Below are 1,153,433 nucleotides of genomic sequence, written 5' to 3' on the forward strand. Positions count from 1 at the left end.
GGTAGAGACTGTTATCTTCATTTTAATGGATAAGGAAGTGAGGCGCTGAGAAAGTAGGAGATTGGCCTCAGGTCGCATCGTAAATGGCTGGCACTGGACTCAAATACACTGAACTGCCTATTGGTTAAAATTATGAACCGTTATGGGCTAAATTGAGTCTCCTCAAAATTCGTGTGTTGCTCTCTAACCCCCAGAACCTCAGAAAGTGACTGTATTTGGAGATAGGGCCTTTAAAGGGGTGACTGAGTTAAGATGAGGCCATTCAAGTGGGTCCTAACCCAACGTGCCCGGGGTCCTGGTATGAGGAACACCAAGTCTGAGCCCACACAGAGAGATGGCCTGAGGACACACAGGAAGGAGTTCGTCCACAAGCCCGAGAGGGATGCCTCGAGAGATGCCAGCTCTGCCAGCACCCTAATCTTGGACCTGAAGCCTCTAGAATGCGGGAAAGTACATTCTGTTGTTTAAACCACTGCATCTACCATGTTTTGTTATGGCAAGAACTGCCAAGCTAACACATTCATCTTGCTCAAAGCAATTTTAAAGTTCTTTCCTCCATATTTCCTTTATCATTTATTGTCCCTCCCTCCTGCCTGCCTTCCTTGCTCTCTTCTCCTTTCTCTCCTCCTCCTCCTCCTGTTCCTCTTCCTCCTCCTCCTTCTTCTCCTCTCCCTGTCTCTCCTTTTTGGACTTTTTGAATGAGAAGCCTTCTCAATCATCATGTGAAAGGATTTAAATTTATATAGAAAAGAAATCACTGGTCCTTGTTGGAAGTACCATGACTGATGACGGCATTGGTGAGGTCTTTGCTGACTTTTGGCCTCTCCCAGTTGGTCGGCCTCAGGGGCTCCTCACAACGTTGGTGCCCTGATTGTTGAGCATATATGCACATGGCAGTGAGCCTCAGTGAGGATGGACCAGGGCTCTCAGCTCTACTCCAGGGCTCTGTCTATCTTGCAGGAAGTGGGGCAAGTTTCTATTCTGCCATCTAGGGATCCCGAGATCACTCAGACTACAGTTCTGAGTTAGTCTAGTGATGTTGTTGTGCTCTCTAGAAATGAGCTCAGGGAAACTTAATGTGACTGTGATTTAAAACGTCCCAGGGAGCTATCTTTTTCTCATTCAAATCCTCAGTGCCCAGCTGTCTTAATATAGGCTTTTGTATTTAGGTAGGGTGAGGTCAACAGATCGGATGGTCCATTGGAAAGACAGTTTGTGGCTCACAAGTCCCAAGACAGGGAAGCACACTGTTCTGTGCAGGACTACTTGGAGAAGCACCAGTGATGGGTCAGGAAGCGAGGAGTGGGGGGGGGGGGGCACCTGTAGGCAAGAGACTTTATTGTGGTTTCTATGGGGAGGAAAGGGGCAGACAGGGCAAGTGGGTTTAGGATTGGCTAATTTGAATCCTTTCAGTGGGCTCTGGGGCACAGGGGCTGCCCCTGGTTCTTAGGCCTGGGAGACTGGAGAACAGGGAGAATGTTCAGAGTCTGAGAGCCCCAAAAAGGAGGCAGCTGAAGTATGGGTTCTGAATCGGCTGGTTTGCATTTGAAAAGTACACTGGAAGGCAAGGAATCACTAGGAACTGGGTAGCTTTGGGATGGACAGTCCCTCCAGGGTCAGCAAAGGCCCCAAACCTCAGAAACAGAAAATAAAGGACCCAGCTGATACACCACTACAAAGTTACGCTCACTGACTAATGACATTGTGGGCATCTCCTGTACTGAAACACTGGGCCACAGTGCTGAGCACACATGGCAAGAGCCATGCATGCTCTTGTCAAGTGGGGATGGCAGAGCACCTCAAGCCCTTGCGATTCTTTTCCTACAGATCTCAAAATCTCTACAATCTTTAAAAGAGTTTTTTGGGGATCAGTGAGTGAAAGAGAAGTGATATTATTTCCTTGTGGTTTCCAGGCCCACAGTGTACCTGCGCAGAGGACACTCTGTAGCCTTGCCCCCCACCCCCCAACGCAGGGCAGGCCATGTGGGTCTTTGCTCCATCTGAGGCCAGGGGATCGTGTGTGTGCCAGGCACATTGCTAGGTGCTTTAATATACCTGCTTTCATGGGACCCTCACTTCAGCTTCTGAGGTGGTTTTTCTATTTGTTCCAGCTCCTCAGATGTGGAAATGTGGATACCACGAGAAGAATAACTTGCCAGAGGTCATACAACTAGAGGATTGGGTGGAATTTGAATCCAGCTTGTGTGAGGGCAAAGCTCTATGCTGGGCTGCTGTGCAAAGATGTAATGTCATTTCTGGGTGTAACAGCTACCTGGGCTCTGGCAAGGCAAAGACACTAACTTACTAAATGGCTTTACACCTTTTCTTCTCCACCCTGCCCCTCTGGGAAACCACTGGACAGCTTTTCAGTATCTTACAATTGGGAGCATCCTGCTGCCCATTTGACTTATGGGCTTGGGATAGTGGAGAGTAAAGGGAAATCTTATGAAGGCTTTCCAATTCGTCACTCCAGATCTCTGTTTATGAACTTAGGAAGGAAAAGAAAGTTTGACATCATATTCCCTAGATCCTCAACACCACCAGGATTTTAGGTGGGAGGTGACAGAATCAGGCAGGGAACACCAAGCAGACTACCCGGGAAGGGAGCCTAAGGGTGTCAACTTGCATATGGTCCAGACCTTCCCTTCAGTCTGATGCTGATCAGTAAATCAGGGGGGCGGGTCTAAAGTAAGTGAGGATGATCACAGAGTCTATGCTGGCTGTTGTTTTCAGATTTTTTAGGGAAGTTACTCAAAAGAGATGGGAAAGAGAGAATTATTTCTCCCCTCCCCCCTTTATTGCCTGTGGGTGTGTGTTTGCAGAGATGTGGGCATTGTTGAGAGGGTCAGTGAGAACAGAAATTCGAGAGTCTCTTCAGGGGTCCCAAACAGCCCTAGTCCTTTCAGACTCCATCAGGCTTATTCTTTTCTTTTCTTTTTTTTAAGATTTTATTTATTTATTTGAGAGAGAGGTTGCGAGAATGGTAGGAGGAAGGCAGGGAGAAGCAGAATCCCACAGAGCATGGACCCTGACATGGGACCCCATCCCAGGACCCTGGGATCATGACCTGAGCTAGAGGCAGACACTCGACTCTCTAAGCCATCAAGGTGAACCCATCAGGCTTATTCTTAAGGCAAAATAGTCCCAGTGGTAACCCTGTGGCAGAGTTTCGGTGCTCTGAGAGCACAGACCAATATTCAGAGTGTCCATCCTTCTGGAAATCCATAAAGCTGATGCCAGGGCTATGGCTTGAAAGTGCAATATTCTGACTTGTCAGGAAAGATTTTGATAAGAAAATCTAGGGAACTGAAAGTCAAATTCTCTTCCCCAGAGGCCTAGACAATCTGTGCCAGGGAGGAGGCTTTCTGCAGGGGGCTCCTGCCCTGCCTTGGCCTCGCTGGCTGTTCTTCATGTGAAGGGTTCCTCCATGAGAGCAGCTTGCCCCTGCACACACCCTGTCCCTTCCCTGCTTCCCGGTGAATTCTCAGCCTCAGAAGGTCTAGAAATCTGCATTTAGAAATCTGTCTTAGAAATCTGCATTTTCAATATGCAGAGAAGGCTCAGATGGATGGCTAAGTGAATGCCAGAGGTAGGATGTAGTTAGATCAGAGCAGGGCACTGTCCTTACAGATGGCTGGGGACATTATATTAACTGTGTTGTATGCCTTTTTTTCTGTTTTCTTGGTGTTTTGGTGCCTGTCTCTCAGTGGCAGCACAGAGAGACTGCCCCTCCCAGGGCTAGCTAATTCCTAGAGCTAGCAAACAAACTACTTGATAAGCAAACCAACCAATCCCGAATCTATACAGTTATCCACTTCCTTTTATGAAACCCCTCTGGTACTGGACACTATCCTCCTGCCCTAAATCACCTGAAGGCCGGGTGATTTAGGGACCACTCCATCTGTAGCCCAGAACCTGCTGAAATTATTCAAACTGTGCACTCCTAACCCTGCTGAGCCCCTTACCTTGCTTTATTCAATCCTTGAAGCAAAACCCATAATAAACGCATTTGCCCACATTTTCCCCCAACACCTGTGCCACCTGACTGACCCTGGTTGCTCCCTTCTCTTAGGAACTGTGTGTGTAACAAATAAATGTTTTATCTTCTGACCTGTTGGTCTGAAAAATAATTAAACCTACATTTTAAAACTGAGGGTATCTGGCTTGCTCAGCCAGCAGAGCTGTGAGTTCAAGCCCCACCTTGGGTGTAGAAATTACTTAAAACAAATGTGGGAGAGCTCATTTCCCCTTAAATAGAGTCATAACTTGTCCCCCCAAACTATTTGTTAATGATAATCATATTAAGAAGATTCTATAATTCACCCTGATTTGGTCAATATTTTTATTATTGAAGGGGTAAAAAGTGTAAAAAGCATATCAAAGTTTTGGATGAAAAAGATCGGAATAGCTGGATGTTCAATGGCAATATCAAGTTTTAAAAATATCTTGACACTTTATTAATATTGAGGTATGTGCCCTCTATCCCTACACTTTGAAGAGTTTTGATCAGGAAGGGATGCTGTACTTTGTCAAATGCTTTTTCAGCATCTATTGAGAGTATCATATGGTTCTTGTTCTTTCTTTTATTGATGTGTTGTATCACATTGACTGATTTGCGGATGTTGAACCAACCTTGCAGCCCTGGAATAAATCCCACTTGGTCGTGGTGAATAATCCTTTTAATGTACTGTTGAATCCTATTGGCTAGTATTTTGTTGAGTATTTTCGCATCTGTGTTCATCAAGGATATTGGTCTATAGCTCTCTTTTTTGATGGGATCCTTGTCTGGTTTTGGGATCAAGGTGATGCTGGCCTCATAAAATGAGTTTGGAAGTTTTCCTTCCATTTCTATTTTTTGGAACAGTTTTAGGAGAATAGGAATTAGTTCTTCTTTAAATGTTTGGTAGAATTCCCCCAGGAAGCCGTCTGGCCCTGGGCTTTTGTTTGTTTGGAGATTTTTAATGACTGTTTCAATCTCCTTACTGGTTATGGGTCTGTTCAGGCTTTCTATTTCTTCCTGGTTCAGTTGTGGTAGTTTATATGTTTCTAGGAATGCATCCATTTCTTCCAGATTGTCAAATTTATTGCCGTAGAGTTGCTCATAGTATGTTCCTATAATAGTTTGTATTTCTTTGGTGTTAGTTGTGATCTCTCCTCTTTCATTCATGATTTTATTTATTTGGGTCCTTTCTCTTTTCTTTTTGATAAGTCTGGCCAGGGGTTTATCAATTTTATTAATTCTTTCAAAGAACCAGCTCCTAGTTTCGTTGATTTGTTCTATTGTTTTCTTGGTTTTTATTTCCTTGATTTCTGCTCTGATCTTTATGATTTCTCTTCTCCTGCTGGGTTTAGGGTTTCTTTCTTGTTCTTTCTCCAGCTCCTTTAGCTGTAGGGTTGGGTTGTGTACATGAGACCTTTCTTGTTTCTTGAGAAAGGCTTGTACCACTATATATTTTCTTCTCAGGACTGCCTTTGTTATGTCCCACAGATTTTGAACCATTGTGTTTTCATTATCATTTGTTTCCATGATTTTTTTTCAATTCTTCTTTAATTTCCTGGTTGACCCAGAAGGATCCTGTTTAGTCTCCACGTAATTGGGTTCTTCCCAAATTTCTTCTTGTGGTTGAGTTCTAGCTTCAGAGCATTGTGGTCTGAAAATATGCAGGGAATGATCCCAATCTTTTGATACCTGCTGAGACCTGATTTAGGACCGAGGATGTGATCTATTCTGGAGAATGTTCCATGTGCACTAGAGAAGAATGTGTATTCCGTTGCTTTGGGATGAAATGTTCTGAATATATCTGTGATGTTCATCTGGTCCAGTGTGTCATTTAAGGCCTTTATTTCCTTGTTTATCTTTTGCTTGGATGATCTGTCCATTTCAGTGAGGGGAGTGTTAAAGTCCCCTACTATTATTGTATTATTGTCGATGTGTCTCTTTGATTTCATTATTAATTAGTTTATATAGTTGGGTGCTCCCAAGTTGGGGGCATAGATATTTAAAATTGTTAGATCTTCTTGTTGGACAGACCCTTTGAGTATGATATAGTGTCCTATGAAAAACCCACCGCAAATATCATTCTCAATGGAGAAAAACAGAAAGCTTTTCCGCTAAGGTCAGGAACACAGCAGGAATGTCCATTATCACCACTGCTATTCAACATAGTACTAGAAGTCCTAGCCTCAGCAATCAGACAACAAAAGGAAATTAAAGGCATCCAAATCAGCAAAGAAGAAGTCAAACTATCACTCTTCGCAGATGATATGATACTATATGTGGAAAACCCAAAAGACTCCACTCCAAAACTGCTAGAACTTATACAGGAATTCAGTAAAGTGTCAGGATATAAAATCAATGCACAGAAATCAGTTGCATTTCTCTACACCAACAGCAAGACAGAAGAAAGGGAAATTAAGGAGTCAATCCCATTTACAATTGCACCCAAAACCATAAGATACCTAGGAATAAACCTAACCAAAGAGGCAAAGAATCTATACTCAGAAAACTATAAAGTACTCATGAAAGACATTGAGGAAGACACAAAGAAATGGAAAAATGTTCCATGCTCCTGGATTGGAAGAATAAATATTGTGAAAATGTCTATGCAACCTAAAGCAATCTACACATTTAATGCAATTCCTATCAAAGTACCATCCATCTTTTTCAAAGAAATGGAACAAATAATTCTAAAATTTATATGGAACCAGAAAAGACCTCGAATAGCCAAAGGAATATTGAAAAAGATAGCCAAAGTTGGTGGCATCACAATTCCGGACTTCAAGCTCTATTACAAAGCTGTCATCATCAAGACAGCATGGTATTGGCACAAAAACAGACACATAGATCAATGGAACAGAATAGAGAGCCCAGAAATAGACCCTCAACTCTATGGTCAACTCTTCTTCGACAAAGCAGGAAAGAATGTTCAATGGAAAAAAGACAACCTCTTCAATAAATGGTGGTGGGAAAATTGGACGGCCACATGCAGAAAAATGAAATTGGACCATTTACTTACACCACACACGGAAATAGACTCAAAATGGATGAAGGACCTCAATGTGCGAAAGGAATCCATCAAAATCCTTGAGGAGAACACAGGCAGCAACCTTTTTGACCTCAGCCGCACCAACATCTTTCTAGGAACATCGCCGAAGGCAAGGGAAGCAAGGGCAAAATGAACTATTGGGATTTTATCAAGATCAAAAGCTTTTGCACAACAAATGAACCAGTTAACAAAACCAAAAGACAACTGACAGAATGGGAGAAGATATTTGCAAATGACATATCAGATAAAGGACTAGTGTCCAAAATCTATAAAGAACTTAGCAAACTCAACACCCAAAGAACAAATAATCCAATCAAGAAATGGGCAGAGGACATGAACAGACATTTCTGCAAAGAAGACATCCAGATGGCCAACAGACACATGAAAAAGTGCTCCATATTACTCAGCATCAGGGAAATACAAATCAAAACCACAATGAGATACCACCTCACATCAGTCAGAATGGCTAAAATTAACAAGTCAGGAAATGACAAATGCTGGCGAGGATGTGGAGAAAGGGGAACCCTTTCATTCATGATTTTATTTATTTGGGTCCTTTCTCTTTTCTTTTTGATAAGTCGGGCCTGGGGTTTATCAATTTTATTAATTCTTTCAAAGAACCAGCTCCTAGTTTCGTCGATTTGTTCTATTGTTTTTTTGGTTTCTATTTCATTGATTTCTGCTCTGATCTTTATGTGATCATTACTTTTTGAAAGAGTGTCTCAATAATTGGAATGTGTCCATAAAATGATGACCACAGTGATAATGGGGTAGAAGCCATCCACTGAAATAAACCCCTCTAAAATGTCAAGGGTCATATACATAAAATGGTTGAAGTTACTCTGTGTAGATACATGGCATAGAGCTAAGACCCATAGAGATTAATGGAGAAGTGGATTTTACCTCTGTATGAGGAAGAGCTTTCTATTAAATAATATTGTTCAAAAGTGGAATATGAATTCTCTTGAATCACAGGAACTATTCAGAGTAATCACTAGCTGGAGGTGTTGTCAATGAAATTTCTTCATTAAGTGGACAGTTAGACTCACTGACTTGAAAGATACTTTCTCATTTAAAATTAAAAACAAAATTTGCATTTTTTTTGGTCTTGACTTTTCTCATATGTAAGGTAGTATATGTCTCACAGCATTTTATTTGCATATCATTATTCTTTCTATTCTATATCATTATTATTTCTTTCTATTATATTTCTTAATAATATATTTCTATATATTACATTATTCTATATCATTATTATTTCTTTCTATTATATTTCTATAAGTGACTAGGTTATTTTTCTTGAATCACATTGATAAGCTTTCTTTGAGAAAAAAAGCATAAATCTGTGTGAGTGCACAGGATAAATCTGATTTCCTCCCTGAAGCTAATGTTAAAGACAAAATGGTTTACCTCTTCTACTTATTCCCATCCTCAGATAAATAGCTTGGCCTGAATGGTCTATATTGTCCCATCAGCTAGTTCTCTGTTTTGTAAATGTGACCAATGACATTAGGGGTTGTGCAGGAGGTAGATGAGACTCTCCAATTTTATTGCTAACTTTTGCTGTTTGAAGATCTTGAAAGAGCCTCAATTTCTTTGATAAGTTTGTCTTCCTCTTTTCAACAAATTGTGGACAAATTAAACTGGCTTTATCAATTCTGTGGCTGGAAAAAACTGTAATTTTTTCCCTCCAAATTTTTGGCTTGACATGGACTCTATTAGTTTGAAAATAAAAAAACAAGAGACAGACACAACAATGCCCTAAACTGACAAAGTTATGAGTTATCATATGAAATAGAGTTTGAAAAGGGTCATCTCTGATTTTTAAAAATCTGTCACTTCTCCCAAACCAAATATAATATATTCCACCTGAGAGACTCTAAGTTTAGGCATCTGAAATGTACTGATGGCAAAATGGTGGACAAGGTAAACTGTTTATAAATTTTGTGGATGAGGTTGGAGAAGCATAAAATTTTTTTTATTGACACTCTGGAGTCTTCCTTGTCCTAGTTTTATAGCCCAAGGAACAAAGTGCCCTGAACTTTGCATGTATCTCCTTCATTTGGTCTGATAATGCATCCTCATTAATATAATTAATTAGACCCTAAAGTTAATTAAAGCACCTGATGAATACTTCCTGTCACCTGAGCTCCTTATGGTCTATTATAATTAATGGCTATTTTGTTTGTTCATAATAATTCTGTTGGAGTGTCCTCCCTGGTAGAACTCAGGGTAATTTCTCTAGGTTGTATTTAAACCTTTAATAAGACATCTTTTTTCCTGGATAAATCTCACATGGAAGAATGGAAGAATAGCCAAAGAAAGCAGATTAAAGAAGTACTGTTATGGCTGGACCCCAACTTTCTGGCTTTTCTCTTTCCTATGATTCTACTTAGGAACACACTGGTCTCGTCCATATTTAATTAAGAAAATTCTTTACTCCTCTAAACTTCTGACCCATTCAGCACATTCCATCTGAATTTTTCCTTAACAAATTGCTAGTTTCTTTTTTCAGGTAACAAATGGGCTTTGAGAACTTATTCCATTTCTGATTGTTTTTGAAGAGAAATAGGTAAAGGAACGGATTTGTAATCTTTGCCTTTGAGTTTGGACAGGACTTGTCAGTATTAAGTCCCACAAACTGATGATATATTTCAGTTACTTGAAAATTAATAGTATTGTGAAATTCAAAACTAGCAAGAAGGAGACTCTACTGAGGAGTTAGAACAGTAGTAGCAGTAGTAGAACAATATGCTTTCCCTTCCTTTTAGACCCCTTTTGAAAAATATACATTCATGATTTGAACCACTTTTAGATGCATTAAGATCATACCCATAAAGTCCTATTTGCCTAAGATATGGGTTTATGGTCACCTAGAAATAGTCTCAAAAGTGGTTCTGTTCTCTAAATACTGTCAGAAAGAAAGGTTTAAAACCAACTATCAATACTTACAGGAAGTGCCTTTCAAAATTTAATTGTCTTGTTGTCAACAATTATGTGTAGTTGGATAACTCACTTAGATACCCAGGAGTACATTTTTTCAACTAATTTTGCCCTAAGGCTTTTTCAAAACGCTGCTTCAAATTTATTGTTTCTTGGGTGCATCGTTGAGAAATTTCTCATAGCAAAGTAGAGAAACTTACATTTTTCTAGGCCAAAATGACATTAGTAATGTTCTCCAGTGTGGGAATTTGGGGACCTAGCCTTGAAGCAGACATAGAACTCTGTTTTAGAGAAATGTTGACCTTAACTTGGGAATGTTCCTCCTTGTCTGACATAAGTCTGATTATGTTCTTCATTTTTATATGATTCAAATCTTTTAAAAATACAGAGCTCTTCTTAAAGCTTACAGCAAGAGTATGTACTCTGGGCTCTTGTTAGCAAATACAGCCTTGAACATAACCCACTTCCCTCTCCAGCTCCATTTTAGGCAGAAAGAGGGATTCTCAAGGATATACAGTTCATCCATCCTTCTTAGATTTGTATTTCACAAAGGGTGAAGCAGAATCATGGAGGAGTGTCTTAAAACTGGCAAGGCCCTGGTCCTGAAATCCCAGTCTCTGGAATGGGACAAGAAGCCTGCTATAAACCAGTTGCATTACACTCTGCATTGAGACCCCACAAGCTCCACAGATAAATCTACCTGGGACTAAGCCATATCACAGAACCATTTTTACCAATTTGTGTTCTGGCGTGAAACCCTCAGAAACCTTGAAAGAAGCAGTCATGTGGAGAAAGCATCCAGTTTTCGGAGGAGCCATGGCTCTGCCCTCCACCATCAGCGCAATGGGCCCCTGCCTGGAGTGGGAGTACTGGGAGATCTTAACTGCCCTCTTTGGCTGGGATTCCTTTCCTTTTTTATTCTCCATTGGTCTCAGAAATCCCCTGTATTTCTTTTATTTTAATTATGAAATAAAAATGCAAAATTAGGGGCACCTGGGTAGCTCAGTCGATTAGATGTCTGCCTTTGGCTCAGGTCATGATCCCAGGGTCCTAAGATTGAGCCCTGAATTGGGATCCCCACTCAGTATGGAGTCTGCTTCTCCTTCTCTGTCTTTCTGCAGCTCTCCCTGCTTGTGCTCTCTCTCTCTCTGTCAAATAAATAAGTAAAATCTTTTAAAAAATGCCATCTTACCATAGTTATTGTAAGAATATTCTTCAGGATGCTGTCCACTGTGTCACTCAGTGCCTAGTATCTCATTCAGTGTCACCTGGAATAATTTCCTTTTCTTGTTGCTACCATAAACTATAATCTCTTAGGTAAATAATATTTGTTTTATCTTATGGACATTATGAATTTTGCAATCACTCATGTTTTTGGCTTTTGCTTTGGTAACTGGGCAATTCAGCATTAAACACGTGGGCTGTTTTAATCATGAACTAACTGTATGTAAGGATTGAGACAGGGCGTTAGGCTACTATTGACCTTCTGATGGGTGAGAAGATGGATTGTCTGCTTCTAGACCACAGTTGACCATAGGTAACTGATAAGGGGGAACTTGTGTAATGTGTAAAACATTAAACTTTTTAAGAAATGATTAATTAATTAATTAATTTATAAGTGCATGCAAGTACATGCATGAAGAGAGGAGGGGCAGAGGGAAAAGGAGAGGTAAAGATTATCTAGTAGACTCCCTGCTGATCGAGGAGCTCAGTGCTGGGTTTGATCCTAGAACCCGAGATCATGACTTGAGCCAAGATCAAGAATCAGATGCTTAACTGACTGAGCCACCCAGGTGCCTCTTCAATTTTTGTTGTTATTGTATCCTGCACATAAAAGGCATTTAATATGAATCTGCTAAATGAATAAGAGGTGAATTCTAGAAGGCATCTAAGGAAAATCTGGACATATGCTATTTTAACAGAGGATATAAGAATAAAACCAATAGAATAGTAGTAATAGCCAATAGCATTTGCAAGTTATGTGCTATAGACATGATCTTACTTAATCATCACAAGAAATAAACAAAATGGGTATAACTAATACATATAAGGACAGTGAGCCATAGATAGGGTGATGACCTCTCCACCCAGTGGCTACCCAGGTCACCAGAGGGTAAGCAGCAGAGCATGGGATTTTGAGCATGTCTTCTGGCCAAGCTTTTGTTTGTTGGCTACCAGACTTTGGTTGCACCCAGTGGATGCAGACTTTGGTTGGCTTCTGCCCACTTTGTTCCAGGTGTTCATTTGTCCCAAGTAACTGAGATCTTAGAAGAGGTTGCCCTATTCTCAGAGATCAAGACATGATTCACATAAACTCTTGCTTCACCTCCTAGACAAAATCCAACATCTTCCTCCAAATCTTTGTAGCCTTCTGGAGGCTTTTATTCCCCCAATTTTGGCTTAAAGTACCTATTTTGATGGAGCTTTCAAAATTCTCCCTGTCTCTCCCCTTTAGCTATTCTCTTGTCTCTGCTCTGTGCAGATGTAAGGTAGAATTTGGTTTCTTTGGCTGGTTTCCACAAGCCCCCTATGTGACACACTTGTGTGTAGCAGAAGATTTAGAGAGACAAATTTTATAGACAGACTTCCAAAGCATTTAATATTTGTCATTGGACAATCTTCTCCTTTAATGTTCCTTGGCTACCTTACCATAGGAGATTGCTTATAGGCCAATTTCTCCAACAAGTGCCAGGCTTGGGGCTCTGCACATTTCTCTTCTCCCCATCCAGTGGCTACCCAGCCTAGACAGTTGGAGTTGGAGGTATGCATGTGTGGAGGGTGCTCCATGGTGTGTGAATGTGGAGAGCTCTAAGGTGGTCCACTTCAAGATCATCAACTCTCAGACCAGTTGATCTGCCTGAAAATGCCCCCATGGTCCAGATGTTTCTCTGCTTCTTTTTTCCTACCTCCCCTTTCATAATGACCCCCTCCTTTCCTGCTTTACAGAGGAATAACATACCTCTCCCCAGTCCCAAATTTTATTATAGTACATTGCTTTGGAGTGTTAAAACCTTTGCACAAAGGAATTGTTTGAAATATTGATGTGGGGCACCTGGGTGGCTCAGTGGGTTAACGCCTCTACCTTCGGCTCAGGTCATGATTCCAGGGTCCTGGGATCGAGCCCCACATCAGGCTCTCTGCTCAGCAGGGAGCCTGTTTCCTCCTCTCTCTCTGCCTGCCTCTCTGCCTACTTGTGATCTCTGTCTGTCAAATAAATAAATAAAATCTTTTAAAAAAATGAAATATTGATGTGTGTCTAAGAAAGTGATAGATTTTAGTGAGTGGGTAGCTATTCCTTTTTAGGTAGGATGGTTCCCAGTCTCGGGAAGGAGAACATAATTGGGTTGTTAGTTGATAAATCATTAAAAAATACATTTTGAGGATATATTACTATGCTAATTTGGAGAAGTATAACTCAGGGAGAATCCTGCACTTGAGTGATGTTGCCATACTAAAATGCCTTCATTTCCATTTACGTACATAGGTGAGTAAGGCGTTTGCACCATTTTCATCTATAGTAAAGACAAGTCAGTGTAGAATTAATGCTGTGTCCTGGGTCATTTTGGCAATGAGTGTAGTCATCTAAGGATAAAGGAATTCAGAAAAGGAATGGTGCCAAATCTGTTAAGATAAACATTTCCAATTTTCTTTTCGTTTTCATGTAATATGTAGGCATACCCTGTTTTATTCCATTTTGCTTTATTACTCTTTGCAGATATTGTACCCTTTTTTTTTTTCCAAATTTAAGTTTTGTGGTAAGCTTGCATTAAGCAAGTCTACTGTCACCATTTCTCCAAATTTGCTCACTTCATATCTCTATGTAACATTCTGGTCATTTCTGCAATTTTTAAAGCTTTTCCTTATTATTAGATTTTTGATGGTGATTTGTGTTTATGACTATGACTCACTGAAAGCTCAGATGATGGTTCGCTTTTTTATTTAGCAATAAAGTATTTTTAAATTGAGGTACGCACATTTCTTTTAAAGACATAATGCTATTGCACACTTGATAGAATACAGTTTGCTGTAAACACAACTTTTACATGTATGTGGGCACCACAAAATTCACTAGACTCACTTTATTGTGATATGTGTTCTATTACGGTCTTTTAGCCAAACCTGTGATGTTTCCAAGGTAGGTCTGTATTTGATCATTTTCCTCAGTGATGTACTACTACTAATAATTGTAATGATAAATCAACACACAAATTCTTAAAATTCATAGGGAATAAGCAACCAACTTCAAAAATTAACTTTCATTTATTTATGGTAATCCATAATAAGGCTTTTAAGCATGAAATTTGAATAAAATGCTACTGCGGAAGAGGAATGGAAATCCAAGATGAAAGATAAAACATAAGCAATAACAAAGGATAAGATAAACAGAAGTGTAAAAAGAAACAAGTAAATTTTGTTATTTTCTTCCCATTACTCAGTAGATTATCTTGCACAGGCTCTAGTACAAATGGGCCCAAATCACTTTGGAGGGTCCTGTTATCATTCAGTGGGCAGGGCACTTCTCCAGTATACATGAGGACAGGAAGCAGGATGAGGATGATTTATGATTATCCCTCTACACTAGTCATTGCTATGGGTTGGGTGTTCCGAGTACACTGACCTTAGAGTTATTACTTACTTTTTTTTTTTCCAATATAGTTACTCTTCACTGAAAAACAAAAATGCTTTCCGAATACTAACCAATAAGACCAATCTTATCTCTTCTTCCCAGATGGTGCAATAAAGACCTAAAAATATCAAGGAAGTTTTCTGAAATATTACAAGTAAGTGGAAGAAAGAGGAATTAGGGACCTCGTGTCCTCATTCTAGGATTAGTAGACTGCAATTTGTGGCTGCAGGTGTGAGGTGAAGGACATAGCTTGAAGATTATAGCATGATGGTGGCTTATTGTGACTTGTTAAACTAGACTGCTGAATAGCAAGCTCTTTCTTTTGACATTTTCTCGAATTGCCTTTTGAAACAGTCCTGGTGAAGTTTGTCCCTACCAGGTCTCCTGTATCCTTCACCCAGTATCCCCAGGCCTGTGAAATATGTCAACAATAGAAGGGAGTTTTCATGGATTATGTTGGCTCCTTCCTTCACTTCCTGGAACTCATGTGAGGTGAGCATATCAGAACCTCAGAAGAAGCCACAGGCAAGCTGCAGGAGCAGGAGAGGTGAGGAGAGTGATGGCAGCCCCCTCATCAGGGATGGGCATTGTTGTGGGGACATGTTTTGCTGACACAGATAATGCCCTGGACCTTATATAGGTCCTTTGTGACACCCCCAGGGCAGGAGCACCTGTAAATTTGGGGGTCAGCAGCTATCATATCCAAGAGGAAGAGTTAACATCACATCCACTGCAGTCCCTTTGAGAAAGGAGGGAGTCCTTGAATTTGAGAGGGCTGGAGTGGAGAATGAAGAGCTGGGGAACAGAGGCCATCTCTGGGTTTCCCCTTGAAATGTTAATTCATATACCATAAAATTCACTCTTTCAAATTTTACAGTTCAGTGGTTTTTAGCATATTCTGAGTTGTGGGACCATCACCAGTCTAATTCCAGAATAGTTTCATCACCTCTGAAAGAAACCTCATGTCCATTAGCAGTCATTCCCCATTCTTCCCTATAGCCCCTGGCAACCATTTTGGTCTCTGAGTATTTGTCTCCTTTGTCTATTATGGACACTTCAAACAAATGACTTGTATTTGAATTTGAGTTTTTGTGACTGGCATTTTTCACTCAGCCTAACATTCCCATTTTTCACTCAGCCTAAAGCTTCCATGTTGTGGTATGAATGGATACTTTATTCTTTTCAATGGCTGACTAATATTCCACTGTATGTCTATACTACAATTTGTTCATCTGTTCACAGGTTGATGGACATTTGGGCTGTTTCCATGTTTTGGCTACCACAAATAATGCTGCTATGAACACTGGCAGAAAAGTTGATTTTTTTTTTTTAAAGTACATGTAATTGAGAGCTCATTTTAGTTGAACAATGCTGGCAGGCTACTCAAGATTCATTGATGTCAGACCTTACATGTATCTGGCTAGTCCAAAAGCCATGGTCGATTGGGAGTAAGATATAACAGAATTTCTGTTTGTCTGATTAAGCATCAAGGATGTGTAAATGTTTATTTGCCTGTCTCATCTACATATTTTCAAATCATACTTACAAATTTCATTGAAAATTGTTGCTGCTTGATTATATTTTTATTGTCATGGCCATGTCACATTTGTATGTCAGAAATGTCTCCTAATATAAAAGTTTTCTTTCGTTTGATTTTAGCCTACTCACTAGCCCAGTGGTTCCCAAACTGAGTACTGAATTGCCTTTGGAAACTGCAAGAAAATTACAGGGGTGGTGCAAGAATATTTGAAATTTTGATTCAAGTTACTCCAAACTAGATACTAATAGTGAAGGACAGGCTACAATTTCAACATTAGGGAACATTAGATAATGGCAACATTAGATAGGGACATAGTCACTAAAGAAATATCTTTGTGAAGCTAGGATTTTGGCAGGAAGTCTGATAAAACACCAAGTTCTGCATGAAAATCAATGTGGAACAAGAAGCAGGTTGGCTGTGTCCAATCTTATTCAAAGATCTGAGAGGCTATAGAGTAACCATCTGATACACACGTTCCCCAAATAAGTAATTGCTATTTAAGAATGAAACAAAAATGTTTTTTCCTTTTTTTTTTAAGATTTTATTTATTTTTGAGAGAGAGTGAGTGAGAGAGAGAGGAGGAGCAGGGGGAGGGGCAGAGGGAGAAGCAGACTCCCCGCTGAGCAGAGCACTCTACACTGAGCTTTATCCTGGGACCCTGGGATCATGACCTGAGCTGAATGCAGATGCTTAACCAAGCGAATCACCCAGGCTCCCCTATGCTTTTTATCTTTGTTGTAACTTAAATGTTATTTGAACCCGAGTACTTAATAAATAAAACTCTTAGATATTTCTTTTGGTCTCAGAGTGCCATGAAAAAATGACTGAAATCTGTAGGTTGCAAGAAACCCAGATGTTTGGGACCCTTTGTTCCAGTCTCTTTCCCTTAGTTTCTCAGGTTTGCTTTGCTGAACTCTTAGTATTTCTAAAGCATATCTTGTTTCTTCATGGCGCCATGTCCTTGCATGTGTCTCTTTGACTTAGAATTCATCCTTTATATCTATTCTTCTCTCTGCAAAACTTTTTTTAACCCTTCGAGACTCTTCTCAAATATCCTCTCCTCTGGGAAGCCTTCCTGTACCTTTCCAGTAGTGGTCATGTACCAAATTTTCAACGTTCCCAGAACGTCTAGTTTATTCTTTCACTTTATGTCCTGCTCCCACCATTGTGCTGGAATTTTTCTGCATTACTGGTCTTCTTTTCTTATTCTGAGTCCCACAACCACAGAAACCACATCTTCGCAGTCTTATATCCCCAGCACAGCCCTGAGTGCACTGTGATTGGCTGGTTCACTGCATGAGCAAACTGAATGATACCACAAGATATCTATCAAGCTACTTACCCTCTCTTCTTCAGAATTCATATTTTTTCACTGGAAGCAATTTACTATGGTAATATTGGAGAGTACTGTAAATAATCATGATTGCAGTGCCAATAAAGCCTTATAATCAGTCAGAGAGACCGTGTGAATACAAATTGTGACCGTTTCAAAGGCAATTTCCTGACCACCACCTCCAAGCCCATGGCGGACACAAAAGTTGTGCCAATCTACGAGCTCCAATTTAAATGATAGAGTTCACTGCAAGTTCAGCCTGAATTGGGCTTAAATGAAATGAAATTGATAGCAGATGAAAGCTCAACAGGTTCCAGAATAATTATATACTTGTTATGATGTTCTCACTAATTGGAGCACTAGCTCAGTGAACCTCAGCTTCTGGGACTGCTACTGGGGTAACTGGCAGACACATCTGTTTGGTACGAATCTGCATATTTGCTCATTTGCCAAAAATGTAAAGTAGAGCCCTGAATTAGTTTCAGTTCACTTCATCACTTCCAAGCTGAAGAATCAGCTGAATATATTATAGTCCCTCCTGCTCCCCCCGGCATGCCAAATTACATCCACAAGTGAACATTCACAAAAGGCAACTTTAAAACAAGCTGTCTGGAATGGCGATGCACAGAGGCACATACACCCTTTGGATGAACATCTATTAGTCTCATTTATCTAACCAGGGGCCCCGTGCTCATACCAAAGAGGAGGCTGATAAAAAGACGCTCTGTAGAAGCTCTTATTTTCACGACAAGGGTGAAACTTGTATTTTCTGAAAGGAAGGTCCCTTTAACTCCTATTTCGTTCCCTTTGGCAATGTGTGCATCCCCCGATAAGTATTTGCTTGTGGTTTCAAAAGTTGTGCTTCTAACAGAATTAAAGTTTAACCTTCATTAATCCCAGTGGTGTTTGCTCTAAAATAACTTGTCGCCGTTACTTTAACGCCGTGTTCATTTTATTTTATCATGGTTCTCAAATTATAGTAATCCTCCCAGCCCTTAGAGTCAGTATAAAGCAATTTCATATTTATATTGTACTTGGCAGACTCAAGTTATCTTCGAATGTTCTAAAAAAATAAAAGTATCAAGCCACAGAGAAGGAACCACATTGTGGAGATGAAATGCATGAAAAAGAAATGGGCTCTCTTCCTCTTTAAATCATTGGTTGAAACAATGTCTCACATTGCTTCTCTTAGTTATTAGTTATTAGCTTTATTTGAGAGCATAAGGAACAGTGAGTGACTGAGTTACCTTTGAGATAGAAATTCACTTACAGGCTTCATCCTGAGCCTGCAATGCCAGGTCCAACACATCGCTTGCCATAGAGGGTGAAGCTTCTCTTTCCCAGGCTCCTCCCTGTGTCCTTGAACAGGTGCCATGTATGGAGAATCAGCTGGAGCCCTCTTTGTGCGAGACACTTTCTGCATGGTTAGCAGTGAAGAAAACAGACAATTTAATAGGAGACCCAAGCGAAAGTACCTTAATCGATAATTATAAAGATCATTATTCAGTGATGATAGGATTGCAACAGTGTGATGGGAAAAGAACAATTTCTGACTATAGGGGTAGCGCTAGTAGCCAGGGAAGGATTTCCTGAGCAGATATGAGATGAAGCCAAGGATTAGAAGGAGTAAACCTTGAAGGGACCTGGGGGAAGAGCCCACAGGCAGAAGGAATGATAGGTGCAGGGACCCTAAGGACTGAAAAATGCAAGTGTCCCTCCCCTCCATCCTGCCTTTTGCCAGTGCCTCATCCTTTGTTTCCCTTTCATCTTCCGTAAGGTAAACTGACCAGAGATTCCATCTGGTAGACTCCCTGGCTGGGACAGAAGTGTCTGACTCTTCAAAGAGCTAGCCATACCTAGTACTAGAAGGCATGGGTCTTAAAAAATTACATATTTGGATCCACAAAAACTGAAACTATGAAGCTTTTCTAGAAGACAGTTTCATGGGAACAGGGTTTGTGTTTTAATAGTAAACTCTGTGCAATTTACAGACTTCTAAGACACACCCTGTTCTAACATTCTGTGAGGTCTACTTAAATAACCGCAAGTTCTGTACAAAGATGAAGAGTTGTTATTTTGCCTGTTTCATCTCTGAAATGTTGCTACCCTCTTGAATTCTTTCAAGGTGTGGGGGGTCTGTATAAAAAGCAGAGGTAGGACTAATGGCTGTGATCTTACCTTGTGGCCTGCCAGGGATCCTGTGGTCATGGGGACTCACAGCCATCTCAAATGGCTGCACTTGCAGCCATCACATCCTTATTCCTCCCTACTCCAAGAGGATATTTCCATTAAGAAAAGGTAAAATGAGTACCCGTGGGACAGTGCAGATGGACAGCCTGTTGCCACCTGCCTGGAGTAAGAAATGGAAGGACGCAAAGATAGGATCACTTTGCCTGGGGGAATGGCCCTGGGTAAGGCTAGTGCTGCTCTTTCAGTTGCCTGAAGAATTCCCTTTGTTGTTCAAGACCCAGTCCCGGAGACTTTCGATAAAATTGTACTTGCTCACACCTTATTCCCAGCCCCAAGGATGCTGTTCATCTCTATGCATACACAGATCTTGGTCCTCGCCCATTTTAGTGAACTGAGGTGTATCCAACTGTAAACCTAGATCCCTATTTGGACTGTGAGCTCATCTGTATTTTACTCATATGGTTACCTTGGAGTGCCCGCTCCCAAGATGTTTGCTGGAAATGAATAAAATACATGCATGATATAGAGTAAATAGAGCTCCTCCAAAGCAAATCAGAATGGCAGCAGAACCCAGCACACCATCATAACTGGAGGAGGAGAGAAGGACCTTCCTCAACAGAATCCCTGTCCACCTGAAGTAAGGCCCATTACCACTTAGGACTGCTAATCTTTCATTCATCTCTACATTTTCTTTTTCTCCGCTTTAGAAAATAATAGGCAGATGGTGGAGAAACAGAGATGTTTTGATGAAAGCATAACACTATTTAATGGGTTAGCCTGCACACTCTTTTTGTTGCTGTAAAGTCTGTCCGAAATGTGTGTTTTGGCTTCTCTGTCTTAGTAGCTTTGTAAGTGCAATCTTCTGAGCAAAATGGCATCTTTCTTTGAAGGTTGAAACCATTGTAACGCTTTGCAGTCGTCATAACATCAAGGCCCCTGCCCTGGTTTCTTCTGGAAAATGCACAGGAAATATAACCAAGTCTTCACTAACCCCAGGGCATGACTGGTACAGTAATTTTTTGAATAAATCTTAAAATAATCTGGTTTCCTTATGACCATGCTTTCCCCCCCGAAGTCATAAGCTATAAAAAATTTGGATGGGTTTATGTTTCTGCTTAATCAAGTTTTACTGTCTGCCTTAAACTTCGTGCCAGGTGACATCCAGTAATCATTCTTTGTTTGGAGCATCCCAGCAGCTGAGAAGTCAAATTCATCAGCAAGTGACAGTTTCACTCACATTCCAGAAGAGAAACAATTCATAAACCTCTCATCTTTATTTATTTTTCTTTTACCCCCCATCAGGAAATCCTCTAGCCTGATGCTATTAGTAGATAGGGCATGACCTTCCACACTACTGTAATATTTCTTTAGTTGGTGTGCTTGGTGAGAAGACTCCGGAAAAATGGATATGGAGAGAGCAGGATATATAATTCCTCCCTTCCTAGAATATGTCACAGTGATAAGTGGATGATGAATGCTGATGAGCTTTGACTATTTCCTCAATCAAGCTCTGCATTCTGGGGTGTCTATGTCTGTGTGAATGTGTGTGTGTGAGTGTGTGTTGCAGCTGCCATCTCTATTACTAAACCATCAGGATGATCACAAACAACCAAAGAAAAAATTGAAATGACACCCGATACATTATTTCATCCATCTATAGCATTAACAATGTGGTTTAGCAAAACATGCCTGGAACACATTTTGCCTTAATGTATCAGTGACAATAGCTGCAAAGAATTTCTGAAATCAAAGTCACAGATGTGGGTATGTTTTTATGAATTTGATTATAACAAAACAACTCTGACTAAAGGGTATTTAGTAGAAATAGGCTCCATTTGATCATCATTCTTTCTGCTATCATCCAAATCTGAAGACAAACGGACCTGGATCCAACACTTCCTGACTGGTTACTTTGGTTATGTTAACCTTCCTAAAGCCTTAGAAAACCTGCTTTAAGTTAGAACAATCAAGTTGGAGAGAAAATGTGTGACAGGAGGAGAAACTGGACTTGGAGTTTGACCACCAAGCCTCACTTAATGGCAGAATAACATGGGACAAACTGCCAAACTTTTCTGAATCCTATTTCCTCATTTAATGGATATGGATAACAATATAGTGCTTACAGGATTGCTATGAGGAATTAGATGAAGATATTTCAAGTAAGATGGTTGGAACACAGTAGGTACTCCTAGGCTGTAAAGTCTGTTCACACTTTCTTCATAAGCCTGAAAAAACTGTTCTTCATACAAGGCTCAGATTAAATGACTCAAATTCAATGGCTCAGCTCAATAACTAAGTATTAGTAGCAAAAACTGTTGTGAAAGTACTGTGTCAATGCTAGTTATTAGTGATGACAAAATTTAATAATGACGAGACAGACTTTCCCACTATCAAATCTCTAAAATTGTAAATCTCCCACCCTAAATCACTAAGACATAGGAAGGAAGTCTTTTCAGGCATTGGACAATAGGCAGCACTGCCTGTGTCCAATGTCTGACAACTTGTTTCATGTATTTTGTTTGGTTTTCAGTTTTTCCATGTAGGATAATAAATCTAGTGCCCATTACCCAATTATGGCTAGAAGTGGAGGCCTGACAGAGGTCTGTAATGAATTAAAGGTGCAATTACTAAGAAAATAAGAAGCATGGCTAAAAAGCTAGTATAAGAAGTAAAATGGAATATTAAAAGATTATTTGACCCAAATGAAGGCAGGAAAAGAGGGAAAGAAAAAACAAAATCATATGAACTAACAAATAAACAAATAAAAAGCAATAGATTAAAACCCAGCTACATCAATAATAACATTAAATGTAAATAGAGCAAAATTTCCACTTAATGAGACTGGACAAAAGTCAAAACTATGGTGGATATGGAGCAGTTCTACTACAACTTCTTCAAAGAAGGACTTGCCCAGTCTGTCAGAAGTGAGCCTTCTATTTGTCACTTATGCAGAAAACTGCTTCACTCAGAACATGCCCTTCCCAAAAAGGTCCATATCCAATTATTGATTAAGGCAGAGGCATATTGGCCCTTTCAGCCCAATGTGGGAGCTCTAAGAAGCCATATGTGCACCAGAGCTCCCTGCCGGGTGAGCTGAGGTTCTGTCAAGACTGCAGTGTGGTTTGTCTTTTGCTCTTCCAGATCCTGCTCACTGCCCTTCCTTTCCACCTTTGTTGATTCCAATAAACACTCTGCACAGAAAACTCCAGCTTAGCATCAGTTTTTGGAGAGTCCAACCTATGACAAACACGCAATTATAGGCTGTCCATAGGGATTTAAATGTAAAGACAGATTAATTAAAAGAATAAGAAAAAATATACTGTGCAAACACTTGAGAAAACTGATGTGGTTATCAGACAAGCAAGAACTCAAGAAGAGTGTTACCAAAGAAAAAGAGAACTATTTTAGATGATTAAAGGGTAAATTCAAAATCACAAAAATCCTAAATATGTAGGTACTTAATAATAAAGTTTCAAAATATATGAAGAAAATTGACATAAATAAAAGAAGATAAAGATATATCTGTAGTTGTAACTGGAGAGTTTATTTATTTTTTAAAAATATTTTACTTATTTATTTGACAGAGAGAGACAGAGACAATGAAAGAAGGAACAGAAGCAGGGGACGGAAGATGGAGAAGCAGGTTTCCCACTGCTGTGCAGACAGCTCCTTGTGGGGCTCAATTCCAGGACCCTGGGATCATGACCTGAGCTGAAGGCAGATGCTTAATGACTAAGCCACCAGGTACCCCATAACTGGAGAGTTTAACACCACTTCTCGAAAAAAAAAAAAAAATCAGTGTGAAATCAATAGTTTTGAAAGCTGTATCAAATGACCCAATTTTCATTTACAGAATACTATATGCAATAATGACAAAATGTACATTTTTTCAAGTGAACTTAATATATTCAGCAAGATATCATATGCAGAGTATAAAATGTCTTAAAATACTGAAATATTGTAGAGTACATTTTCTGACTACAACAAAATTAAATTAAAAGCCAATAACAAAGAGATACCTAGAAAATCAAAATTTGAAATTTGTTTGGAAATTAAACAACACATTTTAAAATAATTTATGGGTAAAGAAGTCACAGTGGAAATTAGAAAAAATTTTTCAGTTAAATGATAATGAAAACACATATAGCAAAATTCATGTGATGCATTTAAAGCAGCAATTGGAGTGAAATTTGTAGCTTTGAAGGCCTGTATGAGAAAGAGGAAAGATGTAAAATCAAATGTTTCCAGAAATCAAAACAAAGAAGAAACAAAGAAAAGCGACAAACCAAAATCAGTTATTTGAAAACATTAATAAACTTAAACTCTAATAGAGACATATAGAAAAGAGAGAAGCAACACAAATTGACAATTTTAAAAATGAAAGAGGGGAAATCGAACCAGGAGACAAGATGGTGGGCAAGTAGGAGGAGGCGGCGTTTCAACCTGTACCCTAAAGTGAGCTGATTACCTACCAAAGAACTCCGATCACCCATGAAATCAGCCTGAGATCAGAATTATACACGTCTGGATCTCTACAGGGGCAAAAGACGCCAGTGGGCAGGTAAAGCAGAGTGGGAACGGCAGACTGATATCTGAAGATAAACGAAAGGGGGAGGGAGCCACCAGAGGCCACCATGTGATGGTAAGTAATACCATGGAAAGTAATACCCTTAATACGAGAGTGCCCTGCATCTGGGGACCAGCATTAATTTGGAGACTTGTTGAAAGCACTCAGAAAGAGCAAAGGATCACGCGGAGTGGGGGGGATTGTGGGAATCCGGGCGGCTACAGATAGGGGCTTAAGTCCCCAGACCCAGGACAGCCTCCCCTGGCACTGAGCCAGAGAGAGTGCGGAGGAGAAACCAGGTCTTGGTCCCTGAGCCGCCAGTGCACCCGAGATTGCATGGGGTCTGGCTCCTGTGAGGGGCTGGGAGCCTCGCCAGCCGGCAGAAGGCCGAGTCGTGCTACAGAGCCTGAGACGAGCTCGCCCCTCACCCTCCACTGAGAGAGGTGCGGGAAGACCCAGCCTGGCGCTCTCGGACCCCCGCGTGCTACCAGAGCCTGAGGTGCGCTCGTGACCCACAGCCTCCCCTGAGAGAGGTGCACGCAAGCCGGGCGCTCTTAGACCCAGAAAGACCAGGCACTCCCAGCTCGGGCCCACGGGAAAATCTCAGTGTGCAATCGCTGCTTGGAACCTCTCTTGTGGTCTGGAGCTGCCCAGACAGCCACCGCTGCTGTGGTTTTGGGTACAAGCAGAAGATCCTGTGTCCCCAGAGACCGCGATGGGGAACCTGCTCTGCCAGCGGCCAAGGGGGAATTTATATGCAGCACCCACAGGGTACCAGGCTGAGGCTTCTCTCTGAGAGGGAGGTCAGGGTGCAGTTTGCTTTCCTCTAAACCCACAAAAACCATCAAAAGCAGTCAAGGCGAGAGGAAAAAAAAAAAAGTGAACAAACATAAAAACCTCCAGAGAACAAAAGCCTGAAAAAAACTGGTTTCCTCAGAGCCCCACCCCCTTGAGGGTGGCGGAAGGACTTAACTCAGGGAACATCATTGACTGAAAACCCACGTGGCAGGCCCTTCCCCCAGAAAACAACCAGGAAAGAAAAAGAAAAAAAAAGAGAGAATACAAGAGAACAACCACCACTACTTCATAGGACAACTTATATTTTTAACTTGTTCCCACTATTCTGGTTCATTTTTTTTTTATATATATAGATAATTTTTTAACCTATTTGCCATCACAGTGAGATGTCCAGTATATCAAATTCCATAATACCTTCTAACCTAAACTTTTTGATACATACACCTGTGTTTTTCTTTTGCATTTCTCTTTTTAAATTTTTTTCCCTAAATTTTAGTTTAGTTTAGTCTAGTTTATTCCTTTTTTTATTTTTATTTTCTAATATTCATATAGAGTTAAACTTCAGGGTAATCCCCTTTCCCCAATCAATGCTACCCCTATAGGTAAACCAATTTTTATTCCTTCTTTATCTTAGGAAAGTTGAGTCCTTTAACAAAGATATCAAGATACATCCAGGAAGAATCAAAACAAATTTCCTCGCCCACACTGAGAATTTATAACCACTCTCCCATCTTTTTCTTCTGCCAGTGTTTCTGTGTTTGTCCTGATAGTATATAAATCTTATACTTGGGGTTCTTTATGATGAGGTTCTTCCTTTATTTGCATATATATATATATATATATATATATATATATATATATATATATATATTCTTGTCATATACTTTTATCAGTCTTTTTGTTTGTCTGTTTTTGTTTGTATACTTCATCAGTCTTACCTTGGGGCCCATTTGGGCTGAACATTCTCTTTTATCTTCCCTTTTTTTCCTGTCTCTCTCTCTCTCTTGCCTTTTTTTTTTCTTCTTCTTTTTCTTTTCTTTTTTCTCTCGTTTGGGTGGGGAACCCTGATTGTTCAGAAGTGTTCCAGGGTGCACCTTGACTGCACCACGATCAATACATCCAGCTACATTCTTTCAGTCATCTCTCACCAAAATGACTAGGAGGAGGAATGCCCAACAGAAGAAAAATACAGAGGATGGGCCTTCTGCAACAGAGCTAACAGCTATCAACATAGACAATATGTCAGTAAGAGAATTCAGGCTAACAATTATCCAGGCAATAGCTAGGTTGGAGAAAGCCATGGATGACCAAATGGAATTGACTAGGGCAGAACTGAAAGCGACCAGGGATGATATTCACAATGTTAGGGCAAAACTGAAAGCCACCAGAGATGATGTTTACAATACTCTCAATGAGTTCCAATCTAATCTAAATTCTCTAAAAGCTAGGGTAACTGAGACAGAAGATAGAATTAGTGATCTGGAGGGCAAACAGATAGAGAGAAAGGATCAGGAGGAAACCTGGAACAAACAGCTTAGAAGCCACGAAAACAGAATCAGGGAAATAAATGATGCCATGAAATGTTCCAACGTCAGAATTATTGGAATCCCTGAAGGGGAGGAGAAAGAAAGAAGTCTAGATGATATACTGGAACAAGTTCTTGAAGAAAATTTTCCCAATCTCGCGAATGGAACCAGCGTTCCTGTAGGCCAAACAATCTCCACCCAAGAGTATAGATTCCAAAAAAAGTCAAGGCACATTGTAGTCAAATTGAGCAATCATAATTGTAGATACAATCTCTTAAAAGCCGCTAGGACAAAGAGGCTCCTTACTTACAGAGGAAAGCCTATCAGAATAACATCAGACCTGTCCACAGAGACCTGGCAAGCCAGAAAGGGCTGGCAAGATATACTCAGGGCACTAAATGAGAAAAACATGCAGCCAAGAATACTTTATCCAGCAAGACTGACATTCAAAATGGATGGAGAGATAAAGAGTTTCCAAGACCCGCAAGGCTTAAAAGACTATGCAACCACCAAGTTGACACTGCAGGAAATATTAAGGGGGGGTTCTATAAAAGAGGAAAAATCCTAAGAATAGCATTGAATAGAAATATAGGGACAATCTACAGAAAGAAAGACTTCAAAGGTAACACAATGTCAATAAAAACATACCTATCAATAATCACTCTCAATCTGAATGGCCTAAATGCGCCTATAAAACAACATAGGGTTGCAGATTGGATAAAATGACAGGACCCATCCATATGTTGTCTACAAGAGACCCATTTTGAACCTAAAGATACACCCAGACTGAAAGTGAAGGGATGGAGAAGCATCTTTCATGCCAATGGGCCTTAAAAGAAGGCCGGAATAGCAATTCTAATATCAGATAAATTAGATTTTAAACTAAAGACTGTGGTCAGAGATACAGAAGGACACTACATAATTCTTAAAGGGACTATCCACCAAGATGATCTAACAATTTCTATGCCCCCAATATGGGAGCAGCCAATTACAAAGAAAACTGTTAATCAAGATAAAGAGCCATATTGATATGAATACATTAATAGTAGGAGATCTTAACACACCTCTCTCAGAAATAGATCATCGAAGTAGAAAATCAGTAAAGAAACAAGAGCACTGAATGACACATTGGACCAGATGGACCTCATATATATATATATATATATATATATATATATATATATATACACACACACACAGAACATTCCACCCTAAAACAACAGAATACTCATTCTTCTCAAGTGCACATGGAACCTTCCCAAGAATAGACCACATACTGGGTCACAAATCAGGACTCAACCGATACCAAAAGACTGAGATTATTCCCTGCATATTCTCAGATCACAATGCTTTGAAATTGGAACTCAATCACAAGGAAAAGTTCGGAAGGAACTCAAACACCTGGAACCTAAAGGCCACCGTGCTTAATAATGCTTAGATCAACCAGGAGCTCAAAGAAGAACTTAAACAATTCATGGAAACCAATGAGAATGAAGACACTTTGGTCCAAAACCTATGGGATACAGCAAAGGCAGTCCTAAGGGGGAAATACATAGCCATCCAAGCCTCCCTCAAAAAAATTGAAAAATCCAGAATACACCAGCTGTCTCTACACCTTAAAGAACTGGAGAATCAACAACAAATTAAACCAACTCAACACATAAGAAGGGAAATAATCAAGATTAGAGCAGAGATCAATGAGGTAGAAACCAGAGGTACAGTAGAATGTATCAATGAAACTAGAAGTTGGTTTTTTGAAAGAATCAATAAGGTCGATGAACCACTGGCCACACTAATCCAAAAGAAAAGAGAGAAAGCCCAAATTCATAAAATTATGAATGAAAAGGGAGAGATCACAACTAACACCAAGGAAGTAGAAACAATCATCAGAAGTTATTATCAACAGTTATATGCCAATAAGCTTAGCAACCTAGATGAAATGGATGCATTCCTGGAAAACCATAAACTCCCATAATTGAACCAGGAAGAAATTGACAACCTGAATAGACCAATATCTAGTAACGAGATTGAAGCAGTGATCAAAAACCTCCCAAAAAACAAGAGCCCAGGACCTGATGGATTCCCTGGGGAATTCTACCAAACTTTCAAGAAGAAATAACACCTATTCTCCTGAAGCTGTTTAAAAAATTTGAAGCAGAAGGAAAACTTCCAGACTCTTTCTATGAAGCCAGCATTACCCTGATCCCCAAACCAGGCAAAGGAGAATTTCAGACCAATATCCCTGATGAATATGGATGCTAAGATTCTCAACAAGATACTAGCAAACAGGATCCAACAGCACATTCAAAAGATTATCCTCCATGACCAGGTGGGATTCATCCCTGGGCTACAAGGATGGTTCAACATTTGCAAATCAACCAATGTGATAGAACAAATTAATAAGAGAAAAGAGAAGAACCACATGGTCCTCTCAATTGACACAGAAAAAGCATTTGACAAAATCCAGCATCCATTCCTGATTAAAAAGCTTCAAAGTATATGGATAGAGGGAACATTCCTGAACTTCATAAAATCTATCTATAAAAGACCCACAGCAAATATCATCCTCAAAGGGAAAAAGCTTGCAGCCTTCCCGTTGAGATCAGGAACACAACAAGGATGCCCACTCTCACCACTCTTGTTCAACATAGTATTAGAAGTCCTAGCAACAGCAATCAGACAACAAAGAGAAATAAAAGGCATCCAAATTGGCAATGAAGTCAAACTCTCTCTCTTTGCATATGACATGATTCTTTATATGTAAAACCCAAAAGACTCCACCTCCAAACTACTAGAACTCATACAGCAATTCAGCAATGTGGCAGGATACAAAGTCAATGTACAGAAATCATTGGCTTTCTTATATACTAACAATGAAAATACAGAAAGCGAAATTAGAGAATAGATTCCATTTACTATAGCACCAAGAACCACAAGATACCTGGGAATAAACCTAAACAAAGAGGTAAAGGAACTGTACTCGAGGAACTACAGAACACTCATGAAAGAAATTGAAAAAGACACAAAAAGATGGAAGACCATTCCATGCTCTTGGATCGGAAAAATAAACATTGTTAAAATGTCTATATTGCCTAGAGCAATCTATACTTTTAATGCCATCCCGATCGAAATTCCACCAGTATTTTTCAAAGAGCTGGAGCAAATAATCCAAAAATTTGTATGGAATCAGAATAGACCCCAAATCGCTAAGGAAATGTTGAAAACAAAAATAAAACTGGGGGCATCACGTTACCTGATTTCAAGCTTTATTACAAAGCTGTGATCACCAAGACAGCATGGTACTGGCATAAAAACAGACACATAGACCAGTGGAACAGAGTTAGAGAGACCAGATATGGACCCTCAAATCTATGGGCAAATAATCTTCAACAAAACAGGAAAAAATAAATAGTGGAAAAAAGACAGTCTCTTCAATAAATGGTGCTGGGAAAACTGGACAGCTATATGTAGAAGAATGAAACTCAACCACTCTCTTACACTGTACACAAAGATAAACTCAAAATGGATAAAAGACCTCAACGTGAGACTGGAATCCATCAGAATCCTAGAGGAGAACATAGGCAGTAACCTTTTCAATCAGCCACAGCAACTTCTTTCAAAATTTGTCTCCAAAGGCAAAGGAAACAAAAGCAAAGATCAACTTTTGGGACTTCATCAAGATCAAAAGCTTCCGCACAGCAAAAGAAAAAATGAAGAAAACAAAGAGGCAACCAATGGAATGGGAGAAGATATTTGCAAATGACAGTACAGACAAAAGGTTGATATCCAGGATCTATAAAGAACTCTTCAAACTCAACACACACAAAACAGACAATCATAACAAAAAATGGGCAGAAGATATGAACAGACACTTCTCCAATGAAGACATACAAATGGCCATCAGACACATGAAAATATGTTCATCATCACTAGCCATTAGGGAGATTCAAATTAAAACCACATTGAAATACCACCTTACACCACTTAGAATGGCCAAAATTAGCAAGACAGGAAACAACATATGTTGGAGAGGACGTGGAGAAAGGGGAACCCTCTTCCACTGTTGGTGGGAATGCAAGTTGGTGCAGCCACTTCGGAGAACAGTGTGGAGATTCCTCAAGAAATTAAAAATAGAACTTCCCTATGACCCTGCCATTGCACTCCTGGGTATCTACCCCAAAGATACAGATGTAGTGAAAAGAAGGGCCATCTTTGCCCCAGTATTTATAGCAGCAATGGCCACAGTCGCCAAACTTTGAAAAGATCCAAGGTGCCCTTCAACGGACGAATGGATAAGGAAGATGTGGTCCATATACACTATGGAGTATTATGCCTCCATCAGAAAGGATGAATACCCAACTTTTGTAGCAACATGGACGGGACTGGAAGAGATTATGCTGAATGAAATAAGTCAAGCAGAGAGAGTCAATTATCATATGGTTTCACTTATTTGTGGAGCATAACAAATAGCATGGAGGACATGGGGAGATAGAGAGGAGAAGGGAGTTGGGGGAAATTTGAAGGGGAGGTGAACCATGAGAGACTATGGACTCTGAAAAACAATCTGAGGGTTTTGAAGGGGCTGGGGGTGGGAGGTTGGGGGAACAAGGTGGTGGGTACTAGAGAGGGCACGGATTGCATGGAGCACTGGATGTGGTGCAAAAACAATGAATACTGTTACGCTGAAAAGATATATAAAAAAAAAGAGGGGAAATCATTACAGATCCCATAGATATTCGGATTAAATAATAAGGACATATTAAGAAAAATTTTATGCTAGTAGATTTAATACTTGTAATGAACCAATATTTTGAAAAACACAAACTACCAAAGCTCACTCAAGAAGAAATAGAAAGTTTAGTTCTATAATTATTAAATAAGTTAAATTCATAACCACAAACCTTCCCAGAAAGAAAATTTCAGGTCCTGTGCCTTAGCTGATGAAATATATCAGTTACTAGAGAAGAAAAACAAGATAATACCGGTATTACAAAGCTCTTTCAGAAAATAGAGGAAGAAGCACATCCTAATTCATTTCATGAGATCATCATAAGCCTGATATCAAAACCTGACAAACATACTAGAGCAAAGAAAATTACAGATTGATATTCTCCATGAACTTGGGTGCAAAAATTCTTGACAAACTTTCAACAAGTTTCTTCTAACAATATATAAAAATGACAACACATCACGAAGTGAGGTTTATACCCGGAATAGAAAGGTGATTCAAAATTAAAAATATCAATCACCTTAATTCATCGTATTAATAGGATGAAAGAGAAGCACTCTGTGATCATTGCAATAGATGTAGAAAAAGTACTCCGTAAAATTCAGCACACATTTATGATAAAAATTCTCAGCCATGTGAGACCAGAACAGATATTTCTCAGCTTGATATGGCTAACATCTTAGTGGTGATATATTGAACATTTTCCCTCCAAGACAGGGAGCAAAGCAAGGATACTCTCATCATTTCCACTCAACACTATTTTCTAGCAAATGAAATAAGGGAAAACAAAAAAGCACATAGATTGGAAAGCAAAAAGCAAAACTATTTTTATTTACAGATGACATGATTTCATATACGGAATATCATAAGGAATCTATCAAAATAAAATCCTCTCAAAATTAACAGGTGAATTTAATAAGGTCAAAGGATATATACAGAATAATCAATCTGCAAATCAGTATACAAAAAGTTAGTTATGTTTCTATGTACTAGCACCAAATAATTGGAAAATGAAATAACAAACTGCTTTCATAACAGCACTAAAAATCAGTAAATACTTAGGAATAAATGAGCAAAAGATGTACTTCCACTTGGGAAATTATCTTCAGGCTATCCCAAAGGTAACAGAACAAAATGGCTCATAGGCTAAGTTAAAATATTAAATTAAAGCTCAAATCACATAATCTGGGAGTTCTGGTTTCCAGTTCTGCATGTAAGGAGCTAGGAAGGTGTCCCTGTGTCCTAATGACAAGTGAAAGCTTAACAGATTGAAAAATTAGCAATCTGAAAAAGACTACAAAGTGTATGATTCCAGGTATATGATATTCTGACAAAACCAAAACTATGGAGACACTAAAAAATCAATCAATCAATCAGTGGTTGTGAGGAGTTGGTGCAGGAGAAGGCTGTAGGAGAAGGAGTAGGTGGAACACAGAGGGTTTCTAGTGTAGGGAAAATACTGTATGAAACCATAATGATGGATACATGTCATTATACATTTGTCCAAACCCATGAAAAATGTACAACACCCAAAGAGAAACACAGTGTTACTGGACTTCAGGTGATTATGATGTGTCAATGTAGATTCATCCATTTTAACAAATGCACCACCTTGTAGGGGAGACAATGCAGGTGTAGGGGTAGGGAGGCATATAGGAAATCTTTGTATCTCTCCCTCAGTTTTTAAAACAGCTCTCAGAAATTGTCTCAATTACAAAAAGAAAAAATCCCACAAATCACATGGTTTACAAAATCAATTAACAATACGGTGCAAGAAAAAAAAAGATAAGGGTATTTTAGCACACTTTGGAGAGTGTGCGGGCAGGTGGAAGGACCCCGTCCTGGGCCATGTTATGGTCACTTGTCCTATCCCTCTGCCTCATCGGCCTTCCCCACTGAGGGTGTGGGTATAAGGACAGGAAATGACGTTTGAGCCAGAGGATTCAGACAAAAGGTATCCTGGGCCAGTGACGCACCTAGGTCAATGGCAGAGAGGTAGGCACAGTAAAACCTGGCCATAGGTGTAGCTTGCTGTTAGCTTGTCAAATAGCCATAGGTTTGTTTCTCTTGAGGCCAGCATGGATGTCACTGACGGGTGACGAATTAAGGCCTTTTGAATATTGAGTACTCATAAATATTTAGTGCATCCCGAATATGTTGAGCTTCTTATATATTTACTACTATATATGCCTCATACATGTTTAATATATGATGAATATTTAGCACCTCCAGTGTATTTAGTGTATTATGAATATTTAGTATTCAGGTGCTGCATGAACATTAGGTATTTTTTGCTCTTTGCATCCTTTTTACCTATCTTTAGCACGTACATGCTTTACCTAACACGTTTTATGAATCTTAACATTTTGTGAAGTGTCTGTTCTAACAAAGATTTTGCTTACTAAGTTAACTATACTTAAAACATCTTTAAAGTTTTTGCCAGTATTTGACAAATTACAAGCACTTTCATCTTTTATAATGTATTGAACATTTTCAAAATTTAATGGACACTGCATGTGTAAGACCACTAGGCTGAAGTTATAAAATATTGTTGGGAGTAATTTAAACAGGTCTATATAAATGACGTTTTGAAAACGTCAGTATTGATAAGTTATCACATCTCCCCAAATTGATTCATAGGTTCAACATTGCCAATTACAGAGATTCCAACAGAATTTCTTTCAAGGGGGGTGGTGGGTAGAAATCCATAGTCTGATTCTAAAATCGATACGGAAATGCAAACTTATTTTGAAAAGGGAAAGCCACCTGGTTTCAAATCTTACTTCAAGTGAAACAAAACAAAACAAAAGTTACTTCAAGACTGAGGTATTGGGTACATGTGTAGAATAGAGTCTGGAAATAGATTCACACATACATGGTCAACTGATTTTCAACATGGTACCTAAGTAATTCAATGTGGAAAAATATAATATTTCTATAATTGGAACTGGTTTAACTGGATTAAAAAAATTGCATCGCAACCCATACCTTACACTATATATAAAATTTAATTTGACATGTATTCACCATAAAGTAGAGGCTAACAAGGAGAAAATTGCAATTGCATTTCACATTCTTAGAAATTCTTGCTTTCTTAATTCACTCTCTTCTATTTTTCCTCTGTGAGATTACATTTTTCTGATTTTGACCCTATTTCTCAGATTGTTTCTTTTTGCTTTCCATGGGGTTCCTCATTGCTTCAAGAAATACTGTTTGTCCTCAGGGCTCCCTCACAGGCTCTTCTCTTTCTCTCTCTCTTTCACCTCCAGTTGGAAGTATCTTCTGTATATCTATATGTCCCACCCATATCTGTGTCCTCAGCTTTATACTGGATGTCCAACATACCATACTTAGTTATGCCACAGGCTACCCATCTCAAAACACACTAAGTGTTTTATATGCCTTTGCTTCAAACCAAACTTGCCAGACCTCTTGTTTGTCCTTATCTTGAAAAACCAGGGATCACCCTCAACAAATTGACTTCTCTTTAGATGGTCTCCCAGAGGGTTTGTTGGCTTCCAGCAGAGCTCCATGAAAGCTGGCTATGGCCCAGTTCTTGTAGCATTTGGTCCTGGGAGGGTGTCCAGGTGGTGAATGGGGAGGGAAGCCCTGGTCTACCGTGTTATGCAGTTACAGCTATGTGGACTTTACTGTCCGCTTATTTCAGGAAGACCTTGAAGATTCACAACAAAATAACTGAATGAAAAAGAATCTGGTATAATAAGAAAAATAATTTAGTTTCCAAACTGATAAATACCTCATTTTGAGCTCTTGGAGATGAGAATAAATATAAAGGAAGGGGAGATGGCCCAAATAGTGGAATTGTTTAATTCAATTTCCCTCTCATTGTTCATCGACATGGTTCATGGATTTCCAAACTAATCTCAGAAAAAAAGTAAGTTGTCTTGTTGGGGAAATATCTCACCCCGGGCCTTTTGTCATGTCAAGGCAGCAAAGCAAAACATCTGTCTAAACATAAAAGGAGTTAGAGAGACCACAACTATAGAAATAAAACTACTAGTGTTTATAATGGTGGTATAAAGGAACCGTAGAAACCCATCTGGTCGAGAAGGGAAATGAAGAACAACTCAGGACACACATGGGATGCTTATAAAACTGGGAAGAAGGGAGCCCAAGACAGTTATGAAAATTATCAGGCACAGAGCTCAAAGGGATGAAAAATGAATATTGCAAAAACTGTCTCAATAAGGAGTTTTCAAATCACTGAATACAATACAGATAAAAGATAGTATGTCTTCACCAAATTGGTTTTTAAGGGCTCATTTCAGATTAAAAAGGAATGCTAGAGCAATGAAATGGTTACTTTGCATTTGTTTTAGAAAGGGGACAGAGAGAATTAAGATTTACTTCAGATCAAAAAGTCAGTGTTCTCCAGGAGCTATGGAAACAGAACTAAACAGGGCTTAGAGATAACAAAGCGATTGATGCTAAGAGAAATGCATTGTTTTGTTTCCATTTTCTTCTGACTGTGGGTTTTAGAGCAAAGCATTAGTGAGTTCATTAGAGACAGGGCTAAGTATGGAAGTAAATATGGAATGATGGATTTTCATCCTGGCCTTGTTACTGAAGAGGTCCTTGATCTTGGCTAAATCATTTCAACCCCCTGTGTCTCCTTGTTTTAAATCCACACACTGAGATTTGTTTTGTTTCTTTAGTAAGCATTTATGAAGCCCCCATTGTGTGCTAAAGCCTTATGGCCTTGGATATCCTTACAGCTATGTCTTCAGCAAGAGACTCTTCAGGCTGGTACGAGAGACTGTTTTTCCTTCACACACTTTAAAGATGGCGTCACCTGAGACCCAGAAAAGTTAAGCAAGCTGGTTAAGATCTGCAAGCTAGGGAGAGAGCCGCTGGAGGACCCTGGCCTCCTGCTGCCAGAACCCCTCGCCCTGCTGCAGGCTGTATAGTGGAGGCTCCACTGATTCCACTTCCTGAGACATGGGAAGTTCCAGGTAACATGAAGTTAAGGTGGATGGAGCGAAAGCTCCTATACTTCAGGTGGTAGAAAAATAATAACACTAAAGAGTTATTTTCGGTTTTAAAATGTGTCACAAAACCTCACTGCCTTCCATTGTGGTAAAATATAGACCTGTCAGAGGAGATTGGATACTTTAATAGAACTAGTTAATATTTGCTGAACATGCCTCCTGTGTGCAGAAGGGTATCAGTTCTGCGTTGCATGCAAAGCACTGTCTTGTGAGGTCGGTACCAGGCCTGTGAGAAAACAGAGACCCAGAGAGTGAAGGAACCTGTCTTAGTCATGAGACTGCCCCTTGAGGATGTCTGTGTTGTCTACTGTGTAAACCGCCGGGGCTCGGAAAGATGTGGAGGGGTGTCTGTAATTCCAGAACACAGCTCCAGTAGGGAGAAGGAGTTTAACCATGGATTGACGGGTCGAGGATGGAAGTGGGAAGAAAACGGAGCCTGGGAGGTGGGGATGGATGCTGAAGAGGCCGTGGAAAGGGATGACCCGGAGGACCCTGGGGTGAGGGGTGGCAAGCCAGGATTTGAACCTACTCTGTCCCATCCTGGGCTTATAGTTCTTATATCCCATTCCTCCTTCTAGAGGGACACACATCAGTCCCCTCACAGTCCAGGAAAGACTATATTACCCACCTGCGGTAAGAGTGGTGGAGTAAAGAAGAAAGGGCAGGTAAAGCCTGGAAAGAGATTAGAATCAGCATAAGGTATTTAATAGAGATTCTCAGTATGTCTTCTTGAAGCTTTGAATGTTTGCATGTGAAGGACCCTGGAGATTAGTGTGTTTGGGGAGTCTTGGCAGCCCCCAAGTTGTTCCCGTGCCTACCAACCTTCCCAGCAAGAACCCCTGAAGTTCCAGGTTGCCCACGGCTGCCCTATCTGTCTCTTGGGTTACAGAGGTAAGCACCAGTGATAAATGGTATTGAAGGAATATTATGGTGTCCCTGGGGAGGTTTGCTTTCTAGTAACTCGGTGTTACCCTGGAAAAGCGATATGCCTTTCCAGAGCCTTCCTGTAACCAGCCCCCACCTCTGCCCCCAGTAGGAGGAAGAGGTTGAGGTGGAGGACCAGGAACCATTTTTTCAGCTTAGCAAAGTAAGAATGTTAACTCTGCGGTCTCTGCCTTGACTGTCTTCTGTGTGATCTGGAACTTTTAGCTTAACCCCTCTGAGCCTCAGTTCTGTCATCAGTAAAATGGGAATAATGATTTCTACCTCACAGTGTTATTGTGAGGATTAAATGAATCTTGCCAGTCCGGTGTTTTCTATCTCAACAGTCACTTAAATTGCTCAAGTCAGAGGCTGGGGACTCACCCTTAACTCTTTCCTCTTTGGCACAAATCCCATTCCTCATCCTGTCCCTACCTGTCTCAGTGAGAGTCCCTTCTCTCTAACCTCAGGACTACTCCTGCTTCTCCCCCCTACTCATTGACTACTTTGCAGTCAGAGCGGTCTTTCAAAAATGCAATTTTGAATATGCATTTTTATAATATTTTAGTGAGTGCTCACTTCTCTTGAAATGGAGCTGGAGACTGCAGGACGTCATACCCTCTGAGGCCTCATGTCTCCTAGTCCCACCCTGATCTCTCTGCTCTGGTCGGACTAAGGATCTCTGAATTCTTGTACCTCCTATGACCCCTCTGCTGAGGTCATCTGATTGACCTTCTTGTCTTCCTCCTCTTTTGGCACCTCCCCTTGCATGGAGCATCTCCTCTTGGAAGAGTTCAATTAGCCCCAGATATGGTCCCTCTGGACACATGTCACATGTATCAGAGCTGCCTGTTTAGTGGTCCACATACCCCACTGAGCAGTGAGCACTGTAAAGTCAGGGCTGGTGTCAGACACAACGATCTCCAGCACCTGTGGTGCCCATAGGATAGAATGGTACTTTGTAAATATTTGGCTTAACATAAATATGAAATGCCACGGGATGGTGCAGAGAGTAGGTGCTAAATAAATGGTAGTGGTAATTCTTTATTACCCGAACTCTAATGTCCTGGGATCAGAGAAACCTAATTGCATAGCTGACATCTGGGTGGGATTGATCTTACTTCTATGAGCCTCCAGATTGATCTTACCTCTATGAGCCTCCAGATTTGCCCCACCAGGGCAAAGAATTCCCACTTACAACTGGAGACATGCCAATGGTGTGCTGATGATTGGATGTGGAGGTCTGTCCCGACAGTAACCCCCTGTGGCTTACACTGTGCCCCTGGGCACCTGTTGGGCGATGTGATGCTCTCTCTGGTGTGCCTGCTCCTTCATGTGCCCTGTGTTTTTCTTCTCTAATTGTCAACCCATGATTTGTGCCCAAGAACCTTTCCTGATTTCCAAGCTAGGCATGATTTTCTCCATGCCCAGAGCACCTATCCTTGCAATGCATTTTTATATTGGCAAGCTACAGCAAAGACAATTGGTGGGTACTGAAGTCCTGCTAGTCTCTCCATGCAGTCATGAACATTCTGTGTCACATATGGTTTGCATGTAATCCCAACAGCAACTTTTGAAGAGGATACCTTGTTTTCTGCCCTTTACAGATGGGAAAACTGAGGCTTGGACACTTGCTCAGACATAGAAGAGCCCTGGGTCTGTCTTGAGCTAAGTTCCATGAGTTTCAGCTCTTCCGTAAGACAAGGTTGTTTATCGTCTTCCTTCCGAGTAATAGGCATAGTTTTATTTTATTTTTTTTTCTGTTTATTTTTTTTCTGTTCAAATAATTGAAAATTATTTAATGCAGTTGAATTCCTTTTCCTCCTTTAATTAATTAATTTTTTAAAGACCTTCTCTCCCTTTTAAATGGCTCCTGGATGTTAAGTCTTTATTAGAAGAAGTCTTTTCCCCTTTGGGATAATGAAACAGTTTCCTAGGGTTTCCTCTGGCTCTCTTATAACTGTTTCATTTTTTTAAGGGTTGAAATCTTTCAGACATCTGGAATTTATTTTGGTATAAAGAGGGAATTAGAGCTCTAACTTATTTTTTCCCCAATAGCTACTTTTGATGCAGATGTCCATCTTGTCCCCACTAATATGCAAAGCCACCCTCGTTCCTAACTAAAGGATTATCTGTAAATGGATTTATTTCTGGATTCTCTCTTCCCTTCCAGTCTCCTATCTATCCATGCAACATTACTACACTGTTAATATTTATAGCTTTGTAACATATGTAACTCTTTGGAGGGCTAGATGGCCCTATTCTTGTTTTTAGAAGAATTTTCCTCACAATTTTTGCCTGTTTCTTCTGTAGTTCTTCCTTTTTTGGGGTCATTTTAAAGAGGTTTTATTTATTTATTTGAGAGAGAGATGAAGAGAGAGACACACTCACAGAGGAAGAGGCAGAGGGAGAAGGAGAAGCAGACTCCCCACTGAGCAGGGACCCCAATGCTGGGCTCCATCCTAGGACCCCAGGAACGTGACCTGAGCTGAAGGCAGATGTTTAAGTGACTGAGCCACCCAAGCGCCTCTCTGTAGTTCCTCCTTAGAACTTAACTCTACACAAATGATGCATGCATGTACACATTAAGCACACTGATGGCTTTGCTTTGGGTTTCTGGATACCCATGTGCTGCCTTTAAGCTGTAATCTGCTTGCAGGTAGAAGAGATGCTGTGTCTGCTCTTTCTGGTGTGGAATTCAGGGCAGTTAACCAAGGAACGGGGACTGGAAAAAGAGACCAATCCACAATTGCTGGAGAATCAAGAATATGAGAGTTGGAAGGGCTTCTAGAGATTAACTTCTCACTTGATAGTTGAGAAAGTGGAAATATTTGGCATTAGTGTAAGATCTTACAATTCTTTGGTGGAAAAATCAGGAGGATAGCCCCCATCTACTGTCTATTAGTTGAATCTGCTTTCTACTGCTCTGTGCATCACCCTCTCTCAAATCATTAGCACAAGGTTTTTGTTTTTAAAATAAAAGTGGGGGAAGACTTCTGTTCTTTCTAGTCTCTCTCCTTTAAATTGCCTACAAAAGGTACATATTAAAGAAAATGTGCCAGGTCTGAAAACTGCTGGATTTCTTTTCATTGAAAGCCTAGTTAGCAAGTGTTGAAGCATGAAATGAAAATGGAATTCTAGACTTCTTTTCCTTAACCTGAATTAGTAACATACACTTTATAGAACTGTATACATCTCTACCTCTGCTTTTTATTTTTTTTCCCATTGATAAAATATCCTAAACCATCTGGAGAGAGCTGGAGCTTAGTTTCATTTCTGTTCAGCAGAAATTGGGCTTTGGGCTGTGAGGGAGGAGAATGAAATGTCTCTGGAGTAATCATTTCCCTAGCCAATGATGCTAGGTCTAGAGACAACTTTATGTTTTTCTCTACAGTGATGGAGCAGAAGTTTGCAAATGGACCCCTCTGAGAGCTTGGTTGGAGAGAAAGGTCTCCCAAATGCATACTCACTTTGCAAGAAAAAAAAAAAGGAATGATATTTTCAGAAGGCCAAGAGCAGAAATTGAAACTGGTGAAAAATAACTGAGTGGGCAGCTCAGTTTATCTTCTAGGGTTAAATGTGAATAAAAAAAATTAATCTCTGCATTTCATGCTTATTACTTGGGTGATATATCTCTGTGTTAATTATTTTCTATTTATGTGAAGGGAGGTTTAAAATGTGCTAAAATGTAAACCAAATGCAAACAGCTTTTCTTCATTTGAGCCAATTTTTTTTATGCTCCATTTTCCAATAATATATCTTATTTTGGGAAGAAGTCGAGATATGTGGCCAGAGTTAAGTATATTGGATATTAACTGTCTGTGAGTTGCATGTGGCTATTTATAAAATGTTCTATTTTTGCCGTCTGTTTCCACATTCTCTTGTCTCATTCTATGTCCTTCTTTTCCTAAAGTGGTAGCTATGGCTCTTAAATTAATTTTCAAGTCCTTTTTTTTTCTTTTGGCTAAGGTTTCTTTTTGATATTTGATATCATTCAGGGATTTTAAAATACAATGTTATTCACTTTGCCCAACCCTTAATTTTATACCTTTGTTTTCATCCTTCCTTCCTGGAATGTCATGGAACCTCTCCTCTTTGTTTACCTCAGACCCAGGGTGAGCTGGGGCGTACAGGGGGCTGCCGGAGGCCTCTTCCTGAGCTGGAGAGCCATGAGGACAGTCGTTCTTTCTGCTTCTCTTCCCAGGCCAGGCCTAACTTCTTCTTAAACAATCCATTTTTATTTTTATTTATTTATTTTTGATTCTTTTAAAATTTTTTAAATCTATTTATTTGAGACAGAGACAGGGGTGGCCGAGGGAGAGGGAAAGGGAGAAGTAGACTTCCTGCAGAGGCCAGAGACCCCAACCCAGGGTTCCATCCCAGGACCCTGGGATCATGACCTGAGCTGAAGGCAAACACTTAACTACTGAGCCACACGGGCGTCCCCTAAATCCATCCTTAAATCACTGATTTCAGAAGAGTATTTTCTTAGAAATCACAAAATAGAGTCTATCCATTTTATGGATATAGAAACTGAGACTTAGACATGGTACATGTTTACAGAAGGGTACCTGAGTATTGATAGAGTAGAATAATTTAATCTGTAGATTTTTACTCCATGTTCATGACAGATTTAGAACATATAAGTGGAAAGTAAGATAACAAATCCTACAAACCAATAATAGTGAAACTCATGAACCTGTATTTATCCTCACAATAATCTTATATATTAGTTTGCTAGTGTTTCTATAACAAAATAATGGGGACCAGGTGACCTACACAACAGAGGTTTATTTTCTCATAGTCCTAAAGGTCGGGTTCAAGATCAAGGTGTTGGCAGGGCTGGTTTCTTCTGAGGATTCTCTCCTTGACTTGTAGATTTTGGCCTTCATACTGTGTCTTCACACGGTTTTTCCTCTGTGCACTCATCTCCCATGTTCCTTAGTGTGTCCAAATTTCCTCTTCTTATATGAGAACACCAATTAGATTGGATTAGGGTCCACCTTAATAGGCTCATTTTAAATTAGTCACTTTAAAAAAGACCTTACCTCTAAGTACAGTCCTATTTTGAGGTATTGGGGATGAGGACTTCAACATACGAATTTTTGGGATCACAATTCAGCCCAGAACACCCTGTTAGGTCAGGATTATCAATATTCCCATTAAATGATGATGAAAGAATGACACAGAGATGTTAAATAACTTGCCCAAGGTTGCACAGCAGATATATGGTGAAGCCAGGTTTTGACACAGACAATCTGGCATCTGAAAATCTGCTGAGAATGTAGTTCAGTGCTCAGAGTCCTTCTTAGAAAATGTTCCAAAAATATATTGTTATAATCTTAAGAATCTTCCCCTGAGCACTTTGTGCAACATAAAGATATTTTTCTACAAAGGATATTTTTTGTTCATTTGCCATGACTTATTCTAGTGCACTTAGTTCCTCACTGTATATAAGAAGGTCAGGGTCTTTGTCATCCAAGGAGTGTATAAACACAGCCATGTTACCTGAGACTGCATGAGGAGGCATAAAAATGTACAGGAAACCTTCAAAGCAGATAAGAAATTTTCGTCAAACACCTAATCTTAGATCATCCATAACTAATTACATTTGAGATGAAGGGTGTATGAATAAGTAATTTTAATTCCAAAATTATCACTAAGGATACTTGACTATACCTTCATTTTGTAGAAGTTTCCTATAGCCAATTATCATAAGAAATAGAAGTGGTCCTATAATAGTCCTATAATCTGGAGAATATCTCCCAAGGAAATTCAATAACACAACCAAAGGAGACTTGAATATCTATTAAAGAATGATTTTCTCTATGGGAAAGCTGTAGACTCACCCTCATTCCTGGTCATCCTGTCAAAACCCTTCTTAATTGTAACTTTGACACATTAGTGACAGAAATAGCTGTCCTCACTTCTTCAGATCTTCCGCAGGAAAAATGACCTGCCCGGGCCCTGCTATTATAAAATTTTCATGGTTTCTGTCGGCTGGATGAGCTCCTACAACATAAAGTGAAAGCTCTGAAGAAGGAGTCAAAGCCTTTTACCTTCACTTAACACTTATCGTTGAAACAAGATGAAAAATGCACACAAATTTATGCAACAACAGGAAATTTTATAAAATAAAAGTAAGGTCTTTATCAGCCATTAATTTCCAAAGCTCTTAGGGAATTAATAAGAAAATACATTTGCAAATGCATTCAAGTTTTAAATCCTCTACTTCTCGACTTAGATGGTTAAGTGCAATATTGCAAAAGAAAATGTAAGCCTGTGCTACGGGAAAGCTGTCCATGGCAGACAAATTGATGTTTTATTTCCTCATTAATAATGGAATTTCTAAAATAAAGCAGGGTATAAGTATGTGTAATATATGTCTCCATTTTAATGATTGAAGTCTAGAAAAATTAGTTGTCTCTCCTTCATTGTTTTCATTGGTTGGCTTCCAGCTCTCTGAATGAGATCTAGCCTCCCCACAGACCCTATACAGGACCATAGGGATTGTCGCATCAGATTTCTAATTTGTTTATAAAAATTTTATGACCCAGAAATTTAGACTCAGAGTGTCTAAATCACACAACTCCTGCTAGATGCTGGTAGAAACCATACAATTGGAGAATCTGACCTCCCTTGTCAGCCCTCTGTCCACATCTGTCTTTATGGGAAGATAGTAATGGAAAGTGGCACAGAAACGCTTCCTCCGGCACAAGAACTTTATTGTCTTTTAATCTTAGAGAAATTATGATCCTTGTCCTAAGGACAGTTTTATCTAAGGTAATGATATCATCTCTAGGTACTTCCATTAAGCCCCAAAATATTTTCCCCTTGTTCCTAAAATCACATTCATGAAGATATTTACAATTCTAAAACCAGGTGCGGCTTTTATATCTTGCACAATAATTAAGTATGGGAAGCAATCTGAAAAATCCCAAAGCGTGCAGGTTTTACTGCAGCTGCAAACTTGTAAATAGAGTGAGTGAATACTTAAACACAATTGCAGCTGATTAGTGAGAAATGCCAGCACACTTCTTTCTAAAAAGGATTTGAAGAGCAAACAAATACCTGCCCATGTAGAAACTTCCACAGAAAATAAGAGACATTTATGACATTATTAAGATGGTGCCTTTGATGATAAAATAATGAAAGGTAGATTGGATCTCTGCATAAGACCAAGATAGGTTTACAAAAATGCGCAAGCTCCTCGCATAAAAACCTGAAGTATGCTAGTCATCTGACCTTGATGTATGGCCTTGAGATCAGGCTACAATTCCACTTAGGGTTGTAGAGACCAGAACTAGCCCTTGGAATCTGCCCCCTGAAGCCTGTGCAGAATGAGATTTTTGACAAGAATGGCTAAACCTTTCCTGATTGCCCAGGTCTGTTTAAATATTGTTAATCGTCCATGGGCTACTTGTGGAAATGGAGCCATGTGCAATTAGATTATTTGGAATTTGAAGGAAGAAGAGATTCTGCATGGGAGTACTGGGGAAATAGCTACCCAGCTGGAGTTTGAAAGATTGTCCTTAAGGATGAATCTGGAGTGTTCAGTCAGGCAGAGCAGGGATGTCAGGGAAAAATTGGGGGGGCTTCCAGGGAGCAAACTACCTGGGAAAGGCATGTATGTGTTACAGTGCAGGGGCTGGTCAGCGATGGCAGGGGGTGGGGGCAGAAGAGCACAGGTAGCAGAGAATAAGGCTGATTGGAGCTAGCATGTAGCAGCCTTCCCTTGCACTCTCATGGTGCACCCAATGGGGAGGAGGCCACCAGGGGAGTTCCCACTGGGTTCTGTGATATCACTGTCTTCTGGTTCAGCAGGTGTCCTTTCTTTTATGTAGGTCTGGAGGCCATGAATCAAATTACCAAGGATACTCAGACCCTGTGGCAACACACATTTCAAACTAAAGCCACACCCAAAACAGAAAGTGAGTTACCAATGGGCTTTCTGTTTGAGGGACACAGTGGTCAGTCTTCTGCAGAATGTACCTCCTTTCTAGTTATATGTGAGTCTAGGAGGTGAAATCATTGTCTTCTAGACTTTGGGTTCCTGCCCATTTGGATCAGGATCTCTGCATTGAGTGATTGCAGAGAACACTATGACAGGCCCTTTGTAGCTCACAGAGAATATCTATATCCACATATATATACACATGGAAATATATAGCTATATCTATATCTTTATTTCTATTTATCTTATTACTTATCTTTCTTTGGAGAACTCAGACTGACATACTTCAATACCTCGGAAGGTGACACTTTTTGGAAATAAGGTGATTAAAGATATAATTGGTTAAGATGAGATGGACCCTAGTCCAACATGACCAGTGTCCTGATAAGAAGGGGTTAATTTGGAGATAGACATGCACACAAGAGGAGAAAGCCAGTTGAAGATGAAGACAGAGAAGAAAGTAATGCTTCTCACAACATGGACTGCCAGAGGTTGCCAGCAAAGACCACTTGGGAAGACACAGAGAACAAAATCTCTCCCTCACAGCCCTTGGAAGGGTGTAGCCCTACTGACACTTAGATCTGGGGCTTCTATCCTCCAGAACTGTGAGACAATACAGTTCTTCTGTTTAAAGCACTTGTTGTGGTTCTTTATTATGGCAGCCCTAGCAGATGGATAGAGGTCTACCAAGTAAGAAGGAGACCTGGCCTGGAGGAAATACCCTCAATGGCACAAGGGGTGCCTTGAAAGATTGTTCGTGGAAAGAGGCAGTAACTTCCATATGTTGTTATTTTTTTTCCCCCCATAATCAATTACAGGACCCCTGCCTTCTCTTTGTGGAATTTCTGCTGTTACATTTTATCCATTTTATATGTCAAAGTCCTCTATGTTATGGAGAGGTTGGTTAATTTCAATCAAAGTCTGAACTGTGATGTATTTTTGGTTATTGTTTACTTTTCTGTTGCTGTTGAGAATCTGAAAATTTCCTCATGTTGTCTAAACTAGAGCAGTAGGTCTAAACTAATTAGAGTAAAGGTTAAACTAGTTAATTCTTTATTAAAACTGTTATTGCAGGGACACCTGGGTGGCTCAGTTGTTAAGGGTCTGCCTTCGGCTCAGATCATGACCTAAGGGTCCTAGGATGGAACCCTGCATTGGGCTCTCTGCTCAGTGGGAGGCCTCCTTCTTCCTCTCCTGCTTGCCTGCTTGTGTTCCCTCTCAGGATGTCTCTCTCTGTCAAATGCATAATTAACAGAAGAGGAGAGGTGACAAAGTAGTGGGGAACTACTAAGTCAAATCTAAGAGTAAGTTGACCCTTTAACAAGGAGGACAACCCTCCAATTCTTCCCCTCACTCCCAAGCTCCAGTGGAACTGAATAATAGCACATGATCTAATCAGAACCAAGGTGAAATATTGTATTTGGAAGGGTTTGTATACTATTCCTTGGATTATCTTGGAACCATGAACCATGAGGTATGACCACTATTTAGCATATGTAAGGGGAGGACATCCTAGAATGGTGCAAATAGTAATAAGGTGGATCTAAGATACACACAGAGAAACCAGGTTCTGGAGGTTTGTTTGTTTGTTTGTTTTTTAAGATTTTACTTATTTATTTGACAGAGAAATTCAGAGAGCACAAGCAGGGAGAGCAGCAGACAGAGAGGGAGAAGCAGGCTTCCCACTGAGCAGGGCTCTATCCCAGGACCCTGGGTTCATGTGCTGAAACAAAGGTAGGTGCTTAACTGACTGAGCCATCCAGGCATCCCTGAAGATCTTTTTAAATCTTGTATGACACTGTGTCTGGAGTGTGTTCAGTTACAAAAGGGAATATATCCCCTCCTTTGCTAAGTTGGTTTTGGTTCCGTTTTATCTCCCATATAATAGAAAAATCTTGAAATGGGAGGCATCTTTGTGATGGAGATACAAGTCACGATTTGGATGGGGTAATTTTTAAGCTGAATGACCAAGGACAGAGATCTGAGAAATATCTGCCTTTAGGCTCTAGGAAGAAAATGGGAAGCTAAACATAAGGAACAGCCTCTTAGACATCAAAGATATGAATCTGGAGCTTCTCCACAACCAAGGCAGAAGAGGAAGACATCAGCAGTGCCAATTCATGACTCAAGGACCATGAGACAAGTGTGTCTGAAGACGGGGTGGGGGTGGGGTCATTGGTAACATTTGGGAACACCTTCTCAAGGTAGTCATGTGAGTGACAATCTGACTTCCAAAGCTCAGAAACACATTGGAGGAAAAAGGGAAAAACAAAACAAAATGAAACAACTTTCTTTCTTTATGTTGGAGAAAAGAGGATTGGTGAGGGGACAAGAGTGCCACTTTGGGCAGGGCAGCCAGAAGGGAGGGGGTTGAGGTTAAAAGGAACTTTTTAAAAAAGAGAACACATGTAAAAAGTCTTGTATAGATAGACAACAGATGAGAGATACAAAACAGAGTAATTTAGTGGAGAAGCTTCTGGAAGTGGCTACAGGAAATGAGACCAAAAAGGAAGGATAGGAAAAGGAAGGACAAGAAACAAAAGGAAGAATAAAAGAGAGCTCCTTCTTATCTGGAGGCAGGGATAGAGGTGGGATGGAGCCAGGAGCAGTGAGGGGTCCACTTGTGCTCATTACATGGAGGGAAGACCTGGTGGAAATGAACGCGACAGAAATATTAACCAGAGGGACATACATGCACTGTCAGTTCTCAGGCACTGGGAAATAAAATATTTTTTGAGGAGATAGAGGAGGGATGAACGGTTACTTAGAACTCCACTGTTTTGGACAATGGTACAAAGGGCTCTTGTGGAGCTCTGGGCAGCCGAAAGGGGCTGGTTTGCCTTATCTCAGGTCTCTCCTCACTTGCCTAAGTGCCTGAGGAGGCAACCCTGGTACTTGTTTTCCCAAGGGGAGTATTTTTGTAGGCAAGAACCAGGCTTAAGCTTCTTGAAATTCTGTTAGTGCGCTCTTTGGGAGATACTAAATACCCACTTCCTTATAATGGCTTCCACTGGCTGCAGGTCCTTTCCATTTTCACTGGAACTTTTTGATAATTCCACCTTCAGATCCAACTAGGTCCTTTCTTCTGATGGGACAGTATCAGAGGGAAGCGCTGTCTTGATAGGTGAATGCACGCCAACACTAGCAGACCAATTTGGGTTTCGGGCAGAGGCTGCTGTGCCCCTATGTTTCAAAGTTCAGTTCCACAAGCAACGTAAGAACTCCTCATAATGCAAGATGCACAATCAAGGAAGAGCTCCTTTTTGCTGAGACAAGTGACACCATCCGTGTGCCACCTTCTGTGACACACGCTGTTTTTAGAAACACATTAGGGTGTGAGCTCTGGGGAATATTTCTATCTACATCTAAGGCGATGCTAATGTTTGTAACTGAGCATCTAGCTGTGCAGTACGTTTTTATTTATATTCCTGGTTTTCAAAGGGTGCTGGGAGGAGCTTCTTTGGAAGCTACAGTAGGGAAAGAGTGAGGAAGGAGCTGGGGAAGGGGCACTGCTGTTTCATAGGGAAGTTTTGGCATCTGAATAGCATTTTATTTAAACAAAGCTTCTAAGGGGGGCGGGGGAAGAAAGCCATTATTTTAAATCAACCAAAGCCCGTTACCAAGTACATTATTAGCAATTAAGCAAGCAGACTTTTTTTTTTTTTTTTTTTTTTTTTTAAGGGCAGCTATTATCCTGGTCTTTAAATAAGAACCATATTGGATAATAACTTAAGAATGTCAATGCCATTAAAAGCAAACTGCTTTTTTTGCAGTTTAAAACCTTAGTGAACTCTCCAAAGCTTTATCTTTTCTAGCTGTTAAGATTGTACTCATCTTTTAAAGATATTTCTTACCTTGAAGGCCTTGCCCAAACACAGCACTTTGAATGGCACATCTCAGATCCCCAAGCTATCATTAATTCTTTCCTCTCCAGTCTTTCAGCAGCCTTTGTAAGTATCTATATTACTCTACGAGTCACAGCACACACCTTGCCTAAGGTTTGCTTGTGGTTGTCTTTTCTGGAAGATTCTGAGCCTCTGGAGGGTTCTCATTCATCTTCATATTCCCCATTGCGCCTGTCTAGGTGTGGAGACTTGTAGTGAAGAAACCCTTAATAAATGTTTGCTTTCCTGAATTCTCAGCAGTCATAATTTTTTTTCAATAAGATAAGGTAGCTGAGCAAATATTCATCATAATGGAAATGAAATTGCTGCCCATAATAATGAAAAGTATTTAGAGGAATGTTCTCACCTATTTAGAGATGTCATGGATGACAAAAATCACTGTGATAAAGAACAGGACGGAATCCTATTTAGGCCTAACCTCTCTCGACTATTCTGTTTCTGGAAAGTGCAAAAGTATCTAGTATGACAGGTACCAGGGTACCTCAGGTAGAGTTGACCTCTTCAAAGGACTCAAGGGCTTTGAAATATCTTCATCATCTTGAGTCATTGTTGACCAGGTGCTTATTTTCCTGTCTGTGTAACTCAGATGATCTTTGATATCCTTTCTAATTCTAGGTTTTATGGATATCTGCATTCTATGTCTCCCACATCTTTCTTCACCTTTTAAAAAAGATTTTAATTTTAAGTAATCTCTACACCCAGTGTGGGGCTTGAACTCACAATCTTGAGATCAAGAGTCAAATGTTCTACTGACTAAGCCAGACACTCTCATTTTGATTTAGGAAGAAAGTCTTTGAAATTGTTTGAATAGCTGAGCTTGGAGATGAAAGTACAATATATTTGTATAAAATTTTCATTATGTAAATATGTGTCAGACAGATCATTTGTCAATGATGAGAAATCCTTGAGCTGGCTTTATTTTCCTATGCTTGTGGAGCTTTGATAACATGTAAGAATCATTAACTTGTTTCAGTTGTGTCTATATTAGATTGGGTAGCAAAAGACTCTTGGAACACTGGTGTACTGAATAATGGCCACCTAGGGATGGCCACATTCTAATTCCTGATACCTATGAATATCTCACCTAATATGGCAACAAGGACTTTGCAGATGTGATTACATTAAGGATTTCGAGATAGGGAGATCATCTGGGATTATCCATATGAACCCAGTGTAATCACAAGGTTCTTTATAAGAGGAAGGCAGGAGACCAGAGTAGGTAATAGGGGATATGACGATGGGAACAAAGATTGGGCTCATGCAGTAAGGCCGTGATCTGTGGAGGGTGGACAGCCACTAGAAGCCAGAAGAAACAAGGCATAGATTCAGCTCTGGAGCCTCTAGAATGAACCGGCACTGACCACACCTTGCCTTTAGCCTTGTGAGACTCATTCCAGGCTTTTGATCTCCAGAACTGTTAAGAAATGAAATTTGTATTGTTTGAAGGCACCAGGTTTGAGGTAACTTGTTATGGTAGCTCTAGGAATTATGTGTACACACAATTCATTTGAAAGTTTGTTATGGGGTTGCACCATATATGTATATATATGTGTGTGTGTATATATGCATGTGTGTATACATTCCCTGTTACTTTTCCCTGAAGTAAGTTCACAGACCAAAACCTAAGAAAATGGAAACATATGAATATCATAAGTTTAGTTTTTCTTCAAAGACCAGAAAAGCACTGGAAGTGAGACATACTGGCAAGTGTAAAATATATATATATATATATATATATATATATATATATATATATATATATCCTTGTCTGTATCCCTTCCTTCCATTAGGCTTCCTGTATCTTTGATGGGAATGTTCCAGTTGTTGTTGGAAAACAGGTGCTAATTAGAAGCCTTACTCCAGAAATAATACAGAACTCTTGGTAGAATTGTTGATGTCATCACAGGATGAAAAAAAAGTGGGGGCACTTTGACATTTTCACAAAGGAGTGTGTTTTATTCAGACTATTTTGGTTACAAAAGACACAGATTGTAGATTCAATCAACTTAGATTGTAGAGTTAGACATTTTTGGTAAGTGGAAGTGGATTGTTAAGTATGGCAAGTATAAATTTTTTTCACAATGCTGGGATGAAGGAAATTAATATTTTCTAGTTTTTCTGAGTCAGATAAATTTGGCTTGATCCTCACTTGCCTGAGTTGGTAGGAAATTTACAACTAGTCATGGTTGAACTCTTCTTTCTTTCCCAGAGTTCCAAGAATCTGGGAAAGAGTCCCAAGAATACAAATTCCAGTGTGCACAACTGTCTCTGCTTGCATCACACTGGTGTCTCATTGCCCAAAGTAGTCATACGGCTGGGCCCAGAGTCCAGTGAATAGAAGGTATTACACAAGTCCATAAACACTGATTGGTGGTGTTTGTTGGAGGGCGTCACACTCTAAACATTCAGCACAGACTGACCTAGTTCATTCACTTAGACTAGGTCACTTCAGGTTAAATTTCTCTGTCATGCATTTTTTTTTTTTTTTTTTTTTGGCCCTTGGGGCCTATTGTCTTTATGTTTTATTAGACTGTGAATGCCTGAGGTAGAAACCATACGGGTCTGGTTCAATGCCATATCACTACCAAAAAGGCACAGTGCCTGGAGCATCACAGGAAGAGGTCCTCTTGACCCAGTAGAATGTGACCATGTAGACTATAGGTGACACAAAAATGTCCCACTAGATTGCCCTATAAGCAAGTTTTCCTTAGACCTAGTAGTCTCTGGAATGGGCACTTCGAATACAGAGAGCTTAGGAAGAAGTTTGGGGCAATAAGTCTTCAGCATTAATTGAGGGAGCTCAGATAAGGTTACAGGAGAATCAAGTCCTAGGGCAGACCAAGTCCCATAGCACTTTACCAATCCCCCCTATCAATAACCATCACATCCATAAAACAATTCTTGGATGCTTATTTGGTTCCCCAATGGGTTCCCAACTAAAAAGAAAGATTTCCCTCTTTATCAAGTATTATGTCCCTCCTCCCACATACAAATCAGTGTCATATGGATTAGTTGATACAATCAATTCTCCAAACTTGACCAATGACTTGTGGTTGGGAAGAAGCAAGGTAGAGCAGATTGAGGCTATGTATTAGAGTAAGACAACCCAGGATGTGAACTTGGGTTCTGCTGCTTCTTAACTGCCTGGTCTTGGCCAACTTGCTAAACTTCTCTGGGTCTCAGTTTCACCAGTTGCAAATGGTTATAATAATAGCTTCCCTTTAGAGTTTTAATGAAGATGAAATTAATGACATAAATAGAACTACCTTCCTCCCCATCCCTTTGCCTTCCTTTCCTTTTCAGTTTGTCACACATTGACAGGTATTAAGGATTCTTGGAATGACAGATACAGGCCTTGAGAAGACATATTGTGGTATTAAAGTGGGGACTGAGCATGAAGCATTTTAGTATACTTGATTAAATCAGCTTTTTTAAAAAAGATTTTATTTATTTATTTAACAGAGAGAGAGAAAGAGAGAGAGAGAGATCACAAGTAGGTAGAGAGGCAGGCAGAGAGAGAGGAGGAAGCAGGCTCCCCGCTGAGCAGAGCCCGATGTGGGGCTCATCCCAGGACCCCGAGATCATGACCCGAGCCGAAGGCAGAGGCTTTAACCCACTGAGCCACCCAGGCACCCCTGATTAAAACAGTTTTAATCGTAGGGAAGAAAAAAAATTAAAATAGTTTAATTTTATAATCATTGTGAAGGCCCCAAGCCAAGAACAGGGTTCCCTATTTATTAAGTTAAAAACATGAAATATGAAGTAAGAATAACTTAAAAGCTTCTATGTACTGACCTGGGGTGATTAAGTACTCGTCTACATAAGTATTCTGTGCCTTTCTTGTAAGTGGTTGTAAAATATAGATAAAATTGGAAAGAGACACAAGTCCCACTCATACGAAGGAAGGAGTGTTACTTTGGTATGGAAAACAACACAATGATAATTTTTAGATTTTTATTTCAGTTTTTATTGAAGAATAAAATGGGAAGATTTTATGCTCAATCATCTTTTGAAGCTGATGGTTTTAGATAATGCATAAGATGTTCAAGATCCAAATGGCAAAGTAGACATGAATTAGAATGATGGCTGAAATTCTCTGAATGATTTTGGAAAAATCCTTTTTTTAAGTGCTTTGTCCAGATGCCTCAAAGTTTGTATCATCAGGGAAACCTTCTACTTGCACTTATTCCACTATATTGCTGCTCATATAGCTTTAAGAACTATTGTTTAGTTTAAATAGTTTCTTCCTCACATTTAGACTTGCATTTCCATGAACTTCTTTTGATATCATTTTCTTCAAGTTGGAGGAGTTTCTAATGAAACCATCACTAAACTATATGGGAATTATGTTATAAAATCACTGGAACTCAAAATGAAAAAAGAATATCCAATCAAAAATATTTTAGAAACATTTTTGGAAGAAAGGATTTACAATGTTCCCAGAGCCTCTGTCTTTGCTTCTTATGCATGTCATTAGTTTTCTATTAGATAACTTTGCCATTCTAGATAATTCTTAGTATTTTCTAACATAATGTACTTATCTTCATGAACTACATATAGGTTGATCAATTTTTAAACTCTTTCTTTAAAAATTATTTATTTCCCCTGCACTATGATTTATGCCTGAACATTTTATTTACTGTCCTGTTCCAGCAAATTGTTATGGTGGTAATGGACAGAATGAGCTCTGTCCTACTCCACCCCACCCTCCATGATGGTTTAGGAGGAGGGGCCTTTGGAAGGTAATTAGGTTTAGATGTGATCCTGAGGGTGGAGCTTCATCATGGAATTTATGTCCTTATAGGAGAAGGAAGAGGGCTCTCTTTCTCTTTCATGCGAAGGGACAAGAAAATCAACTGTTGCAAACCAGCAGAGGCCTCTCATTAGAAACGTAGGAAGTCAGCACTTTCATCTTGAACTTCCCAGTCTCTGAAACAGAGAAATAAATGTCTGTTGTTTAAACCACCCAGTCTGGTATTTTGTTATAGCCGCCAGAGCTGAATAAGACATGGATTTTCTCTCCTTTTAAAGAAAGCTGGATTTGCTCAGCTGCTTGTTAACCATCCTAAGTGGAATGTAGCTGATAAACAAGGGAAAATGTTAGTTCATGAAGTTGTCTAGCCAGGTGGGAAGAGGAACACAAGGTTAATACACACCAATGAAAGTTTGCTAAATATAACGAGTGGATGATGTGAACATTCCCTGATAAAAACCTGAAGAATGATCCAGAAGTAATGTATCAAAAAAAACACAATATTTTTTTCTCCAAATTAATGAGCCATCCTATTGTTTTGGTGTCACCGTCATGGCCATTTTAGTATCTTTCTATGATTGATGGTTTCATCATCATTTTGCAAGTAAATTTTTAAAAAGTTGTTATATTTGATACACTAATGAACTTCTAAATGAGAACATCTGTTGTTTTCCTGTTATTCACAAATTCTGTTAATCTTAAAAATAGAGCTATCGAATTTGTTGGAGATGGTTTATTAATTTTATGAACTAGTGGTATTATTTTCTTATTACTTTGATATCCATCGGTAGGCTCCAGAGAATTAAATCAAAAGACTGGAAAGCTCTTCCCTCCTCCCTGCTTGCCCTGTCTCTTCCATTATTATTACTGTGTGGTCAGTAAGGTCCAGGGTCAGCAATACTAAACTCCCTTATAAATCTGAAAGAGATATATATTGATTTCAACTGTCTGGAAATACATCTTAAGAATGGAGATAAGCAATGAAAGGACAATTATTAAATAGTCAATAATGCCATTCCCTTGGATAGCAAACTGGGAAAAATCCCCCTTGGCTTATTGCAGAATTTACCACTTAACATTATGTGTTTGTGTTGATAAACGACTTCAGCCCTGTATTTTCCTTTTTGATTCACGCAGTTTTCCCGGAAGGAATGAACTACAGGGGAGGCAGGTTTTCCAGTTGAAAATTCCTTACAGTTGAAATTTTACGAGAATCTATAGTTCGTGCAAAAGTGATATAAACCATAAATAGTGTGTACCCTTAGGATTTGCTGGTGAAATAAAAAATAGGAAAATCACCTTCAGAGATAATTTGTTGCTGATGAGACCAGGAAGAAAGCCTTTTAAATCATATGAAAAAATTCTCCAGGAGATAATATGAATATAATTTAATAAACTTGGTCTAATTAATGATGACATTTATTATTGTTGAGACAGGAGGGTGATATTTTGCATGGAGATTGGAAAAGAAATAAGGAGGAGGAGGAATTTTTCAATATTTCTTGAGTATAGTACAGTTCCAGGTGACTCAGGAAGAAATATTTTTCCTTAGAGCATGAAACTATATATCTTACCAGTTCCATTGCCATTGTAAATGCATAATTTTGGCTTTTTGGTTTCCAAATACGGATCGTGGTATATTAATCAGAATCCTCTTGTGAGCAAGTGGCAGAAATCAACTCAGACTAAGGCAGAAAGAGTTCGTATGGGCTCCTTCTGCAGGCTTCATGCATTTGTGACCCCGGACTGGTGTAGGTCCCACACTCAGGAGAGCCGTGCCCTTGGCGTGTAACGCTCTGTGGTTGCCACTGATATTCTTAATAATTTTACCTTTGAATTCGTGTTTGTAAATGAAACCTGATGCGGTAATGGAGCCTGGGCCAGATGCGTGGAGTTTTGGCTCACGGGTACCTCTACCTCCCCAGGATGAGATCTCCACTGCTTCCTTCTCTGGTCCCTGGTGCTCAGGTCTGGGATTGCCAAATTTAGCGGAAATAAACCAAAACCAAAATCAAAACAGGATGCCCAGTTATTTCTGAATTTCAGAAAACAATCATTTTAAAATGTAGGTATGTCTCAAATATTGCCCAAGACATAATGCAGGATGATCTGATATCCAAATTTCACTGGGTGTGCAGTATTTCATCTGACACCTCACTCCTGCCAAGTCACCCACCAGGGCCTCAGCCACAGGCAGGCAGAGATGGGGAAGGGGGAGGGGTGGGGCAGGCGCGGTCCGTCCGTCCGCTCCCGGCTGGCGGCGCTGTGCGTTCCTGGTGGTGAGCTCGTCGCTCACCAATCCTTGTGATACCCGGTGCGTCCTGGCGCGGAAGTTGCCCTTTGAGAGTCCCCCGCTTACGGCGAGACGGGGAGATCTGAGTTCGTTTACTGTGAGATTGGGGTGTGACCCTGGACCTGAGTTCAGGCTCAATAGCCTTGACGGTCAGGGCTGGCTCGCCCGGATCTCTGCACCCCTCCCCCGACCCCCCGAAGAGGAGAGTGCGACATTAACCACCAAATACAAAACAGCGTGACGGATCCAGAATGAGACTGCGGAAGAAAGGCAATTGCGCTATATTTTAGTACCTTTAATGACACGTTTTTCCTGCTTTTGAACAAGAGGCCCCGTAATTTTATTTTGCATCATAGCGGGTCCTGGGCTCTTTTCACCGGGAGGAGCTGTGGTATTTCTGAAATTTACCGCAGTTGGAGACAACATTGACAGATTTTCTCCAGCTCACTTTCCTGCTTCTTTATGAACTTACGGTTTCTTCTTAGAGCACAGCTGCCATGACCTTACTGACTCTTAGAGCACAGCTGCCAGGACCTTACAGCTAGGACCAAAGGAGAAAGTTCCAGTTTGAATAACGGTGAGAGACAGTCTGATTACTCCAGCTTTGGTCCTCTGTGTCCCCTTGGACCATTCAAGTGAAGTGGCAATTGCACAGCCCTGAGTCCTGCCTGAGGTCATCTCTCTGTTAGCAGGAGAGCACTGGAAGAAGGGGTAGAACCAACTTAGTTATTTTAAGAAGTCACTGTGAGGGGCGCCTGGTGGCTCAATGGGTTAAGGCCTCTGCCTTCAGCTCAGGTCATAATCTCAGGGTCCTGGGATCAAGCCCTGCATCAGGCTCTCTGTTCAGCAGGGAGTCTGCTTCCTCCTCTCTCTCTGCCTGCCTCTCTGCCTACTTGTGATCTTTGTCTGTCAAATAAATAAAATCTTAAAAAAAAAAAAAGTCACTGTGAGATTATTTTTCTACTCTAATTTGATTTTCCTACATTTAGTTAAAATGACTCTCTTTCCTAGGGCTCTTTTACTGCCGAATTAATTCATACAATTAATTTTTTGAAAGTACAAAGTTTGCAGCAGGATGCCCACCTGCTATGACCTAACTAAGTGCAAATGTCCTTTACAACCCAGCCAGAGGAAACTTCTGCAACTCTAACTGTCTCTTAAAAACTGTATACCTTGGGGGGCGCCTGGGTGGTCAGTGGTTTGGGCTGCTGCCTTCGGCTCAGGTCATGATCTCAGGGTCCTGGGATCGAGCCCCGCATCGGGCTCTCTGCTCCGCAGGAAGCCTGCTTCCCTCTCTCTCTCTCTCTCTGCCTGCCTTTCTGCCTACTTGTGATCTCTGTCTGTCAAATAAATAAATAAAATCTTTAAAAAAAAAAACTGTATACCTTGGGGGCACCTGGGTGGCTCAGTGGGTTAAGCCTCTACTTGCGGCTCAGGTCATGATCCCAGGGTCCTGGGATCAAGCCCCACATCACATCTGGCTCTCTGCTCGGCGGGAAGCCTGCTTCCTCTTCTCTCTCTCTGCCTAATTGTGATCTCTGTCAAATAAATAAACAAAATCTTAACACAAAACAAAACAAACAAAAACAAACCCTGTAAACCTTACATTTAGAGTTCCTCTAAAATTACGTTTGGGAGGACCCTCAGATGTACAGATTACTATTCACCCTTCCATCTATCCTTTCATTTGTCCATTCATCAAATACGTAGTTTAAGCCAAAAACAAGTCTTGGGGTTGAAGCTTACTTGGAGAAGAAAATTCTGTAAACTGATAAATTTTATGAAAACTATTTAAAATGTCTCCTAAGACCACAGCAGAGGCACCAAAGACAGGTGGAGTGCTTATACTTTTCCCCTTGCTTCCTTCCTGCCTTCCTTCCTTCTTAGGATTGAAAGAAATGGGCTTTGGATCTGAAGTTAGAGCTCAGTCCAGCTGTTATTAAATTATTGACATTTTCTAGGAGGTGTGTGGAGGAAGAGGAGAAACTTTGAGGGACTGAGTAGTGTAATTGTGCAGTTGCCATGGTGACTTGTGGCCAGGAAGATTTTTCTGTGTTGGTTCCATTGCACCAGATGTAGGTACAGCCAAAAGAGCGTAAATCAGTTTCCTAGAAAATTATTTTAAAGGCAAGTCCCTACTGCAAAGGAAGTCAAAGGCAGTTTTACTTTTCTGTGTCTAAGAGGGCACATTTCTTGCTTTTTCTTATGCACACATATAATGGCTCATTATTTTTGCCAGTCCTTTGCACACACACACAAAACAGGTAATACTTTGAGGTGTGAGAAATGTCGAATGGATTTTGGCTGACAGTTACTAAGGTCAGTCTCTTGATGCTTTTTCATTGTAAAGAAAAAAAATACTTTTGACCTCAATTTAACTTGAAACTTCCCTGTGACAGTTACTGGATCAATTTATAAAGAATAAAACATTAATGACAAGGTTCATCTCAGGGCAAGGTGCTACAAATAGTATTTTCCTTTTTTTGAGTGCTAATGTAAATGGTATTGTTTTTCATTTAAAATTTCCCTTGTTCATTGCTGGCATGTATAAAAATGATTTATTTTTATTTATTAACCTTGTATCCTGACTCCTTGCTATAATTACTCATTAGTTCCAGGAGACTTTTTTGATCATTCTTTTGGATTTTCTACATTGATGATCATGTCATCTGTGAGCAGAGTTTTATTCTTCTTTCCTGTTATGGACTGAACATTTGTGTCCCCCCAGTTTCATATGTTGAAATCATAACCATTACCTCTCTCCCCGCCAGACAGTGGTATTAGGATGTGAAACTTTGGGAGGTAATTAAGTCATGTAGGTAGAGTCCTCATGAATGAGATCATTGTCCTTAGATAAGAGACTCCAAAGAGCTTTCTAGCTCTCTTTCAGCCATATGAGACTACAAAAAGACAGCAGTCTGCAAGTGGGAAGAGGGTTCTCACCAGAATCTGATCCTCTGGGACCCTGAGTTTGGACTTCCAGCCTCCAGAATGATGAGAAATAAATTTCTGTATTTTGATAAGCCAGAATACCCAGTCTCTGGTATTCTGTTTAGGAGCCCAAACTAAGACACTTCTCAATCAGAATACTTTTTCTTTCCTTTTCTTGTCTTATTGCATTAGCTAGGATTTCCAATGTGATACTGAAAAGAAGTGGCGAAAGAGGACATCTCTATGTTGTTTCTGACAGTGAAAATTTAAAGTATCATTTCAGAGGTCATCATTTAGCTTGATTTTAAAAAAAAACTATTACGTATTCCATATTGACAAGGATGAAAAGATAATGCCTAAGTTTGGTGAGAATGTCTGGCTAAAGGTATTCTGTTACTCTCTTCATGAGATTACAAGCTGGTAACATTTTCAGAAGACTTCTGATTTGGACTGTCTTCCCACATTTGAAATTTAACCATTAAATTTCTAGGCAATGCTCACACAAGTGCAAATATTTAAGAATAAATATTGCAATATTGTCTTTAGAAGCAAAGAATTTGAAACAACCCATCATCTGTCATAATAATGGATCAAGTAAATTATGATATATTCACACAGTGGAATATACTATTCAGCTTTTAAAAAGAATAATAGATTTCAACTATGTATTGACATTGGGAAGATGTTAGTAAAATATGTTATTGGGTTAAAATGCAATTTTCTGGACACTATATATAGTATGATTCTATTTGTATAAAAAAAGGATGTTTGTAAGTATGCTTATATAAGCACAGACAACATTTAGTACAACTTATAAGAAATTGTTACAATTAGTTACCTCTGATTGGGAATGAGTAGATCACTGGAAAAGAAAGAAGACTATTTCTACTCATTTTGTATTTTCTATATGTCAATGGAAATTATGTAAAATATTTTGAGTGGGTAAAAAAAACCATTGTAATTTAAAAATTGTAATATATTTATGAAACATTTGAGGCCTGTGCCTTGTAAATTACTAACAAAATATTCTTTCTCTACTGATTTGCCTCTGGCCATTTAAAATAGCAAAATATTCTTTTTATGTATTTTGAAATCTTATATTCCCTCATCAGAGCTTAGAAAGGATTTTTTTTTGGGGGGGTGACACAGTAATATATATTAAAACATCACGGAGGCCTCCAGATATTCATTGGTATTCTTGTTTGTTTTGTTTTTAAAGTCTGTCAGGTATATTTAATCTGTTTTCCCTTTCTTTTCTTTGAGGGGTTTGACGAGTTGAAGGACTTTTTCCTTTTTTTTAGTGGGGGGAGGCTTAAATATGCTTATATTTAGGGGAGAAAGAGTAAGAAAGAGACAAAGATTAAAGATTAGGGTAGAATCCCAAGAATGGGTGGATGAATAAAGGCAGAGATTTTTTGGAGTGGAGAAAAGCAGAGAGAACTTTGGTAGATGATTATTCATCTGCTACTTGGGGTTCTGGCAGCTGTGGGAGCATATGAGGTGTGTCTGGGCAGACTTATGCCTGTAAGTATCATACAATGGGCTGTCTGGGAAAAAGTGTCCTGACTGTACTGTTATGCCCATCTCTGAGGCATTAACGTCCCCATCAGGGACAATTTCAGGATACTAATGGTTTAACAATGGGTTTATCACATTCCTAGAGATTTATTAAACAGAATTCATGAGCTGGCAGACGGGTGGAAGACATGAGCAGACATTTCTCCAAAAAAGATATACAAATGGCTAACAGATATGAAAAAATGCTCAACAGCACTTGACATCAGGGAAATACAAATCAAAATCACAATGAAGTACCACCTCACACCAGTCTGAATGGGTAAAATTAACAACTCAGGAAACAACAAATGTTGGTGAGGATGCGAAGAAAGGGGAGCTCTCTTATGCTGTTGGAGGGAATGCAAACTGGTGCAGCCACTCTGAAAGATGATATGTAAGTTCCTCAAAAAGTACCCTACAGCCCAGCAATGCACTACCACATATCTATCCAAAGGATACAAAGAGTGATTCGAAGGCACATATGCATCAAATGTTTATAGCAACAATGTCCACAATAGCCAAAATATGGACAGAGCCCAGATGTTCATTGATTGAAGAATGGATAAAGAAGATGTAATATGTATAAGCAATGGAATATTACTTAGCCATCAAAAAAATGAAATCTTGGCATCTGCAATGACATGGATGGAACTAGAGTGTATTATGCTAAGCAAAATAAGGTAGAGAAAGACAAATAACTTTCTCTCATATGTGGAATTAAAGAAACAAAGCATATGAACAAAGGGGAAGGGAAGGAAAAATAAAATAAGATGAAAATAGAGAGGGAGGCAAACCATAAGAGACTCTTAAATATAAGAAACAAATTGAGGGTTGCTAGAGGGGAGGTAGGTAGGGTGATAGGGCAACTGGGTAATAGGCATTAAGGAGGGTACTTGAAGTAATGACCACTGGGTGTTATATTTAACTGATGAATCACTAAATTCTACCCCGAAACTAATAATAATAATAGTAGTAGTAGTAGTAATAATAATAATAATAAATATATATATATATGAACTTTGGAGGAACCCAACTCAGCCTATAAATACATATCAATGAAGCAGAGTTGGCAGTGGGGGCTTAGGATGAGGCTGGAAGGGAGAGAGACAAGGTTGAACCAGACATTGATTATTTTGTGTTGTCCTCCTTGCCCTGCCCACCCCCTACCTTCAGCTTGCCTAGACTACCCCTCATCCTACCAGGTGGTATGGTGCCTGGAGAAACTCAGGCATAAAAGGTACAGAATTCCAGATTGAGTTTATGCATCAGCAAGGCAGGTTTGGCCATGCTCAAAATGAGGAAATCTGGTAAGACAGGTAGAAAGCTGACAGGGGCTTTATTTTGATAGAGGTCATGTGAAGGTTTCTTTCTAAACTCTTCTCTGCACATTTTCTCATTGGAAATCAGCTGCACACATGAAGGTCACAGCAAACCACAGAATCCCACTGGGTTTCCAGGCCCCCATATCTGCTCTCCCATCTCAGTAGTACTTCTTCAAGTGTTGCTTTGCATGGAGAATGGCAAGAATCAACATTCATCCTCTGTAAGCCCACTTGAATATATTTTCCAAAATATCATTGAATATCTGATTCTGTTTGAAATTATCGTGAGAGTAAATTTATAAATAAAGGAGTTGCTATTTGCCAAATGTGGCTGCATTAAATTGACTTGATACTGAAGTACATATGTTATGGGGGAATTAAAAAAAAAAACATTTTATGTGAATCTCATTTGAAACATTTTGGGATCAGCTGCTTTGAAGTGTAATGCCTTTACCTGTTACGACATTTCCAGGACATTATTTTACCTGTCTTTAAAAAATTTTTTAAAATCAGTTACTGCTTTTAGCAAAGACTTCCTTACTTTCTAATTGCCCTAAATTTCTTTTCTTATTGAAGACATGTTTAACAATTGAATTCATTATTTTAGAAATTAATAAGACTTTCGTTTTTTAGCAACTGCCCATCATGGCAGAGCTCCCACGGAAGTACTAATCCAAAGAAGTCTGTAAAAATGTTATGTATCTAATTAGATTCAGTGAATAGAGAATAAAATTTCAGACTTGAGAATGGAGGGCTGTTACAAATTGCTGGAACTGAACTGTATAACTCCCAAAATTCATATGTTGAAGCCCTGACTCCCAATGTGATAGTATTTGGAGGTGGGGCTTTTGGGAGGTAAGTGGGGCTAGATGAGGTAATGAGGGTGGTGTCCTCAAAATGGGATTAGTACCCTGAAAGAAGAGAACAGAGCTTGCTTTCTCTTTCTCTAGGGCTCCTGAAGGGTCATGTGAGCACACAGAGAGAAGACAGTAGTCTGTGAGTTGGGAAGTGGCTCCTCAGCAGGAATGGAATCTGTCAGCACCCTGATCTTGGATTTCCCAACTCCCAGAACTGTAAGAAATAAATGTCTGGTGCTCAAACCCATTCAGTCGACTTTGTTAGAGCATCCTGAGCTGATGAGGACACAAATATTCTTACATGATGATCATATCTGATAGCATTCTGCAGTTCCAAGCTTTCTGAACTTCAGGGTGAGGAAAGCGTCCAGTCCATGTAAACACTCTGTTCCTTATTAGCTCAAATGTAAATGCTGATCAGTCTGTTTGTTCTGTCATGATCCCATTAGCATCCCCCAAACAGGAACAAAGTAAAAAACATGAATCAGCAATGTGGCATTGAGATTTCTTTGTGTTCCATGCGTCTAGCCTTCTGTGAGTCACTGGGCATGCAATGGTCAATAAGACAAAGTGGTCCCTGATGTTGTTGTGCTTATATGCTTCTTGGGGAGATAATGAGAAAATAGACAATATGAGGACAATTGTTCTGAAGGCAGAGGAACTGGATGTAGTGGGAGATTCAAGAGCTCCTAGAAGGAGTATACAGAAAAGCTGAGATTAAATGTGGTCAGGAGCAGGAAAAGTTAAAGGGGCAGGAAGAGTTCCAGGCAAAGAACTATTTGAGAAACTGAAATAATTTCTTTTTGACTAGAACAAAGTGAGGAGAAGGTGTCATGAAAGATGAACCTGAAAAAATTACTCCCTTAGAGATGATGCTGATCTTTCTAAGCCACAGGAGTTTTATGTTATTTTAAGGGCACTGATGAACAACTGAAATTTAATGGCAAAGACTTGATCATATTGGCATTTTAGAAAGGTCCTTCTGGTTTCTATGTGAAATGGATTGGACCGGAAGAAGAAAAGAAGCTAATGATTCCCAGTACCTGGAAAAGTTGTTAAAATCAGGATGGATGATAGAACTGGGCAGAATTTAGAGATATTTAGGAGGTAAACTCACTTTGGTAATAGGATGCTGGATGAGGTGAGGAAGAAGGAGAATTTAAGGAAGACATATGGATTTCTGACAATTACACATAGATCAAATAAAGGAAAACAATAACCCACTGGACTTTTTAAAAGGTCTATGGGGACCTTGTGAGAACCAGACTGAAATGGCCTGAGGAGTTAGGGGGAAGTGAAGAAATGGGGTTAAGCTGTGGGGGGCATTTTTCATCAGAGCACTGTTCACTAAAACCCATCATTGCCTACTTGCCACATAGTATATAGCTGGGAAAGAATGATGTGGGGGAATACCAAAATATCATGTTTCTATGATACAGGGCAGATAGATTTCTAGAATTGGGATTCTGTGAATTGATGATATTTCTTATGATATTCTTCTAGGTTCTGGTGAAGTTGGGACAGGGATTTTTTGACAGGTCTTTACTCCTGTCATTCCAACACTACTATGTTGATTAGAGTGGTCCAACTTAATGATTGTTTACATTGAAGCCAGAGACCCCAAATCACTGTTTATAACTCTCAGTTTAATTGAAAATAAAAAGATAGATCCTGGTTGAACATCTGGTCAACCAATTCTTTTGGTCTGATCGTAGGAAGGGTTGGGAAGAGGTATGATTTCCTCTGGCTTCCCAAAGAAGTAACACTGTTTGCTCAGAGAAATTTCAAAAGCCCTTACTCAATGAAGAGTCATTCGTTACAGTCTCAGTTCTTCTAAGACTGGAATGGGTATCTCAGAGGGAAGCTATCCTAGCTAAATTTCTAGGGAAGGAGTCAAGTTCTGCCTTCCGACATGCCCCCCTACCTTTTTTTTACCCCAACCCCTTTCTCTGCCTACACAGTCCAGAGCTTGGCAGACACTTCCATTCCTTCCTCCAACTCACCAGTCCTGATGAGGTTTCTTTATGGTGCATGTTTTCCTCCTCTGGCCTGTCAGGCAGGTCCTCCATTCAAGTCACTTGTCTTCTAGTCACTAATTCAGTGTGATCCCAGTCCGCACCACCAACTGTGGTATTAAGTTCTGCTCTCAGGTTTTTTTTTTTTTTTTAATATTTTATTTATTTGAGAGAGAGACAGTGAGGGAGAGTATGAGCGAGAAGAAGGTCAGAGGGAGAAGCAGACTCCCTGTGGAGCTGGGGACTCCAGGATCATGACCTGAGCTGAAGGCAGTTGCTTAACCAACTGAGCCACCCAGGCTTCCTCTGCTCTCAGTTTGATGGTACTGGCATGTGTCTTTCTGACTCAATTTTGATACTGTTCCCCTGGGGTTGTCAAGAACACACCCTGCCCTTGCCCATGCTTTGCATCTCTGTGGTCAATTTGTATACTGCTATGTGGACTGTGGGGTTTCTGGAGACTTTTGTGACTGACATGATTTGGGTTTGATCATATAAGAAGATGGAAAGTTGTCTAAACCAATTAACTAGAGTTTAAATAAAAACTTGATATGTTAAAAAAAAAACCAAAAAACAAAAATAAGATTTATGGTCATTTAAGTTTAAAAAAAGAGTGATCTAAACAACATCTTAGTTTTCTTAATTTACCTATTTATTTGCTAGTTTTTTATTTACCTATTTATTCACTCATTTCATAATCATAGATTGGTGAGGGTCAGACATATCAGTTAGATGTGTTTTTGAAAGTTCTCTGCAGTGTATTTTAAAAATGCTCACATGAGGGCTTGGAAGAGGGTTAGTTAGCCTGGGGAACTCAAACAAAAGTCAAATTAGTAGTTCAAGTGAGAAGTAAGAAAGAATCAGTTTATTTGTTTATTTGTAAAGATTTTATTTATTTATTTTTGTGAGAGAAAGAGAACAAGCACCAGCAGCAGGGGGAGTAGGGGGAGAAGAAGAAGCAGACTCCCTGCTGAGCAGGGATTCCCAGGACCCCAGGATCGTGACCTGAGCAGAAGGCAGACACTTAACCAACTGAGCCACCCAGGTGCCCAACAGTCATTTTAATAGTTTAAGGTGAGAAATGATAAAGATGTGAAGTAAAGCAGCTGGAATAGATTTGAGACATTTCAGTGCTATATTCAGCAGGACTGGGTGACAGAATATTGGGAAAGAGGATACAAATAGTCGAAGACAAAAGAGGTCTTTAGCTTGATGTACCATTTACAATGGTGCTAACTGAATAGAGAGGATCTAAATGACAACGACTTAAGTTCTTTACATGTTGCATTTCAGTTGCTTATGGAAAGATTGAGGAGTAAAGTCTGGCCAGCAATCAAAGTGATCTGTATACAGTCAGGAAAGATAGTTCAAGGCTAAGGATTAACATTAATAATTTATTTCATTTTTTGTTTTTTGTTTTTTACATATTTACTTTTGTTTATGCTTTCAAATTTGAAAATCAACCAATCTGAGACAGTTTGCAAAGATACCGACACACCATTAAAAAAAAAAATTAAAATGAGAAATTTTCAGAGTGGATTTGTCAATAGACAACTGAAATGTAAGTTTTGAAAAAACCTAGAGTCTGAAGTACATACCATACACACACACACACACACACACACACCCCTTTACATATTGCTAGAGGTAGGCTTCACTGAATTTCCTATGACCCATTGCATAGAGGGAAATATTTGATTCACCATATAACTAAGACAGAAGTGCTCTCTGGTGTTATAACTATCCTTGGACTGAGGTCTGAAAGACAATTCTTCTGCGTTCTCTAGAGAGAACAGTATTCTTAATGATATCCACAGAACAAATTTAATAAGTGATCTTATGTTTTTTTTTAAACCATGTAAAATAGTCCCGTGGCATAACACAAAAAGACAGTTTGTTCAAAGTGACTGCTTATGGAGAAGATGATGAAATCCAGGTTTACAAGCTGTCTGGTTTCAACAATAACAACAAAAAATAAAATCAAGATCTAGAAAGATCACAAAAGGTTGCCGTAGACCATATCTGGTTAGTAGACATTGTTTTTGACATGTAAGATTTAGAAAATGGAATTATATGAATTATTTAAAAGATCATCAAGGATTTTCAGATTAAAATCTATATGATATGATATTATATGATATGATATATTTTGTTTCTTGCTTCTCTTGAACCATTAGAAGACCTTGTACCATGGAGTCTGCTTCCTGTATGGCAGCCACTGGGTAGCTCTGTCTTTAGATGAGGAATGTGTTTTTTATTCAGCCATAGACCTCATTCATTTATGTTATTTACCTGCCCCCACAGATATGAAATTTGCAACTTTTGCTACAGAGAAAGATGTAGACTGCATGCCATATAGGCAATCCTTAATGTGTATTATTCATTGCAACTTTAGATAATTATTGTGTGACAGAGACTATAAGGTTATATACTATAATAAAAATTTGGAACACTGGTAGTATATATATCAACATTTTTTTTAAAGCAGAGCTATACATTAACAGCCAATTGCAATTAATTGTTTTGGATTCCCACTGACGTAGGAAGAATTATTGATGGAAGTCCCAAGTGTCTAGGTCTGATGATGTAGCCTTAAATACATTGAAGTTGGTGTTCTACCCAAAGAACCATAATTATGTTTAATGTAATTTCTTAATGAACCCTCCAATTAAGCAAATTGTATCTTAGATAATTGAATATATTGCTTGCTAGATATATTTACATATTGCTTAAATTTAGAGGAATATTTACAACATTTATGATCTGGATGTAGAAATCTCAATCTACTCAGTCAAACACTGATTAGCTAGACATTAGGTTTTCTGTAAAGGCTTGACCTAATTCCTGCTAGTAAGATAATTTTATCAGCACATAGAATGTTTCTTTCCTATATTAGAGTTGAGTTGGAAGAAAGGGAATGTACTCAGTTCACCCAAAATGAGTATCAAGTCCTTAAGATGCGAATTAACGAGAAAATATAGGGGCAGAACACATTCTTGTTTCATCCACTGGAAAGACTCACCAAATAATACTTGATAGTCTTGCTGTTCACAGTATTTTTGCCTAAATCTCAACAGAGATGGAAGAAAATTGAGTTTATACAGGGTATGAAACCAACAGGTAAGCCAAGGTCAATAATACTAACAATCTTATGCGATTCCTAACACGTTTTTCCTGAAGGCAATAGAGAATGGGACAGAAATCAGTAGTCAAATAACTAAGCCCCAAATTTCTGATTTGTTTGGAAATTTATTCTGGGTAATTCATTCTTGGATCATTTCAAAAAGAAAATGGGAACATATTTGGGATGGCATGTCTAATGAGTAAATGGTTCTAAAATCTGAGGGAATAGATGCTCTTTTATTTATTTTTTAAATAGGAACTTACATGTCTGAGCCTACTGAGTTGAGATATTGTTAGTACTCTTCTATGTACAAGAGTCATGAGAGCCTTAGAAGTGGCCCAGGAGCTAGCCTTAAGACAAGAAGAGGGCTGAGGAAGGAGCTTCGAGAATCACCACATTTCAGAGAAGTCCCACCAAGAGAGGAAGGGGAGAACACTGAAAGGTTGAAAGAGACTCAGTGGGGGAATCACACCCTTACTTGCAGCCAGAAAAATCAAGTGGTAGATAGAACAAAGAGGTCATTGAACTTGGGAATAAGCAACCTATTTAGATTTTTGAGACTTAATTCAGTAGCAGTAACATCTTACCTATTACTAAGTTACAGCCACTGAACTGGTTGATTTCTTTACAGACTTGACTACCACCACCCCTTAAATGAAGAAAATTAGGTTGCAAGAATTTAATGAATTTATTTGTCTCTGGTAAGGTTCATTTATTCATTCCATCAAAACCCAAACCATGATGTGATCTCTACTCTGAAGGAATTGACATTTTTAAAAATTTATTTATTTTTGTTTTTGAATGAATAAAGAAAAGGGAGAAGATAAGAAGAGGAGGAAAAGAGAGAGAAAGGGAAGGAGGGACAAAAATTAAGGTTTTAGTTTTGTCTTGGGCGATTTTGACATGATGGTATACAGAATGAAAACAGTCCCAGAGAAGATGTGAAATACGGGGTAGAGGAGTTGGAGTGATATCCTATAAATGAAATAAAAAGTCATGGATTCGTAAAACACAGGGTGAAGTTTAAGTCCTGGGAAAAGACATAGGGGTATCTTTTTGAGACAGTGGCAAGGATAGTTGTGAATACAGATAGATTCTGATTTTCAGGAGGAGGGCCAGAGTTTATGTCTTTTACTTGTCTGTGAGTTAGAAAGGCAGAGAGGGTTTCTGTTATGTGAAGGGTAGGTGCTACTTTATTTTGACACTACTGAATAACCACAAGTGGTTTCTTTGCAAGTCTCCTCCAACAATCCTGGCTTCCCACACGCATGTTCCTTCTCAAGGTGACCATTTCTCATCTCCTGTCTTTTTTATTTTATTTTATTTTTAAAAAACAATTTCTTTATTTATTTGACACACACAGAGAAAGAGAGAGAGAGAGAGAGAGAGAGAGAGAGAGAGAGAGAGAAGACAAGCAGGGGGAGCGGAGAGGGAGAAGCAGATTTCCTGCGGATGCCTGATGCCAGGACTCCATCCCAGGACCCTGGGATCGCTACCTGAGCCAAAGGCAGACACTTGAAGACTGGGCCACCTACGTACTCCCTCCTTTTTAAAGAACTTACTCTGATTGTCTGAAAAATGCAGACTTTTCCTAAAGTCTTTCCATTCCTAATCACTTTTTGTAAACCAGCTCTCAGCACAAATAGTTCTGACAAACTTCCAGTTGCTGTCCTACATGGTTACATCTTTCTTTTAAAATTCTGTCAAATAAATTCAATTCACACTTAGCGTAGCTGCCAATTTCATAGTCACTGATCACGTGGTGTGTCAGACAAGACTATTCTCAGGTAGCTGCATATTTATTTAGAGCCAATTCTCTCCTTTCGATATTCTTTTCTCATTATACCATTATTTGCTTGGTATTCACTGCATTTTTATTTATGGTTTACCAAGATACTTGTTTCTTTGTTCTTTACTTTCAAAATGAGGTGTTAATAATTGATATTGTTATTGAATACAAGAAAGATATTTTACAAGTATTTTTTATTTGTAGTTGTTATAGCATATTTCATTATAAGGATACACCATAACCTTTTCCCAATTTTCCCTGTTATAAAGATCTTTGTATGTCTATTTTAGGATATTTGTCCAATCTAGTAGGTTCAGTATTTTTTTTTCCAGTTGATTTTTGGAAAACTGTGTTCTTATTGCTTATAATCTTGTTCTCTCTTTCTTTAATGAAACTTTGAAAATATTTGCCATCTCAGGTGACATTAATATACTATTTTGTAGTTTTACTTTTTCAGAGTCCTATATTTAATATGTATGATCTGATTTGAGAGTAAGAGGTGTCCCTAGTAGTGAACTGGTTATTCTAAGACCACTTATTGAAGGGGCCATCATTTTTCTACTGATTTAAAATTATCATTAGCATGTACTAAATTTACTTATATAATATGTACAGATTCTTTTTCTGAACTTTAAAATATATTCTTTTGCTGGTTGTACACTGTTATTGTAACTTATAACAGGTTGGGAGGGCAAAGTTCCATCACTACTCTTATTGAAAAAAAATACTTGGTTATTTTAGTGCTTTTACCCTCCCATATAAGGTTTATGATCATTTTGTGAAGTTTTATAAAATGTATTTTATAAAATATAAAATATATTGCTTAGTGGTTCTGTTTTATGTTCAGTTATGTTTCTAGCTTAATCAGAGGCAAACTTCATTTTTCACCAAATTTAATTTTTACATTTAGGAATAGAACATGTTTTTCTTTTTAGAAAATTTCCCCTTAAATGTAAATCTTATTTGTTTTCAGATGATAATAACAATACCCACTCATTGTAGAGAACATAGAAAAACACAAATAGCCATTTCTTTTCCTCCTTGTTTTTTTTTTTTTAAGATTTTATTTATTTATTTGAGAGAGAGAATGAGAGAGAGAGAGAGAGCATGAGAAGAGGGAGGGTCAGAGGGAGAAGCAGACTCCCTGCCAAGCAGGGAGCCCAATGCAGGACTTGATCCTGGAACTCCAGGATCATGACCCGAACTGAAGGCAGTTGCTCAATCAACTGAGCCACCCAGGCACCCTCCTCCTTGTTTTTGAAACTCAGGTAGGGAGTTGAGCTAATTATACTCATGACTGAGCTAACTGTACATTGCTGGTTCATGGAACACTCCTCTAAAAGTCAGATAAAGCTAACTGCTGAAACAAACAACCCCAAATGTCAGAAGCTCAATCCAGTAGAAGTTTACATATTGCTTGTTTCCATTTTGGTTCAGGTAGGGAACTCTGCTCCATCTGCTCATTCAGGGATCCAGGCTCCTTCCTTAGTGTGACACCCTCCCCGTCCTATCTTCTTGCAAGCCGTGTTAGATGCTCCTGGCATAGTCTGTGCAGAGCTTTACTTTTACTACCAAATAATGTATAATTAATGTATCTGGACTTATTTCCCTATCAGACTGTATCCTTTAAGAAGATTATGCATTTTATTCATTTTTATAACCCCAATACCATGCATGTCAATGGCTGTGATTTTCAAAAATACTTGTAAAATCACAGTGTAAAAAATATAAATTCTTACAGAAAAGACTAGAAAGAAGTGCATCAAAATGGATTTGTATTTTTACATTTAGCACATGTTACTCTTATAGTAATAAAGACAACTAATAAATTACTCTGAAAAGAAACAAGTGAATTCTTGAAATTTTTTTCATTGTTCCTTCTAATAGTTTTATCTGCTTCTCTTTGGTATTGATAGTAGTTTCTACACATATAGTTAGAGTTCATGCTCTATTTCTGTTTTGTAAAGGAAGACTTTTATTTCTTTTTAAAAGATTTATTTATTTATTAGAGAGGGAGAGTAAGCAGGGGAGGAGCAGAGGGAAAGGGAGAACAAGAGAATCCCAGGCAGACTCCCCAATGAGTGCAGAGACCCACATGGGGCTCAGTCTCATGGCCCTGAGATCCTGATTTGAACTGCAACCAAGAGTCAGATGCTCACCTGATTAAATCACCCAGGTTTCCCTAGAGGAAGGCTTTTATAAACCAGTAGAACTCTTACTGAACTGTATAGAAAGTAGAAAATTTCCTTAAAACAAAAACATTACACTATTTTAAGAAAAACAATTATATAAAGCATAAACTCTACTTTTGTAGAAAAATCAGGAATTTAGACACATCGTCTTTTTTTAACAGTACTTTTGTTAACTGACAGTTTTTCCTTTTATTAATGTTTAGAAAAGTTATTTAGATTTTTAACCCTCTGTGATCTGAAATAGCTCTTTGCTTTTTTAGTGGTTCTAGAGAAACATTCTTTAGCAATTTTCAGAAATAAGTAAGTGAAACATATCTTAGAAATTGATATAATTTCATTTTAAATTTATTTCAGATTCAACAGAATTCAGCTTTGTTTATTTTCAGGTTTAAATCATTTTATCTTGAGACTATACCTGAGAATATGGTCTTCTTCCCCATCTTCCTGCCTTAGACCCGCAATGACTGCTCTCTTCCTAGACTTAGAAAGAATCAAGAACTCAGACATCTGTTAAAATGACCACAGTGTACTTTATTTAATGATTTTGGTACCTTGTGTTGCAATAAAATAAAAAAAAAATCTACAAAATCCAAATATATAAAATTTCAAGTTTTTTTTTAAAGTTTTACAAGAAAAAATCATGTAACCAAGGAAATTTGTTCATTATGAAGCACTACTTTCCACTTCATTTCATCACAAATTGCAACTTACTTAACAGACCAAAATAACTATGGTATTATAGTACATCAAATACTCCACACACTGTGCTTTCAACTAGAGCACATGGGACCATGGCCTGAGACGGCGGCCTCCAGCCAATAAAGACACTCTTACAATCTGAACGCTAAAGGAATGTTTGGATACATGGAGTTTGAATATATATATTTACAGGAAAGAAAAAAATTAATAACTAGTTTAATTCTTCATTTCAAATAAAATTCCAATACATTTGTACAATGTTTACAAAGTAAAAGCACAAGAAATGCCAAGGTTATCATTCGGGTCCAGGCACTGTGCTCGTACTGGGGGAAATGTCTACACCGTTCCCTAAACACACACGTTCGGTCTCTCAGACCTTCTGGAATGGTCATGGGAGAGAGAAGCACAGGAATGGCAATTTTGCACAATCAGAATGTCATGCAGAGTTGAAAACAGGGAACTGAGAAATGATTGGTCCATTCTCTTGTTTGATGTTCATCTGCCACCTGTTACATTTTCTTTTCAGAGATAGATTTAGAACAAACAAAAAAAAATTGAACAGGGAGAGGAGCACAAAATTTTTAAGGCAAATTAAGCAAATATAGAGCAGCTTCTCTTCGTGTTACGTGGAAACGAGATTTTACCCCAATCGAACTTAGAAACAAACAAAATTAAGAACAACCTCCTGAGGTTGGGTTTCTTATATCATATACAAATTTTTGAAAATTGCTTTGCACCAAGTATCCTTTTGAAATTTTAAATGAAAAACTTATTGTTACAAAGTGCATGATTTCATATTTCTAAATAAAAGAACGGTAGCTGAGGTAGTTAGATGTGAAAATTAGTTACTTAAAATAACTGCAGAATGAAGAACAAATGTCAGTAGCAAAAATCCTTGCCATTTGGAAGCAGTTTTATATTGTGCAATGGTTTAATGCTGAGCAAAATGCTCTTTTTTTTTTTGAACTAGATGTTATTAATGAAATCAGAATATTAAGTAGTATTTGTTTCCAATTTGCTAGGTAAGGTGTCACTACAGACAAAGTCTGTATTCCTGGTAGTTTTGTTTGTGACTCATGTTTTCACCATTTCTGCATTGAAGCTATAACATAAAATGGCATTACTTATCATTACTAGAATCTTCTGATCTAAACTGTAAAAAGAATTCAATAAAAACCAAGGAAAGAACCAACAGGAAAGATGATGTTGCTCATGCTTTACAACGTTTGTTTGTTTGTTTGTCTTAGCCCTAAATTCCATGTACTATTTGGTTTCAAAGGTGTGGTAACCTCTGGCTCCTTGGTTGCCCTCCTTGCTCTGAGAATGGGAAAAACCCAATTTGCATGTCTTACATCATCTTGTTTTCCGGGCTACTGAGCTGTCTGGTAACTGAGAAGAAAAGCAGAGACAGTTTAATAGAGGCAAGGTTCTTACCCAAGTCCCCTCTCCTCCTGCCACCTTCACTAAAGAGAAGCTTCAGGTGAGACATTCAATAAATAATTTGCTGAAAACATTTTTTAGCTATCTCATACCATCTAGATATGAAAGGAGCTTGGTGATAATAATATACCAGGGATAAGAGTGGGTATAAATAAGTTGGCAGGCATTACTTTGGAGCAAAAGAGAATTTTCTATGTGTTTTCCCCCACATGTTATGAGATAGAATTAATTAAAAGTAATAAAAGTTGACAACTGCATTTATGAAGCATCACATACATGATAATTACATATTGGTTGGTCCATGACAGTATAGTCACATGTATCTTTGCTAAAAATTTGTTTCCTTATTAAGTCTACTATTTTCAGGGAAGACTGGCCAGTTTCATGTGGGCTTTCCAGACTTAAGGGTCAATATAGGGGGCTCAAATTTCCCTTTTCCCAGTAATTAGATGTATAGTTTCTGTCTAATAGCATGTTGTCTCCACCTGTTTTTTCATCTCTTTGGTGAATAATTTCATTTCTATCATTTCAAAGAGCTGTTCAGTTCTACTACTTTTAGACTCTGTTTTGTGCCGTTGTTGTAAAACCTCCCAATTATGAGTTATCCCCACTGCACCTGGCCAACCCCCCTCAGAGGCTGCCACACCTCTTCTTATTTGCATACCCCTGAATCTAGTGCAGTTAACTTCAGTTTTCTTGCACAAAAATAATAGAAAGACATGTATATTTCCCTTTGAAAACAAGGATATTCTGCTGCACTTTTGGTTTGAAAAATATTGATGCTTGGGACTGGGAAAAAAGATCAGAGAAATTCAAATAATCTTGACTCACTATTCTCATATTTTGAGTCTGAAAAATGGTATTTATCTTAAGTCTGATGTGGCAACATAAACATTTTTTTAATGGATCAGATAATTGCCTAGGTTAAATTCATGCTTCAGAAAATTTAATTCCATGCATTAGAAATGTTTCACCAATCTGAAATTTTAAGCTATATACCAGAAACTAGATTTTAGAATCCAGAAGAGATTATGTTGAATGTGTACGTTATGTTATCTCCAGGCACAACATGATTTTAAACCCACTTAACAAGATAAACTTTCTGAAACCTTAGTTCATATTTTTAAAAGCATGCATTTTTTTTTGGCAAAAGAATATAATTATTAACTAAGGGCACAATGACAATATTTATGTACATAACTTTCTCCCGTGAAGTCACATCTTTCAAACACTACCTGAATGGTTAGTATAGTTCCATGGTTGTATTCCTACTTTACAATATTGCCTCCATGACTCAAAAATGACAAATATTTATAACCCCAAATTATGTTATTTAGCACTAGTTCTTACCAGGACTAAATATTTAAGTAAGAAAAAGCATTTACTTTTGGGAGAAGTTGTATAGGATTTTCCCTATGGTTGTTTTCCCACCATCTCCTTTGTTCTATAGTTGTACACTCAGATCTATGCATGTGTAAGTATACTTGTAAATCACTATATAGAAGCCCTTGTGTAAACACTTCTCTGAAAAATTTAAAATTTATTTATAATCTGAAAATAAACCAACTCAGAAGTTCCAGGAAGAAATAAGGCTTCACATTCTTTTATTGGGTTGCAAAGGGAGAGATGTACCATCTTAGGGATGAAAAAGAATGTCACCGTAAACAACAAAATCTAATCCCAATAATATCTATTAAAAATATTCCCTCCTGGTAGCGGATTCCAGAACACCCCTTGGCAATCATTAGTCCTGAACTCAGGTATTGTGCAGGCATTCTGGAAAATGCAAGTTGGGATCAGGCATGTGAATCAGGGATTAGGCATCAGAAGGAGCCCAGTCCTCTGGATATATTTAATAAATATTTAGCAAAATGCAGTTTGGCTAAGAGGAAAATTGCCATTCTATATGAAGCTTCTCAATGTTTGTATGAAAGGAGTTCCTTTTTCTCATTAAAAAGCTGATAATTTAAAAAAAATATATATAGACCTTTGAAGAAAAGGTTTCACTTCTGTGAAGTGACCATGAATAATCATACTCTCTGCCTTGGTGACTTATTGCTGTCGTGTTGCTAGACTGTCTCCACCCCCCCACCCCACAGCCTTTTCAGGGCTGCACACAGGCCTCCTTTGTGCTGATGCTAGTTGTCAAGTGTCAAAGCACTTTATCAACTTAGTTCATCTTCACAACACCACTATGAGGTAGGTAGATAAAGATTCTCTCTCTTTTACATATGGAACAAAAGAGGCTGAAGAGGAGTTTCTGAGGCTGAAGTGACCAACCAGGAATGAGGACTCCAGTGACTCAGCTTCCAGGCCCCTGTGTTTCCACTGGTGGACCAGGGCCCCTCCATGTTCTTGTCTCCAGAAAGGAACAGACTTCATAGTGTAAAAGGATACTGCTTCAGAGAATATATTTCAGTATATTTAAAAAAGTCATTATATTCAACACAGGGATTTTTAGCTTTCTACTAAACCATTAATTCTATTCAATTACTACATAATAAAAGATAACTGAAACAAAGTGCTTGATGTTTTTGTAGTTGCCAACTGATGGTTCCCTCTTCATTGCCAGCTGACTGAAACATTGAACTAAATATCCTGTCGGTAACATGAAGGTACAAAGATTTCTAAGAGGATTGAGTGAAGTACAAATCTCAAGGAAAAAGGAAAGCGGAGCCAAATCAGGTTGGTATGTACATCTGTGACAGGAACTAGCAGCTCTCTTGGCCTGGAAGGCTTTCACAGGTGTGGGACTAGCAAACCGTCCAAAGGAGCATCCAAAGAGCACCCAAAGGAGCATGGACAAAACACAGTTAGCGCAGAGCAGTGACACCTAGCGGCCGGAAGCCCTTGCTACACAAGGTGGAGCACCCATTTTGATTTCAGGGAAACTTCTGCAACTAATGGGAGGAGGGAGCCAACAAGGGTGAGGACAACTTACCCCATGAAGTCATTCTAAGTTGGCGCGGAAATGGAGAATTTGACACAATCAAAACACTACCTAAGAATGGACAAAACAAATATTTAGATTTTCTCCGGAAATCCTCTCATGACCTTTGCATAGCTGCATACCTTCTGTGTGCCTGCTTACAGTTAATGCCTCAGAGTGAGTTCTGCAGCATAAGCTCACAGAAAATAAAATCAGTCTGAATGACTTGCCTGCGTTTCTCTCCGGCTTCAGAACAGTAAATGGGGTAAGCACACGATTTGAGGAAATACACTCACCAATCCAGAGCCCAATCAGATGAAACAAGGAAGAAAATGGCCACAGATAATCACAAATACAAGAGTCGCGTGACTATCGCAACCTCCTTCTTTCCGGAAAGTGAACTTCCCTTTGATGACATTTTCTCTTTTCCATGATTACAAAGGAAACACAAAGGTTCCAATATGTATAACCAGAGAGTCCTTGACAATCAAAAGGACATCAACAAACCAAACAACAACAACAACAAAAATAAAACCAAAAAACGCTTTTACTTCTATCAACACCAAAACATGCACCATAAAATACCTGCATTGAGACATTTACATTATTTTTCTGCTTGAAAGATATAATCCTTAAAATGAAAACTTCCTATTTGAAGAATAAAAAGTTAACAAACTTGCATTTCTCCTGAACAGTTCTGTCAAGTAGACTTTGGGAACAATGAAGATTATGTGAAGAACAGGGGGCAATTATAGAATGAGAAAGGATGGAAAGGAACGGAATAAAAAGTTTCCTTGGCAGGAAGAAGCAGAGTGGCAGGCCTCCAAAACAGTCTTTCTGAAGGAGGTCTGTGCCATAATCACATCTAAATACCCCTGGGACAACCTCCCAAACCTCTTCCATTCACGTGTTTGCCAAAAGTAAATAAAAATCAAATAGCATTTGCTCTGCATTATTTATTCCTCTTTGCACAACAAAGAGATTTTGAGCAGCAGAATATCACCAGCAAATGATTACTGCACGAGAAAGTTAAATCTCATTACCTACAACACCTGAGCATTTTCTGTCTATCTAGACAACACCAGACAACCAGATGAAAAATTCTATCATTCAAACACATGGATTTTCCTAAGTATTCAAATGTTTGATGTCACAAAGACCAAATTTACTGCTTGAGTGACTTACTTCTTCACTTTTCATTGGATATTTGCTTTCATGTGTACAGTCTTTATTTTTTAACAATGCCATAGTGTCTACTTCAGTTTAGTGAAGATGGTTCAGCGATCATTTGGAAAATTCAGATGTTGAAAGCCCTAAGTAAAAAGAAACTTACTCATGAGAAAAAAGAAAAAAATCAGAGCTTTAGGGCTATCAGCACTCTAGTGGTTTCGTGGATGGTGAAAAATTACTCAACTGTCCACTTTTTTTTTTTTCACTTCCATTATTCTAAAGATCATTCTCAAAAAATTATTTTTTTCCAAATTGGGGATAGATACACAGACCTAGGACATGTAAACCTGGTTTAGTGAATTTGAACACAGAGGCTATCATGATGTCATGATATATTTACAATGGGATGATGTGTAAGGCCATAGTAACCCTGAATCTGGTTGCTGTTGAAAAGGAGGGCTAATTCAGTGGTTCATGTTCTACAAGCAAGAATACTTACGATACCTTTAAATATCTCATCTTGTAGTCCATCAGAAGTTCTTGGCATGCAGAGCTAGCTAGCAGCATAGGGGCCAATGACCAAGGAGAGCTGTTTTCTTAAAGACAGAGTTAGTCTCAGACATGAAGGCCCTGATATCTTCTCTGTCTTCTGCCTTGGCCCTTCATATATGGATGTATCTATCCTCATAGTTAGGGAACGGCAGGGGCTACTTTGAACCTCTGCTCTATAAAAAGGCAGATATTCCTGATGAGCAACTGGTAGACATCCTCTTCAATCACCTTCTGTCCCAACACAGCTTATAGCCTCTCACTCATGAGCCGTGCTTAAGAGGATTGTTTATTGCCCCTGCGTCCCCACAGTCAACCAGCTCATTGTATGTTACAGAGTGTCTTTGTGCCCATTTTGGCTTTGGAGTTCAGGAAATTAAATTTTTCTTCAACTTATTAGTTTTCATTGCCTTGCAATTGAAAATAAATTACATGGTAGTAGGCCAGTTTTTGCCATTAAATTTCAGTGCTGGTGCCAAGAGTTAGTTCTGAAAAATGACTTTGACAGAATAGAGTATGCAGCACAATACTGACACTTCTAACTGGGACTACCATTCAGTAGCTCTCAAATCACTAAGATGGTCACTTAGCAAGGAGAAACGTCTTTGAAACCCAAGAAAAAGGATCCCTGCTTCTTTTCTAAAATTTTTCTGCTAGGTTGCTCTTTGGATAACCCTGATGACTTTCACTCATTGATCTAGGGTTCACTCCTGAAATTGTTCTACTACAAGGTTAGACAGAAACTTTATAAAAACATAGGGCAGCCTGATACTTGCAAACTCTGAGACAATGATGTGAAAGTATATTCATTCTTATCTTGCAACTCAAATCTTTCTTGGAAAACAGAGAAGCAAGTGGGAAAGAACCATGATTTTTTCAAATTATGAGACTATTAGTTTACTTTGAAACGAACATTTAGGCAATAAGAATCTCTACTTGATCTCAGAGTTTGTAACTGATGTTTGGTCAGGACTCAGAAACAACAGGAGGGCCAATACTGTAAACTTAGGTACCTCAGTTTGAAACAGGCAATGTCACCACCCAATTGTAGAAGGTTAATTGCAGGAAGGCGAGAATCAAATTACTTAACAGTTACATCCGTGCAGATTTTACCTCTGAAATGGAATTACAGATTCAATTTTCATAAATTTGTTATTACAATGCTGACAACAGTACTCTCAAGAAACCAAGTGAGGGCAGCCACGGTACTCAGACAGATCAATCATTAAAGAGATAACAATGACTTTTTTTTTTTTTTTTCATTTCCAAACAAGTAGATTTGTATTCATTTAAGGATTCTCCATGACCCAGTACCTATTCTCTGAGCTATGCAAGCCCCAGGAATCCATTGACACTTTTTTTCTTTCAAAGCAGCGCTTACTGTCAAAAACAAATGAAGTAGATGAATATTCATTGCATGAATGATGAGGAAGCAGGTAGCACGAATTCATTAGTGCTCTACTTCACAGAGGTCTTTCTCTTCAGGCCTGGGTACAGCTCAGCACGGAACGAGGGCTCCTTCCCACTAACTGATTAATTTTCCCTCGCGGTAGCTTGGCTACAATATTACAAGTCAAGAATTTGCAAGATTAAAGGGTCTGTTGCATTAATTAACGCAAATCACCTTCAGTAAAGCTTGACAAGTTCCAAGATGTTTCTGTAAAAAAAAGAAGGGAATCGATACCATCAGCAACATACATCTTTGTGACAGTCGAGCTCACATTTCTGAGTGACTGGCTTGTCCCCGTTCCCTTTCCTCGTGGCACTAGAGAGATTTATTCCTCTTCCCAGGGCACAAGCCTCTGATTCAGACCAAGGCAAAGGCTACACTCCAGGATTTCAGAATATATTTCAGCGATCCATTTCCTTTTCTATGTACAATACATTAGAAAGGTTAATAAGGAAAGTTGACTATTTGAGTTCTTTGAAAGAGGGATATAAAACGACAATTCTTTGACTAGCCGACAAATCTCCTTTGGTTACAGGATGGTGTGCTCTTGCTCCCAGTTTCAATAGAATAAGAACTCACAGTGGGGCCCACAGAAAGACCAGGTCAAAGGTTAATTGCTAACTTAACGTAACAGAACCCGACTCACTCATTTTCCAGAATCACAATGGACTGAAATGCTGATGTCAATTAAGACAACGTTTTACTGGTTTGTAATCAAAATAGGAATTTCACACAATGATAGAAACCTGAACTATATTTTCAGTCCACTCGGGGGTGATGTAGAACTTACTGATAAATGGATTAATTTGGAATAATAAGAGTGTTGAGTTGATACAACCCCATATCAGAATGCCACTAGAACAGTTAACTTAAATTAGCTCAAACACAACATCTCCATTTGTTAATATTTGTAGCACTTAAATGAAATAAGAATTTGATTAGTTCCATTTTAATGTAAATCAAGCAGAGAGAGGAGAGGGCCACTAGCTTCATCTGATAGATGGAAGTATAATAAAAACATGAAACTTTACATTTTTTGAAATTCTAATAACAGAGTTAGGTGACAGGTTTTAATAAGAACATAAGAAAACATTTTGTGTTGGTACTAGGCTGGTAATATTTACTTATCAAATTGATTAATTAGTTTTGACATTGATCTGTTTTATTATCATGATCTTTGCTCTGCAAACATCATATCAACAACTGTACTCTTCTTGGCTAGTGCAATGGCTAAAATAGCAGTAATCACAGTAATGAACTACTTATAGTGGCTTGAACTTAGAAGCCATGCCTCACACTTCCCACCGTTATTACACCAACTGTTATATTGAGGCTTAACAGGACTCACCAAGGAATTCTTTGAATTATTATGCCTTATACAAATTTATCTTTTTTTTTTTTCTCTTTCCTTTTACTCCTTAGAGAACCTTTGGGTTTATGCATTCCCTGATCAGAATTATTTCACTTGGAGCAAATTAGTTATGCAAGTTAATAGTTACCTTGAAGCAATATACTTCCTGCATCTGTGGGGAGCCAACCACCTGGCCATATTGCAGGGAGAGACATGGTTGCGTATGTCAGGATGGTTAATGAGGTGAGTCTGGCTGTCCTGACTTCTGAATGTAATAGGCACAGTGTCGCTCTCCTGGGCATGGGAAGCATGGCTTTAGACCAACCTCTCAGGTTGCAGTAATGGAGGCTTAGTTCTGAAAATGTGTTATTCCTAAATAACTACTATGCTGGAAATATAGTATAGGTGCTAATGAAGGGTATTTCTCTGGAAGATCAGAGAAGTAGCCTATTAGAAAAGTCTTCAGACTCTTCCTCATTTCATGCCTCTTGTTAAAAGGGGTTCTCAGGAATATCTCCAAAGATTATTCAGTTATGATTGCTTCGAGTCAAGTGCTGTGTGCCAAAAAAGTATTTCAATTTCTTTTTGTTGCTTTGGGACCTTGATTTAAAAATGTCTAGTATTGAAGAGACATAAAAATAAATCATAAAATTACTTTTCTCTTTATAGACAGTCAACCATTGTCATCTTATCTTTATATGTATATCATGATCTTATGTTTGTCATTGTGTGTGGCCATTGTTTATTATGAAGCTTCCATAATATAATATTAGAAAAGCTATGTTACTTTTTTGCTCTAGTATGGAATTAAATGTAGATATTAAAAATAGAAGCTGTGTAATAGAGCAAAAGGAGTTGAAGTCTGAAGACTCTATTCTGCTACAAATAATCAAGGTAGAAGTGAGAGACTCTTTCTGCACTTGGCTGTGTTTTGCCTGGCAGTGTTAGTCCTGTGGGTGATGCTTACGGAACAGATGAGTGAAGGAATCCTGATTACAAAAACTACCTGTTCTCTTTGGATCTTGGTAGTCTTATCCATAAAAGAATGTGTTGAAGTAATACTTAGATCTCTTTTAGATGCTACTGTCTATAAAAATTAGTAACTTCTAATTCAACTTATCTTCATCAAGATCTGCTTAAATCTTATCAAAGTAGGAAGAGAGATTTTGTATTTTTCATACATTAAAGTCAGACTGATCACTGTATATTTTTCTAATATAAACACCAAGGTTGAGAAAATTTGGGGTTTATTACTGGCTATTTGTTTAGAAACAATTCATTCAACATCACACACAACTTTCTATACAATGTCATCAAATGGGTTTTGATTGTCATCCTGTAGAACTCAGACATATTACATCAAAAGTGAGCTGGGAAAGGACACATCAGTCATTTTATAATCAATTCGACAAATATTTGGTAAATGTTTGCTTTATTCTTTACACCTAACCTTTCAATCTTAGCTAAGATTCCTCAATTTATATGATGGGTCAAGCTAATGGTATAATAATCCTTTTAAATATTAAATTTTATGAACTGCAAGACATAAAATTTAGAGAAAAATCATAGCAATGGGATAGAATAATGTCACTTCAAATGTTTGTTCATCTATCTTTCCTCCCTCCTCCCTGCCTTCCTTCCTCTATCTCTTTCTCTGTCTCTCTCTCCGTCCCAGCGTCTAAGTAAGTACTGGAATTTGGTTATTTTTCCATGTGCCTGACTGGATGCCAGTATAGCACATGAATAGAATACAAGAGAAGAACCATCTGGTTAATTTATATTTATCTCTTACTTGAGTGTAGATTAGGGCCATGGAGGAGGTCAGTTGTCCAGAATGGAAGGATAGCACATATCTACCTACTGTGAATTAGGGAGTGGCAGTAAAATTCAATTACAAGTGATAGCAATTTCCATTTCTCATCACTGATTTTTATTTTTAACTTTTCATCTCGGAAGACATATTTGACTTTAAATGCAATTTGCTCTGGAAAATTTCATCATCAGACCATGATTTTATTTCTCCTGAAAACTTGCCAAATCAGAAATTGATGTTGGTGGGAAAATATTCCTGGGTCTTCTAGAAAAATTAGCAGTTGTTAAAAGTTGTTATAAGTTGTGTTCAATTCTCAGCTCCACTATTTCCTCGTTGTGGAACCTCTGGCGATTTGTTTAGCATCTCTGAGATTAGGTTTTGTCATCTGTATGTGGTACTTAACTCATAGATGGTTGTGAGGACTCAAAGAGATCATATAGGTTAAGTTCTATAGCCCAGCACTGAGCATATGGTAAGTTCCTAGTCATGGTAAATTACCATCAATATGGGGAACTGAACTACAAGAAAATCTAAGGGTAAAAAAATAACCAAAGAAAAAATTTGAGTTTGTCAGTATTTTTGACATATTTGTCAGTATACTATTTGCGAGTAAAATATTTTAGCAAAACAATGAGGCATTTCAAGGACATGAAACCATTCCTTACTGAGCAGAACATAGACCACAAAAGTTGACTGGAGTTTTTTTCGTTTTGGGTTTAGATCACTGCATGCCATGTAACAAGAGTCTGATTTCTTTTCTTATGGGATCTAGAAAAAGGGCTTCAAATGGATGATCAAACAACATGATACCTTAAACACTCAAGGGAGCATTTCCGAACCCCTCATTTCTGTGGGCAAATGGCTGCTTGCCATTTCTTCCACTTGGCTTTCTGCTGTGAGCACAGAGGCTGTGTTCGAGCTAGCCTAATTGCTACAATTAACAAAATTAAATGGCTCATTGTGTTTTTATACAATTCCACCCACATTTTTGAGGAGTTTTCCTGTTGAATGAGTAATCCTACTGTTGAGACTATTGATCGCAGGCCCAAATGGAGTCTTTCTGTATGCCCATTTCTAGGATAGCAACTGGACCAGACATAGATCCAGAAAGAAAGCTCTGTGGTGGACAGTGAAGCCTGCTTGAGTAATCAGGGGAGATTCAACCCAACCTCTGAGATCACTTCACAGCCTGAGACAGGCCAGGGCCAGAGACTTGGAAATGGAGGTATGGTGCAGGGGGTGAGTAGGCGGTAAAAGGAAATGGTCCTTCCTCAGCCATGTTGAAATGCCTTAGCTTCAGATGGGGAAGAAGGGTGTTATGAGTCACAAGCTGGCTAGAAGTAATAATTTTGATTGTTTTAGAAGTGACACTGGACTGTTGAAGATAAATGAACATGAGTTGATCTGCATCCATCACTGAGTTTATAGGAACAACTACCTCAGATCAGCTGTGTTTTAACCATGGACTTCAAGCATCCTCTGAGCTCTATTTCTGAAAGACAGTCTGAGCTATTTTTAAAAAGGCTTTAAGGAATTCTCCTTAGAAACATAAAAATGCAGACATCTCATCCAAACTTTATATAGAAACAGTAATGGCTAATGGCAAAGATGTATGCAAATGCAGGGGAGCATATATTTAGTCTAGAAAATGGTTCATTAAAAAAAAAATGGATCCTTGTCTAAACAGTGTGGGAGAACCTATTCCACTCAATGGCATTTGGTACATTGAAAGGCGAACATGTAGCCTTACACAATCCTGCTAAGAACACAAGAGTTTTTCTTGGCTCGATTCAACCAGTTGGAAGAAACCGAAATGATTCAAAACTATCCTATTCAACTGTTTAAAAGATGAAAATTTTAGGAGTGATTCAGGTTATTTAAGCTCAAAGTGCTAAGTTGCATCTAGGTATTTCCCATCTTATAAGTATGTGGATGTCTTATAGACATTGACTGTAAGCTTGGGCTGAAAAGGAGGAGAAAAAAGCTTTTCCACTTAAATTCTTGTGTCGGTAACATACCAGTTAATATGCATGGAAGGGCAGTATATACTTCATCTTTTTCATCTCTGTTCCTTTAGTTGTGTGTGTGTGTATATATATGTAAAATATACATGTGTATTATATATACATACATAACATATATGCATGTCACAATATTTTAAAAAACAGTCATTGAGATTTCAATGATTCCCATTCAATTTTAAGTGGTTAGTGCTATCACCCCATTTATTCATTGGGCAAACTAGATTGTGCATTTAGGAATTAAGCATACATATGTCATTATACATTTATCTTCGGGTTATCTTTGTATTTTATTGTGCTATTTTATTGTGTATTTTATTGTGCTAATACTTGAATTGCGTGTTCTTGCCAAGTCAGTAAGAAATCTATTTCATTTGCTGGGTTCGTGGCATTATCATAAGTGGATAGTAACTGAGTGTCTGCAAAGTCAGTGTTATCTAATGAGACAGCACATAGTTAAGTAGGACAATGTTAATGGCCAAGAGAATTTAAAGTACAGTAATTATGGGGGAACCAAACTTTGATTTACAAAGAAAAAAATTTTTTTCCTCCACACAAATACTTAAAAATCTCAGTATGGTTAAATATATATGTTCTTTAAGCTTAAATATGGTTTCATTTTAAAATGCTAATTTGAAAGTGAAAAAAAATGTTTAACATTTTCTGTCAGAAAATTTTATGGTCCTGTGCAAAAAGTGAGTGCTAACAGCAGGACCCTCTCCTCCCCCTCAGAGAATCCAAGTAGACTCAGGCATGGGAGGTTGGGTCCCACAGAGGAAGAATCCAGCATTTCCAATCTATATGTTAACCATAGCATGTTCTTTTTGGATTTTCCGGTTACTGTCTGTGAAGGGTTTCATAGCAGATTGAAAATGAAATCTCAGGAAGAACTAAAACACAAAGACAAAAATCAAACCTTGTTCCTTTGTATATTGACAATATCTTTTTAAATCCTAATACTTTAAACTCTCTGTTATCTGTGTACCTAGAAACTAATAACGGTTCTCATCACCACATCATCTGAGGACAATGAAGTGATTTTCTGAATCATGGAAAGAAGATTAGGTCACGATTTTCCTCAGAAGTAAATGTTCTTTTTGGTTCTTATAATCTTGAGAAAGTTTGGAATTTATGGTGGAAATGTCATTTCCTTAGCAAGAATTTTTGACTAACTGAAACACCAGTCTTCAAGTATGTTGGATAACAGAGTATTCACAGTATTTGGGAAATCACTGAGAAATGCAAACGTCTTAGACCCTCCTAACTGTATTCTTACCTCCAAGACAAAGCGCAGAACATTATTGTTTATTCATACAGCACTCATTTCCATTCTTCACATGTTAAATGAGGGATCAAATTGAGAAATAACTCAGGACTTACATGATTGAGGCATGGTGGGGCCTGCTGAGTTTGTGTTGATCGATCACTCTATCTGTAATCTGGTATTTACTCATGGAATCAAAGGTATAGTTCAACTGAGCCATTCAATTTCCAAAGATCATCAATTAAAAGTTTTCTTGGAAATAAGGAAGCTAATAACTCATGGTCCTGCACAAAAGTGAAGAATTTCTGCCAATATAATAATTTTTTTCCTTCTACAATGGGGGTGCAATGTTTTCACCAATTGCTGACAAGAAGAGCGTCTTCCTGGGCCTCTACTGGCGACTAGGTAATCTTTTCACATCCGAACAAGAGGTTATTATTTTTTAGTGGAAATCTTGCTTGGAGGATCAAATCATGGAGTACTAGGAAAATATGTCTACTGATAAAAAACAAAAAACAAAAAACAGCTATTTTTAAAATATTGCTCTGGGGCTTTGTACCAAAGGAAGTCATAGGTTGAGCCCTCTGCCATTTCCTGTGGATGTGACGGGGACAGCAGTCTCTATGACATACCCACTACAGCAGGTGGCTATTGAACATGACTAATTTAAGTGGATTGTACAGTCCAAATAACCGAATAATTAAGCTAAATGGACTTTTTCTCTTCTCTCCCTCTCTCTCATCATTTTTTTTTTTTTTTTTTTTTTAGTGACTTGACTAATAGTTAATATATAAGTTGGGTTAATATAAAACCAGGGAAGGAAGTTTAAGACATCTTCCACTGTGGTCAGATTTGTGAGAATGGATGGATGAAAGTAATCATTTATAGCTTTCACATCCTGGGAAACATTGGCCAGTCTTGACAAGCCCTTTCTAGTTAAGCTGATTCTCTTGTCACCTGATATTCTGATAGCACCCCTGGCCAGGTTCCTGGGGGCACCAACATTGCAAAATTGGGTGATCTTGCAAGACACAAGCGTTCTTAATGTGCTGAGGCAGGCTGACGAAATTTGTGGATCAGTTTCTGACATCCCAAGTAATTATGATGCTTAAAGTATTTTAAACAATTCCAGGTCTATAAAAAAAGTGATGATGCCTATATGTATACCCTATATTTTTATTACAAAAATATTGAAATAATCCATGAGTTATTCCACTCTGCACCAACTATAAAAAAATACTATCAAAGTTTGACCGGCACTTTTAATGCAACAAAAAGCACCATGACCGAGGACACTGGGAACAGAAAGCAGGGAACGTTTACTTGCTGTACGGAGGTATTTAAAACCCAGAAGTTTGTTGTAAGAGTGCGACTTTACAAATGGTTCAAATACAAATCTTAGCTGGATCTAGTGATAAGCCCTCAATCAGTTTGGAAGGTTTTCTCATAGCATATTCACTGCATTGTCTGCTTATACTTACTAAAAAGTGTCCCAAAGCCTCTAAAAGACACATCACTTTGACCTTGGATTGGGGGGGTTAGTCTGTACACAATGGGGAATGTGATGGTGTGCTCTCACGTCCACGTTTGGGGGGCTCATGCCGCTCGTTCTTCGGTGTTTGGGACTTCCACGTCAGTCCTGTGGTTGGATGCTATTTGGCACTAGGAGGGTGTGGCATGACATGCTCCGTAGCTGTCACACAGAGCCACGCTTTTCTGTGTCTTGAAACACCCAGTTCAGCATGTTTCTCTCCTGCCGCTCTGCACCTCCTTGCCCCGGTGAACTGCGGCAGGCTGGGAAGTCAGATGCTCGTTTTTGCCTTGTTTCCCTGCTTCCTCTTCATGTACTTATTAAATTTTTGCAACTGAATACTGAACCATGATTTTCATTTAATTTACATCATGAAATCACTGAGCTCCTTGGTCTTGTCGAAAGCCATAGATGTGCTGCATAGGATTTCTGTCAGAAAGGATGTTCTCGACTGAAATTTAAAATAAAAAACAAATCCTGAAATGTGTTGAAAATGAACCATTCCATTGATTTGAATACATATGTAAACGACAGTTGAGTTTGCTGTCCGTGGTAGGATTTGAACGCATGGTAGTGGTTTCCAAATGAGAATGGTCTATGAAATTCTTTTCTAAATAGTACTATTTTTTGTTTTGTTTTGTGTTTTTCTGGAGTCTTGAAGGATATATTCTCTCTCTCTTTGTTTTTATATTCAGAATCAGAGCTTTGCATCTAGAAAAGAAATCATCTAAGCTATTTTGACAGAGGACTGGTGCCGTGTGTATTAGCATGTGTGTGTATGTGTGCATGTGTGTATGTGATTGAGTATATTTTTATGCAAAGATCAGTTAACTCCATCAAAACACCCTATTGATTGGAGGCAATGTTTTCCGTGCTCATAGTACCCTCTGGTGGACACGCTAAAAGTGGGCAGGAGGGGCTGGTAGCAACAAGGAGTCCTACTGAGCAGGCACGGTTCGGTTCGGTTCTTTCCCTTCAGCTGCTCTTTTGAAAGGAGGCCAGCAGCAGGCGGTCAGCTGACGGAGGGTCCAACGAAGCACATTACAGCCCGTTGCCCTATTCTAGGACAGTTTCATTATTGCCACGGCCCTGCTGTTACCCCTTCACTGGAGGTTGTGGCTCCTCCGAGGCCTTCTATTTTATAAAGTGGTTTCATACTCCAACCGCTCCTGAATAAGGGCATCATCTTTGTACTGCAGCCTTGGAGGAGACGGGGAACATTCAAAGGCTAGAATGGCCTTTCGAAGGCTTCGGTCCAAAACGTGTCTCTCCCACGCCGGGTACCTATTCCTGAACAGGTCAATTTTAATGACAGATTCTTCAATCCGTGGTGGGCGAGAGGATGGTGTGGACGGGGCAGTGGGCCTCACCTGAAAGACAGGGACGCACCCATCCCGCTCTGCGAATTTCTGGTCGCGGTCGCTGGCGACGCTGCGGTTGTTGGAGATGGACCGGAGTGTGCTCGTGGCCACTTCTGGAGGCAGAGTGAAGGCAGCGACTGGGTCCTCACAAGCACAACTTGGTGACTGCCCGAATCGGGGTCCATTGGGGTGAAAGAAGGCATAGTACATCAGCATAAAAACGACGCCAGTTAAAAAGCTGCTAAATACCACACACAGCGCTGGGATGGCAAACGCATCTGCAATCTGGGGAGCCTTGTAGAGGTACCAGAGGGCACTCAAGGCTGTATTTTCCAAGAGGATCACAAAATAGTAAATGAAGAGCCTGCAGCGTGTCCTGCCTTCCTTGACGTTGAACCAGCTGAAGATGTAGATGATCCCCACCACCATGTCGAACACAATCTCTTCCCATTTGGTGATGCAGAATTCTGTCTCACAGTGGACGATCCAGAAGGTCATGATGCACCAGTGGAGGACGATGAAGATCCCAAAGTACAGCTGGAAAACCGAGGCAAAGAGGGCGAAGGTGATGACTCTGGCGGCAATGGTAAAGAAGTGCCAGCAGAACTGGATGACAACCGCCATGTAGCTGATAGGCTTCTTGTCATCTCGAGAGTCCCGGAGGGCCTTCTGGTAGGAGGCCAAGGCCCAAGCCAAAGACACAAGGGAGGCTGCTGCTGTGAAACCTACAAAGGCAAAAAGGAAGACATTCTGTCAAAAGTGAGATGCAGTACTGTCCCCTGAAAATAAGGCACGTGGTACTGGGGGCTTGGGACAGGCTAGCTGTGACCTCAGCAAAGCTCTTTATTTCTCGGAGTTCTATCTCAGATGGGGTTCCTAGTGTCTGTCCTCTGTGGGCCCAACCATATGGAGAAGTCATAACATTAAGTGGGAATGCTGCTCATAACACACATGGGGGTGTGGGATCAGGAAAGCAGGTGGGGGCTGAACTTTCCGTGTATATGGTGGAAATAGATAAACTTAGCAGGTGGTTTTGTGGAATTTGAAAATGACCATGAACTGGAGGTTGACACACTGGGTTGCTCTGTCAACTCTGTATGACGTTGGACAGTCGTTTAAACTGGTGTCCTCATTTAGAATGGGGATGTTGTGCAAGGTTCCTGACAGCTTTGAGATTCTATGGATGAAAGAGATAAATAATCACTGGAAACATGAGGGGCTAGCTGGTTTACTTTTCTGCTTCTAAACAAGAATAAATGCACTTCATTCACAAGAGAAAGTTTATTCTTCTTACAAATAAGAACAGGAGGCCATAAAACCTCCTTGGCGATGTTTCTTGTCTTACCTGGGATGTAGTTTGTCCTGCTATAATCTGAACATAATTCTTCCTGCAGCTTTTGTCTGTTCCTTACTGCTCTTCCCTTAGAAGAAGGTCTGTCTGCACCATCACTCACCACTTACTCTTTTGTAGGGGAAGATTGTACTTCTAGAGAAGTGTGTTTACAAATTTTGGGAAAGTAACTTTTATTAATTCCCTCCACTTTTCCTCCCTCTGTGGTGTCTGAAGCATCACTTGGTTGGTCCAGACATGGACTTGGTTTACCTGAAAACACACTGGCCTCCTTTGGGAGAGAGCTCGTATGGAGAATTCACTTTGCCACAGAAACATTAATCAATCTGCATACTATGCAATATGCTGTGACAAGACTTATCAAGACTAAGAATAGGTTTTATGTTTTAAGGTCCAGCTGGTTTTCCTCCACAGATACTAATCATAACCAGGCCACATTCTAGTCTTTGGAAGAGAAGGGAAAAAGTAGAGGGAGGATTGCCAAGAACTTGTGGTGGAACTGGTACTTTGCTTTTATATTTTGATAGAGAAAATCTATTGTCTATGATCCTTGAAAAATGAATTGGAAAAAAAAAATTACTCTTGTGGGAACGAGGCACACTAATTGATGGAAAAAACAGTCAACCTCAACAATCATTTCTTACACATTCTCCTTGAGTGAGGTGAACTCCAAAAGACAATATTGACAAGAAAATATTTTCCAATGGCCACTTCTCATTTCCACCCCCAATCAAGCTAGCAGAATGCACACATCTTACTCTGGATCTTTCTGGCCAACACAAAAGTCTTCCATTATCATAATTCTCTAGTGGTTATGGCAATATTTTAAGTCAGTTAGAGATCAGGACACAAAGGAATTTTTGATAATATAATTTCTTTTCTTTTTCTTGTGCTTAAAATATTTCTCTCTTTTGTTGTTGTTGTTATTTTTAATGGTAATATAATTTCTATGGGGTGGAAAACACTGACATCAGTTGTAAAGCAAATTTGGAAGTGAAAAGAGAAGGTAGGAAGAAAAATTAGGAGAAAAAAGGCGAGACAATGGGAAATAAAGGTCATGGAATAATGACTTTGAGAACCATAGCCTTATTTTCAGTTTAGAACATAAGAACAAAAGGTGGTGCTATTTTAATCCCAACACCTTTGAGTGGCATAGGAGCTGCTCATGACCTCGTTCTTTATCTGTACCATCTTTTTCCGTAGCATTTGCTCTTTGGATTGTTCTGAAGAATACCCTGTCCTCCGTGTGTGTGTGTGTGTGTGTGTGTGTGTGTGTGTGTGTGACCCCAGCGTGGAGATGACAGGGGAAAACCCCTTCCTTTTCAAACCCCATGTTCTGGGGACGTGCTCACGCACAGCGCCATCTTCAGGAAGATGGCTGCATTGCTGGTCAGGTGGATAAAGCATGAGAAGTGGTCATAATCCAGATGGTACCAGTTTTCACAGGCAGACCTTATTAAAGACTGTTTTTCAAATCAGTGACAAATAGTAAAAAAAAAAAAAAAAAACTAACCAACCAACCAACCAAACAAAAAAACCTTACATACACAGCATCATAAGATCACCTGTTGTCTCACTTAAAAGAATTGGAAAATTGGCTTAGTCCAGATTCCTCTGTATTCTTCACCCCTTTTATTGCATGTCCTAAAAAAGTAACTCAGCCTGCTCCAGGACACTCTAGGAACTTGGTAAGACAATATCCTTGCAGTAGAAAAGGAGAAATTTTCTATTAGCTTTGCTTTCTTTGTATCTTAAAATTTACAAAGTCAATTTTTTCCTATAGCCAAGGCAAAGTTCATGTCCATTGATGACCATCTCCTTTGTGAATTCTCTGCTTTAGCAACAATTAGAATTTCCCTGATTGTTTTACTTTCCCCCTTCTGTTTGGCAATTAATTTTTATAAGACAAACATATGCCTGACCAGAAAATGTGGACAATCTTAGAGTTATTCTTTATTACAAAATCACATTACCACAAAATGCTTAATTTTTTGCTTGCTTACACAACTTATATCAGCTTAGTTGCTTCAAGAAAGAGTCCCTCAGTAAGGCACTGCATTATTGTTAAAGTAGAATTCTCTGGAACTTCTGGGGCTAGCACATGAACTCTAAGCACCACTTTAGCTAACAATGTATATTTTAACTTTTTATTTGAAAATAATTTCAAACTTAGCATAAGAATTGGAAGAATTTTAAGAAGTACATTGAACACCTATGTACTCTTTGTCCAGATTATCACTTGGCCTCCTTTGCTTTATGACTGCCCACCCCCGCCTTTTTCTCTCTCAACCATTTGAGAGTAAATTGCATACATCATGACAACTATGGCCTGAATGTTTCTGTCCCCTTCCATTCATATGTTGAAATACTAACCCTTAAGGAAGATGGTATTAATAGAAGGGGCCTTCTTAAATTATGAATGGGATTACTGCTTTATAAAAGAGGCCCCTTAGAGCTCCTGATGCCCCTTCTGCCACCTAAGATTACAATGAGAAGTCTTTAACCCAGGAAAGAGCTCTCACCAGACCCTGCCAGTACCCTGATCTTAGACTTGCAGCTTCCAGAACTGTGAGCAATATATTTATGCTATTTATAAACTACACAGCCTATAATATTTGTTATAGCAGCTCAAAAGGGCTAAGACGATGGCCCTTTACCTTAAAATATATCAGTGTCTATTTATTAGGAAGAGGTATTCTTTTAGATAGCTACAGTAAATTTATCAACTGTAGTCAATTTAACATTGATATAATACTTTTTTCTTATCTTCTGTATCCACTATCAATATTCCAGTTTCATCAATTGACTTTAACAGTGTCCATTATAGTATTTTTTCCTGTGGTAGAGAATTGAGTCTGGAATCAGATATTGCATTTAGTTGTCTTATCAGCTTAGTTTTCTTTAATCAGGAATATTTCCACCAACTTTTTTTCTCTGCCTTTTTGACATTGGCATTTTTGGGGTGAGTACTGTACCAAAAAAAAAAAAAAAAAAAGAGTGTTCTTTGTTTTGGATTTGCTTGTTTCCTCATGGTTAGATATTCAGGTTACATATCCCAAGCTGGAATATTACACAAGTGACACTGAACAATTCCCCCCCACACACCCTTAAGATATCAAAATAATAAGGATTCTCTCAGCAGTTCCAAGAAATATAGGATGTGTCCCTCAGTATTTTGCTTCAAAATAATGAATAGCATATCAGTTACAAAACTTCATTCTAAAATCAAACTCTCAAAACAGCTATGGAGGACTCAGTGAGATTCTATTATTTATTAAAATGTTAAAATAGATAAGACCTCAAAGCTTATCTAGTGCAACGATCTCATTTTATAGAAAATAAATCAAGTCTCCCTTAGAAGGGTTACATGATTTTCCCTCTTTTCTTCCCAAAGCTTGTTTCTGATGAAAATTTTCTTTCTACTTCAAAGCTAACCCTCTGCTTCCTGGAGAAAAGACCCAGTCAGTTATTCTCCTGTGTCTGTATACCAGCTTTTCCTCCGCAGGAGCTACCTCCCTGGGGATTACAAACTCCTTTTACCCCAACAATTGTCTTTCGCTTGACTGAATCTCTTATCCTTTATTTCAGACTTGTTGTTTTCCCGTTTTTCCTTCTATTTGTTTCTTGTTTCTCCTTTATCTGCTCATCCTTGAGCTACTGGCATTGGTGGGGATGTTGCTCCGGGGCTCATCCCCTCGAGACCTCTCCCTGGGAGATTCCCTACTCTCCTGCATCTCCACCCATTTCATCCACCTCAGCACTCAGTGAAACCATCCCTGCACCAGACTTCTCCGACCCCAGAGCTGTGCGTCTAATTATCTCCCTGAGAACCCACAGGCCTACAGTCTGAGTGCTTCGTGTACCCTTGATCGGATGCCTCAAAAAACTCTGGCTGTAGATGACAGTGCTTGCTTTCTTGTGGAAAGAAGACAATTCTTCTTCCTCTATGCCCCTATTGTTAGTGTAATACCCTTCTCAGAATGTGAGAGAACATGAATTTTTGGGTAGGCTGCCACAGTTCTAAGAAGATGATTCGGTAGGCAGCTTGACAGACTGACAAATAACCAGATTGTAAATCCATCCAAATCCAAGTGTTCACAATATGTGCCATTCGGTTGCGTTGCATATGAAGGGGTCCAGAATAAACCACTGCGGAGTAAAAATTATTTTGAGCCGAAGGCATTTGAGTTCCTGGAGTCTCTTATCTGCCTAAAATCAGAGCATCTTAAAAGAACTCGACTGTCATAAATGCTCTCCTCCCCAGGAGCAACTTGAATCTTCTTGGAGAGGAGAAGTTGGCACCAAACCCAAATAGACTATCACGAAACTATTATATCTCCCATCTACTTTCTTAAGTGCTTTACCATTCCAAAAGTCTTTTGTTTTTCCATAAATGCCCTTTCTCCACTGCTTTCAAGAAGTCATTTGTTCTCCCAGAAGTGTCCTCTACCCCACTACATCCCCAAAGATAAACTCCAAAATCTAATGACCTCCTTGGGGTCACATTTCCCTGAAAACTCCTGTGTGTATATACATAATTACATACATAATTTACCTATTTATACACATGATTACACACGTGATTATATATGTAATTAAGTCTGTATTTTGTCTTGCATTATATATGTAATTAAATCTGTATTTTGTCTTGCTAATCTGTTTGTCGATTTAATTTGCAGGCCCTCAGACACAGAACCAAGAGGATAGAGGAGAAGTTGTTCCTTCCAATAAACCCCTGCCACTGAATTGAGTTCAGCTGACCCCAGGTGTTTGTTTTTGTTTTCGCATGGCAGCCCAAAAAATTGATCTGACTTTGAATAAGATAATTCAGTGACCATAAAGTCAGGGTGACAGTTTATTCTATCATTTTGAGCTGAACATCTATATATTTGGATACGGTTTGGTAAGGGATGTAATACCTTTGGAAATATGATCCAAGAGTTTTCTTTAAAAACCTCTAAATGGCGTGGGAACTACTTCTAGCTTCCAAGAACTGTTATAGACATTGCTTACTAATTCAGAGACTAGTTCCTCAGAGGAAGACTGAGGTATTTTTCCATTTTGAATAAAGATTTTTGTTCAGAATGAGGATTTTGAGTCTAATACTAGCTAGTCAGCTAGTTAGCATTTCAAAGGAAACTGATGGAAATCAATATCGTGTGGTCTAAGTGAACAACAAAGTTTTTACTTTTTTCCCTCTTTTCTCCTTACTTCTCATATATGTCTTTTTCCCTACTGGTGTTTCCATGTCTCTTTTATGTCCTCTTCCTCCTTCTCTTTCTTCTCCTGTCAGTCTGTCAGTCAGTCTGTCCTTCTCCCCTGCTTTGCTTCTGCTTTGTTCTTCTTCACTTTTTTCCCCCCATTTCTTGGGGGAACATGACATGGGGTAGAATTATTTTTTAAACAGTAGTTGTATTAATGAACTAAGGTTTGATGTTGCCCAAATGTAACCTTCCAACTGTTCCTAAAACTCAAATAAATTCAGAATGAAAAAGGAAGTTACTCTATTTCAATGTCCATGGTCTGTTCTACCTGCTTGTCTCCAGCCCTTACTCTGAATCCCATGGCTTTGATCCAAATCCAGATTTGCCTTCAAGGAGTTCCCATTGAAAGGTTTGATCACTGTTAACTTTCTTTTTTTTTTAATAATAAGTGACTCGTTTTCTTATAATTTTGCTCTAAGTTGGATCTAAATGTAGTTTTTTTTTTTTTTTTAAAGATTTTATGTATTTATGTGTCAGAGAGAAAAAGAGCACAAGCAGGGGGAGCGGCAGGCAGACGGAGAAGCGGGTTCCCTGCTGAGAAGCCCTATATGGGACCGGATCCCAGGATCCTAGGTCATGACCTAAGCAGAAGGCAGAGGCTTAACTGACTGAGCCACCCAGGGGTCCCCTGAGTGCAATCTTAATGACAGCTGTAAAATTTTTTTCACATTTTGTTTAGGACAAAATAACAGCTTAGAGTATGGTTGATGGGGGATATGGGAGGAGGTTGTGGGTAAAACCTCACCATCTCAATTTAAACATTTCCTTTCTGAAGGAATGGAAAGAAAGGGGGCTGATATGGGATATAAGAACTTTGAAAATATTATCATGCAAGAAACTGTTTTGATTTGGGGACCTCTAGACTGGAGAGGCTAATTTTGCCTCCTGAGTGTAAATTCATTCTCTCTACAAACCATGTTTTTTTTTTTTTTTTAAAGATTTTATTTATTTATTTGACAGACGAAGATCACAAGTAGGCAGAGAAGCAGGCAGAGAGAGAGGAAGGGAAGAAGGCTGAGCAGAGAGCCCAACGCGGGGCTTGATCCCAGGACCCTGGGATCATGACCTGAGCCAAAGGCAGAGGCTTTAACCCACTGAGTCACCCAGGCGCCCCCAAACCATGTTTTCATATAAGGTATGCCATACTCTTCTTTCAGGGCACATATCCTGGTCTAAAATTATGTTTGATTTTGTGCTTTAATCTATATCATGTTAATGTTAATTATTTAACTTAAATTTAATTTAATTATGGTGTTGCTTGCTAGAGTGGACATTCAGGTAAAGATGAGTACTCTGCTTCATTTACCTTCCTGTCCCCTAGTGCCTGGTATGGTGTCTGGTATATCATGTTAAGAATTGGCACTTCGAGGGGCGGCCTGGGTGGCTCAGTGGGTTAAGCCTCTACCTTCTGCTCAGGTCATGATCCCAGGGTCCTGGGATCGAGCCCCACATCAGGCTCTCTGCTCAGTGGGGAGCCTGCTTTTCCCTCTCTCTCTCTGCCTGCCTCTTGGCCTTCTCATGATCTCTCTCTGTGAAATAAATAAATAAAATCTAAAAAAAAAAAAAGGAATTGGCAATTGGCACTTTGAGAGAGAGAAAGCAAGGCAGAAGGAAAGGTAGAAAGGAAGGGAGAGAGCAAGAGAGAGGAAGAAATAGGGAGAGAGAGTATTCCAAATATAAAGCTGGAACCACAGAGAGAATGAGCTATTCAAAAAATGTGCACAATTCTTCATTGCTCTCCTCTGCCTTTTTGCAATTTCAATCTGAGCTGCAAATGCCAAAACACTGAGAAATAAAGTCTGTACTCCTGTCGTGTTGTTTGTGGTCTGGGTGTAAACAATTCTTGGAAATCCCCAGAGAATGCTTCATAGGATTTATAGCCCAATTCTCCAGATGTAGGAGGTTCGGGGAATTGAACCAAGTACTCTAACTCTGATTCTTCAACAAACAGAATGAGCCTGTCTCTTTTCTCCTCCTGATGGAGGGCAATTGCAACCCTTCCCCTGCAAAAGGCCAGCCCAAGTTTCGGGTCTCAGGGAAACACCTGACCACTGACATATGCTTATAACCAAACTGCCACTGGTAAGAAGGGGCTCTTTTATTTTTAACTTAAAACATTCATTATTATGCAAAATTTCAAGTATCTACAAAAACAGAGGGAATAATACAATAGAGGTACCGTCTCTGGAGAATCAGTAACCATCACCAGGGAAGATGAATTTGGCCAGCAGGGGACGCTTCTGGACGTCCCCTTGAATCCGCTCCTTCTTGAATGTGAATCTTCCTGCGTCCTCCCTTTCCTGAACGTCCCTTTCCCTGTATTGACTAAGACAGAAGGCCAGAAGGCAGAAGGACTGAGCTAGAAACTAACTGGCTGATCCCTGATGTTTTACCAGCACATTTTGGAAAGCGTCGCCCAGTAGCTCTCAAGACCACCCGACCTCCCTGTCTCATCCTGTCCCCTCTCCATGCTTTAGATAAACTGCCTTGTCTCCATTCTTTACATGCTAAAAAAGACTGCATTTTCAGGTGCCTGGGTGGCTCAGTCAGTTAAGCGTCTGCCTTCAGCTCAGGTCATGATCCCAGGGTCCTGGGATCGAGCTTTGCTTCAGGCTCCTTGCTTAGGGGGGAGCCTGTTTCTCCCTCTATTCTCCACTTGGGCTGCCCCTTGCTATCTCTGTCTCTCTTTTGCAAATAAATAAAATCTAAATAATAATAATAATTTTAAAAAGATTGCATTTTCTTCCTAGAGACAGGAAATGCTGGGTGCCTTCTTGAAAGCTACTTCTTCCTGCATCACTCCTTAAGAAAATCTTTCCTAGCCTCCAACTCAAATCCTGTTACTTGTCACCCAAATCCTGTCATCTTCCATTTGTTCTTCGTGCTGCACCCCAGCATACCTGCCGTCGTTATATCTTCGTGTGGTCAATGATGGACATGTCTACCCAAAAGGGCTGGATCTGTGTCCGATGGCTGACCATTGTCCCTGACATCTGTCTCTCTTTTGTGTATCAGTTTCTGAAATTAGTGCATTTGTCATCCAGTAGGGGCTCTCATATTATGTATTTGCCTATTCTCTTGATTTCACACATCTCGATTTCCCTTCCTTTCATCCCATTTTTTCATCTTGTCAATTTCAACATTTTTGATGGAAATTTAAGGTAGTTCCTCACCAGTAATTTGGCAACGGATGACTTACAAACACCACCCTTCTCAGCTAAGCAGGTGAGATGATCATTTAACAATTCATACCATGTACTATTTTACCATCACTAACACAACTTTTTCTCCTAGAAGTTCAGTCCCTAACCAAACAAAGGAGACATTGAATTTTAGATGGCCATATAATATTGATTTCCTGAAGTCAAAAACCATTATGGTTTCCTTAGCACATGTGAGGCTCATAATCATCAACAAATAAAGGAAGAGCAAGCATTTTTTGGGCCCTTGCTTTGTGCACTGGGATGTGCTGGGTATCTACATCCTTTGTTGCATCTGAAGTTCACGATAACACTTTGAGGCAAGTGCTGTTTTGCACTCAGGGAAACAGAGATGCAAAGTGTTAAATAACTTGCCCAAGGAGGGCAGGCAGTGGGACTCACAGATTCTAAACTCTGTCCACTATGAAGACGGGTATGGCTATCTGCAACAAGGATGTGAGGTATGAACGAGTGAAGTGAGCTCTCAAATCTCTCACGGATGACAGCATGGAGAAATGGACACGACCCTGGAACAGTGCCACCTCTTCAGGCAGCGGGCTCCCACAGGGTTCCTACCATATCTGCTCCATCAGGCTCACAATGACCGTATTTGTTCCCAGGCTAAAGGATCCCATTTTGGATTTTTTTTACAAAAAGGATCAGAAACATGAGCACTAGGAGGAAAATAACGCTTTTCTTTCCTTTCCATTTTCTGGACTAAAACAGCGCTCCTGGTTTCCCTGCATTTTCACCTGAGGAAAATCGTTTCCCAATTTCAGTTGATTATATGATCTAAGAGTAGGAGGTCACAAAGTGAAGATCCACACCCAGAGTGGTTTCCTATTTCTTTAGCATGCTTATAATTTGCCTTAGTTATAGATATAAAAGCAGTAAATCCACTTGGCTGGACTCATGTTGAATTCACATGGTCGGAAGAATGTGATAATTGAAAAAAGTGGAAAGCCCTCTGTGCTCTGATCTTTGCTGAGTACGGTGAAGGCAGTAATACAAACTCCACTGGGTCTTGGATGTTCCAAGTCTTACATTGAAACCATTTATCTCTGTCTTAAACCTTGTAATAGTTCTGATTAAAAATATTTAAATGCTTAATATGTTTAGTTTTGGTAGGGATATGCATACTTCTTGTAATCCATTCTGAGGATTTCAACTTCTTTGCAAGGCAAATTGTAAAGCTGCTAAGGTGTTGATAAGGGAAACACTGAACTGAAATTTAAAAGAGTGTTTTAATATGAAAGTAGTTGAAGAAAGTTGTTAAGAGAAACAAAGTGCCTTAACAAATGTAGGAAGTTATTTCTTTCTGATCAGAAAAAAATCCGATGATTTCACATAGCTCCATCCACTTGATAATTTAAAATTCTATTATTTTTAAATTTTTACTAATATTTCCCCAAAAGACAAACATTTTATGTGGGGTACTTTGAAAACATCTCATGCTTTATCTAGGAAAAAAAGTTCTGTAAATAAGAGAAGGCAAGAAGTCACCATTCTCTGTACAATATTGCAAGTTGCATGGTTAAAGTTATACTGAAAATAAAATAATGATAGAAATTACTACTCAAAAGACATAAAATAAGTAACCTCATAAAATTCAACAGGATTGCATTTTTCTTTAGGTTTATTTTCTATCCCTTTAAAAATGTTTTAATCACCACACTATTTTTTTTTCTTTAAATTTTTCTCCTTTGGAGGGTAGGAGGTGAAATGGGGCAAAATGAAGAGAAATAGAGAGGGAAACAGGGGTAGAGACAGACATCTCCTACCCATCAAAGAGGGACCTGGCTGGACAACAGCAAAACTAAAATAATAATTAAAAAAAATCCCAGCATGTATCAATCATTGCTATGTGACTTTTGTCACAGTTATTATCTTATTTATTTCTCTCAGTATCACTTCTTTTTTTTTTTTTTTTTTTAAGATTTTATTTATTTATCAGAGAGAGAGAGGGAGAGAGGGAGCACAGGCAGACAGAATGGCAGACAGAGGCAGAGGGAGAAGCAGGCTCCCTGCTGAGCAAGGAGCCCGATGTGGGACTCGATCCCAGGACGCCGGGATCATGACCTGAACCGAAGGCAGCTGCTTAACCAACTGAGCCACCCAGGCATCCCTCACTTCTTTGATGTATGTGATTTTGCCCATTTTACAGATGGGGAAACTGAGAGGGGTGAAATGATCTTATCGGGCAGATGGCAAACTTTTCCAGTGAAAAGCTAGACTGTCAATATGCTGGGCTTTGTGGGCCACAAGGATCTCTGTCACAATCATTCAGCTTTGTCAGTGTAGCAGAAAAGCAGCCATAGACAATTCTTAAACGTATGAAAAACTAGGCAGTGGGCTGACTTTGGCCCATGGGCCTTCATCTCTGGGTACTCCACTAACCCATGGGCACATTTTTAAAAAGTAGCAGAATTAAGATTTACGCCCACATTTTTCAGACTTTAAAGCCCTTTCCTTAAACTCATTTGAAATATTCTGGGCCAATTATGAGACCCAGTAACGTTGGGAACGCTTTTTTAGGTGGTTACAGGGTGAGCTACCAACCAAATGAACAGACAGAATTGTAGGAAACTTCTTGGTCTCAGTGTATTGAATGCACAGGGTGAAGTTGGGTCATGAACACGATTTTGCACCTGGAGTGATGTGATGAGAAGCACAAATGCCACACCTCAAATGTTTCCTCTGTCCTTTCAAGGAAAGCAGGTAGCATTTGCAAATAAAAGGGCACATGGCCCGAGGGCAGTTTGGGCTGGTCTGGAAAGGCCAGCTCCAGCATGTGGCCTGGACAGTCAGTCACACCAGCAGAAGCATCTAAAACAGGATCTTTTAGTTGTTTCTCTTCCCTTATGTTCCCAAAGCACCTTTGTGGTCTGCCATGTGTGCGAAGTTGATGGCTCACATCACCTGCGAGCGTCCCTGGTATTTACAGTTACCAGCCTACTTAGGGGGGTCCGGGATTCAGGGCCTCTGTGGGAGAAGGGCGATCTGAATTCCTGGGGTTTATAACCAAGTGTTAACTCTAATGGGGACTACTGTCTAGTCCCCCACATATATAGTTATTCTTGCTCAGAGGACTTGGAAGGGACCCAGAAGATGGGTGCCAGACACGGAGGACACCAATGCAGTCCCTAGAGGAAATGCAAATCAGTGTGGGAGACAGACACAGAGTCACAAGCCCATGATTATGACTTGGTGAGCAGAGTGTGGAGAAGATAGAAGAAACCGTCTTTGCCTAGAGGTTCTGTCCTGCAGGGGAAGCAGCCCAGGAAGGGGCAGGCAAATGCTAAAGCTTCCAGGTGTGGTGAGGGGCTTTGTGGGGAGTCTGTAGGAGGACCGTGGACACAGTGTACCAGACATAAGGATTTGTACCCGGACTGCAAAAAAAAAAAAAAAAAAATTTTGTACCCTGGAGGCAAAGGCACCTATATGGCGGGGTGTGTACTATCCCTGAGGGGCAAGGTGAACTAGACTGGGGGGAAAGCTCAGGCAGGTGTGGGAGGCTTTGCCACATATCTGAGGAAGGCAGCAGTGTGGATGGGGGCTGCTATAACAACCAGCCGTGGGACTCTGGGCAAGTCACTTGATTTTACTTATTCTTCATAGGCTTTAGCAAGGATCAATGAAATAGTGTCTATCCCAGCATTTTGTGAGCAGAAAAAGTGCTATATAAAAAAATAAGCCATTCTGAATCCTAGCTTTTCTCCAGATTTTGCTCCCTTCTGCTCATCTCCTGTCTCATTGTGCCCAGGAGCTCTTCTATACCTGAATTCAGAGGAAGTTTTACCAGAGGAGGTTGGCTTTAACAGAATAACAGGACAGAGAAAGAACAGGATTAGAAGTAAAATCTGTAGGATAAGGAAACATTTTTCCTCCTCTTTACAGATAATAAATAATTTTTTAACAAGATACAATTTCTAAAAATCATTTCAAAAGAGGAAGAAAAAATAATTAGTATTATTTACCTAACTGAAATATGTACTTCATTTTATTTGGATTAAAGGACAATAAAGCAGAGGCCACTTGGTTACAAGGAAGGAGGGGGCACAGAAGAAATGGTTTCAGGGTTTGCAGAAAAGTAGGAGGCAGGGACAGATTTTGCTGTCATGCTCTTGGGAAAGCCCAGGTCACTGGGACACTGTTGGCGCACAGGATTTGTCTGAATTGTATACATGAAAAGAGGGTTCTCCAAAAAGGGTAGTGCACAGGCCCTCTGGAACCCTAGCAGATCTGGGTACCAGCTGGGTCCTTCCTAAGACTGGAGGGGAGGTAGTGGAGACAGGGCAGAGGCAGCCAGCTGGAGTAAGACAGGGAAGGAGAGGAGATGGTTGCCCCCAAAGCATGTTGAGGTCCTTGGGAAGTGCAACATACACTTCATTTTGTAAGGACTTATTTAGCAAGAGGCTTTCATTACAGTTAAACTGTCCCCGCTCCCCTTCCCCCAGGGGATTTACTTGGAAACAAGTCCCGGAAACCCGCCTCAGGTAACAAAGCTCAAATACAGGGGTTGGGCAGGCCAGGTGGAGACATCTGATCAGTGGGGGGATGCATACTGTCTCCCTAGTTACCAGGGAGTATGGGCCCCACCCTTTGGGAGCCTTTTGGACGCCAATCCCAACCAAGGGGATAGGCTGAGTCAAATGTCTACTAGGGTAAATTGTAACTCAACTGGTCACCTAGCATCACTGTGGAATTTCCTGTGTGTGTTACAATCTCATGGCCACCTGTGCGTGGCCAGGCCCAACCACATAGCCTTTGCCCTTAAAAGCTAGTCTGTGAAACAGAGAACGGTCACCCTCTCTTGTAAGAGGTGCGTCCCCGAACGTTCAGTTAGATTCTTGATGCTTGGCACGAGATAAAGCTTTGCTTGACCTTTGCTTTGTATCGGTCTTGCTCCTTTAATCATGGACCCATTATTGGGGCATAACACATTTATCTGCTTTTGATCACTTATTTTTCTGGTTTCATGCCTCAATTTCAGCACAAATGGATATACTTTAAAAACACCTTGACTTTTTAAAAATTTTATTTTTTTATTGGATGTAGCTTTCTCTAATTCTCTCCAACCTCTGATTGTTTCCTTGGCTGGCAGGGTGGGAGCAGAGCAGGAAGAGGCCATGTGGGAGGTGGAGGGGGTGGGGGTTAAGGGTGCGGGTTAAGGGTGGGGGTGCACTAGCTTCTGCCCTATTTTCCAGTGTCTTGCCCTTTGGGTTGCCTCATTTTTATTTTGTCAATAAAAAAGACAATGGCTTGCTGCTGGGACCATTTAATAATGCAGCAATAAATTGTGCTTTCAAGTCCCGAAATGCTTTTCTAGGTGATTTACAAAGAATGACTCAATACCCTGAGGCCACGGATTTGTAGCATTATCTGTTCTTATGGTTGGACTGGCTCAGAGGAAGCTCACCCTGGGAGGAACCCTAAGGGTTCACAAATGGCACAAAGCCAGGGAGCCTGGGTTCAGCCTTCTCAGCTCCCCCTCCCTTAGTCCCTCCTCATGCCCTGGGACCTGTGTCCTTTCTCCTCTTCTCTTAGGGGAAGGGGCTATCAGTTGGCACACCCCTCTGTGAGACGCTTATATCTTTGGGACAAGAAAGATGAGTGTCTCAGAGAAGGGCTTTGAGAGCATCTAATAAGATGAGGAAGTCTGCCCAGGAGAAGGGGGTAGCTGGCTGCTCTATTTCCAGGAGCCCCAGCAGATTTTGGGGACACTCCTCTGCATCCCCACCTGCCCCTCCTCACTGGGCACAGCCTCCCACCTGGCCTGGTCTCCAGTTCTCCACTCCAGTGGCTTTTTTCACTTTGTGGATGAAGTGAATTGGCTACAGTGTACATCTGATCATCTTTCCTGCTGAAAATCCTTCAAGGCTTCCTTTTGCCTCACAGGATAAATGAAGAAGCAAACTCGTCCAGAACCCGCCCTTTTCAGTCCCTTCCAGGTCTTCGTCATTTCCTGCCTCACCCACTCAGACCCTTCCTCTCTCTTGCTTGGGTCTCTGTGTCCCCTCTTCCAGCCCCCCTCCCCCGAAGGATTCATGCACCAAGGGCCCCCGTTCCTGGCTTCCTGGCTGGGAAGGCTGCCTGGTCGCTCCCCATCACTCGAGCATTACCTTCCTACTACATCTGTTATGGCCAGGGGACCTGCCCCCCTTCCCCGCAAAGCCCTCATCCCTACCCCTCATCTATAAGACAAAGAGGATGGTGCCATTCTGCCTGTGGTGTGTGGGTGCTTCTGTAGATAGGTTCAACTCCCAAATCCCAGGCCTGTGGCTAGCAGTAGGGACAGTGGCTTTGGAAAGGCTTTGTAACCTGTAAAGATTACTGAGAGATATTGTGAACATTTTAATACATCTGTGGGTATGAAAGAGGCTTCCCTTCCCAAAAGGATAGACTGTCAGACCTTTCAAGGATCCTTCTCCGCTAAGTGTCTTAGACGACAAAATGCCTGGTACTTTGAGTGTCCTCAAAAACTTGTGAGTGATAACTGGCTTCCAGCTCCTCTGTGCAGGGGTGCTGAGACCAATGGAAACATCTTTTCTAGTATAATCTTACTTTAGAAATAAGTAAACCCTTCAACAGCTCAGACAAACTAGTTTTATTTGTACCTTATGTGATGATGGCAAGGTTCCTCACAATAGTCCCTCCTGAGAATACAGGGAGTTGCCTCTAGCTGATCGGTCAGAGTCTGAGGTGCTTTGTTGGTTCCTGCATGTCTGAACCTCAAAATTTCATTTAGGAAGACACATTTACTTGAAATTACCTACATTACTGCTGGATTATGGAAACTGACTCACAGAATCAGTAAAAAGGGGGAAAAAAAAGAAGAAGAAGAAGAAAAGGGAGGTAAAGAAATTTAATTCAATTTAAGAATTATTCCTGGAAGTATGAGTTCTCCTTTCAGGTTTAGGACACACAACCCCAAAATGTGACACCTGGACATATTGTTTGTTTCAAGATGAAAGAATTGTTGAAACAGCAGATACAGAAGGGATTTTCTGACCTTTCCCTGAAGCTAGTCATAAAACTCTTTGGTGAGAGGTGTCCTCCCTCTACCTGGAGGAAATGAACCTCCTTATTTCTGAAGACGGGGGGACTCGAGAGGAACCTGAATGAACAGGTCTTGCTAAGTTTCCCTCAGTTTACTAAAGACCCCTAACTCCTCCCTCCTGGCTCCCTTTCCCATTTCCCCATGACTTTCCCATTGCCATAAACCTAGAGTACAAATATGCAGTTTTATTTCTTCTTTGGGTTTCCATTTCCTCAGAGAGATTCGTGTATCATGTAAAACTTTTATTAAATACATATGCACATTTCCCCTTGTTAATCTTTCCATCTAAAAAAATTCAGAAAGGTAGGAAAAAAAAGATGTTTTACCTCTCTTATAGCTCCTAAAATCAGCTTTTTAAAGCAATGTAGTAAGTGGTTACAAAGATTGATAGTAGCAGGTGAGAACCTGGGTCATGTGACATGGGGTGTCCTGAAAGCGCCCGAGTCCTGTCCCTGCAATAGGCAGGATCTTCATCAACGTGGGAAGCGGGGGGAAGCAGTGCTCCTGAAGCTGTCCTAGATGATGAAAAAATGGTGACTAACATTTCTTAGTCTGTGGATGGTTTGATAGTCTGTGACTAAATGGAGTCAAGTGACATGAACAGACATTGGAATATTTCATCTCCACCCCCAAAAACTTATATATTGAAGGTGGCTTTCAAAATTTTTTCTATTGCCTCCTTTCATTGAAAAGAAATGGAGGGTTGCTTTTATGCAGAATTTCTTCAAAATCAGGTCGATACACTAATCCCCAGTTTAAACCAGTCTGCAGCTGAAAGTGGAAACCATTTAGAGACTCAGTTAAGTCAATAATGATCACCTGCTAGTCAGTAGTTGTCATGTGCTTCTTTTTAAATTCCTTCATTTTCTCTTGTTCAATTCCATAGACATTTACTGGGCTAGGAAAGTTCCCAGCTAGTGCCTGGACCACTAATCCCCCTCTCTCTTGAAACTTTTTTTTTTTTTTTTTAATGTGTATCATGTTTTCCTGACTACTCTGTGATGTCTGAGCCATCCTCTTTGGGACGTTATCCTACCGCCTCTCCACTGGTGGCCAGAAGCTCCTCTTCTTGTTCCCTTACTTACCACCTCATGTATACCTTTATTTTATTTTATTTTTAAAAATGTTTTTATTTATTTAATAGAGAGAGACACAGCAAGAGGGAACACAAGCAAGGGGAACGGGAGAGAAGGAAGCAGGCTTCCTGCTGAGCAAGGAGCCTGACGTGAAGGGGCTCCATACTAGGACCCTGGGATCATGACCTGAGCAGAAGGCAGATGCTTAACAACTGAGCCCCCCAGGTGCCCCCACACCTTTATTTTAATTTTCAATTATTAGCCTTTCTTTTTTTTGTGGAATTTGTGGAAGTATAGATTGAATTTTATTCATAGTTATATTCCCAGAGACTCAGAAGATGCCTAGTGCACTTGATAATTACTTGATAAATTGCACTGAATTCAACTGAACTGAATTTGGAGATGTTCTAAATTGAGGTATTGCTTGGATGTTGTTGTTGGCTATAATAAAGAGATACAAATGACCTGGATCTGGGACTATTTATTAGTGTCCTGGGGCTGAGGTAGCCTGCAGGGACGGACTCTATAAAAACACAAATCATCAAGATTCCAATGTGCGTTCCTTCCCTGACCCAGACATGTTCTTAATAGGACAGAAGTAAATTAAATGCATGCCACCACTAGGTGTAAAAGTTTTTCAATTAGGATTTTGTATGCTAGCAAGCAGTAGAAGAACAGTAATTTCCCAAGACAGAGACTTTTAAATGGAAATGACCAACTCCAGATTCAAAACTATCTCTAAATCTTCCAAAGTTGACCAGAATAAATTAGTTTAAGCTTTCTAAAACACAGATAGGGGCGATTTTAATTGTATGAAGAGAAATATAAGTCTGAGTTCTCATCAAAAACTCTGGGGTTATAGATGTCTCAGGATTTTTTGATTAGTACAAAACAGGAACTGTACACTTTGGGGCTACTGATATCCAGAAAGGACTTGAAGCAAGTATTTGTAAAATAAACATATCTAAGTAAGTTATTAACAGAGAATAATGATAATAAAACAGGTATACCACAACAATAGAGAAATATTATTATTCTATCAGAGCATGGAAATTTATGTCTAAGCTTCCAAGATGCTAATTAAAAAAGAAAAAAATATGGGTTAAATTATTTTCATTGTTGGATAAAAACAAGTCATACTTGTCCTGGTAAAATACTGTGTAAGGAGTGAACAATCATAGTCTCTGTAGTTTTCATGTGTTCAATCCTGGCTGGGCTCACAGACTATTGTTTCCATTATAAAGTTCCAAAAATCTAAGCCAGCTCGGATACACAGTAGGTCTGTTCTGCATGTGCTTTTCCTTTCAGGAATGACACATAGGACAGGATGGACCTAAAGTGCATTAAACTGTGCACGAGGGGAGGAGTCAAAATGGCGGAGAAGTAGCAGACTGAGACTACATCAGGTAGCAGGAGATTAGCTAGATAGCTTATCAAACCATCGCAAATACCTACAAATCCAATGGGAGATCGAAGAGAAGAAGAACAGCAATTCTAGAAACAGAAAATCCACCACTTTCGGAAAGGTAGGACCAGTGGAGAAGTGAATCCAAAACAATGGGAAGATAGACTGCGGGGGCAGGGGCCGACTCCCGGCAAACAGTGGAGCAATGGAGCACAAAATCAGGACTTTAAAAAGTCTGCTCCACTGAGGGACATAGCTCCAGAGGCTAAACCAGGGTGAAGCCCATGCAGGGCCAGCGTGGCCCCAGGTCCTGCGGAGTCACAAAGGATCAGAGGTGTCTGAGGTGGCAGAGCTTGCAAGTATTAGAGCGGGGAAGCCGGCTACACAGACATAGCCGAGGAGTGAGCTCTCAGCTCAGGGTTACCTTGAACTGATTGCAGCTGGGTGGGTGAGCTTGGAGAGTGGCCAGAGGCCAGGGAGCCGGGAGTGATTGGGATCTTTTCTCTGAGGGTCCACTGAGGAGTGGGGCCCTGAGCTCTGGGCCCCTCTGGGCTGGAAACTGGGAGGCTGCCATTTTCATTCCCATCCTCTGGAACTCTACAGAAAGCGTTCAGGGAACAAAAGCTCCCGGAAGCAAACCTGAGCAGATTACTTAGTGCGGACTCTGGTAAGTGCGGTCCTATTCCACCTTGGGCAAAGATGCTTGAGAATCACTACAACAGGCCCCTCCCCAAGAAGATCAATAAGAAATCCAGCCAAGACAAAGTTCACCTACCAAGGAGAGCAGCAGAATTCCAGTGGATGAGAAAACAAAGCACAGAACTCATGGCTTTCTCCCCATGATTCTTTAGTCTTGCAGTTAATTTAATTCTTTTTCTTCTGCTAATTTATTTTAACTTTTACCCTTTTCTTTTTTTTAGATTTTTAAAACTAGTTTATCTAATATATATATACATATATTTTTTCTTTCTTATATTTTTTCTTTATTTGTTTTCTTTTTAAAATTTTTTTTCCTGAACTTCTTTGTATCCTCTTTCTCCCTCCCATGATTTGGTGTCTCTTTTGATTTGGTTAAAGTGCATTTTCCTGGGGTCATTGCCACCTTTTCAGTATTTTATTTGCTCCTTCATATACTCTTATCTGGACAAAATGACAAGGAGGAAAAACTCACCACAAAAAAAAGAACAAGAGGCAGTACTGAAGGCTAGGGACCTAATCACTACAGACATTGGTAATATGTCAGATCTAGAGTTTAGAATGACGATTCTCAAGGTTCTAGCCGGGCTGGGAAAAGGCATGGAAGATATTAGAGAAACCCTCTCTGGAGAGATAAAAGCCCTTTCTGGAGAAATAAAAGAACTAAAATCTAACCAAGTTGAAATCAAAAAAGTTATTAATGAGGTGCAATAAAAAATGGAGGCTCTTACTGCTAGGATAAATGAGGCAGAAGAAAGAATTAGTGATATAGAAGACCAAATGATGATAAAGAACCTGAACGAAAGAGGGACAAATAGCTACTGGACCATGAGGGGAGAATTTGAGAGATAAGTTACATCATAAGACAAAACAACATTAGAATAATTTGGATTCCAGAAGAAGAAGAAAGAGAGAGGGGAGCAGAAGGTATATTTGAGAGAATTACTGGAGAGAATTTCCCTAATATGGCAAAGGGAACAAGCATCAAAATTCAGGAGGTGCAGAGAACCCCCCTCAAAATCAACTAGAATAGGTCCACACCTTGCACCTAATAGAAAAATTTACAAGTCTTAGCGACAAAGAGAAAATCCTGAAAGCAACCCTGGAAAAGAAGTCTGTAACTTACAATGGTAAAAATATTAGATTGGCAGCGGACTTATCCACAGAGACCTGGCAGGCCAAAAAGAACTGGCATGATATATTCAGAGCACTAAATGAGAAAAACATGCAGCCAAGAATACTATATCCAGCTAGGCTATCATTGAAAATAGAAGAAGAGATTGAAAGCTTCCAGGACAAACAAAAACTGAAAGAATTTGCAAACACCAAACCAGCTCTACAGGAAATACTGAAAGGGGTCCGCTAAGCAAAGAGAGAGCCTAAAAGTAGTAGATCAGAAAGGAATAGAGACAATAAACAGTAACAGTCACCTTACAGGCAATACAATGGCACTAAATTCATATCTCTCAATAGTTACCCTGAATGTTAATGAGATAAATGCCCCAATTGAAAGACACAGGGTATCAAAATGGATAAAAAAACCAAAATCCATCAACATGTTGCCTCCAAGAAACTCATTTTAAGCCCGAAGACACCTCCAGATTTAAAGTGAGGGGGTGAAAAACAATTTACCATGCTAATGGACATCAGAAGAAAGCTGGGGTGGCAATCCTTATATCAGATCAATAGATTTTAAGCCAAAGACTATAATAAGAGATAAGGAAGGACACTATATCAACTCAAAGGGTCTGTCCAACAAGAAGATCTAACAATTTTAAATATCTATGTCCCTAACGTTGGAGCAGCCAACTATACAAACCAATTAATAACAAAATCAAAGAAACACGTTGACAATAATACAATAATAGTAGGGGACCTTAATACTCCCCTCACTGAAATGGACAGATCATCCAAGCAAAAGATCAACAAGGAAATAAAGGCCTTAAATGACACACTGGACCAGATGGACAACACAGATTTATTCAGAACATTTCATCCCAAAGCAACAAAATACATATTCTTCTCTAGTGCACATGGAACATTCTCCAGAATAGATCACATCCTGGGTCATAAATCAGGTCTCAACCTGTACCAAAAGATTGGGATCATTCCCTGCATATTTTCAGACCACAATGCTCTGAAGCTAGAGCTCAATCACAAGAGGAAATTTGGAAAGAACCCAAATACATGGAGACTAAACAGCATCCTTCTAAAGAATGAATGGGTCAGGGGTGCCTGGGTGGCTCAGTGGGTTAAAGCCTCTGCCTTTGGCTCGGATCATGATCGCAGGGTCCTGGGATCAAGCCCTGTGTCGGGCTCTCTGCTCTGCAGGGAGCCTGCTTCCTCCTCCTCTCTCTCTCTCTGCCTGCCTCTCTGCTTACTTGTGATCTCTGTCAAATAAATAAATAAAATCTTTAAAAAAAAAAAGAATGAATGGGTCAACCAGGAAATTAAAGAATAATTGAAAAAATTCATGGAAACAAATTATAATGAAAACACAACTATTCAAAATCTGTGGGACACAGCAAAGGCAGTCCTGAGAGGAAAATATGCAGTGGTACAAGCCTTTCTCAAGAAACAAGAAAGGTCTCAATACACAACCTAGCCCTACTCCTAAAGGAGCTGGAGAAAGAACAAGAAAGAAAGCCTAAACCCAGCAGGAGAAGAGAAATTATGAAGATCAGAGCAGAAATCAATAAAATAGAAACCAAAATAAAAAAAATAGAACAAATCAATGAAGCTAGAAGCTGGTTCTTTGGAAGAATTAATAAGATTGGCTTATCAATCGGCCAGACTTATCAAAAAGAAAGGAGAAAGGACCCAAATAAATAAAATCATGAATAAAAGAGGAGAGATCACAACTAACACCAAAGAAATACAAACAATTATAAGAACATACTATGAGCAACTCTATGCAAACAAATTTGACAATCTGAAAGAAATGGATGTGTTCCTAGAGACATATAAATCACCACAACTGAACCAGGAAGAAATAGAAAACCTGAACAGACCCATAACCAGTAAGGAGATTGAAACAGACATAAAAAATCTCCAAATAAACAAAAGCCCAGGGCCAGGCAGCTTCCCAGGGGAATTCTACCAAACATTTAAAGAAGAACTAATTAGTATTCTCCTGAAACTGTTCCAAAAAATAGAAATGGAAGGAAAACTTCCAAACTCATTTTATGAGGCCAGCATCACCTTGATCCCAAAACCAGACAAGGATCCCATCAAAAAAGAGAATTACAGACCAATATCCTTAATTACAGATGTGAAAATTCTCACCAAAATACTAGTCAATAGGATTCAACAGTACATTAAAAGGATTATTCACCACGACCAAGTGGGATTTATTCCAGGGCTGCAAGGTTGGTTCAACATCCACAAATCAATCAGTGTGATACAATACATTAATAAAAGAAAGAACAAGAACCATACGGTACTCTCAATAGATGCTGAAAAAGCATTTGACAAAGCACAGCATTCCTTCCTGATCAAAACTCTTCAAAGTGTAGAGATAGAGGGCACATACCTCAATATTATCAAAGCCATCTATGAAAAACCCACCAAAAATATCATTCTCAATGGAGAAAAACTGAAAGTTTTCCCACTAAGGTCAGGAACACGGCAGGGATGTCTATTATCACCACTGATATTCAACATAGTACTAGAGGTCCTAGCCTCAGCAATCAGACAACAAAAAGAAATTAAAGGCATCCAAATCAGCAAAGAAGAAGTCAAACTATCACTCTTTGCAGATGATATGATACTATATGTAGAAAACTCAAAAGACTCCACTCCAAAACTGCTAGAACTTGTACAGGAATTTAGTAAAGTGTCAGGATATAAAATCAATGCATGGACATCAGTTGCATTTCTCTACATCAACAACAAGACAGAAGAAAGAGAAATTAAGGAGTCAATTTCATTTACAATTACACCCAAAACTATAAGGTACCTAGGAATAAATCTAGCCAAAGAGGCGAAGAATCTATACTCAGAAAACTATAAAGTACTCATGAAAGAAATTGAGGAAAACATAAAGAAATGGAAAGATGTTCCATGCTCCTGGATTGGAAGAACAAATATTGTGAAAATGTCTGTGCTATCTAAAGCAATCTACATGTTTAATGCAATCCCTATCAAAATCCCACCCATTTTTTTCAAAGAAATGGAACAAATAATCCTAAAATTTATATGGAACCAGAAGAGACCTTGAATAGCCAAAGGAATATTGACCAAGAAAGCCAAAGTTGGTGGCATCACAATTCTGGACTTTAAGCTCTACTACAAAGCTGTCATCATCAAGACAGCATGGTGCTGGCACAAAAACAGACACATAGATCAATGGAACAGAATAGAGAGTCCAGAAATAGACCCTCAACTCTATGGTCAACTAATCTTCGACAAAGCAGGAAAGAATGTCCAATGGAAAAAAGACAGCCTCTTCAATAAATGGTGTTGGGAAAATTGGACGGCCACATGCAGAAAAATGAAATTGGACCCTTTCCTTACACCACACACGAAAATATACTCAAAATGGGTGAAGGACCTCAATGTGAGAAAGGAATCCATCAAAATCCTTGAGGATAACACAGGCAGAAACCTCTTCAACCTCAGCCACAGCAACATCTTTCTAGGTACATCGCCAAAGGCAAGGGATGCAAGGGCAAAATGAACTATTGGGATTTCATCAAGATCAAAAGCTTTTGCACAGCAAAGGAAACAGTTAACAAAACCAAAAGACAAGTGACAGGATGGGAGAAGATATTTGCCAATGACATATCAGATAAAGGGCTAGTGTCCAAAATCTATAAAGAACTTAGCAAACTCAACACCCAAAGAACAAATAATCCAATCAAGAAATGGGCAGAAGACATGAACAGACATTTCTGCAAAGAAGACATCCAGATGGCCCACAGACACATGAAAATTGCTCCTTATCACTTGGCATCAGGGAAATACAAATCAAAACCACAATGAGATACCACCTCACACCAGTCAGAATGGCTAAAATTAACAAGTCAGGAAATGACAGATGCTGGTGAGGATGCAGAGAAAGGGAAACCCTCCTACACTGTTGGTGGGAATGCAAGCTGGTGCAACCACTCTGGAAAACAGCATGGAGGTTCCTCAAAAAGTTGAAAATAGAACTACCCTATAGCCCAGCAATTGCACTACTGGATATTTACCCTAAAGATACAAACGTAGTGATCCAAAGGGGCACGTGCACCCGAATGTTTATAGCAGCAATGTCTCCAATAGCCAAACTATGGAAAGAACCTAGATGTCCATCAACAGATGAATGGATAAAGAAGATGTGGCATATACATACAATGGAATACTATGCAGCCATCAAAAGAAATGAAATCTTGCCATTTGCAACGACATGGATGGAACTAAAGGGTATCAGGCTTAGTGAAATAAGTCAATTGGAGAAAGACAACTATCATATGATCTCCCTGATATGAGGAAGTGGAAATGCAACTTGGGGGGTTGGGGGTAGGAGAAGAATCAATGAAACATGATGGGATCGGGAGGGAGACACACCATAAGTGACTCTTAATTTCACAAAACAAACTGAGGGTTGCTGGGTGGAGGAGGGTTGGGAGGGGGTGGGGTTATGGACATTGGGGAAAGTATGTGCTATGGTGAGTGTTGTGAAGTGTGTAAACCTGGCGATTCACAGACCTGTACCCCTGGGGATAAAAATACATTATGTGTTTATAAAAAAATAAAAAATAAAAATATAAAGATGAAAAAAAAAAACCACAAAAAGCTGCACGAGACCAGCTTTTATTGACTGTTAGTAAGGAAAGATGATGGCAATCAGTGGATAGATAATGGACTAGTGTGCACATAAAATGATCTCTGCTTTGCAAACATGATGAGATTTTGAACAAAATCAGTGTTCTGTGCAAGGGGAAAGATGGGGAGTTGGCTTTCCTAGGGCTTTGTCAAGGTTCTTGATAAGGCACTAAAAAAAAAAAAAAAGAAAAGAAAAGAAAAGAAGAGAGAAAAAAAGCGGAAGACTCAACGACATTGCCACTGGCAGGTGGTGACTGGACAAGGCATTGGAAGACAAGCCTGTTGTGCATGCCTGGCATCCAGTTGTTCCTCTTACAGAGGTCTTAATGGGGCACATGGGGCTGGTGTGTGATTTCTATTGTCAGCCCTTCAGCCACATCTATTTGGTCTCCAAGTGGTAAAGATCTCAAACCGACTCAGGAGGTTTTTTTTTTTTTCCTGCTTTATCCAATTGCTTAAACTTTTTAAGGATGCTGATAGAAATCATCAGTTGAGTTGTACCTGTATTTTTTGCCTTCATGGGAGTGAGGAAAGCCCAAAACCTCTATCAGAATACAGATTGTGCACTGAGAGAATTCTCTTCTGCCCTTCCATTGGGCCAGGTCTATGGAATGGTGGCTACTGGTCTGCTGAAAGCAAAAGTCAATCCACAAATCCATAATTGGGTAAGGAATATACAATATAACCATTATCACAGCCCTGGAAAAAGTTGCTTCAAACATTCAAATATACATATTTTTATATAGGAAGATTATTTAACAGGTAGTGGACATGTCCTGATTTGGAACAGATTATTTAAAGTATTTTGGTGTTTTCCTTAACTTCTTAACATTTTTAAAAATATTACATACAAACAATAAGAAGACCAGCAAGGAAACAGAGGACTTGGAACAATATGTGCCAATTGGACCTAACATACATATACAGTGTATTCCACCCAATAATATCTGAATATCTATTTTTGCCAAAGACACATGGACCATTTTCTGGTATAGACCATATATCAGGCCACTAAACAAGTCTCAAACAATTTATAAAGATTAAAATTATGCAAAGTATCTTTTCTGCTTATAATGGAATTAAGGTAGAAAGCAATAATAGAGGGAAACTTGGAAAATTCACAAAGACATGGAAATTAAAAAATACACTCTTAAATAACCTATGTGTCAAAGAAGAAATCACAAGGAAATTAGAAAGTATCTTCAGAGAAAATGAAAACAAAAATGCAACATACCAAAAATCATGGAAGACAGTAAACCAGTGCAAAGAGGGAAATTTATAGCTACAAATTCTTACTTAAAAAAAAAAAAAGAAAATTATAAATGGAAAAATCTGATTTTACACCTTAAGGGACTAGAAAAAGAACAAACTAAACCCACATGTAGCAAAAAATAATAAAAAATTATAGCAGAGGCCTACAAAATTGGCAGCCCTTTAGCTGATTTTATGGAAATAAAAAGGATTGTTAAGAGACTACTGTGAACAATTGTATGCCAACAAAGTGGATAACCCAGATGAGACAGACAGATCCCTAGCAGCACACAACCTGCTAACACTGAATTATGAAGGAATAGAGAGTCTGAACAGACCTATATAACTAGCAAGAAGATTAGATAGTGATCAAAAACCTGACAAAAAAGAAGCCCTGTACTAGATGGTTTCATTGTTTAATTCTACCAAACATTTAAAGAAAAAATAACACCAGTCCTTGAAAGCTTCCAAAAACTTGAAGAAAACACTTTCTACTTCATTCTATGAGGGCAGCATTACTCTGCTACCAAAGCCAGACAAAAACCCGACAAGAAAACTACAGGCTGATATCCTTGATGAATATTGATGTAAAAATCTTCAACAAAATACTAACAAGCTGAATTCAGCAGCATATTAAAAGGATTATGCACCATGACCAAATGGTATTTATTGCTGGAATGCAAGGATGATTTAATATATGAAAATCAATCAATGTAATACATCACAGTAACAGAACAAAGGAAGAAAAAACCCCACATGATCATCTCAATTGATTCAGAAAAACATTTAATGAAATTCAACACACTTTCATGATAAAAAATAATTTCAACAAACTAGGAATAGAAGGAAACCATCTCACCCTAATAAAGGCCACATAACAAAAAGCCCACAGCTAACATCATACTGACTGGTGAAAGACTGGAAACTTTTATTCTAAGATGAAGAACAAGACAAGGATGCCCACTCTCACAACTTCTGTTCAAGATAGGATTAGATGTTCCAGATAGAATTATTAAGCAAGGAAAAGAAACAAAAGACAACCAAGTTGGAAAGGAAGAAGTAAAAATTATCTCTGATATTTATACACACACACACACACACACACATTGTTGGAATTAGGAAACCAGTTCAGCAATGTTGTAAGGTACAAAATTAACAAGCAGAAATCAGAGACTTTTCTAATAGTGGCCAATCTGAAAATGACATTAAGGTAACAGTTCTACTTATAATAGTGTGAGAAAGAATAAATTACTTAGGAATAAACCAACCAAGAAGGCAAAAGACTTATACATTGAAAACTACAAAGTGTTGCTGAAAGAAATTAAAGAAACAAATAAATGGAAACACTTCTTGTATTGAGGACTTAATATTGTTAAGGTGGCAATACTCTCTTAATCTATGGATTCATTGCAATCCTATCATGATCCCAGAGATGTTTTTGCAGAAATGGAAAAATCCATCCTAAAATTCTGAAAGGGCCCTGAAAAGCTTAAACAGTCTTCAAAAACTGTAAAGTTAGAGGACTCACACTTCCCACTCTCAAAAGTTACTACAAAGCTATAGTAATCAAAAGTGTGGTACTGACATAAAGACAGACGGAGAGAAAAAAGAGCCTGGAATTAAACTTTCAAATATGAGATCAAATGATTTTTTAATTGTTTTTAAAGACTTCATTTATTTATTTGACAGACAGAGATCACAAGTAGGCAGAGAGGCAGGCAGAGAGAGAAGGGGAAGCAGCCTCCCTGCTGAGCAGAGAGCCCAGGACCCTGAGATCACGACCTGAGCCAAAGGCAGAGGCTTAACCCACTGAGCCACCCAGGCACCCCCGATCAAATGATTTTTAACAAGGATGCCTATACCATTCCATGATGAAAAGACAGTCTTTTCAACAAATAGTGCTCGGGGAAACTGGATATCCATTAGCAAAATAATGAAATTGGACCTTATCTTACATCATGTACAGAAATTATCTAAAATGAATTAAAGTCCTAAATGGAAGAGATTAAAAAATAAAACTCATAAAAATGTTTAAAAATGTAGAATTCTTAGAAGAAAACATAGGAGAAAATCTTTATGACATTGGATTTAGGGATGGTTTCTTAGATATGACACCAAAAATGCAAGCAAAAAAAAGAAAAGGCAAGATAAAAATTAGGCTTGATCAAAATTTAAAACTTTCATACCTCAAAGGAGAACATCAACAGAGTGAAAAGGCAATCCACAGAAGAGAAAATATTTGCAGTCTGATAAAAGATCAATACCCAGAATGTATTAAGAACATCTACAACTCAATAACAAAAAATCCCCTCAAAATCCACTTAAAATGGGCAAAGAACTTGAACAGACATTTCCCTAATTTCTGTAAAGATGTACAGATAGCCAATGAGCACATGAAAAGTAGCTGAACATCACTGATTAGAAAAAGAAAAGTCAAAACCACAGTGAGATACCACTTCACATCCATTAGAATAAATTTTACCAGAAAAAAAAAAAAAACAACAACAATCCAATGAACAGAAAATAACAAATGTTAGCAGGAACATGGAGAAATAGGAGCACTTGTGCCCTGTTGTTGGAAATGTTTCAATGATGCAGATGGTATGGAAAACAGTAGAACAATCCTTCAATATATTAAACATAGAATTGCCTGCCATATGGTCCAACTACACTTCTATGTGTATACTTAAAAGAACTGAAAGCAGGGTCTTGAACAGACATTTGTCTGTACTGTACACCAGTGCTCATTGTAGTATTACTGATAAGAGTCAAAAGGTAGGAACAAAGCCAGTGTCCATTGATGGTTGAATGGATAGCAAATGTGGTGTATCTATACAATGCTATATTATTCAATTTTAAAAAAGAAGGAATTTCTGACTCATGCTACAACATGGATGAACCCTGAGGATGTTATGTTGAGAAAAAGCCAGTCACAGAAGGACAAATACTGTATGATTCCATTTTTATTAGGTACCTAGATTCATTAAAGTCTTAGAAACAGAGAGCAGAAGCGTGGTTTCCAGGGGCTAGAGGAGGGGGGAATGGAGAGTTAGTGTTTAATGGGATGATGAAAACATTTGGGGGTGGATGGTGGTGATGGTTGCACAGCAATGTGAATGAGCTTAGTGGCATTGGACTAAACACTTAAAAGTGGCTAAGATGGTAAAGTTTATGATTTGTCTGTTTTACCACAATAAAAACCATCGGGTGCTGCTCCTAATAGTTAAAGTAGAAGTTGCACATTAATACTGGGTATGATTTTGGCTCCAAATACATTTAGATTTCTACACTGTTTTTTAAAAATACATTTGATTTTGTTGCTTTATATTGACAGGATCATCCAACCAGCCATAACTCCAGAATTCCCTACTGTGTTATGTCTTGTCTGTTTCATGTAGCTCATTACCTGCTGGGGCCCCAAAGTTATATGGGTTGGAGACCTATGGAACTCCACCTTGCATCTCTTATGTTACTATCAGCTTGCCAGCACAGATCTGTTGGGTGACTAGCTCCTCTGAGTTACTTGCTGGAACGTGTGGTAGAATGGCATGAGATTGGATTTTGGACTTTAGCTTAGACTTAGAAATGAAATCTAGCTCTGCCCTCATCACTTCTATGGCATTGGGAACTTCAGTTTTCTTATTTGCAAAACAGCATCGACAGCATTAATTTAGTAGCATTTTGGAAAGAATGGATGAGATTGTAAACACAAAGGGTGTAAAGCATCAAAGGGTCCAGCAAATGTTGGTTTCCTTCTTCTCTTTGCCTCATTCTTCTTTTTGCATCTTTCCTGTAAAAGGAAATGGTGTTGGTGCCATGTAATTCTCATAGATTAGTGGTAGGAGACCACATGGAGAGTGGTTTTGGGATTTTGCATAACGGTCTCCTGTAGTGAGCCCAACTACAAGATCCTAGAGACAAGGACTGGCCATCCTTGTGTTTCAGTTAGGGGACCAACATGCTGCTTAATAAATGTGTAGAGAATAATGATTGAATTTTGTCAACTTGGGAAAAATAAACATCAAAATGGCATTCACCTCAATTTGATGACAATATCAGAAAGAATAAAAATAGGTCATTGGACCTTTGGGGATAGAATATGGCTTTCAGTACTGGGGAAGATAATGTTTTAGGCTTGCAGAAATCTGAGAAAAATTAAAACTAGTTAAAAAGAGAGAGAGAGAGAGAACTCAAGAGTTACCAGCTTATTATTTCTTTTTTCCTTTTTTTTCATTTTCATCTCCATTTTTCTCATTTCTTTAAGTCTTTTGGCCCAATTTACTTTTTGCAAAACTTTTGACCAATTTGCTCCTATATCTATCTGCCCTTCCTCCCTGTAGCACAGAGCATCCAGGGGACACATTTTGGGCAGTAATGGTGTTTTCTCTCACCTTTTCTCTCAAACTCTAGAGAAGAAGGAAGGACTAAATGAAAGAAGAAAATGAATGTTATCAAGTTTTTGACACCAGCTATTAGTTTTCTTCCCTTACTTTCAAGAGACACACATGTTCTATTTCATATCAAAACAAGGAAGGCATAGCTAGTGATTGATAAAATCACAAACTGCAGGAAAGTCTCTGGACTCCATCCTGAATTCCAGCTGTAGCCCAAACAAAACAAAAACAAAATGAGAAGGGAGAACTGTGGGCTAAAGATGGAGCAGTAGTGGACATTAAGTCAACTACTGCATAAATAAATAAATAGAGACCAAATTACTGTTATTAGTGCATGATGGCTTTCCCTGTCAAGCTGATGCAATCAGTTGCTTTGAATTCCCCCAACCATCTTTGAAAGTTTCAGCTCCTGGACCTGATGGGCCCTGGGGGGCTGGCTCATACTAGGTCTCTCAGCTTACTAACAGACCACATTGCTTGCATACTTTTCAAGTTCTTAACTTGTAAATTCACAAAAAACAATATGAGAAATGACATTTTACCATTCTTTTTCCAAAGATGAAGTCCTCTGGAGCTGAGAACTTGTTTCCCAAGGTTGCAAGGACTAACCAATGTGTCACATGGTAGGTGGGAAATGATTTTCAAATGGCAGGAAGAATGACCTTGAGAGAAAGTTGCTTTAATTTAAGGAACATGTTAATAACCCATTTCTTTAATGGACCACTATACTCTAGGCATTTTAAATAATGATAATGACCCCTTGATTTCAAGTAATGTAGTAGTATTTCCAAAGTGTTTTTTCATACATTAAAGTATAGACTATGGTTTGATATTTTTCTCATTTAACATTTAACTTTGGTGCCTATAGTCACCATAAGAGTATTATCTACAAGTCGGTCAATATTCCTGGATTCTAAAGATATTTGTTACATTTTCTCATCTAAACAAGATGGCATTTTGCTTTATGTTTGATTCAAATAACAGCAGAAAAATTTGTGGATGCTATATTTATTGCCTGTCTTCATTCCAAGTTTTGCCACCTAGAAAGACACTTGAATAATCCAGCGTTTGGTCAAAGCAGGGCCTTCAAGTCACACTGTCTTGATTTGAGTCCTGGTGCTATGACATTAAAGAAGTCACTTGCCATCTCTGAGTCTCGATTCCCTCATCTACAAAATGGGAATTTGGCTATTCAGCAAATGTTCCAGAACTCCTACTTGCAAGTATCCAAAGCTAGGGATGTAGAAGTGAGCAAAACCCAAATTGTCCTTGCTATCCTAAAGTGCAATTTTTGGAGGGAGGAAGCAGTAAACAAAGACCCATGAGGGTGACGGTATTCTGAGGAAAATTACATTGGGCAAGGGGGCCAGAGATTGATGGGTGGGGAGCACTAGATCTCTGAGATGAGTGTGAAGCCCCTATAGGATGACATTTGACATAGCCCTTAGCGAAGGGGAGATGAGCCCCATACAGGTCTGGGGAGTGACTGTCGCATACGGAGTAAGCTGTCACTGCAAAGTCCTTAAATAGGGCCAGAGTGCATGTTAGGGGAAGGCAAAGGAGGCCAGGACGGCAGAAACCAGAGCAGTAGGAAGGTGGGGTCCTGGGAAGGAGGGTGTGACAGAAGCGTTAATTTTGCCCTCCCAGCGGCCTCGGACACCCAGCACTGCAGACAGCGGAGGCCCCGGAGGCTGAAGTCTCCGTTCCTGCCAGCTGACTGGGATCAGAACCTGTGCGATGCCAGAGGGGTGGGCAGGGGGCGCCTGAAGATCAGGGTGCGGAGGGCAAGGCTGAAGCGTGGTCTTCCACAGGCGCCAACCTGGCTGGACCATCGCGTGCGGTGCAGGCGGGCCCCCAGGGGCTGGGGGCTGAGTGGAAGCTCCTTGGAGAACTGGATCAGCTCTACCGGTCTTCGCTTAGCTAACACACAGCCAGAGATGAAGTTGTTACACTAACAGACAGTGACTCAGTGCGTTAACCCCCCCAAGCAGGGGGCCCTGCACTGGTGGTGCCCAGAGCAGCAGACCCTGGGGGGTGTAACAAGGGGGGACAGTGAAGAGGAACCCTGCAGATGCTTGCGGGCCAGCGCGGGAGTTGGGGATTCTCTCTGCAGGGCAGGGGGATCTCAATGGGGCTTGTACTTTAAAAGATCTGGATGTAGTGAAAAGAAGGGGCACCTGCACCCTAATGTTCATGGCAGCAATATCCACAATACCCGAACTATGGAAAGAGCTCAGATGCCCATCAACAGATGAATGGATAAAGAAGATGTGGTACATATATACAATGGAATATTATTCAGCCCTCAGAAAGGATGAATACCCACAATTTGGATTCACATGGAAGGAACTGGAGGGATTATGCTAAGTGAAGTAAGTTAAACAGAGAAAGACAATTATCATATGGTTTCACTCCTATGCAAAATATAAGCAATAGCACAGAGAACCACAGGGGAAGGGAGGGAAATCTGAAAGGGGAGAAATCAGACAGAAAAATGAACCATGAGAGATTATGGACCCCAGGAAAAGAACTGAGGGTCTCAGAAGGGGGGTGGGTGGGGGAAGGGGCAACAGGGTAGTGGTTATTGAGGAGGGCACATCTTGTGACAAGCACTGGGTATTATACGTAACTAATGAAGCATTGAACACTATATCAAAAACTCATGATGACCATGCAGTGGCTAATTGAACAACAACAACAACAAAAGATCCCTTTGGCTGTTGTGGTCACTAGACTTTGGGGGATAAAGAAGAAAGCGGGGAGGCCAATTTAAGAGGGAGTCCTTGGAATAATTCAGATTGGTTGGGAAGAGAAAGCCACGAAATGTAAAGATTTCAAATTTGCAGTTTGCTAATGGATTGGACGTGTTGGGGGAGTGAAGAGAAAAATCAAGGATGATGCCAAGGTTTTTGGCCTGAACAACTAGAGGAATAGAGTGTGTGTTTTCTGAGGTGGGATCTTCATCCCTACTGGGATGAAATAAAGATAATAACGGGACCTACTATGTTGGATTGTTTTGAGAGTAAAAAGTCAATAAAGCAAAAGTTTAGAATTGACCTATAATAAACATTCAGTAAACACTATTTTCCCCCAAAGCTATAGCACATTAAAAACCACAAACAAAAAGTTAAAAAAAAAAAAGCTCATATTTATTGCTGTGGTCTATTTAAAAACATATTAAAATAATAAAATTCCCCCTTTAGCAGTTTTGTAGGATTATCAGTGACTTTTTCATAATTATATTTTGATTAGTACATACAACTTTATAGTCAGTTTCTCTTTTGACTTTCAGTGTTCAGGTTAAGTACTAAAGTAATAGGGAAATAGCAATTTGAAAAATGGACATCTAAGAAAAACTACTCAGAATCTTGATTTTAGAACTTAAACATATTTTTCACTGATCATTGAAGATAAGAGAGACACTTTCATGAAGGAAATACATTCATAAATTGGTCTCCTTATCTGGTGCATATAGAATGAAAGCATCTACTTAAATTTTAGCTACAGGTTTGGGGAAATTTATGGGCAAGCACTTACAGGTTTCATTTTGAGATGGAGATCACCTTGGAAGGAAGAACAGAGTGGGTGACTGGCATGAATATTTGCCTTAATTTCCCCCCATCCACAACTATTCAGATCTACTAAATAAACCTTATTATATGAAAAGCTGTTTTATCTTGGGATTATAATTTTGGTTGAGGTATGTATGACACATAGATATGCTAATAAAAATTACATTCAAAAACCATAAAGATTGCTTTTAGAGTCTAGCTTTCTGCTTTAGTTTGTAAGGAGGATAAATGATAGCGTTACCTATAATAGGTTGGTTTGATAATAAAACTGTGCATTGCTTGTGTAAGAAGTACTCTGCAACCTGGAAACATTATTATCAATGCCCCTAATTTTAAGATGAATAATCTGTAGCTCAGAAGGCTGACTGTCTTAAGATCCCACTCTTTGGAAGGGACAGAATCAGAATTTGAACCAAGGTCTCTGGCCGGCCCCGGGTAAGGGCGGTGTAATTCCGCCTGGGGCAAAGACACTTGAAAATCACTACAACAGGCCCCTCCCCCAGAAGATCAACAAGAAATCCAGCCGAGACCAAGCTCACCTACCAAGGAGTGCGGTTTCAATACCAAGGAGAGCAGCAGAATTCCAGAGGAGGAGAAAGCCAAGCACGGAACTCATGGCTTTTTTCCTGTGATTTTTTTTAGTCTTGCAGTTAATTTAATTTTTTCTTTTTCATTTTTTTTTTTTTTTCTTTTTCTCGCCTTCGGGTAAAATTTTTTTTTTTTTTTAACTGTTACCTTTTTCTTTTTTAACGATTTTTTACTAGTTTATCTAATATATATATATATTTTTTTACATTTTTCTTAGGTGTTTTCTTTTTTAAAAAAAAAATTCTTTTCTTTTTTTTTTTTTTTTTTTTTTTTTCTTTTTTCTTTCTTCCTTTTTGAACCTCTTTTTATCCCCTTTCTCCCCACTCACGATTTTGGATCTCTTCTAATTTGGCTAAAGCATATTTTCCTGGGGTTGTTGCCACCCTTTTAGTATTTTACTTGCCCCTTCATTTACTCTTATCTGGACAAAATGACAAGACGTAAAAATTCACCACAAAAAAAAGAACAAGAGGCAGTACCGAAAGCTAGGGACCTAATCAATACAGACATCGGTAATATGTCAGATCTAGAGTTCAGAATGACAATTCTCAAGGTTCTAGCCGGGCTCGAAAAAGGCATGGAAGATATTAGAGAAACCCTCTCGAGAGATATAAAAGCCCTTTCTGGAGAAATAAAAGAACTAAAATCTAACCAAGTTGAAATCAAAAAAGCTATTAATGAGGTGCAATCAAAAATGGAGGCTCTCACTGCTAGGATAAATGAGGCAGAAGAAAGAATTAGTGATATAGAAGACCAAATGACAGAGAATAAAGAAGCTGATCAAAAGAGGGACAAACAGCTACTGGACCACGAGGGGAGAATTCGAGAAATAAGTGACACCATAAGACGAAACAACATTAGAATAATTGGGATTCCAGAAGAAGAAGAAAGTGAGAGGGGAGCAGAAGGTATACTGGAGAGAATTATTGGGGAGAATTTCCCCAATATGGCAAAGGGAACAAGCATCAAAATTCAGGAGGTTCAGAGAATGCCCCTCAAAATAAATAAGAATAGGCCCACACCCCGTCACATAATAGTAAAATTTACAAGTCTCAATGACAAAGAGAAAATCCTGAAAGCAGCCCGGGAAAAGAAGTCTGTAACATACAATGGTAAAAATATTAGATTGGCAGCTGACTTATCCACAGAGACCTGGCAGGCCAGAAAGAGCTGGCATGATATTTTCAGAGCACTAAACGAGAAAAACATGCAGCCAAGAATACTATATCCAGCTAGGCTATCATTGAAAATAGAAGGAGAGATTAAAAGCTTCCAGGACAAACAACAACTGAAAGAATTTGCAAATACCAAACCAGCTCTACAGGAAATATTGAAAGGGGTCCTCTAAGCAAAGAGAGAGCCTACAAGTGGTAGATCAGAAAGGAACAGAGACCATATACAGTAACAGTCACCTTACAGGCAATACAATGGCACTAAATTCATATCTCTCAATAGTTACCCTGAATGTGAATGGGCTAAATGCCCCTGTCAAAAGACACAGGGTATCAGAATGGATAAAAAAACAAAACCCATCTATATGTTGCCTCCAAGAAACACATTTTAAGCCCGAAGACACCTCCAGATTTAAAGTGAGGGGGTGGAAAAGAATTTACCATGCTAATGGACATCAGAAGAAAGCAGGAGTGGCAATCCTTATATCAGATCAATTAGATTTTAAGCCAAAGACTGTAATAAGAGATGAGGAAGGACACTATATCATACTCAAAGGGTCTGTCCAACAAGAAGATTTAACAATTTTAAATATCTATGCCCCCAACGTGGGAGCAGCCAACTATATAAACCAATTAATAACAAAATCAAAGAAACACATAAACAACAATACAATAATAGTAGGGGACTTTAATATTCCCCTCACTGAAATGGACAGGTCATCCAAGCAAAAGATCAGCAAGGAAATAAAGGCCTTAAATGACACACTGGACCAGATGGACATCACAGATATATTCAGAATATTTCATCCCAAAGCAACAGAATACACATTCTTCTCTAGTGCACATGGTACATTCTCCAGAATAGATCACATCCTCGGTCCTAAATCAGGACTCAACCGGTATCAAAAGATTGGGATCATTCCCTGCATATTTTCAGACCACAATGCTCTAAAGCTAGAACTCAACCACAAAAGGAAGTTTGGAAAGAACCCAAATACATGGAGACTAAACAGTATCCTTCTAAAGAATGAATGGGTCAACCGGGAAATTAAAGAAGAATTGAAAAAAATCATGGAAACAAATGATAATGAAAATACAACGGTTCAAAATCTGTGGGACACAACAAAGGCAGTCCTGAGAGGAAAATATATAGCGGTACAAGCCTTTCTCAAGAAACAAGAAAGGTCTCAGGTACACAACCTAACCCTACACCTAAAGGAGCTGGAGAAGGAACAAGAAAGAAACCCTAAGCCCAGCAGGAGAAGAGAAATCATAAAGATCAGAGCAGAAATCAATGAAATAGAAACCAAAAAAACAATAGAACAAATCAACGAAACTAGGAGCTGGTTCTTTGAAAGAATTAATAAAATTGATAAACCCCTGGCCCGACTTATCAAAAAGAAAAGAGAAAGGACCCAAATAAATAAAATCATGAATGAAAGAGGAGAGATCACAACTAACACCAAGGAAATACAAACTATTATAAGAACATACTATGAGCAACTCTACGGCAATAAATTTGACAATCTGGAAGAAATGGATGCATTCCTAGAAACATATAAACTACCACAACTGAACCATGAAGAAATAGAAAGCCTGAACAGACCCATAACCAGTAAGGAGATTGAAACAGTCATTAAAAATCTCCAAACAAACAAAAGCCCAGGGCCAGACGGCTTCCCGGGGGAATTCTACCAAACATTTAAAGAAGAACTAATTCCTATTCTCCTGAAACTGTTCCAAAAAATAGAAATGGAAGGAAAACTTCCAAACTCATTTTATGAGGCCAGCATCACCTTGATCCCAAAACCAGACAAGGATCCCACCAAAAAAGAGAGCTATAGACCGATATCCTTGATGAACACAGATGCGAAAATACTCAACAAAATACTAGCCAATAGGATTCAACAGTACATTAAAAAGATTATTCACCACGACCAAGTGGGATTTATTCCAGGGCTGCAAGGTTGGTTCAACATCCGCAAATCAGTCAATGTGATACAACACATCAATAAAAGTAAGAACAAGAACCATATGATACTCTCAATAGATGCTGAAAAAGCATTTGACAAAGTACAACATCCCTTCCTGATCAAAACTCTTCAAAGTGTAGGGATAGAGGGCACATACCTCAATATCATCAAAGCCATCTATGAAAAACCCACCGCAAATATCATTCTCAATGGAGAAAAACTGAAAGCTTTTCCGCTAAGGTCAGGAACACGGCAGGGATGTCCATTATCACCACTGCTATTCAACATCGTACTAGAGGTCCTAGCCTCAGCAATCAGACAACAAAAGGAAATTAAAGGCATCCAAATCGGCAAAGAAGAAGTCAAATTATCACTCTTCGCAGATGATATGATACTATATGTGGAAAACCCAAAAGACTCCACTCCAAAACTGCTAGAACTTATACAGGAATTCAGTAAAGTGTCAGGATATAAAATCAATGCACAGAAATCAGTTGCATTTCTCTACACCAACAGCAAGACAGAAGAAAGAGATATTAAGGAGTCAATCCCATTTACAATTGCATCCAAAACCATAAGATACCTAGGAATAAACCTAACCAAAGAGACACAGAATCTATACTCAGAAAACTATAAAGTACTCATGAAAGAAATTGAGGAAGACACAAAGAAATGGAAAAATGTTCCATGCTCCTGGATTGGAAGAATAAATATTGTGAAAATGTCTATGCTACCTAAAGCAATCTACACATTTAATGCAATTCCTATCAAAGTACCATCCATCTTTTTCAAAGAAATGGAACAAATAATTCTAAAATTTATATGGAACCAGAAAAGACCTCGAATAGCCAAAGGGATATTGAAAAAGAAAGCCAACGTTGGTGGCATCACAATTCCGGACTTCAAGCTCTATTACAAAGCTGTCATCATCAAGACAGCATGGTACTGGCACAAAAACAGACACATAGATCAATGGAACAGAATAGAGAGCCCAGAAATAGACCCTCAACTCTATGGTCAACTAATCTTCGACAAAGCAGGAAAGAATGTCCAATGGAAAAAAGACAGCCTTTTCAATAAATGGTGCTGGGAAAATTGGACAGCCACATGCAGAAAAATGAAATTGGACCATTTCCTTACACCACACACAAAAATAGACTCAAAATGGATGAAGGACCTCAATGTACGAAAGGAATCCATCAAAATCCTTGAGGAGAACACGGGCAGCAACCTCTTCGACCTCTGCCGCAGCAACATCTTCCTAGGAACAACGCAAAAGGCAAGGGAAGCAAGGGAAAAAATGAACTACTGGGATTTCATCAAGATCAAAAGCTTTTGCACAGCAAAGGAAACAGTTAACAAAATCAAAAGACAACTGACAGAATGGGAGAAGATATTTGCAAACGACATATCAGATAAAGGACTAGTGTCCAGAATCTATAAAGAACTTAGCAAACTCAACACCCAAAGAACAAATAATCCAATCAAGAAATGGGCAGAAGACATGAACAGACATTTCTGCAAAGAAGACATCCAGATGGCCAACAGACACATGAAAAAGTGCTCCATATCACTTGGCATCAGGGAAATACAAATCAAAACCACAATGAGATATCACCTCACACCAGTCAGAATGGCTAAAATCAACAAGTCAGGAAATGACAGATGCTGGCGAGGATGCGGAGAAAGGGGAACCCTCCTACACTGTTGGTGGGAATGCAAGCTGGTGCAGCCACTCTGGAAAACAGCATGGAGGTTCCTCAAAATGTTGAAAATAGAACTGCCCTATGACCCAGCAATTGCACTATTGGGTATTTACCCTAAAGATACAAATGTAGTGATCCAAAGGGACACATGCACCCGAATGTTTATAGCAGCAATGTCCACAATAGCCAAACTATGGAAAGAACCTAGATGTCCATCAACAGATGAATGGATCAAGAAGATGTGGTATATATACACAATGGAATACTATGCAGCCATCAAAAGAAATGAAATCTTGCCATTTGCAACAACATGGATGGAACTAGAGCGTATCATGCTTAGCGAAATAAGTCAAGCAGAGAAAGACAACTATCATATGATCTCCCTGATATGAGGAAGTGGTGATGCAACATGGAGGCTTAAGTGGGTAGAAGAATAAATGAAACAAGATGGGATTGGGAGGGAGACAAACCATAAGTGACTCTTAATCTCACAAAACAAACTGAGGGTTGCCGGGGGGAGGGGGTTGGGGAGAAGGGGGTGGGATTATGGACATTGGGGAGGGTATGTGATTTGGTGAGTGCTGTGAAGTGTGTAAACCTGGTGATTCACAGACCTGGGGATAAAAATATATGTATATAAAAAATATATGTTTATAAAAAATAAAAAATAAAAAAAAAAAAAAAAAAAAAAAAAAAAAAAAAAAAAGAATTTGAACCAAGGTCTCTGGCTGGCTCAAAGACTGATACTTTTCTAAAAACCACAATAAAATTTTCTCTTCTTTTTTTTCCCTCTCTTTCTTTCTCTCTCCCCTTCTTTCCCTCCCCCCCCCCTTCCTTCCTTCCTTCTTTTGGCTGCTTGTTTAGTTTAAAGAGATGACTTATATTATCATTCCTTGGTCCAGGAACTGGCTGAGATGCTGAATATGAGAGTGATTCTGGTGGATATGGAAAGGTTTCCAGAGTCTTAATCTTTATCCATCAAACATTAGAGCTTAAAAGATTTCTCCTTAACCCGAACAGCTCCATCCACTCAGTATACCAAATCCTATTGCCCTCATTACTATTACTTAGTGCATATCAAATGCCTACTGCTGCCCTGGGTTCCTTAAAGAACACATTATCAAAGCTCCCTACTGCTGGCCAAGCTTCCAGACAGCCAGCAGGAGAGCACTGATTGAAAAACTGAATTAATTTGTAAACAAACGTTTTTGAATTCATATTCTCATGTTAATTTGACCTCAATGTTAAGCCTGTGGCAATTTTTCTTAAATATTTCTCATAGGGTGATTTTGAGGTGTGAAAACTCATGCATTTGATAAAGAACTTGCTTTACAGTGAATAGATGGATACAAAGGTTATTAACTTTCACAGTGTTTGGGGACCGTAAGTAATTAATATCATGGTGAGTGGGAAATCAATACAATCTTTGCTTTATCCTTCCCTGAATGGAAAAATGAGAACTGTGTGGGTGGGTGGCATTCTTGGATAAAGGGCAAAATCAACTTTACAGTTTGCTTTTGCAAGATCAGTCTAGACATAAGTTGGCTTTTCATTCTATTGTTTATTAATAAATATAAAAACTGCAATGATTTAGTGTGAACTTCCTATGTGCCAGACACTTTTCCAAGAGCTTAAAAACTGTAGATTCTTTAATTCTTGCAGTAACCCTATGATGAGGTTATTATTGCCATTGTTAGTTTATGGATGAGAAGGTGGAGTAGGGGGCCAAAAAACTGTGGTAAGTATTGTCTGTTGACGAAACCCCATACTTGCTTTTTATACTCTCTTCTAAACCACTGTGGATGGAAACTTGAAAACTTCATTTTTCAGACTCCCCGCTTAGCTGGTGCCCAGGAGAGGCAGTAGGAGGTAGTCATAACTAATTAAATGTAGAAGGAAAATAGAAACTATCCCATTTCTGGCAGTGACAGTTGGCTGCAGACTAGTGCAAGTTGCCAGCAGTTCTGTAGCACCTGACCATGAGCATGAACTCCTGCAGAGGCAATAGCTAGCAAAAACCTGTCTTCTGAGCCCACATGCTGTGTTAGGGCAGAGGAGTGTGGGCTCAGGGGATTATTACATCCTTCTAGGATGCTATGACTTTCTGGAGTTTCTGATCTCTGAAAACCACCAACTTTCTCATTTTTTGTTTTCAGCCCCCAGACTTGGTCTCTTAATTTCCTAATTTAAATAACTTTCTGTTTGAGACACCTATGGTGGTTTGTATGTCCCCAAATGAACCAATATCATCTCCATTTGCCCTATTTTATCTTCTCGTGCCTTCTCATAATCTCAGTGTGGAGAGGGAGTGCCTTGGCCAGTCTCAAAGAGCTGTGGCTGGCATATTCACCATTGCCTTTCTACTGAGGATCTCATCTGCGCTGTCTGTAGCACCACTCTTTCAGGTTGTGCAAGGGAAGTGTTTGTAAATCTGTGAGGCCCTATGTCAACAGAATGACTTCAGACGTGAGAGCTGCGGTTTTGACAAAACCACGTGAAATATCCACAATCCAGTTGAATATCAATATATCAGTTGTAAGTCTTGAGGCTGAATTCCATAGAATTTAAAGACTTTTTTTTTAAAGACATAAAGATATGTATATCTATATAGATCCGAATTTGAACCCAGGTCTCTGGCTGGCTCATATATCTATATATCTGTACCTATATATCTGATATATCTATATAAAGATTTATATCTTAGGAACAAAAAAAATGCAGGATCTGATTAATTGATTCACCTTCACTGGAGCTGTGGACTTCTGGGAATAGACCGAATACTCAAGTCATGTGTCTGTTATGAATCTAGGGTTGTGGGCTAAGTGACACTTTTAAGTTGTGGTTCATTCACATTGAAATTATAAATAAGACTCAGTCAGTCTCATCAGCCCTGCAAAGAAGAATAGTGTTGTGTTTAAGGTCTGTTCAACTCAATGGAATGGCCATTGTCTTCCTTAACAGGTGAGAATCTTTCAAACAGGAATAAGTATAACAATGGCTAAGTGAAGTAAAATGGTGGCATTAATATTTCAGGCATACTTCGGTTTGAACTTGATAAATATTAGCTGTTGTTATTCTTGTTACGATTATTACAACTATCATTAACTGTTAATTGGTTTCAGATTCAGTGGTAACAGAGGGTTTGAATTTTTTTCAAAAATCACATTAGTTCCAGGTGTATAATGCAATTATTACGCAGTTGTGTACACTGTGATATGATCACCACAGTATGTCTAGTCACTATCTACCACCATAAAAAGTTACAAAAACAGATTATTTTTTTCTTGTGATGAGAATGTTCAAGATCTACTTTCCCAGCAACCTCCAAATATGCACTTACAATACTATTGGCTACAGTGACCATAAGGCCCACCAGACCCCATGTCTCATTGATCTCATGTTGGAAGTCTCCCCCTGACCTCCCAAACCCCTCTTTCACCAGCAACAATCATTCTGTTCTTTGTATCCACAAGTTTTATTTATTTTTGTTTTGTTTTTAAGATTACACATGTAAGTGAAAGCATGAGGTATTTATTTTTCACTATTTGACTTATTTCACTTAGTGTAATATCATCTGTGTTTTACAAATAACAAGATCATTCTTTTTTATGGCTGAGTTGTATTTTTCTGTGTGTGTGTGTGTGTGTGTGTGTGTGTGTGTTTTCAGTGTACAGGTGTCCCACCTTTTTGGTTAAATTTATTCCTGGGTTTTATTCTTTTGCTGCAACTATAAATGGGATTGTTTTCTTTATTCCTCTTTGAGATAGTTTGTTTTTAGTATATAGAAATTCAAGAGATTTTTGTATGTTGATTTTGTACCCTATGGCTATACTGAATTTATTAGTTAAAACAGTCTTTTTGGTGAAATCTTCAGGGTTTTCTATATATAAAATCATGTCATCTGCTGATAGTGACAGTTTTATTTCTTCCTTTGCAATTTGGATTCGTTTTTATTTCTTCTTCTTGCCTAACTGTTCTGGCTAGGACTTCCAGTACTATGTTGAGTAAAAATGGCAAGAGTGGGCATGCTTGTGTTGTTCCTGATCTTAGAGGAAAAGCTTTCAGCTTTTTACTATTGATCATGATGTTAGCTGGGGCTTGGCATTTATTATGTTGAGGTACATTTCTTCCATACCCACTTCACTGAGTTTTAATAAAATAAAGTGATAGTAAATTTTGTCAAATGCTTTTTCTACATCTATTGGGATGATCACATGATTTTTATTTTTTATTTTTGTTAATGTTGGGTATAATGTTGATTGGTTTGTGGATATTGAACAATCCCTTGCATCTCTGGAATAAATCCTACTTGATTGTGGTGTATTTCTTTGTAAAGTCTTATTGAAATCATTTTGCTATATTTACTGAGAGTTTTTGCATTTACGTTCATCAAAGATACTGGCTGTAGTGTGTGTGTGCCTGTGTGTGTTTGTGTGCATGTGTGTGGTGTTCTTGTCTGGTTTTGCTATCACGGTAAAGCTGGCCTCATAAGATGAGTTTGGAAGAGCTTTGTCTTCTTCAGTTATTTGGAAGAGTTTGAGAAAGATAGGTATTAAATCTTCTTTATATGTTTGGTAGAATTCAACACTGAAGCCATCTGGTCCTGAATTTTTGTTGGGAGGTTTTTGATTACTGATTCAATCTCTTTACTAGCAATCAGTCTATTCAAATTTTCTATGTCTTCATGATTCAGTCTTGGAAGATTGTATGTTTCTGGGAACATATTCCTTTCTTCTAGGTTGTCCAATTTGTTGATGTATAATTGTTCATAGTAGCCTCTTACTATTCTTTGTATTTCTGAGGTACCAGTTGTAACTTCTCTTTCATTTCTGATTTTATTTATTTGAGCTCCCTCTCTTTTTTTCTTGGTGAGCCTAGCTAAAAGTGTGTCAGTTTTGTTTATCTTTTCAAAGAATCACATCTTAGTTTCATTGATCTTTTGTTTTATCAGACTTACTGTTTAGTGTACTTACAATTTTTAAGAAAAATGACTTTGTAGAAAGACAGTCTTACACCTTAAGTATGTTTCCAAAATTTGACAGACTACTCAGAATTGGATTTTCCTTCTTGCCATAAATGACTAAAAACCTAGACAAAATATATTAGACAGGTGTTTCAGGTACTGGACAACAGGTAACACAGGTCTATAGCCTAGCTAGAAAAGAAAGAAATAAGGCAAGACCAACAATTGCTCTGGCTTTTTGCCTGGAGGCACTTTTTAAAACCAAGGCATGGGAAGGGGAACTCAAGTATAGTGCTGCTCTGAAAAATGTATTAGCATTCAGGAAAGCTGACATGGCTGGAATTTGTGGAGGAAGAATACTGGAGAAAAGAGAATGATGTAGAGAAAGAGTTCCAGAAATCTGCATAGGCATTCCCTCGAGTTTTTTGCTGAATACTAAGCCACATGTGCATGAACCAGACAAAAATAGACCACAGGGGAATTGTAAGCTGAATTATTCCCAGAGGTTATATGGGGCTAGGAGACTGTAAATTCTGACCAGTCAGAAATAAAAGACCTGAATAAATGCTTTGAACATACAGAAAAGATACCAGAATGGACCCTTATAAAAATAACGCTCTACCAGCCCCAGAATAATGCATTCTCCAGACTTGGTCTAACAGTGCTTAAAAACACGTCCTGAAAGTATAATTCTCATCCATAGGTAAATTAATTGCCTGCCAGGTCAAAGTTCAACATTCTTCAAAGAAGATAACAAAGTTCAGAGTCACAACAATATCCTGCATCCAATAAAAAATCCCTTGCCATGTGGGGCACCTGGGTGGCTCAGTGGGTTAAAGTCTCTGTCTTCAGCTTGGGTCATGATCTCAGGGTCCTGGGATCAAGCTCCACATTGGGCTCTCGGCTCAGCGGGAAGCCTGCTTCCTCCTCTCTCTCTCTCTGCCTGCTTGTGATCTCTGTCAAATAAATAAATAAATAAATAAAATCTTTGGGGGAAAAAATCACTGGTCATGTAAAGGTACAGAAGAACGTGACCCATAACAAGGATAGAAACCAGTCAATAGAAACAGAACCCAAAATGACAAAGATGTTGGAACTAACAGGTGCTAGCTTTAAAAATGCCATTATAAATTGGCTTAAGAATAAAAGAAAACATGAGCAAGCTGAAGGAAAAATGGAAGACATATAAAACACCCACATGAAACTTTAAAGATGAAATATATAACATCGGAAATAAAGAAGTACAGCAATAAGGTTAACACAATATTAGGCCTTGAGAAGATAAAAATTAGTGACCTTGAATACATAGCAATAGAAACCATCTACTGGAAGAACACACACACACACACACACACACACACACCCCATAAACATTCACCAAAGCACTTCACAGTCAAATTGCTAAAAAGCTGCGATAAAGGAAGAAATTGTAAAAACTGTCAGAAACAAAAGGAATATTATATGGATAGGAACAGAGGTAGGGATGAGTGCTAGCCCTGGAAACAACACAAGCTAGAAGAAAATGGAATGCCATCTCTAAAGTGCTAAATGAAAAGAAAAAAGCAATTGACAAATTAGAATTCTCTATCTAGAGGAAATTTCTTTCCAAAATGTAGCCAAAATAATGACATTTCAAATAAATACAAGCAGAGAATTTGTCAGCAGTAGACTGGCACTATAAGAAATGTGAAATGAAGTTAGAGTGTAGGGAAACAATATCAGATGAAAAACTTGGATCTGCACAAAGCAGTGACAAGTGCTAGAAATGGTAAACATTTAGGTAAATACAAAATGCTTCTCGTTTTAAATTTATTTAAAAATAACCAACTGTTTAGACAAAAATGATTACAATATATATTGTGAGGTTGAGAACACAGATGGAAATAAGTGTTGATGACAATAGCACAAAGACTTGGGGGGGGGTAAATGCAAGCACCATTGGAAGATTTCAAAATATGCATAATTAGGCAGAAAACATATCATTCTAATCTATTTTTAGGAGAGTAAAATGAATCTTCTTCTCCTGGTTAGAAACAAATCACAAGATAAATAAATGTAGGTGAGGTGGAAAGAACCTTGTTAAGGAGACAGAATTATGGTCATCTCAATCAGTGCAGAAAAAGCATTCTGTAATGCTCATTACTCAGTCCTGTTTAAAACAAAACTCTAAGCAAACTAAGAGTCAAAGGGATTTTTTTAACCTCACAAAGTCTTAAGATAAAGTTTCCTGCAAATGGCAAAATAAAAGAAACAGTGGCTCAATAATCTATTGCTTACTCAAATGAATGTGGGCAATCCCTGGCCAGCATGGCACCCCCAGGAGCATCAAACACCAAAGCTGCTTCTGCTGTGATTTCCTATCATCCTTCCACGTTAGAGTTCAAGATGGCTGTTTTACCTCAGCTATCTAGAATGTGATACTATCAACAGAAAAGACTAGGAAAAGGAAAGACAATAACATTCCCCTTCCCTTTAAGGGCATCCACCACCTCTAATTATACCTTACTGGCTAAAGCTTAAAGATTACTATACCTACTGAAAGCAATAGATACTGAGAAATGTAGTATGCATCTTGGGCAGCTCTATGATCAGCTAAACTTCTGGTTTTATTTTTAAGCAGAACTCTCCATGGTTTCTTATTGTAAAAGTATTTCCATAGTTTTGTTTTGTTTGGCTTGGTTTGGTTTTACAGAGAGAGTGTATGTGGGGGGAAGGGCAGAGGGAGGGGGACAGAATCTTAAACAGGCTCCATGCTGAGTGCAGAGTCCAGTGTGGGGCTTTATCTCACAACCCTGGGATCGTGACCTGAGCCAAAATCAAGAATTGAACTCTTAACTGACTAAACCACCCAGGTGCCCCTCCCCTCTCCATGTTTTCATTATAAATATACTTAACTGATAATAAGTACTGAAACCTTCTATGTGGAAAAGTCAGTAAGAACATTTTTAGAGGGTGACACTGTTACTTTATATATATATATATATGCCATATATAAGACTAAAATACAAAATTAAAATATAAAAAATAAAATTTTTTAAATTAACATATAATGTATTATTTGTTTCAGGGCTACAGGTGTGTCACTCATCAGTCTGTTACTTTATATTTTTAAAAACGTAGTGGATTTGATATTTTTGAGCAGTTTTAAGTTAATAGAAAAATTGATTGGAAAATACAGGGAGTTTCTTTAAGCATCTCCCACTTCAAGTTTCCCTTGTTATTTGGAGTGGTATGGAAATTTGTTACAATTGATGATTCAGTATTGATACATTATTACTAATTAAAAGCACATCATTTACAATGTAATTTACAACATGGTTCACCAGCAGTGTTGTACATTCTGTGAGTTGTGACAGATGTGTAATGACATGTGTCCACCATTATAGTATCAGAATGCTTGCATTGCTCTAAAAAGCCTGTGCTTTGTTATTTATTCCTGCCCCCGCCCATGACAGCCACTGGTCTTTTCACTTTGTCCACAATTTTGCCTTTTCCATATGTCATATGGTTGGAATTATACAGTATGCAGGATTTTCAGATTGCCTTCTTCCACTTAGTAATAAGCATTTAAGGTTCCTCCACGTTTTTTCGTTGCTTGATAGTTCATTTCTTTTTAGCACTAAATAATATTCCGTTGTCTGGATGTACCACAGTTTATCCACTCACCTACTGAAGGACATCTTGGTTGCTTCTGAGTTTTGGCAATTATGAATAAAGCCACTATAAACATTTGTGTGCAGGTTTTTGTGTAGACGTAAGTTTTCAGTCTATTTGGGTATGTACCTGGCGGTTTGATGGTTGGCTCATTTGATAAGACTAGGTTTTACTTTGTCATCAACCTCCACACCCTTGTTCAAAGCAGGTGGACTACTTTGCATTTCTTCAGCAATGGACATGAATTCCACACCCCTCTCTACCCCTGCTGGCTGCATCTTGGCCAGCATTTGGTATTGTCAGACTTCTGGATGTTGGCTAGTCTCATAGGTGTGCAGAAGCAACTCATTGTCTCACATGACCTTTTAAATGTTCTTTACTTACATGTGACAAACCACGTGATAGGATTATATTCCTGCATTGTGACCTCAGGTTAGTAACTTCTGTTCCACCTTCCAGAGGCAGGATTATTGAAAAAGAGTGGATAATCAAAGGAAAGGGCCTGAGATTCTGAGCTGGCAGGGTTGGGTTTAGGGAGAGTGATGTCACTTGTTTTAGAGAAATGAGGTGTGACATAGTGGTCTGATGGTCACCTGAAATGCTTCTTCTCTCTGTTCAGGCCAGCTTGGCACAGATCTCTCCAGCCAGATGGGTTTGAGTACTATTAGAAAATAGGCCATTTCCCTCTTTCGTCTTTGCAGCTTCTTACAAGCTCTGACCTGTTTTTTCAGCTTGACTGCTGGAAGGTGAAATGGGTTCTGTTCCAGACCAGGACAGTGGTTTGTTTTCCTATCCTGGAGCTTCCTTCTGCTCAGCTTCTGGGACCACAGCAGCAGCCAGCCCCTGCCCTGTGCCCCAGGCACTGTCTGGTTATGCAGTTGGAGAAAAGGGCAGGGAATACAGCAGTCAGGTCTGTAACTAACGGGAAAAGGAATGTTTTTTACAGCTTTAACTAATAAATTATAAATTCACTGGCTGTCTTGTTTCACCCTACAAAGGCAATCTTCCATAGGTTAAATGGGTGCATAATTCTGTTGTTCCATGAAAGTTTCTCAGCTTGGTTCAGATTGTTTTACTGGCTAGAAGCATCCGTGTGCCCTGCCTGCCTGGAAGGATATATCCAGTGCTGCACAGAGTCAGGGAGAGCCTTGGGAGAGTTTTCCCAAGGTTTCCCCCTTGGCTCGGAGGACTCCAAGACTTGCCCTTTCTCTCCTCTTGAATACCCTTTCGACTCTGTCTGGCAATCCCTCTGAACCGATTTTCTTAATGCTAAGTAAACTATTTGTTTGCTTATGCTAATCCTTGTGTGGGCATTATCATTTGTGTTTAATGAACTAGACAAGTACTCATCATTTGCAAGTATCCCTGTTCAATTTCTTACTCAAAACAGCCTTTTCACAGTTCTTTCCTCCACATCCAGTTTGGTACCGAACCTTCTCTTCACCTCCTCTCCTCACCGCCCCAGGATGGGGAGGTCTCTCTTCATTACCTTCTTTAGGTCCTTCCCTCCATTGGTTGATTGACTCATTTATTTAACAAGTATTGGACTTCTGCTTTGTGTAAGACAGTGTGTAAGGTGCTAACAGCACACAGGACTGATGGCAACTCTCATGCTTTAGGGTTGCCAGCCAGTGGGGAGGACCTCGAGGGCAAGCTGGTGATGAGGGCAAGGGTTAATTGCCTCTGTGGGAGAAAGCCTTCTTGGAAAGAAACATGGCAAAGTTGATACCCCAAAGATATAAATGGGCAGACAGGTGAGGAGGAGAGTCCTGGCTGGGAGAATGTACCAGCAGAAGGGAATGGCTTGTGGGGAAACCTGGAAACAGGAGTGTTAAGGACCTGAAAGGTTCAGTATAGACAGAACATAGATGACAGGAGAGAATCCTGAGGCCCGGGGAGTGTGGGCACAGTGACGTAGAGTGTAGTACATCATTGCTGTTTTAGCTTTACCTTGAGATTAATGGTGAGCCCTTAAAGGGCTTTGAGTAGGCCTGTGCTGTGACTGAGTTCATGTTTTGGAAAGACTTACTGTGGAGTATGGATTAAAGAGGAAGAAGAACATTTAAGGAGATGGTTCAGCAATCCAAGTGAGTGAATGAGTACAAATCAGAATAAATGCTGATTTATGGCATACAGGACGAGAAGGATGGAGAGACAGTGACAGATTCCAGAGATACTGAGAATGAACTGGTGCCCCTGGTCATTAATTTGCTGTTAGGAGAGAGAGAGGAATCAAATATATTGCTTACATGTTTGACTTGGGAAGCTGATTAGACAATGGTACATTCACTGAGATGGGTAATAATTGAAGTAGACAGACTTTTAAAAACAATTAATAAACTTTATTTTTTAGAGGAGTTTTAGGTTCACAGAAAAATTGAGAGAAAGGTAAAATTCCCGCTGTCCCCACAAATGTGCTACCTCCTCCCCCCATCGATGTCGCACACCAAAGCAGTACATTAGTTACAATCCATGGACCTACACGGACAATTATCACCTAAAGCCCACAGTTTACACTAGGGTTCACTCTTGGTGTTGCATACTCTCTGAGTTTGGACAAATGTGTAATGATGTGTAGCCATCACTATAGTATCAGACATAATAGTTGCATTGCCTCTGTGCTCTGCCTGTTCAGCTCTCCCACCCCCCAACTCTGGCAACCACTGATCTTTTTACTGTCTCCATAATTTTGACTTTTTCTGAATGTCACAGAATTGGAATCATATAGTGTGTAGCCTTTTCCAACTAGCTTTTTTCACTTAATAATATGCATTTAATGTTCCTCCACGTCTTTCCCCATTTAAATAGCTAATTTCTTTTTAGCATGGAATAATAAACCATTGTCTGCTGTACCACAGTTTGTTTATCCATTCAGCTACTAAAAAACATCTTGGTTGCTTCCAATGCCTTGGTAATTTTGAATAAATTTGCGGTAAACATTTGTGTGCAGGTTTTTGTGTGAACATAAGTTTTCAGTTTATTTGGATAAATATCAAGGAGTATGATTGCTGGCTTGAATGGTAAGACTGTTGAGTTTTGCAAGAAATTGCCAAACTGTCTTTAGAAGTGGCAGTACCATTTTGCATTCCCATTAGCAATGAATGAGAGAATTCCTAATGCCACAGCATTTGGTATTGTCAGTGTTCTGGATGTTGGTCTTCTTCCTTGGAGAGGTGTCTGTTAATGTTTTTTGCTTATTTTTTAATCAAGCTGTTTGTTTTCTTATTATTGAGTTTTAAGAGTTCTTGGTTAATAGTCCATTATTGGGTGCATCTTTTGTAAATATTTTCTCCCTGTCCGTGGCTTCGTTTTTCATTCTCTTGACACTGCTTTTGCAGAGCAGAAGTTTGTAATGTTAATGAAGTTCACCTTATCAATTATTTCTTTCCTAAGTCATACATTTGGTACCAAAGACATAGTTTTGAAAGAAAGTTGAGTTCAATTCAGTACTCGTGGGAGTTGAGTCCCTTTTGGATGTCTGTGTAGACAGGCCTCCCTTGGACGTCCAGCTTAGGAGACAAGGCTTGGTCTGTTCATTAGGGTTTTATTGTCTCCCTGCCTTCTTCCCCAGCATTGATATGCCTGGATGGCAGCTTAGCCACACAAAGACACAGTAGTCCCCGTCACTGTCTCCTTTGGAGGCCTCCTCTTCAAAACTAGCAATGTAGTATTCAGAGACAGGAAAAGGCTCCTGTTTCCATGGCATTCCAGGACAAGTTTTCTGCTCTCTGCCATTTGGGAAGAAAAGGCTTTCTATATGCACTGTTCTCTGGGGAGAAGTCAGGCTTTACAGTAAGAGATTTTTGGCTTTGGGTTCCCAGATAGGTTTTGGGAAATCTGATTTTCCATTCTGAGATGGTAAGTGAGAGAAATGGTTTAATTTGGATTCCCAAGGAGCTTTGCCTAGGATGATCCTGAGCCAAAACCTGCTGAACTGATCATAGATTTTAAACCACAAAGAGGAAAAATGCAGCATGTGACAGGGCAGCATAGGTGACGAAAGACCCCCAGAATATCCACAAGGGTTTAGTGCTTTGCCTTCTGTTTAAATCTAAGGAAAGAGACCATCTCCTGGACTAGCCACAGTGAAGCACACACAACCACATGGTGGTGAGACCTGTTTGTATCATCAGTTCTTTGACCTCTGGATGGGAGTGTGCCTAAACTCAGGCTCTAGGCCAGATCAATTAAGAGCAAATTCTTCAAGATGAAACAGAGAAGGCCCTCTGATGAACCACTCAAACAGATGCCTCTTCAGTGACACCTGGACAATGTTAGGTATTAACCCTAGAAATTTCCATCACCCCCTGGGAGAATTTTGAATCTGAATTAATATTTATCCCAAATAAGGCAGCTCTTAAAACAGCAGGACCGGAGTTACAGGGACAAAGTGGGGTAAAGATGTGTTTCCTTTTTCTGTTTCCCTCAATGCAAATCCGTGCTCTCGAGCCAGTAAAGATCTGGAGACTAAAGTTCCATTTCTGTACAGCTGACGTAGAGTGTGAGAGTTTTGCATCTTCTATACAAGCCCCCGTGTCACTTCTGGAACATGAAGCTCTTTCTTTGGTTCTGAAAGTCTGTACTGTCCAATTACAGTATCTTTTCCCTAACTTTGCTGCTATGACATCCTGTTCAATACCAGCCCACCTCTTCACACCAGCTTATGTTCTTCCTCTTTACCTTGTTTCCTGACAGCATCTCTAGCCATTTGAATCTATTTTGACATCCGTGGTGGCCTTTTGTTAATGCCTTTATTTAGCCTTATGATTCCTTCACCTTCTCGGCATGAAAATCGCTACCTCCTTAAAACAACCACAAAGCAATGGCTTCTTGTTACAATACTTGCTCTGCTTGCAAAAGCTAAGAACTGGCATGGCCCTCAGCCCTTCCCTTTCTACAACTCTGATGCAGGCTTGGTATATAAAGCTATCAATTTACACTATTCAGTAACCTGCTTTTGGTCTCATTTACTTTTCTGTCTAATGTAGATACCACGGTCAGTTGTTTTAACTCTCTTTGTTAGTACTCGAGGCCTCACTAAGTATTCTGCCATGTTGAATTTTCTGTCCTTGCTGTTTTCATTTCTGCTCCTGGGCCACAGATCGTTGCCAAAGAAAATGCTGGGACTTGGCCAAACTGATTGACGACATATTCATGTTAACTTCAACGGGGCACACATTCCTGCTCATCAGTTTCCATCAGTTCATGTCTTTTCATTTCCCCAGAAGACCACAAAGATCTTCTAAACTGGAGTACATCCTAAAATAATTTGGAAATCTACGTACATCCTTGTACATTTAAAAATGGACATATACACGTTTTCAGCAAAGATTTAAATAGTTAACAAGTATGCACTTTCTGGTTTATTTTAATATCAACACTTTAAAATACAAGTGTTGCATCATTCCTTTAAATTAATCCAGTGTAATAGAAACACTATGGTAATTTGACACCTGGCATTATCCATTTGAAAAACACACAAAGGTTTTTTTTTTTTTTTTTAATAGACAGAGATTTTATATTATTCCTTTTATTTCTTGAGCTCATATTCTGTTCTGCTTCCCCCACATTTTATCTCAGTTAGTTTTATGCTCAATGTCATCACTCTGTCAGATTTCTCCACAACAAAATGCATATAGAGTTAATTTATTTAATTAATTTATTTTTATTTACTGTGACTACAAGATTTATGTGTTAAAACATTTCTTTTGTATTCAGTTAGTGTGAAAATTATTGTAAGTATAGAGTTGCTCAAAGCATCATAAATACATAGCAGTTTGAAAAATATGTATTAAACAAACATTTTATTGGAAAGGAATGAGAATCTGATTACTTAATGAAAGGAGCTATTGAGTTTTTTTGTGTGTGGTGAACCTGAGATATTTACACCCAGACAATGTCTGGGATGGATGAGAGATTTGTCTGTTTTTGAGAAAGTGGAGGAGGGGAGAGTCGGGGGTGGGGAAAGAGAGACTGCAAGATGGTTCCACCCTCCGGGCTACCTGCAGCCTGTAACAAGGAAGAAGAGGACCCGGAAATCCATTCCACACCCTGAGCTACCTAGGTTCCTGGGATCCCACTTAGAAGACCAATGTCCTGAGCTTCCCTCTCCTCAGGCCCCAGTCCACAAGCAGTGAGTAAAGGGATCCAGGGAGACCTTGGTTTTCCATCCTCCCTTCGGCAAGTGATCTCCCTGTATCTTGCCTTTCTTCCACCCTTTTGGGATATGGATCCTTGAGTGTAAAGTTCACATATTCCTTCCCACATATGCTGTTTTGTCATGTTTTTGATTGCATCCTCTCTCTCACAACCACCTTCAATTTTTTTCCTTCCAGATGTTTTTCCTTCTGCCAACACACTTGTCAGGTCTCTCCCATTTGCGTGTTTTAAAAAAACACCTTTAATTAAAACAAACAAACAAACAAACCAAAATCTCTCAGCTTGATTTTTCTGTTTTGTCAATACATATGCTATTTCCATTCTCTTTGGAGCCACAATTCCTGAATTGCATATTCAATTTCAGTATATCTCATTTCTCTCAATAATTTTATCTCCTACCCTCCCCTGCAATAATCACCCCTGACACACCTTCCTAGAGGTTTTTTGGGGTTTTTTCCCCACATTGTCCCATTTCCCTAAGAACATGGACTTAGATTTTCTACCTTGTGGATGCCAACTAGTCTGTTTCATTTTCCAGTTACTCAGGTGCTGTCTCCAGATGCACCCAGACTGCTTCTCTTCCCAAGAGCCTCACCACATCCCTCATGATGCCAGTACTCTCCTCCTATTGGGGATTTCAGACTTGCTCTGGAAGTCTGCCCCTTGTTCAGAAATTCAGTTAATGAATTTTTAAAAATTTCCCATGAGTCTTCATCTTTGGCCCATTTTTGAAGTGTACTGTTTCCCTTCCAGGTGTTTCCATTTGGCCTCCACTGACCATGCAAGCGTGGAGGGCGGGGGGGCAGGGAGTGTTGACTTGGCTTCTAAATACTCCTCTATCAATGACACAGTTCCACTTCCCATTGCTGCTTGTAACAGAAACCCTATCTCCAGCCCAACTTAATGTACCACACCACTCTCTCACTCAGTATTACATCGGGCCTTCCTTGATTTGTGTTTTTGCTTATATTTAGAATTCTTTGATGATCAGGTATTATTTTGTTCATTTTTTTTAGCTTCCCAAACAATGGTTGCAAAGTCATTTTAAGTTTATTTTATTGCTTAGTTTAGGAAATAATTGTAGGTTGAAATTATGGAAATATAATAAAGAGTGGTTATTCTGGGGGAAAAAGAGATACCCTAAAAAGTTTTTATATTAGTGTCCAGAGTTTGGGTTCCTAACTATGTACCCAAATCGCTCCCAAACAATATAGAATACCATGCCTTGAGAATATGTGATGAATTTCTACCACCATCTGAATGAACAACTCCAGTCAATTTCCACTCATATTCATTTGCTCTGAGAATTTGAGTAAATTCCTCATGTTCTTTGAGTTCTTTTGAACAGGGCTAATAAGGATTCATTTGAAAAATGCCTGGGGTAAGAAGATCTCATATCTGCAAAGGTTTTTTAAAAATACATAATTAATAACAGCATCCATGAGGTTTCATAGAATATTATTATAGCATTTAATCTGAGGGAACAAATACATCTAATTGAGGCCTGTTAAATAATGAAGAATACACAATTATTTTTTCAGAAACCCAAAATGCATTCAATGAAAATTACCAGGTAGCAAATGTAACACAAATAATTCAATTTTATTGTAACGGTTTGAATTTAGATTGTACTCCTTTCTAAGGTCAAAGAATTTAATTAAATTATTTTTTACAAAACCCAACATATAATCTTCTAGTCAAATCTATTGGTTAGTAAATGAATCCTAGAACAATACTTTTCTACGTAGGTTTGTACATGTGTTTGTAATTTCTAACATGACATTTTATCAGTTAAAATGCTATCAGTTTCTTGCTCTTAGTGGCACTTTGATATTTGGTGGGATCATTCTAGAATTCCCCCTCCCCCGTCCTGTGTATAGCTCATAATAGTGGCCAGGAACACACTGAGTCTGTTACTGACATCCCCATGTCCACACATGGGCTGGTCTTAGGTGAGCACCTTTGCACTGCAGCCCTTGAACTCACACTGTCATGGGCGACATGTGAAAATACAGTTTGCCAGGCTCTACTCCAGAGTAGAATGTCTAACCACAGAGTTAGAATATCCAAAACTGATCCTGGAATCTGCTTTTCTTTTCTTTTCTTTTCTTTAAATCACTGCAAGACAACCCAGAGCTCATTAAAATATATGCATTACTGATGTGAAACAAGACAATCTATATTTTCAGGCATGGAATTTCTCTGCACATACCATAATTGGCTCACTTCCTACACCCCGGGACCATGAGATATAGCATGGCCAGTATTCTTCTGAATATTGCTTCTGGGTGCAATTTTACATTACCTTTGCATCAGCTGGTGGGGATGAAGGCCACTACATTAGTCTTCCTGTATCAGTGCTCATCATCCTTACCTTTCGCTTTGTTACTGTGTGCTATTTTGTATCATTGAATATGTACTATATTATTTTGCATGTATTTATAGGTTCTTAAGTTATTGTTTTTTTAGTTGGATAACTCATGTGTACTTTGAGTCTCCCCGACCAGATTTCAAACTGCTGGAAGACAGAGAGAATGGTTTCTTTCTTTTTTTCTTTTTTTTTTTTTTTTAAACATACTATAATTTTTTTATTTTTTATAAACATATATTTTTATCCCCAGGGGTACAGGTCTGTGAATCACCAGGTTTACACACTTCACAGCACTCACCAAATCACATGCCCTCCCCAATGTCCATAATCCCAACCCCTTCTCCCAAACCCCCTCCCCTCGGCAACCCTCAGTTTGTTTTGTGAGATTAAGAGTCACTTATGGTTTGTCTCCCTCCCAATCCCATCTTGTTTCATTTATTCTTCTTCTACCCACTTAAGCCTCCATGTTGCATCACCACTTCCTCATATCAGGGAGATCATATGATAGTTGTCTTTCTCTGCTTGACTTATTTCGCTAAGCATGATACGCTCTAGTTCCATCCATGTTGTTGCAAATGGCAAGATTTCATTTCTTTTGATGGCTGCATAGTATTCCATTGTGTATATATACCACATCTTCTTGATCCATTCATCTGTTGATGGACATCTAGGTTCTTTCCATAGTTTGGCTATTGTGGACATTGCTGCTATAAACATTCGGGTGCATGTGCCCCTTTGGATCACTACATTTGTATCTTTAGGGTAAATACCCAATAGTGCAATTGCTGGGTCATAGGGCAGTTCTATTTTCAACATTTTGAGGAACCTCCATGCTGTTTTCCAGAGTGGCTGCACCAGCTTGCATTCCCACCAACAGTGTAGGAGGGTTCCCCTTTCTCCGCATCCTCGCCAGCATCTGTCATTTCCTGACTTGTTGATTTTAGCCATTCTGATTGGTGTGAGGTGATATCTCATTGTGGTTTTGATTTGTATTTCCCTGATGCCGAGTGATATGGAGCACTTTTTCATGTGTCTGTTCGCCATCTGGATGTCTGAGAATGGTTTCTTTCTTTATTATTCTGGACCACTGCCTTGCTCAGAGCTCTGAGGCCAGCAGTTGTTCGTTAAATGCATTTTAACAGACTGGTTTTCTGCATACGCATCTTCAGTTTGAGAAGAACAAGTAGGGCCTGGAGCTCTATGATAATGTAGTGAGTGGATAGCCATGTATAGATTACCTAATGATACGTACAGATACAGCATTAGATACATGGCTCTTTTGGCACCTCTCGAGAGGGAAGGGGCCATTTTGGTATCATCTTATTAGCATCCAGGAGGGATTTGTGATTAATTAAAAATGTTAGTGATCATTAGTGCCCGAGAGTCAGGGGAGATGGTTATTCAGCATCTGCTCTAATTATAACTTAAATGCTAAAAAAATTGCCTGTATTCTAGTCATTTCAATGTATAGTTATTCCAGGAACATCTTGGAATAATAGATGACAGTTCACTTAAGCAATTAGCATTCTTAAGAACTCAAGAATGCTTTAGTTTCTTCTTCTGAAAAGAACTCTTCTTATTAAATGGGAGAGAATGTGTGTGTATGGGTATATACAAGTGTGTAGTAACTTAGCAGGGCCACCTGATTTTTAGCTCTAATGAGGAGAGAGACTCTTTTATGAATACATGCTAACTGGTGCATAGCATTTAGCCACAAGTCTGAAAATTGAAATCCAGCCTACAATGTAAGGTTTTGTATCTTTGTGGTAACTCTCCATCAATGATCAGTAAATTAGTACGTGTGCTTGTGTTGATAAGTCAGTTTTTAACTTAAAGATTTAAATGAAGTTTTACTAAAGGGAAACATTAGAAGTCGCCATATGAATGTTTCACTGCCTTTGTTTCTAGAAATGTTCTCTATGTGTGGATGTAGGTCTGAAAGTTTCTTTCAGAACTGAGGCAAGGAGATATTTCGGTTCCTCTGAGAAACTGGCACACTTAACTCCTTTATGAAAATAGGAGCTGGATATTTGACAGTGTCTGCCTTTTTGTTTGTTTGCCAAAATCTTAGAGCTAAATTTAAAGATCAGCTATGCCAATTATGTAGAGACTTAACAACTGAGTATCTGTGTTCTTTTATCATCTTGTCTTGATGTTCTACTCTCACTCAATTTTTTTCCTGACACCCCTACCTGGAATCCTTCATGGAAAAATGAGGAATAAATACACTCATAAAGTGAAAGAGGATTGTTTCTTTGTGATTTATTTAGGGGGGAAATAGTCACAGAACCTCAGTGTTCATCTGCAAAAATAAGCATATTAATATTTTCCTTCCTACTTCCCAAGATGGCTGTGAGGACTAATTTAGACCAGGTCAGTTGTGAGGAACAGACAAATGGTATTTTTGTACAGAAGGTCCCAGCTTTGAAGTTTAAGCTATATTTACTCTGAAGATTCAGGATCCTATGTTTTTAGAATATGTGGGGCAGGCCAAGCAAGACTAAGAAGGATGAGAAGAACACTAGAAAAGAACTCGTCCCCGCTGAAGGGAGGATTAAGGTGAACTGAGTCATTGTCTAGGATCAATATGAACAGGTGGAAGATTTTATGTCCAGTATTCTGGCCCTTTCATGTCACATTTATGCCAGGGCCTTGGGAGAGAAAGTGTGAAAATTAGATGAGTTGTTTCACTAACATCTCTGTAAGGTATTGAGAATGTAAAGTGACTCTTTTATAACCACAGAACAGGGCAAAGCAGAAATCTACATTTGCTTCCTGCACTTTTTCACCTCCTGTTTTTGTCTTGGACCCCTTTGATCTTCTTAGTTGTCCGCTGAATCATTGGCAGCTGCTCTACCGAAATGACTGAAGCCTTTTAACAATGATTGCCTAGAAGTCAAGTCCGTGGTCTCATCTTACTGGTCTCCCTAGAACATGAGTGTTCATCACGTTACTTGGGCAGTTCTCTGACAGGCAGGACAGGATCCTGTTACCTTTCAGACCACTGTCCTCCCCTCTGGCCTATTCCTTTGTTGCCGCCCACTCTCTGGGATCAGAGAGTTGGATGTCAGCCCTTCCGGCTACCCTCTTCACACTACACAGGGTTCATACTGTATTCATCCTGTTTGACAAGTTGTATGAACAAATAACAGAACCACAATGTAGGTTAATTAGTTCCATTTAAGACTAGAATACATTCACATCTGTCTGGCCAAATTTGCATTTGAGATGCCTCCCTGAATAGGAGAAAAAAAGAACCAGGATGTAGAGAATTGCTTCTAAATCTAGACATACCCCTCAGCATATATAGACACCTATAGAAATATCATTTGTGTAGAGAAAAGAATTGGGAGCTACCCATGCAATCCATTCCTGGCTAATCTACCCCCCTGAATTCTGACAACTCTAAATCCGTGTCTCCATTCCAGAATTTTCTCCATTCCAGAATTTTCTCCATTTCTAGACTGACACTTCTAATAGGATCACAATACTTGAGTGTTTCTCGGGAACTCAAACTCAAACTCATTATCTTGCCCTTGAATATGTTTCTCTTTCTATACTCACCAACCCACCTGGAGTTATCCTAGATTCATTCTTCCCCTGTCTACCTGACAGCTGGCCAAAGTTGCTTGTATTTCTGCACCATATTTTATAAATCTGTCCCTTTCTCTAAATCAGTGGTCTTCACACTTCAGAGATGGTGGATGACTTGATGCTGCTGGATGAGCATGTAGTAAAGGGCAAATTACACTCTGGAAATCACTGGTTTAAGCCTCTGCTATTACAGCCTTATTTTTTTCTCTAATACTCTCTCACTTGTCCTAGGTAATGGCCTCTCTATGCTCCTTTCCCCATCTTTCAAGACTCCAGTGCATCCTCTGTACTAGTGCTATGCAAGAGAAGTTACTGTGATAATAGAAACATTCATTCTGTGCTGTCCACTGAAGTAGCCTATAGTCGCATGAAGCTACCGAGTAATTGAAAGGTAACAACTCTAACTGAGGGACTGACTTTTTAATTATTATTATTTGATTTTCAATGTGACTAGTGGCTACTATATCAAATGGTGTAACTCTATTCCAAGACAAGAATCCATTCATATTTCTTTGTTTAAAATATTTTAATGATTTCATATGGTCCACAGACTAAAGATGGATTATAGTGTAATTCATGTTCAACTTTGAAATCAGGTGGACCTGATCAAAGCTTGGCTCTAATACTTAATATCCACATTGCTTTCAGCATGTGAATTCATCTTTGATTCTCAGTTTCTTTGTCAATGTAAGTAACTTATTACAGTGATCATAGCAAGTGATCAGTGACTAGACTCTAGTAATTATAATAATAGTAATGTAATAATGATAACAATTATTGTTCCAAACCCTGTTGCAAGGCACATAGGTCCCTTCACACTTTGGAGCTTGCCTTGCTTTCCAATTTTAATTTTGATATGTCTCTTGTACCTTAACTTTCAACTAATTCATGTTTTTGTACCTTCAAGTTGTTTTGGTTCCTTGCTGGTCTACCCTGGTAAACACATTTTTTAAATTTTGAGCTCAAGGGGTTACCTTATCTATAAAATCCTTCTGCTTTCCCCTGTCATAACAAGTGGAGCTGATTACCTCCTCCTTTTAGCCGGAACAATGCACAATTTCCATCATGGAACCGATCACTTTTTATTACATTTACCTGTCCACATACATCTCCTCCTCCTAGATTGTGTTCCTAGAAAGCAGGGCTGTTTTCCATTCATGTGTTCCCAGGACCAGCATGTGATACACTGCTGGCACTAAATACCTCTTTGTTGAGAGAATGAGGGGCCTGGTCCGATAGAAAAAAGGTTTTTGATAGTTCCTTGAACTATCAAAAACTGTTTAAATTTTGGATCAAGATTTGTTCTCCAGTAGCTACATGACTTCAATAACATGCCCCCTCCTTTGATCTTTACCAGTGTGGGAAGGGAAGTTTGGAGCGTACTCTTGAGAATTCACCTACCTCTAACACACTCAACCCTCAGTGTCTGCTTTTATTTTAAAATTCTATTGTATCTCACTGATTTGTAACATTTTTTTGGCCCCAAGGAAAATAAATGATTGTTTTTGAATGGAAATGAATATTTAAAGTTAATACTTTTATTTTTTTCTTGTTTTAGGTAAAGTGAATATCCCAAATTTGCAGGAAGTTTAAACACTGAAAATAAGAATTCAGAATCGAACTAAAAAGGCAAGGAAATAACAAAATACAAAATGTATTCAAGAAATAGCAAATATTCTGGATGGCTAAAACATTGGGCATCAGCTGGGGTGTGAAGAAACAGAAAGGAAAGTCTGGAAAGCAAGGCTCTACAGGTTGCAGAGGGGGCTTCATTGCGAGGCTCTGTGGTTTGTTCTTAATTCATCAGACAAAAGAGAATGTTGGGAAAGTCAACGTGGCTACAGTGTTTTTGTAGTAATCATATCAAAAGTGAGAAACATTGAGTTTCTCATTTCAACATTGAGTTCTGGAATGACATTCTAGGAGCCTGACTTAATATGTTGAAAACAGTTGTACAAAGGTTAAGGAAACAAACATTGCTGTGGACAAATATTCTGGCCTTGGGTTCTGACTGACTGTGGAGAGAGTGAAAGATGATGAAACATGACCCTTATTTCATGCCTGCAAGGAGAGTGGAAGAAATCCCAGGAATAGGGAAACCCAGAAGTTTGAGGGGGACGGCAAGTGTTTGTTTTTGGATATATTGACTTTGAAATGATGATAGGGCATTTTATAGGAATGTGTAATAGAAATCTGAAAATTAAAAGGGGAAGAACCTGAAGGCACACTTAGGACTGGGAGTTTGAAAGGGCCAAAGAAAGAATAAAAGTAGAAAACCTTGAGTCAAGTGTCAAGTAGAATCTAAATGTTTTATTTGAGCAGGACCTCAGAGATCTGCCAGTTTAACTTTTGTATTTAATAGATGAGGAAATGTAATTCCTGAGACTATAAGGAAGGCTTATGGAACTTATATCCTTCCATTATGATTTACTCATCTATAAGAAGGAGGGACTTGAGGCGAGTTTTTTAAAAGATAAATCATACAATGATTGTGTTTCTGCCAAACAAATATTTCATCATTATTGTTTTCATGCAGCCAGGAGAAGTGATCTTGCCTGAAAGCCATGCTCTCTTGGTTATCCAAAATGTTTTATATTTTTAAAAAATAAGAATAGTTTTAGGTCTGAGATTGAAATGGAGATATTAAGTATAATACAGAATTCGTGCTTAGAGATAGGGATAAAACTCAAGACCAATATTAAATGTTTTAGAAGAAAGCTGAGCTCATATCCTTGTTTGTTTTTAAATACTCTAAGCTGTGATTTGATCGCCTAAGGACAAGAAATAAAAAAACAAAAACAACAACAACGAAAAAAAAACATGGAACTCAACACTGGTGTCCTGAACAAATAATAGACCAATGTACTGATTTCCCTGGCCAATCCTTTAGAAGGAATGATGCATTCATCTTTCTGGCTGAACAACTTAGGTTAAGAATTGGTTTACATAACAATTAGAAGACCAATGGGTGCTACATTATCAGAAACTTCATCTTCGTATATATTCACCTAGTCTAGAATCCCTGTCATCTGAGACAGAAACTGGAAATCCCATGTGACTTCTTCTTGAGAAATAAAATGCTCAGAAAAACATGGCTTAGCATTAAACAAAGAAAAGAAACTATAAAAGTAGGTCTGATTTTGATAGTTAATTTTTCCCCCATGGTGCAAGGCACTATAACCAATTTAAAATGAAAATGTTTCAAGAGAAAAATACTTGCTATATGGACCATTAATATTCTTAATATTAAAAAATAAGATTTCATATCTTCTGCCCATTTTTTGATATGATTGTCTGTTTTGTGTGTGTTGAGTTTGAGGAGTTCTTTATAGATCTTGGATATCAACCTTTTGTCTGTACTGTCATTTGCAAATATCTTCTTTCATTCTGTGGGTTGCCTCTTTGTTTTTTTGACTGTTTCCTTTGCTGTGCAGAAGCTTTTGATTTTGATGAAGTCCCAAAAGTTCATTTTGGCTTTTGTTTACTTTGCCTTTGGAGACATATCTTGAAAGAAGTTGCTGTGGCTGATATCTAAGAGATTACTGCCTATGTTCTCCTCTAGGATTCTGATGGATTCCGTCTCACGTTGAGGTCTTTTATCCATTTTGAGTTTATCTTTGTGTACGGTGTAAGAGAATGGTCGAGTTTCATTCTTCTACATATAGCTGTCCAGTTTTCCCAGCACCATTTATTGAAGAGACTGTCTTTTTTCCACTGTATATTTTTTCCCGTTTTGTCGAAGATTATTTGCCCATAGTGTTGAGGGTCCATATCTGGGCTCTCTACTCTGTTCCACTGGTCTATGTGTCTGTTTTTATGCCAGTACCATGTTGTCTTGGTGATCACAGCTTTGTAATAAAGCTTGAAATCAGGTAACATGATGCCCCCAGTTTTATTTTTGCTTTTCAACATTTCTTAGCGATTTGGGGTCTCTTCTGATTCCATACAAATTTTTGGATTATTTGCTCCAGCTCTTTGAAAAATACCGGTGGAATTTTGATCGGAATGGCATTAAAGGTATAGATTGCTCTAGGCAGTATAGACATTTTTACAATGTTTATTCTTCTGATCCAAGAGCATGGAATGGTCTTCCATCTTTTTGTGTCTTCTTCAATTTCTTTCATGAGTGTTCTGTAGTTCCTCGAATACAGATCCTTTACCTCTTTGGTTAGGTTTATTCCCAGGTATCTTATGGTTCCTGGTACTATAGTAAATGGAATCAATTCTCTAATTTCCCTTTCTTTATTTTCATTGTTAGTGTATAAGAATGTCACTGATTTCTGTACATTGACTTTGTATCCTGCCACATTGCTGAATTGCTGTATGAGTTCTAGTAGTTTCATTAGCCCTCAGGGAGATTCAAATTAAAACCACATTGAGATATCACCTTACACCAGTTAGAATGGCCAAAATTAGCAAGACAGGAAACAACATGTGTTGGAGGGGATGTGGAGAAAGGGGAACCCTCTTACACTGTTGGTGGGAATGCAAGTTGGTGCAGCCTCTTTGGAGAACAGTGTGGAGATTCCTCAAGAAATTAAAAATAGAACTTCCTTATGACCCTGCAATTGCACTCCTGGGTATTTACCCCAAAGATACAGATGTTGTGAAAAGAAGGGCCATCTGTACCCCAATGTTTACAGCAGCAATGGTCACAATCTCCAAACAGTGGAAAGAACCAAGATGCCCTTCAACAGACGAATGGATAAGGAAGATGTGCATATACACTATGGAGTATTATGCCTCCATCAGAAAGGATGAATACCCAACTTTTGTAGCAACATGGTTGGGACTGGAAGAGATTATGCTGAGTGAAATAAGTCAAGCCGAGAGAGTCAATTATCATATGGTTTCACTTATTTGTGGAGCATAACAAATAGCATGGAGGACATGGGGAGTTAGAGAGGAGAAGGGAATTGGGGGAAATTAGAAGGGGAGGTGAACCATGAAAGACTATGGACTCTGAAAAACAATCTGAGGGTTTTGAAGGGGCAGGGGGTGGGAGGTTGGGGTATCAGGTGGTGGGTATTATAGAGGGCAAGGATTGCATGGAGCACTGGGTGTGGTGCAAAAATAATGAATACTGTTATGCTGAAAATAAATAAAAAATAAATGTAAAAAAATGAGATTTCAAAGCAACAAATATCAGAAAATTATCTATCTATATATATGCAAATATATGTACAATGGAATATTACTCAGCCATCAAAAAGAATGAAATCTTGCCATTTGCAATAATGTGGATGGAGTTAGAGAGTATTATGCTAAGTGAAATAAGTCAATTGGAGAAAGACAAATGCCATATGATTTCATTCATATGTGGAATTTAAGAATCAAAACAGATGAAGATGGGGAAAAAAGAAGCACATCATAAAAGACTGTTAACTATACAGAACAAACTGAGAGTTGATGGAGGGAAGTGGTTGGGGGATGGATTAAATGAGTGATGGTATTAAAAAGGGCACTTGTGATGAGCACTGGGTGTTGTATTTAAGTGATAAATAACGAATTCTACTCTTAAAACTAATGTTGCAGTGTATGGTAACTAATTAAAACTTAAGTAAAAACTTGAGGGGCGCCTGGGTGGCTCCGTTGGTTAATTGACTGCCTTTGGCCCAGGTCATGATCCCAGAGTCCCAAGATTGAGTCCCGCATTGGTCTCCCAGTTCTATGGAGCCTGTTTCTCCCTCTGATCTTCTTCCCTCTCATGCTCTCACTCACTTTCTCAAATAAATAAATACAATCTTTAAAAATAAATGATGGAACTAGAGCGTATCATGCTTAGTGAAATAAGTCAAGCAGAGAAAGAAAACTATCATATGATCTCCCTGATATGAGGAAGTGGTGATGCAACATGGGGGCTTAAGTGGGTAGGAGAAGAATCAATGAAACAAGATGGGATTGGGAGGGAGACAAACCATAAGTGACTCTTAATCTCACAAAACAAACTGAGGGTTGCTGGGGGGAGGGGGTTTAGGAGAAGGGGGTGGGATTATGGACATTGGGGAGGGTATGTGCTTTGGTAAGTGCTGTGAAGTGTGTAAACCTGGTGATTCACAGACCTGTACCCCTGGGGATAAAAATATATGTTTATAAAAAATAAAAAAAAATCTTTAAAAAAATTAAAATTAAAATTAAAAAAGAAAAAAAAAATGAATAAATAAATAAATAATTGGGACAGGGGGAAAAAAAAAGAGAGTTACCTCTAGAGGAAAGCAAATAAATGGATAGATCTTTTAGAAGGAAAAATAAAAATTGCCTAAGATCATAATAATCTTTACTTTGTTTTTTTGTTTTAGAAAGAGAGAGTATGGGCAGGGTGGGGAGGGGCAGAGGAAGAGGAAGGGAGAGATAATCTTAAATAGGCTGCATGCTCAATGCAGAGCCTAACATGGGGCTTTATCTCATGACCCAGAGATCATGACCTGAGCCAAAATGAAGAGTTGGACATTTAACTGACTAAGCCACCCAAGCACCCCAAATGATAATAATCTTCATACTAATGAAAAAACGTAAGAGTTATTCTCTCATTTCCAATCCAGTGGTCCCAATCCAGCAATATTTGCCTGTCTTTGGCAAAGATAAAAAAATAATGATAATAACCAGCCCCGGGGAAACTAGAGTTCAATTGGTGGTGATATAAATGTTCTTCAGAAAATTTGGCAATTTGAACCATAATCTTAACAAATACACAAATTTTTATGAAGGGTAGACTTCTAAGAGCCTCTAGTTTTCCTGCTTTCTGTTCTATATATTTGTACAGTTCCCTCTCTTTAAGTGAGGATGGGACTGTGAGTATAATGGGACAGCACTCGTGTGATTAGATTACAGCATATTACCAAAGTGAAGAAATTTTGCAGATATAATGAAGGTTACTAATCACTTGACTTTGAGTTAACCAAATGAGAGATTATCCTCAATGGGCCTGACCTAATCAGGTGAGTCTTTTAAAAAGAGTCTGGAGTGAGTGACAAGAAGCATCAGAGGTGCTCTTCTGTTGCACTTGAAGAGGCAAACTATGTTGCTATAAACTTGGCTACATGGCAAAGAACTGTAGGTTGTCTCAGTGCTGAGAAATAGACCTTCAACCACAAGGAACTGAATTCTGCCAATAGCATTGAGTTTGGAAAGAACCCTGAGCCTCACATTAGATTGTAGTTTTGGCTGACACCTTGAATGCAGCCTGGTGAGGCACCAAGAAGAAAATCCAGCTAAGCACTGCCAGACCCCTGACCCACAGAATCTGTGAGGTAATAAGTGCATTATTTGAAGCTGCGGATTTCATGGTAATTTATTCCACAGCATTAGAAAAGTAACACATACTTTGAGTAACTAAGTCTAACCTTGGGAATTTATCCTGAGGTAATAAATTAGCACTCAAGCAAAAATATGTGTATAAGGAATGTTTATGTTAGCATTATTTATTGGTGGAAGACTTGAAATAAACTAAGAGTCCAATAATAGTGGACCAATTAAACACATTCTAGTATATCATGATTATTTGGAGGAATATAAACCAAGGTGGTAACTGATTAAGTGAGTAGTTAGTGGGTCAAGAAATTTATCTTCCATTTTCATTTTCTTTTTTTAAAAGATAGATTAATTAATTAATTAATTATTTTTGACTGCGAGAGTTACAGCAAGAGAGGGAACACAAGCAGGGGGAGTGGGAGAGGAACAAGTTTCCTACTGAACAGGGAAACTGAGCCCCGTTGTGGGGCTCAGTCCTAGGACCCTGGGATCATGACCAAAGCCAAAGGCAGATGCTTAACAACTAAGCCACCCAGGTGCCCCTTCCATTTTCATTTTCCTTGACAGATATCTATTGGTTTCACAAACAGCCTTATTAATGTATAATTTAGTACCATTAATATCCATTCATTTTAAGTGCATGATTCAATAACTTTGAGTATAATCGTTACCATAATCCAATATAAGAAGACTCTATCACCCCAAAATACTCTCTTATGCCTGTTGGCAACAGTCCTCACTCTCACTGCCAGCCTCAGGCAACCACTGATCAGCTCTCTGTTTCTATGGTTTTGTCTTTAAAATTTTCATGTAATTTGAACTACATAGAGTCTTTGTGTATGGCTTCTTCTGCTTACAGTATTTATGAGGTTCATCCATATCTCTTAGTAGTTATTCCTTTTGTATCGTTAAATAGTATTCTAGTATCAATATGCTTTATCTTGTCTATGTATTCATTAGTTGATAGATACTTGCTTTTTGTTTTTTTGGTGTTTAGCTATTATAAAGGATGCTACTATGAACATTAGTGGAAAAGTCTGTGTGGACATATATTTCCATTTCGCTTGAGAAGATATCTGGGAATGGAATTGTTAGGTTATATGTTAAATATATATTCAACTTTTCAAGAAACCACCGAACTATTTTTCAAAGTGACTCTACCATTGTACATCACCACTAGCACCATATTATGTTTCTGAGTTTCTTCACATTCATGCCAACACCTGCAACTTCTGGTCTTTTATTTTGCAGCCATTCTACTGGTTTGTGGTTTTAATTTGCATTCCCCTCACTATTAAGGATGTTGAGGATCTTTTCACATGCCCATTGGCAATTCATATACTTTTTTTGATAAAATGTCTGTTCAAATCATTTGTCCACTTAAATGAAAATTGGATTGTCTCACTAAGTTTTAAGTTGTTTATATATTCCAGATACAAGTTCTTTAACAGATACGCAATTTTAAAATACTTTCTAGCCTATGCTTCTCTTTTCATTTTCCTAAAGTTGTTTCTGAAGAGCAAAAATTTTAAATTTTTTTATAAGAACCATGTTCCAATGTTTTCTTTTATGGATAAGGTTTTTGATGTGACACACATTGAATACATTTTTGCCTAAACCAACATCAGATAGATTTTCTCCTATGCTTTCTTCTAGAAGTTTTATAGTTTCAGCTCTTATATTTAGGTCTGTGTTCTATTTTGAATTAGCTTTTCTGTCTAATGTGAACCAAGGATCTGTGTTTATTTTTTCCCTCATAAACATCCAACTGTTTTAGCATTGTTTGCTGAAATAATTCTCCTTTTCCCATTGGATTGTCTTGGCTTCTTTGTCAAAACCCTGTTGACCATAAGGATGAGAGTTTATTTCTAGACTCTACTTTGTTCCATTGGTGTCTGTTTGTCCTTACTCCAATTATTGCTATACTTTCTAGATTAGTATAGATTTATAATTAGTTTTATGATTAGTTTTGAAATAAGTTAATGCACATTCAACAAATTTGTATTTATTAAAAATTGCTTTGACCCTTCTAAATCTTTGCATTTCCATATAAATTTTAGGACCAACTTGTCAATATCTCTGAAAAATGCCTGCTGGAATTTTGATAGGAATGGAGATGAAGCTATACCTAGAATCTAGGGGACAACTGCTGTACTAACAATAATGTCTTCTAAGCCAATAATGTGGTATGTCTTTTTTCGTTTAGATCTTTAACTTTCTCTCAGCAATGTTTTGTAGTTTCCAGTGCATATATCTTGCCCTTCCTTTTGTTAAATTTAATCATAAATATTTTATTTTTCAATTCAATTATAAATGGAATTGTTTTCTTAATACTTTGAGATTTTTGGCCACTCGTATCTAGTTGATGTTTTTAAAACATCTAGTATCTAATTGATGTTTTTAAAAAATCAACTTTATTTTTTTAGAGCAGTTTTAGGTTTACAAGAAGATCTGAGTGGAAGTTACAGAGATTTCCCATTCAATTGACCTTTTTTTTTTTTAAAGATTTTATTTTATTTATTTGACAGAGAGAAATCACAAGTAGTCGGAGAGGCAGGCAGAGAGAGAGAGAGGGAAGCAGGATCCCCGCTGAGCAGAGAGCCCGATGCGGGACTTGATCCCAGGACCCTGAGATTATGACCTGAGCCGAAGGCAGTGGCTTAACCCACTGAGCCACCCAGGCGCCCCTCAATTGACTTTTATACATGGATCTTGCATCCTGTGATCTTGCTAAATTCACTTACCAGTTTAAATAAATTTTTTGGTAGATTTCTAAGGACTGTCTATGTACAGATTGTGTCATCTATGAATAAATAATTTTAATTTTTTTTTCCAATCTGTGTACCTTTCTTTTTCTTTTTTCTTTTTTTAAAATTTTCATTATGTTCAGTTAGCCAACATATAGTACAACACAAGTTTTTGTTGTAGTGTTCAATGACTCATTACTTGCATACAACACTCAGTTCTCAACCCAACATGTGCTCTCCGTAATACCCATCACCCAGTCACCCCATTTTACAGCACCCTTCCCTTCTGTAACCCTCAGTTTGTTTCCCAGAGTCCAGATTCTGTCATTGTTTGTCTCCTTCTCTGATTTCTTCCCATTTGGTTTTCTCTCCCTTCCCCTCTGGTCCTATGCTCTATTCCTTATGTTCCAAATAAGTGTGAAACCTTTATTTTTTTTGTTTATTGTACAGGCAAGTACAATGTTGAATAGAAGTAGACATCATAGAGTAGACAAACTTTGTCTTGTTCCTGTTCTTACATAAAAATATTCAATTTTTCACCATTAAGTATGAAGTCAGCTATTTTTTTTAAATACATGCACTTTTCAGATTGAGGAAATTCCTTCTATTCCTAGTTACTTAACAGTTTTTATTGTAAATGGTTGCTGAATTTTTAAAAACTAACATCCTCTTTTGGGAAAGATTAAGAATCACAGTAGTTCCAAAAACAGTGCAGAGTTCTCACTTACCCTACATCAAATTTCCTCCAATTCCAATGTTTTACAGAACCCCTGTGCATTGTCAAAACCAGAAAATCAATGCAGGTACAAAATCATTAACCTATGTACAGAAGTTTTATTTGGATTGACTAGTGGATATTAAAGACTTTTTATGCATAAATTGAAGTGATAATGTGGTCAGTCTTTTTTCCTAAAACAATCCTCATTTAATCATTCTCCAAAATTTTGCTTATATTTTGTTAAGGAGTTTGTGTCTATGTTCATGTCACATATTCTATAACTTTCTTGTGATACTTTTGTCTGTTATTAATATTAGAACAATACTGGTTGATAAAAATGAATTCTGAGTGTTTCCTCTTGCCTAAAATTTTTTGAAAGAATGAACGTGAGTGTAACATTGGCATTATTTCTTTCTCAAACATCACCAGAGAATCTATTAGGACAGAGAGAATCTATCTTTTTATTTGTGGGAAAACTTTATAATACTAACTCAATTTCTTTATTTGAGGTAGTAGGAAGAATTAGAAAATGCTCCCAAGATTTTTGCTTAATGATATACATGCTTTGCCCTTGAGTGAAGGGAAGTGTATGAATCTGATGGGATGTTATTCCTGTGGCTTGATTATGTTATAACAAGAGCAAGGATGAAGGGGGTTTTAGAGGCATAATTAAAGTCTCAAATCAGTTGGTTTATGGTTTTGAAAGGGTAAACATGAAATAATCAGGAGAAAGCCCTTAAAATAGGAAGAGGGTCCTTACTGAGGAGAGATTCTGTTGTTACGTTAAAGAATTAGTTGCCATGTTGTGAGTTGCGAGAGGCTGTGCGTGAGGACAACATGGCATGGGACTTCATGCTTCCTCTTGGTGTTACTTCTAGCTGACTTCCAGCAAGAGATGAGCCATCAGTCACAGTGTAGTAAGGAAATGAATTCTGCCAACAACTTTAATGATCTTGGATGTCATCTTTTCCTAGTCAAGCCTCCAGATGAAAACCAGCCCTACTGCCATGTTGACTACAGCCTTGAGATTCTGAGCAGGGAACCTGGCTAACTGTATCTGGACTCCTGGCCTATGGAACTCAGATAAAAAATGGAGATCATTTTGAGATGCTAATTTTGTAGTAATTTATTACAAAGCAATAGAAAACTAATATATTTGATATGGATCTGTTCAGATTTTCTATTTCTTCATGACAGAGATGGATTAAATTGTGCCTTTTAAGGAATTTTGCCATTTCATCTAATTTTTTTGGCATAAAGTTGTTGATAATCTTTCCTTATAATCTCTGGTATGATCTATGCCTTTATTCCTGATTTTGGTAATTTCTGTCTTCTTTTTTCTTTATCAGTCTTGGTTTAAATGTTTTGTTGGTATTTCAAAGAACCATCTGGATTAATTGATTTTTTTTCCTGTTGTATTATTGCTTTATATTACATTGCTTTCTCCTCTGATCTTTATTATCCTTTCTGCTTAATTTATTTTTGATTCCATTTTATTTCTCTACCTTCTGAAAGTAGAAGCTTTAATTACTGAAGTTAGATATTTTTTTCTAATAGAAAATATGTAAAGCTGCAGATTTCCCTCTAGACAATGATTTAGATATACCACATAAATTTTGACATGCTGTGTTTTGATTTTCATTGAAGGAATCTCCTAGATACAGATACCATTTTGGTATCTGTTTTTGTCTTGTACACTTTTTATTCCTCTGTCCCTTCTATGCTACCTTTTTTGTGTTAAATATTTTTTAGTGTATCATATTAATTCCTTTGTTAACTTTTTGAATATTTTTTGAATTACTTTCTTATGAGTTACTCTAAGGAACGAATATACATATTTAACTAATTGTGGTTTACCTCAGGTTAATGCTGACTTAATTCCAGTTAAGTATAGTAACTTTGCTAACAATATATAGCTCCATTTGTCTCCTTGTCTTTTGTGTTATTTACAGATATATATATGTACACACACATATATTTCATTTATATATATGCACACATATATATTTTATTCATATATTACATACTCAAAAATAAAGTTTTACAAGTATTTTAAAGTTTGTTTTGAAAGGAAATTAAGAAAAGAGTTTTTGAATTTACCTACATATCTGTCATTTCTACTGTTTTTCATTTCTCCCTATGGATATTAGTTTCTGCTTAAACATTTTAGTGGGCCTGGAAGGCTCCTTTAGTACTACTGGTAGGTTAGGTCTGCTGGTAATGGATTCTCTCAGTTTCTGTTTACCTGGGAACAAGCTTATTTTGCCTTCATTTTTTGATAAATAGTTTTTCTGGATTCAGAATTCTTGGTTGATGGATTTTTATTTTTGTTATTTATTTTTGTTTGTTTCTTTAAATCAACATGTCATCTTATTGCCTTCTGGGCTAGTAAGTCAATCATCAATCATATTATTTCACTCTATATAGTCACTTTTTTCTCTTGCTGCTTTTAAGATTTTCTCTTTGGGGCGCCTTGGTGCCTCTGTTATTTAAGCCTCTGACTCTGAATTTTGGCTCAGGTCATGGTATCAGGGTAGTCTCAGCACAGTCTGCTTGAGATCGCTTTCTTCCTATCCCTCTGCTCCTCCTCCAGCTTGTGCACGTGCAATAAGTGCACACATTCTCTCTCTCAATAAATAAATAACATACTAAAATAAAAAAAAAGAATCTTGGAACACTGAAAAAATAAAAAAATTATCTTTGTGTTTCAGAGGCTTGAGTATGGTGTGTCTAGGTATAAATTCTCTTGTTCATTTTACTTGGAATATATGGAGCTTCCAAGATTTGTAGATTATTTTTCACCAAATTTGGGAAGATTTTAGTGAGAATATCTCCACATGTGTGTTTTTTTCCTTTCCTTCTCATGGCACTCTCATTTCATATATGTTGGGATGTTTAACATTGTCTCACATATCTCTATGGTCCTACGTTTTTTTTTTTTAATACCTTTTTTTTTTTTAAGATTTTATTTATTTATTTGACAGACAGAGATCACAAGTAGGCAGAGAGGCAGGCAGAGAGAGAGGAGGAAGCAGGCTCCCTGCTGAGCAGAGAGCCCGATGCGGGGCTTGATCCCAGGACCCTGGGATCATGACCTGAGCTGAAGGCAGAAGGTTAACTCACTGAGCCACCCAGGCGCCCCTATGGTCCTACTTTTTAAAAAAATATTTTGTTTTTATTAGACTGAGATAATTTCTATAGTTCTATCTTTCAATTCACTGTTTCTTTCTCCTCTCAAACCTGCTATTGAACATAACAAGTAAATTTTTCATATTGATTATTATACTAGATTCTAGAATTTCCATTTGGTTCTTTTTCATACTTTGTATTTCTCTACTGAAAGTTCCTATTTGTTGAGTCATTGTCATACTTTTTCTTCTTTAATTCTTTGAACACAGATTTTTAAAATAATTCTTTAGAGATACTTACAATAGATGTCTTAAAGTCTAAATCAATTGGAGCTACTTAGAGTCAGTTTCTATTGACTACATTTTTTTCCCCCAGTAGCAGCCACACTTTCCTGATTGCCTAAAAATTAGAATTTTAGGTAGTATATTGTAGCAATTCTGAATTCTGATTAACTTTCCCGAGGATTTTGTTGTTGTTGTCTTTGAAGTAATGTCCATGAACTTAAACTTATAATATTTATTTCCCATGACATGCAGCTACTGAGATTGACCCTGTGTCTGCATGGCATAATGGTCAGTTATTTAAGATTTAAGTGGAGAGAAATAAACTCAAGCATATAAAGCCAGCTGATAATTGATAATGGAGCCAGGAATGCTCAATGGAGAAATGATAATCTTTAAATAAATGGTGGTGGATGATTTAATATGAATATTTAAAAGAATGAAACCAGACTCCTATCCTATACCACTCACAAAAATTAACTTGAAATAGATTAAAGACTTAAATGTATGACATGAAACCATGAAACTATGAGAAAAAAACACAAATAAGACCACTTGACATGGGTCTTGATAATGATTTTTTTGGATATGACATCTAAAGCACAAGTAACCAGATAAAAATAAGCAAGTGGGGGGTGTCTGGGTGGCTGAGTGGGTTGAGCCTCTGCCTTCAGCTCAGGTCATGATCTCAGGGTTCTGGGATCGAGTCCCGCATTGGGCTCTCTGCTCTGCAGAGAGCCTGCTTCCTCCTCTCTCTCTCTCTCTCTGCCTACTTGTGATCTCTCTCTGTCAAATAAATAAAATATTTAAACAAACAAACAAACAAACAAAAACACCTGTTTAAAAAAAATAAGCAAGTGGGACTACATTAAACAAAAATGCTTCTGCACAGCAAAAGAAACCACTAGCAAAGCGAAAACGCAATCTACAGAGTGGGAATAGATATTTGCAAACTATATATCTGATAAGAGTTTAATATTCAAAATATATAAGAAACTTGTCAACTCAATAGAAAAAAAAGTCAATAACCCAATTAAAAAATGGGAAAGGGACCTGAATAAACATTTTTCCACAAAAATATTCAAAAGGTCAACAGATATATAAAGAGATGCTCACTAGTCAATAGCGAAATGCAAATTAAAACAATTCAAGATACCGCTTCATGTCAATTCGAATGGCCATCACCAAAAAGACAAGAAACAACAAATGCTGATGTAGATATGGGAAAAAGGAAAACTTTGTGCACTCTTGATCAGTTGTAAATTGCTATGGAAAACAGTATGCAGGATCCTCAAAAAAGTTAAAAATAGAACTGTTATATGATTTAGCAATTCCATTTCTGGGAATATATCCAAAAGAAACAAAAACACAAACTCAAAAATATATCTGCATCTTCATATTCATCGCAGCATTATTTACCATAACCAAGACATGGAAATAACCTAAGGCCCACCAATGGATGAATGGATAAAGAAATTGAGATATACATATTTTACACACACACACACACACACACATACACACACACGAACATCATTTGGCCATAAAAAAGACCAAATTCTACCATTTTGGGACACCATGAATGGAACTTCAGGGCATTATCCTAAGTGAAATAAGTCAGACAGAGAAAGACAAATATTGTATGATCTCACTTACACAACTATTCGAACAAATAAACAACCTTCCTCCCATCCCCAGCTCATGGGAAAGGAGATCAGACATGTGATAGCCAGAGGTAATTGGAGGAAGAGGTCAAAAGGTACAAATTTCCTGTTACAGGATAAATGAGTAATATAGGTGTACCATACAACATGATGACTACAGCTAACACTGCTGTGTGATATATAAGAAAGTTGCTGGAGGGGCACCTGGGTGGCTCAGTGGGTTAAAGCCTCTGCCTTTGGCTCAGGTCATGATCCCAAGGTCCTGGGATTGAGCCCCACATCACATCGGGCTCTCTGCTCAGCAGGGAGCCTGCTTCCCTCTCTCTCTCTCTGCCTACCTCTCTGCCTACTTGTGATCTCTGTCTGTCAAATAAATAAATAAATAAATAAAAAGTTGCTGGAGAGTAGATCCTAAAAGTTATCATAAGTATTTTTTTTCTTTTTTCCCCATTTCTTCTTTATATTGATCTTTTTGAGATGATGGATATTAGCTGAACCTATTGTGTTAATCATTTCATAATATATGTAAATCAAGCCATCATGCCATGCCCCTTAAACTTATATAGCAATATATGCCAATCATTTCATAGTAAAACTGGAAAAAAGAAAAGATTTGGGTGGAGTTTTTTTCAAACACTTTGAGCTGGTAAGACTTTCCCCCCTGATGATCAATCTTTCTGTGGGTCAGAAAGCCCATTTAGAATTTTATCATTCTCAGCTCTGCCTTAGCTTTAACTTCCTACCAGGACCTTTCAAGTCACTACGAGATATGCATTGGTTCCCAGTAGGCCAGGAATGTGTAATCCTTACATGGATCTCTCATATTCAACATTTTCCTGTTTAATTTCTCTTTGGTTTGTTGCCTGTCCCAACTAGGATTGTAAATTTAGCCTGCAAAAGCTACAAGTTTCCTCTTTTGTTTCCAAGTGAGTTTGCCAGTTTAGTGGACAAAATTATGAGATTTTTAACCCACCTACTTCCATCTGAATCTGGCACCAAAGCTGATGGTTTCTATGTCCAACCTCAGGCTGGTAAAACTGTTGTTCTCCCTGTCTGAACTAAAAGGAGGGATGAAAGCAGTCTCTGTGAAGACTTCCACTGCCTTAACCTGGAGCTCTACAAAATTTTCAAGAATAAATAAATATCAACTTGTGTGTGACTTTAGTTCATTGCAGAGTCATAAAATGTTGTTTTCATAATTTTTCAGTTTTATACTTTTTTTTTTTTCCTGAGAGGATTTGCTGAGTTCTTAACACTACCATGTCTGGAAGTTGAAGTTATTACTGATATGAAGTTGGATATTAGGGTTACTAGATGAGCCAAATGTATAGCACTGTTTCAGTTCTATAAAGTCCTTGATCACAGATCCACAGAGAGTTACATATCCTTATATTGTTACTCTCTGATTTCCTGATCTGTATACATGGATGGCTCACCATAGTTTTTTTTGTAATGTTATGAGCAAGATATAGCATGCACGTTTCGTCTCAAACCTTATCCTTAATACATGAAGCAAAGTTTCAGCAAACTAGGTTGGCCACATTGCATTTCAGTTGATTAGTGTTGTGCAGGCTATGTGGAAGGTCTATGTAGTAGTAAGGTAAATGGTGGGCAAGAAACCAGAAAACCAGGAATTACTATCATATTAAAGAATAGAATCTTAATACGAGAAAAACAAATAATATGTACTAGTTAGCAAACCCTACCTGAAGCTTGTTCTCTGAACCACCATCTATCCACTGATTAAAATCTTACTTATAAGCTAGACATTACATTGATGAATAGATTTTGGTTTAATTAATCAAATTTTAGTAGCATGGATTTGCCTGGATTCATTCTATGCTATGATCATATGCTATGATCCCTTCAATCAGTGACTTATAAAAGAAATATTTACATTTTCAAGACTAAGTTTTATTTTGCATAAAATGGTTTTCATTTCATTGACTGTTCATTGTACAGACTACATCTTGTTTTCTGGCTGGAAGTCCAGGTGTATGGGAAGATGAACACTTTATTGAGTCACTCTTTTCTAGAGCAGTGACTATTTTATATGAATAAGATGAAGCTTAATAAATCATCTGGTAATGCTAGGCTTATGAATAGAAATGTATGAAGCATAGAAAAGAAAACTGATGTCTGCCAGGCTAAAAATACACTGAAAAAAAGACAGGAACTGCAAAATTGTGCAATCTTGGCTGTTCCTACTTTTACTGTTCTTTTTAGCAAAATTGACAGGCATCTTGCTTGCCAGGGAGCTTTGTACCCAAGGTTGACTCAATATCAAGAGTGAGAGTGCAGTTTGGTGTTCACTTGCTGACCGATATCCTACCAAGAGTATCTGACAGACAGGAGCCATTCACCGTGAGGGGTTAATGTACTCTCCTTCAGAATGGATAGTTTAATAAACCACACATCAAAATGGAATTAAGGAAGTCTTCAATTTCCAAATCTTGAACTTCCAATTCTTTTGCTAAAAAGAAAACACACATGGAAATGTAAGGACCTTATTGACTGTCCCTTTAAGGTCTACAGGTTAGAATAAATCTTAAGAAAAAAATCTTGCCTGAATTTTACTGCCAGCTGCAAAATGACTGCTGATGACAAGCAGTTTCTTTCCTGTGAAGGGATACCTATGAGGTTGTCTTTTAGGTAGTAGAGGACAGGTGCCATGAATGGCACTCAACAAAAATTCTCAATGAAAGAGTAATAATAATGGTAGATAAGGATACTAACATAGTGGTAAAGAAAATACTGTCAAAAAAATTCCCCCAAAACAAAACTTGTCCAGTGGAGTCTTATTTTTTCCTTTCTTTCTTGGCTAACCTTCTTAGAAAACTAGTCTTCATGGGCGCCTGGGTGGCTCAGTGGGTTAAGCCTCTGCCTTCAGCTCAGGTCATGATCTCAGGGTCCTGGGATCGAGTCCCGCATCGGGCTCTCTGCTCAGCAGGGAGCCTGCTTCCCTTCCTCTCTCTCTCTCTGCCTGCCTCTCTGCCTACTTGTGATCTCTCTCTCTGTCAAGTAAATAAATAAAATCTTTAAAAAAATAAAAAAAAAAGAAAACTAGTCTTCATTTGCTATTTTCACTTCCTTCCCTCTAAGCCCATAACAAGAGTACTGGGAGTAAGAGTACATTATCTGTCTTCCATGATTTCAATCTTGGAATGATGCATGGATTTGGCTTTCACTATATATCTGATTCAAGTCATATCTTTTTTCCACTCTTGCCACATAAAGTGGTTTTAATATTTTTCTTTTCTCTACGGTCTTTCAACTATTAGCACATTCCCAAGTTTAGCTTCGACTGTCTCATAACTGGCTGATCAGACAGATCCTGTCCAGAGAGATGGTCCACATAGGTCGCCATCTGTGCATTTTATTGTTAGGGGCTTTATTCCCCCATTTCAACCCTTGCTATACTTTTTCAACCAGATAGGATAACATCATTTTTAAAAAACTGGGTGAAAGACTGTCTTCCCCAAAGTTAATAGAAATTAGATTTTTTCCTATCGAATTTTTCACAAAAAAGGGACTGAAGATTTTGGCAATAAAAATGTAAATGGGGAATGAAGTAAACTTAAAAAAAAAAGATTTTAATTATTTATCTGACACAGAGAGAGATCACAAGTAGGCAGAGGCAGGGAGAGAAAGAGAGGGGGAAGCAGGCTCCCCACCGAGCAGAGAGGCCGATGTGGGTCTCGGTCCCAGGACCCTGAGATCGTGACCTGAGCCAAAGGCAGAGGCTTCATCCACTGAACCACCCAGGCACCCCTGAAGTATACTTTTCTATAAGGGCCTGCTTTCTAGAAGTTCTCTGCCTCCCATTTTGTAGGTGTTGATTGATCCAAATAGGTGGTCTTTTCCCTAGATAGTTAAAGAAATCGAGAAGGAAGTGGAATCTTCTTCCAAAGGGCTTGGTTGTCACTGAATAGGTATTTGTTTGATGGTGAATCACTTTTATTTTTTAAGTTACTGCTTTTTTTTTTTTTAATACAAACAGTTGCTCTTTATTAATACCTTCAACAAAGATCAAAAAAATATGTCATATTTTCTCCAAAAATTTTATATCATCTGATAGGTCAGATATATATAAAATTACATTTAAAGTTTTAAAAATATCAGCAAATATTTTCATTTAAATGCAAATTTCAAAGAAAATCTACTTTTCCAAACATGACTTTTTTTTTCTAATTTTTATTTATTTTTTTTGTTTGTTTTTTTGTTTTTAAATTTTTTATTTTTTATAAACATATATTTTTATCCCCAGGGGTACAGGTCTGTGAATCACCAGGTTTACACACTTCACAGCACTCACCAAAGCACATACCCTCCCCAATGTCCATAATCCCACCCCCTTCTCCCAAACCCCCTCCCCACAGCAACCCTCAGTTTGTTTTGTGAGATTAAGAGTCACTTATGGTTTGTCTCCCTCCCAATCCCATCTTGTTTCATTGATTCTTCTCCTACCCACTTAAGCCCCCATGTTGCATCACCACTTCCTCATATCAGGGAGATCATATGATAGTTGTCTTTCTCTGCTTGACTTATTTCGCTAAGCATGATACGCTTTAGTTCCATCCATGTTGTTGCAAATGGCAAGATTTCATTTATTTTGATGGCTGCATAGTATTCCATTGTGTATATATACCACATCTTCTTGATCCATTCATCTGTTGATGGGCATCTAGGTTCTTTCCATAGTTTGGCTATTGTAGACATTGCTGCTATAAACATTCGGGTGCATGTGCCCCTTTGGATCACTACATTTGTATCTTTAGGGTAAATACCCAATAGTGCAATTGCTGGGTCATAGGGCAGTTCTATTTTCAACATTTTGAGGAACCTCCATGCTGTTTTCCAGAGTGGCTGCACCAGCTTGCATTCCCACCAACAGTGTAGGAGGGTTCCCCTTTCTCCGCATCCTCGCCAGCATCTGTCATTTCCTGACTTGTTGATTTTAGCCATTCTGACTGGTGTGAGGTGATATCTCATTGTGGTTTTGATTTGTATTTCCCTGATGCCGAGTGATATGGAGCACTTTTTCATGTGTCTGTTGGCCATCTGGATGTCTTCTTTGCAGAAATGTCTGTTCATGTCCTCTGCCCATTTCTTGATTGGATTATTTGTTCTTTGGGTGTTGAGTTTGCTAAGTTCTTTATAGATTCTGGACACTAGTCCTTTATCTGATATGTTGTTTGCAAATATCTTCTCCCATTCTGTCAGTTGTCTTTTGATTTTGTTAACTGTTTCCTTTGCTGTGCAAAAGCTTTTGATCTTGATGAAATCCCAATAGTTCATTTTTTCCCTTGCTTCCCTTGCCTTTTGTGTTGTTCCTAGGAAGATGTTGCTGCGGCAGAGGTCGAAGAGGTTGCTTTTTTTATTTTTGCATTCATGTTCATTAGAGATGTTGGCCTGTAATTCTCCTTTTTAGTGGGGTCTTTGTCTGGTTTGGGGATCAAAGTAATGCTGGCCTCATAGAATGAGTTTGAACAGCTACCTTTAAAATTGCTTTTGTTATTCGTCAAAGGCTTTTGGTGTGTTGGGAGAGAGAGAGACCATTTCTTCTGATTTGCTTAATTATCAGGCTAAGTGGGAAGGTGTCCTATTCAAATCTTTCTCCTTAGCCAGCATGTGATCACTCTATTTATGGTCCAAAAATCTACCCTGGAAGAGGTAATTTCAGGACAGAAATTTGAATCCATGATTTCCAGGTCTTTGTCTTTAAGGGGAAAAAATATTTAGTAAGCCTTCTTTTAGTTTAGTAAAAATCTCATATTAATGGGGGCAGAGATAGCCACATTGTCACTTTATATTAAATTAAATGTATGTAAAATAATCAGAGTATAGTGCCTGTATCTGTGATTTGGTTCTCTCCACTCAATATTACATTTTTAAACATTATCCATGTCAATATAGTGATGGTTCATTCATTTTTGTGGCAATATATAGGATTTCATGATATATTTATTTAACAACATTTATTTTTCCTCTTTAAAATAAATGGACATTTGTGTTGCTTCATCATAATTATAGATGCTACTACAATATATAGATGAATTATACATATATATAATATACAGATGAATAATCTTATACTTATCTCCTGGTATGTGTGCAATAATTTCTCTAGTGTAAATGTATAGTAGTGGAATTTCTGAGTCTTTGGACTGCATGTATCTTAAGCTTTAATAGGGATGTCAAAGCTTTTGTTTTCCAAGGTGGTAGTATGATGTACATTCCCATTTGCAGTGTATGAGAGTTCCCATAACTCCACATAATCACCAACTATTGATACTGTGAAACTTTTGAATTTTTGTTAATGTGCTGAGTATGGTTTTACTGTGTATTTCCATGAATTCTACAATATTTGGAGATCTTTGGCAAAGTTTATTAGTAATTTGTATTTTATGTTCTGTGAAATGAACAAATGGCTCATTTTAAAAATTGATTTGTAGAAGTTCTTTATATATTTGGGTTACAAATCCTTTGTCAATTATATATCTTGCAAACATTTACCACTTCTCTACTTGTCTTATTCTTTTTCTGAGGCCTTTTCATGGAAAAAAATCACTCCTTTCAATGTAGTTGAATTTGTGCATTATTTTCTTTACGGTTTTCATTTTCTGTATCTGTAAGAGATATTCATCCATACTTTTAGAGCATAATGATTTCATCCTATATTTCTTCTAAATTTTGCCTTTCATATTTTATTTCTTCATTCATCTGGAATTGCTCTTATTTTATGTTACAAGGCATGAGTCCACTTTAATTTTTTCTTTGTATATTTAATCCCTAAATTACATTATATCTATATATTGTATGGGGATAACATCTCAACAACATCAAATCTTTCTATATGGGTTTTTCTATATTAAGTCTTCCAGTGTTTCTGAAGTCATATTCTTAATTCTTACATACTTTAACTCTGTTTCTAGTTATAATTTTTTTTGCTACCTTGGATATATCATCTCTCTGTGAGAACTTCATTTTCTAATGATTGTTGCTAGAGGGAAATAAAATTAAATTTTGCACGTTGCTTTCATATTTATCAATTTTATTGGACTATGAATAATGAATAATTTGTTCATTTATTTTTTGTGTTTTTATTAGATGTAAATAATCATAAATCTGCAAATACACAGTGTTTTTTTTTTTTTTCTTATCCTATGTATCTTGTTATGGAATGAAAAATAACATTCAACCACCGAACATGATCTCTGCTGTGGAAATTTATTCTTTTCATCACCAGTAATTCTTGAATTTTATCAGCAGTTTTTCTGCTTCTGTTGTCCTTCATTAATCTGTTAATGTGATATATTATAATATGTATTTTCTAACTTGATATTAACTTGATATTGGTCTTTGAACCTCGAGAGTTATCTTATACATTGCTAGATTCAGTTTTCTAATACTTGTTTATGATTTCTGTGTCTATGTTAAAAAAAAAAGAAACTCCTATAATTTTTCTTTCACATAACCTCTTTGCTGTTTTATAGATCATCATTATACCAGTATGATAAAATGAGTTGCATAGCACTTTTTCACCTTTAAGGAGTTTGTTAAAGATATAGAATTCACCTATAAAACCAAATGAGGCTACTGTTAACTTTGTAAAAAAATTTGACTTTACCAATTAATATCTTTAGTGGTTATAGGAACATTCAAACTTTCAAGCCTATTTATTGAGATATAATTCACATGTCATAAAATTTTTCTTTCTAAAGTGTACAGTTCAGTCTTGTGCAATCATCCCACCATCAAACTCCAGAAGATTCTCATCACTTCCCAAAGAAATCAATTCCTATTAGCTAGCAGTTACTCCCTATTCTCCTCTCTTCAGCCCATGACAACCACTTTCTGTCTCCTTTGGACATTCCATATGAATGGAATCATATAATCTGTAACATTTTGTGTATGGTTGCTTTTATTTAGCATGGTGTTTTCCAGGTTCATCTATGTCATCAGATGTGTAACAGTACTTTATTCTTTTCTAAGGCTGAAAAATATTCTGTTGTAAAAGTATTCTATAGTTGATTTTTTAATTTATAAATCCATGGACACTTATACTCCCTCATCTTTTGTCTATTATGAAAAATGTTGCTATGAATGTTAATGTACAAGTTTTTGTGTGTTTTCAATTGTTTTGGATATATACCTAGGAATTGTTGTGTCATGAGATGCCTCTTTTTTGAATTTTTGAAGAATAGTAAAACTGCTTTCCAAAGTGACTGCATCATTTTACATTCCCATCATCAGTATATGAGGGTTTCAATTTATCTACATCTTATCAACACTTGTTATTGTCTGTCTTTTGGTTTTAGCTATCCTAGTGTGGAGAAAATGGTGTGTATTCATTGTTGAATCAGTAATTTATATTTTTAGAACTTTGTTCATTTCAACCAAGTTTTCAAGTTTTTATGCATAGTAATTCAGAATATCCTTTTCTTCAGCAAATATATTAATAACCCTTTTTATTCCTTTAAAAATTTTGTGTTTCCTTCATTTTGACCAAAATTGATAGATATCTATCAATTATTTTTTTCAAAGAAATAATTTTTTCTTGATATTCCCTATTATTTCTGTTCTTACATTTATAATCTCATTTTTTTATAATTTCCTTGGGATTATTCTTTTTTTTTTTAACTTCCTAATTTGGAGGGTTAACTCATTAATTTTGAGCCTTCTTTTTCTAATACACTTTTCTAAAATTTAGTATTTCTTTCTATTTTTTAAAAGATTTTATTTATTTATTTGATTGAGAGAGTGAGAGACATCACAGAGGGAAAGGGAGAAGCAGACTCACTGCTGATCAGAGAGCCCAATGTGGGGTCCATCCCAGGACCCCTGAGATCATGACCAGAGCCAAAGGCAGATGCTTAACCAACTGAGCCATACAGACACCCCTAGTATTTCTAAACATTGTTTTAGCTATATCTCACAAGTAATAATATACAATAATATACACTCAAATTATTTTTCAATTTCCATTGTGGTTTACACTTTCACTCATGGTTGTTTTTGTTTTTGATTTTGTTTTTACAGACTGATATCTTTATTTATTTTTTTTATTTAAAGATTTTATTTATTTATTTGACTGACTGAGATCACAAGTAGGCAGAGAGGCAGGCAGAGAGAGAGAGAAAGAGGGGAAAACAGGCTCCCCGCTGAGCGGAGATTCCCAATGCAGGGCTCAATCCCAGGACCCTGAGATCATGACCTGAGCCAAAGGCAGAGGCTTTAACCCACTGAGCCACCTAGGCGCCCCCAAACTGGTACCTTTAAGCTGATAAATACTTATTACGTTATGTTTTTTACTGATTTATACCGTTTTGTAGTCAGAGAATTGTAATCCTTATAAAACCAACTCTAAAATATATTGAAACCTGATTTATGGTCTAGAATTTGGTCAGTTTTCGTAAGTGATCCAGGCATATTCTAAAGGGTATGTAACCTTGAGCTGAGTGCAATGTTTCATATATGTCTTTTATCAACTCAAGCTTAAAAATTTTGTTTTTCAAATACTCTATGTATTTCCTCATAGTTGTCTACTTCCTCTATTATTTACTGAGAGCTGTGTTGAAGTCTGCTTTGATGATGGGTTTGTCAATTTCTTTTTATATATCTGAAAATCTTTACCTTTTATATTTTGTTGTTATATTATTGGATGTCCATTAATTTAAAAATATTATGTATTCCTGGTGATTTGTTTACTTTTAAGTGCAATTACCTTCTATTGCTTGTGTTTTACTTTAAAGCTTCTATCCACCCCCCCCCCCCAGTAACTGGATAATTACACCAGCTATATGTATGTATATACTTATTGTGTTTTTACTCTTTAACTTTTTTGAGACCTTAAATTTTAGGAGTATTGTTTTTGTAGAAAAAGTCTGAAAATTCTTGTGTTTTAATTGGTGATTATATAGTCCACCTACCTCCACCACTGTTATTTTCAATATATTTATATTTATCTCTACAATGTAATTTATGCTTTATACTTGCCCTACACTTTGACTCTTTCTGCTTTTCTTGTCATCATTCTGAATGATTAATATCTCCTCCTTCGTTCTGTTTTTCTTACTAGTACTAATTTGGATGTTATATACTCTTTATATTCTTATCAGAGGTTGCCTCTTAAATTTCAACACACATAAATCTTATTTAAACCTTAAGTTTAAATCACAATCTTTGCCTTCCTTTCAAATAACTTCCATACCACAATTTCTGATCGCCCTATCCAGATATATATGCTATTATTTTCCCATGATTTTAGTTCTGTCTCAAAATCTGAAATCCTCCAAATTAGACATTATTTCTTTCTTTTTTTTTAAATTTTTTTTTTAAGATTTTATTTATTTATTTTTCAGAGGGAGAGCAAGAGCGAGCACAGGCAGACAGAGTGGAAGGCAGAGTCAGAGGGAGAAGCAGACTCCCCATGGAGCAAGGAGCCCGATGTGGGACTCGATCCCAGGACGCCGGGATCATGACCTGAGCCGAAGGCAGCTGCTTAACCAACTGAGCCACCCAGGCGTCCCTAGACATTATTTCTTAATATTTAATACCAACACTGTTTGCTTATATTTACCTATGCAGTGACCTCTTTTTCCACTCCCTCTCATTATTCCTTGGCACATCTTACTTTTTTTTTTTTCTGGAGTTATTCTTGTTCTACCTGAAATTCTATCTATTTTATGAATTCTTTTAGTGGAGGTCTGTTGATATTAAAATTTCTCTTTTCTTTGTATAAAAGCATCTTTATTTAACCCTTGTATTGAATTATATTTTCACTAGATAAACACTTCTATGTTGACAGCTTTTTTGCTCTCTACACTTTGATGATACTATTCTAACATTGTCTGACTTCCATTTCTGTTCTTGAGAACCCAAGTGTCTTAAAACTGATTTCTTTGTAAATAATCTTTGTTCTCCTTCCTCCCACCATATAGCTCCTTATATTCCACTATTTATCTTTGTTTCTTTGGTGTCTTGGAGCTTCAGTAGGTTGTTTCTAATAGTGTCTATGTTTATTCTGCTTAAGGCTAATTATCAGGTTTGACATCAGCCACAGCAACTTCTTTCAAGATATGTCTCCAAAGGCAAAGGAAACAAAAGAGAAAATGAATTTTGGGGTCTTCATCAAGATCAAAACTTTCCGCACAGCAAAGGAAACAGTCAACAAAACTATAAGGTAACCCACGGAATGGGAGAAGATATTCACAACTGACAATATAGACAAAGGGCTGATATCCAGGGTCTATAAAGAACTCCTCAAACTCAACACACACAAAACAGATAATTATGTCAAAAAATGGGCAGAAGACAAGAACAGACACTTCTCCAATGAAGACATACAAATGGCTAACAGACACATTAAAAAATGTTCATCATCACTAGCCATCAGGGAAATTTAAATCAAAACCACATTGAGATACCATCTTATATCAGTTAGAATGGCCAAAATTAGCAAGACAGGAAACAACGTGTGTTGGAGAGGATGTGGAGAAAGGGGAACCCTCTTACACTGTTGGTGGGAATGCAAGTTGGTGCAGTCACTTTGGAGAACAGTGTGGAGATAAAAAAAAAAATAAAGAAAAAAAGACCAATTTTTAGGCTTCTTGAATATAAAGATAGACATATTTGATCAATTCTGGAATATTCTCAGGCATTATCTCTTCAAGTATTATCCTTAGTTTTCTTTAGTTTAGTCTTCTGAAACTACAATTAAATGTAAAGTAGCCCCTTTTTACTCCAACTTCAATACATTTTAATATTTAAAAAATATTTTCTATGTTTTTGTCTTCTTGTGCTGCATTTCTTCAGATTTCTCTTCTACTTTACTGTCAACTACTTCTTTGGGTATAATCTGCTGTTTAACCCATCCACTGAAATTTTAATTTTAATTTTTCAGGGTTTCCAGCATTCTGCTTAGTCCTGCTTTACCTGATTGTCTCTTTTTTATGCACAATGCTTTTATATTTTGAAAATATTAAAAATCCTTATTTTATATTTTGACTCTGGTAATTCCAGTATCTACTGACTTAGCAGATCTGTTCCTGAAATCTTCTGACTCTCACTCATGGTGGCTTATTTTCTTGTGTGTTTACAGAATTTTGGCTGGGAGGGATCTCATGTTCCCTCGGATTTTATATGTGGGCATTATTTGAGGCATGGATTTAAAGTGCATTTGTGTTTTCCTTCTGACAAATGCTTGCCCCCACATATCAACCTATAGCACTTGCAATTAAATTTTTAGCTTGAGGATTTTCAGGTCCCTCAGGTAATGTAAATTTAAGACACATGTCCATGTCAGATTGAGCAGGTTGTTCAAAGTTCTTATAGGAGACATGATAGTCATTTTTGCTGCTCTGCTTAGAATCTGGACTAAGCCAAACAAGCTTCCCTATGCAAGATTCCACCCTGCCCCTCCCCCCCATTTCCTACTCTCTTTCTGCTCTGCTTTTCCCACATTTGGGATTCTGGCTTCAATTGGAGATTTCTGATTTGGCCTTTTCACGATTTGGACTCATTAAAATTCAGGTTCTTTGTCACTAGGGATAAGCAAATGCTCTCAAAATAAAAACTGATTTCATAGTCACTGCTTTGGTTCATACTTTCTTCTTGTTTGTAGGCTCTCTTGTTCTTATGTTCCTCAACTCAGCTATGCCTCAGTATTTAAAATGTATTTCATCCAACATTTTATGAGTTTTTATACCAAAGGGTTTTCTTTATCTGTATAATAGGTCCTATTGCCTGGCATGGAAGACCACCGATCCCTTCTTTAGATTGATTTGGACAGGTTCGTTTCTTGGCATCTTCTTTTATAAGCTTCTCTCTCTCTCTCTCTCTCTCTTTATGTTGCTTCCTATTTCTATATTTTATTCACCTTCAGGCCAGGAAGAAGGCTGTTCTGAGTCACTGCTCACTGAACATGCAAAGCTATTTTGGTGCATTGCTTTAGGTGTTCCCCCTTGAATTAAGTTCAGACCCAAGTTAACTTTTTCATCTGGTAATGTGCCCCCAGTGTCCCAGCACTGAGTCATTCTGGATCAATCTCTTTCTCTTCAGCTGCTCCAGACATCACACCTTCTGCTATGATTACATCCAGGACCTTTTCAGTTTTAATCCATTCATTTTTTTCCTGCCCCTTCCTAGTTGAAGGGAGGTCCCAAGGTTCTTCACATTTCTGCGTGTTTGCTCTTCATAACTCACTTAACATTTCCTTAAGACATTTCTCATTCCTGTTGAGATTTCCTTTAAAAGTTTCTCATTCTTGTGGTTCATTCACACATCAAAATTGCCTATCAGGCCTATCTATAAACCACATGCAAAACAATTTTTAGTCATTAATTTTTGATACACATACACCTATTATTTGCAAAATTTACCTGGGTATTTTCTATATTCCAGGTCTTGGTTTTATCGCTACACAGCATTATCTTATTTAATCCTCCCAACTATTTCAAGAAGCAGATGTCATTTAAAACTCTCATTTTGGGGCACCTGGATGGCTTAGTGGGGTAAGCCTCTGCCTTAAGCTCAGGTCATGATCTCAGGGTCCTGGGATCTAGCCCTGCATCAGGCTTTCTGCTCAGCAGGGAGCCCACTTCCACCTCTCTCTCTGCCTGACTCTCTGCCTGCCTCTCTGCCTACTTGTGATCTTTCTTTCTCTGTCAAATAAATAAATAAAATCTTTAAAAAAATAAATAAAATAAAACTCCCATTTTATAGACGAGGAAATTGAAGTTTATACAGATTAACAAACATGCCAACATTTTATTGTTATTGAATAGTATAGATGGATTTGACAGTTGATTTGGACAGTTGGACAGTTGATTTCAGAGCCCATATGTTTGATAGTATAAAATATTGTCTTCCAATAAATTTTTTTAAAAAATGTATGTATAGTAAGTAGCCTTGTCAACAAGTGTTTGTTCCTCTCCTTATCTCCTTATCTCCTAGTCCTCCTTGGGGGGACTAGTGGGATTTCTTTACAAAAAGTTTCTAATGCTGACCATGTAAGTAACTGGTAACCTGATTACAATAAAGGAAGATTTGGAGTCATTTTAGAAACCCTTGAGATTAGATCAGAATCTCTAGACCACTGTACTGTCTATATTGTTACTGAACACAGAACATGTAAAATAAAAAAATCACATGCAACCTTCTAATTATGATTTGGGCTAGAAACTTCCCTCCTCAATATAGAAAATTGGATAAGCTGCTTGCTAAAATCTTCTGATTTAGGTTGGGTATTAGAATCCTGATATCAATTTCTTTAGGCATGACTAAACTTCCTTTACAAACACCACCTTTTTTTTTTAAGCTATGAAAAACACACATTCTTCAATCTCTGTGTTGAATTCTAAGCAGAAATAACAAATTCCATAACCTGTGTACCACAGATTTATTTTCTTTGTTTAGAAAACTAGATATGACAGAAATAACAATGGAAATAATTTAAAAGGCTGAGCACAGATGTATGTGGTTGACAGTCCACTTGGAGAGCACAGACCCTGGGCTCAGCTGACCTTCCAAGGTGTTGGAATCAATCAGCTCTTCAAGCTTGGACAGTCCATGATGTTAATCAAGCCCAACACCTTTACTTCGCAGACACCTTTACTTTGCTAAGGGAGAAATAGGGACTCAGACAAGATTAGTAATCAGCAAGTTGGTCACCTCTGAACCTATGTCATGGAAACATGGAATCAAGCCATCTGGAATCACTGCTGGGTTCTAAAGCAGCTGTATTTGGTCCATTATAATATGTGCTACTTTAAAAGTGCCACAATTTATTGCTTAATCATATTTGAAAAAACTTTTATTTTATAGTTATACAAAGTTACCTTTTTGGCTTTTAGGAAAAAAACATGTTTCCTTTATGTCCTACGCATTGATAGGAATATAAACAATGTTAAGGACCAGGCCATTTCTGATGACATGTACTGGGCAATAAATTGTCAGTGTGGGAGTTTAGAGGTCGAAAGATCATGTGAAAAAAGTCTTTGAGTTTAAGAGAAAACTGTGGCCCAAAGAAGCCAAAATGTCTTTCTAAAGTAATGAGAAAAGACTTCTGAGGTCAAATCCGAACACACCTCAGGAATGTTTCAGGATAAACTTAAACGTCTGTGCAACACCATTCTAATTTGGTTGTGGTAAATATAGGCTTCTGATCAGCAACTTGTCAAATACATTTATTTTTAAATCCCTCTTTACTTAAAAGCACATCTGCGGACTATTCTTAGCAGAGCTGTCACATCCGTGACACACTCGTTTCTTAATTGACTGCAGCAATGAAGGACTCTCAAGGGTTAAATTTTAGTTGGCTAAATATCGTTATTAAAAATAGCAGTGCCATAAAGTAAAGCACCTATGCATTCCGGGAAAATCAGGAACCTGCTAATTTGTCTTAATAAGAAAAATACTTGTGAGTGAATACATTACATAGTTCATTTCAAAACCCAATCTGTATAACAGCTTGTACATTAAAGATCAACACAGAGATTACAGCTATGACTGTGTAGGAAAATGGTGTCCTTGATAAACATGTAGCATTTGTGAAAAATATGCTGTGCTGAAACGTGATTTGTAATAGGGCAGCTTGATTTGGGCAACTCAACATGCAGAAAATTTCACATTACATTTTCCCACAGAATACTAGTAGCCTTTTGAGGATCAGCTGGAAGGTTTCAGCTATAAGCAACTTATCTCTAAGGATATATTTTAAGTGGATTAAAAAGGTAGGATGTCTGTTAGGTATAACTATAGGCAAAATGAGGAAATGAGCAAATCTGTCTGGAAGTCCCTTTCCTTTGACCACAGTCATATGCAGTGCCCTGCTCTGTGCTCCACCCTCGGGATCCAAGAAGTGTCCAAAACTTAAAAGTGTCTTCTCCTCGGGAATGCTTTCCTTTATTGTACTCCATTTTAAGGAAGGAGACCCCTTCTGTATCTAGGGCACAAGGGGTATTAATATGTCAAAAATTCAAACTAATCCTCCTTCCTGTGTCATCAAACTGTTATATTATCCCCATAAGCAGACTGAGTGTTTTAGCCAAGATACAATGCATGCATCTTCTGAAAGCCCTGAGCAAGTGACACTCAGGCTGGGATTGGTGCATACTCTGGAAGACTGATGGGGTTGTGCTTTGACCAGCTAAGGCTTCTGATACCATTGTGTGTGTGTGAGTGGCTCTGTTTTTGAAAGCATGAATATACCTTTGACTTAGAAGTGCTTGAAAGCTTAAGGTGTTATGTATAGTGAACTCTTACTGATTGTTGTAAGATTAGGAGTGTATGATTGGTTGCAGGATGAACCCCACTTAAATTCACTTAAATTGCCAGGAAAAGGAGAGCAGGAAATATATATCCCCGCTCCCCCGCCCTCCCTCCCCCACATAATCTTGGAAGCCAGGCAAGGACAGCACTGGGCTTAAATAAACAGGCACAGTAGAACTGTGCAAATAATTTTTGAATCAAACTGTCCTTCCACTCAACAAATGAAAAAGTAGTTAAGTAGAAACACAATGGGGTTAATCTTCACCACACTAAGTGGGTGGAAATCCCATTACCATGAACAGATTTATACACGTAAGTCCAACACATTCACATGAAACTGTTTGCAAACACTGTATGATGAATAATAATGATAAAACCAAAATCTTAGGACTATTTATTCTGTGCACGTTAATGAGCTTTTGTCTTCATATCACCAATCCCAAGATGAAATCGCATTTTCAACCTAGCTTGTATACTGTGATTGGATTTTATCCAATTAACTAATATCTGAACAGTTTGAATGATATTTGCATATATATATGCAATGTCATATATAAATGTCATATTATATGCAATATATATTATATATATATTTACAGACAACAGTTTAGTATCAAGCAGAAATAGCCAAAAGGAAGGTTTTTGAATTTACATTAAGTTGTTTCATGAGATACTTTCAAAGATGCATTTAATTATTTTTCATTGGTAGGATGATTCAAATTTACAAAAGTTTAGCTAACAACGCTCCCTTCTTAGCAAATTTATGTCATGTTACAAGTTTTAGAGAACAGAAATTATACTCTAGTTTTATACTGTAGTTCACTGTTAAATTTATTTAGCATATCTATAAATTGATCATATTTCACATGAGATATATATATATACACATATATATGCATTTTAAAGTAAGTAAACTTTTTTTAAAATTTTTTAAGTAAACTACTTAAAATAAAGAGGAAAACACACAATCTTGAATTAGGTTTTTTTCTGGTAATCGCTACTTATTTAACCAACTGGACTCTCGTTTTTTATCCCTTCCTTCCACTCTTCGGTTACCAATCTTTATTGTCTACTCTACAGTAGATAATTAGCTCCCTTTTCTCCTCCTCAGTCCTTTTAATTATGTCTGTTTAACCAAAGGATTTCATTCACTCAAGGAATGATGCTCCCATTGGAGAGAGGACAATGCCTCTATCTCTGGGAGGGGAGATCCGGAGGCATAGAAACTCAAACTTCTCTTCGATTTTAAATGATCATCGGTAGACCTGTAAGACCATATGTCTCACTTAAATTGTGGGTCTTAAAAATAAGAGCATTAAAAAAAGGTAAATAAAGCTTGAGTTAATGATTTGTTTTGATTGTCTGTTCCTTATTAACCATTGTTCAGTAACACTTGAAGTAAAGGGAACTCCTGGATTTCATAGGCAGATAATTGTAAAATGCCACCATTAGTGAATTCTGTACAGATTCACTATTACTGTATGCCATTAATGAAAACAAAAACTCCCTCTTGATGTGTTAGAATTCCAAGGCAAAGCTTGTTTGTTAACTAATGTTTAAGAAATTATAAAGCAATTACATTTATAAATATTTAGCTCTGTTCCTCTGCACTACAGTTTTGTCTCAATATTTTGAATGGAAAAAATAATTCCTGGGTTGGAAACAAAAACCTGCTGCTGTAAGAATAGTACCATATATAGTTACAAAAATAAATTTGTTTTCCAAATGTAAATTTTAAAATATTTTAAATAAATGAAAAAAGCAATGCTTCGTCAAGAGGCAGTTTGTCTTCCTGAAGATTACATGGGGTGGGCAAGCAGTCAATAGTTATTTAAATCTATTTGTTACTTTGTTGAAAAGGGGCTTTGGAGAAGCCCAGAAAGACCCATATTGAAACATGAGTTTCATGATCTTCCTTTTCTTTGCACTTCTCTGATTTCATTGGGGAGGTAAAGTCAAGGAGAAAAGGAGATTTTTTTTTGTTATGGAAAAGTTGATGGAAATAAGGTCAAGGTAGGGTGTTAGATAAGAAGGCTTTTTGGAAGAAAGGGGAATAAAGGAGATGTAAATAACACAATTTCTCTGATAAATGGAATTTTCTGAGAACTTCATATTTCTCCCAATGTTCTCATAGCCACAAAACAACATAGAACATGTATATGTGTTGAACTACCCATCACTACCTATCAAAATAAAGGTTTTTTTTATTATTATTATGTTCTGTTAGTCACCCTACAGTACATCATTAGTTTTTGAGGTAGTGTCCAAGATCATTGTTTATGTATAACCCTCAGTGCTCCATACAATACGTGGCCTCCTTAATACCCCACCAGGCTCACCCATCCCCCCACTCCCCTCCCCTCGAAAACCCTCAGTTTGTTTCTTGGAGTCCACAGTCTCTCATCATCTTCTCGTCTGATTCCCCCCCTTCACTTTTCCCTTCATTCTCCTAATATCCTCCACGCTATTCCTTAAGTTCCACAAGTAAGTGAAACCATACAATAATTGATTCTCTCTGCTTGACTTATTTCAGACAGCATAATCTCCTCCAGTCCCGTCCGTGCTGATGCAAAGTTGGGTATTGATTCTTTCTGATGGCTGAGTAATATTCCATTGTATATAGGGACCACATCTTCTTTAACCATTTGTTTGTTGAAGGAGATCTCAGCTTTTTCCACAGTTTGGCTATTGTGGACATTGCTGCTATGAACATTGGGGTACATATGGCCCTTCTTTTCACTACGTCTGTGTCTTTGGGGTAAATATCACAATAAAGGTTACTGCTAACACCAATGAATCTTCCCCATGCTGCCCCTCCTTGTCTACTCCTGGCCCCCTAACAGTATATGCCTCTTTCTAACTGGAGACAAAGCCAGACTGGTTACCAGGATTATACAATACTAAAGAGTTTACCATAGCTCAGAGGTGAAAAATATTCACTTACACAGTGCTTACTCTGTTCCAGGTGCTATTTCAAGAGCTTTACAAATATTTAATCTTCACAAAATCCCTAGGAGAAAGGTACTATAGGTGACCTCATATTACAGATATGGCACAGAGGAGTTAAAATAGTTGTCCGAAGTCACCCAGCAAATAAATGATGAAGCTAGGATCCCAACTCATGTGGTTGGGCTCCAGAGCTCATGCTCTTAAACATTGTATTTTTCAAAGATAAATAATCCTCCTCCTGCCCCTCAACCCACTACACACTCAAATCAATGTTTAGATTGTGATGAACTTCCTCCTGGATGAAATTTAGTCTTCACAACTAAAGACAGGTAGCATTTTGAAATATAGGAAGAGCCAAATGTTATAATCTGTAACATCATTGGGGTGTGTTGGATTCACCATCATAAAGATCCATGAAGAAAGAATTAGATACCAAATGGTTCATTTAAGCAACTCCAAGAAATGCATCTTCTGAGACAATAGTGAGTTTTTCCTGAGTATTTTGTGAACTTCTCCAAGAATTCATTTAAGGAAAAATATAGAAGAAAGTATATGAAGAAGAAGAAAACTGAATGCAAAAGTGTTATACCAGGAATTGTAATGTACAATTTCAGATTACTCTGTGTGATGATAGTACTCAAAAAAGTTCATAGGGTTGAGTTGCACACCCAATCTATCAAACATTAGTGATGAATGCTAACAGAGCATTCACTTTGACAGCATAGACAGGCATGCACACCTAATGCTCAAAATAATAGGAATAATGGGAGGAATTCTAAGGTTAAAAAGGAACCTACTTTCATTGAATCTCAGCAGCCAAAGTAACTGATCTTTACTTGTAGTTACTAATATTATTGAATACTACCATTTAAGAGAATTTTGAACTTTGATCCTGAATTCCTTTGACTTAACTTGAATTTGTATTCATCGAGTTACACAGTCTAATGGGGTTTGGGGTATTAAAGAAATACTGTCAATTAAAGTGACTTAATAATGTTTCTCTCTAAATAAGCAAAGTGCCTCACTTAGATGTTCCTTCTCTCTTCTTTTCTTTCTTTTTTTTTTTTTTTGAAGATTTTATTTATTTATTTGACAGACAGATCACAAGTAGGCAGAGAGGCAGGCAGTGGGAGAGAGAGGAGGAAGCACCCTCCCCGCTGAGCAGAGAGCCCGACACAGGGCTCTATCCCAGGATCCTGAGATCATGACCTGAGCTGAAGGCAGGGGCTTAACCCACTGAGTCACCCAGGCGCCCCCCTTTTCTCTTCTAATAGCATTTTGCTTTATCTCAGGGAGAAGACTAAAGCAGCCCTAATTATTTCTCCACTTAATCAAGGTCTAGTCACTCCCACTACATTTGACTTACTACTTAATTGAACACCTTCATGAACACTTATTTATTTTTTAAATTAAACTTTTCATTTTGAGATGACTGTAGATTCACATGCAGCTAGAAAACAAAAACACTAATTCAAAATAATGTATTCGTCCCTGTGGTTGTTGTAGTTTTACTTCCAATAGCCAAGATCTGGAAGTATAAATTGAAGGTGAACAGATAAAGATGTGGTGAACACACACACTGGAATATTGCTCAGTCATAAAAAAGAACGAAATCTTGCCATTCATGACAACATGGGTGGACTTAGGGCGTATAGTGCAAAGTGAAATTAGTGAGGCAAAGAAAGACAAATATATGATTTCACTTATATTTGGAATCTCAAAAAGAAAATAACCAACCAGAAATAGACTCACAAGGAGAAGAATCAATGAAACAAGATGGGATTGGGAGGGAGACAAACCATAAGTGACTCTTAATCTCACAAAACAAACTGAGGGTTGCTGGGGGGAGGGAGTTTGGGAGAAGGGGGTGGGATTATGGACATTGGGGAGGGTATGTGCTTTGGTGAGTGCTGTGAAGTGTGTAAACCTGGTGATTCACAGACCTGTAACCCTGGGGATAAAAATATATGTTAATAAAAAATAAAAAAATTATAAAAAAAAAAGAAATAGACTCACAAATACAGAGAACAAACTAGTGGTTTCCAGAGGGAAGAGGGTGAGGGGATGGGTGAAATAGGAAAGGGGGATTAGGAGGTACAGATTTCCAGCTACAAAATAAGTCATAGTGATGAAAAGTATGGCATAGGAAATATAGTCAATAATGTTGTAATGAGTTTGTATGGTGACAGATGGTGACTTCATTTATCACGGTGAGCACTGTGTAGTGTATGTAATTGTTGAATCACTATGTTCCACACCTGAAATTAATATATCATATGTCAACTGCACTTCAGTTAAAGTTTTTAAAGAAATAATGCAGAGATTCTATATACCCTTTACTCAATTCCTCCAAAGATAACACCTTATAAAACTGTAGTACAAAATCACAACCAAGATATAGACACTGATGCACTCAAGATATTGACATTGATGCAATCAAGATAGCAGAACACCAGGTTCCCTCACATTGATCTTTTCCAGCTATACCCTCTTCTCTTTGTCTCTACCCTCTCCTTAACCCTGGGCCACTAATAATCTAGTCTTCATTTGTAAGATCTTGTTATTTCAAGGATGCTACATAAATTGAATCATATGTTTGTTTAGCCATTCACCTATTGGAAAAAAATTGTGTGGTTTCCGGTTTTTGAGTTATGGTGGATAAAGCGGTTATGAACATTTGTATACAGCTCTTTATGTGGACTCTAGCTCTTTCTGCGTACTGCTTTCTCCAGGGTAAATGCCTAGGGCTGCAATTGCTCAGCCATTTGAGATTTATATAATTATTATTTTAAGAAGGTGCCAACCTGTTTTCTAGGGTGACTGTACCATTTTAATTCTCGCCAGCAATGTATGTGGGATCCAGTTCCTCATTATTCTTACCAGCATTTGGTGTCATCACTATTGTTTATTTTAGCCATTGTAATAGGCATGTAGTAATATCTCATTGTGGTTTTCATTTATATTTTCCCAAAAGCTAATGATGTTGGGTATGTCTTTGGTAAATCACTCTTTGTGCTTTTTACCTATATCTAAGTTGGTCTGATTTTTTTTTTTAACTGTTGAGTTTGTTTTCTAAATACTATTTCTTGTCAGATATGCGGTTTCCAAATATCTTCTCCCAGTCTGTAGCTTGCCTTTTTATTCCCTTAACAAGGTCTTCCACAGAGCAGAAGTTTTTAATTTTTATGAAGTCCAATTCATCAATTTTTCTTTCTATAAATTCACCTTGATGTTAGGCTAAGAATTCTCTGTCTAGTTCTAGCTCTCAAGATTTTCCTTCATCTGTACCATTTTCTAATGGATTTGTAGATTTGCATTATATATTTAAGTCCATGATCCATTTTGAGTTAATTTTTGTATAAAGTTTGAAACTTAGGTTGAATGTTTTTTTCCCCTATGGATGCTGAGTTGCTCCAGCACCATTGGTTGAAAAAGCTGTTTTTAGTCTATTGAATTTCTTTTACATCTTTGTCAAAAATTAATTGGTCATATTTGTGTGCGTATTCTGCATTCCATTGATCCAGGCACCTGTCCTTCCACCAATACTGCACAGTCTGAATTATTGCAGAATATTATACATCTTAGAATTTCATTGACTAATTCCTCCCACTTTGTTCTTAATTTTCAAAAATTGTTTGAGATTTTCTAGTTTTTTTTTGCTTTTCCATATAAATTTTAGAATAAATTTTGTTTGTATGTAGAAACAATCTTGTTAAGACTTTAATAAGAACTGCATTAAACCCATATATCAATTTGAAAACAACTCTTAGTTTTACAATGTTGAGTGTTAACACTGATGAACATAATAAATCTCTCTATTAGTTAGATCTTCTTCGCTTTCTTTCCTGGATGTTTGTAACTCTCAGTATAGAAGTCCTGCACATGCTTTGTCAGACTTACACTGAGGAAGGAGGACTGTTTCACTACCGCTGGGTGGAGGTAGAATTCCAGGTCTCTATTGACATGGAGAGGGGTTGAGTGGAGGGAAGTGATTACTGTCTGGTGGGGGTGGAAGTCCAGCTTCTCTACTCACCTTCTCTAACACCACTTTAATGGGGTTTTGGGCAACTTTTTACAGCCTAACTAGTGGGAACAGCTAGGCTCACTACTCAGTTATGCTGGAAGGGTAGGAGTGGGATGACAGTGGTGTGTGTGTGTGCGTGTGTGTGTGTGGTATTTGGCTGGACTAGAGCAGTTATTATCTAAAGTCTTTCTGTCCTGCTAGGATACCACTCACATGGTCTTCTTTTTTGGGGTCTTTCTTTCTTTCTTTCTGTGCCTATTGGCATTCTAAATTGCTAGGATTAAATTTCAAACCTGGGAAGTATGAAGCAAAAAGAAAACTCAGGGAATTCACCGCTATGTTGTTCATTGGATACTGAGTTGTCTATTGAGTCTGGCTTATTCTCTCTACCATTCGGAATTTTTATTTTTGTTTTATATATAATGTCTAGGATGTTTAGTTGTATTTAGTAAGAATAGGGATATATATATATATATATATATATATATATATATTCCATTTCCCAGAAGTAGAACTCCTGAAAATATATTGAAGACACAGTAAATTATCTAAACCACATCTAGCTCCCATAGGCTAAAAAAAATTACACAACATTCTATTTGTCTCAATAGAATTCAGTTCCCACAGATGATAACCGACACTTAGAGAATGCCTATAGCAGTCCCACTATAAGAATCTGAGTATTTGTGTCTCAAGTAGCCCATCTGCAAAATCGGGAAAATGACTCCAAGATGCAAGAAACAGGATCATGCTTCTCTTTCACAATTATGAACCTGGGACACATACCGAGGAATTAATAAACATTTGTTGAAAGAATAAACAAATGGCATTTCTGGGATGTATAGTTATTGAGTAGGTAGAGACTTTTGGAGATAAGACATTTGTTCAACAGCATTTGTTTGAGAACCTATTATTTAGCTGGGGATAGCTAGTTCTAAAATTAAATATAGACAGTTCCACAAAGCTCATTATACAGAGCGTGTATGATAAAAGGACCTTTCTATCATGCTTATTTTATAGAGAGAAAGATAATTTTTTCTCCCTTGTGTCACAAACCTGCAGGTAACCACAATTTTAACTTATAGTTAAAACCTGATTCCAAGTAATACCATAAAGACATCAACTTTGATCTAATTTTTTTTTGTATCCAACCATGGATAATTTAGAGAGTTAAACCTTTTTTAAAAATTTTCAACCACTTTGGTAATAATCATCTAATATATTTTTCCTTTTAATACATCTCTTCCAGTTATTGGATGTCTGCTCTATATACACTGGAGCATTGCTTATAACTGTTTTGAGATCATTGCTGAATCTCAAATTCAATAATGCTGCTATTATCAAAATATATGTTTATTATAGATGCAAAATGGAGTATTACAGTAATAATCTAAGAGACTGTTACTAACAATTACCATATGCTATATGTAGCACTGACCTAATTTGCTTTTACTACCTGGAAATTCTGGTAAATAATTTGCTGTGAATGGCAACTGTAGGCAGTGGTAGGAAGTCATTATTCCACAAATGTGATTACATCATCTATGAATTTACAGAAAGTCAGTCAATACTAAAAGATCAATTTATCTCTGTGATAAAGGGATATTCTTCCTTTGTCTACAAATACTGATACATTTGAAAAAAAGAAAAGGTGCCCAGGTGCTTAACTTTTCAGTGCTGTTTGCATTGGTTTAAAACAATTAGGGAGGTAAAAACATCATCTGATTTTAAACTGGTCATTTGAGTTGCTTCCAGCTCAATTTAGCCTAAATACCAAACTCTGTTTTAGTGTCTGATCCACATTTAACTTTTCATTATTTGTTCATTCATTCATTCATTCATTCATTCATTTAGTAGTTTTGAGCTAGTCTGTGCTTGGTTCTGGAGAATCGAAGAAAAATAATACGTAGTCTTTCTCTTTAAGCAAGTACACGTTTAGGAAGGGAGACATAAATGAACAAAGTAATTAAAGTATGATATATTAAGTTCCATGGTGAGTGTATGGACAGACCCTAAAGGGAGCATACATTAAGAAGGTCAGACTCAGCTTGATTGTGTATGCGTGCATGTGCACATACATATGTGTGAGTGACAGGGTGGGAAAGGTTACAAGTCTCAGGAAAGGTGTCCAGAAGCAGTTACCTGAGCAGTGTTAAATACAGAATAGGAATTAGCCAGGCAAAAATGGAGGGAAGAAAAAGAATTGAATTAGCATTAGTGAAGCAAGATAAACTCTGTGATTATCCATATCTAACTTTGAAAGATCCAGTTCTTTTTGACTGAACAATAGACTTCCATTGTTATGTTTGTGAACAAATGTCTATGAAATATCTACCTATTTGTGTTTATATCACCCCAGAGATCACTCCAGTCATTAATTTTGTATTTACTCAGGGAACTCGAAGCCATTTGCTGTTGCTGATGAACCAAAATGGAAGAAAAATGTGGTGGGGATTCAGTCTGGAGATGGGGGGTGGGTGGGTTGGGGTGGAGGTGCTGAACACTAATGGTCTCTTTGCTAGAATAAGGGGAAAAAAAACCTCATTGATGGGTTTTAGGCAGTTGGAGTTACTCAGTTACATTCAATTTTTAGCTTGATCACTCTGAAGTTTCTGTGGGGTGGCTTTGGAGGAGCACTGGACATCAGAGAGACTGTTACAGAGGATCAGATGGAAGCTGTAAAGATCAAACAAGGAAGCAGCAGAGCAAAGGGGAGAAGAGACAATGGGCCTGAGAAATATTTAAGTGATGTGGTCTCAGGTCTTAGCATTTGCATGTGATGAGATGAGGGGGAATGTAATGAGATACCCAGATTTCTGCTCTGATCATCTAAGAGGATGCCACCAACATAAGCACCAGAGGGGAGGAGATTACAGAGCAGGATGCACTTTCAGGCTTGGACATTCTGAGCTGAAGGGGTCTACATGCAGGTGGAGATATTAAAGAAAATAGTATACGATCGCCCGAAGCTCAGGAGAAGGGTCAGGACTGGACATTTCCATTTGATAATCACCAGCCTTAGGGTGGTCATTACAATTAAGATAGCAAGAGAGGCTAAGAGGGCATGAACAGAAAGAAGGGAGCAATGGAGTAGACACAGATGACAGGAAGACTAATTTCCCCAAGGGTGAGAGATCAACCTGCAGGTGAGAACACAAATTCCAGAATCGGCCCCGATGGTTTTCTTGTGACTTCTTGAAATTATGGATGACCTAACTCTAGGCTGGGATCTCAGTTACCCTAGATCTAAGCTTACTGTATGCCTCCAAGGGTCAGGCAAGTAACATAATCAGTAAAGCTACTTAGTTGTAAGGCAATCAATGGCTAGCTATTGAGGGCATGCATGCTGATTTAAAGATAATAAGATGTAGTGGGGATTAAGGCAAACTGGATTGTATGCCTATTGAAAGAGGGTGACCACAACTCACCTCAGTTGTCTTCATTACAGAATACAGGTGAAATTTGCAAGATCTTCCAGTTTTTCATGGGAATCAAGAAATCCAGATTTTTATATAAAATAGTCCACTTTTTCAATCTTGACAGCTAATCAAAATGTACAACTATGCAGCAATCAAGGGGGGAAATAAAAATGTCTGTGGTCTACAGCTTTGTGCTCTCTGCTATGCGTAACTTGAGTTGGAATGACTGAGAATAATGTTGAGGGTCAGAAAGTTGTGATGTTCTATTCACAGGGACCGCACTCCATCAATAAGTACTTATGTTGTGCCCAATATGTGCCAAGTTCAAGGGAATTAGTGGTGAATAAGAGAGTCAAAACTCTTGAAAAATGAACTACATATACGATTTCTGCCCTCTGTGGTTATTCTCTTTGTGATATTGACATGTGGTGGAAACACATCTGGGTGGTTTTGGTAAAAGATCAAGGCATGTGCCTGGCTGCTGGTATTGGATGGGTTCATATTTAGCTCTGCCACTTATTTGGTTCTGCAACTATTATTAACAGACCCTGGGAAGGTTTTTGAATTCTCAGTGCTTCTGTTTTCTTTCCTGTGAAATGTGTATAATGATAATATTAACTAATAGAATTAATATGAGATTAAAGAGATAATATCTGAAGTGTTAAGCCCATGTTCTGCACATGTTAACGATGACAGAGGTCAGCTATAATAATGCTTATGATGTTTGGCTTGGCACCCCACCCATGTGTCTAAAGTAAGTGATTTTATAATGTATAAGCAAGCGTTATATCCTATAAAGAGTGGAAATACGACTTCTGTTCATGAAAGTATGAGTAGCTATTTGAGAGGCAATTCTGCTTTTTCAAAAGTTGTACTTGTAAAGAAATTGATTCCTGGAGTACAAGGAAATGCCCTGAAATGATCCCAAGCAGGTGCAAAATCAAATTAATGGCTGGTCAGTTTCATATGTTAATAGAAATAAGATCCCTTGTGCTGAGCTCCTGGGAGGGCACAGATGTGTACTTGGATCCTATAGGAATTGGGGGTTACTTTCGACAATGGAATTGACGGGGGAAAGATTTGCTCCCCTTACCACAAACTGACAGTTCTTGTCCTTCAGGTGAACCAATCCATAGCCAATTGGTCCTGACCCTCTATGGCCAGGGGGTATAGCTGACCTTATGAGACAGAACCTGTGCGTTTGATTGGTCCTGACAAGAATTATGCATTTCAAAGAGTCTGTCATGAACTATGAAGCATTTATTACTTCAGGGAATATTAATTAAACATTTCCTATGTGCCAGGTGTTCAGCCAGGCTCTGGGTTATGAGAACAAAATGGACAAATCCCCAGCCTTTGTGCAGTTGATAGTCCAATGAAGAAGTTAAGCTATTAAGCAAGACATAGGAAAGGTTCTGGTTCCTTGTACAGTTCATAAAAGGACCACTTCACTTAATTTGAGGATAAACAATGACTTCCCAAAGGAAATGATGTGAACACTGACACCTAAAATTGAATAACAGAGTAAGCCAGATAAGGAAAGATGATGAAAGCTCCAAGATGAGCCTTTCATTACAAAGTCAAATAAAGTGACTTTCAGCTCAGCTGGTCACCATTTTTAATTATGTGTCAAGATTTGGTTTTAAGATAATTTTCAAGGCATGCATTGTTTACTTAAGAGATTACATTACTAAAGTACATATTGCTTTGGAGTATTGTCTTGGACTTAGTGCCATTTAAAACTGAGCATATTGCCTGTCAATTTCATAGATCTCAAAGACATTGGTAGTGACATCAGCATTACAGAGACAGACAATCATCTCCCATCCGTCCTCTGCCTCCCACTGTCACTTCTCACTTTCACATCTTGTTACCTCTTACTGAGCTAGTGTAATGTCGTCTTTACTGATTTCTTACCTCAAACTTTCATCCCGCACTTCAACCCCTTTTACACTTGGCTGCAAAATTACATTTCCTGAGATACAACTCCAATACGGTCACTCCCATGCTTGCAATTTCTCACAGGGTCCCCACAGCCTGAGATGTCAGTAGGAAACCATTCAGCCTGACACTCAGAACCTTCTACGTGATTCCAGTCTACCTTCTTAGCTGCTCTTGTGCTAGCCTGCTCCTTGGGAGTCACCACAGATGGCTTTTTGGACTGCTTTCCTGCTTCCTCATTGTTTGCTCACAACATCCTTCAGTTCCCCATGTACATGCCCTGCCTGGACACACTAACATGGTAACTTCATGGACCAGCTCAAATGCACTCCATTGACTGTGAAGTCCTTCCCCACTTCCTCACTCATAATTGTGATTCCTCCTTCCCCTAATCCCCAGTACCATCCCCACGTACATGGTACAATGCGTCTGTCTTTTGCATTACACTTGTAAAATTATGCCCTATCAGTGATGTATGTGTATATACTAGGGGTGAAGGCTCTGTATTCCTAAACTTTGCATCTTTTAGATCTTTTACCATGGGGTTCTTCACGTTGTAGGTGATTAATATTTATTGAAGTCTAGCAATTCTATGAGTTATGCTAATTTTATTTGAGTTGAAAAAGGCTTGATTTAGCTGGTGCAGCCACTCTGGAAAACAGCATGGAGGTTCCTCAAAATGTTGAAAATAGAACTGCCCTATGACCCAGCAATTGCACTATTGGGTATTTACCCTAAAGATACAAATGTAGTGATCCAAAGGGGCACATGCACCCGAATGTTTATAGCAGCAATGTCCACAATAGCCAAACTATGGAAAGAACCTAGATGTCCATCAACAGATGAATGGATCAAGATGTGGTATATATACACAATGGAATACTATGCAGCCATCAAAAGAAATGAAATCTTGCCATTTGCAACAACATGGATGGAACTAGAGCGTATCATGCTTAGCGAAATAAGTCAAGCAGAGAAAGACAACTATCATATGATCTCCCTGATATGAGGAAGTGGTGATGCAACATGGAGGCTTAAGTGGGTAGAAGAAGAATAAATGAAACAAGATGGGATTGGGAGGGAGACAAACCATAAGTGACTCTTAATCTCACGAAACAAACTGAGGGTTGCCGGGGGGAGGGGGTTTGGGAGAAGGGGGTGGGATTATGGACATTGGGGAGGGTATGTGATTTGGTGAGTGCTGTGAAGTGTGTAAACCTGGTGATTCACAGACCTGTACCCCTGGGGATAAAAATATATGTTTATAAAAAATAAAAAATTAAAAAAAAAAAAAAAAAAAAAGAAGACAGATGAGCCTTAGGAGTCAGCGCACTATGGCTGAGGGCCAAATCTGGCCCACCTCCTGTTGTTGTAAATAAAGTTTTATTGGAACATGGAAAAAAAAAAAAAAGAAAAAGGCTTGATTTTATGTACTTGCATTTAGTGTGGTCTGAATTCATGGAAGCATTAATTTTTTATCTTGAATATGTGCAGAACTTAGAGTTCATAAATGGTTCCATGTTTATTATTTTATTTTATGCCTTAAGGCTCATGGGACATTAATACATGTATCAATATAGCATCTTTCCTGGCACAAGTGCAGAAAGGCAAAAAGGCTCACCGAAGCTCACTAAATTAGCAAAGAACAGAGGAGGGGCTGGAACCAAGTTCTTTTTGTTCTGGGCCCTGCCATTGACCACCTGCAACTGCTTCCCTAGGGTCTCTTTCTCCCTTCTGGAGACCCAGTTAAATTTCAATAGTGTAATGGAAGATGGTATTTTCTCACTATACACAGATGTCAGTTAAGACTGAATATGGCTCCTGCAGTAGCTGGAGAGGAAAATTTGCAAGGTAGCCTATGTGGGTAGTCAAGTGCCTGGCCTAAAACCCAGGTGATTAGCTCAGATTATTCAGCTTCTATTCTTTCAGCCTAAGTTCATTAAATAACTACCGTTTCTTAATTTTCAATGAGTATTGTTGCAAACAGACTTGTTGCCGGTTGACTAGACCCTGAGAGAGAGGGAGAGAGATTTGTGTGGAAATGGTCTGGCTGTTCCTTTTTGAGGGTGCTGTTTTTTGCTGTTACTGCATTAGGGCTCCAATGAGAGGTGATCAGAATCACTAAATATATCTAGGCCTTCAACGATGCCCACTGGTTGGGTCTAGTTTCTTCCTACCTTCCTTCCTTCCTTCCTTCCTTGACCTGTCTCCAATAAGTGGGCTGTAAGTTAAGGTAAGAAGAGCCCTGAATTTAAATTTCAAAAGTTTAAGTTCTAGAGCTACAGGAAGTCTTTATCTTTCCTGTAGCTCTACCATTAATTGCTTTGCAATCTTGAGCAAATTGTTTAAGTTACCAGAGGTTTGGTTACCTAACCTCAAAATGAAGTTATTGTGAGAATCAGACAAAATAATTTATGGAAAATCACCTTATAAACTTCAAAGCACATCATTAAATTGAAGAGTTATTATTATTACTAAAAGAAGGAAATAAAGCAAAACTTTGAATTAAATTGTGTTAAAGAGTTTGAATTAAAAGTTTAACCAACTTACCTGCTAGTTTTTTTTTTTTTTTGTTTGTTTGTTTGTTTTGTTTTGTTTTGGAGCTGGGAGAAGTATTTTATAAAGCCAAGATAATGTAAAGTTTGCTAAACATTTCTTATTACTTAGAGGTACTTTGTATTTTTCATCTTTATTAATCAGATTTAATAACTGAATCACAAGGAATGAGTGGTAACTTCCACACTGTAAAAAAATAATCAAATGTAAAAGAAAAATATGGTTTAACAAACAATCTAAACAATAGTAAAAAAATACTTATAAACACGCTTATGGACTTTTCTTGCTCTAGACTGGAAAGATAGCATGGCTTCCTTTTATGTACAGTCTTTTAAAATTGACAGAAGTTGGTTCCATTTATTGTTCTTTTTGCATTCTTAGAGAGAAAGATTTAATCTGAAAAGCAAAAGCAACAGCAAATCTAAAGCAAAGCCAAACCACAGCAAAACAAAACAAAGCAAAATGGGCTTTCTATATTTGTGGTAGTTCTTCACTGAAAATACCAAGGCTTTTTATTAAAATTAATGGAGTGATTCTTATTTCAGAAATTAAATAACAAGACTTTCATGGAACTTCTTTTTTTTTTTTTTTTTTTTTTAATTTTTTATTTTTTATAAACATATATTTTTATCCCCAGGGGTACAGGTCTGTGAATCACCAGGTTTACACACTTCACAGCACTCACCAAATCACATACCCTCCCCAATGTCCATAATCCCACCCCCTTCTCCCAAACCCCCTCCCCCCGGCAACCCTCAGTTTGTTTCGTGAGATTAAGAGTCACTTATGGTTTGTCTCCCTCCCAATCCCATCTTGTTTCATTTATTCTTCTTCTACCCACTTAAGCCTCCATGTTGCATCACCACTTCCTCATATCAGGGAGATCATATGATAGTTGTCTTTCTCTGCTTGACTTATTTCGCTAAGCATGATACGCTCTAGTTCCATCCATGTTGTTGCAAATGGCAAGATTTCATTTCTTTTGATGGCTGCATAGTATTCCATTGTGTATATATACCACATCTTCTTGATCCATTCATCTGTTGATGGACATCTAGGTTCTTTCCATAGTTTGGCTATTGTGGACATTGCTGCTATAAACATTCGGGTGCATGTGCCCCTTTGGATCACTACATTTGTATCTTTAGGGTAAATACCCAATAGTGCAATTGCTGGGTCATAGGGCAGTTCTATTTTCAACATTTTGAGGAACCTCCATGCTGTTTTCCAGAGTGGCTGCACCAGCTTGCATTCCCACCAACAGTGTAGGAGGGTTCCCCTTTCTCCGCATCCTCGCCAGCATCTGTCATTTCCTGACTTGTTGATTTTAGCCATTCTGACTGGTGTGAGGTGATATCTCATTGTGGTTTTGATTTGTATTTCCCTGATGCCGAGTGATATGGAGCACTTTTTCATGTGTCTGTTCGCCATCTGGATGTCTTCTTTGCAGAAATGTCTGTTCATGTCTTCTGCCCATTTCTTGATTGGATTATTTGTTCTTTGGGTGTTGAGTTTGCTAAGTTCTTTATAGATTCTGGACACTAGTCCTTTATCTGATATGTCGTTTGCAAATATCTTCTCCCATTCTGTCAGTTGTCTTTTGATTTTGTTAACTGTTTCCTTTGCTGTGCAAAAGCTTTTGATCTTGATGAAATCCCAGTAGTTCATTTTTTCCCTTGCTTCCCTTGCCTTTTGCGTTGTTCCTAGGAAGATGTTGCTGCGGCAGAGGTCGAAGAGGTTGCTGCCCGTGTTCTCCTCAAGGATTTTGATGGATTCCTTTCGTACATTGAGATCCTTCATCCATTTTGAGTCTATTTTTGTGTGTGGTGTAAGGAAATGGTCCAATTTCATTTTTCTGCATGTGGCTGTCCAATTTTCCCAGCACCATTTATTGAAAAGGCTGTCTTTTTTCCATTGGACATTCTTTCCTGCTTTGTCGAAGATTAGTTGACCATAGATTTGAGGGTCTATTTCTGGGCTCTCTATTCTGTTCCATTGATCTATTTGTCTGTTTTTGTGCCAGTACCATGCTGTCTTGATGATGACAGCTTTGTAATAGAGCTTGAAGTCCGGAATTGTGATGCCACCAACGTTGGCTTTCTTTTTCAATATCCCTTTGGCTATTCGAGGTCTTTTCTGGTTCCATATAAATTTTAGCATTATTTGTTCCATTTCTTTGAAAAAGATGGATGGTACTTTGATAGGAATTGCATTAAATGTGTAGATTGCTTTAGGTAGCATAGACATTTTCACAATATTTATTCTTCCAATCCAGGAGCATGGAACATTTTTCCATTTCTTTGTGTCTTCCTCAATTTCTTTCATGAGTACTTTATAGTTTTCTGAGTATAGATTCTGTGTCTCTTTGGTTAGGTTTATTCCTAGGTATCTTATGGTTTTGGATGCAATTGTAAATGGGATTGACTCCTTAATATCTCTTTCTTCTGTCTTGCTGTTGGTGTAGAGAAATGCAACTGATTTCTGTGCATTGATTTTATATCCTGACACTTTACTGAATTCCTGTATAAGTTCTAGCAGTTTTGGAGTGGAGTCTTTTGGGTTTTCCACATATAGTATCATATCATCTGCGAAGAGTGATAATTTGACTTCTTCTTTGCCGATTTGGATGCCTTTAATTTCCTTTTGTTGTCTGATTGCTGAGGCTAGGACCTCTAGTACGATGTTGAATAGCAGTGGTGATAATGGACATCCCTGCCGTGTTCCTGACCTTAGCGGAAAAGCTTTCAGTTTTTCTCCATTGAGAATGATATTTGCGGTGGGTTTTTCATAGATGGCTTTGATGATATTGAGGTATGTGCCCTCTATCCCTACACTTTGAAGAGTTTTGATCAGGAAGGGATGTTGTACTTTGTCAAATGCTTTTTCAGCATCTATTGAGAGTATCATATGGTTCTTGTTCTTTCTTTTATTGATGTGTTGTATCACATTGACTGATTTGCGGATGTTGAACCAACCTTGCAGCACTGGAATAAATCCCACTTGGTCGTGGTGAATAATCTTTTTAATGTACTGTTGAATCCTATTGGCTAGTATTTTGTTGAGTATTTTCGCATCTGTGTTCATCAAGGATATCGGTCTATAGCTCTCTTTTTTGGTGGGATCCTTGTCTGGTTTTGGGATCAAGGTGATGCTGGCCTCATAAAATGAGTTTGGAAGTTTTCCTTCCATTTCTATTTTTTGGAACAGTTTCAGGAGAATAGGAATTAGTTCTTCTTTAAATGTTTGGTAGAATTCCCCCGGGAAGCCGTCTGGCCCTGGGCTTTTGTTTGTTTGGAGATTTTTAATGACTGTTTCAATCTCCTTACTGGTTATGGGTCTGTTCAGGCTTTCTATTTCTTCCTGGTTCAGTTGTGGTAGTTTATATGTTTCTAGGAATGCATCCATTTCTTCCAGATTGTCAAATTTATTGCCGTAGAGTTGCTCATAGTATGTTCTTATAATAGTTTGTATTTCTTTGGTGTTAGTTGTGATCTCTCCTCTTTCATTCATGATTTTATTTATTTGGGTCCTTTCTCTTTTCTTTTTGATAAGTCGGGCCAGAGGTTTATCAATTTTATTAATTCTTTCAAAGAACCAGCTCCTAGTTTCGTTGATTTGTTCTATTGTTTTTTTGGTTTCTATTTCATTGATTTCTGCTCTGATCTTTATGATTTCTCTTCTCCTGCTGGGCTTAGGGTTTCTTTCTTGTTCTTTCTCCAGCTCCTTTAGGTGTAGGGTTAGGTTGTGTACCTGAGACCTTTCTTGTTTCTTGAGAAAGGCTTGTACCGCTATATATTTTCCTCTCAGGACTGCCTTTGTTGTGTCCCACAGATTTTGAACCGTTGTATTTTCATTATCATTTGTTTCCATGATTTTTTTCAATTCTTCTTTAATTTCCCGGTTGACCCATTCATTCTTTAGAAGGATACTGTTTAGTCTCCATGTATTTGGGTTCTTTCCAAACTTCCTTTTGTGGTTGAGTTCTAGCTTTAGAGCATTGTGGTCTGAAAATATGCAGGGAATGATCCCAATCTTTTGATACCGGTTGAGTCCTGATTTAGGACCGAGGATGTGATCTATTCTGGAGAATGTTCCATGTGCACTAGAGAAGAATGTGTATTCTGTTGCTTTGGGATGAAATATTCTGAATATATCTGTGATGTCCATCTGGTCCAGTGTGTAGTTTAAGGCCTTTATTTCCTTGCTGATCTTTTGCTTGGATGACCTGTCCATTTCAGTGAGGGGAGTGTTAAAGTCCCCTACTATTATTGTATTATTGTTGATGTGTTTCTTTGATTTTGTTATTAATTGGTTTATATAGTTGGCTGCTCCCACATTGGGGGCATAGATATTTAAAATTGTTAAATCTTCTTGTTGGACAGACCCTTTGAGTATGATATAGTGTCCTTCTTCATCTCTTATTATAGTCTTTGGCTTAAAATCTAATTGATCTGATATAAGGATTGCCACTCCTGCTTTCTTCTGATGTCCATTAGCATGGTAAATTCTTTTCCACCCCCTCACTTTAAATCTGGAGGTGTCTTCGGGCTTAAAATGTGTTTCTTGGAGGCAACATATAGATGGGTTTTGTTTTTTTATCCATTCTGATACCCTGTGTCTTTTGACAGGGGCATTTAGCCCATTCACATTCAGGGTAACTATTGAGAGATATGAATTTAGTGCCACTGTATTGCCTGTAAGGTGACTGTTACTGTATAGGTCTCTGTTCCTTTCTGATCTACCACTTGTAGGCTCTCTCTTTGCTTAGAGGACCCCTTTCAATATTTCCTGCAAGACTTTCATGGAACTTCTAAAGGACTTTGTGTTATTATGTTATTATAGGAGCTGGATTTAAGAGAAGGCAATTGGAAGAAGCTGATAAAAATGAGAGAAGACCATTTCTTTTCTTTCTTTTTTTTTTTTTTTTGAGAGAAGACTATTTCTAAAATTGTCTCCATTCTACCATCTAATTCTTTTATGTATCCTGAGTAAAAAACAACAATCAAACCAAACCAAAACCAGAAAACTTCCTTAGGGTTTTGCATGATGAAAAGAATGGTCAGCCGTTGAAAGAATGAGAAGCTGGGCAAGACTGAAGAACAAATCGATCCATTATTAATTTGTTAAGTAGTAGACACTAACTAGGTCTCAGGAGACCATTTTATTGATTCATTATCTACTTAAGCATCTACCTTTCCCTTTAGAACCCCCAGGGAGTTTTCTCAGTTCCATCATGCATCAGAAATATTTGAATACCCAGCAGTGATGGGACCAAAGCACTATAATGAAGATTGTTAGAACTGGTGGTGCATATTGAATCATGGAGTCTAGAATGGTCAGTTTTAGAAAATAAGTCCAATGGATCAGAACTCCAATGACGTGCTCTCTGAGTTTTGCAATTCAATGTCTTCTTGTTGATTTCTGTCCTGGTTAGTTAAACTTGAACCCAATGCCAGGCACGGTTCCAGGGGCTTGAGATGTTCAGTAAACAACAAGAGAAAAAACCCCTGCCTGTCCTAAGGAAGTTTATATGCTATAGGTAAAGACAGTCAATGAACACATCAAAAAGGAAAAAAAATGTGTAAGGTTTGATGGTAATAAATGATACTGAGCAGAAAGGAAGATAAGGGCTGGAGAGGTGAAGTCTCAGAAGGAAATATGGCAAGAAAGCCTTTTTGAGAAGATGATTTCAGTATAAAACCTTGAGAAAGTGGGGAAGCTGGCTATAGGTGTTGGGAAGTTTCATCCAGGGAGAAGGAACAGCCGGCCCTGGAGAAGTTGGGGGTGGTGAGGGTGGGAGTGGCTAGTGCCAAAGATACCCCTGGCTAAGGTTGGAGTGTGCACACTTTGGTGTGCATCAAGGATGGCCTGAGAAGACGTAGAAGATAATAGAAAATCTTGAGCAGAGGAGTGAAGTGATTTGGGTTTCCATTCAGCCTGACCAGTTTGGGTGCTGTGTTGAAAACAGACTAACGATATGAGGGCAGAACAGTGCCTAGGTGGACCAGTTTCTTGGGTTGTTGTAAGAATCGGACCAAGGTGTCAGATCAGAATGATGGCAGCAGAGGGACAGAGATGCAGCTGAATTTTGGATCTATCTTAAAGTGAATGGCAACAGGAGTTGCCGATGGAACAGATGTGGTTGAGACAAAGACAGAGTTGAGGATAGTGGCAAGGCTTTTAGCTTAAACAACTGGAAGAATGAATTTGCCATTCACTAAGTTCTGGAAGTCTGGAAATTAACAGGTGTGAGAGAATTATCAGGAGCTCATGTCAAATGGCCACTGCTACTAATGGCTTTAGCTGAATTCCTCTCTGGGCACTTCTGAGGGCACTGCCTTGCCAAGGTTATGCCTCCTCCATGAGGCAGCCCAGATCTGGTCCAATAGCTACTCACTGTGGGGATAGGGGTCTCATCCCCTTGTCTTAATGAGGGTCCCCTGAAAGGCTCCCTGGCATTGGCTCTGGCCTCTGTGGCAACTATATTACGATTCAGCTGCCCCCTCAGCCTAGTCCTGGCCCCCTACTCCTCTGTGTTGTTCCCAGGGGTGTGTTCCAATAAACTTTCTGCACCCGAACATCAGTCTGTTTTCAGGATGCACACCTTAAAACATCTTAGGTGGACACCCCAAATCCGAATTATGTCTTTCCTTTTAGTGCAGCTGATCCCACCCAGCTCACCTCAGCCTCTGCTTTGCAAATAACCATAATGATTATTTTCTCAGCTAGATCATAATAGGTCTAGCTCTGCATTAGACTTACATCTATACTTTGCTCCTAAAAGATGTTGAATATTGAAAATATATTATGTGGTTAATAGATAACTGTGATGCCCCTGGGCAGAAATTAAAAACAATAAATTAAAAATGAAAAACACGTTTTGAAACCAAATCAAGATATGTCTGTTTTCCTCTCTGATTCATGCATGTTGACAAAATCATAATTCCCTATAGTTGTTGCTTTCTTGCTATGAGTCTGTTAGTGTGATGACCACTTTGCAATTAATTGATTTTCCCTCAGGCCTCTATCCTATGTTTGGATCTGCTTTCTATCTAAAATCTCAAAGCAAACAACAACAACAAAAAAATAGGCAACTATAAGCAGTTGTTTTTATTTATATTGTACCAGAGAACATCCGATTTGAATGTATCTTTTTGAATGGACTAATCTGAGAAATGAGCTAACCAGTTTATGAATTGTTTGACCATTTAGAAAGCCCATGAAGAAAATAAAAGAAAATAAAAGAGAAACATTTTTCGTAAACCCATGCACAATGGACTGCAAAGCATCATCTAGTTCATTCTCAAGATGCTCACTAGGGAAGCTCTTTTGATTCCTGAAAGCTATATGTAGGGGAAAAAAGGAAAGTAGAGTTTATTGAGTGCCTACTGAATGCAGGTAACTTTGTGGGCGTTTTCTTCTGTCTCATCCACTTCCACTACAGGAGTGGTTCTCAGCCTTGGCTGCTCACTCAGTCACCTGGGGAGACTGCAAACCTCTGATGCTTGGGTCCTACCCCCAGGGACTGTCAACTAGTTGGTCTAGGGTGTGGTCTGGGCATCAGGATATTTTAAACCTTTAACTGAAAACATCCCGAGGTGATTCTAGGGTGCAGACACGGTTGAGAATCCCTGCTCTAACAGGTAAAATACATTTCTGGTTAAAAACAATGGCATGGAAAGCATCTGGCTAAAAGCAATTGTGGAAGTGAGTTGCCTGATACAGTCTGGCCCCTGGCCCCTGACAGTACCCCGCTCCTGTCACCCCCTTGCACATGATCCCCCAGCCATGCTGGTTTTCTGCAATAAACCAGGCCCTTTCTGCTGCCAGTTCAATCTATCCTAGATCGCTTTCAGCATATTAATGCTGACCAACTTTCTATCAACAAAATCAATCTCAGCCAAATAATTTCCAGTCAGATCCCAGAGCCTTCTGCTGTCACTATCATCCACAGACAAGACCTGGAAGCTACGGTTCATCCCTGTTAAGAAATTAGCAAAGTAAGACGTGGGCATGTAACTCAAACCTACAACCAAAATAACTTTGCAGAGGATTCTATAACATCTGTGTTAATCCAGAAGTTTCTTCTATAATACAATCTCAATGAAATGAATAACAAAGCAGCTGTTATGTATCCTAAATTAGACTCCTCCACCAGCTTTTCTTTCCCACGCTCTCTAGCTTCATTTCATACTGTTTTTTCTGATTGACCCGGTTTTCCAGCCCTTTAATCACTTTCAGCGCATTCCTCCAGAGAGCTCCCCCACTTCTACATATTCATTTAACTTGCAGGGTTCCAGACTGGGTCTTTAATTACAAATTTAAGAATTATGGCAGGAGCGGAAACATAATAACCTCATACAGCTTAGTGCTCTGCTTGCTCCTAAAGACAATGTTACTCTGTTTCTATTGCTTTAGCCCTGGTTCCAGTTAATCTAAGCCATCAGTTATAATGACTTTATCAGTGTGATTATTATTAATAAGAATAACTACAGGGGCACCTGGGTGGTTCAGCTGGTTAAGCGTCTGACTTTGGCTCAGGTCAGGATCTCCGTTTTGTGAGATCAAGCCCCACCCGCGTCAGGCTCACCACTGTGTGGTGGGGTCTGCTTCTCCCCCCGCCTCTGCCCCTCCCCTGCTTGTGCTTTCTCTCTCTCTCATACATTCTCTCTCAAATGAATAAATAAAATATTTAAAAAGAAGAATAACTATATAGTTACTCTGTGCTGAGTACTGTGCTAGAGGATATGATTTACTTATATCATTTTACTCTCATAACTATGAATGTAAGCCTTAGGTCCAAGGCCCCAGCTTTGAACTTGCAGGGCCACAATCAAATTAGGTCCTCTTCAATAATCTATGAGTTTTCACTGCATAATCATTCTGTCCTTAAAATAATTTTCTAATGAGGTTTTCATTATATGGAACTTAGGTAATGTACAAGCTGTGGACCAGGAATTCTTTGGTGATAGAAGCCTTTATTCGAAAGCACCTATAATGGTTCCCAACTATGAAAGAGGATACTGGTTTCTTGTAGCAAATACTGTTGACATATGTTCATTTTTTTCCCTTCCTCTGCCATGGATTCGTAATAGGAACTTAATAAATGCTTACTAAATACAAGGTAAGGCCTAAGGGGTTGATTTTTATCCCCAGTAGTACGTGATGGAAACTCAGCTATTAGGTACTTTTCTTCTAAGGTACTCATGGCTTTTTACAAGTGTGGTTTTTCTAACTAATTAATAAATTCTTTTTTCCAGGCCCCTCCCACCTTGTCTAGTGCTGGCCCTCCCTCCCCTGTTCCAGTATGGTTCCCCAGCCCTCTTTGCCTCACAGAAAATTAACAGGACAGTCAGAAATTCGGAAGGGTAAAGCTTTTCCTTTATTCCTGACCTGAATAATCAGGGATAAAATCATGAGTTTGAGTAGACAGTACATATTGTTGTCTGGCATTTCTTTGCTAAGTTGTCTTTAAGATTTTGTTTTTTTCTTCTGCATGATCACAGACTGTTAGCTATGCAAGATGAGCTCTGCCTGTTTTGACAGATCTAGACATTCTGAACAAGACACGAGGAGAGGAGACGTGTAAAGCTAGACACCTAGGTCTCTTGTCCTGGACGCACTTAAACACTGCCTTATTTTCTAACATGTAAGTTGTTTGAGATGGCTCAAAAAATAAACATTATGGTTCTTTAATAAGATACAGAAGGCAGAAGGAGAAACACACGTTTCTCTCCTTCCCAGCATTCTTATTAGGCTTTTGATTTAAGATGCATTTGGAAAATTGAATGGACATCTTCAGACACAGCACAGTAAATCTTGTCCTGTACTAGCATTTGAATAGGAAAGATAGGGTGCCTGGGTGGCTCAGTCAGTCAGTGTCTGCCCTCGGCTCAGGTCATAATCCCAGGACCCTGGGATGGAGTCCCTCAGACTGCTCAGTGGGCAGTCTGTTTCTCCTGCTCTTTCTGGACCTCCCTCCTGCTCATTCTCTCTCAAATAAAGAAAAAATCTTTAAAATAATAAACCAATAAATGGGAAAGATAGTGTGTTTGTGGTCAGTAGCTTTTAAACTGGTCTCCAGTGATTGCCGCTTCCTGGTCTTCATCCGCTCTATCCGTGAATGTGGGCTGGAATTAGTGAATAGAGTACAGCACATCTGTGATTAGGTTACAAAGAACTGTGACTTCCCTCTCGGGTGCTCCATCTTAGACAAGTTGCCATGGAGAAAGCCAGCTGTTCCATCATGTGGCAGCTCTACAGAGAGGCCCACAGAGCAAGGAGCCGAGGCTGGCCAACAATCACTTGAGTGAGCCTGGAAGTACATACACCCATCCCCAGGACAACACAGTTGAAACTCCGGATGAGGCTGTAAGCCACCGCTGACCGCTTGACTTTCAGTTCATGAGAGAGGAACTTAACTCAGTCATACCCATGTTGCTGTGCAACAGTAACTAGGAGATAAATATTTATCATGTTAAGACTCTAAATTTTGGGATAACATTGAACGGCAGTAGGTAACTTACATATGAAGAAACAAAAGTTTTCCCTCTACTACACTCCTGTTGCATTTTCTGTCCCTTGTCCTTTGTAATAAAATACTAACGCATTCTCTCGTGGCGTTCACCACTTTCTAACCTACATCACAGATGTATGTGATTTCTCTAACTTGTCTATAAACTTCCAGGGAAGAGAAACTTATTGCTATTGGCTTTTTAATTCTTCTAGGTCTTAGAAATGAACGTCATGCATAGCAAATGCTGATTAATAAATATGTGAATAAATCTTGCCTTTAGTAGCCAAGATGAAGCTGGGTAACTTGATGTTAGACAAGGCTATTTGACCTGCTAATAACTTCCTTGATTCTTCTTGCATCTTAACATATTAATAACTGACTTTCAAGCATCATCTCTGCTGTGATTTCTCTTTCTACTATAGAAGATGTAATTAAACTTTGAGTAAATGATGTGACTTCATTATTTCTTTATGGTGTAGGGAATTTATAACATGGAACCATAAATCACAGCATAATCTCTATTTCTACTATCAAAAAGACAGTTTATGTAGGGGCACCTGGGTGGCTCAGTGGGTTAAAGCCTCTGCCTTCGGCTCAGGTCATGATCCCGGGGTCCTGGGATCTAAGCCCCGTATCGGGCTCTCTGCTCAGCAAGGAGCCTGCTTCCTTCTCTCTCTCTGCCTGCCTTTCTGCCTCCTTGTGATCTCTGTCTGTCAAATAAATAAATAAAATCTTAAAAAAAAAGACAGTTTATGTAAAAATGAGTCATCATTTGAGGGTACATAGAAAATGAACTTGTCTTCATCAGCAATGTGCAGGACTGTTACTATATAAGTGGTAAAGCAATAATTTCACTTAAAAATTTGCTCTTATATTCTCCTCCTACAATGGTATTATTATATTTTAATATGAAACACAACTGGTACAGGGAGTAGAAGAGGGTCATTGAGACTGACTTGGAGAAGTGGAAAATATGAGTCTGAGACACATTGATGTCACTTGTGTCACTAAATATTCCACTCTGGTTATTATGCAAATTGATAGAAATCAGACAGAGTTTTGAAGGACTTTAACAGAGCAGGACATTTAAGGGATGCTCTTTTGTGGTCATCAAAAAGGAAGTAATAGGAAAAGAGAATTTAATTAAATGAAGATTGTCAGAAGTAGGTAAAGACCTGTCATTGTCACGGGATCAATATGGCAACTGACTTCTTTATCTCCATTTCTTCTCACATAAAGAGAAGAATAAAATGAATAAAACAATGTCATATATATATATATGTATGTATATATATATGATTATATATACATATTCCATATATAATATGCATATGTGTGTGTGTGTGTGTGTGTGTGTGTATGAATGATCTTGGACTAAATATCACTACCTAAAGGAGCTGGAAATGCCAATAAAATGGTCTAGGATAAATCTGGTTTCATCTTCTGATTTCTGCCCTTCTGCTTAAACCATCACTGTCAATGACTTTGTTATCTAACTCAAACATGAGGAGAGTTTGGCTGGTGGCTTTAATTAATTTCTCATCAAAGTCCATTGAACAGTTCCAGAAATTTCTTCTCTGTCTCCTAGGCCACCTTAAAAGACAAATGATTTCTCCTTCTGCTGTGCATCAGAAATGGCAGGAAGTCATTGGTTTAGCCAGCTTTGCCGGTTTCTTTAGGAGCTGTTTGTGCATGGTGGCAACAGAGGTGTTCTGGAGTCTTCTCACATACTTAACACAGTTGTTTCTTCCTGAACCAAGATTCTTCCATTCAAATCAGGCTGACTAGGGACAAGGAACTCAATGACTCTTTGTTTCAAATTGTTTCAAATATCTTTCTTCAAATGACGTTTTTGAGAGCTTAACATGTTTCAATTTCATCTGTGTTACATGGTCCCTTGTGACTGAAGGAAGGGGACAAGATGTACTGGGTGACCAAAGCGCATCTGGTACAAATGTTGCAAACAAACAAATGGACCAGAAATCAGAGCCCTGGGTATTAGCCTTGGTTCTGCCATTAGAACTTCATGGATTTTGCATTTTTTAAAATAAGAAAGGTCATTGTTTCTGCCTTTACTTAGTAGGGAACTAGGTACTGGGATCTTAGGGTATAGAAAGATAACTTTGGCCATGAAAAAGACTTTGGAAATCATGTTGTCCCCCCCGACCATCTCAAATTCACTGAGAGGTGATTTCTCATTTTCATGGTTGATCAATGAATACCAGAGTTTGCTAGACAGCTGGTTCAGAACCCTGTCCACGAACCACCTGGCACCTGCTTCTGTTTCTTTTCTACTTCTCAGTGACTGGTCAAGAGATTTATGCAAAACTCCCATGAACTTCCCTGCTGCACCTTTCTGCCTGCCAACCACAGATCTGAGAGCTTCCTACAGTCTAGAGCCCTGTGAGATTGATTGTTCAACTGCTTTAAAAATGTTTCCTGAGGAGCCTCTCTACCTGGTTTTTCGTAGACTCAATATGAATCTCCTAAGATGGGTATCTTCTGGGGAAATAGGCTTTTCAGGGAAGCTCTTTTCCTGTCCATGAGCTGATTACATGTCTTGTCACTGTACTTCATGGTTGAGTGCAGCCTGAGAGTCATCAGGCAGTTCTGGGACTGGGGGACTTGGGCACCCACTGTGATTGACTATTACTGCACCTGGGTCATTTCATGACACTGGTGAAGGAGTGGCAGTATCCTCTATCAAATTCCATTTCACTTGGCTTGAAGAAAGACACTGACTGTCAGGAAAACGGAGGAGAATGCTGACCTATTTCAGGAGGTTGATCTCATTCCCAGAGCCAAGGGGCTTGGGTCTTCAGTTTCTAGCTTGCTCTTCCATCTAGCACAGAGGGTTAGATGGGCAAGTGGTCCACTGACCAAGAGCTAGTCGAGACATTCTAACCCCACAACACTCTGAAATTGTCTGAGTCCCCAGATAGAACAATTTTTTTTCCTGTGGAAGAATTCCAATTCTGATAACTTACTGAATGCTTTTCTACTGCTCTGGGTACAAAATGGAGGAACAATAACAATAAAAAGCCCAAAGCACACATTTATGGAACATGTATTATTCCAAGCTCTGTGCTAAGCACTTTACATATATTGTGACATTCAGTCCTCCCAAGAATCTGATGAAGTAGGATCAGTTATGATCCTCATCTTACACATCAGGAAAGTGATGTCAAAGTGCTTAGGACACTGGTCCAATAATCCATATCTAGTGGTCATTCTCCAGGGCCTGGCTTCTTAACTACCACCCAGGATTCTAGATACTTGCAACCTCCTTGAGAATGACACTAAAGAAAAGTCTAGGCTCATTGGGGATGCAAATAGCTAATATTCAGTGTGAGATAAAATTAAATAATTGCTAGATAGTGATAAAGGCAATGCGATGCTGAAGCACAAGGGAGAAAATGTTGGTTTTGACTCAGGGTGTTGCTGGCTGAGGCATGAGTAGAGGATGGATTAAGACACAAAGACCTGGAGGGGTGTGTTGTGTCTTAAGAATGGAAGTGCACTGCGAGCCTGAAATATGTATGCTCTGTGGAGGCCTAGGGTAGAAGAACAACTAGAATACAATTTGGAACAAGGGAATGAATGGGTTTGAATCCAAAGCAATCATGTGGATTTTAATCCTGCAGACGGTAGGTCCCGACTTTAAATTTTATAGAAGAGTACCATGAGCCATGCTGCATTTTAGGTGTTAGTAGGTGGATTCAAGTTAGAGATCAGGCAAGAAAGCCTACCAGGGTCCTGGGGAGAGGCGGGAGAGGCTAAAGTAGAGCAGGGACAGGTGGAAATGAACACGAGGAGAGAGAGAGTCACGGAACTGGAAGACTGGTAACAGCTTACACATGCACAGGAAGAGCCCCAATTACCAACCTGGCAGAAGCTGGAGGAACGTTGGCTAAGACAGGGAGACCCAGGAAGGAGAGGTGGTGGGAGGTGTTTTGGGGCAGCCTAGATTCTTGTGCATACATGGGAGTTCTACAGCTCACCTGTGTGCAAATACCCAAAGTAGGTGCTCGGAGCCCAGGGAAAGATCGGGGCTGGAATTATTAGTGTAGAGATGCTTGGCAAAATCCCTACCATGGGCAGAGAAGCAAGGAAAGTAGTGGAGCAGAATCTTCCCCAGTGGGTTGCAGAGTAGACCTGAAAGATGTTCCTAGAAGGAGGCTGCGTCAAGACAGGAGAGGAGAGACCTTCAAGAAAGAGAGCTCTATTTCCATTTCAAAAGGCTTCATTATTTTATTTAGAGGCAAATGATAGAGAGGAGTCAACTAGCATGGCAACCCGAAATAAGGCAATTCTCCATCATCTCCCAGTCAGACTGCTCAAGACAATTTATTTCAAACAGATGAAGATGCATTTCAATGTAGCTGGGAGCAGTCAATTAAAAAGAGTAAAGGCAGAAAAGCTACTGCAGCAAAAGTATTTAAGTTTTGGTTTCTTCGGCAGCTGTGCTTTCTCCACTTCTCAGCAATCAGAATTTCCTTACCCTCTGTTCTCTTTGGCAGTGGGATTGAAGGAAGTTATTTCTTTGGCTCCTTCAGGATTTTTTTTTTCCTTTTAAAGAAATCTTAGGATCTCTAAATTTTCATTATTTCCACTATTTATATTTTGTATATTTTCCAAGTGTTTGGCTATTTTGCTCAGTTTCATTCACTTTAGCATGCATAAAGGACTCATCCCTTGAGTCCCTGTTTGTAGCTGAGCACATCAAAGGTAAAGGTTTTCCTGAAATAAATATTGTAGGTTACACCAGCTCAAAACAACCCGAACTTTTGTTTTATGTTCCATTGACTTCTCCAGACAAATTATGTTTCAGTATCTATTCTTGTTGATTCCTGATATTACAGACCTGGAGACTTAAAACTGGACTTACAGACCTGGGGCACCTGGGTGCCTCAGTCATGATCCTGAGATCAAGCCCAACATTGGGCTCTCTACTCAGTGGGAAGACTGCTTCTCCCTCTCTCTCTCCGCCTACTACTCTGTCTACTTGTACTCTCTCTCTCTGTCAAATAAATAAATACAATCTTTAAAAAAAAAAACAAAACAACAAAAAAAAAAAACAACCAAAACCTAGAAGGAACTTTGGAAACCATGCTCCACTCTTTTTTACTGACTGAAGTTTACTCTGGATAAATGACTTACCCAAAGTCCTGTGGTCAGAGAATTTTTGGGCGTCATCTGTAAAAACCCGCAGCTTTCATAGCTGAAGCATCTTTCTGACTCCCCTGCAGGCTCAGTTCCACACCCAGTGGGGAAACTTGACTTGGGCCAGAGAACTTTGAACAAATTCTAGTAGGCAGGTCACTCATGCTGGCTGCCAGGTCCTCCATGATGTATAGTTTGGGCCTCTTCCTGAGAGCAGCAGGGCCAGTTTTGGTGCCTCAGTTTCCATCTGGGTCCTATGTATAGTCCCTCCTGGAAAAAAGAACCTGCTTTTCCCCCCATCTTTTACACCAGCTCTATCTTTGGGTTCTGGCCGATACCTGAGGTCCTGTCCCCTTTCTATAAACTGGGAGTTTGGACTGCTTGTTTCTCAGCAGCCAAACTTTACCAACCCGTCAGGAGACCTCAGGGCTCTCTCAGGACCCTTGTGTCCACATCCTCTGGCAGCACTTCTGCCTGACTCCCTGGACTTCTGCTCTGTTGTGACTGTTTGTTTCTCTCACTGGGAGGAGATGTCCTTGGGGTCCTGCCCCCATACCTCATCTTCTCCATCCTGCTGCAGTCCCCTTGGCCATGTTCTGAGACATTACATAGAACTAGTACATAGCAAAGCCATGACCACTAACTTCTGAGATAGTATTTGTTTTTTTCATTAGATCATCTTTCTCTTTCATTTCCTGTGTGACTTGGGTCTGTCATTTGCCAGCAGTGTAAATTTGGGCAAACCCCTCCACTTCTTTGGACATCATTTTCATTGGATGAAAAATCAGGATGATGATGTTAATTTCCCAGAGTTCTACGAAGATTAAATGAGATTTAAAAAAAAAAAAAAAAGCTTGTGGCCCTCGAAAAGCATTTTATCTGAACTGAAAGCTGTTTTTTTACCTCTCATCTTTTTTCTACTAATTACCTGCTTTCTCAATAATGTAACAGGGAGTTTACAACAGGGCTGAGGACTACATTTGTGGATATGTATGGGAGCAGCCATATCGATTGAGCTTTATCTTGGTTTGCTACTGAAGTGCTCATCCATGGCTTCACTTACTAAGCCACTAATCTGGGCAAGTAGTGGGGCTGTTCTTGAATGTTGGTACCATGTCTTGGGGTTAGCTACCCATGGACAGTGAATAAACATATTCGGAAATGGAATCCGTTAGCCCTATTTCCAAGTTCCTACCAAAGCATTTTCTTGGTCTATTTTCATCTTTCAGGAAAGAATGGGCAAAATGATGCTCTTTTGTGAAAGTGTAAAGGCAACAATAAAAGCAAAAAAAATCCCATACAGAACAAAATCAAATGAGACCTCTTGACTAAAATATTTCACAAGAAGAAGAAGCCTGTGTGGTGCTTGATCTCCTTAGGAACTTCTTACTAGCTTCTTGAGCACCGACTGGTGCCTGGCACTCTGTATGTTATCCTGCTTAGTCCTGACAAGAGCCCTGGAAGAGGATATTTTAAAACTCATTTAAGCAAAAAGGGAAACTAAGTTTAATAAGGACTCTGAACCTTCCCCAGTGACACAGGAAGTGAGTAAGAGATGGAGCATTTGAGCTCAGGTGCATTTGTCCTGAAGGTCCACTGTGTGCCCATGCTCTGATGCTGCTTCTCTGATCAGCCCACCCATGGATATGAGATGAGGTCCATGACCCTAAGGCTGACAGTTGATGACAATGGGGCTATAGGTGACTCTGAAGCTCTTCTAAGTCACTAATTCTCAAGTGGGACTTGAAAATCATTTTAATGACCATTGTAACCCTATAATCAGATGCCTGGAGTTCCTTTTGCTCCTTCCACAGGGTGATGGTTTACGGGAATGAGTATCAAAAGCTCAGCTGGAATCCTGACACTTTTCTGTTTTCCCTGGAGACTTCTTCTGCCCCTCACCAGGACCTAAACACCTTTTAAAAGTCCAAGTCCTGTTCACTTGAGACTGACCACTTGTGGTCTTTTCTGACTGTTGTCCATGTAGGGTGGGTGTCAAAAGTGACCCATGCCTCTCAGGCTCCCTACAGCTTGAAGTCTCTCTACTTGTGTTTCAGACACCCCTGGACCTCCTTGGAACCCTTGATCAGTGGTGATGAGAGTGTTTCCAGGCCAGAGACGCCAAGAGAAGGATAACTGCGTTTTGTCATCTTTCTGGTTTTCTGGCTCCAGGATTTTGAACATGGGCAAGTACAAAAAAGGATGTGAATCCTTTTTGACTATGAACTACTCTAAGCTATTTGTTTATTTCTAACAAAGTCCTTATTGAATATTTTTGTCACAATGATTCCATGTCTTCATCCCTGCCCTCTCTATTTACTGACTCTCTGAAAGAGGAAAAGGAATTAGTAATCAGAGGCTCATTCATTCATTCTCTCAATTTATTCCCTCCATAGACATTGAGTGATTTATATGAATCAGATACTATATTATACTCTATACTTCCCATTTCACCCTTCCATCACTGGGTAGGTATTGTGGTCCCCATTTTATAGCTGGGGCAAATTAGCTTCAGAAGCATTAAATAATTTGCCCCAAAGCACAACGCTCATGAAAGACAGGGCTGGGATTAGGGATTAAATGCTTTTTGGCACACACGTTAACAGAAGTTCCATAGCAGGAGAACAGAAAGTAGGTAAGATCTAGTTCTGACATCCCTCTCTGAGTTGGAGGTTTTATATATATATATATGTATATGTATATGTATATGTATATGTATGTGTGTACATATATTGACATCATGGGTTTTGGTCTCTTCTGCATAATGAGATGGTAGCAGCACTGTCTCAGAGAGGCTCTGCAAGGACTGAGGGATGCATGTGCAGCCTTGGGTACTGTGTTTATACAGGTAGTCCTCAGATGTGGTAGTGACTGTTTTTCTTTTCTTTTCTTTTTTTTTTTTAATCATTATTGTCAGTACCAAATCCAGAGGCTGGAAGAAAAGATACAATCAGGGAAGAATTTGATTGTCTGCGTTACAGTACTAGCTAAATGAGTTCTATGAGTCTTATTACTATCTAGTAAATCCCTTCCAAAAGCCATGACCCTAACCAGATGTCCTACACCCAGAGGCTGGGGAGGGAAAGAGGCAACATCTCATTGCTGAATCGAGGCACAGCTGATCAATTGCAAATTGGTTAAAACCATAAAATCCACATGCGTTTTAATGACAGTTCAGAACCACATGGCTGTGATGGCATTCATCGCTGTGCGGTCCAGATGCTGGTCAGTCCTGGATACAAATGGAAGGGCTCATTTAGAAAGACACTTGCCACAAATCAGCAAAGGTCTCTATCCACTGTACATGCTTTCCTTCTGTGGAGGCAGAAGGACACACCACGTAAGTGGCAGCAGTGCCATTATTATTGTAAAACAACTCCATTTTCAGGAAGTCATACCGTTCTTGGACTAAGATTGTGCCTCTGAACCTACTTGCTTGTCCAGATATCTTGTAATAACCATTATCCAAAATGGAAGGATTTGGGAACAGAAGAGCATGAAGACTGTGTGGGCCATCGGCACCTCCTGTGGATTCCTCACTAGCTCATCAGAGCCTGTTGAGTCCTTCTGAGAGTCAAATCCTGTATAAGTCATGAGTCATAAAGCCTTTCCCTCTTAACTTGTTGCTACATAACTGATAGAATCTTGGAAGCAAGGAGGTGATGACATGCTGGCATCTTTCAGCTCTTCTTACCATAAGAAAAGTGACAGGTTATTGGAAGTTTCAGGAAGCAAACAGCAGAGCCAGCTAGCAGTGCTTTCTTGATGATAGTTGCCATCATAATGGTAATTTCATCTTTTTCAGGGGGGACATCCCAGTGCAGGCAGTGGCTTTACTGCCTCCTGTGATTAGATTCCCTTGTTCTTCCTCTGGCCCCTCTCTGGGCTTTCCCCGGCAGGCTGTCAGGACTAATTCACAACTACACACGTAGGATAGGACCATTATAACAGTGATAGCTTGACTTCAAAAGAAGATCAGGAGTTTCTCCCATGGTCCAGAGAGTGTCAGGAAAACCAGAATATCACTGATATTTCAGGCAAATAGCTCTTCCTTCTCACAAAGCAGAGAAACACTCTAAAAGAAACATCTAAATCACCCAGTGTATTAAGGCATCAAATTCTTGCACAAATTGTAACAGACATTTTTTTCGTTGTGGAGAGACAGATTTTGCGAAGATGTCAAATTGCATAAAGCCTCAGCACAACACGCGTCAAAGATGTAATCTGTGCTTGTCGCTTTGTAAGGCGGGAAGGCAAGAAGGCATTAATATAGCCCTTGAGTGAAGTGGATCCAAACACAGTTTATCCTCCGCCATGATGAGCAGGTGAATGCCTTGCAAGAGTTATTGCCATTCCTTCTCCCACTAGATTTCTACTTTTTTCCCTTTCATCTACAGTGCAGCCAGCAAGACAGGCAGAAACCAAGAGCCCTATATATTAAGAGCTTTGGCCAAAGTCTTACTGTTGAGAAATGAGCTGGGCTTGGACTGAGGCAGTTCAGGCCAATGAAATGTGTAGCTTGTTGTATACTGATCGCAAAAATTAAAATAAAAACAACAAGATTAGGAAAATAAATGGACACAGTGGCATCTCTGTAGTGAACATGGAAATAAATGTATGTTTAGTTAATCTCTCTTCAGACAGGAAGCTCCTGGGGGAACGACTCTACATAAGACACAAGACAACAAGGTTTGCTGCTCATCATGGTTGCTAAGTAGGACTCTAGCTTAATTCCTCCCATCTCTAATCATGGAACAAAGTGATTGTGCTCTAAATATGTACCTCTGTCTACCTATCACCTAACTATCTATCATCATCTATCTCTATCATCTATCTATATTTCTATACATCTTATTTAACCATCCTAAAGTTAATAGCTACCATTAGAAAATGTTAATATTTTGAAATAATATCAGGATACTATAAAACAGAGTTTAAAGTAATCAAGTACCCACACACATTCATGTACACTGTCTTTCAGAAACGACTCTAGTGACTACTCTCTGCTCTTTTCTTTCTTCAAGTCTTCAGCAGGCTAGGTCAAGGGCATCAAGGGGCCCCAGAAGAGTGGGTAATATAGGCTGGTGTTGGCATCCAGGGGGAAGTGGTGCAGCCATGTGGGCATGGGCAGTCTCTAACTTCTGAGATGGGGTATTTGCCAGGCATCTGTAGTGAACACCATAAAGCTTTTCACCGGTGGGAACAAAGCCAGAGTTCCTAATGATATAATTGTTCTTATGATATGTTTTGTGGATAAGCAAGGGAGAGAGGCAGGAAAAGAAAGAAAGAAAAAATTTGGTAGGGGCGAGGCTAGGTGGAAACCCTGGTATAGAGTCTGCTGTGAGCCCTTAGAAGACAGGTAATGTTAATTGTCTCAAAATGCGACTTGACCTCTAAGGTTGGACCCTCAGTACAAGCTTGCCGGAGTCATACATGGTGGTGAGACCAGTGGGAACTCAACTTTTTAATTGTTTAACTGCTGGCCACAAAGTGACAGCTGACTTCGAAAGGGCTAATGTTTGTCTGTGACAGGATGACGTTTTTCTAAAGTAAGCCTATTTATTTTTTATTTGTCCCTCGCTGGCAGCTGTTCATTGTTTGAACAAGTCATCTCTAATTTACTTATCTTATTTAAATTATAAATTGTTCTTTCATAAGCAGCCTAGCTATAAAGTCAGAAAATGTCAAAAAGTTAAGACAATTATTAAAAGCCCTAGTAATAGATAAAAGATAATTTTGGATCTTAAAGGTAAAATTTGTAAAGTTAATGGAAACTGTACTTCAAAAAAAAATGCCCATAGAAATCTTGAAATGCTCAAAGCTGATATGAAATCTTGTTTTTAAAACGTGAATAAAATTTACCACTGAAAAGTTGAATATAAAGAAAAAGTATCCTATTATAAAATGATGTTCAATATATTCTGTGAGGGCACTCCATGGCCTCAGGTGCCATAACTGGCAAATCAGCACCTTAATATCTGAGAAGCCTCTTGATGTCAACATAGCATTTTAGGATGGAAGCCAAACCCGAGCCCATCCTTACGCTTTCTGATTCTGATTTGTGATGCTCCTGACATTGGGCTGAGCAGGCAGGTGTCTGTTTTCCTGACCTTGACTGTGCCACCTGAGTCTGACTGGTGGGGCTGGCCTCCCTTCTCTTCTGCTGAATTTGCCTGCTCTGTCCTCATCTCCATTCATCTGGCTCCAGCTTGTTAACCTGACTCTGGGCCCTGTCTACTTCCTTCATTTGAGGCTTCAATTTGATGATCATTATCCTGAATGCTACCTGACTCTGCATCATTCCACTGAAGGGAAAAGGCAGGTGGTGCCCGCTGTCTCACCTCATGACATATGAAGGTTCGTATTTTCACAGTGAAAAGTAAAAGCGACACTTTGTAGTAAATGCCTCTCATCATTTTGAATGCAAGGGGCAGAAATTGTTATTTGGAGGTTGGGTCTTATGGCTAGGTCAATCTGGTATGGGTGGACCTGTGTATGGCCTCTCATGGTGTGGGCCCCCACTTTCTAAGAAACACAGCCTTCTTAGAGTACCATGAATACCATGTTACTCTCTTGGGTCCACAACAGCAAATGAGAAATTGTCTCATCCCTAGAGGAAGCCTTAGCTTTGAGATATTTAAGGCAAGGTTTCTAACACCTGTATGCACAATTGTTCATGGTCTAAGTGATAGGCTTGCTTTGGTGATGGGTGTTCCAGAGTAACACAGCCAGGGGTCCTTCATAGGGTAGACCCAGCCTCCACTTCAATGCAGAAGGGCATGCTGGAGTGCAATGATTTCTAAAGTGTGGTCTGGAGACCCCTCGGGGCATTGATGCCCTTCCAGGAGGTCTTTGAGGTTAAAAATTGTTTTCAAAATAATACTAAAACATTTTTCACTCTTCTCATGAGTTATCCAGTGGAGTTTTCTAGAGGGTACGTGATGATACCACAACAGATTGAATACAGAAGAGGATGTAAGAATCTATTAGCTAGACATCTAAGATTTGCAAACATGTGAAACAATATCATCCCCATTAGTTTTTTTTTGTTGTTGTTTTGAATACTAATGTCATGTTTCATAAAATGGACTACTTTTGTTAACATGTAATGTTAATTTTATTGTTGTTTATGTTTATTTTCATTATTAATCAATAAATGCACATTTACAATTGTTCTCAATTTTAATTTCTAAATATGTGTATTTATTATACATATACATATACACAAATATGTGTATGTGTATATATACATATAACCAACAAACAAAGACCTTTTGGGGGTCCTCAGTTATCTTACAGAGTGTAAAGTGGTCCCAATAACAAAAAGCTACAAACTGCTGCTCTACTTGGAAATACATGGGGTTTACAGTCAAACAGACTTGGGCTTACATATGAATTTGTCCCTAAGCGTCCAGAACTTTGGCAAGTTTCCTACCTTCTTTATGCTTCTGTTTACTTCTCTTTGGAGTGAGGGAGACCCTGCAGATTTGTTGAGGTACAGTGTGGTAGCAGCAATAGCCAGCAGGCACTCCAGGAGTGGGGAACTCTGTGTGAGGTTGCAGCCAGAGCTGTGTCCACAGCCATCCCCCAGGTCCCTTAGCCTCTGGCTGGGGAGGTGACTGACAGTGTTTGCCACTTGGTCCTCAGCCTGGAGCAAGGAGGAAACTGCTTTTGGTGAACTTTAAGGATTCGGTTTGAATACTCATGTGGGCTCCTTCTCCTTTCTTCTTTATCTTGTCCTCTCTGGAAGATGCATGATAATTAAAATGCCTCCTGCTCACTCTGTGCTTTGGGATACCAGATGGTAGGAGATGGACCATTTCACTCTCAAAGGGAGCCACCCTCAGGACAGCCGCGATAAATGCCAGCTCAGCTGGTAAAGTCTCTTTGTTGCAGGTGGAGCAAGTGGAGCACAAAGCATCTAATGGACACCTACAATAGGTGAGGAGTTGGGGCATCCATGATGCTTCCCATTGTCTCTACAGTCGGCTGTTGGCCCTCAGCTGCTTGTGCTTTCCTGGGACAGATACCAGGCACCGATCTAATCAAGTGCCTACCTGCATGGAAAGGCACAGCAGCTGTGAGCCTGCGGGTTGGGAGCTCAGTATGTGAGGCTGGGTTACTGCATCACCCACTGTGTCCCCCACTGTCTGCCTTTAAGACTGTGTTTTCAAGGGACGCCTGGGTGGCTCAGTTGGTTAAGCAGCTGCCTTCGGCTCAGGTCATGATCCCAGCGTGCTGGGGTCGAGTCCCACATAGGCTCCTTGCTCGGCAGGGAGACTGCTTCTCCCTCTGCCTCTGCCTGCCATTCTGTCTGCCTGTGCTCGCTCCCCCTCCCCCCAATAAATAAATAAAATCTTAAAAAAAAAAAAAAAGACTGTGTTTTCAAAGTCTTTCTCTGGGAGATTCCACATGGTACTCAAGCCTTCACCAGTCATCTTGGAGAGAATGTCTCTCAAGACCCTCATGAAATAGTTTCGCACATATGCAGGCAAGCTTGGGAACACAACATTGAATGGGAAATGCAAGGCACTTTTACTCTAGGTTTAGAAAGCAATATGCAAATATATCCAAGTTCTATGTCATTCAGGAAGCCATTGTTCATCCATCTTGCAGAATTCTGGATCTTTTGCTTCACTGGTGCAATGGAAAATTCTCCAGATTTGGATAGACCATGGATTTGGAAGCGTGGGGAAGAGTCTGACTGGGTTGTGAATTCTCATTTGTGTTACTCTTGTCCCTCTGCTTCAACCCTGCTCTGATCCCCAGGACCATCCAGCAGGGCTGCTTCCTCTGGCCTTTTCCCATGACCTCAAAGAGAAAATGACCCCACAGACACTGTGTGTGCCTCATGGTCTCTGTATTATTAAGGTGACATTTCTCCAACAGTGGTTTAGTGATCACCTGCCTTCTTAGGATCTACCTCAGACTGGTTGCAACAGAATGATCATGTTGGAGAGGAATCATTACAAGACCCTATGATGGCTTTTAGATTATCCAAATTTAAGGATAATTACATAATAATATTATATATTTTCATATTGTGACCTTGATTTAGAAGAGGTTTTAAGAGCATACTTGCATGAGCCTATGGGTGAGGTCTTATCTGGGTGTACTCACAGGAGATTCCAGAGGCTGATGACTGGGATTAGGGAGAAGTGAATGATTTTGGAGGTGTATCAAGTTGAAACTCAGTTATGAATAGGGCATCAGAAACTGGAATTGGGGAAATTTTGGAAATCTAGGTCTGAACTGGATTTCTTTTCCTTTTCTTTTCTCTCTCACTTTCTTTCCTTCCCTTTTTCTTTTTCTTTTCCTTTTTTCTTACCATTTCTTAAAAAGAAATGACATCAGGCCGGTCACTTCTATGGGACGGGAAGCAAGATGTCAGTGGCTGAATTTAAGGAATGGGATGGAAATTTGAGGCAGTCCGTCAAGGGATAGAGAATTTAAGTCTAGAAAAGTTCTTTGCTACTCCTATTCGTTTCTTCAGGACCTGAAGCCTGTAATTTGGAAAGCTGACCCATGGGTTGGCTATATTCTCTGAAATTTATTTCCTCTTCACTCCCTTTCAGTGTTTATAGGTGTTAGAGACTTCCAACCTATCTGAACTATGCTAAGGACAAAGGTACAGATGAATTCTTCACTGTCTCTGAGTGTGAGTTTTTATGAGACTAGTGTATGCTTGGCAGGTGTGGGACAGTGGGGAAAACCAAACAGGGTAGGAGCAAACTGGAGACACCAAGCTCTTTGATGTCTCCCTTCCAGAGCCCTATGTGTGTGTTGGGCTGCTCTTGTCTTGACAGTTTTGTGCTCTATATCCTTACAGCCTCCCCTGACTCCGTAGTCTTCTCCCTCTCTCTTCTGTTCTCTTGTCCACTCTGCTTACCCAGCCCTCTGCCCAGGAAGAAGTTACCATCCCTCTGATGGACCTGTAGCTGTCAGCTAGTCAAGCTCCCTCCTTCCCAGTAGATTGGCAGGCAAAAGCACCCATGTTAGACAATGGTATGAACAGTTTCCTTTTCAAGGACAACTGAGATTACATATTTAGATTCCTGTCTGTGCCCTTATTCTAAGATCTCAAGGCCTCAAGTGCATTGCTACACCTTTTAAGGGTGAAGGTGGGAATAAGAACATGCGTTTTAAATGACAGAAGTAACAAAAGAGGTTTAATAAAATCAGGTCAAAATCAAGACTACAGGGTCTATTCTTTCACAGAGTGAACCTGTAACATCAGAGATGTCATTGGGAAGAATTTAACTCGTAAACCTATTGCTTAGCTACTCACTTGTTCCAGAAAAAGTGGCTATAAATGTTACTTGTACTTTAGACTAAATTGTATCTTTTCCCCTTTGGTTCTTTCTGCCTCCTTCCATGTCAGACATCCAACTTCCATACATTTGGACAATAATGGGTGTAGAAAATGTTAGGCCTTGTGAGTCTGAAGTGGCTTTGGCAGAGAATCCCCTCAGGACACATGTTGTGCAAAGTCCAAGTTCACTACCATAAAGTCAGGGTCCCAAGGCAGACTCCAATTCCACTCTGAATAAATCTCTTTCCTTGGGATAAACCAAGACAACAAACCAATAACTCACCAATTCTAGAAAACTTGTGTTGGTCATAGAAAAAGGAACAGGAATGATCTCACTGATATGAGGAATCTGAGAAACAAGACAGAGGATCATAAGGGAAGGGATTTAAAGATGAAACAAGACAAAACAAGGTACACAAAACATAAGAGACTCTTAATCTCAGGGAACAGACTGAGGGTTACTGGATGGGTGCGGGTGGGAGGGATGAGGTGGCTGGGTGATGGACGTTGGGGAGGGCATGGGCTATGATGAGCGCTGTGAATTGTATAAGACTGATGAATCACAGACCTACACCCCTGAAACAAATAATATATTATATGCTAATTTAAAAAAAATTAAAATTTAAAAAAGGAATGGCAAATACTGTGCTTTTGTGTACTATAGTATTGCCATAATGCATAATAAACTTTTGAATTTATTGAGAAACTTAACAGGTGCATGAACTTTTATTGAAAAACTGTTACTGTTTCTATTAAGCCTCAAATACACCAAAACATTATTTTTTTCAGATTTGAAGGCAACAAGAAGTTTTCAGACCCTCTCATGAAAGGGTTGCCCTGGCTGCCCTTGCAATGAATTTGCCAACATATTTTTACTTGGATTTAAAAATTTAAATATAAATATCTTCAGGTTGCCAACAAGTCCTATTTCCTTACTCCCCTATATTTCCCCTCATTTTTAGTTTCTTATCTCCTCTTGATGGTTATGAATATGATGCTGGATTTTTTTTCCAGTGTCTTCATTTGAATGACGAAGCCCAGAGTGGTGATTTGCCTACAGCCGTAGAGACTACTCAGACCTAAGCAAAGATTACACTCCATCCTCCACCATTTCGACTATGTTCTTTCATCATGATGCTGACTTGCTTTAATTTGTTTAATCATTTTTACACAGCATGCCATTTTGGACTGATATGGAAATTTACAAAGACTTAAAACAACATCCGTGGAAAGATAGTGCTGGACCCAATCTAAATAATCTCTAAAAAGGGAGCTTCCCACCACCAACCAGCTTTCATTTGCTCCCTAATCTGGCCAGGTGGGGGCAAGGAGAAGGCTGTGGTGGCCAGTGGAAGTCACTGTCACCTTCCTTTCTGCAGCAGCTCTGGTGTGGGGTGGCTGGCCCAGTGTGCCGATGAGGGAGGGCCACCATCACTCCTGGGCTTAAGAAGGGTGTGTGTGTGTGTGTGTGTGTGTGTGTGTGTGTGTGTATGTGTCTATGTGTACACGCATGTGTGTGGTGGGGTGGAATGTCAGGGAGGAGTCTCCAGAGATGAGAAGAAAGTACTGTTTCATTAATGGCATAGCCCTGACAATGGCAAAGCCACAGCCCGCTAACCACAGTATTGATCATGTTCTCCCCGCCCCTTCCATCAGCCACCTCTTACCTTCAGGTCACAGGTTTCCAACCCAAGCTAACCCCCCACAGACAGAGATGCTTATTTTAGCCTCACGTACTGCTCAGAGATTAGAGCTGACAGCCTTCTAAACACAGCCATGTGAAGGGGTCTGGCTTTCCTTGCACTGTTTCCTGAAAACTTTCCCGCAGAGATGACTCAGTAGAGCCAAGAATTACTGTGGTGAGAGCAAGTTTCAGTGCTCTCGCGTTATTTACAGACATGTAGGGTCTGGCATAGAGTTTAAGTGAATGTCCACACAATTCACCTCTTAAAAATGTTTCCATTGGAATAAAGAGAATAGTTGAGGCACAAAGTTACTTTTGTTCTGATTTATCTAGAATATCACCTTGTTTCTCACTTTGTATGTACAGACACAGAAATTAGGTGAACCAATCATAGAGAAATGATGGGGAAATGCCATGAAAAAAGACAGAATTTGAAAATTTACCTACATTTCCTTATCTCATACTGTTTCGGGACTAGAAATACACATATTACTCCCTACTGAAAATAAAAGGTAAAGATAGTAATTATGATGGTGGAAAATATATTCAAAGAGATTTCTTAATAGTTTGATGCTCTACTTACAAATGACACCAGTACAACTCAGCTCGCTGTAACAGCTGAAAAATCCAAAGTAAATACACATCAATTTTTTAAAGCATAAGTTTACTTACTGAAGTACAGTTAAACTTCATTAATTTATTCCAAAAAGCCATGGCTGGAATGGGGATGTAAACACACACATGTGCTTTCAGGATATAGCCCTTGTTAAGGAAATTAACAAAACAGGTTCAGTTTTGCTTTTGGCTGCCACCCTGAAGTCAATATCCAGGAATGAGGAGTGAAGATGGACCAGAGGCAGATGCTGGCTTTATAGATGACTGTAAAGCAGGTGAAACCTTTCTCTGGGTTCATCTCCTGTGCTGTTCTTGTTCTCTCCCCCCTGGGGCTCCTTCCACCAGCTGAGGCTCTCAGACTGACCCCCAATTGCCCCGAATTTTCTGCAACATTGATTTCATGCCTTGCAAGAGACCTTCCCCCTGCCCTTTATCCCAACAAAATTTCTGCAGGGTATCTGTCTTGCCCAAGTGATAAACTAGTGAAAATGAGGTATAGATTTGCTGCTGTAGATTTTCTCCAGCCAAACAGCACATGCATTTCAAAAGAGGCCTTGAGTGCTATAAGAATTGAGTAATATAAAATTCGTCAGCACTCTATCATGGTCAGGAGGAAAATATTTTGTGAAGGCCAGCTTTCTCCACTGCCCCTTAAATCATACTCTTAAAATGCTGCATGCTTTCTACTGAGACCTAAGAGAGGAACGATGGATCTGAATATACTGTTTAAAAACTGTCCTGACAAGGCACCTGGGTGGCTCAGTGGGTTAAGGCTCTGCCTTAGGCTCGGGTCATGGTCTCAGGGTTCTGGGATGGAGCCCCGCATTGGGCTCTTTGCTCAGCAAGGAGGCTGCTTCCCTCCCCCCACCTCTGCTCCTGCTTCTCTGCCTACTTGTCATCTCTCTCTCTCTCTCTCTCTCTCTCTGTCAAATAAATAAATAAATAATTTATTAATTAATCTCATCTCCTGCTTCTTCAGCAAGAAGTGACTATCCTGGAGCACTGAGGTCCAGGCCACTCTTCTCTCCAAAACCTGCCCTGGATTCCCACTGGCTACCAAATGAATTCCAAACTACTGTTCTGTCCTTCTAGGTGTGCTCATTCTAGAAGATGGAGTCTTTCCTGCTTTCCTGACCTCTTGAATGATTGCACCCTGGCAGAAATCCTCTGATCTCATGGTATCCCGCTATGGATTTCTCATACATCATAACAATACCACTTCATACGGCAGTAAAATATTATTAGTAAATCGACCAATTATACAATTAGCTCCCCTTAATCATGCCTCCCTGGTTAATCCTAGTGTCTCTTTTGCTGGAATCTCTTGGTCAGTCTTGCTGATTTTTGGATGGCAAAGTGATTATGAAGTGAAGGTGAAAATCTAGGAAGTTTCATGATGAAGGGTGATGAAGCGGAATGTTAGGGAATTCTGAATCACCGGCAAGATAAACGTGTGTCAGCAAATGAAGATTAGGTAATTGAGGAACAGAAAATAAAAAATGATAATTAATGACACGATAGGTGTTTCTAGAGAGAATGATTTGAAGAGAACTGGTTAAGAGATGTTTAAGGGAAAGCTGGTAGAAACGATGTGTTTTTCTAACTCTTTAAGATCCCTGAAAGTCAAAGAGGAAATAAAAGGTATTAGGTCATGCTGTTATATAATTTGTTTGGAAGAATTATGCCCACACCCTCCAGCATCATGTGTAACTTTGTTCTGTGAATTGGTGCATGGTGCAAATGTAAACTATGTGTTATTAAAATACAATGAAACATTTATTTTCATGGTGTTTGGTTTTATTTTGTAAGATGAAGACTTAAAATTTTAGATCTTCATCTCTTCTAGAAAGTTTTGGTCCTTATTTATAAGCGCTATTTGAATGTGTCCTTTTCTGGTATCAGTTTTCTTCAAATAGTAAACACCTCCAACAGTTACATGTACAGATGTCCAAAGACTTTATGAGGCAGGAAACATCTTGCTGGCATGAACCCTGTCTTCATTCTTGTATTTACAATATGCAGTCCATATTCAAGGGAGACTGAATGAAGAGGAAGCTAGTTAAAATGAATAGTGCATGTAAAAGATAGGTTGGTTTTCCTTGCTTGGAACTGTGCTGAGAATGGGATTCTCTTGAGCTTTAGAAAAGAAGCCTAGTCTCATAACCTTGGCTACCAAATCAAGAAAAGGACATTTTAAAAATGTCCATTTCTTACATTTGTTGTATGTTACCAGTTAAAATTCCTCATAGTCAGTGGCTCCTGGGTGGCTCAGTCTGTTGAGTGTCCAACTCTCTGTTTTGGCTCAGGTCATGATGTCAGGGTCATGAGATCTAGCCCACACTGGACTCTGGCTATAAGCAGGGAGTCTGCTAGAGATTCTCTCTCTTCCTCTCCCTCTGCCCTTTCCCAACTCATGCACATGCACGAACGTGCATGCACACAAGCTCTTTCTCTCTCTCTCTCTAAAAATAAGTAAACAAAACTTAAAATAAATTCCTCATGGTCAGGATCTGTGTTATGTTGTAAATATTTGTGTTCCTGTTAAATTCATATGTTGAAATACTAATGCTTTATGTGGTGGTATTAGCTTAAGGTAGGGTCTTTGGGAGGTACTTAGGTCATGAGGGTGCAGCCCTCATGAATGGGATTAGTGCCTAATAATAAAGGCTCCAGAAGCTCCCTAGGCTCTTCTATTATGTGAGGACACAGCCAGAAGGTGCTGGCTATGAATCAGGAAGGAGATCCTCACCAGAGAATGTGACCATGCCAGTGCCTTGATCTTGAACTTCCATCCTCTAGAACTGTGAGAGATAAATTTCTGTTGTCTATAAGCCACCCACTCTGTGGTATTTGGTCACAGCAGCCCAAGGGGACTAAGACAGCCTACTTTGTTTTAATCTTCACTGTGCCAGCAATGTATTAATCTGTATGCAGGACAGAAACTGTTCCAGGCAGTGACTAAATTGCTTGGGCAGAAAGGAATTACTCAGGTAGGCTCATGGACATGACCTGAGCTGAAGGCAGATGCCTAACTGACTGAGCTGCCCAGTTGTCCCTCAAAATGATGATTTTTCTAATTCTATCATTCTTTCCAGATTTATTAACTGAGATTCTTTTCGAGCAAAATCTTCCCTTTATTAGTTGGGGCCACATAACTACCCTAAAATGCAATTCTTATAGGAAAGATAAGATAAACACTTAGTTCCTTATTTTTTATTGCCAACTTTTGGAGTAAGAAGTTGGTGTCCTAATTTTTTTCCTGGTATTTAAAATGGTTTTTCTCTCCTTTGGGCTTCTCCTCTTTTATTTGTGACTATCAATTCAAACATTATATATATATATATATATATATATATATATATATATATTTCAATTTTATTCATTATTATTTTAATTAAAATTGTTTTATCTTTTGTCAATGGAAGTCCCTTCATGTTGGCTTTGGTTTCCATTTAATATGACCTGAGATTCCTTGATAACTTTTTTACCTTCTATCCTGGACAACAGGAAACTCCATGCTCATCTTGGATATTTCCACCCCAGACTGGAATAGGTCATCTCTCCAAGGCATTCTCTTCAGTAAGAAATGATATTTAGACTTGACAGTCAGGGCTTTGGTATGTTAACTGCACTTGAGTTTTCATTTCTCCTGTTTTTTTTTAGAAAGTCATGAGCTCATAGTGATGTCAAGTAACATGCTTTTTACTTGTCTTCTTTTATTTTATACTTATAACTCTTTTCTCTTACACTTGATAGTTTTGTTTCTTGACAGCATTAATGTAATTATGTTTTCATCATTCTGCACCCTCTATAGGATTGTTTCAAAAGGACTGGTAATAATAGGACAACTACAAATTTGACTGTTAATGTTTCAGATTTCTATGCAGTTCTACTTTTCCATAGACTATGTTCCAGTAAGTGTAGCCAAAATAACATTTTAAAGACATTTGAAATAAATCTTTTCTTTGTACTTGTTATTAACTTGGTCTATGGATAGATTCATTCATATATTTATTTCTATTTTTTAGGTAGTTTTATGTTATTTTATGCTATATTATTTTCAAAGTCAAATCTCTATTACAAGGTATACGTACAAATCACACATATGTTTAAAATTTTATAGTTTCTAACAATATATCCTGGATATTGCTCCACCTAGAACATAGTTTAATTTTTCCTTTTTTATTTTTAAAGCTGAATTATGCTCCATTGTGTAGCTATATCCTAATATATTCAACCAGTCCTTTACTGACAGACATTGGGCTGATTCTAATATTTGTTACTATAAGTAAATGTATAATGAATAAATTTCCTAAACATTGTTTCGTATTTGGGAGGTGTCTTCAGGGTAGATTCTAGGAAATGGGGTTTTTGGGTCAAGGAAAAAAAATGCAAGGACAAATTTGTTAGATGTTGTTAAGATCCACTCTATAGAATTGTTCACCTACCATCAACGCCTGAGGGCTCTTGTTTCTCCAAGCCTCCCAACAAAGAATGTCATCAAACATTTGGAATTTTGTCAATGTTCTAGGAAAGAAATGCTACCTCAGTGTGCACTCTCTTATTGTAAGGGAGTAAACCATTTTTTCATGTTCATATGCCAACAAAGAATGTGGTCAACTTCTGTTTTTTGGTGGGGGCGTAGAAAAAAGCACCTAATCAAACTTACCATGTAAACTGCCAATTTGAAAGCTCCAATTTATTTTTAGGTTTAAAAACTTGGTACAGGAGAAGAAAAAGATGAGAGTGAATTCCAAGTTCCTTTTCCCTATAATTATATTGGGGGTGCTCCCTCAGATAATTAAATCTCTCAGTGTACCTGACAATGCCAGAAGGAGGAAACTCATTGTCACGGTCACCAAAATGCCCTGGGGAAGGAGCCAGCAGCTCCAGATGGCTTAGGGCCAAAATTTGGCATATGCAGAACAGCAGCAGGGAGAAAACAAAACAACATTTTGCAAATCAATACATGAAGAAAGTGACTCAAACACTAAACCCAGGTCCTCAGCTTTGAGCTTGAGAGAAACAGGATTCTAGTCCCCATCCCCACAGTCTAAACTGATTCAAATATGGATTCTAATGGAAGGAGAAAATTCCAAAGACTCCATTTTACAGGTATTTACAACATCAGGGTCTCTGTGTTAGAAGAAAAAAATCATTTTCTGTGAAATGTAACATATGTTGAGGAACAAAAATGCAGCAGTTCCTTTGTAAAGAATCCTTGCCAGAAACCTCTAATGGGAGAGCAAATGATTGAGGGAAAAGACTAATTTCTTTTCGATATTAAAACTGTATTTTTTTTTATCAAGGCTTTAGATGACTAATCATAAACTTTAGATTGAAACTGACTAATGATATCATTAACCTAACGCCTTCAGTTTTTGGTGTGACTCACAAAAACATCACTAGAAATGGAAGGCCAAGAAGCTAACCAGAGGAAGAAAGAGATTTTCTTTTTGTTTTTAAATATACCTTTGCCAGAAGCCTCCACATGCTCACAAATGAGTTGTTAAATTTATCTCTTGACCCACAGGCAACTTTACTGGAAATTGAGATTACCACAGGCCAGTTTCCATTTGTCAAAATTTGGTTCTTTCCCTTAGCGTTTCTTCCCTGGGATCAAAGGTCACTTCAGAGGCCTTGTACAACTTGCACATAACAATTAGAACATAGAAACCAGCCCTTGGCAGGGACTTTGACTGTGAGCCTTGTGTCAGACCAAGGGAAAGAGAAATACTAAATGTATGGGCTCTTGCATGCATCAGGAACCTGAGGACACATTTCCAAATGACTGGAAATAATAACCAAGCAGAGATGAGAGTGGGTTGCCAGGGACTTAAAAATAGGCTTACAACCTCACTTTATTTCCACAGATATTTCATAAGCATCGGGACTAGAAGAGCCAGGCAAAGGAGAGGCACTCAGTAAATATTTGTTAAATGAGTGAACAGTTGTGAAACCCTGGAGTAGACTTTCCAGGAGATGAAATCTAGCTCTGACTTTATTTTTCTTACATGCGTGGTGTATCCATGTGACTTCTTTATTACCTGCCAGTTGACTTATTTTATCTTCCCTTGAAATTTCATATTAAAATGCACTACTTCCTATGCATTTTGCTATGGATTCTATGAGACAGACAGTATCCGTTAGTCATCTTCTTGGGGTAGTCTTCTTATATTGCTCTTTATTTTAATGAATCAGTTTTATAATAATCTAGGGTCTTCTAAACACATAAACTCTGGTGGCTTACAGGTGACTTAGAATGGCACACTAATGCAAGAAATCATTTTCCATTGGTATGAAGATGGTAGTATTAGTTTGCCAGGGCTGCCGCAACAAAGTACCATAAACTGAGTAGCTTAAACAAAAATTATTGTTTCCTGGTTTTGGAAGTTACAAATTGGAAATTAAGATGTTTCCAAGGCCATGTTCCCTCTGAGCTACCAGGGAAGGTTCTGTTCCAGCCCCCTCTCCTAGTTTCTGGTAGTTTCTTGGCTCGTGACAGGGGAATTTCAACCTTCACGTGATGGTCTTCCTGTGTGTGTCTGGTCCAAGTTTCCTCTTTTTAAAAAGTAGATAAGTCCCATCCTAATAGATGGGGCCCATCCTACTGACCTCATCTGAACTGATTACATTTGCAACAATTCAGTTTTTCAACCAACTTCATTGTCCGAGATACAGGTGGGTGGTTAGAACTTCAACCAAATATTTTTGGGTGTCACAAATCAACTCGTAACAGAGATCTTAGAGGTGAGATCCTCAGTGGAAATTAATAGATTGCTATTAAATGCATGAGTACAGTCTTAGGCTGATGGATCTTAACATGGGATTTGTAGAACCCATTATCCTTTCTCATCATCTTGTGAGGTGGACATAGTTAAGGAACCCTGTCAATATGGAAAATTTAAGAGTCACAAACTTTTCTTTTTTCTCTTATTTCAGAAGAAGGCTTTTGAGAGTGTGCCAGTAAGAAAAAAGTTGTGTCTTGGCCTAAAGGAAATTATCTTATTTGGATCCCAGAACACATTATTAGAATTTATGAAGCAACATCCTGGTTAAGTGATACTCTTCCGATCTGACAGTAAAATGGATAAATGTTTAGATTGCAATGATTATAAAAATTTAGAAGTAAGGAGATATTGACCTCCTAGATGACAGGCTTCGGAGCTGGATAGATCCTATCTCTAGTGAAAACATCTTTTACCTGCTGAAAATTATTAAATAAGGCAAAGCAAACAAGAAAACCTCTTAAGTCTCTGAAAATTGTTTGGAGGGACTGTACCAAATAGAAAAGCACCTATTTAAGAAAATCTACTACATTTCTGTAAGAATAGCAAAGAACTATGTTATTCAAACTATGAGCTACTCATGTTCACTCCTACCTAACTCCAGCTCAGTGTGGCAGAAGCTCTATTCTGGATGGTATGGCTACGTAGAGAGGGCACCCTCTCTTTCTTCCTTGCAGTTTAGATATACAGTTTTGCCACAGAAGGGGTATGTTAGTGGCATTCCTCCTCACCCCAGCTTATAGTTTTGTATCACAGAAGCTCTAGTCCATGTGGTTATAGACAAGAGGACAGGGCTCCCTTCCCCAACCGATTAGAGACAAAGTTCTAATCCAGACAGAGAATGAGAATGCTAGGCTCTGGTCTCTTCCCCAGGCTCACTCATAAGCCAGAAGATCCATGCTGGCCTGGACAAGTTGAGAAGACAAGGTACCACCCCTACCCAGAGACCCAGTAATACTGCCAGGGTGTTTTTCTGAGAGAAGTGGGCTGCTGATGCCAGTCCCAGCTTTGGTATAGAGGCAACATGGCTCTTCCTTAGAAGGAGGGGCAGGCTTGAAGAATACTCCAGTGTGTCTGAATAAAAGGGACTGCTTTTATCAGGAACAAAGCATGGGGAAGTTCCTGCCAAAGGGTCATTGTCAAAAACAGTAGATATCTTGGTGGTGAGCAATTAAGAAGGGGAGCCATTGTACATATAGCAAGAGTGAAATAGTAGATCAACTAGAAGTTGAACATAGAGAACCAAGGAAATAGACAGCTGAGAAGACCCCTCTTGTTTTGGCAGTGCCCTGTCCCTAGAAACAGAGTACAAGTGAATAGGATCAGATATGGGGCAATCTATGCCACAGGGTGTGGTCAAAAACAATAGAGCACTCCATTAATAATAAGTGGAGGCTAACAGCCGGTCCTGATACCAGACCAGCCAGAAGCCTAATGGGGGAGATCAGAGAAAGAGACCAAGAAAACCCTACTAAAGCCATCCTGAATTGCCAAATTAAGACCAAAATTCGAAGTCTCTGACCTCAGATGGTATTTTATACAGTATATTGTGATGGCAATAAGATATTTGCTATGAGGTATATGTTAGATCTGAATTTTTAAGAAGGGAGGAACTAGGATGTATAATACATGTTATAATGAAGTTTCTTCCTAGGAAAAAATTGAAAACCAAATGTGTTAGAATTAAGAACCCTATTGATTCAAAATGAGGTGCATTAATTCCAATGGCTTGTACTCATACCTTAGTACAAGTTTGTGAAATATGGGGATCCAGAGCTTTTCCCATTTATCCAGTTGCATACTTATCTCTTCTTTGCTATTATATACCTCCTTGATATATTAAAACCAAGTTGCTATAGAGACAACAGGAGTGGCGTCACCTTCACTTTCATTTCTGTCAGGCATGGATAGGACTTCAGCAACACAAGAAACTTCTTATAGAATTAGCAATTAGAAAAGAGTGAACACATTGCAAAGATGTCAGTCTGCTTGGCCATTATTTGAATGAGTGCCTTTTTGGTTCAGCTATATCCAGACCATTAAATGGGATTTTTTGAAAAAGACTTTAATCAGTGCTTTGTGAGGTGTGCTAATTGGCTTCAGGAGACAAGCAGCCACCATGAAAGATCAGGGCCAGAACTCCCTTTGCAGGGACAGTCAGGCTTCCTGCATCCTGTATGAAGGTCACATCTGGCATGGAGCTTTCTGGGACAGGCTCAGGGGAGGCCCTACAGACTCTCAAGGAGTGGTGAGGCAATATATTCCCTGATCTTTGTTGGGGGTCCCTAAGGATTTGAAAGTTACTCAATTTGTCACCAGGAATGTTTCAGCTCATGTTGGTGATTATTTGCTCCTCCTTAGTCCTATAAAAAGGATAAGCATTTTGATGTCTTGACATTTCATTAAGCATAAGTATATTCTATTTCAGACAGTAGTGGTTCTGTTTTCAGAATCTTTATAAATAGGGTTTGAACAAAATGACTAAAAGAATTTTTGAATATGGTACATATGGAATTTCCAAGCAACTGATAGAAAAAAAATAAAGGCAGCCCAGAGAAGTTGAAGGCATAAAATACATTCACTACTATTTCTTTTGGGATTCTTATTGTTGGTACAATAAAGTATCTCTCCTCTTGGCTCCAATGGGTTAAGCACAATATGCTCATGAATGATGTTATGTACTCTCAAAAAAGTTGAGACTAAAGATGAGTCCATTTTTAAAACAAATATATCACAAAATATACACATGAATGCTAGAATTATTTATTTGTCAAAATAATTTTCTGAGAGCACCCTTCTATCTCCTCTCTTCTATGATGCAATTTTGCTTAACATTCTCTGGAATTGGCTTATTTCATCCACTTCTTCAGCAAATGTTCATTGAGTACTCATCATGTGCTGGGTACTCTATAGAAGCTACAGAGATACAAAGACAACCAAAACACAAGTCTTGACTCCAAGAAATATAGAGCTTAGTGAAGAAGGGGGAAATAAGGTATATGCCAGTGGATGTGTGTTCTACTCATGGTCAAGGATGGCTTCACAATAAGGATGTAGCATCTGAACAAACTCTTAAAGGGAAGGACTAAAATGGAAAGATATCAGAGTTGAGTCCTTATGAAAATCAAGCGAATAGGCTGGAATACTGAAGCTTATTAGCTGGTCTTCAGGTAGACTGTGTCTCCCAAGTAGGATACAACTGGAAATGCAGAAAGACTTGGCCAGCCAGCAAGCAGAGCTTCCAACAGAATAGCCTTTAGTCAATAATGCCCATTTCTTTCTTTGCAACTACAATTTTTGTTGACCCTAAAGAATATTGCAAATTTGAAGCATCCTTTTTTGTCAGACTTAATTCTGTCATTTTTTTTACATATTCTCCGAATCACAGTCAGTCTCAAAGAAAGACGATATGTTATTAGTTGTATTAAAGATACTCAAAAGAATTGTCACCAGTCATGATGGCAATTCTTAAAGAGGGGTCCTTGGTGTCCTTTTAGTTATGACAATAACTCACTAAGCTCACCCATGTAATCTGTTTTGGAGGTAACAAAAATCATTTGAAATTTATATGTTGGTGTACTTGCTAGAGAATCAGACTTATTACCTTATAAACATGCCCTGTGTGGACTGATAGATGTTTCTGGGGGCACGTTACTCTATATATTGGCTTCCACAGGTGTTCTTGACAGCCTGTCTTTATTGTCATTATGCCTAACTCTCTGTTTATTAATTTGTAGGTAAATGTCATAGAGGTGTTGTCCCATCTCACTGTTTTCAGGGATCTTCTCATTCAGACAGGATAAATTTAACTCTTTTGCTCATTCTAACCAGTGGTTCAGTTACCCAAAGAAAACAAAAAATACTGAGTCTTCACAGGGAATTGCCACTTCTCATCCTGTCTTTGGGCTATTATTTTCTCCCTTGGTAAAAATACGTCAGCAGTTCCAATGGTAAGTTACAAGGCTACTATTACTAGAACTTTATTGCTCTGCCCTTGCCGCCGTCTTCACTCTAACCATGATCTGACAAGTTGAACAAAGCCAACAATAACAACAAAAAATATGAAATACCTAACACACTTGATGTCTTACAAATTTTTCCCAATGTACACTCACTTTACCTCCAGAAAAGTGAAGTGTTTTCCTGGAATGGTTCTGTTTGTGCCTTTTCCTGCCTTCAAGGAAGACTTGACTCCAACCTGCTTCACTGAACTTTGCCCGCAATTCTTAATCATCAACCCATCTGTCACCATTGGGCACATAAAACAATTTGCTATTCCTGAAATATGCCCTTGTGCCCCATCTTTGACATGTGCTATTTCTTCCTTTCGAAAATCCCTCCCCTCCAGATTTACACTTGCTGCAGTCACATTCTGCAGGTCCAGGAATGATGCACTAATACCGAAGACAACTTGTAAGGGAGACTTGTGAATTAGAGCTCAGAATTCTTGCTTGAGTTCCCTCATCACTAATTATTTACTAAAATGCAAGACAACATGAGATAATTTATGGGTAAATATGGCTGGTGGTGTAGTAGACTCGTCTGTTGGCTGACTCTGCAGCCAGATAGCCTAAATTTGAATCTTGGTTCTGCCCTTTTTCCTTCCTGAGACCTTAGATGGGTTAGTTTTCCTTTCAAGTAACACTGGGATAAGAAAGTGCCTACTCAGTCTTCTCACACTCAGGTGTAAAATTGTGATAATGTTAGAATTTTGAAGGCTATTGGGAGAATTAAAGGAAATTAATACATTAACAATTAGAACAGTGTTCTAATTATTAGAAAGATAAGAATCACTTTAGAAATCTTAACTATTTAATACTTGTCATTTAGCAAATGCCAAGTCATCAAATCACCTAAAATATAAATTAGTAGGACCAGAAAATTAAAAAAAACCAAACCCCAAATTTCTATTCTTTTAAAGCCTAAGTTGAGAGTGTCTCAATGGTTCCCTTTGCTTTGATTAAGTGGCTTACTCTCTTTCTTCTCTCTTCAGGCACTTAAACAGTTCCCCTGGCTCTTTGCTGTGTGCACTGAGTCTCAATAAAGTGCCTGAGACTTCAAGTACATGAACAGACTCTTCTCTAGGTGAGAGTTTGATGAGGTAGGACAAAGGCTGGGTGAGCATCTGTTTGGTTTGGAGCTTTGGCACTTTCATGCACTTTCATTTCCTCACCCCACCCATGCCCTGGTCTGTGGTGTGTGTATCCACACATCTCTTTTCCCACCAGTCGGACTCTCCACTGGAATATTTTTTGCTAATTAATGAGACTTTGTGCCTGAAATCCCTTGTGATAAAGAAAGAGATGCTAAAATATATCCTGTAGTAATATATGAAACTTCCCTCCAGAATACAAGCTCATAAAGCTTGGTATGAGTTGGGCACTCAGCCAACCTTCTGTAACAAAACAATTTTTTAATAAATGAATTTTCCACTTTTAGGATGCTGTAAGTGTCAATGGAATCAATACCTAATTGAAACCTTCCAGAATCAAAGTTCTGACCTTCCAAATGCCCTCTCTCTCTCCTTCCTTTAATGGCTTCTCTGCAGTACTCTTGGCAACATTAAGAATCACCTGATTACCTTTATTGCTATAAACTCTAAAACAAACCACCTCAGCCATATCAGCCAAAATAGATCACCCCTCAATAACTCAGTATCATATTTTATTCTGCTTCTCAAAACCTAGTAGCTGGCATTTTTATTCTTTGGAATATATTCACAACTGCTTTTAAAAAGTGGTTATCTGAAAATAAATGCTACCACTTTGTGTAATAGTGTCATGTTCAAAGTGATCTCGTTCCAGGTCAATGACTACTTCCATTCATTATGGCACATTCCCGTTGGAATAAAGTTAGATACATGGCACACTCTGAGTTCTGGTAAAATATCAAGCCTCAGCAGCAGGCAAATAATAATTGGTGTTCTTGACCATTTAGGATGAGAAAAGTGGGCAAAGGCATCTCCAATTATAATGTTACAAAAATTTAAAGAATAACTCTTTCCTTAAATAGTAGTCTTTAGAATTTGCATAATATTTAAATATCTTTGAGGAGTTTTATCATAAAGTCATAATGTAACTGGAAGACAGGATACAAGTGTCTTTTTGACTCTGACTTGACTTTTTCTTTTTTCCTGCTGTTTAACCTTCTGGATCTCAGCTTCCCACTTGGAAAATGGGAGTAAGAATACAGATTCTAACTGTGGAGAGAGAAAGCGGCCTGATAGAGGTAGAAATGTTTTGATGAAAAGATGTTTATCACTGGAACATCTACTTAATTTGGAAATCTATTAAATATCCATGAGGAAATCATATTTAGAAATTAAGACACTTTATTATTGATTCTGAATTATTTTTTTTACCTTGGCAACAAAAATGAAATATTTCTCAGTTAAGAAGAAAATGCAAAGGAGAACAATTTGGAATCAGCAATAAATAATCAAGTAAGAAAGCGGAGACCTGAAATATATCATATTCAGAGTAATTTTATTTTTTTCCTCTTGAAAAGAAAATAATCACCTTTTTATCAATGTGTCTAATAAATTTGTTTTCTCTTATCTGGCTTCATTTTTAACTATATGTATTATATGCATTCGATGTTCGATACATCAGCGTTTAATTTATTTTGAGATTATGAAATGATTTTAAAGGATAATTGCTACCTTCATATAAGAGCCACCAAAAAAGATGAGCAGAATATCCATAAAACATTTTCTGGGAGAAATAAGCATGATTTTTACTTATGTTGAATATCTTGGATTTAGAGATGGTACAGTTTGAGAGTTTCATCAGATGTATTATTAATCTCCATCCATAGTAGTTTGTGGAGGACCTACAGAGTAAATAACTAGTTGGCACTAAGCACAGGGCAGCTGCTAATGATACCAAAGACGCATCATGAAATCAAGAGAAGGAAATCCTGATAGCACATAGAAGGTGGTTAGAGACCTGGGCTCTTCTTTTGCTGACTTAGTGGACCAAGATCAATTTCTCTGTGTGCATACGGGTTTAAATCCCACCTAATAACCCAAAAGAAATCACTGGGTAGTTCCTTGAATATATGGCCAACATGAAAAATAGCTGGGAATGAATAAAATGAGAAAAATACAACCTCTGAAATTTCACATAAAATATTATGTTTCTGTTACCGTGTGGATGTTTGCCTAAGTGGAAGAAGGCCCCACACTCAGTTAGATTTAATTTCCTGCGGCTTTCCTTTGTCTTTCAAAATTTAGGATGAATTTGTCTTTCCTTAATAATTTTATTATAGGAATGGTTTGTACTCTTTTACATGTTATCACAGAGATTGTGCAAACTTTTCTTAATCAGTCTTATGCTAAACTCTTATTGAAGGGGGTTGAAGTAAGAAAAGTGGCCAAATCACCTTCAGGTAGTCTCTTGAGGACATCAGTCTTCTGATTTTGCTTCCCAAGATGTCACAACACATTTAGTACCTAGCACTGCCCCCTTAATTTAAGTGTGTGCTTAAATTTGATTATTTCTCAAGGATGCCTGGATATATTTGAGAGAACAGGATGCCACCCAATTCCCTTAGCCAGGCTCTCACTGTAACCAACAGAGCAGGAAGGCAACAGGCAAGTCTCCTGAGGATAGAAGCTTTCTTTTTGAAGCATGACTGTATATTTAATTATGTGAGAACAGTAAGAGGAAGCATATGTGATTTTTTTGAGTGAATATGAAGTTGCCAGGCCTTGTGCTCAGTGCTTTATGTGTATGAGACAATATTTCTTGTTCACAATGCTCATGATAAGTCCCCATTTCAGAATGAAAAAATGGAGCCTCTAAGAGGTTAAGACATTTGCCCCAGTTCTCAGAAGTTGGTATTCAACCTTAGAACCCAGTTAATGGGTTCTTCCATAGCCTCTCATAGGGTTCTGCCTGGGAACCACCATGGGATGTTTGGGCAGCACTGTTCTCAGGATGGAGGCTAAGGGTCTGTTCAGGACCAACAAGAGTACATTCTGACTTGGTTGACATTGGAGCCTGAAACAAAACCAGAAGTGGAAGGCAGCAGCCCAGATCTATCTATTCTCATTTGACACACACATCCAAATGAATATGAGTGAATACCAGGGCCTGGAAAATTTGCTACAGTGCCCTGGGGCACATTTGTAATAATCACATCTCCTATCTGTGCTTTGAAATTAAGTAGGAATCGGCAGTCAGCACAGAACTTGGCCCACAGTAGGCACCCTATAAATATTTGCAGAAAGAATGAGGAAAGCAGATGTTTGCACTCTTCATTCTGCAAACACAAAGAGAACATTTCCTTGAAACCCTATTGGGGCAGTGATTAGCCCCACCCAGAAAAGCACAGGTAATTTTTGGTAATTTTGGGGAAAATCTGAAGCACCTGAGAGCATTGGATGACCATAAAATAATTAGATAGCTCTTGAGTTCAATATATTGCTATCTTATGTTCAGAGAAGCTGACAAGGTGAGGTGACAAAGTGTAGAGTGTCAGTGTCAGAGAGGACTTCTGACTCCCACATTGTAAGCCTCGTGACTGACTCCATAATAACTTGCTTTGTAAAAAAACTCCAAAATTCTCCTCAAAAATTAGCAGGATTAATTATAGGGGCTCACCTGGGATAAGAGAATACTGTACTTTGCTAATTAAACTGGCATGGATGACTGAATGGTAACTGTAGGATATTTTTGGTTTTGTATGATGGAAATAATATTCCCCAACAAAATTAATAGTATTGTATTCCATGTGACAATAACTGAGTTGGACAGTATTCAAGCCGGAAAGGAGTATAATGACCATTTAGCATGCCTTATTTCACAGATGAGAAAACTGAGCCTCAGCCATGGTGATATGCAAATCATTTAGCGACTCAGTAGTAGAGTCAAGACTCAAAAATAAATCACTGTCCACCATCCATTGACTTGCCATATTTTATTCTCTATACCTCTAAGAAAATTTTTGTTGTGACTATATGCAATGTCTATGTGGCATTCCAAGTGAAATTAAATGCCTTTCAACTTAAGAAATTGAACATTATCAATGGCTGTGAACCCCCGTTTCCCCTACACCTCACTCCCACGGGCATCCACTTCCTGAATTTCAAGTTAATCATTCTCCTGTTTTTCTCCATAACAGGCTACCTCTCTTGATTTGCAATATTTCTTTTATTATGAGAGCCAAATGCACAGATGTTCCCCGAAGCACAGTGGATATTTTATAGCTCTAATATAAGATAAGAATTTTAAAGCCATAAAAATAGCCACTTAGGCTTCCAGATCAATTTTGCACTTGCACCCCATTAGTCACTGATTCACTCTCTTTGGCTCTGAGATGACGTCGCTGCTTTTGATCATTAAGAACTCCCTTTTTGGCATTTCCACATCCATTGATAATGTAAGCGTATGAGAATAATGAGCTCCTTTGGGGGATTCTTTTATCTTTAAACTTATTGCACTATTTCATATCACTCATTTTAATGTACTATTGTTTTAAAACCGGAAAACAACAACAGCAAAAACAGAACTAGACCTCTTCTCTGTCCAGCACTAACACTGCTTATGGGGACAAACAGAAACAGTTACACTCAAACATTGTCAGTTTTAATTCCTGTTCCCAGATGAAGACAAAATCTGATTGGTACCATGGCAACATGTTGCCTCGAGCATCAAATAGGTATTACTCGTATTCAGTCTCGCTCACAAATTCTCTTTATAAGTGTTAGGAGAGGTGTGATCTTCTCCTAGAACTCACTAAATTAAAAAAGGCTGAAGAGAATCTAATTAGTGTTTCCAGAAGTGCCTTTCTAGGGTCTGATAATGTCAGATTACAGTTTCATATGTTTTGCCTCCCATATCCCTGAGGTACAGGTGCAGCACATAAATGTCCTGGCAAGCATCAGGTAAGTAGAAAATTAAGGCAACACCAGGGCATGCAGGTACAATAAACTCATGAAGTTCTAGTGATTCTCTTTTGACTTCTGAATTTTCATATTGAGTTTTTCTCTCTTCCTTCCTTCCCACCCCCTTTCCTTCCTTCCTCCCTTGAGGGAAAAACACAGAGATGTATTCCTAACTAATTCCCTGAGTTATTTGAAGTGCTGCCTAGCTGGTAAGGTTGATACCTTGGTTATACATGGACTGCTGCATGTTGAATGTACTGACACATCAGAGTTAAATACTCCCCATGGAAGAGGAAACTTCCTGAGTACCTGCCATATACCAGGTATGATACAGGGCATTTGCCCTTCACATTGTCTCAACAAATTCTCACAGGTGCCTGCCCTATGAGGTAGGGCATACTTTCCCCACTCCTCTGATAAAGAAATAGATGCGCAGAGGTAAAGAAATGAGCCACAGCTCAAAGTTTTTGGTCATGAGTCAAGATTCACAACAGCCTTTTAAAACTGAATTTTCTCATCATTATGCTCCTTGAGTGGACAGCATGCATTCCTCTTTCATTCTCTGGGTGGTGGTTGCGGGGGACAAGTGTCATTGCCATTAGGGATTGGTACTTTCAAATATTGTGTTACAGTTTGACAAGCAGTGTGTGTCTGTAATCGCAGGTACATTTGTATTTCTCTTTCTGTGTGTGTGTGTGTGTGTATGCACATGCTTGTACACATGTATATATTTTGGGGTGGGGGAGGGAGAGAGAGAAGAAAGAGAAGGGTGAGAAATGAAGAAATGGAAAGAAATATAATCACTCGTAATGATTCACTTATTAGACTAATGCTTTTCACTGAACCTGGGCTGCCTCTAACATTAAGAAGATATGGCAAGAAAGGAAGTAAAAAGCATACAAATTGGTAGAGAAAAAAATAAAACTATCTTTGTTCACATAAGAAATGATTATAGAAAATCTGAAAGAATCCACAAAAAATACTTACTCTTGGAACTAAGAGATTATAGAAAGGTAGTAAGATACCAGGTTAACATGCAAAAGTCAATTGTTTTCCTACATGTTAATAATGTTAACATGTTAATGTTAATAATGAATAAGTGAAATTTGAATTTAAAAACACATACCATTTATATTAACATTCTCCAAAATGAAATACTTAGGTAAAAGTCTAATAAAACATGTACAAAATATGAGAAAAACTACAAAACGCTGATGGAAAAAAATCAAAGAATTTTTTAAAAAATGGAGAGATATTCCTTATTCATGGGTGGGAAGACTTAATACTGTCAAGATGTCAGCTCTTCCCAACTTGATCTATAAATTTAATATAATCCCAATCAAAATCCCAGTAATTAATTTTGTGACAATTGATAAACATTCTAAGCTTTACATATCAAGCAAAAGACTCAGAATAGCTAAAACAATGCTGGAGGAGAAGAACAAAGTTGGAGGAATGACACTACCCAACTTCAATACTTAGTATAAAGCTACAGTATTCAGTGTATGGTATTGGTAAAGACATGACAAATAGATTAAGAGAACAGAATAGAGTCCAGAAATATACCCACATAAATACAGTCAACTGACCTTTGACAAAGAAGCAAAGGTAATAGAGAAAAGATAGCCTTTCCAACAGAATTTCCTGGAACTACCAGACATCCATATGCAAAATAATAGATGAAAATACAGACTTTATAACCTTCACACAAATTAATTCAAAATGGATTGCAGACTTAAATTAAATGTGAAACTTTAAAACTCCTGGAAGATAACACAAGAGAAAATTTTTGGTGATGACTCTTGAGATGCAATACCAAGGGCATGATCCATGAAAGAAACAATGGATAAGTTGGACTTCATTAAAATGAGAACCTGCAAAAAATATTATCAAGTGATCAAAATAACCACAAATTGAAAGAAAATAATTCCAAAAGACAGATCTGAAAAAGGATAATATACAAAGGACTCTTAAAACTCAACAATAAGAAATACAGCAACCCAAGTGAAAAATGAGCCAAAGACCTTAACAAATACCTCATCCAAGAAGAAGTACAGATGCCAATAAACATATGAAAAGATGCTACACATCATATGTCATCAGGAAAATGTAAATTAAAACAGCAAGAATATACTACTACATGCTATTAGTTGACAACATTGACTGCTGGTGAGGATGTGGAGCAACAGGAACTCTCATTCATTGCAAAATGGTACAACCACCTGGAAGACAGTCTAGTGGTTTCTTATAAAACTAAACTATAATGTAGCAACTCCACTCCTTGGTATTTACCTAAAGGAATTGAAAAGTATGTCCACATACAAACCTGCATAGGAATGTTTATACAGCTTTATTTGTAATTGCCAAAATTTGAAAGCAATCAAGATGTCCTTCAGTAGGTGACTCGATAAAACAAACAAACAAACAAACAAACAAACAACTATGGTATATTTAGGTAATAATATATTGCCCAGTGCAAGAAGAAATAATCTATCAAGCCATGAAAATATACCAAAAAACCTTAAATACACATTACTAAGTGAAAGAAGCCGTACACACTGTATGATTCCAACTATATGGAATACACACTGGGTACACACTGTATGATTCCAACTATATGACATGGAAAAGACAAATCTATGGGGACAGGAAAAAGATCATTATTTTCCAGGGGCTAAGAGGAGGAATGGATGAATATGGGGAGCACATAACATTTTTAGGGCAGTGAAAATACTCTGTATGAGTTTGTCAAGACAGACACATGTCCTTATACATTTGTCCAAAACCAACATATATAATAGCAAGAGTGAACTCTAATGTATACTATGGACTTCGAGTGATAATGATGTGACAATGTCAGTTCATTCTTTGTAACAAATGTACCATTCTTGTGGGGAACATTGATAACAGAGGGGCCTAATGTATCTGTGGGGACTGCAGATATAAGGGGAAATCTATACCTTCCTCTCATTTTTTGCTGTGAACATAAAACTTCTCCAAAAAATAAAATCTACTTAAAAATGAAGAAAATAGGGCCACCAACTTTAGGAAACCAATACTTTCCTAGGACTGAAGAAAATATCTGAAAGTGTTCAGATTAACACTTAGCATATAAATGCTAATGAACTTGTGGGAAAAAAGATTATTTTCAATGTCTAATAGGGCGAAGACCATGCACTTGGAAACTTTAAAGACACTGCACAACATTTTCTCCCCAAATATGTATTCTTTCAAAAAATCAAGGCTAAATGTATTTTGTGCTAAAAATATAGGTCAGTGGACAGATCAAAGCCTAAGTGGCATTTGCTGGAAGATTTCTGAGGTCTCAACCCCTCTGGGACAACTGTGAGTCAAGAGACAAGAACACAACAAATGCAATCAGCATGGGCTCTGGAGGGCATGTGTAACCTAAGGCCAGGCAGGGAACTCTGGGTTGGGAGGAAGGGGAGACCAAGTCAATATTTTACTTCAAGGTGAGGTAAAATGAGTTCAAATTGGTCTACATCCACTTAAAAGAGAAATAAAATGTGAGTTATGAAACCTCATTTCATAGCAAATTTAGAAACAGGCTGAGGGTGTTCTTCCCCTTTCCCATTTGAGGTAGGAAAGAAGGAAACGAGAGGATGGCACAGGTAGATAGCCAATCACCTTCATTGCACCAGCCAGGACGTTGAGGTTCTTTGTGTTGTTTATTTGATCCTAACACAACATTGCAATTTAGATCATTAATTTTTTTTCCGGTCAGAGATGCTAATGTTCAGTGTGGCTAAGTAACACACATACGGCTATAAGGTGAGTGAAAACATAAAATACCATTCCATGATGAAATTTCTCCATGTTGGGGTCCTTTATCAAAGGGATAGAACCTGGAATCCTGGATTCTGGTCATCTTTTCCTGTTACTGGTGGTGTCACCTTTGTCGACTCACAGTAAACTCTCTTAACTACCAGAGTAGGAGAGCAACAACTGGATTCAAGGAAGATTTTATTTTGATTTTGCTTCTCAAGTCTATTTTTTAGTGGTTTCTTCAACACAGTCTTATGTTTATGTCTCTATCCTGAAACTTGTGCTCCTAGCCACTTTTTATTCATTTTATTCTTCCCTTCCTAGTCTAGAAATCCCTCCCCTTGCTACCACTATTTCTTTTCTTCTAATTCACATTCTTCTTCTTTTTTTCCCCCCCAACATTTTACTTATTATTTATTTGAGGGAGACAGAGCTAGAGTGAGAGAGAGAGAGAGTGAGCAAGCATGGGGAGGGGGGAGGGGTAGAGGGTGAAGGAGAAGCAGACTCCCTGCGCAGCAGGGATCCTGATGCGGGACTCAATCCCAGAAGCCTGGAATCATGACCTGAGCTGAAGGAAGATGCTTAACTGACTGAGCCACCCAGGTGTCCCTAATTCATGTTCTTCTTTCCTAAGGTTTGCACTGCTACATTCTGGGATATGTCACAGTGATGTCACAGTTGTCAAATCTAACTCTATGCAGTTCAGTTCTCATCTTGACTGGTCCCTCATGGACATTTGTTTTGAAATGGCTGCCTTAACTACATATCACTGTGCTCTTCTGATCTTCTCACATCTCTTATGTCCTTCTGTTCTACTGGCTGTCCTTCCATTCTAGACTCTTAATAGGTGATAACCCCAGGATCCTGTTCTTACCCTTTTCCTCCTCCACTGATCTCTCCCCAGGTAATCTCTTCTATTTTTACTGCCTTAAACTATCAGCTTAGTTCAAGTTGAAATATGTATAAAAACTTTCTCATCCTTTCCAGGTAGAGATGGTGACTCCCTTCTTTGGGTCTCCACTGTCCTCTGGGTCTGTTTTCATCATGGTGCATTTGACAACATTTACACTTAGTTGTCTGTATGTTGCTCATCATTACTAGCGTAGAAGCTCTTTAGGGGTAAATGGTTTTAGTGATCATTATTTGCCTAGTATCCAAATCAGTGTCTGTCATGGATGGGCACTCAATGAATGTGTATTGAGTAAATGAATATAATAATTAATGAAGATTCTCTTAGGCCTTAATTAAGACACTGCAACCTATTGTTGAGAGATCTGTTGCTGGACCTTAGTAACAAAGAGTGGTTTTGAGGCTCCTTGAGCTTCAGGATCTTATGTTATTCCCTTCCCGTTTCCTGGGGTTGGCAGTGTGATAATACATATGTCTCATGCTCTGGTTTCCACTTCAGGACCCAGGAGATCTCCTAAGCATTCACAATAATTTCTCTCTCTCTCTCTCTCTGACTTTTTTTTTTTTTTTTAAGAGAAGGAGAGAGATAGTGGAGGTTAGAGGAGGAGGGAGAAAGAGAGAGAGAGAATCTCAAGCATGTTCCATGCCCTGTGCAGAACTCCTCAGTCTCACAACCTTGAGATCCCGACCTGTGCTGAAAATCAAGATTCTGATGCTTAACTGACTAAGCCACCCAGGCGCCCCTCATTTCACTTATTCTTTAAGATCCAATACTCCATCTTTCATGACATTTCTTACAATTCTTGAATTTGAAATTAATGACTCCTTCTATGTTCACAAAACATTTCAAAAATGCAATTTATTTCAAGGGCATCTGGGTGGCTCAGTCAGTTGAATGCCTGACTCTTGATTTCAGCTCAGGTCATGATTTTGGGTTTATGAGATTAAGCCCCACATCAGGCTTAGCATAGAATCTACTTGAGATTCTCTCCCTTTCTCTCTGGTCCTCCTCCCAATCATGCACTCTCTCTCTCAAATAAGTAATAATAAAATCATTTTAAAAATGCAATTTACTTCAAATGGTTTTTGTAGTTACTTTACTTTTTTCTGTTGATTTTTTAAAATCTGTGATATTTACAGCCTGTGCATTTATTGACTCAGTCGTTTATTCTTAAAGCTTAGATCAAAAATATTTGTGCCCTATTTACATTATAGAAGCTATGTTTTACATTTTTTATGTTTGAATTTAATTTAGTGTTTTAGCTCACAAAAATCTGGAAGTTCTGGCTTTTGCTGAAGCCTACACACTGGAAACTCCTACGTTCCAACCCCATACTGAGAACTGGAGTGCCATAGACTTGTCTAAGTGTTTCAATTGATAATCTTATGAATGGTTAAAAAGTTTTTTGGAGTTTTGGAGTCTTGTTCATCTACCAGGCTCTCAGACTTTTCCTACAGCTGAGTGGAAAGCTTGGAAATTTAGGATCACAATGAAAGTGCTGACCAAACCTCAGGCAGGCAGCACTCTGCGGGCCCTATCCTTCTGCAATCAGTGGCTCATTGTGAGCTTTGAGGAGTAAGTCTCCCCATAGTTTTATAGGGAGGACCGTTTACATACCAATTGAATCAGTTGCTTCTTTTTCCTCCTGCTTGCATCTGGCTCTGACAGCATGCAGGTCTCTGGATCTCTCATACATACACAGTCCTATGCACTAGTGGGACATTAAAAAAAAAAAAAAAAAAAAAAGCCTTCCTTGCACCATTCAACTGGAAATGATCATAATTCTTTATCCTGCTGAGTCATCAAGAAAGTATTAATTTTCATGTCTAAGATATGCTTTAAGAGTCAAATTCCAATCTGCTGAATACATGCAAAATGCATTTCTAGATTGGAATGCATGCTTTGGAATAGCAGAAGTTTGTACACAAAGAACAGGTTTCATCAGGAAAACTATTCAAGCCATTGTGGGAGCTTCCCTCATTTACCCACCCTGTCAGAATTGAGTCAGGAAATCTTGATTTTCAAACTTTCTGTGGCTTCCTAGAAAAGAAGAAGAAAGAAAAACCATTTGGGGAAATGCCATAGTAAGGCACTTGTGAATTTTGTATTAAGTTGACCTTGCCTTTTCCCTGTTCAGTCAGGGACTATTTTGACTATTCACAGTAGTCATTTTTAGTGTTTAGAAATAATTACAGTATGTTGACAGTCAGTGAGAGTAAATACATGCTCTGGGTTTGGGCTAAAGGTCAGGTAAATGGGAAATAAACATGGACTTCTGCGTCCTTGAAGGTGTGAAGTGTTGAAACACTACTGAAATTTGGGGGAGGTTGAAGGTTGGCAAAACAAAGCTGTGAGAAAGGCAAAGGAGCCAGGGTTTGGGGACACTATTCACCACAGAACCCTTTTATTTATGGATGCCTCTTTGTTCTAACAGGGTTATAACAACCGCTTTGCGCATCTCTCTGGGTATCTTCTCATACATGCACAATTATTATTACCTGTTGACCCCATCCATATCCCCGTTTGGGATACTATGCCTGAACATGCATACAAACTCACTCACGTCTCACGGGGAAGGAGAGAGGGAGAGAGAGGGAAGACTGAGTGGAAAAATACCAAGATTTGTGCTTGATTATTGGAGATAATTAAGTAGAACCTAAAAATAGTCAGGCCCTTATTTCATATTATGTTCAAAATGATTCAAATTGAAAACTATTCACAGCTGTGCTGGGCGCTGATATACCATACAGAGTTGATTTCAAGCACTTGAATCAATGATAAGCAAATGAAGCAACTCTTTTCTTCTAAGTATAACTTGGGGAGGTACCATGACTCAGAGGCTATTGAATGTGAAATAAAAAGATCGATAATATCATTACCCCCATGATTCTCATCATTTTTTCTGCCAATACTTTTCAATAGGGTGGAGCAATAGGGTCGACACGTCACGTCAGTTTTGTTAAGTCTCTCCCTACAAAGTAGGGATAGTCTTTAAAACTTTTTTGATAGTCTTTAAAACTCAACTTCTTGTTGTATCAGTTAAGCAGACTGGAAGTTTACTATTTTATTGATTTATCTATTGAGAATCCCAAGTAGTGAACAATGCAAAAACTCAGGCTGAAAAGTAAGAGATAGAGGAAAATAGGCTGTATTTCTTTAAAAGCATATATGCAAGGACTTACCCTGCTACTAGAAAGGATGAGAAATGAATCTTAATCCTGTGCTATAAATAACACCAACAATCCCACTGCTTTGAGGGGACTAGTATCACCAACATTACTGAACAGACAGGTATAGACAAAACCATTAGCCTCCCCGTTGTGGTTTTGTTCACATTTTAATTTTATTTTTTTAATAGAGTATGAAAACAATGTTAGATATTGTTTGTGACCCAGCTCAGAGGCCATTCTTTTCATGAAAATTTCCCCGATTCTTCCAATATTCTTTGATGTCTCTTTTGAACACAGACAGTAAGCATGGCAATTCTGCTTCCTCTGTATCATTCTCCATAAGAGATCATTCTGTGTCACCAAAGGGTCTTAACATGGCCACAAACAGAACGTAGAGTATAATAGAGTTAAAATGGCTTTTTGGTCTTTCTTTTCCAGTTGGCTGGATTCTTTGAAAGCCGGGGCTGTGCCATTTGTTTTTATATCAATCACACCTAGCACAGGGCTCTGTCACAGAGCAGGCATTCATTCTTCATTTTATCCAACAAATGCCCATTGATTGTCTAGTATGTGCCAAGTGTGGTAGTCCATGCTGCCAGGAAGGAAAATGTAATAGCCTTTGAGTGCGGGCATCGTTGCTAACCTTACTGTTGTTCTTGGCAGCCTCTACTGTGTTTGTCAGCACCTGGAAGGAAGGACATGCTGCCTTTTATTTATTGTTGTAAATATCCAACAGGTTTTGCACCAAATGCTATTGCATAAATTCCGTATGCTCATAAAGCCAAAAGAGATCACAACTGTCCAGTGTAGAGGCCTCTGCTTTGTAATTTTTGTATGGTTTAATTCTTAACAAATTTTCTTTGGTCAGATTTTTGTCATATATTTTGAGGAACTTGCGTCTGCTTTTCTTACAATTTTGGTTCACATCAAAAGTCTCTGATGAAGCTGTTCTTAAAGTTTTGCTTCAACAATGAAGTGCTCCTGCCTAGATTTAATAAAGTTGAGAAAGATGGATACAATGAAGTAACAAGGGAAGAAATTAGGACACTTCTTGGAATTAAGCCCCTCACATTCAAACAGGCACTTTTAAGAGATCTTTCCTACATATCAAGAAATTTGCCTATTTCTCAGTCCTTGTCATGATCATTGTCCTCACTGACTTCCTGTGCTTATGAATCAGAAACTTGAGACCTTGCAGAATTCTTCTTAAGAAGTGTACTTTAAAATTGCCGCTTTGACATTACATACCAAAAGCCTTCAAACTCTGTCTGCCCTTAAATCCAGCAATTTCACTTTTACATATTTATCTTTAAGAAACAAATAAGGCTTTCTGCAAAGATTTAGTTCTTAATATAATTTGGTAAGTCATAATTTTAAAAACAGGGAATTAATAGAAAAGAGAAAGATAATCCATGTTAGTAAATTATGAACTTGTTAGAATCGAAGTAGAAACTATATACACATAATTATGAACATATGTTCATGGTCTGTTGCCACAAAAAGGAGTTATAAAATAGTATCCATTTTTAATTCTATTTTAATAAAATATATACTAAAATGTGAGAGAAGTCCATAAGAATAAGTAAAAACATATAATCACTAATTATTTCTCAGTGGCAGGATTTTTATAACTTCTGTCAGGAAGACAGTCTTGATTTTCTTTGTGTGTATTTGTGCTTTTCATTCTATCTTTAATAACAGATGCAATAGAGAATTAAAAGGTAATATTTTAAAATTTCCAAATTTGTAGAAGTCTTAAAAATACAAGTATTTTAGGGCATCTTATATTATGTCTCTCGTTCATGTAAAATAGTACTATGATTTTCCGTGGAAACTTAACCAGCACTATATACTGCGTAGTCCCATTGAGAAACCAGTGAAAAATAAAGTAGATCTTGAGCATGGTAATTACATACTAAATTCTTCAGCTAAATACTTTTTGAGTGCTTTCTATTTTTCAGTCTCATTGCTACATTGCTTGTTCTCATGCAGCTTGCCCTCCAGTAGGGATGACAGAGAACAGTAATAACAACAATTCATGTGAGTGAATTAAATTTCAATTGGCTATGATGAAAAATAACACAGAGTAAAGACGGAGGGAAAGAGAAAGTCTATTGGTGGGGAAGATGATGTGAGTTTTAGTAGTGATACTTAAGTGTGGTCCTGAGTGAAGAGGGTGAGTGTGAAGACCTGAGAGAGTAAGAAGGCAGGGGAACAGCAAATGCCAACAGGGCATGCATAAGAATTAGTGGGTCAGTGCTTCTGGACTGAGTGAGTAGAGGAGGAGTAGAGAGGTGTGGAGGTACCAAACCAGGGCACCTTGTCTTACACTCATTACAAAAATGTTGAGCTTGTTTTAATTGCAATAAAGACTCATCAGAGTTTTAAAGAAGGAAGTAACGTGATAAACAGATACAAAGATCACTATGACTGCTGCATGGCAAATAGACCATGTGGAAGCAAAGATGAAGCAGGGAGAGCAGTTCATTAGAAAAGTCTAGCATGCAGCACTGGGTGTGGTGAAAAAATAATGAATACTGTTTTTCTGAAAATAAATAAATTGAAAAAATTAAAAAAAAAGAAAAAAAGAAAAGTCTAGCTAGGTTGTAACTTGGATGAGGGTGCAGTGGAGCTGGTGTATGGTGATAAGCTTTGAGATGTATTTTGAGGGTGGAGCAGATAGAACTTGTTGATGGATGGGTAAAAGGTGTGAAGAAGAAGAGAAGAATCAATGATATTTTTTAGCTTGATCATTATTAGAAAATGCAAATGAAAAACACATTGAGATCCTACTCGTGGCTAGAATTAAGAAGACTAATGAGGCTTAATTTTGGAGAAGATTTGGAGTAATCAACAGAAACACATTACTCTAGGAATGACTATGAATTGGTATGACCACTTTGGAAAATACTTTGGCATCATCTACTAAAGTTCAGTGTGCCTGTACTCTACGACTCAGTGGTTTCACTCTTAGGTCTTAACCTAAGAGAAATATGTATGTATGGGTAAAGGCATATAAAAACCATCCACAGTATCAAAATTCATAATACCTCCAGATGGAGAACAAACCAGGCATCCATCAACAACAGTAGATTGGATGAGTAAACGGAGATTTATTGTTACAATGGATTATTTTAGAATGATGAAAATGAGTTACAGCTACACACATAATACTGAATGAAAAAAAACCAAAAACACACAGATGAACACCCATGCACAATAATGTATGATTCTATTTGTAGAAAGCTCAAAAAACTGGAAAAACCATTTATCAGAAGAGTGATCCCACTGAGGGAGAACGGAGGAGATGCTGGTGTGGATGTGTGAAGCACAGAACTTCTGTGATTCTTCTCATGTTTTTCTCTTGGTAGTGGTTTCTTATGATGATTGTGTACTTTCTGGTATATGTTGTATACTTCAAAAATAATGTCTTAAAAATTATAAAACAAAAACAGATATAGAGAATAGGAAGTGAGGAAGAGGAGAGAAGGCAGACAAATCTTTCAAGGAGGTTGTGAAAGCAAGAAGTTATGATGGTAATAGGTGATAAGGGGCAATTTTTGTCTTTAATAAAGATGAAAGTGATTATAGGATGCTTGGTTATAGGTGCTGGCGACAATCCAGTAAAAGGAAAAGTTGATAATGCAGGAGAGGAAGAGAGGCTAATTTCACCAACTAGATGCTTGAGTAGGTGAGCAGGGATGGAATCTAGCACAGAGGAGGGGTGGACAGATAGGCTTGTGCACAGTTTATCCTTGTAAACAGAGGGACCCCAGGTAGACAGGCACAGAAATAGATATAGTTAGAATGGTAGAGTGATATAGTTAGAATGGAAAATAAAGCAGCTGGGTTGACTGCTTCTGTTTTCTCACTCAAATAAGAAGTGAGGCCAGCAGTTCAGAGTGCACGATGCAGAGCATTGTGAAGATGAGGATGCAGTGAGTTTGGGGGGCAGGACAGTGATTTTCAAGGAGAAATCAGGTAGGACTGCTAGACACTGCTGTGTGGCCACTTGAGCTCTAGGGGTCATACACTGAAGGAAGACATATCAATTGCCAAATTTGGCTGCTTGGATATCTTTCATATGACACAATCTCCATGATCTAAAGTCTGTGCATTTTTCCCATACAGTGGTCTCTCTGGCTTTCACAAGCTTGGTTAACATTTCTTTTTTTGTTGTTTTTTTTTTTTAAAGATTTTATTTATTTATTTGACAGAGAGAGATCACAGTAGGTAGAGAGGCAGGCAGAGAGAGGGGAAGGGAAGGAAGCAGGCCCCTGCTGAGCAGAGAGCCCGATGCGGGACTCGATCCCAGGACCCTGAGATCATGACCTGAGCCAAAGGCAGCGGCTTAACCCACTGAGCCACCCAGGCGCCCCTTGGTTAACATTTCTTAGCCAAAAGCAGGCATAAGTAACAAAGCAGCATGGGGAATGGGTTACCTCTTGCCTGAGAAATGGGCCTGGGCCTGTGGAGGTTTCCCCAATACCCTGACCAGCTGGTTTCCCAGTAAGTTCTGCTGAGAGGTAGCAATGGCAGCATGTTAGGAGGTAGGAGGAGAGGAAAGAAGACTTTTTTCTGGATTCCTCCTCAGATCAGCATCCTATTCTCACTGGCCTCTAAAGCTCCTGCTTCCTGTCCCCAGCTTCTTTTGGCTTGCAGCCACACAGTCTCACCATGTCCGGGGGCCTTGCTTGATCCTGGGGGTTCCCCAGGGCAGTCTCAGTAGCCCCTATGCCCTGCCCCTTTGTCACCCACACCCACCAGGCTATGCCATCCCCAGAGATCTGAGCATTTCTTCCTTCATTCCCCTAGCCCTAGGGAGTAGGGGAGAGCGTCTCCCTTTAATTAGGAATCTCTTAGTTTGATCACATCTGCTTTTTGTCCTTTCAGCATCCTAGTACCCATTGAAGTGGATCTCCTGATTTAAATCTCTTCTTTAGGAAGATCTAACATGTTCTGCATTCCTGATGAGGGATGGCACTCTAATTGACATATCATCACAAAAAGAAAAAAAAAAGACCTCATATTCAGAGATACAGTACTAAACCCCATGGAGTCATCCAAGGATGATGGAAGCAAGTGCATACAGCTGTTAGCTAGCCTTGAACAAGGAAAACTGGTGGCTACAGAGATCCGGGTGTAGCCCACACGACCCACAGCCAATTCTGGGGACCACAAACTAATTCTGAGGACAAGACAAGAGGTGACAAGAGAGGGGTCCTGACACTTTGATGCTGACTGGTTAGGAAATCACTGTCCTGTTCTGGTCTGATCCACTGTTCCTGAAACTGTTAGCACCAAATTCGTAGAAACAGTTCCTTTTTCCACATTCTGATTTTATCAGTTCATATGCTAGCTAATTAAACTAAGAGGTCACAAGAACAAGGCAGTTAAAATGAACAGCTTCAGAAGTCCGAAATGATTCCTGTGAAGTGTTTGACTCAACTAGAGAAGGCAATTGTGCCCATGGACTAAAAGTAAACTGTTTGGCATGGATATTCAATGGACTAAGGGCATCAGGAAGGAAGAACATTCTACAGAGAAGATGGGGTACTATTCGGAGAGGAGAGCTTTGGCTTATCAGACTTACGATGATGAGTCTCCTTCCTGGAGAGATGGTGAACCCTGACATTGAATGGAATGAGCGAAGGCAGAACTGATCAGAGATACACATGTCAGGTAGAGTGACAGGCTAGATGCCTGGGAAGGCCTTTTCCAACAGAGTCTGTGATTCAATCACAAGTACCATATAATGAACAATGGGCTCAAGCAGAGGCTCGGTGACCCCTCAATTGGGGAGGGTAAGCTAGATATGTTCTAAGGGTTCCTCTCATTTAAAGTACCCCATCTAGACAATGGAATACTCTAGAATACACCCAGATAAATTAGGTGTTTCTAAATATGTATTGTGATGTTGTTTATAATGTCACATTATAAACTTTTAATAAAAACATGAACTTTTTTTAGGACAAATTTTGCAGAGCTTCACACACCATCATTCACATAATAGACATTCGATAAATGTGTTAATTAATGAAAGAAAATAGCAACTGCAAAGTAGACAGATCTAAAGGGATGTGGGACACAGTCCCACTCACAGGCTGGCACTGTTGCCTTGAAGAATCCCAGAGGTGGAGCCATGCAGAGGCAGGTATCTGGCAGAGGCACATGCAGAGACAGGTATCTGGCAGAGGCACATGCAGAGACGGGTAACTGGCAGAGGAGGAAGGCCCTGATCCTGACCTGAACCTTCTTCTCTGACCTGAACCATGTAAACCACTGGGGTGTGACTCTACCTGTTTGACCCTGAGGGTGAGTGACTGGACATCCCATGTTTTAGATCTTGAAAGTCCTCATCAGGTCATGACAAATGAGGTGTTTTTCTCACTTTGGGGACGTCTTAGTTCCCTGAGTTTTCTGGGCACAGTACCAGATGTTTGAGGACCGCCCCTTTACTTGTGACTTTCCCAGGGGTCTCATGGGAAGCGAGACAGGAAAAGAATAACTAAAAAAACTTCTCCCAGACTGCTTTTTTCTCTTCTTTTCATGAAATATTCAGGATAAACTGTTGGCAAAAGGGGCAGCATGTGGGGTTTGGGATCTGAAAAATCAGAATCGAAGTAGGAGTTGGTGTTTTTCTTGCTCAACAAAGCTGTCCTGGACACATGGCCTATGGGGAAGGCATTTGTTTGTCATTCACTCTGCACATCACAGCTAAGTACATGTCAAGTGTAAAATGAGATTTTCTAGTAATGACAAGTAAATGTGGAAATTGGAAATGAAGAACTGAAGGCCGCTGAAAAAAGTGGAAACATTTGGGTTCATAGATTGACATCCAACTTATATCTCACAAAGTCCTGATTCCTTCTGGTTTACCAAGATGTTTCCTTATGAGATATCAGTGTTCCTTCATGATGGTTTCACTGGTGGGCATGCACACCTGGCTGCCAGAGCCATGTGTCAGCCTGGGCTGTGGCTTATACACAAACACACACACACACACACACACACACACACACACACACACACACAGATAAACACACACACTGGAAAGGATAAATACATGGTGTGCCATAATCCTGCACAGCATTCTCTGGGCTGCTCCATGGAGCATGGATCCAGGCTCTGAGCAATGCTATATCACTTGGGATGGCCTGTGGACTCTTATTTGTACATGCATCAATATCTTCTCCACCACCTCGGGAGGCTACACAACCAAAACCAAGTATTCAGAGAATCATACTCACAAAACTCAAAGTGACTTAGAGACTCTCCGGGTGCAGCTTGTTTACTTTACATCCAAAAGGCCAGGTAGGGTGATTTCTTTCCACAGAAGGTAGGCAGTCAACTGCTTATCTTTCCCTGTACCATTTAGTTATAATCCAAGGCCCAGGATGGGCTTGAGATGGTGCTTGAAAACAAGACAGGCAGGCCTCGGACCACATCTTAACATCTTTTTAAAAAGATATATATATTCTTTTTTGAAAGATTTTTATTTATTTATTTGACAGAGAGAGAGAGAGAGATCACAAGTAGGCAGAGAAGCAGGCAGAGGGTGGGGGAAGTAGGCCCCCTGTTGAGCAGAGAGCCTGATGTGATGTGGTGCTCCATCCCAGGATCCTGGGATCTCCACCCAAGCAGAAGGCAGAGGCTTAACCCACTGAGCCGCCCAGGTGCTCCTACATCTGAGCATCTTTAACACCAAAAACATGGTCCTCAAATTAAGATGAACAGGTGCACCATTGCCCATCTTGGTTTACCAACCAGTCTTTCTCCCTCCCTCTCTCTCTCTCCATCCCTCTTTCTTTCCTTCCTTCCTGCATTTCTCTCTCCCTCTTTCTCTCTCTTTCTGTATGTCTCTTCTTCTTCTGGCAGGGGTGTAGAATTGGATTGGAAAATCATAATGAAGTGTATACTGGTAACTTCTGCACTATCTGTCACCTTAGCTAAGCATGTACAATTGGACCCTCTTGAGTGTTTCTTAACTTCAGAGACAGATTTTCACAGGAAAACTCCAGATCCAATGAAGGGCAGCCGTTGTGTCTAAGGTAATAACATGGAGTGAAAAGACTGGATGTTCTTCTTCAAGTTTCTGCCTTATTCTGATTTCTGGTCTCAGGGCAGGAGCCAAATTGTCCTTCCTGGGATAGTGCCAGCTGAGAAACCATGACACTTTACTTGCATGGTTCACCATGGAGCCTGTCAGCCTCATCCGATGAGGCACCTCTGACTTAATTATTCAATAAGTAAGGAATGCTGAGAAAGGATTTTCGTAGCTAACAGAGTTTTAAGGTGATGCCAACTTTATAAGGAAAATGCAATTTTTAAACATCTATTTTAAAATGTCACATCTCTTTGATTTTCTTATTGGTTTTTAAAAGAGTGTCCTTCAGAGAGTAATAGATGGTTGAAATTGGGAGAAAAAGGCATTATTGTTTCAATCTTAAAAACCAATAATTCTAGAGAGGCATATACAAGAATTACAGGCAGACTTAGGACCACTCTTTACCTGCTAAATAGGAATATTTTACAGATTTTAATTCAGAGCTATTTGCAAATACTTCAGAGGGTTCATGCCATTGATTATTTGCATCTATTGGAGAAAGTTTTTTTTTTTTTAATATATAAATCCCAAGAATCTTTTTTTTTAAAGATTTTATATATTTATTTGACAGAAATCACAAGTAGGCAGAGAGGCAGGCAGAGAGAGAGGGGGGAGCAGGCTCCCCACTGAGAAGGGAGCCTGATGTGGGGCTCGATCTCAGGACCCCGGGATCATGATCTGAGCTGAAGGCAGAGGCTTTAACCCACTGAGCCACCCAGGCGCCCCAATCCCAAGAATCTTTACCATAAATGTATATGAAAATATATGTCAGACTAACTTCTATCACTTTTATTTTTCTTCTCCTAGAAGGGAACATCTCTGTTCCTGTAATTTATTCACAACATTTAATTTATAAGCTTGTTCATTTTAAGTGGGATCACCTGTCAGTGGAAGGTTGAATTTGGAAGCTCACTCTGAAGAGAGGTTTCTCCACAAAATGCAAACTGATTTAGTGTTTCCTGGGCTCATCTGCATTTGTTGGAGGTTTTGTGGTTGTTTTTTGTTGTCATGTATTTTCCACTGCTTGGTCTTTTGACATAACTTTCTGCCCACTTCCCTTGTTAAAAAATGGCAACACCAAGACCCACCCAGAAGACTAATTCCTCATCCTGCACTCAGTGACTTGCATTGGTCCTAGTGAACTTTGAGTCAGCCTGTCTTTTGACCACCTTGGGAGTGATACAGAACACATTTCCCTACAGCTTTCTAATTTTGACAGCATGGCTTGCCTTGGCCAAGGACAGGGAGGAGGTCTGGCTCCCATAGGAAGCCTCATGCAAATGTGAGCCCAACACATAAGCTGGGGACACCAGGTGTCAGTGAAGAGCCACAACTCTGTGAAATAGAAATTTTGATTCCTAGACTTAGAATGAATAATCTGAGAAAAAGTAAGGATTGATTTCTATTTCTTTTTCTATAAAACTATATAAAACTCTCCAACCGAAGTGATCTCATTTTCTTAGGCCCTCTCTCGCCTTTCTTGCTCTATGTCCACCATCTTTAGAATAAAAACTTCCTTATGATTTTCTAAATCTTTTAGAAAACCAGGAGGTACCCTGAGTAATCTTGGGTCACAAGAAGGCAGCTTGCAACTCTCCACATTTGTGCCTGGGTTTTCCTTTTGTGTAATTACTATTATTATTTTTAAGATTTTATTTATATATTTGAGACAAAGAGAAAGAGCACAAGTGGGGAGAAGGATCAGAGGGAGAGGGAGAGGCCGACTCCCCACTGAACAGAGAAGGCCTTGATCTCAAGACCCTGAGATCATGACCTGAGCTATAAGCAGACGCTTAACCAACTGAGGCACCCAAGTTCCCCTCCTCTTGCATAATTATGCTAAGAGGCGGCCAAGTTGTTCTGGAGATAAGTACCAGATTCTTTGATAGAGATTTAGTTTGATGCTGCCTCCAAATTTGTGTCCTCATTTACAGACCATTTCCTAATACATATCTCTGGCCCTGTAATGCTGGTTACTGGGCATTCACTGATGCAAAGATGGAACAGAGCTCCAAGGAGCTTGGAGATCATCTAGTTTCCATGGTGACCTTTACATTTGAGAAGTGGGGGCCCAGAGACATTAAATGACCTGCACAAGGTCTCACAGCAAGGAAGTGAGTGACCAACGCCAGATCCTCCCTCTGTAGCCTGTGGTCTTTCACCACTAAAGACAGTCGTCTGCAGCTAATTTATACATCTTGTTTTCTCCAGGCTTTACTCATCTGTTTCTGTGCTAACACACCACTTTCTCTTTCTTCCAGTTTGCTTTCTAGCATTTGTAAATCACACACTATGGATCTCTTTGACCCTTTTCTCAAACTCCTTGGACCAAAGCTATTCTAGTGCAGAACCAGGATTGGCCAGACATTCACAAAGAAACGGGTTCCTGGCTCCCAGTACACGCTCCATTTTTCTTTTCCTCTAATATGCCCCCCCACCTCTCTAATTAATGTGCTCAGTCTAAACTAATGTGCTATTTGCTATAAAATGTTATAAGGACACTGTAGAGATTCCTGGACCAACTAGATCAAATCTCAAGTTAGAGCATGGCCCAGAATGGGACACCGACATGCATGCACATAGGGAAAGACACAGCCAAGGCTCTAAATGAGATCAAAACAAAATGAGCATGTTATAATATGTTAACTGATTCACAAAATCTATTTAGTTATAGGATAGACAAATTGCCAGGAAACTGCTTATTTAGAACATGGCTATCCATCCACCCATTCATGCACCTCTGCACCCACTGGTCTGTCTGATCTTCTTGCTGCTAGAAAAGATTTGAATAGCAGAGCCTAAGGAAACATCTGGGCAGATAAGCGACAGTCTAACTGATGAGGTTATCAAACAAGACAGCGAAACACAAAAATATTAATCTGAAAATATTCGTTATGTAAAACTTAGTAGTACATAAACAATGTATTATTAAATATTGACATTTTTTCTTCTATGATTTTAAAACCAATATTGTAGTAATCTACCATTTCCTTTTAATATCTCTCTGTTTCTTAATGTCAGAAGGAAATGATAGAGATTACCCTCATATTCAAATATGTGTACGAATATTATTAGAAAGAGAGAGAACTAGGATTTTTTTTTTCAAGGTTTTTGAAAGTACTCTATCACACAAGCCAGAAAAACCCGGTTGCCTCTATTTTCATTCTGACCAAACGTAAAATCATCGAAATATTTTTCCTACTCAGATAGCAGCTTGAAAGCAAAAAATAAAATAAAATAAAATAAAATAAAATAAAAATTGTCTCTGCAAATTAGCTTTCATAAGTAATCGTGAAGAAGAAAATATTCATCATTCACAAATTCTCATGTCAAAGAGCAGACACAGAATAGGGACCACCATGGTCTCGGTCAATAAAGGGCATTAGCACAGTTTTTGGATTGCGACACAAACAGCCAGTCTCCCCAGAGTCAGAAACCAAATTGCAAGCCCTTACCTTGGAGGGCCTGTAAGCTATGAGTCTGTACGATAATGCAGAGCTGCAGGACCAGCTGTGGCGCACTTTCCAGAAAGGTGGCTAGCAAGTGCAGCATACTCACATCTGCATACTCATACACCATTTTCCAGTAAAACCTCCACCGGTCATTCTCCCCACTCTGTCGACTTCGAATGCCTAAGTAGATGGTGTGGAAATATCTAGAAAGAAAACATGGAGGAGAAGAAAGAAATGAGTGATCATTTATAATTCAAACACCAAGGCTGCTTTTCTTTTCTGCAAGCCACTATACACAAGCACCCAAGAAACAGTTGCTTTAGTGGCTTATGCATGTAAGACCCAAAGAGAACGGCTTAGCAAGTACCCTTTTTCTCAAATGTGCGCTTTGAGAAGTCCTTGCAATCTTCAGCTTCGTTAAAGGCAATCCACTGACCTGAAATATCAAGAGTGAGGTGAAATGTGTCAGAAACTCAGGTATTGGCGCACCTGGGTGACTCAGTGGGTTAAGCCTCTGCCTTCAGCTCAGCTCATGATCTCAGGGTCCTGGGATCGAGTCCCACATCGGGCTCTCTGCTCGGCAGGGAGCCTGCTTCATCCTCTCTCTACCTGCCTCTCTGCCTACTTGTGATCACTCTCTCTCTCTGTCAAATAAATAAATAAAAACTTAAAAAAAAAAAAAAGAAACTCAGGTATAGAAGGGATTTGCCACTTCAACAATCTACACACGCCCTTTCTGTTCAGTTTCTTTATGTGCTCAGTGGTACTCAGGAGATGGATTTCTCTTAGGGCACAATGCAAGTCTAAAGTATTAGAGGGCATGTGCTTTTAAACACTCTTGATGTCTTCTAAAAACTGTTTTATTATTAAAAATTTCAAACATATACAAAAAGAGAAAAAATAGTGTATTGAGTTCACTATATGCATCAACCAAATTAATTATTGATACATGTATGCACAATACATACATTATTTTTTATTTATACCTTCACTTACTCACTGCCACCAGATAATCTTTGTTTTTAAAGATTTTATTTTATTTATTTGACAGAGAGATCACAAGTAGGCAGTGCAGCAGGCAGAGAGAGAGGTGTAAGCAGGCTCCCTGCTGAGCAGAGACCCTGATGCAGGGTCTGAGCCCAGGACCCTGAGATCACGACCCAAGCTGAAGGCAGAGGCCTAACCCCCTGAGCCACCCAGGTGCCCCCCCACCAGATAATCTTGAAGCAAATCCTAAGCATCATGTTATTCCATCTGAAAGTATTTTATTTAAAATAATTGACAAACATAAATGCAATACCATTATAACATTACAAATAAGTATAATTTAATATTATAAAAAATACCCAGTTTTCATATTTTCCTGATTATCTTATTTTCTTTAGAGTTTATTTGAAATACTTTCCAAACAAGACCTATATGTGATGATTATTTGATATGTATCTTAAGTCTCTTTTACACACCATTATTCCTCTTTCATTTTTTTTTTCCCATTTCCCACCTATTTCTCACTGTCTTGGTTTTGATGATTGCATACATGTGGTATGGTTACATTCGTCCTTTCTGTTTTCTTCAGTTAGTGTTGGTCAGATTCAAGTTTTTTTCTTTTATTTAATTTATTTATTTGACAGCAAGAGACACACAGAGAGAGGGAACAGAAGCAGAGGGAGTGGAAGAGGGAGAAACAGGCTTCCCCATGAGCAGAGAGCTGATGTAGGGGTCGATCCCAGGACCTTGGAATCATGACCTGAGCCAAAGGCAGATGCTTAGCAACTGAGCCACCCAGGCTGCCCCCGATTCAAATTAGATTATTTTTTATTAGGTGATGTTGAGTACTTTCTTGAGGAGATCCTAATATTCTCCTATATGATGTCATCATCCACTAATGATCATTTCCTAGATCCATTCATTCATTAGTGGTTGTGAAATGGTGATATTCTGAGTCTACCACCCTTTAAAAATTTTTCAAAGTTTTTGTGTAAATTTCAGTTAGTAAACCTACAGTGTAATATTAGTTTCAGGTGTACAACACAGTGATTCAACAATTCCATACAATACCCAGTGCTCATCACAACAAGGGCACTCCTTAATCCCCATCACCTATTTAGCCCATCTCCCCACCCACCTGCCCCATGGTAACCATGAGTTTGTTTTCTATAGTTGAGAGTCTGTTTCTTGGTTTGTTCCTCTCTTTTTTTCCTTTGCTCTGTTTCTTAAATTCCACATATGAGTGAAATCATGTGGTTTCTCTCTTTCCATGATTGACTTTTTTTTCTTAATGTAATACTTTCTAGCTCCATCCGCATTTTTGCAAATGGCAAGATTTCATTCTTTTTTATGGCTGAGTAATATTCGTGTGTGTGTGTGTGTGCAAATGATATATATATATATATATATATATATATATATATATATATACTTATCACATCTCCTTTATCCATTCATCAGTTGATGGACACTTTGGTTGCTTCCGTAATTTGGCTAGTGTAGATAATGGTGCTATAAATATGTATATGTATGCCTTTGAATTAGTAGTTTTGCATTCTTGGGTAAATACCTAGTAGTGCAATTGCTGGATCATAGGATAGTTCTATTCTAACTTTTTGAGGAAGCTCTATTCTGTTTTCCAGAGTGGCGGAAGCTCTATTCTGTTTTCCAGAGTGGCGGCACCACTCTGGAATGCACCAGTTTTGCATTCCCAACAATAGTGGAAGAAGTTTCCCATTCTCTGCATCCTTGCCAACACCTGTTGATTCTTGCAGATTTTAGCCATTTTCTGTGAGTTTATAGTTTAGATTTTCATTTCCCTGATGATGAGTGATGTTGAGCATTGTTTCATGTGTCTCTTGGGCATCTCTTTGTCTTCTTTGGAAAAATGTTTATTCATGCCCTCTGCCCATTTTTTAATTGGATTATTTGGTTTTTGGGTGCTGACTTTTTTAAGTTCTTTATATATTTTGGATACTAACCCTTAATCATTTGCAAATATCTTCTCCCATTCCATAGGTTGCCTTTTAGTTTTGTTGATGGTTTCCTTCACTGTGTGAAAGCTTTTTATCTTGATGAAGTCACCATAGTTTGTTTTTGCTTTTGTTTCCCTTGCCTCAGGAGACATATCTAGAAAGAAGTTGATATGGTTGATGTCAGAGACATTACTGCCTGTGTTCTCCTCTAGGATTTTTATTGTTTCATCCCTCGTACTTAGACTTTAATCCATTTTGAATTTATTTTTGTGTATGGTGTAAGAAAATGGTCCAGTTTCATTCTTTTGAATGTTGCTGTCCAGTTTTCCCAACACCATTTATTGAAGAAACTGTCTTTTTCCCATTGGATAGTCTTCCCTGTTTTGACCATATAGTTGTGCGTTTATCTGTGGGTTTTCTTTTATTGTGTTCCATTGATCTATGTGTCTCTTTTTATGACAGTATCATACTGTCTTGATTACTAAAGCTTTGTAATATAACTTGAAGTCCAGAATTGTGTTGCTTTCAGCTTTCTGTTTCTTTTTCAAGGTTGCTTTGAAATAAAGCTACTCATATCACTTTTGTTGTTGTTGTTGTTGTTGGCTGTTATGTCAATGACTCTGCAGTATGTTTGGTGGTCTGAAGCTTATTCTCTAGTAGATCCACTAAGAAAAGGTGCATTGGAACAATATTCTTAGAATTCTTGCATATTTATAACAGCATGCGGTTACCAATCTTGACTTGCATGGGGATAGGTTTTCATCTACTAAGAGGACCCTGAAGTCGCACAATTTTTTATGAAAATTGGTGCCCATTTCTAGAACTTCACCTACCAGATGTAAAGGTTTTGTGATACCAAGATGAGAGGATGAAAAAAGCAGAATATCTGGGGAAATCTTTGCATTGGAGAGTCAGGTTGGATGGCTGTAAATCCATGCATATTCCATATAAAATTGAAGATCTGCAATTTATTTATTTTAGTCTATTAAATCTATTATTTCATTGCTTACTAGCATGAAGTTTTGTCATGGAAGTTTGATAAAAATCTAATATTCTTTCTCTTGTAAAGAACTTGAATTTTTGTTTAGATGTCTCAGGAATATTTGGTTCTTTTTGAAGACCTATGGTTTTCTTAGGATATATCTTGATATGGGCTGTTCTGCATCAAGTTTCCCTTTATTATGTAGTTTCAAGTTTCAATATGTTGTTTCAAGCCTTCTTTATTTATAGTATTGAGTATTGTTGTTGTTGTTGTTCCATTACTTTGGTATTCTTCTTTGAGGACTCCTATTCTTTTAAGTTGCACCTTCTTTATCTTCTGTATTAATCAATTTCCCTGAATGCTTTTGATCTTAAATAGCTTACTGATGTAATTTTTTCCCTTCCTTTCTACTTTCTATTTATCGTCAAGCTATGGTATTTGAGGGTCATCACAGTCCTACTAGTAGAGTTGTCATTTCTGAGCTTCTTTTAAAAAAATTAGAATTCTATATTGGGTTATATCATCTTTCTTGTCAAATCTTACTTTTTTCTATACATTTCTTTTAAATTTTTTCTAATTCTAATTTATACTATTCTTTCATAACTTTTTAATTCTCCTAATTTCTTTCAACTCATTTTGAAATATTTGTTTATGGTTTTTATCTGTTTTCTATGTATTTTCTTGGTATGGTTTCATTATCTGTAAGAACATCGTCATTTTTTTTTTTTTAAGATTTTATTTTATTTGAGAGAGAGAGAGCATGAGAGGAGAGAGGTCAGCAGGAGAAGCAGACTCCCTGCCAAACAGGGAGCCCTATCTGGGACTCGATCCCGGGACTCCAGGATCATGACCAGAGCTGAAGGCAGTTGTCCAACAAGCTGAGCCATCCAGGTGCCCTCATCATTATTTTTTCTATTCACTTTTCCTTATAATAGTTTTGATTTTTTTCTCATTGCTGAGTTTAAAAATGAGTTAGTTTAGTTTTTATATAGTTTTAGGAGGTGTAAGGGGGCCAGGATGGTGTAGCTCTTGTCATAGCTCCAGAGGTCATTCCTCTTTTATTCTCATGAGTGACAAAAAAGAATATCACTTGTCAATTTTCTGACATCAGCTGCCTCTGTTCTCCTGCCCCTTTCTTTGAAGTTGGACCTTCTCCTTTATTTCTCATGGCTGTCCTTGTCCTGCTCAAGTTGGAGTCTATTCCCAGCAGATTCTCTTCAATGTGGAGCCTTGTTTTGGAAGGGTCTTCAGTCTGTGTGTAATGAGACTGCTCCAAAAGCTTCAGATGTTATTTCATTACAGTCCCTGTGGACTCACACTTGCATTGGATCATTGAGAACACATTTCTAGGTCCTTCTTCTAGAGGGCACACTGCACTTTCCAGTGATTGGCTGTTGGGAATTTGTAGTTTTTTTCTATTCTCAAGTCCTTCCCTCTGCCACTTCCTGCATAGTTGCCGACATCACAAGGCTCTTAAGAGCTGTCCCTCATTTGTTCCTTGGTAATTAGGGGATATCTCAGCACTGAGTTTTATTTGCAGGTATTGTTCATGATCCTTCAATTTTGTTCTATTTTAATGGGATCATTTTGGTAGGTTCAAAAACTATGCTGCCACTGCCACTGTATTTACAGAACAGGAGCATTTTAGAACAAAACAAAACAAAAACAGATTAATCATTCCCTTGGGTCTCAGATTGCGCTCTGTCAATTATAAGATGAAATTTTTAGAGTGCTGTTTACAGGAACTTTTATGAACAGATCACTGTGTTCTCACCACTCCACTGCTGCAGCTTGTGATCACCCCAGAGCAAACTGCTGGCACATCCTTTCTTAGACTTCCATACATTTTCATAAGCACCTTTTTTTCTTGGAGTATCTTTTCTGCTTCTTTGACTGGAAACTCATTTTTGAACTGACAGTATCTGTTCAGTCACTATCAATAATCACTCCCTCTTTCCATGCTCTCCTGGTTTGTATTACTTTGCTAGAACAAAGTATGACAAACTGGTAGCCTAAATATCAGAAATGTATTGTCTCCCAGTTCTGGAGGCTAGAAATCCATGATCAAACTGTTGGAAGGTTTGGTTCCTTCTGAGGCTGTGAGGGAGACTCTGTAACATGACTTTCCCTTAGTTTCTGGTAGTTTGCTGGCACTCTGTGATATTCCTTTGATTGTGGATGCATCACCCTGCTCTCTGCTTTCATCTGTGCATGGTGTTCTCCATGTCTGTGTGTCTGAGTCCAAATTTCTTCTTTTCATAAACACACAGAAATATTGATTTAGGACCCACCTTAATGACCTCATCTTAACTTGATCATCGGCAAAGACCTTATGTTTTTAGATTTTATTTATTTATTTATTTATTTGACAGAGAGAAATTACAAGTACACTGAGAGGCAGGCAGAGAGAGAGAGAAGGAAGCAGGCTCCCTGCTGAGCAGAGAGCCCGATGCGGGACTCGATCCCAGGACCCTGAGATCATGACCTGAGCCGAAGGCAGCGGCTTAACCCACTGAGCCACCCAGGCGCCCCAACTTGATCATCCGCAAAGACCTTATGTTTTTAAATAAGACTATATTCACAGGTACAGGGTGTTAGGAATTCAACATCTTTTAGGGGAACACAATTCAACTAGTAGCACTCTTCTATTGATATTTGATCTTGTTTACCCTATGACCTCACCTCCCCTGTTCCAAATCTGCTTGTTCTGCCCTACTGAGATCCAAACCTGTATGTCCATCTTCTTTCTTGTATGCCTACATGCTTTCCAGATTTCCAACAGGCATATAAAAACCAATAAATTTAAAATGTCTTATTATCTTTTCTTCTAAATTTGTCCCACCATATACATAGTGATCTACACAGCCATACATGAGTAATCCAAGCTAAAAGCCTAGCAAGCATGCGAGGCTCCTATCCCTCATTCCTTTACCCCTTTCATTTGATAATAGACTATGTTCTGGAACTTTATCTCCTTAATACATTTTCTCCTCTGTTTTCTAAAGTCTGATTCTCTGGATTTCTATTTCTGTTCTGTAACTACTACGGTATGACTTTAGCCTTGACTTCTCTCTGCCTTAGCTTTCCATTTCTAAAGGGAGATGAGAACAGTACCAATTGCATAGGCTGATTTGAGAATGAAATGAAGTAAAAGTAAAGGACCTAGCACAGAGCCCAATAAATAACAGGCATTCAATAAAAGTCAGTTCTTACTATTAATCAACTTTGAATTCTCTAATGGACCCTTCCCAGTGCTTCTGGATATATAAATTGAATCTAATTTCTCCATCTTAAAAACCTTAGTGACTCCCCATTGCTTGGAAGATATACAGTAAACTCAAGCAATGAAAGACAGACATTTAAGGCTTTGAATGTATCCTTTCTAACCTAACTTTTACCCTCTGAACCCTCCTGCCCCCTTCCATCTTACGTCCTGTGTCTTGCCATATTGAAGCACTTGCTGTTCTTTGGCTATGATTTCAGACCTCAATTTGTTCCTGTGGTTCCCTTGTGTGGAAAGCCTCTTTCTACCCTAACATCCTGGAATTTCTACTATTTTATGACTCAAATCCTTCACCTTCTGTTACCAACCAGGGAGAACTGGCCATATCATTGTTTGTACCCAAACTATTTTTATTTAGGTTTTGACCAGAAAAAGTTAATATTATTTTTGTATTCATTCATTTGTGAATTCACATCCCTAAATAAAAACCTCTGGAGAGAAAAGAATGTCACTGTCTTTGTGCCCCTATATCAAGCTCAGTTTCTTGTGATTCATAGGCACTCACTGAATTCATGTCATTTTATTCATTCAATGAGTATGTATTGAACACATGCAATGTTTGCAATGCTGTGTTTTTCTGTAAGGGGGATGGAAGCTGCTGTAGAGTTTTGAGCAAAAGGGTGAGAAATCTAATTTGTATTTTAGCAAAATTGGTTATTGTATGAAATGTAGGGGGCAGGAGGGCAAGGGGGTAGATAGGGAGATTAGCTGGAAGACTATTGCAATATTCTGGATAAGAGAAGATGCTGACATTAACTAAGACTGCCAGAGCTATTGGTGGTAAAAAGGCATCAAAACTGGATAATTGTGAAGACAGCAATGACAGCCTTTGCCTTTTGAGTGAACAAATTAATTATTTTAATGCTCAACTTCCTTGCAACTATCACAGAAGTTTAAAATCCAGGACCCCCATGACATCAAAAAAGGCACTAAGCTTCCACCTGAGGAGGAGATTACGTATACTCTAAGTTCTCCAGCCACAGGCTAAAAAGCTACAAATGGATCTCCCAGGTCTGTGGTCCCTGGGGACTTGAACTCTTGTGGTGCAATACTTGTTTCTGGAGCACAGGGAGCTCATAGTTAACCTGATGATAGTGGTAGGTTTGTTCCTAAGGAATACAATAAAAAAAGCATCTGGCATTACGGAGTTTGTTTACTAGAACACAAAACCAAGTCTTCCAGTAATGCACATACAGAGTTCAAACACCTAAAAACCAAGAATGGTAAAAAACAAAACAAAACAAAACAATTTTCAGGCCAAGTGAGCTCCACATGCAAAGGCAGAAAGATGGGGTGCGATAACCCTATTTTCTGATATGATAATAAGTGCCTTTGCATATGTAGTTTTCTACGCCTGAAAGTATTTTGCACATTCATGTTAACTTTTCTTAGAATGGCCTTCCCTCTTTTCTCTACTAAGGAAATTGTTTGTGTTTCAAAACCCTAGTGATATATCTCACGTCAGAATACCATCCTTGGGAATCAGCAACCAAGAATTCTTCCCTACACCTGACTTTGTCGTTACCTTTAATCCTGCAGGTATCTCACTGCACTGCAATTATTTGCTTGCATGTTGGCTTCTATCCCAAGCCCTCCCAGGCTGGAGTGTACCCTTTCATCATTGAAGCTATCCCATTTAGCACTACTTTTGTTTATGCAGGCTTTCAAAAGTGTGTATTGAATTGAATTGGGGAAAAGAAAATATCTAATTGTATTTCTTTATAGTTCGTTACTTCTATGAGATTGATAAATAGCCTATGTCATATCGATTTTCATTTCTGGTTGGAAGAACACAATGGTTTATGATATTTAGTTAATATTAGTGCTGTCCCAAATATTATGCAATATCAGGACAGTTTTCTACTTTCTCTAAATTAGCAATGATAGACCTCAGGATTCTTTTACCCATAACTTAGTCATGAGGAAATGTTAGCTTGGATTTTTTCCTCAAATTCATGTTCTGAAAAATGGTAAGAATAAGGAGGATTTGCAATCACAGTTGGATTTCTTCCATCTCATCAATATGTTAATAATATAATACATTTTGGCCATATTATTTTTTAACTTATTTTTCATCTGCTACCAGAAGGGGACGTTGAAATAGAACAAATCAATGAACATGAGCATAAACATGTACTATGTGTAACACTTTCCCGTTTATTCCTCATGGTGTGATAAGAAAAATTTGCCCCTGGTGAATGAGGGATGAAAACATAAATTTATATTTCAGTGTCTTTCTTTCCCCTCTGCTACCTCCTATGTGGGCTGTGTTGACTCCTGCCTTCCTGATGTAAAGCAAGCCCCCAAGAGAAGTCTTCAGCTCTTCAGCTTTTACTCAACATTTGACCACCTTTTGCTTCCACAGATCATATGGCAAGTTGTTTGACTTCAGGGAGATCTGATTCTATAAGGATTTACTTCTCAGGACAGGAAATTCTGTCCATGTTGACAAAAAACCCCAAATAGCACTCTACTAACTGGTCATATCACTTGTTCTAGAGAAAAACCATCACTTATTTGTGGAGCATAAGGAATAACAGGGAGGGCATTGGGAGATGGAGAGAAGTGTGCTGGGGGAAATCAGAGAGGGAGAAAAACCATGAGAGACTGTGGACTCTGAGAAACAAACTGAGGGTTTTGGAGGGGAGAGGGTGGGGTGTTGGGTGAGCCTGGTGGTGAGTATTAAGGTGGGCACATACTGCATGGAGCACTGGGTGTGGTGCATAAAGAATCAATTTTGGAACACTGAAAAAAATTAAATTAAATTAAAAAAAATGCAGAAGAAAAAGGAAAACTGGTACTATTTACCATTCAATTCTAACAAAGGGGTAAAGATGCTGAATCATTCAAAGAAACTGGACTTCATTATGTTTTTTTAATCTAGTAACTGCATAGGAGATTGTGAAGTAAATACAGAGAAACAGACCCAGAAGTTCCTTTTCTACAGAAGTGTAGAATGACATGATGAAGGGTTTGTGTTCCAATGAAAAGTAGTTGTATTCCTGAAACAGAAGCAAAACTTTCAAGTTTACTCTTCCATGGTGGTGTTTTTGTTTGTTTGTTTGTTTTTTATCTACCACCCCAAGAGCCTTGAAGTTACTTCCTATGTTAAGGACCCTTAGACTGTAGCTGGGTTTCTAAAAAAGAAGAGGTTTTCAGAATTAGAGGTCTTCTGTAAAGAATTACAATCCCTTTGGTGAGACCTGAGGATGTGCTACATGTGAGGCCTCATTTCTGAACTGAACCCCAGGAGACAAAGAGTTCCTGACTAGGGGTGGAAGTACAAGATCACTTGGAATCACAATAGGAACAGAAGAAACTTGAGAGGTGCTGAATTCCACCTGTCTGTCTTGGACAGATGTGATGGCAATACTGGCCTCTGTTGTTGCCAGCCCATTAAGGACCCTCACTGTGATGGCCTTTAACATTCACCCTACTGATCTGACAAATGCTTCCCCTGTGCTCTGTTCAGCTCAGAATGCTGTCAGAGATACACAGTTGGGTGCTCCAATCACTGAAAGGGGGGGGACAGCTTGGCCCATAAGATACCACAGCTTAGTTTTGAATGGTTCTTGGAAGCAAGCAAGTGGGTAGACAGCAAAGAAGTTCACGGTCATGAGCTACCCTTTTAGTCTAATCCAGATCTTTCACACTGCCTTATAACCACATGTCTACTCTGACACTGAGGAAGAGGATCTTGGCTAATGCCGTGTCCCTGAAAAATGACTCTTTCTGATCTGAAGGCAAAGGCCAAACAGTCTTGTCTCCTTGGCATCTGTGTTATTATTATCTCACTGGAAAGCATTTTCTCCCTCTGATTCTTACAGCCACTTAGCTTTTGAACCAAGTTTTGTTTCTAAAGACAGAGGTAACCATCCCTCCTGACAAGTTGCTAAGAGGGGTGAATGAGAAGATGTGTCTTACACGTGTGCCTGATTCACAAGAGAAATGTTGCTACTCTTCAAGGTTATTGATATTCTGGGTTCTTGTAGAATAATCATATTCTTAATCCTAATAACTGAAGGTAGTTTTTTGTCTTCAATTCTTCTCATTTTCCTTCAGAATTTTATTCTAGAGAGTGTTTCCATAACATTGAATGTAGCCTTTGCGTGGTCTTCCAGAAGGGCAGATGGAAAAGATTGCCACTCTACTGAGAAACAAGACAATTTCTAGACCTTCTGAGTATCAAAGGAATTCAGGTTGGGGTCCGGATGAGGAGTAGAAGGACTCACTCAGATTTTCTTCTTGGGTTTTGGCTTTTCTGTATTGATGAAAGAAAGATTATCTCTGAAAGGGGCTTTGGTGACCAGGGAAGTACATAGTAATGAAAAGCCTCAGTTCTTTTTAGATATTCATACACACAGCAGGGAGGACTCATAGAAAGCCATATTTATAGTTAAACATTTAGCATAATTACCAGAGTTTCATGTAAGAGGGGAAAAAAGTTTCAAAGCTTTAGTATTGAGGATGAAATATGCCTTGAGCAAGAGAGCAGTGGCTTAACTAAACAGCTCTCATTAGTGCTAATGTGAGATGTTCCCACTAAAAGCCCACTTGGAAATATCAATATGCTTCACCTCCTCCTTTGAGGTAAATATGTCCAGATGACATTTGCTGCTCTTACTGTATGACTGATATCATAAGAAGATAGGGTCATTTTTCTTATTTATTGCCTTAGGGAGTACACTAATGGAGGATATAATTTTCCTTACATCACAAAAGGTCACCAGGAGTTCTGTACCAACTTTGTCAACATAATCTCACTCTAACAAAATCTTTTCTTTTAATTCTTTTTATTTTTTTAAAGATTTTATTCATTTGTTTGACACACAGAGAGAGAGAGATCCCAAGTGGGCTGAGCAGCAGGCAGGGAGGGGGGAAGCAGGCTCCCCGCTGAGCAGAGACCCCCCGATGTGGGACTCGATCCCAGAACTCTGAGAACATGACCTGAGCCGAAGGCAGAGGCTTATCTCACTGAGCCACCCAGGCACCCCAACAAAATCTTGATTTTGTCATTTCCTCAGCAATTTTGAAGCTGTGAATACAAACGTACCTACCCAAATCCCACCATGCTGTGCACACAGACACCCACACATAAACCGCCCCTCCACACACCTGGACACATATTCAAGTCCATTGATTTTTTGAGGATTTTGATTGAATTGAAATTCTTAGCTCCTTCTCATCATTATTTTCCAAGTGTCAAGAGCAACCTGGACTAATGTCACAGGGTCCCACATTACCCACTTGAGACCCAAACATAGCACGACAAAAACAATAAACTTGAGAGGAACAGTCCAAACATGGACTCATCATGTCGAGCATTATATATGTGTTTAATCTGAAATTTAATGTGACTGAGATAATCTTTCAATTACTTGTGAGGAAATGAAGTGTGTATTACTGTTGTTTCAGGTAGTTCAGTCCTTAAATAATATTTAATCAAATGCTCACTACTGACATGTCAAGAGCTGAACCAGAAATCATTACTAGCTATGAGGATATAATGCATACATATTCTAACACTAAGTTCTTCCTCTATTTTCTAGCACATTAAACATATTAGCTGTTGACTGTTTTTATTTTTATTATCTGAAAAGTGCAAAGTAAAATCCGTACAGAAGAGTTTCAAAGAAACAACATTAATAAATAGTAATTCCAGCAAGTTGTGTTTTGTTGTTGCCTGGCTACAAAGGAAATTTTGCACTATGTATGTATACGCATCTATGATACATACACCCACGTGTGTCTACATTTATCTCCTCAACAGTAGGGACTGATAAGTAACAAAATAGTATGGTTTGTCATCCTAAGAAGCCCTTTATTGGATATGTTGAGGAATAAGAACACAACAATCACTTTTTTAAACACCAAACATCAGGTCTCAGTTCACGCTTAAGGATAGCCAAAATGACTAAAACTTGTGGCCTACATTTCCATGGTGGAAGATTTTCCTAGTGGCAATTGTTTCAAAATTAGATTCTATGTCCCATCAATCATCCAAAGGGGGGGAAAAGTATGTGTTACAAGGGAGAGAATAAATTGGATGACCTTGCACTTGAGAAACAAGAAGGGTCACAGCTATGAGAGGATAGCCTGGGCTGCACCTCACCCTGAGAAGACCCAAGTGAGCTGTCACCCCCACTGCAGAGCCACCTCCTCACACCACTCTGCTCTTCATTATCACAGAGCCCTGGGTGTGCCTTCTCTCACCAGAAGTGTAAGAGCACACCCAAACCCATGAGCGTGTGTGGCGTGCCTCTCAGCTACATGATAAGAATATTTGCAGTAAGAAAAATGAGAGAATATACTCAGGGTCTCCCAGGAAATCCTTGAACGGGACAAGAGCATGAATACTTTCTCCTCATTTACCACACTTTGTTTCTTTCCCCCAAAGGGCAACACTGTCTCTCAGACTAACAAGGTTGTGGATTTCTACGCATATATTTGACCTGTGAGCTGTATTTCTGTCACCTCTATCTCCTGTTCAGATAATTAGAATGAATGTGGGTCCTCCGAGAAGAATAGTACTCTACTAGCTGCATATCATGGTATATGATATTCTTATATAGTATGATCTTACGCAAAGCAAAATCACACTTAGTGTGATTGATAAAAGGCCTTTTTGTTTTTAATGTTCTGTGAAAATAAAATTTATGTGTGGGATATGGTTATTTTTGTTTTGTTTAATTTTCATGCATTCTTCTCATATACTTAATGCATAAATAGGTATTTTTCACATATTTCCTCAAATCTAGAGTAGGAAATCATAGAGTTTTTTCTTTTTTCCTCTACCAAATAATTTTCCCTGTAAAGAGCAGCGTAGCCAGAGCCTCTTAGGAGACATGGTACATTCAGCTGAAACAGGCAAGAAAGCTGTTAAACTTTTAAGGAAGTTTCTTTACTCTTTCTTACACCTCCTACCAGGTGGTACCTAGTCCTCAGAGAGAACAAAAGATGCATTTCTCCCCAAATGAGTTTTTTTTTTCTTTAGAGTTCTAATATACTAATATGGTAATAGTAAATTATGCGTTAAATGGAGAAGAGTGGCTCATAGAAAATGTAGCATACTATTGGCATAGTATAAGTTAAATTCAGACCTTCCAATGATTAAGACTACTGGCAGAAATTACTAACCATATGTTTTTTAAAGATTTATTTATTTATTTTAGAGATAGTGTGTATATGTGAGCAGGGGGAAGGGCAGAGGAAGAGAGAGAATGGATCTGGAGCAGACTCCCTGCTCTGCATGGAGCTCAATGTGGGGCTCCATCCCAGTACCTGAGCTGAAATCAATAGTTGGATACTTAACAGACTGAGCCACCCAGGTATCTCAGAAATTATTAACCATATTAAAAAAACAAAACAAAACAGGTTAACAGAATATTTGTTTTTACTCCTCAGGAAATCTGATTGTGATGGAATCTTCATCTTAAACCCTGTTGGATTGATTTTATGACAAACAAGGAAAGTTCTGTGTGTATGTGTGTGTAAAATGTTTGATTCTTTTTAAAAGATAAGATAATGCCCTGCAGCTTTTAAGTCCTTAGGTTTAGCAGACTTATGTACAATCACAGTTTTAAATGCTAACTGAGAAATCCATAGGCCAGGGAATCTGACCTGTTACATCTACTAGATGGCCAAGTAGTGTGGAAGGAGAATGAGGAAGCAAACCACAGACAGTTTATTACCATTCAGGGTGTGCAGTGATCCTAGGTGGCTCTGGAGTCCTGTCTGAGCTGTCCACAAGCAGACGTATGTGTTAGGGATTGGTTTCAACATCGCCATTGAATTCTTAGAGCTATTCAGGTCCAGATGCAATCATTTTGCATTGTCTTTAAGACACATTATATTGGGGTACCTGGTTGGCTCAGTTGGTTAAGTATCTGCCTTCAGCTCATGTCTTGATCTCAGGGTACTGGGATTGAGCCCCCATCGGGCTCCCTGCTCATCAGGGAGTCTGCTTCTCTCTCTCCCTCTGCCCCTCCCTGCCCCACTCATGTTCTCTATCTCTCTCACAAATAAATAAATAAATTCTTTTTTAAAAACAGATATTATTTTTATTATAACTTGATTATTTATTTATTCATTCATGCAGAATCTTGGCAGAGTTCGATAGCATAAAGTATAGTGCTATGGAAAGATAGGGGAACAAAAGAACTGCAGGTCTGGACGAAGTGAGTCTAAAGTATTTCATTGCTTGTGCACAGGAGACCTTCGTATGTGAGCTAACAGGCTTCACTTTCCCCTGAAGCCATGAGTTTGTGCCCCATATAGAAAGATTCCGAGAGGAGAACATAAAGTGCTTGCCTCCGCCAAGCTTACATTGGTCAGTTTAGTCTAGAGTTTATCACAGCTTCACCCTGAGCACCTAATTCCCGAGAATGAATTGCTGAAAGTCCCCACAGGCCAGAGTTGGGAGGCTGTGATATTAGTTCAGCAGGAAAAAAACACAGGAGCTTCTTGAGACTTGGAAGGTTGCCTTCTCGGGGTGGCTGACATGTAGTTCGGGGTGGTTCACGGCGATGAGTCAGGAAAGGGGGAACACCTTTCTCTAAAATGACAGACGTGATTGCTTCCTTCTCCCATTTGTTCAGCAATCTGTGTTCTCAACTGTTTTTAATGCCCCAGGGAAAATTGTCATAGCACAATTGGTTGTATGAATTTGGCAAATGGGATGTGAGAAAACAATATGCTAACCGTGGCAGGGGGTGATCCTTTATCCAAATAATCTGACAGCATGTAGAGTCCTGTTCAGGAGCGCTGCAGCTGAAGCTTCCATGACCACCTACAGTCTACTAACTAGAGAAATTGTTCTCTAGGAAATGTGCCTGCAAACAGTAAGTTCAGCGTTGCCAAAAGGAACATCCCCTTTGCCTAAAATAATGAATTCAGCAACTCATTCATTCATTCAGCAAGTATTTATTGAACACTAATTCAGAAATAGGCACTCATTTTAACTCTGGGAATATAGCTGGGAATGAAATATGTATTTACATTCTGGTGAGGGAAGACAGGTGATAAGCAAAATAAACAAATAGAAGATAAAATATATTTAAAAAATTCATGCTAAGTGCCAAGGGAAAAATAAGCCAGGAGGGAGAATAAGGAATGTTGGGATGCTTGTCAATGTAGTTATACAGCCAGGAAAACTTACTGGAGAGATGAAATCTTAGTTTGAATTCAAAGAATGGAGGGGAGGTAAGCCCCCTTCCCTTAAAATCTGAGGAAGAACATTTCAGACAGCAAGAACAGGAGGTATAAGGTGTTAAGGCGGGCATATACCTTAGTCTATTCCAGGATCATCAGGTAGACAAAAATGAGAAAGCTGGGGAGTAGTAGGAGATGAGATCAGAGAGGAAATGGGACAGTCGGATCATGCAGGGCCTGCTGGGCTCTGTATAAACCAAGTGAGACAAAAAGCAGTTTGAGGGTTTGAACAGTGAGAGATGTGATCTGGCCAGCATCTCACAAGGATCTTCTGAGAGCTGTGCTGAGATCTGGATGAAGGGAAGCAAGTATAGAACCAGGGGGGTTATTGCAGTAACCTTGGCAGGTGATGACGGCTCTTTGGACCTGCATAATAGCAGTGGAGAACTCCGTGGACTCTGGGTGTTTGTTTAGAAGTTAGAGCCAATGGAATTTGCTACCAGATCAGATGTGGGTGTGAAAGAAAGAGGAAGCGATGTTGATTCCAAGAAGCTTGCTCTAAGCTCCTGCAAAATGGAGTTGCCATTTACTGAGATGAGGAAATGGGGAGGAGCAGATTGCCAAAGGATGATGACGAACTTCGGACATGTTAGCGTTGAAATCCTTCCTTGATATTCAAGGGGAGATCTTGAGTAGTCCATTGGGTGTATCAGGTTTTCAAACCCAGTCTAAGGAGGATTTGGAAGGCTATAAGATAAGATCATCCTCACAGTGAAGTTGTTCTAACTTAATAATTTGGTGTGCCTTCTCACTAGGCCTAGGTTTCATGCCCATCCTGAAAGAGGGTTTTACTTTAAAAGGCACTATATCTAATGCATCAGGTGACCCCAGGGGTGGGGAATCCAGTTTCTCTCAGGAAAGTGGGAATGCTTAGGAAGTCACTTCTTTCTCAAAGCCTGGAGTAGGAAAAGAAGCTACGTAAGGGGGCAAAAAGGTTGTTTACCTAAAAGGCCACAGGGTTATTTCAAACTGCTAGAAGAAAGTTGAATAGTGTGAGTTTGCAATTAATGTTATGATAAGGTATATATGATGTCTAAACCTAGATGCAATTCTGGTCACATTTTTTTCAATGGCTATGCTGGTGAGAATGACACAGTTATATTCAGAAAGTTGTTCCTTAAAAAGTAGCCAGAAATGGCTGGGCTTCCCCTTAATTGACTAGGAAGGAGAGAAAACAGAGAATCTAAGGCACCATCAAGGCAAGTGTGGGCTGGCATGTTGATGTCCTGCCCATGGTCAGCTTGTCACCCATACTCTGGTACATGCTGAGGTTTTCCCCCAACCCATATGCAAGGTAGGTTGGAGGGGATGAGGAGTTAATGTCCTCGGTCTCTGCTCTATTGATGACAAAGCAGAATGGTTGGATAAATACCCCAGCTGCTTCAGGCAATGTAATTCTGAAGTGAATTCACCACTGCATCAAAGATTCCCTGGTCGTCTTGTGTCCCAGCTTCCCACAGTGGTTACCCATTCATTCCCACACATACAGCCTTCTCTTCCCTGTCCTGCTTCCCCACTCCTATGAGTGCTTCCTGGAATTGCCTTCAAAGCAACCATTTACACACAAACCCCCTTAATTACATCACGTGTTCAGAGCAGCACCCCCAGTGATGCATGTTCTTTCTTTGGACATCAGTCCTCCAAATATATGATGGGCATCACGTCAGTGACATACTCGGCATCCCAAGATGGCTTCTGATTTTCCTACTGTTGTTGATTCCTCTGCTAAACCCTCCACATTGCCTCTTACCAGGTACAACTTCACAGGTTATCTCATTGCATGGGAGTGCAGATGTGACCTATGTAGAATTCTTTTCCCAGCCCTGCATGACCCCTTTCCTTCCTCCCTGGGTGATTACTCATATTAGCTCTCTCTACACAAAGTGCCCAACTAAATAAGTGCCATTCCTCCATGCTTAGCTCAGGCTTTCCCAAACTGCTATTCCTACCACAGTGATTCTTATCCTGAGATGTTACTGAACTCTCTCAGGACCAGAAGTATTGTTACCCAATGATCCCTAATCTATGCCTGAAAAATACATTTCTGTTTTGCATGCTATCTCTGATCTACTGGAGGTAACTGTATTGAGAAGGATTCTGAGCTGGTCTTTGGGCTTCTTGGTAGTAGCAGCAGCTGCCTTTCGATAGGCAATAGCTAAAGCAACAGGTATTTGCTCAAACTCTTTCATGTGGTATTTAGTCATGACTCATTAAATTATAAGCCCTTCAAGCTGGTCATTCTGTGGTACTTATATTCTCCCTCCTTTGAGCCTATCCAACTTATCAGTCTAAATGTAGATTCATTAATCTAAACTTAAGCTGAATTTTGAGTTTCAAACTCATACACACATAGAAACACATTGGGTATGTCAAGAACCAATGTCATCACCACACGCAAACATACACCCAACAGGCTCAGCTGAAAATGCATCTCCGATGGTTGGCAGTTGAGTATTATGTACTCATTGAACATAAGGAATTTAAAACCAGTTTTTCTTATCTTTGAGCATTCTGCTACACAGACCTACCTCCTCTACCACATCACATTATATTTTATTTTCTTAAAGGTTTTTAGTTATTTATTTGAGAGACAGAGAGCATGAGCAGGGGAAGGGGCAGAGGGAGAAGCAGACTCTCCACTGAGCAGGGAGCCCAATGTGGGACTTGATCCTGGGACCCTGAGTTCATGATGAGCTGAAGTCAGACACTTAACTGACTGAGCCACCCAGCCTCCCTCATATCACATTTTATTATCAGCTAATGCCTCCTAGTCAATTTTCTTTAGAATCACAAAATAAATCAAGAGAGAATGGGCATGCACACTCATTCTTTCAGAGTATAATTTGAGCTGTTCTGGTAATTCATGAACTGAAGTTAGATATTGTGCTTTGGACTCGATTCAGGAACATTAGTGGTCAGTGAGAGTTAATTTTGTGTTTTACATCATAGATAAAAATCCAGCTGACTTTTTGCTTTACCTAGAGAATGGCTTTAGTTGAAGAAAAATAACGCTAATAAAAATCTAACACATTCTTATAGATATTGCCTGAGCTTCCATTGTGGTTTATGGAAATGTGATTCATGATGATGTATTAAATATTAAAACACATGTAAGATTTAACTGAAATTTATAGGGCAGCTTTTCTTAATTTACTGTCTATCGCATAATTTTTAGCATGCTGCATAAATAACAAAAGACTGCCTACATCCTTCTGTTGTTTTACCATAGCCCAGAATTAAAATTAAACTTGCTGACATTAAAGAAAAAGGAGGGTGCCATGCCACCCAGACTTGAATTTGCAACTTGTTTTTGAACAGCAGCTGAGGGCCAGTGCATGGAACTTGTCCAGGAGAGGTATGACAGTGTATGTGAGCAGTTTCAAAGTTTCTTTCTGCTAGTCAGCCTTCTAGAATGAATGCACATGATCAAGCAAAGGGAATTAACTTTCTGCTTAAAATACACAGGCACTGGGTAAAATGCTTTATACAAATTTTCTTAGTCTTTCCAGATGCTTTATGAAGTGGTGTTATTTACTCTCTTTGATCCATGAGGGATCCTTGCCAGAAGAGGCTTAGGTCATTTAAGAACATCATACAGTTAGTGAGCAGTTGAGCTGATCATAGGCACTATTTTTCCAAGACCCATGCTATCAAGACATAACCAGATCAACTTCCATAGAATCCTACATTATCAAACAACCTCAGGTTTCTGGTCCAGGAAAATGTGTCAGCCACCCGTAACTAAATAGCTACTTGGTTTTCATATCATCAAATGTATTTGGGTAGAACTAACTAGTTCTTTTAATATAGAATTGAACCTGATATACTGTGTGGTTCAAAGCAAACTTTGAGTTTCTAGAAGGCAAGGCTGGAATTCCGATCATGGGTCCTGACACTAAGCAATCTGCTTGTCAACAGATATGTGAGACTATTCAATTGATTGATTGGTTGATTGATTAAATCTGTCACAGATAAGCAAAATTTTTCTTAAGCCCGTTTTTTAACTGTATAAATCCAAAATATCCAAAAATCCAGCCATAGGGTTTGAACTGGTTGAGGTCCTCCAGACTTCAAGTGTTGAGAAGTGATTCTGCTGGACTCTGCATGCCTCCTGGCTTCCAGGACAACTGTGACTTAGCCATGGCTGAGTTACTAGTGTTGCACAGGATAACCAAATAGCACCTCGTCAGAGCTGCAGTCCTTTCCCACCCTTGGGCCCACATTTGGTTAGGGAAGATAACCAAAGCAGTCATTGGATAAACCTCCCCCTCTTCTCTCAGCTGGATGTACCCAGGTACACTTGTTCGCAATGGTGGTCAACTTGACAAAGTTCTCTCGGCTAACAGTCCCTGCTTTTTTATGTCTCCCACTCACACTCCCTGGGACCACATCCCCAAATAAACCCCATGCACTCTAGCTCTTGTCTCGGGCTCTGCTCTCTGGGAGTCCAGGCTAAGACATTGACCATAAGTGAATCCAGAGCTTTATTGTTTTCTTCAAGGACTATGCAGGATGGAGACTAGGTAAGTGATAATTGCCCAGACTAAAGATGCAAATTTTGTAAAAAAAAATTTGGGGAAGCAATTAGCATTTTTAAAAGATAGTTTTTTCATTTTTCTGAGCAGATCCCTTTTTAAATCCATGTGACTTTCCATTTTTACAACACCTGACAAAATTCTTGTATTTTCACTTATTGCTCAATTAAGTTTGTCATAAAGGCCATGCCAAACTAGCCTATTTCTGTAGTCAGTTTTTGTTTCCAGGCAGGTCAAGCAAGAGACAATACTGGAGACATGCTGTTCATCGTGAAAGGAAGACACTTCATATCGAATATGGCAGCATATGGCAGTAATCAAACATCACAAGTTTGATTTTCTTATAACACGCAAGGAGAATGCCCTGCCTTTCCTATTAAGAAAACCACTTATCCTATTCTCAGAAGGACCACTGGATTCAGAGTTGAGACAAGCTAGCAAAGGGTCTTTAGAAAACATCCAAAGTACATTGATGTTGCAGATCATGAGCCACTCCCTTTGTATCTTTTGATTTATGGAAACAACAATTTGTTTTACTATTACACTTTCTAGCACATGCAAATTCTCTCTCCCATCCCTTCCCTTCTTCCCTCTCTTTCTTTTACTACTTCAGACTTTTTTCCATGTCAGTATTAAATAAGCTATGCCCTTTCTAGATGTTTTTACTCTTTTACAGAATAAACTGAAAATGAAGAGTAAGAAAACATGCCTTGATGCATTTCTGAGCAGCCTTCATTATACATTTCAAGCCTGCAATTACTAGGTGAGAAATATGGCCTCGATTCATAAAATATTATAAAGGAGTATTAAATTATAGGCAGGCACCTCTTAAGGTAAAAGAAGAGCATGAAGAAAACAAGAAAACTTGTGAAACAAAAAAGGTGGTTTGATCAACGGGACATTCTAAAATCAAGAGTCCATCTTGGGTTCCAGAAATCACCATGTTGACATTTCTAGGAACTGTAATTTCTTTTCTGCTGAAAGACAAACTTTGGCAGTAAGAGACACTCAAACCCTTAGTAGTGATGAGAACACATTGGCTCCCCATCTGCTATTTCCCACTGAATTCTCCAGTTTATTGATGGCAGTCCCATTCCCTTTAGGGTAAGAGGTGGGCATGATATAACTGCATCACACAGAAATGTTTCAGAACCAAATATAAAGCATAATAATTAAAGAGTGTGTGCACAAAATGTCAACATTCACCCCAACAATCACTTGCAAATTTAGGATTGTTTGTTTTATGGAGCTCAGGGATGAAATGGATATGTTCACTAGTTCTTTTGTTTAATAACAGAATGAATATTCATTATAAACCATATATATATATATATATATATATATATATATATATATATACCACACATAGTGGTATATATATATACCACACATAGTGGTATATATATATACCACACATAGTGGTATATATATATATATATATGTGTGTGTGTGTGTGTATATATATATAATATATTTATATTATATAAATACATACATACATACGTATATATATATATATATATATGTCATGAAGAGACATGAAAATTACTAGTAAACAGTTCTTGACCTCATGGTGTTTATAATTTAGTAATAGAGAACTGAACTTTACCCTGAAAATTACAAATCAGGTAGTTAAATATATATTGGAATCCCTCTTTCCCTGACACTCTGGTCCCCATTCCCTTCTTCCTATAGGCAATCATTAAGATGAGTTAATATGCATTCTTTTAATTGAAATTTGATGTTTTTTTTTAAAGATTTTATTTATTTATTTGACAGAGAGAGACCACAAGCAGGCAGAGCAGCAGGCAGAGAGAGATAGGGGAAGCAGGCTCCCTGCTGAGCAGAGAGCCTGACGTGGGCCTCGATCCCAGGGCCCTGAGCTGAAGGCAGAGGCTTAACCCACTGAGCCACCCAGGTGCCCCTTGACATTTGGTCTTAAAACAACTTTTCATTTAGAAATAATTTTAGACTCATATAGAAACTGAAAAGATATATGAAGAATTCCCATGTGACCTTCCCCTAGCTTCTACAAAAGGTTACATCCTACACAACCATGGTACAGTTATGAAACTAAGATTGCTATTGACATTGGGACAATGCTATTAACTAAGCTACAGACCATGTTTTGGCTTTTACCAGTTTTTATAAGCATTCTGTTTTTCTTTTTTTTTTTTTGTATATAGGTATATAGTTCTGTTAAATTTTATCACATGTGTAGATTCATTTAACTATCACCACAATCAGGATAATATCATCCTAAATAAACTCACTTGTGTTAGCCATTTACAGTTTTACTTAACACCAACCCTAACCCTAGCATCCACTGATCTGTCCTGCATAGCTATATTTCATATAAATGGAATCATTTTTTAAGATTAGGTTTGTTTCACTCATTTCACTCATTCAATAGTGCTTTTCCAATCCATCTAAGTTGTTAGATGAATCAATGATGCATCTCTTTTTATTGCTGAGTAGTACTCTTGTTTTAGAGCTATACCATAGTCTTTCCATTTACCCTTTGAAGGACTTTTGTATTATTTCTAGGTTTTGGCAATTATGAATATAACTGCTGTAAATATTCAAATACAGGATTTAGTGTGAATGTGAATTTCTTTTCTCTAGAATAAATAACTGTAAGTGGGATTGCTGGGTCACACTGTAAATGTAAATGAACATTCTAAGACACTGGCCTTTTTTACTGTATTTTTTCTGCTGGCATGCATTTGTTTATTAAGTGGCATTGTGTTAAAAATATTTTGCTTTTCTGTTTCACCTAATACTATGTTTTTTTTTTTAATTCCCATAAATGTTATTCCTTTAATTAATGCCTACTATTGCAAGGAAGTTCTCTACCAAAGAATCATATAATAAGTCATTTTGTAAATCAAATGGTTCTTTGGAATTAATATGCCCCATAAATAATTTGTTCAATGAATTTAGGTTTCTACTTATTGGGTTTTCTTAAAATATTGTGTCTCTTTATTGTCTTTGGGTTTGCTTCATGGTTTTGCATATTAATGAAAACATTATCAGGTACTCATAGTAATTGTCTAAGTTTGGATCCAGGTCATACATACGGTAGAGTCCCTATGTTGTCTAAGAACTTTCCAGAGTTCACAGCAGCAGAGTTAACTGCCCATGCATGGAGCAGGTCCACAGACCCATGCTCTTTCTTAGGTCACTATCAAGCTCAAAATAACTGATCTTAGGATTTATGGATACAAAACCTATGGCTGAAGTACCTGGAAATGACAAGAAGTAATCTAGGAGCAGTATCATCATTAACAAAGGACCCTGAATAATTAACTACAGGCCTCAAATACATGATTTTCATACAGGCTTTAGGGGTTACATATCCTTAGTCCTTCAGATACACACAATAGTTCATTTTTTGACTTAGCTTTCTTATATAAAAGGCAATAACTCTAGGAAGGGCCCACAAGTTATCTGTATGTTTATACCTATATATATGCACATTCTCAAGTAATCAGACCATTAGTTCCTTTATAGAGGGCACGGATTGCATGGAGCACTGGGTGTGGTGAAAAATAATGAATACTGTTTTTCTGAAAATAAATAAATTGAAAAAAAAAAAGAAGTCACTGACTCCTTACCTATTCAAAGTTTACATTGACTTACCTTATTTATTTTATGTTGGCTTATAAATTCTCAAATTCTGTTAGCTATAGAAAAAATAATTGCAATGTGCTTGTAGATAAAATAAAATCTCTTAAGATTTGTCTATTAAAAAAAAAAAGAATCAGCTGGAGGGCTGATTAAAATACAAAGGGCTGAGAACTTACCCCAAAGTTTCTGATACACACTAGATTAGAGGTTGGGAACTAGAATCTGCTGATGGTGCCAGTCTGGGGACCACATGTTGAGAATTTCAGCTATAGATGGAATGGGACAAGGATCTAGCCTTGAGCTTGAATTATGTCTGGTTATATGTACACTTGTGCCCATCATCATTTAATTTATATTCTCTGACTCACAAAGAACCTCCAGAAATGTATCTGTGAGGTAATTGACCCCACAGTTAGATTCTGACGCAGCCATCTCTGCTCCCCTTCATGGTCACTTCATTGTGATTACCAAACAGTTGAGGTTCAATGTTCCCTTTTCTCCTCTCAACCAGTCATCTCCCCTCAAGTAGTGCTTTCTTTGCTAACATATTAGAATTAAGTAGGAGATATTATTCTTTCCTGTTTCTTTCTTTTTTCTTCATTAAAATATAGTGAGTGGTGTCATCAAGATGGTCACCTAGGAAGCTCCAGGAACCGGCTCCCCAAAAGACACATTAAATAAACAATAAAGACTGGCTTTAATAACTATGGATCTAGACCAACCAAGTGAACTCTCAGTCAAGAAAAAGTCACTAAAATGGTAGGAAATTTCATAACATTTTTATTCACTCTTGCTCCATCCTCTCCCCAGTATCATACAACAGGTTTTGAAGGAAGGAGTGGCCTGATGCCCAAGTCCCTTCTCCAGGAACCAGGGAAAGCAGAAGCTGAAAAATCTGCAATTTTCTAACCTGTCTAGAGGAAGCCCAAAGGCTTGGTATCTGTATTGTTTACCTGGAGCACAAATGGCTAAAGGCAGTGCAGCTCAGATTTCAGACTAGTGGAAACCATGGGAGACAGTTGTTATGGATCTAGAAAACTGCAAGGAGACTCCAGACCTACAGATGTTGCAACAAGAGATTACTGATTGAGGAATATGATAGAACAATTAAGGCCCTGAGAAGAAGCAGGATTAATAGTTCTAGGGAAATTGAGACATTTAAAAGTAATCATGCATACTAAATCAGAAAAAAAGCACTCAGATACCACACCCTGATCCAGGGAAAATACATACTCAGAAAAGGTTTGATACCTTAAGTCTTCACACTTGTCTGATTAGTGAAGGTCTCTGATGAGTGGTTCCTACATGGAGCCAGTCATTAAAGATGGGGAGAGGTGGTTGTTTTTGTTTTTGTTTTTCAAATGCCAAGTTTTCAACAAAAACAAGGCATACAAAGAAATAGAAGACAGTCTCTTCAATAAATGGTGCTGGGAAAATTGGACAGCTATGTGTAGAAGAATGATACTCGACCATTCTCTTACACCATACACAAAGATAAACTCGAAATGGATGAAAGACCTCAACATGAGGCAGGAATCCTTCAGAATCCTGGAAGAGAACATAGGCAGAAACCTCTTGGGCATCGGCCATAGCAACTTCTTTCAAGTTAGATCTCCAAAGGCAAAGGAAACAAAAGTGAAAATGAGTTTTGAAAAATTTACTAGAAAGATTCAACAACAAACTCAAATAGGAAGATGAAAGAATCAGGAAACTTGAAGTCAGGTCATTTGAAACTATTAAGTCTGAGGAACAAAAAACCAAAAAGACTGAAGGAAAAATCACAGAGTCTCAGGGACTTATGAAGTCATTGTCAAGTGAACCTATATATGTATTATAAGCATTGAAGAAGAAAAAAGAAGGAAAAGGAACAGAGAGAATACTTGAAGAAATAATGGCAAGGGACTACCAAATTTTTAGAAAAGATATATACACAAATACAAGTTCAACAAACTCCAAATAAATAAACACAAATAAACCTATGCTGACACATAATCAAACTGTCAAAAGTCAAAGGCAAGAAAGAATCCTGAAGCAGAAAAGAAAAAAAAAAAATAATGACTTCTAAGATTTTCAGCAGATTTTTCAGGAGATCCCTTGCAGGCCAGAAACAGAGGAATTGTGTGTTTAAAGTACTGAAAAAACAAAACAAAACGAAACAATGACCTGTCAACTGAGAAAGCTATATCTACCCAAACTGTCCTTTAAAAATGAAGGAAAAATTACGATACCCCCAGGTAAACAAAAGTTAAGGGAGTTCATTGCCTCTAGACCTGAATGAAAGAATGTTAGGCAATAACTCAAAGCCATATGAAAAAGAAAAATTCTCTAGTAAAGGTAAATACACAGACAAATGTAAAAACAAGCATTATTATAACTTAGTTTTTAACTCTAATTTTTATTATACAGGATTTGAAAATCAAAAGCATAAAAATAAATATAAACATTTGTTAATGGGTATGCAAAATATAAAGATGTAATTTACTATGTCAATAACATAAAGTAGGAGGTGCAGTTGTAAGGGAGCAGCTTTTATATGCAATCAAAGTTAAGTCGGTATCAATTTAAAATAGATAGATTGTTATAATTTTATGGCATTATGTGTTGTTCTTATGGTAAGCACAAAGAAAATAGCTATAGAATATACACAAAAGAAAATAAGAAGGTAATCAAAACATGTCTACAAAAAATTAAATAAAAAGGAAGACAGGAGTTAATGCTGTTAATGAAGGACAAAAAGCTATAAGACATACAGAAAACAAAACAAAAAAAATGATAGCAATCCTTCCTTATCAGCAATTATTTTTTAATATAAATGTATTAAAGTCCACTGAGAAAAAGACATAGATTGGCAGAGTGGTTAAAAAAAAATAGGATCCAACTGCATGCTATGTACAAGAGACTCACTTCACAGCTAAAGATATATACAGATTGATAGTGAAAGGACAGAAAAAGATATTTCTTGAAAATAGTAAACCAAAGAAACACTAATAACAAAGAAACTTTCAGTCAAAAACTATCACAATAGTCAAAGAAAGATACTATATAATGATAAAAGGGTCAACTCACCAAGAACATATAATAATTTTAAACATATATGCACCAAACACGAGAGCTCCTAAATATATGTAGCAAACACTGACAGAAGAGAAGGGAAAAATAAACCTTCCCACAATAGTAGATGGAGACTTCAATATCCCACTTTCAATAATAGAGTATAAGACAAAAGATTAATAAGGAAACAGAGAACTTGAGCAACATTAAAACTCAATTACAATAACATGTATATACAGAATTCCACATTCTTTCTAAGTGCATATTCTGCAGAATAGACTATACGTTAGGCCACAAAACTTACAATAACATGTATATACAGAATTCCACATTCTTTCTAAGTGCATATTCTGCAGAATAGACTATACGTTAGGCCACAAAACAAGTCTGAATGAAAATTAAAAAATTAAAGTTTTGCAAAGCATATTTTCCGATTATAATGGAATAAACCTAGAAATCAACAGGAGAATGAAAACTTGGAAATTCACAGATATGTGGGAAATTAGAAAAACTTTTCATACAAATAAAATGAAACCACAACATATCAAAGTTTATATGATCCAGCAAAAGCAGTTCTAAGAAGGTAATTTGCAATTGTAAATCCTTAGATTAAAAAAGATTTTTGAAGGGGCAGGGGGTGGGAGATTGGGGTAACCAGGTGGTGGGTATTAGAGAGGGCATGTATTACATGGAGCACTGGGTGTGGTGCAAAAACAATGAATACTGTTACACTGAAAAGAAATTAAAAAAAAAAGATTTCAAATCAACAATCCAAATTTATATCATAAGGAACTAGGAAAAGAAGAACAAACTAAAGCCAGAGTTAGCAGAAGGAGAGAAATAATAAAGATTTTATTGTATAGATAAATAAAGAATAGAACAACAGTAGAGAAAATCAATGAAACAAAGTTTGTTTTTAAAAGATCAACAAAATCGAGAAACCCAGAGAGATAGAATAAGGAAAAAAGAAAAGACTCAAATTAGTAAGATCGTAAATAAAAGAAAGAACATTTGATTTTACAGAAATCAAAAGGATTATAAGACTATTCTACAAACAACTGCACACCAACATTTGGAGATAAAAATGAAATGGATAAATTCTTAGAATCACAAAACCTACCAAGACCAAATCATGAGGAAATAGAAAGTCTGGACAGATCAATTAATGGTAAGGAGATTGTGTCAGTAATGAAAAAACCTCCCAATGAGGCAAAACCCAAGACCAGATGACCTCACTAGTGAATTCTACAAAACATTTCAAGAAGATTTTACCCTAATCCTTCTCAAACTCTTTCAAAAACATGAAGAAAAAGAAACATTTTCAAACTCATTATACAAGGACAATCACCCTCATATCAAAATCAGACAAAGACACTGTAAGAAAGAAAACCACATCCACTTCCCTGATGAATATTTATGTAAAAAATCCTAACCCAAATAATAGCAAACTGAATTCAACAGTATATTAAAAAGATTATATTCCATGATCAAGTGGAATTTAATCCTGTCACGTGTGAATGGTTTAATATGTGAAAATTAATCAATGTAATACACCATATTAATAAAATGAAGGATAAAAAACTACATGATCTTCTCTGCTGATGCAAAAATATCATTTGAAAAAATTGAACTCCATTTATGATAAAAAATATTCAACCAACTAGCAATAGAAGGACATTACTTCAACATAATAAAGACTACATAAATAAAAGGCCACAGCTAGCATCGTACTTAATGGTGAAAGACTGAAAGTTTTTTCTAAGACCAGGAACAAAAGAAGGAGATGTTCTTGCCATCTCTATTCAAAATAGTACTGAAAGTTCTAGGCTGAGCATTAAACAAGAAAAAGATATAAAAGCATTTAAACCAGGAAGAAACAAATAAAATTTTCTTTGTTGCAGATGGCATGAAATCTTTAGGGTAGAACTCCTAAAGATTCCACAAAAAACATATCAAAACTAATAAACAAATTCAGCATAGGTACAGGATAAAAAATTAGCATGCAACTATTGGTTGATTTTGTATAAACTAAAAATGAAAAACCTGATACAGAAATTAAGAAATAGTTCCATTTCTGATAGATCAAAACCCACAAAATGTTTAGCAATAAAACTTTCCAAAACGATAAAGGACTTGTGCACTGTGAAACTACAAAATATTGCAAAATAAGAAGACACACACAAATACAAAGACATCCCATGTTTATGGATTATTAGGCTTAGTATTGTTAAAATGTCAAAACTATTCAGAGCAATTTAAAGATTCAATTTCATCTTTATCAAAATCCCAACGACTTTTAAAATTAACATATAATGTATTATTTGCCCCAGGAGTACGGGTCTGAGAATCATCAGTCTTACACAATTCACAGCACTCACCATAGCATATACCCTTCCCAATGTTCATCATCCAGCCACCCCATCCCTCCCTCTCTGCCAGCAGCCCTCAGTTTGTTTCCCGAGATTAAGAGTCTCTTATGGTTTGTCTCCCTCCCTGTCCCATCTTGTTTCATTTTCCCCTCCCTTCCCCCCATGAATGCTTTTCTGAAGAAATAGAAAAATCCATCCTAAAATTTATATGGATTCTCAATGGATCCTACACAGGAAAAATGATCTTGAAAATGAAAAACAAAGTTAGAGGTCTTATGCTTCTTAATTTTAAAACCTCACAACAAAGTTATAGTAATGAAAACAGTGTAGTATTAGTATATGACAGATATATAGACCAGTGGAATAGAATAGAGAGCCCAGAAAAAAAACCCTTGCATATATGGTCAAATGATTTTCAACAAGAATGGCAAGGCCATTTGATGGTGAAGGACAGTATTTTCAACAAACAATGTTGGGAAAATTGAATATCCACATACAAAAAATGAATTTAGACCATATGCAAAGTTAAGTCAAAATAGACCAAAGATTTAAATGTAAGGAGCTAAAACTAAAATACTCTTGGAAAAAAACAAAGAGGAAGCCTGCATGACATCAAGTTTAGAAATTATTTCTTAGATATGATATGACAAACACAAGCAACAGCAAAAAGAAATATTGGACTTCATCCAATTTAAAACTTGTGAAAAGACCACCCACAGGATGGGAGCAAATATTTGCAAATCATGTATCTTATAAAGAATTAACATCCAGAATCTATAAAGAACATCTAAAACTCAGCAGTAAAAACAAACAAACAACGAGCAAACACACAAACCAACCATTTGATTTAAAAATATGCAAGTGACTTGAATGGGTATTTCTCCAAAGAAGGTATACAGACACTCAAAACACACACACAAATGTGCTCAACATCACTAATCATTAGGGAAGTGCCATCAGAATCACAACTGGATACTACTCTACACTCATTGCTATAGCTAGTATTGAAAAACAAACAAACAAACAAACCTGAAAATAACAAGTGTTGGTGAGGACGTGGAGAAATTGAAATCTCTGTGCATTGCTGTTGGGAATGTAATATGGTACAGCTGTTGTAGAAAACAGTATAGCAATTTCTCAAGAAATTAAAAATACAATTACCATATGATCCAGTAATTCCATTTCTGAGTATATCTCCAAAAGAATTGGAAGCAGGGACTCAAACATATTTTTTCACCCATGTTCATAGCAACATTATTTACAATAGTAAACCTTGTAAGTAACCCAAGTGTCCACCAATGGATGAACAGATAAACAAAATGTAGTATATACATACAATGGACTATTATTCAAACTTAAAAACATGGATAACTTTTAAACACATTATGCTAAGTGAAATAAACCAATTACAAAAGGACAAATACTGCATGATTCCACTTGTAGGAGGTACCTACAGTAGTCAATTTCACAGAGACAGAAGTACAATAGTGACTATTTCTCCCCCTACATTTCAGGGGATGGGAGGAAGGCAAAATGAATAATTAATAGAGATGGGGTTTTGGTTTGGGGTGATGAAAATGTTCTGGAGATAGATGGTGGTGATGGTTGCATGACAATATGAATATACTTAATTCCAAAGAACTGCACACTTAAAAATGCCTAACATAGTAAATGCTATATATGTATATTTTACCAAAATAAAAAAAAAGTTTATATAACATGCAAATTGTGTCCATGGACTCAAAACCTTTGCAAAATTCAGATCTTCCTGCACATTCACATATAAGCTAGTACTTTATAGTCTTTTCCCACCCTGCCATCTTGTTCGGGTCAGCAAGAGTGGTGAGTGGTTGAAGGAAGAAACACTTCATGATGAGGATGTTCGTGACCCCCAGTGAGGAAGATGATGAGCCCTACCATGGAGACTAATGGAATATACCTGGATATGGAGGAATGAGGGATATGGATGTGAAGTTTCAGGAAATTTAGGATCTCAGCAGAAAGCTTAGAAGAAGCACAACTTTACTACTGCTGAACTCAGTCACTTTGGTAGAAGAAGCAACCTTTCAAAACATTGCATTAAGAGGATTTAAGTGGCACTTAATTTATTGTGGATCATATTACATGTGTTTACAGGACAGCATGTCTTTCATAATCATTTCCTCTGACAGAATTCAGAACTAATACAAATGATAATTGACTGCTATCATGTGACAGATATCACAGATATCATATTAAAGCCTTATTTTCTCACTTAATCATTGTTTCTGGCCTCTGTGGTAAAGACAATTACCTCATTTTTCAGGTGAGGAAACTTGATCTTAGTGAGATTATGTAACCAAAGAGAAGTCGCCCAGCTGATAGTAGTGCAGTTGGGATTTATGGTTGAGGCTGTTTGACTACAGTGTTTGTACTCTCAACTCTTTACCTATGTTGCCTCATTTATTTTCTGACAGGTTCTTCAGGAAGAAAAATATTATATGCCAATTTAAAAATCACCAATAATGCCTTATCTGGCTCAAAGATGATGATGATAATAGTATACCTTCATTTATAACCATATTCAATTCATAAAGCCTTTAACATATTCTGTCACTACATCCTAAAATTAGTTCTGTGATTTTGTTATTTTCCCCATTTTTCAGATGGATTCTGAGGCTTGGTGAGGTTAAATGAAAACCAGAAAACGGGGGCACCTGAGTGGCTCAGTGGGATAAGCCTCTGCCTTTGCCTCAGGTCATGTTCTCAGGTCCTGGGATCGAGTCCCGCATTGGGCTCTCTGCTCAGCGGGGAGCCTGCTTCCCCCCTCTCTGCCTGCCTTTCTGCCTACTTGTGATCTCTCTCTGTTAAATAAATAAATAAAAATCTTAAAAAAAAAAAAAAAAAAGAAGAAAACCAGAAAATGGTAGAGCTCTTATATTTATTTATTTTTATTTATTTATTCTATTTATTTATTTATTTATTTAGAGATGGTGCATGCGCATGAATGGAGCAGGGACAGGCAGAGGGAGAAGGAAAGAACTAAAGTGAAGGCTCTATGCCCAGCTCAGAGACTGAGGTGGGGTTTGACCTCATGACCCTGAGATCACAACATGAGCTAAAATCAAGAGTCAGACACCCATTCCTCTGAGCCACCCAGGTGCCCTGGTAGAGCTCATATTTAAATCAAACCTCTGTATTCTACATTTAGTATGTTCCATTATATCATGCTGTCTCATGTACTGAGGTGAGTACACTTTTGGTAGTTGAAAATGGGCCCAGACATGGAAATTCAAAGCAATAGTCTTGATTAACAAAATAATAGGATTTATTTTCGTGAGTGAATTGACGAAAGCTTTATCATCTTATTGTCACCTTTTGTACCTAACTGTTGGGAAACCTTAATGCATTTTAGAGAAAAAGCAGGAGAAGAAGATCTTGTAAAAAGTCTAGGAAACACAAGCTAGTCAACAGAAATTAAATCTTTAAAATACATGATTCTTAAAATATATCATCTATGAATTCTACCATTTTGGAGCAGGGCAGAAGCATGAGAAGGTTTAGGAACCTCACCTTCCTGGTTGAAAAGAAAATCATACTATTAAATCAGGATTATTATGAAGATCCCCCACATGTTCCCTGAGGGTCTACTTTGTTCCAGGCACCTATCTGAGCACTGCAGGCAGAACTATGAACAAGAGGGCCTGGGATATTTTTCTCAGGATAACAAGGTTATTGTTGAGGAAAGGCCTTGAACTAATATACAAATAAGGTAATTCCAGGAGTAATAATTTCCATGGAGAAAAGAAAACAAAGAGAATATATGTGTGATGGGTAAAACTGATTGAATAGTTAAGGAAGGGTTCTCTTAGGAGGGGACATTGCAGCCAAAACCTGAATGGGATGGCAGTGCAGACTTCAAGAAGATTCAGGGAAGGAGGCTATAGGCAGGAGGATGATGAGTGCAAAGTCCCAAGGTAAACATGGATTTGGCACAGTTAGAGAGTAAAAAGAAGACCATGTGGTGGGATTGTCATGAGTGAAAGATGATGGTGCTAGAGAGGGAGCTGGAACAGACGAGGCAGAACTGAGTTGCCTTAGCAGGTGGCTGGTTCTTCCTCACTGAGCAGTGTGAACATACCTCAGTGCTACCATATGAAATGGATCACAGTAGGGCACAGGTAAAGGCTGCTGAGCTTATCAGGGAAGAGATGATGGTGGTGAGTTAAAAAAGCAGTAGATGGGCTGAGACATATTCTGGAAGCCAAGCAAATGGCACTTTCCAAAGGGTTAGATGTGAAGAGTAAGGCAATTTAGAAAATCTGAGACACTATTTAATTATTTCATTTTTACTTCATTATTGGTGATATTATCTGGGACATTGATGTTATGTTCTGGAAAAAATAGTCTACCTGAAGACAAGAACTGTCCTTCCTTACTTTCCATGTGCTATTCCGGTAACATTTTGTGCCTTTCACTTGAAGCCTATGCATGAAAAACTCAACCCATAGAAACTGGAATGTGAACTTCTCTAAGATTTGGTGGACACCATCACCATCTGTATTAGCATTTTGATTGCAAAGCTCTACCTCATTTTCTGTTGCTCAAGTTAACCATGTGAATTCGGCAATTGGTTTCTTATTTGCTCTGGCTGAAAGGTCAGGTGGACTTATTTTTCTCCTTTTAAAATGTCAAAATTATTGTTGGCAACATTTGTTTTTACTCCCTATTTTGACAAATTCCGTGTCAAATATGGTTCTTTATGACTAAAGAATGTTAATGAAGTCTGTGGTGATCACTGAAAAGATACTATGCTACATTTCTACTTATTAAAGGACATAGATACTACGTGATTGCAAGGTCTCATTCAACAATGGCTTCAGCAGAGTACCGCCTTGAAGCAATTTAAACCTATAATGACCTTAACTATCATGTAGTGGGGAGGCTGATTTTAACTCCAGTTTGACCTCTGTGCCAGCTCCAGCAGTGCATCAATAATATTGTTTGTTAGAAATTAAAGGGGAAAACTGTTTTACATGTAATACCAGGGCAGTTTGTATGTTTTATAGGCAGATTTCCCTTCCTCTTGATCTGGGCAAAGTATAAAGAGGTTTTCAAAGCAAGGGGTGGGTTTTGAGCATATATTGTATAAATAATTTATTTTTCCAAATGGGGCAAAAAATCTAGGAAAATCAATAAAAGTGTCCTGGCATAAAGGCCACTTTTAGTCAAATTGTCAAGTAAGTCGGCATTGCTATCATTCCCTGCTTCCTTCATTTAGGTGCCGAATGACCTCAGGCTTTGGCTTCTGGGCAACCTAGTTAAAACCTTTTTGTCAGAACTGATCTGACATATTTCATATATGCCTTAGATGAACTCAGCAGAGTGAGTTTCTTCTCCTGGGGCTACTGGCAATGTAGGTCTTGCCTTTTCTATAATGACTTCAAGCGTGCCAAAGCAAGTGAGATGAGATTCCCCCTTGTTCTGAAATTATGTGTACTTGACTGTTGTCCATATTTATTTTCTGGCCTCTGTTGGTCTCTTTGGTGCTTGAAAATTCAAACCATTTATGTTTAGAAACTCAAATATAATTTTTCAGCCTACGTTCATAACCCAAATCTACCTGTCACAGCTTCCAAACCAGTGGAAGGTAACATTGTGTGGCATATCTTAGGTCCGGAGGGACTTGGCATATACTCTCATTAAACAAATTCCACAATTGCTGGGAAACTCTCTTCATCTGTAAGATGAAGACAACAATACAGATTTCGCTAGGTTATTGTGAGAATTGGAGGTAATATATATTAAGCTTCCATGACAAGACCTGGAATAGTAAGCATTAAACAAAGAATGGTCATTGCTAGTACCAATATCTTCATCCAGTGATATATAGTTTCCTGCCTGGACAATTGCAGTCTATCCCTAACAGGCATGCCTGCCTCCAGTTTCTTATCTTCTGTATTTATGCTCTTAAATACCACTTACATCAGGTCATTCTGTAACTCAGGCATATTCTGGGTTTTTTTGACTGCAGGATCAAGTTCAAATATTTGGTTTGGTGTTCAAAATCACATGCTACACAATTTGACCAGTCCACACTTCATCTTTATCTCCACTCTAAACCTTGGCATGTTTATGCTATGGATTTGCCTTGTATAATATTTTTTTCCTTATGAACAGGACCTTATCTCCCCAACTATATATGAATTTCTTAGAGAGGAATTACCGTGTCTTATTCTTTTGTAAGAATATCCCCATAGAATGTATTTGTGTAGTCTCTCTTATACAGAAAGTTCCTAAAAAATCGTTCCTGACAGTGTTAAGATGGTAAGCCAGGAAGACAGGCAATTATGTCTAACAATGATGAGGAAAGTGAACAATATTTTAGTAACCACTGCTTTTGTATTCTGTCACCTCTTCTTGAATCCTTCTGAAAGTAATTAGGAAAGAAAAATAATATTTAAAGTTGAAATAAAGGGCAGTTTACATGAAACTTTCCGTACAAAGTCTTCAAAACTCTTTATGTTTGAACACATTTTATTTATATTCAAATGAGAAATTTTTTCATCTTAAAATTAACTGCAGGCCCCGCAGAGTAAATTTTTTACTCATGCCTACACAGTAAGTCAGTGGGAGATTTGGGATCAGAATTAGATTTGTCTACCTCACTGTCTAGATCCTCAAAACAGAGATTAATGGAAGGAAGTCCTGAGCTCAGGAAGCCCTAAAAGCAGATTCAAATGTTAGTGCAGCATATATGATCAAACCTAATCCATTGAACTCAAAATAAATATATAAGAAGGTATATAGGGAACATGTTTTTAAACATGTTTTTCCCTATTTTTATTTTCTGATTATGTTATTTTTATTTTACAGTGATTATAGCATCACAGTACTAATATCTCCCAAATGGATTACTCTTTGTGGCTGTTAGCTAGAACGTAGCTGAAAGTGTGTCTCATATTTTCCCTATAACTAGGATTATATCTAGTTGCCCCCTATCTCTAATATGCATTTATTTTGTGGTATATAAAATCTTGTGGTACATAAGAGATGTTATATATATTTTGAGAGATACATAAAAGAAATAGAAGTATCTGTTTTGACTTCCAAGAATCATTTTTACTGAAGAAATAAGATATACATTAGTCAATGACCAGATAAGATCATGTGCTAAGAAAGGTGGTAAAATATTTGTATAGGAGGCCAAATTCAAGGCTTCTAAAGTTTTATATTGTAAGAGAAGTCTTCATGAGACTGTGAAAGGTAAAGGAACAGGTATTTGTAGGAGACCTTGTAGACCTTGAATCCTGGTGTTGACTCTTACTAATTATAAGCTCATAGAAAAATTATTCCTGTTCCCAATCTCAAACTTTTTCTGTATAAATCAAGCATAAAAATATCCACTTCATTGGGGCATTGCTTTCTAATATAAGGTCTAACACACACTGGGAACTCAACAAATGATAGCTTTCTTATATATTGAGTTAAGCCATGGAAAAATGTGACTATGTAGAGATGAGAGAATAGTATTAAAATTTAGTAGAATACTCAGTAAAACTTCAAGGTCAGAGGAAAGTGGCATATTTTTATAATAACAAATACTTTTCCATTTGAGCTACAGAGCCATGGGCAATAATGATTGGTAGATAGGAGCAGTGGTGTGGGGGAACTTGGAGATTTTGGATTTGTAAATAACAGAGGAGGTATTAGGTTATTCACTAGAATCTTTAACATTTTTATATTAAGATATAACTGAAAGCTCATAGGATTAACTCCTGTTCCTTGTCTGTTTGAGATTAGTTTGCTTTTCCTAGATTCTTTTATATCTTGTGTGGAGGAAGAGTGGAGTTGCTGTAAAAATGAAAAACAGATTTGGCAGAGAAAAATCCAAGGGTGCATATGGATGAGAAAAGATAAGAAAATAGCTTTGTAGCATTAGAAGGAGGAGATGGAATAGACTGATAAGCTAATGAGAGAAGAAAGCAGATTCAAGAGATATTTAAATACTGTCATATTTAAATCATGGTTTGGTTAAACTGGAGGGTGAGGGAGAAGGGAGGTATCCAAAATGGCTCCTAGGTGTCTACACAACTGGACAGGTGTTATTGAACATTCACTGGGAGAAAGAATTCTAGATAGAAAATAAGTTAGTGTGGCACTGCAGGCCAAGTGTTGAGTTTTAGACACTGAGATTTAGAAGGCCTTGGGGCATCTGTATGTAGAGGTCAGGTAAGCAGTTTAGTACTTGTACTTGGTCTTAGCGCAGTGGTTCTCAATCAGGGGGCAATTTTGCTGCCCTCCATCCCCAGAGGACATCTGTCAGTGTCTGGAGACATTTTTGTTTTCATAACTGGGAAGAAGTGTGACTTGTGTCTAGTATAATAGTGGCCAGGAATGCTGCTAAACATCTTACAATGCACAAGATGGCAACCATACCATATCACTGCCACCTGAAAAATTATCCTCAAATGTCAATGATGTTAAAGTTGTTGGTTCTTTGGAAGAAAAAAATGGAAGAAGGAAATCCCCTGATTCTGTGTATGAAATCAAAGTGTCAGGCTGTTTCCTGAGCTGTGTATGCAAGAAAAAAATGCAAAGCATATAATAAAGATTTTGAGGACTGAATTAATATTTAGACTACCTTCCAAATTCCAGAGGTATTCCTGTGGCTTTTCACAGAGACTTTGAAAGCTGACCTGAGATTAGAATTGCCAACCAAAGAAGCTGAGATATAAATTGTGGTCTGAATCAAACTGGATATATTTCCTCTCAAAAGAACAATGAAACAAACATTAACATACTACAGATGACAATAACAGGGTCAAGGACACAGTTCAGTATTAAGTGACATATAAGAACAAAAAAAATGTGACATGGGTGCATGGGTGGCTCAGTTACTAAAGCATACTACTTTTGATTTCAGCTCAGGTCATGATCTCAGGGTTGTGAGATCGAGTCCTACTTTGGGCTCTGCTCTCAGTGGGGAGTCTACCCTTCTCCTTGCTCATGCTCTCTCTCTCTCTAAAATAAATAGATAAGGGCACCTGGGTGGCTCAGTGGGTTAAAGCCTCTGCCTTCTGCTCAGGTCATGATCTCAGGGTCCTGGGATCGAGCCCCACATCAGGCTCTCTGCTCAGCAGGGAGCCTGCTCCCTCCTCTCTCTGCCTGTCTCTCTGCCTATTTGTGATCTCTGTCAAATAAATAAATAAAATCTTTAAAATAAAATAAAATAAATAGATAAGTCTTTTTTTTTTTAAGTGACAATTCTTAAGGATAAAGACAACCAAGAAATGTTAACTTGAAGACACCAGATACTGGAATAGTAAAAAAAACAAAAACATTAAAGCAGCTATTTTAACCAGGCTGCCTATAAGATAGTGGTAAATACGCTTAAGTGGCCAAGTAGAAGTTTTTGGCAATGAACTAAAAGCTATAAAAATGGTTTAAATGGAAATATTAAAACTGAAAAATATGATTTCTGGAATTAAAAAAAAATCATTTCCTAGATGTAATAGAGTAACAGTGTTGACAGAAGAAAGTCAGTGAACTTGAAGACAGATCAATGGAGATTATTCAATTTGAAGAACAAAGTCAAAAGAAAATTGGAAAAAATGAACAAAACATCAAGAATGTATGGAACTATGTCTAGCAGTCTAACACTATGACCTATCAATCCCATTAGGAGAAATAGAAATTTGGGTTTATAAAAATATCTATATGTGAACATTTATAGTGGTTTTACCCCAAATTGCCAATAACTGGAAACAACCCAAATGTCCTTCAACTGGTGAATGGATAAGCAAATGCTGCATCCCCACAATGGAAAACCATTCATCAATAAAAAAGGGACAAAATACTGATTAAACTCAACAACTTGGATGAATCTCAAATCTCACGTGAAATAAGACTGCTTCAAAAGCTACATACCATATGATTCCATTTATATGACATTCTAGTAAGAGTAAAATTATCAAGATAGAAAAGAGATGAATGATTGCCAAGGACAAGAGGTGGGATTGGCATTGACTTCAGAGGAGTAGAATTAGTGAATATTGGGATGATGAAATTGGTCTATATCTAGATTGCAATGGTAAGTAAAGGACTATGCATTTGTCAAAACTCATATACACCAAAGAAGTGAATTTTACCATATGTAATAATAATATTAATAAGTATTCACCACAATAATAAAGGAGCAAGATAATATGATTATCTCAACAAACGCAGAAAAATAACTTGTGATAATACAACATCCATTCGTGATTTAATTTATAATAATACTTTAACAAACTAGGACAGTAAGAGACAGTTCTTTAAGTTCTGTTCTTCTTTTTAAAAATGCTTTGGCTATTCAGGGTCTTTTGTGGTTCTGTACAAATTTTAGGATTATTTGTTCTAGTTCTGTGAAAAATGCTATTGGCATTTTGATAGGGATTGCATTAAATCTGTAGACTTCTTTGGGTAGTATGGACATTTTAACGAAATTCATTCTCCCTATCTATGAGCATGGAGCATCTTTCTATTGGTTGTTGTCATCTTCAATTTCTTTCATCAGTTAGTTTTCAGAACACAGGTCTTTTGTCTGCTTGGTTAAGTTTATTCCTAGGTGTTTTATTATTTTTGGTGAAAATATAAATGAAATTATTTTCTAAATTTCTATTTCTGCTGCTTTATTATTAAGGTATAGAAATGCAGCATATTTCTGTATCTTGATTTTGTATCCTGCAACTTTAATGAATTCATTTATCAGTTCTAGTAGTTTTTTCTGGTTAGTCTTTAGGGTTTTCTATATATAATATCATGCAATATCTGCAAATAGTGAATTTACTTCTTCTTTACAAGTTTGGATGCCTTTTATTTCCTTTTCTTATCTGGTTGCTGTGGCTAGGATTCCAGTACTATGTTTAATAAAAGTGGTGACAGTGGACATCCTTGTCTTGTTCCTAATCTTAGAAGAAAATCTGTTCCGGGACTCTGGGATCATAATCTGAGCTGAAGGCAGATGGTTAACTGACTGAGCTATCCAGGCACCCTGTAAATATAATTTTAAAAAATAACATGTGCAAATTAAGACCTAAATGAGATACTACTCCACAGTCATCTGATTGGTGAAACTTTAAAAGTCTGACTATATCATGTTTGGTAAGATTATAGACCAAAAGGAGTTCCTATTATCTAATGGTAGAAGATTTTTAAAGAAAATTTTTTTTTTAGGAAAATAATTTGGTAATATTGGACAAATTTATAAATGTTCATGCTTTATGGTCTGGTAATTTCAAGCAAATGTATATTCTAGAGATCTTTGCACATTTGTAACAATCTGAGGGTTTTGGAGGGGCCAGGGGTGGGAGGTTGAGTGAGCCTGGTGGTGGGTATTATGGAGGGCACGTCTTGCATGGAGCACTGGGTATGGTACATAAACAATGAATTTTGGAACACTAAAAAGGAATTTAAAAAATAAATAAAAAATTTAAAAAAGAGAACAAATCAAGACTTAAGGAGAATAAAAATAGGGAGATTTAGAAAAAAAAGGTGACATGCATATGAATGCTCAGTCACTTTGTTTTTACTAGAAAATAACTTGAAATAAAATTTTCATCAACAGCAGAATGTAAATAAAGGATGGTGATATCCATGCACCATGTACATTGTAACACTGTATAGGTGAAGACAAAGAGGTTATAACTACAAGCAAGAACACAGAACAGTCTTAGAAATATACGATTACATGAAAAAGGCAATTTAAGAAAGAATATTTATAATCAGATTCCATTTATACAAAATTCAAAGGCATGCTAAATAAAGCAATCAATTGCTTAGGGATAAAATATGTAGCAAAATTATAAAGAAGAGTGTAAGAACAAAACACAGAATATTTAGAATAGTGATTATTACTGAGGAGAGGGGAACAGAAAGAATGGAATTGGGGAAAGTCAAGAGGGGATTTCAGATTATGAAAAACATGCATTTTTAGGGAGCGTGGGTGGCTTAGATGGTTAAGTGACTGCCTTCAGCTCAGGCCATGATCCCGGAGTCCTGGGATCCAGTCCTGCATCAGACTCCCAGCTCCACAGGGAGTCTGCTTTTCTCTCTCACCTTCTCCCCTCTCACGCTCTCTCTCACTGTCTCTCAAATAAATAAGATCTTTAAAAAAGAAAAAAGAAAAATATGCATTTTTAGTAGGTAGTGGGCTCACAGCTGTAAGCTGGATCATTATGTTTTATACCACTCATCAATTTTATGTACATTCTTCTGACCCTTTGAACACTTAATAACAAGCAAAGTAAAAAAAAAAAAATCTATGGCAACTATCATATGATCTCTCTGATATGGGCAATTTGAGAGGTAGGGTGCGGTTTATAGGGGGAAGAGAGGGAAAAATGAAACAAGATGGGACTGGGGAAGGAGAAAAACCGTAAGAGATTCTTAATCTCAGGAAACAAGCTGAGGGCTGCTATGGGGGTGGGGGGTTTGGGGGAAATAGGGTGGCTGGGTGATGGACATTTGGGAGGGTATGTACTATGGTGAGTGCTGTGAGTTGTGTAACACTGTTGAGCTGTACCCCTGAAACAAATAATACATTATATGTTAATAAAATTTTTAAAAAATGTAGGTAGGGAAGAATGAGTCTACAAGGAGCTCAGAGAATAGTAAAAAGAGGAAAAATAAGAGTATAATGTCACAGACACCAAAGTCACTGTCAACAGTCTCAAATGCAGCTGAAAAGCTAAGAAAATGAGGACCAAAAACGTTTCCATTGGGTACACTGTGGAAAACAATATCAAGATTCCTCAAAAAATTAAAAATAGAAATACCATATGATCCAATAATTCCACCACTGGGTATTTAGCCAAAGAAAATGAAAACACTAATTCAAAAATATATATGCACCCCTTTGTTTATTGCAGCATTATTTACAATAGCCAAAACATGGAAGCAATTGTAGTGTCCATCAATAAATGAGTGGATAAGGACGATGCGCTATGTATACACAATGGAATATTATGCAGCCATAAAAAGGAGGGATCATGCCATTTGTAACAACATGGATGGACCTACTGATCTTATTCAGAAATAGAAAGATAAATACCATATGATTTCACTCCTATGTGGAATCAAAAATGAATAAACAAACAAAAAGCAGACTTAGACCTATAAATATAGAGAATCAGCTGATGGCTACCAGAGGGAGAAGGGCATGGACAAAATCTGTGAAGGGGTGTGGAAGACACAAGATTCCAGTTATGTAGTGAATAAGTCATGGGAATAAAAGACACAGCATAGGAATTATAGTCAATGATATTATAATAGCATTGTACGGTGATAGATGGTAGCTACATTTGTGGTGAGCATAGCAGAGCATATAAATTTGTCAAATCACTATGTTGTACACCTGAAACTAATGTAACATTGTGTGCCTACTATGCTCAAAAATTTTTAAATATGGCATGTAATACATACCTTATGAAAATAATAAATAAAAAATAAAATCCAAATCCACCATTTCTACTTTTGTGAAATGAAGCCCAACCCCTGTAATTTTTCATAGCATTTACACGAAAAGCAGAATGCTCCTCTCTCCCCCATCCTTTCCCCAAACAACCAACCCCTATTGTGTGGAACTCCTGACTCCAAATTTGCACATGGGTTCAGTTGGCTATTTTTTTTTGATATTATGTTGCGTGACCTAATCTACACAGAACTCATATCTTTTCCACCACTCTGGATAGTTAGTTAAGGCTTAGGTAAGAACATTAACTCCTGAAAATGATCAGGGCAACTTCTGAGCCCAAAGGATGAGATACTGAGGTTATGACAGATATTGAGCAAGTGTTTTAGCTTTTCTTTGTCGCTAAAAATATTCATTGTTTGAGCCTACTGTTAGTTCTGTTGTTTTTCACCATTAAAGTATCTTTTTTATGGCTGTTTTTTGGATCAATATATAATAACATTTTCCAGCCTGCCTAGTTCGATACAGCCCATTGCAATGAACTGGCTCCTGAGTTCTTAAGCCCATGTGTTCTGCAAGAAATGGCACAAGGAAATTAAGTGCAGAAATGAGACAGGGCAAAGGGAAAAGTCAGTTTCTCCTTTCCAACAAGAAATTGGAGGAAAAATCACAATAACTGCTGTTAAGTCTCACTTCATTTTGCTGCTTCAATTAATGCTACCTCGTCTTGATCACACCGCCTTGCTGAGAAGTACTAGTTATGGGTCTCACAATCATACAGGTAGGAATTTCATTTCTGCCACTGCCTAACTGGGAAAACTAGAAGAAATTATTCCATCTTTTCAAGTAATTTTATCTCTTAAAATAAAAATAATGTGCTTCCTAGGACTGTACAGATTAAGAGATGAAAATAGCTTCAGTTAATGGAGGTGCTTAATACTTTGCTATATTATATTATGTGTATTTTGTAGAACTTACTGTGATATACCTTGAATTTTACAATTAACTGTGCTTATGTTAACGCTCCTAGTAGACTGTAGGCTCCTTAAGAGAAGAGATCATGACTTATTCATCTTCGTAGACCAGCTGTACATATTTTAGTTTCTTGCTCATAAATTAATATAAATTGGAGAAAGATTATTTTCACATTTTTATTCTTACAACAGGATGGGCTTTAGGAGCATGGCAAATGACTTCAGTGTACTAACCTTTTGGTATCCAACAGCGCATACAAGAGTGATACATTTGATATGCAAAATAAATTTAGATACTTATATATCATGATATGTTACATTATTGGTTAAGGAACAATGCTTTTGCTTTTCTGAAGTAAAACTAAAAATCAGCAAAGAATCACAAATTGCCAAATGTACTTTACCTCTGAGCCTCAAGTAAAACTTTGAATCTAGGTTTTACTTTTCTTTTGAATGTTTCTTAGAAAAAATTTCCAGAAAAAAAATAAATGAGTTGCTTTGATCTGACTTGATTATGATATTTTCCTCAGTGTATTTCTGTCTTTTCTCTGTCACTCTGTAAAATGGGATGTCACAATGACCTTAAGAGTTCTTCATGGAAAAAAATCAGATGCAGAGAGAGCAAGCTGCCACAAAAAGAAAAAAAAAATGAGCAAAAATCAGACAATTTACAGTTTCTTGGGAGGCACTTCTCCTCTGTTTTGACAACCAGAACTAGAACATCTTTATCCTACAATTTTAATACTGAACCCAAAATCCATTACCCCCAAATGCTCTTTTTTGTTGTTGTAGATCTATATTGCCCTACTTGATAATTTGTCACATCTGATAATAAAGAAACTTAAAACAATTCTTTTCCTGGAGTAAGAAGCACTATCTTGTATGAAATGCTATTGTTGAGGTCAGGTATCTGATGGGAGGAGACATGTTCATTCCTAGGGAAATGTCCACTCTATGTGACCTCCCTTTGAACTGTAAGTTATTTCAAGCCAGTAACCATTCTACAGTCATCTTTGCATCCCAAGAGGCTGGTGTGATGCTTGGCACATAGTAGGTTCTGAGTACATTTTCCAGATGGTAAGCATAAATCCCAGTTCCCAATTCTGAGGTTTCTCATTTCACAAAAAGACAAAACTGCATTTTTCCTGCTCTTAGGGTTGGGGTCAGGCAATGGAGAAACAGCTTTTTGTTCCTGTTTGAGGTTGGAACAGACTCCTAAAGAGAACAGAGGAGAGGCACTGAAGACAACATTGTTTTGTTTCTGCCTGTTGTATATCTTTAGGAACATACGAATTTGAAGATATATTTGATGTGTTTCAAATCATTGCTGTTATTCTTATTACTAGTCCCATTGTTGGCCAGTGGAGTTCTCTTCAACATGAGCCCTGAGTCCTTTAGATATGGTCCCAGAAAACTTTGAGAGAGTCTTTGCTCTCTGATATTAGTTGTGTGATCTTATACACTTCTTGCCCCAGCTCAGGAATTAGCCATTTCTCCAAGGAGTCCTGGCTTTTTTTTTTTTTTTTTTTTTAGTATGGTATTTAGTGTCTGAAATTTGGAAGCCTTTGCAAGACTTTCCAGAGGACAGACCAAGGAAAGACTTTGTTTCGATAGCAGGTGTTCAATAAATACTTGTTGATAGGAATAGAAAAATTTCATTGGATTTTAACTTATCTACGAACAACCATTTATTGACGATTGAGGTATTTACAATGTTACTTCTGGCTTCACCAGATTCAGGATTATCTATTCTTTTTGTACCTATTTGTCATGATTCATATAAGCTGAAAGAAATGGGCCAGTGAGTCAGGCTAGTCAGGGCAACTTTTTAAGATGTTTATGAAAGAGAAGATCACCCTGCCTTTCAGCTTGAAATCTAAATGTCAAACCTCCAGTGGCAGCAGAGACATAAACCCCAGGCAACAATTAAAAGAACTTAATACCAAGCCAACTTTATACAGGTTTCTGTCTGACCCTAAGCTTACTTCTAGTAAATGGGACTATTACTTTGTCCTTATGAATAAATTACACCCTGTTACTACATTTTCAGGAAATGGCTTCCTATCTGCTTTTTGTTTGGTTTTGTTTTTGTATTTTTCCAAATTCTTCAACTGCTTCTAGATTGTAGTCATCATCCTGGGTTCAGGGCCTTGTTCTGAAACTCAAGTCTCTGGGGCAAGGACCTTGCTACTTCCTGGAAACCTCTTTGCCACCAGTCAGGTCTATACTGTAAGTGATTCCCACAATGTTTTTGTCCTGATCACCTGCTGCTCAGGTGGTCCCCAGCAGTTTCTGCCTCTCATGGTCATGGAGTGATCTCCAGATCCTGAGACTTTCATCATTGTAAGGGCCCCAGAATGGATATGATCAAGGTCTGTCATGATCACTGGCTGGAAGGCTAGGGCTGACCCTAACTAACTCTGAGCTGAGTACTCCCTAATACCATTCCTTACCCATAAAGATATCACAGCTAAGCTGGATATGGAATATGGAAATGCATATGACATGAATTCTGCTTTCTTAGAAGTGGTATGAAATATTTTTTTTCTAAGAAAAATGAAATGATGGGGAGGTGTTTTAACTTATCAGTCTTGTTCAAAGAACTCAGACTAAATTCCTAGACTCAAAAAAGACACAATACATTTGAGGTTAGAGAAATTTGAGGCAAATTGTAGGGAGGAAGTTGGGGTTTTTTATTTGTTTATCTGCAGTCCATCTTTGAGAGACATCTAGATGCAAAACAGATGAGTTTTATACTACCTTAGATGTAAAAAATGGTTTTGGCCTCTCATTTCCTATGATAGTATGCCAAGTTATTCAGATAAATATTTGAAATAGAGGACTATAGAATCTTGCAGAAATGAGCAAGCTAAAGATGATCTCATTTTTTGTAGTATATAAATTTCCAAAACAGATGTCTTCATATGCTCTGGGATATGAGATTTTTGTTATTTTAGAGGGTCATGGAAGTGCTAGCAGTGGTAAGCCATCTAGATGTGAAGAACGGAAGAGAAAATAAACTCTAATGTAATGTTTAAGCACAATTAACCATGTTTATTCTCTTCAGGTACTGAACCATTCTGCCCTGCATATTATAGGAACAATAACTATTTTAGAGTGGAAGAATCTGACAGAACAAGACCATGGACATTTTCCTAAAGACAACCTTAGGAAGTTTTACAGGCAACCTCTTCACTTTGTACACAGGAAACTCAAGACCATTAAGATAAGTGAGAGCAAGGCATCACAAAGTAGAATTCAGATCTCCAGAGCTTTATATAGATTCTCTCTCTGCCATTTTACTAAAGAGTTACACATACATACATTTGGATACATGTCTTTGGGGAATTATGTCAAGGTCTGTTGACAAAACATCCTACTTCTGGTAAATCAAATGTTTCCATTCCTAAATTCTGTGCAGGACCCACTCAGTTAAGGAAATTTCAAGGATAATTTGTTTTATGGAAAATGGCCCCCAAAAGAAAGGACATCAAAACAGAAGAAAACTGTAAAGTGATGTGACCCAGGACAGAAGATAAATGATGCTTAATGCTGAAAAATTTTAAAGGTAATAAGCAGGTGTTTTGAACAAACAAAATTCCAGAGAAGTCCAGAGTTGAGGTATGTACAGAGCACCAGCCAACATTAATTCATGTCTTCTGGCAACTATTCTCTCTTTCTTTCTTTCTTTCTTTTTTTTTTTTTTCTTTAAGACTTACTTATCTGTTTTAAAGTGGGGAGGGGCAGAGGAAGACTGAGACAGAGAATCCGTCTCCTCTGAGTGTGGAGCCCTATGAGTGCCTCGATCTCACAACCCTTGATTACCTGAGCCAAAATCAAGAGTCCAACACTTAACTGACTGAGCTACACAGGCTCACACTGAAACAATCATTTTATGGGAGATACTGGTTCCAGATTCAATTGACCAAGTGCCTCTGACATGTAAGGAAAGCAAGATAAGTTGTTCACTATCACAAGCAAATCTAATCAATCTCTGGCTATTTTTAACAAAGGCTACAATCAGCCCCACTCCCCTCCCTCCTTCCAGCAGCCTTATTTTTTAAGTCATAGAAAGTAAATGTTTATTAAAAGCTTCCCAGCCAGCAACTCCTTTCAATTAGTAGTCCCCTTAAGATCCGACATCCTTCTGCTATTCCCTTAAGAACCATTTTAGCTGCAATCTGCACTTAATATTGAATTTGCATCCGAGAAATTCATTAGATACAAAGAGTATGAGAATTCCTTTTATGTATCCATTCTTTTAATTCAGTCCAAGCTACTGTGCCTCGGAGTCACGTCAGAGGCACTTGGGGGTTGAGGTAGAGAATGGGTGGAGTGAAATAGGACAGAGGGGAGAACAAAGTGAAGAAAGGGGAGCTAGCTGGGACTCAGAGAGGTTAGCTGCCGAAAAAACGAAATGTAAAGCAGGACCAGAGGAAGGGGCCAATGACGAGAGCCAGGGGAGGGATAGCTGCAACACAGGGCAGCTGAATTTTGTAAACTATCCTTCTAAACCCAAAGCAGTGTGGTTTTCTTTTAAAGCCATCTCTACATGATCAATCTCAGGAGGACAGTTTCAGTTTTAAATAGATTTCTGCTACAACCAACTTTGCAAAGGGGGTTAGTTTGACAACTCACAACTTGAATTCAGACTCAAAGGTAGGTGTTGTGTCCCAGGTACTACCATATATCAGGACTTGTGGGCTGAGGAGGGTGGCACGCAGGGGGTGAGGCTAGAGCTGGACTATGACTGTTGGCTCCTTCACAGTCTGAGATTCAGGGCTGCTGTTCCTAGGAATGAGGGCAGGAAAGATTCAGTGTTTGGGCAATGGAGGTAGGGGGGTAGGTTCCTGCCACAGATTTGCAAAAATAAGAAGAGGAAATGCATATGAACTTGATTTAGAAGTTGTGAAATATTAGCATGAGACTCAGCATTACTTTGGAGGGGGTCACGTAAAATGATTCATCTGGGGGATTTTCTGGACTAAAAGGGCATGCTGAGGTGGTTTTGTAGAATAAACCATGCTTTTAATTTGAATGGGCTCTAGGTTCTTCCTCAGAATGGCATAGCTCAGGAGTGGGGTCACCAGCAGCAGGTATCCCTCAGAAATCAGGTTAGGTCTCCTTGCAAAGCTTTGTTTATTTTATTCTGCAACATAGCCCAGAAGATGCCCCTTGCTGACACTGGCCAATGCTGGACAGGAAACTCAGGCATTTATTGCATTCCCCAAAATTCCACTGGAGCCATTGGACTGTAAGCTCCTGACAGTTAGCACCTGGCTTACTCATCTCTGTGTCCTTGGAGCCCAGCAGAGTGCTGGATATGTAACAGCTGCTCCATGAATGAGTGCTAAAGCTAATTGCTAATGAAATTAGTACCTGTCACTTAAAATAGGTCTCCCTGTCCCTTCCACTCAGGTCTAATGTTGGCACATTGCTCCAACCTGGAATTGCTGTCACGAGAACACTTGGGAAATGCATTTTTAGTCTTAAGGATTATGTAAGGAAGACTGTGCCATAAAACCACTTCGTTCTGGATGGCAAGTGCAGGCATTTTGTTCTCTTTCTCACTTCTCCTGTCCTTGCTGGTCCATCATCAGGTCCTTCCATGTGGACTTCTTGGGCCTTCAAGCCTTCTCCATGCTGAGCTGGCCGTGCCGAAGGACCCACCTTCTCTTCATCTAGTTTATCCTCGCCATTTTATGGATAGGAAAGCTGACGTCCAGAATTAGAGGTCTCTCCCAGCAGTAAGCAATGGGGAGAGAGGAATAGCTCCCAAATTTTGGCAGGTTGTTAAGCATTGTGTTTTCTCTCTCAAATCCTTACCACGTTTTAGAGGAAGAGTAGGAACATATGGGTTAATAGAAAAGGCTAACTTTGCAACAGCATACATCTTCTCCTATAATCATGGGCAAAGTAGTGGGGGGGATTGACTTAAAATTTCTTAAGAAAATGGAGGCTTGAAATTATTTCATAAATACCATTCTGGCTACATACTTACTGACATACAAAAAAATACCTTTCCTTAATTTATTGATGTGGAGAGATTTGAGCATATGTGAGTTTCTGCAATGCTCCCAGGATCTAAAATAATAATAATAATTAATAGTGGTAGTGAATTTTAAAGGCAGAATACTCAATGCTAACAAGAAAACAATATGGTCAAAAATGCACCTCCTTAAAGAAAAACATTTTCTCCTCAAGATCTTATCAGAAATACTAACCCATCCTCCACTAATCTCTTTGTAATAAACACAGTAAAGGCGAACTTGGCCATGAAAAGTGCTTGCGTCAGCATGGCAGTTTTCCAAGGGGCTGAATGTCAGAACAAATGGTGCCCACCTGCTGTATTTCAAGGTCAGTGCCCCAAAGACGTGGGCTTGGGGGCAAAAAGGGCATCCGGGAAATTTTCCATCCAAAGAGGACCTATTATGACTATCAGATCTCCTGGGGTCAGAACCTGCAGTCTGGGGTTAGTATGTAATTGAATTACCTCTGGTTCAGGGAATAACATCCCTGACCTATATTCAGGGTATCTATCTGCAAGCTTTTGGCATCCGTTTGGCTCATAATTTGACTCACATTTTAAATCTTAATTGCTGTAATAATTGGGTCTGCCAGGTTCACCAGTCGGCCAAGGTCTTGGAAGAATTTTAACCAAAGGATGGGACTCCCATCTGGTGTTGGCTGAATCCTGAAAGCACTGTGCTCCTGCTCCTGCTCCTCCTTTTCCAATTCATTTATTGAAGGACTGACCACATTTGGAGCTCACCTATAAATCACAAGTTAACATCATGATTGGTGGCCGTCACTGACAAAGATTCCTCTCGTCATTGGAAAGATAGAAAATGGTGGGGATCCAGAGTTTAAACAACCAGCTCAGAATTACTCAGAATTGTGAAGAAAAATGAGCAGAATGCTGCTTATTAGTCATTCTGCATTGGTTTCTCAGAGGAATGGTAACCTCCTCAGTCAGGAGCCCCAAGGATCAGAAGATCTAGTTGGCGTTCCTTCTCTAGTCAAATCGCTGGATGCAGAAGGTGGCCACAACAGCCTTGAAGTTAGTTTGATGTTCAGCACCTTTCCCTTTCTGTGGGGAATGGCATGAAGGAATACGGAGTTCATCTCCTTGTTAACCTTTATTTCTTTGATGCCTGCTGGCTTATGGGGTATTTGACCAGACTGACTAAGTAGACACCCCCATCTAGTGGCTTCCACAGCAGCACGCATTCCACAGCATCTTGGGCCACTTTTCTGCCCAAACATTATGCTGTCGCAGTGTTGCCTGCGCAGATATTTGAGCCAGAGTGCATTCAGGAAACTGCCAAGGGTACTGCCTCCAAAGCCCTAATGCCACTTTGATCTTTTTCCGAAGTAAATTTTAGCAAATTAGCGCTCCCTTCATTTCACCCATTACTCTAATAGCATCCTCAGGATGGGTTGGACACTAAGCTTGTACAAATCAATGTTACAGCTCCTTGCCAATTACTGTTTATCCTACCCTAAAATATTCCTCCTACTCATGATAGTAATGTTGTAAAAAGAACACAATGTATATAGCAATTTTATTTCGAAGAGTGAATTAGGAAATCTATCAAAGCACTAACAGACTGGGAAATGCATAATAATAACACTTTTTACTTCCATGGGTTCTATCCACGAAGGGAATTATGTATGCTTTATATAAAGCACAAGATTAAAACAGCAATTAAAATGCTATAAACCCAGAGAAAGGAAGGAGAATAATGTAACCAAACAACTGTGTCATGTGAAGCTCTTTAAGAAAAACTAATCAAATGCTCTGTCTTGTTTAAAGAATCTAAATGCAAAATCATCCTAAGGGACAAGACCGAAAGATCCCACAACAATCTGAGTCTTGTGTCTTTCTTTTTGTCTTGATCCTACCTATAAGCTGAAGATGATAGGAGGGATCTCAGGTTGCATCTGGGTTTTGATTCTAGTGATCTGAACTTTATCAGAAAGATTTAAGTTAGTTCCAAAGCAGTGAAAAAGATGTAATCTCCATTATTAAAAAAAAAAAAAAAGATACTTAGGCAATTCATGAAAAGAGAATACTTCTGAACAAGATCCTGATGAGCATTAATTACACTGGTGATGTAATAGCAGGAATACTGGTATCTACTTTAAGTTCCAATCATTATCTTGTAAAGTGCCTGCCGTTTAAACAATTTAAAGAATTACTGTTTGAATCCCACCAGAAGTGCTAAACTGTGAACCTAGGATAGAGATCTCTCAGGTAGTAGGTTTAATCACAATTTGTCGGTTTGAATCAACTTGTTAAATATGCAAAGCAATTATAATGCTTTTGTAATTGATCAAATAAATAAATGAATCAAACATAAGATTTTACTTAAAAGTCTCATGTAATGATGATTGAAAAAGTACAAAGGCTTCGTTGTAGATTGGAAAGTTATGAGTTATTGCTATTACCTTTAGCTAACTTGATGAAATAGTTCAGTAATCTGTATCAACAGAAATATCCAAAATTCCATTTTCAGTCAAAAGTCTCTAGTTTTTTTTCCTATCAACAACAACAACAACAAAACATAGAGTGGGCTCAGCAAAAACTTTATCATATCCACATCTAAAAACCACAGAACAGGTTTAGAAGTGGCTACATTTGCAACTAAAAATCACAAGAGGCTCACGGCTAAAAGCTTTTTGGAATAATTATCCTCATTTGACCATGAAATTAAATTGTGCTAGAACAGGCTGTTTCAGAGCAAATCTAAACGAAAATCTACAGATTTAATTCAGTAGATGGTAGACCACTCTGGACCACAAAATGAGGAAAATCCATGACATTATTAACATAATCAACCATGGAAGCTCTTCCTGTGTTTAGTTTTAGTTAGTTTTTTAAGCTAAATTACAGAGACATTTTTAGTCTCTCTCTCTCTCTCTCTCTTTATATATATATATATATATATATATATATATATATATATATATATATTAACCCTCTGGCATGCAAAGGATATAAGAACAATTTTAAATCTACCTAGCTTCAATTCTTTAAAAATAATGGTATGTGATTTCTTTTTCTATGACCCATGGGTATTAATGGTAAAACAGGATGCAGTTTACAGGTAATCATCTCATTGTAAATTGAGAAATTTAGATCCTTTTTTCAGCTGTGACTTGTCCCTACTCAAACTGTTTATATAATCAGAAGAACCTACAAATTAACTCACGTGTTTCTCTTTATGATCCAGCTTCTCACCTTCCAACCTCACCTTCAGCCATGCCTGTCCCCTTTTGTCTGGTTATACAGGGCTGATTTTAATTCCAGGAATGTCACATTCTCTAGAGCTGGTTGGACCACGCTCACCTCTCCCTGCTTCCCTGTTTTGCTTGACTAATTCTCTTCCTTCACTTGCTCCTAAAAGTCCTCCGGGAGCTCCTCCCCACCACCTGAGTCTGAATTAAGGCCATCTACTCTGTGTTCTTCAACACCTTCTGGGTGTCTCTCCCCTTCTAATTGTGTGGCCACTTGTCACTTTCCCCCACTACATTGTAAGCGTCATACAAGGGAAAAAAGCTCTACCTTGCAGATGCTGTCAATACATTGCCCATGCCTCCTTCCATCCGTTTCACGGTTTCAGATACACCTGCCCCCAGTAGGCTTTCACTCCCCTAAAAGTGAGTATTTGTATATTTTATCCTAAGGTAGTCAGAATTTGCTTTGCTGGCTCTTGCACAGAACAAGTAGCACCTGGGAAGTTGTAGAAGTGTGACCTGCTTTAAATAATAAGCAACTGGTATGGGGTATAAATATCACAGTTCTCTGGCCCCTGGTGGAGAGCTGCTGGGGCTGATTTACATTGTCTCTAGCACTGTCTGAAGGATTGGCCCTAAGCTACCCTTTGCAGGTCTCAGTTTGAGTTTTTTCTCTTCTCTGTCTCTCTTCCCCAATGCCCCCACCCTCCATTTTTTCCTGGGTATTCCAGAATATTCCCATTCCCATGAATCCCCTGTTCATAGTTTGCTTCTGGGGAACTCAACCCAAGAGCCTAAGGGACACCCTGTAAATGCTTGTTGAGTGAATTAATGCATCCTGATAACCACTGCAGACACGGAATCATTCCAAATCACAATTTGACCCTCTTATTTTATGGATTGAGACTCAGAGACAGTGTGATTTGTCCAAGCTTCTCTGTAAGTTAATGGTAGAGCAGGTCTTCTAACACCAATGTTTTTCCTACTAAATTATTTACCTTTTATTCTGTTATTTTGTAAAGTTCCTTGGAAAAGAAAAATCGTAACTGTTAGTTCTTTCAATTTTAATCATAATAGTCACAACACTAGTAGGAGTTAATATTTACTGAGTTCTTATCCTATGTTGTATTCATTATTTCATTTGAAACTCACAATAAATAACCTCTAAACAAGGAGTCTTATTTTTCCCATTTCACAGATGAGAAAACCAAGGATTAGAAAGAATAACAAACTTGTCTAAGGTCACACAGCTGGTAATGGACATTTGGGACTTGAAACTTGTTAGTCTGACCCCAGAGCCCATTCTCATAAAAATTGTGCATGCTTTCTCACATTCAAAAAAAAGATGCAATTGCACATAGCATTACTTTAAATAGCTCCAAATAAATATATTTTTAAAGTTCATGCTTAGTGCATTTCTAAGGACCTTATTTCTGAATTATAGGACTGCAAAGTTTGGAGGCATTGGTACTTGATCTTTATTTTAGAGGGGTAATGGAACCTTTTGAAAATTATAGACTCTTTTGAAAGTTGTCATACATTCACATATAATGTTGAATACAATTTCCAGTGAAGTAAGTACCCTCTGAATTCACAGAATTAAGTTAACATTCTCGGCTCTAAGGTACATTAATTCTGACATATTATCATTAATAAAAAGCATCTCAATGATTAATGGCATATGTTGCTGAAGGAGCTCATGTAGAAAAGTAATTAGATAGTCTGGCCCCTACCTTCTAGATTTTAACGGGACAGTTCATAGTCATGGTTATACTAAGCAGCATAGGTAACAATTTCTGACAATTGTTTTACTGGAAGTTTTACTGGGATCATGGTAGATTCATGTGCAGGGGTAAAAAATAATAGAGAGAGATTCCTTGTGTACTTCATCCAATTTTTCCCAATGGTAACATTTTGCAAAAGTGTAGCATAAGGTCTCAACCAGAATATCGAGGTTTACCAATCCACCAATTTTATTCATATTTTCCACTTCACTTGTACTTATTGGTGTGTGTGTATTAAGTTCTATAAAGTTTAATCACCTGTACAGTTTTGCGTATACATCACTACAGTCAAGATATCTAACAAGGCAATCACTACAAATACTGATTATGCTGCTCTTTTGTACAAACCCAATTTTCCTCCCATGAGCTCCTCCCATTCCCATTCCAAACTCTTGGCAACCACTAAATCTGTCCTCTTCGTCTAAAGTGTTTTCACATCAAAAATATTATCTAAATGGGGCGCCTGGGTGGCTCAGTGGGTTGGGCCGCTGCCTTCGGCTCAGGTCATGATCTCAGGGTCCTGGGATCGAGTCCCGCGTCGGGCTCTCTGCTCAGCAGGGAGCCTGCTTCCTCCTCTCTCTCTCTCTGCCTGCCTCTCTGCCTACTTGTGATCTCTCTCTCTTTGTCAAATAAATAAATAAATAAAATCTTAAAAAAATATATTATCTAAATGGAATCAAACAGTATGTAACATTTCATGGCTGGCTTTCTTCACTCAGTTTCATCCTCAGGAGAGTCATCCAAATTGTTGGTTTATCAATAGTTCATTCTTCTATTTAGTAGTATTCACAGTATACATATTAGTTTTCTATCAGTGATGTAGCACACTCTCATAAATTTCATGGCAAAATAAATATATTGTCTTATGGCTGCGTAGGTCAGAAGTCCTATATGGATTTCACTGGGTGAAAGTTAAGGTGTTGGCAGTGCTGTGCTAGTTTCTGGAGATTCTAAGGGAGAATCCATTTTGTTGCCATTTTTATTTTCTTGGGACTGCCTATACTCTTTGGCTCATGATTCCCTACATCCAACTTCAAAGCCAGCAAGAAGGGGTTACTATATCCCTCCAACCTCCTCTTTGTCTCTTCCACGTCTTTTTTTTTTTCTTTTCCCCCAGGATTTTATTTATTTATTTGTCATAGAGTGAGAGAGAGAGAGAGAGAGAGAGAGAATACAAGCAGGGAGAGCAACAGGCAGAGGGAGAAGCAGGCTCCTGACTGAGTAGGGAGCTTGATGCGGGGCTCGATCCCAGGACTCTGGGATCAAGACCTGAGCTGAAGACAGATGCTTTACTGACTAAGCCACCTAGGTGTCACTCCCTCTTCCATTTCTAAGGATAGTTCAGATTAAATTGAACCTACCCAGAAGATCCAGGATAATCTTCCCATCTCAAGGTTGGCTGATTAGCAAATTTAATTCCATCAGTAGCCTTAATTCACCTTTGCCATGTAATATAATATATTCACAGGTTCTGGGAATTATGATGTGAACACAGATTGTTTATCCATTCAACTGTTGAATAGCTGGGCTGATTCCAGTGTTTGGTTATTTCAAACAAAGTTCTCATGAACATTCACATATAGGATTTTTTACAAAACTATGTTTTCATTTCTCTAGTAAAATTGCTCAAAACTGGTATCTTTTGTCTAATTTATAATTGGATTTTTTTAACTGATCGAGTTTGGAGTGTTCTTTGTAACTTCTAGATACTAGTCTTGACTGGTATGCAGTTTGCAAATATTTTCTCCCAGTCTGCAGCTTTTCTTTTCATCCACTAAATAGGGTCTTTTGCAGAGCAAAAGCTTTAAATTTTTGATGTAGTCCAATTTATCAATTTCTGTTTTTTGAACCATGTTTCTGTTACCAAATCTTTAAAAACTTATTGAACTCATTGTCTAGTTTTAGGTCCCAAAGATTTTGTCTTTTTTTCCCCTAATAACAGTATAGATTTAAGTTTTACATTTAAGTCTATGAGCCACGTTGATTTAATTTATGTATGAAGTGTGAGGTTTAGGTTGAAGTTCTTTTCTTTTCTTTTTACTTTTCCTATCTTTTATTTCTTTCCTTCTTTCCTTCCTTCCTTCCTTCCCCCCACCTTATTTGCAAATGGAAGTCCACTTGCTACAGCAACTTGAAGGGAATTTGGTTTTTGCCTATAGAAGTCCTATTGTCCCAGGACCAATTGTTCCTGCTCTAACGTTATCATTCCTCCATTGAGTTGCCTTTGTACCCTTTGTTGAAAATCATTTGAGCACATTTTTGTGAATCTAGAATCTCTTAACCACGCCACGCTTTCTCATATATCATTTCTGCACTGTTTTAGGAGCTGATTTTCTTCATCTTAGTTATATTTAGTCTTCACCATGTTTTCTACTTGCAAGTTGAATAGCTACCTACAGGAAATGCTGAGTAGCAGAGTACAATATTACCTCAATCAGCATTTCCTTAAATGAAGCCAGCCTACCATCTTTTTTGGTGTTTATAAACCATGGGAAGTTTATCTGCCCACATGCACAGCTTTCTGTCAAAAATGCACACAGTTTTTATTTGTCTCTGTTTAGGAGTAAGTAAATATACCCCATTTTAAACAAAAATGTGGCATGGGAAGTCTGTCTTCTCTAAGCATCACTACCCCTTGCCTTCCTTGCACTCTATTCCCCTAAATCCTGCAGCCCTTTCTTCCAGTTCTTCATAGTCAGAAAAATAAGAACTAAACTATTTGCATTTCTTGATTGAATACATTGAAATTCAGCTTTGCTTAAATGTTATACCTGCCATTCTTCTATACTTCCATGTTTTTGCTGTCTAATTCATGTAGTGTTATTTTTTTTTCTATATAGACATTTCATAAGTCAGAATTTTTTTGTTTTCCTTCAGTGATTTGAGAGGGGTACTTAATTTGGTTGGTTGGAAAGGGAGATTGCTGGCATCTTACCAGGCTTATTTCCAACATTACTAGTATTATTCCTAATGTTTAAATATTGTTGTGTTTTTTTTAATTTATTTTTTATTTATTTTCAGCATAACAGTATTCATTATTTTTGCACCACACCCAGTGCTCCATGCCATCTGTGCCCTCTATAATACCCACCACCTGGTACCTCAACCTCCCACCCACCCACTGCTTCAAACCCCTCAGATTGTTTTTCAGAGTCCATAGTCTCTCATGGTTCACCTCCCCTTCCAATTTCCCCCAACTCCCTTCTCCTCTCTAACTCCCCATGTCCTCCATGCTATTTGTTATGCTCCACAAATAAGTGAAACCATATGATAATTGACTCTCTCTGCTTGACTTATTTCACTCAGCATAATCTCTTCCAGTCCCGTCCATGTTGCTATAAAAGTTGGATATTCATCCTTTCTGATGGAGGCATAATACTCCACAGTGTATATGGACCACATCTTCCTTATCCATTCGTCCGTTGAAGGGCATCTTGGTTCCTTCCACAGTTTGGTGACCGTGGCTATTGCTGCTATAAAAATTGGGGTACAGATGGCCCTTCTTTTCACGACATCTGTATCTTTGGGATAAATACCCAGTAGTGCAATTGCAGGGTCATAGGGAAGCTCTATTTTTAATTTCTTGAGGAATCTCCACACTGTTCTCCAAAGAGGCTGCACCAACTTGCATTCCCACCAGCAGTGTAAGAGGGTTCCCCTTTCTCCACATCCCCTCCAACACATGTTGTTTCCTGTCTTGCTAATTTTGGCCATTCTAACTGGTATAAGGTGATATCTCAATGTGGTTTTAAATTGAATCTCCCTGAGGGCTAGTGATGATGAACATTTTTTCATGTGTCTGATAGCCATTTGTATATCTTCATTGGAGAAGTGTCTGGTCATATCTTCTGCCCATTTTTTGATATGATTGTCTGTTTTGTGTGTGTTGAGTTTGAGGAGTTCTTTATAGGTCCTTGATATCAACCTTTTGTCTGTAATGTCATTTATGAATATCTTCTCCCATTCCATGGGTTGCCTCTTTGTTTTCTTGACTGTTTCCCTGTTTTTTAAATTAATAAGTAATACTATACCATATTTAAAATTTAATACTCATGGCCATTGAGAGGTATTGTTATACCCAATTTAATTAGTAAAGTCTGTAAAGTAACATTCTCAGAGTACCTACATAAACCTGATTGAAGTCTCATGATTTCAAATCCAATATTCACTATACTCTAAAAGTACAAAGGAAATTTTAAAGTAAGAGATGAGACATGGCATAGCTTTCCTGTCTCCATTCCTTTCCTCTAGATTCTTTAGAACAATGAAGTGTGCAGGAATCTTCACCTCAAGTCAGGATGCTCCTTCTAGAACAGCACTGTTCAATACCACATTCTACAATGACAGAATGTCCTGTATCTGTGCTGTCCAATATGGTAGCCATTAGCCACATGTGTCTATAGAATGACTGAAATGTGATTAATGCTAGGAAGAAGTAAATTTTAATATTAATTAATTATAATTTAAATCTGAATAGCTATATATGGTTAATGGCTACTGCATAGGACAACATATTCTAAAACTTTCCACTCTCTCTCTCTCTTTCCATCTTCTTGGGGAAGCACAGTTTGGGTGCCTGTTTTGTTTTGTTGTTGTTGTTGCTGTTGTTGTTTGTTTTTGTGTTTTTAATCTCCTCTCATCCCCATTATTTACTGAAGTCTTTGCCCATAGACTTACTTTCTATCCCATGATCCAAACGCCATTCAGGTGTTTTCATCACCCACAGGGACAACTTGATTGCCTGACATTACTTGATCCCCTTAGGATCAAGGACTTCCACTTCACTTCACTTTAACTACTGTCTTCCAACTATCCTTGACCCGGTCATCATTCAAAAGTATACTTAAGACACTCCTTTTTTTTTTTTTTTTAAGAATTTATTTATTTATTTGACAGAGATCACAAGTAGGCAGAGAGGCAGGCAGAGAGAGAGAAAGGGTTCAGAAGCAGGCTCCCTGCGGAGCAGAGAACCTGATCCCAGGACCCTGGGATCATAACCTGAGCCAAAGGCAGAGGCTTTAACCCACTGAGCCACCCAGGCACTCCTACTTAAGACGCTCTTAAACACAAACATTCCAATCCTGATTTCTACCTCCTATATAGAACTCCCTTCTTTTCACTCAGAGCTACTGGTTCTCTTGTTTGACCTATATAGTCTTCTAGGCCCAACACTCATGTTTCAGCCTCCAACCAGCATTTCTTCTTTCACGATGCAGCTTGGAGTCTGCTGTCTATCATTTCAAATATATCATTTCAAATGCTCATTTGCCAATAGTTCTCACTACCTTCCTTTACTGTTCTCTGCCACACCCACCTGGTTTGTTTGAAATGTCTGCTCCCCATTTTCATATACCTGATCTATGATGCATTGCTGGAAAAGGCACCTTGTCAACATATTATTGTCTATGAATCCATGGTCCTTCTTCCTCAGTGGGCCATCAGTATTGCCAGACTTTCCTGTGTGCTCCCTAGTCCCTCTCCATCCCCTTCGCCAGGCAAATCTCCAGGGAGATCTCCTCATGGCGTCAGTGACGGTGAATTGACAGCCCTCAAATCTATGTTTCCGGCACAGATCTCTCTCCTAGGGTCCTCCCCCAGACATCTCAAGTGTGCCCTATCCAAAATGGGATCCACAGGTTACCTGGGTGGTTCAGCCAGTGGAACCTCTGACTCTTGGTTTCCGCTCAGGTGGTAATATAATTGATCATGAGATATAGCCCATCTCAGGTTCATGCTCAGCAGGGAGTCTGCTCGAGATTTCCTCTGTCCTTCCCCCCACTCACATGCTCTCTCTCTTTCTTAAATAAATAAATCTCTTGGGATCCAGCCTCTTCCTCTATCCACAGAGCTTCTGCTTCTTGTGTTTTCAGTCTTAGCAGATCATACACCTGGCATTTAGCACACACAACAGAATTTAGAAGACTGCTGACCTTCCCAGGCTTGACTTTTTATATCACATCATCAAGTACTTTGGATTTTCTATGACATTAGTCTCAACATGTTCCATCTTTTCTCCCCCCATTTTTACTTCAGTCCAGATCTTGGTCATCCTAACAGAAATCTCACCCCTTCTTCTGTGCTCCCAATCAGACTGATTCACTAAATTATCTTTAAAATATTATCTTCCTAAGAAACAAAGATTATTATGTCCTCGACTGAAATTCCCTGACCATCTCTATTGCCTTCAGAATCAAGTTCACATTCTAAGCCCTTTTTCAGCACCTGACTGGATTATCTCTCTAGTCTCTCTGTTTGCTTCTTCCATTCACACTTTTAACTCCACAAATGACAAGCAGGTCATACCAGGCCTCTTTAATTTCCTCATCTATGATACATGCTCTCTCTTGCTCTCTTTGCATTAGGCTCCTCATGCTGCCAGGAATATCTTGACTTACAATTTTATCCTAGTAGGTATTGATTAGCACCTAGCTATTAAAATTAGCAGGGGCAGATGAACTCATTTGGAGAGCCATTCCATAAAATAAGTAACTGTGGTTTCCAAAATGCCAATGTAAAGAGAGATAAAATAGAGCTATTCTAGACTGAAAAAAACTAGAGATGTGACAATGAAATGCAACAGAGGGTCCTGGATTGGATCTCGTGTTGGAAGAGAAAAGACATAATAAGGACCGAACAACTGGAAATAGTAGAATTACAGACTCTAGACTAGATAAATGTTTTATATCAATGTTAATTTCCTGAATCTGATAACTGGACATTGGGTGTAACATCTATTGTTATGTTACATTTTTACATTGTTACTGCTTTGGGAGTATTAAAGAGCAAGAACATGATATACCCAACTTATTTTCAACTACTCAGAATGAATACATTTTATGCCCACATATTCATGATGTATATATGTATATGAAGATTTATGTATGGTGATAGATACATATGTGTATGTACATGCATAGAGGCACACATGGAGGAGAAAGAGATAAAACAAATGTAGCAATATGTTAAACTTGGTGATTTTAGGAAAAGGGTATAGGAGGTCCATATATTATTCTTGTAACTTTTTTGTAGGTTTGAAATTATTTTACCAAAAAAAAAGTTAAAAAGGAAGTTCTAGGATTTTTGATTTCCAGTTTTGTAACTGTTGTCAAGCAAATGTGAGAGCTTCTGTTCTCATCATTATTTTTGGTATATAAGAGCTAAATTTAAAAGATGTTATAGAAATTCTTACAGCATAAAGTATTTTATTAAAAAAAAAGCTGGCCACAAACCAGAAGAATAGACTGTAAGTATATGCAATGTTTAGAAAAATTCTGAGTATATACAAAAAGAACATTATCAATGGATGATGGAATTGTTGATGGAGCTTTAAGTGATTTTCTTTTCTTCTTATTTTTTTAAAATTTAATACAGTAAATATGTGTAAATTGATTAAAAAATTAAAAATACATCTAAGGTGCTTTAACAATGAACAGAAAAAAAAAAAAAAAAGAAAAGAAAGCAAATAAGCTTCATTTCCCCATAACTTTGGTTTGATAAGATCTGGAAGCAAAGCACATTTAGACAGAGCCCTCTTTAAGGGCTTCTTAGGTTACTTGATTATCTGTATACCTAAGGAATCTAAGTATTCACAAAAGTATTCACAAAAGGAGAAGAAAGTATTCACAAAAAAATTTTTTTTAAAGATTTTATCTGAGAGGCAGGGCATGGGGTCGTGATGGGTAGGGAGGGAAAAAAATGAAACAAGATGGGACCTATGAGGTGGACAAACCATAAGAGACTCTTAATCCCAGGAAACAAACTGAGGGTTGCTGGGGGGATGGGGAGGAGAGAAATAGGGTGGCTGGGTTATGGATATTGGGAAGGGTATGTGCGATGGTGAGTGCTGTGAATTGTGTAAGACTGATGATTCACATACCTGTACCCCTGAAGCAAATAATACATTATATGTTAATAATAAAAAAAAAAGATTTTATTTATTTATTTGACAGAGAGAGACAGAGTGAGAGAGGGAACACAAGCAGGGGGAGAGGGACGGGGAGAAGCAGGCTTGCCGCTGAGCATGGGGCACAATGCAGGGCTCAATCTCAAGACCCTGGGATCATGACCTAGGCCAAAGATAGTAGCTTAACTGACTGAGCCACCCAGGTGCCCCTCACATAAATTTTATAGGCTTAAAATTTGTGACAATCTTTCAAGTGTTTTTTTTTTCTTATTTCCATCCCTTTTCCAATAAAATGATAACCTTGCCCTTTGTTCAATAAAGACATACTCGTATCACAATAGATCATAACCAGATTTTATACTGATATTTCATGCCAAATCCCCAAACTCCAAAATTCTAGATCTTATGTGTGGATGTTTTCAATTGTAGGCTTTTTGAGGACAGGGATGCTACTTATTTCAACCTCTAGTAAGTACCCTGCACACATTAATTTTTAACAAACATTTTGTGCAGAAATTCCACTATCTTGTTATCTGAACTACCTGAACATTTCCCACTTCTCTTTTGACTGCCAGTTTCAATTTAGTATTGGATTATAATTATAATTATAGTTAAGTATTCCTCATTCATCAAATCTGATGGTTCCAGTCTGAATTCAGAGCCTCTTGTATGTTCTCCAAGCACCTGATACCTCTCCCTGTGACTGCATTAGTCAGACTGCCTTGCGATGGCCTGTTGACTAGTCTACACCATGTCCCATGTCCAACCCAAGAGAACATAAGCTCCTTAAGACACTTTATTCATATGTCTAAAATGTTGTGTGGCACAAAATGGGTTTTCAAAGACTATTTTGCATTGTTGATAAATATAATTTGACGTATTTATTTTAAGATAAAGAAATGAAGACCTTGTGGTTTAAACATCTCGTTCAGGACCACACAGCTAAATATAGACAATAATAAGAACCTGGACTTCTTCATTACCAGCCATTGCTTTTTCTTTTATGATATGATTCTGTTCTTGCTTTTAGACATCTGCATATGTTCATAAATATGTAATATTTTGGTCCAAAACAGAAGCCGTAATGAGTGTGAAATTGTGGATTTTAGGTCATCAGTCAGCTTGATTGCCCCAGTCTTAAGGTCCCCTCTGATCCTGCCTGGTCTTAGGCAATTTCTTTATATCTAAAACTGTTACTTCCATCTTCTGATCTCAAGAGAAACTCAACTATGACCTTTTATGTATGCATGAGTGGTTCATTATTGTTCATTAACTCTCTAAATTTTCCCTGGAATTGGATTCCAATGATGAGTTTCTGTGTGGTATCTGCGTCTGTTTTCTCCATAAGAAGGAAAAAAAAGTAGTGGCCAATTAGGCAAATAGATAAAGGAGCATAAAGCCTCCATTGATGAAACAACTTGCTTGTATTAACAGATAATTATGATAGAAACCATTAGCTCCTGCCCAACTTTTAATGGGATGCCACAGTTTAGTTGGCCATATGAACATTCAGCCAAAGACTCCATTTTGCAGTTGCCCTAGCAACAGCAGCTGAGGGTGGCTATATGACCAACTTCTAAACAGCAGAATGAAAATGGAAGTGATATGTGTCATATCTGGTTCATTCCTTTACAGGAAAAGAATCTGCACCACCTTTCTCTCTTCCCCTTTGTGCTGGCTGGAATCCTGGTATGTTAGTGTAGAGCAGAAGTCTTCAACCTGAGGTGGAGGATGTGTGACAAGGATGTCAGAGCAAGAAGATATAAGAAGCCGAAATCCCTGATGATTATCCAGCCCCATACCAGCCTTAGACCACTTGTCTTCCTTTTGTATGAGAGAGAAATCAACTTCTATCTTATCTATGTCACCATTATTTTGAATTTCTCTATTACATTAAGCAAACTGATAGCCTATGAAATATAATCTTTATTTAATGCTATTCAATCAAAGCCTTAATAGATTTCTGGAGTATAAAATAATAAAAAGGGAGTAAAACATTAATGGAAACCATTTGAACATAAAGTGAATACATATGATCAATAAATATACTGATTTGTAAGCAATCAGGGGTAAGCAGATAATAAATATTTATACTCTATTGGGCATTTTAATTATCTTTTTTTTTTTTTTTTGCAATAAGACAAAATTCTAAGAAGAAGGCTGAAATCCAGTGAATGTCAAATAAACATAAACTTGAAATCAACAAGTGCATATTCTTACCTGAATGATTTCATTTTACACTTGTGCAGGTTTTACCCCACACTTGCCACCTCTTCCTCACACAACTAGGTGCTCTAGCTAGCCTGAATTACTTGCATCTTGTCATCACACTTTGCTGTTTTGTCAATGCTACCAGCACATAGTAGGCACTCTATTACAATGTATCAAAAGAATGGATAAGTATTTTTTTCATTGTGGAATGCCTGCCCCCATTTCCAAGAGTCTTGGTCCTATCAAACCTCAAGTACGAGCCTCAAAACCTATCTCTTCCAAGAAATTTTCCCCAATGCCCTTAGTTGGAAAAGATCTCCTCTTTCCCTGAATTCTCATAATACCTTTTCTGTATCTCTCTCATGTCACTTATCACTCCCTTTTGTCACAGAAACTTATCTCCTTTACCCTCCTATTTAGAGTTTGAAAGCAGAGAAAGGAGAGAACTCATTCCAGAATCACTTCTCCGTTTTTTTTTTTTTTTTTTGGTTGTTGTTGTTTGTTTGTTTCTTTATACGGGTACCATGGTGCTTACACTTAGCTCTGGTAGTAGTAATCACATATTAACACATAATATGAGATACATATATTTTGTAGATATATTTTTATCATGAATTATCTCAAGTGATTTTGTTCATTAGGCATAGAGAGAGAACAATGAACAGAAAGAAAATGAGAGAGATCTATTAATTTAATAATCTTCTGTTGACTTCTTAAGGAGTAAAGCAATACTGGATTAAATGAGGTTAATTATAGAAATGTGGCTGGGTAACATTTTCAAGTGGTTTTATGTCAATTTCCTCACTGGTATCCTGAGGGCTTCATCTTTCCCTGAAGGCATTAAGAGAGAACCAGAAAAAAAGGCTGCAAAAACACAGCTATTAGGCTACCAAAGCAGGTAGTCCAAGTGAGAGAAGAATGTTAAAGAATACTAGAAAAATAAATTTTCCAAACCCTGAGTTATAGATAAACAGATTGAACAGACCTGGAAACAGAGAAAGCAACAGAGCAAACATAAACCATGCCAGGAAGTTGTAGGGGTGGTGTCAGCAGCGAACTTCCCCTCTTGATGCCATCTGTTGAAGATTACTAATCACCCAGATGTTGCCCACCAATATTCTAGCTGGAGAGATTCTCATTTGTGTCCAGGGCTCTTCCCAGTATTATCCCCCACCCCACATCATCCAACGACTCCAGAGAAGATCACCACTCTTGAGCCAAGGTGGAGAAATTAGTGTATGTTGGGGGGTAAAGTGGGAACATGGTTTTCTGAAGTGATGATGGCATAAAGGAAAAACATGCATTGACCGACACAAGAATAGTTAGTTTGATATTTAGTGCTAAGTTGGTACGGCAGGGGGTGAAATTTTCTTTTCAAGAGGTTCTTAACGAGGATGAATTTTACATTAAATTTTTGTGAAGATGGTAAAGAAGGCCTGAAAGGGAATTCCAAAATAGAAAGCAGGCTGGCACGAATGAGTAAATCATGAGGCAGAAGACCATTCATCAGTGCTGTGAAATTGGTGACAATGGTGGATAATAGGAAGTAAAATTGAAGATGCAGTGAGGTTAAGTTGATAGAAAGCTTTGAAGATTATGTGTCAGTCCAAATGTTCACATTCCCGTGACGCACTATATTGAATTTGGAAGGTCTTAATGGGTTAATGTTTCCAGAAATCAAGCTTGGGTATTGATGGAACTTTCAAGAAGTTTATCTGATGATAATGTAATGGATAGCTTAAATTCAGATATAAACAAATCAAGAATTAATTGATATTTTCCCTGAATATTTTATCTCCCTACTATTAGTCCAGATTTGTCATATCAAACTGATTATGACAGAATGAATCAAATCAATATCCTGAGCCCAGATTTTTCATGCAACACTGTAAATGCCCATCTATACAAAGAAACAAACAAACAAAAATGTGCACGTTTAGCACATAAAGATATCTTTAGGAAAACAGCTTAAAGTATTGTATTCTCTTAAGAAATGGATAAAGCTTTTCCAGTGTCTTCTTAAGATAAAAGTAAAAATTTTGCTTTACTTAACTACTAAATTTTTGATAAGCAATACATATTGTTTGAATAACATATAAATCATTTCTCATAATTTAAGCATATATGAGGATGAACTTTATGATTTGTTTACATTTTCCTTCCCAGAATTTAGACAGTTTGTCATGTCCAGAAAAAAGAGAAACTCTAGTAATTTTATCTTGTAAGAACTATTGAAAAAATTATTAAAAATGAACATTTACAATTTCACATTTGTTCCTTCTTCTTACATAAGAGCTTATTTTAAAACATTTGGATTTTAAAAGAAAACATAAAAAAATGGCACTTGGTGACACTAATGAGTGTGTTTTCTAACCACAGTGGAATTGTCTAGAAGTCAACAGAAAGAGAAGAAAATCTACAAACACATAGAAACTAAGCAACACAGTGGTAAGCAATCCATGGGTTAAAGGGGACATTTCAAGGGAAATTAAAAAACTTATAGAACTCATATGGTAACTTGTATGTGGAATCTAAAAAACAAAACAAGTTAATAAAAAGGACAGACAAAAAGCAGAATCAGATCTACAAATACAGAGAAAAAACTGATGGTTGCTAGGAGGGAGGGGGAGAGGGATAAGCAAAACGGGTGAAGGGGAGAGGAAGGTACTGGCTTCCAGTTATGAAATGAATAAGTCACAGGATTTAAAGTTCAGCATAGGGAATATAGTCAGAGGTATTGTTATAGTGTATAGTGCATACACTACATGCAATATATAATGACAGATAGTAGCTACATCTGTGGTGAATATAGCGTAACATGTAGACTTTTCAAATCACTATGTTATACAACTGAAACTAATGTAACCTTGCATGTCACCTATACTCAAATTTTTAAAAATAAAATAAAATACTTTTGATAGTCATTATTTGTTATATATTACATATATATATATGTACCCATAATTGATTAAAAGTGGACTACAATATTTCAAAATATGTGGGGGCACAGTTAAAGCAGCACCAAGAAGGAAATTTATAGCACTAAAAAACCCTCACATGAGGAAGGAAAAAGAGTTTTATATCAATAACTTATGTCCCATCTCAAGAACCTATAAAAACAAGAGAAAAATGACCAAAGCAAGCAGAAGGAAGGAAAAAAATGAAGATTAGAGAAAAAAAAATCAATGAAATTGAAAACAGAAACAATGGGGAAAATTGTTAAGACAAAGTTTTTTCTTTTAAAGATTGATAAAGTTGGCAAAATGCTATTCAGCCTGACAAAGAGAAAAAAAGAGACACAACACAATTTACCATGATTACAATGGTAAACAAACTGTGAGGTATATCCCTGGCATATAATACTACTCATCAATGAAAAATAACAAACTATTGCTACACAGAGTAGCTTGGATGCATCTCCACATAACTATGCTTCATGACCAAAAACTAATCACCAAAATTCCATTTATATCACACTCTTAAAGAGAGAACAGATTTGGGGTTCCCAGGTTGAAATTAGGGGATGAGAATGGAAAGAAGTGAGTGTGGCTATACATGGACAACATGAGGGTCCTTGTCAGTGGAAACATTCTTGACTGTATCAATGTTAATACCCCAGCTGCGATATTGTACTCAGATTTTGCAAGGTGTTCCACTGGGGAGAACTAGGTAAAGAGTATGAGGATCTACCTTTTTGTTTTATTTCTTTTTTTTTTTCTGTTTCATTTCTTACAACTGCATGTCGATCCACCATTTTCTCAAAATTAAAAAAAAATGAATGAAATAAGTCAAGCAGAGAGAGTCAATTATCATGTGGTTTCACTTATTTGTGTAGCATAACAAATAGCATGGAGGACATGGGGAGATAGAGAGGAGAAGGGAGTTGGGGGAAATTGGAAGGGGAGGTGAACCATGAGAGACTGGACTCTAAAAAACAATCTGAGGGGTTTGAATTGGTGGGTGGGTGGGAGGTTGGGGTACCAGGTGGTGGGTATTATAGAGGGCACAGATTGCATGGAGCACTGGGTGTGGTGCAAAAATAATGAATACTGATATGCTAAAAATAAATAAAAAATAAATTTAAAAAAATGAATGAAAAATACAATAGGAAAAAAAGCAGTTGGAGGAAACAATGAGAATTTGATTTTTAAAAAATTGCTTTGTCCTGAGTTTCAATATTCCCTGAATATAAAATTCATTATTATTTGGTGCACTAGGAAGATGAGACTGAAATTACTTTTACAAGTGAATTGTGAAGTCTAGTTTCATGCCAGAAAGTGCCTTCAGGATCTATTGTAGAAGCTAGGATTTTGAAGTTTTTAAGCCCAAGATTCTTAAGTGAATTAAATTAATTTTACATCCCTTAATTTTCTTGGCAACACCTTTAGCTATTAATTTTTAACTACCACAAAACGGCAAAGCCTGAAATTAAGTCACAAGGTATTATACCCTTCACAAATAACAGGGCTCTTTCCCTGAGTCCTTGAAAACTCAGTTGCAATCTTTGTGTGTGACTAGATCCTGAATGTCCCCCCAGTGGGGACACACCATCCCTAATACTGATAGAATTCCTCATAATCTTAGATACTTGAGAGGAAAATGGAAGGGCGAATATGCCTTGTGCAAGGAAAATTTGCTCAGGTTCTAACAGTAAGTCAGTGACTCTTCTTCCTACTAATTTGAGTTAACAATGCTCAGAGAAAGTGTTTTTGAACATTTTAGCTTAGCAAGTTTTTGCAGCCATATGCTTCAATAGGGCTTCTAATTCTCACAAAGAAAGCCCCTTTTCAATTTTACCCTCCTCTCCGCCCCTGGAATCGAATTCTGTGTAAGACCCTTAGGGAGAACAGGGTAGGAAAGGAGGTGGGTTGGTTGCCGCTCTCCTCAAAAGAGTGAGCAACTTTGAGTCTGCAAAGAAAGCCTTTTTGTGAGCCCACTGTATTTGATTCTGTTAGTAGAACAGGGCCTGATGAGCCCACAGCACATTTCAGCATCCGTTTCCAAGATCCTCCATCCACCCCATTAGGTAAAAGACTTTCTTCTGCTTTGGGTTCCTTGACCGAAATACTAAAGCTTCTTAGAAGTTGAAGCATCTTGGATATTGAGAAATATATTTGTTGATTCCTAATTCCTATTCTCATCAGCACTACAGACTTAGTAGGTGCACCTAAAGTCTTTAATATGCAAATATACTTGGATCTAAACTGATTTTCTAAATATGGCCTTGAGCTTAACAGCCCAACACAAGACTGCCCTTTTGAAATCTCCAGTGACCAGTATCTGATTGCTTAGTATATGGAGTGTATTCAAACCTTTGGCACAGTTAATGTGCCTATTTACATTTTGATTTTTTAAAAAATATTTTATTTATTTATTTGGCAGAGAGAGCGAGCAAAACCAGGGAGAGCAGCAGGCAGAGGGAGAGGGAGAGGGAGAAATAGCAGGGAGCCCGATGCAGGGCTGGATCGCAGGACCCTGGGATCATGACCTGAGCTGAAGGCAGACACTTGACTGAGCCACCCAAGCACCCGTACATTTTGATATTTTGAAAATATAAATAGGCTGAAATGTTTGGTGATTTGTTCTTGTATGTATACACACTCACACACACACACATGTGTGTGTGTGTGAGTGTGTATACATATATTAACTTAAAGCACTTCCTGAGTTATTAGAGATTTTTTCAATAAACATTTGAAATACCTTGTTTTGATACTACAGTTTACAAGTGTAGCTTTCTCTTCTGTACTTCAATGGTCTACAGAAAACCAAAATAAGAGAATCCCTAACCAGCCAGATCTGTCTGCCCTGTTTCACTTAGGACAGACATGCAATGTACTAGAACTAATTTACCTTACTAAGAATCTATAAAACATGGAGAGAAAAACAGGGATGCTAAAAATGAAAAACAATGTAAATCAAGAAGTATCCCAAATCTGTGCTGTATTTTTGCAAGTGAATAACCCCCTAGACTAAATACCTTTATTGACTAAACTGTAGTTTAAATGGCAAATTTTCTGGAGGGCATTAATTTGGTTCTGAGCAAAAATCTGTCAGGTCATTTCACGTATCTTTCCCTGTAATATAGATTCTTCAATATTTGAATCTAAATATTTTTGAGTCTTGCTGTTTTGAAGAAGGGGTCTCCTGCTTGATGGGAGGTGGGTAATAACCACATCTGAGGAAGTCTCCTATCATGTACCTTTACTGAAGGAATAAACTCAAAGATTCTGTGATCCATGAAAAGAGGAAAAGATCATAACATCCCAGATGTCATCAACTTTCAGCTGAGGGCTTATTGCTAGAGAGGTGAGCAGATCTGTTTCCTAGATGACACTGGCTATTGGCCTCATACCCAGGGACCTGTGTAGCCCTGCAGTTGGAGGTCTCCCTTCTTCAAGGACATTCATTCCTGCCTCTGTGGGCACACCATTCAAAGCACAATCCTCACAATCCCATGTCCTTGCGAAGCCAGAACACAGGGCTTCCTAGCCAGTGTTCCCAAAGCAAAGAGGCTGCCATTTAGCACAATGCTTTTGACAGATGTCTGTTCTGTACACTTGGAGGAATATGAAAGGATAAATGCTGCCTAATGTCTACTAGTGGCTCTGAAGATGGAATGCTTCCTCTGGGTGTCTTCTGTTTCTTCCCATTTTTGCAAATCCCATGTCCCCTTTTGCAGCCCTCCTCCAGTCTCTCCATCTTTTGACTTTTCCAGACAATCCCACTGTGGTGTGTTGTGACTCCTCTCTTTTTCTGTGTCATTTCCATTCTTGGAACTAAAATAATTCATTCTGCGATTTTCATCTTGAGATAGGAGCTCAGGAGGGCCTGAGCTTCTAACTCCATGGGAGATGGATTGTCTTGACTGGATCAACTTTAACAGGATCCATCTTGACTGCTACATTGAAAATAGCTTGAATGCTCGGGGAGCAGGGAGGGCAAAGCAAGAAGTTACAGTGACTTAGACAAGAGTAGCATTTGAGTTAGTAGCAGAAGGTTGAATTCTGGATTTTTTACAAAGACAGCCAATAGGACTCCCAGATGGATTGGGTGTGGACTGTAAGTGGAAAAAAAAAAAAAGAGTTAAGGCTGTTGCAGTAGTTTAAATATATTACCACACTCCCTTAACAATCCTCTTCTGAGAAGGTAAAGACTAATAAGCTCTTCCTTCAGTGTGGGTTGGACTTAGTGACATGCTTCAAATGAATGGAAAGTGATAGAAGTGCTGATGTGTGACTCACAAGCCTAGAACATAAAAGGTCTTATGGTTTCCTTCTTCGTGCTGTCCCTCAGACACTCACACTAGGTGAAGCCAGCTGCTATGCCATGAGGACACTCAAGCAGCCTTACTGAAAGACCCATCTTTTGAAAAAGCTTCTTTCCACAGCCGTATGAGTTCACAGCTGTCTTGAAAATGGATCCTCCAGCCCCTGTCAAGCCTTCAGGTGATACAGCCCTGTATGACATTATCTCAGCAACTTCCTGAGACATTCTGAGCCATAACTGCAAAGCTCTTGAATCTCTGGCTTGTGGAATTATTTTTTAAAATATGTATTTGTTGTTTAAAAAAATAAACAGGTGAATCATTCAAATTCAATAAAATCATATTTACAAATACTAATAAGGCTTCAAATTACATAATTTAGTACGTTTTTTGATATATTTCCTGACTTTTCTCACATAATAAATAAGAATAGAAACCTATAAACCCACTATCTTGGCTATCACCTCATAGTTCAAGCCTCTGTACCTCTATTATTTTTTTTAAACGATAAATAGATCTCTAGGCATCAGTAAGAAAAAGGAGAGGAGAAGGCATATACTTTGTACCTATGGGTTAATCATATTGTTTTTACTGTGATCTAGCCTTCACTGAGAAATTGTGGCAGGGTTGGTAGGTCAAGTGATGGCTTTATAGAACTACCATTGGCCATCTAGTTTAAAATATTACCAAAGGGTAAAATCCCCATTATGTCCTCTCTCTCTTCAGCTGTGAAACAAGCTGGCCTCATATCAGACCTGAGGGGAATGGGTGGGAGGTACAAACGGGCTTCAGAGAAAGTCCCTTGTGAAACTACAATTCTCTTCATTATTAATACAGAAAAACATGTACATTTGGATGTGTAAAAATAAATATTTTGTTAGTTATCATTTTATTGGAACTTATTTATAAAAAGAAGCTTCTGGAATGCTTTTTCAACTTGAGGAAAAGTTCATTGGCATTCTTCTCCACACAAATAGCCAAAGATAGGATGGTAACTTCCATTCCAACGTTCATTTACTGAATGAACTTGAATCAAAGTCACAGCTGACATTTGGATAGCACTTTACAGTTTATACAGCACTTTCATATGTATGAAGAGATTTGTCATCTACATCGCAGCCCTTGAAGGAAGTGTGGATGTATAAGTTGACAGATGGGATCCTGATTCTCAGGGAAGTTTGGAATTGCTTCAGGCCATGGAGCAGTTGGTGGCAGAGCTGTTATTCAGAAGCAGGTCTTCTACTGTTAGGCCCACTTCTCCATAGCTACTTCTCCAAATCACCCATTGTCATTAAAATAAAGCACTTAGCCCCATACCTGGGATGTAATACTAGTGCAACAAATGATTGTTATAGTTAAAGGAACCAAGATGATACACTCCTCTAAGAGAGAACCATGGCATAACTCTTAAACTGAATCAGTATAGAATATAGATCTCTCTCTAACACCATCCCAACAGAACAACCCCATGAGTACCCCATCACTGCTCAAAGTTGACACAGGGATGTAGTTCTCAGAGTTGACACAGGGGATGTAGCTTGTGCTGCCCATGCCCTGGGCAGAAGCTTGCAGCCACAGAAGGATTTTTAGTGAGTTTCAAAGTTACTCAACCAACTATTTGGGAATAACACAGGTTTAGCCAAGAAAGAGCAGATTCTGACCTGCTTGTCACTATGTAGTCTGATAGTTATGCTTGATGTTTAGATATACAGTTCTGAAAGAGACTTTTCTTGAAGAAAAGCATACTAAGAAGTTCACTTGGGGATTTTTTTGGATGGAGCATGACAAAGCCCAAAAAAATATAAAAAGAAAAGTGATTAAAAAAAAAAAAACTCCCTTATCATCATCAATCCCTCACTCCCCCTCAAATCAAGAATGAGTCATAATAAGTCTTCCTCCTGACGTGTACATTTTTCTATTTTCTTACAGGTTAGTAAAACTTGATATTGGCTGACAATTCAGTGTGAGTGGCATGTACAGTTCCTAAATTTTCTTCTGAAATAAATATTTTTCTCATCCAAGTTTTAAATTTAGAGATTTCCCACTTCCCATCCTCAACCTCAAGAATCCCTCCTCTCCCCTTTCCTCCGTTCCTTTGTGAGAAGATACATGGCATCCGCATCTCTGAGCAACTAATACTTTTGTAGAATAAAATAATCAACTTCACTGAATGGTAAGTGCACCTATTGATACACTCAGCCGCGATCAGAGGATGATTGTTGAGGGCAGACCAATATCATCACGAAACTCATCCTTTTTTTTCCCCCAAAAGAATAATTAATATTGAAATCTCTTAAGAAAGTCATTGCCCAACTCTTAAAGAGAGAAAAACTCAAACCCCAAAATGTTCTATAATTATCCTAGAGAGAAATGAGGATTTTGTTTTTCCACTGGTATCGATTATCATTAGAAACCTGAAGCACCACGAAAAACTGGTCTTTTCTCCCAGATACAGAGCAGAAGGAGATAGAACAAGCAATTCTTCATATAGCACATTTTAACACAATCCTTAGTTCAAACTCTGAATAAAATCCTCTTAGACCAATCTAGAACTGTTACTTAGGAGATTTTATTTTGATGTTTAACAGAAAATGGATGGATTTTTTGTCTTGAAATCCATATGTAATTATAATATTTTCATATATATACAATGGTTATTATTTACTCCTATAAATAATAGACCAATGTCATCATGAATTAATAGAATTCCAAAATTCTATTAATTGTATTAAAACCATTGATGACTCACATTATCACTCAATGACCTCTGAGTATTTTATTTAATAATTTATTTATTTATTTGAAAGTGGAGGGGAGGGGAAAGTGTTAAAAGGAGAAACAGACCCCTCTCTGAGCAGGGAGCCCAACGTAGAACTCGATCCCAGGACCCTGGGATCATGACCTGAGCCAAAGGCAGACGCTTAACCACTGAGCCATCCAGGTGGCCTAATTTTTACTTTTATATCTAAAATCAAATATTTTCTAAAAATCCCAAATATCTTACTAATTCAAAGTAGCTGTAACTCCTTTAAAAATTATTATGAATGATCATGCTGAAGTAAAGAGTTAATACTTATACATATGCTCACTAAAAAAATAGAATAATCAAGCAAAGTATAAGCTTAAGCTGTCCCTTTCATTTACATGGTCTTTTTTCCAACGTCATGAGAAAACGAGGGGACAGATAGCATGCATGATTAGAGAGCTACAGGAAGAAAACTACTTTCTTCTCTTGTAGTAATGTGGTTATCGACAAGCTGATTATGGCAAGAAGTTCAGAGCCAAATGTTTGTGTTTAAGAAACAGAACACTCTAGGGCACCTGGATGACTCATTCAGTTAAGTATCTGACTCTTGATTTCTGCTCAGGTCATGATCTCAGACTCCTGAAAGCAAGCCCGATATTAGGCTCCCCACTCAGCATGGAGTCTGCTTTCTCTTTCTCTCCCTCTGCCCCAAATAATAATAAATAAATAATATCTTAAAAAGAAAAAGAAACAGGACACCCTGAGTCAACAGAAGCTTACCTCGTGGATTTGCCTATTTGCACATTTACTAAATCCCAACAATACTCTCAGTTCTATGTGTGTGGTGACACCCCTACATACACAGAAAACTCTGTTTTGTGCCAGATGGAAAGAGGAACATGAGTTTAACAAACATAAAAACACTCTGGGTAATTCTTAGGCTTGAAATATATCACTGGGTCAGGGACACTGGAATGCTTTTCTATACTCTCCTCACACAGACCTTATAAAATGACTTTATTTTTATTTCAAAAATGAGCAATCCTCTAATCAGGTAGATTTCATGTGACTGAAACACAAAAATACATGGCAAAACCAAAGGAAAATGACTTGATGATCATTAATGATATTGTTACCTTTAGAAATGTGATGCATCTCTCCTCCAAGACCAATTAAGAAAGTTTTTCTACTTATGCTTTCATTACTACTAGTTCATATCTGAGAGAATAGAAAATGCATGGCTTTATTCTGCAAAAAAATTATAAATACTTTCCATCCACATCTAGTTATTTCTCTGTAGGCCTCCAAAGGATAAGTATCTTAGGGAACAGTGTCTCAGGCAATTGGCACCATTCTGGAGGGATCAAGCATGACTTCATGATGAAGACTTGGTCCCACTGGGTGATGAGGTTGAGAGGAAGAGCAGTCCCCAGCACACCACCCTGACTTGCTCTTCTAGCATTTGAAGAGGTGGCCCAACCAGAAAATAAAGGTTCTTTTCAGACAGTGACGGCTTTCAAGCCAGTGAAATATGACAGTTGGTTTGAAATAATATCCTGTCTACTAAGCTATAGAATTTGTTGCCCTTATCACTTACAATATATCAAAATATAGGAGATAGGATAACAAGTTTCCCTCAACACAGCTGGCCCACTTAAAAAGTGAGCAAAAGGGCACATCACAATTCAAACAACTCAGGTGATTTCTGCCAAACTGAGAGCAGAGCCACTGAAAATGTTGTCACATGAGCATCCTTTGAAAATTTACAGACATCCCATGGCAGAGATCAATGGTGGAGAATCAGTACCTTAGAACATTTTAGAAGTGGGAAAGAAGAGTGTGTGTAAGTCCTGCATTTCACACATACATTCGTGGTTACCATTTTCACACTTCAGCGAAATACTTTCCTACATGGCTTGCCTGTGTTCTCTAGACAAAACGAGACCACAGATGAATGCCTTCAAGTTTTGTGTTATATTGCTTCCAGAGTTGATGTTATTAGGTGTATGGAAAGGATTGATGCAGTGGAATTCCTTGGGTAAGAGAAAAGAAAAATGAATTAATCGTCTAGTCCTTTATCTTAGAGGGCATGGACACAATAGGCTCTTGGATAATAGAGAATTATTGCCCACTAACTACTGAAAGTCCATTTCTTTTTTCCTCTCCTTCCTTCCTTCCTTTCCTCTCTCTCCCTCCTTCTCTTCTTTCCTTCCTTGCTTTCTCCCTTTTTATCTCCCTCTCTCCCCTCTTTTTTCCTTTCCTCCCTTCTTGCCTTCTTCTCTTTCTTTCTGTCTCCCTGTCTTTTGCCTCTTCATGTTCTAATTTGTGGTTCCTGAGATACTCATGAAGTAGTATAGTATCTCAAGAATTGCCCATAAAAGCTGAAGAATATTTGGAAATATTAAACAGGTCATCATACAATTAAATTTGTATGTATATAGGTGTAGCTGTAGAGAGAAGTGCCAGGCCAGTTTTTCTCTCCCTAACTATATGGATTCAGCAATTATTTCCAGAGGGGATGAAAATCAAACTTTCTGAAGGTAATTTATATGTTAAATTAAAATAATTTGCAATATTCTAAAAATAATGGTGGCATACATGACCCATTATAACATTTGATTATGAACATGATTTCTGAATATAAATAAGTATTGCTTTAAAGTTCCATTGACATTCCCAGATATAATAAGTGCTTGCTTATTAGAATGAAGTTTCTATAAACTGAAATGAATGAAAAATATATATAAAAATTACAATAACTCAAGAAAAGTTGTTAATTTGATCATTTTCTTTAGAACAAGAATTGTGTGCTAATATGGCTTATAGTCATCAAATTTCTTGATTGTTTTAGAAAAAAGTCAAGAAAATAGTATTTTTGGAATAAACATGTAATATTCTGTGAGTTACATATGCTTTATTTTATTACTTAGGAAATGCTGTTGGTCCATAGCCTAGTACTTCAACTTGTGTATTAATAAATACACTCAGTCATCAGTGATATTTTGATGACTTTCAGTCACAAATAAACAATAGAAGTAATATTTGCACATTTTAAATTTTGATATTTTGAAGGTATATTTACCAAGGTAGGAGAATGAACACAGTAGAACATATTTCATTCAACAGTTTGTAAGATTAATTTATGACTTAGAAATATTTAGACATGATACATGGGCCTCCATCTGTATTCTTGCTCCATGGCCCCTGGAAATGTTTCAGGAGGTATGTGTTGGTTAGGTTATGTATGTATACTCACAGAATAGTTATCAAATAGCATATCACTAGATATACTGTTCTATTCCATTAGTAGAACCTTAGCAAAATGGACTTTTAAATGATATAGAGGAAACAAATGATGATATCTGAGAGATGCATGCAATTGAACAAAACTCATTTGGAATATGACATGTCCACAGCTTATATTGACCTCCATGGGAACTGAATGAGTGTTCTCAAGGGCAGGATCTGGACATAAATCCTGGGAGGCAGTCATTCTATCAAGTCTTGCTCAATAATCCAACCTGGCTTTTAATTGGCTCTTTCAGCCTTGTCAGGATCAGCAATTCAGAGGCAGCAGATGAAGCCTAGGCCTTCAGTTTAAATCCTCCATAAATAGTTACAAAAAACAAATGTTCCATGGTAATACTGCAGTTTACATAGCTTTGCCTAAAATAGAATTTATTTTTTTCTATTGTCTGACTGGATTTATTTTGTTCTTTCCTTTTCTAGTTGAGATACTAGATGTGGATGTTTCTCTGGAACTTGCAAACATAAAGTTTCCTTGTTAAAAAAATTATTGCAAAATGTAATAACCATCAAAGATTTGTTTCTGTCTTGACATTTCAAAAACAGCAATTAATGTGTCCAATATTTACTGAAGTAGTATAAAAAATTTTTATATGTAATCCCTTATTTAGAAAACAGAAAAAAATGGTTGGCTATTTCATAGCAGGACTCTCAGAAATTGTGGGGTTCTAAGGAATGAATGAATAGGAAGTAGAAATTACTTTAGATTGGATCTTTACATCCCCATCTACAAATTGATGTAAAGAATTGCATTATGGTTTATGGGTGTTCAAAATGCTAGTGGAAAAAGGTAGACGATGAGGAGTGATTATTGTTTCTATATGAAGTTATTTACTGGCTATTACTATTTTTATATTTGTTCTCTACATTATGACTACTCAAACAAAGGAATTAGAAAGGTAAAAGCAACCTTCTGGTGCATTTGTCAGACCATGGGAATAATTTTGTCCCAAATATGCTGTTTGAGAAGGAGTAAATTTTATTGCTCAGAAGTTTAATTTCCTCAGGTAAAAAGCACCAAACCAATGTCTTCAAAGAAACTAAGCATTAAGAGTATTCTGTTAATTACCATCTAAAAGATCTGGGAAAATATCGGCATTTTAACTGTTGTGTGAAGTGTAATTCAGTTACTAGGCGTGCACAGAATAGAGTGATTTTGGACTTTCTAGTGGAGGAAATTTTTCTTACTGATTTGTCAGAGGCCTTAAAAATCCTACCATTAGCAAAAAAAAAAAAAAAATAAAATGTGGTCAGATATTTCTGAAATCTGTTTTAAAAAAAAAAAAAAAAAAAAAAATCCTACCATTAGCAACACGGTTAAGGGAGGTGTGGAAGAATTAATATGTCAATGAGCCGTCTAAATGTTAGTATGAACAACCTTCAACTTTCTAATGAGATGAAGTAGAATATGGAGGAAGAGAACATCTTAGAAATGCTACACCAGGTGGGATGGTTAGATGGTCCTCCAGTGAGGATGAGGTATTTTTAGGGGATTTTGGCAAAGGGATTAGCACTTCACAATTTTACCGAGGACCAACCCTCTACACTAGGGTCATTTAGACTAATTAATTTAAACTAGATAAACTTGGAGTGAACTCAATAAATTGATGAGCACATGAAATTTTCTGAGCTGAGCAAATGCTCAAGAAGAAATTAATGAAGAGTACAAGCAATATTCTGTTGAATTCTTACAGAAGCTTGGAGAATTGCAGAGGCTCCTGATATATGTATATTAGAAATACGAAAAGGCATTTTTTACAAGATTTTATTTATTTATTTTAGAGGGAGAAAGAGAGGCCCTTCCCAGACATTCTCTAGCTTGGTTACACCCAAAACCAAAATGCTACTTGTGTTATTCAGCCCCAAATGAATATATTTATTATACAATATCTTAGAAGAGTCAAACATATCCATGTGATTTAAATTTACCTTCCTAACATAATTAAAAATCAAGTTTCATTATCATATTCCTTTTTTCAGATATTTAAACTGAATTATTCTTTACGTTTATCACTACAAAATCTATTCACACTGTCTTCCAAAATAACAGCATATAAGATAGCCATGTGATGTTATATTTTAAAATCACATGCTTTAAAATAGAAATATGAAATGATGAATCCTTTTGCTTTCCAAATTAAAATGATTTTCCTTAAAACCGAAACATCATATTTGTCTTTCAAATACTTTGTACAGAGATTTCATAAGAAAGATTTTCTGCAAAATACATAAACTTACTAAATTTAAAATAAGATTTTAAGAATTCCAATATTCTCATATTTCCCTAGGAAACAAGATGTAATTCCAGATTAGTTTCAATACAGGAGTCCTATTTTTACCTTGAGCACACAATGAAGGAGCCTGCTTTTACTTCAAGAGGAACTTGTTATAGGCAAAAATGTGTCCCACAAATTCTTATATTGAAGTCCTAAACCCCCAGCACCTCCAAATGTGACTGTATTTAGAGACAGGACTTTATAGAGGTAATTAAGGTAAAATGAGTTCATTTGGATGGGCCCTACTCCAATATGCCTGGTGTCTTTATAAGAAGAGGAAATTAGGACACAGACATTCACAGAGGGAAGACCATGTAAGGACACAGGACACAAACAACCATCTGCAAGTCAAGGAGAAAGCTTAGAAAAAACCAACAGTACAAATCCATTGATCTTAGGCCATGGCCTCTAGAACCATTACAACCTAAATTCCTGTTGTTTAAGTCACCAGTCTGTGGTATTTTGTGATGCAGCCTTAGCAAGCTAACACAGCACTAGCCCTCTTATTTGTGATAGTCACACTGACATTTTTCTGTTTTTCACATTTCTGGATTCATGACTCCCATGATCATCCACGGCATCTGCATCTAATTTATATGAACCTGAACTTGTTCAATGCCCTCATTTCAGTCTGCAGTTCTTATGCATGAACATAGGGAAAGAAATGACTCCGGGCAAACAAGCTTTATTCCTGGATTCCTCATCCTCAGGGGCAGGAATTCAGAATTAGAAACTGTGGCATGTAGCCTCTCCTTTGAGCTTCTCTAGATGATACTGTCTCAAAACAAATTTGCTAACAAAGACACAATTAGTGAAGGCATGTCAACACACACACACACACACACACACACACACACATACACTCTTCTTTTCCTGTTGTTATACTGCTTTCATTCTATTCTATTCTTATTATGCTTGTGGGAAAAATTCAGCTAAGATCTATTATAGGTCTTTTCCCTATTGAATGTGATTACATCACCTTGGTACTAGAGCCAGGGGAAGTGATTTTAGGCATTTTTGCTTAAACCAGTTCAGTTAACTGCTCCAAAGTGGGCAGTGGTATTATTTATCAGAGGAGTATGTCTTATAGTTTGGCTATCTCCAGATGTGATTAATTAATAGAGAAAAGTAAGTCATTCTACAACTAATTAAAATGTATTCTGCATGTAATTCCTGGAATTCTTTAAAGGGCAGAAGAGAGTAACCACTCACCATCATTGTAGCTAAACATAGAGGTGTCATCTGCAGGAAATTTTAAGAGAATGAGAACGTTTAAGCATAACATAGCTCTTGTTGTGATTGCTGAGCTAGCCTGACTTCGGGGGTAGTGGAGACAGAAGCTAAGGGAGAGGCAGCATGACACCGGATCATGCAGGCGCAGAAGACAGATTTGGTGAGAGATCCTGGAGGCAGAACTGAGGCTGACAGATGGACAATTAACAGAAATCTGGAATGAAGTGCTGAGACCCTGTCAAAAATGTTCCAAAGCTGTAATCTAGGAAGAAGGCTTCCATCTAAAACTGAGCATTGCTATGAGCTCTGTGGCTCATAGCATAAATTCTGTGGACTGTCTTCCCTTTTGCTCCTGCTTTCATCCGGCTCTCCCATGACACAGTGGCTTTACCTGGCATCCTCTGAAAGACACCACTCACGCTCACATGTTCTAAAGTTTATTCATTATTTGCTTGCTTGTTACTCTTGAGTTACTCACTTACTGTGAATCTTTATTTTAAGAGCAAAAGGCATCCATTCTCTACTTGCCCCAGTAATGGAAGGACTTGACATATTCTTGTGTGGAGATGCCCCCCGACCTCACCACGTTCGTGCTTTGCTTATATTATAGAGAATCACATCATTTCTTTTTTTTTTTTTTTTAAGATTTTTATTTATTTTATCTGATAGAGAGAGAGAGAACACAAATGGAGAAGCAGCGGCAGAGGGAGGGACAGAGGGAAGCAGACATCCCACTAAACAGGGAGCCTTGATGCAGGGCTCAATCCCAGGATCCTGGGATCATGACCTGAACCTAATGCAGACACTTAATCAAGTGAGCCACTCAAGTGCCTCAAATTACATAATTTCTTATTGCTTGTTCTGTTAGTTGCTTCTCTTAGGGTGTATCACCCCCCAAACACCTCTGTAACCGACTTTCTCTCCTATTCCCTGCCACATCAATGCTTACACACAAAACAGCAAACTCGGGTCACATCTCTGTCTTGGGAAATGACACATACACATAAACAACATACAGGTAACACATATAAATACAGAACTTCAACTCACAACCTGCAGCAACCTGCCTCAGAAGCCAACCCTTGATTGATGACAAGCGCCCCCCAGGATGCCAGCATGCTCTCAGTCTCCCAGGATGCCAGATTGCCATCTCTAGTGACAATCCAGAAAGCTAAACAGTACCTTCTGTAACATTCAGTCTCAAATGGCTAGGACTTGATTAATATCTGACAGCTGCCCTGATTTTTGTCCCTGTTTCCAATTTAGGACCAACCAGAGAAAGCCACAGATGCTCTCCTACCAATCACTGAATAGCTAGACCAGTTGTAGCTTTCCCATACACCAGCAGCCTCCAATCAGTGCATACAACCCTGGAAAGTCTCTTTTCGGCACAATACAGTTCCCACTTCTCTCTCTAGCTTTAGGTTTTTGCCAAAATGCCTGTATCGCTGACCTTATTGTTACAGCAAGCTCGAAATAGTCTTTGCTTCTCTCATCTGTTGGTCTTCATTTATTTCTATATTCTTCTTCTCCACCTCTCTATTTACTGTTACTCTTTTTGAGTCCTTAAAACAAAAACCAGCCATCAAAAATATGTCTATTAGCCTTGACTTCCATGATTTTATTTCCTTGGATGGGTCAAAATGTTTTTAGCAAGAGTTGCTAATGTCATACTGCTTTCCAATTCCCTCCTTCTCTTAGCTTTATATGAATTAATGATTAACTTTGAGAGATTTTGTTCTCTCAAGAATATGGGACCTAATGATTTTCTAGGTGGCAGGGTATGAGAAAGAAGACTTAGCGGTCAAAGGTACTGTGGCATTTTGAAGCCCAGTGACAGACAAGACAGTCATGGCATTAAAAAGCAAAAAATGGTTGTCTGGAGGACGGGTCCACCAAAATGTAAGCTTTCCATTCTTGAGCAGGCAAAGTAGAACTTTGAAACAAAGAGTAAATTATCTCTAAATGAAGACCAGATGAACTTGCTCCAAACAAAGTCAAACACTTTTGAAATAAATGTTGTATGTACTGGCAGCTCTGGGACTTCTAGTCATTGGGTTCTTGTTTGTTTTCTTTTGTTTCATTTTTTTCTCTCTCCTCTGGCTCTAAGTTGTGAATTGAATAATTACTTTGTAGCATGAATGAAATACTGTTACATATGTTGCAAGAAGAAAACAATTGCAATCCTTCACTTGCTGTGATCTATAAATAAACAGTTCATAACCTGTGCTAAGTAAGGGTTTATTCTGAATAAACCTATGAGCTGTCACTTGAAGGATGACTAGAGAGTTGCCAAGTGGTCAAAGTCTCAGCAGAGGCAGAAAGGGGAAGTGGGGATACAGAAGACATAAATGGATGTTGAGGCACAGCATGGCCAGGCACAGAGTAGGGAACTGCCTAGCAGGCAGGTTGACTTAAGAAGTAGCTTCATCTAATGCTTATCTGATGCACCAACTTCCCATAGCCTCCCAGGCATATGGCCCCATCCTTCTAGAGGAATAAGCAGAGTGCAGGGAATTCACTGCTGCAAGAAAGGGTCCATCTTCTATAGAATATGCCTAAATGTAGCTTATTTGCACTTATACTGAGTTAAAGCAAGGTGTTGGTGACATAGTGAGAATGAGAAATTCATATTTGGCCAATTGTTATAAATAAAAGTAAAGATAATGACAGCCATGCCGTGACTCTCAAATGCCACTTCTGAAAATGCTGAGCAGTTGTATTATCATCAGCTTACCACAGTGAACCGCTTTATGACTTATTTGTCCAGAACTTACTCACTGACATTTCTATAACAGGGGTCTCTAGGCTTCCTCATTTACCAATCTGCATAGGGTCCTTGAACTCTACTATCAGAATGAAAACATGCGGAAGTCCACTATGGATAAAGCTTTCGTGTTTCAGGATTCCTTCGGGCTTTTGTGGACTCATCCATGCTTTAGGGCAGCTAAAGATGGGATTCTTGCAGGCTAATAGTCCTCTGACTGGCTACTGCCTTTATGAGGAGGGCCAGCTTCCCTGTACCTGGCTCTGAGGCCTGCTATTACCCATAATGTACCCTTTGGATGACAGCTGTCATTCCAATCTCTCCTGTCCTCATTCTTTGTCCACTAATACATGCAGCGTTCTGGGGCGATTGAATACACACCTTCCCCCACTCTGGTAATATCACATGAATACTGAAGTACATTTTTGACATGGAAGCTAAAACCAAAGGATTTCAAAGCCATACTGATGATTCCAGATTAAACAATTTATAACCTGGGCTAAGGATCTGGTGGTTATACATCACAGTAAGTAAAATATTGCTGATGTTTTCTTCTTACAACACATGTAATGGTATCTCATTCATGCTACAAACTCACCGTTCATTTCACAGCTTAGAACGGGAGGTGAGAAATACAAATCAAAACCACAATGAGATATCACCTCACACCAGTCAGAATGGCTAAAATCAACAAGTCAGGAAATGACAGATGCTGGCAAGGATGCGGAGAAATCCTACACTATTGGTGGGAATGCAAGCTGGTGCAACCACTCTGGAAAACAGCATGGAGGTTCCTCAAAATGTTGAAAATAGAACTACCCTATGACCCAGCAATTGCACTACTGGGTATTTACCCTAAAGATACAAACGTAGTGATCCAAAGGGGCACGTGAACCTCAATGTTTATAGCAGTAATGTCTACAATAGTCAAACTATGGCAAGAACCTAGATGTCCATCAACAGATGAATGGATCAAGAAGATGTGGTATATATACACAGTGGAATACTATGCAGCCATCAAAAGAAATGAAATCTTGCCATTTGTGACAACATGGATGGAACTAGAGCGTATCATGCTTAGCGAAGTAAGTCAAGCAGAGAAAGACAACTATCATATGATCTCCCTGATATGAGGAAGTGGTGATGCAACATGGGGGCTCAAGTGGGTAGGAGAAGAATCAATGAAACAAGATGGGATCGGGAGGGAGACAAAACATAAGTGACTCTTAATCTCACAAAACAAACTGAGGGTTGCTGTGGGGAGGGGGGTTGGGAGAAGGGGAGTGGGGTTATGGACATTGGGGAGGGTATGTGCTTCGGTGAGTGCTGTGAAGTGTGTAAACCTGGCGATTCACAGACCTGTACCCCTGGGGATAAAAATATATGTTTATAAAAAATAAAAAATTAAAAAAAAAAAAAAAAGAACGGGAGGTGAGACCAAAAAAAAAACTAATGACTGGAAGTCCCAGAGCTGCCAGTATATACAACATTTATTTCAAAAGTTTATGACTTTGGAGCAAATTCACCTAGTCTTCATTCAGAGATAATTTACTCTTGTTTCATACATAATTCTATCAATTTGGGTTAAGCAAATCTAGAGATCCTGAATTTTTTTCATTTATCTAGAAATGTATTTATGTAGAACAACTTATTCTGTGGCAGAGCTGGATGAACTCTCTGATCCTCCCTTTCTCCATCTATAAAATGGAAATAGAAACATGGCACACTTACAGGGTTGTTGTGGGGACTCAAGATTTGTGATTCAATGCCAGTAAAAACACTTCGCATAGTGCTAGGCACATAGGAAGAGCTCAACCAACTGTTGGCATTATTGTTGTTGTTATTATTATTATTATTATTGAGTGTGAGTATTGCCTTCCAAATTAGATCATCTCCTTTTTTGAAGTCAAGAACCATATACTAAAATTTTTATTTTCTGTACCTCTTAGGGCAGAGCCTTATTTTTCATAAATATGTAGTAAATAGCTGTTGAATAATAATAAAAAACCCTGATTATGAATACAGTAATTTGACATACCACACATTAAAGGATCTATGAGAACACAATTAAAAGTATCAACATCACTTGCAAACCACTTTCCCCTTACGGTGTGAAATCTCATCAACATTTTATCTTGAGACTACTATGGTTATCATTATACTTATTTACTGTTATGATAGAAATACATTCTTTTTAGAGAATTACTTTATAAAGTTCTCATATGCTAGATCTCAATTCAAATGCTGAAAATATGACATACTTTTTCTTTCCCAAAATGAAAATGAATGACTCTAATTTATGCAAAATCTTCTTACTCCTCCATTCATTTTAATCTCACAAAGGTAAGAGAATAATGTACTCATGATGGCAAAATCAATAGCCTTGTGTACTGTTTCGACAATGTCTTTTCATAATTATATATCATCCATTAGTTGACGTAATGAACATCCAATATAGGGCAGAGCCAAGCTGCACTGTTTTCTTTCTCTAGTTAATCTCTCAATCTCATTTCCATTCATGGCCTTGCTTCCTCTTCTATTTCTCAGCGGGGATTTTTTTTCTAAATTGATATCATTTAATAGAGAAACAAGGTTGTCTCAGTTTATACACAACGACAAATTATTCAATGGGTCAACAAATGTTTCATGAGAGCACTCTCTTCCTGTGGGACATATATATTCTAGTAGAAGAGACAACGCAATGAGAAGCAAAAGGTAGAAAAGACTCTTACATGGGTCTGTCATCCCAAGTTCAGAAAGTGATGAACGGGTCACCTTTTGTAAATTATAAATAGTCATAAAAATAATGAAAATAGTCATAAAAATAATATTCCAAAGATAGGAAAAAGTGAGAAAAAATAATAAAATCCATAAGTCCACCAAATTATCACAACCCTTGTTAACAAGTTACAATTTGATGCTCGAAATCTCTTAGTTATGCTGAGGCTAATTCTATCATCTATCTATCTATCTATCTATCATCTATCATTTTATCTATCTATCTATCTATCATCTATCATCATCTGTCATAAGGAATATGCTTCTGTTTATTAAAGCACTTCACTTTGGGAGCCATTTATTTCAACAGTTAGTATACATGACCCTAAAAATAATTTAATTTTATTTTTTAAAAATTTATTTTAGGGAGAGAGAGTGTGTGAGCAGGGGGAGGGGCGGAGACACACAGACTCCCCGCTGAGTGGGAGCCCCACACAGGGCCCCAAGATCATGACCTGAGCCAAAATTAAGATTCCAGCATTCAACCAACTGAGCTCACACCCAGGTGCCCCCATGATCTTCACTAATACAGGTTCTGTGTCCTAGAGACAGTAACTTAAGTTTTTCTGGGTCCCATTTCTTCAACTGTAAGGTGAGGATACTTCTACTGGGTTGTTGGGAAAAGAAAGTGGACATGATATGCAGAGATTATTTGTAACCTGTACAGTGTCACATAAATATTATTCTAGCATTTAGTCTCCTTGTGTGCTCAAATTTCATTTTTGTGTCATAACTGATAGACACTGAGCGTCTGCTATATAGTAACCCACATACTTTTAGTCTTTAGTTCAAATAATCTGTTACACTTTGAGTTTTGCCAGAGCCTCACATCTCACCCCACTGATCTTTAGCCTCTCCTCCTTGCCCTCCTGTAATCACTTCTTATCTTCCCCTCTTCATGCTCTGGTTATACTAAAACATGCACAATGCTTCCATCTCCATCCCCTTCCAAGTCCATCTTCTTGTTCTGGCAGTTATTAAATATCACCTCCTCTTTGATATATTCCCCACATGATGGGAGAGGATGTAGCAAATGCATTTTGACAATCACTGTTTGTGCAGGCAAGTCTCCTAACTCCTCTTGCTGGAGCACGACCTCACACAGAACATAAAATTCATTCCACAGGCATGTGATGTTGATGCTCTTTAGTCATGGTATCAACTTCTTAATCTGTGCCATCTACCTGGTTTGAATAAAAGAAACTCAGAGAAACAACAACAACAACAAAACAACAACAAAAAACCAAAACCAAAACAAAACAAAAAGTCATGTCTCTTTAAGGGGATCAACTGGCCTGGGGAAGAGATAGAGGTTGGGGTTGATCTGGTGAGAGAAGAACAGATAGATAGATACATGTTTGTTCTGGTGATAACTGTGACAGAGAATCTCAGTTCCCTGATCCTTTAATAGCAATATACGGCCACTCCACCCACAGTCACAAACCTTTACTTCTGACTCTGTGTTTGAGCAAATTTCTTTTCCCCTTCTCCCTATATTTGATACTGGTTGAAACTGACTCTGGTTTTCAACTTTTTTTTTTTTTGGTTTTCAACTTTTTCAAGGGTATATTGAATTTCTATATTCTTTTCAAAGAGATGAACACTCCTTCTTTCTGGGGGTCCTGTCATTAGTGTTACAGGCATCCTTTCTGCTCTATTGTTCTATTTGCAAATGAGATCTGTGACCACCCTCACTGTGACCTTTAAGGCAGGTCTGTCCAGGTCTACGTGACACTGTGGTGTGTAGAGAAGTAGCTTGGGAGTGCAGGCCACTGAAATGCTGGGCTTGCCCTTGTCCCTCTCTTCTGCCTTCACTCCTGACAACTCGGCCTCATAACTGCTCCCAGGGTTGCCTCATCAGACCAGACCATTAGAGTTGTAATTTTCCATTTCTTACTCAAAGCTTGAATATGGTTTTTCTACTCTTTGAAATTGTTTTTCTACTCTTTGAATTTATTTTCCCTCTTTCCTTCTCGGGGTAACTCCCTCCATTCTTCAAACCCAGCTCTGTTCTTTGGAAGGTCTTATTGGGATGGGCACACTTTGAGACCAGTCTTGGTGCTGTGTGGGAGCATAACTTATAGCTGCCTCCAAACAGCATAGAGGCAAAATTGGGTTTGGCCCTGAAGTAGGCACACATCTAACATATGTTTTAAAGCAATTGTAGATCTCATGTGACACAGACTTCTTAGTCCTTACTGCCTGACATGTTGGGAAATTACTCATCAGAGATAACAATCTGCCAGTGGGCTCTATGATGATGGATCTCTACATTCAGAATATTCTCTTTCTCTCTCTCTCCATATGTGTGTGTGTGTGTGTGTGTGTGTGTGTGTGTGTGTGTATGTCTTTTTTCCCCACAGAACTGAGAGGACCACCAGATTCTGGTCTGGAATATAATTTATCTGTCAGTAGTGAAGCCCTGCTTGCTGTAATACCTGCTGCTTGATGGACCAAAGATAGAAACTGGCTGTCAATACAATAGAAGAACAAATGTCCTATGGTGAGCACCAACATAGTGGTTAAAAGGAATGCTTCAAAACCATAATTTAAGACAATACAGACAGCCTGTGGAATTCTGGGAAGCAGATGGAACCATCTGGTAGCTGACTAAGGGACTTCCTGCGGCAAAGGCTGAGACTCTCCCTGTGTATCACCAGGTCTCAAACTGTATCTCCAAAAGCAGATACAAACTATGAATGTTTTATATGTGGATATGTATCCATATATTCTGACTCTATTCTGGAGAGATAGAAACAATCTTACACAGGCATGATGATGTATAATGATCACTTTCATGTGATTACTTCAATTTGTACACTAGTAATATACAAGTTTCTGCCTGGATGACAACTTGTAGACCATGAGACTATCCTCCCTTTATATGGTTTCTAGTTAGAATTATAAATATTATGGAAATCCCAACATAGTTTCATAACTAAGGTACTAATTATGGCTGAACCCTTGACTTTAACAATTTGCCTTAAATACAAGCAGCTAAGAACTTGTGTAAATAAATGTACTGATGGTTCTAATTACACCACAGAGGTTAGTCAGGGGCTGTTTACCTACATTATTGATTCATTAAATATTTATGGAAGGCCTCTACATTTTGGCACAGTTCCAGGCACTATGGGACACAACAGTAAAACAGTAGACAAAGTCCCTGCTCCCATGGAGACTGTATTATGAAAAGAAAAAAAAAAAAACAATAAACAAGCATAAAGTCTGCCAGAGACAGATAAAGGCAAAGCAGCCAACAGAATAGAAGTGCAAAGATCCTGGGGCCAGATCACACCTAGTATATTCTTGAAACAGAAGGAGGCCGGGTAATAGAATTGAGATAAGCAAGGGAGAGGGTGACAAAAAATAGCAAGCAAGGTCAGGAGGCAGATAACATGAAATCTAGAAGTACTGTGGCTCAGCCACAGTGCCCGTTATGGACAGCAAAAAGTAGCATGATTTTACAAAACAACTCATGTATGAAGCTTGCTCTTGCCTTCAACACACTGATAATTACTACTTTCCAAATTTCAATCAAGAAAATGACAAGTGGGGCGCCTGGGTGGCTCAGTGGGTTAAGTCGCTGCCTTCGGCTCAGGTCATGATCTCAGGGTCCTAGGATGGAGTCCCGCATCGGGCTCTCTGCTCAGCAGGGAGTCTGCTTCCTCCTCTCTCTCTCTCTGCCTGCCTCTCTGCCTACTTGTGATCTCTCTTTGTCAAATAAATAAATAAAATCTTTAAAAAAAAAAAAAAAGAAAGAAAATGACAAGTGGCCCTAATAGGACTTTGGCGCATTTCTGCACTTGAGTGTGGCTTGGTGGTCTCACTTATTTAGGCATTTGCTACAGCTGAGCGCAGAATTTTGATCTGTCATAGAAAAGGCTTAGATTCTTGCATGTGGTATCTATGTGAAGTACATAGCTGTCTATATTAAGTCACTCAACAAATTAACTAGTGACTGTGTGGAAGGTAAAAGAAAGAAATTCATGATTTGAAACAGCATTTATCACACAATTTAATGGAAGATGGTGAAGATTAGAAAGAGGATATCTGTAAACTGCTTTGCCATCTTTGTGTGTTATATAAATAGCATTACCAGTGATTATTTTAAATATGCATTATTTGCATTTGCATACAATTTCAGTTTCAAAACCTTAATGATCTATTTTTGTATCGATTTCTGTCTTTTTACCTAGAAAACATACCTGCTTACTGGATGTGGCTGATCCTAAGGATGGAAGAGATCTTAGAATCCAGGGGCGGGACTGAGGGATTGAGGGAGGGATTGAGGGAAGGAGGATTAAGAAGGGAAGGGACCGAGAAGAATGGCCTCTGTCATGAAAGGGAGGCATAAAGCATGGGGAGCAGGGCACAGCCCAGTGTCACCTTGTGATTGGCAATATTTCCCACACTGATACTATCACACCCCCCACCTGTTTTTATGGTGGGACAGTGACACTGCCCCACTGGACCTCGTACCACTGAAGGATTTAAAGCAGGAAAGTAACATCAATCGTGTTTAGTTTTAAAGAGATGTCTCCAGGGTTAAGATGGACTGAAAACAGGAAGACTAGTGGGGAGAGAAGCCTCAGGACTAACGCAGGAAGGTCAGGCTGGTCAGAAGAGATAGCTTTGAAGTAAGGTAAAAAGGGAGATGCTACAGGGCACAGAGCCTGATTCTGCCCTGGCAGGTGTGGGAAAGAGGGAAACCTAGGAAGGCGTCTCCCACTTTTGGAGATTCTACTTTGGTGAAAAAAGAGTTCATGACCATCAGGTGCTAGCTGCTTGAGCTGTAGCTATCCAAAGTCAGTCCTTAGGGACATCCATCTATCCAATCAGGGCCCCTTTGCCCATGACAGCTTCCTGATTCCATGTCCTTGTTGGTGTGGACTCTGAAATCTAAAGGACTTGGGCTACAATGCCAACCCTACCAATGTCTTAGTTCAGGTTGCTGGATCCCATACCACAGATTGGGGGCTTAAACAATAGGCATTTCTTTCTCACCATTCTGGAGGCTGAAGAATTCAAGACCAAGGTGTTGGCAGATTTGGTTATTGGTAGTATTTTCTTCCTGGTTTGCAAATAGCCGCCTTCTTGCTGGGTGTGCTCATGGAGAGACTAAGCTCTGATCTCTCTTCCTCTTTTTTATTTAAATTTAAAGATTCTATTTATTTATTTGACAGAGAGATAAAGAGTACATGTAAGCAGAGAAGCAGGCAGAGGGAGAGAGAAAAGCAGGCTCTCTGCTGAGCAGGGAGTCTGATACAGGGTTCAATCCCACAACCTGGAATCATGACCTGAGCCAAAGGCAGCCACTTATCCAACTGAGCCACCCAGGTGGCCCCTCTCTTCCTCTTCTTATTAGGACACTAGTCCCATTGTGGGGGCTGTGCTCTCTGAACTTAATCACCTCCCAAGGGCCCCACCTCCTAATACCATCACACTTGGGGGTTAGGGCTTCAACATAATAATTTGGTGGGGGTGGAGGGGAACCACAAACTTTGTCTATAACTACCACTTATTAACTATTTGGTCATAGGCAAGTTACCTAATCTTTCCCATTAGTTCAATAGGAAAATAATATCTCCTTTACCTATTTGTAGCGTGGATTAATCTTGGCAACTTATATGAAGGATTTGTTCAGAGAAGATGACTAATCAATGTCAGTGGCATTCTATTTACCATGCTTCATTAATAAAATAATTTATCAACAACCTGCATGTTTATTAATATTCATAAAATATTTACATGTATGTTCTCCATTAAGACTATGCGGAATCAAACTCATTTTAAAATTTATCTGAGGCCGTTTTCAGAAGATACTTGGGGAATGTTGGTTTTGACCTTGCTTTTCAAATTTCCCCAACTAGTGCTCTCATGATCTCTCATTTTAATAACAACTATCTTCCAAGAGATGGATAAAGATTGATTACCATCTAAAAGGAGATACTTTAGGCACACCTGGGTGGCTCAGTCAGGACTTCAGCTTTGGTTATGATCCTGGGGTCCTGGGATCCAGCCCTGGATCTGGCTCTCTGCTCAGTGAGAGTCTACTTCTGCCCCTCTCTCTCCTGTTCCTCCTACTTGTGCTCTTTCTTTCTGTCAAATAAATAAATTAAATCTTAAATAGATAAATAAATAAATGGAGATACTTTATACAAATATATCTTTTTTTCCCCCCTAAATTAAGTCTTCTCTTCTGCAATGGAGAGAAGTTAATATTACCAGCAATGTCTCATATTCCACGAGTGAAACTTTTGCCTATTAATAACCAAAACCTATTTTTAAATTCCTTGCATTTCCCATCCCCCATGGAGAGTCAGTGTAGTATTTACAGAAGGAAATCTGCTCAGCTGCCTGTTTCCAAATCCCCTAGTTTCAAACCAATTTTATTTTCAAAGAAAGCTTGAGTCTTTATTTTGCATGTTTTGCATGAGCCTAGAGAAAGAATCTGAAAGGTTGCCAAAGGCCAACTTCCATCAATTTTGAAAAGCTTGACAGTTTTGTTTCTATTACTCCTCAGAAAATGAAGGGTTGGCTTAGGTGCAAAGGAACTCAAAACAGAAAATCTTTAAGTTAAGCCTTGTTGGATCAATACTTACACTTGTACAGGAAGACAATCTTTTTACCATCACAGAAAGAAGTAAACCTGAAAAGTGTCCCTGACATTCAAAAACACATTTTGAGTTATCTTGAGAATGTCAGACCTGGTTAGGTCTGTATGGGGTAAAACCTAGAAAGTTAGACCTTTAGAGAACGTTCAGGTCATCTGTGCTGACCCATTTATTTCCAAAAGAAGGAAACTTAATTCCAAAGAAGTACTATGAAGGTTTCCCAAAGTCACATGTCCAGTAATTATCAGTATGAGGACCCAAGTACTCTGATGCCTGGTCCACAACCCTTTCCTCTTTATCTTTCCTTCCCTTTCCTTTTCCCCCTTCAAAATAGTCTGGTTTTCCTGAAGTCTCAGCTCCCTAGGTATAATGAGAGAAATACTTAACGTACTTTTCCAAACCTTTTGGAGATAAAAATTCAACATTTCTAAAGCAAAACTGACCTGTATTATTTATTAGCCAGTTTAATTGAGGTCATAATTGGTGGTGGAATAGAAATGAAACTCCATGAAGAGCTTTTAAAAGACAACTGTAAGAGGGGAAGCGTACCAGATCAGCTGGAGAATTTTGGTTCTGTGGAATAGTCAGGCCAAAGAGTAAACAGGTGTAAGGAAAATGGTAGGAATGCTTTACCCACTTTTTGGCAAGTATTCACTGTATACCGATGTCTGTGGCTTACACCGTAGAGGGAGAAATAGACAGCCAACAAGATAAAGAAGTAAATCTAGAGAATCCCAGATAGCAGTGAGTGCTAAGAATGACACATGAAGAGGGGAAGGGCAACAGGATATTTCATACATTTGTTGAGGGTGTGTGTGTGGGTGTCCTTTGAGATTGTTTATAGGCCTCACAGAGATGTTGTTTGAAAAAGCTCTGACAAGAATGAGGTTAAATTAAGTTTAATAAGAATTTCTCATTTCTAAATAATATAGTGTGTTAGAATTCAGAACTCTTAACTAGTCTAAGCCTTCAGATTCTACACTAAAACGTGACATACAAATGACCAGATAGGTGGATCAATAGGCCTAATGATTTTTTTAAGACTTCATTTATTTACTTGAGAGAGACAGACACACACAAGGAGGGGGAGGAACAGAGGGGAGAGAGAGAAGCAGACTTCCCACTGAGCAGGGAGACTGATGTGGGACTTGATGCCAGGATGTTGGGATCATGACCTGAGCTGAAGGCAGACACTTAATCCCCTCAGCCACCTAGGGGAATAGGCTTAGTGATTTACACCATTGAAAAGCCTTGGAAGAAATAAATTCCCACCTTCAACTCTGTACATGTTTCATTCTCAGGCACATCAAGGGGGAGTGCTCTCCTACTCAGGGCCACTGTACTGCCTCACAGCCCAGGTGTGTCTGAGGAGCTCTGGGCCAGCAGGGGAGATGGTGTTAGAATCAGAAAACGTGAGAACAAACCCACCTTGCCTCTTCTCTAATAGCTTCATTACCTTGGGCAGACTTCACTAATTCACAGCTCAGGGGACCACACTAGCACTGGAAAGGCCTGGAGGCCTTAAGGTCCCTGGCAAGAGCTGCAAGCAGTGCAGAAAACACCTAGAGCATTATGACTGTCTTTCTTCTGCATCATGACATTTCAGTCTCATTGTGATGAAGACATTCAGTTTGCTGTCTGGCCAAGAGAAGGTGATGGTCTTCAGTTTGGGCAATTCTAAACCAGTCCGTTTTTACCATGGCTTGCCCCATTCCCTGGGGACTGCACATTTACCTCAAGAGTTTGCTCAGTCACTGAGCCTTGGAGTTTGGGGTTCATAGGGGACAGCAAAGAAGTGGCATATACTCTGGAGGCCCATTCCCCATAGGAGTTCAAGTAATAGTAAGGTATAAATGATCATTAATTTAATAGTATAACTATTGCTCAATATGGAGTGTTTACTCATTGCCAGACATTAGGCTAAGTGTTTAACCCACATCTTTCTCGTTTTGCTTACCACAGCTCTGAGAGGTACATGAGACATTGTCCTGGCTTTGGTTTTGACACAACTGACACAAAGCTGTTAAGGTGACTTGCACGGGGTCATCAGCTCAGGACCCAGTGTTGGGATTTGAACCAGACTTGTCTACTCCTGTTCAGAGCCTGGGGCCTGAACTGTTACAATGACCCCTCCTTAGCTTGTAGGGTTTCTGCTAGGTGCCCACTAGTGGCGGAATGAAACCTAGTGGCCCATGGAAAGGATACCTTAGAGGAGAGAACAAAGATTGGGTATAAGGAAGAGAAATATGACCTGAGAAACATTTTAAAACTCAAAGAAACTCAAAGGCAACACAATAATGTTAATAGTTTCCTTCTTCTGAGTACTTCATTTGGAAGTGACTCACCAATGTATCAATTCAATATTAATAAGGTGTCACCTACTTGAACACACCCTTAAGAGCTTTAAATGGAAACCCATGTGTATTTGATGTGTACATTTAATGCTGATTCTGTACGTATTTGCATACAAGTTTAAGTTTTCCCACTTGAAGAACAACAGAAAGGGACCGCTGTAGGATTTTTCGTCTATTCTGCAGACGAGAGGCTGGGATCATCTTCAGATTCTCATGAATAGGAATTCTTTCTTCTTCCATGAGATCTCTGGCCTCTCTGCCTCTGCTCTCCTCTGTTCCTTCTACTCCCCTCTTTCTTTCCTTTTTTAATCCCTATTCTCTCTCTCTTTAGAAAATATCTGATTTTCAGATATTAAACTGTGGATATACATTTATTGAATGGACTCTTTTGATGCCATTCTCTATTTTAAAAATTGTGGGTTGACTTCTTCTTCTAATTCTCAAAGAAAGCCCCAGGAAATTCAAAGCGGTTATATATAGGCCCGATCCTACCTTCATTGGGTCAATGTCCTACTTATGTTATATAACCATGTCAACTGGTCATTGTTTACACCACAGGGGTATCTCAGAAGTGAAATCCCCAACCTTCCTGGTACAGGTGACCCCATCTCTCTGGTCTAAATCTCTTCTCTGAGACTTAGGTTCAAATATGGCCAGCATCCATTCCTCCAGTGGCTAAAATCATCTTGCTACTAGCCATGCAAGTTAAAATCTAAAAATTTTCCTAAACATCTCTCTCAGCTAAATTCCAACATCTCACTGTTTACCAATTTCTGCCAATACTGTTTCCTAAGTATTTCCCAAATTTCTGCCCTTTATCCCAACCCGCATGGCCCTGGTTTCCAATTTTTCAGATGACAGTTGACCCTTGAACAACACAGGTCTGAACTGTGCTGGTCTTCTTATATGTGGATTTTTTTTCCCACAAATACAATACAGTACCTTATATGTGTTTTCTCTTCCTTATAATTTCAATAATTTCTTTTCTCTAACTTACTTTAAGAATATAGTATATAGGGACACCTGGGTGGCTCAGTTGGTTAAGCAGCTGCCTTCGGCTCAGGTCATGATCCCAGCGTATGGGGATCGAGTCCCACATCAGGCTCCTTGCTCGGCAGGGAGCCTGCTTCTCCCTCTGCCTCTGCCTGCCATTCTGTCTGCCTGTGCTTGCTCTCCCCCCCCCCTCTGATAAATAAATAAAATCTTAAAAAAAAAAAAAGAATACAGTATATAATACATATAATATAAAATAAGTGTTCATTGACTGTTTAACAGTCAACAGTAAGCGATTAGTAGTTAAGTTTTTGGGGAGTTAATACTTGTGGGTGGCTCCCACAAGTACTGGTTGTTTGAGTACTGGTTGGTTGGGTAACCAACTCTTGGTTTTGATTCGGGTTGTGATCTCATGGGTTATGGGATTGAGCTCTACATTGGGCTCTGTGCTCATCAGGGGAGTCTGCTTGAGGATTCCCTCCTTCTTCCCCTCCCCAACTCATGCATACACTTAAGCTCTCTCTCTCTAAAATGAATAAATATGTCTTTTATTTTATTTTATTTTTAAAAAATATTTATTTATTTATTTATTTGACAGAGAGAGACACAGCGAGAGAGGGAGCACAAGAAGGGGTATAGCAGAGGCAGAGGGAGAAGCAAGATTCCCACTGAGCAGAGAGCCCAATGTGGGGCTTGATTCCAGGACCCTGAGATCATGACCTGAGCCAAAGGCAGATGCTTAATGACTGATTCACCCATGTGTCCCTAAATAAATCTTTTAAAAAAAGGTTTTGGGGAGTCAAAATTATGTTTTTTTAAAGATTTTATTTATTTATTTCACAGAGAACACAAGTAGGCAAAGAGGCAGGTAGAGAGAGAGGGGGAAGCAGGCTCCCTGCTGAGCAGAGAGCCCAATGCAGGGCTCGATCCCAGGACTTTGGGATCATGACCTGAGCCGAAGGCAGAGGCTTTAACCCACTGAGCCACCCAGGTGCCCCGGGGAGTCAAAATTATATGTGGATTTCAACTATATGGAGGGTCTTTGCCCCTAACCACCACGTTATTCAAGGGTCAACTATAATTGCCAACATGGTCCCTCAATGGTTGCTCAGATCCAGTCCTGGCTTCCTCAAATCCATTTCTCACACAACCATTCATTCAAAATGCAGTCTGCAGTCTGACCATGACACTCTTTGTTTTAAAGTTGGAGAGGGCACTAATTATCTATGGAATAAAGTTAATCTCATTAATAAGATCCAGAGGGGCCAAGTCTTCAACAACATAAGGCTCTATGATGTCTCCACACAATTTTGTTGAGTAATTTTATCCTGAGATGTCTTTACCCTGTTGTGTACTACCCAACACTCCCCTTCCACACTCCCCAACCTCCCTATCCCTCCTAACGCTCACCTACCTTCAAACTTCCCTGACCTACTGACCCTTCCACTCTGACTCCTTTCACTGTGCCTAGGGACAATCCCTCCCAGAAACCATGCCCTTCCCCACCCTCTGCTCCATGCACCTGTGGTGTCCTGGGCACATCTCCATCATTGCATTTCTCTTTCTCTGTTGTAATTATCTGACTCTTTCTTACCATTCACCTGTAAGCTCATTAAGGACAGGAAACATCCTTCTTATACTTTCTGTCTCTAGCACCTAGAATTTATCTGGCATATAATGAAACTCATTTTTATCTCTTTGGCTCTCATTACAGGTAATCAGACTATCACAGCTCACATAATTGATGATTTCATACACTTAAAATCAGAACTACTCCTCTGATTCGTAAGGTCAGAATCTCCTATTCATGGAGGTTTTGCTTAGTGGTTTACTTTAGTATTTAATTGTGCATTTATACATATATAGCTGTGTATATTATAATTATTATCAAATAATAAATTACTTATTACTATACATTACACTTCAAATTTAGTATTTTTCTATCACTGAGCATTTACTGATTGCTTTCTTTATGATTAGACAACACTGTCACTGTGGAGAATCCAAAAATGAAGACTCAGTTTCTGCCCTCACGATGTTTACAATGAAGTATTTAATTATTAATTTGGTAATTCAGTAAAAAATAAAAATTGTTGGAATACACTCTAGGAAATGTGGAGGAAATGTTGGTGGTAGTTAATGAATGATAAGTAGATCATATGAAAAATGTTACATTCACTAATTGCTCATTATGTAGCAGACACTGTTTTATTTATTTATTTATTTATTTATTAAATTTTTATTTTTTTATAAACATATAATATATTTTTATCCCAAGGGGTACAGGTCTGTGAATCAGCAGGTTTACACACTTCACAGCACTCACCTTAGCACATACCCTCCCCAATGTCCATAACCTCAACCCCCCTCCCCCCAGCAACCCTCAGTTTGTTTTGTGAGATTACGAGTCACTTATGGTTTGTCTCCCTCCCAATCCCATCTTGTTTCATTTAGCAGACACAGTTTTAGATACTTCATTTATTTTCTCTTCAGTTCTTACTCTGAGAAGTAAAATAACTTATCTAAGTTAGCAAAATTTAAAACCAGGTCTTACCAGATTTCAAAACACAGATGATTCACTATCCAAAACCAGAAAAGAAAACATGCCCAGATCGAAGTTTTCTCTGAAGAGTTCATGAATGCAATGGTGGAGACGTGCAGGTAATAGAAATGTCACATTTATGCTCAAGCAAGTTGTGCAGAATAATTAAAAACTTAATAGATGTGCTTGGTTTTGGCTTAAATTTTATAAATTGGATGTGGCAATGCTGGTTCTTTCATGGCACTCAGAAGCTCAACTTGGATGTTGTGCATGATCCTGGCTAGTAGAGAATATGTATCATGACTTCCTTTGGTAGAGGAAGTCTCTCAATATTGGGGGCTCATGGGAAGAAGTAGTTAGAGGAGCCCTTGGTAGTCAGGAAGTTTGTAACCATTGAATAAAGCAATTGAAGGTTGTGGGAAATCTCCTGGAGCCTGGACTTTGCTTCCTGGGGCAGGGACCACAGCATGGGCCCCGATGAGGGGCAAGGAGCTAGGAGGCAGAATGAGTGGCTGACATCAGTTAGCATGGGATTCTCAGGCTCATAGGAACAGATTTGGCTCACCTCTTCTCCAGCTTCTAGAGTAATCTGAGCCCCAGTACCAGGGAAAGACTGTCTTTTCTGCTACCAATGTTTTTATCAAAGCATGAGCATTCTTTTCTATTTTGGAAAAAAAAAAAATCACTTGCCCCATTAAATTATTTGGCTAGGCATTGAAAGGCGGTAATTTATAGATTTTGCTTGGTAAAAGAAAAGTACTTAAAGTTTGTACTTTGTTCTCTACTCGTTGAACTGTAATACACCCAATCCATGACAACTGTGTGTAATGGAGAGGAATATACCAAAGGTGACAGGATTACAGACACTGATTATTTGGTTGGAACAAGTCGTTCCAGTGTGTTTAAAATTTGTTCAGACCCATTCTTCCAGGCACCGTGCAAGAGAATAATAATTTTTCATATTTGAAAAGGAAGAGAATCTGTGAGAGCAGAGAGATCACACCTCATCTCCTTTCCCTCTCCCTCCTCCTCTCTTTCTTTTAACATGACCCAGAAGGAAGAAAGACTCAACTGAAAAATGTAATCTATATCAATTTAACAACTTCACTGCAGGAAGCACTTTCTCTTGTTGAAGAGAAAGATAAGACCAAGCGAAAATGGTAAAAGAAAAACAAAGTGTATGTGAGAACATAAGATGACCTTTGAGAGATCCTAGCCAAACACAACACTGTGTCACAGAGAGTAACCCCTCCACTCCTGGCCTTGATGCTCAAAATAAAAAGTGCTTGCTGCCTGCATTAAAGTTCATCATAAACATTTGAGGGAAGACTCTTGGAATAAGATGCAGTCTAGACAATGCCTGGGAACAAATATTATAGAACCATGCCGGCCTTTCTTTTCCTTAATGGTCAGTCTGGGGAAAAAAAAAAAAAAAAAAAGACAACCCAACAGGGTGTTGAATATTATTTTCCTAGTACTTTAATTGTTGCTGTAAAAATAAACACAGTAAAAACTAACATGACAGTTACCAAAAAAGTGTGCTTCCCTACCATCTATGTAATAAATGGTATAAATCCATCGTGTTAGAATAATGAGTTCATGCTCATTCTGATCTTCCCAGGCTACTGCATTAAAATCAAATAACGGTTAATGTACTTGTTTCATGGGTTAGAGATGTAGGTCTTGATTTTTTAAACTCATTTGTAGATTTTCTTCCAAATCATCAAGCTTCTAAATCATTAATAAGAAATAGCCACTTACTATTTTCCAAAGATATATGGGTCTATAGGACCCTTTCATTCCTAGCTCCATAACTACTGATCTCATTCAATGTTATTTAATGTCTAAAAAGAGTTAACAGGTTGAGAGTGGCAATGAAGACAATACTCTTTATAAAACCTTGCAGCAGAGCCAGTTACTACTTAAACACAATTTGAAATTCAACATCCTCTTTAATGTTCAGCAGCTGAAAACTGTTTCTGACTCCATTTATCTTGACCTGAAATGAATGCGGATTATTTCCAGAAGTCTGGATAACATCAGGAAATGATAGCATTGGTGGGAGCCAGTAACAGAAATGGACCATACTTATGTCTACACCTATACTTATACTTATACTTATAACTGTACCTATTTCTATTCTTATTCTAATTCCTATAGCTTCTTACGGGTATATCTGGTACTCTGTTGGATCCTTAAAACTGCCACAGTCTTCTCAATAAATATTGTGGAATCTATGAATATATCATTCTCCCAGAATTAAGAATGAATTATGATGACCACAGAAAGTGGCATATTACTAATTTATTGTCACAGTGCCTGATAACAAGGTTTGAATTGTCTTAAGGGAAAAGATCATTTATTATCATGGGTCACCTAGTATGTACTAAGTCCTATTTTCATTTCTATTTTAATTGAACAACCTAAAATTGACTTTTGTTGTTGATACTGCATTTTGGCCGTTTCAAACAGTATGATCAGAAGTCAAAGGATGTATTCAGATATTAGAGAGTAAAAATGATGAAATTATACCCATTAACAATCTTTTCTAATTTAGGAGAATCCATAGTTAGTAGAACCCAGAAAGGTATACTAGCTGAACTGAGATCTGGGTCAGGCTCATGCAAGGTGAGTCGAAGCATCTTCACAGGAGTTAGGGCACTCATCTAGTGCTCTTAGAGAAAAGTCTCTTATGAAGCTCTAAATTAGACATCCAAAGATACAGAATCAGGGCATCCAGAGACAGAGTGTGAAAAAGCAAATAAAAAAGGGAGAGTCAGATGACCCGTTTTTGTAGAAATTTCTTGGGATCTATGGATTTCTTTACAATATAAGTGAGTCATTCTGTCACGTTATTGTTGGAAGAGAGATAATTTTGGTTTTATGTGTGGAAACCAACGTGCTGCATTCTCTCTGAAGAAAAAAAAGTGGGTTCTTTGATTCACATGTAGTTATCTTTAAGCTGTCTCTAACATTCACACTTTTATAAAAATATCCATAATAACTCTCTAGTCAAACCATCAGAAACTTAAGACACTTTCTCTAAAAGAATTATGAAATTTTAAAATGACCTTGAAAATGTATATTAACTTAAATGCTATTCATATTTTAGTGGATAAAAAGAGCATCATGCCACTTGATAATCTTAGAAAAAAGAAAGTTAACTTTTCAGATAATTTCCCTAATCCAGGAGATAATAAGAATTAATAAGTAATTTTCTGTAGTTACTAAAGTGGTTTAGTTTCCCACTCACATTCTTATATATTAGATTATATCAAGTCAAATGGTGCTATTTAATGATGTGTAATTCCATGGACAAAACAAAAGTAGCCAATATGGTTATGAAATAAGTATCACAAGAGTTGACACATTAAGTTTATTTCACCTTTTTATAGGTCTCTGTGGACATTTTCTGGCACATCTTCAACTAATGTTTAATATGATGGATATGTCAGACAGTTGAAAAGAACAAAACCTATTATGAAGGAAGTCCCAAAGCTTAAAACTCAAATGGCAACTTGAAATTGTCAATCCATAAGCTGCATGAGTGGCATCAGACCCTTGGTCTAGGGATGGAGTCAGCCCACCGGGTGAATGGGACAATCATGAGAACCAGGCACTCAGAGACTCAACTGGATGGTCACATAAAGTAAGGCTGTGGCAACCATCTTGACTATGTCTAACTTGAGTGGACAAAGCCAGTCTACAGAGAGAAGAGTGATGCTTTGGTGAATGCCAACAACAACAGAAGACACAAAATCCCATTAGGTTCTAGCAAAAGGGGCAAAGGGGGAAAGCTTTATCTCTAATGTCTTCCCAGTTTCAGATTTAGCTCTTTAGGGATATTGACCATGCTCACATTCTTGAATGGTATGACTTGGCCCTTTCATCAGTTTGAGTTAGTTTCATTTTATTATAACCAAATAGTTCCTGACAAGGATATGAGCTTCATGAAAGTGGAGGTATTACCTGTTTTGACAATGACTTAAGAACCACACTTAGCAGGGCACCTGGGTGGCTCAGTGGGTTAAACCTCTGCCTTCAGCTCAGGTCATGATCTCAGAGTCCTGGGATCGAGCCCCGCATCGGGCTCTCTGCTCAGCAGGGAGCCTGCTTCCCCCCTCTCTCTCTGCCTGCCTCTCTGCCTACTTGTGATCTCTCTCTCTGTGTCAAATAAATAAATAAATCTTAAAAAAAAAAGAACCATACTTATCAATCAACAAAGATTGTGAATGAAATGACTACATAGAGAGAAACAAATTGCACCAAAGGAATCTGAGAAGGATAAGGAAGTGAAGATAGAAGCGGAGAAAGGCTTTCAATACTGGGTAGGAATTACATAACAAGAGAGAAATTTTAGGCCAAAGGTGACACCAGTCAAGTGTTTCAGATTTGTATTTAACCAATCTTTAGTGTGTGCCTATGATCCAGGATTGGTACTAAGTGATTTCAGACATAATTAACAGAAAGATCACTTTGCTGTTATGTCTCAGCGCCTTAACCATACCTTAAAAATACTACCTTCTTTTGCCAATTTTAGGTTCCAGAAGGCCTGTCTTTATGTCTCTTCTGAGACATGACTGTAAAGTGGCATATGGAAAAGAATGGCTCACAAGACAGTATGGGATAACATTGCCCAAGGCCACCTATTCTGAAATCACAGCCTGCCTACCTTGGTCATTGTAACATTTTATATGTATTTCAAATTAACAGAGATAGCAATGAATCTGGAAAAAGCAGAGAAAAGAGGAGATAAAACTTTAGCCTGTGTGAAGGAATATTAAGTTTAAAAAATGCTAATCCACATACCTACTTGTATTAGAACATTTAAATTATTTACATGCAGGTGCCCCTATGAAACATGCCAAAAACCCTGAAAATAAATGAAGCAGAGAAAATATACGAGTACTTTGTGAAGTAAAAGGGCTCTATATAAACACAAGGCACTTTCATTGTTATATATTACTTTGATATACAATAAAATATTCATCACTGAATGAGAGACATGGAGGGAAAAGCTGTGTAATGCAATTTGACTTTCAAACTTGGCTGACATATCTGCTAGTCCTGAGCTATGTTGTTAGTAGCAGCAATCACACGTATGTATGAATGTCAAATAACAGAAATTAAATTACAGAACAGAGGATGAATGCTGTTTGGTGGGGATGAATCAGCTCTTTAGAAAGCATATATAGAATTGTATGCCAAGAAAAGGAAAGATTAAAAGCATTATTAGACACTGGGCTTCAGGTGAAGGATGACAAGCATCCCAGGAAGAGACTTCCAGGCTCTCTCCATCAGATCTTAGGTAGGGGTAAGTAAGAAGAAAGAAAACAATGTTAGTAGTCTCATTCTGGTCCCTCAGAGTAGCCCAGTAGCTCTCTGGCTCATAAGAGAAAGGGTAAAGCACTGTGCTTGTAATTGGAAACTGCAGAGAGGCTAGATCTTCCATCTGGCAGAGAAAGCAAGGTGAATGGAGGCATAAAAGAGACTGAGGAGTTTCAGTACCTTTTCTTTGAGTGGTTAGTTAGTCAGGTCATGTTAAGGAATAGGGGACTTAGAGTTGGAGGATCACATGTCGGCTGTATGAGTCCAAGAAGGACATTTAAGTTCTCAGACGTGGTTTCTTCATCAGAAAAATGATAATAATAATGCCTTTCACCCTAAGTAAGGAATCTGAAAGTCAAAAGAGCTAAGAATGTTGGAAAAATATTTTCAAAGTGGGTGTTATAAAATCCGTCATTAAATAAAAACCCTTTGAGGAGTCCCAGGGCAAGTTTGGGGTCAAGCAGTTTGGGATGTGGCAGGAAAAGGGGTCATACTCCCAAATAATTCCAGAAAAGCTTCTAGCTCACAGCCCGTCCATCTTCCCATCTACAATAACCACTTGATGAACCTCAGTCTTTATTTGCCACTTGAAGGCACATTTTCATTTTTAGTACTCTCCTCATTATTCATATTAACTCGATTTTTCCTCCTTGGCTTAAAAATATCGGTGAGGGGAAGGGAAGGAGGAAAAAGACAACAGCATTACTTAGGCAATTTTTCTTGGCCTTGGTCTCCAAATGATGTCCTTGCCTTAACCTTACACTCTTGGCTTGGACTTCATGCAATTCTCTCCAGACAGGAAGATGTCTTAACTCTCCTTCTGAAGGTCTGCACTCAGCTCACCCTAGGGAATCTCCTCCCAGAAATCCAGAGCACAGTGAGTAAAGAGGAATCCCCTTGGTGCCCTGCATGGTGAATGTGGCATTTCTCATTCTTGTGTTTCAAATCAAGAAGTTTGGAGCTAAAAGATTGAGTGACTGGTTCAAAGAACCAAGCTCTGAGTCACTACGAAAGTTGAAAATGGAATCCAAATCTCTTCAATCTGGACTCAAAGTTCAACAAAGTCTTCCTGAGGCCCAGAAACTTCCCAGAATGCTCATTAGTTTCAATGGTTATTGGAGGGATTCGCTTTGTATATCCCAGTTTGAAGAACAGAGGAAAATTTACACATCCAATATTAATAATATGCCTGGTGGATAGAAGAAATCCTTTCAAGGGATTAGGATGAAGAAATCTTCTGTTCTAGAAGCCACAAAGTCAAGAGATGACCAGTCCATTCGGTTTGTCTGCAAGTACAACTGACCACAAATAGATAGGACCAGGATATTCTTTCATCCCTTCCCCCATATTATGTTCTGCCTGGGACATCTGGGGGAAACCACACCATATTCTCTTTTCCCACTCCCCCTTGCCCTCTCTGCTTCCCTAATGATCTGTCTCAGATTATGTCCACTGCTATTGAACATCAGAAGAGTCTCCTCCCCATCAACCTGGCCCTGAATCCTCCTGCAGGCCCTCTTCTGTGTCCTCACTTCAACAGTATATACCAGATACTGTTAGGTGCATGGAATGCAACAATGAACAAAATTGGTACAATCCCCAAATAAAAATGTGAAAGGTAGAGGCTATCAAGGGGGGAAAAAAGATAGGGGTCAAAGGGTCTGGGGTGTGTGTGTGTGTGTGTATGTGTACGCACATACACATGCAAGCTCACATGTACTATTTTAGATAGGGTGATCAGCAAAGATGAAAGCTGAGTGGACACTAGAGAAAGTAAAGGAGTAAGCCAGCTGGAGTAAGGGCTTTCTAGGAAGACTTATGCATTCCCAACACAGTGGTACAGACAACACACAGTGGACCACAAGGCTGGAGAACCATGAGGGAGGGCCAGAGTAATGAGAACTGTCAGGGGCTGGTTGCATGGAAGGCGGAGAGGATTGTGCAAGCCTTTAAGGACTTTGCATGTCATTTGGAAAATTCACATTTCAGATGGGAAGCCATTGTGATATGGTTTTATGGTTTGTTTCCCCCCAGTAGTTGGCTTTGAGCACAGAAAATACGATCTGGCTTTTATAGAAATACTGTGACTACAGTGTGAAGGAGATAGAAGCAGGAAGACCAGTAGAAGTGGTCCAGGTGATGTAAGATGGTGACTTGGACTAGGTTGTTCAAAGTCAAGACAGTGATAAGAGGCTGAGTGGGGTGTTGTTAAGATTGAGCTAACTGGAGTTGATGACAAGTTGGGTGTGCCATGTGAGAGCAAAAGCAGTGCCAAAGGAGGACACAGTAACTCCTCCTCTCTGGCAGGGATCTTCAGTCCCTCCCTGAAAGTGGGGCACTTCTGGGGCAATAGGTCTCTGTGAAAATTCAAGAACTCTGTTTTGGAGCTGGTAAATGTGTTGTGCCTGCTCAACTACCAAGGAGAAATGTCATACAGGCATCAAGAGCAAGAGAAACGGCCAGCAACTAAATCTGAGAGGTGCGATCAGGGAGCTCAAGAACAAGTGAGACCTGGGATTAATTAGCTGGGACACATGTGAATCGTTTATTTTAAGTTGCTGCACAGGACTATAGGATTTTTTTTTTTTAATATAAAGGAGTTTTTTCCTTACTCCAAAAAGAATATAATGTTTTTTTTTTTTTTAATTATAAAATACCCAAAAAGGTAAGATAGGAATCAGAATATTTAATATTCAGTTTACAGTCATTGCCTTTTTTTCTCCCAAATGTTCAAGATGCAAATGCATATGTAATAATTATTGTTATTATTAGTGTTTATTGAGTGTTTATCATGAGTGTGGCAGGCCCGGTGCATGCATTTGTACGCACGTCTCACTTCTCACCACTGTGTGTCCAAGACAGCCTGCAATTGCCCTCCTCCTAGAGTTGTTTCTCCTAGAGTAGAGGTATGACTAGAACTCAGGATTTTTGACTCCAGAGCCTGGCTTCTGCCTATGACATTCTTAACTCTTACAGAATTGCCATTAATGTGTCCCTTTTGCACATCAGGAGCTCCCATTCATTGCTGGCAGGAATGCAAAATGGTGTAACCACTCTGGAAGACAATCTAGTGGTTTCTTACAAAGCTAAACATACTCTTACCATACAACACAGCAATCAAGCTCCTTGGTATTTACCCCGATAGATTCAAAACGTTCGTCCATACAAGAACCTGCATGCAGATATTTATAGCAGTTCTATTCATAACTGCCAAAACTTGGAAGCAACCAATGAAAAGACAAGGAGGACATGGAAATGTATATTACTAGGTGAAAAGAAGTCTATCTGAAAAGGCTACATATTGTACTATTCCAACAATATGATGTTCTGAAAGGCAAAACTAGAGACTCTATAGAGATCAGTGGTTATTTGTGGTTTGTAAAAAGGAGGGATAAATAGGCGGCACATAGGGAATATTTAGGGCAGTGATATTATTCTGTACGATACCATAATGGTGATATGTGTTATAAAGCTATAGAATGTAAGAGCACCTGGGTGACTCAGTCTGTTAAGTATCTGCCTTTGGCTCAGGACCTCAAGGTCCTGAGATTGAGCCCTGCATCAGACTCCCTGCTCAGCAAGGAATCTACTTCTCCCTCTCCCTCTATTCCTCTCCCCCACTCATGTGCTGTCTCTTTCAAATAAATAAAATCCTTTTTTTAAGCTAATTAACAGTAAATGTGACCTTTAATATAAGCCCTGTGATTATGTCAATGTGGGTTCACTGATTATTACAATGATAACCACATGGGCAGAGCCTTCCCAGAGAGCTGGGGGAGCCTGAAAGGCAGAGGATAGGACCAAAGAGGATTACTCTCCAGCCTCAAGACCTAATGGAATTTACCTTGCTCAGTTTTGGACTGTGGTTTGAACACTTTCTTTCTTTCCTACTTCTCCCTTCTAGAATGGGAAAGTCTATCCTCTGCCTGATCTATCATATTTTGGAAGAACCACAGCTATCTGCTTTCACAGCTTCACAGCTGGAGAGGAATTCACCTTCAGGATGAATCATACCTCAAGCCTCATCCGTATCTGACTTAGAGATATTTCAATGAGACTTTGGACTTGGGACTTTTTGTTGAAATGTCTTAAGATTTTGGGCAGGAGGATGTTGTGATGGAATGAATGTATTTTGCATGTGAGAAGGGTTTTGGAGGGTTGGGGTGGAAGGCTTTGGACTGAATGTTTGCATCTCCTCAAACTTTGTATGTTGGAAGGGTTAACTTCCAGTTGTGGTTGTATTGAGAGATGGGGTCTCTAGGAGGTAAGTAAGGTTAAATGAGGTCATAAGAATGGGGCATCTGATAAGATCTGATACCATTCATATCCTTAAAGGAGAACTGTGTGTGTGTGTGTGTGCGTGCGCACAGAGGAAAGGCCATGTGAAGGAGAAAGAAGGTGGCTATCTGCAAGCCAGGAAGAAAGTCCTCACCAGGAATCAAATCATCTGCACCTTGATCTTGGACTTCCTAGCCTCCAGAACTGTGAGAAAGAAATGTCTGTTGTTTAAGCCACAGAGGGTGTGACATTTTGTCACAGCAGCCCTGGTGGACTAATGCAGTGTCCAATATATTTCATTGAGGTCCAAAGTGTTGGAAGGTACATTTGTAATTATTTTTTAAATATATGTGATGGCATTTGGATATGGGGCCTTTGGGAAGTCATTAAGGTTAGATGAGGTCATGAAGGCACAGTCCCCAAGATGCGATTAGTGTTCTAACAAGAAGAGACACCTGAGAGCTTGCTCTCTCTTTCTGAATGCACAAGGAAGAGATCATATGATCACACAGCAACATGGCTGCCACCAACGTGGCAAGAGAAGAGGTCTCAGAATGAAACCTAGCTTGCTGGGTCTCTGATCTTGGACTTTTCAGCCTTTAGAACTATGAGAAATAATGTCCGTTGTTTAAACCAGCCAGGGGGTGGCATCGTGTTATGGCAGCTAAAACGACTATGGCACTCATTATGATTTTCCTCAAGTAATGGATACCTTTATGTAGAAACCTTTTGATAACATTTTGATAACATTCATAGAATAAATTCTTAGAACTAAGACTGCATGCATGCAGTGCTCACTGTCAACCATCCTCTAGAACACTGGGATGATTTTGAAGTCTTGACGCAGTGCAAATGCATGTTCTTCCCCCTGCATGTGTACCAAGGTTTTGAGTTATTATTTTTTAAATTATTACCATTTTGAAAGTGATAATGGCATCTCATCAGTAATTCTATTTGCATTTCTTTGATTATTAATGAATGTTTAAAACATTTTATTTTCTCAAAAATCCCATTCCTTTTTGTAATCAACTGTCTAAGTGACTAAGAATCTAGACTGCACATCTTCCAACACTGTCTTGTTAAATATCTCATCTCATTTCCTCTCTCACAGATGATCTACCCAGTCCTGGGGTCAGCCTATCTCCTTCTAAGACTCACAAGACAATCAATGCTGACACAGTGGGGATGGAACTGGGACAAAGCTCCTGCAGGCTGGCTGACCCACCCCCACCCCAGATCCTTTGTATTCATAAAATTATACACAGTAGAAGGACATCAGGGAGATGCTGATGTTGACTTCTACTCCCAAGTGGAGTCTCTGAAGACATGCATGCCAGTCAGGACAGGAGCAAAGCTACAGAGCCCTCTGGGGGACTGAAGAGAGATTCCGATGGGATTAAGTCGAAAGAAAGTAAGAACAAAGCAAGTGTTTAATAAGTGAATAACTGAATGTGCGGAAGTTGGTTTTATCTTTTGGCACTTATATTGGGCACTAAGGAGTTTAGAATATAGAGAGGCTTTTTTGTTTGTGTTTTTTTTTTTTTTTAATTTTTTATTTTTTATAAACATATATTTTTATCCCCAGGGGTACAGGTCTGTGAATCACCAGGTTTACACACTTCACAGCACTCACCAAAGCACATACCCTCCCCAATGTCCATAATCCCACCCCCTTCTCCCAAACCCCCTCCCCCCGGCAACCCTCAGTTTGTTTTGTGAGATTAAGAGTCACTTATGGTTTGTCTCCCTCCCAATCCCATCTTGTTTCATTTATTCTTCTTCTACCCACTTAAGCCTCCATGTTGTATCACCACTTCCTCATATCAGGGAGATCATATGATAGTTGTCTTTCTCTGCTTGACTTATTTCGCTAAGCATGATACGCTCTAGTTCCATCCATGTTGTTGCAAATGGCAAGATTTCATTTCTTTTGATGGCTGCATAGTATTCCATTGTGTATATATACCACATCTTCTTGATCCATTCATCTGTTGATGGGCATCTAGGTTCTTTCCATAGTTTGGCTATTGTGGACATTGCTGCTATAAACATTCGGGTGCATGTGCCCCTTTGGATCACTACATTTGTATCTTTAGGGTAAATACCCAATAGTGCAATTGCTGGGTCATAGGGCAGTTCTATTTTCAACATTTTGAGGAACCTCCATGCTGTTTTCCAGAGTGGCTGCACCAGCTTGCATTCCCACCAACAGTGGAGGAGGGTTCCCCTTTCTCCGCATCCTCGCCAGCATCTGTCATTTCCTGACTTGTTGATTTTAGCCATTCTGACTGGTGTGAGGTGATATCTCATTGTGGTTTTGATTTGTATTTCCCTGATGCCGAGTGATATGGAGCACTTTTTCATGTGTCTGTTCGCCATCTGGATGTCTTCTTTGCAGAAATGTCTGTTCATGTCCTCTGCCCATTTCTTGATTGGATTATTTGTTCTTTGGGTGTTGAGTTTGCTAAGTTCTTTATAGATTCTGGACACTAGTCCTTTATCTGATATGTCGTTTGCAAATATCTTCTCCCATTCTGTCAGTTGTCTTTTGGTTTTGTTGGCTGTTTCCTTTGCTGTGCAAAAGCTTTTGATCTTGATGAAATCCCAGTAGTTCATTTTTGCCCTTGCTTCCCTTGCCTTTGGCGTTGTTCCTAGGAAGATGTTGCTGCGGCAGAGGTCGAAGAGGTTGCTGCCCGTGTTCTCCTCAAGGATTTTGATGGATTCCTTTCGTACATTGAGGTCCTTCATCCATTTTGAGTCTATTTTTGTGTGTGGTGTAAGGGAATGGTCCAATTTCATTTTTCTGCATGTGGCTGTCCAATTTTCCCAGCACCATTTATTGAAAAGGCTGTCTTTTTTCCATTGGACATTCTTTCCTGCTTTGTCGAAGATTAGTTGACCATAGATTTGAGGGTCTATTTCTGGGCTCTCTATTCTGTTCCATTGATCTATGTGTCTGCTTTTGTGCCAGTACCATGCTGTCTTGAGGATGACAGCTTTGTAATAGAGCCTGAAGTCCGGAATTGTGATGCCACCAACGTTGGCTTTCTTTTTCAATATCCCTTTGGCTATTCGAGGTCTTTTCTGGTTCCATATAAATTTTAGCATTATTTGTTCCATTTCTTTGAAAAAGATGGATGGTACTTTGATAGGAATTGCATTAAATGTGTAGATTGCTTTAGGTAGCATAGACATTTTCACAATATTTATTCTTCCAATCCAAGAGCATGGAACATTTTTCCATTTCTTGGTGTCTTCCTCAATTTCTTTCCTGAGTACTTTATAGTTTTCTGAGTATAGATTCTGTGTCTCTTTGGTTAGGTTTATTCCTAGGTATCTTATGGTTTTGGATGCAATTGTAAATGGGATTGACTCCTTAATATCTCTTTCTTCTGTCTTGCTGTTGGTGTAGAGAAATGCAACTGATTTCTGTGCATTGATTTTATATCCTGACACTTTACTGAATTCCTGTATAAGTTCTAGCAGTTTTGGAGTGGAGTCTTTTGGGTTTTCCACATATAGTATCATATCATCTGCGAAGAGTGATAATTTGACTTCTTCTTTGCCGATTTGGATGCCTTTAATTTCCTTTTGTTGTCTGATTGCTGAGGCTAGGACCTCTAGTACGATGTTGAAAAGCAGTGGTGATAATGGACATCCCTGCCGTGTTCCTGACCTTAGCGGAAAAGCTTTCAGTTTTTCTCCATTGAGAATGATATTTGCGGTGGGTTTTTCATAGATGGCTTTGATGATATTGAGGTATGTGCCCTCTATCCCTACACTTTGAAGAGTTTTGATCAGGAAGGGATGTTGTACTTTGTCAAATGCTTTTTCAGCATCTATTGAGAGTATCATATGGTTCTTGTTCTTTCTTTTATTGATGTGTTGTATCACATTGACTGATTTGCGGATGTTGAACCAACCTTGCAGCCCTGGAATAAATCCCACTTGGTCGTGGTGAATAATCCTTTTAATGTACTGTTGAATCCTATTGGCTAGTATTTTGTTGAGTATTTTCGCATCTGTGTTCATCAAGGATATCGGTCTATAGCTCTCTTTTTTGGTGGGATCCTTGTCTGGTTTTGGGATCAAGGTGATGCTGGCCTCATAAAATGAGTTTGGAAGTTTTCCTTCCATTTCTATTTTTTGGAACAGTTTCAGGAGAATAGGAATTAGTTCTTCTTTAAATGTTTGGTAGAATTCCCCCGGGAAGCCGTCTGGCCCTGGGCTTTTGTTTGTTTGGAGATTTTTAATGACTGTTTCAATCTCCTTACTGGTTATGGGTCTGTTCAGGCTTTCTATTTCTTCCTGGCTCAGTTGTGGTAGTTTATATGTTTCTAGGAATGCATCCATTTCTTCCAGATTGTCAAATTTATTGCCGTAGAGTTGCTCATAGTATGTTCTTATAATAGTTTGTATTTCTTTGGTGTTAGTTGTGATCTCTCCTCTTTCATTCATGATTTTATTTATTTGGGTCCTTTCTCTTTTCTTTTTGATAAGTCGGGCCAGGGGTTTATCAATTTTATTAATTCTTTCAAAGAACCAGCTCCTAGTTTCGTTGATTTGTTCTATTGTTTTTTTGGTTTCTATTTCATTGATTTCTGCTCTGATCTTTATGATTTCTCTTCTCCTGCTCGGCTTAGGGTTTCTTTCTTGTTCTTTCTCCAGCTCCTTTAGGTGTAGGGTTAGGTTGTGTACCTGAGACCTTTCTTGTTTCTTGAGAAAGGCTTGTACCACTATATATTTTCCTCTCAGGACTGCCTTTGTTGTGTCCCACAGATTTTGAACCGTTGTATTTTCATTATCATTTGTTTCCATGATTTTTTTTCAATTCTTCTTTAATTTCCCGGTTGACCCATTCATTCTTTAGAAGGATACTGTTTAGTCTCCATGTATTTGGGTTCTTTCCAAACTTCCTTTTGTGGTTGAGTTCTAGCTTTAGAGCATTGTGGTCTGAAAATATGCAGGGAATGATCCCAATCTTTTGATACCGGTTGAGTCCTGATTTAGGACCGAGGATGTGATCTATTCTGGAGAATGTTCCATGTGCACTAGAGAAGAATGTGTATTCTGTTGCTTTGGGATGAAATATTCTGAATATATCTGTGATGTCCATCTGGTCCAGTGTGTCGTTTAAGGCCTTTATTTCCTTGCTGATCTTTTGCTTGGATGACCTGTCCATTTCAGTGAGGGGAGTGTTAAAGTCCCCTACTATTATTGTATTATTGTTGATGTGTTTCTTTGATTTTGTTATTAATTGGTTTATATAGTTGGCTGCTCCCACATTGGGGGCATAGATATTTAAAATTGTTAAATCTTCTTGTTGGACAGACCCTTTGAGTATGATATAGTGTCCTTCCTCATCTCTTATTATAGTCTTTGGCTTAAAATCTAATTGATCTGATATAAGGATTGCCACTCCTGCTTTCTTCTGATGTCCATTAGCATGGTAAATTCTTTTCCATCCCCTCACTTTAAATCTGGAGGTGTCTTCGGGCTTAAAATGTGTTTCTTGGAGGCAACATATAGATGGGTTTTGTTTTTTTATCCATTCTGATACCCTGTGTCTTTTGACAGGGGCATTTAGCCCATTCACATTCAGGGTAACTATTGAGAGATATGAATTTAGTGCCATTGTATTGCCTGTAAGGTGACTGTTACTGTATATGGTCTCTGTTCCTTTCTGATCTACCACTTGTAGGCTCTCTCTTTGCTTAGAGGACCCCTTTCAATATTTCCTGCCTGGGGCAAAGACACTTGAGAATCACTACACCAGACCCCTCCCCCAGAAGATCAACAAGAAATTCAGCCGAGACCAAGTTCACCTACCAAGGAGTGCGGTTTCAATACCAAGGAGAGCAGCAGAATTCCAGAGGAGGAGAAAGCCAAGCACGGAACTCATGGCTTTTTTCCTGTGATTTTTTTTAGTCTTGCAGTTAATTTAATTTTTTCTTTTTCATTTTTTTTTTTTTCTCGCCTTCGGGTAAAATTTTTTTTTAACTGTTACCTTTTTCTTTTTTAACGATTTTATACTAGTTTATCTAATATATATATTTTTTCTTTTTTACATTTTTCTTAGGTGTATTCTTTTTTTAAAAATTCTTTTCTTTTCTTTTTTTTTTTTTTCTTTTTTTTTTTTTTTTTTTTTCTTTCTTCCTTTTTGAACCTCTTTTTATCCCCTTTCTCCCCACTCACGATTTTGGATCTCTTCTAATTTGGCTAAAGCATATTTTCCTGGGGTTGTTGCCACCCTTTTAGTATTTTACTTGCCCCTTCATTTACTCTTATCTGGACAAAATGACAAGACGTAAAAATTCAACACAAAAAAAAAGAACAAGAGGCAGTACCAAAGGCTAGGGACCTAATCAATACAGACATCGGTAATATGTCAGATCTAGAGTTCAGAATGACAATTCTCAAGGTTCTAGCCGGGCTCGAAAAAGGCATGGAAGATATTAGAGAAACCCTCTCGAGAGATATAAAAGCCCTTTCTGGAGAAATAAAAGAACTAAAATCTAACCAAGGTGAAATCAAAAAAGCTATTAATGAGGTGCAATCAAAAATGGAGGCTCTAACTGCTAGGATAAATGAGGCAGAAGAAAGAATTAGTGATATAGAAGACCAAATGACAGAGAATAAAGAAGCTGAGCAAAAGAGGGACAAACAGCTACTGGACCACGAGGGGAGAATTCGAGAGATAAGTGACACCATAAGACGAAACAACATTAGAATAATTGGGATTCCAGAAGAAGAAGAAAGTGAGAGGGGAGCAGAAGGTATACTGGAGAGAATTATTGGGGAGAATTTCCCCAATATGGCAAAGGGAACGAGCATCAAAATTCAGGAGGTTCAGAGAATGCCCCTCAAAATCAATAAGAATAGGCCCACACCCCGTCACCTAATAGTAAAATTTACAAGTCTCAATGACAAAGAGAAAATCCTGAAAGCAGCCCGGGAAAAGAAGTCTGTAACATACAATGGTAAAAATAATAGATTGGCAGCTGACTTATCCACAGAGACCTGGCAGGCCAGAAAGAGCTGGCATGATATTTTCAGAGCACTAAACGAGAAAAACATGCAGCCAAGAATACTATATCCAGCTAGGCTATCATTGAAAATAGAAGGAGAGATTAAAAGCTTCCAGAACAAACAACAACTGAAAGAATTTGCAAATACCAAACCAGCTCTACAGGAAATATTGTGTTTTTTTTTTTTTTTAAAGAGAGTCTATGTTTTAAATTAGTAACGTTTTTAAAAAAGACAACAACTAAAAGTTTAGGACTTAAAGATTTGGAAATACATTTATAGCCATAATTTACTATTGTTGTCAGCATTGCCATTGTTATAAACAGCTAGGAAGTTAGGATCACCTTTACAGTTTAATCTATACTCTAGTTTTCATAATTACATATTAGCTATAATAGCTATCATTTATTAAATATCTACTACATGTCAGACGTTAAGTACTTTATAAACATTATCTCCTTTGGTTAAAATCTACCTTTGGAACCCTGAACTATCAGGGTAGGTGCCGGGGGAAGGATTTTCATCAAGTTCCTTCAGCAAAATATGAGAAATAATGGAGCCCTTGGCTGAATGACCACAACTCCAAAATTCTGTCTTTAAGATTTTGAAAAGAAGAGAGTATAAAGTCAACCGAGCCTCTGAGGGTCAGAAATCCCCCTGAGGTGGGAAACAAAATACACACCACAGACACTGGCTGTCCTGGGAGTATCTAGGCCACTCCCCAAAGGAACTGTGTTCCTAGACTGAAGGGATTGCAGTGGAAATAAAGGCTAGCTTTTGAGGGCTTCCAAGAAAGAATTCCATTCACTCATAGTTAAAGCGTTCATGCAAATTTGAGAAAAGAAAGCACAGCAGCAGTGCAAGGACAACTGAGGGAGCTCCAGGGCAAGCAAAACAGCCACTGAGTGGGAGTCGTAGGGCTCAGGTCAGAGACACCCAGGGAAAGAGGATGGACTGGTGTGTAACTTCCACACAGGCAGGGATGCACAGGGAATATACAAATGGCAGACATGCAAATATACAAAGAAATATAAATAGGGATGAGTAGGTACTCGATATATTCTTGTTGAAAGAAAGAATGAATGGGAGTTCTAGTGGCAAAAACATGATGAGTTAAGAGTCTAAATCCACTGGACCCTCAAAACCTACTGGACATTCATTGCTTAGGCTAAGCCAAAGTCAAGCACACCACTTTGGAATAAATTCCTTTTCTTTAAGTAGATAGAAGCATAGCAGTTTAGAAGGCTTTATCCTTAAAATGGGGGGATGCTTGGTCCCTGCTGGCTAAGACTCAGTCTGATTGGCAAGAAACTGTCTGTTCTTAGAGGGCCAAGAAGTTTCCTTCTCGTGGTTTGTACATGGCTTACCTATCAAATAAACCAGAGCATAACAGTGGAAATAGAAAAAAAAAAAAAAAAACTCCCTCAAATTGCCATTGCTTTCCTTACTGAGTGTAACTCAGTTATTGTTTTATTATTAAGCTCTGTGAGTCTTGGGAAATGACGTGGTCATAAACAGAAGTGAGTGTGTTGTCTTGTGAAATGATGATTTATTATAAAAAGGTTTTGTTTAGTTTTGTTCTGTTTTTTAATTATGGTTGCTCTTTTTAAACCATTGGCTTCCAGAGTCTTGGAGCTAGTCCCCTTGTCTGGGGTTCAGTTTCTATCATCTTTCTTATTATGGAGAGGTTCAAATATTCCCATACCCCTAGGTTTACTCTACCAGTCCTTTTAATCATGTTCACCCTTGCTCTTTAACCCTTATTTTTCATTTCCCCCACCCTAGGTTTATCCTTTCCAGCCTTCAAACCACCCAGAGCAAATAGCCACCCCCAAATTGGGTCTTTCTTATCCGTCTGCCATGGCAGGTACATGTCATTCTTGGGATTGCTATCAATTGTCCCAAGATTGATCATCCTAAACGATAAAGCCCTTCAGCTCCAAGTCTTTAAATACTTTATGTATCAGAGAACATGTAGACTACTTCGTATTTCAATGTTACCTCTGGTGTCCATTATCTTTCCTTCCCCTTCTCATTTTGCTAAGATTTTCTTTTTTTTTTTTTAATTTTTTTTTAAAGATTGTATATATTCATTTGACAGAGAGAGAGAGCGAGCACAAGCACGGGAGTGGCAGGCAGAGGGAGAAGCACACTCCCCACTGAGCTTGGAGTCTGATGCAGGACGCCATCCCAGGACCCTGGGATCATGTCCTGAACTGACGGCAGATGCTTAACCAACTGAGCTACCCAGGTGCCCCAATATTTAGTTTTCTACAGCAGTGTTAGGTTCATAGCAACGTTGAGGGGAAGGCACAAAGATTTCTCATATACTGCCTGGGCCCAAACAGGTAGAGCCTCCCCTATTATCAACATTTGTTAAAACAAATGATTACATAGACACATTATAATTACAGAATGTCCATTAGTTTACTGCATGGTTCACTTCTGGTTTTAGACATTCTGTGAGTTTGGAAGAATGTATACGTACATGTAGCCACTGTTATGATATCATTCAAAATAGTATCACTGCCCCAAAACCCTCCTATTCATCTGTCCCCCCACAGAATTTGATGGTGTGTGTGTTCTGGATTTTGGCCATTCTAATAGGTGTATAGTGGTATCTCATTATTGTTTTAATTTGCATTTCTCTAATGACATATGGTCTCATTATTATAATATACCAGGAGGAGTCATGGCCGGATATATAAATTTGGAAGTTTTTCAAATTATTGAAGAAATGGGAATGAATGTGTTTCTAAACGAGAACACTCAGCATGAGAAGAGTTTCAGGGCAGAATGTTAGCAGAACGTCCACATATAGAAGCCAAAGGAGGTACCGTGGCACAGGGAAACCAGAAGGTGGAGCAGGAGAAGAGCAAGGGCAGGGCAGGAAGCGAAGCGTGGAGACATGCTCCAGTTCTTGGGGGTTGGAAATCTGCATAAAGATGCTGCTTGCTTTCAGAGAACCAGAGGCCTTTCTAAATTCTAAAGTATGACTTTTGCATATAAAAAAGCATCATATGGTAGAGCATAGGGTTTATTGATATTGATCTGTGGTCTTCCTTTTCTTCTGAACACAATTTGAGCTATCACCCATGACCAAACAAGAAGACACTTCGTGTATCAAGTGACATGAATTCATGACATCTCTACCTAACACAGAGCAGTGAAGCTAAACATTAAAAGAGGCCAAATGATTACATTTTTCATATATAGATTAATATGAGAAAAAATAAAAGGTGCTAGTTAACCATGGACATTGGAAAGATAATCTTAAAATTTACTCACCAGATGCATCAGTAACTAGTAGAGTATAGGGAAACATATAGGTTTCGAAGTCAAACAGATTTAGGATTGGGTCTTAACTCCACCATTTATTTGCTACTTGTATGGCCCTAGATAAATTATTCATGTTCTCTGAATCTCATTTATTCATCCTTAAAGTGCAATCAGAATAGTTTGGTTGCCAACATAATTAGACAATATTTGAGGTTTTAATTTAAGTCGTTTTAATTTTTTCTTGTATGGGGCAGACCGCTGACTGATATTAATTCTCTACTTCTCCTTTTAATAATAGAATCACATCTTTCACAGGGGTTTTAGCTAAGCTCCTGGCAGCCATCTCCTGGGCATACCTTGCCTGTCATGAAGCTAGGAGTGGCCGTATTCACTTCAGGACAAAGGGAATGAGCAGAGGTGGTGTGTTTAACTCCAGGTCATCACCTTAGCTGTGTTTACCCTGAATTCTGCTTCCTTATCCCTGCTAGCTGGAAAATAGCCTAGCTGGATCTTGGACCCAGAGATGGAAGCCTCATGTTCTGGATGGTACCACTGACTTCTTAGTGCACAGCTGTATACATTTAGCTGGGTAACCTACCTATATTTGAGTTGTTTTAGGAAAGAGATAGAAACTTCTATTTATTTAAGCTACTGATTTGGGGGTTGTTCTGCCTACTGATTCTCATTTTCATCTCTGCTCCTCCAAATCACACTAGTTCATAATATCATTGATTCAGAGGAAATTTGTGACCAAGTCTTTTTTTTTTCCCCCCCCAAAGCTTAATTCTTTAGAACTTGGAAGATTTGGGGAGGAAGCAAAAATAACAAAAAAAGGATTCTTTGGTAGGGGGAAAAAAAAAAGGTGTCTTGAAAAAGCAGCAGGAAAGTGAGTTGTCAACTCCTCTTCCCACCCTCAGCCAAGACTAAAAAATATTTCTTCTGGGTTTGGGGGAAGAAAAGGAGATTTCTAGCAGCCAAGGTCATGACATTAGGGCTGGTTTCTTATAGCCTTCTGGGGAGAAAATAGAACCCCATAGTAGGGGAGAGAGATAGAAACCATACCACTGCAAGATTTGATGTCCAGAGGATGGCCATGAGCAAAAGAGTCTGTTGGATCTGGAAGGCTACTTCAAATCATGGAAACAAAAGATTAAACAGATTCTATGTCAAACAGTTACCCAGTAGTAGAGGCCCCCATCCTCCCAGGCCCAGCACTCTGGTGGTACCTAAGAGCTAGAAATGGATACTACCACGGGGATTGAGGAGAAGGCCACACAGAGCATGACAGGTTAATTTTCTACCAGCCTAGAAGCATGACAGGGTCAGTTAAATCAGGTAGAGCCATATCAGAGAAAGGACTTATTTATCTCACATTTAATATTGATAAGATTTCAACATCCTCCACCTGGATAAAATGAATTAACAAATGTAATATGCACTGTGCAGTGTTCATTCTCTCTGAGTCTTATGCTGATCATCTACTTTACACTAATGAGCAAAGTATGAAAGTGTTTGAGATACTTTCACACAAAGTTTGAGTGTCTCTGTTCCTTCATCTAAGGAACTCAGAACAGTGAAAGACAGCAAAATGGGTACAAAGTTTCCTATAAAACACTGTGGACTCAGAGAAGAAGTTAAAAACACCTCTGCCTTGAGAGTTGACCACTTCAAATCTGAGTGATGTTTCAACTGGACCTTGAAGAGAGAAGTGTAAGCAGAGGGGACAGGAGGAGAGGATGCATTCTCTACCCTGTTCAACAATACACAGGTGAAAGGTGGCCATGGGGTTCTGAAGACCATCACCAGAGAAGTGGCAGCACCATGATTGAAAACAATATTGGAAAGAGAGAGAGATGGGCAGAGAGCTAGTTAGCTGGTGGCCTGGTCTCCCCACAACACTCTACTCCATGAAAACCTAGCCTTACATGTGCTTTTAAAGATCAGTAGAAATTGTCCAGGTGGGAATTGGAGAAGGACAGATACAAAGATTAATAAGGACAAAACGCCTAGTGTTCAGAGGATGGTGAGCAGCCAGGGTATGGAGGAACTAGAGCCAGATGGGGAAGGACAGAGGGAAAGATGAGGGGCAGGTGGGAATCACTGGTCCACTCAGGGCACTGCATTGATTTTAACCAAAATCAGCAGTGGTTATCCACAGCTCAAGAAAAAATTTTGTTAGTCATGAAGGCTATATTCATAAGGGGTCAACCCAAGGCCTCCTCCACGTACTGCCCACTTGATTATCTTTCCTCTGGACCAGTGGCTCAGGGGATTCCTTCCACATCTGCTTTTCAAAGGAACTCCAGTTTCATCTGAATGGCACTAGAGTCAGAAATGATTGGAGGGATTACAGGAAGTGCGCACATGGCTAATATGAACTGCTCATCATGTAGACTAGGAGACACAAGGCCAGAAATCATTAGAAATCAGGGCCAGTGGGGGACTTCATGCAGTCTTGCAGGGCCCCACTTTCACAATATTTTCCATACAAAAGGAAGAAGGAGAAAGACAACAAAGCACCGTGTTCCCGTGTTTCCTTATAGCCTTTGTACCCCTCCACACCTTATATACACCCCACCTGATCTTGTCCCACAGAGGCTGCCCTGGGCAATTTGACTGGTAGCATCTGTGCTTTACAATCAGCACAAACCAGGTCTGATGCCTACACCACCCAAATGGGCCTACAGTGAGTCAAGCTTTGGGGTTTGAAATACAGTCAGATGACCACAATTTTATGCCAAAGGCCTGAGCTGCCTCGCTGCAGAGCCAGACTCAGTATGAAAAGTCATAGCCAGAAGCTCAATCAGAGGCAATTTAATTAAAGTGAGTTGGTTATCTAGGCCCAGCCAGGCTTGCCAGTTTGTAACTTGGCAACCAGCAGCCATGTGTCTTTTTGATGAATTTTTTGTCCTCTGTCACACAGGATCAGGTTGTGGATTGGTTTGGCTTTCTTTCCCTTTCCTATTGCTGTGGTAGCATTTCACACCAAAATGTGCCTTCTGGTTTTCTTTTCTTTTTTCTTTCTTCTATTTTTTTTTTTTTTTAAGCAATGGACCATTTGTAAAGAAAGGACAAGGGAGGGAGGGAGATATTTGGTGTTTGGGGAAAGGTCATGGTCTTATAAATGTACCTGCAAAGGAGTCTATGACAAATAAAAATGAACTTATGCTTATTGAGTTTAGTGTGGTCTTTTTATCACAAGTTCAGTGAAGAGCTAAACATACACACTGTTTACCAGGTGCAAAGTACTGTTCTAAGCACTCTACCTCCATTACAACCACCTCCGTGGTTGGCAGCCACACTTTACAGTTGAGACAACTATACTGGATTGAAGTGTGACTCCCTCCCCTGAATTCATATCTACAAGGAACCTCAGGAGGTCACCTGATTTGGAAATGGGGTCTTGGCTGATGTAAACTGAAGGTGGAGAAGAGAGGATATTGGATTAGGTAGGGCCATATTAAGATGGTGTTAAAGACTGCAGAGACGCAAGGGCAGGCCAAGGAACACAGGCCACCACCCAGAGCTAAGACAGAGGTAGGCAATGGGTTTTCCCTCAGAGCCTCCAGAAGGAACCAACGACTCCTTGATTTCAGACTTCTGGCCCTGTGAATCGTGAGAAAATAAATTTCTCTTGTTTTATACTGCCCAGCTTATAAAATTCATCATGGAAGCCATAGGAAACCAATACAGCCATGAAAATCCTTGCCCTTGCTCAAGGACACCCAGTGATAAGTGCAGAGCCAGGCAGTCTGGGACCACAGTCTATGTTCCTAATCACCAGGCTGCGCTGCCTCCAGAGCCAAAGGGATGTGTGGGTGTCCTGAGAGGTTCCTCAGAACAATCATACCTGGTTTCCACTGTGTGTCTGTAATGCATTTGATTATTACAGTCTTGGTGATAAGCCATTCAATATCCCTATTTGCTACAATACTCCTGTATTTGCTTCACTGGCTGCCAGATTACAATGCCTGTTAAAATAAATATGCTTCAATTACCTTAAAATCACTCAACATCACCAGTGTTCCTACTGATATAAAACTACTGGAGTGATACAAATTTTAACAAGAGTTTGAATTTGGAAGTAATAAGGTTTTGTGATATGTGTAATGCAGAGTGATTCCAGCAGAAGACATTTAGAAATGTCTGGTTCAGACTGAAAACACTTAAGTTCAGAGGCAGTCTTCAGACTTAGCCTCAAAGGTATTTAATTTGGAGTAAATGAAAAATCTACACCTCTTCTGTTTTCATTAACCATTTTGTTCAAAATTCATGTTTGTTTTTAAGGAAAAGTATTTCCAAGATAGCTATGAGTGGACAAGGATGGAAAACAAAAATGTTGTTCCACAAATCCGACTTTGTGTTGCCTTAAATACAATAAGAACAATATTCAAATCTATAAGTTAGGCACAAGCCTGACAGCATTTGCAGCACTCAGGAGCTATTAAAATTACACCACTGTGAAATTGAAGGCTGCATCTATATGGGTAATGAAGTCTTCTCCATTCCTGGTCCATGCAAATTACATTTGCTAATGTCATCCTTGACCACAGTTTCCTAAATCCTTTGCTGTATTAATTCAGACTCCAGGGGATTGATAATGGCATTGGCTCTGGTACACACTCCTCCTGGCTCTGATACATGTTTTCAGCATTTCCCATTTAGTATAGGTTTTCCCATCTAATGTTTGTCTTTCATCTCTAAGTCCACAAATGTAATAATCACAAACTCTGAAATACTGTCTTCTGCTCCTGAATTTTTTCATGGTTTATTCAGTGTGTTTGCAACAGGTAAAAGCTTATTGCATTTTCTTAGCCCAATATTAAAGGAGAGGGTTTCAATGGGGTTAAGCAAATAAGGGGCTAAAGCAGATGTGGAAAAAACCTACAAAAATATGCCAGATTTCCCAATTTTGCAATTTTTTTTCCTTAAAGTCCCAGCTCAGGAAGTTGCACACTTTCCCCCTCCCTACCAATAAATTCTGTGACTGGGAAATCTGGTCTACGCCACTATAGCAGGTATCATGGCTCTGGGTTATGTATTTACATACATACTTCCTGCCTTTCTGGAGCTGGGTGTTACAGCTTTCCCTGTATGTCTGAATCCTTATATAACAGATTTCCCTTTCCAACTGAGTAATTTTAATTTACGATGAATTGCCTGAATCAAAACATGGAGTAAAAAGCAACCCATGAACAGAACTTTTCCCAAACCAGTCTGTGCAGTCTTCCATATCCACTTCTTCTCTTACAGATATACTGTCCCTCCTTCCTGTCCGTACTCCACTCATTGTGGGCAGCAAAGAGGGACAAACACAGCCTAAAAAATGCAGGCACAGAGAGGTCTGCTGGAGACAAAGGATCACACAGAGCTAGAATGCAGAAAGTGGGAGAGATCATGATGCACAAAGCAGAGAGCACCAGGCCTATGATAGACTATGGTTAGCTCACAGACACTCACTGGTAGATGCTGGTGACACGAATTTATGTGTCAAGTGGACTGGGCCTACAGGAACCCAAATTAAACATGATTTCTGGGTGTGCCTGTAGGGGTGTTTTGGATGAGATCAGCATTTGAATCAGTATCTTCAGTAAAGCGATTTGCCCTCCCCAGCATGGGTAGGCACCAGCTAATCCATGGAGGGCCTAAACAGAACAAAAAGATGGAGAAAGGAGAAATATGCTCCTTTTTGCTTCCTGCTTGCTTATATAAGCTGAGACATTGGTCTTCTGCCCTTGGGTTGGGATTTACACCACTGATTTCCCTGGACTCAGAGGAGGTCTTTAGACTCAGTATCAAACCATACCACTAGCTTTCCTGTGTGTCCAGCTTGGAGAACAGCAGATCATGGGATTTCTCAACCCCCATAATTGCACAATCCAATTCCTCATACTAAAATTTCTTACTTGTTCTTAATGGTTCTTATTTGTTCTGCTCCTTGAGAGAACCCTGACTAATGCAATCTCTTACCTCTCATTGAAAATGCCTAAAAATGAGATGGGAGACACAGAGGACAAAAGAGATGTTCTTTGGGCTACTTCGTTGGCTCAATTGGTTAAAGGTCATGGTCCTGGAATTCTAGGATTGAGCCTGCATTGGGCTCCCTGCTCAGCGGGGAGTCTGCTTCTCTCTCTGACCCTCTTCCTCCTCATGTTCTCTCTCTCAAATAAATAAATAAAATTTTAAAAAATAATAAAGAGATGCTCTTTTAAGACCATGGAAAGCAAGGATCCTAACATTTTGATACATCATTATTGTGGTTATTTTTTTTTTTTAGTTTTTTATTTTTATTTTATATTTTTTTATAATTAATTTTTTATTTTTTTATAAACATATATTTTTATCCCCCGGGGTACAGGTTCTTGAAAAATTTTTGAAGTATGGGTTTGCATTTAACAAAATCCTATTATGTGGGAAAAGTCAAGCTTACGTATGATTTTCTATATGTTCATAAACATAACAACATTTAGTCATTCATCTGATGTTTCTAAACAACCTCCATATATACCTAATGTATGGGGAACCTGACCACAATTTTCATTTCTCTTCTGTCTTTTTAGAATTTCGGGGATAAAGTATCAAAGTGATTGTGGAATATGACTCATCTTTGCTGCTTTCCAAGCCATCTGCAAGATATTGAGAGATGTACAATTTCCAGGCTGTGAACCTATAGCATGCTCCACATTCCAAACCACTGCTGGCAGCTGGGTGCTAATGGCCTCTTCCCAGCAGTGCACCCAGCTAATGGTCTCTTCCTGACATTCGGTCAAGCATCACTAATGACCAGCACACTGCCTGCCCACACCAAAAGTGAGAATTCCACTTCAGCATTTGGAAAGAACTATCCAGGGGTCCCTCCTTTCAGCCACAAGAACCAGGGGACTTGGATGCACAGTGTAATAGGAAATGACTTTTAAGAGGTAAGATGTGATCTGTGGTCAGGAGTTTGAGATGGGGTTCAGTTTTAAACCAACAATGCCTTTGTCAGGGAGACATAAAACTGGAAAGGACAAAACATCTTTCTTTTATGAATCCATCCATCACTTTGATTCTGATGTCAATATCAAAGAAGTATTTGTGGAACTCTCCATTACACTAAATAGGTCTGAAGTGATAATTGGCCCTTGGGCTTGGAAATCCACATGTGATAATATTGCAGTTATGTATTTCAAGCTCAAAGCCCTGCTCCTTAGGTACATGGAAAGGTAGGGAATCTTTCAAAATAGGTCAGGTGAAATGGAATTTATAGAGTTTATAAGTACTTGTGTTCTGCAGGTGCAGACCCTGTGTCCATATTTGTCTGCACTCATTTTTCATTTACGTCTTCCTGGATAGCGCTGAAAGTCTATGGAATAGACTCATGAGATAGTATCCTTCTTCCAAGAGTAGGGATCACAAGCTTCATAATTCCTCTGCCTAAAAATATGGATTGGTCGATCACCGCCCCCCCCCCTTTTTTTGGTCATGGATACCTCAGTTTGAACCCTGCCTCAGTCAGAATGGGAGAGTAAACAAAGCCAAATCAAAGGATTAATAACAGTGTGAGTTAAAGTAATGATTCTTTCATAGCTAAGTGAAATGGAGGGTAAATATTCTTTTATATCAGTGATGGTTTCATTTTACTTCTTTCCCCTCACACTAAACTGATGTGTATTAAATGAGTATTTTCATCATCCTGTCCCATTTCACTCATGATATTCCCTGTTTTCCTAATTTACAGATGTCAAGCTAATCAAGTGTGAATAAGGAAGTTTTAATCTTACACTTTGATTTATCCCTCACCCTCTGATGGGAAAATCCTTGCCTATAATCCTCAACATCTTAAGTTTATGTACACAGAAAACCAGAGTTAATGAATACAGCTATTACCTTTGATTAGGTAAATCAATCAATCAATCAACAATATAGACTTTAGGACTGGAAGAAACCTCATTATCGTCAATTTCAAAGTCTCCATTTTAAAGAGGAAGAAGCAGACCTAAGGTAATCGGGCAGCATGTCATATACCTTTCAGGTAAAATGGCTAGGGCTCAGACATGATCAGACATGATCAGGGACCATGTGACCAACAGTCCAAGGAATATAAGATGAAAGTGACCAAGGGTGTGAGCTTTTCATAAGAGCATTATTTCCTGTTTAAAAAGTTGTATTCTGAATGGATAAAGAATATACGGTCCATATATACAATGGAGTATTATGCCTCCATCAGAAAGGACGAATATCCAACTTTTGCATCAACATGGATGGGACTGGAGGAGATTATGCTCAGTGAAATAATTCAAGCAGAGAGTCAAGTATCATATGGTTTCACCTACTTGTGTTGTATAAGGAATAATACAGAGGACATTGGGAGATGGAGAGGAGAAGTGAGATGGGGGAAATTGGAGGGGGAGACGAACCATGAGAGACTGTGGACTCTGAGAAACAAACTCAGGGTTTTGGAGGGGATGGGGGTGGGAGGTTGGGTGAGCCTGGTGGTAGGTACGGAGGGCATGTATGGCATGGAGCACTGGGTGTGGTGCATAAAGAATGAATTTTGGAACACTGAAAAGAAATAAAATAAAATAAAATGAAAAAGAAAAAGAAAATTTGTCTTCTATTCCAAGATGGTCATTCCCATTTTTTTTTCCCCCCGTTAAATATGGCCACTTTTACTGAGATTTGGATTACTCTAAGAATATGTTAAGACAAAAAAAAAAAAAAAAAAGAAAAGAAAGAAAAAAGAATATGTTAAGACAGAAAGATCTCTCCATGATATCTAATATAACATAAGCTTTACATCAATAAAATTCCACAATAAAACCACAACACAGGTAGCTTATTAGGCAAATGTTATCCCACAAACTACTTTGTCCCTTTTTAGGATTAAAACATCTTTTCCTAAATGTAATGATGGCTACTACAAACTGTGATTTTTAAAATGACTTTACTAAGAGAAATAAGAGATTTTCCTCCCTGAATTTTTTTCTAGGTTTGATTTTTTTCCTAATTGCTTTATTTACTGCTCTATCATATCTAAAATTCTGGGAAACCACTGCCTTAAGCCATAATGAGTCATTGGAGATTTTTAAATCAGAGAGTAACATGAACAGAGAAGTAATTTGGGAAAATTAATTGTTCTTCAGTGGATAGTATCAACTTTAGTGGGAAGAAAATGGAGTTAGGAATCCTGCTTAGAAAACAATTGCTACACAATGAGCACAGAGTAAGAGGAAAGAGGGAGCTGGGGGCTGAGGTTGGGGTGGGGGTGCACAGCAAAGACCAAGACAAACAGAACCAGGAAAAGGGGAGCCAACAGACAAAGATGACTATGAGCTTTCAAGCCCAGGTTCACAAAAGGATAATGATATACATAGGGACCTGGGGAAGTTAGGGGTAAAACAAAAATGAAAACAAAAACTGATTAATTTGGGGTCCTGGGATAGAGCCCTGCATTCAGAATGTGTGCTCAGTGGGGAGCCTGAGGATTTCTCTTCTTCTCCCCCTGCCCCTCCTCTGACTTGCTTACATGTGCCTACTTTCTCTAAAGTAAATATATAAATCTCTTTAAAAAAAGAAGATAATTACAACGATGGGAGAGTATGAGAAATATAGATATGATGTTACTCTACAAGAAGTAACAGTAGGGGGTCTACAATAAGAGTCAATTTCCTCATTTTGGAGATGAGCATGAAAGCCTTATTAAATTCTTTAATTTGTTACATGTTTTAAGTGATTTCTTCAATTAAATTGTAAACAATAGCATTGCACTGATTTTTTTTTCCTTTGTGGAGATTTTGACTATTAGGTTTAATTATTCCATTTATATTTCACACATGTGCCCAAGGCTTTTGAACAATGAAAGTGCTGGTAGTAAGTCAAATAAATAATACAAAATAAATAAAATACATTCTCAAACAACTTTACATTAAAATTCAACTTTCTTAAAGATTATTTCCTGTAGGTTCATCCTCTTTAGGTGAAGAATTGTTCTTCTTAAGCAGCTCTTTCTGATTAAATATTTATAGCAAATTGTAGCAAATGAGTGTGTTGTAAGATTTTGGTTTTGGTCTTCCATGTTTGATTCTCTGTTAAAGCCAGTAATGGCATTATGTGGTGGATACAGAACCAATGACAGTCATGCAAGGAGGACGAGTCTGGGATGCATGTTCTGACCATGCCACACAGCATGAGGACACCTGGATGGCAAAGATTGCAGGCTGGTGGGCCTTCGGCCCATGTCCTGCCCTTCCACCCTCCCTTCCTCCTGTCTATCGCTTCAGAGTTCTCGGGCTGTTTACACAGGAGTCCCATTGCAACTGTGAGTCAGGCAGCTCAGCCAGAGCCCTATCTAGGCCCATTGATTCAAGCAACTAATTTTGTTTCCTTATCTTAAGGAAGAGACATTATTATTCTGAGTCAAAAGTGGAGAAAGCTCAATAAGATGGCAGCATCACCATCCTGACTTTCTATCCCTCACAAGAACAGCTAACATTAATCATGACACACTGAGAGAGTCTTAGCACATGGGGGAGGAGGGCGAGGCCGAGGTACCCCTTGCATCCCCCTGGACCAAACAGACCACACTGGAAGGTAAGAGAGGCGGCTACATGTTGACTTCCTTGCCCCTCTCCCAAGCCAATGCACCACCACCCCGAATGTCTCTACAGAGTTTCTATTTCCTGCAGTGGGAGAAGAGAACCCAGCACTGTGGGTTGCTTTGTGGGAGCCACTACTTTGACCTCGCTCCATGAGGATCTCAGATGAATCTTCTCACCAACCTTGGGACTATGACTATGATGGAGAAGTGGGGAGGGGTTTGCAACAGCAAGCATGCAAATTTTGGCAGACCAAGTTCACACTTGCAGTGCCCAAGTAGTAATTCCAACCAGCACTTTTGCTCATCTGCAGAACCAAAAGCTACTGTGCACTCTGACCAGGCAACTCAGCAGGGTGCTCTTCTGCCTGATTTAGATCCACAGGTGAGGTTTGCCAGCCCTAGAGCCCAGTTTGCCTGTGCTCAGGCAGGGTGCTGAATCACTGCCTCACCACTGTGGAGAGTGTCTCCTACCCCCATCTGACCAGAAATACCTGGAAACTGTGAAGCCCAGTGGCATACAAGCAGAGAAATGGGTGAGCAGAACTGATCGCCCTCAGAGCACAGCCAGTATCTGGCATGGAATGTTCTAGTGTTATGAACAGGTAGGAGGATTAATTCATAGCCAAGGCTGAGGATAGCTCCCTCTCCCTCCCAACTGGCGATCCGGTTGGGGAAATTGAAAGTAGCCTGTAGCAGTCCCTCCCCTCCCCACCCAGGCAAGGAGGCTAGGACTTAGTAAGATATAGAAGGCTTCTGTGCCCCATCTGTTCAGAAGGCCTGGAGAAAACATCAGAAAGCTATGGCGTGGCAGTGCTTGGGCTGGGAAGGGCAGGAAGAGCCCATAGTTTGCAGAGCGAAACCAGTAGACCTGTTTGGCCAGGGAACCTGGGCTATGGGTTGCCTTGAGTTAAGACAACAACAACAAAAAGCTTTACCAGTTTTAGAGCTATTTCTCTCACTGTGCCCAGACAGGGAAACTAATTCATACCTCTGCTCATTGCTGAACATAGCCTCCAGCCTATCTGACCAGGGAACTTAACCAGAACACAAAAGAAGTTGCAGAGCCCATTCAACAGCCCTATATATAGTGCCACTTGAACAGAAAGCACAGACTATAGAGCAAAACTGGTAACCTCACCTGATCAGGGAATTCAGTGAAAACTCTTGTCTGATTCCCATAAAAGTTGTACATGCCATAGATCTCATCCTGCTGCTCTACCAAAGCAGGGAAACTAGTTCATATTCCCTATATTACTGAATATAGTACCCAGTCCCAGTTATCTAGTAAGCCTAGACAGAGAATCCAGGCAACCACAGAGCTCATCGTACAGCTTCACTTGAATAGGAATGAAGCCAGCGTTCTATCTGACTATTCCCAGCTAGTCGCATATCGTCCATCCCCAACCTCAGAGCTCAAACAGTTGCCTCACCTAAAAATAGACTGTAATAGCAGGCACCACCTGCCCTGGTACATTACCAGAAAACACACCCAGAAACACAGACTAAGTTGACTGTTGAAGATCTGTCTCTGTCAAAGTAAACCAGAGTCTGGAAGAGGAGTCCCATTACTCAAATGTGTACACAAGGACTCTTGAATGAACAAACAAGAAGCTAAAAGTGTTCATTACTACCAGGCAGAGCTTACAAGAAATGCTAAAGGGAGTTCTCTGAGAGGAAGTAAAAGGATGCTAATGAACATCATAAAACATAAAAAGGTAGTGTGAAACTCATTGGTAATAGTAAATATATACCCAGAGTTAGATTTCGTAATTCTATAATAGTAGTGTATAATTCACTTACAACTCCAGTTGAAAACTTAAAAAAAGTGAGCATAATAAAAAACAAAACAAAAAAACAAAAATAACCTATAATCAACTGTTATAATCTATATAGTATACAAAAATATGTGTACTATAACCACAATAACCTATAATATAGGAGGAGAAGTAGAAATGTAGAATTTGCAAATTCTTTTGAAGTTAAGTTGTTATCACCTTAAAATAGGGTGTTTTAAGATGTTTTATGTATGCATCATGATAGCCATAAGAGAAAAGCTTATAGTAATTAAACAAAAGACCATAATAAAGAAGCCAAAGCATAATGACACAAAAAGGCATCAAAACACACAAAAAAGACAGCAGGATTTAAAAAAAAGGGGGGGGGGAACAATAGATCTACCAAACAACTAGGAAATAATTAACAAAATGACAATAAGAAGTCTTTACCTTTCAATAATTACCTTAAACATAAAAGGGTTAAATTTTCCAACCAAGATACATAGAAGAGCGAATGGATTAAAAAAAATAAGATCCAGGGATACCTGGGTTGTTCAGTAAGTTAAACATCTGCCTTCAGCTCAGGTCATGATCCCAGGGTCCTGGGGTTCAAGCCCCACATCAGGCTTGTTGCTCAGCAGGGAGCCTGAATCTCCCTCTGCCTGCTTCTCCCTCTGCTTTCTCTCTCCCTCGCTCTCTCTGACAAATAAATAATTTTTAAAAAGACTCAATGATATTCTGCCCGCTACAGCCTTGCATTTTAGCCTTATGCACACATAGACTGAGAGAGAAGGGATAGAAAAAGAGATTTCAAGCAAATTGTAACCAAAATATTACTTTCAAAAATCACTGCTTATTGACAATTTACCTGGTCACCGAGGAGCTCTGACAGACATAGACAGTGAGATTCATGACATTTTGCAACCCGTGGATCAAGGAGTAATTTTGACTTTCAAGTCTTATGACTTAAGAAATACATTTTGTAAGGCCACAGCTGCCATCTACAGTGATTCCTCCGAAGGATATGGGCAAAGTAAATTAGAATCTTCTGAAGGATTCACCATACTAAATGAAGAACAGTCCTGATTCATGGGAAGAAGCCAAACTATCAACATTAACTGGAGTTCAGAAGAAGTTAATCCCAACACTCACTGATGACTTTGAGGGGTTTAAGATCAGTAGAGGAAGTAACTGAAGATGGTATAGAAATAGCAACAGAACTAGAGTTAGAAGTGGAGACTGAAGATGTGACTGAATTGCTATAATCTCATAATAAAATTTAATAGATGAGGAGTTGCTTGTTAAGGATTATCAAAGAAAGTCATTTCTTGTGATGGAATCCACTTCTGAGGAAGATGCTGTGATGATAGTTGAAATGACAATCAAAGATTTAGACTATTACATGAATTTATTTGACAAAGCATCAACAGGATTTGAAAGGATTGACTCCCAATTTCGAAAGAAGTTCTACTGTGACTAAAATGTTGTCAAACAGCATCACATGCTAAAGAGAACTCATTCATGAAAGGAAGAGTCAATTGATGCAGCAGACTTCATTGTTGTCATATTTAAAGAAATTGCCACAGTCACCTCAAACTTCAGAAATGGCCATCCTGATCAGTCAGCAGTCATGAAGGATGTAAGACCCTCCACCAGCAAAGAGATTACCACTCCCTGAAAGTTCAGATGATGGTTAACACTTTTAGCAATAAGTATTTTTGATTAAAGTATTTACACTGTGTTTTTAGACATAATGCCATTGAACATTTAATAGACTACAGTATAATATTAACATAACTTTTACATACAATGGGAAACCAAGAAATTCATTTGACTCCCTTTATTGCAATATTCACTTTATTGTATTGGTCTGGAACCCAACCTGCAATGTCTCTGAGGTATGCTTGTATGTTAAAGGCCAACATGTATATGAAAAGAAGCCCAACATCACGAGTTATTAGGGAAATGCAAATCAAAACTATAAGGAGATATCCCTTCATAACCATTAGATTAGACATCATCACAAAGACGAGAGATAACAAATGCTGGCATGGGTGTGCGGGAAAGGGAACCCTCGTGCAAATTGATGCAGCCTCTGTGGAAAACAGATGGAGGATCCTCAAAAAATTAGAACTAGAACAACCACTAATCCTGCAATTCCACTTCTGGGTATTTATCTTAAGGAAATGAAAACACAATGTCAAAAAAAAATTAAAAAAGACACCTTGTTCATTGCAGCATTATTTACAATAGCCAATACATGGAAGCAACCTAAGTATTCATCAGTAGACAGATGGATAAATAAGTTATGGTGTGTGCATATACATGTATATATGTATGTATATGTGAGATTTTATATATATATATATGTGTATACATATATATATGAAGAACATTCATATATATATATATATATATATATATATATGAATGTTATTCAGCCTTAAAAATGAGGAAATACTACCATTTTTGATGATATGGATGAATTTTAAAGACATCATGGTAAGTGATTTGGCAATATGGATGGACCTTGAAGGCATTATGCTATGTGAAATAAGTCAGACAGAGAAAAACACATACTGTGTGGTCTCACTTATAGGTGTAATCCAAAACAACAACAAATAATGCATAGGAAAGGAAATCAGATTTGTGGTTCCCAGAGGTGGGAGGTAGGGGGTAGGAGGAAGGGGAAGAAAGTGCTCAAAAGCCACAAACCTTCCACTTATAAGATAAATAAGTATCTGGGACATGATATAAAACATGATGACTACAGTTAATTATACAGAAAAGTTGTTAGGAGAGTAAATCCTAAGAGTTTACCATAAGAAGAAATTTTTTTTGTTTTCTTTTTATTGCATCTATATTAGAATATGGATGTTAGCTAAACAACCATTGTGGTCATCATTTCACAGTATATGTATGTAACTCACATCATCATGCTCTACACCTTGAACCTCTATGGTGACGTGTGTCAATTATTTCTCAATAAAACTAGCGAGTCGGGAGGAAGTGGAGAGATGGTGGGTTTGGACTGAGACCTGGTTGTTGCCTTGACTCTGGGACCTCAGTCCAGATGAAGACCTCCTTTTCCTTGTATGAGAAAGGAATGGTACCTCTTACTATCGAGTGTCATTGTAAGGTGAAGCATGCAAATGGGGGCAACACCATCAATACTGGACCGGCCTTGATCCCTCCGTGGTTATTTATTGAATGGAATCATGGTCTGGAAATTATGTATGTTGAATAAATGAAAATTCTTAAGTCTTTGTGCACCGTGTAGTGAGGCCCTGACAACATTAACATATAACAATAATATCAGTAACTTGTTGAAGTCTCTCAAATGGCAGAGCTGCTCATGGTCTAGAGAAGGACATAGCTAAGAAAATAGACAGTTGTGATACACATGAAAAAATGCCCTGAGAAAGTGATGTACGGGGTGGTCTAGCAGATGGTGGAGGGCTGGCTCCTGCTACACCCTGGGCGGGTGGATGGTGTTGGATTATTCAGAAAGGCCTCTTGAATAAGCTGTTCCCAAGAGTACGCAAAGATAAGTAAGAGTGAGCCAGGTTTATGGGGTCTATTTTACGAAGCAGTTAGATTGGAGGGGCAAGGTAATAAAAAATCCTCACATGTCTTTCTCAAGTTCATTTTTCTCTTGAAGGGGATGAGTCACGAATAAAGGATTCTGAATTACAGGATGAAAATCACATTTGTGTTCTGGAAAGATCACTCTGTCAGCAGTAGAAGTCTTCTGCTGAGATGCAAGGAAACGGAGGTGGGAGGCTGCGATCTGTTCAAAGGTGACTTTGGTAGTTCAGGTAAGAACGATGGGAGGCTGAACTAATGCAGTGACAGTGGGCACCGAAGAAAGGTAGAGGTGGCAGCTATATAGGAAGTAAGACAGGTCATCCTAGATGATTTATTGAACACTGGGCGTTCTGAGAAAAATGGAAGGAATCTAGAAGGAATCTTAAAAAATGAGGTAGGAAGACATATCTTTCACCCAGTGGGAGGCATCTCTCCTTCCCTACCTTCAGCACAGGTGCCATTCTTCCTGACACTTGGGAGTAAAAAAGTTTTATTCTGTGAGTAGACAATCAATTCATAGATCATGGGCTATATGAAAGCCCTTCTTTGTCATTCTTGCAATTTCACACTTCACAATATTTCTTCTTCAGCCTAATTTCTATGCTCAATTACCCTACTGGGTGTACATTTTTTCTTTTCCACGAATTAATGTGTGATTCCTGTAGATCTGAGGAAAGATTTATACTCTTGCCCTAATTTTTGAAGTTCCTTAAAGCACATTTCCTGCTTTTCCTGTCTCATTTCATGAATTGTTGAATAAATTATATTTTGCTGATCTTTGTATATAAAGATGATACTGACCCATTCCCCTCAGGGTATGTTGAGGTTATTGGCTGCATTTTGATGAACATTTTTAAAGTGTTACTATCCTGATTGTTTTAGCGTTAGTGGACCACTTTGTAGATGCAAAGTAGGTAGTCATGACAGAAGGCAGAGTTATCTGGTTCATATGGAGACATAGGTCCTAGGACTGTGGCCTTATCCACCCCTGCCAACTCTGATTACTAAATGCCTCCTGTTTTGCTTCACCTTTTACAAAGCAAAACAGAATTCCTTGCTTTAAAAAAGCAAATAGACCAAAACACTTGAGACATTAAAACAATACATCCATGTGGAGTACCCACTTTCACTTCCTGGTTGGTGCCTTTTTCTAACACTCTCTGGAGAAAAACAATTGTCAGCACTACACAGTGAAATGTAATTTATTCAAAAGAACCAGTTACTTTGCTGGAACAAGTTTGATGTGTATATATTCACGTGATGGTTTTATGAATAGTTCAGCCTTTGGCTCTGGCGGGATAGGACCAAAAGGAAAACATGAATCTAGGAGGTAGCATTGTGGATCATTGCTAAACCCACCCTCTGTCTCCATAGGAAGAGAATTGTCCCATAGACATTTCTAGGCATGGAGTATCATTAGTCCTCTCATTTGTTCCAATTCACCATAATGGGATCAATGATAACAATGATCCCATTTAGGCTATACAAAATACAAACAAGGTTAAAAGGCAGAGAACACCACACAGTTCATTACATAATCTATGACACCTAAAGTCTAGTATTACAATTGTGCCATACAACTCATGGGCCTCTCTGTAAGTAACTATTTGACTTGAAGAATTAATCATTATCTTTAAAAGAAAGTGTAAATTGTGAATTGAAACGCACTATACCCTACCAAAATAAAAAATAACCAAACAAAAAGGTAAGAGTCATTCAAGCTTGTGAAATGTGGAATATGCATACCCACACAGTGGCACTTTATGTTGCATACATCCTAAATGAGACAGAGGTATTCTTTGTATAGATTAAGGAAGCACAAGAAAAGCTCAACAATTAGGGGGAGGGGTACAGTAAGTTTTAAACATGTTGTATTCGAAATATTTATAACATAGTAGTAAGTGTTATATTATCACATTTAATTCACTAGGTTGGGGGCACCTTAGGTGGTTCTGTCAGTTAAGCATCTGCCTTTGGCTCAGGTCATGATCCCATGGTCTTGGAATTGAGCCCCACATAGGGCTCCTGTGTGGAGCCTGCTTCTCCCTCTCTCTCTGCCTCTCCCCTGCATACTTATTTGCTCTCTCTCATACTTTCTTTCTCTAATGAATAAAATCTTTTAAACAATTCACTAGGATGTTACCTTATATCATAACCATACTACTTAATATCATAAATGATAGTTCGGTATCAGAAATCACCTCGTTCTTATTTTTTTTTAAGTGGCTTGATAGTCCCTTCAGGGCTTCTTAAATCATAGATGGTAAATGCCATTACTTGAAAAACAGTATTTCTGTAGAATGAGAAAATACCACAATGCTATATTTGGATAATCTAATCTAGCATTTTCCAAAATGTTTACACACAGTGATAAGCCTTTATGACTCTCTGTAGAGAAAGAGAAAAGAAAGGGTTGTTAAATAAGTCTCAGAAGTAGAACTACTTCCGACCTTGGCGACTCTCAAATGTTCTTGAGAAGTAAACATGTGTACTGGTTTGCCCCAGTACGTTCCTGGCCCATTCTCCCCACCAACCCCTATATTGAAACTAGGTTTCCATGCAGCATACTTTGGGAAGTCCTATTTTCAAAGGATTCTGTAGCCCCAATCAATTGTGAAGCATCAAGAATAATTAAAAGGAAACAACACAGTTGAGACTGAACTTAGTTATATGACAAAATCATTGAGTCAGTCCCATAGATTACACAATGGCCAAATACTTTTCCCTTTCATTTGCTATCCCAATACATTAGTTTGGAAATTCTAGAATTGACATTATGAAATTTGTATGTATTTTCATAGAGAAAGATACATACTTCAAGACACAAATATGATTATCCACATTGTTTATTTGAACTTTACCCACAATTTTACTTCTAAGGTTTGCTACATAGGACTCAGTTAATGGGGGGGGAGTCTTTCTATTTCACTAAGTGTAAATGAGCTTAAATAATTTTTTCTGCTAGTTCAACCTTTCCTTTTAGAGTTCTTTCTCACTTTTGATTCCTTCTTTTCCTACTGACAGATATGCATTCCTCCCAGGTGGAGTAAAGAGATGCATAGTGGAAGATCAAGGAGCTTAACTTTATCATGACCCACACCGAGTCCCACGATCTCTCCGCACACCACAAAGTCTATTACCTTCCGATGGGAGGTCACAATACCTGTCCAAATGCCCACAACAGAAATCTAGCCTTTAACCTGAATGTCCTTCTCTACGTTATCCTTATATTAACTAAACTGACAACTCAAACGACTGTCCAAGGAGGTTTAGAGTGAAGGAAAACAACTATATTTTTCATTCTACTTCAAAGAATTAAAAAGAATTTCAGTTACTTCCCAAAAATGCCTTGGTAGAATTTTAGTTGCTTTCCAGAAAAGCAACATAGAACAAATGCCATCATTATGTTACAAATTTTGATACAATCCTATACTATATCACTTACTGAACGTGTCAAATGTCCTGACTCCCATTTGGACTATAAATTTCTATAGGGTAGCACCATGTCCCATTTTTACCTTATAAATTTCCAAAGTGCCTCATTTATTACTAAACACAATATGGCATCTTAAATACTTTTTCAATAAATGGATTAATAATAAAACAAATACAAAATCACAGTACAACAGAAGTTCTCCATGGGAGAGCTATTAGTTATAGGGATATGTGAAGAAGTAAAGGGTTTAAAAGACTAAGAAATATTATCTTAGGTCCTTAGCCACCAGGCTGTCCTTGTTAATTCTGGCAAGAATGTCAGTATAAAAACATGTGCACAGTGGACCTCATTGGCTTTGCCCAGATAGTCTTATCTCTGGTAAGAGCATCAGTTTTCCTTTGAGTAACTAAGTATACAGCATCACTGCATTCATTATATGTAATGTCACCTTCAAGAAAGTGCTCTGTCCTCTCCTACACAAGACAAGGACATGAGATACAAGTTCAGCCAATCAGATGCTCTTTTCTAGGAATATGAACAGTGAGTATAGATGATTTAACCTCATGATGTTGCCCTTAAAAGACAGTCTCCTATATCCACTGCCTTGATCCCTGAAGCTCCTGGGCTTCTACTCTTTCTATAGCATGAATCACCTTATAGTCTTCAAATGAAAAGAAGTTCCCTCCTTCAAAAAAAAAAATAGTAATAATTAGCTAGACTCAAGTAAGTAAAATGGACAAAGAATCAAAATGCCCCAAGAACCATACTTCCTTGTATATATGCATGTAGTGAAGATTCCATTCATTAATTCAACAATTCAGCTAAGCTGTGCTAAGGACTTAGTGTGGAGAGAATAGTGATGATAAGACCAAATTTACCCTATGTGGATTTTCATTTTAAGGAGACAGAAATCAGGGCATAAACAAATGGACAGCATACATACAGATTGCTACAAATGCTATGAAGGGAAATAACAAAGTTCTATGACAAAAAGTATCATCAATGACCTATTTGGGATTCGGTGATCAGGGATGTCTCTATGAGGTGGACATAAGTGCCCTCACTAAAGAGACCATGGCAGAACATCAATAGCTCTCCATGAATAAGTTCTTAATACAGTATTTTTCAAACTGTGGGCTTTGATGTATTCATGGGTTAAAAAAAAAATCAATGTAGTGGGTTATGGCCATTATTTTTAAAGGGTGGAAAAAAGTAGAGTAGAACAGAAAATATCAAAAAGTAAAGTAAAGAAGAATGTTGAATGAAGCTTTTGTTTCTATGGGGTCAAAGGAGTTTGAAAAACAGGACTTAAAGAAACATTCTGAGGGGCACATGGGTGGCTCTGACAGTTAAGCTTCTGACTCTTGGTTTTGGCTCAGGTCATGATCTCAGGATTGTGAGACAGAGCCCCACATGGGGTGCTGCAATCAGCAGGGAGTCTGCTCAAAATTCCCTTTTCCCTCTCCTTCTGCCCCTCTATGCCCTTTCAATGTCAAATAAATAACTAAATCTTAAAAAGAGAGAGAGAGAGAAACATTTTGATTCCACAGCCTACAACCATCAGTATGAAGACAAAAATTTTAAGCAAGGATGGGCAGCTGGAGCAAGGATGCCCCTAGCATAAGCAGGAACTCTTCCAGGGGTAGGAAAAAAGCAGTGTCCACAGATTCACCTTTCTGGCACAGGTTAACTCTTGGTGAGAAGAATCCATTCATTCTACATTCAACAAGAAAAGAATAAAGAAACTGCTTAGTGTCCGGTCCTCTATGCCTGGCAAGACAGAGGTGGGTTTTACCTACTCCATGAAGCTGAAGGTTACAGGTGATGGCTGCATGAGTCAGTTTATGGCCATTGGTATTACCCCAAATCTCAGCAGACAGAGAAGAGCATGATCCTGGAGAAGAGGCTGTAAGATGGTGAACATGTCTAAAAAGGAACCAGGATACTACAGTGTTGAAGGAGAGCATCTTCTTCCCACTGCATACCAGCACCACTGGGGAAGCAGGTGAGGAAAGTTATGGGTGGCTAGAGAGAGAATTTTCAGAGCTCAGTCAGAGCTCTGAACTACAATGGAACTACAATGGAAAAAAAAGGTCACTGAAAAGTAGTGTGAACACTACACATTAAAAAAAAAATTCTCTAAGTAAATATAAACCTGAGGTGATGCCCACCTTGGTTTTGACCATCAGTAGCATCAGGGCAGCAAACCAGAGCTTTCAGAGTGTAGGGCAGAGAAACTACCATATACTATTTGCCAGAAGACTTAGAGGGTCTGCTAAACGGGAGGAATGAACCCTGTGGGCTTTTGCAGAATAAAGAAGATTGTCTGTCTCATTGGGTTTCTCAGAGCCGGAGGTGGTCATTATTGTTCTTTTGTGCCTTTGTGTGGCATGGTAAATTACTACCACACTTGCATGGACGTTAGATTGACAAAATTCACCTGCAACCTGGGTTCATAAAACACATTCTCACTTACCTGCTAGTATTGTGTGGCTTTTTATCCATAGGCTGACAAGCAAGGAAAGTAAAGAAAAAAAAAAAAAAAGACTCCAACCAACAAGGCTGGGCTTCTTGTTGGTTGGCCAGCTTTGCAAATCAGGTGTTCAAAGGCCAGATCATATAATCTAATCTTGGCTGGCACTGATATTCAAAATATTTGAGCCAATAAGGGTATAGAAGGAACAATAGGTATGCATTGTCAGAGGTGATAACTGAAGATGGATTGTAGGTAGAGGTCAGTCCATATTGGACTATTAGTAGCAGTAGTGTCTACCATCGATATAGAGTGTGCTATATGTAAAGCACTGTATAAGGTACTTTACATCTAATCCTTATAACAGTCCTATAAATTGATAACATCATTTTAAGATTATGATTAAAGATTAAAATTGAGATTAAGTAGCTCAAGATCAACTAGTTAGTAAGTTAGTAAGCTAGAACCAGATACTGGGAGTAGCAGATAGAGGTCTTGGCTCTTAGGGAAAGAGAGATCTGGAAGCAATTAGAGCCAAACTGAACTGTCCAGGGTTTAAGAGTAAAAGTGTGCAGAATCCAGTAAAATGTTCCACTGTGGAAGCCATGTGAGTCCATGGAGCTCTTTCCAGTCACACCAGGACCTTCACCACTTCCCCAAGAGTTGGTCTTGATGGATATTGGCTCAAAAGCTACCGGTTTCAGGCCATAAAGCTAGCTGGTGCTGGGCAACAGGTATTGTTGAATCCTTTCAGCATACTGTAAAATTTTGTTTTCCATCTCAAGAAAATTAAACACTTACAATGCCATTTCCCTGGCATTGCGGCATTTGTATGGAGGTGTTTAATGTCCAAGAAGATTCATGTGTTTCCTTTGGCTTGTGGCATACAACTGAACACTTCAGAGTTTTTGCCTTTGTTACACTTAATATCTGTTTTTTTCTATTCATTTGTATATAAAAGCCAATATTCGAGGTCTGTAGTTTCCAGGGCTATCATAAATGTTTGATCTAGCAAATTAAGTACTCAGTCATCCAGAGGGAATGATCAATGTCAAATTAGATGCATATATTGAGACAATTTTCTAGGACTTCCTATTTAAGCAGTCAGTGGATTTGCTGTGGGTATGTAATACAGCATTTTATAAGAGGACAAGCTCCCAGTCATTTTTTTTTTTTTTTGAGATTTCTTAATTTCAGCAATGTCTCTTTGTTGCTTGCATGTTAACTTTAAGATTCTAGTTTCTGTAATTATCAGGACACTTAAAGAGACCTATTTTAAGGAATTGCTATAAGATTGCAATAAGGTCATAAATCAATTTGTTAAGCTTTTCTTTCATAATACACATATTAAGTGCCAACCATGTGCCAGCCATGGTGCACAGTGAGAAGAATAGAAAAAAATATATATACTCCCAGCCTTTGGGAACTTATGATCTTGCAGGGATCTCAGGTAAACATATGTAAAAAAAAAAAAAATGGGTAAGAGGAATGAAAAAGGAACTTCCAATTCTTCTCTTTCCTTAAAACTCCCATAAAAGAGAATATATACATAAAGTTTAACTCTGTTTCTATGCCCATGTCACCAAAGCAAAAGAATTAGTAAAGGTTACAAGAAAGTAAGAGTTGATAAAATAGCTTATACACCTCTAAGATTCAGGTTTGGTCTTTTAAAAAGTATTTATTTCAATGGGAATCAATATTCAGCTGGTTGACTCTGAGAAGGGGTATGTTTGCAAGGCTGAGGTCTGGGAATTTTCTGGATTTATTAGAAATTGACTGAGGAGAGAGCATCATTCATTATGCAGAGACGTACAACCCCTTGTCAGAGTCCAGCCAAGATGACCACAATATTTTAGCTTTCAGAGCCCCTGGGTAAGAAGATCAGTTTTGAGAAAGCTTGAACAGACCATTAAAGTCCACCTCCACCACTCCACCCCAGCCTGCTCTCCTGTGCAGAGCCCAGCTACACAGGAGCTATATAATCCAAGCCCATGGGTAAGCCTTGCCAAGAGTGAACTTCTAATCTCAGCATGAATTGCAAACATCCAGAGTGAAGTGGGAAGAGCCCATTCTGAATGGGAAAAGAATAAAGACTCATGACAGGACCATGAATGAATCAGCCATCCTTTACTACTTAAGCACCCAGCAAACAACAACGCTTTTGACAGATACTTTGGATAGTACTGCCTTTTCCTGTAACTACTTAACAATAATGGGAACTGAGCACCTTATTGCTTGGGGAATGGCTTACAGAAGTCCAAGCTCTGAGAGGCATCCGGGATGCTCCTTGTCTGCAGGATTCATGCCAGAATTAAGGACTCTAAAGGAAAAAAAAAAAAAAAAGAAAGAAAGAAAGAAAGAAAGAAAGAAAAGAAAAAAGGACTTCTAGAATTTGCTATCAGGTGGATCTCACTGTCTCCAAGACTATTAAATATCTTTCTGAACCTGGAGGTGTTTGGAATGCCTGCTCTTGTGTCTCAGATGTGAGAACAATTTCTGCAGAACACTAACGGCTCCTCAATAAAGCAGGTAATGACTGAACAAGATGAGAGGGATGCTTTTTTTCATGGAAATGTAACGACATCTCAAAAATCATTGGAATCGTTACCTATTGTTTGTTCAAATTTATACCTACTTCAAAGAATATGAATACCTTGCTGTAAAGGTGCCTTGTCACTAAAAACTGAAATGTTCTACACAAAGGGTTATATCATGAAGAAGAACGAGATCTACAGACCCACAAATATTGAGACCATTTTAAAATCAGTTTTCAAAAGGGATGTGAAATCCTTCTATTTCTTATAACTTAAAAGGTATTGGTTGCAATGATTTTGATACCAGATTTTACCCTTTAAATTTAATTCTGGTGGTGAATTTTGTTATTTTTAGTACTCAAAATCTATGCAGCACACATATATGTATAAGGTGGTGTGTCAGTCTATTTCGATATGTGGATAACTCCCACTTAACATTTAGGTCATCTTACTTCATATTATGTTTTATAAAAAGTTTAGTTTCTTGATTAAAGCAAATTCAAAGTCCTCCTCTTCCCAGGGAAAAATGTCCTTTGGTTCTAAAGGATAATAATTAAATATCACATGATATAATTCAATCACTTGCTACAAAAATGGCCCTTCATAAAGCACATGTGAATTCCAAAAGGAGCTCTGCCATTTTAGAACTATGTGATATCATACAGATAATCACAGTTGATCCCTGAACAAAACGGGTCCACTTCAGCATGATTTTTTTTTTTTTATAAATATACTACAATTCTTTAAATACATTTTCTCTTCCTTATGATTTTCTTCATAACATTTTCTTACTTTACTATAAGAATACAGTATATAGGGGTGCCTGGGTGGCTCAGTGGGTTAAGCCGCTGCCTTCGGCTCAGGTCATGATCCCAGGGTCCTGGGATGGAGTCCCGCATCGGCCTCTCTGCTCAGCAGGGAGCCTGCTTCCCCCTCTCTCTCTCTGCCTGCCTCTCTGTCTACTTGTAATCTCTGTCTGTCAAATAAACAAATAAAATCTTTTTTAAAAAAAAGAATACAGTATATAATACATGTAAAATCAACATATGTGTGAATCGACTATTAGTGGTAAGTCTGGTTAACGGTACCCTATTAGTAGTTGTATTTTAGGGGGAGTCAAAAATTCTATAGAGAGTTTTGATTGTGTGGAGATTTGGCAGCCTTAAACCCTATGATGCTCAAAGGTCAACTGCATACTTTCTTGGCTTTAGTTATCTCATCTCTAGAATCAGTAATGTATCATGTAGCTTACTGTTTCTTGTGAGAAGTAAACAGGAACATTTTTTGAGTGCTGACCCACAGTCTCTATCTCCTATCGCCTTTTGAAAGAGAAAACTTTAAAAAACATTTAGTGAAAAATATTTAGTGAAAAAGGAATGATGGGGGCGCCTGGGTGGCTCAGTCGTTGAGTGTCTGACGTTGGCTGGGGTCATGATCCCAGCGTCCTGGGGATTGAGTCCTGCATCCGGCTCCCTGCTCAGCGGGAAGCCTGTTTCTCCCTCTCCCATATTCCCTGCTTGTGTTCCTTTTCTCTCTGTGTCTCTCTCTGTCAAATAAATAAAATCTTTGAAAAAAAAAAAAAAAAGAAAGAAAAAGGAATGATGAACGGCTAAAAGATATCTGTTTGGTTTTCTTTTTGCTACGTAGAGTTAAGTCTTTTGCATTTATCTCTGGTTCTTCATTAATTCCCCACCCCCCCACCAGAGATATCTACTATCTTAAGGCTTGTGTTTCTGATTTTATTGTCATTGCAAAGCAGTCTTATGAGACTGTATTACTTATATTTATATCTATGTATCTGTCATATCTCTATCCATCCATCTTTCCCTCCATCCATCCATCCATCCACCCATTCTGCCTGGTTTTGCCCTATGTAATTTGATTTCTATTTTAAAAAAGGTATCATGTTTATATAGATTTCTGCAACTGGCTTACATCTACAACTCATTTGTTTATAGTTGTAGATGATTCATTTTTATTTCTAAATAATATTCTGTCATTTGAATATACCACAAAATTGTAGGCATATTTCTAAGTTCTTGACTCAGGAACGAAAATGATGAGGCCACAGAATATTCACAAGTTCACTTTTATGAGATAATGTCAAATTCTTTTCTAAGATGGTGATACCAATTTACAATCCCATTGGCAGTATGTCATTGGTCTTAGGACTTCAAATCTCCCACAGTGTTTGCTACTACTGGATTTCTTAATTTTCATCAACCTAGATGTTATAAAATGGCATCATTTTATACTTTTATTTTAGATTTTGCAGATTGCTAATAGAGTTTAGCATATTTTCATCTGTTTATTAACCATTAATTTACCTTTTCTGTGAAAGGACTATTCATGTCTTTTCTTCATAGTTCTTTTGAATATTTTTTTGCCAAAGATTTTTTATTTATTTGCAATTCTAATATTTTGTTATTTCTTTGTATGGAAAATACCTTATTCTAGAGCAGGTCTTGTTTTCCCATTATCTTTATGGTAATTTTATTAACAGAAATGACTAATTTTAATGTTGTCAAGCTCATCAAACTTTTATAGCTAACACTTTTTATTGCCTTGTTTAAAATCCATCAACATTTTATGGCTAACACTTTTTATTGTCTTGTTTAAAAAAATATTTCCTTACCCTGAGTTTATAAAGATATTCCCTTACAAAAACTTCTTAAAGCTATGCCTTTCATATTATGTCTTTAATTCTTATGGAATTATTTTTCTTATTGTATGGTATTACAACTTTTCTATGTTAATATATAATTGATTTAGCACCATTTATTGAAGAGTTAGTTTTTCACAATGCCATCTATAGCATAATCAAGTGACTACAAATATGTAGGTCTGGTTTCTGAGCTCTTAATTCTGTTTCCAAAGTTTCTTCTTCTGTCCCGGCACCAATACCATAAACTCAATTACTATAGCTTTATTGTAAATCTTCATATTAGGAAGAGTATGTGCCTTCTTAACTCTTCAGGAGAGTTTTGGTTATGTTTGCCCCTCTGTCCTTCCATACATTTTAGAATCTCTTTGTCGACTTCCTTTGAAAGTATTCTATGGCTTTTGATTTGATTTCCTTTGATCTATCTACAGAGATTGACTTGTAAGGAATTGATAATGCAGGATTTTTAATCTTTCTAGTCATGAATCTGGTATACATCTTCACTTAATTGGTTTCCCTTTTAAAAACTTCCAATAACTTATACCATTTTCCATGAAGGTCTTGCACATTTTTGCTAAATGTATTTTTTTCTTTAGTAGTTTATGTGTCTAGATTCTCCTGTAAATATTTATTTTTGGGAAGAGGAGGAGGAAGATAACTTCAAATGTAGATAATCATGCCATTTTCAAGGAAAGGCTTGGTTCCTACTTTTCTAATCCAAATAATTATTTAATTTATTTTACTTTATTTCATTAATCAGTACCTCAAAAGCAATCCTGAATAAAATGAACACTGGTGGACATTTTTGCTTTATTCTTCATTTTAAAGGAAATGCTACATTTGGGGTGTAGAGGGAAAGGGAGAGTGAGACTCTTCAGCAGATCTGCATCTAATAAGATGGTAGTCTTTAACCTCTGTTTTTATTATGGTGAATTGCATTTGCAGATTTCTTAAGGTAAATTATTCTTTCATTCTTAAGATAATCCAATTTGATCCTGGTTGGATTCAGTTTGCTAGTATTATGTGTACTAATTTTACATCTGTATTCATGAATGACATTAGTCATTTTTCCTTTTCATACTGATTATTTTTTAGTTTTAATATCATATAATAAATTAGTGGGTGTTCCTTTTTTTAATTCTTTGGAAACAAAATTTAAAATTGAAATAATCTTTACCTTTTGCTTAATTTCAAAGAAAGCCTCATTATGCTATATGAGGATCTTCATTGGGCCAGGTTAAATTACATGCTCCATAAGTGTTTGGGCAAGTTATAATCTCAACAGTAAGCCATAAAGGGCTCCCTCCAAAGTGGTGGGATATGTAGGAAGAGTTCTGAACTACCCGTTATTGATGGAATACCCCTCATGAATTGAATGCACTTTAAGAGAAAAACAAATAAACAGTCTGAGTTGTTTTTATAGTGTTTTCTAAACTTGAATCAGTTTAAGAGGCATATGATAACGATGTTAGAATTTACAGTATGGGAAATACTGAAATAATCACAATTTGCATTTTTTTTTTTTTTGTAAACAGCCTGAGAAATAATTTCTGGTATATTTTCTTTTGTGTATAGCCCTAAAACATGCATTTGATAAATCAAAATTCTCTCTGACATCCAAGAGAGATAAACTTGTTTAATAAATGATGCACTGTTTTGCTACTAGTCCCAGATGCAAGCACGAACCTCCTTTACAGAGTGAAATGGAAAGGTAGTTCTCCTTCCTCTTACTCCTCCACCCAACTACCTACAGATAAATAGGGAATGTCAGGGACAGTGAAACCCTGCCCACTGCACTCCTTGGACCTGCGAATTATACAACAGATTACCACAGGCATTACAGGATTCAAAACATCAAGTTCAGTGAGACTGAGGGACTTGCATAAATGATACTATGGCATTTTACATTGAAAAACCATCACACCTCAATATATTCTGGTAATGTCTACATGCTTGTATGAATACAATGACAGCTAAGCATTCATGAAAAATTAATTTTTTCATTCACTAATTTATTCTTTACTAGCATTTATCAAATGCTTACTGTAGTCAAGGTATTGGACTAGGTATCACATAGGAAACATATATAAAATAGTCCATGAAGTAATCATTTATTAAGTAACTTTAAGTACAAAACACAATGTTAAGCATTGTAAAATTATAAACTTAAGGCAGCATCATGGGCTTGGATGACCTTAGAAAAAATATTGTCCTTGATATACTTAAAATATAATACATTTATTTGCAATATGCTATAAAACCTTTGTAAAAACTATTATTTTTAGTCATTTAATTTTCTATTTGATTTTTCTGAGCCAATCCTGTATTGAAAATAAGCATTTATTGATTGAACTCTACTTACCAACTCAGCAAATACATGGCTAATGGCAGCTTGCATAAAAAAGAGCCTGTAGCTGGGGAAAATGTTTGACATTGTCACATGAGAAGTCTTCTGGTAGCTTGATTTCATTACTGAGTGAAAGGTAAGAGTTGGAGGAATACATAAACTATAATGAGTTTGGACTACCATCAGGAAGTGACTCCACCAAAGTGTGTTTAAAATGCCTTCACTGGCAATCCCTTCATTGCCACATCATGTGAAATACACAAAGTCAGGAAAGAAGAGAGCATATCAGAGGATAGAGAGGACTGGCAGACACTTCACACGGACTAGGACCTGGATCAGGAGGAAGTTCAAGGCCAAGCAAACACACAGCAGCAGACACTGGGTGGTAGCATGGTAGGAGCCAGCATTATGCAGAATAAGATGAAAAGAGCAAATCTCAACAGGAATCACTTGATAAGGACTACCAGAAAAATGAAAAGATAAAGACCTCTTATTCCAGAGTTTTATTATTCTGGAATTTTCTTAAACATGATAAATCAGCACTCAGACCTGGGGGCCAGAATTTGGGTAAGACACTCAGAAATGAATCAGCAGAACTTGAAAAAGTTTTCATCCATTTCTATTGAGAAAGAATTAGAAATTTCCTAGCCTAAGTCTACTTAGTTGTTAGTGTTCTGTGTGTATATTTCTAGTTACCTAAAGTGTAATAAATAGTAAATTATCCTTATCCTACAGTGCACAATCATTTTCAGCAAATGACATTTTGGTGTTTTGCTAATCTTTCATAAATGACCTGCTTCAGTTATTGCAATAAGCTGTTGTAAAAACCGGGTGAGGGGCTTCTGGGTGGCTCAGTCAGTTGAATGTCTGACTCTTGATTTCTGTTGGGATCTGGTCTCGGGGTCCTGAGATAAGCCCCACGCAGTGCTCCCCACTCAGAAAGAAGTCTGCTTCCCCTCCCCCAATCCTACTGCCCCTCCCTATCATGCTCTCTTCCTCTCTCATGCTCTCAAATAAATAAATAATAAAAACTGATTGAACACCATCAAACAATTTGATCAAAAGGCTGTTGCTGAGACAGAAAAAAAAAAAAAAAAAAAAACCGAAAAACAAAAAACAAACAGAAATGCAGAGCACTTTCCAGAATGTTGCATTAATGAGATTTACTTCCCTCTGAATTACATGAAGAGTGTCCACATGAGCCTCTGGATTTTTAAGGTCCAAACAGCATGGCAGTGAGGAATGGTTGAAGGAAACTATCTTTCCTTGTTTATAACTGAAACCAAAACTTGATTAAGCATGACAGACTTCAGACACAATTCTAAACGGCATTATCTGACCTCAGTGGAAGAGGAGGCACAAACTTTTTTTTCCAGCTTTATTGAGATGCAATGCACATATAAACACAAACACTTTTAGAGGGAGAGAACTAATGCCCAAAGTCTTTCACATCAAATTATCCAATAAAATAGTCTGATAATTATTAAAAGAGACAGAATTATTTTAAAAATTGAAATCATAGAACAAAATGAAAACAAAATTGAAATCAATATAGTAACATACTATGGTAAAGGGTCAGCTTGGGTAGGAAGGGTTAATACTCCCTTCTCACCTTGGGACATTCCTGCCAGGTACCTGTCAGAGGGGTTATATACGAAATCTTGGTCTGGGCAATGTTCATTTAGACAAAGTGCTTGACTTTAAACCTGATTAACTAAACTCCAAGCCCAAATCCAATTTGGGGAGGGACAACCAAATTTTCTTCTTCTTCAAAGTAGACATAAAAATAACGAAATGGTTAATATTTAAAGCTTTAGAATAAATAAATGTAGACACACTGTGAATGATGTTTGGATGTTTTAGGACCTTCTAATGATGTTGTGTCTGACCAATTAATAATTTAAGAACCCAATTTGAAGTCTCAAACATTTCCAGTGTTTCTTCCTCTAATTACTTACCAACCTGCCATTTTATTCATGGGAGAGAGATGAAAAATAAGTAAAAGCTTTGACAATTGTCATAGAGAAAGACTTAATTTGACCACAGTAGTTAATCTTGATCACACTTATGTGTGGCAAATTTGTCAAAGAAAACGCCAACTACAAGACTAGAGCATAAAAACGGAGAGAGTAAGGACACAAGACACTAGAATAGATGAAATCTGTGTTTGTTGGCCTGGTGTCCAACACGAGTTCATTGTTCAACTTTTCCTAGCAAATCAGTGGATCTTTCTATAACCAGATGTGCAAAAACAGATGGTACCAAAGATTCTGTACTCTTGGGTCCAAAACACTTGGACTTGTGCCTAGAAAAAAATGTGGGCTTAAACAGAAAAAGACACAGGTTTTCTTATTGACCTTGCCATCTTAGCCTTACTGGGAAGGCCTACCAGGAACCAAAGCCACTCACCAGCTCCCTTTGGGGAGGGTCACCTCTGGGTGATGGGTGTGGCCCCGAGGGCCTGGCCTATTTTGTGCATCTGTGTGGTGCATCTGTGTAGTGAAGAACCACGTGCTGGCCTGCAGAGGAGAAGCAGGTACCAAGTGTATCCAACAGGTATCAAGTGGGTCATCCATAAACAGGACTTGGACTTTCTGCAATAAACCTGGCTTTCCCCAGCAGCATGTCTGCTGAGCACATCATAGTAGGCATGCAAGAGAACTTTGCAAACTCTCCAGTTGGGATTGTTATCTCTCATCCTGCCCTCCTTGCAAATCTACCTTAGCAAAGATATTTTTAACAGAATCAGATGGAGACTGTACAGGGTAGATTTTAAGAGCACAGACTCTTAAAGAAGACTGTGTGGTGTCAAGTACCAGATTGGCCACTCGTTAGCATCATACCCTAAGTAACTAGTAGACCAACTTACTGTTTGTACTCAACCTATCATCTGCAAAATGGGGATGATGATAGCAATGCTTAAGAGGTGGTTTTGAGGATCAATTATGCTAAGACATGCAAAGCACTGAGCTCAGTGTCTGCCCCTAGGAAGCGCTAGGTAACCAGGTGGACAGAAACATACACAAACGTTGCTCTCTTTTCCTGCTGCTTTCTCTGTCCTATAAGTGTCTGAAGAACCCCTCTCCCAAACCAAAAATACTCTAAGTGAAGGGAGTGAAGCTGATAAGTAGTATTTATAATCAAGATGATGCTTCCACAGCTGTCTGATTTAGCACATTCGCTTATATGCATTCAGGTAATATTAGCACTGGATCTCAGTGGAGCTGGCTGACTTCCTGAAGTTGCCCAGCCTGATATTGCACGGCCTTGACAGTGCCAAGTTACAAGCTATTGATAAATTTTCTTCTTTTTCTTTACATCAGATCTGTGATGTACATCTGTCCACTGGAAGTTTCCTGTTACTTATTAGCAAGGGGATTGAAAAAAGACAGCTTCCATATTCACATTTATCAGCACAGGCTTGTGAGGGGATGCAGTGAGGGGTTTCCACACCATAGTAAAGGATTTTAAGGTACCTTTCACAAGAGCAAACAAACCATAGCAATATACAAATTCACTGCTACTTAGTTCTAAAATAAATCTAAAAAAAATGTAATTAGTTATATGCTACTAATGAATCATTGAACACTAAATCAAAAACAAATGATGTACTATATGTTGGCTATTGAATTTAAACTAAGAAAAAGAAAAAAGAAAATAATGTAGTTAGAAATTCTCTTTTTATTTAAAGGTATTTTCATGAATGGGTAAGCAGTGCTTTTGAAAAAAAAAATTAATATGAGGAGTCTTCATCATGTCTCTATAACTCTGTGTGTCTAAGAACAAGGTGGTCTGGTTCTGTGAGTTCCTTCAACTAAACCAACATACTTTTGGATCTCTATGGACCGCTGGTTTCAAACACTGCTCAAATGGGCAGGCAAGTGGAAGTTGTGGGTCAAACATCATAGTAATACACGAGTGACATCTTTTTCTTTTTCTTTTTTTTTTTTAAAGATTTTATTTATTTATTTGACAGACAGAGATCACAAGTAGGCAGAGAGGCAGGCAGAGAGAGAGAGGGAAGCAGGCTCCCCGCTGAGCAGAGAGCCCGATGTGGAACTCGATCCCAGGACCCTGAGATCATGACCTGAGCTGAAGGCAGAGGCTTTAACTCACTGAGCTACCCAGACGCCCCGGGACATCTTTTTCTAAAGCAGTTTATATAAGGGAGTTGAGGAAGAAGAGCGAGGGCAGGGAAACTCAGGGCCCAGGCAAGGATGGCACTGGGATAGGGTCTAGACACTGGACTGACCTCACTGGTTTGTTCAGATCTACTCACACTGCTGATGTGAAATTGGATCCCCCCTTCTTCTTCTTCTTCCACCTAGTTTCCTTTTCCAGTGTGACTTGAACCACTTTATGAGAAGTGAAGCAGGGATTAAGTACCTATTTACTCAGCATTCTACAGGGGCAGAGCCACTGTGTGGGTGTGTGTGTGTGGGTGAATTCTTTTTTTTTTTTCCCCAGAAGAATGGAGGGAGCCATAGATGGAGGAGGAAGGATGGAGTTGATCACACCTGCTACACAGAACTCAAAATATAATGGGGTTGACAAAAATGTCACATAAGAGAAACCTCCATACAAACACAGTGTGATTTAATCCTGGGGAACTGAGTTCTTGGAATAATTAGGGCAGGGAAAATGACTGGGGAAAAGTCCAGGGACAGAGGATGTGAGATTTACCAGCATCCTGAAGGAGAGCAGACTCAAGTAAGGGAGGGGAGGAGCAGGGACATCTCCATTTGTCCTGTGGTTCCTCAACAGAGGCCCAGTGAAAACAGTAGGGGCGTCAGGCACGTGACCTGACTGAGGTCAAGTGGGCAGCCACTATCCTACCCTGCCTGACTGGCCCCGAGGAGCTCTGCATGTTGCATGCTAAATTATAACTAGCATACTTAGAAACTTCAGAAAGATGCCATCCTTAGTACCTAGTTAGGGATATCAAGAATGAGGGGAGGAAAGCATCAACTTTCCCCTCCCTTGCTCAGGGCACTTTCAGAAAAGAATGACAAATTTCAGCAAGGCTTTAGAATTTAGGGAGTGTGAAATCTTTCTTCCAAGACTCTATTCTTAGTTGAGATGCCATGAGGTTCATAGGACTCAGATAGCTGGATTTCTCTTGATTAAGCAGACTTATTCCAGGGCTGGATGGCATTCTGATATATGCCAGTTACTCTGTCGAACAAGACCAGCTCCGATTCCCCTTCTACAGAAATAGTCTGCACGCGAAGCCTTGGTTTCTTTCTTATAATTTACCTCCTTTCTGCAATAATTATATGGAATTTCCCTCACCACTTCCAATTTAAATCTTCACTCCTGACCATGCAAAGAAGTGGTCTCCAAAGTGCTTTTTTCCAGCAGAAAGAGACCTTTTCCCAAAAATCAAAACTATGTCCAAAAAAATCAAATGCCTACTGGCGAGGACAATCCAGCTTCTTTTGTGACAATATTTGCAGTTCATCTGGCAGTTTCTTTCTTTTTCAGGGGCTGGGATTTTTCTTTCTCATAGTTGCAAGGTTGTCCCTACTCTCATTTCTGGCTCATAGCAGACACTCGGTAAATATCTGAACAAAAAACCTCCCAAATTCTTACTGTGGGTTGTGGGCAAGGGAAATTTCACATCTTTCATATCCTATTCACATGTGTACCCCCAAGAGGACATGTCACATAATGTTCTCATCATGAGATGCTCCAGAGACAAATCACTTTTTTGAATTTTAGCATGTGATGTTTTATCAAACACAGAAACTTCATTGCAGATCTAACCCTTCCTTAAAATTACTGAATGCACTAATTTGCAATAGAAAGGAAATTAAGCAGTGTTGATTTCTCTTGGTCAAATTCGTCACTAATAAATTTTTCAAAAGATGTTGGAACACACATTCTTTGCCCAGGATAACCCTGTGCTCCTCTCTTTCTTGAATTTGCTATTTCCAGTTTGCTGACACCCTAAGTGCCTTTGTTCATTGAATATATAAGTCTTGTTGAGGCTTTCAGCATGAAAATAGAGTGGAAGGAACATTTCCCGCTTCCAACTTTGAATCTAATTGTGTAACAGGTGCACGTCAAATAGTAAGTATAAAACAAAATAAAACCACCTGAAGTGCGATATGCATGTTTTATGACATGAAAGTGTTGAAATGTGGTCAGCTAGGCAGGAGAGCTTTTGGTTCCTTAAAAAAACAAAACATAACCAAAAAAAGACTGGGCTAAAAATCTTTATTCAAAATAAGGAACTTGGTTGTTGTTGCTGTTGTTGTTTTACTATTTGTGTTTTAGTAAATATAAGAAAGCGAAGAATCAAGTGGATGTTCTTCACTTTTCTGGCCATGTGGGCATTCATCAGAATACTTCTGGAAAGCCTTTTACAGAACTACCTTCACAGCTAGTTAGTGTGACTAGGAAACTGAATTGTTACACGGAACACATGTGACCCCAGGAAAAGTTGATCCCCAGTGTCCACCCAACCAGCCCTCCAGCCTATCTCCAGTGTGGCCCGATGGGAAGTTTTCTCGGAAGATATTATTTACCTTTGAAAACATTAACATGTATTACTGATCATTCTTACATTCCGTTTTGTTATCTCTGCTACTGTTAGAAACAAAGAAAGCATAGAAAATAACTTTTTATTCTCAGGGCTAAGTAGTTGTACGCTTGAAATTCTAGATCAAAATATAATTTCCAGGAATCATCCCCTCCTTACCCACTCCAGATTCTGATCTTTCTCTACTCTCGGTTCCTTCAGATGGCTATATTCATTTTTAAATACCATCTCCCATTGTGATTTGTTGCTTAAGGACTGTGAATTCACTTCTTGTACCTATCACTTCTAGAAAATCAAAGGCTCCAGAAAGAGAGGGAACTTCCTATCACTTAAAATAAGGCCACAGAGCTTACCATGAAGAGATCTATACAGAAACGTCAAATGAGTGCTTGTTAAGACACAGAACTTCCCCAACAGCCAGCTCCTTTATGAGCTGTCCTATCCAGTTTGGGCACAGATTCAGATTACACGGGCAGTTATCAGAGCCTGGGTCCCGTCACCAAAAGTTATGAGTTAATGAGTCTGGGAATGGCCTGATCAATGGGATTTTTCCGGTTCCCCAGGTGATCTATCTCCAGCCAAGACTGGAGATAGGTTTTTCAGAGGTACACGTACTCTAACTTCCCTGAGAAGAATAGCCTTGAAAAACCTACTAACCGTACAGACTACAGAGCCTATCCTAACAACTTCAATCAGTCCTCCATATGTAATCTAACCATTCTGGAGAAATTTTTATCATCTGGGCATTTGGAGAGACATAGAAAATGTCTCCTCTAACAGTCACAAGGTGCACTATTGGTAATTGATGACCATTAATTAGTGCTATGTTATTTTCATCCACCTCTACATCCCCTTTCCCCAGTGAATGCAGACATGTGGCATGCTGAGATACAGTGTGGATGGCAGGGAGGCAGAGAAGGGAAGGACAGCATGGAATTAGTCCAAAGCCAAGTTGCAGCTTTTGGAAACAGGGGCAGCGGTTGGCAGGTGTTCATGTCTGCTGTATTATTACAGACAATGAGTCACAGCTGCTGCCAACTGTGACGCGCACACTACATGCCTGTCATTCTATCAAACACCCTGGTAGCTATTCTACACCAAGCTCCTTGCCCCATATTTTGCTAAGCCCGAAATTGTTTGAACTTTGCTAAACATGGAACAAGCATTCAGTGAAGTGGGCTCCTCAGTCGTCTCAAATGCCTGCAACTTCAGCATAACCTGCGAGCTGTGGCTGGATTCAAAGGCTCTCCTAAGGGTCCGGGTGGGTGAGCAGGCAGAGCTGTTCTGCAGACCGCAATGATTTGGGAAATTGCCATCTCCAGCAGCTGCTCTACTAGACCTTGTAAAAAATAATTTTTTTCATCTGAATTTAGACAAAGTCTCATTTCCTTCTTTAAATCTTGATCATGATGATACATTTAGCTCTTGTCCTTTGTTTAGAAGCAGAATTAGATCTTATCCCAATGGAGGCACTCTTATACCTAGAAAGGATTACAGATAAGCCGAGATCCCTGCATGCGGCATTGACATAGCAGGAGACCCCAGACCATGGGCATTTATGGCTGGGGGGGTCATTTCCATGTGAGCTGGGATAACAAAATTTTGGGAAGTCATGCTTGAGAGCCTCTCTGGTAAGTAAAATGTTGAGCAGTAAATGGAAGGTGCATGAGAGACATACAGATCGCAACACTGGTAAATCCTGGAATGGTAATTGTTGGTCTGGAAATGTTTGGGAGGCACTGGAGATTCATTCAAAGTCTGGCAAGGGGACCCTTAAAGAGGTATCTTTTCAGGGTATTGCTCCCATCGAGAAAGGACACTGGTTAGCTCTTTCCAATAAACCTCTTAGAGCAAGTCCCCACCTTCCTCAGTAGCCACCCCACTCTGGTTCTATAAATCATTTCCCTTCTCGTAAGGCCTGAAGCCAATTGGCTGTAATGACATATTGAACCTTGCATCCCACATTCCCCTGGCTGATTATATATTCACTAGATTTTTAAAAGGCAAGTCCAAGCTATTGAGTATCCTTCAAATTTGGAACCAATTCCCTTGTTAGGATTTTGTCTTTATTAGAATCTGAATAGCTGTTCGCACCAGTTCTATTCTCTTCACACTGTCTACCTAAGTGAGCAAAATTCTCAAGTAGATACTATTCTTAAATGCAGGTAATACTGAGCAAAATGAATAGCAAAGCCTCCATTTTGTAAATAAGGAAATGATGTCTCCGTTTTAGTAGACGAAGAGTGATGTTCCTTTTTAATATTAAGAGGTCATCTGATTTAATAACACATTTCCCAAACAACATAAATAGAGGCCTCATTTGGGCAACGGGATATTGATTGGAAGCTGTCTCTTCCTATAAATGCACGGCCGATGTGGGCAGCAAGAGGCCGTACAAACTCAATGGGCAATCTCAGTACCTCTCCAGAGCCATCAGAGCACTGACTTGTGATTTGGTCGCGCAGTCATCCCTTATTTCACAGAACAATGGAAAATTCCTGAATCAGATCTAAAGCTTCATTCCTTCTATCTCCTGGTTACAAAGCTCCCTGTAGCTGTCTGCCTTGCAGGCTATCCTACAGACAGGGCGAGATGAGGCTGGGAGAAGGGGGAGGCTGCCTCCTGCCCAGCATCTGTGTGCTTCCCAGGGAACTGCAAAAAGTCTCTGGGTCTCAATTTTCCCAGACATTATAGGAGAAAAATTCCATATTTTAAATAACTCTGGGGTTCAGAGAGGACAGGTACATATAAATGTAGCATAGTATTCTCCTTACTGTTGAGGTTAAACTAAATTTGCATTATAACAGCATGGGCTCTGTCACCATACCAGTCGTTGGCACAAAGATGTCCCACGGACATGACAATTTTTCAGATGCGTTGTCTCCTCAATTCAACTGCAGCCACAAGTATTTTTGAACACGTTTTATTTGCCTGCTTTGTCCTAGGATCTCAGAGACAGCAAAGCCCAAGTACTGATTAATCTTGATTTCTTTAAGACTTTCAACTAAGAGACACAGTCAACTTTATTCACTTGATTTACTTGTAGATTCGCAGTTGTTCGTTATCTGTTCAGGAGTCAATCCTTATTCTTAAAAAAAAATCAGCAAACAACAACAGGAACAACAAAATCCTTGAAGAGATTCAGATGATCTTCTAAAAAGAAATGCTACTCAAAAAAATCCTACCTCATTAATGGTTAACATAAATTAAAAAGGATATTTCAGTCAGATTCTGCTGTGACTCAGCTCAATACTGTGTTTACAAAAATTTAGTTTGTCTTACTTTGTTACCTTATGTTTAACCTGTTTAGCCATTATTGAAACATTAGCAACATTGTCGTTACTGTTGGCCCCAGAAGTCAAGAAGGCTAGACTCTGATGCAGAGCATTTCATACAGCAAGTGGCTTCTCTCCCTTATAACTCTCATTAAAAAAGGCTTTCAGTTCTTCAATAGTAAAGAATTACACTAAAACACACTACTAATAAGTCAACATATTACAAATCTGAATTCAATTTTTAAAGATTTTTTTTAATTTCTTTTTTTATTGAAGTATAATTAACATGCCATTTTATGTTGCTTTCAGGTGTAAAATATAATGATTCAATAATTAGATGTTTGGATTTTTAACTCATTTCTAAAATGCCTGAAAAAGCTATGATCACTTCTATTTCAGAAAACATTTTACTGATACCATTTTTATATTTGCTTTGTTGGCAAAGAGAGCAAATATAAACTTTAGGATTGCCTAAAATGTCTATCCAGTTTCTGAATATTATACTGTATTTGTAATAATTTCCCTGTCTACCTTTATCCTCATCATCTCTTCTTGGACATATGAATAGGGTACAGGTTTATCCACATGGTACTAATGGAGGTGAATTGATATAAGTGAAGTTGTTAGAAGTTGAAGATTCTGTAATCAGTTCGTATGTTTGGTATGTTCTTTGTTTTGTTTTGTTTTTTAAGATTTTGTTTATTTATATGAGAGAGAGAGCACATGAGAGGAGAGGTCTGCGGGAGAAGCAGACTCCCTGCTGACCAGGGAGCCTGATGTGGGACTCGATTCCAAGATTCCAGGATTAGGACCTGAGCCAAAGGCAGTCGCTTAACCAATGGAGCCACCCAGGCGCCCTGTTTGGTATGTCCTACAACTGGCCAGCTCCATGACTTCAAGAAAGCAACCACTGCAACCTTCAGTACCTTCATCTAAAAGATGAAGAAAATGATAGCATCTACCTCAGAAGGTTACTAGCATATTGTAGAGACCATCAAATTAAATATTTTATTTACTTATTTGAGAGAGAAAGAGGGAGAAAGAGAGCAAGGGAGAGCATGGGGGCAGGGCGGAGGGAGAGCGAGAAGCAGGTTCCCTGCTGAGCAGGGAGTGCACCTGCGCACTGGATCCCAGAACTCTGTGATCCTGACTGGAGCCAAAGGCAGACATTTAACTCGTGGAGCCTCCCAGGCACACCTGTAAGTTATTATTAATGGGTATTTCAGATAAAAGGAAATCATGATGAATTGATGATGATAACTGACAATTATTTTATTTTTACCATGAAGCAGACACAGTGTTAGCAGCACTTTAGATGTATTACGTCCTGTCCCTAAGTATAATCTGAAATTATATAAAGGGAGTTTTGTAGTTTTGCAATCTATGAATAGGTGAATTGCTGATTTTAACTTCTCTTCTTTTACCTTATTATTATTTTTTAAATTCAAAGTCTAACCCAGCCCACTGTAGTTTTGGGAAATGCCTTTGACCTTCTGTCCTTGTGTCATTAGCCCTACTTCTGTAATGGACCATTTTACAATGCTACATTAATATGTAAGAAGCGGTACTATGAACACATTTAATGCCTTAATCTTGTTGCCTGTATTGAGATAAGTTTGTAATAGCTTCTTATATGTGAGCTGAATACTTTCTTCATTAAAAAAAAAAATTGCTATCCATACTCTTTCTAACTATTTATAGCTGGTTCAAAAGCTAGACTATCAATTTGTTAAATTTCAGGTCAGACTGTATTTTTTGTTGACATCTGTATACATAATCTCTCTCACCATACAAAAGAGAGGGTGGGGATGTGTTTTTTATATTTATCCTAATGTCATAAAATGGCTCTGGACCACCTACATTTGCATGATACACAACAGTAGACATGCCATTCACACTGTAATGATTATTTATTACAACAAATTTATGATACATATATGTTTCTATCATTTCTAAAATAGGAGTATGACTTTTCTAACAAAATCCGGATTTTACATCAATTTTCTATTTGATGACAAGAGTATTCAAAAGCGAAATTCACTTCTTAATTTACATGAAGGAACCTATATGGGTGGTACCTACATAAATACATATTTACATAATATGTATTTCCATACAATATACATAAACATATATACATACTTAGAAGGTATAATTTTTCTTGACCTTGACCCTCAATAATTTAATCCTCTGTATCAGTTTTAAGCAGTTATTTTATGATATTTATTGATTTTTTGATCACCTATACTATACTCCATGAAAACATTACTTATGTTCAGGAAGTTGTGTTTTTTGTTTTGTTTTGTTTTGGTTTGGTTTTTCTTTTTCAGAGAGAGAGAGAATGCACAGGGTGGGGAGGGGCAGAGGGAAAGGAAGAGAGAGAACCTTAAGCAGGTCCCATGCCCAGCATGGAGCCTGATGCTGGGCTCAGTCTCACAACCCTGAGATCACAACCTGAGCCAAAACCAAAGAGTTGGATGCTTAACCAACTGAGCCATAAGGGCACCCCAGGAAGCTGTGTTCTTGACTTGACACCAAACTGCAAATTATCTGGGTAAAGCAGATGAGAATTAACATCATTGTCATGACTACTCATGACTCTGATAAAATCCCTAAAATACAGGAGAGCACATCTCAGTCATCAACCCAGGCTAGCATAGCTCCATCATCGACCTAGTCAACATGTATAGGTGTTTTTACCCTTCAGTTTTTGGCTGCTGCATTAGGATCAATGGCAGCCATGAGAGCGATGTTCTAATATTTCACAAAAAACATAAGGAGTATGAGGGCCTGATATTGCCAATTAGGCAAGACCTTTGATTTTTCAGAAAAACACTTTAAGTTGAGCATTTATGCATTCTGAAAGTCTCAGGATTCTTAACAACACCATAAAATTTGACAGAGCTTTAGTGAAATTTCTTACTTCTTCCTACTATTAATCAGGGATCTTGGTCATAAAACTTCATTTTTAAAAATTTAGCTAAAGCCAGTGCTTTAGTGTTAGAGAGATTCCATTTAGAAGTTTCCAGTATAAAGCTCATAAGGAGCTTATTTTATCTATCCATCTAATTACATTCAAATTATCACAAAGTGAATACCTTTGGCCCCTAAAGTAACAAAAACCCAATTTTTACAAGAAGCCCATCAATGGCGGTTGTGATCAGGGGTACTTCTTACTGAATGTTATTAATACAATAACAATGTATTACCTAACAGGAAGATGGAGGACATACCTCATTAAAAGAGTCACAGAGCAATAGAAAATCAGATTATAAGTATATGAAGATGACTGAGACAATGACTGAACTGTATCATCAAGAGTTGTGGTGGCCGGGGCACCTGGGTGGCTCAGGTTAAACCCTCTGCCTTCGGCTCAGGCCATGATTCCAGGGTCCTGGGGTCAAGCCCCGCATTGGGCTCTCTGCTTAGCGGGGAGCCTACTTCCTCCTCTCTCTCTCTCTCTCTGCCTCTCTGCCTACTTGTGATCTCTGCCTGTCAAATGAATAAATAAAATCTTAAAAAAAAAAAAGAGTTGTGGTGGCCTTCAACTTTATTACCCTAAAGCATCGGTGTCATCATCATAGCACCTGAAACCACAGTGTAAACCACCAAGGTGAGGGTTCTCCCTACTGACATCCATAACAAACAGAGGATAAAAAGGGGATACCGATTGTTTCCCCTCCACACATCTTCTCTTTATTCAGAGTCGTGTTCCTAGTTACTTAACTCACTTCCATTAACGACACCAGGAATGGCGATGGATGAGGCAGCCTACAAGTCTCCTATTGACTCTAATTGGTTCTGACTAACTCTTTCTGGAGTCTGATCCATAACATTCACTGTGTGCATGCCTGGGAAGCAACAAAAAGAGGACCACCCTACTTTCCTTCCATTTTATGCAGTCTTAAAGATTCTAACTCACTTTCATCTTTCTAATTAACTCTCATTTTTTAATAGAAATCTAGATTTTTTTGAAGATTTTATTTATTTACTTGACAGACAGAGATCACAAATAGGCAGAGAGGCAGAGAGAGAGAAGAGGAAGCAGGCTCTCCGCTGAGCAGAGAGCCCAATATGGAGCTTGATCCCAGGACCCTGGGAACATGACCTGAGCCAAAGGCAGAGGCTTAATCCACTGAGCCACCCTGGTGCCCCAGAAATCTAGATATTAACACTGTTTTTTTATTCATTCTTTTATTCAACAAATTCAATTGTTCCCCCCCACAAGCACTTAAAAAACAAAGAAATAAACAAACAAAAAACGCTTTTTTTTTCAAAAGTAAGCTTTACATCCAATGTGGGGCTTGAACTCACAACCCCAAGATTAAGAGTTGCATGCTTTATCGACTGAGCCAGCCAGGACCCCCACTGTAATATTTTTAAGATGCTCAATTATGACCTTTGAAAACATGGATTCAAATCCTTCGTGAAAGCACCACACTTTCATGTGGGATTTATTATATTTATTCTGAAAAGTAGGAGGAAACTACTTCTTATTAAAAGATTGTCATGTATCAGGTAGTATACTGTCCTCTGAACAGCCTAAGAAGGCCTTCTGGGGCCCACAGATGGGAAATACTTTGTCTCAGGCCATATAATCAGCAAGTGGCAGAACCCAATGGAGGCACAGTTCTTTCTAGTACTAGTGACTTCTCTCTTAACTTCACCTGCTGCTTCCCTGATACCTCAAATGGTAGCATAAGGACACCACCCTCAGCTCCAAAAACTAGAGAAGAGAAGTTTTGCACAAAGTCTGCACAGTTTAGGTTGTGTCCTTGGTGCCATAAAGCAGTGGACAGCAAGCCAACGAGCTGGCTGATTTGCTCAGAGATTTATAAAACCTTAACTTCCTGAGTCACATAGCCAGAGATCTGATTAGGCAAGTTTGGGGGTGTAGCCAGAGCTTTGGTATTGATAACATGTAAAAATACCTCAAAGTGGTTTTCATGGGTAGTCTCCTTTATTTATTTATTTTTTTAAAGATTTTATTTATTTGACAGAGAGAGAGAGCACAAGTAGGGAGAGTAGCAGACAGAGATAGAGGGGGAACCAGGCTCCCTGCTGAGCAGAGAACCCAATGCGGGGCTTGATCCCAGGACCCTGAGATCATGACCTGAGCCAAAGGTAGAGGCTTAACCCACTGAGCTGCCCAGGTACCCTGGGTAGTCTCCTTTAGAACCATGGTCAGTGTCTTAAATAGCAGTCTTCGTAGATTTATTTGCATTCTTAAAAGAATTTCAAGAACCAGACACACCCTCTGATGTTTACTGAAAATCTAATTAGGAATGGAAAGCAGTTCCTAGAAGTGACCTACTCAATTTATTGTATTCTTTTCCATCTTACGTTCTTAAGCGCAGTCATCTGTCATGAAATGTAGTATTTAATAATCTATCACCCAGGGTCACCTGGGTGGCTCAGTCATTAAGTACCTGCCTTTGACTCTGGTCATGATCCCAGGGCTCTGGGATGGAGCCCCTCATCGTCCTTCCTGGTCAGTGAGAAGCTTCCTTCTCCCTCTCCACTCCCCCTGCTTGTATTCTCTCTCTCGCTGTCTCTCTTTCTGTCAAATAAATAAATAAAATAATAAAAAAAAATCTACCACCTGAAAACTTCCCTAGATTCTCCTTCCATTTTGTGAAAGTGAAGAACTGGAAACCCAACTAACCAGCTATGAGGATCTGTTAGCCATACTTAGTACACACTCATTAGTAGCACTGACTTCTTTCAACAACAGTACTGAATTATCCCTTTGCTGGTGTTTGAGTCCCAGGCACAACACATTAGTGTTCTAAGTGGGTATGTCTTTCTTTTATAAAGTTGGAAAAGGGGTAGTAAAAGAGAGAGGTGTAGATTAGTGTTAAGACAGTGCCTAAGGAAGTATATTATCTGAAAACTTCCTGAGCTCATGAATCTTGTTGAAAGACATCTTGTTTCTCCAAAGTTCCATTCATTGCATTATAAACATGGCTGCCTTAAAGTATCCTGAGAGTCTCTGTGTGACAGACTGGTGCCCATGGGGTAGCTAAGGAAAGAATGATGTCAGATAATTGTGACATGTACCTAAAGCACCTCAAATCTGAATCCCTGCTGAAGAGAAGAGATGGTTTGTTGCCTTGCTTGTGAGGACTTCTAAGTGGGTCAGCACTGAGCCCCTATGTTGCACCTAAGCCATTCCTTGGAGAGGGGGCATTATCTGAAGCAGTCAGAGAGAGAGCACTGGCCTCCCATAGTCGTCAGGGTTTATGAGGAGCTGACCAAAAATATTCCGGAAACATCTGCTGAGGAGAATCACATGTCATTTCAGCGGCTGTTGGGGGCACCAAACTGCCAGTCTGCAGAACAAGCAGATCATTCAGTGGGGATTAAGGAACCACTCTTTCTCTGAGACATCAGGAAAACTGACCTGCCATTTGGTCGCTTAGTTCCTCTGAAAGAGGGTCGCTGCTTGGTGGTGCAAATCCTGAACAAAGGTGAGAGCTGCATGGTATCTAGGGCTCCGACCGAAAGGTAGCCACAGCTAGGAGCCTATAGTTCTTGGCCACTGTGGTTTAAGTTTGGGACAGTGTTTGATTGAGTGGCCAGCATACCTGATCAGAAGCCCAGTGTCCGTACTTCTCATACCCAGAGTCCCAAGCACGAACGAGGGACACAGCTCTCTGTACCAGCCCCAGTGGCCTGAAAGGACCTCCCACCCCAGGATTTCTAAGAAAATAACAGGTGGGCTCTGCATTGTTTCAGGTGTTTTCCAGCCTGGGGGCTCTTGCTTCACTATAGGAGAGTACTCTAGCAACTTGTTCCTGGGGTGGAGTGCAATCAAGAAAGGAGCACAGGTGCATGGACCCTGGAAATATGACTAAGGAGCCCACAATGGGACTGGGTCACCTCAGAGAGCAGCTGTGGTAAGAGAACTAAGCCTCCAAAGGGATAGAGGTTAGGGCACAGGGAGTGTGAGAGATGTGGTCACCCACCTAGCAGTACTTTTTTTTTTCTATTCAGTGTTCCAGAATTCATTGTTTATGCACCACACCCAGTGCTCCATGCAATATGTGCCCTCCTTAATACCCACCACCAGGGTCACCCAACCCCCCACTCTCTCCCCTCCAAAATCCTCAGATTGTTTCTCAGAGCCCAGTCTCTCATGGTTTGTCTCCCCCTCCGATTTCTCCCCAACTCACTGCTCCTCTCCATCTCCCCACATCCTCCGTGTTAGTCCTAGCAGTTTTTTTTTAAGAAAAAGGAAGGGAGACAATGCAGGCTTGATGGGAAGACAGGAGGAAGGCAGAGGGATGGGGGTAAGCGAGCAACAAAGAAACCCTACATAGACAACATGAAAGGGGAACAAGATGTGTGAAATTAAAAAACAAAACAAAATATCCGTAAGATTAATCACCACAGAAGGGTTGGAGGTAAAAAGGAGGAAAAGGAACATAAATCAATCCAGGTATTCACCTCAAGGCAGCACAGTCTGATGGCTTGAGGTAGGGGGGATGCAAATGCAGTTCTAAACAAGTTCAATATATTTCATCTTGAGATGTCAAAACAAGGACTTTGCAACAATTGTGTTAAAAAAATAATAAAAAAAGAAAAGAAACTGGAAATGAAAGCATATCCAAATCCTAAGTGTCTCGTGTGTGTTTACGGAGCAGTTGTGTGAGTTCCAAGCAGACCTGGGATCCTGAAGTCCCATTCCCGCCCATTAACCCCTTCAATAAAGTACATATCACGATAGTCAAATGATTTTTTTCCCAGTGAATACCAAGTTTACGTTTAAACTATATTGCAGTCTATTAAGGGTGCCATAGCATTCTGTCCAAAAAAACTAAAGTACATACCTTACTTAAAAGCTATTTTATTAAATAGAGCTACACTATGACCCTACAATTGCACTATTGGGTATGTACCCCAAAGATACAGATGTAGTAAAAACGAGGGCCATATGTACCCCAATGTTCATAGCAGCAATGGCCACAATCATCAAACTGTGGAAAGAGCCAAGATGTCCTTCAACAGATGAATGGATAAAGAAGATATGGTTCTTATATAAACTGGAATATTATGCCTCCATCAGAAAGGATGAACACCCAACTTTTGTATCAACATGGAAGGGACTGGAAGAGATTATGCTGACAGTTAGTTATCATATGGTTTCACTTACTTGTAGAGCATAAGGAATAACGTGGAGGACATTAGGAGAAGGAAAGGAAAAGTGAATTGGGGAAAATCAGAGCGGGAGATGCAGCACGAGAGACTGTGGACTCTGAGAAACAAACTGAGGGTTTTGGAGGGGAGGGAGTGGGGGGTTGTGTGAGCCTGGTGGTGGGTATTAAGGAGGGCACATATTGTGTGGAGCACTGGGTGTGGTGCATAAACAATGAATCTTGGAACAGTGAAAAAAATTAAATTAAATTAAAAATAACTATTTTATTGGTTAAAAAATGTTAACCAACATCTGAGCTTTCAGTGACTTGTAATCACTGGTCACAGATCATGATCACAAAAATAATAATAATGAAAAAGCTTAAAATATTGTGAGCATTACCAAAATGTGACACAGAAGCATAAAGTAAACAAATTTCACTTCAGTGTTGGAAAAATGGTACCAAAAGACTTCCTTTTTCTGTGAGGGGTGCACAAAACTTCAGTTGGTAACAACTCCAGTATCTGTGAAGTACAATAACGTGAACCAAAATAAAACAAGGTATGCCTGCATCAACAGTGATTTACTTGGACACAAATTCACTGGACCCTTTTAACAAATACATGTGAAAAGAACAGGCAGATGCACAGACAGCAGGTCATGATTTTTAGTAAAAGGCAGGTCTAAGGCAACAGAAGCTCTAAAGGTATAATGGCAAGGTTCTGGTTTCATATAAAACCAAGTGACTGAATCAGTATGTATAAATTGAATGAACATGATAAATGCTCAGAAAGCTGGCCACTGTGCTTAAACTGGTTCCAGGATGGTCACAGGATTTGGGAGTGAGGAGCAGCAGTCCGTACTTAGAACAAAGCCTACAGGGCCTGGTGTAGCTAGAAGCAGAGTCAGGGATCTGCACAAAAGCTCAGTGTATGGAAGACTCATGGGCACTCATGAAAAGACTCAGCTTCTTCGAGACCCTACCTATTCACCCAGGCTTTACAGGACAGGAGATTTTTTACCACAGAGCTACTGACTAAGGCAAATTCCATTATAAATTCGGAAAGACCAGAGAGGTGTTGTTAATCCAAATACTACTTGTTTTAGTTCTCTAGGGCTCTGTAAGGGGCAGACGCTTAAATAAAAGCTGATTTTGATTCCAATGCCCCATCTTCTCAATTTCAGTAAAGAGTGGAAACCCTTTGCTAACACACAAAAAGTTGAAATTACCAGTAGGTCTAGTCCTTACAAGACGAAGAGTCTGGAGAGAGAGAAAAAACCTTAAGCCCGCATTGTTTCAAAGACTGAAAAAGCCCCAATTTCAGTATCTTCAAAAATAAGTCTCAGATTTGTCAAGGCTGTACATCACTTGTATATTTTCATAATAGCTCTGAATTCTGGTGTTCAACTCTTTTTGCTGTTGGCCCAGATACAACCTATTGGAAAAATACTCAAAGACTCCTGTCCTCTGTTTTAGTATATCAGATGTTATTTTTCAAAAGTTATTATTCCTTGCCACATACACTTTCATGCTCTTATTTTTATTTAAGCATACATAATAGCGTCTCCTAAACTTAAATGACCATAAGAATCAGGTGAGTTCTTAAAAATAGAAATCCAAACACCCATTTCCTGGCCATTCAATTTGGTGGCTGTCTCAGAAAGCTAGATTTGTAAAGTGCCAGTGAGAATTTAGGAAAATTTTTGGAAATATTGTGATAAAGAATTGTTGAATTAAACAAGAACTACTTTTTCTAGCTCATACTTTTTGCAAAGAAATAGTTCTTTTCTTTGTCATATAGCTATGGCTCCTGGCAATGAATTGCTCTTTTCTTATTGTAAGTCTTTGAAACTCAATAATTACTTCCCCCTTATCATTCACTGGGCATAGGAAATTCCACTCGGTAAGAAGAATCCTTGGCAGTGCTTCTTGCTCTGAACTCAGCCATTCTAGCCTTCTGCCCCTGCTCCCAAATACTTGGAACAAGGAAAACACACAAGCAGCCACAGACGGCAAGCCTTCATAGGCAACCTTCATAAACATGGTCTTATAAAGAATGATTTCAAAAGCTTCCAAATATAGTTACAGGGTAAAGACAATCTGTTGTTGTTTTTTTTTTTAGAAAAAATTTTTTTAAAAAATTTTATTTATTTATTTGAAAGAGAATGAGTGAGAAAGAGCATGAGAGAGAAGGTCAGAGGGAAAAGCAGACTCCCCAAGGAGCTGGGAGCCCGATGCGGGACTCGATCCTGGAAGTCCGGGATCATGACCTGAGCCGAAGGCAGTCGCTCAACCAACTGAGCCACCCAGGTGCCCCAAGACAATCTGTTTTAAGTAGATTTGGAATTTTTTAAACCAGCAATACACTTCTTCAGGTTTGTCTCTCTGGACAAAGGGGTCATGATTCTTTCCACAGCTGTAAGTTTGATCTTGATTCATGAATGTCTTTCTAACAGAACAAAAGTCCTATAAGAACTCTAGCTTCAATTTATTGAAATATGACAGAAGTGACTGCAATGTGGATTTTCAGATTATATGAATATCTATTTCTGATTTTCTCTTCTTTTCCTAACATGAGACTCAAACTCAGCATAGATTACATCGAAATCAGATGGGGCAAAAAGAAAACTTTACAATGAACAGGAAACACAAGTCCTGATACAGCTCCTGTGATTTGGCAGATAATTCCTTAAGAAGTCTCAGTACATTTGTATCTTTGAAAAAAAGTTTAAAAAAGATCATCAGCTGACAGGAAAAACTCTTTTTCAGATGATGTTAACCTCTTTTACTAGGGTACATATCTAGATACACTCATTCTGAGGGGAAAAATGCTGAAATAAAATAGGTTAGACAGGAGTCACAATTCCATTAGAATCACAATTAAACTCATCATTGTGGGAGGGGAGGACCCAGTAGAGCAGAGGGAGCAGTTCAAGATCCTAGTCCTGTGTATCTAAACTTGTACCTTGAATTATAATTGTGTGTTCAGATTTCCAGCTCCCAAGAAAGATGCCAGAAGAGATTTGTGTCAGTGAGCATACACTTATGTTGAGGAAATAATAACTGACATTAATTCAACACTTACTTTAAGGACTTGAACTTAGAACATCTCATTTAACTTCCCTACTCCATAAGTAGGTACTAATAATACCACTATTTTATGGATGGGAAAACTGAGACTTAGCAAAGTTAACTCACATAGCCAACAAAGTTAAGTAACATGATCACTAAGCATTGTCCCTTACTTGTCATCTGTCTAGGAAGTGGCAGAATAAGGATTTAAACCCTAGCAATTTGATCCTAGACCCACAATTCTGTAGCATTTCTTCATACTCTTTTATAGATGCCAACTCACTTGGGCAATATTAGGAATTCAGTGTCTGTATTTAAAAAAAATAAAAAACTTCAAAAAATGCTCCCCCCCCCTTTTTTTTAAAGCTTCATTTATTTTTTTGTAGATAGAGAGCATGAGGCAGGGAGAGGCGGAGTGAGAAAGACAATCTTGAGCTGATTCCACTCACTGAGCGTGGAGCCAGACCTGGGAGCTGGTTCTCACCACCCTGAGATTACAAGGTAAGAGTCAATGTTTAACCAACTGTGACACCCAAGTGCCCCAAAATATTCTCCCCTTTTTAAACTTGGAGGGTTAATGAGACCAGATCTGTTGAACTACTGAACTATCTTAGGAAAATGTGCAGTCAGCGTGGGGTCTTATTCTTACTATTTGACTGCTGCTGCTTCTTTTTTTAATTTGGCCTCTTTTAATCACTGAAGATTACATTACTTTGGACAAACTGTGGACTATTAAAAAGTCTCAAAGAGTTGTGAAGTTGCTTTTTTTTCCTAAGGGAAATGAGTATTTTCTTGATAAGTTCAGTTTCTACAATTATAAAGTAATATTAAGAATAAATTAACTCAGACTGATTTCATGGTTAAGGCTACAAGCTTAAGACAATAATGTGACTATGTCTCATGAGGCACTACTAAACAACCGTGAAATGTTATTTGCAAGATATGTTCTATAAATTTAATTCTAGCTATTATATATATATATATATATATCTTAATATATACAGTCCTATACATTTCTATGAATCCAGACCCAAGTATCTACTTCAATATCTGTATTCCTGAAACAAAATTAATAGCATTCTTTTAGTAAATTATTTTTATATTTTTAAGAAAATCCTATCAGCACTCAGAAAAAGTTGTTTTGAATTCTTTCTTCATTGGAAAAGGCAAAAAAACAAACACACACTGAAGAAAGCTCTTAAATTTCAAAGAAGACTGAGAAAATTCGATCTTTACATGGATGCCAAAGAGCAGTTCTCATACTTCATTTGGATTTTAAAAGAACAGAAAGTTTTTACCAAAAAAATGACAAACCTCTTGAACATGTTTCATGAGAGTTCCCTGCAACTTTTGACCCATCCTAGTATTTCCAACAATTGGTAATCTGGTCTTGTGTAACTCCATTTCTCTGAGCCTACCATAGCTCTCACTCAGTATACATGCAGAACTAATACACACATGGAATATCCAGGATCAGAAAAAAAAAAAAAACATACAACATGCCCTAAACAGAAATAGATAGGAAATAACAGGTTTGAGGTCTATTTGAAATACAGGTATTTTTGCTAAATAGAGCTTTGTTTTGTTTTGTTTTTGTTTTTAATGCTGTTATCTCTAAAGTAAAATTCTTGTGTTCCACTGTACCAGTTAAAATAAGATCTTGATGATTTAAAAAAAACAACACCACTACCTATGTCTAGCGAGGTCACTGTAGCCCCATACTACTCACAGGGTCATGTTCTAAAAACTTTGAGAATTTCCAGATTTGATCAGATTTCTTCTGTATGTAATTTCCCCCAAGGTTTTGTTTTCCCATGTGTTTATGACTGTCTTAGTCCTTCTGGCTGGGTAGTTTCTATACAGTAGAAATTTGTTTCTGCCAGTCCTGGAATCAGGGTTGGGTGAGGGCTCTCTTCCCAGTCGTATGGGATGGGCCAAATGGGCTGAGGAGTTCTTTAAAGCCTTTTTAATAAGGCACTCATTGCATTTGTGAGGCTTCCACCCTATAACTTAAACATCTGCCAAGGGCCCTAACGACGAATACCATCACTTTTGGAGTCAGATTTCAACATCTGGGGTGCGGGGGACACACATGTTCAGACCACGACAGCTATGTTCCCTTAGCTCGGTCACTGCGGACTGCAGCTATTTTTATCTTTTTATCCTGGACCACAGAACTTTTCTCGCTAGATGAGAGACCCCACAGGTCATGACACCAGGGTGCCATGCCAGGCGGTCTAGAATCCTGCCCAGAAATCTTGAGCAAATGATTCAAATCTGTAGACTAGTGAAGGTAACCCACCGTCCTTCAAACTGTCAGTCACTAGGCTGAAATCGAGAACATCAAATCCACGAACACCAAGACTTCGTGAATGAAATTGTGCTTGACAGATGCACATTCTCTCAGACCTAAACAAACATCCTCTACAGATTAGGGACTGTGTTATGTAAATGCCAGTCTTAAGAGAAAAAATTTAAAAAAAGCACAACTAAGAGGGGTTTATCTTTCATCATAATTACTTCTTTAGTAATCATAGCTCATATAATTGCTTGTTCCCTAGATACTGGCCACTTATTTGGTGACTACATAATTACTGATTATAAATATAACAGTCTATTATTTCATCACTATTATTATCTTAATCTAGAAAGCATAGTAATTTCCTTCAAGAAAAGCAGGATATATTCTGAAGCATATTTGAGGGTGAAAAATATATATATACTATGTAAAAGAATTATAGCTGGTAATCTCAGATGGATCACTTTTATTTGGATTCTGAAAGCCAAATCTTGTTTTCAAACTTGTATTGGTATTGTCATCTCTTTGGCATAATTAAGCACTTTGTCAACATAAATGGGTCCACAAGTCTGCAGACCTCAGAAAAGCAGAGTTTTTAAGTCTAAACTATTATTTCTCTGCCCTTTAAGGAAAACACAAATCAGCAATTTTGTTACGAGGGTCAAGTTTATGCTCATAATGATCTTTTTTTTTTTTTAAGATTTTTATTTATTTATTTATTTGACAGAGAGAGATCACAAGTAGGCAGAGAGATAGAGAGGAGGAAGCAGGTTCCCTGCTGAGCAGAGAGCCCAATGCGGGACTCGATCCCAGGACCCTGGGATCATGACCTGAGCCGAAGGCAGAGGTTTTAACCCACTGAGCTACCCAGGCGCCCCTATGCTCATAATGATCTTTTGCATTATTTTGAGAGGTGAAACAGTCCATCATCTGTGAGGAGGGGAAACAGAGATTACTGAGTTTGCAGTTTGCTTTTAGTACACTCTTCGGGGCATCATGAGTATCTGGAACCTTAGAAAGACCCTTACTGATATAAATATGAAGCTCTTTCCAAGAAGAAATATAACTCATTTAGCAATCACCAACCATTTTTGATGACCAGTTTTATGTTTCAGTTATTTCATCAACCTCATTGGCTTTTTTGTGCCTAAGAAGTTTCCCTGGGTGGCTCAGTGGGTTAAAGCCTGCCTTTGGATCAGGTCATGATCCCAGGGTCCTGGGATCCAACCCTGCATCAGGTTCTCTGCTCAGCGGGGAGCCTGCTTCCTCCTCTCTCTGCCTGCCTCTCTGCTTACTTGTGATCTTTGACTGTCAAATAAATAAAATCTTTAAAGAAGTTCACAGGAACTTAACTATAACTTGGCTGCATTAAAGCCTGGGGGTAGGCAAAGATGACAGGGTAGTTCACAGTTGATTCACCTCTCAGTGGAATCAAACTCTTATACTCTCTTTTGGAAAATATGTACCATCTATTAATGAATTAATAAACTAAGATTTTCGTGACAGCCATCATGCATCTAGGCATTAGGCAATTTTTACCTAACCACAGAAAGTGATAGCAAACCCTTAAGAGTGAGAGTTCTTAAATTCTAAATAATGCTTAAATATCTGCAACAGGGGCACCTGGGTGGCTCAGTGGGTTAAGCCTCTGCCTTTAGCTCAGGTCACGATCTCGGGGTCCTAGGATATAACCCTGATCGGGCTCTCTGCTCAGCAGAGAGGCTGCTTCCCCTCTTCTCTCTCTGCCTGCATCTCTGCCTGCTTGTGATCTTTGTCAAATAAATAACAAAGTCTTAAAAAAAAAAAGCTTTTCATCAAAAGTTCACCTACTTCCATTCTTATTACTCTAAATATTAGACTAGTGGGCTTGGCAGCAAGAAGGCTTTTCATTAGCTTCTCAAGTGTCTTCATTATTAAAAGGTCATTCAAATGTGGTGATTTTTCTGTTTGTGTGCATTAGAAAACCCATTGGATATGAAAAATAGTTGCATGAAAGGAAGTGTGTGTACAATGGATGTATAAGGGAGTTAAAGGAAGGATGAAGCAAGCAATGGACGGTGACCTTTCAATAAGAATTATTGCTTCAATGCCATAAGGTAAAAGCAGGATTTCTAAATCCAAACATACCAATACTGAAAAAAATTATTCTAGATCATTTACATAGTGATAGATGGGCTTTGGTTTGAAATGGTTTTGCAAATGAGATTGCCTCAAGCAGTGAAAACAGAATCCCCATATTTCTCTGACCCTTTTTCATCAAACCAAACTATTAAAAAATAAATTTGTTTGTGTCACTGCTTATCAACACGATGTTCCAGATCAGCTTATGAGCAAATCTGCCTGTTCCTTATTTTTTATTTTTTTACAATTCTAAACTCTATATCAAATAACAAGATTAGATGAATGATAATTAATGATTGGCATTCATTATTGAATATTAAGATATTGGCATTTATACCTTTTTGGAGTTAAGTAATTTTTCAATTGAATATTACTATGCTATGACTAATAAAAATCTACCCTAAAGAAGGGAAAACAGAAAATATTCCTGAGAAAAATGATTTCTACTACCTAAACACAACACACATACTGATTAGAAGAGAGAAGAGCTGAGGCTAATGCTACAGAAATATTGCTTTGGAGACTGTAAAAGTGAGTGATGTTTACCACAGTTTTCTTTGAGATTATCATTTCCCTTATTTAATACATTCTCACCAGTGAGCCCATCCCACAAGGCACAGAGATTTATAAGTAGTTACTTTCCAAAAAAACATCAGTGTAATTGTACAGATACACAGAACAGATACATGTAACTATAGAAAAGAACAGCAGAAAAATACAGTTGACCCTGAAACAAAGCAGAGGTTAGGGGTGCTGACTCCCCATGCAGTTGAAAATTCATTTTTAATTTTTGACTCCCCAAACTTAACTACTAATAGTTCACCAGATGTCTTATCAATATTATACAAAATTAATCCATATTTCATATATTATATGTATTACATAATACATGATTATAATAAATTAAGCTAGAGAAGAGAAAATGTATTAAGTCATAAGGAAGAGAAAAGAGATTTACTATCCTATACTGTGCTTACTAAAAATCCATATATAAATGGACCCGTGTGTTTGTTCAATATATAAATGGACCCGTGTGTTTGTTCAAGGGTCAACTGTACACAATTTTCACTGTGAAAGTCAATGCTTGGAAGAGTCCAAAAAGATTTAAGTAATATTCTGCCAGCAGAGAGCTTCAGTGGACCATGATTCCTAGAAACGTAGGAAATCAAAGGGCAAAATAGCACGAATTTCTATCTAAAAAAAATTGTGAGGTATTTAGTTTCAACTTGGAAATGTGGAGATGTCACTACAACCTTTCCAACCAAGAAAAGACTGAACAGCAAATGGACAACTTCTCTTAAACCTATGAGAAAACTAAGATTGGAGAGCAATCAACCATAATGAAATCTGGAGAAAGAAAGTATCTACAGGGAACAACAAAACCCATGCCTTTGCTTTCCTGGGGTAGACTGTTGGACACCACAGAAGCTGGTAAGAAGATTAAGATGAAAATGTTTTTAACAAATCACTAAAGGCTAAGTGTGGGTTATCATCAGGGATCAAGTCCCTCGAGATGCAGAATAACAGGATTGTGATCTCTTACAGGATTCTTCTCTATGAACCCTGCAAACATTCAGGCAAGTTTGGTAAGAATCCTAATGAAGTTTCCTTAAAGAAGCTAATGAGGGAAAGAAGAATAACCATCCTAAGTGTATACACACCTAACAGATATTCAAATGATGTGAGATAAAAATTATTAACAGAACTGAAAAAGGAAATAAATCCATAACTATAGTTGAGACTTTGCTCCTTTTCAGTAATTGATAGAACAAGTAGGCATAAAATAAGTAGGGATGTAGATGACCTGAGTAACACTATCTTTCAACTTGATTTAAATGGCATTTAGAGAACTTTCCACCCAACAATTGCATAATGGACATTCCCCTCAAGTGTGTATTCTGGAGCATAAAACAAACAAAAAGATGTATGGAAAATCCCCAAGCATTTAAAAGCTAAACAGCACACTTGTAAAATAATCCATGGACCAAAGAGGGAATGTCAAGAAAATATTTTAAATATTTTGAATTTAATAAAAATGAGAATACATCATACAGAATTTGTGGGGCACAGCTAAAGCAGCACTTATAGGTAAATTTGTAGCATTAATGCTTACATTTATAAAAAAAAAGTTTTCAAATCATTCACCTAAGCTTCAAAAAGAAATCAGAGGGAAAAAAATCAATTTAAATCCAAAGCAAGCATAAGAAAGGCAATCAAATAATTTATTTATTAAATTTTATTAGAATGGAAATCAATGAATTGAAAATAGCAAAAAAAAAAAAAATTAAACCAAAAGTAATTTCTTAGAAAAGATTAATAAAATTGACAAAACTAGTCAGACTGAACAAGAAAAAAGAAATAAAACACAAATTACCAATACTGAAAATGAAAGAGGGAATACCAGTATTGACCCCATAGACATTAAAAGGAGAATGATGGGGAACTACAAACAATTCTATCCTCATAAATTTGACAATTTAGGTAAAATCAATAAATTCCTGAAAGATAAAAACTACCAAAAGTCAATCAAGAAAAAGAAATAGATTATGTCAATAATCCTGTATCTAATAAAGAAATGAGATTATAGTTTAAAATTCTGCAAAAAAGAAATCCAGCCTCATATGGCTTCACCAGTCTATAACTAATCAGTGAGTTTAAAAAGGCCACAGAATAGAAGGTCAATATTCAAAAGTAAGTCTTATTCCTAATGCTAGCAGTAAGAAATGGAAATTAAAAACAAAACAAACACCCCCCACAATCACACACACACACAAGCCATCAAAAACACCATTCACAACAGCAATGAGGAGTGGGCCCAAAACAAAGCAAATGTACGAGAGAAGAAAATACATGCAGGATTTACATGTTGAAAACTACAAATGTTCATTAAGAAAATTTAAGTCTTGAATAAACAGAGAGATATATACCATATTCATGGATTGGGAAATTCAATATTGTTAAAATCTCAATTTTTCCCAAATTGGCCTATAGCTTCTGTACAATTCCCTAAAAAAATCCCAGCAAGTATTTTGTGGTAGTTCTTGACAAATTGATTCTAAAATTAATAAGAAAGGCAAAGGACCTAGAATAGCCAAGCAGTATTTTTAAAAATGAACAAAGTTGAAAGACTCACATTACACAATTTTATAACTTATTATAAATTTATACTAATCAAAACTTTGGAATTGGGAAAACCATAGACACATAGATCTATGGAACAGAATAGAGAGCCCAGAAATAGATGTACACCAACGTAGTCAATTGATTTTTGACAAAGATGCAAAAGAAATTCAATGAAGAAATGAAAATATTTTCCATAAATGAAAAAATTAGATATCCATATGCAAAAGTCCTCAAGGCTTACCTTATACCTTATGCAAAAATTAACCCAATAAAGATTATAATTGAATAGAAGATATAAAACTATAAAACTTCTAGAAGAAAATACAGGAGAAAATACACGATCTTCACTTTTGTAATTTTGGAGTTTTGGAAATACACCATAAGCATGATACATAAAAGAATAAATTGATAAATTGTGTTTTAGGAAAATCTAAAGGTTTTGCTCTGTCAAACAGGATGTTAAAGAGAATGAAAGACAAGCCACAGACTAGAGGAAAATATTTGCCAATAACATATCTGATGAAGAAAAACTCCTTACCAAAGTATATAAGAAACTCTTAAACTTGAACATCATAATGGAACTCATCAAAACTTAGGTATTTACCCAAGTAAGTTGAAAACTTATGTTCATTAAAAAACCTATTAACAGCTTTATTAATAATTTCAGCTTTAATCACAGTTGCTCCAAACTGGAAACAATTCACATGTCCTTCAGTAAGTTAATGGGTAAACTGTGGTATGTCCATTCATATGAAAGAATATTGCTTGGCAACAGAATGGAATGAACGATTAATTCATGCCCTGACAGGAATGAATCTTAAATGTATTTTTCTAAGTGAAAGAAGTTAGACCCAAGCAGCTATCTGTCATGATTCTATTTATACTACATCCTGAAAAAGTCAAGATGTTGAGATAGAAAAACAATCCCTTGTTACTGGTTGCAGGTAGAGTGACTACAAAGAGGAAGCATGAGGGAATTTGGAGATTTACAGAACATGTAAGACACAATGGCAGTAGATATATACACTCTGAATGTTCATAGCTGTATATTGCAAAGAGTACATTTTACTCCATTTAGATAAAAAAAAAAGTCATCCAAAATGTGGGAAGAATCCAAGATGGAATGCAGTCTGTGACAAATAAGTCTAATTGTACTACATGCATATACATAACCACAGTAAAGATGATAGAGAAGAAAGTTGTTGACCTAAGCAACTTTGGAAAACAGAGTTTTAACTAGATGTTGTGAGGCAAAGGACAAAAAGAACTGTACACAGACACTGCATTCTACTTTGTACCAACTCTAAAACAACTTTGCATACACACAGGATTGAATACATATGGAAATATATTGTATATAATGTGAGTCATGGTTTCAACTTTGCAAATAAAGTTGCAAATAAGCAATGAGGGATGCTACAGTCAACTCTGTGATGCTGGATTGGAGTTCAATCATCACTATAAACTCATGTTTATTTTAATAAGTAGGCAGGTAGGTAGATAGATGATTGATAGACATGGAAATACAGGTAAGTACATATATATGCATTAGTATTGATATAGGTATTTCCAAATGGTCTACTGAAAGGTACTAGAAGCAGTGACCCCAAGGAGCAACCAGCACATCTTTTATCTGGATCCTGGATTCTAAATAACATTCTCCAGTAAATCAAGGCTCCATGCAGAAAATGCTAATTTTAGAACTGTGACAGAGAAAATACTAGATGGATCCAGAGCATCTTGCTGTGCCAAAAACTAAAAGAGTGTACACCCATACCAACCACTACCCTGCCCAAACAACAATAATGACAACAAAATATAAACAAACAAACATAAAAAAAAAAAAACAAGCCATGGGTCATATGAAAATGACACAGAGGCTAAACAAAATATGTTCCCGATGGGTAAAGCTGGAATAATTTTAGCAATAAATCAATGACAGTTCTGGAATCAAAACAAAGAATAAAATAAAAATCCAAGTCTATGCAAATATAAATAAGATGGAATAAACAAGCAAATGGAGGAGAAGGGAGAAGTCTTCCTTTTGGAAGAATTCCAATCAATTAATGCATAAAAAACTAGAAAAACATAAAATGACCATATATCACTATGACAATAGTCCCTGAAAGAAAAAAGAATCTATTGATGAGCATTAAAATTAGTGACTTTAAGGAAAAACAGGACATTTGCATAGCCTCAAATTAGCTCCTTCAAAATATTAATTACTGCAGTGGTTCTAACATATGTCTGCAAATTATTTGACATTCCTTCCTCCAGGAGGCAAAGGCTAAATCCCTTTCTTTTGAGAATGGACTGGACTTAATAACTTGTTTATAAGGTATAGAGTATGAAAAGGGGAAATAATAACTTACGATGGAGAAGGTATACCTGGTAGATGCCACTTTAACCAAGAGATCAAGGTTAACATCACCAGTAATAAAACATAATGATGAAATTATGAAAATACTCATGAGATAATGTGACAACAAGGGGACATATCCTTTGGGATATTCCTTCCCCAGATCCATAACCTTGGGTCACTCATGAGAAAATATCAGACAAAGCCAAAGTGAGGTACATTCTGCAAAACAGCTGGCCAGCACCATTCAAAAGCATCAAGATCATAAAACAAAATGGATGGAAGAACTTTGAGCAATTGGAGAAGATTAAGAAAAAAAGAAAGGAATTTGTGGTATCCTAGATTAGCTCTTGGAATAGAAAAAGAAAATTAGCAGAAAAACATGGAAAATATGAATCAGGGGTGCCTGAGTGGCTCAGTTTGTTAAGCATCTGCCTTCAGTTCAGGTCATCATCCCTGGGTCTGAAATCAATCTGAATCAAGTTCATAACTTACTTAATAGGAATTACATTAATTATTGATTAATTATATTAAATCATTATGTATATTATATTATTATAATATATATAATATATTATATACTATTATACTATACTATGCTATAGTATACTATAATTATACTATATTATATACAGTATTTTATATACTATATTATATATACACTATATTATATATAGTATTATATACTGTGTATTTTATATATATACTATCTTATACATACACTAAATCATATACAGTATTCTATACTATGCTATATTATATTACACTAAATTATACTATATTATATATCAGTTAACATAATTGATATATATTATGATAAATACATATGTGACATATATGGTATGTATAGAATATATGTGATATATCATATGTGTATATATATCATATGATAAATAATATAATTAATATAAATATTAATTATACTCTACTAATTTTACTGTTATACTATATCATGTTAATAGCAATTTACTATATTATTGCACTATACTATATATATTACATTATATTAATATCAATTTTTAAGTTTGGGTAATTATACCATGGTTATACAAGATGTTAGCAGCAGTAGCAGTAGCAGTAGAGAATTCTAGGCAGAGGAACTCATTCTACTATCTTTGAAATTCTTAAGTTTGTCTAATATCATTTTTAACAAAAAATTAAAATATATTCATAGGCTACTCAAGAATTCTGACAGTAGACTGAGAAATTCACAGAAGTGGAAAGTATCTTTATTTGTAAGAAAATGTAAGAAAAATAACCAGTATGTACAACAGTAAATAGGGTTTTGATGCCCAGGTATCTGTGGAGGAATTGTGACCCATCAGTGGTCATGCTGCATGTGGAAGATATAGCAAACCACGTACTACAGCCTCAGACTTGAAGAAATAATAACACTTAGATGTTTACAATCAACAAAACCAAAATATTTCAATTCACTATAAAGTTATGTAAATCAAAAGAAAGGAGCAATTAATTTGATTTGAAGGAGATTAAAAAAAAAGATTACTGGAGGAGAGGTCAGGACTTTTAAGCTGGTTAGATTTAAATTATCCAATGAAAATAGGAGTTCTCATCTCTTCTCTGCACTCATGGCTTTAATGTACACCTCCCCTTCCCCAACAAATCAGTCTCCACGTTCTGTTTGTTCTACCACCCAACTTCCTCTCATCCAGTGTCTCCTCTACGCTATCCTTAGAGTCAGGTCCTCATCATCTCTGGCTGGCATGGATACAGCAGGCTCCTAATAGGCTTACCTGCTCCCCAACCTTCATGCTGCTGCCCAGGTGACCTTTCTAGAATGAAGATGGACTATTCTTCATTCAATGCACAAACCTTTACCTAAGATCCACTACTTGTCAGTAGTGGGCCCTTAGCTTGATTAAGACATTTCAATAAAAATCCCTAATAAGTGTTCCTAGAAGGAGAAAGTAAAGGAAGGAAGAAAAGAAGGGAAGGAGGTGAGGGAGCAAATGAGCAAAGGGAGGAATGCAAAATGCAGACACAGGGAAGCAGGCAAAAAGCTTGTAGAATGGTCATCATGGTGACCCACATATCGCAGACATGGGGAGTGCCAAGAATGACACTGCTGATGAGTTTAGGGCCAGAACAAGACATATGAAGAGAAATACAATAATTTTAAACCCACCTAATTAATGCTCACAAAGAATGACGTGGAGAGTATAGACGCTCCTTTGACAACCAGGACCAAATACTAGAAGAACGACATCAGAAGCCAGAGTAAGGATGATAAATAAGACTTCCCTTGCCTTGGAATTGTAAATTTATTCTTTTTTTAGACATAGTAGGTACTTCGATCTATTCGTAGAAGATCTGCCAATCAGACTCTAAGTACAAATTTACTTTAAAGTTTTTATTTCACAGTTTCATCCATCAATTTGCATTGATAACATCAAACATCAGCATCATTCATCAATATTACTCTTGAGTGAGTTTGTTGTGGTCTGTGTCAGGTGGCTTCTCATCATATGAGAACAAAGTGAATCTCTCTTTCGTAGACAATGAAGTCTGGGGAGGGAGAAATAATTACACAAAACAGCATATTTTTACATAGTCATTTAAAAAATATCACTTCCAGGGGTGCCTGGGTGGCTCAGTTAGTTAAGTGTCTGCTTTCAGCTCAGGTCATGATCTCAGGGTCCCCAAATCAAGCCCTGCAGTGGGCTCCCTGCTCAGTGGAGAGTCTGTTTCTCCCTAAGCCACTGCCCCTACCCCCGCTTGTGTGCTCTCTCTTTCTCTCTCTCTCCCCTTCTCTCCCTCATGCTCTCTCATAAATAAATATATAAAATCTTTAAAAAACATTAAAAAATGACTTCCACATTCTTTTGGTCACATTGACTTCTGTGAGCACAGGGAATGAATTACCTCTTGAATAAAGTAGGCAAGTCACTTTCATTGTAGCTATGAACTCTGCTTATTCATTTCTTTACCAAAGACTTTGATATTAACAGGTGCAAATCCATCCAATTCACACTCATTCACATATAGGTATATTTGCATGCACACCTCTCCACGAAGCAGTGCCTGTACCAATGACCACTGAGAGATTAATGATCAGCAAATGCTGAATACATCATGCCATGAATGGTCTTTATAAAGTACCTTCTGACTCATGAATCTTTTCAACTACCCAATCTTAGATGATTTAGTTCATTAGAACTAGTATTTAACTGAAATGTAAAGGTTTACAATTCATGTGTTGACATCAAGATATAGCTCATTAAGCATATAATTATAATAACACTGTTAAACATCACTGCACAAAAAGAAAGACTGTAATCAGGCTCTTCTAAGAGAACACTGGATATTCTACTTTCTCTTAGAGAAGGAAGAAACTCTTCCATAAAGCTTCTCAAAAATTTCCAATTTTCATTAAAAAGAAAATATGATCATATTTAAGTAAATTAGTAATTTTTATTATATTATGATATTATTAGAAATAGCACAGAAGACAAATAAAAAAAGGTAAAGCTGAACGACTTCCTACAATATTCCATTATACCAGCCACACTTCGCTGTTTATTACAATTCTGTACTATTGCTGTGTGTCCAGGAAGCCCAAGCAAAGCCGTATTATTACCTAGGCAACGAAAATAGATTCACACATTTTCTACTGAAAAATGTAGAGAATAAATACCCTACTTCAAGCTAGCCATGCCTTTGACATTTGCAGATCTGAATGCAAAGCTGAAACTCCCTCAATCTTTTCAAAAAGTTGATTTATAAAACAGATTTTTTAATTCAATATTTTTTTGGCTCTATATAGTTTTCTAATGATCAGCAGGGCAGCACAAAAGCAGTGATTAATTGGTAGAAATCCACAGATGGAAATCAGTCTGTAAATGTGAGAGAGGATCTGTTCGGGGTCAAAAAATCCTCTCTTGCTAATACTGGAGAATCTTAGGACTGAAAGGATTTTGAGAAGTCATACGTATCAGCACCATATACAGCAGGTGCTCACTAAATGTGTGATGAATGAGTGAATGAAGAGGCGGAGTGTCCTCAAACTCCTGCCATTGGGCAGAGCAGTTGTTAAATCATCTCAGAAAAGGAGTGCCTGGGTGGCTGGGCTAAATGTCTGCCTTTGGCTCAGGTCAGGATCCCAGGACCCTGGGACTGAGCCCTGTGCAGGCTCCTTGCTCAGCAGGGAGCCTGCTTCACCCTCTGTCTACCACTCCCCCTGCTTGTGTTCTTTCACTCTCTTTCTTTCTTTCCATGACAAATAAATAAATAAAATCTTTAAAAAAATCATCTCAGAAAAATTAACCTGTTTTATTTTAGAGTTTCTAAGGTAGCTATTTCAAATATTGTTTGGCAATTGCATTTAAGGCTATAATGTCAGGATTTTTTCTACTGACAAACTCAAATATCCCATTATGTGATGCCAGTCTCTGATTCTATGATTTCTAGTTCAATCTGCTGCATTTCAGCTCCTTCCCTTGTCTAATTTTTCAGAGAAAATAAAGAAAGGGCTCTAATTATCACTCATATTTCCCCAGTGCTCAGATAAATCCACTTTACTGCACCACACTCCACTAACAAGAAGCAAATAAGTGAACATTCTGAGCTCTCTGCTACGTAGAGGAATAGGATTGGATTATTCTTTAGGGGAAACTGAGACAGTTAGAGCCACGGTAATAACCAATAGCTTAAAGCAAAAAAGAGGGTATATCAGGGTGGTTATTTTCATATTGGTACACCCAGAACTGTTAGAGATGACAGTGTGTAAATGTTTTTTTGTTTTGGTTTGTTTTTAATTTCCTAGTCCTTAGGTTATGTATGAAGAAATGGAAGTCAAGCTAGTTGGATCAGCTTATTAATGTCACACAACTGGTTAGTGTTCAGATGGGTTTAGAACATGGGTTTGCTGATAGGGCTGTAGGGCTCTATCCTCTACCTTAGCACATAAACCCTGGTAGGATATTTTATCAAGAGAACATGGCAGAGGAATAGAAGAAGCCCTCTGCTGGTTAGGGTCAGGAGAGCTGTTTTAATAATACTACTAGTAGTTTTTTTTAGATGGAACACCCTTTGCAATATGACAGGCACTGCACTATACATAGGCTTGATGTTCAGTATTTTTTTTTAACCTTCATAACAACACGGTGAATTAGGTGCTATCACCACTTTCCGTGTTACTGATGAAACGGATGCACTGAATTCAAGCTGTTAGCCCGAGATCACACAGTATTGGCATTGCTTGTTGTTATAAGTGACCTAACTAGGTTATTGAACATACCTCAGCTATGACATTGTCAAGACAATGAGGGATTGAATTCTAAGGCCATATAGTGTGAAACGAATGTAAATAACATTTTCTGCCTTGTAGCCATTTTTCTGGAAGCCTCCAATGCATCATACCTCTGCCTCCATTGGTATGCCTATAAGCATGAGAATGTCTACAACCTCAGTAAAACCAGGGGCCACACAAAAATTGCTGATGATGTTTTTTCCTTCTGAGATATCATTACTATTAAAGGTTGTTGTTGTTTTTTTTAATTAATCCTTGATAAGACATATTTTAGAGCACCTTCGTAGGGCAGTGGGTGAGCCACGGCTTGTCCTGGCAGGGCATTGGTCCTTGCCTGCCTATGTAGTTCTTGCCACAGGAGCTGTGGATATCATACTTTTTAAAAACTGGCTTCCAAAGGAGAAAGAGCAATAATGAGAGATGCAGAGCAAATCAGAACCATAGCAAAGTCCATAACTGCCATGCAATAAAACCAAGCCCTCTGGGAAAGAAGCAATGTGACATTTATAACTTCAGAACAATGACATCTCTTCAGTTGGTATCAGTAAATAGTACCTACAAGGAATGGCAAAGAAAACGCATCTTTTCCCAGCAGGAGGGAATCTGCCAGGTCTCATGGGCCACCTCCCTGTTAACCACAAAGCTAACAGGAGTCAGGGAGAATAATCTTCAAAGCCAATAGGATATTCTGGGATGGTTAGCTTTATGAGAAATGTGCCTAATAGGAAGGATATTCAAAAGTGGGCACGTAGAAGGTTGTTGAGGGAAATTGGAAGGGGAGGTGAACCATGAGAGACTACAGACTCTGAAAAACAATGTGAGGGTTTTGAAGGGGCGGGGGGGTGGGAGGTTGGGGGAACCAGGTGGTGGGTATTAGAGAGGGCACGGATTACAGGAGCACTGGGTATGGTGCAAAAACAATGAATACTGTTATGCCGAAAAGAAATAAAAAACAAACAAACAAACAAACAAAAACAAAAGTGGGCACATGCTCAGGTTTTGCCTGCAAAATCAAATGCACTTGAGATGGCCCCTGAGTCTGTTATTAGGTTATTAGGTTATTATTAGGGTTATTAAGTTTCCTAAATGTAAGAATCAATCAAGGAGCCGTATGTTGTCTTCTAGCTAAGAAGTGCAAACCATTGGCATTTATGAATTGAACATTTCTGCTGTGATTATTTGAAAATCATCAGGCAATTACACCTATTAGTTTAGAATTTGGCTGAGCACAAATTTGCCTTGTACACTCTGAGATTGATGTTGGCGTATAGAAGCGAGTTAGCCAGGGCATGAGATGACTTTTCAATGCTTCCATAGCTCAATCCACTTCCATCATCCTTGGTTCCAATTCTCATGAAATCATCTCTCACCATTATTTACTTGTGAAAAGATAAATAAATAAAATGGCCATCTACTTGGAGAAAATGTCAACAAATGTGAAAAGTATACGAAGGTGTGCTGTAAGCCTTATGAATAAGAAACACTTGACTCTCAACAAAAACAAGGTCAAACCAAAGTCTGCCCATATTTGGGAATCTGGACATTTACAAAGGTTTACAGAGACAACCCTTGTGAACTTCTGGCATCCACCATAAACTGAATAGATTTCTTTCAGAAATCTTTCAGAAATTTTGCAGTGCTTCTAAAACCAGAGAGAGAATAAGAATTAGCTGAGGGAGAATTTGTTTCCTACAAATGTACACACATGCATTCACACACACCAGCCCCTAGCTCATGAGCAGGAGTCCCTAGGCACACCATGGAGTATAGGACTATACATTCAAACATGTCTTTCTCGAGCCCATGGTTGAGGGCTGGTGCATAGAGGCCACAGAGCTGGCAGAGCTGGTCCTTTTGTGGGCCCTTCTAGCCATGAAGGGACCTAATCTGTCTACATTGTCGTGTAACTCAAGCCAACTCAAGCTGCTATATTTATAGGAAATGTACTTCTGAGCTCCTTGAAAAATGATGTAATGTAAGTTTTCTATTGGGGAGATAAATATTAGCGGCTGTGTTCAATTTGTTCTTAGGTTCTGACAATACAGACCTGAATTTTGTCACAGGCCACCTGTATCTCTATGATTTACTTTATTAGTTAACTTAGAAAGAGGATGTGTGCTTATCTCAGGCTTTAGAAGGTAGTCTCAACTTCCCCTCTGTCGAGTACAGGGAGAAAAAATATCTCACATTTTCTCAGACACTAAGAATTTCATTCCACAGAGTGTGGAGGGACTATTACATTACTCAACCTATTTCCCCTTGTTGGTAGAAAGGGGTCGTACCTTCCCAAACATTTAAATGCCTATTCCCTAAGACTTGACTACATAATTGATATTTGCTTATTATTTTTTTATTTACCATTTGGCTTAAATATTTATTTTTTTTAAAGTTTTCATTTATTTGAGGGAAAGAGAGGGAGGAAGAGAGTGTATGAGCAGGGAGAGCAGCAGGCAGAGGGAGAAGCAGACACCATGTTGAGCAGGGAGCCCAACTCGATGCTCAATCCCAGGACCCTGGAATCATGACCTGAGCCAAAGGCAGGTCATGATTTGGCAGATGCCAAACCAAATGAGCCACCCAGGCTCCCTTGGCCTAAATATTTATGCACACTCGTATGTGCTTTCCTATCTACAAGTGACTCAAAGGCAGGTCATTTCTTTTATAAAAGGAACCTATAATAAAGCTTAATCAAGCATAATGTTTTATTTCTATTAGAATGGTGCTAATGCTTTTTGGTGCTTTTATTTCCAAGACAAAGGCCTAGCTATTAAGAAAGCTGAAATTCTGAATAGGATGCTTTTTTCATGGACCTAGCATCCTGACATAACTCTGAACATGTAGTATAGTGTTAAAAAGACCTCTTGAGTCATTAAATGACCAACCATAAATCTTGATTATTTAGGCAGGAATTTGTAATTACAAAACTGGACATTTAAAAAACAACTCAACATTCATCATTGGTCAGGTAGCTGCAGATCTTAACCATGGTTCCAAGCCTCTGGAAGCTCAAGCTTATATTATTTTTGTATTATTCATAATCTGTCAAATTGACTCCATAGCAACAAAAATATTGGATACAAAACTGCTTTCTGACAAAGCCAATTTGTATTATAGCTTTGAGTTACAGAACCTAAGCTTCTCATAAAAAAATGTCTTAAAACCTCTTCAACCATCAGGTGAAATTATGGTTTTAAATCTCTTAATTATTTGCAGTAGACCACCATCTCCTGGGTTTCCTGGCAAATCTCATATAGATGATAACAATGTTCAAAATATTGTGTTATCTTTGGGTATATTCTGAGCCAATGCAGCACCATCCTATTACTTGTTATTTTGAATTATACTATTTAACATGTGTATGTAGTATAAAATTCAGAAGTTTACTAATGACATTGCTTTCTTTCCTGTTACCACTAAAAGAAATTTAGCCTGTGGTCACATGTCATTGAAGGGGAACTTAAAACTCTTTTTTTTTTTTAAGATTTTATTTATTTATTTGAGAGAGAGAAGGAGCCAAGAAGGCACAGAGGGAGAAGCAGAATCCCATTGAGCAGGGTCTCTGACATCAGGCTTGATCCCCGGACCCTGGGATCATGACTTGAGCCGAAGGCAGCCTCTTAATGGACTGAGGCACCAAGGCACCCCTGAACTTCAGACTCTTAATGAGATCCTGGAGAACAGCCTGAGACAAAAAGAAATTGTTGTGATGGTGGGTGGGAACAGTCATGCCCTACCACAGGCCGCTCTGTGGGAGATGTTTCTGGCTAAATCATTACCCATCCCAAACCTCTTGAATAATAAACAATCCCTGGATTATCTTTAACTGATATATGATTATCTAAGATTAGTCACTTAGACTAGTTAGATTAATTAACTACTCCAAATAGCTGGTAAAACAGAGTTGGATCAAAGCCCTAAGTCTTGAGTATTTCCCTATGTACTGCCCAACAGCTTATAACAAGGAACCAGTCAGTCATAGAGGAAGGGTAGTAGGAGTGAACCTAAAATCAGAAGATGATTGCTGTATTTTTTTCCCTAAAGAAATTGTTCAACTAGATGTTCGAAGAGCATTACTAACTGTTGTATACCAAGCACCATGTAAGTCCCTAAACACTCAGAGCTATAGATGTGGTCTCCATCCAACTATTCTAGTGCAATCAACATTCTTTTGTTCTCTGAAAGGAGTTCAGGGCAGGATGCAAAGAAATCAGCCTTACCCTTCTTGTAGGTGGATATAAATTCCATTTATAGTGCTGCTTTTACTGTAAATAGAAACTGACCTATAAAAGCCAGGTAACTTGACATCTTAGCCTGAGGAGTTTATGCAAGAAATCCAGAAGACATTTTTTACACATTTTTCTGACATGAGAAACAAAAACTTGTCATTGGATTAAACATCGATATTCTTAATCAGTGTTATTGCCTTATAAGCCAAGCATGTTTCAGAAAGGCTATTTTACCAGGCCCTATAACCATGTTAGTTATATTAAAAAAAAATTTACAGTATGCTTGGACTGTGCTAGGCAGTGTGTTGCAGAGATGAGGGAAACTGTAAGGATAAAAGTCAGCTCCTCTGTGGGGAGACCAGAAAAAGCCCTGGAAGAATAGAGGATACAGGCGATCCTCTCTCAAGATGAGAGGACAACACAATTAAAGGCACAAAGCATGAGGCACTGTCATATGTTCTGAGTCTAGACATGTTTTTAGATCAATGTGGCATAAAGTACAAGACAATGGAGAAGGGGAATACTTAGAAACAAGGCTAGAGAAGTCAGGAAGGGCAAGGCCATACCAATAAACAGCAACTCTAACACACGTTACTGAGCCGAGGGGACATGCTAGGAATTGCCCTCAGGATGCCTGCATTCACCCATCTACTCCTCACTGGAGGGGCTGGGCTGGGCTGTGCTGGGCTGGGCGCGGAGGGTGGGTGCAGGGCGAGTTCCGGGTAAACTCCTCACCAAGTGCCCTGGGGTGATGAAGCAGGACCACTGCTGGGGTGAGCATTTGCACCAACTCAAAGCCGATGACTAGGAGAAGTTGTGAAATGAGCACCTATAGCACCTGCCCAAGCAACAAAAGTTATCTGCTCCAGCTGCAAAACTGTGAAGAAGCAACACGGAAGCAACATGTTTCCCTGCTGCCATGATGAACAAGCGTCTTCTATCATCTGAGGAAAAGAAACAATCAGATTGTATGCTGAAACCAAATCAACCCAAGCAAGAAACCAAAAACCAGGGTCAACCCATCTAGTTCTTGCTCCCCAAATAAACATTTGTTTAAAATTCATTTACTTAGAGAGAGGACAAGCAGGGAGTGGAGGACAGAGGGGAAGCAGACTCCCTGATGAGCAGGGAGCCCAATGGAGGGATCAAGTCCCAAACCCTGGGATCATGACCTGAGCCCAAGGCAGATGCTTAACCGACTGAGCCAACCAGGCACCCTTCTAGATCCCCAAACAAATGAAACTTTAAACATTTAAACATTCCTATAAATTGCCAATACCCTAACAGAAGCCATTTTGCTCCTGGTTTTTCCATTGCTGATGTCTGGGAGGGCGTCCTGGACTGTGTGGATGAAACTGACTATTCTTCTTGATGATTAGAAAACTGTGAACTTGATAAATATGATAACTGTAGGTGTTTTAAATACCTGTGCTATTTTAAATTTGGCCAGCCCCCTTGTACTTCTGCACAAGTTAGCTTCTTTCCTTTTTTTTTTTTTTTTAAATATTTTATTTATTTATTTGACAGAGAGAGATCATAAGTAGGCAGAGAGGCAGGCAGAGAGAGAGGAGGAAGCAGGGTCCCCGCTGAGCAGAGAGCCCGATGCGGGACTCGATCCCAGGATCCTGAGATCATGACCTGAGCCGAAGGCAGAGGCTTAACCCACTGAGCCAATGTTTTTGACTCCAAGTCTCTTTTTTAGTGTAAAAAAGGGAGAATTTTTTAAAAAAAAAACTATTTATTTATTTGACAGAGAGAGAGAGATCACAAGTGGGCAGAGAGAGGGGGGAAGCAGGCTCCCTGCTAAGTAGAGAGATTGGTTCAGGGCTGGGTCCCAGGACCCTGGAATCATGACCTGAGCCGAAGTCGGAGGCTTAACCCATTGAGTCACCCAGGCACCCAAAAAGGGAGAATTTTAAAAATTATATATATATTAAAAAAATTATATATATATATATATATATATATATATATATATATATATATATTCACATAAAGAACCTGAAAGGACAGGAAGAAGATATAAAAATTTTTGCCCATTTAGAGCAGAGGAACAGCACTTTGAGTGCAGCAAATGCAGGAGTAAGATTTTTTTTGCACTGGTTTGACTCTTGACCCATGCAAATGTATTACCTCCTTAAAAATAGATTTTAAAAGTGTTATAAGGGTGCATATTATCATTACCTCCATTTTAGAGATAAGCAAACCACAGCAGAGTAAAAGCAAGTAACCACCCAAGGCCCTTATCCTGCAGATGAGGGGAATCCTTCTAGCACTTCATGAGCGCCATGTGCCTGCTACACAGGTCTCATCAGGACAGAGGGAAGTCTGAGCAGAGGGCGCTAGAACTGGAGACAAGGAGGTCAGCCAGGGAGCAATGGCAGCAGTTCAGGTGAGGGGCTGAACTCAGGAGATACAGAGGGAGAATGGGCAAAGTGGCTGAAGGACAGTGAAGGCAACGTAAATGGAACTGGTTTCTGATTGACAGGCAAAGGAAGGGAGAGTGTACAGCAATGCTGGGGTCTGTGGCTGGACAGCAAATAGGGTGTAGTGTCCCCAAAAAAGATAAGGGAAACAAAGCCACGTGCAGATGAAGATCTTAGCCACATTAAGCAGCTGTGAAGAGGGCCATGTCAGAGCAGGGAATAAAGAACAGGGCAACCTAAGTGATGAGCAGGTGAAAGTCCACAGTGAGCCTATGAAGTAGGGTCTATGCTGTCTCATTTCATAGGTGGACCTAAGGAGGCCCTATGCTCTGGAGAGACTTTCAGAAGGTCTATGGTTAAATACTGGGTGTGAGATTCAGACCAGGCTTGTCGGGTCTCACGCCCCATTTTTCTTCCTTCTTCCCTTCCTGACTTCCATCAGATGCTCTAACAGATGCTCACAGGGACACATTCCCATCAAACGCCTCACAAACAAAATTCAGCATCATCACCTTAAAAATATTCTTTAATTATTCAGAAAAGCATTTTTATTTTCTCTGTCATAACTACTAAAAATCATCTTCATTATTTCCTGATCTGTTTCTTCATGGTACAGTGTATATATGTGTAAGAATTTTGATCCATTTTTCTGCTCTTCACTAAGGAAATACAATCGATGAGGTAAATATATTAGCTATTTTCAGTAAATATTAACTTCTAGAAGATATTAATAATCCAATACCATAAATACCACAGAAGAATTGACAGAAAATTATTAGCAATACTGCCAGGAAGCACAAAGTTCACTGCTGAAGAAGGAAGTGTGGAGAGACTTTGACCTTATGCTGTTTGACAGGGAAACAATGAGCTATGTGTCCCACCTTTCCAGTTACCACACACTTGCTCATATCCACAAAGTCAGAGGAAAACTGTAGTCCAGAAGCTTAAACTATGGAGGGAAACGCTACCACCTCAAGTGCTCACTGGCTGAAATGTTTCCACAGAGCCCATCATCATGGCCTTTATGCCTTTCAGATGAAAATGAATACAACCAATAAATATAGAAAGTGATGAACACCTATGTCTCATGAGTCCCTGTATTAATTTCCCACTCCTACTGTAACACATTATCACAAACTTAGTGATTTGCAACAACACAATTTAACTTTCTCTAAGTTCTGCAGGTCAGTAGCCAGAAATGGGTCTCCCTGGACTCCACTCAAGGTAGTAGCAGGGCTGTGGCCCTTCTGGAGATTCCAGGAGATAATGTGTCTCCTTGTCTTTGCTGGCTTCCAGAGGCTACTCACATTCCCTGACTCATGTCCCATCCCTCCATCTCCAAAGCCAGCATCTCTCTCTGATCCTTCTCTAATCCCATCTCCCACTTTCTTCCTCTGCCTTCCCCTTCTACTGTAAAGGAGTCTTGTGGACCCTGGACCCAACTGGATAATCTAGGATACTCTCCTACTTTAAAGCCAGCCACTTAGCAACCTTAATTCCATATGCGTCAGGAAATCCCCCTTGCTTTGTAGCCCAGCATATTCACAGGTTCCAGGGATTAGGATGTGGACATCTTTGGAGGGCCGTTATTCTGCCTTCTGTGGTATCTGCCATACTTGACTAGTTCACCATTCATAATCCAAAATGGTATGATGGGAATATGCTGTAAACTTTGGTTGATGTAGATGCATATGAAAAATGCAAATATGAATATAAATTTGAAGAAGGGCAACTACTGTCTGTTTCACGATCATGTAGGACCATAAATTACTTTCATAACTCATGACACATGCGGCATTATTCAATGGCAGATTAATAAAAATTAGACCAGGTTTAAGAGGATGTTAGCTCACTCTGATAATTCTTACAAGAATCAGTATTGGTTAGGAGGAGAGTAAGAGCTCCTTACATCCAACAATCCCTTTTTATTGGGGAGTCTCTTGGCTATGTAAATATCCTATCCAAGTTTTGAAACTTAAACTTTGGAATAATAGACATTTCTATTTTGGTTCTACAATTTTAAGTTTTTACTTAATGGAAGAAACAGCTCGACATCACTTTATCTGAAATCAATAAACTTCCGTTGGATGGAATAGAGAGAAATGAATTATTTTGGCACTCTATTGTTTCTGAGTACAAAGGAGGGAAGACTCCCAATCCTGCATGTCCATTCAGCCATTATGGTTTTGTGAAAGGAACAACCCTGCTGCTGGACCATTGTCCACTGATATTATGTTGGAAATGGAACATAAAACACAGAAGACCTTGAGAAAGTAATGAGTCGGTGCCCTTCTATAACCCTGAATTGATAACTTTCATATTGGCTTTGGCATTTACTGTTCAAATTCAATCTTCACCAAGCAATGAAACCACTGATGGGCATTATTGCCATTTTACCCACCAACCCATCTTCCTCCTTGGAGTGCCCAGTTGAAGCAGGCTTGTCAGACTCCACCAGCAGCAGAAAGGCACAAAGAGCAACAGAGTTTTCTCTAGCGTAAAGGTCATGGAAAATAAGATGAGTTTTATCTTTTAAACTAATAGACATTAGTTTGTTTGTTTAATTATTAATTTTTATTATTCATAAGACCTTAGTAAATGGCACCAGGTATAAGAACTTTGGACCATGCCAATATCTCAACGAACACATGTTAAAAACGTAACATGTTAAAAACTTTCTATTCAAGGTCCCACTTGTCCAGAACAGCAAACGTAACAGCTTGCTCTTCGGTATTTAGCATGCAACATGTGTCTTAAAAGAATAAAAACAGGGTCAAAAAATATCTTTAAAGGAACATGATTTGAAAAAAATAAAAGGAGATTTATTTTTGAAATGCTCATTAAGAAGTTGCGAAGTGGCTTTCTGTGGGCCTGCAGTTTTTGAGGACTGTTCCAAGGGACCATAGTTAATCAGTTAATTGGATACCAACAGACTGGTAAGCTCCATGTTCAGTGTATACACTTCATAGTTAATTGCCATGCCCTTGTTTTTAACTTAAAGTCAAAATGTCTGGAATTCTTCACTCATATAAAGGAAAAGAATATGATCATTGAGGGAAAGCTGAGAAGGTGATTTGGAAAAAGTCTCCAAAAGTGTAAGGATGACCTGAAAACATTTTAACATAATTTAACAGGAGAAGAAACACTGGAGAGACATATGAGTTACATGCAACAAAAAAAGAGATGAAAATTCAAATCAATAGATGAGATGGTGCAGGGGAAGAGACAACAGGCATACATTCTTCTCACTGTCATTGCTATGACATCATAGCAATATTGCCAGAGTGACTTTCCTGACTCATAAAGTAAAGCACAGTAAAGGAGGGAAGTATACAGAAGTAGAAAAAATGAATGTATTTAGAAATCATTGTGAAGTCATAACCTACCCACCTCTCATGTAATTTGGAAGGAAACCAAACAGGATGAAGGACTTGATGTTTGTCACTCGTGTCCCACTTCCCAGTTTAAAACATCCATCTTTCCTCTATATCCTTGATGAAAAATAACACAAACAAAACACAACAAAAATGCAGTGCAATTGAAAACAACTCTTCTATGCAAAGTCCCACTTGTCCAGAAATGAAGAAAAATGAAAGCTTGGCCTATAGAAGAGTTCCAGGTTCAGGTGGCAAATGAGAAGTGATTTTTTTTCCCCCTGGGCTATCATTTAAAACAACATATTTTTCTATATAGTTATACGATTCTTCTCTTCTTAAACAATGGGTATTGTTTTTAAAGAGGCCAGAGTTTCCTAACTGCATTATATTCACTGTAAAGTTATCTTCTATCCAAAAGTACCTACACGTATCATGAAAAAGGCCCATTCTTTACCTTACTCCATTTACCCCCCTTGAAATTCTGCTTTACACTGTGTCTGAATATCACACTCTCCTGCTTGCCCTTACCCAGGCTATCCACTCTCTGGCTTCTATGCTGGGTCATCCCTCACCTCCATGATCACTAAATATTGGAGTCCTGAAAGCTCAACAATTGGGTGTTTTCTCTTTTCTTTTTTTTTTTTTTTAAAGATTTTATTTATTTATTTGACAGAGAGAAATCACAAGTAGACAGAGAGGCAGGCAGAGAGAGAGAGAGGGAAGCAGGCTCCCTGCTGAGCAGAGAGCCCGATGCGGGACTCGATCCCAGGACCCCGATATCATGACCTGAGCCAAAGGCAGCAGCTTAACCCACTGAGCCACCCAGGCGCCCATGTGTTTTCTCTTTTCATTCCACACTCATTCTCTTGGGGATTAAACCCACTTGCATGACTCTGAAACACATCTACCAGCTGCCGACTCCCAAACATATATGCCCCAGTCTGGATACTGCACTAGTGGGTGTAATACTGGTATCTACAACAGATAAACCACCGAATCTTAAGGCAACAAAAGCTTATTTCTTACTGTCAATCTATAATAAGCATCCCTACTTGGCAAGTGGCTTTAGACCAAGTCTCTTCCTGTCTTGTGGTTCTTCCCTCCTGTGCCAGTAGTCCTTAAGGATGGCAAAGAGACTGGATCATCATGCTTGTGAGGTGTTCGCAGCCTGTGTTCACAGCCTGTGCCTGGAAGTGATGATTATCACCATGCTCACATTTTCAGGCCAGAATTACCCACAAAGACTAACTGCAAGGAGGCCAAGAAATACCTGGATGCCATGGAGGAAAAAGAAAGCCTAAGAAACATCTCAATCTGAGCATGTCCAAATACAGAACTCCTAATATTCCTCCTCAAAACAGACCCTCTTTTTTTTTCCTGAGGTCTTTCTGACCACATTAAGCAATGACTCATTTCTTTCAGTTGCTCAGGCCAAGCACAGTATATTGTCTTGGATTCTTAACTTTCTTTCACATCCCACATCCAGTCCACCAAGAAATCTCGTGATTCTTCCTTCAAAATATATACAGAATCAGATGACTTTCCACCACTTTTGCGGCTTCGACCCACAGTCTAAGCTTCTATCCTCTCCCCCTTAAAATCATGGCAAAAGATTTCAACTTCTACCCTTGCCTTCTTGCCATCTATTCTCAACACTTAGTCTGCATGAAACTTTTTAAAAATATGTTATTTATTCATTTGACAGAGAGAGAGGTAGTGAGAGAGGGAACACAAGCAAAGGTAGTACGAGAAGGAGAAGCAGGCTCCCTGCTGAGCAGGAAGCCCAATGCAGGGCTCCATCCCAGGACTCTGGGATCATGACCTGAGCCAAAGGTGGACACTTAATGGCTGAGGTACCCAAGCTCCCCAAAACTTTTAAAATATTAATCTGATCATGACTCTGCTCAAAACCCTCCAATGGCTCCATGTCTTACTAAAACCAAGACCATATTTGTTCTGGTCCACCAGGTGGCACTGGATTTGGGTCCTTATTCCTGTTCTTCATCCCCTCACTCACTTGAGATTCAGACATATTGACCTTCTTGCTGCCCTTGAACATGCTGTGCAAGGCCTGTCTTCGATCTCTCCAACTGCATACCCCTCAACTCTTACATAGTTCACTACCACCTTCTTAGGCAGATTTACATCATTCCCCCACTTCATTGAGAACTTCCTGGGTCAACTTCTGCTTTACTTTCTTCTGCACAGCACTTACCATCCTTATACATATTGTATGCTTTAAGGCACAGACTTCTGTATATTTTTTGTTTGTTTGCTTTTGCTGCTGTATCCACAATACTAAGGAGTGTTGGTCACATGACAGATGCTGAAGATGTTTTTTGTTTTTTTGTTCTTGTTTTTTTTCCCCCAATGAATAAATGAAACATTTATCCTTAAAGACTCAGGCAAGATGCCTATTCCTACACCAACCAGCCAGTCTCCTGCTCCATCCTCTGGATGACCATGCTGCAACTTCTCTACAGATCCAGGGTCCAAATGTCCCTAAGTATTACCATAGTACAATGCATCATGGCAAAAGAAAAGAAGATACTTTTTATGGCTGAACACAGAGACAGCTGGATTGGTTAATTATTTGTTGACTAAAGCATTTGTTGGGCCATAGTTTGGGCCATGGTAGCACTATGACTCCCTCCCAGCCTCAACTCACCTGCTTGATAGAGACAGCCAAAGCTACACTTTGCTACATGTACATGTTTTCCCTACTCCCCACTAATTTTGTTTAAAGTAATGCCCAAAGTCATTTCTGAATACATCACCCTTGACTCTGAGTGGGAAAGATACAAAAACGGGAAAGGTCAAAAGTATCCCAACTCATTTTATTTGTACTTAAGCAGTTTCTTTCCCCCCTTGGAACATACAAGCATTAACATCCTATTTTCCCACAAATTTATTTGACTCTCAACTGCCACATTTTATGAGCTCTCAGATGAAGAAATGAAGATTCAGTTACTTTGATTTTGAAATGCCTCTTCACTGACATTGATTATGATACCAAAATTAACTGTAGAATTTAGAATTTAGTGACTTTTGTAAACTATTTTTAGTTTTCTTTCCTTTTCTTTCTTTTCTTTCTTCCTTCTTTCCTTTTTTTTTTCTTTCTTTCCATATTTCATGATACTTGCAACTTTAGTACTTCCAGAATTTTATATAAACTATTCAGGCAAAAATATTTGCTGGTACTGATGATTAATGTTTTATAACATAGGAAAAATTAAAAATATATAATTGTCATAAATAGTAATGGTGCATAATGTGTATGAAGGTCATTACATGGTCAAGGAAAGATCTTAAAATAGCTGGCATTTTGATTAGCCCTGAATCTTTTTTTGTCTTCCTGTACATGGGTTCATTAATACACCTCTAACATATCATTAGTCTCACGTTGAGAGGTTCTTACAAATCAGCACTTTAATTTCAAATAAAGACCAGTTAAGCTACTTTGTCCCTTCAACCAAAAAGGAACCATTAGGGAAAACAAGCATGTTGAATTTTCATTGTCTCACCTTCTATGGGAGCTGACCATCTTCCTTCCAAGGGCCATCCTACTTCCTCTGTGCCACTAGGCCATAATTTCACAGATTTTGCCTTTTGACAAGAAATGAACACCTTGTCTTCATGTGAATTCAAAGCACTGATCCTGAATACCAAGTCTGAAGGATGTTAGAGAGGTAGGGGTGAGTCAGGGAGTCATCTCTGGGGAACTGGAAAGCAGAACACACCATTTTCTGGTATGAAAAATGAACCTTATTTTTGACATGAGCATTGGGGAATATACATCAGCTTGTGTTAGGATTGTGTCAGGATTTGGAATAAATCACAAAATAACTTAACAAATTGGTAATGCTGCTTATACCTAGATCAGACTTGACTCAGTCCTATTCTTTCCCTCTCTCTCTGTAGTCTTTAAATAAAACTTGTGTTAGAATATGACCCACGATCTCCTTCCCCCTTCTTCACAGTCTGGCCATCACAAGGGCTGGTCTTGTAAGTACCTGTGTTGCTCATACGTACCACCTTCAGAGCAAAAATAATTCTTAAACATTTTCTGAAGACTAGTCTGGTCAGGGCATTGTGCTAGCAGCTGTGGAAAATACCCAGATAAGAAGTTTCAATTTTTATACCTAAGGTGTGTGAGTTTTTTTAGGGGTTCACCAGTAAAATACACATAGTTGCTTGATAGAGGCTGGATCTCTGAAGATAGGGAACTTATCTCTATTCCTGAGTAATTTACCCCACCAAGCAGCAATGGATCTTAAAGCAGAAGAGTGTCAGGGGAAGAGAGAGAGAAAAAGAGGGGTAGGACCCAATGCCTGCGGACTACAGGAGGGTGCTGAGGGGTGGGGGCACCAAGGAAGAAATTCTGTGTGCCCTGCCAGAGACGGTCAATGCGTGATGCTCAGGGATAGCTCCTGTGGGGTGGGTCTGAGCTGTGGCCTGGAGAGGATGGAAGTCTCTATGGGGATCACAGAAGAGGGTGAAGGAACCTCCTGAAGCAATTGTGTACATGTTTGAAGTGTGTGTGCCTATGTCCACACTCATGTTTGAATATGCATGCAGGTGTGAGTTTCTGGGCACTTACTTGGCTTTCTCACTCTATTTTAAAGAAGATTTATATACTATTTATAATTATAATGACCCTGGAACAACATAGGGATTTGGGGCACCAATCCACCCCTTGTAGTCAAAAATCTGCATATAACTTTTGACTCCCCCAAAACTTAACTATTAATAGTCTACTATTAACCAGAAGCTTTGCAAGTAACACTTAAGAATCAATTAACACATATACTATATGTTATATACTGTATTCTTACAATGAAGTAGTAAACTAGAGAAAAGAAAATGTCCTTAAGAAAATCACAAGGAAGAGAAAACACACTCATAGTACTATACTGTATCTATGGGGAAAAAACCTGTGTATAAGTGGACCCACATTGTTCAAACCCATGTAGTTCAAGGATCAACTGTATTTCTAATTATGCCAATTATTTAACATTGTTATTTGAGCTATGGAATCAAAAGACCCAGAATCCATGGGGATAAACTAAGAATAGATAGAAGGTTATGTTGAAGTGAAATCCTAATCGGAACCACAAAGGTCACCTATAAAACCCGAGCTGCCCCTTTGGCCATTTATGTGCTCCTTTGTTTCTGTGTTTCTCTCTTGAGACTATAGGGTCTTAACTGTCTCTTCCAGGGGGTCCCTACCTAAACACGACTTATTTTAATAGAAGAAACTGAAAGTCACTCACACTTAAATTGCAAACGACAAACAATTAGTAAAAGTCTTCTCTTCCAAGAGTTAAGTTTAAGGAATTCAGCTTTAGATGTTCCACAAGCTATACATTTACTGGTTGAGGGGAGGGTGGACGTATCTTAGGGAAGGAGCATTCCCATATTGCTGAAATTACAACATAAATGCTCTTGCCTGGAGACCTGTAAGGCCAGGACTAGAAATGAATTCTAACCCTTCTGTATACTGTGAGATTAGCGGAAAATATAAAGCATTATACAGAATTATATATTTGTAAAATATGTATTTCACACATTGGGTTACTACATTTTTTTAAATTGTGCCTGTGTTAATACATACTATTGAGTTCAGATATTCTGCAGTTTAGTTCAGAATAACCATTTTATATAGATAGATACAATATAATTTTTTTTAGGAATTTTAAAAAGAACTTCTAGTGTGGAATTTGGACATTTCAAACTGAATAATTAGAATTTTAAAAGGGCACAAGTAGTCTAATTTCACATGATAATGTCCAAATTGTGCTCTTGAGACCTTACTGATGAATGTGCTTTCTGTGCATCTAGCTTGCTTTCAAGGCAGGGATTCTAGGTAGTAGGTGGAATGAATGATGATTCTGCAAAAAGACTCTGGCTTGAACCCTGATTTTAAAAGTAATGATCATAACAATAATACCATTTATTCAGTGGTTACTGTGCACCAAGCTTTGAGTAAAGTGTTTAAATACATTCTTTTATTTAATCTTTGCATTTTTATACAGAAGATATTATCTTCATTTTATAGATGAAGCTGTGATTTTAAAACTTAAGGAACACAGTTCATTTGGCTACTAAGTTATGAATGTGAATAAGTGAACTCACTTATTTCAAAAGGTCCTTCTTGCTCTCAAGCCTGGTGCTCAGCCTAGAGCTGGGAGTTGTGCAGACAAAGAAAATAAGCCATGCTTTGCATCCTTAAGGCCCTTCCAGCTTTGTCAGGGACCTGGCCCTGCACTCCTGAGACCACAGTAGACCGTGATGAATGTCATGTGAGGGTGAAAGAAAATGTTCTCAAGGGCTTAGGGGAGAATGTGCACAGTCAGACTTCCAGGTAGGTTAAGGAGGGCTTCCTGGAGGAGGCAGTGCTCAAAATGACCTCCAAAGGTCAAGTAGAAATGATTTGGACAAGGATGGCCAATTGGTAAAGAGAAAATCATGTGAAAAGATCTTCCTAGAGTTTTTAAAGCACTGTCGGATCAAAGGTGTATGGTGGATAGAAGAGCAGAAGGGGAGACCGGGGAGGGGGGCAGAGACCAGATTATTGAAGAATTTATCTAGAAAATGTAAGACGCACAGCAGGATTTTAGGAAGGCTGACAGGAACAAATTGGTTTTTAAGACATTGGAAAGTTAACTTTGTTAATTTCTGTTTTGTCACCTATAAAATGGACAAAAGGATTGAGTAATGAGTAAATGAATTAATACATACAAAACAGTAGGTGACACCTATCCAGAGTGATTGCTCAGTGACAAGTAGAGAAGAACCAGGTGCTTGTAAACACTGTCCAGGAGGTAACCCATCTTATTGATTTTAGCCATTCTGACTGGTGTGAGGTGATATCTCATTGTGGTTTTGATTTGTATTTCCCTGATGCCAAGTGATGTGGAGCACTTTTTCATATGTCTGTTGGCCATCTGGATGTCTTTTTGCAGAAATGTCTGTTCATGTCCTCTGCCCATTTCTTGATTGGACTGCATCCTGAGGAATGGGAACTACTCTTCATCCACCTTTAGTCAAAGAAAGCAGGTGGAGGAAGGATTGAATATTGCTTATCTACTCTCTTCTGACTCTAAAGATGCTGGCTGTGAAAGACTCATCATTGCCCATCCCACAGCAGGTCCTCATGGGCTCCATGTCCCCTTCTGGCCCTTATGGAGAATCCGGGAGTTAGGATGTATACCATGATGTTGAGGAAGAAACCAACCAAATTCACTGCACTGAAAAACATCCTTTATATATTTGAATAAGTCTAAGTCTGTGTCTTATATTCTAAGAAATATGAAATGAAATAAATATGTCTCCAAAAGCAGATGAGAGCAACCCATTTTATGACATCTGCTTTGTACTTGTGACTATAAAAAAGAGATTTGCAGCTGTGGTGCCTTCACGAGACTGCCATCCTGTCTGTGTACCCAAGTAACACAGAAGCACTGACTGTAACCATTTCCAAGTGCTGGCAAGATCCCATGAAAGAGAATCACCAGTAAAGCAAAAGTATGGGACACAAGTCCTAGTTGAGTTATAGGAGCCATCACACTACTTGCTGGCTGCTGACATGTGTCCAAAAAGCAATCTTGTCTTTTCATTAAATCACCCATATGCTGTTGGAAAAGTGGAATATAGCATATGGCACCTTCAAACTTTTGTGTATGGGTCTTATTTACTGAATTTTATTTATTTATTCAGAAACATTTAATGAATCCCAATTATATGAGAGACATTATGATAAGTGCTAGAAATAGAAAGTTAAATATAACATGGCTTTCAAGAAGTTAAGGCTAATGAAAAAATATTTGGTTGAACCATATGAAATTGCCCTTTTTACTGGCAAATGAATTCAAATACTGGTTGATGGCAATAATGAATAACACATACTTAAAGGGAATTACAGAAATGCGAAGTGAAGGACAAGAACTTCCATGAGAGAGTTAGGGAAGGCTCTGCCAGAAACTGGTTTGCAAGATGAGCATATTCTGCACACTCTTGCCTTTGAACTCACTCTGGACCTTGTCATTGCCAAGAGCTGCAGCAGTAACCACTCTGAAATCTCTGCCCCAAGCATACCACTAATGGAATATCACCTCTTCTCCTTCTAGTTCATACCTGAAGAATGTCAACTCCAACCCTACTGCAACACTTGATCCATTGATCCTACCACCTCTTCACTGTCCCTTACTCTCTCCCCTTCTTTCCCAGTTATACTGTATATCAACCAATTTAACCATTCCTTGCATTGCATAAATATTGCTGCACTGTTCTCACTTAGAAAATACCACATCCTGATGAAATCAAACTTTCCATCTAATTCAGGTCTGTACCCATGCCTGGAGTAGAAGCACAACCACCAAAGATGGCTTCATTTTACATCATGATCACAACCTTACTGCTTCTATACATTACTATAGCTTCCTTGTTCACTCATTCTCTACATTCCTAGATGGCTCTTCTACAACTTCTCTTTTTTACTCAAATCCATAGCACCTCATTTTCATCATTACTTTTAGCCAATTATTTCATTTAAAGAAGCAATCAGAGAAAAACTATATCTACCATCATATCTATTCACTGACCACATTGCCACCTGAATTCTTCAACAATGTTACATAGTCTAGTACTATACATGACGTGGCACTGTACATAGCTGTTAGTGCCTTCATCCCTTCATCATCAATTTCCCCCTCTTTTGGATTATCCCCATCAGCTGTCATTTCCGCTGTCTTAAACAAACAGAATCATATTTTGCCTTCTTTTGATGCTCAATTTTGCATCAAAATTGTTTTGAAGGTTCATCTACATTTGACATTTCCAATTAGTTCCTCCCCCTTCTCTTAGTCACAGGCTTTCATCTTTACTGAACTACTCATATCAAAGACAGCATGACTTCTTCGATCTTTGCTTAGATGAAATATCTTCATAGTATTAAAACTGCAAGCTTCCCCAAAACCTCTTCATAACTCCTCTCTTCATTAGATTTTATAACATATAATTGCCTTGAATCATAAAATATATATGCATGTGTGTATATATGAATATAAATAAATCATTTATTTTGTTTAGTGTCTCTTGTCTTGCCCACTAGAATTTAAGCTCTATGAGGTCACGAATCTTTGCTTTGTTCACCACCATATCTCAAGTGCTTTGAAATGCATGGCATATTTATGGATCAAAAGAGTATTTCCAAAAAAGTACTGAGGTATATATATTTTCCTCACACTTTTAGGAGGATAAGCATACTATTAAGAACTGAAATAATGACTATAAAGATGAGGGTCCATATCTGGGCTCTCTACTCTTCCACTGGTCTATGCGTCTGTTTTTGTGCCCGTACCATGTTTTCTTGGTGATCACAGCTTTGTAGTAAAGCTTGAAATCAGGCAACATGATTCCCCCAGTTTTGTTTTTCTTTTTCAACATTTCCTTAGCAATTTGGTGTTTCTTCTGGTTCCATACAAATTTTAGGATTGTTTGCTCCAGCTCTTTGAAAAATGCCAGTGGAATTTTGATCGGAATGGCATTTAAAGTATAGATTGCTCAAGCAGGAAAGAATATACAGTGGAAAACAGACAGTCTCTTCAATAAATGGTGCTGGGAAAATTGGACAGCTATGTATAGAAGAATGAAACTCGACCATTCTCTTATACCATACACAAAGATAAACTCAAAATGGATAAAAGACCTCAATGTGAGACAGGAATCCATCAGAATCCTAGAGGAGAACATAGGCAGTAACCTCTTCGACATTGGCCACAGCAACTTCTTTCCAGATATGTCACCAAAGGCAAAGGAAGCAAAAGCCAAAATGAACTTCTAAGACTTCATCAAGATAAAAAGCTTCTGCACAGCAAAGGAAACAGTCAACAAAACAAAGAGGCAACCCACAGAATGGGAGACAGTACAGACAAAGGGCTGATATCCAAGATCTATAAAGGACTTAAACTCAACACACACAAAACATATAATCACATCAAAAAATGGGCAGAAGACATGAACAGACACTTCTCCAAAGAAGACATACAAATGGCTAACAGATACATGAAAAAGTGTTCATCGTCACTAGCCATCAGGGAGATTCAAATCAAAACCACATTGAGATACCTCCTTACACCAGTTAGAATTGCCAAAATTAATAAGAACATAAACAAAATGTATTGGAGAGCATGTGGAGAAAGGTGAACCCTCTTACACTGTTGGTGGGAATACAAGTTGGTGCAGCCACTTTGGAAAACAGTGTGGAGATTCCTTAAGAAATTAAAAATAGAGCTTCCCTATGACCCTGCAATTGCACTATTGGGTATTTACCCCAAAGATAAAGATACAGTGAAAAGAAGGGCCATCTTTACCCCAATGTTCATAGCAGCAATGACCACAGTCGCCAAACTGTGGAAAGAACCAAGATGTCCTTTAACAGACGAATGGATAAAGAAGATATGGTCCATATATACAATGGAGTATTATGTCTCCATCAGAAAGGATGAATACTCAACTTTTGTATCAACATGGACAGGACTGGAAGAGATTATGCTGAGTGAAATAAGTCAAGCAGAGAGAGTCAATTCTCATGTAGTTTCACTTATTTGTGGGCATAAGTAATAACACGGAGGACATGGGGAGATGGAGAGGAGAAGGGAGTTGGGGGAAATTGGAGAGGGAGACAAACCAAGAGAGACTGTGGACTCTGAGAAACAAACTGAGGGTTTTGGAGGGGAGGGAGTGGGAGGTAGGGTGAGCCTGGTGGTGGGTATTATGGAGGGCATGTATTGCATGGAGCACTAGGTGTGGTGCATAAACAATGAATTCTGGAACACTGAAAAGAAATTAAAAAAAAATTTTTTTCAGAAAAACAGTATTCATTATTTTTGCACCACACCCAGTGCTCCATGCAATCCGTGCCCTCTATAATACCCACCACCTGGTTAAAAAAAATTTAAAAATGATTGAACTAATGGTCTAAGTTACTAAAACAGACCACATCTCATCTTGCCCTCTACAGATGACACTGAATTCCTTTATTATTATTCTTTTAATCCTAAGGGGAAAATACTCTTTCAAAGCAGGACACTTCAGTAATCAAGTTACATACTTGAACTATTTATGACTATGTAAACTCCATGTCCTATTCATAGATAAACATACTCAAGAAGTCAGAACTATGTAAGCTAAGTTCAGAAAATAAATTATAAGGGTTAGTTTAAACATATAAAGCAGCAGGTTCTAGCTACTATAGTAAACAAAGTTGAACACCAATCTTTCACACAAATGGTTATATGTTATAATAATGCCATACAATTGCATTTTGAGTAGGCATCACGAATATTTGCTAAAGAGTTTATAAAATTGGGGAAATACTGTTTATTTTGCTAAATGAAGAATATAAGATACAAAGCTCTATGCACAGTGGGATCAGAATCATACAATAATGCAAAAAAAAGAGAAGTTGGCATTAAGTGGTATGACTATGGATGATTTTTAAACTTTATTGTGACTTTTCTTTATTTTCAAATTTGTTTACAATAAGTGTACAGGAAATTGAAATAGAAAAGAGATACATTTTAAGTTTTTTATACTTCCCTTTATGCCATTTAAAAGCAATTAACAATTTCCCTTCTACTCATGCATCCACCAGCTAAGCATTGTCAGCAGTCCCTTGCATAAGCACTTACAAAAAGGGTACCTGAAGGTTCATTCTGGGACTGTCAGCTCTTTCAGCTCAGATATATTTACAGAAAACTTCAGGTCTGATTAGGCCAGATTTCTTGTACCCTTTGATATATTAAGGCTTCTTCCTTCTCTCCCTACCTACTCCCTATAAAAACCTGCTGAAAGGATGATCTTGACCCCTCCATGAAAGAAAGGAAAAGAATGTCTCTTAAATAGGTTTGAAGCACTCAAAGCAGATACTCTTAGCCAGCCTTACAGATTATGTTGTCCTCTTTAGTACTCCTAGTTTACTGGTGCCAGCAGCTCATGGTCACCCCTGGATTTAGTTCACTGTAATCCAATGTGTACAAGGACAATAATTCCCAGGAGACATTTCTGAGTGATGAAACTCCAACTGTGACTCTTATATATGATCTCTGCTTGTGGGAACCCTAACACAACCCTCTCCCTTGGTAGATTGATGACTACTGTTCTTCTAACTGAGACCTTGGAACAGCACCAAGAGTGGAATCAAACTCAAAATCTTTAGGCATCTTCCTGACCAACAGGAAAAGGAAAAAAGAGAGGACACCAACTCCAGATTGGTAAACCCAAATCCCACACCAGAGCTATCTGAAATACCTAAATCTGAGAAGAATAAAAGCAAGAAATGTTAAGAATTTCCCAATTTCTCTTTTGTCTGGATCATACTGATCTTCTGTATCATTCCAACTTCACAATGACCACATAAGTTCTACTTGTAAGCTTCCTACTACTTCTATTTTTAAACCTATTCATAAATATCTCTATAAATTATGTAGGATGTGAATCCATGTTTGCTTGACAGATTAAAAATAAAATCAGCAAAGTTTATGACTTGCCCAAAGTCACACAGTATAGATGGTGGTTTGATCCAGAATTCTGTAGGATGACTGGGCCATGGAAAGTTGCTTTAGAAGGTATAGGAGCAGACACCAATATCCAGAGTAGGACTGGGATAGGTGACCAATGATAGAATGTTCAATATGAATGTGGTGATAATAGCATCAATTCTGACAAGAAAGGAAACCAGAAACCAGTGGGAAAGATTTCTCAGGGTACATGTGGCAGGAAAGGTAATTTGGGATCTTAGTAAGTCAGCATAAATCTGTGTATTATCAACAGAAAGAAGCCAGTACAGCATCATACAGAATGGGATAGTCCAAAAGTAAGAACCAAGTTGTCCTTGGTGGATGAAGTAGTTAGTTACTTATTTTTACTTTTCTTTATTTCCCTGCAAAGTGGGCAGAACACACATTTTAAGTGGCATGAATCTGAAGATCTGTCAGGAAAGACCAGCGCGGGGGAAGGAGGGATATGCCTGGGTTAAGCCTCTGTCTTCGGCTGAAGGCATGATCTCAGGGTCCTGGGATAGAGCCCCACATTGGGCTCTCTGCTCAGCCTGCTTTCCCCTTTCTCCCTGTCTGCCTCTCTGCCTACTTGTGATCTCTCTGTTTGTCAAATAAATAAATAAAACCTTAAAAAAAAAAAAAAAAAAAAAAAAGGAAAGCCCAGTGGGGAAAAGACCAAATGTAGGGGAAAAGCCTAGGAAATGGATCTTGCACCACATTCTAACATGCCAAAACTTCAGGATGAACCAGCCAAAACCCTAAAACCACCCATTCTGAGAGAGCAGTAAAGAAGCCAACAGTTCACTTGGTTAACCAATAGAGGGATGATTTAATTTTCTAGTTCCTATGCTGTAGGTTTGAGTTAAGATGACAAAACAATGAATTATCTGGGGGAACAGCATGCACCTTAAAACACAATGAAAAATGATTATATATATTCACTGAGCACCAATTTAGAACATGATGTGATGTTCCCCATGTGAAAAGTTTGCTTTATATCTTATGGTCTGTTACTACATTTAGAATTCTGGATATTTTCTTCAGCTCCATTGCTAGCATTCTTCTTGGAGACCAGATTACTGAGAAATATCAGAGAGACATGTCCTTAGTGTAGCCTTGAACACCGTAATATGGGTCCTCCTATGGATGGACCGTGCTCCAGTGTAAGGGGGATGTAACATGATTTTGACTCTCTGAACACTTCCAGGATACCATCCTTTTCCTATCTCTCCATATTTTTAAGGATTTTTAAACTTTTATTGAATTTTAAAACTCTATCATTTCCAAAAAATCAAATAGTTTTAAGAGATTTGCATTTGGAAAAAAGGCATGCAGTCTCTATTCTTTTTTTAGCTTGGATGTCCAATCCCACACCCCAGAGATGAATACTTTCAACCCTTTTAGGTCTTTCTTCAAACATTTATCTCCCATCTCTTTATCTTTCTATTTGTTGTCTTATGAACTTTAGACATGACTACAGAATTAACTATCCACTAAGGGAAAGAGTCAACCCTTCAATCCTACCCTACTTCTATCTCTCCTTAACCACCTCACTTTGTGATGATGTAAGCATCATCTTCTTCTGTTCAGTAAGTAATATCCTTACAAATATTTATCCAATTATTTGAATTTACATGTATTTGTCTTCTTATATATCTACTGCTAATTTCTTCCTAAGCATTCCAGCAGATTTGCCAAAGCCTAGCAAGATATTTTCCCAAATGTACAAAAACAATAGCAAACAGCCTACCCCTTGTTTTCCCCATGGAGGGTCTCCTCACACAGTTAAGCTTCTCATGTCCAATCAAAATTGTAAACAACTCTTCTTGCTTACTCCTTACAATGTGCACCAGTGACATTTTCTGTGTTACTTTAAATTTTACAAGGATCTTTATCAGTCAATATACATGCTCCCAAATCTCCATTTAATTGACCTGTTTTTCTCCTCAATAAATAAGCTGCTTTTAATTAATGATAACTACTTTCTACTGAGACATTTTAAGTGAGTTTAGGTTATTTGCAGCTGTGAATAACCTAATGATGGGAATAAGTTTCTTATCTCTATTCAAGGGCAGTGTCCCTATGAATAAGTTTTTGGCCCCAGTATATCTCCAGTAGAAAGATTTTCAGAGGGTTTTGCCTCCTACAGTGAATATTGAAAGGATGCAGTGAGGTCTGAGGCCTAAGGCAAGCCACAGTAAGCTGGTTAGCCATTTACTATCCAACATTGAATATGGCTTGGGAAAATGTAGTATCTGATGTCACTGACATTTAATACTTTTTTCTCAGGAATTTTTAATTTTTAATAGAAAAATTTCCCCAAATATTTAGAAATATCAATATTTGTTGGGTTTCAATATTGGAATACATAGGACAGATATCATACATAGAAAATATCAAAACACAAGAATGGTGTAAAGCTTTTTCATACAACTTTTTCAAAATTTCATTTGCATAGAGACTCAAAAACTATAATTGGAATGGTCAGATTTAAAATAATATTATTAAAATATTTTAAGAGTTACAATAAAAACATTTCTTGAAATAATTGCTGAATTAGTTACGGAGTATGAAAACAGATTTACACATTCTAAAGTGTGTTGAGACCAGAACAGAACTGCTGCTAACCTTCCTTGTGTATATAGGGAGAGGGATTCAATCTTCTTTCCTGTCATTAACAGCCCTAAATGCAATCAATGGGCCATATACTTTCTAATCTATGCCTGGGGCTTTAAGAAATGTCAATTGAAACTGTGTTGGAAGATCAAGGGCAATGAGTTTATCAATGTGTTTACCCTTCCTGGGAATATACTCTCATCAAAAGCATATTCTAAGCCAACATGCTTTGTCAATTCCTCAATATCTTTGAATTGCCTGTATGCCTAATGTCTTCGTGAAGTGACAAGCCTGGTTTTCCTTTTTCCAAGTGGATTTGCATAGACTCAAGATAGCACCGAACTTAGCAGTGGCAGAGGAAATATTTGATCCATCTACACCTAAAGGACTCAATTCCTGTTTCCATGCTCAGAAGTGTAGCAGAACTGGGTACTTCACAGTAAAGATTTGGTGTTAGAACGATCCTTTCAAAGAGGTAGAAACTGTTATTAATTTGAGTATGTTGCCCTTGTACTGCAACTCAATGGAATGTTCTCAAGATCCACCATTGCAATAAAGTATGAAGTTATAAGTGATTCAGCCTGACCCACATCTCAGGTGTTTTATTTTTATCATTAAAGTGGATACTCATCTGTGAAGGTAGTTCTTCTCCTAGCAACAGCACTGTTAATTTCCTCCTGGTCTCTCTGGAAGGCTGAAGTGTTGGTATATATGCTTTTTGAAGGTCCACAGGTCACAGAATAGTCTTTGAATATTTTCTCCCATTAAGGGTCCAAAGCTTTCAAAAATAACTGGCTCTTTCTCCCTTACATCTTCCCTTGGGGCAGAAACGAGAAGGTGAAAGCACGGAAAATGTCAATTTTTATATGTTTGTTCCAGGAAAATTTTTCTGTAGCACACTTGGAACAAGAATTGTCTGTAACCTGAGCAAGTACAGATAGCCCATCACATTTTAAAACTGGGAGACCCTTGAAAGACAAACTTGATGCTGTAAATTATGTGACAATTAAGGAAAACTCTAGTGTGGACTTTGAGGGTTAATCCTCAAACAAAGGAAGCACAATAAATTCAATCTAGGGTGAACCCAGACCCTCCCAAGGGTGCACCAGGAAAATTCTGGTCAAAACACATCCCCTGGAATAGGAGTTATTGTCTCTATTCTTTAGCATGTCAATCCCAAAGCCTTGAGGTAATACTTATAAAGAGCTTGTAACACATTTTGAAGCCTTCCAGTTATGCAGCATCCTCACACTTCCAAGGTGAATAAGTGAGGTGTGCAACCTGAAGTAACTTACCTAGGGTCAAACCTAGTTAAGAGATGAGCTGGAACTGGATCTGTGTCTCAGTCTACAACATTGTGTGATGTGTCCATGTCTCTGATAAATATCACTTCTCATTTGGACCTGATTCAATTGATTGAACTTACAGCAAAATAAATCAGTTGACGTTCCCCTTCACTTTATCAATGATCTAGGTGTGTCCAACTCTATAAATTGACAATATTAGTAACTATTTTCATTTTCTTTTTCGATGAGTACCATCACTAGATTTAGCATATGATTTAAATTATGCAAAAGTTGGAAATATTCAATTAAGCAGGGCTCTACATTTTCTAAGTATAAAGAATTTAGGACTCTAAATGACTGACCATTCATTTATCATTCGTTGGAAACAAAATGGAATTTTTCAAAGCCTGTGTAAATTTTTTAAATTTTTGCCTCATTAAAAGTTCTGTATAAAACCTGCCATTTTTGGGTCACCTGGGTGGTTCAGTGGGTTAAGCCTCTGCCTTCCACTCAGGTTATGGTCTCAGGGTCCTGGGATCGAGCCCCGCATCAGGCTCTCTGCTCAGAGCCTGCTTCCCTCTCTCTCTCTGCCTGCCTCTCTGCCTACTTGAATCTCTCCCTCTGTCAAATAAATAAATAAAATTAAAAAAACAAAAACAAAAACAAAAACAAAACCCTACCATTTTCTTGTGAAGGAAAGATAAATGGCACATAACAAACATCTTACTGGTTTTCAAATCAGGCCTTAAAATCTTCTAGAGAGTCCTCCAAAAGTACATAATATCTCTTATCTACCTTTAAACAGAGGATGGAGATGAGAAAGATAACAAAACTTATCAAAGTTCCTTCCTCATTAACTTCTGGTGAATCTGAGATCTATAGCCCTCTTCCATAAATACAGCTAATGTTAAAAGTATTTTATTTTGTTAATATTCTCCTCTCTTGGGAAGTTTCATAGTTTAGGTTAGTTCAAAGCTACCTTTTTTTTTTTTCCTATTGTAAAGGTGGGAATTATTTTCACTTACACAGATTTTGTTGCGATTAGAAAACATGTAAGGTAAGATGGACAACTTGCCCTCATGTCAGGAGCCTTAAAAACCTTCATGTTTTGACACAGCAATTAGACTTCTGGGAATTTAATTGAAAAAAATACACACAGAAAATTACTCACAAGACTTTTCATTGTATTTTGACAATAGAAATAGTGGAGACATTAGGGAAATGGTTAAATAAATTACAATAAATGTACTCACTGAATATTAATAAGGCATTAAAGTCATGTTTTTGAGAGCCATCTAATGATATGAGGAAATGCTCATAATGAAATGTTAGGAGAAAACAGGATACAAAAACCATTTACATCTTGATTCCAGTTCTACGTATGGGTCGATCACTCCATCCTTAAGTTCAACAAAAATACTGATAATGAGTGGAGGACACAGAGTGATTTAAATTTTATTTTTTTTATACCTTTCTAAATTTTTACAGGAAACATGTATTATTTTTATGGTCCAAAAAAACAATATCAGATTTTTTTTTAAGGGCACTCGATGGTAATTACCTATTTTTTGTCATGTAACAAGATACTTGTAGTTAAGAAAGAGCACAGCACCTGAATTTTTAAGTGTGACTGATCTGATCAGTTTGTGGTCGCATCATGTACGAGACAACAAGGAGAGACACAAGTTTGCAGAGCAACAGGAAGCATGTCTTGCAGATGAAGTGGGTGATAGAAATTCACCTCACGTTCCTGTTGCATTTCCCTCAGTCTCACTTCTTTCACCGTCAGATCTGATATCGGGCCAGATAAGTTTTTAAGGTCAGACATTGTCTTTTCAAAGTACTTGGGAATTTTACTTTGCAAACTGGAAATTTAGGCATAAATTCTAGATTTCATAAGACAGCGTTATTCTTGTTTGTAAACTATTAATATACTTCCTGTGTGAGAAGGGCTGATAGGCCATCTGAGCTGGGTTTGTATACGAATCATCTGCAGCTTGAGAGAGGGTAAGCAAAAAAATTAAAAAATAAAAGATCCTCTCACAGACAAAAATTACTAAGATGGTCCTATTATTAAACTTCCTTTAAATACTGAAGTTAGGAATTGCTAAATCAAACACTGGTATTTTCAACCAATTCTAACTTGGCAAAGCTTCTGTTCCGTAAAGAGCTGAGATGCAGTGAGGAAAGGAATATGAGCTCTCTCACTTGCTGACACACCCTGAGACAGATACATTCGTTCATTCTCCATTAGCCATCCACATCTTCACTCTCCTGAGCAATGCCTGTTGGCACCTTCTGAACATCAGAACCGGGAGATCTTTATTTAAAAGACACCATTCTCTTCTCATGGATCCTACAATTTATTGGAGGATAAAAACCACATAAGTAGTTGTGATATAGTAATAATTACATGAGAGATAGTTAACAATGGGTTGTGCAAATCCAGAAGAAAAAACATTTAATTGTCTAGTAACTGCTAAACTGGGATGTCCAGGTTAAGGAGGAGTTTTCTGAGCAAGGAAAGGGAAGAGGGAGAGAACACAGAGAACATGTCAAGGGCAGGGCTCGGTGGTGTGAAGACATATGGCTTGATAGAACCGTGACTGTCGGGGTGGGATATGGTCTAGAGGCAGAGGGAGCATGACTCGGCCTGAGGAATGGGGATGTTAAGGTATGACTTGCATGACTTGCTAAGCATGACTTGCTAAGCATGAGTGATATACTTACAAAGATTATTCCATAATTGTTGGATGCTAAAATTATGTTTTATCTACATAGTCTGGAATAGCTAAATCTAACCCTCTATTAGCAACTTTCTCCCTCCCACTTCCTTCTTCAGCAACTCATACCATATACGAAAACATACCAGCATCAGTCTGCAATAAATCTGCTGTGTTTAACTTATAAGCACAGATTTGAATGTAAACTGAACCAAAACAAGAAGAGAAAGAAATGGCATAAAAATGCAGTTTCAGTTACAGTTACCCAGAGTGTTTGGGTACAGTTACAAAAAAGTGTTTGATGATGAAACTATTGCTCTCATTAATTTCAAGACTCGGTTCTGTAAATCAATGATGATTTCACTAAGGAACCCATGAAATGGTGTCCATATCATCGTAGAGCTATAAAGCACAATGATGGTAAATTTTAATCCATCCACATTTTACAGATGAACAAATTGAGGCTTTTCGCTGACTTGTCCAGGAATATACTGCTAGGGGTAGAATGGCCAACCCTGGGTCTATGTCTCTGGGTCCACAATGCAGGCTCCTCCTACTGCCCCATGGTGCACCACTGAAAGGCAGGTATTTCCAAGATAAATAACAGGTCAATACAGTTTCCCCTTGTACAAGATTATTACCAATAAATAACCAAGGTGCCCTGGAAGAGTTTCAATAAGCAAGTCTTCGCAGACCTCTCCCTAATGCTGCCATGACAGGTGCTCATGGATTGTGCAGTAGGTCTCAAAAAACCAGGCTCACATCCAGCAGCTAGCTCTCTCCTGATCCGGGTCGGCTGGCTGCGGCTCAGCCATGACCCCAGCCGAGCTGTAAATACTCCAAAGAGCAGAGCTTGGGGCATCTTCTAAAGCGCTCTTTCCAGCTGATGACCACGATGAGAACAATCATTCTGTTAGTTATCAAAAACGATCCCCAGGCTGCCAAGAAACCCTGAGGAACATTAGGTAATGTCTAAATTTAAAACTTCTCTTAATTCCAAAGTTTCCCCCACCACCTTTCCAGGCCTACTTCTTCTCTTCCTTTCTCTCATTCTCCTACTTGTGTGTGAGTCAAGTTTTTCAGATGCATCATCTCTGTACTCCTGTCTCCACCTTCTGCCTCCCTGTGTCTTTTCTGACGTCGCATGCTTTGGCAGCTCTCTCTGATGATATTAGAGTTTTCCCCCCTCACTAGCGCTTGGACAAAGGAAGTTCAATCAAAAAAGAGAACTAGATGACTGAGGTAAGTGAAGGGAAACATTAAGTGATTCCTTGGCAATCAGAATACTCAGATAGGTCAAGCATGTTACAAAGAAGTCTCAGGGACTCGAATGAGAAAGTCCCAGCCAGCAAAATCTGCCTGCCTGAGATCTAGGGCAAGGTATACTGCCTGCTATCCAAATAAATTAATACTATTCCTGGGCAAAAACTAAATAGGACCGTGTCTTAGGAGCCCAAAAATGTTTCAAATTTATCCTAGCCAGTATATTTTGAGAGTTCTCTATTTAAGCCATGGGAACTTTTGCCTTATTTGTACATGTATCTTGATAGTAGCTTCATTTTCAAGAATGAAAGGGTTAATAGCAGGAGAGCAAATGATTAAGAAAGGAAGTCCATTCCCTACTAAGAATTCCTCTGTGATAGAGTCAACGAAGTCTATAACCCAGCTTTGAGCCATAAATCACCAATTTTAATGTAGATGCATATAATTTTAATTTGCCCTTTAAGCTTACTGACCACTTCATTGGGCTAGGTTTGGGTTTTACCTGTGGAAGGAAATAAAGGAAAGAAAAGAAAACTCTTTAATTATTTCAATGACAAATAATAAATTACAATCTTCTAGATAATTACAGTGTATGGAATTCGACATGGGGGGGGGTGAGAGAGGCCAGTATATGAGTATTTTATGCCATTGTATATTTTACATTATTTGGCCTGATGATTTCACAGTGACATAAATGAGAAAGCTCCACACGCACCTTAGCTCTGGACATGAGACACACATCTTATTAAGGAGATGGGGACCCTCAGTTCCTGGTCAACCTAAGCTCTAGGATAATTCTTAAGAAAAGGAAGCTATATGCCTCTGTGAAATGTTCCCTTCTTAAATCCAAACCTCTTAAAATTCATATATCAAAACTCTATTTCTGATACACTTAAGCATGCAGTGTTCATGCATTAATGTTACAACATGAGCCAGTGCACAAGTGAAGAAGCCCACATGCCCCCTACCCTTTTTTAACGGGTTAGAGAAGTGAAGAATGAGAGCCCAAGGCCACCAGAAGTTCCAGTCCCTGTCCCTTCCCTATAGGACCCACAGTCCTGTTCTCCAGAGTCAAAGAGAGCTATGGCTCCACAAAGGCCAAAAATGTTGACTCAGAAATGTAGTGGCTCTAATTTTCTTAGTTTATTTTACTCATAAGGTTTTATTTTCCCTTTTGGGAACAATTTCATATTTATGACAGAAAATTAAATATAAAATAAATAAATATACAAATTATGACCAAAGAACAAAGGCCTGAAGAACCTGTGGTTTTACTTCTTGCCCATTATTGAAAGTTTATCGACCTGCCATCGCACGTTTACTGAGATACTTCTAAAGCCTGGATGTCAATGCTCTATGAAATGGTACATTTTAAGACAAACGCACAGGGCAATTGGGAAAGGGGCAAGTGATCGGTGAGACTCCCAACTCTTCTCAACAGGAGTTTCTCAGCCACAGGCAAAGCCCCTCCATTCTGCATCTTAGCACCCAGAACATGAATAAGCCACATATTCTTCTCCTGAAGTATTGGAAATAATTCAGTTTGTCTATTTAAGAGTTTGGAGAATCTGTAAAGCATGTAAATCTGAATCACGAGGCTCAGCATAAAATAGGATGTTCCTCATAATTAAAAGATGAAAGAGGTCATTAGATCTCTTCTCTAAAGGTCTCTAAAAATAGGAGAGAGATTCTTCCCTTTGAGTGTTCTCAGCCCACTGGTGAAGCCGGTTTAGCTAACCACTCGGGGCTTTCCCAATCTCTTACTTATGGTATTGTACTGTTTGATAAGCTGCTTTGTTTGGTTATTTTGTGACCAGTAAGTTTTTCTAAATGAAGCTTCAGTCTCTTTCTAAATGAAAACAGATGTTAACTGAAGCTATTAAGATATGAAATGAAGCAGATGTGAATCTACTTTCTTGCATACCTGCGTCTCATATTTCCTGGGACACATATGCTGAAAAAAAGACGTTTGACTTGAAAGATTCCTCAAACTAACTTTAATGATAAGAGTGAATATGTTTAATACTGTGACCTATCAAATTATATTGCCCTTGACTTTAATAAAATGCCCAAGTTACTTTCAAAAACAGCATTTTAAAGTATCGGGTACAGCACGTCTTATCCTACGGAATGACTATCTCTAAACCCTGACACCTGCTGCACTGAAGGAGCCTGGCATGGATGTCCCCTCACTAAGAGGGCAGCTGTGTCAGAGGCACAACAGAAGTCTTGGCTTTTCTCCCCTGCCCAGTGTCAGCCATACCTTCTCTGCCTGAAGACTTCACCTTGAGAAGTGAAAAAAAGCAAAGAACTGCATTGAAGATAGTGTTCTTGACCCAAACAGAAGAATAAAATTAGTTTAAGCCTTTCTAAAAGACAGGAAAAGATCTATTTCTCTCCAGAACTACACTGTCCAAAATAGTAGCCACTAGTGGCTATTTACACTTAATTAAAATTAAAAATTCCATTCCTCAGTCACACTTGCCACCTTTGTTGTACTTCAAGAGCTCTGAAGCCCTATGTCAGAAAGCACAGATGCAGAACATTTCCATCACTGCAGAAAGTTCTGCAGTGGAAAGTGCTACTCTAGAAAATTTGGTACTCTGTAAGAGAATGGCATTTATCACATTGGAAACTAATTTGCACCTCATTGTAATTATTGCAAGCTATTAATACTGTTTCAAAAGTCTCCTTTCTTAACCTCTTGGAAACGAGAGGCTCCTATTTCTCATCCCCAAATCCAAGCTGTTCTTCCTGCAGGTTGTCTCTGCTAAGCTTATGATAGCTTAGTGAAAGTACTCCCAGTGAAAGTACTGGCTTTTCCTTAGAAATTTCAATCTTATTTTTGGAGGAGGTAAGGAACGCATATCCTAGAACACTTGTGGTCAAGTCACTTTGTTGCACCTAAAAGGCTACCAGAAAACAGTGTAGCCTTAGATCACATTTCATGCTCTGTGGTGTCTTAGGTTACAATGTCATTTCATTGTTCACCTTTGCAAAGCATCAGCTTTACTTCACAGCTTAGCCAACTAATAAAAATAAGCTCAAGATAATATCTACATTGTCAACTGAGCCTGAAACATTTTTTCCAAATCTAAGTGAGTGATAATGTCTTTGTTTCACAAAAAATTCCACTTGTAATAATGAGACTATTCAAATCTCTTCATGAGACTGCAGGAGTCAACTATCCAGCCAACATGTATTCATTTTGCATCTATTGCCCACAAAATATATGTGATGGAAAGACATAAATAGATGGCCCTGTTTCTTAAGTATTTCGCAAGGGAAATGCACTTTCATGAGTGTACATATCATTAAATTCACTTATTTCAAAATCCAGACTATTTAAATCTATTTCATGTTTTTTAAAAGCAAACAAAACATCTTGAGTTAAAGTATGTATGCATGAGGGCACCTGGGTGACTGAGTCAGTTAAGGGGTTGCCTTGGACTCAGGTCATGATCTCAGAGTCCTAGGATTGAGCTCCACGTGGGGCTCTTGGCTCAGCAGGGAATGCTTCTCCCTCTGCCCCTCCTCCCTGCTTGTGCTCTCTCTCTCTCTCTCAAATAAATACAATTTTTAAAGAAAATAAAGTATGTGTGCATCAAAACTAACTGAATAGTTGCTAAAATATTATAATCATTTTAAAGGGTTGTAGACTAAATTTTACGTAATCAATCAGACAAACAAAATAGGAATTAAGTACTCCCTACATGCCTCAAATTTCAAATGCTGCTGGGGGGAGGGGCACTACAAAATGAATCTAAAACAGGAAAGCAAACAACCCTGTTAGGAAAATTAAATTTTAAAAGATGTTTTATGGAAATGGTGGTGTCAGTCATTTCAGATACAGAGATTGAAAATCCTTTCAGAAAAAGGAGAAATCAGGGTATCCTGAAATTGTAAGAATGGCTTGATAGACAAAGTAGGATGTCAAGTGAGCTTTAAGAAGAGAAGGAAGTGGGATGGAGGGTGCCAGGGAGCATGAGTCAATTTAAAATTCAAAAATTGCCAAAGGGACAGCCAGAGGAATAGGTGGATGTGTTCTCTGAAGAAGGTAGGGGAGGAGCTGAAGCTGAGCATATGGGTTGGTGAAATGGAAAATAACAGCAATCGCCATGGTGGCCTCACTACTGAGGGCCATGATTGCATGATGGAAGTGCATTTAATGTGTTTCATAAAGGGCAGAACTCAAATGGGCAGCCAGGGACCACACTTCACATTGTTGTGGTTTTAACTTACAAGTTTTCCCCAAAACACTTGGATTAGATGTCAATATCTCAACTTAAGGAGGTTTCACAGAACAAAAGCAGGCTTTCCCAATTGTTTTGAAAACCTGGAAGACGTAAAAACACTGGGCTACAATCCGTTGTGGCAACAATTGCCTAAAGCTGAATAGTTGCAGACCGCCATCTGTAATTGGGGATTCCCATCACTATTTTTTAGTTGGGCTGGTGCTGTTGGGTTTTCTCAGTGTAGGGTTATAAGGCAAGTGATTTTTTTCATGTAGTATTTTTCAAATCAGGAAAATGAAAAACCAAGAGGTCCTTGGATTTCAAGGGATATGGAACAAAGCTTAAGTCTCTGTGGACATAATGAACATTATTAGATGTATGATATGCAAAGGTCATCACTTGGCTTTCTACATGTGCATGCATTACGTGACCCCATAGGTGTATGGGTGTGTAACTCCTTTTGAAGCCTATTGACCTAAGAGATGCAAAAGTAATGTGTTGTTTTATAAAGGCTAATCTGATCAGTAACATGATCAGAAACAGAAATGCAGTTGAAGAAACCAGCCAAAATGTTTTGCAATCATTCAGTCCTGGAATGATGAGGGTCTGCATTAGGGGGAAAGTAAAGAAAAATGAAATGAAAAGGATCAACTTGGTATAAAATTAGCTATTAAACATAAAATTCAGAAAAAAAAAAAAGTCAAAATCACTCCAGCAAAAAATACTATAGGGATTTGTTTTGCACTAAGGATTAAGCTCCTGAACTACAATATTCTTTTCTGCCTTCACTCAAAATTCTCATATTAGTGTTATTAGCTTAGTGTTCTGACCTGCCAAACTTGCGTGTAGAATTCGATGACAATGAAAAACTCATGGGTCATATAAGGGACTTGGAGCAAGTTCTGCTCTACTGCTCCTTGCCGATGTGATTTGGTATCTTCAAATTCTAGGGAATGTGCTTTGTATCTCAAATGCCCTAGATGACCTCTATAATCTCTTTTAGTGGAAAGTTCTTATCTCTCCTACACTGTCTCCTTCTTTGTATAATGACTCCTACTCTTCCATAGGTGAACAAATGTAGTTTTTACGTTATAAAGATATTAATTCTTTTTAATTTTTTTTAATGTTATGTATTTATTTGAAAGAGAGAGCAAGCATGAAAGTGGAGAAGTCAGAGGGAGCAACAGACTCCTTACCAAGCAGGAAATCCCGATGCTCTCCCACTGACCTGACCCAAAGACAGTTGCCCAACTGACTGAGCCACCCAGGGGCCCAAGATATTAATTCTTTTGAGAAAAATCTGAAATGCAGTTATTACCTTGTAAATATAGTAGCTCTTTTGAGAAAAACTGAAATTTTATCAGAGGTTCAATATATATATATTTTTTACACTTTTAAATTATCATTAAGAGGTAAAACAACTTTCAGTGCCTACTGAAGTGGAACATACATATTCACCAAGACTCACCAATTCCACTCCCGGTCATCACCCAAGATAAGTGTGCATATATGTTCACCAAAATACAGGCAAAGCAATGATCATAGGAACACTCTCTGTAATAGCCCAGATTGCATACAAATTTCAAACATCCAGCAATAACTGAATGATGTGGCAAATTCGTAAGACAGAATAGTACATGGCAATGAGAATAAAGAAACTATAACAACACACAAGGACAGGGGTGTCCCCAGTTTAATGTCAAGTGAAGGAAGTGAGACAAAAATGAATATGTATCATACTGGTCTATTTATGTGACATTAAAAAAACAGACAGAACTAATGCAGAGTATTAGAAGGCTGAAGGACTGCTGGCCAGTGGAGGCAGAAAAGGGGCTGCTAGGCTCTGCTTCTTCATTGGGGTGTTGGCCACATGGGTGGGCTCACTTGCTGAGCATTCACTGAGCTATATTTCATTGTACATATGTGTGCACCCATGTTAGACTTCTTACATCCATATGAAAAAAGCTTACTAAAACACAGAAGAAAATGTCAACCCCAAGTGCATAGCTTCAAAGTTCAGAAGATTGGTAAATTTACTTCCTAAAATTGGGAACTTTGACAGAAAAAAAAAAGTTTATTGAACACTAGCACTTAATATACTTCTAGGCTTTACTATTTTTTTTTTTCAAATTGCTCAATATTTAAATCTCTGGAGGTCAACTGGCCAAATCTAAGTTGTGAAAAAAACCCTGCTATGATACACCTGAAATTATGTTTTAAAATATACTTGAATTTTAAAAAATGAATGAATACTTAAAACTGTGGAAATCTTTTCATTTGGAATAAGCTCTTGGCCTTCTAAGAGAACCCAAGAAGATCAACTGGACCTCTGACACCTCAGCAGCTTAAGTGAGACCCAGGACAAGAGAAAGTTGGGAGCAGGGGGAAATGGCCCTTAGTAAGGACAAGGGGGTAGAAAAGGCAAAATCATCCATAGTGTGAGGAGAGCACAGTGCACTCCACCCCTTTCATTTCCAGGGGAATAGTGACAACTTTGACTTTTGAGAAAAGTGGAGAGAAAAGGGGGAGGGCAGAGAGTCAGTTTTGATAACATAAAATTCTCTAATTAGACTAGCAGATGGATAAACAAAAAGTGTTCAAGTGAGCAACAATGAGTCACTATCCTTGGTCCCCTGTGGTGGAAGAATGGACGTAGGGAGGAGACAACAGCTTGTTAACAGCTCCCCAGAAGCCAGGAGAATCTCCAGGGGGATGCCAAGGCCAGTCCTCTGCCTGTCAAGACAGCCAGGCTCAGGTTCCAGCTTCTCATCCCTGATGGAAAGTAGAGCTGGGGAAGCATCTTTGAGGAATGCTGGGCTGAGAAAGCGGTGTTGGGGCCAGCATGTCTGCTCCCTGAGCCCTGCTGGCTCCCTTCCTTGGAGGCCAGCCCCTGCTGAGTATGTAACAGTAGGAGACCCCACTCTATATGCTTCCCTTATAACTGATTGACCATAATTGAGATTTAGGGATTCAAATCTATGCCAAGTTGTTTTGGGGACTGTTACTGATTGACTAGGAAGAAATGGACCAGAGGTGACCATTCCACTAAGGAAACCAGAGAACAAGGGTAAAGCTATAAGAAAGGTAGAAAGAGAGCCCTCCAGCCCACTCAGACACAGAGAACGATCAGTACCATCACCTCCCGCTGCCCAAGTCCCCAGACCCACGTTCCTCTGGTCTTCCCCAGCATCTCTCTCCTTCAATTATGTCAGTTTCAGTAGGTTTCTGATTTGTGAGACCCAACATTTCTTCAGATATGTGGGTTTGGGGCTCCAATGGGGATTGAGCAGAAGGAGGAGGAAGTGAAGGAGGAATCAGACATCCCCACTCTGGTGAGCAGGGACTTCAGGTGATGCCAAAGCATCAATAGGGAGGAAAGGATTCCAGGGGGAGTAACATTAATTTGAATGCGTTCTCAAGATTTATGATTTTAGCTTTATTTTTCTCCCTGATGGAGATTCTTCTTTCAGGAATAGGCTGAAGTCCACTGGTGGGCCATTCTTTGTCTCTCTAGCCAAGGTCCCACCTCACCTATGACAAAGATGAACACAGGCTGAGGAGAGCAACGAGCACAGAGGTGCTGGGTGAGGAGTTTGGGAACCTCTGCCCTCATCCATGAGATGAAGCCATTCATTGAACTGAGATCATCAGGGGTGGATATAGGTGGCCCCCCAAAACAAGAACGTCCCTTAATAAGCTAAATGAAGATGTTTCTCTGTCATATGTGTCATCATAATCCCTATATCTTTATAATGGTCTGTGAACGAAACCATGGCCCAAATGCAAATATTTTCACAGACATCCACTAAGACCACATTCCTCCATTTTCAGACCTTTCTTCCTAAGAGTTGAAATGGACTCCAGGATCTGAAACTGATTATTATTTATTAGAATCTGCAGAGGAAACTCAACTTTGAGATAATTACATTGGAGAAGTTACTCTGTCAAGACGGTACCAATTCAGAAAAACTGGGAGAATATTCATTGTAAAGAAAGACTTCACCTTGTAAAATGGTCTAAAAAAGTAAGATTTTTCTAATTTAATAAATAAACTATTTTTTTCTTTTTAAATTTAATTTTTTTTTGGTGTTCCAAGATTAATTGTTTATGTACCATATCCAATGCTCCCTGCAATGCGTGCCCTCCTTAATAGGATGTGAACTTTTTCAGTAAGATTCTCCCAATTTTTGCTAGCTTAAAAGCTAACTGTTAGCTAATTGAAATGGAAAGGAATCAATGATTTGTAAATTCATTAACTTTAATTATGCATAATTTGGTAAATTAAGGCCATGGCTTAATGGTGTACATATTCAATTAAGTAAAAAGGTTTCATTATTGTTTTTTATTGATGAGGATGATAGAAATAATGACTAACCATTCCTGAGTACTGTAACTATGCTAGGCACACTTTAAATTTATTAGCTCATAAAATGCTCAAACAAATCTTTTGAAGTAGCAACTATTATTATTCCCATTTTGCAAATGAGAAATTGAATGTTTTAGTCCAGTATTTTTTCACAGATAATTGTACTAAAAGATTATTCTCTCTTTAACATTAGATTTGTGGGTTCTAGGATCTTCATCTTGACAATACAGCACTGATGTGCAGTATACTTCTTCTGAGTAACGTGTTTTAGTAGAACTTATTTCAATTAGGGCTCAAACACATTAAACACTATTGACTTCTTTTCCTTACAAGTTCTTTCTCATCAACAGAGCAGACCCTCTTGGGACAAAAATGACTGTCCTCTTCTCACAGAAGATAGAACATAGTGTAAAATCATACGGCCATGTGGGGATTGGAATTTGGGATTTCAGAATCTTGTCTCAACACACAAAAAATACACATAAGAGCACCATTTACACTTTCACTCTCCACGATGCACAGATTAAGTGCAGAATTTGAAGATTTCAGACAGAAAAGTTGCCTCATTTCTTGTTCAAGGATACACACTTAATACAGGTTCTTGATCTTACTCCCTCCACTCTATTTTAAGACTTCCTTCAAGAGTTAGTTTTTCTCTTGCCTGCACATTCAATTTATCTTCTTGCATGAGTCCTTCCCAACCAGTTCCAACTCCCTCTCATCTCCAATAAAATAAACTAAGCTAGACAAACAATAGAATCAACTCCCTCAACCCTGCATCTCTACTTAGAAACTTTCCTATCATTTCTCTCAGCACAGTGCCTAAAACATTACAGACTCTCAACATTATTTGTCAAATAAATGAATGAGGTGAAGGCAAACCTCATCTCATAAGAGAAAATGCTAATTGAGTTATCTTTAATTAGATGCACAGTCTTTGTGCGATGGAGTTTCACATCAATTCTCAGACACCATGTCTTAGAAATATCTAGGTAGTCTTTACCAGTTAGAACATCTAAAAAGACGACTTCATTTTTCTCTATGATATTTTTTCTAGGAGATTCTCTGAATATTTTCCTGTAATTTAACATTAAAAACTTTTCTCTCCACTTTACCCAGAAGTTTTCTCCTTCTCATCCTCCCCTCAAGCCTACACCCCAGGTTACCCATTATTGGAGAGGAAGAATAAGATGGTACCTACATTGGCTTTGATCTCCTCCCCCTCGGTGTCTTTCTAACTAGCTTACTCAGAGCTAGTAAACTTGCTTAAGTGAGCTAAATGTCAGCAAAGAAGTAATTGGTGAGACAACCCCAAAACAAAAAAAGCATCCCTTGAACTGAGGAGCCATAAACAGAAACTTGCTTTAGAACCAGCCCCCTCAACCCCCTCGTACCCATTTTAAGGCACAAGCAATGGCAGGGTTTAAAGACAATGAGCCAGCCTCCTTCTTCCTGCCTTTGCAAATGTAGAAATCTGTGTCTCCACCCCCAAAAGTCTTAGCCTAGAGATCTTGCCCCAGTATTAGACTTTCCTTAGGTATGTGAGATTATAAATTAAATATGCAGAAACAGCCATTCTTTCAGGATACCAGAACATACTAATTAACACCATTATGTCTGCCCTCTACACTAGATATTATCAAATACCCTATCCAAGTTATTCTGTCATTCAAGGTTGGTGCTTTCCTCTGCTATAATTTTCTGTCAAGTGTCTATCCCTCTTATCATTCTTAGTTTTGGATTATTAGCTATTCGGATTATTTGGGGTATTTTTATATTTTCTCTCTTTAGTTACATAATGATCCCTTAAAGGGCTTGAGAAAACCCTCTTTCTTTATATTCCTCTCTGATTTAACTAAATGTCTTGATCAAGGTGTTCAAAATATAATTTGATTGGTTAATAATGGACAACTGGAGTAATCCCCTAAAAGGTTAATATTAAGATTTCTAGGCAGAAGAGGCCTGGAAGGAATTTCAGAAATTCTTTTACATATCTCCTTTTTCTCCCCTCTCCTCTCTTTTCTCCCTACATCCATTCCCCAGCCCCCCCCCCAAACTTTCTTGTGACTTTATATAAATTCTTCCAACTTTTTTTTCTAGAAGATTCTCTGGATATCTTCCCAGAAGTTGACATGAGAGTCTAGTCTTAAATATTATAAATATAAAATGCTCATACTGTGAGTTCAGTTTCAGGACCTAAAAACTGTTGTTCTCACAAATGTTTGGCATTATCTTTTCTTCTGTGGATAAGGCCATAGGTTCCAGTTCTATCCGCAGTGGAAATGACAATTATGTTACATTGCAATTAGCTCTCCATTCCTCAAAGACAGGTGTCTTTTCAAAGGTTTCTTTTTTCTCCTTCCTTGGAAATATCTGTTGTTATGAATTCAAAACTATAATACATAGGAGGAAAATATAATAGATATTATATACATATATATTTATGTAATAAATATATAATACAAACAGTATTTGAAAAACTATTTTAGGAGCTAAAATTGTTTGAAACTAAGCTAAAATGATTTAATAGTTTTCTTATTTCTTTGTACAACTACCATTTTAAAGTCCCCATCACTAATTAAAGAAATATTTGTCAAAATATATCAATTTGTTAAAATATATAAGATTTATTTACAATAAAAGGAGAACTTGCAATTCATTTATTACCAAGGAATAAAAAATATCAAGACCTACATAGGTTTGAATTACTCCAATTACTGTTGTTAGATTATTGGCCAAAGTTTCTGATAATGCAACCACTAAAAGCTTCTACACTATTCTTGGGAACATGCATTTTATACTAAATGTACAATTACCTTACTTACTACCACTTACTCAAAACTCTCATACGCATAACACTTTGTTGGTGTGAGAAAGAAAATTAAAACATAGGATCTTTATTTTAAATGTATACATTCACAGAAAGCCTCAAAGCATTATTGAAAGTAAGGAGATACTTGAAGGGTAATTCATTCAGCTTCAATCCATAAGGGAAATTCTATATTGCTCTCAGAAGGAAGATATATCTACCACTCCAACACAAGTTCCTACTCACTTCAAGCATAACCCATAATATACCCCAATTATAAAATAACAGTGCATGATTATATTGTGATTTCTTTTCAGTAAAGAGAAACTCTTAAACATGTTGAAAAAATATAAAATAATAAAATAAAATAATTATATTAATCTCTTCTTTGAGAAGCCTTCCCACCTCCTAAGACAGGTGAGAATAAGTACCCAACAGGCAGGAAGGACATGAGTACCCCTGCCTAGTGGGTCTGGGATTAGGGAGGTAACCAAAGAAGAGTATGAGATTAGATTCCCTTCTTGGACTCCACAATCCCATTTCTTTTTCTTGACTGTGAGGTTGTCAAAAGGAGTCACCAAAGAACTGAAAACTGATATTATTGGCTATAATGAGATAAATGTCAAAACTCCAGTTGTGACTTTACTCTCCTGTCCTTTGAAAACTCAACTCTCTGGCTAATGCACCTGCCCTGGGTTTCCTTTCACTAGATTGCTTACATGATGGTGGTGCAGAAAGTCATGGTATCTTTAAATTGTGCTTTTTGTTACCAAAGTTAACATTACAAGAGTTTAAAGGAAAAAAAGTGAATATTACAAGTGATTAAAGATTTAAGGTTTGGTTCAGGTGAGATTTTCAGAGGATCTGCAGATTTCATTATTTCTCTTCATTATTCATGAAACATTAAACAAATATGTATGCATATACATACACATAAATTAGAGACATACACACACACAAACACACATATATGTGTGTATTTGTCATGTCTGTACTGATTCACAATGTACAACGTATATCTTACTGTGCATACCATTTAAGAAAAAAAAAATGTTGTAGATCCCTGCCACCAGGGTTTAAATACCAGTCTCTTACTTGCTAGTTTTGTGACTTCCGAATTCTCTGTGCTTCCTATTTTTCATCTGCTAATTAGGGTTTGGGTTATAAGAATTATATGAGATAAAGTACCTAAAATACTTAATATGGTGAATATGCATATGCTATTTTAGCAGAAAGTATGAGCTAATTTCAGAAAATTTGCTTCATTTTGTATAAGAGCCTGCCAAGAGAGGGTTACAGATAATATTACCCTCTTACAAATGAAGAAACTCCAGCTCAGAGATTACAACTTGCTAGTAAAGGGCAGTGGGAAAGCTAGACACCGGATCTATGACATTCCATTCCACCCCAGTTGCCTCTTGGCTACCCACATGAGAGCCGCCCATGCAAATGGCACACATCTTCATGCTGGGAGGGATGAACAGGGAATGAATGAGGAAAGGAAGGGATAAATGTAGATAAAATCTGGACTGTTTCTCTGCCTTTCTTTGGTCCTTTCCTAGGCTTTACATGAAAGTAGCATAGACCTTTTCTTTTTCAATGTTGCTTTCTTTACCTTCACAAAGAACATACTGGCTATTGCCATCTCCATAAACATACACAATAGTTTCCCAACATCGAAGAAATATTTTTAGATAAATCTAACTTATTTTGAAAAAAAGAAAGAAATGTTCCATTCTAAATAGCATCCACCAATCTAATATTCTCCTACTTTCTCTTCTAGAATTCATTTGAACTCATCTGGTAGCTCCCTTTCAGAGAAAATCTTAATACATAACACATAGCAGTATATCTGAGCATGGTGGGGACAGTATTCTTCTTTCCGTTCAGTTCTTATAGTTTTTGACATTCCTCTAATACTCAATAAATGGAGAAACTTCGAAATTGATTTCAGAGAAAAAAATTCTATCTAGGAAGAAAGTTTTCCAAAGCATCTCAAAAGTCAAATTTGTGGGCACCTGGGTGGCTCAGTGGATTAAGCGTCTGTCTTCGACTCAGGTCATAATCCCAGAGTCCTAGGATCCAGTCCTGTGTCAGGTACCCTGCTCAGCATGAACTCTGCTTCTCTCTCTGCCCCTCACTCTGCCTTCATGCTCTCTCTCTCTCTTTCTCTCATTCACTCACTGCCCTCTCTCTTAAACAAACAAACAAATAAATAAAATCTTTAAGAAAAAAAAAGGTTGAATTTCTGCGTTTCAAGTCTCTGTAGCTATTGCAGACTTTATCATGTTCTAGGCAATCCATAACTGAAAGGGCTCCCACAATATTAACTCTGTTGCATCTCCCAGAATGTCAAAATATCTCTTATAAATCTTCATCTCCATTATTTGTGATTAAATATTCAGACAAAATTAAGTGCACCAAAATTCTCCCTATCCATCTCTTCTTTTTAATTGATGACAGTTACTGAGGGGAGAAAACTATATCCATTATGTATCAAAATACCTAATTCAATACTTTGACAACTTTGACTAGTAAATACATTCTCAGTTTTCCTGTGCCCTAGAGTGTTAACTTATTATTCAGTAATCTTTAGTCTCAGCCGCTCTAAGAATGTGTCACTCTCGTGTTGATTCACAGATACCAGATACCCCAGCAGGCAGGTCCTGCCCACAGAGCACCTTTTCACCCCATTCTGTTACACCAACCACTGAGCTACATCTTGCGGATGACACACTTATTGCCGGCAGAACTGAATTTGTGGCATTCAATGGAAACTGCATGTGTGAGTCTTAGGCAGACTCCCATGTCCTCTGCATTGAATCATGTTTATCCATGCTTCCACACAAGACATATGCATGCCTGTCGTTATCTGGTCTCTGCACACAAGTGCCAACCAGAGCAGATTGTTAAATTACTTTCACCCCTGCACTTATCCTTCATGGTAGAATTCTAATATTTACCTCTCACCTCTTTCATCACCAACTTTTCCATAAATTTGTGTGGTTTTCCAGCAACCATTCTCATTTTTTAAAAATATTTTATTTATTTATTTGACAGAGAGAGAGAGAGAGCACAAGTATGCAGGCAGGGGACGGGGGAAAGCAGGCTCCCTACTGAGCAGAGAGGCAAATGCAGGGCTCCATGCCAGGACCCTGAAATCATAACCCAAGGCACCCAGGTGCTCCAACCATTCCCATTTTTAACTATATACTTGGAGAAAGGGAAGAAGCAAGGCAGATAAAGCCCTTTTCACTTAGGCATTGACGCATTTCTCCCTTTCCTCCCAAATGTGTCCAAACCTTTTCATCTTTCAAGGACCACGCTGGTCACTTACATCATTTCCCACACACAGGATTAACCCCACCCCAGCCAGGACCTAACTGAACTGATTATCATACACTCCCAGCCACACTCAACAATCAACAATGGCTCCCCATAAAGTCATACAGGGATCCGGGTGCTGCTGGGGCACTCAGTGAGGGTAACTGGATGCCTGCCTTTTTCCTAGACCTTGGCCTCTTCCCTGTTCCTCTTACTATAATTTTATTCAGATATCATTCCTGGATGCACCACTTCCACCTTGCACCTGAGTATTCACACTCAAGGGCTCCTCAGGAAGCAGGGAAGCTCTCCATTCCTAGCAGCCACGCCTCCTTGAAGTGAATAGTCTGCCGCCTCAATTTCTGACAAGTGGTTCTAGTGCAGTGGTTGATAATACATCCCTGGATTCAGGTACACCTGAATTTGAAGCTTTGCTGAGCCTGTTAATTATGCCATCTTGAATAAGCCCATTTAACTTCTCTTTCAACCTCTTTATAAAACGGACAAATAACAGTGCTTATATTGCAGGGGTTATGAGAACAAAAGAGGGTCCTTTGTGCAAACCAAGAGGCCTGGTGACAGTACTGGCTCAATACACAGAAGCCATTGTATTCAGTCCCTGCCATCATGTTCTGCCCACCTGTATGGAGGTCCATTTGCTTGGAGAGGCCCCAGGCTCAGGTGATGATATGGTAGTGCCATACCCCTCGGGCCCTGTGCTTGTCCTACCCCAAAAAATTGCTCAGCCAGGACGGAAAAGTGATCATTTTATCCCCAGAATGATTTTCCTGAATGCATGTACAAAGCCAAGTGTTCATAGCACTTGTCCTGCATATCAGGAAGATGCTGGGAAATCTTTATAAATATGCTTTTGAAAAGTATACAAATCATGCAGTATGACTTATTTAACTCAACTAAATGCAGAGAAAGCTAAACTGAGACATTTGATGTAGCTGAAGTGGTCCAAGCTTCAAGGGAAGAGGACTCTTATCTAGAAAGACAAAAGGATATGGATTTTAAAAGGTAAGATGAAACAGAAATGGTTTCCCATTACACATGTAATTAGAAGATGTGTGCTCCACTTTGTAACAAAGTAATTACACAAATGTTTCGACTTTGTTCAAAGAAAGTAGAGAAGGCCTCTCAGAACGTGCTTGGAAGGATCTCAGAAAAATGATCTGAAGTAGAGGAAATTAAGACCTTCCAGTTTTTTTGTTTGCTTATTTTTTTGAGGACCTCTCAGGCAGGACTTCTCAAGTTTAATACACACGCAAATTACCTGGGGATCTTGTTAACAAACAAATTCTGATTCTAATCCATTAAATTTAAGGTGTGGTCCAAAGGTCTGCATTTCTAACTAGCAAGTGGGTACTGAACTTGGGTTCGGAGGCCCTGAGTCTCACCAGCGGCAGTGCAAAGTCAACTACAGATCCACTCTGGCAGGGACTAACTCCAACTTCCCTTTGCCAAGGGAACACACACATGGCATAAGTTTTGTGAACTCTCTCACAGATGATTCAGGGTCTAGTCATCTGGTTATCCATACTGTGGAACTGGAGTCTAGAAACAGGGTCCAGGGCAAAGCTAGAGCAGTGTGCATAGACATGGTCAAGAGGCTCCTGAGTGACCATTAGAGAAAATGTGGGGGACCCCTGATTTAGGCGGTCCACTCCCATTCCTGCCACTGAAGGTAATTCAGCCTGAGGAGAGGGCGCTGCGCCATGTCAGTGGGCTCATGGGCCTCCTTCACCCTCATGACCCTAAGTTCAGCTGAGTAGTGTCACTCAGTACAGTGTGGGAAAGATCGCAGTACATCTCCTCTGCACTACCTCCAATGCCATTGACCGCAACCATTATCTCCTATGCCACTGATCGCAACTGCCTGACTTTCCAGATGACTTCTTCAAATTCCATCCAGGTAAATGTCCCTCAAGGTCACAAGGTGTGGCAGTCCTGGACCATTTCACTTTTCCTCTCCTCTTCCGCCCTGCCCCCTCCCTGTCCTGTCCTCTTTTGACAGAGCCTTCTCAACCATATTCAAACAGGTTTCAGGCTGACTCTCCTATTTTAAATGTAACATCAACAAGACAACAAAAAAGACAAGGAAAGAACAGAAAAGAAAAACAGAAAGGGAAAAAAGTTTCTCCATTCCAGGACCCATATTCCTGTGCAGCCCCTCTTTCCAGGCCTCACGGCCATCTTGTTTCCACTTGTCCACCCTCTCCTCTGCCCTCCCCTCCTCTACCCCGCTGATTCAGTCCTGCATCCACAGAAACCCACCATGCTTCAGGAGAACTGCCCTCACTCAGTCGCCAGTGATCAATTACCTCATTGCTAAATCCAAGGAACACTTTGTAGGAAAGTAACAAGTAAATATCCACATAATTAAGGTCAAACTAAGTAGTTAGTGAAGACTGAAATCTTTTAATGGGGGGGGGGGTGTCACTTCAAAAGAAGGTACTGCTCTGAGAACACAGCAGTTTTGCCTCCTGGCACCAGACTTACAATGGTGTTTGAGATAATACAAGATTAATACAAGATTTCTTTTATTGGAATTTGCCCAGAGGGGAGAAGTCCCTGGAGGGCATCACTCCTTTATCTTGGAAAATTCTTTTCCTGACTTAGAATATAGGCTCTTGGAATATAATGTGGGTAACCAGCCTTGTAACTGCAAAGAAAAAAAAAATTTCTGAGTTTTCTCTCCACTTTCAAAACTCAGTAGATATTCATCTCTTCTCAGGATTTTGTGGGAAAAGCCTATTTCTTTTCTTTTCTTTCTTTTTTCTTTTTCTTTTTTTGGCCATGAAGTCAATATTTTACTCTTTAAAAATCTCCTGAGTTCAGCTGGAATACTAGAGTGTTTGTAGAAGCCTCCAGGTCATTCCATGGTGTTGCCGATGAAGGCTTCAGGACCTATCACTATGGATGAGATGATCTTAGAAACAAACGTTTCCTAAATTCCAGTTCTCAATCCCCTCTTGCACCCAAGAACCCATGTTTCAGGATCCTGAATAAAGGTACTGCTGCATGAGTAACATTTGGCACCTTTTTCACTTTGGTTACCTGTGCCCTTCATTTTTTTGGAGAGATTTTTTTCCTGTAAGATCTCTCCCAAAAGAGAGAAATTGGGGGTCTCCTTGTGGCGCAGGTCAAACATAAAGTGTGGACATGGAGAAACTGTTGCACGTTCAGTTTGATTGTCAGCCAGAGAAAACCTCCAGGGCCACACCACAAGCTTTTTTCTTTTTCTTTTCTATTCTTTCTTTCTTTTTTTTTTTTTTATTCAATTTAGTAAGTTTTAAATGAGCCAAAAGTATATACAGTCATCCAAGATAAGCTCAACCATGATCGTTCTTAACTTGGTCACCATGAGCATGATGCTTTCTTAAAATGAAGTAACTTTATGCGGTCTGCGCATGCTTGCCTCTAAGACAGACTTGACTCCATCTTTCAGAGATGAGTGAAGGATGGTCTTGGCTGGAGCAAAGTCACAGAGACCTCAGCAGCCTGGGGGTGTCTTCAGTTACCACTCCCTGAGGCCCTTCTGGCATCCACAGGCCAGGGCCTAGCACCCGGGAAGGGCCAGGGGAACACTTTTCTAGCTGCCTTGTTATAGAATGGTTTCAAAAGTAGAAAAATCCCAATGAGTTTGTCAACCAGTTTCTTGCATTCCTCTGTGTTCCCACAGCACTGCCTACAACATACTGATTGTAGGACTTCTCTTGAGGCATGGTTTAGACTGCTTTGTTAATCAGTTTATCCAACTGGATGAAATTTTCCTGCAGTTGAGAAACCATGTCATGTTCATCTCTGAATTCTCTCTCTCTCTCTTTTTTTAAAACAGGATTCCTGTTAAGATTTTTTGAAAATAGCAAGTTATCACTTGGGTTTATACATGTTAAGGAAAAAAATAAATTGCATAAATCAAAGTATGCCTGAATTCTATAATTGTGGTTAATTTGGCGAAGCACTTGATTGATATATGTTATTTGACAAAATGAATAAGAAAATGTCTACAAAAATAACATTTTATGAGATTTCAATGGGAAGAACCAAAAGTCAATGAAGCTTTAATTTACAGTGTTTTTCAGCAGCGAAGTAGCTAGAACTGAAAATCGAATGGAAACTTATCATAGAATTTCTCTTGGTTTTGATTGGTAGGTTAATTTATGTACCTATTTCTCCCTCCATCTTCCACCTCCAGTCTCGGATTAGGAAAACACCATTTTACCTTTGAAATGCATCTGTTGAAACTCTGCCAGATGGTTTAAGTGGAGAAGGATTTATTACAAGGTATTAGATCACTGCAAGAATTACTGGGGTGATGAAGGGAACCAAGCCTGGATGTTCTGTGGCCAGGAGCAATGCAGCTGGAGAGTGCCTTACCACATCCTGAGACCTTTCTTCCAGCAGCTCCTTGTGGCTACCACCTGCTGCTCAGCATCAAGGGCTGAAGAAACAGGACACTCCTATCTATCACAGTTTCCCCAGAAGGACAATACACTTCCCAGCACACAGCCTGCACCTTGAGTTGCTCACTTCAACATTCCAAATTACCATGAATGCAACTTTTTGCCAGAACCTGGGTTTTCTAGTCTCATGAAAGATCGGAAAAATTTGTCTTCCTCCCTCCTTTTCTCCCTCCTTCTTTCCTTCCTTCTTTTACTTTTTTTTTTTTTTTTTAAGCTTTCCAGTTTCCATCACATAAGACACAGTAAGAAGGGAGCTGGGAAGGGTGCTTGGTGATCCAATCTATGATATCTGCTGCCTAAACAAAGGGATAAAAAGACCCTCAACCTCAAGTTCTCCTTCATGGTTGTGCAACCTGTGCCAAATACAAAGCCCTGTACTTGCTTTCAAGAGACAAAGGGCGGATTTTATATATTGACCAAATGCATCCAGAGCTTGCAAATAAAGATGAATTTCTCTCATTGTAAGTGTTCATTTTTTTGTGTGCTAAAAACATTTCTTTTCTGTGAACCATCTACACATGTTCTTTTTCCAGTTTTAAGTGGTGAGGCTTATTTCTTCTTATTGATTGATGAGAATTTTGATATTAGGAGATACACCCCTCTGTCAGTAAAATGTAATAAGTGGTGCAAAGGTATTTATCCAGTGTGTCATATGGAGTTTGACAGGTTTGGCCTGTGTGTGTGTGTGTGTGTGTGTGTGTGTGTGTGTAGAATGATATTTTACATTATTGGGTATCTACCAATATACTTGTAAAGAAATGAAAACCAGCAAGTTACTATTGGTAGGCAAATAGTAGATCTTATAGTTTTCACACACAATCTGTAGCCATCTGAAAAACACCTGTTAAATTGGATTTCTTTATTGGATGACATTGAGTGTGTTTATTTCTCCCATCAACATTTTTCAAGAAAATGGCTTCATGCTAAGACTTATAATTGATGAGTGAAAAGAATCTTCATGGGATTAGCAGAGAGGCTAGGTGCTGCCATGAATGGTTGCCTAACGTTGGGTAGGACCTTAGTAAGCACTTCTAATGAATTCTTGACTACAATATTTCAAGCATGGATAGATTAATTATTATTGAAGAAAATGATGGTGACCTTGTATTATGTTTAGAAACTTCAGTGTAGCTTTCCAGTTAAAATTAAGGATAATGAAAATAAGTTGGATAGCATTTATGTCTCTGAGAAGAAAACAGTAAAATCACAGTTAAATTTCTCTGTTATCCAGATGTTGAAAACTCTTCTAAAGAGTTTCAACACTGCGGCATCAGGGTGGTTCAGTCATTAAGCATCTGAGCCCCCCGAAGGGCTCAGGTCATGATCCCAGGATCCTGGGATTGAGCCCTGCATTGGGGTCCCTGCATGGTGGGAGCTTCTCCCTCTCCCACTCCTCCTGCTTGTGTTCCCTCTCTCACTATCTCTTTCTGTGTCAAATAAGTAAATAAAATCTTGAAAAAAAAAAGTTTCTAATACTTAGTCTGATGTGATAGAAGAAATTTTCACAGAAATACACTTATCCTGGGTGGCTTAGTTGGCTAAGCATCTGCCTTGCATTCAGGTCATGATCTCAGGGTCCTGGGATCTGGACCCTCCCCACATTGGACTCAGCAGGGAGTCTGCTTCTCCCCCTCTCTCTGCCCCTCCATGTCTCTATCTTGCTCATTCTCCCTTTCAAATAAATAAATAAATTCTTTAAAAATACATTTAGCTCTAAAAGTTTGTGAGAATGTTTTGAAAAAGACAAAAGCTAAACCAAATGAGAACAAGGAGACACCATATTGTGGAACTACTACACTGTCAATGTCATTAACACAGTGGGCTTTAAGTCAAGTAGCTTCCTTGGGGTTCAGAACCAACTATAAAGCAAGTCAGGAAGAGGGCTGTTTGGTTAAACTTTTGCCCTGCTTTGGGAAGGGATACAGTAGGCTCTGCAGGAACAAGAGGCTGAGAAAAGGAAGGCGGATGTAGCTTGTGCTCACTTCACAAGAAATGCTAAGGAGGCAGGACAGTGATGGGACAGGCAGTGACAGCAAGTTCATAACCAAGGTGTACTGGAAAAGTGACCACATTTAGAGAAAGCCTTGTGGTCAGGGTGGGGAAGTAGACCCAGCCTTGCAAGCTGGCAGGAGTAAGTCAGGAGAAGCATTTGGGAACCATCTCCAAGTTAGGGTGATATTACTGGGGAGGGAGAAGAAGAGAAGGATGGAGGACAAATAAAACACATGAATTCATCTGGTTTTCTAGAGAGTGGCAAAAACAAATAGACTCCAAAGGATTGGTATAAATAAATGGGCTTTACAGTGACAGGCAAGCAGGCAAAAATGATGTGATACTGTGATTACCCTTGCCATTTGTTTTTGTTCCATCAGAATTGTTAAGTGTAAAATGTAAGCTAGGGTCTAAGGAAATAGTGCAAGTTGTATCTCTTGCTCACTCCCATTCCACAAGACAAATTAAGAATGGGACCACCTGGGGTCCTAAACCATGGCTGTCACTAGGAAGCTCCAGGAGATCTACCCTGTGGGACACACACTGCAGGAACCTATTATGCAGAGACAAGTTTCTGAGGCTGTTTTCTGGAAAGGGACAGCATAATCAGCGGGACCCCAGTTTCAGTTTTTTTAAGGGCCAGACTCAACTTGAGTCGGAGATGGAGGACATGAAGTTTTCTCAATGGGCAGCCATTCCTCAGATGTTCTCAATGAGTACCCACAGGCAAACTTAACCATGCAGTGTCTTTACAGCCCAGAAGCTCTCAGGTCCTGGTGCCTGCACTTGGGTCAAAATAAGTCCTGACTCTGCAGAAATCCCATCCTTCCATCCACTGGCCTGGTGGAGGCTACTGAACCCCATTTCTGGCCTCAGGGCCATCGGGAATGCACAGGGCGCATGGGGTGTATGCAGCCCCCTGTGCTGCAGGCTCCCAGACTCAAAGGCCTTCAGGGTGCCAAGAGCCACTAGTGCTCAGGAGTGCTTTTACAGGGCTGAAGCTCTGTAGCTACGACCCATGAAGCAAGAAACGCCAGCAGGAAGCTCCAAGTCTGACCCAGTCACCTGAGACGTGGGGGTGAAGGGAAGCCTAGCAGACACACAGCATGCGGACTGCACCACAGAAGGAGAGGGAGGGAAGGCCAGAGCCGGCAGGGCCTCCAGCTGTCCAGCCAGAACCAGGACATCCGGCCCAGGGGAGTGCACGCCGCGGGGTGCTGGCCCAGGCAGGGGGGGCAGAAGTCAAGGGGCCTCAGAGACATGGCTCCCCCGCACCCCCAGGTGGAGGCCCGCTGCACACACATACCAGGTTAGCACCCGTCTACGTGGAGATTTGGTCACACTGTGAGGAGAGCTCTAGCTACATGGAGGGATGGGCTTTTTGCATTCCATGACACAAGACTGCAAAAGTTAACTGCAAAAGTCACTAGGGAGGGCACCAGGCATGCTAAAAAGGGCCTATTTGGGCATTGTATACTTTTTTAATTTATGGATTAAATTCACAAGTAAAACAGAACAAACAGAGATAAGGAGTATACTTGTCTTTCATTGGAATAAAAATAAAATCCTCTAAGAATTTGCTGGTTTTCATTTTATTCACCAAATCAACAAATATACATTAAATGACAATGTGCCAGGCACCATACTATATGCTGGGGACACTGCAAAGAACAAATCAGCTTCTGCTCTCACAAAGTGCGCATTCCAGAAAGGGCCAGAAGGTATAAATGAAACTAACTAGTGTGAAGATGATAAAACCAAGCATCAATCTTGTAATAACTATTTTCCAAAATAAGCAAGTGTTGGGGAAGGCCATGGAAAAGATATGACGACAAACTGACCGGTGAGCTGGACCCAGGAGAGACCCCCCCATCCCCGCCCCTTTCCCTGTAATGTGGGTTCCACCTGCCTTTCTGGCTCCCAGAGCCTGCTCCAAAGACACAGCCTGAAAATAATGATGAAGTGTTGAGAAAGCCTTCACAGCATACTTAACTCAACCTGGTTAAGGCCTTTATACAAACTTTTAAGATCTGGCAACTGGTGCAAGGATCCACTTACCTTGCAGCAGCCCCAAGACAAACCTCTTACATTCAAGCTCACTCTGCTCACTAAAACTGCCACCTACCTGTCTGACGTGGTCTGCCTCTTTTTTCCCATCTCTCCCTGCTCCTCATGTTCCAGGAACCAATTCCTAATTTCATCTGGGAAGCTCCAGAGGGTTGCAAACCAACAGCCAGAGAGATCACTGAAGCACAAGCCAGTATATAAATACTGGGCCCAAGTGAGTTTTACAAACACCTGATCCACAACCTGTGCCTCCCGGCCTCTGCCATTCTTCCAGTTCATCTTGCTCTCACTTCCCTGGGAGGCCCCCATGTGACTACAGGAAAAGCCTCGGAGGACTGCAGGTTTAATTATTTCTTATACAGAGAAAAAGAGAGACAGCACTTTGCTGCAAGTCACGGCATTTAGACTAGAGTTCCTGTGAAACTCACTTCTTTTTCTGTTGTTTTTGTATTCTCTCCTTATTCCTCATTTGGTAGATTTCAGGGCTTTCATGTCTAAATCAGATTAAAACTTTGTTCTTCCTTTCAAGCACAGGAAAAAGTGATTTTTCAGCATTTCTCTGTTAATTGCAAAATAAACAAACAAACAAATAATAAATAAGTGCCCATGCACAAATTATCCCATTCTAATCTACAGGCTTACATTTATACTCCAGACAGAGGAGCAAACATCTCAATTCTTTTCAAAGCTTAGAGATCTCAACAGACAGACTGACTGATGCTATTTAATGAGCTTAATAAAGTTTTAGTGTCCTTTTTAGCCAGATAGTCTTCCTAGAACTGTCTTTACATACCGTATAAGATTTTCAGTTTCACAAAATTTGCATATAATTTTAAAATTCAAAAAGGTGGAGATATGGAGACAAATTTAAGAACCCATATTGAAATGAATATTTAGGCATAATGCATAGACATTTGACACTGACATCTAGGTTGTTTTTACATAGTACAGAGGGAAAAAGAAAATTATCTGATTATATAATTTAGGCTAACAAGGATTAACATATTGATCTTATTTGTGCCTTCAGTTGAATAGAAGAGAACAAAAATTTCAATTCATTATCTGGTTTAAAGAATTACAAAAATTAAAAAGAAGTAAGTAAAATTATAAAAAAGAATTACAAAAATAATTCCACTCAATCTTAGCCAATACTGTCACTACTCAAATAAAGATCCTGACAAGGACTTTTAAAAGGTAGAGAAAACAATTTACCACCATTTATTTGTGTACAATTTCCATTCAAGTCCACTGAAGGCAAAAGGCAAACTGAGCAAAGGTAAGTGAATCAGCTGCTCTGACCCAAGGGTAATTTTTTTAAGTCTTCAGTGGAGCTCCCAAATATATCAGAAGGGGTGTGTGTGTGTGTGTGTGTGTGTGACATGTGCTCTGCATTTTTTTTTTCTCAAAAACAGAAAGCATTTACCTCATAGTTAGAGTTTTCAAGAAATAATTACTGAACAAGTTTTTAAATTCACGAAAATCACTAATCCTAAGGGTACATTTAAAAAAAAAAAAACAAAAAACACTAGTGTTGTTCTAACAGTTTTTCTCTCATCCCTGTGAAACCAAAGTTGGTACCAGAACCCAATATCTCAATGTCTAGTCAGAATAATTTTATAAAATTACTTAAGTGCATCATTGGATTAATTGTAGTATTTTACTATAATTTAAATGTTTATTATATTACCTATTTCTCATTTAAGAATTATTATGTGGTACATACTATAAAGCAGAGATCCTAATCAGGAAACCACTCCAACATTCTGGTTTATCTATAACCTGGACAAGTGCATGGTATCTTAACTCTTTCTAGAATAACATTCTGTGTCCTGGCTCACTCACTTTGTACCCTCAAATGAGAGGCATCTGGCACATGGTAGGTACTCAAAAGTTGTTAAGTGTGGGAATGTAAAATGATACAACCACTTAGAAAATGGTTTGGCCGTTTCTTATAAAATGAAACACAATCTTCCCATGACACCCAGCAATTGTGCTTCTTGGTATTTACCCAAATGAGGTGAAAGCACATCTACACAAAAACCCACACACAAATGTCTCTAGCAGCTTTATTCATAATTGTCAAAACTCAGAAGCAACCAAGACGTCCTTTAGTAGGTCAATAAATAATTGTGGTACATCCACACACTTCAGTATTACTCACTGCTGGGAAGAAAGAAACCATCAAGTCACAGAAACATAAGGAAGAACCCTAAATGTATATTGTAAGTGAAAGAAGCCAGTCTGAAAAGGGAATGTACTACATGATTCCAAAGACAGGACAGGACACTCTGGAAAAGGCAGAACCACGGATAGAGTAAAAAGATCAGTGGTTACCAGGGGCTGCGTGCAGGGAGGGATGAACAGGTGGAGCACAGGGGGTTTTAGGACAGTGAAACGATTCTGTATCATACTGTAATGGCAGACAGATGCCAGTATACATTTGTCAAAACCTATAGAATTTACTAGATAAAAGGTAAACTCTAATGTAAAGTATAGACCTTAGCTAATGACAATGTATTGTATTGTATACAAATTCTCTCCAAGGTACCATATAAATATATGTCAGTGTTTAAAAAAATGGAAGTGAGGGGAAAGACCCAAGAACTCTGTACTTTCCATTCAATTGTATTTATAAACCCAAAACTGCTTGGAAAAAAAAAGTTTATTAACTAAAAAGTAAAAGTTAAAAACTTGCTTAGATGTGTTAAGTGAAGATATACTGAAATAAAAGAAGTCGGTTGGGTCTCAATAGTACCTTCCTTCGAGGAATCGTCACTGAGCTAAGTACCAAAGGTGGAGTGTTCACTGTACCCTAATGAACAATGAATGACCCAGTCCATTCAGGGGATGCTCCCTCACTTACAGAGGCTTTTTTTGGGTTGGAATTCCCCTACCTACAAAGAAAGCAGAAGTTCATTTCCTAAACTAAGGAAGGTAAAACCTGCTAAAAGCTAAAATAGTGTCTAGAGCCAAGGGAGCTGAGGGAAAGGAGAGGGGAATTTATAACCAATCTCCTTTTTAGGCTCAATAAGAAAGCTATGAATGAATAGCGGTGGGTCACCTTTGGCTCAGGAGGTTAACCAGCAGGCTCCTTTACTGGGAATCCCTAATTAACTTCTGTGGGGAAATTTCCCAGCTAACTGGTGTTGATTGTAAATACAAACCCTCCTTCCAACATGCACAGATGTTAATGTGCTATTTTAAAAGTTCAGGGTACTTATTACTGAGTTGTCAAAGGCCCATTAATTATCCACTATACTGTATTTAGCTTTTCTCTGGTAAATCTTTTTTAATTGCCCAGTCTGCATTTACAGAGCATCTTTATTTAACATGCTCCCAACTCAGTTTATGTTTATGCCTTTTCCAATAGCTCATTAAATGGAGTTCTTACCAGTACTATCAGAATCTTCCGTGAGAACTGTCCAAGCCCACTTAAGGGCTTTCATTGCATTCCCTCATTACACAGTATTTTCAAGTTCCAAATATGTTTCAAGTCTACCCTCATTCATATCTTTTCCCTGCCTCTGAAGAGTACAGGATATCTCCTTCTCCAGTATTTCCAATATTTATGCTATTTTATAAAAGGTAACCATTTGGTAACCATTTGAAAATGCATCCCTGACTGTGTTCCTGAGCTTCCACTCCCCAGTAAAATTAAGGCCAAATTCCTCAGGAAAGCAAGGAGGTCCTGGTTAGTTTGGCCAGAAACTGGAAACTCATCTGTTGATAGTCTTTCCCTCACACCTCCCATTTCTATGCTTTACAGAACACACCATGAAATATCTTTGTCCCTTCTTTTCGTTCTTCTTGGAACTCTCTTAGGTCTTACTCAAAAAATGTTATTTGGGCATTCTTATTCAATTTTTTTTTTTTTTTTTTTTTTTTTTTTTTTTTTTTTTTTTTTCAAGATTTTATTTATTTGACAGAGAGAGATCACAAGTAGGCAGAGAGGCAGGCAGAGAGAGAGGAGGAAGCAGGCACCCTGCCGAGCAGAGAGCCCGATGCGGGACTCGATCCCAGGACCCCGAGATCATGACCCGAGCCGAAGGCAGCGGCTTAACCCACTGAGCCACCCAGGCGCCCCTCTTATTCAATTTTTATGAAGGCTTTTACTCCCAACCATCTGAGCTTTATTAAATTATTTCTGCTCTTCCCAGCAGCTCCTAACCTACATAATTACATGATCAGATGTAAACATAGAAAAACCCTAACCATGATAGAGATATATATGTTTCTTAGAACATATTACCTCAGACAAAAAATCCAGTAAGTCAGAATCCAATTAATGTCAGGAACATCAAAAAATATTTGGAAATTGTCAGTCTCTCTGGAAAAACTACATTTTGCAAAGATACCATTGAACTAAAAGGAAAGACAGCACTGCGTGTTTTTCACTGAATGCCACACATACACCAAAAGCTCCCCCCTGCCAAAAAAACTATTAAAAGGACCAAGCCCTTCCAAAGCAAATCATATCTACTTGCAGGGGATGGGGAACATCTTTTAAATTGGCAGAGGGGAATTATTTTTTGTTTTTTATAAATAAACATCTGGAATTGCCTTTATAAAAACTAGTTCTGTCTGATTCTGAAGATTCTGAATTGCATGAATTAGGGAATGAATTTTCTAGCACTTGCATATGCTAGACTTTTATAGAGTTTGTCCTCTGAGATAGGTCTTAGGAGTTGAATTTGAAGTCATGTCACATAAACGTAAATCTCGCTGGTCTCAGAGAAAGAGATGTGACTGACAGAGGGGCTCTGCCTTGCATGCTTGTAGCTGAATTCATAATTCATGAACATATGTGGAAGAGAATGCTGGTATATGCAAAGCATGACTGCGTGCAAAATGAGGATATAAATACAGGTTAATTACACACTATTCACATGAGGCTGGAGCCTACTCAGTATTCATTAGTGTCATGCATTTCCCAATGGAAAGAACATGTATTTTACTAGTAGGTTATCAAATGAAAGTGACACATTATGGATAAAATTGATCCATAGTCTCTGTTTTTGAACTTTCGTGTGAAATATCAATCAATTTGGAATAGTTTATCAGAAACCTAGCCCTGGTCAATAAAGCAAGAATATTAGTCCCCATATGAGTATTCAATAAGATGTATAAAAAAGAGTTGATAAGCTACACGTAGGTACCAGGTTTCACAGAGTAGAAAGGGAAATTATCAGAAATATTCAGAAATTATCTAATGTAACTCCCATCCACCATTTTATAGTTGAGAAATTAAGAATCAAGTGGGGCTTCTCTCCTTGGAGATGTCTCTTTCTTGGTAGCCAGAGCAAAATCTCAAAACTGGTCCTAACTAATTTCCATGGATGACATGGTAAAACTGAGCCCGTTGCAAGTTTCAGCAGTTGCCAGTATGAGAGGGCAGGAAATACTCCTCCCACTGGTTCTCTTGGATTAATCAAATAGTAAGCTAGTGTGGGAAAAGCACAAGACGTGGTAACTGAAGTCATGATTGTGAGTGCAGATGCTTGCTAATTAGCAGCTGTGTACACTTGGGCCAGTCTCCTACCTCCTCTGAAACCCAGGGAGTTCACCCTCAAATAAGAACAATAGTAATAACTACCTTGATAGACTGAAGAGAAGATTGAATGGTTTAATATGAGCCAATGTATTTGGCAGGCTGCAACAGCACTTAACAAAGATTTAGTCCTTATTGTCATGATCAAATACTATTTATTAAACCACCAAATAGGCACAGCATGTCACTAGGCCTTAAGCAAAGCAGAAAGCAGGGAAGACAATGGGCTTTATTTACATTAGGGGTTTTATCTCCCAAAGAGTCAGTTTTTACCAGCAGGTAATCTTATTTGTAAAATCCATTAAGTCAACCTGCTTCTGCAGTGAAATAACCCACTGCTCTTTCTCTGGTAACTTCTGGTAAATTTTTTTCTTAGTATTTTGAGACATTTCACTTAGGATTTTGTTCTTACTTCTTGAGAACTAAGTTCTGCATATTACCTAAAGCAGTTCTGCCCAAGAGAAATAAAGTTCAAGCTGTGTATGTAATTTTAATTTTCTGGTGGTCACATTTATAAAGTATAAAAAGTAACAGGTGAAATTAATTTTAACAATATATTTTATTTAACCCAATATATCCAAAATGTTATCAGCTCAAACATATAATCAGAACAGATAATATTAGTGAGATGTTTATCACCCCCCCTTTTCTTTTCCACACTAAGTCCTCAAAATCCCCAGGGTATTTGACACTTATGACGCACATCCATGGGGAGTAGCCACATTTCAAATGTTCAACAGATATGTGCAGCTCATAGCTACCATTTTGAAAAGCCAGCCATGAGGGTCTAGAGCCCTGCAGGGTGACCACATCTACTGGTAGTGCAGACCTAGAAAAATTAACTTAGTAACTCTCCATGGAAACACTTAAGAACACTGATGGAAACAATCACATTCTAGCACATAGATGGGGGAAGGAGCCCTAGCAACATAAGTGACAGCATAGCAACACCAGATGTTGTACAAAAGGGAAATTAGAATACTATTACTTTGAAAAGGAGCATTTCTGGGAAGGCCATCCTTTTTCTACTTTGTTGAACATGACCTCAGGAAACTGGTAACACCTTTACATGAATATACATTTGATAAGGTAACATTCTCATTACCTTCTTATTCTACAACCCAGACACTGACATATTTTGTCACAATGTTGACTATTCTACTTCTCACTTAGGATGGCAAATAATAAAGCATGAAATCTTCCCAAGATGTAGCCTGCCCTATGAGTCTTAGGGTCATTGGGAGGAGCTGAACTGTATGGAATGGGTTGGTCATCAGAAATCTTTCCATATCATTTTATAAAAACACCCTGGGAATTCCTGGCCAGGGCCTAGGCTTTCAGTCTTGGAAGCCTAGTTCCAGTTCCTTCTAGTCTTCCCTTGAGTCCTCCTTCCCCTTGCAGCTACAGAGGCTGCTTGATCTATCAGACTAAAAGCTGGGGTGAAAGATGCACAGAACCTGACTTCCCTCTCAACCATTTCAACAGCTAGTGAGAATGATGTCTTTTGCTCACCCTGAGGGATGCTGCTTTTTCAGAAGCTTATGAATAGGAAGGAACACCACCAGCAGCCCAGCTGCATGTCTCTGAGTAAAGTCAGCAATCATGACGTCTTGGCCAGAATCACTGCCCTGCATCCCTCTCCCTTTTCTCTCTCCTCTGTCTGCGTACTCTGAATCCAGTACTTTCCTTAGTGTCTGTCTCCCTCTCTCATCACACCCTGTCCACTCCATTCCAAGTACTGAATGTCATAGGCCTGAGTACCTATAAAACACCGAGGGGCACCTGGGTGGCTCAGCCAGTTAAGCATCCAACTCTTGGTTTCTGCTCAGGTCATGATCTCATGGGTTGTAAGATCCAGGCCCCTGCTGGGCTCTGTGCTCAGTAGGGAGTCTACTGGAAGATTCTCTCCCTCTGCCCCTGGCCCTATGTGTGCATGCTCTCTCTCTCTCTCTCTCTCTCTCTCTCAAATAAATACATAAATCTTAATAAATAAATAAATAAAACCATAAGAGGTGGGTGACCAATGTCCTGAACTAATTTCCTAGAGATCAGTTGTGAACAGCATAACTGTAAAGTAATGGATTTTTAATAAAGATTTTATTAAAACTTTTCACTTTCTTTGTCAATGGAAGATTTCATATCTTTGCTTATAGCATTGCCTATAAGGAGATCCCACTGTTACCATTTCTAAGCACCAGCCCTTGCTTTCATAGTGGGAGAGCTGACTGGAGTGAGAAAGCTAGTGAAAACATCTGTACCAACCTTAGTTTCCATTAATATTCAGCTGAGTAACTTTCCCTGACCATTTCAGTTAAGAGGGATTGCTCTCCCTCTGCTTCTCAAACATCAGCGTGCATACTAATCCCCAGAGGATCTTGTTCAACCATAGGTAATGATTCACTAGGTCACGGTGAGCCTGAGATTCTGCATTTCTGAGACACTTCTGAGAGGTGAGGACGCTGCAGGCTTCAGATCCTACACTTTGAGTTGTAAGCCAATGGCTCCACTCTTAACATCACAGACAGATTTGGAGGTATGAACGTGACATGCCTCCTTTCCTCGACAATAAACCTTTTGAGAGCATGTTCTTTTTCATATATGCTCCTTACAATAACTTGAAGCAGATGTTTGTGGGATCCATGATTAAAAGGTCGCTTATTTTTGTCATTCTATTCTCAGCAACTGATTACAGTGACCCAGTCATGATTTAGTCAGTGGACTGTTAAATTTGCACATATCAACAGCCATTGAGTAAGAACCTACCTGTGATCCCTGCACTTTGCTCTCCACTCCTTGGAATCAGAAGCAGACCTCCAGGCTGAGGCCTTACTCTTAATAGCTGATCAGGCAGAAATTGTATAATGAGAATATAAAAAAGCAAATTTCCCTTCAGTTTTATATCATGAAGCATAGTGTTACACTTTGCTTTCATAATGCCCTTGATTTCAGATTCTCACTTACCTTTACTATTAGCAAGTTTGTTCCTGGCCCTCCCTTGGATTCCCAGGTTTCTATTATGCTATATTTGTGATGGCCACTGACTTTTGATCTGTGTACTAACACAGGACTCTCAAGTCAAACACCTCCAAACTACATACCCCACTGGTCCTCTCAATATCAAATTGAGCTAAACCTAAGAATTTTCACAACTGAAGTTTTTCCCCTTTGTTCCTAGAACCAATTAATCTAATGAAATCTTGGCCTGGCTAGTGAAGGCTCGCTTTCAGCTTTGCTGTGATGAGTTTTATAGTGGGTGTCAGTACAATTTTCCCATTCATACTAATAAGAATTGAAATTTTACCCTCTGATTTTGGAAAAAAAAATTCTACAGTTTTTTTCATTTCTCTCATGCCCCTTCTCTCATGGCCAGATTTTTCTCCCTCGAGCTAATGAGTGCAAGCCTTATTTACAATACCTTCATCTTCTATGAGCAGATCAAAGAATGGAACTCAGTGATAATTTCCAGGGTATTTGTTCACCCTCCCTTGAGAGAAACTTCAGGTTTCCTTCCTCATTAATTTGAGTCCAACTTTTATTTATTTATTTAGTTAGTTAGTTAGTTAGTTATTGGGGGAAGGGAGCAGAGGGAGAGAGAGAATCTAGAGCAGTCTCCATGCACCCAGTGCAGAACCAGACATGGGGTACAATTGCATGACCCTGAGATCATGAACTGAGCTGAAACCAACGGTGGGATGCTCAACCAAGTGAGCCACCCAGGTGCCCCATGATTTCAACCTTATCTTAAAGTAGGTAGACATTATGTCCTTAAGTGACCTTAACTACTGACTACTTTTCAAAAGTATGAACACCGATAATATTTATGCCCTTCTTAGAAAACTGTCACATTACCTGCTCCTGTGTAGATCTCAATGTTTCAAACCCAACCATCACCAAATCAACAAAATTCATATAGGACATCTGGGACTACTACTCTTAATAGCACATCCCCTGGAAATATGAAACCCTACTGGACATACTTCCTAATTTATATTAAAATAACAGATCCAAGTACTGCAAATCTCTTTGGAGAGTCTTCAGGAATTGACCTACATTTAAAAAAAGTAATTGTTAACAATTTTACTTTTGTAAAGCAGGAAATTAATTAATGAGCTGCAAATCTACCAAAACAAAGAAATCTTTACAAATCCTTTCCCCTGCTTTGCTAAAGGATCATTTCTTCATTGTTACTGTTACACTGATACAGTGACTGGGCCATAAACCAAAGATGAATGTAATGGACAATTTTGCTTTGATTCCTGATACAAGGGCTACCTTTGTTTTGATTATTGACTCTCTGCTACCGAAAAGAGAACTGAAAAGTAAAGAATCCCCATATCTTTATTCATGACTATTATCTAAGCTTCAGAAAGAAGTCTAACAGTTTTAAACATGGATGAAATCTCTCAGATTGTTCAGAAAGGTGACTTTGTCCTTCTTAAATATAGTGTACTTGATGGGAAGACAAGTCAAAATCAACCCAAGTCTTCTAAGACTCGTAGTCACTGTAGATCTTACTTTTTCTATATATGCATGATTTTCTGTTTGACTAATCCTCACCCACCCCACACACTGCCCACTGCTCTGTTTATATAAAAGGATTTCCCTGACAGGAAAACAGGGCATGTGCATAAATTAAACAAAAGAAGTAGAACTGATTCAAACAGCCTACTTATGAATCATGAAGATGAAAAAATAGTTTGACACACTTCAGATCACTTTAAAATAAATGCTTAAATTTTTTTAAAAAAATTAAATATCTGAAATTCGTCATGGGGTTGAAAATTGTTCAGCTTCATGACAGATGTCTAACATCCTAGAGATCCAGACAATTCCTATCCAGCAAAGGTTAATGTGCTGTTCTCTTGTTCTAGCAGAGAGTAACAGATCCCTATTCCTTAATGAGTACAGGCCTGGAGATAGTCTCTGTATAGAGCTTAAATTCAATTTCTAGCATACTAAATCAGTGACAATGTAACCCAGGACAGGCTTTTAATTTTAAAGCAAACCTAGCTCTGACAACAGCCTTCTCATTGGCATTATGGATAACTCTTTTTAAGGTCATGCAGCACTGTTCTTATTTGCTAATCATAGCACCCCAGTGGTGCATACCTCACTACCTGAAATAGAAATGGTAATTTTGGCTTCCTAGGTCTACATGGTAGATATCTTAGCATAAGTGATATGGAAACATTTTCCACATCAGCTTCAAATACTTAGATATGGGTTTTTGTGAATATAGTGTTATTTGATTATAACTAAAATTCAGAAATGACACAAAATAAGTTACATTACGCAAATAAGCTTAAGATTCTCTCTTCTTGTATGAAATAATATCAGTTCCTAGAGGTTAGACACTAATGTTATCAACTCTGGAAAGTCCCTCATAGACACCCTTTGACTTAGGTAACCAGAGAAATGCTATAATGATGGTCTTGGAAGAACATGTACAGACTCTGTGGTTGATGCACGTACTCTGGGGACTGGTCAAATAGAAAGAACTGTAAGAAAAGCGAAATCAGCATTTGGGACCTGGAAAGAACCTTGAATGTTACTTTTGACCACCCATAGAAAATGAAGACTCAGAAGAAGGAAACCAAAAGTATATGTAAACTTTGCCAGAACCCAGGATCTGTGCCATGTCACCTTGCTTCCACAGGTAAGAGAGCTCTTGGGTGATGTGCCTGGGCTCTGAGCTACCAAACAGCCAAGTCATCTCTTCTAACTTCTCACATACTCCACGTCCCCAAAGGACAGCTGCCTTTGTAAAGAAGAACCATCACTGATGGTCTAATTTTGACCCATCATTTTAGAATTGGAAGAGATCTACTATTATCATTCAGATTATTGCATCTAGAAAGTTTCTGGACTGACTTATTTCCATTTTAACCCTTCTTTAGTTTCTTTTGCAATTAGTAATCTATATTAGCTCTGTATGTATACAAGGCAGGTAATTACTGTTTCATGGTGTTAAGAATTATGGTATTGATGGGAGTGTTAGTAGTAACAGCAGATGCTACAAACTTTCTGTGCATAGACAAATAGAAGTACCAGAAATACAAAAATCATCCCATACATAAATATATATTTAAATTATAAATAGAGATCCAAAAGAGAGAGAGAGAGAGAGTGAGTGCCAGGGCCATGGGTATATCTTTTCTAGGTAACAACACCCTTTCTGATTCACTGCACCCTTGGAAACTCAAGAAGCAAACAAACAAGCAACACGTTCAGCCCTTTCTCAAAAGAAGAGAGAATAATGCCTGGGCTTCATTCCCGGGTCAGCAAATATTCACTGAGTATCTCTTCTTATTTCATGTAGCTTTCACAACTACTAGAGGAACTTTACAAGGACTTGCCTGTGGTCTTGCCTCCTGACTGGCCATGCCATCAACTACCAGCGACACCAGCATATAGCTAGAAGGAAGTCACTCGGTGGTGGTCAGAATTAGGCAATGTCATTCAAGAGAATTTCTTTTTCCCTGATATCCACCAACACATTAAAACTGTTGTATAAAATTACATCTGATAAGCACTTTCTCATGACTAGTAGCACACTGCATCATATATATATATATATATATGATAATGCATAAGAATATAAATCCAATTAAATCCAGGCCTAATCCCTAAATCTTGCTTCCATAGACCTAGTTAGTGCACCATTCAAATTCTAAAGCAAGACACTGGATTAGCCAGTGAGTCCATATAAAGGGGATTCATTTTGTTTATCTGTTACTCAGTGATTGGTGCTATTTAATATCACAGGTAGGCAATTTCATCTGAAATGTAAAGTACAGAACATGTTTAATAGCAAGTTGTGTACTTGGAATATTCAAACATTAAGACGTTTTTTGTAAGTGAGTGAGCAAACACCTTCAAAGCTACTGACCCAGGGATTTATGGATACTGTTCAAAAATAACAGCATCCATTTGTATAGATATTACTTTTAACTGCTCCATGAAGGAAGTCTGCAGTTCCATCAGAATATAAGAAGCATTACATTTTTTTTTCACCCTTGTGAAGTAAACAGGATATAGTTCAAGTGAATGGAAAAAATATAACTTTTGCACTAGTTATTACAAAGATACTGAAATAGGTATATCGACCACACAGATTTATGCATAAATTATTCCAACTCATATAGAATCCCCAGTAAGTGCACAGAAGACTGCCTACTTTTGTGTGGATTTATATCTGTTAGGTAACTCAGAGATTTAAATACCAAGCTCAGCACTCAAGGAGGTTACATAGATTTGTGATGCTCCAGCAAAACACCAGGTCCATAAACCTATGAATAGATTTCAAAGTAACATAACTGCAGCATTTCAAGCAAACTCCTACTTCTTTCATCCATGAAAAGCAAAGGTTAGTCCACTATGTTTGGAGCAGCACATAATGATGGAAACTGTCATAAAATCTCAAGGCCAGAAGATGATCTTCTAGTTCAACCTTCTGCGTGATACTTAATTTTTTTTTTTTTCTGCAATTCTGCCTATAGTTTTGGAAACTATTCCAACAGTGGGGAACTCACTGCTTCTAAAGAATTATTGTTGATCTTTGGGTGCCTTTGACTAGTTAAAAAATGTGTCCTTACATTGATTTAAAATCTCTCCTGTAACTCCCCTGCATCTTGTCCCAGAGGCCCTACACAAAAGTCCAAGGCTTCCTTCTCCTTACAGACCTTCAGTACTTACAAGACAGCATTGAACTTCTCAGCCTTCCTTTCTACCTCATGATCCTCAATCTCAACCACTTCTCATGTTTTTTTTTTTTTTTTTTTTCTCCCACATCAATACTGAACTCTAGCTTAGAATCGGTACAGAACCCTATGGCCTGAAGAGAAAAACACTTACCAGTCTCAGTCTCAATTTCCACATTTGCAAAATGGAAGATCTACCTCAAATATCCTCAAAGAGGATCAAATAAGAAAGACATGGAAGTCCTCTGAAAATTGAGAAATGTTAACAAAAGAGAAAGACAAGTTTCTAAGAACCAAGAAACCTACATTTCAATAAGCTGAAGACCATGATATTTAAGGAAAATCTCTTCAAAAAGTAGCAGAAAATGAATTGTTTTACTTTAGTGTAAATCAATGAAATATTTCAACCAATCTGTTTTTCAGAAAAATCACTCCCCACTCCCTTGTTGGACCTTTGTTGGGCCTCTTTATATACCCCAATTCTATCTAAACTTTAAAAAAAAACAAATTTTAATAAATGATGACATGTCTTCTGAAATTCAACTTTGTCCCATTCCTTTGGATAAAACGATGTTTTATCCAAATATTCACTGAGTATCTCTTCTTATAGAGATGGCTCTTAGACTCTTCCAAGGATTCCTCTATGCTTTCAGGATAAAATCTAGGGGTGCCTGGGTGGCTCAGTGGGTTAAGCCGCTCCCTTCAGCTCAATCTTAGGGTCCTGGGATCAAGCCCTGCATTGGGCTCCCTGCTCAGTGAGAGCCTTCTTCTCTCTCTTTCTCTACCACTCCCCCTCCTTGTGCTCTCTAGCACTCTCGCTCTCCCTTGCTCTCACTCCATCTCAAATAAATAAATATAATATTAAAAAAAAAGAATAAAATCTAGATTCCTTTCATTGTAGACCCAACGAATTCTCCCTCCTCACCTCTAGCTACTATGTCTCCCTCCCTCTCTATTCAAATCACACACTTAACCCGCCTTGTTCTTCTTGCCCCTCTCTACCCTGTTCCTTTACACAAAGTCATATCCAAGGCTCTGAGGTCAATGTTCCACTTTAATTCAGACAGAAGATTTTCTCACCATTCAAACCTTCACTCAAACATCCCCTGCTCCAGGGTCTCACCTGAATCACTAAGATGGTCTGGGTTTTTTATTTCTATCATAGCGTTTATTTCGTGGTATTGAAATTGTCTGTTTACTTTTTTGTCTTCCTCACCAGACAGTAGAATCCCTGAAAGGTGATGTGTATTTTATCCAGCTTGGGGTAGCTGGCAACTAACCCAGTGCTTTGCATAGAGTAGGGACTCACTATATGTTGAATGAATAAATTAATTAATATGTAGTAGAGGGAACACAAATATACAAGAAAGTGACCACTGATCCTACCTGACCTATATCAGAATTCAGAACTAACTCCAAATCAATAGAGTACTTTTTCAGTACTCAAAGGTATAACCTAGATGCTATTTCTCTACCCTCTTTATCACCTGCAAAGCACTTTCCACATGTGGACATACATTCCGCCATTTAATCACTAATGGCACTGCAAGGCCATGTTACTGCGCTGGGATTTAATGTAACAAGCTCAGCATGTCCACACAGTGTAACTGGCCTTAAGATCATAGAAGCTGCGGCCTGGTTGCTATCCTGCCAGTTGACTAGGTGTTACTGGATAGATCTCCTATCCTGTTGAAAAGGCAGTTCCTCTCCCACTTTGGCATGCTTGGTGAATGTAAAGTGTCATTGTCATACATTGCTGTCATTATTATCCAAGTTGGCAGTTCAAGGTAAGCTAACTGATCCCAAAAGAACACAAACTTTAGGGTAAGGTGGGCCTGGCTCCTAACTGTATCACATAAGGGAGAGTGATAAGTGACAGTTAATGAATCTCTCTAAGCCAGTTTTCTTATATAGAAAGAGATACTAACGTTTTTCTCTTGGGTTACTGTAAAACTTAGATGATATAAAGAGTATAAAAATATTTATGAATTTTATAAGTGCTATATAAAATTGCTATTATTATTATTGTTGTTGTTTGGTCAGGTTTATGAATGACTTAGAACAATGTTTCTCGAAGTTCCCTAAGTGCCCCATCATCACAAGAGTAAAAAAGTATACCTTAAAAAGTTATTGATAACTGCATACCAGCTTATTAAAGATTCTGAGAAGTCCTGCTGTAGAGAGATCTGTTTAACTCCATTTAACCTGCCATTTTCCAATTTACTGGAATAAGGGACATATATTAGACCTTAGGGACTATCAAGCATGAGAAAAGCAGAAATGTTCTTTCACCAAGTGTTCTCCATAGGACCCTCATGATAGTAAAATAAAATAAAATAAAATAAAAATAGTAAAATAATAAAAAAAAAAATCCCCCATTCTACCATCCACTGACTCATTAACTTTTTTGCAATATGCCTCTTTGCCTTTAGAAGACAAACAAATATATACACACTACACATACACAGGAAAAATTAAGGTAGAATTTTAAGAGTGAGTCATAAATTCTGAAGGAAAAGGGCATCTAGATACAATTGATCATGAGTGTGAAGACTAAAAACTGTTCTGATGGGGCATTTGAGATTCCCACTGGTTGAACGGCCCTCTTAGTAACTTCCCACTGGCTGAACTGCCCTCTTAGTAACTTCTGAAATCATATGAAATGAACAAGAAAAAAAAAGTACTTTTTCATTTGAAGGCACATTTCCTTAAAAGTCATAATTGCTCATTTCACATCGTAGCAAAAGTTGACTTCATTATTTCAAATGGCTCTTTCTCAGAATCAACTCCTGTGACTTTAAAAGCTGCCATTAGGGGCGCCTGGGTGGCTCAGTGGGTTAAGCCGCTGCCTTCGGCTCAGGTCATGATCTCAGGGTCCTGGGATCGAGTCCCGCATAGGGCTCTCTGCTCAGCAGGGAGCCTGCTTCCCTCTCTCTCTCTCTCTGCCTGCCTCTCTACCTGCTGTGATCTCTCTCTGTCAAATAAATAAATAAAATCTTTAAAAAAAAAAAAAAAAAAAAAAAGCTGCCATTAATTTCCCATTGGTAAACCTTAATTAAAATGAATATGTATCATTGCTTTCAGCAGTTGCATTTGTAATAAATGTATAAATACATTCAAATCTTGCTCAAAATGTTTCAAATAGCTATTTATGAACAAGCAAACACTTTGATGTTATTTCAAAGGATTGTATCTATGGAGGCTTTTAGAATCATGCTCTTACCTAAAATAACTAGAATTTCATGGAAATACAAGGAAAAGTTACCAACCTAGCAAAATCTATTTTATTGATCTTAGAAAGTAGCATGTTAAAACATGAATAATGACCTCAGAGCTTTGAACCATTCAGAACCTTGGTGTTTCTGCAACATTTGTGTATAATGTGTGGAAAAGAAAAGCTAGAAGAAGCAGAAAGGTGCTCTAATTTAAGGCACCTCATGGTCTAAGATAATGGTCTGATACAATAATCTGAGATGAACTGCATTTCACCAGCTTATCATCTCAAAGATGCATCTGCTACCAAGTTTCATTCCAATATTCCACACTCAGAAAAGCTGAAACAATTCAGAATGCAACTGAATTCCATGAACTTTCTGATCCCTTTCTCATGTCCTACATTAGGCTAAAGTTTGTTTGTTCATTTGTTTAAACATATTTCATAAAGAGAAAGTGAGGCTGAGTCTTAGATCATATTTCCACCAAGTTACCCCACTAGCCTCCAAATATCAGTTAGATTAGATAATTCAGACTTACATATGAAGCATATTATTCTGAAAATATAGATAAGTATCTGAAAATATTTTCAACAATACTTCCTCCTAGACAACCAAACATTAGCAGGAAAAATTTCAAAACCTCTAAGGAAAACATTGTAGAAGTACTTAACAAAGAGGAGTCATGTGTGAACACAGTTTCTCCAAGGGTTGGGTTGGTTAATGCATTTGTTGGACAGCCTGTGCTTTTCCTTCTGCATGAAACCTTACCCTTCCATCTCTCCTCCCCCTTGATCAGTTTCTCAATATGGCCAGTTGACCCAGTGGCTATGGTCTCATTGACATGTATTTAGGCCCTTCCTTTCCTGAATTATTTTTCACTTCCTGCATTTTATGTCCTGAGATAACTAAATGTCATTTTTCCACTGGGAAATACAATGTTAATTAAAATTATTTTTCAGTTTACAGAATTTGATATGATATTTTTCACAAAGTAGTAATCTGTTGGAAGCAATGGATAGTTCTTCAGTTAATATATTGAGAAGTGTTTGCATTATTGGCATAAATGTAAACATTTTAAATGTGATTGAAAATAAGTGATTTCCAAATCCTGCATAAAGTTTGCAAAACTTAATAAATTGAATGTTAATCTTCATTTTCCACATTATCAGATTAAAACTACTAATCATATACACCTAGCCACTAAACAATTCAGTAATTAACAAAAACATTTGAGTTATTCATCAAACTTGAATAAGAGAATCAAGCTGTAAATCTTCATAATACTCATTCATGGAACATAACAGCTATCACATTTAACTGACATTTCAAAGTCCTTTTAGTCCAAAACATGGAGGTTTCCAACATCAATTTGTCTAACTGCATATCATACACCCCTTTCCCAGAAAGTATATGTTTGAAAAAAAAGTTTCACATCACCATCTAAGACAATGTTCTCCCTGCTTTATAAAGCAATGGTCTCAGGAAAGTTTGCAAAATAACCACATTTGCTCTTCTCAATGAAAACACTACTGTTCACCACAAATAAAAAGAAGTATTTAGTCTCATTCCACAAATTCTTTGATTCCTTTCCATATGGAATACCTCAGTAGAGTTAATAATTTCTAATGTCTTTATCACAAAGGTTACTATGAATGAAATTGAAATGGACACCAGCCTAGCAGCATATAGCCCCACACTGGTGCACTTACGAGGAAATTTTCTCATTTTACTTAGACTACACACTTATCAAGTCATTAGAAACCCCGAAAGCTCTGGAATGTTAACATTGAAATGCTTCAATACAAGGAACTTTTGTAGGTATAAAATATTGCTTCAAAAAGCCATTAAAAACATATAAAAGTTGGTGAAACATATTTCTGAGCAAACTGTTTCATTATATTCTTAAATCTAGGCAGTGACTGCTCAAATGACAGCTCTCTCTGCCCAGAGAGTTTAGCCTTGTATTCTAGTTTCTAAGTGGAAGTGATATCTGTGTGAAAAGACTTGGTAGATTAGATGACAAGTAGCAGAGCAACCAATAATGGTGCCAAGTACAATTAAAGTTTGTAAAACGCACTACTCCTTTTCCAAGGGCTCTCAGTTGTTTGAGAAATCAGAATATGGGGATATGGCAAATAATCACAAAGTGCATCATAAAGGTAAGTCTGGGTCCCATAAGTGTACTTACTCATATTTGGAGATAGATATAAATATAGATTATAGACAGATACAGATATAGGTGTTCTCCAAGAAAAAGACAAGCCTTCTACCAACTAAGCTTTTTATGTGGAGTGCAGTACTTCTCCAACAGTGAGAATTAAAAGGTGGGTACCTCACAGCAGTAAGAATTCCCATATAACTAGAATTAGCAACATGGAACAAAAGAAGCCATCCAAATTGCAATATACACCTAGAATTCGACATAATAAAAAAGGATTTTTAGAATATGTGACAAGAATCCTCTCCTACTCACTGAAATAATGTCACTAAAAATGGGAAGGGGGTAGCATATAAACATAGAGAAGCTAGTAAAGCAGAGTTGGAACACAGAAGGGATAGGTTGATCAAAACCACTTTGCTGCCTGTCCCTTGTTTCTCACTTCCCTCCCACCCTAGGATGTGATCACAAATCTTCAAAATGCGAAACCCAGTTTAAGAAAAAGGAAAAAAAAAAAAACCTCAAAGAGTGTGCCTAGGGTTACTATCAGAGCAACCCTAAACAATTTCCGTGCAAAAGCAAAGCAGTGAGGATGTAGTAGCAGCAGCACATCTCCCTCTTCCCCACCCCTGATACGGTACCTCCAGATTTGCCCGAGCTGCAAGATGTGGATGAGTGACTGCAGGAGCCAGATGCAGAAGGAGCAGGACGCAGACCTGTGTTTGCCGCTGGCCCGGGTGGCCCCGCTACTGTTGCTGCCGCTGTTGGTGGCGGCGATGTTGCTCTTACTGGCGTTGGATGCTTGCCTTTGCGGCGTGGAAGGACGAGCCTCGCCTTCCGCGGCTGCAGACCCACTGCTGGCCACCGTCTTGCAATCGGCTCCAGGCTGCGTGGAGGCAGCTGCGGTCGTGGCGCTGTCCTCGGTGCTGAAATCGTGCACAAACCAGCGGAAGCTGAACACTTGCACGGAGAGCGAGCCGAGCACCACGAAGAAGAGCGTGAGCCCGAACCACCAGCGCTGGCCGCGCAAGTAGTAGTCCACGGCAAGCCAGATGTCCGTGCCCACGTCCGCGAAGTACACGGCCACCGCGGCCAGGATCCAGAGGCAGTCCCACAGCGAGTAGCGCCGCTGCTCCCTGCCCAGGCGCAGGCACAGCGCCGCCGAGCCCGCCCCGCTGCTGCCCGGGCCGCCAACGCCGCCGCCCGGGCCGCCCAAGCCCCCGGAGCCGCCGCCCGAGCCGCCGCTCCCAGCGCAGCAGCAGCAGCAGCGCGAGCAGCCGCCGCCGTCCGGGCAGCAGCCGCCCCCGGCCGCCTCCTCGTCCTCGGCTCCCGACCCCGACGGCAAGCCCGGAGCCAATCCCTGCACCGAGCCCGAGTGGTCCGAGTTCTGCAGCGGGGTGAACGCCACGTCGCTGCTCTTCTTCATTTTTAGCCTCCCGTCTGACTTAGCGGCCATGATGACTCCAAACCGGAGGAGAGCCCTCCTTTATCTGACACCTTTCCCCGCTGTCTCCTCCTCCCGCCACCTCCTCGCCTCGCCCCGGCTTCCCTCCCTGGCGGCGCGGCTCCCCCTCCTCCTGCTCCTGCGCCGGCTCGCCCGCCGCCGCCCGCCGGGCTGGGCGCTGGGCCGGGCTAGCGGCGCGCCTGGGGCCGGCAGGAGCGCCGCCTGGCTGCCTGCGCGGAGCCAAGCTGCTCGCGGCGCCCCGCGCGCGCCCCTGCCAGCCGCCCGCGCTCCTCGCTGTCCCAGCCCCGCGGCTGCCACCCGAGCCGCCGCCGCCGCCAGCAGCAGGAGCAGCAGCGGCCGCCGCGGCGCTCCTCGGACCTGCACATTCCTCTCCTCCCCTCGCGCGCGCCCCCTCCTCCCGCTTCCTCTCCTCCACCAGCTGACTCCGAGGGAGAGGATGACCTCATCCCTTCTCTTCCAGCTGCCGCCGCTCCCACCCCGGCTGGGGAGGGGCGAGGGAGGAGGAGGGCCCCGGAGGAGGGGCCGGGACCCAGACGCGCTGCTGTGGTGGGGGTGGGCGGCCAGCCGGTCCCGGGGGCCGGGAGCGGCGGCGAAGAGGTCGAAGGGGGACGGTCGAGGGCCCCAGCTCACGGGATTTCGGGGAACGCTGAGTGGATATTAATGACACAGGGGGAGGGGCAGGAGGGCGTAGAGAGGAGGGTGTCCCAGCGTCCAGCCCTCGCGGAGGTCGAAGAAGAGTGGGCACGAGCGGGTGTGGCGACAGCGAAGGCTCAGGGGGCGCAGGCCTCTTTGTATCCCGTTCTGATCTACGGGTACCTGGAGAAGGGCTGGGTGTACAGCTAGGGCTGACGACGGTTGGGAGACGGGGTTTAACTCGGACGCCACGGCCCTGAATGCTGGCAGCGGCAGTGGGTGTGCCCGGCCTTGGAAGAGCCGGGGAGGGTGAGGGCGTGCAGGGCCCGCAAAGGCATCGAGTCGAGAGCAGAACCGCGAGCTGTGAGTGCTACGGCGAGTGGGCGGGTCTGCGGGGAGCCCCAGCCCGCGCCCTCGGGGGAAGGAGTGAGCCGGCGTTCTTTGGGTGGGCCGGAGCGCGGGGCTCGCAGAGGCGAGGAGGCGGCCCGGGCCCACGCCTCCCGGTCACTTCGCCCCGCGCGCTCTCAGCGTCCAGGAAGCAGCAGAGTCAGGGGAGCCGCGGGCCAGGAGGCTGCCCTCGACCGTCTCCTCCCTTGAGTGGGAAGCGCAGCACCCCTGGCGGCTGCCCCGAGCGCCGCTGGGCGGCTGGGCGGCTGGGCGGGGTTGGCAACAGCGGGAAACTGAGTACCCGCGGGCGGGTGGGGAGCAGCGGAGCCGCGAGTTGGCGCCACCTCCCTTACTCCAAAGCAAGAATTGCCTTCTCTTAAAGCTATAGGAGTTACGGACTTGATGTGTGGTCCCACAATTCCAGAAATGATTCGAATAAATTAAATCCGTGATCGGAGTGTTTCACCAAATTAGATATAAAGAGGATACAGGACACTTGGGGTTTTGGAAAATTCTTAAAAACCCAATACATATAGGATTTTTTTTTTTTTTTTTATAACAAGAAAACTTAGTCCGATTTATCTCACTTAACTTTTGCAGTGTAAGAGACAGAGTGTAATTCTTTAATTACACTGTGACTCACACGTTTTAAGACCAGAGGGAAGTGAGGCAACACGTGTTACACTGCCATTAAGAGCACCAGTTGTGGTCTTCTAAATCTGGAAGCAAAACATAACACCCTCCCCTCCTTCCCTGTTGTAGACACAGGCTCAGTTTGAACCAGTGTGTGTGCCATTCTTAATTAGTAGCATCATGAAGTAGAAGTGCACAGGAACTTTTGCATGTAGAAATAGCCATCCCAGACATCTGGTGCCAAACCTTATCTGCTGTTTTAGCACAAACCTGAACAAAGTGGAATTCTCCCCCACCCCGAGATGTGTCCTCCTTCATTCTTACAGATCTGTGCTGGGAGGGACCAGGTGGGGGGGCGGCGCTGCCTTTCTTGGCTTTTCCTGACTGTGTGGCAGGAGGGTTTGGGGCCACAGAGCCCATAAACATGACGTGGCATGTACAGATCCAGAATTTCTAGCAAAAGCACGGCCAAGTAATGAAAAAAGGTCAATGCAGTACCACTGAGTGAGTTAGAATGCCAGGCAAAGGGTGTATTTTTAAATCTAGTTTTAAACTTGGATCCTCTTGGAGTAAGAAAATTCTTTCTAGAATAACACTCTGGTACTATTTCCCCAAGGTCCAAATCTAAGATTCCATCTCCAGGGCACTACAGCTGATCTTACTGTGTGCCAAACCATTGGGGAGAGGTATGATCTCTTAGGTGACCAGGTCCTAGGGGATGGAGTGTATTCTAGGTCAAATGTAGTGCTTTAAAAATACACCAGGTGTGAAAAGGACCTACAGAATATCTGAAGTTCTAAAGGCCTGGAGCTTACTGAAGGTTCCTTTAGACCAGGGATGTTTCTTGTTCAGTTGGTAACTATGCACCTAGCACAGCACCTGCACAGACTATTTGCTCAATAAATTATAGTTGGATGAATGCACAGATTTATAGAAAGAACATTCCCCAACAGGGAGAATGCCACATTCTGTACTATGTTCCCATGGAAACATAGGAATTATGAGACTTATCCTGTTAGGTTCTAAAAAAGAAATAACTAGTAATGGTTCCTTAATAATACATTTATTCAAAACTGTCTAGACTCTTTTTAAAGTCTCTGTCTAGACCATCGCTGGAAAGTGATGGTGGAAGGTAGTGGAAGGAGTGTTCAAGGAGGAGTTCAGAGGGTAAGTATTCACATCCAGGCTCTGCTACTTACTGGCCCCAGGATCTGGGCTAATAGCTTAATATACGAGGTTTATAGGAGGATTAGATGAGATAATGCATATTTCTGGTCTTTGTATACTGTATATTGTTCTCAAGAGTCTCTAATCCCATAAGTCTATTATTTACATCTCAGGATGCAGATTTTAATATCACCTGCTCTATCATAATCACTGCACCTGCCAAGGAAGATGGACATAATGGTTAAGCACTGAGAGTTCAAACTCAGACAGAAGTGTTCGTGGGCATGTTAGTTTACCTCCCTGGCTCTCATGTTCATCATCTATGAAATAGGGATGACAACAGTCTCTAGTGCCCACAGTCGTTGCCAGGGATAAATTAAATGATACCGGTAAAATGATACCATGTCAAGCCCATTCAAACACTAAATACACAATATTCTGTTAATATTCTTCACGTTTCTTCCACTGTCTCATGTTTTCTGGTTTAACTCTAAAGTTTTATGTTCAATTTGTTCACTCTCCCTAAATTGGAATTTCCTGAAAACATTGTCCTTGGACCGCCTGCATCAGAATCAGCTGGTTTTTGATATAGTTTCCTGGCCTATCAGAACTGTAATCTCTCCTTTGATGCTCTTGTCTTCCATTTTTTATCTCAGAGGTTCACTTCCGTTGTCCTAATCTAAATTGTGGCATTACCCAATTGCAAGCATCATCTCCACTGCAAGCATACCGTGATTAATCGCTCCTAAATGGTTAACTCACTCCCTCAAGTACCCTTGGATTCAACCCCACTTCATTTTCATGCCCTTTAATCCATCTGGCCCTCACCTTTTTCCTTACATTGCTGAACTTCCATGTCAGTCACCATTAGCCCAGCCTTGAACACGTCTTCATCCCTGTCATCCCTCCTCCTTGACAAAACACCAAACCTGTTTAAGCCCCACTCTCCCCTGACTGTGGGTCTGAGCCCCTGCAACTGGCCATGGCCAGAGGAAGGGTAGAGCCATGCTGACTGAGCTCCTTGTAGATTCATCAAGGAAAGCCTGCAGCCGACCCCAGGCCCTTCAGCATCACACCATTCCTTCTTCATCCCTTTCCTCTTCTACTCTTCTAAATGATTATTTCTTTTATTTTCCCTTCTTAAACTTTTTTTTAAAGGTTTTGTTTATTTGAAAGAGAGATATAGAGCAGGGGCTGAGAGCTGGGTGAGGGGCAGAAAGGGAAGGAGAGGCAGACTCCCCCTGAGCAGAAAGCCAGATGCCAGGCTTGACCCCAGGACCCTGAAATCATGACCCGAAGCCCAAGGCAGACACAGCCAACTGAGCCACCCAGGTACCCCTCTTCTCAAATTTTAAATACTTCTCCCTTTACTCAGCGGATGCTTCCCATTTCAGTGAGAAAAATAAAACAATCAGAAGAAAATGTGCAAAGCTCTCAGTACCTCTTGCCCCCTGGCCAACACTTGTACCCACATACTCAGCCTCCTGCCTGTACTGGGGGACCTCCCATCCCCTTTCACTGCTCAAAAGCACAATTCACACCTAACTTCAATAACCATGGATTTTTCCCTCTGGGGGAATACCCCAATCAGTATACAAGCAAGGTGTTATTTATCCATTAGTTAAAAAACAATGCAAAACAAAAAACAAACAAGTAAACACACACACATACACACACACACACCCCAAAACTTCTTTTGATTCCAATGCCCTTTTAGCCACCTCAAAATTCCCCTACAGTCTTTCACACAGAGTTCCTCTAGAGTTGCCTGGGCTGGCTTTCTTCAATTCCTCTTCTACCCTCTTGCATGTGCTCAGATACACCCAGAACAGCCCCAGTGAAACTGCCCTTACTACGTGTGCACCATCCATCCCTACTTCACTTCTCATCTTCCTCGGGACCTTCAGCATCACTGACCTAGTTGACCATTGGCTCCCTGTTCTTCACTTGGCTTTCACTGTACCACACAGTCATTTTTTTCCATCTCAAATTCTGCTTCTCTGCTAATTCTGGGTCCTTTGCTAATTCTTTCTCATTTCCTCTATCTTTAAATAGGCTCAGTCCTCAAATCTTTCTCTGTGTACTCTTGCTCCCTTGATAATTTCATGAAATCTTCTGTTTTAAAATACCATCTATATGGTGATAACTCCATATTTTTTTCTCCAGGCTGGATATGCCCTGAACCCCAGAATACACAAACAGCTTTTTCAACGTCTGTACGCAGATGCCTAATGGACATCTCAAATTTAAATAGTCTGAAATTGCACTTCACATCCTCCCTCACCCCTCAAAATCTGTTCCTTCTTCCTCATTCCAGTTAATGGCAACTCTCTCCTTTTGTTTCTCAAACCAAAAAAAAAAAAAAAAAAAAAAAAAAGTAGAGTCATCCTTGGCCTCTTTGTTCTCTTAGGCACTATGTCTCATCTGCCAGAAAATACATTTTGGCTCTATGTTCAAAATGTACTTTGATTTGACCATTTTTTATCATCTTCCTTGATGCCATTCTGATTTGATTCACAATTCTCTCCACCCTGGACTTCTTGCTTCCCTACTGGTCTTCCTGTTTGTTCCCTTGCTGCCCACAGTCAACAGAGTAGTCCGAGTGATCCTTCTGATAAGCAAACTGGATCATGTTATTCATCTGCTTAATCAGTTTTGGTGACATAATTTGTGGGGCCAGTACACAATGACCCTGGCAAGGGACAAGGAAGTCAATCTTCTTTCCCACAAGCCTCTGCTTCAGCCCACAGAGGACAAACAATCCTCAGACGGCAGCCTTTACGCTGAGACATGCTCAGTTCTTGGATCCTAGATGGGCAAGACACTCCTGGTGAAGGCTTCTGGGCCTGGCAGCCCAGGAAGAGGAAAGTTATCACCTTGCCTCACCCTGAAATGCCATGGAGCACACACCTGGCTCCAACCCTCCCCACTTCTGTACCCAGAGAACCACTAAAGGTGGAGGACAATGGTGTTGGGACACAGAGGAGGGTGTGGAGGGGGAGATCAGGCAGGGCTAGAACACAAGGAGGTAGAGAATAAGTAGCAGAAGATCCATCCAAAGGAAGCAGGGAGGTGAAAACAGAACCACTTGTGAGCTGAGGCTCCAAGCCTTTGGTGTGTGCTTCATTGTCCCATCAGAATTCACTTGCAGACCACAGATTCAGAGTCAACGTTGGCAAATGCCATACAGTGAAGTGTGAGGCCCTTCTAAGCTTGGAGCCCTGTGTGCCTGCACTGGTCACACACTTATGATGCCAGCCTTGGGTGATCTTCATCCAACACCTTCTCATCTTTCACCATAGAAAAAGAACATTTTTCATCTTGGCATGCAAAGCCCTACATAATCTGACTCCTGAGCAACCAGTTTCCTTTAGACCCTATTCATCCGTTCCCTCCCTCCTCTGCATCTACCCTGCTGTCCTTATGATACCTCAAATACACCTAGAAAGATGCTCCCATGGTCTTTGAAGATGCTGTTTGTGCTTTCCAGGATGCTTTTCTCCAAGGATCCGAAAGGTTTATTTCATTTTCTTCAAGTCTTCCTCATTCATGAGACCCTTCGCCTCCAGCAAAGAATGATAAGGTCATCCTTATTTTGAATAGAAGTCCTCTCTTCACCTTACTTCCCTTAATCCTTACATCTAGGTGAAGAGAAAGAAGCCAGAATCTTTCGCCTCTCTAAGGCCCTTACTCAAAAGTCTGCTTTTGAACCTCTCTGAACCTCTCACTCAAGGTTCTACCTTTTTCTATGGAAGCTAGCATAGGAGACAGGCTAACCTCCCCATTCTGCGAAAAACCCACACACTTACCAGTTGGTACTGAGCTTATCCTATAGGTTTCAACTTAGAAGCCATATCAGAATATGCATTAATGTTAACGTGTGACCCAAAGATTCATATCAGGTGAGGGTGGAAAGCAGACTTCGTTAGGGTTTACCTGGAGTATGTGTCTTTCTTTCTTCCTTTTTTTTTTTTTAGTTTAAATAATCTAATGTTAGAGAAGGAATACATGGACTCAGGAGAGATGTAGGGAGTAAAACAGAATCAATATTAAATATTTTTATTCAATTTATTTGACCTTGAAGAGATAGAGGTGAAAAATAAAGTAGACCCAGCTATTCCCAGCTATTCCCTATGGTCAGTCAGGAAAATCAGTGGTTAAATATTGATCAAATTAAGGATTCCACTTATGTTATGGTACAAATGGAATATTTGTCAACACCAGTCTGTGGTGCTATGTTCTAGCAGCCTGAGGAGACTCAGACAGGGTGATTATCCATACTTACACTCCTCTCTTGTATTTTTGTTTATTAATAAAAATTTTGTTTGGAAAAAAAAAAAGTTAACCTTATATTACTGAAGTAACTGAGTGTTATGGAGACAGCAGTCTTGATGAATAAGCCAGTGGTATATGTACTAGAACCTTTCTCTTGAATCTATTTTAAAAACTACCAAATTGAAGGTTTTTCACTTAAGTATCAAACATAAGGAGCTTCACATCCAGTTGTTTCAAATTAGTGCAGAACAGCTATTTGCTTTTACTTATTGGCCAACAACCCCTCCTATGTACCAGGACACCCTTCACTGTACCATCCCCCAGAGGTGGGGGATCTCCTCTCTTCTTCAAACATCTGAACTACATCTGTGCCCCACCACAAAACCCATTTTCCTAACTGTTGTCCATTCTTCAGGCTTCAATTTAATGAATAGAAAAACATATGGCTTTTAAATGTCAAAAAAAAAAAAAAAAAAGAACAAAGAAAGAAAGAAAAATAGAGTGTCCTGGTGGCTCCCTTTGTTAAGCAGTTACCTTCAGACCCCAGGGAGCTGTGATCAACCCACCCCCCATTACACTGGGATCCCTCTTCAGTTGGGGAGCCTGCTTCTCCCTCTCCCTCTGCCCCCCTCGCACTCTTTCTCTCTCAAATAAATAAATAAATAAATAAATCTTTAAAAAAAGAGAGAAAAAGAAAAAGAGAAATAAAATTATCTCCAAGCTTGTTTTTCAAACACATTTGAAGAGATGCAGACAGTCGTCTAACCACCATTTGAAAGAAAGTGTGTCAAATGAGACCCTGGGAGTTTGAAAGACTGTTCCTTGGTATCACAATTCTTATGGGATAAGCTAAGAAGATGTATTTTCCCCTAAAATTATAGAGATTTCTGAAGCCTTCAAGATAAAAAGAGTGGCATCACTAATTTTGCATTTTGGAATAAGCAGTCTAGTAGCGGAGTGGAGAATTAAAGAGAGACCTTGTAAAGGACACTTTATGATGTATAATAGTCTACCAATCTTCCATGTACATACTCTGTGCCCAGAGTCTAACACAATGTCTGCCATACTAACAGGCACTTGATAAATATTCTGGGAGAAACGTTTCCCAGACAAATAACCTGTACCTCTTCTGAAGACCATGAGAACAATTAGCGTGATTTTCAAAAACCTAAGTTCTAAAAGCCCAGAGACATCTGGACTGCTCAGAAATCAATAAAAATTGTTTTTTAAGCAAATTTTGAAAAAGTACTATGGAAATTAAAGTTTAGAAGTAAGTTGGGGAGGGAGCAGATTAGTGCTAATGGATACAAGTACCAACAATGACTGCTAGAGGAAATTGGAGGGTTGCATTGCCCCAATATTTTAATTTCCAAATACGCATAGCAACCCAAGCTGATTAAAAGCAAATACACAAGGATGCAATTTAGGATTTAAAGTGAAGTGTCTTAAGAGCTGAGAGCACAGGTTTAGATTTGATGTAGAAAAAAAAGAGGGAGACATGTGTTTTTTTCCATACTTCATAATAGCCTCCAACTGGCAAGGTGTTCTTTGTTTCTGAAGTACATTGGTGAGTCACTGAAGTCTTAAAATGCATTTTCCCATCAGAAAACAAACAAACAAACAAAAACAAATGGTGATTAAGTCCGCAAGCCGACCAACAAAAACCTGTTTAACTGACATAGTTGAAATGTATATCTGCAATAGAAAAGCAGAAAATGCATTGCATCATTCCCATCATTTTACTCACACAAATTTTAAAATTACTATAGTCTTGAATAAGAAAGAGTTTATTTTTATTAGATGCTGGTACTTGAGAGGAAAGTCAAATGAAAAAAGCAGATGACCCCCTTCAGGAGAAGGAAACGAATTCCCTCCCTTACCTTCCACCCTGCATGTGACCTGCATTTGGTGACTTGCTGCCAAACAATAGAGTATGGGAAGGGTGGGGTGTAATTTTCCAGTGGAGAAATCTGGCAAACATTCCCTTGGCTAGGTGATTTAGGTCAACATTCACAGTGATAAGTCATGTTGATAGCACATACCCCTAAAAAATGGGATGATGACACTTCTTGTCTGTGGTCTTCCCCCAAACCTACAACTCCAGTCTAAACATGAGGAAATCAACAAAGAAATCCTAATAGAGAAACATTCTTTGAAAATACTCAACCAATATACTTCAAAACCCTCAAAACCATCAAAAATACAAAAAAAAAAAAAAAAAAAAAAAGTCTGAGAAACTGTCACAGTCAAGAGGAAGCTAAGAAAATAAAGATCAAGGATAATGTGGTATCCTGGATAGGATCCTAGAATAAAAATTAGTGGATAAATTGTTGCAATTTAAATGAAGTTCAAAGTTGGGTTAGTAATAATCTATCAGTATTGGTTTCTTAGTTGTGACCAAAGTAATGTACTGATGTAAGATGTAACACTGAATGAGAGGTATATATAGGAACTCTCAGTGACATCTCTATAACATTTTTGTAAATTTAGATTAGGAAAAAAAAAACGTGTATTTTCTTATATAAGATATAAAAAGGGAGTTTTATAAAGATATTGAAGGAGACCCTCCCACTCTCAAGAGCATGAGAAATTGACAGCAAAAATTCTTTATTCTAATTTTACTTAAAAACTTATAGTCTTTGTTTTCTATGATGCAGGAACATCACTGGCATTTTTCTTAATATAAGACTTCAGGGATATAGAAGACAAGAAACAAAACTCATGTTAGACCGGGGGCATGAATAAGAAAAGAGAGGGACAAGATTTTGGTGAAGGCTCAGCTAAGGCATGCTAAGAGATAAGAACAAGAATTTTATAATAAAGAGATGAAATTGCAAGACTGAATAAAATAAAGCAAAGGAGATGAGCCACCACAGTGTGGGGGGCAGCCAGCCTTGGACAAGTTTGGTATTGAGGGTGGGCTGACCCTCTGGCCCTGAAGTTCTACAGGAAATTGAGACTCCTCTTTTAAGAAATTTATGTGCCATCTGACTTCACCCTGATACTTAGTGAAAAGAACAGCAGTTTTCAAAGTACCTATACTCTATGTGAAGATTTATTAGCTACCTTGAAAGCATTGCTGGAGGTATAGGAGAGAGTTGAACTGGTGGAGACAGAGGCACTGGTAGACACTGTTTTTGCACTCTCTACCTAGCTGGCTAGCATGGGTGAGCAATCTTGGATATGCCATCCTCCTGGTGCCTTCCTAAAACAGGCAGCATGATACATTCATGTCACAATCCCACCACCTTTCAAAAAACAGTGAACATGCCCTGATGCTTTTACTCTCCAGTTGCCTAGCCAAAGCCAGAGGTATGCACAAGCCACAAAGGGGACACTCTTTGATTGTGTGACCCTGGTGGACAAGGGGCTGGCATTCCTGAGGTCCATGGGAATGTAACAATTAGAAAGACAGTTCTTAACAAGCCACTCCTCCCAGGACACTGCACAGAGTGTAGACGAAAACACAACTTCAATACTCCTTTGATAAAGGCATATTAATCTGAAGCTTCAGCTTGAGGGACAGACTTCAGGTTTCCCACATGTCTACAGGTGAAGAAGGCCCTCTGGGGGAATATGAACAAGGAGACAAACATCATCTTTATACAACCCTTTGACCTCACTGCAGGTCAACAAGACCTCCAAGAAAGGAGCTTATACACTCATCTACTTTTTAGAACTGCCACCAAGGGACAACTCCTGACCTCCTGGTCTGTAGGCCAGCAGAGATGATGATTACAGTTCTACAAACTGTATATACTTGTATACTTTAAAAGTTGCCACCTGAGGGTCTGGCTTCTAATCAACCTGAACTTGATGCTAAATGAGATTCCTCTTGTTGGAATACTGACAAATCTTGGCACACCCTCAACAACAGGGTCATATCAAGAAGAAATCAAGTGGTTTAAGAATCACAAAAGTTCAAGAGGCAACCAAGAGATAGGCAAGGTTGAATGAGAAAATCGTCACCTACACAAGGTGACTTCTTCAAGACTGAGGAAGGTAGACATTTTACCTCACACATAGATACAAACCAGAGAATCCAGCAAAATAAGGAAACAGAAAACTATGTTCCAAATGAAAGAATAAGAACAATAAACAATGCCAGAAAAAGACCTTAATGATGTAGGGGCACCGGCGTGGCTCAGTGGGTTAAGCTGCTGCCTTCGGCTCAAGTCATGATCTCAGGATCCCGGGATCAAGTCCCGCATCAGGCTCTCTGCTTGGCAGAGAGCCTGCTTCCCTCTCTCTCTCTCTCTCTCTCTCTGCCTGCCTCTCTGCCTACTTGTGGTCTCTCTCTGTCAAATAAATAAATAAAATCAAAAAAAAAAAAAAGATCTTAATGATGTGGAGATAAGTTATCTACCTGGTAAAGGATTCAAATTAATGGTCATAAAGATGCTCACTAAATTTGGAAGAAGAATGTGTAAATACAGTGAAAAATTCAATAAAGAGATAGAAGATATTAGAACCAAACTGAAGTCACAGAGCTGAAGAATAAATAACCAAACTGAAAATATACTATAGGGACTCAACAGCAGACTGGATCAAATGGAAGAATGTATCAATGTGCTGGAAGACAAAGCAATGCAACTCACCCAGATAGAGTAGCAAAAAGAAAACAAGAATTTAAAAAAATGAAGATAATTTAAGGGACCTATAAGACAATATCAAGTGGAATAATATTTGAATTATAGGGGTCCCACAAGGAGAAGAGAGAGAGAAAGGGGCAGAAAATTTATTTGAAGAAATAAGGGTTGAAAACTTTCCTGAAGAAGGAAATGGACATTCAAGTCCAGGAGGTCCAGAGAGTTCCATATAAGATGATCACTAAGATATCCACACCAAGACAAGACATTATAATTAAAATTTTAAAAGTCAAAGATAAAAAGAGAATCTTAAAATCAGTAAGAGAAAAACAAACTGTCACATTCAAGAGAAGTCGCATAAACCATCAGCATATTTCTCAACAGAAACTTTGTACGTCAGAAGGGAATGGCATTTCTTATGCAAGATGCTAAGAGGAAAAAAAAAATTCCAACCAAAAATACATTATCTGGCAAAATTATCATTCAGAATTCCAGACAAGAAAAAGCTAGAAGAGTTCATCAGTACCAAACTTGCCTCACAAGAAACATTAAAGACTTTTTTTAAGCTGAGTAAAAGTAGCACTTATTAATAGCAAGAAAACATATGAAAGTAAAAACCTCTCTGATAAAGGGAATTATATAGTAAAGGAAATGAATTAATTATTTAAATAAAGCTATTTAAAGGTTAAAAGACAAAGTAGTAAAATTAACAAAAACTACAATAATTAGTTAAGGGGTATGTAAAATTTAAAAAAATGTAAAGTATGACATCAAAAAAATAAAACATGGTAGGGGGGTTAAAATGTAAAATTTTGGAATGAGTCCAAATGTAAGTTGCCATCAACAAAATAGACTGCTATATACATAGGATGATATATGTGATCCTCGTGGTAAGCATAAAGCAAAAACTTATAATGAACACACAAATGAAAATAAGGAAGAATCTAAACAACATTAAAGAAAGTCATCGGACCACAAGCAAAGAGAGAAAAACTAGGAACAAAGAGGAACTACGAAAACATCAAGAGGATGATTAACAAAATGGCAATAAGTACATACCCATCAGTTATCACTTTGTTAATGAATTGAAACACATATATTTGCTGAATGGATAAACAAACAAACAAACAAACAAAAACCAACAAGGCATACGTACATACTGCCTACAAGGAACTCCCTTAGTGGTAAGGACATGCAAAGGTTGAAGGTAAAGATATTTCATGTAAATGGAAAGAACAACAAAAAAACTTGAGTAGCTATACTTATATCAGACAAGACAGACTTAAAAGACTGTAAGAAAAGACAAGAAAGGGGGCATTATATAATAATAATGGAGTCAAGTTAGCAAAAACATATAACATTTATACATATGTACACCTAACATAGGACCATCAAAATATGTAAAGTATAAATTAATAGACCAAAGGGAAAACAATACAACAATAATAGGTTTCCATCAAAAAAGGTTCCATCAATGGATGAATGGATAAAAAAGAAACACCCATCCACCAACACCCCCACCAACACACAGTAAAAATCAGCCATAAAAAGGAAAGAAATCTAGCCATTTGCAATGACATGGATGGACCTTGAGAGAATTATACTAAGTAAAACAAGTCAAACAAAGACAAATACTGTATGATCTCACTTATATGTGGAGCTTAATAAACAAAACAAACAAAACCTAAACTCATAGATGCAGATATTAGTTTGGTGGTTAGCAAAGGGGATAGGGTTTGAGGGTGGAATGGGTGAAATAGATAAAAAATACAAACTTCCACTTATAAAATAAGTAAAGCAAGAGGATATAATGTATACTATGGTGAACATAGTCAAAAATATTATACTAACTTTGTATGGTGTCAGATGATAACTAAACTTATTGTGATGATTATGTCAAATAACTATGTTTTATATTTAAAACTAGTATGATATATGTCAATTTCATTAAAAAATTAAAAAATATTAAAAATTGCTTGATGATCTTTGAAGAGGCCATAAGGAGGCCAAAGGATTAGCTAACTATGTCCAAGTTGTTCAATATCATGTGTGGATTGTGACAAAAACTCATAGAGGAACAAAAGACCCTCAGTTTTTAAAATAGTACTACTTCATAACTCAAAATCAAAACAAACAAAAAATGTCACCAGAAAGCCACCTGAGTTAGATAGGACTCTCTCATTTCTTTACTAAAAATTTAACTTCGGAGAACTGGGTAGCTCAGTTGGTTGTACATCTGACTCTTGATTCCCTCTCAGGTCGTGATCTCAGGGATGTGAAATCCAGCCCTGTGTTGGGCTCCATGCTCAGCAGGGAGTCTGCTGGAGATTCTCTCTCTCCCTCTACAGCTCCCCCTTCTCTTAAACAAATAGACTCTTTAAAAAATAAAATAAATAAAATAAAATAAAATTTTAACTTATTTGGACTCCTACTTCAATTTCATGAGTTTTTCCCTAAGAAAGAAAGATTTAATTTTTGCTGACATCTAGTGTGCTTTGGAATGTTAAAAAAAGGTGGCTGTATACAGATGTAGTGAAAAGAAGGGCCATCTGTACCCCAATTTTTATAGCAGCAATGGTCGCCAAACTGTGGAAAGAACCAAGATGCCCTTCAACGGATGAATGGATAAGGAAGATGTGGTCCATATACACTATGGAGTATTATGCCTCCATCAGAAAAGATGAATACCCAACTTTTGTAGCAACATGGACGGGACCAGAAGAGATTATGCTGAGTGAAATAAGTCAAGCAGAGAGAGTCAATTATCATATGGTTTCACTTATTTGTGGAGCATAACAAATAGCATGGAGGACAACGGGAGATGGAGAGGAGAAGGGATTTGAGGGAAATTGGAAGGGGAGGTGAACCACGAGAGACTATGGACTCTGAAAAAAAATCTGAGGGTTTTGAAGGGGTGGGGGGTGGGAGGTTGGGGGAACCAGGTGGTGGGTAATAGAGAGAGCACAGATTGCATGGAGCACTGGGTGTGGTGCAAAAACAATGAATACTGTTACGCTGAAAAGAAATAAAAATCTTTTAAAAAATGGTGGCTGTTTGAGTCAGGAACAGCCTATCTGATGAATACATAGATGTAGAAAGCCTTATTGACAGACAGATAGCTGGTCTACCAAGACAAGCCTCCCGTACTAAGACAATAGGCATTTTTGGAGAGCTGAGAAGAAATTCCTACAAGTCAAAAAACCTCTTGTTTCTAGTGTGTAATACTTAGTAGTATTTTATACTCAAACAGTTTTTTTGGAAAGAATATTTAGCTTGATGTCATTGTGCTGTACTGACACCAGGAATCAGTCTAATGTGGGCTTGATAAGAGCACAGAGGCATTTTAAAATGAATTTTATGTTTTTTTTTTTTTTTTTTTTTTAAAGATTTTATTTATTTATTTGTCAGAGAGAACGCGAGCGAAAGCGAGCACAGGCAGACAGAGAGGCAGGCAGAGGCAGAGGGAGAAGCAGGCTCCCCGCTGAGCAAAGAGCCCGATGTGGGACTCGATCCCAGGACGCTGGGATCATGACCTGAGCCGAAGGCAGCTGCTTAACCAACTGAGCCACCCAGGCGTCCCAAATGAATTTTATGTTTGACCATCTTTAGTTTTACCATTACATAAAAGAAAAGGTCTTAAAGGCTGCAGGCAGTTCAGAGAAGTATTATTAAAAAGAAACAAAAAGAGTAAAAATATTCTACAGTAACAATGGAGCCAAAAGAAACACTTCATTGTTATTTTTATGAAATATAGATGATAAACAGTAACTGTTTAATTGTCTTATTGTCCTCATATTTTCCTTGTTGTACAGTGTTACATTTATTTATATTAAGAATATACAATATGAGTATGAAATTTAAATATCCAAGAGTTAAAATAAATTATTGTCAATAAGGACAGAAATATTGTTATATTTTCTCACACATATCATTTAATTAGTCCTACTATTAAATACTACTACTTGCCTCTGTTAATTAGTCTTATTGTTTTATGCAAATAATAGTATGAATGTAATAGAAAGTAAATGATATAGATAGACATAATTTTATTTATTTATTTATTTATTTTGAGAGAGAGAGAGTGCACACATGTGAGAAAGGAAGGGGAAGAGGGAGAGAGAGAATCCCAAGCAGGCTCCACACCCAGGGTAGAGCCCCATGTGGGGCTTGACCGCAGGACCCAGAGATCATGACCTGAGCTGAAATCAAGAGTCAGATGCTCAACTGACTGAGCCACCCATGTACCCCCAAAAACATAATTTTAAATGAACATCTATTTTTCATATTTTATATTAAAGCAATAACACATGTATACAATTCTTTTTCAGTGAGAGTACCCTTCCTTTCAACAGACAGAAAGCAACCAGGAGCTAGATGAGGCAAAAACGATCCTCCCTATAGAGACTTCTGAGGGGATATAGTGCTGCAATTTCTTTTCTTTTACTTTCTTTTTCTTTTTTCTTTTTCTCTTTTCTTTTCCTTTGCAAACATGCAAAAATATATTTGGTCAATGTTCATCACACTCTGTGGACCAGTAAGTGCAAAAGGCTAAAAGAAAATTAATCCCAGGGCATCTGGGTGGCTCAGTGGGTTAAGCGACTGACTCTTGGTTTCAGCTCAGGTCATGATCTCAGGGTCAGACTTCTGTTCTCCAGAACTATGAGGATCAATTTCTGTTATTTTAAGATACCCACCTTGTGGTAAATTGCTAAGGTAGCCCTAGGAAAGTAGGGCTTTTCACATCTACCAAAAATATTCAGGAATGGGGTCAGAATGATATAATCATATTACTATCAGCCTTTTAAAATTCATCATGAATTTGTTATTGTTCCCCTCGTTCCAGGTGTCAGAACCTGGAATCCATCCTTCCTTCCTTCCTTCCTTCCTTCCTTCCTTCCTTCCTTTTACAGAGAGAGAGAATATGAATGTGGAAGGAGGGGCAAAGGGGGAGAGAGAAAGAGGATTTTAAGCAGGGGCTCGATCTCACAACCTTGAGATCATGACCTGAACTTAAGTCAAGAGTCAGATGTCTGAGATGTCTGTTTAACCAACTTTGCCACCCAGGGGAACTGGGGTTCATTTTCTTTTAGCCTTCTGCTCTCACTGGTCCACAGAGTATGATGCACGTTTGACTAAATATGTTTCTGCATATTTGCAAAGGAAAAGAGAAGTTGGAAAAAAGAAGGAAAGAGCGCAGTAAAGATGAAGAGAAAACTCATGTTTTAATAGAAGGAGAGGTACAAATGAGTGTATATGCATGGATGTGTGTGCATGCTTGTGTTGCACATCACTGCTTAAATCAGAGGTCATAAAACAAATTGGAAATAAAGTGACTTCCTTGTTGCATAAGTTTCTATATGGAACATACACTTTCAGAGCCAACCATATTATTAGATACAGTATCCTTATTTTATCTAGTACCAGGTTTTTTTTCAGATCTATTTTGTAGGTCCTTTAAGGTTGGAAAAATGTTTTTACATGTTTTATGGACTAGTAAGAAATCATATTTTTAATGAAAGTAATTTTGTATAAAAAAAGTAACATGTAAAATAGACTTTGATGATCAACTGAAGGGAGGGTATTGTGGTCCTTTAACACATTTGTAGACTCTGTTCATCTATTTTTATTACACCTGTCCCTCTTCCTCTCCTTTCCCTCTTTCTTTGCCTCTCTGTTTTCTGTTCTTTTTGTATCTTCATATAATCAAGTGAAGTTATATGTGAGCTGTGTTGACCTGGCTCATGTAAGTAATATTCTATTTAGAAATTTTGTCTTCTAATTGTCCTGGGTACCAAGTAAAATTATCTTTAAACCCCAATGATAATTTCCTTCACAGAAAAGTTACTAAAATAAAAAAAAAAAACTAAGTAATAGAAAATTAATAATACTATTGTTAAAATAAATAGAGTATTTTTAAAAAAATTTTATTTTTCAGTTAGTTAACATGCAGTGTAATATTAGTTTCAAGTATACAATTTAGTGATTCACCACTTCATACATCACCTGGTGCTCAGCACAAATGCCCTTCTGGATCCCCATCAGCCATCCTCCCACCCATCTCCCTTTTGGTAACCAGCAGTTTGTTCTTTATAGTTAAGAGTTGGCTTCTTGGTTTGCCGAGAGTATTTTTAATAAAAATACAAAACTGGAATTTTAGTAAAGAAGTAACATCAATTTTTTTTAAATAGTGACTTTGGAATAAACTATTAAGTCTAACTCTAATTCATGAATAAACAAAAATATAGATCAATTGAATTCAAATTCAACAAAATCAATCTCCTTAAATTCTTCCTGCTTTTTGAGTCTGTCACTGTTCTGCATGGTTCTGAAAATACAAAAGTTTAAGTTTTTGTTTTTTGGTTTTTTGTTTTGTTTTGTTTTGTTCTTTAAGTAGGCTTCACACCCAATGTGGTGCCTGAATTCACAACCCTGAGATTAAGAATCACATGCTTGGGGCACCTGGGTGGTTCAGCCTCTTAAGTGCCTGCCCTGGGCTTAGGTCATCATGCCAGAGTCCTGGGATCCAGTCCCTTGGAACTCCAGCTTCTCCCTCTCCCCTTTGTTCCTGCTCTCCCTCACTAGCTCTCTCTCTCTCTTGCTCTCTCTCTCAATTAAATAAATAAAATCTCTAAAATTAAAAAAAAAAAACATTGCATGCTCTTTTAACTGAGCCATCCAGAAGTTTCAATTTCATAACCAAGAGAAGGTCTAATGAGACTGAAGCATCTCTTCCCTGGGAGCCAGGAAGGCTGGGTTCTAAATGCTGTATAAACCAGGATCCCCTTTTATGTGGCTGTAGCTTTGGGGGATCTTGTTAATAGAGAAAGAAGTGGACACAAGGTCTGGATCACAGAAACATAGGAAACTTCTGTGATGTCATTTTTCTAGCCAGCATCATGGGGACAAGGTATTTTGTTTGTTTAAAAGATTTTAACCCACTAAGCCATGCAGGTGCCTCCCCTTTTCAAAGATTTTTTTTTGTTTATTTGACAGACAGAGATCACACGCAGGCAGAGAGAGAGGAAGGGAAACAGGCTCCCATTTGAGCAGAAAGCCCAATGTGGGGCTTGATCCCAGGACCCTGGGATCATGACCTGAGCTGAAGGCAGAGGCTTGTTTAAAAGATTTTATCATTTATTTAGAGAGAGAACATATGAGTGGGAGGAAGGGCATAGGAGGAGCCCCATGTCCCAATGTGGGACTTGAACTCACAACCCTATGAAAATGACTGCGCCAAAATCAAGAGTCAGCGGTTTAACTGACTGGACCACACTGGTGCTCCTCATGGAGATAAGGTTTTGATGGTCTCCCAACGTTAGTCAAGTAAATAGTTTTGGCCATGGCTATATATTCACTCACCACAATATTCCCTCATCTTTTTCTAGTTTAGACTTTCTTTGCCCTCCCTGCATTGGCCTCTCATTGCCACAACAACTCACATCTGAATAGAAGTGACTTGAGCATTATTAAGAGAAAACACAAGTGTAACTTTAACTGCCAACTCTGCTTTGGACAACTCATCCTGTAATTTTCTTGTGAGTTCTTGTCATCAACATCTAGAGCAGAAATGTTTACAGTAGATCTGGTCTTATTCCCACTTTGGAACCAAGGGAGGTTACACTAGCTATCTTAACCTTCAATCCCCCATACTCAGAATCTAAGAGACATGCAAAGTCTGAACATGCAAAGGTAAAGGCATGATCTTCTACAACAAAACAAGGTACAGGTTATCAGCAGTTCGTCCTATTCAGTAAAGAAAAAAATACAGAAAAATGAAATGCTAACCTATGCCTACTGCTCAAGAACAGAGAAGTAAGTAATACTCAGGCATGTGTTGGTTAGCATGGCTCCACATCGTTAAGCCCAGATCACCACCAATTCTGGCCAAAGTTCCTTTACCAGTCCCCTCTTTGCCACTTGTTCTACAGTTAACTTGAACCATGTCCGCACATCTTGTGGATTCTACTCCACTTATGTGACCATGAGGGAGGTACCCTCAGTGTTTTGTGTATCTCACTCTTCATATTCATGCAGCTCCTACATGAGGGGGATTTCCTGGGGAACGAGAAATGATGCAATAGCTCTGTCTTCTAGGATCTATTACTTCTAGAAACTGGCATCTCTCTTTCTGACCAGGAACTGATCATCATGCACGTAGTACAAATCACCACCAAGCATGGTCTGTGTTTTTAAAATCAATGACTCCATTAATTCCACAAACACTGCATACATACTTTCTAAATGTCTGCAGGTGTGATCTGTATAGCAGTCTGCAGGATGTGAGAGCATAGTGGTACCTTAAGTGAGTCCAGACTTTAGGACTCACTCAAGCCATGATTAAGTGGGTGATTTCATTCTGGACTGGAATTCTGGGTGTTTCCCCTTGGGAATGTTGTTTTTGTGAACAACATTGCTTGAGCTCAGTTTCTTCACCTAAAAATAAATTGGAGATACTACAGCCTCTTTGTGTGATGGCTGTGAAACTGCTATGAAAATTATGGATAGTAACTTGATCTATCTATCTATTGATGTATCGATCTATGATGTATCGATAAATCGATCTATTGATGTATCTACCAGGGGCCAGGTTTAGTTGTGTGTGGTAACCTGGCCCCTGATAGATGAGCATAAAAGATGGAGGATGTATGAATCATTCCTTCAAAATGCTTTAAATCTAGTGTAGCAAACCCACATAAATACCAGTAACAGGATGAAAAATTCATTAGTGGTATTTGTATGATAGAATCAGGATTTATAGTAGTGCATAATTAACTCTCTGGAATCAGGGACAGCTTTGTAGAGTTTGTTTGTAGAGTTTGTTTGATGAGTTTTCCTAAAAAATTAGTAGGAATTCCTCAGGCAAGCAGAGAGGGAAGTGCAGTCCAGGCAGAGCCAGCAGAATTTGTAGGAGAGAAGAGGCAAGAAATAGTATACCATATTTGCTTAACTATATGAAATTATATTTCACAAGAAGATAAGGATATAGGAACAAGAGAATTGTCAAAACTATAAATAAACTCAAGACAGCTAGTGAAAAATGGGTCTACTAAATCTTTGTTGTTGTAACATGTATGTTTCTGGTATTGATATGACTGAATTCTGTTCCATGGCCCTTGCTCCCCATTACCGTCAGTCCTCCTGTAGATTGGCTCCCTGGGCTTCCATCATTCAAAGAAAATGTAGAAAGCAGGTCCTGAAGTTCCAAGAGACCCCATGTTCACCTCTCATCTCCTCCTCCCAAATCACTTTGGCACCAGGAGCTCCCTTTGAAGTATGAGAGAGTACTGGGCCCTGTTCCAGAGGCTGCTGATTTCCTTTTTCCTAATTAAGTTTCCAAGTTCCTTGAGAAAGAGTATAATAGCAAACTGAGGTGATTAATGCATGACTCAGAAAATATGAAGGTGTGGAAGACAGTGGAAATGGGAACTCCCTATTATTTATATAATAAAACTGGAAGTAATTGAAAAACTCAATGGCTTTACATTTCAACTTAACTTCATAAATTATATGTAGATTTAAATTGTTCTTAATTATTCTGATAAAAATATATGAATAAACATAAAAATTAAAATAGGAAATACTGGACTAATTCCCTTTTCTCTTATACTTGAGCTTATATACATTTAAAAAATAAAAACTCAAACAAAAATAAATAAATAAATAAATAAACAAAACCACCAAACTCTCTTCCAGAATTATAATAGGTATTTAATGTTTTAATGGTTCTGCTGCTTCCAAAATGCCCTAGTGCATGTTATAGATAAATTGTGGAAACATAATAAAATAAACCACTTTTCAGGAAGAATAAAGATGTGATAATCTTTTACATAAAACAATCTCAGAAGAATTTGAATTCAATTGAATTAAATTGAATCATGACAAATTTTTTAAGGTGATGATAATCAGACTTTTGTGAGTAAAACTTCCACCAAAATATATAGATATTATTTTGGACATTGGGCAAATATTAAGGAATTGCATAAATATATTCAAAATGTACAGAAGATTGATGTGAATAATTAAATTAAAGAGCATAAAAAGACTAACAAGATAATTCCTCTACTCCAATGCAGTTTTTATTTTCTAAATTTATCAAGGTTAGGTCTAACTCTCTGTTTCACATAGGAACAAGAACAAAAAGAATTGTAGTCTCTCATGAAATAATTCTCAAAAGGCAGAATCAGATTGGACACTTGGTTCATTTTACCATGCAGGAGACATGCAATGGATATTAAAGGTTCCCCAATAACGCAAAAGTTCCTGGACTTGATTCCTGAGCAAATGTTCCATAGTGTATTCGACACAAGTATGTTTTTGAATAGGCAAGTTATACACGAAATGGACATGTGCCTTATTCACATGGGTTCCAGTTCTAGTTGAGCAGGATGTTATTGAGTCCAAGGGCACAGAGGTCAATTGGACTCTGTTTTTTGCAATAAAGGATTGGGTTTCCTACTTCTGGGGAGTACTGTCTTCTCTGAATCAAGAAAATAAGGAGTTGACAGCTTTTTTCATAGGTGATAGGCATATGTCCAGGAAATACTTTGTAGAGAGGAAGAGGATCTGGCCAGAATGGGAATGAGGCAAGTCAAGAATTGTCACTGCCATGGTTCTGGGATCAACAGTGGGAATAGAGATAAGCTCTAGACTCCTGAGTGTTGGGTTGCACTTGAACCCTGAACCGTATGGATAATCAAAATTAGCTGAAGCCCTCCAGGTACCTAATTATACCAAAGTGTTCTTGCCAAATCATCCTCAGGGATAGTTATGCTTCCAAGTGTGTCAGAAACATAGGTGTAAAGACCTGGGAGAAATACAGAATGTGGAGAAGAGGACAATGATCTTCACTCAGGAACACTGTATTGATGACCATGCAATTAGCCACTACTTGGGATCAGGACAGATTTACTCACTCTTGGCCAATAATGAAAGGGTATGTCAACACTTAAAAAAATAGGAATTGTCTATGGTTGTGTTTTCCAAAGAGGTGAGTAAGTTCAGATGAAACCAATGAGTGAAATGGACTTGTATTTTGAAATTTTAAAAACAAAAACCCAAGTATACTACTTAGCTTGAGCTGAAAGAACACTGTAAAAATCGTTGAAGGTGCCTGTACCATGGAACAAATTATTGACAAAATTTCACCATTAAGAAACCTTGAGTAGTAGTCAAATTTTATTATATTGGTAACAACTACAATATATCCAAGGTGATTAATTCAGGTGTGTATTGTTGAGAAAGACGAATTTTAAAGATATCCTACTTGTTTCTAGACTTATGCGGGATTTTTTGGAATGATTTATTTACTAAAAGTCCCTCAGTTAAATATGTAAACACATATGTGACTATGTACCTCCCCATCCAGACTCTCCTATATTAAATATCTATATGAAGTGCTAGAAATTTTGAAAGCAGAAAGAGAAATGCCCTTTTTGTTAAAATTGGATACCCCATTCTTCAGTTGGTGCCTTCTGTTCCCTTTACAGATAAATCTTTTCTAGTTACTCATTCACTTGTTCTTCCCAACACTCCACTCACATAAGCGACATGGGAATTACTCTCTTCTTGAAAAGCCTGAAACTATAATTCCCAAGCACAATCTCTAAAGTCAGAGAGTGCAGTTGGTACCCTCACTACTTGATCAAAATGAAAACAATACATTTGAAAGGGTGTAGAGGACAAAATACATTCCCTATGTTGTTGATCATCTGGGGATGAACACACTGATCAGACAGACAGGTGTGGTGAACGCGAGCTCCCCTGCCTCCAGAAGCAATAAGCCACAAAAGGAAAGCATTCTTTATCAGTAGTGGGAAAGAAATAGATTAGTTAGGGCTCATGTAAGCCTGAAAATCAAATATGGTATGACAGAGAATTAATATTATACACAATTAATGGGAAAACCTGGTAATGAAACAGAGCTGATAGCTAGTCACAATGAGATGGTTTAGGATACTGAATATTGATACCAAATAACCAGACTATACTCTGGGATTTGAGTTAAAATCCATTTCAGGCCCTACTGTAACAGTACAAAAGGAAATTATATTTCTGAAGAACTAATATTATGCCATTATTTGTCTACTTGGATTCTTTAAGGAACCACTTGAATTATTACATTTTGGGACACAGAGAAACAAAGATAAACTTCTGAAAGGACTATATGGTTTTCTGTTGGAAAATATGGAACATGGTTAGTCAATAATCACTCCTGAATCTGATTTTTAAAAGCAAAAAGGTTTTACTTCAATTCTGAAATTAGCATCATTGCAACATATAGACTTTGTACTAAGCAAATGACTACTATGAAGATAAGACAAGTCGAGACAAACATTTGGTCTACAAGGAAACATCAAGAGAGCTTGGGCAATATCAGGGTCTGGATCTGACATTTAAAAGCTCCCATGTGTATGTAGAACTAAGACTTTTCAGGTTCATTTTTCTAGTTAATTTTCTCCAACCTCTATACTTTTTATTTCTGATCATAGCAAGAGGCAGATGCCAAATCTTACAAGAAAGGCTGTTCACAGGGTATTTCTAGCCTGTCTGAAAATAGGAAGTGCTAGAAATTTCATAAGGAAGTCAGTTCTTGTTAGCTTTCAGATTCAATTTTTGCAGACCAAAGTGATTTGGATAATTAAAGCCTGGGATAAAACAATAAAATCATAATTATTAGCAAAGGTGGCACTAATCAATGTGATGAGGCAGTAAAGTGTAATGAAAGACCACTGACCATGGATTAAGAAACCAGGAATTTCCTTTAAGTCTGAAATTTGCCATGAGATCTTGGACAAATCATTTAACTTCTTTTAGGCACAATTTTGCAATCTTTAAGATGAAAAGTTTAGACTAAACCAATGGTTCATATATTTAACTGCATAGTAGCTTATTCAAAATAAATATTATGTGGACATCAAGTAGTAAAAATGGATAAAAATGGAAGCACTCTTTGAAGAGAGGACAGTTGTTACATACTATGTGTTCATTAAATTCTTGAATGACTCTCAAACTCCTTTAAGAGGCAAGTGGGAAACCCCACAGAGTATCCCAGTTAAATTATTTATGAAAATTTGGATAAGAAGTTAAGGCCTTTCTGACATAGAAATATCCAAAGGGAAATATAGAGAAACCTTGGGAAAATTACTGCTAAAATGGAGTATATGTATGATCTTTCTTAGATAACTAGAAGATTGCAGCCATTAGCATGCTTTGGTTGCCAGAAACAGAAAGCATGAGGCAAACTGATTTGAGCAAATTGAGTAATATACTGGTTAATGTAACTAAATCATAGAAGACCTAGCTTCAAGAAAGGCTTAATCCAGAAACGGATGCTGGATTTTGTCAAATGCTTTTCTGCATCGATTGAGAGGACCATGTGGTTCTTCTCTCTCCTCATATTAATTTGTTCTATTACATTGATTGATTTGCGAATGTTGAACCATCCTTGTAGCCCAGGGATGAATCCCACCTGGTCATGGAGGATAATCTTTTTAATGTGCTGTTGGATCCTGTTTGCTAGGAACTTGTTGAGAATCTTAGCATCCATATTCATCAGTGATATTGGTCTGAAATTCTCCTTTTTGGTAGGGTCTTTGCCTGGTTTGGGGATCAGGGTAATGCTGGCTTCATAGAAAGAGTCTGGAAATTTTCTTTCTGCTTCAATTTTTTGAAAATTCAGCTTCAGGAGAATAGGTGTTATTTCTTCTTTGAAAGTTTGGTAGAATTCCCCAGGGAATCCATCAGGTCCTGGGCTCTTGTTTTTTGGGAGGTTTTTGATCACTGCTTCAATCTCGTTACTAGATATCGGTCTATTCAGGTTGTCAATGTCTTCCTGGTTCAATTTTGGGAGTTTATAGTTTTCCAGGAATGTATCCATTTCATCTAGGTTGCTTATCTTATTGGCATATAACTGTTGATAATAACTTCTGATGATTGTTTCTACTTCCTTGGTGTTAGTTGTGATCGCTCCCTTTTCATTCATAATTTTATGAATTTGGGGTTCCTCTCTTTTCTTTTGGATTAGTGTGGCCAATGGTTTATCGATCTTATTGATTCTTTCAAAAAACCAGCTTCTAGTTTCATTGATACGTTCTACTATATCTCTGGTTTCTACCTCATTGATCTCAGATCTAATCTTGATTATTTCCCTTCTTATATGTGGAGTTGGTTTGATTTGTTGTTGATTCTCCAGTTCTTTAAAGTGTAGAGACAGCTGCTGTGTTCTGGATTTTTCAATTTTTTTGAGAGAGGCTTGGATGGCTATGTATTTCCCCCTTAGGACCGCTTTTGCTGTATCCCATAGGTTTTGGACCAAAGTGTCTTCATTCTCATTGGTTTCCATGAATTGTTTCAGTTCTTCTTTGATCTCCTGGTTGATTCAAGCATTTTTAAGCAAGGTGGTTTTTATCTTTCAGGTGTTTGAGTCCCTTCTGAACTTTTCTTTGTGATTGAGCTCCAGTTTCAAGGCATTGTGATCTGAGAATATGCAGGGAATCATCTCAGTCTTTTGGTATCGGTTGAGTCCTGATTTTTGACCCTGTATGTGGTCTATTCTTGAGAAGGTTCCATGTGCACTTGAGAAGAATGAGTATTCTGTTGTTTTAGAGTGGAATGTTCTCTATATATCTATGAGGTCCATCTGACAAAATCCAGCATTCGTTCCTGATTAAAACGCTTCAAAGTATAGGGATAGAGGGAACATTCCTGAACTTCATAAAATCTATCTATGAAAGACCCACAGCAAATAACATCCTCAATGCAAAAAAGCTTGCAGCCTTCCCGTTGAGATCAGGAATATGACAAGGATGCCCACTCTCACCACTCTTGTTCAACATAGTATTAGAAGTCCTAGCAACAGCAATCAGACAACAAAGAGAAATAAAAGGTATCCAAATTGGCAATGAAGAAGTCAAACTCTCTCTCTTCGCAGATGACATGATTCTTTATATGGAAATCCCAAAAGACTCCACCCCCAAACTACCAGAACTCATACAGCAATTCAGCAACATGGCAGGATACAAAGTCAATGTACAGAAGTCAGTGGCTTTCTTATACACTAACAATTAAAATACAGAAAGGGAAATTGAAGAATCGATTCCATTTACTATAGCACCAAGAACCATAAGATACCTGGGAATAAACCTAACCAAAGAGGTAAAGGATCTGTATTCGAGGAACTACAGAACACTCATGAAAGAAATTGAAGAAGACACAAGAAGATGGAAGACCATTCCATACTCTTGGATCAGAAGAATAAACATTGTTAAAATGTCTATACTGGGGTGCCTGGGTGGCTCAGTGGGTTAGGTCGCTGCCTTCAGCTCAGGTCATGATCTCAAGGTCCTGGGATCGAGTCCCGCATCGGGCTCTTTGCTCAGCAGGGGGCCTGCTTCCCTCTCTGTCTCTCTCTCTCTCTCTCTGCCTGCCTCTCCGTCTACTTGTGAGCTCTCTCTGTCAAATAAATAAAATCTTAAAAAAAAAAAAAGTCTATACTGCCTAGAGCAATCTATAGTTTTAATGCCATTCTGATCAAAATTCCACTGGTATTTTTCAAAGAGCTGGAGCAAATAATCCAAAAACTTGTATGGAATCAGAAGAGACCCCGAATCGCTAATGTTGAAAAACAAAAATAAAACAGGGGGCATCATGCTACCTGATTTTAAGCTTCACTATAAAGCTGTGATCACCAAGACAGCATGGTACTGGCATAAAAACAGACACATAGACCAGTGGAACAGAGTAGAGAGCCCAGATATGGACCCTCAACTCTATGGGCAAATAATCTTCGACAAAACAGGAAAAAATATACAGTGGAAAAAAGACAGTCTCTTCAATAAATGGTACTGGGAAAACTAGACAGCTATATGTAGAAGAATGAAACTCGACCATTCTCTTACACTGTACACAAAGATAAACTCAAAATGGATAAAAGACCTCAATGTGAGACAGGAATCCATCAGAATCCTAGAGGAGAACATAGGCAGTAATCTCTTCGATATCAGCCACAGCAACTTCTTTCAAGATATGTCTCCAAAGGCAAAGGAAACAAAAGTGAAAATAAACTTTTGGGACTTCATCAAAATCAAAAGCTTCTGCAGAGCAAAGGAAACAGTCAACAAAACAAAGAGGCAACCCACAGAATGGGAGAAGATATTTGCAAATGATAGTACAGACAAAAGGTTGATATCTAGGATCTATAAAGAACTCCTCAAACTCAACACACACAAAACAGACAATCATATCAAAAAATGGGCAGAAGATATGAACAGACACTTCTCCAGTCAAGACATACAAATGGTTATCAGACACATGAAAAAATGTTCATCATCACTAGCCCTCAGGGAGATTCAAATTAAAACCACATTGAGATATCACCTTACACCAGTTAGAATGGCCAAAATTAGCAAGACAGGAAACAACATGTGTTGGAGGGGATGTGGAAAAGGGGAACCCTCTTCCACTGTTGGTGGGAATGCAAGTTGGTGCAGCCTCTTTGGAGAACAGTGTGGAGATTCCTCAAGAAATTAAAAATAGAGCTTCCCTATGCCCCTGTAATTGCACTACTTGGTATTTACCCCAAAGATAAAGATGTAGTGAAAAGAAGGTATACCCCCATGTTTATAGCAGCAATGGCCACGGTCGCCAAACTATGGAAAGAACGAAGATGCCCTTCAACGGATGAATGGATAAGGAAGATGTGGTCCATATACACTATGGAGTATTATGCCTCCATCAGAAAGGACGAATACCCAACTTTTGTAGCAACATGGACAGGACTGGAAGAGATTATGTTGAGTGAAATAAGTCAAGCAGAGAGAGTCAGTTATCATATGGTTTCACTTACTTGTGGAGTATAACAAATAATACAGAGGACATGCGGAGATGGAGAGGAGAAGGGATTTGAGGGAAATTGGAGAGGGATATGAACCATGAGTGACTCTGGACTCTGAAAAACATCCTGAGGGTTTTGAAGGGGTGGGGGGTGGGAGGTTGGGGTACCAGGTGGTAGGTATTATAGAGGGCACAGATTGCATGTAGCACTGGGTGTGGTGCAAAAATAATGAATACTGTTATGCTGAAAATAAATTAAAAATAAATTTAAAATAAAAGGCTTAATTCAGAGGTCCTGGTTGTTAAGCTTGTGCTTTCTTTTGTTGCATTTCCTTGACATTGGCTTCCTTTATGTATTTTCATGATCTGGACCAACTCCCTTCCTGGTAGTATCATAGCATCAGTTCAGATCTTAAATCTACAGCACACCATGTAGAGAAAGAAACTACCTTTTTCTGGTAGTCTCCAAAGAAGAAGAGGCAGTTTCTTTTCCAGAGGTCCCTCAGTAAGCATCTCAGTCTTATTGGCCCAAATGCTAACATGTGTTCAGTCATAGAAAATCCCAGAGAGATGGAGCATAGCGATGGAGCTAAGTCAAGGCTCACCCTTTTGGTGGGGCATGAAGGCAATCCCACCCAAAGGACACAGCTGGAATTAATAGAGAAGAAAGAAAAGTCTTTCAACAAACATCCAGTCCAGTTTAGCTATTAACATTATTAATTTAAGGCATCACCATGTTTCTCCATATAGATCAAGTGAAATATTTTTTGGAGGAAAAAAATGTATCCCCACATCTGAACATTATTCTCTCATGTCATCTTATTGAAAGTCAATATGGACCATGAGCCATTGAGTGGAAGGACAGGGTCTTAATTCAAACTACTTAGGAGCTAACTTGAGTGTATCAAAAATATACACAGACTACAAATTCACAGCATAAGTCTTTATTTGTTCTTTATTTACATAACATTCTAGCAAAGTACTTAGTATTATGAATGAATGGATTACATATTAAAGAGCTTTAAACCCATAATGTTATTAATGTATTGTTTTGATATTCTTCATAAATAATTATGGGACCCTCATAATTTCATGTGAAGAAATCTGGGAGATAAAATTAGCGCTTACTGAAAAAAAGAGAAGTACATGGAGAATAAATGTTGGGATAAAAGAGTAGATTCACTGGCAAAGCTTCATAACAAGGAGCTCATTAACATCACACTCTGTCAATCACCTGTGTGGAGGAGAGAAAACACATGCTGGCGTCAGGAACAGCCCAGCAGAAGTCCAAGAGGCAGTTAGTAAACATACTCACTAATTCTAAGGACTAATCCCCACTTTATAGGAAACCCAATCAGCTTGCTCATGCCCTGAAGATGAACTAAATTGGGATTTTTAGTTACACTAAAAAAAAAAAAAAAAAAAAAAAAATCACGGGTTACTAAGACTTTATCCAAACCACACATGCAAGAGATAACCCGTTGAAAACCTGCCTTTTTCTCTAAGTTTTATTAGGTGATGTGAGAAAGTCTAAGGGTGAGTTGAAATGTGAAGAACTTTATTTTCTTTTTTGCAAATATGATATGTTTGGTGTAGAATTCTACAGCAGAAATAAATATCTGGCTCCTTGAAGATATTAATTGGTCTTATTATGTAGGAGAATGGCAGGTACTGATATAGGAACTGTTGTTAAAAATCTATAGACAATGTACACACTTCTTTGAATATGTAGTTCAAAATAGTGAGAAAGTCTTGAACTGCGTGGCGGCAGAATGCCGGAGGAATATACAGAAGCATTATGCCAGAGAGAGGGGCAATGGTCCTTGGTTGGAGAACTTTAGAGTCCCTGGAGGGGCCAAAAAGTGCTCATGAGCATTGGGTACACCTTGGTGATAATAGGTGATGAGTAGGGGGCCTGGTGAAGCCCCCACAACAAACCTGCTCCTCCTCTAGAGAGGGATGTATTAAGCGGAGTTTTGGTCTTCTGACCTAGGAGGGATTTAAAGCTTTGCTAAGGCTTGCTAAGAGACTTTGCCCTATTTTAAGTGACTAAAATCCTGCACATTTCAATATTACAGCATTATAAGCAGCAGCACAGGTAACCAATGCAGAACGTGAGACCCTGGTTTCTCAGCTGGCTCCTTGACTGACCAGTGAGTGAGTTCCACAATTAAATCTTTCTGAGGCTTGGTTTTTCTGTCTGTGTAGTAAAGAGATCAATACACTGGCTGCAGAGTTTTCAAGCTTTTAAATGAAATGCATGTAGAGTATCTGACGGGATATCTGGTGAAGGGCTATTTGGAAAATGCTCATTTTCTTCCCTTTCCACCTGTATTTCATTCCAACATAGATTACTTTCTGATTTTGAGCCAGTGGTGCTGGGTTGAGAGGATTGAGAAATAAAGCTGAAGATAAAAGCAAAGCAAAGAGCCCAGGTGAGAGATTTATTATTTCATTTTTGGGGGATGGATTATTTGGATATTTCAGGACAAGAGAAAATCCCTGCTTTATGTTTGCTATAAATGAGATAGTTCTTGAGCCATAGGCTTTCTTCCTGGTTCATAAACCTCTTGGATGGCAGGCAGAAGAGCCGATCAGAGAGGATTTGGGGGTGACACCAAAGCCAGGAGGACAGCTTGAAGAGGAACATTTCAGGTTTGAGCAGTGGTTCATATTCTGTACATGCAGAAAGCATTACTCAAAAAGTTAAAACTGAATAACACTACAAAGAAGGGCCCCTTCAGGGTTAGATGGAGTATAAATTCCCATGTCTGCTTCGTCTGGTGCCAGATCCCTCAGTAGGGCATTTTGATTCATGCAGCAAACAGGTACTAATCAGGAAGGCTAAAACTATCTTTATAAATTGTTATTTAAAGAAGGAAAAAATTCTTATTTTATTTGGATTGGCCTAGGTTATAGACTGAATGTTTGTGTTCCTTCAAGATTCATGTGTTGAACCTGAAGTCCTCAGTGTGATATTTAGAGGCAGAGTCTTAGGAGGAATTTAGGGATGACCATGACATTGATGGTAGGGTCAAGGTTCAATGCGATTAGTGTCCTTATAAGAAGAGACTCCAGAGAGCATTCATTCTCTTTTCCCCCTTCACTCCCCATTTACCTCCCTTGCCCCCTACCCCATCTCTCTCTTTTTGTCCATGCACATGTGCTGAGGAAAAGCCATGTAAGAGCACAGCAAGAAGGCAGCAGTCTACTTGCCAAGAATTGAATCAGCTGGTGCCTTGATCTTGAACTTCCCATCTTCCAGACCCATGAAAAATAAATTTCTGCTTGTTTGTTTGTTTTGTAAAGATTTTATTTATTTGACAGAGAGAGAGATCACAAATAGGCAGAGGCAGGCTGAGAGAGGGGGAAGCAAGCTTCCTACTGACCAGAGAGCCCGATGCGGGGGTTCCATCCCAGGACCCTGAGATCATGACCTGAGCTGAAAGCAGAGGCTTAACCCACTGAGCCACCCAGGCAACCCTTAATTCCTGTTTTGTAAGCCATCAGTCTGTGGTGTTTTGTTATAACAACTTAGGAAAACTAATACAGCCTATCTACTTTGAGAATTATAATAATAGGAAATCTCAATTTCTAAAATGTATGCTACAAAATTTGAACTGTTCAGTTTTTTTGGAAATGTATAACAACCAGCTGTATGAGGTCCATTATATTCAAAGTCCTTAGCCTGACATGATCAGATCCCAAGTGACTTTCTAGCTCCATTTCTCCCTCCGTCCCCTCTGTGTTCCAGGCAAGCCAGGGTGCTCCCTCTCCTCCTCTCCCTCTTCATGTGTCCACTTGCTCCCTCTGTTCTCCATTAGCAATGCCTTTCTCTCATATCTGGCAATGCCAAGCCTACCTCCTTGCAAATGCCCCCCCCTTTATAAAGCCCTTCTTTACCACCCCAAGAATGTTGGTAAAGAATGTAAGGATATTTTACATTCTTTATATGTATATGTATGTATATTTTACATGGGTGGGTACCCAAAGGTAAAATATCAGTCAGGTGTCTGCCTTCAGCACAGGTCATGATCCCAGAGTCTAGGGATCAAGTCTGCTCCCCATCCCTACTCCAGGATCTATCTACTCTCTCTCTCTCTCTCTCTCAAAAATAAATAAAATCTTTTAAAAAAAAGTCAGAAAAGAACAAACATTGATTTTGGGGTTTGCATTTCATTCCATCTTTTCTAGTCTAATGTTCCATGATGATAGGTTCATCTTTCTGTGAAAAAAATCTTGTCTAGCTTGATAAAGGTGAAATGATGTACATTCCTTGTGCTGCACACAATATATGCCAATTAGGAGGGGCTCAACAAATAAATACTATTCCTTTCTTTGCTTTGCTTTTTTCCCCTGAAGTCTTACCTTGGAAAAACATTTCAAATGCTTGCTTTCCACTTCCTTAACTCCTTCTTAGAAGAATACCAATGTATTAACTCTCACCACCCCCTGCAGGAAAAAACAAACAAACAAACAAACAAAAAACAAAACACCCAGGAAAACAAGACAAACTAAGGAAATCTCCTGCTGGACAAATATTGTCCCTGAACTAAGAGACAGAGAGGGAAGGAGAAGTTGGAGATAAACACTTGAGTAGAGTTATCAGCAGAACAGGGGAGGGTGTCTGTGACTAGGTCACGTGTCCCCAATGTAATAAGGGAGCAGAAAGTCGGAAGCTTCCTGGCAGAACAAGAAAAATGAAGCAAGCACATAGAGAGAAGCTAAGAAACCAAGAGACAGGAGAGGCAGAGAGGCTGGTCCCCAAAGCCGACTTGCAACTTGTATCTGCTCTTCACTCAATCATTGATTTATCCAATTATTCTACACATATTTACTACGAACTTTCCATGAAGGAGTCTAGATGAGAAAGGGAAGATAAACAAACCTAGGAGCATATACAAGTTGAGATGTTGGTAAGTGATGTGAGCAAAGATAAAGTAGGGTAAAGCAAATAGGTACAAAGAATAGGATAAGTGTTACTGCAGAGCAGGTTTCAAGGAGGACATCTCTGACAGGTGACACTGAGCAAAAGCCTGAATGGGGAAGCAGCAAGATGTAATATCTGGGAAGGAATATTCCCTTGTTTCAATGCTTCAAGGCAAGAGGGCACTTAGCAAACTGGCATTAGAGCCAGGAGAATGACTAGACCTGGAGTCAGAGAAAAGAGACAATTCTCTGTGGTCATGTGGGGTCTGTGTCCTCAGAATGTTTTTTTTTTCCCCCTGACCCTGGGTTCTTATAAGACCAGTCTGACCCCTTCAATAGGAGACTTTATTGCTTTAATTGAGCAGATTTAAATAGAGTTTGGATCCTTGAAACAAAAGGTATTTCTATGGAAACATTTATTTCTTTAAGCTTTTTCAGCTTTTTCAGTTTCTATTGTCCTGTGACTTTGTCTCAGTTCACAAGTGCTACTAGGCTTTGTTTGGGTTTGTTTTCCCCTCTGGATAAGGCAGGAGGGCCAGGTGGGGATGGAGTTGGCTGTTTTCTCTTCTCTGGTGAGTGAGCCTCTGATAAAACCCCAATAGTTTAGGCTCTGGTGATGGTTTCTCCTGAGGAAAGGGCTTTTCAAGAATAGAAAGTTCTGGCATATTTCAAAACAGTTCCTTTTTTTCTTCTCCTGACGGAAGCATGAGAGGTTTTTTCTCTAGTCTTCACTGTGATAAACTGGTAGAGCTCCTGGAGTTAAAGCTCAAAAAAGTGTAGGGGTTTCTCATGATTAGGTCTCTCCAGAATTCTTAATTCTCACTTGGAGCCCCCAACATCTGTCAGTTATGGCTTAGATTTCCTATCCTGGAATTGGTTCCTGGTGGCTTCTGTTCCTGAGCTTCCACTCCACTAAACTGAGATTCTCAGCATTGCTAGTCTGTCTCTAGAAGCACAGGATAGAAGTTTGGCCTGTAACTTCAGTTCTCTGGTAAATCTAAGAAAAGTTGTTGATTTCCAGTTTCTTTAGCTCTTTTTCTTCTGTAAATAGGACAGAAATGAAATGGACAAATTACTAGAAAGACACAAGCTACCAAAACTGACTCAAGAAGAAATAGAATATCTAAATAGACTTGCAACAAGTAAATAGATTGCATCAGTAATAAAAAAAAGTTTCAAAAAAAAAAAAAAGCCCAGGGCTTGATGGTTTCACAAGTGAATTCTATCAAACTTTTAAAGAAGAATTAATACGAATACTTCTCAAACCCTTCCTAAAAATAGAAAGAACAATTTTAATTCATTCTTTGTGGTCAGTATTACCCTGATAACAAAATCAGACATCCATTTTAAGTTTGTATTTGTTTTAAAACTGGGTAAGAGGTATCTCCCTCTGGGTTCGAGTGAAATAGTCCTCCTTGGAGATCATATATATCAGCCTGTGTGCCTCTTCTGAGGACAATAATTGTTGGGTTCAATGAGTAAGTAAAATCTATATAACATTTCTTTGGTTCATACATTTATGTTCTGAATTTTGCATGTGTATGTAGGGAAGAGAATGGCAAAAAATCTAAAGGTAAAAATTAAATAAATAAAAATAAAGAGTCCAGAGGACAGGTTTGTGATTTCATCTCATGGATGCCTCTTTGGACATTTTTCAAAGCTCAACTCTATGTGTTTGATGCATATGTATTTGCTGCTCCTTCAAGAGACCTTTAAAACTCTTCCCTAAAAGAAGGTGAGAATGTCAGAGAGAATGGGAGGAAGGTGAAAATTGGGTTTAGAGTAATAATTAAAAATTAAATCCCAGTGTCTATAACAGATAAAGTATTTTACAGGGTGATATTTTGAGTAATTGGATATGTAAGTTAAAATTTGGGGATTTTGAATGGGAAGGGGAATAAACTAAGTGAGCAAAATAAGTCAGCATTTACAGAAATCCCTTAGGGTATCCCCTTCCAAAGGTTAGAAATCTTAAAGATCAAAGAGAGAAGTTAATTTGATTTATTTCTAAAGTAGATATTATTATTTCTTTTTTCCTTTCTTGAACTCTTTAACTAGTAAGTGTTGCCTTTGGGCAAAGACAAGCTGTTTTCTTTTACCAAAAAGTGCAAGAAGTTTAAAAAAAATAACACTGGTTTCCTACTAGTCCTAATCAGTCAGATTTTATTTTTCTCATCCCAATCTTCGGCTTGTTCTTTCTTTCACTCGGCTTCTCCTTCTTCTTCTTAACTTTTCTTACCTCTTTTCTCTGAAACATGTCACAGCTTGCCAGCTATTATCACCTTCTGAGATGATCCCTGGCAAAAATGGTCTGAAACTTGGTAACCTAATAAGAATTCTCAAGGTGTTCTCAGGCCACTGTCCTTACCCATTATGCTGTCTGATTAGCAAGGCCATACTCAGGCACATGCTGGGCTCTCAGAAAAATAGGTCTTTACAGTGTGATATAATTAAGAGAGAACAGAACTTGGAGTCAGAAAACCCATGTTTGAATCCTATGTCTGTGACTTTACCAGTTATGTGACCTGATAAAATCACAATCCCACTGAGTTTCATCTTCCTCTACTAAAAACTGGATATTAATGACGTCTAACTCAGTGGGGGCTTTGGAGACTAAATGAGAGAATACAAAACTCTTGTATGAGACAGTTTTGTGCACCTACATAAAAAGGTGAATATCAATCATTGTAACATTAAGCTCTTCATGGGCTCTTCATTGGGATGGTGGAACCTAAATCATTACTCTTCATTTCCGGTTTGAGAAGCAGAGGAAATAACAATAATAATACTAGTAATAATAATAATTTTCTTGATAACAATATTGCCTACTGATTTTTTAATAGCTTGCTTGCCCCACATGTTATGCCCTATATTTTACATATATTATTTCAGTAAATCCTCAGAAGAATCCAATGAAGGTTCTCATAGAAGCTGAAGCTCAGAAAAGTTAGGGTTGCAAAGCTAATGCATTGTCAATTGAACCTGTATCTTCTCTGACACTGAAGCTTGTGTTTTAATAAGTATGTAACCTGTTTGCTGACAGCCATTCTGTTTTCTACCAGATGCACCTTTGAGATCTACTTCTGTCCATTGGCAGGAAAGCTGCACTCACCCTTACACATGCAGAAAGGAGAGTGGGAGGCTTGTTTAAGGGACAAAGACTAAAGAATACCCCTGTGCTGAGGAAGTGGTAGTGTCTCCTCAGACACAGAAGGGGGTAATCATTAGTAATAGCACCACATTTTGTCTGTTGGATGCATGGGTCTTATCTTTAGGCTACCCCAGGTGAGAAAGCTAAAGTCAAGTGTGCCAAACTATGATAGCTGTCATTTTTGGTCTTCCTAGAATATTTTCCTACACCTTTTCTTCTGATTATGACATCCTTTTCTCTTTGCAGAATTCCTTCCCATTCCTTGAGGTTCTGATGGAGCTATCATATGGAAGCAACCCAAATGTCCATTAATAGACGAATGGCTGGAAAAGTAGTATATGCATACAATGGAATATTATTCAGCCACAAAAAGAATGAAATTTTGCCATTTGCAAAACATGGATGGAATTAGAGTGCATTATATTAAATAAAATAAGTCAGTCAGAGAAAGATAAATACCATATGATCTCACTCATGTGTAGAATCCAAGAAACAAAACAAATAAGCAAAAGAAAGAGACAAACCAAGAAACATACTTTTAATTATAGAGAACAAACATGGTTACTAGAGGGGAGGTCAGTGGTGGGGAGGTGTGGTTGAAATAGCTGATGGGGATTAAAAAGTACACTTGCTATAATGTATAAGATTATTGAATCACTATATTGGGCACCTGGAACTAATATAGCACTGTATGTTAACTATACTAGAATTAAAATTTTTAAAAAAGTAATTAAAAATGAGTATACAAGTTATAAGATGTTTCCACTCCAAGACAAAACAAATTTGTATTGCAAAGAAAGGACTGTATTTTCTCCCTGAACTTCGATAATTGCTACTTTAAAAAAAAATTCAGCCATAGCTATTGGGGAAAAATACTCAAATGAGAACATATTTTAATATGTTAACCATCCAGATATAGATAAAGAATCTCTGTGTACTTCTTCTTACCACTAGCCTGAGGGTTATAGAGAAATCCTGCTTGAGAGGTATTTATTATTCTCCCCAGATCCCACGCCAGAAGCCATAGCATAAAGCTTACAGATGTTTTAGAAAGTTATTTAGTGGTGATGGTGGGGGTTATAAGGATAAGTCTCAAAACTCTGCAGATGAGTTTTGATCTCATTTAAAGTACAGTCCAAACAGCAGCTTAGTGAATCACATCAAATTAACAACATGAGGCAACACAAGACCAATTTCTACATTTTAATTTTTCCTGCTCCCATGGTGAAATGCTATTAAAGAATGCTGTTAGAACCTAATGATGTATATCTTGATGCTCTGGCCAGGTAAGACAGCAAGTCATGGGAGATTTTACTTTTTCTGAGAAAAATAGAGGTTTACAGAGTAGATTAGACTTAAAGAAGAGAACTCACACCATCACCTTCAGACTTTAGACTCATCGAATATATCAGAGATTTTGGTAAGCATATAACAATTTCAGGTTTCCATTTTGAATTCTTACTACTAACTGTATTTTCTGTTCTTAAAGGCTTCTTTGCTGACTTGGGCAGTTGCAGTGGGAATATCCATGAATTTGGTCAAAAGACAACTAGCTCCACGATATTCACCTCTTTGATCTTCACTCACTTCATTGATAAAATTACAAGTCACTTATCCAGTTTCACTAAACCAAATTTCTGCTAATACAAATACCAATTTGTATTGGTATTTCCCAAAGAATGGCACTTTGTATTCTTCTCACTTGTACAGAATCAGCTCATTCTTCATTAACATTTCAGCATAGTTCTGGCATTTAATAAACATGAGTGGTTGTTTTCTTGGCCTAAGTGATCATGACAGTCTAGTTGATTTGTGTTCATAAAATATAAGAAATATACTTTTCTACCACTATTCCAAGGAGAGATGCTGACATGTAATTCATTGATTTGACTTATGACAAAACACATGAAAAAAAAATAGACTCAAGCATATTTAAGTACATTTATAAACGCTCAGTGAAATTTGATTGAAATGTATGGATTTTTGCATGCTAATATTTTAGTAAACACTATTATATATACAGATATTCATTTCCAAAGTTAGACAGTCTACCCTAATATTTTAAAATCATTGGTAGAAGAGGATACCTATATAGTCTAGATATTTTTCCCATGATCTTTACACTGCTGAAGAAAGATAAGGATTTCTTCAAAATCTCAACCAGAAAGGGAAGGGTGGATAATAAAAAACTGATTAGAGCAAATCATCTATCAACTCTTCAGTTCTGGCCAAATCCTGACCAGTTAAAAACACGCTGCACAACTATGGATTTGGTAGATCTTATAGATTTTTACAAGCTGTACATAAAATTGTTTATGTGAATGAGAATTTTCCATAGTTTAATTCATTTATATTTGTTTGTATAAATTGCATTTATAGTAAGTCACTTAAGTTTCATAGTAACTGGATGATGTAAATACTATTGTTATTATCATCGTCCAGATAACTTTACTAAAAGAGAAAAAAGACCTTTCAAAGTCGTAAGCTTCAAGGTACAGAGCCAGACAATGAACCCAAGTCACAAAACTCTAGCACCACACTTGTGACCTTGAGGTCATGGAGCCTCTCACCTTGAGGAGGAGATCTAAGATTGACTTTGGAGGATCATAGTTTGTAAGTTGGATATGAATATTTTAGAATGATTTCCATTGAGTGTTGTATAAAGGGAGATACTATAGAGTCTTTTCTTTCTTCTAGGACATCCCTCGTGGTTGGGAAGAATACGGCTACATATAGAGGCAGTAAAGATTTGAGCTGCCTGGCTAAGGGGAAATGGGCTCAAATGAACAGGGTATTCTAGTGACACAGGAGGATCCTGGTGGGTAGAAGTATATGGTCTTAAATGTCAGTGAATGTAGGCCAGGGGCATAAATGTCTAGAGCCTAGAGATTATGCAAGAAATTGTGTCCCATTGGTCAGCCACAATGACAGAGAGTAAGTTCATGGGAAATAGATGTTATGTATTCATCTGCAAGAAGTCAGAGATTTTCTTCACCCATTAAGATCCAGAAGCAGTCATCACATTCTGCTAGAGGGGACAGGTTAGGCCAGATGTCCAATAAGTGGATCTCAGGGCACCAATCAAGGGGATGGCCAGGCTTGTGAAGAAGCTGGTGGGTAAAGTGAAGTCAAGCTTTAGGAGGTCTAAAAGCCAATGGGATCAGGGGATTTAAAGTCATGTGGCATGGAGACTTGGATTCCCCTCAAATTTCACATGCATCATTCTGGGTGGTTTAACCAGTGTCACACGGGAGCCAACACCCATTAATGAATTCCTAGATGCAAACAAAAAAAACCTAAAGCTCTGGAAAGCAGCCAGTGATCTGGCTCTACTGAAACCCTGCTTGCAACTTCTCTGATACTCCAGATGTGAGGCTAATACATGACCCGCAGATTCAGTACACAGGAATCACAATAAAGTGAATTGAAAGTGGGGAACAGAAAACCTAAGAGTATATGCTGCTTTACAGTTCTGAGCCTCAGGAAAGATGGCTGGAGCACAGCTGGACATGAGGACTACTAGAGACAGTGTGACTTTCCAGTTCTTTCTTTTCTTTGTCTTCTTTTTGCAGAAAGCAGGATCAAAAATAGCAACAAGCTCAGCAAACAGCATCCACAGCTGCTAAGGAAAGCACAGCCTTAATTCAAATGCACTGTATAAAGGACAGCTGCTCACACTGGTCTTTCCAGCCTTCCTCGCCCACATATTTAGCAACAGAGTCAGTGGCAGTATCTTTGAATATAAAAGACACTGATAGATATCTGGGATTGCTCCAATTCAGTTACATTTTCCTTAAGGAAAATGTACTGGGTCCTTTACCATTATGCCTGAACATAATTCTCTCTAGTTGTCCCAGATTTCTTTTTGTTTTAATGTGGACTGCCTCGGTCTTTAAAATAGAAAGAGATAGGGCTGTTAAAATAGAGAGAAGTCAGAGCACTAAAAATTGAGGTCTTGGAGCGTGCCTTGGTGGTCCAGTGGTTTAAGCCATTGACTCTTGGTTTCAAGTCATGATCTTGAGGTCATGAGGTGAAGCCCCCTGTCAGGCTGAGCAGGGAGTCTTAGATTCTCTCTGCCTCCTTTCTGTGCCTCTCTCCCTACTTGTGCACTCCCTCCCTATCTAAAAATAAATAAATAAATTTTTATTTAAAATATATATTTTTTAGTATGTTATGTTAGTCATCATACGGTAACACCCAGTGCTCCATGCAAGATGGTCCTTCCTTAATATCCACCACCAGGCTCACCCTTCCTTCCACCCTTCTCCCCTCTAATATCTGTAGTTTGTTTCTCAGAACCCATAGTTTCTCAGGGTTTATCTCCCCCTCCAATTTCCTCCCCTTCATTTTCTCATGCTTTCTCCTAATGTCCTCCATGCTATTCTTTATTGTTCCACAAGTAAGTGAAACCATATGATAATTGACTTTCTCTGCCTGACTTATTTCTCATAACATAATCTCCGGTCCCATCCATGTTGATGCAAATGTTGGGTATTCATCCTTTCTGATGGCTGAGTAATAGTCCATTGTGCATATGGATCACAGCTGAGGTCTTGGGGGGGCTGGGTCAGATTTAGGACTGCACCATATAGATGGATGTCAGGATGTTTTGTGTCTTCTCTTGGAGTTCATATTCTCCTCTTTAAACATTGAGAAATGTACTTTCTAAGTTATCAACTGACACATCTTAATTTTGAAGTGGGGTCAATAGAGCAATGAGGTCCCCACCCAGTCATGATCTGACAAGTGCAGTCAACAAACAGGCATTTGGTGTCACCAAAGTCGTACAGTCTGTAGTGTTAGGGCCTGCAGAGGGCACCACACAGTAAAGACACCGCTGTTCCCCTAGGAGGTATGTACACTCAGACATGGGCTGAGCCAGCACACAAAGCATTTGTAACATAAGGCAGCAAGGCAGAGTAGATGAAGTGTGCACACATGGAGACACAGGCAAATGCTCTAAGGGGATAGAAAGAGGAAGAGTTTACATCCAGGAGAGGGAATCACGAAGTGTCTTGGAGGTGGACCTTAAAGAATTAGCAGGATTTTGACAGAGTAAGATTGATTGGTAGCATGGAGGAGGAGTAAACTTGAGAAACCACGAAGTCGTCTAGTTTGGATATAAAAGAAAAGCCAAAAGGAAAGCTGAGTTCTCTCTAAAAGGATTTGGATAGTACTGTGAAGGCTTTGGAGCCAGAAAGTGACATAGTTGGAACTGCAGTTTGAGAAAATGTCCATGTACTCAGATATTTTCCTTGTTATTATTGTTGCTCTGGGAATACAGGAAGACCAGTGACAGGAAAGGATAAAAGAGAGTAACTGCTTTGCATTTGGTCATGTTGGTCAAACTCATCTCACTTTTCAGTCTAGAGATGTGAGATTCATTCTCATAATCTAATAGTAAAAATATGGGAATATATTTCATATTAAAATCTCTCTTCTGAAGTACTGTAAACATATCAACAAGAAAAAAGAAGCACAATCCCATAGGCTGTCCTGATTATAGCAATTAATACAACCCATTCTGACCAAAGTTGGGCAAGTGGTCATTATCTTGCTTTTCATCCTCAGGCATCAGACCCTGGTGCTGTCCCAACACCACTTGTGCTCTTCCCTGGCCTCCGTCAACCCCCACCACATTCCTTATGTTCCTTCCTGGCCTCTTTCTCCAATAGTTTGTTCACTGGAGTTTTGACACTTAAAAATATATAATATATAAATATTATATAAAAATATAAAAAATAAAAATACTTTAGCAGGGTGAGAAACCCTTCACCAGTCTTTGCGTCTGTCTTCCTTCCTAGTCTATTTTGGGAGAGATGGGCTTCAAATATGGTTGTAGGGTAAACATTTCTTATTAGGGAAGACAATCTTGAAGGATTTGGAAACTGATTGGCAATTTGATGTGGGAGAGAAACCAAGAAAATATCCCCAGAAACTTCTCAAAGACCTGTGTGACTATCACAGCAACTGCTCAGGAATTAAAGACAGAACAGGACTTGTGCCACTGGAGCAGGTACCAAAACACATGGACAGTTAACTCTAAGAGTCCAGTGTGAACCCTCACCATCACCACGATATTCTATCGTGCCAGTCAAAACTTTGTCCTTTTTACCCAGTCTGTTCTTTTCCCTGTACTCAGGTACCTACTTCGGTGACCAATATCCTATTTCTTAAAAAAGGAAAAAAATAGTTGACATAAATATCAAGCATTACTCAGATTTTCTTTAAAACAGAAAATGAGGGATGTCTTGGTATCTCAGTAGGTTAAGCAGCTGCCTTTGGCTCAGGTCCTGGGATCAAGCCTCCCATGGGGCTCCTGGCTCAGTGGGAAGCCTGCTTCTCCCTCTGCCTGCTGCTTCCCCTGCTTGTGCTCTCTCTCTCTGACAAATAAACAAATACAATTTTAAAAAGAGCATATATAAAAATAAATGAATCATAAAATGAAGAGAATGATGGTATCTCTGTGTATGATGCTAATTTCTTTATGACGACGGGCTTACCAACACTCATCATTGGTCTTTGGAAGGGTCTGAATGGTCCTGCGACCAGGGACATGCAGAGGTTCAGATGAGTTCTCTTTCCCAGTCACCGCTTCCCATGCCTTCAGCACCATTTGCATACACTTGAATTTCATACCCAGTCACAGTGTGCCCAGGTCTTTTGCCTTCTAGGTATTAAGAATGATTTCAGCACCAGAATCAGCTCCTTGTTCTTATCAGTAATGGAGAAAGCAAGGTTTTTGTTTTTGCTTTGTTTTTCTTGAATTTCAGGCCTTTCAGTGTTCATAATGAACTTTCTGACAAGTAAATCAATATAAAAATAAGATTTGTTAGCACTTTAGCTGGAAAGAATCAGAAAAACAGGTTAAACTCAGGTAATAAGCTAGAAAATGTGTCTTCTGAATAACACCTTGTTTTATTTTAAAGATCTTTATTTACTGGAAAGAGAGAAAGAGAGACAGAGATAGTGAGAGAAAGTAGGAGCAGGAAGGAGAGGGAGAACCGGCTCCACCGAGCAGGGAGCCCGATGTGGGACTTGATCCCAGGAATCTGGGGTCATGACCTGAGACAAAGGCAGGCACTTAACCCACTGAGCCACCCAGGAGCCCCAGCCCCCTGTTTTTATAATAGGACTAATCCTTCCCCTACCATGGGGGAACAGAGCTCAAACATTGTCTTCTTGACTTAGTGGAATGCATGAGTCATCTTTGCTTTATGCTGAACCATGTCCACCTAAGAGAAGGGCAGCCTTGCAGTACCTGGGTGTGAGGGGGAAATCTCTTTCTTCCACTGCAAAACCAGCTCCCTTTTACAAGAGACAGTCTCTTTCCTGCTCAAGTAGGTAGCTGTGCTCTCTTAAAACTGAGTCACTTGTGCCAGAAAAGAGCCACCTGACTGAAAGGTGCAGTGCTCAGATAGAAGTGGTAAAGGATGTGTATTCTTTTTGGAGGTGTTTTAATTAAAAAAAAAAAAAAAAGTCTATTGTAAGTAACAATTGTTCCAAAATGATGACTCTTAGCATAGAGCTACAAGCACCTGGTTCTTGGGGTTGAGTGGGGTGGTTAGGAGGTGGGGTTTTCCATTAGCTCATAAATCATACCACCTCAGTCTCCTAGTAAGCTCAGCCCATTAGGATCCACAGACATTTTTTAATTTATTTGAGAGAGAGAGGGAGAGCGTGTAGAGGGAGGGGCAGAGGAAGAGGGAGAGAAAATTCCAGGACTCCACACTGAGCACAGAGCCCAAGGTGAAGCTCGATTTCATGACCCTGAGATCATGACCTCCGCAGAAATCAAGAGTTGGCTGCTTAACCTACTGAATCACCCAGGCACCACACATCCACAGATATTACTGACTCCTAGTTATCTTGTCAAGGGGATTTTCTAAGAATGGGGTGAAACAATGGACAGATATGGGAACTTTCCATTTAAGCTCTGACTCTCACTGGTTCTGTGACCTCAAGATGGTAAGTGTGTCTCCTCAGCTTCGGTTTCCTAATCCATAAAGTGAAGATAAAAGCAATCATTTTTACTACAGTGATGACAGTGCAAGTGTGTACTATTAGTTATATGTCCTCACAGGAGTAGAAACTCTAATCCCTGCCCCTCTCTCACCACGATCCTTTGTTAGAAGTCTTACATGGGTTAGGAGCTCTGAGGGTACAGTTAAGATGAAACATGAGAAAATCACATTTCTACTTGAAAACCTGTTTTGGGAGGTTCCTGGGTGGCTCAGACCTTAAACATCTGCCTTTAGCTCAGGTCATGATCCCAGGGTCCTGGGATCGAGCCCTGCATCGATCCCTTGCTTTGTGGGGAGCCTGCTTCTCTCTCTCCCACTCCTCCCGCTTGTGTTCCCTTTCTTGCTGTGTCTCTCTCTGTCAAATAAATAAATAAAATCTTTTTTAAAAAAGATTATTAAAAAAAAGAAAAGGAAAAAATCTGTTTTGGTGGGTCCCAAGACTTTTGTATCTCTAATTTAAAAAAATTTTAATAATTCTCTTCTAGGATTATAAAGGGGCTTAGCATGCCTCTTATTTGGAAAGAAGAGCTCTCCTTCATTCTAAGTCCTGCCCACCTAAGAACAAGAAGGAACAACAACAACAAAAAAAAAAACCAGGAAAAAGTCTAAGAAACAGGCATCTTAGGTGTATTCTTAATCTACTCCAAAGTTGTAAACAGCTCTCCTCTCCTGTGCCACAGCTGTTACATGGGGAAGGATTCTGACTGAGGTTGTGATGGATTATCAGTTTTGGCAGGGGGCATCTCATGGGGCTGCAGAACACGCAGGCCATGAATTCGCTTTCCCAGTCTACTTAAATACCACCAGGCTCACAAGGGGACGTGTCCAGATAGAAATTTGAGGCTAAAGCTATGGTTTGATAATACAGCATACACTTTTGCCTTCCCTGCCCTATTGTGTTAATTTTTCCCAGGAACATTCTGTGCTGTGGCCCTGTTAGCCCATCCAGGATTTGGGATCCTGTCTTCTTCCTAAATCCCTTTTCCTGATGACAAATCTGGCATTGCTCAGCAAACCGAAGTTCAGCATGGTCCCCGGAGGCTGGGTCCCTCGGGATCCCCAAGCTGCAAAGGCAGCTGTGCAACTAATTTACATACTTTTGTTGAGGAGAGGAAAGCTTCCGAGGGAAGCTGGTTCACAGGTGGGCGGAGGCAGCCTTACTGTACATGCCTGAAGTTGCAGCCTGGCAGACTATAGGATCAACACCTCTAGCTGCAGCAAAGAGAGGGACTCTTCTGGGGCCTGGCAGGCTTGCTACTGAAGAGGAAATCCTGAGGCTCAATCCAGTTGGGCCTTTTGGATATTGGTGAATGAAACATTGTTTTCTTTTCCTTTCTCTCTCCTTTCCCAGGAAATGCAAAGCCCTGTTTCTGTTACAAATACTCACAGGAATAAAGAGTGTTCCAGACCAGACGTCTATTTCAACTCAGGATTAAGGTATTAAGAAAGTAGAAGCTAAAGAGAGAGGTTAAAAAAGTGTTCTTTAAATATTTATTAAGGATGCTAAGGAGAATAAGAAGGCCTTGGGGAAGACCTGAGGGCTAGTGTTGCCTCAACTTAAAATTTCTAAAGTTTGTCAGAAAAACAGTGTTTCTGAAGATGGTCTCCTCAGTTGAGGCAGTCTGCACAGTTGTGGGAATATTTTTGCAGTTAACCTATTTATGGGAAATGTCCCCCAAATGCATTTTTTAAATTCACTGGTGAGAGAGTCTAGATAACTGGGATAAACAGAAAGGAAAATGCCTTTCTTTTTTTCTCTCTCCCTTTTCCCCATGCACCTCCTCCTACCAACACTGCCTCCATTCTCCTGGACAGCTAATCATGGCATAAAGCTCTAGAAGGCAGCATGGTTTGGCTTCTGGGAATAACCCTGTGCTGGGGAGACACTATTGTATAAGGCTTTGTTTTTTTGTTTTTTTTTTTTCTTTTCTTTTCTCTTCTCTTTTATTTCCTTTTCTTTTTTTTTTTTTTTAAGAGAGAGAAAGAGAGAGAGCAGGTGAGCGCACCGCAGTGGAAGGCAGGGCAGAGTGAGAGGGAGAGAGAATCCCTAAGCAGGCTTCATTCTCAGCGTGGAGACCAACTCAGGGCTAGATCTCAGGACTCTGAGATCATGCCCCGAGCTGAAATCAAGGATCAGACTGGGTACCTGACTGAGCTACCCAGACACCTTTATAGGGTTCTTCTTTATAGGGTTCTTCTATGCACCTGGGATGTTGGCTACTGCGGAGGTCCCATTAGGCTCTGGGATTTGGGTCTTCTGACATCTTATAGATGTAGAGTAGTGGTTGTAATCTACTGCAGTGTTCACAGAGCTCCAGAAACTGAAACACTGGAAATATAATTATGTTATTGTAGGTTTATTCTGCCTTTTAAAAAGGATTTTATTTGTTTATTAGAGAGAGAGTATGAGAGAGAGGGATCACAAACAGGGGAGAGGGGCAGAGGGAGATGTAGACTCCCCACTGAGCATGGAGCCCAGTGTAGACTCAGTCCCAGGACCCTGAGATCATGACCTGAGCAGAAGGCAAACGCTTAACTGACTGAGCCACCCAGGTGCCCTGACTTATTCTACCTTTGAAGGCACACAAAGAACTGGAAAATTTGAGTGGACACTGACCCAAATTTTAGCTACTGAGCCAGAGATCTCAGATTGCGGGGGGGCGGGAGGGGTTAGAACGGGATCCTTTGACTAGAGCTGAGCAAAAGGAAAATATGAGAGGGGGAAAAGCTTTGTACGTGGCTTGGAGCAGTCATTTCTCCAAATTAATCAGAGGGAGTCAAAAGGATTCAAGCGAATTAATTCGATCTGACTAAAAGTTTATCAGATGATGGGAAATTTAAGCAACTTAGATCATCATTATTCTATCTTATGGACAGGGTTAAAGTCCAGTACACATTGCTCAACTCCATCTGGACTTTGTGGGTTGATCCAGCAAAGCATAACTCGTTAACAGTGATAAGAGTGGGTTCCTGGCCTACGATGTGATCTAAGGGTATTTTTTTTTCTTTTTCTTTAATTTCAGTATAATTTACTGCACAGTGAAATGCATAGATCTCAATTTTACAGTTTCATGAGTTTTGATGAATGTATGCACCTGTGTAATTCACATTCTGATTGAGATACAGACCTTTGGGAGATCATAGAAATACTCTTACTGTAGAAATACTACTCTTACTACATAGAAATACTCTTACTGATCATAAAAAGTCTCATACTGGTCTCTGTCCCTGTTTCTGACACAAGGCTCCCCAAACCATTGCAAATTCCCAGGCATGTTTTGCTCCTAATGAGGCAACCCTGAGTGGGCTCCTAGAGGGCACCAGGATGTGCACTGGCCACCTGAAAACCCAAGCCATGATTAGAAGCTTGGTATTTTCACCCCCAATCTCCCAGGGAGGGAAGCAGAGTTGGGAATGGAGTAAATAGTTTATCATGCCTGTGTGAAGAAGCCTCTATAAAAATCCCAACAATAGGGGTTTAGAGAGCTTCCAAGTGAATGAACACACCCACACTGGAAGGGGGATGCAACCCAACTCCACAGGGACAGAAGCTGTTATGTTCAGAATTTGCCCAGACCTCTCCTTATGTATCTCTTTTGGTTCTTCACCTCTATCCTCTATCACATCCTTTAATAAACTGGTAACAGTAGGTGTTTCCCTGAGTTCTGTCAGCTGCTTTAGTGAATTAATTGAACCCCAAAAGTAGATCACTGGGACCTCTCATCTACACCCAGTTGGTCAGAAGCATAGGTATGCTCTAAGTGTGTGTGTGTGTGTGTGTGTGTGTGTGTGTGTGTGTGTGTGTAGAGGGAATGTTGTGGGATTGAGCACTTAACCAATGAGATTTATACTATCTCCAGATAGAAGCTTCAGAATTGAATTAAATTTTAGGACTCCCACCTAGTGTGGCAGAGAATTGCTTCATGTGGGGGATAAACCTCCACACGTTTGCCGACCAGAAGTAGAGTTTTATGTGAATAGTAAAAGAGACACACATGGAAGAATCATATAGTAAGGAAGACTGGGTTTCCCTATGTAGGAGGAAAAAGCCGTGTTTTACATTTCAACTATCAGCCTAGAAAGTCCCTTTGTGCCTCTTTCCACTAAACATGTCCCCCACAAGAGGCAAGCACGTTCCTACTTCTATCTCTTTAAATAAGTTTTATATGTTCTTTAAAATTCACATAGATGGAATCCTGCAGGATTTATTCCTTATATGCATGCTTGATTTGCACAACATGATATTCTTAAGGTGGCACACATGTACTTGCTGTGCATTCTTTCTATTATTAAGAAGTATTCTTAATACTTAATACTGTTGTATGAATATGTTGTAATGCATTTCTCCATTCTCCTCTTGATGGACGTTTATGTGACTTTCGGTTTTAGGAAATTATGATGGTCATTTGTGTGACTTTCCGTTTTAGGGAACTATGAAAAAAGCCACTATGAACATCATTAGTCCCTTCTTGAAAATAAGGGCACGTGGTTCCACTTTGTCCTAGTAAAGTTCTGTGTTTAGATGTGCAAGAATCTGGCAAATTGCTTTCCAAGATGATTGCACCATTGTATACTCACACCAGCAATACATGAGTTCTAATAACCACAGTTAGGGATTTTAGTCTTTTAATTAGTCATTCAGGTGGGAGGGAATGGTATCTCCTTGTGGTTTCAATGTATCTTTCCCTCAATGTATCTTTCAATGTATCTTCCCTTTTTTTTTTTTTTTTTGCTTTTTTATTTTTTATTTGAAAACAACTTAAATTTTTAGACAAATGATTTTAGTATATAAATTTGATTTTGTTTTTATACAGAATATAAAGATTTCCCTCATTAATCTTCCACGTGAAGGGTATTACAAGCCTGAAAGGAGACTTTTCTGCACACACGTGTGTATCTTACACACAGGGGACTGGAAACCAAGGGACATCACATAAGAGAAATATTCTAGTTAATCAGATTCAAGAAGCAAATAGGACACAAAAACTGTGCAGATAAGACCAAGTCAGTAACTAGTTAGGACACTGCGGGTTATACTGGAGTAACAGGTCTGCGAGGTGATCATGGGGACCACATTGGAACAGCAAGGAAAAGCTATTTATATAGAAAGGCTGGAAGGAGGGATTTTCACTAAAGCAAATTAACTTCTTGTCAACTGCCAAAACAAAACCAAACCAAACTGAGCGTATGGGTGTTAGTATACCGAGGGCATGTTATACCAGTTTTTGTGCGGCATGCTGAGAGTTAGTTAGAACTTCTTCACTGGTGCTCATGACTAACGATATTGAGCATCTTTGCTCAATATGCTTTGCCTATGCTTCTTGGCCATTTAGAGATCTTCTCTAAACTGAGTCTTTTGCCATTAAAAAAATAATAATAATTAATGTGTGGGGGAGGAGAGGCAGAGAGAGAGAGTTATAAGCAGACTCCATGCTGAGTTTGGAGACGGTCACTGGCTCGATCTTACGACCCTGAGATCGTGACCTGAGCTGAAATCAAGAGTTGGATGTTTAACCAACTAAGCCACGCCAGCATGCATTTGCCAATTTTTATTAAGTTTTTCTTGTACTTTTAACTTAAGTACCTTTTTTTTTACTCTTACATTACTTTTTACTTTGCTTTTACTAGTTTTTAAATATAATATAGATACCAATCTTTTCTCAGATGCAATAATTGCAAATATTTTCTGCAGTCTGTCATTAGCCTCTTGATTTCTTTATGGTATCGTTTGAGAAACAAATTTCTTAATTTTGATACAGTCTAATTTATCCATTTTTTACTATTTTTTTCTTCTTCGTTCTCAGTGTTCTAGGAAATCTTTACCCACTTGAAAGTCATAAATGTATCATCCTATATTTACTAGAAGCTATATCCTTAAAAAAAGATTTATTTATTTATTTGAGGTGGGGGCAGAGGGAAAGGGAGAGAATCCTCTAGCAGATTCCCTGCTAAGCACAAACACTGACAGGAGGGGTCTATCCCAGGACCCTGAGATCATGACCTGAGCCAGAAATCAAGAGTCCAATGCTTAACTAACTGAGCCACCCAGGTGCCCCTAGAAGCTATCTATTTTTTGATTTTGCATTTAGGTCTATGCTTCTTATTGAATACATGTATTTATTAAGGTGTGATGAAAGTGTCAATGTTCACTTTTTCCATGAAGTTAACCAGTTGTTCTAATTTTTTTAAAAGATTTTATTTATTTATTTGACAGAGATCACGAGTAGGCAGAAAGGCAGGCAGAGAGAGAGGAGGAATCAGGTTCCCTGTGGAGCAGAGAACCCGATGTAGGGCTCAACCCCAGGACCCTGAGATCATGATCCAAGCCAAGGCAGAGTCTTTAACCCACTGAGCCACACAAGCGCCCGCAGTAGTTCTAATTTAAAAAAAAAAAAATCCCTTTCTCCATTGAATTTGCTTTGATGCTTTTGTGGAAATAAATTAACTCTAAGTGAGACTATTTTCAAGATCTATTCCATTCCACCTATTTGGCTAATATTTCACCAAACATACATCCTATGGATCATTGTAGCTTTATGACGAATCCTCAAATGAAGTAGTATAGATCCTCTAAACTTTGTGGGTTTTTTTCTTTTTTTTAATATTTAAAGATTTTATTTATTTATTTGACAGAGTGAGAGAGCACAGGCAGCAGGAGCAGTAGAAAGAGAGGGAGAAGCCGTGCCTTTTTCTTTTTCAGGCTTACTTTGGCTTTTCTAATTCTTTTGCTTTTCCATATATATTGTACAACCAGTTTATCAATTTCTGCAGAAGTGCCTGCTGCTATTTTGATTGAGATTGCATTGAAGCTATAGGTCAGTTTAGGGAAGATTGACATCTTAATAATACTGAAACTTCCAGTCAACAAATATACTGTATCTTTCCATTGATCTATATTTTCTTTAATTTCTCTCATAAATGTTTTGTAGTTTTCCATGTAGAGGTTTACACATCTCTGATTTTTTTCTTGTTTTATGCCCCTTGAAGCTGTCATAAATGGTTTTATTTGAACTTCATTTGTCCAGTGTTTGCTGCTGGTACAGTGAAATAAAATGAATTTTGCATATTAATTTTATATCTCATGACCTCGATAAATTCAACTATTAAGTTTAATGAGTTTTTAATTTTTTGGAATATTTCTTTGTGTTTTCTATATACACAATTGTATCACTAATAAATAGAATCAATTTTACTTTTCCATTCCAGTTCAGCTTTATGCCATTTATTTCTTTTTCTTATCTAATTGTACAGGCTAGGAACTCTATTACATGTTGAATACAAGTGGTAAAAGAGGAATGTTTTTGACTTGTTAGGGGATGTGATGGTTAATTTTATGTGTTAGCTTGACTAGGCCACAGAGTTCCCATTTATTCAAACATTATTTTGGGAATGTCTGTCAGGGTGTTTCTTGAGATTAACATTTGAATCGGCAGACTGAGTAAAGCATATTGCCCTCCACCTGTTGATAGGTCTCATGCAATCAGTTGAAATCCTGAGTAGAACAAAAAGTCGGAGTCTTCTGTGAGTAACAGCTCTTTCTTACTCCCTGACAGCCTTTGAACTGGGACATCCAATTTTCTTACCTTTGGATTTGGACTGGAATTTCACTATCAGGTCGCCTGGGTCCCTAGCTTACATACTGCAGATTTTAGAATTTAACCTCTATAACTGCATAATTAATTCTTATATAATGGTTCTATTTCTTTGGAGAGCCCTGACTAATACAGGGAAGAAAATACAGTCTTTACCATTAGGTATAATGTTAGCTGTAGGCTTTTATCATGCTCATTATCAAAATGACAGTCTCTTTTATTTATAATTTATTGAAAACTTGTAGGATGAATGGAACTTTCATTCTGTCAAATGCTTTTTCTTCTCTTTAGATGATTACATAATTTGTCTCCTTTATTATGTTAATGTGGTGAATAACATCGATGGATGTTTCACTGTTAAGCCACTCTTTCATTCCTTGTTAAACCTTATTTAAATATAATGTATTTCCTTTTTATATATTGCTATATTTAATTAGCTAATACTTATTAAAGGTTCTATATGTCTAGGTTCATTATAAATGTTGGTCTTTAATTTCTTTTTTGTAATGTTCCCTGTCAGGTTTTTTTTTTTTTTTTTTTTTTTTTTGTTTTGTTTTGTTTTGTTTTGTTTTTAGGGCTGTGATAAAATCATTAAATGAGTTGGGAAGCAATAACCCCTCTGTTTTCTAAAAGTTTTTGTCTAAAATTTCTGTTATTCAAAGTAGCCATTTGGGTTCAGATTTTTCTTTATGAAAAGGTTTCTAATTAGAAATTAAGTTTATTTATAGACAGCTAGTCACATTTTCTATTTCTTTGTATGTCAGTTTTGATAATTTTGTCTCTCAAGGGATTTGTCTATTCTATATAACCTGTAGAATTAGTGGCATAAAGGTGTTTATAATTACTTTCTTTTTAATGCTTGATCAATGGCTATGTCTTCTATTTCACTCTTAATAAATAAATAACTATGAGCTCTACCAGGGTCCCTGGGTGATTCAGTTGCTTAAAAGTCTGACTCTTGACTTCAGCTCAGGTTATGATCTCAAGGTCCTTAGATGAAGTCCCACAAATTGAGACCACAAATTGAGTTGAGCGTGGAGACTGCTTGAGATTCTCTTTCTCCCTCTCCCTTGGCCCCTTCTCACCCCAAGGCATGTGAGTGTTCTCCCTCTTTCTCTAAAACAAAACGAAACAAAAATGAGAGAGAGAGAGAGAAGTTGTCTTTTATATTATATACATACATATATACATTTTCCCCTATACAGTCAAGTTTCCTTATGGTATAATTTCTTTCCATCTGAAATACTTAAAGTGCAAAGTGTGCTGATGATAAATTGTCACAGCTTTCATTTATTTGAGAATGTCACTACTGTACCTTAATGTTTGAAGGATATTTTTCCTTGATAATAGAACAGAATTCTGGGTTGTTAATTACTTTTTCCTTTAACATTTTAAAGATGCTGTTCCATTATCGTCCAATTTACATTCTTTCTGATTAGAAATCTGCTATAATTCTTATTGTTATCTCTATGAATGTGTCATTTCCTCTTGCTACTTTAAAGTGTGTTTTTAAAAAATTATTTTTATCAAAATTAAAAATTTTCTTTTTTTTAAATGCTTTCAGCTTGACACCTAATTGGGTTATAATTTTTTATTGAGATATAATTGACATACAATATAATATTAGTTTCAGGTGTACAACATACTGATTCTGCATTTGTATATATTGTGAAATGATCACCACAATAAGTCCAGTTAACATCTGTCACCATACATCATTGCTAGCAGTGTTCCTAGCCTATACTCTAAGGTTCAACTGAATTTTTTCTCATTTCTGAAATGCCTCTCTATGTAGAGTTAACCAATTCCACCTGATGATGTCAATATTTAGGTACCTGGCCTTATTTATGGAAGCTGCCATTGTTTGGGGCTGATCTATTAAGAGCTTATTTCTTTCCATTATTTCAGTATATCGGGGCTCACTTGTATGCACTGTTTCTTGCTAGCTCTGTAGGAAACATGTTCATAGTTTAATCTGGGTTATTTTTGTTGTTACTGAGGTAATAAGGGTTTCTTACTTCTGTTTCATATCCTAATTAGAAGCACATCTTTAAGAGATGAGTTGGGGCAATGTCAAACTGGTATAACATGAATACAAACATGACAAGTTCAGAAAACTGGCCTTTGAGGGATACAGAGATTTTCTGAAAATTTGGTGGTTATCTTTTTTTGTATGGGACATTGGTGTCATTAAGATCTTCCATGCATGAAGAAGGTCAAAATCTTCTCCATCTTATTTCTGTGGAAATTGCTGAGATAGATTGCTGCCAATGAATATTGGACAGAGACACTAGAGGTGGCACTTTGGGAGAGAGAATATATTTCTTGACTTTGGAATTGCTGACACTGGATGATCTATTTCTTTCCTGGTCTTGTTTAGACTCCATATTTCCATTTTGAAATATTTTTATCTCCCACAAATAATCTTCTATGTAACCAGTGATCTAAGGTTCATCTGAGTCCTCTTCGCACTTGAGAACAGATGAATTTACCTTCCCGTGATGAAGTGAGAACAATGGTAAGATCAGGGGAAAGGGGATTAAAAGAAGAAAGACTGAAGGTTGGTTTTGGTCCAGCCTTATTGGTCCAGCATGAAAGATCATAGGGGATTTGGAACCAAAGCATAACATAGTCTTAGACTTTTTCTTTGCCTAGAGAATTTTATGAAGCCATATCCTTCAAAATATATTGTGATTATAGACAGATGACCAAGAATTCCTTATATGGGGAGTTTGGCTAAATGTTTCTCCTCTATTATGCATAACCTTTATTCCCTGAAATCGTTGTGAAGTACATTAGCTATAGTATAGAAGAGGGCTTTTCAAATATACAATCTTCCATGAAAAATAACCACTTACTTTATTATTATTATAATTTTATTTCTGTAAAGTGAGAAATTGGCTGGGCCACATCCATTGAGAGATTGCTGGCTCTCCATGTTAAAGGGAGAGAGAGCTGCCCTCATGGCACAGACTTCTAGTCATAATGAGTTTTAGCAAGGCATCCAATGTCTCTCTTGGGTTTTAGTCACAAAAAGAATGTGAAAAACAGAAATAAATCTATAGCCAGGGATGGCTTGTGGCTCCAGTTCTTTTTGCTACAAAATGGTTTGTGGTTCTCTCTTAGTCTGCACTTTCCTTGACAATCGGAGCTGGGTGTTGCTGCTTGTCACTAGGTGACCCTTGCCTGGGCTGGGGGCTGGGAGCACTGTGGACCCCAAATAGCAGAGTTGAGTGTCGAGGGCAACTGGCTTTCTATCCCATTGCATGTAAATAAAACTTCATCTCCTACCTTCTTCTTGGGCACTGAGAAGAATCTATAGGGTTTATAATCCTGAAAGTTCTGCCTTGTGTTCTATGTGCTCTATGAAAGTAATTACAAGGGTTGTTGAAAACAATCCATAGTTAGGGGTCTAGAAGAAAGTATCTTTAAAAGCCTTAATCTTTTTTAATGCCTATGTCATAGGCAGCCTATGTTGTATGAGGATTCGTCTGTTGAACTCCATGGACACATTTGACCCTTCATATGACAGCTTGCTTTTCTCACATATGGAGGAGATTAGAAGTCTGCATATTTGCTAAAAGGCCTTCCCCCACATCCCCTACACCAGATTGTCTAGTGAGTTTTGAAGATCAAACTTACTTATTCATTTCAGAAACATAACTCAGCTCTCTTCTTTGGGTTTCCTTCAGATGGAGTGCTGTAATTCCTAATGTCATAGCAAAAGAAAGGATAGAAAGGAAAGTAGCACTGCCTTGAAAAGCTTATCCTGAAAAATTAAAAAACAAAAACAAAAACAAAAAACCTTATATTGGTTCCTTCTCTGAATGCTGACTTTAAGCAGACACTTTGTGTTCTCAGGGCACCCCAGTGTGACTCAAGGTTCTGCTTATCCATGTTCTGAATAATTCACATTCTCAAAAAACAAACTAAGAAATATTATCCATCATTATTATGATTCCTTTTGGCTATGAGAAACTTCATTATCCCTATTTGATAAAGTAGCAATTGAGGTTGGATAACTTGCCAAAGATTCAAAGACTGCTAAGTGATAGATGTTCAAAATACAGAGCCACATCACTTAGCTACACATGCTGCCTCTTGTCCTCCCAATGAGTAACTTTCCAAGGATTACCGCACTGGTCAATAATGCAACCAGGATTCAAACTAAGGTCTTTCTGACTCTGCAGCCCCTGTTTACCTGCTTTTAGGCCAGGCAATGAAACACAGATTGCTAACTCCTTCCTCAGAAAGCAGAAGCTAGGATAGTTAACATCTTTTCACATATTCATTTACAAAATATTTTCAAGTGTTCAATGCTTTCAATGCTTACAGTAACACTGAGATGCAAGAATTCTTATTTCCATTTACATTTGAGGAAGCCATAGTCCAAGACTCAAACCATTTGCCCAAAGTCATTGTGTTCAACTCTAATCCACCTCGTTTGGCTTCAAACTCTTTATTTCTTCCAACACACAATTTTGCATAAACATTTTACCCTTGGGAAAGTTAAGTTCATTCTTCATTTTGAAATGTCTCAAAAAGAATAACTGTACCTTTTGTGAATGTGAAATTTGCACAATGACAAGGATTTTTTCAACTTTAGCTTGGTCCTTGGGACTCTCCTTTCCAAAGCAGAACTTTGATCCTTATCTGAATTACCTCATTATACCCTACATTGTGTATAAGTGGATACATACAGGTACATATGACACAGCATATGATTAATAATTAATTTCCTTTTCTCTTATATGAATTCTTTTGCTGGAACTTCTGTACACTGCTTTCCTCAGCTTTTCACAGAAAATGGACAAATAAATCCACCTAAATATGTTCTGCCCCCCAGGGGAATGCACAATAGGGAAAGTGGCTCCCATCACACTTCCCAGGATTTCTGGGGTGAGCAGGGGTAGAATCCAAGGAGAAGAATTTGGCTTTCATGCCTGGGTGATAATTTTTCTTCCTGACTTAAAAGCTGCCCATGTCTCCTGATATCTGTGTTGGATGTATTTTCTTTCAACTCTTTTAGCTTACATTTGATTTGCTGATAAAGAAGATAATGTGATGCCATTTTGACTGAGAGAAGAAAGCAAGCAAGCAAACAGATAAACAAACCCCAAACAACAACTTGAGAACAACAACTAAAACATCCAGGATCATGATCAAGCCATTGAAAAAAAAATTGGGAAACATTACTAATTCAAAGACAAATGCATTTCCTAGAGAGAATGAAGGATGGAATGCCTTTCTGCCTTTCTCAAGACTTGCTTCATATTAGAGAGAAAGTCCCTATGTCTTTACTGGTTCTGAAGGTGAAATTTTTAAGGTAAACTCAATTCCCCAGATCAGGAAAATGGCTAGAGATCAGGGTCAACCGACAGTTAAACACTGCTATGTGATAAGAAGAAAAATAAAACAGGGGGGGAGGAGTCAAGATGGCGGAGAAGTAGCAAGCTGAGACTGCTTCAGCTAGCCGGAGATCAGCTAGATAGCTTATCTAAAGATTGCAAACACCTGAAAATCCATCGGCAGATCGAAGAGAAGAAGAACAGCAATTCTGGAAACAGAAAAACAACCACTTTCTGAAAGGTAGGACCGGCGGAGAAGTGAATCCAAAGCGACGGGAAGATAGACCCCGGGGGGGAGGGGCCGGCTCCCGGCAAGCGGCGGAGCAACCGCGCACAAAATCAGGACTTTTAAAAGTCTGTTCCGCTGAGGGACATCGCTCCAGAGGCTAAACCGGGGCGAAGCCCACGCGGGGTCAGCGTGGCCTCAGGTCCCGCAGGGTCACAGAAGGATCGGGGGTGTCTGAGTGTCGCAGAGCTTGCGGGTATTGGAACGGGAAAGCCGGCTACAGAGACAGAGCAGACAGTAAGCTCGCAGCTCCGTGTTACCTTGAACCGGTCGCAGGCTCGGTGAGCTCAGAGCGCGGACGGAGGTCAGGCAGACGGGAGTAACTGGGCGCTGTTCTCTGAGGGCGCACTGAGGAGTGGGGCCCTGGGCTCTCGGCTCCTCCGGGCCGGAGACCAGGAGGCCGCCATTTGTATTCCCGTCCTCTGGAACTCTACGGAAAGCGCTCAGGGAACAAAAGCTCCTGAAAGCAAACCCGAGCGGATTACTCACCCAGGCCCCCGGTAAGGGCGGTGTAATTCCGCCTGGGGCAAAGACACTTGAGAATCACTACAACAGGCCCCTCCCCCAGAAGATCAACAAGAAATCCAGCCGAGACCAAGTTCACCTACCAAGGAGTGCGGTTTCAATACCAAGGAGAGCAGCAGAATTCCAGAGGAGGAGAAAGCCAAGCACGGAACTCATGGCTTTTTTCCTGTGATTTTTTTTAGTCTTGCAGTTAATTTAATTTTTTCTTTTTCATTTTTTTTTTTCTCGCCTTTGGGTAAAATTTTTTTTTAACTGTTACCTTTTTCTTTTTTAACGATTTTTTACTAGTTTATCTAATATATATATATATTTTTTTTACATTTTTCTTAGGTGTTTTCTTTTTTTAAAAATTCTTTTCTTTTCTTTTTTTTTTTTTTTTCTTTTTCTTTTCTTTTTGTTTTTTTTTCTTTCTTCCTTTTTGAACCTCTTTTTATCCCCTTTCTCCCCACTCACGATTTTGGATCTCTTCTAATTTGGTTAAAGCATATTTTCCTGGGGTTGTTGCCACCCTTTTAGTATTTTACTTGCCCCTTCATTTACTCTTATCTGGACAAAATGACAAGACGTAAAAATTCAACACAAAAAAAAGAACAAGAGGCAGTACCGAAGGCTAGGGACCTAATCAATACAGACATCGGTAATATGTCAGATCTAGAGTTCAGAATGACAATTCTCAAGGTTCTAGCCGGGCTCGAAAAAGGCATGGAAGATATTAGAGAAACCCTCTCGAGAGATATAAAAGCCCTTTCTGGAGAAATAAAAGAACTAAAATCTAACCAAGGTGAAATCAAAAAAGCTATTAATGAGGTGCAATCAAAAATGGAGGCTCTAACTGCTAGGATAAATGAGGCAGAAGAAAGAATTAGTGATATAGAAGACCAAATGACAGAGAATAAAGAAGCTGAGCAAAAGAGGGACAAACAGCTAATGGACCACGAGGGGAGAATTCGAGAGATAAGTGACACCATAAGACGAAACAACATTAGAATAATTGGGATTCCAGAAGAAGAAGAAAGTGAGAGGGGAGCAGAAGGTATACTGGAGAGAATTACTGGGGAGAATTTCCCCAATATGGCAAAGGAAACGAGCATCAAAATTCAGGAGGTTCAGAGAATGCCCCTCAAAATCAATAAGAATAGGCCCACACCCCGTCACCTAATAGTAAAATTTACAAGTCTCAGTGACAAACAGAAAATCCTGAAAGCAGCCCGGGAAAAGAAGTCTGTAACATACAATGGTAAAAATATTAGATTGGCAGCTGACTTATCCACAGAGACCTGGCAGGCCAGAAAGAGCTGGCATGATATTTTTAGAGCACTAAACGAGAAAAACATGCAGCCAAGAATACTATATCCAGCTAGGCTATCATTGAAAATTGAAGGAGAGATTAAAAGCTTCCAGGACAAACAACAACTGAAAGAATTTGCAAATACCAAACCAGCTCTACAGGAAATATTGAAAGGGGTCCTCTAAGCAAAGAGAGAGCCTACAAGTGGTAGATCAGAAAGGAACAGAGACCATATACAGTAACAGTCACCTTACAGGCAATACAATGGCACTAAATTCATATCTCTCAATAGTTACCCTGAATGTGAATGGGCTAAATGCCCCTGTCAAAAGACACAGGGTAACAGAATGGATAAAAAAACAAAACCCATCTATATGTTGCCTCCAAGAAACACATTTTAAGCCTGAAGACACCTCCAGATTTAAAGTGAGGGGGTGGAAAAGAATTTACCATGCTAATGGACATCAGAAGAAAGCAGGAGTGGCAATCCTTATATCAGATCAATTAGATTTTAAGCCAAAGACTATAATAAGAGATGAGGAAGGACACTATATCATACTCAAAGGGTCTGTCCAACAAGAAGATCTAACAATTTTAAATATCTATGCCCCCAATGTGGGAGCAGCCAACTATATAAACCAATTAATAACAAAATCAAAGAAACACATCAACAATAATACAATAATAGTAGGGGACTTTAACACTCCCCTCACTGAAATGGACAGGTCATCCAAGCAAAAGATCAGCAAGGAAATAAAGGCCTTAAATGACACACTGGACCAGATGGACATCACAGATATATTCAGAATATTTCATCCCAAAGCAACAGAATACACATTCTTCTCTAGTGCACATGGAACATTCTCCAGAATAGATCACATCCTCGGTCCTAAATCAGGACTCAACCGGTATCAAAAGATTGGGATCATTCCCTGCATATTTTCAGACCACAATGCTCTAAAGCTAGAACTCAACCACAAAAGGAAGTTTGGAAAGAACCCAAATACATGGAGACTAAACAGTATCCTTCTAAAGAATGAATGGGTCAACCGGGAAATTAAAGAAGAATTGAAAAAAATCATGGAAACAAATGATAATGAAAATACAACGGTTCAAAATCTGTGGGACACAACAAAGGCAGTCCTGAGAGGAAAATATATAGCGGTACAAGCCTTTCTCAAGAAACAAGAAAGGTCTCAGGTACACAACCTAACCCTACACCTAAAGGAGCTGGAGAAAGAACAAGAAAGAAACCCTAAGCCCAGCAGGAGAAGAGAAATCATAAAGATCAGAGCAGAAATCAATGAAATAGAAACCAAAAAAACAATAGAACAAATCAACGAAACTAGGAGCTGGTTCTTTGAAAGAATTAATAAAATTGATAAACCCCTGGCCCGACTTATCAAAAAGAAAAGAGAAAGGACCCAAATAAATAAAATCATGAATGAAAGAGGAGAGATCACAACTAACACCAAAGAAATACAAACTATTATAAGAACATACTATGAGCAACTCTACGGCAATAAATTTGACAATCTGGAAGAAATGGTTGCATTCCTAGAAACATATAAACTACCACAACTGAACCAGGAAGAAATAGAAAGCCTGAACAGACCCATAACCAGTAAGGAGATTGAAACAGTCATTAAAAATCTCCAAACAAACAAAAGCCCAGGGCCAGACGGCTTCCCAGGGGAATTCTACCAAACATTTAAAGAAGAACTAATTCCTATTCTCCTGAAACTGTTCCAAAAAATAGAAATGGAAGGAAAACTTCCAAACTCATTTTATGAGGCCAGCATCACCTTGATCCCAAAACCAGACAAGGATCCCACCAAAAAAGAGAGCTATAGACCGATATCCTTGATGAACACAGATGCGAAAATACTCACCAAAATACTAGCCAATAGGATTCAACAGTACATTAAAAAGATTATTCACCACGACCAAGTGGGATTTATTCCAGGGCTGCAAGGTTGGTTCAACATCCGCAAATCAGTCAATGTGATACAACACATCAATAAAAGAAAGAACAAGAACCATATGATACTCTCAATAGATGCTGAAAAAGCATTTGACAAAGTACAACATCCCTTCCTGATCAAAACTCTTCAAAGTGTAGGGATAGAGGGCACATACCTCAATATCATCAAAGCCATCTATGAAAAACCCACCGCAAATATCATTCTCAATGGAGAAAAACTGAAAGCTTTTCCGCTAAGGTCAGGAACACGGCAGGGATGTCCATTATCACCACTGCTATTCAACATCGTACTAGAGGTCCTAGCCTCAGCAATCAGACAACAAAAGGAAATTAAAGGCATCCAAATCGGCAAAGAAGAAGTCAAATTATCACTCTTCGCAGATGATATGATACTATATGTGGAAAACCCAAAAGACTCCACTCCAAAACTGCTAGAACTTATACAGGAATTCAGTAAAGTGTCAGGATATAAAATCAATGCACAGAAATCAGTTGCATTTCTCTACACCAACAGCAAGACAGAAGAAAGAGATATTAAGGAGTCAATCCCATTTACAATTGCATCCAAAACCATAAGATACCTAGGAATAAACCTAACCAAAGAGACACAGAATCTATACTCAGAAAACTATAAAGTACTCATGAAAGAAATTGAGGAAGACACAAAGAAATGGAAAAATGTTCCATGCTCCTGGATTGGAAGAATAAATATTGTGAAAATGTCTATGCTACCTAAAGCAATCTACACATTTAATGCAATTCCTATCAAAGTACCATCCATCTTTTTCAAAGAAATGGAACAAATAATTCTAAAATTTATATGGAACCAGAAAAGACCTCGAATAGCCAAAGGGATATTGAAAAAGAAAGCCAACGTTGGTGGCATCACAATTCCGGACTTCAAGCTCTATTACAAAGCTGTCATCATCAAGACAGCATGGTACTGGCACAAAAACAGACATATAGATCAATGGAACAGAATAGAGAGCCCAGAAATAGACCCTCAAATCTATGGTCATCTAATCTTCGACAAAGCAGGAAAGAATGTCCAATGGAAAAAAGACAGCCTTTTCAATAAATGGTGCTGGGAAAATTGGACAGCCACATGCAGAAAAATGAAATTGGACCATTTCCTTACACCACACACAAAAATAGACTCAAAATGGATGAAGGACCTCAATGTGCGAAAGGAATCCATCAAAATCCTTGAGGAGAACACGGGCAGCAACCTCTTCGACCTCTGCCGCAGCAACATCTTCCTAGGAACAACGCAAAAGGCAAGGGAAGCAAGGGAAAAAATGAACTACTGGGATTTCATCAAGATCAAAAGCTTTTGCACAGCAAAGGAAACAGTTAACAAAATCAAAAGACAACTGACAGAATGGGAGAAGATATTTGCAAACGACATATCAGATAAAGGACTAGTGTCCAGAATCTATAAAGAACTTAGCAAACTCAACACCCAAAGAACAAATAATCCAATCAAGAAATGGGCAGAAGACATGAACAGACATTTCTGCAAAGAAGACATCCAGATGGCCAACAGACACATGAAAAAGTGCTCCATATCACTCGGCATCAGGGAAATACAAATCAAAACCACAATGAGATATCACCTCACACCAGTCAGAATGGCTAAAATCAACAAGTCAGGAAATGACAGATGCTGGCGAGGATGCGGAGAAAGGGGAACCCTCCTACACTGTTGGTGGGAATGCAAGCTGGTGCAGCCACTCTGGAAAACAGCATGGAGGTTCCTCAAAATGTTGAAAATAGAACTGCCCTATGACCCAGCAATTGCACTATTGGGTATTTACCCTAAAGATACAAATGTAGTGATCCAAAGGGACACATGCACCCGAATGTTTATAGCAGCAATGTCCACAATAGCCAAACTATGGAAAGAACCTCGATGTCCATCAACAGATGAATGGATCAAGAAGATGTGGTATATATACACAATGGAATACTATGCAGCCATCAAAAGAAATGAAATCTTGCCATTTGCAACAACATGGATGGAACTAGAGCGTATCATGCTTAGCGAAATAAGTCAAGCAGAGAAAGACAACTATCATATGATCTCCCTGATATGAGGAAGTGGTGATGCAACATGGAGGCTTAAGTGGGTAGAAGAATAAATGAAACAAGGTGGGATTGGGAGGGAGACAAACCATAAGTGACTCTTAATCTCACAAAACAAACTGAGGGTTGCCGGGGGGAGGGGGTTTGGGAGAAGGGGGTGGGATTATGGACATTGGGGAGGGTATGTGATTTGGTGTGTGCTGTGAAGTGTGTAAACCTGGTGATTCACAGACCTGTACCCCTGGGGATAAAAATATATGTTTATAAAAAATAAAAATTAAAAAAAAAAAAAAGAAGAAAAATAAAACAAAAAACCCCAAAACAAACAAACAAACAAAAAGAAACAAAAAAACCCCAGAAACACAGGGGACTATGCTAAATATAACTTAGAAATTTGCTTTTAAAAGAAGACATTATCTTTTCATTTTAAAGTAACATGTCCAAATACAAATTGAAACAACTGTCACAAAGTAGTAACATGAATTTCAAATTTTCACTACAACTTTCATGATTGTAATAGAATGACAATTGCAAACTAAGTATGTCTTATTTCAAAGATCTAAAGATGGCTTCATGTATGTTTTTGGTATATGTATATGAATATATATGTTATAATATTTATGTTCTATAACTATAAAGATAACTGTTTCTTCCAATAAAGTATATTTTGATACTTGAAGCTTTAGAGAACAAATCATTTAAGGATTAATCGATTCTGAGATATAGACGCCAATTAAAATTTTGTAGCAAACATTTAATAAGTTCATAAAGCATGGATGTTTTATGTATTAATTCATAGCTATTCAGTATTTATTGAACCTCATCATTGTGTTACACACTGTATTTGGTGCTAAGGATACAGAGTAGTAGGCTGAACCAGAACTGTTATTTTTTTTTTTTAAGTTAAAACAGCTAATGGCAATTTAAACAGCAATTTTGCATGATTTAGCCTAATAAGTAAAACCTGCTCCTTGTCTTCATGGGGCTCAGTCTGGTAAGGAAAGCAAATTTATAAACAGACATGTATAGGTACAGGGTGAATAACTGGAGTGGATTTTTAATGGTAGGCTCTTTCTCTATATATACATAATATATATTTTATAGTATTATGTTATATATAGTATATGTAATATATATATATACATATATATGTATATATATATACACACACATATTTTTAAGTAGGAACAAAAAGGGTTAGAACGTTGGACAGGGGTGGAAGGAGAGGACCTGGGAAATGCAATGTGTTGTTGTTTAAAGGTTGCCTATGAAGCAGAGATCATCTGTTGTAGCTGGGGGTGGGTGTGGCTCAGGGCATATTTGTTTGCTTTTCTCTTAAGAGAAGAGTGGGAAGTCTGTGCTGAGAGGGGAGAGGAGTCAGGAGGAAGGTTATGGAGCGTGACCCTAAAGATGCCCGACGGGAGGGTTTCTGGTGCTATTTATTTGAATCATGTGATTCTATGTACCCTGCACATGACTTAGTAAGTAGGAGGTATACAACAAATGTTTCTTGAACTGAAATAAAAACCGTGCTGGATTTTTCTGTATAATTTTTGATGGCCCATTGTTCTCCAGGGAAAACAGCTGATGAGAGTCACTTCTGGGGAAAAGTCTTACAATTTCATTTCTAAACGCTTTAAGTAAATAATGTTACAAAGAAAAAAGGAAAGAAGAGGCAACAGTATTTTGAAAGACTTTGAACAGAGCCCAAAGCTTCATAAAAGAACAGTTTGTGATAGAAGCAAGAAAGAGGGGTGCCTGGGTGGCTCAGTGGGTTAAAACCTCTGCCTTCAGGTTATGTCATGATCCCAGGGTCCTGGGATCAAGCCCCGCATCAGGGCTCTCTGCTCAGCAGGGAGCCTGCTTCTTCCTCCCTCTCTGCCTGCCTCTCTCTGCCTACTTGTGGTCTCTGCTGTCAAATAAATAAATAAATTCTTAAAAAAAAAATGCAAGAAAGAGAGAAGTCTCACATTCAGAACGAATGAGCCATGCGTATAAAGGATTAATTAATGAAGACCTGGATAAGAAAAAGGTATTAAAGATGAAAAAAATATTATGAAAACAAGAGCAGATTTTTGAAGCTCAAAGCATAGTATTCTAGAAAGGCAGCAAGAAAATTATTAGTCCCGGTTGACAGAAAGAATGTTGTTATTAATTACTTGGTGGAATATAATGGCTCCCTTTGTCTGACAGAAAGCTAGTCCATGTAATATCTGAATGGAGAATTAGCAAACCGTTGTATAAAGCTGTGCTCTGCTTGGAAGGTAAAATTTAGAAGGAAGTTCATAGTCAGGACGAGGGGTAGGGTTAAAGAATCCCACTTTCTATGGGAAAGAGAGGAGAGAGAGATAACATACTATATAGTCACAAAATAGAAGTATTTCCAAAATTCTGAAGTTAAACAATTGTGTATCTGTCTTTTTATAATCCATGATTAGTTTCCAAATATGTCAAGCTAATTTAATTCTGATGTCAAAGGTTTTTTCCTCCCCAGAGTACTCTTTAAAGGACAGATTGTCTACATTATCTCTAACTGTACACAGAGGGACAAGTCCGTTCTCCTCTAAGCTGGCTGGATCTCTGAGTGCCCCCATTCCAATTCTCCCTCCTCTTCAATGTGTCCCTTTCTCCACCCTCCTGTGCGTTAAGACATCTCCATGTATCTCCACTTGAAAACCATTCTGTAACTCGGTCTCTTAAAAATGATCCTTGTATTTTTATAAAGATTTTCTTTCTTTATTTTTTCGAGAGAAAGAGCATGAGAGGAGGGTAGGGGACAGAGGGAGAAGCAGACTCACCGGTGATCAATGAGCCCAATGTTGGACTTGATCCCAGGGCATTGGGACCATGACCTGGGCTGAAGACAAATGCTTAACTGACTTTGCCACCCAGGCGCCTTGATCCTTGTTTTTGAAAATTCTATTTACTAAGGGTCAAAGTACCCCTTCTAAACCCCAACTCCTCATTCCCCTTCAAATCTCACCTCTGTTATCTTTCCTGGAGATTGTCACTACACAGGCAGTAAGTGTGCACTGGGTACTGGGTGGTGCTAAGTGTGTGTCTGAATTAGGCTTGTTACTACTTCACAAAGGGCCACCTATGCCCCTAGTGTCCCTTACCTTGTCACCAGTAGGAGAACAGACTTAATAAAAGTTTGAAACCCAAAACATCTATGTATCTGACGCCCCAGAGCTCAAAGACAAAAAAATGATCAAGTAACATTTGGACATTTGTATGAGTATGAACTTCAACTCAGGTGAATCTAGGTCCAAATCTTAATAATAGACATTAGTGGCCAAGAGAGCATAGCAATGACTTCACCTTTGAGTCTCAGTTCCGCCAAATGTACAAAGAAGACAGTAATCCTTATAGGTAGCAATGATGTATTAGAAATGATACAGGTAAAACTCCTAACACTATTCTGGCCTCAGAGAAGCCCTTCAATAAATAAAAAGTAATTTTAATATTATTTTTATATGCCCTATATTTTCTCAATGTTTCAAGAATGTTTAAGTTCCCAAAGACTGTCCCAGTGCAACATGGAGATGAAATGAGTTATGATGTGCAATTTATCAGAGTTAGTGTAATGTATACACCAGAGTTGCCTGCTTAAGAACACACTGAAGGCGGTCGATACTCCTAGCCCCAAAACTTCCCTGTCATAACATTCTACTTAAACAATCAATAGACAAATAGGAAGACCTTAATGATTTAGCATATTATTAGCATAATGCAGTGTCTGCTTGGAAGGCGACTTTGAACTGCAGTTGGAATTTGAAGCAAGTGTTTTTATTTAAAGGCCACTCTGCTTTTTTGGCAACTATCCATTGACAGCATGTTACTTTTGCTTTCTTTGTCAAGCACAGAAAAACAGGAAGCACAAAATCAGTTTGGACAGGGGGTGAGGGTGGGAGGGAGCTGGCAGAGAAGCACGTTGTTTCCCACAGTGGGGTTTGGTCCACATGAGGCTCTAAGAGATCACTCAGAACTCGGCCTGAGTATCCTTCTGTGCTGCTCCTGCAAGCATTTTTTGGACACACAGAGAAATTCTTCTGTACATGTGGAATTTCTGGATGTCTCGACTAGGACCTATTTTGTATTTCATCTTATTTTATTTTAATTTTTCTTACATTCCTGCTGTGTGTATAAGACAGTGGAGTAAATGTGGGACAAGAAGACTGAGGTATGGACTCAGACGCAGCTCTGCAATGAATTAGCCATTTGACCTTGACAAAATAACTGAATATCCCATTTGGGCTCTGTTTTTTCATCCATTAGAACACTAAACAAGGAGGAAGAGTTTCACACTCAAATTTCAAGCAAATTTCAAGCATTGTGGGAAGGCCCTAGAGGCCACCCAGAGAAGTGAGCTGGGCTGTGGCCAGTTGGGGATATCCTGTGCCCCATCCAAAGACATTCAAGTCCTGTTAAAAAATAGTCATGCTCCAAGAGAGAATACTTTCTTGCTACCAATTTGAGACCTCTGGACCCGATGATGTGGAAGGTCTTTCTTCATTCTATGGTCCAGCCTCCGTGGCACAGGAAAGTACCACCAGAGGATGTTGAAGTAGTGACTTGCCAAATAGCATTTAGCTATGCATTATATCAAAAGCTTAAAGTGTGTAAAAAATAAACTTGCTCTAGATATACTAATTCTAAAGCAAAAACTAAATGAATTCTGACTTAAATAGAATTAAATCTGAGATTAATAAATGGCTTTCAGGAATTTTTAAATATACCCAAAATACTACCTTGAAAAAAAATGTATTAGATGTTGGACATTAGCTTCAGAATCATTTACCATATTCTATGCAACTAGATATGCATGAACCAGACAGTACTTCCCTTAATGGCCACTCAGTAGGGACTCAATCCATCTGTCTCCATTAAAAGAAAGAGGAAGTGTTTTATATATAGAACAACTAAAAGTATCCATTGTTGCTTTTTTCTGCATTATAAAATTATGAAGAAACACAGATGCTGCTTCCCAAACTTATCACCTCAAGTGGGACTTCTTTGATCATTCTTTAGTGAAAGGGGTAAGAACCTAGAAGGAAGTGACCCAAATTATCACCCGGGGACAAGTCTCTCAATAAAAAAATCACATATACTTTAAAGGGCTCCTTGATTCTGCCACACGGGGCGTCATTTAGACAGCGAGTTTCACAGAGCATCAGAGGCAAATTAGGATTTTTTTTTAAGGCGTCTTGTTTTTGAAGTAAATATAAGTTCATAGGAAATTGCGAAGATAGCACAGAGAGGAACTACATACCTTCACCCTGTTGCCCCCACTGGTTACCTGTTACAAAGAGCACAATCTCAAAACTAGGAAACTGACACTGGAACAAAGTGTGTAGATGGTTCTGTCATGGGGTTGCATGTGTTGATTTGTGTAACCACAGTGCAGTGAGATACACAACTATTGCATCAAGGCAAAGTTCTCCCACGGGGTTCCCTTTTGTAGTCACACTCGCCTCCTTACCCCACCAACTCTAACCCCTGCCATGAAAATTTTCTCCATCTCTGGATTTTGTAATTATAAGTGTATTACACAAATGAAATGACATGGGAAATTATAAGATAAGATTTTATGCTGGATTTTTTTCACTTGGCATATCCTTGAGACTTATTTGGGTTGTTCCATGTCTTTTCATTTGTGTGCACTCCTTTGTATTGCAGAGGAATACTCCATGGTATAGGTTTGTTTAAACATTCACCCATTTTAGAACATTTTTAGCTTGTGTTAGATAAATGCCCCAAAGGGGAATTGTTGGGTCACATGTTAAGTATGTGTTTAGTGTTTTGTTTGTTTGATTTTTAAATATTTTATTTATTTATTTGATACAAAGAGAGATCACAAGTAGGCAGAGGCAGGTAGAGAAAGAGGGGGGAAGCAGGCTCCCCGCTGAGCAGAGAGCCTGATGCAGGGCTCGATCTCAGGACCCCGAGATCATGACCTGAGCTGAAGGCAGAGGCTTAACCCACTGAGCCACCCAGGTGCCCGTGTTTAGTGTTTTTAACAAATTTTCAAACTAGTTTTTGACATGCTGCACCATTTTCAATCCCCACCAGCCATGTATGCCTGATACAGTCTCTCTTCATCCTCATCAGCATTTGGTATTGTCACTATATGTTTTATTTTAGTTTCTTTAATGGATGTGTAGTGAGATCTCACCATAGTCTAATGGCTAGTGATGCTGAACATCTTTTATGCCCTTATTTGTTCTCCATATATCTGCTGTTTGACCATTTTTTAATCGGTTTTGTTTGTTTTCTGTTTTTTTACTGCTGTGTTTTGAGAGTTTTTTATATAGTCTAGATATGATTCCTTTAAGTAGACATGGCTTGCAAATATTTGTTTCACAATCTGTAGTTTATCTTTTCATCATCTTAAGAGGTCTTTTGCTGAACAGAAGTTTTGAACTTGATGAAGCCCAGTTTATCATTTTTTTTCTTTTATAAATTATGTTTTTCATGTTTGAGAACTCTAGTGAAACAAAAGGTCCTGAAGTTTTTCCTCTAGGTTTTCTTTTCTTCTAAACATATTATAGGGTTTTTTTTTTTTTTTTAAGATTTTATGTATTTATTTGAGAGAGAGAGTGAGAGAGTAGGAACACGGGGAGGGAGGAGAGAGAGGTAGACAGAAAAGGAGAAGTAGGGCTTCCAGTGAATAAGGAGCCCGTTGTGAGGCTCGATCCCACGACCCTGAGGTCATGACCTCAGCTGAAGGCAGACATTTAACCCACTGAAGCCCTCCAGGCGCCCCTAGGCATATTATATTTTTATATTTTGCTTTTAAATAGATGATCCGTATTTAGTTATAAGGTATTTATAAGTTATAAGGTATTATAAGGTAAGTTAAAGTCCACACATTTTTTTTTGCTTATGGATGTCAAAACTTCATTGCCATATGTCAACAAGTCTCTTATTCCTCCATTGAATCACTTTGGCACTCCTGTTAAAAATCAGTTGGGCATATGTGTGTGGGGCTATTTCTGGATTATATGATCTGTTCCATTGTTCGAGGTATCTGCTGCTTGACCCATGCCACCCAGTCTTGATTACTCAAAGTCTTAAACCTGGTAGACTGATTGCTCACAGTTTATTCTTTTCCAAAATTGTCTTTAGCTATTCTAGTTCTTTTGTTTTACCATACATTATTTTGGAATAATCTTTTCTATATAAAAAATGCTATGAATTCAATAGGAATGCATTAAACCTGTATATTGACTTAAAGAGAATTGATATCTTTGTTTTTTTTAATTTTTTTATTAAATTTTTTATTTTTTATAACCATATATTTTTATCCCCAGGGGTATAGGTATGTGAATCACCAGGTTTACACACTTCACAGCACTCACCAAAGCACACACCCTTATTAAATAGAGTTTCCCACGGGGTGCAGATTGTAAGTGATATTGTATTTTTAATTTCAGGGTTCATGTGTTCATTGTTAGTGTATAGACATGGAATTGGTATTTTTGTATTGATCTTGAATCCCATGATGAGGTTCAATTCAACTACTACTTCTAAAAGTTTTTTTCTTTCTTTTGGTAGATTTCTTGTTTGTTTGTTTGTGTTTGTTTTAACATATATGATCATGCTCTCTGTGAATAGGGAAGGTTTTCCCCCGTTTCTTTCTAAATTCTATGACTTTATTTCTTTCTCTTGCCTTATTGAAGTGGCTAGCACTTCTAATATTATGTTCAAAACTGGTAATGAAACTGATCTTCCTTGCTTGTTACTTGTTTCTCCCAGCTTAGGGAGAAAACATTCAATTTTTCATCATGAAATATCATGTTAGTTATAGGGGGTGTTTTGGATGTTTTTTGTCAGTGAAGAATTTCTCATCTGTTCCTAGTTTTCTGATATTTTAATCATAAATAGGTGTTGAATTTTGTCAAATGATTTCCTTCATCAATTGATAGAATTATGTGATTTTTTTATGTTAATATGGAAGACTGAATTATTAATCTTTAAATATTGAACTGGTCTTATATTCTTCAACTAAATGCCATTTTGTTAAGATATAATCATCGTTCTTTCTACATATTGCTAAATTATACTTACTAATATTTTATTAGGCATGTTTGCATCTATAGTTGTAAGTGATACTGGTCTTTATTCTTCTTTGTTTTGTACTGTCTTTGGTTTTGGCATCAGGATATCACTAGCTTCGTAAAATGAATTGGAAAATGTCACCCTTCTATTTCGTGGAAGATTATATTGTGTAACACTGATACTAATTTTTCCTTATTCTTCTTTAACTCAGTTCTCTAGTAGGACTGTCTGGCCTGGAGATATCTTTTCTTTTTAGATGGTCTTTAATTACAAATACAATTTCTTTGATAGTGGCAAAACTATTCAAATTATCTAGTTCATACTGGGTGAGTTGTAAGACATTTTTTTTTGAGGACTTGCTCCATCACATCTAAGTTGTCAAATTTGTGTGTATAGAGTTGTATATAATATTCTCTTATTACACTTTTGATGTAGGGTCTGCAGTGATACCCTATTGCTTCATTCCTGGAGTAAGCTCTGACTCTCCACTACTCTTCCTCTGATATCACCTCAGAGAAGAAGAGGAAAAGGACCTCATTGCTACCAGATGAGATGGAAGTTCAGGATCCTAATACACTCTAAACTAACACTCCATGCAAGGAAGGGGTCTCTTTACCATCCAGCAGAGGCAGAAGTTTTGTTTCTTTCTTTCTTTAAAAACAACAACAAAAAAAAAAACCCGAAAACTTTACTTATTTATTTGTCAGAGAGAGAAAGAGGGGGAGAGAGAAAAAGCAGGGGGAGTTGCAGGCAGAAGAAGCAAGTAGCCTGCTGAGCAAGGATCCAGATGCGGGACTTGATCCCAAGACTCTGGGATCAGGACCTGAGCTAAAGACAGATGCTTAACTGATTGAGCCACCCAAGTGTCCCAGAGGCAAAAGTTTTGACTTGCTACTCATTCTTTTTCTGATATCACCCTGTCTAAGGAGCTTGAGGTATTTACATTCTGGAGAAGGTGAGTATCTAGACTTTCCATTCAGTCTTTGGTAGGAAGGGTAGAAGAATTGCATATCTTTTTTTTTTTTTTTTCCTGTGGTCTTGGCCAAAGTAAAATAGTTATTGCTTGGAAAATTTTCTGTCTTGGTATACTGTCCTTTTCCTGCCCATGTGACCAAAAAAAAAAAATAGGATTTTTTAAATTTTATATTTTATTTTATTTTATTCTTAGTCTGTGCCCATTGGCATTTCTCCACTATTCAGTCTGGGATGTATGAAGCAAAAGAAAAGGCAGAGAGTTCATTTTTACATTCATCTTCATCAAGTCCCAATGTCCACAGTCAACCTTCTTTCTACCTTTTAGTCTCCTTTTGTTTGTTATACATATAATGCCCATACTTTTATGTTGTACTTAATGGCAGGAATATAGAATAGTATTACAACTTCATTTATCTGAAGCAGACATTCCCTCAAATAAGAGATATTTAGCCCAAATTTTTCACATTCGTGTGCTGGTTCTTCTGGAAACTTCAGGCATATTTTCCACATATTTTGTTTCTTTCTTCTTCTTCTTTTTTTTTTTTTAATGGGGGAGAGGGGCAGATGGCAGAGAGAGAAGGAGAGAATCTTAAGCAGGCTCTACACCCAGTGCAGAGTGGAGCAGAAAGCTTGATCTTACAACCCTGATATCATGACCTGAGCCTAAATCAAGAGTCAGATCCTTCACCAATTGAGCCACCCAGGCAACCCTCCATAAGCTTTCTGACCAAATTATATAAGGAGAGATATAATAAATGTAAAATAAACATTGTCTTCATTATAAAAACTGTGATAGCCAAAAAAATTCAGGTAAAGGAAATACATTTCACTTTATTTCAATCAAGGACTTATCTGGGCAGCATAGCATCCAACAAAGTATAATTTCCAGTGTTTATATTGCTTCTACCTGAAAGCAGAGAGCCAGGCATTTAGGGAAAATGAGCTATTTTTGAAAACTTCTATATTTCTTTTGGGGCTAACTTACACCAGACGGTAACTTAAGGACCAAAAAGAAGTTAAAATAAATTAAAATGTGTATTTTGACTGGATAATGTACTCTAAACATATCTCCATTTTTGAGTAACACAGGAAAATGTAAAAAGACTTCCCTGGAAAAGGCAATTCTCACATATATAATAACAGCCAACATATGACTAGATTTAAATGACCTGACACGATACTGGTGGAGATGACATATGCCTCACCTGATTTCTTATATTGGTATCTTAGTGACAAGGCATTTACATTTCTGTTTTCATGGATTTCTAATTGAAAAGGAGATTGAAATCCAAATTAATGTTTTGGCAAAACAGTATCTAAATGATAATGAGCATATGTATTCATTTGTGGTTAGGCAGTTGAGTATCATTTAGATTAAGATTAAACTGAGAAGTCTACAATGTGATTTTCTACTTAACTTTACCCTCCTAGACACTCTTGCATAATGAGCTGGTTCTAGAACACACACAATGTTTTGAAAAGCTTTAGATCTAGATACTCACTATTTTTCATTTTTAATTATTTATGCTTCATTTACATAATTATTGCTCTCACTGGTTTGGATGTGTCTGAATTAATCAGATACTTCTAACACCAAGCCAATTACTTAAATTATAATGAGATACAACTGTATACAACAAAATGCAACTTTTCCTCTCTTGATTTTGTGATAAAGTCAGCAAAAGTCCTTTGTGATTCCGTAGTTCACAAAATACTTTGTATCCAAGTTTGTAATAGCCATTGTGTTAAAAATTACTTTCTAAACTATTGATTTATTCAAGATTTCTAATAGCATTGTTAATAAATTAATTTGCTATAAGCAGATGACAAGGATTCACATCCTTTAAAAAAGGGTAATAAAATAAAAGCTAGATAATCAAAAGTTAGATAACAATGCAAATACTAACAAACGCTAGCAGACCACATTATTGTCCTATGGCTAAAATGTGCCTATCCTGTCCTATGGCTATAATGCAAAGCATCAAAATACTTTCTTTTTTTTTTTTTCTTATAATATAAATAAATCATAAAATCGAAGAGGCAAGCCTATTGCTATTTGCAATTGGATCACAATGGGACTTTTTGAATGGATCTAATAAATTTCCAGACTTAAATTCCAATCGCGTTTCCTAATTAAACGAGATAAAATGCAGGAAGAGTCTGTTTTGTGTGTGATGCTCGGCCTTGTGATAAGTTTTACATGCGTGGATCATCCAATTAGACCTCACATGACTCTCAGTTGCTATAACTCAAAGAATCTAAGTTTTGCTGTTGTTGACGTGTCTGTATTATCTCTTTTCCCAAGTTCTTTCAATAAGTAAGCTCCAAAATTGGAAATAAAAATCAAGTTCTGCTGACTGTAGTTTTGCCTGTTATGCTGAGTCTAGTCCAAGCTCTTCTGTTTGCTATAAAATGGAAATAGTTATGATGTTCTCCAAAAGCAATGGCAACAAAAATGCTTGGCTAGACCACTTCTCTTCAAAAACTATTTTAGAAAAATATTAACAAACATAATATTTATAGGAATGATTTTTTTTTTTAAAGGAAGAACAAACCACTTGTGCTTTTTAGTGTAACCAGGGAATATTCTGTTCTGTTGCAGAGCAGGTCTGAGGTAGAAACCACAATGCCTTTGTGTTCCTGGATCCCTCCCTCAGAGTCAACCTTTTCAAATGCTAGCAAGGCCTTGCCCCCTTTTCACATCCGACGTTCACAAAGGCACAGAGACAATTTCTTCCATCCTAAACACGTCCACCTGCTAGAGGTTATGTCCTGGTTAGCAACTATGAAATCCTCTTCTGCACGCACCCTGAGAGAAGCCAGACAAAACTTTCATTCTAAGAGAAAGCGCTGACTCAGCTACAGCTGAGTCGTAAGTTCCAACCTCCTCTCTTTGTTAGATAAACCTGACAGCTTCTGTTAAAACCATTTTATACATCGGGGTGTATAAGTCTTTCTAAGAGGGGCATGCTTGAGTAAGGTTGCCCAGAGTTTCCATGATGAAAAAAACTTGCTCTAAACACGAGAACCTCTGAGCATAAATCCCCTGGAAGAGGTGCTTTCCAAACCAAGAAAACCACAATTCAGTGCATTAGTTGTTTTTCCTTTTACAGTATCCAGGCAGATGGTGGGTCACCTAAAATGAGGATGCAAACACCGTTGTTATCATATTCTGCTAATCTGTACTTTATTTTATTTTATTTTTTATGATTTTATTTAATTAGAGAGCACACAAACGGGGGTAGGAGGAGAGGGAGAGGGAAACGCAGACTCCCTACTGAACAGGGAGCCCAAGGTGAGGATCCCAAGACCCCAGGATCATGACATGAGCCGAAGATGGGTGTTTAACTGACTGAGCCACCAAGGTGCCCCTGCCAATCTGTATTTTAATCTAAACAGTTCACAGACTCAGATTAATCAGAATAAATTATTGTCAGGAGAAAGAAGAGAAAAATGAACAAATATGTTTTGAATGTCACTCTGTACCCATTTTTATCTTTTAATCCTCACAACTTCCCTGTGAGGCTGATTTGATTTTCTCTCTCTGGCCAGTGAGCATACAGAGATTCAGGTAAACAGTTTGCCCAAATTCACAAATCTGGTAATTGACACACAAAATAGAGAAATTACACAAAGCATTTCTAATTCTTAAGCATCTAACACTACATATTTTTAAATTTTTTTATTCGAGTAAACTTAACATACAGTGATATATTAGGCTGAAATGTATAATATAATGATTCAACAATTTATGTATTTCTCAGTGTCATCAAGATTAGTGTACTCTTAATCCCCTATTTCACTCATCCCCCGACCTGCCTTCTCTTTGACAACCACCAGTTCTCTGTGTTTGTCTATTTTTTGTCCCTTTTTTATATTTTAAAAAATGTATTTATTTGAGAGAGAGAGAGAAGAATGAGAGAGAGGGAGGGTGGGGAGAGGGGCAGAGGGAGAAGCAGGCTCCCAGCTGAGCATGGACCCCAATGCAGGACTCAATCCCAGGACTCTGGGACTACGACCTGAGCCGAAGGTAGAAACCTGATGGACTGAGCCACCTAGGCATAATAAAGGATTTTGCTATTGTTTTTATGTGTAGGCTTGGGAGTAGCTTGGGAGTTTGGGAGCAAGGAGAGAAGATCGAGATCTCTTAGAGTAGGATAGGAGTTGCAACATGGTAGTGCAGAAATTACCACTAAGGGATGGTCTGTGATGGACCATGGCCAGTAATCTTTGGGAGCAGTGATAGCTGGTCAGGCTGGTTAGCTTCCCCCCACCTTCCCTCTTTTAAAATTTCCTTACGACACACATTTCCAGAAAACGATTTAACCAGGCCAGTTAAGTGTTCCTCTTTTTCTGAGAACTAAAGAGAAGGTTATACACAGGTGTTAGATCTCAGCACGATGAGTGAGAGACAAAACAACACAGAGATAGTAGTAAGTTGGCAAGAAGTGACTGAGGAGGGGATTCTAGGAGAAGCAGTTTGGAATGAGCGATAATAAATGATAACGAGGACAAGAAATTCTCAGAAAAATTTGAGAAATAACTGAAAATTTTTATAGTCACGCCATATGGAAGCCATAAAGTACTTTTGTTTGGATATTAAAAGGAAGTTATCATCAAAGATTATGAAACAGGGTAATCACAAAGAGAAAGAATAGCCCGACATTTTCAAACACTGATAGTACCTGTGTGTTAAGCCACTAGACTCAAATATGTTATTCCACTGGCAAGATAATCAAAACTGTGGAGATTAATGCACCAAACTATCTTAGTCTGGTGCCATTAAATATTCAAATCACTTATTGATTTTCCCTTGATCTGACTCCATGCTCATCCAGCAAACTTCTGATTATATCTGACTTCCCACATAGAACTAACCAAGAGACATTGCCCTTCAGTGTGTATGACAGTTCATTTCTCACTGTGAATTAGTAAATCGATGTTCTGATTTTATCCATCGACCACATGCATGCATTTATCTTAAAGACGAAACCACTCTCCATTTGTTGTTGGAATCAGTTTCCAAAGTTAAAAAGATGAAGAACTAGCCTCAGTACCATGAAAGGTCTATCAAGGAAGTGTCCTCCTTCGGTATTCTTTTCCCTAATAATCTCTTTTCCCACTTGAGCATTTTCTCTGTTAACATCCTACGTACAAGGATCTGCGTTAAAAACAACAACAACAACAACAACAACTAACATTTATTAGAAAAATAAGTATAAAGATGATCCCTCATTTTGAGACTTTATAGCTTTTGGGGAAGAAGAATCTTCACAAACAACCTCATTCAGTCAAAGTATTTATTGATTGAATAGTACTATATATTAATTATAAAGAAAATAAGTACTAGAATAAATAAAATAATTATTTTAAAGATTTTATTTATTTATTTGATAGACAGAGATCACAAGGAGGCAGATAGGCAGGCAGAGAGAGAGAGAGCTGAGGAAGCAGACTCCCTGCAAAGCAGAAAGCCTGATTCGGGGCTCAGTCCTAGGACCCTGGAATCATGACCTGAGCTGAAGGCAGAGGCTTTAACCCACTAAGCCACCCAGGCACCCCAAATAAAATAATTTTTAAAATAAAGTAAAATAATTACATATAAGATTTAAAAAATTAATTCCTCTCCAGCTAGAGAAATCAGGAAGAGCTACATGGAGAAAGGGAGCATTGAATCAGACTTGAAGGTTGTGAGAGTCTTCAATAGGAAGATTTTTAGGAAAGCAGAAAAAGCAAAAGGGAGAGCAGAACAGGGTGAGTTTGAAATCAGAATAAAACAATATCTCTTGTTTTGAGTTGAATTGTCCCTCTTCCCTGCTCCCTCCAATTCTTATGTTCAAGTCCTAATCCCAGTAACTCAGAATGCGAACTTACTTGGAAATAGCACTGTGGCAGATATAATTACCCAAGTTAAGATGAGATCATTAGTGTGGACTTGAGTCCAGTAGGACTGGTGTTCTTATAAGAAGGGGAAATTTGGACATAATAGAGGGCGCATGCCATGGAACATGAAGATAGCTTTCCTCAAACCAAAGAAAGAAGCCTGGAACAGATCCATCCCTCACAGTCCTTAGAAGAAGCCGACCCTGCCGACACCTTGCTCCAGGACATCTAGCTCCACAACCTTGACACAGCTCATTTCTGTGGTGTAAGCCACCCACTGTGTAGTAATTTGTTATGGCAGCCCAAGCAGACTAACATACCATTTTTGTAATAAGAGTTCCAGACATGAAGCTCATAGAATATAAACCTGGATAGGTATTGGAAATGTTTCGCTTTGTTTTTGTTTGTTTTTTGTTTTTATTTTAAGAGTCATAAACATTAAACAGAGTACATGTTATCTTGAAAAGGTTGGAAAAAGGGACAGGAAAATAATTATTTACTAACTCCCTACCAGTTAACAAGTATTGTTAAGTAACTTTAATTCATTTATTTCTCAAAAGAAACCCTGGGAGAAAGTGTGATTAACACAGCTACGAACTGAATACCAGTCATCAGAAGTAATCAATAAATGTGCATTAAGTGAATAAACAAGCAATGGTACTTTGCCCTTGCTTGGGCCCAGCCACTATAAAGTCTTAGCATAGTGTTTTCTGCTTCGTACGTTTCTCATAATATTTCTTAAGTAGGTTGCCAAATGTCCCGAATCTCTCCACAGTTCCTCTTAAATGTGATAAATAATAAATTTCCTCCCTGGTTTAAGGGTTAGTATCTCAAAGAGGAAGATCCATTTCCTCCTTCTGAATAGTGAGTTCATATGAAACAGAACAAATTTTAAACTGAAAAACATATTTGCACAACTATAGCTCCTTATGTGCCCTGCTTACATGTCTTAACCTCTTTTTAAAGATTTATTTTATTTGACAGACAGAGATCACAAGTAGGCAGAGAGGCAGGCAGAGAGAGAGGGAAGAGGAAGCAGGCTCCCTGCCGAGCAGAGAGCCTGATGCGGGGCTCGATCCCAGGACCCTGGGATCATGACCCGAGCCAAAGGCAGAAGTTTAACCCACTGAGCCACCCAGGCGCCCCTCTTAACCTCTTTTTAAAGAAAATCAGTGCTTTGGTTTCTAATTCTTATCTCTCACTAGGCATGGAGAGTAGAACAACATGGCTAGTCTAAGATACTATCCCCCATAGTCCTTTGCATTTTTCTAAGACTCCTTTATTTTTCTTAAGCTTGTTTTTCTAGAGACAGTTGTAGTGTAGATATGCCCAAATCACTGTAAATCCAGCTATAATCAAATAAGAAGAGAAAGCCCTCACCCTTAGGAAAGGAAAAACATGGACTTTACACCCCTTTCTAAGAAGCTTCATGGGACTCTGTGGCCCAGTTGATGTAGCTCACCTATATAAGGCATATTTCTCAGTAATGCTGGGGAGAGGGGTGCCTGGGGGGCTCAGTCATTAAGCACCTGCCTTTGGCTCAGGTCATGATCCCGGAGTCCTAGGATTGATCAAGCCCCACACTGGGATCCCTGCTGGGCAGGAGGCCTGCTTCTCCCTCTCCCTCTGCTGCTTTCTTGCTTGTGTTCCCTCTCTCACTGTGTCTCTCTCTGTCAAATAAATAAAATCTTTAAAAAAGAAATAGTGCTGGGGAGAGAGCGTATCCAAGACAGAATGGCAGGTAAGTAAGCACTTTCAAATAAAGAGCCAACTTGAACCCAAGTTGAACCCTAACTTCTCAAATTTTAGCCCTAGCTGTACCTGTGGAAATCTGGTAGGAAGTACCATCATATGAGAAAAAAAAAGAATTCACCTCAAGGGTCTTCCTCTTGGAAGTGACAGTGCCAGAAGCTAAGGATCCCTGAGAGGAAAGGGCAACTTGAAGTCAGGCATGCTGCCTTCTCTTCAGCTTGTCTCCAGGTGTGGTCACCACATGCTCTAACTGAGTCCTGGGGAAAAAGGACTGCCTAACAAGAAAGGCATGAACAAGGAGCTCTACTATTGTCACCCTGGCACTGGCATAGTAGTCGCTGTAGTGACACCAACTCTCTTCCTTTTGGATCTCAGGGGACACCCCTTCCTGGGGACTCCACCTCTGTCTGGTGGGTGCCTGAAGCTGTGAGTTCTTCTGAAGAGCATGTGGGTGGTAGATTAGACAAGTGCAAATTGGTATTAGCCTGGCCCTCACTGCTCTACCACTACACTGGACTTCTGTTCCTGCAAGATGGTGGGCTGTTCTCTCTGAAGAGCCTTTGCACCTACCCTCCCCTGGATGTTTATTCTTCAGGTCTTCGGTGGCTGGTCTCATCATTCAAGTCTCAGCTCAAGTGTCTGTCTTTCAGAGCAGCCTTCCCTGGGTTCTCCATCGACCACCCTTGCCCCCTTGTATGAGGACTGCCTCATGTGCTAGTCCTCACATCACTTACACATATAGCATTTTAAATGAACGTCTATTATACATGTGCTGCTCTTATTTATGATTGTAGTCCATCACCCATCTCTCCCCTAGGAATTTAAGCTCTGAGAAAGCAAAGACCCTGCCAATTCTATCACTTCTTTATGTTTAGTGCTTCAAACAGTATTGGGCCAAAGATAAGCTCTCAGGAAGAACCTGTTCCCCGCATGTGTTCTTACCCTCAGGAGTGCAGGAAAAACATGAATACAAATGTATGGCAATAAACTTATTTTATTGTTATCTGGTTATAAAGTAAGCATCTAGAATAATCCTTGGACTCAAATTGAGGAGGAGTCTTAAGGACAAGGCAGCGTTGTTGGTGATCAGAGGAGTCTGTACTCAGGTGAGGGGACTAAGGTACAGAGGCTCCTCTGCAGCCATCCTTCAGCCATTTCTCAGACTCCCACAGTACAGAGTGATGGTGGTATTCACACCTCTCCTTGTTGCAGGGGTCCAAGAGCAGTCGGGCATGTAGCCTTGGCCAGACAGGACCTTTCATCCCCCTCAAGTGGCACTAAGTAAGCACCTCCTCAGAGTACGCCTGCGCCTCCCTTGCCAACATTTCTTCGTGCAGCAGTTGCCATGGCACCGACCTGCCTGGTTGACATCTAAATATAGTGATAAAAGATTTCATCTGCTCTCAACTACTAAAAGACAAATCTGAGGAGCAAAGAAAAATAAATGTTTCTGTGCCATTATCTTTTGAGGGGGGAGAATACATTTTAGCCTTTTTTGTTGAAATACAGGAAGAATGATTTATACTTTTATTCATATTTAAGAGGTTATTTGTTACATTTTTATAGTGATGTATTAAAGTTTTTTTTTAAGATCATAAGTTTTTCTGAAAGTGGGGGGGTGATACATAAACAATGATGTTCTAGAATGACTATTTCAGTAATTCTGAAGTAGGTATGACATACATGGAAATAACTCGGGAGAAACACCTTGTGATGACTTAAAAACATTTTAGGCTAAGGGGAGAAAATGCATATTAAGAGGAAAAAGAGAGAAGGGAATTTATTTATCCAAAGCTATGACCCAAAGACAAAGGCAACACTGTATAACTTCATGGCCACCAATAAACTTTCCATGTATTACAAGATACTTCAATTTAGGACAGCCAAAATGACAATCCTTTGCAATGGTTATATTTATTAAAAGGCCTTTGAATACATTCTAAGAATTTGTTCCCCTTTCCAGAATAATAAGCAAAAGCTTGAACTTTGAGGGAACTCACACAATGTAAAGCATTCAGGGAAAAAAAGAAAAGTATTAAATCATAAAAGTACCAGTTTGACTCCGGAGTCTTAAACTGTTTGTTCATGTTAAGCAGACTGATTTATTTTAAAACAAGCCACTTTGAGCAACACGGCAAATAAGTTATCTCTTTCTCTAGGGGGATTCCTTCCTCTAGACTTGGTTTGCACTGGAGCTTTGGGTGCAGAGTTGGAAGCATGCATGCTACTGGCTGTGGCAGGGGGTTCTGTCTGCTCATCCTTCATCCCTGGGCTCACCCAGAGCCTGGCACATGGGAAGGACCCCTGTAAGCCAGTGTGGTGCATTTGATGGATGCTGACAGAATCTGGAAGTTGTCCCTGAAGCTAGTATCCTGACAGTAAAATGGAGCTTGGCCAAGACTGAATGAGTGTCTTTGAACACCACTTGGAGGACTTGTTAACTCAAGCTGTGTGCCCTGGAGAGACCAATTTCAAATGCTTGGACATGAATGGTTTCAAAGGTAGAGAATGGGCTGTGAGCCATGTCCATCCACAGGGCAGGTATGAAATAACCCTGAGAATGTGCTGTTTGCTGTCAGGGCTGCCATGTCTCAGAGCAGCACTTCTGTCTGCTGCAATACAAAGTCTGAGAGAGGGAGCCATTGGGTACCAAGCTTGCTGGTGTCTAATGGTCCATATGTTGTCTTCCAGGTGCTCTTTTAACACAACACCCATTTAAAGTGGCTGCCTCCATGGTGAGTTGAGTAAGCACAGTGTTCATGTGAGGGCCCGATGCTCTAGACTCACTGGGTTCCCCTCACATGAATGAAGTGAGTGACGAAGTGAAAGACTCCCTAAAAATTCTTTCTATAACAACAACAAAAAATTCTGAAAAATTTATTTCCACTAAGATGTTAATCACTTAGTATAGTTCAGCATCAAGGAATATTTATTATTGAACAAATAAATGAAGAAACAGGATAATATTTAATACAAAGACCTAAACTGATAACTCCTACTGTAGTTGTTCCTCAAAATGTGCACATAGTCATTAAACTCTTATGTAAGCCAAGATTGAGTGAAGGAATTAGTCGTATTAACTTCAGCAGGAGGAAAGTCATGTGGGACAAAATGAATGAAGCCAATGGACTTGATAAAGAGTGAAAACAAACTTTGGTGGATGTTTCAACAACCAGCACCTTCAATTCCATATTTTTTTCTGTAGTTTATGATTTAATGCATCATTGATAAAGCCAACTGTACCTCATTGATTGTCTCATGACTTTGAGATAACACAATTTCTATTTTTGGGGAGGAAGGGACAAAGAGAGAAGAGGCAGAGGTAGGTGAATATGAGCAATGTGTTGAGCTCCTTTTCAAACTCTTCTACCAAATCTCTCCAAAATCTTCTACCAAATCTCTTCAGAAGAGGAGTTAACGGGGTCCAGGGAAATGTGTACAACTTAAACTCCATCAGACCCGTGCTGTGGTCCATATTTTGAGCAAAGGTGAGAGCTCAAGAACAACATCTGCTCTAAATGCTCTGGGAGCCAAAGGGTTAATCAGGTCCAACACAATCTTTTTGCTCTGGTCAGCTCTTCTTCTTTCCTCATAGGCAATTCTCATCTCTATCTTGAACCATTTCCACACTAAAATGCCTCCCCACCAGATGGCTTTCATTTGGTTTCATCCACTCAGGCTTAATTCCATTCAAAACCTGCTTCAAGGGGTACCTGGGTGGCTCTTGATTTTGGCTCAGATGATGATCTCAGGGTCCTGAGACACCTCACATTGGGCTTTGTGCTCAGTGGTGACTCTACTCCTCCCTTTGCTAGTGCCCTCTCAATCTAAAATAAATAATCTTAAAAAAAATTTAAAAACCTGCTTCAAAAACTACAGTTCAGATCACCCATTGTCCTTAATTGCCATAATGTTTACAATGCAGTCAGAGAATGTTGTCCTTTTATATAATTCTCTGGTTTATGTTTCATGTTTTGTGTCTCCGTTGCATTCCAAGTGTCCTTGAAGTCAGGAGTCATTCTTTCCTTTATTTAACAAGCACACACCCTAAAAGTTCCTCTCCCTTACCAACTGGAGGAAAAGACACTGAGCAAAAGAACATGCAAATAGATATCTGATTATAAATTATGACAACTGAAGAGGGAAAAAACCGAATATTGTGAGCAAAACGGTTATTGATTGAAGCTTAGTGATTGAGGAGGAAATTGATAGGAGATGATGTAACACCATTAGTCAGGACAGTATGCATGGAGGGTCTCAGAAGTCACTACCAGGAATCTAAGGATTTATTCTGAGGACAAAGGAGTCCAATGAAAGAATATAGGCAAGAGAGTGATTTGGTGTTATATTCCAGTCACATATTTCTATGAAGCAATCAACCCAACTTTAGACACACAGTAAAGTTTATTATTCAGTCAGTGTGGCAGAAGGAACAGAGTAATGCTGATTGAATTGAGTCGGCGCTGACATACTTTCAGGTAGACAAGTGCTGCAGTCACCCTCTACTGTGATAAAGGGAAAAAAAAAACACCAGAAAAAGCCACGACTTCATGTGTTACATTCCTTTTTTCCCTTTCCACTGGAAACCTTATCATCTTAAATAATCTGGCCAATTTACATAGATGTAAATTTAGAGCCCAATCACTATTCCTGAACAAATCTTATTTTGGAGAGAAGTTTTTTTATCAAGGAGTGATTTTTTAACATGTTTAGATTCTTTAATGAGTTGAAGCAACTTATGTCTCTGTCAGTTGAGAAAAAAAAACCCAAACACATAAAAAGTACATTATCCTCTCCATATGCTCTTTGAAGATGCAGCTTAACTAAAATTGTGTAGTATAGATCATCAATATCTTGAAATGTATCTCTGGACCTACTGAAACATAGACATCAGCTGGGATGACTTCTTTCTTTCTTTCTTCAATCAACAAGTAGGTATTAAGCATCTACATGACATGTGAGGGCCTGCTCTAAATGTTGTTGGGGCCAAATCCTGGGGATGGACAGAATCCCAAAAATGCAGAGTTCTACTATCTCTTTGTCTTATTTATCTGGCCTCTTGTGGATACCAGATTTGATTTCCGTTGTTACTGTGTTTGAATATAAAACTAAATGTTAGATTTAATATCCATTGACCTACAGCTGGTGTTTGGCTTTCTTTCTTTCTTCAATCAACAAGTAGGTATTAAGCATCTACATGACATGTGAGGGCCTGCTCTAAATGTTGTTGGGGCCAAATCCTGGGGATGGACAGAATCCCAAAAATGCAGAGTTCTACTATCTCTTTGTCTTATTTATCTGGCCTCTTGTGGATACCAGATTTGATTTCCGTTGTTACTGTGTTTGAATATAAAACTAAATGTTAGATTTAATATCCATTGACCTACAGCTGGTGTTTGGCTCATAAGGGGAAAGAATCTATCATTTTCTAAATGAGCTTTCAGTTCATGGGAAATCGTTTTGAATGTTGATGTTTTCCATTTTCCTTTGCACCTTGCCAGTCTTTGGGGTACAACAGACCTAATATTTGTGTTCTCGGCAGTCGTATTGCTAAGTAACTAATTTAATATTTTGACAGCACTTTATTTCAAAGGTAAAAGATAGATGTTTGTTTGCTGGCATCTTTGAGGCAAGATAAAGTCTTATAAGAAAAAAAGAACATTTTTAAGATTGTCAATATAACTTTAAAAATTAAAACCCCATTTTTTGTTACTCTCACAAATACATTTTCTTCCAATCCTAGACTAGACTGGAATGAATGACTAGAGCATTAAATGACTAGAGCATTTTTCTACCTGAAAACTCTGTGGAATTTAGGCATAAATGATAATTACACCTTTTGGATGCCTTCTTCATTACACTAGCTCAAAACCATAATATTTGGTCATTCGCTGAATTCATCAATCTATTTAATGAAATTGTCTTATTTTTCATTATCAGGTAATCCCTACCTATTTTGTTTTCTATTGAATGCTTTTGCTAGGCTCCAAATAATATTAATGATCGTATAACAGTTCATTATAGCATAGGGGTTAAGAGAGTTTTCTGGAGACAGAGGGTTTGGGTTCGTGTTCGGGTTAGGGCTGAAGTTCAAACTTTGGCTTTTTATCTTCTATTTCTTCTTTACCACTTAGAGTAAGTTATTTAACTTAATTGTACCCGAGTTCCCTCATTGCAAAAAGAGGATATTAATAGTGCTTGAATTATGTCATTGTTTTACCGATTAAATGCTCAAGTCATACCAAGTGCTCAGAAGAGCACCTGGCACAAAGGAGGAACTCAATAATTTTACTCTGTCAAATGAAAATCTGTTGACAATGCCAGCACAAGTCAGGATTTCTTGAAGGAAAAGAGTTATTTCAAAGTGTTCATAATGACAGAGCAGGGAGACTGCACAGCTGGGCAGGGCCTCCTCCTCTGCTCCCAGCCTGCCCCATCCCGAGCTTCAGGGCAGGTACCCTGGGGTGTCTCAGTGGTTCCCCCACCCACTTGAGAACACTGCTCCTGACCTACACAGGAGGGCTTGCTGAAGTGAGAGGAGGATTCTAGTTCAGCAGTAGGAGATTGAAATTTAAACCCATCAAGTGGCATTTAAAGCTTATGGGCTTGGACAGCTTGGGAGGCAAGGTTTTTCTGGGCTCCCTCGCTCTGAAGTACAACAAGCTTTGAACTAAAACCTGTCTTCGGATTCCAGTCATGTCCTTCATCAGCAACCACCGACCAGGCTGACATGTCTGATGGAACAGGGATTTGGAAACACATCCATAGGTATTGCTGCCACCTGAGATCCTGATGTCTCTAAAGTAAGACCCCAAGGGTCAACATCCTTACACTGGCATTCATTTCAAATTACCCAAAGAGCCCAAAGAAATTCAAAGCTAAACACACACACACTTACACACTGAAGAAAAGGAAGAAATAAAGAAAGAAAAAAAGAAAGAGAAAAATAAAGAGTCACAGCAATGTTCTTGTCAAAACTTTTCTGACTAGACACTCTCTGTCCTGACAGTGTGCTCTGGGTCCTGTAGTTGTTCTTGGAATTGACCTCCTAAGGTTTGGGCTTGACTTTCATTTATTCTCTCTCTATGGTTCTCAGGCTGGGGGCCAGGACTCCTGGAATACACTGAGAACTTTCTGAGGAGGGAAACATAAGTGTCTGTCAAGATGGGAAAAAGGGGAGAAAATTTCATTTGTGTCCTACAGAGTTTTATCTAATAAGCTGGCATGCCTTAGTCAGTCTGTTATTCACTGTGCATTCCCTAGTTCCCCTAATGTCACCTAATTCTAACCAGTTATAACATATCAGGAAAAAAACTGTGTTCAGATGTGCAAACTATCTTTCTCAAAGGCAACATATTATCTTCAAGAGAGAAATCGCTTCTTGAATTTAGAAGTACCAGTGACCCTCAGGGCAAGGTGACTACTTAACTCAAGAAGTATCCTTCTGGGACTCAGATGCTTCTAAAGAGCCCAAGGTCATTTTCCAAATATCCTCTTAGGAATCAGGGAGGCTGACACTTAGGTTTTGAAGTAGTATGGTTTCACTTAAACCACTGGAGCTTTACTTTAATTAATGGAGCAGTGGACTATTTCTTAAAGAATGTGGCAACAATTTTGAAGAATTCATTCATCTTCAGAAGTAAGGAAAATGTTAAGTTGGTGCAACTCAAGTACTGAAAATAGCTCCTGATATAGTAATTACCAGCTTTAGTTTGTGAATGAGAACATTGAGGCACCAAACTTAAATTCTTCTGTGTAAGTGTTCAGGACTGTATCTCTCTTTCTTTCTTTCTTTCTTTCTTTCTTTCTTTCTTTCTTTCTTTCTTTCTTTCTTTCTTTTTTTCTTTTAAGATTTTATTTATTTATTTGAGAGAGAGAAAGAGAAAAAGAGAGAGAGAGAAAGAGAGAGGAGGGGGCAGAGAGAGAGAGGGAGAAACGGACTCCCCACTGAGCAAGGAGCCCAAGGTGGAGCTTGATCCAAGGACTCTGGGATCCTGACCTGAGCCAAAGGTAGATGCTTAACAGACTGAGCCACCAATGTGCCCCCTGCATCTGTCTCTTACAGTGAGCATGGATGTGGCTGAGGGCCGTGACAATGACAACCCAGCTAAGTTCTGGGAAATGCTGGATGCTGTCCTGGGTGTTTTAGAGCACCCATCTTTACAAAAGCTCTAGAAGGTTGGAACAAAACTCTAGGACATTTTCATGTTTGTTTTATAAATTAAAAAAAAAAAAAAGTGGGAAAGAATGGTCCAGTGCCAGAGGTGGATGGAACTGGGGCACCTCTCCATGCTGTCTGTATTCCTAACAGCTCCTACAGCACCAAGCCAGACACAGAGTTGCAGGGACTGCTCTTGAGTAATTGAGCAGGGAGGGAAAGGAAAGAAGAGATAAATATCAGGAGGCAGCAAATAAGTGGGAGAGTAACAGAAAGAATAATGCCTTCAGCTAAGAAAAATAAAGGTCTGTAGGGAGCTTACTAGAGCAAGTTGGAAGAGGCAAAACATGGAGACAGAGCACTGTCCTCCTAAGGCAAGATGCCTGGTCACATTTTCCACATTATAGCCACCAAGGAATGTAAGGGATATGCTGAGAAAATGATCAATAGCAGAAACACTGTCTGATTCTGTGAGGAAATAAGTTTCCTAAATTAATACCCTTATGCCTCCATGCAATTCTCCCCAACCCCAGATTCAAAGAAAGGAAATATAAGCAAAAGTCAGGAAATCTGCAAAAGTGTCATCCTCTTTTCCTCTTGCTGAGCAGCCTTTTCCCAGTGAGGGCTGAAGACCCAAGGCCTGACCCTAGAGGCTGTCCAGTAGGGATGGAAGCATGGCTTCTCTCCCTGGAGCAGAATGCGGTAGTTATCACAAAATAAACACACTCTTCATTGGCCCAGACCTAAACTGAGTCTCATGTGACCACTTGACCTGGTTTATTTCCATTTTCAGTGAGAGGGTTGAGTGATGGCAAATCCAGGACTTTCCCATCACGTTCCATTTTACCATATGATTTGATGACACAGAATTCTTTACAACTTTGAGGTTGAATTTCACTGAAGATAAAAGGGCTCATATTAATTACAATGCTATAAATGGAAATTATTTATCTTGAAAAAATATCATTGTCTATGTGTCCAGTTATGTGTTTGGCCATGACACTTCCACAAGGGTCCCCGACCATGTGGGAAGGTGTTGGGGGTTTGTGCATGCATGTGTTTGTGTGGACAACTACCAGAGGTGATGCACGTGGAATTTTCCATGGGCTGGCATGATGGAGTCACTTATGGTCCAAAAAGGTAAAGAGGAATAATGGTCCTTGTGAGTAGAACAAGTGTAGTCAATAACATATGACCTTATAGAAGTTATTTACATCTCCCAGTCTTGGTTATCCCATAGTTAAGAAAGAGCTAATGTCTACCTCATGGTGTCTGTGAGGAGGACCATAGAAGACACAAAGTGCTGACAAAAGCTCTAGTGCATAGTAAGTGTCCAAATGTTCACAATTATCCTGTAATTATTCACACCATATGAGATTTCTGGCTCTACACACATACTTTAAAGGAAGTGTTAAGTTCAGCATTACTGACTGCATTTAAGTTCTCAATAAAACTTAATTTTTCGTGAATATTTATTTCACTAAAACAACATTCTTCTGATGGAAGCATCAAGTATATTTTTTCCTTCCTTCTGTTGTAACTCAGCTGTTTGTTCTGACCTTTTCGTTCCTTTCAGTCAATGAGAAATTTTGAAGAGTAAAATGATCCTTTTAGAGAATAAATTAGAGAGTATGTCTATTCAAACTAAGGTCTCACAACATTGGGAATTTGAGAATAGCATATGGAATATTTTAAATTAAAGCCCACTTATAAAAGGATGAGACATCAGAGATTCACAAAGCTGGACAATTGCTCATGATCCCCAAACCCTGTGGACTGAATACTTATCATGAGTTTGGTCTCCTGTAACAACCTTGAACACATCTACAACATTTGTGTTCAGGTGATAAATATTTATTAAGTGGTCCATTTTGAATAATCTAAAATTAGAAGCAGATTAATATTAGAGCATTATTCAAGGTTTTTGGAGACAGATAATTAAGGCAATTTCTTCAGGATCCCTTTTCTTATTTTTATGAAAATATACTTAGCAAACTAAAATGCTCCATGGTGCACCACATTTCACCTGGCAGCAGATATTGTGGACCGATGGGAATGACATAGCATCTGTCAGCATGACTCACAGATTATATCTAGAAATGATCCATAAGTAATATCACATACATAATTGTTATCTTCATGAGGGCAATTTTTGGTTGTCATAAGATAAAGTGCAGAATTTTAGAACTGAAAAGAAACATAGATCCCATTTGTCCAACTCACTCATTTTATAGTTAGGGAAACAGAGATCTAGAAAACCTTAACACCCCACAAGTATAGACTTTGTATTTCAAGCTTAAGAAAAAGTACAGAAAACCAGATGTTGAAGTCTATTGCACTGTACTCCTGAAATGTGGAAGGAAGAAAGGAAGGAAGGACTGAAAGTAGTAGTGGTTCACTCTTAACAAGAGCTCATTGGGTGACAGCTCCCTATTTTATATAATTTTAAATATTATCATGTAAAAGCGTGGCTTGACTTCTCAGCATTTTGTCTCAAAAGCAATGACACATGAGATGAAGAGAAGGGGCTGGCCGTCAGAACTGCACCTTCAGCCACTGAGTATCCATTGGCATTTGGGAAGAGTTTCTGGAAAGGGGATCCTTTCTTCCACATTAATTCTACAGGCCTAATAACATTTTTGGAAGTTCCATGACTAGAGTCACAGTATCATTTTAAGTGAGCAATCAAAAATATGGGTTGTAAAGCAAGTTTATCTGGTTTAAAAATGTTTCTACTATAAATATAAGTGTACAGAATACAGATATTTATGGAAAAAGATTTTACAATACCAGAAATTACTTTGTTTCCAATGCATATATCAAGAATTATGGACTCTTTTATTTTATTTTTGGTTTTATACAGTCGTTGTCCATTCTACTACTTCCCATTTATCATCCACAGGTATATATAATATTCTTCTAGTTAAGAGGACAGAAAATATATTGTCCCTTATCTCAAGGCACCTGTGTTTGCTTTTGCCAATAATTAATTGACTGGCATAGATGTCAAGTTTAATATAATCACCACCACCTGCCTGCTCATATACCTTGAAAACCAATTCACTGATGTGCCAAAGTCTACTTATCTAATGAACCAGTTGGGTCCCTTGGTAAGTAAATTCTACCAGAACATCAATGTCTTTTTTTTTTTTAAGATTTTATTTATTTAAGAGAGAAAGAGAGAGAACATGAGAAGGGAATGGGGGTCAGGGGGAGAAGCAGACTCCCTGACAAACAGGGAGCCAGATGAGGACTCCAGGATCATGACCTGAGCTTAAGGCAATTGCTTAACCAGCTGAGCCACCCAGGTGTCCCCAGAACAGCAATGTCTTGATGATGATATTGCAACCTAATCAAAAAGAACTTAAAACCTTAATTTACACAGTTTTTTTCAAAGAGTGATAACCCAGCTAAACCCACATCAGGATTTTTCAAAGTGATGTCTGAAGAAAAGGAAGCATAACTAAGCCAGCCTTTCATACAGAGATGCCATTTTACTCTCCACTGGTATCAGAGTGCTTACAATCCCCTGCAGATGAGGCTTTGTCCCACTTTTTGTTTTTGCTTATTCTGGCCTCCTCCCCAGTTGGGATAGCTTTCCCTCCCCTGAACTTTTCAAAACCATTTATGCTTTTAAAATTTAGCTCAATTATCATTTCCTTCTGATGGCTTTCCTTGTTCAACCCTGACCTCTAAACTGTATTGTTCTGTGTTTCTGTCTTCCCAGTCTTCTCTGCATACCTCTGCTGGAGCCCCTCCTCACTGTACCCTCAGTATTCTTCTCATGTCTGATTCACCCACTAGAGTTATGAATGCCAGTGTATGTTTCATAAATGAGTACATCATAAACACCTAATTATCCTTAGGTGGCTTAGCACCTGAGCTAGGTACTAGCCTAGAACTAATAAAATACTATTTATTTACATGTGATTTAGTGATATTAGTGGCTTAACAGGAAGATATTTATTCACACTAAAGTTTAAGAATAATGCAGAAGAGGGGCATCTGGGCGGATCAATGGGTTAAAGCCTCTGCCTTCGGCTCAGGTCATGATCCCAGGGTCCTGGGATCGAGCCCTACATCGGGCTCTCTGCTCAGCGGGGAGCCTGCTTCCTCCTCTCTCTCTCTGCCTATCTGCCTACTTGTAATCTCTGTCTGTCAAATAAATAAATAAAATCTAAAAAAAAAAGAAGGAATAATGCAGAAGACATTGTAACTTCATGAGGGCAAGAAAAATGACTTCATCTATATTCCTAGAATCTAAGCATAGTGGCTAGCACTTGAAAAACACTTGTGGAATAAATGAGCATAAGGGTAAAAGAGTCAAAACAACATAGAAAAGTAATATAAACAAAAGTTGGTTCTTTGAAAGATAATCAAGATTGACAAAAATTTAGAGAGGTTAAATGAACGGCTTAAACAATAGACACTTATTTCTCACAGTTCTGAAGACTGAAGTCCAAGATCAAGGTTCCAGCCAATTTGGTTTCAGTGAGAACCTTCTTCCTGTACAGATAGATATCTTCTTGCTTTGTCTTCAAATATTTTTCTTTGGTTCCTGCACAGGGAAAGAGAAAGAGAGAACTCTCTTCTGGTTCTCATTTTAAGGATGCAAATCCTATCAGCCCAGGCCCCATCCTTATGATCATTCAAAGGTCATGGAGGCTGCCACTTCCATCATAGGCCCAGGGGGCAGGACTGGTTCATCTTCCATTTCAAAGTGTATGGCCACCCCTCCACTTTGAAGGAGAAACTATACCCTTGTCCAATGCCCCAAATCCTCCTAGAAAGTCCTGTGGGTTTGCTGCTCCAAGAGCCCAAAGTGTCATGGCTCCCTTGAAAAGCTGCTCTGCAGTCTTGGGGGCGATACTGTCACCTCTGTGAGTCTGGTGGACAGAACATTGAATTAAAGGGAATTATTTTCAAGATTTACCATCTAATAGAATTTGCCTTGCTAACTTTTGGACTTGTTTAGGGCTGACAAAGCCCACCCCTTTCCACCTTCCAATTTCTCCTCTCTGGAAAGGAAATGTCTATAGTGTACCCAACCACCACTGTATTTTGAAAGTACATAACTTGTTTGGTTGCATAGTTTCACAGCTGGAGAAGAATTCTGCCTCAGGATGGATCATACCCAGAGTCTTAACCATATCTGATTTAGATGATATTTAGATAAGACTTTAGAGTTGATACTGGAATAAGTTAGACTTTGGGGGTTATTGGACTGGGATAGATATATTTTGCATAGGAGAAGGACATGAATTTTGGAGAGCTGGGAGAAATGTTTTGGACTGAATATTTGTGTCCCCTTAAAATTCGTATTTTGAAGCATTAACAACCAGTGTGGCTATATTTGGAGATAGGGCTTTAGGAAATAATTAAGGTTAAATGAGGTCATAATGATGGGGCCCTGATCCAAACAGATTCATGTCTTTGTAAGAAGAGACATCAGAAAGCTTGTTCTCTGATGCAACATAGTGAGGAAATGGACATAGTAAGGAAAACCCATGTGTACACACAGCAAGAAGGTGACCATCTATAAGCAGCAGGGAGCTCTTACCAAAAACTGAATCAGCCAGCACTTTAGTTTTGGTCTTAGACTTCCTAGCCTACAAAACTGTTAGAAAATGAATTTATACTGTTTAAGCTACCCAGTCTATGGTATTTTGTTATGGTAGCCTGAGCACAGGTATACACCTAAATAAATAAATAAATAAACTGAAAACTTAAATTTTAGAAATCAGGAATAAGAGAGAAATGGCTTTACAGAAACAAAAAGAATGATACGAGATTATTATGAACAACTATATACCAAAAAATTGGATAGCTTTAATGAAACTGATGAATTCCTAGAAAGTCACAAACTATCAGGACTCAAGAAATAGAAAATCTAAATAGATCCATAAGTAAATATTGAATTATCAATCAATAAATTATTTTAAACTACCCACAAAGAAAACTCCAGGCCTTACTGATATGAGTTATACCAAACATTTAAAGAATTATCAACTATACTTCACAAACATTTTTTTTTTTTTAAATTTAAGAGAAAGGATTACTTCCCACTTCATTCTATTAGGTCAGTATTACCCTGATACAAAACCCAGACAAAGATACATGAAGAAAATGAAACCACAGAATCTCCTTTATTAATTTGGTGCAAAATTATCAACAAAATGCTATCTAACTAAATCCAGCAACATATAAATAGAAATATATACCATGACCAAGTCAGATTTATCACAGGAATGCAAACTTGGCTTACTAGTTGAAAATTCATTAACATAATAAACCATTTCAATAGAAACAAAAAGGGAAAAAGCCATATGATCAACTCAGCATATGTTAAAAAAAGCATTTGACAAAATGCAAACACTTTCTGGATTAAAACAAAACAAAATAAAAAAACTCCATAAGCTAGGAATAAATAAAGAGAACTTCCTCAACCTGGTAAACAACAGCTATGAAAAACAGATCAAGCAGAGTAACTGATAGCGAGACCAAAATCTTGCCCCTAAGATCAGGAACAAAATAAAGATGCCCGTTCCCAGTAGTTCTAGTCAATTTTGCATTGGGGATTTAGGGCAATTGGCAAGGAAAAAATAAACTGACATCCAGATTGGAAAGGGAAAGGTAAAAATCTCTATTTGCATAGGACACAAATGTGTATATAGAATTATAAGGAATCCAAGTTAAAGAACTATTAGAGAAGCGATGTCAGGAAAATGCAGACGAGATGGTGCAAAGGGCCCGTCTCTTCACAGAAACCTCAAAACATCAGGCAAAATTGCTGGGATCAAAGTCGTCAAAGGTTCACAGAAACCCACCGAATGACAACTGAGGAAAAGACAATATAGAAAAGAAAGTTTTATGGCATTTTTATTTGCCTTTGCAATATTCTGTCGTCCCTGACTTATACGCAATGTATAAAAATGTAATTTGTGACTATAGCAACGTAATCACAAGATAGGATGGTAGATCTATTTATACGGAGTTTTTGCATGCTACTGAAGATAAATTGATATCAGTTCAAACTAGATTTATAAATTAGGATGTAGGTTGCAATTCCTGCAGTAACTACTAAGTAAGTAACTAAAAATAAAGAGGTTGGATCAGCAATCAAAAATTTCTCAATTAAAAAAAAGTCCCAGACCAAATGGCTTTACTGGTAAGTTCTATTGACCATTTAAAGACGAATTAATGCCAATCCACAGATCCTTCTTAAATTTTCTAAACAAAACAAACAAACACCCCCAAATAAAAAAGAAGAGGAGGGAATAGTTCCTAACTAATGCCATAAGACCAGTATTAACCCTGATGCCAAAGTCAGAGATACCACAAGAAGTCTATAGATTGATATGCCTCTGACTATAGATTTAAAAATCTTCAAAAAATACTATAAGCAGAATCTAATATCATAATAAAATGGTTATACACCATTACCAAAAGGGATTTTTCCCAGAAATTCAGAGGTGATTCAACATAAAATATGTGTAATATACTACATAATTAACAGAATGAAGAAAAAAATGATTATTTAAACTGATGAGGAAAAAGCATTTGATAAAATGCAGTACCCTTTCACTTAAAAACATACAAACAAACAAAAAAACAAAAAAAAATTCAGAAAACTAAGAATAGAGGAAATTTCCTCAACATAATAAAATCAATATATGAATAACTAACAGCCAAAATAATGCTCAAGGGAAAAACATTGCAAGTGTTTGCACTAAAATCAGGAATAAGACAAAGACACCTACTTTTATCACTGCTATTCATATTGTATTAGAGGTCATGGCCAGAAAAATTAAGTAAGAAAAAAGAAATAAAGCCATCCAAATTGGAAAGGAAGAAATTAAAGTATTTGCATTCACTTAGGATATGATCGTTTATGTAAAAATCCCAAGTGAATTGATGCCAAAAAAACAAAACAAACTAAACTATTCAAGCTAATAAGTGAATTCCACAAAGTGGTAGGATATAAAATCAACACACAAAAATCAGTTGCATTTCTATATACTAATAATTAACTATCTGACAAGGAAATTAAAATAATTTCATTTACAATAGCATGAACAAGAGTAAAATATTTCAGAATAAATAGCCAATGAAGTGAAAGATTTGTGCACTGAAAGCTACATAACATTTCTGAAAGAAAATTAAAAAGATCTGAATAAATGGAAAGACTTCCTGTTTTCATAGACTAGAATACTTAATATTATGAAACAGTAATACTGCCCAAAGCAATCTACATATTCAATGTAATCCCTATCAAAATTCCAATGACTTTTTTTTCTGTAGAAATGTAAAAACTGATCCTCAGATCCTTATGGAATTATAAGGGACCTAAATAGTCAACACAGTCTTAAGAAGAACAGTTGAAAAACTCAAACTTCCTGATTTAAAAACTTACTACAAATCTTTAGTAATCAAAATAGTTAATAGTCCTAGGATAAAAATAGTCATACAGTCAATGCAGAAATAAACTCATATAGACATATAACCAGCTGATTCCATTTATATAAAATATCCAAAATTGATAAATCCATAGAACTGGAAGGCTGAATGGTGGTTGCCAGGTCCTGTGGGTAGATAGGGCTAGGATGTGACTCCTCATGGCACACATGACTTTATTTAGGGTGAATGAAAATATTTTAGAACTATACAGAAGTAGTAGTCACACAACACTGTGAATGTACTAAATGCCATTGAATTGTACACTTTAAAAAGTCTTATGTGAATTTCATCTTGATAAAAAAAATTATAACAAATAAATGTTTATCAAGTTTGCAGGATCAAAGATCAATAAAAAATCAATTGTATTTATAACCACTTACAATGAACAATCCAAAAATAAAAGTTATAAAATAATTATATTTTCAGGAATAGCAAGATCATAAAATACTTAGTAATAAACTCTAAAAAAGTCCAAAACATATAGTTTGAAGAATTAAAAATATTGTTCAAAAAATTAAAACAAATATAGTTAAATGGAAGGACAACCTTGTTCATGAATCAGAAAATGTAATATTATTAAGATGGCAATATTCCCCAAAATTATCTAAAATTTTAACACAGTCTCTATCAAAATTTCAGTTGGCTTACAGAAACTGGCAAGCTGATCTTAAAATTCCTATAGAAATTCAAAGGACACAGAATAGCCAAATAAATCTTGAAAAACAACAAAGTTAGAGGACTCGTATTTACCAAATTCAAAACTTACTACGAAGTTACAGTACTCAAAACAATGTGAAGCTGGAATAAGGATAGACATAAAAATCAGTGGAATAAAACTATGAGTCTAGAAATAAATCCTCACATTTATAATCAATTGATAATTGATAGGGCAAGACAATGCAATGAGAAAAGTCTTTTCAACATATGGTGCTGGGTTAATGAGATATCAATACACAAAATAATGAAGTTGGACCTCTATCTCATACTGTATATAAGAATTAATTGAAATGAATAAAGGACCTAAATGTAAGAGCTAACACCATAAAAGCTCTTAGAAGAAAACAAAGATATAAATCACCACGCCTTTGAAATAGACAATTATTTGTTAGATATAACAACAAGAGCACAAGATATAAAAGCAAAAATTTAAAAAGTGGATATCAGAATTAAAAGCTTTTATGCTATAAATGAAACCATTTAGACATGAAATTGTGACCCATAGAATAGGAGGAAATATCTGCAGACCATGTATCTGAGAAAGAACTTATATTCCGAATATATAAAGAAATCTTACAAGTCAATAAAAACAAACCATCCAATTAAAAAACGGGCAACAGGAGAGGAGTCAAGATGGCGGAGAAGTAGCAGGCTGAGACTACTTCAGGTAGCAGAAGATCAGCTAGATAGCTTATCTAAAGATTGCAAACACCTACAAATCCAACGGCAGATCAAAGAGAAGAAGAATAGCAATTCTAGAAACAGAAAATCAACCACTTTCTGAAAGGTAGGACTGGCAGAAAACTGAATCCAAAGCGACAGGAAGATAGACCCCATGGGGAGGAGCCGGCTCCCGTCAAGCAGCCGAGCAATGGAACACAAAATCAGGACTTTTAAAAGTCTTGTCCACTGAAGGACATCGCTCCAGAGGCTAAACTGGGGTGAAGCCCATGCGGGGTCAGTGTGGCCTCAGGTCCCACAGGGTCACAGAAGGATTGGGGGTGTCTGAGTGTCGCAAAGCTTACAGGTATTAGAACAGGGAAGCTGGCTATAGAGACAGAGCTGAGGAGTGAGCTCACAGCTCGGGGTTACCTTGAGCCGGTCGCAGGCTCAGTGAGCTCAGAGCGTGGTAGGAAGCCAGGGAGACAGGAGTAAAAGGGCGCTGTTCTCTGAGGGCGCACTGAGGAGTGGGGCCCCGAGCTCTCAGCTCCTCTGGGATGGAGACTGGGAGGCCTCCATTTTCATTCCTGTCCTCCAGAACTCTACGGAAAGTGCTCAGAAAACAAAAGCTGAAAGCAAACCTGAGCGGATTACTCAGCCTGGCCCCCGGTAAGGGAGTTGCAATTCTGCCTGGGGCAAAGACACTTGAGAATCACTGCAACAGGCCCCTCCCCCAGAAGATCAACAAAAAATCCAGCCAGGACCAAGTTCACCGACCAATGAGTGCAGTTTCAATACCAAGGAGAGCAGCAGAATTCCAGAGGAGGAGAAAGCAAAGCACGGAACTCATGTCTTTCTCCCCATGACTCTTTAGTTTTGCAGTTAATTTAATTTTTTTCTTTTTCAATTTTTTTCTCTTTTGCTTTTTTTTTTTTTTAACTTTTACCCATTTCTTTTTTAACGTTTTTAAACTAGTTTATCTAATATATATATTTTTCTTTTTTATACTTTTTCTTCATTTGTTTTCTTTTTTTAATTGTTTCTTTTCTTTCTTTCTTTCTTTTTCTTTCTGAACCTCTTTTTATTCCCTTTCTCCCCCTTCATGATTTGGGATCGCTTGTGATTTAGTTAAAGCATATTTTCCTGGGGTTGTTGCCACCCTTTTAGTATTTTACTTGCTCCTTCATATACTCTTATCTGGACAAAATGACAAGGCATAAAAATTCACCGCAAAAAAAAAAGAACAAGAGGCAGTACCGAAGGCTAGGGATCTAATCAATATAGACATTGGTAATATGTCAGATCTAGAGTTCAGAATGACAATTCTCAAGGTTCAAGCTGGGATTGAAAAAGGCATGGAAGATATTAGAGAAAACCTATCCAAAGAGATAAAAACCCTTTCTGGAGAAATAAAAGAACTAAAATCTAACCAAGTTGAAATCAAAAAAGCTATTAATGAGGTGCAATCAAAAATGGAGGCTCTCACTGCTAGGATAAATGAGGCAGAAGAAAGAATTAGTGATATAGAAGACCAAATGACAGAGAATAAAGAAGCTGAGCAAAAGAAGGACAAACAGTTACTGGACCACGAGGGGAGAATTCGAGAGATAAGTGACACCATAACACGAAACAACATTAGAATAATTGGGATTCCAGAAGAAGAAGAAAGAGGGAGGGGAGCAGAAGGTATACTGGAGAGAATTATTGGGGACAATTTCCCCAATATGGCAAAGGGAACAAGCATCAAAATCCAGGAGGTGCAGAGAACCCCCTCAAAATCAATAAGAATAGGTCCACATCCTGTTACCTAATAGTAAAACTGGCAAGTCTTAGTGACAAAGAGAAAATCCTGAAAGCAGCCTGGGAAAAGAAGTCAGTAACATACAATGGTAAAAATATTAGATTGGCAGCTGACTTATCCACAGAGACCTGGCAGGCCAGAAAGAGCTGGCATGATATATTCAGAGCACTAAACGAGAAAAACATGCAGCCAAGAATACTATATCCAGCTAGGCTATCATTGAAAATAGAAGGAGAGATTAAAAGCTTCCAGAACAAACAAAAACTGAAAGAATCTGAAAACACCAAACAGATCTGCAGGAAATATTGAAAGGGGTCCTCTAAGCAAAGAGAGAGCCTAAAAGTAGTAGATCAAAAAGGAACAGAGACAATATATAGTAACAGTCACCTTACAGGCAATACAATGGCACTTATCTCTCAATAGTTACCCTGAATGTTAATGGGCTAAATGCCCCCATCAAAAGACACAGGGTATCAGAATGGATAAAAAAACAAAACCCATCTATATGTTGCCTACAAGAAACTCATTTTAAACCCAAAGACACCTCCAGATTTAAAGTGAGGGGGTGGAAAAGAATTTACCATGCTAATGGACATCAGAAGAAAGCAGGGGTGGCAATCCTTATATTAGATCAATTAGATTTTAAGCCAAAGACTATAATAAGAGATGAGGAAGGACACTATATTATACTCAAAGGATCTGTCCAACAAGAAGATCTAACAATTTAAAATATCTATGCCCCCAATGTGGAAGCAGCCAACTATATAAACCAATTAATAACAAAAACAAAGAAACACATCAACAATAATGCAATAATAGTAGGGGACTTTAACACTCCCATCACTGAAATGGACAGATCATCCAAGCAAAAGATCAACAAGGAAATAAAGGCCTTAAACGACACACTGGACCAGCTGGACATAACAGATATATTCAGAACATTTTATCCCAAAGCAACAGAATACACATTCTTCTCTAGTGCACATGGAACATTCTCCAGAATAGATCACATCCTTGGTCCTAAATCAGGTCTCAACCGGTATCAAAAGATTGGGATCATTCCCTGTGTATTTCCAGACCACCATGTTCTGAAGCTAGAACTCAATCTCAATCACAAGAGGAAATTTGGAAAGAACCCAAATACGTGGAGACTAAAAAGCATCCTTCTTTTTTTTTTTTTTAAGATTTTTATTTATTTATTGACAGAGAGAAATCACAAGTAGATGGAGAGGCAGGCAGAGAGAGAGGGAAGCAGGCTCCCTGCTGAGCAGAGAGCCCGATGCGGGACTCGATCCCAGGACCCTGAGATCATGACCTGAGCCAAAGGCAGCGGCTTAACCCACTGAGGCACCCAGGCACCCAACAGCATCCTTCTAAAGAATGAATGGGTCAACCAGAAAATTAAAGAAAAATTGAAAAAAATCATGGAAACAAATGATAATGAAAACACAATGGTTCAAAATCTGTGGGACACAACAAAGGCAGTCCTGAGAGGAAAATATATAGTGGTATAAGTTTTTCTCAAGAAACAAGAAAGGTCTCAGGCACACAACCTAACCCTACACCTAAAGGAGCTGGAGAAAGAACAAGAAAGAAACCCTAAACCCAGCAGGAGAAGAGAAATCATAAAGATCAGAGCAGAAACCAATGAAATAGAAAACAAAAAACAATAGAACAAATCAACAAAACTAGGAGTTGGTTCTTTGAAAGAATTAATAAGATTGATAAACCCCTAGCCAGACTTATCAAAAAGAAAAGAGAAAGGACCCAAATAAATAAAATCATGAATGAAAGAGGAGAGATTACAACCAACACCAAAGAAATATAGATAATTATAAGAACATACTATGATCAACTCTACGCCAACAATTTGACAATCTGGAAGAAATGAATGCATTCCTAGAGACATAAAACCTACCACAACTGAACCAGGAAGAAATAAAAAGCCTGAACAGACCCATAACCAGTAAGGAGATTGAAACAGTCATCAAAAGTCTCCCAAAAAAACAAAAGCCCAGGGCCAGACGGCTTCCTGGAAGAATTCTACCAAACATTTAAAGAAAAACTAATTCCTATTCTCCTGAAATTGTTCCAAAAAATAGAAATGGAAGGAAAACCTCCAAACCCATTTTATGAGGCCAGCATTACCTTGATCCCAAAGCCAGACAAGGATCCCATCAAAAAAGAGAACTACAGACCAATATCCTTGATGAACACAGATGTGAAAATTCTCTCCAAAATACTAGCCAATAGGATTCAACCTTACATTAAAAGGATTATTCACCACGACCAAGTGGGATTTATTCCAGGGCTGCAAGGTTGGTTCAACATCCGCAAATCAATCAATGTGATACAACACATTAATAAAAGAAAGAACAAGAACTATATGATACTCTCAATAGATGCTGAAAAAGCATTTGACAAAGTACAGCATCCCTTCCTGATCAAAACTCTTCAAAGTGTAGGGATAGAGGGCACATACCTCAATATTATCAAAGCCATCTACGAAAAACCCACTGCAAATATCATTCTCAATGGGGAAAAACTGAAAGCTTTTCTGCTAAGGTCAGGAACACAGCAGGGATGTCCATTATCACCACTGCTATTCAGCATACTACTAGAAGTCCTAGCCTCAGCAATCAGACAATAAAAGAAAATTAAAGGCATCCCAATCAGCAAAGAAGAAGTCAAACTATCACTCTTCGCAGATGATATGATACTATATGTGGAAAACTGAAAAGACCCCACTCCAAAACTGCTAGAACTTGTACAAGAATTCAGTAAAGTGTCAGGATATAAAATGAATGCACAGATCAATTGCATATCTCTACACCAACAACAAGACAGAAGAAAGAGAAATTAAGGAGGCAATCCCATTTACAATTGCACCCAAAGCTATAAGATACCTAGGAATAAACCTAACCAAAGAGGCACAGAATCTATACTCAGAAAACTATAAAGTACGCATGAACGAAATTGAGGAAGGCACAAAGAAATGGAAAAATGTTCCATGCTCCTGGATTGGAAGAATAAATAATGTGAAAATGTCTATGCTACCTAAAGCAATCTACACATTTAATGCATTTCCTATTAAAGTACCATACATCTTTTTCAAAGAAATAGAACAAATAATCCTAGAATTTATATGGAACCAGAAAAGACCTCGAATAGCCAAAGGGATATTGAAAAAGAAAGCCAACGTTGGTGGCATCACAATTCCGGACTTCAAGCTCTATTACAAAGCTGTCATCATCAAGACAGCATGGTACTGGCACAAAAACAGACACATAGATCAATGGAACAGAATAGAGAGCCCAGAAATAGACCCTTAACTCTATGGTCAACTAATCTTCAACAAAGCAGGAAAGGATATCCAGTGGAAAAAAGACAGTCTCTTCAATAAATGGTGCTGGGAAAATTGGACAGCCACATGCAGAAAAATGAAATTGGACCATTTCCTTACACCACACATGAAAATAAACTCAAAGTGGATGAAGGACCTCAATGTGAGAAAGGAATCCATCAAAATCCTTGAGGAGAACACAAGCAGCAACCTCTTCGACCTCAGCCGCAGCAACATCTTCCTAGGAACATCGCCAAAGGCAAGGGAAGCAAGGGCAAAAATGAACTATTGGGATTTCATCAAGATCAAAAGCTTTTGCACAGCAAAGGAAACAGTTAACAAAACCAAAAGACAACTGACAGAATGGGAGAAGATATTTGCAAACAACATATCAGATAAAGGGCTAGTGTCCAAAATCTATAGCAAACTCAACACTCAAAGAACACATAATCCAATCAAGAAATGGACAGAAGACATGAACAGACATTTCTGTAAAGAAGACATCTAGATGGCCAACAGACACATGAAAAAGTGCTCCATATCACTCGGCATCAGGGAAATACAAATCAAAACCACAATGAGATATTACCTCACACCAGTCAGAATGGCTAAAATTAACAAATCAGGAAATGACAGATGCTGGCCAGGATGCGGAGAAAGGGGAACCTTCCTACACTGTTGGTGGGAATGCAAGCTGGTGCAACCACTCTGGAAATCAGCATGGAGGTTCCTCAAAGTGTTGGAAATAGAACTACCCTATGACCCAGTAATTGCACTACTGGGTATTTACCCTAAAGATACAAACGTAGTGATCTGAAGGGGCATGTGCACCCAAATGTTTATAGCAGCAATGTCCACAATAGCCAAACTATGGAAAGAACCTAGATGTCCATCAACAGATGAATGGATCAATAAGAGGTGGTATATATACACAATGGAATACTATGCAGCCATGAAAAGAATTGTAATCTTGCCATTTGCGACAACATGGATAGAACTAGAGTGTATCATGCTTAGCGAAATAAGTCAAGCAGAGAAAGACAACTATCATATGATCTCCCTGATATGAGGAAGTGGAGATGCAACATGAAGGGTTAAGGGGGTAGGAGAAGAATAAATGAAACAAGATGGGAGTGGAAGGGAGACAAACCATAAGTGACTCTTAATCTCACAAAACAAACTGAGGGTTGCTGGGGGAAGGGGGGTTAAGAGAATGGGGGTGGGGTTATGGACATTGGGGAGGGTATGTGCTATGGTGAGTGCTGTGAAGTGTGTAAACCTGGCGATTCACAGACCTGTACCCCTGGGGATAAAAATATATTATATATTTATAAAAAATTAAAAAATAATTAATAAAAAAATTTAAAAATCATAAACAAACAAAAAAAGGTGGGGATGGGCTTGTGTGTGTGTATTGTCTTCTCTCAAGGGCAGACACACATTCCCTCATCTCTGTTAACTGCAAGGTCCATGTGAATTCTGGGACATCAACAGAAATTATTAAAATGACCAAGTGCTGGGGTGCCTGGGTGGCTCAGTGGGTTAAGCCTCTGCTTTCAGCTCAGGTCATGATCTCAGGGTCCCTAGATTGAGCCCTGCATCCGGCTCTCTGCTCAGCAGGGAGCCTGCTTCCCCCTCTCTCTCTGATTGCCTCTCTGCCTACTTGTGATCTCTCTCTCTGTCAAATAAATAAATAAAATCTTTAAAAAAATATATGGGCAAAGGAGCTGAGTAGACATTTCTCCAAAGAAAATATAAAAATGACCAATATGCATGTAAAAAAGATGTTCAACATCATTAGCCATTGCAACTCAAAATTACAATGAGGTACCATTCCACACTCACCAGGATGGGTAAAATAAAAATTAAAAAAAAAAAAAAAGATAAGAACAAGTATTGGTAAAGATGTGGAGAAATTGGAACGCTTGCAACTTATCAAAAATGTAACTTGATGCAATCACTGTGGAAACAGTCTGGTCAATCCTCAGAAGGTGTGTTATAGTTAGTTACCCTTTGACTTGGCAGGTGTGTGCCAAGAGAAAAGTCCAAGCTATATACCCAAGAGAATTGAAAACATGTCCATACGAAAACTTTTATATGAAAGAAACCACAGAAAATATCAATGAACTGATGAATGAATAAGTAAAATGTAGTTCTATACTATCCATTCTGTGCAATGGAAATGGAGTTCTGATACAAAACTGAAACTCTTTTGAAGGAATTACAACATAGATGAAGCTTGAAAGCATCATGAGTAGTGCAAGAAGCCAGAATGAACAAAGGTTCGTTATGCAGTTATTGTGATGTGAGTGAGGTGAGTAACTTTTCTAAGGAGCTCCTGCGTTTCAGCCTTAGTTGAATATACTGGCAGGCAGACATACTAACAAGCCACTTAACATGCAGTCATATAAGCCTATGACATCAATTAAGTATGTGATTGAAAAAAATTCAAAGAACACAAAGGTTCTGTTTTGAATGGTTTGTATAATGAAAACAGACATCAAAATGGAGCTACATATTCTTATGTTGGAGACCAAAGATAAATTTTTTTTTTTTTTTTTTTTTAAATATTTATTTATTTGACAGAGAGAGAGATCACAAGTAGGCAGAGAGGCAGGCAGAGAGAGGGGGGAAAGCAGGCTCTCCACTGAGCAGGGAGCCCGATGCGGGGCTCGATCCCAGGACCCTGAGATCATGACCTGAGCCGAAGGCAGAGGCTCAACCCACTGAGCCACCCAGGTGTCCCCCCAAAGATAAATTTTGATTTTTGTTATAATATTAAAATGCTTATTAGCCTTAGGCAAAAACAATCTGCCTCAATTTCAGGTGGCTGTCCCTTTAAGACATGTAATTGCATTCATTAAAGAGCTTTTCTTGAACAGAATCAAATTGTTGAAAAACAATATTTTCTCTAGTATCTTATACTGAAGAACTGACCATTTTCTTAACAACCAACTTTGTGAGTCTGTATCAATAAGAACTGAGCCCTCCATGCACATGTTCCAGTTCCAACTTTGAAACTTACTAGATTATAGCGGAAGGGCTAATATGTGAGGAGTGTATGCCAGTTTCCGCCGCATGTTTATACCTCTTGGCTCACAGGATCCTCAGAAATGGGCATTATTACAACTCCAATCCCCAGATGTGGAAACTGATGCTCTGGCAGGTTAAGTGTCTTGCTCACAACTCGTGAGTATGGATCTCAGATCCGGGCTCAGACCCCAAACACTGAACTCCCTGCACAGTAGCCACACAAACTGAAATTGGGACCAAATGTTCCAGTTTCATTTTCAACCTCCTTTGGCGCATTTCCACTGTCACCACTCGCACTCTGTGAGACTAAGCCCCTCTAGATATAGGGTGAAAACCCCTTGAGATAAAGATCTAGTATTCATATTAGGGCTGTGGTAAAATACCCACTATTTCTCTTATACAATTTTTGTCCTGAAAAAGAACAATGCAGTAGTTGCTAAAGGGCTAAGATATAAATTCCCTTTATGAGTATACAAATGGTAAGCCTTGAAGCATTGGTCTGCCTCTGGCAAGAACCCTGTGGCTTTATTACTCTTCTGTGCTGGTTCCTTTGCTCTTCATAACATCAGGTTCTCCCAGATGGGCATATGCTATTTTGGAGGCAATGAAATGCAGAAGCCGAAGCAACCCTGAACACATCCTCCATTCTGGAATGACACTGGAGCAACACAAACCATTAGGCTCTGGTCCCCAAACAAGCTGTGAGTCAATACTGGGCCAGGTCACAATGGGCATCCTGATATCCTTGGCTTAATAGTACTCTGTTTGTGGGCACAATGATATTAACCCTTGGTTAGAGCACTGTTGTTTCATCTTGGCTATGACTCTATTGCAAGGTGAGATACACCCTAGCTTGGGAGTCTAGAAATTCTATCACAAACAAATTCTATCACTCTGCACAATTTCCCAGCCACATGGTCCAGACTCCATCTAGATTAACTTACTGTCGTTTTTTTAACTTTATTTTTTTAAGATTTAATTTATTTATTTTTTAGAGAGAGAGCACAAGCAGGGGAACAGCAGGCAGAGGGAGAAGGAGACTCCCCACTGAGCAGGGAGCATGATGAGGGACTTGATCCTAGGACCCAGGATCATGACCTGAGCAAAAGGCAGTCGCTTAGCCAGCTGAGCGACCAAGTGTCCCATAGCTTACTGTCTTTTTAATGTCAGAGGAACCGCAAATCTGCAAGTATGGATCCAAATGTTAAAGATAGCTAAAATTGTATTTTTATTGGGAATGACAATATTAACAATGGCATCTTGAAGAAAGGAACCCCTTGTGAGGAGAAAATCCTGGAGAAAGCAAACAAACTTTAGTGAGTCTGAGGGATGATCATGTGCTTAAATACTTACTACATAAACGTACAATATTTTATGCCTGGTATTATTAGGCTGCTATTGAATACTCTTGACATTCCATCAAATTGAAGCCTGTGTATCAAAATTCTGGCTCCTGAGTATGTTCACTGCAAAGGGCTTTCCAGACAATTAGCTAATAGCGCCTGTGGGGCAAGCACAGAACCCAGAGTGATTATCATTACGCGCTTCAGACCTGAACACGCCAGCAGGGAGACCCTCCCCTCTGTGTTTGTCATGAGAAAATCTGACATACTTAGCAGCTCGGGGGAACAACCATGCCAAATTGACGTGCCAGCTGTGAAAACCTTCGAGGTTGAATTATTATTATTACTCTGGTTGCTCTCTCCTTTTATCATAGCTTTGAATCATCCCTGGCTTTCGCGGACGGTCCTGTGCCAGCAGTTCTAGCTCTGAGTATGTGCCTCCTATTGTGAACCACCAGCCAATGAGTTCAGTCTTTAAAAATCACTTTTAAATTTACCAACTGGCCTAATGCAGACACCTTTCACAGAAGGATGAAGGTGAAATTGGCAGGTGAGCCTCTTCAGGCTGTTTGTTTCATTATCTTACCAGTTTCAACACTTAACAACTGATAAAGAGGTTTTCTTTCTATTCTTCCAAAGAAAAACAACAAGGTATTCTTAGATACTGGCTTGTAAACCTTCAAAGAGGATCCCCCCCCCCCCCACCTCCTTGCTCTTTTTCTTTATTGCCAGGGCAGACGGATCAGAGTCTAATCTGCTCACCATGGTGGTACTTGAGCAGCAATTTTGATGTTATCAGAGGATTATCTTCAGCATCCTCACACACTACGTGATTCATTTTATTTTAAGTGTGTCAACCAACGTGGCAGACATTTTTGTCAAAAAGCATTTCCGGGATCTCGGTTGTATTACCTCTTCCGGATTATATGTCTGGAACATATAGCAGCCAATTTAGAATTATGGTAATAATCTCTTACAAGGTCACAAAAAGTAAAAATGCCTTGAACTGGAGCAGCACTAAGCTTGATTTTCACAGAAAACTACCTCCTGCTCTCTTCCAGTTAGAAATAATTTTACAATTCACAGATCATATAATAAGAATACACAAGTGGTATGTTTTCCCATTACATATAAAATCTCTAATGTTGACATTTAGCAGCTAAAATAATTTTAAAAAATAAGCTCCTAGTGTGGTAGTGTATGTCATTAGCACAATTGCAAAAAAGCAAGTCAAATATCGCTAAGAGCTTTGTCACTCAAAAGGATCTGTCAGACTCCTGCCTGGATGGAACACAATGCTGGGTCCATGTACAGTTCTTGTTCTCGAAAAATATATAAGTAGGGGCAAAACACAAATACAAGAAACAAGAGAATGCAAATGACTTAAGTTTTGACACAATGGCAAAGGCAGATTTCCCATTATGGACTTGTGTGATGTACAGACTGCCCCCCCCCCCTTATTCACAGCCCTTGTATTTCCATCTGTGGGCATTGCTGTCTCACAACCCTGTATTCTCTGGAGAGAGGCTTTTGGGCCCAAAAACTCTGATAAAAGCAAACTACAAAGGTCATCTCAGGGCTCAAGCTTTGGCAGAAACATCACAAGTTTTCACAGTGACTTGCCAGCTTTCTATTTTTTTAAAGCATAAGCACAATGGCCATGGGTACACTCATAACCATCAATATAAACAGCATTTGCTCCAAGAACTATAAAGATAGCCAAGCATCTGCTTTCAAGCAGCTTTAATCATTCTTCAGAAGGTACCCAAGGAGAAATTCCTGATACTTCAATGCTCTGTTTCTAGTATTGCTCCAGAATGATCTAGCATAATGTTTTCTGATCAAAATGGAATATGTGTCACATGCAATTTTATTATTTTCTAGTTTCCCCATTACAAGGGTAAAAAGACAAAGTGAAATTAATTGTAAAAATACATTTTATTTAATACTACCCTAAAATAGTATCATTCAACTTGTAGTCAATATTAGTATAATGTTTTCCGATCAAAATGGATTATGTGCCACACATACAATTTTATTATTTTCTAGTTTCCCCATTACAAAGGTAAAAAGACAAAGTGAAATTAATTGTAACAATACATTTTATTTAATACTACCTTAAAATATTATCGTTCAATTTGTAGTCAATAGATGAGTGTTAATGACAGGCACCTGGGTGGCTCAGGTCATAATCTAAGGTCCTATGATTGAGCCCCATGTTGGTCTCCCTGCTCAGTGGGGAGTCTGCTTCTCCCTCTGCTCGTACTCTCTCAAATGAATTAATAAAATCTTAAAAAAAAAAAAGAATGTTAATGAGAGATCTTTACATTTTTGTTTCATATGAAGTGTTTGAAATCTGGGGTGTATTTTACAATTATAGCACAGGTTGGTCTTGACCGGTCACATTGCAAGTTGTTAATCACATGTTAATCACCGTGAAGTGCAGTTCTAGACTGCAAAATATAAGTTTTGGACTTCCATTGATAAATGTGATGAATTGGATCACATGTACTTTATGCATTATTCATCTCATGTTACTATTTTTATTTTTTACTACATTTGTGTAATTGTTTGCTGCTTCCTTGTGATTTATTTCCTTGTTTTCAAGGTTATCAAGCAGTGCCTTCACAAGGGGTGACAGGGTCTAATTGAAACAGGTTCTCTTAAGTAAAGGGTGTTGACTTTCGTTCAGGACACCTAAAGATGCTGCTTGCTTGGGGATGTAATAAACACATCAAAAGATTAATTAAAATTGGGTATGAAAAGAAATATATGCAATTCATTCACAAACCTGCGACTAATACAAATCCTGCAGAATAAATCCCTAGGTCCCTACTGCAATTTTGTGTGCCTTCCAAAAACTGAACCCTTGCCTTCTATTCAGGCTTCCTTCTCTCCACTGACACAAAACCACCCCATGATTTGGTCATACCTATTTATTTGCAGTAATCATCCACAAGCCTATAAGAGAGGTGGTTTTACCACTGTGTTATAGGTTAAGAATATCAAGTTTGAGGGGGTTCAATGAGTTGCCCAAGTTCACATATGTGCAGATAAAGCTGGGAAACAGATCTTTGACACCTTTGCAGAGCACATCCCACAGCATAGGAGGCAAGAAGACTTAGACTTGGCAGAGCCTTTGGGAAGGGTGTCCTTATCTACTTAAATGATAGCCTGAGTAGCCAGGCCAAGCTTGGGAATCGCTTATCATTAGCTTGCTGCTCTGCATGAGACAAACACTGTATTTTACTGCAAGATTTGATGTGTTTTGCAGTAGAATACTGTACACATTCACCAACTACAAAGAAGCAAGGAATTATGGCTTTGTTTCCATCTCAAACCATACTAAGTGTTTAACTTCTGTTATTTCAAAGGCTGATCAGTCTCAGAGCTTGACAAGGTAATTTGAGGGAACATTACAATTGATGCCTTTGAAACTACTGTTGTGGCTTTGGGTTTTCCTCCTGATATTTCCAAAAACCTAGTGTTTCATGTGGGTGAATAAAAAGTTGTTTTCGTTTAGGAAATTGCCTGGATTAAAGGAATGATTCGGTTGGTTGGCAAATATTTTAAAGGAAAGACCATGCAGTGGCACATAGGAATCATTTCTTCACTTTTGAAATGAATGTGGCTTTATGATTGTCCAAACTGCTTGCCTTCGTGCTTCTTCCTAATTCTTTCCAAAGCTTGCCTTATGCAGCATGTCACCACTCATTGGGACTGACATCAGTAAATCAAGATGTAAAAAATTAAAATGTGTGCATCCTATTTTACTAGGGCTTCCTTGTTATATTTTGCTGCTGTCACCATTAAACTCCATAAATAATCAGAACACATAATCAGCCACATCTTTTAGAGCACTACCAAAGTGTAACATGTAACCAATTGGTTAATTTTAAATATTTATTTTTTTTCAAAGATTTTATTTATTTGACACAGAGAGAGATTGCAAGTAGATAGAGAGGCAGGCAGAGAGAGATGGGAGAGCAGGCTCCCCACTGAGCAGAGAGCCTGATGCGGGGCTTGATCCCAGGACCCTGAGATCATGACCTGAGCTGAAGGCAGAAGCTTAACCCACTGAGCCACCCAGGTGTCCCACCAATCAGTTAATTTTAAAATTTCAAAAGTGCTTGAATAGAGACCTCAAAAGTATAAGCAACCAGCTTCAATGCTATGCAGGTCACACTCAGGCAGATATACTCTTGAGCATACAGAGTATATCAAAAGATTGAGACTCAGTCATCAGGAGTATGAAAAAGCTGCCACCAGGAGCAAATGGTATACCTAATTTTGGACATAGTAAAAAGAAAATCTCTGAACGAGAAATGTGGAGATCTTAGTTGGCGATCAAGGGGACTAGGTAATAGGTAGCAGGGCTTCAGGCTTTGATCTAATGAACTGTGATGGAACAATCTCCAATTAGTATTCCATCAGTTAGTCAGTTTTGGATGAGTAGAACTTCCTCTACCTCCCCAACATCTTCAAAGAGGAAACAAATAAAAGGCAAGTAGTTAATTAATAGAACAATTCTTGCTTGATAAATATGTGCAGATTTATAATTATTTAATATATCATCAAAGATGAGTTTGAAAGTGTATTTGGAAATCATTCTGTTTATAAAAGCAACAACAAATAGAAAATACTCAGGAATTAAAATGATGTGGAAACTCAAAACTACTGAAATATAAAAGAAGAAATATTTGACAAAATAGATGGACATACCATGTTTCTCCATTATGTAAGTCAGCATTCTAAAATTACTAGTAACCTCTAAGTTAATTTAAAATTTTAATGCAATCGCAACCAAAATCCAAACATGATTTTTCAAAGACTGGAATAGTAGTGAGCCTCTGACCCAAGCATGACCAGTCCCGGACTGAATGAGCTATTCAGATGCTTTAATTAAAGATTTGAATTAAGAGATGCAAAGAGTATGTCAGACAATGGTGCAGTCAAGTCCAGGTGGAGAAGAAAGTAACAGGGAATCAGAACTGCAGCAAAGTTTCCCTGCTGAGAGCAGTGTACTAAGGGAATAGAGCCTCACAGTTGATCCTGACTTTCTTGTTCCTTTTCCTATTTTTTGAAATCTTTTGAGAAATTGCTTATTGTTTTGATAAAAGTCCTCTTCCTTGAGCTACTTTGAGTTGTCATAGTTGACCAAAAGAATCCCTTAGCTATGTGATTATTTCTGGATAGTGGCACTGTGTTTTTATGTTCATTATGCTTTTATAATTTCTCTATTTGTTCAATATTACTTTATAATCAGGATTTAAGAAGAGGTCTCTTGGGGCATCTGGGTGGCTCACTCAGTTAAGCATTTGCCTTGGCTTAGGTCCTGATCAGGGACCTGGGATCAAGCCATGTAGGGCTCCTTGATCAGCAGGGGGTCTGCTTTCCCCCTGTCCCTGTTCCTGCTCTCGATCTCTCTCACATGTGCATGCAGAAGCACTCTCTCTCAAATAAATAAATAAAATCTTAAAAACATAATTTTATTAAATAAATCAGTAAATAAATAAATAATGCCTCCACTGGACCTAAAGGGCACTATGCTAAGTGAAATAAGTCAGACAGAGAAAGATGAATACCATATGATTTCTCTTGTATAGAATCTTAAAAACAAAAGAAATGAATAAATACAAAAGCAGAAACAGACCTGTAAATGCAAAGAACAAACTGGCAGTTGCAGAGGGGAGGGAAGTACAGGGATGGGCAAAATAAATGAACTGGAGTAGGGGGTACAGGCTTCCATTTATGGAATGAATAAGTCACAGGGATGAAAGCTACATCACAGGGAATATAGTTAATGGCATTCTACTGTGTTGTATGGTGATAGATGGTAGCTGCGTGGGTGGTGAGCATAGCATCATGTATAGAGTTGTTGAAACACTATGTTGTACACATGAAAGTATTGCAACATTGAATGTCAACTGTACTTCAGTTAAAGTAAAAAGAGGTATCCAGAATCACAGCCTGGAGGAACTGGAGACTGGGCATTCAGGCAGGGCACTGCATTATTCTGAGAGCCACCGTAATCCAATAGTTGTTACTAATTTATAATTGTAAATTTGTACTAGGACACTTTCTTCTAACTCTCACAATGAAGCTTGTGTGGACTAGCAACATCTTTGTTAAGTAGTTCAGCGGAGAGGGAGTTAGCACAGGATAGCAGGTGTGGCTTAAGTGAGCAAAAGTAAGCCAGTCTTGTGAGAAATAAGGTATTAGCAGAAAACAGAAACAAGTCACTGAGGTCAGAGATGGATCATGACTTGTTAGAAGTCTACAGGAAGTTAGAACTTGAACTTGGATGATTAAAGAATGTTAGCAATATAGAAAAGAGTAACCTAGGGGCAGAGATAAGGTATGTGAAAATGATATTATACATGAGTAAAAAACTGCACATATGTTTACTTGCATTGATGTTTGGTGGTTTTTATCTGTCAACTTTACCTGGTACTTGAGGCAATCAGATATTTCTACAAAGAGCTGTAGTAAGCATGAGTTTACAATGAGAAAGCCATTGTATTTTGGTCCTGTTCCCACATTTAGTGGATTGGACAAGAAGAATTACTGTGAAAAATATTATACAGAAAATCATTATATTTAGGGTATCATACTCAGTATCAGTTTGTGCTGGAGGAAAGCAGAAATAGAGTCAAAGAGCTATTAGCTCAATATCTGAAAATGATTGAATACAGGCATTCCAATTGACCAGATAACTAATTAAGTAAATGTAAAGAGAGCATGTTTTGACATGACCTATTTTAGCAAAAACTATACTAATCCATAATATAACTGAATATAGACAGGCACATTGGATAAATCAGAGGCACCCAGAAACCCTGTAAGAAGAACTAGTTCTAGATAACTCATTCTGTACCTCAGGAGGATTCAGAAATTTTGCTTAGAGTACGAAAGCTCCTGCTTTGAGTGTACATTATTTTTGTTTAAATAATATACTATCTGAAATAATAATGTCAGTCTTGGATATATAATTTGAGGTATCTTTAAGAAAATAGTTATGCAAGCTCCTCAAGTATATTTTACCATAGTGGTTAAAAAATAGAATTTTTAAATACATGAAAAGTATTCTACACACACACACACACACACAAACAAATGTTGAATAAAAAAGAAAGCCATTTTTATTCCAGTCTTTCCCTTATATAGCTGCTTGGAAAGGACAGCTCCCCTTGACAATTGCCAAGCTGTACTATGTATTTGTTGATCTAGCAATGAGCTTTACCTCCCTTCCTGCTTATCCATCACTATCTTCACCACGAAACCTTGCTGGTGGGGAAAGACAAAGGTGTTGTCACTCCTTCCTATTCCTGGATAACTTCCAGATGGCAGATGACCTCCAGCATACCCTTGTTGAACAGGTACCTGTCTTCACCTGCCAGGTCACCTGCACACAGCATGAAGGTGTTCAACACCTCAGGAGCAGATGACAAAAACAACACACGGATACTCAAAAGTCTTTGATGGTAAAGTGAATTCCAACATGCACATGTGATGGTTTTGGGTGTCGTTGCTGTTGTTAAAATTTGTAGGAAAGATCAATACAGAAACACCAAGGCATTTGACAGCAAATTTCTTCATTTCCACCTGCAGGGATCCCTTTAAGTGAGGATTTCAGCCACAGCACTATGGATGACTGCATTCATTTTGTCTCACATTTCAATACCGGTAATTTACAATTAGTGTGCTGGAGCGTACTGATAGTCCTTAAAACCCTCACAAGTGCCTCCAAGTTTTTAACCAATGCATACAATTTGTTTTTTGAAAAATGAGGACGCATGCCCCGGGTGACCTTTATCAGGTAGAGATGGAAGCTGAGGGATCCTGGGACATAACTCGGAGTGGAGCACAACTGGTTTCATATTGTGAGATGAATAAGAAAGACCTCTGACCGTGTCCAAAATGGGGCCAAGCGAGGACTGTTAGCAGTTCTATTAACACAGAGCCACATAGGTTTGGAGGACAAAGTGAATAGTGTAACGACTGTAGAAATAATATATTTTTTTCCATTTTCTAGAATTTCTTTTTTAAAAGTGGTGTTTACTTTTGTTTGTTTGTTTTAATTATTTTTTTCAGCATAACAGTATTCATTATTTTTGTACCACACCCAGTGCTCCATGCAATCCGTGCCCTCTCCAATACCCACCACCTGCTTCCCCCAACCTCCCACCCCCGCCCCTTCAAAACCATGAGAGACTATGAACTCTGAAAAACAATCTGAGGGTGGTGTTTACTTTTTACATCCTTCAGTGTTGCCATCATAAATTCCCATATTGGAAGGTGTGTCATGAGCACAGCAAGATGAAGAACCAGTTTGTTTATTGGCTCAGGGCCCACCCTAATGGCTTCATTTTAACTTAATTACCTCATTAAAGGCCCTATCTCCAAAACCAGTCATATTCTGAGGAGCCAGGGGGCTCGGACTTCAACATATGAATTTAGGGGAGACACAATTCAGCTCCTAACTGACAGCTCATTGCTACCATCTGGATTGCAAGTTTTGGGTGACTTTCTGCTGTCTGTCTTTTCATCCCCATGTTACAGTTCAGATGGATTAATTTTAACATCCACATGGACACAAAACCTGCATTCTGATTTCACAAATCCTCAAAATATCATGGTAATAACTCCCAGGGGGCACTCCAAGAACCTCATTGCTAAACAGGTTCACATCAAAGGTGAACTTGCTATAGCCTCCTGTCCTCCCATCAGGTATCCCAGTGGGAAGACGGCCATAACTACTGGAGCCAGACATTTTAGTAAGGAGGGAATTGTCTTGCTTTAAGAAAATGCTTTTAAAACTATCAGGGAGTGTCAGACAAGTCCTCAGGTTATGGTTTGGTGGGAGAAAAGGACACTAAACTAGATTAAACCTTCAGTAATATGGGGTAAACAACCAGAGAGGAAAAGTCAAGGGAGACCAGACAAACAAGGAGAATGCTGTGTTTCATAGCAGAGAGCTGGAGCCTGAATTGGTAGAGAGAGATTTTTCAAAACAGGTTTGTTCAAACACTCCATTTTAAGTGATTTTGTGTTCTGTGATGTGAACTCCTATAAAATCTGCTTTATATGAGGCCTCTTCCATGTGGCTTCTCACATGTAGAGGCCATAGAAAATTGGTAAATCCACATCTGATTTGACAAGGAAGGAACTGGGGCAGCATGCGCAAAGTGAAGGGCCCACCCATTAGATTGGTGGGGTTTCAGGAAGCCTGGAGCATGAGAGGATAAAGCCTCTGCTTTTAGCACTGAACATGCAGAGGCAATGGGAAGAATGAAGCTTTCGTGGCATAAGAATGGGGATTCCAACCAATGTCATCTGAATCTAAAGGACAATATTACACAGCTAACTTTGATCCACCTTACTATCTTTCTAGCTCTCATTGCTTTTTTCCCCTGAAAAGTGTTCTCATTTTACCAGCACCCCACTTCCTGGTCTTATTTTCTTCCCTTTCCAATCTGAAACTCATTATCTACTACATAAAATGTTTCTAACTACTTTCTTTCCTTGTTTTTTTTTTACAAATGATTTTTTTAAAATTTTTTATTATGTTCAGTTAGCCAGCATATAGTACAATGGAATATTACTCAGCCATCAGAAATGATGAATACCCACCATTTGCATTGACATCGATGGAACTGGAGGGGATTATGGTAAGTGAAGCAAGTCAAGCAGAGAAAGACAATTATCATATGGTTTCACTAATTTGTGGAACATAAGGAAAGAATGGAGCATTAGCAGAAGGAAGTGAAAAATGAATGTGGGTGGGGTGACCAGGTAATAGGCATTAAGGAGGGCACATGTGATTAGCACTGGGTGTTATACACTGGGTGTTATAGCAACCAATGAACTACTGAACACTACAACAAAAACTTATGGTGTACTATATGCTGGCTAACTACTTTTTATCTTCCTTCTAGTTGTAATTTTCAAACACATTTAATGTTCCCCCTTAAAAAATTATTCCCCCCCTAGATTCTGCCAGTTACTAGCCCAATTCTCTGTTCCCTTTAACATCAAAATTCCTCAATGAACTTTTTTTTTTTTTTTTTTGGTAAAGATCTTATTTATTTATTTGAGAGAGAGTGACAGCCAGAGAAATCACAGAGGCAGAGGGAGATGGAGAGGGAGAAGTAGGCTCACGGATGAAGTAGGCTCCCTGCTCATCAGGAAGCCTGATGTAGGGCTTGATCCCAGGACCCTAAAATCTTGACTTAAACTGAAGGCAAACACCTACCCAACTGAGCCACCCAGGCACCCCCTCAAAGAATTTTTCTTACAAGATATGATACCTGATTTCTTCCCATTTGCTTATTACTTCATTCTGACTTAGACTTTTGGTACAACCACTAGGTTGTAATCTCTTCAAGATCAATGATCTCTATCTTGCCAAACTGTGTGGTCAATTTGCAGGCTCCATTTGTCGTGATTATTTGGCACAATTGATCATTTCCTCCAAGTAAAGACAATTTTTTTTTCACTTGGATTTCAGGATACCATGCTATTTCCTTCTGAATTCATTGTTCACCAATTCTCTTCTTTGTTGCCACCTCTTCCTTCTTAAAGTCTAAATATTGGCATGGCTCATATCTCAAACCTCAGCCATTTCCTGTTTTTATTGAACAAATGTCCTAGGTTTCTTCAGCCAGTATTTGGTTTTAAAATTCATCTATACACTAATGTATCTCAATTTTATTATTTTATTCCAGATTTTTCCTTGAGTATCAAAGTTAGATTATCCAACTGCCTTTCCAATACACAGTACGTGGAAAATGGCAAACTCAAATTTAAAGGGGTACAAAACAGAATTCTCAATTTCCTCCCACTCACAAACCTCCTTCCCATCTTCCCTGTGGGACTACCTGTTGAGGCCATAACGTAGTTATCAAATTCTTTGCATCCAAGCCCACAGTCATTCTGAAAGCATAGTCTATTGACCTATCAACCTTACTTTTAAGGTTTTTCCCCCAATCCAAACAACTCTTCCCACTTTCTCTGTCTCCATATTACTCTAAGCAGACACCAGCTCACACCAAGTGTATTACAGTAGCCAATTTATGTCTCTGCTCTTGCCCCCTCTAGCCAATTCTCTAGGTGGCAGTCAGGGTGATCTTTTTCACATAAATTAGATCACACCACTCAATAGTTCTCTAAACACTTACTGAATTCCTTCTGCAGTCCAAGTCCATTTAAGATACATGTGATGCTTTCCAAAGCTCTGTACTATTTGAAACTTTACTGCTCCAAACTTACCTCTTACATCTCTCCATTTTCTTCCCCACCATCTAGATCCCAGGTGTACTTTTCTCTGCCTGGATAATTTTTCCCAGATCTTCTCTGGAACCACCTTTCATTTTATTAAGGTCATATTCAAACCAAATCCCCTCATCAAGGTCTTGTCTGACCAACCTATCCAAGATAGGCCTCTTGATAAGACCCCATCTAACTGTTTATATTTTTTATTGTGCTACTTGACATTATTTTATAATCTTGTTTATTTTTGTCTCACCTGCTAAAAGGTAAACGTCATCCATACAACTCAACACCAAAAAGTCAAATAATCCAACTAAAAATGGGTGGAAGACATGAACAGACATTTTTCCAAAAAAGGCATCCAGATGGCCAACAGACACATGAAAAAATACTCAACATCACTCATCATCAGGGAAATGAAAATCAAAACTACAATGAGAGATCATGTCACACCTGTCAAAATAGCTAGAATCAACAACATAAGAAACAACAGGTGTTGGCAAGGACATGGACTTGCATTACTTTTAGGAACCCAGACTTATGCAGCTGCTATGGAAAACATTATAGAGGTGCCTCAAGAATTAACAATAGAATTGGTATTTGATCCAGTAATTCCACTACTGGGTGTCTACCCAAAGGATACAAAAACACTAATTTGAAAAGATGTTATGCACCCCATAATAGTTGAATTATGGAAGCAGTCTGCACATTCACACCCACACCCACACAGAGTGAAATATTATTCAACCATTAAAATAAGAATGAAATCTTGCCATGGATGATCTAGAAAGTATAATGTTAAGCAAAATAAGTCAGTCAGAGAAAGACAAATACCATATGATTTCACTCAGATATGGAATTTACAAAAACAAACAAATGAAATAAGAAAAAAAGAAGCAAACCGATAAACCAAAAGACAGACTCTTATAGAGGGGAGGGGGATGGGGATGGTCTAGCCTGGTGATGGGTATTAAGGAGGGCACATAGTGCATGAAGCTCTGGGTGTTACATACATACAATGAATCATGTAGACATCAAAAACTAATGATATACTGTATGGTGACTAACGTAACATTAAGAGAACAAAAGAATAAACTGGTGGTTACCAGATGGGTGGGGGGTGGGGGATGGGTGAAATAGGTGAAGAGGATTGAGAGAACATTTACCATGATGAGCACTGAGTAATGTATGGAAGTGTTGAATTACTATATTGTACACCTGAAACTAACTTAACACTGTATGTTGACTATGCTAGAATTAAAATGTTTAAAATAAAGGAAGAAAGAATAGAAAATAAAGTAATAATTTTTAAAAAAATAAAATAAACTGTAAACTCCATAAGAACACTGTTTTTTCATGTAAAAAAAAATATTTAACAATGCATTCTTCTAGTTTTTCACATTGACTAAACCCAATTGAAGAAGACAAGAGTGGTCAGTGATGTGGTCCATGCAGGCCAAACTTAAGGGTAGAGAATACTATGGAGAGGGGGAAAGTGGATCTAGAGGTAAAAGTGGAAGGTATCCAGTAGAATCAGCCTCATGTTCTTTAGCCACCAGGGTTATCTTTCTGTCCAGTGAAAAGTTTGTATCTCTGCACAAAGGACACTCTGGGGGCAGAACTACATTGTCATCACAGAGTGTTATCAATTTGATCCTATTTTCCCCTAAAACGTAAAACATTAGCCATCACTAATGTACTTTATATAAGTTAGAGGGATAAGGAAAAGATAGAAGAAACAGATAATATAAGCATAGCTGTTATGTCCCCGTTTCTATAGCAACGCCTGAAGCTTCTGATGGTAGTCAGTGGTTGATGGAACAGGTCAGGCAGAATCAACCCGCCAGAAGGAGACCCTGCAGGGGATGCTCATATACTGCATCTCAGTGTTGGCCTTGCCTGTTTACAAATTGTGTGTTCAGCAGTCACAACAGCCAGATAAATTTTGGTGAGACAATGTACATTCCGTTGAACCTATCTTTGTCCTCCATCCCCATCACCATGCTTACTTTGCATGTAGTCCTACTGACTGGAGGGTTTATTGAAAGAGGCTATGAGCACTAACCTGCCATACAAATATTTCCATGTCCCAGGACGACTCCAAAGTTCCATCTGTGCATTCCTCCTTCACCCCACCTTTTCAACAACTATCTAGTCTTGTTTCATTTTTCAGTCCATGTCCAGCTTGCCAGCCTATTAACCAGTGCTCGTGAATCAGTGTAGCTTTGTATTTGAAGTCATCTCTTATGTCACACAATGTTTTCAATTTAAGGTTGTAGCCACTGAGATTTCCCTCCATAGCTGCCTTCATTGCCACCCCAGAACAGAGCAGAAGTGCCGCAGACACAAAAGTAAACCAGGCCTGTCCTTTTTCCTTCTCAGTTAGTTGGTCATCAGGACATCCTATGAGACCTTGGAGTTAGGCTGAGAGGGAAAATGGCAAATGATTAGGAAAAAGTGTCTTGGGAGCCTGAGTTACTTGCCAGCACTACTTACTTACATTGCTTGATAATGGAATGTTTGGTGTATGTCAGTTTTTGTGAATAGTTTGATTGTGTAGTACCAAGTTCATACCAGCCAGCTCTTTGATACACCATAGTTGAGCATGCATTGTGTATTAGGTACAATAGCAATCTATGAGATCCTTTTCAGAATGAGAATAATTCTCTTTCTACTATTCTTTTCAGAGCCCAAGAGGCTCAGACGGATTCACCTTCTGGGGCTTGCAACAGACCCTCTACAATCATGGGGTCTATTGTGACATAAGGCCAATGAGGCAGGGCAGTGGGACCTACTGCTGAGCCTTTAAAAATTTCTTTATTGCTTGCTTGGTTGGATTTACCCTTGGTTTTACTCAAGATTATCTTATTGGTTACCGGATAAGTAGTCAAAGCAGTATGTCCAAATATGGGACATGTTGCCTCTAAAATCCAAATCCAAACATTGTATTTCTGTATATATGGTGTACAATGCAAGATGAACCAATGTATTTGTCCCTTTAGGAGAGCTATCACAAAGACGCCTGAACCTCAGAATCTTCACTTGTGTGGCCAGTCCCTGAATCATTTATTCCACAACATACGTAAAACTTACAAAGGCATCAGAGATGCCCTACTTCCTTCTTACTGGGTCCAGTTATTTTAGTTTCATCAATTTAATGAACATTTATGATATTCTGTTGGTTACCAATACAATCTAGTTTCCTATAGACCAATGTTGTCCAATAGAAATGTAATATGAACAGAGGCTCTCCAGGTAGCTCAGCTGGCTAAGGGTGTGATTCTTTAAAAAAAAAAAAAAAAATTAATTAACATATAACTTCTTATTAGCCCCAGGGTACAAGTCAGTGAGTTGCCAGATTTAAGTGTATGACTCTTGATTTTGGCTCAGATCATGATCTTAGGGTTTTGAGACTGAACCCTGCATCAGGCTTTGTGCTAGAGATGGAGCCTGCTTAAGATTCTCTCTCTCTTTTTCCCTCTGCGTCTCACCACCCCATTTGCACTCACTCTTTCTCTCCCAGAATAAAAAAAAAAAAAAAAAAAAAAAAAAGAAATATAATATAAATGGAAAATGCAAGCCACATTTACTCTCTAATATTTTCTGGTACCACAATTAAAGAGTAAAAGTAAAATTAGTTTAATAATATATTTTATCTTGGGACGCCTGGGTGGCTCAGTTGGTTAAGCAGCTGCCTTCAGCTCAGGTCATGATCCCAGCGTCCTGGGATCGAGTCCCACATCGGGCTCCTTGCTCAGCAGGGAGCTTGCTTCTCCCTCTGCCTCTGCCTGCCATTCTGTCTGCCTGTGCTCGCTCTCTCCCCCTCTCTCTCTCTGATAAATAAATAAAATATTTAAAAAATAAAAAAATAATAATATATTTTATCTAGCCCAATATAGCAAAATAGTATTTCAATATGTGACTAAACAAAAATATTAACAACATTTAAATTTTTTTCATATTCAGTCTTGAAAATCTGGTACATACTTTATTCTCATAGCACATGTATAATTGTACCAGCTACATTACTAGTGGTCAGTAACCACATGTGACTAGTGACTACCAGATTGATCAGTACAGCCTTATGCAATATGATGACAGAGAATAGTTGTTGATGAAGGTCTTCCTTTTATCTTTGTCACTATTTCTGATTACCTATGCTGATATCAGTGGGGAAAATACAGTGATAGTAAATAGGTATCAGGGGCTATGCTTATTTCTGCAATAAAGAAATAACATCTGGAATCACAGATGCAATTGCATCATCACCTGATAAGGTTTACAGCAATATAGAACCTTTCCTCATGATCCATCTGGTTTTGTATTGTCTGAAAAGGCAAATAAAATGGAGATATGGATATGGCAGGAATAACTACCCCAGCACCTCTCAGTTTGTTAATGGTAGCAAAAACTCTCTTGTTTCCTTAGGAGTGTGGTATTGTCTTTGGTTTACTATCTTGTTACTACTAAACACATCTATTCCCATTATACATTTGGGGATTGGGAAAATAACCACAGGATGTGTCTGCACTTTTACTGCTCTCTCTGGGACAAACTCAAGCCAGCACTCCATCCATCATGTGTCTTCCAGAAGTTCCCACTTTGACCAGTATACTGCAGTGGCATTTCCAGTCTCTGGGTATTACAAAAATTTAAACCCAGTAATAATAAACATTAGAAAATCTACGTATTTCCTTTTTCCTAGGGTAATCACTCACCCTGATAAATGGCCAAGGCCCCTCTAGAGAAAGTTTGGGAGAAGAATCACCATGTAGAGAGTCCTTTCTCAGTTGTGCCTCTGTTATAAAAACTGGCTTCGGTCTGAGAACTAAATAAACAGTTATGAATCCTCACCACTAATCAATTGGCATCCACAGAGAGGGAGATTGGAGCGGGTGATACAGACATTGGGGTCCCTGTCCTTCCTCCTTCCAATGTCTTCTCAGTGTTTCCTATCTGTAGAGGCCAGCAGGAACCCAGAGGGCAGGAGTGCACACTGATGTAGCCTGTACTGATCAATCTCCCAGAACAGACAGCAGGGCAGAGAAGAGTGGAGAGCACACCTGCAGAGGCAAACAGAGGCTCTCTGTCTAGAACAGACTCCAAACACACACACACACACACACACACACACACACACACACACACACGCACTGTTATATCTTTTTTTATTAATTATTTTTATTAACTTATAATGTATTATTTGCCCCAGGGGTACAGGTTTGTGAATCATCAGGCTTACACACTTCAAAGCACTCACCATAGCACACACCCTCCCCATGTCCATAACTCAGCTACCCTCTCCACACACCTCTCCCTCCAGCAACTCTCAGTTTGTTTTGTGAGATTAAGAGTCTCTTACAGTTTTTCTCCCTCCCAATCCAATCTGTTTCATTTTTCCCTTCCCTACCCTCCAAATCCCCTACTCTGCCTCTCAAATTCCTCATATCAAGGAGATCACATGCTAATTGTCTTTCTCTGATTGACTTATTTCTATTACTGCTTTTACTAATGTACATCTTAGAGACCATTCTGTATTGATGCACAGAAAAGTTTCTTACTTTTAACTACTGTATATTATTATCTATATTATAGACACATTATAATTTATTTACTGTCCTCCTGTTCAGGTAAATATTGGTTCCAAGCTTTGGCCGTTGCAAACGATGTTTCAATGAATATCTTTAAAAATATGTCATTTTACACATATGACTGTATATGTGTGAAATAAATATCTAAGGCATTTTAATTTATAATCTAATTTCATTCTGATAAAAATTCACAAAGTAAATTTCCCATTTAATTCTCTTATTCTTTAGAACAGAGCTTCTCAGTGGGTATATTGCACAGCACACTGTGTGGTGACTTATAGATGTGCCATTAGTAATAGTGTGGAAGTGGGGGCTCATATATATTCTGTATTTAGTATAGAAACATTTTCTTTTTTTAGAAATAGTATTTTCTATGTAGCTCATGATTTGAAAAAAACTATATGTTAAATATCTATTACCTAATATGAGCAGAAATGAAATCATTACATTTACATGATATCAGTTCCCTTTTTTTCTCTTACACAACCCAAATTTCATTGATTATATAATTTGCACTTGTATTTCCTTTAATAATTTTCTGATAGATGTGGCAAGTTGGTCCTACAACAGGTAAACATCTCCTAGATGTTTCTCTGTGTTGCAGTGACTGAAAAGCTAAAGTCTCCATTTTCAGACATTTTTGTAGCTATATTTCCAGATGTGATTTAGATTTGATAAAGCAGAAGCACTCTCATGAGCACTGGGAGGCAGAGGTGACATGGAAATATTACTTATGCTGTTTCTGTTGGCAAGCGCAGTAATGTTGCATGGATTTCTACAGCAGCCCAGTGTCTGGTGACCAGCACCATGAGTGTAATGATGAAGGACATGGGGAATTTATTCTGCTGGTGGGAACCAGGCATAAGCCTGGGTCTGCACCCAAAAATAATAGCTCTGCTCAGGGTGGTGGTGGAGGATTTCCCCAGGGTGGTTTCTTAATCATGGGTGACAATGTGACTCAGGGTCAGGGTTCCTGATCTCTTCTCCAAGCCATGTAACTGCAATACATCTTTGCTTTGGATTCCATTTTATTACCAATTTGCTTCATCAAATTTTCAAATTCATAAAAATCCACTTGGGCAAAATTTTTACTGTTCTCTTCCAACATTTTCCTAAGTGTTCTTTTTTTTAAAAAAAATATTTTATTTATTTATTTGAGAGAGACACAGTGAGAGAGGGCATGAGAGGGGAGAAGGTCAGAGGGAGAAGCAGGCTGTCTGTCCATGGAGCTGGGAGCCTGATGTGGGACTTGATCCCAGGACTCTGGTATCATGACCCGAGCTGAAAGCAGTTGCTTAATCAACTGAGCCACAGAAGCACCCTCCCTAAGTGTTCTTTATCTTTGGTTTGTTTCTTCTATTCCTTTCCTCTTTTTCTTAAAAAAAAAAAAAAATGTTGGCGCTTTTTATTCAAAGTAGAGTTTTGAAGAAGAAAGTTTTCCCTGAGTCGGTTGCAGTGGGCAGTTCCAATGAGGAAAGGGCCAGGGCTTTCAAGGCTTCAAGATGAAGTCTCTTAGGAAATCCCCCTGGTGTACAGCAAAATTCATTATGACACAGGCTTGTGTGAGTGGATGAGATGTCCAGGCTACAAAGAATGGTAATGCCATACCTGCTGCCTATACATGAGACTCTCCTCCACCTCAGCAATATACCACTTTCTGCACATATACTGTCTGTCTCATTTCTTCTTCCATCTTCCCTGTCAAAATGACTCTCAGGAAGACCACCATTAAGTTTGTGCACCAAGTTCCATTAGTTTGAACAGCAAGGTTTTTGTTTTGTTTTGTTTTGTTTTTAGTTATTTTCTCATAGAATATTGTGCTCACTTTGAAAAACCAAGTGGAAAATTATGCTCAGGGAGTTTTGTCTGACCTCTCCAGCCTCAGGCATCTTTCCTCTCAACTTCTGCTGGCCTCCCTTTCTGTTTATGGTCATCCTTCCGTAATTATTGTGGTTTGAGTTTACAGAGGTCTCCTGTTTTAATTGAATATAGAAATTTTCTTTTTCTTTATTGTTACTAGTAACTTATGCCATTAAAAATAGGTAGCAGCATTTATGTGTCCATTTTTATATTGGGATGCTAGACTGGGAAGTCCTGGTTGTGCTATGGCTGGAGTCAGAGGACATGGTACAGACACTGAAAATCAGAGACAGGAAGTGTTAGAAAGTGATGGGGCCAAGTTCTAGGGGAGGCAGGAAATAAGTTTCCAGACAAGACTAGGGCCATGCTGTCCCACAACTTTTCCACATAAAGCCTGTCAAAATTGTGCAGCTTATTGGAATAAATGCACAATACAGCTCATACCTAGATAGCACCAGCCTAAAGACTTCTCCATTCTTCCTTGAAACCAAAGAGATCAGTATCTCAGCACCCTGTGACTATCTTCAGTCCTCTGATCTGTTCCAGTGAGGAGGCACTGAAAGATCCAAAGGTTAGCTTTGGTGAGTAATGGGATAGAGGAATCTCCTATTTGGGACACAAGCAGAATAATAAAAATAATAAAATAGACCTTAAGATGGAGTGGAGATGTGGGATGTTTAATAATAATTATAGGATTCATTGAATCTGATTCAAAGCCTCCACAAATACTGTGAAATACCTGATCATAATACTTATGCAGCATTTACAAAATGACATGGAGAATCAATCTCTTTGCCCTGGGTTGATTCTGCCACAGACCATGGGTGAATGTGTGGGTAACATGGCAGAGACCAGATGGAAAGGAGAAGCAAGTAGTTCAACCTTTTATTGCCAACCACTATGCCACTGGGGGAGTGCCAAAGACCACAGGGACAACAACAGATGTGGCACCTAATCCAACTTTTCTTCACCCAATCTGCTGTATGAAACCCGTGTAAAGTTTACTAGTCACAGAGGACCTAGAAAGGAAATCTGGATTGGGGAAAGGAACATTTTTTAGTGATGGTCTGATTCCTCTCTGCAGGACGTCAGCTTCTCCAAGTAAACCCAAAAGAGTGATCATAAATAGAATAGTATAGTATAAATAACTTTGCTTTTTACACCAGAGTTATTCTTTTCTTTTTTAAAACCAATAAAAAACAACTAATTATTTTTTATCGGTCTGGATGACCCTTTACTTAGAAAAATATAACCTGCCTGAATTCTATTCACCTTTTTTCCATACAACATAATTCAAAAGAAGTCCATCATAAACCTCAGATTTTGGTTTAATAATTCCTAGTCATTAGACACCAGTAGACAGAGTCAGTGAACACAATTGCTTTGAATGAATTATTATAATATTTTCCATTATATAATTATTATTAAAATAATATTTTATACATTATGTTTACCTTCTTAGCTTTTTAATTTTTCTCAGCATGCAGGAATTGATTTTCATAGTGTAATTGCTGATAATATAAAATTTTCAAATCTGAACAGTCTTTAAATGGTTAACCTAAGTAAAACATTTTCAAGTAAATACTAGAACTCTCATTCACAGTAATCCAAAAAACTAGGTCAAAGATAAAAACAAGTAAGCCTACAGTCTCCTATTAAATTCACAGTAAGAAGTATGAAACTCTGGGAGGAGACAAGATGGCGGAGAAGTAGCAGGCTGAGACTACTTCAGCTAGCAGGAGATCAGCTAGATAGCTTATCTAAAGATTGCAAACACCTGAAAATCCATCGGCAGATTGAGAGAAGAAGAACAGCAATTCTGGAAACAGAAAAACAACCACTTTCTGAAAGGTAGGACTGGCGGAGAAGTGAATCCAAAGCGACGGGAAGATAGACCCCGGGGGGAGGGGCCGGCTCCTGGCAAGCGGCAGAGCAACGGAGCACAAAATAAGGACTTTTAAAAGTCTGTTCTGCTGAGGGACATCGCTCCAGAGGCTAAACCGGGGTGAAGCCCATGGGGGTCAGCGTGGCCTCAGGTCCCGCAGGGTCACAGAAGGATTGGGGGTGTCTGAGTGTTGCAGAGCTTGCGGGTATTGAAACGGGAAAGCCGGCTACAGAGACAGAGCCGACAGTAAGCTCACAGCTCGGTGTTTCCTTGAACCGGCCACAGGCTACGTGAGCTCGGAGCACAGGAGTAACTGGGCGCTGTTCTCTGAGGGCGCACTGAGGAGTGGGGCCCTGGGCTCTCGGCTCCTCTGGGCTGGAGACCAGGAGGCCGCCATTTGTATACCTACCTTCCGGAAATCTACGGAAAGCGCCCAGGGAACAAAAGCTCCTGAAAGCAAACCTGAGCGGAATACTCAGCCCCGGGTAAGGGCAGTACAATTCCGCCTGGGGCAAAGACTTTTGAGAATCACTACACCAGGCTCCTCCCCCAGAAGATCAACAAGAAATCCAGCCAAGACCATGTTCAACTACCAAGGAGTGCAGTTTCAATACCAAGGAGAGCCGCAGAATTCCAGAGGAGAAAGCAAAGCACGGAACTCATGGCTTTCTCCCTGTGATTTTTTTAGTCTTGCAGTTAATTCAATTTTTTTCTTTTTCATTTTTTTTCTCTTCTTCTACTAAAATTTTTTTTAACTTTTACCCTTTTTTAACGTTTTTAAAGTAGTTTATCTTATATACATATATTCTTTTTTATATTTTTTTCTTTATTCATTTTCTTTTTAAAATTCTTTTCTTTTTCTTTTTTCTTTTTTTTTTCTTTCTTTTTGAACCTCTTTTTATCCCCTTTGTCCCCCCTCACGATTTGTGATCTCCTCTGATTTGGTTAAAGCATATTTTCCTGGGGTTGTTGCCACCCTTTTAGTATTTTACTTGCTCCTTCATATACTCTTATCTGGACAAAATGACAAGGTGAAAAAATTCACACACAAAAAAGAACAAGAGACAGTACGGAAGGCTAGGGACCTAATCAAAACAGACATTGGTAATATGTCAGACCTAGAGTTCAGAATGACAATTCTCAAGGTTCTAGCCGGGCTCGAAAAATGCATGGAAGATATTAGAGAAACCCTCTCAGGAGATATAAAAGCCCTTTCTGGAGAAATAAAAGAACTAAAATCTAACCAAGTTGAAATCAAAAAAGCTATTAATGAGGTGCAATCAAAAATGGAGGCTCTCACTGCTAGGATAAATGAGGCAGAAGAAAGAATTAGTGATATAGAAGACCAAATGACAGAGGATAAAGAAGCTGAGCGAAAGAGGAACAAACAACTACTGGACCATGAGGGGAGAATTCGAGAGATAAGTGACACCATAACACGAAACAACATTAGAATAATTGGGATTCCAGAGGAAGAAGAAAGAGAGAGGGGAGCAGAAGGTATACTGGAGAGAATTATTGGGGAGAATTTCCCCAATATGGCAAAAGGAACAAGCATCAAAATTCAGGAGGTTCAGAGAACGCCCCTCAAAATCAATAAGAATAGGCCCACACCCAGTCACTTAATAGTAAAATTTACAAGTCTCGGTGACAAAGAGAAAATCCTGAAAGCAGCCCGGGAAAAGAAGTCTGTAACATACAATGGTAAAAATATTAGATTGGCAGCTGACTTATCCACAGAGACCTGGCAGGCCAGAAAGAGCTGGCATGATATATTCAGAGCACTAAACGAGAAAAACATGCAGCCAAGAATACTATATCCAGCTAGGCTATCATTGAAAATAGAAGGAGAGATTAAAAGCTTCCAGAACAAACAAAAACTGAAAGAATTTGCAAACACCAAACCAGTTCTACAGGAAATATTGAAAGGGGTCCTCTAAGCAAAGAGAGAGCCTACAAGTGGTAGATTAGTAAGGAACAGAGACCATATACAGTAACAGTCACTTTACAGGCAATACAATGGCACTAAATTCATCTCTCTCAATAGTTACCCTGAATGTTAATGGGCTAAATGCCCCAATCAAAAGACACAGGGTACCAGAATGGATAAAAAAACAAAACCCATCTATATGTTGCCTCCAAGAAACTCATTTTAAGACCGAAGACACCTCCAGATTTAAAGTGAGGGGGTGGAAAAGAATTTACCATGCTAATGGACATCAGAAGAAAGCAGGAGTGGCAATCCTTATATCAGATCAATTAGATTTTAAGCCAAAGACAATAATAAGAGATGAGGAAGGACACTATATCATACTCAAAGGGTCTGTCCAACAAGAAGACCTAACAATTTTAAATATTTATGCCCCCAACGTGGGAGCAGCCAACTATATAAACCAATTAATAACAAAAACAAAGAAACACATCAACAATAATACAATAATAGTAGGGGACTTTAACACTCCCCTCGCTGAAATGGACAGATCATCCAAGCAAAAGATCAGCAAGGAAATAAAGGCCTTAAATGACACACTGGACCAGATGGACATCACAGATATATTCAGAACATTTCATCCCAAAGCAACAGAATACACATTCTTCTCTAGTGCGCATGGAACATTCCCCAGAATAGATCACATCCTCGGTCCTAAATCAGGACTCAACCGGTATCAAAAGATTGGGATCATTCCCTGCATATTTTCAGACCACAATGCTCTGAAGCTAGAACTCAACCACAAGAGGAAGTTTGGAAAGAACCCAAATACATGGAGACTAAACAGCATCCTTCTAAAGAATGAATGGGTCAACCGGGAAATTAAAGAAGAATTGAAAAAAATCATGGAAACAAATGATAATGAAAATACAACGGTTAAAAATCTGTGGCACACAACAAAGGCAGTCCTGAGAGGAAAATATATAGCGGTACAAGCCTTTCTCCAGAAACAAGAGAGGTCTCATGTACACAACCTAACCTTACACCTAAAGGAGCTGGAGAAAGAACAAGAAAGAAACCCTAAGCCCAGCAGGAGAAGAGATATCATAAAGATCAGAGCAGAAATCAATGAAATAGAAACCAAAAAAAACAATAGAGCAAATCAACGAAACTAGGAGCTGGTTCTTTGAAAGAATTAATAAAAAAATAAAATTGATAAAATTAATAAAATTAATAAAATTGATAATTGGCCAGACTTATCAAAAAGAAAAGAGAAAGGACCCAAATAAATAAAATCACGAATGAAAGAGGAGAGATCACAACTAACACCAAAGAAATACAAACTATTATAAGAACATACTATGATCAACTTTACGCCAACAAATTTGACAATCTGGAAGAAATGGATGCATTCCTAGAAACATATAACTACCACAACTGAACCAGGAAGAAATAGAAAGCCTGAACAGACCCATAACCAGTAAGGAGATTGAAACAGTCATCAAAAATCTCCCAAAAAAACAAAAGCCCAGGGCCAGACGGCTTCCGGGAAGAATTCTACCAAACATTTAAAGAAAAACTAATTCCTATTCTCCTGAAACTGTTCCAAAAAATAGAAATGGAAGGAAAACTTCCAGACTCATTTTATGAGGCCAGCATCACCTTGATCCCAAACCAGACAAGGATCCCATCAAAAAAGAGAGCTACAGACCAATATCCTTGATGAACACAGATGTGAAAATTCTCACCAAAATACTAGCCAATAGGATTCAACAGTACATTAAAAGGATTATTCACCACGACCAAGTGGGATTTATTCCAGGGCTGCAAGGTTGGTTCAACATCCGCAAATCAGTCAATGTGATACAACACATCAATAAAAGAAAGAACAAGAACCATATGATACTCTCAATAGATGCTGAAAAAGCATTTGACAAAGTACAGCATCCCTTCCTGATCAAAACTCTTCAAAGTGTAGGGATAGAGGGCACATATCTCAATATTATCAAAGCCATCTACGAAAAACCCACTGCAAATATCATTCTCAATGGAGAAAAACTGAAAGCTTTTCTGCTAAGGTCGGGAACATGGCAGGGATGTCCATTATCACCACTGCTCTTCAACATAGTACTAGAAGTCCTAGCCTCAGCAATCAGACAACAAAAGGAAATTAAAGGCATCCAAATCGGCAAGGAAGAAGTCAAACTATCTCTCTTCACAGATGATATGATACTATATGTGGAAAACCCAAAAGACTCCACTCCAAAACTGCTAGAACACAGGAATTCAGTAAAGTGTCAGGATATAAAATCAATGCACAGAAATCAGTTGCATTTCTCTATACCAACAACAAGACAGAAGAAAGAGAAATTAAGGAGTCAATCCCATTTACAATTGCACCTCAAACCATAAGATACCTAGGAATAAACCTAACCAAAGAGGCGCAGAATCTATACTCAGAAAACTATAAAGTACTCATGAAAGAAATTGAGGAAGACACAAAGAAATGAAAAATGTTCCATGCTCCTGGATTGGTAGAATAAATATTGTGAAAATGTCTATGCTACCTAAAGCAATCTACACATTTAATGCAATTCCTATCAAAGTACCATCCATCTTTTTCAAAGAAATGGAGCAAATAATTCTAAAATTAATAGGAACCAGAAAGGACCTCGAATAGCCAAAGGGATATTGAAAAAGAAAGCCAACGTTGGTGGCATCACAATTCCGGACTTCAAGCGCTATTACAAAGCTGTCATCATCAAGACAGCATGGTACTGGCACAAAAACAGACACATAGATCAATGGAACAGAATAGAGAGCCCAGAAATAGACCCTTAACTCTATGGTCAACTAATCTTCAACAAAGCAGTAAAGGATATCCAATGAAAAAAAGACAGCCTCTTCAATAAATGGTGTTGGGAAAATTGGACAGCCACATGCAGAAAAATGAAATTGGACCATTTCCTTACACCACACACGAAAATAGACTCAAAATGGATGAAGGACCTCAATGTGAGAAAGGAATCCATCAAAATACTTGAGCAGAACACAGGCAGCAACCTCTTCGACCTCAGCCACAGCTACATCTTCCTAGGAACATCGCCAAAGGCAAGGGAAGCAAGGGCAAAAATGAACTATTGGGATTTCATTAAGATCAAAAGCTTTTGCACAGCAAAGGAAACAGTTAACAAAATCAAAAGACTACTGACAGAATGGGAGAAGATATTTGCAAACGACATATCAGATAAAGGACTAGTGTCCAAAATCTATAAAGAATTTAGCAAACTCAACACCCAAAGAACAAATAATCCAATCAAGAAATGGGCAGAGGACATGAAGAGACATTTCTGCAAAGAAGACATCCTGATGGCCAGCAGACACATGAAAAAGTGCTCCATATCACTCGGCATCAGGGAAATACAAATCAAAACCACAATGAGATATCACCTCACACCAGTCAGAATGGCTAAAATCAACAAGTCAGGAAATGACAGATGCTGGCAAGGATGCAGAGAAAGGGGAGCCCTCCTACACTGTTGGTGGGAATGCAAGCTGGTGCAACCACTCTGGATAACAGCATGGAGGTTCCTCAAAATGTTGAAAATAGAACTGCCCTATGACCCAGCAATTGCACTACTGGGTATTTACCCTAAAGATACAAACGTGGTTTTCCAAAAGGGCATGTGCACCCAAATGTTTATAGCAGCAATGTCCACAATAGCCAAACTATGGAAAGAACCTAGATGTCCATCAACAGATGAATGGATCAAGAAGAGGTGGTATATATACACAATGGAATACTATGCAGCCATCAAAAGATATGAAATCTTGCCATTTGCGACAACATGGATGGAACTAGAACGTATCATGCTTAGCGAAATAAGTCAAGCAGAGAAAGACAACTATCATATGATCTCCCTGATATGAGGAAGTGGTGATGCAACATGGGGGCTTAAGTGGGTAGGAGAAGAATCAATGAAACAAGATGGGATTGGGAGGGAGACAAGCCATAAGTGACTCTTAATCTGACAAAACAAACTGAGGGTTGCTGGGGGGAGGGAGGTTGGGAGAAGGGGGATGGGGTTATGGACATTGGGGAGGGTATGTGCTTTGGTGAGTGCTGTGAAGTGTGTAAACCTGGCGATTCACAGACCTGTACCCCTGGGGATAAAAATATATGTTTATAAAAAATAAAAAATTTAAAAAAAGGAAGTATGAAACTGTAATATCTGAAATTAACCATTAAGACAAAATTAATTTCTTGTCTGTGACAAAGTCATTGTTTCAACTGAACATTATTTTGAGACGTAGGACAGGTGGATTGTAATTTTTGAAAGAGGTAGTTAGTAAGAAACTCCAGAAAATATAGTATACCCCCTTTCTTATTTGTTATAAAAATTATTATAGTTAAATTTATTTTTACTGTTAAGTTACAGATACTAAACTGATGTTTAACCACCAAATGTTGTCTTCATTCCTATGGCATCAGTAATACTTTACATGCTATTTTAAACAATATTAAGTGAATCTATAAACATTCTTCATACATACTATAAGAAAAGCCTTTCTTTTTTTAATGATTAAATTTTGCAGTCCATAGCAGATGTAGAAAATAGCTATCTGGTCAGACAGTACAGAAGTCTCTCGTATCCTTATACTCAGAGCAACTTATATTTACAAACCAGGTGCCATGCTAAGGGCTTTACAGAACCATCACATTTTATACTTGTCCCTAATACTGTGATAATTTATTATGATTTCCATATTTACAAATGAAAAATATTGAGACTTAAAGAAGTTCAAGAACTAGTCCAAGGTTAAAGAGCAAGGATTCAAATCCAGTTTGGTTCCACTACAGAATAATGGTTCTCATCAATTCTTATTTTAATAGTTGATGTGACAGCCCTGAAAATATGCTCACATACCCTGCAGAAAGCCGTAAATTTGCCTGATGGCCTTGCTGCTGCCCAACTGAAATCTGTCTCCTCCAGGGGCAGTCTGGGGGCTCATGAGCTCTCTTATCAGCCTGGCCAAAAATTTCAAGGAACTACACTACAGTTGAAATGCTTCCTAGCCAATATCCTACTTTACTGCTCTCCTCCTAGAAGGGTAATACCTGAAGTGTGTGCTGAAAGCAATCTAATTTTTCCTGCTCCTTAATTAAATAAATTTCTTAGAGATAATACTGGTTCTGTGCATGCTTTCTGGCAGACACAAACTAACAGAAGATGTACTGAGAGTGGTCAGAAAATAGTAAATAAGATGCGGATTTGGGATAAGTTTGCTCACAATCTCAACAAAATTGTATACAATCTACGTCAGTGAGGTGTCCAGCATAGAATAAATGGAAAATCATGTCTATCCTGGCATCAGATTTTTCCTAATCCTTCCCTAGTAAAAGCATATGCAAATCCAAAAGCATGGCTGTGTGGGGAGTAGCTTTGCTGGGTAAATAATGAAAGCTTATATTGTCTTGAAGAGAGCTAATGACTAAAAATTATGCTCAGTTGGATTACACTGAGGCCCAATCTCAGTGACAATCCTGAACAGGATGTTGGGGTTCCTTCCTTCCTTCCTAGAACAATGGTATTTGAAGCTTCTATTGGTCCCTTGCAGGAATCCCACATAACACGGACATGTCTGTGAAGTTCTAAATGAACAATGCATGCTCTTGTCCATACTTTGTGCTTTGTTAAATGATCCATATCTCCTAGCAGTAAGGTACACTTGGGGGTCATTCCCTTTTCTCTTGTGATTTTCAGTAAGACATTGTACCAAGGGTTAATGATCCCAGGTGAATAGATTTCTTTGATCATAGATATATGCTAAATAGAACATGAGGCTAGTGATGAGTTCTGCCCAAAGGCAAGAGGATTTACTTATTTAAAGACTCTAAATACAAATATGTATGTAATTTATTTCTCTGAGAGTGTCACTCTTAAAGGATCCTTTGGAAATAGAAATCTTTCCTTTATACCTGAAACTGATCAAACTCTAAATTGAGGAAATTTTTCCTTAAGTGGGACTCTCAAAAACATTCACCTCAGTCTCTATACAAGTTGAGGCCAACTGAGAAAACAATAGCATGACTAGTGGGTACATCTGGGGTTGAATTTTTGATAATTTTGATAAAGGAAGCTGGAATTACATAAGCAGAATTTATTGATGAGGAAACACTTTCTTGGGACATAAGGCTTAATACCCTGGCCAGGACCAAGGGAATGGAGAAAATCACTGTTAGAGTGCTTTAGAAACCTGGTAGAGGTTGATGGCCAATGCTGAGCAAAGTGAAGATGCCTGAAGATGGTAGAGGAAGACATAAAATGTTCAGAGAGGAGATAGATATGGTACATTGGGAGCCAGGGAGCCAGGGAGCCAGAGAGGGATAAAAAAATACAAGAAAGCTTCTTGAGCTGGTATCCCAGATGTTCATGTGATCCAGCATGGATTTATAACCCTCCCACAACTTACACCTATGGCCATAGAGGAGTGAAGGTTCCCACATGACTAAGGCAGAAGAAGAAATGGCCAACCTCGGTTTAGAGATAGGTCCATTATGCATATGAGGGACAAGCTTAAACTGATGATAACTTCACTGCTTGGAGGAGAGGAACCTTGAAAGACAATGGAGAGGAAAAAAAAAAAATATGAACTGGAGACCTGCAAGGAGTTCTCCTGGCCATTCACTTTGAGGGAAAGGAAAAGTAATCCAAGGGAAATCATATCCAGATGACTGGGTAGTGGCCAATGACCTGGCCTGTTAGGGAAAGAAAAGTGAATGGCATTCTGAGATAAAGAGGTCTGGATGGAGACATACAGACACACATACAAGAGTGAGCACTAAGGGCAAAGATTTTTGTATCACAACTTAACACCCTGCCAAAAATATTTACTAAAAAACAGTCATTGAACTACTACGTAGTCAAGATGATACAGTAACTTGGTTACAGCCAGCCTTTGTCATTGGCACCTTGGAATTAGCATAAGTTACACAATGAACACATAAGCATGGTGGTTTTGGACCCAAAGGCATAGGCTCCTACTGACAAGGCTGAAATAGCTACCATTGCCTCTAAATGTCCAATTGTCAGCAACAAAGACTTAAGCTAAGTCCCTCATATGAAATAATTATACTTAAGGAGAACAACCTGCCCCTTGGACAAGCCACCTGTGTTAGGCACTTCCTGCTCTGGAAAGGAAACAATTTATCCTCAAACACTTAGAGGCCTATTGAGGGTATGGGTGTGGGTTGCCTGGTGCTAATCTTCAGTCAACACCACTAGTGCTTTTATAAGGCCTGATTCATAGGCAGAGAAATCCACACAACATAGCATTCATCCAGGGCATCCTCTTCACAGCACAAGAGGGACCTGTGGGCCTGTGGTCATAGAACTACAGTCATATCCTATACTGCACTACCTGGAAGCAGTGAGCTTAACAGAATACTGAAACAGTCTTCTCAAAGATAGCTAAGTGCCAGCTCTAAGGCAACACTTTGAAGGGATGGGGAAATATTGTTCACAGCATGACATACACATTAAATCAGAAACTTCTATATATTTGTTTCTCAATAGGGAGAATACATATGTCTACTCACCATCTCTCCCAAAGACCCACTGTGGGTTGTTGTGCTCTCCATTTCAATAACTCTGTGCTGGTGGTTCTGGTCCTCAGAGGTCCATACTCATAAGAGGACACATCAAGTGTTCTATTGAACTGCAAGTATGGCTGATGCCGAGAAACTCTGAACTCCTTGTGCCAGGATCCAGTAGGCAAAAAAAGGGATCATCAAGTGGCAGGAGTTACCAACCCTGATCTGCAGGAGGAATAAGGTTTCTCCTACACGGGGGAGTAGGGTAGTCCACTTGGATGCTCCACTTGGGTGGCCCTATGGTAGCTATCAATGAACATGGGCAACAACTTTGGCCTGAAAAGTGAATAATCCCAAGGGTTCAGCACCTTGAATACAGACGGTTTTGGTGAAATCACCAGGTAAGCCACCAAGACTTGTCAAGATGATAGTGGAGGGTGAGAAAAAGTCAGAATGGTTAATGCAAGATGGCAAGAATGAGAACCAGTTGTAGCCCAGACCAACCATAACAATGGGGACTTGTAGTTCCTCCTACTAAACTCTGACTTCTACATTCCTCTTTAAGAAAAGAGTCCCACAGTCCCATCCATGTTGCTACAAAAGTTGGGTATTCATCCTTTCTGATGGAGACATAATACTCCATAGTGTTTATGGACCATATCTTCCTTATCCATTCGTCCATTGAAGGGCATCTTCGTTCTTTCCACAGTTTGGTGACTGTGGCCATTGCTGCTATAAACATTGGGGTACAGATGACCCTTCTTTTCACTACATCTGTATCTTTGGGGTAAATACTCAGTAGTGCATTTGCAGGATCATAGGGAAGCTCTATTTTTAATTTCTTGAGGAATCTCCACACTGTTCTCCAAAGTGGCTGCACCAACTTGCATTCCCACCAACATTGTAAGAGGGTTCCCCTTTTTTTCCACATCCTCTTCAACACACGTTGTTTCCTGTCTTGCTAATTTTGGCCATTCTAACTAGTGTAAGGTGGTATCTCAATGTGGTTTTACTTTGAATCTCCCTGATGGCTAGTGATGATGAACAGTTTTTTCATGTGTTCAGAGAGAGTCAATTATCATATGGTTTCACTTATTTGTGGAGCATAACAAATAACACTGAGGACATGGGGAGATGGAGAGGAGAAGGGAGTTGAGGGAAATTGGAAGGGGAGGTGAACCATGAGAGACTATGGACTCTGAAAAACAACCTGAGGGTTTTGAAGGGGAGGGAGGTGGAAGGTTGGGGGAGCCAGGTCGTGGGTATTAAGGAGGGCATGAATTGCATGGAGCATGGGGTGTGGTACAAAAACTATGAATACTGTTACGCTGAAAAAAAATAAAAAGAAAAGAGTCCCACAGAATCATGGAAAAGTCAGCATCAAAATTACATGGAGAAGTTGATCTGTGTGAGGTAAAGTTTAAACTTTGTTATACTGAACAAACTCATTGACCATATCAAAATGTAGCACTCAGGACTCCTCTACAAAGGATATAGTTGTCTGATGGCCTCAGTTGCTGGATTCACTACTGAGCTCTGAAGTCACACTTCAGATGGCTACTCTAGCTGTGACTGGGGTGGTCCAGGAGCAAGGCCATCCCACTCTGCTGAGGGGTCAAGTGGTAACTAGCCCGAGGGTTCCATATTGGCCTGGTCCAATCTTTCTCGGAACTCTGCTGCAGTTCAAGTCTCTTTGGACCCAACACTTCCTTCCCTACCTCCACCCTACACTGCAGTCTGGAGCTTGTCCTCACCTTCTGTTCCCTCCCTTAAAAATTCTCTTGCACTGCTGATCCCATTTGGGGTCTGCTTCCTAGAGGACCCAAGCTAAAGCAATAGAATTAAAATGTTATCTGTTATCATTTTTTTCTTTCTTTATATGTTGATGTCATACTGAACAACTCATTGACCATATAAAATGTACATCTTAAATGTAATTATTTATAAATTAACATGTTAGTTTAGGTGGGAACATATAAAAATACTTATTGATATGTCGATGTTACTTTGGTGTGTCAGAGCATAAAAAGACAGTGGATTGCCAACAAATTTATAGAGGATACTCAAAGGATTGTCCAAATTATCTTATGTTGGTCAGGGTTTTATTTTTTAATGATATATGCAGTCAATTTAATCAATCTAGATGACTATTCATTTCATATTCACCAAAGGAAGCAATGTAAATTTTCACCAGCAATATTTTAACCTATGATTTTCTAAAAATTAGTCTTAAATACATGTAATCTCTAGTTCAAGTGCCTTATCCCTGCTGCTAAAGTGTATACATAAGTTATTCCTGAAAAAATTATTTGTGCTCTGATAATAATTATTATCTCTAACTCCTTTTTCCTTGAAAAGTGGGAACTGTGATGCAGGTATTCCTAATTAAATAGTCCATAGTCTAAAACAAAAACAAAAACCAGTTGCATGACATTCTATTAGACCAGGAGAAAATTAATTCAATAAACTGGGAGGATAAATTTTTATAGTATTACTTTAGTGTTAGCTGCAATTTTTTTTCCTTAGGTTTTCTTCCTAATATTACCGGTTATTTTTGTATCAAGTTTTACTTTTAATTTTTTTTATATATATACTTTTTATTTATTTTATTATTTTTAATATTTTTATTTGTTTATTTGAGAGAAAGTGAGCAGGAAGGAGAGGGAGAAAGAATCTGAAGCAGATTCCAGGCTGAGCTCGGAGCCTGACAAAGGACTTGATCCTAAAAAGGGGCTTGATCCCAGCAAGGGGCTTGATCCTGACCACAAGATCACAACCTGAGCCAAAACAAAGAGCTGGAAGCAACCACAGAGCCGCTATTTTACTTTTTAAAAATATTTTATTTATTTGTTGAGAGAGAGTGAGAGAAAGAGGACCTGTGTGCAAGCTGGGGGAAGGGCAGAAGCAGAAGGAGAGGGAGAATCCCAAGTAGACTCTCTGCTGAGGGCAGAGCCCCAACATGGGGCTCAATCCCAGGACTCTGAGATCATGGCCTGAACCAAAATCAAGATTTAGACACTTAACTGACTCAGTGACCCAGGTGTCCCTTATATATGTTTTTTTTTCCCCCTTAGATATGTTTTTTAAAGGATTTCTGGTTTTACTTTTATATCAGCAGACCTGTTTGTTTTGTGAATTGTTTATTATCTTGTGAATATAGAGCCTATGATATTTTAATCTGTTGATTTAGTTGTTCAAAGAGAAATTACTGTGTCTTCATAGGTATTTTATACACTTCTTGATTTCTCAAGATCTGAGATTTCAGTAAAGTGCACACATTTTATGGGTTGACTGCAATGTCAGTCTAAACATCAATATCTAGGAACCAACAATGAAGAAATGAAAAAAAGGAAAACTCTACCAATTTTTAAAATTTTCACTTAAAATATTACTAAGAAGATATTTTTTAAAGACTGCTTTTTAAAAGATCATTCTCCTGCACCTATTAAACTATTGTTTTAAGTATATTATTTTTTTATTTTTGTTAACTATATTACATGTTAAGTAGGCTGGGACATACGAATATTCATAATATTGTCTTCTGGAGTTTCTCCTAACCTCTCCCTTTCCAAATATATCCGCATGCTGGAATACTTGAGTTTTATTTTATAAGAATGATCATGTTCTTCATCCATTCATCTACTGAAGGGCATTTCATCTCCTTCCATAGTTTAGCTGTTGTGGACATTGCTGCTATGAACATTGGGGTGCATATGGATTTTCTTATCACTACATCTGTATCTTTGGGTTAAATACCTAGCAGTGCAATTGCTGGGTTGTAGGGTAGTGCTATTCTTAACATCTTGAGGAGACTCCATACTGTTTATATCGACATGGATAGAACTGGATGGAGGGCATTATGCTGAGTGAAATAAATGAATCAAAGAAAGACAATGATCATATTGTTTAACTCATATGTGGAACATAAGGAATAGCATAGAAGACATTAGGAAAAGGAAGGGGAAAATGAAGTGGGGGAAATCAGAGGGGGAGACAAACCATGAGAGACTATGGACTCAGGAAACAAATAGAGGGTGTCAGAGGGGAGAGGGCTGGTGATGGGTATTAAGGAAAGCATGTATTGCATGGAGCACTGGGTGTTATATGCAACAATGAATGATGGAACTAAAATCTAACTAAAAATCTAACTAAAAAACTAACAACAAAAACTAATGATGTACTGTATAGTAACTAACATTACATAATAAAAAAGTAAAAAATAAATAAATAATAAAACAATGATCATATTCCTCAAGTAGAAGATATCTTTATGTTATGTTCCAGATGCAGACTACACCCCTGTATGGACACTAGCCAAGTAAAGCACAGCTGTCAAAAAATAATTTAGTGGAAAAAACTTAATGTCATTATTTATGCATTATTCATGTCATTATTAAGAAGTTTTGATAATAGTACATATTACTTCCTGAATTAAAAATTAATATTGGGAAATATTTACTTTAAGCTATTATTTCAAAATATAATAATGAGCCCATTTGTTTGCATCCTCCCAAACTCCCACAGAGATGTTAGTATCTTTACTGTGAGGTTGTACAGACTGACTTGTCCCATCAATGTTCTTTTCTGACTTTACATACTGTCACTTTTCCAGTGCTTCCCAAGACCCAAAGTCAAATATTAATATTTTAGTTCAGATTTCTGTTTAATGCATAAAACACCTCTTCAGTGTGGCAAGTTATAGATTACTAACCTGCTTTAGAACAATATGAATAAAAAGAAGAAAATTCACCATGAAGAATTTCTACTTTATTCCAAATGAGAATTAGGTAGTATAGATGATTAGGGAGGTAATCATTGTTACCTCCAATTAATGTGGTCTAGGAAGGGACTCCACACTTTTGATCATACTGCATTAACCTTTCTCATGCAGGACAGTAATTACCATCAGGGCTGTTTTCTTGATGACAAAGTATAGTTAGATATCACATGATCCTTAGGCAGCCTCTCAGAAATATTTGAACAAGGCTCGTGTGAACTCATCATAGAATTAAATGCCATAAAGCCCTCCTTATGCAATTTCACTAATGTCCTGACTCTGAAGCTTGATGGCCAGCCATCTCTGAGTAGTATCACTGATTAACATTCTCCCAAATGGATCTACAAAAGCAGAGTCTCCATGGGCCACAGTGACTCCTTCTTTGTGTCTCAGATGGTCTCATCTGCAGTGCCACACATTATGTGGTCAAAATTTCCTTCCTTTGTACTAAATACTTCTTTTGTTTCTTTCTTCCTATCTTTTTGGACATTGAATTTTAAAAGTGATCATTAAATAAGAGCCATTTGTGATGAAAAAAAAAAAAACTTAAAGATTTTTAAAATGTGTTTAGTTAAGAAATGCTATTGGTCTCAAATAGTAAACAGAAATAAAATTGAAATCCCTAATCTCCAAACTACAGATGTGACTGAGTATCCTTGAAATCAAGTGTTCTAGAGAAGCTTCTGCAAGTTTGGTTTGCTTAGCCAATAAGGTACCTGATACCAGAAAGAACTGGGAAGATACTTGAATAGGCAAATATATTACCTCATTTTTCCACCCCCGCCATGGTGTCGAGAAAGGCTAGCTCCTATGTTCTTGACTTTGAGCCAAAGCTACAAGAAAAAGAAGGCGCGTATGCAAATTCATTTCTAATATAATAAAAATGAAATGAAATGAAATAAAAACTGGATGACTTATTTACTACTATTTGCAGTGGTTATAAATACTCCTTTTTTCTTAACAAACAGTAGAATATCTGTGCCTAGATTTTCTTAGGTAGTCTGGCTTTATGGGTCATACATTGTTGCTCTTAGGCAGCTTCCTTTAGTTATCAGTCCAAAAATGTAAAGTCATTTTTAAATCACAGCTAATCTGCTGAATGCCAAAATTAGAAATGCCATAGAAATGTTGTTTTATTAGTTACATTTTGTTCACTTTCCTATATTTTTTTATCTGTCTAGAAGATATGGTTTAACTAAAATTTACCTTTCTTTTTTTTTCTCTCTCTCTAATATAACAACTTCTTTGACTAAGGTCCTTTAAGTTAATTTATATTTGTAAACTGAAGGTTTAGCTGTAAGCATAAGTATGACTTTGCATTTTATTTTTTTTTATTATTTTTTAAATTTTATTTATTTATTTGACAGAGAGAGATCACAAGCAGGCAGAGAGGCAGGCAGAGAGAGAGAAGGAAGCAGGCTCCCCGCTGAGCAGAGAGCCCAATGCCGGGCTCGATCCCAGGACCCTGAGATCATGACCTGAGCCAAAGGCAGAGGCTTTAACCCACTGAGCCACCCAGGTGCCCCTATGACTTTGCATTTTATAAAGGTAAACAGTAATAATGAAATTAACCATTATGCAAATGTGTCAAGCAAGTGACACATATACCTTTTCTCTCACATTTGACTTTGAAAATTCTCAAATCTATAGTAAATGGAGAGACTATTACAGAGATTCACTAATTATAACATTTTACAGCATGTGCTTTATTTTTCTTTCCAGATGGATACACAGATACACACACATATACATACATATATAAATACCTATGTACGCACATACAAATGTCATACTTTTTGGGTAACAATTTAAAAATAACTGGTAAACATCTGACACTTCACCTCTAAATATCTAATTAGGTATCTCCTAACATTTTTCTACATAAATGCAATACTATTTTCATAGTAAGGACATTTGACATTGATACAATATTACCTAATAGACAGTACATACTTAAATTTTCACGATCATCCCAAAATATCATTTATAAATTTTTTTTTTTTAAATCCAGTATCCTTTCAGGGATGGCTTGGTTCCCATGTTGCTTTTGTCTCTTTTAATCTAAAATGGTCCTTTCCACCATTTTTTTTTTTTTTATCTTTGGTGATAGGGGCATTTTTGGAGTCCAGATTACTTTTATAGCATGTCCCACAATTTGGATTTATCTGATTTTTTCCCCTCATGATTTTATTCAGGTTAGAATTTTTGACAAGAGTACCACAGAGGTGGTATGTGCTTTCCATTGCATTCCATGAGTATGCACAAATATCATTTGTTCTATGACTGATAACATCAAGTTTGATCACTTGGTGAAGATGGAGTCTTATCAGACTAGTCCATTGCAAAGCACTGTGGTATGATGCTTTGAAAAGGCATGAGTACCCTGTTCTACAACAATTCTCAATGAATAGATGTGCCACTTCCACAAAAAAGCTTTTAAGAAACAATGTTTACCTGTTTTATGTTTCCACTAACTGGACACATAGATGCAAAGCCATAAGGGATGGTCTATAAGGGATAGTGGAGCCAAGCAATTGAAGAAGTATGGGCTTCTTAAATCACCACATTGAAGAAGGTTGCCTACTGACCTACAACTCCCAAGCTGGGACAATTCATGAGAAATAAAGCTATACATTGTCAAGACTAAAATTTTTGGTTTATTTGATATAGACCAAAATATTTGTAGCTAGAATTATTATAAATAATACATTTAGTTCAAAACTTTCAATACTTATATTTACATAATTTTGAAGTGCTGGTTTTCATTTGGATTTATTTTAATACTTAGGTTTGATAGCCCATAGCTGAGAAAGACATTTTACAAAATTATGTTTAAATCCAAAGGGAGGAAGAACATCATTGTGTGTACTAAGTGGATTTTGATACTGATTTTTTGATACCATTCATCCACTTCAAAGACTTTTTTCTTTGTGATTTAACTGGTAATTATATCAATCAGTTGTTCTTGTAAACTAACAGAGGTGTTCAATTTACATTTTAACAAATAGAATGAATATCCACTGCTATTATTCATTTAAAGTTTTTTTTTTTTTCATTTAAAGTTGTTAAAGGTTAGAAAATTGTTACCAATTTTTCTAGGTCTATATTCACAATTATTTTTATGAGTAGCACAAACACTGTTTCTGACAACTATTAGTTGAGAATGATGGAGGAAATTGTTATGATGGAGGAACTATTCCAGAGAGCAATTTTAAAAATTCTCTTTCTATGGCAAGAGTTTCCTTTGAAAAGTAATAAAATCATATGCATTTTTTAAAACATCATTTGACTCTAGAGCATGATGAAATGCATTTGGTATTTTTAAAGTTGGTGCTTAGTAACATAACATTAATCAAATTTCTTCATGGTTCAGTTGTGGTAGTTTATATGTTTCTAGGAATGCATCCATTTCTTCCAGATTGTCAAATTTATTGCCGTAGAGTTGCTCATAGTATGTTCTTATAATAGTTTGTATTTCTTTGGTGTTAGTTGTGATCTCTCCTCTTTCATTCATGATTTTATTTATTTGGGTCCTTTCTCTTTTCTTTTTGATAAGTCGGGCCAGGGGTTTATCAATTTTATTAATTCTTTCAAAGAACCAGCTCCTAGTTTCGTTGATTTGTTCTATTGTTTTTTTGGTTTCTATTTCATTGATTTCTGCTCTGATCTTTATGATTTCTCTTCTCCTGCTGGGCTTAGGGTTTCTTTCTTGTTCTTTCTCCAGCTCCTTTAGGTGTAGGGTTAGGTTGTGTACCTGAGACCTTTCTTGTTTCTTGAGAAAGGCTTGTACCGCTATATATTTTCCTCTCAGGACTGCCTTTGTTGTGTCCCACAGATTTTGAACCGTTGTATTTTCATTATCATTTGTTTCTATGATTTTTTTCAATTCTTCTTTAATTTCCCGGTTGACCCATTCATTCTTTAGAAGGATACTGTTTAGTCTCCATGTATTTGGGTTCTTTCCAAACTTCCTTTTGTGGTTGAGTTCTAACTTTAGAGCATTGTGGTCTGAAAATATGCAGGGAATGATCCCAATCTTTTGATACCGGTTGAGTCCTGATTTAGGACCGAGGATGTGATCTATTCTGGAGAATGTTCCATGTGCACTAGAGAAGAATGTGTATTCTGTTGCTTTGGGATGAAATGTTCTGAATATATCTGTGATGTCCATCTGGTCCAGTGTGTCATTTAAGGCCTTTATTTCCTTGCTGATCTTTTGCTTGGATGACCTGTCCATTTCAGTGAGGGGAGTGTTAAAGTCCCCTACTATTATTGTATTGTTGTTGATGTGTTTCTTTGATTTTGTTATTAATTGGTTTATATAGTTGGCTGCTCCCACATTGGGGGCATAGATATTTAAAATTGTTAAATCTTCTTGTTGGACAGACCCTTTGAGTATGATATAGTGTCCTTCCTCATCTCTTATTATAGTCTTTGGCTTAAAATCTAATTGATCTGATATAAGGATTGCCACTCCTGCTTTCTTCTGATGTCCATTAGCATGGTAAATTCTTTTCCACCCCCTCACTTTAAATCTGGAGGTGTCTTCGGGCTTAAAATGTGTTTCTTGGAGGCAACATATAGATGGGTTTTGTTTTTTTATCCATTCTGATACCCTGTGTCTTTTGACAGGGGCATTTAGCCCATTCACATTGAAAGCCTGAACAGACCCATAACCAGTAAGGAGATTGAAACAGTCATTAAAAATCTCCAAACAAACAAAAGCCCAGGGCCAGACGGCTTCCCGGGGGAATTCTACCAAACATTTAAAGAAGAACTAATTCCTATTCTCCTGAAACTGTTCCAAAAAATAGAAATGGAAGGAAAACTTCCAAACTCATTTTATGAGACCAGCATCACCTTGATCCCAAAACCAGACAAGGATCCCACCAAAAAAGAGAGCTATAGACCGATATCCTTGATGAACACAGATGTGAAAATACTCACCAAAATACTAGCCAATAGGATTCAACAGTACATTAAAAAGATTATTCACCACGACCAAGTGGGATTTATTCCAGGGCTGCAAGGTTGGTTCAACATCCGCAAATCAGTCAATGTGATACAACACATCAATAAAAGAAAGAACAAGAACTATATGATACTCTCAATAGATGCTGAAAAAGCATTTGACAAAGTACAACATCCCTTCCTGATCAAAACTCTTCAAAGTGTAGGGATAGAGGGCACATACCTCAATATCATCAAAGCCATCTATGAAAAACCCACCGCAAATATCATTCTCAATGGAGAAAAACTGAAAGCTTTTCCGCTAAGGTCAGGAACACGGCAGGGATGTCCATTATCACCACTGCTATTCAACATCGTACTAGAGGTCCTAGCCTCAGCAATCAGACAACAAAAGGAAATTAAAGGCATCCAAATCGGCAAAGAAGAAGTCAAATTATCACTCTTCGCAGATGATATGATACTATATGTGGAAAACCCAAAAGACTCCACTCCAAAACTGCTAGAACTTATACAGGAATTCAGTAAAGTGTCAGGATATAAAATCAATGCACAGAAATCAGTTGCATTTCTCTACACCAACAGCAAGACAGAAGAAAGAGATATTAAGGAGTCAATCCCATTTACAATTGCATCCAAAACCATAAGATACCTAGGAATAAACCTAACCAAAGAGACACAGAATCTATACTCAGAAAACTATAAAGTACTCATGAAAGAAATTGAGGAAGACACAAAGAAATGGAAAAATGTTCCATGCTCCTGGATTGGAAGAATAAATATTGTGAAAATGTCTATGCTACCTAAAGCAATCTACACATTTAATGCAATCCCTATCAAAGTACCATCCATCTTTTTCAAAGAAATGGAACAAATAATGCTAAAATTTATATGGAACCAGAAAAGACCTCGAATAGCCAAAGGGATATTGAAAAAGAAAGCCAACGTTGGTGGCATCACAATTCCGGACTTCAAGCTCTATTACAAAGCTGTCATCATCAAGACAGCATGGTACTGGCACAAAAACAGACACATAGATCAATGGAACAGAATAGAGATCCCAGAAATAGACCCTCAAGTCTATGGTCAACTAATCTTCGACAAAGCAGGAAAGAATGTCCAATGGAAAAAAGACAGCCTTTTCAATAAATGGTGCTGGGAAAATTGGACAGCCACATGCAGAAAAATGAATTTGGACCATTTCCTTACACCACACACAAAAATAGACTCAAAATGGATGAAGGATCTCAATGTACGAAAGGAATCCATCAAAATCCTTGAGGAGAACACGGGCAGCAACCTCTTCGACCTCTGCCGCAGCAACATCTTCCTAGGAACAACGCAAAAGGCAAGGGAAGCAAGGGAAAAAATGAACTACTGGGATTTCATCAAGATCAAAAGCTTTTGCACAGCAAAGGAAACAGTTAACAAAATCAAAAGACAACTGACAGAATGGGAGAAGATATTTGCAAACGACATATCAGATAAAGGACTAGTGTCCAGAATCTATAAAGAACTTAGCAAACTCAACACCCAAAGAACAAATAATCCAATCAAGAAATGGGCAGAGGACATGAACAGACATTTCTGCAAAGAAGACATCCAGATGGCGAACAGACACATGAAAAAGTGCTCCATATCACTCGGCATCAGGGAAATACAAATCAAAACCACAATGAGATATCACCTCACACCAGTCAGAATGGCTAAAATCAACAAATCAGGAAATGACAGATGCTGGCGAGGATGCGGAGAAAGGGGAACCCTCCTACACTGTTGGTGGGAATGCAAGCTGGTGCAGCCACTCTGGAAAACAGCATGGAGGTTCCTCAACATGTTGAAAATAGAACTGCCCTATGACCCAGCAATTGCACTATTGGGTATTTACCCTAAAGATATAAATGTAGTGATCCAAAGGGACACATGCACCCGAATGTTTATAGCAGCAATGTCCACAATAGCCAAACTATGGAAAGAACCTAGATGTCCATCAACAGATGAATGGATCAAGAAGATGTGGTATATATACACAATGGAATACTATGCAGCCATCAAAAGAAATGAAATCTTGCCATTTGCAACAACATGGATGGAACTAGAGCGTATCATGCTTAGCGAAATAAGTCAAGCAGAGAAAGACAACTATCATATGATCTCCCTGATATGAGGAAGTGGTGATGCAACATGGAGGCTTAAGTGAGTAGAAGAAGAATAAATGAAACAAGATGGGATTGGGAGGGAGACAAACCATAAGTGACTCTTAATCTCACAAAACAAACTGAGGGTTGCCGGGGGGAGGGGGTTTGGGAGAAGGGGGTAGGATTATGGACATTGGGGAGGGTATGTGATTTGGTGAGTGCTGTGAAGTGTGTAAACCTGGTGATTCACAGACCTGTACCCCTGGGGATAAAAATATATGTTTATAAAAAATAAAAAATTAAAAACTCAAAAAAAAAATAAAAAATAAAAATCTGAAAAAAAAAAAACATTAATCAAATTATAGAAAACATCTACAAATTTGGAATGTCATTTTTTAATTTTAAAAAGTAACATCTTTTGATTTGAATCTCCCTGATGGCTAATGATGATGAACATTTTTTCATGTGTCTGTTAGCCATTTGTATGTCTTCTTTGGAGAAGTGTCTGTTCATGTCTTCTGCCATTTTTGGATGTGATTATCTGTTTTTTGAGTGTTGAGTTTGAAGAGTCCCTTATAGATCTGAGATACCACCTTACACCATTTAGAATGGCCAAAATTAACAAGACAAGAAACAACAAGTGTTGGAAAGGATGTAGAGAAAGGGGAACCCTCTTACACTGTTGGTGGAAATGCAAATTGATGGCAGCCACTTTGAAAAACAGTGTGGAGATTCCTTAAGAAATTAAGAAATTAAAACTACCTTATGACCCTACAATTACACTACTGGGTATTTATCCCAAAGATACAGATGTAGTGAAAAGAAAAGCCATATGTACCCCCAATGTTCATAGCAACAACGGCCACAATAACCAAACAGTAGAAAGAGCTGAGATGCCCTTCAACAGACAAATGGATAAAGAAGATATGGTCCATATACACAATGGAGTATTATGTCTCCATCAGAAAGGATGAATACCCAACTTTTGTATCAACATGGACAGGACTGGAAGAGATTATGCTGAGTGAAATAAGTCAAGCAGAGAAAGTCAATTATCATATAGTTTCATTTACTTGTGGAGCATAAGGAATAACATGGAGGACATTAGGAGAAGGAAAGGAAAAGTGAATTGGGAGAAATTGGAGGGAGAGATGAACCATGAGAGATTGTGGACTCTGAGAAACAAACTGAGGGTTTTGGAAGGGAGAGGAGTGGGAGGATGGGTGAGCCTGGTGGTGGGTATTAAGGAGGGCATGTATTACATGGAGCACTGGGTGTGTGCATAAACAATGAATCTTAGAACACTGAAAAAAATTAAATTAAATTAAAAATAATAATAATATTTTTACTTTATTTTAAAAAAATAAAAAAGTAAAATAAAACTACATTTATCCACTACTTTTTAAAAGCACCTTTTATATATTAAATAATGGCAGATTTTAACATATAAAGTATATAAATGTTCTCTATAGCTTCAAAAAAAATAACATCTTTAAGTTCAACAATTCTTTTAGCTGCTTTGCCATGAAATAATAAGTGAATCATGTATTTAAAAAACTTAATGATCATTTCCCATTTTGTTACAAAATACTGTTAATATTCTTTCATGGTTTCAGGGTCTTATTTTGAAGTTCAACTGTATAGATGGAGATGTTGGCCTGTGGAAGTTTTGTGCATTCCTGGTTGCAGCTTCTTTGTTATAATAACTTGTCAATGAATTATTCAGTGAAAAAATATTGTGAGAGGTTCTAGTTCTGTAACCTTATCCTGGCATCCTTTTTTTATTATAGTCAAAGAAACTGTTTGATTAATGATTACACTTCTACATCTTTCCACAAAATATAATTATTTATTAAAAGGATCATTCATTTCTTAACATCGTCTCTGATACTTCTTCCCTTTAACAATCCACACAAAAAGTGTTTTTTTCTTACAATTTATAATTGATTCATAGGCTATTAAATACCACAGCTGTGACATGGTAGAAACATCTGTACACTTACAACTAACTGTATAGTTAACATTTGTCTGAAACTAAATAATTTATTCTAATACATGATTTTTCAATTTTAAGTAATATTTTCTCTGCTTATTCTGATAATATGAGTATTTATGTACTCACAAAAGAATACACTTTACTTTGCTTCCATGGTGTTATCCACTTGTGACTTCAGCCATTTTTATTGCTATAATAGGAAGAATTAATGTTTCTCCCACAGGATGTGGCTGTTTGTCTTCTGCTGTTAGTAAAATCCCAAACTTTTAAAACTTTAGCATAAACTTTGGCTAAGTGGATTGTGTATGAATTAATTTGAACTTGGTAAAATATGTAGACATTTGTTTTTCATAACCTATTTATTCAGCTTGTAAATGCCTTACATGTTGTTCTGGCATGACTTCATACCACGTTTTGCTAGTATCTGAGGACACCATATGTATTTTAAGAGATTTAGAAATCCATATTCTAAACAGCATTCTTGATAATCTAGGTTTTTTTTTCTTTGCATGACTTCCTGTCAAACTTCCATGTGTCCTTACCTACAGCACAGCCATGAGAAACCAGATACAGAAGGCACATCAATGTGCCTATTTCTCACTGTGCCTGACATTATTACTTTATCTTTTGTCCGTGGTTTCTCTGCAGGATTCTTTTCTAGGTACCTTTTCATTTTGAGAAAGTTCATTTAGTTAAAACACATAATAAAATTCCTAATTTTTTCTAACTTTGCATATTTTTGAAACACGGATGCAAACTTTCTTATTTTTTACACTAAAAACAAATAGATACAATTGAGATTCTAACATTTTCTTCCCGAACTGCATTGGATCATGTTACAACCCTTTGTTGTATAGATCCTTCTTTGGAGAATGAGTGATATTGCTGGAAAATATAATAGCAGAGACTTTCAAACATCATTTGCTATGACAACTGTGAGAATCAATTTTATATTGTGATCCTGTTCACACCCACGAACCTGCAAAGGAATATTTTTATAGAATGATACTATATATGATGTACCCTAATATATTTATTATTTCACACCTGTACTGTGGCTTTGACCAAAAGTTTGAAAAATGCTGTCTGTCATGTTCTGCACACCATGCTCATGAGGAATGTAGCAGCAAAAGGCACGTGTTCTGGAGTCAGACTGGTTGCAAACTCAGCTTGGTCATTATAAAACTCATTTGGCATTTCTTCTTCTGACTTGTTTCTTCTGTAAAATGGGGATATTACAATTATTTTGCAAGGATTATGACAATAAGATAAAATAATGTGTATAAGTATCTAGTTCCATTCCTGGCACAGGGTGGGCACTCAATAAAAAAATGGTAATAATTGTTAGTGCAGTGTGTTATAATAGCAATCTTCCTGTATTTCTAATAAAAAAGGTGGGTGGGTAAAGAGAAGACAGGAATGATAACTATGGTAAGGGTGGGGGTGGGGGAGAGTCATAAGGATGCAGAGATGAGAGGAAAGACAGAAGACACAAATGTCAGCATGGCCTCTTCTTCTAATCTCATGCCTTTATAGGACTGCCTCTTCTAGATCAGTGAGATTCTGTTCAGATTCTACCACCACTTCTAGAGTGCCAGGCAAACCCACATATGCTCTCTCCTTAATTTCACAATAATTCTATAAAATGTGCCAGCAGAACAATTTCACCAATGAACACAGTAAGTTTCCAAGACATTAAGTCACTGCCTAGAGAAGCAGAAATAACACAGATCTACAGGTCCTGTCATTGTAACAATCCTTTGCCCTTGCCCTTGTCTTTCTGGAATGGGCATTTGCTAGCCAACCTAGAAGATGGTAAACTGTTACACATGACTCATGATTCCTCCAGACACAAGGAATCCTGTTTTGCCTGTTTTTCCAAATTCCAAAGTAGTCTAAGATAGCTATTCCACAAGAAGCCTACCCGCAGAGCAGCAGCTGGAAAGTCTGTCTCCTGAAGAGCTCAGAAAGGCTTCTGATCAAAGAAGACAAGAGAGGAGACCAGGGGACTCCTGAAGGTGAAGGGAGAGTCTGGCTAGCACACAAACCCACAAACCCGGGCTTGGAGCTGCCATGCAGCTTTGCCTCCCAGGGACCTACCACCATATCTTGCCCCTTGATATTTATTTCTCTGCCATCTTGGGGCTATCACTGCTCTGTATCTTCTTCAGCTTTCAGCAATCTTACCAAATTGCATTTGTAAGTTCTTTGCCTTGTTTCTGGTCTTCAAGCTGGATCTTTGTTGCATAGATCAGCTTCAGTTTTACATCCATGGAATTTTTAAAGCTCGTGTATCTCCCACGAAGTTTAGTTTCTATTAAGAAAAACCATTCTCGAAAATGATGGTTTTGTAGTCCATTGTCACATCGATATCTTATATTGACCTGATCTGTTAAGAATTCTGCAAATCTGGGTACCTGGGTGGTTCAGTGGGTTAAAGCCCCTGCCTTTGGCTCAGGTCATGATCTCAGGGTCCGGGGATTGAGCCCCGCATTGGGCTCTCTGCTCAGCAGGGAGCCTGCTTCCCCCTCTCTCTCTGCCTGCCTCTGCCTGCTTGTGATCTCTCTCTGTCAAATAAATAAATAAAATCTTAAAAAAAAAAAAGAATTCTGCAAATCTATGTATGTCTAATTGGTATTTTGTTAAAATTAGTGAAGTTATTCTGAGATTTTTATCTCCCAGGAGATGAGAGAGAAGGCATCTTTACAATGATTTATTTGTAGTTTTTTTATTTGGACAACTGACTATCAGTTTATCACCCACAATGAGACTTCTTCCACCCTGTTACAGTGTTGACCACAAGTGGTCATTTGTTCTTTTTATTCTTAGGAAAACCCCATCTTTTTCTACAATGATTCAGCCTACTAAAAGTTTCCAATGTCTTGCCATCTCTCAAAAGAAAAATACACATCAAGACTTTATTAAGAAATTTCTGATAGAAAAATTAAATCCCCAAATGCATCAATACCCAATTAAAGTTTATTAAAATAAATGTCTTATGATATTTCCTTCAATTGTATTAAAAGTAGCTCTCATATATTTCATTTTAAACTTTTGTCTCTTTGAATATCTTTATGAATCTATGGTGTTTCATAGACACAGATGAAACTTGTTATAATTAATGAGAGTAACTTAGTGTAACTCAAATATTTAAATGTTGACCTCAAACAGCAGCATTAAGATAGTTCTTTGTCCTTTTAACATTACCTTAGACATTTTCTAAAGTATCTTTGCTTATTGGCAATAATAAGATATTCCTGATACCTTTGGATACTTTCTTAAAATGCTCAAATGAAATCAATTACTCTCAAAGAGACCAGGTTCCTTTATTTAAAAAATAGTCCTGGAGATAAGTCTATATTTGTGATTTTGCATGAGTATTGCCATTGGTCAGGGGATGAGGCCAATTTATTGAGAAGGCCACAATTTTCTTTTTTGAAAAAAAAAAAAAGTTCACAAGTTCACAAGACATGTCCAAATAAACTCTAAAATTACAAATCATATTTTTAAAGATCCTGTTCCAATATAAAAATTGCAGTTTATGGGGTACCTGGGTTGTTCAGTCAGTTAAGCATCTAACTTTTGGTTTCAACTCAGATCATGATTGTGGAGTTCTGAGACTGACCCCACATCCTGCTCCATGCTTAAGATTCTCTCTCTCCCTCTGCTCCTCCCCCCAAAATTGCAGTTTACTCCATCATTTAGATTTTTAACCCCCAGCCTAAGGAATCATGAGCTTCATCTGTGTGAAGGTCTACAACATTGCCTAGAGAAATTCCCATCCTTTCATTGTTGGTGAGAAATATCATAGAAAAGCAAAATGCAGAGCATTATCCCAAAGCTTTGATCCATCAGTGATATGTTACATATATCCATTTAAATGTAACAAATTAATATGCAATACAGAGAGTATCTTATATGGTTTAATTCCTCTCTTCAAACATAGGCCAGGTCATAGAAACTTCCCCTATAACACTGTGCCCTCAAAATGAAACTGTAAAATGACAAAAAACCCAAACAGAATAGAAAGGCGTTATTAACAAGAATCTTTCTGTAGTGTAGGACTCAAAGCATATTTGGTTGTTGGCATTGTTTCTAAAATAGGATGATATCTGAGCAGTTTTGCTTCCTTTCAACACTGTTATGTGTAACATCACAAAGCCCAGTCTCTGGAAAGTGATTCAGAGCAGATACACTGAATTACCAACGAGGCTGCCAAGATTCTCTGGCATTTGGGACTTGGCAGAATGTTGCAAAATAAGTTTTCTTAGACAACTCTGATTTTTGCTACATACCCAAATGTCTGAAAAGTAGTTCCAAATGTTCCTCTGACCACAGGTTTTCCTCCACATCTCTTGATTATGCCTTTTCATCTGCCTGGGTTAAAACACCACATCACACAAAGTTGGGGAGAGAACAAATACCCTATTTCCTCATACTGTTTCGGTCAAACTTTTCAAATTCTCTTTGAAAAGCTAACTTCTGTTTAAATGAATGCTTTTGAAAGTAAACCTACCAGATATGGGTCATTTTTAAAAGACTTTATTTCTTGTAGAGTGGTTGTAGGTTCACAAAAAATTGAGAGGATGCATAGAGATTTTCCAGATCCCCTGCCTCCCTGTCTCCCCAGGTTCCCCCACCATCAACATCCTCCTCCAGATGACGTGTTTTTTACAATTGGTGAACCTTCATTGACAATAATTATTAACCAAATTTCATAATTTATATTAGGGTTAATTCCTGGTGTTGTATGTTCTATCGGTTAGACAAATACATAACGACATGTATCCAACATTATAGAGTCATAGAGAGTAAGCTTCGTTGTCCTAAAAATCCCCTGTGCTCCACCTATTCATCTCTTTCTCCTCCACCCCACCCAGTGCCTGACAACCACTGGTATTTTTACTGTCTCTGTTGTTTTGCTTTTTCCAGAATGTACAATGGTCGGAATCATACAGTATGTAGGCTTTCATATTAGTGATACGAATTACAGATTAGTAATAAGACTTTCACTTAATAATATACATTTGTTTCCTCCAAGTCTTTTCATGGTTTAATAATTCATTTCCTTTTAGTATTGAATAATAAATTTCATTGTCGGATGTACCATAGTTCATTCATTGATTCACCTGCTGAAGGACATCTTAGCTGCTTCCATGTTTTGGCAATCACAAATATAGCTGTTATAACATTTGTGTGCAGAGCTTTGTATGTACATGTTTTCAACTCCTTTGGTTAAGTATTAAGAGCACAACTGCTGGATCTTGTGATATGTAGGAGTGTGTTCTGTTTTGTAAGAAACCACCAAACTGTCTTCCAAAGTGGCCGTACCATTTTGCATCCCTACCAGCAATGAATGGAGTTCCTGTTGCTCCACACCCTCACCAATATTCGTTATTGTCAGAAGGGCTTTTGGCCCTTCTAATAGTTGTATAACTGGCATCTCATTGTTACTTTAATTTGCATTTCCATGATGACTTAGGATGTGGAGCATGTTTTCATATGTTTGTTTGTCATCTGTGTATCTTCTTCCATGAGGTGTCTGTTAAGGTCTATGGCACATTTTTTTTTAATTGGGCACATTTCACAAGGATTTCTCAGTTATGCACCTTCTCCCCTTAGGTGGAACAAGATGGCTAGAACTGGCTGAAGTTGATCATTTTTCCTTTCTGCCAGGCCGGTTAAGCTCTGATGCAACCCCAATAGGCAGGCTCTGGTTAAGTAGTTTCTCCTTTGGGTTGATTTTGTTAGGGAGAACAGAGTGCTCTGGCATATTTCAAAAACAGTTCCCCTTTTCCCTTCTTCTGGCCAGAAGCACGAAAGTTTTTCCCTCATACCTACTATAGGAACCTGGTCAAAAGCCTAGAGGTCAAACTCACAAAATTTCCCCTTCTCTCACCCCCCCACCCACAAATGGGTCCTTTGGGAGTTTTTAGCTCTCAGACTTGTCCACTCTGAGCCTCCAGTAATTCCTCAAGTATGGTTTGGTTTTTCCTACCTGCTTCAGTTCCTGGAGAGATTTTGGCTCCTAAATGTTTGCTCTGAGAAGTTGCAAATCTGTTTTTGTTTCTTGCTCTCTCTAATATTTGGGAGCAGCCTTTTGCTCTGTGATCTCACTTCTCTTACAGATCTAAGAAACATTATTTGTTTTCGCTTTGTTCAACTTTTTACTGGGACAGAGTGATGACTTCTAAGCTCCCTACATGGAAGCAAAAACTGGAATTTCCTGGGTTATTTTTCAATTTTTTAATTTCCTATGCAGCAGATTCACACTCAGTCCAACACAGCTCTGGGGACTATCACTTAGCAGGGGAGTATATGTACTGTCATATTGTGATTTATAAAAAATATATATTTGGTTATGCAAATGACCAAAATATATTTCTTATATGTATTTGGTCTTCATCCAGTTCCTCACTCACAATTGCTAAAACTCTTGGACTTTCCTTTAAGGAAGTCATTAAAGATGTCTTTTGTCATGTTAATTAAGGTGACTTCTGGACATTCTACCCACCAATGGCTTGGGCTTGTTGCCAGGAAGTTCAACCAATCATGTAGATTAGAGGTTCCCAGACCTCTGAGGGGAGGAAGGGTTACAGGTTGAATTAGCCGACAGCCAATTGCTTAGTCAATCATAGTTCTGTAATGAAGCCTCCATGAAAACCTAGAATGACCAGGTTCTCAGAACTTCTGAGTTGGTGAACCCAATGGCAATGCCAGAAGTGTGGTACTCCTGGAGAGGGCACAAAAGCTTCATGTCTTTTCACCCTACCTCTATGTATGCCTTTCTCTGACTGTTGATTTGTATTCTTTATCATATCCTTTAACAAACTGGGGAGCCTAAGTGTTTCCCCAAATTCCGCTAGCCACTCCAGCTCATTAAAAGAACCTAAGGAGGAGGTCACTGGAACCTCCTACTGTGCCAGTGGTTGGAAACACAGGTAACAGCCTGGGGTTTGAGACTGGTCTCCAAAGCTAGGGATTGGAGGTGGTACTGCATGACCAAATCCTCAACCTGTGGAATCTGATGGTGTCTCTGAATGGATAGTGCCAAAGTTTAGCTGAATTCTCAGACACCATGCAGGGGTCTAAGAATTGCTTGGTGATGTGGAGAGAGGGACCTCCTCCCCCCATGTTGGAATTGGCCCTACTTGTTTCCTCTTCTCTCATCACAGCAGGGTGACTATTTCTAAGCCTTGAAAAAAATCATTATTTACATGTATAAATATGTTTTAAGATATGTGATGCAGAGGGAACTGTGTTGTGTCATAGTTTTTCCCCTCCACATTGCATCAGATAACATTTGTTGAGCTCAAAACTCTATGTAACTCATGACCAGATTTAAATGTGAAAATGAGTGGAAAAGACATTTGGAGTAGCAGAGTGCAGAGAAGGGTAAAATGGGTTAATGCAAAAACAGAGAGGGGATTTGGAGGAAGCAGGGTTTGCAAGGCCCAAGAGATGAATGCATTCTGCGTACATAGAGAGGACAATAAGGATTGAAGAGATGAGAAGTAACATTCACAATGAGCATGGCATATTGACGAGGCATCAGGAATTTGGTTGGATTAAAGCGAAGAGTAGAGTGGGGAAGAAAGTATGGGAGGGTCAGAAACCTGGGACAAATTATGGAGGGCTATGCAGGAAGATAAGGAAGTTAATGGCCCTCAGGTATGTTTTTTGAGCCAGTCCCTCTGCTGAGCATGCCGCTTCACAGTTCTGTCTCACCACACCCTGGGAAAGAGGCATGATGGGTGAGGAAATAGGCAGAGAGAATGAGCAGCTCACCTGGCACCATACTGCTCAGTTGTTTTCACTCTTTTTGCTCCATTCCCCCAAAAGAATTTGAAAACTGTATCATCTCACACATGGAAATTTTTTTTTTCATTTTCAATATAAATAAGCTTGTATTACTTAATATGTAGGAAATACTGAACAGTTTATGAGGTGATGTACACAACAAAATCAAAATCAATATATTTTTAAACAAGTTGATGAAATAAGTTTAAACTACTTTGTGTGAATATTAAACACACTAATTTGGAAAAAATGTCCTGTAAAATTTTTATTTATCCACTTTATATAATATGTCTTGAAAGCTTTCAGCAGTCCTGGACAGTTAGGTAAATTTAGGCTATAATTGGAAATGAGCTTTTCTAATGGAAACTAATTTTTTTTTCTAGCTAAATCAAAGAAATATTGAGATCTAATGAACAAGAGTAATTAAGATTTTCTGTGGAGGGGCGCCTGGGTAGCTCAGTTGTTAAGCATCTGCCTTCGGCTCAGGTCATGATCCTAGGGTTAGGACCAAGCCTCGCATCAGGCTGCCTGAGCAGCAGGAAGCCTGCTTCTCCCTTTCCCACTCCCCCTGCTTGTGTTCCTTCTCCCACTGTGTGTCTCTCTGTCAAATAAATAAGTAAAATCTTTTAAAAAAAGATTCTCAGTGAAATTACAACTTCTGGGAAATATTTCTGGGAGCGCTTGCCAATCCAGTTATAAGTGAATACATGAGAGAAAATAGAGGTCTGTCCTTCCTTATACGAGTCTCACCAGGAACCAGTTACCCGACTGAAATGCAACGTTTACTTCCTGGGAATATTATGATGCTGCTTCCTCAGGAAATACACCTTATGGAAATAATAATTAAAAGAAGTTACCCCGCCCCCCAAATCAGAACAAATGAAAACTAACTCTGCAACAAAGTCAGGCAGTTTAATTTGGTGAAACAATCAGAAATTTGGGTCAACATAACCTGCAATGGCCGGTTTCACATTTCAGTCAGTTGCTTTGCCATCTCAGGTACATCAAAGTACAGAGCAATCTTGTTAATTGGAAGGTGTCAATGGTCTAGACTAGAGTATGTGGCTAGATGTGTTGTTGGCTTATTTTCCCACTTCACAGTCAATTTCTTCATCAGCAAGAGGCTATTGAATGACTGCAAGACTGTTATCATCACTGTCTCTTTACTTAGATTTTTGTTCCAAAAGATAAAATGTATATGAAGATGCATTAGACTCTATTGACTGCTAGTTCTAAATTAATTTAGTGTTTCTGGATATGTCAAAAGACTGCTAGTTGCCTAATGAAATTCTCATATTCCCTGATTTTCCTTATGACAGCATAATGTTCACCCAAATATTTATATTTTCTGGACTCCTTTGCAACTTGGGGATTGCCTGAGGACACAGTTCTGGCTAAAGAGATATGATCACAAGTCACTAGGGGAGAAAGGGTGTTGCGACTAGGTAGACTCTCAGCCAGAGCAGATTAGCTGACATTGACTGCCTTTTTACCTTTTCCTAGGCACTTCTTGCTGGAAGCAGACGAAACCCCAACACCAGCATTGTTCTTTAGAGCATGAGACAATGGCTCTTACCCTAAAAATGGTGGAGCTGAGAACTGGAAAGGGATTGAATATCCAGGGACACCATGGAACCACCACATAAAACCCGAACCACCTAATTTGGGACTTACACACTTTGTGAGCAAAAAATAACTGCCTCTTTTTATTAAGTCAAAATCTATTCTGCACAACATCACTGGATACATTTCTATATTCGGGTCAATTAGGACAATTGTTAAGTTAAAAACATGGCTTTAAACCCTTTCCATTTTTTTTTAAAGATTTATTTATTTGACAGACAGATCACAGGTAGGCAGACAGAGAGAGAGGAGGAAGCAGGCTCCCCGCTGAGCAGAGAGTCCGATGTGGGGCTCCATCCCAGGACCCTGAGATCCCAGGACCTGAGCTGAAGGCAGAGGCTTTAGCCCCCTGAGCCACCCAGGTGCCCCTCCATTTTTTTTTAAAGATAAGACAGTATTACAGCACAAATATATGCATCATGACAAATTAGAAAGAAGCCAGACCAAAAAAAAAAAAAAAAAGAAGAAGAAGAAGAAGAAGAAAAAAATGAAAACATGTAAGAAGCCAGATAGATTCTATGTGGGCTTTCCTAAAACCTCTGTGGAATTACCATAGATTTAAATGGTAGTCAGTGTCCATCACTGACCCTATTTGATGGAAATCCTAATAGGGAAAATGAGTCTTTACATTAGATGGTAAACAATTAAATCTTTAATTTTCAAAATATGCACGGCCAGAAAATGGAAATTTTTCTTCTTTTGATAGAAAATAATATTATCTGCCAAAATCCTGGAGGTAAATGCCAAGAACTAGCTGAGTCAAAATTTGCTGGCAAAAATAAATGTACATGTTTCAAAATTAATCACATTTTTGGAAAAAAATGCTTGTAATGTACACTTTCTGTTTGTGATCCCCGAGAGTGTGACTATACCATTGCAGCGAAAAGCCATACAGAGTATTTGAATAAACTTAGATTCTAAAAGCTGAGGAGCATAATCATCTCAATATTTCACCTTGGATTCATAGCAATATATTTTGCTCACATGGGAGAGTGCCTCCCCAGGGTAACCAATGTAGACAAGCAGGTTTACTGTGTGTTGTTTAACCGGAGAGAAATCACACTCTCAGGAGGCAGAAACTGACCAAAATCTCTGATGTGAATGAGCAGTTCAAAAGGTGTGCTTAGAGGACTTACAGTGGGAACATCTTTTACTAACCTCTATCCACATATCCCTTTCCTCTCCCATGTTCCTGGACTTTTGCAATAATATGATGTCTCAAAGTTCTTTAAGCCTTTTAGATAAAGGAATCAATCCTTTATCTAAATACCTTCTTACATTGACATTCAATATGCAAACCAGAATTAAAGCAGAGGAATTCTGAACTGAAGATACAGAGTTAGAGAATAGGGAAGAAACACTTCATATGTCACATCTGTAAAAACTTTCAGCTAGTGTTTTATTTGTTTTTTTGTGTGTGAAGTGATTGAAAGATAATTCTCCAGGAAAATGAGATTTTACTCACCTCCCCCCTTTATTCCTCACCTTTGAATGTGTATTAACATGCATAATGAGATAGCATGGCATGATTTAATTCAAATGACAAACTTTCTCAGTGTGGAGAAGAATCAAGACTCTATGGGGGATACAAAGTATATGTTCTTGATCACCGTGTGTTCTGATCACTGTCAGGGTTGTCTTTTCTTTGTTATTCTGAAATATTTATATTATATTTTGATCTTAACATTCTAACTAGTAATTCAAACAATATTTCTATTCATTTTAGAATACTGCATTTCAAAAAAATAATAAATAACCTGGAAAACCAACTTGATTTATTGTCTTTTTTTTTTTTTAGGTTAATTATTTAATTCAGTGTTAGGTTCTGATTGCAGATACATTGGAATTTTTTTCCTTTTCTTTTTTTTAAAAGATGTCATTTATTTGAGACATAGTGCATGAGTGCTGATGCACCAGCAAGTTTGGGGAGAGGGGCAGAAAGGAGAGGAGTAGTAGACTCTCTGGTGAGCAGGGAGCCCTGTGCTGGGCTCTATCTAGGACCCTGGGATCATGACCTGAGCTGAAGGCAGACGCTTAACCACTGAACCATCCAGGAACCCTGGGACCTTTTTCTAAATACCAAGAAGGTTCAACAAGTATTTTGATTTATTTTATTTTTTTATAATATTCAAGAAGGATGAGACAAAGTGTGAATCCTGAAGTTATATAAAATGAAAGACTTCAACCAATGACATGTGTTGAGTTAAGGTAGTAACCGGTTTGCATATTGGATTCCAATCTTAGTAATCTAAATCACTTATAAATTGGAAAAAGAAAAAGAAAAAGAAAGCAAAGACATGGAAATAATGGTCTTTGGGGGAAGAAATAATTCATTTTTTTCATATTTCAAGATTCAAAGCACAGGCTGTCTCAAGTGTGAAATTCGGTAAAGTAAAACAAGCAGTTTGAAAATTTCAGCCATTTTCTTTATGTTTCTCCCTGCCTGATTTAATATTAAAAAATGAACCCAAGGAAGGCCTCTTATTCTCTCTTCAGTGGACACTGATATTTCTATTAAGGAAGGCCATTGAGAATTCTTATGTTTGGAAATCTTATCAAGTAACTAAGAATATAATCCAAATCTCCTAATTTATATGATCCCTGAAATGTCTATAGCTCTTTGGGACTACACACACACACACACACACACACACACACACACTTGATTTGATAAACGGGTTCATTGTATTAAGTTCAAATAATACTACATAAAACTCTACTAGTGAACCTACTATTTTTGGTTTTCTAGAAGAGAGGGCTAAGGTTTCCTCTAAAATAGTAATAATAAGGTTTAGACACTTACAAACTAAGTTTTGTAGGAATGCAGTTCTATTTTAATACGTTGGTCTTGTTTTGTTGTTTTAAAACTTTAATTCTCCTTTGAAAATGATCACGTGTGTTACTGCTGGAGAATAATATGGAATTGATCTAAAATAATTAAGGAAGTTAAAATAGTTATTCCTTGTTAAATGTCCCTAATATATTTAACATATCACAAAACGGTGTGGTCAGCCTACAGGTAATTATGTTACGTTTTAAAACACTGTGTCTTTTTTGAAACTGCTGCAGCCTGCTTGGCCATCCTGCTTCAACTCTGAAAACATGTTTAAAATTAAAGAACAAGCAAATTGGAGATGCTAAAGAAAAGACATAATATTGTAATGCACCAGTTGATTTAAAATGAGTGGGTGGTTTTTTTTTTGGGGGGGGGCAGCTTGTAAATATTTTTGTGAGCATTGAACTTGTATTGATTTCCTTAACTTCTTAAACATACATTGATGCAGTCCAAATCACCCTATCATGTTTGATTGAGACTCTTGAGAATCTTTTATAGATTAAAAAAAAAAAAAGAATCTTTTATAGATGAAGAGATGAGAGCATGGTGAGAGCATGGGGACTCTCAGTGTGTTGTCCGTGGGTATAGTGTTAGTGTTAGTTGGAGGCAAGCAAGGATGGGACCGCAGCGACCCTGAGTTTCAGTCAGGGACTCTCACCTCCACTAGTATGAGAGATACTTAGGACTTTTAAGCACTGCCACTGTCAGTGATTAACTATATTTTCAGAAGCTTTCATGCTCTGTTTAAAGTTCTACTAAGCATATCATTGCTTGTCAGTTGTCAGGACATATATAACTAAGTAAGGTGGTGACACATGATCACTTGTGGAGGAAGACAGGCAGTGTATCTTCAAGGAGAACTGGAAGACCTATCAATTATTACAGCCTCTAAATACTCAGCATTCAGCCTGCATGAGCTCATAGGGCTACACAGAATGATTTAGAATAGATTTTAAGTCTCAGCAGCTGAGAACAAGCATGCAAAATGTACAGTAGGAAACCAAAACTTGGGGAACTACTTCATCTTATCACCAGCAGGATATGTGAGAGGAGAAGAAAAGTCATGCTTTTCCTAGAGGTATTTTTCTTCAGAAGCAACAGAACTGGAAAACAGTACAAGATCAATTAGTAATCAAGCAGTTTGTAAAGGACAAGAAGAAAATGTGTGAAGATCCACTCACCTTATGGTGAGAGCTGCGAAACTAGCAACATTCTATTGCATTCCAATAAAGAGGCTGATAATTTTCCTTTTCTTTTTATCCTTGAGGCAAGTAGAATAATTATTCATCTCAGTTAGATTTCCTAGTTATATTAATGCGGAGGTCAACGCACGAGGAAAAAAGTACTTGTTAACTTTCATCTGCAAAGATTTTCCAGTTTATGTTAATTTTTTTTGTTGTTTTTGTTTTTTATCTATCAGTATAACAGAACTGTTTTGGACTACACAAGATGATAAAATTTTAAGCACTGCTTTCTTCATTCCTAACCTATCTCCTGTTCTAGCAATCTCAGTGTTTGGTGGTTCCATCCACAACCACTTGACCTTCTCAAACCCAAAGGTCTTCACTCACCTCTGCTTCCCATCCTCAAGGACAAACCCTGAGCAGAGTTATCATGAGTCCCCCAAGCTCTGAAATCTTTAACCATAAGACTTCACTGTGTCTCTACAGGCCAAACACAGACTGCTGCTCCTGTCATCCCATGACATCTACTCACTCACACAACTAACCTCCTTAATTTTTTTTTTTTTCCAATTAACCATTAACCAGTTGTGCTGGGCTCACTTCAACTCCTAACTGATCTAGTTCATAATGGTAGTTACTGGAATATTTCTTTCCCATCATCCTCATTTCCCTTTCTCATTTTTCCCTCTGCTCTACCCGTTTTATTAATTACTATCAAAACTAAAACTTAATTCTCAATGTCCACATTTGACTTTCTTTTTTTGTTTACCTGTTCATGCCTCTTAGCCACTTATCTATGGGGGTTTCTGTCTTTCTTAATCTGGATGCTAATATCTCACCTGCTGTATGAATTGCATTAGTTTAATCTTAACTTCTTAAAAATTTTATCTGTATGGAATGCAAGCATTCTCTCGAGACTTCTATTTTAATTCCAATATAGTATATTTTATTTTATGGAAATTTTAAATGTTAATATGATTAAATTTTTTAAATCATTGCCTCTTGATTAAGATATCGTTCTTTGCTGTGCAATAAAAGGCATTCACTTATATTTTCTTCTAACACTTCTAAAGTTTTATTTTTCATATTTTCACATTTCACAGAATTGGAGTTTATTTTCATTAAGTAAGATCAGATTTTATTTTCTTCAATATTGCCAGTCAGTTATCTGCTCATTGAAAATGTATCCACAATCACTTATGTGTGATGACATTTTTTCATATTCCTAGATTTATTTTGGGGTCCTTTATTTTGCCTTGTTCTATTTTACTTCACCTGGGTCTACAGCTTTATAATGCACATTGTTAAACAGAATGATTATTCCCAAATGTTCTTCAATATTGTCTTGGCTTTTCTTGGTCTTCTATTATTTAGCATGGATTTGAGAATTGCCCAAATTCCATGAAATCAAAGAAGGGAAGAAGGAAGGAAAGAGAGAGAGGAAAAGGGAGGAAAGCAAAGGAAGGTGGACATATCAATTTGTTGGTATTTTATTAAAATGAAAATGAATTATTTAGATTAATATAATTATTAAGTTTATCTAATCATGAATATGGTATTGCTCTCCATGTATTTAAGCACAACATTCTGTTTTTCAGTAGCTTTCTGTTCTCCACATTTTGTTGGATTTATTCCCATAACTTGGTGATTTTTTCTTTTGATTTAATGATGTTCTAATTAACAGTTGCTAGAATATAGGAATATAGATGATCTTTATATACTAATCTTAAACCAACATGATTTCTAAATCTTCCTACTTGTTCATATATAATTCTCTTGAAATTTCTAGGTAGATAATCATATTGTCTACGAGTAAAGACAACTTTACTTCTGTTCTGATATTAACTTCATATTCTTTTAATTTTTCTTTCATTATTGTTTACTTAGACTTTCTCTACCTGAATTCTTAATTTTTTAAGATTTTTTTTCTTTGACATTAGTACATGGTTATTTTGATCCAGATGGTTGCAGCACCTTTTGAGACAGTTGTTTAAGGTAAGAGAATGCTCTGTTTGACGTGTTCTAGTAATCCAACACCTAAACTTCCCTTCCTGTCAATCAAATGAGACACAAAGTCATTCTAAATGCTACAGACAGAATTCTAAATTCTCTCAGCACGGGCTTTTATTCCTACAGTAAAATGGCCTACTCATCTTGGGAGATAGATTCTATAGATTTCCAAAAACACCATACAGGACATTACATTAAATATTCTCCGTGAACCTAGAGCTTCTCATATTTCTCTCTCTAGCTACAAGATGACCTGTCAGGAGTTAGGAGCCTCCCGCAGATTGTCCTAAAATACATGTTCTCCCTTTGTCAAATAATCCCCAAAGGATATCATGAAAGTCGTTCCTTTTTCCTACATCTTTTCAACAGAGGAATTTAGAAATGAGTGAGACACAGGTAAGTTGTCAACTGAGGTATGACGGAAGTGATGGGTGTTTAGTCAGCACATTCTAGTCCTACAGATGTATGGAGATGGCTCTTCATCTGGTCATATAATGTCTTCAACAAGTTTTTCTAATGTTAAACCATGCAAGGTTGCTGGAATAGAGCCAACTTTTTTGTAACATATTGGCACCATTCCTAAATTCAGTTGGTAAATATTTAGCTTAAGATTTTACACTTAGGTTTATATAAATGTATATGTTCACACAGAGATCTAAATATGTTTGTTGTATATACATTATATAATATGAAACTTTTATATACATATGTTTTACACAAATTATTACAGTTTATCCCATTTGTTTTCTTGCCAGAAGCCTGTCTAGTTTATTAATTCTTTTGCAGAGCTATCTTTTGATTTTATTGGTGCTATTTATCATTTCTGAGATTTTGAAAATGATTTTTTTCATTTTTTCTTTCCCCCACCTTTCTTCAAGTTTACGTTTTTCCCCTATTTTCTTGAACAATAAGGTTGCTTTTTTTTAGCTTTTTAAGAAAATTTACTGAAGTATTGTTGACACAGCATATTATATTAGTTTCAGGTGTACAACATAGTGATTGGATATCTCTATATGGTATGCTATGCTCATCACAAGTGTAGCTACCATGTTTCATCATACAGCATTATTACAACATCATTGACTATGTTTCCTATGTTGTACCTTTTATCCCTGTGACTTACTCATTCCATAACTGAAAAGCCTGTATGAGGTCATTCATTTTTAATCTTCTTTTGTAACAAGACGACCTATTTCTTTCAAAGGAAATTTTTCTGCAGCTCAAAAGATTTGTGTTTTTTTGTTGTTTACTTCTGAAGACTTTATAATTCTATTATGGTGTGGATCCATAAATTATTTATGCATGTTTTAAATATCCATACATGAGTTTTAGAGCTACTCTCCATTTATTTCTGGTTTTGTCTTGGTTTTATTGCTCATTTAATTGCATGTTGGTAAAAATATGTTCAGTACTGTGTTGCATTCACATGATTTCCTCAGCTTTATCTTCCAGGCATGTTGTCTCAATTTCAGTGAGTACATTTTTTATTTCTTTTAATTCAGCTTGGTCTTGTTTTAAATCAACCTATTTCTAAAATACTGCCCAATTTATTCATGAGGATATTTATTCTTTCTTTTATCTTATACTCACTTTGTAATGTCAGAATGTTCAATGTTTATGATATTTACTCCCTTCTATCATGACCCACTTTCTTTATACGGTGTGTTAAGGGTTTTTATGGGCTCTCATCTTTACCTGGGCTATGTTTCCTTATGGAAATCTAACATGCCAAATTCTGGGAAATCCTGTGTATCTGGCACTGTTGAACACTTTCCTCTTAAGCTGCTTAGTATTGCATTTCTCCTGAAACCTGGTGGGACTCTGCTTTCGGATTAACTATGTGGTTCATTTATATGGTCAACTAATATTTAACAAGGAATCCAAGAATACACAATGGAGAAAAGACAGTCTTTTCAATAGATAGTGCTGGGATAATTGGATATTCAAATGTAACAGAATGAAACTGAACCCATATTATATACCACTCACAACAATTGACTTGAAATGGATTAAATGGTTAAATGTAAGACATGAAACTATGCAAAAAAAAAATAGGAATAAAATCATTTGGAGTAGGTCTTCATAATGATTTTTTGGATATGATACCAAGAACACAAACAACCAAATAAAAAATAAACATGTTGGGGCACCTGGGTGGCTCAGTGGGTTAAAGCCTCTGCCTTTGGCTCAGGTCATGGTCCCAGGGTCCTGGGTTTGAGTCCCACATCAGGCTCTCTGCTCGACGGGGAGCCTGCTTCCTCCTCTCTCTCTGCCTATCTTCTCTGCCTACTTGTAATCTCTGTCTGTCAAATAAATAAATAAAAATCTTTTAAAAAAATAAATGAACATGTTGGAAAACGAAAAGACTAAAAAAACTAAAAAACTTTTTCATAGCAAAAGAAATGATCAACAAAGGAAGAAGATGACTTATGGAATTGGAAAAAAATTATAAGTCATATCTGGGGTTAATATCTAAAATATATAAAGAACTTCTACTACTCAATAGCATAAAAATCAAATAACCCAATTGCAAAAATGGGGAAAGGCTCTGGATAGATATTTCACCAAAGAAAAGATATGAAAAGCAGGTCTGTGAAAATGTGCTCAAAATCACTAGACATTAAAAAAATGAAAATTAAAACCACAGTAAGATACCACCTCAGGCTTGAAAGAATGGTGATCATCAAAAGGACAAGAGTTATAAAATGCTGGTGTGGATGTAGATAAAAGAGAACCCTTGTGCAGTGCTGGTGGGATTGTAAATTTTTACAGCCACCATAGAAAGAAAATGATTCTTAAAACATTAAAAATAAAAGTACAAATAAAACAATAAAAAATAAACCCAGCAATTCTGCTTCTGAGAATGTATTCAAGAAAATGAAAACACTAACTTGAAAAGATACCTGCACCCTCATGTTCATTATTTGGAAACAGATATCCATCAATGGATGAGCAGATAAATGATTTGTGATATCTATCTATCTATCATCTATCTCTTATATATTATCTATATCTAAAGGAATATTATTGTCATTTTTTAAATGAGGAAATTTTACCCTTTAGAACAATGTAGATGGACATTAATAATATTATCCTAAGTGAAATAAGTCAGGAAGAGAAAGATAAATACTGAATGATTTCACTAACACATGAAATCTTTAAAAAAACAAAAATAAACTCATAGAAAAAGAGATCAGGTTTGTGGTTACCAGATATGAAGGATGAACGGATGGGAGTTGTAGGGAGGTGGTAAAAAAATGTAAACTTCCAGTGAGAAGATAAAGAAGTACTGGGAATGTAATATACAAAATGAGGACTCCAGCTAACACTGCAGTAGGATAAATAGAAAGTCATTAAGAAAGTAAATCCTAGGAGTTTTCATCACAAGGAGAACTTTTTTTCCTTCTTCGTTTGTATTGTATCTATAGGAGACGATGGGTGTTCGATGGACCAATAGAGGTAATCATTTCACTTTATATAGAAATCAAACCATCATGCTGTGCACCTTAAAATTATACAATGAGGTCTGTCAACTATGTCTCAGTAAAATTGAAAAAAAATATTTGGTTTTTGATTTTATGTTTCTTTCCAAGGATGACTACAGATTCCCAGGACTTCACCACCACAAAATACTTATCTAGCTTCTTAACTAAGGCTCATTTAAATAAAATAGTAAAATACCTGGATTTTATCATTTTCTTCCTCAAACCTTAGTTTACAGGTTATATTTCCATTTACTAACACAAGACAGTCCTTGATCCCAGCCTGATCAGAGGACAGCTTTGAGATTAAAGCTCCCTTCTGGGGTGGGTCTTCTCAATTTTTAAGCCAAAAGAAAGGCCAGATGGTCTTTTCCATAGTGGCATTACATACAACCAAAATAAAGAAATGAAAATGACAGCTTAGAAGTTTAGTGAAAAACAGAGTTGCCCCTTGAAAACATGCATTTGAACTTGCATGGGTTTATTTATACTCAGGTTTTTTACAGTACAGTTCTGTAAATGTATTTTCTCTTCCTTAGGATTTCATAATAACATTTTCTTTTCCCTAGCTTACTTTATTTTAAGAACATGGTTTATAACACATACAACATATAAAATATGTGTTAATCAACAGTTGATGATATTGGTAAGGTTTCTAGTCCATAATAGGCTCTTAGTAGTTAAGTTTTGGGGAAGTTAAAGGCTATACATAGATTTTCAGTTGTGTGGGCGTCAGTGTCCCAACTCCTGCATGCTTCAAGTGTCAACTGTATTTATAAATAAAACACTGCACTTAAACCAGCAGCAGACACTGGCTGATGAGAGAGAAGGAAATATATGTTATTGGGAAGTTAATTGAAGCCACATAAAAGGAAAAGAATTTACCAGGGGCTTATTCTTATAGAAAGCAAACCTTCAAGTTACCATAGGAAGGAAAAATAAAAAGAAGAAAAAAAAAGAAATGCACACATACACACAATCACTCTGTGTGTTTGTGTGTGTGTGTGTGTGTGTGTGTGTGTGTGTAGACAGAGAGAAAGAGAAATAATTTTTTTTGGATATTAAATATATATTTCCTCCCTATTCTGTTGAGAAGGTAACTTGATAAGACCCAAAGGAATGTTACCTCCAATCCAATGACTACATTGTGTTCCAGTTTTCAACAAGGGAAGGAATAGAGTAAGAGCAAGTCCTTTCCAGAAGATACTCAATTACATTTCTTTAGGAGGGAATAACTTTAAAATATGTGAAGAGGGGAGAATAATCAGCTCTTTTGAATTTTGAGTAAAACAGTGGCTGTTTTCAGTGGCAGGTGGTTTCCAGAAGATCCTCAGGGTATCCCCTTTAGGAGAATAGCCTGATTATTACTCACAAAGCAGTGTTCTCTTTTTCAGCATGAGATTCTACAGGAAAACCTGTCAGATCTTAGAGGATTATGGGGTAAAGGGGTAGGGAGAGGAAGAGGAAGAATCAAAGTTCTGGACAGCAGCCTATCCTATGCCCATGCTGACTATGAATTTCAGAATCATCTTACCTACCTCCAAGAGGCAGCAGAGTGTGGGCTCAAGGGCAGGACAGAAGCAAATGGACATTATGCCAGGCTCCAGGACAAGGGCAGAATTGTAGGACTTGGCCCAGACACACTCTGCCCAAAGCAGTGCCTCCTCTGCCCCAACGATTCTACCACAGAGAAGTCAGTGATGGTTTATCTCCCTGATTGGACCCTGAAAAGTACAGTGGAGAGAAATTTCCTAGCCAGTCTTGGTCTCTCACTAGCATGGGCTGGGCCATGACAGAGAAAGAACTGCTCTTCTTTTTCTTGGTCTGTAGTAAAGAACTCTGAGGGCAGGGTGGATTTTATTCAAGGGAAGAGGCCTCTGGGTCCCTTGGCCTCATGCCACAAAGTCAATGCATATTTATATACCACACTTAATTTATGTGGAATTTTCAACTCATACCCTGCTTGATAGGATAGCTTGATAGTCCTGCCAAATGACATGCCAAAGAGTATTATTCCATTTTGTAGATAAAGAAAATCAGATTTAATGATGTAAAGTGACTTCACAAAGCAACAAAGCTATGAAGCAACAACACTGGTACCCAGGCACAGTGTTTTCAACCAGCCCCTAATAGCATGTCACTTCCCAGTGGCTGCTCCCAATCTTTGTCTGTCAACAACCACCTTTCTCCATGTAGACAATCCAACTTGCCAGACAGCTTCTGTCTCACAAATACTGAACTAAATGGTGTGAATAACTCCTAAGCTGCTTATTTTCTGATGAAGCAATGATCTAACATAACTGCTGCTCAGACCATAGGAAAATGAGCTCCCTGTGCATTAAGTGAGAGTCTGTGGTGAAGCCAATGTCAAGCCATGGGACAGTCACTCTATGCAAGAGCTTCCTGAGCCTTCAGAGGAAGGGGCCTTGCTCCCACCTGGCCTATCTCATTTCCCTTTGTCTGCCCTGCACCCCTAACTTCTGCCTTCACCAGGTCACCTCCCTTGGCAATGGACTTCAAGGACTCTCTAGTACTGACAGCAAATTTTAAGTTTTTATTTTTCTTTAAAATATTTTATTTATTTGAAAGACAGATAGAAAACACAAGTAGGCAGAGCAGCAGGGAGAGAGAGAATCAGGCTTTTTGCTGAACAGGGATCCCCATGCAGAACTGAATCCCAGAACCCTGGGATCACGACCTGAGCCAAAGGCAGACACTTAAACTACTGAGCCACCCAGGCACCCCAAATTCTAAGTTTTTAGGATAACTTGTCTCATGTTGGTTGAGGCCAAATTTTACTATTTTTTTGGAAGTTTAATTTAAAATAAACATTAGCACAGAAGAGAAATAACAAGTCTTCATATTTTCAGGAATATAAGTGTCTAAACTTTGCTTAAGAACAAGTATAATTATACCCCAAATATAGAGCAATAGCCCAGATTGTACCTGTTTCTTTTCTGCCTATTTTATTCAGTTATAATTGGCATATAACATCTTATTAATTGAAGGTATACAACATAATGATGTGATATATGTAGATATTGTATAACATTAATGAGTTAAAATTAACTCATTAAACTAAGTTAACATCTATTACCTCACATAGTTACAGATTTTTTCCTTGTGATGAGAACTTTTTAAATACATTTTTTTTTTTTTTTTTTTTTTTTGCTGGAAACCAGGAAGCCTTTTATTGACCTGATAGAGCGGAGATACCCCCCCCACCGACCCTCCCATGTCCTTTCACACAGGCATCTTATGGCAAAGAGTTTTTTCAGAGTCCCTCCAGGGACAGAACCAGAGGTTTCCCTGGGTGTGGCTTGTTTTTTTAAGTAATCTCTATACCAAACATGGGGCTCAAACTTAGGAACCCTAGATCAAGAGTAGCATGCTTCACTGACTGAACCAGCAAGGTTCCCTGAGATGAGAATGTTTAAGATCTATTTCTTAGCAGCTTTCAAATATACAATGCATTATTGGTGACTATGGTCACCATGCTGTGCATTACATCCCCAGGACTTGTTTATCTTTTTTTTTTTTTTTTTAAAGATTTTATTTAGTTATTTGACAGAGAGACACGGAGAGGGAATACAAGCAAGTGGAGTGGGAGAGAGAGAAGTACTTCCTGCCCAGCAGGAAGCCCCATGTGGGTGGGGCTCTACCCCAGAACTCTGGGGTTAGGACCTGAGCCAAAGACAGATGCTTAAGGACCAAGCTACCCAGATGCCCCTCCCAGTACTTGTTTATCTTACAACTGGAAGTTTTTGGACCATGTTCACTCATTTCCCCCAACTCCACTCCAGAGAACTACCGATCTGTTTTCTGTTTCTATGAAACCAGTGTTTGTTTGTTTCCATGAATAAATGAGATCACGCAGTATTTTTCTTTCTCTGTCTGACATGTTTCATTTAGCATAATGTCCCTGAAGTTCATCCATGTTGTCCCATGGATATATAACCAAATTTATCATATTTAAGTAACAATAAACTATAGTTTAAGTAATCACACTGTTGTAAAAATAATTTTAAAAATTTTAAATGGAAGCAAGGAAAAATAAAACTTGATATCCCTTAAATATACAGAGTATCTAAAAAGGCCAATAGTATTATAGATAAAGGGGCTAAAAAGTGATTGTACAGTTTCAAAAATGAAAATTGATCTTTGTGAAAAGATAGAGGCTCAGACTCACTTATCATAAAAAATATAAATCAAAACTACACAAAGATATTTTTATTATAAAACTACTGTTTTTCACCTTTTAATATGGTGTAAGTAAAAAGGTCCGTGTCTTCTCTTTCCAGAAAGATTTAAGCCCACAGAAGACAGGAGCCATATTTTACCTCAAGAGCACCTTAATTAATATCTGATTAGCCAATATCTGGGGAATGATTAGAGGTTAATGCTGTGGAAGCTACTGATGGAAATTTGTTCTTTTCAAAGTTGCCACAGACTTCAGAAACAGAAAAAGGCAATAGGTTAGGGGTGCTAGTGAAGGGGGGAGGACACATTCTCTGCCTTGAGGTGATTCTACTGCTCTGGAACAGTACATTCAGTCATCTTCCTGTCTGGGTATAATTTTGAGGAAAAAAGAAAGAAGAAGAACAAAGAAAACAGTGGCAATTCACTATTGAGGAAAAAAAAAAAATCAGTGGCAAGCCTATTGTGAGGTTTTCGGTCTTTTTCTGGCATAATCTGGCACGTTAAGAGAAAGCTATTTGAATTATATGACCATATACCCAATTCCCAGCATTTCATCTTCTCTTTTCAGGGTATCTTAGATTGGCAAAAATCATGAAGTAATTTTTAATCAACCCAGTCAAAACAAGAATTTAAAACAAAGCCAGTTTTTTACTGGATATGTGCCCTAGTAGAAGTGGCTGGTTGGGAGAGGTGGTCTGAATGGTGGAGGGAGAGGAATTAAGAGCAAATAAGATACTGGCAATTATTTTGGTTCACAAGTAATGGCAAAAAATGTCTCCAAGATATTTATTTTTAAAGTCTTCTTGCAGTTCTTTTCATAAGCTTTTCATATTGAATGATATAATGAAAGGGCTCAATTCCAAATATTATGACATTTTATGCAGTCACTACTTAAAATACTTTTAAAATGCCAAAAAGAGCACAATGCTAATGAGAAAAAGGCAATTTTGCCTAGTCTTGACAAAGTTAGAATGAAGAAGATAATCTCTAATCAGAGGGGAGGTTAAATCTAGAATTAATATAACTAGTAAAAAGGTATAGTGTCTGGAAGGGTAAATGTCTAGAAGAGAAAAATAATGTTTTGATTTTCTATGAATTGTAAAGTGAATAAAACCCATAAAAAGCACGGCAGATTTTCAGTGTAACTAGCAACTTTCATTTTGCTAGCTTTCATACAACAGTAGGTCCAAACACTGAATATGCGTTAGTTAAAACTCTTAACATAACATTAAAAAACCCCAACCCATACATTTTTAGGTCTATAGTCAACAATTTGAGGTTCTGAAACAGAAGTTATTCTCCTCACAAGTATTATACATAGCTTTAGAATAGGGTTAAATGTCTCTTCCTGAGGTCATTTAGTTTCTTCTCTTGTTTGTTCTTTTCAATACCTTGTGTGACTGTGGTCTGACATGCAGACAGAGAAAAAGTGGCCAGGGGGCAGTCTCTGTAGGCTGGGTACAGGACACTTTTTATACCAACGTTTCTAGAGGTGTAGGCTTGCTGAAGGGATTTATGAGCTCAAAAATCCACAACCCCCGCCCCCCTCAATGAGTGCCAAAAGGAAAGCTTTAATGTCCCATTCTCGGTTTCCTTACGAAAGAGCCTGTTCAATATGTGAGATTCTTTTTGGCAGAAAATATTTCAAATTTTACATTGGCTTGAAAAACATTTTTTCAGAACACTACTCAAAGGCAAGACACAATGCTAGGAGTTGATAGAAGAGAAGTAGTTTGGAGTTGAAAGGAGAAAAATGACTGGCAGTTTAGAAATGGTCTAGGGAGCTGAGATTGGTGAGAAAGCTAATGGGGTGACCTGCTGTGTCCAGGCATGGTGCCATTATGAGCAGAACTAAAACTGAATAATCTTGGTGATTATGGGGCGCCTGGGTGGCTCAGTGGTTAAGCTGCTGCCTTCGGCTCAGGTCATGATCTCAGGATCCTGGGATCGAGTCCCGCATCAGGCTCTCTGCTCAGCAGGGAGCCTGCTTCCTCCTCTCTCTCTCTCTGCCTGCCTCTCTGCCTACTTGTGATTTCTCTCTGTCAAATAAATAAATAAAATCTTAAAAAAAAAAAATAAAAAAAAAAAATAAAAAATCTTGGTGATTATGAAACATTCCTTTCCATAGATCTTGTTTTATGCATATCTGAAGTGACTCAAACAACTCTGTAGACCAAAGCTGAGGCTGCAATTAAAAGAAGAATCCCTGTCCTCACAGAGTGCAGAACTCAGAGCATAAAGAGAATGTATATTGCAGGGCAGAATTTGATAGGTGAAAATAGAAGTGGAGGAACATACCACACATTATAGGCATCAAAGGGAGCCCCAGAGGAATGTGGAATAAGATCTGCCTGGGAAAATCTGGCAAAGGTTTCTGAAGGAACTGGCCTCTGTTCGCTGATACACCATGCACCAAATGGGCTTTCCAAAGTGGGAAACTTGAGTTTAGTGCAAAAAATGTGCCATGGGGTAGGGGGAGAGACAAAAATAAGCCTATGCAAATAGCACAAACTGAGCAGAGGCACAAAGGGAATAAACAGACTTTGAGAAGTAGTGACAGAAAGATTGGAATTTGGGCAACGGGGTGATTAAAGACACAGAGATGAGAAAATGTAAATCAGTTGGATGAATACTAAATGAGAAGTTTAGCATACTGGGCCAGAGAGTGAAAGGATGTCATGGGTGAGAAGAGAGAGCCAGGTGGTGTGTCCTAGAGATGAGGTGGGAGGAAAGTGAGAGCCTTGAAAGTCACGTGAAGAATTTTGGTTTTATTTTCTATCTCTTGGGTTGCCCACTGATCAGTGACGCATTTAGAGTGGGATCTTGCCTCAGAATGAAGGATGATAGGAAAGGGATTAAGGTCAGATGGCAGCTTGGCTAGCTGGGAGTGGGTAAAACACTAGCAGAGTTTGGTGAATGGTAGAGCCAGGCAACTCCAGGTTGGCAGTCGGGGAGTGGGAGATGTGAAAGCATCTGTACTTGCTTGTGTCAGGAGGGAAGAATCCATGGTGCCTGGGGTTTCCAGCCTGTATGTTTAACAATATTATAGTAAAGAGGAGTTCTACAGGTAAAGACTGTGATTCTTCTGATTGCATACCTAAGCCATTCCACATGGAAGATGCAGAAGTGTAATCAGACTTGAAGGTGGGAGTATTCTGTGCAAAGGTGAAGCTTAAGACATGGGAAGAAATGATGAGGTTGCCATTGAAGAACCCCTCCCAAGTCCTTCCCTTCGGCTTCTTTCGATTCCAAATGTATGTCCTTTGTATCCAATCACACTCCAAGGTCTACCAGTCCTATCTGGTCAATTATGAAACTGTTTCATCATTTTCCTTAGAGCTGTGTTGTCGAGTACTTAGTTATGTGTGGCTAATGAGCACTTGAAATGTGGTTAGTCTGAATTAAGCTGTACCATAAGTACAAAAACTTGTAGTCTGTATGAAAAAATAAGTGTTAAATAGCTCAATACTATTTAATATGATTATTTGTTGAAACAATAATTTGGGTGTATTAAGTTAGATAAAATATATTATTAATTTTAGTTGTTTATCTTAAGAACTAGAAAACTTTAAAACACATATGTGGTTCATATTATATTTATATTGGATAATACTCTCTAGAGTATTATTTTGGCATAGTAATAAGATATAACTTAAAAGTGGGATATAAAGTATTAAGACAGTTTACAAACATCTATAACCACATCTCTCTGGGTACTGTCATTCCTTATCTTCTTCCATTTATCTATGTTACTCTGGTACATAAATTTATTAAGTTTGTGGGCTTTCTTAACGACACACCCAAGCAACTCCCTAGTAAGAATGTCAACTGCCTGGGTCATCTTTTTCTAGTAAGTGCTTGACACAAACATTGTCAGGCAGCAGCTTGCTAGTGAACTAACTCTCAGAAACAGAACAAAATAAAACAGGAACAAAAACAAAACTCTGATTTCCATGGTATAAATACTTGCACAAAGGCCAATTTCATGCTACCACTATTTTATCAACTTGTTTGCCAAATTCCTGCATAGCTACCAATGCAATCTTATGAGACATTTCAAGGAGGTTATTAGTTGCATGTTCTTTCAAATACAAGCCATTTGCTGAGCCAAAGGATCAACTATGACTCTAGAGAAGAGCTATGCTAGAACTTTTTGCAATGATAGAAACGTTCTATATTCTGTGCTAAGTGACTACTGAACACTTGTACTATGGCCAGTACAATAAAAACGTGAATTTTTAATTTAATTCAATATTAATTAAATTAAATTTAAGTAGCCTCCTGTGGCTACTGGCTGCTGTATTGAATAATCCAGGTCTGAAGATGAACAGGGCAGATGGAGATTTCTTTCCTTTTTTTTTTGCAAACATAAAGTATATTTATATATCAAATCATCATGTTATAAACATTGAATATATACAGTTTCATTTTTAAATTATACTTCAACAAACCTGGAGAAAACAGAATAAGAAACTCATATAAGCCCAGTTTCCAGCTTGGGTAAACAGGCTGGAGTAAGTGGTGGGGATTGAACAGATTTGCTCCTATTGATATTTCCTTCTTGGAAAAAGAACACAGAAACTGCTCTCAATATTTTTTGTCACTATATTTTTTTTCATAAAACTCTGGCAAATATTGCCTTAATTCTAATTAATATAACTTAAATTTATGAATATAATTCCTGCAAACTCTGCATCCCCGTTTTAAAAGCCACAGATTTTGAAGGTTCTTAAATAAGACCTATTAAGATTTCCATAAGGAGAACTTTCCTCATCTTGGTTGCTAACATAAGTGCATTCCATGGTCACTAAAAAGTTCTTGGAGCACAAGGAGAGAGCTCAGTTACTATAGAATAATCATCTTGGTTCTTCAGAAAACATTAGACTACCAGTTTGAGCCCAATGAAGAGAACCATGTGGAATTTCCTGCTTTATATTCAGGTGCAGAAAAAACACGTCTTTCCCCCTGGGTAATGAAGCTCAGAACAAAAAGAAAATCTTCAGCTTTACTAAAAGAAATATTTGACAATAGCTGGAGGCATATTATATTTGTCTTAATCACATAAGATTCTTTAATCTCATTCCCATTGTTTCAGATTCCAGATGAACTCACCAACTTGTCGATTAATCAGAAAGTCATTGACCAAACAAACAAATAAGCAAGCAGACCAACAACATATTATCAGGCTTATAAATACAGATAACAGACTGGTGGTTACTAGAGGGATCAGGGGTACAGAGATGGACAAAATGGGGAAGGGTGTAGGAGGTACAGGTTTCCAGTTATGGAATGGGTAAGTAATGAGGATGAAAGGCACAGCATAGGGAGCACAGTCAATGGTATTGTAATAGTGTTGTGTGGTAAGAGATGGTAACTACACTTGTGGGGAGTGCAGCATAATGTATAAACTTACCAAATCACTATGTTGTATGCCTGAGAGTAATTTAACATTGTGTGTCAACTATACATCAATTAAAAAATAAGTAAATTTTAAAAAGGTATTGATCAATGAAACTTGAATTTAGATAGTTGACTGTCTAAATCAGTTCTGGTTCCTGAAGCTCATTTTACTGCACTTCAGAATCCCAAGACTTAATGCTCAGTAACTGTTTCTAAGTTCATCCTATGAAAAACAGCATAATAATTTCTTCATGGCTTCATTAATCCCCAAATGGTAAAAATAATATATTAAGAGATCAGTGAAACTTTGAATTAAATTAATAATACTAAATGTGTATACACTTAATAAAGAATTTTTTAACTTAAATTCAATTAGCCCACATATAGAACATCATTAATTTCAGAGGTAGAGCTCAGTGATTCATCAGTTGCATAAAACACCCAGGACTAATCACAGCACATCTCTTCCTCAATGCCCATCACCCAATTACCCTATCCCCCCTACACTTTTCACCTTCAGCAACCCTCTGTTTCTTTCTGACAGTTAAGAGTCTCATGGTTTGTCTCCCTCTCTGATTTCTTTCCATTCCATTTTCCCTCCCTTCCCCTATGATCTTCTGAACTATTTCTTATATTCCACATATGAGTGAAACCATTTGATAATTGCCTCTCTCTCTGATTGACTTCTTCCATTCAGCATAATACCCCCCAGTTCTATCCACATAGATGTAAATGGTAAGTATTCATCCTTTCTGATAGCTGAGTAATAACCACTGTATATGTATACCTCTTCTTCCTTATCCATTCATCTGTCAATTGACATCTGGGCTCTTTCCAGAGTTGGGCTATTGTGGACATTGTTTCTATAAACACTGTGGTGCAGGTGCCCCTTCTGATCACTACATCTCTATCTTTGGGGTAAATACCTAATAGTGTAATTCCTGGGTCCTAGGGTAACTCTATTTTTAACTTCTTGAGGAACTTCTATACTTTTTTCTCAGAGTGGATCTACTAGCTTGCAATCCCACCAACAGTGTTAAGAGGGTTGCCCTTTCCCTGCAGCCTCACCAACATTTGTTGTTTCCTGACTTGTTAATTTTCACCATTTGACTGGTGTGAGGTAGTACTCACTGTAATTTTGATGTGTATGTCCCTGATGGCAAGTGGTGTGGAGCATTTTTTTCATGGGTCTGTTGGTGATTTGTATGTCTTCTTCAAAGAAATGTCTGTTCATGTCTTCTGCCCATTTCTTGACTGGATTTTTTTTTGGGGGGGGGGTGAGGGGTAAGTTCTTTATATATCTTGGATATTAAGCCTTTATCTGATGTGTAATTTGTGAACATCTTCTCCCATCCCATAGGTTGCCTTTTAATTTTTTTAACTGTTTCCCTTGCTGCACAAAAGCTTTTTAATCTTGATGAAGTCTCGATCGTTCATTTCTGCTTTTGCCTCCCTTGCCTTCGGCAACATGTCTAGCCAGAAGTTGCAGCAGCTGAGTCACAGAAGTTGCTGCCTGTGTTCCCCTCTAGGATTTTGATGGATTCCTGTCTCACATTGAGGTCTTTCATCTATTCTGAATTTATTTTTCTGTATGGTGTAATAAGATGGTCCAATTTCATTTCTCTACATGTGGCTGAGCAATTTTCCCAACACCATTTGTTGAAGGCAGCATCCTTTTTCTATTGGATATTCTTTCCTGCTTTGTTGAAGATTAGTTGATCATAGAGTTGAGGGTCCATTTCTGGGTTTCTGGGAACAATGTCTGTTTTTGTGCCAGTACCATACTGTCTTGATGATTACAGCTTTTTAATAGAGCCTGAAGTCTGGCATTGTGATGCTACCAGCTTTGGTTTTCTTTTTCAACATTCCTCTGGCTTTTCCGAGTCTTTTCTGATTACATACAAATTTTAGGATTATTTGTTTCAGCTATGTGAAAAATGTTTCAGGTATTTTGTTAGGGATTGCATTGAAAGTGTAGATTGCTCTTGGTACCATAAACATTTTAACAATAATTGTTCTTCCAATTCATAAGCATGGAACATTTAACCATTTCTTTGTTTGTTTGTTTGTTTTAAAATTTTATCATGTGTGTTCTATAGTTTTAGAGTACAGATTCTTTACCTCTTTGGTTAGGTTTATTACTAGGTATTATTTTTTAAATGCAATTATAAATGGGATCAATTCCTTAATTACTCTTTCTTCTGTCTCATTGTTAGTGTATAGAATTGCAAGTTACTTCTATCCATTGATTTTATATTCTGCCACATTGCTGAATTCCTGTATGAGTTCTAGCAATTTTGGGGTGGAGTTTTTTGGGCTTTCCATATAGAATATCATGTAACCTACAAAGAATGAGAATTTGACAACTTCTTTGCCAATCTGAATGCCTTTTATTTGTCTTTCTTATCTAATTGCTGAGGATAGGATGTCTGGTACTATGTTGAACAGCTGTGGTGAGACTGGATATCCCTGTTGTGTACCTGACCTTAGGAGAAAAGCTCTCAGTTTTTCCCCAGTAAGAATGGTATTTGCTATGGACTTTTCATAGATGGCTTGTATGATACTGAGGTATGCTCCCTCTATCCCTACACTGTGGAGAGTTTTAATCAAGAAAGGATGCTGTATTTTGTCAAATTCTTTTTCTATATCAATTGAGAAGATGATTAGGGTTCTTGTCTTTTCTTTTATTAATGTGATACATCCATTTTGATTAATTTGTGGATGTTGAACCACCCTTGCCACCCAGGTATAAATTCCACCTGGTCGTGGTGAATAATCTTTTAATGTACTGTTGGATCCTATTGACTAGTATCTTGGTGAGTATTTTGACATCCATGTTCATTAGGGTATTTTTTATAATTCTCCTTTCTGATGGAATCTTTGTCTTGTTTTGGGATCAAATTAATGCTGGCTTTATAGAACAAGTTTGGAAGTTTTCCTTCCATTTCTATTTTTTTAACCAGTTTCAGTAGAACAGTATTATTTTTTCTTTAAATGTTTGGTAGAACTCCCCTGGAAAGTCATCTGGTCCTGGACTCTTTTTTTTTTTTTTTTTTTGAGAGGTTTTTGATTTCTGCTTCAATTTACTTGCTGATTATTCATCTATTCATATTTTCTATCTCTTCCTCTTTCAGTTTTGGTGTTTAAAAGTTTCCAGGAATGCCTCTATTTCTTCCAGATTGCCCAATTTGTTGGTATATAGTTGCTCATAATATGTTCTTAAGACTGTTTGTATTTCCTTGGCATTCACTGTGATCCATCCTCTTTCATTCATGATTTTATTAATTTGGGTTCTTTCTCTCTCTCTCTCTGTTTCTCTCTCTCTCTTTGGTAAGTCTGGCTAGGGTTTTATCAATCTTATTAATTCTTTCAGAGAACCAGCTTCTAGTTTTGTTGATCTGTTCTACCAATTTTTTGGTTCCTATTTCATTGATTTCTGCTCTAGTCTTTATTATTTCTCATCTTCTGCTTGATTCAGGCTCTATTTGCTGCTCTTTCTCCAGCTCTTTTAGGTGTAAGGTTAGCTTGTGTATTTGAGACTTTTCTAGTTTCTTGTATTGTTATTAATTGGTTTATATAATTGGCTGCTCCAAAGTTAGAAGCATAAATATTTACAATTTTTAGATCTTGTTGGATAGACCCTTTAAGTATGATACCTCTTCATCTCTTATTACAGTCTTTGGTTTAAAATCTAATTTGTCTGATATAAAGATGGCTACCCCAGCTTTCTTTGGGTGTCCATTAACATGATAAATTGTTCTCTACCCCCTCACTTGCAATCTGGAGATGTCTTTGGGTCTAAAATAAGTCTCTTGTAGACAGCATATGAATGGGTCTTGCTTTTTTTTATCCAATCTGGTCCCTGTGTCTTTTGATTGGAGCATTTAACCAATTTACATTCAGAACGACTATTGAAAGATATGAACTTAGTGTCATTTTATTACCTGTAAAGTCACTGTTTCTGTATATTGTCTCTTCCTTTCTGGTCTACGTTATTTTGGGGCTCTCTCTTTGCTTAAAGCATCCCCTTTAATATTTCTTGCAGGGCTGGTTTAATGATCACAAAATCTTTTATTTTCTGTTTGTCCTGAAAGTTCTTCATCTCCCTTTCCATTCTGAATTACAGCCTTGTTGGATCAAGTATTCTTGGCTGCATGTTTTTCTCCTTTAGTACTCTGCATATATCATGTCAGCCTTTTCTGGCCTGCTGGGTATCTGTGGGATATGTCTATTGCCAATCCAATGTTTCTACCCTTGCACATTAAGGACCTCTTGTGCTGAGCTGCTTTCAGGATTTTTCTCTTTCTCTGAAACATGCAAACTTCACTATCATATGCCAGGGTGTTGATCTATATTTATTGATTCTCAGCTATGATTTCCTCAAATATACCTTTTGTCCCCTTCTCTCTTTGTTCTTCCTCTGGGACCACAATAATTCTAATGTTGTTTAACTCTATCAAATATCACTGATTTCTCAAAGCTTCCCTCCATGATCCATTAGTTGTTTTTCTCTCTTTCCCTGTGCTTCCTTCCTTCTCATCATCTTGTCTTCTATGTCACTGGCTCTCTCTTTTGCCTCATTTAGCCTCATTGTTAGAGTGACTATTTTAGACTGTACCTCAGTTAAGGCATTTTAAATTTTAGCCTAATTAGATTTTATTTCTCCACAAAAGGATTCTCTTGTGTCTTTTATGTTTTTTTCAAGCCCAGCTCATAACTTTATAATTATCATTCTGAATTCTAGGTCTGACATTTTACTTATATCCATATTGATTAGATCTGTGGCCAAGAGTATCACTTATGGTCCTTTCTTTTGTGGTGAATTTCTCCTAGTCACTTTGTCCAGAGGAGAACAGATGAATGAGAGAACAAACTAAAAAATGTCAACCATGACTCAAAGTAAATACACACTAGACAAAACCAAAACGGTCAGAAAGCTAAAAAGAAAAGAAAAGAAAACAAAAACACAGAGGAAAAAAAGAGAGAGTATAATCTTAGAGGTGAACAAAGTGGGGTGATCTTCTTGGTCTGGGTGTATTTTGATCTGTTTGTCAAAAGACACTAAATCCCAAAATTGCAAAGAAGAAAAACATATATATATATATATATATATATATATATATATATATATATACACACACACAAATAAAGTTGAATACAGTGAAAGAAAGCCAAAACTGTAGAACATGTCTATAAAATATAAATAAAAATGAAAAATTAAAAGTATCAAAAACAAGAAGTGGATAAAATAAAAAACCATTTGAAAAGGAAAGAAAAGGAAAATTTTAAACTGAAAGACTAAAAACTTGTGAGAAAAGTCCTCAAATTCTATATACTATTTTCCCCTAGTGCAGGAGTTTTTTAGTTCTATGTGATCCATAAACTTGGTATTTGCCAGAAGATCCTGCTGATCTTCTGGAGGAGGGACCTGTCTTTGTCTGGGGGCTGAGCTCAATGTAAGCTGCCTCAGGTTGCTCTATATGGCTCTTTTTTGTGCCATTTTAGAGGATGAAAAAAAAATGGCAATGCCCCAATCTTAGCCCCATGCTAAATGATCGGCTCCCCCATTCTTCAGTGTACTTTCATGGAAAAAGAATCAATCCCTTTTGTGTGCAACAAAGACAGACACCTGCAGTCCACACCTGCACTAATCTTCCCAGTGGAGGGAGGGGGCATCACTTTGGCCCCTGCTTTCCAGGCCTCTGCTCCAGTAGTGGTTGGCCAAACATGTGCACACGTTGCACTTCTCCTCTGTGGGGAAGGATCAGGGTCCTGTAGCAGTTTTGCTGCTTCCTGGCCCCTGCTTGGAAAGCAGTTTTGGCTCATGGAGGGGTTCATAGTTTATGGCTACACCTAGCTGAGAGGAAACTGGGTTTCACTAATTGTGGGCAGCTTCCCTGCTCCAGTGTTTTGGAACTCTGCCCCACTCAGGCACCCCCATTCTTTCTGAGATCCTGGGGATCCTGAGACCATTCTGTCCCAGCTAGAATTCTCTCCTACTTCACTACCTGAGCACCTTTCAAGCAGAAACATCCCTCATAGAAACAGAGTTCTAAAAGTTCCAATTTTGTGTTCTGCTGCTATATCACTTCCCTTTGCTGGCCTCCAGAGTCTCCTTCCCCCTGTCCTTTATCATATTATGTATTTCCACAGATTCACTTCTCCACAACTCCTACCTTGCAAAAAGAGGTCAATTTTCTATCTATAGAATTGTAGCAATCCCTTTATTAGGTGCCAGGTTGAATTCACAGGTGTTCAGAATGATTAGATAGATATCTAGCTGGATTCAAGGGACTAGATGAAATGAGGGTCCCCTACTTTTCTACCATATTCCCTTCTCCTACTTAATAAATATATTTTTAAAGATTTTATTTATTTATTTGAGAGTGAGAGAGGGAGTGAGAGAGAGCGTGAGAGGGGAGAAGGTCAGAGGGAGAAGCAGACTCCCCATAGAGCTGGGAGCCCAACGTGGGACTCGATCCCGGGACTTGAGGATCATGACCTGAGCCAAAGGCAGTGGCTTAGCCGACTGAGCCACCCAGGCACCCCATTCTCCTACTTAATAAATATTTTTAAAACAGGGGATATATTATATATTTTTTTATATTCTGAAAAAATTATTTACAAAAGCAAATCTCAGATTTAAACACTGGAGAATTCTAATTATTTCTCCTTAGGAACAGAAAGGAAGAACATATATTAATTTAAAGTTGACCTCAAAAGGCAAACTCAGTAGTTTCAAGAATAGGTATACTTCAACATTACATTTGTTTAAAAAAGTGCAAATTCCAGGATGCTGGGTCTAGTAATCTGTATTTCAACAAGCACCCCAAGTGATTTTTAGTCTAGTTGTTGAAAACCCTTTGAAACCTGAGAATCTTGTAAATCACCCAACTATTAGCAACAGCTATTTGTCTATCCAAAGAGTATGTATGTACATTCAATTGCTTAACTTCTAAGTCCAAGCACTTTTCCATAAAAAGTATTTAATAGACTTCATAATGCAAATAATTCTGGACAGTTATTACTTGGTAATGTAAAATAAATTTTGGTCCTCAAGTCCAGAACTCACAGGACTTTGTTTACTTGAAATAAAAGTCAATGATCTGTGAAGATCCCTAATTGCTGGTCAATACAAGGATAAGACAAAGTTATAAATTCAATAATTAGTTCATTCCTTCCATCACTCCTATTTCTCACTATGGGCAAAAACTCTGTTGCTAAAGAAATGAGCTTAAAAAGTGTCTCACTCTCTCCCTAGTAATTCTATGTGAATAGAACTGAAATAAGACACCTCATCATTAAAATCTAAGATGTCCAGTGACTCAGAACACTGACTACAAGGACAGATGATTTTCCAGGTGTTATAGGACTAATTTGAGTTAAAAATATAATTTAACTTAAAATAGTTATTTGGACTGAGGGCTGCAGAAAGGGAAATGGGTTGGGAAAATGGGGTAACTGGTTGATGGGCATTAAGGAGGACAGATTTGTAATGAGCACTGGGTGTTGAATGAATCATTGAACAGCACACCAAAAACTAATGATGTACTATATGTTGGCTAATTGAATTTAAATAAAATAAAATAGTTATCTGGAGTCATGAAGACAGCTTCTGTGGGTCAAAAGAAATTTAAGGCAAAATAGTGATACAAAAATATGTGTTTGGTAGAGAAAGGAGAAGAAACTAGAAGTGACAGTTATTAACAGACACTATTTCTCAACAGCATGACAATATCTGTAAATTAATTATGATTTCTCCACGAGTCAGAAGTACTTTCAAACATTCACAGATGATATCCATTAATAACTGAAGGCTGCATCAGTTAGTCTACTGAAATTTCCTGCATGTCTTTGAGATTCAAGTGTCAATGAAAGATCAGGTGAATGATGCCATACCTGTTCTGTGTTCAACCCACATCCAAGATGTTTGTTTCCATATGCCTGGGGAGTGTTCCTTGATTTTAAACTCAGGTGGATTCCAAATGAATCTTTTCCTTTAAAATGTTCAAGAACTAAGAGGGAAAGTAGAAAGCATGAGAGCAAGTCTTAGGATACAAGGACCAAGAACTGAACACTAGAAAGTCTAAACAAAGCTGTATTTGCAGGTTAATTTGTACCTGTATGGCAACAATTTGCCCCGATCACTACCATACTTGTATTGCTTTCATTGCTGAAAGGATTTGAAACTTGTGCATTCTTAGATATTTAAATATTTCTGGATAGTTGTATCTTGTCAAATTATTTTAATTCTTTCCTTTAAGAACTGTTTGTTAAAGGGCATGAATTATCCCTAAAAGTAACTTCCAAAAATGTTCAATAGGGAAAAAACCCTACCATTTCCCTTAGAAATCCTTCGTGCTTATGAAAAATTACTATTGATTTTATTAAGCTCTGTACAACTTGTTGCTTTAGTATCCAAGAACAGTTCTCTGAAGTGAGTATTTTAAAACCATGCAAAGAAATGTGGTGCCACTGGCCTCTAGATCAACTCGTTCCCCTACAAAACATTTGTGCAGATTTCAAGAAATTTCAAGCCTTTCCGATCAAAAACACTGTACAAGATTTTAATCCCTTCCTGATTATAATTCCCAATTTAAAGGCTGTTGGTTTAACTGAAGTTTTAACAAACTGTTAAAAAGAGTGTTGAAAGACAATGAATCTTAACAATATACTGAAAACTCTAATGTGATTCCATTTTTGAAGCACAGAGAGCTTGATTATTCTTAAGATCAAGTGAGTCCTTCCACTTTTGGTCCATTCAGTGAAGTAAATGAAAATAAAGTTAGTTAATATACCCAAACAAATTAGCTATCTATTATTAACTACTAACTGACCTATAAATTCTGCTTAGCTCCATTCAAAGAACCAATTCACTGTGAATATCAACTATTTCCATTAGTAATCTGCCATTTACTATTTAGAATATAAATATTTTGATGAGCTATAATTTAAACAGAAATTATTAAGAATTCTATAATAGATTTTTGGTTAATAGCTATTAACACTAATATTTATTGTTATATGAGAAGTTCTAGTTACAAAGGACTCTTCCAAAAATTCATAACTTACTTCAGATTTCTGGTCCAGGGTGTAAGGAGCTTGCAAGTGCCATTTCATGTAGCAATAAGCAAAAAGCTAAACAAACTAAAAAATAAACTCTTATTAGATCTATTGGAGATGAGAGTTCATATGACAAACTAATGCCCCAGAAATTAAAAAGACAAAAAGGCAGATACGGGGAATCACAATTTACCAAAGCAGAAACTCATGAACAGAAATCCCTGGGAACCAATGCCAGGGGAAGCAAACCTGAACTGTAATGGATAAATTGCTGAAAGCTCAGTGTAGACAAGCCTGGAAATCCTGAGTTCCAGGCATGTAAAAGCAAGCCAATGCTTTTGTGAGTTTTACCTCTAGGAGCTCTACCAGGTTTTCACAGTAAAGATCTGAAAAAAATCCTCATCCACATTACTAAAGGCCTATTTACAGGTGTAAATCATGTTTACCTTTCAACAAAAAATTACAAGGCATACTAAAAGGCAAAATAAAAAAATAATAATAATAATAATAAAAAAACAGTTTAAAGAACTTCAGAAACATCAGAATCAGAACCAAAATCTGTTATGGCAGGAATATTGGAATTGACAGACTGAAAAATTTTTAAGCCTATGATTACAATTGTAAGGGCTTTAGTAGGAAAGTAGACAACAAGCAAGAAAAGATGCATAAGTAGAAATGGAAATTCTATGAAATAATAACAAATAAATATTAGAGATAAAAAAGTGTATCAAAACTAAAGATGGTCTTAGTAAACTAGACTCAGCTGAGGAAAGAATCACTAAGCTTAAAGATATATCAATAGACACTTTCAAAACCAGAAAAGGGACTGGGAGCACCTGGGTGGCTCAGTGGGTTAAACCTCTGCCTTTGGCTTGGGTCATGATCTCAGGGTCTTGGGATCGAGCCCCACATCAGGCTCTCTGCTCAGCAGGGAGCCTGCTCCCCCCCCCCCCGCCTGCCTCTCCACCTACTTGAGATCTCTGTCTGTCAAATAAATAAATAAAATCTTAAAAAAAAAAAGGGACTGGAAAATATAAACAGAAAATCCAGGGAGTGCCTGGGTGGCTCAGTTGGTTGAGCAACTGACTCTTGATTTTGGCTTTGGTCATGATCTCAGGGTCCTGAGACTGAGCCCCAAGTCAGGCTTACCCTGGGCTTGGACTCTGCTTAATATTCTCCCTCTTCTTCTGTCTCCTTCACCACTCCCACTGTGTCTCTCTCCTTCTGTAAAAAACAAAAAACAAAAACAAACCGAAAAAACAGAAAATCCAAGAACTGTGTGACAACTAAAAAGATGAAATCTACCTTTAGTGGGAATATATGAAGGGAAGAGAGAAAAGAGAAAAATACATATTTGAGTAATAATGACTGAGATTTCTTCTAAATTAATGCTAGACACCAAACTACGGATCCAAGAAGCTAAGAGAGTTCAGAGAACACCAAGTAGGATGAATGCCAAAACAAAACAAACAAACAAATAAGAAACCAAGCAAGCTTCACCTAGGCATACCATATTCAAACTTTGGAAAATCAAAGGTAAACAAAAAGTCTTGAAAGAAATCAGTAGAAAAACACATGTTACCTATAGAAGAGCAAAAGTAAGTTTACATCTAACTTCTCCCCAGAAATCATTCAAGCAAGAAAAGGGTGGAACAAAACAATTATTGAGAGAAAACATCCACTAATCTAGAATTACAAACCCTGAAAAATTATCCTTTAGAAGTGAAGGAGAAATACTTTCTAAGAAAATAAAAATTGAAAAAAAACTTGATGCCAGTAGACTCACCTTGCAAGAAATGTTAAAAGAAGTTTTTTAGACATATGGAAACTATACAAAAATAATATGTTAAGAAATATTAAGGAAAATATAAATATAAATTTATAAGTAAGAAATTCAGATCTACATAAAGAAAAGAAAGATATCATAAAAGGAATAAGTAAGTGTAAATAAAAGCTTTACTTTTTCTTTTTCATAATTCATCTAACAGATTACAATTTATTCAAAATAGCAATAACAATTTCATATTTGGTTATATGTAATGATCAAGTGGGATTCATCTCATGTATTCAAGGCTGGGTTTAGTTGAAAATAAATTCAACAAATCAACAGGTTAAAGAAGAAAAACTACATGATCATATCAATAGATTTTTAAAAAAACAGGTAACAAATCCAACATCCATTCATGATACACATTTTGAGCAAACTAGCAATAGAAGGGAACTCTCTCAACTTGATAAAGAATATCAACAAAAAACATACAATTAACATCATACAAAGTGGTAAGAAATTTGAAACTTTCCCACTAAGATCAGGTACAAGGTAAGGATTTCACCTCTCAACACTACTTTTCAACATATCTAGAAGTTCTACCTATTGCAAATAGATAAGAAAAGGAAATACAGCATCCCTTCCTAATTAAAACTCTTCAAAGTATAGGGATAGAGGGAACATTCCTCAAACTCATAAAATCTATCTATGAAAAACACTCAGCAAATATCATTCTCAATGGGGGAAAACTGACAGCCTTCCCACTGACATCAGGAAGACAACAAGGATGCCCACTTTTGGCCACAGTTGTTCAACATAGTACTAGAAGTCCTACAACAGCAATCAGAAAACAAAAAGAAATAAAATGTATTCAAATTGGCAAAGAAGAAGTCAAACTCTCTCTCTTTGCAGATGACATGATAGTTTATATGGAACACCCCAAAGACTCCACCTCCAAACTACTAGAACTCGTACAGCAATTCAGTAATGTAATTGTAATAAATGTAATAAATGTAAATAAATGTAATAAAGCAGAATACAAAATCAATGCAGAGAAATCAGTTGATGTCTTATTTACTAGCAATGAAAATATACAAGGAGAAATTAGAGAAGCGATTCCATTTATGATAGCAACAAGAACATAAGATACCTTGGAATAAGTCTAACCAAAGAGATAAAGGATATGTACTGGAAGAACTGCAGAACATTCATGAAAGAAATTGAAGATGACACAAAAAGATGGAAAAGCATTCCATGCTCATGGATTAGAAGAATAAACATTGTTAAAATGTCTAAACTGTCCAGAACAATCTATACTATCAATGCCATCCCAATCAAAATTCCACTGGCATTCTTCAAAGTGCTGGAACAAACAATCCTAAAATTTGTATGGAACCAGAAAAGACCCCAAATCACTAACAAAATGTTCAAAAAGAAAAACAAAGCTGGGGGCATCATGCTGCCTGATTTCAAGGTTTCCTACAAAGCTGTGATCACCAAGACAGCATGGTACAGGCACAAAAACAGACACCTAGACCAATGGAACAGAGTAGAGAGTCCAGATATAGACCCTCAACTCTATGGTCAAATAATCTTCAGCAAAGCAGGAAAAAATACCCAGTGGAAAAAAGACAGTCTCTTCAATAAATGGTGCTGGGGAAATTGGACAGCTATGTATAGAAGAATTAAACTAGATGATTTTCTCACACCATACACAAAGACAAACTCAGAATGGATGAAAGACATCAACATGAGGCAGGAATCTATCAAAATCCTAGAGGAGAACATAGACAATAACCTATACAATATCAGCCACAGCAACTTCTTTCAAGGCACGTCTCCCAAAGCAAAAAAAAAAAAAAAAAAAAAAAAGTGAAAATGAACTTTTGGGACTTAATCAAGATAAAAAACTTCTGCACAGCAAAGGAAACAGTCAACAAAATAAAGAGGCAACCCACAGATGTGAGAAGATATTTCCAAATGACACTTCAGGCAGAGGGCTGATATCTAAGATCTATAAAGAATTTCTCAGGCTCGACACTCAAGAAACAGATAATCATGTCAAAAAATGGGCAGAAGACATGAGCAGACAGTTCTCCAAAGATGACATAGAAATGGCTAACAGACACATGAAAAAATGTTCATCATCACTAGTCATCAAGGAAATTCAAGTCAAAACCACATTGAGATACCACCTTATACCAGTAGAATGGCCAAAATTAATAAGACAGTAAACAACAAGTGTTGAAGAGGATGTGGAGAAAGGGGAACCCTCTTACACTGTTGGTGGGAATACAAGTTGGTGCAGCCACTTTGGAAAACAGTGTGGAGATTCCTTAAGAAATTAAAAATAGAGCTTCCCTATGATCCTGCAATTGCACTACTGGGTATTTACCCCAAAGATACAGATGTAGTGAAAAGAAGGGCCATCTGTACTCCAATGTTCATAAGAGCAATATCTACAATCACCAAACTGTGGAAAGAGCCAAGATGCCCTTCAACAGATGAATGGACAAAAAAGATATGGTCCATATATACAATGGAATACTATGCCTCCATCAAAAAGGATGAAAACACAACTAAGTATCAATATCAACATGGATGGGACTGGAGGAGATTATGCTGAGTGAAATAAGTCAAGCAGAGAGAGTCAATTATCATATAGTTTCACTTACTTGTGAAACAAAAGGAATAACATGGAGGCCATTAGAAGGAAAGAAAAAGTGAATTGTGGGAAATCAGAGAGGGATATGAACCATGAGAGACTGTGGACTCTCAGAAACAAACTGATGGTTTTTGAAGGGTAGAGGGTGGGGGATGAGTGAGCCTGGTGGTATTAATACCTGGTGGGTATTAAGGAGGGCATGTATTGTATGGAGCACTGGGTGTGGTGCCTAAACAATGAATCTTGGAACACTGATAAAAAAGAAATTAAGATGTTAAAAAAAAGAAATGGAAATACAAGGTATATAGATTGGACACTGAGAAATAAAACTGATTTTGTTCATAGATGACATTATTGTCGTAGAAAATCTGAAAGAATCAACAAAGAAACTCTGGAACTAGTAAGTGATTCTAATAAGGCTGCAGGATATAAAGTTAACATACAAAAGTTGATCATTTTCTTATATGCCAGCAATGAAAAAGTAGAATTTGAAATTAAAAACACTTTAGCATTTATATTGGTAACCCCCAAAATGAAATTCTTAGATAAAAATCTAACAATATATATATATATAAGTTCTGTGTGAGGAAAACTACAAAAGAAGAACCAAATCAATGGAGAGATATTTCATGCTCATGAATAGGAAGACTCAATGTTTACAAGTTACTAGTTCTTCCTGTCTTGATCTACAGCCTTAATAATGTTCTAATCATAATCCCAGCAAGTTATTTTGTGGATATCAACAAATTGAGGTTAAAGTCAATCTGGTGGGGTAAATGACCCAGAATAACCAACACAATATTGAAGAAGAACAGTTATGGGACTGACACTATCTGATTTGAATACTCACTGTAAAGCTACAGTGATCAAGACAGTATGGTCCTGATGAAAGAATACAGAAATATTTACATATAAAATCCAGTGCTCCATGCAATACATGCCCTCCTTAATATTACTAAATAATACTCCATTGTATATATGACCACATCTTCTTTATCCATTTGTCTGTTGAAGGGCATCTCAGCTTTTTCCAGTTTGGCTATTGTGGTTATTACTGCTAGGAACACTAGGATATATATGGCCCTTCTTTTCACTACATCTATATTTGGGGTAAATAATGATTCTTGGAACACTACATCAAAAGCTAATGATGACCTTGACCTCCAAAAAAAAAAAAAAAAACTAATGATGTACTGTATGGTGTATTGGGCACTGAGAAATAAAACTGATTTTGTTCATAGATGACATTACTGTCGTAGAAAATCTGAAAGAACCAACAAAGCAACTCTGGAACTAATAAGTGATTCTAATAAGGCTGCAGGATATAAAGTTAACATACAAAAGATGGAAAAAGTAGAATTTGAAATTAAAAACACTTTAGCATTTATATTGGTAACCTCCAAAATGAAATTCTTAGATAAAAATCTAACAAAATGTATATATAAGTTCTGTGTGAGGAAAACTACAAAAGAAGACCAAATCAATGGAGAGATATTTCATACATAAAAAAGGAAGGTCAAAAAATAGAGAAATAAATTAATGGAACAGAAGAGAAAGCCCCAAAATAGACCAACTGATTTTGGACAAAGGAGCTAAAGTAACAAAGGAAGTGTTTTCAACAAGGTGCCGGAACAAGTGAATCTACATGCAAACAAAACAAAAACAAAACAATATAGATAAACACCTTACCCCCTTCACAAAAATGAACTCAAAATAAATCATAAACCTAAATGTAAAATCCAAAACTATAAAACTCCTAGAAGATAACATAGAAGAAACTTTAGATGACCTTGGATATTGCAATGACTTCTTAGACACAATAAGAAAGGTAATATCCCTAAAGGAAATCATGGATAATTTGGACTTGTTAAAGTTTAAGTTTTCTGTTCTGTGATAGACAGTGTCAAGAGAATGAGAAGAAAAGCCACAGATTGGCTGACAGATTTGCAAAAGAGATATCTAATAAAGGACCGTTACCCAAGTATACAAAGAACTCTTAAAACTCAGCAATAAGAAAGTAAACAACTTGATTAAAAATGTGCCAAAGACCTTAACAGACACTTCACAAAAGAATATATACAGATGGCAAATAAGCATATGAAAATATGCTCCATTTCATGTGTCATGAGGAAAGTACAAATTGAAAAAACAATGAGATACCACTACACACCTAATAGAATGGTGAAAATCCCAAATGCTGATTAACAGTGGATGCTGGTGAGGATGTGGAGCAACTGAATTCCTCATTCATTGCTGGAAGGCATGCAAAATGGTCCAGTCACTTTGGAAGACAGTTTGGAATTTTCTTACAAAACTAAACCTACTCTTACCATATGTTCCAGCATTTGCACTCTTGGTTTTTACCCAAATGAACTGAAAATGTATGTCTACACAAAAACCTGCACATAGATGTTTATAGCAGCTTTATTTGTAATTGCTAACACTTGGAAGTAACTGAGATGTCCTTCAGTAGATGAATGGATAATTCACTGTGGTATATCAAGACAATGGAATATTATTCAGTGCTTAAAAGAAATAAGCTATCAAGCCATGAAAAGACATGGAGGAAACTTAAATGCATATTACTAAATGAAAAGCCAATCTGAAATAGCTATATACCATATGATTCCAATTATAATACATTCTGGCAAAGGAAAAACTGCAGAGATGGTTAAAAGAGCACTGCCTGCCAGGAGTTGGGCCAAGGGGAGGAAGGGGGAATAATGAACAGGCAGCGCACAGAGGATTTTTAGGACAGTGAAACTATTTTATATGATAATGCAATGGTAAATACAGGTTATTATATACTTGTCCTAACCTATAGAATGACCTATAGAGTGACCTATATAGAATAACTTATAGAGTGACCACTAATGTAAACTATGGGCTTTGGGCATTGCTATGTCATTGTAGGTTCATTAATTGTCAAAAAGTCCTACTGTGTTGTGGGTTGTTGATATTGGGGGAGATTGTGTATACAAGAAGTAGGGAGTAATGAGAACTCTCTGTTTTTCACTTGGTTTGGCTGTGAATCTAAAACCATTCTAAAACAATAAAGTTTATAAATTTTTTTAAAAAATGAACCCTTGCATAAATAAACCCACTTGGGTTATTAATAATGGCCAGGTAAATATTTGTGTATACGTAACCATTGAAGACAAGATTTTTTCCCTTTTTTAAATAAATTTAATTCAAGTTAATTTACATGCAGTGTAATGGTAGTTTCAGGTGTATAATATAGTGATTCAACATTTCTATACAACACCTGATGCTCATCACAAGTGCCCTATTTAATCCCCTCTTGTAACCATCAGTTCATTCTCTATACTTAAGAGTCTGTTTCTTGGTTCTACCTTTCCCTCTCCCCCTCTTTTTCCTTTGTTTATTTGTTTTGTTTCTTAAATTCCACATTTGAGTGAAATCATATGGTATCTGTCTTTCTCTGGTTGACTTATTTTGCTTAGCACTATACCCTCTAGCTCTATCCAAGTTGTTGGAAATGGCAAGATTTCATTCTTCTTATGGTTAGCTAATATTCCTGTGTGTGTGTGTGTGTGTGTGTGTGTGTGTGTGTGTGTGTGTACGCGCGCGCGCACGTGCGTACCACACCTCTTTTATTCATTCATCAGCTGATGGACCTTTGGGCTGCTTCTATAATTTGACTATTGTAAATAATGTTGCTATAAACATAGAAGTGCATGTATCCCTTTGATTTAGTGTTTTTGTATTCTTTGGGAAAATACCCAGTAGAGCAAATAGCGTAAAATCTATGAGAATAAATTCTTCTCTCGTTCAATGTGTTTCTATATGGTAGAATACAGACTAAAGCAGAATAGGCCTATGGTAATGATTTGTTGAAAAAAAACAAATGAATTGACTGCTCAATTAGCATCTTCTTTCGTAATTATATTTGATGTGTACTCTTCCTTCCACAACCCTGCTCATTTCATGTAAGTCTCATGAGGGAGGCAATTGTGCCATCTTCATTCTTCATACTCACCGAAGCACTCTGCTTGATCCACTGTAGACATTCAGTAAGTTGTTGTTATGAATAAATGAATGAATGAATAAAGAATGAAAGAACTTAAAGTCTGAGTGCTAATTACCCACACTTTTTTTCTTATACCATTAGGCCTGAATTTATCCTTCAAGAATTTAATAGGTATTCTAAGATTAAAGAAAGTTCTCCAGTCAAACTAACTTCATAAATCTTGGTTTAAAAGAAGTTAAAATTGTATTTGGTGTAGTACCTTGGAAGTCTCTATTGTAACAGTGTATTATAAATAATCAAAAGGGAATATAACATGTCAGATAGTTCATCCTCTGGACAAGTCCTCTCTAACAGTCATCCTGTCTCACTATGAAATTAGTTTAATTTATTCATTATGTTAATCACTCAATCTTATTGAGCTTTTAATCACATTGAATTTTTGGAGATGTCGTTATAAGAGCTGGAAAAAAAAAAGTCATTAACCATATTCTTCAGCTTTCCATTATGACATTTTTCAGATAGTAAACCATGCAATCCTGCAGTATTGGAGTACCAACCTCCCCCCAGCTACCACTGGCTGCAGAAGGACTTCTGCTGCCCCTGGGCCTCTTTAGGCAGTGGTGACCTTGGTAATGGTCCAGGATCAGCCATCAGTCTTTGACTGGAACATGAGTTTCTTATTCATAAGATATAGATAAGAGTAATCACCTTGTGTGTGCTGTGATGAGTAAATTTATGCAATGATACAGTACACATTTACACTAAAAAATGTGGTTTTCTCCCTGTTCAGTTTCATTTGGGGCTATTTATATAAAGGCACAGAAGTAAGATTAGGTTTAAACAGGAACATTGAAAAAAATATTTACCAAAAATCCTTAGCTCTACACAGTCTTCTTCTCATATTCTTAACCAATTTCATGATAATGAACATCTAACCTTCAGTTCAGAAACAGGCTCAAAACCTCCCAAGTGAGTGTCCAGCCAGTTTCAAAGTGAGAATACCCACTCAATGACAGTGTCTTCAGACTCCATAACTGCTACCATGTCCACATATAAGCTAGCTCGATGACTTTTCCCATCACCTATCATTATCACCTTCAAGGGAACAATGAGCAGCCTCTCCCCAAAATAGACCCACCTTTAGAAATAAGTTACTTAAGGAGATCACAGATTTTCACTTAAAGTAAATAGGCAATTCATTCTGCTCATTTGTTTTGTTTCTTAAATTTCACATATGAGTGAAACCACATGGTATTTGTTGTTCTCTGATTTATTTTGCTTAGCATTATACCCTCTAGATCCACCCATGTTGTTGCAAATATCAAGTATATATGTGTGTGTGTGTGTGTGTGACACACACACACACACACACACACTACTTCTTCTTTATCCATTCATCATTCAGCAGACTGTTGGGCTGTTTCCATAATTTGGCTACTGTAAATAATGCTATAAATATATGCTGCATGAGGGCACATGGATGGCTTAGTCATTAACGGTGCGCCTTCATCTCAGGTCACAATCCCAAAGTCCTGGGATCAAGCCCTGCATTGGTCTCTCTGCTCTGCAGGAAGTCTGTTTCTCCCTCTCCCACTACCCTTGCTTGTGTTCCCTCTCTCACTGCATCTCTCTGTCAAATAAATGAATAAAATCTTTTTAAAAAATTACAGGTGCATGTAACCCTTCGAATTAGCAATTTTTGTATTCTTTGGATAAATACCCAGTATCGCGATTGCTGGATGGCAGGCTATTTCTATTTTTAACTTTTTGAGGAATCGCCATACTGTTTTCCACAGTGGCTGCACCAGTTTGCATTCCCACCAACAGTGAACCAGTGTTCCTATTTCTCCATGTCCTCACCAACACCTGTTATTTCTTGTGTTGTTGATTTTAACCACTCTGACTGGTATAAGGTTCTATCTCACTGTGGTTTTGATTTGCATTTCTCTGATGGTAAGTTGTGATGAACATCTTTCCATGTGTCTGTTGGCCATCGTGATGTCTTCTTTGAAGAGGGGAAGGAGTGGAGAATGGATGATATAGGTGATGGGGATTAAGGAATGGCCTTGCACCAGATGATGTGTGGAATTGTTGAATCACTATATTATACACATGACACTAATATAATAGCATATGTTAACTAACTGAAATAATAAAAACTTAAAAATAAACAAATAAAAATAATTTAAAAAGGCAATTCAAATGATGCAGGCTAACCAATTAATCTTGAACATTGAGAAAGAAACTTGCCAACTCAAAAAAAAAACAAAAGAAAAATTTTATTATATCCACTAATATTTATAATGTATACACATGTACACATATAAATCTAAGCATTCACTTTAAAAGAACCAATATGGAAGATACGGTAGACTCAGTGGAGACCCAATAGAATCTTTTCTTTGATAACTGACAGCGAAACATTCTCTATATAAACATGAGACCACTGTAGCCTCCATACCTATATATTCAGATTGCCAGGATTCATATCCAACCACTGTAGCAAGCACTGTTAGCATGGGTGACCTGAGGGTTATTTTCTTAACTTATAAAGTGGAGGTAATAATATACCCTCTATTGGTGTCCCTGGGTGGCTCAGCTGGTTAAGCATCTGCCTTCAGCTCAGGTCATGATCTCAGCGTCCTGGGATCAAACCTAGAGTTTGGCTCCCTATTCAGCTGGAGCTTACTTCTCCTTTTCCTTCCTGCTCAGGCTCTCTCTTGCTATGTTTCTCTCTCTCCCAAATAAATAAATGAAATCTTATAAAAAAGAATATATCCTGCATAAAATATTAAATGAAATTAAACAAGGTTATTATAATAATGTCTGGAACATAGAACACTTAATGTTATTATTTTCCCATCAACAACTCATAAATGATAAGAAGATAGAGGAGTTAGTGGATTTAATACCCCTTGCATTTCCCTATGGCTCACAGACCCTTCATTTTCCACAAGAATATCCAACTGCAAGCAAAGAGTTCACAATGACATGAGCAGTAGGACAGCATTAGATCACCATGGGTTTGAGTCCTTCTGCCACTTAATGGTTGTGTGATTTAGGACAACTAACTTAATTATTCCAACCTAAAATTTCCTCATGTTCAGAAAGTATTATTAATATAATTTCATGGGAATTCTATGAAAATTAAAGAGCACTATGTAGATGTATCTGGCATAGGGCATAGCCCATCAAGCCCAGGAATGGCATCCTTGGCTGTTACTCTTCCAATAATTCCTCCATCCTCCAGATCTCTTCTCATCCAATCTAAATCAGGAAGCCATGCTAGGAGTAAATTCTTAAAAAAAAAAAAAAATCACCACTTGTCAACTATGCATAGTATTCCAGTTTGGCTTGTTCATAGTATTCCAGTTTGGCTTCGCAGCATCTCCCACGGTGCCCAGATGAAGGATATGTTAACTGAGTGATTATTCTTTTAAATGTACTTGGTATAGATTAATTAATTGATTCATGGATTAGTTTAATCTTATCATCAACATCATGTGGTAAGATTATCATCTCCATTTTACAGATGAAGAAATTATGGCTCAAAGAGTTAGACGAGATGCAGTCCATAAAGCTAATATGAATGAGCTTGACCCCACCTCTGTCTCACTGAACAACCCATCTCTCATCTGTCCATGCTGTAGCCTCCGTGACTGTTCTTACAGGGCACTGAAGTGAAGGATGTGTTTTAGGGATCCCATGGAACATAGTGCTAGGAGTCTCATATGGTGCCATCAAAACTGAATGGCTTTAGAAGGAGGTACTCTTGTCCCACATAAAACCTGAAGCAAGATGGTAGAGATTTCTAGGTTTGGTTTGTGGGTGTCTTCTTTTTATCTGTACTTACTCTTAGTGATTCCATCTAGTTTCTCTCTGGTTTTATGTAATATCTATATGTTGATAATTTCCAAATTTAAATATTCAGCCTGGATTTCTCCCCTGAAATATTGTCTGGGGAATAACATTACCACTCCATATCTTCACTTGTATGCTTGAGAGAAATCTCACAATTAGCTCCAATTAGTTCTCCATCTCAGGTATATGTCCAGTTGTATAAATGAATCTCCGCGTCATCCACTATCCTCTTTCTCTCACACCACACAAATAATCAATTAGCCAGTTTCACTGAATCTATCTTCAAAATAAACCCCAAATCCAATCATTTATCATCACTTTTCCTGCTAGTATGTGCTCTGCACTACCAATATCTCTTGCCTGAATGACTACAAAAAGCTTACCTGGTTTTATTCTTGCTTTCTTGTCTCTTAAAATCTATTCTCAATGTAGTTGACAGAGTGGTCCTTTTTAAGCATGCCAGATCATGTTGCTTCTCTGCATAAAATGTGGCAATTTACTTAGACAAATTTAGAAGTCTTTCAAATGGCCTATAAATCCCTACATTATCAGGTCCCCATTACTTCTCTGATCTTCTATCCTATGTCTCCCACCCCAGATCACTGTACACTAGCCATCCTGGTCTTGATGTTCTTTGAACACTCCTGACATGTTCTTAATATGTGGCCTCTGCATCTTATTTAACTACACCACTGCTGGAAATACCCCCAAACCTCCCCTCAAATCTCACTTTTTCTGTGAAGCATGATTTGACCACCTCATTTACTATTTCAGCTTTTGTCTCCTGCTGTCATCTATTTTCCCTTGCTTTAATTTCTTCTATAATTTATATCAACTTTTACTGTAAACTTTAAAATTCTAATTTATCATGTTTCTAACTTATTGTCTGTTTCTTCCCCCAAATGTAAGATAAAGATAAAGATAAATGTAAGATAAATGTAAAGATAAAAGATTGTTTTATTCATTGAGGTATTGAAAATACTTAAAATAGTAAATTTTAGGTGCCCAATAAATATGTCTGAGTGGTCAATATATTTTATATTCCATACTTGCAAATGTATTTATGCCACATTTATGCCATATCTCAGTCTTCTTATGCTTGCTGAGATTTTACTAGCTTTAGGAAAAGAAAATAAGATGTGTTTCCAAAATTTCATGCTAACCAAGAAGGAAGCCATGAAGACAGACTGAATGAGAAAACTGAAGGTGGAAAGAATAAATGAAAGCCTGAGGCAAGACACAAAAGAAAAAAATTGAATCTAAAGAAAAGACAGACAAGTATGAAAAACAAACTAAGAGCGTGAGTATAAAAAGAAATCTTAAATATGAGGTAAGTACTGTCAGGAAAATAAAATGTCACTGAGTTCACTTTAAAAGTGGAATTAGGGGTGCCTGGGTGGCTCAGTGGGTTAAAGCCTCTGCCTTCGGCTCAGGTCATGATCCCAGGGTCCTGGGATCGAGCCCCACATCGGGCTCTCTGCTCAGCGGGGAGCCTGCTTCCCTCTCTCTCTCTCTGCCTGCCTCTCCGGCTACTTATGATTTCTCTCTGTCAAATAAATAAATAAAATCTTTAAAAAAATAATAAAAAAAATACTTTTTCATGTGTCTGTTGGCCATCTGGATGTCTTCTTTGCAGAAATGTCTGTTCATGTCCTCTGCCCATTTCTTGATTGGATTATTTGTTCTTTGGGTGTTGAGTTTGCTAAGTTCTTTATAGATTCTGGACACTAGTCTTTTATCTGATATGTCATTTGCAAATATCTTCTCCCATTCTGTCAGTTGTCTTTTGATTTTGTTAACTGTTTCCTTTGCTGTGCAAAAGCTTTTGATCTTGATGAAATCCCAATAGTTCATTTTTGCCCTTGCTTCCCTTGCCTTTTGCGTTGTTCCTAGGAAGATGTTGCTGCGGCTGAGGTCGAAGAGGTTGCTGCCTGTGTTCTCCTCAAGGATTTTGATGGATTCCTTTCGCACATTGAGGTCCTTCATCCATTTTGAGTCTATTTTTGTGTGTGGTGTAAGGAAATGGTCCAATTTCATTGTTCTGCATGTGGCCGTCCAATTTTCCCAGCACCATTTATTGAAGAGGCTGTCTTTTTTCCATTGGACATTCTTTCCTGCTTTGTCGAAGATTAGTTGACCATAGAGTTAAGGGTCTATTTCTGGGATCTCTATTCTGTTCCATTGATCTATGTGTCTGTTTTTGTGCCAGTACCATGCTGTCTTGATGATGACAGCTTTGTAATAGAGCTTGAAGTCCGGAATTGTGATGCCACCAACGTTGGCTTTCTTTTTCAATATCCCTTTGGCTATTCGAGGTCTTTTCTGGTTCCATATAAATTTTAGGATTATTTGTTCCATTTCTTTGAAAAAGATGAATGGTACTTTGATAGGAATTGCATTAAATGTGTAGATTGCTTTAGGTAGCATAGACATTTTCACAATATTTATTCTTCCAATCCAGGAGCATGGAACATTTTTCCATTTCTTTGTGTCTTCTTCAATATGGAAAGAACCTAGATGTCCACCATCAACAGATGAATGGATCAAGAAGATGTGGTATATATACACAATGGAATACTATGCAGCCATCAAAAGAAATGAAATCTTGCCATTTGCGACAACATGGATGGAACTAGAGCGTATCATGCTTAGTGAAATAAGTCAAGCAGAGAAAGACAACTATCATATGATCTCCCTGATATGAGGAAGTGGTGATGCAACATGGGGGCTTAAGTGGGTAGGAGAAGAATCAATGAAACAAGATGGGATTGGGAGGGAGACAAACTATAAGTGACTCTTAATCTCACAAAACAAACTGAGGGTTGCTGGGGGGAGGGTTTTGGAAGAAGGGGGTGGGATTATGGACATTGGGGAGGGTAAGTGCTTTGGTGAGTGCTGTGAAGTGTGTAAACCTGGTTATTCACAGACCTGTACCCCTGGGGATAAAAATATATGTTAATAAAAAAATAAAAAATTAAAACATAAAAAAATAATAAAAAAAAAATAAAAGTGGAATTAAACAAAATCTGGTTTGGTGCTTAGTTGTTCAAATTACACTTATCATAGTGAGCACTGAGTAACATATAGAACTTTTGAATCAATATGTCACACTCTTGAAACCAGTATGATGTTGTATGTCAGTCATACTTCATTTTTTTTTAAAAACCCCTTTTTGTGAAATAATCTTTTTATTTTTCAGTACTCACAATCATAAGAAAAGTGGTTCTTTGATCTATTTAATGTTGAAATATTATTAATATTATTTAAAATCTTCTTTAGACCTATTATCAGAAGAATATTTATTTACAACTTTAACATTTCTCATGCCTTTCATTTCTTTGCATAGATCTGTTTTCTTATAGGATATCATTTCCTTCTTTGTGAAGGAAGGAATTCCCTTAACGTTTCTTACATTGCAGATCTGTGGATAGTGAGTTATTTCACTCTTTATGTATCTGAAAGTGTTTTTACTCTAATTTCACTGTAAAAGGTATTTTCACCTAGTATAGACTACTAAATTGACAACTTTTATTTTCCTTTAAGTATTTGAGTGATGGTGTTTCACTTTTTGCTTGCATTGTTTCAAACAAGAAGTCTGATGTCATTCTTATTTTTGTTCCTCTGTGTATAATGTCCCTTTCCCCCTCATACTTAATTTAAGGTATATCTCTTTATCACTGGTTTTAAGCAAATTTATTAAAACAAATCCCATTATTCCATTTTCCCCCTAAGTTATACATTTTCTTTTTATATTATTACATGAATTTACTGAATTTTAATGCTGTAAAAGATGCTAGAGACTACCAAGTATCAGCTCTTAATTTTTAAAGATTGGAAAATCCAGACCAAAATTCTGTGTGTGTTAATGGAATTAATAAATGTGAAGAAGACATGAGAAGAAACACATATATAATGCAAAGATTGGATAGATACATAGGGAGAGAGATAGATAGATATATATAGAGAGAAATAGAGATATATGGTAGGTTCAAGATGGTGGTAGAATATCACTGTGAACTTTTTCAACAGGCAGCTACAGATCTTAGCATGAAATTAAGATGGGGTCAGATATATGGATTTGCTTTTATTTCCCCACAGGTGCAATGGGATATCCAAGAGAGAACATCAGACTGATATTGGAAGATAAACTAAAGGGGAAGGAAGCCACCAGAAGTGACCCATTGGAAATTAATACCCCAATATCAGAGTGCCCTACGACTGGTTGAAAGCACTCAAAAAGAGCAAAGGATTGTGGGGGGATATTGTGGGAATTGGGGTGGTTAGAGGCAGGGGCTTAAGTCCCCAGACCCAGGACAGCCACCCCTGGCGCTGAGCCAGAGAGAGTGCAGCTCTCTCTGCTGCAGAGAGATCTCTGGCTCTCAGGGACCAAGAAAAACCAGGTCTTTGTCCCTGAGCCATGAGCGAGCATGCCTGAGGGTGTTTGGGGTGCGACTCCTGTGAGGAGCTAGGAGCCTTGCCAGCCGGCAGAAGTACAGCCTTTCTGCAGTCCCTGTGTGTGTGCTGCACCAAGCTACCAGAGTCTGAGTCACGCCCCACACCCTCCCTGAGAGAGGCATGAGCAGGCGCCAGCCAGGTGCTCTCAGACCCGAGCAGGTGGCTCCCAGCTCAAGCCAGTGGGGAAATTGCAGTGTGCAATCGCTGCTTGGGACCTTTCTGGCAGTCTGGAGCTGCCCAGACAGCCACCGCTGTCATGGTTTTGGGTACAAGCAAGAGTTCTTATGTCACCAGGAACCACAACTGGGAACCTGCTCTGCCAGCAGCCAAGGGGGAATTTATGTGCTCTGGAGCACCCAGAGGGGAACAGACTGAGGCTTCTCTCTGAGAGGGAGGTCTGGGTGCAGTTTGCTTTCCTCTAAACCTCCAAAAACCATCAAAAGTTGTCAAGGCGAGAGAAAACAAATGAACAAACAAACATAAAAACCTCCAGAGAACAAAAGCCTGAAAAACCGGTTTCCTCAGGGCCCACCCACTTGAGGGGGGCTGGAGGACTTAACTCAGGGAACACTGCCTGAAAACCCACGTGGCAGGGCCCTCTCCCAGAAAGCGAACCAGGGAGGGGAAAAAAAAAGATGACAAGAGAACAATCACCACTACTTCATAGATACAACTTTTATTTTTAATTTGTTCCCACTATTCTGGTTCATTTTTTTTAAATTTTTTATATAGATAATTTTTTAACCTATTTACCATTATAGTGAGATGTCCAGTACATCAAATTCCATAATAACCTTTTAACCTGAACTTTTTGATATATATACCCGTGTTTTTCTTTTGCTTTTCTATTTTATTAATTTTTTAAAATTTTAGTTTAGTTTATTCTTTTTTAATTTTTATTTGTTAATATTCATATAGAGTTAAACTTCAAGGTAATCCCCTTTCCCCAATCAGTGCTACCTCCATAGGTCAACCAATTTTTAATCTCCCTTTATCTTAGGAAAGTTGTTATCTTACCTTTAACAATGATATCACGAAACATCCAGGAAGAATCAAAATAAACTTCCTCGCCCACACTGAGAATTTATAACCACTCTCCCATCTTTTTCTTCCACCAGTGTTTCTGTGTATTTGTGTTTGTCCTGATAGTATATAAATCTTATACTTGGGGTTCTTTTTAACGAGGTTTTGTTTTTCTTGTTGTTTTGTATATATATATATTTCTTTTTTCCTCTTGTCATATACTTTTACCAGACTTTTTGTTTGTATACTTCATAATCTTACCTTGGGGCCCATTTGGGCTGAGCCTTCTCTTTCATCTTTCTTTTTTTTCCCTGTCTCGCTCTCTCTTTCTCTCTTGTTTTTTCCTTTTTCTTTCTTTCTTTTTTCTTTCATTTGGGTGGGGACTCTTGATTGCTCAGAAGCGTTCCAGGGTACACCTTGCCTGCACCACGGTCGATACATCCAGCTACATCTGTTCAGCCATCTCTCACCAAAATGACTAGGAGAAGGAATGCCCAACAGCAGAAACATTCAGAAGATAGGCCTTCTGCAGCAGAACTAATGGGTATCGACATAGACAATATGCCAGAAAAGGAATTCAGGCTAACAATTATCCAATTATCCAGGCAATAGCTAGGTTGGAGAAAGCCATGGATGAAAAAATGGAATTGATTAGGGCAGAACTGAAAGCCACCAGGGATGATGTTCACAATGTTCTCAATGAATTCCAATCTAATCTAAATTTTCTCAAAGCTAGGGTAACTGAGACAGAAGATAGAATTAGTGATCTGGAGGACAAACAGATAGAAAGGATCAGAAGGAAGCCTGGAACAAACAACTCAGAAGCCACGAAAACAAAATTAGGGAAACAAATGATGCCATGAAACGTTCCAACGTCAGTATTATTGGAATCCCTGAAGGGGAGGAGAAAGAAAGAAGTCTAGAAGATATAGTGGAACAAGTTCTCCATGAAAATTTTCCCAATCTTGTGAATGGAACCAGCGTTCATGTACTAGAGGCAGAATGTCTCCCCCCAAGATTATAGATTATCTAAAGTCCTCGAGACATCTGATAGTAAGAATGAGGAATTATAATTGTAGACAGGCCCTCGTGAAGGCAGCTAGGACAAAGAAGCTCCTTATGTACAGAGGAAAGCCCATCAGAATAACATCAGACCTCTCCACAGAAACCTGGTAAGCCAGAAAAGGCTGGCAAGATATATTCAGGGCACTAAATAAGAAGAACATGCAGCCAAAAATACTTTATCCAGCAACACTGACATTCAAAATGGATGGAGAGATATAGAGTTTCCAAGACTGGAAAGGCTTAAAAGAGTATGTGACCACCAAGCCAACACTGCAGGAAATATTAAGGGGGGTTCTATAAAAGAGGAAAAATCCTAAGAATATCATTGAACAAAAATATGGAGACAATCTACAGAAGGAAAGACATCAAAGGTAACTCGATGTTAATAAAAACATATCTATCAATAATCACTCTCATTGTGAATGGCCTAAATGCACCCATAAACGACATAGGGTTGCAGATTGGATAAAATGACAGGACCCATCCATATGTTTACAAGAAACCCATTTTGAACCCAAGGATACACCCAGACTGAAAGTGAAGGAATGGAGAAACATCTTTCATGCCAATGGGCCTCAAAAGAAGGCTGGGGTAGTGATTCTTATATCAGATAAATTAGATTTTAAACTAAAGACTATAGCCAGAGATACAGAAGGACACTAAATAATTCTTAAAAGGACTATCCACCAAGATGTTCTAACAATTGTAAATATCTATGCCCCTAATATGGGAGCAGCCAATTACATAAGAAAACTGTTAATCAAGATAAAGAGTCATATTGATATGAATACATTAAAAGTAACACGACTCTCTCAGTAATAGACAGATCACCCAAGCAGAAAATCAATAAAGAAACAAGGGCACTGAATGACATTGGACCAGATGGACCTCATAGATATATACAGAACATTCCACCCTAAAAAAATGGAATACTCATTCTTCTCAAGTGCACATGGAACCTTCTCAAGAATAGACCACATACTGGGTCACAAATCAGGGCTCAACTGATACCAAAAGACTGAGATTATTCCCTGCATATTCTCAGATCACAATGCTTTGAAACTGGAGCTCAATCACAAGGAAATGTTTGGAAGGAACTCAAACACCTGGAAGCTAAAGACCACCTTGCTTAAGAATTCTTTAATCAATCAGGAGATCAAAGAAGAACTGAAACAATTCATGGAAACCAATGAGAATGAAGACACTTCCGTCCAAAACCTATGGGATACAGCAAAGGCAGTCCTAAAGGGGAAATACATAGCCATCCAAGCCTCCCTCAAAAAAAATTGAAAAATCCAGAATACATCAGCTGTCTGTACACCTTAAAGAACTGGAGAATCAACAACAAATCAAACCAATTCCACACACAAGAAGGGGAATAATCAAGATTAGAGCAGAGATCAATGAGGTAGAAATGAGGGATACTGTAGAACATATCAATGAAACTAGACGCTGGTTTTTTGAAAGAATCAATAAGATCAATAAACCATTGGCCACACTAATCCAAAAGAAAAGAGAGAAAGCTCAAATTAATAAAATTATGAATGAAAGGGGAGAGATCACAACTAACACCAAGGAAGTAGAAACAAGCAACAGAAGTTATTAGCAACAGTTATATGCCAATAAGTTAAACAACCTACATGAAATGGATACATTCCTGGAAAACTATAAGCTCCCAAGATTGAACCAGGAAGAAATTGACAACCTGAATAGACCAATATCTAGTAACAAGATTGAAGCAGTGATCAAAAATCTCCCAAAAAACAAGAGCCCAGGATTTGATGGATTCTCTGGGGAATTCTACCAAACTTTCAAAGAAGAAATAACACCTATTCTCCTGAAGCTGGTTCAAAATACAGCAGAAGGAAAGCAGAAGGAAAACTTCCAGACTCTTTTTATGAAGCCAACATTACCTTGATTTCCAAACCAGGCAAAAACCTCACCAAAAAGGAGAATTTCAGATTAATATCACTGATGAATATGGATGCTAAGATTCTCAACAAGATCCTAGCAAACAGGATCCAACAGCACATTAAAAAGATTATCCACCATGACCAGGTGGGATTCATCCCTGGGTTACAAGGATGGTTCAACATTTGCAAATCAATCAATCTGATAGAACAAATCAATAAGAGAAGAGAGAAAAACCACGTGGTCCTCTCAATTGATGCAGAAAAAGCATTTGACAAAATCCAGCATCCGTTCCTGATTAAAACGCTTCAAAGTATAGGGCTGGAGAGAACATTCCTGAACTTCATAAAATCTATCTATGAAAGACCCACAGCAAATATCATCCTCAATGGGAAAAAGCTCACAGCCTTCCCGTTGAGATCAGGAACATGACAAGGATGCCCACTCTCACCACTCTTGTTCAACATAGTATTAGAAGTCCTAGCAACAGCAATCAGACAACAAAGAGAAATAAAAGGTATCCAAATTGGTAACGAAGAAGTCAATCTCTCTTTGCAGATGACATGATTCTTTATATAGAAAACCCAAAAGACTCCACCCCCAAACTACTAGAACTCATACAGCAATTCAGTAACATGGCAGGATACAAAGTCAATGTACAGAAATCAGTGGCTTTCTTATACACAAACAATGAAAATAAAGAAAGGGAAATTAGAGAATCAATCCCATTTACTATAGCACCAAGAACCAAAAGATACTTGGGAATAAACCTAACCAAAGAGGTAAAGGATCTGTCCTCGAGGAACTACAGAAAACTCATGAAAGAAATTGAAGAAGACACAAAAAGATGAAAGACTATTCCATGCTCTTGGATCAGAAGAATAAACATTGTTAAAATGTCTATACTGCCTAGAGCAATCTATACTTTTAATGCCATTCCGATAAAAATTCCACTGGTATTTTTCAAAGAGCTGGAGCAAAAAATCCCAAAATTTCTATGGAATCAGAGGAGACCCCAAATTGCTAAGAAAATGTTGAAAAACAAAAATAAAACTGGGGGCATCACGCTACCTGATTTCAAGCTTTACTACAAAGCTGTGATCACCAAGACAGCATGGTACTGGCATAAAAACAGACACATAGACCAGTGGAACAGAATAAAGAGCCCAGATATGGACCTTCAACTTTATGGTCAAATATTCTTCGACAAAGCAGGAAAAAGTATACAGTGGAAAAAAGACAGTCTCTTCAGTAAATGGTGCTGGGAAAATTGGACAGCTATATGTACAAGAATGAAACTCGACCATTCTCTTACACTGTACACAAAGATAAACTCAAAATAGATAAAAGACCTCAATGTGAGATAGGAATCCATCAGAATCTTAGAGGAGAACATAGGCAGTAACCTTTTTGATACGAGCCATAGCAACTTCTTTCAAGACATGTCTCCAAAGGCAAAGGAAACAAAAGCGAAAATGAACTTTTGGAATTTCATCAAGATCATACCTTCTGCACAGCAAAGAAAACAGTCAACAAAAGAAAGAGGCAACCCATAGATGGGAGAAGATACTCCCAATGACAGTACAGACAAAAGGCTGATATCCAGGATCTATAAAGATGTTCTCAAACTCAACACACACAAAACAGATACTCGTGTCAAAAACTGGGCAGAAGATATGAACAGACACTTCTCCAATCAAGACATACAAATGGCTGTCAGACACATGAAAAAATGTTCATCATCACTAGCCATCAGGGAGATTCAAATTAAAACCACATCGAAATATCACCTTACACCAGTTAGAATGGCCAAATTAGCAAGACAGGAAACGTGTTTTGGAGAGGATGTGGAGAAAGGAGAACCCTCTTACACTGTTGGTGGGAATGCAAGTTGGTGCAGCTACTTTGGAGAACAGTGTGGAGATTCCTTAAGAAATTAAAAATAGAGCTACCCTATGATCCTGCCATTACGCTACTGGGTATTTACCCCAAAGATACAGATGTAGTGAAAAGAATGGCCATCCGTACCCCAATGTTTATAGCAGCAATGGCCATGGTCACCAAACTGTGGAAAGAACCAAGATGCCCTTCAACGGATGAATGGATAAGGAAGATGTGGTCTATATACACTATGGAGTATTATGCCTCCATCAGAAAGGATGAATACCCAACTTTTGTATCAACATAGACAGGACCAGAAGAGATTATGCTGAGTGAAATAAGTCAAGCAGAAGGAGTCAATTATCATATGGTTTCACTTATTTGTGGAGCATAACAAATAACCAGGAGGACAGAGGGAGATGGAAAGGAGAAGGGAGTTGAGGGAAATTGGAGGTGAACCATGAGAGACTATGGACTCTGAAAAACAACCTGAGGGTTTTGAAGGGGCAGGGTTGGAGGTCGGGGGGGCCAGGTGGTAGGTATTATGGAGGGCACATATTGCAGGGAGCACTGGGTGTGCTGCAAAAACAATGAATTCTGTTACGCTGTAAAAAATTTAAAATATATATATATATATATGTAAAAAAAAAAAAAAGCCACCCAAAGAACAAATGATCCAATTAAGAAATGGGCAGAAGACATGAAAAGGCATTTCTGCAAAGAAGACATCCAGATGTCCAACAGACACATGAAAAAGTGCTCCACATCACTTGGCATTGGGGAAATACAAATCAAAACTACAATATGATACCACCTCACACCAGTCAGAATGTCTAAAATTAAGAAGTTAGGAAATGACTGATGTTGGCAAGGATGTGGAGAAAGGGTAACCCTCCTATAATGTTGCTGGGAATGCAATCTGGGGCTGCCACTCTGGAAAACAGCATGGAGGTTCCTCAAAATGCTGAAAATAGAGCTACCTTACAATCCAGCCTTGAGACTACTGGATATTTACCCTAAAGATACAAATGTAATGAAGGGACACGTGCACCCAAATGTTTATTGCAGCAATGTCCACAATATCCCAACTATGGAAAAAACCTAGATGTCCGTCAACCAATGAATGGATAAAGAAGATGTGGTGTATATATATACACAATAGAATACTATGCTGCCATCAAAAGAAATGAAATCTTTGGGGCACCTGGGTGGCTCAGGGGGTTAAAGCCTCTGCCTTTGTATCAGGTCATGATCCCAGGGTCTTGGGATCGAGCCCCGCATTGGGCTCTCTTCTCAGCTGGGACCATGCTTCCCCCCTTGCTCTCTCGCTGCCTGCCTCTCTGCCAACTTGTGATGTCTGTCAAATTAATAAATAAAATCTTTTTTAAAAAATGAAATCTTGCCATTTGCAATGAGATGAATGGAGCTAGAAGGTATATGCTGAGTGAAATAAGTCAATCAGAAATAGACAATCATCAAAAAATCTCTCTGATATGAGGAATTAGAGAGGCAAAGTGAGGGGTTTTGGGGGTAGGGAAGGAAAAAATGAAACAAGATGGGATCAGGAGGGAGACAAACCATAAGAGACTCTCACAAAACAAACTGAAGTTTGCTTTGGTGGGGGTTGCGGGGTTAGGGACAGGGTGGCTGGGTTATGGACATTGGGAAGGTAAGTGCTATGGTGAGTGCTATGAAATGTGTAAGCCTGATAATTCACAGACCTGTACCCCTGAGGTAAATAATATATTATATGTTAATAAAAACAATTTAAAAAAAGAAACATAAACTTACAGTTATAAAATAAATAAATCATGAGAATATGATGTGAAGCATAGAGAATATAGTTAATAATATTTTAATAACTTTGTAAGGTGACAGATGGTAACTGGACTTATTGTGGTGTCCATTTGCAATGTACACAAGTGTCAAATCACTTGACACTAATACATAGTATGTCAATTGTACCTCAATTAAAAAATAATCAGTTACATGGAAGAAATTTAAAAAGAAGTCCAGAATGAGAATTTCACATTCTGATTCCAAAACTTGCTACAAAACTAAGTAATCATGGCAGTGTGGTCCTGGCATAAGGATGGACATATGGAATATAACTGAAATCCCAGGAATAAACTCCAGCATTTATGGTCAGAGATTTTTAACCAAAGTGTCAAGAAAATTCAGTGGGAGAGGAATAGTTTCTTCAACAAATGGTACTGGGGCAACTGCTTCACACTAGACACAAAAATTAACTGAAAAAAGGATCACAAGCCTATATGTAGACTCTAAAAGCATAGAACTCTTAAAACACAGGAATAAATCTTCATGATGTTGGATTAAGCTATTCCTCCTGAGGTTTGACACAAAAAACACAAGTGATAAAAGAAAAAAAATCAACAAATAAAATTTTAAAATAGATAAGAAATTCAATGCTTTAGCACTTCAAGACACTCCATCAAGAAAGTGAAAAGACAACTCACTGCTTGGGAGAAAAATATCCCCTAAGGAACATGTAGTCAAAACACATTTTATAAAAAAAAACTCTTACAAGTAATAATAAAAAGACAACCCAATTTTTAAATGGAAAATATAATTTGAATAGACAAAGAAAAGTTCTAATAGACTTGGTAACCAATGTTCATTATTGATCCTCAAAATAATTATTATTATCCTCAATTATTATTATCTTCAAAATAATAATTTTATAGAAGGATGGGAGTACAAATCTGTTTTAAGGGGATCCATACAAGATGGGAGAAGCTATTGCTCTCTTTTTTTAGTAAAACATATAAAATGCTTACTATTGTTCTATGAACTGTTTTAAGTATTTTGTAACTTTTAAACTATTTAATCTAGGTTCATAAACATAGTTATCATCCAACTTTTCAAGTAAGGAAATAGAGGCACAGCGCAGTCAAGCACCTGTTCAAGATCACACAGTCCATAGGTAAGCTAGGATTCGAACACTGTGGTCTTGCCAGCCAGAGTCCTTACTTTTAGCCATATTCGACACCAACTTTCTATAGGGGCAAAAAAAAAAAAAAAAAAAAAAAAAGGTATATGGATTAAACCCCATTTATTTTCTTGTGTCTTAAGGGGAAATCTAATTTTAAAAGAGAGGGGGAGAAGAGTTACTGTCATCAAAAAAATACATTTTTTGTTATTTTCTGTTAGTTTGAGATAAAAATCCCTAAACAGAAAATTCTCTACTGATAATTCTCTATGGAGTTCATGATTTGAGTTCCAGCCAAAATTCTTACAAAGTACATGATTTTGGACAGGTCTTCACCTATCTGAGATTGAGTTTTCTCTTCTACTAAGTTATGCTAATTCCCAATACTCAGGGTATTATCAAACCTAAAATTTTAATATGTGTAAGAATATTTTGTAAACTTGCAAAAAGCATTCAAAAGTATTTTATACTAAAAGCTGTGTATTCAAGAAACAAAACCAGACCTATTGACATCCTTAATTAAAATGAATGCAAAGACTTACCATTTGGAAAAATGAGTATGAGGATTAAAAAACATAAACTGGAAAATAACAGATGTCAAGTGAAATTCTCTTAAAAAAACAGAACTCATTTTCTCCCTGTGTTTTGTTCATTAGGTCAATCCATATATAGGCCGTTGATAACAGGAAAAAACCATATGGGCCCTGGGATATTCTGATTTCTTAATTCATCTTAACAATCAATTTTATCCATGCATATAGGAGAGTAAGAGAACTGACAATCCTTTTATTTTTCTTTTAACTTTTTTGTAATTTTTTTCTAATACAGGCAGATATCGTAATTAAGTACTTCTAATGTATTTTAGAAACAGGAGCGTGTGAAGGTTTTGTGAACACCCTTAATAATAAAGTAACCCATCACTGGATTGTACTAAATATTTGTCGCTTTTATTATCAATCCAGGGCACAAAGTATTAAATATAAAATTTTAACAATGGCTTACACTTTAGAATAATGCATGCTATCTCTTATGAGTATGTTATTATGGAATTTTCCTCTCAGAATTAGGTGAAAATTGAATTTTTATCCAATATTAACAGTGGAAAAATGCCACATTTTCAAAATAATTATGAAAATGTCACATAAGCAGATATTGAAAGAAGAGGAAAATAAAATGTAGAGTTCCATTGACTTACTTTCAAAGCCTAGTTGACACTATTTGTGTCTTTCCCTTATTTTTTTTACCTGATAAAATGTTGTGGTCCTTTCTCTGCAGAGAATTCTTTGGCCAGTTCCCTGTTTCTGTTAGAAGAGAACCCCCAGCTACTGTCAAGTTCACCTTGTGTTTTATATGTTCCTTTTCTCTGTGAAAAGAGGTCTAGGGCTGCTGAGGTCACACAGCTGAGTCAGTCCTGTACATGTCTTCCACATGCGGCATGCAATCTAGAGCAGAGTATGGAGAAGAGTGGACACATTACCCAGGCTGTAGACACTGAAGGATATTAACAGCTTCAGCTTATGGAATACCATGCATATTATATAACAAATATTGTGCTAAGTAGTTAAAACTAAGCCTCATTTAATCCTCACTATTTGCTATCAGCCCTGCAAATCAGGGATTATTAAACTCATCTTCCACATGAGGAAACTGAAGCTCAATCACAAGTAGGAAAATCAATATTTATACCCTGGTTAGTCTGACCTCTCCCTTCCCCCACCCCAGCCTACCAACCAGTCAACTTGCAGCCAGTATAGTTACTGTTCGTATCAGTAGTTGGTCTTGTCTCATCAAAATTATTTGAACAAACATGATTTCTTTACTGATCTTGTGGTTGGCTAGACTTTAAAAACATGTGCTAGACTAGTGAGACAAGATAGCAAAGGTGGTCTGTAGTGTATTTTTTTTTTATTATTAATTTTTTTATTTTTTATAAACATATATTTTTTATATACATATATTTTTATCCCCAGGTCTGTGAATCACCAGGTTTACACACTTCACAGCACTCACCAAATCACATACCCTCCCCAATGTCCATAATCCCACCCCCTTCTCCCCAACCCCCTCCCCCCGGCAACCCTCAGTTTGTTTTGTGAGATTAAGAGTCACTTATGGTTTGTCTCCCTCCCAATCCCATCTTGTTTCATTTATTCTTCTACCCACTTAAGCCTCCATGTTGCATCACCACTTCCTCATATCAGGGAGATCATATGATAGTTGTCTTTCTCTGCTTGACTTATTTCGCTAAGCATGATACGCTCTAGTTCCATCCATGTTGTTGCAAATGGCAAGATTTCATTTCTTTTGATGGCTGCATAGTATTCCATTGTGTATATATACCACATCTTCTTGATCCATTCATCTGTAGTGTATTTTATATTTGAGGGAGGAGAACACTCTGAAGTCATGTCCCTTGCAATTGGGTGTGGTATGGAATATTTGTGACAAGAGCAATGAGCTCACCGACTAGTACTACTCGTATTAACTGCTTTTAGAAAACAGCTGCTAGTAGTTGATCTATAAGACTTAGGTTGGTTAATATTTGTAAAGATGAGTAAAACTAAATAATATCATATCGAGCTTTTAGAATTGAATTCCATGAAAATTTTTTTCATAGAATTGAGGCATTATAAAAGGTGACTCACCAAAAGACATCCACCTGCCCCATACACCAGCAATGAAAAAATAAAAGGGATAAAGTATGGGTGAAATAATTCAAGTCAAAGAGAAAATTGTGTGTCTGGTTTCCATGGAGTTAGCCACCGGGAGTCCGGCCTAAGGCCTCTGCCTTTCTGCAGGATGCTGATGGAAAATACATCCATTCGTCCTTCGCTTTGTACTTATGCCATTAACCACTATTGGTTTATGTCATGCTTAAAGCAAGTTGAGCAGAGGACAATGGTGGGTTCTCTCTGTGATGTGTGTTATTGTTGCTGCTGCTGTTGTCATTTATAGACAGATTATAGAAACTTGTTGAAGAGATGTATTTAACTATTTTATCCAATTAAGGCCCCACTTTTTAAATTCAAAGCTCTGGGGAAAGTAATTTGTTAGACAGTAAGTGGTTCATAAGATTTAAGTTTCTTACCAGTGCAACAAGCCATCTGGACACTTTGGATCTTGTATTGCAGGAAGAAACTAAAGCAAGGCTGAAAGATTATTAAAGATAGGCCAGGTCTTTAGACATCCACTGAACAGAAAACCACCCATTACGCCACCTTTGTCTCCCCTTTACAGGAATGCTCTAATACAATTGTGGATTTTGAAAAATTGCAGAACTGGTTAACAGAGAAGACATCAGAACTTCCAGGAAGATTCACAGATGAATTTTTGTAAGTGACTCAATTACTTTCATTGCCTCTGGACCATGAGGCTCCAAATGTCTCCAAACTATTACTATTCACTCTGCTTGTGACTCCATGTCATCAGGTCTCCCAAGAAGACAAAGAGTCTCCAGATTAATAGTGATTACTCCTTTAATTCTAGATGTCTCCTAAAAGATTTGGCAATGTGGCCAAAGACTGGACAATTTTTATTAGTAATCTGCTGCAGGAAGGTATTCCCTGTTTAATAAATCTTTGGTGGCATAGATTTGAAGTCACATACTGAATATATTCCAATACCCTTCTTAATCCCTGCAATTTCAAGACCAGAAATTCTAATAAAGCATTAAAGTTTCAAGGACTACTTTTAAGGTGTACTGCTCACTTTTGTGCAAAAAGTTATTAACACTTTAAAGCCTACTTTTATAATTTGGGAATATCCATATATTGAATAATTAACAGACTACTATTAATCCTATCATTATGATCAATTGAACATTTATATGTACTGCATACAGTTAATCACTGTTTTAGCCCACTATTTAAAAAAATAAAGGCTTGGTCATCTTTAGAATACAGAGTGTTTCACCTAACTCCATCTCACCCATGGTGACCCCATTGTGGTTGTAACAGAACAGTGGTCATACGTCTATAGAAAATTTGTTCTTAGAACTTCCATCCCCTATAAAACAGTTGAATTTAGGCTACCCAGTATGCATCCCTATTGTTGGATGTTACCAAAGGGTTTGCAATCAAGAGTAAAGCTGAAAATAAAATACATGTTAACAATTTGCTCTCTAAACCGGAACAATTACTGAAGACTTTGATTGTCAACCAGTGCTGTCACTAGCTATGCCGAGAGAGATGCTCCTGAATTTAAGAACTTAAAAAGGAACTAGGTCATGGTTACTATCATTGTTGTTGTTGTTGTTGTTGTTGTTATTATTATTATTATATTTAGGAGCCGTTTTACATACGTTATCTCATTTCATCCTTGCCATTTATTCAAAGAGATGGATAATATTATTAATATTTTATAGAGGAAAACATTGGTCTTGGAGAGAGGTAATGATTTATCAAGGCCACTTGGACAACAAGTTATAGAGCTGTTCTCAGCTCATTCTTAACCACCATCACTGTGGGTTTTATGAAGAATGATAACTCCCTTAAAAGAATGAAGTAAGGGTTTGTTCATGGCTTCCTTCTGCCTAGCTAGCCTTCTCTGGTTGTGGGGAAGGCTGGCCCAGAGCACATTGAGGGAGGATTTCTGGAAGTCACATGTTATGAGAATTCTAACTACAGAATTGATCGCTGTTCTCTGATTAGAGATTACATGCTTTGTTAATAGGAATTCCAGCACTCAGAAACCTTAGAAGTGTTTTGGAAATGTAGGGAAGAATTATGAAAATAAAAAAGTAGCTTTTATAATACAGACTTCGAGTTGAAAAAGTAACTTTGCAAGCCCGTACCTGTATGTAACTGAAGTAATGTAGAGTGTGATGGTTTTCAGAGTGGATGCTCTGTATTTTCTCCCATGAATGTGATTCTTAGGTAAACATAGCTTCACTAACATGCCTTTGACAGACCCATTAGTGGGCATGTTTTTCACAGCATTAGACTCAGCTCTCAATCTACATCTCAATATCACACTGGACCTTTCTTGGTTTAGGTAGGTAATGAATTCTGCAAATCAGCACACTCACCATGGAGAATGTCTGGCAACCTAATGACCATCCCCTGGTTTCCAGTTGCTCCTCATAAAAGGAATTTTGAACAGCAATGTCTTCATGGATCTATTTTCCCTTCTTCTAAAAAGATGTGGCCAAGAGCATTGCACACAAATATTGAAAATTACCTGGAAGCCATTTAAAAGAATATTTTGCTGAGTTGATTGTTTAGATTGCTGTCAAAATGATTTATTTCTTTTTGGGCGCCTGGGTGGCTCAGTGGGTTAAGCCGCTGCCTTCGGCTCAGGTCATGATCTCAGGGTCCTGGGATCGAGGCCCGCATCGGGCTCTCTGCTCAGCAGGGAGCCTGCTTCCCTCTCTCTCTCTCTGCCTGCCTCTCCATCTACTTGTGATTTCTCTCTGTCAAATAAATAAATAAAATCTAAAAAAAAAAAAAAAAAAAAAAAAAAAAAGATTTATTTCTTTTTAACTTGACTTCCCAAAGTCATGGTTTTCACTTACTTGGTAATTTTCACTGCATACACAACAGAGGTACATTTGCCACCAAACTTCCCTCCTACTCACTAATTTTAAGATGTTTTTAGATAAACAGTTTTTAAATGCTTTACTATTTTAGTTAAATTCATCAGAGTTTTGGCCTCCAGCTAGTTGTTAATTGTTTCATTACTTTGCTATATATTTCTTCCTTACCACTCAGAACACATCAAACTTCTTTTCATAATTGAGCTTCCAAAAATTTTATTTAATTTCCCCCTTCTTCTAATCACTATTGTCAACAGTGGCAGGCACAGACTGACAGGGGTCTCAGGATGAGGGTCCTGTCAAAGGCCATTACTTTAGACTTTTAGCCATGGGAATATTTTTCCCCATTTTCTTTCTGATTAAAATATTAACTCACTTGAAAGCTATCCATAATTTAAGGGTAAAGAAATCCCAACGAGAGAATGGTATATTGTCTGAATAAATTTAGTTACTGGTCACTTCATACCCAATCCTTCATCATATATTTATGGGATCCTACTGTGTGCCAGGCAGTTGTCTAGGCCCTGAGGATTTTGTGGTAAACAGGGCAAAACCCACTGCTTTTCTAGAGTCCCTGTTATAGTGGGAGAAAGAGGCAATAAACAACCAACCCAGTCACTGTGTGCTATTGATAAAGAATATGTGACAGGGTAATGGGCTTAAAAACTAATCGTGGGTAGGGGATGAGAGGAAGGAGCAACACGAAGTGGCCAGTGAAGCCTTTGTGTGCAGGCGACCTACAGCTGGCATCTGGTGAGGAAGAGGATGGCAGCCATAGGAAGACCTCAGGTGCCGTTCCAAGTGGATGACTCAAAGATCCTGATGCAGGGCCAAATAAAAACCGCGGTGTTGACCATCTGCTGCTTAAAAGAGCCCGTCAAATATGCTACCACGTTAAAACACACATGCACACAGTCCTGGTAAGTTTTAATTTTAAAATCCACAAGAAAACACACAGACTGCCTGAATCCAAAGCATACCAAAACTTTCTTATAAATGGCCCCTTCCTTTCTCTTGGATTTCCACAGTTTAATATATAAAGAACATCCGTGAGTGTCTCTCAAAGAACTCACTAGTGGCTCCAGGAAGAGCACCCTGACTTGGCCAGACTGATGACAAGGAGGAGGTGATGGCTTCTTCCTCTTGAGCCATCAACAACCTGGGTTCTCTTACATTCTCAAGCCTCTGTAGAGTCCTCTGCTGACTTAACACATACAGTCCACCCCTGCAGGGCAGGTGGGTAAATGTTGGGTATCTGTCGGCATGGAGCACTTCCAGACTTAATGATTCATTAGCCTTCTAATTTAGGAGGGCTTGCAAATTTGCAAAAAATTTTGAAGAAGAAAAAGATCAGACCAAAACCAGGCTCCAACTTAACTTTTTTCAAATGAAAAGTATAATTAATTTTTTCAGTATTCCCTTTGGAAGATTTTTAATTTCTAATTGTAGCAGTTGGTTCAAAACGCAATTGTTTAAAAGCACCCATAACTGTGGTGCCAACAAAGCACTAACTAACCACCATATACTAAACAGAAAAGGGTGTCATCTATAAGACTTGAAAAGCTAATGGTGATAATGTTTGCAAACATTAATCTATACCAAGGTAAAAGATTCTGGATAAAATTATCCTTACATTCAATATTTTTGGTTGCTTTTGTGAGAGATACATTTTGAGAAGTAGCAGAGACTAAGCATTAAAGAGATGAAAGGTTAAAAAAAATCTATTTTTACTCAAAGGCAGAGTAAAAGAAATAGATGTGACATAGATAAAGAAAGATACTCTGAGGAAACTGAAATATAAAGATTTCCTCCCTTTTCCCACCTGAGTATATTTTAATCTTCCAAGGTCAGGGACATACATTCCCAAAGCCCTATTGCCTCAATACCTGGAGCATGGTCAGTACCTGGTAAACATTTACAAAATCGGTGCAAGGGAGGGAGTGAGGAAGACATTCCGTATGGAACATGCACTTGAAATTATATATCGAGATGATTGGGATCCAGCGACATAGTAATGCCTCCTCCGCCAGTGGGATCCAAATAAAATGAGAAGAAGACACCGATATCAGGTATGAACTTTACACTGGTAAAAAGGCATGGGGCCTCTGGGCCACAACACAGCCCCTTCTGAGCCAATGCCAAGATAATCCATTGCTGTCTGTCTCTGACCAGAGAGAGTCACTGAGTCAAGAGAGCAGGGACTGATAGAGGAAAAGTGAGAGTTGTTCCTAGAAGACAAACTCCAGGCCAGGTCCCTGTTTTCCAGCCCAGAGGGAAAGCAGAAAAAAAAAAAAAAAAAAAAAAAAAAAAATTCAAGCCCATGTATGGGCCAGAAAAGGAGAAAAACTGCCCACTGGATGCCAGACCTCCTCAGACCCCCTAAGAGGAAGCAGAGAATGTCATTCTCTCAGCATAGTATCCACCAAGTGGGTGAATAATCCTTACTCACCAGGGAAGGATTATGTAAAGAATGGAAAATACACCACTCTGGACACAGTGGGATCAGAGATACAGGTCTTCGGATTCCCATCCACTTTACCAAGGAGCCTCCCCCTGCTCTTTAATCCCAGTGGGGGCAGGAAAGGTGTAGGTAGAGGGAGGAAAGGACATTCCTAATTTTAAGCTCACAAGAAATATCGTAGATGTAGAGAGAGAAATACACCCTGTTTTGGTCAACTTTGCAAAAATGAGGAAAAGTATTTTAAATGACTCTTAACCTAATGAGAACATGGAAGTATTCAAACATACACATCCTTGAAGAAGAGATCTAGATGGAATATTAACATCTGAAAAGATGCTTATTGTTATCCATTCCCAAAGAAATGAAATTAAAACGTGTTGAGTACCACTACACACACTAGAATGATTGAAATTTAAAACTTGGCAGTACCAAGTGGTAGCAAGAAGGTGAAGTAAGTTGAATTCTCATACACAACTAGTGAGAAGAAAAATGGTCCAGCCACACTTGAAAACAGTTTACTGATTCCTTGTTGTGTTAAATACATAGTTATCGTAGGACTAAGCAAGCCTACCCCTCAACATTGACCCAAGAAAATGAGAACAGTCCACAGAAAGATCTGTGTGCAGATCTTTATAGGACCTTTATTAATAATAGTCTCAAACTAAAAACAACTCAAATGTTCATCAGCTGGTAAATACATAAACAAATCATGATACATCTATACAATGGAATATGAGTCAACAGAGAAAACCAAGTAATTATGATACATACAACCACATGAATGAATCTCAAAGCATTATACTAGGTGAACTAGACACAAAAGTCTTCCTATTATGATTCCACTTATAAGACATTCCCCAAAAGGCAAAGCTATAGGGACAGGAATCAATCAGTAATTGTCAGGAGGTGAAATCAACAGGAAAGGATCGACTCTAAAGGGACACAGAGAATATTTTGCAATGATGGGAATATTCTGTATCTCAGTCATGGTGGTATTCACACTACTATATACATTGGTCAAAATTTGTCGAATTGTACACCCCACAAGAATAAATTTTGAAAAGGCACTCTTTCCAAGAAATGGTGCAAAGAAATGAATCTAGATACAGAACTGACACCCAAAACAAAAAATGAATTCAAAATAGGATCATGAACCTAAATGTAAAACACAAGATTATAAAACTCCTAGAAGATAAAAGAGAAGAAAACATAGATGACCTTGGGTTTATTCATGTCTTCTTAGATGGAATACAAAAAGCATGATCTATGAAAGAATGAATTGATAATTTGGAATGGTTAAAATGAAAAACTTCTGTGAAAGACAATGCTAAAATAAATAAATAGATGATGGTGATAGATGCATCTGACTCTAAAAAAATAAGTCTTGAGTGTCAGAGACAACATTGTTCACACCAATAAAACCATCTCAGAGACAAAATGGAATTTTTTGAGTTGCCGGAAAAGTGCAGCTTGTCTTCAGCAGATGAGACACTGTAGCTTGTCGGTCAGTGAGAGCAAAGATAGCAGATTCTCCCAAGTAAGTAGGAAGTGAGTTTGCAAAAACAAGCAAACAGACATTACCAATCTATATCACAATTCTTAGATAAAACCAGGGCACTTCTGATGAATTCAATGAAAATAATCTGTATTTTATGAGTAGTAATATGACACAGGATTAATAGATTTTGAGGTAGATTTTTTTTTAAATGCTGTGTTCCTAACATATTCTTTAATCGTAATTGTTCTCTTCTTACGATAGATTTTGCCCATTAACTCACAAATTAATTTCTTATTTATCATTTTCTCTGCAGATATTTTTCAAATCCTTTCAAAATTCTCTAGTCCTGCAAATATCCATGGTCAACAGCAATATGGTCAGAGTTTATGTGCTTTGATGATTCTGTACCTGGTTGTCACAGAACGCAGATTCTTGTCATTTGAATCCACCTCTAATGTGAAGTATAGAAACATGCTTTGTGTAAAAGGGCAGCCTTTGAAAAGAAATTAATGTGGGAACATGAATGGAGAAGATAGTTCCCTGTTTCATTCTTGGCATTCAGTGCCATTCCAATTGAATATATTTACAAAAATTTGGAAATTCGACATAATTTGGAATATCTAAACAAAGATATAATTTGGTTGGTGGCCTGTCCTATACGTGATTTACAGCACATTTGCTTATTCTCAGAAGTCAGAGTACTCACAGAGATTCCTCCCTGGTGGCATAAGGTTCACAGATGGGCCAGAATCAATATCATTAATGGATCATTTTCACTGTGTTATTTCCAGATGAATATCGCAGGGTGAATGGTACACATTTCAAGAAACCTCGGGCAAAGCAGGTTAGAAGAAGCTCAGGGAATTAAAAAGGAATTAGAAACAATGTATTCACATTTGAAAATAGACTGTTTCTAGCTGTTTTAAGATGCTGTGTGGAGAGGTGACGTGACGGGTCAGAGACCTGAACGGGTTCACAACACGACCAGAGTGCAGTCACTCTGGGGCCCTCAGTTTTTCACCAGACCTTATTACTGTCTCCTTATTACTTTTCTTAAGCTTATTTTAAATTAAAATTGTGTACTCACTTGTATTGGTTTTTGAAACTTCAAATCAGGAGTTAACAAGCTTTTTCTGGAAGGGGCCAGAAAACATGTCTTTTAAACTTCACAGGCCATGTATGGTCTCTATCACATAGTCTTCATTTGTTTTTGTTTGTTTATTTGCTTGCTTAACTGCACTTTTTAAGAAATCTAAGAACTATTCTCCGCTTTTAGGCCACGCCAAACAGAGTACGAGCCCTTGCTGAAATGATGCCAACCCTGCTTAAAATCATCCTGCTTTAAATCATTAAAATATTTTAATGGAGCTCTAACTTACAGCATCTCACTGAGTGAGAACAGAGCTGTTGCACTCTCGGGGAGAGGGAGTCAATGACACCCTAGTGGTTTTGGTTGCGGGTCTCTGATGGTGTAGTCAATCCAGACACAAGACTTCCCTGGCTATACAAGGCAAGCACATTTTCAGAGCCCCCAAGACAAGTGATAACATGAAGGAGGGAAAGCAGCAGGATCCAAATAAGATAGTCCCAGATGGCTCTTTCTAACCTTGTTTAACTTCATATCCTAACAGCATTTGGAACGTTTTTCCCCATGAATGAGCATACGGGTGGGGATCAAGGACTTTCTGAGTACGTAAATGTACTTCTGTACATTACTTCTGTACATTCTGTACGTAAATGTACGTAAATGTACTTTCTGAGTACGTAAATGCACGTGCTTGTACATCAGGCTGCTTCTATCTGTAATGCTGGAGAGCCTGGATCAAGAGAGGGAGACTGAGCCCACTCCCCACTGCTTCCCCGGATCCCTCCAAACAAGGAAAACAAATTCGCACACTCGTTGCCATCTGAAGGAACAGAGCAGCCAATGTGTCTTCCTTAACACAATGAACTGCTTCAAGCCTGTGGAAGAATGAACCCCTTGTTTAAGAAAACGAAAGAAAATGGGTGCCTGGGCCACTCAGTTACTTAAGCGTCTGCCTTCGGCTCGGTCATGATCCCTGAGTGCTGAGATGGAGTCCCACATTGGGGTTTGTCCATCAGGGAGCTTGCTTCCTCCTTCTCCCGTTGCCCCTCCCCTGCTTGTGCTTTCTCTCACTCATTCTCTCTCTCAAATAAATGAATCAAATCTTAAAAAAAAAAAAAAGACAAAAGAAAAATTCATACATTTAGGTAATTCCACCTCAACGGGTGTCTGATTTATTATAATAGTGAAAAATATCCTCGATCAGAAAAAAGACTCCCTGTATCACATATATAGTCCTAATAGTTACCAGGTACTGGGTATTTACCAAGCAACAGTCACTGTTCGATACGATCAGTGTGATTATTAGATTATTATTCTCACTCTGCAGATGAGGAGACAGGGAGAAAGACAACTTGCTTGGTTGGTGTCCCCCCGGTTGTAAGCGGTCAAGCTGGTTTTCAAGCCCTAACCATTGCTCTTACTGCCCCCAAATCTGCATGACTGGATAGGATTTTGAGTTATTAGAGGCGCATATTTTTATTAAGAAAAGTTAACAGTGTGATTAATAAGTTGGTTATGATTTAATTCATTCAAATAATTTGTAGGAAGAAAGAGATACTTATTAATTACAAAGATTATTATTTTTTGACCTGTAAATCTCAAAATACCTTCCTTGTCATCTATCTTAAAAGTCAGGGATGGCTCAGTCAGGAAAGGGACTGACTACTTCAGCTCCCGTCATGATCCCTGGATCTTGGAATCTAGCCCCACATCAGGCTCACAGGGGTTCTGTTTCTCTCCCTCTTCCTCTGCCCCCCCACTCTCTTTCTCTCAAATAAAGAAGTAAATCTTTAAAAGACTTCATAAAAAGGGTAACTTTTAAAAGAATTCATCAAGATCAATCAGATTTCTTAAGATTAATAAAATTTAAGCAACAGAAGTAGGAATATAGTTGCTTTAAACCATCGGCATCTTAAAAACACTGAAATGATTCCAATCGCAAAACAGGCTAAAATATTAAGGAAACCTGAAATCCTAAAAGAAACACAACCTTAACAAGTGCAAAGATTTTAGAGGGCATGTTAAAAAGATTATTTCCCAAAATCTATTCTTTCTCCTTGTGGCAACACTTAATGTGGTTACATTGAGAGTATATGGCTTTTCAGAAATGTCAGTTATGTTTTGTACCACCTCTGCTAACATGCACTGGTGATAAAGATCACTATTGCTTAAAAAGATAACATTTAGCATTTTATGCTAAAGATCACATCACGATAGAATGCAAGTTGAAATGGCTTACTTCCCTTAAACATTTGATTGAGATTTTTTTTAACTCTATGTGATAATTCTTTACATCAGCTTTATAGAAAAAATGTCTATATTTCTGCCATCACCCTGCTTTATATAAGATGATTCATCTGAAGATTTATAGGGGAAAACCAAAGGCCAATATTTTAAACACTAATGATATATCCAAGGATGCTGAATGCTTCACTTAAAGGGATATTAAGACAGAAAGTCAGATTTTGAAAGACAGGTGTGATTCGAAAATATGGAGATTAAAGATGAAAGAGGGAATGTCACGTGATGACTGGAGGAAACTTCCTAGCACAAGAAAGAAAAGAAACCACATGTTCAAAAAGAAAAGAGCTCACGTTGGCCTCAGGATAAAACTGTAGAAAATCAGTTCGAGATCACTGAAGAGGAAGATGGGGGAAGATCGTCTGGAGTGGGTCTCTGCCCTACAGGAAATCACAGACCTCCAGGGAACGGAGTCCTGAAGAGCTCGGGTACTGGAAGAAAATGGCCTGTCTTGAATCTCAGATCTATGCCAGCCCATGGAGGTACCAACTGGACAAGTTCTTTAATCTGTGCCTTGTTGTCCTCATCTTTACTGTAGGCAGTGGTGTACATCTCTTGAATCATAATGCAAAATGAGATCCTTCAGCCAAATCTTTTAGAATAGGGCCTGGTATGTAATAACCTAAATGCTGGTAACTGACAGAGTCTGCTCTAGTCTGTCAAGTCCAAGTAACCATGTCCACACTGTTACTTGAATCTGTGATTAGTTAAACGGCTCAGGTTGACAGAGCAGGTGTCACACTGGGATGGAAAACCCTGGGGTCTTCTCGAGAGGGCTCCTCAGCCCAACACCCTTTGTGATCCCAGGTACAGGCAATGCCCGGCCCATCACATCAGAGCCTCTATATGCGGCTTGATGTCACCTCCCATCAGAGTCCGTACATCATACAACCAAGGTGTGTGACTCTAACCCCCAGCACACTCTGAGCAACTTGGGGCAGGAGCCAGACTTCACTCATGTTCCCAGACCTAGCTAGCGACCACCCCCCCGGAACAAACTCAGTGAGGCCTCGTGCATGAATGAAGGATTGGATGAATAAAATACAAGGAGTCCTACCAAAGGTGTGCTGGCCTGTGGGCTGGCTGGCTGGCAGAAGGCATCCTTGGCTGACGCTTTCCCTCAGGGTCCTAGTGTCTGAGGGTCAGGAGGCTGAGAGGTCACCATTCGCATCCTGCAAAGACTGATGGCATTTCTAGAATCCATGGCCTGTGTGAACCAGGGAGACCACTGAAGAGCTGACACCCACAGACAGTGCGTTTCTTTACCAATGATGACCCTTTGGAAGGTCCAGAGGCAGGCCCTGGAGTGCATTGCCCCAGGGCCAAAACCCCAAAGCCAGGTTTGCCTGCAAGTGGAAGAGAGTCCCCACCCAGCTGGGTTGCATTTCCCTACTGTCTGTGTGAAGCCCCATCAGAAGTATTGGGAAGGGAATTCTAATTACCATGCAGTCAAGAACAACTCTGCAAGAAGCAGGTGACTTATTGTCTGACACAGTATGAAACTTTTTCTGTCTTTTTGTGCTGCCAGGCTTGAAGGAATTTAGAGTGAGCTATTTTAGGCACCATGGTTAAATTGATGTAGCCACTCCTCTCGTTAAATTAACTGTGAGATGTTACACGTATTCAGGCTTAGGATTCTACGGTGCTACCTACTCACTCTTGAACTTTGTAACATCAGGAAGACTTGTTCTTCACAGTTGTTCTGGGTAAAGGAAACGTGTCAAGGTGTTCAAAGCCAAAAGTAACAGCCAGGCCAATATGGCCTGCCTTCACCTGTCCCTACCTCCACGTGGAGTGAAAAAGATATGAGAGGGGCCAGTCAGAGAATCTCCTGGGCTGCAGAATCTCTAAACCTCGGAAAACACAAATGGAAATGTGCTCACGCTGTCAAATGCAACATTTAAAAAAATAGATAAATGATGCACGGCCTCAGTCTCAGTAGCATGTAGCGGTGGAGTTCCTAATTCAGGGCCTGCCAAACCCCAGCCCTGTCCTTAGTACTTGCCAGATGGCATTAAGAATCACTCCAGGTGCTCCTTATACACAAACAAGCAAAGCAACCAAAAAAAGCTCCGGATCCCCCCCTCCAGACAGTCTGGTGTAGGAAGTCTGTGGTGTGCCCCAGGGGGTCTGCATTTTAAACAACCTTCCGGGCTTATTCTGATGTACAGTGACGTCTGGGGATAATATCTGGATCAGAATCACACAGGGAAGAAAACTCTAACTCGGGCTATCTTGCAGACTCTTTTTAAAAAATGTATTCAGAGGCAGAAGATGTGATTCAAAAGAAATTTAAAAACCTCTCTGTGGGCAGGCTCTGACCACCTGTATTTAGATACCACAGAGGGAAACTGAAAGAAATCTTTGTGTATTAAAACAAAGTAGAAAACACCAAGTGATTAGAAACTAGAACATCTGTTTTTCAACAGGTGACTTTGGGCAAAGAATTTTATTTCTTACTATTTCCTTTCTTTTGCATTGGAAATGGAAATGAAAGTTTGGGATATAACAGCAACTAGAAAGTGTCTTAAATATCAACAAAACCTAAATCACAAACTCAAACACTAATTGAGAGATGGGATGAACAATCAGACAATAGGCGGAGTATATATATGACAGTAGAACTCAAACTCAGAACTGCTCCCAGCAGCCAGCCCCAAAGCCAATCACAACTGAGGCAGCAATGGCCACGAATGGCCAGGACTTGAACACTGACTGCCAGGTTCTTTAATTCTGTCCCTTCTTGCAACTTAGGATCAACCAGGAAAAGCCCAATATACACCTCTAACCAATGACCTAGAATGTGAGCTTCTAGTAAAAGCCCTATAGCTGCCCCAGGTCAGTCGCCTCCGGTTGGGAAAAACCTGAAGCTTCCTTTTCCACTGTAAAGCTCCCCACCTCAGTGTCTCTGCCAAAGGCAAGCAAGGCAGTAAGCTCTCTTGATAGATCAAGCTCTGGATAAACAGACTTTGCTTTTCTTCTTTGGATGGTCTTTGTCGATGTCTACAGCATCATCAAAGTAATGAAAAATAACAAGCCAAAACCCGCTACCTACCTCTATTGTCTAAGGGCTTTGATTCTAAAGTTCCTTAAGGGCAGAAGTTAAAGGAAGGGGCCAAAAGGAAGGGAGGAGGAGCCAGCAGTGGGAAGCCTGCCAGTGAGGAGCAGACCTCAAGAAAAGAACTCAAGGCAGGAAAAAAAGAAAGGGAGGGTAAATGAATCAATGAACACTACATCAAAAACCAAAAAAAAAAAAAAGGTTTGGTGTATTTTTTAGAATACTTCAGTTGCAAAGAAAGAGGAACCCTTATGCTGGATACTTAATTGGTTGTGAGACTACATTTGAAGGGACCAGAGTGGTGGTGGTGGGAGGGACCCAGGCAAGAGGCTCTGCTCAAGCACCCAGTCCACCACAAACCGTCGTGGGGGGCCATTTGCCAGCTTAGGCTGAACCGCCAACAGTTGCTGGTCTCTTTGGCAGCTGAAGACTCTAGTCCAAGCATTATCTTTGCTTGATCATGAGCCTAAGCCCAGCTGAGGGAAATTGGGGCACGAGAACTATAATCCATGGGTGTTAGGAAGAGCAAATTCCTCAAAGGTGGAATGGGTGTTCTTAGAGAAAATGGGTGTTGGGCAGCCAAAATCCATTAAGGATTGACAAAGGGCTCTAAGAATTTAACACACCATCCTTAGTCCTAGTACAAAACTCAAGTAAAAAAAAGGGGGGGATAAATTTCTAAGTGAGGCAACCTGCTGAAATTATAAATATCTGTAAAACATTCAAATGATTGTATCATGCTTAAAGCTGAACTCACAACAACCACCAATTCTATTGTTAAAATTAAGGCAGCCAGGAATCATCAATTCTGACAGAGAGATTAGCAGTAAAAGAAATTAGAGCGTCATAAAAATTATGACAATGGGGAGATTGGTAGTGAAATAACTCGGAAAGTTTTGTGAAAATTAAAGAAACCCTCATTTAAAATGGAACAGGGAGGCCAGCAGGGGGAGCTCTAACACCCTTCCACTTCTGGTCCAAGGCCGACCCAACAGAAGAGGTACTTGGTGAGCACACACTAGCTTGGGGAAGAAGGCTGGTTTCCTCCTCCCCAGGCAATACAGCCAATGAGACACTGTCCCAACTCAGCCACCGAAATATCATTCTGTTTCAAACTCCCAGGTTACTTCAATGGGCTTTTTGTTTACAAGAGCCCTCCTCACTGCCCTCACCCCCTTTCCTCTACAGAATAGTGTTCTTTGCTCTGTTGACTTGTATATGGTTTTGGTGTAGCTTGCTTGTCCTAAATTGAAATTCTCTGCTTTTTCCAAATCAACCCATTTTTCTGGGAAAATAACTGGCGGTTTTATTTTTAAGGTGAATGGACACTTTATGAGCTTACCCTGAGTCTTCTTTCCTCCACAGAATATTTAGTATAATATTACTATTATGTGTGTCATTTCAAGGAGTTGGATTGCATTTTCTGGATTCTATGTTAACCAAATACCTTGGGAAAGATATCACAAGAGTTTACCATCAACCAATTTTAAAGTTTTGGAATATTCTGAGGAAATTCTTGCATGTTCTCAGTACCTTCTGACCCACGACTTCTGGGATTGCCAGCAACTTCAAGATACATCCTTAACCTCCTGAGTGTTTCTGAGGAACCTGTCCCTTCCTATTAACTGTGATGCTTGGCTAAGCAAGACATCTCAAATCTCTTTTCTAAGAATATCTTATTGGGCTAAAACAGTCACAAAAACTATTGGAGAAAAAGAAAACAAGATGAATTTCTTAAAGTATTTCAATGTTCTTATCCTTCTTATCCTTCTTATTAATCTCCATTACACCAAAATATATTTAATTTAATATATATATTTAATATATATAATATTAATATATTTAATTTGTAATAAGGAAACAATGATTTTTATTGTGCCTATGTTGACCCAGCCACTTTGCTCAAGGACAAAAAGATGAAAAAGATGAGAATTCCTGCTCTCAAGGAATTCATTGTCAAGTGGGAGGAATAGACTAATATGACAGGAAGAGTTGTGAGCTATTAGTTCCTGACTTCTTTCATTTGCTCCCTCTCCTCTCCTCTTTTCAAGCAGCAGTTCCGAGGAGGTAACTTTCTGCCCCAGATGTCTGATAGGGAGGAAGACAGGAATTCCCCAAGAATCTGGCCATTATGAATGTAGGTAAAGATGCATTTCCATATTCATATTCCATATTCATTTCAATATTCAATTCCATATTCATTTTTCACTTCCATATTCATTTTTAATCATTCATTTCTTTGTTCTTTCGTAACTTTTTAAATAAGCTATAAATTCAGTGATTCAAAACATAGCATGAAAAGAGTTTCCTACCCTCATCTGCCATTCCTCCATCCCTACCTCTGTCCTGCCATTGGGAAACCATGTAAAAATTTTTAACGAATCTCTTGCCCGTCCAGAATAGGCAAATTCACAGAGACAAAAAGTAGATGACAGATTACCAGGAATTGAGGGAAGAGAGGAATGGGGAGAAATTATTTAATAATGTGAAGCTGAATAAAGGAAACCTCATTTAAAATGGAGCTGGGAGGCCAGAAGCAGAAGCTCTCATACCTTATTCCTTGTCCATTGCAGACCCCAGCACAAAGACATGTACCTTGCATTACCAGCAGGAAGAAATCTACTTTACTACTTCAGAAGGAGAAAGCGAGAATTTCTCCCAATCCAGCGAGAAGCTCAGCCAATAAGAAAATACCACAAGCTTCACTACCCTGAACTCTCACTTCCCTCCAATGGATTTCATTCAAAGCAGCCCAGCCCAACTTCATCCTTTTCTCTATAAAGTAACCTTCTTCTCCTTTGATTTCCCAACTTTTTTATGGCTTGCCATAGCTTGCATGTCCTCAATTGCAACTTTTCTACTATTCCTGAGTAAACTCATTTTGCCAATAGAACAACTGGTTATTTCACTTTAAAGGTCAAAAAATAGGTACAGAGTTTTTATTTGCAGTGATTAAAAAAAAGTTCTAGAAATGCATGACGGTGATGGTTGTACCACCTTACAAATGTACTTAATGCCACTGAACTGTACATCTAAAAATGGTTAACATGGTAAATTCTATGTTACATGTATTTTATCACAAAACACATATGAACTGTGTAAAGAATGATTATAAAATCAACATTCATGCAACCACCATAAAAAGGCCTATGAAAGAACACCCCCTGTTGTCTGGAAGCCCTTCCTGGATTGAGCCCCCGCCATTTTTCCTGACCTTTTGGTAATCATTTCCAGATTTCTATAAAAATAACTATATATATTAGTGAATCAAGCATTAGATATGAAATGTTGCTGGTTTTTGAAATTTATATAAATAGAATTACATTTATATACTTGTGTTTCTTGTTTATTTTGCTCATTATGTTTATGAAATTCATCCATGTTATTGACTCATTCTGTTTTAGTATTGTTTTATGGCCCAACACATGCTCAGCATTTACGATCTTCTAGGTATATCTGAAGAGAGTGTGCATTTGGCATTTGTTGAATGCAGTTTTTTGTATTTGTCTGTTAGGTCTTTTGCTAACCATGTCACTTAAATCCTTTGTATCTTTTTTCCCCTATTTATTCTCTCAGTTACCAAGATGTGCTAAAATCTCCTGATGCTATTATATATGTGTGTGTATATATATATATACACATATACAGGCTTCATATACATGTCCACTCCAGTGGTTATAAATTTAAAAATACAGCTTTTTTACTTCCTGAGGGGTGTGCACTCTCTGTAAGTGGATTTTTACCACTAAAATTTGCCACTGTTTGGCCCTTCAGGTTTCTGTTTTACCTGTTTTGGGCAGATTTTCACTATCTCATGTTTTCATTGGAATAGGAGATTGTGTGTTTCATTCTCTTTGTTAATTTGAGTAAGAACAGAAGGGAAGATTCTTTTCTCTGCTATCACCATACTCATATTGGTAACAAAGTCCTATCTTCCATAAAAGCCCAAATGTGTAAATGAGCTTATACTGGTTGTTCTACAGAAGGAGAAGGGGAATGTTTTTAAGAAGTGACACACCAAGGAGAAGATATTTTCCTTTACCAGAGAACGATCAGGGTCCCCAAGCCAAGTGATCCCCATGGGATTTGTCATCACGGGGTAAGGAGAGACCCTGAAGGGGTCTTCCAAGGAGAGGGTCAGCCAGCAGCCTAGGAAGGGAGGACCTGAGGCACTCAGGTTTCCAGACTTGCCAAAAATTAGAAGCAGAAAGAGAACATTCCTTAGCAGGGACAATGATAGACTGGTAGAAGAAGCATTTTATTCTCTTTCCAAACAGAGAATTAGCCTGTAGGATTCTGTTGCTCCTTGGGAAGGAGAACATGCCACAATTACACTCAAAGAGGGATTTTCTACCAGTCTGTGTGATGGATACTGGAGTCAGACATTAAGTTGATGCATAGGAAACAAAAAGTATCTTATCTGTGACACTTCTGAGTTTCTAAACTAGGACCCATGACCACTATAGAAATGATCATTACAATTAGAGAGGAAGGACAATGTAATATGGACACAGAGAATGGGATGCCTTAACACTGACTGACGGTGAGAACGTCAACCTTGCCCTTGGAAGTTGAGTAAGAGTTTTCCAGGCAAGGAGGGAAGTACCTTTCAGGCAAACAAAACAACATAGGTAAAGGTACAGGGAATTGTGTATTTGCAAGGTTTCAATCATTTGATATGGCTGAGATTGTAAATATTAATGATTACTTCATAACCATTTTTGCATATTTATAAACTCATTATTCAGTTTAATTGGTACTCTGCACTCTGTCACAGAGGCACAGAAAGAGCCGGGAAAACTGACATTATATTCCTGGCACTTCAGACTCATTGTGGTAAAGGATCAAGATTAATTTCTGAACTTGAGGGCCTTTACTTAGTATACTGTATTCCATTGCCTTAAAGGAATTAAAATGAATGTCCATTTAAAAAACATCAGCATGAAGGAGGACCTACTTTGCTGTGTTTCTCTGCTTCTAAAAGTAACTTAAAATGCAATTATTCAGAAGTGTTATCAGTCCTGATAACCATAGGATAAACTAAACTCTGGCAGAATTTCTGGAAAACTTCCCTCCCTTATTAAAGAACAATTAACTTAGCTCTCCAAGATATTATATTACCTAGAATCACAGAGAAGTTGCATTAACCTTTGATATAACAAATTTTTCACTGTAGTATTTACCTGAGTCTGCTTGACAGGTTTATATGAAAACATATTAGAACCTCAAGGCCATCCACATCGTCATGGAAACATTACTATCATTTTCTAGCTAAAATATGAGATTTATCCCATCAGAAAATAAAATAAAATAAAATACTTATCCCATCAGATAAAAATGCTCTTCATCTCCTCTTGACTTTGCCCCCAAAATAGGAAAACATGAGAAGGTGCCAAGATTGTGCCAGACAATTGTCTAGCCAAAAACATTCTGGTTTTGGCCTTCGTGTTTGCACTTGTTTTCCATTCTTCAATATTTCCAAGGGATACACATGGCAGGTTTCTGGATTAGGGGTTCACATTGTTCTCTCCACAGGAATAAGACACTTCTTCCCGCCAAACCTTGTCTATTTGGGTTCTTTATACTGTGTATTCTTTTCATTTTTGCCTTTTCAGCAAACTCAGAAATAAATGCAGTTTTTCTCTACTTGTTTTTGGGGTGTATCTGTTATATAATGGGGTTAGATGGAGGTAGTCCCAGAATCCGGACCATGTCCGAGAAAATGAGGGCTCTGCTAATGAAGCAAACAAGAATCAACACAAAATGGATCGTTTGCATTTACCTCACCTCCGCTCTCAAGAGAAGGATTGTAAATGTGCAGCCAGAAAGAACTGGGACACATCCAACTCCAGTCTGTATGGTGGGGGCTGAGGGACAGGATTATGTTCGGTGTTGAAACATACTGTCGTAGAGAAGTTTGAAAAAATAGAGGAACAGAGTGTAATTATTTGTATTTATTCCATACAAATATGAGCTGAATCAGGTATAATTGAATATTCTAATCACTTAAAAGGTGTATTGTAATTTAAGGCAGGGATGATTCATGCATTTAATAGACACAGAGCACTTACTATGAGTCAGGCAGCATGCCAAGAACTAAATATACGGAGAAGCACAAAATGATCTCTACCTCCAATGAGCTTGCAATTTAGGAACGAGCGGTACTGATCTATGTTTAATTATGCATTATTCACTCAGTTCCCCACTCTGACAGAAGCCCCTCTGAGGGCAGGGAAAATGACCGAGCTGTTTGCCAGTTTATCCCCAGTGCCTGACTCTGTCTGTTTCTGGCACACAAGAGATGCTTAACAACTCTGCTTAATAAATGACTGTGTTTATTCACTATCTGCTTTGTGCCAGGCACCATGTAATAAGCATTATCAACAGCGAAATGTGGTTCATCGCACTTTCCCACAGTCTGCTGAAACATATCAACTCTTCTTACCCAGACCACTTTAGGAAAAAAAAAATACTGCTTTTTAACTTCAAATCACTAAAGCTCTATTCTTGATGTGTTTTCAAACTTAGATGTAAAATGTAGCATTTCTAAGGACTGGATTAGTCTTTCGGCACAGATTGGTATAAGGTAAACCATGACAAAGATGGCTCCTACTTATTGAAACTGATCACTATATGCCAGGACTACTGGGCATTTATAAGATAATTTTAGGGAACATAAAGACTAACCTAAATTTTTTGTTGCATATAAATTCATCTTAAGGTGTTTTAGGGAAAAAAAATGCAACAACACAGCGGCACCTGGGTGACTCAGTCGTTAAGCATCTGCATTCAGCTCAGGTCACAATCCTAGGGTCCTGGGATTGAGCCCCACATCAGACTTCTTGCTCAGCGGGAAGCCTGCTTCTCCCTCTCCCACTGCCCCTGCCTCTTGTGTTCTCTCTCTCGCTGTCTCTCTGTCAAATAAATAAATAAAATTTTTTAAAAATGTGACAACATCAATGATTTCATGGATATTATGAATATAGTTTAGAATGAGGATAAGTTCCCTCTAGCCCCAAATGACCTGATTTAAAGAGCGTTTAAAGGAAAAAAAAGTGTTAAGTATATAATGGTACAGGTGACATCTGCATAAGACGATAACAGGAAGGTGGTGTGCGAGATCTGACTGCTTGGGACCATCCGGGAGATCCACGGGATACCTGGAAACATGTGGAGGAAGACAGACAGGGTCACTGTGTGTATGCATAGGGACTGTAGAGCGAGACCCCTGGGTTCAAATTCAGCTGTCCTATTTATTTCATTCTTTGAGCTTAAACACACTTCTCCAAGTCTCAGTTCCCTCATCTGAAAAATGTAATGATACTATTCTCTTCACAGTTGCAGAACTGAGATTCAAACACAGATCTCTGATATCAAAGCCAGGCCATAGCCTCTTCTAGGCTAGCAGATGGGTTTTATCTCATGTGCCAATTTGAAGGGTTAGAAGAAGCTGCCAGTGGCACCAAGTTGACAAGTATTTGAGGCTAATTGAGGAAAGCGATAAATGGACAGAAGACGTCTGCCTCCATGTGTGTCCCCTGCATGGGGCTTGGTGGCTATCCACCACGCCCCCAGCAACCAGCTCCCAAAAGACCAACCTGATGAGATTCAGCGTGAAGTGCAGTGAGAATGTGATTTAACCCAATCATTTCCTTTTTACCTTTTCTTCATTATATTGCCACCAATAACAAGAGAGTCATGCCATTACCTAGAATAAGACTTCTGCTTTCAGACTAACGTATGTTGTATAAAACTATTTTATGGTTATCAAATGTTATGGGCCTCTTCAGTTACCTTCTACTAAACCCACCTAAACATTTTGGTAAGCAGCAGGTGTCAGATTTTCTGAAAAATAAATGAGAAGAAACAGTTTTTTTTCTCATGCCAGTGTACCTTTATTTTTATTTTCCTAATTTAAATTTAATTAGCCAACATGAAGTACATATTTAGTTTCAGATGTAGTGTTCATTGATTGATCAGTTGCATATAACAGCCAGTGCTCATCACATCACATTCCCTCCTTACTGTCCATCACCCGGTTACCCCACTCTTCCACCCACCTCCCCTCCAGGAACCCTCAGTTTGTTTCTCATAGTTAAGAATCTATCACGGTTTTTCTCCCTCTCTAGTGACTTCCCATTCAGTTTTCTTTCCCTTCCACTGCTATCGTCCGGACTGTTTCTATTACTCCACATATGAGTGAAATCATATGACAATTGTCTTTCTCTGATTAACAATATTTTTTTAAAAAATTTAATTCCAGTGCAGTTAATATATAGTGCTATATCAGTTTCAGGTGTACAACATACTGATTTGACAATTCTATACATTCTTCAATGCTCATCATAAGTGTACTCTTTTTTTTTAATATTTTATTCATTCATTGGACAGACAGAGATCACAAGTAGGCAGAGAAGCAGGCAGAGAGAGGAGGAAGCAGGCTCCCCGCTGAGCAGAGAGCCCGATGCGGGGCTCGATCCCAGGACCCTGGGATCATGACCTGAGCTGAAGGCAGAGGCTTAACCCACTGAGCCATCCAGGTGCCCCCATAAGTGTACTCTTAATCCCCTTCACCTATTTCACCCATAAGAAGAAACAGTGTGTGTCCCTACTCCATCTATCATAGACTAATCTTGGTCAGTTGTTGGTGGGCTCTTCTTCCAACTGTTGAGGTTCTCAAGCAAGGATGGGAACAGAATAAACTGACCTCCCCAGCTGTTTGCTCCAGTATGAGAGGAGGGCAAATATACTATCACCAGCAGATCAATAGCCTTTTGAAGGCACCATGAAGGCACAACACACACGTGTTGACCCCATCAGGAGGCCACAGACTCAGTCTCTCCTTCACAGTGAGACTTCATGTTCTGCGAACAATTCTCGTTCAGTCCTGCCATCATCTTGGTACTCATCTAGCCACCTGCCATGGGAAGAGGGAAGACAATATGAGAGAGAATTTAAAGGCATGTTATGCAGAACTGAAAACAAAATACGGAAAGGGTTTAAAGAGGTCTTCAGGGGAACCACAGAAATTTTTAAAAGCATTGAAGATTTCAAGCTATATCAAATGATCTTTAGGAGTGCAACCTCAGCAAACCTTTGTCATATACTTTAGTTGCAAGGCTGCACTGATTCATCTGAAAATGCTGGATTTTAGGAACATCCTATGATTACACTACAGATGTTCTAATATATCATAAAATCAGTAAAAATTTCTCATTTCTCATTTAGTATTTCCTTAGTGGGAGCTGTTATGTCTCTCCTTTCGTGTGACTGGTAGGTATATACAGTGGCTCAAACCTTAGATTCTAGAACAGCACTCTTCAAGAGAAATACAACATAAGCCATGTATATAAAAACAGCAAAAATTAAAAACATGAAATTACTTCTACTATTTTTCATTTTAATAAATATAAAAGATGTGAATGCTTGTTGCCTCCAACCCCTGCCCAAATTCATATGTTGAAATTTTCTGGGAGGTGCTTCAAATCCTGAAGTCTTTCCTGAATAGGATTAGTGCTTTTATAGACAAGGCTCCACAGAGATCCCTTGCTTTCTCCATCACATGAGAACACAGCAAGTAGACAGTTTGCAGTCTGGCCTTTGTCAGAACCCAACCCTGCTGGTACCCTCATCTTGGGCTTCCACCCTCCAGAACTGTGAGAAATAAATCTCTGTTGTATAGATACCACCCAGCCTATGGTATTTTGTCATAGCAGCCCAAACAGACTAATACAATTACATTCTTACTCATTCTAATGTTTGATAGCTGATATGTACCTTATATCTTATTATATCACCTCTCAGTGTGGAATAAGCGCAGTTGGGAAGTTCAGTAGTCCTATAGCTGGTGGCTCCCCTATTGGACGGGGCAGTTCTAGAATCACATCCACCTCCATCTGAATGCTGATTCCACTAATCACGGTTGGGTAAGACACTTCATCTCCGTGTTCCTCAGCTTCCTCATCTGTGAACTACAAGTATCACATAGCCTCCTAGTGGTCATCTGTGAAGACCACAGGAGTTGCTGTGTGAAGCTTGGGCTCCATCATGGAGCCCATTCTGTGGTAGGAGTGTGCTACATGGTAGTGATGGGCACTCCTTGATTTTCTCCCCGCCAAGCAGAAGAGACATGTGTAAACCTTTGAAATCCACAACAGAATAAATGTCCTATTTGCTTTTCTTATTCCACAATAGTCTTAAATAATTTCTGCTCCAGAGACCTTTTCTTTTCTCACAAGTAGAGGGGGCCTTGAGTCTAACTGGTTAAGGTATGCTGGGAAAACTAGCAAAACCTGTGTCTTCCAAACACCCCAAATCTCAGTAGAATTTCCAACAAATCAGTTTTATAGGGAGCTCAGTAATTTGCACAGGGACTTCTTCCTTAGAGGATAATGCACAAAACCCTGGGAATAAAATGGGAACAATAGATTAATAGACATTAAATTAAAATTCCCAAAACGTCCAAGGGACCAAGAGACATGACTAACTCATCTATAGCTTGTACACATCGTTTAATCTCTATAGGTGACATTTTTTTTTCATTGTCTGTGAAGCACAAGACTAAATGTTGTTAGAGTTTCTTCACCCTTAAGGGAATAATAGTAAGAAAATGTCCCTCTTTTCTTACTCAGGTAATCCATGGCCCTCAAAGAGAATAAACAAGGGAAACCCTGTTAATAATCTTATAGTTCAGTTGATAACAGTGCAATGGAATATCTGTGTACAGTATTTAATATGATGTAGTAGTTTCATGCAGCAAAATACTTAAGTCTTTTCATTCATATCATTTTGTTTCTTACATAACCAAGGTTTGTAACCATTCCAAAATGTTAGGCCTAAAGGAAGAAGTCACCTCCATCTTGACTTCTACTCCTTTACCTTGCCAGAAAAATAAATTTCAGCTCTGACTATCATCTTCTGTTCTGGATGATTCTTGATTTTTAAAATGTGACACTTTTATAAAAATAAAACTATTTTATTTGTTCCTTATGTTATTGCATAGTTACTCTAGTATAGAGAGCAATAAAACTGTATTGTATATATTAAATGTAACTTCATATGATATCAAATATCTGGATGTGATTTAGAACCAAATGTTTATATGCTGCCCAATAGAATAGCCACTAACCATCTGTGGTTATTGAGTCCTGAAATGTAGCTAGTATAGCCCAGGAACTGAATTTTTAATTTAATTTTATTTTAATTAATTTACAAGTACTAGCTTGATGTAGTTAGTGGCTACCATATTGGACCATGAATATCCAGATTTTTAAAAATAAAAGTTAGTGGGGCACCCTAACAGTGCAGTCAGTTAAGTGTCCTACTTTTGGTTGTAACTCAGGTCATGATCTCAGGGTCATGGGATTGAGACCAGGGAGGGGCTCTGTACTCAGCATGGAAGTATGCTAAAGTTTCTCTCTCCACTCTCAATGAACTTACCCCGTGCTCTCACTCTCTCTCTCAAATAAATAAATACATCTTTTAAAAATAAATAAATAATAGTTAATAAATTATTTGGAGACTTCTAATTACTACACATATGATCTAGAAATAAAAGTGAGCTTTTCTCCTTCATTTGCATATGTGGCATTGTGTCTAAAGATTTCTTTACTTCAAAACTGCTTCCATGACAATAACACTTATCATCATGTAGTTTCTAATAATTGCAAAGCGCTTTTGCAGTTACTTCATGTACACTGTGTGAAGTCTTCAAAGGACCCTGCCAAATAGGTGTTTTTACTGCTATTTTACATAAGAATGAACCGAGACTAGTCATTGAAGGAGCTGTAATTCAAAGGAAGTCCCGAGAAGTTTCAATCATTGCTCTTTTCATGGCCCATTAATAAAAATAAATAAATTCTTACAGAAAATATAAATATAAGATCTCTCTCCAGAGCTTGAATGTTACACAATGGCAACAACTACTATGATGCACATGTGTTTTAAATGGATGTGATTGTAGAAAACAGGCAAACAGAAGATCAGAGAAGTGTTACGCATTTTGTTCATACAGAATGCATAACTCATTAAGTTTCTAAAGAATCAACATTTTCTAGAACCAAGTATTGTAAGGTAAAATCCATTCAGTCAACCGTCGTGTTTCTCTATGTGTTTGAAAGAGCATGCAACACTCTAGGAGAAAATGATGCCAAAATACCTGCTTAACGCAGAGCACACCCAGCTTTCTGGCTTCATTAAGTATCACATCCCTCCTGCCTTATCCTAGCATTAAATGGGAGCTCCTTCAAGACAATGGTGCTTCATTTTTTTTAATCTCCATATATACAGGACTTGGCATAGGGCCTGACACCTGGGAGGCATTCAGATTCTGCATGTATAAACAGATCAACAAATGAATAAATACAGTGCCTGAGTTCTTTAGGTTCAAGGACTGTGCAATCACATAGACAAACACCTTGGCACCTGGACTCTCACATAGGTCTCTATCATGGCCCTGAGGACATTGTTGTTCATTTTCACATGGGCATCCACTGAGTCCTTTCAGGCAAAGACTATATTCCTTATCACTGGATTTCTTTACTCCACTTCTTTTTTTTTTTTTTTTTTTTTTAGGATTTTATTTATTTGACAGACAGAGATCACAAGCAGGCAAAGAGGCATGTGGGGTGGGAAGGGCAGGCTTCCTGCAGAGCAGAGAGCCCGATGCGGGACTCGATCCCAGGACTCTGAGATCATGATCGGAGCTGAAGGCAGAGGCTTAACCAATTGAGCTACCCAGGTGCCCCTACTCCATTTCTTGATACGATAGCTAGTCAGTTACTATTTATACAATGACTGAATGAAGAAATCAGTACATTTTATAGATTAATTAATAAAGGAGGAAAATTAGTTTTGTAATTTCTATTCGTAGTGCACTTTATGTTAGGATGTATTTGATATTCAATGCATAATAACCCTAAAAAAGGAGGGACATCTGATTTAAACATTCTCACCATAAAATTCTGAAAACTGAAGTTCTGAGAGTGTTAAGTGATACACCTATAAATGGCCCGGGAGTTACAGAGCTGCCCTTGCAACCTGATTCTCCTAATTTATATTCTATCTACATCACATTAGAATAATGCTTTAGAGCTCACAGCTCATATACATAACTATATACATAACTTTATTGGACTTTGAATGAGTCTGACGAGTTAGGAGGAACAGGTATTATTCCCATTTTACATATGAGGAAATTGAACATCTAGGAAGTTGATGGTAGCACCCACGTTTGCAGAACCAGCAGGAGCACAGCAAGTATTTGAGAAACACATCGCAAACCATGTTTCTTTCCATTTCAACATGTTTATTGCAGAAAAGTATTAAGTAATACAAATAAAGAGAGAAATTTTAATGCTGTAAGGAACAGTTTGCTGAGGAGAGAGGCCTTCAACTCTGGTAGTAAAGGGAGGGGTGATGTGACCAGGTGACTGGGGGCAGGGCTTGCTGATTCTAAGCTAAAATGGACTGGACAGAGGGAAGCATAAGTCTGCATAATGAGGAATTAAGTAACAGCATACCGGTTGCATGGAAACAGCACTTCTTGACTGCCATCTTCCTCTTCAGACTTAACAATAATACTCTCTAGAAACCATCCATTACCTGTTTAAATGCACAAAGGAGATCATTTTCTTTAAGATAAAATACACTACTGTTGTGATTTTATTCACAGACTGTCCAACTGTTCAAAATCTGGGTCCAAAATATGCACTTCCAAATTATATCAGGAAAGAAATGAAAGTTTGAGTGAACGACCTTATTTTTCAAAGTAGTAGAAGCAGAGGAAAAAAGAAAATTCCCTATCAGGGACAAACTCTCTAAATTCTTTTAGAAATATTTAAGGGCCAGAACAAAAAGAAATAAATTCCTATAAATACATTTCAGTGCATTATTTATAGAGGGTTGATAGATTTAAATCATAATGTAAAGTCACAATAATCATCACTCTTAATGATGAAAGTCTAGAAGTTACCACTGATTACTGCATTTGTTAATGCAATTAAAGAGGAAAGAGAAACGGAGGAAGGAAGGAGAATGAAAAGTGCTAAATTCTGGGAAAGAAGAAACAGAGCTGTCATCATCCACATGTAAGGTGACTTTCTAAATTAAGAACCCCAAGAAGCTGCAGAAGATAGTGAGAGATGAGAAAAAATGATTACATAATAAATATATAAAAATCCATTACATTTCTATTGACCAGAAAGAAAGCGTTAAGAAGCATAGTTCAATGAAAGCAATCATGTTGAATTGCGATAAAAATTTAAAAATGTAGGGATAAATTTAAAAACAGATACAATGTAATTTATAGAAAAATTATTGGGGTGTCTGGGTGGCTCAGTAGGGTTAAGCATCCAATTCTTGATTTTGTCTCAGGTCATGGATCTCATGGCTCTCATGGGTAAGGGGATCAAGGCCTGCCCACCTTGGGCTCTGCACTCAGAGAGTGTGCTTGGGATTCTCTCTCTCCCTCTCCACCCCAACACACTCTGGGTCTCTCTCTCTCTCTAAAATAAATAAATATTTAATAAAAACTGGGTGTGGTGCATAAACAATGAATGCTGGAACACTGAAAAGAAATAAAATAAAATAAAGAAAAATTATCTAATTTAAGCATAACAGCAAAGAAGACATAAATAAAGAACTATTCCATATTCCTGAGAGTGAAGAAATTATAGAGATGTCAGTTTCTCTCAAACTAATCTAAAGCTTGAATATAATTAAATCAAATTCACCCTAAGGTTTTACAAGAAAATTGACCAAAAAAATGATAAAATGTATACGGATATGTGAAGCCCAAGAATATCCAGACACTCCTGAATTTGATAGAGTAAGGTAGGTGAATCATCCTTCTAATTACAAACATTTGTTATAAGTCTATACTAATTAAGACAATAAAGAATCGGTGCTGGCATAGATAAATTGATTGATAGAACCAGAGAAAGGACTCAGAATTGACCTGCACATCTACAAACTCGTTACAAGCAGCCTGTGCTTTGCTCCCAGTGCAGAAGTATATGAAGAACTGCTTGCTGGGAGTACCATTTTCATCAATGAAGAAAATTATGACTGTTCATTTGTTAAATATTTTTGCCAAAATATCAAAAACTCCCTTACTGTCAGTTATAAACGTATAGGAAAGTGAAAAATATCACACCAATATTTAGTACACTGTAATTGGAAAACATTAGAAACAGAATTAAAAAGTAAAAAACTTTTTAAACAGTAGCTAAAAAAACTTATCAAGAGTAGACTGGATGATGCTCATATTTTTCTTTCATCACATAACTTGTAATAAAGAGCAAGCATCTTTTTGATCCCGAATAACCAAAGGAAAGTTGAAGAAGAAAACTAAAGCAGGTAGTATCACAATGTCAGTCTTCAAACTTTATTACAAAGCTGTGGTCATCGAGACAGTACTTGATGGTACTGGCACAAAAACAGAAACATAAATCAATGGAACAGAACAGAAACCCCAGAAATGGACCCTCAACTCTATGGCTAACTAATATTAAATGAAGCAGGAAAGAATGTCCAATGGGAAAAAAGGTAGTTTCTTCAACAAATGGTGTTGGGAAAATTGGACAACCACATGCAGAAAAATAGAACTGGGCCATATAAAAAATAGAATCAAAATGGATGAAAGACCTGATTGTGAGACAGGAATCCATCAAAAACCTAGAGGAGAACATAGGTAGCAATCTCTGTCACCTTGCTGCACTAACTTCTTGCTAGTCATGTCCCCAGAGGCAAGAGAAACAAAAGCAAAAATGAACTATTGAGACTTCATCAAGATAAAAAGCTTTTGCACAGCAAAGGAAACACTGGACAAAATCAAAAGACAACCAACAGAATGGGAGAAGAGATTTGCAAATATCTTATCAGATAAAGGGCTAGTATCCAAAATCCATAAAGAACTTTTCAAACTCAACACCTAAAGAACAAATAATCCAATTAAGAAATGGGAAGAAGGCATGAACAGACTTTTCTCCAGAGAAGACATACAAATGGCTCACAGACACATGAAAAAGTGCTCAACATAACTCAGCATCAGGGAAATACAAATCAAAACTGCAATGAGATACCATCACTCTATACCAGTCAGAATGGTTAAAATTAACAATTCAGGAAAGGACAGAATTGATGAGGATGTGGAGAAAGGGGAACCCTCTTACACTGTTGGTGGGAATGCAAACTCTGGGAAAAAGTATGGAGATTCCTCAAAAAGTTGAAAACAGAGCTACCCTATAACCTAGCAATCACACTACTGGGTATTTACCCTAAAGATACAAATGTAGTGGTCCAAAGGGGCATGTGCACCTGAATGTTTATAACAGCAATGTCCACAATAGCCAACCAATGGAAAGAGCCCAGATGTCCATCAACAGATGAATGGATAAAGATGTAGTATGGATATATATAAACACACATGTGTATATATATATATATATATATATATATATATATATATATACACACACACACACACAGTGGAATGGAACATACAATGGAACATTAGAAAGACACCAAAAAAAAAAGAAATCTTGCCATTTGCAATGATGTGGATGGAAACTAGAGGGTATTATGCTAAGCAAAATAAGTCAATATGAGAAAGATAATTACCATACTATCTCACTCATATGAGGAATTTAAGAAACAAAACAGAAGATCATGGGGAAGGGAGGGAAAAATAAAACAAGATGAAATCAGAGAGGGAAGCAAACCATAAGAGACTCTTAATCATAAGAAACAAACTGAGGGTTGCTAGAGGGGAGGATGGTGGGTTAATTGGGTGATGGGCATTAAGGAGGGCACGTGATATAATGAGCACTGGGTGTTATATAAGACTGATGAATCACTGACTTCTACCTCTGAAACTAATACTACACTATATGTTAATTAATTGAATTTAAATTAAAAAAATTAAATGAACAGTAAAAAAAACAAAAAACAAAAAAACGCCTCTTTTCTGGCCTTTGCAGTTGTCTTCTTTCTAAGTTTCCATCAGCTTCCTCCATTGTATCCTCTGTGCTTCCAGTATCATAAAACATCTCCTAGAGTTGCTTTAATGGGAAGTTTTTAGCAGCATCGCTTCCTCCAGGACAAGTTCATCTTTTTTGCCATCCCCATTCAAGGTCATAAGGTCCTTTCTCTAGGTTTGATGGGTTGTTTATTTAAAGTCTCTCCAACGGTGACATTAGCAACATTCCCACAGTCAGATATTTCTTGTATAATTAACTCCATTTATATTTGATTTCAACTTCCATCCCGGTATTATCACTTTTGTTTCTTTGATGTGCTTGTACCTTTGAATTGTCCATTTTTGTAGAATGTCATATGCTTTATTACTGAGAGACAAGTAGTCAATATAGCTACAGGCTTTGCTGTCTGTTCATGAACTGTGTAGCAGACTGTGAAAGACGTAAAGTGATTGGTCACAGATCAGGATGCACATCTGTTATATACACAGTGATTTGTGGACTGAGGACGCAGCAGTGAAGTCTCTACTTTATGCAGTTACAGTGAGCATGCCATGATAACTGAAATTTGAACCACGTTGTTGAGGGACTTGTGTTATTTAAATCATTGCCACTAAAATCTTGCGTACAGAAACCTTGCAAAGTAAGAACTTCCCTATATCTGACAAAAGTGACTTTGTGGAGCACAGTAGGAAAAGATGGAGTAAATGATAAATCATGATGTTACAACTGGTCATCCACATGGGAAAAAGTAAAATGGATTATATCCTTATGTCATACACTGAAATCAACTACAGGTGGAACAAATATCTAAATCTTTAGGACAAGAATTTATATATATATTTTTTTCTTTCTTTCCTTCCTCCTGCCCTCCCTTTCTTCCTTCCTTCACTCTCTTTCCTCTCTTCCCTCCGTCCTCTCTTCCTTCCTTCCCAATACCTCAGGGGTAGAGAAAGCTTTCTTAAGATGGAAAATCTGATCACTAGAAAAAATACCATATTGTTAAATTGAAAGACGTTAAAATTGGGAATTTCAGCTTATCAAAAGATATCCCACTGCACAGATATTATGGTAGTAACTGCTAGTTGATGTCCCCCACAATCACTGCAATGTTAGAGGCACATTTCCCAGATGGCTTTGCAGTTGGAGATAACTGTATGACTAACCTCTCAGTAATCGGATATGACCAGAAGTAGTATGAGCAGTTTCTATCTCACTTGCTTGAAAGACACTGTTGCCACGGATTTTCTCTTTTCTATGTGGTGTGACCAGCTCTGCCCTCTCAGAGGAGGAAGAGGTCTGGGTGATGGTATAATAGCAAGATGCAAGGACCTGGTCCCTGATGACAAGCCAGAGCATACCCATCATAACGACTCACTTTAGAACTGGTACCTGGGTGGGAAACCAGCTTCTATCTTTTTAAAACTCTTTCTGAGCATTTCTTATTAGACATCTTTAGCCTTTACCATAAATATTATAAAATATTATAGAGAAGAACATGTATTTCCACAGAAAAGGAAATTCAATAGACAAAATAAAAAAAAAAGAAAAGAAAGGAAAGCTCACGCTTCTTATGAATCAAGGAAATTGAGACCCCAATGAAATACTCTATTATACCCTAAAATTAAGTGTACCAGGTGTTTGTGAGACTGTGAAACAACAGAAATTCTTATACACGGTAAGAGTAGAACAGTAAAATCATTTTTGACAAAGCAATTTATTTTATAAAGCTGAATAGAATCCGTAATTTTTGGTCCAGCAATTAACTGCTACAGATTCAGCCTGGAGCCAGGTTTCTCAGCTTCAGCACCACCGAAACGTTGGGCCTGACAGTTCTTGGTTTTGGGGACTCTCCTTACATAATAGGACGATTAGCAACAGCCCAGACCTCTACGCACGAGATACCAGTAGCATCTCCTTCCCAGCATGCCAACCAAAACAAATCTCCAGACATTGCCAAGTGTCCCTGGGGGAGGCACAGTCACCCCCACCTGGGAATGATCACCCTGGAAGAACTCCACCTTCCATGCACCAGGGAACATGTACAAGAATGTTCATTTCCGTCTGGGACAGCCGACTGGAAATGACACAATCAGTCATTAACAAGAGATGAATAAATTCATCATGTACAGTCATGCAATAGAATATTATGGTCATGAAAACATTATCTGGAGCACCACACAAGAAAGTGGTTGAATCTTGGAAATACAATTTTGAGTGAAAAAGAAAATCAAGCCATATGAGATTCCATACAGCATGTCATGATTTTTACAAAGCACAAAAACTATCAGAAGCATTTTCAAGGATGGCAACATAATTAATAGAGCCTCTTTTTTTTTTTTTTAAGCAATGATAAGAATACCAAGAAATGATAAGGAAAAAACTCGGGATGTCTACCATGGGGAGAGGATGGGTGCAGTGAACACAGGCAAGGGGGCCCTGGTATCAATAATGTTCTGGGATTAACTTGTATGGTTGGTTATTGAATTTATATCATCCATATTTTGAAAAGAAAAGAAAGGAAAACATACCCTAGATACCCTAACTATCATGGTATTTTTTATTTTAATGAAAAGACTGTGCAGCATATAGGAAGGAGAGTTTAAATAATTTAAAAAGAACGTTAAAGTATTACAGGCATACCTCATTTTATTGTGCTTTGCTTTATTGCACTTTGGGGATACTGCAGTTTTTACAAATTAAAGATTTGTGGCAGCCCTGCATGGAAGAGGTCTCTCTGCACCATTTTCCATTTCATGTCTCTGAGTCACTTTTTGGTAATTCTTGCATTATTTCAAACTTTTTCATTATTATCGGTTATGGTGATCTGTGATCAGCAACTATTACTCAGTGTAAGTTCAAATGATGGTTAGCATCTTTTAGCAATAAGGTATTCTTTAATTAAGGTACATACATTGTTTCCTTAGACAAAATGCTATTGCACACTTAATAGACTACAGTACAGTGTAAACAGAACTTTAATATTCACTGCAAAACCAAAGAATTCATTCGACTCACTATATTGTAATATTTGCTTTCTTGCAGTGGTCCAGAACGGAACCTGCAATATTTTGGAGGTATGCCTGTCCTTTCAATTTCCCCAAATTGAATTTCAAGTAGCCTCATCCCATCAGCCAAAGAAAACCTTCAAGATTTCCAGATATCACACCAAAACCTAGCTCTCACCCTAAGTCTACCACATTTTCATCTTTTCTCAGAGAATTTCATGTTCTTCTGGACTGTGCTAAGTACACTTGCCATATGTCCAGTAGCACTACAAGGGTCGCTTTCAGACTGTGAATCATATTTTATTACACTTGCTTATTTCATATGTGTTTGCTCCCAGTAGGCCCTGCCTATGAGGGCAGGATCACCAGCATCTTCTTCACATTTGAATGCCCAGTCTCTGGTGAAATACCTGGCACATAACAGCCCCTCAGCAAAGAACTCTGACAGAAAGTAGTGTTTGCTGTTGACTGCTTTGAGGACCACATGAATCAGAATCCCTTAAAATGCTTATATATACATGTTTTATATATGTATAATATAATAAATATATTAAAGTAAAATATGAAATATGTAACAAAATATTTTATATAGTATATATTTATATTATAAAAATACATATTTTTAAAAGTTTATTTCTGGTAGCTCAATACCTACTAGATCAAAATCCCTGGGGTGGGCCCAGGAGTCTATTTTGTTTGTTTAAAGACACTCAGTTAATTCCTAAACACTCTGAAATTTTACAAACTTTGCTAAAAAGGTAGGGCTTTCCTGAAGCTTTCTATTATTATATTTGAGAGAAATATCTACAGATACAACTACATTCAAGTTAAATGAATAATGTGGTAAGTAAGCTTCTCTTTTTACAAATGAGATGGGAAAATAAGCCTTGAGGATGTAGCCGAAGTCATTCCCATACCTGCACAGGTTTTGTTCATCAATGCTTCACTGGAAAAAACTGATATTTAGAAGTGTGTTACATCTTCAGCCCAAAGCATTTTCCATGTGAGTCATTTAGCTCCTTCAGCATATTTAAAATCACAATGTTTATTTCCTTTTTCCTTCTGTCATTTTTATTCTTTGTATCTACCAGCCTTGGTAACGACAGAGCAGTCTTCATATATGTGGTTTGCCCCTTCATGTAATTCCCGGACTCAGCCTCTTTTCTTCAGAAACCGTCCCCTGTGATTGATGTGCTGTGACTCCTGTTTCTACAGTCCTTCCACATTGGCCCTTTCAGTAATTCGGGGCTTTCTTCACTCATCTCCAAGAGGAGTCTCAAAATAATTTTCTGAAACGACAGCCTGATGAAGCCAGGGATTTCTGCTAACTGCTCTGTTCTGACCCACGCCCCACTCTCCAGTCTGGCATCTCCCCGGCTGTTCTGCAAATCCCCACATTGTTTGCAGCGGAGACTTAGCATAAAGTCAGGACGATGCCAGTTTCCATCCATCATGAAAATAGTGCAAAAGTTATACCCCCTGCAGCAACACCATATAGAGAAGGCAGCATACTGTGTCTTTCTATTCAATTTCTCATTTCTGTCTCTTCCTAATAATTTCCCCTATAGGATCCTCAACTCATTTTACACGTGTCCGTTCTTTCTATACACTGCTACCTTCCCTTTTCTTCTTCCTTTCTCTTTGGTTCACATCCAGAATAAATGCTTCTTTCTTCCAAAGGCCATTTTAAGCTGTCCTCACTTTTTTTCAAGGATTTTACCCAAAATTGTTTCACTGACTTAATAAATTGTCATTAATTAAACCTCCATACTATTCAATGCTATACTAGGAAAGAGAGTAAAGATGAATAAAATATAATGCCAGACTTCAAAAACTCAATATTAAGCATAAAGATAAAAGGAAGCATAGAAATAAATGTAATAAACAGTTTCAGCACTATGATATAAGTGGTGATGTGGAGCTACATTCTAGCAGTAAAGAATACAGGTTCTAGAGACAAACACATAAGCTTGAATTGAACGGCTCTACAGGAGAGAGCAAAGAAGGTATTAATGAGGTAGAATTGACTGGGCTTGATTAATAGACATGGAGGAGGTGGAAGGCAGGGAGGAAAAGGAGGACTCAAAAACTATACTCAAGTAGCTGCTTTCCTGAAGAGTGTATGGTATGGGACAGAGGAGAAACACATCTGCAGGAAACATGACAGATGCAATTTTGAACACTGTCTAGTAGTTCTGGAAATTTTGCATGTGGGCACACACACACACACACTAAAGTTTTTGTTTTCGTGGAAAATTTCATTTATAATAACATAGCAGTGAACTTTGAAAGTCATATAATAAACCTAACCTGACAAAACATCATCTAACTATATAATTTCTTTTTTTTTAAAGATTTTATTTATTTATTTGACAGACAGAGATCACAAGTAGGCAGAGAGGCAGGCAGAGAGAGACGGGGGAAGCAGGGTCCCCTTTGAGCAGGGAGCCCAATGCGGGGCTTGATCCCAGGATTCTGGGATCATGACCTGAACTGAAGGCAGAGGCTTTAACCCACTGAGCCACCCAGGCACCCCTAACTATATAATTTCTTAAAAGAAATTTATTTTCAGTGGCTTAGTCAGTTAAGTGTCTGACTGTTAATTTCAGTTCAGGCCATGATTTCAGGGTCGTGAGATGGAGCCCTGTGCTGGGCTCTGCATTCAGAGGGGAGTCTGCTTGAGATTCTCTCTCCCCCTTTCCCCCTGCCCTTCCTCCTGTTGTCTCTGTCTAAAATAGATAAATAAATAAACAAACAAATATAAAACCTTTAAAAAAAGAAAATTATTTTCTCATCTCAACTTTACATGACCTATATATTTATCTTTTTCTTTCACTTGCCTTTTATGCTACTTTTAATAAATTTTCAAAACAGATTTCTTACCAAGAAAGCACATCTTACCTGGACCTGTCCCATCATGACTAATCAGAACTTTCTTCAGTTTTCCCAGAGACACTGCCTCAATGGAAAAAATATCAACCTATGTGATAACAAAAATAAACTGAATGATCATTAGGATATTTCTTTTCTCTAGGAAAAAAATAACATTATAGTACTATATTAGTTCATCACTATATTGCTATATATCACTATATTATTAGTGGTATACTATAAAAATTTTCCACTTACTATTTTATATGCAGTCCTATGCTATGCCTTGTGAGACAAATACAAGCAGGCTATATAAGTTTTACCTTCCTTAATCATACAGTCTAAATAAATCTGAAAAAGATTTTAAAAGTATAATCATACCATTTAAGTCTGCCATTAATAGTGATAATAATACTTGATATTGTCCTCACTATACACAAAATTTTCTAAGTGTTTTTCATATATTTAATCCTCACAACCCATGAAGTGAGTACTGCTCATTGTCTTATTTTACAGTTGGAGAGACAAAGACATACAGAGTTCAATTACTCACCCAAGATCAATGTCTAGTGAGAGACCAAGTCTGGAATCATCCCCCAGCAGTCAGCCTCCAAAATATACCATGTACACCATTGGTGTCTGCCTCTCAGTATGTTTTGTTTCTATATCAACAATGCATTGCAGTAGCTACATGTGCATGCATATACAAATAAAGTCTTAAACTATTAACTGGATATGTAGTCTACAAATTAAAATACATAACACACTCAATGCAAACATCCATGCAAATAATACAACATGAACAGCACCCCAAGACCCCCCCATGGCCCATTACCATCATAATCTCCCCCAGTGGTAACCAATATCCTGACTTTTAATTAGATTTCTCTAAATAGAATCATACAGTATGTTTTTTCTGCCAGGCTTGTTTTATTCAACCTTTGTGGAATTTAGCCATGTTGCTTATGTAACAACATTTTGTTTATTTTCATTAGTGAATATTATTCCATATTATTTATCTATTCTACTTTTATGAACAGCAATTATTTCTGGATTAGGGGTATTACAAATAAAATTGCTTGGAAAATTCTTGACATGCCTTTTTGTGTATATTCATGTACATTTCTGATGGGGAACTACTGGGTTACAGAGCTTTAGTAGATAGTCTACTTTTCTAAAATGCTTATACCACCGCAAACCATGTGTGCTGTGTGTTAGAGGTGAAGGTGCTCCACAGCTACTCAGTATTTGAGGTTGTCATTCTTTTCAAGTTTAAGTCATCTGATTATGCACAGTGACCCTTGATTATGGCTTTCATGTTATTTTCCTGATTACTAACTCAGTTGGGTAGACTTTTCATGCTTATTGGCTATTTGGATACTCTCTTTTTAGAAAGGACATAGTCAACTGTCATGCCATGTTTTAAATTGGGCTAACTATTTTCTTGTTGGTCTGTTGGTGTTCTGTATATAGTTTGGAAACAAGTCCTTTGCCAGGATATATTTTAAAATGTCTTCTCCCACTTTGTGATTTGCCTTTTTACTCTCTTCAAGTTACCTTAAGAAAGGGAAGTCTTTATTAAAAGGGTGTAAATTTATCTTTTTTTCCTTTATTCTTAGTGCTTTCTTTGTTTTGTCTTTAAAATCTTAGTCTCTATGTGTACACACATGTATAAAAACTATCCATAATGCTGCTATAACCAAAATGTGGAAGCAATCCAATAGCACACATACTAATGAATGGATAAATGAAATCTTATCTATACACATAATGGAATAGTATTCACCCTTTAAGAAAAAGGAAATTCTGACACATGCTACAACACAGATGAACTTTGAAGACATTGTGCTGAGTGAAATACAAGTACTCTTTGATTCCACTTAGGTGAGTTTCATAAATGAGCCAAAGTCACAGAGACAGGAAGTAGAATGGTGGTTGCCTGGGTCTGGGTTGAGAATGGGATGTATTGTCTAATGGGTATAGCTTCAACTCAGGAAGATGAAGTTCTGGAGCCTGATGGTAGTGATGGTTGCACAACAATGGGAATGAATGTGCTCAATATCACTGAACTGTACACTTAAAAATTGTTAATGTGGTAATGTTCATATTATGTGTATTTTACCACCATTAAAAGTGTTTTTTTTTTTTAATCCTAACCCACCCCCAAGATCACAAAGGTTTTTCTCTTACAGTCCCTTCTAAGTACTTGTTTGTTTTACCTTTCCCATTGAGACCTCAATTTGTATGAAATTGATTTGGGGATTTACTGTAAAATGGGGCTCATAATTTCTTGATTATCATAATTGATGTCCAAGTTGCTGCCTTTCTCTGATGCTGCACATCAAGACATGGATCTTGTTCTGGCTCTATTCTGTTTCTTTTGTTCTATTTGTCTTGCCTTGTACCAATTAATGCTGTCTTAATTACTTTAACTTTACAATAAATCTCAGTATCTGGTAGTGTGAGCCCTCTAGCTCTGTTTTTCTCTTAATAATCTTCCTGGTTATTTGGGGTGCATTTGACCTGTTTCCTTTCCACATAAATCTTAGAATTAGGTTGCTAATTTCCATTTAAAAATACAGGATTTTGAATGCTATTGCACTGAAACTGCAGATTAGGAGAAAAGTTGAGAAATTATATTGACTCTTCCAATCCAGGAACATAATGTATCTCTATTGATTTATGACTTTTAAAAAATTTCTCGATAATATTTTGCTGTTTTCCATTAGAGGTCTTGGGTTGGCCGTCTGGTGCCTGCTGCCCCCTGGGCCTGCAGATGGAGGAAACCTCAGGGCAGATTGTATGTGCATCGCTCCAGGACTGTGCTTGTTCCTGCTCAACTGCTTTAGTCACCACTGTCATTGGTGCCCCTGTCAAAAGAGGTCCTGGAGGTCCTTGCTGTCAACAGAGGCGACCTCAAGAATGCATATGTACCTTCGCTCCTCCTCTTTCCTTCTTTCCTCTACATTCATGCCTTCACTGTGCTTCTTAGGATCACCCCCGTCCCCATCAACCACTCACAGGACCTGTCCCAGGCTCTGCTTTGGGAGAACTCACATAAAGGTCCCACTTGGCAAGTGGAAGTTTGTGAAGGCCTCTTTACTGCTGGGTGCAGACTGAATCCCAGTCCTCTGAGAACTTCCAAATCTCTGCGTGGCATCTGGGGCTCCCCATGGCTACTCTCTGATTGGCTTCCTGCTTTGAAGCTTCTGCTTACAAATGGTAGAAAGCAATGCCGAATACCAGCTTCTCCTCCACACTTCCTTTCTCTCCCAGGTGTTGGACCCTCACACCCTGACTGGCAGCCTAACTGACCCTTGGCAGCCATCCAATGCCTTTAAAACCAATTTTAAAAGGTATTTATCTAATGTTTCTAGCGGTCAGCAAGTTAGTCACTTTGTTATGAGCTAGACTGCCCTAGCAGGAAGTATAATCTTCGTTGTTTTGTTTTTGTTTTTTGTTTTTTTTTTTAATAGAAAAAACTAGGAGTTACTCATGGTTGTACTGTCTCTGGTTAAGCCCACCTCCTCTCAGCCCCAGTCGCACACCAAGAAATCCCCACACCTACCCGTACTTCTTAATTGGTATTAAATGAGCAGCTCTGGAATTTTCTTTGTGTCTTTTTAGTTATAGAAATTAGAGAACAGATGGTAGGTAAGAATCAATAAAGATCTTTCTATTACCTGTCCACGCCGAAACTTGACTGTGTTATTTTGGGATTGATGAAGCCTTCGGTTCCCTGAATCTCCTCTGGTGCCAATGAGGTTGATAACCACGTTAGCCTCTGTCTCTGCGCCTGGCTTCCTGCCCGTGTACATGTAGATCTCATAAACCACTACTGAAATGTCAGAAATACAATATTGTCTTTCTCATTTTCATTTCTCTCTGAATGTATTAGATATCCTGAAAAACAATCAGAATGTTGCCTAATGGAGCTGACATGAGTTTCTCTGTGGTGGTTGGTCCCAGCTCTTTTCATCATGCAGACCCCACTCAAACAGACTCTTAGCTGTCCCATGTTCACCTTTCGTAAGAGTCAGCTATTTCCCAAACAAAGGTTTCAAAATAATTATTGTTAGCAATTATGCACTTTCATAAACCACTATACTTTCACAGTTATTTTGAAAAATTAAACTTAAAAAAATACCCTCCCTCTCTTAATTAAATGAAAGTGGCAACTTTCCCCCCAAAGTTTGGCTGGTCTAATCACAGCTGGTCATTCATGCTGCTACTTCACAGAGATCACCACTCCAATAATGGAGATTTGTAATAGCATTCTTGAGAGAGAGAAAAAATACAAAGATACTAGAGAGATACAAATTTAATTTTTTTGAAAAGAGACCAGGGAGGTACCAGCAAATTATAATCCACCATATTTGACCCTAGAATTAAGGCAATTTCTGAGACACTGGTAGAGGTTGCTAATTAGAAAAGAGATTGCTCTTGCTGATACAACTAATATGAATAATATCTTGGACACAATGAGTACTTTTTATTCCAAGTCCTAGAACACTTTATAACTCGTACTCTGTGCAATTGAACAGTTGCATTTATAGAAATTCACATTAACATTTTCCAAAGAACTCAGACATGAAAATCCAACAAGTAAGAAAACAAGGTAAGTGAGAAACATTGCCTGTTTCCATCGTGCCTGACCTTTAAAAAGACAAATGTGGTATACTGGGAAATGGTGTAAGCAGAGAAGATAAATCAGTTTCTTTGAGCAGTCTTACATATTTTAAAATACCCTAGAGTGAAACCCAGCTGAGTTTAAGCAGAAAATTAGAACACTTCTCATGAATTTAGGACAACAAAGGAAATCTTTTAAACTTCCTATAAAGAAGATCTGGTCTTACAACCTGGGTAACTGCCTGAACTGAATTAAGCCAAAACTTATGATAGAATTCTTCATGAAAACAAGTATGTGGACAAACATGATCAGAAGTCTTAATAGAGAAGACTTGCTTCTGTTTACTGAGAATTTTTCCATTGTTTCAGAGGAAGAGTGAACTTGTTTACAACTTAAAAAATAAAATGAAGAAATTTAAATGATTAAAACATATCTAAAGTAAAAAAGAAAAAACATTGTTAAAGGTCTAAAAAAGGCATATCAAAAATTATTTAAGTTAGAGATCATCACAAAGAACAACACTCAGTGCTCCCTCTATCACAACAGACTGTACACATTGTACAACCAACGTACCCATTGTCCCACGATCAAATCATGCACCTTGCCTGCTACTACACACAACTTAAATATTTCTTAACATTGTATTCCCAGAAGCTGCTATAAATTTAGTACACAAGCACCAAAACACAAAAACAAAACAAAACAAAAAGACAAAAAAAAAAACCCTTGAGATCCAAAATTCAAAGAGAATTAAATGTACTACATATTGGAACAAAGTGGATGTCATAGTTGAGCACTAAATTCTATCCTCAAACCACATCAAAGAGAAACATAGTTCGAATTGGAAATTGAAAGAAAACATATAATCCTACCCAGAGAAACAGATATTTTGCTGAAATCTTTAACACTGACTCAACTTTAATTGTACAGTGTTACATAATTCACTAAGTATTTGCTATAGTTCTTCAACAAAAGCATATAGTTTTTTTAATGCTAAATTCATAACAATAGAGCAATACAAAATTCTTCCTTTAATGTAAAGAAAGGGAGAATTTAAAGGATACCTGGTTAGCACGTTGCTTAGACGCACTCTAAAATATTATGTGTTTTAAACAAGTCTTAGCAAGAGAAGATCTCAGAGAATTCTTTGTTCAGTCTCTCTCCTTGGGCATGAAAGTCAGGTCTCAGGGTTGTTGATTCAAAGGCAGGACCATATGTTCTAGCTAAAAGACTGGCATTGTTGTAAAAATGTGGAAGGCTAACAGATTATCTCTATTCTAAGAGAGGGACCTCACACACACACACACTCAGGGAGGTGAAATCCTAAAGGAGAGCAGTAGTAAGTTAAAAATGTGAGTTAGAAGAAAATTTACAATGGTCTCAAATACTTGAAAAATTCAAGACTGGGTTTCTAGACCTGGATGTTATACAGAATGGAAGAGATCATTTTACTTGAACATATTCAAAGACAAATATTACTAATCAATCATTCTGGCTGCAAGTAACTATTCTTAAAGCACCAGATTTTAAGTAGTTATTAATATACATCTCTCACCATGATTTAGCTGAAAGTATTGAAAGAGTTAACTTGTTGCTTTAGGTTATCCATAAATATTGGACATTTTTGCCTCCAATTTTCTAATGTTCTTTTTACCATAGTTGGTGCTAAATTTTTCTTTCAGGTTATTAGTCAGGAGCCTCAGCTGCTGTGAGCCTTACTCACTCAGATAAAGTCTGCTATAAGCACCCAATAATAACATTGCTTGTCTGCCTGTTTGCTACAACTGTCATCCGATTCAGTTCCTAGCTAAACTCTATATTTTCACCAAGGGTGGGGGCATTTGTTTCACTTGCATTCTCAATGTCATTGCCTTCAACTCTCTCATTCTTATATTTACCCACACTTATAGTCATTTCAAAACTTTTCCCCTCTTTCAAGGAATGGATAGCACGCATATCAATGTCTAAGCTCAGCATTCTTTGGGCCGACAGACTTGTGGGCTACATAGTAAGATTTAACATCACCTCATTAGTGACACAAAAATCCAGTTTTCACCTGAAGTTTGTTTTTTCCCCCCTCAGACATCATTTTAGGCCAGAATCTTCTAAGCATTTGTAAATGATGATTTATCAGCATCAACTCTAAGCATTAACATCTCCGTAAATAGTATCCTTAAGATTTCCTTATAAGAAATCTTAGATTCTTTTGTCTCTGCTTACTACAGAAAGCATAGGATTAAAAATATACATATTTGCTCTTCATAGGGATATATAGATATATAGATAGATGATAGATAGATATAGATCTATAGATATATAATTTCTTAGCCACAAGGGTATATTAAAAATGTCCCATGACTGGAAAGTGGACTGAAATAAATTCCTCAAATGTGATTTTTCAAGTTTAGGAGAGGATAGACAAAGCCATGGTAGGACACATGTTTCCTCTGGTAGATGAGCAGGAGGTGATACCTAAAGAGGAAGTAGAATGAGATGCCTCAGGGCTAGCCATATCAAGGGACCTCTTCACATCTGAGGGTGACATCCAGGAACTAAGGGTGACATGGCGTAAGGATGTGAGCAGAATGAGAATTCTAAATTGACCAATTTTTTACCAAAAGAAACTAAGCGTTATATTGGAAGTGAATGAGCTTATATTGAGTTACAACAATTAAGATTTCCATCACCCATGGAAATAGGGGCTTGGATTATTTTTACATCAGGTTTGTAGAAATAGGATTTACATGTGGCAAAATTCACTCGTTTAAGGTTTGATGAGTTTTGGGAACCGTGTAAACTTTGGTAACAAGTCCTATTACTACCACTACCATCAAAACAGAGAATATTTTTATCACCCCAAGAAGTTTCTCTAGGAAGAGTATGATTCTAATTAGCTATGAAGGGTGAAAAATGTTATATTTTTGCAGCCCTCAGAGTCATTGATTGTGAAGACTCAAATCCATGATGTGATGATAAAAACAATGCAGAAGGAATAACCTGGAGGGTATCCTGAAAGATCATCTCATACCTATACCTGTCTGATTTTTGAATGAACATGTAAAGAAATTGAATCCAATTAACTATTTATAAAATATATTATATTTAGTACAGTCCTGTAACTTTAATTATATTTGAATTACATTTGAAAGATCACCTTCTTAATATTTTATCGTGCCTAGAAGTTTTTCATTCCCTTGGTAGCCCATTTCTTGATTACCCAAGGTATAATATACTCAAGGTATATGGTGATGAGGACGCCTTTTCACAAAGCTACTGGAATGGAATATTTTAAATATTTAGACACCAGAGGTTATTTTCAGAACTAAATGGAGTCCATAGGGTCATGGAGGGCCAGTATATGGAAAGGACGACCACTAACTCCATCTAAGATGTCATATTGAACTGAGAAGTACTGATGACCTGCAAAGTCAGCCCTGGGAGTAAATATGGAAAGTAGCAGGCTGCTGCCTTATACCACAGTATGCCATTCATTAGTATTAGAATGTCATAATAAAACAGTAGAACCAGGAAATTTTCCTCCTATATTAAAACAGCTACTGCCAGAGAAATAGCCTAAAGGAAAGCAATCTTCTCAATTTCGGATGATTTTGAATAAATAGTTAAAGAATATTTGGTGATTCTGTTATGAAAGTCACCTGAGATCATCGATAGTCTATGGAGCAGTTGGCTGCTTTCACAGATTTGTCTGTAGTCCAAGACATGGTCTGCCCTTGAGCCAAATGCACCAAACGCACCCCCCACTCCCCGAGTGCACATACCTGCATAATGGGCACCTTGGTCTCCCCTCCTAAATCTCACATGCTGGAAGTGCAGGGCTCACAACTTTTTCAGTTCTGAACCCCCAGCTCCTAATACATGTAAATGTTTACCGAAGAATGCTGAATAAATGAATGCTTACTAATCCACCATCTATCAAAAAACGCTGTGCAATGCCCTCTCTTGGTTGCCCCCAAAACCACTCAAGTATGAGTTATCTAGAATGAGCTGTGGCAGCTCTGTACCCAGAACTGGGCCCTAAACCAAGGATACCTTCTCAGGCCCTTTGCTCCCAACTTTGTTCTCATTCCCCAGTTTCTTTCAGGGTCCATTTGTTTCTGGACCTTTGGCTTTTTCTCCTAGATCTGTATGTGTAGGAGTGAACGAATGAATTTGGCTTCCCAGACTCTGACTCTGGAGTGAGTGTCCAGAGAGGACCAACAGACCCAGGAAGTGACTGCAGAAGGGGAGGGGGGCAGGGAACTGGCATTGTCAAGCCCTCCCAACCAGACTGGGGCTAGATTCTCCTCCAAAGTGAGCTCATTTGAAATGCTGCCTCATCTTCCTTGTGCCGTATGGCCCAGTGGTGTTATTGTCTTTTGATCCAAACCAACCAGAGATTCTCAAATGTGCTGCCCCTCAAAATTCCTCATCTATTAAATAAAAAATAGAGTCATATAAAAATATCATTCTTCCAGCTATATCCCCAAAGTTGCAGGCTTCCATTCTCCTTCCCTGGGTATATTGTCAGATTTTCACTGGGTAGGTAACTTTTGGAAATTATCTGAGAGAAACATGCTTCTGTGCTCATGTGTGTCGATGGACACACACACACACACACACACACACTCACACACACACACCATGTTATTGCGTTGAGTGTAAATACATGAATACTTCAGTGAAACTCGCGGGACCTTAAATCTTAAGTAGGTCCTCACTGGAAGACTGCAGACCCAAGCCATTCAAATATTTAGCTCTCCAGTTTAGAGACAGTGGCATCAAGCGGTGTCTGGAGCAGCCGGTCCGCAGCTCTCTCCGACCAGCACATGGTCCTGGCGCCTGATCTCTCAGTGCCCTTTTCTCCATCCGGGGAGACAAACTCTTAAAACATCTCAGATCTGCCAAACTTGGGTGTCACTGACAAATAATCACAAAGTCTAAGGAAAAAAGTTTAGAAGGCGATGAACTTTACATTTGTGTCCCCATCTCTGTCAACGTGTACACAGTATTTTTAGGGAATGTAAATTTTGTGGGTTTTTCTTTTTTTTTTTTTTTTCTGAAGACTTTCCTAATCAGAAAATGAATGTAATTATCTACGTTTAGGGGGACTTCCTGGTGCCCTGTTGTTGGTCATTATGCTCAGATATTCCTAGGGAACACTGAAGGATTTTGCCCTGCCAGGGCTGTCTACACTCTTCCCCATGGGCGGCAGCTCCTCTCTGCACGAGGCTCCTGCAGCGCTGGTGAGCATGGAGGGCTGCCTGTACACCTCCCGAGTAGGAACATCAGCTCTAGTACTGATAGAGTTCTCCAGGCAGTGCAGCTGAAATTCCCCAAGACAAACAAACCCTTTGGCTGAAGCTTTAATTTGATTTAATTAATGGACTGTTTCGTGCTTTCTCTCAGGTCACCGAGAATTAAGCTTTCTCAGCACTTATCATGGTGTGCTCATGTTGATACAAACGGCCCAAAGAAATCTGATCTCAGAAACAGATGGTAAATGAGATTCAGTGTTAAACACGTGCAGACACTTCAGTCTGCACTGAAGGTGTGTGGCCCAAGATCACGGACATTGGAGGTTTAGGACTGAATCTTTATGTGTCTCTTGGTTGAAAACCTTGATCTTATTGCTGAAAAAGAAATACTTTTGAGCTGTAGAGAGAAGTGCCAGGATGGGAAGGGACTGGAATTTCCTCACATTTTAGAGAAGGTCTCCAGGGTGGGGCGCCGGGCGGCACAGTCACTTAAGCCTCTGACTTGGGCTCAAGTCATGATCTCAGCATCCTGGGATGGAGCCCTGTTGAGCTCCCTGCTCCGTGGGGATCCTGCTTGTCCTCCCCCTCCCTCTCCCACCACACTAGTGTTCTCTCTCTCTAGAGAGAGGAAGGAAGGGAGAGAGGGAGGGAGGAAGGAAGGAAGGAAATCAGTCAGTCAGCCTCACGGAGAAGGTCCCTCGGACCAGAAACCTGAACAAAGGTGAAGGAGTTGGCCATGCAGAGGCCTGGGGAAGGCACAGGCCAGCAAATACGATAGAAGGGCAGAGTCCTAAGTGCTGAGAGAACAGCTTGCCTGGCACCATCAGCAATGGAGTTTGTAGTAAGCAAAGGAGTGACACAATCTGACTAATACTTTCAGAAGGCCGTTCTGGCTGCGGGATTGAGAATAATAGCCTTTCCTAATCCTAAATCATTCCTTGTGTTGGCCCTCCCCTCATGATAGCAGCTACATGGTATGAAGGAAGCAGGAGGGAAAAACAAGTTGAAGGGAGAAAACAAAGAATTTAGTGTGTGTTAAGGGCCTGCTTTGTGACAAATACCATATTCAGGGGTGCCTGAGTGGCTCAGTTGGTTAAGCATCTGCCTTCAGCTCGGGTCATGATCCCGGGGACCTGCTCAGCGGAGAGCCTGCTTCTTCCTCTCCCTCTGTCTGCTGGCTTGTGCTCTCTCTCTTTCTGTCAGATAAATAAATATATATATTTTTTTTAAATACCATATCCATACCTTCCTAGAGAAAACCCAGTGGATGACCCCATTTCTGCGTTGCCTTGGAATGGTCCCAATTGACGTTCATTGTTCTCGTCACTAACAGAGCCTTTCCTCTCTCTCAGAAATGTCCTGGTTTGCATGGTTTATGTGGTGATCACTGACAATAGGTATTATATGTTCCATTTTACAGACAAACTGGCTGACTGAGAAAACTTGTGTAACTTGCTCCAGTTCACAAACCCCGTGATTGAGACTGAGGTTTGGAAGCGACTCCCCTTCTCGGCATGTCAGACGTCTCATCAATAAAAGGGTCTGTCTGTCTCTGAAGCCCACATTTTCCCCTCGAGCATGGGTAGTGTGGTAAAAGCTAAAGCATTACAGAAAGCTGGCTTGTTTTTCTCAAACTTAGTTCAGCTGTTATCATCCAACGTTTGTTGTAGGTTGTCTGTAAGTGTTCAGAAAGACACTTATTTTCTCAGTACTTAAAATCTGATAAATATAAATAGTGTAAAGCCAATGCATTTCTATTATGATGGTACTTTCTTAGATTCTCTGAGAGTTATTTCTTTTGGAAGTGAACCATCCTTCCTTCAGGCTTACCAAAACCTAGCATCAAACAATTCTTTGGCCACGGTTGTGGCCTCAAACCTCCCCTCCCATTATCATGGGTCTCCCCTGAAGAAAGCCCGAAGCAGAACCTGTGAAAAGGTCACTGTCAGCTGAGTCAGCCTTCTTTGTCACTGCCCCCCCCCCCCCGCCCGTCCCCGGCACAGGCACACCCACCAGGCCATTAACTAAAGATCTTAAGGACAACCAAGCAATGGTGATCAATAGCTCTTGGTGCCTTTCTCCACAAACAGGGCAGATGGTGAGCAAATTGGAGGAAAAGTGTGGAAACTGTGCATGTGAACAGGCTCAGCTTGGTAGTGCTGGTCTCCAAGAGGAGACTGCTCTGATCTCACCAGCAATCCAGCTCAGCCCCCAAAGCGTGATGATTTATAGACGAATAGCTTCAAGAAAAAAAAAAAAAACCTTTTCTTTTGAAAACATTCCAGTAATCTTTTGAAAACAAGAGGCAAAGTCACAAAATTAATTGGCTCAGAGTATAAGTGCCAACTGCAAGGAAAAGCACTCTTTTTGTGCTACTAAATTAAAAAAATATATAACCCTTAAGTGTCCCTAGGACTCTATCCAGCCTGGCAAAACTAAGTATTAATAGCTTCATTTTATAAAAGAAGTTCCTCTATAATCATTCTTTGTGCTCTTCCCTGGGCCAACTTCAGAATATTTTGACAGATGAACCGACAATCCCAAAATATTGAAGGTCAACCCCTCCTCAGTCCTCCTTTCAAACCCAAACCAGAGAAGCATCAATTCAGTGGTTTGATTCTGCTGTAGCTTTCCTTGATGTCACAAGAATAGTAAATGAACCTCTTGGCACCAAGAATGACTTTCCAAAAGCAATACTCAGCATGCCTGGACTGTTTCTTGCTCTCCAGCAGGTTTTGATCCCTAGCTAAACCTGAACATTGAGGTGTCACTATCTTTTCATTTTCTTATTTGGATGATTTTCCTCTAAATGAGCAAATAATCAAACTGGGAAAGGGGCAGCTAGAAAAATTTGTCAGAACTGGAAAAAAATGGCTGGATCAGATTTGCTCTAGGTATCATGTATTACATTATATTATTTTGGAGGAGAAAATGTTTTTAAAAAGGCTCAGGTGTTTCAGCTAAGAAATTAGCCCTTTAAACGGGAAATGCTAATGGATCAAGTTTCATTAGCTAGTTTGGGAAAAGGATGAACAGACTGATGCAGGGAAGACATGCTGAGTCTTTACTGCTGCTAAAGTTAAATGAACCCAAAATCAATAGTTCATTTAAAGCACAATGGAGTTTCTTTTGTTTCTTGGATTAAAAAAAAAAAAATACAACTCCTTTCCACTTTTTTTTTTATATGTAACAAACTGTGCATATGTCAAAGAAGCAATTGGAAGAAATACGCATTAGTTGTCAGAGTTTAAATAAAGTTCATTTTTTAAAAATGCAGTTTTTAAAAACACTATAACTTAAGAAATAACTAATATAGCACCCCAATATGACTTCTTCTGATTTTTATTGGTACCATTGATTTCAAAATCCTTCTATACATCATTTTGGGTAGGGGGAGAGGCCAGATGAGGGGCAGAGGGAGAGAGAGAAATAGAATTTGGGGTTTTGGTTTTTTGCCCCTTTACTCTTCTTTTTTAAATTAACATATAATGTATTATTTGTTGCAGGGGTACAGGTCTGTGAATCATCAGCCTTATACAATTCACAGCACTCACCATAGCACATACCCTCCCCAATGTCCATCACCCAGCCACCCCATCCCTCCCACCCCCTCCACTTCAGCAAACAAGTTTATTTCCTTGAGGCCAAGAATCTGTTAAGTTTTATCACCCTCTCTGGTTTCATCTTGTCATTTTTTTCCTCCCTTTTCCATGACCCTCTGTCTTGTTTCTCAAATTCCTCAAATCAGTGAGATCATATGATAATTGTCCCTCTCTGATTGATTTATTTTGCGTAGCATAATACCCTCTAGTTCCATTCATGTCATTGCAAATGGCAAGATTTGGTTTTTGATGGCTGCATAATATTCCTCTCTCTCTCTCTCTCTCTGTGTGTGTGTGTGTTTATACTATATCTTTTTTATCCATTCATTTATTGATGGACATCTAGGTTCTTTTCATAGTTTGACTATTATGGACACTGCTGTTATAAACATTGGGGTGCACATGCCCCTTTGGATCACTACGTTTGTATCTCTTGGGTAAATACCCAGTAAAGCAATTGCTGGGTCATAAGGTAGCTCTATTTTCAACTTTACAAGGAACCTCCATGCTATTTTCCAGAGTGACTGCACCAGCTTGCATTCCCACCAGCAGTGTAGGAGGATTCCTCTTTCTGAGAGAGAGAATTTTAAGCGGGCTTCACACCCAGCTTGGAGACTGACAGGGGGCTCAATCTTACACCCCTAAGATCATGACCTGAGCCAAAAATCAAGAGTGGGATGCTTAATGGACTGAGCCACCTGGGTGTTTAGATAGATGATAGATAGATAGATAGATAGATAGATGATAGATAGATGATGGATATGGCATTTTTGAAAAACAGAATGGATTCTTGAGAGATGTTAGCAACACGGTGAATAGTAGGATTTTAAATATTTTCCCCAAATTCTAGATATCAGCTCTGATTTTTCCTCATATATCATCTGTATTTCTAACATTCTTACGTCAGTTTAAAATGATTCGTGCAACAGAACATGCTGAGTCTTTTAAAAATGTTTCTTACTCAATTTATTAAACTAAGAAAAATAAAGTTCCCCATTTCTCCTATCCTCTATCCCCACCTCTTTCAACCACCAATATGTTCTCTGTGTCTATGAGCTTGGGAGTTTTCTTGTTTTTTGTTTTTAGATTCCACATATATAAAGAGATCATACAGTATTTGCCTTTCTCTGTCTGCCTTATGTCACCTACCAAAATGCCCTTGAGGTCCATCCATGTTGTCACAAATGGCAAGATTTCATTCTTTTCTATGACTGAATAATAGTTCATTTTATATATATATAATATATATGTAATATTATACATAGTATACCAAGTAATTATATAATTATATGAATGTGATCATACTATATATACCTATATATATATATATATATACTAGCACGTGTAATTATATACCATATACAGTATAATATCTATATAATTTTGATATATATAATTATTTGATATAATTATTGGTATATATTTGATATATATATTATAATTTTGCCAAACTTTCTTTATCCATTCATCCATGGATGGTCACTTAGGTTGTTTCCCTATCTTGGCTATTGTAAATAATGCTGTAATAAATGTGGGGGTCTTCATATATTTTCAAATTTAGTGCTTTCATTTTCTCTGGATGAATACCCAGAAGTAAAATAGCAGGACATATGGTAGTTCTATTTTAAATTTTTTGAGGAACTTCCATAGTGTTTTCCACAGTACTTACACCAATCCAACACTGAGAATATACAAGGGCTCTCTTTTCTCCATATCCTCACCAACACTTGTTATGTCTTGTTTTTTTGATATTATCTATTCTAACAGATATGAGGTGACATTTTTTTGGTTTTGATTTGCATTTCTCTGATAATTATGGTTGGAGAATTTTTTCATATACTGGTTGGCCATCTGAATGGCCACATTCAGTTAACACACAATGTACATCAGTTTCAGGTACCATGGGTAATGATTTGACAAGTTTATGTAATGTTCATCACAAGTATAGCTACCATCAGTGCCATACATCACTTCTTTGGAAAAGTTTGTTATCTAGATCTGCCCATTTTTTAATTGGATTTTTTCACTATTAAGTAATATGAGTTCTTTATATATTTTAGATTATTAGCCTTTTGTCAAATATATGATTTGCAATTATTTTCTCCCATTCAGCAAGTTGCATTTTGTTGCATTTTCATTTTGTTGCTTGTTTTCTTTTTTGTGCAGAAGCTTTTTAATTTGATGTAATCCTGCTTTTTAATTTGATGTAATCCTGCTTTTCTTTCCTTGTTTTGTTATTTTTGCTTTCAATGTCAGATTTTTAAAAATAATGAAAATCTATGTTAAGGAGCTTACCTCCTGTTTTCTTCTAGGAGTTTTATGGCTTCAAGTTTTTTTTTGTTTGTTTTGTTTTGTTTTGTTTTTTTTAAGGCATTATGTCTTTACTTGTCAGAGAGACAGAGATAACAACTAGGGGAAGCAGCAGACAAAGAGAGAAGCAGGCTCCCAATGCAGGGCTCCATCTCAGGACCCTGAGATCATGACCTGAGCCGAAGGCAGATGCTTAACCAACTGAGTAACCCATATGTCCCTATGGTTTTAAGTCCTATGTTCAAGTCTTAAATCTGTTTTGAGTTAATTTTTGTGTATGGTGTTAGATAGTAGTCCCATGTTGTTCTTTTACATGTAGCTGTCCAGTTTTCCCAGCACCATTTATTAAAGAGATTTTCCTTTCCCTACTGTATATTCTTGGCTCCTCTCTCATAAATTAATTGACCACATATATGTGGGTTTATTTCTGGGTTCTCTATTTTGCTCAGTTGAGGGGTCTGTTTTTATGCCAATACCAGACTGTTCTGATTGCTTTGTAATATAGTTTGAAATCAGAAAGTGCAATACCTCCAGCTTTGTTTTTCTTTCTCAAGATTGCTTTGGAACTGAAATAGCTTTCCATTTATTTGTGTCTTCTTCAATTTCTTTCATTAATGTCTAATAACTTTCAACATACAGGTCTTTTGCCTCCTTGGTTAAATTTATTCCTATGGATTTTATTCTTTTCAATGCAATTGTAAATGGGATTGCTTTCTTAATTTCTTTCTGAGAGTTTGTGATTAGTGTAAAAAGATGCCACAGATTTTTGTGTATTGACTTTGTATCTTGCAGCTTTACCTAAGTCATTTATTAGTTCTAATAGTTTTTTGATGAAGTCTCTAGGGCTTCCTGTATATAATATGTCAGCTGCAAGCAGTGACAATTTGGCTTCTTTCTTTCCAATTTGGATGCCTTTTATTTCTTTTTCTTGCCTAATTGCTCTTGCTAGAGCTTCCAATATTATGTTGAATAAAAGTGGTGAGACTGGGCATCCTTTTCCAGATTTTTTAACTGTTCAACATTGAGCATGATGTTAGCGGTGGGTTTGTCATATATGACCTTTATTATGTTGAAGTACATTCCCTCTATACCCACTTTTTTGAGAGTTTTGTCATAAATGGATGTCTAATTTTGTCAAATGCTTTTCCTGCATCTATTGAGATGATCATATAATTTTTATCCTTCATTTTTGTTAAAGTGGCATAGCATATTAACAGATTTATAGGTGTTGAACCATTTTTGCACCCTTGAAATAAATCCCCCCTTGATCATGCTGTATGATTCTTCTAATGTATTGTTGAATTCGGTCCCTTATATGTTGTTGAGGATTTCTGTATCTATGTTCATCAGAGGTATTGACCTGTAATTCTCAATTTCTTAGGACCCTTTTATCTTCCATTTCCGTCTCTCTGATATTCCTGAACACTGTTACCATTCTCATATAACTGCAGGGCAACTAAAACTGTTAGGATCTAGGGATTTATGTACTAAGTGAGATTTTCTATGAGGAAATACTTTCATAAACTGTGAAAATATATAAATATACAAAGAATTAGTGTTAAATCTTTCTCCTTTCATTAAGCTATTATTATCCTAAATGTTTTTTCTGTATCTGAATTAATCTACAAGTATTTCTGAGACACTCAGCTCATGTGTCCTGTGCCATGCATCAATCTAATAGGGACTGAATATATGTACAATGGGCCCCATGCTGGGAGAGAGGCTAATCAATGTGAATTTGGTATAGAAAAGCCAGGCTCTCCACGTAGGTTTACAGAAAACAGGCTGAAGTGGAGGAGCTGCGGTGGTGAATTCTGTTGGGCATGTGGTGTGCTCAAAGCACAGCTCAGTGAGCTGTGGAGTGAAGATGTGTGAGGGAAGCTGAAGAGAAGAAACTGATGAGAAAGCAGAAAGGGAGCTACCATAAGCTAAAATACAGCTAAAATAAGAACTGAAATGACAAAACTGAATAACTTCTGGGGAATGGAAGCCCATCTGAATCATGTTTCTATTCTCTGGTTCTCCATACTCCTGGCAACACTTGGCACCTATTACCTGTTTGTATACATGTGTTTACCTTTACTTGTGTGGAATGGCTAAACAGACCATGGATGGTTGTTAGAAATGGCGGGTGGTGCATCACCTAATGGAACAAGGGGGCGCACGGCGAGGAGGACAGGGCTAAAGATGAAGTGTTACAGTTAACAACAGAAGTTAGAAGGAGGCTCAAGAGGGCAGGGAAGAATCAAGCCTTTAAGTCCATATGTTCAAGGAAGGAGAACCAAGATAGAAATAGAGCTAGTGATAGAAATAGGAAAAAAAAAATAGAGAAAACAGTGAAGAACTAGGTCAGTACATTTGATAGTGGTCAGGATTGGAGTGATGTTTAATAACAATGTTGGTAATAACAAGTATTTATTGAATGATTACTATGTACCAGGAACAAAGTACCATAAGCACATTATTCTAAAGACTAACTGCATTATCTCATGTCCCTAAAATAATCCTATGACATAAGAACTATTTTTTATCTCCTTTCTTAGATAAAGTATTTTTGGCTAAGAGAGGCTAAGTAGTTTGCCCAGGATGACATAGCTAAATACTTCCCTTACTCCGTGAGTCTGATTACAGAGCCTCTAGAAATCTCTTCCTCTTAAAATGAGGGATCATCAGTGTCAAATATAGTAGACAGGTGTAGAACACCAAACACACACACACACACACACAGAGTCATACTCATTTAATTTGGAACAAAATGGCCATTAGTATCCATTGAGAAAGAACATTTTCGCTATGGCTGTGGAGGCAAAAATAGGGTAGTTGTCAGAAAGAGGCAGGGAGTGGATGGAGAGACAATTAAAGTAGTGTGTGAGTTCACTTTTATGCAAAAGAAAACAAAACTAGAGAAGGGAATTCAGGCAATTCCGAATTCATGATTACTGACATTTGTTAACATAGGAACACAAGAGAAAAGCCACATTTAAATGGCTAGCAAAACTGTTTACAGAAAGATGAATTGTTGACACACATTCATCCTTGCATATATGTTTTCACCTTTGAAAGGCCATACAAGAGCTAACCCGAAAACCTAATATTCTAAATCAGGAGTAGGCAAGCTATGGCCTGTTGGTCAAATCTGCCCGCACATGTTTTTAAACAAGGCAGGAGCTAAGAATGCTTTTTACACTTCTAAATGGTAAAAAAAAAAAAAAAAAAAAAAAATGAAAGTAGAATTCTATTTATTAACAAATGAAATTTATATGAAATTCCAAGTTCAGTGTCCACAAAGCTTTATTGTAATGCAGCCATACTGTCAGTTTACATTTTATCTATAGCGGCTGTCTCACAACCCTGGCAAAGCTGAGCTGTTTGGAGAGATTTTATGGCCCACAAACCGTATTGTATTTAGTGTCTGGCCCTTCCCAGAAAAAGGGTCCTGATCTCCATTCTAAATCATCTCAGTTGTTTTAATTTTTAATACATATACAAAGGAAAGGAAATTATATACCTGGTAAAGGTGCTTTATTAGTTCTTGCCATGGGCACTTCTTTCCATAGATCTCCACCATTTTCATTCTCAGCTATCCAGGAGTCAACAGCTAGACAATACACCTCACATGTATCTATATTTTCAAGCCTAATTTCTTCCAGATACCATGCGGGATCCTTTCCACTGTTGTCATGTCCAATGCGTACTTTATAGATTTCACCAATATCTTTAAGATTAATCTGCAACAAGAAGGGAAAAGGAGAAATTAAAGTCCCCAGATTTCTGATTTGATTTTTCAAGTCAAAAATTCATATCCAATTTTGAACTCAGTATCTGTTTTCCAGTACATATGTACTCCTAACTAATTTTCCTTTGAACTGTTTACTTGTAACATTATGAAATGATCTTATATATAGCAAAGCATGAATCCAGTGACCATGGACAAACCAATAGATGAAATCTAGCTAGTTTTCAGTAATTTTTTTTTAGCAACTCATTATTATCTTGCAAAATAAATGTTTTATTGTAATGATTGATATATACTACTTATTTGGTAGTTTAGACTTGAAGAAAACAATCTAATTCTAATTGGATATTCCCATTAAAGTGGAATCCTGAGTAAAAGAAACCATATATGCTTCTGGATTTAAACTAGGGCTAACTAAGTAGCCCTGAAATAGAGTGGCACTGGAAAGACTATGACTATGATTAACAAGTAATCCTGCCTTATATTGCTTTGCACCTCACCAAACGACTAATTACTTGGCATGATAAATATTCTCACATATCATTCACTACTCAGAATGAGCAATATTTTTCTTTTGAAAATTCTTACAAAGGCCATATGAAAAAAATTGATCATTTATATACTACATTAGTTTTCTATTACAAACAAGGACGTTTAGAGCCTCCCATTCTGTGGGCCAGAAATCCAGACACCTTGTGGCTCAACTGTGTTCTCTGCTCAGCGCCTCACAAGCTGAACTCGAGGTATGGGCTGGGTTGGGCTCTTCTCTGGAGGCTCTGTGGAGAATTCTGCTTCTAGGCTCATTCAAGCTAGTGGCAGAATCCAGTTCTTTGCAGATTTAGAACTGAGGTTCCTCTTCCTTGACTTGTAGCCCTTTCACCCACAAGCCAACAAAGGGCACACTGAACCCTTCTCTTGCTTGGCATCTCTGGCTTTCCCTCTGCTACCAGCTGGAGAAAGATGTTTGCTTTGGGGGGCTCATAAGATTTAGATGAGGCCCACCTAAATAAATCAGGCTAGTCTCCCTATTTTAAGGTACTCAAATTGCACACTATATGACACCATAATTAGAAACAATGTTACCTGCCTTCTGGTATTTTGTCTCCCTCCACCTAACTTCTTTTCTCCCCTGTGGTATTACTATAAACATTCACATTGCCACAGGAAGTTACTCCTTCAGAGTTTATGTAGACTTGCCACACTTTTTTTCTACTAATATATTTTTTATTGGTAGTGTAATTTTGGGTTTCTGCACTGGTGATAATTGTTGGGAAGAAATTCTGTCCTCCAGCCAAAATGCCTTTCAGTCAGGATGCAGAGGTCAACACAGTTGAGCTAAATAATTGGGCCACTCCTATTATTTCTGGAACAAAGTGATTATAAAAATACTATCACGTAGAAATCTTAACATCAATGCTTTGTACAGATAATTAACATCCTACAGAGTTAGAGTTGCAGATAGTAGGACACAGGAATGAAAATAAAGGCCATATCCCAAAACAGTGAAAAGACGAAATTGTGTGGTGGCTAAAACCCTGGTTTTTGAAATGAGCTCTGGAGTTGAAAGTTCCTTTGCCCTTGCTGATTGTATAAATGGCAGCAAGTATGGCCACTCCTCCAAGCTTTGGTTTCCCCATCTGGTCAGTATAATGGTATCAATCTTACAAAGTTCTATAGCACTCAATGAGTATGAGCAGCCATCATTTTATCAATCAGAATTATATGCTAAATAGAAAATGCCTAAATCTACCTAAAGTAAAAACAAGATGAGTCTGAAGACAGGGTCCAGCATTCATAGAAGGAATTAAACTAGTATTTGATATATGATATATGAAATTGATATATGAAATTGAAATTGATAAGACCTATATCTAACCCTGCTGGTAAAAGCAGGTATTTGTCATCAAAACCTAAATGGTGCCATGGTCCAGAAACAAAATCATTACTCAGATACCAAGCATGCGTGGTTTGGACAATTAAAATCAAAACCAAATGATTATACCACAGTCTGGATAGTGCTATAGATTGCTCCCAAATTACTTTTAACATGTTAACCAAACTGATTTGGAGCTCTTTGTTCTGGCTTAATATAGTCAACCTGGGTTACTTCAGCTTTAATAAAGTACAAATGCAATATGTTAAGAAATTATTCTTGCACATAACTGTTTTTAGTATTCTGCATTTAACTTCCACACTTGAACACACACACATGTGCATGCACGCACACACACACACACAGTTATTCCATAACATAGGATGGCTTTTCATCATACAGATGGACCACATCATGGCTCAGTTATTCTCCAGAAAGGGAATTATGTTTAAAGTAGTCTACAGTCACAGATTAAAATAAAATTATCTTCAACCTAAAGACCAAAGAAGCATATGGATTGAGAGAGAGAGGGTTAGAAAGAGAAAGGCAGAAGAAATATAGTCCATTCTCATTGTTTTAAAGTCACATATTGACATTTATAATATCAATAAACTTCCACTACATAACCAGAACACAAAGATTAAAAAAATTGTCATTTGAAATGTCTGATTTGGGTACTTGAAATTATTAGCAAAAATAGATTAAGTCTACACTGAATTTAAGTAAAGAAACAAAGCACTTTATATAGCCACATGTTTTGAATAATTCTGTTTATCATATATACTACTCCCAAGAGCAACTTAAATTTGGACTAGGTAAATTAAACCTTTTAAACGTTTAACAAATTTTTATGCCATAAAAACACTATTTCTAAGCCAGCGTATGTGAACAGGGGAAAAACAGAGCTCTCACATTCATGTGAACCTCTAATCCAATCCATTCAAAATGGGAAATAAACAAAGTAGGAGTATAAGAAAAGTATGAGGTGGTTCAGTACAAGCAGAGCAGGTAGCAAGAAAACCAAGAAGAGCAAATGTACTTCTTGAGTCTGAGTTTATTGTTCCTGAAATTTCACAAGTCTGGGTTGCATTCTCTCTGTCTGCATGGAAGCTAGTATCCTTTCAAGTATAAATAAGTACTTCATAAAAGTGGATGCTGCCACCAAGAAATGGACTAGGAGCAACTCCTCAGCTGGAGGTGTCTAGTGTCACACGTAAGCACACAGGTTTCGTGGCAGAGGGATCCACTGAAAACTCAAACCCTGAGAACCTTGGGAACTGGGATCTTGAAGAAGTGATATGTTCTCTCTAAACTTCAGTTTCCTCATTTAAAAAATGCAGTGATTAAGAATCTCTTTACTGGGAGATTATGAGGACCGGGGACATATTAACTAGCAAAAAATGGTCAAATAAACACATTATTAGGTCGTTAATAAATAGTGTTGATTTTAGTAATTATTATTATTATTACTATTGGGAGATGGAAGGAAGTAGGTGAAGAATACAGTGGGAAGAAGGAAACTAAAGTCCATTTACTTCCATCGTACAAGTATTCTTAGTGCCTTTCACCCTCCAGCACTGAGTTGGGCAGATGCGAGAAGGAGAAAAGCCAAAGGTGATCAATTTCTCCACCCATCAAGTCCTTAACCAGCAGCATCACCAGGACTCCCAGGCATAGAATTCTTTTTTTTTTTTTTAACATATATTGTATTATTTGTCCCAGGGGTATTATTTGTAAGGGGTTTTATTTTCAAGCTTACACATTTCACAGCACTCACCATAGCACATACCCAATGTCCATAACCCAGCCACCCCATCCCTAACCCTCCACCCCCCAGCAACCCTCAGTTTGTTTTGTGAGATTAAAAGTCTCTTATGGTTTGTCTCCCTTCCCAGTCCCATCCTGTTTCTTTTTTTCCTTCTTACCCCACACAACCCCCTGACCTACCTCTCAAATTCCTCATATCAGGGAGATCATATGATAATTGCCTTTCTCTGATTTACTTATTTCACTCAGCATAATACCCTCTAGTTCCACCCATGCCATTGCAAATGACAAGATATCATTTCTTTTGATGGCTGCATAGTATTCCATTGTATATATATATACCACTTCTTCTTTATCCATTCATCTGTTGATGGACATCTAGGTTGTTTCCATGGTTTGGCTATTGTGGACATTGCTACTATAAACATTGGGGTGCACATGACCCTTTGGATCACTACATTTGTATCTTTAGGCTAAATAGCCAGTAGTGCAGTTGCTGGGTTGTAGGGTAGTTCTATTTTCAACATTTTGAGGAACCTCCATGCTGTTTCCCAGAGTGGCTGCACCAGATTGCATTCCTAACAACAGTGTAGGAGGCTTCCCCTTTCTAAGCATGGGACTCTTGACCACAGGGTGGGCCTAACTAGATTAGAGTCCAGTTATCAGAAGCAGAGTGCAAGAGGAAAAACAGGACAACCAGGTCCAAGGCTAGTAGTTTCCTATCCCCAAGTCTCAAGTTTCTTTTTGTATAAAGAGGGCTTTTGTAAGGACCAAATGAGATAATCTCATTAAAACACATTATAATTCATAGACTGACTGTCCATACAGGTCTCAGAAAACAGGTAGAGAGGTTTAGAGAGTTCTCTAAAGAATAACCAGGACTTATACTGTGCCTTGTGTTCAGACTACCACTTTACTTGGAGCTCCCTTGATTGAAATAGTTGGGAAAATTAGGTAGTAATTTGAGGGGTACTCAAAAAAGAATTTGAGGATTATCACAAGAAAGGACATTTTTATTTGTCAGTGAAAATGGAAATATTCATGCAAAAAGATAGCAGAAAAGATTCTCAAAGCTGAAAAATGAGGTTGAAAAAAATGCATTCCCTTTGCAAACTGCACAATACAATGAATATCCTGTCTTTTCAAAGATGAAGGTTTTTGTATGCTAAAAGTTGTATAGCCTATTAGAGAATGTTCAGTTACAGAAACATAAAGGAATAACCTGTATTGTCTGGGAAAACAACATGGCTGGTGGATCTGTGAATAATCATACAAAAATTTTATAGAAAAAATATCCCTCTTCAGGTATTCAGCTTTAGGATTTGTTTTGTTTTTGTTTTTGTTTTATTTTTTTTTCAGTGTTCTAAGATTCATTGTTTATGCACCACACCCAGTGCTCCATGCAATATGTGCCCTCTCTAATACCCACCACCAGGCTCACCCAACCCATTACTCCCCTTCCCTCCAAAACCCTCAGTTTATTTCTCAGAGTCTGCAGTCTCTCATGCTTTGTCTCCCCCTCCAAATTCCCCCAACTTACTTCTCTGCTCCTTCTTCCAATGTCTTCTGTGTTATTCCTGATGCTCCACAAGTAAGTGAAACCATATGATAATTAACTCTCTCTGATTAACTTATTTCACTCAGCATAATCTCCTCCAGTCCCATCCATGCTGATACAAAAGTTGGGTATTTGTTTGTTTGAAGAAAAATTTTGTAACCAAAATTTTTTTTTTAATTTTTTTATTTTTTATAAACATATATTTTTATCCCCAGGGGTACAGGTCTGTGAATCACCAGGTTTACACACTTCACAGCACTCACCAAATCACATGCCCTCCCCAATGTCCATAATCCCAACCCCTTCTCCCAAACCCCCTCCCCAAAATTTTTTTATTGTATTTTTTTTACTTGAGTATAGTAGATAGAGTGATTCAACATGTTATGCTGGGTTCACCACAAATATAGTTACCATCAGGTATCTACTTTTAGATGTAGATCTTAATCCAGACACTTTTACATGTGTAAATACTGACCAGTTGGATTTTTCCAACTCAGAGATGCTAAATCTCCTCATGCAGACTTCAGTAATTTTTCAATAAATGAGTTATTTTTTAAAACAATTCTATTCTAGAAGCAAATTTCGTGTTCTACAGTCTCTTTTCTCTGTTTAAGAACAATTTCATAGTTTTTAAAAAAGCCTACTGGAACACAAATTAGCTTTGTGATCTCTGAAATCCCATCTGGGGGCATTTCATTTCCATTCAACCTCTTAATCTATACAGGATATCTCATTTTACATATTTATCACCTTCCAAAAGAATATTATGGACAGTAATGTAGAGGTATAGACTGGAAACTTGAGCTCTAATATGTTAGAAACACTGAAAATTATCAGGGTACATTTTTAAGAGAAAGTAATCAACATCACTAAGAGCAAGCAAATATCCAAAGCCATAGCACAATTTGCTATATTGTATATGACAATGAAAATGAGATGCTTTCCCCTCCACGTATCTTAAGCAAAAATTCTTGATGTTAATCGGTCCCAGTGCACTCCCCTCCCAAAGAGATAGGAAGCCCTGATGCTCCCATAATTTTTTAGAGGTTACCACTCGTGAGTACATTTCCTGAAGCACCACCCCTCCCTGTCCCTCCCTGCCCCCCCCACCCGCACCTCCGCAGTCTTTTCTATATACCAGCAACGTCCTTCCTCTTGAAAGAGCTGGAAAGAGCACTTTCCTGGCTTAAGTAGTAAATGTAGACTTTTTTCAAAAGGGGAGACCTTTATGTCCTAGAATATTTAGGTTTCCTTCTGAAGCTAGACAGGAGTGCCTGAATTGAAGAATGCCTTATTTTCTATTCTTGCTGCCAGTCAGTCACAAGCCAAGTTCAAAAGCCCTGGTATAACCAATTTTAAAACGTTTAAAGAACCTCATTATCTCAGATGTGACTAGGTTTTCCCAGTCCTGAGTCCCTGACACTGACCTCATCTGTCAGAGTAAACAGATTCTCACACAATTGTCTACCCAGAGTCTCTAAAGACTTAGAAGCTACTAGCTTTAAACTAAGTGTGGGTACTTTACCGACTCTAGCCTCAATGTATTGAGAAAACGTCAGGATTTGGTATTTTTTGGTTGTTGACTTTATCTTCCTTAAGGTACTCTTAACTCTTTGAAGACCTAAGCTTTGTCTTCCTTTCTCTATCCTTAATACATACAAACATTTGGCATGTAAAAATGAAAACAACAGTTGTTGAATAAATAATTTAATTTGATAGTTTAAATTTTCATATGTTTCCTTCATTCTCTTTGCTTTCTATCAAAATTTTGCTGGATGAAAAAGTGATAATAATTTGCAAAACTATGATAATTTGCTATGGCATACTTCTGGTAAATACCTGAGCCCCAGTAACTAGAAAAAAAGTGTTAGTCATACTGTGAAGTTGCTGCTTTTTAAACAATTTAGTGGTATTATGCAATCCAATTAATATAGCCTTAATTAATGAAAAAATGGCTTTTACCTTAGTATGCAATCTGGTTTTCTTTTTCTTTTTCTTTCTTTTTTTTTTTTTTTTTTTAAGTAATTTCCACTACCAGCCTGGAGCCCAGTGTGGAACCTAAGCCCAGGACACTGAGGATGAAGAGCAAGATGAGATCAAGGGTCAGACACACAATCAGCTGAGCTACCTAGGCACTCCATGCCATTTGTTATTTTTGACAGTGAATGAATTCTGTTGGGAAACAAATGCCAACAGCTTTATTATAAGGGTTGTATGATTGATCTTTAAAGTCATTGTCCTATATCACGGATCTTTGACTTATTCCAACAGCAGAGGTACTTTTCCTGAATTTCCTCATAAATTTTGAGACATTTTGGACAAATATAAACAGATTGTAACCAATTCTGTATTTAGGTTCCAGTTTCATCAATGGTAGAGTAGTTTACATTGACTAGTAGTTTACATATGACTCAGCCATAAAAAAGAATGAACTACCGATACAGACAATAGCTTCGGTGGATCTCAAGGGCATTGTGCTTGGAATGGAAAACAAAAATGGAAAACAAAAACCTAAGGTAGCCATATGGTTCCAATTATATAACATTCACAGGATGACAAGGTAATAGAGACTAAAAACAGAACAGTGGGTTATGGACATTGGGGAGGGTATGTGCTATTGTGAGTGCTGTGAATATATAAGCCTGTTGATTCACAGACCTGTACCCCTTGGGCAAATAATACATTATATGTTAAAAAAATAATTAAACAAACAAACAAAAAAGAAACAGGATAGTATTTTTCCAGGAATGGTGGTGGTGCATGTGTGGGGGTGGAGTCAGAGACTATAAGAAATGATACAAGAGAGATCTTTGGGGGGATATAATAGTCCTATGTCATGGCTGTGATAGTGATAACATGAATCTACACACCTGAAAGAATAACATGTAACTAACTATACACACAGATTGTACCAATGTCAAAGTCTTGATTTGATACTGAACTGTAACTATGTAGGATGAATCCATGGGAAGGAAGCCGGGGTGCATGGGAATCTCTCTGAATGTCCTTTGCTACTTCCTGTGAAGCTATCATTACATGACAACAAAATGCCAAAAAACACGTACTTACCAGCATTTTTATTACAATTAGCAAGGCCCTCTGGAGGGTGTCATCTCTTGGGAGATAAGAGAACTTTTCTGCATGATTTCTCCAGGCATTTGGCTAATTTGCCAGTTGGCAGCACACAGTGACCGGCTGCTTCCCCTGGCTTTTCTAATGTTAGTGGGGCAAAGAGAGACCTTCTTCACCTTGGTGTAATACCTACTTTTTCCTGGATTACTTGCATTACTCACAATTCTCTATATTTTTTTCATCCTTCCCACACAGATAGAAATGCATACATTTTTGTGCTTATAAATAGATACATAATTAAAATAAGAGACAAAATACTCATATATTCAAGATATCAATAAAATGAATGTGCAGTTTTAATTTTAATACATTTGCATCTATAGAAGATATAAACAATTTGCAGAATGTAAGAGAGTTGGAATTTACTCATAATTTAAATTGTTAATGAGTCATTTTTTCTAATTTCTTCCTTTTATATTCCAGGTAATAAAAACTATGCTAAATAATATCAAAATTATCCAAAATCATGGTGGATATATTGAAAGACGATTCCTGCTACTCTCAGATATGCTACTTCCTGGGTAATTTTTTCTGTTGCATTTTGCAGATTGTTTATATCTTTTATAGAAATGTATTTATTAAAATTTCACATGGCACAGGGCTTTACAGGCATCCCATTTATTAACACTCCTTTATTTATTAAAATCAATAAATAATTAAACATACACATATATATGCCCTTCTTTGTATTACATCTACATTTTGTACATTTTACATTCACTTTTCTCTTTTGAATATAATTACTAATTCATAGCTATTCATAGTCTTCACTTGTTTCAATTAACTATTATGATTATTATCACTATTAAGAAGATGGTAATTCCATCTTAGCTCGTACAAGCCCCCTTTAAATTTGCTCTTCTGTCCTTAAGCACTGCCCTTGACGTTTCTGAAGTTATCACGGGGATTCCAGACAATAAGAAGATATTCCAGACCAATTCTGGTTTGGTGTTTTGAGGTGGTTTTGGGTTTTGTTCTTGTTTTTTGTTTGTTTGTTTTTGTTTGTTTATTTGTTTGGCTTTTGCTCAAAGACAGAGGATCAATTTCCTGCCTAAGTATACTTATTCTTTTTAGTGGTGTGCATTATTAGAGACAAAATAATGGGCACTCTGGGACACATCAGAGCTGCAGGTGCAGAGCTGCAACATGGCCACTGTAGGGACAATTAGTGAGGACAGACCAGAAAATACGCATCGTTTTAAGGTCATGAGTTCACACTAATATTTCCAACTTGACACATGAACTCACTCTCCCTACCTTTCCTAGAGTCTGAAATTTCATCAACCACTGAGGCCACAGATGCTGATATCTTCATGCCCACAACCAACATAAGAAGTAAATATCTCGATGCCCTTTCTACAAACCAGAAGTCAAAGTTTTGAAACTATTTACTTGGCTCCCTTACAGAGTAAAGCAGAATATGGCATCCAGCCCATAAGTACTAAAATTTCTTTTGGACAATGTAAGTCTACTGGAATTGGTGTCAATATGTTTATGTAAATTACTTGTGTTGTTTGGCAGCATAATTTCTTTTGCACAGACCTCTTCAGGGTTATCTTAGCATTCCAGAAACCAGCCAACGTGTATCTGAGTGTAGGTCCCTTTCCACTGATTTTGTGTAGAACATGATGAGCCCTTTCATTTATATATGATAGTCTTTCCACAACTCTAGAAAGTTTGTTCCATCATTTTTTAGAGGTAGTTATTACCTACTCTCTTGTTTCTTTTTCCAAAACACCTTGGTTTACTTTCTGTTCTTGATTCTCTACCCCTGCCCTCTTTTCTCCATTTCTCTCTTTTCATTCTGGGGATCACTCCGGGCAGACACCACACCACAGACTCATTCTTAGGTGTTGGTATTTTGCACTGCTCCAATTTATATATGAATGTTCATCTACGTTGTGTTTTTGTTTCTAAGACATTTCCAACTCTACCTCTCATCTTGCTGCTTCCTCCTGTGGATTCCTGAAGACGATGACTTCTTTTCCTCTTGTGAGTACACCAGTCTCTCAAACCTGCTCTAGGCCCTCCAGAAAGGCACTGTACGTCCTGATCCCCCCACACCCAAGCCCCACCTTATCTATACCATTCAGGTGCAGTGAGCACCCACTGCTCTCGGCTGCCTGCCAGCCCCATCTCCAGGACTTTGCTCCTAAAGACTCCATCCCCCAGAATGCAGTCTATGACTGCCAAATTCCTCCCATTTTTTGATCCATTGTTCCTGGGATTTGTAGTATCTGTCTTGTTCTGGGATCCTAGCAGAAAACATCCTAGGGCTTCAGAAAAAAAAAAAAAAAAAAAAAAACAGAGCAAATAGTAATTCACCTCTCAGAGCAGTTCCATCGGGGTAAAGACCAGTAGCTGGTTTTTTCCTGTGGGGTGCACCCTAAGACTCTTTGCAGGCATACTACCCCATACCTCATTACCTCTCCTTGGGCAGCTGTTCTTCTTAAACAAAGCTAAGTCTGTCATTCTGACTCAGCTCCATTTAGATGCCCTTCTGCATCAAGAAGTTTGTTGTTATTATTAGTTTTCCATGCTGAAATTTTTCACTGTTACTGGGTCTTCATGTGTTTGTTGTGAGAGAGATGCCATTCTGAGCAAAAAGTCTCAACCTAAATAAATCTGAGGGATTTTTATGAAATAGCATTTCTCAGTGTTGATAGAAGTGAGAGGTTAGGAAGGTCCTGTCAGAACAGGCCATCATTAGCATACGGCTTATTTCAGCTACAGTTTGCATTTTTGCAAAGACACTGTTTATTGAATCCATTTCACAGTTGAAGAAATTGAGCTAAAGTAGCTAGTCCAAGGTTGCATAGGAAGCATGCAAATTAAGAATGAAGGCCTCCAGCACACATTTGGTTCAAAACTGTCAGTCAAGTTCAATCCTGACCGAGGCAGCTTAAGATGACCTTGGCATGAGAAAGTGACTTAAGTAATAGTTGTTAACATACTGAATCTTTGAAATGTTAAAAATGATTGAGAGTTTTTATTTGTATGCTTTTTTTTTTCTTATTCTATAAAGAAACTCTGGTTTTAAGCTTTTAGGTTGGTCAAGCTTTATGATAGGAAATATAAACTCTGTGAGGAACTATCACATTTCCCAATTATGAAATGTCTTTCATGATTCTTTTGTGAAAATAAAATGAAATAAGCCATATATTAATTTTGACCTTCTCTGAAAATAGAATTTTGTAATACTACAACCTAATTCTAGTAAATTAAAATGAAGAGTGTATATTAGTTTTAGAGAAAAATGTTTTACTTTATGTCTGTATGAACATCAGTAGAATTAACAGTTGTAATAATAAGGGTTTTTAGAGTCATTTAACAACAACAAAAATGTTTGTAGTAAGTGAGGAAATCATTTAGAAAATTAGGGGTGACAAAATGTTCTCTGTATTAAACACACTTTCATTTTGCACACAACATGCTCAGATAGAATATACTCTATTTTCCAGAGTCGCTGACCTATGTAGTTTGCAAACCCTCCTGCCATTAATTGGACTCCACTCTGTTTACTGTCATTCCTTACTGCTTCCTGACAAGCAAGCTTGTTTCTTTCTAGGCTGTTCATTCTTCACCAGCTTCAAAGGCCTGGGGCTATCCCATTCTACCATTCCTAAAGAATATGTGCCTAGGTCTCTCTTCCACCTTTCCAACTCCTGGGGAAATCTCCAACCCAACCCTACCTCTTCCAATAGTCCCCTGAACATCAACCCTAACTTGCTTTGAGCTTCTTTGTCTTCGATTTTCCCCAGCAATTTTTTAAAAGATTTTATTTATTTATTTGAGAGAGAGAGAATATGAGAGAGAGCAGAGAGCACTGAGGGGGGTGATGAGAGGGAAAAGCAGACTCTCCACTGAGCAGGGAACCTGTTGCCCACCAGCCTTGATCCCAGGACCCTTGGGTCATAACCTGAACTGAAGGCAGCGCTTAACCAACTGAGCCAGCCAGGCACTCCTGATTCCCTCCAGCTCTTAATCATTCATACATTGAGTCAGTCAGTCAGTCATGTAAAACTTTTATTGAAAGCCTATTACGCACTAGGCACTATTCTAGGCCCTTGTATGTAGGGAGACACAGCAATGAATTAAAATAGAGTCCCTATCCTCGTAAACCTTCTAATGGGGTGAGAAAGACAAATGTTTAGACACAAATGAGAGAAAAGCAATGAGGTGTCTAAACTCCCTTCTGAGCAGTGGCCTACCTTCCACGAGTGGTTCACGCGTGAACTCTGCTCACTGGCTCCCTCCCCCTTATTTAGCTAATTAGGCTGAGGTTCATTTAATATTATCTCTGGGAAGATGTTAAGTCCTATTCTCCTTCTTATACCCAGAGCGTTTTGGACTCATTCTCTTCAACATTATCAAGAGAAATGCAGTATAATATTAACCTACATAAATTTAATTTGGAAAGAAACATTATAGAAGGGGGGAAAAAAAACCCATATTGTGGATCCCTGTGCTTAGTCCCCACACAGACAAATGGGTGACCATTCTACATAGGATATCAGTGTCCCTGAGAAAGTGATATTCAGGCAGAAGTGTGGATGACATGAAAATATTCAGCTGGTGGACAAAGAAAACAGTAACAAAACCAAAAGATAAATGGAAGAATGGGAGAAGATATTTGCAAATGACATATCAGATAAAGGGTTAGTATCCAAAATCTATAAAGTACTTATCATATCAGATAAAAGGTTAGTATCCAAAATCTATAAAGAACTTATCAAACTCAACACCCAAAGAACAAATAATCCAATCAAGAAATGGGCAGAAGACATGAACAGAAATTTCTGCAAAGAAGACATACAAATGGCCAACAGACACATGAAAAAAATGCTCAACATCACTCGGCATTAGGGAAATACAAATCAAAACCACAATGAGATATTACCTCACACCACTCAGAATGGCTAAAATTAACAAGTCAGGAAATGACAGATGTTGGCGAGGATGCAGAGAAAGGGGAACCCTCCTACACTCTTGGTTGGAATGCAAGCTGGTACAGTCACTCTAGAAAACAATATGAAGTTTCCTCAAAAAGTTGAAAATAGAGCTACCCTATGACCCAGCAATCATACTACGGTATTTACCCTAAAGATACAAATGTAGTGATCCGAAGGGACACATGCACCCAAATGTTTATACCAGCAATGTCCACAATAGCTGAACTATGGAAAGAACTTAGATGTCCATCAACAGATGAATGGATAAAAAAAGATGTGGTATATATATAAAATGGAATACTATGTAATCATTGAAAAACTGAAATCCTGCCATTTGCAATGATGCAGATGGAACTAGGGGTATTACGCTGAGTGAAATAAGTAAATCAGAGAAAGACAATTATCATATGACCTCTCAGATATGAGGAATTTGAGAAGCAGTGCAGGAAGTCATGGAGGATAGGGAGGGAAAAAAATGAAACAGGATGGGACTGGGGAGGGAAACAAACCACAAGATACTCTTAATCTCAGGAAACAAACTGAGGGTTTCTGGGGGCAGGGGGTGAAGTAGGATGGCTGGGTTATGGACATTGGGGAGAGAATGTGTATGGTGAGCGCTGTGAATTGTGTAAGACTGATGATGCACAGACCTGTACCCCTGAAGCAAGTAATACATTATATGTTAATTAAAAAAAAAAGAGAGAGGGGTGCCTGGGTGGCTCAATGGTTAAGCCTCTGCCTTCAGCTCGGGTCATGATCCCAGGGTCCTGGGATCGAGCCCCAGGTTGGGCTCTCTGCTCAGTGGGGAGGCTGCTTCCCCTTCTCTCTATCTCTGCCTGCCTCTCTGCCTACTTGTGATCTCTCTCTGTCAAATAAATAAATAAAATCTTTAAAAAAAAAAAAGAAAGAAAGAAATGTACTCACCTGATGGATATTGGGAGAGAAAGCATTGCATGTAGAAGGAACAGCTACCATGATCTCTTAAAGGTCTTAAAGTGGGAATGAGTTTGGCTTGTTCAAACTTTGAGCAAAAAGAAGTTCCATAGGCTTTTGTTGCCAGGAGAAGCACAGAATGGGTGAAGGACAAAGAGGGAAGTACCATACATCAGGGATGGGACTGTTAGCAGGACATAACATAATCTGGTTTAAAGTTTTAAAAAAATTTCTCTGACTGCTCTGGAAAGGCAGGATTGGAAGGGAGTAAATGTGGAAGCCAAGGGACCATGTAAGGGACAAACTCTTCATTTGAGTGACAGGATATGGGGACCCGGACTAGGGTGTTGGAAATGGAGATGAAAAAGAATCTGAATATATTTGGAGGCACATTCTATGTCCCATATTTTATCTGATCACATCCTTAATTTCTCAGATTGAAATTCTCCCTGATTTGCCTTTATATTTCCAGGTTAGAGATTATTGTCGTTGAAATCCTGTCATAGTTTGTTAGCTCCCTTTTCCCTGGTTTTTGTTCACAATATCCATTTGACTCAAGTAGGGAGTCTATCGCAGTCATTCTTTTCTTCTTCTTGGCTTTTAATGGCCCCTAGCATTTTCCACATGTCTCTAGTTACCTTAAGTCTTTATCTTTACAAAGACCTTTTTGAAAGTTCCTGCTATTTGTTTTTATGTGTTCTTAACTTTGGCCCTTTATGCATTTTAAAACAGCTTTCAAAATTTTAGTTTGTCAAAGAAATCTCTACAGAGTCACAGCGACTTTATTAAATACTTCCCCCCTTTCTCTCTTTGGCTTTGTTTATAATTGGAAAGTAAGGGTTTTATTTTGAAGAGTCTAGCTTTCTTTGTAAGTCAAATCCCCCAAGGTTTTATATTTTCAGCTGTGAAAGACAGAGTTAAGACTCAGCAGCCATCTCAAAGTTAGTAGACAAGAGATCTGTAAGACCCAGACAATGTTATGGTCAAATTGGGATATATCAGTATGCTGCAAAGGTTCATACTCATGTTGTATTAAAATTTCTGAAGTAATAATCCCACTAGAAGCAAAGACAAAATGTTCATGTCTAGACATAAGTTAATCTCCATTATAATAATTACCGACAACTGAGCCAAATATGAACTATCGTTCTGGAAAATATTAACATTAGCAAATAGAAGTTCAAAACAGGCATCTATTTTTAAAATTTAAAATGTTAGAACTGATATTCTTCATTCTGTCTCTCTTTTATATACACACATTTGTTGTGAAAATACTACAAGAATTAAAGGGCTGAAAAACACCTTGCAATGCTATCTTAGTCTACCCATCTTGAAATTAAGATGCCTAAAAATGAACCATCCCAGACCATGAAGAAAATTCTAAACTTCCTTGGAATCAACTTCAATAATTATATTTTATGTTGGGAATATTGCTATCAAGCTACATTGTCTGGAATATAACAAATCAGTATGAGGCATATTAATAGGCTAGAATATCAAGAGTGAACCCCTTCCTTGATTTGGTGTGGAAATTATATAATGGTTAATAGCTTGACTGTTTAATTTAATTTAATAAAAGTATAAGAAGAGAGTAGTTTATTTTTAACAGCTTTATGTAGATACAGCTGATATGCAAAAAACTGTACATATTTAATGGAGATAATTTGATGGGTTTGGACATATGCATATGCTCATGAAGCCACAACTAAAATCAAAGTGATAAACACCTCCATCACCTCTGGAAGCCCCTCTGAAGAAGAGATTTTTAAAATTTGGTTTTAACTTGAGAACTAGACAATAAGCTTTTTTAAGGCTTAGAGTCATTCAACAAATATGTCATAGACTATTTTGAAAATAGTTCTTCCATAAGCCAAGGGACTTATAAAAGAATAATTTGGTCACAAAGGAGAGAATTCCACGGTGGTGGGTTGGAGGCTGTCAGGACTGTGTATGTCTGTCCAATTACCTACACTACAAAAGAAGTCTAGGCCATATGCTGAGGTTTTTTCTGCAGTATTTCCCATGGGCACGATCATTTCATGATCAATGGTAAACCTCTCCAATGAGAAGAAAATAGCTGAAACAATTTGAGCACCATCAGATGTCAGTTTAACAGAGTTAAAATTCTATGAAATAAAAGAGGGTTAACTAACCAATACTCCCTGAGAGAGAGCGCTTTGAAAACCCAATAACCAGGGCTTTTACTTCATGGGGCAAATTGGAAAGCTAAATTCCATGTTCATTCCTTCCACCAATGTACAGAGAGCCCTAATACAGCACCTATTTGCCACAGAACTTCCTTGGTGAACTCTGAGAAAACACACCAAGTTTTATGTTCTAACGACCATCCATCATGCACTTTGTTCTCCATAGAGAAACCACCATTCACTCCATGCTAAATGGACACTATAACGTGTAATACTTCCAAAGGATGACACAGTTACTCAGAGTTACTTGGGTTATTTGTCTTGTTTCTTATGTTTTGTTTTGTTTACTTTTATTTTAAGCACTCATTCAATCTAGGTGGATGCCACTTAAAGGTGCTCTTCATTCTTAATATTCCATGAACTTCTTGGAGAATTCTGTATTCCATTCATTTTTTGGAATTACAATAATAACAGTTTGGGAGTTTTCACTTAAAACTAGTCCAGTTTTATAATCAAAATCAAGTCAAGATTCAAGATGTTTATCTGGTCTAATAACACCAGTGATGGGTACATGTTGAGGAAAGGAGATTTTCTGCCAAACACTTCACATATGTTATTTTAAATCTTTACAGCAACCTTATGAGATATACATAATTCTCTCCATTTTGCAAAAGAGGAAACCGAGCTTGGGAGAGATGATGTCATTTGTCCAAAGCCCTGGGGTCTTCAAATTTCAAGCAGGAATTTTAACTCAAGATGACTGGATTTTCTAGCGCACATACTTTCTACCCCACAGCACACTAACACAGCTGTGCAACTCTACCTCAAGAGGTAGACCTGATTCACATAGGAAAACAAGACAAAACAAAGCAAAGCAGAAACACAAATATAACTGGTGCTTTACAAGAGTAAATCGATGTTTCCTCCTTTCTTCCATCCCCCATGAGCTCCTACATAACCACCCCCCGTGGAGATAGAGCCTGTGCTTTCTCAAATAAACATGTGTTGAATGTCATATGCCTGAGTACATGTATGTATTGTATCCCTGAGGACCAGTTCTCAAATATTCTACAGTATTTTCCAGGGAATGAGGTAATACTAATCACGTGCAAGACCAAACAATTAAACAGTGTTACAACTGATTAAATTAAAATGCACTTTACATCTGCTGAGTTGGAATGTTTTTGCCATTTTGCTCTAAGTTGAAGAGGATTGACAGCATCCATTCCCACCCTCCAGTGCTCTCTGGGAAGTGGCCTGGTTTTATCATGGTTTTATCAAGGCACTATATTTCTTTTTGCATTTGGAGCAAAGGTTAACCATGTTTGTAAATGCTGACACTACACTGGGGCACACTTAAACAGTAAAACACAGGCATGGTGACACAAAAAGTAGACTGCATGAGTAAAATAGAAGCCACTCTGTCTTGGGTCAGAGACTGAGCTTGTTGAGGAGCTAAATGCAGAGAAGTCTTCAGGGCACAGCAAGGCACTAAGTCGGTGCCTTCCTGCAGTATATGGAAAGGCTATTCATGAAACTCAGTGCACCAAAATGAGGTGACAGACCTGAAGCCTGGAGCTGTTTTCTCAGCATGCTAGGTTGCAGTCTGTTAACTCAATCCCTGGGTCTAGGTAAAGAAGAGTGATATATATTCCATGGGAATAAGGTAGCTACTGATTTGATTGTCCACTGTTACAAGTCCCAGGAAAGTGCTAGACACAGTTTACATGCACAATCACCCCCTTATCTATGGGGATTTATTCCAAGACCCTCTGTGCATGCCTGAAATCACAAATAATGCTGAATCCTATATGTATGATGATTTTCTTATACATACAAAAATACAAACATACATACCTATGATCAAATTTAATTTATAAATTAGGGTCAGTAAGAAATTAACAACAACAACTAATAATAAAATAGAACAATTATAACAATAAACTATAATAAAAGTCATGTGCATGTGGTCTTTCTCTAAATTACTTGTTTTACTGCACTCACCCCTCTTCTTCTTGTGATGATGTGAGGTGACAGCCTACGTGACAAGATGAAGTGACGTGAAGGACACAGGCACTGTGACATAGCATTGGCTATTACTAATCCGTTGACAAGTCAGGAGGATCATCTACTCTCTGCCCATGGTTGACCATGGGTAAAACTGAGACCACAGAAGGCAAAACCATGGGTATGGGGTATGGAAGGATGACTGTAATTGAAGTTCAGTGCATAAGGCTTCGCTTGCACACTCAAACTGTGGCTTCCTTTCCTGGCCTGCAAACTATAGAAATTGGACTGGATTTCCCCCCTCCCCCATATCCCCTTATCATTGCCACAATAAGACTCTCAGAGAAAACAAGAAAAAAACCTTCAATTTTGACTTGTGGCACAGAAGTGTTGATACCAATAAAATCTGTTGGCCAGATGGATTAGTAAGAATGACTTCCCACAGGCATTTAAGAAACTGAAATAACTATAGCTTGAGTCTTTGGAGAATTATCGAGAAATATCATTTCTAGGTCCTTTCTAATTCAACAGATAAATGGTAGATAGATGACAGATAGGTGATGATTAGATAGACTAGATAGATGAAAGATACATAGATAGATGATAGATAGATATAGACAGATGATAGATGTAAAGAAATGTAAAGGAGAAGGGGAGAGGGAGGAAGACAAGTACCTACAATTATGTAAATGAGAATCTACTCTTATGCTGGAGATGTCAAATTAACATATACTTAAAAGACAAAGGAAAACAAATGGAAGTGAAGATTTAAATAGGCTTATGGATGTTTCTGAGGTTGATTATTGAGAAACCAGGCATGAAGATGAGATGTCTGAACATTAATCTTTGTGTTATTATATGGTTGGAGCTGATGTAGCTGGCAGGAAATATGTGCATTTAATAAGGAAATAAAAACCTGGCAAATGTGCACATTTCTCATGGTATTGATGACATTTGTAAGTTCTTCTCTTGGTCTTGATATAACACAGTTGTGCCCACTCTGTAATTCACAGACAAGTTTTAGACATGAGGATACAAACTGTTCTTGAAACTGACTTCACAAATATTGTTTTTTTATAAAATGTTTTTATGCAATTATAACTGAGCTTCCTCCCCAAGACTGTGATTCAGGTCTTTGGTGAGGAACAATCAGAAGCTGAGCCTTTGCTGGATACTGTGAACAGAGAGAAATGTTAAAAGGGAGCTTTCCATTTGGGTTTATCTATGCAATCCTGAGTTCTATGAAAAATGTCAAGATCAAATTGTAAACTTGGATCAGTTGAAACCTGGAAACTTCAGGGAGTGCTCCATACCCCTAACTTTCTGAATTCCTGGATTCTCCCAATCTTTAAAAAAACAATGGCGGAATATACCTGAGGTTTGGCTTATGTGTTTAGAACAACTCACTATCACTCTCAAGTTTACCTACTTCACAGATATCTGAGGGCCTGAGTTTGGCTGATGCTCAATGCTGAGGAAGTTAACAATGTGTAACACACATGCAACCCCTTCTCTCAGCACACAGCTCAGACGTGGACTCAGATCTCAAAAGCGTTTGTCTCCGAGGTGATGGCACTGCAAGGAGGAGCCATGGAGATGAAGAAAATATAGACTTACACTAGTCTAAGTGTCAAGGAAAGGCCTGTTTTGTTAAAATTTTAAGTGGTGTTGATGATCATCTGCTAAAGGTAGGTGTGGGAACTTCAAGTACAGGGTAAAGCCTGGCAGGAGCGCCCTGTAGTATGGATGTTGTAGAAGTGTTATCGTGGAAAAGCAAGGTCGGGCAGGTAACAATTGAAGGACAACTGCACATCTACACATCACAACAAAGCAAAATGGAGAAAATCTTGTATATTATGTCATCAAAATCAGAGCAGGGATTCTCCCTTTTTGTGAGGCCTTATTTTGGTTCTTTTAATAAATAAGGAAAAGGGCATTGTAGGGTACCAAGAGACCTAGAAACCATCTGACAAGGGTTTATTCTCCTTTTCATTGTGTACAAAGCACTACATTTCATAGCCTTCAAAGATCCCCACTTTTATGACCCCCCAGATTCACACGTCAAAATGTTAACCTTCCAATGCGATGGTAGTAGGAGGTGGGTCTTTGATAAGTCATAAGGTCATGGAGGTGGATCCCTCACATGTGGTATTAGTGCATTATAAAAGTAAGCCCAGAACGCCCTCAGCCTTTTTCTGTCACATGAGAATGACAAGTTGCAGTCGGCAATCTGGCAGAGGTCTCTCATACTCTACCCAACCTAAAGGGCCGCCTGACATCAGACTTCCACCCTCCAGAACTGGAAGAAGGAAATTTCTGTGGGGTATAAGGCACCCAGTCTGTGGTGCTTCCTTAATGCAGTGCAAAGGAACAAAGACAAACACCCTGTGTTTCTGCCTCGACGTGTGCTCTTGTTCATGCACGTGTATGGATTTGAACCTCTTACCCTGTGGGGTGGAGGAAACAAAGATTTGGTTTTGTTTCAAGGCTAGAGGGATGGGACAGTGCCACGTTTCACACACTTTTCTGTGAGTGGCTGATATAAACTGTGAATTTTCTGTGTCATTGTGGACAGAGCCCTCTCTTCTTTCCAGTAGCCCCATAAGCAGCATAGTGTTTGAAGGGGGATTTTCACAGGAACAGTGCAAGCATCATGTTTTTACCTTTGTTGCAATAATGTGAAATTTATTTTTCTGAGAAAGGAACACATGGATTGGTGAGACTTAATTGGGAATAAACTTAACAGTCGATTTATTTCTGACTGTTTCCAATAGAATGGAAAAAGTAAATCAATATATGGTGAGTTTTAAGAGGCTTCATGCCTGTGAAAGGGATTTGAACATTCCTGGGAAGAATATTGCAATCATTTGGTAATAATAATTGTGGTAGTAATAGTAATGATAATGGCAAAAAGTAAAAGATAGAATAATGAAACCTTAAAAAAATCTATTTAGAAAGTGATCAGGTACTATATGTTAAGGAAATAATTGCCCAAAGTATAGGATTAAATATTACAAATATCCAAAAAACATTGTTCTTAAAAACCTTTGCGCTGAGATCAAAACCATCATCGTAGTGATTGCCTTACAAGAAGCCGGGCATTTCAGCATAAAACTCGTTTTAAAATATTGCTTCGTATCTATCTTATCCCAAGATAATTATAAGTTCATGCTGGTGCCAAATGTAAATTTTGTTTATTTCTTTCTGAAAACTGTGGCAGAGATTTTAACGGCATTCACTAGAGCATATGGTCAGATGTGTGCATTATTTTGAAAGGTGACTCATTTATGTGCTCCAAACACATATATACACGTTGTTTAGAATGTTGATAGTGTTCATTGGTCTGAGCTTCCATCAATTTATTTCACTTTCAGATGAGCTTTTACATTGCACCCTCAGCAGTATTGACTTATTAAAATGCTACCGTTTGCCAACTGGAATTCTGTCAAACGTTTTTCAGCTTTCTCTTTAACACCGCAATTCGGAAGAAAATGCTCCTGCTATCACACTGCATCACAAATGACTTTCTTGTTCCCACCTTTAGTAATACAGCTGAAGTTGCTACTTAATTTCCAGCATCAGCCTAACCACTGCAAATGTCACGTATGCAGTTCTCAATATCAAAGTATGTTGCACAGTCTGCTCTAGGAGAGAGGACTATTTTTTCCCTAGCAAGGCCACCACATAGACTTTTATTTCTTTTTCGGTACAATGGCTGTGAAAGAAACAGCATCTTTATGTACAGCATGTCTTTCTGGCATAAGGTTGAAATAAATACAGAGAATATGTTTGAATTTAAGGCTTTTATGAACAACACAGTCCCCTACGACTTACATACTGCATGAATCTGTCTTTTACATAATTCAAATGCCGGCAGTAGACTCCTTCTCTCCCACTGAACACCTATTGCTGATACTATCTTCCCAGACTATTTTGATGTCCTGTGAGAATGAGGCCTCTTTAGGAAGCATATACATAACTCCCACTGCTCCTGATCCAAGTTCTGCATTGCAGAATGAAGAGAGAGAATGTATGAGTAAGAATATGAGTTGTTTATTTATGATAGCATAGGTGTTAACAAGCTGTGTGTGCTTCTAAACTTCAGAAAGATCTCCAAGTTAATAAAAGCAAATTAGATCTTGTATATAAACCCACATTCTTTCTAGGTAAAGGCAAGAAGGAAGCAAACATTATTGCTCAGAGTTTAAAAATAAAGACAGAGTGATGTAGGTAAACTCAAGAAATGAAGGTTGAAGTGCCAAGTAAAATCATCTGTATAAATTTAAAGCTATTCAAATATTTTCTAGAATTAGAGCTTTTAGTCTCATAGATAAGTTCTCTTCTTGTTAGCATTACATAGTATTTGTTAATTTTTTATGCAATAAGATAGACAATATTGCTAGATAGAAAGAATTTACAAACTTTAGTGGGCTCTGGAAGTTGATCTAAGTTGAGTGGGGTGTGGCCATGAAGGACTAGTCTGATAACACACCAGACAATGTTCCAGGTAGTAAAGAAGCACAATTAGATAAGCAAGTGTACATCAATGCCTGTGCATTAGATCCTCCCAAGTTCAATAGGGCTATATAATCAGGGAGGAGTAAGATTTTTAAGAAATAAATGGTAAAAGAATGAATCCATGTGGGAAAAAAGGTGGGGGGAAGAGATTTGCTCCCATCTTTCTGCTTTATTAAGAACCCTAATGATGGGGGCGCGTGGGTGGCTGAGTGGGTTAAAGCCCTCTGCCTTCGGCTCAGGTCATGATCTCAGGGTCCTGGAACAGAGCCCCACATCGAGCTTCTGCTCAGCAGGGAGCCTGTTTCCTCCTCTCTCTCTGCCTGCCTCTCTGCCTACTTGTGATCTCTGTCAAATAAATAAAATAAAATCTTTAAAAAAAAAGAACCCTAATGATGGAAAGCAAATGATTGGTATTGATCAACTAGGTGTCTTATATCCACCATATAACTAAGTGCTCTCAGATCAAAGTTATGACCTTCCTATAAGTTACAAACCTCATTATTAAATTAAAACCGTTCAAACCTTGGGCTGATGGCAAATATGTAGAAAACGTGAGGGATGCAGATATGTCCTCCTTCACATTCTTGGCCGCTGTGAAATGCTGGCTAAGGAGCTAAAGCAATGACATCTTTCATTCACACTAGGACTCCCAAGGAAAGTTGCAGAGAGCTGTGCATAAGTCAATCTAGTTAGTAAAATGGAGTAAACCTCCATACAGTAAACCTTAGTGTACTGAGGAAAAGGGCTCCTTGAAGGATTATTAAGTGGCCAACATACTCCTGAATGTACCTCAATAAACTCCATATCCTATAAATTCTTCTTTGGTTGTTGAAGAAGGAGTTTCAGGGCTTAGGATGATTAATTTATGTCACTTTGGCAAGCCATGGTACCCAGATATTTGGTCAAACATTATTGTGGTTGTATCTGTGAAGGTGTTTTGGATGAAATTAAAATTTAAAGAATGGACCCGAGTAAAAAAGATTGACCTCTACAATATTGCTGGGCCTTATCTAATCAGTTGAAGGCCTGAACAGAAAAAAGAATGATCTCCCCAGAGCAAGAAAGATTTCTGTCAGTAGACTGTCTTTAGATTTAGACTGCAACACTGGCTCTTTCCTGGGTCTCCAGTTTGCTGGCTTACCCTGCGATTTTGGACTTCCATCTCCATGAGCCAATTCCTTCAAAACAATCTCTCTCTCTCTTTCTCTCTCTCTCTCTACCCCTCTGTATATGAATACATAACCTTTTGGTCAGTTTCTCTGGAGAACTCTGACTAATACAAGTGCTATACCCAGGTACCTCTCTAAGTTAAGGGATAAACTCAAATCCAAATAGACAAATGGACAAGTATCAGAAATCCATACATCATATATTTATACTCATGTAGTCAAGGAGTGAATGGACTAAAGGAGATGGTTGAGACACATTTTAGCAATATAATTCTCTAGCCATGTAACTACCATGATAACTTCTGACTGAAAAAAGGAGAATATCATCTCCTACCTTAATAATACATGCAGTTCAGAAGATTTTGCTCTTTGAAGGACAAGTGACAACTTTTTGCCATGTTTTTTGAGATCTGCTAACATATCTCAGTCTCTGACCCAATGGGCAACATGATACAATAAAGATGGGTATGGTCTAACAGACCTGGACACACAGTTGTATGCCCATTGCTCTCTCAAGTATCTGTTCATTTGCAGCCTACATCCAGCAGATGGGGAAATTTTAATTAAATGATGTATGTAGAATATCTCAAACCAACTTTACCCCTTGCGGGCAGTCAATAAATATTAATTTTGACACTCTATAGTGCACATAAGAATGAGACATCTCTGCCACCAAGGACCTGCTTATTTTGTTCATTTTTCTCTCAGAAACCTAATTCTGTGGCACATCAGCCTTTAAAGACAAAGGTAACTTAAATTGATTCACTTCCATGTATTTCCAACACCACAAAGTCAGCACTCAGTAACCGTAACAACAGCATTTCCTCAGGGTGACAAGAGCTATCCATTTCCTCTTGAGATACTAAATGTTCTTCCTCACTCGTTACTGGCAAAAATTTTTTGAAAACAAAGAACATTTTTTAGTGAAAATACAGAGGAAAATGGAAGGGAATATGTGTTGGCTAATATTCCAATTCTGTCTCCAAAATTATCACCAAATAAATTGAAAGCCTGATTATATAAGTTATGAATTCTTAAAGTACATATGTTCACATATAGTAAGGTGTTGAACTTTAGGAATTGTGTTCATGAGACAAATGTAAGAATGAAAAAAAATGAGAACTCTATTTGAAATCTTAAACCCATACCAGAAATACTGTTTGTCAAGCAAAATTTAAAAAAAGAAAGAAAAGTAAACCACACACACACAAACAAAAAAAGAGTTACACATTTTTGGTAAGAAGTAGCCAGGAAACCCTTGTAACGAGAGATAGATTTTTGTATTTTTTAATCAGCCATACCTAAGATAAATGTCTATGATTATACATTGAGAGGATGTCCATCTTTAAGCTTTCTAGTTGATGCAATGTTAAGAAAAAACAAAACAAAGACTGTACATTCATTATCTTCTTCTATTTTTGTATTAGACACAGACATTCTGCACAAGAGCAGGATAGTCACTCAGAAGAATCAGCGTTTGTATTTTAGCACCCAACATATACCCTAGAGGCTCCTGGGAAACAACACTTGATGAGGTACCCATAAAGACACATCATTCACAAAGTTTCAGATGCCTTATGTAATGTCTGGATTCTCTAGCAGCCTGGAAATCACCGACAACTTTCATTTGCCTTCTGCGGCACCCGCAGACATGAAGAAAATCTAGGGAAATGAAAAACATTTCCACTACATGAGCATGCAGCTGGTGTCATTGCCACAGATGTTGTAACTAATGTATGGACAAAACACCAAGGCTCTAACCAGGTTGCTTTCATTTTCCAGTTGTATGAACTTCGTCACCTTTTGGAACAAAGTTCAATTAACTTGACACAGTTTCACTGGGTATAATATACAACAGGTAAGGCTATTCAGCGTAAGAGGATTCAAGTTATAAGTGTAAAAGTGCTGTTCATTTTGTTTCTTTTTTTAATTAAGTTTTTTTTTCATAGAAGTTTAAGGTTCACAACAAAATTGAGAAAGTTACAGAGATTTCCCATACCCCTATTGCCCCAGAACATGCAGAGTCTCCCCAATTACCAGTAACGCCCATCAGAGTGGTACATTTATTGCAATCAATGACCCTATGTTAACTGGTCATATTCACCCAAATCCATAGTTTACATTAAAGTTCACTCTTGGTGTTCTATATTCTATGGGTTTGGAGAAATGTATAATGATATGTCCCCATCATGTGATATCATATAGAGTATTTCACTGCTCTAAAATCCTCTGTGTTCTTCCTATTCATTCCTTCTCACTATCCAAACCCTGGAAACCACTGATCTTTTTACTGTCTCCATAGTTTTGCCTTTTCCAGAGTGTCATATCCTCGGAATTATAAAGTATGCAGCCTTTTCAGACTGGCTTCTTTCACTCAGTAATATGCATTTAAGTTTCTCCCATGTCTTTTCAAGGCTTGATAGTTCATTTCCTTTTACTGTTGAATAATATTTCATTGTCTAAATGTACAACATTTAAATGTACAACAACGTGTTGTTTTTTCCATTCATCTACTGAAGGGCATCGGGGTTGCTTCTAAGTTTTGGTAATTATGGGTAAAGGTCAAGTTGCTATGAACATCTATGTGCAGGTTTTTGTGTTCACATAAGTTTTCAACTGCTTTGGGTAAATACCAAAGAATACAAATGCTGGAGTGTATGATAGGAGCATGTTCAGCTTTGTAAGAAACTGCTAAACTATCTTCTGAAGTAGCTGTACAATTTTGCATTCCCACCAGCAAGGTATGAGAATTCCTGTTGCTCCACATCCTCACCATCATTTGGTGTTATAAGTGTTCCAAATTTTGGCCACTGTAATAGGTATATAGTGGAATCTCATTACTCTAATTTGTATTTACCTGATGACATACGATGCAAAGCATCTTTTCATATGCTTATTTGCTATCTGTATATCTTCTTTGGTAAGGTGTCTGTCCTTTGGCTCAATTTTTAATCAGGTTGTTTGTTTTCTTATTGTCAAGTTTTTAAGAGTTCTTCACATATTTTAGTTAACAGTTCTTTATCAGATGTGTCTTGGCAAATATTTTCTGCCAGGCTGTGGTTTTCTTATTATTATCTGGACATTGTCTTGCAGAGCAGAAGTTCTTAATTTTAGTTAAGTCCAGCTTATCCATTATTTCTTTCATGAATCATGCTTTTGTCTTGTATCTAAAAAGTCATCGCCAAACTCAAGGTCATCTAGATTTTTTTCTTATGTTACCTTCTAAGTGATTTATAACTTTGTGTTTTATATACTATGATTCATTTTGAGTTAGTTCTTGTGAAGGGTGTAAGATCTATGTCTACATTCAGTTTTTTTCATATGGATGTCCAGTGTGTCCATATCATTTTCATATGGATGTCCAGTTTATATTCAATTTTTTCATATGGATGTACAGTTGTGATGGCACCATTTATTGAAAAGATCATCTTTACTTCATTTGCTCCTTTGTCAAAGATCAGTTGATTATATTTATGGTGTCTTATTTCTATACTCTCTATTCTGTTACACTGATGTATATGTCTTTTATTTCATCAATACCACACTGTTGTAATTACTTTAGTTTTATAGTAATTTTTGAAGTCAGGTAGCGTCAGTCTTCCAACTTTGTTCTCCTTCAATACTGTCATGGTTATTCTGAACCTTTTGCCTCACCATATAAACTTTACAATTAGTTTATCAATATCCATAAAATAACTTGTGGGGATTTTATTGGGACTGCACTGAATCTATAGTTCATGTTGGGAAGAACTGACATCTTGACAATACTGAGTCTTCTTATCTATTAACATACAATATCTCTTCATTGATTTAGTTCTTTAATCTCATTCATTAGACTTTCGTATTTTACTCATATAAATTTGGTACAAATTTTGTTAGATTTACATCTAAGTATTTCATTTTTGAGGGCTGCTAACATAAATCATACCGTGCTTTTTAAAATTTCGAATCCTATTTGTTCACTGCTAATATGCAGAAAAGAGATGAACTTTTATATATTAGCCTCATACCTGGAAAACTTGCTATACTCACTTATTAGTTCCAGGACTTCTTTTATTGAATGTTTTGGATTTTCTACATAGATGATTGTGTTATCTATAAACAGAAATAGTTCTATTTCTTCCTTCCCAATATGTATACCTTTTATTTCATTTCTTTGTCTATTTGCATTAGCTAGGACTTCCACCATGATATTGAAAAACAATAGTGAGAAGAGATATCCTTGTCTCATATCTGATCTAAATTAGAAAGTTTCAAGTTTCTTACCATCAAGTATAGTGTTAGCTATAATTTTCTTTTGTAGATATTTTGATCAAACTGAGTAAATTCTCCTCTATTCCTAGATAACTGAGAGCATTTATCTTGAATTTGTGTTTAATTTGGGTGAAACCTTTTTCTGCATCTACTGATATGGTCATAAGTTGTTGTTGTTTACTCTGTTGATGTAATGGATTACATTAATTGATTTTTGAATACCCACAATAAATCCCATTTGGTCATGGTATATAAATCTTTTTACAGATTGTGGGATTCAATTTGCTAATATTTTGTTGAGGAACTTTGCATCTATGTTCATAAAAAATATTGATCTGTAGTCTTCTTTTCTTGTGATGTCTTTAGCTTTGGTGCTATGGCAATGCTGACCACATAAAATGAGTTAGGAAATATTCCCCCTGCTTCTAATTTCTAAAAGAAAATGTAGAGAATTGGTATAATTTCTTTCTTAAAGGTAGAATTCACCAGTGTACCCATCTGGACATGTTGCTTTTTATTTTAGAAAGTTATGAATTGATTCAATTTCTTTAATAGACAATTTATTTAGGTGGTCTATTTTTTTGCATAAGTTTTGGCAAATTGTGTCTTTCATGAAATTGGTCCATTTCATCTTGATCTGTCATTGGTTTTATTTTATTTTTGTACCTCCAGAGGAAAAGATGAAAACACCATATATTCATATAATATCCCTTTTCTTAAATAAATGGTAGCATACTTGTTTTTCTCTACTTTTTTCCACTATATTACATCTCCTGGAAATCACTTCATAATAGTATATGGGAATAAAACCTCATTCCTTTGCATAATAAATATTTTTTTAAGAAAATTATTCAATGACTGACTTTTCTGAACAGGATTTGGGGGCAGTAATACTGTGTAATTTCATTATTAGTTATACATTTTTATAACCATTAGTTTTCTTAGATAAATCTTTATGTTACATCAAATCCATTAACTGTTAGAGTCCAGATCATTCTCATGGTCCTTAAGAGGTCCCTCATGACCATTGGTGTTACAGGGTAGTATTCACTATCATATTTTTCTATTTTTACCTATGATATCTAATTGTCTTATCAATTGTCCAAAATTCTGCCCATGTGTTTCCCTCCAATCATCTCCATGAGACAATAAGGAACATATTTATATAGAGTCCCAGTGCATGTATCATATTGATTCCCAAAGTAGCTATGAAAACTAATTTGAAAGCTGAATTCTGATTAGACTGAAGAATAAGCCAAAGTTTTCAGTGAGATTTTTTAAAAATAATACTTTGAAGTTTTAGTTGCCTAGTAAGTTTAAGAAAATGCAGAGAATATTCAGCAAAAGATAATTGCTGCTGAGTTTAGGGTTGGTCATGTTGGTCATTTGAGAAGCACAAAGAAGCACAGAAAAAAAAAATGAACTATGAATCCAATGAGAGGCAAATTTCTTGTCTCCCTTAAGCTTAGTAAGCTACCCTGTTTTTATAAAATGACATTTCCAGCACACTCTGATCCCAGTTGAAAGGTCCACTAGTCAACAGCTATAAAAGATTTTGCTTTAGCAAGTCCCGAGAGAGAACTGTAGATCCTTTCTCTGAGTGCCTAAAACATTTTTTATCTATACTGTTTAATGGGACACTAAGTCATAAAATTTCTGGCATCTTACCTGTTTCATGTGCACATGTCCCTTCTCTTCAATGTGATTGTTCCTTGTTTTATAGTTCTGTACCTATCAGAGGTCTTAGCACAGTGTTGAAAATATTGTGTGTACTCTATAAACACTTGCTGAACTACACTGAAATGAATAATATCCTTTGAAGACCCTATCTTCTGAGGAAGAAATAATTTGGTCTTTCTGAAATGCTTTTTGAGAAACTGGATGAAACATTTTGTTTAGATCCTTCTTTTTTTTTAATTTATTTTTTTATTTTCAGCGTAACAGTATTCTATTCTTATACCACACCCAGTGCTCCATGCAATCCGTGCCCTCTATAATACCCACCACCTGGTACCCCAACCTCCCACCCCCCACCCCTTCAAAACCCTCAGATTGTTTTCCAGAGTCCATAGTCTCTCATGGTTCACCTCCCCTTCCAATTTCCCCCAACAACCTTCTCCTCTCTATTTCCCCTGGTCCTCCATGATATTTGTTCTGTTCCACAAATAAGTGAAGCCATATGATAATTGACTCTCTCTGCTTGACTTATTTCACTCAGCATAATCTCTTCCAGTCCCATCCATGTTGCTACAAAAGTTGGGTATTCGTCCTTTCTGATGGAGGCATAATACTCCATAGTGTATATGGACCACATCTTCCTTATCCATTCGTCTATTGAAGGGCATCTTGGTTCTTTCCACAGTTTAGATCCTTCTTAAGAACTTTCTAGTCTCCTGACTACAAATGGATATTTGAAAATATTTCTCATTTTTTCCTTATTAAACAGTTTATATTTTTAGTATCTAATACTGTCTATTGAATATCACAATTAAGCAGTCTATTTATAATTCAAAAATGAAATTCTCCTACTGATAGGTTGGTTTCTTCTAAATCAGGGCATAGTAAGAAGCACCTGAGTGGCTCATGTAGTCAGGTATCTGACTCTTGATTTTGGGTAAGGTCATGATCTTAAGGTCATGAGATTGAGCCCCACATCTGGCTCTATGCCCAGAACAGAGTCTGCTTGTCCCTCTCCCTCTGTTCCTCCACCAGCTCATATGTGCACTCTCTCTTTACCTCAAATAAATAAATAAAATGCTAAAAATGCTCCAGCTGTTGTTATATATTGTCATAGAAGAAAAATATTTAATAAATATTATTCCTAGGCTATTCTACCTTTATTATTTACAAGTTCTTTCTTGAATATTACTTTAATTTTGCTGCTACAGTCTAAGACTTTTATTCCATTCTTGGAGAAGTTAGAGCATATAGACTTATGTCCCTGAGTAATATTTTATTTGCCCAACTGGTTATTGAGCCTTTATACATATTAAGTTTTTATATAGAATTTTAAGCTCTTTATTTAGGACAATTCCAGAAACAATCTCACAAAAGGAAATAAATCTATCTGCCTACACACACACACACTTCTAGTTTGAGCTTAGAGATGTAGAGAGTTGGAAAGGATGGCATCACTCTCACCTTCACAACAAGAAAAAGCTCCAGAATAAACTGTAAATTAATTACTTTTCTTGAAAACTAGGTTCCAAGGTAAGAAACTAACCCCAAAACAAGAGAAAGACAGGCTTTTGCAGGTAGACATAGGACTTAAATATTTGCTTATCTGGGGCAGATGCCAGCAGATCTCCTATAAGTCAGTACAGTAATTCACCTAGAAATTCTCAACAAATTGCCAAAGGCTAGTGTGAACTATCACAAAAGTTTGCCCCTACTTACAGACTATTCCTCTAAAAACCCCACTAGGCATTTGCAGGGAAGATTAGGGAGAACATTAAGAAAGATTTCCTCCTAGTCTGGCTGGGAGGAGAAATAGCAGTCAATTCTTCCCAGACCTATTTCTGAAATTCTTCCCAGACCTATTTCTCCTCTATCTCCCCTTTGGAACAGAGAATTTAATCTGCAGAAGGAAGAGCAACAGAAACAGTCATCTGAGGACAATGGTGGAAACCCACTGCAGCCTGGGCAGAGAAACAGGAAGAAAACATATCTCTGGCCCTGGAGGAGGAGGAGAAATCTGTGCTAGACCCACTATATCTGGAGAAGGGAAGGAACACTTGTGAAGGACATAACTCCAGAACCATGTTCATAATGCCCAACCAAGACTAAGGCTTAATCAGAATATCAGAAAAGATACATACCTCTTTCCTACCCTCTCGTCACCACATTAACAACTTTTCAGTAAAAATAACAATGGTGTGTAAACCCGGTGATTCACAGACCTGTACCCTTGGGGATAAAAATATATGTTTATAAAAAATAAAAAATTAAAAAAATTAAAATAACAATGGAATACAGCTGGGAGAGCAGCAACAGCAGCAACACCCCACATCCAAGTAGGGGTGCTCAAGTCAGTTGGGAAACAAACACAGAGAAAACCTCTCTGACCAATTAGAGTATGTCCTAAACACAGGTGTTCTTAAAGGAATCTGAAGACTGTGATACACTAAGTATAACCACAGCAACAGCAGTCTTTAATCTCAGCCCAACTACTGATGACATCAGCATGAATTCTTAAACCAAGTGCTGAGCACAGGGAGGTGTGCTTATCTGCACACAGGAACAATACTGACCCTAGGGTCTTCTATTCTATACAACATATGTAGTTTCCAAGAAAACAAAAGATCATGGAAAAAGAGAGGAAAACCATAGTCTGAAAAGACCAAGCAATAATCAAAACCACACTCAGATATGACACAGATGTTGAAACTACCAGACAAGCAATCTGATCTAATTATGATAAATATGTTATGTCTCTAATGGAAGATGCAGACAACATACAAGATTACACAGAACAATTAGGAACTATAAAAAAGAGCTAGAGCAAATTCTAGAAATCAAAAACCTAGTAACAGATGTGAAAAAAATTTGTGACCGGTTCATCAGTAATTTCAACATGGCTTAGAAAAGAGTCAATGAATTTTTAGGCAGGTTAATATAGACACAAAGAGGGGGAAAAAACAAAACAAAATAAAATAAAACAAAACAAAGAAATAAAACAGAGTACCCAACAGCTGTAGGACAATATCAAACAAATAGTCTTATAGATACACAAATGGAATCCCAGAAAGAGAAGAAAAAGAACAGGGCCCGAGAAACATTTGAAAAAGATAATAGTCAATTTTTTTCAAAATTAGATGCAGCAAACAAACCACAGTTCCAAAAATCTCATCAAGCAGGATAAACACTAATACACACACACACACACACACACACACACATACCCCACTACTTATACCGCCACCACGCCTAGGCACATCATATTTGAAATGCTGTAAAGAAAACCAAAGACAGACAAAATCTTGAAGGCAGTCAGAGGAAAAAGACACATGAACAATAGAAAGGATAAAAATCATAGCAGACTTCTTGTCATAATATATGCAAGCAAGAAAACAGTGAGTAACATCTTATGGTACTAAAAGAAAAAATCCTGGTAATGAAGAATCCTATACCCAGTGAAAATACTATTTTAAAATGAAGAAGAAAAAAAGACTATCTCAGAGGAGCAAAAACTGAGGGAATTCATTGCTAACAGACTACTCAGCAGGCAGAATTGAAGGGAGCTGTTCAGATTATGAATTGGAGCTTTGATCTACACAGAGAAATGAAGAATGTCAGAAAAAGAGTAAGTTGAAATAAAATGCTCTTTTTTTTAAATTCTCTAAAAAATAACTTACTACTTCTGTCTAAAACAAAGCAGTAATTATATGTTGTATATTTACACATATGTAAAAGTAAAATGTATGATAGCAATGATACAAAAAATGGGAGGTAGAAATTAGGACTATTCTGTTATAAGATCTTTATACGCCACATTAACTGGTATAATATTATTTGAAGGGAGGCTCAGATTATTTTAAAACAGGTATTTGTAAACCATGGGACAACCACTAAGTTGAAAAAAAAAGAAGTATAAATGATATCAATAGAGGAGTTAAAACTGATTAATTTTATTATTTTTCAGATCTCAAATTTCTTTTTTAATTTTTATTATGTTAGGTCACCATACAATCATTAGTTTTTGACGTAGTGTCCAAGATTCATTGTTTATGCACCACACCCAGTGCTCCATGCAATACGTGCCCTCCTTAATATCCACCACCTCCCACCAACCCCTCCCTTCTAAAACCCTCAGTTTGTTTCTTGGAGTCCACAGTCTCTCATGGTTCCTCTCCCCCTCCAATTAATTTTAAAAGTTTCATTAAATACAGAGATGGCAGAAAAAAGAAGGAAGGACAAAGGAAAGAAGGAAATAGAGAGAAAATGAGAAAGAAGAAGAAAGAAAGAAAGAAAGAAAGATAGATGGAGGAGAAAAGAAATGGAAGAAATAGAAAACAACCAGCTATATGATTTTATTCCAATCATAAATAATCACTTTAAATATGAATGGTCTAAACATAGTTAAATGACAGATTACCAGTGAAAGTAAAAGAGTGAGAATTGACTATATACACTCTTTATAAAAAACCCACTTTAATTATAAATATGTAGATATATTATAAATATCTATAAATTTTAAAGAGAAAGGAAACATTTTGGAATTTCAGCATTTTGCACAGAATGTCTTAATAAATGTTTTTGAATAAATATGTTTGCATAATTGGGATTTATTTCTTTTTAAATTAAGATTAAAAGTTATACTATTTTTTTTTAAGATTTTATTTATTTATTTGAGAGAGAGTTAGTGAGAGAGAGCATGAGCGAGGAGAAGGTCAGAGGGAGAAGCAGATTCCCCATAGAGCTGGACTCCGGGATCGTGACCTGAGCAGAAGGCAGTCGTCCAACCGAGCCACCCAGGCGTCCCAAAAATTATACCAAATTTATATGACATTAAAACCAATCATTTCATAGTTTTCTATCATTTCATTTTTATATAACAATAGCAAATAATATCACCAAGGTCTTGTTGAATCCCATCATAAAAAAACTTTTCTCATCAATTAACATAATCTCAAAATGAGCAGGTTTTTATTTTCATGACCTGATTACTTATAGATTTTGCTAATGTAAGGAAAATCAAGCCCAAAAATGTTGAATAATATAACATATAGAAGACATTAATAACTTTTGCTACCATAAGTCTGTAGAAAAAAAAGAGAGACACAAAATACTATATAAGATAAGACTGTATATTTTAAAAGAACATGAAGATAAAAATAGAAACCAAATTAGATATCCAAGTATATGTGATAATGTGAAACCAGGATAAGAACAACTTTATAATTTACTTTTACTCCCTGAAGTGAAAACCAAAAAGATGAAGAATGTTTTCTATATTATTTTTGATGATTAAAATATTCTAAAAACAAGGGTGCTTTGGTGGCTCAGTTGTTAAGCATCTGTCTTCAGCTCAGGTCATGATCCTGGGATCCTGGGACCGAACACTGCATCAGGCTCCCTGATCAGCGGGAAGCCTGCTTCTCCCTCTCCCCCTCCCCCTGCTTGTATTCCCTCTCTTGCTGTGTCTCTCTCTTTCAAATAAATAAATAAACTCTAAACAAATAAATAAATAGAATATTCTGAACATAAATCACTTCAAATTCATGCAACTCAATATGCAGTAAGAATTCTAATGCCCCCAAAATAAAGCATGTGAGCATGATGATCTTCCTCCTCTATTGTCTTTATGCCCAAAATCACTTGAGCTATAAACTTAATTTACTAACTGGCCTAATTTGCATGATATAATTTGTGACTCTTTCAATAATAAAATTCCAGGGAACAAAACAATGGAATATTATTGAACCACAAAAAAAAGAATGACATCTTGTCATTCATTATATTGTGCACTTTAAACTAATATAACATTATATATTAATTATACTAGTATTTTAAAAAATTATACTAGTATTTAAAAAAATTAAAAATTGGAGCTAACAAATGGATAATAGCCCTAATAATATTTTTAAAAATGCAAAATGCAATTTCAGTTTCTTTTTTTAAAAAATCCCCATAACACAAAATTGTGTAATAAAAACCACAAGATTTGTAGGAAAGAGGGAGGTTGGGAAACAACAATCAAAAGCTTTATCAGTGGTGTAAAAAAAAGATAGAAACCTAACAAAAATGGTAGCAAATTTTACACATGCTGATGGTTAAGAAATTCATAAATACCACAATAAATGTAGCACTGAATATCAAGTTTACTTGTGGAAGAGATGTGGAAAGAATTGCAGCTTATGAGTTTTTGCCAAGTAGTAGAAGGGTTATTGGAAATTGGAAGGCAATTTTTAACACCAGATGTGGACAGATGTGACTTACTTATAACACACACACACACACACACACACACACACACACATTGAACCGAGATAGCTGGTATGTTTCAAGTGTGTAGGTGTGGTTTTTATAGTCCTATGTGACCTGGTTGGGCTGGGTAGAATTTACTGCATTGCATTCACCTGCTATTTCTTGTGGATGAAATGCACATAGTAAGCAAATATGAAATTCTGATCATACTCAAAATTTTCCTTAATATATCAATCATGTTGGAACAAATTCACATTTGCAAAACAAGTGTTGGAGCTAAACTGGTTATACTTTATTTCTATCTTAATATTCCTTATTATATTTATTTCTTATCCTAGTGTCTAGTCTCAAAGACTAGTGGTGTCCTCCCTCTTTATAAAAGCTATTCTTCCAACAATGTTCTTGCTAGTAGATAAATTATAGATTCCCTTATCTTTTTAGGGATCTGACTATAAAGCTTACACCCATTTTCTTCAGCTATCTTACGTACAAAAAGGGCTCTCTATTGTCTTCTCCTTCCCACTCAAAATGGACAGTTCTGTTTTTGAAGAGTCCTATTCTTTATCCTGTGCCATCCTCTATTAAAACACCTATTTCTCTCTTCACCTAATAAACTTACGGGGAAAGTGGCTCTGTATCTAGAGCCCCCATTTCTCTACACACCATGATAGACTCCTTTACTTCCCCGTAATCTTTCTCAGTGAGATCACTGAAACAGCTCTCTTAAAAGACACTCACATCTTCCTTGTTGGTGAATTCATCATCTTCTTTCCATTTCACCCACCACCCTTGTGAAGCGTCTGACTGCTCTTCACTGTTTTAGCTTTCTAGGGCTTCTGTAGCAAAGTACCACAATCTGGGTGGCTAAGAACAACAGAAATGTATTATTTCACCATTATGGAAGCTAGAGTCTGAAATCGAGGTGTTAGCAAGCCCACGCTCCCTCTGAGACTCTAAATAGAATATTTCTTGGTCACTGACCAGGAGATCTGATCCCAGCACCCACAGCTATCATGACATTACCTACCCACCTACCCAATATTTGCTTGACCAGAAACCCAGAATAATAACTGGGGGGATAATTAGGACTTTGCTGCTAATCCTAGAAAACATGGCCTATAAAGAGTGGTGGGTGAAAATTCCAAACTATAAGAGACTGGAAAGAATGGGAAGAAAAAGAGGAGAAGCAATAAGGATAAATCAGCATTTTTCTTAAAATCTGCAAAGAAGAGAAAGAGTAAGGTCAGTAATTTAAGAGCAGATTATTTTTTAGAATAAGAAGGACATAAGCATATTTGATAGACTGAAGGCAGGGATTAACTAGAGTCATCTGGAGATGCAAGGAAGACTAAAGATAGCTGATGGAACACAATCTTGGAAAATGGAAGAGGTTGTGATCAAAACTACAGAAGTGTTGATCTTTGCAAAAAAGAATTTCACCCAGTCAAGAGAGAGGGATAAGAGAAAGGGATCTTTCTCTCTTGTTTCAGCTAACTATCTAACATCTAACTCAGAGTAGACATTAGCAAACACCCTTTTACTTTTCTGCCCACAAATGTTTTTGGCTTCTAAGGAGTGGGCTATGCCTGGTAATCCTCCAATAAATAAGTAATGATTGCTATCTGAAACCAACTATCATTTTGTTTTAATACTTAGCCTTTCTAAGAAAATTTGCTCCTTCTGAAAAGTTATCTGCTTTCTGTAGTTTATTCTGTATTGAGGTTTTGGTTTCTGTAGTTTATCCTATATTTAAGCAACTCTACTGGCTCTTTTGGATAAGAATTCACATGTGAAAATTGGGTGTTCCAAATGTAGATGTCATTATAAAATACTTCAACTATTTGAGGAAAAAGATCAAGTTAAAATTGTTTTAGGACCTGTCACCTATAGGAAAGTCAATTATGTCATCAGGGCACTGCATAAGGTGGCAATTCCTAAACTGCCAAACGGAGTCAATATGAAATATTACCAAACTCCAAATTTCAAGTCCACCTAAAGAAACAAAGAAACAGGGAGAGAGAGAATGAGAGAGCAAGGGAGGGGGGGTGGCGGGGAGGATGGAGAGGAAGAGGAGAGAAAGGTATAGAAAAATACAAAGAAGAAAGAAATCCAAAGCTGTGCCAAAATCAAAATGACATGTTGGCATCCACTTAGCTAATGGCTAATAATTTGTAGCTCCACATGAACATCTAACCTTTCAACACTGAAAAGGCCCAAGATAAACGTTCCTGTTATTCCTTATAGACTCACTGCCTTACTCTAGCCTAGCCAACCTAGTGTTGGCTCCCTCTCCTTCTTCCTCCTACTCCAGCCTCCAGACATGTTTCTACGCACACCCTCCCATGCCAGCAATAGCCACCCACCCACCATCTGCCATCTTGCCCTCATTCATCTGAAAAATTTTCTTAAATCCTACCCCATCAGGAAAACAACCTCAATTTGTGGGCAGGAACACAAGAGTCTGCCTCTGGAGTATAAAGACAAGTGTTTCTATTAAGCCTTTTAATTTTTTAACTCTTTCAATCTATTCAATAACATTATAAGGTATTATTGTACCCATTTTACAAAGGAGGAAATTCAAGCTTATAAATATCAAGTGAATTATCCATATTTCCTTAGACAGTAAAGGTCAGAATTGGAGCTCAAATATAGGTCTTCTGATTCCTGCTGATATAAATTGTTCTAAAAAAGCAAAAATGTATTATACTTTCTATTCTAGGAACATAAAGGATTTTCAAATGGTTGTGCAAGTGCCCTATGAGTTCATAATAAATATTAAACTTATTCATCTACAAAATGAATTGACTTCATGCAATAGTAAACTAGAAGCAGGAAACTACTTTCTAAGAGTGAAGGCCTTAGCTACCAACATTCCCAAGCAACAGAGAGTACTATTTAGTGTTTCAATTTGCAAAAATGCAATATAAAGCTCAGCTAAGTCTCCAGGCAGGTTTACAAGTGAATAATAACCGTATAAGATACATAGGATACCTTTATGATGCCTCCAAGGTATAAATGATCACAAGGGAAAATCAACAATGAACGCCCCAAGAGAAAGAAGCAAATATTAAACAAATGTCACCAGAATCATTTTTATTAAATTCTCATACTTTCAACAGATACCCATGAGTGTCTCATCTATATCAGTCAAGATTCAAGAATTAGCAACTAAACAAGGTCCAGCCCCTGTGGTCTAGGAATTCTTCTCTGCCTGTATTCTTCAAACTTCCTGCTATAACAGACGCTGCTCTGATTTTTGTTTTGGTCATTTGGGGGGATGAATCATTTCCTTCAGCCTGGTTACCCATGACATTCCAGTTGCTCCTACAAGGCTGACTCCATAGTCTCTAGAGTCTTTTACTGGAGTTTCTGGAGTTTTTACTATAAAGCCTGACATCACTTTGCAAGCCCTTTTTTTTTTTAAATTTTATTTATTTATTTGACAGAGTGAGAAAGAGATCACAAGTATGCAGAAAGGCAGGCAGAGAGGAGGGGGAAGCAGGCTCCCCGCTGAGCAGAGAGCCCAATGCAGGGCTCGATCCCAGGACCCTGGGATCATGACCTGAGCCGAAGGCAGAGGCTTAACCCACTGAGCCACCCACGTGCCCCTGCAAGCCCTTTTTTGATGCTGGAATCCTCTACTCTCTGTACACCTATCATCAAGTTCTCCTTCAAGACCTATGATTGCATCAAGAAAACATTACAGCTGTCCCACATCGCCACATACAACATGAACCTGTTATACAAATGAAAGGTTTTTACTGTCTTGACAATAATGAGATACCCAATGTCATAACACTACTTGGCTGGTGGCTCTTAAGTTTCATGGATTTAATCACATGACATATTATAGGCTCAAGGTCACATTTACATTGGGCTAGATCCTACTTCTCTATAGCTGATAATAAAAATCACATCCACAAATAGAAGATGTCATAGAGGAATAGAAATTTCAATAAAATAGAACAAAATATGATAAAGAAAAAAAGGGATATCACAGAACTTCTGGAATGATTCATTAGGTTCTCCATAAAATTTGATTGTTAAAATCAAATTTTCAAGAACTCTGGAAATTAATTGAAGATCTTCAACAATCTGAAAAGCATTCATTCAAATGAAAATTATGAGCCTTGGTAAGAACAGAAGGGTTTATGTATTGTATTTTGATCTACTTCCATTTTTTCTCTCCCCAGTTCTACAACATCCTTAAAAACCGGCACACTTACAACCATGGTAGCTGTAAAAACCAACAGGAAAGTAGTTTACATCCTGATACAACATAGTCAAACTACTGAAAGCCAAAACAAGGAGAAAATCTTGAAAAGAGCAAAAGAAAACAACTCATCATATACAATAAAATTAACAGCTGACTTCTCATCAGAAATCATGAAGGTCAGAAAGCAGTAAGATGACATTTTCAAAGAGCTGAAAGAAAAAATTGTCAACAAGGAATTGGATTTGCAAATTAAGACACTCCCAGGAAAAGAAAAATTGAGAGAATGCATCATTAGCAGAACTACCTTACAGGAAATACTAAAAGGAATCCTTCAGGCTGAATTAAAAGGACACCGGAAGTAATTTAAATCCATACCACCAAGAAAGTTAAAAGAGAGCTCACAAAATGAGAGAATATATTTACAAGTCATATATGTAATATGAGCATCACATCCAGAATATATAAAGAACTCTTAAACTAATTAGAAAGGGATAAATAATCCAAATAAAATGAGCAAAGGATTTGAATGGACATTTCTCCACAGAAGACACAGAAATGTCTAACAAGCACATGAAAAGATACTCAACATAATTAGTCATTAGGGAGATATATATCAAAACTACAATGAGACATCATATCCACTAGGATAGCTAGAATCAAAAGATAGACAAAAGGGGCACCTGGGTGGTTCATGGGGTTAAAGCCTCTGTCTTCGGCTCAGGTCACAGTCCCAGGGTCCTGGGATTGAGCCCCACATCAGGCTCTCTGCTTGGCAGACAGCCTGCTTCCCCCTCTCTTTCTGCCTGCCTCTCTGCCTACTTGTGATCTTTGTCTGTCAAATAAATAAATAAAATCTTTAAAAAAAAAAAGATAGACAACAAATTTCTGTTGGTAGAAAAACAGAAACCCTCATATATTGCTGGTGAGAATATAAAAGTGGTCAGCCACTCTGAAAAACTTTGTCACTTTCTTAAAATGTTAAACATTGAGTTACTACCACATGATACAGTAATTCTATTCCTAAAGTACCTATCTTAAAGAAATTACAGTTGACCCTTGAACAATGCCGGGGTTATGGATGCCAACCTCCCACACAGTGGAATATCTGCATGTAACAGATTGACTCCCTCAAACACTTAACTATTAATAACTTACCATTGACCAGAAGCCTTAAATGATAACATAAACAGTTAATAACACATATTTTGTATATGTATTATATACTATATTCTTATAATAAATAGAGAAAATGTTATTAAGAATATCACAAGGGGGGCACCTGGGTGGCTCAGTGGGTTAAGCCACTGCCTTCGGCTTGGGTCATAATCTCAGGGTCCTGGGATCAAGTCCCACATCGGGCTCTCTGCTCGGTGAGGAGCCTGCTTCCTCCTCTCTCTCTCTGCCTGCCTCTCTGCCTACTTGTGATCTCTGTATGTCAAATAAATAAAATCTTAAAAAAAAAAAAGAATATCACAAGGAAGAGAAAACACATTTATAGTACTGTACTGAAAAAAATCCACATATAGGTGGATCTGCACAGTTCAAACCAGTGTTGTTCAATAGTGAATTGTATAAAATATATCCACAGAAAAACTTTTACATGGATGTTCATAGCAGCATTATTCATAATAATTATCCACATTAATAACTAAAAGTAGAAATAATCCAAGTGTCCATCAACTGATGAATGGATAAATAAAATGTGATATATTCATACAATGGAATTTGGATAGATAGTGATAATAATACTGGATAATAATGGATAGGTAACTGGTTTCCTAAGGTTAGAGAATATGAGGTTGGAGAGTTGCTGCTAGTGGGTCTAGGCTTTCTTTTTGGGGTGATGAAATATTCTAAAATTTGAGTGTGGTGATAGTTGCACAACTCTATGAATATACTAAAAATGAATTCTACACATTAGATTGATGGATGTTATGGTATATTAATCATATCTCAATAAAACTCTCTTAACAAAAAGGGGAAAAGTGAAGATAACCTCCTTAGATCCACAGTCACATACTGTAAGTTGCAAAGATGTCCAAGAAATCTTAATTAAAAGAACTAAACAGGGGCACCTGGGTGGCTCAGTGTGTTGGGACCTCTGCCTTCGGCTCGGGTTCTGATCCCAGAATCCTGGGATTGAGCCCCACATACAGCTCTCTGCCCAGCAGGGAGCCTGCTTCCTTTCCTCTCTCTGTCTGCCTCTTTGTCTACTTGTGATCTCTGTCAAATAAATGAATAAAATCTTAAAAAAAAAAATAAAGAAAGAACTAAACACTATGTATGGCATAAATATATACCATGATTTGGGATGTGTAGTAATGATTTAATAACAACTAAAATTTACCAGTTGCTTACTATGTCCTGCTAGGCACTGTGCTATAAACTAGACATTTTTACAAAGCGCTTTGTCAGAATGCATCAAGAGTAATCCTATCACTCAGAATTCATCATAAGGAATTAGATAGCATTGTTTAGGAAAAAAAAAAAAGAAGAAACTGAATCAAAAACACATTCATTATGCCATTATTTACAAGTGAAAACCTAGAAGTCATTTAAATGTCCAATAGTAACAACAACTGTAGCATATGGTTAATTTCATATATTCAATATTTAATCAATAAAGATTATAGTTTGGGCTGTGTAGCTCCTTGCATAAATAAGGGGTTGCAGAATTCCTTATGTACTACAGTCGTAACAGCAAACATTTATTGAGTTTTTCAGGCATTCCAATAAATACTTTATAAACATTAATTCATTTAAGCTTCATGTTAACCCCTTGAGGTAAGCATTGTAGAGTGGTTGTCAAGGTCACCATGCTAGTAAGCGGTTTGAATCTTGGCCATCTGCCTCCTCAGACCATGTCTTAGCCATTAGGCTGCCCCACCTTTCTATCATAGCATCATACTCCATGGATATGGATAAGAACTAAAAAAGATATTCAACAGTGGAAATATTTGGTTTGATGGCAGGATTAGGAGTAAAGTTTTCCACTCTTATTTTTTTAATTTTCTAAAGTTTGTATACTTTATGACATTTATGTTTTAAAAAATGTGGCAAAAATTTAAAATCTTTTATTCCTGTTATTACTCCTGTTTACCTCTTTACTCCTATTACCCCTTAGGATAAAAGATTTCATGTCTACCAAGAGAATGTAATGCAAATACAACATCAAAACAAAGATTTTCTATTTCATCTTAGGGAATGTAAATCAAAATATATCTTAACAAGCAAGTTATAGCATATCAATTTTACCTTGAATATATCTGCACTGTTAGGGCTAAACAGCTGGTATTTTCCAGATCCCAAAATAATAGGACCTGAACATGTTGCTTCTCCATAGACATAAAGAGATACTGTTGCTGTAGTGCCAGCATTTTCAAGATCCCCAGTGACTATGGTCACCTTCCAATCTCCTTCTGCAAAGGAAAAAGGAAATTAATACAAAAATGTGGAAGAAAACCATATTAATATTAGGAAATGAGGGATTCTACCTAATCCACTTAGTTATGAAATGAATAATTAGTGAAATCAAGAAGTATTAAAATAACTGCTAATCATGGACTCCCTTTTGGAAGCCAGCATGTGGAAAAGTCTTGGAAATAATAGTTTATTTTAATTACAAGGAAATAACCAGTAAGCTTTTTAAGATTGCAGATATTTTGGGGAGAAACACTGAAAGGGAAGCATTTAGCATTGGTAATTGGGTGGAAGATTTAGTAGTTTATTCAGCATCACTGTCAAATCTTTAGGTGGGAACTAATGACAGGCATATTGATAAGCTGACATTAAGACATTATCTGTACTAGGGAAGAGCCTTGCAAAGCTGGGGCTGATAAAGTTTGGTGATCCCAGCAAAATCATGGCAAGGATGTGGAAAACCTAAAGACAAAGCAAAAAGAGCTAAAAATTTATTTAAAAAAAAAAATTTCGGGACGCCTGGGTGGCTCAGTTGGTTGGACGACTGCCTTAGGCTCAGGTCATGATCCCGGAGTCCTGGGATCGAGTCCCGCATCGGGCTCCCAGCTCCATGGGGAGTCTGCTTCTCCCTCTGACCTCCTCGCTCATGCTCTCTCTCACTGTCTCTCTCTCTCTCAAATAAATAAATAAATAAAATCTTTAAAAAAAAAAAAAAAAATTTCTAGTGTCCCCTAAATGTTGGAACGAACCAACAAGTAAGGAGTAAAATATTGCATGAAGGGCCTAGCAGAACTGAGAGGGTTTGGGATGGGGGAGATGAAGAAAATTGGTGTTTGAAACAGAGGAAGACCATGTGTCGTGTAAGCAGATTGGATCATTGAACTTCCTGCCATGGCAACGTTAAAACCACAGAAAGGCTGAGACAGAGCATGACAGAAAATATTTTTTAAGAAGACCTACAACTTGTTCCTGATTAGTTTAGTTGGAAAAACAAATAGAGATAGCATTTATTTAATCATTTGGTGCACTTTGGAAAATGGCACCATCAACTCCAAAGCAGTGAAACCCTCTCAGTGTGACCCGACACCACACAGTCTAGAGTAACAAAGGATAGAGTCCTGTCTGCTAGAACTCTCTACTCATTATAACTGATCCTTGGATTGCAAGGGCAATTTAAAGATGTCTATTATTATTGTCAAAGCCACCGCAGTATGTGTATACTTTTGAGTATTCATTACATTTTCAAAAGGGGATGAAGTCCTACCACCATTTTAGATCTCTGAGTTCTCAGTAAGTCCTCCACTCAGAGGTTGTCTTTGTTTTTAGTACATTACACCACTCTCCCTGGTCCCCAGTCCATCCACAAAGATCATAGGAACTTCTCTAATCAGTTTGATAAAACTTGCATCAGGTAGATTTTGCATAATGCTACATTTGTTACTAAAGATGGAACTTAAGCCCCAGTACCAAAATATCAAGGGAGGGATATAACTCACAGGGGTGCACTCTGCGATTTCCACCTTGTAGCAAGTTTACTTTGAGGAATTTCAGTTCATTTTCAGTGAGAAAATTAGAAAATAAAAAAATTTCAAACTATAATCCCATGAGAATCCTACCATGGTATCAATTCTTATAGAAAGCCTTCCACCTGTGCCTTGATGCATAATTCAACAAGTTGAAGTATCTCATTTCCTGTTTTTAGGTCTTCTCTCCTATCTCCTCTTTATCTCCTTCCCCTGCCATCTGGGGTTTTGTACCATGATAGCATGGGAAGAGGGACACAAATGAGTTTGCATGTTGCCTTGCATATCTTGTTTACTACAACATCAACAAATAGCAATGAGACATTGATTTATATAATATTCTTATGTTCTCACCTTTTGAAATTGCCATGTCACCACAACATGAAATTTAAAGATGGAATAACCAATGAAATGTCTTTTGTGGTGATTTTTTAAATTGTTGTTATTCTCAGCATGATTTTCTTTACTAGCACTGGGGAAAAAATTAACTATTTCAGTATTCCCTATAATATACTTTTAAAATGTGATCATTTAACTTCTCTAAGAATATCTCCCTATCTAAAATATGAAATAGTTAAAACATTTGTAGAAAATATCATAGAGGTACAATCTGAGTCTATATTTATTTATTTATTTTAAGATTTTATGTATTTATTTGATAGAGAGCACAAGTAGACAGAGCAGCAGAGGGTCAGGCAGAGGAAGAGGGGAAGAAGGCTCCCGCCAAGCAGAGAGCCCGATGCAGGGCTTGATCCCACGACCCTGGGATTGTGATCTGAGCCGAAGGCAGATGCTTAACTGACTGAGCTACCCAGGTGCCCTGAGTCTATATTTAAATGAAAAGTTCCCTGAGTCTATATTTATATGAATAGTTCCATTAGGCTGCAAAATAGTTCACTTTTATCAGAGCTAAAAATATGCTTACAATTTTTATATCTCTTATTATGTGTCACAATTCCAAGCTTTTGTTCTGTAATTTTCTATTGGGAAACTATCTTTACCAAAAGAATCAAAGAACATGAGTTCAGATATTCTAAGTGTCTCTTCTCTTTCCTTTCTTATAGCTGTTGTCTGTTCAACCCCAAGGAGTTTTATCTCAAAATACTGTAATCTGCTAACCCCTTTAGAAAAACCAATTCTATTAACTCAAGAGAATTCCATGTAATTGAAGTCTAAATATTTATCTCATATTTACCAGTGTTTTAAAGGTTTAAAAAAAAAAGTTTGTTGACTATGCAATAAGCCATTGCTGAGACTCTACCTCAGACTGTCCCATTTTATTCTTTTTTCATTGGCTCTCAAAGCTTAAATTTGGAAAGATACTATAATAGTTGCCTCCATTTGAAGAAATCCTGCTACAGAAAAAAGAAAACTTTTCTTGGAGACTACATCTATGGAGGTTTATTTTTCTTTTGTGTTAAAAATGTTTAAAAGTAGTCTAGATATACCCTATGATCTCCAAATAGCCCAACAATACATTTACTTTTTATTGTGTTATGTTAGTCACCATACAGTACATCATTAGTTTTTGATGTAGTGTTCCATGATTCATTGTTTGTGTAGAACACTCAGTAATAAATTTAAATTTCTCATCAATAATAAAGTAAATTTTAATAGCTTTCACTTTAACAATAGAAAGTATGTGTTCTGTATTTGCTATTCTCATACAGCTAAGTGCAATTAGTATAGATAAAAACTGAACGAGAAAATCCTGAACTTCAGGATATGAAGCCATGCCAACAACTGGAATTCAATTAATATTTGTTGACCAGCTGATTGGTTAGTATTAAGTGTCTATATTACGAACAAGCATTGTGATAGATATTCAAGAGGCTCTCTATGGGACTATGTGAGTCAAATTATGAAATCAGACTTGACAGTTTATAAAGCTCACCTAATACCAAATTCACTGATCATTCACTACTAAGTCAGAGGGTAAGCACCCTTCCTTTACAGAGATCACAGACCACGGGTTGGCAAATTATGGCCCAGTGGCCAAATCCAGCCTGCACCTGTTTTTGTAATTAGTTTCACTGGAACACAGACACAGTCATTTGTTGATGTATTTTCCATGGGTGCTCATGTGCTACAACAGCCAAGTTGGGTAGTTGCTACAGAGATCATATGGCCTGCAAAGCCCAAGATGCATATTATCTGGCCCTTCATCATAAAACTTTGCTGACTCCTGCTCTGTATGATCGATATAACTCAAAAATGTCCTCTCCAGCCTCCATTAGAACGTGTACTGTTTCAGTCTTAAACCATGCAAGACTTAAACAATGCAACCACAGCTAGCAACCCCCACTGATTTCCTAGTTTACATCTCTGCCTCCATGCATGCCTCCATCACTCCGTAAATACCAGGTTAATTTACAACAGGCACTCTAGACAGACAAGGCATATTCTGCTATGGCAGACTGTATTAGTTAAAGGCCTACTCATATCTCCCAACCTACCTGCTCTTTTGCAAAGCGACCATTTTATCTCTCTATTAAGAGGTAGAGTCTATTTTCTCTGATCGAACCTGGGCTGCCCTTGGCCAATATAATGCAGCAAAGTGACATTCCAGGGCTTCTGAATCTACATTGGTCTGGGTCTGTTAGAACACCCTCTCCAGATACTCCCTCTTGGACCTCAGGAGTTGTGCTATGGAAACCGAAGGCACATGGGAAAGCCTCATGTAGGAAAGTAACTCCAGCTGAGCTGCCTGTGTCATCAACCAACCAGTGGAGTGGGTGACCCATCTTGGATATCCAGCCAGCCGTAGCTTCAGATATCTGTGCAAATGAAGTACAATCAGACTAAAGTCACGGAAGTTTTCAAGCAAAACTTGAAAAGTTTTCAAGCAAAACCTGGCTGAGCCACATCGACCCACTGAAAGGTGAAAGATAGGAATCAATTACTGTTCTGAGCCACTAAGTTTTGGGGTGGTTTCTTATAAAGCAAAGGAAAACTGGAAGAGCTGCTGAAAGCATTTCACAGGTAAGAGGTTTCTGTTATCTTTCACTTATAAATACCATTAGTGTTTCTACCAGGAGGTTTTATTCTTAGCATGTAGGCAGGGGGATTTGACTGAGGCATCTCCTTCATTTCCTAGGAAAAGGGGAAAAAATAGATCACAGGTTTACTGTTAACTGTTTCCTTTGCAAGGTTTTCTTATTAGTTGGAGGTTTATTTTTAGGAAGGCATGAGTGAGTTATTTTGGTGAGCAAAATCCCTATAGCTATGAAGTTCAAGAACTCTTCCTTAGATCTTAACAATTTATCTTTACCCATTTTGTGTATTTTGTTACAGGGGTTATACACATTTGCCTTTATAGCTCAGAAAATTGACCCTTTGTAGAATAGAGAAACATCTGTATCTAGACATATTTTCAGTTACTTGGCAACTGCTCACTGAATACTCAAAGAAATGTTAAGGAGGATGCATGTAAATTAAGCTCTGACCAAGTAATTGTCAGTTCAACATACTGAGGGAAAAACTCCTCAAAGCACATTAAAAACTATGGAACAGGCATGTTTTCCCTGATCATGCACCAGATAGTAAACATATCCCCATGACACTTACCTTAACAGAGCAGGACACAATACGATGCAGTGAGAGTGACAAGACTTAATGCCCCTCTGCAGACTGCAAACTCGCACTGCTCCAATTACAATCACAGGTAGACTGAGACAGCCTAAGAAGAACGATACCACCATGCATCATGAAGCATGTGCTTGGCTCTAACTTGGTGGAGAGGTTGAGCAGGTGGCAAGGAAGGATAGAGGAGAGCTGCCTGCAACTCAGGGGAACAAAAGCCCTAAAGTTAACCAGATCCACCCTCTCACAAACCCCTGGGAGTCTCCCCCAAACTCTAGGTGATGAATTCTACCCACTTTCCCTCTGTTCCTTGAGAGAGGTCAGAACAAGTAAAACTTTCTCCAACTTTCTATTTATGGCAATATTTTAACATTGCTAATAGATTGCTGTGCCTGTCAAATACTTACCTCAGCTCTGTTCATAACATTTTGGTATCCCCTGCACCCTTACAAAGCATCCTCTGACTCCTCTGAAATCTCTCTCATGCTGCTGCTCACACACCATCCTTTAGCTATCTTGAAGGGCCTTTTCCTACATCCAGGGTCTTGCCTGAAAGTCTCTTCCTCCAAGAAGCATTTCCAGGCACCCTTTCCAGTAACTAGAATGAACCCTTCTCTCCATAGCGATGTTGGACCTGTGCACACTTCAACCCTGTGATATACAAAAAAGTTCCATCTCTCTGGCCCTCCTACCCCTATCTACCCAGCCAGACTCTAAGCCCCTCAAAGGGCAAGTTTTTGTCTTATAGTCTCTGTATCCATAGGATCTAGTACAATACTTGGCATAGAGTCCTAAAATGTTTGGGGATCCATTAAGAAATATTTTGAAAAATAAAGACTACATGTATTAGAAAGGATATTCAAGGCATTAAGAATGCCTTAGCATAATATATTTCTATTTCTCAACAAAGAATAAATCCTTCTCATTGTACATCATTCAGGTCATTTTTTGTATACAGGACAAGGACATTGTTATTTGCCTCATAATTGGTCTTGTTATTAGCACAAAAATAATAGAAACAATATTGACCTTGTATCACCCAAATTTTGAAGGGCATGCAAATATATTTTAGTGAGATTTGGCAAAGATACACAAGACAAATTATTACTTTATCCTAATTTTTGATAATTTTATCTCCAAACAATTCTATCTATATAAACTCACAAATCCTTCAAAATACAACCTCATAAGAGGATCATGAGATTTTTTAAAATTTTTTTCAGCACTTTACAAATATTTTTATTCTTTCAAGAGACAAATATCATTAATCCTATTATACATACAAAGCAATAGAGAAATGATGTGCTCACTACCACAGGAGTTAGGATAAATCTGATACAGAATTAGAAACAGTTATGCTTCCTGGAATAAAATGGTTTCAAACAATACTCAATTTTCTCCATTTTAAGTCTGGAAAACAAGCATAAAATACTATCAGAAGTGAATCTATTATATATTTTATATTGATATTGGTTTCAGGTAAATGTCATATCTATGGTTTTGTTTATTATTTATTGCTGTGTGACATGGTAAATGACACCCCAGTTTATAGGGCTGAATAGAGAAGCAGCAGCAATAGAGACCCTTCTTGGCCATGGGGCATTCTGCCTGCTCCAGCCAAATGCTGCAGTGGGGCTGCTGTTGGATGCTCCAAACCCTGACATCTTCTATCACAAGGGAAAATGAAGTTTAAACATTATCACTGACTGGGTATGTGAGGTCTACAAGCTCCGATTAAGTTTTTTATAGATATTATATTTACTGAATTCTCACAGCATCTCTAATGGTCTCTATTATCATCTCCACTTTCTAAGAAAGAATTGAGGCACAGAGAAATACAGTGACTTCCCCAAGCCCAGCAGTGAATAAGTGGTGCATTCTAGATTTAGGATCTGCACTGTTAGCCAGGATGCTCAGTAGACTCCCTGCATGTTGGAGCTTGTTAGATATCACTGTGAAGTTAGGACGACGGTTCATCACTGCAGTTTACTCTGAATCCTCTGTCTTTCTGTTTAGTATATTCAACTCCACTTCAAATCTTGATTCTTGACAGGGGAGTAGCATGGTGGCTAAATGGCAGGCTCCTGCAGGGTCCCCCATGTTCCCTGTGACCATCCCCAACCTGGATGCCAGATTCTCATCAGTGGTATTTCTGCCTTGTCTTTATTCCAAGTTTCTGTCAAGTTTATCCTTCATGCTTGCTGCTAAATCTCTCCATGACTCTACTGATCATCCTCCTTACCACAGCTAGAAACCTTAGCTTGCCTCTCTTTGAATATTTGCTAACAATTCTCAAGTACTTCTTGCTCTAGCTTCCAGGCAACCTATTAGGTCTAAACTTACTTTCAGAACCACATCACTGGCATCATTAAGAGAGCAACTCATGATCCTCAGTTACAAAATTCAAATCTTGACCTACATATGCAGTCTACATGAACTACTCTCTACCAACTCTACTGCTGTGGTTATCTATTGCTGTGTAACAAACCATCTGAAAACTGAATGGTTTCCATCAGCAGTAATGAATTCTTTGGCCAATGAATCTGCAATCTGAGACAGACTTGGCAGAGAAAGTTCATCTCTGCTCCATACAGCATTGGCAGGGGTGGTTCAACAGCAGACAGAAGGGTCTATGTTCAAGATTGCTCTCTCCTGTGACTGGCAAGTTGGTACTGGCTGCTGGCTGAAAGTTCAGGTAGGACTTGGGACAACAGCCTTTATACCTCTCCATTTAGACCTGTGCATGTTGTCTGGGTTTGTCCGTAGCAGGATAGTTGGTCTCCAAGAACAAACATTCCCAGAGAGAGAGCCTGGCAGAAGCACTGTCACATCTTTTGACCTACTAGTATATGGCAGAAACACCACATGAATAACTTTTGTGCATGCTATTAGTTGAGGCAGTCTCAAAAGTCTGCCCAAGTTCATTCCACCTTTTGATGGGGAATTTCCAAGGTTCTGGAAGAGTAAACAGGATAGGAAATTTAGTTACAGCACTTTACCAAATACAGTCTGCCACATCTACCTTTCCAGACTTGCATATCCCAACACATCAGCCCCCTTTCCCAACAGAACCACCATTCTCTAGGTCAGCAGTTCTCAACTGGGGTCATTTCTCCACCCAGAAAACATTTGGTGAATACTAAAGACATTTTCCATGGTCACAACTGGTGGCTGAGTGCTATCAGCATCTAGTGCATACTGGTTCAGAGATGCTGCTAAACATCCTATGGTATACTTGACAACTCCCCCCTGCATAAAATTATCCAGCCCAAAGTGTCAATAGTCTCAAGCTTGAGAAACTTTGCCAGACCAAGTAAGAGTCATTTGATTAATCCTATTTCATCCCAAAATGTACAATGCTTTTTGTGAATTATCTCCAAGTAGAAATTGGTTGAAAGAAGGTTCTTTGTGGCAATGTGTCTGCCTATCTGTTGGATGTTCTGAAGATCTGAGATCATATTGTTGTTTTAGTATCCAACACATTATATTCAATTACTATGTTGAATTATGGGTATTTTGTTTCAGTCAGGAAAATATATGAACCAACAGTCTAGAATCAATACAGCATAAATAACTACCCAAACACTGATCATTTACTGTCAGGAGAAAAGGAGGCCAAAGCCAAGCAGGGGGCATGAGAAGCACTGCAATGTTTCCCTTATAGTTCACCTAACTCTTCCAGGCAGACCCATTGTCAAACAGCAAGTCATAGCAAATATCTGGCCTCTGATGAGAATTTCCATGAGCTCACCTTCTTCCTCCTGCTTCCAAACTTGCCCCCACATTGACTTCTCTTTTCCCATTTAGCCACACTGGAATTTGTTAATCAAGTTTCAAGCAACGTGTGTTGGGACTGGTGAGGCGGTCCTAGATATGGTGTCTCTGGCATCTCAGCTATACACATCACGGGCACTTATCTGGGACACTGGCCCCTCAGGCCCACCCAGGTTTCCAGGTACCCACAACATGTCTTCCTATGCAGGAAGAAATACTGACCAAGCAAGTAGAAGATTCTGAACCAGGAGTAGGTGATCACTTCTTTATCCATACAACTACAAAAACAATGTGCCATAAATGATCAGAGCGGGAGGCAATTAAAAGCCATCTACACTTGATTTGGGATGTATGGTGATGTTATAAAAAAAAAGTTTATATTGTTAATTATGTTGAATCCAATAATTAAATTCTAGTTTCTATCCTAGATCAGATACTACAGGTAGTGAGACCTGCAAACATGTATAGAAAGTAGAATTGAGAGGAGAGAGAAAATATTCTAATAGTATTTACCCTCAGATTATTCACCAAGTTACTAATGCTACAAAGGGTTGGCATTTCCTATAAATAAGTAGGTAAGTCCTGGGGCACCTTGGTGGCTCAGTGTGTTAAAGCCTCTGCTTCGGCTCAGGTCATGGTCCCACGGTCCTGGGATCGAGCCCCTCATCGGGATCTCTGCTCTGTGGGGAGCCTGCTTTTCCCTCTCTCTCTGCCTGCCTCTCTGCCTCCTTGTGATCTCTGTCTGTCAAATAAATAAATAAAATATTAAAAAAAAATAAGTAGGTAAGTACTCCAAGAATTATACAGTCCCTCAAGTCAGAAACCCTTGAGAGCATGCAGGAAGCTCAACCATTTAAAATGAAAGTTTGTATAATGCTTAATAGCTGAATTCTAATACCTGTTCTTTTAGTTACTAACAGTTTGACTTAAGTTTCGGATACTTCGAGCCAGTTTCTTGGGATGATATTTTTAAAGCCCTGTCACTCTAATACCACTAAATTATGGGAAAATTGAAAAACAAAAACAAACTTTTTGTTCATTATTTCATTTCCAAGAAAGAAGAAAAATTCCCCACTGTCAAATAATAATAACAAAATATTAATAGTAATAATAATAATAATCATAGTAATGGAGGGGCCATCCACAGAAGTGGTGAGTAGTCAGCACTCTGATAGGCTGAAGTTTTGCTTGTGATAAATGTCAACACCCCCAGCCAAGAGATGGGAGGCTGTGGACACACAAGTCTGGGAACTGGACCTGAGACTTTTAAAGTAAGCCAAAGTGTCTACACCACCCTTATTGAAAGGTTGGGCTCCATATAATCATCAGCAAAAGTAGACTTACAGAAACCTGATTTGTCTCCACAAAAGTTCTAGGTGAAAAAAGATTACTAAGGATAATAACAATAATAATAATTCCCCAGAGAATTAAAAACATCCTTTCACTTGCATCTGGAAAAGGGTTAAAAGCTAAAGATCTAAAAATACAGCCTAATCATCTAGAGAAACAATACAACAAAATAAGTCCAAAGGCATAGATGACATATACACATATGTAAATATAATGTAAATATACATGCATCCCTAATGACTAGGGATAGTTAGAAGTTCCTTTAAAGAACAAAATAAAATTTAAAAAAATATATAGTGGCTATCCTACTGGACAACACAGATTATCTCCATCATCTAGAAAATTCTACTGGACAGCAATGATCTAGAGAAAGTCATACAGCCCCTCTCTCTGAGCCTCCATTTCCTCACCTGTCAAATGAGATCATATATGAGATCATCCATGTAAAGTACGGTGCTTGGCAGTGTCCCTCAATGGGTTCTCCCCCTTCCATTCCTCAAAGGGGAGGTACTACTTCAAGGCGGGATCCCATTTATTATTATTATTATTATTTTTTTTGGCCAGTGTATTTAAAATAAATGTGCATTTTAATTAACTCAGCTTTTACACTTTGCGTCCTCTTTAAAGGAAAAACAACCTGTAAACCAAGTCCCATAAATTTTTCAAATTATCCAGGGTATATTCATCAAATTAAAATTAATATTAGGTATGAGCTCATTGAAAGATGATGTTACTCATCAAGGCTTCCAAAGGGCTCCAGATTCTTTGAAGTGATCTATTTCTCTCCAAGGTTCGTGAGCTCCCTATCAACAAATTTAATTGGATATTTATTGAAATTAATGGCAGATACAGCTGATTGAACAGACCTTACTTTAAGTTTTGCTTTTATTTTTTTTTTAATTTTTTATTTTTTATAAACATATATTTTTATCCCCAGGGGTACAGGTCTGTGAATTACCAGGTTTACACACTTCACAGCACTCACCAAAGCACATACCCTCCCCAATGTCCGTAATCCCACCCCGTTCTCTCAAACCCCCTCCCCCCAGCAACCCTCAGTTTGTTTGGTGAGATTAAGAGTCACTTATGGTTTGTCTCCCCCCCAATCCCATCTTGTTTCATTGATTCTTCTCCTACCCACTTAAGCCCCCATGTTGCATCACCACTTCCTCATATCAGGGAGATCATATGATAGTTGTCTTTCTCTGCTTGACTTATTTCGCTAAGCATGATACGCTCTAGTTCCATCCATGTTGTCGCAAATGGCAAGATTTCATTTCTTTTGATGGCTGCATAGTATTCCATTGTGTATATATACCACATCTTCTTGATCCATTCATCTGTTGATGGACATCTAGGTTCTTTCCATAGTTTGGCTATTGTGGACATTGCTGCTATAAACATTCGGGTGCATGTGTCCCTTTGGATCACTACATTTGTATCTTTAGGGTAAATACCCAATAGTGCAATTGCTGGGTCATAGGGCAGTTCTATTTTCAACATTTTGAGGAACCTCCATGCTGTTTTCCAGAGTGGCTGCACCAGCTTGCATTCCCACCAACAGTGTAGGAGGGTTCCCCTTTCTCCGCATCCTCGCCAGCATCTGTCATTTCCTGACTTGTTGATTTTAGCCATTCTGACTGGTGTGAGGTGATATCGCATTGTGGTTTTGATTTGTATTTCCCTGATGCCGAGTGATATGGAGCACTTTTTCATGTGTCTGTTGGCCATCTGGATGTCTTCTTTGCAGAAATGTCTGTTCATGTCCTCTGCCCATTTCTTGATAGGATTATTTGTTCTTTGGGTGTTGAGTTTGCTAAGTTCTTTATAGATTCTGGACACTAGTCCTTTATCTGATATGTCGTTTGCAAATATCTTCTCCCATTCTGTCAGTTGTCTTTTGATTTTGTTAACTGTTTCCTTTGCTGTGCAAAAGCTTTTGATCTTGATGAAATCCCAATAGTTCATTTTTTCCCTTGCTTCCCTTGCCTTTTGCGTTGTTCCTAGGAAGATGTTGCTGCGGCAGAGGTCGAAGAGGTTGCTGCCCGTTTTCTCCTCAAGGATTTTGATGGATTCCTTTCGCACATTGAGGTCCTTCATCCATTTTGAGTATATTTCTGTGTGTGGTGTAAGGAAATGGTCCAATTTCATTTTTCTGCATGTGGCTGTCCTATTTTCCCAGCACCATTTATTGAAGAGGCTGTCTTTTTTCCATTGGACATTCTTTCCTGCTTTGTCGAAGATTAGTTGACCATAGAGTTGAGGGTCTATTTCTGGGCTCTCTATTCTGTTCCATTGATCTATGTGTCTGTTTTTGTGCCAGTACCATGCTGTCTTGATGATGACAGCTTTGTAATAGAGCTTGAAGTCCGGAGTTGTGATGCCACCAACGTTGGCTTTCTTTTTCAATATCCCTTTGGCTATTCGAGGTCTTTTCTGGTTCCATATAAATTTTAGCATTATTTGTTCCATTTCTTTGAAAAAGATGGGTGGTACTTTGATAGGAATTGCATTAAATGTGTAGATTGCTTTAGGTAGCATAGACATTTTCACAATATTTATTCTTCCAATCCAGGAGCATGGAACATTTTTCCATTTCTTTGTGTCTTCCTCAATTTCTTTCATGAGTACTTTATAGTTTTCTGAGTATAGATTCTGTGTCTCTTTGGTTAGGTTTATTCCTAGGTATCTTATGGTTTTGGATGCAATTGTAAATGGGATTGACTCCTTAATATCTCTTTCTTCTGTCTTGCTGTTGGTGTAGAGAAATGCAACTGATTTCTGTGCATTGATTTTATATCCTGACACTTTACTGAATTCCTGTATAAGTTCTAGCAGTTTTGGAGTGGAGTCTTTTGGGTTTTCCACATATAGTATCATATCATCTGTGAAGAGTGATAATTTGACTTCTTCTTTGCCGATTTGGATGCCTTTAATTTCCTTTTGTTGTCTGATTGCTGAGGCTAGGACCTCTAGTACTATGTTGAATAGCAGTGGTGATAATGGACATCCCTGCCGTGTTCCTGACCTTAGCGGAAAAGCTTTCAGTTTTTCTCCATTGAGAATGATATTTGCGGTGGGTTTTTCATAGATGGCTTTGATGATATTGAGGTATGTTCCCTCTATCCCTACACTTTGAAGAGTTTTGATCAGGAAGGGATGCTGTACTTTGTCAAATGCTTTTTCAGCATCTATTGAGAGTATCATATAGTTCTTGTTCTTTCTTTTATTGATGTGTTGTATCACATTGACTGATTTGCGGATGTTGAACCAACCTTGCAGCCCTGGAATAAATCCCACTTGGTCGTGGTGAATAATCTTTTTAATGTACTGTTGAATCCTATTGGCTAGTATTTTGTTGAGTATTTTCGCATCTGTGTTCATCAAGGATATCGGTCTATAGCTCTCTTTTTTGGTGGGATCCTTGTCTGGTTTTGGGATCAAGGTGATGCTGGCCTCATAAAATGAGTTTGGAAGTTTTCCTTCCATTTCTATTTTTTGGAACAGTTTCAGGAGAATAGGAATTAGTTCTTCTTTAAATGTTTGGTAGAATTCCCCCGGGAAGCCGTCTGGCCCTGGGCTTTTGTTTGTTTGGAGATTTTTAATGACTGTTTCAATCTCCTTACTGGTTATGGGTCTGTTCAGGCTTTCTATTTCTTCCTGGTTCAGTTGTGGTAGTTTATATGTTTCTAGGAATGCATCCATTTCTTCCAGATTGTCAAATTTATTGCCGTAGAGTTGCTCATAGTATGTTCTTATAATAGTTTGTATTTCTTTGGTGTTAGTTGTGATCTCTCCTCTTTCATTCATGATTTTATTTATTTGGGTCCTTTCTTTTTTCTTTTTGATAAGTCGGGCCAGGGGTTTATCAATTTTATTAATTCTTTCAAAGAACCAGCTCCTAGTTTCGTTGATTTGTTCTATTGTTTTTTTGGTTTCTATTTCATTGATTTCTGCTCTGATCTTTATGATTTCTCTTCTCCTGCTGGGCTTAGGGTTTCTTTCTTGTTCTTTCTCCAGCTCCTTTAGGTGTAGGGTTAGGTTGTGTACCTGAGACTTTTCTTGTTTCTTGAGAAAGGCTTGTACCGCTATATATTTTCCTCTCAGGACTGCCTTTGTTGTGTCCCACAGATTTTGAACCGTTGTATTTTCATTATCATTTGTTTCCATGATTTTTTTCAATTCTTCTTTAATTTCCCGGTTGATCCATTCATTCTTTAGAAGGATACTGTTTAGTCTCCATGTATTTGGGTTCTTTCCAAACTTCCTTTTGTGGTTGAGTTCTAGCTTTAGAGCATTGTGGTCTGAAAATATGCAGGGAATGATCCCAATCTTTTGATACCGGTTGAGTCCTGATTTAGGACCGAGGATGTGATCTATTCTGGAGAATGTTCCATGTGCACTAGAGAAGAATGTGTATTCTGTTGCTTTGGGATGAAATATTCTGAATATATCTGTGATGTCCATCTGGTCCAGTGTGTAGTTTAAGGCCTTTATTTCCTTGCTGATCTTTTGCTTGGATGACCTGTCCATTTCAGTGAGGGGAGTGTTAAAGTCCCCTACTATTATTGTATTATTGTGGATGTGTTTCTTTGATTTTGTTATTAATTGGTTTATATAGTTGGCTGCTCCCACGTTGGGGGCATAGATATTGAAAATTGTTAGATCTTCTTGTTGGACAGACCCTTTGAGTATGATATAGTGTCCTTCCTCATCTCTTATTATAGTCTTTGGCTTAAAATCTAATTGATCTGATATAAGGATTGCCACTCCTGCTTTCTTCTGATGTCCATTAGCATGGTAAATTCTTTTCCACCCCCTCACTTTAAATCTGGAGGTGTCTTCGGGCTTAAAATGAGTTTCTTGGAGGCAACATATAGATGGGTTTTGTTTTTTTATCCATTCTGATACCCTTTGTCTTTTGACAGGGGCATTTAGCCCATTCACATTCAGGGTAACTATTGAGAGATATGAATTTAGTGCCATTGTATTGCCTGTAAGGTGACTGTTACTGTATATGGTCTCTGTTCCTTTCTGATCTACCACTTGTAGGCTCTCTCTTTGCTTAGAGGACCCCTTTCAATATTTCCTGTAGAGCTGGTTTGGTATTTGCAAATTCTTTCAGTTTTTGTTTGTCCTGGAAGCTTTTAATCTCTCCTTCTATTTTCAATGATAGCCTAGCTGGATATAGTATTCTTGGCTGCATGTTTTTCTCGTTTAGTGCTCTGAAAATATCATGCCAGCTCTTTCTGGCCTGCCAGGTCTCTGTGGATAAGTCAGCTGCCAATCTAATATTTTTACCATTGTATGTTACAGACTTCTTTTCCCGGGCTGCTTTCAGGATTTTCTCTTTGTCACTGAGACTTGTAAATTTTACTATTAGGTGACCGGGTGTCGGCCTATTCTTATTGATTTTGAGGGGCGTTCTCTGAACCTCCTGAATTTTGATGCTCATTCCCTTTGCCATACTGGGGAAATTCTCCCCAATAATTCTCTCCAGTATACCTTCTGCTCCCCTCTCTCTTTCTTCTTCTTCTGGAATCCCAATTATTCTAATGTTGTTTCGTCTTATGGTGTCACTTATCTCTCGAATTCTCCCCTCGTGGTCCAGTAGCTGTTTGTCCCTCTTTTGCTCAGCTTCTTTATTTTCTGTCATTTGGTCTTCTATATCACTAATTCTTTCTTCTGCCTCATTTATCCTCGCAGTTAGAGCCTCCATTTTTGATTGCACCTCATTAATAGCTTTTTTTATTTCAACTTGTTTAGATTTTAGTTCTTTTATTTCTCCAGAAAGGGCTTTTATATCTCTCGAGAGGGTTTCTCTAATATCTTCCATGCCTTTTTCGAGCCCGGCTAGAACCTTGAGAATTGTCATTCTGAACTCTAGATCTGACATATTACCAATGTCTGTATTGATTAGGTCGTGGAGCAACCGCGCACAAAATCAGGACTTTTAAAAGTCTGTTCCACTGAGGGACATCGCTCCAGAGGCTAAACCGGGGCGAAGCCCACGCGGGGTCAGCGTGGCCTCAGGTCCCGCAGGGTCACAGAAGGATCGGGGGTATCTGAGTGTCGCAGAGCTTGCGGGTATTGGAACGGGAAAGCCGGCTGCAGAGACAGAGCCGACAGTAAGCTCATAGCTCGGTGTTACCTTGAACCGGTCACAGGCTCAGTGAGCTCGGAGCGCGGCCGGAGGTCAGGCAGACGGGAGTAACTGGGCGCTGTTCTCTGAGGGCGCACTGAGGAGTGGGGCCCTGGGCTCTCGGCTCCTCCGGCCTGAGACCAGGAGGCCGCCATTTGTATTCCCGTCCTCCGGAACTCTATGGAAAGCGCTCAGGGAACAAAAGCTCCTGAAAGCAAACCCGAGCAGATTACTCACCCCAGCCCCGGGTAAGGGCGGTGTAATTCCGCCTGGGGCAAAGACAATTGAGAATCACTACAACAGGCCCCTCCCCCAGAAGATCAAAAAGAAATCCAGCCGAGACCAAGTTCACCTACCAAGGAGTGCGGTTTCAATACCAAGGAGAGCAGCAGAAATCCAGAGGAGGAGAAAGCCAAGCACGGAACTCATGGCTTTTTTCCTGTGATTTTTTTTTAGTCTTGCAGTTAACTTAATTTTTTCTTTTTCTTTTTTTTTTTTTTTTTTTTTATTCTCGCCTTCGGGTAAAATTTTTTTTTTTTTAACTGTTACCTTTTTCTTTTTTAACGATTTTTTACTAGTTTATCTAATATATATATTTTTTCTTTTTTACATTTTTCTTAGGTGTTTTCTTTTTTAAAAAATTTTTTTCTTTTCTTTTTTTTTTCTTTTTTCTTTTTTTTTTCTTTCTTCCTTTTTGAACCTCTTTTTATCCCCTTTCTCCCCACTCACGATTTTGGATCTCTTCTAATTTGGTTAAAGCATATTTTCCTGGGGTTGTTGCCACCCTTTTAGTATTTTACTCGCCCCTTCATTTACTCTTATCGGGACAAAATGACAAGACGTAAAAATTCAACACAAAAAAAAGAACAAGAGGCAGTACCGAAGGCTAGGGACCTAACCATTTATTATTTTTGTATCCCCAATACCTTCCTAGCAAAATATCCCACTCATAGGAAATGTTCAATAAATATTTGTTGAACTATTAAAAAAAAAAAAGAACAATACGGACCCTGGAGTCAGAGGATTTGGATTCAAATTCCAGATCTCCTATTTGCCACCAGTGTACCTGTGTAACCTTATGTGAGTTAAAAAAAAAAAAAAAAAAAAAAAATCTTGTCCTTTCATCTTGTCCTTACAGTCTCATCATCTGTCAATGGAATAATGATATTGTCTACCTCATGGGTTATTGTGAGGATTAAATAAATATATCTAGGGCGCCTGGGTGGCTCAGTGGGTTAAGCCACTGCCTTCAGCTTAGGTCATGATCTCAGGGTCGTGGGGGTCGTGGGATAAAGTCCCGCATCCGGCTCTCTGCTCAGCAGGGAGCCTGCTTCCTCCTCTCTCTCTGCCTGCCTCTCTGCCTACTTGTGATCTCTCTCTGTCAAATAAATAAATAAAAATCTTTTTAAAATAAATAAATAAATAAATAGATAAAGCTGAAACACTTAGACCCTGCATAATAAATGTTATATGTGTTCACTATTAATGTTTGCCATTACTGCTTCTATTCCGCATTGTATCACAGACCTAGATAGCATCTTAGGACAAGAAAAGTTGTCATTATTCACATATAATATGGCTGCCTTCACAGATCATTCAAGGACTATGTGGAAAAATCATTAGAATTAGAAGTAATTTAATTTATTTATTACTATAGAATTGTAAGTTTATTAGAATTTAAAAGAAAGCTTATCATAATGGCTACATACATTAGCTGTAGCTAATAAATATAGCTATAAACATTATACAAAAGGCATTGATAATTGTTGGACAATTCAATCTAGCAATGTACATTAGGAATATTATCCATGAATAAGTTCAGTCTAACTCAGAAATCCAGTTTCACTATGATAAATTATTTCAACTACATTAATTATAAATATTTATGTTTATAAGGTGTCAAGTTTAGGAAACATGTCTTAGATAGTTGTGAGAATTCATTAAACACAGAGTTAATGATGGCACATAATTATATTTATTGTTAATCACCTCAAAGTGAAATTAAATGAACTCAGTTGATTCCTTCTTTTCCTTTCTACCATTAAATGGTAATAGCATCTTGGTCTACCTTCTTCCCACTGCAGCTATACAGAGGGTGTGAATTACATAAATATGCTTTATGTACTTTCAAAATCACGTCTTTTTCTTCAACACTCTTAACCACAATGTAACACTGCCTCATCAGATTAGTCTACTTAACTTCCCAAGGATATTTCCACACCATAAAGTAGCTTATTCATATAAGCATAAAACTACTAATGTATTTCTAGAATCATATCCTAGGAAATATTAAAAATCACATTCTTCAGAATTTAAAAATGAAATAAAAGAGAACGATCCACAGACAAATAATGATAGTGTCCCATGAACTAAGGTCTGTGATTAACCGGCATTTGTACTATAAAAAAATAAAGACATTTTCATGAGACCATAAAAATACACTAAATCAAATAAATGATTAATTATAAGAAAACATTTTGTAATACTTTATTTAATCAATACACTAAAAAAGTATATCTACCAAACTCCTTGGTAGGGGCGCCTGGGTGGCTCAGTGGGTTGAAGCCTATGCCTTCGGCTCAGGTCATGATCCCAGGGTCCTGGGATCAAGCCCCGAATCGGGCTCTCTGCTCAGCAGGGAACCTGCTTCCTCCTCTCTCTCTGCCTGCCTCTCTGCCTACTTGTGATCTCTCTCTGTCAAATAAATAAATAAAATCTTTAAAAAAAAAAAAAAAACTCCTTGGTAAACACATCTGCTATATAATGCAACTTCATTATATTTGGTATCCCTATGTTGATTACATGGTTAATATTATTAACAGAGGACTTTCAACATTTTGATCCTTATTTAAAATCTTTAGTACAAAACTATTAGCCTAGGGTTGCCTGGGTTCCTGTCAGTTAAGTGTCTGCCTTCAGCTCAGGTCATGATTCCAGGGTCCTTGGATCAAGTCCCACATTGGACTCCTTGCTCAGCGGGAAGCCTGCTTTTCCTTCTGCCTGCCACTCCCCTCCTTTTGCACTCTCTCTCTCTCTCCTCTCTCTCTCTCTGATGGATAAATAAATAAAATCTTTAAAAAAAAAACTATTAGCCTCTATTAGTCATATATACACCATCAAGTCCTGAGGTCAATGGTTAATTTTTCTACTTAGAGTGTCATTTCAAGCTTTATCACTTAGGGGCTTACTGTAAGACACAGAACTCTCAAGGTCCCTTAAAATTACTAGAAGATTCTAGAACAGTAGTAAAATTACATTCATGTTAACAGACTGACACATGTACAGTTTTTCCGCAATACATAACTAAAAAACATGTAAAATATGAGTCAAAATATAATTTCTAATATAATGAATGCAAATGCTGGTTAGCAGAATGGACATAATGTTTGCATCTCAGTGGCCACTTAACCAATACAAGGCTTTATGAATATAATAATATTAGCATTAACCCTTGCCACACAGTACAAACATTTTGGGGACATAAAGGTTTGTTAACTTGGTATACGTATTAGTGTTTATCCATCTCATTCAGATCAGCTTTAAAATGTAAATACATTAATAATGATTTCAGGTTGATTTGAAGAATATCTAATGAAAAAGCTAGCCTCAAAAGACTTAAAAAGAAATTTGAGAACCAATATGCAAAATTAGTAAAAAAAAAAAAAAAAAGAAAAGAAAAAGGATAATTAATAGTAATCAATCATCAGGAAAATGATTATTTAAACCATATATTTAAATTATTGACAGGAAAAAGCATTTGGGGCTAAAGTTACTTATGTTTGTTTCTTTATAAATCAAAGCATAATATAATGCCTGTTCCTATATTCACTTTAAATATTTTTGATCAGTAGTTTAAACTCAATAAGAAAATACTAAAAATGTGTAAGGCAGATAATCTTGAGACAGAAATAGATCATTTCAGATGATTAGAAGATAAAAAGCAGCAAAAACATTTACCATTTTCTTCCTCTTGTATTTTAGGTTGATGATTTATTTGCATTTCTGCAAAAATAAAAGTGAAGTGAGTTAATAATAGATCTGTCTGATGACAAGGAGAAAAAGAAGTGTGAGTTAACTCTTTAATGGTAGCATGGGGCACTTGGGTGGCTCAGATGGTTAAGTGCCTGCCTTCGGCTCAGGTCATGGACCTCAGGACCCTGGGACTGAGCTGCATCAGTCTTCCTGCTCACAGTGAGCTCCCTACTCAGCAGGGAGTCTGTATCTCCCTCTGCTCCTCCCCACTCACACTTGTACTCTCTCTCTCTCTCTCAAATAAATAAATAAGATTTTTTTTTTTTAATCTCTAATGGTTGCCAATCCTTAGGCTTATTTTTAATCTGCAGTAGGGCATATGATGCTGCCAAGACACATCTTTACATGTGGTTTTATTTTCACTGTGAGGAATAATGATAAATCTGATGCAAAGGGTAAACTATCAAAAGGAACATTCTGGGGACAATGGGGGAATGTTCCATGACACCCAGTTGTATTGAAACCATCTTGTAATATTCCACTGTGTGTGTGGGTATGTATGTATATATACATACCACATCTTCTTTATCTATTCATCAGTTAATGGACTCTTGGCTCTTGGGCTGTTTCCATAAAGAGAGAGAGAGACAAACCAAGACCATAGACTCTTGACTACAGAGAACAAACTGATGGTTACCAGAGAGGTGGTGGCTAGGGAAGATGGGTTAAGTAGATGGGGCTATTAAGTGGTAGGGATTAAGTAGTACACTTGCTATGATGAGCAAGCACTGATGTATGGAAATGTTGAATCACTATTACTGTACACCTGAAACCACTGCATGTTAATTAAATGGAACTTAAATAAAACCTTTAAAAAATCATCTTGTATTTTCTGAAGATTTCATTAGTCCTCACCTTCAAGATAAAGTTCAATTTCTGAATGAATTGTGCCCTGAGACATAAAGGGAAGCCATCTGAAGAAAAGAAAGAAAAAAGAGAGAAGAAAAAAGAAGAGAAAATTAATTTTTGTTTTTCTCAATTTTTACAATAAGCTCAATTCTGCACTAATTTTGAACATTAAAAGGTAACTATAAAAATAGCTTTTTATAAAGTCAAGTAATCCAATCTGCTGTGAACTCATGATTGTGGTAGGAATATCATAACTGTGGCTTGAAGAATAAAACGCATAAACTATTAAACCTGTTAACGATCTACCTCTCCAGGTTTATCAGTCTTCAGTCACTAATGTTCATAAATGCACCTGGGCCTCCAGCAAAGCACTGCCCTACCAAACTGTAATGAAGGCAAAGGTTGGCCCTAAGACTTTGAGCCTAATACCCCGGCTAGGCTAGAAAGTGTCGCCCACCCACTGGCACAGAAAAAGAAGTTCCCTCATTTTAATACATCCTCTACAGAGGTCTTTATCTTGCTTTCACATGACTTCCTTTAATATCTCTTCCTCAGTGTCTCCAAAAATAGTGGTACTACCTTAAAACTTGATGAAAATATTACCAGTTTGGAAAATGTGCTAATGCTAAGTAATAGCTCATCCTGGAAGTTTCCCTCTAAATCAGCCAAACTTCTGTGTTAGAAGCTCCATGTTGTAGAAAAAGCCAAGACTGAACTCAGAAAACCAATGTTATCACTTTCAGCTCTGGGATATTACCCACTTGAAGCTTCATTTTCTTGACTAACTTATCTCCTCACAGAGCTGCTGTATAGTTGAAATGAATAGTCAGGGGGTACATAAATGTTACTATTATATCACAATAACTACAGTTATTATTATCCCACATTTAAACACACTTCTATTCCTTCCTTCCATCCATCCATCCATCCATTCAATAAGCATTTAGAAAATTCCTTCTGTGTTCCAGGCCCTTTGCTAAGTGCTAGGGATACAGGAAGACCAGTAGAGACAGGAGGAGCTGAAGGAGCTTTCAGTATAAAATGAGGAACAAGATGTGTAAGGGTATAAATGTAGAGTTGTAGGTGATGCAAGAAATACTTATAGATACTGTAGGAACAGAAAAAGAGACTGACCAACTTTGAATGGCAAGAATGAGGAAGGACAAAGGAATAAGGAACAAACAAATGTCAACAAAGAGGTGATATTTGATCCAAAGTTTGGACAGTAGGTATAGAGACGTCTGACGGGCAAATGAGAGATTCGGAAGGGCAACGCAGGGACAAAAAATAGCATTGACAAGGGTACAGAGATGATGTTTTACATGGCTGAAGCACAGGAGCCTGCTGGGAAAGACTTGGGGGCGGGGGGTGGGGGGCCGTGTGAGGGACGTTGAAGGGTAGGTCACTGGATCTGAGAACGTCAAGTGACTCAGAGGTGGAGATATGGGACTTACCCCACCACAATGGCCTTGAACTCACCAGGTGATGTTAACAGGTGAGGTATAAAGGTGAACTATGTCAGCTCATGCTGTTCTACTCAGTTCTCAGGACAGTTCATCTCTCCATTTTTAAAAAGCTTTGAGAGATCCCATTTCCTTCTAACCACTTCCACCATGCTTTGTTAGTGTGCCTTAGAGAGGTAGGCCTTGAACAGTAAGGTTTGTACCAGAGGACCTGCCTTTTGTCCTAACTGACTGGGGCAGATATGGATACTTGATCCATGCTTGGTCAATCAGTCTTAATATCTTTACATAAGAGATATAGAAACTGTGATCAGATGGCACTGCTCATGGAGACTTCACAGTACTTCTATTGTTAAGACCAGATGGTATCTTGGAGCGCAAATCTAGCTACAAGCCAAATATATGGGAGAGAAAAGCCTGTGTACAAAGAGAAGAAGCTGGTGTACAACATGATGAATAGAGAGTTTCAATAAAGAGACACCTTCAAAATCCAAAAGGAGTGACTGGCTCTTAATGACTCTCTAGTTTATAATGTCTAGCTTTATTTCATTTTTTTTTTAAGATTTTATTTATTTATTTGACAGACAGAGATCACAAGGAGGCCGAGAGGCAGGCAGAGAGAGAGGAGGAAGCAGGTTCCCTGCCGAACAGAGAACCCGATGAGGGGCTCAATCCCAGGACCCTGGTACCATGACCTGAGCCGAAGGCAGAGGCTTTAACCCACTGAGCCACCCAGGCGCCCCTGTCTAGCTTTATTTCTTAAAGCTGGGTTCTAAAAGAGTCACCTTCAAAGTCACCTTTTAACATTAACCTTGGTGAACTCCTCATCCTTGCAATCAAACCAGAATTCATTGAATGGTCAATTGAAATTTTAAAAATCATATGCTCATCTTGTCTTTTGTTTAGTCCATTTATGGAAGTTTCCTTCTATGGTTTCTCTTTTTTTAGAAGATACTGGTCTAATACAGGGTTGTGGCCCTGAAAGCCACTGAGACTTCTGAGTATTGGATACCTACTAAAAATAACTCCCTCTATATTGCTCCAGGTTCAGAATTCTTAATGTGAAATCATCAAGACAAGTTGGTAAACTCTCAATTCCAGAGTGGCCATAATTTCTATGAAATTTTTTGAAAATAGTTTTATTGTGCCATTAGATATTTATTCATGAACCATTTCTAATTAATAGAACAGGATAGATCTTAGTTGCTGTAGATGATAGTTATTTGTAGCATACGATATTTTTTGCTGTATATATGCCTCTACTTCCCTGCCTAAGTCTGTATCCACACCCTTCCTTTAATTTCTATCCCAGAATGAGCTGCAAAAGAAAGTGAATCAGCCAAGACTAGTTATTGAGGATTGAGAACCATGGTTTTGCATGAGAACATGAAAATTCCCCCAGATCCAGTGAAGAGATGAAAAGTATTAGAGCAGTACAGCTTGAGAGAAGCATGGTGATATTAAAGAAATAGAATAAAAAGTAAGCAGGAGGAGCCTGCTCGCTCAAGATCACTGTACACATTATGCAGCCACCAGTAGAAACGTGGTTCAAAACCCCAGATCATCAAGGGGTTCCCTTTCACTGAGCTAACTAGGAAATACAAACATAGGAACAAAGTAAATTTGCTCTTATCTTTTAAGGTTAAAGTAGACAATCACAGAATGTATTTAAATGACTTTGACCTCGAATATATGGGCTGCTTTTGGTGGGGAAGGGGCCTAAAAAGGTGATAGAGGTTTTATGTCATCCGAGATACATTTTAGATAAGGCATTCACTCATTCACATTAAAAATGGGGAGTTAGAGAGAAGAAGGGAGTTGGGGGAAATTGGAAGGGGGGTGAACCATGAGAGACTATGGACTCTGAAAAACAATCTGAGGGGTTTGAAGAGGCGGGGGGTGGGAGGTTGGGGTACCAGGTGGTGGGTATTATAGAGGGCACGGATTGCATGGAGCACTGGGTGTGGTGCAAAAATAATGAATACCATTATGCTGAAAATAAATAAAAAATAAATTTTAAAAAATGGGAGAAGAAATACTAAATGCTGGAATGAAGGTTCTATGTCTCCACCCCCACCCCCCAAAATGAGCAACACTCATCCTTGCGCCTCATTCTGTCAGTTTCCCACCATCACTACTTGTCACTTCCATACTGAGGAATGGCTCAAACTGACAAAAAGAGCCCAGAAATCTGCAGCAGCACAAATACATGCTCAGAATAGCAAGAAATGATTAATAGTGGCCTCTTTTAGGGGAAAAAAAATAAGTAAAGTTAGATGATTGCTCACTGTCTCATGATAATTTTTATTATTTTCTCCCTATAAAAGTAGTATTTTACATTTCTGTATTTTATCAAAATTGCAAGATCCTTTCTTATCTATATTAGTCATCATTCCCCCCTTATTTCCAGGAAAAGGAAAATAAAACCACTTATCTATAAGCTGAATTATTTTCAAAATGAAGAAATACATGAACAATTTTTACCAATACCCCTGAGCATGTTATAGAGGGATCTCATGTAAAGATGAGGTGACCTCTAAGGTTTCTCCCATTGCTCTTTATTAGTCTTTCCTCCTGCTCTTCCTCTCCCATTCCCTTGCTGCCACTTCTGCTTTCCTTCCTTCATTCCTTCTTTAAGTATTGGCCAAGTCTGTACTTGGAACAAGAAACCATGCTGGATGATAAAAACAAATGTATGAGACCTACTTTTAAAAAGTTTATCACCTAGTTCGTACATGAGAAAAACACATTCATGAACAATGACAGTGGATGACATGGTGTGGTGAGTAGTACATAAAGGTCTAGGTAACGCACTAGAGAATTTTAAAGAGAGTAAAGATAACTCACTTCTAGTTAGGCAAGCAGAGACACCTTCATGGCATGGATAGCATCTTACCCTGGGCCTTGGAGGCTAAGTATTTCACTAAAAAGAAAGAATAAAAGGCTAAGACGTGTGAGGTAAGACAGTTTAATGCTCCTGGAGAAAGTCTAGGGAAGGGAGCAAAATATACCTTATTAGGGAGAATTGGAAGAGAAGCCTAAAAGATTCATGGGGACATAGGAAGGATCAACTCATTTTATACATAGCACCACAAACCTACACCTTACACACAGCTGGCCTGGGTGGAACACTTACTTGTCCATTATGGTAATGCCAAAGAAGATTGCTGTTTCCACTAGGCTGCCCTGGTTCCTTTCCTGACCCTCTTCATAAATTAAGTCCTGCTCTGTATATGACTTAGTTTATGATTTATTCACAAATTTGCCAATATAGCACACACTTCCTGAGCACCTACAACATTTTACTAACAGTTTGTCCTGTGGACCCTGATAATCTTGGTTTCCACCTTCTAAGGGCGTGGACTTTCATAGGTGATCTCCTTAGAATAAACACCAGAGCTAGCATAAAGCAGTTAAGTAAGTAAAATGCTTTGTGAATAAGAACAATGGAATAGTAGAGAGGTGATCATTAGCCTTGCTTTGGTTAAGAATCTCTTGCATCAGATGCAGCCCTGCCAGCGCCTGAAGCCACAGAAAGAAAACCAAGGAAATGCACCCCTTTCTGCCAGTGAAGGCAGTAAAGCCCTTGATGTGGCTGATCAGCCAGTAACTTCAGTTTTTCAAGACTGAGATATCCTGAGGCAAATAAACCATTTATTGGCATAAAAACCACTGGAATATTGGACTTTCTTTTCAACCTGTCCTCATTCTAAGAATGAGCTCTTTTTATTGTATTAATACTTCAAATTAATATTTTTTAAGATTTTATTTATTTCTTTGATACACAGAAATCACAAGTAGGCAGAGAGGCAGGCAGAGAGAGAGGGGGAAGCAGGCTCCCTACTGAGCAGAGAGCCCAATGCAGGGCTAGAGCCCAATGCAGGGCTCGATCCCAGGACTCTGAGACCATGACCTGAAATGAAGGCAGACGCTTAACCCACTAAGCCACCCAGGCACCCCAATACTTCAAATGCTTCAAATTAATATTAAGTGGTAATTTTGTTTATATATTTCTTAGTGAGACTAAGACATCTTTAAACCTTTTAGATTCCATGTTCTGATTCCAAATCCTTCATTTAATGTTATCTCCCTTAGTGCTTATGGTGTCTTCATTAATATATACCCTTCGGTTCAGCTGAATACACATGTAATTTTAAGCTACTGTATTCTGGGATACACGGTGGGTAGAGGGTAAAAGTAGAAATATGAGACATCAACCTAACCTTGAGGAACATCTTGTGAGACCTGGGAAAAGTCAGAAAGACATACATAAGCACAGTAACAGGTAATAAGAGCTGAGTTAACATTATGTGCTTTGGTAAAGCTGAGGAAGGAACTGTTGGCCCCGCCTGAAGGTTTAGGAACACCTCCCTAGCAGAGGGGACACAGCCTCTTGTTAGTTCACCAGTCAGCAGAGTGAAAGCCAAACTTCTGGCACTGGGAGAGGATCTGGAGTTGGGCGAACTCCCAAGAGGAGAGCACCAGTGGAAAGGAGCACTGAGGGCTGACCTGGAGCAGAGAAGAGCAAAGTTTACCTCAGGCTGTGTAAGGCTGGCTTCAGCTGCCAAGGGTGCTATCTCAAGGGTGTGAGGAAGGTCTCTTACCTGCTCTGCTCAGACGCCTACCTCATGTGCCTATGGAGCTCACACTCATTTTAATGGAGCATCAGACCCTCTTTTCAACAATTAGGAGCATGTTGAGGATTATGAAATGGTGAGCATGTGATGAAGTTCTAGAACCTAGGTGAGGTTCGGTGGGCTGAGGTCCAGAGCTGATGACCAAGAAAGAATTCTTGAGACATCTTTGGTGCAAAATGGTGGTTTATAAAAGCACGGGGACAGGACCCGTGGGCAGGAAGAGCTGCTGCCCTGGGTTGTGAGGGATGGCAGGTTCTGTATCTTGTAGTTGGGGGAAGGTGAGGGGAAGGGAGGTTTCAGTGGAATTTCATATGCTAAAGAGGGCCTACAAGGGGCCAGGATGTCTGAGGCCTACTGGAGGCCTTGCCCTTGCGGCTGGATCAGTGTTGTCTTTAGACCAGCCATTAACAGTAAGATAGTTGGGAGACTTTTTGGTGGGGTGTCACAATCCTGCTATCAATCGTCTTTGTTAGTGAGATTTAGGACATTTGTAAGCCAAGGGAGACTCCTGTCTAGCAGGATTGTGAGCTCTGTAAGTTAACTATTTGCTTATTGTTCATGGCAGTCAGGGCTGCCTGAGGGATGCTACACAGAGGACTGAGGGGGAGCGGATGGAGGGGGGGTACAAGGCGCCAGCTTTTGCTTTGTCTTCAGCCAGCCTCCTGCTCCCTCATCACATGGACCTCCCCTGGAGGTGGCATTCCACGTATAAAAAGTACCTAGGATTTGCTGATAGTCTATTCTATCCAAAGTGGAGACTTTTAAAAGTCTTCATTCTTCCACTTTTACACAGAAGAAATCATCTCAACCTTTCTCAAAAAAAAAAAAAAAAAAAAAGTAAAGTATATTGAATAGAAATGAGGCTGGAATAGTTTAAAAGTATTAGTTGCAATATCAGCTCTGAGGAACACTATGTAGCATCTTGTCCTTCTTCTGTAGGATAATATGCCTCAGGGTTGCTCTACCTATCTAACCACAATTTGGTTTAGAGAGGACAAAGCAGGTCATGCTGTTCTGCCTTGACAAGTCAAGTTAGATAGTTTTTTAAAATATCATTTATTTGTATTTAACTTTTCCATTTCTCATCCATAAATCACCTTCTATTTAGAAGTGCCTTTAGGTGGATCTTTATTTCAAATAAGCTGCTCCCACAGGCTAATGCCAATTTCATTTCCCAAACCAGTCAGGAATAATGGAAGGTAACATTGAGAGGTTCTTGGTCCTCCTTGTCCTCAGACTGAGGAACTTTGCCATTAACTATCTGTGAATCTAGACCCTCCTGGGTCAGGTGGGTTAACAAATATATTCGTAAATGACATCGTGTCCTTTAAAAGGTAGGTGCTCAGTGATTTCCTTATTAAAAGTCTACACACACATATACACACACGTGTACACAACATGCACAAGTTTGGTAACATACAGAAAAGTCTAGAAATCTCTAATTTAATGCCAATAAACCTTGCAGTACCTTGAGAGATCCCTTTAAATAGTGTACTGAATTAAACAGTATCCCCCCAACATTCATGTTCACACAGAATCTCAGAATGTGAGCTTCCTTAGAAAAGAGGCTCTTTGCAGGTGTAAAGTGGGGTGAGCCTAGTCTAAGGACTAGTGTTGATATAAGAAGAGACACAGACACATGAATGAAGGAAAAGCACAGCCACGGGACAGCAGAGGCAGACTCTGGAGTGATGCAGTTGCACCCTGGAGCACACTAAAGACTGCAGGCAACCATCCAACCACCAGACGTGCTAGACGAGACAGGGCAACATCGTTCCCCCAGAAACTTGAGAGGGAGCACGACCTTGCTGATACCCGAATTTCAGACTTCTGGCCTCCAGAACTAGGAGAGAATAAATTTCTCTTGTTTTAAGCCACCAAGCTCATGGTGATTTGTTATGGCAGTTGTAGGAAGCTAATGCAAACAGTAAAAAGAATATTTACTTCAATTCATAGTGAAATGCTTGCCTGCTTTAAGGACAAATTTTGTTTGCTCCAAACCTCGAGTAGCCAAACTTTATGTATAAATGGTAGAAATTCAGTGGTGTGTATTCCATCTATATTAAACGTACAAAGAGCAGAAAAATAAAATCTTCAGGTATAGAAATAAAATAAAACCATAAGGATGTGGGTGTTGAATTAAAGAGGAGAAAAGAAAAAAAGAAAAGGCGATGTGAATCCTCACAGGAAGCATCTGTGATGCACAAAAGCATCCTCTTCCTGTAGCGGTGCTTTATATTTCACTTTTTCCCGCTTAACTTACAAAAGGAATGAACACTTGGTGGTCTTTCTCTCTGTCCTAATTCAGCTGCGCTGTAAATTCCTGCCCCATAAGGAAGCATCAAGGAGCATACTGAGGTTTTCTTTTCTTTTCCCCTATGATGTATATACTTGAGGATTTCTGCTGCCTACACCCCAGAACTCATTAGCTGTCATGAATGCACCCAGCACCCCACCTTGGCCAGCTCCCCGTCAGGTCTGAGAAGAGGATAGGCAGTACAGAAGGAGGTCCGTTGGGCTCCTGTGTGCAGCATGGTTCTCCTTTCCTATCAGAGTGGCCATCCAGACTCAACACCTGCCTTACTTACAATAAGTTGTCCTTGACCTTTCACATGCAGAGAGAAGGCGCTGATAGCACAGAAGCAACCACAGACAGCTTCTGAGTGGTCTTCTGTTGTAGAGAGGAACCTGCTGTGCCCGAGTTCTATTCCTGGGGCCACTACTCTTCTGCTTCTTTAAGATTACGAAGGCAGGATCTGCCTCATCTCTTAATGCCACGGATAGGAAGGAATGATTTTTGCAACCTATTTTCCTCATCAGGGTATTGTGTGAATGAGCATTGCTTCCCATTTCTTCAGGACCTATTACTACATGCAGATCATCAAATATTAACATTTGCTATGTTAGGACACTGCATATCTGTTATATTACTTCTGGTCACTTAAATGCATTTTGTAATTAAAATGTTTCACTCTCAGTCTATTGAAACTAAAGTAAGCCATCACTTAATGTTTCTTCTTTCCTGACAAGGCACACTGGCTTAGTGCGGACATGAACAAAGGTAGTGCAGGGAGTGGTGGTGGAGGCAGTGGGGGTAATGGTGAGTGGGGGTTGGGCAGCACCAATGTTATGGTAGGTACATGTCGGCGTGAACAGGGTAATGAATAAAGCTAAAGAATCCCGAGAAGATTTCACATTTTAAAAAAATCAGCCGTATTAATGTGACAAAAAATATCAGAACCTAAGAACTTATGAAGAAAACCCTTGATGAATCACTTCTTAGCTCCTCCCCTCAGCCCCAAACTGTGCTGTGGGTGGGAGAGGCGGGGAGAGGAAGCCCAGTCCTCTTTAGCAGGACTTGTCCCTTAGCTAATGGGGGTTCTGTGTTATACTCAGTTCAGAGAAAGCACTGGGAGAAGGAAAAGTATTTCCAGTTGGGCCAGTTAAGTCATGCTAGCAGCAGAATTTGAATGAGAACTTAAAGAAAAAACAGTAGAGTAAGGAAGGGCATTCTTGATTGACGATTAGCACACTCCAACAGACAGAAGCAAATGGAACAGAACTTGTTCTGGCAATAATAGATGGTCTAATTTCACTAAGACCTTGTGAGAGGACAATTAAAAAACAAGTTGGAAGGGGGTAATGGAGTCAAGGACTTCAATGGAAAGATCATAGATTATTTTTGGTTTATGGTGTGCAATAGAGATTAATGAAGATTTTTTGAACAGGGAAATGATGCAATTAAGATACTGCCTTAGGAACAAGGCACTATTTTCCCCACATGTTTTTCTTGAAAATATTTAGGACAAAACTATACAACAAAATACTACTAAAGAATTTATTCTTTAAAAAGAGTAAAAGAAGAATGAAAGAGAAGATTAGGTAAAATCATAATGATGTTTACAAATGTCAAGAGGTCGATTAGCTAGACACTGGCCCTCTTAGCACAGAGTCAAATTATTTAGAAAGTAGTGAGCACAGAAGGAGTGAAGAAGGAGGAATCGAGACAGTCCAGAGACAGCCACAGTAATCCTGCAGAGAACAGAACTGGAATAAGGAGGTGAGAACAGGAAAGAAGGAATGAGTTAAACAGGTGCTCTGTAAAGGAATTGACTCAATTTAAGGGCTAACAATGAAGAAAAGAGGGAAGAGCCCACTGCTGTTGCCACTACTTCTAGTCACTGTCACAGCCCAGTTATCTCTGACCGGTAGTAGTTTTTAGTGCCATGCCTTTAGGATTTTTAGTTGAATTGATTCATTATGTTCAAAACTCTATTTTTTGTTTGGTAATTAAAGTTTGTAATTGCTTTGACGTCTCCAAATCTATATGACTGCATTTTCCAGTGCCATTTTTGGGTTTTTTTGTGTGGGGTTTTTTTTTTGGTGTTTTGTTTTTTTGTTTGTTTGTTTGTTTGTTTGGGGGAGGTGCCTCATTTCCTGTTGATTATCTGTTTGGAAAGAAGGCTGAAGGGCCCCAACATTGAGGATTCAAAATTTCAAAATAGAGCCCCAAGTTTCCTACTCCATGTCCACAATAGGTCGCGTTTTTGTGTGGAACCCTGTTCTAATTCAATCCTATTCTTGGATCTGGACCCTATCCTTTTCCCTGGGGTGAGAACCAAGCATCGATAAGCATCACTGCCAAGCTGGCTGAAGCTGGGACCTTCCTGAGAGGAGTCTCAGCAAGTTTCTGGAGAGCAAGGCTTAAACCTGGAGGCAATAGGCCCAAGTCGGAAATGGTTCCCAAAGGATGGGGAATGGGAGGATAAGACTGATGGTGTTTAAGAGTACACACCTACAAGGTGTAGTAAATAGACTATAGAGATCTAATGCAGAGTGTAATGAATATAGACCATATTGTACTATGATTATATAGTATAAAAGTTGCTATGAAGGTAATCATATCATAAGATATGAGTGTATCAAAATAACACTTTGTATACCTTAAATTTTATACATTGTTGTTCGTTATGGAGCTCAAGGGAAAGTCCAAGTTATCTAGATTTTAACCTTTGTCTTTCTTTAGTTCTATTCTGAGATTTCTTGCTAAAATCCTTCTTGTTTAATTCCCTTATAAAATTGTTATAACTATAAGTATTATAATTTTAACTATAATTTCAAGTAATGTAAAGAAACCAATATTTAAACAAATACTCCCATGACTGATGTAAAACTGTCCAGTATTAAACATCTGATCCTAGGGGCACCTGGGTGGCTCAGTGGGTTAACCTCTGTCTTCGGCTCAGGTCATGATCTCAGGGTCTGGAATCAAGCCCCACATTGGGCTTTCTGCTCAGCAGGGAGGCTGCTTCCCCCTCTCTCTCTGTTTGTCTCTCTGCCTACTTCTGATCTCTCTCTGTCAAATAAATAAATAAAATCTAAAAAAAAATAAAACCTGATCCTATTGTGATATATAGCACATTAAAATAATATGAAATTATAAATTTTCTTTACAATACTTAGCAATAGATTATTTATTCAAACAATCAATGAGTGGAGCTGATGTGGAATACTTAGTAAATGACAAAAAAAAAAAAATGTATCTAAAACACACACACACTCACACACACACACAGCATTATCCATGTTGCAACACACTCTGAAGTACCGCAGGGGCCAGCACTACCTTTCACAGGTGAAGACAGACTCCGATGCAGTCCCAGGTTCTCTGACCACAACCTTCTCACAGTACCAATACTGGGATTCCTCACTGGCCTCGCAGTGCAACAGCACCTTCTGCAGTTTTCCAAGTGACACTGTTTCCACTTGAAATGTATCATTCTGGTGCAGAGACAAACCCCACAGAAATAATAGGAGTACAGCACATGACAAATGCAGGCAATAATAATACCTCAAGACTGCCAAAAGCAGCCCAATACTTTAAAAGAAATAATGTTACTACCATTAACATCAAAAGGAATAAGAAGGAAAGAAAGAAAAATAAGCAAATTACTTTTACCTATTCAAAATACATTTCTGTGCTTTTTTTCTCTTGCAGTTTTATTTTCTCCATTTATAACAGTATCCAGTGGAAAAAATAGACCCTAATACAAAGGCTTCTGGTTTGTGGCTTTTCTCTTATGCAGATTCCTGCTCCTGTGACAAAGTTTAGTAGGTGGACAGGTTGAAAACCATGAGCCCTAATATGCAAAATATTTAGTTTCCATGGATACTTTGAGGCACGTAGGGACAAATTTTTCCTTCCTCTTCCCTTCCCTCTTTTTTCCTTTCTTCTCTTTCTCCTTCCCTCCTTTCTTCCTTTCCTCTGTGCTTCAACAAACCTTCCCCTATACTTCTCTCTGTAAATAATATGTAAAGCACATTCTTGGGTTTGTTGTGAAAGAGCATCCTGGAATCTTCATTCCTAAATAGAGTTGCTTTGTCACGCCAAAAAGTCACCAACATTTCTAGAGAGATGTAGAATCTAAAGTAAATGCTATCCTGGTTGGAATAAAAGGAATTCCTTCACACATCACTTCCCCATAGATTGTTGTTGAGAATAACTTCCTAAAGTTACCTAAGGAAAGGGTCATGAATTTAATTAAGTCTGCAATGTTCCCAGAAATGACTGTTGATTATTAGCTACCGTTACCCTACATTGTGGTTAAAATGCAAGCCTAGTGTATATGGGAGACATTGTCTTAACAGCTGCCTACACCATTACCAGGTTAAATTTCAATTCTGTATATGAAGATGTACTACCTGGATGTTAACTCTTGATTCCCTGTTGTTCATGTAAATTTTTAAGCTAAACTCAAAACATTACTAGTCCAATGGTATTTCTGCAAACAAGATGATGATTGTACATGTTCTCGGGTCCAATGGTATTTCTGCAAACAAGATGATGATTGTACATGTTCTCGGGTGTGCCTGAATTCCCAGTGTGCCTCTACAATGCACAATTTCACAATATACATCACCAGTTGTTGCAGATGTGCTTGATGTCCCAGCCCCTGTCTTCCAGGTCCCTTTCTGAGTTCTCCTGCTGCTTTGGTAGACAATTTAGGCATGCTGACAGCTTTCTTTCTCAACCCTCTAGGTTACACTTACTCTTTGCCTGAGGGCTTCCCTCTTGTGGGAGAGTTTTGAGGGATGTTCTGCAGGGTTTCTCAAGGTTCCCAGCAAGAAGGAGTTCCAGCTCTTTAATGTCCCTATATGGCTTTTCTCCCTTTCCTGCCTCATTTTCCCAACTCCTTCACTCCAAAGATAGTTACTGGGATCACCTCCCAAATAAATTACTATAACCCAGTCTTTGTCTAATTGTCTGCTTTGAAGCAAATCCAAACTATGATACTTCAACTTCCAGAAAGATTGTCTAAATCAACTTCCTGTTTACTTCTTGTTTCTTCAAGTAACTTTAGTTTTGAAGATAGAATTAAATTGGGTCTATTACATATGTCGCTGCATTTTGATGACACAACTGGACACTGTAGAGGAATATGACAATAACCAGCCCAATCAGTGGCTAAGGATGTGAGCTGTGGCTGGTGTGAAATTATTCTGGTAATAAACTAAAAGGTTGTTGTCACAGTTTCTCAACTGTAAAACTCTTGAAATCATTTGGCATTCCCATTACATGCCATGCATTGAGGGAAAAATAGAAAAATGTGAAATGAGCCAAGGAAGAAAAATACTTTTATATCTCTGATTCTGAACTTCAAAACATACCACTAAACCCATGTTTTTACTTATCTATACATTGATTACAATTATATCTCCTGCCCAATTTTAATTTCATCTATAATGCCCCTTCTCCATTCTCTGGTAAATGTTATATACAGTAATGAACTGAAGATTAACAGTGAAAATGACTTGTGAAATCTTAACATGCAACCTCACATGATGCTGCACACTAATAGACCAACTAACAGACAAGCAGGAGAGATGACGCTCCCATCATCATATATATAGCAAAATGGCAAGGTGAAAGAATCCGGACTAAAGGAAAGCTAGGAGGATTCCTTGGGGAGAACATCACTGATCTCTCGGTATAATAATAGTAATAAGATCATGACATCTAAAACTTTGTTCTACTCAAAATTAATTCATGTGTGATGGCAAAAATTAGGCACAGTTTTTCTTATCCCCTTATCCAAAGCAGATTCAGCTTTCTTCACTCTGTTGAAAGCATCTATGTAACTTTCAGTGACAAGACAAGCTTAAGATCTGTTTCAAAATAATTCACGAACTAAAAAAAAAAAAAAAAAAAGCTTGAGAAGTAGCACTCTCAAACTGGTTTGAGAGCTTTCTTTCTGAAAAATATATGCTAGGGTTACATAATCCTTATTTTTAGTTACAGACCCTAAATAGGGCTTTCTTTCTATACATAACAAAATAACATTAAAAATTAACTTGGTTGATCATGTATTTACACATTTCACTGCCACTCCTCAAACATGTAACATATAGGAAGACTCAGGGTTATATATATATAGACAAAAGGGAATAGTGAAGGGCTTAAGGTGTGAAAATAATTTAGTTGATTCCATTCAAGATGTTTTAAAGAAAGTCTATTGTGTTCCTATGTGAAATGTACTATAATGGCCCTTCTATGACCTGATCTTTTAGAATAATACTTTGTACTTTTCAGTTCTAACAGGGCATGTTTATATATATTTTCCCTAATATCATCTCGTTTTTTTCTTATAGTATCACGAAATTTTAATGTAATTTTCTTTGTTCTATTATTCACTCTTAGTCTAGTGCATCCCATTTTTCTTTCAAGAAATTCTAAAACAAAGGATATTAGGAAGTCAGGAAACGTTGTGTTAAGCATGTTCTAGAATGAAAACTTGAAGGGTGTCAAGCACCTTTCCGTTTTCAATTAAAAGTATCCACCTTCAGGGAGATTGCTAAACACATGGGAAATTTATCTGTGTGGACTCACCTGTCCTCTTTGAAATTTTACTGGCATATTAGATTTGTCCAGCAGTCTAAGACCAGAGTCTCCCCTCTCTCCACAGAGACACAGGGAAACTTCAGATTCTGTTTCTGCTTGCTTCAGTTTCCCAGTATGGACATCAACATAGTATCTCACTACTGGCAAAAAAAGGGGGAGAGAAAAAAAGAAAATTCATTAGCTGGGAATTCGTACAAACCGAACCCGGATCCATGGGTTAAGCTATAGGAAAAGCAGTTTATGAGAATTCCTCTTACCTGGACTTTCTGTAACTACTGAGAGACTTTTAATTTTTTTCAATTATTAACTTTAATTATGAATTGGCGTTTTTATACCTAGAAGATCTGTAGCTTTTTCAAAAAGAGAAATAAAAGAATTTTTTTTAGGATTTTATTTATTTGACAGAGATCACAAGTAGACAGAGAGCCAGGCAGAGAGGTAGAAGCAGGCTCCCTGCTGAGCAGAGAGTCCGATGTGGGGCTCCATCCCAGGACCCTGGGATCATGACCTGAGCTGAAGGCAAAGGCTTTAACTCACTGAGCCACCTAGGCACCCCAAGATTTTTTTAAAAGGCTGTTCTTAGGTGCCTGGGTGGTTCAGTTGGTAAGTGTCCAACTCTTGATTTCAGCTCAGAATGTGATCTCAAGGTAGTGAGAGGGAGCAACACATCGGCTTCCATACTCAGCATGGAGTCTGCTTAAGACTCTCTCTCTTTCTCGGCCCCTCCCCTGCCCCGCTCTTTCTCTCTGTCTTTCAAATAAATAAATAAATCTTAAAAAAAAAAAGTCTGTTTATGTATGACATGCTTAGTATTTTAGTGGCAAGGGTGGCAATGTTATTGTACATGATGCTTTAAGTTTAAACTGAGGTAAGTGTGAATGAGAAAATGCATCAAAAGTGAGGTGATGGCTTGAGGTGGTCACTGACCCAGACAGCCAGATGAGGTCCAGACCTGACATTATATCTTTCTCATAGCCTTAGCCCCTGCAACTGTAGTTGAACCATAAGAACCTCTGAGATCACATTTAATCCCAGCTCTACCGGTGACCATGCTGTCTAACAGAAAAAGTCATTTCTCAAGGGTAAACAACCCTCTTAGAACTAGAAAAAATAGGGGCACCTGAGTGTCTCAGTCAGTTAAGCATCTGTCTTTGGCTCAAGTCATGATCCTGGGGTCCTAAGATGAGAGGTTGAGCTCCAAGTCTGGCTCTCTGCTCAGTGAGGAATCTGCTTCTCCCTCTACTCCTCTCCTTCCCCCATTGTGTGCACATATGCTCTCTCTTTCTAATAAATAAAATCTTTTTAAAAAATTAATAAATAATAAAAAGGTAGAAAAATGCTCTGTAACTAAGTTCAGAAGTAAATTTAAGCAACTATAAAACAATTTGTATACACAATATGTGGTACTAAAAATTGATAACACACATGGAAAAATGGCTTGTCCTTTTTGTAGTACAGGAAGCTCACAGACAACATCCCCATCAGTTTGCATTTGAAAGAACCATGCATTTATCACAAAATCTAGGGTCTTCTTGCTCTTTGTGTGTTGTATGTTCACCTGGATTTAGAAGAAACAATGACTGAACTGTGTGATTTCCAGTTCCCATAGAACTTCAAGATGCACCCCAGGGGTTGCTAAAATGTACTTCATACTCTGACATTTGTTGTTGTTTTTGTTGTTAATAGTAGTAGTAGTAGGGACTGTTGCTTATTATTTGCCAGTTATTATGCTACGTGATTTGTCTTGATGATCTCTTTTAACCATCACCAATTAGATTGGACAAATTCTTATAATTTTATAGATAAGAAAGTGGAGGCTTGGAGATTTGAAATGGACTCTCTCTGCTTCAAAGCTTTCAATTTCATGATAGCAGTTGCTAAAGAAGAATTCTATAGGAGGAACTCCAAAAGAGATTTTGTGTTCATTTTAGTCACCAAAGCAGGCACACCCCAGCATTTAGAAAATTGCCCATGTCTTTTAAATGCATTCAATAGCCATAGACTGTGAATAGCCCTCAGCTGCCCAGCCAAAGTGCTTCACTTTCCAGCAGGTGGTGAGCTGCCTCTGCCTCCCAGACTGGTGAACTCTCAACAGACTCCTCACCGCTCTTGCTCCTTGGTGGCCATTTCACAAGAAGGCTCTCTGCACTTTATCTTCCCCTTAACATCTCAGCAAAAGGCTTCCAGAAGGAATGTCTCAACTGCCTGCCTCTCCTCCAATCACAGTAGATAAAGTGCCCCCCTCCCTTGAAGAAGCTAGTTCATCTTCTATATAAGTCTCTGGCCTCCTGAATTTCCTCTGCCTCCTAGCCTTGAGAGCAGGCCCCACTATTTCCCAGGTGGCTTATTCTCATAACCTGATGGCTGCCATTTTGTCTCCCTTCAAACCCTGCTTTTCAGCTGTTTCAACAGAAAGCATTCTAAAGTAGAAATCTGATCGTTGTGTATACTGCCCACAACTTTTTCAGTATTCCTAACTATAGCACAAACTCCAAAATCCTCAGAATGATGAGCAGTTCATAATCAGGCCCAGCTGAACTTGATGAAGACTTCTCCCTCACATCCTAAATCCAGTCATACTAATCTGTTATGGTTCCCCAACTGCCCACATTCCTTCTCACCCCAGGGTTTCTGTGCCCACTTGCTTCCGTACATAGAACAGCTTTCACCTGATACATTACCTTTCATACAATGCCCATCCTGCATTACACGACTCAGATAGAACTTCTTCTGAGAAGGGGTCAGTGAGCCCCTGGTCTGGGTTAGGCGACCCTACTTTGTAATGCATGGCAACCTACCCATTCATGACTAAGACTTAGCACCTAATCTGTGACTGACCTGATGGAAGGGATCATGTCCTAATCACCTTGTTTCTTCCACAAGATTTCACAAGGCAGTCCCTAGGTTGTTTTTTGATTGAATGATTAATTAAATAACTACGTGAAAATGGGTATTTATCGACATAAGTAATAAAACTAAATCAATGCATCTGTCACTAAAGCCTGATTGTGTCTTTACTGCTCCAGGCAAGAGACCATTAAAAGAACACTGGATTTGCAAACAGAAAATCTGGGACCAAAATCTAGATCTACCATTTTACAACTGTTTGTCCATGAAAGATTTACATACCCACTTTAAGTATCCATTTTTTCATCCATAAAATAGCTCACATGGTTGTTGTGAAGATTAGATGAGATTATATATAAGAAAGGTGCAAAACTTTTTATAAACTGCACAAATAATTCATATTAGCCATATTTACATATGAATATATCAATAAATGTAAACATGATTAATATAATGTATTCCATTAAATTTGGAAATGTCCCCCTCTCTGAATCATATCATGCTTTATTTCTATACCAATAAGATAGAAAATTCAGGAATACTAAGAGATAGAGACCAGTAGTGAAGATTCATATGCTTTTTAATCCAAAGTAGATACAATGCTCAAATAAAATTATTTTTGCCATCTGTCTGAAGTTTTAAAACTTCAGTTGCCCCAGTGGTCCTGAAACTCAGAGGTTGTTGACTTGGCAATTGGACAGACAGGAGTGGTGGATGAATAAAAAAAGAGTAACCCACATCCCACAGCTGAAGATCCATCTCACGAGCCACTTTGTTCCTAAAATCATAGCAAGTGAGAAATGATGTTTAATCTTTTTATTTCCCTTCCTAAATCCTATTGTGTTTTTTTTTCTCTTCATTGGGGATAAAAAGAGATATTACTTCCTGAACTATATAAAGTAAGATGCTCATCAAAAGAGCAAGCAAACAGAATTCCTAAACAAAAAAGGCTAACCGAGGATATGAAGGAATTTCCAGCTCCTCCAAGTGCTTCCGTGCAGATGACCCCTAAAAGTGACACACAGACCCTTGACCTCCTTGCAGTGACATTTCTTACGGTGATAATCATAGCACTGCACTGGCTATGGTTGGGAGTTTAACAAAAAAAACCCTCTACCATCAAGGAGAGTATATAGATTATATGTGGAGGTGTATTAGTGTGAATTAGTGTGTATATTAATGTGCTTATTGTGTGTGTGTAGTGTGTATAATTAGTGTATATAGTGTATTAAATAATACAAGACTACATTAAAGCAGCATATCAATAAACACTTCTTTTTTTGCATAAACACTTATTAAAAGAAACTAAGTTCTGTGGGAGTTAAGGATAATGTGAAGATTAGGATACAATAAGAATAATTTCAGATGGAACCTAGTGGGTGCTTCAGATAAATGAGGGTCATAAGCAGATGAATGGGAGTCTTCTGGATTCTGCATTTGAAACCTTCCCCAGGAAGCATAAGGTTTTTACAAAATCCTTCTATCTAACATTCCAACAAGCTCTTCCTCCACACTAAACTCTCTTGTGGAACTGGCAAGAAGCCTCTGGTTTCCAAGGCACCACCACCATCCCTCATCCTTAGAAGTACTCACTATTGAGAAAGTCTCAATCATTTTAGTTAATTAAGCGCAATCCCACTAACTCCACTGAAAAGCCTTTGGGGGTGAGGCCTCTGGATGAGTTTCATTTACCTTCAAAGTAATGGTGCCATATCATAAAAAACAACAAATCTACATTAATTTGTTTTGTTTTGTTAAGCAATATAGAGATACAGCAGTGGTTTTTGACTGGGTGAGATTTTGCCCTCCCAGGGACATGTGGCAGCATCTGGAGACATTTTTGGTTGTCACAACTGGGGGTTGGTGAAGGTGCTACTGGAATCTAGTGTGTAGAGGCCACGGATGTTGTTAAACATTCAACAATGCCTAGGACAGATCCCATGACAAAGAATTATACAGTCCCAAATGTCAAAGTGCTAAGGCCAAAAAATCCTGGGACAGAAAGATAAATATTTTATAATAGATAATTCAATAATTCAACAGAATGATTTAGGTTAAGAGAGATACATTCGTTCATAGATCTTATTTCCAGTTGTGTTTGTTTTTATTGTCACAATTTTTTCTATTATTAAAATAATAAAATTATTTTAAAATTACTAAAGTATTAAGATGAGTAGTAAACTTTAATTATGAAAGTATAAAGGTCAAAATTCCTGGATGGTTACAATGCATAAGCTCAGTCATACAGTAGCTAATTGCAGGACATGGTGAAAGATTTACCTCAAGTGGGACAAGCCTGAGCTTGGATCACAGGACCTCCATTTATGTCCTGGCCCTGCTACTTCCTAGGTTTATGACCATGGATAGAAGTTGTACATGACCTGTGGTCTTCAGGTTCTCATTTGCAAAACTGGCATATTTCTGTCTTGCCAGGTTGCAGAATGAATGTTTTAGAACCAGAGTGCTTTATGTAATAAAGTGAGATAAAATTATCTTGTAGAAAAGAGAAATAGAAAGTTACTTTCCAAAGCAGAGCTTTCTCAAGTGTGGGTTACTATATCTAGGAATATTGAAAGACATATTCATCTGGAACATCTGATTTGCCCAGTTGGCAGTAAGAGAGAGTGGCACATGTGCCTGAGAGTCAGATACTTCGTTCCAAATCCATGTGCTAGCTCTGTGATGCAGGGAATCGCTTATCGTCAATTCAAAAAACTCAACATCCTCAAAAGGGATAATCGTATTATGTACTTCAGCGATGTACTGTATGGTGACTAACATAGTAAAATAAAAAATAATATTATTATTATCTACTTTGTTATGATATGAATGATTTGAACATTAAAAGGGACTATCTATACCCTGAGTGCTCAATAAATGTTTACTGGTACAGATGGTGCTAGGAGGAAGAGGAGGATCACCATTAATCACAGATATTAGTGATCAGAATTCTTAACTGTTATTTGGGATTATTTGTGGTTGCACCTCTCTAACATCCTCCTGGAGACTACCTAAGGAAAACTTCAACCAAATGCTCATTTCATTATCAGGAAGAGATTTCTATTCTAAATCCCTTACTTCTGCTCTACTAAGATGAGCTGACCAGGATTTTTTTGGAAGACAGATAAAGGCCTACTTTTCCTCTCCTTCCATAAGCCAACCTAAAGTAGCTTCTCCTGCTTCCTCTCGTCAGGGCTCTACCCTGAATTTTCTAGCTCATCATTGAAGAAGGCCATACACAAAAACACCATCCCTCACCTGGAGGGAATTCGAAAGCTATCCTCTCACCCCTCCTTCACTCATCCTATCCCCCCAGTAAAGCCCCCCAGTACTTCTAGTCTCCTGGATTCCTATCTATATAATCCTTGCATGCTTTCATTGAGGTGGTTCCCATTCCGGTCTTCTGTAACACCAGGCTGAAGCACATAAGAAAAAGGACGTCCATTTCCCGAAAACAGCAGGGACTGCCCTAACCTCTCCACAGGTTTACCTCTTCCACTAAAGTCAAACCTACTCAACCCTTCAGAGATGGCCCAGTAGCCTTTTCCCTACCTGTCCTTCATGCCTATCTTTAATGCCAACCAGGACACCCAGTGGAGTCAGAGTCAGGTCCAAGTGGGGTAGAGGTAGGGTCACAACTGTCTCTGGGACACACTGGATCATGAGCGCAGATGGTTACCACCATCTATGTTTTATCTACTTTATTTTATGAAATACTTTTCATATATATTATGTAACCCTAAATTTAATCTTATCTTTTCTTGGATAAGAAATGACATACAACAAGTGTCAGTCCTTTCTGAGAACTGAACTTGTGGATAGTTGTCTCCTGGACCCAGGAAACAAAATAAAGATGTATATAAAAAATACATAAAGATGTATTAAGGTGAAGTTAAGAAAAATGCTTTTAGAAATCCCATTCTGAAGTGTCATAAACCTTTGCTCCATAAAACAAAAAATGTGTACTATGTCTATTCTTATTACATATTCGACTGAGACAATGTTTCTTAAAAAAATAATAAAAGCAAATAGTCACTGACATAGTTTTTAAGTACTTGAAGTATTTATAGTATTATATTAGATCTGTTCCTGCAAGCAGGGGAGCAAGTACTGATGTCAGTCATTAGTATTTCCTTCTTAGAGTTGTGAATATAAAAATAGAATGAGGTTTAAATGTGTTCTCAGAGAAGAACGCTAAGCGTTCTTGCAAATCAGACACAAAGTAAGCTTGACTCTAAGCCTCCTTATTTCTGGTTCTGTTCCTTGTGGTAACACCCTATTTGTTATAAGGACTGTACAAGAAGGATTAACTAAGGTATTTACAACTGACTGAGGGACTATCAAATACATGAATTATCTTTGGTTCAAATAAGCTGGCACACCTTTTAGGATGTTTCTATAAACTGCTGGAGTCTTTTGAGATTAAACATTTGACTGGAGATTTTGTGAGAAGAGAAAGCTGGTGCTTCCTGCTGTTCATTGAACTAGAAAATCCTCAAAAGCAACCATTTTTCTTACCACATTTTAGAACTCACTCTTTCTCTTCTGTGGCTCTTTCTAGAACCCTGAAGTGAAGAACTAACTAAAAATGGAAAAGAACTGGAAATATTTACAAAATGCTTTAGACTTAAAAAAAAAAAAAAAAAAGGAATAAAGAAAGAAAAGAAAGTAATTTCTTAACCGAATTTAGCTCCCCCCAGCACTGCCCAGAGCTCATATCAAGTAAGTTATCATATCTTATCAAGAAGTAGTAGTATAAAAATAACAACAAATGCACCTAAACCTATGACCCACTTCAATTCAAAGGCACAGAAGAATCAAGAAGTGTCAGGATAGTTCCTATTCTATTTAAGTCAATTAATCCAAGTCACGTATGTAGCCCACACTGCAGAGAGAGTCTAACACTTGGAGAGAGAGCAGTGGGCGAAGAGTCAGGAGGAGGGCCTTTGGTCTTGACTGGGCTAAAGAAATAAAACAATCCAGAAAAAGTACAGAGTTCTGGTTTGGATAATTAGTTGGATGGTGACACCTCTACTCAATGAGTAAGAGTGAGGGAGAAGCAAGCTGGGTATGGAATGAAAAGCTCTGATTAAGCTTTGCCTCATTTCTCAATTGATATTCACACCTTGTGAGATAGTCAGGGTAAGCATTTCTGAATCCTATATTACAGCAGGGAGAAGTCTGAGAAAAAGCAAACAAAAGACTCTTTAGAAATCAAATATCTTTCAAGTTTTTGGACTCCACATCTAAGATTTCTTACTTGAATTTTAAATAGTCAAAGTCAATTCCAGAGAATAAAAAATACAAACCCCAAGCTTCGAAAATAATTTAGTTTTACCGGATAGTATTTCCTAAAATAAATTTGTACCCTTAGGTTTTTCAATATTCAAAGTTAATTGCTATATGATTATGTTCAGTTATAGTCATCCTATTTTGGGGCTAACTGTTACCTGGAATCAATTTAGTGACTTGGCTTAATATTTTACACCAGTATTTAGGAAGTTAAATAGCACAACCAGTTAATGTGGCTGAGATAACAAGTTAGACCTCTAAAAAGGTATCTAAAGTATGATCAAGGGGAAAAAAATACTTTCATACTCTGAAGGATATAAAAATCTACCACAAGACTAACAGCCCCAAACTGCTAAAGCATCATGAAATGGGACAGCCAATCCCTGCTAAAAATCTAAATGTTAAGCAGAAAAGCATGTTTTCACCCATTTTAACTTGGGACACCAGGGATAATTTCAACAAACACTTGCTAAAAACACTTGGCTTCCCCAAAAATAGTATCCCGTGAGTGTTCTTATTGTTCATCACCAGAAACTATTGGCTATAAACAGTGCATCCTTATCAATGGAGGGAACCTTCATGGCATACACCCCAATAATGACATATTTTCAGATTTCACAGTCCATAGAAAATAGCCTTTGATTATGATAGAATTATTGGGGAGGGGTTAAAAACTGTATTTCTTTTTGGCTTTAAAAACAGTATTTCTTTTTGGCTTTCAGATTGGGGCATCATCTACTATACTTCTACTTACAGTAAAAAGACCCAAAGCCCTGACTTTTGCTTTAGCTCTCATACAGAGCTGCCAAATGTGAGTACTATAAAAATGCCAGTATAGCTGAGAAAAAAAAAATGCACTGATATTAAGCTTCAAAACCAAATTTTATTTTAGGATAGATGTGGGAAAAGAAAAAGGGTGAGTTTCCAAAAATATTTCTTCAATGGAACATACTCTCATTCCCTTCTAAAACAAACAAAGTGCTTAAGGAATGACAGTATCTTTGTCATATAAAATCTTCAGAATTTGTCTTAATTTCCTGAATGAATAGAAACAATTTTAGGAATGGCCTCTGTAGAAACTAAAGTTCATTTGTTGAGCTCCCCCTGCTGATTTACAGTAGCAAAATATTTATTATATCACAAGAAAACATTAACATAAGAACTCAAACTCATTCTTGGTTTCTTAGAAACCTAAAATTCCTGGATTACTTTAAGAAATTTTAACTAAAGTAATTAAAGTCTTTTTAGTTCAAAGACTAAAATAGTTGACTGCAAGAGATGTATGGTAGTATTTACAATGTCGGAAATAACACATCAGAGTTCAACACAGAGGTTATAACACCTCAGTCAGGTTACCCCACCTTTCTGCTCATAACCTGAAAGTTGGGAGAAATCAATTTAGCTCCTGCAATAGATATTTTGAAAGACATATACAGTGAGAGAGGCATTTTCACTCAGGTAGATATGACAATTAAAATTAAAACTCTAAAAAGAACAAAGCCACGGTCTGGTATATAGTTGGGTTAATTATGGGATAAACTCTTTAAAGACCAGTACCACATCTTAGGTGGACTTGCTGAAACTTCCGGCAGAGCCCCTTTCATGTAGTGGGTGCTCTAATAGCACTTCATGAAGTACTTTGAATATAAGTACAATTGCATATGCCTTTAGGCATCTGTTATTGTTTATTTTAGCACTCAAGTCCAAAAAAGACAAACCTGTCACTCTCTTCCTCCCACTCAGACACACTAATATACAAAAGGAAAATTACCCTGGTCTTGATCTGTCCTAAAATATAGAGTTAATTTAACTAGGATTATACTAGTACTGGTTAAAAAAAAAGAAAAAAAAAAGGAAAAGTCCTTTAAGAAAAGGGAACTATTAAGAGGAATATACAGAAGATACAAAGTTTACTAAATTGTTTCACTTGGCAATGCATGCAGTTGAATAAAACTTTATGTTGCACCAGGATAAACTTCCACAGCAATTGTGAAATACTGAGAAAACAGATAATGGTTAGGGTTTAATTATCAGACAGAGATGATAGTCATGCACACAGAATTCTTCGCACATGCACGAGTAGGAATGCAAGACACGATGATGGAAGATCTGTAGGTCAATGCATTTATCAACTGACTCTACTTAAACTAGGTCAAGCAACTTGTGTCTGACAAAATTCAAGCTATTTAAAGACCATTCAAACACAAAATACTTGAGCTTTGCAAATAGACACTTTCCCTTTCATTGAGGAAAAGTCATTAGACATATATATGTAGTTATGCACATTTCATGATCATTCACGGGCAGCACTCATACCTGAAATAGGCAACTCCCAAATACCTTTCTACTAACCATCTCTCCCTGCTCTGCCCTTACTCATCCCTCTCTACTCTTCAAGGCCTCTTCACAAAAGCTACCTAGTACCTCTAGGGCACGTATTTTTCTTACTGGAAATCCATAGGTTTTAGATTTAAAGTTGGACCTTAAACTGCCTCCTAATTATTGTATGGTTGCTACTTGATTTTGCTTCTCCACTCAGATTGAAAGCAGAACCCATGCTTTATTCTAGTCTGTATCATGGCAATGGCTAAGGCCAGACCTAGAGTGAGTTTGCCATTTCCTCTCAGATAAACCATCATAATCCAACAGTTCACCTAGCTGCTTCTAGGTTAAAAGCAGTTCCTTGGGATTTCACATTGATCCCCTCTCCCAGAACTCTCTGTGGCTTGGAGATTTCAAAAGAGCGCATTAGCACATTGGCTAGTCATTTTCGAGTTATATAAATTATAGACCCCTATTTATTACTAACTATGATTGAATTCATACAAACATAAGCCGTGCACCTCAGTGTGCAACTGTTGTATCACTGAAAGATGACCTCTGCACATTCATCCTTACATTGCTCATTTCTTCACTGCAGGCTAAGACACATTAGTGCAAAAGCCTGCTGGTGGCAAACTCAAATTTTCTAAGTTTAAAAGTAGCCCAAATGATTTTACCAAACACACCCAAAAGATAGCCCAAACAAGCAAGTCTTCAGCCATTTAGAGCCTGCCTGCTTTGCGAATCCCACAAAAACCTCACCCAACAGCTGTTACCTATTGATAATATAGGGCCTTGTGATGAGGCCCAAAGCTGTTGCTGCTCTTTGGAGCTCTGTGACAGAGACTCCCGACTGTTCTGCTGACAAACCCAGACACATAAGGCCCCTCTCAGATTCTGCTCTCCCCTGGGAGCTCCTTTACCCTCTTTCTCTCCTGAGTAGCAATTCCCACCCTCGGCTATGCAGAGACTCCTGCAATGAGGGGCATTTCCTGCATGCAAACCTGTCGAGGGCTTTCACAATAAAATTTGTGTGACCTACTGCTGCTGCCTCCAGGTCATATCTTTTTCCTCAATTGTCTCCAAAATGCCTCAAATCCCTATAGTAATGCACAATATTCATCTCAAGGAATGTTAATAGATTTTACCTGAAAATATGGGTCCCATGGTGATTTTAGTTTAGAAATGCTGTTAAAACAGTTTTCTTTACCACAGGGCATCTCGGAGCCTTCACTACAGTTATACGCGCCCCAGATCTCCAAGAAAGGAATGAAAAAGTCAGTGTCTCACAAACTCATTTCACCACAGAACTATTTCCTGGGAACATCTTTGAAAGCAGAAGCATGGTCAGTCTCTCATACCAGAAGAGACCCCTGGGCTGCAGTAGGTAGGCATTAGAGAGGAAAATAATTTCTCTGTGTGTGTCTTACAAATACTAGTTCCTAAATGTCATTATCCATTAAAGGAAACTAGGGCTAAACAGAAGAAAGTATTAGGTAAGATTAAATACCTTTTTCTGCCAAAAAAGTGAAGAAGTGTGCAGAGTATGGATGGTGACAGGAAAGGAAATAGAAAATAAGAATGTGAATGGTCTTCCACTAAATGAATGTAGGATGATTTTAGCATCAAAATAAGGGATGATAAAAACAGATTAAACACATCAAAAAAATAAGAATCCATTAAGTTATTGCTGGTACAAATTAAATAAAATTTTTAGGTCGGGGAAAAAAGAAAGTTCTACACTGCTATAGAATACCAAATAATAGGGATGCCTGGGTGGCTCAGTTGGTTGGACGACTGCCTTCGGCTCAGGTCATGGTCCCGGAGTCCTGGGATTGAGTCCCGCATAGGGCTCCCAGCTCCACGGGGAGTCTGCTTCTCTCTCTGACCTTCTCCTCGCTCATGTTCTTTCTCACTGTCTTTCTCTCAAATAAATAAATAAAATCTTAAAAAAAAAAAAAGAATACCAAATAATAAATGGAGAAGGAAGGGCATAATCAGAAAAATCCGCATTTGGCAAGCATTCTAGCAATAATTGATTCTGGCAAGGAACATCAATAGATACTAAAATTAGCAGGTAAAAATTTTATGAGAACAAACAAAGTGTCTCCCCCCAGAATACTATTAATTAATCACTAATTAATAAGTACAAAATACATAGCATTTTACATTGAAGAATTGTGCTAGACACCACTCTAATCAACTACTCTAAGTGAGTGTCACCAGTCATGGGAAAAAGTGATACCATGTACCTCTAGACAGGAGGTACTGAATGGAATACCACCCCTTTTGTGGAGTTTCTGCCAAAAATGAATAATCTGAATTTAATCATGACAAACACAAATTGAACGCATCTTACAAAGTAATGGGCTTGTACTCTGCAAATACATCAAGGTTATGACAGACAAGGAAAGACAGAAGAATTCCACATTGGAGGAGATTAAGGAAACATGATAACTAAATATAATTCACTATCCTGGACTGGATTTTTGTTTGGGGGAAATAAACAATGAAAAAATTAATGGTCAGTAGGTAGTGTATCTGTAACTATCTCTCAAATGATTGAAAAACATGCACAGGTATACACACACAGAGATATTTTAATAGAGAAAGATAAAGTAAATGGGGTACAATGTTAACTGGATTCTGGGTAAAGTTCACTCTTTATTCCATTCTCATAATATTTTTATAAATTTGAAAATAATTTAAAATGAAAAAAAATTAAATTAAGCCATAGGAAAAGTCCTTTATTCCCCATCCCTTTGATGATTTAATCATAGTTCTAGTTGCTCAATTCATTTGTTGATTTGACTTATTTATTCTTCACAGAAACCTATGCCAAGGGTATATGATGCCTCCTTTAGTTCCAAGGACTGAGCATTCCCTCCTTGGAATGCCGTTCTTGGGGCTGTTTTCCGTGCCCACTGAAGGAGCACCACATAGTGATATCGCTATCCCTCTGAATGCTCTTCTCACTTAAAGGCCCTGGAGAAAGCACAAGTGCTAATGACTACAGGCCGATAAGGGGAGACTTGCTGGGGAGCTCCTTCCTAAAATGTCATACTCATCTTTCCCAGTAACTCACAGGTACAGAATTCATAATTTTGCTAAAATTTGTGGATTCCGTAGGTATTGCATTTTCCTCAAGCGTCACTTTCTGTTTCTCCTTTGAAACCTCTGAACGCTTCTGAATAGAGAAACTTTAAAGCCAACATATGGTTTCTTCCCATTCTCTACAACATCTGGCACTATGGAAGACATTTATTAGGTGCCCAGAAAATACTTCTTGTCTAACTGAATAGAACATACTTATCTGCTCTTGTACTAGAATACTAGTTTTCATTGCATTAGTTTTGTGCTAAGAAATGCTGCAATATACATTTCAGTGAATTTAACATTTTCTCATTTACTTTCATTATACAATCAAGGATACAATAATAAAAATCACAGATAAGAATTAAGAAATATTTTTTAAGTTTTATTTTACTTTTTCAGTGTTCCAAGATTCATTGTTTTTGCACCACACCCACTGCTCCATGCAATAAGTGCCCTTCTTAATACCCACCACCACGCACGGTATTTAAAGCTAGAAAGCAGAGATGTTTTAGAAATCAAACCATAGCATCTGACTCCACAATAATTATGCTTCCATACAGAAATCTCATGGTTTTTAAAAATTTAATTGTCATCTATTTTTGAAAACAAACTTAAGGCCCAGTGATAGTGCTTAAGATCTCAGTAACATTATGTACCAACTGTACTCAAATAGAATTGTAATTTTAAAAAGATCTCCATCCTTGGAGTCTAACACACAATAAGACCCTTACTAAGTGATCTTAGCCAAATCATTTGTTTATTGAGCCTCCATTTTCTCATCTATATAGATGGATACTCATGGTACCTAAATCAAAGAGTTGCTTATGTAACAAAAATATTGTATTTGGAAGGCAGTTAACACATGGTAAGAACTTAGAAAACACATTATTATTGCCATTGTTACTGCCATGATGTAAATAAAAAATTAAAAAAAAAGAAAAGGCAGGATTCCAAAATATATATATATATAGCATGATTCAACTTCATTAAAGGGGTGAGATATACATAAATGTGTGTATATATGTGTATGTGTAAATATGCATATATATTATATTCATATCTTTACATGTATAAATATATAATATATACATTTATATACAAAGGTGTGTGTGTGTGTGTGTGTATGTATATGTAGAGAGAAAGAAAATCAGTTAAAGAGAATGATTTGTAGAAAAAAGACTGGAAGAAAGTGAACTACCCCAGTGGTCATCAAATTATCAATGAGTAACAACTCATTTTTTTTCTTATACTTGACTTTTTCTTCAGATCTTTTTCCATAAACACAGATTACCTTTGTAAGTATAACTATAAAAATGCTATTTTTAAGAACCTCACAAAGATGAACCCTATTTGTTTAGAATGTTATAACTATAAAAATTGTGTTCACATTATTTAAAACAATTGATAAAATACATTATCTTTCTTATTGCTTTAAAAAGGCTACTTCCTTCTTTTCATAATAAATATTAAATACAAAATAAAAACCATTACCCTCTGTAAGCTCTACTCAGGCTGCTTGCTAGTCCCATCATGCCCTAGCCTGATTTTATATATTTTTCCAATGTTTCTTATTTCAATCTGAATGACATGCAAAGAAGAAACAATTAGCAGAGTATTTAAAATTAAGCACATTAAAAAATTCATTTTCTTCTCCTTATTAAATGCATTTTTTTGTTGTTGTTAATAATTGGAAAGCTCTCAGGGAACCTCTCAGAGTCTAGCAATGAAGTCTTCTCAAGAAGCCACTAGTGGACTCCACAGACAGAATATGAAACAGAAAAAGCACGAGACTTGACTAAAAATATGCAGAAGGAGTCAGATGAAAGAATAAGATAAAGAACATACATATGCTCAGCTCTCTGATTACCACACATTTCTCACTGGGAGCCAGCATCTTCTGAGCTGCACCCAAAGATGGGCTCTTATTTTAAAAAGAAAAAAAAAGCAATTTTCATCAAAGCTAAATATAGCTATTTCTACAAGCTTAAGGAAAAGTACCAGTGAGTCTAGAACTTGCTTCTACTCTGAAAATCCTCTCTTGTCTGATTATAAACTACAACATAGACGTTCAAAGTTCAAGGACAAGAAACAAACCTACCCACAGACTATATATATTTGGTTAGTTTTTGAAATGTCCCAAGAGTATTTCTTAATCCAGGTAGCATTAGAGAGAATTGGCTTGGGAGTCATTTTGAATTCAACTGGTGTCCTGGCTATTGCAACCTAAATAAAATACATTATTGTAAAACTCTCAATCTCAATTTCTTCATCTGTGGGATGGACATAATGTCGATTGCATACAATTTTCAATTTAACTGAATAAACGTTTCTTTAGCACAAAAATGTAAGCACTATGCAAGGCACAAGGTTTGCAAAGATAAAAATGATGACATAGTCCCTATTGTAGAGAAAGTTATAATCTGGTAAGGGAGATAGATTTATAACCAGACATTTTCAGTATAATAAAATATGTCCAGGACACTGAACTGTGAGGATTAAAAAAGGTGGTATATCACCTTGCTATTTAATAGCTTGAGTAATATCCATTATCATTATTTCTACTACAGGTACTCATCTATCTCCACAGACTAGAGATATAAATATAGATAGGCACTTTCATATTATATTTGACTTACATTATTGCCTATAAACTATACTGCAAAAGAGTTGGGGCAGTCAGATGACCCGAAAGTCAAGAGAATTCCTCTTGGATACCCATTTCCCATGCTTAGAAATTCTCTCTCTTTTTTAAAGATTTTATTTATATATTTTAGACCTAGAGACAGAGAGCAGGGGGAGGAGCAGAGGAAGAGGGGCAAGCAGACTCTTCACTGAGCCCTGAGGCCCACACAGAGCTCAATCCCAGAACACTGACATCATGCCCTGAGCTAAAATCAAGAGTCAGATGCTCAATTAACCGAGCCACCCAGGTGCCCCAGAAATTCTCTTTTTTTTTTAAGGGTCCACCACCACCACTACTTTCCCGCATAAACTGTAGCAGTTAGACCAACTAGCTGATGGGGCTATTATATCACCAGGTCAAGAAGGACTATGCTGGCATTGACTGGAAAGGAGGAAAGGAGGCTGTTAAATCCCCACAACACTTCTCTCCCCCTCCACTTTCTTATTCCCAGAGATGATCTTGGCGGCAGAACACAGGAGCTCTTCCCACTAGAGGAAGTAAGAAGTTATCCTGCCTTGTGGGCCTAATTTCTCTCCAAAAGTTAAGTCAGCCGTTAGATATCTATTCAGAAGTGTAAACTTTCTCTTGCCACACATTCTAAGTGAGAAAATAAAGGGCTAACGGAACAGTCAGGCTATAGCCTATGTGACTTCATGACTGTCCTCCTGTTATTTCTGGAGAATGTAACTGCCATGCTATGAGCGTAGCTATGTGCCAGCCAGAAAGCAACATATATGGTCTCTTCCAATCTGTACAGAGTCCTGTGAAGAATAAAGATCTTTCACAACTCAAAGAAGCTAAGTAACTTATCTAAGGATACATGGCAGGACACACAGATCCAAAAGTAGGATTCAAACCCAAGTCTGTTTGATCAGAAATGCTACACTGTCCTCAAAAAGAAAAAGAAAAAAAAAGTTACATGCTCACTTTGGGATCTGAAGGCAGGAAAAGAGAATAAAAAAAAAAAAAAAAAAAAAGACTAATGCAGACATTGCAGATGATACCACTGAAGAAGAACACAGGAGTCAATGGCCACAAGAGTGAGAGCGCACAATCACAGGGATCACAGGGATGAGCTGCCTTGTCCCGTCTGAAGGTTTTCAGACTACCAAAAGGCCCACTGCTCCCTATAACCCTAGACCAGTGCTTCGCAAACTTTAGCATATACACAGATTACCTGGGGATCTTGTTAAAATATAGGTTCTGATTCAGTAAATCTAAGATTCCACATGTCTAAGCAGCTGGTCTGGGTCTACAAGGCCTTAGACTCCGAAAGGGCATTCATAGCCATCCCTGAGTCTCTGCCACTAAAATAGTCGCTTGGAGCTGGAGACCCTGATCTCACTTCACAGTAAGTAGAAGCTAGATGCTAAAAACAAACATGTTGATGCTATTGACAGAGAGAGAGTGCTTAGTAACTGCAACATCTACAGCTGGTAGAGCACTGCCCATCTACCAGGGGCAGTGTGTGAGGCACACATTCCCAAACATTTTTTACAACCAGCCTTTTAAGTGAGTATTGTTACCTGCCTCTCACTCCTTACTAAGAAGAAAATTACAGATTAATGAAGATAAGCAATCTGTTCATGGTCACAGAACTAATAAATGGTCAATCTGGTTTTGAACCTTGTCTCCATGATCCGAGGCCTCTGTTCTTCACTAATTTAATACATTTCTAATATGTCAATAATTTTTTAAACGTATATATATTTTCCTCTCTCTTATAAATTGCAGACTACCCTGAAATTTAGGAGAAAAAATAGATATCATTGCCTCCATTCGATATATAAAAATAATGCTGACCTGGAGAAAATAATTGGCGTAGCCAAGGTCACATGCTAGGTCTCTAATCCAGCTCAGCAGACTTGCAGTCCTGTGCTACAACTGGGGTTCTCAGCCTTGGTTGCACTTTAGAGTCACTTGGGGAGCTTCTAAAAGTCTCAATGTCCAGGCTGCTCCCTAAACAAAATAAGCCAGAATCTCTGGAGGTGGAACTGGGCATCAGTAATTTTCAAAGCTCCCAGGTGATTGTATGTGCAATCAAGACTGAGAATCTACATCATTCACTCTAAGACTGGAACATGAGTAAATGTTTCCAGAAAAACACTGACAGGATTTGTCAGCACATACACACACATGCCATAGGTATATTATGGGTAATAATAGACTTTTGTGAGGATAACCAAGGTATCAAACCGTACAAGCCTCTGAGTTCTAAACAATCGTCTTCAAATAATTTTTGAAATGCATGTGTTATATACGGTATGACTGCCTGTGCATGGAGACAACATGCTCCTTCCTGACTGCATGACTGCTTTTCTTCACTGCAGGTTTAATGATTGTAAAAGTAAAATGGCAGGCTGAGGTCTGAAGATGTGGAAACCACTTTAGGATTTGTGTTTGCTAGGTACTGCAGCCTAAAACAGCCTTGGCTTCCAGTTGACTTGAGTTGGCCTCAATCATTCGCTGTTCTCTATACAGCCTTAGGTTACAAAAGGAATATTCTCTGAGGAGAACTACTGCTGTTTAACACTGTACCCTGTGGGGCTGAGGGTGAATTAGTGAAGTGGAATGTAATTGTCCTAATTGAAATTTGTCCAAAGCCCTGAGGGACTAGGAGAGGCAACCAGTGATACTCAAAATAGTTCAGCCCAGTGTTCTCTGTTGCTAAGAAGAGAGATATTCGAATGGGCATGGACAAAAGCTTCAAAATACGGCATCTGAAGATGCCAAGAAAATAATCTCACACTCATACTGCTTAGGTAAGCAACATATCATATATTTGTATATGAGACAATACAAAAGAAGGGTTTTCACTACCAGAAGAATTTCCAAATGGCTTATATAGTCTGGTTATAATTTGATTTGAGGTTGATGGTTTATGGGGCCAGTTTCAAACCAATAGCCTAAAATTAATTGCCTTTAAAGAAAGCAATTTTCTTCTATAGCTTTCTTCGCTTATAAAAGATATGTGAAGAAAAAAATCGGTTTCCTGTGATGATTACAATGGGCATTAGGATAACTTGTGGGGATTTTAGCAGACCAGAGATTTATTTTATATTGGACACATCCATTCCTGCGCACGCGCGTGCATGCACACACACACACACCACCACCACCACACCCTTCTCTATTATAGAAATAAATTTGGGACATTCAAAAGACAATATTACTGCCAACATTATTTACCCGAAATTCTTCCTTCTCTCTTTGAAGGAAAAGTTGCTCTCGGCTGTCCCTGCTAAGACTTAGTCCAGTGGCTCCTTCATCTCCATATACTCAGAGTGTGACATTGGCTTGAGTCCCTGTATTTTCCATCAGCCCTAACTCCTTCCATTCATCTTCTGAGAGAAGAGTCTTACTGCTTTGGGAAGGTCTGATTTCTTTGATGGGGGAAAAAAAGGCATTAGTGGCAGATCAGATGCAACATCAGGGTAAAGAATCCTTTGTCACATGGAGCTCAAGGACATCAAAACAGAGGAGGGGAGGGGCAGGGCAGGGAAGCACTGAACTGCTAAAACTCGAGGGAGTTCATCTGAGCTTGTCTTCTCACAGCAAGGTTCTGGTCAACTGAAACTGAACTACTGAAGTAAATTAAATTAGGACGATAAACATCTGAAATACCTGTCAATCCTTCACCTGTCCTTAATACCACAACATGTATGTGTGCTAGAATTTGTAGTTCTGTCTCCATAGATTCTTCATAAAGTTACCTGCCTGGCTTACAGAATTTTAAACAGAACAACTACAGTGTAAAGTAATAACTCCCCCAAAATGGAATTAAAACGTTTTCGAATGAGATGTAAAAATGGCAAATAGAGGTGAGAGAAAAAATTTTCTGAGCTATTTCTGAAAAAAAAAAAAAAAAAAAACAGAAAAACAAAAAAACTATTGGAGAAGGTGATGAAAGCATTTAAAGCTAAAGGTAGAATTTCACAAAGGCAAATGGTTTCTGAGGTGCTTAGAGCAGGTTAGGCTGTGAGGAAGGGGACTTTGCAGCAGCAGGTTTTCACAAGGCAGCCCCTGTCAGTCAGCAGTTCCCAGATAGCCACTCCACATTTGTCAGAAAGGTTAATGAAGTCCCCAACTATAATCGTTTTCTTCTTTCCACTCTCTTTACCCTGTTCCCTCATCTAAGGAGAGGCTGTGGCAGGCACTGCTGACAGCCTCTCCCATGCTACTCTGTGCTGTTGTCTGGACTAATTCTTGGGTGAAATTTCCACATAGAAGCATCCCATTCTTAGATAATGAAGTCAATTTTCTTATGACAAATGTTTAAAAGTTCCTTGAAGACATGACTTCTTTAGCTCTTCTTACCTTTGATTCTGTGGTTTGAAACTATAGGCAACCCAAGGCAGCACCTAGGACCTTATCAACACAACATCAACCATGATGACAACAAACCCAGCAAATAACTCTACTAATCCCCACCATCTGTAGTTTTGCTTCCCATGGCTTCAGTTACCTGTGGTCAACTAAGGTTAGAAAGTAGATGTCTGGTCAGATGGTCATAGTAACCTAACACTAGGTGACCATGCCGACATCACTCACCTCGCTTGACCTCATCACATAGGAATTTTATTACCTCACATCATCACAAGAAGGGTGACTATGGGGAGTACAATACAATATTTTCAGAGACAGAGAAACAACATTCACATAACTATGAATTACAGTATATTTTTATAATTATTCTATTTTATTATTATTATTATTAATCTCTTACTGTACCTAATTTATAGGTTAAAGTTATCATAGGTATGTATGTATGGAAAAAAATCACATGTAAGTTTTGGTACTATCTGTACTTTTAGGCATTGCTGGAGGTCTTGGAACATATCCCCACAAGTAAAGAGGGTCTATTATAATTATTTCCTGCTATAATGAACAAATTTTAAAACAAAAATTATACAAAAAAAACTGTAAATACCAAGAAAGAAATGGACTTCATTTTTTTACGGTTGCCTCCTCTTTACTTTCTTGGGCAATTTCTGTCATTGCAACAGCAGCCATTTTTCCTTCAACCATAATAATAATCACCATTTACTAAGCTGCTACTACAAGCTAGGCTCTGTGTTGGATGCTTCATATTTGTTTCTCACTCCATGAGGTATGTTAAGTCATGATACCATTTTAATATGAGGAAAAGAGACAGAGGTTAAGCAATATGCCCATATCATATAATAAGTATATGATACTTATACAATCATATAGAAAGAGAGAATGCCTAACTCCAAAGCCTCTGTACTCCAAGATGGATGGATATATCTAAACACAGCTCATGAGGACACATTTTACCCTGTGCTAACACTGTCCTAAAAACTTAATTTATTATCATGTCAACCATATTCAAGGTTCACACTGGCTCTATGAGATACTCTTCCCTACTAAACAAGTGGACAAACTGAGACTCAGAGTTAAATATTTGGCCCAGAGTTACACAGGCAGCAGCAAAGGAGACGGAGATGTCAAACTTAGGCAAACCAGGTTTGAATCCCATGCTATGTGGGATGTAATATCAAAGACAGCTGACCTGGAAATGAACACAAAAATTGGTCCAACAAAATTTTATGACATAATCTGATTTTCAAAAATCAAATATTATAGGTGGACACTTAAATGCCCTGCCTGCTATTTCTAGCCAAGCATGATCAGGAACCTCAAAAACACATTGGAATTTTTTCAGACTCTGGACAAAAGGACAATCAGATCTCTACTGACAAAAACACTATAGCATATCATGAGTGCCAGAGAGTAATCAGCGAGCTAGGTTAGGAGGATAAACTGTTTAGGATGATAATCATTTACTCAATATCTTATGAATATTTGAGTCATCTAAAAGGATCATTTTTACTCAATTCAAGAAAATTTTACTTAGTTCCTATTATTTGCTGGGCACTGTGTTAGTTTTATTGCTCTCTGAAAGTTGACACAGATTAAGTTTGAAAGATAAATAAAATAAATGACAGTCTCACCTCAGAGATACAAATTACTTGATAGGGAAGACAGACATAAATATTTGGATTTCCAACATGTAGATGCATTCGTAGACAACAAAAGAAATACTAGAAAGCTCAAATGTAGCAGAATAAGGAGTGATTAACTGTGGGGGCGTGGGCAGGGAAAGCTTCACAGAGGAAGGCAAAAGGATGAATCCAAATTTTGCAGAAAGAGGAAAGGAAGGACATTCCAGATAGAAGGAACAGCATACCCAGTATGTACAAACACTTAAAATAGTAGGCAAAAGGAGGAGCTGCACATGGTGATAAGTGGTTGAACATGGCATCACATGAGATATTACAGGAGAAAAGGAGAAACAGTGAGATCATGAAAGGCACTGGTCAAGTTGGAAGGGAGTCGGCACACCCCTATGCGGGCAATAGGGAGCCAGTCAAGATCCTCAAGTATGATGGTGATATGATCTGAGTTTTAGAAAGATCCATGTGAAACAGGATGTGCTATATGTAGCAGGGAGGACTGAGACAGGAAGTCCAGTGGACAAACAGTGATCACTGAACAGGGAATAAACAAAGCCTGGGACAGGGTTGAGTGATCACTTTTTGATGTCCATACGCAAGAACATATACATGCATGCACATGTGTGCATGTGTGTAGTTTGTCTGATTTAATCTGAAAACAAATAAATGGTTTTTAAAACCTCTTCTTCAGTCTCTAACATTTTCACAAGCAACACATTTGCACAAACATTGCACATTGCTGGTGTACATTCATGTTAATGAAAATTGATGACTGGATATGCTATAATCTATAATACAGAATAATTTATCAAAGTTTGTGCAGCCATCAATTAAAGATGAATTCCACCTAATGCCATGATCTTTTGGAAATAAACCAAAGTCCATTAGTCTCAGACCATAAGTGTATCCATTTGAGAACTGTAAAAGCAGTTGCTATTGTTGACTAGAAGTTTAAAATATTCCAAGCTGGGAGCATATTTCATAGCAACTCTGAATTAACGAATAGACTCTTTCGGGCTCTCCCTGAAAAAAATTTACAGCACCTAAAATGTATTCAGATGACTAAAAATGTGCTTCATATGGGTGACAGAACATTTTAATTAAGTACCACTCAGGTTGACTCAGTCAAAAGAAAAAAAACCAAAAGCCTAATCCACCATTGTATTGCTAGTTTTTGAAACCCTAGAGAAAGAAAATATAACTCACAGAAATAAATAACAAATTAGCTGATTCTAATGGTTCATGGATTAGTCAAGGTTAAGGTCCACTAAAAGTATGAATCACCATCAGAGAGTATGGGCATAAAAAGACAAATGGTGTAAACTTCTGTGCACTTTTTTAAGACAGTGTTTGAGAACACTGATTTATACTAAAACATAAAGCAGAAATTGAAAACAAATGTTCGTCAATATTTGACACATGGTATCAGAAAAAAAGGCTATTCTTTAACCCCAAAATCATCTGGAAAAAAATAAGTCAAGCAGAATCTCTATAGGTATCTTGCAATGTAAAAATATCTATTTCTACAAAATTAATATGAATAGTTTTGTTTTATTCACAAATTTATCCATTTCTTAATTTAAGGCATTTATACAAGGCACAGGAAGCACAAAGCTGGTGGGAATAGCTAACAGAAAATAAGATCAAATAGTCAAAACTATTTCAACATGTTAGGATGTTGGACTGGTATCAAGAAGATAAAAACTAACTGGTATCAAAGTAAAGGTCTACATTTTGATTTTAAAAATCAGTTATATATTCGTCAGTGAAAGGATCTGAATACAACATCCTAATGATCTAATATATACCAAGAGTGCAATAACGATGTCTACAACATGTACTCCAAGCCAAGACCATATTAACAGATGCATGGAGTCCACATTAAAGGAATACCATTATTTTAACTGTTCAGGCTATACGAAAAGACAGGCTCCAACCTGGAGAATCGCACTTGAAATGTTCATAAAGGTAAAGAATTTAAAAAACATATATTAGGAGGAACTATTAAAAAATGTATTTCAAATAGAAGAGGATATACTAAAAAGAAACACTAAGAATCCATGTTTTAGTATATTTATATATAAGAAGAATATACTAAGAAGGAATGAGAATATACACAGAAGAAATATTAAGGTTTATTTTATAGGACGGGCTGTTGACTTTTTATGGCTCAAAAGAGTTTCTGAGGGTTAAGTTTTCTGCTTAACACAGAAAGGTACTTCTGACTGATTAGAATTACTTAAAATGACGTGGCTTATTTCTTCATCCTTCATGTGAAATTCTACATTGCTTTTTGCCAGGTCAAAAGTCCCTTCAAATCCTCATTCTATGATATGTGAAACTTACACCTCCTCTACATTGTAACTCCCTATAATAACATGAGCACAAAAGAATAAATCTACACTTCTGTCTGGATGCTGAATGTTATTTTTTAATATTAAAAAAAAAACAAATACTAAGATCACAAGAGGAAAAACAATTAATATAAGCTATTACCTGGTAATTCTATTTATAAGAACTATTCTAAAGAAATAATACAAATTACAGATGAGTGTCCATTGCAAGTTATACTTAAAAAAAAATTTGAAAAAATGCCCAAAAGTAAGAGAGTAGGTATATATGGTATAGAATATCTATACAATAGGTTATTTACAGCTATTAAATTATTTTGTAGCAGTAATATCATGAAAATGCTTATAATGCTTACTGTATTCTATTAGCTGAAGAGCAGATCACAAAACTGTCTACCCAACATAATGAATATGTGTGTGTATATGTATCTATAAAGTGCTTTTTGGAGAGTAATAAAATGGCATAATTTTAACTTTTTCTTTTATGTGGTTTTTTTTCAGAAAAATTTTAGTTTACTGTGACTGCTTGTAAAGAAGACCTCAACTTAGTAACAGATTTCACATTTTCTTTGCCCAAATATTTTTTTGTTTGCTTTTTAAAGTGTTGGCATCTAAATAGGTTTAAGGAAAGTATATGCTATGGCTGAGACTTTGGCACAGATTCGGCCTTGCCTGGCAACAGCAGTGAGACACACCCACCAGCGGATTAAGGACTGGTATGGTTGTCACACTACAATGCTCAAATTCTTGTGGACAGAGCAAGAGATGGACAATCTAGAGGTAAGACTTCCACCACATTCATCTTCCCAGGCCTCGGTTTTCTCATTCATAAAAATAAGAAGTCACAGTGGTACCTAGGTGGCACAGTTGTTTAAATGGCCCACTCTTGGTTTCAGCTCAGGTTGTAACCTCAGGGTTGTGGAATTGAACCCTATGTCAGGCTCCATGCTCTGCACAGAGTCTGCTTCAGATTCTCTCTTCTTCTTCCCCTGCCCCTCTTTCCCATGCTCTGTGTCCAAAATAAATAAATCTTTTTTAAAGGATTTTATTTATTTGAGAGAGAGAGAGAACAAGTGGTGCAGAGGGGAAGAGAGGGGGAGAAAGAAGCAGAGAGCAGGGAGCCTGATATGGGCCTCGATCCCTGATCCCTCGATCCCTGATCCCTCGATCCGTGATCCCTGAAGATCACGACCTGAGCCAAAGGCAGGTGCTTAACTGACTGAGCAACCCAGGTGCCCCTAAAATAAATAAAACTTTAAAAAAAAATTAGTCATATGTTGATATTTGTTGAAGCTGGGCAAGTGGGCACATTGAAATTCATTATTTTATTCTTTTTGTAAAAAGTAAAATTTCTTCCTCAAACCCCAGTTCCCTAACAAAACTAATATTAAAATTCAACTTAGTCCTAAAGGAAGAGCTTGCAGATAGAATGGCCCTACACGTCTATTTACTACTACCAAAGCATTTTTTATTGTATATGTAGTTTTATAAGCTCTAAATCTTTGTCTCTTGACAAGAAAAACATCCACCTTTTTTTTTTTTAGTAAACAAGAGTTTTGAATACAGAGAACAGGCTTATTTTTTCTGTATTACCTAATTCCCCAACTATATATATCTTGCCCTATCCTGAAAGTAGACTGGCAAATATAATCTCAGGAGCTGAGAGTTGTTTTTGATATTTTTTAAAATATGAAATAAATTTTTAAAAGTATTTTTCAACGAACATGTATTTTAATATGAATGGCTAATGTAACCCAACTCTATCCAGTATGACAGCTAAACTGCAAAACCAAGAGGAATGTATTTCTGACAAGAAACAACTTTTAACTCCTGCAGATGTTTGAGAGGTAAAAGACAACTAAATAGAGTCATGATATAATTACTGAGTAATGAATGGGAACCTTCTAGGTAATATTCATATACGAAGATATTTTTCCCCATCTAAAGTCATGGATGTATAAAAGCCATTTCCACTACATAGAAAGCAACATTAAACAAATCATAGAGATTTGTAGATGGCATTAGGAAAGCTTTATCATCTGAATTTCCAGGATTTCATGTCCAAGTCCAAAGTCTGTGTTATGTCAGTGATTTAAGCAACTCATTAACAAATTAAGCTCAGTCTCCCTATTCTCGGTCCTTGACCCACTCTCCATTTCTATTATATTACCATTAACTACAACAAAGGACCTACACCTATTTAACCCATCCCCCACCACCTCCATTCTGGTAATCATCAGTTTGTTCTCTATAGTTGAGTTTATTTTTGGTTTGCCTCTCTCCCTTTTTTCCCCCTTTACTCATTTATTTCTGAAATTCCATATTTGGGTGAAATCATATGGTATTTGTCTTTCTCTAACTGACTTATGTCATTTAGCATAGTACTCTCTAGTTTCACCCATGTCATCACAGATGACAAGGTTTCATTCTTTTTTTATGGCTGAGTAATATTTTGATATAGATAGATGATGATAATAGATAGATGATAGATAGATAGATAGATAGATAGATGATAGATAGATAGATATCTCATGTCTTTAACCATTCATTAGTTGATGGATGCTTGGGTTCTTCCCATAGTTCAGCTATTGATAATGCTACTGTAAACACTGGCATGCATATGACCCTTTGAATCTGTATTTTTGCATCATTTGAGTAAATAACTAGTAGTGTAATTGCTGGATCACAGGGTAGCTTTATTTTTAACTTTTTAAGGAACTTCCATAATGTTTTTCAGAGTGACTACAGCAGTTTGCATTCCCACCAGTGGTATAAGAGGGTTCCCCTTTCTCCACATCCTTGCCAAAACCCATCATTTTTTGCATTGTTGATTTTAGCCTTTCTGACAAGGTATGAGGTTATATCTCATTGTAGTTTGATTTGTATTTCCCTGATGATGAATGATGTTGAGCATCTTTTCATGTGTCTGTTGGCCATCTCTTTGTCTTCTTTGGAAATGTGTCTATTCATCTCTTCTGCCCATTTTTTAATTGTATTATTCATTTTTGGGGTGTTGAGTTTTATAAGTTATTTATATACTTGAGATACTAACCCTTTATCAGAGGAGTACACTTGTTATGACAAGCACCAGGTGTTGGATAGGCATGTTGAACCAATATATTGCACCCATGAGCCTGATATTATTCTGTATGTTAACTAAATAAAAACTTTTTAAAAAAGGACTTCCAAGTCTTTTTATAATTAATAACTTAAATTTTATTTTTGTCTAACATGCCTTGAATGTTTCCCACATCTCATTTATCAGTTTTTAAACTTTTATTTTTGTGTGATTAATACTTATCTGGCTCACTAGTGCATAAACCTCAAGAAGTCAGAGACAAAGTCCTTTATGCGCATCCCTCTATTTCTTTACATCTGACATTTAGTAGGCAATGCATATCTCATAATTTATTACATGAAAGAATGATTTGAAAAGGTTTATATTTATCATGAGACCTAATTTTATCATTTTTCCAGCCTCATTCTAAAATGTATACTTTCCAATCCTTAAAAATTTAACAATGGTTTCAAAAATGGTGGTAAGATCCAAAACATATAAAGAACTGATAGAACTCAATAACAGAAAAACAATCTGATTACAAAAGGGAAAGAAGAATAAATAGGTATTTCTTCCAGAAAAGATATGCAAATGGCCAACAGATACATAAAAAGATGCTCAATATCACTAATCATCAGGCAAATGCAAATCAAGACAATGAGATATCAATTCATACCAGTAAAAATGGCTATTATCAAGAATAAAGTTAAAAAAAAAAAAGAAGACAAGACATTAAGTGTTGATGAGGATATGGAGAAACGGGAACTCTCGGGCACTGTTGATGGGAATGTTTAAATTGGTAGCACCCCTATGGCAAACAGTATGGAGACTAGTCAAAAATTAAAAATAGAACTACCATATTATTCACCAACTCCATTTCTCAGTATGTATCCAAAGGAAATGAAAACATAATATTGAAGAAACATATCATTTCCAGGTTTATTGCAGCATTATTCATAGTACGTAATATAAGGAAACAATCTAGGTGCTCGTTGACAGATGAATAGATAAAGAAGATCTGAAACCCATGAGAAAGAAGGAAATCTTATCATTTGCAACAACATGGATAGACCTTGAGAAAATTATGCTAAGTGAGATAAATCAGACAAAGACAAATACTATATGATATAACTTATATGTGGAACCAAAAAAAAGCTCAACTTGTAAAACCAGAAAGCAAAATGGTGGCTACCAAGGGCTTGGGGGTCAGGGGTCAGAATAGAAGAGATGTATAAGGATACAAACTTGCAACTAGCAGGTAAGTAAGACCTAAAGATCTAATGTACAGTAGAGTGATTATAGGTGACAACATTGTATTATAAATATCAAACTTGCGAGGAGACTAGATCTCAATTATCCCCATTACAAAAAAGAAATACAAGTATGTGATGTGATAGAGGTGCATTCTTGCATATATGTTGCATAGCACAATATATAAATATATTAAATCAACATATGATACAACTTAAATGCAAAAACATTTAACAATGGTAACATTTTAAAGATTTTTTTTTTTTTTGCCAGAACAGACAAATATTCATAGGATATATAGAAGATTTCCTCTTTAGCAGTTTGTTACTCATAAAAAGTATCTATTTCTAGGAATTTCAGCTAGTATGTTATTTTCAACCAAGTCAAATTTTACTTGAGGTGGCCATCCCAGATTTAGGTGCCATTACTTCCTGACACAAGATTGAGTTTTCCTTCTGTGAAAAATGTTAACTAAGCACATGTTTCTCATGCAGTGTGATTTGTCACACTGTTCCATAGAAATATAAAACTGGGCCTGGTCCAATGCAGCAAGAATCAAAAGGCTAATTTCTCTTCCCTCTGGTTGATGTGATAGTATCATAAGGTTGTCAGCAAGAGACATCTATTTTCCGCTACTATCTGAAAGAAAAGAGAGCATATCCAATTACTACTTTTCAAAAAGCACTTTTTGAAAGGTAACATTATAATTTATCTGTCTCTCAAAATTGATTTTTTTTCAAAAATCATCCAGAGACAGTGGTCCAATATTTCATTTTACCCAAATATTACTAAATTCTGATGCACAGAATTTGTTAGATATCATTAGTTATACTTCCCAGAGAGAAAGCAATGCATTTAAGAGAAAGAAAATGATCAGACTAAAAGATGGAAACTAAAAATTCAAACCTCTGAGGCCTACAGCACTTTATTCATGCCTCAGTTTCTGCATTGGAGAAACAGATTATTTTTTGTTTGTTTTTACTTAGACTCTGGTTAGAATTTGCTATTATTCAAAAAATATATACATAAAATATTTTGTATGTGATAGTCCAAATATGATGCCATATAATAATTTCTTCTTACCAAGTCATTGTTCTAGAATCATTGAATTCAAGCTAAAGAAATAAACATATTTTAATATATATGTGTTCTTTCTTTAAATATTTTATTTATTTATTTAAGAGAAAGAGCAAGCACACGACCCCAAGGAGGAGGAGGAACAGAGGGAAGAATCTCAAGCAGACTCCCTGCTGAGCACAGAGCCCTTTACAGGACTCAATCTCATGACCCTGAGATCATGACCTGAGCTGAAATCAAGAGTCAGATGCTCAACCAACTGAGCCACCCAGGTACCCCTATACATGTATTCTTTGCATAAAAAAGCAAGGTAACAGCTTAAAAGCAAATTCATCGGTATAATATACTGTATACATTAAAAATAATTTGATGTTCTTCCTAAGGTGGCCGCAAAGAAGCAATGCAGACAAATCAAAAGAAGGGGGGGGGGACTTGCTTACTTGCAGCTGAAGAAAGTAAGGAACACTTGGCCTCAGATTCTGGTAGTGTTTCTTGCTGGTTTTTTGACTCATGGATTTTTTCCTCCTCTTGGCTGGGTGTTGCTGACATACCCATTGGGTTTTCTCTGCCAACTGAAATTAAGATTTTAAAGATGCAATCCTCTCAAAATCACTTGTTTCTTCTCAGAAAATTCACCATATGTTCAGCTATGCAAGTTTAAGTTTTGCTATTGTCTCCATTTCAATGCCTAGTCAAATCTTTTCACTCTGCATTACATAGTTACCAGAAAATGACTTTTTATTCTTAGCAGCAGGCTGTGCATGAATGGTATTCCTATAAAATCTATTCACTGCCTTGTAAATTCAAGCAATAATTTAACACCACAGTATGAATCAAATAACTATTCAAGATGTTTTTCTTATAGATTCTAAACAGAAACTCCTTTGATAATCTGGCACTTTGCCTTCTTTGGAAGGGGAAACTGATTAAAACATCACTCAAACAACATTTTACGTTACCTTACTGAAATATGAAAATCAAGGAAATATACATATAAATGAATAAAACATTATCTATTTTTCTGCCTTTTATTTAGAAACAAGTGTTTTGGTATTTTGTTCAGGAGTAGATATCTCCAGCCTATCTGAATAATGATTCTAATGATTCACAGTTTAAATTGCTTGTGTTTCCTTCTTAGGGTTCAGCCATAGTTACAAACCTCATCAGCAACAAAAATTATATTGATGTCTGATTTTATATAATAATAAATAATAGCATCTATTTCTTAATATCATAACTGCAGTCAATAATTTCAAATGACCCATGAAATGTATGTTAGCATGAGAAGGCATAATGATCTCATAACTATGGTTAAGAGAAATCAGCAACACTTAATCATATAGAGTGATGGCAATGACTATACAACACTGGTGTCTAAAGAACTGCCTGTGATAATATTGTCATATATATATATATATATATATATATATAATATATACATAGAAAGATATAGAGAGATCCTTATAATTATTTGATATTATGTAATTTCAGACAATAATAATCTTTTGAACACCAAACTCTGTAAAACGTGTTTCTCGGCATGGCTTATCTACAATGCAATGCTTAGACATTGGAGATTGATGCTAATAAAGGAACTTTAAAATATTAAAAATAAGATCGGAAATGACTAGAAATATGTCCACTGAAGGTAAATGAACACTTAAAGAGGAAAGAGTAAAAACAATTCCTAAATATAATTCAGCCACCATTTTTTTATAGTCCATTAAGGGACCCATAATCAAGGGACTACATTATCTACAAATAATGTAGAAATCCAGGATTTACAAAGAGAAAATAATCTCTCTCACAGGCACTGCCAGAAGCATAAGAATAAATCAATGCATAACACATGGCTTTGACATTGATGAGTTCACAGTCCAGAGGTAGAACACGTAAACAATGACCTTTGGTATATATTGATGAGCTCTATAGCATACCCAAGCACAGGGTGCCTAACAAAGAATGAGCTGCACAACAGAGTCAGCCTAAGCAAACTGTAAAACGGGAACACGCATTTCTTATCTTTCTATCCTCCCACACTGGCTTTTCAAGATTCTACGTCATCCTGAAAAATGAATGTCAATATACTTTTATAAACACAACAATTATCTTAATAGTAGGAAATTTAGGGGATGCCTGGGAGGCTCCGTCAGTTAAGCAGCTGTGTTCAGCTCAGGTCATGATCCCAGGGTCTAGGGATTAAGTCCCACATTGGGCTACCTGCTCAGTGGAGAGCCTGCTTCTCCCTCTCCCTCTCCCTGCCTCTCTGCCTCTCTGCTTACTTGTGCTCTCTATCACTCTGTCAAATAAATAAATAAAATCTTAAAAAAAAAATAGTAGGAAATTTAGGATCTGGATGACATTTTTTGGAATGGTCATCCTAGATGTTCCTGTCTTTTGTATAGAACACTGCCCAGCTTGGCCTTTAAACCAAGTGGGTCACAGCTGGAGTTCTAAAATCCAGGTACCAAACAGCCATCCAGTGGATTCAGAGCCTACTCTGAATTGGAGTAACTCTTACCAGTGTGCTCTCTTTGTCTCACTTTCAAAATTTAAAAAGCAATCTAAAGATTTATTAAACACAATATTTAAAAAAAAAACTGTGATAAAGGTGAAAGAAACAGAATTGTCTAGCTGGAATTGAATGATTACTTTGTAATCATCTCATTATATCCAAAAGTTTAGTAGTATCAAGATCAACCACACAGAAAGGCTATAACTGCAAAAACTGAACTTGTAAAAAAAATTTTTTGTTTTATTAAATACCAGCTACTTATAAGTAAAATAAGCTAAAATACAATATTAATGTGTCATGTTGTTATGACATATATATTTAAATCCATAAAATCTATTTTATTATCTGAAATATATTTTTGTCACACTTCTCCACATAAGGTACATATTCAGGATCTGATAAACTGGGTATATGACAGTTATTTCACTTATATTTTGAAACTTGAAGGATCTTAGCATACTAGTATGAAGTGAAAATGAATTTTCCAAACATACTTTAATAAAAACTTCCATAAAATTTTAACCTGAAATAAATTCCTTATTATAATAAAAATGTAACTTCTGAACCATATCTTTGGTTTTATATTTTTTTCAGGTTACTGATACCTGAGCCTCATAATTTGTATACAGAAGCTAATACAATAAAACTAGGCTGGAATTTGAGCAAGAGGAGGCAAACTTTAAGCATAATTTAAGTCTCAGATATGATACTTATAAAACTTGGATATGTTAACTATTACCTAAATGCCCTAAAAAAGAAATAGTGCATTAAAGTTAATGAAAAGTCACAAATTATATTGATCAAAAATTCTTCAAATAATACCAAGTGCACTATGTTGTTATTATATGGGATTATAACCATGGAGTTATTATCTGGAAAAATGGGAATGAACAGAGCTTCCAAATAATCCATTGAGAACCTTCTCCATGGTCTCAGTATGATAACTGATTGTGTAAGCACATGAAGTCAGATCTCACACTTTCTCCTATATACAGGGTTCCTCGTACCGTGAATGTAGACTCATGAATAAGAGAGGTTTTGCTGCACAAGACAACTATTTCATCTAAATGGTAGAAGGAACAATGACTTTTATTATAAATTCTTTTTTTATTTAATTTTATTTTTTCAGTGTTCCATGATTCATTGTTTATGCACCACACACAGTGCTCCATGCAATACATGCCCTCCTTAACACACTATTAATTGAACCAAATTCTAACCGAATTGTAAATAAAGAAATCAAGTCACAGAGAAGTTACATTATTTGTCCAAAGTGATTGAAAGAAAGAATGAGAAGATATCTTCCCAGGAATCTAGTAACTCTAGTTAAGTTATAAAAGATACATCATGATGAATTATAGCAGAAACTAAAGAAACTAAAAACAGGAAATCAACACAGAAAATCAATGTACCAAAATCTGATTACTTGAAAAGATCAATAAAATTCATAAGTCTCTAGTCAGGCTAAGAAAAAAAAAGATGAAAGAACATAAATCACTAACATTAGAAATGAAAGAGAGAACATCATTACAGATCCTATTAACATTAAAAGGATATAAAGGAATACTTTCAACAACTATATGCCCTCCAATTTGATAACCTAGATGAAATGGACCAATTTCCTAAAAGATACAATTTGCCAAAACTCACACAAGAAGAAACAGACAAAATAAATAGTCAAGTCTATTAAAGAAACTGAATCAATATTAAATAACCTTCTAAAACAGAAAGCATATGGCCCAAACAGGTTCCCTGGTGAATCTTACACCAAAAAATTTAAGGGAGAAATTATACCAATTCTCTACAACCTCTTTCAGAGGATAGAAAAAGAGGGAATATTTTCTAACTCATTCTAGGAGGTCAGTTTTGCCCTAATACCAAAAACCATACAAAGACATTGCAAGAAAAAAACTATAAACCAATACTTCTGATGAACATAGACACAAATATTCTCAAAATAATATTAGTAAATTGAGTCCAACAATCTATAAAAAGATTAATATAATAAGACCAAGTGGGATTTATCTCAGATATGTGAGGCTGGTTCAACACTCAAAAATTAATTAATGTAAGGATTTTTAGGTCAATTAAAATATTCTTTTAGATATCAGACTGATGGATGTATGCCATTATGCATTTGTCCAAATCCATGGAATGTGCAATACTAAGATCGAATCAAAATGTCAGCAATAAACTCTAAATAATAATATGTTTCAATGTAGGCTCATCAATTATAATAAATGTACCACCTGGTGGGGAATTTTGGTGGGGAAGGCTATGCATTTGTGGGGCAGGAGATAAATGGGAAATCTCTATACCTTCTCCTCAATTTTTCTGTGAACATTTAACTACTCTTTAAAAAGTCTTTAAAAGGGGGCACCTGGGTCATCCAGTCATTAAGCATCTGCCTTTGACTCAGGTCGTGATCCCAGGGTCCTGAGATCAAGCCCCGCATCAGGCTCCCTACGTGGTGAGAAGCCTGCTTCTCCCTCTCCCACTCCCCACCTTGTGTTTCCTCTATTGTTGTGTCTCTCGCTGTCAAATAAATAAATAAATTCTTTAAATAAATAAATAAATAAATAAAGTCTTCAAAAAATCTTGCTGAAAAAAAATTTCACCATGAGGACTCTTCTGTTCTTTAATAATCATAACCACAAATACTTGTATAGTGCTTGTATAGCACTGACTGAATACCGGACACTATTAGAAGCATTTTATATATATTAACTCATGTAATTCACACATCAGCCCTGATTTAAGGCACCCTTCATTTTCATTTTATAGAAAATGGACATTTGATACAAGTGCTGTCAGAGCACACAGCTAACAAGAGGCCTAAGCAGGATATGGATAACTGGTAGCCTGGTTTCAGCCTATGAGTGAAATATCCTTGCCTCTCTATCCTGCTGTACTTTGAAGGCTCTCACTGTTTGGTAGGTGAACCCAGTCAACAAGATTGTGTCATCACAGGCAGGGCAGAGTAGTGAACTCCATGTGATTGTGAGCCTTGCCACTCCAACCAGCGTATAAAGACACTTAAATCAAGTGCAGTTGCATCTAAGGATACCAGAACCATGATTCAGGGGTACACACTTGGGGACAATAGGTAACTTCCCCACAGAAAGATCTCTACTGAAGTCTCCTGAAATGCAACCTTACTATGCTCTTCCTAAAATGATCTCTTCCCCTACCCAAGTCCCTTTTTTGCTAATGATCTTTTCCCCTATGCAAGTCCCTTTTGTTGCTAAGGGTGCCTGAAAATTTCAACTGTACCTTCCTGAAAACCATGAATAAAAGTTAATGTTGTTTAAAACAAAACAAAACAAAACCTATGGAGCCAAGTTACTCTATATCTGTATTGAAATACAAACTGAAAATTCTCAACAGTTTTATGGGGATATTTTTTGCTATTCTCGGTATTGGGCAGGTTCAACCTATTGTGTGTGTGTGTGTGTGTGTGTGTGTGTGTGTGTGTGTGTGTAGTCTGGTTAGACAAGATTCTAAAAACAATGAAGTGATTTTGGGAACTACTATAAAATTTTAAGTAAACATCCTGCTGCTCTTCACAAACTAAAGGTCATGAGTTTCTTCCCATTTCAACTGCACATTTATGTATATCTGCCCACAATTTATTTACTCAAAATATGTTTACTCAATTTCAAAAGGTTCACAGATTCACAGTAAAAGTTCTTACTATAATGCAATGCTTTTATTCTCACTTACAGATGACAAAACAGAGGTTCAGAGAGGCTAATCAAATTAATTAGGGACATACTGTTAGCACATGAAAATAAAACCCAAACATTCCTAACATGAGCTCCCAGTCATTTTATGCTACATCATTCATTTGTTCAAGAACCTACGCTGAGCCAGGCATTGCACTGTATCCCAGAGATATCATGGGAACCAACTGTACTGTTTAGTACTCAATGATCAGGTAAGCTTCAACAAATACTGCAAGATAACTTGTTACTCAGTAGACAGGAGGGACCTCAGGGGAATATTTAAAGTCCATGCTAGTCACCAGAAAGCCAACATTAGCAAAGTTTCAAAAGACGTTGGGTTATATTCTCTCAACTGAGTATCATATAAGACGTTAAGTTCTCATAGACATCACACAAGATCATAAGCAGTCCGAACTTACTGAAAAATCTATTTTGGGATCAAATCTATTTTGGGTCCTGGGATCAAGTCTCACATCAGGCTTCTTGCTCCGAGGAAGCCTGCTTCTTCCTCTCTCTGTGCCACTCCCCTGCTTGTGCTCTCTCCCACTCTTAAATAAATAAATAAATTTAAAAAATATATATATATACTTTTAGTATAGTAAAGAAGGTAGATAAATATATACAAAACACACTTTCAAAAAAGAAGTTGTGAAAAAAATACATAAAAATGTAAATAGTTCTTATCTCTAAAGAGATTTCCACATGAGTATATTTTCAAAATTTTCTACAATTACATGCATTATTTATATAATAAAAATAATAAGGGGGAAAAGAAATCATTTGAATAAGTTACTGACATCTATCAATCTCGCATTAGAAGACTTAGTCTCAGGCCTACTGGCTATAAGCTTTCAAAAATTAATTCACAATCACTGGGGATATTCAATTCTTTTTTTAAAACACACTATCGAATAATTATAGTGAAGTTTCAAAAGACTGTAAGAAGTAATTTATCTATCTTCCAAAGTGAGAATAAATGATAGAACCCATGTTTCTCATGTCTGGCATAAAATATCTGCCAAAAAATGTTGGGTATTATGACTGAAATAAGAACTTTCATATGCATTTACTTGCTTGATCCCCACCAGCTCTACTGGTGAGATAGGGCAGGTATCCACCACGACCAGGTGGGATTCATCCCTGGGTTTCAATGTGATAGAACAAATCAATAAGATTAGAGAGAAGAACCACATGGTCCTCTCAATTGATGCAGAAAAAGCATTTGACAAAATCCAACATCTGTTCCTGATTAAAATGTTTCAAAGTATAGGGATAGAGGGAACATTCCTGAACTTCATAAAATCTATCTATGAAAAACCCACAGCAAATATCATCCTCAATGGGAAAAAGCTCACAGCCTTCCCGTTGAGATCAGGAAGACAACAAGGATGCCCACTCTCACCACTCTTGTTCAACATAGTCTTAGAAGTCCTAGCAACAGACAGCAATCAGACAACAAAGAGAAATAAAAGGTATCCAAATCGGCAGTGAAGAAGTGAAATAAGTCAAGCAGGCAGGTATCAATGTTACACCAGTTACACAGACACAGAAACCAAAGCTCTCTAATGTTACTTGGTTTAACTAGGATCATACAGCTGGCAAAAAGAGAAGAAAACTCAAATTATCCATGACTTCTTTTCTATTGGTACTAATACCTGAGGTCACAAACATGGCCTTTTATTATTTCTCTCTTATGTATTGCCACAAATTATTCTTTTCTACTCATCTTTTTTCCTAATTATTGTTATCTCTGCTTTCTCCTCTTTTCTTCATTGTTCCTTCCTTTGTATTAGTTCTCCTTTCTCCCTGTGCTTTTCCAGCATGGCTGCTGTCCCCTGAGAGCTATTTCTCACAGCTTTTTCTTCTACTCCACCCTGTGTCTTCCTGCTCTCGAGTCATCTGTTTCCCTGCAGCGCGCCGGAGACAGATGGCATACCCACTTTGTTGAGTAGGAGTGCCACTCTGTGCCAGTCTGTGGAAAATCAGAGGGTGGAGGGAGTGGTGGTATGGATGGCAGTAAGTTAAGGTGTACTAATCCAACAATTTGCACAATTTTAAATATGGCACCTAAAGACTGAGAAGGAATTGAGGCAGATAGCACAAAGAACAAGGCCAGATATATCATCATGTTAAATCAAGCTCTTATTTAAACTATCTTCAGTAGGAATATATATAAATAAATAAATATATATATATATATATATATACACACATACACACACATATACACACAAATACATAATATATGATATTATATATATGTAGGATATTATATATATGGATATATATAATGTTATATATATGAAGTACAGGTAGATTTTAATAAGCAAAGAGAAGTTAAATAAGAGACTAAGAAAGTCATCTAGATTTTGATTAAGCCAAAGTCCATGCAACTACATCAGGCAAAAATTAAATAACAAGCTAAATTTGCAGATAATTTAAGAACACTATCAAGTCATCTCACTAACCTTTGTGTTTAAGCAAAAATACATTCTAAGCTTAAACTGTTTAAATGGCCTACAGATCCTCACTACAATTGGCTGGAGAATCTGATCTTAGATATGAGAGAAATCAGTTTCAAAATATTCACATTTCTGTCCTATTTATACTTTTTTTTCCAAATCCTATTTTCAATTCAAATCCCATTTATAATGATTGTTTTTCTATATCATTTTACATTGCTAGCATTAAAAATTAATAGCAGTGAAACTGAGAATATTTCTAATAGTCCCATCCCCCTCACAGTGTATATGGAGATATCATTAAATAACAAAATATACACGCATACACACACATATACAAATGCACAAATTTTGAAACTATAAAGGAGCTTAATATAGTAAAAACTCTATGTCTAACATAAACATCTGAAAAACTGGGATAAATGATCTTCATAATCTTTTTCACTCCTTCTAAATAACAACAAAAAAGGCTAATAGCAGAGATTGGCTTAGTAAAAATGTGATTAAATTGTCAGACACAAAAGCATCACAAAGCAAACCAAAATGGAAGTATCTTAAAGTAAACATACATTTGATGACCTGCGGATAGAAGAAAACATTCCCATTCTTAGTATAAATAACTGGTTTTGCCTGTCCATCTGGCTGAAGTCCAACAAACAATCCTGGGCTTTTCATGGATTCCAGGCTTATAGATGCATTTTCCAAGTTCTTCTTAATTTTAAAATGACAGTCAGTATCTCCTGTACCCTGTGATCAATATAATATTGCATAAACATAAGTAAACACCAAAGGGCAGAATTTAAAACCAGTCACTTCACAAGATATAATTTTGCCTCATTTTCAAATCCTCATGACAAATACAGAACCTTTTTACATATATTGCACTATGCACTTCACTCTGTTCCATAAGATCCGGAAGCAGAGACCATGTGTTCAGCTGAGGCAAGGGTGTATGCCCTTCCCTGGACAAAAGGCTCTAAGTAACAGAGGAGCTTCAGCTAAAGAGAGTGCAGGGTATGCTGTATTTCATTTCAGAATTAATAACATGTATAGGTAAAAAGAGAATACTAAAATGTGAAATTTTCCTTTTGAAAAATACTCTAAGATAATGAAAAAGAAGGCAATTCTCACTATAAGTCCATTTACATTTAAACACACACCAATCTACTGTGCTATTCCACATTTTCTGAATTAAAATTTCTTTAAGATTTTATTTATTTATTTGAGAGAGAGAGAGAGAGTCTGTGTGCATAAGTGGTGGGGTGGGAGGTGGCCGGGGAAGAGGGAGAAGCTGGCTTCCTGCTGAGCAGGGAGCCAGACAAGCAGGGCTCATCCCCAGGTCCAGGAGATCATGACCTAAGCCAAAGGCAGATGGAGCAACCCCATGAACTGAATTTTTACCAATAAATAGACTTCACATAAATTACTCAAAGATTGTGTAACAAAACATTCAAGAATTAAGTGCTTAGGCATAATCTACATACCCTTCAGATCATCAAAATCATCTCTCCCCCTTTTAAAGGCATGTATCATCTAATATTAGAAAATAATTCACATTTTTTACCTTTTAGTGCTTTAAATTTTTTCTAATAAGATTTGGGGGTTCTAAAATACAAGTTTTGTAAAAATGAATTAAAATTTTCAATGCAACTATTTTTTTCTTTGTGAAAGACAATTATATTCTGATCCCTAGCCTTGTAGGTGAGCTTCTTTTAGGTGAGAACCAAGTGTCTGTTGTCTGTTTCTTTCTCCAATATAAATATGATTCAATAAAACTCTGGCTTTGATTTGTTCACAGCCAACTAGAGTACATATCCATATATAGTAATACTACTACTACTACTACTACTAATAATAATATAAAAGGCCAATAGGGTAGAAATACACTCCTTTGGTTTAGAGAGGGAAAAAAAGGAACCAAACTCAGGAGAAACAGGAAGGGCTTTTTGGAAAAGGTGAAGCTAAGTGCTAAATAGGAACTAAGTTTAGTAGAAGGAAGTGACAGATGGAGGTAGAGAATTTCATGCATGGGGCAGCATGAACAAAGGCCAAGAGGCAATAAACAGTATGGTGTGTATATGACCAGGCTTCTTGGACGTTCTTGAGCAAAAGAGCTGGAAAGTGAATCCAGAAAGTTAGTATGAACTATCCAAATCAGTTCGTATGCGACTTAGAAAGTCTAGCCTTATCTAAGACCATGGGAGCCACTGAAGGATTTTAATTATAGGAGTGATAGAGATAGATCTTAAATTATCTTCACACAATTCCTTTAATACTCCTTTAATGTCCGTCTAATATTCATTATCTACCCAATCAGTTACATAACCCTTTGCGGAGTGGGGGGGGGGGGAGGTTAGCAATGATTAGGAGAATCTTAATTCTCGCCTATTCTTCAAGTGTTCACCTTTGGAGCTCCCTTTAATTATTATTTCTTAGAATAGAATTTATATTTTACAACAGTTTTTGATTTACAGAAAAATAGAGAAGACAGCACAGGTTTCCCCAGATATCTGCACTTACTTTTTCCTATCAACATATTACATTATTATGATACATTTGTTACAATTAATGAACCAATGTTGACACAACTAGTACTTTATTGATATTTCCTTAATTTTTAACAAATATCATTTTTCTGTCCAGAATCCTGAAAAGCCTGTCCTTTCTCCACTGAAATGCCTTTGCTCCTTTATCAAAGATAAAGTGACTATATTTATGTGGGTCTACTGCTGTATTCCATTGATCTATACTTCAACCAATACCCACTGTCTTGAGTATTTCAGCTCTACAGTAAGTCTTGAAGTTGAGTAGTATCAGGCCTCTAACTTTTTTCTTCCTCAGTATTTTGTTGGCTATTCTGGTTCTTTTGCCTTCCACATAAACTTTAGAATCAGTTTGTTGATACCACAAAATATCTTGTTGATATTTTGATTGAGATTATGTTGAATCTGTTGACCAAGCTGGGAAGGATAAACAATGTTTCCAATCCATGAATATGGAATATTTGTCCATTAATTTAAAGTCTACTTAATGTTTTTCATCAAAGTTTTATAGGTTTCCACACATAGATCTTACATATATATTGTTAGATTTATTCCTAAGCATTTCTTCTTCTTCTGGTGCTAACATAACTCCTGTTGCATTTTTAATTTCAAACCTTAATTGTTCATTGATAGTCTTTAAGAAATCAATTGACTTTTTGATATTAATCTTGTATACTGCAGGCTTGCTATAATCACTTATTAGTTCTGGAGCTTTTTGTTGATTCTTTGAGGAATTTTTACATAAACATTCATGTCATCTGCAAACAAAGACCATTTTATTTCTTCCTTTCTAATCTGTATACAGGTTGTTACCTTCTCTTGTTTTATTGAATTAGCCAGGACTTCCAACTCAATACTACATAGGAGTGGTGAGAGTGGATGTCGTTGCTTTATTCTAATCTCGGGGGGAAAACACCCAGTTTCTCACTATTTGTATGACATTAGCTATATGTTTTCTATAGATATTCTTCACCAAATTGAGAAAAAATCTCCTCTATTCCTTGTTTGCTGTGTTTTTTAATTTTTATTTTCACCATCACCATATTCAATCAGCCATTAAGACCCCCTCATCAGTCCACAATAATACCTATCAAATTTCACTCAAATTTTAGTTCCATAGTTACTTCTCAAATTTCAGACCCATTCCCCCTATGCCTAGATCATGACAAACACTAACTAAAAGTGAGGATATTTGTTGACTATTAAACCAATATATTTTCATTGATAATTGTTACAAAATTCTCCTATCTACTGTATCAATATGCTTATTGTGTCATGGACAAGTAGAATCCAGCACAGAACAAATAAATCTTCACTCAACTTTGAGTTTCCAAATATAAGGGTTTTAAGAAATTTATACCAAATAAGAACTCGGAACTAAGGGTTTTAAGAAATTTATACCAAATAAGAACTCGGAACCAAGCTTTATTGAAAGATACAGATTTCATGGAAAGAATGGCCATATGTACCCCAATGTTCACAGCTGCAATGGCCACTGTGGAAAGAACCAAGATGCCCTTCAACAGATGAATGGGTAAAGAAGATATGGTCCATATACATATAATGGAATATTATGCAGCCATCATAAAAGGATGAATACCCAACTTTTGTGTCAACATGGATGGAACTGAAGGAGATTATGCTAAGTGAAATAAGTCAAGCAGAGAGAGTCAATTATCATATGGTTTCACTTATTTGTGGAGCATAAGGAATAACATAGAGGACATTAGGAGAAGAAAAGAAAAAGTGAGTTGAGGGAGAGATGAAACATGAGAGACTGTGGACTCTGAGAAACAAACAGTGTTTTGGATGGAATGGGGGTGGGGGGATAGGTGAGCCTGGTGGTGAGTATTAAGGAGGACATGTATTTCATGGAGCACTGGGTGTGGTGTATAAACAATCAATCTTGGAACACTGAAAAAAAATTAAATTAAACTTAAAAAAAAGAAAAATATAATGCTTGCTAAAAGAAATTCCAAAACTGGACTTTATATACTTAGAGCCAAGACTGGAGGACTGGATCCCATAGACGAAATGATAAATGATGAAGTGATAAATGATAAATGATGAAGCCACTGAAAAGGTAGATACCATGTATGACACAGTAGAAATTTTTACCTCATAAGAAAAAGAAATGCCTGTGTGATACTACAAAAAGGAGCCTGGGGTAAATGGGCTACTCAAAGCCCATTTGGGATTAATTTCTGCTATATCAAAGAAATAAGGAGCAGCAAAATATTCATATGCTTTAGGGGAGAATCTCAAGAGCAAGACTATCCCTTAGAGCACCCAATATTCAGTACGAGAGTAACATGATGAAATCAGTCAAGCAGAGAGAGTCAATTATCATATGGTTTCACTTATTTGTGGAGCATAGCAAATAGCATGGAGGACATGGGGAGATGGAGAGGAGAAGGGAGTTGGGGGAAATTGGAAGGGGAGGTGAACCCTGAGAGACTATGGACTCTGAAAAACACTCTGAGGGTTTTGAAGGGGCAGGGGGTGGGAGGTTGGGGTACAAGGTGGTGGGTATTATGGAGGGCACAGATTGCATGGAGCACTGGGTGTGGTGCAAAAATAATGAATACTGTTGTACTGAAAATAAATAAAAAATAAATTAAAAAAAAAAAAAGAAATGTCTGGGAGAGGAATCTTAGAAGACCCTGATATATCTCATCTCATCTCATCTCATCTCATCTCATCTCATCTTATCTTATCCACAGCTCACATGGAGACACAGGGGATCCAGAAGTTATCTCATATCCCAATGGCAGGTCCAAGTACTGAGAAAATTAGTGACTGGGAGAAGGCTGATCTTGGTACAAGTTGGAAATATCAATAACAAATACCAGGAGTGCCTAGGAAGCTCAGTTGGCCAAGTGTCTGCCTGGGGCTCAGGTCAGAATCTCGGGGTCCTGCATGGAACTCCAGTTTGGCCTCCCTATTCAGTGGGGAGCCTACTTCACCCATTGCCCCTTCCTCCCGCTCATGATCTCTTTCTTGCTCTCTCTTTCAAATAAATAAATAAAATCTTAAAAAAAAAAAAAAAAAAAACCATTGCCAACTGGATAAAGCCATGTTGGAATACTGATGCATGCTCATATCACTGCAAGCTAAAACAACATCTAATGTAACTAATGTGCCTTTCCCTCTATCTGGTTCCTTTGCAGGACACCTCCTACTCATCATCACCAAGTGATATTTTCTTATTCATTGAGTATTTGTTGAGCACCTATCAAATGTCAGACCTTAAAAAAGAGTTTGGGATATTTATTTAAAGGTTTATTTATTTACAGAGAGAGAAAGCTCCAATCCCATGACCCTGGGATCACGACCTGAGCTAAAATCAAGAGTCAGCCACTCAAATGACTGGGCCACCCAAGCGTCCCTAGGCTATTTTATTAACAAAGTAAATAAGAATCCCTCCCCTATGGTGCCCACATTCTAGTAATTAATATACATTCTATTACACACTGTACTATTGTTAATGATTCTCATCAGCTTTCTTTTTTTCAGGATGACTCACTCAACAATTTATTTTTGAAGTCTGTTTTCTCCTGAGGGGCAGAAAATCTTTGTTGCTGCCCTCAAGCCCCTCTGTATATTCTTCAAATCTCTTTCATAAAGACCAAAGCTAATGCATAGACTGTGGTCTATAATAAATAGCAAACTGTGAGATCATTTTCTAGAAAACTCAAAGAAAATAATTAATCTTACAACTTTTTTAAAAGTCTCTTCAAAAATTTTTAAGTAAAACATGATTTCAACTCTCACTTTTCAGTTCTGCATGTAAGAACTTCCTATTCCATCTTAATAATAAATAAAAAAAAAAAAGCTAAACAGACTGAAAAATCAACCATTCCATTTAGATCCGTAAGAGAAGTAGATACAAGTGAATTTCTGCCCCCAAGAATAGAAAGACAGACAGGAAAATACAGAAAAGTCACAGCTTAACAGAACAAAGACTCACAAACAGAAACTAATGAGGGAACCATGCCTGTGTACAAAACTTGAACTATAATTCATGTTCAATTGAGCCTCAGTGAGGACAAATCTGAGAGTTAATACTCTCATAAACAGGCCCTTATATTTTTATCACTTTATCTTCAAGAGCTCAACCAGTGTCCCACAGTGAGTATCAGAGAATTTCCTTGTGCTTCTGGTAGGGGGAGGGGAAATGAACCATTTTGAAATATACCATAGCACTTTTTTCTTCTTAACAAGAACTGCCCATAGGAAAAATTAGTTAATTATATAAAACTTGTTTTTGGATTTTATCTGAGACTAAATAACATGGAAGAAAGGAAATATCCAACTCTAGTCCACTCTACCCATCCCAGAACTATGAAATTCACAGTCCAGGGACATAGGCCCACTAAAAGCATGATTTATCATTATTACATGAAGTGAAGTAAGTCTTTTACTGAATTTTATACTTTTTAGCCTCTCGTCTAGGCTTGTGTACCTGGCCCATCTATACAACTTCTTAAAAATACAAATTATCTTGAACTTTTTATTATGGGCATGTGTAGAAAAAAGGCAAAATTAAAGAAATTTGTAATGCTTTTATTCAATTCAACTCAACCTATACAATGAACATTTGTTGAGTAGCTACCTGGACTGAGGCACTACTAGGTTTTTAAGGTATAATAACATGAGCATGCATTACCATTTACCTTCAAATGCATCTTAAACCTTCTGGAAATTATAAACAAGCCTTACCATAACCTCTAAATACATGGAGAGGTTAACTAAATAAAGAAGGCTAGCTAATAAAAGAGAATATCTAAGATAATTATTACCATTCTCTTTTCAAGAGTAATGTTATTCCAGTCTAATGATTTCTGATCAGATACAGTGAAGGTGAAAAAAATATATATGCCTGATTTTTATGCATTAACACAATATCTTAAGAGCAAAAAATCCAAGTCAGACAACCACATCAATGAGTCACTAAACAAAGTATAAAGGAAACACTACAAGGGAAATAGCAGAAGTAAAACACAAATTATGAAATTTCTAGGAGGCTCTTATCTACAAAAGTAGCAAAGTAAAGATTAAATATCAATGGTGTTTAAATGGTAAATATCATTAAGTGGTAGTCTCAGAGTACTCCAACCCTCAGCTAATTAATTGAGTCTGGTATACACAAAACAAGTGGATATGTGGGCTCCACAGGAAGAGCCCTATGGGACCTTGATGTCCCCTGACTGTGTGAGGCAGACCACAGCCAAGGGGCCAGTTCCAAAGAAAAGCTAGAATAGGATTGATCTGGACTGTGCCTAATGGATAAAAGTATTAAATCTAGAATAGAAACTCTTCAACCTTAGACATTCTTTTAGTAACTACATAAAAGGCATGATTGATTAGTTCATTTACATGGAACAGTTTGGGATGAGACATGTTATTTTTGTTTTCTTACCTTATTATTTGTTTTTCTGTATGGGCTTAGGGGTTAAGGGATGGCATTACAAACATAAGAGGTTTCATCCAGCCTTTGCTACACATATATACTCAAAAATATTAGTCCTTCTCTCTTTGCTTTCTTTGCTGATCTTGTTAAAATTATCATGAAATTCACCTTTGGCAAGAATAGTGCACATTTTTATAGGATTTACAAAGTATTCAGGAGCCCCTGGCTTCATGTAAAGTCTCTTAAATTTTCAAATCTTTTAACAATAACTTTCCAATGTAATAGTATTTCCAAGAACAAGCTTGGAATTTCTAACAGAAACACCAGGAAGCTAAAGAACTCTACAAAATGTTTGAGCTTTGATTTTGGAGGCAAGTAAACAAAAGTAACATATCTGTAAGTATGTCATAGGCTAGGAAGACCTCCAGAGTCATGCCTTAACTGGTAATTTTTACTTTTTTTTTTAGCAGGGAAGGGGCAGAGGGAGAAGGAAAGAATTTTTCACAGGCTCCATGCCCTATGCAGGCCCTATGTAAGGCTTGATCTCACAACCCTGAAATCATGACCTGAGCTGAAGCCAAGAGTCAGACAGGAAACTTAGCTGACTGAGACACCCGGCTGCCCCAATTTTTACCAAGCTTTCTTCTGCAGCCTTCAAGTATTGCACACACTTTACACTTTATCTGTTAGGGTTTTGCGGGGGAGGGTTATATTGAACTGATACACACTGGTAGAGCCATGGTCATTTTTAAACACTGAAATATTTCTTAGATGGTACACAGCTGTGATCTGAGCCCCTAGTTCCTCTTAGTGCTCTGGCTATTCCAGCAAGACACAGAATTGGAGGTCATGGCCCATTGCTGTGGTGGGGGGTGGGAGACTGGATCCAAGCAGAAGAATGGCATCTTGATAACATGGCCAGCAATGCCTTATCCCCATCATGGACCCCCAAGGCTCCTTTTCTCCTTGATCTTCCTTTCATACCTTCTCCCCCTTACTAGTCTCCTTTCCATTCACCTTCTGCTTCATACTCATGGGTTGCCTCACACGGGCATGACCTAAAAGGAATGTCCTTAACCCTCTGGTTAAATGACATGCAATCAAGATGTGACATGCCAAAAAGGTCTTGAGAATCTCCGTGTTATGCTCTGAAATGGCCTGAATTTCTTCTTTAAATGTTCTAAATATCAAACTCCATGTAATCAAACCACTTATGTTCCTTCACCTTTGTCAAGAGATCTCACGGGGCTCTGCATTTTTGCTATCTCCACCCTAAAACAAATAGAACAAATGCGCTGGTTTGTTGTTGCTGTTGTTGTTTTTTCAAGTTATGAAATGCCTTTAAGAAGTGATACTGGATTTGAAACTTGAATATATGATTGGCTGTCTCAGTTCCAAAGAGCACGAGGAATTCTGAATTTAGCTTTTCATGCCAACAAGTCCCTCAGGGAGGGAAAAGAAAGGAGGTTCCTACTGCTGATGCACAGTACAGGCTGAGAGGATACAATTTCAGACTCAATCACTTATCCAACAAGCTGTCAACAAAATGGGTTCTAGGAAAACTGCTGAAGAAAACTTGGTTTTTGTGTTGAGAATGACCTCCCCTCTGTGTATAGGGACTCTGGTCTCCTCATGGGAGTCAACCCAGCTTTTCCATCTGGGTATCATGAATCCTTCAAAACAGGGGCTTAGGAGATAGACTGACCCAGGTGGACTCATGGCTCTGATACTGGCTGCTGGGTTCTGGAAAAGTTATGTAACCAGGCTCACAGTTAGCTCCTTCATCTGAAGAATTAGCATGCCCATAGTTTCTCTGTGACAGAATAATACTTCTACATATTAATCTGTAAGTTTCTGCCCATCTTCCTGTGTGCACCAAATCTTTTCAATTGAATACCAACAACTTCTTCCATTTCCTCAGTCTAGTCAGATAGAGATGAGTCACTCATAGTACAAACAAGAAGAAAAGGAAGAAAAAAGCATGAGTACTTAGTGTAAGGCAGAGAGTTTCAAGAGTCTGCTATATACTTTCAGAAAAAATGTTCTCACTTGGAAGGACAAGATATGCAGCACACTGGGAAAGAGATGGAAAAGACAGGGCTCACACAGACTGGAAAGAAAGAATAGAAAAACCATGAAAATCACCATCCAACTTAAGTATGAGGCAACTAAATGGAAGGTGACCAAGCAATGAGCTGTCCTCTTGGTTGATATCTAGAGAAGATAGAAGTTTCCAATGCTGGCTCATCTTCTACTTTGGAGAGTCATTTATCTTCACTGCCACAAATTCTCCCTAGCAACTTCAAGACACACATACTCCAAAAAATGTGTAATGCAGTGATGTAGTATCTGTCTCATGGTTCTGAACACTTCCATGAGTCTCAGAAGAGAAAGGCTTGTATACTTTGTGGATGCTGGTGATAGGAAGGGAAAGCTACTTCCTGATGCTCCTCCTATAGTATGACTGAGCACTAGATAAAATCATACTCTCAGTTAGTATGACCATAGTAGTAATGTTACCTTTTTCTAATCTTAATTAGTTCATGTACCAGTTTAGAGACCATAAGCATTACACTTTGTCTGTTAAGCATGGATTCGACTTCTGTGAAATGGGATATAGCCCATGGGTGAATCAATCTGAGATATAGCTCCTGTGAAACAATCAAGGATGCTAATGATGTGTATGTGCATGTGCTTTTCTCTTTTGCACTCTGAACATCAATGCAACTCACCATACACAGACTTGCCAGTCTACAACAAAGACAGGGGCCCAAAGAATGATAAATGGCTAAGTCTTTTTCTCTCCTCATCCCCAGAAGCTAAGGCAAACTCTCCAATATAACTATATGTCAAACTGGTAAGGGAAAAAGGGAGAGGAGGCAGCCCTGAGTTTATCTAAAAGGTAAGGTTTAAACTAAATTGTTTCAAACAAGAACAGAGGAACCGAGCAGTAACAGTCAAATAAATGTGTAATTTTATATGCCCTTTTATATGCCCTTCAACCCATAAAAGAATCCTGCTATGTTAAAGGTGTTATGTTGGTTGCCTTCCATATCCCATCTTAAGTCAAGATGTTAAAGAAACACAGCACTGGGTATTATACACAACTAATGGATCATTGAATACTGTAACAAAAACTTATGTTATACTCTATGCAGCCTAACTGAACATAATAAAAAAGATGTTAAAGAAGAATCCCTAATATTTAGAATTGAAAATTATTTCCTTACTCAAAATACAGGGTTTCTGTTGGTAGACATTTGGGTGCCAAAAGAAGCAGTAAGGAAATATTGTTGAGCTGGGACTTTCTAGAGCCTTGGTTTTCAAAGTGTGGTTTGCAGACCAACATCATCAACAACAGCTGAGAACTTATTAGAAATGCAGATACACAGGGGCACCTGGGTGGCTCAGTGGGGTAAAGCCTCTGCCATTGGCTTGGGTCATGATCTCAGGGTCCTGGGATCCAGCCCCACATTGGGCTCTCTGCTCAGCAGGGAGCCTGCTTCCCCCTCTCTCTCTGCCTGCCTCTCTGCCTACTTGTGATCTCTGTTTGTCAAATAAATAAATAAAATCTTAAAAAAAAAAAACAGAGAAAAGAAATGTAGATACACAGATCCCACCACCGCGTATCTGAATTAGCCCAACTTTATAATAAAATTCCCAGGTGATCTGTGTGCACATTACATTCCAGAAGAAATGTCTAAAGGGTCAGAATCCCTCTCTAATCATACAAAGGATGTGGCTGCCCTCCTCACTTTTTAATAAGACAAGGGAGACCATCATATATAGCATCCAATTTCCTAAATGTTTATAGGTTAATACAAAAAAAAAAAAAAACACCACTCAGAAAGTGCCATTCTTATATCTGTCATTGGCAAATGTCTTAAACATTTGCTGAGAAAAATATAAGCAGATGCTTACTGTTCCATCACACTGGCCATCCTTAATCCTTAGATACATCCGTTCATTTTTCACACTTTCAAACATGCAAATACCAGAGCTGATTTTATGCACTTTCCAGTAGGATTTTTCAGACTGGCTTCCCACTCCAGTGCAGCTCCCATCAGGCTGGAGACACAGGGCTTGGCACAGGCTGGTAGCAAGTAGAACCACAGCACTGTTGAGGAACACACCCTCAAGGACAGTAAACAAAACAGAATCAGTAAATAATAACCTCATGTTCTACTAAAAGAAGATGGAAGTAGAGTTCATTCTCTTACAGAAGCTGTAGTGATCAGAATTTTATCAGAAACTTCTTTGCTGAAAGTAAGCAAAATAAGGAAGTAAATAATTTAACTACTATGCAAAACCAAACAAAATTAAAGGAGGTTCTGACTCATTATAATTTACACCGATCATTATTGAGAGTAAAAATGCCACCATTAGATGCTGTAGATTGAAAATATATACAAAACAAACATTTCTCTTAAGAACTTTACAATCAATATAAACAAATAATTATAACAGTAATATAAAGCAGAATAAGAATAGTATGTTGAAAATAGAACTGCCCTATGACCCAGCAATTGCACTACTGGGTATTTACCCTAAAGATACAAATGTAGTGATCCAAAGGGGCACGTGCACCCGAATGTTTATAGCAGCAATATCCACAATAGCCAAACTATGGAAAGAACCTAGATGTCCATCAACAGATGAATGAATCAAGAAGATGTGGTATATATACACAATGGAATACTATGCAGCCATCAAAAGAAATGAAATCTTGCCATTTGCGACAACATGGATGGAACTAGAGCGTATCATGCTTAGCGAAATAAGTCAAGCAGAGAAAGACAACTATCATATGATCTCCCTGATATGAGGAAGTGGTGATGCAACATGGGGGCTTAAGTGGGTAGAAGAAGAATCAATGAAACAAGATGGAATTGGGAGGGAGACAAACCATAAGTGACTCTTAATCTCACAAAACAAACTGAGGGTTGCTGGGGGGAAGAGGTTGAGAGAAGGGGATGGGATTATGGACATTGGGGAGGGTATATGCTTTGGTGAGTGCTGTGAAGTGTGTAAACCTGGTGATTCACAGACCTGTACCCCTGGGGATAAAAATATATGCTTATAAAAAATTAAAAAATTTTAAAAAAAAGCAGAAAAACAAATAAAAATAGATATTTGCTTTCAAAAAAAAAAAAAAAAGAATAGTATGCTTCAAGTGTACCTGAATTAATGGGATGTACCATCTGGATATTATTTCAAAGTATATATGTAGGAATGAATAAATGAAAAGAGTTATCAAATATAACTAAGGTAAGTTTAAGTAAATCCTAGGCAATCAATAACTTAAGAAGATGTAAGAAATTCTTAAATGTTTATTAAAGCACACTAACACTGTAGAGAAATAGATAAAATACATAAATACAGAAGACAAAACACAAATAGCAAATAAACATAAAAAAGGTAATTCACACTAGTTCACTACTCTAAAAATTGTCATAGGTCTTTTAAGGACCATGCCCAATACTAAGGTCAACACAGTGGATACTCTGTTACACTACTAAAGGAATTGAGTAGTAAAGAAATGAAGGGAAAAAAAGAGACAAACAAAAAAGCGGACTCTTAAATACAAAGAATAAACTGATGGTTGCCAGAAGAGAGGTGGGTAGGGGGATGGGTGAAATAAAGGGAATTAAGAGCACACTTACTTTGATGAGCATTGAGAAATGTATAGAATTGTTAATCATTATATTGCATACCTGAAACTAATATAATACTGTATGTTAATTATATTTCAATTTTAAAAAAAGGAAAGAAATTAACTTTACTCACAGAAGTCTGGCTTTTGCCTTCAGACTCTGAAATGTAATTTCTAAACCTTAGGACTGTCAGATTTGATAGAGGAGTTTTTTGTTTGCTTGATGTCTTTGGGCCAGCCACACAGTAAAAATGTGATTTAGGGTGGCAGCTTTGAGTCACAAGGTGTCAGCTGACCTCCTGAGAGGCTGGACACTGAGATCAGCCATATGGACTCCTTATATGATTGAACCCCAGTAAAGATGGGGCACCAAGGCTCAGGTGAACTTCCTGGTTATCAAAACTTCATGCATATGTCATATATCTATAGATATATCTATATCTAAAGCCATCCTGACTCTATGGGGAGAGGACAACTAGAAGTTGCACCATTTAGTATTTTTCTTGGATTCTGCCCTATGTGTCTCTTCCTTAGCTGATTTTAACCTGTATTCTTTCTCTGTGATAAACCATAACCATGAGTATGACAGCTTCCAGTGAGTTCTGAGTTTTTCTATTAAATTATCAAAATTTAATTGTTGTCTCAAGGACTCTGGAACTCTGAAGTTGGTGTCAGAAGTGAGGGTAGTCATGTAAACTGCCCCCTCTAACTTCTCAGTTGTTTTAACTTCCACGGGATTAAAATCAGTGCATTTCAGGAAAGAAAGTCAGCAATATGTTCCCATTGTTTCAAAGGCTTCATATTCTGACCCTTAAATTCAACAGTGGCAAAATGAAGAGATTAAGATTAAACATCCAGTGATTAAAGACTTAAATAAATAAATAAACACGTATACATAATCATATACCTAATGTTTGGGTATTATGCAACCGTTAAAAATAATGTTGTAATTGAGAAAAAATAATAATGTAATGAAATGTTTATTATATAGTAACTATAAAAAGTTTTGAAGACAAACTGACTTTGATTTGAATCATGATCTACCATTTACCAGTTATGCTATACCAGTCAGATTTTTAACTTCTCTGAAAATCTTTTCTTCATGTTTAAAATACAGAAAATATCTGTCAGTACTTTTAGGATGATTAAATAGTTTTTGTATGCAGTAAACTCTCAGTAAAGTGCTGGGCACAAAATAGACAATCTCATAAATTTTACTTATTATTATGGTAACAATAATATTTTTAAGATAAATTCACACAAACACATACTATAAAGAAGGAAGTATAAAATGATCACACATATACAACACTCAAAGATTATAAATATTCTAATTGTTAGAAAAGTTAAATATATACATTTGATTGCCTATGTAAGAGTCTGTAAATTTTTATTTAGAATTCTCACATTTATACCATTTATAGTTTTAACCTCCAAATTCAATTGGATGTAGGATGTTACTCCCACCAGTTTCAGTACTGCTAAAACTAAGTAAAATCTCTATTGTTTTTCAAAGTTTGGGTAAATAGAATGGCAATAGGCATCAATGCCACCTAGTGGGAAGAGATCTGATTACTCCTTAATGACTCAACTCACGAATTTGCCTCAAAAAAGCAAAAGAAAGTGGGTATTTAACAATACACACTTTAATGCCTTTCCACCATTTTACCTTGACAAAAACCACAAATTCTTTTGAAAGGTCTGCGTAGCCTGCTGATGATTCATCAGCTATTTTGCCATGATGATCAACAGTAACTACATGACCAGGATCCAGCACTGACTCAAGAAGTGCACAATGGTCGTGCTGATAAAGCACCCGCAGCTCAGTACAGGCTCCACCAGTAGCCTAAGAGGATGGAAAAAAAAAAAAAAAAAAAACACAAAACCCCTGAATTAGCAAGAGAAAAATAATTAAATTTAAAATTTTTGGATATTATAGGTATATACAGGTCTACTCCACTCTAGAGAATCCTTGTATTACCTGTCACATGCTTTTGTAATTTAATTGTTTTGATTCTCCACCCTGACTTTCAGTGTTTTATTCCAAGAACTTTCTTCTCTTGATTTCTCAGAACCCATGGTAGAATATTGGGTAACAACAAAAAAACTTCAGTGGCAGGATATTTTAATGAATTATTAATATGTATGTTTATTGTTGTTTATTTTTCATTTCTTCATTTGTATCCTCCTAACCCAAGACTATTTTGGAAAATCTGAAATTAACAGATGTGCGTTACTAAGTTTTACTTCCAAAAATCTAAACAAATCAAGGAGGTTATGCTACAAGGACACATTTCTGGTTCAAGGTACGATTTGAGATTTTATCCCACATGTTCTCCACATTACCTTGGAGAGATATTTGAGCCTGAAAAGGAAGGGCTCATTGATGGCCTTGAATGGCTTGAAGACCCATGACACTAAGGCTACCAAACTCAGCCAAATGCTCTTGTATAAGAATGGCAGGGAAGCAACAGGACTATTCATCTTTAAAGAAGCCATCTGAGAGGCAGGCGCCTGGATGGCTCAGTCATTATCGTCTGACTTTGGCTCAAGTCGTGATCCCAGGGTGCTAGGATTGAAGACCGCTTCTACCTCTCCCACTCCCCCTGCTTGTGTTTCCTCTCTCACTGCCTTTGTCAAATAAATAAAATAAAATCTGTTAATAAAAGAAAAGTCTTCTAGGGCACCTGGGCAACTCAGTGAGTTAAAGCCTCTGCCATCAGCTCAGGTCCTGATCCCAGGGTCTTGGGATCAAGCCCCACATCAGGCTCTCTGCTCAACAGGGAGCCTGTTTCCTCCTCTTTCTCTGCCTACTTGTGATCTCTGTCTGTCAAATAAATAAATAAAATCTTTAAAAAAATTTAAAAAAGAAACCATGTGATGTTTGATGAGTTATTAGCAGTGACTGGTGTGGACTGAAGCTAGGAGGGCAGTTACTGATATGCTGAGGTCCCCATACCAGAAGAAATCTTATGTGTAACAAAATGAGTCTCACAAAAATTAAGATGGAAGCTCTCACCAACCTAGTAGGATAGGAGCTTGGAAATAGATTTAACTTGATTTTAGAAAAATAAAGTAATAGGATATTTCTCAAACCCTTGACTTAATTGAGTACATTTCATATCCACTACATTCATATTTATAAGCATTTACTATGACTAGGACCTGTACTAAGTAGAATATGCTACAAAGTACAACACAGGATGACTTGCTAAGTCCAGAGCACAGGAAAAAAGACTTTTTGAAGAAAATTATTATCACTTAGCCTGAATCTCAGGCCTACAAATTACATAAGCTTTTCTTCAATAATTATTAATTTTCTTAAGTTAAATAAAATGCTATGAGTCAAAAATCACATAATATTGGGACACCTGAGTGTCTCACCTGTTGAACAGCCAACTCTTGATTTCAGTTCAGGTCGTGATTTTATGATTGGGGGATTGGGCCCTGCCAGGGGCTCTGCACTCAGTGTAGAGTCTGCTTGTCCCTCTCCCTCTACTTCTCCCTCCACTCATGCTCCACCCCCCTTTAAAATAAATAAGTAAAATCTTAAAAATAATCAGGTAATATTATATAACATTATATGAGGAAGCTGTAGCATGAGTGCTAGAATCAGAACGCCTATGTTAGATTCCTGCTTTCACATTTCCAACCTATGTGACTGGGTAACTCAATCCATCTACCTGTCAGGTTCCTCTTCTGCTAAATAAGGATAATAATGGGATTCTCCCAGAGGGTAGATATAAAGACTAGATGTTATAACACATATTAAGCATTTGGAACAGTATGTGACAGTTATCCTATGCAGTCTCATTTTTCAAAATCAAAAGCATACATATATTTTTTAAAACAGCTTTATATATTAAAAACTATTTTTTCAAACCTAAACCAAGGAAAACAAAGTATACTTAAGTGAAATTATTATTATTTTTTCCCTAATAACACGTCCCCTAAAGGGGCCTTTGAGAACATCTCCTTTTGGAGGCCTATTTAATATTTTGAATGTTATCAGACAACCAGTCTACTGGGGCGCCTGGGTGGCTCAGTGGGTTAAAGCCTCTGCCTTTGGCTCAGGTCATGATTCCAGGGTCCTGGGATCGAGCCCTGCATAGGGCCCTCTGCTCAGCAGGGAGCCTGTTTCCTCCTCTCTCTCTGCCTGCCTCTTTATCTCCTTGTGATCTCTGTCTGTCAAATAAATAAATAAAATCTTTTTTAAAAAAAAAGGAAAGAAAAGCGGTCTACTTTTTCTTGTCTAAATTTTAATTGCTGATATATAGGACCATTTATGCATCAGAATCTCAAAACTTAGTAAGGCAAAACAGAATAATGAAAATGGTTAAAGTAAAAGCCAAAGAAAATACAATTTGATCCTATAAAAAATATATATAGATACAATACTATTGATATATGACAAAAAGGAAAATTCCTACATACCATTCCAGTGACATTGCTATTGTCAATAGCAAGAGAAAGATGTCTTATTTCATGACTTTGGAAAATGCATATATTTCCTCTGTTGAAAATAACATCAAAGAGACCTGGAAAACATTTTAGGGTATTAGCAAGTAATTCATGCTTTTAAAGTATTTTTTCTTATTCAACTATACACTGAAATCTCCTAATAATATATTTTGTGATATCTTTTAGTTAAATGTTTTTAATTAGTCAAAAGGTAGAATGCCAATAACCTTTGATTATCTATAAGCTGCTTGGCAATTTGCTGACATTTCCCTGGAAAATCCTTAATGCATTTCCATTCTAATTGGTAAGCACCTGAGACAACCCCAAAAAATGACACCCGATGGAACTGATTCCAGGATGATAAATTATCCTGTTACAAAAAAAAAAAAAAAAAAAAAAAAAATTCCATTCCACTCTAAATCTCAGGGACTTGAGGTAAAATAAAATAACGCATTATAAATATATATGATTTGAGCATTAGTGACTACTTTGTATGATGATGTCATCACATGTTTATGATGTATAAAAAGTATATTTTCAATATACTTTTGCATACTTTTTTACCTTATAATTTATGCGCTTGAAGGCATGAATTTTTGTCTATTCTGTATATACCTATATAACTGCACTTAGAGCAGCCCCTGAACATAGTAACTGCTCAGGAAATATTCTTTAAAAAGTTAATTAGATCCCTACAGCCTACACAATATGTACCACAGACGGAAATTGAACCTAGGACCTAAGATCTTAGCCCAGTGCTCTTTCCAATATTGAGAATCCTTTCTTTAGTACTTACAAACAACAAATTTTCAAGAATCCACTCTTGTAACGATAAGAAATAAAGACCATTTTTCCTTTTACAAATAGGTGATTCTCAGAAAATGTTAGTCAAACAAGCCCAATATAAAGGAATACGTATTGTGTGTTTTATTTTACAGAAAGCACAAAATATAGGCAATACATTGAACTCACTGGAGCATCAATATATGGAAATACATATAAGGCTAATATTAACATATCTACAGGGAGAAACTGACAGACTACAATAATAGTAAGGAACTTTAATCCCTGACTCATATCAATGATTCAACTAAGAATCAATTACAAGAAGATAACTGGAAAATCCACAAAACTGTGATGATTAAACAACATGCTACTGAAGCAATGGATTAACCAATGTATAATCAAAGAAACCAAAGAAGGAAATAACTGGAGACAAATAAAAGCATAAATACTACCTGTCAAAATTTTGGGTTTTCAACAAATGTGATTCTAAGAAGGAAGATCATAGCAATATAGGCCTAACTCCAAAACCAAGAATGTCTCAATAATCTAACTTCAAACCTAAATCTAGATGTATGATTCTAGTTCTGGTTCTAGCAAAAGAGTTCAATGATTCATTTAACTACTTGTTATTAAGCACCTACTACGTGCAGGCAATATTTTTCAGTCATAACCTACATAAAAATTCTCAATGCTCTTATTTCTAAAACATTCTTATATTTAAAAACAAGGGGTAAATCTTTATAATCTTAAAGTTCCTGGCTAATTCTAATATCCACTGGATCAAAACACACTGATAGCATCAAAACAAACTCCAGTTGCCAAAACCCAACAGAAGCATTTTCAGTCCTTATTTCATTTTGCTTCTCTACTCCATTTGAACCTGCAGGCATCTTTTGAAACTTCACAATCTCACACTTCACTAACTTCCTTCTCAGTTTGCTACTTCATTCTCAGTTGTCCTCCTCATGCACAGGGTTCTGTGCTAAGGTGAATAACTCTCACTCTTCACTGGCTCCCCGAGAAGTTTATTTTAATAATCCATGAAGTGATAAATACCAAATCAACATCTCAACCACTCATTTCTCCCTCAAAATCAGCTCATATGTATAATTTAACTCACACACACTTCAAACTCAATATATACAAACTTGAGCTTACAATTTTCCACATATTCTTAGCTTCCAATCTACTCCTCCTAAATCTTCTGTATTTCCTACCTTAGTCAGTGACCCCCATCAACAACTTAATCATCCAAACTGGAAACCTAAGAATAACCTTTTCCCTTAATATACCTTTACCAATAAATGATTAATACCTGCCAATTATCTCCTAGAAATTCTTCAAATCCATTCTCTCTTCTCTATCAATATTCCCAATGAAATATTTTAGAAGCTTCTGATTGGTCACTCTTTCTCTAATCATTCTGCACAGGCCTAAATCTAGCCTCCATTTAGCCACCAAAGTATTTCTATTCTACTTCAAATCTGTTAATGGCTATCACCCACCATAGAAAGGAATAAAAGAAGTTGCCTTCAAACATGCACTGGACCTTCTATCCCAGACTTCTTAAAGAAACAGATCATTCATGGAGGATGTATAGTTTTAACTTACAAAATGAAGTAGGTATCTTTTGTTTACTAGAAGCCTACTGATATTCTTCTAGTAGTGAGTTCAAGTATTTGAAACATGTTTTGTGGTCTCTAGAGTGAAGCATCAGATCACTCTTTTTTGCAACACTCAAAGTTCATTTTGATTCTACTGCTGAATTCTGAGTTAAGAAATTCAGCAATTTACAGTACAAAATAGCCCTGATTTGCTGAAGATTGATAAAAGTGCTAGTCATCCCTTTATGTATCAAATTAGAGTTAGAGGATGCCATAAAGCGAGCAGCCATATCCCCACTATGAATATGTATTTCCAAGAAATCCAGAGTCCTCTTCTTCCTTTACATCTCCTTTCCCTAATCTTTCCTAATTCAGAAACTGAAGTACACTTTAAACAGGACTGAATAAAACAACATCCATTCTAGAGCATATTCTTTTCTAATCTAAAGCCAAAGAGGTCCTTCAAAGCACTCTCATAAAATAGAGGAGCAAAGCCCATGGCTTCTTGATTTCAGAGAAGTGTAGCTATGATATGGTAAAGATGCAGCAGAAGACAAAGTGGCCAATATATATTCAGTGCTATACTCTTTAAATAATAAACTGTTTTTCATTTCCTTTATTAAGATCTGGTAGCAGAGAACCAGACAAATAAATTGCAGCTAATCACCATCAGATATTCACTAGAAATAGGGCTTATAATATGTAGATCAATTACTAACAATAATCTAATAGAATTTTATTAGTACCTGCACAGATAGGTTAGAATACCAGAAAAAATCCAAAGAAGAGGTTAAGTCTTGAAATGGTTATGTGTTTTGTTATTCAAAAAAAAAAAAAAAGGAGAATAACCAGTACAAAAACTTTTTTCAAAGTTGAAACACAAGGAAAAAGGGGAATTACCCTCTTTGGCATACCGTACAAACTATTTAATTAAGAAACAGTGAAAATTGCAGAAAATTTTTTCTTCAAAGTCCTGAGAAGATTATAGCTAAATCTCAAAAAAATAGTTCTCCTTAAACTCCTATTTCTCACTTAATTATAACTGAAACAAAATTATCAAGCATGCATTAGAGGTACAGTTACCTATAATTGTTCAACCATGATACTTTTGAGAGTAAAAAGAGGTGCCAATCAGATGGAATGCAGATATAAACATGCAAAGTAATGTGTATCATGCTCTCAACTTACATTGGGCTACACACACACACACACACACACACACACACACAGACACACACACACACAAAGACCTAGCCTTACATTTTAAAATTGGAGAATAAGTGTGTGTTTATGTTTCAGGCTTATATAATAGTTTAAAGTGTGCATTTTTTAAATTATTAACTCTGCTTTAATGACAAAAGTGTAATGAGCCTAAGACACTTATGTGCCACTGATGAGAGTATAAACTAATAGAACTCTTCTCCAAAGAGATGGGGCAATCTGTAAAAAGAGCTTTAAAATTCTCTTTATATTTAAGTCAACAACAGGAGGGAAGCTGTAAGATTAACAATAGTCAACAACAGGAGGAGAACTGGAGAATTAACAGTACTTTGAAATTATATAACACATTCTTTAACAACCAGTGAATGAAAGGAAAAATCAAAAGGAAAATCAAAATAAATCTTGAGACAAATGAAGTTGGAAACAGAACATACCAAAGTCTAGGGGATGCAGCAAAAGCATTTCTAAGAGGCATATGTGTAGTAAAAAATGTCCACTTTTTTAAAAAGAAAGACTTTAAATAAACAACCCAACTTTATACCTCAAGAAACTACAAAAATAAGAACTAACCCCAAAATTATTAGAAAGGAGATAACAAAGATCAGAAGAAAAACAGATGAAATAGAAAATAAAAACAATAGAAAAGATCGATGAAGATCTTGAAACAAAAAATTGGTTTTTTGAAAAGATAAATAAAACTGACAAATGTTTGGTTAGATTAACCAAGAAAAAAAAGAGGGCTCAAATAAAAAAAATATATATATATAAATGAAGGAGACATTACAGCTGAAACCACAGAAATACAAAAAATCATGAAACTACTATGAACAATTATACAATAAATTGGAAAACCTAGAAGAAATTGGTAAAGTCCCACAAACATACACTCCATGCAGACCAACTCATGAAAAAAAAGAAAGAAAGAAGGGGGAGACAAGATGGCACAGAAGTAGGAGGATGCAACATTTCAACCTGTCCCCTAAAGTGAGCTGATTACCTACCAAAGAACTCTGATCACTCATAAAATCAGTCTGAGATTAGAATTATCTAATTCTGCTCTCTACGAGAGCAGAAGACACCAGTGGGCAGGTAAAGAGGAGTGGGAACATTGGACTGACACCAGAAGATAAACAAAAGGGGGAGGGAGCCACCAGAAGCAACTCATTGGAAAGTAATACCCCAATAAGAGAGTGCCCCCAAACCAGGCAAAGACCCCACCAAAAAGGAGAATTTCAGACCAATATCCCCGATGTACAAGGATGCTAAGATTTTCAACAAGATCCTAGCAAATAGGATCCAACAGCACATTAAAAAGATTATCCACCATGACCATGTGGGATTCATCCTGGGTTGCAAGGATGGTTCAACATTCACAAATCAATTAATGTGATAGAACAAATCAATAAGAGAAGAGAGAAGAACCACATAGTACTATCAATTGATGCAGAAAAAGCATTTGACAAAAATACAGCATCCATTCCTGATTAAAATGCTTCAAAGTATAGGGATAGAGGGAACATTCCTGAACTTCATAAAATCTATCTATAAAAAACCCACGGCAAATATCATTCTCAATGGGAAAAAGCTTGCAGCCTTCCCATTAAGATCAGGAACACAGCAAGGATGCGCACACTCACCGCTCTTGTTCAACATAATATTAGAAGTCCTAGAGATAGCAATCAGACAACAAAGAAAAATAAAATGTATCCAATTTGGCAATGAAGAAGTCAAACTCTCTCTCTTCACAGAGGAATGATACTTTATATGGAAAACCCAGAAGACTCCATCCCCAAACTACTAGAACTCATACAGCAATACATACAGGATACAAAGTCAATGTACAGAATAAGTTACTTTCTTATACACTAACAATGAAAACACAGAAAGGAAAATTAGATAATTGATTTCATTTACTATAGCACCAGGAACCATAAGATACCTGGGAATAAACCTAACCAAAGAAGTAAAGGATCTGTACTCGAGAAACTACAGAATACTCATGAAAGAAATCGAACAAGACACAAAAAGATGGAAGACCATTCCATGCTCTTGGATCAGAAGAATAAACATTGTTAAAATGTCTATACTGCCTAGAGCAATCTGTACTTTTAGTGCCATTCTGATCAAAATTCCACCGGTATTTTTCAAAGAGCTGAAGCAAACAATCCTAAAATTTGTATGGAATCAAAAGAGACCCCAAATTGCTAACGAAATGTTAAAAAAGAAAAACAAAACTGGCGGCATCACGTTGCCTGATTTCAAGCATTACTACAAAGCTGTGATCACCAAGAGAGCATGGTACTGGCATAAAAACAGACACATAGACCAGTGGAACAGAGTAGAGAGCCCAGATATGGACTCTCGATTCTATAGCCAAATAATCTTCAACAAAGCAGGAAAAAATATACAGTGGAAAAAAGACAATCTCTTCAATAAATGGTGCTGGGAAAATTGGACGGCTATATGTAGAAGAATGAAACTCGACCATTCTCTTACACCGTACACAAAGATAAACTCGAAATGGATAAAAGACCTCAACGTGAGACAGGAATCCATCAGAATCCTAGAGGAGAACGTAGGCAGTAAGCTCTTTGACATCTGCCACAGCAACTTCTTTCAAGACATGTATCCAAAGGCAAAGGAAACAAAAGCGAAAATGAGTTTTGGGGACTTCATCAAGATCAAAAACTTCTGCACAGCAAAGGAAACAGTTAACAAAGCAAAGAGGCAACCCATGGAATGGGAGAAGATATTTGTAAATGACCATACAGACAAAAGGCTGATATCCAGGATCTATAAAGAACTTCTCAAATTCAACACACTCAAAACAGATAATCGGGTCAAAAAATGGGCAGGAGACATGAACAGACACTTCTCCAATGAAACATACAAATTGCCAACAGACTCATGAAAAAATGTTCATCATCATCAGCCATCAGGGAGATTCAAATCAAAACCACATTGAGATACCACCGTACACCAGTTAGAATGGCCAAAATTAACAAGACAGGAAATAATGTGTGTTGGAGAGGATATGGAGAAAGGGGAACCCTCTTACACTGTTGGTGGGAATGCAAGTTGGTGCAGCCACTTTGGAGAACAGTGTAGAGATTCCTCAAGAAATTAAAAATAGAGCTTCGCTATGACCCTGTAATTGCACTCCTGGGTATTTACCCCAAAGATACAGACGTAGTGAAAAGAAGGGCCATCTGTACCCTAATGTGATAGCAGCAATGGCCACAGTCACCAAACTGTGGAAAGAACCGAGATGCCCTTCAATGGACAAATAGATAAGGAAGATGTGGTGCATATACACTATGGGATATTATGCCTCCATCAGAAAGGATGAATACCCAAATTTTGTAGCAACATGGACAGGACTGGAAGAGATTATGCTGAGTGAAATAAGTCAAGCAAAGAGACTCATTTATCATATGGTTTAACTTATTTGTGGAGCATAAGAAGTAACACGGAGGAGACGGGGAGATGGAGAAGAGAAGGGAGTTGAGGGAAATGGGAAGGGAGATGAACCAGGAGAGACTGTGGACTCTGAAAAACAATCTGAGAGTTTTGAAGGGGTGGGGGGTGGGAAATTAGGCCAGGCTGGTGGTGGGTATTATGGAGGGCACGCATTGCACAGAGCACTGGGTGTGGTCCATAAACAATGAATTCTAGTACACTGAAAAGAAATTTAAAAAATAAAAAAATTTTAAGAGAGAAATGAAAGAAAAAAGAAAGAAAGAAAAAAATTTGAACAAGCCAATGATAAGCAAGGAGATTGAAAGACAAATAAGGACACAACAAAAAAAAAAAAAAAGAAAGAAAGAAAAAGAAAACTATGAACCAATATTCCTGATAAAAATAGATGCAAAAATTCTCAACAAAATACTAAGATATTGAATTCAAAACCATATTAAGAGGATTATACATGGTTATCAAGTGGGATTTATCCCTGGGAAACAATGATGTTTCAAAATACACAAATAAATAGGTGTGACACACCTCGAATGAAAGACAAATCATATGATCATTTATAGATGCAGTAAAACATTTGAGAAAATTCAGCATCATTTCATGAAAAAAAACTCTCAAAAAGTAGGTATAGAAGAAACATACCTCAACATAATAAAGACCATATATGACAAGCCCACAGCTAACATCATACTCACTGGTGAAAGACTAAAAGATTTCTATGATTAGGAAGAAGACAAGGGTGCCTGCCCAGTCACCAGTACACATTCAACATATTACTGGAAGCCTAGCCTGAGCAATTAGCAACAAAAAGAATTAAAATGCATCCAGATTGAGAAGGAAGAAGTAAAAATGTTTCTATGTGCAGATGATATGATCTTATATAGAGAAAATTCTAGTCTCCCTCCAAAACTGTTAGAACTAATAAGAAAAAAATTAGTAAAGTTATAGGATACAAAATCAATACACAAGAAGTTGAGTTTCTATACACTAACAGTGAACTGCCTGAAAAAAATATTTAAAATAGCATTAAAAGCAAGCAAATACTTACGAATAAATTTAACCAAGGAAGGGAAGATTTATACTCCAAAACTGTAAAGCATTGATTAAAAAAAATCAAAAAGACATGAAAAATATAAAGATATCCCATATTCATGAATCAGAAGAGTTAATATGAAATTGTTAAAATGTCCATGCTACCTGAAGCCATCTCTATATTCAACACAATCCTTATTAAAATTCCAATGGCATTTGTCAAAGAAATAGAAAAAATTCCTAAAATTTGTATGGAAACACAAAAGACCCTGAAGAGCCAAACTAATATTGAGAAAGAACAAATAAGAAAGTAAGCTTGAGTTGGAGGAAATGGGAGGGGGAGACAAACCATGAGAGACTGTGGACTCTGAGAAACAAACTGAGGGTTTTGGAGGGGTTGGGTGATCCTGGTGGTGGATATTATGGAGTGCCCGTATTGTATGGAGCACTGGGTGTGGTGCATAAACAATGAATTCTGGGACACTGAAAAGAAATAAAATAAAATAAAATGGAAAAAAAAAAAAAGGTAAGTTTGAGGAAAAAAACATACTTCCTAATTTTAAACCATATTACAGAGCCATAGTAATCAAAAAAGTATGGTACTGGCATTAAAACAGACACCAAAGCCAACAGAATAGCATAGAAAGCCCAGATATAAGACCTAAAATAAACAGTCAACAAGTATTGGACCAGGGAGTCAAGGAAACTCAATAAAGAAAGGGTTGTCTCTTTAATAAATGGTAGTAGAAAACTGGATATCCACATACAAAAGCATGGTACTATACCCCTAGCTTACACCACTCAAAAAATTAACTTGAATTAGATTAAGAAAATAAATCTAATACCTGAAACAATAAAACTCCTTGAAGAACAGTAGGGTAAGATGGAAAGATCTCTTTAACATTCATCTTGGCAATGATTTTTTTGGATATGAACCAAAAGCACAAGCAACAACAACAAAAAAATCCACAAGAGAGACTACATCAAACTTAAAAGGTTTCCACACAGCAAAGGAAACAATGAAGAAAATAAAAAGGCAACCTACAGAATAGGTGAAAATACTTCCAAATTAATATCTGATGATTTATATGGATTTATTTCCAAAATATATTAAGAACTCAAACAATACAATGACAAAAAAAATCAATTTAAAAATGGGCAGAACACTGGAACAGATATTTTTCCAAAGAAGACATCCAAGTGGCCAACAAGTGCATGAAAAGGTGCTCTACACCAATCATCGGGGAAATGCAAATCAGAACCTCAATGAAATACCACCTCACACCAGTTAGGATGGCTGTTATCAGAAGGACAAGTGATTAACAAATGCCTATGAAGGATATGGAGGAAAGGTAACCCTGATGCACTATTGGTGGGAAGGTAAACTGGTCAGCCACTGTGATAAACACTATGAAGTTTCCTTTAAAAATTAAAAATAAAACTATTTGATCCAGCAATATACTTCTGAGTACATATCCAAAGAATATGAAATCATTATCTCAAAAAGGGATCTGTCCTCCTATGTTCATTCATAATAGCCAAGAAATGGAAAAAATCTAAGTGTTTTTCAATGGATGAATGGATAAGGAAATATGATATATAGATACAGATATATAGGATATATATGAATATTTTTCAGCCATAAAAAAGAACAAAATTCTGTCATTTGTGACAACATGGGTGGACCTTGAGGGCACTAAGCTAAGTGAATTAAATCAGACAGAGAAATTCAAATACTATGTGATCTTATTTATATGCAGAAGCAAAAATTTTTCAAAAAGGTGACTCTTAACTGTAGAGAAAAAACTAAGGGTTGCTGGAGCAGAGGTGGGCAAGGCAGATGTGCTAAATAGGTGATGAGTATTAAGGAGGGCACTTGTGATGAGCACCAGGTATTGTATGAAAATGATAAATCACTAGATTCTACACCTGAAACTAAAATTACACTGTATTTTAACTAACTAAATTTAAACAAAGATTTGAAACTACCCCCAAAAAATCTCAATTCATAAAAACAAAGTAGAATACAGGTTGTTAGGGCTGACTGGTGGGGGAAATAAGGTGATCCTGGTCAAAGTGCACAAACCTCCAGTTATAAGACCAGTGAGTTCTGAGGCTCTAATATATAGCCTAATGACTATTATTAATAATACTGTATTATATATTTGGAAGTTACTAAGAGATTAGATCTTGTATATTCTCATAACACCAAAATATTGCAATTATTTGAAGTGACAGATGTGTTAACTAACCTTATTGAAGTAATCATTTTGCAATATATACATTTATCAAATCATAATGTTGTATACCTAAACTTAACACAATGTTTTATGTCAATTGTCTCAATAAATCTGAAGAGTAAAAAAATTAGTAAAATCAAAGTCAAAAAGACTCCCCGCTCTTCCCAAAGTAGACACACCAATCTCACTGGAATGTAAACTTTAAGTGTGCACATATTTTATCTGTTTGATTCCTATAATATCTCCAACATCTAGACAAGCACCAGCATTTAAGTAATTATATGTATATGTGTCTCTGTGTGTGTTTGCATTTAATGGATCTCTCCTGGAACAGAATTTATAATTTCTAAAAAAGAAAAAATAGAAGAGTTATCTATCATAAGTAAACAGAGTTTATATAAGAATAGAAACATTTATATAATAGGGAAGATTCAGCCATCACTGGCGTGTTTCAGAAACCCAAGGACAGCAGAATGAAGCGTCAGTTGTCATTCTTTGAACGATGATCTGTCTTCAGAATTTTTGCTTCAACATCTAGAAAAAAGGATTCTTTTTCTTATTTCAAACCAATTAAATACTCCAGATGAAACAAGTCACTCATTTGCCTGTGACCTTTTAGAGAAGTTGTTTTGTTAAAAAAAAGGACCTATTATTCAAGGGGTGTTGGAGAGGAGAAGGGAGTTGGGGTAAATTGGAGGGGGAGGTGAAACATTAGAGACTATGGACTCTGAAAAACAATCTGAGGGGTTTGAAGTGGCGGGGGGTTGGGAGGTTGGCGTACCAGGTGGTGGGTATTATAGAGGGCACGGATTGCAAGGAGCACTGGGTGTGGTGAAAAAATAATGAATACTGTTTTTCTGAAAATAAATAAATTAATTTCTAAAAAAAGGACCTATTATTAATCTGGATTTGCATTGACTATGTTTTTGTGTATTTATAAATGGTGAACACAGTTCCTGAAATTAAACTTTATATTTGCAATTTTCAAAAAAAAAAAAAAGAATAGAAACATTATTTTTAAAAAATATATTCATTCAAGTAACACAAATTAACTCTAAGTCTAATATGAAAAACTGTATTATGAATCCAGGAGATGCCAAGGAGAAATGTAGTAACATTTAATATTCATTTTTAAATCATTTAAGATGGTTCTTAGTAAATTTAGAAATATGTTACTTTCCTATCACTCTAAAGGACAAATACTTAAAAATCAATAAATGCATCATATGTAAGCAGGAACCTAGTTTCCCCATGATGACTCTCACATTCTCTTTCACCCAATACCATGCAATAGAGTGTAACCCTTGGATTAGTACTTTGAAAGGAGCTAGGTACTGCAGCTTAGGCCCCTTCTGTCCCCAAATGGGCCACCTATACAGAAGGTCCTTTCTGCTGTGCTGTCACCTGTAAAGGGCAGCCCCATAAGGGAGCCTATGGTTGCCCAACACTGTCTATACTTGGGTGGATAATCTTGTCTCTTTTGGGGAGAGATAGAGAGTCCTTTGAGCTCAGATATAGAGCCAATATCCTCACTTTATCAGTAATAATGCTGAGAGCTTGATTTCCATTTTTTTTGTGTTCTGTATCTTATTTTGTAATTGCCTCAGGAGGGGAAGAAAGTGGTATTATTTTCCACTCCTCTTCAAATACCCAATTCTTAATAAACAATAAATATATTCCATTAATATTTATTACAAAATGAGAATGCCAATATGGTCAACATTATTTTATCTTTTTAAGGATGTTCTTGCCAGTGGAAAGGTGCCTGAAATCAAAATAATAGATTTAACTACTGGAAAGTAGTAAATTTATTATATCTGTAATACCTGAAAAAATGCTTTATAGTAATTGTCAGATCAGGAAATGTGGGCCCTCCAACTTTGGTCTTTTTCAGTACTGTTTTGGCTATACAGAGTTCTTTGCAATTTATATAAAATTTAGGATTAGTTCTTTCATAGAAAAGGCATTTTGGTAGGAACTGGATCATATCTGTAGATCATTTTGGGAAGCACTGTTATCTTAACAATATTAGGTCTTCCACAGGATGTCTTTCCACATATTTAGGTCTTCTTTAGTTTCTTTCAAAAATGTTTTATGGTTTTCAGTGTAGAAAAATGGCTCAATATACAGAACTACCCAGTGTACCAGTATAAAATATAGAAACAAATCAGCAATGCAAGAAAGAAGATGAGGATTCGGAATAGAGATAGGAGAGATGCTGCTCTTCCCATTCCTGGACATCACATAATGTGAAGAGAAGATGAAATCCATCATAGTGTCCAGAGTGAGAAAATACAGACACATCTCTTTTACAGAACAGTGAATGAACTGGTATATTAGTGACCTATTGCTATGTAAAATATTACTCCAAAACTTTTGCAGGTTTTGGTAGGTCAACAATTTGGAAGCAACATATCTGGGTAACTCTGGGTCAGGATCCAAGGGATTACACTCAAGCTGTTCATTGAGAGTGTTGTCATCTGAAGGCTTCGCTGGGATTGGAGTATACTCTTACAAAATGGATAACTCACATGAGTGTTAGTAAGAGGTTTCTGTTCCTTTCCAAGTTGGCCATTCCATAGGGCTGCATGGATGTCCTTAAAACATCACAGTTAGTTTCCCCCAAAGTGAGTAATCCAAGAAGAGTACCAGTAAAAATCTATAATGCTTTTTATGACCTAGGTCTCAAAAGTCACACACAGTCACTTCTACCATATTCTATTTGTTATTAGTTGTTTGATCCAGTCCATATTCAAGGGGAGAGGAATAGGTCCCACTTCTTAAAGAGGGAAATGTCAAGTAACTTGAGGACATATTTTAAAATCTCCACACTAAAGAATGCAGTCACCTCTTCCATATGCACTAGTCTAACATGGTATGAAATAAGTGCTTCAAAAAAAAACCCAAATCCATCCAAAACCTGGTAGAGTGCTTTCTGCTTATCCACATAGGATACACTGCAAGACCTCTAGTGGTACCTGAACACACAGATGGTACTAAATCCTATACATACTGTTTTTTCCTATGGATAAATACCTATAATAAAGTTTATGAAGTACACACAGTAAGAGATTAATAATAACTAATAATAAACTAGAACAATTATAATAACATACTCTAATAAAAGTTCTGTGAATGTGGTCTCTCTCACAATATCTTACTGTATTCTATTCACCCTGATGCTATCATATGATAAAATGCCTACATGTGGAAATGAAGTGAGGTGAATGACTTGGGCATTGTGATGTAGTATTAGACTACTACTGACCTTCTGAAAATATGTCAGAAGAAGGATCATCTGCTTCCACAGATGAGGAAGGACACTATATCATACTTAAAAGATATGTCCAACAAGAAGATCTAAGAATTATAAATATTTATGCCCCAAACATGGGGCCAACCAATTACATAAGCCAATTAATAACAAAATCAAAGAAACACATCAACAATAATACAGTGATAGTAAGGGACTTTAACAGCCCCCTCACTGAAATGGACAGATCATCTAAGCAAAAGATCAACAAGGAAATAAAGGCTTTCAATAAAACACTGGACCTGATGGACTTCACAGATATATTCAGAACATTCCAACCCAAAGGAACAGAATGCCCATTTTCTCTAGTGCGCATGGATCATTCTCCAGAATAGATTACACTCTGGGTCACAAATCACGTCTCAACTGGTACCAAAAGACTTGGATCATTCCCTGAATATTTTCAGACTGCAATGCTTTGAAATTCTAACTCAATCACAAGAAGAAATTTGGAAAGAACTCAAATACATGGAGGCAAAAGAGCATCCTACTGAAAAATGAATGGTTCTCCTATCCAAGATGGAGAGAAGTGAGTTGGGGGATACTGGAGGGGGAGATGAACCATGAGAGACTATGGACTCTGAGAAACAAACTGAGGGTTTTGGAGGGGTGGAGGGGTTGGAGGTTGGGTGAGCCTGGTGGTGGGTATTATAGAGGACACGTATTGAATGGAGCACTGGGTGTGGTGTATAAACAATGAATTCTGGAACACTGAAAAGAAAAAAAAATAAATAATTTTTAAAAAAAGAATGAATGGGTCAACCAGAATTAAAGTATATTTTAAAAATACATGCAAACAAATAAAAAATGAAAAATAAAAAATTCATGCGAATAAAATCTTTGGGATGCAACAAAGGCAGTCCTAAGAGGGAAGTATATAGCAAGACAAGCCTTTCTCAAGAAACAAGAAAGGCCTAAAATACACAACCTAACCCTACATCTAAAGGAGCTAGAGAAATAAATAAATAAATAAATAAAATCCTAAACCCAGCGTGAGAAGAGAAATAATAAAGATCAGAGCAGAAATCAATGAAATAGAAACCAAAAGAACAGTAGAACAAATCAATGAAACTAGGATCTGGTTCTTTGAAAGAATTAATAAGATTGATAAACTCCCAGCCAGACTTATCAAAAAGAAAAGAGAAAGGACCCAAATAAATAAAATCATATATAAAAACATATTATGAGCAACTATATGCCAACAAATTAGACAATATGGAAGAAATGGATACATTTCTAGAGATGTATAAACTACCAAAACTAAACCATAAAGAAACAGAAAACCTGAACAGACCCCTAGCCAGCAAGGAAATTGAAGCAGTATTCAAAAATCTCCCACCAAACAAGAGTTCAGGGCCAGATGGTATCCCAGGGAATTCTGCCAAACATTTAAAGAAGAATTAATACCTATTCTCCTGAAACTGTTCCAAAAAATAGAAAACTTCCAAATTCATTTATGAGGCCAGCATTACCTTGACCCCAAAACCCCATCAAAAAGGAGAATTACAGACCAATATCCCTGATGAACATGGATGCAAAAATTTGCACCAAAATACTAATCTATAGACTCCAACAATACATTAAAAAGATTATTCACCATGACCAAGTGGGATTTAGTCCTGGGCTGCAAGTTTGGTTCAACATACACAAATCAATCAATGTGACACACTACATTAATAAAAGGACAAGCAGCAAATGATCCTCTCAATAGATGTAGAAAAAGCACATGACAAAGTATAGCACACTCTCTTTTATTTATTTATCTATCTATCTATTTATTTATTTATTACTTTTTATTTTTTATAAACATATATTTTTATCCCCAGGGGTACAGGTCTGTGAATCACCAGGTTTACACACTTCACAGCACTCACCATAGCACATACCCTCCCCAATGTCCATAACCCCACCCCCCTTCCTCCAAACCCCGTCCCCCCAGCAACCCTCAGTTTGTTTTGTGAGATTAAGAGTCACTTATGGTTTGTCTCCCTCCCGATCCCATCTTGTTTCATTGATTCTTCTCCTACCCACTTAAGCCCCCATGTTGCATCACCACTTCCTCATATCAGGGAGATCATATGATAGTTGTCTTTCTCTGCTTGACTTATTTCGCTAAGCATGATACGCTCTAGTTCCATCCATGTTGTCGCAAATGGCAAGATTTCATTTCTTTTGATGGCTGCATAGTATTCCATTGTGTATATATACCACCTCTTCTTTATCCATTCATCTGTTGATGGACATTTAGGTTCTTTCCATACTTTGGCTATTGTGGACATTGCTGCTATAAACATTCGGGTGCATGTGCCCCTTTGGATCACTACATTTGTATCTTTAGGGTTAATACCCAGTAGTGCAATTGCTGGATCATAGAGTAGTTCTATTTTCAACATTTTGAGGAACCTCCATGCTGTTTTCCAGACAGGTTGCACCAGCTTGCATTCCCACCAACAGTGTAGGAGAGTTCCCCTTTCTCCGCATCCTCTCCAGCATCTGTCATTTCCTGACTTGTTGATTTTAGCCATTCTGAGTGGTGTGAGGTGATATCTCATTGTGGTTTTGATTTGTATTTCCCTGTTGCCGAGTGATATGGAGCACTTTTTCATGTATCTGTTGGCCATCTGGATGTCTTCTTTGCAGAAATGTCTGTTCATGTCTTCTGCCCATTTCTTGATTGGATTATTTGTTCTTTGGGTGTTGAGTTTGCTAAGTTCTTTATAGATTTTGGACACTAGTCCTTTATCTGATATGTCGTTTGCAAATATCTTCTCCCATTCTGTCAGTTGTCTTTTTATTTTGTTAACTGTTTCCTTTGCTGTGCAAAAGCTTTTGATCTTGATGAAATTCCAATCGTTCATTTTTGCCCTTGCTTCCCTTGCCTTTGGCGATGTTCCTAGGAAGATGTTGCTGCAGTATAGCACACTTTCTTGATTAAAACTCTTCACAGTGTAGGGATAGAGGGTATGTACCTCAATATCATAAAAACCATCTATGAAAAACCCACAGCAAATATCATTCTCAATAGTGAAAACCAGAGAGCTTTTTCCCAAAGGTCAGGAGCACAGCAGGGATGTCCACTATCACCACAGCTGTTCAACATAGTACTAGAAGTCATAACTTCAGCAACCAGACAGCAAAAAGAAATAAAATATACCCAAATAGGCAAAGAAAAAGTCAAACAATCACTCTTTGCAGATGATATGATACTTGATGTGGAAAACCCAAAAGACTCTACCCCAAAACTATTAGAACTCATATAAGAATGTAAGGATATAAAATCAATACACAGAAATCAGTTGCATTTCTATACACCAACAGGGGAGAGAAGAAAGAAAAATGAAGGAGTCATTCACATTTACAATTGCACCCCAAACCATAAGATACCTAGGAATAAAGCTATCCAAAGAAGCGAAGTATCTGTACTCAGAAAACTATAGAATACTCATGAAAGAAACTGAGGAAGACACAAAGAAATGGAAACACATTCTATGCTCATGACCTGGAAGAACAAATAATGTGAAAATATCTATGCTACCCAAAGCAATCTACATATTCAATGGAATCTCTATCAATATACTATCAACTTTTTTCAAAGAAGTGGAACAAATAATCCTAAAATTTTTATGGAACCAGAAAAGACCCTGAATAGCCAGAGGAATGTTGAAAAAGAAAACCAAAGCTGGTGATATCACTATTCTGGACTTCAAGCTCTATTACAAAGGTAAAATTATCAAGACAGTGTGGTACTGGCATAAAAACAGACACATCAATCAATGGAACAGAACAGACACCCCAGAATGGCCCCTCAACTCTATGATCAACTAATTTTCAACAAAGCAGGAAAAGAATATCAAATGGAAAAAGGACACGCTTTTCAAAATGGTGTTGGGAAAATTGTTCAGCCACATGTAGAAGAATGAAACTGGACTATTTTTTTTTATTTTTTTATTTAATATTTTTTTAATTTTCAGCATAACAGTATTCATTATTTTTTCACCACACCCAGTGCTCCATGCAATCCATCCCCTCTATAATACCCACCACCTGGTACCCCAACCTCCCCCCCCCGCCACTTACACCATACACAAAAATGACTCAAAATTAATGAATGATCCTAATGTGATACAGGAAGCCATCAAACTCCTTGAGGAGAACACAGGCAGCACCTCTTTAAACTCAGCCCCAGCAACTTCTTCCTAGACATCACCAAAAGGCAAGGGAAGCAAGGGCAAAATGACCTATTGGAACTTCATAAAGACAAAAAGCTTTTGCACAACAAAGGAAACAGTCAACAAAACCTAAGAACAACCAAGAAAATGAGAGAAGATATTTGCAAATGACATAGCACATAAAGGGCTAGTATCCAAAATCTATAAAGAACATATCGAACGCAACCCAAAGAACAGATTATCCAGTCAAGAAATGGCAGAAGGCATGAATGGACATTTCTGCAAGGAAGCCTCCAAATGGCCAACAGACACAGGAAAAGGTGCTCCACATCAATTGGCATCAGGGAAATACAAATCAAAACCACAATGAGATATCACCTCACACCAGTCAAAATGGCTAAAATTAACCAATATGGAAATGACAGATGTTGGCGAGGATGTGGAGAAAAGGGAACCCTCCTACACTGTTGGTGGGAATATAAGTTGGTGCAGCCAATCTGTAAAACAGTATGGAGGTTCCTCAGAACGTTGAAAACAGCTGCCCTATGACCCAAAAGTTTGTACACTAAAGATATAAATGTAGTAATCTGAAGGGGCACCTGTATCACAATGTTTATAGCAGCAGTGTCCACAATAACCAAATTATGGAAAGAGCTGGATATCCATCAACAGATGAATGGATAAAGAAGATGCAGTGTATATATAGAATTGAATACTATGCAGCCATCAAAATAATGAAATCTTGCCATTTGCAATGACATGGATGGAACTAGAGGATATTATGTTAAGCGTAATAAGACAATCAGAGAAGGACAATTATATGATCTTACTGATATGTGGAATTTGAGAAACAAGGGAGAGGATCATAGTGGAAGAGAGGAAAAAATGAAACGAGACAAAACCAGAGAGGGAGACAAACCATAAGAGAGTATTAATCTCAGGAAACAAACTGGGAGTTGCAGGTATGGAGGGGGTTAGGTGGGATGGGGTAGCTGGGTGATGGACACTGGGGAAGGTACGTGTTGTGGGGAGCACTGTCCATTGTGTAAGACTGATGAATAACAGACCTGTACCCCTGAAATAAGTAATGCACTATATTTTAATAATAATAATAATAAACTTTCAGTGATATATCATACATTTTTAAACTGCATGCCTAATCCTGTTAGAATATAAGTCAAATAAATGTGAATTTAGATTATGAATTTTTGTCTTGAAAAACTACTGTAGAATGAGAAAACTATGCAAATATATATTTTACAGCAAATTTTTTAAAATTTTGGAGGATGGGAATTTTTTGAAAATGACCCTGACATAAAGTCATAAAACTATCAAGGGTTTAGAGTTAAAAATTTAGTTGCTTTGGCTGTCTGCTCCTTCTTTTAAGTTCTAAGATCCTATATGATTTTTTAATGATTCTTTATGATTGTCATAATCAATGTTAGCATGGTATTGGTTTTAATACCTAAAAGCTTGTCATCATAAAATGAAGCTCCCTGTGATATTTCAAAGACCTTCTCATGCTGTGTGGTGCTTTTAGGTCCAGTATTGCCAATAAATGGCTCAGTAGCTCTTGGAGAAATGAGCATTCTAACTCTCTACATAAGGAAACAGCCTAATTTACAATTAACTTGATAGATAAATAGAAGAATTGTCTCATGGTGATAAAAACAACATTGTTTTGTAGAATGAAAACTGTAAGCAAACAGATCTCAGAGACATGTTCTTAAAATATTTTCCTGAAAAGATATCCATGGGTCAGCATTGTTCATTGCAACACTTACCTGGCATGTGAAAACTGATTCATGAGTGTGAATTTATGGGACACTGAGCATAAAATCAGGAAATAATCCTGCAAGTAAGTATCACACATAAAAGACCTCTTGCTGCAAAAATGTCAGTTAGGCCAAGGAAAAGTACTCATACTCTCCTGCCCCTCCCTTTTAAGAAATGCTCATTCTACTTTATATATTAAAGGACTAGCATATTAGGATGCTAGTATTGCTTAAGGGTAAAAAGTATCTCTTTTGATAACTACCTGTTAGTTTGATCTACCCAGGAATTCATATGTTTGGCTATGGGGTAAGAACTCTGTTGGGGCTGTCAGAGCATTAGTTCTTTCCCTGGAAGCCCTGTATGGTTGTCTTGGCTTCTGCCTAGCATGAGGGCTGGCTTCCAAGAAAGCTTAGTCCAAGAGATAATGGTAGAAGATACAGATTTTAGAAGTTACAATGTTGATTCATCTACATTCTTTTAGTCAAAACATGTAGAAAGGGTTGACCCAGCAAGGAGTAAGGAAATGAATTCCACTTGTTGATGTAGGAGTGGCAAGTTCCCTTTACAAACTAGCTTGTGACGGGTGTTAGAAAATAACATTTGTCTCCCCACATTTGTCATTTTCCTGCATAGTCCAGCCCTCTGAATAAATGCACATACAAAATGTTTGTGTAAGGAAACAGCCCATCAAAATAGAGCATAGAGTTCTCTCTCCACCACCTCCCACTTTCCTTCCTTTCCTCTCTTTTTCTCTCTCCCTCCCTCCATCTCTCTTCTCTTCTCTCTCTCTCTCTCTCTCTCTCTCTCTCTCAACTTGGGGAAATAAAGGTAAAAGCTTTTCCTTCCCTTCCCTGGAGAAGATTTGCTTATATTCCAGAATAAAGATAAGGGCTCTCTGTCTCTTCTCTCTCTGTATATTAAATCAGAGTTCCCCAATTTGGAGATTTCTCCCCTTTAATGCCCCCATCCACATATTCCGGTACTATCAGGCCCTCACCTCAGGATATTGTAGGACTAAAACTTAGAGAACAAACCAAGATATTCTGGCTGCTGCAATTTGCTGTGGGAAATGAATGGTCTTGGTCTTTGTGTGCTCATATTTTCTGAAAATAGGGTAAAACTTAGATCCTTCACGGGTTCTGATTATAAATAGGAGATATTTTTCTGATCACATTTGGAAATACAATCCACTATATTCAATGAGGAAAAAGAGCACCTATCCAGGCAATAGAATATATAAGACAATTCTGACTAGTCTAAGTAGGTAAATCATCCCAAATGGGAACCAACAGGTAAAGAAACTTCTAAGGAATCAATTAATTCTGGAAAGAGAAGCAACTAAGTATTCTTAGACTCCCACATGTTTTCACAGAGGAAAAAAATGGATTATTCCTTGAGATCTCTAACACAAGATAGAGGAGGTTACATTTTGAAGAAATGCTATAGATTAAGTATTCCCCAGTACATCTCAGAGGTTATTTGAACAACAGTTTCTAACAAAATACAGCAAAGTTCTATTCATAGATTGTTTAAATACTAAATTTGTTTCAAAAAGAGTTAGAGGTTTGGGTTTATAATAAAAGATCTATCACTGTCAGTTTACCCCTTCTTCATTAGCTCTTGTGGTCATGGCTTGACTAAACACCAAATCTAGTTTTTGTTTTCTGGTTTTTGTTTTGTTTTGTTTTGTTTTGCCTATTTTCCCCTCTATACCTTTATTATGACACTAGTTACAAAACAATAACAACAACAAAAAAAAACATTATTAGAATTGTATGTGTTTGTCCTCTTTATTAGGTTATGACCGTCTGGAATTCAGAACAATGCCTTAGTTATTTCTGTGGCCCTCAAATTATATAAAACAGTGTTTTAAACAAAAAGAAACTTAATATTAAGTAGAACCAATTTAATTCCTAAAATGGCTATACCATTCAAGAGCTATAATTGCTGATTTTTATTAATAATGTTAATTGCATACATTTTATTCTCCAATTAATAGCAAATATAAGTTTTTTCATGATGTGCTCTTCCGTATAATGACAGTGTCAGCCCAGATTTAAAGCCTGTCATCTACTGATTACTTTTATTAATGCAGGTAGTGAATTGTTTAAATGACTTAATACTAGTGCAAAGTCATGTGAAAAGAAGAAACAATACTGCAGATTAAACTAGGTCAGATCTCCCTTCCTCCAGTTCCCAAAACTGCAACAGTACCACTTGCTTTGCCAAATGAGTACCATATTTGTCTGTCTTCTCTCCAATTGCATCAACTGTGCCATCTGGATGCAGACGGACAAACCCTCCAGTGAGCCTGTTGTAGAATTGTAGAGTATTTCCTTTCATAAACTTCCATCTTTCTGCAGCCCACTAAGTATAAAAACAAAACAAAACCAAAAGCAACAACATGAGACAAAGAAGTTACTAAGAAACACTGCTTACTAAATATTATATACCATTTCTATTTTAACACATCAAATTGTTATGTGGACACTATTTGTACCAAACAATGTAAGACCAAATGTAAAATCTTACTGTTTCTTTTCTATTAAGTTCTAGCTTCTGACCTGAGGGAATAAATGAAAAATAAAATCATTAATTTCAGCAGAATCATACTTTCCTCAACCATCATATAAGAGAATTTTCTAATATATGACACTCACTTGCAAAGATGATGCTGTTATCCATTACATGCAGTTCTCTGGCAATCTTACCATCATCTTCCCCTTGATCCAACCATCTGTGGAAAGAGAAGTGTATCAAGAATATTGTGGCTTTATATTTATACTAACTGGCAATTGTGGAGCCAAGTCAGGAATAATGGATAATAGGAACTAGAAAAAATCATAGGTATCTTGTTGGTAAGAGAAGAGTAGAAAATGGAAAAGGAAATTCTTGAAATGACTATGATACAGGTAGGAGGTACAGGGAGGTAGGAGAAGCTGCTATTAGGTTCAGGGTGAAACATGGCCTTTCTGTAATCCACAGATTAATTATTTAGCCTGCCCAGGTCATAGATCTTATATCCACTGGGCCAGTTATGTTATCCTTCTTTTAGCCATTAACTACAGTTCGAACTATTGTCAGTTATTTCGTAAATGGCTATTATTGGTTCCATGGGAAAGAGACAGGCAAGTCATGAAAGAAAGAGGAAATCTATCACCACTATTGGAAGAATAACCCAATGACAGTGAGTCAGTAATGTTTTCATCATATAAAAACCACATGCAATATTTATTTTGGAACTTTATCTTAAAGTTTTATTTTATTTTATTTTATTACTTATTTTAAAGATTTTTTAAAATGTGATTAAACCTACCTGAATTTACCAAGGGATATTTAAACTTATATCATCAGAAATGATGAAGAACATAATGTATATCTTTCTAAACAGAAGCAGAAGCCCCTAAAGTTAACCTTCAAAAGTTACCCAACAAAGCATCAGTGACTAGGAATAATTGAATAAGCTACCCATGTCTCCAAAATACAGTAACTTGGAACTAATATGAAATGATTATTTTTCAATGTAAAAGCACACCTACAAACCTGTGACAGAAGAAGGTATATTCACGATTTGTTACCAGATCCTTGATTACAACATCATCAAGAAACCAGCCATTTCCTAAACACAAATTAAAGAAATAATAATGTGGTGTGAATATGTATGGTCCAGGTGTTACTTGAAGTTTTAAAAAGAGGTCTTAGCTTCCAAATATACATAAAAGCATTGGGCATCATAAAGGTTTAATACTTCAAATAAAGAAGAATATGAGAAGTGAACTATAAGAAGCATTTAAAATTTTTTCTTACACATGTACCAAAAGCACGACATGTTTCAAGGTTTCATGTTTTATGATATCTACTTCAATATGATTTTCCAAGAATGTGATAAAAGAACAATTCTGCAATTTCTCTTAATTTCACAAACTGCATTTACATTCCTAGACCTAACATCTTCCAAAAAATATATATCTAATGGGTTAGCAATACTCCTCTTTCCAAAACATACATAAAGTTGATCGAAGGTCAAATTTGAAGCAAGTATATATTTTGATAAGCTAGAAAATGAACACTCAGAAACTCCTGGTGGGAGGAGTCAAGATGGCGGAGAAGTAGCAAGCTGAGACTGCTTCAGCTAGCCGGAGATCAGCTAGATAGCTTATCTAAAGATTGCAAACACCTGAAAATCCATCGGCAGATCGAAGAGAAGAAGAACAGCAATTCTGGAAACAGAAAAACAACCACTTTCTGAAAGGTAGGACCGGCGGAGAAGTGAATCCAAAGCGACGGGAAGATAGACCCCGGGGGGAGGGGCCGGCTCCCGGCAAGCGGCGGAGCAACCGCGCACAAAATCAGGACTTTTAAAAGTCTGTTCCGCGGAGGGACATCGCTCCAGAGGCTAAACCGGAGCGAAGCCCACGCGGGGTCAGCGTGGCCTCAGGTCCCGCAGGGTCACAGAAGGATCGGGGGTGTCTGAGTGTCGCAGAGCTTGCGGGTATTGGAACGGGAAAGCCGGCTACAGAGACAGAGCCGACAGTAAGCTCGCAGCTCCGTGTTACCTTGAACCGGTCGCAGGCTCGGTGAGCTCGGAGCGCGGCCGGAGGTCAGGCAGACGGGAGTAACTGGGCGCTGTTCTCTGAGGGCGCACTGAGGAGTGGGGCCCTGGGCTCTCGGCTCCTCCGGGCCGGAGACCAGGAGGCCGCCATTTGTATTCCCGTCCTCTGGAACTCTACGGAAAGCGCTCAGGGAACAAAAGCTCCTGAAAGCAAACCCGAGCGGATTACTCACCCCGGCCCCGGGTAAGGGCGGTGTAATTCCGCCTGGGGCAAAGACACTTGAAAATCACTACAACAGGCCCCTCCCCCAGAAGATCAACAAGAAATCCAGCCGAGACCAAGCTCACCTACCAAGGAGTGCAGTTTCAATACCAAGGAGAGCAGCAGAATTCCAGAGGAGGAGAAAGCCAAGCACGGAACTCATGGCTTTTTTCCTGTGATTTTTTTTAGTCTTGCAGTTAATTTAATTTTTTCTTTTTCATTTTTTTTTTTTTTTCTCGCCTTCGGGTAAAATTTTTTTTTTTTTTAACTGTTACCTTTTTCTTTTTTAACGATTTTTTACTAGTTTATCTAATATATATATATATTTTTTTACATTTTTCTTAGGTGTTTTCTTTTTTAAAAAAAAATTCTTTTCTTTTTTTTTTTTTTTTTTTTTTTTTCTTTTTTCTTTCTTCCTTTTTGAACCTCTTTTTATCCCCTTTCTCCCCACTCACGATTTTGGATCTCTTCTAATTTGGCTAAAGCATATTTTCCTGGGGTTGTTGCCACCCTTTTAGTATTTTACTTGCCCCTTCATTTACTCTTATCTGGACAAAATGACAAGACGTAAAAATTCACCACAAAAAAAAGAACAAGAGGCAGTACCGAAGGCTAGGGACCTAATCAATACAGACATCGGTAATATGTCAGATCTAGAGTTCAGAATGACAATTCTCAAGGTTCTAGCCGGGCTCGAAAAAGGCATGGAAGATATTAGAGAAACCCTCTCGAGAGATATAAAAGCCCTTTCTGGAGAAATAAAAGAACTAAAATCTAACCAAGTTGAAATCAAAAAAGCTATTAATGAGGTGCAATCAAAAATGGAGGCTCTCACTGCTAGGATAAATGAGGCAGAAGAAAGAATTAGTGATATAGAAGACCAAATGACAGAGAATAAAGAAGCTGATCAAAAGAGGGACAAACAGCTACTGGACCACGAGGGGAGAATTCGAGAAATAAGTGACACCATAAGACGAAACAACATTAGAATAATTGGGATTCCAGAAGAAGAAGAAAGTGAGAGGGGAGCAGAAGGTATACTGGAGAGAATTATTGGGGAGAATTTCCCCAATATGGCAAAGGGAACAAGCATCAAAATTCAGGAGGTTCAGAGAATGCCCCTCAAAATAAATAAGAATAGGCCCACACCCCGTCACATAATAGTAAAATTTACAAGTCTCAATGACAAAGAGAAAATCCTGAAAGCAGCCCGGGAAAAGAAGTCTGTAACATACAATGGTAAAAATATTAGATTGGCAGCTGACTTATCCACAGAGACCTGGCAGGCCAGAAAGAGCTGGCATGATATTTTCAGAGCACTAAACGAGAAAAACATGCAGCCAAGAATACTATATCCAGCTAGGCTATCATTGAAAATAGAAGGAGAGATTAAAAGCTTCCAGGACAAACAACAACTGAAAGAATTTGCAAATACCAAACCAGCTCTACAGGAAATATTGAAAGGGGTCCTCTAAGCAAAGAGAGAGCCTACAAGTGGTAGATCAGAAAGGAACAGAGACCATATACAGTAACAGTCACCTTACAGGCAATACAATGGCACTAAATTCATATCTCTCAATAGTTACCCTGAATGTGAATGGGCTAAATGCCCCTGTCAAAAGACACAGGGTATCAGAATGGATAAAAAAACAAAACCCATCTATATGTTGCCTCCAAGAAACACATTTTAAGCCCGAAGACACCTCCAGATTTAAAGTGAGGGGGTGGAAAAGAATTTACCATGCTAATGGACATCAGAAGAAAGCAGGAGTGGCAATCCTTATATCAGATCAATTAGATTTTAAGCCAAAGACTGTAATAAGAGATGAGGAAGGACACTATATCATACTCAAAGGGTCTGTCCAACAAGAAGATTTAACAATTTTAAATATCTATGCCCCCAACGTGGGAGCAGCCAACTATATAAACCAATTAATAACAAAATCAAAGAAACACATAAACAACAATACAATAATAGTAGGGGACTTTAATATTCCCCTCACTGAAATGGACAGGTCATCCAAGCAAAAGATCAGCAAGGAAATAAAGGCCTTAAATGACACACTGGACCAGATGGACATCACAGATATATTCAGAATATTTCATCCCAAAGCAACAGAATACACATTCTTCTCTAGTGCACATGGTACATTCTCCAGAATAGATCACATCCTCGGTCCTAAATCAGGACTCAACCGGTATCAAAAGATTGGGATCATTCCCTGCATATTTTCAGACCACAATGCTCTAAAGCTAGAACTCAACCACAAAAGGAAGTTTGGAAAGAACCCAAATACATGGAGACTAAAGAGTATCCTTCTAAAGAATGAATGGGTCAACCGGGAAATTAAAGAAGAATTGAAAAAAATCATGGAAACAAATGATAATGAAAATACAACGGTTCAAAATCTGTGGGACACAACAAAGGCAGTCCTGAGAGGAAAATATATAGCGGTACAAGCCTTTCTCAAGAAACAAGAAAGGTCTCAGGTACACAACCTAACCCTACACCTAAAGGAGCTGGAGAAGGAACAAGAAAGAAACCCTAAGCCCAGCAGGAGAAGAGAAATCATAAAGATCAGAGCAGAAATCAATGAAATAGAAACCAAAAAAACAATAGAACAAATCAACGAAACTAGGAGCTGGTTCTTTGAAAGAATTAATAAAATTGATAAACCCCTGGCCCGACTTATCAAAAAGAAAAGAGAAAGGACCCAAATAAATAAAATCATGAATGAAAGAGGAGAGATCACAACTAACACCAAGGAAATACAAACTATTATAAGAACATACTATGAGCAACTCTACGGCAATAAATTTGACAATCTGGAAGAAATGGATGCATTCCTAGAAACATATAAACTACCACAACTGAACCATGAAGAAATAGAAAGCCTGAACAGACCCATAACCAGTAAGGAGATTGAAACAGTCATTAAAAATCTCCAAACAAACAAAAGCCCAGGGCCAGACGGCTTCCCGGGGGAATTCTACCAAACATTTAAAGAAGAACTAATTCCTATTCTCCTGAAACTGTTCCAAAAAATAGAAATGGAAGGAAAACTTCCAAACTCATTTTATGAGGCCAGCATCACCTTGATCCCAAAACCAGACAAGGATCCCACCAAAAAAGAGAGCTATAGACCGATATCCTTGATGAACACAGATGCGAAAATACTCAACAAAATACTAGCCAATCGGATTCAACAGTACATTAAAAAGATTATTCACCACGACCAAGTGGGATTTATTCCAGGGCTGCAAGGTTGGTTCAACATCCGCAAATCAGTCAATGTGATACAACACATCAATAAAAGTAAGAACAAGAACCATATGATACTCTCAATAGATGCTGAAAAAGCATTTGACAAAGTACAACATCCCTTCCTGATCAAAACTCTTCAAAGTGTAGGGATAGAGGGCACATACCTCAATATCATCAAAGCCATCTATGAAAAACCCACCGCAAATATCATTCTCAATGGAGAAAAACTGAAAGCTTTTCCGCTAAGGTCAGGAACACGGCAGGGATGTCCATTATCACCACTGCTATTCAACATCGTACTAGAGGTCCTAGCCTCAGCAATCAGACAACAAAAGGAAATTAAAGGCATCCAAATCGGCAAAGAAGAAGTCAAATTATCACTCTTCGCAGATGATATGATACTATATGTGGAAAACCCAAAAGACTCCACTCCAAAACTGCTAGAACTTATACAGGAATTCAGTAAAGTGTCAGGATATAAAATCAATGCACAGAAATCAGTTGCATTTCTCTACACCAACAGCAAGACAGAAGAAAGAGATATTAAGGAGTCAATCCCATTTACAATTGCATCCAAAACCATAAGATACCTAGGAATAAACCTAACCAAAGAGACACAGAATCTATACTCAGAAAACTATAAAGTACTCATGAAAGAAATTGAGGAAGACACAAAGAAATGGAAAAATGTTCCATGCTCCTGGATTGGAAGAATAAATATTGTGAAAATGTCTATGCTACCTAAAGCAATCTACACATTTAATGCAATTCCTATCAAAGTACCATCCATCTTTTTCAAAGAAATGGAACAAATAATTCTAAAATTTATATGGAACCAGAAAAGACCTCGAATAGCCAAAGGGATATTGAAAAAGAAAGCCAACGTTGGTGGCATCACAATTCCGGACTTCAAGCTCTATTACAAAGCTGTCATCATCAAGACAGCATGGTACTGGCACAAAAACAGACACATAGATCAATGGAACAGAATAGAGAGCCCAGAAATAGACCCTCAACTCTATGGTCAACTAATCTTCGACAAAGCAGGAAAGAATGTCCAATGGAAAAAAGACAGCCTTTTCAATAAATGGTGCTGGGAAAATTGGACAGCCACATGCAGAAAAATGAAATTGGACCATTTCCTTACACCACACACAAAAATAGACTCAAAATGGATGAAGGACCTCAATGTACGAAAGGAATCCATCAAAATCCTTGAGGAGAACACGGGCAGCAACCTCTTCGACCTCTGCCGCAGCAACATCTTCCTAGGAACAACGCAAAAGGCAAGGGAAGCAAGGGAAAAAATGAACTACTGGGATTTCATCAAGATCAAAAGCTTTTGCACAGCAAAGGAAACAGTTAACAAAATCAAAAGACAACTGACAGAATGGGAGAAGATATTTGCAAACGACATATCAGATAAAGGACTAGTGTCCAGAATCTATAAAGAACTTAGCAAACTCAACACCCAAAGAACAAATAATCCAATCAAGAAATGGGCAGAAGACATGAACAGACATTTCTGCAAAGAAGACATCCAGATGGCCAACAGACACATGAAAAAGTGCTCCATATCACTTGGCATCAGGGAAATACAAATCAAAACCACAATGAGATATCACCTCACACCAGTCAGAATGTCTAAAATCAACAAGTCAGGAAATGACAGATGCTGGCGAGGATGCGGAGAAAGGGGAACCCTCCTACACTGTTGGTGGGAATGCAAGCTGGTGCAGCCACTCTGGAAAACAGCATGGAGGTTCCTCAAAATGTTGAAAATAGAACTGCCCTATGACCCAGCAATTGCACTATTGGGTATTTACCCTAAAGATACAAATGTAGTGATCCAAAGGGACACATGCACCCGAATGTTTATAGCAGCAATGTCCACAATAGCCAAACTATGGAAAGAACCTAGATGTCCATCAACAGATGAATGGATCAAGAAGATGTGGTATATATACACAATGGAATACTATGCAGCCATCAAAAGAAATGAAATCTTGCCATTTGCAACAACATGGATGGAACTAGAGCGTATCATGCTTAGCGAAATAAGTCAAGCAGAGAAAGACAACTATCATATGATCTCCCTGATATGAGGAAGTGGTGATGCAACATGGAGGCTTAAGTGGGTAGAAGAATAAATGAAACAAGATGGGATTGGGAGGGAGACAAACCATAAGTGACTCTTAATCTCACAAAACAAACTGAGGGTTGCCGGGGGGAGGGGGTTGGGGAGAAGGGGGTGGGATTATGGACATTGGGGAGGGTATGTGATTTGGTGAGTGCTGTGAAGTGTGTAAACCTGGTGATTCACAGACCTGGGGATAAAAATATATGTATATAAAAAATATATGTTTATAAAAAATAAAAAATAAAAAAAAAAAAAAAAAGAAAAAAAAAAAAAAAAGAAACTCCTGAAGCACACAGATTGAGCTAGTATACATGAAGATTATATATTTTATATTTTGATTTTATATTTTCAAATGAAGTTGGTTAAAATATAGTTTAATTTTATTTACATATAAAATATATTATATATGTGTATGTGTATATATAAATATACATATATATATATATATAAAATGGAATATTTAACCAGACATAGTAGTTTCATCTATACAAAGAGCCAGCACAAAATCTATACTCCTCTAATTAAAAATCCTTGAGTTTATGAGTTAATACTTATTAGCTATAGGATGAAACTCTTTAACAAAGCATACAAGGTTCTTCATTGCTTGGCTTCTGCTTACTTTTTTTTTTTAATTTTTATTTATTTGAGATAGAGAGTGAAAGAGAGCATGAGAGGAGGGGGAGAGAAGGGAGAGGGAGAAACAAGCTCCCTGTTGAGCAAGGACCCTGGGATCATGACCTGAGGCAAAGGCAAACACTTAACCAACTGAGCCACCCATGTGCCCCATTTAGCTTACTTTTTAATTTCATTCCTTACCACATATTCCCATTATGGCACCATGCCAAACTCCTCATAGTTCCCTAGATGAGTGATCTTCCAACTTTACCATGCATCAGAACTGCCAGAGAGATTATAAAAACACAGACTGCTGGGCACCACAAAGAGTTTCTGATGTAGTAGACTGGGGATAAGCAACCTAAGGTGACTAACTGTTCCAGTTTCCTCTCTAGAAAGGGATTTCCCAGGATGCAGGATTTTCGGTGCTAATACCAGGACATCCCCAGGCAAACCAGAACGATTGGTCATTTCTATAAAAGAAACCAAGAACGGAATTTTTAATGAGATCCCAGACAATGCTGATGATCCAGGAACCACACTATGAAAACTGCTGCCATAGATATTAATATTTATAATTTACATATGCTGTTTCTATACATATTCTATTCCCTATGCCTAAAATGTCATCCCCAAATGCTTTATTTCATTTTTAAGTTTTACAAAAAAAAAAAAAAAAATAGAATTTCTTGTCTCCTTTAAGGAAAATTAAAATGTTACCAGAATTCTGAAATGGGTTTTTTTTAATTGTGTTATGTTAGTCACCATAAAATATAACACTAGTTTTTGATGCAGTGCTCCAAGATTCATTATTTATGTACAACATCCAGTGCTCCATGCAGTACATGCCCTCCTTAATACCCACCACCAGGGTCACCCATCCTCCACCCCCCTCCCCTCTAAAACCTTCAGTTTGTTTCACAGAGTCCACAGTCTCTCATGCTTCATCTCCCCCTCCAATTTCTCCCAATTCACTTTTTCTTTCCTTCTCTTAATGTTCTCCATGTTATTCATTATGTTCTCAAGTAAGTGAAACCATATGATAATTGACTTTCTATGCTTGACTTATTTCACTCAGCATAATCTCCTTCAGCCCCATCCATGTTGATGCAAAAGTTGGGTATTCATCCTTTCTGATGGCTGAGTAATAGTCCATTGTATATATGAACCACATTATCTTTATCCATTTGGCTGTCGAAGGGCATATCAGCTCTTTCCACAGTTTGGCTATAGTGGTCATTGCTGCTATGAACATATGGCCATTCTTTTTGCCACATCTGTATCTTTGGGGTAAATACCCAGTAGGGCAATTGCAGGGTCATAGGGTAGCTCTATTTTTAATATTAAAAATAGCTCTATTTTTTTAATATTTTTAGTTTTGGAGGAATCTCCACACTGTTTTTCAAAGTGGCTACACCAACTTGCATTCTGATCAACAGTATGAGAGGGTTCCCCTTTCTCTACATCCTCTCCAACGTTTGTTATTTCTTGCCTTGTTAATCTTTGCCATTCTACTTGGTGTAAGGTGGTATCTCAATGTGGTTTTGATTTGAATTTCCCTGATAGCTAATAATGATAATTTTTTTCTTGTGTCTGCTAGCCATTTATATGCCTTCTCATTGGAGAAATGTCTGTTCATGTCTTCTGACCATTTTCTGACATGATTATCTGTTTTTTGCGTGTTGAGTTTAAGAAGTTCTTTATAGATCTTGGGTATCAGCCTTTCGTTTGTAGTGTCATTTGAGAATATCTTCACCCATTCCATGGGTTAGTTCTTTGTTTTGTTGACTGTTTTGTTTGCTATACAGAAGCTTTTTGTCTTGATGAATTCCCAAAAGTTTGAAATGGGTTTTAAGAACTGCTGAGAAGTCTGTAAAGAAAACTCTTGGAGATGATACAGAATGTATTTTATTTATTTATTCATTTTTAAATTTATTTATCCATTTCAGAGAGAGAGAGAGAGAGAGAGCACACATGAGTGGGAGGGGCAGAGGGAGAGGGAGAGAGACTCTCAAGCTGACTCCTCACTGAGTGCAGAGCCCAGTGCAGGACTTGATACCACAACCGTGAGATCAGGACTTGATCTGAGATCAGGAGTCAGATGCTCAACCAATTGAGCCACCCAGTCACCCCAAGGAATTGATTTTTAAAATGCTTTATAAGATAATAGAGTTAATTAGTAATTAGTTTAAAAGTACCTACATAAAAACCTATTATCTATAAGAACAGTCAAGTGGAACCAAGATCAGTCAAAAGACAATGTAAACATGAAATAGATATCACTGTAATTCACTGAAATTTGGAAATTGTTTTCTACACACCATAAACTTACCTTGTGGGTTTTCTAAAATTTTACAAAATCTGATAAGAAAAAAGGGTAAGTTTTAAATATTCTTTTTTCTTTGTATAATACTAAAGATTTACTTTCTGGCCATTTACTCCAAGTTCTTTATATAATTAGTGATTTTTTAATGTATCCCAGATATTTTGGATAAAATATTATGAGACCCACTAAATCTTCTTTTTAGCAGGCAAGTCCCCTCTGCTGCTGTGCAGCATAAGATGTATGTGTGTGTACACATTCAACTTCTAACACCACCTGGACAGAAATGGGGCACTGACTCAACTGCAGACAACTGGAGAGAAGTACACCTCCTCCTCTGGCCATTGATACCTTCCTACAAAAATAAATAAGGCATTTCCAGTGCTTTACTGCCTCTGAGGAGGGTAATATCCCTGGTGCAACCCTCTGCTTTAAGAGGAGGGGAAGGATGAATGAGCCTGAGTCACATCCTTTGCTGCTGTGAGGTAAGGACAGAAGCTCAGCTACATAGTGGGCCCCACAGAAGGTTGTCTGAACAGTAGCAACTAGTACCAATTCCGCCACTGAATAGGAGTAGAACTCAGGTCACTGGGCTTTACTAATACTAGGGCACACGGGAAGTAAAATGTCAGCTACTCCATATTGTCCTACTTCATTACACCTCATGATGCTAGGTAGGGGTGGATACTCAGCCCCCACCAGAACCCACTGACACCAGGGATGGGAGATAGTGGAGTGCTGACTAGCCCCAGCTTGCACTGTTTTCTCCTATTTGCAAATGATATGGCTGTCTATGGATAAAATTCCAAACAGACGACTACTACTACTACTACCACCACTAATAATAATAATAATAACAGTAAATCCCAGAACTAAAAGATGAGTTGAATAAGGTCTTAGGTACAAGACAAATCACCAACAAAATAAATCACATTCCTATATACTAACAATGAACATGTGGAAATTGAAATTTAGACCACAATACCACTTAAAATCATTCCAGAGACTATTTAGATATAACCTTAACAAAACATGTCCAGAATCTGTATGCTGAAACTTTAAAAATGCTAAGGAAAGAAATCAAAGAATAGTTAAACAAATGAAGAGACATATGCATACTACATCCATGGATTGGAGTCCCAACACAGTAAAGGCATCAAATCTCGCCAAATTAAGCTCTAGGTTTGATGCAGTTCCCATCAAAATCCCCGCAAGTTTTATTGTAGATATGGATAATATTTTCTAAAATTTATATAGAAAAAGACAAGCCTTAAAACAGCTAAAATAATCTTTAAAAATATTAAAATAGGAAGAATTAGTACTTGATATTGGGATCTAGTAAATAGCTCTCAAAATAATGTGTATTGGCAGTACAGACACATAAACAATGGAACAGAATAGAGAATCCAGAAATAACTCCACATCAATACACCCAACTGCTTTATGATAAAAATATAAAAACAATTCAGTGGAGGCAGGATAGGCTTTTCAACAATTGGTGTTGGAGTAATTAGACATACATAGGTAAAAATAAATTAACTTCAACTATCTCTCACACTTTATATAAAGTCTTAAAATAAATCAGAATTAAATGTGAAATATAAAACTATAAAACTTTTAGAAAAAATAAGAAAGTTTTGTGATACAAGATTAGGCAGAGTTCTTCAACTTAAACCCAAAACTATGATCCATAAAAAAGAAGAATGAATAAACTGGATCTCATTAAGATGAAAAATTTGTTCTGTAAATTTGTTCTTTAGGTATTTACCCAGAGAAAATGAAAACACTAATTCTAAAAGATACATGCACCCCTATGTTTATTGCAACATTACTTACAATAGCAAAGAATAGAAAAAAGAATAGAATAGAAAAAAACCTAAGTACCTATCAGCAGACAAGAAAGATGGATAAGAAAGATGTGTTATGATACATGTAAAAATAGATTATATATACACACACACAGGAATACTACACAGTCATAAAAAGGATGATATTGTGCCATTTGAGGCAACATAGATAGACCAGAGGTTATTACGCTGAGGAAAACAAATACAATATGATTCCACTCATAAGTGGAATCAAAAAAGTGAGTAAACAAACAAAAAGCAGAATCAGACCTATATGTACAGAGAGCAAACTGGTGGTTGCCAGAGGGAAGGGAGCAGAGAGTTGGGCAAAATGTGTGAAGAGAAGAAGGAGGTACAGGTTTCCAGTTATGGAATGAATACATCACAGTAATAAAGGGCACATAATAAGGAATACAGCCAATGACACTATAATAGTGATGTAATCGGACAGTTGGTAGTTACACTTCTGGTGAACATAGCATAAAGTACGTCAACTATACTAAAAAAAGCTTTAATTAAAAATACAGTTTAGGGGGCGCTTGGGTGGCTCCGTGGGTTAAGCCGCTGCCTTCAGCTCAGGTCATGATCTCAGGGTCCTGGAATCGAGTCCCGCATCGGGCTCTCTGCTCAGCGGGGAGCCTGCTTCCTCCTCTCTCTCTCTGCCTCTCTGCCTACTTGTGATCTCTCTCTGTCAAATGAATAAAATAAATTCTTAAAAAAAAATACAGTTTAGGGGAGGAGTCAAGATGGCAGAGAAGTAGCAGGCTGAGACTACTTCAGCTAGCAGGAGATCAGCTAGATAGCTTATCTAAAGATTGCAAACACCTGCAAATCCATCGGCAGATCGAAGAGAAGAAGAAAGGCAATTCTAGAAACAGAAAAACAACCACTTTATGAAAGGTAGGACTGGCGGAGAAGTGAATCCAAAGCGATGGGAAGATAGACCCCAGGGGGAGGGGCCGGCTCCCGGCAAGCGGCGGAGCAACGGAGCACAAAATCAGGACTTTTAAAAGTCTGTTCCTCTGAGGGTCATCGCTCCAGAGGCTAAACTGGGGCAAAGCCCACGCGGGGTCAGCGTGGCCTCAGGTCCCGCAGGGTCACAGAAAGATCGGGGGTGTCTGAGTGTCGCAGAGCTTGCGGCTACTAGAACGGGAAAGCCAGCTACAGAGACAGAGCCATCAGTGAGCTCACAGCTCGGGGTTACCTTGAACCGGTCGCAAGCTCGGTGAGCTCAGAGCTCGGCCAGAGGTCAGGCAGATGGGAGTTACTGGGCGCTGTTCTCCGAGGGCGCACTGAGGAGTGGGTCCCCCGGCTCTCGGCTCCTCCGGGCTGCAGACCAGGAAGCTGCCATTTGTATTCCCATCCTCCAGAACTCTACGGAAAGCGCTCAGGGAACAAAAGCTCCTGAAAGCAAACCCTAGCAGATTACTCAGCCCAGCCCCTAGTAAGGGCGGTGCAATTCCACCTGGGGCAAAGACACTTGAGAATCACTACACCAGGCCCCTCCCCCAGAAGATCAACAAGAAATCCAGCCAAGACCAAGTTCACCTACCAAGGAGTGCAGTTTCAATACCAAGGAGAGCAGCAAAACTCCAGAGGAGGAGAAAGCAAAGCACGGAACTCATGGCTTTCTTCCTGTGGTTTTTTAGTCTTGCAGTTATTTAATTTTTTTCTTTTTCTTTTTTTTTTCTTCTTCGGCTAAATTTTTTTTGACTTTTACCCTCTTTTTTAACGTTTTTTTTAACGAGTTTATCTACTATATATTTTTTCTTTTTTATACTTTTCGTTATTCGTTTTCTTTTTTTAATTCTTTTCTTTTTTTATTTATTTCTTTCTTTCTTTTTGAACCTCTTTTATCCCCTTTCTCCCCACTCACGATTTGGGATCTCTTCTGATTTGGTTAAAGCATATTTTCCTGGGGTTGTTGCCACCCTTTTAGTATTTTACTGGCTCCTTCATATACTCTTATGTGGACAAAATGACAAGGCGGAAAAATTCACCACAAAAAAAAAAAAAAAAAAAAGAACAAGAGGCAGTACCGAAGGCTAGGGACCTAATCAATGCAGACATTGGTAATATGTTAGATCTAGAGTTCAGAATGACAATTCTCAAGGTTCTAGCCAGGCTCGAAAAAGGCATGGAAGATATTAGAGAAACCCTATCAGGAGATATAAAAGCCTTTCTGGAGAAATAAAAGAACTAAAATCTAACCAAGTTGAAATCCAAAAAGCTATTCATGAGGTGCAATCAAAAATGGAGGCTCTCACTGCTAGGATAAATGAGGCAGAAGAAAGAATTAGTGATATAGAAGACCAAATGACAGAGAATAAAGAAGCTGAGCAAAAGAGGGAAAAACAGCTACTGGACCATGAGGGGATAATTCGAGAAATAGGTGACACCATAAAACAAAACAACATTAGCATAATTGGGATTCCAGAAGAAGAAAAAAGAGAGAGGGGAGCAGAAGGTATACTGGAGAGAATTATTGGGGATAATTTCCCCAATATGGCAAAGGGAACGAGCATCAAAATTCAGGAGGTTCAGAGAACACCCCTCAAAATCCTTAAGAATAGGCCCACACCCCGTCACCTAAGAGTAAAATTTACAAGTCTTAGTGACAAAGAGAAAATCCTGAAAGCAGCCCAGGAAAAGAAGTCTGTAACATACAATGGTAAAAATATTAGATTGGCAGCTGACTTATCCACAGAGACCTGGCAGGCCAGAAAGAGCTGGCATGATATTTTCAGAGCACTAAACAAGAAAAACATGCAGCCAAGAATACTATATACAGCTAGGCTATCATTGAAAATAGAAGGAGAGATTAAAAGCTTCCAGGACAAACAAAAACTGAAAGAATTTGCAAACACCAAACCAACTCTACAGGAAATATTGAAAGGAGTCCTCTAAGCAAAGAGAGAGCCTAAAAGTAGTTGATCAGAAAGGAACAGAGACAATATACAGTAACAGTCACCTTACGGGCAATACAATGGGACTAAATTCATATCTCTCAATAGTTACCCTGAATGTTAATGGGCTAAATGCCCCTGTCAAAAGACAAAGGGTATCAGAATGGATAAAAAAACAAAACCCATCTATATGTTGCCTCTAAGAAACTGATTTTAAGCCCAAAACACTTTCAGATTTAAAGTGAGGGGGTGGAAAAGAATTTACCATGCTAATGGACATTAGAAGAAAGCAGGAGTGGCAATCCTTATATCAGATCAATTAGATTTTAAGCCAAAGACTATAATAAGAGATGAGGAAGGACACTATATCATACTCAAAGGGTCTGTCCAACAAGAAGATCTAACAATTTTAAATATCTATGCCCCCAACGTGGGAGCAGCCAACTATATAAACCAATTAATAACAAAATCAAAGAAACACATCAACAATAATACAATAATAGTAGGGGACTTTAACACTCCCCTCACTGAAATGGACAGATCATCCAAGCAAAAGATCAGCAAGGAAATAAAGGCCTTAAATGACACACTGGACCAGATGGACATCACAGATATATTCAAAACATTTAATCCCAAAGCAACAGAATACACATTCTTCTCTAGTGCACAGGGAAAATTCTCCAGAATAGATCACATCCTCGGTCCTAAATCAGGACTCAACTGGTATCAAAAGATTGGGATCATTCCCTGCATATTTTCAGACCACAATGCTCTGAAGCTAAAACTCAACCACAAGAGGAAGTTTGGAAAGAACCGAAATACATGGAGACTAAACAGAATCCTTCTAAAGAATGAATGGGTAAACCGGGAATTTAAAGAAGAATTGAAAAAAATCATGGAAACAAATGATAATGAAAACACAACAGTTCAAAATCTGTGGGACACAACAAAGGCAGTCCTGAGAGGAAAATATATAGCAGTACAAGCCTTTCTCAAGAAACAAGAAAGGTCTCAAGTACACAACCTAACCCTACACCTAAAGGAGCTGGAGAAAGAACAAGAAAGAAACCCTAAGCCCAGCAAGAGAAGAGAAATCATAAAGATCAGAGCAGAAATCAATGAAACAGAAACCAAAAAAAAACAATAGAACAAATCAACGAAACTATGAGCTTGTTCTTTGAAAAAATTAATAAGATTGATAATCCCCTGGCCAGACTTAGCAAAGAGAAAAGAGAAAGGACCCAAATAAATAAAATCATGAATGAAAGAGAAGAGATCACAACTAACACCAAAGAAATACAAACTATTTAAGAACATACTATGAGCAACTCTACGCCAACAAATTTGACAATCTGGAAGAAATGGATGCATTCCTAGAAACATATAAACTACCACAACTGAACCAGGAAGAAATAGAAAGCCTGAACAGACCCATAACCAGTAAGGAGATTGAAACAGTCATTAAAAATCTCCAAACAAACAAAAGCCCAGGGCCAGACAGCTTCCCGGGTGAATTCTACCAAACATGTAAAGAAGAACTAATTCCTATTCTCCTGAAACTGTTCCAAAAATTAGAAATGGAAGGAAAACTTCCAAACTCTTTTTATGAGGCCAGCATCTCCTTGACCCAAAACCAGACAAGGATCCCATCAAAAAAGAGAGCTATAGATCAATATCCTTGATGAACACAGATGCGAAAATACTCAACAAAATACTAGCCAATAGGATTCAAGAGTACATTAAAGGGATTATTCACCACGACCAAGTGGGATTTATTCCAGGACTGCAAGGTTGGTTCAACATCCACAAATCAGTCAATGTGATACAACACATCAATAAAAGAAAGAACAAGAACCATATGATACTCTCAAAAGATGCTGAAAAAGCATTTGACAAAGTACAGCATCCCTTCCTGATCAAAACTCTTCAAAGTGTAGGGATAGAGGGCACATACCTCAATATTATCAAAGCCATCTATGAGAAACCCACCGCAAATATCATTCTCAATGGAGAAAAACTGAAAGCTTTTCCGCTAAGGTCAGGAACACGGCAGGGATGTCCATTATCACCACTGCTATTCAACATTGTACTAGAGGTCCTAGTCTCAGCAATCAGACAACAAAAGGAAATTAAAGGCATCCAAATCGGCAAAGAAGAAGTCAAATTATCACTCTTCGCAGATGATATGATACTATATGTGGAAAACCCAAAAGACTCCACTCCAAAACTGCTAGAACTTATACAGGAATTCAGTAAAGTGTCAGGATATAAAATAAATGCACAGAAATCAGTTGCATTTCTCTACACCAATAGCAAGACAGAAGAAAGAGAAATTAAGGAGTCAATCCCATTTACAATTTCACCCAAAACCATAAGATACCTAGGAATAAACCTAACCAAAGAGGCACAGAATCTATACTCAGAAAACTATTAAGAACTCATGAAAGAAATTGAGGAAGACACAAAGAAATGGAAGATGTTCCATGCTCCTGGATTGGAAGAATAAATATTGTGAAAATGTTTATGCTACCTAAAGCAATCTACACATTTAATGCAATTCCTATCAAAGTACCATCCATCTTTTTCAAAGAAATGGAACAAATAATCCTAAAAATTATATGGAACCAGAAAAGACCTCGAATAGCCAAAGGGATATTGAAAAAGAAAGCCAACGTTGGTGGCATCACAATTCCGGACTTCAAGCTCTATTACAAAGCTGTCATCATCAAGACAGCATGGTACTGGCACAAAAACAGACACATAGATCAATGGAACAGAATAGAGAGCCCAGAAATAGACCCTCAACTCTATGGTCAACTAATCTTCGACAAAGCAGGAAAGAATGTACAATGGAAAAAAGACAGCCTCTTCAATAAATGGTGTTGGGAAAACTGGACAGCCACATGCAGAAAAATAAAATGGGACTATTTCCGTACACCACACACAAAAAATAGACTCAAAATGGATGAAGGACCTCAATGTGAGAAAGGAATCCATCAAAATCCTTGAGGAGAACACAGGCAGCAACATCTTCTACCTCAGCCGCAGCAACATCTTCCTAGGAACAACGCCAAAGGCAAGGGAAGCAAGGGCAAAAATGAACGATTGGGATTTCATCAAGATCAAAAGCTTTTGCACAGCAAAGGAAATAGTTAACAAAATCAACAAAAGACAACTGACAGAATGGGAGAAGATATTTGCAAATGACATATCAGATAAAGGACTAGTGTCCAGAATCTATAAAGAACTTAGCAAACTCAACACCCAAAGAACAAATAATCCAATCAAGAAATGGGCAGAAGACATGAACAGACATTTCTGCAAAGAAGACATCCAGATGGCCAACAGACACATGAAAAAGTGCTCCATATCACTCGGCAACAGGGAAATACAAATCAAAACCACAATGAGATATCACCTCACACCAGTCAGAATGGCTAAAATCAACAAGTCAGGAAATGACAGATGCTGGAGAGGATGCGGAGAAAGGGGAACTCTCCTACACTGTTGGTGGGAATGCAAGCTGGTGCAACCTGTCTGGAAAACAGCATGGAGGTTCCTCAAAATGTTGAAAATAGAACTACCCTATGACCCAGCAATTGCACTACTGGGTATTTACCCTAAAAATACAAACGTAGTGATCCGAAGGGGCACGTGCACCCAAATGTTTATAGCAGCAATGTCCACAATAGCCAAACTATGGAAAGAACCTGATGTCCATCAACAGATGAATGGATAAAGAAGGGGTGGTATATATACACAATGGAATACTATGCAGCCATCAAAAGAAATGAAATCTTGCCATTTGCGACAACATGGATGGAACTAGAGCGTATCATGCTTAGGGAAATAAATCAAGCAGAGAAAGACAACTATCATATGATCTCCCTGATATGAGGAAGTGGTGATGCAACATGGGGGCTTAAGTGGGTAGGAGAAGAATAAATGAAATAAGATGGGATCGGGAGGGAGACAAACCATAAGTGACTCTTAATCTCACAAAACAAACTGAGGGTTGCTGAGGGCAGTGGTTCTCGAGATAGGGGGTGGGATTATGGACATTGGGGAGGGTATGTGCTATGGTGAGTGCTGTGAAGTGTGTAAACCTGGCAATTCACAGACCTGTATCCCTGAGGATAAAAATATATTATATGTTTATAAAAAATTAACAAAATACCGTTTATAATTAAATTTTTTTACATTTTTTGTTCTGAATAATAAAAATTCATTTTGGTCATTTTGAATTGCTTTTTAAATATGCAGTGATCATTTTTATATTAAATATAAATTAAAATTTAATTCAGGCTTTGTTTGTCATTTATTTATCTATTATTGTGACATTCACTAAACTATATTTAAAAATTTTCATCTTTAATGCATTTTCATGTGAGTCTTCCCTGTTAATGTTTTCCAAAATGCTAGCCTATTATATCCTTTCAATTTTTCCAGATTAGTAACATTATAATTTTCACAGATTTATTAAGAAATAATTTACATACATAAAGTTCCCCTGTTTAAATGGGTTCAGTGGTTATAATATATATTTACGCAACCATCATCATAACTTAAAATCAGTACTTCATCATCCTCAAAGGAAACATTATTCACTTATTCACTGTCATTGCCAACCATCACTGTGTCCTCTCTCCTAGACTTAGGCAACCACTAATCTATTTTCTCATTTTGATAAATTTGCCAATTGTGCAGATTTCACACAAATGGAATCATATAACATGTAGTCTCTTATGACTAGCTTAATCAGCAAGGGATAGGACAATGAAGTCAGCTCTCTGTCTCAGGACTTACTTTAGGTTAATTGTTCTACCCTGTTTTTCAGATTTTATCTACTCTGAGCCTATGATAACTCTTGATCAAAATTAGAAGGTATATCTGCATTATTATCTTCTTCTTTTACCAGCTCTTTTATTTCCTCACTTGCAGTGCTCCACTTGATTTTGGAGTAAAAATAGTCTTTCTGTAAGAAACCACTGCAGCAGATTCTCTCCATTGTAGTGTGAGATCTTATGTAAAATGAATCTCACTGCAAATTGTTTTTGCCTAACCAAATGGACAGACCTTGTGCACTTTGTAACATTGTAATTTTACAATGGACAGACCTTGTACACTTTGGTTCATCAAAATTCTAAAACCTGTTTATTGCCAATGTACCACAGACACAGACAGCTAGAACCTGAACTAAACATGTGGAAACACAAAACCTTCACCTCTCTCATTAAACAAAAACAAAACAAAAGATACAAACCTCAAGCACAATGCTGTTTGGAGTACCACCACCAAAAAATAGATTACACTGCTAGCCAAGATCATTGGTAAATAATTTGTTAAGAAATAAATAGGTTCATTTAATGCAAAACAGGCACAGGACCTGTAATACAAATTTTCTTGCCTAGAACTTCCTAATTCAGTATGGCTTTCAGATAAGGCCACTCTAATAAGTCAGATGTGCATTTTTTTTTCTAATTGCTGATTCTAATTTTATATATATTATAAATATCATATATATGTTTTTTGCTGCCACTCTAAGATCTTTATATCTTGTATTTTCTATATAAGAAAACCAGATTCAAGTTATTGTATATTGGTTTAATTTCTAGTCACTCTATAAATTTTATTTATTTTTTAATTGATACTCCTTGCATTTTAATGGATATTTTCTTGCCTATAAGCAATAATTCTGCCTTCTACTTTCCAAAATTATAATTGTTTTAGGACACATATTATAATGCTTTCCAAAGAATGACTATATTCATAATGAGGAAATCCTTATTATATCTCAAACTTTATTGAATTTAATTAAGTGGTTGTTTTGAGTTACATTATTTTAAAATATTTTTTCTGTTTCAAATTCTTAAAGAACTTTTAATAATAATATTGTTGGACTGCTACAATTTTTCTACTTTAACCTTCTGAGGTGATGTATTTTATTAACAGATTTTCTAATATTGAACTACTTTTCAATTTCTTGGCATGAACCCTACTTAGTTTGTTGTGTATTATTCCTTTATCATACTTCTTGATTTCATTTTGTACACACTTAACTTAGGATATCTGTCCATGCATTTATCAGTAAGGCTGGTCTACAACTGTTCTTCTAGACAAAACAAACACTATGGGACACATGACCTTCTGTAACTGGGAAAACACCCAGGATTGTCAATTTTATTAGAATATTTGGGGGGAAGGGAAATGAGAAATTTAACTGTCAAATTAAAATGTAATGTCTTTGTCTGATTGGACTGCTATAACAAAATACCACAAACTGGCTAGCTTATAAACAACAGAAATTCATTACTCAGTTTTGGAGGCCAGGTACTCCAAGTACTCTTGACTCCATCAAGTCACTGGCATAGCCACCTGGTGAGGACTCTCTTCAGGGTTTATAGTCTGCACTTCCTCACTGTATCCTCACAAAGTGAAAGGCACTAGTGTTCTCTCTCTGGAACCACTGTTATAAGAGCGTTCCTCAAGGCTCCACCTTCCACAGGCCCCAACTACTAACAGCATTGCATAGGGCCTTAAGATTTCAACATATTAATGTAGGTGGTCCACAAACAGAACATTGAAAATACTTTTTTAAACAAACATAGGAAAATTATCAAATAAAAATAGTTGCTTGCATTTTCATTAGAAAACATGAATATGTAAACAAAAAGATAAGTCCTTTGGAATATGTCCTCTGAGGTCTGTAGGCATTCTTACTCATACTGGGAACATAATAGAGAACAAAGTAAGAAGCACTAAATCATAGTTCTATATTTTGTACATTTTCAAGTTTCAGTATCATTAAGTCTATTTAGAAGTTTCCAGTTCCATAATCTGGAACATTTTACTTAGCACTGAAAATGTCTGTTTCATGGACACATGAAAGTGCTGATAAATCCAAATAGAAACAGTGTTTTTCAAAGAGATTAGCCTTCTAAAAATGTTTATTATTATTGATTACTGTCATTTTCTACTTTTTTCTTTGAGCAATATTGAGTCAAATTTGCCTTCCTAGGTCATTCATAATTTCTTAGGCTAAATTTCTTTGGCCAATTTGTCTTAAATTATCATCCAGTTCATTCAGAGCTTTAAATTTATTTACCCAAAACTGTGTATAATAGTCTCAAAACTTTTATCTGATATATATCTGTATTATATTCCCTATATCTTATTTTGGCATTTATTTTCTTCTCATTTTTATTGGACTTTTCATTGTTGGTTTACTATGTAAGGGTTTGTACTTTTTTCCCTGAGGTATCCATTCCTATAAGTAACATCAATTCTGTTTTTCTATTTCCAATCTTTGATTTCTGTTTTTGTCTTCATTATTTTCTTTCTCTCATTTTTCCCAATTTTTCTTTATTTCTTACATTACTTGTTTTTCCCAACTTTACTGAGATATAATTGACATATAATATTGTATGAATTTAAGGTATATAACTTATTGATTTGAAAAATGTATATATTGCTCTATAATTACCAAAATAAGGTTGGTTAACATATCTGTCACATAACATAATTATATTTGTTGTTTTTGTTGTTGTTATGGTAAGAACATTCAAAATCTAGTCTCATAGAAAGTTTCCATTGTTAATATGGTGTTATTAACTAGAGTTATCATGCTATACATTAGATCCCAGAATTTATTTCCCTTATAACTGGAAGCTTATGCCCTTTGATCAACGTCTCCTCTTTTCCCCTATCACCCAGCCCCCAATGACCATTAATTTTACTATTTCTATGAGTTCAGCTTTTTTACATTCCACCTATAAGTTAAATCACACAGTATTTGTCTCTCTTTTTTTGCTTAGCATAATGTCCTCCAAGTTCATTCACATTGTCACAAATGGCAGGATTTTATTCTTTTTTAGAGCAGAATAATATTCATTCTATATATAGACCACAATTCTTGACCTATTCATCTGCTGATGGACACATAGGTGATTTCCATGTATTGGCCACTGTGAACAATGCTGCAATGAACATGAGTGCATTTATGTCTGTGAGATAGTGAATTAATTTCTTTTGGATCTATACACAGAAGTTGGATTGCTGGATCATAAGGTAATTCTATTTTCATTTGGGGAGAAACGCCTATACTGCTTTCCTCAGTACTTGTACCAATTTACATTCCCACCACAGTGCATACAGTTTCCCTATCTAACCATTCCAGTACTTGTTATCTCTTGTCTTTTTGATGATAGCCATTTTAACAGGTGCAATGTAATACCCAAAGTGGTTTTGATGTGCATTTCCCTGATGATTACTGATGTTAAGCAGGCTTTCATGTACCTGTTGGCCATCTGGATGAGTTCTTTGGAAAAATGTCTATTCAGATCCTCTGCCCATTTTTTAACTGTATTGTATAGGGCTTTTGTTTTTTGGTTTTGGTTTTTGCTATTAAGTTGTATAACTTCTTTATATATTTTGGATATTAACCACTTATCAGATATATGATTTACAAATATTTTTCCATACTGTAAGTACATCTTTTCATTTTTTGATAATTTCCTTTGTTGTGCAGAAGCTTTTTAGTTTGATGTAATCCTGCTTGTTTATTTTTATTTTGGATGCCTATGCTTTTGGTGCCAAATCCAAAAAAATCTTTGCAAGGATGATGTTAAAAAGCTCACCACATATGTTTTCTGTTGGAAATTTCATAGTTTCAGGTCTTACATATTAAAGTCTTTAATCCATTTTGAGTTAGTTTTTGTGGGGATGTAACATAGTGTTGCAGTTTGTTTGTTTGTTTGTTTTTTTGCATGTCGCTGTCCACTTTTCCCAACACCAGTTATTGAAGAGACTATCCTTTCCACAATGTATATTCTTGGCTCCTTTGTTGTAAAGTAGTTGATCATACAAGTGTGGGTTTGTTGCTGTTCTCTATTCTGCTTCATTTACATAAACACCATAGTGTTTTGATTACTATAGTTTTGTATTATAGCTTAAAATCACAGGAAGTATGATGTTCACTTTGTTCTTTATTCTCCTCAAGATTATTTTGACTATTCAGGGTCTTTCATAGATCTATAAATATTTTAGAATTTTTTTCTCTATTTCTATAAAAAATGCCATTGGAGTTTTTCATGGAGATTCCCCTGAATCTATAGATTTTTTTGGATAGTATGAACATTTTAACAATATTAATTCTTCCAGTCCATGAGCATAGAATACCTCACCATTTATTTGTGTCTTCTTCAATTTCTTCCATCAATATCTTAACAATTTTCAGTATACAGGTCTTTCACTTCCTTGGTTAAATTAATTCCTAGGTATCTTATTCTTTCTATTGCAAATGTAAATGAGATTTTTAAAAATTTATCTTTCTTTTTTTTTTTTTTTTTTTTTTTTTTTTAAGATTTTTTTTTTATTTATTTATTTGAGAGAGAGAGACAGTGAGAGAGAGCATGAGCGAGGAGAAGGTCAGAGGGAGAAGCAGACTCCCCATGGAGCTGGGAGCCTGATGTGGGATTCGATCCTGGGACTCCGGGATCATGACCTGAGCCGAAGGCAGTCGTCCAACCAACTGAGCCACCCAGGCATCCCAAAAATTTATCTTTCTGAAACTTCCTTATTAATGTATAGAAATGCAATAGAATTTTGTATATGGGTTCATATCCTGCAATTTTACTGAATTTTATTAATTCTAACAATTTTTGATGGAGTCTGTAGGGGTTTCTACAGATAATATTATGTCTACAAATAGTGACAGTTTTATTTCTTCCTTTGCAATTTGGATGCCTTTATTTATTTTGTTGATTAATTGATCTAGCTAGGACTTCCAATACTTGTTGAATAAAAGTAGTGAAAGTGGGCATTTTGGGGGGTATCTCTACTAATTTAATAAAGTATTAATTGGTGTATCTCCACATTAACTGAAAATACTTTCTATATTAAGCATTGTAGACATACCTCCTTTTATTGTGCTTCACTTTATTATGTTTCACAGATACATTTTTTAACAAATTAAAGTAAACCCTCACTGTTGAGAAAAAAAAGATTCCTTTCAAAATATTCCTGCAATATATTACAGTAATGTACAATGTACGATACAATGTAGCTGGTTAACTAAGAACCCTAATGGAGACGTACAATGAGATTAATGTTGTTGTCACGCTGGTTAATACAATATCCATTCTGCAGGCCATAGATCAAGGAGTAATTTCAACTTTTAAGTGTTATTTTAAAAATACATATCATAAGGCTATAGCTGCCATACATAGTGATTCATCTGAAAATCTGGATAAAGTAAATTGGAAATCTGGAAAGAATTCACCATTCTAGATGCCATTAAGAACATTTGCAATTCATAGGAAGAGGTCAAAATATCAGTATTAACAGAAGTTGATTCCGACAATCATGGATGAGTCTGAGGGTTTAAGACTTTAGCGGAGGACTTAACTGCGCATGGGATGGAAACTCTAAGAGAACTAGAATAAGAAGTGGAACCTGAACATGTGACTGAATACTGCAATCTCATGATAACACTTTTACAAAAGAGGAGCTGCTGCTTATGGATGAACAGAGCAAGTGGTTTCTTGCAATGAAATCTACTCCCACTGAGTGTACTTTGAAGATTGTTGAAATGACAAAGGATTTAGAATATTACATAAAATTAATTGATTAAGCAGCAACAGTATTTGAAAGGATTGGCTTCAATTTTGAAAGAATTTCTACTGTGGGAAAAATGCTATCTCACAGCACCATGCCCTACAGATAAATCGGTTGTGGAAGAGTCAATTGATGTGGTAAACTTCATTGTCTTAAATTTTAAATTGCCATAGCTGCTCTACCCTTCAGCAACCCCTATCCTAATCAGTCAGCAGCCATCAAAGTTGAGATAAGACCATCTACCAGCAAAAAGATTACAACTTACTAAAAGCTCAGATAATGCCTAGTATTTGTTAGCAATAAAGTATTTTTTAATTAAGATATATATATTTTTCAGACATAATGCCATCATGTACTTAAAAGACTACACTGGGAAAGCAAAAAATTTATTTGACTCACTTTATTGTCATACTCACTTCATTGAAGTGGTCTGGAGATTGTAGTATCTCCAAAACACACTTGTACTTCCTCCAAAAAATTCACAGAAACACTTTAATTTTTTTAATTCATATTTTCTTATGTTATATTAGTAATATTTTTAGATAATTTATTCAGCAGCTTCCTCAAAAACATTGTATTATATACATTAAACAGAGATTATTATATCAGAAAACCAAATCTACTACCACATACCCAAAAGAATGTAATATGATTTCAAAATGCTTTGTGGTAAGTCTCACATATAAAGAAGCATAGCAGTTTGTAATATCCAATACACATATTTATACACTGTAGTTTATAGCCTTAACAGAAGGGGGAATTATATTCACATAATGTAGGGTACTTAAACAAATATGTCTTTGTTTTTGTGCATTACCCCTCCCAACATTTTTTGTGTTTAAACTTCTCTCTGCTACAAAATGCTACCACATTTTTAAAATTATCTTTTTTTTTAAGGTTTTATTTATTTGAAGAGAGAGATCACAAGTAGGCAGAGAGGCAGGCAGAGAGAGAGGAGGAAGCAGGCTCCCTGCTGAGCAGAGAGCCCGATGCGGGACTCCATCCCAGGACCCTGAGATCATGACCTGAGCCGAAGGCAGCGGCTTAACCCACTGAGCCACCCAGGCGCCCCTAAAATTATCTTTTTTAATCGAATAATGTCCTTTTCATCCTGTAAACTCTCCCTCTGAGATGTTATCAAAAGGACTAAGGTTTAAGAGAAATTGAAACCATTTGATTACTGGTAAACTTTAACCACTGAGATCCTCACCCTCTGTTACTAGAAGAAACAGTAATTTACCCAGTTACCCAACAAGTGATCCCAAATTTCTCTGCAACTTAGATCTACTAGGATTTCTTCAGTAACTTTAATGTTCTTCATCTCTTATAAACAAATAATGACTGAGGATACTCTGAATAAGACTTTCTGAGAGAAAAATTTGTAATAGCAATAATGAAGCAGTTTGAAACTATTTCAGAAAGTATTCTTAGCATGTTATTACTTCTTGAATTACAAAACGGATGTAAGTTTAAAATAACAGTATTTTTTAAGTTAAAAAAAAAAATGACCTACAGCTTAATCACTTTTGGTCAGGGGGTTGGTAAATACTGAGTTCTATTTCCCTACAGAATACACTATATAAAGCCAAATATCCAGGGTGGTGGAAGAGAAGTGGCCGTATGAAGGAGACACTTTTCCACTCCTAAAATGAGGACTGTAAGTCACATGCGGCAAAGATTCAATGAATGTTGGCTGACTGAACCCAAGGGAAGTAGCACAACCAGCTAAGGAAAAAAAGGCTGGCTACCTTTTCCTTTTCCTTCTTAACCAGTGGGAAACACAACCTGCTTGCCCTGGCCATTTCCATCACCACCAACTCCTAAAAATGTTCTTAGATAAATATCTGCTGATTTTAAAAATAAAGAGCTGGAGAAGAGTTGAAGGAGGCAAGATTATAAAAGGAATTTTTCATTTCCTCCTTAAAATGCATGTGGGTAAAATGTAGAAATGGAAGAAAATAGATTAATTTTATAAAACTATACGTTGAATTTGTATTTAAAATGCAAATTAAAAAGTTCTAATTACTATCTATTGATAATTCACTGTCAAGTGTATACTGCTTTGCCATTCTTTTTTTTTTTTTAAGATTTTATTTTCAAGTAATCTTTATACCCAATGTGGGCTCAAACTCACCACCCCAAGATCAAGAGATCTACCAACAGAGCCAGCCAGGTGCCCTCTGCACAGCCATTCACAAACAACCTCACATAATCCTCACAATAACTATACAAAGTATTCATTCATTTTACAGATGACAAACTGAAACTCAGAGAGTTTTTAAGTTACTTGCTCAAGATCAAAAAGTCAACAACTGACAGGTTCTGAATTCAAATATGTGCTACTGGTTAACATTTTTGGGGTGGGGGTCTTTTATTGAAATAGTAAATTGGTTATTTTTTTTCTTGTGTTATGTTAGTCACCTTACTACTCTTCATTATGTCACAGCAATAATATCTCATTTACTTAGATTCTATTTAGGTAAACTAAGAAAATCAGAATTTGGAGGAAAAAAGACAGGACTTCCAACTAGAATCAGGAAGCAAACTGTTGTATCAAACTTTTGGGATTTAAAATCATCTTGCTACCTCTTGGTATACTAAAGGGCAGGCATCCCATCTTAATCATCCTTGTATTTACTATAGAGAGCACTCAGTACAGCACTTTGTACATAGTAGATCCACCAAAAATATTTATAAAATTGAATTAGTTGCTTGTGTTAGCTTGTGCACATTTACATGTCCTATTAATGTTGTACTAAAGCATTGTCTAACTAGCCTGCCTGATAGTCATGTGACTCCCTACAGAAGCAAAATGCGATTTAACATAGTATTTACTATGGATAAGAGCCCAGATTATAAAATTAGCCATCAACTGATAGAAAATAAACTGCAAAAGATTTGAGTCTGGTCAAATTATAAACAAATTACAACCAAGAGAGAAAACAACATCACAGGTATGTTTTTACTGTCTTACGACATTAGTCACATTTTAAATTTAATTTATCAATCTCACTCAACATTCTTTTTGTTTTCACTGATTATAGGAATATATTTTTCAGTTTCATGTAACTTCCTTTGTGCAAGTTTTCTCACCTTGCTAGTATTCTCATTAATTATTTAAACACATTTCCAGTATATACTGGTAAAAAAAAAAAAAAACTTTGTTTTTAACACTTTGACAATTATGCATTGATACTTTTTAGTGAAAGAATTTATCCTCTTGTGTGATGTTTTATCCATTTTGTGGTATGTACACATTAGTACTCTTATCTTTTGTTGGAAGAATTTTGCTTATCTTATGTTTGTTTTACACAGTAGCTGAAAATGAACTTATTGGGAAGTTGTAGGTTATCTCGCTGAACTGATGGGAAAATTGAGAGAGAAGCATAAACAAAATAGCAGCAGGAAACACAGCTGTGAACTTGTTCCCAAGACAGTCTCCTCAACATGCCACTGTTGACACTAGTTTCTACTACTTCATAAAATATCACTGCCAGCAGACACCGTTGCTATATCCACAAGTAGCATGTTAGAATGCCACCACATGCCACAGCATATAAATCCCAAATTCCCCTGAATTTTATGCATCACTCATTCTAGCATTTTAGACAGAGCATCTTCTTGGACAAGCCTACAGCCAAAAAAACAAAACAAAAACCCACATCTGCTTAAAATTTAAAGAATATTTGTGTCCATTATTTTAATTTCAGATAGTCAATACTTAAAGATGAATTTCTTATATGTTTGTCATAACTATTAACTAAATTTTCACAGGGTTTTACATGAAAAGAGTGGAATCAAGCCTTGAATATCTACTTATATAAGACTTTTACCTGGGCCAACCCCATCATGACCTATGACAATCTTATACAAATCCCCAAGGTGCACAGCTTCTAGGGAGAAGGTGTCAGTCTGCAACAAATCAAAAGAGTATAGTTATATCTGGACTATGAGAATGATTTTTAGTAAGATTATATATTAATATATACTAAAAATTGATTGGGAAAAGAATCAGGGTCATTCAATAAATCTAAATTTGAAGGTAAAGGTAAAACAATGTTAATTTGCAGAACATAATAAGATTTTTAATATACTCCACTCATTTTTGTTAGCCATATGTCATTATAAAAACATAAATTTGGGGATCCTACAAATATATGTTTCAAATATTAGCACATATGAAATAATTATAAAATATACCTTTATTTTTCAGTCCTTTGAATATAACCAATACATACCTTCCCTAGGGTGAAATTTTTTAAGCAATGTTTATAGGCCATTGACAAATATAATGTTTCTAAAGTAACTTTAGGATATTGATGAAAAAAATTATTAGAAATTTATAACAACTATCTGAATCCCAATGTGCTGCTACAATAAAAATTATTCATCTTTCTACTCCAAAGGTTTATGTATTCAGAATATGGGTTAAAGTAAGGCGCACAAAGTTCCTTTGATAAAAACTAAGATAATATTATAGGTTAAAATGTAAGGAAAAAATATTAGATGTAGCATATCAGTTGAAAAATAACAAAACAAAAATAACATTTTCATTTATATAGTGACTTACACATTTTAAAATATTTTCATATACATTTTACTTTAGCCTTAGAAGTCACTCAGTGAGAAGAATATTTATTCCACAAAAGGAAGAGTGAGGCACAGATCGAGGATTAGAAATCAGTTCCTCTGATATATCACAAAACTACTTTACAGCCACTTTGTCTTTACATAAGTGGACTATAAAGAATATAAATAACGTATAATGCCATTCACTTAAAAAATATATTGTCTCTCCCTAATACAGATTAATGTGTAACATTATCCTCCCTTTATCTATGACACACATCTGATAGAAAGGAAGAATTTCTGTGCAAACAAAATAAGAGCAGAGAAAATTATGTTATAATATTTATGATCATTGATATAGAGAATGCCAAGAAAAATAAAGGAAACATGTAAAGAAAATATCCTGTCATACTCACTTAAAAATTATTTGGGTCATCAAAAAAAGAAAAGCTGAAATAATTTAAATGTAATGATCCTTTTATGCTTTACTCAGTTAAATATAATTAATATTAGTAATAATAAAAATGATATTATATATTCAATTTCCACATTTGACAATGAAAGTTGCTATATACAGTGAATGACATTTAACAATATAAAGGTAAATTTAAAAATCAGATAACAGAGGATGACTTCACTTCAGCAAGATGGTGGACTAGGGAAAACCAAGCCCTCATTCCCCAGTGGAGACACTATTTTAACAATAATATATGGGCTATAATACTTCAGTGCAAATTCTGGACAGCAGATGAGAAGCTGCAGTACCTACTTGAATGCATAATAAAAAAGGAACTCCATCAAAAGAGGTAGGGAAGCTTGTGACCTTTTCATGCTCTACTTGGCATAGTGTGTTGTAATTGAGAGGAAACTTTCCATATCCTGGATCCTCTTCTGCGACAAAAACAAAGGAGTGGATAATGTACACAAAATTCTGACTTCTCTGGGAGCTGCTCAAAGAACTGATTTCTCGGGGCGCCTGGGTGGCTCAGTGGGTTAAGCCGCTGCCTTCGGCTCAGGTCATGATCTCAGAGTCTTGGGATCGAGTCCCGCATCAGGCTCTCTGCTCAGCAGGGAGCCTGCTTCCCTCTCTCTCTCTCTCTGCCTGCCTCTCCATCTACTTGTGATTTCTCTCTGTCAAATAAATAAATAAAATCTTAAAAAAAAAAAAAAAAAGAACTGATTTCTCTCTCACGTAACTCAAATACTAATGGCAACAGAGTTTGGAAGCCAATGAAAACAGAGGGGAGGACTGTGACAAGTCAGAGCAGGCAGACAAGGGGTGGAGCTTAAGAGAATATGAGCACAGGAGAAGAAACAGGAGCAAGCAGCTTAGGGAAATTAAGACAGTTAAAAGCACATATACAAGCCCAGAGAGGAGTGGATATAGCCAAAAATAGTATGAGAGGCCCTGAAAACTCTAACCAGATTCATTGGTGAGGGCTTCCCCTCTAAATGCAGTCCTTCAAGAGTAGGGAAGATAGTTGTTTTTTCAAATGCCAAATCTCAACAAAAGATCACAAGACATATAAAAAGGAAACATAGCTCAATCAAAGGAATAAAATAAATTACAGAAACCAATCATAAAGAAATGAAGATCTCTAAACTTTCTGAGAAATAAATTTAAACTGATTTGATCAGGCAGAAGAAAAAAAAGTAACCTTGAAGACAGACCATTTGAAATCATCATAATGGGAGAAAAAAAATGAAGAAAACTGAAGAGAACAGAAGAGATTCATGGAATACCACAAGCAGATTGGTATATACATTGTGCAAATCACAGAAGAAGAAAGAGAAAGGGCCAAAGAGCTTATCTGAAGAATTATCAAAAAAAAAAAAAATCTAAGAGAAATGGACATACAAATTCAAGATGACCAATTAATAACAAATCAGGATATGACAGATGCTGCAAAGGATGCAGAGAAAGGAGAACCCTCCAACCCTGTTGGTGGGAATGCAAGCTGGTAAAACCACTCTGGAAAATAGCATGGATGTTTCTCAAAAAGTTGAAAATAGAGCTACCCTACAAACCAGCAATTGCACTACTGGGTATTTACCCTAAAGATACAAACGTAGTGATCTGAAGGGGCACATGCACCCGAATGTTTATAGAAGCAATGTCCACAATAGCCAAACTGTGGAAAGAACCTAGATGTCCATCAACAGATAAATCAATAAAGAAGATATGGTATATATATACAAGGAATATTATGCAGAGATCAAAAGAAATGAAATCTTGCCATTTGCAATGACATGGATGGAACTAGAGGGTATTATGCTTAGTGAAATAAGTCAATCGGGAAAGACAACTATCATATGATCTCCCTGATATGAAGTAGTGGAGATACAACTTGGAGGTTTTGGGGGGGTAGGAAAAGAATAAATGAAACAAGATGGGATTGAAAGGGAGACAAACCATAAGAGGCTCTTAATGTCACAAAACAAACTGAGGGTGGCCGGGGGGAGGGGGGAGGGAGAGGGTGGTAGGGTTATGGACATTGGGGAGTGTATGTGCTGTAGTGAGTGCTGTGAAGTGTGTAAACCTGGTGATTCACAGACCTGTACCCCTGGGGATAAAAATATATTATATGTCTACAAAAAAATTAAAAATTAAAAATTAAATAAATAAATACATAAATAAATACAAATAAATATAAAGAAGAACAAACTTAGAAATTTCACACTTCTTAATCTTAATACATATTACAAAACTATAGTAATTAAAACAGCATGGTACTAACATAAAGACAGATATATAGACAAATACTCTAGAACAGGGAGCCCAGAAAAATATAATATGTTTATATTTTTTTCAAACATCTCTGACCAAGGTGTCACGACCACTTAATAGGGAAAAGAAAGTCTCTTCAAAATACTGTTAATGAATCTAGATATCCACATGCAAAAGAATGAAGTTGGACCCTTACCTTATATCATATACAAAATTAACTCAAAATGGATTAAAATTATAAACAGAAAAATCAAAACTAAAAACTCTTAGAAAAAAAATAGGGAGAAAGCTTGGGAACACTGGATTTAGCAATGATTTCTTAGATATGATACCAAAAATATAGAAAAAGAAAAAAGCAAAATAGACAAAGGAGACTACATGAATTAAAAACTTCTGAGCATCAAAGGATACAAATAAAAGAATAAAAAGGCAAATTCCAGAATGGAAGAAAATATTTACAAATCATATTTGTGATAAGAGCTTTATCCAGAGTACATAAAGAACTCCTTGGGGTACCTAAGTGGCTCAGTCGTGAAGCACCTTGCCTTCAGCTCGGGTCGTGATCCGAGGGTCCTGGGATCAAGCTCCATATTGGGCTCTGTTCTCTGTGGAAAGCCTGCTTCTCCCTCTCCCACTCCCCCTGATTGTGTTCCTGTTCTTGCTGTCTCTCTCTCTATGTCAAACAAATAAAATCTTTTAAAAAAGGAAAAAGAACTACAACTCAACAAGAAATAGACAAATGTCTAAATTTTAAAACAGCCAAGGACTTGAATAAACATCTCTGCAAATATGATACACAAATGATATGAAAGTAACATTTAACAGTAGAGAGAAGCAAATCAAAACCATGATGAGACAACACCTCACATCCATTAGGATGGTTACTACATAAAAAAATTTAAATTTAAAAACAAAAAATAAGTGTTAGCAAGGATGTGAAGAAACTGGAACCCTTGTGCATTGTTGGTGAGACTGTAAAATGGTGCATTTACTTTGAAAACACTATGCCAATTCCTCAAAAAATTAAAAATATAAGTTCCATATAATCCAGCTGTCCTGCATATATTCAAAAGTATTGAATGAACAGAACTAAAGGGATATTTGCACACTTATTACATTATTTTTAATAAGCCAGAGTTTGACAACCAAAATTTCCATCAATGTATGAATCGATTAAATAATGTGGTATATGTGTACAATAAAATACTATCCAGCTTTAAAAAGGAAGGAAATCCTATCACACTGTACAGCATGGATGAATATTGAAGACATTATGCTAAGTGGAATAAGCCAGTCACAAAAAGACAATTATTATGTGATTCCAATTATATGAGATATCTGAAGTAGTCAAATTTATAGAAACAGAAAGTAAAATGTGATTGACAAGGGCTGAGGAGAGGGATAAATATGCAGTTCTTTAATCAGTACAGAATTTCAGTTTTGCAGGATGAAAAATGTCTAGATTACTGTGAATATACTTAACACTAGGGAACTTAAAAACACTTAAACATAATTATGACTTTAGTAAAGTTTTATTTTATTGTTTTACCACAATTTTAAAAAATCAAACAAAGGATTTTGTCACTTACTTGTCCTCTTAAAAAACTGAAGGAGTTCTTTGATCGAAATAGTTGTCTAGATCCTGAATCTCCCTTTTCCCCATAGATAGAAATGTACACACTTGCTCCTGTTCCAGCATTCCAACGCTCACCTGTTGCCACATGCACTTCGTATACTGTCACTGACAACGAAAGAAAAATAATTTTTATATGCCAAGAATTACTCTTATGGTAGAAAAATTACTTATACCTAATCAAGAGTTCCAGTTTCAGTCAAAATGCAGTAACACATTCTACCCAGTTTCTCCCACTGAATACAACTAGAAAATTTTGATAAAATACATGGTACAGCTACAAAAAGATGCTGAAGAGTAAACCCTACTGGGGGGATTGGGAAAGAAGACCAGATTTTGAGGTACCAACAAGTGATACTGTCTTTTTTTTTTTTTTTTTTTTTTTGTCCCCTGCTATTTCCCACCCTGAACTCAGTTCACCAGAAAGCTGGAAATAGGCACTGAAGCTTAGACAGAGGCAGCTCAGGAGACCTCTTCCTCAGGTTTAAGAACCAGGAAAGAAAATTCCTAACATATAGGGATAGTACAGATACTGTACCATTCTTTGTTTGTTGTTTATTTGATTGTTTGTTTGTTTTTGGCCTTTCATTTCTCCATTCTCTCACATCTCAGTGCCTATGCACAGAAGCAAACAGGAACCAACACTCTGAGGGAGAACTTCTGCCCCTGTTCACAGGATCTGGGATTCAGTAGGGTGGGGCCAATCTCAATTGCTTTCTTTGCTCTCTCTGTTCTATCACTACTTAGCCCTGGACATCAGAAGACCACAGAAATGTACAGCAAAGCAGGTAAACTAAAGCATCAGCTAACCCATCAAAAGACCAAAAATGGAGCCAGGGAATTGGAAAGTATGAAAGAGGTTCATAGAGGGAAGAAAGGCAAACACAGAAAGCTCTTTATTAACTCCTGGGCTCATCCCTAAACTAAGGATGTGTGAATACCAAATACTCTGAGATCTAAACCAACAGATAAACCTTCATGTAGGCCCTAGATTCACTAATGAATAGTATATAGGTGGGACAGATCTGAATAGCACTGCCAAGTCTTTTAAAACTAAACTGGCATTGGAACCACAGCCTGAAACTAACCAGTGGTCAACTACCTGTTCAAACAAAAATATAAACATTCTCCATAGGATTTAAATAACATCCAGTCTCAAATAATAATATGTAAAATATCCAGGATATAATTCAAAATTATTCTGCATATGAAGAACCGGAAAAATTTCAAATCATATGGGAGAAGACAATGACAAAAGATATCAACTTCAAAATGATACCAAGTATTGGAATTATCTGACAAAATCTTTACAACAACTATGACACAAATGGTACTGTAACAATCATGAACACTTTCAAAACGGATGGAAATACAGAACGTATCAATAAAAGAAAACTTGAAAAAAAACAAATGGAAATCGTAGACCTCAACAAACACCATAAGCAAATTTTAAAACTTACTGAATAGGGTCAAGAGAATGAGGAGGACATAAGACAACATTAGTGAACTTGAAAAGAGAGTAAATAGAAATTATGCAAGTTAACAAAAGAGAAAAAATATCTCTAACAATTTTAAATATTAAAATATTTTAAATTTTAAAAATTTAAAATATAGAAGATATTTTGTTTTAAATATAAAAATACTTTCATTTCATTTTCATTCAGGGCATACCCTGATCCCCAAACCAGGCAAAGACCCCACCAAAAAGGAGAATTTCAGACCAATATCCCTGATGAATATGGATGCCAAGATTCTCAACAAGATTCTAGCTAATCCAGAATCCAAAAGTATATTAAAAAGATTATCCACCATGACCAGATGGGATTGATCCATGGGATGCAAGTGTGGTTCAACATTTGCAAATCAATCAATATGACAGAACAAATCAATAAGAGGATAGAAAAACCACATGGTCCTCTCGATGAAGAAAAAGCAATTGACAAGAACCACATGGTCCTCTCAATTGATACAGAAAAAGCATTTGACAAAATCCAGCATCTGTTCCTGATTAAAACCCTTCAAAATATATGGATAGAGGGAACATTCCTCAACTTCATAAAATCTACCCATGAAAAACCCACAGCAAATATCATCCTCAATGGGGAAAAACTGACAGCCTTCCCATTGATGTCAGGAACACGACAAGGATGCCCACTCTCACCACTGTTGTTCAACATAGTACTAAAAGTCCTAGTAACAGCAATCAAACAACAAAAAGAAATAAAACATAATCAGATTAGCAATGAAGAAGTCAAACTCTTTCTCTCTTTGCAGATGACATGATACTTTATATGGAAAACCTAAAAGACCCCACCCCAAACTACTAGAACTCATATAACAATTCAGTAATGTGGCAGGATATAAAATCAATGTACAGAAATCAGTTGCTTTCTCACACAGAAATAATAAAAATACAGAAAAGGAAATTAGAGAATTGATTCCATTTACTATAGCACCAAGAACCATAAGATACCTGGGAATAAACCTATACAAAAAAATAAAGGATGTCTTTGTAGCCGAAGAATTACAGAACACTCATGAAAGAAATTAAAGACACAAAAAGATAGAAGACAATTCCATGCTCATGGGTCTGGAGAATAAATATTTTTAAAATGTCTATACTGCCCAGAGCAATCTATACTTTTTCAATGCCATCCCAGTCAAAATTCCATGGACATTTTTCAAAGTGCTAGAACAAACATTCCTAAAATTTGTATGGAACCAGAAAAGACCTTGAATTGCTAAGGAAATTTTGAAAAAGGAAAATAAATCTGGGACATCACGTTGCCTGATTTCAAGCTTTACTACAAAGCTGTGATCACCAGGACAGCATAGCACAGGAACAAAAATAGACATATAGACCAGTAGAACAGAACGGAGTCCACATATGGACTCTCAGCTCTACGGTCAAATAATCTTTGACAAAGCAAGAAAAAATATTCAGTGGAAAAAAGACAGTCTCTTCAATAAATGGTACTGGAAAAATTGGGCAGTTATGTGTAGAAGAATGAAACTCAACCATTCCCTTACACCATACACAAAGATAAACTTGAAATAGATAAAAGACCTCAATGTGAGGCAAGAATCTGTCAAAATCCCAGAGAAGAACATAGACAGTAACCTCTTTGACATCACCCACAGCAACTTCTTTCATGATATGTCTCCAAAGGCAAAGGAAACAAAAGAAAAAATAAACTGTTGGGACTTCATCAAGATCAAAAGCTATGCCACAGCAAAGGAAACAGTCAACAAAACAAAGAGGCAAGCCACGGAATAGGAGAAGATATTTACAAATGACATGATAGACAAAGGGCTGGTATCCAAGATCTATAAAGAACTTCTCAAACTCCACACCCAAAAAACAGATGATCATGTCAGAAAATGGGCAAAAGACATGAATAGACATTTCTCCAAAGAAGACATACAAATGGCTAACAGACACATAAGAAAATGTTCATCATCATTAGCAATCAGGGAGATTCAAATCAAAACAACATTGAGATACCACTTTATACAAGTAGAATTGCAAAAATTAACAAGACAGTAAACATCATATGTTGGAGAAGGTATGGAGAAAGAAGAGCCCTCTTACACTGTTGGTGGTAATGCAAGTTGGTGCAACCACTTTGGAAAACAGTGTGGAAATTCCTCAAAAAATCAAAATAGAGCTACCCTATGACCCTGGAATTGCACTACTGGGTATTTACCCCAAAGATACAGATGTAATGAAAAGAAGGGCCATCTGTACCCCAATGTTCATAGCAGCAATGGCCACAGTCACCAAACTGTGGAAAGAACCAAGATGCCCTTCAACGGACGAATGGATAAAGAAGATATGGTCCATATATACAATGGAGTATTGTGCTTCCAGCAGAAAGGATGAATACCTAACTTTTATATCAACATGGATAGGACTAGAAGAGATTATGCTGAATGAAATAAGTCCAGCAGAGGAAGTCAAGTATCATATGGTTTCACTTGGTTTCACTTACTTGTAGAGCTTAAGGAATAACATGGAGGATATTGGAAGATGGAGACAAGAAGCAATATGGGGAAAATCAGAGGGGGAGATAAACCATGAGAGACTGAACTCTGAGTAAAAAACTGAAGGGTTTGGAGGGGAGGGGAGTGGGGGGGTTGGGTGAGCCTGGTGGTGGGTATTATGGAGGGCATGTATTGCATGGAGCACTGGGTGTGGTCCATAAACAATGAATTTTGGAACACTGAAAAGAAATAAAATAAAATAAAAGGGAAAAAAATAAAATTTTAAAAATAGCTATTCCTCTAACATAGGAGCAGCCAATTATATAAAGGAATTAATAACAAAATCAAAGAAACACATAAAAATAATACAATAATAATACAGGACTTTAAGAGCCCCTCACTAAAATGCATAGATAATCTAAGCAAAAGATCAACAAGGAATAAAGGTCTTAAATGACACACCGGACCAGATGGACATCACAGATATATTTAGGACATTCCATCCCAAAGCAACAGAATACACATTCTTCTCTAGTGCACATGGAACATTCTCCAGAATAGATCACATCCTGAGTCATAAGTCAGGTCTCAACCTATACCAAAAGATTAGGATCATTCCCTGCATATTTTCGGACCACAATGATCTGAAACTAGAATTCAATCACAAGAGGAAAGTTGGAAAGAACTCAAATACATGGAGGTTAAAGAGCATCCTATTAAAGAATGAATGGGTCAACCAGGAAATTAAAGAATTTTAAAAATTCATGGAAACAAATGATAACGAAAACACAACGGTTCAAAATCTTTGGGACACAGCAAAGGCAGTCCTGAGAGAAAAGCATATAGTGATACAAGCCTTTCTCAAGAAACAAGAAAGGTCTCAAGTATGCAACCTAACCCTTCACCTAAAGGAGCTAAAGAACAGCAAAGAAAGCCTAAATCCGGCAGAAGAAGAGAAATAATAAAGATCAGAGCAGAAATCAATGAAATAGAAACCAAAAGAAAAGTAGAACAGATCAACGAAACTAGGAGCTTGCTCTTTGAAAGAATTAATAAGATTGATAAGCCCCTGGCCAGACTTATCAAAAAGAAAAGAGAAAGGACCCAAATTGATAAAATCATGAATGAACAAAGAGAGATCACAACCAACACCAAAGAAATACAAACAATTATAAAAACATATTATAAGCAACTATATGCCAGTAAATTTGACAATCTGGGAAAAATGGATGCATTCATAGAGACATATAAACTACCAAAACTGAGCCAGAAAGAAATAGAAAACCTGAACAGACCCATAGCCAGTACAGAAATTGAAACAGTCATCAAAAATCTCCCAACAAATAAGAGCCCAGGGCCAAATGGCTTCCCATGGAATTCTACCAAACATTTAAAGAAGAATTAATACCTATTATCCTGAAACTGTTCCAAAAATAGAAATGGAAGGAAAACTTCCAAACTCATTTTATGAGGCCAGAATTACCTTGATCCCAAAACCAGACAAAGACCCCAACAAAAAGGAATATTACAGACCAATATCCTTAATGAACATGGATGCAAAAATTCTCACCATAATACTAGCCAATAGGATCCAACAGTACATTAAAAGGATTATTCGCCACAACGTAGTGGGATTTATTCCTGGGCTGCAAGGTGGGTTCAACTTCTGCAAATCAATTGATGTGATACAATACATTAATAAAAGAAAGAACGAGAACCATATGAATCTCTCAATAGATGCTTAAAAAGCATTTGACAAAGTACAGCATCCTTTCTGGATCAAAACTCTTCAAAATGTAGGGATAGAGGGTACGTACCTCAATATCATAAAAACCATCCATGAAAAACCCACAGCAAGTATCATTCTCAATGGGGAAAACCTGAGAGCTTTCCCCTAAGGTCAGGAACATGGCAGGGCTGTCCACTATCACCACTGCTATTCAACATAGTACTAGAAGTCCTAGCCTCAGCAATCAGACAAAAAAAGAAATAAAAGGCATCTGAATAGGCAAAGAAGAAGCCAAACTCTCACTCTTTGCAGAAGAGATGATACTTGAGGTGGAATACCCAAAAGACTCCACTCCAAAACTCCTAGAACTCATACAGAAATTCAATAAAGTGTCAGGATATAAAATCAATGCACAGAAATCAGTTGCATTTCTATACACCAATGGCAAGACAGAAAAAAGATAAATTAAGGAGCTGATCCCATTTACCATTGCACCCAAAACCATAAGACACCTAGGAATAAAGTAACCAAAGATGCAAAGAATCTGTACTCAGAAAACCATAAAGTACTCATGAAAGAAATTGAGGAAGACACAAAGAAATGGAAATACATTCCATGCTCATGGACTTGAAGAACAAATATTGTGAAAATGTCTATGATACCTAAAGCAATCTACACATTTAATTCAATCCCTATCAAAATACCATCCATTTTTTTTCAAAGAAATGGAACAAATAACCCTAAAATGTATATGGAACCAGAAAAGACCCCAAATAGCCAGAGGAATGTTGAAGTTGGTGTCATCACAATTCCAGACTTCAAGCTCTATTACAAAGCTGTAATCATCAAGACAGAACGGCCCTGGCACAAAAACAGACATACAGATCAATGGAACAGAATAAAGAGCCCAGAAATAGACCTTCAACTCTGTGTTCAACTAATCTCAACAAAGCAGGAAAAAATGTCCAATGGAAAAAAGACAGTCTCTTCAACAAATTGTGTTCGGAAAATTGGACAGCCACATGCAGAAGAATGAAACTGCACCTTTTCCTTATACTGCACACAAAAAATAGATTCAAAATGAATGAATGACCTCAATGTGAGACAGGAATCCATCAAAATCCTTGAGGAGAACACAGGCAGCCACTTCTTTGACCTCAGCCGCAGCAATTTCTTCCTAGAAACATCACCAAAGGCAAGAAAAGCAAGGGCAAAAATGAACTATTGGGACTTCATCAAGATCAAAAGCTTTTGCACAGCAAAGGAAACAGTCAACAAAACCAAAAGACAACTGGCAGAATGGGAGAAGATATTCACAGATGACATAGCAGATAAAGGGCTAGTTTCCAAAATCTATACAGAACTTATCAAACTCAACACCCAAAGAACAAATAATCCAATCAAGAAATGGGCAGAAGACATGAACAGACATTTCTGCAAAGAGGACATGCAGATGTCCAAGAGACACATGAAAAAGTGCTCCACATCACTTGGCCTCAGGGAAATACAAATCAAAACCACAATGGGATACCACCTCACACCAGTCAGAATGGCTAAAATTAACAAGCCAGGAAATGACAAATGTTGGCAAGGATGTGGAAAAAGGGGAACCTTCCTATACTCTTGGTGGGAATGCAAGCTGGTACAGCCACTCTGGAAAACAATATGGAGGTTCCTCAAAAAGTTGAAAACAGACCAATCCTATGACCTAGCAATCACACTAAAGGGTATTTAAGCTAAAGATACAAATGTATTGATCCACAGGGGCATGTGCACTCAAATGTTTGTAGCTGCAATGTCCACAATAGCCAAGCTTTGGAAAGAGCTAGATGTCCATCAACATATGAGTGGATAAAGAAGATGTGGTGTATATATACACAATGGAATACTAGGCAACCATCAAAAGAAATGAAATCTTGCCATTTGCAATGATGTGGATGGAACCAGAAGATACTATGCTGAGAAATATAAGCCAATCAGAGAAAGAAAATTATCATAGGACCTCCCTGATATGAGGAATTTGAGAGGCAGGGCAGGGGTTGTGGGGGGTAGGGAAGGGAAAAATGAAGCATGATGAGATCAGGAGTGGGGGAACCTTACGAGACTCTTAATCTCAGGAAACAAACTGAGGGTTGCTGGGGAGGTGGAGGTTTAGGGATAGGGTGTCTGGGTTATAGATATTGGGGAGGGTATGTGCTATGGTGAGTGCTATGAAATGTGTAAGCCTGATGATTCACAGACCTGTACCCCTGGGACAAATAATACATTACATGTTAATTAAGGGGAAAAAAGGAAGGAAATTCTGTTACATAGTACAACATGGATGAATCACAAGAATATTATGCTAAGTGAAATAAGCTAATCACAATAAGGTAAATATTACATGATTCTGCTCATGATTCTAAAGTATAATCATAGAAGATAAAAAGTAGAAAGCTGATTGCCAAATGCTAAGTGAATGAAGGAGAGGGAATTTCTGTTTAAGGACTATAGAATTTCATCTCTGATTCCAGTTCCACATGTAAGATGCTTCAAATGTACCACTCCATCCTAACAATTAAAAGCTGAACAGACTGAAAAATTGACAACTCTTCTTGAATCCATAAAAGAGATAAGGACACAGAGCAAACTACAGCCCCCAAGATTGGAGAGACAGATGGGCAAACAAGGAGTCACAACTTAGATGATAGCAGAGACTCACAAACAGAAACTGCCATGGAGGGATACCTGGGTGGCTCAGTGGCATCTCACTCTTGGTTTCAGCTCAGGTCATGATCTCTGGGTTGGGATAGAGCCTGCACTGGGCTCTGTGCTTAGTACAGAGTTCACTTCAGATTATTTCTCCCTACCTCTCTGCCTCTTCCCGCTCATGCTTTCTCTAAAATAAACAAAACCTAAAAAGGAAAGGGAGAGAGGGAGGGAGAAAGTAAGTAAGTAAGTTAGAAAAGAAACTACCATGAGAACCACTGCTGGCACTGGAAATTCTGTGCTGTAATTAACAAACTGTTGGAGGTTCATTGCAGTCTGAGAGTTAAAAATTCTGTGAGGAGTTCTTAATCATAGGAGTTCTCAACCATAGGAGCCACCTGCACTTTTTTGAGTGTTGCCTTCAGGAGCTTACCTATGTTCTCACAATAAATATGGGAGAAAATTTTCTTCCTACTCTGGCAAAGGAAGGGCAAAGGGAAGTGTTTTAAAATACACTAGAGCACTATGTTCTTCTTGATAAGACCTGCTCTGAGGAGGTCGGATCCTAACCTCCTAATACCTAGCGTATTAAGGGAGCCTAACTAACCACAGGGAAGGAAAATGCCCAACTCTAGCCAGCTCTAGCCATCCTTTCCCACCTAAGAGGGAAGGAAAAAAAACTGAGAAATACTTATGAAGTTCACAGTACAAAGGCAGAGAATCATTAAAAGACTGAAACCTAATTATAGGACTACAAAACCCTTCCTTCCCCCATGCCTCACCATTGTATTACTAAAAGCCTATTGAGTATATTTTTATCCTTTCGTCTGGTACATCATGTCCAGCTATGAAGAAAAAATTATAAGGCATATTAAAAGGCAAAAAAACACAATTCAAAGAGAAAGAGCAAGCATTAGAAGCAGACATGGCGGGACAGTTGAAATCAGACTGGAAATTTAAAATAACTATGATTAATATCCTAAAGACTCTAATAGATTACATAGGTAACGTGCAAGAACAAGCAGAAAGATGGGATTCCTAAGAAAGAATCAAAAAGAAATGCTAAAAATAAAAACACTGTAACAGGGGAACCTGAGAGGCTCAGTCAGTTAAGTGTATAACACTTGGTTTTGGCTTAGGTCATGATCCCATGGGTTCTAGAATCAAGTCCCACATTGGGTTCTGCACTCAGTGGGGAGTCACCTTGAAGATTCTTTCATTCTGCCTCTCCCCTCACTTACGACACACAGGCACACACTCTCTCTGTCAAATAAATAAATAAAATCTTTAAAAATTTAAAAAATTATAACAAAAGCAAAGAATGCCTTTGATGGACTTATTAGTAGATGCTACACTGATGATAAAGAATCTCTGAGCTATCAAAGAGATATCAATAGAACCCTCCAAAGCTGAAAAGCAAAGAGAAGAAAACTGAAAAACAAGGACTCTGGGACAGCTAGAAAAGGTGTAACATACACATAATGGGAATACCATGAGAAAAAAGAAAGAAAGGAACAAAAGAAATATTTGAAATAATAATGACTAAAAATTACCCCAAATTAATGTCAGACATCAAACCAAAGATCCAGGAAGCTTAGAGAACACCAAGAAGGGTAAGTGCCAAAATAAAAAAATTTTAAATGCCTGTTTAGGTATATCATTTTCAAACTATAAGAAAACAAAAATAAAAGAAAAAAATCCTGAAAAAATAAAGAGAAAAAAGAAAACTATTTATAAAGAAATGAAGATAAAAATTACATCTGACTTCTCAGCAACATGCAAGCAAGAAAGAGTAAAGTGAAATATTAAAAGTAGAGAGAGAAAAAACACCAAAGCAGAATTATGTACCCTAGATTTCATAGATATGAAATTATCTATCAAAAGTGAAGGAGAAATACAAACTTTCTCAAACAAACAAAAATTGAGAAAATTTTTGTTGCCAGTAGACCTGCCTTATAGGAATTATTAGAAGTTCTTACAATAGGAAGGGCAATATGACAGAGAAGTAGGAGCCCCTGTTGCAACTGGTCCCCTAAAGGGAGCTAAATATCTATCAGAACATTCTGAACACCCATAAAATCAGCCTAAGATATAAGATTATACACTTCTGGATCTCAGTGGGAGCAGAGACAGCAGTGGAGAAGTAAAGCGGAGTGGGAACACTTGGACTGATATCAGAGGATAAAAAGAAGGGGGAGGAGCCACCTGAGGTGACCGATTAGAAAGTAATACCACAGTTTGAAAGTGCCTTGTATTGGGCACAAGCATTAACTTGGAGTCCAGTTTAAAGCACTCATATAAAAAAAAAATAATAATAATAAAAATAAAAATCTTAAGGGGAAACTGGTAGAATCCGGTGGTCATGGGCATGGGCCTAAGCCCACAGTCACAAAATGGTCACCGCTGGTGACCACCCATCCCAGAGAGAGCTGGGTAGGGCCTCCAGTCCATTGTCTCTGAGCCCGTGGCTTTCCACAGCTTGTACCACCGCTTAAGCTGGGCACACTCTCTCTGGCACCAGAGAGAGCCAGGTGTGGGGGCCGGCTCAGTCTCTGGACCTGCAGCCTTCTACAACCTGTGGGGCCGCAGGTTCTGAGCGTGCCCAGCCCGGGACTGAGAGAACCCGCGCTGACTCGGGTTGGGTTCCCTGGGTCGCCACCTTCTGTGGCCTGCAAACCGCAGGTCTGGGCACACCCAGTGTGGGCGTGGACCCCAGATAGCAGTCCCAGCAATGGCAGTCACCCAGGTTTGGGCTCACCTGGACCAGACCAATATCGCTAGCAGTTTTAGTGGCATGGAGGTACAAAGCCCAGCAGGGGCCTTGAGGGACCACTGAGACAGTGGCTGGGGGTGCACACCACCTTTGGAGATTGCGGTGTTCAGTGGAGTTTGCGGAGGGAGAGTCTGTGTGTTCTGGACCACTCAGAGGGGAGCAGACTGAGGCTTCACTCTGAGGCAGAGGTATGGGTGCAGACAGTTTGCTTTCTGCCAAACCTCCTAAAAGCCACAAAATGCCACCAAAGAACAGAAACCCCCAGAGAACAAAAGCCTGAAAAACTGGTTTTCATAGAGCCAAGCTCCTTGATAAGGGGCAGGGCGACTCAGCCCAAGTAGAACTGACTGAAAAACAATGTGGCAGTCCCCTCCCCCAGAAGAAAAGCCAAAAGAACAAAAAGAAAACCACCACAGGGTCCCCATAAAATTCTAAAACCCCAACATCAGGGGAAAAGAACATATTGAGCTCCCAATATTGCCCCCAAACATGTATATTTCATAGGTACAGCTTTTCATTTTTTTTAATTTGTTCTCACAATTCCTGTTCTTTTAATTTTTTTAACCTACTTACCACTACACCTAGAGGTTTAATACAATATATTCCATAATAACTTTTTAACTTAAACTTTTTTCATATGTATACCTGTGTTTTCCTTTTCTTTTCTTTTCTTTTCTTTTTTTTTAAATACATATGGATACAAGCTTCAAGGAAATCCTTTTTCCCTATTCAATACTACCCCTATATATAAACTAGTTTTAATTTCCCTGTATCTCTGGAAAGTTGAGTCCTTTAACAAAGATAACAAGAGTCACCCAGGAAGGACCGAAATAATATTCCTCGCCCATACTGAGGGTTTATAACCACCGTCCCATGTTTTTCTTCTGTTGGTGTTGCTCTGTATTTGTTTTTGTTTTTGTACTATATAAATCTTATTCTTGGGGTTCATTTTGGCTGGGTTTTTCTTTTTTTTTTTTTTTTCTTGTCTTTAATTTTGTCAGTCTTTTTCTTTGTTCATTTTTGTTTAGGTACTTTGTAAATCTTACCTTTGGGGCTCATTCTGGCTAGGTTTTCTCTTTTTTTCCCTTTTTCTCTCTCTTTTTTCTTTTTCCTTTCTTTTTGGTACTGACTACAGATTGCTCTGAAACATTCCAGGGTGCAACTTGCCTAGGTCATGGTTGATATATTCAGCTATATATCCCCTCAACGACCTCTCACTAAAATGACTAGGAGGAAGAACACTCAGTAGAGCAAAACTTGAGAGGCTGTACCCTCTACCACAGAAGTACTGGATATGGACATGAACAGTATGTTGGAAAGGGAATTCAGGGTAACCATTATCCAGGCAATGGCTAGGCTGGAGAAGACCATTCCTGGCAACATAGAAACTCTAAGGGTAGAAGTGAGAGTCAATCTGGCAGTATTAAAAAATGCTATCAATGAGATCCAAACTAATCTAAATACTCTAACAGCTAGGATAGACAGAAGATTGAATTAGTGATCTAGAACACAAACTGACAGAGAAGGATCAGGAGGATGCCTGAACAAACAGCTTAGAAGTCATGAAAACAGAATTCAGGAAATAGGGAAGCATGGTGGCTCAGTGGGTTAAAGCCTCTGCCTTCGGCTCAGGTCATGATTCCAGGGTCCTGGGATTGAGCCCCCACATTGAGCTCTCTGCTCAGCAGGGAGTCTGCTTCCTCCTCTCTCTCTGCCTGCCTTTCTGCCTGCTTGTAATCTCTGTCAAATAAATAAATAAAATATTTTTTAAAAAGTCAAAAAAAAAAAGAATTAGGGAAATAAATGATGCCATGAAATATTCTAACATCAGAATTACTGGGATCCCTGAGGCAGTGGAGAAATAAGACTAGAAGGTATAATTGAACAAATTCTGGATGAAAATTTCCCTAATCTGAGGAATGGAACATTTTTTCACGTCCTACAGGCAGAAAGGGTGCCCCCACCCCGAGATCAATAAGTCTAGAAAAACCTCCAGACACTTAATTGTGAAATTCACAAATCATAATTTTAGACAAGAGGTCTTAAGAGCAGCTAGGGGGAAGAGGAAGGACCATCAGAATAACATTAGAGCTGTCCACAGAAACCTGGAAAGTCAGAAAGGGCTGGAAAGACATATTCAAGGCACTAAATAGAAAAACATGCAGCCAAGAATACATTATCCAGCAAGGCTGACATTCAAAATGAATGGGGACATAAAGAGCTTCCAAGACTGGCAAGGTTTAAAAGAGTATGTGACCACCAAGCTGGCACTACAAGAAATATTAAGGGGGGTTCTATAAAAGAAGAAAGAACCCAAGAGTGACATTGAACAGAAATTTACAGAGACAATCTATAGAAACTAGAACTTCTCAGACAGTATGATGTCAATAAAAACTTATCTTTCAATAATCACTCTCAATGTGAACAGACTAAGTGCTCCCATAAAACTGCAAAGGGCTGCAGACTGGATAAAATGACAGAACCCATGCATATGCTGTCTTTAAGAGACACATTTGGAAGCTAAAGATTTATCTAGACTGAAAGTGAAGGGATAGAGAACCATCTTTCATGCCAATGGGCCTCAAAAGAAAGCTGAAATAGCAATTCTTCTATCAGATAAATTAGCTTTTAAGCTAAAGATTGTAGTCAGAGGTACAGAAGGATACTACATCATTACTAAAGGGTCTATCAACCAAGAATATCTAACAACTGTAAATATTTATGCCCCAATATGGGAGCAGCCAACTACATAAGACAACTGTTAACCAAAATAAAGTTATATTGATATGAATACATTAATTGTAGGGGATCTTAACATGCCATTCTCAGTAATAGGCAGATCATCTAAGCAAAAAAATCAATAAAGAAACAAGATTCTTGAATGACACATTGGACCAGAAGGACCTCATAGATATATACAGAACATTCCACTCTAAAACAGCAGAGTAATTCTCCTAAAGCACACATGGAACTTTCTCCAGAATAGACCATATACTTGGTCACAAATCAGGGCTCAACTGATACCAAAAGACTGAGATTATTCCCTGCATATTCTCATATCACAATGCTTTGAAACTGGAGCTCAACCACAAGGAAAAGTTTGGAAGGAATTCAAACACCTGGAAACTAAAAACCACCTTGCTTAAGAATGCTTGGATCAACCAAGAAGTCAAAGAAGAACTTAAACAATTCATGGAAACCACTGAGCATGAAGAAACTTTGGTCCAAAATCTATAGATACAGCAAAGGCGATCCTAAGGGGGAAATACATAGCCATCCAAGCCTCCCTCAAAAAATTGAAAAATCCAGAATACACCAGCTGTCTCTACACCTTTGTTGTTGGAGAATCAACAACAAATTAAGCCAACCCCACACACAAGAAGGGAAGTAATCAAGATTAGAGCAGAGATCAATGAGATAGAAACTAGAGATACAGTAGAACACAGCAACGAAACTAGAAGCTGGTTTTTTGAAAGAATCAATAAGATCCATAAACCACTGGCCAAACTAATCCAAAAAAAAAAGAGAGAGGACTCAAATTAATAAAATTATTAATAAAAGGGAAAAGATCATGACCAACACCAAAGAAATAGAAACAATCATCAAAAATTATTACCAACAGCTATATGCCAATAAGTTAAGTAAGCTAGAAGAAATGTCTGTATTCCTGGAAACCTATAAACTTCCAAGGCTGAAACAGGAAGAAATAGAAAACCTAAATAGACCAATATCTAGTAACAAAATTGAAGCTGTGATCAAAAACCTACCAAAAAACAAAAGACCAGGACCTGATGGATTCCCTAGGGAATTCTACCAAACATTCAAGGAAGAAATAATACCTATTTTCCTGAAGCTGTTTCAAAAAATAGAAACAGAAGGAAGACTTCTAGGCTCCTTCTATGAAGCCAGCATTACCCTGATCCCCAAAGCAGGCAAAGAGCCCAACAAAAAGGAGAATTTCAGACCAATATCACTGATGAATATGGATGTCAAGATTCTCAACAAGATCCTAGCTAATAGGATCCAACCGTACATCAATTGCACTACTGGGTATTTACCCCAAAGATACAGATGTAGTGAATAGAAGAGTCATATGTACCCCAATGTTCATAACAGCAATGGCCACAATCACCAAACTGTGGAAAGAGCCAAGATGCCTTACACAGGTGAATGGATAAAGAGGATATGGTCCATATATACAATGGAGTATCAAGCCTCCATTAGAAAGGATGAATATCCAACTTTTGTATCAGTATGGATGGGACTGCAGGAAACTATTCTGAGTGAAATAAGTCAAGCAAAAAAAGTCAATTATCATATGATTTCACTTACTTGTGGAGCATGAGCAATGACATGGAGGACATTAGGAGAAGGAAAGGAAAAGTGAATTGGGGGAAATCAGAGGGAGAAACAAATCATGAGAGACTGTGGACCCTGAGAAACAAATTGAGGGTTTTGGAAGGGAGGGGCACAGGGAAATGGATGAGCCCGGTGGTGGGTATTAAGGAGGGCATATATTGGGGTGCCTGGGTGGCTCAGTGGGTTAAGCCTCTGCCTTCAGCTCAGGTCATGATCCTGGGGTCCTGGGATCGAGTCCCGCATCGGGCTCTCTGCTCAGCAGGAAGCCTGCTTCCCTTCCTCTCTCTCTGCCTGCCTCTCGGCCTACTTGTGATCTCTGTCTGTCAAATAAGTAAATAAAATTAAAAAAAAAAAAAAGAAAAGAGAAAAAGGAGGGCATGTATTGCATGAAGCACTGGGTGTGTGCATAAACAATGAATCTTGGAACTCAGGAAAAAATAAAATTGAATATTTAAAAAAAGAGAAGGAAAATAATACAGGTCAGAAATTCTGATCCATATAAAGAAAGTAAGAGCACTGAAGAAGCAATAAGTGAAGATAAAACAAAAACTTGTATTTTTCTTATTCTTAATTCATTTAACATATAAGTTTATTTAAAAACATAATAATGGCATCAATGTATTTAATTATTTATGTTTATGAATGTATACATAATATATACTTACATATTCTTACATATAAAAAAATAAAGCAATGATACAAGAGATAGAAGAAAACTGTAGAGCAGACACTAAATAACGTTTTCTTGTAAAGTATCACTGATAAGCTGAGAAAGGGGAAAAAAATGGAATGATGTTCTCAATTGAATGTTCTATTAAAATCACAAAACAGGGGTGCCTGGCTGTCTCAGTCAGTTAAACATTTGTCTTCTGCTCAGATCATAATCCCAGGGTCCTGGGAACAAGCCCTGCATTGGGCTTTTCTTTCTTTTTTTTTTTTTTCTTTCTTTTTCTTTTTCTTTCTTTTTCTTTTTCTTTCTTTTTCTTTTTCTTTCTTTTTTTTTAATTTCTTTTCAATGTTTCAGAATTCTTTATTTATGCACCACACCCGGTGGTCTATGCAATACGTGCCCTCCATAATACCCTCCACCACAATCACCGAACCCCCTACCCCCCTCCCCTCCAAAACCCTCAGTTTGTTTCTCAGAGTCCACAGTCTCTCATAGTTTGTCTCCCCCTCTGATTTCCCCCAACTCAGTTCTCCTTTCCATCTCCCCATGTCCTCTGTGTTGTGAAGAGTCTGCTTCTCCCTCCGCCTATCATTCACCTTGCTTATGCTCTCTCTCTGTCCTAAAAATAAATGTAATCTTTAAAAAATAAAATCACAAAAACAGAGTAAGAATGAAAGAAAAACAGGAACAAAGAATAAAAGAAGCAAATAGAAAACAGTAGCAAATATGGTATATATTAATCTAATTATATCAACAATCACTTCAAACATCAATGGTCTAAATGAGTCAATTAATATTTGTCAGAGTGGATTAAAAAATAACACATGGGCACATATTGCATGGAGCACTGGGTGTGGTGCATAAACAATGAATTCTGATACACTGAAAAGAAATTTAAAAAATAAAAAATTTAAAGGATGAAAGAAAAGATCCAATATTTTATTTTATCTATATTTTATCTATAATTTTTTTATTTTTATGTTTATTTTATCTATAATAAACCTATTTTTAATATAAAGATACACATAAATTAAAAGTAAATGGATAGAGGAAAATACAGAATTTTAAACTAATCAAAAGAAAGCAGGAATACCTATATTAATTTCAGCCACAGCAGGTATTAAAGCAAGAAAAGATATTTGGGATAAAGAAAGGCATTATATAATGATTAAAATGCCAATTCTCTAAGAAGACATGATAATACTGCATATGTATATGCCTAACAAAAGAACATCAAATTACATGAAGCAAAAATTCATGTTCAATATGTGACAGAATTGCAGGAAAATAGGTGAATCCACTGTCATAGCTGGAGGCTTCAACATCCCTCTCTCAAAAAATGGACAGATCAAGCAAGCAGAAAATCAATAAGGACATAAGTGAACTCAATAACACTGTTGATCAACTACTTATAATTCACATCTATAGATTACTTCATCCAACAACGGCAGAACATACATTCTTCCCCAACTCACAAGAGACATTCACCCAGATAGATCACAGTCTGGGCCATAAAACAAACCTTAACAGATTTAAAAGAACAGAAATCATACAATGTCTTCTCTCAGACCACAGTAGAATTAAACTAGGCATTAGTAACAAAAAGATATCTGAAAAATTCCATTACATGCGGAGATCAAATAACACACTTCTAAATAACACATGAGTCAAAGAAGTAATACAAAGGAAATTTTTAAAATATTTTGAACTTAATTAAAATAAAAATACAATTTATCAAAACTTGTGGGATAGAGCAAAAACAATGCTGAGGGATTTATAACACACTGAATACATACATTAGAAAAGAAGAAAAGTCTAAAATCAACCACCAAAGTTTCCACCCTGGGAAACTAGAAAAAGAAGAGCAAATTAAATCAAATTAGATAAGAAGATTTAGAGCAGAAATCAGTGAAATCAAAAATAAGAAATCAAGAGAAGAAAATCAATGAAACTAAAAGTAATTCCAAAAAATTTTAATCAAATCAATAAGCCTCTAGCCACCCTCACTGAGAAAAAAAGAGAACACAAATTAGTAATTTCAGAAATTAAAAAGCGAATGTCACTACAGATCCCATGGAAACTTAAAATGATACTAAAGGAATGTTACGAACAACTACAACTCTATGTTCACAAATTTGATAGCCTAGGTAAAGTGGACCAATTCCCTGAAACAATCTGCCAAAATTCACAAAGAAGAAATAAAATTTCATTCTTGGAAGATGAAAAAAGTACTAGACATCTGTTGCAAAACAACGTGAATATCCTTAACACTCCTGAAATGTACAATTACAAATATTAAGACAGTCAATCTTGTTATGTGTTTGTTATCACAACTAAACATTAAAATTAAAAAGAAATACGTCACCAGCCTGAGAAAGTCCATTTTTTGCTCTGGTTATCTTAGTAACACTTATCCCCTTCAGGAAAATAATTCCATAATTACAAAACATATTTTTCAGGTACATATGATAGTATACTGACTAATCGGGCAAACACTTTTAGACTTCCTTTCACCTTAAATGACAAATATTGCCCTGAGGTGTCTGGTGGCTCAGTCAGTTAAGTCATGATCTCAGAGTTGTGAGATCAAGCCCCAACTCAAGATCCATGCTCAGCACAGTGCCTGCTTAAGAGTCAGTCTCTCTCTTTCTCTCTCTCTCTCTCTCTGCATCTCCCTGCCCACTCTCACTCTCTCTCTTTCTTAAAGAAAAAAAAAAAAAAAAGACAAATACTGCCCTAATTCTTTATGGACTCAAAGCTACTCAATATAGCAACAACAACAACAACAATAATAATAATAATAAAAAAAAGTAATTGAGACTTTCCTTGTTTACACCACCTAGAACTGATGTCTCCATCTCGAGAGAAAGCTGCCACTTGTCTATAACATTATTTCATACATGGCACCAGTCGTGGCTAGAATATTAAATGAAAGTATGTCTGAGATCAGCTATCATTTGTTTTATCTATTATGATATTTAGATAAGTAAAGGTTTACTAAGTTTATTAACAGCATATGAGAGGGTACAGAAGCACAGAGATATGTAAGAAAGAGGTTTCTCCAACTGGGGGAAGAAACTGGGGGGAAATGTTTATTCATAAACCTTAAGTACCAAGTACTACAAATAAAGCAAGGAAAATTATTATGTATTTGAAGAATATAGATCCTTTGAACAGAATTTTACAGTAAAATAAGAGACAAGAAAGCAAAAAATAACCTCTGCATCCTGACTAGCAGTGGGTAGGAACAGGACACCTGGCCAAGGTCTCATTCTGGATGAAGCAAATAGGTTGATGAGGAAGAATGTTGGGAATCCTTTTAAGGATGGTAAAAATACTTGTGAGTGGTGAGAACAATGCTCAAACAAGCCTTCACTTTTCACCAAATGTAATTATTCATATATTTTCAAAAATATTTTGACTTCAGAAAATTAACAGAGAATTTATTACACCTTAGTTAAAAACCACAGTGGAATCATCAGCCTCTGCAAATGTTTTACTTACCTACACTCCCTAAAAAAGTTACAATTATTATGTACCTAAGCCTAGTATAAGATTGTATGACATTGTGGAACTCCTCTTAATCTTCACATAATATTTATTAGCATTTATTGCTTTAGAAAGCTAAGATATCACATTTTGGGTAGGAAATATTCTGGATAGAAGAAAAATTTATTTTTGTAAATTACCCACTTAATAATTCTTATATACACTTTTCCTATTCTCTTCCAAAATGGAGGCCAGCAGACACGAGGCAAACAGCTCTTATAGAGTCACCCTGAACTATACAGTACACAGTGACTCTCTAACCCTGAGCAGAGCCTATTTCTCAGCCATATTTACATAAAACTTGAACACACCACTGCTTTTGATCAAATGCTTAAAGTCATTAAGCAGTTCTGTTTTCATTTCCTCATCAAGTAGTAAATTTTTCAAAACTAAAGTAGAAACTGGTGGGGAAAGTGTACACTGACTTCCTTTTCTTAGCTCTGGAATAACTTCTTCATTGGGCACTCAATTGTCTCATGACCTTCTAAAATTTAATTTTCTTGTTCTGATTAAGAGACATTTCAGAGATGCCTGGGTGGCTCAGTTGGATAAGTATCTGACTTAGGTTCAGGTCACGATCCCAGGGTCCCATGATACAACCCCACGTGAGACTCCCCACTCGGGAGTCTGCTTGTCCCTCTCCCCCTGACCCTCCCCCTGCTTGTGCTCTGTCTTTCACTCAAACAAATACATAAAATCTTAAGACAAATAAGGAAAGAGGAATTTCATTTGATCACCCTGCAAGTTTAATTGTAGATAAAAACATATTCCTGAATGCCAGTACATGAAATGACTACAAAATATCTAGATGCAACTCTCACATCAGAAGAGGTAATTGGTAAGAAATGAGCAGTTGTTTAATCATTATTTATTCATTTATTTATTTACTCGACATGTATTAAAAGTTCCCTATCCTTAAGCATTTAGGTAAACATATTTTATTCGTGCTTCACGGAGTTAGATCTTTCCTACCTGGAAGTATGGGTTGTCCTTTGTTTAAAACAGGAAATTCTCGACAGATTTCCCCATCCTCTTGATCTTGTGCCAACCATCGTTGAACAGGTATATAAAACTCTTTTCCAGAATTCATGTTCCACAATTGTATCTACAAAGCAACAGCATTTCTTGTAAAAAATGTAAGAATTCTTTACCAAAGAGTCTAATAAAAGTTTCATCCAAGCCTCACACTTAGCTCATAGAAGATCATGTCACATCTTTTTAAATACAAAAAGTTCTTGAATACTTGACAAGAAAAGTGCTAATTTCTTCTTTTATTGTCATCTCAAGTATAATGGCATTTCTTTTATTTTGAAATTTTTCTATTTCTAATTTCTCTATATTGAAATGCTAAAAATACCAATTTCCTCTCAAATTTTCTAAGTGTTAATATTTTCCTATTTAGAAAGAGATTGACAATTTTGAAAAATCTATTACTTCTCTGTTCCAATCCCTTAGTAAATACCTTTTTTATTTCAAAATGATTTTATAAAATGTTAGCATAAGCTTATATTTCATGCATCAGAGATTAAAACTGATAGTTTTTTCTCTGTGGGTTCTCAGCAATGAATGAAATTTAAGCAATAATTATTTATTTGGGTACCTATTATGCCATATTAGATTTATTCCATTTATCCTGGAGTTAAACAAAGATGTTAATAAATTCTATTAGGATCAGATGAATACAAAAAATCAGCAGAAAGTAGAAACTATGATTCCTGATTCTAAAATCTAGCCTTTCATGAATTGGGTACTATTATTGTTTTAAAAGCTTCAGTGAGTGCTATTTTATTTGTTAAATTAATCTTATAGTCTTTAAAATGCCTAAATCAGAGATTTTTCCTATTTTAATATATTTAAGAAATTAGGTTGTTATAAAGAAATATTTTTGATACATAAACTTATTAATTCTCCAGATCTTGGTAAGACCCAGAATGCATTCATAAATTCACACCATGTGTGATTTTGGTACAATCACACTTATAGAAAGGCTTCCTGAGAACCACACAGAATTGCCATGGTTTTGCAAGGCTGCTGGCATCACTATTTGATTTGGTTATTTTAAATAAAGCCCAAGGCAAATTACTTGAGAAGTACAAAATAAACCACCATTTGAAACTTTTTATTTTGTAATCTTCTTAACGAAACTTGAAAGAACCAAGATTAAAGGATTAAAAGTAATGTGATTATTTTATGGGCTGTGGAAATGTTGTATCATTATTGCTATAATGGGCTAAATGTTTTAACTCAAATCCCTTCATGTTATAGGTACAAATTGGCTTACTTTAAATTTTAAATTTTAAACTTCTAAACTATACTATAAGAAGTGTTGGAGGGGATGTGGAGAAAGGGGAACCCTCTTACACTGTTGGTGGGAATGCAAGTTGCTACAGCCACTTTGGAAAACAGTGTGAAGATTCCTTAAGAAATTAAAAATAGAGCTTCTTTATGACCCTGCAATTGTACTACTGGGTATTTACCCCAAAGATACAGATGTAGTGAAAAGAAGGGCCATTTGTATGTCAATATTCATAGCAGCAATGGCCACAATCGCCAAACTGTGGAAAGAGCCAAGATGCCCTTTGACAGATGAATGGATAAAGATGATATGGTCCATATATACAATGGAATATTATGCCTCCTTCAGAAAGGATGAATACGCAACTTTTGTATCAGCATCAACAAGACTGGAGGAGATATGCTGATTAAAGAAAGTCAAGCAGAGAAAGTCGATTATCATATGGTTTCACTTACTTGTGGAGCTTGAGGAATGACATGGAGGACATTAGGAAAAGTGAATTGGGGGAAATCAGAGGGGGAGACAAACCATGAGAGACTGTGGACCCTGAGAAACAAATTGAGGATTTTGGAGGGGTGGGGGGTGAGGGTTTGGTGGTGGTGGGTATTAAGAAGTGCAAGTATTGCATGGGTGATGCATAAACAGTGAATCTTGGAACACTGGAAAAATTAAATTAAATTTTAAAAAAGAATTAAACAGAAAATACCCAACACATTATCTAGTAACTTAACTTGGCAAAATTAGTAAATTATATAAGTGCTTTATCGAGCTGGAATAAAACTTTGAATCAAGACCATCTCCCTTCTTTACTGATACTCAAAGACAGGTGAGGTAAAACTCAGGCACAAAGTTGCCTTGCAATGAGAGTAATTGTCATACAGAGAGACACAACAGAAACATTCAACCGATTTTTTTGTCTTTTCTCTGCAATATATTATAAAATCTTTTTAGATCCCTGAATCGCTGTCTCAACATCCAGGCTGAATAGAAATGTATAATGAATATAATATTGCTTATTGGTTTTCAATCAAATGAGATGACAGAAGTATTAATGATAATTTTCACAAATTAACTTAAAAAAAGTAAAAGGCACTATTATATATGATCACTTAAGTATCAATTTGATTATTGTACTTCAAAACCCTATATAGCATAAAAGAGAAAATTATTTCATATAGCAGCCATGCAGTAATTTTAAATCTAAAATCTAACTTCTACATTCATATTTTCATAAAATGAGTTTCATTTTCCAATTTCCTTCAGGATCTTTTGTGACTTTAATGCAAAAGTGATGGCATTATTTTTTTTAGATTTTATTTATTTATTTGAGGGAAAGATAGTGAGAAAGAGAGAGAGCTTGAGCAGGGAGAGGAGCATAGGGAGAAGCAGGGTCCCCACTGAGCAGTGAGCCTGTCTTGAACTGGAACCCAGTACCTTGAGAACATGACCCCAGCCAAAGGCAGAAGGTTAACTGACTGAGCCACCCTGATGTCCCAAAGAAGACGGTATTATTAACAACTATATGTATCCATAGATACGTATAACTATGGCTATATATAGATATATCTGCTAATAGAATAAAAGTATTTTTAGGTGATTACTCATCTTCCACAAATTTTTCATTAATTTTCTCACATATTACAAAACTGTAGAACAAGTCTGCCAAGAATATCAAGAGTTTGACTAGATGGTCTTTGCATTTGGAGAACTTGCTTACATAAGTTCATTTATTTTGAAACGACAAAAGATGGAAATACACCATACATGAAAATGGATAATAAGATTTTTGATTTTCAATGTTAAAGATTGTTTGTTGGCAATTGTGGTAATAAGTAAAATTTTTAATTCTGAATAATTTAGAAAGTGTAAGCCTTTTTTTTTTTTTTTTTTTTTTTTTTGCTGTTAAAATGTATCAAGTGGCATTATTTGCTTAGCATGAATAGACCAAATTTGAGAGCTGGCATTCAAGTCTAGAAGATTATTATTTCACAAACACAAATTGTCTATTTTTACAAACCTTCTGAAACCTTCTGATAACATTCACCTAGTTACCTTTTCATCAATAGTGCAACCATATCAAGAAGCAATGTAATGGTCAAACATGATGTTGTACACCTGAAATTAATATAACACTGTTTCAACCATACTTAATAAAAAATAATAAAATAGTTAAAACTAAAATTAAAAAAAAAGAACAATGGGAGTTTATCCACAGTCCCAAGTACTTTTCTTTGCAAAGAGGTAAAAGGATTATTTACTTGAGGTACTTACCTCAATAAATTAGGAATTAAATTATTAATAAGGGCATATGATGTTGTTTTGAGAAATAGACTGACTAAAAAGATCTAGGTTTGGTTCCACCAATTACAACAGGTGTGAAATGCCTCTTTGGGATTTGATTCCTGAAAGGAATTTGCAGAGGGTTTTGCAAAGGATGGGAGTGTTGTTGGTAAGTTTTCACCTCTTTACAGTGCCAGGAAGGGGAGGATCCAGAGTTAGTATGACCAATACGAATCTTAAAGAGTGTTCCAATGTTTCCAACCATGATCTAGAAAAGAACCAAGAAAATGTATTTCAATGTAATTTCACAAAATCCATTTAAAAATAGCTCATATTAGGATATTGATATTATATATCAATAATGGGGTTAATCCATCAAGAAATATAATAATTACAAACATGTATATACCTCATGACAAAGTGCCAAAACATATGAAACAAAAATTGACCAAATTGAATAGAGAAGTAATCTAAAATAATGGTTGGAATACCCCACTCCGCATGATGTGTAGAATAACTAGACATAAGATCAATAAAGAAATTAAGGACGTGAACAACATTATAGACCAACTAGATCTAACAGATATTTATAGAACATCTCACCCAACAACAGAAGAATATAGTTCTCTCAAGTACACATGGAATTCATTTTCCCGGGCAGACTGTATGTTATATCACTAAAACTTTTGAAAATTAAATAAGATTGAAATCACACAGAGAATAGTTTCTAACTTCAATGGGATAAAACTAGAAATCACTACAAGGAAAAGTGGAAGATTCATAACTGTGTATAAATTAACAACATACTCTTAAGCAACCAATGAGTCAAAGAAATTGCAAGGGAAATTAATATAATGTTCTTTCTTATTAGGCTATAATTGACATATAACATTATATTAGATTCATGTATATCATGTGATATTTGTGTAATCTATGAAATGGTGACCAAAATAAGTCTAGTTACCATCTGTCACCAAGCAAAGTTTTGCCATTTTTTTCCTGTGATGGGAACTTTTACGATTTACTCTCTTACTCTCACATCATATGTGCAATACAACATTACTGACCATAGCAATGCTGTAATATTACATCCCTGTTACTTATTTATATATTCAACCCCCATACCATCTGGTGACTACCAATCTGTTCTGGGTATCTATTAGTTTTGTTTTGTTTCATTGTTTATTTTTTTAGATTCTGCATATAAGTAAAATCATATGATATTTGTTTTTCTCTGACTTATTTCACTTAGTATAATACCCTCAAGGTACACTTACGTGGCCGCAAGTGTCAAGATCTCATTCTTTTTTTATGACTGAGTAGTATTCCATTATGTATTTATACCACATCTTCCATTCATCCATCAATGGACACTTAAGATTAGTTCCATATCTTGGTTATTGTAAATAATACTGCAATGAACACAAGAGTACATATATCTTTTTGAAATAATATTTTCACTTTTTTTTTAATTCCAGAAGTGGAATTGTTGGATCATAGGATATTTTTCTCCATAGTGTTTTCCACAGTGATTGTACTAATTTACATTACCACCAACAGTGTACAGGTTCTCTTTTTTCCTCTTCTTGCCAACTTATTATTCCTTATCTTTTTGATAATAGCCATTCTAACAGGTGGGAGGTGGTATCACATATTTTTTATTTACCTTTTCCTCATGATTAGTGATGTTAATTATCTTTACATGTACCTGTTGGACATTTATATATCTTCTTTGGGAAAATGTCTATTCAGATCTACCCATTTTTAATCAGATTATTTCTCTTTTTGATATTAGGTTATATGAGTTCATTATATATTTTGGATATTAACCCCTTCTTAGATATATGACTTGGAAATATCTTCTATTCAGTAAGGTTTTTTTTTTTTTCTTTTTTCTTTTTTCTTTTTTTGATGGTATCCTTCATACAGAAGATTTTAGTTTGATGTACTACCTCTTATTTTTGCTTTTTTTGCCCTTGCCTTTGAAGTCAGAGTCAAAAAATTATCACTAAGACTAATGTCAAAAAGCTTTCCACCTATGTTTTCTTCAGTTTTATAGTTACAGATATTACATTCAAGACTTTAATTGACTTTGAGCTAATTTTTGTATATGGTATAACATGACTGTCCATTTTCCCTCCCAACATCATTTATTTATTATATATTCTTGGCCTCCTTTTGTCATGAGTTGACTATATATGCATGGGTTTATTTCTGAGATCTCTAATCTGTACCATTGATCTATATGTCTGTTTTATGTTGATACTATACTATTTTGATTACTACAGCTTTGTAGTGTATATTCAAATCTGGGGTTTTGATACCTCTAAATTTGTTTTTCTTTCTTAGGACTGCTTTGGCTACTTGGAATATTTGTGGTTTCATACATAGATATTGGATATCTATTTTCATACATATTGGATGGATCTATTTCTGTAAAAAATGCCATAAATTTTCAAAGGGATAACCTTTAATATATAGATTGCTTCAGCTAATATGGACATTTTAAAAATATTAATTCTTCTAATCCATAAGCATAGAGTATCTTTCTGTTTATTTGTGTCTTCTTCAATATCTTTCATCAATGTCTTCTAGTTTTCAGTGTACAGGAATTTTACCTCCTTGGTTAAATTTATTCCTAGGTATTTTATTCTTGTTGATACAATTGTAACTGGGATTGTCTTCTTAGTGTCTCATTCTTATAGTTCACTGTTAATGTATAAAAACACAAAAGATTTTTGTATATTGGGTTTTTACCCTGAAACTTTAGGGAACTTTTTTATTAGTTATAAAAATTTTTTGGTGGATTCCTAGGAGTTTTCTATATATGAAAACATGTAATACATAAGTAGTGACAGTTTTACTTTTTCATTTCCAATTAAAGTCATTTATATTTCTTTTTCTTGCCTAATTGCACTGGCTAGGATTTCTAATACTGTGTTGAATAAAAGTGGCAAGGAAGAATGGATATTACTGTCTTATTCCTGATCTTAGAAGAAAAGATTTCAGTTTTTCATCACTGAGTATGATGTTAGCTATGGGTTTGTCCTATATGGCCTTTATTATGTTGAAGTATGTCCCCTCTACACCCACTTTGTTGAGTCTTTATGATAAATGAATGTTGAACTTTATTTTAAAAAAATTTCATGTCTATTAAGATGAACATGATTTTCATCCTTCATTTTGTTAATGCTATATATCATGTTGATTGATTTACAGGTGTTGAACCATGTTTGCATCCCTTGAATAAATCTCACATGATCATAGTACATGATCATTTTAATGTATTGTTCAATTTGTTTTGCTAATATTTTGTTGAGGACTTTTACATCAATATTCATCAATGATACTGGCCTATAATTTTCTTTTTCTGTAGTTCTTTGATCGCTTTTGGTATCAGTGTAATGTTGACATTTAAAAATGAGTTTGGAAGAATCCCCTCTTTTTCAATTTTTTGGAATATTTTGAGAAGTACATGCATTAATTCTCCTTTAAGTATTTGGTACAATCTACCTATGAAGTCATCTATCACTGGACTTCTGTTTGCTGGAAGTTTTTTGATTACTGATTCAATCTCCTATTAATAATCAGTCTATTCAGATTATCTACTTCTTTATGATCCAGTCTTAGAAGGTTATATATTTCTAGAAATTTATCCATTTCTTATAGGTTGTCCAAACTGTTGGTGTATAATTGTTCACAGTAATCTTTGGTGATTCTTTTTCTTTTCTTTTTCTTTTATATCAGTTGTAACTTTTCCTCTCTTATTTCTGATTTTATTTGAGCCCTCTCTCTTTTTCTCAGTATGTCTCACCAATGTTTTCCAATTTTTTTTCTTGTCAAAGAACCAGCTTTTGTTTCACTGATCTTTTCTATTGTATTTTTAATCTTTATTTCATATATTGTGCCTCTGATCTTTATTATTTTCTTCCTTCTACTAAGTTTGGACTTTATTCTTCTTTTTCTAGTTTCTATAAGTATAAAGTGAAATTGTTTATTTGAGTTTTTTCTTGTTTCTTAAGATAGACCTGTATTGCTACAAACTTATCTATTAGAACTACTAGTGCTGAAAAATGAAATTGGACCATTTCCTTACACTACACACGAAAATAGACTCAAAATGGATGAAGGACCTCAATGTACGAAAGGAATCCATCAAAATCCTTGAAGAGAACACAGGCAGCAACCTCTTCGACCTCAGCCACAGCAACATCTTCCTAGGAACATCGCCGAGGGCAAGGGAAGCAAGGGCTAAAATAAACTATTGGGATTTCATCAAGATCAAAAGCTTTTGCACAGCAAAGGAAACAGTTAACAAAATCAAAAGACAACTGACAGAATGGGAGAAGATATTTGCAAACGACATATCAGATAAAGGACTAGTGTCCAAAATCTATAAAGAACTTAGCAAACTCAACACCCAAAGAACAAATAATCCAATCAAGAAATGGGCAGAGGATATTAACAGACATTTCTGCAAAGAAGACATCCATATGGCCAACAGATACATGAAAAAGTGCTCCATATCACTCAGCATCAGGGAAATAAAAATCAAAACCACAATGAGATATTACCTCACACCAGTCAGAATGGCTAAAATCAACAAGTCAGGAAATAACAGATGCTGGCGAGGATGCAGAGAAAGGGGAATCCTCCTACACTATTGGTGGGAATGCAAGCTGGTGCAACCACTCTGGAAAACAGCATGAAGGTTCCTCAAAATGTTGAAAATAGAACTATGACCCAGCAATTGCACCACTGGGTATTTACCCTAAAGATACTAATGTAGTGATCCAAAGGGGCACATGCACCCGAATGTTTATAGCAGCAATGTCCACAATAGCCAAACTATGGAAAGAACCTAGATGTCCATCAACAGATGAATGGATCAAGAAGTGTGGTATATATACACAATGGAATACTATGCAGCCATCAAAAGAAATGAAATCTTGCCATTTGCGACAACATGGATGGAACTAGAGCATATCATGCTTAGCGAAATAAGTCAAGCAGAGAAAGACAACTATCATATGATCTCCCTGATATAAGGAAGTGGTGATGCAACATGGGGGCTTAAGTGGGTAGGAGAAGAATCAATGAAACAAGATGGGATTGGGAGGGAGACAAACCATAAGTGACTCTTAATCTCACAAAACAAACTGAGGGTTGCTGGTGGGGGGGTGTGAGAAGGGGGGAGTTAGGGACATTGGGGAGGGTATGTGCTTTGGTGAGTGCTGTGAAGTGTGTAAACCTGGCGATGCACAGACCTGTACCCCTTGGGATAAAAATAAATGTTTATAAAAAATAAAAAATTAAAAAAAATAGTAACCTAGAAAAAAAAAGAACTACTACTGCTATTCACCATAGATTTTGGTATGTTGTGTATCCATTTTAATTTGTCCCCAGATATTTTTTTTAATTTCTCCTTTCACTGACCCATTGTTTATTCAGTAGCTTGTTATTTAATCTCCACATATTAGTGATTTTTTCCAGATTTTTATCTTCTAGTTGATTTCTAGTTTCATATTATTGTGGTAAGTGAAGATGCTTGATATGATTTCAAACTTCTTACATTCATTGAGACCTGTTTCATGGCTTGCAGAATATTCCTATCTTGTAGAATATTCTTTTTTTTTCTTTTAGCTTTTTTAATTTATTTGATAGAGAGGGAGCACAAGAGCAGGATGAGGGGCAGAGGGAGAAGCAGATGCCCACTGAGCAGGGAGCCCAATGCAGGGCTCGATCTCAGGAGTCCAAGATCACTGACTGAACCACATAGGTGCCCTATTCTGCAGAATATTCTATCCTGCAGAATATTTCACGTGCATTTGAGAAGAATGTATATTGTGCTGAATTTGGATAAAATATTCTATATTTATCTATTAAGTCCATCCTGTCTACTGTGTCATTTAAGGCCAATATTTCCTTATTGATTTTCTGTCTAAAATATCTAAACATTGATGTAAGCGGGAAATTAAAGGTACCTACTATTATTATACGGCCATCAATTTCTCCCTTAAGTTCTCTAGTATTTTCTCTTAGTTGCTCATATGTTGGGTGCATGAATATTTACAAATGTTATATCTTCTTCTTGGATTGATCCTTTTATCATTATATAATATTTTATTTTATTTTATTTTATTTTTTCAGTGTTCCAAGATTCATTGTTTATGCACCACACCCAGTGCTCCATGCAATATTTGCCCTCCTTAATATCACCACCAGGCTCACCTATCACTCCCTTCCCTCCCCTCTAAAACCCTCAGTTTGTTTCTCAGAGTCCACAGTCTCTCATGGTTTATCCTCCCCTTTGATTTACCCCAATTCACTTTTCCTTTTCTTTTAATGTCCTCCATATTATTCCTTATGCTCCACAAGTAAGTGAAACTTTATAATTCACTCCCTTAGCTTGACGTATTTCATGCAGCATAATCTCCTCCAGTCATGTCCATGTTGATACAAAACCAAGATAATGCTCATCTCTGTCTTTTATTATAGTCTTTATTTAAAGTCTATTTTGATAGTATATCTACCCAGCTTTCTTTTAGTTTCTCTTTGTATAAAATATCTTTTTCTATTCCTTCACCTTCAGTCTGTGTGTGTTTAGATCTGGAGTAAGTCTCTTATAGAAAACATATAGATGGGTGTTGACTTTTATCCATTCAGTCATCCTATGGTTTTCAATTAGAGCATTTACTCCATTTACATTTAAACTAATTATTGATAGGTATGCACTTCCTGTCATTGTATTTATTGTTTTCTGGCTATTTTCATGGTTCCTCTCTTTTCTTTCTTCTCTAGATCACTTTCCTTGTGGTATGATGATTTTATTTAATGTTATGCTTAATTTCTTTTCTCATTTTCTTTTGTGTATTTACAATAGAATTTTGTGGTTACCATGGGGCTCACTTATAACAGCCTGTATATATAAAAGTCTATTTTAAATTGATAGCAATTTAAGTTCATATACATTCTAAAATTAAAAATAGAACTATCCTATGACCCTGTAATTGCACTACTGGGTATTTACCCCAAAGATATAGATGTAGTGAAAAGAAGGGCCATATGTATGTCAATATTCATAGCAGAAATGGCCACAATCGCCAAACTGTGGAAAGAGCCAAGATGCCCTTTGACAGATGAATGGATAAAGATGTTGTGGTCTATATATACAATGGAATATTATGCCTCCATCAGAAAGGATGAATACCCAACTTTTGTATCAGCATCAATAAGACTGGAGGAGATTATGCTGAGTGAAATAAGTCAAGCAGAGAGAGTCAATTATATATTGTTTCACTTACTTGCGGAGCATAAGAAGTAACTAGGGGGACATTAGAAGAAAGAAAAAAAAAAGTGAACTGAGGGAGATCAGAAGGGAGACAAAGCATGAGAGACTTGACTCTGAAAAACAAACAGAGGGTTTTGGAGGGGAAGGGAGTGAGGGGTTAGGTGAGCCTGGTTGTGGGTAGAAAGAGGGCACATACTGCATGGAGCACTGGGTGTGCTGCATAAACAATGAATCTTGGAACACTGAAAAAATAAAATTAAATTTAAATAATTAATTAAATAAATACATCCTAAAACTACATTTTTACTCTCCTTTCCAAATTTTATGTTTTTGATGTCACATTTTACATCTTTTTTGTGTGTCCCTCATCTAATTATTATAGTCACAGTAATTTTTACTGCTTTTGTCTCTTGATCTTCATACTAGCTTTATAAGTAATTAAACCACTGCATTTACTATATATTTTACCTTTACCAGTGAGAATTTTTACTTTCATATGTTTTCTTTTTACTAATGATCACCCTTTCTTTTTAGCTTAAAGAATTCCCTTTAAAATTTCTTGCAAGTCCTGTTTGGTAAAGATGAACTCTTTAGTTTTTGTTTATCTGAAAAACTGTTTCTCTCTCCCCATTATTATAAATGATAATCTTCTAGTTCACATTCTTGGTTGCAAGCTTTTTCCCTTCAGCTCTTTGACTACATCATGCCACTCCCTTTTGTCCAGCAAAATTTTTGCAGACAAATCCACTCATAATCTTATGGGGGTTCCTTTATATATAGCAAGTTGTTTCATTCTTTCTTTTGAAATATTTTCTTCTGTTTCTTCATTTTGCTTGATTTTTTAATGTTTATTTCTATATATAAAGTAAAATAGCCACTTCTTCCAATTGAGAGTGTAGGAACTGAACTTGTCATTCAACTTAGCCCTCGTACTTTGTTGTCTCTTGGACCTTTCTCACTGTGTAAGCAGCCTGGCTTATCCTTTATAGGTCCCAGCTGTTGAGGTTATTCCAAGAACTGTCAGTATTCCAAAGGAGGGATCTCAATGAGCACCTACTTTCAGAGTGATTGGAAACAAGACCCTCAAGCCACAGCCTTTAGGGTATGTAAATAGAGATAAAATCAGGATAATAGAGTAGGAAGATCCTGAGCTCTCCTCCTCCCTTAGTCACACCAAAAAAACTCTCTGAGAATGACCCGAGGACTAGGAGAACAGCTCTCCCACAACCAAATATGTAAAGAAAATGCTACATCAAGATGGATAAAAGTGGCAGAGACACAGTCTAGTCAACCCACATTACTGGTGGGGAACTAAATACCAGAAGGATATCATAAATATGGAAGGTCATCCCTGAGGAATGAGAGGATGAAGCCCCATATCAGGCACCCTTGCTCTGGGGACCCACACCAGAAAAACAAGCCTCTATAATGTTCAGCTTTGAATATCAATAGGGCTTGACTCTGGGGGAGCTGGAAGATTACAGGAAACCAAGACTGCTCTTAAAATACTGATGCACAATCTCACTCATTCCAAGACCCAGCACAAAGGCAGCAATTTAAAAAACACCTGGGCCATAAGTAAAAGATAATTATTGACTAATTTTAAGGTCTGTGTCACTGAGTTAGGGATCTGTAGGAACATTCTCCAGAAACAGCTTCAATGATTGGTGCTATTTTTCTTATACTTCTTCTACCTTCCAGATTTAGACTTGATGGAAACCATTTCTGACACTCTCCATCTATCTTGCTAGCACTACTCACACTCCCTGGAATTCTGCAGACCCACCACACTCAACCTTCAACCCTTGGCTAATGTCCCTCCAAAAGGGCTTCTGACAGGTCGTCATCTGACAGATAGTCTCAGCTAGGATCATAACCCCCACAAAAAGGACCCCACTTATCAGTATGTTCATAATAGCTGTTGCCAGGCCTCTCACCCACCCATGCCAAGGGCCAGCCCAACTCACCAGTATGCCCATAGCAGCCATACAGGATATACCCCTGGAGCACCTATTTCTTGTGACAAGGAGGGTATTGCACCTCACAGATCCACAAGACACCTTCTACATAAGGCTACTCCTTCAAGACCAAGAGACATAAATGATCTACCTAATATATAGAAACCCAGAGTCAGGCAAAATGAGGAGACAGAGGAATATGTTACAAATAAAATAACAAGATAAAACCTCAGAAAATGAGTTAAACAAAATAGAAATAAGCCATCTACCTGATAAGGAGTTCCAAGTAATGGTTATAAAGATGCTTCCTGAACTCAGGAGAAAAATGGATGTACATAGTGAGAACTTCAGTAATAAGACAGAAAATTTAGAAAAAAAAATCAATCAGAGATAAAGAATATAATAACTGAAATAAAAAAGGCAATAGAGGGAATCAAAAGCATATTAGATGATGCAGAAGAACAAATCAGTGATCTGAAAGGGTAGTAGACATCACCCAAGCTGAACAACAGAAAGAAAAAAACAATCTTTAAAAGATGAAGACGTACCATTTGCATCAACATGGAAGTGGATGGAATTATGCTAAGTGAAATAAGTGAAGCAGAGACAGACAATTATCATATGGTTTCACTCATATGTGGAGCATAGGAATACCACAGAGGACCATAGATGAAGGGAGGGAAAACTTAAAGAGAAATCAGAGAGGGAGAAAAACCATGAAAGAACCTAGACTTCAAGAACAAAACTGAGGGTTATGGAAGGGAGGGGGGTGGGGGAAGGGTTAATTGGGTGATGGGTATTAGGGAGGGCACATGTTGTTATGAGCAATTACATGCCAACAAATTAGGCATATAATCTTTTAGCCTAACTGTGGAAAGAGCCAAGGTGTCCACTGTCCATTGACAGATAATGGATAAAGAAGATATATATCACACACAATGGAATATTACTCAGCAATCAGAAAGGATGAATACTTATAATATTTATAATCCTTAGAATATTTACAATGAACTGGATGGAATTGGAGTGTATTATGCTGAGCAAAATAAATCAGTCAGAGAAAGACAATTATTATATGGTTTCCCTCATATGTGGAATATAAGAAACAGTACAGAGGATCAAAGGAGAAGGGAGGGAAAACTGAATGGGAAGTAATCGAGAGGGAGATAAACCATGAGAGACTCCCAACTATAGGAAAAAAACTGACTGTTTCTGGAAGGGTGGTGGGTAGGGGAATGGGGTAATTGGATGATGGGCATTAAGGAGAGCACATGATGTGATGAGCACTGGTGTTATATGCAACTTATGAGTTAATGAACTCTACATCTGAAACTAATTTTGTACTACATGTTAGATAATTGAAGTTAAATTTTTAAAAAATAGGGGCACCTGGGTGACTCAGTTGGTTAAGTGTCGGCCTTCAGCTCAGTTTATGATCCCAGGGTTCTAGAGTCTAGCCTTGCATCAGGCTCACTGCTCAGTGGGGAGCCTGCTTCTCTCTCTCCCCCTCCCCCTGCTTGTGTTCCCTCTCTCATTGTCTCTCTGTCAAATAAATAAATAAAATATTTTTATATGGACCCTCAACTCTATGGGCAAATAATCTTCAACAAAACAGGAAAAAATAAACATTGGAAAAAAGACAGTCTCTTCAATAAATGGTGCTGGGAAAACTGGACAGCTATAAGTAGAAGAATGAAACTCAACCATCCTCTTACACCGTACACAAAGATAAACTCAAAATGGATAAAAGACCTCAACGTGAGACATGAATCCATCAGAATCCTAGAGGAGAACATAGGCAGTAACCTCTTCAATATTAGCCACAGCAACTTCTTTCAAGATACGTCTCCAAAGGCAAAGGAAACAAAAGTGAAAATGAACTTTTGGGACTTCATCAAAATCAAAAGCTTCTGCACAGCAAAGGAAACAGTCAAAAAAACAAAGAGGCAACCTAGGGAATGGGAGAAGATATTTGCAAATGACAGTACAGACAAAAGGTTGATACCCAGGATCTATAATGAACTCCTCACACTCAACATACACAAAACAGGCAATCATAACAAAAAATGGACAGAAGATATGAACAGACACTTCTCCAATGAAGACATACAAATGGCTATCAGACACATGAAAAAATGCTCATCATCACTAGCCATCAGGGAGATTCAAATTAAAACCACATTGAGATATCACCTTACACCAGTTAGAATGACCAAAATTAGCGAGACAGGAAACAACATGTGTTGGAGGGGATGTGTAGAAAGGGGAACCCTCTTCCACTGTTGGTGGGAATGCAAGTTGGTGCAGCCTCTTTGGAGAACAGTGTGGAGATTCCTCAAGAAATTAAAAATAGAACTTCCCTATGACCCTGCAATTGCACAACTGGGTATTTACCCCAAAGATACAGATGTCGTGAAAAGAAGGTCCATCTGTACCCCAATGTTTATAGCAGCAATGGCCACAGTCACCAAACTGTGGAAAGAACCAAGATGCCCTTCAACGGATGAATGGATAAGGAAGATGTGGTCCATATACACTATGGAGTATTATTATGCCTCCATCAGAAAGGATGAATACCCAACTTTTGTAGCAACATGGACGGGACTGGAAGAGATGATGCTGAGTGAAATAAGTCAAGCAGAGAGAGTCAATTATCATATGGTTTCATTTATTTGTGGAGCATAACAAATAGCATGGAAGACATGGGGAGTTAAAGAGGAGAACGGAGTTGGGGTAAATTGGAAGGGGAGGTGAATCATGAGAGACTATGGACTCTGAAAAACAATCTGAGAGGTTTGAAGTGGCGGGGGGGTGGGAGGTTGGGGTACCAGGTGGTGGGTATTATAGAGGGCACGGATTTCATGGAGCACTGGGTGTGGTGAAAAAGTAATGAATACTGTTATGCTGAAAATAAATTTAAAAAATAAAATAAAATAAAATTTTTTTAAAAATCAAAAATTAATTAATTTAAAATAAAAATAAAAAAATAATAAATAAAAATAAAGATAAATGTAAACTGAAAAAAAAATTTTTTTAAAGAACATAAAACTCAGCACCCAAAAAATAACAAAGCCAGTTAAGAAATGAGCAGAAGACTTGAACATGTATTTCTCAAAGAAGAAATACAAATGGCCAACAGACACATGAAAAAATGTTCTACCTTACTCAGCATCAGGAAAATACAAATCAAAACCACAGTGAGATACCAACTCATACCAGTCAGAATGGCTAAAATTAGCACGTTAGGAAACAACAGATGTTGGCAAGGATGCAGAGAAAGGGGAACCCTCTTATACTGTTGGTAGGAATGCAAACTGGTGCAACCACTCTGAAAACAGTATGGAAGTTCCTCAAAAAGTCAAAAATAGAACTACCCTATGATTGAGCAATTGCACTACTGGCATTTATCCAAAGGATACAAAGATGGTGATTTGAAGGGGCACATGTACCCCAATGTTTATAGCAACAATATCCACAATTGCCAAAATATGGAAAGAGCCCAGATATCCATCAATAAATGAATGAATAAAGAAGATTTGGGGTACACACACACACACACTCACACACACTCACACACACACACAATGGAGTACTACTCAGCCATCAAAAAGAATGAAATCTGGCTATTTGCAATGACATGGATGGGACTAGAGGGTATTATGCTAAGCGGAATGAGTCCATAAGAGAAACACAAATACCATATAATTTCACTCATGTGTGGAATTTAAGAAAGGAAACAGATGGATATAGGGAAAGAAAGGAAAAATAAAGACAGAGAGGGAGGCAAACCATATGAGACTCCAAACTGTAGGGAACAAATTGAGGGTTGCTGGAAGGGATGTTGGGGGAGGGATGGGGTTATTGGGTAATGGGCATTAAAAGAAGGCACTTGATGTAATGAGCACTGTCTTAAAAGGTTGCATAAAGATATAATTCCAACTATACAAAATTCTAGAAAAGACAGAAAATTCTATTCCTGAAACCAATAATACACTCTATATTAACTAAATTGAATTTTAATTTAAAAAACTTTTTAATTAAAATTCTTATGCATCAAAGGATACCTACCAAAGAGTAAAAAGGCAACCTACAATATGAAAGAAAATATCTGCAAATTCTATTTTTGATGAGAGTCTAGTATTCAGAATATAAAGAACTCTTACAGCTCAACAACAAAAAGAAAAACAACCTAATTAAAAATGGATTAAGTATTTGAATAGATATTTTTCCAAAGAAGATATACAAATAGCATACAAGTACATAGTGATACTCAATATCATTAATTATGAACATATAAATCAAAATGACAATGAGATCCCACTTCACACCTACCCACAAGGTTTAATTTAGAATTTTTCTAATCAACAATAATAATGTTAGCGAAAATGTGGAGAATGAAACACTCATACTTTGCTGGTGAAAATGTAAAATAATAGAACCACCATGGAAAACAGTTTGGCTCTTCCTCAAAACGTTAAACATAGAATTACCATATGACTCAGAATTTCCACTTTTACATACATATATACATATATATGTGTGTGTATATATATATATATATATACATATATATATATACTCAAAAGAAATGAAACAGGTGTGTGTGTGTGTGTGTGTGTGTGTGTGTATAGTCAAAAAAACACGAAAACAGGTGTATAATTAAAAATTACTTACACACAAATGTTCGTAGCTAGCAGCACTATCCACAATAGCCAAAGGGTAAAAACAACCCAAATGTCCATTAACAGATGAATGCATAAACAAAAGGTGGTGTTTCCATAAATTAAATATTATTCAGCCAGAAAAAAGAAAAAATTATCATATGGTTTCACTTATTTGTGGAGCATAACAAATAACATGGAGGACAAGGGGAGATGGAGAGAAGGGAGTTGAGCAAAGAGAAGGGAGATGAACCATGAGAGACTATGGACTCTGAAAAACAATCTGAGGATTTTGAAGGGGCGGGAGATGGGAGGTTAGGGGAGCCAGGTTGTGGGTATGATGGAGGGCACGTATTGCATGGAGCACTGGGTGTGGTACATAAACAATGAATTCTGTTACGCTGAAAAGAAATAAATTTTTTTAAAAAAGAAATGAGCTATCAAGCCTCAAAAGACAGAGGAACCTTTAGCAGATACTGCTTTTTTAAGAAGCCTGTCTTAAAAGGTTGCATAAAGATATAATTCCAACTATACAAAATTCTAGAAAAGACAAAAACATAGAGATAGTAAAAAAAAAAAAAAAAAAAAAAAAAAAAAAAAAAAAAAAAAAAAAAAAAAAATCAGTGCTTTCCAGGAGTTCAAGGAGAGGGAGGAACAGATAGTAGATGGAACCCAGGGGAATTTTAGGGTAGTGAAAATATTCTTTATGAATCCATCATTAGAGGGATTCATGACATTATGTGTTTGTGAAAACCCCTAAAACTGTACTGCACAAAAGAATAACACCAATGAAAATTGTAGGGTTTAGTTAATAATAATGAATTGATACCGGTTCAGCAATATTAACAAATGTATTACACTAAAGCAAGATGTTAATAGAAAAACTGAGACTAGAAGACAGAAGTGGTATATGGGAGCTTTTTGCACTATCTGTTCAATTTCCATAAACTTAAAATTGGTTTAAAAAATAAAGCTTATTAATTGATTTTAAAAAAAAGGAAAGAAGTACTAATACATGTTGTAACATGGATGAATACTAAAAACATGCTAAGTGAAAGAAGACAGACCCAAAAGACCATATATGATTCCATTTACATGAAATATCCAGAATGGGCAAATCCTTAAAATCAGAAAGTAGATAAGAGGTTGCTAGGGATTGGGGGAAAGGAAATGGAGAGACTGCATAATGAGGTTTCCTTTTGGAGTAACTCAAATGTTCTGGAACTAGATAGTGATTGAAGAATATTGAGACTACATTATACCTCACTGAATAACAAACTTTTAGTTAAAATGATAAATTTTATTTTCTGGATTTTGCCACAATAAAATAGAAAATACGTATGCAACAAAACTATAAGGAAAAAGGAAAGAATGAAACAAAAGAACCTAAGAATACTTACAAGAAACAAATTCATCAAAATGAGTGACAACTATGACCAAAATCAATAAGAAGTTAACTAAACTTAAAGAAGCCATCACCTCTACAAACAAGATGTAAATGTACCAATCCTAGGGCTCAAGAAAGAAAGAGCAAGACAACTGAAAGAGCTGAAATGTAGTGCTGAGAAAGAAGCATCAAACTATGAAAATGGTTTCCTATGGAAAGAAAACAGAAATGAAGAGTTAAATATGTTCCTTTGCTACTACAGAATTCAGAATAACTTAACTCTATACACCATGTGTATAAATTGATTTTAAAATATACATGAAATAAATCAGAACCACAACAAAAACAACTTGGACTCTTTTGATATAGTCACTTCTAAAACTATTTCTTACACATGCAAAATAATGATAAAGTCCTCATTTTTTACATGTAGTGCCCATCAACACAAGAAAGAGTTTCTTCAAATATTGACTCATATAGAAACTTTGGAAAGGATAGTTCAAACTAAACAATTAGTTTAGTTCCAAATGATTCAGACTCTTCTATAACACATTATATGGCTGAGTACACAGACTGGAGTAAACCAAATACTCAGGATCACATGGAAGTGAGTATCATATAACAATTTGAGCCACTTAAGGATACTCTTTCCTGATTGTGATTTTATTCTCTCTTTCTACCCAGTCAAAATAATCCCTCTATACATCCAATCATTCATTCAACAGATATTATTAAATACCTATAAAGTGCTAAGTGCTTGACTGATTTCACATCTTTCCTTTGGTTGCTAATCTTTCTGACTATAACAACTGATCTGATACTGCTACCTGTTTCTCCCTAATCTTGATCTCAGTGTGTCTAGTAATGAACTAATAATTTGATTATAACTTCTTTGCTCTCCTTTATTTATTTATTTTTATTTAATATTTTTTTTATTTCTTTTCAGCATAACAGAATTAATTGTTTTTGCACCACACCCAGAGCTCCATGCAATGCATGCCCTCCATAATACCCACCACCTGGCTCCCCCAACCTCCCACCCCTCGCTCCTTCAAAACCCTCAGGTTTGTAATTTTTTTTTCCTTTGCAACTTTGACTTTAAGCTTTATATGTTCGAGCCCCAGTCAGAAAGGCATAAGCCCTTACTCCCAACAGCCACAAGTATAGAAACAGTAAAAGTTGGCCTTCTAGTATTTCTCTCTAGCTATTGTCTCTTATTGTATTGTAGTTTTACTTGTGTATAATCTGAATGAACAAAAACTGCCATGAATTACTTTTGACTGACCTTCAACAGGACCCAGAGTGTTATAACAGAAAGCACCAATTTGATAGATTGTATTCATTCCAATGTACCAACTACCTGTATCACTTATATTAACAGGTTTTACTCAGCTTTATTACTTACAGTAAATACGTCTTCATGGCCATCCTGAAATTGAGATCCATCTGTTCCATAAAGATATATAGGAGCTGAACTTCTATGTTGTCCATACAGTATAATATAAATCTGTGAGCTGGTCCCTGAATTTGGCAAGTCACTGGTGATTATGGAAATTTTCCAGATACCACCTAAAGAAGCACAAATAACACACAGTATTAAACCAACATATAAAAACAGAAGACTCAGAAGAGATGATCATCATCAAGCCAGGGGAATTCAGAAAGACATAACTTACTCTTCTTCATCTCCTTTGGAAAAGTACTATAGCACAATATTTAGACTTGGTTTTTTAAATATTCAGTAAATTACTATGTCCTACAATGTAACTGTAAGACTATTTCCTAGATCTTTAATAATAAAGTTAAAGAGATACAATTATCCTATTATACTCGGTCATGCTTGGATTCCAAGAAAGTTGCTATGGAACTTCTCTAAAGTTCCCTGCCTTTTGACAAAATATTTCCAGTATTGTTATCTATGACATGTAATATGTGCATTCAGTATTACACATTTTAAGATCTTGAGATTTTAGATATTAATTTTCCAAAGTAAAAAATTATTTAATAATTTGTATAATCATAAAAATTGGAATTAGATAAGTTAGAAGGAATTTGAAAGGTCATCTGGCAATTTCTACACTTACTGTTTTAAGTATTCCTAATTAGTAGATGAGGTAACTGAATTCAAAAAATGTTAAATAAATTTTGTATCCCAGCAAAAAATAAACACAGTGCGAGAAAATATATGGCTTATTGTGAATATAACTGAGATTATCTAAACATTATAGCATACTGAGAGTGGTATGATATTACTTCCTAGGATTTCAATTTAATTTTGTTAGGTTTCTTTGGAAAAAAACATCAAGAGTTGATCAATAAGAAAATTGAAATAATGAGAAATTAGGGAATACACTCAAGATTACATAAAAGAAGTAAGAATATGAGGCAATAAAATTCAGAACTATGGATTTAAATTGCATTCTTCTCTTTAGACTGTGGTTTTCTCTCTCTTATATTTAAACTAAAGTTTATTTCCCATTTTGATCATTCAAATTGTCAAATTCAAAATTTGAATTTTATTTATATAGTACAATGAATATATGTTAAATTAATGCATGTGTTTAAAAACCTACTTTGAAACAGGAAATTCTACTTTATTTTTCCAACATATGGCAAAAAGCCAAGTTAGACTACCAAATCATCCTGACAAACATTCAGTTCATAAATAAAAACCTCATTTTTAAAAACTGGAAGAGGCTCAGTCCGTTAAGGAGCTGCCTTCAGCTCAGGTCATGATCCTGGGATTGAGCCTTGCATCAGACTCCCTGCTCAGCAGAGAGCCTGTTTTTCCCTCTCCATCTGCCTGCTGCTCTGTCTATTTGTGCTCTCTCTATCACTCTGTCAAAAACATAAACTCTCTAAAAAAATTAAAAAATAAAAAATAAAAATAAAAACTGAAAGAGGATAATAGGCTATCTTTAACAATGGCAAAAATAGTTAAATTGCAATTACAAACTACACAGCTAGGAAAATTCTATCTGTTTTCTGTAGACTAACTATATGTTAGTGCTTGTTTGAATAAAATGAAATAAAGCTCTTCAGCTTCTAGTCTCTTAGAAATGCAGCAAAAGATTTCAGGGGAGAATCAATACTTGCTAAATGTACAAGGACCAAATCAATAAGGAAAGAAATTGCATTTTCCAACAACTAAGATGGAAAAGGATGAAAAGCATAGGAATAGAAATAAAAAAGAAAATAATGAAATATGATGTCAGTTTACCATAGGTCTTCACACCACTTTAAATCATTAAAACCTAACCTTGGAAGGGGATGTTGTAAAAGCCAGAGTAGAACGTAAAGATCATGAACCAAGATTCATCTTTAAGTTTATAACTTACACTTCAATCAATCAATAACCAACAAGTCATTGAGTCATTACTAGGTGTCTGGTGTTACAGGGAGGAGTAGATGGAAAATATAAAATGATGTGTTTGTCCTCTGTCAGTTTATAATCTATATGAGGTACTAAGGCCAACATACAAAAAGGGAAAAAATCATTTTTGGAGTAGAGAGACCAGATCACAGAAAAACTAACAGAACAAATATGAAAAATAACTTTTTTAATTTTAAAAAATGCCAAAAAAATAGCATAATTTAAACAAAGAAGGTACGAAATCTCATGCTGTAATCTCTGTAAACTAAAAGCCAAGAGAAGAGTGACACAGATTTCAGGAATTTGTGGACACCTAACTCAGCTTGCTTAGCAACAATATGGGAGAGAAAAGGTGAGCAGATAAAATTCTAAAAACCTTCTTAATCTTCATATCCCATTAGATCCCAATTTGAAAAAGAGTAGGTTGAAGGGGTAAGTAAATAGACTGGAGAAAAACAGGATGCATGGAATAGACAAATAGCTTGATGAAAGACTCAAATACCATATCACATACAAAACAACTATACAATTTGAATTGCCTTTATATATTCCAAAAAATAATAAACTTATAATTAATTTATTTTCACAAAGAAATACAGGCCCAGATGGTGAATTTTCTACCAAAACTAAAAACAACAAATAAATAAAAAATTTTTAAAAATCCTACACCAACCCTTTGAAATAGTTTCCAAGTCATGATGTAAGATAAGCATTACTGTGATACCAAAAACAAAGGCATAATAAGAAAACTACAAAGCAATAACCCTCATGAATGTAAATGAAAATATTCTCAACAAAATATTAGGAAATCAAGTCAACCACAATCTGCAGATTTATTCCAGGAACTCAAAGCTTTTTAACATTTAGAAATTAATCAATGTAATTCATCACACTAACAGAATAGGAGAACTTGTATCTGTCTACCTCAATAGACCAAATAAATAAATAAATAAGCCTTTGTAAAAATTAAATACCCAATCATGGTAGAAACTTATTATTGAAAGTGACAGAAATGAGAATCATGTTATTGAAAACTGGAGCACAGTGTATCCTTATGTTGAAAGTGTCAGAGAACTTGGCTGAATTGTGCTCTATTATTCAGTAGTGCAAATAGAACTTATAATGATGAACTTGGAAATTTAGAAGGTGTGGTCAGGTTTCTCCTTGCTGTTTATGGTCAAATTCAACAGGAAAGAGATAAATTGAGGCAGGAATTATTAAGCAAAAAGAATCTTGCACTTAATAATTTGGAAAATTCTCAACCTATCTAGATACCACGTTCTATAAACAAAGCCTAGGATTTGGCAGGAAAAATATTTGCTAAAGAGATCAGACATGTGATTTATGGATCCAATCAATTTTCTCAGCAGAAGCCAGAAGTAAAAATTAGTCATCCAGGAAGACTCTATAGAGTACTCTTGTGCCTAAAGATGTGAATTCCCATGACATCCACAGAAGACCAACAACGGTTTCAAGAATTTTATTCCAGCAGATAAAAAGGACAGAAATAGAATGAAATAAACAAAGAATGACTCTGATGGCCAAAGTGGATGGAATAACTGCTCTGGGGCAAGGCCACCATCCTGAGGGTCATGAAGATGGAGTTACTTCTCTACTAGGGCCCAGAGAACAAAGCAGTAAGTCACAGAGGATTATTCTCAGGCCTCAAAATCTAATGAAATTTGCCTTACTGGATTTCAGACTTGTTTGGAATATGTGACCCCTTTTTTCCTTCAAATTCCTCCCTTTTGGAATGGGAGTATCCATCTATGCCTGTTCCATTGCATTCCAGAAGCAGATAACTTCTTTTCCAGTTTCACAAATCTGTGGATGGAAAGTAATTTTGGCCCAGAACAGATTATACCCAATGTCTCACCTATACCTGACTTAAATAAAATCAAAGATGAAGTCTCAAACTTTTTGAGATTATTACATTTAGATGATATTTTGGGCTTAAAGTTAATGCTAGAATGGTTAATACTTTAGGGAATTTTTGAGTGTGGTAAATTTATTTCCCACATATGAAGGACATGAATTTTCCAGGACCAGAGGAGAACTGTTGTGGGTTGAAATGTATCCGCAAAAAGATATGTTCAAGTCCTTATTCCTAGTGTCTATGAATGCAACCTTAACAGGCAAGGAAAGTCTTTCCCTAGAGCTGTCAGAGAGAGTATGGCACTACCAATATCTTGAGTTCAAACTTCTAGCTTCCAGAATTGTGAAAGATTAAATTCCTGTTTTCAACTTCAATTTGTTAGAATAGCCCTAGGAAACTAATGCAAAAAGTGATTACTTAAGCAAATTGTGTTACATAAGTAAACACAACTCAGCAATTAAAAGGCATAAACTATAGATACAAATATTTGTGTCAATATTGAGCTTCATGCTGATCAAGTCCTAGTTATATACAAGTATACAATAGTGTATGATTCCACATATACTGTACACATAGTGTATGATTCCACATAAGAACTTCTAAGAAAGACACACTTAGTTGCAGTAACAAAAAGCAAATAAACTCTTTCCTAGGGCCAGGAGTGGTGGATTTATCTGAGAGAATATGAAGATGCTATTTGGAATTATATAATTGTTCTATATTTTTATTGAAGTAGTACTTAAAGGGTAAGCTCAAGGGTCAAAATAATCACACTATAGATTTGAAATGCATGCATTTTGTTTGTATAAATGTCTCGATACAATTAGTTGTTTTAAACATCAAGTAAGAACTTATAAATGCCATACTGAAACTGATAAAGTTGGGCAGGAGAAAGCCACACAGATGAAAAAGAACTCAGTTCTTTCACTTGCAAAGAGGTTATACAATCAATGAAACAAAGCTAAACATGAATTTCACAATAGAAAAATGGACAATATGAATAAGCAATTCATTAAAACACATACACACAAACAAAAAGCAAAGAAATAGAAAATATGCTCACCCTCCCTTATAATTAAGGGTAGGCAAATAAAAACAAGACATCATTTTTCACCTATCAGATTGGCAAAAATTTTTAGTTTTACAATATCTAGTGCTTTGAGTGTGAGCCTTTCCATACTGTTTGACATCAGTCCACATCCCCCTAAACCTTTTTTGAAGGGCAATTTGGCAATAGCTATGAAAATTTATAACACAAGCTATTCATCTAAGAGTTTCACTGCTATAATTTACTGTACAAATATACTCACAAAGATGTCAAACTATGTGCATTAAGGACATTCTCCAAGATTCCTGGAATAGTGAGTATTTGGACATAACCATATATCTTTTAATACAGAATGAGACAAATCACAAAATAGCCACAATGAAATACTACACAGTGCAATGATTTTAAAATAATAACTAAAGCAAAATATGGCATGATTTGAATACTATAATCTCAATTTTATAAATAAAAAGGATATCCATAGGTATACATATATATACATGGTGACATATGTATTTAAAATTTAGAGGAAAAATTGAAGACCTCTTTAGAGTTTAGAAGCCAGACCTGGGGAAAGGTTAACGTTTCATTTTATATTTAACTATACTTGTATACATGTACCATATTATTTTCACCTTTTTAAATGGGCAAATACATGAAAGATAGAACTTTAAATGATGAGAATAGCTCTTTAGGAAAATCAAAATACTGGGAAAATGTGCCTGAATTTTTCAGAAACAAAATAATGTTTTCTGTGGTTATAAAAATTCTGTAAGTGGTAATAATAATTCTATAATGTGGTTATAATAATTCTAGAGGAATTATTCTTTTTTATTTCCAGAGTTCCTTATAATCACTTCCTAAATGTTCTTCCCAGTAAACTATAAGCAACTCACAGACCAAAAATTATTTGAGACCTACAAGCAATGCCAAAGCGGATGAACAGAACCATTCCTAGAAGTCAATATGTTGGAAATTTAGGTGCCACAATAAATCATGGTTCTCTGGCCACAGAATAGCATGACTCTTCAACTAATTTGAATAGCATCATTATGAGGAATGGAAAGTAGTAGATTTTTGAGGTCACAGAACTATCTTGAGATCTACACTTTGAAACTCAGCTTTAGAAAACGTAACAACTCTGTCTCAGTTTCTTTATTCAAAAAGTAGAAATACACTATTGATTTTTTTTTATAACTATATCAGGTAACATTTGTTAAGCACATGGTACAGCGTCTGGTACATAAAAGTCACTTAATAAAGGCGTTATTATCATTGTAATTGTAATTGAATTACCTTTTCATTCAAGTAGACCAGTATTTTCAAGGGGGAGCAATATTACTCTCAAAGGAGAAAAATTCATTCTTAGAGCACAAAAAGTTTAAATATTATAATAGATTGTGGCTCTTTAAAACTCAATTTTACCCAAGAAAATACTATTCCTTCATATTTATCTCCTTAAAATGCAATAATGAAAAAAAAAAATAAAATAAAGTAAAATGCAGTAATGAGGAGAGCCTGGCTGGCTCAGCTGATGGAGCTGATGGAGAATGCAACTTTTGATCTCAAGTTTGTGAGTTAGGGTCCCACATTGGGTGTAGAGATTAGTTAAAAATAAATCTTTTCAAAACGAAATAAACAGGGGGAGGAGTCAAGATGGCGGAGAAGTAGCAGGCTGAGACTACTTCAGCTAGCAGGAGATCAGCTAGATAGCTTACCTAAAGATTGCAAACACCTACAAATCCATCAGCAGATCTAAGAGAAGAAGAACAGCAATTCTAGAAACAGAAAAACAACCACTTTCTGAAAGGTAGGACTGGTGGAGAAGTGAATCCAAACAGACGGGAAGATAGACCCCAGGGGGAGAGGCCGGCACCCGGCAAGCGGCGGAGCAATGGAGCACAAAATCAGGACTTTTAAAAGTCTGTTCCGCTGAGGGACATCTCTCCAGAGGCTAAACCAAGGTGAAGCCAACACGGGGTCAGCATGGCCTCAGGTCCCGCAGGGTCACAGAAGGATCGGGGGTGTCTGAGTGTCGCAGACCTTACAGGTATTAGAACAGGGAAGCCAGCTACAGAGACAGAGCTGACAATGAGCTCACAGCTCGGGGTTACCTTGAACCCATCCCAGGCTCGGTGAGCTCAGAGCTCGGCCAGAGGTCAGGCAGACGGGAGTTACTGGGCGCTGTTCTCTGAGGGCGCACTGAGGAAGGGGGCCCCGGGCTCTTGGTTCCACTGGTCCAGAGACAAGGAGGCTGCCATTTGTATTCCCGTTCTCCGGAACTCTACAGAAAGCGCTAAGGGAACAAAAGCTCCAGAAATCAAACCGAAGCTGATTACTCAGCCCGGCCTCTAGTAAGGGCAGTGCAATTCCGCCTGGCGCAAAGACACTTGAGAATCACTACACCAGGCGCCTCCCCCAGAAGATCAACAAGAAATCCAGCCAATACCAAGTTCACCTACCAAGGAGTGCAGTTTCACTAACAAGGAGAGCAGCAGAATTACAGACGAGGAGAAAGCAAAGCACGGAACTCATGGCTTTCTCCCTATGATTCTTTAGTCTTGCATTTAATTTAATTTTATTTTTCTTTTTCATTTTTTTCTCTTCTTCTGCTAAAATTTTTTCAACTTTTACCCTTTTCTTTTTTAACGTTTTTTAACTAGTTTATCTAATATATATATATTTTTTTCTTTTTATACTTTTCTTTATTAGATTTCTTTTTTTAATTCTTTTCTTTCTTTTTTTTTTTTTCTTCTCTTTATTTCTTTCTGAATCTCTTTTTATCCTGTTTCTCCGCCCTTACAATTTGGGATCTCTTCTGATTTGGCTAAAGCATATTTTCCTGGGGTTGTTGCCACCCTTTTAGTATTTTACTTGCTCCTTCATAAACTCTTATCAGGCCAAAATGACAAGGCAGAAAAATTCACCAGAAAAAAAAAGAACAAAAAGCAGTACCAAAGGCTAGGGACCCAATTAATACAGACATTGATAATATGTCAGATCTAGAGTTCAGAATGATGATTCTCAAGGTTCTAGCCGGGCTAGAAAAAGACATGGAAGATATTAGAGAAACCCTCTTGGGAGATATAAAAGCTCTTTCTGGAAAAGAAAAGAACTAAATCTAACCAAGTTGAAATCCAAAAAGCTATTCATGAGGTGCAATAAAAAATGGAGGCTCTCACTGCTAGGATAAATGAGGCAGAAGAAAGAATTAGCGATATAGAAGACCAAATGACAGAGAATAAAGAAGCTGAGCAAAAGAGGGACAAACAGCTGCTGGACCACAAGGGGAGAATTTGAGAGATAAGTGACACCATAAGATGAAACAACATTAGAATATTTGGGATTCCAGAAGAAGAAGAAAGAGAGAGGGGAGCTGAAGGTATACTGGAGAGAATTGTTGGGGAGAAATTCACCAGTATGGCAAAGGGAACAAGCACAAAATTCAGGAGGTGCAGAGAATGCCCCTCAAAATCAATAAGAATAGGCCTACACCCCATCACATAATAGTAAAATTGACAAGTCTTAGTGACAAAGAGAAAATCCTGAAAACTGAAACCTGAAAGCTTTTCTGCTAAGGTCAGGAACATGGCAGGAATGTCCATTATCACCACTGCTATTCAACGTAGTACTAGAAGTCCTAGCCTCAGCAATCAGACAACAAAAGGAAATTAAAGGCATCCAAATTGGCAAAGAAGAAGTCATACTATCACTCTTTGCAGATGATATGATACTATATGTAGAAAACCCAAAAGACTCCACTCCAAAACTGCCAGAACTTGTACAGGAATTCAGTAAAGTGTCAGGATATAAAATCAATGCACAGAAATCAGTTGCATTTCTCTACACCAATGCAAGACAGAAGAAGAGAAATTAAAGAGTCAATCCCATTTACAATTGCACCCAAAACCATAAGATACCTAGGAATAAACCTAACCAAAGAGGCACAGAATCTATACTCAGAAAACTATTAAGAACTCATGAAAGAAATTGAGGAAGACACAAAGAAATGGGAAAAAGTTCCATGCTCATGGATTGGAAGAATAAATATTGTGAAAGTTTCTATGCAACCTAAAGCAATCTACACATTTAATGCAATTCCTATCTAAGTACCATCCATCTTTTTCAGAGAAATGGAATAAATAATCCTAAAATTTATGTGGAATCAGAAAAGACCTCAAATAGCCAAAGGAATATTGAAAAAGAAAGCCAAAGGTGGTGGCATCACAATTCCGGACTTCAAGCTCTATTACAAAGCTGTCATCATCAAGACAGCATGGTACTGGCACAAAAACAGACACATAGATCAATGGAACAGAATAGAGAGCCCAGAAATAGACCCTCAACTCTATGGTCAACTAATCTTTGACAAAGCAGGAAAGAATGTCCAATGGAAAAAAGACAGCCTCTTCAATGAATGGTGCTGGGAAAATTGGACAGCCACATGCAGAAAAATGAAATTGGACCATTTCCTTACACCACACACGAAAATAGACTCAAAATGGTTGAAGGACCTCAATGTGAGAAAGGAATCCATCAAAATCCTTGAGGAGAACACAGGCAGCAACCTCTTCGACCTCAGCCTCAGAAATATCTTCCTAGGAACAACGCCAAAGGCAAGGGAAGCAAGGGCAAAAATGAACTATTGGGATTTCATCAAGATCAAAAGCTTTTGCACAGCAAAGGAAACAGTTAACAAAAGACAATTGACAGAATGGGAGAAGATATTTGCAAACGACATATCAGATAAAGGGCTAGTGTCCAAAATCTATAAAGAACTTAGCAAACTCAACACCCAAAGAACAAATAATCCAATCAAGAAATGGGCAGAGGACATGAACAGACATTTCTGCAAAGAAGACATCCAGATGGCCAACAGACACATGAAAAAGTGCTCCATATCACTCGGCATCAGGGAAATACAAATCAAAACCACAATGAGCTATCACCTCACACCAATCAGAATGGCTAAAATTAACAAGTCAGGAAATGACAGATCCTGGCAAGGATGTGGATAAAGGGGAACCCTCCTACATTGTTGGTGGGAATGAAAGCTGGTGCAACCTGTCTGGAAAACAGCATGGAGGTTCCTCAAAATTTTGAAAATAGAACTGCCCTATGACCCAGCAATTGCACTACTGGGTATTTACCCTAAAGATACAAACATAGTGATCTGAAGGGGCACATGAACCCGAATGTTTATAGCAGCAATGTCCACAATAGCCAAAGTATGGAAAGAACCTAGATGTCCATCAACAGATGAATGGATAAAGAAGAGGTGGTATATATACACAATGGAATACTATGCAGCCATCAAAAGAAATGAAATCTTGCCATTTGCGACAACATGGATGGAACTGGAGCATATCATGCTTAGTGAAATAAGTCAAGCGGAGAAAGACAACTATCATATGATCTTCCTGATATGAGGAAGTGGAAATGCAACATGGGTGCTTAAGGGGGTAGGAGAAGAATAAATGAAACAAGATGGGATTGGGAGGGAGACAAACCATAAGTGACTCTTAATCTCACAAAACAACTGAGGGTTGCTGGGGGGAGGAAGGTTGGGAGAAGGGGGGTGGGGTTATGGACATTGGGGAGGGTATGTGCTTTGGTGAGTGCTGTGAAGTGTGTAAACCTGGCAATGCACAGACCTGTACCCCTGGGGATAAAAATATATTATATGTTTATAAAATCAATTAATTAATTAATTAATTATTTTTAAATGGCAATAACAAAAAGAAAGTTAAGAAAGGTTGAATTAGGCTAGTAACTCACTTAAGAATTATATACAAGGGGTACCAGGATGGCTTAGTCATTAAGCGTCTTCCTTTGGCTCCGGGTCATTATCCCAGGGTCCTGGGATTGAGCCCTGCATCAGGATTCCTGCTCAGCAGGAAAACTGCTTCTTTTCCCACTCCCCCTGCTTGTGTTCCCTCTCTCTGTGTCTCTCTCTGTCAAATAAATAAATAAATAAAATATTTTTTTTAAAAAGAATTATATAAGCTCTGTAAATTTCAAAGATTAAAATGTTTATGGAAATGAAAATTAATATGCTGAAGTACAAAATTAACGAAATAGTGCCTGTTCCTGTCTATACACCTGAATGATTATAATTCATATATGCAGCAATAAAAAGAAACATAAAAGAAAGGGTATCAGAGTTTAGGACATAGTTATGAATCCACTGGATGACAGCAGTGTCTATAAAGAAATTTATTTGGTGGGTATTAGCCAAATATAAATCACAAATACTTGGAATTATACCATTGGCAATCTTATTCCAAGCAATTCAACAAGCAAAGAGTGTTTAATCTTAGTTGCAATTGTTTGAAGAAGATTGATTGTGTGAAATTAGAAGTAGCCATAAAATAAATAACTTCTGAGTAGTAAAAGATACAGAACTAGGCCAGAAAAGCCGCCTTTCTGCTTCCTCCCTCTTAAAGTAGCAACATATATATTTGAAAGTCCAAGACAATTATGGACTGCCTTAAAATTGGACAGAGTCAATAAATATGGTTCTCTGTTGCGCTTTTTTGCACATGGCCTCTATGCACTAAGCTGACTCAACTTCTGCATTTTTCTATGGTCTATATCTTTCACCAAGAACTATAAAGGCTAAGACTATTTCAATAGCTATATACTCAGCAGTGAGGGAAAATTCCAAGCTAGGCACACAGGGCTGTGGTCTCCAACTATCAGCGGAGAGTTTGAAGAAGAGGAAAACAAAAGAATGTTGACTAACCAAAGCCATTTTAAAAGATAACAAAGATGGAAAAATCCACACTATCTGGTTCCAAGACTTACTATGAAACTATAAGTAATCAAGGCAGTATAAACAGTATGTTTAGGCATATAAACAGACACATAATCAATGAAATAGAGAGTGCAGAATACACCCACATATATATGTTTGACAGATTTTCAACAAGACTATCCTTTTCAATTCAAAGTATTTCAATGGGAAAAAGATACTCTTTTAAACAAAGAGTATTGGGATAATTGGATATCTGTATGAAACAAACAAGCCCCACCCCTTACCTCCTACCATATGCAAAACAATAACTCTATGTGGGTCAAATAGACCAAACATAAGAATTAAAACTATAAAACTCCTAAAAGAAAATATAGGAGAAAATCTTGTGATGGGGCTAGGCAGGTATTCTTAGAATTTAAAAGACAGAAACCACAAAAAAAAAAAAAAAACATAAATAGAACTTTACCAAAATTTACAACTTTTGCTCGTTTCAAGTCTGACCACTTAAAAAAGAAAAGGCAAGCTATAGACTGGGAGAAAATATATGGAGAACATGTATCTGAATATATTGTGCCCAGAATACATGAAGAACTCCTTCCACTCTAGGACTACAAGCATACAAAAGAAAATAAGATTTGAAAAGACACTGTACCACAGAAGACAGATGAATGGCAAACATCAATAGGCATTACAGAAATGCAAATTAAAACCACAGAGTCATCATTAAACACACACTAAAATGACTAAAATTTAAAGGTCTGATACTACCAAGTATAAACAAGAAAGGTACAGCCACTTCTGAAAAGAGTAGGCAATTTCTGATAAGTTAAACATACAACCCAGCAATTTCACTTCTAGGTATTTACCTAGGAGAAACTTTTAAAATGTCCTATAAAAGGACTTTTATATGAATGTTTTTATAACATGTTCATAATAGCTAAAAACTAGAAAAACACAAATGTCCTTTAACTGGTGAGTGGGTAAACAAACTGTGGTATATCCATAAAATGGCATGCCACTCAGCAATGAAGAAAAACAAACTACTGGTTCAGGTAACAACATTAATGACTCTCAAAAGCATTTTGCTAGGGGATAGAAGCAGACATCAAAAATTACATTCCATATACTATGAACATGAAATTCTAGAAAAAAAATACTATAGTTATAGAAAATACATCAGTGGTTTCCAAGGGATTGGCAAAGGGGAGAGGAGACTGACTGCAAAGGAGCATGAGAAAACTTTCTGAGGTGATGGACATGTTCTATATCTAGATTGTAATGACAGTTATATGACTATATATTTGTCAAAACCATTTCAGTATACACTTGAAATTGGGGGTTTTATTAAGCAAATTAAATCTGAATAAGGTTTTTCTTAGAAAAAGAGAAACAAGGAAAATATAAAAGAAGATTAAGAGATTAATTCAGCAATTCACCATCTTTACATAGTAATTAAAACAAAACCTCTCAATAGTGATTTTTAAAAATTATAATATTATTGGGAGGAACAGGGACAGGAAGTAGAAGGTAGAAGGTGGAGAAAGTCAATAAATAAAATCTAAAATTGAAAAAAAAATCAATATTTTTAGAGAGACGCCTGGGTGGCTCAGTCAGTTAAGTGTCTGCCTTTGGCTCAGGTCATAGTCCCAGGGTCCTAGGATAGAGCCCCGCATCAGGCTCCCATCTCATCAGAGAGCCCACTTCTCCCTCTCCCTCTGATACTTCCCCTGCTTGTGTGCTCTTTCTCTCTCTATCAAATAAATAAATAAAATATTTTTTAAGATTTTATTTGTTTGAGAGACAGAGAGAATGAGAGAGATTGAGAGCATGAGAGGGGGAGGGTCAGAGGGAGAAGAAGACCACCCACGAAGCAGGGAGGCCAATGCAAGACTCAGTTCCAGGACTCCAGGATCACAACCTGAGCTGAATGCGTCTGCCTGACCAACAGAGCCACCCAGGCATCCAATAAGTAAAATTTTTAAAACTCATTTTTAGAAATAAAGAAATAAATAGAAGGAAGAGCTATAAGTTTTAAAGGTGGATGCCTCTGTGGAGTGGGAATTAGTTATGTAAAGGGTCAGAAACTGATCTACTATTTTTTTAAAATTTTAAACCTTGTATTCCTACCTAATTTTTCAAAACAGTTATACATGTATGACTTTAATAAAAAATCAAAATATGAAAGGAAGGATTCACCATCCATAAAGTAGAATCTCTGAACTGGATAACCTGCTAGAGCAGGCCTACTGTCTGGTTTTTGCTCTTAATGCCCTGCATAAACAAGTGGACTAACTCTCTGCAGATATCTGCCAATTAGGCAGTCACCAAGGATCCCATTCTTATCTCATTCAAGACCCTCAAGGTTAAGTCAGCCCTATGAAGATGTTCCATATCACTCCACATACGTCATACCAATTAGGCATTTTATGTTAACCCACTTTAGCCGAGGTCAAGGTCTATATTGTAATTATACTTGATGGAATGCCAAACAGGGTGCATCAGGTTGACTCCAACAATAACCTTTTGAAGAAACAGACTACCAGCCTGAATCCGTATAGTACTACACTATACCATACCTTCTGAAAGGGTAAAACAGGAAGCATAAGTTCTATGAAACATAGGACAGATTCCAGCTCTTTTCAATATTACTCTTAACAGGAGAGACACCACTCAGATGGTGGAGTAGGAGAAACTCTGTCTCCATCCCTCCATGAAGTTCAACAATTAGAAAGCTACCCAAGAACAAAAGCAGCTCAGGGAGAGCTCAGGATTGACTTAAGAAACTTTAGCAACAGAGGGGGAAAAGGAAAAAAAAAAAAACCACCTGAAAATAACCACACAAAAAGGGAGCATACAGCTTCCTCTGGCCTGTATCATCTCATCACCCAGCACAGCACAGCACAGCTCAGCACCAAAAAGAAACACTACTGATACAAAGATTATCCCTCACTAGGAAAGGGAGAGTGGGACAAACAAACAACTTCTCCCAGCCTTTTAGGGCACTACACAAAAAAATCACTTCAATTTCACCCCACATAGAGACTGGTGATGCTGAGATGTATAGAGATGTCAAGGAACAAGGAATAAGAGAAGGGGCTCCTAGTATGAACCTCACAGCAGGAGTGACCATGGTTCAAACTGATTTGCTCTGCAGTGGACCTTAGCAGCTTTTACCACTGAAGAGATCAATGGCCAGCACAGCCATCACAGGCCCACTACAGATTTCACCAGTTTTTCCCCTCAGGTATTTGTTTTTAAGGATATCAGCCATCTGATTCCCTTACTTCTCCCTCCCACCCATCCTTCTGAAGATCAAGTTCCACACCAGCAGTTAATGCACAGGCTTCTTAAGCTCTACAAGTGCAAGATGCTAGCCTAGACATCTGTAGCTGACTTCCACCACTGTTCATGCTCAAGTCCAACACCTCTACCTGTGTACTTGTACTCCAACAGCCCAACTCTCATCATCAGCCTCTACTGCCATGTGTATGCCCATGGTAATATTTGGGGGCCTTGGCAGTACACATTCACTGCCAAGACCTCCACAGCTACCTGTAAGTCCAGACTCAGCTCTGTTTCTAGTTACTGGCCTGTTCCATTAGGCTCACCTCTGGCTAGCCCAGCCAGCTGTGCCCTTGAATGCTGGTGCTCATCACTAGCCTCCATGCCATATGCAGGCCTATAGGGAGACCCCGTAGCCACAAGGGTGTGCACCAACAGACCCTACTGTTGATTGTGGGCCTGATTCCAACCCAATTTCCTATCACAGGCCCACACCACTTGGTCTCACTTACAGCAAGCCACTCTGGCTATGTATCTGCATGTTCTCAGCCTGACTCCTGACATGGGCCCAGCCTCCACTGCTGTATATCTATGGTGAGACTCAGCAGCCACAGCAGTGCATGCCAACAGCCAGGATTCACTCACTGCTTGATAAAAACATCAAATTTTTAAAAGCATATTTTTTTTTAATTTTTTATTTTTTATAAACATATATTTTTTATAAACATATATTTTTATCCCCAGGTCTGTGAATCACCAGGTTTACACACTTCACAGCACTCACCAAATCACATACCCTCCCCAATGTCCATAATCCCACCCCCTTCTCCCAAACCCCCTCCCCCCGGCAACCCTCAGTTTGTTTTGTGAGATAATGGCTTTTTTAAAAATTTATTTGACATAGAAAGAGTAAGCTAGCACAAGAAGGGAGAGCAGCAGGCAGAGGGAGACCGAGAAGCAGGCTACCTGCTGAGCAGAGAGCCTGACATGGGGCTTTATCCCAGGACCCCAGGATCATGACCTGAGCTGAAGGCAGATACTCAACTGACTGAGACACCAAACCTATAAACTATTACCCCAACACTAATGGCTTTTTAAAAAAAAATAGCTAAAATGAGATAGTTGGGAAAAATTTAAAAATTAGGAGGATCATGAGCTCACTTTGTTGCATGGATAAACTAACAGCTTTATCTATACAACTAATTCTGAAAATGGCCTTAAGACTGGCAGAACAGACCTTCTACAGTCAATTTTATAGGGAAGGCCATATCAAAAAAGGTAAGAGGGACAAAGACATAGTTGGAAACTAAACCCTTGACAGGACTATCCACAAACAGGAGGGAAGCCCCAAGCACAGAGAAGCAAAAGGATCAGACCCCATATTAGTATCCCACACACTGGGGACCTGCACTGGGAATATGAGTATGCATAACATCTGGCTATGAGAACCAGTGGGACTTAACTTCAGGAGCTTTAAAAATCAACATGGCTTAACGCTGGTAACACTACAGATTAGTGAACTTAGTGCCAGAAGAGCTGGAGGGCAATAGGAAACTGAGTTTCCACTCTCAAAGAGTAGCATAATAAATAACTCAGCTTGAGACACAACAAAGAAACAACAGTTTGAAAATCAACTGAAGATTTATTAACTAATCTTAGAGTGTGTGCTGGAGGGGTAGGGATCTTCAGGAGACTTCTTCAGGAACAAAAGTACTACAAGATGCCTTTTCTCTTTCCCTCTCCCAGTCTAAATAGCCAGATGTTGTGGGAGCCAGTGCTAACCCTCTCTGTATACTTTGCTAGCACTGCATGCCTTATCCCAGTGTTCCCCTAGACCTGCTCCATTCAACCTACCTGCCTCAGCAGGCATTTGTTCAAAGCAGCTCCTGCCCAGCCACACTGTGCAAGAATCCCTAGCAGAAACCAGAAAAATGACTCCTACTTTGGAAAGGTGATAGATAACTCCAGGTAACAGTGAGCCTGCAATTCTCATAGCCTAGCATCCTAGCTGGCTACCAAGGGAGCAAGTCCTGTCCTTTGGTATCCTTGCATCTGAGGTGGAAAGGCAGATTGCAGATAGCTAGTCTGACTGCTGGCCCCAATCACCAATGAGCTTACAGTGACTTCAGACAGGCCTTTCAATAGCACAGAGACCAAACCCTCCATAGCACACCTAAAGTGAGCAAAGTGGGTCAATGCAACTGACTAAGCTGAAGAAATAGTAGCTCAGCCACCATAGTAGCACATACGTAGCCCAGCACAGGATACCTGGAGTTCCTGAGTTTAGAGATTAGAAGGGATTGTGCTACAGGGCACCTCAGGACCTCTTCTATACAAGGCCATATTTTTAAGACCAGGAGAGTCTACTTAATACATAGAAACAGACAGTTAGGCAAAATAAGGAGACAGAGAAATGTGTCACAAATGAAAGAACAAAACAAAATCACAGCAAAAGAGCTAATGGAACAAAGATAAGCAATGTGGTCAATAAAAAATTCAAAATAATGGTCATAAAAACACTCACTGGTCTTGAGAAAACAGTAGATGATCTCAGTGAGGACTTCAATAATGAGATAGAAAACATTTAAAAGAACCATTTAGACCTGAAAATTTCAATAACTAAACATAAAAAATATATTAGAGGGAACCAATAGCAGATTACCAGAAATGGAAAGACAAATTAGCAATCTGGAAGACAGGTTGATAGAAAGTAACCAAGCTGAACAGCAAAAAGAAAAAAAGAATAATAAAAAAAATTAGAATGGGTTGATGGAGGTCAGTGACATCATCAAGTATAATAACATTCACATTATAGGAATTCCAAAAGGAGAAGAGAGAAAGGGACAGAAAATGTATTTGAAAAAATAATAGCTGAAAACTTCCCTAATTGAGGGAAGGAAACAGTCATCCAGGTCCAGGAAGCACAGAAAGCCCTGAAGCTGAATGCCAGGAGAGCTACATCAAGGTACAAAATAATTAAAATGGCAAAAAGTAATAATAGATCATTTTTTAAAGATTTTATTTGTTCATTTGACAGATAGAGATCACAAGTAGGCTGAGAGGCAGACAGAGAGAGAGAGGAGGAAGTAGGCTCCCCACTGAGCAGAGAGCCCAATGCGGGGCTCGATCCTAGGACCCTGGGATCATGACCTGAGCTAAAGGCAGAGGCTTTAACCCACTGAGCCACCCAGGCACCCCATGATATGTCATTTTTAAAGCAGCATGAAAAAAGAAAACCATTACCTACAAGGGAAACCCTATAAGGCTCTCAGCTGATTTTTCAGCAGAAACTTTGCAGGCCAGAAAAAAAAAAAAAAAAAAAATGGCATGATATATTTAAAGTGCTAAAAGGAAAAAAACCTATAACCAAAAATACTCTACTCAGCAAGGTTGCCATTCAGAATCAGAGGCAAGATCCTAGACAAACAGAAGTTAAAGGAGTCCTCACCATTAAACCAGCCTTACAAAAAACGTTCAATTCTTTCAATGGAAAGAAAAGGCCATAACTCTAAGTAAGAAAATTATGAAAGGAAAAATTTTGCAGGTAAAAGAAAACCTACAATGAAGGTAGTAAATTTATTAATTATAAAGCCACAGTAAAGGTTAGAATACAAAAGTACTATAATTAGTTATGTCTATAAAAATTAGTCAAGGGATACACAAAGTAAAAAGACATAAAATATGACATCAACTTAATATAGACTGCTACATGCATAAAATGTATATATAAACCCAGTGGTAACCACAAATCAAAAAAATAAAGAGAGAGAAAGCCAAACACAACACTTATAAAAACATTAAACCACAGGGAAGACAGCAAGAAAATAACAAAGGAAGAGAGACAAACTACAAAAACAACCAGAAAATAATTAACAAAATGGCAATGAGCACATACCCATCAATAATTACTTTGAATATAAATGGACTACATGTCAAATCAAAAGACATAATGTCACTAAATGAATAAAAAACCAAGACTCATTCAATATGCTGACTACAAGAGACTCACTTCAGACCTAAAGACATATACAAGCTGAAAATGAGATAGAAAAACATGTCATGCAAATAGAAACAAAAAAACAAAAACAAAAACAAAACTGGGAAAGCAATGCTTATTAGACAAAATAAACCTTAAAGGCTATAGCAAGAGACAAAGAGGACACTATATAATGATAAAGATATTAATCAAACAAGAGGATATAACAATTATGAATATCTATGCCCCCAACACAGGAATATCTAAATACATAAAGCAAATATTAATAGCCATCAAAAGAAATTGACAGTATTACAATCATAGTGGGGAACTTTAAGATGCCACTTATATCAATGAATATATCATCCAAACAGAAATTCAACAAACAGTGGCTTTGAGTGACATATTAAACCAGATGGACCTAACAAATATATGTATAACATTCCATCCAAAAACAAAAGAATACACATTTTTTTCAACTGTACACAGACCATTCTCCAGGATAGATAACATATTAGACCACAAAACAAGTCTCAATAAATTTAAAAAGACTAAAATTATATCAAGCATGTATTCTGACCACAACAGTGTGAAAGTGGAAATCAATTACAAGAAAAAAATCTGGAAAAAAACACAAACACATGGAGGCTAAACAACATGTAACTAAACAATGAATGGGCCCACCACAAAATCAAAGTAGAAACAAAAAAAAATACATGGAGACAAGCGAAAATGAAAATATAATGGTCCAAATTCTTTTGGATGAAGTAAAAGCAGTTCTGAAAGAAAAGTTTATAGTCTACCTCAAGAAACAAGAAAAATCTCAAATAAACAACCTAATCTGACACCTCAAGGAACTAGAAAAAGAAAAATAAACAAAGCAGAATCTAGTAGAAGGAAGGAAATAATGAAAATTAAAGCAGAAGTAAATAATATAGAAACTAACAAAATAATAGAAAAAAAACAATAAAACAAAAAAGATAAGGAAAATTGATAAACCTTTAGCCAAATTCATCATTAAAACAGAGAAAGAGAGACGGGACTCAAATAAACAAAAAATGGAGAAATAACAAGCAACAACACGGAAATACAAAAGATTATAAGAGAATATTATGAAAATTATATGCCAACAAATTTGGTAACATAGAAGAAAAGGATAAATTCCTAGAAATATATAATCTCTTAAAACCAAATCAGGGAGAAATTAAAAATTTGAAGAAACCAATTGAGCCAATATTCAAAAATCTCCCTACAAACAAAAGTCCAAGACCAGATGGTTTCCCAGGTAAATTCCACCAAACAGTTAAAGAAGAGTTAATATATATTCTTCTCTAAATGATCCAAAAGATAGAAGGAAAACTTCCAGATTTGTCCTAAGGCCACCATTATGCTGGCACCAAAATCAGACAAAAGTACTACAAAAAAAACAACAAAAATAAAAACAAAATTTCAGGCCACAATCTCTGATAAAGATAGATGCAAAAACCCTCAGCAAAATATTAGCAAACCAAATTCAACAATAAATTTACAAAAATTATTTGCCATAATCAAGTGGGATTTATTCCAGGGATAAAAGGGTGGTTCAATATTAACAAATCAATGTGATACATCACATTGTAAAATGATTGATCTCAATAGATGCAGAAAAAGCACTTGACAAAATACAATATCCATTCATAATTTAAGGGGAAAAAACAATAAAGTGGATTTAGAGGGAATCTATTTCAACATAATAAAGATCATAGATGACAAACTCACAGCTAACATCATAATCATTGGTGAAAAATGAAAACTTTTCCTCTAAAATCCAGAATAAGACAAGGACCTTCATTCTTACATCTATTCAACATAGTGCTGAAAGTCCTAGCAGCAGCAATCAGACAAGAAAAAGTAAGTATAAAGTATCCAAATTGATAAATAAAAAGTAAAACTGTCACTTTTTACAGATGACATGACACTATATTTAGAAAACTCTAGTCTCCAATAAAAAATTATTAGAACTGATTAATAAATTCAGTAAAGGGGCAAGATACAAGATAATATACAAAAAATCTGTTGCATTTCTATACACTAGTAACAAAGTAGCAGAAAGGGAAATTAAGAAAACAACCCCATTTACAATTACACCAAAAAGAAAAAAATACCTAGAAGCTGAAAAACCTATTCTCTGAAAACTATAAAACACTGATCAAAGAAATGAAAGAAAACAAAGAAAGAAAGAAAGAAAGAAAGAAAGAAAGAAAGCTCGCTCATAGATTGGAAGACTTAATATCATTAAAATGTCCATGCTACTAAAAGCAATCAACAGATTTGATGCAATCCCAATCAAAATACCAACATTTTTCCCAGAACTAGAACAAATAATACTAACATTTTTATGGAACCACATAAAAAAGAGCCAAAGCAATCTTAAAAAAGAAGAACAATGTTGGGGATATCTCAATTCCGGATTTCAAGATACACTACAAAGCTAGAGTAATCAAAACAATACAGTACCAACACAAAAACAGACACATAAATCAATGGAACAGAATAGGGAGCACAGAAATAAGCCTATACCCATATGATCAATTGATTCACAAGAAAGGAGGCAAGAATATGCCATAGGGAAAAAACAGTCTTTTCAATAAAGGATGTTAGAAAACTGGAGAGCTCCATGCAAAAGAATGAAACCTGACCACTTTCTTACACTACACAAAAATAAACTAAAAAATAGACTAAAGACCTAAGTGGGAGACCTGAAAAATTCCTTTGAAAAACAAAAAGGCAGTCATCTCTTTGATATTGCTATTAGCAACATTTTTTCTAGGTATGTGTCCCTAGGCAAAGGAAAAAAACACAAAAATCAACTCACCAAAATAAAAAGCTTTTGCACAGCAAAGGAAACCATCAACACACCAACCAAAAAAAAAAAAAAAAAAAAAAAAAAGAAGAAGAAGAAGAAGTCAACACAGTGATTGGGACAAGATACTTGCAAATGATAGATCTAATGAGAGGCTAATATACAAAATATATAAAGAACTTATAATACAACTCAACACCAAAAAACATATAATCTGATTTAAAATGGTCAGAGGGCCTTAATAGACATTTTTCCAAAGAAAACATATAGGTGGCCAACAAGTACTTGAAAAGATTCTCAACATCAGTATCATAAGGAAAATGCAAATTAATACTACAATGAGGGGCACCAAGGGACTCTTGATCTTAGGGTCGTAGGTTCAAGCCCCACTTTAAGTGTGGAGATTACTTAAAAATAATATCTTTAAGGGGCACTTGGGTGGCTCAGTGGGTTAAAACATCTGCCTTCCACTCAGGTCATGATCCCAGAGTCCTGGGATCTAGCCCTGCATCAGCTCTCTGCTCAGCAGGAAGCCTGCTTCCTCCTCTCTCTCTGCCTGCTTCTCTGCCTACTTGTGATCTCCGTCTGTCAAATAAATAAATAAAATATTTAAAAATATATATTTAAAAACATACACACACAATGAAATATTACCTCATGTCTGTCAGAATAGCTACTATCAAGAAGACAAGAAATAAGAAGTGCTGGCAAAGATGTAGGGTAAAGGGAACCCTCATGTACTATTGGTAGGGATGTAAACTTGTACAGCCATTGTAGAAAACATTATGGAAGTTCCTCAAAATAGCAGCAATGGCCACAGTCACCAAACTGTGGAAAGAACCAAGATGCCCTTCAACGGACAAATGATAAAGAAGATATGGTCCATATATACAATTGAGTATTATGCCTCCATCAGAAAGGATGAATACCCAACTTTTGTATCAACATGGACGGGACTGGAACAGATTATGCTGAATGAAGTAAGTCAAGCAGAGAGAGTCAATTATCATATGGTTTCACTTACTTGTGGAGCATAAGGAATAACATGGAGGACACTGGGAGATGGAAAGGAGAAACGAGTTGGGGGAAACTGGAGGGGGAGACAAACCATGAGAAACTTTGGACTCTGAGAAATAAACTGAGGGTTTTGGAGGGGGTACATGGGAGGTGGGGTGAGCCTGGTGTCGGGTATTATGGAGGGCACGTATTGCATGGAGCACTGGGTGTGGTGCATAAACAATGAATTTTGGAACACTGAAAATAAAATAAAATAATTTTTTTAAATTGGAAATACCATATGACCTAGTCATTCCACCAAGGAAAACAAAAACACTAATTCAAAAGGATACATATACTCCTATGTTTATTGCAGCATTATGGAAGCAAACCAAATGTCCATCAATAGATTAGTAAAGAAATGATATATCATATATACATAAACATAATGTTATTCAGTCATAAAAAAGAATGAGATCTTATCATTTGCAACAACATAGATGCACCTATAGGGCATTACACTAAGTAAATAAGTCAAAGACAAATACCATATGATTTCACTTATATGTGGAATCAAAAAAAAAAAAAAAAAACCAGCAGAAACAGACCCATACACACAGAGAAAAACTGGTGGTTGCTAGAGGACAAGGTGTGGAGGGGTGGGCAAAATGGGTGAAGGAGAATTGTAGATGTGCACTTCCAGTTATGAAATGAATAAATCACAGGGATGAAAGGTACAGCAGAGGAAATATAGTCACTGGTATTGTAATAGCGTTGTATGGTGACAAGATGGGAACACAGCATAATGTGTAGAGTTGTCAAATCACTAGGTTGTGCCCCTGAAACTAATGTAACATTGCATGTTAACTATACCTCAATTTTTTAAGGGCAAAAACTAATTAAATTGTAAATAAAAGACAAAACAGCTAAAACGTATTAACCACTATGTACCAAGTTCTGTGCTAATAATAGCTTTTATCAACATTCTCTGAAGTGATCCTCTCACAACACTCTTACAAGCTGGCTTAAAAGATAAGACCTTTAAAGCAGTAGCCACAGGAGTCCCTGGATGGCTCAGTTGGTTAAGCATCTGTTTTCAATTCAAGTCATGATCCCAGGGTCTTGGAATCAAACCTTGCATCAGGCTCCCTTCTCAGCAAGGAATCCAATTCCCCCTCCCCTTTTATAGCTGCCCCTGCTTGTGCTCTCTCTAATAAAAGAATAAAATGTTTTTTAAAAAATTTTTTAAAAATAAAGTGGTAGCCCCATTTTACAGATTAGGAAACTAACAAAATGTTTGCTACAAACATGAAACGTAAACCATGGAAAAATCACCTATGATATGAGCCTATGCTTCATTAACTTAGTCTCAACTGGAGTTAGGATTTGGGGTTGTCCTCACTCTCACCAAATTCAGTTTTCGTTGGGATCAACCCTAATGATTACTGAATAGCTTGCATTTTTTAGTATCCCCTCTACTTTTGAACTTCAGTTCCTTGCGACTAACAGACTATTTCCTCTAATTCTGAGTACTGATATGCCCTCTGGGTTTAAGACTTCAAGTGGGAAGGGGGCTTGCCTGTACAGTTGGGACCTGTTCTCAGTATTCTTTGAAGCAGAAGCAAATTTCCCAGACTGTCTCAATCCTTGCACTCCCTTTAGGCATGCAAGCCTCTTTCTGAACGCTGCAATTGAGCTTCTGGCAAAGCATAGCACAGCTGACATCTTGTGGACATAAAAATAATTACACCATTCCACCCAGAAGTCAAGATTTGAGGTTGGCTACATTCTCCAGAACACAATAGGCTAGAATCCCTTCCTCAACCCTCTGACACTTCATCTTTAGAGCAAAAGCCAGTTCTAGTCTTCTTTCTCCACCCACTTATGGATCCCAATAATTCTGACGTTGGAACATTTCATCATGTCATCTATTTCCCTAATTCTGTTTTCATGGTTTCTAAAATGTGTGTTCCAGGCATTCTCCTATGCAAAATTCTTAAATTTCCTTTTAAGTTTCATTTAGTCTTCTCTCACAGTGTTAACAAGATATTTTTTAATGCAAGTCTGGTGAAAATCTAAAAATCATTTGAATGTTTGAAATAAGAAAATCAGGGTCCTGTCCCCATGCTTGAATAAACCATTTTGCACCAAAGATGTCTCAAGAATTCTTTCTTGGTCATCAGCTCCGGACTCAACCCCACTGACCCTCACTTATATTCTTTCTCTCCTTTTATTTATTTATTTATTTATTTATTTATTTATTTTTATGTTTGACAGACAAAGATCACAATTAGGCAAGTAGGCAAAGAGGCAGGCAGAGAGAGAGAAAGGGAAGCAGGCTCTCTGCCAAGAAGAGAGACCGATGCAGGGTTCAATCCCAGGACCCCGGCACCATGATCTGAGCCAAAGGCAGAGGCCTTGACCCACTGAACCACCCAGGCGCCCCCTCACTTATATTCTAAAACTTCATCACTTGGTCTCCAAACATGGGGCTTTGAATATTTACATCTGGACTCTAAGCTTCAGTGGAAAATTGGTTGGACCCGCTGTTTGCTTATTAATTCTTGGTTTACCTTTTGAAATTGCCAGAGCACAACTTGAAAAAAGAGTGCAAAAGAAGATGAACCTTGCCTGGATCATGGTTGATATATTCAGCTATACATTCTCTCAATTACCTCTCACCAAAATGACTAGGAGGAGGAACATCTAACAGAGGAAAAATTCAGAGACTGTGCTCTATCTCACAGAACTATTGTATATGGACATAAACAGTATGTCAGAAAGGGAATTCAGGGTAACAATTATCCAGGCATGGCTAGGTTGGAGAAAACCATTATTGACAACATAGAATCTCTAAGGGTGGAAGTGAGAGCTAATCTGGCAGAAGTTAAAAATGCTATCAATGAGATCCAATCTAATCTAAATACTCTAACAGCTAGGGTAACCAAGGCAGAAGATAGAATTAGTGATCTAGAAGACAAACTGGGGGTGACTGGGTGACTCGGTCGTTAAGTGTCTGCCTTCAGCTCAGATCATGATCCCAGGGTCCTGGGATCAAGCAGACTCCCTGCTTGGCAGGAAACCTACTTCTCCCTCCCCTACTCCCCCTGCTTGTGTTCCTTCTCTCACTGTGTCTCTCTATGTTAAATAAATTTTTTAAAAAATCTAAAGGACAAACTGAGAGAGAAGAAGGATCAGAAGGATGCCTGGAACACACATTTTAGAAACCATGAAAACAGAATTAGGGAAATAGATGACATGATGAAATGTTCCAACATCAGAATTATTGGGATCCATAAGTGGGTGGAGAAAGAAGACTAGAAGATATAGTTGAATAAATTCTGGATGAAATTTTCCCTAATCTGGGGGATGGAACAAGTGTTCATGTCTTAGAGGCAGAAAGGAAAAGGACACCTCCCAAGATCAACAAGTCTAGAAAGACCTCTAGTCACTTAATTGCAAAATTCACAAATCATAATTTTAGACAAAAGTTTTTAAGGGCAGCTAGGGGGAAGAGATTCCTCAGGTACAGAGGAAGGTCCATCAGAATAATGTTAGAATTGTCCATAGAAACCTGGCTAGCCAGAAAGGGCTGGCAAGACATATTCAGGGCACTAAATGAGAGGAACATGCAGCCAAGAATACTTGATCCAGCAAGGTTGACATTCAAAATGGATGGACAGATAAAGAACTTTCAAGACTGGCAAGGTTTAAAAGAGTATGTGGCCACCAAGGCAACACTGCAGGAAATATTAAGGGGGGTTCTATAAAATAAGAAAGAATGCAAGTGAGACATAGAACAGAAATTTACAGACACAATCTATAGAAACAAGGACTTCACAGGCAACATGATGTCAATAAAAACTTATCTTTTAATAATCACTCTCAACGTAAACGGCCTAAGTGCTCCCATAAAACTGCACAGGGTTGCAGACTGGATGAAACAACAGGACCCATCCATATGCGGTCTTCAAGAGACACATTTGGAACCTAAAGATACATCCAGACTGAAAGTGAAGGGATGGAGAGTCATCTTTCATGACAACGGGCCTCAAAAGAAAGTTGCGGTAGCAATTCTCATATCAGATAAATTAGACTTTAAGCTAAAGACTGTAGTCAGAGATACAGAAAGACACTACATCATTCCTAAAGAGTCTATCCACCAAGAAGATCTAATAATTGTAAATATTTATGCCACCAGTATGTGAGTGGCCAACCACATAAGACAACTGTTAACCAAAATAAAAAGTCATATTGATATGAATACAATAATTGTAGGGGATTTAACACAGCACTCTCAGTAGACCATTGAAGCAGAAAATCAGTAAAGAAACAAGAGCATTGAATAATACATTGGACAAGATGGACCTCATAGATATATAAAGAATGTCCCACCTAAACAACAGAATACTCATTCTTCTCAAGTGCACATGGTACTTTCTCCAGAATAGACCACGTACTAGGTCACAAATCAGGGCTCAGCTGATACCAAAAGACTGAGGTTATTCCCTGCATATTCTCAGACCACAGTGCTTTGAAACTGGAACTCAAACACAAGAAAAATTTCAGAAAGAATTCAAACACTTGGAAGCTAAAGACCAACATGCTCAAGAATGTTTGGATTAACTAGGAAATCAAAGAAGAACTTAAACAATTTATGGAAACCAATGAGAATGGAGACACATCAGTCCAAAACCTATGAGATATGGGAAAGGCAGTCCTAAGGAAGAAACACATAGCCATCTAAGCCTCACTCAAAAAAATTTAAAAGTCCCAAATACTCCAGCTCTCTTTACACCTTAGAGAACTGGAAAATCAACAACAAATTAAGCCAACCCCATGAACAAGAAGTAAATAATCCAGATTAGAGCAGAGATCAATGAGATAGAAACTAGAGATACAATAGAACACATCAACAAAACTAGGAGCTGTTCCTTTGAAAGAATCAATAAGATTGATAAACCACTGGCCAAACTAATCCAAAAGAAAAGAGAGAGGACTCAATTAATAAAATTATGAATGAAAGGAGAAAGATCACCACTAACACCAAGGAAATAGAAACAATCTTCAGAATTATTATCAACAGTTATATGCCAATAAGTTAAGCAACCCAGAAGAAATAGATGCATTCCTGGAAACCTATAAACTTCCAAGACTGAAACAGGAAGAAATCGACAACCTGAATAGACTAATATCTAGTAACGAGATTGAACAGTGATCAAATACCTCCCAAAAAACAAGAGCCCAGGACCTGATGGATTCCCTGGGAAATTCTACCAAACATTCAATGAAGAAATACCAATTCTTCTAGAGCTGTTTCAAAAAAGGGAAACTTCCAGTCTCTTTTTATGAAGCCAGTGTTACCCTGACCCCCAAACCAAGCAAAGAGCCCACCAAAAGGGAGAATTTCAGACCAATATCCCTGATGAATATGGATGCCAAGATTCTTAACAAGGTCCTAGCTAATAGGATCCAACAGTACATTAAAAATATTATCTACCATGACCAGGTGGGATATATCCATGGGATGCAAGGGTGGCTCAACACTTGCATATCTATTGATATGATAGAACAAATCAATAAGAGATGGGAGAAGAACAACATGGTCTTCACAACTGATGCAGAAAAAGCATTTGACAAAATCCAGCATCCGTTCCTGATTAAAACTCCTCAAAGTATAGGAATAAAGGGAACATTCCTCAACTTTATAAAATCTATCCGTGAAAACCCCACAGCAAATATCATTCTCAATGGAGAAAAGCTGACAGCCTTCCCTTTGAGGTCAGAAACACGACTAGGATGCCCACTCTCACCACGTTGTTTAACATAGTACTAGAATTCCTAATAACTGCCATCAGACAACAAAAAGAAATAAGACATAGTCAAATTGGTAAAGAAGAAGTCAAACTCTCTCTCTCTCTTTACAAATGACATGATACTTTATATAGAAAACACAAAAGACTCCACCCCCAAACTACTAGAACTCATACAGCAATTCAGTAATGTGGCAGGATATAAAATCAATGCACAGAAATCAGTTGCTATCTTATACACTAACAATGAAAATGTAGAAATGGAAATTAGAGAATTGATTCCATTTACTGTAGCACCAAGAATGATAAGATACCTGGGAATAAGCCTAACCAAAGAGATAAAGGATTTGTACTCAAGGAACTACAGAACACTCATGAAAGAAATTGAAGAAGACACAAAAAGATGAAAAAGCAATCCATGCTCATGAATCAGAAGAATAAACATTGTTAAGATGTCTATACTGCCCAGAGCAATCTACACATCCCAGTCAAAATTCCACTGGCATTTTACAAAGTGCTGGAACAATCAATCCGAAAATTTGTATTTGTATAGAACCAGAAAAGACCCTAAATTGCTAAGGAAATTTTGAAAAATAAAAACAAAGCTGGAGGCATCATGCTGCCTGATTTCATGTTTTACTACAAAGCTGTGATCACCAAGACAGCACAGTACAGGCACAAAAACAGACACATAGACCAGTGGAACAGAGTAGAGAGTCCAGATATGAATCCTCAATTCTATGGTCAAATAATCTTCAACAAAGCAGGAAAAAATATCCAGTGGGAAAAAGACAGTCTCTTCAATAAATGGTGCTGTAAAAATTGAACAGCTATGTATAGAAGAATAAAACTTGACCATTCTCTTACACCATACACAAAGATAAACTCAAAATGGATAAAAGACCTCAATGTGAGGCAGAAATCTATCAAAATCCTAGAGGAGAACATAGACAGTAATCTCTTCAACATCAGCCACAGCAACTTCTTTCAAGATATGTCTCCAGAGGCAAAGGAAACAAAAGTGAAAATGAACTTTTAGGACTTTACTAAAATCAAAATTTTCTTCACAGCAAAGGAAATAGTTAACACAACAAAGAGGCAACCCACAGAACGGGAGAAGATATTTGCAAATGACACTACAAAAGGCTGATATCCAAGCTCTATAAAGAACTCCTGAAACTCAACACCCAAAAAAACAGACAATCATGTCAAAAAATGGGCAGAAGACATGAACAGACATTTCTCCAAAGAAGACATACAATGGCTAACAGACCCATGAAAAAATGTTCATCATCATTAGCCATCAGGGAGATTCAAGTCAAAATGACATTGAGAGCAAGATGGCAGAGGAGTAAGAGACTGAAATATCATTAGGTCCCAGCACTTCAGCTAGATAGTTATCAAACCATTCTGAACACCTACAAACTCAACAGGAGATAGAAGAGAAGAAGAGCAGTACTTCTAGGAACAGAAAATTGACCACTTTCCAGAAGGTAGGATGTGCAGAGGAATGAATACAGAACAATTGGAAGATAGATCACATAGGGAGGGGCCAGTCCTGGCAAGTGAGAGAGCAGTGGAGCACAAAATCAGAACTTTTGATAGTCTGCTCCACTGAGGGATGTCGCTCCAGAGGCTAAGCAGAGGTGGAACCCTTGTGAGGACAATGTGGTCTCAGGACCTGCGGGGTCACAGAAGGACTAAGGGGTGCATAAGTGGAGAGCTTCCAGGTATCAGAGCAGGGAAGCCGGCTATAGAGACAAAGCCAAGGGGTGCACTCTCACCTCAGGCTTACCTTAAACAGTGATCCGAGGCACAGTCAGGTCACTGCTCTTCGAGCAGAGACCCCACAAGTGGCAGATCGAGAGAGACCCCCTCCTTCCTCCTCTGGGAGGTGTGGCACAGGAGTCAGGAATGTCCTGGGTTTCAAGAATCCAAACAGAGCCATGCATGAGAGATAGAAACACTCAGTCACAGGCTGGGTGAGCTCAAAGTGCAGCCAGAGACAGGGATATGGGAGGATTGAATGCTTTTCTCTGAGAGTGCACTGCTCTGTGGGGCCCTGAGCTCTTCGCTCCCTCCAGCCAGAGATTGGGAGGCTGCCATTTTCGCTCCTGTCCTCTAAAGCTCTATGGAAAGGGTTTAAGGAACAAAAGCTCCGCAGAGCAAACCCAAGCAGATTACTTAGCCTGGCCCCAGGCAAGGGCAGTGCAATTCTGCCTCTGGCAAAGACATTTGAGAATCACTGTAACAGGCCCCTCCCCCAAAAGACAGCAAGAACATCGAGCCATGACCAAGTTTACTGATCTGTGAGAACTGCAGAACTCCAAAGCTAGGGGAAAGCAATACACAGAATTCATGGCTTTTCTCCCATTTAGTCTTTCAAAGCTAAATTTTTTAATTCTACTTTTGTTTTAACTTTTCCTCTTTCCTCTTTTAATGGTTTTTAACTATTTTATCAATACCTTTTTTTAACTCTTTAAAAGTTTTCACTGTTATACTCATATTTTATTCCTTTATTGTATTTAACCTTATTTTTGGTATACATATACAGTTTTTTCCTTTAAAATTTAGGGATATAATTTCCTCTAATAGATCAAAATATGCCCTAAATCTAATGTATGGCTTTGTTCAAGTCTCCAGCCTGATCACATTCTCTTCTCTTTTTTTAACTTTCTTTAATTTTATTATTTTTACAACCAACTTATCTTAGCAATTGCTTTTTTAGAATTTTTTTTAATTTTCATTTTTATAGTCATATTCCATCCCTTCTTCATTCATACCTGTATTTTTGTATACATATGTTTTTCTTTCTTTAAAATTTGAGAGGTAATTTCTTCTAAGAGGCCAGAATACACCCAAAATCAAGTGGTGGCACTGCTCTATTCACCAATCGAATATATATGTATATATAATTTTTGTATTTTTTTATATTTTTTTCATATTTTTTTCTTCATTTTACTCCCCCTGGTTTGGGGTCTTTTCTGATTTGGTTAGTGTATATTGTTCTGGGGTCTTTGCCAGCCTTTTAGTATTTTGTTCTCTCCTTCATCTATTCTTATCTGGATAAGATGACAAGGTAGAAAAACTCACCATCAAAAAAAAGAACAAGAGGCAGTACAGACACCTAGGAACCTAATCAATATAGACATTAGTAATATACCAAAACTAGAATTCAGAACGATGATTATCAAGGTGCTAGCTGGGCTTGAATAAAGCATGGAAGATATGAGAGAATCCATTTCTGGATAAATAAAATCACTTTCTGGGGAAACGAACTAAAATCTAACAGGTTGAAATCAAAAAAGCCATTAAAAAGGTGCAATAAAAAATGGAGGTTCTTACTGCTAGGATAAATGAGGCATAAGAGAGCATTAGTGATATAGAAGACCAAATGATGGAGAATAAAGAAGCTGAGCAAAAGAAAGACAACTACTGGACCATGAGGGAAGAATTTGAGAGATAAGTGATATCATAAGATCAAACAATATTAGAATAATTGGGATCCCAGGAGAAGACAAGACAGAGAGAGAGGGGGGCAGAAGGTACATTAGAACAAATTATAGTAGAGAATTTCCCTAATATGGCAAAGGAAATAAGTATCAAAATCTAGGAGGCACAGAGAATCATACTTGAAATCAATAAAAATAGATCCACCCCCCATCATCTAATAGTAAAACTTCAAAGTCTTAGTGAGAAAGAGAAAATCCTAAAAGCAGCTCAGGAGGAGAGGTCTGTAACATACAATGGTAGAAATATTAGATCGGCAGCACACTCATCCACAGAGACATGGGAGGCCAGAAAGGACTGTTATGATACATTCAGAGCACTAAACGAGAAAAATATGCAGCCAAGAATACTATATCCAGCTAGGTATTGTTTAAAATAGAAAGAGAGATAAAAAGCTTCCAGGACAAACAAAAATTAAAAGAATTTGCAAACACCAAACTAGCCCCACAGGAAATATTAAAAGGGGCCCTCTAAGCAAAGAGAGAGCCTAAAAGTAACAGACCAAAAAAGAAAAGAGACAATATACAGTAACAATCACCTTACAGGCAATACAATGGCACTAAATTCATATCTTTCAGTAGTTACCCTGAATGTAAAAGGGCTAAATGCCCCAGTCAAAAGATATAGGGTATCAGAATGAACAAAAACAACATCCATTGATATACTATCTACAAGAAACTAATTTTAGACTCAAAGACACCTCCAGATTTAAAGTGAGGTGCTGAAAACAATTTGACATGCTAATGGAAATCAAAAGAAATCTGGGGTTAGATTTTAAGCCAAAGACTATAATAAGAGATGAGAAAAGATACTTTATCATACTTAAACGGTTGTCCAACAAGATCTAACAATTTTAATCAACTACATCCCTATCATAGTAGCAGCCAATTATATAAACCAATTAATAAAAAATTAAAGAATCCATCAACAAATACAATAGTAGAGGACTTTAACACCCTCCCTCACTGAAATGGACAGATCATGCAAGAAAAGATCAACAAGGAAATAAAGGCTTTAAATGACACACTGGACCAGATGGACATCACAGATATATTCAGGACATTCCATCCCAAAGCAACAGAATACACATTCTTTTCTATAGCACATGGAACATTCCCCAGAATAGATCACATCCTGGATTACAAATAAGGCCTTAACCCATACCAAGAGATTAGGATCATTCCCTGCATATTTTCAGACCATACAAATGATCTGAAACTAGAACTCAATTACAAGAGGAAAGTTGGAAAGAACTCAAATACTTGGAGGTTAAAGAGCATTCTATTAAAGAATGCATGGGACTTCTAGGAAATTAAAGAAGAATTTGAAAACTCATGGAAACAAATGAAAATGAAAACACAACACAACTGTTCAAAATCTTTGGGACACAGCAAAGGCAGTCCTGAGAGAAAAGTATATAGCAATACAAGCCTTTCTCAAGAAACAGGAATGGTCACAAGTATACAACATAACCCTTCTCCTAGACGAGTTGGAGAAAGAACAGGAAAAATTCTAAACCCAACAGGAGAAGAGAAATAATAAAGATCAGAGCAGGTATCAATGAAGTAGAAACCAAAAGAACAGTAGAACAAATCAATGAAACTAGGAGCTGGTTCTTTGAAAGAATTAATAAGATTGATAAACCCCTGGCCAGACTTATCAAAAAGAAAAGAGACAGGACCCAAATAAATAAAATCATGAATGAAAGAGGAAAGATCACAGCCAGCACCAAAAAAATACAAACAATTATAAAAACATATTATGAACAACTATATGCCAGCAAATTTGACAATCTGGAAGAAATGGATGCATTTATAGAGACATATAAACTACCAAAACTGAACCAAGAAGAAATAGAAAACCTGAACAGACCCATAACCAGTATGGAAATTGAAGCAGACATCAAAAATCTCCCAACAAATAAGAGCCCAGGGCCAGATGACCTCCTAGGGAATTCTACCAAACATTTAAAGAAAAATTAAAACCTATTCTCCTGAAACTGTTCCAAAAAATAGAAATGGAAGGAAAACTTCCAAATTCACCTTATGAGACCAGAATTACCTTGATCCCAAAACCAAAGACCCCATCAAAAAGGAGAATTACAGACCAATATTCTTGATGAATACAGATGCAAAAATTATCATCAAAATACTAGCCAATAAGAACCAACAGTACATTAAGAGAATTATTCACCACAATCAAGTGGGATTTATTCCTGGGCTGTAAGGTGTGTTCAACTTTTGCATATCAATCAATGTGATACAATACGTTAATAAAAGAAAGGACTAGAACGACATGATACTCTCAATAGGTGCTGGAAAAACATTTGACAAAGTACAGCATCCTTTCTTGATCAAAACTCTTCAAAATGTAGGGATAGAGGGTACATACCTCAATATCATCAAAGCTGTTTATGAAAAACCCACAGCAAGTATCTTTCTCAATGGGGAAAACCTGAGAGCTTTCCCCTAAGGTCAGGAACATGGCAGCGCTGTCCACTATCACCACTGCTATTCAACATAGTACTAGAAGTCCTAGCCTCAGCAATCAGACAAAAAAAAAAAAAAAAAAAGTGTCAGGATATAAAATCAATGCACAGAAATCAGTTGCATTTCTATACACTAACAAGACAGAAGAAGGAGAAATTAAGGAGTTGATCCCATTTATCATTGCACCCAAAACCATAAGATACCTAAGAATAAAACTAACCAAAGAGGCAAAGAATCTGTACTCAGAAAACTATAAAGTACTCGTGAAAGAAATTGAGGAAGACACAAAGAAATGGAAATACATTCCATGCTCATGGACTGGAAGAACAAATATTGTGAAAATGTCTATGATACCTAAAGCAATCTACACATTTAACACAATCCTTATCAAAATACCATCACTTTTTTTCAAAGAGACAGAACATATAACCCTAAAATTTATATGGAACCAGAAAAGATCCTGAGTAGCCAGAATAATGTTTAAAAAGAAATCCAAAGTTGGTGGCATCACAATTCCAGATCTCAGGCTCTATTACAAAGCTGTAATCATCAAGACAGTATGTTACTGGCACAAAAACTGACATACAAATCAATGGAACAGATTAGAGAGCCCAGAAATAGACCCTCAACTTTGTGGTCAGCTAATCTTAACAAAGCAGGAAAGAATGTCCAATGGAAAAAGGACAGTCTCTTCAACAAATGATGTTGGGAAAATTGGAAAGCCACATGCAGAAGAATGAAACTGGACCATTTCCTTATACTACACACAAAAATAGACTCAAAATGAATGAATGACCTCAATGTGAGATGGTAATCCATTAAGATCCATGAGGAGAACATAGGCAGTCACTTCTTTGACCTCAGCCACAGCAACTTCTTCCTAGAAACATCGCCAAAGGCAAGAGATGCAAGGGCAAAAATGAACTATTGTTACTTCATCAAGATCAAAAGCTTTTGCACAGCAAAGGAAACAGTCAACAAAACCAAAAGACAACTGGCAGAATGGGAGAAAAGATTCACAGATGACATAGCAGATAAAGTGCTAGTATCCAAAATCTATACAGAACTTATCAAACTCCACACCCAAAGAACAAATACTCCAATCAAGAAAGGGGCAGAAGACATGAACAGATACTTCTGCAAAGAGGACATGCAGATGGCCAACAGACACATGAAAAACTGTTCCACATCACTTGGCTTCAGGGAAATACACATCAAAACCACATTGAGATGCCATCTCACGCCAGTCAGAATGGCTAAAATGAACAAGTCAGGAAATGACAGATGCTGGGGAGGATGCGGAGAAAGGGGAACCCTCCTACACTGTTGGTGAGAATGCAAGCTGGTGCAGCCACTCTAGAAAACAGTATGGAGGTTCCTCAAAAAGTTGAAAATAGAGCTACCCTATGACCCAGCAATCACACTACTTGGTATTCACACTAAAGATAAAAATGTAGTGATTCACAGGGGAACATGCACCCAAATTTTTTTAGCAGCAATGTCCACAATAGCCAAACTACATAAAGAACCTAGATGTCCATCAACAGATGAATGCATAAAGAAGTGGCATATACATACAATGGAATACTATGTAGCCAATGAAGGAAATGAAATCTTGCCATTTTCAATGACATAGATGGAACTAGAGGATATTATGCTAAGCGAAATAAGACAATCAAAGAAAGACAATTATAATATAATCTCTCTGATTTGAGAGGCAGAGTGGGGGTTTTCAGGGAGAGGTAAGGAAAAAATAAACAATTTGGGATCAGGATGGTTGAAAAACCATGAGACTTTTAATGTCAGGGAACAAACTGAGGGTTGCTGGGGAGTGGTGGGGTAGGGATTTGGTGGCTGGGTTATGGACATTGGGGAGGGTATGTGCTATGATGAGTGCTGTGAAATGTGTAAGCCTGATGATTCAGAGACCTGTATCCCTGGGCCAAATAATATATTATATGTTAATACAATAAATAAATAAAAATAAAACTACATTGAGATACCACCTTATACCAGTTAGAATGCCAATTAAAAAGACAGTAAACAACAAGTGTTGGAGAGGATGTGGAGAAAGGGGAACCCTCTTACACTGTTGGTGGGAATGCAAGTTGGTGCAGCCATTTTGGAAAACAATGTGGAAATTCCTTAAGAAACTAAAAATAGAGCTACCCTATCACCCTACAATTGCTCTATTGGGTATTTACCCCAAATATATAGATGTAGTGAAAAGAAGGGCCATATGCACCCCAATGTTCATAGCAGCAATGGCCACAATCTTTAAACATGGAAAGAGCCAAGATGCCCTTCAAAAGACAAATGGATAAAGAAAATATGGTCGATATATACATTGGAATATTATGCCTCCATCAGAAAGGATGAATAGCCAACTTTTGTATCAACATGGATAGGACTGGAGGAGATTATGTTGAGTAATCAAGTAAGTCAAGCAAATAGAGTCAATTATTATATGGTTTCACTTACTTGTGGAGCATGAGGAATAACATGGAGGACAATAGGAGAAGGAAAGGAAAAGTGAATTGGGAGAAATCAGAGAGGGAGATGAAGCATGAGAGACTGTGGACTCTGAGAAACAAACTAAGGGTCTTGGAGAGAAGGGGGCTGGGAGGTTAGGTGAGCCTGATGGTGGGTATTAAGGAGGGCACGTATTGCATGGAGCATGAGCTGTGGTGCATAAACAATGAATCTTGGAACACTAAAAAAATAAAAATAAGTGAAAAAATCTTTCAAAGAACTTTTAAATGATTGAAATATTGCTTCATAAAATACTAAAAACTTAGTTATATCGGTCAGCATCTTTGCATAACTCCCCATATGTATTTGAAGATAATAAAGGGTAACCATTCAACACATATTTACTAGGTGCTAACCATGTCCCAAGTAATATGCTAGCATTGGAATAGAAAGATGATATAAGATGTGAATGCAAATCTCAGAATCCAATCCATATGAACCCATTCATCTTAAATAAGTACATTACACAGTCATGAATTAATAATTCACATGTCACACTCTCAATTTCTTTTTCCCAATATCATCTGGGCCACCTAGCAGTGTTATTGTATTAATGTAACATATGTATTATAATTGCTAAAAAAAAACTATATGCTACATGCCACACTTTCCTATAAGCTCCTGGCTGTTGTGATTTCCCCAACCTCCTTGATATATCTAAATATCATTCTCTTTTCAAATTAATTTCCTTCTCTCTCTTCTCTGTGGAGAGCACTAATTTTTTGAATTTTTTAAAATATATAGAATATAAATATAAGTACAAACATAACGAGAAAATTGTAGAGGGAGAGATAGAAACAGATGAAGGACAGAGAGAGAAGGAGAGAATTTCATTTTATTTAAATTTATTTAATCATTTAATTAATTTAATCTCACAATCCTGAGGTCATCACCTGAGTTGAAATCAAGAGTCAGAAACTTAACTGACCTTGTCATGCAGGTGCCCAGGTTTTTAAATATTTTATCACTTTTTCCTCACACAAAAAGAATAAGGTGTAATAAAAATAACACTGAATTTCAAGCACAAAGGTCTGATTTCAAATTCTGACTGTGGTACTACTGTGCACCACTGATGAAAGTACTTTACCTCCCTTCCTTTAAAAAGGGAGAATAGGAAAGCCAAATGCACAGTACCTTTATGAGGAAGGATTACATTTACTAGATCTGTAAGACTACCACAGACCTATTATAAAGTAGGCACAAAATTAATTCCCCCTTTCCTCTTATTTCTTCATAATTTTAGCCCTTTATTTCAACAAAACTCTCACTGGTCATTATAGATGTTTACATAACATGGCAAACTATTTTTCAATGAGAAAAGCATATCACTTAATGTAGAAAAAGCATACTCTACATAGAGGTAAGTCTTCATCTGGTGAAATAAATAGCAACTCATAATTTATGAATTTATGACTCATGCTAAACTGTAGCCAAAGGTGTTTTTTTACGTGATTAGTTACCTTTAGTTAATACCATATTTAAGTTGTTTTAGTACCTCCATATATGGCTCCAAAAAAACATTAACTGTTCTACTTTAAGTTCTTTCCAGACAAGAGATATAGACTTCAATGTTTTATGTGTTTCTATACCATCAATATAGTCTGTAAGATAGTCATGAAGTAGAAGGAATCTTAAAATGTTCCCTGGATAAATCCCAGGCAAAATACCACAAGTATTCAAAAAAGGCAATTTACAGTCTAATCAAATTTATTTATCTTTCTAGGTAATATGTATTTCTTTATATCTAATTAAATTTTTTCACTGAAGTTTGTGGGAGGCCGCAATAAGGCTTGAGAGGAGAACCAAACCAGGCCCTGACTTGTGCCTCCTTTAAAGTCCGAATAACCTAACAGAGGTTTAGGACGGAAAAGTTGAGTAGCACTGAGAAAGGGTCTGTGCTATGCGTTGTGCGCCCGCCTACGTGACTTCCCACATGCTTGCTAAACAAATGAGAACAATTCGGTTGGAGTCAAAAGTTCGTTGCTGGTCCTTGCTGCCCCAGTACTGCTCATAAATTACTTTCAGGTTTGCCGTATCAAATACAGAACAATTGTATTGGCATCAGCCATTTTGCATCACGATGTCTGCTTATAGTTAAATGTGAAAATTCTTATTGTTTAGACACAGGTGTATTGCTTTTCCTATCACTATATATATGGCCTTAATGCTTTGAATAAACTTAGCACTGTTGGACATCCTCCTCAGTGCTCCTCCTGCCCCCATCTCTTTGTCTCTTAACTTCTTTTCTTCATCCTCTTACCCTCATGTTCCTGGTCGATTTGTCACGCCAGCCACGATAGAAGTTGAACATAAAAAAAATATGTCAAGTTCCTCTTCACAACAATTCTTCAATTTTGAGAATTTTAAATTTTAAATTTTTGTTCCCAAGTTAAATGATTCCATGCTCTTCACAGAGCATGCCTTAAGTTTTTCCTTTTTTTTTTTTTTTCCTGACCTATTTGAATTTCTTGACATTTTATTGCTGTTTAAAGAGTACGATTTCTAGGCAAAGTACTAGAGAGGGAGCATAGTAGTAAAGCATTTTTTTTTTAAAATCATGACGGAAAATGGATCTTGTCCCTTGGAAATGCTTATTGAGTTTATTGGATAGATGTTCTGAGGAAACTAGAGTCAAAACATTTGGAACAAGAAACTTAAGAGATTGTTGTGGAGATCTTAGCTTCATATCTTTATTAAATCAGAGTTAAAATTAATAAATGATATACACTTTGAGACTATGTCTATTCCATTTATTCATCAGTACACATTTTGTGTTAAAGTGAACAACATAAAAAGAGAGAGAAAAAGATAGAATTCCTGTCCTTAGGGCTTTTATGATGTCCTAAAAAAAAAAAATCACAATTCTAGGAAAATCACATATGTTCGGGAAAAAAAATACAGAAATTTCAAAAGTAAGAGAATAAAAACTGAGTCTTTAGTTTTTGGAAAAATGAAGATCAGCAGAATAATGAAAGTCAAATCAAATTATCCACATACAAACTTTCTAGAAGAAGCTCATTTTAAAGTGTGAAATTTTTTAGAAGTTAGTCTATATCCATCCCATGTGTTTCACCTCATTATGAGGAAAAAACACATTGATTTAAAAAGGTTTACTGATATTAATATTATAAATCTTGTTCATCACTGTTTTCAAGATCAAATTGGCTTTCTTCTTCCCCCAAAAAAAGGTTTTCATCCTCAAATATATAAAATATTTCTAGTACATTGCTATTGCTAATATTTAAGGATGTCTCAACTTGGTAAAATAGGCAGGTTTGATCCTGCATTTCAAAAGAGAAATGATAGTTGTTGTTTTCTCTTACTATTTGGTTGAGATTTGTTAATGAATTCTGAAATCTGTAATTTAGTAAGTTGTTATTCTCATCAACTACTTCAAAGATTTCATTTGTCTTATTGGTGCCACCCTGTGTATTTGAATTCACATCATCCACAACCAACAATGATATGTGCAAGAAATTCACACAAAACTTCTTCTTTAAATATGATTGAAATTTCTTTAAATTGTTTTCTTCCTTTAAGCTCATGGAGTTAATTCCTCTTAATTTTCTTAATTTTCTTTTATCTATCAAGTCAAATGTATTATTAAAATAAAGCTGATCAACTGTATCATCATTGGCATTATCAATAAATGTTTTTCTACCCCTTACTTTTTTGTTCTCATCTCTGAACATGGTCTTATCTGACTGCAGTAAATGTGGGTGTATTTTCATCCATAAATGGAGACCCAAGAAATTTTCAAAATCAGAATCTTTGCAATATACAAATCCTCGGTCTTCCTCATTTATAGGTTTGATGGTAACAGTTAGTATAGGGCAATGCTGGCCACAAATAGCATAGAGCTTATCCAGAGAGTCACCTTCCTGAAGTGCACCACGAATTACATTATTAATAGGCAATGGCTGGTTTTTAATAGTATCATCAGAGACAGGATGGACTTTGTTACCAGCAGACGTAAAAACCTGAGTGACTGATGTGCCTACTCTTCCTGACTTATGACTAGCCTTCTCTTCTGCATGATGATCTGGCATTATCTCCTTGGCAGAAGTTTTATTTTGAACATCTAGCAAATCCTCACCAAAAGGCTCAGAGTCACTACAATGAGGCATGTTAAAATAACTGCATTTTAGTTCAAGGGGTTGAGTCAGTTCTTCCAGTTCTGAAGAGGATAGCTCAGCCATGTTTGGGCCTGGAGCCAAATTTCCAAAATGTGAATATGGTACCTCATTGCCGTTATTAAGTAGAGTATCCACTGATGTGGTATCTTCATTGCCATATAAGCCAGAATTTTCAGGAGATGATAATCTTAACAAGTGATTTTCTTTCAGGAGCCATTTTCCTTTATCAATCACGACCCCTTCCTCTATATCTCTAACAATTCTTTTATGATTATTTTGTTTTGTACCAGGTCCTATGTCTCCCTCGTGATAACTGGCCCTCACATCACATTTATCTTGATCTTCTTCTGGAAATTTCTGTAACATAGATGAACTACTAGAGACCTGTTCAGAAGACCCAAATGACTGACCTTCAGAATCATAAAGACCATCTTTCCTAGCACACTGAAATTCCATAGAGTTATAAGGACAAACCTGAGATCTGTGCACAGACCCAGAAAAAAAAGATGGTTTAATAACTTCTCCTTTCCCATAAAGCTTTTCTACTGTCCTTTTAACAAATCCTTTATTGTATTTTTTTTCTTCAGCAATCTCCTCACAACCACCACTGGGGCCATCACTGGATGTTTTATATGGCTGCTCACTCTCACTGCCTAGTCTAAATTCTGACCCATCAGAAGTCACTGGTCTTGTGAAACAGTTTTTAAAATCAAGAGAGGACTCTGAATAACTTCCAATTTCCATATGTTTCACCATCATTTTTACTCTCATTTTACTTTCTCCTTCATTGAGCTCCCTTTCAACATTTTGCTTAGAATCATAGCAAAACACTAAACATGGTGGTGTTGCTGACCTCCTACTGATTGCCTCGCAAATTACATCATTTCTTTTTTCTTCTTCTGTAATATTCCCACTGGAGACTTCTATCAATTCTGAATTTTTACTAGCCTCTAACTCTTTTTGGATCAATTCTTCAGTGGCTGGCTCTCCTGCATTTACCTTTGTATGAAAGAGATTAGTGTCCTGGTTTTCTAATTCTTCAAATGATTCCAGTTCTGAAATGTTTCTTTCACTTGATGTCATGCTACTGGTTATTGAGCCTGGTTCTTCAGAAGTCTTTGAGTCTTCCTTATCAGAAGATGTAGATGCATTTTTACCCTGAAATTTCTTTAATGAAAAAATTTTAAATTCAGCCTCAGAACTATGTTCCTTATCAAATTCTGGTTCAGTTTCATTTATGGGAAAGCCACAGTGATTTAAACTGTTGGTATTTTGATGTGACATCAATATATTAAAGCTATGCTTGCACCCAGGGTCTGCCAAAATATTTATATCTTTCTGAACTTCATCAATCCTTTCTAATTCTTCAGTCAATTCCAAATTATCAGCACATGTGTTTTCTTTGGAATTTAAAAAGTTACTGGTATTGCAGGCTTTTTGGGGAATATAGGTCTCATCAACTGGGCAAGTTGTCTCATAACTATGGTTTTCATCATGAGTACAAGCTTTATGGGAAGACAGAGCATCAGTAAGTGAACAGACCTCTCCTAGGAAACAAGCCTTATTCATGGAGGTCTGATCAGTGGTAGAGCCATCACTAGGGCAAAAATTGTCACTGAGGTTACAAGTCTCTTTTGGAGGATAGGTCTTATTCACAGTGCACATCTTACATGAAGAACAAGTCAACTCTGAAACACAGACTTCAGGGCCACAGCCCTCACTGCCAGAGAAGCCTCCATGTAAAAAGGATATTTTCTGTGTTTTTTCATTTTCAATACACTTAGGAACTCTCTGAATGTTGAATGTGGAACAATTTGCAGAAAGTCCTCCTGAAACTATATCATGTTCTCCCTCAGTGAGTCCAAAGTCATTTGTGGTTGATTCCACTAAATTGGCAACAGCAGCCTTCAAATCATCAGCTTCCTCTGTGATGGCAGTATGCTTTAGAATCTCCAATAATCCACGTATTTCTGAAGCTCTGTTGCTAGTCTTGTGAGCATCACCTTGGCAGAAGTTAGTTATACTTCCCTTTAAGGTCAGCACCAGAAGCCAAGCTAGAAGGACATTAGTATATGACTTATATATTGGGGAAGGGAAAGGAACATCTTCAAGTGAACCTGGCACTTGAATAATTCCATTCTGAGTCTTATGAATACTAGGAACTAAAGCTTGCAATTGGCGAAGCAGCAAGACTGGTAAAAGGTCTTTTGGAGTGTCTTCTTCCATAAGATCTACTTGAATAGCAGCTTCTACGCTGCGCCTTTTTGTAGCTAGGTTTATTTCTTCATAAATAAGGCTTACCTCTGGTCCTAATTTTTCAGCACATACCTGGATTTTAGTATTATGATCACTGATAGCTGACTGTGACAAAGCACAATTTTCATGCAAGGGAAACAAGCAAGCATCATTCAGAGATTCATTCTCATTCTCACCCAGATCTTTGGAAAGGTTGTCACTATTATCTTTGTCAAAAGATTTACCTATCCTTTTGCCTAGATTTTCTGTCAAACTGGCACTTTTAGTTATGTGCTTATTTCTTTCCCTAACAAAATTATTTCCTTTTCCAGAACTTGTGTGTGAATTAGTTCTTACAAAACCATTGCTGTTACAACTTACCACATTCCTTTCCTTTTTGTATGTTGGAGCTGATTTTCTAGGTTGCAAAGATGAATATGGATTTATGCTCTGCAACCATCTCTGTATATAATTTTGAACTGAATGATGGCTAATATCCTCAGGCAAAACAGCTTTTCTTAAAGAAGCTAAGGATTTTGCCCTGGTTGTAACATGTTTACTTACAGCAGTACCTGATTTCAACTTATCCCCTTTTTGTTTTTTCTGAGTTTTTAAAGTTATGTGTGAATTATTAACTTTTGAAACTAAACTTTTCTTGGTCATTCCTCTCAAATACCAAGATGCTATTTCTGCTTGAGCCTGTGGTCCACAAACAGCACTGGGTTTTTGCTCAAGGAAGTTAAACAGATAAAATAAATTTTGATCTTCAAAATTATTTTTGCAACACCAAAGCTCATTATGGGGAAATATCTTATTGTCTTGACCAATTTCTCTTTTTGTAGATCCTCCTAAACTTACTGGTCTGGACTTCCTTTTTGCTAAAAGTCCTTGAAACTTCCTAGGATTCTGAAGAGCATTTAATTTATTTACATGGAAATTCTTGGAATTCATGGGATTGAGATTACTTTTGGAACAACAATAATTTGATTCAATTACCATATCACTTATGTGGTGGTCTTCCTCACACAGTATTCCCTCTTTAAGGGAACTGTCTGAATCCCTCAATATGATTCCCTGTGCAATTCTACCTCTTGTGTTAATTTTCTCACTCCTACTAAGAATTCTTTGGGTTGCAATCTTCCCATCCTGATAACTGGAATTTATTGTTTGTTGCTGAGATTTCATCTTCTTTTTGCTGGCAACAGATGATGAACTCTGCTTTTCATTTGCTGGAAATTTTGTTACACCACACTGAGCAAACTCATTAATCACTCTGTCAATTCTTATGGTGGCAGTGGAAGGCCCTACTGAAGCTGGGGTCTCAGAAATAGTTCTGTCAGCTCCACAGTTGTTACTTAAAGAATGAGTCGTATCTGCTAAAGCAGGACTGCATCTGTCACTGGTGTTACCACAAGGTCTTAATTTTTTGATACTAGTTTTGTTGTCTGACGTTACACTATCAACTATACCTTCCTCCACAATTGAGTTTTCTGATAAAGTCTGCGGTAAGCCATTATTATGAGACATCTCTAACATCTTCTGACTTGTTATTTCTACAATACCAGCACATATTGCACCTGACTTGAGCAGCTTGCTTTCCTTTTTTCTTTCTAAAGATGACTCCATCTGTTCAATGTTATCGATCTGAACAAGCACTGGTTTGTTAGATACTGATGACATTTTACTGCAAGAATGTGTGAACATATGATACTCAGATTTGTTTTCCCCATCCTCCTTCTCTTCACTATAGATCATTTCCTCTTGAACTTCAGTTTCAGATACTAAGGTCACACTCCCCCTCACAGATTTCTTTTGTCTCACTCTCCTTGGTCCAGGTGTAGGGGGTCTATAAAAATGATGCTTTGCTTGATCCTTGGTCTCCTGGTTGGTGTTTGTGTCCATAGCAGCATTCTGCCAACTAGCAGAAGGGCAAGTTTCAGTCTCTTGATCTGTCATTTGAGTATTTATGTCCTCTGCCAAACTGCCCTCTTGATTATTGTCTTTCTCCAGAGATGAGACATCTGCAGACAATGAGCATGCTGCAATTTTTAAACCAGAAAACCGATCATCTGTTCTTCCTAGAAAACCACCTACCTCACTCTTTTCATTGTTATGAGAAAGACTAGCTCTACTGACAGTGGTCCATTTTATGGTTTCCTCCTGTTTTATCTTAAATCGAACTTTCATCTCAACTGTCATGGTACCATCTTGATTAAAAATAATCGATTTCTCAATATCATCTTCAGAGGGATATATCAATAAATTCTGAGAATCATTTTTTTCTAAGGCCAAGTAATTTTCAGAAGCAAAAGACTGGTCTGAGTAGCAATCATTATTATGCATTTTGTCAGAAGAAACAGAATAAATCTGGGACTTTGGGCTTGAAGGCACATGTATCTTCACTTTCAAGATTTTGAGAGTAAAAGATGCCCCACATCAAAATGTAGAAGATAGAGAAGTTATAAATATCCAATAGAAGAGGCAGCAAAGAAAGAAAAGGAAAAAAATTAGTATGAAAATTTCATATTTTCTGAATTTCATAGTAAGATATTATTAACATGTTTCTCACCTCTATGTATTCATTGGTTACTTGAATTCACTATAATATCTGATACACTTCTATAAGCTATTCTCAAAAAGAGAATCTACAATCTTACTTCAATAATGAGATTCACAGAATTATAATTTTCTTGAGTTTAATCAGGCAATTTTAATGAGGGAAGTAGAAATTGCTAATGATTCTAGCAAAAATAAAAAGATTTTTGTGGGATTTTATTTTGTTGTTTTGTTTACCAGTACTGAAACTGGAGTCTAACTAAGTGCTGCTTACCTATGCAAACAAAATGAGTAATAATTTACAGTGAAATTCATTTTTCTGTCTGTGTATATCTAAGAGATACTTACATTATGAAAGTTAAAACATTTTTAGAATTTATTTAGAAGTCAACATTAATTGAGTAATTACTAATTATGCATTCACTTTGTATAATTATTACATTTGATTTAATAGAGAGCACAAAAGAGAACAGAGCTAGACAACAGACCAATCTATCTAGTTATAGTTTTACTGTGTGTCTCTAAAGATAACTTCAGTACTCAAGCCTCTTAAACTCAATCAAATTCTTATTAGTAGTTTGTATAGATTTGTGTGTGCTTGGCATCAATTAAATACCTTCAACATTTTAGAGAATAAATCTGGAAATATTTTCTCTTATTTTTGGCATGCGTTTACCAAAATCACAAATGAAAAGGGCTCTCTTAAAATTTTTTAAAGTGAAATTTAACAGAGCCCTCAGATTCCCTAACACCATCAAAAATCATATTCACAACCTATAACACACAAAATAATAAAATCATTTTAGTAATATGTACACAGTGAAACAGTACTACCATATGCTTAACAGATATTTGGCAGCTAATGCCTACAGAACAGAAACATTAGTAGACAGATATCTATTGAATATATCCATAATAGATGAGTTTCACCCACTTTAGCAATAAGTAGAGGGATTAATACTACTTAAAGAGCTTATTATTCCATGTCTACATAAAAACCAAAATTTAAGTATAAGTGGCAATCAATTCCTCAGCATAGGGCTAAAAAACTGCACACAATGAATAATGAGATTAAAATATTGAGCACAATGAATAATATGATTAACCGTGCCTGCATAGAGAACTTACAGCCCATCCTACACTCTCGGGCATCAACAAGCCCTCCTTCTCACCTACACAAAGGATTATGCTATACTGTGCAGCATTGCCTAAGGATTTATCAACATAGATTATTATTAACCAGCATGAACTGACTACATGAATTTTTTTAATAAAGAAAAAAAATGGATCCAAGGGCTGTGATTTTTACTGAAAGAACTTCAGAAAGTGGAGTCATACGTACTTAGAGATTTTTAAAACACACTCAACTAACCTGCTGAGCTCAGCTTTGATGCTGCATGGTACTATTTGGAGAAAACCATATAACTACCAGATGTCACTTATACAAATTCCATAGAATTCTTCTCCAAATCAAGAAATGCTGGTATTTTTATTTCTTATCTAGGTATTGTATGCCCTCCACATACACAAATAAAGGCTTACCCCCTCAATTTAATCACTGATTGGTCTGAAAAAATCTAAAAAACAAAAACAAAAACAAAAACAACCCTACAATCTCTTTAACTCTTTCCAACTATACATATAACCAATTCCAGCTGAGAATGTTTTCAGTCAGGCGCCTGGGTGGCTCAGATGGTTGAGCCTCTACCTTCAGCTCAGGTCATGATCTCAGGGTTCTGAAATCGAGCCCTGCATTGGGCACCTTGTTCAGTGGGGAGTCTGCTTCTCCCTCTCCCTCTGCCTTTCCCATGCTGTGCTCTTCCTCACTCTTGAATGAATAAGATAAAATCTTTTAAAATTTTTTTTAAAAATGTTTTTGATCCCCTCTTTTTCTCTCATGTGACGAAGGAAATTGGCCACTTAGCATGGATTGGGTTTTCTTTCTTTCATCTTGTGGTTAAAAACAAAACAAAACAAAACCCACAACTCAGGGCTAAAAATAAAAGCTACATATTTAAGGGACTTACTCTTTCTGCTTTCTGACCTAGCACTTCCCTTGGCGTATACATGATGAGAGATCCCTGGTAATCTTGCAGAATGCAAGTACTTCTGGATGTCATAATTTCCTGGTTTAAATGGCTCTCTTCCTGCTGCCACCACAGCTCCAGAGCTAAGGATCACAGCTTGGAGACTGGGAACCTAGAAGAAACCAAAGAGTTAAGGTCCTTACATGAGCAACATGACATTTTTGTTCTTTCCATACAGTAATTTTTTTTAATTTTATTATTATTTTTTAAAATAATTTCTACACCCAACATGGGTCTCAAAACTAAGTCAGATGGACTGAGCCAGCCAAGTACCCCCTTTCCATATATTATTTATAGCGAGTGGAATCAACTCAACAATCTTCAGGTTTTGAAAGGGATAATCACCAAGTGTTCCTTAGGCACCAATAATGTATAGGAAGTTACCAGTATCAAGGTGGGGATGACTAGACCAACATCTTGACTCAACCCGTACACTATCTGAAGAGAGATGTCTTCTGCCCTAACTAAAGGAATCTTTAAAAGGTATGCAGTTCTGCCTCTGCCTTCCCCACCAAAATATCCAGCAGTAGCCAAACGTCCACCCTGAGCCAGCTGAGAAAGGGCCTGGTAGCGACACTGACAGCTGCAGGGGAAGGTCTCCTCTGCTCCCCTACCAACCCTCCAGCATGGATGGCAAGGGAAAAAAAAAAATGCTTTCTCTACCTAACAATATCACTCTTGGCCGTGACTTTTCTGGAAATATTGTCACGATTGCATTCTGTGCCAACACATTATACAACTTGCGGCTAAAGAAGGAGAAAGGGGAAGTGAGTCTGAGATTAAAAAGAGCCCCTCATGGAAGTGGTTTCTTCAGATTCTGAACAGAGAACAGTGGGGCCACCCACCCAGGTGAGCCAGTGCCCTCCCACGAGGGTGGGAACGCACACAGACACACACGCGCACGTGCGCGCACAAAACCCTCCTTTCTCTGGGGCCTCCACCTATGTCCCACACAAGGCGAACTCCGACATGAACAACCCCCGGGACACTCACCTTCCTTCCGTCTGTAGCGTACAGCTTGGTCACCGGGAACCGCATGACCTCTGTCAGGTGCTGCAGAAACGCCTGGAAGCTCTGCGTGACTCTCCTGTTCATAACCACCACACGCCTCATCTTGGGGTCGCCATTTCTAAAAACCAAGAGCTTTCGTGGGGCACGCAGCATGCCGGGAGCAGCAGTGGCAGCTGCAGCGGTTGGAGGGGCTTGGTGCGCTTGCACACTGATGGCCCGGCTGCTGTGCCAGGGTCGTGGGCGCCGGCGGGCCTTGTCGAGATCCACTGGCTGCACCTTCCTGCGGTGGGAGCACAAGTAGGACTCGCCGTCCTCTAGCTCCTCCAGGCGTGTGATGCTGTGTCTTCCCCGCGGGGTGCTGATATTCCTCACCCCAAAAGGTAAGGGCACCTTCCTTGACAAGTTATCCAGCAAAGCATCAAATGTCTTGAAGGAACGAGGGTTGACCACCACCCTGACCCCGCCAAATTGCGGGTCTCCGCTCTTGTAGAAGCTGATCTTTTTGGCCACAACAGGATGCATGATGCTCAGGTGGCGCGGGGAAGGAACTTGACCTTCAGAAGAAGTCCGATGAATCATGGAAATACTAGTGGACGAAGTTTCGCTCATTTTGACTGAGAACTAAAGGGGAGGAAAATTATTCATCTCTGCAATGACAGTACTATAAAGAATACACGACAATGCAACTGCAATCTTATTACAGTTGTAGATATCTTGGCTATTCCTAGCGTTTCATTCATTCATTTATTCATTGATTATTCTCACCTATTTTGAATGATAATTTTAAGGGGTTTACAATAAAAAGACATAAATGAAACAAATAAAGGTATTCACAGTTCAAAGATAAAAACAATCTAAAGACACGAATAAAGGTATTGTTAAATAAATTATATTGTATACGCCCATGCACCGGGAAGCTATGCAACCATTAAACATGACAATATAAGTCTGTATTTACTGGTGTCGTAAAAATGATCCTAATCTATTACTAAGTGAAAAAGCAGTTTACAACATACGTATGCCATGCCATTGCCAGTATATACGTATTTACGATACTAATGGAAAAAAATCCTAAAGTATATATAGCCCTAATGTTGATGGTAATTATCACTGAATGACTAAGCGATGGATAAATATTTGTTTCTTAGACATTGCTGAATTTTGTGATCTTAAAAATTAATAGGTATTTGAACAATTAAAAAATATCAAAAGATACATATCAAAAGCCATCCAATGAGAAAAGTAAGAGTTTTGCAGTTGATCCATTTAGTTCTGCGTGTCCTGGCAGTCAAGGAAAAAGGGGAGACAGAAAGAGTTTATCGATTTCAAATTGTTGGGTAGAACCAGATGAGTTCATCTGGAGGAAAATGTTTCCTGACATTAAATTCTAGAAGGAATGTATCACATAAATCCTTAAATAGGGGCCATATTAAGATAATGTAAATGTTTCCATTACAGATTATAAAAAATGCAGGTAAATTATCTAATGCACCATTAATCCTACTTTGGGAAACACTGCATTAAACAAATATTTTGAATGAATGACAGCATTGCTATGACCTACTAAAAATGAAGGCACTGCTCCTATTAGTGGTTCTAAAATTAACCTCTGGGAGGGAATTTAAGAGCCATTTTCAACCAGTCACTAAGGTTTTTTCTCTTCTACTTTCTAAGTGAAGCAAGGGTCTGACTGACAAGTGAGCAGCTCATAGAAGCTCTGAGTTCACTTCTCATATGTAGCATACTGTGACTATTTTCCACTACTTTAAGTCACTGTAATTATTAGTGTCCTTTGACAGAGTGAGAATGCCCTACAGCCTTGAAGACAAACTGAACAAACTAAACAAAAGTGATCAATATTATAGAAATGAAAATGGCATGTTTCTCATTATATATCAGCTGTAAATTTGGCCCAAATCACCTACTTATATTTCCAACTGTTATCTAAGATTCTTCATATATCCCTAATATGATTTGCAAATTTTTATGTGTAATTTAGGAAAATACATTCCAAGATCAACCTAGAAGTTAGATAAGTCTCCCCTACTCCTTTCTCCAAGCAGTTTAAAGTAATTATAGTACTTAAGACAATAAAGGCAGCTGTAGCAGGTTTGTGCTTCAGGAGCTGGGGAATCCACCTTTGCAATGAAGTCAGCAAAACTGCACCTCTTCTTATCCTCAGCTGATAAACTGCGATCTGACCTTGAGCATGTTGCTTAATCTCCATGCCCTCACTAACTGTAAGAGGGATGAATTCTTTCAGTATTTAATAAAAACTTCAGAACTCTTTGCCTCTAAGTACTTTTTAGGTTGGTTTACTTACATACATATTTTTAAATAGTTTCCATAACTAGTGTTTGAAACACATTTTTCACCTAATTTTGGAAAATTATATTTATCTGTATGTAAATGCATAGCTAGGCTTATTTTTTCAAGATTTTATTTATTTGTTTGTTTATTTGAGAGAAAGAGAACATGAGCTGCAGGAGGGCAGAGGCAGAAGCAGACTCGCCGCTCAGCAGGGACCCCTAATGGCGGACTCCATCCCAGACCCCTGGGATCATGACCTGACCTAAAGGCAGAGTTTTAACCTACTGAGCCACCCAGGTACCTGAAAGTGAGGCTTTTAATTGCAATAGTCTTCTGCCTGGATCTCACTATTTGGAGAGCCATTGACCTGATAAGAGAAGCTGATAGCCCAAGGCATTTGTTTTGGGGTGGCTTTTTTTTTCTTTTTTCCCTTTCACTAAAAGAGTGGACATTTTGTGCTGGGACCAGGAAGGAAAATATAAAAGATAAGGACAATTGGAGGGAAGATGTGGCCCCCCGTATGCTATCCTACAGCTGCCCACCCCATTGTCCTAGGAAGATACCATATGCCCAGCAGTGGAGGAACACTTATAGAGAATCTATAGGATGGTTGCCAGGTTCCTTGAGGAGGAGGCTTTAGCAAGAATAAAACAATATAAGTTCATATGGTCCTCACTGCAGGTAAGAGCATCTCTGGGGGGACGCCTGGGTGGCTCAGTTGGTTAAGCGGCTGCCTTCGGCTCAGGTCATGATCCCAGGGTCCTGGGATCGAGTCCCTCGTCGGGCTCCTTGCTCAGCAGGGAGCCTGCTTCTCCCTCTCTCTCTGTCTGCCTCTGCCTGCCTGTGCTCGCTCTCTCTCTGACAAATAAATAAATAAGATTTAAAAAAAAAAAAAAAAAGAGCATCTCTGGGAATGCCTAGACATCATTGGGGAAAGTTTTAGAGTATCAAGAATTTGTATACATGCAAGTGAGGTTTAAGAGTCTATGGAAAGGTGGTCACTTTGTATCTTGCAGAAAATGAAGAAGATACAGTATTATATTGAATAAAAGGATCTATGTGCATATAGTACACAATATCATTTTGGGGGAAGAAAGTAAAACACAGATTCCTTCCAGGAGAAATGTTTCAACTTTTGCCTTGATATAATCCATTGTATCTCCTATAATTTCCATGGGAAATTCACCGAGAAATTCAATAGCACAGTTAAGGAAGAGTAGGGGTGTCATGAGACTATCAAAGAGGGATCTATAGCCCAGCCTGAAGGACTGGCACTGGAAGGGGGTTGGGGGGAGAGAGATGGCAGTTTCCACAGGACAGCCTGTGTGAAGCTGAGATGCCAGAGGCAGAATGGTAAAGATGCCCTCCAGGAAGAAGGCAGGGATTCGTGCAGCTTCTGCCAAAGACATAAGCAAGACCAGTGACATGGTCAGCGAGTCTGGACAGTAGAGTGTCCCTTTTTGTGAAACAGAGCTACCAGCCCTCCACAACTTTCGGTTACCTTGTCTTACTTGTCCACTCTTCTTACTCAGCTTTAAAAACTGATCAGAATGTGGATGGAAATTTTAAAATGTTTCTTTCCATACTTTTTAAATAGTAAGATTTATTCTATGCCCTCTGAAGTCGTATAAGGCAGTAACATTCTTAGGGGAGGGATATCTAGGGAACGAAAGAGCCGGAAGTGGCCTAATTCTTTTCCCAGCAGGTTAGGCTGAAGGAGAAGTAGAGGGGCAAAGAAGTAACAAGAGAATACTAGATTCCTAAGGGCCTCCACTTTTCTCACTGCTGACTTTCCTAGAAGTAGCAAAGGACTTGGTTAAAAAAAATCTCTTCCCCACAGTCCACATTACAGCGAAATATACTTCCAGTGACTTGTGACTTGGTAGCAGGCTGCATTCTTTTCATGGCCAAAAGTCAGATCACGGAACTATCATGAATACTTGTATTGCTTGTTAAGATTAAGCAGATGTTTTTCACAGCTTTTGATTCACTAGGTTTACCCATGATTATGCTTATCTGCGTCCTCATTGTTTTCAACACCTGTACTGCTCAGAGCTAAACAACTGTTCTACCAAGAGAGCTGTACCTTCTTACCACCATTCACTTGACAAAACACATTGTAGAATAACAAGATGCATGTGCATCATTTCATTAATTACATTTTAAATTTAATTTTCTACTACACACTAGGAATTCAGGCAATTCAGAAAGTATGAAGTAGATTTCTATCTCATCGGTATATTCATAAGGTTAGTTCTGTGGCAATTCAGAGATTTGACATTACAAGAAAAATTCACTCATTTGACAGTTTATCATTACTCTATGAGGTGGAGTTGAGTGTGGGAGTTCAAAAAGGAAATTCACCAATTCTCCCCTATGGTGGTCACAGCAATTGTTGAATTAAAAGCAGCTTCCTTCTTTAATGGATTGCTCAACTTCCTCTAATGCTTAGGTAAATAGTGCTCTTATAATCAGAAGAAAAAAACTTTGCCTCTATTTGCCTCTATTTGATTACACTAGAATTTCTTGATATCCTGAAGTTCCCTCCTACTTCAATATCAGCAAATTGTGGAGGTTTCTAGCTTATGTGGATAAAAGATAATAATTATTAACAATATTTATTCCTTTTTTAATGGTTAAGAATAGAACCATGTAATCTAGATATAAAATGGAAAATAAAATACAACTAGCTAAACACAGATTGTTTTCAAAATAAAGATTTCAAATAGTCGTATACTTACCAGAACTTGAAACTTCCCTTTCAAAGAAAAAGATGTTTTAAGTGATTTATATAATTCACATAATGTTGCTGGATAGGTAACCTGTTCATTTCATGCAAAGAAACTAATGTCTTTGGATTTATTCTTAGCGTATCTACCCAGGGATTAAGTATAGCCAATTAATTTAATCCAAGGTGATGCTAATCACCAGACAGAATTCACCTTAAGGGGACCACAGCCAGAAACAAACCAGTTCCTAGCATTCTCCACAGTTGTGAGGTCTTCCTAATTGGAGTTTTTCTTGCCCTGTCTCGCTTACCCCATATCTTTCTCAGGAGAAGATTACCAATTCATGAGCTTTTCTCTCTCAGACAGCCTCAAATTTTCATTTATTTATGTTAAAGAGAAAAGTTGTTATGCTACTAAAAATGAAATCGTTTGACATTTTATCATTCTTTGATAAGTAATTCTGAGTCAGTATTTGCTCATGGTAGTCATTTAAGCACTCCTGTTTATTACTGCATCAATGTAGTTCTAATGAAAATGGCTGTTAAGTGTGAACAGTTTGGCTGCTCAGCATAACACAAGACAAGTAAGAGAGGCAGCACATGATGAAGTGATTTTACGCTTCTGCATACGCAGCATTCTTTTGCTTTGCTTAATCATGATGAGATTTGAGCATGTTTTAGGACTTTGTCACACATGAGGTCCCCAGATGACACCTGCCTCTAATGGCTACCTGTAGTCTAATCCGATTTGAAGGTACCTCACCTAATCAGATTTCTTACTAGGCTTCCTTCCTCAGCTCTGAACCACAAAAGCAATGTAAGGGGTCCTCCAAGAAAAAAGGATCAGATTCAAACATATGCTCTCTAGTGTTGTCTTCAAACAGATCACTAAAGGAAAAAGACTATGAAATGACACACTGTGCCCGGTAAATACTGACTTGGTAACACGTCACCTATTAAAACGTAAACAAGTATAAGGATGGAAGGGGAGGGAGAGAGTCTCTGAGTGAAGGAAGGAAAGATGGGGGGCAGATAAGAGCAACAGCAGTGTTTGACTTTGATACAAACCTTCATTTATAATCATCACTGTTCAAACAGGGACATCGCTATTGACTCAATAAAGAAGCTTATGTTTATAGGGTACCAATTGGCATGAATGGCACCACTACTAGCTCCAAATCTAAGTGCACATTTAAAAAGTTTGGAATTAGATAAAGCCTGCCCTTAAATAGTTACAAACTAATAAGGCATTTCTGTTGACTTTAATTTGAATCCTATAATCTGTGTCTGATAAACAACTCACATCATTGGTTCTATTTCAACAGCAAAGGAATGTCAACTAAAGGAAATCTTCTGGGCATTTTTTAGGAAAGGTAAAATTTCATGCATCAGCGCAAAGAAGTTCTCCTTTTGTAAGCATCTCCAGTAACACGTGCTGCACTCCCACAACTCCATTTGGGAAGAGCGACCAAGCGCACCTGTTGTCCCAATCATGCCACCATGCTATCCCCCTGGCATAACTTGTCGCTGGCACATGCACATGCCATTGTGGGGAGTCCACACCACCATTTCTCAAGCTTGAATTTGCACATAAATCCCTTATGGACCTTGCTGAACTGCAATGGCTAACTATGTAGGCCTGGGGTGAGGCCTGAGAGCCTGCATTTCTAATCCCTGATGCTGATGCTGCTGACATTAGATCGTACTTTGATTATATTGAGCCTAAGAAATACCAGAAGCCTCTATGACACAGCTCATTTTTTTAACTTTTTTTTTTAAGATTTTTTTTTTTAATTTATTTATTCGGCAGACAGAGATCACAAGTAGTCAGAGAGACAGGCAGAGAGAGGGGAAGAGAAGCAGACTCCCCGCTGAGCAGAGAGCCCGTTGCGGGGCTCAATCCCAGGATCCTGGGATTGAGCCCCGCTGAGCAGAGAGCCCGTTGTGGGGCTCAATCCCAGGATCCTGGGATCACCACCTTAGCTAAAGGCAGAGGCTTTAACCCACTGAGGCACCCAGGCACCCCAAAACAGCTCATTTTAAGGTTCTTCCCTGTTAATAGCTTCAATAGCCATGACCTCTGAGGTGACCTGTCTGACATGTCTAAACTGTTAAATTCCATGTGGTTGCTACTGACAGAGTAGCATACATGCTTTGAGTCAGTCAGCCTTCAGTTCACATTCTATCTGTTCCTTCCACTTAGCTGGCTTGCCTCGGGCCATTTACTTAGTTTCTCTGTGCCTGTTTCGCTGGTTATAAAATGTGAGAAAATACCTACCTTATAGGCTCATTGTGAGGATTAAATGGAATAATACATATTACATGTTTGGCAGAGTGTGTAAATGTCCTAACAATTAATGGAAATTATTATTTTTTCCATGTTAATCTTTTAAAACACTCCCGTGGTCCTTGAAGCCTTTGGTAACATGTCTCCACACCTTACCCTGCCATACCATTTCTGATCTGACACCAGCTTACCTTTCTAATTTCATCTCAACCACGTATCTTACTCTAGTTTTAATTACTTGATACTTCTTAACTGTGGCTCCAAACTTTTGCACATATTGTTCCTTTTACTTGGAATGCCTTCTCCTAGCCCAAACGCCCTGCCCTCCATCACCATCCATCTTTGCATCTCTTCCTCCAATACTCAGTTCATCTCAGAAACCATTCTTGAACCCTTGCCTTCCCACTACATAAACATTCCCTGGTGAAATAGATACCCTCCACTGTAATCTGTATCTGTAAAAATATATGCTCTTGCCCATTTCATACTGCAGTACAACTGGTAGCTTCTTAGTCAGTAGGCTCGTTAAGCACCAGAAGTGCAACTTATTTATCACCTCAGAACTTCCAGAAACAACTCAGTGCCTTCCATACAGTAGATAGTCAATCAGTATTGACTAAATGAATGATCCCTGCTTCTGTTTAATACAGTATGTTATACAGGTATATATACCTGAAGAACCCTGCCTTACCTTAACTTCTGGAATTTACCTCTCCAGGCAGACCCACGGAACCCAGGGCAGATATCAAATTTATCAGGATGTATAATCATTTCATGCAGTTAGCATGGAACATACCCTTTTTCATTTCCATCCAACCCACATGGAACATCTATTCTGATGAAATTAAATTGCTGGATGTTGAACCTGAATGGTCTCTGTCTTGGAAACCATTCCTCACTTTACACGTATCCTGGACTTTGAAATTGAGATCTGTTTTAGTCCATTCAAACTGCTATAACAGGATACTATAAACTGAGTGGCTTAAACAACAGACATTGATTTCTCACAGTTCTGGAAACTGGGAAGTTCAAGGTCACAGTACCAGCCAATTTGGTTCCTGGTGAGGGCATTTTTCCTGGTTTGCAGATAGCCAGCCTCTTACTATGTCCTCACACAGTGAGGTGGGGGGAGAGACAGTACAAGAGTGCTCCTGCTTAGCAGAGTGAGAGAGCTCTCACATCTTTTCTTATAAAGGCACTAACCCATTATGAGGGCTCCACCTAATTACTTCCCAAGGGCCCCATCTCCAAATAGCATCACACTTGGGGTTAGAGCTTCAACATACAAATTTGGGGGTATGTAACTCAGTCCATAGCAGCACTTCCCTATAGACTTGGCCTTTTCCACCCAACCTTCCTTATTCATTCATTTGTTCATTCATTCATTCTATAGATATTAAATGCACACATTGTGCACCAAGCATACACACAAGTGAATGCAATAAAAAATACCTTTCCTTCACGGAGCTTACATTATCCAACAGAGACAAACTATGAACAAACAAGTCTTCAACATGTTACACAATGCTGGTTGCTATGAAGAAAAATGAAGCAAAGTAGGAAGAGTAGTGTTGGAGGTCAGGGAAGGCCTCCTTGAGAAGGTTATCTGTGAGCAGATACCTCAAAGCGATGGGGGAAAGACATTTAGGTATGTGAAAGAAGAGTGTTCCTAGAAAGAAAGTAAGTGCAAAGGTCCTGAATCAAAAGTAGAGTGTGTGGGAGGTATGTGAAGTACTTGGGAAGTGATAGGAAGGCCAGGGTAGCTAGAGCAGCACGACATCAAAGGGCCCTGTACCCTTTGGTAAAGACTTTGACTTTAGCACGTTTCCTTTGACCTGAGAACCTAAAGGAGGCTTTTGAGAAGAGGAGTAATTTCAAAGATTACTGTGAAGTATTACTTTGATTATTACTTTGGATACTGTGTTAAAAGCTAAAGTTACGGGGCACCTGGCTGGCTGTCAGTTAAGCATCTGCTTTGACTCGGGTTACAATCCCAGAGCCCTGCTTTGGTCTCCTTGCTCAGCAACAAGTCTGCTTCTCCCTCTTCCTTTGCCCCTTCCCCTGTTCATACGCTCTCTCTCACTCATGCTGTCTCTCAAATAAATAAATAAAATCTTTTAAAAAAATAAAAACTGAAGCTAAACATAGAAATAGGTGAGAAGGAAGATGGGGTAGAAAGGGCTAGGACTCTGAAACCTGGACAACACTTACACTGGCAGAAACTGTCTGAAACAACTATTTTGAAACTCTGGAGTCTATTTGAAAGCTTGCGACTTCCAGGCAAAGGTTTGGTTGGTAAAATTGTAGTTAATTTTAGTCCATTTCCGCCATTAGCATGGTAGTGGCTACCCCAACTCTTGTCCCCCAGCCCTGTGCAGCAGAAAACTATGGGGACACAAGCCTGCATTCCAAGCGCAGCTTATGAGAGCCAAAGTAGGCAATAATTACCTTGTCCTCCAAATACTGCAGTTCTGTGTTCTAATTGCTGATTACTGCTTCTGGTCATGGATATGCATACAGAGGTGTTTGCCCATTGTTGCAACCCCCAGTGGCTGAAGACCCTAACAGGATTTAAAGGGATTGCACCTGCAATGTTTTTTTCCCTTTCTTTCTTCCCTTTTCCTTTTTTGGGAGCAGGCTTTAAAGACTAGCATATTCAGAAGTTAAAGGTGTCTGGGAAGATTTAGAAAGTCACCCTGCATGCCCTGGGAGAAACACAGGCTCCGAGAAGACCTGAATAGATCTTAAGCTTTCATTCCAAGTTGATCTTTGGGAAAGAGACACCGTACAACAATTTAAAAGAAAACCAGCAAACCCTGGAGGAAGGGGAGAATTTGATTTCCAGAATTATCACAATATAGGACTCTACGTCTAGTTTTCAGCAAAAAAAAAAAAAAAAAAAAAAAAAAAAAAATACAAGGCATACAAACAAACAGGAAAGTATAACCCATTTAAAGGAAGAAAATAAATCAGCAGAAACTATCCCTGAGGAAGTCCAGATACTAAACAAAGACTTTAAAACAGCTATATTAAAGATTTTCAAGGAGCTAAAGAAAAACATTAACAAAGAGAGGAAATTGATACATGAACAAAATGAAAATATCAATAAAAAAGAAATATAAAAAGGAACTAAAAAATTCTGGAGCTGAAAAACACAATAACTGCCATGAAAAATTCACTGGATTGGTTCAAAAGCAGTCAAAAAAAAAAAAAAAAAGTAGGTCTTAAAGACAAGAGGAACAGAAAGAAAATAAAAGAAAGAAAAGAAAATGAACAGAACCTAAAGTAGCACATCAAGCAGACAAATATATGCACTGGGGAGTCCCAAAAGAAGAAAAGAGAGAGAAAGAAAGAGACAAAGAAATTTTCTGAAGAAATAATAGCTGAAATTTTCCCAAATTTTTTTAAAGATTTTATTTATTTGAGAGAGAGACGCCACAAACATGGCAGCAGGGCAGGCAGGGTGGGGTGCACATAAGCCAGGCATTTGTGTACCAGGGGGATGGATGAAAGGGGAAGGAGAGGGACAAGCAGACTCTACGTTGGGTACAGATCCCATGCAGGGCTTGATCACAGGACCTTGAAATCAAGAGTTGGCTGCTCAACCAACCGAGCCACCCAGGGGCCCCCCAAAAACTTTGCAAATTGGACAAAAGACATAAATTCACAAATTCAAGAAACTCAGTGAGCCCCATGTAAGATAAGAGACACACACCGAGACACATTATAAACAAAAATCTCAAAAGCCAAAACAAAGAGAGAATCTTAAAAACAACAAAAGAGAAGCAATTTTTCACGTATAAGGGGTCCTTAATAAAATTATCAACTGATTGCTTAACCTTTGAGGCCAGAAGGCAGTAGGTAATCTATTCAAAGTGCTAAAAGGGGGGATAAAAACCTCAACCAAGGGGCACCTGGGTGGCTCAGAGGTTAAAGCCTCTGCCTTCGGCTCAGGTCATGATCCCAGGGTCCTGGGATCGAGCCCCACGTTGGGCTCTCTTCTCAGCAGGGAGCCTGCTTCCTCCTCTCTCTCTACCTGCCTCTCTGCCTACTGTGATCTCTGTCTGTCAAATAAATAAATAAAATCTTAAAAAAAAAAAAAAAAAAAACCTCAACCAAGACTTCTATATCCAGCAAAACCACCCTTCAAAGATTAGTATTAGGACATTCCAGCATAAACAAAAATTCAGAGAGTTAATTATCACTATAGCTGCCCTGCAATAAATGTTGGAAGAAGTCCTACCAGTTGAAATGAAAGGACATTATACAGTAACTTAAATCTATGTGAAGAAATAAAGATTTCCAGGAAAGAAAAATGGGTAATTTATAAAAGCTAGTATATTATAATACTGGCTTGTAATTCTACTCTTTATTTTCTTATTGTTTTATTAAAATAAAAATGCATAAGAACCATTGTTAAGCAACATCTCTGCACTGAAAATATATAAAGAACTAATTTGTGATGTCACTAACAGAAAGAGGGGGAAATAAAACTATATAGAAGCAGGGATTTTGTGAGCTATTGAAATTAAGTTGATATAAGTTAGATTGCTAAGTTAAATATTATTAAAAAGAAATAAAGGCAGGGCCATTAAGAGAGTAATTAATAATCCAAGTAAGAGGTTAGTGTGACTCAGGCCAAGAGGATTACTGTGCAGGTGGTGGACATGATGAAATACTGGACATCTCCACCGTAGCACTGATAGCATTTGCTGCTGGATTAAACATGGACTTTTAAAAGCTGGCTGTGAGGGATGAGAGCAAAAGAATTATCAAGGATGACCAAGATTTTTTGTCCATTGTAACAGGAAGAATGAAATTATTGATTAGTTAGTGAACACCTCAGAAGTAGCAGTCTGGAGGGTAGGATATGGTGGTGAACATCATCTCCGAAAGCATATTAGACATCCAAGTAGAATGATCAAGTAGACAGTCAGATATATGTACCGTAGAAGTTAAAGGTGAAGGAAAAATTTGAAAGTCACTGATATTCTGATGGTATTTGGATGAGTGTAGATGAGAACTTCTAAGAAGTGAATGTAAACAGAGAAGAGAATGGTCTAAGGTAAGAAGTTAGGGCACTCCAAAGTATAACAGGCATGGGGAGGGGAGGAACCTACAAAGGAATTGGTGAGGAAAAGGAGCATCAACAGAGTGGTGTCCTAGAAGCCAAGGGCAACTAGTGTTTCAGAAGAGAAGGTGGTCAAATGGTACTATCTATAGGTCAACTCAGAGGAGTACTGAGAATTAGGCATGGGCTTTAGCAGTGTGGAGTTTATCACTAACCTTGACAAAAGCTGTTTTGGTGGGACAGAGTGGGTAAAAGCCTCGCTAGAATAGGAGAAAAAGACAACTGGAAGGAGAGGGAGCTGAGCCAGTGTCGAGTTAATTTTTTTGTTAGTTTTGCTTATTTTTGCTAATTTTCCCGTTCAAAATCAGATACAGGACAGGATGTGTGTGTACATGCTAGTAAGAATGATTCTGTCAAAAGGAAAAGTTTGATGCAGAAGGTAAGAGGGAAGAATTGCTGGAAGAGTGTCCTTGAGGAGGTAACAGGGACATGGAATCTAATGCGTGGTAGAGATCCGACCTTAACAGGGTTTGCAGGGAAGATCTTAGTAACAGAAAGGGTTGCAGAGAGGCAGGTGGAGGTAAAACCTCCTTCTGAGTACTTTTCTGATATCAGCAACCTCCAACCTCCAAAAAGAGGTTACTCATTGAGGGTTCAAGTGAGGAGAAAGTTCTATAATCTGAGAAGAGAGAATGTGTGGAATAGTCACCCAGTGGAGTAGAAGAGGGACTGAAAAAAGGTGTAGTGGGTTTGCAGGCTGAATTGAGGTTTTGGTCACAAACATAAAATGATGCCAACCAGCATGATAGAGGCTGGCTCACACTTCGCAGCACTAAACTGCTATGATCTGATAGGAGGGGACCATTTCTTGGTTTGTACCCTTGGTTTTTCCTAGCATATATCCATCACAGTTTACTGCCTGTACACAGGGACATTCCTGGCACCAACTACAGAGCTTTTCCTATATCTTAGTATGCCTGTCTGTAACTTAGAGTACTGCAAAACCAAGCAAAAGAGCCTGATCTCTGACCTGTGTGGGATCCTGCAATGTGATGATAGACAAGACAGGCGCAGCTTCTGTCCTGATGGTGCTTAGTGCCAAACAGAAAGACAAACTCAGTCTAAATATACTTTACTAATCAAAACATTGTAGTACGGAATGCTTCTTGGAAGGGAGAAATAACTCACAAAGATTTCAATATACACAGATGTAGTATATGAAGGCAGCTAAGACGGCAGCATAGTAGGAAGACCGTGGGCTCATGTCATCCCTTGAACACAGCTAGATGACTACCAAATCATTCTAAATACCCCAGAAATCAACCTGAAGATTGACAAACTCCACAACTAAATGAAGAGAAGGAGCCACATCGAAGAAGAAGATAAGAAGTATGGAGATGTGGTTTGGGGGACAAAGAGATTGTGGGTGCTGTAGAGGGGAGAAAGCCCTTGCCATGTATAAAGGGGAAAGAGAGTAGAATGCACAGGGGATTGCACAAGGAGAACATTTCCTCAAAGCCATGGGCTGGGAAAACCAGAGGAGCTGATGTTCATAGTTTTTTGCAAGCAGCGGGGCTTGAAGACTGGAGGGTTTTTTTGGTGGTTTGTTGTTTGTTTGTTTGTTTGTTTGTTTAGGATAATTTAATGGTTTTTCTTTTTTATGTTTTTTATTTTTTCTCTTTTTTTATTTTTTTCTTTTTTATTTTTATTTTTATTTCTTTTCAGTGTTCCAGAATTCATTGTTTATGCACCACACGCAGTGCTCCCTGCAGTACATGCCCTCCATAATACCCACCACCACATTCACCCAACCTCCCACTCCCCTCCCCTCCAAAGCCCTCAGTTTGTTTCTCAGAGTCCACAGTCTCTCATGGTTTGTCTCCCCCTCCAAATTCCCCCAACTCAATTCTCCTTTTCATCTCCCAGTGTCCTTTGTGTTATTCTTTATGCTCCACAAGTAAGTGAAACCATATGATAATTGACTCTCTGCTTCACTTATTTCACTTGTATCACCTAGTGCCATCCATGTTGATACAGAAGTTGGATATTCATCTTTTCTGATGGAGGCATAATATGCCATCATATATACGGACCATATCTTCTTTATCATTTGTCCATTGAAGGGCATCTTGGCTCTTTTCACAGTTTGGCGACTGTGGCCATTGCTGTTATGAACATTGGGGTACATATGGCCCTCCTTTTCTCTACATCAGTATCTTTGGGGTAAATACCCAGTAGTGCAATTGCAGGGTCATAAGGAAGCTCTATTTTTAATTTCTTAAGGAATCTCCACACTGTTTTCCAAAGTGGCTGCACCAAGTTGCATTCCCACCAACAATGTAAGAGGGTTCCCCTTTCTCCATATCCTCTCCAACACATGTTGTTTACTGTCTTGTTAATTTTGGCCATTCTAACTAGTATAAGGTGATATCTCACCATTCTAACTGGTGTAAGGTGGTTTTAATTTGAATCTCCCTGATGGCTGGTGATGATGAACATTTTTTCATGTGTCTGTTGGCTTCTTTGGAGAAATGTCTGTTCATGTCTTCTGCCCAGTTTTTGACGTGATTATCTGTTTTGTGTATGTTGAATTTGCCTGGAGCACACAGAGGGGAGATTATTCCCTCTTCTTGTAGCAGATGCCTCTCCAGGTTCAAAGAAGTCAGCAGGAGACATTTCCCTCCCCCAAATCAGCATAAACACAGCCACCTGAAAAGCAGCTCAGCCCTGACAGTGGTTGCCTAGCCTGCACTCTCCTGTGACTGCCCGTCCCTTCTCAAACTTCCTGTAGTGTCAGCACCAGAAGACCCTCCCCCAGAAGAGCAGTGGGGGCCCCTGCCCACACCACAACCCTAAAGCCTGGAGTTTTAAAAGTTGGGCTGCCTAGAATATAACCCAAAGTGCACAGCACTGCTCCTGGAAAAACACAGCAGCAGAGAGTGGGAAAATAGCAGTCTGAAAAACGCCTGGGACTTACAGCAGGGAGATTATTTGCTCTTCCCAGAGTGTTCCCCTGAGATGCAGCATGCATGGTGGTGCCTCTCCAGAGACAAGAGTTAGCTGCTGCCATCTTCCGCCCCGTCCCTCAACATGAACACAGAGCCATCTGTGGTAGGGAAGCAGCACAGCACCAACACAGGCTGCCTACCCTGCTTATACTAGGTCCCGTAATCCTACACTCTGGTGGGGCTGCCTTTCTTGGTAAAGCTTGCCTCAGTCCCAGGGCAGCAGGCTCCTTCCCAGAAGACCAGCGGAAACCACTTCCCACACCATGTCTTCCCACTGGAGAGTTCTGCAAGGCCTCAGTTCTAGTGGAAGCAGTATCAGATCTCATTTAACAAGCAGACCAGAGCACACCTAGTTAAAACTCACCACATACTGACCAAGGACCAAAGACTGCCCACTGCAGGCAAGGAGAGCCTCTGCAGATGACTGGCCCCATAGGATAGAGCACCCAAAGCTCAGCAGCAGAATGCATGCAGCACACTCTGGGGACACTCCCTGAAGCACCAAATCTGGGCCACTATATGATCTCTCCCTTATAAAACCATTACTCTCAGAAGTAGGAAACATAGCTATCTTTCCTAACACAGAGAAGAAGGCAGAAACTTAGACAAAATGCCAAGACAGAGGAATTCATCCCAAATGAAAGAACAAGATAAGGTCACTGCCAGAGATCTAAGTGAAGCGCATGTAAGTAACATGTCTGATGGAGAATTTAAAGCAACAATCATAAGGATATTTGCTGGGCTTGAGAAGAGAATGGAAGACTTCAGGGAAGCCTTTACAGTAGAGATAAAAGAGTTAAAAAACAATCAGAGATTTCAGTATACACAGATTGTTATCACAGTATTTGCGATTAACATAGTAATTATAGCTGACTTTCTAATTTTCACTAAACTTCCTCCTATTATTTTTTACCATTTTAAATAGGATTTGCCCATTCTGGACATTTTATATAAATGGAATCCTATAATATGTGGTCTTTTGTGATATGTGGCTCCTTTAGCATAGTTTGGCATAGTTCCTAAGGTTCATTCATGTTGTAGCATGTAACAGTACCTAATTCCCTGTTACTATTTTAAATAGTAATTCATATTACAGATTTTTAAAATTTGTTTTATTTTACTTATTCATTTACCAGTTGAATGTCATTTGGGTTGTTTCCAGTCTTGGGTACTTATGGATAATATATCTATGAAAATTTATGTATAAGTTTTTGGTGATACCATTTCATTTTTTTAAGGTTTTATTTATTTATTTGACAGAGAGAGATCACAAGCAGGCAGAGAGAGAGAGAGAGAGAGGAGGAAGCAGGCTCCCTGCTGAGCAGAGAGCCCGACTCGGGACTCGATCACAGGACCCTGAGATCACAACCCAAGCTGAAAGCAGAGGCCTAACCCACTGAGCCACCCAGGTGCCCCATACCATTTCTTTTTAAGAGAAAAAAAAATTATACATACCCACCATTTGAATATACTTTTGGTTTTCTTTCTATTTACCTTACTTTCTAATGATGGGATTTTGAAGTTTAATTTTTTCATAATGAAGAGGGTGTATCTTTAAAAAACTTCATTACTTGCCTGTTTTATCATTATATAAGATCCTGATAGATCCTGCAAATCAATACTCCTACATTACAAAGCAGAGTGGCCAAGAAAAAAAATTTCTTTTTCAGATTAACTGATAAAAACTTATTATCCAGACCAAGAAAAGTTTGGCAAAGAAAGATATAAAGAAGAAGATATAAAGAAGAACCAAATGGAATCTTAGAACTAAAAATATATAACTAAAATTTAAGAGCCCAATAGATGGTCTCAACAGCATAATGGAGAAGACAGAAAAATGACTGAACTTGCAAATAGAACAATAGAAATTACCCCACCTGAACAATAAAGAGAAAATAGATTTTTTAAAGAAATGAACAGAATCAGGGCACCTGAGTGGCTCAGTCGGTAAAATGTCTGCCTTCAGCTCGGGTCCTGATCCCAGAATCCCAGGATCAAGCCCACCCTCCCTGCTCAGCAGGGAGTCTGCTTCTCCTCCCCCTGCTCCTTTCCTTGCTTCTGTGCATGCTCTCTCTCTCCCTCACTCTCTTTCTCAAATAGATAAATAAGCTCTTTTTAAAAAATGAACAGAATCTCAGGGACCTACAAGATTTTAACAAAAGACCATTTCTTATTTCTGTTGCTAAGTCCAACTCAGCACCATGGACATTATATATAAAACAAATACTCTGAAAAAGATACAGAGAAGGAGGCAGAAGGATTGGTATCCTAGGAATGATATGACAATCTGTTCCATGAGTTGTCTTTTTGCATCCAGACTGGGTACTAGAGAAGCCAATAACCCAGAAACACCAATGGAAACAGATAAAAAATGCCCCAACAGAAGCCAGCTCTCTCTAGCCAAAGGTTCAGGAAGGGGCAACCCTAGCAATGCAGAAATAATAGCTGCCAACCACAACCAAACACCATTGGGGGGGCGGAGGCGAACCTCCACCAGTTTAGAAAGTCTTGATTTCTATCCTTTCCCACCTTCATTGTGGCATCTCTCCCTTTCCCATGCTGAGATGACATCAGGGAAGACCCAAGTAGGGACCTAATATTTCCGTCCCCACCTGGAAGTAATGGATCCACACTGCTGTCCTCTTTGCAGTGTCAGAGGTGTCAGAAGGAACCCAAAAGAATGCCAGAGTTTTTATCACCATTCATCAATTATGAGGCCATCTCAAACCACAGGGTCAGTGCGATCCCACAGGAAAACTAAAATCCACCCCCGCCCAGAAGTAATGAGGTGCTCCTTCTCCCGGGTGTCAAATGAAACAATGTGGGGAACCTGGACTTCCACCCATACCTGGCACTAGAGAGTGATACTCCCTTTCCCCTGGCAGCGTTGTGTCAAAGGACATCTGCTAAAACACAAGTTTTATACAATACCCACAGTCTTATAATGTAATACCCAAAATATCTAGGATGAAAAACATATATATATCCTACCAAGAACAAGGAAAAGCTGCACTCAGCTGAAAAAGGTGGTCAACAAATGCCAGCACCAACATAACAAAAAGGTTGGAATTATCTGACAATAATTTTAAAGCAGCCATCATAAAAACATAGTGTAATAAGTAATTACAAACATACTTGAAACAAAGAATAAAAGACCTTGGCAAAGAAATAGAAGATATAAAGAGAAACCAAGTGGAGACCCTAGAAATGAAAATATATAATAACTGAAATTTAAGAGTCCAATAGCACAATAAAGAAGACAGAAGAAAGTATCAGTAGACTTAAAGATAAAATAATGGAAATTACCCAATCTTGACAACAATGAGAAAACAGATTTTTTGAAAAATAAACAGAACCTCAGGGAATTTTAGGACTTTAATGAAAAAGCTAATATTTGGGTCATCTGAGTTGCAAAAGGAAAAGAGAAAGAAGGTGAAACTGAAAAAATATTCCCATAAGTAATATTTGCAATTTTCCCAAATTTTGCAAAAGACAAACTGCAGATTCAAGAAGCTGATTGAACCCCAAAGACAGTAAACTCAAAGAAATTCTCACCAAGATAATTCATTATTAAACTTTAGAAAGCTGAAGACAAGAAATTTTGAAACAGAAAAGAGAAATGGCACGTTACCTATAAGGGGAAGACAATTTGAATTTCTCATCAGAAACCATAGAAGTCAAAAGGAAATTCCAGCCATTTTTCAAGTGCTGGAAACTAGAGTTCTAATTCAGTGAAAATATCCTTGAGGAATGAAGAGAAACCAAGACATGCTCACATGAAGGAAAGCTAAGAAAATTTAATCATCAGCAGACTTACTCTAAAAGAATTGATAAAGCAAGTTATCTAATAGAAAGGAAATGATAAAAGAAGGAATCTTGGAATATCAGGAATGAAGAAACAGTAACAGAAAGACCAAAAGTATGAATAAATAGAATCGACTTTCCTTCTCTTGAATCTTTAAATGATTTTTGCTAGTTAAAGCAAAAAGTATAATATTGCCTTATTTAATTTTCGATATATATAGAGGAAATATTAAAACAATTATAAATGGGGGAGGTTAAATGTAGCTTTCTACATTTAAACTGGTAAAATGTCTACATCAGTATACTAATCATTATATATGTATAATACCTAGAGCAACCACTAACATACAAAAAGAGATACACTCCAAAATAATATAGATAAATAAAAATGGAACTCTAAAAACTGTTCAAGTATCCCACAAGAAGGAATGAAAGAGAACATAAAAAAATTTAAAACAGCTGTAAAATTAGTAATATGGCATACTTAACCCCTAAGATACCAAAAATTACATTAAATGGAAATGGCCTCATATACTTTGTGATTTAATTTATATAAAATTCTTGAAATGACAAAATTATAGAGATATAGAAATGGTTATCTGGGGTAGGGATGGTGTGAGGAAGTGGTAGCCCGAGGGAAATCTTTGTGGGAATTGCACACTCCTGTGTCTTGATTGTGATGATGGTAACACATGTAACATGTAACACATGTTTTAATTACAAGTAACACATGTAATTAAATGACATAACACATTTCCATCAACAGAAAGACACTTTGTCCCCATTTATAGTTATTTCTCACTCCTACCCATAGTCCAGAGCAGCCAGTAATGTTTCTGTCTTTAAAGATTTGTCTATTCTTGACATTTCATATAAATGGAATCATTCAATATGGAGTCTTTTGTGTCTGGGTTCATTTATTTAGCATAACGTTTTAGAGGTGTGATGATGTTTTAGCATATATCAGTGCATCATTCCTTTTTATTGCTAAATAATATTCTGGTGTATGAATATACCATATTTTGTATATTACCATTCACCAGTTGGTAGACTTTTGGGTTTTATGACTAATCCCATTAGGCAAGTGGTCACTACAATTTTTAATGCACTCTATACAACACAGGCATAGTAGCCATGTATCTGGAAATAATTGCTAATGAGAAACACATGGGAACTAAATGGTGGGGAACCATAATTCCCAGTGCTGTAGCAGACTCATGTCCCTATTTGTAAAACTTATAGAGTAGAACTGAATGGATACCAAGTCCCATGAATAACATCTATTTATCAACTCATCTATCAGTGCTATCATAATAATAAAATGTATTGATTATTTATTTTGTGCCAGGCACCATGGTTAATGCTTTAAATAAATTATTTATGTAATCCTCACAATAGCTCTATGAGGTCTGTACTGTTATTATCCCTGTTTTCCAGGTAGGAATACTGGCATAGAGAAAGGAATAGTAATTTACCCAAGGACACACAATTAGTAAGTAGTACAGCATCCCAACCACCTTGCAGTAATCTTCTCCACTTAACGTTGAAGCCTATCTGTGTGAAGGAAAAAAATGCCAGGCTAAGGAGTTTTGATTCTATTCTATAGAACAGGGAAATGCCCTGAAGTTTTTTGAGGAGGGAAATGACATCATCAGAACTGTACACTTCCCTGACATTGCTAAGTCAGATAATTTGGAGGGAGGAGACTGTGATGACAGACAGACCAGTGAGACGGCTCTAAAAATAGTTAAATCAAGAGTTCCTGAGAGCCTGACTTAGAGTAATGAAAATAGGAATAGAAAGGAAGGAAATTATTCTCAAAAAATTTCAGAGGTAGCCCCAAAATAACATAACAATAGGTTGATTGGAGAGGACAGGGAGATAAGCAATTTATTTAATCCTTTAAATGAATAATCTTTTGTAACTATAGAATCCAGCACAGAGCACAGTTCAGCAAAACTTGCATGAAGAAGGAGAAGCAAAAAGGACAAGAACTGGCTCTAGTAAGTGCGTGCTGTGGTCTTGTTTAAATGAGTAACTCCAATTTTTCAAGCCTAGCAAAATTACAGTGTCATTAACAACAATTCTCATAAAAGGAGAGAATTGTATAAATCCATTCCATTTTAACATACATGGTTGAGGTCCTAGAAAGACATCCAGGTGGTGATGTTCAAAAATCAGTTATTAATATGACACTGGAGATTAGGAGAGAGGTCAAAATAAGCAAGAGATATAAGCTTTCGAGTGAGAGGATGTAATCTCTGTCTTGGAATCACTGAGAGAAAGTGTTGTGAAAAAGGTGAGGATTATTACTCATATAATGAAATGAACAAACTTTAGAAATTATATATTTACAGTTATGGCCTATAATGGACAAAATAGTCTAGGTCATGTTGAGATGACAGAAAGATCCCCAAATCACAGTGGAGTTTCACATTCCCATTAGTGGCTGATCAGATGAAACTGATCTAAATGTACTTTAAACTAAAATTCAGATGATTGTGATTTAAATGTCTTAAAGTCTACTATAGTCTTATGGAGAAACAGAATTATTGAAGTAGAATTTTACATATCCCAAGAATTTAAGCTATACTAAATTAGAACTTATCATTTCTATGGTTTGAAAAAACTTATTTTTTAATTTGAGATAAATTATTGAGTTATAATCACTTGGTCAGAATTTGATAAGTATTTACTGAATTTTAAAAAATGGGTTTCTTGGGGCGCCTGGGTAGCTCAGTCGTTAAGTGTCTGCCTTCGGCTCAGGTCATGATCTCAGGGTCCTGGGATCTCAGTCGTTAAGTGTCTGCCTTCGGCTCAGGTCATGATCTCAGGGTCCTGGGATCGAGCCCCACATCAGGCTCCCTGCTCAGCAGGAAGTCTGCTTCTCCCTCTCACACTCCCCCTTCTTGTGTTCCCTTTCTCGCTGTGTCTCTGTGAAATAAATAAATAAAATCATTAAAAAAATAAAAATTAAAAAATGGGTTTCTCTAAAATATTTGTCTGTCAGGGCTCAATCATCTCTTCCATAAAGGCTTCAAGAGTGTTCAAAATAGCGTTAAGGAGTATATTTCATTTCACCATAAAAGGGAATAACTTCGGTATGAGTGAAAGAAAATCGAGTTATCTTCAAAATATGTATAACCAGGTTATGTTTAATAGACAAGTGAGTACACAAAATTATTCCTAAATAACTTTGCAGAACAATAAAACAAAGTCTCTGCTTAAAATAATCAGGTTAAGGGCGCCTGGGTGGCTCAGTGGGTTAAGCCTCTGCCTTTGGCTTGGGTCATGATCCCACGGTCCTGAAATAGAGTCCCACATCGGGATCTCTGCTCAGCAGGGAGCCTGCTTCTTCCTCTCTCTCTTTCAGCCTGCCTTTCTGCCTACTTGTGATCTCTGTCTGTCAAATAAATAAATAAAATCTTTAAAAAAGAAAAAAAATAATAATCAGGTTAAGTAGACCCCAGGTTTATAATTTTCTGTCTCAATTGATAAGCGTTCTTGGGATTTCAAATCAATTATTGGAAGCTTAGAAGACACAGACATTCTTGAATAAAAGTGCACTATACAGAAGGATTTATTTATTTTAAGAGAGTTGCAGGTTATTTTTTTTAAGTGAGAAAAATACCTTGAAATTCTTTTAGACTGAGCTGACATTTTTACCTTACAAAGGAAGACATTTAGATATTCTCTCCAAATAGCAGTTTTATTCTAATCCTTAGTACCAAATGCTGTCATCAAGAACTTTCCTTTCCTGTTAGAGATTTTTTTTTCAATCTCAAGCATGGTCTTTTTAACTCATTCTAAAAATGGAAATTTCTGAATTCAGTTTAAGTTCTTAGTACATGTATCTTTAATGAACAACTTCCATAATGATTATAGTGTCTCTAGTGGCCCTTACTTGTTTTAGAAGTCTCTATTTTTATTCTTTGCATCCTAGCACTCCTAATGAAATGAATGAATGTATAATCATATATTGGAGTTTAATCAAAGTTTGAAATTTAACTCTTAGTTTTGTCTGAAAAGCATCATGTCAAATTTATCTGTGTCTATACTGTTTTGTTGTAAAAATGGTTCAAATTATTTTTCATCAAATAAGTTGAGTTATATCATAACTGCCCTCCTCCAATGGTTTTTTCAAAATCCCCCTCTAAGCACACCAGAGAAGAGTGTTTCTAACATGTTTCTAACAAAAAGCGGAACATTTGTAAAGGCGGAGAAAAGAAGACAATTGGATGATGCTGCTAGTCCCTGCATGATAATACGGTCTGGCTGTCCATGGTGAGGTCCTACCACTTCCAGATTCAGCCTTCCCATTATCACACTAACAAGATCCAAGGTGGACTGTCCATGGTCCTATCCACTCTAGGGCTTCAGGAATGTCTTGGTTCCTGCACAGCTGGACAGGGAGCCCTTGGACACCTGCATGCCCCTGAACTTCAGCTTTCCCTGCACTCTGCCCTGTGGACCAGCCTGTGTTTCAGTCTGCTATTCTTGATCCAGGTTCATGCTCCACTTCTCAAAAAGACTGCCACAAGCACCCCACTGACTGGACTGAGCTAGTCCAGCCCTGCTTTAACCCAGTCAGATCTCCTTCCTGATACAAGTTCTACCAATGAGACTGTGGACTAAATACAAGTTTTAAGTGAACGATAACTGCCGTAGCCCTTTCAACAAAATGACATGGCAGCCCATTCTATATTGAGGGTGTTCCCTGTATCTCAGCTGTTCCCTTCACAGGGAAGCCTTCTGCCGTTGCCCACGTGAGCCCTGCAGTCTGTCACTCTGCATACACTGGATATGACAGCATATACCAGATGGCCACAAGATTAGCTGGATTTGTGAGTGATTACCAACTAAGTTGCTGATGTGCAAGAGGTAACAGACTGCTAATGCAAGGAGTTGAATTCCAGGCTGAGATTGAGATCTACCACAACAGAGCTAATACAGACTTCTGAGAAGAAAAAAAGGACAAGATAAAAATGGTGTTCAAGATGATATGCTAGTAGCAGAATGTAGTATAGACAGAGGATGGAAAGGACTGGAGAGAGAAATATAGCATAAAAACAGATCTGTAATAAACAAATTTTAATAATTGGCCTAGAATAAAATGGTAGTTCTGTAACAAAAGCAAAGGATAATGATAAATTTTAAAGAAAGAATCTCCAGCTATAGCCACTCAGTCAATGAACTTGCCAAGCACTGTTCTAAGCACAGGAGAGAGAGAAATGAATGAAGCACAGCCTCTGGCCTCCGAGGACCATCATTATAAAGAGGGTGACACGGTCACAACTTCATTCAACACACATTCTCTAGCTTCCTCCCTTTGTGCCTTCCTTAGAGAGGTTAGAGAGTCAGACACTCACCTCCCAAACTCTCAAGTCGGTAATTTAGGTGATCTTATTTAGGCCAAGACAGTGTAAGGGAAGATCTAAAGGGGCACTTCTAGAAACTTTTGTTTTGTTTTTTATAAAAGAAACAGACATAGCTGATGCCACCCCTCCCTGTCTGGAACATGAAAGTAATACACGGAGCTAGCAGGAGGCAATAGTGTAAAGATGAAACACACGCGAAGGCTGGCCAAGGATGAAGATAGAAGGAGAACCTTGATAGCTGTGTATGAGCAACTGGGCAACCTGGCAACTGTCTAACTCTTCCTGTTACATAAGGAAAATTAACTCCACTTCTGATACCAAGTGCTGGAAGAGAACTCTTTGTGGCAAAGCAACCAAATCTGACCCTGGAGAATTACAAAGAAAAGGAGTCTGTTAAAGAATATTGAGTGGCTCATAGGCTCTGTGAGAAGTCTAAAGAATGAGGCTCAAACATAAGATTCCAGAAAAAACTTAAGATTCTATACAAAACCTTTCATAGTACCAGCCTAATGAGGGGGCACCTGGGTGACTCAGTTAGTTAAACATATGCCTTCAGCTCAGGTCATGATCTTGGGTCCTGGGATCCAGCCCTACATCAGGCTCCCTGCTCAGCAGGGAACATGCTGTCCCTTTCGCTCTGCCCCTCTTTTCTGTTCATGCATACTTTATTTCTCTCAAATAAATAAAATACTTATTAGTTATTAATTAAAATAAAATAAAATAAAGACCACCTGATGAGGAAGGAAATCACCTGCCCGCCACAGAGCCTGAGGTGCTACAGCTTGCATTCTTGTTGCTTTTCTACCAGGAAAACAACTATACTACAAATAAGATCAACCTAGGATAGTCACCTTTGCTGTCACCCTAACCAAAAAGTCAATTCCACAAGGAACCTACTGGCCTACCGTGTTCACTTTCAACCTTCTATAAGTGCCTGTGCCTTAAGGGAAAAGAAAATGAAAAGAAACTATGTAGCTTGTTTGGTTTCTATAGGAGGAAATAATCTTTGCCCTCCGAAGATCCATAAAGTGGGTAATCTCCCAAACTCAAAAAGGGATTCAGATGCTAAGAACCTAATGAATTGCAAATATACATTGCTATGGTTGGGTTGTTTGCAAAAAAATGATTACTATAGACATACCCCATGACAATGTAATCCGTAAATCAAGAATTGGTGTCTATTCCCCACCCCTTGAATTTGGGCAGCTTTGACCAATAGAATGAGGCAGAAGCGACATGATGCCAGCACCAAAACTTAAAGAGAACTGGTATACTTTGCTCTGAGAATCCTATTATCTACTATATGAATAAACTTGGGCTGGCCTGCTAGATGATGAGAGAAACTTATTCCAGCTGCCCCAGTCACCCAGCCCTCAGAAGCAGAGCTACCTACCTGACCACAGATGCATGAATAAACCCAGTCCAACCCAGAAGGTCACTCACTTGAGCCCAGTCCTGTTGGCTCACCCAAAGAAGTGTGAGCTCGGTACATGGTTGTTTTAGCCTCTAACTTTGGGGTGATTTTCTAGATCATTAAAAGCTAAAATAAGAAGAAAGGAAAAAATAAGTAAATAAGATAATTTCAGGTACAGAAGTGATAAAGAGATAAAATAGGTTAATTTAGTAGAAAGTGATAAGGGCCACTCAGTTTCTCAGGGAAGTCCTCTCTAAGAAGGAGACATTTAAGATGAAACTTCAATCTGAAGGACTAAGCAAATGCTATTCAAAAATATAGAAGAAATGTATTCCAAACAGAAGGGACATCATGTGCAAAAGCCCTGAGACAGAAATGAGGCCACTATGGCTGGAAAATATGTAACAAAGTAGAGAGTAAAAAAAGATGAAATCAAAGGAATAGAAAGAGACCAGAGCGTTTAGGGCTGTCTAAGCCATGGTAAGGAGTTTGGAATTTACTTACCAAGTAATCTGAGTTACATTTTAGAGAGTTCATTCTGGTTGCTATAAGAAGGATGGAAATTAGAACTGCTGTAGAGACAGGAGCCTTGTTAGGTAGCTACTACAGTAGTGATGAGAAGTCTTTGTACCTTCAGCTTAATTTTTCCATGAACCCTAAACTGCTCTAAAAAATGAAGTCTATTTTTTTTTAATTGAGGAGAAAATGAAATCAATTTTTAAGAGATCAGAGAAGGAGATCCAGGCAGGGAAGAAGTCAACAGCACCTGATACTTAATGCTAAGCCCAGCCTCCAGAACTGGACCTCCACAGGAAGCAGTATGATGGAGTGGAAACAGTGGGGACTTTAGAGTCACAGAGATCTGGAACTGGATCTAAAGGCCACTACTTATTAGTTGTGTGCACTAGAGTGAACTATTTTCCATCTGAGCCTCCCTATCTTCTATAAAGTAGAAATAAAAGTAACTATGTCATAGGCTGCTGTCACAGTTCAAGGAGTCGCATATGAAAGTGTTTAGCCAAACCCTTTTTAAATGGTAGGCATTCTAGAAGTGTTTGTTTAATTCCCTTACATTTTACTTCCCAGATGGAAGATCCAGTATTTAAGTAAAAATTAAAAACCAAGGGACACTGAAATCAAAGTAGACCTATGTCTGGAGCTGTTGGAAAGTCAGCAACCTTCTTTCTTCCTGTAAATCTCATTCAATTACATGTCCCCTCAATACTCTCACTTACCTACACCTGCAGGCTGCCGACACAGGCTTATCACCCAACATGACGATTATAAAACTTCGAGCTAAACGGAAATGTCAGCTTGTGTCCTTTTCTGTTGCCAAAGCCCATTATCCAGTTCCTCCTTGGGTCCTGCCTCCTGCCATGATGAGATCCTAGCACTGCAGCTACTTTCCTAAACTCCAGCCCAATTGCTTTCTCTAATCTCCAGTTGCTTCCTGTATCAGTCTGAATTCTGAGCCCACCCAGCTCTGAACCTCAGTGCCATGATTAAAGTTCTCTGGGTCCCTCCCATTGCTTCTCCATTCTTGTATTTGCTTTTTCACACCCAACTCCCTTCCATACGCTCACAACCAATTGCATTCCTCTGGGAGAGTCCATCCTGAAAGGCTTGTCCCCTGCAGAAGCTTTGTTTCTGCAGGATTGCTGCTTTAATCTTTACGACACCAAGTATTCTGCATTTGGACTGGTTTTCCATCCCAGGGAATAACTTAAAATGCAAGATGCTCCATAATCTGCAGCTAAATTCACAGCATAAAGTCACAAGCTGACCCACCAATGGATATTAAATTCCTTATCAAAGGTGGATTAACTGTACTTTAAATGTAATTTTAAAATAGCAACCCCACAGATACAAATGTAGTGAAAAGAAGGGCCATGTGTACCCCAATGTTTATAGCAGCAATGGCCATGGTCACCAAACTGTGGAAAGAACCAAGAGGCCCATCAACGGACGAATGGATAAGGAAAACGTGGTCCATATACACTATCGAGTATTATGCCCTCATCAGAAAGGATGAATACCCAACTTTTGTAGCAACATGTACAGGATTGAAAGAGATTATGTTGAGTGAAATAAGTCAAGCAGAGAGAGCCAATTATCATATGGTTTCACTTATTTGTGAAGCATAACAAATAACATGGAGGACATGGGGAGATGGAGAAGAGAAGGGAGTTGAGGGAAATTGGAAGGGGAGGTGAACCATGAGAGACTATGGACTCTGAAAAACAATCTGAGGGTTTTGAAGGGGTGGGGGGTGGGAGGTTGGGGGAACAAGGTGGTGGGTATTATAGAGGGCACGGATTGCATGGAGCACTGGGTGTGGTGCAAAAACAATGAATACTGTTACACTGAAAAGAAATTTTTAAAAAATTTTAAAATTTTTTTAAAAAATAGCAGTGGCCATAAGGCAACATGACAGGACAGCTTTGCTTTGTAGGAGGAGAAATTTGCAAGACAGGGCTTAAAATGGACTAAACTTAACAGTATGAAATGGCATTTTTGCTGTAATTTTAAGCTTTGTAAGTAGAATTTATAAATGTGTCTGAGGGGGGAAAAAAAAAAACAGTGAGAAGGCTAAAGAAAAAAATTACATTCGAAAATACAGAAAAGAAAGAGATCTTTCCATAGACTCACAGAAATTAGAAATGGAAAAAGTCTTTAGGCCACCTTGTTCATTTTCCTGCCAGCAAAACTCACTGTCAAGTGTCTGTCCAGTCTAATTTTAGATGACCTAAGACTTTTGGCTTCAGGTAATTCATTTGTAAAGCTATTCTGCTGTCTAACAAACCTCCATAAGTTGTTAAACCTTCCAGTTGTTCAGCCTAAATTTCCAACTTTCCAGGAGGTTCCAAAGGTTTTCTTGTCCTTCCCTGGCTGCACCACCCAGACACACTACTAGAGGGAGAAAATTCCTCTTCCTTGTCAGATCTGCCTTTAAAACACCTAAAAGGTGAGAATGCGACCTCACCAAAACCAGAATAGGCATTCTCTAAAGATCCCTGGGCTGGTACGGGAGATCTCCAGGCCTAGTTTCCTTGTTTTCAATATTACAAACCATGCCAGAGACTTAAGTATGTCTAAGTTACATTTTGCTTCCCACTGTCTAAATAGTTCATTGAAATACCTAATAAACACAATCACTTATTAAATGGCTAATACATACCAGTCATTAAGCCAGGAGCTTTATTTGTGTTGACTCTGATCCTTCAGCAACCTCTCACAATAGTTTTTTCTCTCATTCTACATATGAGGAAACTGACACTTGTCTTGGGTCCCCTGGCCATTTAAATGCATGTTGGAGCCAGTATTTCAGTTAAGTCCATCTGGCTCAAACCCTTGCTTTTCTGCTGCCCTCTGCTGGTGTTGCTGCATCATTGTCAGAGTATTAACACCTGGTGTGGGGCTCTCCAAGTCCAAACAGAATCCAGGCAGAATGTGAAGACAAGGATGATGCAGAAGACTACCCTTCCCAGGAAATAAATTGGCTCTGAGCATTCTGGAGACGGACTCAGAGAGAAGTAAGTGAACACGGTAGTTCCATGTGTGCAGACTGATTTTGAGGAAGGAGTTGGTGAATGGAGTTAACTTGTGGGAACAAGGAACCTAGACTCAGAGGCTAGGGGAATACCAGGGTATGGAATGGGGTCTGAAGTTCCTAGCTTCTCTAACTGGGAAACGACCAGGGCCAGGGAGCAGAAGTTTCTGATACTCAGCAACCACATGTACATTGCTGATCATTCCGTGTGGCTTCAAGGACCCCGGATCTATCCGAGGCTGTGAATCAGGGTCTGTGCAGACATACGGGACCAGGAAGCTAATCCAGACCCTAAGAGGAATAGTATGACTCATTCCTGCAGCTAACTCAATAATCCCAAACACCCCAGACTAACAAAGGACGGAGCTGTGCCAGGAGTCACCAAAGCCTTTCCTAACCAAAGTGACAAGGAGGAGCACACCTCCCAGGAAGGTGAGTCATTAACTCCTCCCTGGTCTTGGGTCTTCAGAATTGGTCCTACACTTCAGCTTCTTGAATCTTTATGTAAAACATGCTGACTAGACTCAACATTAGTTTTCTTAGTTTTCTCCCTCATTTGGAGGGAAATGTTAAGAATAATCAAAGAAACCGGACTACAGCTACTGATTTGCAGCTGTGTGTCTACTGAGATAACACAAGTGGAAATCTGGACACTTTGAGCCCCTGACTTCACTTTCCTAGACAAAAAGCTATGTTGATTAGATTGGCAGTTTTTGAAACAACACACCAACACAGCTCTTCAAACTTGCTGCAGATTTTGAATTGGAACTCTCACTGACTGCATATCCAACCTTTGGAATGAAGCATTGGAACAAAAAATAAAATTGGAAAACTAATTAAGAATCTGCTTATTTGGGGAAATGATTTCATTTACCTCATTTTTCAAAGGACAATATATCTAATTCTAAGAAGGGCACGAACAGACGCAAGTTGGAATCCCAGCCCTATGGCTTATAGGATGTATAACTTGTGTTGAGGCAACTAGATTTCCTGAGACTGTTTTATCAGCTGAAAAATGGCCAGCTCACAGTGTGCCATGAGAATCAAATGAATTAAATTGCCCAGCCCAGTGTCTTGTGCTTACTTAACAAATGCTAGAGTTCTTCCTTTGAGTCACTGGACCAAAGTAGAGAGAAGCTCATTTTGCGAAGCCATGATATAAGATATTTTTATTTGGAAGGAACCCTGGAACCCTTGTTAGAAATTTAAAAACATTTCACTTCCAGAGCAAAAATTGAAGGTAAAAGAAATGAAATACAGAATTATTTTTGTACACTTCCAACTAGTTTTTGTCAACTAATATTCTTTAAGAAATTACTTGATTCCTGGGGCACTGGGGTGGCTCAGTGGGTTAAAGCCTCTGCCTTCCGCTCAGGTCTTGATCCCAGGGTCCTGGAACCATGCCCCACATTGGGCTCTCTGCTCAGCGGGAGCCTGCTTCCTCCTCTCTCTCTGCCTGCCTCTCTGTCTATTTGTGATCACTGTCTGTCAAATAAATAAATAAAAATCTAAAAAAATTTTTAAAAAAATTACTTGATTCCTCGGAGCCCTTCTCACTCTATATTTAGAAAATATTTCAATGCTTCCAACTTCTTTCTGAAAATGTCTACCAAGTTTCTCATCAGTGGAATTTATCTAAGTCTGAGGTGATCAACATACCATGTGGAAAGCCAGTGCCGTACCCTGATGAAGCCCATAATTTGACAATAGACACACCTGGATTGGAACTCCACCTGTACACTTTCCAGCTATGTGTCCTGTATAATTTTATAGTCTAAGCTCCTACCTGCCCATCTACAATATGGTTATCATCATATCCACCGTATAGTTTTATTTTGAGGATTCAGTGACATAAAGTACCATAGCACCAAGTAAGAAATCATGTTAGCCATAATTATCACCAAGTAATTCATAACACATGTGACTGCTCCATGACATACTTACTATGTAAGAAGGAAATGTGAGTTTAATAATACATTACTCATTATTTTGCAAGAGCAAAAAAAGTACTTATTCATATAAGGAAAACCACATAGACCAGAAGCTTGGAACGCAGATTCATTATTTCTAGCATTTATCTTTTAATTACTACAATTACAGTAACATTTTCTCCCTAATGTGGAAGTCATATATAAAGGACTGACATTTTTTACACCAAAAATGGGCAGTTTTTTCCCATTACTCAGGTAGCTTTCTTTTATTTAAAGTCTCCATTTCATATTTAAACTTGTAGAATAGTAGAACTACACATAACAGCATTCTAAGGAAATCTAAAACATATTCTGATTGATGAATTTAATCAAGCCTTGTTTTTAGAATAGCTATCAAGTTTAGCCTTAGGCTATTGATAACACTGTCCACACCTAGGATTGCCTCACCACTTTATTCCTGTTAGCCAGAGCTGGAGGGAGTCTTATCTAGGAAACAAAGCCCATGAATTTCCGGACCCAAAGTGGAAAGAGATTAACTCCTGTCCTGAAATAAATCACTTTGCTGTGTTTTTACTTCCAGACTTCTAACACTTTCCCTGAAGTTTTGGATATGACCAAAACTGTTACATGTCTGTAAAAAAGGTGATTTATTACATTCAGATCCCAAATCAAAATGGGAACCTGCAGTTTGGAATCTCTTCCTTATGACCCACCTGACATCATTTTTTTTTAAACATAGCTAACAACGACTCTTCTGAAATCTAACATACCTGTGAAGAATGTCTTCAAAGCATGAGAAGAGGCCCAATGTAAATTAGGTCATCCTTAAGTAATGCAAGAGAAGTACAAACATACACTTCCGTGGCTGCTAATGAAGTTAAGTGAGCAGATGTTGTAAGACTGATTACCAGCATTAATCAGTCGTAAGTATCTGACATATTCATTCATTTTTTTTTTCTCCTTAGAATATGTAAATAGCACATAGGCTGGGACCTTTCCAAGTCAACAAAGAGTGATTGGGAAAGTGGTGTCTTACTTGTCCTTGCTCCTACCCTCAGGGTGAAAAAGAACTCTCCCACCAGTTAATCATGATTCTATGGAAATGGACATATTCTATGCCTCCAAATGCTCCAGGGCCCTGCTCTTTCCAGACATCTCTGTGGCTTTTCTGCATCTCAGAATAGCTTTGTTATGTTAGGGAATAACTAATTCAGGACCTCTAAATTCCAAGTCATCATAAGACCATTGCCTTGAAGTGAAGGAGTTGCTTTTGCGGAATCCCTGAGTCGCAGTTATGCATTTGTTTCTTCAATTCATCTAAAAGTGGAGAACTCATTGGCTGAGGACAGGGGCCATAGTTAGTCAGGATATAAGAAAATTCTGATTCATATTGAGCCAAACTGATACTCAAGATGTCTTCTCTTTTGTCTAAATTCTATACTTGACAGCAAGGGGAGGTTCAATATAAATTGTGGAAATGTCCCTCAAAGTGGAACCTTTGGATAGGGGTGGGTGTTCCTTCAAATTCTCAGCAGAAGGGCAAGCACTAAACATGAAGGAGGCCTGAAAAGAGTTGACAGGGTCCCATACACCAGGCTGAAGTTTTAGGGCAAATTTCTAATTCCTGGCCTAGCCAACCTAGATTGCAAAATCATAAGAAAAAATAAATTATTGTTTCAAGTCACTTGGATTTTAACTCACTTTGGAGTGGTTTGTTACATAGCAATAGATAACTAAAACATGGACATATACTCAAATTTTCAAATAAAACCTCATGGACTAACTGAAGCCCATTCCTAGGCTCCTTCTTCTCCCCAGTGACACAGCCCACAACCGTCAGTGGTCATCGGTGGAGTGGGGTTCGAAATGACTTTTGCATACCAGGATCTGTCCCTCCTTAGGCTCTCAATAGCATTACTTTGTAGTTTCATATGGCACTCATACTGTCTCTCTTCTCGTAATGATATGTGTACTTTTTTTCCTCTTAAATATACTCTGAGGAACTATTTCTCTCATCTCTGCATGCCCATTAGTGCCTGCTTCCATTCCTCTTCCGTCAAACTCACCAGTACTGGCCTGGCTTAGGACATACCATCAGCATCATTAAGGCCTGGCTTAATGATGCCATAGGAATCTGTGTTAGAACAAGGCCTTTGTAGTCATCTGGTTCTCACTCCTGCAAAGCTGTGTGACAGCTGCATGTGTGCAAATCAAGACTCTATTAATACTACTCCAAACTACTTGGAAAGAGCTCAGGGCTTGAGTCAAATGGTCCTGCTCCATGCATGAACCCTAGTATACTATTTCCTAACTAGATGAACCTGAGCAGACTACTGAAGTCCCTCTGTGTTATGTTTTTTCCATGTATAAGGTGGAGTTGTTCTGATTTCATAAGGTTTTTTTGCTTTAAATATCATGTATGCTCAACACCTAACCTAGTGACTGATACCTAACACAGAATATAAAATGTTGCGATAAAATACTTCTATGATTGACTTTGTTATGTTGCTAAAAATCAGCTCTTTCCCTCATTGTAATGTTGTTGTGGGGGACTTCTTTTTTTTTCTTTTCTTTTCTTTTCTTTTGAAAAGGAAAGTTCTAAAATCAGATACTATTTAAATGTAAACCGAAGCATTCTCAAATTTGAGGGACTGTATTGAGATCTTATCTCCCTGGCTTCATATAAAAATCTATATTCCCTTCAAACATTAGAACTAAGTTAATCAATCAATTATCTTTCTCCTGAGGTTGTTATATTTAGTCTCAATATTAAATGAGACAAAACACCAACAGTTTGGTTTCCCTCTATGTTCACAGTAACGATGGTTGCATCCTTAAAACTGAATGCCCACACAAGTGACACAGCACAGTTAACAGACATTTACACCTCTTTTCTGTTTGCTTTGGAATGATTGAATGGAAAGTAGGGTCTACGCCCCTCACTCAAGGCGCTATGTCTCATTTTTCTCAGAAAAAAGAAGGGTGATGACTTATTTATCCAAACATGGTTAAGATATCTGGTCTATTCTGTATCCTCCCTATAATCAGGGGGTCACAGTTTTATGACAAAATAAAGAAAAGGGATTAAGATCTGTTGAGCATTGTAGGAGACAGGACAATGGAAGAACAGAGCATCTAAAGGTCTCTATTTATAGTAATGATGTTATTATTAACATGAGCTTTTATGCAGAGATTATAAAGAGTGTGTACACCCCAGAGGCTCAGTGGTACTAGTAACAAGTGACTTAAACTCTGATCAGTTTCTTAAATATGCTAGCAGACACTCATATAAATAACTCCTTAGAAAATTACTTATTTAGGGGATGAAAATGACATAGTCAACCCATGCAAATTTTGACACTACAAACCTACCAGCGTGTGATCGCGGGGTTGGGCCAGGGGAATAGTGCCCTGTTAGCAGTGGACATGTGTCCTGAATGCTGGTTTGTCACTTGCATGGAGTAGACAATGAGCACATAGAAGTAGATGATAACAGGGACCAAGCCTCTTCCTTTTATGCTGAGCCTAGAACCACTTCATATCTACTGATGATAATGAATAGGAAAAGTTTTTCAACAATTGATTCCTTTTTATACTTTGCATAACCCTATTCCTTAGAGGTCTGTTCTGCTTTCAACACTAAAAGAACTACATAATTCAAAGAAGATTCCAGCCAGAAGGGTCCTTGGAGGTTACCTAATCCGGTACTAGAGCTTTACAGATAGCACGCTGAGATCCGGACAATTTAGTGACTTGCCCAGGGCCATACAGCTAATATGTGGCCAAACTTGAATTACTTCTCTTTTCAAAGGTTGGGTGACTTTAATTAAATTGTTGACAAAGTCACTTTCTCTAAATAATTGTTTATTGATCCATGAGAATAAATGAACTCTGTGACTGTGCTTCTTGGTAGATATGCAGCCAAGTGGGTCTAATGTCAATCAGCTGGAAACACTATGTGAAGACCATTTTCCAAACCTAGCAAACAAGCTCCATTACCTGAGTGAACTGACCTCTTAATTTATAAGCCAAGTTTTCCTCATACTGTTCTTGCTCACAAAAGACTACAAATAAGACTAGACCTTGGAAAATAACCCAACCTCCATGTTCCAAAAATGGTGAGTCAGTAGCTTTATCTTTCAACAGAGGGGACAATATGTTATGAACTGAGTCATTGCTGTGTGCTAATTGTGTTCCCTAACTGCCAGTACTTGTGAATGTGACCTTGCCTGGAAGCAGGATCTTTGCAGATGACCAAATTAAAATGAGGTCATTAGGGTGGGCTTTCAACCCATACGACTGGTATCCTCACAAAAAGGGGAAACTTAGAGACTAACATGTCCTGAGGGAGAATACCATGTGAAGATGAAGGCAGAGATTGAGGTGATGCTTCCAAAAGCCAAGGAACACCAAGGATTGCCAGCAAACACCGGAAGTGAGGAGAAAGGCAGGGAACCAATCCTTCTCTCTCTGCCCTCAGAAGGAACCATCTCCAGACATCTGGGTCTTGGGCTTCTAGTCTCCAGAACTGCTGAAAAATGACTTTCTGTCATCTAAACCACCCAGCTTGTGGTAATTTTTTGTCAGACCTAGTAAACTAAAACTATTGTTTCATCTGAAAAAAGGAGGGAACAAACTAATTGATCTCACCAGCCCTTGGAGACCAACAGGTCCATTCTATATAGGCATGGACAGGGGCTCCAAGTACATGCCTTGTCCTGGGAACCTGTCTGCCATAATGAGAGGGGAGGGGCTACATCTGGCAGACAACAAACAAATATTCACCAAGCACCTATTACGTGTCAGCCACCAGGCAGGGCATGGAACACGGCCATGAACCAGAAGACACAGTCCCTGAGACCCTGAACCCAAGTCTCCCAGGGAAGATCAGCTCTAAACAAGTATTGACAAGTGTGATGTGTGCTGTGCAGACATAGAGGCTGCCCTGGGAAAATTAGGTTAGTCTGTGGGCAAGAGGAGACTTCCATGAGCAAGCAGGGAGAAGGGAATGAGGGTAAAGGAGTAGCACCCCAAGAAAGAAAGGTGGGTTTGGGAGGAAGTGGTGTGCATGTTCCATGTGGGACCATCACAGGGCTCACAGCATCCACCATTCTCAAGGGAAAAGGCAGCCTAGTCAGCCAGAAAGGGGATAAAGGAGGACTGGCAAGTGAAGGAGTGAACATACCTCCCATGATATAGTGACAGCCATTAGTCACAGTCCATTGGGACCACACCTGGCAAAAGAGGTGATGTTTACAGCAGAGGCAGTAGTGCAAGTTTCAAAGGAATCCTACCATCAAGGTACATGATGAGCCTCCTACTATGTGCCTGACTTCAGCTATATTTAAATTTCTGTTGGGCCTAATGGCATTCTTTCTGTTTCCTATTTAAAAATGGAGTTAAACAGGCTGCAAACAGAAATTGTGAATAAGCGTGTATGACTTAATCTAGACTACAAAGCCAGTTTTCCTTTCAATGAGTTTTGGTCATTAGGTTCCTATGAGAGGGTGTGTTCTTATTTATGTACTTGCTTGTTTACTTAACAATAGCTAGGAACACTAGAAACAAATCTTGACAATTACTTTAAACCACACGAAAGGAAAGATTGACAGAACACTAAATACTCTGAATTTGTTTCTAAAGAGTGATGAGAACATTCTGTGAATTCATGAGGGAGTGAGAGTCTTCCCTAGATTTTGTCCATGTGCTGACTATATGGAGAAAACTGGAGAGCTTAGATCAATCCCATTGACCCTCAGAGCATTTGATTTTCATTTGATGGAATTTGAAAGCATTTGTCTCACACTATTCATGTTCACATCCAATTTCTTGAAGAATAAAAGAACACAAGAGTTCTGACATCCTTGCCCACAGGAAGTCAAGGTCAGCCCAAGATGTGTGCAGAACCAGCATTCTCTCTCCCAAATCCCATGCTGATTTATCATACTGCAAGGTATGATAAGAAGCTTCTTACCCCATTTTTAATGAAACATCAGTCAACAAAATATCTCATGTACACACCAGTTCTGGCCAGTTGATCCAATTCAATTAAGCAATTTTTTTTTTTTAATCTGTAGAGAAAGGATTGCTAGCTATATCTCAAAATCCATTTTTTTCTTTATTTTTGGTAAAAGAATTCAAGCATATTTCTCAGTATTTTTTGCAGCCACCTATGAACATGTCATTGTTCTAACCACAGAGGTGGAAACAGAAGTGTTGTATGGTTCCTTCAGGAAGACTCATTAATAAGGAAGGGTCCCTTTTTTCCTCCAGCTTCCTCACAGCAGAATGAAAAGATAGAATCCTGAGTCTCAACATTATAGATCTACCATATCAACGCTGGACTGTATATTCCAATTTTGTAATAAGAAAGAAATGCATTTGGGGCGCCTGGGTGGCTCAGTGGGTTAAGCCTCTGCCTTCGGCTCAGGTCATGATCTCGGGGTCCTGGGACTGATCCCCGAACTGGACTCTCTGCTCAGCGGGGAGCCTGCTTCTTCCTCTCTCTCTGCTTGCCTCTCTGCCTCTCTCTGTGTCAAATAAATAAATAAAATCTTTTAAAAAACAAAAAAAGAAAGAAAGAAAGAAATGCATTTAAATCTATTTTTCATGTTTTAATTATGTGCAGCAAAAATAATCTAAGAAAAGCACTTACTGTTTGCCATGCATTACACTAGAAACAAATCTCCCTTCACCTCCCCCACCCCCAATACACACATACAGACAGAATATAAATAGTTTGGGTATTGTAGCAAGGCCTGATCTAATGAAGCAATCACAAATAGATCACACTGACCATAAACATTTCTTCTAAAAATTGTACAGAAATTCAGAGGACCCTGAAATTTTGTGAAACATTCTCAAATCCATGAGTTTTTAATAAATTCTTCTTCCACACACAGGGTTTTTTTTTCTGAATGTACAAAGTGAGGTCCAGCTTCCCATTGCTTACTGCACTCAAAGATCATTACACTAAAAATAATTACCCCAAAACCAGTGGGCACATTTTTCCTTCTCCATCCTACCTTTTAAAAAGTGAAGTTCTAGAGACCTGCATGCCTATATTTTTACTTTACTTTTCCTCAGGAAGCCTCTTGATAATAAGTGTATGTCTGTGACCTTGATAAGCTTTGTGTTATGCTGTTAAAATAAAGCCTTTTGTAGATTCCTCAAGGGTATTTGGATCTGATACTATAAAAAAAATTGCTTAGATTCTGATGCCCTTATTAAATTGGCCTTTTAATAAGAATATAATGGAAGCTCTCTACTCATTTTGCCAAGTGTAGGCATCCCTCTGTAAGTGTAAAGCCCTTAACTGATGAATAACAATAGTACATTCCTGTGACTAAAGTGAAGTTTGACAAAATACGTCAAACAGGAATTTAGATGTAAGGAGACAAAATAATTGCCTATATTGAAGAGTTTTTCCCTTATGATTTATCTTTAGAAAGTAAAAGTCAGGTTGCCTCTTGAGCTACGGGGATTTAACTATTCAAATTAACTCTAAGAAAAGCAAGGAACACCCAAGGTTGAGGGTGCACCCAGAGAGGCAGCCAGGACTTGCAAGAGGGTTATTGGTCAGCTCTGTTTCCCCTCCTTCCCAGAGCTCCCAGTAGAGTCAGACCAGGGAGTCTGCAGGACCAGATGAGCCTGAATGTTTCACCTCCACCATTTTTGCCAGACATCTCTCCCCACAGTGCACTTCAGGCCCTGTGAACACCCCTTACTATGTTCTGTCAAATTCAGCATACCTTCCCTGGTTCTGGAAGGTGCTTTTGACTCTGTGGTTTATGGCAGTTGTTGGTTGGAGCCCTTTGTAAATAATTAGTCAGCATTAAATCTCTTACCTTTATTTCACTTCCAGACTAGTTGGGTGGAGGCCAGGGTTTGAGAAGATAGAAGAGCTCTGATCTTAGCTCTTGGCTGTTTACTGCCCATTGACCACAGCTCTCTGGAGCCAGCCTCGGGTTACAAGCTACAGCTCAACCAGGAGGAGCAAACCCAACTGAACTAAGACAGCTCTTGCTGAAGAAGGTAGAACAAAGCAGCCACCAGATGGAGATTCTCAAACTGAATGGCTTCTATATGACCAGTGCCTGTTCTGGTCAACCCTTCCCACAGTAGAGAAGGAAATAGGAGGGGTGGGTGTTGTTGGTGAGGTCCTTCGCTCTCCTAGAGAGCACTGCTGGAAACACATGAGCTTTCCTTTGATTTGGAAAGAGGAATGTGGAGGACCTATGTTAAGTTAAAACTTAACTCCTGACGGAGAGCCTGGGGTAAGCTCACTGCCTCCTGAAGTAGGGATTGAAGTCTTCCAGTCTCGCTCCCGTATCAGGAGAACATTGATTAAGTTTGAAAAGAGTCAAAGATTATTGTTAAGAATAGGGAAGGCATAATGGATTGAATTGTGTCCTGTCCCCACCCCCAAACTGATATCGTGTTGAAGGCCTAACCCACAGTATATGACTGTATTTGAAAATAGGGTGATTGCAAATGTGATTAGTCAAGATGAAGTGATACTGGATAGGGTGGGCCCCTCATCCAATACAACTGGTACTTTATAAAAAGGGGAAATTTGGATACTGATATTCTTCTATAAGCCGAGGTACATCAGATATTGCCAGCAGGCACCAAACATGGAAGAGATTTCCCCCTCACAATGATCAGAAGGAGTTAACCCTGCTGACACCTTGATCTTCAACTTCTAATCTCCAGACTGTAAGATAATAAATTCCTGCTACTTTAACCACCCAATCCATTGTGCTCCATGACGGCAGCCCTACGACATTCATACAGAAGGTGTCGAACTAACAAGACACAGGCCCCAAAAAACCCAGAGTAGTCATGTCCAGGACCCTCAAAACCCAGGTTTGCATGCCCAAAGAGTAACAGTGAAGGGCTATGTTCCTCTCAAATCCTTAACCATGAGTCTTCTGTTGATGGACTTTGCGAATTCTCTCTCCTCATGCCCAAATAGGGAAGAATGAGGCAATCCGGATGACCACTTCCTGAGGCCACTCCTACTGTTCTTACTGTGTCACAAAAAGGAAACTGTGATTTAGAGAGCTTGGGTACTCTCCATGTTTGCACCATGAAGCACGGGGTCTGTGTTTCCAACCCAAGCCAGGCTCAGGTTCCAGACTCCACCCCCACCTCTGTCATAAACAGTGGCAGGTACCTGGTATTTGGTGGCATTCATTTTAGTATCACCATCAGACCCTTTGGTGGCCAAATTGGAGAAATTCTTCTGGCAAAGAAGCTTACAGTAAGAAGACATACCTCCACAAGTTGAAGACCACTGCTGTCAATCTTGAGCAATATCTGTTCCTTAAGCTGACTAGCCCTATTAAGATTACCAGGACAGGGGGAAAAGAAAAAAAAAAAAAGACTACCAGGACAGGGATGAAAGCTGCCAAGTCCCACTCACAGCAGACCTGAACTGAAATGTTCTAGGGAGAGTCATCATTTCTGTGAGAAAAAGCCACCACGGCCATCAAATCTGTCACATCAGCGTATCTTGAGGTAGCTCCTCCTGTGATGCGTTTACCCACATTTGTGATGAAATGGCCAACATTACTGCTTATAGATTAGTCCTTTTCTGCTATTTCAATGTGTTTGACAAATGGATGGGCCTTGTGGCCAGGAAATGAAAATTTGGGTATCAAAAAATAAGAGCTAACACTTGTAAGGCATTTAAAATGTGCTGGGTTCTTAAATATCAAACCACCCTACAAGAGAGCTATTTTATCTGCACCACTTACATGGAAATGGAGACCTAAGGAGGTGAATGACACCCTCCTGCACTACACATCTCTTTGAGAGGTCTATCCCAACAAGTGAGGCTGTCTCAGAAATCCAGATTTCCAGAATAACTGAGGAGACAAGAGGCCCTGAACCTCTTCCTTCTTGGACTCTTTCCGATCTCTGAACTGCTTAGTAAGCCACAAAGCAGCCAGAGCCAGCCCCAAACACAGGCCCTTCTCTTCTGGGCCTTAGGGGGAAACTAATTATGCTTTTCTCATTCTTTCCTTAGATTTTACTCCCTTCTGTACCAGAGAGGTAAGATTTAAGGGGCAGACAACAAGGCGTAGACTTAAGGGCAAAGACCATAGGTACTACCGGGATGTCTTGAGTGTTGTGGGAGTCTGAACTTCCAGGACCTTGGTGAAGGATGCCTCAGTGCGGCCTGCCTGATTGACCAGTACCTGCAACGCTCATTCAGAGCAAAACCTATAGAAATAGAAGGCATTTGCCTGGTCCCTTGTCCTTTGCAGAGAAACTTCTGAGATCTTTGGAAAATTGCTTTTCACTTCTATGTCAAAGAAGGTCCCATCGTCTAGCATCTACTATGGAAATGCTTTTTTAATCAATTAATACTGAAATCTGAATAATTATAAATTCACCAACCCTAATATCACTAAAAGTGTTTAACTTACTCCAGAAAGCAGTTTATATACCATAAGCAAATGTTATCATTTCAATATGCTGTTTAGGAAAACCTTCTCTGAAACATCAAATAACTTCAGATGTGAACAATGAAATTATTTAAAGCAAAGCCCTTGGGAGCCTGAGTGGCTCAGGGTCCTGGGATCAAGCCCCACAATGGACTCCCTGCTCAGCAGGGAGCCTGCTTCTCTTTTTCCCTCTGCTTTGTTTCCCTCTCTCTCTCTCTCTCTCATAAATAAATAAAATCTTAACAAAAATACTTTAAAACAAACCACTCATCAATCAGTATTCATTTTCTTAATGGGCATAAAAATGTTACACCCATATTCACTAGTTTTACATATGAACATAAGACAAGAAATTTTAAATTCTTAGCTTTGAATCCTTTGGTAATAGAAAAGCTGCTGAGTTTTTTAGGAAAGTTAATTTTAAATTACTTAATATTAACTATCGGATCTCATCTTTATCTAGACAAGTTAGGAACCATCCATTCACTTGATAGCCAATCTCATACACTTTCTTAGCTATGATACTTTGTTGTGATAAGTGATATTTATATTAATATCCCTGAGATGCTATTAAATTTTGAAATACCTTCTCAAAGGAAGGTATTATATTTCTTTCAAATTATTTCCTTTATTTGAGTATAGTTATTGTATGTATGATATTCTGATATTAATTCATATATCATCAGGATGTATAATTAATTGGAATTTGGCATTCACCAACCATGCATGGAAAGTAGAGGCGTACTCATAGAATGTTCTAGCAATGATACCTGTTGTTGATCTTTTTTCTGTTTTCTACTTACTAAAATTCTTTTGTGACTAAGTAAGCCAACCTGGAATAAAATAATCCATTGGCCAGGCCTTATACACTCTAACACTAACACCTGAAATACCACAACTTCTTTTTTTATAAGCTGATGGTCTGTGCTGTTCACTTGCTCTCTGACTTCACTAGGTAAGACATGCCTGCCAAACTTCTCTAGCATTTGCGTGTACCAAAGGAATCCTTCCGCTGTGGTAATGCCCCAGTCTTCATTGCGTTTATGTTTCTAAGGGTGCTGTTTGGTTTTTATGTTATATTGCTATTAAATGATTCTTAGATACTGAATAAAGTAAATATAAACAGAAACTAAACGCCTATTGCTATGGCACCAATGACAAGTAATTCAGCAATCACTTTGAGTCTCCTCATAATCTACATTACAAATTTTAAATACATACATTGTGATTGTGCAAAAGAAAGAAAGTGATGTTATACTGTGTTCTTATGAAAATATTATGCCATTAATTTCAAATATGCCAAATGAGATAAGGAGATTGGGGATTTATTAAGAAGCTTTAGCAATAAAAAGGTTTAGCTGGACTGGGCTTTCAGTCTGTAGACTGACAGAAATGTCTAAGGATCCACCTTCTGAGGTAATAGGGCTCATCTAGTCTAGCCACTCCGATCCTAAGCAATTTCATTCTGTGGTCCCCTCAAAATCAGCTCCAATCTCTCTAGTGTCCAAATCTTTGTCGTAGGTCCTAAGGCTGCAGAGTTTAACCCTATCTTCAGTGCTGAGGGGAATACAAGAGTCAGCGGTACGCCCACACTCCTCCTATGGAGGCTCCACCTCTAGCCCCACATAATGCCACTGAAGGCCACCCACATAGGGATGACATCAAATATGCTAGACAGTGTGGGTTTCCCTGCTCAAATGATGTCAGCATGTCAGTTCCAGAACAAGTAAGATCAATCTGTTTATACATTGTGTGCTCACAATGTACTAAGCACTGTATGTAGTGGCATTCCATCGCCCTGCCCTAACTATTCCCAATTTACAGATGGAAACAGGAAGGAGGAGGTGGAATTATTTACACAGGGCTGGAGGACTTGGAGCAGATGTTCTGAGCCGCCACGTCAGTGCAGAGACCTTGGGGCCGGCTGCATTCTTCTTACTAGGCAGAATGCACAGGGAACACGGCACTGAGCGAGGCAGAAGGAGCTTCTTCGCGGGCATGTCTAGAAATGCATTGAGCCTGTTGGACCCTGTGCAATCTTCCTTGCTCCCGCCACCTCCACGGCTTTCCGAACAGCTAGTCACTTAATCAAAATGAAAAAAAAAAAAAAACTTCCTCTTGAACTGATAAGAAAAAAAAAATCTAAGATAATAGCTAACATTCATGCAGCAGTTTAGTTTACAGTGTGTGAGGAGCCCTGAGGGATTTGCCGGCAGGCACATCCCAGGGCTTCCAGCTCTGGCCCACAAGCTCTGACTCTACTTCCTGTGAACTGCCAGGACACATCCAAGCTTCTCCTCCCCATCTACCCATTCTGCAACTAGGATGTTTGCAGCTTGACTGTTAACTTATTGAACATGAAAAATTGCAAGTACAAAAATATGAGAAATTAATGTCATCTACATTAGAAACCAAGGGAGAAACTTGCACGTTAGAAGCCATATTAAACTCCTTCTCCCATTCAGGGACTGAGTCCCTGAATATATATATCGGCACTCTGCCTTGTTCTCTGAATATTCTTTTCCTATTCTTCAATTTTATCCCTGTCATCCCATATTAGACTATGTGGACGTACCTGGATAGCCTCCTGAGTGGTCTTCAGGTATATGTCTAGACCTGCCCCATCATGAGCTACTCTATTTGCCTCCATAGTTAATAAATGTCAGCTGTTATTTCTAAAAACAAAGATTACTCATAATATTTCTCTGCCTTACACTCTCCAGTTATCCCCAGGGCTTTAAGGATTAACTCCCAAGTCCTATGCTAGCCCACAGGCTCTTGAACTTAAGGACAAGTGTCCAAACAACCTCTCAAAACTAGAATATCTCGGAAACACCTGCAAAACACTTCACAAGAAAAATTAGTTCGTTCACTTCCCCCACAGCAACCAAGACTAAAAATTACTTAGCTCAGTCCTGTCCTGCATTCTTTACTCATCTTGGGCATAGTAAGCAATTTCCCTCATTTAAATAAAAGTTAAAGATAGACTCTCGTTTAAAAACTCAATAAAGTTTTATGAAACTTAAATTTTAATTACCATTCTCTACCAAAAAAAAAAAAAAAAGAAAGGAAAGAAAAAAATCATGTATTTTACCTGTAACATCCAAAGCCTACATAGAAAGTCTTCAGTTGTTTCTAGTGTCTTAATCAAGATGGCTACATTTAAAAGAATCAGAGCAAAGGGCCTGGCATCCCTGGGATACTGTTGCTCAGATACTGCTTAGGAGTAAACCTGGTTTTCATTTCCTTTGATCAAAGGAAAGAGCAATGTTTGCATTGTCATGTGAATCGCCTGTAGTAACAGCAAACACTTCACATAACTCCCAAACCACGCGTGCAATGACAAAGGATAGAGCTCGGGTGAGATTCGGGGCTGTTATCATGGATCAGTGAGTGGATTCCCTCATCCTGATAAAATAAATAAATAAATAAATACAGACTAGAGCACACATAAATATTTTCCCTTGTCTTTCCAGTTGCCTATAATAACAAGTAAATAACATATTCTAGATAAAATTCAATTTTATTAAACGGCCACGAAAGAACCTTATTTTGTTATTTTTCTAATCAATAGATCTTTTGCGACATATAAATATAATTTGGCATATAAACCTATGATCCTTTTATCTTATTTTGAAGTTGATATTTTGAATATTTATCTCGAAAAGTATGTTTTCATCTAGACACTATGAAGTGGAGGTAAGTCCCCTAACAAGTGAATTGCTGCTGCATTTAAGACATGTGCCAGCCACGCCTGGGTGGCTCAGTGGTTAGGCCGCTGCCTTCGGCTCAGGTCATGATCTCAGGGTCCTGGGATTGAGTCCCGCATCGGGCTCTCTGCTCAGCAGGGAGCCTGCTTCCTCCTCTCTCTCTCTGCCTGCCTCTCTGCCTACTTGTGATTTCTCTCTGTCAAATAAATAAATAAATAAATCTTTAAAAAAAAAAAAAAAAAAAAAGACATGTGCCAGCCAAAAAAAGAAAAAAATTCTGACTTCAAAGAGTTCACAAGTTACTTCCTGTTCTAGATGACTACCAAATGACATATTATCTTTACTTTTCACTTATTCTCTTGACAACCATGTAAGTACCTATTCTGGCCAGGCAGAGATGGACTCTGAGGAATGCCACAGCCGAGGGAGGACGGGACCCCAGAACGTGACAAATGTATCAAATCACTTGTCATCATCATTGCCTTAATTTTGGTCACCAGAACCCCTGGTCGAAGGTCTTCTATTGTTTTCTGGGGTGCTTTTGAACGACTTTATTGGAATATAATTGTTTTACAAGGAACTGCACATGTTTAATGGGTACAATTGGATGAGTTAGGATGAAAACAAAAACCTACGAAACAGTCATCACAATCAAGAGAACAGACATATCCAACACCTCCCAAAGTTTCCTTGTTTCCCTTTGTTTTTGTCTGTTAGTTTGTTTTTTAAGAGGGTAGATTTCATGTTTAGTATTTAACCCTCTTAAATATTGAAGTGCACTGTACCGTATGTTCATTGTAGGCACTATGTTGTACAAAGATCTCTAGAATTTATTTACCTAGCATAATTGAAACTCTAACCACTGAGAAACAACTCTCTGTTCCCTTCCCCACCCCCAGGCCCTGGCAATCACGATTAAGCTCTCTGCTTTTATCACTTGGACTATTTTAGTTATCTCATATAAGTGGAATCCTACATTATTTGTACTTCTTTCACCAGTTCATTTCACTTAGCATAATGTCCTCCAGGTTCATCCATGTTGTTGCAGATTTAAAGCTGAATCATATTCCATTTTATGTATATATGGTTCACATTTTCTTTTTGCATTTATCCGTCAATGGGCATTTGAATGTTGCCATATCTTGGCTAGTGTGAAAAAAATGCTGCAGTGAACACGGGAGTGCAAATATCTCTTTGCGATCCTGATTTCAATTCTTTGGAATAAATACCCAGGAGTGGGATTGCTGCCCTATATGGTAGCTCTATTTTTAATTTTTTGATAAATCGCCATACTGTTTTCCATAGTGGCTGCGCCAATTTATATTCCCACAAACAGAGTACAGGGGTTCCAATCAATTTCTCCACATCCTCACCAATATTTGTTTCTTTTCTTTTTCTTTTTCTTTTTTTTATAATAGCCATCCAGACAAATGTGAGGTGATGTCTCATGGTAGTTTTGATTCACATTTTCTTGATGATTCATGGTCATATGAACATCTCTTCATATCCCTATCTGCCATTTGTATATCTTCTTTGAAGAAATACTTGTTCAAGTCCTTTACCCATTGCTTTGTTGGGCTATTTGGGTATTTTTGCTATTTAGTGGTTGTCTCATATCGTTTAATGTTTACAGCAAAGGCACAATCTTTTTCTCCTCAGTGCAAAAATTATCTTTTTTCTGAGGTGGAAGGAAAATTCCTTCAAAGGTGACCACAGAATGTCAATTCCAGAGAGCAAGAAATTTTATCTCAAAGAACTGGTACATTTGAAAAAGTTGGCATTTCTTGATAAGTTAAACAGCAGGGGGCAGGATAGTGCAGCAGAAAGATTAGAAGCTGACCCGCCAGAAATCTGGGACTGGTTTCCCCTCCACTGGGCCTTTTAAACCAGTCTGCAAAGTAAGGAGCTGCCTTGCGTAGACTTTCCTGCACCCAGCATATTTTTTCTTTCATTCAGTAATATTATTACATACCTACTGTGTGCCAGACATTGTGTTAGGTGCTGGAACAGACCTGGCCATTTAGAGTTTATGTTCTGATAAGGATGGTAGACAATTTGCAAGTAATTTCATGGCTCATGTTTCAAACAGTGCTGAACACTAAAAGTAAACCACAACTGGCTTTCTGCCTACCTCTCCTTTAATAGTCCTGACCCTTTCAAGGGCTTTGCACATGTTGGGTTGCTTTTTTCCTCCTCCCCAGGTAAATTCTAGCTCTGATGTCACTCCTCGGAGACCACCCTGGCCAATAGTGACTCACCTCCCCCAGTCACTAAACAGCATGTCATTCTGTTTATTTCATTTGGGGCGTTCAGCACTGTTTAAACAATATCACTAATTTACTTAGAAGAATGTAATTTCTAAATAGCCAGGTTTTGGCTTTTTTATTTTTTTAGTTGATATGCAGGTGGACAAATGATACCATTTTTACCTTGTCCAAAATGTCCCATAGACTATAGAATGAAGAAAATATTTATGGGCACCTGAGTGGCTCAGTCGAATGTCTGCCTTCCGCTAAAGTCATAATCCAGGGTCCTGGGATCCAGCGCCTCGTTGGTCTTCCCACTCAGCAGGAAACCTGTTTCTCCCTCTCCCTCTGCCTGCTGCTCTCCCTGCTTGTGTTCTCTCTCTCTTTCTCTGTGAAATAAATAAATAAAATCTTTTTTAAAAAATTATGACCTGTCTTCAGAGGATGTCCTGAAGAATTTTTTTTTTAAAGATTTTATTTATTTATTTGACAGACAGAGATCAAAAGTAAGCAGAGAGGCAGGCAGAGAGAGAGGAAGGGAAGCAGGCTCCCCACTGAGCAAGGAGCCCAACGTGGGGCTCGATCCCAGGACCCTGGGATCATGACCTGAGCCGAAGGCAGAGGCTTTAACCCACTGAGCCACCCAGGCATCCCCTGAAGAATATTTTTAATGAGTGGTAGGTATTGAACATTTTTTTTCATTTTTGTATTTGTCTATTTTATATCTTATAAAAGAAATCACATATATGCACCAGTAATTTGTCTCTTTAAGTAAAGGAATCTCAACAATGCCCTTAATTTCTCTAAACCTCTGTTTTAAAATGAAGCTAATAGTCCCTCCTGGTAGGATTTTTGTCTGATTGTTAAACAGAATAACTGAAAGCTCCCAGCAAAGTATCAGTCATAAAGAGGGTATGCCTACTAGATGTTCATGAATTAGAATTAGAGTTAAGTGAATATTCAGAAAGGCTTCCAATAATATGCTTAGGTGAGCTCTGATAAAAAGCATTAACTTGTGATTTTAGAAGAAGTCAGATCCTTAGTGGTGTGTCACAACAAAGAATGATGCAATGGGCAATGTACACAGAAAACATTCTAACCTACACTTACAACCCTATCAAGTAAAGAAAATGCACAGGTACCAAAAATACACCTCTCCCTTCACTCTCCTCAAGATCCAGTTACACAACAGCCTTGCACCAAGGGTGCTGAGGGACACCTCCTCCACTCCCAACAGCTCCAGGCAGCAGATAACATCACTGACTAGCTGGCAAATTAAAGAATAATGCAAGACAAAGGGTCAAAGTGAAGGACACTTGGTCTCATGGACACAGACACTGGGCCCAAAGAGATATAGCATTTTTCTGAGATCAGACACCCCTTCAGTAGCTGAGTCTGATCTCAACCTCGGCCTCTTTACTGTTTACTTCACCTAAAAGCAGTTGCTATACCCACATGGTCATGGTTCACAGTCTAAGTGAACGTTGGGACAAAGGAAATTGTTTTTATTCCTTCACTCAACATTTATTGAAGACCTGTTTGTACAATTTCTGAGGATTACAAATTCAATGGGCTCCCGAACAGATCTATAAATGCTTGAAAAAACTCCATCAGCCTCCTCCTGCTCTCTGCATAGTTACTAAAGGCCAGCCTGACCCCAGTCTTCACAGCAGGGGAAGGGTCCTGATGTAATTTAGGATGCACAATTATAATATTATAATATTTAAAGACAGATAGTCTATAGAGCTAAAGACTATATTATGCAGTAAAGCTGAAATAAAAAACCATGTACAGTCTTATCACATTAGGTACTCATAATTTGTGCAACAATTTGCTTGGGATATATATTTTTTTATAATTTTTTAAAGATTTTATTTATTTATTTGACAGAGAGGGAGAGATCACAAGTAGGCAGAGAGGCAGGCGGGGGGCCGGGGAAGCAGGATCCCCGCTGAGCAGAGAACCCTATGTGGGGCTCAATTCCAGGACCCCCAGATCATGACCTAAACCAAAGGCAGAGGCTTAACCCACTGAGCCACCCAGGCACCCCGGGATATATTTATATCAGGGAAGGGAGAAGAGAGAACAGGATCTGCAAAAACATGGGAGCCAGGGAAGCTTGGTGCCTTGAGACAATTAAGTACAGTTGTATCAATGTGGCTAATGGTGGTATTAGGTTGAACTGCATAAATTCCGATTTTTGTAAGTCAAAAATTGTCAATTCCAGTAATTTCCTATCATTTAACATTATATACATACAGTGAGGCAATGAGAGAGGTTGCTAGAAAGGTAGTCAGGGGCCACCCTCTGAAGGGAGGCTGAATTTATACTACAGCCTATAAGAAGCCACTAAAGAATTTTAACAGAGAAGATACATGGTAATTTTTTATAGTTATCATTCTGATGATATGATTGAACCTGAAGGCAGTGAAACTGAATATAAAGAAACCAGTTAAGTGACTATACTAATAGTTCATCAATTCAACGGTATTTATTAATTGCTGTGGTAGAAGAATAGCCCCTAAAAGATGTCCAGAGAGACATGGCAAATGTGATTAAGCCAAAAATCTTGAGATGGGAGAATTATCTAAATCATCTTGGTGAGCCCAGTGTAATCACAAAGGATTTTTTTTTTTTTTTAAGATTTATTTATTCTAGAGAGAGACTGAGAGAGCACATGGTAGGATGGTGCAGGGGGAGAGGGAGAGAGAAGCAGACTCCCTGTTGAAAGCAGAGCTCTATGCCTGCACGGGGCTCATCTCCGACGTGGAGATTATGACCTGAGCTGAAACCAAAAGCTGGACATTGAACCAACTGAGCGACCCAGGCTCCCCACAAGAATTCTTTTTTTTTTTTTAAGATTTTATTTATTTATTTGACAAAACTCACAAGTAGGCAGAGAGGCAGGCAGAGAGAGAGAAAGAGAAAGAGAGAGGGAAGCAGGCTCCCTGCTGAGCCCAGAGCCCGATGCGGGACTCGATCCCAGGACCCTGAGATCATGACCTGAGCTGAAGACAGAGGCTTTAACCCACAGAGCTACCCAGGCACCCCTCCCCACAAGGATTCTTATAAGAGGGAGACAGGAGGGCCAAAGTCAGAGAGAGATTAGAAGATGCTACGTTTTGAAGATGGAGGGAAGGCCTACAATCCAAGGAATCAGGCAGTGCCTAGAAGCTGAAAAAGGCAAGGAATGGATCCTCCCCTAGAACCCCAGAAGGAATGCAGTCCATAGATACCTGGATTTTAGCCCACAAATAAGATCCATTTTGGATTAGTGACCTCCAGATCTATAAAATGATAAACCTATGTTGTTTTGAGCCACTAAGTTTGTGGTGATTTATTACAGCAGCAGTAACAAACAGTTGCCTACAGTGGTAGTGAATTTTATGTGTCAACTTGACTAGGCCATCAGGTGCCCAGATATTTGCTTAAAAATTATTCTGGGTGTGTCTGTGAAGGTGTGTCTGGATAAGAGTAACATTTTAATGGGTAGACTGTGTAAAGCAGATTGCCTCCCCTATGTGAGTGTCCTTCATCCAATACATTAAAGATTAAAGGCCTGAATGGAACAAAAAGTCTAAGAAAGGTAGAATTCACTCTTTCTGCCTTCCTGTCTTCTACTTGGGACATGAGTCTTCTCTCCTCCCGTCAGACGTCAGACTTGGACTAAGACTGACTCTCCTGGATACCTAGCTTGCCAACTACACAACTCTTGTGACTTCTTAGCCTCCATGATCAGGTAAGTCAACTCCTTCCTGAAAATTTCATTGCATGTGTTTGTGTGTGTCTAGTTTCCTATTGATTCCGTTTCTCTAGAGAACCCAGACTAATACACATACCACTTATAAAGCTCTGGGTAAGAAGTAATGAAGCTTTGAATTTCTGTGGATTCAGCGCACATCCCCCTCCCTGCCTATCCGTGTTCACCAACCAAGAAGTTCCACTGAGCTTTGTGTCCAATGTTATTTACTGCAGTTTCATTAGGCAGGTATGATTGAGTAAATGATTGGCAATGTAACCGAACTCAATCGTCAGCCTTTCTCTCCCGGCCAGAGGTCAGGTGGCTGAGAATCCCAACACTCTAATCATAGGGTTGGTCTTTCTGGTGCCCAGCCCCCATCCTGAAGCTTTCTAGGAGATCCTGTGAGTCATCTAGTTAGCATAACAGAGACAAACCCCAGCAATCAGAAACCCAGGACAGAGACCAGATAAATTCTTTAGTATAAAATAGTTCTTTTCACAGGAAATGTTGAATTTGCACTGCCATAACCCCTGGAAGCTTTGGTTGATTTTTCAATGACTCTTAATAAAGGTATTCTTGAGGTTTTTTAGAGGTCATGCTTCATTTGTAAGTGTGCAGGCTTAAAATGGATCTTAACAAATACATTTGTTCCAAACATGACAACCACATGTATGAAAAACAGTACATATCATATTGCTACCTTCCTTTCTCGCTAGAGTTTTAGAAAGCAACAAGAAAGCAAAGTTTGGTTAAAAAAAAAAGTTTAAGGGACAGTGGTACCAAAGGCTCCCTTGGACTGAGTTTCAGTTTTGGAAGATGACCCCCCGTGGGGGCACGGATGGGTGTTAGCGGCACAACAATGGGAAGGTACTGCACTGTGCATGTAAACATGGCTAAGATGGTCAATTTTATGCAATGTCTATATTGTCACAATTTTAAAAAAGAAACCTCCTTTGGGTCACTTGTGAACTAATTTAATCTGAGCCCAAGGAGAGAATCTTTTCCAATTTCATCAATAGTTTCCCTTCTCCACTCCCTCATATGGGGCCAGGGACAGCTGCCAGTGGTAGGGAATGAAACTGTGGGGCACCTGGCTGTTGACTCCTTAGCAGCTGCAGGGAACGCTCAGGAAGGAAGGGGCTTCTGCCACCCAGCACCACATTATGAAGATGCTCTGCTGTCTTCATAGAGAAACCTGGTTTTCAGGAAATGGCCACTCCAGCTCAGAAGGTTAATAGAACTTTATAACTAGAGGTTCCATGCAAACTGATTGGGCACCTGTCCAATAAGAAAACATGTTTAAATTTATCTGGTGTGTTGGAGTAGTGGGATCCTGGTTGATGGACCTTTTTCTTTTTCCCCTATAAATTAAGATTGGAATTTTTGGTGAAAACTTTAAAACCTGAATTATCTCTTAAAGACATTTTTCTGCAGAATTTAAATGTGCTATTGTCTTTTCTCCCCCTACTCTGGCTTAAAAGTGTTGTGTCTCCTCATTTGTGTTTGCTGTTTCATTACAGTGATTTCTTCATTTTTATGCAATAATTGCTTGTCGGGTCACTGTCCAGATGTTTGCTATTAGCATTTCCTCATGTAGCATCTAAAAGCTTCGGGGAAGAGCCTTATATTTATCCCCTGAAACACCTACGTTGCAGGAGCTCCTGGCTTGCTCTGTGGGTAGAGCTTGAGCCTCTTGATTTCAGGGTCATGAGTTGGATCCTCCACCTTGGGGTAGAGGTTACTTAACAAAAAAAAAAAAAAAAGAAAGAAAGAAAGAAAAAGTAAAAAAAACCTACAGTTCACATTCCACTTATCTGTGAAATGTTCAGCTGGTGGCTGTTTGCTGAGTGCCTGTTATGTGTCATTGACTATGGCATATAAGACTCTGGGCACATACACACAGTAGAGAAACAGCTTCCTCCAAACACATATGACAACTAAAGCAAGTTTATTTTCCCAGTAGAAAATATTCTCTCATGTGTTCTTCAGAACAGGTTTTAAGAACTTAGAACAATAGAATAAAATTGAATAAAGATTTATTTTTAGAATGGATAGTCTGCATGTTTTGAGCACACATCCAGACCTCACCTACTTGTGGGTACAATTAAGTTGCATTTCCCTGAGGTTTACTAGCTTGTGAAACCTTAGTTGAGTGGTTGTAGACATTTTAGTTCTTGACAAGCTTCTAACAGTCCTCTTCCACGGTCCCCTTGGTCTTATGAGGTGAGTCCAGGGGAAAGCTACCCAGGCCTAAATCAATGAATCCCACTTCCCCATGGAAATCCACTCCACAGGAGAACTTGAAAGAGGCTCCTTCTGAGGCTCGGCTGCTGGCTCTCTGTGCCTGTGAGGTTTCTCAAAGGGCTATGGCTTTCCCTGCTCGAAGCCCACAACCTGCCTACAATCTTTGGATGAGAGGAGAATGTCCCTCTCCCCCCGTTGGATCATACATTTTCAGCTGGGCACTCAACTGTTTTCTCTTAGAAAACAGTCTGTCTCTTAGAAAACAGTTTCTTAGGGCCCCTGAGTGGCTCAGTCGATTAAGCACCTATATTCAGCTCAGGTCATGATCCACGGGTCAGGAGGATCAGAGGCCACATGAGGCTCCCTGCTCAGTGGGGAGCCTGCTCCTCCCTCTCCTGCTCCCCCTGCTTGTGCACTCTCTATCAAATAAATAAATAAATTTGAATTTATTGAATTTCTAGTTGCCTTGCATCAGTTTATCAAGCCAGGCAAGAACAATACCTTCCTACTTAGTGTACATGGTATGGCTCAAGGGTCAGGCCATCCCACCTCTGCAACCTTGGGAAAATTCATTGGCCTCTCTGTGCTTTAGTTTGCTTAATTATAAAAGGAAGATATTAATAGTAATTATTTAATTGGTTTGTTGAAGATCAAAGATCAAGTTAGATAATCACATATAGTGCTTATAATACCACTGAGCATATAGGGAATGCCTGATAAATGTTATCATCATATCCATCAGTTCATCTCTCCCCCGTTTGTCTTCAAGGCACACATGCACAAGACTTCTTCTGCTTCAGCCACCCTCCTTCCTGCATGTCACCTAACAAGACTCAATCTAGAATAACCAATGTCATTTGACTCAGTCCGCCTAAGAGATCAGAAATAAAATGCGGATAGTCATCTACAGAAATCACCTCATTAGTCTGTTTTCTTTTTTTAAGATTTTATTTATTTGAGAGAGAGAGTGAGCAAGAGAGCAGGAGCAGGTCTGGGGAGGAGAGGCAGAAGCAGACTCCCCACGGACTCCCCGGGAGACAGAAGGACAGTAAGACGTGGGACTCCATCCAGGACTCCAGGATCATGACCTGAGTCGAAGGCAGACACTTAAACCAACTGAGCCACCCAGGTAACCCTAGCCTGTTTATTTTAATTCTACATAAAGAACTACCAAAAAATGAACGTGTCAGTTACATTCTGAACACTAATCTGAGATGCTAACAGATAATGAATGAATGAAGAATGAGTATGTAATCCAAGCAGTTCCAACATCAAGAGTCACCTCACTCTAATATGATCACATTTGGCTCCCAGTGTCTGAATTTAACACCGGATAGTAAACAGTTCAAAAACAAGATCGGTATACTTTAACCCCGCCAGCTTCATTTCAAACTTTCACAAACACAGTTCTGACTCTAAATCACACACGTAGTACCGTCAAAAGTATCCATCCTTCCCCTCACAATTTATGCCATTTCTGTTTTTCCACTTTGTTTTGGTGACCTTACTTTGCTCCCCGATTTCCCAACCATATAACCTTTGAGTCATTCTTGACTCCCCTCTCCCCTTTCCTTCCTGAATTTTCCTTCCTGAATAAACTACCAACAAATCTGCTGCTCCTTGTTTCAATGTAATGCCCTACCCCAGCGGGCGGCAGCAGCGCAAACCTCTATTGTTGTAACCACCTTCCAGGGGGATTTCCAGCTGCAGGCATTCCTGAGGCCCCATGCAAACCTGCTGAGGGACTGTTCCAGCCTTTCACTGCCTCCTTTCCTGACTCACAGGGAGAATCAGCTCTCTGCAGAGCGGACAAGGGAGGGAAACAACCAGGCAAGTGCTTCCTACCAGCCCAAAGTACCAGGAACTGGGGGCTTTCCCACAAGGCCAGGCCAGACTCTAGGCAAAGGAATGTCCCTGTTCCAAGGCACAGCCTGGGCTGGAGTCCATCACCACCCTTGCAAACCCCTTTGAAGCAGAGCAAAAGTCCTGCAAACGCCAAGCAAGCAAGGGAGCTCCTCCTCTTACCCTGGGAGGAGCGGTTTCCTGCCTTTAGTGGCCTCTCACAGGAGGGAAGTGGAGTTACAAGCATTCTGTAGGATTCTCACTTCAGACACCAAAATCCAAAAATGCAATGGAAGTAAGCGTTCTGTGAGATAATGATCAGACTGGCCAAGACCTGCTGAATCCTGCAAGATAATTCTACTAACTCAGGGATCTATTATCATTTTATATCAGGTAGGTAGGTAGGTAGGTAGATAGATGTAGATGTAGATATAAATAAGTCTTTACAGACTTTTTTCCTTCAAAATTGTATTAAACATTCATGGCTGCTTAAATAGTTTCAGACCCTTTCCCACCCTGTCTGTGGCCAGTTGTTGATTTCTGTCTAAGTGCAGCACCCAAAAGGGAATGCAGAACTCTTGAGGGATAAAGTGAACTTTCTGCCCCGACACTGTCGTGTTTCCATATATTGACATAAGCTAAAATCCTTACTCTTTGTTCACATGAACCTCTCCCAAGCCCGGGTCTTCTGTTCTACACTAAGGGAATTGGGTTGGAAGGCTTTTGTTTATTTTGTTTGTTTGTTTTCTAGGAGAATCAGAGAACTTTAGAACTAAATAGTCTGTTGATATTGCTAGTACACATTGTGGGTTACAGTCCATTTGTGGGCCATGAAATCAATCCAGTAGGTCACTGCCAGCTCTTTCTTTTAAAAATGAAATAAAATATTTAAAAAATAAATTGAAATTTAAAAAAATAATAATAATAAAATAGACTAAGACATATCAATACATTGCACTTATGGAGGGCAAGTATTATCTCATGAAAATTTCCTTTCAGATCTATACATACATGTTTCTGTGTGCTTGTGCCCACATGTGCATACTAAATTATGAGCATAATTAAGTTTTGGTCAAAAAAATGTTAAAGCCAACAGTCTAGTCCAACCAGGAATGAGCAGCATGCTATAATGGATAAATGTTTATTTGAAAGTTAGAATCAGAAAATCTGGTTTCAAGGCTTGGGTCTGGCACCTAGGAACTGCATGACCACAGGACACAATTAAGCTTTGCTGACACTCCCTTCAGTTCCTCATCTACAAAGTAGGGATAACAACAGTATTTTCCCTAAAGAAGTGTTAAGGAGAAACACAGTCATACTTACTTCCATGTAGTGAGCACATACCATGTATGGGGAAACATAATGTGCGTGATACTGCTAACATTCACCGTGTCAACCCTTTATGTTAGATATGATTATTACCCATCATGTGAAGAGACCAAGGCAGTTTGGTCCAGGCACAGACCACTCAACAGGCATACCCTCCCTAAGATGAAGAGTTCGTGCTGGAACATAGGCCAGTGCCCCACTTCTTGCACCAGGGAAATTTTGTTTGTTTTTCTTTACTGAACAATGTGCTTTGTAACTAAATTCCCGAACACCCTGGCAGGAGCTCCCTGCCTTGTCAAGGATAGGCAACAAGCAATTTGGGGAATGGTGATCCATGGACCACACTCAGGGTAACTCATGTTAGAATGACTTAATTCCTGTTCACTTTCATCTTGTAGGTTTCAGCCTATTGAAAACTTTCTGAATCTTTGCAATACCATCCAAATGCACCAATTATCCTCCCTGGCTTTGTGTCATCACACACTTGCTGAGCATGTCTTTTGCATCTTCCTAGAAGATGCTGACAAGAGTGTTCATCAGGATGGGGCCAAGAACCAATTAGTTTTCATTATGACAATGACTAGAACAATACTCTAGATCCTCTCCAAGTCTGTGCCCCTCCTCATGGTTGTAATGGCGTTGCTTTCTCAAAGGCTCACAGAACCAGACCTTCACTGTCCAAAGGGGGAAATGGGATGGAAGCACTGGGAAATAAACTGCTTCGGAGGCTCCATCTTGTGGTGCATAAGCATCAGTGCACCTCAATGACTGAAAAGAGGAGACGTTTATGGAGACTATGGTAGGGGCTTAGGGAGTACTGACATCACTCTCTTGACCTGCCCAGAGGATCTTGTCTTCTCATAATGTCTCAAAGCAAAATCAGACTGACCTAAGTCCTTTTGTTCACCACTGTTAATAATACGTGTAACATCATACCCATACTTGATGAGTGGCCCAGAAAAAATATTTTTTTAATGAGTGACATAGTTAAAGAGAAAAATTTTTTAGTCCTTTCTTCCATCCATAGTTGCTAGTTTGAAAGAAAAATTTCCTTTTCTTCTATGCCTTGGAAATTATCTTTAAGGAATCTTAGATTTAATATGAGCATTTGTAAATAGGGAAGCAATGCTATACTGGCCAAGCAGCCTCTTCATAGTCTTGACTGATGCTGGCACTGATGCCCTGGTGGCTCTGGCCTACTTCTTCCACACCTGGATCCAATCTCCTTAAGATGTAAGGTGGTGCTGCCTTTTCCAAGTGACTCATATTTCCTATTTTCTTCTAGGATGCAAGACAGCTTAGGACCAAGGAAATAATTCAAGCACATGATCAGGTACAAATCTTCAATACGATTTTTTTTTAAGATTTTTATTTATTTATTTGACAGATCACAAGTAGTCAGAGAGGCAGACACAGAGAGAGAGGAGGAAGCAGGCTCCCCGCGAAGCAGAGAGCCCCATTCAGGGCTCGATCCCAGGACCCTGAGATCATGACCTGAGCCAAAGGCAGAGGCTTTAACCCACTGAGCCACCCAGGTGCCCCTTCAATATGATTTTAATGATGATGACTAATAATCTGGGTTAAAAAGTAGGTATCAGCCAGGATTGCCCATGTAGGACCTGTTGGGATTGGGGATGGTAAGACAGAGTTGAAAATTACAATAAGAAGCAATAGTTATCTGGAGTTACCAGTATCAGGAATATCACTGTTTTTCCCAAACCAAACTAAGAATTCAGGATCTGGAAATAAAAATGTGACAAAAACAGTACCGTCGTTTATTCAGTCAATAAACATGTACTAGTGGTAAGTTTTGAGACTCAAGAAAATAATGACACCTGAATCCCACAGAAGGTCACTGTCTGAGAGGGCAGCCTATATGTAAATGGGTAATTAAAAATGTTCCTAAAACTCTTGAAACAGACTCTCTAAAACAAGAGCAGAGGGGTGTCTAGGTGGCTCAGTTAGTTAAGCATCTATCTTTGGCTCAGGTCATGATCTCAGGGTCCTTGGATCAAGCCCTGCATCAGTCTCCCTTCTCAGTGGGGAGTCTGCTTCTTCCTCTCCCCTTCCACCCATTCCCACTTGTGTTCTCTCTCTCAAATACATAAATGAAATCTTTAAAAAAAAAAAAAAAAAGTGGGATCTGGCAAGCTCTCCCTGATGTCACTTTCAGGAACCAAACAGAGGCTTTTTACCTGGTAATCTTTATCAATTTAGCATATCAAATCCCGAATTATAGCACCTCAACCCCATAATGCCTCTGAATTTTGATTTATGACTATACTTCTTTCTTAACCTTCAAACAACCGAAGAGCCAATTTAATAGAGCACCTTATGTTACAGATGAAAAAAAAAAAAAAAAAACCAAAACCCTTGCCAACTAAGAAGCATGTCTTCATGCAAAGCCTTTCCACTTCTTACACTATGACACTCATCTCCCAGCTAATTGCTGGATGAGACTGCTTTAAAGGGCCAGAGAAAGACAGTATGAAGTCCTAATAAACCACAGCTTACAGATTAAAAACATGCTGCTTTACCCAGTCAAGTTCCCTTTAGAGGTCTGACCTTCCCTGGAAGAAAGTCAATCAAGTAAAAATATATAGTCAAATATGTTAGCAATTAGTAAAACACCAAAAATTCAATCTCTTACCAAGGAGACTGCTTGCACCTAACATTTATATTTTTGTTTCACTGATAACTTAAGGATTTGATAATCTAAGAACATCTTGTTTCTCCTCCATTTCATCTTCGTCACATCCCTCCTGAGGACATCATCAAAGAATGGAAGCATGCCTGAACTCCTGCAAAGCAACTTCTTCATGAAACCCAAAGAGCAGAAATTTGAGACACTTAAGTCGGAATGTTCCTATACTGTTGATTTTTTGGGAATTTGAAAAGCCTCACCAATAGGATTGCTGGTGATCTTGGGAAGGTGACTTTTTTCTTTTTTTTCTTTTTTTCCAAAATTTTATTTATTTATTTGACAGAGAGAGATCACAAGTAGACATAGAGGCAGGCAGACAGAGAGGGGAAGCAGGCTCCCTGCTGAGCAGAGAGCCGGATGTGGGGTTCAATCCCAAAACCCTGAGATCATCACCTGAGCCAAAGGCAGAGGTTTAATCCACTGAGCCACCCAGGTGCCCAAGGTGACTTTTTTCTTAATGTGAGTAGCAAGCTGGTTGACTTATGTGAGTATGGGTAGTGTTTGCCTGTGCATCCAAATAAACTAAGGATCTAATCTGAACTTCTCAAGTATAAAGCAAAACTCCCTTGATTTCATCATCATGTGGACAACAAAAATCAAGGATAAGCATTGTATTTACAAATCATTCAAGTGAGAAAGAAGAAGAAATATAATACCACTAAATTCTATGCCTTTGTTCCAAGTAACTAAGGAGGGAAAGGGTTAAAACTGGCTTTGACATGAACCTCTCTTTCTTAAAGAAACTGGAGGGAGACACTGCATTTCAGCTGACATCCAAACTCTAGTCACCCTGGAAGTTGTCCTCAGTCCACTTCCAGCAACATGGCTGACTGACTGGCAGAGTGAGTACATTGAGACAATGGTGAGGAGGGTTCCTCCAAAAACAAAAACAAACTACTAGTACTGTAGGATATAATACCACTTTTTGTTAACAATGAGTTTGGAAAATGGAAATCCCTAGGCTCCAGAAATGAAGAGAAAACTCGAAACAGTGTGCAGAAGTTGTTGCCATGGGGATCCACAGGGATTTCAGACTTGGCCTGAAAACTTGTATCTTAATGCCAAGTGAAGGACAGGAGAAGAAGAAAGGAGGGAGCTGGGATGGTGCCACTTGCGTAATGTCCAGATATATTGAAGGGCTGGCCAGACTGAAGAGCAGTCAAGAAAATTCAGGGCACTTGTCCTAAGAAGCAGCAAGGAGAATGCCTAGGTGGCTCAGTTGGTTAAGCATCTGCCTTCAGCTCAGATCATGATCTGGGATGTCTTAGGATTAAGCCCCACATCAGGCTCCTTGCCCAGGGAAGGAAGCTGCTTCTTCCTCTCCCTCTGCTGTTTCCCTTGTTTGTAATCTCTCTCTCTGTGTGTCTCTTTCTGTCAACTAAAATAAATAAAAATCTAAAAAAAAAAAGCAGCAAAGAAACTTTCAATCTAAGGTGCCTTGTATAAAGCAAATTGCTTCCAAGAAATCAAAACATCAGGCTATCTTATGAGTGGATATGAAATTTACACCACCTGCAGGGGGCAGGAACCACAACGTGAGACTTAAACGTGAAGACTGGTCCAGGAGGGTTGAATTCTGAGATCCTAGGAAAAGCAAATATAAAACTGCTCCCCAGAAAAACTTGTGTATCCCAGAACATATAGATCCCCCATAGAAGGAAGAGCTTTTACAGACTATTAATCAAAATTCAAAGTGACATAATCAAAACCCCACATGCAAACACCACCAAAACTACATGAGGAACCACCTTGAAAGGAATTAGAGCTCAGGAATGAGAGAAAATAGGAAAATCTGAAAAACACCTTTAAAAAGATACGTTTAAACTTATATAAACTAAAAAAGGAACATAATAACACAAGGCAGGACAGCATTTTTAAAAATCAAGAATATGTAAGGGAAAAAAGCAGACACAAAATGTAGACATTTTTAAAACAGATTCTTTAAATTTCTAGATTCAGCATGGAGACGCAGAAAGCTAGGAGAGAAGAACACCGACCCTTCGAACAAGAAAAATCCTGGACAAACTGCAAATTAATGACTTTTCTTGAATCTCCCCTGGAGTGTCAGGATCACAAGAGCAAACAACCAAGGAAATCCTCAAAGAGAAGGTGCTTGCAGGGGGAAACAGGACCCAAGCTTTCCCTACTTGGGACAGATATTATCAGATGCTATATAAGCTAGTAAGAAAATTAGGCTAGTAATTTTTAATGAATTCATGAAAGCCAAGTGTTGAGGCAGAATGAGTTTGAAACCCTGGAGGCTGCAGATGACATGGGGGCAGGGAGTGAGCGGCAGTCCAACTTCATTGTCAGCAGTCCTAATCCACAAGAAATGTTAAAAGTTCTTAAATCACAAGGATTAAAATATAGGTCAAAAACTTGGGTCTAACATAAAGAAAGACAGACTGTTAGAAATGGAAAACCATTGTCTATTGAGAAAATCCTGAAGAATCTACAAAAGGTCTCTTCAAACTACAAAAGTGGGGGCGCCTGGGTGGCTCCGTGGGTTAAAGCCTCTGCCTTGGGGGACGCCTGGGTGGCTCAGTTGGTTAGGCAGCTGCCTTTGGCTCAGGTCATGATCCCAGCGTCCTGGGATCGAGTCCCACATCGGGCTCCTTGCTCCACAGGGAGCCTGCTTCTCCCTCTGACTCTGCCTTCCTCTCTGTCTGCCTGTGCTCGCTCTCGCTCGCTCGATCTCTGACAAATAAATAAATATTTAAAAAAAAAAAAAAAAAGCCTCTGCCTTGGGTTCAGGTCATGATCCCAGGGTCCTAGGATTAAGCCCCACATTAGGCTCTCTGCTCAGCAAGGAGCCTGCTTCCTCCTCTCTCTCTGCCTGCCTCTCTGCCTACTTGTGATCTCTGTCTGCCAAATAAATAAATAAAATCTTAAAAAAAAAAAAAAGAAAAGAAAGAAAAAAAACTACAAAAAGGAGTTCAACAAGGTTGTAGGATACATGGTCAATATATAAAAGTCAATTGTCTTCACATAGCATTGAACTACATATAGCAATGAAAAATCGAAATTTGAAATTCAAAAAATACCATTTACAATAGCACTAAAAATAAAATAGGTATAAGCATAATAAAATATATGCAATGTCTGGATGTTAAAAAGTATAATATAAACTAAATTTAAAAATATACCCTGTTCATGAATTGGAAGATTCAATATTTTAAGGTATCCATCTCTTCAATTAATATATAGCTTTAGTGCAATCCAAATCAAAATTCTAGCAAGGTTTTTGGAGATATACAAATCCTAAAACTCATATGGACAGACAAAGGAACAAGAAAAGCCAAAATAATTCTCAGAAGGAAAAAATTAGAATACTCACTGTACCTGATTTCAATTTTTACTATAAAGCTACAGTTATCTATTGGTGAAAGAATGTAAACATATAATAATGAAACACAGAATAAAGGCCCCGGAAATGTACCCATACAAATATAGTCCCTTGATTTTTGGCAAAAGTACAAAGGCAATTCAATGGAGAAAATTTTATCTTTTCAACAAATGTTGCTGGAACAATTGCAAAAAGGGGGGGAAAGGTAGAAACAATGAATCTTGGAACACTGAAAAAATGAAAGAAAAGAAAAGAAATAAAATAAAATAAAAATGAAATAAAGTAGACACATACTTCATACCTTATACAAAAATTAACTCAAAATAAATAGTGGACCTAATTTTAAATCTAAAACTTTATTCCAGAAAAGAAAACAAAAAACAGAAGATAAAACAAATCTGTGTGACCTTGGGTATGGTGATAAAGTTTTAGATATGACACTAAAAACATGAGCCATAAAAAAATGATAAATTGGACTTTTAAAAAATTAAAAACTTTTGCTCTGTAGAGGACATCGTTATGAGAATGAAGAAAAGCCACAGACTTGAGGGAAAAAGCGTATATACCCAATATCTGATAAAGAACTTGTACCCTTATAGAATATGTAAAGAACTCTTAAAGCTCAACAATAAAAAACAAACAACCCCCTTATAAAAATGAGCAAAAAAAATGGTACCTGGGTGGCTCACTGGATTAAAGCCTCTGCCTTCTTCTAAGGTTCTCTGCTCGGCAGGGAGCCTGCCTCTCCCTCTCTCTCTGCCTGCTTTGATCTCTGTCTGTCAAATAAATAAATGAAATCTTTTTAAAAAATGAGCAAAAGAGTGGTGCCTGGGTGGCTCAGTTGGTTAAACATCTGCCTTTGGCTCAGGTAATGATCCCAGGGTCCTGGGATGGAGCCCCTCATCAGGCTTCCTGCTCAGTGGGGAGCCTGGTTCTGCTCCCTCTGCTGTTCCTGCTGCTTGTATTCTCTGGCTCTCTCTCTCTCAGTCAAATAAATAAATAAAATCTTTTAAAAAAAAAAAGTGTGAGCAAAACATACCGAAAGAAATTTTTCTAAAGAAAGTACACAGCTAGCAAATAAGCATATGAAAAGATCTTCAACATTAATGGCCATTAAGAAAGGTAGATTAAAATCATAAAGAGGTACCATCACATACCTAGAATGGTTAAAATTTTAAAATTAACAATGCCATGACTTGCAAGGATATAGAGCAACAGGAATCCTCATTCATTATCAGTGGGAATGCAAATGACATACCATTTTGGAAAACAATTCAAAAATTTCTTATAAAGTTAAACATATACTTAGCATACAGTCAAGGAAATCTCCCTTTTTAGTATTTATATAAATGAATTGAAGACCTATGTTCACTTAAAACCTCTGTGTAAATATTTGTAACAGTTTTACTCATATCCCCACACTGGCAACAACCCAGATGTGCTTCCAAAGGTGGCTGGATAGACAAAATTATGGTACATCCCACAGTAGACTACTACAATTCAGCAATAAAAAGGAACAACTATTGATTCAAGCAACACTATGACATTTAGATGAATTTTCCTAAATGAAAGAAGCCAGACCCTAAAGACTTCATAATGTAGGATTCCATTTTAATAATATTCTGAAAAACAAAACAGTACAGACAGAGGATCAGGAGTTAAGAGTGGAAAGAGTGGTTGACTAAAAAGAGACTGTACAAGAGACTATGTGGCTGGGATAACTGAACACAAGTCTCCCAGAAAATGATAGATCAAAATGACAAAACACTAGTGAGCCATAAAGTATTTCTTCCCATTAGTAGACTTGATCTAATGGAAATACATGTAAAACATGCCCCCACTGAATAGAAAATATTCCTCAGTTTCAAGCATACATGAGATATAAAGAAAAACACACACTATGTCAAAAGGAAATCCAATAAATATTTTTTAAATTATATATTGATCATATTATCTGATCAAAATTTGATAATATTAAAAGTCAGTTACAAAAAGATTGCCGATACCCCTCAACACACACACACACACACACACACACACACACACACACACTTTCAAATCTACAAACCAAGCACACTTCTATTTGGGTTTAATTTATTTGGGGTCTTTTGTGCCTCGTGGGTGGGGATGTTCATTTCTTTCTCAAGGTTTAGAAAGTTTTAGTGATTATCGCTTTAAATATATTTCTGTCCCTTTCTCTTTCTCTTCTCCTTCCGGAATTCCCATAATGTTTATATTGTTTCTTTTCATTGTGTTCCAGAATGTTCATAAACTTTCTTTACTCCCTTTCATTCATTTCCAGTCTCCTATCCTCCCAGTCACTGATTCTTTCTTCTGCATAGCTGAGTTGACAGTTGAAACTCTTGACTGAATTCTTCAGTTTATTGTATTTTTTCATCTCTAGGATTTCTGTTTGGGGTTGTTTGGTGGTTACTCTTTCCTCATCAAACTGCTCATTGCGTTCATGCATTGTTTTCTTAATTTTGTTATGTTGTCTGTGCTTTCTTGCAGTTCACTAAACTTCCTTAAGAGGATTTATATTTCCTTTGGTGGTGTCGCACATACCTGATTTTTTGTGATCCTTGATTTTTTATGTTGGTTTCTGCCCATTTGAGTAATGGGGCTCCTCTTCTATACTTTACAGGTTAGCTTTGGCAGAGACAGTTTTTCACCAGTCAGCTCATGTTGAGTGTCTAGGTGAATCTGCTGGTACTGTCTTCAGAGAGGTGGGGCCAGCTATTATGGTCTATGTTGGGTGAAGCAACTATTCAGGCTCTGAGGTTGGGGACAGGGGATGTGCCATTGGCTGAGAACAGTTGGATAGCACTACTGGCTTGGCTTCTTACCCAAGTGAGGCCACAGGATAGGTTCTATGGTTGCCTGGATTCTCTGATCAGGCTTACCAGATGGTTGGGATTGGGTGATATATCTAGTAGTAGACAGGGCTATGAATTAGCTTCCCTGTTCTGACAGGGCCCTGGCCTATACAGTTTGATGTTTGGGAGCCTGAGTCAGTGTGTACTGAATTCTTTGGTCAGGTGAGGCCATCAGTTTTGCTCTGCTGCTTAGAGAAGCCATAGGCTCTGCTCTCTATTCAAGCACCACTGTATGTAGCGGTGTTAAATGGGCTACACAGCTTCTGGTATGTTCTGGTTAGTTTCTCTGATTAGACAGGCTGAAAGCTATACTCAGCAATAAGCAGGGCTATGAATTAGATTTTCTGCCTAGGTACAGTGAGAAAAGCAGCTTTAAAACTAGTAAAGCTCTATTTGTCATCTTAACTCAAGCTGAACCACACCCCAGTTTCCCTGGCTGAACAGGGCCACTGACTTTGCTCTGCAAATTATTGGCTCTGTCTGCCCCTCTCTTGGCTTGACCGCCATTGGCCACACAGTTTTCAGAGGTTTCTACCAACCCTTCTGGTCAGCTGGGGATGGGAGACACTCTCCACTGTGGGTGGGACTGTGATTCAGTACCTTGAGCAAACCAGGCTTTAGGCTGGCAAACTTCCTCACTTGAGGATCCAAATCAGGCAGATCTGCAATTCAATGAGTTCTTTGATCAGTATGTACCCTCAACTTTGTTCTGTAGACGAACCAAGCCACTGGCTGGGACTACCACTTGGTCACTGCAGCTATGAATTGATTCTCCCAAGATCCATATGCTGGTTGTTGCAAGCCCATCCATTTCTCTATCACAGTCATATTCCAAGTGATTGAGCCCACAGATTCTCCTGCAATCCCCTTGGTTTGAGATCAGAGTAAGGGCTCCAACAAAACGACCTACAATGGTGGTGAAGATGCTTCTTGCCCCCTGTGGGTTCTCTTTCTTTCCATACCAGACAAACTTGAGGTTCAAAAGAAAACTCTCCATGTGGTGTTGTGCTGTCCTAGGAGAGAGGTAATATGGTCAGTGTGAAGTCACTTCTCTTACCTTCCAGTGTGGTCTGTCCTGGTCTCTGTTGTGTAGTGGATGCCTCAGCCTCACCCTTGTGTGCTAGGATTCTCTCACTAGTGTCTTATTCACGAATAGATGTTAGTTGTTTCTCCTGTGGGGGGAGTGAACAATGTATGTTGTCATCTTGATGATATTATGCTCCACACTTGTAAATGATTCATGGATCAAAGGACAATCATAAGTAAAATTATTAAATATTTATATTTAAGTGAGGGTGAAAGTGACATATATTTTTCCAAGATCCCATTTGTACACATACATATGTTATGTATATATATATATGTATAAATATATAAATATATACATATAAATATATAAACATATATGTGTGTTTATGCACATGTGTGCATACATAATACACAAATAGGATGATGGAAAATAAGACAAAAAGGATAAGAAATATAGAAAAAAATGGAGGATGAGTTTAGAAACTCTAACATCTAAGTTAGCATTTTCCCATAAAGACATAAAGAAGAAAATAAAACTGATGATTTTATCATAGAAACAATTCTAGAAATTTCCTTACTACTGAACAACATGAATTTCCAAATTGAATGGGCTTACTAAATTTTCAGAACAATAAAAGAAAAAGAGAGGCACCAAGGCACATTATGCCTTATATCCAGAATAACAGAGACAGATAAACATTACAACATTCTCAAGAAGCTACTGAAGAATATGTTTTACCAAAAATATGTTTTACCAAAAAAAAAATAGCATAAACAAAATACAGCATGCAGGAAACTAGTAGCTTGAACACCAGAGAAAGTTCCTTTTGCCTTTCGCCCATGGTCAGGACACTGGTACCTAGCATGATAGTGAAGAGAAATCCCTGGACAAGAGCCCTATAGCAGGCACAGAGCACAGGAAGTATAGATTGAAAGGAAGAGACATAGAATTCTAGGAGGGTTATCTCTGAGCAAAAAATAAATTCAAATACCAAATGTGTATGACCACAGTGAGAAAATACTTAAACTTAGGGAAGAGACCTTGAGAATGAAAGAATGATAAGAAAATTAAAAACTAAGGAAAACAAAAAACTTTTATTAACTTTAAGAAGGAAAAAGATCAGGGGTACTGGTGGCTCAGCTGGTTAAGCAAATGCCTTCTGCTCAAGTCATGACCTCAGGGTCCTGAGATCAAGCCTCATGTCAGGCTCCGTGCTTGGTGGGGATTCTGCTTCTCCTTTTCCCTCACCCTCTGTCCTTCCCCCGGCTGTGCTTGCTCTCTCTCTCTCTCTCAAATAAATAAATAAAATCTTTAAAAAAAAAAAAAAGAAGAAGAAGAAGAAGGGAAAAGATTGTCAAAACAAGAAATGTGTCACTGTATGCTACATAGTCTTCTGTGAATAATACTTACATATCCATATAATAATGCAAACACTGAATATACACTTGAAAGATGATGACATACATGAGTTCTATTAAGAGGATAGGGGGAGAGGGAGGATGTGGGACAAATCTTATCTTCCATAGTAGAAAGTCAGTAGGTAAGAGTTAAATTAAAATATAAAGAAATGAAAGTCTAACATGGGAATAGATAGTAGATTATAATAGTAGACTGATAAATTCTCCTAGTTCTTTATACATTACAGGCACCACTATAAGATGTTTTATTGTTGTTTTCTAACAGCTTTATTGAAATATAATTGGTATATGAAGAACTGCACATATTCAATATATAAAATTTGGTGAGTATAGACATATATGAATGCCTATGATACCATTGCCATAATCAAGGTAACAGACATATCCAACACATCCCACTTTTCCTGTGTCCTTTTGTCTTTTTATTCTGTGTGTGTGTGTGTGTGTGTGTGTGTGCATGGTAAGAACATTTAATGATATCTGCCCTCAACAAACTTAGAAGTGTACAACACCATTTTGTTACCATAGGCACTATGTTGTACAGCAAATCCCTAGAACTTATTTATCTAGCATAACTGAAACAAACCCATAGAATAACAATGCCCCATTTCTCTTGCTAGAAGAATATTATGTGTTAATTTAGTCTTCAAAAACAGCCTCATCAAGAGGATGCTATTATTATGCCTGTTTTATCAGCCAGTATAGTAAAGTGGTTAAGCTATTTGCCCACCACATGAAACCAGGCAGTGTTCCAGACTTTGGTAATTGTGAAGCCTCATGCAGATTATGAATGGAGAATAAACCTGGTTCCAATTGGTCATTTAAGGATGCAGAGCTGCTACAGTGTAGGTACACAGCTGCACCAAAATAAAAATACTAGCCAACACAATAAAATAAGAAAAAGAAATAATTTTGACTGCTGAAGAAAAAACAAAATTATTTTTAATAGGTGATATAATTACATAAAAACCCAAGGAAACATATAGACAAATGATTAGAACTATTTAGTTCTTCAGCAAGGTTGCTGGATAAAGATAAATAATTTACTATACACCTGCAAAAATCTATCAGGAATGTCACCTTTTAAAAATTTTATTCAAAGTACAACCAAAGATATAAGGTACCTGGAAATAAAATAACAAAGTTTATGTAAGATCTCTATTGAGAAAAGTTATAATTACTTTTTTGAAGGCTATTACAGAAGGCTTTGGAAGGAAAATACTGTGTTCATGAAGAGGAAAACTCATTATCTCTACAATAGTTTCCCCAAAGAAGATAATCTACTGTTATTCTAATCATGATATTAACCATACTTTTCAAGGAAATTGACGAATCTTATAATTCATTTGAAGAAGTAAGATGCAATTTTGAGAAGAGTAAAGTGAGATAAAGAATAAGGAACATTCCCTACTAAATATTAAGACTTGTTATAAAGCCATAACAATTTTTAAAAGTTTAGGACTGATGAAAGAATACACAAATAAACTTGGCAAACAATAGACAGCCTAGAAACAAAGCAAGGGAACATGGCATATAACAGAAGTAATATGAGTCAAATCCAAAATCTCTGCTTAATAAATAATTCTGGAAAATCATTTATCCAAATCATTTTCATCTTTTACTCAAAAGAAATACTAATAGATTAAAGATCTAAGTGGAAAAGGCAAAACTTTTAGAAGACAATATATGAGAATATTTCCCTGACACCAAAGTAAGGAAAGATGTCAAAACGAGATGAAACCCATAAACTATAAAAAAGAAAGATTAGTAAAATTGACAAAGTTAAAATAAAATTTTTTGTGTAACAAAAGACACCATAAATATTGTTAAAAGATAAATTACAGTCTGGGGGGAAATATTTGAATTGTGTACAATGGACAAAGAATTACAATCAATCCTCATTATTTGTAGATTCCACATTTGTGAACTCACCAATGCTCACTAAAATTCATTTGTAATACTAAATGAATACTTGTGGCACTTTCATAGTCATGTATAGAGAAGTAAAAAATTTCAATCATCCAACATGACATTCCAACCAAGGTCAAACAAGGCTATGTTCTGCCTTCTTTTTTCAGGTTTCATACTGTAAATAAGTGTCCATGAGTTTCTATTGAGAGATTTTCCCAGTTTGGGGATTGTTAATGTTTTATTGTTTCAATGTCCCCTAAGCATAGTGTTGAAATGCTGTCTAGTGTTCCTAAGTGCAAGAAGGCTATGATGTGTCTTATGGAGAAAATACACACGTTAGAGAAGATTCATTTGGGCATGAATTATAATGCTGTTGTTCATGAGTTATAGTGCTGACTCATTTATGTAAATGAATCAACAATATATATTAAATAAGGTGTCTTTAAATAAAAATACACATAAAACAAAGTTGCATATTGATCAGTTGACAAAAATGTAGCATCCAAAGACTCACAGGAACCTAACCTTGTACTTCCCCTAGGAACAAGAGTTCAATATTCACTAATTCAGTGTTCACAGTGACTTTGTAGAACACTACTAATGAAAATATTGAGAATCAGCTGTACTTTCATGAGTTTATAAAGATCTACAAATCAAAAGGAAAATATAAACATAGAAAAATAGCCAAGTACGCAAAAAGGCAAAAGGTAGAAATATCTGAAATGCAATAAATATGAAAAGATGCGCAGTTTCCCTATTCATAAGGATAACACAAAATGATGCAAGTGATGTCTTTTCACACCTACTGAATTAGCAAAATACAGTACTAACATTGACAAAAAGTTGGAGAAAATAGAACTCTCATATGTGCATTGTTGTTGGAATTGTAACTTTGTTTGACTAAATTGGAAAGCGATATTGCAATATTTATTATGTTTGATAATGTATAATTCCTATGACAAGCAATCTACTTCTAGCTAAACACCTTAGAGAGCCCAGTGAAAAAAGTATGAAATTATTATTGGCTCACTGAGTTAAAAAAAAAAGTGTCTGGGTATGTCTGGGTGGTGCAATTGGTTAAGCATTTGACTCTTGGGGCACCTGGGTGGCTCAGTCCTTAAGTGTCTTGTCTTCTGCTCAGGACATGATCCCAGGGTCCTGGGAACGAGTCCTGCACTGGGCTCTCTGCTCAGCAGGAGGCCTGCTTCTCCCTCACCCACACGCCTGCTTCCCTGCTGGCGTTCTCTCTCTCATTGTGTCTCTCTCTGTCATATAAATGAAATCTTTAAAAAAAAAAAAAAAAAAAAAAAGATCTGACTCTTGGTTTTGGTTCAGGTCCTCATCTTGGGGTCCTGGGATCAAGCTCCGCACCCATCTCTGTGCTCAGGGCAAAGTCTGCCTGAAATTCTCTCTCCCTTTCCCTCTGCCTCTCCTGCTCTTGCTCTCACTCTCTCTCTAAAATAAATAAGTAAATCTTAAAAAGAAGAAAATAAAGCATCTAAATGTGCATCAACTGGCAACAAGCAAATTTCACATTAGTGAAAATCAATAAATGTACATATATCAATGTGGATATACATATATCAACATAAATCTCAAAAATATTTTACAGATTGAAAATAAGTTGTAGGGGCGCCTGGGTGGCTCAATTGATTAAGCATCTGCCTTCAGCTTAACCAGCTGGTCATGATCAGGGTCCTGGGATTGAGTCCCACATCGGGCTCCCTACTCAGTGGAGAGTCTACTTCTCCTTCTCCATCTGCCTCTCCCCCCCCACTCATGCTCTCTCTTGTTCTCTCTCAAATAAGTAAATAGAATCTTAAAAAAAAAAGAAAGAAAGAAACAACTTATAAATAATGTATAACAACTACATAAATTTTTAAAGCACATACTATTATTTATGAATACACAAAAACCTCCACAAGAATGATGCAATGATACATCATTGGTACAATGCAATGATACATCATCGGTATTGGGGGAGGAAATATTATTGGGGGAGAGTCAATAATAACAAATGACACTAATACTAAAAACTTACCTATAGTATAAATATATTCACTTAATCTTCAAAATAGAACTATGATGTAGGTAAAATACTAGTTTTTTTTAAGTAGTTTCCGTGCCCAACGTCGGTCTTGAACTCATGACTCTGAGATCAAGGGTTGCATGCTCTACTAGCTAAGTCAGCCAGGCACCCCGAAATAAATTTTCAGCTGAGAAAACTAAGACATAATTAAGTAACATACTAGGAAATTCTCCCATTTGCAATGTTAAAACAGGGACTATGTCTAAGTATTGATGCATTCCTTATAGATGTCACATTTGGGCACATGGACTGTCAGACACAAGGGCCCTTCTTAATTTTGCTAATTCAGAATAATATGAGAGAATATCAATGAGACATGCTTCTTTTATACCCTTTGAAAAAAGAGCACTGGAGCTGTCTTAATGAATCTGGTCAAGATATCTTTCCCCTTCATTTTCAGGTGTTGTCTTTCCTATTTTGAATATTTTTCCTGAAAAACTTTTGATTTTTTAATATTTTAGTGCGACTTTATGATAAAGTAAGATTGGCATATTGGCATATTGGCAGTTAATTCTTGTGTTTGAGTGACATGGAAATATAATTTATATTTCAGCTCCAATTCAAAGGATAGGAAATCAAAGTCCACCTATTGGTTATAAGGAGAACCACATGTACATGAGAATGAAGAAAGGCCATCTTTGAAGCTATCTGCTATCAAGGCTAGTTCAGAGTTCTACTTTACTGGACTCCACAGCAGCAGCAACATTGTAAGTAGGCCTCTTTCTTGAAACACTTTTCTTTCACTCACCTTGACACTCCACTTATATTTCCCACCTCCCTGCTTGGTTGATGCATTGTAGTCAGTTTGGGGGTACTTCCTTTGAGATGCCCCACATTTCTCTTAGAAACCTTGTTCTTTTCTCAGCCTCTGTAGACACAGGTGACCTGATTCATCTGCTTTTCATACCTGCTATCTACCTACCACTCCTAAACCTATTTCTCCAGTTCAGACCTCTCCCTGCCAAGCAGATGTGCATGCCAAATGGCCCCCTGAATCTTGGTATGGTTGTCTAATGGGCATTTCAAACTTAGCTTGACCTCTTTTCATTCAAGTCTTCCATAAAACATCACCCTTAGTGCTTCCCACTAGATTTTTAAAAATGGTACTTTCCCACCATCCTGTTCAATCTCATGATTTATTATTCTCAGGATTTATTATCAACTGATATAATATAAATTTATTTACCTAATTTATTGTCTGTCTCTTCCAACTTGATCTACTTTGTTAGCTACGTGTCCCCAGCACCTAGAAGAGTGCTTAGTACATTCCAGGCTTATCTGTTGCCCAATTTAAAGGTGAAGACACAGTCTCCCAAAGATTTAGAAAAGGTCTCATTTAATTCTGTCCCCTACCCTTAACTTGAAGGTAAAATTGCTGAATTTCAGCAGTTTGAACTCTGCTTAATATTTAAGGCTCCTAAACTGGTCCATAACTTGAGGTTGGGATTGGCTGGAGGAGAAAAACTGGTTTCTGAAGGCTTCACTAAGTGTAGCTCTTACAGTACCACTTCTGCCATTGACATCATCCAAAGTATAATAAAAAACCAGCCAAATTGTTCTCTCAGAAAAACTTAGCTCTCGACATTATGGCAGTGGCAAGGCACACAAATCAAAAGTTAAGATATTTCATAAAATTCACTTCTCTCTTCACGATGTA

General features: G+C 38.0%; 2 protein-coding genes, 2 long non-coding RNA genes and 1 other non-coding gene across 6 annotated transcripts; 3 read left to right on the top strand and 2 right to left on the bottom strand.

Moving 5' to 3' along the window:
* Positions 1-77,518: 77,518 nt before the first annotated feature.
* Positions 77,519-522,229, bottom strand: XKR4 (XK related 4). 2 transcript variants are annotated; one of them, XR_009351771.1, is made up of 4 exons: positions 521,055-522,229; positions 262,103-262,302; positions 88,089-90,224; positions 77,519-80,365 (listed from the first exon to the last, which is right to left on the bottom strand). XR_009351771.1 is itself a non-coding variant. In XM_059166434.1 (3 exons), exons 1-3 carry the CDS (start codon positions 521,867-521,869, stop codon positions 89,278-89,280), a joined length of 1,962 nt encoding a protein of 653 aa, XP_059022417.1. In that variant the 5' UTR covers positions 521,870-522,229; the 3' UTR covers positions 86,701-89,277. The 2 variants fall into 2 exon arrangements, 1 of the variants encoding a protein (XP_059022417.1); XM_059166434.1 differs by lacking the exon at positions 77,519-80,365 and having other exon boundaries at positions 86,701-90,224.
* On the top strand, positions 508,303-513,992 carry LOC131826825 (uncharacterized). Its single transcript, XR_009351772.1, has 3 exons — positions 508,303-508,429; positions 512,909-512,996; positions 513,660-513,992. It is a non-coding gene; the product is annotated as an uncharacterized LOC131826825 (long non-coding RNA).
* A 2,347-nt stretch (positions 522,230-524,576) lies between the features above and the next one.
* On the top strand, positions 524,577-552,828 carry LOC131828065 (uncharacterized). The gene is made up of 3 exons (XR_009352216.1): positions 524,577-524,698; positions 552,471-552,545; positions 552,743-552,828. It is a non-coding gene; the product is annotated as an uncharacterized LOC131828065 (long non-coding RNA).
* A 104,945-nt stretch (positions 552,829-657,773) lies between these two features.
* Positions 657,774-657,853, top strand: LOC131828428 (small nucleolar RNA SNORD115). The gene has a single exon (XR_009352437.1). It is a non-coding gene; the product is annotated as a small nucleolar RNA SNORD115 (small nucleolar RNA).
* Positions 657,854-760,787: 102,934 nt separating this feature from the next.
* On the bottom strand, positions 760,788-1,124,440 carry RP1 (RP1 axonemal microtubule associated). The gene is made up of 27 exons (XM_059166436.1): positions 1,124,384-1,124,440; positions 1,079,337-1,079,975; positions 1,078,284-1,078,455; positions 1,030,241-1,030,404; positions 1,013,720-1,013,806; positions 1,009,935-1,010,067; positions 989,167-989,318; positions 984,114-984,192; positions 955,300-955,375; positions 954,417-954,493; positions 954,289-954,320; positions 953,994-954,123; positions 932,115-932,218; positions 929,350-929,526; positions 925,949-926,161; positions 914,641-914,818; positions 905,810-905,941; positions 875,403-875,554; positions 872,142-872,296; positions 860,422-860,480; positions 859,492-859,536; positions 838,999-839,162; positions 795,064-795,283; positions 779,442-779,596; positions 775,789-775,867; positions 766,424-766,505; positions 760,788-761,820 (listed from the first exon to the last, which is right to left on the bottom strand). The coding sequence occupies exons 1-27, from the start codon at positions 1,124,390-1,124,392 to the stop codon at positions 761,748-761,750; spliced, it is 3,738 nt and encodes a 1,245-aa protein (XP_059022419.1). The 5' UTR covers positions 1,124,393-1,124,440; the 3' UTR covers positions 760,788-761,747.
* Positions 1,124,441-1,153,433: the final 28,993 nt, after the last annotated feature.

The sequence above is a fragment of the Mustela lutreola genome, chromosome 3 (assembly GCF_030435805.1).
Source record: "Mustela lutreola isolate mMusLut2 chromosome 3, mMusLut2.pri, whole genome shotgun sequence".
NCBI classification, from domain to species: domain Eukaryota; kingdom Metazoa; phylum Chordata; class Mammalia; order Carnivora; family Mustelidae; genus Mustela; species Mustela lutreola.

Excerpts from the sequence above, each read along its gene's own strand:
- XKR4 (XM_059166434.1), bottom strand. The coding sequence starts at position 521,869 with ATGGCCGCTAAGTCAGACGGGAGGCTAAAAATGAAGAAGAGCAGCGAC. Across the intron at positions 262,303-521,054 it reads CAGCTCGGGCAAATCTGGAG|ATATTTCCACACCATCTACT; the intron begins GTACCGTATCAG and ends TTTTCTTTCTAG. Across the intron at positions 90,225-262,102 it reads TAGCTTACAGGCCCTCCAAG|GTTTCACAGCAGCAGCCTCC; the intron begins GTAAGGGCTTGC and ends TTGCCTTTGTAG.
- RP1 (XM_059166436.1), bottom strand. Across the intron at positions 859,537-860,421 it reads AATTGAACTTTATCTTGAAG|AAATGCAAATAAATCATCAA; the intron begins GTGAGGACTAAT and ends TTATTTTTGCAG. Across the intron at positions 761,821-766,423 it reads GTGCTGTTTCCATGCAACCG|GTGGCTAGATGAGTACCAAG; the intron begins GTATGCTGTTAC and ends TTCCCATGGCAG.